Source organism: Hemitrygon akajei, chromosome 23 (assembly GCF_048418815.1).
Source record: "Hemitrygon akajei chromosome 23, sHemAka1.3, whole genome shotgun sequence".
NCBI lineage: Eukaryota > Metazoa > Chordata > Chondrichthyes > Myliobatiformes > Dasyatidae > Hemitrygon > Hemitrygon akajei.
The window spans coordinates 64,366,534-65,422,963 of record NC_133146.1 but is presented as its reverse complement, the minus strand read 5'-3'; the positions used below and the strand labels follow the sequence as shown (position 1 = coordinate 65,422,963).

The window sequence follows — 1,056,430 nt, the reverse complement described above, 5'->3', positions numbered from 1 at the left end:
AGTAGTTCATGAAAAGACACAGAAGGAGAAGGAAGAGGAGGCTATAAGACATAGAAGTTGAATTAGGCCATTCGGCCTTTTGGGTCTGCTCTGCCAATCCATCATGGCTGATTTATTATCCCTCTCAACCCCATTCACCTACATTCCCTCTGTAACCTTTGACACTGACAAATCAAGAACTGAACAACCTCCGCTTTAAATATCCCCAATGACCTGGCCTCCACAGCGGTCTGATGCAATGAATTCCACAGATTCATCACCCTCTGGTTAAAGAAGGACATGAAGGTCTATGAAGATTTGGTTTGCTTTAATACAAAAACAAGAACAATTCAGTACCTAGGCAAATATTACAAATAGAAATTGCCACTGGCATGATGTTCTCTAAGTGGCAGCAGGTCAGTACTCCAGACTCTGAGAGTTTCAATCTTCCTTTGCAAAGTAAGCATGATTGGTACTAACAACAGATCATGTTGTTTTTCATTATTTCACAGGCATCGTTCAGTGAAGGCAAACTGCCTTTCTACCTCCAGATCCTCCCTTGTGATCAACAATAATGGTTTTCAGAGAGATTTGCTGCATTATTTCTATTTCCAAAGCACTGTCACAGGCCCACAGTAGTTTGGGTACATCATTACCATACATCTATAACTGTTGGGTGACATGACAGCATGACAGTTAGTGCGACAGACTATTATTTAGATTGGGAGAGAATTCAAAATGCAGAGATGCAAAGGGACTTGGGAGTCCTTGTGCAGAATACCCTAAAGGTTAACCTCCAGGTTGAGTTGGTGGTGAAGAAGGCAAATGAACTTATTTCCCATGGTAGGGGAGTCTAGGACAAGAGGGCATGACTTCAGGATTGAAGGACATCCATTTAGAACAGAGATGCAGAGAAATTACTTCAGTCAGTGGGTGGTAAATCTGTGGAATTTGTTGCCACGAGCAGCTGTGGAGGCCAAGTCATTGGGTGTATTTAAGGCAGAGATAGATATGCTCTTGATTAGCCAGGGCATCAAAGGGTATGGGAAGAAGGCAGGGGAGTTGGGATGACTGAAAGAATTGGATCAGCCATGATTGAATGGCAGAGCACATTCAGTGGGCTGAATGGCCTACTTCTGCTCCTATATCTTATGGTCTTATTGTCTTATGACATTATTACAACTTCAGCATCAGAGTTTGGAGTTCAACACTGGTGTCCTCTGTAAGGAGTCCATACATCCTCTCCATGGAATGCATGAGTTTACTCTCCCACAGTCCAAAAATGTACAGGTTTGTAGGTTAATTGGTCATTGTAAATTGTCCCATGATCAGTAATTTGGGTTTGCTGGGCAGTGCAGTTTGAAGGGCCACAGGGGCCTATTTCACACTGTATCTCAATAAATAAATACTGTACCTGAAAAAAATATAAACAAATCAAACTGGTTAACACTATGAGTTTCACAAGTGCAATTGTCAATGCAATCAACTTGTTCGAATTGAGAGATATGGAAGCTATGGTTATGGTTTGCAAATTTTATACCCAGGCTTAATGTCTTTTTAAAGAGTAGGAACAATCCTAAAATTCTTTTATTGTTTGAAGTTGTTAGATTACTGCAGGATTTTGGCTCCCATCACTGGAGCATGTAAGTTACTCAATTGCTGTTAAGATTACTCGATTTACTTTATACCAGTTGAACCTGTGACCTAATTTCACAGTTTAATTTGAAGCAAAGTCTCAAATTAACCTCTACAATATCATACACTCTCTTCCATTTCAATCTGACAAGTTTAGATTGTAGTGTATTTAATACTTCAGTAATATTGTAAATATATTGCTTGATTAAGCATGTTTGTCCTGCACATCATACTCAGTGTCACTGGTTAACCTGTTCCATACCTTACAATATTTAATTTATACACTTTAGTTTGTTATCTACCCAATGTGTGATTCATCTGTAGATTTTATCTGTACTTTCACCAGTTTCCGTGTGTTATGTGAACTATTGTGCTTCACACCTTGGTTCAGAGAAACGTCTAATTTCTATATACATTATATACATGTACAGTATATAGTTAAATGACAATAAACTTGACTTGACTTAAATTGGCTTGTTTACCTAATTCATGATGGGTTATATGCAAGAAATACATGAAAGGAATATGTCTTTACATGACCACGTCATGTCTGAGTGCCTTACTTAAAAAAAGGAAAGTAACTACTAACTAGACAATGTGTACCAGCTCTCATGTTGTTCCTTCAATTAGTCCTGGAGTTATAAAACATCTGACAGATCTCACCAGTTTTTCCTTGTAACTAGGACCACAGAGATTAGGAATCAGCCCTGTTCTAAACTTCCCTGCCACCTGCACATGAATGTCTTTTTTAATTCCCATTTAGAGTACCGTGCTCAATTCTGGTCGCCTCACTATATGAAGGATGTGGAAACCATAGAAAGGGTGCAGAGGAGATTTACAAGGATGGTGCCTGGATTGGGGAGCATGCCTTATGAGAATAGGTTGAGTGAACTCAGCCTTTTCATCTTGGAGTGATGGAGGATGAGAGGTGACCTGACAGAGGTGTACAAGATAATGAGAACCACTGATCGTGTGGATAGTCAGAGGCTTTTACCCAAGGCTGAAATGGCTAGCATGAGAGGGTATAAGGTGCTTGGAAGTAAGTACAGAGGAGATGTCAGGGGTAAGTTTTTTACGCTGAGAGTGGTGAGTGCGTGGAATGGGCTACCAGCGGCGGTAGTGGAAATGGAAATGATAGGGTCTTTTAAGAGACTCCCATATGGCTACATGGTGCTTAGAAAAATAGAGGGCTATGTGTAAAGCCTAGGTAGTTCTAAGGTAGGGACATGTTTGGCACAGCTTTGTGGGCTGCAGGGACTGTATTGTGCTGTAGGTTTTCTATGTTTTCTGATTCCCAGGATACAACCTGACCACTTCACCTCTCCTCTTACTGGTGTCTTATTGCTGCAGCCTAACATTCCATGAGCTTTGTTAATTTGTGTAGATTATTACAATAGGATTAACAGCAGAACTTTATATATATATATGTAAAAGCTCTTTCACTGACATTCCATAATTCTGTTGCCTATTTCTTCAATTATTTCCACACTTCATCTGTCAACTCACCAAAATACTTTATTTTTTAAGGCAGTCCCTTGAAATCAAGAAAAGTGTATTTTCTCAGCTTTTGTTGGTTCTGAGGTGGCTAAAGAGACCAATATAGAAGCCATAGATTTGGAAGCAATTGTCTCATGGGGCAATGGGGTGGGTGTTTTCGGAGGCAGAGAATTAATTCCACATTATTCATTTGCTGTGTGTGTCCCTGATTCTCTGATGCATTGACCAGAGATTCTTAGTACCTTTTCACGTATTCATTCTCCACTTTAATAATAAGGGGCTAGAAATCTAAAAGACACCAGGTGTGTTCCAATCTTCAAGAAAGTTTTGAGTACATCTTTCATTCTTATCCTCTTATCAACTGATATTCTCTTTCCATAGCAGAGTCACTCAGTAATTGCTTTCTTCAATTCATCTCTCTCTCTGAGGCTGGAATCATGTAAGTTTGACTCACGTGCATAGCTTCTGACTGCTAATTATTAATATAAACCATAAATAACAGAGCCCAAATGACAGTCCCTCAGCTGCTTTACTCAGTATTTTCCTATCCCTCTGATGTTATCCACCTTGTCAATGCTAAGTTGTTTTTCACCCAACATATACACTGGCCACAAGTTTTTATAAACAAATTTATGAAAGGCTTTATAAATAATCAAAGAAAACACAGCACTGATCATCTGGGTAGTTTCTTCTCAACAAAAGGCAGAAACTAACTGTCTTTCATTACATGTCATCTATATTAGATGAATTATCACCCTTTTACTCTACTTTGTAACTTTCCCAATACACCAATGTTTTCCTTTACATTGGCAAGCATGTCAAAAAATATTTTAAAGGACCACAACAATGAGTAGAGTAAGGTTAAGATGGTCTGGTTCAAATAAGTGTTCTTGAATTTATTAATCAAGACTATAACGGCAGTATATTGCAGTAAAGTTTCTTGATTTATTTACAAATCACCACAAAAACATTGAGAGAGCTAGCTCAGAAATCTTCTATTAATTTAGTTCTAAACACAAGTAGTTGACACCATTTGTAATCTGACCTGCTGTTTTTCAGACTTCAGCCATCTCCCAGCTCTGCAAAGCTCCATAAATTATGAACGCGTAAGTGTTACCACAAACACAGACATATTCCTTTCTAAATGCACTAGGCATATGTGCAGTATATAACAAAAAGCTGTTAGCAATGATTGTCCTCTGGATAACCTCTGGATAAAAACTATTAATAATAGGCTTTATTAATACCTCTGCATTTATCAATCAACTGGATGGTATTACTTTCTAAAAATTGTCATCAAAATATAGTTTATTTCTTTGGAAACTGAACTCATTTTGTGCAGGCTAATAAAAACAAATCACTGTGTCTGCATTTCTGACTTTATTCCATACTGACAGGTCCTGCACATGGATGCCAAATGCAGGTAGTAGCACATGATTGTATATTTAGAATCCCACCTATGAGCCTAATATGGATGTTAGGTCAAAGTTGAAATGAATTGTCTTTATTACTTACATCCTTCATATACACGCGGGGTAAAAATCTTCATGTTACAATGTGCAATGTGCAATTTATAGTAATTTATAATAAATATTTACAATTTAAAATGTACAATTTAGTTATTTTCTTTTTCCATTTTTCATTCAAATAAAAACAACAAGATTTTATGGCTACTGAGCATTTTGTGTTTGCCAGGACAGCACTAATCACAAACCTAAGGAACAGCTCTTCATATTCAATCTGGGTAGCCTACAACCCAATGGCATGAACATTGAATTCTCCAAATTCCTTCCTTCCTACAGTTCTTCCTGCACTCTCCTCAGCCCTTCACCATGTTTCTTTTTCCTCTTGCACCTACACACAATTCTCACTGGTTGTTATCCACTTTTCCCATCTGCTCTCCCTATGTCCTTCACTTGATTCAAGGTTCCACTCGCCCTCCTATCAGATTCCATTGTCTTCAACCCCCTATTACTACCATCAATCACCTTTCAGCTTCAGACACTAAATACATCCTCCCTTCCTCCTTTTACCTATCACTCCTCTGCAGATGATCTATACTGGCTCATAATCCACCTTTTTATAATGGCTATCTCCCTTCTATCATTCAATCCAGATAAGAGTCTTGACCCAAAACATTTTTCATCTCACATGCTGCCTGAACTGCCTAGTTCTTCCAGCTTACTGTGCTGTGTTCCATACTCCTGTGCTTACAGTCCTTTGCATCTCTTTTGGGTAAAATTTGTCTATCTTCAGTCTATCAATGAAAAGACCACATATATGCTACCAAACCAATGCCATATGAGTTTTTTTGGAAGTGCTATCTTCTGGTTATTGCTATGGTCATAATGATTAGGATATAAGCTTTCCTATATTCACCACAACTTTTACATTGCAACAAAAGAACTATCAAATAGTGAAAAGCTTGACACATTTCAATCACTGGAACTGAGAAGCTCAGAATGTCAACATGAAAGTAAATCAATGCATTCTTTCAGCTTTCACAATTAAGAATTGACATTTTTAACACATAAATACTATAACATTATTGCTTATTTTGTAATTTATAGTACTATTATTTCTTTCCACTATACTGCTTTCCAGAACGATAAAATGTCACGTCATCTAAGATAGTGATAACAAGTTTCATTCCCAGGCCAAAATGAAACTCAACCATTACCAATCCCAGGCCAGAGTGAAACTCAACCATTACCAATCCCATGCCAGAGTGAAACTCAACCATTACCAATCCCAGGCCAGTGTGAAACTCAACCATTACCAACCCCATGCCAGAATGAAACTCAACCATTACCAATCCCAGGCCAAAGTGAAACTCAACCATTACCAATCCCAGGCCAGAGTGAAACTGAACCATTACCAATCCCATGCCAGAGTGAAACTCAACCATTACCAATCCCAGGCCAGAGTGAAACTCAACCATTACCAATCCCATGCCAGAGTGAAACTCAACCATTACCAATCCCAGGCCAGAGTGAAACTCAACCATTACCAATCCCATTCAATTTTGCATTATTCTGTGTATTGAAATAGGCACTTGCTAGAATAATTATCTTTACACATAGAAACATAGAAAATAAGTGCAGGAGTAGGCCATTCAGCCCTTCGAGCCTGCACCACCATTCAGTATGATCATGGCTGATCATCCAACTCAGTACCCTGTACCTGCTTTCTTTCCATACCCCCTGATCCCTTTAGCCACAAGGGCCATATCCAACTTCCTCTTAAATATAGCCAATGAACCGGCCTCAACTGTTTCTTGTGGCAGAGAATTCCACAGATTCACCACTCTCTGTGTAAAGAAGTTTTTCCTCATCTCGGTCCTAAAAGGCTTCCCCTTTATCCTTAAACTGTGACCCCTCTTTCTGGACTTCCCCAACATCGGAAACAATCTTCCTGCAATCCCTTCGAATTTTATACATTTCAATAAGATCCCCCCTCAATCTTCTAAATTCCAGTGAGTATAAGCATAGTCGATCCAGTCTTTCTTCATATGAAAGTCCTGCCATCCCAGGAATCAATCTGGTGAACCTTCTTTGTACTCCCTCTATGGCAAGAATGTCTTTCCTCAGATTAGGGGACCAAAACTGCACACAATACTCTAGGTGCAGTCTCACCAAGGCCTTGTACAACTGCAGTAGAACCTCCCTGCTCCTGTACTCAAATCCTTTTGCTATGAATGCCAACATACCATTTGCCTTTTTCACCACCTGCTGTACCTGCATGCCCACCTTCAATGACTGGTGTACAATGACACCCAGGTCTCATTGCACCTCCCCTTTTCCTAATCGGCCACCATTCAGATAATAATCTGTTTTCCTGTTCTTGCAACCAAAGTGGATAACCTCAGATTTATCCACATTAAATTGCATCTGCCATGATGCAATTATGATCTCTGCATCAGTTTGACATGAAATGGTTTAAATAACATTGTATTTGGAGTGTGTTTTAAGTACTAAGCTTTGATTAAGGTTAAGATGACAACAATCATTGAACCTTCAGATCTATCTTTCACTATTATATATTGCACCCACACCTTAAACCGATTACCCAGATACTGATCTCCAACCAACCTTTCCCTTGATCACTTCATTTTGCAAAGCCTCTGAACATATCCACATCTCAAACTTCCTTATGGACTATATCCTCACCTTGATGCCGATCTTTTTCTTTCTTGTCCTCCTGCCCAATTTTTCATGTGGATTCCTCAATTCCAATTGCCTTTCTTAGCAACCAAGTGCTGTCCCTTGGCCAGGGGCTGAGGTCTCTGTCTCCCATTTCTTTTCCACAGCCTCAGCACTAGAGTTGCACACTTTCATTGGTCTCTGAGGTTGAAGGTGTTACTGAAATTTACACCAATGGTCCCTAGAGCAAAATAAACATTAGTCAATTACTTTAAAAACACATCCATTGGCATACCAGAATTTCCAGGCTAATGAATGGACTTCTTGTACAACAGTGTTTCCCAATCTTTTTTTTTGCCCAAAGCACTTTCATACCTGCTAATGCCTCCCTAAAGCACCTTCATACTTGCCAATGCCCCTCTTAGGCACAATATACTTTCCGGCATCCCCCAGTGTAAAAACATGTCCATCATAAACTAACATGAAAAAATTATTCAGCTTTAAATTTTTATTTATCTTTAAACCTACTGTACACCAGCCTCAATATAAATGTGATCCTTGAGCTTGCTGGTTTTTAGCAAGAGTTGAAATATCAGTTTCAAGTTGTGACAGCAAAAGCCTTAAATCCCCATGCGTAACAATGTCCAAGTGGTTTCTGTTTTTTATGAGTATGTGGTTCACTGCACTGAAGCCTCTTTCAACAAGGTAACAGGATGGAAGTGCAATAAAGAGCAGTTTGGCTCTTCTCCAAAGACCAGGAAACTTCACATGACAGTGTAACCACATACCACAAAAGCCAACTTTTTTGAAAAGTATTTTTGCTTTTTCATCATTCTGAATTTTGATAATTACTTCTTGAAGCTCTCTTCCTTTTCTTCCATCTTGAAAAGAAATGGGTTAATTACCCAGTCCGGTATTTCCAGATCATTCAAACCATTGAATCGATTCTGAAAATCCTTCTTCAGTGACTGCAAGTGTAAGCAGTACTCTTACAAATCATTGCCTGTGAAAGAGAGTGGCATACTTCCCATGCAGGGAAACTGTGATAGATAGATAGATAGATAGATAGATACTTTATTCATCCCCATGGGGAAATTCAACATTTTTTCCAATGTCCCATACACTTATTGTAGCAAAACTAATTACATACAATACTTAACTCAGTATAAATATGATATACATCTAAAATCACCCTCTCAAAAAGCATTAATAAATAGCTTTTAAAAAGTTCTTAAATAGTTTACTAAAATACATTGAATGGTAACTTAAGCTCAGTCCTAACCCTGGCACTTTAACATAACTTACCCCTGGCAGTTGAATTCTTCTCACAATGATAATTGTGAGAACATTCTTCTCACAATGTTTTGTTTATATATTTTCAATTTTCTGATAAAGGTGGACACTGCACTTTTTGCCTGGATTAAATTGAAATTCTCACCCTGCAGTTTCATATTTAGAATGTTCATTTTGTCATACAGATCGCTTAGGTATGCCACAGCTCCAAGTACATGCTTAATCTTGTTTCCCAACCTCCTGTCAACTTTGAACAAAAATTCAAGCACAGAGTCAAAAAGACCAAATAAATGTTTTAAGCAACAGCTTGTGTAATTGATGATGAATTACACAATGGATTACAAACCGACTTGGAATTTCTTTTTTCATAAATGCCACTAAGCCAGCATGGCGACCTGTCATATATGGTGCTACAACCGTTGCACAAGAAATCATGTTCCTAATTGGAATAGTTTTATCCTCAAATATACACGTGAGCTCATCGTAGATTGATTCTCCGTCGATATTTATTTTTAACTTTTTTCAAAAGGGAATCTCTTCATAACCTTTTCCATTTCTGATATGCCATTAGCAATGCCTCGTTGTTTCTCACAGTTGACTGATACAGTGGATCCCAAATTCTATTTTTTGTAGCTTTGTGCATTATTGATACTCAATGTCTTCACTCATTTTGTCAATACAACAAACTACAGGGTTATTACACAGAGGAGCCGATTTTAAAATGAATTCTGAGAACAGTGCTGATCACTTCTGATACAGCAGACATAATTAATCTTTCATCAATTGCTATAATTTTGGAAATGTTAAAATAAGCAATGAGACCATTATCAAGGTCATTTTTAGCTTTCTTGCCAAATAACTCGAGTGTGCAACACTTTTCAAATGCTTCTTTCATCTTCTGGAACTGAGTAATACAATAAGTTGCCTTTTCAGGGTGTTTTTTACTGAAGTGATCCTGCAATCTTGATAGTTTCATGGCTTCATAAGACAGTACAGAATTACAAATAAGACACTTGGGGCATCACTGATCTGATGGGAAAGAAATAAAACTACACTCCAGGTATGTAACATTGTATTGACACACTTTCTGTTGTTTCTGTTTCTGTTGCAATTCCAGTTAATGCAATTTACCAATCACATAAGGTCTCATAATCCTCAAAGATGCTTCTTGACTGCATGCATGAAGCTGAGGTCACTTTGAACACCTCAAGAAGAATCATCAAGATCAGCAAGTTTACTGATTGCCTCTATTTCAACAATTGGTTCCAGCCAGCACTGTGTCATTGTGTGACTTGTTTTCTGTAGATCTGTAGAGAAAGTTGAGAGGGTGTACTTGACTTACTGACTGTTAAATTGCATGAACTCGTTCCGTGCCTTGAATCAAGGGGAACTGTTGGGCACCCTGGTTGCTAATTTATGCATCTCTAATAATGTATGTTTGATTGGTGAGATTGGGTGAGATTACCCAGTTTCAGACCCATTGTGACGATTTAATTCATAATTCATAATTCATAATTATTCATAATTATTCATTATTCATAATTCATAATTCATCTTTTCCTTCCTAATGACCTTCTTAGTTGACCACATGGAAGGTTAGTTAAGAAGGTTCAGTCGTTAGGTATTAATGCTGGAGTAATAAAATGGATTCAACAGTGGCTAGATGGGAGATGCCAGAGAGTAGTGGTGGATAATTGTTTATCGGGATGGAGGCCGGTGACTAGCGGGGTGCCTCAGGGATCTGTTTTGGGCCCAATGTTGTTTGTAATATACATAAATGATCTGGATGATGGGGTGGTAAATTGGATTAGTAAGTATGCTGATGATACTAAGGTAGGAGGTGTTGTGGATAATGAGGTGGGTTTTCAAAGCTTGCAGGGAGATTTATGCCGGTTAGAAGAATGGGCTGAACGTTGGCAGATGGAGTTTAATGCTGAGAAGTGTGAGGTTCTACATTTTGGCAGGAATAATCCAAATAGAACATACAGGGTAAATGGTAGGGCATTGAGGAATGCAGTGGAACAGAGAGATCTAGGAATAACAGTGCATAGTTCCCTGAAGGTGGAGTCTCATGTAGATAGGGTGGTGAAGAAGGCTTTTGGAACGCTGGCCTTTATAAATCAGAGCATTGAGTACAGAAGTTGGGATGTAATGTTAAAATTGTACAAGGCATTGGTAAGGCCAAATTTGGAATATTGTGTACAGTTCTGGTCACCGAATTATAGGAAAGATATCAATAAATTAGAGAGAGTGCAGAGACGATTTACTAGGATGTTACCTGGGTTTCAGCACTTAAGTTACAGAGAAAGGTTGAACAAGTTAGGTCTCTATTCATTGGAGCGTAGAAGGTTGAGGGGGGATTTGATTGAGGTATTTAAAATGTTGAGAGGGATAGATAGAGTTGACGTGAATAGGCTGTTTCCATTGAGAGTAGGGGAGATTCAAACGAGAGGACATGATTTGAGAGTTAGGGGGCAAAAGTTTAAGGGAAACACGAGGGAGTATTTCTTTACTCAGAGAGTGATAGCTGTGTGGAATGAGCTTCCTGTAGAAGTAGTAGAGGCCAGTTCAGTTGTGTCATTTAAGGTAAAATTGGATAGCTATATGGACAGGAAAGGAGTGGAGGGTTTTGGGCTGAGTGCGGGTAGGTGGGACTAGGTGAGATTAAGAGTTCGGCACGGACTAGGAGGGCCGGAATGGCCTGTTTCCGTGCTGTGATTGTTATATGTTATATGGTTATATGGACCTGGATGGTAGGGGGTCTCTGATGATGAATGTTACTTTCCTGCAACAACTTTGAATATGTGCTCAATGGCGGGGAGAGCTTTACCCTTGAAAGACTGGGCTGTATCTACCTCTTCTTGTAAAATTTTCTGTTCAAGGGCAGTGGGTGATTCTACAATTGGCCATGATGCAATCAGTCAATATACTCTCTATATACAATATACACATCTATTGAAGTTTGTCAAAGTTTTAAATATAATGTCGAATCTTCACCAACTTCGAAGGAAGTAGAGGCACTTGCCTGATTTCCTGCCTGAGACATGACTTAGACCCGCTCCAATTTGCCAATCAGCACAAAAGTTTGACAGCAGATGCCACTTCCTTAGTTCTTCACTCAATCCTGGAATATCTAGGCAGCAAAGATGCATGCATCAGGATGGTCTTTATCAACTACAACTCTGCATTCATTACTATCATCCTTTCAAAATTAATCATACTCAGGTTGTAGGAACAACACCTTATATCCATCTGAGTAGTCTCCAACCTGATGGCATGGACATTAATTTCTTGAATTTCCAGTAATGATGCCCCTTCTTCACCATTCCCTATCCCCTTTTCCGTCTGTCACCTGATCTCTTTGCCTGCCCATCACCTCCCTCTGTTCCTCCCCCGTTTCTTTCTTCCGTGGCCTTCTGTCCTCTCTTATTAGATTCCTTGTTCTCCAGCCCTGTACCCCTTTCACCAATCAACTTCCCAGCTCTTTGTTCCACCCCTCCCCCTCCCAGTTTCACCTATCACCTTGTGTTTTTCCCTCCCCCCCCCCCCCCCACCTTTTAAATCTACTCATCTTTTTTTTAACCGGTCCAGCCAAAGGGCCTCAACCTGAAACATCAACTACTTTTTCCCATTGATGCTGCCTGATCTGCTGAGTTCCTCCAGCATTTTGTGTGTGTTGCTTGGATTTCCAGCATCTGCAGATTTTCTCTTGTTTATGTCCTTTGATTGCTGTGTGATGCACATTTACACTGCCATAATGTTGTAAAATAGCATGAAAAATTGTAGGTTAGTTTCTAATTTAACCATACTCTTGTGATTAAACTTTAGTATTTTGTAAATTTGTTTTACAACAATTGTCACTTCTATCCAACACCTTTCTCCTCCCCCTATTTTCTGTGAAGGTCAAAGTGGCCGATTGGATTGATGTTGGGAGCTGGCCATTGTCCTTCTGAAGCTGATCGCTATTAGGTGTTTGAGAACTAATTAGCACTCCAGCTTTACTGCCCACACACTCTCCTGGGAAGCTCCTCCCCTGGGACCTGGCTAGGATTGAAAACTAACACTACAGCAAAGTCATTGAGAGACAACTGTTATCAGCTACTCAGTGACATACATACAGTATGTACTGGCTGGATTCCATCAATTCAATTTCTATTTTTAAAAATTGCTTCACAGAAATTATCTGTATTTAAAATAAAATAAAGATTGGAGCATCACATCTCTGCTCTTGTATTTTAGACCTCTTGAAATGAATGCTAACATTGCATTTGCCTTCCTCACCACCGATTCTACCTGCAAGTTAACCTTCAGGGTGTTCTGCACAAGGACTCCCAAGTCCCTTTACATCTCAGAGTTTGGGATTTTCTCCCTGTATAGAAAATAGTCTGCACATTTATTTTTTCTACAAAAGTGCATGACCATGCATTTTCCAAGATTGTATTTCATTTGCCACTTTCCTGCCCATTCTCCTGATCTGACCAAGTCCTTCTGTAACTTACTGTTTCCTCAATGCTACCTGCCTCCACCAAACTTCATGTCATCTGCAAACTTGGCAACAAACCCATCTATTTCATCATTTATATACAGCATAAAAATGAAGTGGTCCCAACACCAACCCCAGCAGAACACCACTAGTCACTGGCAGCCAAACAGAAAAGGATCCCTTTATTCCCACTTACTGCATCCTACCAATCAGCCAATGCTCTAACCATGTCAGTAACTTTGCTGTAATACCATGGGCTCTTCACTTGGTAAGCAGTACTCCATAACCTCATCCTTAAGAATTGACTCTAACATCTTCCCAACCACTGAGGTCAGGCAACCTGGTCGATAATTTATTTTGTGCTGCCTTCCTCCTTTCTGAAACAGTGAGGTGACAGTTGCAATTTTCTACTCCTCTGACAGTATGCAGATAGTCTTCACTCCACAAAATACAAATTTAGTTCATCTGCCATCTTCTTTGCCCTCGTTATTATTTCTCTGACCTCACTTTTTAGATGTCCTTTATCCACTCTCATCTCTAGTTTATTTTTTACGTACTTGAAAAAGCTTTTTCTATCCACTTTGATATTGTTTGCTATCTTGATTTCATATTTCATCTTTTCCCTCTAAATGATTTTTTAGTTGCTCTCTGGAGGGTTTTAAAAACTTCACAATCCTGTCTTCCCACTAATTTCTTTGTTGTTTGCTCTCCCTTTTGCTTTTGCATTAGCTTTGACATCCCTTGTCAGTCACAGTTGTACTGTTTTGCCATTTAAGTATTTCTTTGTTTTTGGAATACATCTATCCTGAACCTTCCTAATTTTCCCCAGAATGTCAAGCTATTGCCACTCTGCTGTCATCCTTGCCAGCATCTCCTTCCAATTTACTTTGGCTAACTTCTCTTTCATACCATTGTAATTTCCTTTACTCCATAGAACCATAGAACACTACAGCACAGAAAAGAAGCCATTGAAATTCTTTACTTTCTCCCTATCAAATTTCAAATTCAACTCAATCATATTGTGATCATTGTTTCCTAAGTGTTCTTTGCCCTTAAGCTCCCTAATCATCTCCTGAGTCTCTTCACTGGCCTACCCCCGACATTGGTCACCCCGCTTGCCCCTTCTGTACTTTTAAACAAGCGTTGCTACATACGTTTATAGATAAAACCCAATTACTTTCATATTACTATAGCCCACCAAGAGAAAATGAAAGTCGATACCCCTGGGCATGGCACACAGAATCTTTCAAATATTTGGGCATCATTATGCCAAAAGATTTGGCAAAATTATCAGAATGTAATTATCAGCCTTTATATAAAAAAATTAAGGAAAATGTGGCAAGATGGAACCTGATTCCTTTTTTCAGTCTCAGTTCAAGGATTGAGTCTATTAAAACGAATATACTGCCCAGACTGTTACATCTCTTTCAGACCCTACCAACAGAGATTAATCAAAATCAATTCTATGAATGGAACAAGATGCTATCAAGGTATATTTGGCAGGATAAAAGGCCTAGAGTTCGTCTCAAAACTTTGCAGTTAGCAAAGGAAAAGGGGGGATGGGGCCTACCTTCTCTTAGAGATTATTATTTTGCAGCATAATTGAGAGCTGTGATATGTTGGTGTAACCCATCATATGACGCTCAATGGAAAAACATTGAGGAGCGGGTACTTCCCATTCCCATACAAGCAATTTTGGCTGATAACAACCTGTAACGGTACATAAATACTATTGATAACCCATGGGTGAAATTGACTCTTAAAATATGGAAAACTACTATAAAAGAATATAATCTAGAGGGAGATATTGCAATTCTTAAATGGTGTGCATATGACTCTGATTTTACACCAAATAAATTGGATGCTAGATTTAAGGACTGGACAGCTAAAGGAATAACAGTTCTTTGCAACATAATGAAAGAAGGAACACTGTTCAGTTTTGAAATGCTTAAACACTTATTAGAAAAACAAGATTTTTATCGATATTTACAGTTGCGACAATATGTTAATAAGACACTTTAAAATGTAACCAAGGCAAATACATGCTTGATAGAGCTTTTTGGAAAAGCATATAATTCAGATAATGGTAGTAGAATTATTTCAAGCATGTATAAGGGGTTGTCAAATCTTAAAACACATTCAACTTCATACATTAAAACAAAATGGGAGAAGGAAGGAGGGATAATTATATCTGAGGAAGAATGGACAACAATATGGAGGAATCAATGGAAGTGTACCAGTTCACAGAAATGGAGGGAGTTTGGATGGAAAAACTTGATAAGATATTTTATTACACCCTCTCACAAATTCTATTATGATAGTAACCTCCCTGTTTGCTGGAGAAATTGTGGAAATCAAAATGCAAATCATTATCATATTTTTTGGGACTGCCCTGTTATCAAAAACTATTGGAGGGGGATACACAGTGTGCTACAAGACATCTTTAAATGTGAAATACCCTTAGAGAGTAAGACCATATATTTTGGATATATACCTCAAGAATGGTTGAAAAGAGATAAATATTTAATGAATATACTGTTGGTGGCTGGTAAAAGGACTCTTACTAGGAAATGGTTATCACAGGAGAGCCCAACTTTAAAAACATGGATGGAAATTACAATGGACATTTACAAAATGGAGAAGATAACAGCATCTGTTAACCATAAGCTGGAACAATTTGATTCATACTGGGAAAAATGGTTTAACTACATAATGCCTCATAGGCCTGATTTTATTCTCACAAATCAATGAATCTGTTGTAAAAAAAAGATCACTCCCGACTTGTACATAGTTCTTTCCTTTTGCTTGTTTTCTCTTTCCACTCTTTTCTATAAGTGTATACCTCAGATAAATACTTTGTGGAGATTTGTGATATATATGATTATATGATATATATGTACAATGTCTGAAATACATCTTATGGAAATGTTTGTTTGATGATGAACTTCAATAAAAAAAATTACAAAAAAATAAACAAGCATCGCCAGCCTGTGAGAAACCTCGTCACTATGGCCTGCTCCTGCCACTAACTGGACCATCAGAATAACTCCAGCCAACATAGCTCTCTGGGTCATTGAGGCACGCAAGCCTCCAAACCCTACAACAAGGTTGTGGTCATCTTGGAGGGCTTGGTGTTTAATGACAGTTGAAATGCCAACAAAATCATTAATATGTTGCCTTGGTGAATTGGATTGATGGATTACAACAGATGCAACATTTACAGATAGGGCTGGACTGATGGTTTACAAATTACTGATATTAGTTCCTAATTACTGAGTTACTTCACAAAGTAATGAAATATTAAAAAAATATTTTAAACAAGAAATGGCTAATCACAAGCCTTCTTAGGTTGGTATAATAAGCCTGAATGGGAAAGTAAGAGTATGTTAACATTAAATCTCTATGTCAAAATAGTGTAAAACTGCACAAACTAATCATCCAAATTAGTTACTATTCATCATGCATCTCTCTTTACTTAGAGCACAGAAGGTTAACAGGAAGGTTGTGGATCTCAGACTAATAGGAAGTAATATTTTTTGCAGTAAAGTGTGAGCCTTAGAGCACCACAACACAAAAACAGGCTCTTTGGCCCATCTAGTCTGTGGCATACTATTAACCTGCCTAGTCCTATCACCCTACACCAGGACCATAGCCCTCCATACCCCAACCATCCATGTGCAGATCCTAGTGATGAAATGACAGTACCTGATTATGATATGGTATTTTTTTAAAATTGCATTGTAATTCTATGACATAGCAGAACATATATTGCTATTTTCTGTCCTGAATGGGTTGTATACACTTATGTTTTGATGATCCTGTAAAAAATGAACAGGAGCTGGTACTGAAAGAAAAATTCCCTTGCCCCCTGCATTATTCTGCTGCATGAATCTATATTCAGGAATTTCCCTTAGAATGACTTATCTCTTATGCTATTTAATGAAGAGCTCTATAGTGAAATAATGTAAATTTGCATGGGCATGCTTGAAGCACTTTTATATGGCTGACATTTGATTTTAATTGCTTATTGATAGCAGGCAAATGATCAACACATCCAAATACCTATCAGCAAAATTGATCTAGCCAACAGCTTACAGTACTTTAGGTTCTCAATGCAATACAACATCAAATGGTGGTGAACATGTCTGTGGTATAGATTATGTACTTTCAAGCTGACAATTCTAATGTCAGAGATATATACTCAGTGGCCACTTTATTAGGTAGAGTGGAACCTGGTGTGGTCTTCTGCTGCTGTAGCCTATCCACTTTAAGGTTTCAGAGATGCTCGTCTGCACACCACTGTATACCTGTATGTTCATAATCTTTTGCTGCTGTAGCCCACCCACTTCAATACTCAACATGTTGTGCATTCAGAGACGCTCTTCTGAACACCACTATTGAAACCCATGGTTACTTGAGTTACTGTCACCTTCCTGTCAGCTTGAAGCTGTCTAACTATTCTCCTCTGACTTCACTCATTAACAAGACATTTTCACCCACAGAACTGCTGTTCAATGGATTTTTTTTTGCTTCTCACACCATTTCTGTAAACTCTAGAGTCTGTTGTGCATGAAAATCCCGAGGTCAGCAATTTCTGAGATACTCAAAATCACCCCAAATCTCATCAGCCAATCATGTGGCAGCAACTCAATGCACAAAAGGGTACAGACATGGTCAAAAGTTTCAGTTGTTGTTCAGACCAAGCATAAGAATGGCAAAAAAATGTGATCTAAGTGACTTTGACCTTGGAATGATTGTTGGTGCCAAATAGGGTGGTTTGAGTGATTCCTCAGAAACTGATGATCTCCTGGGAATTTCATACACAACAGTTTCTAGAGTTTTCCGAGAATGTTGCAAAAAAAAACCAAAACAACATCCAGTGAGTGGAAGTTCTGTGGACAAAAAGGCATTGTTAATGAGAGAGGTCAGAGAAGAATGCAATCAAAAGGTTGAACATGGTGCGACTAATGTTCTGAGCAGCATATATTTCAATGCAAGAAGTGTTGTAGAAAAGCCAGATGAGCTCAGGGCATAGATCAACACATGGAATTATGATATTGCATCCATTAGTGATACTTGGTTGCAGGAGGGGCAGGACTGTCAGATCAATATTCTGGGGTTCCATTGTTTTAGACGTGACAGAGCAGGAGGGATTAAAGGGTGACATTACTAGTCAAGAAATTGATCATGGCAGTGCTCAGTAAGGACAGAGTGAAGAACTCTTCTAGTGAGGCATTATGTGTGGAACTGAAGAATAAAATTAAAATGTGTGGCCACTGGGAGATCCTGCTTTCTCTGGCGGAATCACATTTTAATTCCACGTCCCATTCCCATTCTGATATGTCTATCCATGGCCTCCTCTACTGTCAAGATGAAGCCACACTCAGGTTGAAGGAACAACACCTTATATACCGGCTGGGTAGCTTCCAACCTGATGGCATGAACATTGACTTCTCTAACTTCTGTTAATGCCCCTCCTCCCCTTCTTACCCCATCCCTGATATATTTAGTTTTTTTCCCCCCTCCTTTTTTTTCTTTCTCTCTCTGCCCATCACTCTGCCTGTTCTCCATCTCCCTCTGGTGCTCCCCTCCCCCTTTCTTTCTCCCTAGGCCTCCCATCCCATGATCCTTTCCCTTCTCTAGCTCTGTATCCCTTTTGCCAATCACCTTTCTGGCTCTCAGCTTCACCCCACCCCCTCCGGTCTTCTCCTATCATTTCTCATTTTCCCCTCCCCCTCCTACTTTCAAATCTCTTATTATCTTTCCTTTCAGTTAGTCCTGATGAAGGGTCTCAGCCAGAAACGTCGACATTGCTTCTCCCTGTAGATGCTGCCTGGCCTGCTGCGTTCCACCAGCATTTTGTGTGTGTTGCTTGGAGTATTGTATCCAGTTTTGGTCATCTACCAACAGCAAGTATATCAATAAGACTGAAAGAGTGCAGAAAAAATTCACAAGGATGTTGCCAGGACTTGAGAACCTGAGTTAGAGTGAAAGGTTGAATAGGTCAGGACCTTATTCCACAGAATGTGGAAGACTGAGGGGAGATTTGATAGAGGTATATAAAATTATAAGGGATATCAACAGGATAAGTGCAAGCAGCAATTTTCCACCGAGGTTTGGTGAGGCTACAACTAGAGGTCATAGGTTAAGAGTGAAAGGTGAAATGCTTAAGGGGAACATGAGGGTTGTGAGAGTGAGGAATGAGCTGAAAATGCAAATGGTGAATGCAAGCTTGATTTCAACATTTAAGAGAAGTTTAGATAGGTGCATGGATGGGATGGCTACGTAGGGCTATGATCTGGGTGCAGGTCAATGAAACTAGGCGGTTTAAATTGCTCAGCACAAAGGGCCTGAATCTGTGCTGTACTTTTCTACAACTCTATGACTCTATGAGAAAGGCCAGAGTGGTTCAAGCTGACAGGAAGGTGACAGTAACTCAAATAACCACACATTACATGTGCAGAACAGCATCTCTGAATGCACAACACGTTGAACTTTGAAGTGAATGAGTTACCATGCCAACAATCATTCCACTGTCAAAGTCACTTAGATCATGCTCAAGAGGTTAAGTTGTTGTTCAAACATCAAAATGGCGAAAAATTGTGACCTAAGTGGTATTGATCATGGAAGTATTGTTGGTCTGTTTGAGTATCTCAGAAACTCCTCATAATTTCATGTACAACAGTCTCTAGAGTTTACAGAGAATGGTGCGAGAAACAAAAAGCGTCTAGTGAGTGGCAGTTCTGTGGGTGAATACATGTTATTAATGAAAGAGTTCAGAAGAGAAAGGCCAGATTGATTCAAGCTGACAGGAAGGTGACAGTAACTCAAATGAGCATGTGCTGCAACAGTGGTGTGCAAAAGAGCATCTTTGAATTATAATGTTTGCTTCGGTATTCACCAGTGAAAAGGACCTTGGCAATTGTGGGGATGATTTACAGCGAACTAAAATGTTTGAATGTATAGACGTTAAGAAAGAGGATGTGCTAGAGATTTTGAAAGGTATTTAGTTAGACGAGTTGCTAGGACCGGACAAGATATACCCTAGGTTACTGTGGGAATTGAAACAGGGGATTGCTGGGCCTCTGGTGATAATCTTTGCATCATCAAATGAGATGGGAAAAGTACCAGAGGATTGGAAGGTAGCAACCTTGTTCAAGAAAGGGGGCAGAGATAACACAAGAGATTATAGACCAGTGAGTCTTACTTCAATGGTGGGTAAGTTGTTGGAGAAGATCCTGAGAAATAGACAATAGACAGTAGGTGCAGGAGTAGGCCATTCGGCCCTTCTAGCCAGCACCGCTATTCACTGTGATCATGGCTGATCATGCACAATCAGTACCCCGTTCCTGCCCTCTCCCCACATCCCTTGACCCCGCTATCTATAAGAGCTCTATCTAACTCTCTCTTGAATGCATCCAGAGACTTGGCCTCCACTGCCTTCTGGGGCAGAGCATTCCACATATCCACCACTCTCTGGGTGAAAAAGTTTTTCCACATCTCTGTTCTAAATGGCCTACCCCTTATTCTTACACTGTGGCCTCTAGTTCTGGACTCACCCATCGGCGGGAAAATGCTTCCTGCCTCCAGTGTGTCCAATCCCTTAATAATCTTATACGTTTCAATCAGATCCCCTCTCATCCTTCTAAATTCCAGTGTATACAAGCCCAGTCGCTCCAATCTTTCAACATATGACAGTCCCGCCATTCCGGGAATTAACCTTGTGAACCTACGCTGCACTCCCTCAATAGCAAGAATGTCCTTCCTCAAATTTGGAGACCAAAACTGCACACAATACTCCAGGTGTGGTCTCACCAGGGCCCTGTACAGCTGCAGAAGGACCTCTTTACTCCTATACTCAATTCCTCTTGTTATAAAAGCCAGCATGCCATTAGCTTTCTTCACTGCCTGCTGTACCTGCATGCTTGCTTTCATTGACTGATGTACAAGAACACCTAGATCTCGTTGTACCTCCCCTTTTCCTAACTTGACTCCATTTAGATAGTAATCTGCCTTCCTGTTCTTGCCACCAAAGTGGATAACCTCACATTTATCCACAATAAACTGCATCTGCCATACATTTGCCCACTCACCCAACCTGTCCAAGTCACCCTGCATTCTCATAACATCCTCCTGACATTTCACACTGCCACCCAGCTTTGTGTCATCAGCAAATTTGCTAATGTTACTTTTAATCCCTTCATCTAAATCATTAATGTATATTGTAAACAGCTGCGGTCCCAGCACCGAACCTTGCGGTACCCCACTGGTCACAGCCTGCCATTCCGAAAGGGACCCATTAATCACTACTCTTTGTTTCCTGTCAGCCAGCCAATTTTCAATCCATGTCAGTACTCTGCCCCCAATACCATGTGCCCTAATTTTGCCCACTAATCTCCTATGTGGGACTTTATCAAAAGCTTTCTGGAAGTCCAGGTACACTACATCCACTGGCTCTCCCTTGTCCATTTTCATAGTTACATCCTCAAAAAACTCCAGAAGATTAGTCAAGCATGATTTTCCCTTCATAAATCCATGCTGACTCAGACTGATCCTTCTACTGCTATCCAAATGTGTCGTAATTTCATCTTTTATAATTGACTCCAGCATCTTTCCCACCACTGACGTCAGGCTAACTGGTCTATAATTTCCTGTTTTCTCTTTCCCTCCTTTCTTGAAAAGTGGGACAACATTAGCCACCCTCCAATCAGCAGGAACTGTTCCTGAATCTATAGAACATTGGAAAATGATTACCAATGCATCCACGATTTCTAGAGCCACCTCTTTAAGTACACTGGGATGCAGACCATCAGGTCCCGGGGACTTATCAGCCTTCAGACTCAACAGTCTATCCAATACCGTTTCTTGCCTAATATAAATTTCCTTCAGTTCATCCTTTACCCTAGTTCCTTTGGCCACTATTACATCTGGGAGATTGTTTGTGTCTTCCCTAGTGAAGACAGATCCAAAGTACCTGTTCAACTCATCTGCCATTTCCTTGTTCCCCATAATAAATTCACCCGTTTCTGTCTTCAATGGCCCAATTTTGGTCTTAACTATTTTTTGCTATTCACATACCTAAAGAAGCTTTTACTATCCTCCTTTATATTCTTGGCTAGTTTACCTTCATACCTCATTTTTTTCTTGGCATATTGCCTTTTTTGTTATCTTCCTTTGCTCTTTAAAAGCTTCCCAGTCCTCCGGTTTCCCGCTCATCTTTGCTATGTTATACTTCTTCTCTTTTATTTTTATACTGCCCTTTACTTCCCTCGTCAGTCAAGGCTGCCCCTTACTCCCCTTAGGATCTTTCTTCCTCTTTGGAATGAACTGATCCTGCACCTTCTGCATTATTCCCAGAAATACCTGCCATTTTTGTTCCACTGTCTTCCCTGCTAGGGTATTGTTCCATTGAACTTTGGCCAGCTCCTCCCTCATTGCTCCATAGTTCTCTTTGTTCAACTGTAATACTGACACATCTGATTTTCCCTTCTCCTTCTCAAATTGTAGGTTAAAACATATCATATTATGGTCACTACTTCCTAATGGTTCCTTTACCTCGAGGTCCCTGATCAAATCTGGTTCATTGCACAACACTAAATCTAGAATTGCCTTCTCCCTGGTAGGCTCCAGTACAAGCTGTTCTAAGAATCCATCTCGGAGGCACTCCACAAACTCCCTTTCTTGGGGTCCAGTACCATTCTGATTCTCCCAGTCTACCTGCATATTGAAATTCCCTCATGACAACTGTATCATTACCTTTGCGACATGCCAATTTTAACTCTTCATTCAACTTACACCCTACATTCAGACTGCTGTTTGGGGGCCTGTAGATAACTCCCATTAGGGCCTTTCTAGCCTTAGAATTTCTCAGTTCTATCCATACTGACTCTACATCTCCAGATTCTATGTCCCCCCTCGCAAGGGACTGAATATCATTCCTCACCAACAGAGCCACCCCACCCCCCCCCCCCGCCAGTCAGTCTGTCCTTTTGATAAGATGTATATCCTTGAATATTCATTTCCCAGGCCCTGTCCGCTTGAAGCCATGCCTCAGAAGCAGGATTTATGAGCATTTGGAGAGAAATAATCTGATTAGGGATAGTCAGCATGGCTTTATCAAGGGTAGGTCATGCTTTACAAACCTGATTGAATTCTTTGAGAATGTAATAAAACACATTGATGAAGGTAGAGCAGTGGACATAGTTTATATGGATTTCAGTAAGGCATTTGATAAAGTACTCCATGCAAGGCTTATTGAGAAAGTAAGGAGGCATGGGATCAAGGGGACATTGCTTTGTGGATCCAGAACTGGTTTGCCCACAGAAGGCAAAGAGTAGTTGCAGACGGGTCATATTCTGCATGGAGCTCGGTGACCAGTGATGTACCTCAGGGATCTGTTCTGGGACCCTTACTCTTCGTGATTTTTATAAATGACCTGGATGAGGAAGTGGAGAGATGGGTTAGTAAGTTTGCTGATAACACAAAGGTTGGAGGTGTTGTGGATAGTGTGGAGGGCTGTCAGAGATTACAGAGGGAAATTGATAGGATGCAAAACTGGGCTGAGAAGTGGCAGATGCAGTTCAACCCAGATCATTGTGAAGTGGTTCATTTTGGTAGGTCAAATATGATGGCAGAATATAGTATTAATGGTAAGACTTTTGGTAGTGTGGAGGATCAGAGGGATCTTGGGGTCCAAATCCATAGGACGCCCAAAGCAGCTGCGCAGGTTGACTCTGTGGTTAAGAAGGCATACGGTGTATTGGCTTTCATCAGTTGTGGAATTTAAGAGAGGTAATGTTGCAGTTATATAGGGTCCTGGTCAGACCCCACTTGGAGTGCTCATTTCTGGTCACCTCACTATAGGAAGGATATGGAAGCCATAGAAAGGGTGCAAAGGAGATTTACAAGGATGTTGCCTGGTTTGGGGAGCATGCCTTTTGAGAATAGGTTGAGTGAACTCGGCCTTTTCTCCTTGGAGTGATGAAGGATAAGAGGTGACCTGATAGAGATGTATAAGATGATGAGAGGCATTTGTTACGAATGTGCCGCAACTCTCAGGGGGCGAAGGGTGCAAAGTTGCCCCCTCCTTTTTGAGAATCGCAAGATCGCTATTAATTCGGGTCTGGGACCCAGGAAATGAGATAGAATCCACAAGGTTTGGAATGTGTCCTAGCCTCAGCGAAACAAAACCACTGATAATGGCTGTTGTCTCTTGGAGACGGAATTGTGTATTGAGTACTGTACTATTCATTGAAGCCCCTCAGGGGATGACCAGAGTGGGCTGGTTGAGGGATTGCATCATCCCAACCTGATTGACATCTGAGACCCCGTGAGTAAGGATAAAAGAGGGTCTGGGGAACAACCCCTTTAGACGCACCAGGAGAAACGCTGAAAATCCCGTGACAGCGTTTAATAGCAACAGCCGGTGGGGGCTCGCGTGCGTCCTTCCCTTGCCTGGGATTGGCGGGCTCATCCCAAAGAATGGCTTAGCTAAAGAAGAGGCCACAAGTGAACGGCCACACCAACGAGACTCCGACGGATCAAAATCATAAAAGGAAAGCCGGCAAGTTTTTCTCCCAAAACTCTCTCTCTCTCTCCAACCATTGCAACCCAGCGGTCCCCAAAGGCTGCAGCCTGCATGAACTGAGTGAACTTTATATTTCCATCAGACAATACATTATCCCCTAGACAACGATAGAGCTATTTCTTATTGATTATTATTATACCCGCACTTTTAGATTTAGTATTGATGACGTATATTATCTGTATATTTGCATTGATATTATTTTTGTGTATTTTTACTAATAAATACCGTTAAAAATAGTACCACCAGACTTCAACAGACCTCTCTATCTTTGCTGGTAAGTGACCCAGTTACGGGGTTCGTAACACATTGATCGTGTGGATAGTCAGAGGCTTTTTCCCAGGGCTGAAATGGTTGCCACAAGAGGACACAGGTTTAAGGTGCTGGGGAGTAAGTACAGAGGAGATGTCAGGGGTAAATTTTTTACGCAAAGTGTGGTGAATGCATGGAATGGGCTGCCGGCAATGGTGGTGGAGGCAGATACGATAGGGTCTTTTAAGAGACTTTTCGATAGGTACATGGAGCTTAGAAAAATAGATGGCTATGGGTAAGCCTAGTAATTTCTAAGGTAAGGACATGTTTGGCACAACTTTGTGGGCCGAAGGGCCTGTATTGTGCTGTAGGTTTTAACTATGTTTCTATGGAGGACGGTGATCAGTGGTGTTCTGCAGGAATTTATTCTGGGACCCTTTCCCTTTGCGATTTTTATAAATGACCTGGATGAGGAAGTGGAGGGATGGGTTAGTAAGTTTGCTGATGACACAAAGGTTGGGGGTGTTGTGGATAGTCTGGAGGGCTGTCAGAGGTTACAGCGGGACATTGATAGGATGCAAAACTGGGCTGAGAAGTGGCAGATGGAGTTCAACTCAGATAAGTGTGAGGTGGTTCATTTCGGTAGGTCAAATTTGAAGACAGAATATTAATGGTAAGACTCTCAGCAATGTGAAGGATCAGCAAGATCTTGGGGTTCATGTCCACAGGACACTCAAAGCTGCTGCGCAGGTTGACTGTGTTGTTAAGAAGGCATATGGTGTGTTGACCTTCATCAACCGTGGGATTGAGTTCAAGAGCTGTGAGATAATGTTACAGCTATTTCAGACCGTAATTAGACCCAACTTGGAGTACTGTGCTCATTTCTGGTCACCCTACTACATGCAGGATGTTTACAATGATGGACATTTACAACAATGTTGCCTGGATTGGAGAGCATGCCTTATGAGAATAGGTTGAGTGAATTTGGCCTTTTCTCCTTGGGGCGATGGAGGATGAGAGGTGACTCGATAGAGGCATATAAGATGATGAAAGGCATCTTTTCTCAGTGCTGAAATGGCTAAGACGAGGGGGCATAGTTCTAAGGTGCGTGAAAGTAAGTACAGAGGGGATGTCAGAGGCAAGTTTTTCCACAGAGTTGTGGGTACATGGAATGTACTGCCAATGACGATGGTAGAAGTGGATTAAATAGGTTCTTAAAAAATTATCTTAGATTGGTACATGGAGCTTAGAAAAACAGCAGGCTATGTGCTAGGGAAATTATAGGCAGTTTTTAGAGTAGGCTACATGGTCGGCACAACATTGTGGGCCGAAGGGCCTGTAATGTGCTGTAGATTTCTATGTTCTATGCTAAACCATGAATTGGCTCAAGCTCATATACACCAGAGTTGGGTAACAGAGATATGCAGCAGATCATTCTGCTGTTTTACAAAACCAGGGACAAGAGTTGGATCTTGACCTTGAATGCTGTCCTTGTGGAGTTTGCAGATGCCTTGGGATTCTCCCAGGTGTTCTGGTTTCCTCACACTAGGTGGCTGTTTAAGTGGCTCCTATAAATGTCCTCTGGTGGAGGTGGTTGGCAGGAAGATTGGTTGAGGAAACTGATGGGTTTCTTTATGGAAAATGTTGCCAGATTAACATCAATGGATATTTTATGGTTGATGAGGATGTGATGGGCTGAAGGGCCTCAGTATATGCTGCATGTTAAATATAAAGAATTGCATAAGTTATCAATTTATAGTGTAATCATATTAAATTATGATATCATTTTCCCCAAATTTTGTCAATGTAGTCAGATAAGTTGTTCTGAAGCCCAATTTTCAGTTTGAAAAATGAACAGAAGAGAAATTTCAAAGATTCAAGTCTTAATGGGCCACATTCTTCCATATAATATCTTCATATGTTCACAAACAAATAGACGGTGCTTGAAGACACACATGGGTTTCATTTGAATTCCTCATTTTATATGCCAAAAGTCAGTGCAGAGCAAGGCATGCCAAGGTAATATAACAGTACACCTGTTGTAGAAACAGGCTGTGGAAACCGGAGTTTGCTCCAGAGGAATCCATCTTGTAGCAGGGATTTTTACAGAAGTGTTACAGGATCAGTGAAGGTAATTAACTGAGTGGCATTGTGGTCCTTTATCACTGTGACTTCACTTTGATCTATAGTTGCACTGGTTGAAAGCCAGAAATGTGGTTTGGCACAGGATATACTTGCTTTACACTCCCTATTCTACATCTTATGGATTAAGATGGTATGTAAAATAAAACCATAGTGATTCATAGACACAAACTACTTTAAAGCTGTTAATACAACACCACCCTAGGTGCAACGCTTTGAAGGCCAGTTTTAAAATTATGCTCCTGAGTGCATCAATTTCATTAGATCTTACAGAGGGAAATGTATCAAAGAACAGCAAATTTTATTCCAAAACATTTGACTTCAGGAGCAAAGCTGTAAAAACAAAATTTTCCAAAACAGTATGAGAGACTTTTTTCGACATCTGTAAGTAGCCTGTATGCTTTCTGTTAACTTTTAATTCCTTGGTATTACCATATCAGAGGATCTGTTCTACGACCAGCACAAGAAAGCACAAGAGTGCCTCTACTTTCTTAGGAGTTTGCAAAGATTTGGCATGACATCTAAAGCTTTGACAAACTTCTATAGACATGTGGTGGACAGTACATTGACTGGCTGCATCACAGCCTGGTATCGAAACACCAATACCCTTGAATGGAAAATCCTACAAAAGTAGTGAATACGGGCCAGTCATCATGGTAAAGCCCTCCCCACCATTGAGCACATCGACACGGTGCACTGAGACAGGAAAACAGATTCCATTATCCTGGCCATGCTCTCTTCTCACTGCTGCCATCAGGAAGGAAGCACCAGATACCCTACAACCATCAGTCCCCTGAAGCAATATGAGTAACGTCACTCACTTTAACCCTAAGCTGATTTATTATTAGTTTTTTTTGTACTGCACATTTGGCCTTTGTTTGTTCACTGGTTGCCTGTCAGTCTTTGTGTGTAGTTTTTCCATTGATTCTACTCTATTTGTTTGTTCTACAGTGAATCCCTGCAAGTACATAAACCTCTGGGTAGTATATAGTAACATATACAGCACACACATTGATGATAAATTTACTTTGAATTTTTGAAATTTGAATATTAGGAATGAAAGCATTAGCCATTGGGGAAAACGCATTCATATTATTACCTCAGCAAGATCTGAATATTTTATGCAAACTGTCCCACCTTGGTGCCAAGCATGTGATCCTCAATAGTGTTCAGTCAAGTTTTGGTTGATTGATTTTTCACAGTGCATTAAATGTTAACCAGTGAGTCAGTGATCTACTCCATCTTGCTTTAGTGTTATATACACCTTATAATTATTGCCTCAGGTTTACTCCTAAGGAAAGAGATCAGCTGGTTAAAGCAAAGAAGGCACAAAGTAGAAGATTACAACAGTGGGAGAGACATTTTGCAATATTCAGGAGTTGTTTGTAAACTCATGAAAAATGAAGAACCAGGAGAACAGAGTAAAGTTGTGAAAAGCTATTGTAAAATGTTAAAGGTGGAGTATGATTAAAGGATCCTGTAGAAGGGTTTCGACCCAAAACATTGACTGTACTCTTTTCTGTAAATGCTGCCTGACCTGCTGAGTTCCTCTGGCACTCTGGCATCTGCAGATTTTCTCTTGTAGGTGATTAAACACTGACAAAGGCTCCAATTCAAGATTCCGACTCAGATTTGTTTATCAAACATTCAGTGAAATGTGTCATTTGCGTTATGAGCCAACACAAGGATGTACCGGGGTAGCCAACAAGAGTCGCCATGAATTCTGGTGCCAACAAAGCATGCCCCAATGCTCAGCAGAACACAGAGCAGAATGTATAATGGTAAAAGAAACCCAGTTCTTCCCTTGCTATGCACATACACAGACCTCTAACCCCAGGACAGGCCATCTTCGGCGTCCAGCGGAATTGAAATCACGTTATAACAGCAACTCCTGAAATTTTTAACCACCTCCAACCAAATAACCTGTGTTCATCTGTTTCTGGCTATATTTATTTATTATTCTGACTATATTCACATTTGCGCTGGTTGTTGTGTCTTCAGCCTGTGGAATACACCACCACTCTTAGTTGGCCACCTGCAACATTTCTTATGGCTTGCACAACGTTCTTACCATCCTCCCAAATATCTCTTTTAGTCATTCAATATCCTAGCAAGCACACACTAAAGGGGGCAAAGGAGGGGGTGGGGTCCTGATTCTTACAATTGCCCTGGAAATGAAATATTCAAGATTAAGATAGATAAATAATATGTGGTATTCAAGGTTATGGGCTAGGGTTAGGGGGAGGGAGAGGGGAGAGAGGGGGATGGACAAGGGGGCTGGAGAGGGGGAGAGAGAGGGGAAAAGAGGGGAGAGGAGGGAAGGGTAGGGGAGAGAGAGGGAGATGGAGAAGGGGAATAAAGGGGGAAGGAGAAGGGGGATGGAGAAGGGGAGAGAAGAGGGAGAGAGGGGGAGAGGGGAAGGGAAAGGAGGAGTGGAAGGAGGAGGGGGAGAATGGGAGAGGGGGAGGGGAGAGGTAGAAAGAGAGAGAGAGAGAGAGAGAGAGAGAGAGAGTGATAGAAAGAGAGAGGGAGAAAGACAGAATGGTAAACTGACATGTCAAGAACAAAAGTCCCAGTCATTTTCACATGGCAGCAAGGAACAGGTAATAAATGTCAGCTGGTACCAACAGGTAATGTACACATCCAGAAAGTGACATATTTTTAACAGTCTATCAGTTTCATTGACCACTTTGATAACAATATTAGGAACATGAATCTTTTGAATTGATTCTTTTATTGATCCAAACCTCAACCATCAGGCTCTTGAACCAGAGAGGTAACTTCACTCAGTTTCATTCACCTCATCACTGAACTGTTCCCACTTTCAAGGGCTTTTCTTGTTCTTGATATTTATTGCTTATTTATTTATTATTTATCTTTCTTTTCTATTTGCATAATTTGTTGTCTTTTGCACATTAGTTGCTTCTCTGTCCTGTTGGGTGCAGTCTTCATAGAAAAAACATAGAAAACCTACAGCACACGAACAGGTACTTACTTTAGAAATTACCCATGGCCCTCTATTTTTGTAAACTCCATGTACCTATCCATTAATTCCTGGATGTACTATGAATGCCTGCAATAAAATGAATCTCAGGGTTGCACGTGGTGACATATATGCACTTTAACAATAAATTTACTTTGAAATTTGAAAACATAACCAAAAGCTCTAGTGTTACACACAACATGAGGTAGATAATGAAAACTCTATTGCCTCTAAAAGATTTCATGTATATCGTCTTGAGATGTGTTTTAATGGCAATATTTTTGATATTAATAGACAGTGCCATAATTCTTGGCTTTGAGCAGTAGTAGTGAGTTATCTAAAGATTGATCTCAGGCTATGATAAACGCTGTACCTGTACTTTTTCTTGTGCAAACTCGAAAGAACTTGAAAAATAAAGGGGAACGTTGGTTGGATAAAGTGTTGGTTCTCCAGATAATTCCTTTCAAAGCAAAATGATTTGTGCAAGTCCAAAAAAATGTAATGTGTTTGCCCTGCAATTTCTAGAATTTGAAGAAGTCTTGAAAGTCAGTAGACAGAACACTGGAACCTCTCTGCAGACCTCGCACTGGTGAGGCATGGCTGTTAGTCTTGATAAGGAAGCTGTACTCTGCTATGGTCACGTCTCTCTCACATCACTGTCATTTTTGAAGCACACTTGAAGTTGGAATGCTTTGCAAACAGTGGTGTGACTGTCTACAGAAAAGCAAAGTAGAAATGAAAATTAATTCCCTTCTCAGAAGGGGCTATCACAACCATTCATTGTGCAAAAGCCACATTGTTGAAAAGAAATGTCAGACCTTCTGTGGATTATATTGCAATACAGTGTTTAATTTGCCTAAGCACTTGAAATGTATTTTTAATATTCAAAATGAACTTTTAATTGCATGCTTAGTGAACAGATATCCACAATTATATTGTAAATCAACAAAATTATTGAATAAGAGTATTTTCAGCCACGTCTGCACTTCTACTGTTTTAAGTCACTGTAGTAAAGAGGCCAGTTGCTTAAATCTTTCCAGTTAGCACTGTAATAAAATTGTGGAAAATATGCAAACACATGGTGATGTTTTATGAAACTTGGCAAATGTTCCAAAAATGAGATTAAACCATATTATATTGCTGTGCTGGCAATGTAGAGGAACATAATCCTGTGTATAACCTCCACCAGACTGCACCTCCAGGGACTCCTTGATGCTGACACTAATATCTGCAAATTGAAGTATAATTCGATAGGATAAATACAGACTCACCGTGGGAGGTTTTGGTCCATTTTGTGTGGCTGGAGCTCTTTAAATCCCAATGAAAAGCTGCCTGCCAGAAATGAAAAGCATAAGGTTTGCTAGCCAGTCATCAGGTGGTTCCAAGCAAAGTCAAAGTGTTGGAGAATCGGTGGGGACAAGGGGACTGTTAATGTCTGGGGTTGAACCTCTGCATCTCAGTTGAGACTGGCCAGTGTAAAGAGGTGGTGAGGCAGGGTTCTGAGGTGAGTGGTGACTGGAGAGAAGTGTAAAGAGATAGACAGGGTACCCCACGTGGGGGTGAGTAGTGGAGGAGAGGTGGAATTAATAGACAGTGGCAAGTTGATAATAGATGGAGACAGACTAAAGAAATGATAGTCGGGTGGAGTAAGGTATTGGGGGTGGTGTTGAGGGTGAAGCTTAGAGACAGCTGCTGGAGGGAGACAAGTAGCAACAGAAAAGGACCAGACCTGGACTCTGATAAAGGATGTGACTATGGGATTCATTAGAGAAGAGATGAATGGCAGATAGCAGAGAGGGTGAATGTGTGTCTGGTGGATGGTTAGAACCAGGAGGTGAGGGAGGGGATAAAATGGATGATGGCTGGAGCTGAAAATGGGGTGAGGGGTAGGAGACAAAGCTGGATAGGCCAGAAGAGGATTAGAAAGAGACAAAAATGGGAAGGGGCAAAAAGGAGAAAAAGGGGAAAGGAACTCACCAGAGGGGAGATTAGTTTCCTAAAACTGGAAAACTCAATATTCGTGCCAATGGGTTGTAAGCTACCCTAGCAGAAATTCCTGTCTTCCTGCGTTAGACATTCATGGTAGGCAGACATCTAAAATTAGATGCTCCAGTTTCATATGGTAGGATTATGCTTCTGTACCTGGCCAAGTAACCCAGAGAAATACAGTGCATTAATTTCTCAGGATAGCAGCATAGATCTAGTCTGAAATGGGAACATCAGTAATAATTGTGATCGTCATAAAAAGGAAACTGGTCTACCCATAGCCATTAGGACAGAAACCTATTATTCTGGTCTAGATGCTACTTAGAGCCACAAGAGTGGTGCTAAATGTTAACTGACCAAGATATTGCTTCAAACATCTGCACTCTGTAGGAATGCCATCATCACAAGGACTGCAGCAACACAGAAATATAACTAACCATCACCTTCCCAAAGTAAACACTAGCCAGACATAAAATGTTGGCCTCCCTTTCAATAACCTGATCTTGCACACCAGAAAATAAAAGGTGACAACAGAAATCTGTATGATAATTGATCACCATGGAGTGAGTTCCCATAATGCAGCAGAAATAGTTTGGTAGAGGCTGTGAAGGAGGAGTCTTTGGATTACTTGTACTTAACTGATCTGTCTGCACATGGAGAACCAAATAGACCATCTCAACAATCCCTATAGTTGGTGCCTAAAGTGAAGTCTGAACCTTACGTTTGATAAATGACCTTGGATAAAACAACATCAATGTCACATTTTATCTCATAATATGCCATCACAGAAGCAGAATCAAATAAAATCTGGCTTGGAGGCAGGTGGATAATGACAGAAATGATCAAAAGTTTGATTGAAATGGTTGGCTTTAAGAAACAGCTTAAAAGGATGAAAGAGCAGGAGAGGTATATGAAATGATTTCTAGAATTTAGGGTGCTCACTGTCATTGGCATGTCTGCTGCTGGTAAATTTAGATTTGAAGTTGGTTCAGAAACTAGAAATGGAGAAGCTTAGATATTTTGAAGAGTTTGGGGACTGGAGAAATTGCAATGACCTGAAGCACTGAGACCATGGAGGAGCCTGAAAGTGAGGATGCTTAGTCATAATTCAACTAGAGGTCAATATAAGTAATCAAATATAATTCAAGATCCAGTTTAATTGTTATTCAATCATATAGGAATACCCATGAATATAACCAAATAAAGCAGTGTTACCCTGGGGCCGAGGTGCAAAACACAATACCAATAGTCACACACAGCACAAGGCACATATAAGATATCAGTAAAATACAGTCACATTAAAAAAATATAGTCCAAGACCCTGAGTCCATGAACGTTGCAGCAGTCTGAGTTGAACACAATACAGCCTGCCTTCAGCCAAGCAAACACTGAAGAACCAATAGATGAGGTGAACCTATAAGGACAGTATCATAGGGTTTAGAATGATTGCTTCCTGAAGACATAGTAAGTATAAAGATCTTGGGAAATTAGATACTAGATAGAAAGAAATAGGTAAATTCAGCTAAATTATTCTGATAGTGTAGGAAAATGACTCAGTTAATAGTGAACTGTGGTATGTAACTTAATTCCTCATGCATCACAAAGGATACAACTTCATTCTAACAGTAGAGTGACCAAGATTGTTCAAAGCTTTAGGAAATAAAGTTATAAACAAAAAAGTTTCAAGTTACTGAAGTTGTATATTTATTGCAGGAAGGGAAAACTGACAGCAGATAATAAAAGCAAAACTTCCTTCAATCTACATTTTGCATCAGGGTTAATTCTGCTGCCTGTTGACAAAGTTCTGCTATTAGACCACTTTGCCAGACTACAGAACATCGAACAGTACTGCACAGTACAGGCCCATCAGCCCACAATGTTGTGTCAACCTTTTAACGCAGTCTAAGATCAATCCAACTCTTCCCTCCCATATAGCTCTCCATTTTTCCTTCATCCATGTGCATATCGAAGAGTCTCTTAAACTTCCCCTGTGTATCTGCCTCAACCAACACCCCTGAGTGTCATAAGGGAGTGGACCCAAACAGGGAACAGGACTAGGCATGAGAAGGAAGCAAGGAAAGTGGGGGAAAAAGGATGCTGGACACAACACAGGCCCCAGACAAGACAAGGACTCCGGGCCTGGGCTAGGACTTGACTAGGACAGAGGAACCAGGACATGGAACTGGGGACTAGGATCCTGGGCTTGGACTCCGAGCCAGAGACTGGACAAGGACCCAGAACCTGTGTCTTGACTCGGGCTCGGACTCCAGAACCTGGCGAGGACAAGACATGGCTATGGGATGAGGAGAGGCACAGGGCTGGGTGTGATACTCCTGGACAAGGGAATCCCAACACCGGACTGGGCAAGGCACGTGGACATGACGAGAATCTAGAGCCTTGGTCAAGGGAGAGACAGCAGGACACAGAACACAGAGTCGGGACCCTTCCTTGGGTACAGGAGGTAGGGCCAGGACTCGTAACACAGAACGCTGAACACGACGAGACAGTTCCCAATGGAAGGTAGCGGCAAAACGGCCGGACATACCTAGCAAAGGCGTAGACACAGAGAGGCAGTTCCAAACAGGGTGAGGCTCCAGACACAGGCAAGGCAAGGCGAGGCAAGGCTCCAGGCAGAGGCGAAGCTCCAGGCAGAGGTGAGGTGAGGCGAGGTGAGGCTCCAGGCAGAGGCGAGGCGAGGCGAGGCGAGGCAAGGCTCCAGGCAGAGGCGAGGCGAGGTGAGGCGAGGCTCCAGGCAGGGGTGAGGCAAGGCTCCAGGAAGAGGCAAGGCGAAGCGAGGGAAGGCTCCAGGCAGAGGCAAGGCGAGGTGAGGCGAGGCTCCAGGCAGAGGTGAGGTGAGGCAAGGCAAGGCTAAGCTAAGCTAGGCTAGGCTCCAGGAGGAAGGTGAAGGGAAGGGATACAGACAGAAACAATCCAGCAGCCAGAGGCTGAATCCTGAAGCTATTTATGAGACCAGCCCAAACAAGAATCAGCGGCCTCAACAGAAACAGGGGAAACCCAGAAAACCTGGAATAAGGAATATGGACTGGACCGTGAACCGGAATACGGATTTCACAGACTGGACCATGACACTGAGAGCACATTCTCACCTCTCCATGTAAAAAAACTACCTCTGACATTCCCCTATGCATTCCCCTAATCATTCCCCTAATTAGCTCATACTAGCTATTTCCACCCTAGGAAAAAATGCCTTGGGTTGTCCACTCTGTCAATGCCTTATCATAATACTCACAGCAGAGAAATAGAGAATTAGTATATTTACAGGTAGGTATTTGAGCCTGAAGTGGAGAGCAAGTATCATAAAATAGTGTAGCACGTATAGGGGGGAGTCATTTGTGCATTGAGTTTATGTCAGTTATTTCAGAAAGCAAACTAGTTAGCCCTGATTCCTCTATCCTTCCCATCAGCCTGTATATTTTTCTCCTTGAATGACTTCTAGTCCTTTCTGAAGATCACTATTCACCACGGTGCCTGACAGTATATTCCAAACCCATGAAGTTCTGCCTCACGTCACTGCCAAGTTCACTACTTTGCACCATTCAGGACTTTGGGTCTTTCTGATCTCCACTGCCAGGTTACTTGCAGGCTTCAGGAATGTTCTGGCAAGAACTCCCTAATGATAAGGGTGACTGAGAAGTAATAGAAAGGAATGCACAAGATCCCATCAGAATTTAACAAGCAGGCAAGCTAGAGAGTGCTTGAAGCTGTTAAAGTTGCGAGCAGCAGATGTTAAAGATATTACTGTGTTAATACAAACCAAGACCCATGACTTAAAACAGTTATTTGTTTGTTTTGTGGCTTCTCTGATACTATCATAGAAATAACACAATAAAAATCAGATGGTGATTTGTGCCAATAATTCCATCAGATAAACCTCAGAGTATACTGGGATATTTATTAACATCTCTCATTCCGAAGATATCCCATAATTGCTCTGGCTTTCCCCTTGCTAGCTTAATCACAGGCAGCCATTTATAGAAAAATGTTCTCAATTGGCTATAACTCTGATCTCGGGCAGCAATGTAAATACAGGATATCGCTTTTCTGAACCCTTACTACGGGGTTTGGAGCCAGCTGTCACAGGCCTTTCCAGCAAAGAGTTGCTGCTTCCTCTGTTAAATAAGAGAGGTTCATCAAGCACACATTTGGCAAGATTTCATGGAGAACGCTGTTCACACATTTGTAAGGCATTATAGACAGGATATTATTGCTTGTGCAGAATTTGAGCTTTGACATTGCAGCTCTAAATAGTGAATTATTAACCTGGAAAATGGCCTCTTTTATTAATCTCTCCAAATTGTCCTTTATTTCCTCCACTACTGATATCATTATTCACACTGGATATTGCTTTCATCTGATTATCCTTTTAGAAAATGGTAATCGAGTTTAGAAAAACCTGCTTTTGACCTCAAAAACCAGAGCAACATTGGACATTAATAAATAGTGGGGTGGAATTAATAAGGCAGCAATATCTTCATGGGGGCTGAACACAGTGTGTACAGACTGAGGGCTGCTTTCATAGCTTGCATACATCCCTGGCCAATTGGGTTGGCAGCGTTCCCATCAGAATGGTTTTGCAAGCTTTTTGAGCCACATCATAGTGTTATTTGTTCAAAGTGCATTTATTATCAAAATCTGTATACAACCTTGAGATTCCTCTTCTTGCAGACAGCCACAAGACAAAGAAACACAATGGAATCCACAAAAAAAATCCATAGCAAAGTTTAAAATTTTACACTTCTTCCCAGCTTGCTGATGGAATTACCTTACCGCATGAATTGGCCGGGTGTCATGACGAGAGGCGAGGGTCGGGCTGGTTATGCTTCCTGCTCTGCAACGTGTACCTGGCTCTGCGCTGAACTAAGGCCGAGGCTGTGGCCTGCTCCAGTCTTCATGTCTATGGACTCACTTTAGTCCTGAACATTATTTGCTTGCTTTTATTATTTGCACGATTAATTTTGTTTCTCTCTGCACACTGGGTGCATGATGGTCTTTTTTATGGGTTCTTCTAGGTTTCTTTGTTTTGTGGCTGTCTGTAAAGAGGTTAATCTCAAACTGCAACATTAAAAATTCATTTAAAATAAAACACAAGGCACACACCACAACAAATTAAACAAAAGGAATGATATTGTCATACACAATTCAATCTAAAGGGTTTTTTTCAGTAGCTGGTTTCTAGTCAGTTGTGTCAATGGCTGGAGCAAAGGGTAATTTTGCTGGTGTAAACCATGGCATGGATTTCATGAATGGATTTACTGTAACATCATCAGCAATTTCTCAATGAATCATATTAGTCAGTGGCAAAGTGACATTTTTCAACACAGCTCTCAATCCACAACTGCAATTGCTTCAAAACGTCTTGGGTCAAGTGCACCCTGATGTGGTTCCACAATCATCAGTTACTATGTCATTCATCCTTATTTTCAGATACTAGAAGTCGTGGGTTAAGGATGAAAGATGAAAAGTTTAAGGAGAATATGAGGGGAAACTTTTCACTCAGAGGGTTGTGAGTGTGTGGAATTAGCTGCCAGTGCAAATGGTACATGCGAGCTCGATTTCAATGTTCATGAGAAGTTTGGATAGGTACATGGAGGGCAGGTCAATAGGTCTAGGTAGTTTAATTGGTTCGGCATGGATGAGATGGCCAAAGGGCCTGTTTCTGTGCTTCAGTTTTCTATGATTTGATGACTTTACAAGGTCTTCAAAGGTAAGATCCTATAAGTTTCTAAAATCCTCACCTTGGGGTTGAGCAGAGACCAGTGAATATGAGGGATTGCATAAAAAGAGCTACCTTTCAATTAGGTCCAAGATAAGACTTAAAAGGCAGAACTTCATATGTTGAACTGCGACAAATCAGCAAGAGGGATTCTTAGGGCAAAGAAAAATAACACAAGTGCAAGCGGAGTGGTCAGTCTTTTGCGTGTGCTAGTTTTTGAGTGGCTTTGGCTCATCAGGCTCGGGCTCAGTAAAGTATCTGGTAAGTTCCTCGCTTTTTGTTCTTCGTTCATCCCTCGTCTGATAGGGTAGACTAGTATGGTGAGAATGGGTCCAGGGGCAGTGTTTTGTACTCTGGGTTATGGGAAGTCTGGGAAACCTCCACTCTCCCAGATAAGCACATCTGCACCAGGTGCACCGCGCTGCAGCTCCTGAGAGAACATATTAAGGAACTGGAGCTGCATCTTCATGACCAACTCGTATGGGAGAATGAGGAGCTGATAGACAGGAGCTACAGGGAGGTAGTCACCCCTAGATTGCAGGAGACAGGTAACTGGGTGATTGTTAGGACAAGGAAGGGAAATGCACAGCCAGTGCTGAGTACACCTGTGGCCATTCCCCTCAATAATCAATATACAATGTTAGATACTTTTGAAGGGGATGACCTACTGGGGCTCTCTGGCACTGAGTTTGGTCTTGTGGTTAAGAAGAGCAGAGAGGTAAAGAGGATTGCAGTGTTGACAGGAGCTTCCATAGTCAGAGGGTTTGATTGAGACACCCGGATGGTATGTTTACTCCTGAATGCCAGGATCAGGGATGTCTTGCATCATGTCCATGACATTCTCAAGGGCAAGGGTGAGCAGCCTGAAGTCTTGGTGCATATTGTCACCAATGATATAGGCAGACAAGGGGAGATTTTAGGGAGCTAAGTACAAAACTGAGAAACAGGTCCTCCAGGATAGTAATCTCTGGATTGCTGCCAATGCCAATCACCAGAGAGGGCAAGAATAGGATGATTTGCATGTGAATGCATGGCTGAGGAAATGGTGCATGGGCAGGGGTTCAGATTTATGGATCACTGGGATCTCTCCCGGAGAAGGTACGACCTATACAAAAGGGATGGGTTACAACTGCCCTGAGAGGGTCCAGTATCCTTGCAGGCAGGTTTCCTATAGTTATTCAGGAGGGTTTAAACTAATTGGGCAGGGGGATAGGACCTGGACTAATACTGGTAGAGATGAGGTAGCTTGTCTATAAATAAAGGCAGTGTGTAGTGAGACAGCTAGCAAGGAGAGGCTGTTGACAGGGCAAATTGCAGTCAACAGGATGAGTGACAATGTAAAAAGTGGACAAAATTGAAAAGGGTGAAAACAGGACTGAAGGTGTCACATTTGAATGCATGTAATATATGGAATAAGGCAGACGAACTTGTAGACCAAGGAGATGGTGGTGGACTTTAGGAGATCTAGGCCTCATATGGAGCCAGTGATCATTAATGGAGAATGTGTGGAGCAGGTTAAGACCTACAAGTATCTGAGAGTACAGTTAGACGAGAAGCTAGACTGGACTGCCAACACAGATGCCTTGTGCAGGAAGGCACAGAGTCAACTGTACTTCCTAAGAAGGTTGGCGTCATTCAATGTCTGTAGTGAGATGCTGAAGATGTTCTATAGGTCAGTTGTGGAGAGCGCCCTCTTCTTTGTGGTGGCGTGTTGGGGAGGAAGCATTAAGAAGAGGGACGCCTCACATCTTAATAAGCTGGTAAGGAAGGCAGGCTCTGTCGTGGGCAAAGTACTGGAGAGTTTAACATCGGTAGCTGAGCGAAGGGCGCTGAGTAGGCTACGGTCAATTATGGATAACTCTGAACATCCTCTACATAGCACCATCCAGAGACAGAGAAGCAGTTTCAGCGACAGGTTACTATTGATGCAATGCTCCTCAGACAGGATGAAGAGGTCAATACTCCCCAATGCCATTAGGCTTTACAATTCTACCTCCAGGACTTAAGAACTTTTTAAAAGCTATTATTAATGCTTTTTGAGATAGTGATTTAGATGCATATCATATTTTTTACTGAGTTAAGTATTGTATGTAATTAGTTTTGCTACAACAAGTGTATGGGACATTGGAAAAAAAGTTGAATTTCCCCATGGGGATGAATAAAGTATCTATCTATCTATCTATCTAGACATTGGAAAAAAAGTTGAATTTCCCCATGGGGATGAATAAAGTATCTATCTATCTATCTATCTATCTATCTATCTATCTATCTATCTAGTACAATCACAGATTGACACGTATGGTATTATAGGCATTAGTGAATCATAGCTGAAAGAAAATTTATAGTTGTGAGCTTAACATCCAAGGATACACATTGTATCAAAAGGACAAGCAGGTAGGCAGAGGGGGTGGTGTGGTTGTCTTGGTAAGAAATTGAATCAAATCATTAGAAAGAGGTGACACAGGGTTGGAAGGTGTTGAGTCATTGTGGGTAGAACTAAGGAAAAGCAAGGGGAAGAATATTCTGATGGGAGTTATAGACTAGTTTGAGACTACTAGACAGGTATATGGAGGAATTTAAGGTGGGGGGGTTATATGGGGGGCAGGGTTTAAGGGTCAGCACAACATTGTGGGCTGAAGGGCCTGTACTGTGTTGTATCATTCTATATACAGACCTCCAAACAGTAGTAAGAAAGTGGTCTACAAATTACAATGGGAGACAGAAAATGCATGCCAACAGGGAACTGTTACAACTGTCATGGGGATTTTCAATATGCAGGTATATTGGGAAAATCAGGTTGTTGATGGATCCCAAGAGGGGGAAATTCTCTTTTTTTTGTAATTTAATTTTTATTGAAGTTCATCATCAAATAAACATTTCCACAAGATGTATTTCAGATTCTGTACATATAGAGTCATATTTGCCACAAATCTCCACTTAATATTTATACACTTATAGAAAAGAGAGAAAAGAAAGAACAAGCAAAAGGAGAAAATTATGTACAAGTAGGGAGTGATCTTTTTTTAACAACATATTCATTGATTTGTGAGAATAAAATCAGGCCTATGAGGTGTTATGTAATTAAAACATTTTTCCCAGTATGAATCAAATTGTTCCAACTTATGATTAACAGATGCTGTTATCTTCTCCATTTTGTAAATGACCATTGTAATTTCCATCCATGCATTTAAAGTTGGGCTCTCCTGTGATAACTATTTCCTAGTAAGAGTCTTTTTACCAGCCACCAACAGTATATTCATTAAATATTTATCTCTTTTCAACCATTCTTGAGATATATACCTAAAATATATGGTCTTACTTTCCAAGGGTGTTTCACATTTAAAGATGTCTTGTAGGACATTATGTATCTCACTCCAATAGCCTTTGATAATGGGGCATTCCCAGAAAATATGATAATGGTTTGCATTTTGATTTCCACAATTTCTCCAGCAAACAGGGAGGTTACTATTATAATGGGATTTCTGAGAGGGTGTAATAAAATATCTTAACAAGTTTTTCCATCCAAACTCCCTCCATTTCTGTGAACTGGTACACTTCTATTGATACCTCCATATTACTGTCTATTCTTCCTCAGATATAATTATCTCTCCTTCCTTCTCACATTTAGTTTTAATATATGAAGTCGAATGTGTTTTAAGATTTTACAAACCCTTATACACACTTGAAATGATTCTATTACCATTATCTGAATTATATGCTTTTCTAAATAGCTCTATCAAACATGTACTTCCCTTGGTTACATTTTTAACCCTCCTATTAACATACTGTTGCATCTGTAAATACCAATAAAAGTTTTGTTTCTCTTTAAGCATTTCAAAACTGAACAGTGTTCCTTCTTTCATTATATTACAAAGAACTGTTATTCCTTTAGCTGTCCAGTCCTTAAATCTAGCATCCAGTTTATTTGGCATAAAATCCGAGTCATATGCACATCATTTAAGAATTGCAATATCTCCCTCAAGTTTATATTCTTTTATAATAGTTTTCCATATTTTAAGAGTCCATTTCACCCATGGGTTATCAGTAGTATTTATGTAATTTTTGTAGGTTGTTATCAGACAAAATTGCCTGTATGGGGATGTAAAGTATCCTCTCCTCAATGTTTTTCCAGAGATACGTATAGCACCATCTAATTTTGCTTCTGTTTAGCTTATCAACACTTTTGAAATTAGTCAGACCTTATGGCTCTTCTGGAGGAGGTGAGGAGTGTCTTCTGAAATCGCACAGCCTCTTACTGATATTCTCCTCTAGCCCTCCACCCGTCCCCTGCTTTCTCGATTATCTCACTATTTCCAAGCAGAGTGGAATAACTACTCAGCCAGGCTTTCCCTCGGTTTGATCACGCTGACGGGCAACCCTCTGGCCTTCACGTCTGTAGTCGCCTCTTTCACTGTCTGATATAGTTGCATCCCATCTTCATAAAACACTTGCAGTTTAGCAGGGTACGGAGTCTGGAAGCTAATTTTTCCTTGCTTTAATACTCGCTTCTCTTCAGAATATTCCTTACGTTTCTGCAGGATCACTGGGGGGGGGGGTAATCTTGATCAAAATATATCAATTTCCTGTTCAAAAATACCTCCTTTTCTCCCCAGGCCTTGCGCAGAATCTCTGCTTTAGTTTTGTACCAGAGGAATCTAATCACTATTGTCCGTGGCTTATCTTCCCCGTCTCCAGAAGGCCTCGGGACAAGCACACGGTGTGCTCTCTCAGTGTCAAGTTCCATAGTCGAAGGATGTCCTGTAATAACTTTTCAACAAACTCCACCATAGTTAACCCCTCTGCTCCTTCAGGAACATTATATATCCTGATATTCTTCCGTCGTGACCTTCCTTCTTGGTTGAGTAGTTTATTTTCTTGTTGATTTAACACTTTTATCATCTTACTTAGAGGAGATGTCAGGGGTAAGTTTTTTACTCAGAGAGTGGTGAGTGCGTGGAATGGGCTGCCAGCAACGGTGGTGGAGGCGGATATGATAGGGTCTTTTAAGAGAATTTTGGATAGGTACATGGAGCTTAGAAAAATAGAGGGCTATGGGTAACCCTAGTAATTTCTAAGGTAGAGATATGTTCGGCACTACTTTGTGGGCCAAAGGGCCTGTATTGTGCTGTAGGATTTCTATGCTTCTAGCTCCACTGTACCTACTTCCAAGCACCTTAAAAGTGTACCTCTCATTTTAGCCATTCCAGCCCTGGGAAAAAGCCTCCGACTATCCACATGATTGATGCCTCTCATCATCTTATACACCTCTATCAGCTCACCTCTCATCCTCCGTTGCTCCAAGGAAAAAAGGCCAAGTACACTCAACCTATTCTCATAGGGCATGCTCCCAATCCAGGCAACATCCTTGTAAAACTCCTCTGCACCTTTCTATGGTTTCCACTTCCTTCCTGTAGTGAGGTGACCAGAACTGAGCACAGTACTCCAAGTGAGAACTGACCAGGGTCCTATATAGCTGTAACATTACCTCTTGGCTCCTAAACTCAATCACACGATCGATTAAGGCCAATGCACCATATGCTTTCTTAACCACAGAGTCAATCCGTGCAGCAGCTTTGAGTGTCCTATGGACTCGGATCCCAAGATCCCTCTGATCCTCCACACTACCAAGAGTCTTACCATTAATACTATATTCTGCCATCATATTTGATCTACCAAAATGAACCACTTCACACTTATCTGGGTTGAACTCCATTTGCCACTTCTCAGCCCAGTTTTGCCTCCTACCAATGTCCCACTGTAACCTCTGACAGCCTTCCACACTCTTCACAACACCTCGAATTTTTCTGTCATCAGCAAATATACTAACCCATCTCTCCACTTCTTCATCCAGGTCATTTGTAAAAAGCAAAAAGAACAGGGGTCCCAGAACAGATCCCTGTGTCACACCACTGGTGACCAATCTCCATGCAGAATATGACCCATCTACAACCACTCTTTACCTCTTGAATAAAATCACTCTTTGAGAATAACATCAGCAAATTTGCTGATGATACTAAGCTGGGTGGCAGTGTGACATGTGATGAGGATGTTAGGAGAATTCAGGGTGACTTGGATAGGCTGGGTGAGTGGGCAGGTACTTGGCAGATGACGTTTAATGTGAATAAGTGTGAGGTTATCCACTTTGGGAGTAAGAACAGGAAGGCAGGTTATTATCTGAATGGTGTAGAGTTAGGTAAGGGAGAAATACAAAGAGATCTAGGAGTCCTTGTTCATCAGTCACTGAAGGTGAATGAGCAAGTGCAGCAGGCAGTGAAGAAGGCTAATGGAATCTTGGCCTTTATTACAAAGGGAATTGAGTACAAGAGCAAGGAAATCCTTTTGCATTTGTACAGAGCCCTGGTGAGACCACACCTGGAGTATTGTGTACAGTTTTGGTCTCCAGGGTTAAGGAAGGACATCCTGGCTGTAGAGGGAGTGCAGCGTAGATTCACCAGGTTAATTCCTGGGATGTCCGGACTGTCTTACGCAGAGAGGTTAGAGAGACTGGGCTTGTACACGCTGGAATTAAGGAGATTGAGAGGGGATCTGATTGAAACATATAAGATTATTAAGGGATTGGACAAGATAGAGGCAGGAAATATGTTCCAGATGCTGGGAGAGTCCAGTACCAGAGGGCATGGTTTGAGAATAAGGGGTAGGTCATTTAGGACAGAGTTAAGGAAAAACTTCTTCTCCCAGAGAGTTGTGGGGGTCTGGAATGCACTGCCTCGGAAGGCAGTGGAGGCCAATTCTCTGGATGCTTTCAAGAAGGAGCTAGATAGGTATCTTATGGATAGGGGAATCAAGGGATATGGGGACAAGGCAGGAACCGGGTATTGATAGTAGATGATCAGCCATGATCTCAAAATGGCGGTGCAGGCTCAAAGGGCCGAATGGTCTACTTCTGCACCTATTGTCTATTGTCTACCTTCTGTTGGCAAGCTAATTCTGGATCTACAAAGCAAGGTCCCCTTGGATCCCATGCCTCCTTACTTTCCCAATAAGCCTTGCATGGGGTACCTTGTCATACGCCTTGCTGAGATCCATATTCACTACATCTACTGCTCTACCCTTTGCATGGAAAGTCCTACAAAAGGTACTGGATACAGCTTAGTACATCAAAGGCAAAACCCTCTCCATTATTGAGCTCATCTACATTTTAGTCAGAGGGTGGTAAACCTGTGGAATTTGTTGTCTCAAGTGGCTGTGGAGGCAAAGTCATTGGGTTCATTTAAGGTGGAGATAGATAGGTTCTTGGTTAGCCAGGGCATCAAAGGGTATGGGGAGAAGGCAGGGGAGTGGGGATGACTGAAAGAATTTGATCAGCCCATGATTGAATGGCTGAGCAGACTTGATGGGCCAAATGGCCTACTTCTGCTCCTATTATCTTATGGTCTTACATTGTTGCAGTGAAGTAGCATCCATTATCAAGGACCTCCACCACCCAGATCATGCTCTTTTCTCACTGCTGCTGTGAGAAAATGGTACAGGACACCCACACCACTAAGTTCAGAACAGTTATTATCCTTTAACCATCAGGCTTTGGAATCAAACAGGATAACTTCACTCAACTTCACTTGATCCATTATTGAAATGTTCCAACAACCTATGGACTCAGTTCTAAGGACTCTTCATAAGACATAAGAGCAGAATTAGGCCATTCGGCCCATTGAGTCTGCTCCACCATTGCATCATGGCTGATCCCGGATCCCACTCAACCCCGTACACCCGCCTTCTCGCCATTACCTTTGATACCCTGAACAATCAGGAAATGATTAACTTCAACCTTAAATATACCCATGGACTTGGCCTCCACCACATTCAACAAATTCACTACTCTCTGGCTAAAAAAATTCTGCCTTACCCCTGCTGTAAAGGGTTGACCCTCAATTTTGAGGCTGTGCCCTCTAGTGCTGGATACCCCCACCATAGGAAACATCCTCTCCACATCCACCTTATCTGGTCCTTTCAACATTTGGTAAGTTTCAATGAGATCCCCCACATTCGTGTAAATTCTAGTGAGTACAGGCCCAAAGCTACCAAACACCTCTTCATTCCCTGAATCATCCTCGTGAACCTCCTCTGGACTCTCTCCAATGACAACACATCCTTCCTGAGATACGGAGCCAAAAACTGTTGAAATACTCCAAGTGCGGCCTGACTAGTATGAGCCATAAATGTTGAATTTACCAGAGGTTAAAAATTAATAACTAAAAGTAAGAGCAACTTCTAAACAAAGAAACCTTAAGTCTAACTTTGAGTAATATAGTATAAAGCCCAATTTCCAGAGGACACATATAAGTTGCATTTTATATTTGTGGAGGAAGCATAGAATGGAGAATAGAAGAAGTTAGTCAGGCCAGGACCATTATTCCTTGGAATGTTGGAGATTGAGGGCTGGTTCTTTGAAAGTATATAAATTCATGAGGGGCATAGATTGAACGAATCCACAAATTCATGTCCCAGAGAAGGGCAACCAAAAACTAGGGAGCAAAGATTTAAGGTGAGAGATGAAAGATTTAGAAGGTTTAAATGGAACGCAAGGAACTACTCCTTCATGGAAAGGGTAGTAGGCTCTTTGAGGCTTCAGACAGAGAAAGCAAAGGAAACAAATGCTGAAGGTCATTTGTTTTCTTCCCTTCTTGATACCTCTTCAGCTAGTACAGCAGAGATGCCAGGCAGGATAGTGGAATGCTCCTCTTGCAGGATGCAGGATGTAGGAAGGCATAGCGATGGCTAGTGTCCCTGATGACTACACCTGTGAGAAGTGCATCCAGCTGTAGCTTCTAACATATCAGATTAAGGAGTAGTAGCTGGAACTGGATCAACGCCAGATCATTTGAGAGGCTTAAGGAGTGATAGATAGGACTTACAGAGAGGTAGTTACACCCAAGGTGCAAGACACAGGAAATCAGGTGACAGTCAGGAAGAGGAAAGGGGTTAAGGAGCCAGTGCAGAGTACCCCCGTGGCCATCCCCTTCAACAACACTTTGGACACTGTTGGGGATAGGGGTGTGTTGGCCTAACAGAGAAAAGTCACAGAGGTCTGGTCTCTAGCCAAAAATATTAAAGGGGGTACCAAAATTTTCTTCCGATACATAAAAGTGTAAAAGAGAGGTGAGAGTGGATATTCTACCACTAAAAAAAACATTGCTGGAGAAGTAAAAAAAAATGGGGGACAAAAAAGTAGCGGAGGAACTGAATAAGTATGGTATTTTGCAACAGTCTTCAATATGGAAGCCACTAGCTGTATGGTGGAAGTACCAGGTGTCAGGGTCATGAAGTGTGTGAAGTTACCTTTGCTAGAGAGAATGTTCTTGGGAAACTGAAGGGTCTGAAAGTAGACAAGTCACCTGGACCAGATGGTGCACAGCCCAGAGTTCTGAAAGAGATGGTGAAGAGATCGTGGTGGCATTAGTAATGATCTTTGAAGAATCACTAGATTCTGGAATGGTTCCGGAAGACTGGAAAATTTCAAATGTCACTCCACAGTCAGCATGGTTTCTTCTGTTGGAATTCTTTGAAGACATAACAAGCAGGATTGACAAAGGATAATTGGTTGATGGTGTGTACTTAGATTTTCAGAAAGCCTTTGACAAGGTGCCACATGTGAAGCTGTCTAACAAGCTATGCACCCATGGTATTACAGGAAAGATTCTAGCATGGATAAAGTAGTGGCTGATTGGCAGGTGGCAGGAAGTAGGAATAAAGGAAGCCATTTCTGGTCGGCTGCAAGTGACTAGTGGTGTTCCACAGGGGTCTTTGTTGGACCCAATTCTTTTTTACATTATATGTCAATGATTTGGATGATGGAATTGAAGGCTTTGTTGCAATGTTTACAGATGATACAAAGATAGGTGGAGGGATAGGAAGTTTTGGGGAAGTAGCGAGGCTGCAGAAGGACTTAAACAGATTAGACAAATTATGAGAATGAGCAAAGAAATGGCAGATGGAATGCAGTGTTAGGAAGTGAACGGTCATGCACTTTGGTAGAAGAAATGAAAGGGTTGACTATTTTTTAAAAAGAGAAAATACAAAAAAACTCAGACGCAAAGCAGGATTCCCTTAAGGTTCCAATCACAAACAAGTCAAAATCTGCAGATGCTGGAAATCCAAGCAACATACACAAAATGCTGGAGGAACTCAGCAGTCCAGACAGCATCTAAAAGAAGAGTGCAGTCAATGGTTCAGATCAACACCTTTCAGCAGGACTGGAGAAAAAAGCTGAGGAGTAGATTTAAAAGGTGGGGAAGGGAAGAGAGAAACACCAAGCCATAGGCGAAACCTGAATGGGAGGGATGAAGTAAGGAGCCGGGAAGTTGATTGGTGAAAGAGACAGAAGACCTTGGAAGAAAGAAAAGAGGGAAGGAGCACCAGAGGGTGGCAATGAGCGGGCAAGGAGATAAGGTGAGAGAGGGAACAGGGGATGGGAAATGGTGAAGGAGAGGGCTGGGGGTGGCATTACTGGAAATTCAAGAAAGTGATGTTCATGCCATCAGGTTGGAGGCTACTCAGATGGAATATAAGATGTTGTTCCACCAACCTAAATGTAGCCTCATCACAACTGTGGAGGAAGTCATGGATTGACATATTGGAATGGGAATGGGAAGTGCAATTAAAATGGGTGGCCACTGGGAGATCCTGCTTCTCCTGCCAAACTGAGCTCAGATGCTCGGCGAAGCGGTTTCCCAATCTATGTCTGGTCTCACTGATATACAGGAGGCCACACAGGGAGGACTGGACACAGTAGATGGCCCCAACAGACTCACAGGTGAAGTGTTGCCTCACCTGGAAGGACTGTTTGGGGCCCTGAATGGTAGTGAGGGAGAAAGTGTAGGGGCAGGTGATCTGATTGAAACATATAAGATTATTAAGGGATTGGATACGCTAGAGGCAGGAAACATGTTCCCGATGTTGGAGGAGTCCAGAACCAGAGGCCACAGTTTAAGAATAAGGGGTAGGCTATTTAGAACAGGGTTGAGGAAAAACTTTTTCGCCCAGAGAGTAGTGGATCTGTGGAATGCTCTGCCTCAGAAGGCAGTGGAGGCCAATTCTGCTCCTATATCTTATGTAAATAGAACCAGCTGCTAGGGGAAGTGATTGAAGCAGGTTCAATAATAACACACAAACTATATCAATGTCAAAGACGAGTTGATTGCCATATACTCAAGTACATTTCTGCATTATATAAGCAACATTCATAAAAAATCATATATTAAGCATAAATTATACACTGTGCTGTGAAAAAGAACACAATTAATGCAAAAATAAGTCCACTGTAGTGTGAAGTGTTGAAAATGGTCATAGGGTTGCCATACTGAGGTAGTGACTGGGGTTGTGCAGATTTGTTCAAGAAGCAAATGCCTGAAGGAAGTAGCTGTTTTTGAACTTGGAGGTGTAGGATTTCAGGTGTTTGTATCTCCTGCTAAATGGTAGTTGTGAGAAGATAGCATGACCCGTATGGTGGTTATGTACATGGACAGGAAAGATTTAGAAGGATATGGACCAATTTAAGGTGTCTCAGCAGCAATCTTACGCTCAACAGCACTAAGACCCAACAGTTGATCGGAGACTTCTGGAAGGGTAAGACGAGGGAACACGAACCAATGCACACAGAGAAATCAGAAGAGGAAAGAGTTAGCAATTTCAGGTTTCTGGGTATCTATATCTCTGAGGGTTGGACCTCATCCCATTATATTGATGCTGCTATAAAGAAGACAAGACAGTGGCTATATTTCATCAGGAGTTTGAGGAGATTAGGTTTGTCACCTAAAACAATCAGAAACTTCCTACAAATGTACCGTGGAGAGCACTCTGACTGACTGCATCACTGTCTGTTATGGGATGGGGGGTGGGGAAGGCTACTGCACAGGATTGAAGTATGGTAAGCTGTGGAGAGTTGTTAATTTAGTTAGCTCCATCGTGGGTACTAGCCTCTGTAGTATCCAAGACATCTTCAAGGAGTAGTGGCTCAGAAAGGCAGCTTCCATCATCAAGGACCTCCACCACCCAGGACATGCCTTCTTTTCATTGTTACCATCAGGAAGGAGGTATAGAAGCCCAAAGGCACACATTTAGCAATTCAGGGACAGATTTTTCCATTCTGCCATTTTATTTCTAAATAGACATTGAACCCATGAACAGTACCTCACTTCTTTTAAATTTCTGTTTTTGCACTATTTATTTTAACTATTTAACATACATACATATATTTGCAGTAATTCAGAATGTTTCTCTCTTTATCATGATTTTTGCACACTACTGCTGCCACTAAGTTAACAAATTTCACAACATATGCCGATTCTGATTCTGAAACAGACAAATAGAATGAACCTGTTGACTGAAGGGTTTACTTCCATGCTGGAAAATTCTGAGACTAAGATGAGACCAACACCTGTTTCCTTCAACCACCTTCTAGAAGAGTATTGAAATCCTGTTATATTGAATATGAATGTAATAGAAAGTTACATTCAAATGAAACAAAAAGATTCAGAACATAGGACACAGAAAACCTATAGCACAATACAGGCCCTTCAGACCACAAAGCTGTACCGAACATGTCCTTACCTTAGAAATTACTAGGGTTACACATAGCCTTCTATTTTTCTAAGCTCCATGTACCTCCATGAGACTCCAGGAGTCTCTTAAAAGACCCTATAGTATCCGCCTGCACCACCATCGCCAGCAGTCCATTCCACGCACTCACCACTCTCTGTGTAAAAAACTTACTCCTGACATCTCCTCTGTACCTACTTCCAAGCACCTTAAAACTGTGCCCTCTCATGTTAACCGTTTCAGCCTTGGGTAAAAGCCTCTGACTATCCACATGATCAAAGCCTCTCATCCTCTTCTACACCTCTATCAGGTCACCTCTCACTCTTCTTCGCTCCAAGGAAAAAAGGCCAAGTTCACTCAACCTATTCTCATAAGGGATGCTCCCCAATCCAGGCAACAACCTTGTAAATCTCCTCTATACCCTTTCTATAGTTTCCACGTCCTTCCTATAAGGGGCGACCAGAACTGAGCACGGTACTCCAAATGGGGTCTGACCAGGGTCCTATATAGCTGCAACATTACCTCTCAGCTCTTAAGTTCAATTCCACGTTTGATGAAGGCCAATGCACCATATGCCTTCTTAACCACAGAATCAACCTGCGCAGCAGCTTTCAGTGTCCTAGGGACTCAAACCCCAAGATCTCTCTGATCCTCCACACTGCCAAGAGTCTTACCATTAATACTATATTCTGCCATCATATTTGACCTACCAAAATAAACCACCTCACACTTCTGCCACTTCTCAGCCCAGTTTTGCATCCTATCAATGTCCTGCTGTAACCTCTGACAAGCCCTCCACACTATCCACAACACCTCCAACCTTTGTGTCATCAGCAAATTTACTAACCCATCCCTTCACTTCTTCATCCAGGTCATTTATAAAAATCAAGAAGAGTAGGGGTCCCAGAACAGATCCTTGAGGCACACCACTGGTCACTGACCTCCATGCAGAATATGACCCGTCTACAACCACTCTTTGCCTTCTGTGGGCAAGCCAGTTCTGGATCCACAAAGCAACGTCCCCTTGGATCCCATGCTGCCTTACTTTCTCCATTATTCTTGCATTGTAAAATTCCTTGCTGAAATCCATATACACTACATCTACCGCTCTACCTTCAATGTGTTTAGTTACATCCTCAATAAATTTAAATCAGGCTCTTAAGGCATGACCTGCCTTTGACAAAGCCATGCTGAATATCCCTAATCATATTATGCCTCTACAAATGTTCATAAATCCTGCCTCTCAGGATCTTTTCCATCAACTTACTAACCACTGGAGTAAGACTCACTGGTCTATAATTTCCTGGGCTATCTCTACAACATTTCTTGAATAATGGAACAACATCTTCATCCCTCCAATCCAAATCTCTCGTCCCCATTGATGATGCAAGGATCATCGCCAGAGGTTCAGCAATCTCCTCCCTTGCCCCCAGAGTAGCCTGGGGCACATCCCATATGGTCTCGGCGACTTATCCAACTTGATGCTTTCCAAAAGCTCCAGCACATCCTCCTTCTTAAAACCTACATGCTCAAGCTTTTCAGCCTGCTGTGAGTCATCCCTACAATCACCAAGATCCTTTTCTGTAGTGAATACTGAAGCAAAGTACTCAAAGTCTTATGCTGACTAAGATGGTGGCACGACGCAGCAGCCACTTTGGAATGAATATCTGTAATCTGTCAAGTAAGATGCCATGTACAATCCTGATTTGATGAAGACGGACAGGTGAAGCACGGAGGAACATCTAGTGAAACTTTTGAAATGTCTGTTTCACTGCTGCTGCTACAGTGCGATCGGAAAATCTCCGGGAGGAAGGCCCCGAATCCTTGGCTTCGTCTGTTGCTTGGCGGCTGGGGCCGGGGTCGAAGCGCTCGGCAGAGATGGTGCTTGGTGCTTGGTGTCGGAGGGCTGGTCGGAGGCTCGAAGTTTTCAGACGGACTCAGAGTTGGCTGTGGTCGGGTGCTTCCACGGGGCTGGTTGCTGCGCTGGGGGTTCATGGCAGGAAGAGTTTTTCTTCCTTCTACCGTCTGCGTGAGATGATGGGCTGTCAGGACTTTGAGACTTTCTTTTAAACCATGCCATGGACTGCTCTTTATCAGATTACGGTATTGCTTTGCACTGTTGCAACTAAATGTTAACTATAACTATGTGGTTTTGTGTAGGTTTTTGGTTTGTTGGGTGGTAGTGCTGGTCTCTTGACTTGGTGTGTCTGGGTAGTCTTGTTTTGTCTGATGCGTTTGGAGTTCCTTTCTGGGGAAACGTTCTAAGATGGTAGCGCAATATTGATATGCAGCAGCCTCTCCAGATTCTGGATTGGGGATTACCAAACGTTATGTAGTTTTTCTTGTGTGGTCTGTTTTATCGTGTGTTTTTTTTTGTGTTATCATTCCGGAGAACGTTGTCTCATTTTTTAACTGCATTGCATTTGTGGTTTCTAAATGACAATAAACTGAATCTGAATCTGAATCTAAATCTGAATTAATTACCTCTGCTATCTCCCCTGGTTCCATACACACTTTTCCACTGTCACACTTGATTGATCCTATTCTCTCAAATCTTATCCTCTTGTTCTTCACATACTTGTAGAGTGCCTTGGGGTTTTCCTTAATCCTGTCCACCAAGGCCTTCTCATGGACCCTTCTGGCTCTCCTAATTTCATTCTTAAGATCCTTCCTGCTACCTTATAATCTTCTCGATCTCTATCATTACCTAGATTTTTTGAATCTTTCGTAAGCTCTTGTTATCTTCTTGACTAGATTTACAACAGCCTTTGTACACCACGGTTCCTGTACCCTACCATCCTTTCCCTGTCTCATTGGGAAAGCTCAAACAAATAAATAGAGGGTTACCTCAAGCGGAGCGGCCTGTGGAAAGCGGCCAGTGAGTGAGTGGGCCAGTGAAGGAGTGCAGATTTGAGGCTTTGACTCGAGAGATTCTGGCAGTTTTGGCAGTTGGACTGTGCAATCAAGATTTGAATAGCTCAGCAGAAAGCCGTTGATTAGACAATCAAGATTTGAATAGCTCAGACTCAGCAGAAAGCAGCTGATTGGGCAATCGAGGTCAGATGACCAAGCAGTTTGAAAAGCTCAAACAAATAAATAGAGGGTTACCTCAAGCAGAGTGGCCAGTGAGTGAGCGGGCCAGTGAAGGAGTGGAGATTTGAGGCTTTGACTCGAGAGGCTTCGACGAGAAGAGGCGGAGGACAAGTTTGTTCCCAGTTAGTCTTTATAATGACTCCTGAGATGGTGATGTGCCTCTCCTGTGAGATGTGGCAGTCTTGGGGGAACTCCCCTCTCCCGCAGAGTCACATCTGCCAGAAGTGCTTGTGGCTGGGCGATCTGGGAGACCGTGTGAGGAATCTGGAGCAGCAGCTGGATGACCTTCGACTCATAAGGGAGAATGAGGCAGTCATAGATGAGAGCTACAGGGAGGTAGTCACACCTAGGCTGTCGGAAGCAGGTCGTTGGGTGACAGTCCGAGGGGGGAAAGCGAAGGAGAGTAGACAGGTAGTGCAGAGCACCCCTGTAGCCATTCCCCTGAATAATAAGTTTACCGTCCTGGATGCTGTTGGTGAGGACGACCGACCAGGTGTGAGCCATTGTGGCAGGGCCTCTGGCACTGAGTCTGACCCTGTGGTGCAGAAAGATGGGATGGAGAAGAGGAGAGCTGTCGTCATTGGAGACTCTATAGTCAGGGGAGCAGACAGGAGATTTTGTGGACGTGAGAAGGAAACCCGTATGGTTTGATGCCTCCCGGGTGCTAGGGGCCGGGATGTCTCTGTCTGGGTGCATGACATCCTGGTACAAGAGGGAAATCAACCAGAAGTCATGATACATGTTGGGACCAACGACATAGGCAGGAAGAGGGATGAAGTCCTGAAGTGTGAGTTTCAGGAACTAGGCAGAAGGCTGAAGAACAGGACCTCAAGGGTGGCGTTCTCAGGATTGCTGCCAGTGCTACACGACAGTGATGGTAAGAATTGGAGGAGATGGCAGTTGAATGCATGGCTGAGGAGTTGGTGCAGGGGGCAGGGTTTTAAATTTTTGGACCATTGGGATCTCTTCTGGGGAAGGTGGGACCTGTACAGATTGGATGGGTTGCACCTGAACTCAAGGGGGAGCAATATCCTTGCTGGTAGGTTTGCTAGCATGGTTCGGGAGGGTTTAAACTAATTTGCAAGGGGGATGGGACCCGGAGTGATAGAGCAGTGAAAGAAGTGCATGGAGTAAAGCCAGATCTAACATACAGAGAGGCTTTGAGGAAAGAGCAGCAGAATAAAGGGTATAAAGGTAGTAAGGTAGAAGGGCTAAAGTGTGTGTATTTCAATGCAAGAAGCATCAGGAACAAAGGTGATGAACTGAGAGCTTGGATACATACATGGAATTATGATGTAGTGGCCATTACGGAGACTTGGCTGGCACCAGGGCAGGAATGGATTCTCAATATTCCTGGATTTCAGTGCTTTAAAAGGGATAGAGAGCAGGGGAAAGGGGAGGAGGGGTGGCATTACTGGTCAGGGATACTATTACAGCTGCAGAAAGGGTGGGTAATGTAGCAGGATCCTCTTTTGAGTTAGTATGGGTGGAAGTCAGGGACAGGAAGGGAGCAGTTACTCTACTGGGGGTATTCTATAGGCCCCCTGGTAGCAGCAGAGATACCGAGGAGCAGATTGGGAGGCAGATTTTGGAAAGGTGCAAAAATAACGGTTGTTATCATGGGTGACTTTAACTTCCCTAATATTGATTGGCACTTGATTAGTTCCAAGGGTTTAGATGGGCCAGAGTTTGTTAAGTGTGTCCAGGATGGATTCCTGTCACAGTATGTTGACAGGCTGACTAGGGGGAATGCCATACTAGATCTAGTATTAGGTAACGAACCAGGTCAGGTCACAGTTCTGTCAGTGGGTGAGCATCTAGGGGACAGTGATCACTGCTCCCTGACCTTTAGCATTATCAAGGAAAAGGTTAGAATCAGAGAAGACAGGAAAATTTTTAATTGGGGAAGGGCAAATTATGAGGCTATAAGGCTAGAATTTGTAGGTGTGAATTGGGATGATGTTTTTGCAGGGAAATGTACTATGGACATGTGGTCGATGTTTAAGGATCTCTTGCAGGATGTTAGGGATAAATTTGTCCCGGTGAGGAAGATAAAGAATGGTAGGGTGAAGGAACCATGGGTGACAAGTGAAGTGGAAAATCTAGTCAGGTGGAAGAAGGCAGCATACATGAGGTTTAGGAAACAAGGATCAGATGGGTCTATTGAGGAATATAGGGTATCAAGAAAGGAGCTTAAGAAGGGGCTGAGAGAGCAAGAAGGGGGCATGAGAAGGCCTTGACGAGTAGGGTAAAGGAATACCCCAAGGCATTCTTCAATTATGTGAAGAACAAAAGGATGACAGGAGTGAAGGTAGGACCGATTAGAGATAAAAGTGGGAAGATGTGCCTGGAAGCTGTAGAACTGAGCGAGGTCCTCAATGAATACTTCTCTTCAGTATTCACCACTGAGAGGGAACTTGATGATGGTGAGGACAATATGAGTGAGGTTGATGTTCTGGAGCATGTTGATATTAAGGGAGAGGAGGTGTTGGAGTTGTTAAAATAGACTAGGACGGATAAGTCCCTGGGGCCTGACTGAATATTCCCCAGGCTGCTCCACGAGGCAAGGGAAAAGATTGCTGAACCTCTGGCAATCTTTATGTCCTTGCTGTCCACGGGAATGGTACCGAAGGATTGGAGGGAGGCGAATGTTGTCCCCTTGTTCAAAAAAGGGAGTAGGGATATTCCAGGTAATTATAGACCAGTGAGCCTTACGTCTGTGGTGGGAAAGCTGTTGGAAAAGATTCTTAAAGATAGGATCTATGGACATTTAGAGAATCATTGTCTGATCAGGGACAGTCAGCATGGCTTTGTGAAGGGCAGATCATGCCTAACAAGCCTGATAGAATTCTTTGAGGAGGTGACCAGGCATATAGATGAGGGTAGTGCAGTGGATGTGATTTACATGGATTTTAGTAAAGCATTTGACAAGGTTCCACATGGTAGGCTTATTCAGAAAGTCAGAAGGCATGGGATCCAGGGAGGTTTGGCCAGGTGGATTCAGAATTGGCTTGCCTGCAGAAGGCAGAGGGTCGTGGTGGAGGGAGTACTTTCAGATTGGAGGGTTGTGATTAGTGGTGTCCCACAAGGATCTGTTCTGGGACCTCTACCTTTTGTGATTTTTATTAACGACCGGGATGTGGGGGTAGAAGGGTGGGTTGCAAGTTTGCAGACGACACAAAGGTTGGTGGTGTTGTAGATAGTGTAGAGGATTGTCAAAGATTGCAGAGAGACATTGATAGGATGCAGAAGTGGGCTGAGAAGTGGCAGATGGAGTTCAACCCAGAGAAGTGTGAGGCAGTACACTTTGGAAAGACAAACTCCAAGGCAGAGTGGAAAGTAAATGGCAGGATACTTGGTAGTGTGGAGGAGCAGAGGGTTCTGGGGGTACATGTCCACAGATCCCTGAAAGTTGCCTCACAGGTAGATAGGGTAGTTAAGAAAGCTTATGGGGTGTTAGCTTTCATAAGTCGAGGGATAGAGTTTAAGAAATACGATGTAATGATACAACTCTATAAAACTCTAGTTAGGCCACACTTGGAGTACTTTTTCCAGTTCTGGTCGCCTCACTGTAGGAAGGATGTGGAAGCATTGGAAAGGGTACAGAGGAGATTTACCAGGATGCTGCCTGGTTTAGAGAGTATGGATTATGATCAGAGATTAAGGGAGCTAGGGCTTTACTCTTTGGAGAGAAGGAGGATTAGAGGAGACATGATAGAGGTGTACAAGATATTAAGATGAATAGATAGAGTGGACAGCCAGCGCCTCTTCCCCAGGGCACCACTGCTCAGTACAAGAGGACATGGCTTTAAGGTAAGGGGAGGGAAGTTCAAGGGGGATATTAGAGGAAGGTTTTTCACTCAGACAGTGATTGGTGTGTGGAATGCACTACCTGAATCAGTGGTGGATGCAGATACACTAGTGAAATTTAAGAGACTACTAGACAGGTATATGGAGGAATTTAAGGTGGGGGGTTATATGGGAGGCAGGGTTTGAGGGTTGGCACAACATTGTGGGCCAAAGGGCCTGTAATTTGCTGTACTATTCTATGTTCTGTTGGAACGTACCTATGCAGAACTCCACACAAATATCCCCTGAATATTTGCCACATTTCTTCCATACATTTCCCTGAGAACATCTATTCCCAATTTATGCTTCCAAGTTCCTGCCTGATAGCCTCATATTTCCCCTTAATCCAATTAATCACTTTCTTAACTTGTCTGTTCCTATCCCTTTCCAATGCTTTGGTAAAGGAGATAGAATTGTGATCACCATCCCCAAAATGCTCTCCCACTGAGAGATCTGACACCTGATGAGGTTCATTTCCCAATACCAGACCAAGTACAGCCTTTTCTCATGTCGTCTTATCTACATATTGTGTCAAGAAACCTTCCTGAACACACCAAACAAGCTCCACCCCATCTAAACCCCTCGCTGTAGGGACATGCCAATCGACATTTGGGAAATTAAAATCTCCCACCACGACAACTCTGTTATTATTACACCTTTCCAGAATCTGTCTCCTGATCTGCTCCTTGATGTTCCTGTTACTATTGGGTGATGTATAAAAAACACCCAGTAGAGTTATTGACCCCTTCCTATTCCTAACTTCCACCCACAGTAGCTCCTTAGACAATCCCTTCATGTCTTCTACCTTTTCTGCACCCGTGATTCTATCTCTGATCAACAGTGCCACATCCCCACCTCTTTTGCCTCCCTCCCTGTCCTTTCTGAAACATCTAAAGCCCGGCATTCGAAGTAACCATTCCTGCCCTGAGCCATCCAAGTCTCTGTAATGGCCACAACATCATAGCTCCAAGTACTGATCCACGCTCTAAGCTCATCCACTTTGTTCATAATACTCCCTGCATTAAAATAGACACATCTCAAACCATTGGTCTGAGTGCATCCTTTCCCTATCACCTACTTATCTTCCCTCTTGCCATATCTACAAGCTTTCTCTATTTGTGAGCCAACCTCTTCTTCCCCAGTCTCTTCAGTTTGGTTCCACCCCCGCCCCCCCCCCCACCAACAACTCTAGTTTAAACTCTCCCCTTTGAAAACCTCCTCACCAGGTTATTTGTCCCCTTGGGATCCAAGTGTAACCTGTCCTTTTTGTACAGGTCACTCCTACCCCAAAAGAAGTCCCAATGATCCAGAAATCTGAAGCCCCCCTGCTCCAATCCTTCAGCCACACATTTATCCTCCTCCTCATCCTATTCCTATTCTCACTGTCACGTGGCACAGGCAGTAATCCCAAGACGACCGCCTTTGAGGTCCTGCTTCTCAACTTCCTTCCTAACTCCCTGTAGTCTGTTTTCAGGACCTCCTCCCTTTTCCTCCCTATGCCATTGGTACCAATATGTACCACAACCTCTGGCTGTTCTCCCTCCCACTGCTGGATATCGTGTACACGATCAGAAACATCCCGGACCCTGGCACCTGGGAGGCAAACTACCATCCGTGCTTCATTCCTGCATCCACAGAATTGCCTGTCTGACCCTCTAAACATAGAGTCCTCTATTTAGAGAAGTGCAATTGATTTTGTAACAATCCTACACATTAACCATGTGCTAAAATAATAGTCATGTTGAAAATAATGCTTGATTTTAGTAAGTTTAAAAAACCCTCTACATGAAGTGTGCCACAAATTCTCACTGGATACAAATGAGAAAAAATACTTACAACACTCTCCCTTTTAACCAATGAAGTGATAGGACAGAAGACAGGTTGTCTAAACAGCGGAAGACTTTCTGCAAATGGCTTTGTAAATTGTGAATACCTACTTCAGCATTCTAATTCAAGGTTGCTTTAGACATTACCTTCTTTCTCAAATCAGATAACTATAATCAGGAATATTATATTACTTAATAATGAACGTATTTAGTCCTTTCATCATTCCTTAACAACCACATTGGTTCTGAACCTATAATACTTTGCTTCATTTTTAGAAAGAAGAGAAGGTTAAATTACAGAGCCTTTTTGTTTGAGGATATCAATTTGAAGTTCCTTCAAAATAATAGTGGTGCTCTATCTAATGGAGCTGAAGATACACATTTTGTACATTCCCAAAAATGTAGGTTTGGAGTAATGCCAGCCCCATGAAGACAACAAATTCTAATACCGTGAAGCAAATTTTCCATGCATATTTTAGGTTTCTAAAGTGATGCTTTTAAAGTCCACCCCCTGTACCTATAGATATCACTTGGCAACATCAAGTCACTTTTTATCACTAGAGAAATTGTCACTGTGCTCACGCTTTCTGACAAATATGTATTTTTTGCTGTTAAAGGGGATTTTCCAGGGAATTTCTTTAAAACACTTCACCTCAATGGCTCTTGATTCACATGGCTGCTCTCTACAGTCTGCTTCATAATATTTCCTTCACACCGGATAGACGAAGAGTCTAGATATTCAGAGTGTTTCCTTGCCTACCTAATGCACAAAGTATGAAGTGCTTTTGTTTAATCATTACAAACTAGTAATACCAATTGAAGCCATAATTAAGCCTATTAGGAACAGCCAAGAGAAGCACCATATTGTACAAAGATTTGACTGTCAATTCTAGCAACCAATCACATTGTTAACAAGTGTAAACAGAACTTCATAGCAACTTCTAGAAACATAGAAAACCTACAACACAATACAGGCCCTATGGCCTACAAAGCTGTGCCAAACATATACTTAATTTAGAAATTACTAGGGTTACACATAGTCTTCTATTTTTCTAAGCTCCATGTACCTATCCAGGAGACTCTTAAAAGACACTATTGTATCCACCTTCACCAATGTCGCCGGCAGCCCATTCCACGTACTCACCACTCTGAGTAAAAACTCACCCCTGACATCTCCTCTGTACACACTTCCAAGCACCTTAAAACTGTGCCCTCTTGTGTCAGCCATTTCAGCCCTGGGAAAAAGCCTCTGACTATCCACACGATCAATGCCTCTCATCATCTTATACACCTCTATCAGGTCACCTCGCATCCTCCGCCGCTTTAAGGAGAAATGGTCAAGTTCACTCAACCTGTTCTCATAGGGCATGCTCCCCAATCCAGGCAACATCCTTGTAAATCTCCTCTGCACCTTTCCTATAGTTTCCACATCCCTCCTGTAGTGAGGTGACCAGAACTGAGCACAGTACTCCAAGTGGGGTCTGACCAGGGACCTATACAGCTGTAACATTATCTGTCGGCTCTTAAACTCAATCCCACAGTTGATGAAGGCCAATACACCGTATGCCTTCTTAACCCCACAGTCAACCTGCGCAGCTGCTTTGAACGTCCTATGGAATCGGACCCCAAGATCCCTCTGATCCTCCACACTGCCAAGAGTCTTACCATTGATGCTATATTCTGCCATCATATTTGACCTACCAAAATGAACCACCTCACACTTATTTGGGTTGAACTCCATCTGCCACTCCTTAGCCCAGTTTTGCATCCTATCAATGTCCGGCTGTAACCTCTGACAGCCTTTGTGTCATCAGCAAACTTACTAACTCATCCCTCCACTTCCTCATCCAGGTCTTTTGTAAAAATCACAAAGAGTAAGGGTCTCAGAACAGATCCCTGAGGCACACCACTGGTCACTGACCTCCATGCAGAATATGACCCGTCTACAACCACTCTTTGCCTTCTGTGGGCAAGCCAGTTCTGGATCCACAAAGCAATGTCCCCTTGTATCCCATGCCTCCTTACTGTCTCAATAAGCCTTGCATCATGTACTTTATCAAATACCTTGTTGAAATCCATATACACACCTCTACTGCTCTACATTCATCAATGTGTTTAGTCACATCCTCAAAAAATTCAATCAGTCACATAAGGCACGACCTGCCTTTGACAAAGTCCTGCTGACTATTCCTAATCATATTATACTTCTCCAAATGTTCATAAATCCTGCCTCTCAGGATCTTCGCCATCAACTTACCAACCACTGAGGTAAGACTCACTGGTCTATAACTTCCTGGGCTATCTCTACTCCCTTTCTTGAATAATGGAACAACATCCACAACCCTCCAATGCTCCGGAAACCCTCCTGTCCCCATTGATAATGCAGAGGCTCAGCAGACTCCTCCTTCACCTCCCACAGTAGCCTGGGGTATATCTCGTATGGTTCTGGTGTCTTATCCAACTTGATGCTTTTCAAAAGCTCCAGCACATCCCCTTTCTTACTGTCTATATGCTCAAGCTTTTCAGTCCGCTGTAAGTCATTCCTACAATCGGCAAGGTCCTTTTCTGTAGTGAATACTCAAGTAAATTATTCATTAAGTATCTCCGCTATCTCCTCCGGTTCCATACACACTTTTCCACTGTCACACTTAATTGGTCCTACTCTCTCATGTCTTATTCTCTTGCTTGGTTTGCTCTGTTCACCCCAATTGCATACAATACTTACCCTGTGCAACATGATGGTGAGCCTCAACCTTTTAAATGGGACTTTAGCTAAAAAATATCTAAATGCTCCATTTGTGCAGTTAAATTTGTTTCCAATGTGGAGATATTTCAAATTTGATCTTTAATAAGAATATCCTGTCTACAGAAATAAAGGAATACAGAAAAAATAGTAAGATGAAAATATTTATAATAATGAAAGCCATCCCATAAACACAAGTAATATGGTAAGTTACTGAAAGAAATTAATAGAAATCAGGATCAAGATATATAAATTAACACAACAATCAAAATGTATTCACATGAAACACTATAGTGCAGAAAGTCTAACAATTCCTTGGCATCAGAATACTGTACAAGTGTCATCCAATACAGGTGTCCACCCCCCTCTTTACAAAGGTAGAGCGTTCCTATGAAACCTCTCTTAAGCGGAAACGGTGTACAGCGAAGAACCATTATTTTATATGGGAAAAATTTTTGTAAAAGTGAAGATCCTCTTTGTAATGTGAAAACAGGTTACTAATGTAGGTCTTTTGTAAAAGTGAAGTGGCGTAAAGCGAACATTTGTAAAGCAGGGGACAGCTGTAATTATTGTCTAAGCCAAAATCAAAATATTGCAGATACCTGAAATCTAAAATAAAGCAGAAAGTCCTGTAAATTTTCAATGGTCAAGCAACATCAATGAAGAGGGAATTAAATTGTTTCTGTCTGAAGTGCCAACTCCAATTCTAGTGAAAGATGATCAACTTTTGTAAAGCTGTTATTAATGTACATGAGTTAGTGAGCTGTGGGCATGTGATGTGAGTGCTGGAAGCCACTTGCAGGCTGCCCAGCACTATCTTCGCTGACTTAACGACACATTTCACTGCATGTTTTGACAAATTAAGCTAATTTTCTTCTAAGTCAGGACGAATGGAAGAATATATTTGAAAAGTGACTGAATTTTGTATAAGGAAGAACTATTTCTCAGTCTTCTCAGTCATTTTGTATGGAACATTCATATTTTGGAGCTCAATAGTTTATAAACTATGCTATATATGGAACTGCAGAGGCCACAAGAAAGTTATAACTATGTAAGTTAAATTATCAATTAAACAAGGTAAATAAATTCTACTCCGAGCTAACAGAAGCGAATGATCGCAATAGCATTTACTGACTTTCATCAAGGACTTTTTCCCATCTTTATATTCACTAGCTATATGTTCAGAGAATAATGAAAACACATTTATGGTCATGTATGCTGAGAAGTTGAACCTCTAATGCATATATTATGTACCCCTGTGCAGCATGAAGGGGTATTTCAAATGTATACAGGCCAGGCCATTAAGCCCTTCAATCATTGACAGTGCTTTCCACAGACAACAGTGAAAAGGACTGACAGAATGTATCCAGTGAATAAGTTTTAGTATGATACAGGGATGGGCTTGACAACGTCAAATGTGTCAGGCTAACAAAAAGTCACAATATTTGAGAATAGAACCAATAACTAATATTGTTAGATGGCTATTTACTGTCAGTTACCTAATTATTTGAGCAAAAACACATGGCCAGCTATTGAGTGATTGATTTGCACAGCAGAGAAATGGGCTATTCAGCCCATCAGGACTGTATAACCATTGTGCTTACCTACATGATCCCATTTTCTTACCTAGTTCTGTAGCCTTCTCTACGTTTGCAATTCAAGTGCTGAACATGATGCTTCTTAAACATTGTGAGTGTATCTTACTTTGCCACCTGCACAATACCACATTCCAGATTCCAGCCACTTTACATGAATGAAGTTCTCCCTTAGGTCCCCTTGAGACATTCAGTCTCTCACCTTATTCCTGGACACTCTCACCATGGGAGAAAGATTCTTGCTGTCTAACCCTCTCCACATTCAAAGCTAATTCCATAACTTTGGATGTGGAAGATATACATGTTATATCCATACAATACACTTACTGATCATAAATTGTGATGAGCACTTTGTGGCTATGATGTCATCTGGAGGCTTGACAAAGTGCCACGCATAATGCTACTTGCAAACTATGAGCCCATGGTTACAGGAAGATTCTAGCATTGGCAATAACTAGTTGCCTCCAGCTGATTGGCAGGAGGCAAAGTGTGGGAATAAAGGGAGACTTCTCTGGTTGGCTGCCAGTGACTAATTGTGTTCCACTGGGGTCTGTGTTGGGATTTTTTACATTATATATCAATGATTTGGATGATGGAATTAATGGATTTGTTGCAAAATTTGCAGACAATATGAAGATAAGTGGAGGAGCAGGGAGTTTTGAAGAAGTAGATGGGCTACAGAAGGACTTAGACAGATTAGGAGAACAGGCAAATGGAATACAGTGTGAGGAAGTGTATTGTCATGCTCTTTGATAGAAGAAATGAAAGGATTAACTATTTTCTAATTGGAAAGAAAGTACAAAAACTAAGATGCAAAGGGACTTGGGAGTACTTGTGCAGGATTCCCTAAAGGTTAATTTTCAGGTTGAGTCTGTGGTGAACACAGTAAATGTGATGTTAGTATTAATTTCAAGAGGACTAGAATACAAAAGCAACGATACAATGTTGTGACGTTAAGAAGAACTGGTGAGGCCTCAACTTGAGAATTGTGAGCAGTTTTGGGCTTTTTATCGTCCATAAGACATAGGAGCAGAGTTTGGCCCATCAAGTCTGCTCTGCCATTCAATCATGGCTGATCCTTTTTTCTCCTCATCAATCCCATTTCCCAGCCTTCTCACTGTAACCTTTGATGCTGTGTCCAATCAAGAACTTATCAATTTCTGCCTTAAATACACCCAACGACCTGGCCTCCACAGCTGCTTGTGGTAACAAATTCCACAAATTCACCACCCTCTGGCTAAAGAAATTCCTCCACTTCTCTGTTTTAAATGGATACCCCTGTATCATGAGGCTGTGCCCACTTGTCCAAGACTCCCCCACCATGGGAAACACCTTTTCCACAGCTACTCTGTCTAGGCCTTTCAACATTCAAAAGGTTTCAATGAGATCCACCCCCCTCATCCTTCTAAATTCCACTGAGTACAGACCCAGAGCCATCAAACGTTCCTTGTATGATAACCCTTTCATTCGCAGAGTCATCCGTATGAACCTCCTCTGAACCCAATGCTAGCACATCTTTTCTTAGATGAGGAACCCAAAACTGTTCACAATACTCAAGGTGAGGCCTCATCATTGTTTTATAAAGACTCAGCATCATATCAATGCTCTTATATTCAAGACCTCTCGAAAAGAATGCTAATATTGCAGTTCCCTTCCTCCACTGACAACCTGCAAGTTAACTTTTAGGTTATTCTACACAAGGTCTCCCAAGTTCCATTCCATCTCAGATTTTTGGATTTTATCCAAAAGGATGTGCTGAAACTGGAGAGGGTTCAAAGGAGGTTCATTAAAATGTTTCCAGGATTGAATGGCTTGTCATATGAAGAGTGTTTGATGGATTTGGGCCTGTATTCACTAGAATTCAGGACAATGAGGGGTGACCTCATTGAAACCTATCAAATGGTGAAAGGCCTCGATAAAGTGGATGTGGAGAGGATATTTGCTCTGGTGGGAGAGTCTAAGACTAGAGGACACAGCCTCAGAACAGAAGGGTGTCCTTTAAGAATGAAGATGAGGATGAATTTCTTTAGCCAGAAAGTGGCAGAACTGTGGAATTCTTTGCCATAAGAAGCTGTGGAGGGTGACTTTATGAATATTTAAGGCAGTGGTTGATAGATTCTTAATTGGTCAGGCTATAAAGGGATACAGGGAGAAGGCAGGAGATTTGAACTGAGAGGAAAATTCAATCAGCCATGATGAAAAGGGAAAGCAGACTCGATGGGCCAATTGGCCTAATTCTGCTCCCTTATCTGATGGTCTAATTAGTGACCCATGTGATTTCCCAATGAGTAAGCCTTTGCTTACAGGTGCTTTAGTACAAAGTTCAAAGAAAATTTATTATCAATGTATGTATATGTCTCTCTATACTGTACTACCTTGAGATTCATTTTCTTGCAGTCATTTACAGGAAAAAAGAAATACAATAGAATTTATGATAAACATAAACATAGAAAATAGAAGACCTACAGCACAACAGAGGCCCTTCGGCCCACAAAGTTGTGCGAAACCTGTCCCTGACTTAGAAATTACTAGGCTTACCCAAAGCCCTCTATTTTTCTAAGCTCCATGTACCTATCCAAAAGTCTTTTAAAAGACCCTATTGTATCTGCCTCCACCACCGTTGCTGGCAGCCCATTCCACACACTCACCACTGACATCTCCTCTGTACCTATTCCCAAGCAGTGTGTCCTCTTGTGGCAACCATTACAGCCCTGGGAAAAAGCCTCTGACTATCCACACGATCAATGCCTCTCATCATCATATACTCTTCTATCAGCTCACCTCACATCTTACGTCACTCCAAGGAGAAAAGGCCGAGTTCACTTTACCTGTTTATCTGAACTATAGATAAATAATGACTGACAAAAACTAGTGTGCAAAAGAAGACAAATCATGCAGATTACAAAGAAAATAAATAATACTGAGAACTTGAGCTGTAGATTCATAGAACCATAGAACACTACAGCACAGTACAGGTCCTTCAGCCCTCCATGTTGTGCTGACCCATATGATCCTTAGAAAAAAGTACTAAACCCACACTACCCCATAATCCTCCATTTTTCTTTCATCCATGTGCCTGTCCAATAGGCTCTTAAATACCCTTAACGTTTTAGCCTCCCCCATCATCCCTGGCAAGTCATTCCAGGCACTTACAACCCTCTGTGTAAAAAACTTGTCCCTGATGTCTCCCCTAAACTTCCCTTCCTTAATTTTGTACATATGCCCTCTGGTGTTTGCTATTGTTGCCCTGGGAAACGGGTACTGACTATCCACCCTATCTATGCCTCTCATAATCTTGTAGACCTCTATCAAGTCCTCTCTCATTCTTCTACACTCCAAAGAGTGAAGTCCCAGCTCTACTAACCTTGCTTCATATGACTTGTTCTCCAATCCAGGCAACATCCTGGTACATCTCCTCTGCACCCTCTCCATAGCTTCCACATCCTTCCTATAATGAGGTGACAAGTACAGTCTCACCAGAGATTTGTAGAGTTGCAACATGACCTCTCTACTCTTGAACTCAATCCCCCTGTTTATGAAGCCTAGCATCCCATAGGCCTTCTTAACTACCCTATCAACCTGCGCAGCGACCTTAAGGGATGTATGGATTTGAACCCCAAGGTCCCTTTGTTCATCCACACTCTTAAGAAACTGACCATTAATCCTGTACTCAGTTTTCTGGTTTGTCCTTCCAAAATGCATCACCTCACACTTGTCCGGATTGAACTCCATCTGCCATTTTTCTGCCCAACTCTGCAGCCTGTCTATATCCTATTGTAATCTTCAACAACCTACAACTCCATCCACAACTCCTCCAATCTTCGTGTCATCTGCAAACTTACTCACTCATCCTCCCGCCTCTACATCCAGGTCATTTATAAAAATCACAAATAGCAGGGGTTCCAGAACAGATCCCTGGAGCACTCCACTAGTCACCGACCTCCAGGCAGAATACTTTCCTTCCACAACCACCCTCTGCTTTCTTCCCTTAAGCCAGCTTTTTATCCAAACAGCCAAGGTTCCACTTATCCCATGCCTCATGACTTTCTGGATGAGTCTCTCATGAGGGACCTCGTCAAATGCTTTGCTAAAGTCCATGTAGACCACATCCACTGCCCTACCCTCATCAATTTCTTTTGTTACCTTTTCAAAAAACTCAGTCAGATTCTTGAGGCACGATCTTCCCTTCACAAAGCCTTGTTGACTATCCATGAGTAGACTGTACTTCTCCAAATGCTCATAGATCCTATCCTTAAGAATCCTTTCCGGTAGTTTGCATACCACTGACGTATGACTCACCAGTCTATAGTTCCCAGGTTTCTCCCTATTCCCTTTTTTAAACAAGGGAACTACATTTGCCATTCTCCAGTCCTCCGGCACTTCCCCTGCAGCCAAAGAGGATTCAAAGATCATAGCTAATGCTCCTGCGATCTCTTCTCTCAATTCCCACAACAACCTGGGGTGTATCATATCCAGCCCTGGAGATTTATCAATCTTAATGTTTTTAAGAAGATCCAGCACTTCTTCTTCCTTAATCTCCACATTGTCCAGCACACAGGCCCGCTCTACTTCGACCTCATCCTGATCAAGATCCTTTTCACTTGTGAATACTGAAGCAAAGTATTCATTTAGGACCTCCCCAACCTCCTCCGCTTCCAGGCACATGTTGCCCTCTATCCTTTAGCAGTCTCACCTTCGTTCTCATCATCCTCCTATTCTTCACATACACATAGAACACCTTGGGGTTCTCCTTAATCCTACATGCCAAGGCCTTCTCATGCCCCCTTTGAGCTCTCCTAAGTCCTTTCTTTAGCTCCTTCCTGGCTACCCTATATTTCTCATAAGCCCCTCCTACTTCCTGCTTCTTATATCTAACATATGCTTCCTTTTTCTTCTTGACAAGTTGCCTCCATGTTTTGTCAGCCACGGTTCCCTTTTCCTACCATTTTTTCCTTGCCTCAGTGGGACAAACCTATCCTGAACCCAGCTCAAGTGGTCCCTAAACTTCTCTCACATTACTTCTGTGCTTTCCCCTTTGAACATCTGTTTCCAATTTACTCTCGCTAGTTCCTGCCTCAATCCTTCAAAGTTAGCCCTTCCCCAGTTAAGCACTGTAGTGAACTACATATACCTGTCTGGACATGCCCCCCCAACCCCCTGCTGACTGCTCCTGTGGCTCCTCCCACAGACCCCTGTATAAAGGCGATTGGAGGCACAGACCCTTCCTCAGTCTCCAGGATGTTGTGTGGTGGTCACTTGCTGCTTGTGCTTTCTTCCAGCCAATAAAAGCCTACCTTAACCCACGTCTCAGAGTTATTGATGGTGCATCAAGCACTTTACCATTTCGTCTGATTTTATCCCTTTCCATAGCTGTGCTGAAGCTAAGGGAGTTGTGGCCACTCTCACCAAAATGCTCCCCCACCAAGAGGTCTGTCACCTGACCAGGTTCATTACCCAGAACTAGATCCAGTATAGCCTCTCCTCTCGTTGGCCGTTCCACATACTGTGTCAGGAATCTCTCTTGAATACACCTGACAAATTCATCCCAATCTATCCCCCTTGCACTCAGGAGGTGCCAGTCAATATGAGGGAAGTTGAAATCACCCATAACTACTACCCTGTATTTCCTGCACCATTCTAAAATCTGCCTGCTTATCTGTTCCTCAGTGTCCCGAGGGCTATTTGGGGGCCTATAGACTACTCCCAGCACAGTGATTGATCCCTTCCTATTTCTGACTTCCACCCAGACTGACTCCATGGACAGTGATACTATCCCTGACCAGCAATGCCACTCGCCCCCCCTTTTCTACCTCCCATCCTATTCCCTTTAAAGCACCTGAACCCTGGGACCTGCATCATCCAATCCTGCCCTTCTTCCAACCAAGTTTCAGTAACAGCCACAACATCATAGTTCCACGTATTAATCCATACTCTAAGTTCATCCTCCTTGTTCCAAATACTCCTAGCATTGAAATAGACATATTTCAAACCGTTTAACTGGTTACAATTATGTTCTGTCCCCTGCGTGTCCTTCCTCAACAACTCAGAACCCTTAGCATCATGCCCTTGTCCTTCTACCTCAATCCCTGCACTCACATTCTGATTCCCACTCCCCTGCCAAACTAGTTTAAACCCTCCCCAACAGCTCTATCAAACCTGCCCGCCAGGATATTGGTCCCCCTGGGATTCAAGTGCAACCCATCCTTTTTGTACAGGTCACACCCACCCCAAAAGAGGTCCCAATGATCCAGAAATCTGAATCCCTGACCACTGCTCCAATCCCTCAGCCACACATTTATCCTCCACCTCATTCTATTCCTATTCTCACTGTTGTGTGGCACAGGCAGTAATCCCGAGATTACTACCTTTGAGGTCCTGCTTTTCAACTTCCTTCCTAACTCCCTGTAGTCTTCTTTCAGGACCTCTTCCCTTTTCCTACCTATGTCATTGGTACCAATATGTACCACGACCTCTGGCTGTTCTTCCTCCCACCGCAGGATATCTTGGACGTGATCAGAAACATTCCGGACCCTGGCACCTGGGAGGCAAACTACCATCCGAGTTTCTTTCCTGCGTCCACAGAATCGCCTGTCTGAACTCCTGACTATAGAGTCCCCTATCACTACTGCCTTCCTCTTCCTTTCCCTACACTTCTGAGCCACAGGGCCAGACTCTGTGCCAGAGGCACGGCCACTGTCGCTTCCCCCAGGTAGGCTGTTCCCCTCCCCCCCCCAACAGTACTCAAACAGGAGTACTTATTGTCAAGGGGTACAGCCACAGGGGTACTCTCTAGTACCTGACTCTTCCCCTTCCCTCTCCTGACTGTGACCCATTTCTCTGTCCCCCGTGGACCCGGAGTGACCACCTGTCTGTAACTCCTCTCTATCACCTCCTCACTCTCCCTGACCAGACGAAGATCATCGAGCTGCAGCTCCAGTTCCCTAACACGGTCCCTTAGGAGTTGCATCTCGATGCATCGGGTGCAGATGTGGCCGTCCGGGACGCCGGGAGACTCCAGGACCTCCCACATCTGACACCGACCACAGAAAACTGGCCTCACACACATACTACCTCCTTTTGCAATCAACAACTGCCTCACCTCGTCCTGTTACCACCGAAGCCCATAGAGCCGAAGCCCTTTCACTCTGCTGCCTCTCACTCCACTGCCCGCTGGATATGGCTGGCTTCTTTTTAAACTGTTCACACTCAACTGGCTGACATCATGCGCCTGCGCAGTCTGGCCTCTCTCTTCCCCCGAGAACTCAAAATGTCTTCCCGCTGGAAATCCTTAGGTGCTCTCCCGCTGCCTTCTTGTCCTTGAAGGTGAACCTAAGTTGTGGAATCAGTCCAGGGCTGAGGTGAATGAAGTTATCCATGCGGATTCAGGGGTAATAACCGTTTGTGAACCTGGCGGTGTCAAACTTTAGGCTCTCCTATCACCTCCTTGGGGCAATAGTCAGAAGAAAGCATGGCCTGGATGGTGGAGGTCCACGATAAGGGATATTGTTTTCTTATGGCAGGGGTCCTTGTAAATGTGCTCAGGGGTGGGGAAGGTTTTGCCCATGATAGACTGGGCTGTATTCATCAATTTCTTTAAACTTTTTCATTCTTGGACATTTGTGTTTCCATACCAGGCTGCGATGCAACACTTAGGATACACCAGGTCGGGCACCATCTGTTGAAAGGAGCAGTCAACGTTTTGGGCTGAGACCCTTCGTCAGGACTAAAGAAGGAGGGGGCAGGGGCCCTATAATGGAAGTGGGGGGGAAGGTGGAAGGTGCCAGGTGAAAAACCAATCAGAGGAAAGATCAAGGGGTGGGGGAGGAAGCAGGGAGGGGATAGGCAGGAGAGGTGAAGAAGGAATCTAAGGGGAAAGCACTATGGGTAGTAGAAGAAGGCAGAATCATGAGAGAGGTGATAGGCAGCTAGAAGAGGAAGTGTAAGTGCTACACCTGTCCCTTCACCTCCTCTCTTACCACCACTCAGGGCCCCAAACAGTCCTTCCAGGTGAGGCAACACTTCACTTGTGAGTCTGTTGGGGTCATCTATTGCATTCGGTGCACCCGGTGTGGCCTCCTCTACATCGGCGAGACCCGACGCAGATTGGGGGACCACTTCGTCGAGCACCTACAACAGACAGGTGTAGGTGTAGGTGTACAACCTACACCTACACCTACATCCGTCACAACAGACAGGTTCTCCCAGTTGCCACTCACTTCAACTCTGCTTCACATTCCCATTCGGATATGTCCATACATGGCCTCCTCTACTGCCATGATGAGGCCAAACTCAGGTTGGAGAAACAACACCTCATCTACCGTCTGGGTAGTCTCCAGCCCCTTCATATGAACATCGAATTCTCTAACTTCCAGTAATTCCCTCCCTCTCCATTCTACCATCCCGCTTTCACTCCGCCTCCTCTTCTAACTGCCTATCACCTCACTCATGATTCTGCCTTTTTCTACTACCCATAGTGCTTTCCCCTTACATTCCTTCTTCACCTTTCCTGCCTATCCCCTCCCCCACCCCTTGATCTTTCCTCTGATTGGTTTTTCACCTGGCACGTTCCACCCTCGCCCCTCCTTCTTTAGTCCTGACGAAGGGTCTCGGCCTGAAACGTTGACTGCTCCTTTCAACGGATGCTGCCCGACCTGCTGACTTCATTCAGCTTGTTTGTACGTGTTTATTTGACCACAGCATCTGCAGTGTACTTTGTGTTTACTTAGGATACACCATTGTCCATCTATAGAAATCTGTCAAAGTTTTAGGCAACATGACAAATCTACACAAACTTCAAAGAAAGCCTTTATGATGGCACTTACGTGCTGGTCCCATGACAGATCCTCGGATCTATGTATACTATAATTGATTTTCTTATTTATTACTTTTTTCCTCTCTTCTATATTATGTATTGCATTGAACTGCTGCTGCTAAGTTGACAAATTTCATGTCACATGCTGGTGATAATAAACCTGATTCTGAAAACACTAAGGAATTTAAAGTTCCTGACCCTTTTCACCATTGATCCCCTAATGAGAATTGGCTCATGGACCTTTGGCTTCTTCCTCCTGTGAAAGTGAAGGAAAGTTACTGATGATGTTAGATTAAACACCTCTCCCTACAGAAGTACAGGATATCAGAAAGATTATCTCAGATCAGTCACATATCTCAAATGGTTAGACTGAAACCAACACTGGCAGAGGTCTCCTAAACAAAATGCTATGTACACTCCAAATTTGAATGACACCAGTAAAAAACTCAACAAGTCAGACAGCAACTGTGGAGACAGAAACAGAAATAATATTTCCTGCCAATGGCCTTTCTTCACCATGAACAGGAAGGATTATTTGATTAATGTTAATTTGGACTAGTTTTAATTAGATTAACTTCTTTAATAAAAATGTTCAGTGATGCTTTTAAGTTAAAGGTAATACCACTGCAACAAAATAGTCTTTGCTGTCTGCAGTAAAAAAAATAACTGAATGCGGTACATGTGAATTTTTATTCAGAAAAATCCAAGACACTTAGCTATAAAGTGAATTATTAAAAAATTAATAGGTCATTTAGAAAATTCTCAATCAATATTACAAAGATTAATTAACAGTAATTCTCAATTTTTTAAAGCACTGAGCTACATTTAGCGAGATTGAATAGCGATTATAATTTTACACAAATGCAGCTCTTAATCAATATTGCAAGGAAATTTTTCACCATAAGTTACAGACACCCTCCAGCATACATCCAGGGACTATATCATATCATATTTTAAACTCAGAATTGCTGCTGTTATAGTTCAATATAACACTGTAAATGCTCAGGGTTCTTATTTCACCGATTTCATTGTTGTCAAGATATGATCATCCCCTTTCACTGCCTTTGGTGGTCTTTGAATCTTAAGCGGGTTGTCTTTGTTTAACATTTAAAATTAATTTTTGAAAATAAACTTGAGATAGCAATTTCTCTGTATTTTGGACAGTCTACAATTATCAGCCTTGAAAAATATTGGCCTGTCCTTCCCAAGTACTGATATTAGCAGACCTGCTATGTACATCCAAAATGTTCCTATTTTTAATGTCAAACAGCACTAGCTGCTTCATGACTTTGTTTAATAAACTGGCTAATATACAGATGACTCTGTATGCCTGCCAAAGGACAGAGCATCACCACAGTTTGTTTTTGAATTGGAAATGGAATTAAATGAAATGGATGAATTGCATTGACCTTATGTAGGAAAAGAAAGTAAGCAAGTTGTTGTAGTCTTTTCTTTACAATCTTTGATTACTTTTTCACTATTTGCAGCCTGCTGTATAGAATCCAAAGAATGTCAATATCCTGAGAGAGGCGTGAAAATATCTGACATTTGCCAATGGTTATACTGCATTCCTTGCTTTTGGGACAACAATGCCTCAGTGAAAGAAAGGTGCAAAGTCAGATTCGGTCACTTGGGTAAATTGTACAGAAGCTTACTGGATAGGGATCAAAATCAGTGAACACCATGTCATAGATACTGCCAGTTCTCATTCCATCACTTTTATAGGAAGCAAATTTATAGCTAAATATTTTAGGAATAGATAAACATATTTTAGTGTGTTATGTTATTATTTTCATTGATTTGTTTACAGTGATTAAAAATTAACCCACCTGAAAATTCACAACTATGTCTCACTGCAATATATTCAGTGAGATATTCTTTTTGTAAAAGTACCTTAAATTGACAAAAACACTTTTTGTACATCTGTATTGCAGGGGTTGCTAGGCAATTTCAGAGCACAGTTAAGTGTCAACAAGACTAATAGCTCTGTAGTCGTACACAGACCAAGAAAGGACGTACACTACATTTTCTCTTTAAAACGACTGCAAATCAGATGCACGCTTCTGACAACGAGACCATTTTTGATTGCCTTTACTAAGAAAAATCTTTTAGTTCAGATTTATTTAATTTCTTGAATTTAAATTCCAGTTGTTATTATAAAATTTTAAATCACTTCTCCAGTTCAGGTCAATAACTATTATGTTTCTTTTGTCTGCAAGTTACTTATGTGTCATCTACTGATGAAGCATAAAATCTGAAGAGTTACATGAATAGTTATTAATGTCCAAATTCTTTTTTACAACCTACCTACTGTCGGAACTTTCCTCAGGCTTTGATCACACCCACCAGTGCTAACAGATACACACTCCTTGGCTACTTTATTAGATACACTTGCACATGAATGTAAATATCTAATCAGCCAATCATGTGGCAGCAATTCAATGTACTGTATAAAAAGCATGCAGACATCAGAACCAGAATCAGGTTTATTATCACCGGCATGTGACATGAAATTTGTTAACCTAGCAGCAGCAGTTCAATGCAATACATAATCTGGCAGAGAGAGAGAAGAAAATAATAACTAATAAATAAAATAAAACATAATAATAAATAAACAAGTAAATCAATTACATATATTCAATAGATCATTTAAAAACGTGCAAAAACAGAAATACTGTATATTAAAAAAGTGAGTTAGTGTCCAAAGCTTCAAAGTCCATCCAGAAATCAGATGGTAGAGGGGAAGAAGCTGTTCCTGAATCGCTGAGTGTGTGCCTTCAGGCTTCTGTATCTCCTACCTAATGGTAACAGTGAGAAAAGTGCATGCCCTGGGTGCAGGAAGTCTTTATTAATGGGCGCTGTCTTTCTAAGACACCGCTCCCTAAAGGTGTCCTGGTTACTTTGTAGGCTCATGCCCAAGATGGAGCTGACTAGATTTACAACCTCTGCAGCTTCTTTCAGTCCTGTGCAGTAGCCCCCCCATACCAGACAGTGATGCAGCCTGTCAGAATGCTCTCCATGGTACAACTATAGAAGTTTTTGAGAGTATTTGTTGACATGCCTAATTGCTTCAAACTCCTAATAAAGTATAGCCATTGTCATGCCTTCTTTATATCAATATTTTGGGACCAGGTTAGATCCTCAGTGATCTTGACACCCAGGAACTTGAAGCTGCTCACTCTTTCCACTAAGGATTGGTATGTGTTCCTTTGTCTTACCCTTCCTAAAGTCCACAATCGGCTCTTTCATCTTACTGATGGGTTGTTGCTGCGGCACCACTCCACTAGTTGGCATATCACACTCCTGTAGGCCCTCTCGTCACCACCTGAGATTCTTCCAACGTGGTCAAGAGATTCAGTTGGTGTTCAGACCAAGTATCAGAATGGGAGAAGAAATGTGATCTAAGTGACTTTGACCATGGAATGACTGTTGGTGCCATACTGAATGGTTTGAGTATCTCAGAAATTGCCAGTCTCTTGGGATTTTCACACACATCAGTATCTAGAATTTTTACAGAGAATGGTGCAAAAAAACAAAAAAACAAAAATCCAGTAAGCAGCAGCTCTGTGGGTGAAAACACTTTGTAAATGAGAGAGGTCAGAGGAGAACAGCCAGACTGGTTCAAGCTGACAGGAAGGTGACAGCAACTCAAACAACCAACAGTGGTGTCCAGAAGAGCATTTCTATGAACAAAAAACATATCAAATCTTGAAGTGGATGGGCTTTAGTAGCAAAAGATCACACTCTGTTCCACTCCTGTGTATATTAATCAACAGCAGAATGTGATAACAATTTACCCATTGCTTTGGTTTCAATCCAGGTTGCCTTCACTATGCAGCAGACTGAGCTGATGCGCTGTGACTAAGACCATATTCTAAATGATTGGTTCTATTGATTCTGAAGCAGAGCTTTTCAAACATAATTCCTCAGATCAACTCCATCATTTACAATGTGGAAAAAGCAGGGCATGAGGATTGGTACAAATCACTGCAGAAGGAACAATACAGGCACAATGAGACACAGCAGTTTCTTTGCTGATTGGACTACATTGCCTCTGTTACAGTAATGTGTTGCACAACATGCCAGTTCAGCTTCACTGATAACACCAACTTTTGAAGTTGGTGGTTTGTGCATTTAACACCACCATCCTACCACATCTTGTTTCCCCACCACACAACATGGGGAATCTTCATATAACAAGGCAGAGCTACAGTATTTCCAAGACAAATATCTATATTAATTCACCTGTTCTTGGCTGTTGGAACTCTGGGATATTGAGAAATCAGGAAGTACATTACAACTGGAATCAGAGGTCATCCTTAATGAATGAAAGCAGAACATGTTGAAATCACTCAGCAGATCTGGCAGCATTAGTGGAAGAAGAAAATAGTTAAATTCTTGTCAGTCCTGCAACATTAACCCTTTTTCTCTTTCCGATGATGTTGTCCAACCTGTGTGATCTTGGATTTTTTTTAAATTTACTTCAGATTTCCTGTGTCTGCATAGTGTTTATTTTATGTCCTAATGGAGGTAAAATCCTGCTTATTTTGTTGTTTCTGTGCAATCTTACAGACCCTGGCAGATTAATCAGCCTAGCATCTCTCCTTGGTTCTAATATGGGAGTGATATTAATGTTAGAGTCATAGAACAGAAACAGGTCCTTTGGCCCATCTAGTCCATACCGTACTATTAATCTGCCTTAAAGTTAAAGAACCTTACAAATAATGACATAATCTTTTTCTTGCCAAAACCGTAGCACACCTTGGAAATATATCAATGACACCATAGGAACTTATTGTAAGTGATGTGCGATTCTTTGATAGCAATGATCTCACACCATACTAGGTATAACAATTTAACCAATTTTTTTTTTACAATGTTATTGTTATTTAGGAGCTACTTGTAAATTCAGATTGAATATATAACCTGAATTTGGCAATTCCCAGACAGATTACTGGACCTTAGAATTTATAATGTAAGTGTTCAGATGGTGACAAGGAGGTATACAGGAGTGAGACAATATGCTTGGTTGAGTGGTGTTCAAACAACCCTGCACTTAATGTCCACAAGGAATTCATTGTGGACTTCAGAAAAGTGAAATCAATGAGTGAAATCATAACTCATTGAGGGATCAGAGGTGGTAAGGGTGAGCAGCATCAAGGTCCTGCCTGTCAAAACCTGGACCCAATATATTGATGCAATCACAAAGAAGTCATATCCGTGGCCCTCCTTCATTAGGAACTTGAGGAAATTTGATATATCACCAAAGGTGTTTGCAAATTGCTATTGAAGTAGGTTATATTGCATTCTGTCCGGTTCTATCACCTCCTGGTATAGAGGCTCCAATGCCTAGGACTGCAAGAGGATGCAGAAGGTTGTACACTTAGCCAGCTCCATCAAGAGCACAGCCCTCCCCACCAACAAGGACATCTTCAGAAAGGGATGCCTCAAGGTGGTGGCATCCAAAAATACAGACCCTTACCATGCCCTTTTTTCATAACTACCATTGACTCTGATTCTAATTAAGGGCTGAAGAACTCTTTCGGAGGCTGAAATAGGCTGTTGGCCATCTCCATCAATAGTTGTCTTCTGACCTCATTGTGATGGTATCCTCAGTTCAACGCCTTTAAACTGTGAGCTGATCCCAACATTCATTGTCTCTAGCTTCAAGAAAATAAATTATGCTTCTAAATCTATTGGACATGGGCTAAGATCTCTGAATGTATTTTACTGGATCAGAAAGGCTGCCAATATTTTCCACTGCCATTTACATTATTTTCAGATCTCATCATTTCAGAATGATGTTTTCAGCACCCTGCAGAAGCTTAACATGTTTATTAACAAATATCATTAGTTTAACCCATTTATCAAGTTAACTTCTCCATTCAAATATTAAATTAAACTCAAACAATATTATGGTAATAAAATATGCAACACAAGTCCTGTATTTATAAGGTCCCTCTAACACCCATTTCAGGACATCCCAGTGCACTTTACAGCTAAGGAAATATTTTTGAAACATAGTTATTGTTATGCCCAACTTAGCTAGCTAAATTTTCAACACAACAGCAATAGATGTGAAGAGTATTTGATTTGCTGTAAAGCATTTTGGGAGTTCATGTGTCTTTTTTGTAAAACAACTAATCCTTTCTCCCCCATTATGGCAGATAGTATCTGGATGGAAATGCTTGAGACAATTTGAAAGCAGGAGAGCCTGACTATTGTCAGATTTCAGCTGCATTCCAAGCCAAGCTTTTTAAATATAAAACATACATTTTGTTATCATTTTCTTCATTGTCATAGAAATGATAAATAAGTCAGGTGAAAATATAATCCCTTGAAGACATTTTGGCTCCCCTATGACCCTGTTTACAGTGACACATGTTGATTGTTACTAGCTGTCCAAAAATGCCTCTAGAGGGAAACATTGCTCAATTCCAGCTAATATATGCACCAAACTGATAAATTAGAGCAGTGTTTTGTACATTTTGAGCTCCCATGTCACTGTAATATTGAAATCGCTGCTTCTTCAGGCAAGAAATTATATTAAAATGCATGCCTCTAATTTATGCATGAAGCCTCGGGTTTGATTTTATTGGTGACTGCTATTTCTGTTTGAGATGGAGAAGGATTTATAGAATAGTCTTTAACCATTGTGCAGGTTCATCGTTCAGTTTTGCTGTATTACATTGGAAAAACTGCAAAATGTCAAGAGAAATATATAAATGAATAAAGAGGCTGAAGTTGACAAAAATGTACAGATCATTTGGGAAATGAACAGAGGAAAACAGAATTTAAGTGCAACACAGCTAAACTGTTAATTTGTCGTTTGAATCCAGATTATACCCAGGCTTCCATGCAGTTTTGGATTTTATTGTCCTTTATTTAATTTTAAACATTTTGTGGCCTTTCCATTTCATCAGGAAAATCTTTTATGTACAATTTCTGTCAACAACTTTGGAAGCCCGTTCAGCAGGAGAATGACAGTCTCTTGCATTCTAACAATGAATTTATGAGACACAGCACGGAACAGGACATTCTGGACAAACAAGCCATACACCCCCCAGCTCATCGCTTCAACACTAGCCTAATCATGGGACAATTTACAATGACTAATCAACCAGTACATATTTAGAGGAAAGTGGAGTACCCAGAGGATATAGTAATGTCTGAACACTGAGTTTGTGGCAGAAACTTAATATCTTAACATGTATGACGTATAACCTGAACATGTATATATACACACACATCACCCTTACGTATAATACTGTAACTCAATGAATTCTGAGGACATTTAATTCTTCAATTAAAACTATTATACACACATGTATGTATATATGCAGATGATACTAAGGCAGGTGGCGTTGTGGATAATGAAGTAGGTTTGCAAAGCTTGCAGAGAGATTTAGGCCAGTTAGAAGAGTGGGCTGAAAGATGGCAGATGGAGTTTAATGCTGAGAAGTGTGAGGTGCTATATTTTGGTAGGAATAATCCAAATAGGACATACATGGTAAATGATAGGGCATTGAAGAACGCAGTAGAACAGAGTGATCTAGGAATAATGGTGCATAGTTCCCTGAAGGTGGAATCTCATATGGATAGGGTAATGAAGCAAGCTTTTGGTATGCTGGCCTTTATAAATCAGAGCATTGAGTATAGGAGTTGGGATGTAATGTTAAAATTGTACAAGGTATTGGTGAGGCAAAATTTGGAGTATTGTGTACAGTTCTGGTCACTGAATTATAGGAAAGATGTCAATAAAATAGAGAGAGTACAGAGGAGATTTACTAGAATGTTACCTGGGTTTCAGCACCTAAGTTACAGAGAAAGGTTGAACAAGTTAGGTCTTTATTCTTTGGAGCGTAGAAGGTTGAGGGGGGACTTGATAGAGGTATTTAAAATTATGAGGGGGATAGATAGAGTTGACGCGGATAGGCTTTTCCCATTGAGAGTAGGGGAGATTCAAACAAGAGGACATGAGTTGAGAGTTAAGAGGCGAAAGTTTAGGGGTAACACGAGGGGGAACTTCTTTACTCAGAGACTGGTAGCTGTGTGGAATGAGCTTCCAGTTGAAGTGGTAGAGGCAGGTTCAATTTTTTCATTTAAAAAAAAATTGGATAGGTATATGGACAGGAAAGGAATGGAGGGTTATGGACTGAGTGTAGGTCAGTGGGACTAGGTGAGAGTAAGCGTTTGGCAAGGACTAGAAGGGCCAAGATGGCCTGTTTCCGTGCTGTAACTGTTTTATGGTTATATATGGTTATATAACCTAAGAAATGGGTAGAATTAGGGCTTTTGGCTCTGAGTCTGCTCAACCAGTCCATCATTGCAGATTTATTATTTATCTCAACCCCATCCTCCTGTCTTCTCCTTGCAATTTTTGACTCCCTGATTAATCAAGAACATATCATCCTCCACCTTAAGTATACCTATTGACTTAGCCGCCAGAGCCATCTGTGGCAATGAATTCCACAGGTCCACCTCCTTCTGGCTAAACAAATTCCTCATCTCTGTTCTAAATAAATATCCCTCAATTCTGAGGCTGTGCCCTTTAGTCCTAGAGCCCCCAACCCCCATGATAGGAAATATCCTCTCCACATCCACCTTATCCAGACCTGATAAAATTTGATAGGTTGCGATGAGATATCATAAGACCATAAGACATAGGAGCAGAATTAGGGCATCTGGCCCATCGAGTCTGCTCCACCATTTTATCATGGCTGATCCTTTTTGTTTTATCTCCTCAACCCCAGTTCCCAGCCTTCTCCCCGTAACCTTTCATGCCATGTCCAATCAAGAACCTATCAATCTCTGCCTTAAATACACCCAATGACCTGACCCCACAATTGAATGTGGCAATAAATTCCACAAATTCACCACCCTTTGGGAGCAATGGACGCAGTATATCAGACCAGCAGACTCACAGGTGAAGTGCCACCTCACCTGGAAGGACTGTCTGGGGCCCTGAATGGTGGTGAGGAAGAGTAAGGGCAGGTGTAGCACTTGTTCTATTTTCAAGGGTAAGTGCCAGGAGGGAGGTCGGTGGGAAGGGATGGGGGGTGGGGAATGAATGGACAAGGGAGTCGCATAGGGAGCGATCCCTGCAGAAAGCAGAAAGTGGGGGAGGGAAAGATGTGCTTAGTGGTGGGATCCCATTGAAGGTGGTGGAAGTTACAGAGAATTACATGTTGAACCCGGAGGCTGGTGGGGTGGTAGGTGAGGACAAGGGGAACACTATCCTGAGTGGGGTGGCGGGAGGATGGGGTGAGGTCAGATGTGCGTGAAATACGAGAGATGCATTTGAGAGCAGAGCTGATGGTGGAGGAAGGGAAGCCCCTTTCTTTAAAAAAGGAAGACATCTCCTTCGTCCTGGAATGAAAAACCTCATCCTGAGAGAAGATGCGGTGGAGGCAGAGGAATTGCGAGAAGGGGATGGCATTTTTGCAAGAGACAGGTAAGAAGAGGAACAGTCCAGGTAGCTGTGAGAGTCCATAGGTTTATAGTAGATATCAGTAGATAAGCTGCCTCCAGAGATAGAGACTAAAAGATCAAGAAAGGGGAGGGAGGTGTCAGAAATAGACCAGGTAAATTTGAGGGCAGGGTGAAAGTTGGAGACAAAGTTAATGAAGTCAACGCGCTCAGCATGCGTACAGGAGGCAGCGCCAATGCAGTCGTCGATGTAGCGAAGGAAAAGTGGGGGACGGATACCCGTATAGGCTTGGAATATGGACTGTTCCACAAAGCCAAAAAAAAAGGCAGGCATAGCTGGGACCCATCTCTTATTTATTTAATTTTTCCCCCTTTTTTTCTTCTTTTCTCTCACACTTTTTTCTCTCTCTGTCCCTCTCACAATCACTCCTTGCCTGCTTTCCATCTCCCTCTGGTGCTCCCCTCCCCCTTTCTTTCTCCCTAGGCCTCCGGTCCCATGATCCTTTCCTTTCTCCAGCTGTGTATCCCTTTTGGCAATCAACTTTCGAGCTCTTGGCTTCATCCCTCCCCCTCCTGTCTTTTTCTATCATTTCAGATCTCCCCCTCTCCCTTCCACTTTCAAATGTCTTACTATCTCTTCTTTCAGTTAGTCCTGACAAAAGGTCTCGGCCCGAAACATCAACTGTACTTCTTCCTATAGATGCTGCCTGGTCTGCTGCGTTCCACCAACATTTTGTGTGTGTTGCTCAGCATGACATCCTTGCTTTTGTATTCTAGTCCTCCTAAAATGAATATTAATAATGCATATCCCTTCCTTACCAATAACTCAACCTGCAAGTTAACCTTTAGGGAATCTTGCATGAGGACTCCCAAGTCCCTCTGCACCTCTGACTTCTGAATTTTCTCCACATTTATAGAAACACAGAAAACCTACAGCACAATACAGGCCCTTCAGCCCACAAAGTTGTGCCGAGCATGTCCCTACCTTAGAAATTACTAGGCTTACCTATAGCCCTCTATTCTTCTAAGCTCCAAGTACCTATCTTAAAAGACCCTATCGTACCTGCCTCCACCACCATTGCCGGCAGCCCATTCCACGTACTCACCACTCTCTGAGTAAAAAACGTACCCACGACATCTCCTCTGTACCTATTCCCCAGCACCTTAAACCTGTGTCCTCATGTGGCAACCATTTCAGCCCCGGGAAAAAGCCTCTGACTATCCACAATATCAATGCCTCTCATCATCTTGTATACCTTTATCAGGTCACCTCTCATTCTCCATCGCGTCAAGGAGAAAAGGCCGAGTTCACTCAACCTATTCTCATAAGGTATGCTCCTCAATGCAAGCAATATCCTTGTAAATCTCCTCTGCATCTTTTCTATGGCTTCCACATCCTTTCTGTAGTGAGATGACCAGAACCGAGCACAGTACTCCAAGTGGGGTCTAACCAGGGTCCTATATAGCTGCAACATTATCTCTCTGCTCCTAAATTCAATTCCACGATTGATGAAGGCCAATGCACTGTATGCCTTCTTAACCACAGAGTCAACCTGTGCAGCTGCTTTGAGTGTCCTATGGACTTGGACCCCAAGATTCCTTTGATGCTCCACACTGCCAAGAGTCTTACCATTAATACTATATTCTACTGTCGTATTTGACCTACTAAAATGAACCACTTCACACTTAACCGGGTTGAACTCCATATACCACTTCTCAGCCCAGGTTTGCATCCGATCAATGTCCCGCTGTAACCTCTGACAGCCCTCCACACTGTCCACAACACCTCCAACCTTTGTGTCATCAGCAAACTTACTACCCCATCCCTCCACTTCCTCATCCAGGTCATTTATAAAAATCACGAAGAGTAAGAGTCCCAGAACAGATCCCTGAGGCACTCCACTGGTGATCGACCTCCATACAGAATATGACCTGTCTACAACCACTCTTTGCCTTTTGTGGGCAAGCCAGTTCTGGATCTACAAAGCAATGTCCCCTTGGCTTCCATGCCTCCTTACTTTCTCAATAAGCCTTGCATGGGGTACCTTATCAAATGCCTTGCTGAAATCCATATACACTACATCTACTGCTCTTCTTTCATTAATGTGTTTAGTTACATCCTCAAAAAAATTCAATCAGGCTCGTAAGGTACGACCTGCCCTTGACAAAGCCAAGCTGACTATTCCTAGTCAATTATGCCTCTCCAAATGTTCATAAATCCTGCCTCTCAGGATCTTCTCCATCAACTACCAACCACTGAGGTAAGCCTCATTGGTCTTTAGTTTCCTGGGCTATTTTTACTCCCTTTCTTGAATAAAGGAACAACATCCACAACCCTCCAATCCTCCTGGTAGGCTAGAAAACAGCCTACTCTTTTATTCCTCCTGCCAAAATGCACAACCATCTGCCACTTCTTTGCCCATTCCTCCAATCTGTCCTTCTAACACACCCTGCTTCCTCAACATTACCTGCCCCTCCACCCATCTTTGTATCATCTACAAACTTGGCCACTGAGCCATCAATTTCTTCATCCAATTCATTGAGATACAACATGAAAAGAAGCTGCCTCAACGTTGACCCCTGTGGAACCCCAGTAGTTACCGGCAGTCAAATAGGAAGTTCCCCTATATTCCCACTCTTTGCCTCCTACCAATCTTTTCCCCATGCAAGAATCTTTCCTATAATACCCATATCTTGTTCAGCAGCCTCATGTGGGGCATCTTGTCAAAGGCCTTCTGAAAAATCAAATAAACAACATCCACTGACTCTCCTTTGTTTATCCTGCCTATTATTTCTTTAACGATTTCCGACAGATTTGTCAGGCAAGATTTCCCCTTAGAAAACCATGTTGACTTTGGCCTATTTTATCACATTCCTTCAAATACCCCAAAATCTCACCCTTAGTAATGGACTCCAACATCTTTGCAACCACTGAAGTCAGACTAACTGGCCTATAATTTCCTTTCTTCTACCTCCCTCCTTTCTTAAAGAGTGGTGTGACATTTTCCATTTACTAGTCCTCAGGAACCATTCCAGAATCTAGTGTTCCATGAAAAATCATTACTAATGCATCCACAATCTCTTCATTTACCTCTTTCAGAACCCTTAGGTGTAGTCCATCTGGTCCAGGTGACTTAACTACCTTCAGACTTTTCAACTTGCCAAACACCTTCTCCTTAGTTACAGCAACAACATTCACTTCTGCCCCTAACGATCTCGCATTTCTGGCATTTTGCTAGTGTGTTCCACAGGGAAGACTGACACAAAATACTTATCAAGTTCCTCCATCATTTCTTTGTCCCCTATTACTAACTCACTAGTGTTATTTTCCAGCAGTCCAATATCCACTCTCATCTCTCTTATTCTTTATATATCTGAAAAAAATTGTATCCTCTTTTATATTATTGGCTAGCTTATCTTCGTATTCCATCTTTTTTCTCTTTTTTAAAATTTCTTTTCTGTTGACTTTTAAAAGCTTACCTATCTTTTAACTTCCCACTAGTTTTTGCTACACTTTATGTCCTCTCTTTTGCTTTTATGTTGACTTTGGCTTCCCTTTTCAGCCTTGGTTGCCTCATCCTCCCTTTAGAACACATCTTCACCATAGGAATGCATCTCTCCTATGATTTCTGAATTGCCCCCCAGAATCTCCAGGCATTGCCATTTCCACCGTCAACCCTGCTAATGTCCCCTTCCAATCAACTTTGGTTAGCTCCTCTATCATAGTTCCATAATTCTCTTTACTCCACTGTAATACTTATACAGTATATCTGACTTTAGCTTCTTCTCAAACTGCAGGGTGAATTATATCACATTATGTTCACTGGCCCTTAAGGATTCGTTTAGATTAAACTCCCTAATCAAATCTGGGTCATTACACAACACCTAATCTAGAATTAACCATGAGTTTCATGAGTGGTGGGCTTAATTTTATTTTTTTAATATTTCTTACTTTGTAGCTGCCTGTAAGCACACAGATCTCAAGGTTGTATAATTCATACATTTTTTGATAATAAATTTGCTTTGACTTTGAAAACAAAAAGCCATTTCATAGGCATTCGATAAATTCACTCTTGGGATCCAGTACCAATGGAATTTTCCCAATCTACTTGCGTATTGAAATCCCCCATGATTATTGTAACATTACCCTTTTGACTTGCCTTTTCTAGTGAAGTTATGTTAAGGGACCAGGAGAGCTCCTTGGTGATATTCATCCACTATCTCACCACTTATGAAAAGTTCAGGACCTCTTGCCTTCCTGAAATCAATTATCATTTCTTTTGTCTTCTTGATGTTGAGTAACAGGTTGTGGTTCCTGCACCAATCGGACCGTTTCAGTATCTCCTCTCTATATGGAATCCCCTATCACTACCGCCCTCTTCTCCACCAACACCCCCCACCTTTCCCTTCTGAGCCACAGTGCCAGACTCAGTGCTAGAAACCTGGGCACTGTGGATTCCCCTCTAGGTCACCCATCCCTCCCAACAGTATCCAAAGTGGCATTCTTATTATTGAGAGAAACAGCTACAGAGGTACTCTGCACTAGCTGCCTATTCCCTTTCCCTCTTCTGACAGTCCCCCAGCAACCTGCCTCCTGCAACTTAGGGGTGACTACCTCCCTGTAACTCCTAACACCTCCTCCTTCTCTTATATGAGCCAAAGGTCATCGAGCTGCAGCTCCATTTCCTTAACATGGTCTCTGAGGAGCTGCAGCATGGAGCACTTCATGCAAACATAATTATCAGGGAGACTGGAAGTCTCCTAAATTTCATATCTCACCCAAGGAACATACCACTACCTCCGGACCCAATACCCAATCTCAGCAAACTAACTATGTACTAATAGACTTCAGATATCAGTGTGGCAGTATACAACTCCATAATGATATTTTAATGTGACATACCATTACTGTAGATCACATCCAGCTCAGCTTGAAAGGAAAGTGTTCAGATGCAGAGTTGGGGATAAATACCCATGCTATTTCAGCACAGTGACATCTGCAAATCCTTTTGTGAGGCTACAAAATGCAAAACAATTGAAAATTGTAAATGAAAATAAGTATGTAGCATTCTGGGCAACATTTGTGCAAAATATCGCTTGGGTACTTAACAAGTGTGAACTGTGGAAGTTTTACTTTAAAGAAGTGAGGGGTGGGGCAAGGGAGAGAGTTTCTCTTTCCATTCTCCCACAGGTGGAGAGGGAAATAGCTGATTTCCTTTCAGCATTTGTTGTTTTTATTGAAAGATGCTTTAGTTTTCATGTTCTGGGAAGAAGCTGGACAGCATTTTTGGTGTGGTTCAACAGACATCAGATGAAATAATTGCCACTCACTGTCAGTGTCATCTCTCTCCAATTGTGCGGGGTGGTAACTCTTGTTGATTTGATGGCATCCTGCCTTTAGGAAGACTTGGAGATCTGAATGAATAAAGTTGTGTATTAATCTTCTCTGCCTCAGGGTGATGTCCTGCTAATGCTAACATAATTAAAATTCCACTCATATAATAATAAAAAGATTATCAGTATATGCAGTAGGCATAATGGCAACTGTTCTTTATCTGTTTGTCTCCAATTGTGCTCGTGAAGTGAAGGATGCATGGATATTTTCCAACTTAAAAATGTCCTTCCCATTTTTCCTATTCTCCCTTGTAACTTTGTTGGTATTGTGGCAAGATCATTCCAGTGTGGTACCAGAACGTGTCCAAGGAAAATCCCAATCCACACATTACCCAGATCTGCACCAGATGGAATCACCATCAGCACCTACTAAGGCAACCTGTCAGTATGCATTTCCTGTTGTGAAGATGCCAACTCATTCTGGGAAAGTTCTAGGTTATAACAAGTTCCACATCTGTCAATTGAATTATGTATTTGTATTCGCATCAGTGCATATCAGAAAAATTAATTGGTATCGATGTTTGCAGCTTGAGAACACAACCTTATGATAAATGTGTTTCAACCACGAGAAAATATTTCATTATTTTCCGTCTCCAAGGAATGGTAACAATAACACATTCTTTGAAGAGTAACTAAATATAGTTTTCTAATTTAAGATGGACAAATTAAGTCCAACACAACAATTTCATTTTAATCATTAAAGAAAGTATTATTGTATAAAATATGATACTATAAGAAACAATAGAATAATTATACAAACTCAGTTCTAGCTTACATTTTAGGAATTGTCAAGGATTATTGCAAATCAAAGACATTATTAGATGTTTGTTTTTAGCTCTTATAACCTCCAAGAGATGTCAAGAGCACAGGAAATCTAGCACAAGAAGTCTTCATTAGTCAGTAATATCTAACACAGACCAATCTGAAGTATTCCACTCATGACAGGAGAGGAGGTGGTAGTGCTTGTGAGGTGAACGAGTATAATAAAGTACACAAAACTGCAGAAAGAAGATTGTATCATAAAGTCGGGGAAGAATAAGGCTTCATACCTCACATCTAATTGCTCATTAGAAAAATAAGTAAAGTTTGCTCTGAATTGAGGCTCTTATTATAGAAAAACTAGGATAGAAGTACCTTGTCAGCTATGGTGCAATGGCAGTATAGTCACAGTATGAATCAACTTGTGTACAAAGTCAAGGCACCCAATTCTACCCACTGCTAATATGTTTATTATTGTCACATCTATTGAAATACAATGAAAAGCTTTGCTTACATAACATTTGGACAATTCATTCCAAAGTACATCAAGGTAGGGGTAAAGAAAAACAATATCAGAACACAGAAAAGAGTCTTACAGTTACAAAGAAAGTGCAGTGCAGATAGTTAAATATGTATACTGTCCACAATGAGGGAGATTGAGAAATCAGGAACTCTATCGCACAATTGGTCTGTTCAAGATTCTTATAATAACAAGATAGAAAACGTTTTTGTATCTTCTGTCCATTTGGGGGGGGGGTGTGTAGAACAGGGAATCACCAACGTGGGATGGATCTTTGATCATGGGGGGGTGTAGAACAGAGAATCACCAGCGTGGGACGGATCTTTGATCATGGGGGGGGGGTGTAGAACAGGGAATCACCAACAAGGGATGGATCTTTGATCATGGGGGGGGTGTAGAACAGGGAATCACCAACGTGGGATGGATCTTTGATCATGGGGGGGTGTAGAACAGGGAATCACCAACATGGGATGGATCTTTGATCATGGGGGGGTTTGTAGAACAGGGAATCACCAACATGGGACAGATCTTTGATCATGGGGGGGGGGTGTAGAACAGGGAATCACCAACATGGGACGGATCTTTGATCATGGGGGGGGTGTAGAACAGGGAATCACCAACATGGGACGGATCTTTGATCATGGGGGGGTGTAGAACAGGGAATCACCAACATGGGACGGATCTTTGATCATGGGGGGGGGTGTAGAACAGGGAATCACCAACATGGGACAGATCTTTGATCATGGGGGGGTGTAGAACAGGGAATCACCAACATGGGACGGATCTTTGATCATGGGGGGGTGTGTAGAACAGAGAATCACCAACATGGGATGGATCTCTGATTATGGGGGGGTGTAGAACAGAGAATCACCAACATGGGACGGATCTTTGATCATGGGGGGGGGTGTAGAACAGAGAATCACCAACATGGGATGGATCTCTGATCATGGGGGGGTGTAGAACAGAGAATCACCAACATGGGACGGATCTTTGATCATGGGGGGGGTGTAGAACAGAGAATCACCAACATGGGATGGATCTCTGATCATGGGGGGGTGTAGAACAGAGAATCACCAACATGGGACTGATCTTTGATCATGGGGGGGGGGTGTAGAACAGGGAATCACCAGCGTGGGACAGATCTTTGATCATGGGGGGTGTAGAACAGGGAATCACCAACATGGGATGGATCTTTGATCATGGGGGGGGGGTGTAGAACAGAGAATCACCAACATGGGATGGATCTCTGATCATGGGGGGGTGTAGAACAGAGAATCACCAACATGGGACGGATCTTTGATCATGGGGGGGGGGTGTAGAACAGAGAATCACCAACATGGGATGGATCTCTGATCATGGGGGGGTGTAGAACAGAGAATCACCAACATGGGACTGATCTTTGATCATGGGGGGGGGGTGTAGAACAGGGAATCACCAACATGGGATGGATCTTTGATCATGGGGGGGTGTAGAACAGAGAATCACTAACATGGGATAGATCTTTGATCATGGGGGGGGTGTAGAGCAGAGAAGCAGAGAATCACCAACATGGGATGGATCTTTGATCATGGGGGGGGTGTAGAACAGAGAATCACCAGCGTAGGACGGATCTTTGATCATGGCGGTGGGTGGACAGACAGACAGACAGACCTACTTTATTGATCCCGAGGGAAATTAGGTGTCGTTACAGCCGCACCAACCAAGAACAGTGAAGAAATATAGCAATATAAAACCATAAATAATTAACTAATAATAAGTTAATCATGCCAAGTGGAAATAAATCCAGGACCAGCCTATTGGTTCAGGGTGTCTGACACTCCAAGGGAGGAGTTGTAAAGTTTGATGGCCACAGGTAGAAATGACTTCCTATGATGTTCAGTGTTACATCTCGGTGGAATGAGTCTCTGGCTGAATGTACTCCTGTGCCTAACCAGTACATTATGGAGTGGATGGGAGTCATTGTCCAAGATGGCATGCAACTTGGACAGCATCCTCTTTTCAGACACCACCGTCAGAGAGTTCAGTTCCACCCCCACAACATCACTGGCCTTACGAATGAATTTGTTGATTCTGTTGGTGTCTACTACCCTCAGCCTGCTGCCCCAGCACACAACAGCAAACATGATAGCACTGGCCACCACAGCCTTGTAGAACATCCTCAGCATCGTCCGGCAGATGTTAAAGGACCTCATTCTCCTCAGGAAATAGAGACGGCTCTGACCCTTCTTGTAGACAGCCTCAGTGTTCTTTCACCAGTCCAGTTTATTGTCCATTTGTATCCCCAGGTATTTGTAATCCTCCACTATGTCCACACTGACCCCTTGGATGAAAACAGGGGTCACCGGTGCCTTAGCCCTCCTCAGGTCCACCACCAGCTCCTTAGTCTTTTTCACATTAAGCTGCAGATGATTCTGCTCACACCATGTGACAAAGTTTCCCACCGTAGCCCTGTACTCAGCCTCATCTCCCTTGCTGATGCATCCAACTATGGCAGAGTCATCAAAAGCTTCTGAAGATGGCAAGACTCTGTGTTGTAGTTGAAGTCCGAGGTGTAGATGGTGAAGAGAAAGGGAGATAGGACAGTCCCCTGTGGAGCCCCAGTGCTGCTGACCACTCTGTCTGACACACAGTGTTGCAAGTGCACGTACTGTGGTCTGCCAGTCAGTTAATCAATAACAGGGTAGAACAGGGAATCACCAGCGTGGGACAGATCTTTGATGACTGGGGGTGGGGGGTGTAGAACAGAGAATCACCAGCGTGGGATAGATCTTTGATCATGCTGACTACTTTCCCAATAAGGGGTATCTATTAGCAGAGATGTGCTTATTTCATTAGTGGTGTAGAAGATACCATGGGATAAATTAAACGATTATCAATGGCATTCTGGCCAACTTTCCATCCCTCAGTTAATGTTACAAAAATAGATAAATTAATCACTATTTTACCGCAGGCTGTCTATGTACAGAGTGACCATTAGGCTTTATGGTTACATTTCAAGAGCATTCTGTCAATACAAAAATGTTTCAGGAAGTCCTTAGTGTGTGAGAAGCAACCAAGTTCTCAGGAGTATTTTTGGATAGATATTAGATGCTGGTGTCAAAAATGTCTAGGCCTGATAAAAGAATATAGAAATGTGCTTCCATTCTTTCCACAGCCCACATTTTGGGGAAAAGATATCAATCCATATCAAAAAATTCCTTGTGGGCACTCCTTTAAAAACCAAAATTGCTTAAAAGCTTCATTTATTGGCAAGAAAACGATGTTCATCTTTAGATGCACCAAGAAGAACTGGTGAGGGAAATTTAATTAATTGCACTCATTTAGAAAGCACCATAATTTCAGTGGATAGACTAAGAAAGGTTGTTGATGCAATCAAGATAAAGCTTTGATTTTGCTGCTAGTTATACTGAGATGGAAGGGGCAGGTGCTGTTATTCAGAATGGAAAAGTTAGACCAATGAATTATAATAATTTAGGAATATCAATACAAGTTCATTCAAAGATGAAACTCTATAAAAAGTTCACACTTGTGTCTTGCAGTAGCCTGCCTGACCAGGAAACTAAAAGAATCCGTGTCATCCGATTTGAATGAGAATAAGGTTTCCTGGATACCAAATAACATTTGTCTCCAAAACACTTGCATTACTAGGTAGTTTAGGTCACAATCACTCTCAGGTATGGTAATATTTAGTCAGAGTCAGTTAATTATGCCCTTTTTATTGTTCCTGAATTTAACATCTTCAGGAATGACAATAACATTGTGTGTGAAGCAGGAAAGTGACAATCGTGACAATAAAGTTCATTGCTCCCAAATTATTCAGCAGTTTATCACAATATTGTACTCTCTAGTCCTGTAATGAGAGTACACATTGAAATATTAACAGTGACAAGGAAATGAATCGGTATTGTTTTCACTGAAGTGCTATACAAAGATCCTGACATAGTCCATGGTTAGAATGCTTTATGTCAGCTTCTCATACAACATGACTGAGAAAGGTGGATGGCAAAAGGGATAATTGCTCTCACAAAGCTTCAGAAAAAGATGGAAAATGGGCCATGCAGCAATGTTTCTTTCGGCTGCTCCCACTTTCTCCAAACTTGGAGGAAAGCCACAAATACCCGTACGGGCCCCAGCTATGCCTACCTTTCATTGGCTATGCAGAACAGTCCACGTTCCAAACCTCCCCAACTCTTTCTCCGCTATTGATAACTGCATTATGCACTCAGGCTCAGCTCATTCATTTCATCAACTTCTGCCCTGCCCTTAAATTCATTTAGCCCATTTCTGACACCTCCACCCTGTTTCTTGATCTTTGTCTACATCTCTGGAGACAGACTTTCTACCAATGACTTTCATAAACCTACTGATACCAATGGTTACTTTGACTATACCTCTTCCCATCCTGTCACACAACAATGTTATTTCCCTTCCTCATATTCTACATCTCCACCGCATCTGTTCCCAGGATGCGACTTTCCCCTTTGGGTCATCAGAGATGTCCTCCTCCTTCAAGGAATATGGTTTCCCCTTCTTCACTATTGATGCTACCCTTAGCCATGTCTCCTCCATTTCCCAAGCATCCATGTTAACACTTTCTTTTCACTGCCTTAACAGTGAGAGCTGCACTTGTCCTTCCCTGCCGTCCTATGAGCTTCCACATCCTGCACAACGTTCTCCACGGTTTCTGCCATCTTCAACAGGATCCTACCACCAAACACATCTTTAACCACTGCACCCCCCCCCCACCTCAATCATTGCTTTCCATGGGGTCACTCCCTCTGAGATTCCCTTGTCCATTTGTTTCTCCCCACTAATCTCCCTCCTGGTACATACCTCTACAAGTGACAGAAATGTTATACCTGCCTATTCATCTCCACCCTCGCCTGAATTCAGGGTCCCAAACAGGCCTCTCAGGTGAGGAAACACTTCACCTGCAGATCTGTTGGAGTCATCTATTATATCCAGTGCTCCCAGGGCAGCCCTCTCTACAATGGTGAGACTCGATGTAGACTGGAGGACTGCATAATCGAGCAGCTCCACACCATCTGATAAAAACAGAATATCTTAGCGGCCAACTATTTCAATTCATATCCTCATTCCCGTTCCAACATTTCCTCTTCTGCCAGGACGAGGCCACTCTCAGGTTGAAGGAGCAACACTTTATATTCCATCTAACTGGCCTCCAACCTGATGGCGTAAACACTGTTTGACCTCTGTGGTTGAGAAAATGTTGGAGTTGATTATTAAGGATGAGGTTTCAGGGTATTTGGAGGCACATGATGAAATAGGCCATAGTCAGCATTGTTTCCTCAAGGGAAAATCTTGCCTGAGAAGTCTATTGGAATTCTTTGAAGAAATAACAAGCAGGATGACAAAGGAGAATCAGTTAATGTGTACTTGGATTTTCAGAAAGCCTTTGACAAGCTGCTGCACAAGGCTGCTTAACAAGCTACAAGCCCAAGCTATTACAGGAGAGATTCTAGCACGGATAAAGCAGTCGCTGATTAGCAGGGGGCAAAGAGTGGGAATAAAGGGAACCTTTTCTGGTTGGCTGCTGGTGACCAGTGGTGTTCCACAGGAGTCTGTGTTGAGAACGATTTGTTTTACATTATATGCCAATGCTTTGGATGATGGAATTGATGGCTTTGTTGCAAATTTTGCAGATGATATGAAATAGGTGGAGGGACAGGTAGCTTTGAGGAAGTAGACAGGCTACAGACAAATTAGAAGAATGGGCAGAGAAGCGGCAGATGGAGTACAGTGTCAGGAAGTGCTGGTCATGCTCTTCGGTAGAAGAAATTAGAGAACTGACTATTTTCTAAATGGAGAGAAAATACAAAAACAAAACAGGCAAAAAAGGACGTGGAAGTCATTGTCTAGGATTCCCTAAAGGTTAATTAGCAGGCTGTGTCTGCGCTGAGGACAGTAAATGTGTTGTTAACATCTATTACAAGAGGATGAGAATATAAAAAGCATGGATGTAATGTTGAAACTTTATAAAGCACTGATGAAGCCTCACTTGGAGTACTGTGAGCAGTTTTGGGCCCCTTATCTTAAAAAGAATGTGCTGAAACAGGAGAGGGTCAAAAGGTCAAATGATTTCAGGATCGAATAGCTTGTCTTTCTTTTTATATCTTTTTATTAATTTTAAACAAACATAAGAGAAACATACATACAGAGAGTTTGAGAATACATAATTAATAGGTTAAAGTATAAATACAAATAGATGATAATCCATATATAATAACTTCCCAAACTCATAGTGATTACAAAAAAAGGAGTAAATAAGAAAAAAAAACCTCCAAAAAAAAACCTAACCAACATGGGCCATTGCATTATGTCAAATATACACAGCAGCGTCAATAACTCCATACCTCCATCCAAATAATTAAGGATAATAAAAGTAAGGTTTAGGAAAAGTCAGTTTAGCTCATATGAAAATGTTGAATAAATGGTCTCCAAGTTTCTTCAAATTTAATTGAAGGGACAAAAACAACACTTCTAATTTTTTCTAAATTCAAATAAGAAATAGTTTGAAAAAACCACTGAAATATGGTTGGAGGATTAATTTCTTTCCAATTCAATAGGATAGATCTTCTAGCCATTAACGTAACAAATGCAATCATCCGCCGGGCTGAGGGAGATAAACAACTATTATCCACCATTGGTAAACCAAAAATTGCAGTAATAGGATGCCGTTGCAATTTAATATTCAGAACTTTTGAAATAATACGGAAAATATCTTTCCAATAATTTTGCAAGCAAGGGCAAGACCAAAACATGTGGGTCAATGAAGCAACTTCAGAATGACACCTGTCACAGGTTGGATTAACATAAGAATAAAATCGAGCAAGTTTATCCTTAGACATATAAGCCCTATGTACAACCTTAAATTGTATAAGGCATGTTTAGCACAATTAGAAAAAGAATTGACTAATTGTAAAATTTTCTCCCACTGCTCAGTGAGAATAAGACAATGAAGTTCTTTTTCCCATTCCTTCTTAATTTTTCCTGATACTTCTGACTGTATTTTCATGATCATATTATAAATGATGGCTACTAAACCCTTCTGGCAAGGATTCAGAGCTAAAAAAATTTCTGTAATGTTCATTGGACATAATTTCAGAAAAAACTGTAACATGTTATTCAAGAAATTTCTAACTTGCAAGTATCTAAAAAAACGAGTTTTAGGCAAATTATATTTATTAGATAGCTGTTCAAAGGACATAAAACTATTGTCTAAAAAAATCACGAAAACATGTTATACCTTTTGTTTTCCATAATACAAAGGCGTGATCCATAAAAGAGGGCCGAAAAAAAAAGTTAGATATAATAGGGCTTGATAAGATAAACTTATTCAAGCCAAAGAAGTTACGAAATTGAAATCATTTTCGTAATGTATGTTTAACAATAGGATTGGTTATTTGTTTATTCAATTTAGATAAAGCAAAAGGAAGAGAAGATCCTAAAATAGAAAACAATGAGAAGTCTTGTACAGATTTACATTCCAAATTTACCCATTGTGGGCAAGATACTATAATTGATTCTTGTGTCCAAAATATTAAATATCGAATATTAACTGCCCAATAGTAAAATCTCAGGTTTGGCAAAGCCAAACCACCCTCCTTCTAGGCTTCTGTAAATATTTTTTTACTTAATCTAGGATTTTTATTCTACCACACATACGAGGATATTTCGGAGTTAATAATACCAAAAAAAATTTAGGAACAAAAATTGGTAATGCTTGGAATAAATATAAAAATAGCTTGTCACACTGTATGAAGAGTGCTTGATGTCTCTGGGCCTGTACTCACTGGAATTCAGAAAAGTGAGGGGTGACCTCATTGAAACCTATTGAATGGTGAAAGGCCTTGATAGAGTGGATGTGGAGAGGATGATTGCACTGGTGGGTGAGTTGCAGCCTCAGAATGGAAGAATTTCTTTAGCCAGAGAGTAGAGTTCGTTGTCACAGGCAGCAGTAGAGGCGAAGTTTTCATGTATACTTAAGGCAGAGATTGATAGATTCTTGACTGGTCAGGGCATGAAGGGATTATGGGGAGAAGGCAGGAGATTGGGGCTGTGAGAAAAATTGGACCAGCCATGATGAAATGTGGAGCAGAGTCAATGGGCCTAATGGCCTTATTCTGCTCCTATACCTTATGGTCTCTTCTCCTCACCTGCCTATCACCTCCCTCTGATGCCCCACCTCCTTCCCTTTCTCTAATGGTCCACCCTCTTCTATCACATTCCTTCTTCTCCAGCCCCTTTTTCCCACCCACCTAGCTTCACCGATTACATTCTAGTTTATCTTCTTTTCCCTTCTCTCACTTTCTTACTCTGGTATCTACTCCCTTCCTTTCCAGACCTGATAAAACACCAACTGTTTATTCATTTCCATAGATGCTGCCTGCCCTGCTGAAACCTCCAGCACTTTGTGTGTGTTGCTTTGGTAAAAAATACATGTTTCACTGATGTAAAATGAAGATTTGTGAAAAAAGAAGCAATATATTATGGGCACAAAGCTCAGACCGGAACTGAAGTAAACAGGTAAAAGGAAAAGTTGACAAATTTTGAACAGCAACAAAAAAATTACAAAGATGAAAGCTTCATTGAAATTGGGTTTCTCCCATCAAAATTAAACCCCCTACACAAAACTTACAAAAAGCACTGGTCAGAAATTTCAATATTGTTACTTTCTCTAAGTGCTTAAGTAAATGGATGACATTGGCTTTGAGAGTAAATCTGACTTATCTAGTTCTTTTCATAATTGCAGCTTTCAGCCATTAATACTGTAATGTAGGAAGCATGGCAGCCAACTGGCACACAGCAAGATCCTACAAAGAGTGCTAATGGCTAAATAATCCTCTTCACTGATGACGATTGAAAGACAAGTATTAGCTGGGACAAAATACATAAACATCAGAAGCAGCATCTGATAAAAAGACAAGAATACTGAAGCTTGATAACAATTAGCATTCATCAGAAACTGAAGTCCCTCTGCTACCATTTATCCTTAATTCATTTTTGTTATGATACAAGATATAGGTGAGGCCTAGTTTCAATTATTGTGTGTAGTCTTGGTCACCTATCTACAGGAAGAATATCGAGAAGATTGAAAGAATGCAAAGAAAAATTACAAGGATGTTGCTGGGAATTGAGGACTTGAGTTATAGGGAAAGGCTATGCTTAGGGTTTGCAGGCTTTCTTCCACTATGATCAGAACTAGAGGTCATCACTAGAGGGTGAAAGGTGAAATGTTTGAGGGGAACATGGGAGTGGAACAAGCTGCCAGAAGTGGTGGATGTGGGTTCAGTTTCATCATTTAAACGTAGTTTTGATAAGGACATGGATGGGAGGGTTGTGGAGGACTATTGTCCAGGTGCAGGTCAACGGACTAGACTGAATAATCGTTTGGCATGGACTAGACAGGCCGAATGGTCTGATTCTGTTCTGTAGTGTTCTATGACTGAAAATTTGTACATATTTAGTATGGAAATGAAGTCAAAGCTGAAGATACCTGCATTGTACATTAGCTGAAAGAACTGAGTTAGATTCAGATTGAGTCAAATTGTATTTCACATTCAGATTTAGATAAAGATTATCTCACAAATCCAGGAAGAATATATTCCACTCTGAAAAGATATGGTTCCGACAGCTTAAACAATGGTCACGATGAGTAATCAAGGTTTATTCAAACTTTATCAGCTGAATTACTGCAAATTGTCCAAAATACCAGCTGAGTCATGTTTCAACAATGAGCAGCTGTAATGCAACACTTTAATGGGTCATAGATTGCTCCCAGGGTAACAAGATTGCAATTTTTTTTCCTTACGTTTCAACTCAAATCTGATGTCAAATTAAGACTGACATCTAAAAAATATGTTTCTTTCAAGAACCATCCAAAGTATCTCAATGACAATCATTAGCTATATCCTTAAGAATTCAAATCAACCTCAACAGCTAATCTCCTAATCTCCAACTTTAAAACCCAGTGTAACAATTGTGTACAATGGTGTTCGAGGCCAAATGGCAAAATGAATAGTCAGTAGTAGCTGTGCTGTCACTTAAACACACAAGTTTCTGCAGGTATGAAAGAATGTTTTGAGCAATAATTACATACCATATATTACAAAACCAGATTTGCAACACTTTTCAAGCTGAGCCCATTAGAACTGTGAAACAAGCCCTGGCAGAGAAATGTTTTTGCTGTCAAAATGAGTGAGTTTACTGTCTGCTTATCAACATCACTCCCATGACAACTTGCCATCACATTATTCCAATGCTGAATTTACCACAAGTTTTTTTTCACAAACCTGTAATGTGCAAAATACTTAGAAGGATCTTTAATTGTATATAAAAAAATAGTGATCAAAGAAGAAAAGACCATTGCCAAAGTTCACCTCAAGTCAGTAGTACCAGACAAATTGGATGGTCACATGATCAAACATTACACTGCCTGCCAAATTCAACCCATCTATCGATTCTTTTGAATCTAAAAGGAGGTGTACACCATGTTATTGTAAAAGCTTGGTTAACCCATCCAGGAGGGGGTGAATGCCCGCAAAATCTCAGTTTACGTTGGAATCAACGGAAGTGTTTTTGTTACACGCCAAGGTGAGCAGAGAAATTAGGTCATTTTCTTTCTTTCCCCATGGAAACCATGTAATCTGCCAGGTACTTACAGCATTCTCAGTTCAAGACTTGATTTAAAAGCTAAAATGTGTATTCCCTTTGCTTCATTCCTGCCTACTCTCTGCTTCAATGTCTCAGCTGCACAGCACTGAACCTTTCACAGATGGAGGAAGAATGAGAAGGTTCCATAGGGTGTGTATAGAATCACTGGCAAAGGGGCAGTAACATTTTACACTATCACTGCATAAACCAAATTAAGCTTTCCTTTGCTTCCATTTTTAGCTTTTCCCTGTTAAACCAGATGAGGGAATTATTATGCAAAGGATAAACATTTTCCTTCACCACCTACAGCCTAGTTCTCCAACGAATGTCATTGGACTGCTGTTACAATGCAGAAATCTAGGAAGATGAGGAGGGGGAAGTATGCACCAAAATAAAAACAAATATACTGGATCAAACCTAAATGAGCCAACACAACTCAGACTATCAATCATAGCTCACTTAATGCCTACTGCTTCTGTTGGCTCAGCAAGGAATACTTAGCCAATTGCTTGTCAGGAGTGGAACGTACCAAGTAGAAATAGCTCCTAACATCAGTACTACCCCGGTAGTTTATTTCCAATCCAAAGGAAAATATCTCCCAGGGAATAGACAGTTCTGTCAGATACTTTGCAAAGACAAAACTTTTAAGGGCATACAGTAATCCAATGAGTAAAAACATCATTACAAATTATTACACTGTGAGAAAGTTATTTACAAAGGAGTATGACCATCAGGACCCTTCAGATAATCAAAATGATAAAGTTTAAATTAAAATCCGCTTAATTTTGGGAAACTGATCAAATATTACTGTTTGAATAATTGAGTGTAATTTCTTTAGTTAAGAACCAGTTAATGCATTTGTATAAAATCATTTTGTATGTTATTTTAATGAAATTATTCAACTTCTCATTTCATTTCCTACCAATTAGCAATTGCATTAAAACAGTGCATAAATAAATTTGAGGTTAATGTGTTAACTGTACATTATCACTGAAAATTAAACCCTTGAGTGCTGGTGATATTATTAGGGTGAAATTCACTAAAGTAATCAAGCCAAAAAGTGTGAGGGAGCAAAATTAAAATATACATTTAATGTTTAAGCACCCTCCAGACAACGATTATCTTCAATGATATTAATTTAGTGTTTCAGCCTCACTTATTCAAGCTGCAGTCCCATTGATATCATCAACATTCTCAGCTGTTGAAGGGTTTCTCAGTGATATCAGCTACCACAAAGTAGAACTTAGCCTTTTCTCATAACTGCCTGATGCCCACCGCTGCTTCTCCTTCAAGCAAGGATGGCATGAGGAAATGCCTCACAGTAATTACTTCACTTACAGCTTCTTCAGGTAACAGCCTCTGATATGAATGGGACATTTCCTGAACATTAATTCAAGGCAAACTCTTTCAGAGTTGATGGTCAGGAAATAAATTTCCTTCAGCTTGGACTTCAAGAGAATCTTACCACCTGATAAAAACTCTACACCTGCCTTCTGCTTTCTTTCCAGAAAAGGAGAGCTGAGGACATAGTGCCTTACAAGAGAAGCATTGCCATTTGACGGTCACACATATTCACAATATGTTTACACTTTAATCTACCACCATTTTACAATTTCATTCAGGATTTAAGCATCATGGGACGAGCTTTGAGGGACATGGTCAGAATGGGTAACCTGATTCCTACACTGTAGGTCTATGAATCAAATTTCAGATTCACTTATTGATCACAAGTACAACATAAAGTGAAGTGTGTCATTTGGTTAACAACCAGCACAACCACAGGATGCACTGAGTGGCAGCCCTCAAGTGACACCACACATTCTGGTGCCAAAATAGCATGCCAATGTTCAGCAACTCGGACGACCTCACATGCTGCCTGCCCCTGATTGACCTTGTGCCCAAGTATGTCTTGAAAAGATCACATGAACTGATTAAGAATTTTGCATCATTGATTGGTGAAAGGTTCTGATTGAGTGGATGTGGAGAGGATGTTTCCAATGGTGGGAGACACACAGCCTCAGAAAAGAGAGGTGTCCTTTTAGAGTGGAGATGAGGAGGAATTTCTTTAGCCAGAGGATTGTGAATCTGTGGAATTCTTTGCCACAGGCATCTGTGGAGGCCAAGCCTTTATGTATACTTAAGTTGATAGATTCTTGATTGATCAGGGCATGAAGGGGTGCGGAGAGAAGGCAGGAGACTGGGGCAGAGAGGAAAATTGGATCAGCCATGATAAAATGGTACAGCAGACTCAATGGGCCAAATGGCCTAATTATGTTCCTATACTTTATGGTCTTACGTGCAGTTGGAACCTCCAAAGGAATATAATAGGTAATGAAATGGAAAGAGAAGCAAGTCTGCAGCCCCGGGTTACCCCAGCACTGGCAGACCTGCTTCTTCATTGTATTTCCTTCTGATCCCCGTTGTCACCTTAGTGTCCAAAAATATACACATCTCCTTCCTGAACTTATTCAACAACTGAACACCCATGGACTACTAGGATGTAAAATTTCAATGTTCATTTATTATCGATGTATACCATTCATGACCATGGGATTCAGCTTCGGCAGGCAGCCACAAAGAAACACCATAGAGTTCATGAAAAGCCACACACAATAAAAACAGTCATACATCTACGGTGTGAAAAAGAAAGAACAAATCATGCAGGCATGAACTGCAAAGTCCCCAAAAGTAAGTCCACAGCCACGGAGCCAGTTCAGTGCTGTAGCTGATTCAGGAGCCCAGTGGTTGTAACCACAGCCACGGAGCCAGTTCAGTGCTGCAGTCAGTCCAGGATCCCCAAGGCTGCAGGCCACAGCCATGGAGCCAGTTCAGTGCTGCAGTCAGTCCAGGATCCCCAAGGCTGCAGGCCACAGCCATGGAGCCAGTTCAGTGCTGCAGTCAGTCCAGGATCCCCAAGGCTGCAGGCCACAGCCATGGAGCCAGTTCAGTGCTGTAGCTGATTCAGGAGCCCAGTGGTTGTAACCACAGCCACGGAGCCAGTTCAGTGCTGCAGTCAGTCCAGGATCCCCAAGGCTGCAGGCCACAGCCATGGAGCCAGTTCAGTGCTGTAGCTGATTCAGGAGCCCAGTGGTTGTAACCACAGCCACGGAGCCAGTTCAGTGCTGCAGTCAGTCCAGGATCCCCAAGGCTGCAGGCCACAGCCATGGAGCCAGTTCAGTGCTGCAGTCAGTCCAGGATCCCCAAGGCTGCAGGCCACAGCCATGGAGCCAGTTCAGTGCTGCAGTCAGTCCAGGATCCCCAAGGCTGCAGGCCACAGCCATGGAGCCAGTTCAGTGCTGTAGCTGATTCAGGAGCCCAGTGGTTGTAACCACAGCCACGGAGCCAGTTCAGTGCTGTAGCTGATTCAGGAGCCCAGTGGTTGTAACCACAGCCATGGAGCCAGGTTCAATGGTGGAGTGAGTGCCGAGGGCTGCAGAATGTAGCTGCAAGGTTAATTAAGCACTGAGGGAAGCAAAGCCTCCCAGAGTAGTTACCTGAATACCGGTTCATCTTTCACCCTCAGCCTCAATATCTTAATCGATTCAATCTGGCACAGCACTTAAATCAGCCAAACGTAGTTTCAATGAACTTGGACCCCAAGATCTCACTGCTGAGCAACACTTAATCATCCTGTCCTTACCAGTGTATTGTCCCATGCGTTTGTCCTACCAACGTGAAACACCTCACGTTTAGTGGGGTTGAACTCCATCTACCATTTCTCTGCCCATATCTGAAACTGATTTATATCACGCTGTATTTTTTGCCAGTCTTCTACACTGTCCACAGCTCCACCAGTCTTGGTATCATCCACAAATTTACTAACCCACTCATCTACATTTTCATCCAGGTCATTTATATATATCACAAATAGCAGAGGTCCCATCACAGATCCCTGTGGAACTCTACTAATTTCAGATCTCCAACTCGAATAAGTCCCTTCAACCACTACCCTCTATGAAGCCAGTTCTGAATCCAAACAGCCAATTCACCTTGGACCCCATGCATTCTAATCTTCTGTAATAACCTCCTATGACGGACTTTGTAAAATACCTTACTAAAATCCATGTAGATAACATCCATTGCTCTACCTCATCAACCTCTCTTGTCACCTTATCCAAAAGCTCAATCAAGTTGGTAAGGCACCACTTGCCATACACAAAGCCAGAAGTGGAATCAAACTACTGTATATCACACATCACTACTGGGTTGTGAGGTGGAGATAGTGATGAGCAGAATCAAATACTAGTACATCACTCATCATTACAACTTGCTGGCTCCTCTCTTCTTGATTTTAGTTCCTCCAGAGCACCTCATCTGTCCATCCTTAATAAATACAAATAATGAACTTCGAATGCTGGAGATCTGAAACAAAAAAAAAAATGCTGGGTTACACACCTCATCTTTTCATCATTTATTTGCACAAAGTATCACTGGCATGGTCATCTTTGGGCATTCATTAGTAGATTGAAATAGCAAATTCCAAGTTGGAAGTAAAACCTTAAAGAACTCCATGCAAGACTCTAGCATCTGAAAGAGAAAGAGTATAGTCTTGGGATAAGATAGAAAATAATATAGAACTTAAGTGAAATTAGATTTATGTAAGACGTGCTGCAATAGACTATTAATTGTTAATACGGCCCAACAGTCAACCAGCCCATTGGAAAACTCACCTAATTTTCAGTGCATTGATGAAGAAGACACATAGGACCCAAATAAAAAAGTGATGGTATATTAACTAAAAAACAGCTGTGATCTTAATGATTATCAGTGACCCATTAAACCTATTCCTGTTTCTACTTTTTATGTGCCATGTGTTACAAAAATTTCCCATTGTTGTCTAGCACGACAGAGTGAGAAGCAGAAGACAGTTAAGTTGACACCTATCTGAATTCACAACCTAGTCACAAAATTGCACATTGATAGTGGTGGACTGTGACAATTCATTAGAACACTCTTCAAAGGTATCAGAAATATCAAAAATGTACTTACGGAAAATAAATTTAATTTTGGTCTTGTGCTCTAACATGGCTTGATTTTGCTGTGCAGAAGTTCCCGAGGGTTGCTGTCTGTTTGTGTGTGATTTTTGGCATCACAATCTCAGCTTCTCAAATCAAATTCTATGACACTCCGTCTGAGCGATGAAGCTTGGTCTGTGACATGACTGGACTATTCACGCACTTATGTTTTATCTGCAAAGATGTTCAAAATCGCTATTACAGAAGGGGGAAAAATTAAACATTGTTTGAGAACCAAAGGTTTGCAGTGCCCATACTAAGAAGCTGGGATCACAATAATGGACATGTGAAAAAATATGGTTCTTTGCTAGCAGCAATAAAATATTATCATACTGATATGATGTTCCTCAGCTGTCAACAGAGCTGTGATAACGTTGTTTGATGATTGCTTTCCCATGAATGTTAAACAGCTGCCACTGCAGAGGGAAAGAAGCTTATCAGCACCTAATACTGATCTCTAATTCCTGCCCTCCTTGAACTATCCATTTTCTAACAGCATTAACTGGCACATTTACATCCAGTCTTAATACTGCTAAAGAGGACAGGGGATGAAGAGTAAATGACAGGAGTGTAATGAGAACAGCTTTTTTCTCCTTCCCTTTAATGGATGCTGATTTACACAATGGTCTCTGAGCTAATATTCAGAGCCTACCTGACTCAGTACTAACTTAAGTGACTAAGGCTTTTATGACAGTCCAAAGCTATGCCTAAAAATGTACTTTTATACAATTCCTTCTTTCAAAGAATAAATCAAATTGCATTATGAAATGCAGAACATGGTTTAAAAATATCAATAGAATTAAAATGTCAGTTAAAATAACCAAAGTAAGCAATAAGCATTTGGAACACTGATATTTGTTCAGCATATATTTAAGACCAATTACTTTTAGTATAAAACAGAAAATACTCTACTGAAAATATATTTCCAGCTGTTCAGCAAAAGAAAAAGATCTTTGGATCATTCCAAGGTCAAATGCAGTTTCTCACCTGGACTCTGGTGAAGTGTTCCTATGCTACAGTGCCTATAAAAAGTATTCACTACCACCTCCCGCCCAACAAGTTTTCATGTTTTATTGTTTAACAACAATGAATCACAGTGGATTTCATTTGGCTTTTTTTGACACTGATCAACAGAAAAAGACTTTCTTGTCAAAGTGAAAACAGGTCTGCTCAAAATGATCTAAATTTATTGAATACAAACTAATTGATTGCAGAAGTATTCATGCTCTTCAAGGTAGTATTTCATAGATGCACCTTTGGCAGCTATTTCCTTTGCTCCTTGCATGACTTTGGCAGCAATTACAGCCTTGATTCTCTCTCATGAAGCTACAACTGGTGAAGCACCCAGGCAAGAGTTGTATGAACAGTCTCTCCCTTCTCAGCCACTGAAGCTTTTAATTCCTCCAGAGTTGTCATATGTCTCTTGGTGGCTTCCCTCACTAGACCCCTTCTTGCACTCTCACTCAGTGTTTGAGGACAGCCTCTTCTAGGCAGATTTACAGCTGGGCCTTATTCCTTCCATTTCTTGATAAGTGACTTAACTTTACTCCAAAGAATATTCAGTGACTTGGAAATTTTCTTGTATTCATCTCCTTACTTGTGCTTTTCAATAACCTATTTGCAGAGTTGCTTTAAGTGTTCTTTTGTCTTCATGGTGTAGTTTTTGCCAGGATACTGACTCACCAGCTGTTGGACCTTCCAGATACAGACATATTTTACCACAATCAGTTGAAACATCTTGACTGCACACAGGTAATATCCATTTAGCTAATTATGTTACTTCTAAAACCAATTGGCTGCACCAGTGATGATTTGGTGTATCATATTCAAGTGCATGAAGACTTATACAATCAATTATTCTGTGTTTTACATCTGTAATTAATTTAGATCACTTTGGAGAGATCTGTTTTCACTTTGATACAAAAAAGTCTTTTTCTGTTGATCAGTGTCAAAAAAGCCAAAGAAAATCCACTATGATTCAATGTAGTAAAACCATAAAACATGAAAACTTCCAAGTGTGGTGAATACCTTTTAGAAGCACTGTATATATTGCCAGTATTTTCCGCGTAGCGTTGTGTTCAATCAGATCTTCAATTCCTGTGGTTTCCCACTCACTTCTGGTGTTTCCATTTACTTTAGTGCTGTGCCATTGTATATCAAAACAATTTGTTCCTTTCATTCCTATAAAAACTTATGTTAAAATCTTTTAAACCTCCATTGATGTCGAAAGAATATTAAGGCAGCTAGAGCTGTCCTTAGATTTGAAGATAACGTTATTAGATCTGGTTTTCTATCCTGCCCACTCAGTCAGTACAGAATTAAGCAAGCCTCACTCCTGAAATAACACCAAGCTGCCTTATTAATCCATATTCTACAACATGTTGAACCAGACCTAACTGACAGGAGCAAAGCCAAGGAGGAAGAGGCCAAAAAGAGACCTGGTATGTCGACAATTTCTATAGATCTACCGTGGACAGAATTCTAGCTGGTTGCATCACCATCTGTGAAGGAGGGGCCACTGAACAGGATTGGAAAAAGCTGCAGAAAGTTAAAAGCTCACCATCTCCATCATGGGCACTAACCCCCACAGCATCATGGATATCTTCAAAAGGCAATGCCACAAGATGTGCCACAAGACGGGATGGTCTGCATCCCAGGGTACTTAAAGAGGTGGCTCTAGAAATCATGGACGCATTGGTAATCATTTTCCAATGTTCTATAGATTCAGGAACAGTTCCTGCGGACTGGAGGGTGGCTAATGTTGTCCCACTTTTCAAGAAAGGAGGGAGAGAGAAAACAGGGAATTATAGACCGGTTAGCCTGACGTCAGTGGTGGGAAAGATGCTGGAGTCAATTATAAAAGATGAAATTATGACACATTTGGATAGCAGTAGAAGGATCAGTCCGAGTCAGCATGGATTTATGAAGGGAAAATCATGCTTGACTAATCTTCTGGAGTTTTTTGAGGATGTAACTATGAAAATGGACAAGGGAGAGCCAGTGGATGTAGTGTACCTGGACTTCCAGAAAGCTTTTGATAAAGTCTCACATAGGAGATTAGTGGGCAAAATTAGGGCACATGGTATTGGGGGCAGAGTACTGACATGGATTGAAAATTGGCTGGCTGACAGGAAACAAAGTGTAGCGATTAACGGGTTCCTTTCGGAATGGCAGGCTGTGACCAGTGGGGTACCGCAAGGTTCGGTGCTGGGACCGCAGCTGTTTACAATATACATTAATGATTTAGATGAAGGGATTAAAAGTAACATTAGCAAATTTGCTGATGACACAAAGCTGGGTGGCAGTGTGAAATGTCAGGAAGATGTTATCAGAATGCAGGGTGACTTGGACAGGTTGGGTGAGTGGGCAAATGTATGGCAGATGCAGTTTAATGTGGATAAATGTGAGGTTATCCACTTTGGTGGTAAGAACAGGAAGGCAGATTACTATCTAAACTGAGTCAAGTTAGGAAAAGGGGAAGTACAACGAGGTCTAGGTGTTCTTGTACATCAGTCAATGAAAGCAAGCATGCAGGTACGGCAGGCAGTGAAGAAAGCTAATGGCATGCTGGCCTTTATAACAAGAGGAATTGAGTATAGGAGTAAAGAGGTCCTTCTGCAGCTGTACAGGGCCCTGGTGAGACCCCACCTGGAGTATTGTGTGCAGTTTTGGTCTCCAAATTTGAGGAAGGACATTCTTGCTATTGAGGGAGTGCAGCGTAGGTTCACAAGGTTAATTCCCAGAATGGCGGGACTGTCATATGTTGAAAGATTGGAGCGACTGGGCTTGTATACACTGGAATTTAGAAGGATGAGAGGGGATCTGATTGAGACATATAAGATTATTAAGGGATTGAACACGCTGGAGGCAGGAAGCATGTTCCTGCTGATGGGTGAGTCCAGAACTAGAGGCCACAGTTTAAGAATAAGGGGTAGGCCATTTAGAACAGAGATGCGGAAAAACTTTTTCACCCAGAGAGTGGTGGATATGTGGAATGCTCTGCCCCAGAAGGCAGTGGAGGCCAAGTCTCTGGATGCATTCAAGAGAGACTTAAATAGAGCTCTTATAGATAGCGGGGTCAAGGGATATGGGGAGAGGGCAGGAACGGGGTACTGATTGTGTATGATCAGCCATGATCACAGTGAATGGCGGTGCTGGCTAGAAGGGCTGAATGGCCTACTCCTGCACCTATTGTCTATTGTCTATATTAACACCTGCCAACAAGAACCCCTTCACAAGGACATCTCCGCTTCTCATTGCTACCATCAGCATGGAGTGACAGTTGCCTGAAGAGACTAACTCAATATTTCAGGAACAGCTTCTTCCTCTGCCATTAGATTTTAATGAACCAACAAACACCACCTCTGTGCTTCTCTTCCTACGCTCTTTGCACAGGTTACTCAATTAATTGTATATATACTGGCATTTATTTTATTTATGTCAGTGAATTTAAACCTCATTCTGATTCACATAAAGGTTCTGAGTGGACATCAGGTTACATTTCTTAAAAGGCTGCAGTTCTGATGTAAAGGGATTTGCAGACTTAAAGCAAATTATTCAGAAAGTTGGTGAGGTTTCTGAAGAGATGATTGACACGAGCACATCACTGCCACTCACATTAGTACTCTCACACTGAGCACTGCTACACCAACATTGCTACTGACCATAATGATACAACAACATTGCTACTGACCACACTGATACAACATTGCAACTGACCACACTAATACAAAGTTGCTACTGTCCACAGTGATACAACAACATTGCTACTGACCACACTGATACAACATTGCTACTGACCACACTGATACAACATTGCAACTGACCACACTAATACAAAGTTGCTACTGTCCACAGTGATACAACAACATTGCTACTGACCACACTGATACAACATTGCTACTGACCACACTGATACAACATTGCAACTGACCACACTAATACAAAGTTGCTACTGTCCACAGTGATACAACAACATTGCTACTGACCACACTGATACAACATTGCAACTGACCACACTAATACAAAGTTGCTACTGTCCACAGTGATACAACAACATTGCTACTGACCACACTGATACAACATTGCTACTGACCACACTGATACAACATTGCAACTGACCACACTAATACAAAGTTGCTACTGTCCACAGTGATACAACAACATTGCTACTGACCACACTGATACAACATTGCAACTGACCACACTGATACAATATTGCAACTGACCACACTGATACAACATTGCTACTGACCACACTGATACTACAACATTATTAATGAGCACACTGAACAGTGATACATGAAAGCTTTGCTGACTGAATTTTCAGTGCTAATCAAAAGGCATAACTATTGACAGGAGCATCACAACACACCTGAACTGGGGCCCAAGTATAATCAGCCTTTGTGCATAGGTTTGCTTTTTCCTCATTGAAATACGGAAGAAGAGGAAGAGCAGCAGAATACACAGGGAAGCAAGACATGCTTGAGAAGCCATTAATCAAAGGGATCTCAATGCCCCACTTCAGGGGAAATTTCAACATAAGATTGACTCATTTACATTGAATTATACAGTGAAATGTGTCACTTCTGGCAGCAATCAACACAGCTGAAAGATGTGCTTGAAGTAGCCACAAGTGTCATCAGGAAACTATCAACTTCCATTTTAAGTATACCCACTGACTTGGCCTCCACCATAGTCTGTGGCAGAGCATTCCACAGAATCACCACTCTCCGGCTATAAAAGCTCTTCCTTACCTCCATTCTAAAGGGTCACCTTTAAATTTTGAGGCTGTGCCCTATAGTTCTGGACACTCACACTTGAGGAAACATCCACTAATCTAGTCCTTTCACATTCAGTGGATTTCAATGAGATCCCCACGCATTCTCCCAAATTACAGTGAGTACAGGCCCAAAGCTGCCAAATGGTCCTCATATGTTAACCCCTTCATTCCTGGAATCATCATCATGAACCCTCTCTGGACTGTCTTCAATGGCAACATATCCTTTCTGAGATATGGGGCCCAAAACTGTTTGCAATACTCCAAGTGCAGCCTGACCAGTGTCTTATAAAGATTCAGCATTATCTCTTTGCTTTATGTTCTATTCCACTTGAAATACATCCCAACATTGCATTTGCCTTCTTTACCACAGACTCAACCTGTAAATTAACCTTCTGGGAGTCTTGCACGAGGACTCCTAAGTCCGACTGCACCTCTAATGTTTGAACCTTCTCCCCATTTAGATAATAGTCCACACTATTGATCCTTTTACCAAAATGCATTATCATACATTTCCCAACACTGTATTCCATCTGCCACTTTTTTGCCCATTCTTCCAATTTGTCTAAGACCTGCTGCATTCGCATTGCTTACACAGCACTACCTAGCCCTCCACCTATCTTCATATCATCCACAAACTTTGTCACAAAGCCAAACTACAGACTAACAGTGTGAAAAGCAGTGATCCCTATACTGACCCTTGAGGAACACTACTAGTCTCTGGCAGCCAACTAAAAAAGACCCTTTTTATTCCCACTTGCTGCCTGCTGCCTGTCAGCCATTCCTCTATCCATGACAGTATCTTTCCCGTAACTCCATAGGATTTTACCTAGTTAAACAGCCTCAAGTGTGACACCTTATCAAATGCCTGCTGAAAACCCAAGTAAATGACATCCACAGTCGCTCCTTTGTCCTCCCAGCTTGTTACTTCCTCGAAGAACTCTAACAGATTTGTCAGGCAAGATTTCCCTTCACAGAAACCACGAGGACTTTGATTTATTTTACCATTAGTCTCCAAGTACTCAGAATCAGATTCAGAATCAGGTTTATTATCACCAGCACGTGTGGTGAAATTTGTTAACTTAGCAGCAGTAGCTCAATGCAATGCATAATATAAAACAAAAAAAGTAAAAACAAATAAATAAGTAAATCAATTACAGTATTGGTATATTGAATAGAATAAAAATTGTGCAAAAGCAGAAATAATATATATTTAAAAAGTGAGGTACTGTTCATAGGCTCAATGTCCATTTAGGAATCAAATGGCAGAGCGAAAGAAGTTGTTCCTGAATCGCTGAGTGTGTGCTGTCAGGTTTCTGTACCTCCTATCCGATCAGAACAATGAGATAAGGACAAGCCCTGGGTGCTTGTGGGGTCCTTTGTAATAGACACTGACTTTCTGAAATCATATCTCTTCTGAATATTCCAAAATTTTATCCCTAATAATAGACTCCAACACTTTCCCAACCACTGAGTTTAGGCTAACTGGACTATAATTTCCTTTCTTTTGACTTCCTCCCTTCTTAAACAGTGGAGTGAATATTTACAATTTTCCAGTCCTCTGGGACCATGCCAGATTCTTGAAAGATCCTGACCAATGCATCCATTATCTCTTCAGTACCCTATCTCAGAACTCAGATGTAGTCCAACCGATCCAAGTGACTTATCCACCTTAAGACCTTTGAGTTTGGCTCACACTTTTTCCTTTGTAATAGCAATGCCACTCTCTCCTGCTCCCTGACACTCACAGACCTCTGGCACACTCTAGTGTCTTCCATAGTGAAGACTGATGCAAAGTACTCATTATGTTCATCTGCCATTTCTTTGTTCCCTAACACTACCTCACCAGCACCTTAATTCAGAGGTCCAATATCAACTTTCACCTCCCTTTTACTCTTCATATAAATGAAAAAAACTTTTAGTGTCCTGCTTTATATCATTGGCAAGTTTGTCCTCATATTTTATCTCTTCCTTTCTTATAGCTTTTTAGTTGTCTTTTATTGGGTTTTAGAAGCTTCCCAATTATCTAATTTCCCACTCATTTTTGCTACCTTATATGCCTTTTCATTGTTAAATATGCATTCCTAACTTCACTTGTTAGCCACGGTTGCCTCGCCATGCTAGTTGAGAAATTCTTCTGTAGGACATATCTGTCCTGTGTCTTGTGAACTGTTCCCAGAAACTTTAGCCATCTCTGCTCTGTCGTCAGCTCCGCCAGTGTCCTCCTCCAATCCACCTGGGCAAGCTCCTCCTAAAAGTACGCGTCATCCAGTCTAGGGTTCTGAAAGAGGTAGTGTTAGAGCTTGTGGCGGCATTAGGATGAGGTGATGGAGTACTTGATGACACAGGACAAGGTAGGACAAAGTCAGCATGGTTTCCTTCAAGGAAAATCCTGCCTGAAGAATCTGTTGAAATTCTTTGAGGAGAATACAAGTAGGATAGATAAAGGGGATGCAGTGGATGTTGTAAATTTGGACTGTTATGACCTCAGCCCCCTCCTTTGTGAGAATCGCAAGAGAGAGAGAGAGAGCCTTACGGTTTGGAATGTGGGCTGGTCGCTCAACAAGACAAAAGCCTTGGACATAGCCATTGTCTTGGGAGACACCTTTGTGGAATAAGGAACTGGCCTACGTGCAGACCCTCAGGGCAAGGTGATGGGGGAAAGATTGCCTCGCCCCCCCCCCACCCTGATGGACATCGACAACCCTGCCAGTCCAGATAAAAGGTGGGCTGCCACAAGACGCACCAAGGAGACACCCGAAGAAGACACGATAGTGCTTCCCGTCGGAGCGGGAAGCCATTTTGAAGGAAGCCACGTGCGTTAGATTCCGGATCGGGAGTCTGTGGCTGGAACCAAAGGACAAACCGTTTTAACTAACAACAGGGATTTGCTTCGCAAAGACGACGGGCAAGTGTTCCTTCTCTCTCTATCCAACACGTGAAATGTCAGCGGTTCCCGAAACGGGGAAGCCTGCAGACTTTGAGTGACTCTTATACCCAATTGGACTCAGTATCCCCTAGACAACGATAGAGCTCATTTTTGATTGATTATTACTACACCTGTGCTTTAGATTGAGTTTTGACGATGTATATGATCTGAATGTTTTGTAGTAACCATACGTTTGTGCCCCTTTATAAATAAAAACGTTTGAAAATAGTAGCACCAGGCTTCAGCGGACCTATCTATCTTTGCTGGTAAGTCACCCGGTTACTGGGGAACGTAACAGGACTTTCAGAAGACCTTTGACAAGATGCCACACATGAGGCTGCTTACCAATTTAAGAGCATGACAGGAAAGTTACTAAGATGATTAGAGTATTGGCTGATTGGAAGAAGGCAGCAAGTAGGAATAAAATGATGCAAACACAAGGAAATCTGCAGATGCAGGAAATTCAAGCAACACACACAAAATGCTCCTTATCTGGTTGGCTGCTAGTGACTAGTGATGTTCCGCAGGGGTCGGTGTTGGAACCACTTCTTTTTATGCTGAATATAAATGATTTAGATGTTACAATAGATGGCTTTGATGCCAAGTTTGCAGATACGAAGACTGGTGGAAGGGCAGGTAGTGTTGAGGAAACAGGTAGGATGCAGAAAGACTGAGACAGATTAGGAGAATGGGCAAGAAAGTGGCAAATAAAATACAATGTTGGAAAATGCACTGTCATGCACTTTGGTAGTAGAAATAAATGTGCAGACTCTTTTCTGAACAGGGAGAAAATCCAAAAATCTGAGATGCAAAGGGACTTGGGAGTCCTTGTGCAGAACACCTTTAAGGTTAACTTGTAGGATGAGTCGGTGGTGAGGAAGGCAAATGCAATGTTAGCATTTGTTTCAAGAGCTCGAGAATACAAGAGCAGGGATGTGATGCTGAGGCTTTATAAGGCATTGATGAGGACTCACCTTGAGTATTATGTACAGCTTCGGGCTCCTCGTCTTAGAAGAGATGTGCTGACATTGGAGAGGGTCCGGAGGAGATTCACATTGATGATTCCAGGAATGAAAAGGGTATCATATGAGGAACATTTGATGGCTCTGGGTCTGTACTTGCTGGAATTTGGATGGATGAGGGAGGATCTCATTGAAACCTCTCGAATATTGAAAGGCCTAGACAGAATAGATGTGGAAAGGATGTTTTTCATGGTGGGAGAGTCTAGGACAAGAGGGCACAGCCTTAGGATAGAGGGGCACCTTTTCAAAACAGAGATGTGGAGAAATTTCTTTAGTTAGAGGGTGGTAAATTTGTGGAATTTGTTGCCATGTTCAGCTGTGGAGGCCAGGTTGTTGGGTGTATTTAAGGCAGAGATTGATAGGTTCTTGATTGGACATGACATCAAAGGTTATGGGGTGAAGGCCAAGAAATGGGGCTGAGGAGGAGAAAAAAAAAAGATCAACCATGATTGAATGGTGGAGTAGACGATAGGCCAAATAGCCTAATTCTGCTCCTATGTCTTATGGTCTTATGGTCTCTCATGCCTCTGTAATTCACATACAGCACAGAATTAAGCTTTTCATTTCATGGTGATTTTTGCACCCAATAACACTATAGGTCCATAGCCTTGTGTGCCTTGACAATTCAAGTGTTTGTCCAAATACTTCTTACATGTTTAAATTCCTGGCTCCACCAGCTCCTCAAACAGTATGTTCAAATTCTAACCACTGTGTGTGGAGAAAATTACTCCTTCAGGTGCCCTCTAAATATTCCACCTATTTCAATAAACCCATGCCTTCTTGTCTTAGATACCCATTCCATGGGGAAAGGATTCTCACTGTCTGCTGGTCATGAGAATATTATTGAATTGTTTCGCTCTGCCTCTGCTAATCTCAGATTGGCACACACAGAGTTCTATAAAGCTATACACGGAATTATGCATCTCCAGTCCAACTTGTCCATGCTGATCATGGTGCCCACAAGTTAATCCATTTGCCCCTATTTAGCACATATTCCTGTGAACTGCCAATCTCCATGTACTTATACAAATTATTTTTAAATGTTATTGTACCTGCCTTAACCACTTCATCTGGCAGCTCGCTCTCTAAACAATTATGATCAGATAGGCATGGAGAGAATCTGTGTTAACTAACAAATACCTTTACTTGCTCAGTTAGCAACAAACATGCAAATTTACAAAAATAGATAACTGTACACACATCTACGAGGTTTCTCTAACCCTCCCTGAAGATTCAAGGGTTAAAAAATGTTAATAGACAGAAAAAAGGAGTCTATAGAGGCCAGACAATCCTCCTGATCCCAGTGCAATCTCCATGCTTTCAGTGTGGAGTCATCCACTTCCACAATGGTTGGCTTCCAGGGCTGTTGCTACTTGTACTCCCAAAATCTTCCATTCTTCAATAGTTTAATAGCTTCATTTAAAATCAGAGAATGTATACAATTTACATCCTGAAATTCTTGTTCTTCACAGATAATCACAAAAACAGAAGAGTAACAGTAAAAACATTTGAACCCCGAAGACCCCTACTCTCTCACCACGTTCAAGCAGCAGGGCAACATCCCTCCCCTCCCCAAGTTACTTCAGCAACAAAAAGCATCAGCACCCTCCACCCCTCAAGTGAACAATTGCAAAGACCCAAGGACCATGATCTGCAGTACAACAAAAACTAATCATTCACCCAACAATTCAACATACTACAGGCTCTTTCTCTCCCTATTTCTAATCATTTTCCTTCAAAGATCAATCTATTATGTTTTAATTTCACTGGCTCAACCTCAGTTTCTCACTGAATTTGGCCCAATGTGTCAAGCAGCATACTTGCCCTCAGGTCATTTTCTTTGTTCTTTCCAACTCTTTGATTAAGACACTTGCTTTGTCTTCTTCCACTGTTCATGACTCATTCCAGTTTGCTGAGTTGCAAATTTTATTTCTTTCTGGCCAATATTTCATATATGAACCAGTCCCCCAAGTGAGAAATCCCTTTTAAACTTTTCACCTCTTTCGAAGTTGCACCATTCATATCCCCACAAAAGAGGTGAAAGGATCTTTCTCCTCTTTTGTGGGGATGTGAATGATGTTGCCACCCTATTTGGAGCTGACTGGTTGTAATTAGAGCCCTTGTGCTGACGTTGTTGGCCTATTATTGCTTCTTCTATGTTGCCAATAGATTTGGAGGACTTTGTTAAGACGCTGCTGGCAGTACCTCTCCATCATAGAAGTTGAATAATTTCCTTGTCAGTGAGCTCCACTTTAGTAGAAAGCTGTTGGAAAGAGCTGCAACATTCTGGTGAGTAAGATGAAGAATCGTACAAAATGTCAGGCAGTTCTCCAAGAGCTAGAGGCCATAACAAGATGATGAGAACTTTTTTGGTACAGGGACTTATAAATATTTGCATTTTCTAGCACAGGGAGCCAGGAATGTACAATGCATTTACAAGTGCAATCTAAACAAATCGTGAGAACAATGTGAAGTAAAAATTAAAGGAATTGAGAACACAGGTGAATGAGATCAAAATGCAGACCCAATACTACTGAATGAACCATAGAACCATAGAACATTACAGCACAGAAACAGGCCTTTTGGCCCTTCTTGGCTGTGCCAAACCATTTTTCTGCCTAGTCCCACTGACCTGCACCTGGGCCATATCCCTCCAAATCCCTCTCCTCCATATACCTATCCAAGTTTCTCTTAAATGTCAAAAGTGAGCCCGCATTCACCACTTCAAATGGGTGGGACATCTGAAGGGCATATGGCCAACATTTTCCATTTCTAAAGATACTTTCATGTTTTATAAGCACATTTCAATATTTGATCCTTTTACAGGCAACTGCCCTCTGTAATTTGCAGGCTGGTATCCTCATGTCATTGATATGATTAAAGACATGCCAATGTGATCTCATGGCTCCTAGTCTTACATCTTTCATCTTAAATAAGTACAATTTGGAAAATATATAAATTACAATTAGATCAACTTGTAAAGAACATTGAAGGTAGTGAAACATCCTAAAATAATTCATAGATGCACTACTAAGTCAATGTAGACATTGAGCCAAATAGCAGCAAATAATCAAATAGCTTGCCCATCGAGGTAAAGGTAGTGTAAGGGAGGAAAGGGTAGATGCATGAAAAGGCTGAGTAAAGAAAAGGAATAAAAAATTGCAGATGTTAGAACCACTAAAAACCAAAATGTTGGAGATAGTCAGCAGGCCAGGCAGTAACCACGGAATAATAAATGGAGGTGAGCTTTCAGGTCAAAGACAACCATTAAAATTTTTAGCCTGGGATATATAATCTAGCTTTCTTTCCACAGATGCTGCCTGACCTGCTGAGTGTTTCTAGAATATTTTGAATTAAGAAAGGAATAGACTTGAGGAATTACACAACCCAGAAACTGGCCATTCTGCCCATCATGAACATGCTGACAAAGATGCTGATCTATCCACTTCCAATTGTTTGCATTAAGATGATATCCCTCTGGACTTTTCCTATCCATGTACCTGTCAAAGTGTATATTAAACTTTGCAATTGGCCCCATCTCTATCACATCATTCCAAATGGCAGCTCATTCCAGGTAACTGTGTGAAAAGTCTGCCCCTCAGATGAAAAACTCTGCAATTTTTTTTATTTCTGTATCTCAAGAGGCTCCTTAATCACTTGCTTTTCATATCTTTTCCTATTTTGATGTTCTTACAGCACAGATAAATCCCAGTAAACACTTCAATTGCAGACCATTTTCCAATAGATTTCCAACATTATATTTGCAAACACGAGGAAATCTGCATATGCTGAAATTTCAAGCGACACACACAAAATGCTGGTGGAACGCAGCAGGTCAGGCAGCATCTTCAACTCTTCGAAGGGTCTCGGCCCAAAACGCTGACTGTACTTCTTCCTATAGATGCTGCCTGGCCTGCTGCATTCCACCAGCATTTTGTGTGTGTTGCTCCAACATTATATTTGCCATTTTCATTTCAGGATGCACCAGTACTCATTGAGGGCACAGCAGAAGAGAGGGTGAGTGGCTTTAAGCTTCTGGGTCCCAACATGCCTTGGTGCAGTCATGAAGATGGCATGCCAGTGGCTCAGCTTCATTAGGAGTTTGAGGGGATCAAAGGAACCTGCAGATTTCTATAGATCTTTGGTGGAGATTACACCACAGCCTGGTATGGAGACTCCAATGCACATGACCAAAAGAGGTTGTTCAGGATTCAGCTAGTTCTATCATCAGCACAACCTTTCCCACCATTAAACACATCTTCAGAGGTGGTGCCTTAAGAGAACAGCATTCATCATTGAAAAACCTCACCATTTTGGATGTATACTCCTCAAATGTTACTGCCATTGGGGAAGTATTACAAAAACCTAAACAGCCATCTTCAATGTTTTAAGAACAGCTTCTTTCCCACTGCTATTAAACTTCTGAATGGTACATGAACACACTCAACTATTGCTTTTTTTTGCACTATTAATTGTGTAATTTATAGTCATTTTATCTTTGTACTGCACTGCTTCTGCAAAACAAGAAATTTCATGGCACATGAGTCATAGAAGCATAAAAACCTACAGCAAAATACAGGCCCTTCAGCCCACAATGCTGTGCTGAACATGTCACTTTAGAAATTACCCAGGGTTACCCAGAGCCCTCTATTTTTCTGAGCTCCATGAACCTATCCAGGAGTCTCTTAAAAGACTCTATCGTATCCACCTCCACCACCGTCACCAGCAGCCATTCCACACACTTACCACCCACTGCGTAAAAAACCTATCCCTGACATCTCCTCTGCGCCTACTTCCAAGCACCTTAAACTGTACCCTCTTGTGTTAGCCGTTTCAGCCCTGGGGAAAAAGCCTCTGACTATCCACATGATCAATGCCTCTCATCACCTTATATACCTCTATCAGGTCACCTCTCATCCTCCGTCACTCCAAGGAGAAAAGGCCGAGTTCACTCAACCTATTCTCAGAAGGCATGCTCTCCAATCCAGGCAACATTCTTGTAAATCTCCTCTGCACCCTTTCTATAGTTTCCACATCCTTCCTGTAGTGAGGTGACCAGAACTGAGCACGGTACTCCAAGTGGGGTCTGTCCAGGGTCCTATAAAGCTACAATATTGCCTCTCAGCGACTAAACTCAATCCCATGATTGATGTGCCTTCTTAACCACAGAGTCAACCTGCACAACCCCAAGATCTCTCTGAATCTCCGTACTGCCAAGAGTCTTACCATTAATACGAGATTCTGCCATCATATCTGACCTACCAAAATGAATCACCTCACACTTACCTGGGTTGAACTCCATCTGCCTGATTCTTCTTCACCTGAAGTTTACCTTATCAATATTAATGTCAATATCAAAGAAGCCCTGTTAATAAGAAAAACAATAAAGCCATTAGATAACGGATCAGCTCCATGAAGACTGCAATTGAAAGAAAAATTCAGAATCACGTCAACCTCTTCAGAACTTTCTCATGAGAAATATTCCGTTACACTCACTTTAGACAGGCAAACAGAAATAACTGCAGCAGACAGAAAAGATAGCAGCAACATCCCATTCCCAACAGACAGAAAAAATTACAGCTTCTCTTTCTAACAAACAGAAAAGATTGCAGCTACCCATACTCAACAGAGAAGATTACTGTCCCACTCGCAGCATCCCTTGCTCAACAAACAGAAATGACTACAAGTTCCCCTTCTCAATAGAAAAGATTGCAACATGTCATTCTCAGCAAAACTGATTGCAGCATTCCATTCTCAACAGAAAAAAATTGTGGTGTCCTATTCTCAGCTAAGAAGTTTGCAGAGTTCCATTCTCAACAGCGATATAAGATTGCAGCGTCCATTCTTAACAAACAGAAAAATTGCTGTGCCCCATTCTCAACAGTAAGATTGCAGCAGCCATTATCAAAAAGCAGAAAAAATTGCTGTTATCAATTCACAAACAAGAGAAAGTCTGGGTATGCTGAAAATCCAAGCCACACACACAAAATGCTGGAGGAACTCAGCAGGCCAGGCAGCATCTATGGAAAAAAGTACAGTCGACAATTCAGGCCGAAACTGCAGTATCCCATTCTGAACAAACAGGCAAACTGCAGTCTTTCATTCTCAACAAACTGAAAATTTTGCACCTATTCATTCCCAATAAACAGAAAAGATTGCATTATTCCATTCTCACAGACAGAGAAGGTTGCAGTCTGCCATTCTCAAGACAGGAAACATTGTAGGGTCCCATTCTCATCAGAAAACGATTGCAGCATTCTATTTTCAACCAACAGGACACTCTGCAGTGTCCCATTCTTAACTAAAAAGATAGCAGCCTCCCATATTCAAACAGATAAGATTACAGTGTCTCATCCTCAACAAACAGAAAATATTGCAGTGTTCCTTTCTCAACAGAAAATATTGCAGCATCCCAATTTCAACAAGCAGAAATTATTGCAGCATCTTGTTCTCAAAACCCAGAAAAAATTGCAGCGACCCACTCTCGCCAACAGGGAAGACTGAAGCATTGCATTCTCTACAGAAAAGATTGAAACATGCCATTCTCAGCGCAATTCATTGCAGTTACTCATTCTCAGCAAACTGAAAAGATAGCAGTGACCCACTTTCACCAAGCAGAAAAGATTGTAGCATCACATTCCCAACAGAAAAGATTGAGCATTCTATTCTCAACTGTAAAGATTGCAGCAACTATTCTCAACAAAGAGAAAAGATTTCAGTGTCCGATTCTCAGTGAACAGAAAAGATTACAGCGACCCACTTTCACCAAGCAGAAAAGATTGTGCATCGCATTCCCAACAGAAAAGATTGAGCATTCCATTCTCAACAGAAAAGTTTTCAGTGTTCCATTCTCAGCAAACAGGAAGGATTGCTGTGTCCCATTATAAACAGAAATGACTGCAGCATCCTATTTTCAACAGGAAAGTTTGCAGTGTTCCATTCTCATGAAACAGATAAGATTGCAGTGCCCTATTCTCAACAAGCAGAAAAGATAGCATTGTCCCATTCTCTACAGACAGGAGTGACTGGAAGCCCTTGGAGTGCCACGGGGATTGGTGCTGGGTCCATTGCTATTTGTCATCGATATCAATGATCAGGATGGTAATGCAGTTAACTGAATCAGCAAATTTGCAGATGATACCAGGATTGGGGATGCAGTGGACAGCGAAGAAGTCTATCAAAGCTTTTAGTGGGAGCTGGACGAGCTGGAAAAATGGGCTGAAAAATGACAAATGGAATTTAATGTAGCCAACTGACACGATTTGCCTTTGGTAGGCCAACCAAAGTAGATCTTACACAATGAACGGTAGGACATTGAGGAATGCAGTAGAACAAAGGTATCTGGAAATACACAAACAGACATAGCTTATTGATCCCGAGGGAAATTGGGTTTTGTTACAGTTGCACCAACCAAGAATAGTGTAGAAATATAGCAATATAAAACCATAAATAATTAAATAATAATAAGTAATTTATTCCAAGTGGAAATAAGTTCAGGACCAGCCTATTGGCTCAGGGTGTCTGACACTCCGAGGGAGGAGTTGTAAAGTTTGATGGCCACAGGCAGGAATGACTTCCTATGACACTCAGTGTTGCATCTCAGTGGAATGAGTCTCTGGCTGAACGTACTCCTGTGCCTAACCAGTACATTATGGAGTGGATGGGAGACATTGTCCAAGATGGCATGCAACTTGGACAGCATCCTCTTTTCAGACACCACCGTCAGAGAGATACAGATCAATAATTCATTGGAAGTGCCATCACAGGTAGATAGGATCATAAAGAAAACTTTTGTAACATCGGCCTTCATAAAGCAAAGTACTGAGTAGAGGAGATGGGATGTTATGTTGAAGTTGTATAAGACATTGGTGAGTCCTAGTTTGGAGTACTGTATGTAGCTTTGGTCACCTACCTACGGGAAATATGTAAATAAGGTTGAAAGAATACAGAGAAAATTTACAAGGATGTAGCCAGATCTGGAGGACTCAAGTTTCAAGGTGGCTGGGATTCTGTCAGACCCCACAATCTGCAGCTGCAGTTCAAACTATGCTTCTTCACAAGCAGCGGGTTCTCATTGTGTGGTCTGGTTTATTGATACCTCATAATTTGGCTTGGAAAATGTGTACCCTCGGGGTGCACCCCTCTGGTTCCTTGCCAATCTCCCCGACTGAAGTGTCACAGGAGAATGAAACACTGAGACCGCAGGCAGTGTACACTGCTGTTGGAAGAAGGTCCCTGCATGCAACCTATACCTCTCTCTCTCTTTTGATGGAGGGTGAGAGCCTATCAGTCCCAGGGAGGCTGGCGGAAATGACGCAGAAGATTGGAATGGTGAGCTGCTGGTCTCCCATTCTCATTGTTGAAACAGTCCCTTTCTCTCCATCACTGGAGAGACAGCCTGTCTGAGATACCAAGGTATTGGGTTATCAGATGTAGTTTTTGATGGACTCTAGCTGAAGGTCACTTGGCAGCTTCTTGCTACTGCATGCATGGTGGAAGAGTGGGATTGGTGCTTTTGCTGGTGCAAGTGGAGGGAAGGGTCAATGCTTTCTGCTGTTGCTTGTGTGTGGGAGGGTGAAGGGAGGGCTTTGGGGTATCAGTGTTTCTGTCATTTATATCTTTGAGTTTTTTTTCGTTTCCTGGATGTCTGCAAAGAGTAAGAATTTCAGGTTGTATATTGTATCCATTTTCCAATATTAAATTGAACCATTGAGTATATGGAAAGATTGAATAAGTGAGGACTTTATTCCTTGGAATGTAGAAGACTGAGAGATAGCAGTATACAAAATTATGAGGCTTACAGATAGGGTAAATGCAAGCAGACTAGTCAAATGGTAACATGCAGTTCAGAATAGTTATTTAGAGCGCCAGGCTTTAGATGTTTCAGAAAGGACAGGGAGAGAGGCAAAAGAGGTTGGGGCGTGGCACTGCTGATCAGAGATAATGACACAGCTGCAGAAAAGCAGGAAGTCGTGGAGGGATTGTCTACTGAATCTCTGTGGGTGGAAGTTGAAAACAGGAAGGGATCAATAACTCTACAGTGTGTTTTCTTTTATAGACCACCCAATACTAACAGGGACATCGAGAAACAGATAAGGAAACAGATTCTGGGAAGGTATAAAGGTATAATCCTGACACAATAGGTAGATAAGCCTACAAGAGGAGAGGCTGTATTTGATCTGGTATTGGAAACAGAACCTGGTCAGGTGTCAGGTCTCTCGGTGGGAGAGCATTTTGGAGATAGTGATCACAACTCTATCTCCTTTACCAGGGCATTGGAGAGGGATAGGAACAAACAAGTTAGGAAAGCATTTAATTGGAGTAAGGGGAAATATGAAGCTAACAGGCAGGAACTTGGAAGCATAAATTGGGAACAGATGTTCTCAGGCTACTGTGGGATTCAAGAGTGGACTTTGCTGAGCACTGGCAATAATCTTTGCATCATCAATGAGGACAGAAGAAGTTCCGGAGGTTTTAAGGGTTGCAGATGTTGTTCCGTTATTCAAGAAAAGGAGTAGAGACAGCCCAGGAAATTATAGACCAGTGAGTCTTACTTCAGTGGTTAAGAAGATCCCGAGAGGCAGGATTTATGAACATTTGGAGAGGTATAATATGATTAGGAATAGTCAGCATGGCTTTGTCAAAGGCAGATCGTGTCTAATGAGCCTGAATGAATTTTTTTGAGGATGTGACTAAACACATTGATGAAATTAGAACTGTTGATGTAGTGTATATGGATTTCAGCAAGGCATTTGATAAGGTACCCCATGCAAGGCTCATTGAGAAAGTAAGGAGGCATGGGATCCAAAGGGACCTTGCTTTGTGGATCCAAAATTGGCTTGCCCACAGAAGGCAAAGAGTGGTTGTAGATGGGTCATATTCTGCATGGCGGTCGGACACAAGTGGTGTGCCTCAGGGATCTGTTCTGGGACCCCTACTCTTAGTGATTTTTATAAATGACGTGGATGAGGAAGTGGAGGGATGTGTTAGTTAATTTGCTGATGACGCAAAGGTTGGGGGTGTTGTGGATAGTGTGGAGGGTTGTCAGAGGTTACAGCGGGACATCGATAGGATGCAAAACTGGGCTGAGAAGTGGCAGATCAAGTTCTGCCCAGATAAGTGTGAGGTGGTTCATTTTGGTAGGTCAAGTATAATGGTGGAATATAGTATTAATGGTGAGACTGTTGGCAGTGTGGAGATCAGAGGGATCTTGGGGTCTGAGTCCATAGGACACTCAAAGCTGCTGCACAGGTTGTCTGTGTGGTTAAGTTGTGTATTGACCTTCTTCAACCATGGAATTGAGTTTAAGAGCCAAGAGATAATGTTACAGCTATATAGGACCTGGTCAGACCCCACTTGGGGTACTGTGCTCAGTTCTGGTCACCTCACTATAGAAAGGATGTGGAAACTATAGCAAGGGTGCAGAGGAGATTTACAAGGATGTTGCCTGGAATGGGGAGCATGCCTTATGAGAATAGGTTGAGTGAACTTGGCCTTTTCTCCTTGAAGCAACAGAGGATGAGAGGTGACCTGATAGAGGTATATAAGATGATGAGAGGCATTGATCGTGTGGATAGTCAGAGGCTTTTTCCCAGGACTGAAGTGGCTAACACGAGAGGGCACAGTTTTAAGGTGCTTGCAAGAAGGTACAGAGGAGATGTCAGGGATATGTTTTTTACGTAGAAAGTGGTAAGTGCGTGGAATGAGCTGCCGGTAATGGTATTGGAGGCAGATACAATACGGTCTTTTAAGAGACTCCTGGATAGTTACATGGAGCTTAAAAAAGTAGAGGGCTATGGGTAACCTTAAGTAATTTCTAAAGTAAGTACACATTTGGCACAGCATTGTTGGCCGAAGGGCCTGTATTGTCCAGTAGGTTTTCTATGTTTCTATGTTTCTACATGGATGGTAGGGGTATAGAGGGCTATGGTCCATGTGCAGGCCGATGAGAGTAGGAAGTTTAAATTTTTTTGGCATGGACTAGATGGACTGAAGAGCCTGTTTCTGTGCTGTACCTTTTTATGACTCTGAGCAGATATGATAGTACTGTTTAAGAGGCATTTGGGCAGGCACACAAACAGCTAGGGAATGGTGGGAAAGAGATCATGTGCATGCAGGTGGGATTAGTTTTGATTAGCATGGTTGGCAGAGACACCATTGGGTGAGAGACCTGTTGACGTATTGTACTATTCTGTGTTCTGAACTGCATGTTACCGTTTGACAAGATAATCAAGAACAGAATTCCTGGATCATAGCTCTTTCTGTAAATGGTCAAGCTGATTGTCCAGTGCCAGTACTGAATGATAGCGTGCAGTCAGACTGTCAGGAAGAGTAGGCAGGTGATGGGATTTAGTTGCAGCCAACAGGCTGAGTATCAAAATATTAGGGATGCAGAATCAGAAAGGATAGCAAATATAGTACTCAAGGTGTTGTATCTGAATGTGTGTAGTATAAGAAATAAGGTGGATGATCGTGTTCCGTTATTACAGATGGCCAGGTATGCTATTGTAATCATCACTGAATCGCGGCTGAAGGATGTTTGTAGTTGGAAGCTGAATGTCCAAGGGTACACATTATATTGGTAGGATAGGAAGGAAGGCAAAGGGGTGATGTGGCTCTACTGGTAAGGAATGGCATCAAATCAGTAGAAAGATGTGTTATAGGAAGATGTTGAATCTTTGTGGTTTGAGTTAAGAAACTGCAAGGGTAAAAGGACGTTGACGGCAGTTACAAACAGGCCTCCCAACAGTGGCTGGGAGGTGGACCACAGGTTACAACAGGAAGTAGAAAAGGCGAGTCAAAAGGGTAATGTTATGGTAGTCATGAGAGTTTAACACACAGGTTGATTGGGAAAATCAGATTGGTAATGGATCTCAAGAGAGTGAGATTGTTGAATGCTGAAGAGATGGCTATTTAGAATAGATTGCTGTTGAGCCTGCTAGGGGATCAGCTATACTGGATTGGGTGTTATGTAATGAACTGGAAGTGATTCGGGAGCTTAAGGTAAAAGAACCCTTAGGAACCAGTGATCACAATATGATTGTGTTCAACTTGAAATTTGAGAAGGACAAAGTCTGATGTAGCAGTATTTCAGTGGAGTAGGGGAAATTACGGTGGTATGAGAGAGGAGCTGGCCAAATTAAATTGGAAGAAGCTGCTGGCTAGGATGTCAGCAGAGTAGCAATGCTGTGCATTTCTGGGAAAAATCAGGAAGGTGCAGGACATATGTATTTCAAACATTAAGAAATACTCAAATGGTAAAATAACACAACTGGCTGACAAGGGAAGTAAAGCTATTGTGAAAGCAAAAGAAAGGGCATGCAACAATGCAAAAATTAGTGGGAAAATAGAGAATTAGAAAAGCAAGTTAGCAAATAATAATAAAGTGGATAGAAAAAGTTTTTTCAAGTATGTCAAAAATAAAAGCGAAATGAGAGTGGATATAGGACTACTAGAAAATGAGGCAGGAGAAATAATAACGGGGGACAAGGAAATGGCTGATGAATTAAATGACCAATTTAATTTAACTAAGTGAATATTTTGCATCAGTTTTCACTGTGGAATACACTAGCAATATGCCTCATGTTGTAGTGTGTGAAGGAAGAGAAGTGGGTACAGTTCCAATTACAAGAGAAAAAGTACTCAAAAAGTTTAAAGACCTAAAGGTACATAAGTCACCCAGACCAGATGAATTAGAAACATAGAAACATAGAAAACCTACAGCACAATACAGGCCCTACAGCCCACAAAGTTGTGCCGAACATGTCGCTACCTTAGAAGTTACTAGATTTACCCATAGCCCTCTATTTTTCTAAGCTCCATGTACCTATCCAAAAGTCTCTTAAAAAACCCTATCGTACCCGCCTCCACCACCGTTGCCAGCAGCCCATTCCACGCACCCACCACTCTCTGAGTAAAAAAACTTACCCCTGACATCTCCTCTGTACCAACTCCCTAGCACCTTAAACCTGTGTCCTCTCATGGCAGCAATTTCAGCCCCGGGAAAAAGTCTCTGACTATCCACAATATCAATGCCTCTCATCATCTTATACACATCTATCAAGTCACCTCTCATCCTCCATCACTCCAAGGAGAAACCTATTCTCATAAGGCAAGCTCCCCAACCCAGGCAACATCCTTGTAAATCTCCTCTGCACCCTTTCTATGGCTTCCACATCCTTCCTGTAGTGAGGCGACCAGAACTGAGCACAGTACTCCAAGTGGGGTCTGACCAGGGTCCTATATAGCTGCAACATTACCTCTCAGTTCCTAAGTTCAATTCCATTATTGATGAAGGCCAATACACTGTACGCCTTCTTAACCACAGAATCAACCTGCGCAGCTGCTTTGAGCATCCTATGGACTCGAACCCCAAGATCCCTCTGATTCTCCACACTGCCAAGAGTCTTACCATTAATACTATATTCTGCCATCATATTTGACCTACCAAAATGAACTACTTCACTCTTATCTGGGTTGCTCCTTCTGCCACTTCTCAGCCCAGTTTTGCATCCTATCAATGTCCTGCTGTAACCTCTGACAGCCCTCCACACTATCCACAACACCTCCAACCTTTGTGTCATCAACAAACTTACTAACCCATCCCTCCACTTCCTCATACAGGTCATTAATAAAAATCACGAAGAGTAAGGGTCCCAGAGGCACACCACTGATGACCAACCTCTATGCAGAATATGACCTGTCTGCAACCACTCTTTGCTTTCTGTGGGCAAGCCAGTTCTGGATCCACAAAGTAATGTCCCCTTGTATCCCATGCCTCCTTACTCTCTTAATAAGCCTTGCATGGGGTACTTCATCAAATGCCTTGCTGAAATCCATATGCACTACATCTATTGCTCTTCCTTCATCAATGGGTTTAGTCACATCCTCAAAAAAATTCAATCGGGCTCATATGGCACGACCTGCCCTTGATAGAGCCATAATGACTAGTCCTAATCATATTATACCTCTCCAAATGTTCATAAATCCTGCCTCTCGGGATCTTCTCAACCACTGAGGTAAGACTCACTGGTCTATAATTTCCTGGGCTATCTCTACTCCCTTTCTTGAATAAAGGAACAACATTCAGTCTTCCGGAACCTCTCCCGTTCCCATTGATGATGCAAAGACCATCGCCAAATGCTCAGCAATCTCCTTCCTCGCCTCCCACAGTAGCCTGGTGTACATGTCATCCAGTCCTGGTGACTTATCCAACTTGATGCTTTCCAAAAGCTCCAGCACATCCTCTTCCATAATATCTTTACTTTTTCAATATTTTTATTGATTACTTGCATAGATGAAATCAAATACATTATGAAAACAGAAACAATGTTGAAATGCCCCATATCTGTGTGTAGAAAATTAAACGTGATATTGAAAAGGTATATTTTATTCTAATCTAAAACAAAGCCTCATAACAAAAAAAAGAAAAAGAGAAAAAAAACAGCTGTTTGGTTAAAAGAAAAGAAAAAAATCCTGAACATAGTCATAAATTCAAACATATAATAGCCATCATCATTGCTGAACAAGTCAAAGATTGTGAAAGTAATTCCAAAAAGGTCCCCATTGTCAGGAACGGGGGCAGGATTGGACCCAAATGCAGGACGCAGACACTGAAGTACTAGGGGTAGGACAGGATGGGGATCCCAGTGTTCAGACGAGGCGGGCAGGAGGATCCCAGAGTTCAGACGAGGCGGGCAGGAGGATCCCAGTGTTCAGACGAGGCAGGCAGGAGGATCCCAGAGTTCAGACGAGGCAGGCAGGAGGATCCCAGAGTTCAGACGAGGCGGGCAGGAGGATCCCAGTGTTCAGACGAGGCGGGCAGGAGGATCCCAGAGTTCATTCATGGCAGGCAGGAGGATCCCAGTGTTCAGACGAGGCGGGCAGGAGGATCCCAGTGTTCAGACGAGGCTGGCAGGAGGATCCCAGTGTTCAGACGAGGCTGGCAGGAGGATCCCAGTGTTCAGACGAGGCAGGCAGGAGGATCCCAGAGTTCAGACGAGGCGGGCAGGAGGATCCCAGTGTTCAGACGAGGCAGGCAGGAGGATCCCAGTGTTCAGACGAGGCGGGCAGGAGGATCCCAGAGTTCAGACGAGGCGGGCAGGAGGATCCCAGTGTTCAGACGAGGCTGGCAGGAGGATCCCAGTGTTCAGACGAGGCGGGCAGGAGGATCCCAGAGTTCATTCATGGCAGGGCAGGAGGATCCCAGAGTTCAGACGAGGCGGGCAGGAGGATCCCAGAGTTCATTCATGGCAGGGCAGGAGGATCCCAGAGTTCAGACGAGGCAGGCAGGAGGATCCCAATGTTCAGACGAGGCTGGCAGGAGGATCCCAGTGTTCAGACGAGGCAGGCAGGAGGATCCCAGTGTTCAGACGAGGCGGGCAGGAGGATCCCAGAGTTCAGACGAGGCGGGCAGGAGGATCCCAGAGTTCAGGCGAGGCGGGCAGGAGGATCCCAGAGTTCAGACGAGGCAGGCAGGAGGATCCCAGAGTTCATTCATGGCAGGGCAGGAGGATCCCAGTGTTCAGACGAGGCGGGCAGGAGGATCCCAGAGTTCAGACGAGGCGGGCAGGAGGATCCCAGAGTTCATTCATGGCAGGGCAGGAGGATCCCAGTGTTCAGACGAGGCAGGCAGGAGGATCCCAGTGTTCAGACGAGGCAGGCAGGAGGATCCCAGAGTTCAGACGAGGCAGGCAGGAGGATCCCAGAGTTCAGACGAGGCGGGCAGGAGGATCCCAGAGTTCAGACGAGGCAGGCAGGAGGATCCCAGAGTTCAGACGAGGCAGGCAGGAGGATCCCAGTGTTCAGACGAGGCGGGCAGGAGGATCCCAGAGTTCAGACGAGGCGGGCAGGAGGATCCCAGAGTTCAGACGAGGCGGGCAGGAGGATCCCAGTGTTCAGACGAGGCGGGCAGGAGGATCCCAGAGTTCAGACGAGACGGGCAGGAGGATCCCAGAGTTCAGACGAGACGGGCAGGAGGATCCCAGAGTTCAGACGAGGCTGGCAGGAGGATCCCAGAGTTCATTCATGGCAGGGCAGGAGGATCCCAGAGTTCAGATGAGGCAGGCAGGAGGATCCCAGTGTTCAGACGAGGCAGGCAGGAGGATCCCAGAGTTCAGACGAGGCAGGCAGGAGGATCCCAGAGTTCAGACGAGGCTGGCAGGAGGATCCCAGAGTTCAGACGAGGCTGGCAGGAGGATCCCAGTGTTCAGACGAGGCAGGCAGGAGGATCCCAGAGTTCAGACGAGGCGGGCAGGAGGATCCCAGAGTTCGTTCGTGGCAGGGCAGGAGGATCCCAGAGTTCAGACGAAGCAGGCAGGAGGATCCCATTGTTCAGACGAGGCAGGCAGGAGGATCCCAGAGTTCATTCATGGCAGGGCAGGAGGATCCCAGAGTTCAGACGAGGCGGGCAGGAGGATCCCAGAGTTCAGACGAGGCGGGCAGGAGGATCCCAGAGTTCATTCATGGCAGGGCAGGAGGATCCCAGAGTTCAGACGAGGCAGGCAGGAGGATCCCAGTGTTCAGACGAGGCGGGCAGGAGGATCCCAGAGTTCAGACGAGGCAGGCAGGAGGATCCCAGAGTTCAGACGAGGCTGGCAGGAGGATCCCAGAGTTCGTTCGTGGCAGGGCAGGAGGATCCCTCATGGCGGGCAGTATGGATCCCGGGCAGGGCCGCCTCCCAGATGGAAACACAGTGGCCTGGGCCAGTCGCGGACACCTGGACAGGTGCGGAGCACAACCCTTAGGGAGCAATAGGTGGAAAGGGCAGAAACCCCTGCCGGCCAGTGGCAATCCAGCCGGACCTGCCCGACGGAGGTTACAGATAGGAAGGGGCAGAACCCCCGCCAGGCAGCGGCAGTCCGGCTGGACCTACCCGACAGAGACAAGGGATCAGAAGGAAACTGGGTCCAGGGTGAGCAGCAGGACTACCATGATACACCGGTAAATTGGGAAAGGCAACCGACAGCGTGGCAGCGTGAGCAAGATAAATAAGGCGGAACAGCGGGACCAGCGCACAGGAGAGAAGCAGGGGGACAAGACCAACCGGATAGAGCATATACAGAACAGGCCGGCAACCAGGGTAGAACCGGATTCCAAGCAGGGCGGTAACCAGGGCAGAACAGAATACAGACAGGATTCAGAGCTGGCGGTCCAGGCACAGAGTGGGTTAAACCGGCTTCAGAACAGGACAACCCCACAACTGGGCTCAGTCCCCGAGTCCCTTATAAACACCTGCCCCCTAATAGGCAACAGGTGTACCTCCTTAAGCCAAGATGATCCAATGGCTCCGTGTGACAGGAGGGCTGGCTGCAAGGCCCGGAGTCTGGAGTCCGCGGACTGGAGCAAGACCTGGAAGGCGGACTCTGGACCGGACCCTAACACCCATAATGTGAAAAAATCTTGTTTAGGTACAGAAATAGAACACCCAATCTTCTCTAAATTTAAACATGACATAACATCAATCTACCAATGGGCATGAGTAGGCAGAGCAGCATCTTTCCATTTAAGCAACATAACTCTTCTGGCTAAAAGAGAAATAAAAGTCAATATACGCAAATCATTTGGCTTAAGAGTAAAATCATTTCCTCCAACAATGCCAAACAAGGCAGTCAGAGGATTGGGTTTAAAGTTTACTTTAAAAAGCTCCAAAAAGTTTGAAATACTTCTTTCCAAAACTGATCAAGCCACAAGCAGGACCAAAACATATGAATTATAGAGGCCTCTTCGGTATTAAACCTATTACAGTATGGAGAAAAATCTGAGTAAAAACAAGAGAGCTTATCTTTAATCATATAGACTCTATAAAACATTTTAAATTGAAACAGTGAGTGACGCGCACATAACAAAGAGGTGTGAACAAGTTTAAAAATTTCATTCCAAGTATCCTCATCAATTGAAATCTGCAGGTCTTGTTCCCAGGGTTTTTAATTTTATCTAACAGAATGTTTCTCATTGCCAACAACATACTATAAATATTAGAAATAGATCCATTATGAAAAAGTTTCAGAGTAAAATTGTATCAATTAGATTCTTATCTGGACATTTAGAAGAAGTAGGAAGTTGAGAACGCAAGTCTCTAATTTGTAAATATCTAAAAAAGTGAGCTTTACGAAGATTATATTTAATGGATAGTTGATCAAGTGAGGAAAGATTATCTCCAACAAACAGATCCTGAAAACATTTAATACTTAGTCTATTCCACTCTTTAAAAACTACATCAGTCAAAGAAGGTTTAAAAAAAATAAGAAAAAATGGGACTAGAGAGTGAAAAACCAAATAACCCAAAGAATTTTGTAAATTGTAACCAAATCCTCAAAGAATGTTTAACTACATAATTATCAGTTAAATTACTTAAGGATAGAGGAATTGAAGAACCAAGAAGAGAAATAATAGAAAAATTATTAACGGAATTAATTTCTGAGGAAACCCAGACTAGACAGTCTTCACGATTAATATAATATAACCAAAACGTAAGGTAGCGTATGTTGACTGCCCAGTAGTAAAACCTAAAATTGGGTAGGGCTAATCCCCCATTTTTTTTAGTTTTCTGAAGATGAACTTTGTTTAATCGGGGGGTTTTATTCTTCCATAAATAAGAAGATTTAATCAAACCTAAAGAGTCAAAAAAGGATTTAGGAATAAAAAAAAGGTAGGGCTTGAAATAAATATAAAAATTTAGGCAAAATATTCAATTTAATAGAATTGATATGTCCAATCAGCAATAAAGAGAGAACAGTTTTATAGTACCTTCTTAATATACTCCAAAAGAATGATAAGTTTTCTTTAAAAAGAGATTTATAATTCCTAGTAATTGTTATACCCAAATATGTAAATTGATTTCTTACAAGTTTAAAAGGAAGGTCAGAGTTGACAAATTATTCAAAGGAAAAAGTTCACTCTTATGAAGATTAAGTTTATATCCTGAGAACTGACTAAATTCAGAAAGTAAAAGAAAGTACTGAGGGAAGAGAGGACTCCACATTAGAGACGTAGAGCAAAAGGTCATCAGCATAAAGCGACAACTTATGAGTGACACCCTTCCTTAAAATATACAAGATGTCAACAGATTCACAAAACGTGATGGCTAAAGGCTCTAAAGCCAAATCAAAAAGCAAAGGACTTAAAGGACATCCTTGTCTGGTTCCATGTTGGTGACTAAATGGTTTAGAACTCTGAGAGTTAGTAACAACCTGTATAATGGGAGATAAACAAAGTAATTTAATCCATTGAATAAAATTGGACCTGATATTAAATTTTTCTAGTATTTTAAATAAATTGACCATTCAACCCAGTCAAGGGCTTCCTCAGCATCTAAAGAATTCACGCATTCCAAAGTTTCTTTGGAAGGAGAATAAATAACATTCAGTAAATGACAAATGTTAAAATGAGAATAACAATTTTTGATAAATTCGGACTAGTCATCAAAGATAATAGAAGGCAGAATATTTTCCATCCTATGGGCCAAAAGTTTAGATAAAATTTTAGCATCAACATTAAGTAAAGAAATAGGTCTGTAGGAAGAGCTATCAGTTGGAGCTTTATTCTTTTTGAGAATAAGTGAAATAGAGGCATCATAAAAGGATTGTGGCAACCTGCCTAATTTAAAAGAGTCAGAAAGAACAGAAAGTAAGTGAGGAATAGGCAAAGGAGCAAAAACCTTATAGAACTCTCCAGAAAATCCGTCAGAGCCGGGAACCTTCCCTGAACTCAGAGAATGGACAACCCGGGCAACTTCCTCAGAAGAAAAAGGTTGATCTAACCATTTTTGATTAACCTCAGAAAGTGAGGGAATATTTAAATGATCTAGAAAATTATTCATAGCAAAATTGGCATTGGGGAACCGGAGCTATACAGTTTAGAGTAAAATTCTCTAAAAATATCATTTATTTCTAATTAATCAGAAGTTATATCACCACTCGCTTTGGAGATTTCCTTAATTTGACATTTAACTATTACAGTTTTAAGTTGATTAGCCAAAAGTTTGCCCCTTTTATTACCATGAACATATAATTGACTTTTATCTTTTAGAAGTTGAGCTTCAGCAGGGTAAGTTAAGAGCAGATCATATTTAGTTTTAACTTCAACACGTCTTTTATATAAGATGGGATCCAGATCAGAAACATATTTTTGATCTAAATGTTTCAGCTGATCGGCTAAATCAGTTCTCTCCTTATTAGATTTTTTCTTAACACTTGCTGTATAGGAAATAATTTGGCCTCTAATATAAGCTTTGAAAGCATCCAAAATAATAAGGCTAGAAGTGCCATCTAGCATATTCTCTTCAAAGGAAAAAGTAATTTGACTCTCTAACAATGTTTTAAAAACCTTATCCAATAGTAAAATTGGATTAAAATGCCAAAATCTGTTTGATCAAGAAACATCCAGAAGATATAAAGATAAAAAGGCAGGGACATGACAGCAATTTCTTTATATTCACAGGATCAAACATATGGTATCAAATGAGTATTGATAAAAAAAAGTCAATCCTGGAATAGGTATGATGAACATGAGAAAAAAAAGAATATTCTCACTTGTTGGGTGTAAAAAACGCCAAATATCAGTAATGTCACATTTCATTATAAAAGATTGGATATAGGAGGCAGATCTACTAATAATCAATTGTTTTGAAAATGAATGGTCTAAAACAGGGTCAAGACAGCAATTAAAGTCACCTTCCAAGATTAAAGAGTACAAATTTAAGTCTGGTAAAAAAGAAAAAAAAAACATTCAAAAAATCCGGGATCATCTATATTTGGAGCATAAAGATTAGCAAAAACCGCTAGTTTGTTATCTACTTTCCCTGAGACTATAATGAACCACCCACTGGGGTCAGACATTACATCATGTTGAACAAAGGCAACTGAATTTTCAATCAAAATCTAAGTACCTCTGGCCTTGGCTTGAAAGGAAGAATGTCAAGCTAGACCATCCCAATGCTTGAAGAAACACCACAGTCAGATCTGCGAACATGTGTTTCTTGTAAAAAAATAATTGAGGCATTCAATTTCTTAATATAGGTAAAAATCTTATTGTGTTTCACAGGGTGGTTTAAACCTTTCACATTTAAACTAAGTAAATTAATATTGTGTACTATTTAAATATGTTTAAAACAGAAGTTAAACATATAAGCCACTGGAATATACAAAAAATCCAAACCTTAAAATTCAAAATACTTAACCAAGCAATAGACGAGGCAGGGATAACCAAACAGCTGATAAAAAGGAAAAAGAAGAAAAAACAGCCCACTCCCGTCCTCCCCCCTCCCAAAGAAAAAAATCGCCCAAGAGAGGACAAAGGCTAATCTACTGATAAATCCCACCCACAACATCCTACTGGCAGAGCTCCAAGAGAGGAAAAGATTAGTACAGAATGAAATCCAACCTAGACTAAATAACCTTCAAAAGAACTAAAAAAAATTCAAAACATAGTGTTTGCAAAGAATAAATTCAAAGAAAACTTACTGAAGTTAAGTCTATTAATTTTCTAAACAGAAAAAAATAAAAATACAAGAAGAAAAAGGATTATTTATGAATATATATTGAAAGAAAAAAAAAGAATTGTTCAAAGAAAAAAGTAATAAACAAATAAACTGCAAAATTGCAATGAATTGATCAGCCAAACTGAGGGAACAAGGTGAGATGAAGCAGAAATAAACAGTTAAATTTCTGGAGTTGATAGACGAAATAATATTGAAAAGAGCTAAAAAAGAGTTCAAAACATCATGTTGAAAAAAAATTAACTCAGCAAAGAAAATACGATAAGAACAGAAACTAATTATGAGAGTATACGAGAATAGAAGAGAGAATTGTTCAAAAGAAAAACGTACAAAACCATTAGACTACACAATTCCAACAACAAAGAATCGGTCAAACTAAGGAAGCATAGTTTATATGGTACAGTATTAAACAATTAATCTTCTGGACTTGATTTGGCCTGAAGAAAATCGTGCACTTCCTCAATCAAAAGAAACCACTTAGGAGGTCCATTTTTCAAAATAATCCTGAGGTGAGTGGGGTAATTTAGTGAAGGTTTATAGCCTTTGTTATATAATTCTGCCATGACCTTTTTATACTTAAAACGTTCATTTAATACCTCAGGCGAATAACCTTCACTGAAGATTATCTTATAATCTTCAAAGTTCATCATACCTAACCGACAAGATTGGCGAATTATAGTAACCTTTGTTTGGAAGTCACGAAATGCAATTATCACAGGTCGAGGTTTTTGTTGAGAAGAAGATCTAAAAACTGGGGCTCGGTGAGCTCGATCTATTCTTGGTGGAGTATGCAAAACATCAGAAAACAAACGAGCGAACAGCTTTGCAAATAATTCTGAAGGTCGATTGTCTTCGACCAACTCAGGAAGACCCAAAATTCGTATATTGTTCCTTCTTGATCTATTCTCCATGGCGACAATCTTTTGTCTTAAAGATTCAACAATTTGATTGTTTATCTCCAAACTTTTCCACCTCATCCGTCTTAGTATCGAGTCTCGTTAAAGCATCTTCATGTTCTTGAATCATAGTAGTATGTTCCTGTAAAGTTTATTGCATAGTCTGCAGCAGAATCTCCATTTGTTTAAGCTCTGTAGTAACTTTTAAACATACATCCGAAAGTTGTTCAGACGTTTCGTTCTGAGCTTTCCGAATTAGCTCCGCAATAGCTTCCATAGTCACAGAAGGATCCTCTTCCTTTTTAGAAGTTTTAGTATGAGACATCATAATACTCCAAGAGTAAGTTTTCAAAGCAGATCAGGTTCAGGAATTTAAAAAGAACGGAGCTGTTCGAGAAACAAGTCTACTTCATGCAATAAGGAGGAGCTCCTTAATATCTACATGCTCAAGCTTTTTAGTCTGCTGCAAGTCATCACTACAATCACTAAGATCCTTTTCCATAGTGAATACTGCAGTAAAGTATTCATTAAGTACCTTTGCTATTTCCTCTGGTTCCATACACACTTTCCCACTGTCACACTTGGTAGTTCCTATTCTTTCACATCTTATCCTCTTGCTCTTCACATACTTGAAGAATGCCTTGGGGTTTTCCTTAATCCTGCCCGCCAAGGCCTTCTCATGGCCCCTTCTGGCTCTCCTAATTTCCTTCTTAAGCTCCTTCCTATTAGCTTTATAATCTTCTAGATCTCTAACATTACCTAGCTCTCTGAACCTTTTGTAAGCTTTTCTTTACTTCTTGACTAGATTTATTACAGCCTTTGCACACCACGGTTCCTGTACCCTACCATAACTTCCCTGTCTCATTGGAATGTACCTATGCAGAACTCCACACAAATATCCCCTGAACATTTGCCACATTTCTTCCGTACTTTTCCCTGAGAACATCTGTTTTCAATTTAAGCTTCCAATTTCCTGCCCGATAGCCTCATAGTTCCCCTTACTCCAATTAAACGCTTTTCTAACTTGTCTGTTCCTATCCCTCTCCAATGCTATTGTAAAGGAGATAGAATTATGATCACTATCTCCAAAATGCTCTCCCACTGAGAGATCCGACACCTGACCAGGTTCATTTCCCAATACCAAATCAAGTACAGCCTCTCCTCTTGGAGGCTTATCTACATATTGTGTCAAGAAACCTTCCTGAAAACACCTAACAAACTCCATCTAAACCGCTTACTCTAGGGAGATGCCAATCAATATTTGGGAAATTAAAATCTCCCATCATGACAACTCTGTTATTATTAAACCTTGCCAGGATCTGTTTCTTTATCTGCTCTTCGATATCCCTGTTACTACTGGGTGGCCTATAAAAACACCCAGTAAAGTTATTGACCCCTTCCTGTTCCTAACCTCCACCCACAGAGACTCCGTAGACAATCCCTCCATGGTGTCCACCTGTTCTGCAGCCTTGACACTATTTCTGATCAACAGTGCCACGCCCCCACCTCTTTTGTCACCCTCCCTGTCCTTTCTGAAACATCTAAAACCCAGCACTTGCACCCTAGGGTTCTGAAAGAGGTACGTTAGAGATTGTGGTGGCATTAGAAATGATCTTTCAAAAAAATCATTGGATTCTGGCAAGGTGCCAGAGGACTGGAAAATTGCAAATGTCACTCCACTCTTTAAGAAAGGAGGAAGGCAGCAGAAAGGAAATTATAGACCAGTTAGCCTTACCTCAGTGGTTGGGAAGATGTTAGAGTCAATTGTTAAGGATGAGGTGATGGAGTACTTGGTGACACAGGACAAGATCATACAAAGTCAAATGGTTTCCTTCAGGGAAAATCCTGCCTGATGAACCTGTTGGAATTCTTTGAGGAGATTACAAGTAGGTTAGATAAAGGGGATGCAGTAGATGTTCTATATTTGGACTTTCAGAAGGCCTTTGACAAGCTGCAACATATGAGGCTGTTCACCAAGTTAAGAGCCTATGGTATTATGGGAAAGTTACTAACATGGTTAGAGCATTGGCTGATTGGTAGAAGGCAGTGAGTGGAAATAAAAGGATCCCTTTCTGGTTGGTTGCCAGTGACTAGTGGTATTCCACAGGGGTCGGTGTTGGGACCACTTCTTTTTATGCTGTATATAAATTATTTAGTTGATGCAATAGATGGCTTTGATGCCAAGTTTGCAGATGATACGAAGATTGGTGGAGGGCAGGTAGTGTTGAGGAAACAGGTAGGATGCAGAAGGACTTCGACAGATTAGGAGAATGGGCAAGAAAGTGGCAAATGAAATACAATGTTGGAAAATTCATGGTCATGCACTTTGGTAGTAGAAATAAATTGCAGACTATTTTCTAAACAGGGAGAAAATCCAAAAATCTGAGATGCAAAGGGACTTGGGAGTCCTTGTGCAGAACACCCTGAAGGTTAACTTGCAGGTTGAGTCAGTGGTGAGGAAGGCAAGTGCCATGTTAGCATTCATTTCAAGAGGTCTAGAATACAAGAGCAAGGATGTGATGCTGAGGCTTCATAAGGCACTGGTGAGGCCTCACCTTGAGTATTGTGAACAGTTTTGGGCCCCTCATCTTAGAAAAGATGTGCTGGTATTGGAGAGGGTCCAGAGGAGGTTCACAAGGTTCTAGAAATGAAAGGGTTATCATATGAGGGACGTTTGATGGCTCTTGGCCTGTACTCGCTGGAATTCAGAAGGATGAGAGGGAATCTCATTGAAATCTTTCAAATGTTGAAAGGTCTAGACAGATCAGATGAGGAAAGGATGTTTCCCATGGTGTGAGAGTCTAGGACAAGAGGGCACAGCCTCAGGATAGAGGGTGTCCTTTCAAAATAAAGATGCAAAGAATTTCTTTAGTCAAAGCGGCTGTAACGAAACCCAATTTCTCTCGGGATCAATAAAGTATGTTTGTCTGTCTGTCTGTCTGGTAGTGAACTTGTGAAATTTTTTGCCACATTCAGCTGTGGAGGCCAGGTCGTTGTGTGTATTTAAGGCAGAGATTGATAGGGTCTTGATTGGAAATGGCATCAAAGGTTACCGGGTTAAGGCCAGAAATTGAGGTTGAGGAGGAGAAAAAAAAGGATCAGCCATAATTGAATAGTAAAGCAGAATCACTGGGCCAGATGGTCTAATTCTGCTCCTATGTCTTATGGTCTTGTGATTAGAAAATGGTATTATTTCACAAGCATTATTCCATTGCAAATAGCTCTGATCTATCGTAAAACTGAAAGGGACTGGTGTCCTCAGAGATTTGCAATTTTTACACATAACAGTCTCCAGAATTTATGGAGAAAAACAAAAATTATCTTGTGAGCGGCAGTTCTATAGGCAAAAATGCTTTGTTAATGAGAGCGATCAGGGCGGAGTTTCATCTCTACCGAACGAGGTGTAAGGTGCTCCTTCCATCCACTCGCCTGCATGTCACCATAGGGCAAGGTGTTGTACTTGCTTTGCAACAACCCACCCCCCCCCCAACCGGACATCAGGGTCATGGGAAGCCATGGGAGCAGCTGGTGGTTGGTTGTATGATCACCTGGTGCATATCACAAGTCCTGGTGATGCGACCACTGATGCCAGAAAATCTCTGAAGGGTATTGATAATGCCTGTGGTCACACTGCCCAGAAAAAGGCAATAGCAAACAACTTCTGTAGAAAAATTTTCCAAGAACAATCATGGTCATGGAAAAACCATGATCTCCCATGTCATATGACACAGCACAGAACGAAGAGAGAATAGCCAGACTAGTTCAAGCTGACAGGAGGGCAACAATAATTTAAATAACCATGCATTACAACAGTGTTGTGCAGAAGAGCATCTCTGAATGCACAACACATTGAACCTTGAGGTGGATGACCACACTCATTGGCCACTTTATTAGACACAGGAGGTATCTAATTATGTGGCCACTGAATGTAGCTGTGCCAACACAAGAATTTTTTATTTCTACCCTATAATATCACCTAATTGTGTTGCAGAGGTATCAAAAACAAGAGGGCATATTTGAGAGGAAGGAATTTTCAAGATGATTTGATGAAAAAGATTTTTACAGAGAGAGGTTGATATCTGAAACTGGCAGCCAGAGTAAGTGGAGTCAGTTGCAATAATTAGATTTAAAAAAACAAATTTCACTTATTCTATTTTTTGTAAACATGAGGTCACTGAGAACATTTTTTGCTGGTATCCTAACTCATATCAAGTACTATCTTTTCAGAACTAATTACCCACATTAGCTCCCAGGTAAGCATTGCCTGTTTTAATATTCTCATCTTTGTTTTCGTATTTTTAACACACTCCAGGACTATCTGCCTGTGAGAGCATTGCTCCGAATCTGGATGCTTGAACCTCCACCATTGATGTCAGAAACTCTTCCTACGTCTCCCAGCCTCTGTTTTCTCCTTTAAAACACTGCTCTGATCAACTTCTCCATTATCCTTGAAAGTGGTTAAGAAGGCATACGATGCATTGGCCTTCATCAATCGTGGAATTGAATTTAGAAGCCGAGAGGTAATGTTGCAGCAATATAGGACCCTGGTCAGACCCCACTTGGAGTACTGTGCTCAGTTCTGGTTGCCTCACGACAGGAAGGATGTGGAAGCCATAGAAAGGATGCAGAGGAGATTTACAAGGATGTTGCCTGGATTGGGGAACATGAGAATAGGTTGAGTGAACTCGGCCTTTTCTCCTTGGAGCGACAGAGAATGACAGGTGACCTGATAGAGGAGTACAAGATGATGAGAGGCATTGATCTTGTGGATAGTCAGAGGCTTTTTCCCAGGGCTGAAATAGCTAACATGAGAGGGCATAGTTTTAAGGTGCTTGGATGCAGGTACAGAGGAGATGTCGGGGTAAGGTTTTTTACACAGAGAGTGGCGAGAGCATGGAATGGGCTGCCAGTGGCGGTGGTGGAGGAGGAAACGATAGGGTCTTTTAAGAGACTCCTGGATGGATACATGCTTAGAAAAATAGAGGGCTACGGGTAAGCCTAGGTAGTTCTAAGGTAAGGACATGTTCAGTACAAACTTGTGGGCAGAAGGGCCTGTATTGTGCTGTAGGTTTTCTATGTTTCTATGTTTGGGAGTAAAACCATGTTTGAAGCTTTTGCTATGAATGGAATCTAAAGCAGATCTAAATTCACTCACATATGTCAAGAAATTTGTTGTTTTACAGAGCAGTACAGTATAATACTTTATAATAAGATATGTATAATAATTAAATTAAGTAAGTAGAGAAAGCAAAAAAAAACTGAGATAGTGATGATGGATTCATTGCCCATTCAGAAATCTGATGGTGGAGGGGAAGAGTCTGTTCCTGAAACATTGAGTGTCTCTCTTTAGGTTCCTGTACCACTTCCTTGATGGTAGCAATGAGAAGAGGGCACATCCTGGGTGATGGGGCCCTTAATGATGTCGCCTTCTTGAGGCATTGCCTTTTGAAGGTGGTCCATGATGGTCGAGAGGCTGGTGCCCATGATGGAGCTGGCTGATTTTTCAACTCTCTTCAGCTTTATCTGATCCTGTGTAGTGGCCCCTTCATACTAGACAGTGATGAAACCAGTTAGAATATTCTGCAGTACACCTGAGAGAATTTGTGAGAGCCTCTGGTGACATCCCGAGTCTCCTCAAATTCCTAATGAAATATAGCCGGTGTTGTGTCATCTTTATTATTGCATCAATATGTTGGACTCAGGATAAGCCTTCAGAGATGCTCACTCCCAGGAACTTGAAACTGCTCACCCCGTCCATCAATGATGATCCCTCAATGAGTATTCCCTCAACATCCCCTTCTTAAAGTCCATAATTAATTCCTTGGTCATAATGATGTTGAGTGCAAGTTAGTTGTTGCGATACCATAGAACCAGCTGACCTGTCTTGCTCCTGTAGGTCTCCTATCAGCATCTGAAATTCTGCCAACAATAGTTGTGTCATTAGCAAATTGAGAGATGCTGCTTGAGTTGTGCCTAGCCACACAGTTGAGGGTGTAGAGAGAGTAGAGCAGTGGACTAAGCATGTAGCCTTGATGTACGCTGGTGTTGATTTTCAGCAATGAGGAGATGTTCTTTCCGATCCACACTGATTGTGGTTTCCTGATGAGGAAGTCCAGGCTCCAGTTGCAGAGAGAGGTAAAAAGGCCCAGGTTTTGGAGCTTGTTGATTAGAACTGAAGATATGATTGTGTTGAATGCTGAGCTGTAATGAATAAACAGCAGCCTAACGTAGGTATTGTTGTTGTCCAAGTGATCCAAGGTAGAGTGGAGAGCTGTAGACTTATTGTGGCGAAAGGTAAATTGCAATGGGTCCAGCTCCTGGCTTAGGCAAGAATTGATTCTGGCCATCTGCTCAAAGCACTTCGTTCTCAACAGAAAAGCTTGCTGCATCCCATTCTCAACAGACAGAAAAATTGCAGTGTCCCATTCTCAACAGAAGAGATTGCAGGGTTCCATTTTCACCAGAAAATGTTACAGTTTCCTATTCTCAGCAAACAGAAAGGACTGCAGCATTACATTCTCAATAGACAGAAAAGATTGTAGCAGCCCATTCTCAACAAACAGAGACAATTGCAATATCCTATTCTCAACAGTAAAGATTGAGGTTTCCCATTTTCAACAAACAGCAAGCCACGACTGTGCATTATCAAAATCCATTAGCATGGGTTTAATTGTTGAGGTGAAACCTTTACACTCTCCATGCATGTGTGTGTTACACTGGACTGAAAACCTGAAAGAAGATTGCACACTGCACATATTGGGACCAATCTCATTGAATTAGCATAGTAACACGGTGTTTGTGTCATATCATGAGTGAATAATCAAGATAATGCAACACTGTTTCTGAAGTTTTGTAACCTGCTAATAAAATTGGACATAAAAACAGCCATTCCAATATTCTTCATCCTAGGTAATTCTTCAAGGTTGAGGAGTCATACTGCATGGATACAGGCCTTTTGGTCAATCCATTCCATGCCAACTACGGCACACATCCAATTTGTACCAATTTACTTAGTTTGGACCATCTCACTCTGAGCCCTGACTATTGAGCTACCTTTACAAGTGCTTCTTAAATAATATTGTTACACCTGCCTCAACCACATCCTCTGGCAGCTTGTCCATATATGCATCACCCTCTGTATGAAATGTTGTCTACCAGGTCCCTTTTAAATCCCCCCTCCTCCCGTTAACCATAGATCTATGCCATCCGACTTTGGACACCACTACTCCAGGGAAGTGACTTACCATCACCTTATCCATATCTCTCATAATTTAAAATACTTCTGCATGTAAGATAATTTCTGCAAGGACCTGCTTCTAATTCAGATCCATGGTGGGTGTGACCAGTGTGGGACCCACAGACTCTTCTTCAGTGGGATCAGGAGTTCCTGAAAGGGTGATTGGGTGGGATCAGGGGTTCCTGAAAGGGCAATTGGGTGAGCTGTGGAGACTGGTGCTCACCTCCTCCATCTTGTACTCTGCTTCTCTTTGAATCCACTACAGCATTCACGGCCTTCCTGGACACTTCTTCCCCTTGAGCTGCAGAGGTTTTCAGGCCTCCATCAGTTGGGTTCAACCATGGATGTTGTGACCTAACTGTCTATGTGATAGGCAAGCCAGGTCAGTATGACATGGAGAGCAAGTTGTTACCCATGCTGTAGGCTCCTCTCTTCAAACAGCTGATGAATCCAAAGAAATAGCAGTTTGGTATGAGTGGCATCACAGGAGTTGATGCCAACATTGAATCAACATTGAATTTAAAGTAGGATGGCCTTAGGGACTGGAGCTCTGGACTTTTCCTTGGGATTTGCTCCCGAAGACTTCCTCATGAGTGGGTATACCTGCAAGGCAGCGGAGGTTTGAGATCAGAGTTTTCCTTCTCCTAGATGAGCTGCTAGCATAGCTGATGAGCCCTGTCTGCCCAGAACAACTGGTTTTAATCCACAAGTAACTTGCCTTTGCCACTTCTCCTGTCAGTAGAAGCAGTTCTGCTGGTCTTACTAGCTAAGCCACATGTGAAGACCAGGAGCTGGACTTGGTTGTCAGAGGCTATTTAAGACTCACACCACTGGGAGTACTAGGTAGTGGGAGCTCATCCCCACTACCCACCAAACCCCTCTGGTGGAGAACGGTTGAAAGATGATCCTTGTCTTATAGGTATTCAGTGCAAGATCCATTAATGAAGTCAACAATAACCTGTGGCACAAATGTACCTGCATTATAGTGTCTACTATGCCCTGTAAAAAGATTATTCTATTTCTGGAATCGAGATGTTCAAGGTTGAGTAGCTTCCAGTTTGTCTTGTAGAATAGTTCAAACCTGGCAGGAAGTTTGCAGAAGGTGAGATGCAGAATTGCAGATAATGGCTTACATGCCATCATATAATAGACATCTACACATTTTTCAGTATGACCAAATTTGATTACTACCCTATTATTATTGCATCGCACCAGAACCTGCTTCCTTATCTGCTCCTCAATATCCCTGTTACTATTGGGCGGTCTATAAAAACACACACAGTAGAGTTATTACCCCTTTCCTGTTTCTGACTTCCACCCACATCCCTCCATGACTTCTTCCTTTTCTGCAGCCATGACACTATCCCTAATTAGCAATGTAACATCCCTGCCTCTTTTGCCTCCCTTTCTGTTCTTTTTGAAATACTTTTGCAACCACTGAATACCATTCCAAGGGAACACGTAACCACAGAACACTACTCCGAGGGAATCTGTAAGGTATTTGACAAGGTACCCCACGCAAGGCATATTGAGAAATTAAGGAGGCATGGGACCCAAGAGGACCTTGTTTTGTGGATCCATAATTGGCTTGCTCACAGAAGGCAAAGAGTGGTTGTTGATGGGTCATATTTTGCATGGAGGTTGGTGACCAGTGGTGTGCCTGAGGGATCTGTTCTAGGACCACTTCTCCTTGTGATTTTAATAAAGGACATGGATGAGGAAGTGGAGGGATGGGTAAGTAAGTCTGCAGATGACACAAAGGTTGGGGGTGCGGTGGATAGTGCATAGGGCTGTCAGAGGTTACAGCGGGACATCGATAGGACGTAAAACTGGGCTGAGAAGTGGCAGATGGAGTTCAACCCAGATAAGTGTGAGGTGGTTCATTTTTGTAGGTCAAATATAATGGCAGAATATAGTATTAATGGTAAGACTCTTGGCAGTGTAGAGGATTAGAGGGATCTTGAGGTTCGAGTCCATAGGATGCTCAAAGCTGCTGCGCAGGTTGACTGTGTGGTTAAGAAGGCATACAGTGCATTGGCCTTCATTAACTGTGGGATTGAATTTAGGAGCAGAGAGGTAATGTTGCAGCTATATAGGACCCGGGTCAAAACCCCCACTTGGAGTACTGTGCTCAGTTCTGGTCACCTCACTACAGGAAGGATGTGGAAGCCATAGAAAGGGTGCAGAGGAGATTTACAAGGATGTTGCCTGGATTGGGGAGCATGCCTTATAAGAATAAGGTGAGTGAACTTGGCCTTTTCTCCTTGGAGTGACGGAGGACAAGAGGTGACCTGATAGAGGTGTATAAGATGATGAAAGGCATTGATCGTGTGGATAGTCAGAGGCTTTTTCCCAGGGCTGAAATAGCTAACACGAGAGGGCATAGTTTTAAGGTGCTTGGAAGTAAGTACAGAGGAGATGTCAGGGGCAAGCTTTTTTTTATGCGGAGAGCGGTGAGTGCGTGGAATGGGTTGCTGACGATGGTGGTGGAGGTGGATACAATACGGTCTTTTAAGAGACCCCTGGACAGGTTCATGGAACTTAGAAAAACAGAGGGCTATGGGTAACCCTAGGTAATTTATAAAGTAAGTACATGTTCAGCACAGCTTTGTGGGCCAAAGGGCCTGTATTGTGCTGTAGGTTTTCTATGCTTCTATGTAACCACTAAATACCATTTCAAGGGAATCCGTAATCACTGAATACCGTTCCGAAGATACACGTATTCACTGAATACCATTCCGAGGGGATCATAATCACTGAATACCATTCCGAGGGAATCGCAATCACTGAATACCATTCCGAGTGAATCTGTAATCACTGAATACCATTCCGAGGGAATCGCAATCACTGAATACCATTCTGAGTGAATCTGTAATCACTGAATACCATTCTGAGGGGATCATAATCACTGAATACCATTCCGAGTGAATCTGTAATCACTGAATACCATTCAGAGGGAATTGTAATCACTGAATACCATTCCGAGGGAATCTGTAATCACTGAATACCATTCCGAGGGAATCGCAATCACTGAATACCATTCTGAGTGAATCTGTAATCACTGAATACCATTCCGAGGGGATCATAATCACTGAATACCATTCCGAGTGAATCTGTAATCACTGAATACCATTCAGAGGGAATCGTAATCACTGAATACCATTCCGAGGGAATCGCAATCACTGAATACCATTCCGAGTGAATCTGTAATCACTGAATACCATTCCGAGGGAATCGCAATCACTGACTACCATTCCGAGTAAATCTGTAATCACTGAATACCATTCCGAGGGAATCGCAATCACTGAATACCGTTCCGAGTGAATCTGTAATCACTGAATACCATTCCGAGTGAATCTGTAATCACTGAATACCATTCCGAGGGAATTGCAATCACTGAATACCATTCCGAGTGAATCTGTAATCACTGAATACCATTCCGAAGGAATCTGTAATCACTGAATACCATTCCGAGGGGATCTGTAATCACTGAATACCATTCCGAGGGGATCTGTAATCACTGAATACCATTCCGAGTGAATCTGTAATCACTGAATACCATTCAGAGGGAATCGTAATCACTGAATACCATTCTGAGGGAATCCATAATCACTGAATACCATTCCGAGGGAATACCTAACAACTGAATACCATTCCGAGGGAATCCGCAATTACTGAATACCATTCCGTGGGAATACGTAATGACTGAATACCATTCTGAGGAAATACCTATCGACTGACTACCATTCCGTGGGAATACGTATCGACTGAATACCATTCCGAGGGAATACGTATCGACTGAATACCATTCCGTGGGAATACGTAATGACTGAATACCATTCCGTGGGAATACGTAATGACTGAATACCATTCCGTGGGAATACGTATCGACTGAATACCATTCCGTGGGAATACGTAATGACTGAATACCATTCCGAGGGAATATGTAATGACTGAATACCATTCTCAGGGAATACGTATCGACTGAATACCATTCCGTGGGAATACCTAAGGACTGAATACCATTCCGAGGGAATACGTATCGACTGAATACCATTTCGTGGGAATACGTAATGACTGAATACCATTCTCAGGGAATACGTATCGACTGAATACCATTCCATGGGAATACGTAATGACTGAATACCATTCCGAGGGAATACGTAATGACTGAATACCATTCTGAGGGATTCCGTAATGACTGAATACCATTCCGTGGGAATACGTAATGACTGAATCCCATTCTCAGGGAATACGTATCGACTGAATACCATTCTGAGGGATTCTGTAATGACTGAATACCATTCTGTGGGAATACGTAATGACTGAATACCATTCTCAGGGAATACGTATCGACTGATTACCATTCCATGGGAATACGTAATGACTGAATACCATTCCGTGGGAATACGTATTGACTGAATACCATTCCGTGGGAATACGTATCGACTGAATACCATTCTGAGGGAATACGTATTGACTGAATACCATTCCGTGGGAATACGTATTGACTGAATACCATTCCGTGGGAATACGTATCGACTGAATACCATTCTGAGGGAATACGTATTGACTGAATACCATTCCGTGGGAATACGTAATGACTGAATACCATTCTGAAGGAATTCTTTACTCTCGAGAACCAAGGTAACTGAATGCTAAGTTTATTTGAGAATTTTAGATACACATAAGGCATTGGGGAACTGAACGTTGTTTGAATCAGGTTAGGAAGTTGGAATTGATTCAGAAGCAGGTCACTTATGGCTTAATTAAACTGAGAGGAGGTTCAGTAGTGGACTTGGAAGGGAATAAGTTGTTGGGAATATCACCCAGAACACGTGTCTGGTTTATTTCGTGCTTTCTCCTCTGATGGTGGCCTTCCATCAGCTGCTAAGTCCCTAAAGCTGCTGCATGTCTTCCAAAAACTCTCTCTAATCTCCATTTTTCTGTTAAGATGTTCTGATCCTTCCTTCCTTCACTAAGCTTTTAGTTATATTCCTTAATATAAAATAGAGATTTGATTACCTGAAAGGTAGCAGAGATACACAAGTTCTTTGTATGATTTACTTTTAAAGATAGTTTACTTTTGTGATGCTGGGAAATGCACTCATCTAGCTCAGAATCACATTTTGTTTACCAGGAACATGGGATTTAATGTGTTAAAGGTGCTAAGTAAATGCAATAAATAATTGCTACCTGGCTAGTTATAAAGATCATAAGATCCTGGAGCACATGAGCCAGATAGTCCAGGGCTCCAGCACTGACTCGCTCAGCAGAACTACCTTTTCTCAGAAGCCTGTGAACACGGCCCTTGGGAACTGCAGTCTGGCCAGTTGACTAGTGAGACTTAGGCTTGACAAACCCTGTTTGGAGACACAGAAACGAGAGTAGTAGTAGGCCTCTACTGGTCAAGGTCAACCATGGATACTGCATCCTGTCTGTCCAGGTATAGAACCCAGAGCAGTACAATATGGAGAGCAAGCTGTTGCCGATGTAGCAAGTTCCCCCTCTCCACACAGCTGACGAACCCAAAGGAACGGCAGTGTCCGATACTGTTTTGTACCAGCAGCGTCGCAGCATTGAACTCAACGTAGCATTGTATTAAAGACTCCAAATTCAAATTTTACATCGAGGTTTAGTCTTGAAGCATTACACAAGAGCAGGATAGCCTCAAGGCAGTGGAGGTTTAAGATCCTTTAAAACTCCACTGTAACAGTTTCTTCCCCCAAGCTATCAGACTCCTCAATACCCAGAGCCTGGACTGACACCTTGCCCTATTGTCCTGTTTATTATTTATTGTAATGCCTGCACTCTTTTGTGCACTTTATGCAGTCCTGGGTTGGTCTGTAGTCTAGTGTAATTGTTGTGTGTTTTTTTTCTCAGTGTTTTTTTTTTTACGTAGTTCAGTCTAGTTTTTGTACTGTGTCATGTAACACCATGGTCCTGAAAAATTTCTCATTTTTACTATGTACTGTACCAGCAGTTATGGTCGAAATGACAATAAAAGTGACTTGACTTGACTTGATCAGGGTTTTCCTCTCCTAGATGAGCTGCCTACCACAGCTGACAAACCTCATCTGCCCAAAGCAACTGGGTTTAGATGTCAGTAATCCACTTTTGCCCCTTCTCCTGTCAGTAGAAATGTTCCACTGGGCTGAGTAGTTAAGCCACCTGTGAAGGCCAGGAGGTGGACTTGGTTGTCAGAGGCAATTTGAGCCACACGCTGTTGGGAGCATTTAAAATCCTCACAGAAACAGCTGTGTGAATACTTATTTATTGTTCCCTGTGTTTAGGGAATGTTTTCATGGCAGCAAGCAGGAAGAGAAAATGCTGATGCCTCAGTGGAGAAGAAGTCAGACCCACCAGAGTCCACCAGTCTGCTATCACATTCACAAGGGAATGGCAGACGGCAAGGAGCAGCTTGTCTGATCTAGTCAATGCCTTCTCCATCTCTCCATATCAACTGTGTTCCACGAAGGTCCCAGGGCAGGGGAAAACCTCAAATGTGACTTTAAGAAGAGGGCTGAAATCATGCTTGGATGTTCACTGTATGATACCAGCTATCAGACTTGTTGTCATTCTAATTACGGAGTTTTCTTGCTGTCACTGGGCCATGTTAGTTCATATAATGAGGAACATATGTATAAGTGCATGAATCAGAAAGACTAAGCAATATTTGAAGATTCAAAACATGGCACAGAATATTAAAACAGTCATTTGTTCACCATTTTACTGCATAGTATTTGAGGGATGTCAGAAGTGTTTAACGGGCATTATTTTAAACGATACTTGATGAGCAAAAAGGGAAATGCGGTTGATGGTGTAATATCAAACAGATTTATTCTCTCCTCATTCACTAGACATCTGCAATGAAGCATTACAGATCTTTCCAATTTAAGTTGGAGTCTCCTACAAAACCTGAGCTATCCTGAGGAAACTTCCTGTTACTATCAAGAGAAAATCTCAGATGCTGGAAATACAAGGAACACACACAAAATGCTGGAGGAACTCAGCAGGCTGGGCAGCGTCCAGGAAAAGAGTAAACAGTCAATGTTTCAGGTTGAAATCCTTTGGCAGGACTTCCTATGACCACTGCTTGTGTCACACTGAAATAAGGTGATGTTTCATTCCATTCTACTTCAAGAAACTGATGTTTGAGGGAGTGCTGTGACTTTGGAATGCACTTGATGAAGATGAGGTGCTATGCTGAATCCTGCCTTGCAATTACTATAGTTCTGGCTGATGTTAAAATTCAACAAAATCTGCTCTGTCATTATTTATTCCTTGACCTCTGGCAACTCGTAGGTACTTATCCTCGTCAGCAAATCCATGCATGTTCTTGTTTCAGGTTACATCTGCAGTCTACTACAATCATATCATACAGCACAATTTCCTCTGGTTCATTGTACACTTCAGCTTTGCTTGGTAACACAACCCTCGACCAACAATGCCCCTAAGGCCTGAGATGTTCTGAATATCCTCTCTGCTTTAATCTTGATCTCCTCGCCTTAAAAGGCCTCCTCAAAATTTACTGCTTTGATCACATCTTCAGTCAGTTCAAGGAGCTTACCCCCAGGTTTGAGCTTACTGTCCACTGAATTCCCCCCCTCATGAACCTCAAAGGTGCCCAGGGACATTATATGAAAGGGTGTATATAAATGCAATTGTTATTTCAAAATGAATACCCTTATTTACACATATGATTTACATTACCATGTCAATCCCACTAAATAAATGGCAGATAAACAGTAATGTATACAAGTAGCTAAAGGAGAGAGCTTTATCCTGCTTAACAAAGTCATTAGGGAAATTACTTCAGTCTTTGGTGTCGAGTGCAGTCAGCACATTCTTGTTTTCAGTTTCCTATATCTGAACATCACTGCACTACTTAATACAAGAAGACAGGAATTAATTAAATCCTTTTGGGCATCTGGTGATGCATTATAAAAACAAACAAAAACAGTGGATGTGATATAATCTTCACACAGACTTTAATTAACATCAGAATGACACTTACATATAAAAATTATTATACACACCAATATTGAGTGTACTCTCACTGAATAAACAGTGTAGGGAAATATGAAAAGGCCATGCAACTTGCAAATGTCAAAGTACATTACCAGGAATAGTGGGTCACTGCGGCTTTTATTCCCACCTGTTTCATATTTCAAGCAACAGATTATACCTTGTGTTTAAATGTATGAATAATTCGTGAAGGAAAATACAAGAAAATTGCGAATTTTGTGAAAAGATATGAACTGAAAATATCAAGGATGATGACCAATTCTGGATCTGTCACATGTATAGGCAGAAGGGAGCTATCATATTTATACGGCTTCTTTCATATCCAGAGAGAAGGACGAGGAATTGAACAGAACCATGGGTCATTTATTTGTGAACTAGAAGCTCTCTTGGTGAAACCAATTCAGCCACATTAATAATTGATAGTTTTACATGTAACTCTTCTGCCAGACATTGTGGTAAAAGTTGACTTTACAGCTACTACACAGCCTTTTCTTTGTCTTTCCATGTTTCACATTTTGAGGATAAGAGTATTTTCTAAAAGGGAGCTCATTCTTTGTTACACAGAGAGAATCCACAGCTCCAATACAGTTTTACATCTCGGGCATAATGTGTGCAACAAGTGATTGTTTCTCCACCTTGCAATGTGAATTATCACTCTCTGCATTCCTGGCCTCATTACTTGAGCTGGTTGAATGAAATTTTCCCAAATTTAAATACCGGGATGTCGGGAGACCAAAGTCATTGCTTTCAGAAATAAGAATAGAAAATGGTGAACATCCAGCAGGTTAGACACATTGATGGAAAGAAAATTAAAGTTAACGTTCATTGTCTTTGGTCCCTGTCACAAACTCTGATCCCCTGCCATTGTCTCAATCTCACTCTGTCACCTCTGAAGTGTAATAACTAACTTGCTTTTTTAGAGATACAGCATGGAACGGGCCTTTCCCACCCAGCTAGCCATGCCACCCAGCGAACCACCTATTTAAACCTAGCCAAATCATGGGATAATTCACACTGACCAATTAATCTACTAACCAGTATGTCTTTGGATTGTGAAGGAAACTGGAGCATGCAGAGGAAACTTTTCTTGCAGAGGACACTGGAATCGAACTCTGAACTCCAATGCTCAGAGCTGTAATAGCCACTGTGGCACCTCACGGTACTTCACAAAGTTGATGTCACACTGGAGCCAGTTGTCCATGTCTATTTCTGCAGCATTACCACAATGGACTCCTACCTTACACATCTGCTGCTCTTCTCTTGTTATCTGCAGAGCTAACTACTCCTTTGCTCTCCCGACTCGCTGACCCGCTGTATTTTGTAACTTTGAGGTAATCCTAAACCCTAATACTCCTGTCCTAGCTGGTGCCTGTGTTTCTATTTTTCTACTTAACCTATCCCTCGGGATCAAGGATAACTCACTTCCACACCTCATTTATGGGTTCTGAGGTGGCTAATGAGGACCTGTGGTTCCTTAAGGTTCTTATAGCTGAGGGGGGGGAGTAGTGGGGATAAGCTCCTCAATGATGTGCACCTCGAATAGCCTCTGACAACCAAGTCCAGGTCCCGGCCTTCACCTGTGACTTGGCTACTAAGCTCGCCGGAACCATTTTTGCTGACAGAAGAAAGGTCAAAGGCAGCTTATTGGTGCCTTAAAACTAGTCACTTCAGGTAGATGGAGCTCATCACCTCCTCTAGAAGAAGGATAACACTAATCTCAAACCACCACTGCTTTGCACCTATACCCACTCATGGAGAAGACTTTGGGACTAAACCCCATGTGGAAGAATCAAGAGATGGAATCCCTAAGGCAGCCCTAAGTGGAATTCAATGCTGACTGGCAACTGCTGCGATGTCGCTGGTTTCGTCAACTGCATGGAGAGGGGTGGCCTGGACAAGGGCAACAGCTTGCTCTTCATATCATACATCTCTGCCTGCATATCACAACAACCAATGGAGGGCTTCCAATAACTCCCAATTAAACAATACGTTATAAGACTTCAAAATTCTAATCATTGTTTCAGATATCCCCATTGCCTCATTGTTTCAACAACTCCTAGATTAGAATTTTACACTTGAAGCCTCTGGCATGTCTGCACTACTTCACTCGAGGGTGTTTGCTGAGGCCTAAATTTAATTGCTCCATCATCAGCAGGTGTGCTTCAGCTCTCCGGCCTTTGAAGCTCACAATGCCAGACACCTCCTCCTGTACCTTCTCATTTGACTTGCATCTGAAAATCTGTTTTTGACTGGCCTGTTAATCACCTCTGTTAAAATGTAGTTCAATGTCAAACTTCGCTGCCTGGACTAGAGGGTGAATCTTATGAATATAGGTAGATTGAGCTGAGGTTTTAGCTTTGGACTGAAGGGGGATGAGAGGTGACTTGATAAAGGTATAAAAGATAATAGGAAGCATAGATCAAGTGAACGTCCAGAAACTTTTTTCCAGAGTGGAAATGGCTAATTTTAAGGTAATTGGAGGAGAGGCAGGACAACAGAGATACATTATTTTATACACAGAAAAGTGGGTGTATTAAACGTCCTGCCAGGTGTAGTGGTAAAAAGCAGACACATGAGGGGAATTTAAGAAACCTAGACAGGAACATGGATGATAGAAAACCAGAAGGTTATGGAGGGAAGGGCTAGATTGATCTTAGAGAGGTTTAAAGTTCGCACAACATTGTGGACCGAAGGGCCTATACTGTACTGTAATGTTCCATGTTCACACTGGGACATTTTTGTATAAAGTAATGCAGAAAATAAATACAGGAGGAGACCATTTGCCCTTCCAGCATGCTCTGTCATTCAATACGATGGTGGCCACATTACTTGTGATTGTTGCAGGGTTTGTCATTGTATGAAATCACCCCATTTGTATTGACCCTCAGCAGCTTGCCGTGACTATCTTGTGGAATATCCAGCATTGCCTTTTCAAGTTTTAATTTAACTTCCATTATTTCATCTCAAAGTGAGGTAAACAGGGTGAGAGAGGACATCCCAGATCTGTTACAGCTGTTGTCTAATTTTTCAGCTTCTTCAGGAAATTGCAAAACCCCTACTGGGTACAAGCTGGCATGTAAAGGTGAACAAGGCATCACAATAGAATACATCAAATGGTATTTCTCTGTCTTACAGTTGAATATGTTTGCAGAGAAGAAACTAATTATAATTTGTATTTTGTTAATAAAATTTAGAATTATTAACTATCATCATTATGTGCTGTGTCCTATGACGTGGGCAATAATGGTCTATCACCATGATTGTTCTTGGCAAAGTTTTCTGCAGAAGTGGCATCCCATTGCCTTCTTCAATACTCTTTAGAGATTGCCTGGCATCAGTGGTCGCATAACTAGGACTTGTGATACGCAACAGCAGCTCATACGACCATCCAACCCCTGCTCCCATGGCTTCACATGACCCTGCTCGGAGGAAGGGGGCTAAGCAGGTGCAACGCCCTGTCCAAGGGTGACCTACAGGCTAGTGGAGGGAAGTTGCTGCTTACACCTCCTTTGGTAGAGACATATCTCCACTCCACCATCCTGATTATTAGAATTATTACTAACATAAATTTCTTTATGTTGTTGACTGGTGAGAAAGAGAGAGTGAGAGGATGAGAGGAAGGGAGAATGAGAGACATGTTCAGGAACCAATCATAACACAGCGACCAATTAGAGAGGCACAGATCAGCTTCACCCGTTATGGTTTTTCCACCTGGGCCTAACAAGTACATGACCTGTCCCTCCTGACAGAGGCAGGAATCCATCAGTAAACCAAGCTGCACAGTTCTGCCAAATCTCCGATAATCTCTCTCAAAAATTTCGTGTTGGATTAGAGGCCACAAGTCAGACAACACTTCAATGGAAGCACGACTGCTGAATATATATTTAAACAAGTTTGGGCACCTTTTCTTTTTACATTTGCCCTTTTCCCATCCTGATGGAATATTAACAGAGAAGCACAAAGTGAGATTCTGAGCTAAATGTGGGAAGAAAATTGGGCAGCGTGCTAAGCAGTGAGTTAGAATTTTAATTGCTCATCCTTGACCCGAGAAGGCTTTGTTCAGCTGTACCTGACTGAGGAGCTCTTCCCACCCCAGGTCCATCGTCTGCACCACGGATGAGGCAACTGGCAGCACAACTAAAGAATGTACCATCGTCAATTTGCAAAGCCTGTGGGAGAAAACTGGAGCACATGGAGGAAACCCATGCAGTCATGAGGAGAACATACAAACTCCTTCCAGACGGTATCAAATGGATACCGCCAGCTGTAAAAATGTTGCAATAATCGCTATGCTGCCATGGCACCCCAGCTTCACTGTACCAGATACTGAGCTAACTTCAGTCTGATCAGTCACACCAGATCGCCTTCTCTGTCACCTCAAACCCCACCCTGCTCCATCCCAACCTCACTATTCCCATTGTCAACCAATGTCAACACCCCCTCTTCCACATTACACTGAATTTTAGTCAGGCCACATTCGTAGTATTGAGTGCAGTTCTGGTCACCATACCACAGGAAGGATATGGAAGCTTTGGAGAAGGTGCAGAAGAGCTTCACCAGGATGCAGTCCAAACTGGAGTACATTAGCTTAAGGATCAGCTGAACAAACTTGGAATAGTTTCTTTGAAGTGAAATGGATATATAAGGGAGATAATCAGAATCTTCTCCTCAATCCAGCCCACCCCCATCCCACTCTGGAGAGGAAATGTTAAAGAGGCCATGGCTTTAAGGTAAGAGACAGAAAGTTTATAGGAATTGTACAATGTGGAGAGTGGTATGTGTCAGGGGAAATCTCAAGTTTGTCAGCAGCCCCATTTCTATCATGCCAGACTCCACCTCACCCACTTGTACCTTAGTCTTGCCACAATCCCTACCCAAGTTTCATCCTCACACATAGTAACTCACATTCTCTCTCTTTCCGTAGCACGAGTATATAAAGCTATATTTTTAACAAATCATTGACACTCTCCACTGATTTTACCAAAGTTTAGCATAAAGTAAAACCATAAGACAGAGGAGCGGAATTAAGCCATTTGGCCCATCGAGTCTGCCCTGCTATTCCATCATGGCTGATTTATTATCCCTCTCAATCCCATTCTACAAGTATGTGAAGAGTAAGAGGATAAGATGTGAGAGAATAAGACCAATCAAGTGTGACAGTGGAAAAGAGTGTATGGAGATAGCAGAGATACCCGATGAGTACTTTGCTTCAGTAGTCACTACAGAAAAGGACACTGGCAATTGTAGGGATGATTTACAGTGGACTGAAAAGCTTGAGCATATAGACATCAAGAAAAAGGATGTTCTGGAGCTTTTAGAAAGCATCAAGTTGGATAAGTCACCAGGACGGGACGAGATGTATCCCAGGCTACCGTGAGATGTGACGGAGGAGACTGCTGAGCCTCTGGTGATGATCTTTGCATCATCAATGGGGCGGGAGAAGTTCCAGAGGATTGGAGCATTGCAGATGTTGTTCCCTTATTCAAAAAAGGGAGTGGAGATAGCCCAGAAAATTATAGACCAGTGAGTCTTACTTCAGTGGTTGGTGAGTTAATGGTACAGATCCTGAGAGGCAGGATTTATGAACATTTAGAGAGGCATAATATGATTAGGGATAGTCAGCATGGCTTTGACAAAGGCAGGTCATGGTAGAGCTGTAGATGTAGTGCATATGGATTTCAGCAAGGCATTTGTTAAGGTACCCCATGCAAAGTTTATTGAAAAAGGAGCATGGGATCCAAAGGAACCTTGCTTTGTGGACCCAGAATTGGTTTGTCCACAGAAGGCAAATTGTGGTTATAGATGGGTCATATTTTGCATGGAGGTCGGTGACAAGTGGTGTGCCTCAGGGATCTGTTCTGGGATCCCTTCTCTGTGATTTTTATAAATGACCTGGATGAGGAAGTGGAGGGATGTATTAGTAAATTTGCTGATGACACAAAGGTTGAGGGTGTTGTGGATAGTGTGGAGGGCTCTCAGAGGTTACAGCGGGACATTGATAAGATGCAAAACTGGGCTGAGAAGTGGCAGATGGAGTTCAACCCAGATAAGTGTGAGGTGGTTCATTTTGGTAGGTCAAATATGATGGCAGAATATAGTATTACTGGTAAGACACTTGGCAGTGTAGATGATCAGAGGGATCTTGAGGTTCGAGTCCATAGGACACTCAAAGCTGCTGCGCAGGTTGGCTCTGTGGTTTAGAAGGCATACGGTGTATTGGCATTCTTCAACCATGGGATTGAGTTAAAAAGCTGAGAGGTAATGTTACAGGTATATAGGACCCTGGTCAGACCCCACTTGGAGTACTGTGCTCAGTTTTGATCACCTCACCACAGGAAGGATGTGGAAACTATAGAAAGGGTGCAGAGGAGATTTATAAGGATGTTGCCTAGATTGGGGAGCATGCCTTATGAGAATAGGTTGAGTGAACTTGACCTTTTCTCCTCGGAGCAACGGAGGATGAGAAGTGACCTGATAGAGGTGTATAAGATGATGAGAAGCATTGATCCTGTGGATAGTCAGAGGCTTTTTCCCAGGGTTGAAATGGCTAGCACGAGAAGGCACAGTTTTAAGGTGCTTGGAAGTAGGTACAGAGGAGATGTCAGTGGTTGTTTTTTTATGTAGAGATCGGTGAGTGCGTTGAATAGGCTGCCGGCGACAGTGGTGAAGGCGGGTACCATAGCTTAAAAAAATAGAGGGCTATGGGTAACCCTAGGTAATTTCTAAATTAATTACATGTTCAGCATAGTATTGTGGGCCGAAGGGCCTGTATTGTGCTGTAGGTTTTCTATGTTTCTATGTTTCATTCTCCTGTCTTTTCCCTGTATCCCTCATGCCTTGACTGTTGACGCACATACCAACCTCTGAATTAAATATACTTGGTGACTAGGCCTCCACAGCCACCTGCAGCAGACAGACAGACACAATTATTGATCCTGAGGGAAACTGGGTTTCGTTACAGTCACACCACCAAGAATAGTGAAGAAATATAGTAATATAAAACCATAAATAATTAAATAATACTAAGTTATTCATGCCAAGTTGAAAAATAAGTCCAGGACCAGCCGATTGGCTCAGGATGTCTGACACTCCAAGGGAGGAGTTGTAAAGTTTGATGGCCACAGGCAGGTATGACTTCCTATGATGCTCAGTATTACATCTCGGTGGAATGAGTCTCTGGCTGAATGTACTCCTGTGCCTAACCAGTACATTATGGAGTGGATGGGAGTCATTGTCCAAGATGGCATGCAACTTGGACAGCATCCTCTTTTTAGACACCACCGTCAGAGAGTCCAGTTCCACCCCAACAACATCACTGGCCTTACGAATGAGTTTGTTGATTCTGTTGGTGTCTGCTACCCTCAGCCTGCTCCCCCAGCACACAACAGCAAACATGATAGCACTGGTCACCACAGACTCATAGAACATCCACAGCATCGTCCGGCAGATGTTAGAGGACCTCAGTCTCCTCAAGAAATAGAGACGGCTCTGACCTTTCTTGTAGACAGCCTCAGTGTTCTTTGACCAGTCCAGTTTATTGTCCATTCGTATCCCCAGGTACTTGTAATCCTCCACCATGTCCACACTGACCCCTTGGATGGAAACAGGGGTCACCGGTGCCTTAGCCCTCCTCAGGTCCACCACCAGCTCCTTAGTCTTTTTCACATTAAGCTGCAGATGATTCTGCTCGCACCATGTGACAAAGTTTCCCACCGTAGCCCTGTACTCAGCCTCATCTCCCTTGCCGATGCATCCAACTATGGCAGAGTCATCAGAAAACTTCTGAAGATGGCAAGACTCTGTGTTGTAGTTGAAGTGTAGTTAGCAATGAATTGCACAGATTCATTACTCTCTGGCCAAAGAATTCCTCCTCATCTCTGTTCTAAATGGATGTCCCTCTATTCTGAGGTTGTGCTCTCTTGTCCCAGACTCTCACACTATAGGAAACATCCTCCCCACAAACACTCTATCTAACTTTTCAATATACAATAGGTTTCAATAAAAAAAAGCCATTCTCCTTCTCAATTCGAGCAAGTACAGGCCCAGAGCCATCAAACCATCCTCACACATTAACACCTTCATTCCAGGACAATGACAAACATCGTAGCACCATAAAGTGAGAGCAGGGAAAATTCTGTGGTAAACCGCAAATAAAAAATTCAGATCTGGAAATGTTTAGAAGGTCATGCAACATTTAGTGAGACAGAAGCATAGCCAAAGGCCACGATTCTACTGCATTGGCCTGTTGCCCGCATTTACCAACGGCCTGAATTCTACTGAACTGGCCTGCTGCCCACATTTACCGACAGCCCGAATTCTACTGAAATGGCCTGCTGCCTGCATTTACCAACGGCCTGGATTCTACTGAACTGGCCTGCTGCTTGCATTTACCAACAGCCCGAATTCTACTGAACTGGCCTGCTGCCCACATTTACCAACAGCCCGAATTCTACTGAACTGGCCTGCTGCCCGCATTTACCAACGGCCTGGATTCCACTAAACTGGCCTGCTGCCCGCATTTATCAACAGTCCGAATTCTACTGAATTGGCCTGCTGCCCGCATTTACCAACGGCCTGCATTCTACTCAACTGGCCTGCTGCCCGCATTTATCAACGGTCTGAATTCTACTGAACTGGCCTGCTGCCCACATTTACCAACAGCCCGAATTCTACTGAACTGGCCTGCTGCCCGCATTTACCAACGGCCTGGATTCCACTAAACTGGCCTGCTGCCCGCATTTATCAACAGTCCGAATTCTACTGAATTGGCCTGCTGCCCGCATTTACCAACGGCCTGCATTCTACTGAACTGGCCTGATGCCCGCATTTACCAACAGTCCGAATTCTACTGAACTGGCCTGCTGCCCGGATTTACCAACGGTCTGAATTCTACTGAACTGGCCTGATGCCCGCATTTACCAACAGTCCGAATTCTACTGAACTGGCCTGCTGCCCGGATTTACCAACGGTCTGAATTCTACTGAACTGGCCTGCTGCCAGCATTTACCAACGGTCTGAATTCTACTGAACTGGCCTGCTGCCCGCATTTACCAACGGCCTGAATTCTACTGAACGGGCCTGCTGCCCAGATTTACCAACGGTCTGAATTCTACTGAACTGGCCTGCTGCCCGCATTTACCAACGGCCTGAATTCTACTGAACTGGCCTGATGCCCGCATGTACCAACGGTCTGAATTATACTAAACTGGCCTGCTGCCCGCATTTACCAACGGCCTGAATTCTACTGAACTGGCCTGCTGCCCGCATTTACCAACGGCCCGAATTATACTGAACTGGCCTGCTGCCCGCATTTACCAACAGCCTGCATTCTACTGAACTGGCCCGCTGCCCGAATTTACCAACGACCTGCATTCTACTGAACTGGCCTGCTGCCCGCATTTACCAATGGCCTGAATTCTACCAACAGTCTGAATTGTACAGAACTGGCCTGCTGCCCGCATTTACCAACGGTATGAATTGTACAGAACTGGCCTGCTGCCCGCATTTACCAACGGCCTGAATTCTACTGAACTGGCCTGCTGCCCGCATTTACCAACGGCCTGAATTATACTGAACTGGCCTGCTGCACGCATTTACCAACGGTCTGAATTCTACTGAACTAGCCTGCTGCCCGCATTTAACAACCGCCTGAATTCTACTGAACTGGCCTGCTGCCCGCATTTATCAACGGCCTGAATTCTACTGAACAGGCCTGCTGCCCGAACTTACCAACGGCCTGAATTCTACTGAACTGGCTTGCTGCCCGCATTTAACAACCGCCTGAATTCTACTGAACTGGCCTGCTGCCCGCATTTATCAACGGCCTGAATTCTACTGAACAGGCCTGCTGCCCGCATTTACCAACGGCCTGAATTCTACCAACAGTCTGAATTGTACAGAACTGGCCTGCTGCCCGCATTTACCAACGGTATGAATTCTACTGAACTTGCCTGCTGCCCGCATTTACCAACGGCCAAAATTCTACTGAACTGGCCTGCTGCCCTCATTTACCAACCGCCTGAATTCTACTGAACTGGCCTGCTGCCCTCATTTACCAACCGCCTGAATTCTACTGAACTGGCCTGCTGCCCGCATTTACCAACGGCCTGAATTATACTGAACTGGCCTGCTGCCCGCATTTACCAACGGTCTGAATTCTACTGAACTGGCCTGCTGCCCGCATTTACCAACGGCCTGAATTCTACTGAACTGGCCTGCTGCCCGCATTTACCAACGGCCTGAATTCTACCAACAGTCTGAATTGTACAGAACTGGCCTGCTGCCCGCATTTACCAACGGTATGAATTCTACTGAACTTGCCTGCTGCCCGCATTTACCAACGGCCAAAATTCTACTGAACTGGCCTGCTGCCCTCATTTACCAACCGCCTGAATTCTACTGAACTGGCCTGCTGCCCTCATTTACCAACCGCCTGAATTCTACTGAACTGGCCTGCTGCCCGCATTTACCAACGGCCTGAATTATACTGAACTGGCCTGCTGCCCGCATTTACCAACGGTCTGAATTCTACTGAACTGGCCTGCTGCCCGCATTTACCAACGGCCTGAATTCTACTGAACTGGCCTGCTGCCCGCATTTACCAACGGCCTGAATTCTACTGAACTGGCCTGCTGCCCGCATTTACCAACGGCCCGAATTCTACTGAACTGGCCTGCTGCCCGCATTTACCAACGGCCTGAATTCTACTGAACTGGCCTGCTGACCGCATTTACCAACGGCCTGAATTATACTGAACTGGCCTGCTGCTTGCATTTACCAATGGCCTGAATTCTACTTAACTGGTCTGCTGCCCGCATTTACCACCGGTCTGAATTCTACTGAACTGGCCTGCTGCTTGCATTTACCAACGGCCTGAATTCTACTGAACTGGCCTGCTGCCCGCATTTACCAATGGCCTGAATTCTACTGAACTGGCCTGCTGCCTGCATTTACCAACGGCCTAAATTCTACTGAACTGGCCTGCTGCCCGCATTTACCAACGGCCTGAATTCTACTGAACTGGCCTGCTGACCGCATTTACCAACGGCCTGAATTATACTGAACTGGCCTGCTGCTTGCATTTACCAACGGCCTGAATTCTACTTAACTGGCCTGCTGCCCGCATTTACCAACGGCCTGAATTCTACTGAACTGGTCTGCTGCCCGCATTTACCAACGGCCTGAATTCTACTGAACTGGCCTGCTGCTTGCATTTACCAACGGCCTGAATTCTACTTAACTGGCTTGCTGCCCGCATTTACCAATGGCCTGAATTCTACTGAACTGGCCTGCTGCCCTCATTTACCAACGGTCTGAATTATACTGAACTGGCCTGCTGCCCGCATTTACCAACGAGCTGAATTATACTGAACTGGCCTGCTGCCCGCATTTACCAACGGCATGAATTATACTGAACTGGCCTGCTGCTTGCATTTAGCAACGGCCTGAATTCTACTGAACTGTCCTGCTGCCCGCATTTACCAACGGCCTGAATTATACTGAACTGGCCTGCTGCCCGCATTTGCCAATGAACAAGATGGATATCATGCCCTGGAAATGCAAACTTCTTGGCCATGGCATGGTGGCTGGGTCTCCATGGTAGCAAGTGCTTTGTACAACATCACTGAGACACATGGTTGTCAGATTTCGCCCCACACATAAAACTCTCCTACAGTGTGCCTGGTGGCCAAGTCACCTGCCTGCCAAGGCTGTCACATTTATCAACGTTTCAGAACACTATCAACTGTTAGAAAAAAATTAAACAATTAAATACTTTAAAATTATTGAACAAGATTTTAAAATGTTTAAGTAATAAACTGGAATCATAAATAATTTTAAAATATAAAATAGACTAAACAATATAAAATGTCTTAACATTGGAAACGTGAAATAATAATAGAGTATGCTAGAACATTTCAGTTGATCGAGTAGCATCTGTGGAGTTCACATTTCAGAACCTCCTAGCCTCAAATTCTTCACTGAAGTGAGTGGTTTGGGAAATCTTTCCAGGTACCAAACATGTTGACTTTTACAGGAGTGAATATCCCTAGCTCTTTGAAGAATGGCTGGACACATGTTGGTCAATGTTTTTGATCCAGAAGTCTTTCTGGGCAACCTTAATCATTAGTTTTTTTTCTCTTAACACGCTTGCTATCAGATATGGTGAAAACTTAGAAGTGAAAATATTAGCTGATTTAACCAGTTCACACTAAACTGATATATCTCCATCGCTTTTTGCTTGTCCATAAATCAAGTGGCTACTTTATTAGGTACACCTGTACACCAGCTCATTAATGCAAATGTCAAATCAGCCAATCATGTGGCAGCAACTCAATGCATAAAAGTATGCAGACTTGGTCAAGAGGTTCAGTTTTTTTTTCAGACCAAACATCAGAATGGAGAAAAAATGTGATTTAAGTGACTTTGACAGTGGAATGATTGTTGGAGCCAGACGAGGTGGTTTGAGTATCTCAAAAGCTCCTGATCTCCTGAGATTTTCACACACAACAGTCTCTAGAATTTATAGGGAATGGGTAAAAAAAAAACAAAAAAAAATTCAGTGAGCAGCAGTTCTGTGGTAAAAATGCCCTGTTATTCAGATAGGTCAAAGGAGATTGACCAGACAGGGTTAAGTTGACAGGAAGGTGACAGTAATTCAATTAACCACACATTACAACAGTGGTGTGCAGAAGAGCATCTCTGAATGCACAACACGTCAAACCTTGAGGGGGATGGGCTACAGCAGCAGACAACTATTGACAGACACTCAGAGGCCACTTTTAGGTACATGAATTACCTAATGAAGTGGTCATTGAATGCAGATCTCAGCTACTTTGAGGAAGGATTTTCTAGATTTCTTCAAAGTACATATGTCTTGCCATACAGTATACGTCAGCATATTCATTTTCTTGCAGGCAATCAGAGTAAGTCCACAAAACACAATAGAATCAATGAAAGACCACACCCAACAGGATAATGTTAAAAAGACACTAGTTTGTGCAACGTCAAAAAGTAAGAAAAAAGGATAGATAGATAAGTAAATAATTAAGTAAATAAGCAAGGAATAAATAATTATCACAAACATGAAACGAATAATCCTTGAAAGTGAGTCCATAGTTTGAGGGAACAGTTCAGTGATGGGGGTGAGTGAAGTTATGCCCTCTGGTTCCAGCATCTAATCATTGAGGGGTAATAACTGTTCCTGAAACTGGCAGTTTGGGTTCCGAGATTCCTGTACTTTCTTCTTGATAGCAGCAGCGAGAAAAGAGCATGTCCTGGGTCCTTAATAATGGATGCTGTGACAGTGCTCTGTGTAGATGTGTTCAATAGTGGGGAGGGCTTTACTCATGATGGCCTGGACTGTATCCACTATTTTTTGTAGGCTTTTCTGTACAAGGGCACTAGTGTTTCCATACCCGGCTGTGATGCAAATAGTCAATATACCCTCCATTACACAACTATAACAGTTTATCAAAGTTTTAGATGACATGCTGAATCCTCACAAACTTCTAAGAAAGTGGAGGTGCTGCCATGCTTTCTTTGTAATGGCACTTACATGCCATTCAGTCAGTGGCAGGATGAGGAAAGCAAGGACGTGGAGAAAAGGAGTATATTCAAGATGGACACTGCATCTTTAACAATTCTCAACAGCAAACTACCTCTACATAGGATCATAGAAATTATTTCATTATGGTGAACTACAGCTTTAATCAATCATGTTGGGTCTGACCTAAGGGTAATTGTATACACTGTATTGTTTATAGGGCATTCTTGATGAATACCTAAATAAATGAAGCAACTAATTTGTCTTAGCAATAAACAGTGCCTTAGGAAATTCTTCTCCATTTTCAGTAGCTCAGTAAACCAAAAGCAAGACCACTGAACTAACTGCTTTATCAATCAGTAAAAGTTTGTGAAATCACCCCCTTGCCCCCTGTAAAATTCATACTCATTTTCAGAATGGTTTTGGTTATCTTAACTATCAACATTGAGTGTATTTACATCAATCAATTAAAACAAGGGTGGGGGGGGGGGAAGAATACTTTGAAATTATCACCTGAGGTAACTTAGCATAACCTTTTTAAGAGATCGACGCACCAGGATTACCTGAAAGTGCTAGCTTTTGAATATATACTGTAACTGCAGAATATTGAAGTATTGCCTGTGGATTACTGGACCCAGAGTAATGTTTTTGAAACTTTCTTAAATATGGAAATAGTGGAAACTGAAGTCTCTCCTTGGATCACTAATGGCAAACGTCCACATTCAGTACTCCACTTGTGAAATTGATGTGCACGCACACCTTCAGCTCTATAGCAAGAATGGATTTCTATGTGACTGAATGCTACAACAGAGCATGGCATCATCCAGGTCTACATGCCTGTGCAGGCTCTTTCTGTTGCAGAGAAATTACACTGGCCTCTAACAGCCTTTAGTATTGCAACAGGATAATTCTGCCTTTAAGCAGACTGAGAGGCTCTGAGAACAAGTAAGACACTCAGAGTGCTGATGTTTTTGTCCTCTATTCGAAGCAAGAGAGAAGCATATAGATCAGAAGAAAGCTGCATCATAATTATTTGTATTATGCAAATGCAAAAGCACTGAGCTTCTGTGTTAGTGGAGTGTTTGACTCCTGGTATTTACATCACAGGATGTGAGACAATGCAAGTTAATATTAGTGCAATAGGAAACCAGGAGTTCAGGACAGTGAATGACACAACTGAAGCCATGTAGGTATCTGTGATTAACATTAATCGATTTCTCAATGGAATCTATCTTTCTGACTTACAGTAATAGGAAGGTAGGTGATACCAGACCGAACAGGCTACATGGCAAGATCATCTGTGTCCACATTCCATTTGACCATAAGTGCACACTGCATGCAAACATACAGTTTGTCAGCTAATAAACAGTGTTTGCAAAATCTTAAATTCCCAAAAGATGAAACCACAGATTGATGGTAAGAGCAGTGTGACCTTATTAATGTCTCCAGACACTCTTAACCTCTTTTCTCACTTAGGATTATTTCATCCACTATCTTACCAGAAAAAAAAAGTTTAATAATGTTATAGGGATGTGGGTTTGACCACAGCAAACCCAAAGCAATAGAGAAGAAAGATGAAATGTCGTATAACAGTATCAATACCATCTGGGAAATATGCTGTGGATATTTGTGAACTCCAAGTTGCAAAAAATGTTTTTTTTCATGAAATACAGCTTACACCTATTATATTTCTGAAAATAGCTAAAAAGACTAAAAAAGTTTGTTTAAGTGAGCATATTAGATGACTGAATTGTTGGAAAATGCATTACATATTTACATAAATTTCGTACTGTTATTAGACTCTTCTAGTGTCTGTGTATTTGAAGAGACTTGCATTGTCCTCTTATAAACTAACACTTAGCTTTACCTGAATTGCTTTTAAACTCCTTCCATATGCTCAAGGTACTACACATTGTATAACTTCCTTGTCTGGTTCATATTAAAACCTAATAAGACTCAGGCAATGAAAGCTTCATCCAAAAAACAACTTTTAATGAAGATAAATCAAAGATCACTTGAATGCTTGCCAAGGCTCCAGGTAATTTATTTTGTTTCCTGCTAAGTCGCATTAAGCAAATAATTCTCTCAGAGCAACACACATAAAACGCTGGAGGAACTCAGCAAGTCAGGCAGCATCTATGGAAATGAATAAACAGTTGACATTTTGGGCCGAGACCCTTCTTCAGGACTGGAAAAGAAGGGGAAGATGCCAGAATAAGAAAGTGCATAGAGGGGAAAGAGCAATGAAATCACATCATATTTATAACAATCATTTTTTTTGTTCTGCGAGACAAACTCATTGCATTCTTATTGTTAAAACAAAGGACAATTCAAGAACTCACAGAAATAAAGTACTTAGTTTATTGATTGGTTTGCAGGACAAATGGAAGAATGATCTTACTTGCATGGTGATTATTTAGGAAAATGTTGCAAAATATTAATAAAAATGTCTCTTAACTGTCCTAAACAAGTGCTGTTAATTGATGTGAAGATCAATGGCTCTGGGAAAGTTACTTAGAAATGTCTATTCTTTTTCCAATACTAGTTCTGTCAGACATTAGGTCTAAAGGAAGGTTTCCTGGCAATCAGCTGTTGTAAAGCCATCAAATTGGCTGAGCAACCGAGCATTCAAAAACAATTCACCCAAGCAACACATCAGAAAACAATTCTTAGCTATTTAAACAATGCAGAGCACTAAATAGTGCAACATATGCAATACATAATTAAATAAAAAACTGAAATATCATTAAAAAAAAATTTCAACTTTACAATAAGACCATAAGACTTTAAGACATAGGAGCAAAATTAGGCCATTTGGCCCATTGAGTCTACTCCGCCATTCAATCATAGCTGATCCCTTTTTCCCCTCCTCAACCCTAGTCTGCAGCCTTCTCCCTGTAACTGTTGATGCCGTGGCCAATCAATAATATGCCATTACAATCTTATAGATATCATGCAGCTAAGTGCAAATTTTAATGGTGGGATTCATTCATCAATACCCAAACTTAATATTATTTCAAGTAATTTTCTATAGCTAAGATGTGTTGAGACATTGACTGCAACTTCAGGTTTGCAACGTTGAACCTGTTGATGTTAAAAAAATCCAAACGTTCATGCCAGTTTTAAGAAGTCACAATGAAAAATACCAGCAGATTCCTCATTATTACTATTGTCAAATATCACTGTGAAGAGTTTATTTGGCATCAGTGATTCGACATTGATTGTCTTTCACTAGTCAGCCACTTATGCCCAAATCTAAACTTTTCATATATCTGCTTCTGGAAAGAAAACCTCCATGAATGTGTTGTCAATATTTATTTTACTCATAGTGTAATCTTGTTGCAGTCGTAGACCATTAAGTGGTGCTACAGGCCAAATGAACAAAACATGTACTGCAGCTGCAGCAGGTGAAAGTGTCTCCTCTGGGTATTATGTTATACGTGTCACTCTGATCATTGGTTACAGAAGCGTACACTTCTTGGATTGTGTACAAAAAGAAAAAGTTCTGTTCATCTTGATCCCAGAGCTGAAGTTTTAAACCTGCTTTGATGCATTGCTGCAAGGCTCCCAATGTGACATCCTGCTTTCCTCTGGGTTGGTATACAATCTAAGCCAATATTGACATTAAAGGTACCATTATTTCAACATTGCAATCTCAAACACTTGAGAGGTTAAGCAGCAAGAGACCCAGCAGGGAAAGAACGGCAGTGACAGTATGACAAGGGATCCCCAGAGGAGGAAGGTGGGGTATTTTTCAATTGAAAAACAGACAGAATTGTACAAATTAAGAGCAGTGAGCCACTTCACTCCTCAAGCCTGTGTCACCATTAAATGGCTGACCTGTCCATAACTTGAGCTCCTTGCTTCTCAAGAATCTACCTACTCCTGTCCAAAGGAGGAAACTCCAAAGACTCACGTTGGCTAAAAGAAAAAAGATGATGTAATGTCATAGCTATTAAACAAATATAGGGAGAATGAGTTGGTGTTAAACAGGAGCTACAGGGAGGTAGTCACATTAGGTTGCTGGAGACAGGTTACCGACTGACAGTCAGGAGGAGGAGAAATGCACAGGTAGTGCAGAGTACACCTGTGGCCATTCCCCTCAACAGTAAGTATACAATTTAAGATTCTATTGAGGGGGATGACCTACCAGGAGGTAGCCACAGTGACTGGGTCTCAAACACTGTGTCAGGTGTTGTGGCCTAAAAGAGCAGAGAGATAAAGAGGACTGCAGTGTTGATAGGAGATTCTCTAGTCAGAGGAACAGAAAAGGGGTTCTGTTGGCTTAATAGAGACACCAGAATGGCATGTTGCCTCCCAGATGCCAGAATCAGGGATGTCTCGGATCAAGTCCATGGTATTTTCAAGGGTGAGGGTGAGCAGCCAGAAGGCTTGGTACATATTGGCACCAGTGAGATAGGCAGACAAGGTGAGGAGGCCTTGAAGAGAAATTTTAGAGCTGGGTAGAATGCTAAAAAACAGAATCGCTGGGGTAGTAATCTCTTATTTGCTGCGCTTAAATCCTCACGCCAGTGAGGACAGGAATAGGATGATTTGGCAGGTGAATGAGTGGCTGAGGAATGGGTGCTTGAGGCAGGGGTTCAGGTTTATGGAACATTGGGAAGGTACAATCTGTACAAAAGGGATGGGTTACACCTGAACCAGAGGAGGTCTAATATCCTTGTGGCCAGGTTAGCTAGAGTTGTTCAGGAGGTTTAAACTAATCTGACAAGGGGATGGGAACCAGAGTAATAGTGCTGAAGATGAGGTAGCTGGCGTACAAACAGAGGAGAGTTGTAAGGTAATAGGTGGAGAAAATCAAAAAGGGTGAATACTGGACTAAAGGTGTTATATTTCAATGCGTGCAGTAAACAGAATAAGGTAAATGAATTTGGATCACTGTTGCACATTGAAATTTATAATGTTGTAGGCATCATTGAACCATGGCTGAAAGAAGATTATAGCTGGGAGATGGGACCTGTACAGAAGAGACAGTTTGAACCTAAACTGGAAGGGGTCTAATATCACAGCGGGAATTATAGCTGGGAGCTTCATGTCCAAGGATATACATTGTATCAAAAGTATAGGCAGGAAGGCAGAGAGGGCAGTGTTGCTCTGCTGGTAAATCATTAAGAAGCTGTTGCTACTGTGTGTTTTCCCTATATTTCCAAGGTTTCTGGAGGAATCCCCATGAACTTGAAGAAATACTGGACAAATACCATCCACAAACCCATAAGGAAGCTCAAATCACAGCTGATGGGAGTTAAAGATGACCTGGCACTCTGGACAGCTGGTGTTTACAGGATTCACTGTGAATGTCGATCAACATATATTGGCCAGACAGGATGCACAGTGGAAACCAGCATCAAGGAGCACAGGAGGTGTATCCATTTGGGTTACCCAGAGAAATCTGGAGAACATTGCATTTGCAATGGCCGTAGGGTTGACTTCGATGGTGAAAACTACTGTGACACACCAGTGGGTAAACACGAGGAAATCTGCAGCTGCTGGAAATTCAAACAACAACACACACAAAATGCTGGTGGAACACAGCAGGCCAGGCAGCATCTATAGGGAGAAGCACTGTTGACGGTTTGGGCCGAGACCCTTTGTCAGGACTAACCGAAAGGAAAAATAGTAACAGATTTGAAAGTAGTGGGGGGAGGGGGAAATGCAAAATGATAGGAGAAGACCGGAGAGGGTGGGATGAAGCTAAGAGCTGGAAAGGTGATTGGCAAAAGTGATACAGAGCTGGAGAAGGGAAAGGATCATAGGACGGGAGGCCTCAGGAGAAAGAAAGGAGGGGGGGGGAAGCACCAGAGGGAGATGGAGAACAGGCAAACAACTAAATATGTCAGGGATGGAGTAAGAAGGGGAGGAGGGGCATTAACGGAAGTTAGAGAAGTCAATGTTCATGCCATCAGGTTGGAGGCTACCCAGCCGGTATATAAGGTGTTGTTCCTCCAACCTGAGTTTGGATTCATTTTGACAGTAGAGGAGGCCATGGATAGACATATCAGAATGGGAATGGGACGTGGAATTAAAATGCGTGGCCACTGGGAGATCCTGCTTTTTCTGGTGGACCGAGCATAGGTGTTCAGCGAAACCAATGGGTGTTGGGACTGCCTGGTGAAGGAAGCCATTGAAATAAAACTAGAGGAAAAGAATTTTAACAAAGATAAAGGGCTCGCTCAAAGTAAGAACTAGAATTCGATTGTAAACAAGGTGGGACAGCAGGAACTTGATTGGAAGAGGACCAACCAATCAGGAGGGATGGACTACTGGGGTATAAATACCACAGGACTAGCCATACCCAGGCATTATCACTGATGAAGATGGCAGAGTTTGTCATTGAAACATCAGATATAATCAATAGCTTTACTCAACTGGAAGCCCAAGAAGAATTTATTCATTATATACTCTGGGAAAGCACTAGATTCATATTCAGATTAGCAGGAAAATGTCAATGTTGTTACTGCATTGGAACAAGCACAGATGGCTCTGAATTACAAGGTGTCTTGCCTGGGATGTCTTTTGTTCCTAAGCTCTTGACTATGCTCAATGTTCTGAACCATTTCCTAATCAGTTGCAGAGTAAAGCAGACTGGATGAAGGTTGTTATCTGTATTAGTGGTGATCTCAGGGTGAAACAAAGCTAGACCATCCATTCAGAGTACCAAGCCATTTAGTGAAAATTAGTGAACAAGAGTTTCCATTGAAAATCTGGTAGTTTTATGACCATAAATACACGTTAGCTGAAATTTTGTTGCTATCTTAAAGTCCAGGCAAATAATCTCTTTTGGCATATCAACAAGACAAAGGTGATTATCGACATCAGGAGAACTCGCACCATTCACACCCCCCCCCCCTTACATCAGTGGTGCAGTAGTTTCAAACTCCTAAGAACACATCTCAAACACATTCTACACAATCAAGAAAGCTCACCATGCTTCTACTTTCTGAGGAGGCTGAAGAAAGCTGGACTTTGTACAGATACACAGTAGAGAGTATCCTAACAAGTTGCATCACTGCCTGGTACAGAAACTGCACTGCGGCAGACAGGATTGCTCTACAACAGGTGGTCAAACCTGCCCAATGCATCACTGGCACCAGCCTATCCACCATCAAGGACATATATACAGAAAGGCGCCAGAAAAGGGCCAGAATTCTACCCACTCTACTCACAGACTGCTTGTCCCATTCCTACCAGGGAAGAAGCTATGCAGCATCCACGCTAGGACCACCAGACTCAAAAACAGTTACTTCCTCCATGCAGTAAGCTGATCAACACCTCCACCCACTAACTCACCCCACCACACCCCCAACCACCACTACTTCACAATTTCCTGTCAGAGTCACCTTATGCATAGACATTCCTGTGCCTAGCGTCACTTTATGGACATAATGAATCTATGTATATACTGTAAGCTGTTTTTCAGAATTTTATTTATTGAGATTCAACACAGAACAGGCCTTTCCAGCTTTTCAAGTCACGTTACCCAGCAATCCCCCAATTTAATCCTAGCTGAATCATGGAACAATTTCAATGACCAATTAGCCAACCTATTGGTACATTTTTCAATCAGGGTACCTGGAGGAAACCCACATGGTCACAGGGAAAACATACAAACTCCTTACAGGCAGTGATGGCTATGTATGTATATTTATTGTATGTTTTTTTAAATTGTTGTGTTCTTTACCTTATTGTGTTTCATTTTATGCTGAATCAGATCCCGAGTAACAATCATTCTCCTTCACAGATGTGTATTGGAAACAACATTAAGCAATCTTGAATGAATTCCTTGTAAGAAAACTGAAAATGTTGAGCCATTTGGCAGCTTCACAAAGAAAAAAAATATGATGCTCCAGTTCAGAAGGATACAATAGTGAAGGCTAGGGATTTAACCTCTTATATTTAATTAGTGGAAACTATAGAAAGGGCGCAGAGGAGACTTACAAGGATGTTGCCTGGATTGGGGAGCGTGCCTTATGAGAATAGGTTGAGTGAACTCGGCCATTTTTCCTTGGAGTGGTAGAGGACAAGAGGTGACCTGATAGAGGTGTATAAGATGATGAGAGGCATTGATCGTGTGGATAGTCAGAGGCTTTTTCCTAGGGCTGAAATGGCTAGCACGAGAGGGCATAGTTGTAAGGTGCTTGGAAGTAGGTACAGAGGAGATGTCAGGGGTAAGTTCTTTTAGCAGAGAGTGGTGAATGTGTGGAATGGGTTACCAGCGACAGTGGTGGAGGCGGATATGATAGGGTCTTTTAAAAGACTCCTGGATAGGTACATGGAGCTTAGAAAAATAGAGGGCTATGGGTAACCCTAGGTAATTTCTAAGATAAGGACATATTTGGCACAGCTTTGTGGACAAAAGGGCCTGTATTGTGCTGTAGGTTTTCTACGCTTCTAGTTCCATGCTTGAAAATTCAGATGGGGTGAGAGAGATTGGTGTTGGAGGAGATCTATCCCAGCCAGAAGATCCAAGTCATTAAAGCAATCCCCTGACAGGTGATTAAAAGTTATAAATGAATTAAAACTATAATGCAGAACCTTATAATGTTTGTTGGTATGATGTTTAATATTTCATTTAGTGAAATCACCCTGAGGGAAACTGATCTCCATTGATTGAGCAATGTTAAATCAGTTAGAGAAAGGCAAAGAAAGACTTGGACTTTTTACTTCACTTTCACAACCTCAGATCATCACCCACTCACATTTGGACTTCCACAACCTCAAATTATCACACGTCACACTAAGCCCAAAATAACCTTATCTGAAGTACAATAAATAAAATATAGGAAGCCTGTTGGTCAACTTGTGCAGAAAAAATAATGACAAGATAATTGCATGAGAAATATTGGTCAGGACAAGTAGTAAATTGCAATTTCAAGTTCAAGTTCCTTTCTTCAGACCCATCTCTCCACCCTAACCCACCATCTTCCCCTCATGTTTCTGAGTTCCGGATGTGACCTACTGCTTCAAACTATCTTTTGCAATGGCCAACTTCTCAATCTAACTGACTGCTGCTGTAGAATGGAACTGATAGCTTTAGCAGTGTCCTAACTTTACCCACATTTCTTTGTTTCTTAGCCTTTCACACGTTTTCCCCTTTCAAACCATCCCCCTTTCCCTTAACTAAACAGTTACCATCACGTATTTTCAGTGTCAAGGCTAACAATATATTAGGAGTAACCAAAGTTCTTATTCAAAGGGGATTGTTAAGGGCATTGACAAATGAACCCTTCTAAATACATTCCCTTTCCTTTGACAGTAATTTCAGAATCCCACATGTAAGCAATCCGAGTAAAATTACCCTTTTTTTAATCTGAAGGGTTAATTAAGACCATAAGACATTGAAACAGAATTAGTCCATTTGTCCCATCAAGTCTGCTCTTCCATTTGATCATGACTGATCCATTTCCCTCTCAACCCCATTAACTGTTGTTAATTATGCACTCATACAGGTATTTTCCACTGGCTTCCTGGAAAGAATTCTTAATAGCTTCAGAGATTCTGTCATCCTTATTGTTCTTTGCAATAGAAGGTATGAATGAGTTCCAAAATTGATTACTGTGTCTTCAGATTTCACACATAAACACATGAGGTTGATTAACATGGTGGCATGCTAGTGTAGTGGTTAGCACAACACTTTACAGTACTAGTGACCTGGGTTCAATTCCTGCTGCTGTCTGTAAGGAGTTTGCCCCCTGAACATATGGGCTTCCTATGGGTGCATCGGTTTCCTCCCACAGTCCAAAGACCTATCAGTTAGTAGGTTACTTAGTAAATTGTCCTGTGATTAGGCTAGGGTTAAATAGGTGGGCTGCCAGGCGGCACAGCTGAAGGGGCCAGAAAGGCCTATTCTGTGCTGCAGAAATAAATAATAAAATAATATGTAACCTAAACTGCAGATATTAAAAATAGGAAATAAAAGACATAAAAATGCTGGAAATATTCAGGATGGTCAGCCTCATGAAGGAGCATACTTCTGAAATACTAATCTTTCTCTACAGATAGTAACTGACTACACAAACTAATGGAGCACCATTAATATCACATCATTACCCTAACCTCATGTTTTCTTAAAATTAAAAAGACTTTCATCTCTATATAATTGTGTGTTTCAATACAGGATAAATAGATTATATGATGGAGAATCAATTAGATAAAAATAAACCTCCCTTGATACATATTTCTCTTCTTAATGCCACCTGCAACCTCACGAGTTATTAGCCTGAAGCTACTTGCTTAATTTTTTAGTAACCACTTAGCTCTATAGTATATGTGACATTTTATGATTGGTCCAAGGTTTTTTAATCATTGCAATCATCATTTATTTACCATCTTGTTGTTGGAATAATATCTGTTGAAGAGGTAGTGCAAAATTACTAATTAAACAGCAACCTGTTTCCATTTCCCCAAAGGTTCAGTCAGTAGCTGGGTCAAAGGAGGCGAGAAAGAGTTTGGGTTTGATTTCGGGTCTGTGCTGAATTGGCCCAGAACATCTTACCTTGAAGATTCTGGATTAAGGAGGAGGAAACAGCAGCCAAAGTTCTCATTTCTAGTCACAGTCTAATTGTGCAGAGTAGAGGTATGACTTTAGCTATCATGCCACTCAGCTGAATAATTTGACAGCACCTCTGATGAAAGTTCAGCAATGATTAACAGATACTTTGCCAAGAAATTGGATACAGCAATGTTGCCAATGGAAAATTAAAGTCTTTTTTATTCCTTCCATTGCATCAGATACAATTGATAACAAGGGTATATCTGCTACTCAATTAAAATACAGCTTAATGCTCTGGTGGCATGAATAGATTTAAATAATTTCCTGTGGCTTCTAGAACAGTGTTTTTAACTTAGTCCAAAATGAGGAAATAAAAAGTAGAGGTAACTGATTTTTAATTATGTTTTGGTTAATATTATGATATTAAATCAATAAAAGATATGAGATAGGGTTATGACAATACACAGCAATACGTGCTATATAAGAGTAAATGTTCAGGTCATTTTTAATGCTAACAGATTAGAAAACTGTTGATTTACTTCTATAAGTAGATTTATAATCTACAATGTGACTCAAGGCAATAAGATATCCAGATACAGTAACATCTGAATCTTATGATTTCTTATGAGGTATTTAAGCACTGTGGTCAAAAGGACAGGAAGATATCGAGGATTCCATTAAGAATCTCCTCCTTTCCTCCAATTACAAGGCCCAAGTCAAAGGTGTGACAGAACACTGTCCACTTGCCTGGATATACCAAAGGAGCACTTTGCACTTGCTCTGACGATACCAAAGGAGTTCAACAGAATCCGAATCCAAGACAAAGAACAAACAAGAGAAAATCTGCAGACACTGGAAATCCAAGCAACACACAAAATACTAGAGGAACTTAGCAGGTCAGGCAGCACCTAAGGAAAAGCACAAAACATCAACTCTTTACTCTTTTCCATCAATGCTGCCTAGCCTGCTGAGTTCCTCCAGCATTTTGTGTGTTGCCAAGACAAAGAAGCCAACATGTTTGACATTCTAAACATTCCATCTTAAATATTCACCTTTCGTGCCACCAGCCCAGAATGGCTGCAACACCTACAATATTCAAGTTACTCTGCAGTAATCTACCAAAGGTTTCTTTGATATGTCCTCAAACTCAAGAAAAACCCTGTTAGGGTCTAGATAATTTTGCTCCCCCTAAAAAAACATAATCAAGGAAGAAAAGGAAGAAATGTGAAGAATTAGCTTCAAACTAGAGATAGAATTATATCTGCACACTCTGATCCAATTGTCTTTTGATTTCTAACCAAACCACCCGAAGACATCACACAGTCTGGATATTTTATTTATTTAGAGATGCAGCGTGGAACAGGCCCTTCCAGCTCTACAAGCCTCACCACCCAGCAACCCATCATTCAACTGAGCCCAATCACAGGACAACTTACAGTCATCAGTTAACCTACTAACCTGTACATCCGTGGCAGGAAACCGGAGCACTTGGAGGAAACCCACACGCTCACGGGGAAATATACAAACCCTTACAGAGAGCTGCGGGAATTGAAATCGAGTCGCAGGCTATGCTACTGTGCTGCCCCACAGTATAAACACATTAAAACTCATGATTGACTTGTATTCAAGTACAACATTCACCATTAAATGTACGTCATCAGGTTCCACATTTAGTAGATTTCCTGACTTACCAGAAGTAATTCCAAGAGGAAATTTACTAATAGATATTTCCTTTTAAATATGGCATACAAAGCACAGAATTTCATTGGAAATTTATTTTCAGTACTGCAAACCCTGTAGGTACTGTACATCGAGACTTGCACAGATTTTCTTCAATTGATGCTGTTAATGTTGTTTATCTTGTCAAGGACCTTCACCCTGTACAACTGGCTGCCACATCAGCCACAAGGCAAAAGTGATTACATATCACCCATTGTCACTGACACACCCTGAGCTTCTGAAATATACTATATAAATGCACATCCTTTTATTTAATAATTTCTTAGAAAAAGTCAGATAAAAAATACAATTACCAATGCCAAGAATTAAGGACATCATGGCCAGTGTAATTGCTATAGTTAACATATATAGTGCATAACACAACAGGCAGTGATAATCTCATTATCTAGTACATAGACAGTATTCATAGTTCATTGGCAGCAAGCTTTTCTGGGTCCACATCCTGCACAATATCACTTACAGTGCAATAACTCTCTAACATGGAATTCTATCAGTGCACAAGGTAATGATCACATTTCAGCCAATCCCCCCCCCCCACCGAAGAACAGAGCAACTAATTACTCCAATAGCTATGAATTCTTGCTGAGCATAAATTGTTTATTCCATTTTCCCCCAAAGCTACGATTGCACAAGTCAGGTACTTCTTCACAGCTTGTTTAGCACGCACGATTACAATGAGCTGTTACCATCCAAACCCAGATCACAGCAATGCATTATATTTAATGTATTATGCCTCATCCCGCACTGCTACCTGCAGATACCTCGTTCCACCTCACAACCTGTATATACTTCGCCCAACCCCACTACCTATAGATACATCATCCCACTTCGCTACCTGTACATCCCTCGTCCCACCTGCTACCTGTACATCCCTCGTCCCACCTGCTACCTGTACATCCCCCGTCCCACCCTGCTACCTGTACATCCCTCGTCCCACCCTGCTACCTGTACATCCCTCGTCCTACCCAGCTACCTGAATATACCTCGTCCCACCTGCTACCTGTACATCCCTCGTCCCACCCTGCTACCTGAATATACCTCGTCCCACCTGCTACCTGTACATCCCTCGTCCCACCTGCTACCTGTACATCCCCCGTCCCACCCTGCTACCTGTACATCCCTCGTCCCACCCTGCTACCTGTACATCCCTCGTCCTACCCAGCTACCTGAATATACCTCGTCCCACCTGCTACCTGTACATCCCTCGTCCCACCCTGCTACCTGAATATACCTCGTCCCACCTGCTACCTGTACATCCCTCGTCCCACCTGCTACCTGTATTTCCCTCGTCCCACCTGCTACCTGTACAGACCTCGTCCCACCCTGCTACCTGTATATCCCTCGTCCCAACCTGCTACCTGTATATCCCTCGTCCCACCCTGCTACCTGTACATCCCTCGTCCCACCCTGCTACCTGTACATCCCTCATCCCAACCTGCTACCTGTACATCCCTCGTCCCAACCTGCTACCTGTACATCCCTCGTCCCACCCTGCAACCTGTATATCCCTCGTCCCACCCTGCTACCTGAATATCCCTCGTCCCACCCTGTTACTTGTATATCCCTCGTCCCACCCTGCTACCTGTATATGCCTCGTCCCACCCTGCTACCTGTATATCCCTCGTCCCACCCTGCTACCTGTACATCCCTCGTCCCAACCTGCTACTTGTATATCCCTCGTCCCACCCTGCTACCTGAATATCTCTCGTCCCACCCTGTTACCTGTATATCCCTCGTCCCACCCTGCTACCTGTATATCCCTCGTCCCACCCTGCTACCTGTACATCCCTCGTCCCACCCTGCTACCTGTACATCCCTCGTCCCACCCTGCTACCTGTATATCCCTCGTCCCACCCTGCTACTTGTACATTCCTCGTCCCACCCTGCTACCTGTACATCCCTCGTCCCACCCTGCTACCTGTACAGACCTCGTCCCGCCCTGCTACCAGTATATCCCTCGTCCCACCCTGCTACCTGTACATCCCTCGTCCCACCCTGCTACTTGTACATCCCTCGTCCCACCCTGCTACCTGTATATCGCTCGTCCCACCCTGCTACCTGTATATCCCTCGTCCCTCCCTTCTACCTGTACAGACCTCGTCCCACCCTGCTACTTGTACAACCCTCGTCCCACCCTGCTACTTGTACATCCCTCGTCCCACCCTGCTACCTGTATATCCCTCGTCCCACCCTGCTACCTGTACATCCCTCGTCCCACCCTGCTACTTCTATATCCCTCGTCCCAACCTGCTACCTGTACAGACCTCGTCCCACCCTGCTACCTGTACATCCCCCGTCCCACCCTGCTACTTGTACAATCCTCGTCCCACCCTGCTACTTGCACATCCCTCGTCCCACCGTTACCTCTACATCCCCTGTCGCACCCTGCTACGTCTACATATCTCATCCCACCCTGCTACCTGTATATCCCTCGTCCCACCCTGCTACCTGTACATCCCTCGTCCCACCCTGCTACCTCTACATCCCCCGTCCCACCCTGCTACCTGTACAACCTTCGTCCCACCCTGATACCTGTACAACCCTCGTCCCACTCTCCTACCTGTACATCCCTCGTCCCACCCTGTTACCTCTACATCCCCCGTCCCACCCTGCTACCTGTACAACCTTCGTCCCACCCTGATACCTGTACAACCCTCGTCCCACCCTCCTACCTGCACATCCCTCGTCCCACCCTCCTACCTGTACATCCCTCATCCCACCCTGCTACCTGTACATCCCTCCTCCCACCCTGCTACCTGTACATCCCTCGTCCCACCCTGCTACCTGTATATCCCTTGTCCCACCCTGCTACCTGAATATCCCTCGTCCCACCCTGTTACCTCTACATCCCCCGTCCCACCCTGCTACCTGTACATCCCTCGTCCCACCCTGCTACCTGTATATCCCTTGTCCCACCATGCTACCTGAATATCCCTCGTCCCACCCTGTTACCTCTACATCCCCCGTCCCACCATGCTACATGTACATCCCTCGTCGCACCCTGCTACTTCTATATCCCTCGTCCCACCCTGTTACCTCTACATCCCTCGTCCCACCCTGCTACCTGTATATCCCTCGTCCCACCCTGTTACCTGTACATCCCTCGTCCCACCCTGCTACCTCTACATCCCTCGTCCCACCCTGTTACCTCTACATCCCTCGTCCCACCCTGCTACCTGGATATCCCTCGTCCCACCCTGCTACCTGTATATCCCTCGTCCCACCCTGCTACCTGTACATCCCTCGTGCCACCCTGCTACCTGAATATCCCTCGTCCCACCCTTTTACCTCTACATCCCTCATCCCACCCTGTTACCTCTACATCCTTCGTCCCACCCTGTTACCTCTACATCCTTCGTCCCACCCTGCTACCTCTACATCCTTCGTCCCACCCTGCTACCTCTACATCCCTCCTCCCACCCTGCTACCTGTACATCCATCATCCCACCCTGCTACCTGTACATCGCTCGTCCCACCCTGCTACTTGTACAGAGCTCGTCCCACCCTGCTACCTGTGCAGACCTCATCCCACCCTGCTACCTGTATTTCCCTCGTCCCAACCTGCTACCTGTACATCCCTCGTCCCACCCTGCAACCTGTATATCCCTCGTCCCACCCTGCTACCTGAATATCCCTCGTCCCACCCTGTTACTTGTATATCCCTCGTCCCACCCTGCTACCTGTATATGCCTCGTCCCACCCTGCTACCTGTATATCCCTCGTCCCACCCTGCTACCTGTACATCCCTCGTCCCAACCTGCTACTTGTATATCCCTCGTCCCACCCTGCTACCTGAATATCTCTCGTCCCACCCTGTTACCTGTATATCCCTCGTCCCACCCTGCTACCTGTATATCCCTCGTCCCACCCTGCTACCTGTACATCCCTCGTCCCACCCTGCTACCTGTACATCCCTCGTCCCACCCTGCTACCTGTATATCCCTCGTCCCACCCTGCTACTTGTACATTCCTCGTCCCACCCTGCTACCTGTACATCCCTCGTCCCACCCTGCTACCTGTACAGACCTCGTCCCGCCCTGCTACCAGTATATCCCTCGTCCCACCCTGCTACCTGTACATCCCTCGTCCCACCCTGCTACTTGTACATCCCTCGTCCCACCCAGCTACCTGTATATCGCTCGTCCCACCCTGCTACCTGTATATCCCTCGTCCCTCCCTGCTACCTGTACAGACCTCGTCCCACCCTGCTACTTGTACAACCCTCGTGCCACCCTGCTACTTGTACATCCCTCGTCCCACCCTGCTACCTGTATATCCCTCGTCCCACCCTGCTACCAGTACATCCCTCGTCCCACCCTGCTACTTCTATATCCCTCGTCCCAACCTGCTACCTGTACAGACCTCGTCCCACCCTGCTACCTGTACATCCCCCGTCCCACCCTGCTACTTGTACAATCCTCGTCCCACCCTGCTACTTGCACATCCCTCGTCCCACCGTTACCTCTACATCCCCTGTCGCACCCTGCTACGTCTACATATCTCATCCCACCCTGCTACCTGTATATCCCTCGTCCCACCCTGCTACCTGTACATCCCTCGTCCCACCCTGCTACCTCTACATCCCCCGTCCCACCCTGCTACCTGTACAACCTTCGTCCCACCCTGATACCTGTACAACCCTCGTCCCACTCTCCTACCTGTACATCCCTCGTCCCACCCTGTTACCTCTACATCCCCCGTCCCACCCTGCTACCTGTACAACCTTCGTCCCACCCTGATACCTGTACAACCCTCGTCCCACCCTCCTACCTGCACATCCCTCGTCCCACCCTCCTACCTGTACATCCCTCATCCCACCCTGCTACCTGTACATCCCTCCTCCCACCCTGCTACCTGTACATCCCTCGTCCCACCCTGCTACCTGTATATCCCTTGTCCCACCCTGCTACCTGAATATCCCTCGTCCCACCCTGTTACCTCTACATCCCCCGTCCCACCCTGCTACCTGTACATCCCTCGTCCCACCCTGCTACCTGTATATCCCTTGTCCCACCATGCTACCTGAATATCCCTCGTCCCACCCTGTTACCTCTACATCCCCCGTACCACCATGCTACATGTACATCCCTCGTCGCACCCTGCTACTTCTATATCCCTCGTCCCACCCTGTTACCTCTACATCCCTCGTCCCACCCTGCTACCTGTATATCCCTCGTCCCACCCTGTTACCTGTACATCCCTCGTCCCACCCTGCTACCTCTACATCCCTCGTCCCACCCTGTTACCTCTACATCCCTCGTCCCACCCTGCTACCTGGATATCCCTCGTCCCACCCTGCTACCTGTATATCCCTCGTCCCACCCTGTTACCTGTATATCCCTCGTCCCACCCTGCTACCTGTACATCCCTCGTGCCACCCTGCTACCTGAATATCCCTCGTCCCACCCTTTTACCTCTACATCCCTCATCCCACCCTGTTACCTCTACATCCTTCGTCCCACCCTGTTACCTCTACATCCTTCGTCCCACCCTGCTACCTCTACATCCTTCGTCCCACCCTGCTACCTCTACATCCCTCCTCCCACCCTGCTACCTGTACATCCATCATCCCACCCTGCTACCTGTACATCGCTCGTCCCACCCTGCTACGTGTACAGAGCTCGTCCCACCCTGCTACCTGTGCAGACCTCATCCCACCCTGCTACCTGTATTTCCCTCGTCCCACCCTGCTACTTGTATATCCCTCGTCCCACCCTGCTACCTGTATTTCCCTCGTCCCACCCTGCTACTTGTATATCCCTCGTCCCACCCTGCTACCTGTAATTCCCTCGTCCCACCCTGCTACTTGTATATCCCTCGTCCCACCCTGCTACCTGTATTTCCCTCGTCCCACCCTGCTACTTCTATATCCCTCATCCCACCCTGCTACCTGTATTTCCCTCGTCCCACCCTGCTACTTCTATATCCCTCATCCCACCCTGCTACCTGTAATTCCCTCGTCCCACCCTGCTACGTGTACATCCCTCGTCCCACCCTGCTACCTGTATTTCCCTCGTCCCATCCTGCTACCTGTACATCCCTCGTCCCACCCTGCTACCTCTACATCCCTCGTCCCACCCTGCTACCTGTACATCCCTCGTCCCACCCTGCTACCTGTACATCCCTCGTCCCACCCTGCTACCTGTATTTCCCTCGTCCCATCCTGCTACCTGTACATCCCTCGTCCCACCCTGCTACCTGTACAACCCTCGTCCCACCCTCCTACCTGTACAGACCTCGTCCCACCCTGCTACTTGTATATCCCTCGTCCCACCCTGCTACCTGTGCATCCCTCGTCCCACCCTGCTACCTGTGCATCCCTCGTCCCACCCTGCTACCTGTACATCCCTCGTCCCACCCTGCTACCTGTACAACCCTCGTCCCACCCTCCTACCTGTACAGACCTCGTCCCACCCTGCTACCTGTATATCCCTCGTCCCACCCTGCTACCTGTACATCCCTCGTCCCACCCTGCTACCTGTACATCCCTCGTCCCACCCTGCTACCTGTGCAACCCTCGTCCCACCCTGCTACCTGTGCATCCCTCGTCCCACCCTGCTACCTCTACATCCCTCGTCCCACCCTGCTACCTGAATATCCCTCGTCCCACCCTGCTACCTGTACATCCCTCGTCCCACCCTGTTACCTCTACATCCCCCGTCCCACCCTGCTACCTGTACAACCCTCGTCCCACCCTCCTACCTGTACATCCCTCGTCCCACCCTGCTACCTGTACATCCCTCGTCCCACCCTGCTACCTCTACATCCCTCGTCCCACCCTGCTACCTCTACATCCCCGTCCCACCCTGCTACCTGTACATCCCTCATCCCATCCTGCTACTTGTACATCCCTCATCCCACCCTGCTACCTGTACATCCCTCCTCCAACCCTGCTACTTGTACATCCCTCGCCCCACCCTGCTACTTGTACATCCCTCATCCCACCCTGCTACCTGTACATCCCTCCTCCCACCCTGCTACTTGTACATCCCTCCTCCCACCCTGCTACCTCTACATCCCCGTCCCACTCCGCTACCTCTACATCCCCCGTCCCACCCTGCTACCTGAATATCTCTCGTCCCACCCTGCTACCTGTATATCCCTCGTCCCACCCTGCTACCTGTACATCCCCCGTCCCACCCTGTTACCTCTACATCCCCCGTCCCACCCTGCTACCTCTACATACCACGTCCCACCCTGCTACCTCTACATCCCTTGTCCCACCCTTCTACCTGTACAACCCTCGTCCCACCCTCCTACCTGTACAGACCTCGTCCCACCCTGCTACCTGTACATCCCTCGTCCCACCCTGCTACCTCTACATCCCTCGTCCCACCCTGCTACCTCTACATCCCTCGTCCCACCCTGCTACCTCTACATCCCTCGTCCCACCCTGCTACCTCTACATCCCCGTCCCACCCTGCTACCTGTACAGACCTGGTCCCACCCTGCTACCTGTACATCCCTCGTCCCACCCTGTTACCTGTACATCCCTCGTCCCACCCTGCTACCTCTACATCCCTCGTCCCACCCCGCTACCTCTACATCCCTCGTCCCACCCTGCTACCTGTACATCCCTCCTCCCACCCTGCTACCTGTACATCCCTCCTCCCACCCTGCTACCTGTACATCGCTCGTCCCACCCTGCTACCTGTTCAGACCTTGTCCCACCCTGCTACTTGTATATCCCTCGTCCCACCCTGCTACCTGTTCAGACCTTGTCCCACCCTGCTACTTGTATATCCCTCGTCCCACCCTGCTACATCCCTCGTCCCACCCTGCTACCTGTGCATCCCTCGTCCCACCCTGCTACCTGTACATCCCTCGTCCCACCCTGCTACCTGTACATCCCTCGTCCCACCCTGTTACCTCTACATCCCCCGTCCCACCCTGCTACCTGTACAACCCTCGTCCCACCCACCTACCTGTACATCCCTCGTCCCACCCTGCTACCTGTACATCCCTCGTCCCACCCTGCTACCTCTACAACCCTCGTCCCACCCTGCTACCTCTTCATCCCTCGTCCCACCCTGCTACCTCTACATCCCCGTCCCACCCTGCTACCTGTACATCCCTCATCCCATCCTGCTACTTGTACATCCCTCATCCCACCCTGCTACCTGTACATCCCTCCTCCCACCCTGCTACTTGTACATCCCTCGCCCCACCCTGCTACTTGTACATCCCTCACCCCACCCTGCTACCTCTACATCCCCCGTCCCACTCCGCCACCTCTACATCCCTCGTCCCACCCCGCTACCTCTACATCCCCCGTCCCACCCTGCTACATGTACATCCCTCGTCCCACCCTGCAACCTGTACAGATCTCATCCCACCCTGCTACCTGTATATCCCTCGTCCCACCCTGTTACCTCTACATAACCCATCCCACCCTCCTACCTGTACATCACTCGTCCCACCCTGCTACCTGTACATCCCTCGTCCCACACTGCTACTTGAACATCCCTCGTCCCACCCTGCTACCTGAATATCCCTCCTCCCACCCTGCTACCTGTACATCCCTCCTCCCACCCTGCTACCTGTACATCCCTCCTCCCACCCTCCTACCTGTACATCCCTCGTCCCACGCTGCTACCTGTACATCCCTAGTCCCACGCTGCTACCTGTACATCCCTCGTCCCACCCTGCTACCTGAATATCCCTCCTCCCACCCTGCTACCTGTACATCCCTCCTCCCACCCTGCTACCTGTACATCCCTCCTCCCACCCTGCTACCTGTACATCCCTCCTCCCACCCTGCTACCTGTACATCGCTCGTCCCACCCTGCTACCTGTACATCCCTCGTCCCACCCTGCTACCTGTGCAGACCTCGTCCCACCCTGCTACTTCTATATCCCTCGTCCCACCCTGCTACCTGTAATTCCCTCGTCCCACCCTGCTACCTGTACATCCCTCGTCCCACCCTGCTACCTGTACAACCTTCGTCCCACCCTCCTACCTGTACAGACCTCGTCCCACCCTGCTACCTGTTCAGACCTTGTCCCACCCTGCTACTTGTATATCCCTCGTCCCACCCTGCTACCTGTATATCCCTCGTCCCACCCTGCTACCTGTATATCCCTCGTCCCACCCTGCTACCTGTACATCCCTCGTCCCACCCTGCTACCTGTGCATCCCTTGTCCCACCCTGCTACCTATACATCCGTCGTCCCACCCTGCTACCTGAATATCCCTCGTCCCACCCTGCTACCTGTACATCCCTCGTCCCACCCTGTTACCTCTACATCCCCCGTCCCACCCTGCTACCTGTACAACCCTCGTCCCACCCTCCTACCTGTACATCCCTCGTCCCACCCTGCTACCTGTACATCCCTCGTCCCACCCTGCTACCTCTACATCCCTCGTCCGACCCTGCTACCTGTACATCCCTCATCCCATCCTGCTACTTGTACATCCCTCATCCCACCCTGCTACCTGTACATCCCTCATCCCACCCTGCTACCTGTACATCCCTCCTCCCACCCTGCTACTTGTACATACCTCGTCCCACCCTGCTACCTCTACATCCCCCATCCCACTCCGCTACCTCTACATCCCCCGTCCCACCCTGCTACCTGAATATCCCTCGTCCCACCCTGCTACCTTTACATCCCTCGTCCCACCCTGCTACCTGTACATCCCCCGTCCCACCCTACCTCTACATCCCCCGTCCCACCCTGCTACCTCTACATACCTCGTCCCACCCTGCTACCTGTACATCCCTCGTCCCACCCTGCTACCTGTACATCCCTCCTCCCACCCTGCTACTTGTACAGAGCTCGTCCCACCCTGCTACCTCTACATCCCCGTCCCACCCTGCTACCTGTACAGACCTCGTCCCACCCTGCTACCTTTACATCCGTCGTCCCACCCTGCTACCTGAATATCCCTGGTCCCACCCTGCTACCTCTACATCCCCGTCCCACCCTGCTACCTGTACGGACCTCGTCCCACCCTGCTACCTTTACATCCGTCGTCCCACCCTGCTACCTGTACATCCCTCGTCCCACCCTGTTACCTCTACATCCCCCGTCCCACCCTGCTACCTGTACAACCCTCGTCCCACCCTCCTACCTGTACATCCCTCGTCCCACCCTGCTACCTGTACATCCCTCGTCCCACCCTGCTACCTCTACATCCCTCGTCCCACCCTGCTACCTGTACATCCCTCATCCCATCCTGCTACTTGTACATCCCTCATCCCACCCTGCTACCTGTACATCCCTCATCCCACCCTGCTACCTGTACATCCCTCCTCCCACCCTGCTACTTGTACATCCCTCGTCCCACCCTGCTACCTCTACATCCCCCATCCCACTCCGCTACCTCTACATCCCTCGTCCCACCCCGCTACCTCTACATCCCCCGTCCCACCCTGCTACCTGAATATCCCTCGTCCCACCCTGCTACCTTTACATCCCTCGTCCCACCCTGCTACCTGTACATCCCCCGTCCCACCCTGTTACCTCTACATCCCCCGTCCCACCCTGCTACCTCTACATACCTCGTCCCACCCTGCTACCTGTACATCCCTCCTCCCACCCTGCTACTTGTACAGAGCTCGTCCCACCCTGCTACCTCTACATCCCCGTCCCACCCTGCTACTTGTACATACCTCGTCCCACCCTGCTACCTCTACATCCCCCATCCCACTCCGCTACCTCTACATCCCTCGTCCCACCCCGCTACCTCTACATCCCCCGTCCCACCCTGCTACCTGAATATCCCTCGTCCCACCCTGCTACCTTTACATCCCTCGTCCCACCCTGCTACCTGTACATCCCCCGTCCCACCCTACCTCTACATCCCCCGTCCCACCCTGCTACCTCTACATACCTCGTCCCACCCTGCTACCTGTACATCCCTCGTCCCACCCTGCTACCTGTACATCCCTCCTCCCACCCTGCTACTTGTACAGAGCTCGTCCCACCCTACTACCTCTACATCCCCGTCCCACCCTGCTACCTGTACAGACCTCGTCCCACCCTGCTACCTTTACATCCGTCGTCCCACCCTGCTACCTGAATATCCCTGGTCCCACCCTGCTACCTCTACATCCCCGTCCCACCCTGCTACCTGTACGGACCTCGTCCCACCCTGCTACCTTTACATCCGTCGTCCCACCCTGCTACCTGTACATCCCTCGTCCCACCCTGTTACCTGTACATCCCCCGTCCCACCCTGCTACCTGTACAACCCTCGTCCCACCCTCCTACCTGTACATCCCTCGTCCCACCCTGCTACCTGTACATCCCTCGTCCCACCCTGCTACCTCTACATCCCTCGTCCCACCCTGCTACCTGTACATCCCTCATCCCATCCTGCTACTTGTACATCCCTCATCCCACCCTGCTACCTGTACATCCCTCATCCCACCCTGCTACCTGTACATCCCTCCTCCCACCCTGCTACTTGTACATCCCTCGTCCCACCCTGCTACCTCTACATCCCCCATCCCACTCCGCTACCTCTACATCCCTCGTCCCACCCCGCTACCTCTACATCCCCCGTCCCACCCTGCTACCTGAATATCCCTCGTCCCACCCTGCTACCTTTACATCCCTCGTCCCACCCTGCTACCTGTACATCCCCCGTCCCACCCTGTTACCTCTACATCCCCCGTCCCACCCTGCTACCTCTACATACCTCGTCCCACCCTGCTACCTGTACATCCCTCGTCCCACCCTGCTACCTGTACATCCCTCCTCCCACCCTGCTACTTGTACAGAGCTCGTCCCACCCTGCTACCTCTACATCCCCGTCCCACCCTGCTACCTGTACAGACCTCGTCCCACCCTGCTACCTGTACATCCCTCGTCCCACCCGGTTACCTGTACATCCCTCGTCCCACCCTGCTACCTCTACATCCCTCGTCCCACCCTGCTACCTCTACATCCCTCGTCCCACCCTGCTACCTCTACATCCCTCGTCCCACTCCGCTACCTCTACATCCCTCGTCCCACCCCGCTACCTCTACATCCCTCGTCCCACCCTGCTACCTCTACATCCCTCGTCCCACTCCGCTACCTCTACATCCCTTGTCCCACCCTGCTACCTCTACATCCCTCGTCCCACCCTGCTACCTCTACATCCCTCGTCCCACCCTGCTACCTGTACATCCCTCCTCCCACCCTGCTACCTGTACATCCCTCCTCCCACCCTGCTACCTGTACATCGCTCGTCCCACCCTGCTACCTGTTCAGATCTCGTCCCACCCTGCTACCTGTTCAGACCTTGTCCCACCCTGCTACTTGTATATCCCTCGTCCCACCCTGCTACATCCCTCGTCCCACCCTGCTACCTGTGCATCCCTCGTCCCACCCTGCTACCTGTGCATCCCTCATCCCACCCTGCTACCTGTACATCCCTCGTCCCACCCTGTTACCTCTACATCCCCCGTCCCACCCTGCTACCTGTACAACCCTCGTCCCACCCTCCTACCTGTACATCCCTCGTCCCACCCTGCTACCTGTACATCCCTCGTCCCACCCTGCTACCTCTACATCCCTCGTCCCACCCTGCTACCTCTTCATCCCTCGTCCCACCCTGCTACCTCTACATCCCCGTCCCACCCTGCTACCTGTACATCCCTCATCCCATCCTGCTACTTGTACATCCCTCATCCCACCCTGCTACCTGTACATCCCTCCTCCCACCCTGCTACTTGTACATCCCTCGCCCCACCCTGCTACTTGTACATCCCTCACCCCACCCTGCTACCTCTACATCCCCCGTCCCACTCCGCCACCTCTACATCCCTCGTCCCACCCCGCTACCTCTACATCCCCCGTCCCACCCTGCTACATGTACATCCCTCGTCCCACCCTGCAACCTGTACAGATCTCATCCCACCCTGCTACCTGTATATCCCTCGTCCCACCCTGCTACCTGAATATCCCTCCTCCCACCCTGCTACCTGTACATCCCTCCTCCCACCCTGCTACCTGTACATCCCTCCTCCCACCCTGCTACCTGTACATCCCTCCTCCCACCCTGCTACCTGTACATCGCTCGTCCCACCCTGCTACCTGTACATCCCTCCTCCCACCCTGCTACTTGTACAGAGCTTGTCCCACCCTGCTACCTGTGCAGACCTCGTCCCACACTGCTACTTCTATATCCCTCGTCCCACCCTGCTACCTGTAATTCCCTCGTCCCACCCTGCTACCTGTACATCCCTCGTCCCACCCTGCTACCTGTATTTCCCTCGTCCCATCCTGCTACCTGTACATCCCTCGTCCCACCCTGCTACCTGTACAACCTTCGTCCCACCCTCCTACCTGTACAGACCTCGTCCCACCCTGCTACCTGTTCAGACCTTGTCCCACCCTGCTACTTGTATATCCCTCGACCCACCCTGCTACCTGTATATCCCTCGTCCCACCCTGCTACCTGTGCATCCCTCGTCCCAACCTGCTACCTGTACATCCCTCGTCCCACCCTGCTACCTGTGCATCCCTTGTCCCACCCTGCTACCTGTACATCCGTCGTCCCACCCTGCTACCTGAATATCCCTCGTCCCACCCTGCTACCTCTACATCCCCCGTCCCACCCTGCTACCTGTACAACCCTCGTCCCACCCTCCTACCTGTACATCCCTCGTCCCACCCTGCTACCTGTACATCCCTCGTCCCACCCTGCTACCTCTACATCCCTCGTCCCACCCTGCTACCTGTACATCCCTCATCCCATCCTGCTACTTGTACATCCCTCATCCCACCCTGCTACCTGTACATCCCTCATCCCACCCTGCTACCTGTACATCCCTCCTCCCACCCTGCTACTTGTACATCCCTCGTCCCACCCTGCTACCTCTACATCCCCCGTCCCACTCCGCTACCTCTACATCCCTCGTCCCACCCCGCTACCTCTACATCCCCCGTCCCACCCTGCTACCTGAATATCCCTCGTCCCACCCTGCTACCTGTATATCCCTCGTCCCACCCTGTTACCTCTACATCCCCCGTCCCACCCTGCTACCTCTACATACCTCGTCCCACCCTGCTTGCTGTACATCCCTCCTCCCACCCTGCTACTTGTACAGAGCTCGTCCCACCCTGCTACATTTACATCCCTCGTCCCACCCTGCTACCTGTATATCCCTCGTCCCACCCTGCTACCTGTACATCCCCCGTCCCACCCTGTTACCTCTACATCCCCCGTCCCACCCTGCTACCTCTACATACCTCGTCCCACCCTGCTACCTCTACATCCCCCGTCCCACTCCGCTACCTCTACATCCCCCGTCCCACCCTGCTACCTGAATATCTCTCGTCCCACCCTGCTACCTGTATATCCCTCGTCCCACCCTGCTACCTGTACATCCCCCGTCCCACCCTGTTACCTCTACATCCCCCGTCCCACCCTGCTACCTCTACATACCTCGTCCCACCCTGCTACCTCTACATCCCTCGTCCCACGCTTCTACCTGTACAACCCTCGTCCCACCCTCCTACCTGTACAGACCTCGTCCCACCCAGCTACCAGTACATCCCTCGTCCCACCCTGCTACTTGTACATCCCTCGTCCCACCCTCCTACCTGTACATCCCTCGTCCCACCCTGCTACCACTACATCCCTCGTCCCACTCCGCTACCTCTACATCCTTGTCCCACCCCGCTACCTCTACATCCCCCGTCCCGCCATGCTACATGTACATCCCCCGTCCCACCCTGCTACCTGTACAAGCCCCGTCCCACCCTCCTACCTGTACATCCCTCGTCCCACCCTGCTACCTCTACATCCCCGTCCCACCCTGCTACCTGTACAGACCTCGTCCCACCCTGCTACCTGTACATCCCTCGTCCCACCCTGTTACCTGTACATCCCTCGTCCCACCCTGCTACCTCTACATCCCTCGTCCCACCCTGCTACCTCTACATCCCTCGTCCCACCCTGCTACCTCTACATCCCCGTCCCACCCTGCTACCTGTACAGAACTCATCCCACCCTGCTACCTGTACATCCCTCGTCCCACCCTGTTACCTGTACATCCCTCGTCCCACCCTGCTACCTCTACATCCCTCGTCCCACCCCGCTACCTCTACATCCCTCGTCCCACCCTGCTACCTGTACATCCCTCCTCCCACCCTGCTACCTGTACATCCCTCCTCCCACCCTGCTACCTGTACATCGCTCGTCCCACCCTGCTACCTGTTCAGACGTTGTCCCACCCTGCTACTTGTATATCCCTCGTCCCACCCTGCTACCTGTTCAGACCTTGTCCCACCCTGCTACTTGTATATCCCTCGTCCCACCCTGCTATATCCCTCGTCCCACCCTGCTACCTGTGCATCCCTCGTCCCTCCCTGCTACCTGTGCATCCCTCGTCCCACCCTGCTACCTGTACATCCCTCGTCCCACCCTGCTACCTGTACATCCCTCATCCCACCCTGTTACCTCTACATCCCCCGTCCCACCCTGCTACCTGTACAACCCTCGTCCCACCCTCCTACCTGTACATCCCTCGTCCCACCCTGCTACCTGTACATCCCTCGTCCCACCCTGCTACCTCTACATCCCTCGTCCCACCCTGCTACCTCTTCATCCCTCGTCCCACCCTGCTACCTCTACATCCCCGTCCCACCCTGCTACCTGTACATCCCTCATCCCATCCTGCTACTTGTACATCCCTCATCCCACCCTGCTACCTGTACATCCCTCCTCCCACCCTGCTACTTGTACATCCCTCGCCCCACCCTGCTACTTGTACATCCCTCACCCCACCCTGCTACCTCTACATCCCCCGTCCCACTCCGCCACCTCTACATCCCTCGTCCCACCCCGCTACCTCTACATCCCCCGTCCCACCCTGCTACATGTACATCCCTCGTCCCACCCTGCAACCTGTACAGATCTCATCCCACCCTGCTACCTGTATATCCCTCGTCCCACCCTGTTACCTCTACATAACCCGTCCCACCCTCCTACCTGTACATCCCTCGTCCCACCCTGCTACCTGTACATCCCTCGTCCCACACTGCTACTTGTACATCCCTCGTCCCACCCTGCTACCTGAATATCCCTCCTCCCACCCTGCTACCTGTACATCCCTCCTCCCACCCTGCTACCTGTACATCCCTCCTCCCACCCTGCTACCTGTACATCCCTCCTCCCACCCTCCTACCTGTACATCCCTCGTCCCACGCTGCTACCTGTACATCCCTAGTCCCACGCTGCTACCTGTACATCCCTCGTCCCACCCTGCTACCTGAATATCCCTCCTCCCACCCTGCTACCTGTACATCCCTCCTCCCACCCTGCTACCTGTACATCCCTCCTCCCACCCTGCTACCTGTACATCGCTCCTCCCACCCTGCTACCTGTACATCCCTTGTCCCACCCTGCTACCTGTGCAGACCTCGTCCCACCCTGCTACTTCTATATCCCTCGTCCCACCCTGCTACCTGTAATTCCCTCGTCCCACCCTGCTACCTGTACATCCCTCGTCCCACCCTGCTACCTGTATTTCCCTCGTCCCATCCTGCTACCTGTACATCCCTCGTCCCACCCTGCTACCTGTACAACCTTCGTCCCACCCTCCTACCTGTACAGACCTCGTCCCACCCTGCTACCTGTTCAGACCTTGTCCCACCCTGCTACTTGTATATCCCTCGTCCCACCCTGCTACCTGTATATCCCTCGTCCCACCCTGCTACCTGTATATCCCTCGTCCCACCCTGCTACCTGTACATCCCTCCATCCCACCCTGCTACCTGTGCATCCCTTGTCCCACCCTGCTACCTGTACATCCGTCGTCCCACCCTGCTACCTGAATATCCCTCGTCCCACCCTGCTACCTGTACATCCCTCGTCCCACCCTGTTACCTCTACATCCCCCGTCCCACCCTGCTACCTGTACAACCCTCGTCCCACCCTCCTACCTGTACATCCCTCGTCCCACCCAGCTACCTGTACATCCCTCGTCCCACCCTGCTACCTCTACATCCCTCGTCCGACCCTGCTACCTGTACATCCCTCATCCCATCCTGCTACTTGTACATCCCTCATCCCACCCTGCTACCTGTACATCCCTCATCCCACCCTGCTACCTGTACATCCCTCCTCCCACCCTGCTACTTGTACATCCCTCGTCCCACCCTGCTACCTCTACATCCCCCATCCCACTCCGCTACCTCTACATCCCTCGTCCCACCCCGCTACCTCTACATCCCCCGTCCCACCCTGCTACCTGAATATCCCTCGTCCCACCCTGCTACCTTTACATCCCTCGTCCCACCCTGCTACCTGTACATCCCCCGTCTCACCCTGTTACCTCTACATCCCCCGTCCCACCCTGCTACCTCTACATACCTCGTCCCACCCTGCTACCTGTACATCCCTCGTCCCACCCTGCTACCTGTACATCCCTCCTCCCACCCTGCTACTTGTACAGAGCTCGTCCCACCCTGCTACCTCTACATCCCCGTCCCACCCTGCTACCTGTACAGACCTCGTCCCACCCTGCTACCTGAATATCCCTGGTCCCACCCTGCTACCTGTACATCCCTCGTCCCACCCTGTTACCTCTACATCCCCCGTCCCACCCTGCTACCTGTACAACCCTCGTCCCACCCTCCTACCTGTACATCCCTCGTCCCACCCTGCTACCTGTACATCCCTCGTCCCACCCTGCTACCTCTACATCCCTCGTCCCACCCTGCTACCTGTACATCCCTCATCCCATCCTGCTACTTGTACAACCCTCATCCCACCCTGCTACCTGTACATCCCTCATCCCACCCTGCTACCTGTACATCCCTCCTCCACCCTGCTACTTGTACATCCCTCGTCCCACCCTGCTACCTCTACATCCCCCGTCCCACTCCGCTACCTCTACATCCCTCGTCCCACCCCGCTACCTCTACATCCCCCGTCCCACCCTGCTACCTGAATATCCCTCGTCCCACCCTGCTACCTTTACATCCCTCGTCCCACCCTGCTACCTGTACATCCCCCGTCCCACCCTGTTACCTCTACATCCCCCGTCCCACCCTGCTACCTGTGCATCCCTCGTCCCTCCCTGCTACCTGTGCATCCCTCGTCCCACCCTGCTACCTGTACATCCCTCGTCCCAACCTGCTACCTGTACATCCCTCATCCCACCCTGTTACCTCTACATCCCCCGTCCCACCCTGCTACCTGTACAACCCTCGTCCCACCCTCCTACCTGTACATCCCTCGTCCCACCCTGCTACCTGTACATCCCTCGTCCCACCCTGCTACCTCTACATCCCTCGTCCCACCCTGCTACCTCTTCATCCCTCGTCCCACCCTGCTACCTCTACATCCCCGTCCCACCCTGCTACCTGTACATCCCTCATCCCATCCTGCTACTTGTACATCCCTCATCCCACCCTGCTACCTGTACATCCCTCCTCCCACCCTGCTACTTGTACATCCCTCGCCCCACCCTGCTACTTGTACATCCCTCACCCCACCCTGCTACCTCTACATCCCCCGTCCCACTCCGCCACCTCTACATCCCTCGTCCCACCCCGCTACCTCTACATCCCCCGTCCCACCCTGCTACATGTACATCCCTCGTCCCACCCTGCAACCTGTACAGATCTCATCCCACCCTGCTACCTGTATATCCCTCGTCCCACCCTGTTACCTCTACATAACCCGTCCCACCCTCCTACCTGTACATCCCTCGTCCCACCCTGCTACCTGTACATCCCTCGTCCCACACTGCTACTTGTACATCCCTCGTCCCACCCTGCTACCTGAATATCCCTCCTCCCACCCTGCTACCTGTACATCCCTCCTCCCACCCTGCTACCTGTACATCCCTCCTCCCACCCTGCTACCTGTACATCCCTCCTCCCACCCTCCTACCTGTACATCCCTCGTCCCACGCTGCTACCTGTACATCCCTAGTCCCACGCTGCTACCTGTACATCCCTCGTCCCACCCTGCTACCTGAATATCCCTCCTCCCACCCTGCTACCTGTACATCCCTCCTCCCACCCTGCTACCTGTACATCCCTCCTCCCACCCTGCTACCTGTACATCGCTCCTCCCACCCTGCTACCTGTACATCCCTTGTCCCACCCTGCTACCTGTGCAGACCTCGTCCCACCCTGCTACTTCTATATCCCTCGTCCCACCCTGCTACCTGTAATTCCCTCGTCCCACCCTGCTACCTGTACATCCCTCGTCCCACCCTGCTACCTGTATTTCCCTCGTCCCATCCTGCTACCTGTACATCCCTCGTCCCACCCTGCTACCTGTACAACCTTCGTCCCACCCTCCTACCTGTACAGACCTCGTCCCACCCTGCTACCTGTTCAGACCTTGTCCCACCCTGCTACTTGTATATCCCTCGTCCCACCCTGCTACCTGTATATCCCTCGTCCCACCCTGCTACCTGTATATCCCTCGTCCCACCCTGCTACCTGTACATCCCTCCATCCCACCCTGCTACCTGTGCATCCCTTGTCCCACCCTGCTACCTGTACATCCGTCGTCCCACCCTGCTACCTGAATATCCCTCGTCCCACCCTGCTACCTGTACATCCCTCGTCCCACCCTGTTACCTCTACATCCCCCGTCCCACCCTGCTACCTGTACAACCCTCGTCCCACCCTCCTACCTGTACATCCCTCGTCCCACCCAGCTACCTGTACATCCCTCGTCCCACCCTGCTACCTCTACATCCCTCGTCCGACCCTGCTACCTGTACATCCCTCATCCCATCCTGCTACTTGTACATCCCTCATCCCACCCTGCTACCTGTACATCCCTCATCCCACCCTGCTACCTGTACATCCCTCCTCCCACCCTGCTACTTGTACATCCCTCGTCCCACCCTGCTACCTCTACATCCCCCATCCCACTCCGCTACCTCTACATCCCTCGTCCCACCCCGCTACCTCTACATCCCCCGTCCCACCCTGCTACCTGAATATCCCTCGTCCCACCCTGCTACCTTTACATCCCTCGTCCCACCCTGCTACCTGTACATCCCCCGTCTCACCCTGTTACCTCTACATCCCCCGTCCCACCCTGCTACCTCTACATACCTCGTCCCACCCTGCTACCTGTACATCCCTCGTCCCACCCTGCTACCTGTACATCCCTCCTCCCACCCTGCTACTTGTACAGAGCTCGTCCCACCCTGCTACCTCTACATCCCCGTCCCACCCTGCTACCTGTACAGACCTCGTCCCACCCTGCTACCTGAATATCCCTGGTCCCACCCTGCTACCTGTACATCCCTCGTCCCACCCTGTTACCTCTACATCCCCCGTCCCACCCTGCTACCTGTACAACCCTCGTCCCACCCTCCTACCTGTACATCCCTCGTCCCACCCTGCTACCTGTACATCCCTCGTCCCACCCTGCTACCTCTACATCCCTCGTCCCACCCTGCTACCTGTACATCCCTCATCCCATCCTGCTACTTGTACAACCCTCATCCCACCCTGCTACCTGTACATCCCTCATCCCACCCTGCTACCTGTACATCCCTCCTCCACCCTGCTACTTGTACATCCCTCGTCCCACCCTGCTACCTCTACATCCCCCGTCCCACTCCGCTACCTCTACATCCCTCGTCCCACCCCGCTACCTCTACATCCCCCGTCCCACCCTGCTACCTGAATATCCCTCGTCCCACCCTGCTACCTTTACATCCCTCGTCCCACCCTGCTACCTGTACATCCCCCGTCCCACCCTGTTACCTCTACATCCCCCGTCCCACCCTGCTACCTCTACATACCTCGTCCCACCCTGCTACCTGTACATCCCTCCTCCCACCCTGCTACTTGTACAGAGCTCGTCCCACCCTGCTACCTCTACATCCCCGTCCCACCCTGCTACCTGTACAGACCTCGTCCCACCCTGCTACCTGTACATCCCTCGTCCCACCCTGTTACCTGTACATCCCTCGTCCCACCCTGCTACCTCTACATCCCTCGTCCCACCCTGCTACCTCTACATCCCTCGTCCCACCCTGCTACCTCTACATCCCTCGTCCCACTCCGCTACCTCTACATCCCTCGTCCCACCCCGCTACCTCTACATCCCTCGTCCCACCCTGCTACCTCTACATCCCTCGTCCCACTCCGCTACCTCTACATCCCTTGTCCCACCCTGCTACCTCTACATCCCTCGTCCCACCCTGCTACCTCTACATCCCTCGTCCCACCCTGCTACCTGTACATCCCTCCTCCCACCCTGCTACCTGTACATCCCTCCTCCCACCCTGCTACCTGTACATCCCTCCTCCCACCCTGCTACCTGTACATCGCTCGTCCCACCCTGCTACCTGTTCAGACCTCGTCCCACCCTGCTACCTGTTCAGACCTTGTCCCACCCTGCTACTTGTATATCCCTCGTCCCACCCTGCTACATCCCTCGTCCCACCCTGCTACCTGTGCATCCCTCGTCCCACCCTGCTACCTGTGCATCCCTCGTCCCACCCTGCTACCTGTACATCCCTCGTCCCACCCTGTTACCTCTACATCCCCCGTCCCACCCTGCTACCTGTACAACCCTCGTCCCACCCTCCTACCTGTACATCCCTCGTCCCACCCTGCTACCTGTACATCCCTCGTCCCACCCTGCTACCTCTACATCCCTCGTCCCACCCTGCTACCTCTTCATCCCTCGTCCCACCCTGCTACCTCTACATCCCCGTCCCACCCTGCTACCTGTACATCCCTCATCCCATCCTGCTACTTGTACATCCCTCATCCCACCCTGCTACCTGTACATCCCTCCTCCCACCCTGCTACTTGTACATCCCTCGCCCCACCCTGCTACTTGTACATCCCTCACCCCACCCTGCTACCTCTACATCCCCCGTCCCACTCCGCCACCTCTACATCCCTCGTCCCACCCCGCTACCTCTACATCCCCCGTCCCACCCTGCTACATGTACATCCCTCGTCCCACCCTGCAACCTGTACAGATCTCATCCCACCCTGCTACCTGTATATCCCTCGTCCCACCCTGTTACCTCTACATAACCCGTCCCACCCTCCTACCTGTACATCCCTCGTCCCACCCTGCTACTTGTACATCCCTCGTCCCACGCTGCTACATGTACATCCCTCGTCCCACCCTGCTACGTGAATATCCCTCCTCCCACCCTGCTACCTGTACATCCCTCCTCCCACCCTGCTACCTGTACATCCCTCCTCCCACCCTGCTACCTGTACATCCCTCCTCCCACCCTGCTACTTGTACAGAGCTTGTCCCACCCTGCTACCTGTGCAGACCTCGTCCCACACTGCTACTTCTATATCCCTCGTCCCACCCTGCTACCTGTAATTCCCTCGTCCCACCCTGCTACCTGTACATCCCTCGTCCCACCCTGCTACCTGTATTTCCCTCGTCCCATCCTGCTACCTGTACATCCCTCGTCCCACCCTGCTACCTGTACATCCCTCGTCCCACCCTGCTACCTGTACAAACTTCGTCCCACCCTCCTACCTGTACAGACCTCGTCCCACCCTGCTACCTGTTCAGACCTTGTCCCACCCTGCTACTTGTATATCCCTCGTCCCACCCTGCTACCTGTATATCCCTCGTCCCACCCTGCTACCTGTGCATCCCACGTCCCACCCTGCTACCTGTACATCCCTCGTCCCACCCTGCTACCTGTGCATCCCTTGTCCCACCCTGCTACCTGTACATCCGTCGTCCCACCCTGCTACCTGAATATCCCTCGTCCCACCCTGCTACCTCTACATCCCTCGTCCCACCCTGTTACCTCTACATCCCCCGTCCCACCCTGCTACCTGTACAACCCTCGTCCCACCCTCCTACCTGTACATCCCTCGTCCCACCCTGCTACCTGTACATCCCTCGTCCCACCCTGCTACCTCTACATCCCTCGTCCCACCCTGCTACCTGTACATCCCTCATCCCATCCTGCTACTTGTACATCCCTCATCCCACCCTGCTACCTGTACATCCCTCATCCCACCCTGCTACCTGTACATCCCTCCTCCCACCCTGCTACCTGTACATCCCCCGTCCCACTCCGCTACCTCTACATCCCTCGTCCCACCCCGCTACCTCTACATCCCCCGTCCCACCCTGCTACCTGTACATCCCTCATCCCATCCTGCTACTTGTACATCCCTCATCCCACCCTGCTACCTGTACATCCCTCCTCCCACCCTGCTACTTGTACATCCCTCGCCCCACCCTGCTACTTGTACATCCCTCACCCCACCCTGCTACCTCTACATCCCCCGTCCCACTCCGCCACCTCTACATCCCTCGTCCCACCCCGCTACCTCTACATCCCCCGTCCCACCCTGCTACATGTACATCCCTCGTCCCACCCTGCAACCTGTACAGATCTCATCCCACCCTGCTACCTGTATATCCCTCGTCCCACCCTGTTACCTCTACATAACCCGTCCCACCCTCCTACCTGTACATCCCTCGTCCCACCCTGCTACTTGTACATCCCTCGTCTCACGCTGCTACCTGTACATCCCTCGTCCCACCCTGCTACCTGAATATCCCTCCTCCCACCCTGCTACCTGTACATCCCTCCTCCCACCCTGCTACCTGTACATCCCTCCTCCCACCCTCCTACCTGTACATCCCTCGTCCCACCCTGCTACCTGTACATCCCTCGTCCCACACTGCTACTTGTACATCCCTCGTCCCACGCTGCTACCTGTACATCCCTCGTCCCACCCTGCTACCTGAATATCCCTCCTCCCACCCTGCTACCTGTACATCCCTCCTCCCACCCTGCTACCTGTACATCCCTCCTCCCACCCTGCTACCTGTACATCGCTCGTCCCACCCTGCTACCTGTACATCCCTCCTCCCACCCTGCTACTTGTACAGAGCTTGTCCCACCCTGCTACCTGTGCAGACCTCGTCCCACACTGCTACTTCTATATCCCTCGTCCCACCCTGCTACCTGTAATTCCCTCGTCCCACCCTGCTACCTGTACATCCCTCGTCCCACCCTGCTACCTGTATTTCCCTCGTCCCATCCTGCTACCTGTACATCCCTCGTCCCACCCTGCTACCTGTACAACCTTCGTCCCACCCTCCTACCTGTACAGACCTCGTCCCACCCTGCTACCTGTTCAGACCTTGTCCCACCCTGCTACTTGTATATCCCTCGTCCCACCCTGCTACCTGTATATCCCTCGTCCCACCCTGCTACCTGTGCATCCCTCGTCCCACCCTGCTACCTGTACATCCCTCGTCCCACCCTGCTACCTGTGCATCCCTTGTCCCACCCTGCTACCTGTACATCCGTCGTCCCACCCTGCTACCTGAATATCCCTCGTCCCACCCTGCTACCTCTACATCCCTCGTCCCACCCTGTTACCTCTACATCCCCCGTCCCACCCTGCTACCTGTACAACCCTCGTCCCACCCTCCTACCTGTACATCCCTCGTCCCACCCTGCTACCTGTACATCCCTCGTCCCACCCTGCTACCTCTACATCCCTCGTCCCACCCTGCTACCTGTACATCCCTCATCCCATCCTGCTACTTGTACATCCCTCATCCCACCCTGCTACCTGTACATCCCTCATCCCACCCTGCTACCTGTACATCCCTCCTCCCACCCTGCTACCTGTACATCCCCCGTCCCACTCCGCTACCTCTACATCCCTCGTCCCACCCCGCTACCTCTACATCCCCCGTCCCACCCTGCTACCTGAATATCCCTCGTCCCACCCTGCTACCTGTATATCCCTCGTCCCACCCTGTTACCTCTACATCCCCCGTCCCACCCTGCTACCTCTACATACCTCGTCCCACCCTGCTTCCTGTACATCCCTCCTCCCACCCTGCTACTTGTACAGAGCTCGTCCCACCCTGCTACCTTTACATCCCTCGTCCCACCCTGCTACCTGTATATCCCTCGTCCCACCCTGCTACCTGTACATCCCCCGTCCCACCCTGTTACCTCTACATCCCCCGTCCCACCCTGCTACCTGTACATCCCTCCTCCCACCCTGCAACTTGTACAGAGCTCGTCCCACCCTGCTACCTCTACATCCCCGTCCCACCCTGCTACCTGTACAGACCTCGTCCCACACTGCTACCTGTACATCCCTCATCCCACCCTGCTACTTGTACATCCCTCGTCCCACCCTGCTACCTCTACATCCCTCGTCCCACCCCGCTACCTCTACATCCCTCGTCCCACCCTGCTACCTCTACATCCCTCGTCCCACTCCGCTACCTCTACATCCCTCGTCCCACCCTGCTACCTGTACATCCCCCGTCCCACTCCGCTACCTCTACATCCCTCGTCCCACCCCGCTACCTCTACATCCCCCGTCCCACCCTGCTACCTGTATATCCCTCGTCCCACCCTGTTACCTCTACATCCCCCGTCCCACCCTGCTACCTCTACATACCTCGTCCCACCCTGCTTCCTGTACATCCCTCCTCCCACCCTGCTACTTGTACAGAGCTCGTCCCACCCTGCTACCTTTACATCCCTCGTCCCACCCTGCTACCTGTATATCCCTCGTCCCACCCTGCTACCTGTACATCCCCCGTCCCACCCTGTTACCTCTACATCCCCCGTCCCACCCTGCTACCTGTACATCCCTCCTCCCACCCTGCTACTTGTACAGAGCTCGTCCCACCCTGCTACCTCTACATCCCCGTCCCACCCTGCTACCTGTACAGACCTCGTCCCACCCTGCTACCTGTACATCCCTCGTCCCACCCTGTTACCTGTACATCCCTCGTCCCACCCTGCTACCTCTACATCCCTCGTCCCACCCTGCTACCTCTACATCCCTCGTCCCACCCTGCTACCTCTACATCCCTCGTCCCACTCCGCTACCTCTACATCCCTTGTCCCACCCTGCTACCTCTACATCCCTCGTCCCACCCTGCTACCTCTACATCCCTCGTCCCACCCTGCTACCTGTACATCCCTCCTCCCACCCTGCTACCTGTACATCCCTCCTCCCACCCTGCTACCTGTACATCGCTCGTCCCACCCTGCTACCTGTTCAGACCTCGTCCCACCCTGCTACCTGTTCAGACCTTGTCCCACCCTGCTACTTGTATATCCCTCGTCCCACCCTGCTACATCCCTCGTCCCACCCTGCTACCTGTGCATCCCTCGTCCCACCCTGCTACCTGTGCATCCCTCGTCCCACCCTGCTACCTGTACATCCCTCGTCCCACCCTGTTACCTCTACATCCCCCGTCCCACCCTGCTACCTGTACAACCCTCGTCCCACCCTCCTACCTGTACATCCCTCGTCCCACCCTGCTACCTGTACATCCCTCGTCCCACCCTGCTACCTCTACATCCCTCGTCCCACCCTGCTACCTCTTCATCCCTCGTCCCACCCTGCTACCTCTACATCCCCGTCCCACCCTGCTACCTGTACATCCCTCATCCCATCCTGCTACTTGTACATCCCTCGTCCCACCCTGCTACCTGTGCATCCCTTGTCCCACCCTGCTACCTGTACATCCGTCGTCCCACCCTGCTACCTGAATATCCCTCGTCCCACCCTGCTACCTCTACATCCCTCGTCCCACCCTGTTACCTCTACATCCCCCGTCCCACCCTGCTACCTGTACAACCCTCGTCCCACCCTCCTACCTGTACATCCCTCGTCCCACCCTGCTACCTGTACATCCCTCGTCCCACCCTGCTACCTCTACATCCCTCGTCCCACCCTGCTACCTGTACATCCCTCATCCCATCCTGCTACTTGTACATCCCTCATCCCACCCTGCTACCTGTACATCCCTCATCCCACCCTGCTACCTGTACATCCCTCCTCCCACCTTGCTACCTGTACATCCCCCGTCCCACTCCGCTACCTCTACATCCCTCGTCCCACCCCGCTACCTCTACATCCCCCGTCCCACCCTGCTACCTGTACATCCCTCATCCCATCCTGCTACTTGTACATCCCTCATCCCACCCTGCTACCTGTACATCCCTCCTCCCACCCTGCTACTTGTACATCCCTCGCCCCACCCTGCTACTTGTACATCCCTCACCCCACCCTGCTACCTCTACATCCCCCGTCCCACTCCGCCACCTCTACATCCCTCGTCCCACCCCGCTACCTCTACATCCCCCGTCCCACCCTGCTACATGTACATCCCTCGTCCCACCCTGCAACCTGTACAGATCTCATCCCACCCTGCTACCTGTATATCCCTCGTCCCACCCTGTTACCTCTACATAACCCGTCCCACCCTCCTACCTGTACATCCCTCGTCCCACCCTGCTACTTGTACATCCCTCGTCTCACGCTGCTACCTGTACATCCCTCGTCCCACCCTGCTACCTGAATATCCCTCCTCCCACCCTGCTACCTGTACATCCCTCCTCCCACCCTGCTACCTGTACATCCCTCCTCCCACCCTCCTACCTGTACATCCCTCGTCCCACCCTGCTACCTGTACATCCCTCGTCCCACACTGCTACTTGTACATCCCTCGTCCCACGCTGCTACCTGTACATCCCTCGTCCCACCCTGCTACCTGAATATCCCTCCTCCCACCCTGCTACCTGTACATCCCTCCTCCCACCCTGCTACCTGTACATCCCTCCTCCCACCCTGCTACCTGTACATCGCTCGTCCCACCCTGCTACCTGTACATCCCTCCTCCCACCCTGCTACTTGTACAGAGCTTGTCCCACCCTGCTACCTGTGCAGACCTCGTCCCACACTGCTACTTCTATATCCCTCGTCCCACCCTGCTACCTGTAATTCCCTCGTCCCACCCTGCTACCTGTACATCCCTCGTCCCACCCTGATACCTGTATTTCCCTCGTCCCATCCTGCTACCTGTACATCCCTCGTCCCACCCTGCTACCTGTACAACCTTCGTCCCACCCTCCTACCTGTACAGACCTCGTCCCACCCTGCTACCTGTTCAGACCTTGTCCCACCCTGCTACTTGTATATCCCTCGTCCCACCCTGCTACCTGTATATCCCTCGTCCCACCCTGCTACCTGTGCATCCCTCGTCCCACCCTGCTACCTGTACATCCCTCGTCCCACCCTGCTACCTGTGCATCCCTTGTCCCACCCTGCTACCTGTACATCCGTCGTCCCACCCTGCTACCTGAATATCCCTCGTCCCACCCTGCTACCTCTACATCCCTCGTCCCACCCTGTTACCTCTACATCCCCCGTCCCACCCTGCTACCTGTACAACCCTCGTCCCACCCTCCTACCTGTACATCCCTCGTCCCACCCTGCTACCTGTACATCCCTCGTCCCACCCTGCTACCTCTACATCCCTCGTCCCACCCTGCTACCTGTACATCCCTCATCCAATCCTGCTACTTGTACATCCCTCATCCCACCCTGCTACCTGTACATCCCTCATCCCACCCTGCTACCTGTACATCCCTCCTCCCACCCTGCTACCTGTACATCCCCCGTCCCACTCCGCTACCTCTACATCCCTCGTCCCACCCCGCTATCTCTACATCCCCCGTCCCACCCTGCTACCTGAATATCCCTCGTCCCACCCTGCTACCTGTATATCCCTCGTCCCACCCTGTTACCTCTACATCCCCCGTCCCACCCTGCTACCTCTACATACCTCGTCCCACCCTGCTTCCTGTACATCCCTCCTCCCACCCTGCTACTTGTACAGAGCTCGTCCCACCCTGCTACCTTTACATCCCTCGTCCCACCCTGCTACCTGTATATCCCTCGTCCCACCCTGCTACCTGTACATCCCCCGTCCCACCCTGTTACCTCTACATCCCCCGTCCCACCCTGCTACCTGTACATCCCTCCTCCCACCCTGCAACTTGTACAGAGCTCGTCCCACCCTGCTACCTCTACATCCCCGTCCCACCCTGCTACCTGTACAGACCTCGTCCCACACTGCTACCTGTACATCCCTCATCCCACCCTGCTACTTGTACATCCCTCGTCCCACCCTGCTACCTCTACATCCCTCGTCCCACCCCGCTACCTCTACATCCCTCGTCCCACCCTGCTACCTCTACATCCCTCGTCCCACTCCGCTACCTCTACATCCCTCGTCCCACCCTGCTACCTGTACATCCCCCGTCCCACTCCGCTACCTCTACATCCCTCGTCCCACCCCGCTACCTCTACATCCCCCGTCCCACCCTGCTACCTGTATATCCCTCGTCCCACCCTGTTACCTCTACATCCCCCGTCCCACCCTGCTACCTCTACATACCTCGTCCCACCCTGCTTCCTGTACATCCCTCCTCCCACCCTGCTACTTGTACAGAGCTCGTCCCACCCTGCTACCTTTACATCCCTCGTCCCACCCTGCTACCTGTATATCCCTCGTCCCACCCTGCTACCTGTACATCCCCCGTCCCACCCTGTTACCTCTACATCCCCCGTCCCACCCTGCTACCTGTACATCCCTCCTCCCACCCTGCTACTTGTACAGAGCTCGTCCCACCCTGCTACCTCTACATCCCCGTCCCACCCTGCTACCTGTACAGACCTCGTCCCACCCTGCTACCTGTACATCCCTCGTCCCACCCTGTTACCTGTACATCCCTCGTCCCACCCTGCTACCTCTACATCCCTCGTCCCACCCTGCTACCTCTACATCCCTCGTCCCACCCTGCTACCTCTACATCCCTCGTCCCACTCCGCTACCTCTACATCCCTTGTCCCACCCTGCTACCTCTACATCCCTCGTCCCACCCTGCTACCTCTACATCCCTCGTCCCACCCTGCTACCTGTACATCCCTCCTCCCACCCTGCTACCTGTACATCCCTCCTCCCACCCTGCTACCTGTACATCGCTCGTCCCACCCTGCTACCTGTTCAGACCTCGTCCCACCCTGCTACCTGTTCAGACCTTGTCCCACCCTGCTACTTGTATATCCCTCGTCCCACCCTGCTACATCCCTCGTCCCACCCTGCTACCTGTGCATCCCTCGTCCCACCCTGCTACCTGTGCATCCCTCGTCCCACCCTGCTACCTGTACATCCCTCGTCCCACCCTGTTACCTCTACATCCCCCGTCCCACCCTGCTACCTGTACAACCCTCGTCCCACCCTCCTACCTGTACATCCCTCGTCCCACCCTGCTACCTGTACATCCCTCGTCCCACCCTGCTACCTCTACATCCCTCGTCCCACCCTGCTACCTCTTCATCCCTCGTCCCACCCTGCTACCTCTACATCCCCGTCCCACCCTGCTACCTGTACATCCCTCATCCCATCCTGCTACTTGTACATCCCTCATCCCACCCTGCTACCTGTACATCCCTCCTCCCACCCTGCTACTTGTACATCCCTCGCCCCACCCTGCTACTTGTACATTCCTCACCCCACCCTGCTACCTCTACATCCCCCGTCCCACTCCGCCACCTCTACATCCCTCGTCCCACCCCGCTACCTCTACATCCCCCGTCCCACCCTGCTACATGTACATCCCTCGTCCCACCCTGCAACCTGTACAGATCTCATCCCACCCTGCTACCTGTATATCCCTCGTCCCACCCTGTTACCTCTACATAACCCGTCCCACCCTCCTACCTGTACATCCCTCGTCCCACCCTACTACTTGTACATCCCTCGTCCCACGCTGCTACATGTACATCCCTCGTCCCACCCTGCTACCTGAATATCCCTCCTCCCACCCTGCTACCTGTACATCCCTCCTCCCACCCTGCTACCTGTACATCCCTCCTCCCACCCTCCTACCTGTACATCCCTCGTCCCACCCTGCTACCTGTACATCCCTCGTCCCCCACTGCTACTTGTACATCCCTCGTCCCACGCTGCTACCTGTACATCCCTCGTCCCACGCTGCTACCTGTACATCCCTCGTCCCACCCTGCTACGTGAATATCCCTCCTCCCACCCTGCTACCTGTACATCCCTCCTCCCACCCTGCTACCTGTACATCCCTCCTCCCACCCTGCTACTTGTACAGAGCTTGTCCCACCCTGCTACCTGTGCAGACCTCGTCCCACACTGCTACTTCTATATCCCTCGTCCCACCCTGCTACCTGTAATTCCCTCGTCCCACCCTGCTACCTGTACATCCCTCGTCCCACCCTGCTACCTGTATTTCCCTCGTCCCATCCTGCTACCTGTACATCCCTCGTCCCACCCTGCTACCTGTACATCCCTCGTCCCACCCTGCTACCTGTACAAACTTCGTCCCACCCTCCTACCTGTACAGACCTCGTCCCACCCTGCTACCTGTTCAGACCTTGTCCCACCCTGCTACTTGTATATCCCTCGTCCCACCCTGCTACCTGTATATCCCTCGTCCCACCCTGCTACCTGTGCATCCCTCGTCCCACCCTGCTACCTGTACATCCCTCGTCCCACCCTGCTACCTGTGCATCCCTTGTCCCACCCTGCTACCTGTACATCCGTCGTCCCACCCTGCTACCTGAATATCCCTCGTCCCACCCTGCTACCTCTACATCCCTCGTCCCACCCTGTTACCTCTACATCCCCCGTCCCACCTGCTACCTGTACAACCCTCGTCCCACCCTCCTACCTGTACATCCCTCGTCCCACCCACTACCTGTACATCCCTCGTCCCACCCTGCTACCTCTACATCCCTCGTCCCACCCTGCTACCTGTACATCCCTCATCCCATCCTGCTACTTGTACATCCCTCATCCCACCCTGCTACCTGTACATCCCTCATCCCACCCTGCTACCTGTACATCCCTCCTCCCACCCTGCTACCTGTACATCCCCCGTCCCACTCCGCTACCTCTACATCCCTCGTCCCACCCCGCTACCTCTACATCCCCCGTCCCACCCTGCTACCTGTACATCCCTCATCCCATCCTGCTACTTGTACATCCCTCATCCCACCCTGCTACCTGTACATCCCTCCTCCCACCCTGCTACTTGTACATCCCTCGCCCCACCCTGCTACTTGTACATCCCTCACCCCACCCTGCTACCTCTACATCCCCCGTCCCACTCCGCCACCTCTACATCCCTCGTCCCACCCCGCTACCTCTACATCCCCCGTCCCAACCTGCTACATGTACATCCCTCGTCCCACCCTGCAACCTGTACAGATCTCATCCCACCCTGCTACCTGTATATCCCTCGTCCCACCCTGTTACCTCTACATAACCCGTCCCACCCTCCTACCTGTACATCCCTCGTCCCACCCTGCTACTTGTACATCCCTCGTCTCACGCTGCTACCTGTACATCCCTCGTCCCACCCTGCTACCTGAATATCCCTCCTCCCACCCTGCTACCTGTACATCCCTCCTCCCACCCTGCTACCTGTACATCCCTCCTCCCACCCTCCTACCTGTACATCCCTCGTCCCACCCTGCTACCTGTACATCCCTCGTCCCACACTGCTACTTGTACATCCCTCGTCCCACGCTGCTACCTGTACATCCCTCGTCCCACCCTGCTACCTGAATATCCCTCCTCCCACCCTGCTACCTGTACATCCCTCCTCCCACCCTGCTACCTGTACATCCCTCCTCCCACCCTGCTACCTGTACATCGCTCGTCCCACCCTGCTACCTGTACATCCCTCCTCCCACCCTGCTACTTGTACAGAGCTTGTCCCACCCTGCTACCTGTGCAGACCTCGTCCCACACTGCTACTTCTATATCCCTCGTCCCACCCTGCTACCTGTAATTCCCTCGTCCCACCCTGCTACCTGTACATCCCTCGTCCCACCCTGCTACCTGTATTTCCCTCGTCCCATCCTGCTACCTGTACATCCCTCGTCCCACCCTGCTACCTGTACAACCTTCGTCCCACCCTCCTACCTGTACAGACCTCGTCCCACCCTGCTACCTGTTCAGACCTTGTCCCACCCTGCTACTTGTATATCCCTCGTCCCACCCTGCTACCTGTATATCCCTCGTCCCACCCTGCTACCTGTGCATCCCTCGTCCCACCCTGCTACCTGTACATCCCTCGTCCCACCCTGCTACCTGTGCATCCCTTGTCCCACCCTGCTACCTGTACATCCGTCGTCCCACCCTGCTACCTGAATATCCCTCGTCCCACCCTGCTACCTCTACATCCCTCGTCCCACCCTGTTACCTCTACATCCCCCGTCCCACCCTGCTACCTGTACAACCCTCGTCCCACCCTCCTACCTGTACATCCCTCGTCCCACCCTGCTACCTGTACATCCCTCGTCCCACCCTGCTACCTCTACATCCCTCGTCCCACCCTGCTACCTGTACATCCCTCATCCCATCCTGCTACTTGTACATCCCTCATCCCACCCTGCTACCTGTACATCCCTCATCCCACCCTGCTACCTGTACATCCCTCCTCCCACCCTGCTACCTGTACATCCCCCGTCCCACTCCGCTACCTCTACATCCCTCGTCCCACCCCGCTACCTCTACATCCCCCGTCCCACCCTGCTACCTGAATATCCCTCGTCCCACCCTGCTACCTGTATATCCCTCGTCCCACCCTGTTACCTCTACATCCCCCGTCCCACCCTGCTACCTCTACATACCTCGTCCCACCCTGCTTCCTGTACATCCCTCCTCCCACCCTGCTACTTGTACAGAGCTCGTCCCACCCTTTACCTTTACATCCCTCGTCCCACCCTGCTACCTGTATATCCCTCGTCCCACCCTGCTACCTGTACATCCCCCGTCCCACCCTGTTACCTCTACATCCCCCGTCCCACCCTGCTACCTGTACATCCCTCCTCCCACCCTGCTACTTGTACAGAGCTCGTCCCACCCTGCTACCTCTACATCCCCGTCCCACCCTGCTACCTGTACAGACCTCGTCCCACACTGCTACCTGTACATCCCTCATCCCACCCTGCTACTTGTACATCCCTCGTCCCACCCTGCTACCTCTACATCCCTCGTCCCACCCCGCTACCTCTACATCCCTCGTCCCACCCTGCTACCTCTACATCCCTCGTCCCACTCCGCTACCTCTACATCCCTCGTCCCACCCTGCTACCTGTACATCCCCCGTCCCACTCCGCTACCTCTACATCCCTCGTCCCACCCCGCTACCTCTACATCCCCCGTCCCACCCTGCTACCTGTATATCCCTCGTCCCACCCTGTTACCTCTACATCCCCCGTCCCACCCTGCTACCTCTACATACCTCGTCCCACCCTGCTTCCTGTACATCCCTCCTCCCACCCTGCTACTTGTACAGAGCTCGTCCCACCCTGCTACCTTTACATCCCTCGTCCCACCCTGCTACCTGTATATCCCTCGTCCCACCCTGCTACCTGTACATCCCCCGTCCCACCCTGTTACCTCTACATCCCCCGTCCCACCCTGCTACCTGTACATCCCTCCTCCCACCCTGCTACTTGTACAGAGCTCGTCCCACCCTGCTACCTCTACATCCCCGTCCCACCCTGCTACCTGTACAGACCTCGTCCCACACTGCTACCTGTACATCCCTCATCCCACCCTGCTACTTGTACATCCCTCGTCCCACCCTGCTACCTCTACATCCCTCGTCCCACCCCGCTACCTCTACATCCCTCGTCCCACCCTGCTACCTCTACATCCCTCGTCCCACTCCGCTACCTCTACATCCCTCGTCCCACCCTGCTACCTCTACATCCCTCGTCCCACTCCGCTACCTCTACATCCCTTGTCCCACCCTGCTACCTGTACATCCCTCGTCCCACCCTGCTACCTCTACATCCCTCGTCCCACCCTGCTACCTCTACATCCGTCGTCCCACCCTGCTACCTCTACATCCCTCGTCCCACTCCGCTACCTCTACATCCCTCGTCCCACCCCGCTACCTCTACATCCCTCGTCCCACCCTGCTACCTCTACATCCCTCGTCCCACTCCGCTACCTCTACATCCCTTGTCCCACCCTGCTACCTCTACATCCCTCGTCCCACCCTGCTACCTCTACATCCCTCGTCCCACCCTGCTACCTGTACATCCCTCCTCCCACCCTGCTACCTGTACATCCCTCCTCCCACCCTGCTACCTGTACATCGCTCGTCCCACCCTGCTACCTGTTCAGACCTCGTCCCACCCTGCTACCTGTTCAGACCTTGTCCCACCCTGCTACTTGTATATCCCTCGTCCCACCCTGCTACATCCCTCGTCCCACCCTGCTACCTGTGCATCCCTCGTCCCACCCTGCTACCTGTGCATCCCTCGTCCCACCCTGCTACCTGTACATCCCTCGTCCCACCCTGTTACCTCTACATCCCCCGTCCCACCCTGCTACCTGTACAACCCTCGTCCCACCCTCCTACCTGTACATCCCTCGTCCCACCCTGCTACCTGTACATCCCTCGTCCCACCCTGCTACCTCTACATCCCTCGTCCCACCCTGCTACCTCTTCATCCCTCGTCCCACCCTGCTACCTCTACATCCCCGTCCCACCCTGCTACCTGTACATCCCTCATCCCATCCTGCTACTTGTACATCCCTCATCCCACCCTGCTACCTGTACATCCCTCCTCCCACCCTGCTACTTGTACATCCCTCGCCCCACCCTGCTACTTGTACATCCCTCACCCCACCCTGCTACCTCTACATCCCCCGTCCCACTCCGCCACCTCTACATCCCTCGTCCCACCCCGCTACCTCTACATCCCCCGTCCCACCCTGCAACCTGTACAGATCTCATCCCACCCTGCTACCTGTATATCCCTCGTCCCACCCTGCTACATGTACATCCCTCGTCCCACCCTGCAACCTGTACAGATCTCATCCCACCCTGCTACCTGTATATCCCTCGTCCCACCCTGCTACCTGTACATCCCTCGTCCCACCCTGCTACTTGTACATCCCTCGTCCCACGCTGCTACCTGTACATCCCTCGTCCCACCCTGCTACCTGAATATCCCTCCTCCCACCCTGCTACCTGTACATCCCTCCTCCCACCCTGCTACCTGTACATCCCTCCTCCCACCCTCCTACCTGTACATCCCTCGTCCCACCCTGCTACCTGTACATCCCTCGTCCCACACTGCTACTTGTACATCCCTCGTCCCACGCTGCTACCTGTACATCCCTCGTCCCACCCTGCTACGTGAATATCCCTCCTCCCACCCTGCTACCTGTACATCCCTCCTCCCACCCTGCTACCTGTACATCCCTCCTCCCACCCTGCTACCTGTACATCGCTCGTCCCACCCTGCTACCTGTACATCCCTCCTCCCACCCTGCTACTTGTACAGAGCTTGTCCCACCCTGCTACCTGTGCAGACCTCGTCCCACACTTCTACTTCTATATCCCTCGTCCCACCCTGCTACCTGTAATTCCCTCGTCCCACCCTGCTACCTGTACATCCCTCGTCCCACCCTGCTACCTGTATTTCCCTCGTCCCATCCTGCTACCTGTACATCCCTCGTCCCACCCTGCTACCTGTACAACCTTCGTCCCACCCTCCTACCTGTACAGACCTCGTCCCACCCTGCTACCTGTTCAGACCTTGTCCCACCCTGCTACTTGTATATCCCTCGTCCCACCCTGCTACCTGTATATCCCTCGTCCCACCCTGCTACCTGTGCATCCCTCGTCCCACCCTGCTACCTGTACATCCCTCGTCCCACCCTGCTACCTGTGCATCCCTTGTCCCACCCTGCTACCTGTACATCCGTCGTCCCACCCTGCTACCTGAATATCCCTCGTCCCACCCTGCTACCTCTACATCCCTCGTCCCACCCTGTTACCTCTACATCCCCCGTCCCACCCTGCTACCTGTACAACCCTCGTCCCACCCTCCTACCTGTACATCCCTCGTCCCACCCTGCTACCTGTACATCCCTCGTCCCACCCTGCTACCTCTACATCCCTCGTCCCACCCTGCTACCTGTACATCCCTCGTCCCATCCTGCTACTTGTACATCCCTCATCCCACCCTGCTACCTGTACATCCCTCATCCCACCCTGCTACCTGTACATCCCTCCTCCCACCCTGCTACCTGTACATCCCCCGTCCCACTCCGCTACCTCTACATCCCTCGTCCCACCCCGCTACCTCTACATCCCCCGTCCCACCCTGCTACCTGTACATCCCTCATCCCATCCTGCTACTTGTACATCCCTCATCCCACCCTGCTACCTGTACATCCCTCCTCCCACCCTGCTACTTGTACATCCCTCGCCCCACCCTGCTACTTGTACATCCCTCACCCCACCCTGCTACCTCTACATCCCCCGTCCCACTCCGCCACCTCTACATCCCTCGTCCCACCCCGCTACCTCTACATCCCCCGTCCCACCCTGCTACATGTACATCCCTCGTCCCACCCTGCAACCTGTACAGATCTCATCCCACCCTGCTACCTGTATATCCCTCGTCCCACCCTGTTACCTCTACATAACCCGTCCCACCCTCCTACCTGTACATCCCTCGTCCCACCCTGCTACTTGTACATCCCTCGTCCCACGCTGCTACCTGTACATCCCTCGTCCCACCCTGCTACCTGAATATCCCTCCTCCCACCCTGCTACCTGTACATCCCTCCTCCCACCCTCCTACCTGTACATCCCTCGTCCCACCCTGCTACCTGTACATCCCTCGTCCCACACTGCTACTTGTACATCCCTCGTCCCACGCTGCTACCTGTACATCCCTCGTCCCACGCTGCTACCTGTACATCCCTCGTCCCACCCTGCTACCTGAATATCCCTCCTCCCGCCCTGCTACCTGTACATCCCTCCTCCCACCCTGCTACCTGTACATCCCTCCTCCCACCCTGCTCCCTGTACATCCCTCCTCCCACCCTGCTACCTGTACATCGCTCGTCCCACCCTGCTACCTGTACATCCCTCCTCCCACCCTGCTACTTGTACAGAGCTTGTCACACCCTGCTACCTCTACATCCCCGTCCCACCCTGCTACCTGTGCAGACCTCGTCCCACACTGCTACTTCTATATCCCTCGTCCCACCCTGCTACCTGTAATTCCCTCGTCCCACCCTGCTACCTGTACATCCCTCGTCCCACCCTGCTACCTGTATTTCCCTCGTCCCATCCTGCTACCTGTACAACCTTCGTCCCACCCTCCTACCTGTACAGACCTCGTCCCACCCTGCTACCTGTTCAGACCTTGTCCCACCCTGCTACTTGTATATCCCTCGTCCCACCCTGCTACCTGTATATCCCTCGTCCCACCCTGCTACCTGTGCATCCCTCGTCCCACCCTGCTACCTGTGCATCCCTTGTCCCACCCTGCTACCTGTACATCCGTCGTCCCACCCTGCTACCTGAATATCCCTCGTCCTACCCTGCTACCTCTACATCCCTCGTCCCACCCTGTTACCTCTACATCCCCCGTCCCACCCTGCTACCTGTACAACCCTCGTCCCACCCTCCTACCTGTACATCCCTCGTCCCACCCTGCTACCTGTACATCCCTCGTCCCACCCTGCTACCTCTACATCCCTCGTCCCACCCTGCTACCTGTACATCCCTCATCCCATCCTGCTACTTGTACATCCCTCATCCCACCCTGCTACCTGTACATCCCTCATCCCACCCTGCTACCTGTACATCCCTCCTCCCACCCTGCTACCTGTACATCCCCCGTCCCACTCCGCTACCTCTACATCCCTCGTCCCACCCCGCTACCTCTACATCCCCCGTCCCACCCTGCTACCTGAATATCCCTCGTCCCACCCTGCTACCTGTATATCCCTCGTCCCACCCTGTTACCTCTACATCCCCCGTCCCACCCTGCTACCTCTACATACCTCGTCCCACCCTGCTTCCTGTACATCCCTCCTCCCACCCTGCTACTTGTACAGAGCTCGTCCCACCCTGCTACCTTTACATCCCTCGTCCCACCCTGCTACCTGTATATCCCTCGTCCCACCCTGCTACCTGTACATCCCCCGTCCCACCCTGTTACCTCTACATCCCCCGTCCCACCCTGCTACCTCTACATACCTCGTCCCACCCTGCTACCTGTACATCCCTCCTCCCACCCTGCTACTTGTACAGAGCTCGTCCCACCCTGCTACCTCTACATCCCCGTCCCACCCTGCTACCTGTACAGACCTCGTCCCACACTGCTACCTGTACATCCCTCATCCCACCCTGCTACTTGTACATCCCTCGTCCCACCCTGCTACCTCTACATCCCTCGTCCCACCCCGCTACCTCTACATCCCTCGTCCCACCCTGCTACCTCTACATCCCTCGTCCCACTCCGCTACCTCTACATCCCTCGTCCCACCCTGCTACCTCTACATCCCTCGTCCCACTCCGCTACCTCTACATCCCTTGTCCCACCCTGCTACCTGTACATCCCTCGTCCCACCCTGCTACCTGTACATCCCTCCTCCCACCCTGCTACCTGTACATCCCTCCTCCCACCCTGCTACCTGTACATCGCTCGTCCCACCCTGCTACCTGTTCAGACCTTGTCCCACCCTGCTACTTGTATATCCCTCGTCCCACCCTGCTACCTGTTCAGACCTTGTCCCACCCTGCTACTTGTATATCCCTCCTCCCACCCTGCTACCTGTACATCCCTCCTCCCACCCTGCTACCTGTACATCCCTCCTCCCACCCTGCTACCTGTACATCGCTCGTCCCACCCTGCTACCTGTACATCCCTCCTCCCACCCTGCTACTTGTACAGAGCTTGTCCCACCCTGCTACCTGTGCAGACCTCGTCCCACACTGCTACTTCTATATCCCTCGTCCCACCCTGCTACCTGTAATTCCCTCGTCCCACCCTGCTACCTGTACATCCCTCGTCCCACCCTGCTACCTGTATTTCCCTCGTCCCATCCTGCTACCTGTACATCCCTCGTCCCACCCTGCTACCTGTACAACCTTCGTCCCACCCTCCTACCTGTACAGACCTCGTCCCACCCTCCTACCTGTACAGACCTCGTCCCACCCTGCTACCTGTTCAGACCTTGTCCCACCCTGCTACTTGTATATCCCTCGTCCCACCCTGCTACCTGTATATCCCTCGTCCCACCCTGCTACCTGTGCATCCCTCGTCCCACCCTGCTACCTGTACATCCCTCGTCCCACCCTGCTACCTGTGCATCCCTTGTCCCACCCTGCTACCTGTACATCCGTCGTCCCACCCTGCTACCTGAATATCCCTCGTCCCACCCTGCTACCTCTACATCCCTCGTCCCACCCTGTTACCTCTACATCCCCCGTCCCACCCTGCTACCTGTACAACCCTCGTCCCACCCTCCTACCTGTACATCCCTCGTCCCACCCTGCTACCTGTACATCCCTCGTCCCACCCTGCTACCTCTACATCCCTCGTCCCACCCTGCTACCTGTACATCCCTCATCCCATCCTGCTACTTGTACATCCCTCATCCCACCCTGCTACCTGTACATCCCTCATCCCACCCTGCTACCTGTACATCCCTCCTCCCACCCTGCTACCTGTACATCCCCCGTCCCACTCCGCTACCTCTACATCCCTCGTCCCACCCTGCTACCTCTACATCCCCCGTCCCACCCTGCTACCTGAATATCCCTCGTCCCACCCTGCTACCTGTATATCCCTCGTCCCACCCTGTTACCTCTACATCCCCCGTCCCACCCTGCTACCTCTACATACCTCGTCCCACCCTGCTTCCTGTACATCCCTCCTCCCACCCTGCTACTTGTACAGAGCTCGTCCCACCCTGCTACCTTTACATCCCTCGTCCCACCCTGCTACCTGTATATCCCTCGTCCCACCCTGCTACCTGTACATCCCCCGTCCCACCCTGTTACCTCTACATCCCCCGTCCCACCCTGCTACCTGTACATCCCTCCTCCCACCCTGCTACTTGTACAGAGCTCGTCCCACCCTGCTACCTCTACATCCCCGTCCCACCCTGCTACCTGTACAGACCTCGTCCCACACTGCTACCTGTACATCCCTCATCCCACCCTGCTACTTGTACATCCCTCGTCCCACCCTGCTACCTCTACATCCCTCGTCCCACCCCGCTACCTCTACATCCCTCGTCCCACCCTGCTACCTCTACATCCCTCGTCCCACTCCGCTACCTCTACATCCCTCGTCCCACCCTGCTACCTGTACATCCCCCGTCCCACTCCGCTACCTCTACATCCCTCGTCCCACCCCGCTACCTCTACATCCCCCGTCCCACCCTGCTACCTGTATATCCCTCGTCCCACCCTGTTACCTCTACATCCCCCGTCCCACCCTGCTACCTCTACATACCTCGTCCCACCCTGCTTCCTGTACATCCCTCCTCCCACCCTGCTACTTGTACAGAGCTCGTCCCACCCTGCTACCTTTACATCCCTCGTCCCACCCTGCTACCTGTATATCCCTCGTCCCACCCTGCTACCTGTACATCCCCCGTCCCACCCTGTTACCTCTACATCCCCCGTCCCACCCTGCTACCTGTACATCCCTCCTCCCACCCTGCTACTTGTACAGAGCTCGTCCCACCCTGCTACCTCTACATCCCCGTCCCACCCTGCTACCTGTACAGACCTCGTCCCACACTGCTACCTGTACATCCCTCATCCCACCCTGCTACTTGTACATCCCTCGTCCCACCCTGCTACCTCTACATCCCTCGTCCCACCCTGCTACCTCTACATCCCTCGTCCCACTCCGCTACCTCTACATCCCTTGTCCCACCCTGCTACCTGTACATCCCTCGTCCCACCCTGCTACCTCTACATCCCTCGTCCCACCCTGCTACCTCTACATCCGTCGTCCCACCCTGCTACCTCTACATCCCTCGTCCCACTCCGCTACCTCTACATCCCTCGTCCCACCCCGCTACCTCTACATCCCTCGTCCCACCCTGCTACCTCTACATCCCTCGTCCCACTCCGCTACCTCTACATCCCTTGTCCCACCCTGCTACCTCTACATCCCTCGTCCCACCCTGCTACCTCTACATCCCTCGTCCCACCCTGCTACCTGTACATCCCTCCTCCCACCCTGCTACCTGTACATCCCTCCTCCCACCCTGCTACCTGTACATCGCTCGTCCCACCCTGCTACCTGTTCAGACCTCGTCCCACCCTGCTACCTGTTCAGACCTTGTCCCACCCTGCTACTTGTATATCCCTCGTCCCACCCTGCTACATCCCTCGTCCCACCCTGCTACCTGTGCATCCCTCGTCCCACCCTGCTACCTGTGCATCCCTCGTCCCACCCTGCTACCTGTACATCCCTCGTCCCACCCTGTTACCTCTACATCCCCCGTCCCACCCTGCTACCTGTACAACCCTCGTCCCACCCTCCTACCTGTACATCCCTCGTCCCACCCTGCTACCTGTACATCCCTCGTCCCACCCTGCTACCTCTACATCCCTCGTCCCACCCTGCTACCTCTTCATCCCTCGTCCCACCCTGCTACCTCTACATCCCCGTCCCACCCTGCTACCTGTACATCCCTCATCCCATCCTGCTACTTGTACATCCCTCATCCCACCCTGCTACCTGTACATCCCTCCTCCCACCCTGCTACTTGTACATCCCTCGCCCCACCCTGCTACTTGTACATCCCTCACCCCACCCTGCTACCTCTACATCCCCCGTCCCACTCCGCCACCTCTACATCCCTCGTCCCACCCCGCTACCTCTACATCCCCCGTCCCACCCTGCTACATGTACATCCCTCGTCCCACCCTGCAACCTGTACAGATCTCATCCCACCCTGCTACCTGTATATCCCTCGTCCCACCCTGTTACCTCTACATAACCCGTCCCACCCTCCTACCTGTACATCCCTCGTCCCACCCTGCTACTTGTACATCCCTCGTCCCACGCTGCTACCTGTACATCCCTCGTCCCACCCTGCTACCTGAATATCCCTCCTCCCACCCTGCTACCTGTACATTCCTCCTCCCACCCTGCTACCTGTACATCCCTCCTCCCACCCTCCTACCTGTACATCCCTCGTCCCACCCTGCTACCTGTACATCCCTCGTCCCACACTGCTACTTGTACATCCCTCGTCCCACGCTGCTATCTGTACATCCCTCGTCCCACCCTGCTACGTGAATATCCCTCCTCCCACCCTGCTACCTGTACATCCCTCCTCCCACCCTGCTACCTGTACATCCCTCCTCCCACCCTGCTACCTGTACATCGCTCGTCCCACCCTGCTACCTGTACATCCCTCCTCCCACCCTGCTACTTGTACAGAGCTTGTCCCACCCTGCTACCTGTGCAGACCTCGTCCCACACTTCTACTTCTATATCCCTCGTCCCACCCTGCTACCTGTAATTCCCTCGTCCCACCCTGCTACCTGTACATCCCTCGTCCCACCCTGCTACCTGTATTTCCCTCGTCCCATCCTGCTACCTGTACATCCCTCGTCCCACCCTGCTACCTGTACAACCTTCGTCCCACCCTCCTACCTGTACAGACCTCGTCCCACCCTGCTACCTGTTCAGACCTTGTCCCACCCTGCTACTTGTATATCCCTCGTCCCACCCTGCTACCTGTATATCCCTCGTCCCACCCTGCTACCTGTGCATCCCTCGTCCCACCCTGCTACCTGAATATCCCTCGTCCCACCCTGCTACCTCTACATCCCTCGTCCCACCCTGTTACCTCTACATCCCCCGTCCCACCCTGCTACCTGTACAACCCTCGTCCCACCCTCCTACCTGTACATCCCTCGTCCCACCCTGCTACCTGTACATCCCTCGTCCCACCCTGCTACCTCTACATCCCTCGTCCCACCCTGCTACCTGTACATCCCTCGTCCCATCCTGCTACTTGTACATCCCTCATCCCACCCTGCTACCTGTACATCCCTCATCCCACCCTGCTACCTGTACATCCCTCCTCCCACCCTGCTACCTGTACATCCCCCGTCCCACTCCGCTACCTCTACATCCCTCGTCCCACCCCGCTACCTCTACATCCCCCGTCCCACCCTGCTACCTGTACATCCCTCATCCCATCCTGCTACTTGTACATCCCTCATCCCACCCTGCTACCTGTACATCCCTCCTCCCACCCTGCTACTTGTACATCCCTCGCCCCACCCTGCTACTTGTACATCCCTCACCCCACCCTGCTACCTCTACATCCCCCGTCCCACTCCGCCACCTCTACATCCCTCGTCCCACCCCGCTACCTCTACATCCCCCGTCCCACCCTGCTACATGTACATCCCTCGTCCCACCCTGCAACCTGTACAGATCTCATCCCACCCTGCTACCTGTATATCCCTCGTCCCACCCTGTTACCTCTACATAACCCGTCCCACCCTCCTACCTGTACATCCCTCGTCCCACCCTGCTACTTGTACATCCCTCGTCCCACGCTGCTACCTGTACATCCCTCGTCCCACCCTGCTACCTGAATATCCCTCCTCCCACCCTGCTACCTGTACATCCCTCCTCCCACCCTCCTACCTGTACATCCCTCGTCCCACCCTGCTACCTGTACATCCCTCGTCCCACACTGCTACTTGTACATCCCTCGTCCCACGCTGCTACCTGTACATCCCTCGTCCCACGCTGCTACCTGTACATCCCTCGTCCCACCCTGCTACCTGAATATCCCTCCTCCCGCCCTGCTACCTGTACATCCCTCCTCCCACCCTGCTACCTGTACATCCCTCCTCCCACCCTGCTCCCTGTACATCCCTCCTCCCACCCTGCTACCTGTACATCGCTCGTCCCACCCTGCTACCTGTACATCCCTCCTCCCACCCTGCTACTTGTACAGAGCTTGTCCCACCCTGCTACCTCTACATCCCCGTCCCACCCTGCTACCTGTGCAGACCTCGTCCCACACTGCTACTTCTATATCCCTCGTCCCACCCTGCTACCTGTAATTCCCTCGTCCCACCCTGCTACCTGTACATCCCTCGTCCCACCCTGCTACCTGTATTTCCCTCGTCCCATCCTGCTACCTGTACAACCTTCGTCCCACCCTCCTACCTGTACAGACCTCGTCCCACCCTGCTACCTGTTCAGACCTTGTCCCACCCTGCTACTTGTATATCCCTCGTCCCACCCTGCTACCTGTATATCCCTCGTCCCACCCTGCTACCTGTGCATCCCTCGTCCCACCCTGCTACCTGTACATCCCTCGTCCCACCCTGCTACCTGTGCATCCCTTGTCCCACCCTGCTACCTCTACATCCCTCGTCCCACCCTGTTACCTCTACATCCCCCGTCCCACCCTGCTACCTGTACAACCCTCGTCCCACCCTCCTACCTGTACATCCCTCGTCCCACCCTGCTACCTGTACATCCCTCGTCCCACCCTGCTACCTCTACATCCCTCGTCCCACCCTGCTACCTGTACATCCCTCATCCCATCCTGCTACTTGTACATCCCTCATCCCACCCTGCTACCTGTACATCCCTCATCCCACCCTGCTACCTGTACATCCCTCCTCCCACCCTGCTACCTGTACATCCCCCGTCCCACTCCGCTACCTCTACATCCCTCGTCCCACCCCGCTACCTCTACATCCCCCGTCCCACCCTGCTACCTGAATATCCCTCGTCCCACCCTGCTACCTGTATATCCCTCGTCCCACCCTGTTACCTCTACATCCCCCGTCCCACCCTGCTACCTCTACATACCTCGTCCCACCCTGCTTCCTGTACATCCCTCCTCCCACCCTGCTACTTGTACAGAGCTCGTCCCACCCTGCTACCTTTACATCCCTCGTCCCACCCTGCTACCTGTATATCCCTCGTCCCACCCTGCTACCTGTACATCCCCCGTCCCACCCTGTTACCTCTACATCCCCCGTCCCACCCTGCTACCTCTACATACCTCGTCCCACCCTGCTACCTGTACATCCCTCCTCCCACCCTGCTACTTGTACAGAGCTCGTCCCACCCTGCTACCTCTACATCCCCGTCCCACCCTGCTACCTGTACAGACCTCGTCCCACACTGCTACCTGTACATCCCTCATCCCACCCTGCTACTTGTACATCCCTCGTCCCACCCTGCTACCTCTACATCCCTCGTCCCACCCCGCTACCTCTACATCCCTCGTCCCACCCTGCTACCTCTACATCCCTCGTCCCACTCCGCTACCTCTACATCCCTCGTCCCACCCTGCTACCTCTACATCCCTCGTCCCACTCCGCTACCTCTACATCCCTTGTCCCACCCTGCTACCTGTACATCCCTCGTCCCACCCTGCTACCTGTACATCCCTCCTCCCACCCTGCTACCTGTACATCCCTCCTCCCACCCTGCTACCTGTACATCGCTCGTCCCACCCTGCTACCTGTTCAGACCTTGTCCCACCCTGCTACTTGTATATCCCTCGTCCCACCCTGCTACCTGTTCAGACCTTGTCCCACCCTGCTACTTGTATATCCCTCGTCCCACCCTGCTACATCCCTCGTCCCACCCTGCTACCTGTGCATCCCTCGTCCCACCCTGTTACCTCTACATCCCCCGTCCCACCCTGCTACCTGTACAACCCTCGTCCCACCCTCCTACCTGTACATCCCTCGTCCCACCCTGCTACCTGTACATCCCTCGTCCCACCCTGCTACCTCTACATCCCTCGTCCCACCCTGCTACCTCTTCATCCCTCGTCCCACCCTGTTACCTCTACATCCCCCGTCCCACCCTGCTACCTCTACATACCTCGTCCCACCCTGCTACCTGTACATCCCTCCTCCCACCCTGCTACTTGTACAGAGCTCGTCCCACCCTGCTACCTCTACATCCCCGTCCCACCCTGCTACCTGTACAGACCTCGTCCCACCCTGTTACCTGTACATCCCTCGTCCCACCCTGCTACCTCTACATCCCTCGTCCCACCCCGCTACCTCTACATCCCTCGTCCCACCCTGCTACCTCTACATCCCTCGTCCCACTCCGCTACCTCTACATCCCTCGTCCCACCCTGCTACCTCTACATCCCTCGTCCCACTCCGCTACCTCTACATCGCTCGTCCCACCCTGCTACTTGTATATCCCTCGTCCCACCCTGCTACCTGTTCAGACCTTGTCCCACCCTGCTACTTGTATATCCCTCGTCCCACCCTGCTACATCCCTCGTCCCACCCTGCTACCTGTACATCGCTCGTCCCACCCTGCTACCTGTTCAGACCTTGTCCCACCCTGCTACTTGTATATCCCTCGTCCCACCCTGCTACCTGTTCAGACCTTGTCCCACCCTGCTACTTGTATATCCCTCGTCCCACCCTGCTACATCCCTCGTCCCACCCTGCTACCTGTGCATCCCTCGTCCCACCCTGCTACCTGTGCATCCCTCGTCCCACCCTGCTACCTGTACATCCCTCGTCCCACCCTGTTACCTCTACATCCCCCGTCCCACCCTGCTACCTGTACAACCCTCGTCCCACCCTCCTACCTGTACATCCCTCGTCCCACCCTGCTACCTGTACATCCCTCGTCCCACCCTGCTACCTCTACATCCCTCGTCCCACCCTGCTACCTCTTCATCCCTCGTCCCACCCTGCTACCTCTACATCCCCGTCCCACCCTGCTACCTGTACATCCCTCATCCCATCCTGCTACTTGTACATCCCTCATCCCACCCTGCTACCTGTACATCCCTCCTCCCACCTTGCTACTTGTACATCCCTTGCCCCACCCTGCTACTTGTACATCCCTTACCCCACCCTGCTACCTGTACATCCCTCCTCCCACCCTGCTACTTGTACATTCCTCACCCCACCCTGCTACTTGTACATCCCTCGTCCCATCCTGCTACCTCTACATCCCCCGTCCCACTCTGCTACCTCTACATCCCTCGTCCCACCCCGCTACCTCTACATCCCCCGTCCCACCCTGCTACATGTACATCCCTCGTCCCACCCTGCAACCTGTACAGATCTCATCCCACCCTGCTACCTGTATATCCCTCGTCCCACCCTGTTACCTCTACATAACCCGTCCCACCCTCCTACCTGTACATCCCTCGTCCCACCCTGCTACCTGTACATCCCTCGTCCCACACTGCTACTTGTACATCCCTCGTCCCACGCTGCTACCTGTACATCCCTCGTCCCACCCTGCTACCTGAATATCCCTCCTCCCACCCTGCTACCTGTACATCCCTCCTCCCACCCTGCTACCTGTACATCCCTCCTCCCACCCTGCTACCTGTACATCGCTCGTCCCACCCTGCTACCTGTACATCCCTCCTCCCACCCTGCTACCTGTACATCGCTCGTCCCACCCTGCTACCTGTACAGAGCTCGTCCCACCCTGCTACTTCTATATCCCTCGTCCCACCCTCCTACCTGTACATCCCTCGTCCCACCGTTACCTCTACATCCCCCGTCCCACCCTGCTACCTGTACAACCCTCGTCCCACCCTCCTACCTGTACATCCCTCGTCCCACCCTGCTACCTCTACATCCCTCATCCCACCCTGCTACCTGTACTTCCCTCGTCCCACCCTCCTACCTGTACATCCCTCGTCCCACCCTCCTATCTGTACATCCCTCGTCCCACCCTGCTACCTGTATATCCCTCGTCCCACCGTTACCTCTACATCCCTCGTCCCACCCTGCTAGCTCTACATCCCTCGTCCCACCCTGCTACCTCTACATCCCTCGTCCCACCCTGCTACCTGAATATCCCTCGTCCCACCCTGCTACCTGTACATCCCTCGTCCCACCCTGCTACCTGTTCAGACCTTGTCCCACCCTGCTACCTGTACATCCCTCATCCCACCCTGCTACCTGTACATCCCTCATCCCACCCTCCTACCTGTACATCCCTCGTCCCACCCTCCTACCTGTACATCCCTCGTCCCACCCTTCTACCTCTACATCCCTCGTCCCACCACTCTACTCGGTGCTCCGAGTGTGGCCTCTTGTATATTGGTGAGACTCGGTGTAGATTGGGAGACCACTTCACTGAGCATCTGCGCTCCATCCGTCAGAACAAGTGGGATCTCCCAGTGGCCACCCATTTTAATTCCCCTTTCCATTTTCGTTCTGATATGCCCATCTGTCGGGATAAGGCCACAGTTTGTTTGGAGGATCAACACCTTATATTCCGTTTGGGTAACCTCCAACCTGATGGCCTGAACATTGCTTTCTCAAACTTCCAGTAATGCCTCCCCCCACCCTTCACCATTCTCCATCCCCTTTTCCCTTTCTCATGTAATTTCCTTCCCCGCCCATCGCTTCCCTCTGGTGCTCCTCCTCCTCCCACCTTTCATCTTTCTTCTATGGCCTTCTGTCTCCTTTCACCAATCAACTTCCTAGCTCTTTGCTTCTTCGCTCCCCCTCCAAATTCCACATATCGCCTGGTGTTCCTCTCTCTCTCTGCCCTCCCTTACCTTTTAAATCTACGCAGGTTTTTTTCTCCAGTTCTGCCGAAGGGTTTCGGCCCAAAACGCTGACTGTACTTTTTCCATCGATGCTGCCTGAGCTGCTGAGTTCCTCCAGCATTTTGCGTGTGTTGCTGACAGCAATGCAGTTAGCTGTTGCAGTAGTCATAGATAAATAAAGGGTCTTGACTGGATAATATGGTTTACTGAAAGGAAAATCCTGCCTGACAAACCTACTGCAATTCTTTGAGGAAATTACAAGCAGGGAAAACAAAGGAGATGCAGCAGATATGGTGTACTCAGAATTTCAGAAGGCCTTTGGAAAGGTGCTGCACATGAGGCTGCTTAGCAAGATAAGAGCCCATGGAATTACAGGGGAGTTATGAGCATAGGTGGAGCATTGGCTGGTCGGCAGAAAACAGAGAGTGGGAATAAAGGGATCCTATCCTGGCTGGCTGCCAGTTACCAGTGGAGTTCCACAGGGGTCGGTGTTGGGACCACTGCTTTTTACGATGTATATCAATGATTTGGACTATGGGATTAATGGATTTGTGGCTAAATTTGCCAATGATCCAAAGATAGATGGAGGAGCAGGTAGTGTTGAGGAAACAGAGAGCCTGCAGAGAGACTTAAATAGCTTAGGGGAACGGGCAAAGAAGTGGCAAATTCAGATTCAGATTCAGTTTATTGTCATTTATAAACCACAAATACAATGCAGTTAAAAAATGAGACATTCTCCGGAATGATATCACGAAAAAGCACAAAACAGACCACACAAGAAAAACCACATAATGTTTGGTAATCCCCAATCCAGAGTCCGGAGAGGCTGTTGCGTATCGATATCGCGCTACCGTCTTAGCACGTTCCCCAGAAAGGAACTACAAACCCATCCGACAAACCTAAAGCTACAAGACATACACAAAACCACTGTGTTACATATAGTTATAGTTAACATATAGTTTCAACAGTGCAGACAATACCATAATTGATAAAAGACTAACTGACAAAGACCACATAATTATAACACATAGTTTCAACAGTGAAAAGCAATACCGTAATCTGATAAAGAGCAGTCCATGGACGGTTTAAAAGAAAGTCTCAAAGTCCCGACAGCCCATCATCTCACGCAGACGGTAGAAGGAAGAAAAACTCTTCCTGCCATGAACCTCCAGTGCCGCAGCTTGCCGATACAGCCCTTTGGGAGCTCCGACCACAGCCAACTCCGAGTCCGTCCGAAAACTTCGAGCCTCCGACCAGCCCTCTGACACCGAGCACCGAGCACCATCTCTGCCGAGCGCTTCGACCCCGGCATCAGCCGCCAAGCAACAGGCAAAGCCGAGGATTCGGGCCCTTCCTCCCAGAGAATTCTCCGATCGCACTGTAGCAGCGGCAGTGAAACAGGCATTTCAAAAGTTCCACCAGATGTTCCTCCGTGCTTCACACGTCCGTCTCCATCAAATCAGGATTGTACATGGCCCCTACTTACAGATAACAGATATTCATTCCTGGAGTGGCCACTGCGCGCTGCATCGCGCCACCATCTTGGCATAATGAAATACAATGTTGGAAAGTGCATAGTCATGCACTTTGGTGGAAGGAAAAAACGGGCAGACTATTATTTAGATGGGGAGTGAATTTAAAACGCAGAGATGCAAAGGGACTTGAGAGTCCTTGTGCAAGATACCATAAAGGTTAACCTTCAGGTTGAGTCAGTTGTGAAGAAGGCGAATGCAATGTTGGCATTCATTTCTAGAAGTATAGAATATAAGAGCAGGGATGTGATGTTGAGGCTCTATAAGACACTTGTGAGACCACACTAGGAATATTGGAAGAATTGGATCAGCCCATGATTGAATGGTGGAGCAGACTCGATGGACTGAATGGTCTACGTCTGTTTCTATATCTGTGGTCTTATGGTCTCATATTATATTTGAACGCAACATCTGTACATGTGTCAAAGATCACAAGTAGTACAACTTGTGTTTAAAGATTTTTTCAAATTACTTCCAACGAGAGCAATTTTATTCTATATTTCAATTTGTGAATTCTGTAAGAGTGAATTTCTGTTATGCCAGCTGCCATAAAATAGGGGTCAATTGCATGAGGCCAAGACATCCTGGCATTTGTTGGTATAATGAGGAACATTTAAATAGACAGGCCTTAATTCTGGAATGTAGAAGTGCGAGGGACCTGAGTGATTATTGAGACAAATAAACTCTTGAGGGGCCTTGCAGGTTGGATGTGGAAAGGGTGCTTCCTCTTGATAATGAATCTAGAATTAGAGGGTGGCTGTTGAAAAATAAGTGGCTGCATATTGAGGACAGAATTATGCACATATTTCCCCCAATCAATTGGAACTGAATCATTAGGAATTTCTACATGAAAAGCCGGTGGAAGAATTTTTTAAAAATAATTTTAAGGCAAATACACAGTAGATAGATTCTTGATAAGCAAGAGTGAAAGGTTTTACCACAGGTTGATGGGACTGCAGAGCTAAGATTACCTTTAGATTAGCCATAATCTTATTAAATAGAGGTGACAGGAGGAGGTCAAGAGGTCTACACCTAATTTGTACAGCTCTCAGTTTGTAACACTCAGCCCATGATGCCCACACCAGCCTTTGTTAGAACAGCTACTGAATTATCCTTTTCTCCATAGTTTTATACCTTTTATTGTTTCGAAAAGGTATTTAATTTCCCTACTTTAATCTTCACACTATCCATAAGAAAAAAATCATTCCTAAAGAAATCCCTGAATTCCTTCAACCTTTCCTTCTCACTTTTTAATTTAAGAGAGTTGATAATCTCCTTACTCTCAAAATATAAAAACCAGAGGAACTTATTTCCCCATTTCCCTGAAGATTTATTACATATAAGATTATCAAGAATTAAATATTTTTAGATGTTCCTCACCTTGCCAAATGACAAAAGCTCAATCTCTGAATTTCCTTGCAATGTTTAGGAAAATGATCAGTTACAGAACATTAAGTGCTGCAAACATGCAGCAGAACTAGAAACACAGCAGACAGAAATGTAAAATTTAAATTTATTTATTTAGAGATACAGCTTGGAACAGTCTCTACTAGGCCAATGATTCGCACTCTCCAGCAACCAACCTACTTAACCCTAGCCTAAGACAATTTACAATGATCAGTTAACTTAATAACTGCTACATCTTTGGACTGTGAGAGGAAATCACAACACATGGGGGAAGTGACTTATTTTAACATTTTCTGCACCTGCAATATTTTGTTTAACTACTTACACGGACCTTTGTTCTGTTTCCTACAGCTGTTTTTTTCCTGCAATAGCAGCATACTGGAAGAACAAACACTTTTGCAAAGCTTTGACTCTCAACTTCATAGTATTTCTGTTGGTTGTCAGTACTGCAGATATCTAATAGAACCTCCCATTTAAGCACTGATTAATAGCATTCACAATGTAATTAGCAATGAGGATTAAAATGCTGCTTCATTTACAGAAAATTCAAGTTTAGATTTATTTACCACTTGTTTAGTTTATAGATGGTCCACAGAGAAAAGAAATGAAACAAATTCTTCACAGGATTTTAAATTCATAGTCTTAAATGCTTCAACATTTCCTTTTACATATCCTGATTATGTAGTTCTTTTTACCTTTCTGCTAAAATAAACTCTTTTTATTTTAATGTGGCACACAAATATGCTGGGATTCCTTTTGTCTCACATAATAGAGCACCAAGCCTGTTCTTTTCCAAAACTAAAATAGAAAGCATTTTGACCAAAGTGAAAGAGTCAGCTTTAATAGCCATTATAATTAGCATTACTCTAATTTAGCAAAGCTGATTGGAAGAGAAGGGATGGCACTATTAAATGCCTTGGTGAATGAAGAGCCCATATATAGAATGATTGTGATGGGTTTTAAATGCAGCTTCACTGCTTACCAGTGTGCCATTCAAGAAAGACTTCATAGTATACTACAAAGCATGTTACTAATAAAGTGGATATAAGCAAATGAATTATACTTTAATAAATAATAGGTGTAATAGCAACCTGAAGACAATTAGGTAAAGGATTGTCAGAGAAAATGTTAATTTATGATCTCTGTCCCTCTCTAATACCTTATAAAATGTAGGCATATGAGACAGTCCAGGCTACTCGTTCATTTCATGAATTATCAACTGGTTGAAAATTTGTATAGCCACATTACACATGCAAATTGCTCTGCCTGTGCAAATACCACTTGGAGATGATAAAAACATATTAATGATGGCGATAGAAGGAGGATTTGTTTCACTGACTCGCCCGGGTCAAGCAATACATGTATTTGACAATTGTGTGTACCCAATTTTGTTGTAATTATATCAGTAAATTATTCTCCATAATCTTATTATTTTCCGTCTGTCTCCTTGTGCCCAGGATAATTAGCCTTCTTCACTAGTCTAAAAACAATTCAGTTTGCTGGCCAGGAAGGCCAAAGCTCTATGATCTGTTTTGGGTTTTGCTTTATTCCCTGTATCCTTGGACTCCACTGCAAATTAAAAAAAATTCATAGACCAAATATTATCCACGCATGGCATTCACTACAGAATTAGCAATCCCTGGACTGCTGCATTCGCCATTAGATATCTCAACTACTTTGTACATTATGTATTAATCTGTGCTAATGAATTCTGCAACCCCTGACCAGGGTGAGATGACAAAAAAATTATTACCACTTTCATAGATATGCTTTTTTCATTTCAAACTCAATTCAAATACTTCGTATAAACAGCCTGCTGTACAAAGATACCTCATATAATTACGGTTTTTAGATGATTAGTTTATCTTGCAGCGCTTATTTCCTCTTATCCTCCAGAGTCCAAACTTAACTGCAGGCTTGGAGTTTTGAACTTAATTCCTCTCTAACATCAGAACTGAAATTAGAATTGACCTGAATATAATTGACAGATGTGACACACTCTGCATTTCAATGATGCAATTGCACTTTACTTAGAACAGACATGTCAGTATAAAATGTACACAAAGGACAAACTGATAAGATCACCTCTAATTTACCATAATAAGTTGATCTCAGCAAGATATTGATCTTATGATGATTAAGATGTCCAGATATGGAGTGATCACAAACTAGGTGTCTGAAAAGGATCATCATCTCAATTTTTTTAATTATTATTGAGGAAGTCACAAAAATTACTGCATACAAACTTCTGAGCATTCTGATGGCTCGTGTTGATCAAATTTATTTTTGATAATTTATGCAAACTAAATCGGTTATGGGATCTGCATTGAAAAGGAACAAAACAAAAGCAGTTTGGAAGTCCAATTGCCATTTTCAAAGTTTAAATCTGTGGTAACGCCATCTTAAGCAAGATGCACTTAATTTTTCAAGAAAAAAGATATGGGTGCAATAAATGATCAGATATTAATATTAATTTACTTCATGCATTGCAACTCCTGGACGACCGATGTTACAGGAGAAATGCAAAAGCAGCCTCCAAATTAAAGACTGGCATTAACCAGAAGAGGATATGAGGAAGGCTTAGAAGTTCTTGTACATGCTCTTACCTCCTGCACTGCAAAAAAGATGTTGCATTAGGATATATCATTTGTTCTTCCAGACCACCATTTTTGACTACAAGTCCACCAGACAATGGTCAGCATGGAATGACCCACAGATACCACAGGATAAAGATTCAATAGACACAGTGGGGTGGTTTCCCGAGCAAACAGTCCAGACCATCTGGCAGCATGCATTATTGCCAGATCTCATCAAGAGATCAAAAGCTTGCATGACTAGCAATGAAAGGGATCCTCCAAGTCACATCCTTCCTGCATGTCTGGACAGAATATGATAGGCTGTTCCCAGGGACACACACGGAAATGGGCATCAAGTACTGCTGGCAGATGGTCAACTTGGTGAAAGAACTTTGGTCTGTTGGCACATTGAGATGTCCCTGGAGGAATGCTGCTGACTGGCACATTCCAGACTGCAGGAGTACGTGCCGAGGAAATCACTGAAGCTTGGTGAAGCCTCTGCAGCACTCGGTAGGGAAGGGCCACGGTATAGGGTTCTTCTGCTTCTGGACAGGGAGGGGCCAAGTAGGGTGAGGAAGCCCCTCAATTATCATAGTAGTGTACCACCTCAGAGGGCCACATGAGAGGCAAAAGTGCTATTGGTTTTAAGAAAAACAATAGAACACCACTTATTGCATTGTCCCTGAATGTAAGAATGAAAAGGCATTGCTTGATTTATTTTTATAAATATTTTTGATTATGAATAAAACTTATTGGAGAAAAAAAAGAAATACCAGTTCTTTTGGTCTGGAAGATTATTGAAAATATTGGGTTCTCCTTGACTGTCAAAAGATGACATGCCAGAGCTCTGAATTACCGTCTGAACCTGTGTGTGGTGCAGAGAATATAGTAACTGCATCACCATGGCCATTGTAAGAACTAAGTTAGGGTGAGGAAGACTGAAAGCTGCAGAATACAAGCCATAGTATGTACTAAACATCAAACAGGACCATGATGGCCAAGCAAAAAAAGCTATGAAAATCTGTTTAGCCAATTTAGATATGCAGCCTGGAACTTAATATGGTATTGAAATGAGCAAACAAAGAACGCACCCATACTGGTTTGTTTCAACTGAGCACCAGAGCCAAAAAAATTGATGATTAGCAATGATAAAGACCAGAGAGCACTAATGAAAGGTAATCTAATTAATGTAGTAGCCCCATCAATTCATCAAGCTATCAAATATGTATAATTTTACTACAAATGTCCCTGTTATAAGAATATTGTACAGGAAATGGTGTTCTTTTCCACAGATCAGCCACAGAGATTCATTTGTTTTCAGAGGTGGATATAGAAATCTAAGGTATTGTTCTGAAGAACAAGAGAGCTGCCCTCAGCATTCTGATTAATATTTTCCTCATTCAGTATCACTGGAAGTAATTACCTGATCAAACTGCTAGTGAAGTTTGCTGTGTGTAGTGACAATGCATTTACTCCACTACAACCAATACTGTAGACTATTTAATTGACTATGAAAGGCCTTGTAAAGTCCTGGTGATCATTCACAGTGCCTCACAAATGCAAAAGGTGTTTTTTTTTCCTCTATTGAAGAAATTTGCTACATAATTAGTCATATTGAATTATCTTTCCACATTTTCCCCTAGGAATAAAAAATCCAGGTGATAATTGATTATGCCTGCAAAAGAAAATTGCTTTTGCAGATTATACGAAAAGCAGAGAATATTTTCTTCCTAACAATGAATGCTGAAAATACTCAGAGGTCAATAGCACATGTGGGGAGAGAAACAAGGTTAATGTTTCAGGCCTATGATCTTTCATCAGAAGTAGGAAATGTGAGAAATCAAAAAATATTTTGACTTGTAGAGAATGGCTTTTCATCAGAAATGGCCAATTGATGATAAGAATCTGTGAAAGCTCACACTGTCCCATGAAACCCCAAGAAATGTTACCCTTGCCCCTTTATTTCTTCCTTCCCACCATACAAGAACCTAAACACTCCTTCCAGGTCAGGGCTTCCTGACTTTTAAATGCCATGGACCCCTACCATTAACTGAAGGGTTTGTGGACCCCAGGTTTGGAACCCCTGTTCTAGGTGAAGCAGTTGATACTTTATACTTCTTGCTATTTACTTAACTACTCTTTATGCTCACAATATGAGCTCTACTATGGAGAAACCAATGGAGAACCTTCCCACCACAGTGGCCTTGTGATTCCAGCAGCCTGAATGCTTAATTCTCCTTCCTACTCTGTCCCCATCTCTCTGTATTTGGCCTTTTCCATTGCTCCAGTGAAGCCCAACTTGTGGTCAGAGAAAAACTTCCAAATAGAAAGTAGCAAATTGCTGGAGCAATTCACCAGGTCACATAGAAACCATGGAGGGAAATGGACTGTTGATGTTGTGCATCTAAACCTGTTGCCTGGATTGAAATATCTTTTTAAATCGAGGCAAGAGGCTGAGAGTGAAGGAGTAAAGGCATCTTGGAGAGAAGTCATTTTTTTTAACTGCTCGGGGAAAAGAGGCTTGACTGCGGAAGCGCGTGACGTAGAGTGCCAAAAGTTTAAAAAGAGACTGCCATATACAGCGGGCAGCGTGGAGAGCAGGCAGTGCAGTGAAAGGAAGCAGAGTGGGACGGCTTTGGCTCAACAGGCTTCGGCATGAACAGGCAGAGGCGAGGGTAGATTCCGGTAAGTTTTGTTTGTTTAGAGTAGAGAGGATGCCAAGCAGGATGTTGGAATGCTCCTCTTGCAGGATGTGGGAAGTCAGGGAGACCTCTGGTGTCCCTGACAACAATACCTGCAAGAAGTGCATCCAGCTGCAGCTCCTAACAAACTGCATTAGGGAACTGCAGGAGGAGCTAGATGACCTCCGGATCATTCGGGAGACTGAGCAGTTTATAGATAGTAGCTTCCAGGAGGTAGTTACACCTAAGGAACAGGGCACAGGTAATCAGGTTACCGTCAGGCGAGGGAAAGGGAAAGGGCAGGCAGAGCAGGGTTCCCCTGTGGCCATTCCCCTCAACAACAAGTATACCGATTTGGATACTGTTGGGGGTGGGGGGATGGCTTACCTGGGACAAGCTGTGGCAGCTGGAACTCTGGCACTGAGTCTGGTTCTGCAGTGCAGAAGGGAGGGTGGTAGAAGAGGAGAGCGGTAGTGATAGGGGACTCGTTAATTAGAGGTACAGACAGGAGGTTCTGTGGTTGTGACAGACTCCCGGATGGTTTGTTGCCTCCCGGGTGCAGGGTCAGGGATGTCTCTGATCGCGTGCACAGCATTCTGAAGTGGGAGAGTGATCAGCCAGATGTCATGGTACACATCGGTACCAATGACGTAGGAAGAAAGAGTGAGGAGGTCCTGAAGAGTGAGTATAGAGAGCTTGGTAGGAAGTTAAAAAGCAGGACCTGGAGGGTAGTAATCACAGGATTGCTACCTGTGCCACGTGCCAATGAGGGTAAGAATAAAATGCTCTGGAGGATGAACATGTGGCTGATGAACTGGTGTAGGGGGCAGGGTTTCAGATTTCAGGATCATTGGGACCTCTTCTGGGGCAGGTGGGACCTGTACAAGAGAGACAAGTTACACCTGCACTACAGGGGGACCAATATCCTTGCAGGGAGGTTTATTATTGCTATTGGGGGGGTTTCAACCAGATTTGCAGGGGGTTGGGAACCAGAGTGCCAGAGTAGATAGTGGAGCAGGGGTGAAAATAAATGATGTTACAAGTTCATGCAAAGTCACAAATTGAAGGGTTGTGTGTGGTGGTAATAATCTTCTGAGGTGTGTCTATTTCAATGCGAGGTGTATTGTGGGGAAGGCTGACAAGCTGAGGGCCTGGATTGACACGTGGAATTATGACATTGTAGCCATTAGTGAAACTGGAGGACTGGCAGCTAGATTAATGTTCCAGGGTTCCAATGTTTCAGACGTGATAGAGGCAGAGGAATGAAGGGTGGGGGGGGGGGGGGTGGTGGCATTGCTAGTCAGGGAAAATGTTACAGCAGTACTCAGGCAGGACAGTTTAGAGGGCTTGTCTACCGAGGCCATATGGGTGGAGCTGAGAAACAGGAAGGTATAACCACATTAATGGGGTTGTATTATAGACCACCCAATAGTCAGTGAGAATTGGAGGAGCAAATTTGCAGAGAGATAGCAGACAACTGCAAAAAACATAAAGTTGTGATAGTAGGGGATTTTAATTTTCCACACATTGATTGGGACTCCCATACTGTTAAAGGTCTAGATGGAATAGAGTTTGTAAAATGTGTTCAGGAAAGTTTTCTAAATCAATATATAGAGGTACCAACTAGAGAGGATGCAATATTAGATCTCCTATTAGGAAACGAGTTAGGACAAGTGACAGAAATGTGTGTAGGGGAACACTTTGGTTCCAGTAATCATAACACCATTAGTTTCAACTTGATCATGGATAAAGATAGATCTGGTCCTCGGGTTGAGGTTCTAAACTGGAAAAAGGACAAATTTGAAGAAATGAGAAAGGATCTGAAAAGCGTGGATTAGGACAGGTTGGCAAGGATGTGATTGGTAAGTGGGAGGCCTTCAAAGGAGAAATTTTGAGAGTGCAGAGTTTGTATGTTCCTGTCAGGATTAAAGGCAAAATGAATAAGAATAAGGAACCTTGCTTCTCTAGGGATATTGGAACTCTGATGAAGAAGAGAGAGATGTATGACATGTATAGGAAACAGGAAGCAAATAAGTTGCTTGAGGAGTATAAAAAGTGCAAAAAACACTTAAGAAAGAAATCAGGAGGGCTAAAAGAAGAATAAGGTTGCTTTGGCAGTCAAGGTAAAGGATAATCCAAAGAGCTTCTACAGCTATGTTAAGAGCAAAAGGATAGTAAGGGATAAAATTGGTCCTCTTGAAGATCAGAATGGTCGGCTATGTATGGAACCAAAAGAAATGGGGGATATCTTAAGTGGGTTTTTTGCGTCTTAGTTTTCCTTAGTTTACTAAGGAAACTGGAATGGAATCTATGGAAATAAGGCAAACAAGTAGTGAGGTCATGGAACGTATACAGATTGAAGGGGAGGAGGTGCTTGCTATCTTGAGGCAAATCAGAGTAGATAAATCCCCAGGACCTGACAGGGTATTCTCTCGGACCTTGAAGGAGACTAGTGTTGAAATTGCAGGGGCCCTGGCAGATATTTTTAAAATGTTGGTATCTATGGGTGAGGTGCCAGAGGATTGGAGGATAGCTCATGTTGTTCCGATGTTTAAAAAAGGTTCTAAAAGTAATCCGGGAAATTATAAGCTGGTAAGTTTGATGTCGGTAGTAGGTAAATTATTGGAAGGAGTACTAAGAGATAGGATCTACAAGTATTTGGATAGACAGGGACTTATTAGCGAGAGTCAACATGGCTTTGTGTATGGTAGGTCATGTTTAACAAATCTTTTACAGTTTTTCGAGCAGGTTACCAGGAAAGTGGATGAAGGGAAGGCAGTGGATTTTGTCTACATGGACTTCAGTAAGGCCTTTGACAAGGCTCCGCAAGGGAGGTTAGTTCGGAAAATTCAGTCGCTAGGTATACATGGTGAGGTAGTAAATTGGATTAGACATTAGCTCAATGGGAGAAGTCAGAGAGTGGTAGTGGAGGATTGCTTCTCTGAGTGGAGGCCTGTGACTAGTGGTGTGCCACAGGGATCAGTGCTGGGTCCATTGTTATTTGTCACCTATATCAATGATCTGGATGATAATCTGGTAAATTGGATCAGCAAATTCGCTGATGATACAAAGATTGGAGGTGTAGTGGACAGTGAGGAATGTTTTCAAAGCTTGCAGAGGGATTTGGACCAGCTGGAAAAATGGGCTGAAAAATAGCAGATGGAGTTTTATACAGACAAGTGTGAGGTATTGCACTTTGGAAAGACAAGCCAAGGTAGAACATGCAAGGTAAATGGTAGGGCACTGAGGAGTACAGTAGAACAGAGGGATCTGGGAATACAGATACAGAATTCCCCAAATGTGGCGTTACAGGTAGATAGGGTGGTAAAGAGAGCTTTTGGTACATTGGCCTTTAAAAATCAAAGTATTGAGTATAAGAGTTGGAATGTTATGGTGAGGTTGTAAAGGCATTGGTGAGGCCGAATTTGGAGTATTGTGTGCAGTTTTGGTCACCGAATTACAGGAGGGATATTAATAAGGTTGAAAGAGTGCAGATAAGGTTTACAAGGATGTTGCCGGGACTTGAGAAACTGAGTTACAGAGAAAGGTTGAATAGGTTAGGACTTTATTCCCTGGAGTGTAGAAGAATGAGGGGAGATTTGATAGAAATGTATAAAATTATAATGGGTATAGATAGAGTGAATGCAAGCAGGCTTTTTCCACTGAGGCTAGGGGAGAAAAAAACCAGAGGACATGGGTTAAGGGTGAAGGGGGAAAAGTTTAAAGGGAACATTGGGGGGGCTTTTTCACACAGAGAGTGGTGGGAGTGTGGAATGAGCTGCCAGATGAAGTGTAAATGCAGGCTCACTTTTAAGATTTAAGAAAAACTTGGACAGGTACATGAATGAGAGGTTTATGGAGGGATATGGTCCAGGTGTAGGTCAGTGGGACTAGGCAGAAAAATGCTTTGGCACGCCTGTTTGTGTGCTGTAATATTCTATGGTTCTACCTGAGGGGCAATAGCCAGTATAAAGAGGAGAAAGTGGGTGGGGCAACATCTGGCAAATGCTATGTGTATCCGGGTAAGGAGTACCGGTAGTTGAATGTCAGATGGAGTTAATTCAGGGAAGGCAAGGGTAGAAGAGGTGACAGAACATGGAAAGTGATAGGTAGAGGCAACAGATGACTGCATATAATGGAATGTGATGGGAAAGGAAGCTGCACAATGGAACCAAATAACAAGGTAGAGTGGTAGAAAGAAAGAGTGGGAGAAGTGTGTGGGTGGTGAGAGATCGGGGCAAGGGATGATAAATAAACTGAGTGATTGAGGGAGTTGGGTGGGGCTTGGAAATAAATATGTGTACAAAAAGATGTCAGTAGATGGGTAGTAGAGAAAAAGTGACAAGGAACACATTTAGCTGAAATTGTAGTCAGCTATGTAGTATTATAATAGGATTGAGATTAACTGGGAAAGTGGGCCAAGGAAAGGTAGATGGAATTTAACTCAGACTAGTGCAAAGTGTTTCATTTTGAGAAGTTAAACCATGGCAAGATTTACACAATAAAAGGCAGAGCCCCAGACGGTGTTATAGGACAGAAAGACCTAGTGGGTACAAGTACATAATTCCCTTACAGTGGTGACGCAGCTAAACAGGGTGGTGAAGGGGGTGTTTATGTTCTACCTGTGTAGCACCTTTAGTGGGGCGAAAAGTGACTCCAAAGCCCTTCATGGGAGCATTATACAACAAAAATGATGCTGAATCCCAGAAATGAGATATTAGATGTACTTAATCTTATCCACTATGGCAAACACTCCATCCAAGGAATCAACCTGGTGGCTCTTTCCTGCACTCTAGTACCAGCTGTGTGATGAAAAAAGCACAACAGCGCCTCTTTCACCTCAGACGGTTGAAGAAGTTTGGTATAGACTCCCAAGTCCTAAGAACTTTCTACAGGGCGCAACTGAGAGCATCCTGACTGGCTGCATCAGTGCCTGGTATGGGAACTGTACCTCCCTTAATCACAAAACTCTGCAGAGAGTGGTGCGGACAGCCCAGCGCATCTAAAGTTGTGAACTTCCCATGATTCAGGACACTTACAAGGACAGGTGTGTAAAAAGAGCCCATAGGATCATTGGGGACCCAGGTCACCCCAACTACAATCTATTCCAGCTGCTACCATCTGGGAAACAGTACCACAGCATAAAAGCCAGGACCTACAGGCTCCGGGACAGCTTCTTCCACCAGGCTATCAGACTGATTAACTCACTCGGATCTAAGTGTACTGTATGTTACATTGACTGTTCTATTTATTATAAATTAATGTAAGTTACTATGATTGAACATTGCACATTTAGACAGAGATGTAATGTAAAGATTTTCACTCCTCATGTATGTGAGGGATGTAAGAAATAAAGTCAATTCAATTCAATAGTATATCCATTCTTGGATAGGGAGAACAGTCCAAAACCCTGTTTGACATGTGGTCTCATCAATGCTCTGTGTAATTAGAGCAGGATACAATTATTCCTGTAGTCAGAGTCTTTCAATAAATGTCAACATAACCTTTGTCTTCCTTGCCTGCTGAACCTACAAATTACATTCAATGATTCAGGTAAAAAGGTGCACAGGTCCTAATGTACACAACCGATTTTCAGTCTGTCGTTATTTTTGAAAAAACATAGTCTTTCTATTTTATCTATCACAGTGATTAATCCCACATTTTTTCACATTATGTCCATCGATCTGTCATGTCCATGGTCATTCCCTATCCCCATTTACTCTCTAAGCATCCTACTCACACTGCCATGTAGTGTTGTATCATTAAAGTTGGTCCACTTGATCCTCTTGTCCAAAACATAGATATAAACTATGAACAGCCAGGACCTACAACAGAGTTTGAAGCACCCCACATCATGGCCTTTTAACCCTAAAATGACCTGATCACTCCTACCCTGTTTTAGGTTCATTAACCAATTCTCAATCCACTCTATTATACTATCTACAATATCACACTCTCTGGCTTTGTGACACCTTATTGATGGCCTTCTGAAAGTCCAACACCTCAAATCAACTTGTTCACTCTTAATTTGTTAGTTTCAACCTCAAAAAGTTAGAACATATTTGTCAATCATGATTCCCCAAACACAAGTTCCCATTTACAAATCTATGGAATGCTATTATTTTTTTCCAAATGCCCTTCCCCACTTCCTTACTGATCAATCTCTTCATTTCTACCTTATATTAGGCTTACTGGTCTATAACACTGGCTTTTCTTTCTTCCCTTCTTTCTTAGAGAGTGGGGTCACATTTGTGATATTCCAACTATTTTAGAAATTATGGAATTTTGGGCTAAAACACTTTATACAATCATTGAGACTTCTACTGTAATCTGCAATCAGTGAAACGGATTTGTCACCTCACCAATATGAGAGTCTACAAATGCCAGCCCAGATAGATGGGCTCAGAGGCAAGGGCCGATTTCATTCGCTCTTCCATGATGTTCACTCCTCTCTCCATGGCAGTGAAGCTATGAAGACTGCCCAGCTGCTGTGCTCTGTGCCCGTTAATACGGTGAACTGATTTTGAGGCTCTGGGCCTACACCAAGTTTTGAATCTAATGGCTAATTTTGGTTCAGAATGTTCTTGCTCGCTTCTGTTGTTTGTGTGATGTGTGTTTTCCCCTCTTTCATTGGGTATTAGTCTTATTTTATTTCTTTTTAATTGGTTCTTTTGGGTTTCTTCCTTTGTGGCTGCCTGTAGGCAAACAAATCCCAAGGCTTTAAAATGTATACATTCTTTAATAATAAGCGTACTTTGAAACAAATCTCTCTCAGGTCTGCATGTTGAATCTTTAATAGTGTAAGTGCTCTTGCATTTCCACTGCACCATAAATTGTCCACAATGGCATATGAAATTGTTAATGCAAATATGTTATTTATAGATACAGCAGGGTAACAGGCCTTTTCGGCTCAAACAGCCCGCACTGCCCATTCTTGTTTTTGGAGACTCTGCAACTCAAGTTATAACAGTTGCTGGTTACTCCTTTTTTATTGCCATTTTGCGAAATTTTGATCAGGGGACTTAGACACAGACTAGCTCTATGGCTTGGTCAATGGAAAACACAGCACTAAATTGAATCTGAATCAGGTTTAATACCACTGGCATATGTTGTGTGACACTGCTGTTTGGATCCAGAACTGGCTTGCCCACAGAAAACAAAGAGTGGTTGTAGACGGGTCACATTCTGCATGGAGGTTGGTGACCGATGGTGTGCCTCAGGGATCTGTTCTGGGACTCCTACTCTTTGCGATTTTTATAAATGACTTGGATGAGAAAGTGGAGGGATGGGTTAGTAAATTTGCTGATGACACAATGGTTGGGGGTGATGTGGATAGTATGTAGGGCTGTCAGAGGTTACAGTGGGACAAGGATAGGATGCAAAATTGGGCTGAGAAGTGGCAGATGGAGTTCAACCCAGTTAAGAGTGAGGTGGTTCATTTTGGTAGGTCAAATATGATGGCAGTATATAGTATTAATGGTAAGACTCTTGACAATGTGGAGGATCAGAGGGATCTTGGGGTTCAAGTCCATAGGACACTCAAAGATGGCTGTGCAGGTTGACTCTGTGGTTAAGAAGGCAGTCAGTGCATTGGCCTTCACAATTGTGGGATTGAGTTTAGGAGCCATGAGGTAATGCTACAGCTATATAGGTCCCTGGTCAGACCCCACTTGGAGTACTGTGCTCAGTTCTGGTCACCTCACTACAGGAAGGATATGGAAACCATAGAAAGGGTGCAGAGGAGATTTACAAGGATGTTGCCTGGAATGGGGAGTATGCCTTATGAGAACAGGTTGAATAAACTCAGCCTTTTCTCCTTGGAGTGACGGTGGATAAGAGGTGAACTGATAGAGGTGTATAAGATAATGAGGGGCATTGATCATGTGGATAGTCCGAGGCTTTTTCCCAGGGCTGAAATGGCTAGACGAGAGGGCACAGTTTTAAGGTGCTTGAAAGTAGGTATAGAGGAGATGTCAAAATTAAGTGTTTTTTTTTTTACGCAGAGAGTGGTGTGTGGAATGGGCTTTCGATGTCAATGGTGGAGGCGGATACGATAGGGCCTTTTAAGAGACTCTTGGACAGGTACATGGAGCTTGGAAAAATAGATGGCTATGCGTAGCCCTAGGTAATTTTTAAGGTAAGGACATGTTTGGCACAGTTTTGTGGGCCGAAGGGCCTGTATTGTGCTGTAGGTTTTCTATGTTTCTATAATGGACCAACTTATTCCACTACCTGTGCTCGTATTTACCATTGTTCCATCATCGTCCCATCACCATGCCACCTCTATCAATACTACCCTAAATTATCATTTTCTTCTGAAATCCTCTTGCTTGAGATCTCCATTCCTCCTATTCATCTTGTGTCTTCAAACATTTAGTTAGATTAAATTTATTTTATATTCACATTATAAAGCAAAGCCAATGCAAAGGAAGAAATGTGTTTAAAGTTATTAAAGGACCACAAATAATACTGAAAATACATATATTAAGTCTCAGTTTCAGTACTTAAAATCAAAATCTTGAAATCTGGGATTATTCACTAATAATTGAAACAACTTTGTTCACTAAACTAGTCAAATTAAAAAAAATACAAACTATGCAGATATGTGTACTTTGCAGTAAAAACTATTCTATTCTTTGTTTTAGTTGCAGTGTAATGAGCTCTCAGTAACTTTTTCTCTCGGCCGAGATACTATACACCGAAAACTTATTCACTCCGGTAAAAAAACTTCCTCCCCCTCCTACTCCCCACTTTGGCGTCATACGTCTTCTCACCAGCCTATCAGCTCCCCCTGGGTCCCCTCCTCCGTCCCTTTCTCCTATGGTTCACTTTTGTCTCCTATGAGATTCCTTCCTCTCCAGCCCTTTACCTTTCCCACCTGTCACCTTCTAGCCAGTCCTCCTTCCTTCCTTTTTATTATTCTGGTGTCTTCCCCCTTCCATTCCAGTCTTGATGAAGGGTCCTGGACCAAAACGTTGACTGTTTATTCATTTCCATAGAAGCTGCCTGAGCTGTTGAGCTCCTCCAGCACTTTGTGTGTGTGTTGCTGTTCAATCCTTGTTATTTCTCAAATAAAATGGATTGGTATTTCCTAGGCTTCAAAATTGAGGACAAGGTAGTGAAAATGGAAATTAAAATGCATAGACAATTAGAAATATATAAATTAAATATCGTTTCTTTAAAAAAAGATTCTTTGCATTAACATCTGAAACGTTTCAACATTTTTACTCTGCGTGGAATTTTCTGGTAGTGGTGAAAATATCCTGACAGACTATTCCTACCACGTGAATGTTTAACTTTCTAATGTCTGATGAGTGAACATCACATACAAGCTTGGTTAAAATCCAATTAAGTCTTTAACTTATGAGGTGATAAGTCAGCATTTTATAACATAGACTAATTTAATAAGAGGAAACTGTGTTGGGGAAGTTCTACTTTAAGTTTAAAACAGGAGGTTTATAAAATAATGAGTTGATAGTTGCAGACTATTTATAGATGATTCAGAATTGGGTATATTATCACCAGCATGTGTCATGAAATTTGTGAACTTAGCAGCAGCAGTTCAATGCAATACATAATATGGAATAAAAAAATAAAATCAATCAATTACAGTGCATGTATATTGGATAGATCAAAAATCATGCAAAAACAGAGATAATATATATTTAAAAAGTGAGGTAGTGTTCACAGGTTCAATGTTCATTTAGGAATCAGATGGCAGAGGGGAAGAAGCTGTTCCTGAATCGCTGAGTGTGTGCCTTCAGGCTTCTGTACCTCCTATCTGATGGTAACAGTGAGAAAAGGGCATGCCCTGGGAGATGGGGGTCCTCAGTAATGGACGCTGCCTTTCTGAGACACCGCTCCCTGTACATGTCCTGGGTACTTTGTAGGCTAGTACCCAAGATGGAGCTGACTAAATTTATGACCCTCTGCAGCTTCTTTCAGTCCTGTGCAGTAGCCCCCACGCCATACCAGACAGTGATGCTGCCTGTCAGAATGCTCTCCATGGAACATCTATATAAGTTCTTGGGTGTTTTTGTTGACATGCCAAATTTCTTTAAACTCCTAATGAAGTATTTTTAATGGTATAATTATAATGAAGTATAATGAAGTAAATGCTCCTGTGCACTTTATTTACATTATGTTTTAAAGAGAAAAAGAGATACAAACTTTCAGAAGTTTACTTATCTTTGGTTCAGTATTTTTAAATAATGCATCAAGTTCTAAATGTGGTATGGTATCAGGATAGATAGATAGATACTTTATTCATCCCCATGGGGAAATTCAACTTTTTTCCGATGTCCCATACACTTGTTGTAGCAAAACTAATTACATACAATACTTAACTCAGTAAAGAATATGATATGCATCTAAATCACTATCTCAAAAAGCATTAATAATAGCTTTTAAAAAGTTCTTAAGTCCTGGCGGTAGAATTGTAAAGCCTAATGGCATTGGGGAGTATTGACCTCTTCATCCTGTCTGAGGAGCATTGCATCGATAGTAACCTGTCGCTGAAACTGCTTCTCTAACTTAGTTAACTTAGTTAGGGATAGCTAACTTAGTGGATCACTGACAGAGATCTGGACTAAGAATTCAGAGACATAGATTTAAATCCCACATTGATAGCCAGAAAAATCAAGTAAATGCTAGAATTAAATATCAAAAGTCTCAATAATGATATATACAACTTACTTAAAATTTGTATTCATTTATCTGCTCGCCTTTAAGTTTGTAAAACATTAATTTTTTCAGAATCTGGGTGTTGCTGGCAAGGCTAATATTTATTGCCAACCTTACTGCCCTTGAGGTGAGCAGGCTTCCAGACTATTGAACAAATCTACACAGAGCTCTGTTGCAGGAAAGCAGCATCCATTGTCAAAGACCCCTACCATCCAGGCCATCTCCTCTGCCTACTGCTGCCATTAGGAAGGTGGTACAGGAGCTTCAGGATCCACACCATCAGGTTCATGAATAGTTAATACACCTCAGTCACCAGGCTCTTGAACCAGAGGGGATAATTTCACTCAACTTCATTCGCCCCATCACTGAACTGTTCCCACAACATATGGACTCACTTTCAAGGACATTTCATCTCATGTTCTCGACATTTATTGCATATTTATTTATTATTATTATTGTCTCTTTTGCTTCTCTTTCCTTTTGTATTTGTAGTTGTCTTTTTCCCATTGGTTGTTTGTCCGTCCTGTTGGGTGTGGTCTTTCATTGATTCAATCGTATTCTTTGTATTTACTGTGAATGCCTACATGAAAAAGAATCTCAGGGTTGTATATGGTGACATATATGTACTTTGATAATAAATTTACCTTAAACTCAGAATCACTGCAATCCTTTTGGTGAAGGCCAAAGGAACTAAAGTAAAGGATGAACTGAAGGAAATTTATATTAGGCAAGAAATGGTGTTGGATAGACTGTTGAGTCTGAAGGCTGATAAGTCCCCAGGACCTGATGGTCTGCATCCCAGGATACTTAAAGAGGTGTCTCTAGAAATCGTGGACACATTGGTAATCATTTTCCAATGTTCTATAGATTCAGGAACAGTTCCTGCTGATTGGAGGGTGGCTAATGTTGCCCCACTTTTCAAGAAAGGAGGGAGAGAGAAAACAGGGAATTATAGACCGGTTAGCCTGACGTCAGTGGTGGGAAAGATGCTGGAGTCAATTATAAAAGAGGAAATTACGACACATTTGGATAGCAATAGAAGGATCATGTATGATGTTAAGCTTTTATGAGTTGTTGGAGGTGGACTCACCAAGGCAAATGAAGAATACCATGTCTTGTAGATGGTGGGAAAAGATGTGTGTTTAGCCCACTATTCTACTCTCTCTACACCCATGACTGTGTGGCTATGCATAACTTCAACACCTTCTATAAATTTGCTGATGACACAACAATTGTTGGCAGAATTTCAGATGGTGACAAAGAGGCAGACCAGAGTGAGACAGATTAGATTAAACTTTATTGTCATTGTGCCGAGTAGATACAAATGCAATTAGCATCTAACCAAAAGAGCAAAAGAACAGTGTTATTTACAAAATAATTGTGAATAAAAGTAAGTGCTACAGCATACAAATATAGAAGTACTGAGACAGTACAATATGGGTGCAATACTGCTTAGTGCTGTGATGTGAGGTTCAGCAGGGTCACAGCCTCAGGGAAGAAGCTCTTCCTGTGCCTGCTGGTGTGGGAGCAGAGACTCCTGTAGCACCTACCGGATGGGAGGAGAGTAAAAAGTCCATGGTTAGGGGGATTTGCATCCTTCATAATGCTTTTCGCCCTGCCCAGGCAGCGTTTATGGTAGATGTTCTCAATGGTGGGCAATTGGGTGCCAATAATCCGCTGGGCATTTTTCACCACATGCTGGAGTGCTTTGCGGTCCGATACGGGACAATTGCCATACCACACTGAGATGCAGTTGGTGAGTATGCTCTCAATGGTACAGCGGTAAAAGTCCGTCAGTATCCTGGGACAGAGGTGAGCTTTCTTGATGCTCCACAGGAAATAAAGACGTTGTTGCACCTTTTTGATCCAGATGGAGGAGTTCAGGGACCAGGTGAGATCATTGGAAATGTGGACACCAAGGAATTTGAAGCTTGATACACGCTCCACTACAGCTCCTTTGATGTAGATGGGGGACATGAGTATGGCTCCTAGCCTGCCTGAAGTCCACCATAATCTCCTTGGTCTTCTGGGTGTTAAGAGCCAGATTGTTATCGGCATACCACGCGGCCAGGTGCTGGACCTCATCCCTGTAAGCCGCCTTGTCATCCCCTCTGATCAGGCCAGCCACCGTAGTATCATCTGTAAACTTGATTTTGGAGTTGGAACCACGTACAGGAATGCAGTCATAGGTGAAGAGAGAGTACAGAAGAGGGCTCAGCACACAGCCTTGAGGCATGCCGGTGTTCAGGGTGAGAGTGGAGGAGGAGAGGTTGTCTAATTTAACAGATTGGGGTCTGTTAGTCAGAAAGTCCAAGGTCCAATTGCAGAGGGATGAACTGATACCAAGCTGGTGAAGTTTGGCTATCAGCTTGGAGGGGATCACAGCACCTGTATTGAATGCTGTGCTAAAATCAATGAATAGCATTCTGACGTAAAAGTTAGGGCTGTCCAGGTGGGCCAGGGCACAATGGCATTAGCTGACTGAGTGGTATCGCAGCAACAACTTGCACTCAATATCAGTAAGACCAAGGAACTGATTGTAGATTTCAGGAAGGGAAAGTCGATGGAACACACACCAGTCCTCACTGGGGGGATCAGAAGTGGAAAGGGTGAGCAGTCTCAAGTTTCTGGTTTCAACATCTCTAAGGATCTATCCTGGGCTGAACATATTGATGCCATTACAAAGATGCCATGACAGCAGCTGTACTTCATTAGGAGCAACACACGCAAAATTCCAGAGGAACTCAGCAGGCCAGGCAGCACCTATGGAAAAAAGTACAGTCGACATTTCGGGCTGAAACCCTTCGGCAGGACTGGAGAAAAAAGCTGAGCAGTAAATTTGAAAGGCAGGGGGAGGGGACAGAGAAACATCAGGCGATAGGCAAAACTTGAAGGGGGAGGGATGAAGCAAAGAGCTAGGAAGTTGATTGGTGAAAAAGACAGAAGGCCAGAAGGCCATGGAAGAAAGAAAAAAAGGGGGGGGGCGGTAGGTGCACCAGGGGAGGCGATGGGCAGGCAAGAAGATAACATGAGAGAAGGAAAAGGGGTGGGGGGGGGAGGGCATTACTGGAAGCTTGAGAAATCAGTGTTCATGCCATCAGGTTGGAGGTTACCCAAATGGAATACAAGATGTCATCGCGACAGAGGAGGAGGCATGGATGAACATATCGGAATGGGAACGTAAAGTAGAATTAAAATGGGTGGGAGATCCTGCTTGTTCTGGCGAACAGAGTATAGATGCTCAGTGAAGTGGTCTCCCAATCTACATCAGGTATCACTGATATACAGGAGGTCACACCGAGAGCACTGGATACAGTAGATGACCCCAACAGACTGACAGGTGAAGTGTCACCTCACCTGCAAGGACTGTTTGGGGCCCTAAATGGTAGTGAGGGAGGAGACGTAGGGGCAGGTGTAGCACTTGTTCCGTTTGCAAGGATAAGTGCCAGGAGGGAGATCAGTGGAGAAGGATGAATGGACAAAGGGGTCATGTAGGAGTGATCCCTGTGGAAAGCAATAAGTGGGGTGGGGGAGGGAAAGATGTGTTTGGTGGTGGGATCCAGTTGGAGGTGGCAAAAGTTTCGGAGAATTATGTGCTGGACGTGGAGCAACACATACAAAATGCTGGAGAAACTCAGCAGGCCAGGCAGCATCTAAGGAAAAAATACAGTTGACGTTTTGGGCCGAAACCCTTCAGCAGGACTGAAACGTCAACTGTACTTTTTTCCTTAGATGCTGCCTGTCCTGCTGAATTCCTCCAGCATTTTGTTTATGTTGCTCGGATTTCCTCTTGTTTGTGCTGGATGCAGAAACTGGTGGGGTGGTAGGTGAGGACAAGCAGATCCCTATCCCTGGTACGGTGGGGGAGGATGGGCTAAGAGCAGACGTGTATGAAATGGAAGAGACGCGGCTGAGGGCAGCGTTGATGGTGGAGGAAGGGATGCCCCTTTCTTTGAAAAAGGAGGACATCTTCATTCTAGAATGAAAAGCCTCAGCTTGAGAGCAAATGCAGTGGTGACAGAGAATTGAGAGAAGGGTGGGATGAGGTATAGTTCAAGTAGCTGTGAGAGTCTGTTGGTTAATAATAGGAGTTTGAGGAGACTTGGTATATCACCAATGACGCTTGCAAATTTGTACAGGTGCACAGTGGAGACCATTCTAACTGGTTGCATCACCGTCTGGTATGGAGGGGTGGAGCCACTGAATGGAATCAGAAAAAGCTGCAGAAAGTTGAGAACTCAGTCAGCTCTGTCATTGCCACTAACCTCCCCAGCACTGAGGACACCTTCAAAAGGCGGTGGCTTAAAGAGGTGGCATCCATCATCAAGGATCCCCATCACCCAGGTCATGCCCTCTTGTCACTGTACCATCAAGGTGGTACAGGAGCCTGAAGGCACACATCAACATATCAGGAGACAGGCAATGAATATTACCTCACTATTTCCCTCTCTTTTTGAAATACATATTTTATATATATATTTCTTATTGTAATTTATATTTTTATTAAGTATTGCAAAGCCTTACATCCGTGGTGGGAAAGCTGTTGGAAAAGATTCTTAGAGATAGGATCTATGGGCATTTAGAGAATCATGGTCTGATCAGGGACAGTCAGCATGGCTTTGTGAAAGGCAGATCGTGCCGAACAAGCCTGATAAGAGTTCTTTGAGGAGGTGACCAGGCATATAGATGAGGGTAGTGCAGTGGATGTGATCTACATGGATTTTAGTAAGGCATTTGACAAGGTTTAGTAGGTTTATTCAGAAAGTCAGAAGGCATGGGATCCAGGGAGGTTTGGCCAGGTGGATTCAGAATTGGCTTGCCTGCAGAAGGCAGAGAGTCGTGGTGGATGGAGTACATTCAGATTGGAGGGTTGTGACTAGTGGTGTCCCACAAGGATCTGTTCTGGAACCTCTACTTTTTGTGATTTTTATTAATGACCTAGATGTGGGGGTAGAAGGGTGGGTTGGCAAGTTTGCAGACAACACAAAGGTTGGTGGTGTTGTAGATAGTGTAGAGGATTGTCGAAGATTGCAGAGAGACATTGATAGGATGCAGAAGTGGGCTGAGAAGTGGCAGATGGAGTTCAACCCGGAGAAGTGTGAGGTGGTACACTTTGGAAGGACAAACTCCAAGGCAGAGTACAAAGTAAATGGCAGGATACTTGGTAGTGTGGAGGAGCAGAGGGATCTGGGGATACATGTCCACAGATCCCTGAAAGTTGCCTCACAGATAGATAGGGTAGTTAAGAAAGTATATGGAGTGTTAGCTTTCATAAGTTGAGGGATAGAGTTTAAGAGACATGATGTAATGATGCAGCTCTATAAAACTCTAGTTAGGCCACACTTGTGGTCGCCTCAGTATAGGAAGGATGTGGAAGTATTGGAAAGGGTACAGAGGAGATTTACCAGGATGCTGCCTGGTTTAGAGAGTATGGATTATGATCAGAGATTAAGGGAGCTAGGGCTTTACTCTTTGGAGAGAAGGATGAGAGGAGACATGATAGAGGTGTACAAGATATTAAGAGGAATAGATAGAGTGGACAGCCAGCGCCTGTTCCCCAGGGCACCACTGCTCAGTACAAGAGGACATGGCTTTAAGGTAAGGGGAGGGAAGTTCAAGGGGGATATTAGAGGAAGGTTTTTCACTCAGAGAGTGGTTGGTGCGTGGAATGCACTGCCTGAGTCAGTGGTGGAGGCAGATACACTAGTGAAGTTTAAGAGACTACTAGACAAGTATATGGAGGAATTTAAGGTGGGGGGGAGTTATGTGGGAGGCAGGGTTTGAGGGTCAGCACAACATTGTGGGCCGAAGGGCCCGTAATGTGCTGTACTATTCTATGTTCAATGTACTGCTGCTCAAATCCAACAAATGTTATGACTTATGCTGGTGATATTAAACCTGATTCTGAAGTCAGTCACTTACATTAAGATTTACAGCCTTATCATCTCAGCATTTATATGGCTACATCAGTTGAGTTTCCAGATGGTGTTAAAGGCACTAGAGAAGTCAAGGATTGTAATCCTCACAGCACAACTGACCCCATCTAGGTGAGAGAGTGATTTGTGCAGCAAATACGTGATAGCATCCTCCACTCCCACCTTCTCCTTATACGCAAACTGAAGAGGATCCTGGGCGTGCCTGGTTTGTGGCCTCAGATTCTGTATTATCAGCCGCTCCATGGTCTTCATCACGTGCGACGTCAAGGCAACAGGTCTGAAGTTATTCAACTCCTTTGGTTGTGGTTTCTTCGGTACCGGGACAATACAGGATGTTTTCCACTGTCTGGGTACTCTTCTCTGCTCCAGGCTCATGTTGAAGATGCGCTGTAGTGGTCCTTGACTTCTCTAGTGCCTTTAACACCATCCAGCCCAAGATCTTAAGGCACAAACTAACGGAGATGGGAGTAGACTCTCACATGGTGGATTGGATAGTGGACTACTTGACAGATAGACCTCAATACCTCAATATGTGCGGTTGGGAGACTGTAGGTCTGACACGGTGGTCAGCAGCACAGGAGCGCCGCAGGGAACCATACTCTCTCTGGTCCTGTTCACCCTGTACACATCAGACTTCCAATATAACTCGGAGTCCTGCCATGTGCAGAAGTTCGCTGATAGATAGATAGATAGATAGATACTTTATTCATCTCCATGGGGAAATTCAACTTTTTTTCCAATGTCCCAACGGCCATAGTGGGGTGTGTCAGGAATGGACAGGAGGAGGAGTATAGGAAACTGATACAGGACTTTGTGATATGGTGCAACTCAAACTACCTGCGTCTCAATATCACCAAGACCAAGGAGATGGTGGTGGACTTTAGGAGATCTAGGCCTCATATGGAGCCAGTGATCATTAATGGAGAATGTGTGGAGCAGGTTAAGACCTACAAGTATCTGGGAGTACAGTTAGACGAGAAGCTAGACTGGACTGCCAACACAGATGCCTTGTGCAGGAAGGCACAGAGTCGACTGTACTTCCTTAGAAGGTTGGCGTCATTCAATGTCTGTAGTGAGATGCTGAAGATGTTCTATAGGTCAGTTGTGGAGAGCGCCCTCTTCTTTGTGGTGGCGTGTTGGGGAGGAAGCATTAAGAAGAGGGTCGCCTCACGTCTTAATAAGCTGGTAAGGAAGGCGGGCTCTGTCGTGGGCAAAGTACTGGAGAGTTTAACATCGGTAGCTGAGCGAAGGGCGCTGAGTAGGCTACAGTCAATTATGGAAAACTCTGAACATCCTCTACATAGCACCATCCAGAGACAGAGAAGCAGTTTCAGCGACAGGTTACTGTCGATGCAATGCTCCTCAGACAGGATGAAGAGGTCAATACTCCCCAATGCCATTAGGCTTTACAATTCTACCGCCAGGACTTAAGAACTTTTTAAAAGCTATTATTAATGCTTTTTGAGATAGTGATTTAGATGCATATCATATTTTTTACTGAGTTAAGTATTGTATGTAATTAGTTTTGCTACAACAAGTGTATGGGACATTGGAAAAAAGTTGAATTTCCCCATGGGGATGAATAAAGTATCTATCTATCATCAGGAACTTGATGGTGTGGGACCAGTGCCGGTAATGTGATGCACTATCAGGATTGTGGTTAGAGTCTAACCAAAGGGTTCCCAATCTGGGGTCCGTGGACCTCTCGGTTAATGGTAAGGGTTCATGGTATAAATAAAAGTTGGGAATCCCCAGGATAGACTCTTTCTTGATGGCATTGGTCCATTGTCTAGCATAGGAGAGTCACTGATAGTAGACAGAGGACACCGCCCTGAGGAATTCCTGGGATGCAATGATTGATAATCTATACAAATCTGAAACTGGCCAGTCCTGGCAAAGCTCCAACCAGGCATCAATAAGCAAGTTATTTATGCCCAAGTGGCCACTAATAACACTTCAGGATAATGAGCGAGTATAGATTGATGACAATTAACCAGATGGTATTTGAAAGGAAGACATATTTGGGCAACTGTTTATATTAGTAGAAGTGGCAGCTTCTCAATAACATTGTTATAGACCAGGGTTTCCCAAACTTTTTTTAATGGTATACAGCCTTACAGTATACAGCAAGGGGTCCATGGACCCAGGTTGGAAACCCTTGTTGTAGATAGATGAGATTAAGAGGATTTATCCTTTGTGTGGTTTGCTCAATATTTGCTGCAAACTCCATATAGTGGATGTGTCTTTCAGGATTTAGGCAGTTTCTGTGATGTGCTGCCAAAGCAGACTCGTTGATGAAAACTGAAGTTTCTCACTAGAATACATTCTGTGCACTTGCTACTTTCAACAGCAAAAATAGCTGCTTCATTTCTTTAAAATTGTTTGCATTCATACAATCACTTTACAGGACCGACACATCTCATAATCAGCATTTACAACCAAAATTTGATTCTGAATCACTGAGGTTAAAGATAACCAAAGACGTTGTCAAAAATTTGAAAGAATATTCAAAGAAAAAAGATGAAGAGTTTGGGAGGGAATTTCAGGCTTTGAGATCCAGTCAGTTAAATGCCATTGATGGAACAATTAATATAGATAATCACAAGGGTAAATATAGTGAACAAGGAGTTTCCTTTTACAAAAATCCCAAAAAGCTTTCGCACTCAAAATTACTGGCGTTATTTTAAGTCTTACCCCACAAGACCCCATAGTTAGTAGCCTCAACCCCACGCATACATTGCCTTAGGACCCTCCCCCCCCCCCCGGGTGTACCCCGCCTTCCACACAATCTGCTCCCCAGAAGTGGAGGGGGGGGGGGGGAGGCTGACCTCTAGTTTCTAAAAGGTCACTACCCACTGACCTCATCCCACATAAAATCTGCTACATACGTTCATAGGACATTGAATGGTAAACTGCGACATTAAGTTAAGTGACTGCTGAGATTTACAGAGTAAAATAGCAGCGAAATGAACACATGATATTAAACCCGATTTTGATTCTGACACGTATCCACAAAGCTGACTTTGCGCTGTACCTGGGTACCGCTCTGTATTCTGTCCGGTGGAGCCGCACGTTTGCCTCTCCGTAACCTTTCCGGCGGAACTCCTCACTCTGTTACCGCGTTCCGGCCGCCCGCAGCTCAGCGGGTGCAGGCGCCATTTTAATTTTCGGGAGGGAGCCCTGACCGTGGCATTGCGGTGGTGAGGTAACATCAAATCCATCAGCAGTATCTGGGATGAAGGTAGCCAGTATTAGTGATTTATCATGTACCTAGATTGCAAGTTCACGCGGATTACGAGAAGTCAAAGCAAACGCAATCTAGAGTAACACACGTACAATGCTGGAGGAATTCAGCGTCAAACAGCATCTGTGGAGGAGAATAAAGGGCCCGTAGGATCCTGCCAGCATTTTATGTGTGTTGCTTAAGATTCCAGCATTTGCAGAATCTCTTGTATTGGTAATATAGAGTGGTATCACCAGGGAATGAACAACGTCTGACCCTCACACGGCCATTGGGAATTACCCTGGATCTTGTCCTTCTTTTGGAGCCATTCTGTGCTTTGCCCTCCACTCATTTATAGGCCACTCCAATGTACTTTACCCTCCATTCCTCTACTAAAACTACCCTGCACATGTCCTCTCCATTCCTTAAGGGAGCTAACCTGTGCTCTGTCCTCCATTCGTCTATTGTGAACTATCCACTTTTCTGCTGTCCACTGGCCATTCAGAATTGTACCATGTTCTTCGCTTTATTCATCCGCTGGGGGCTACTACCCTGTGCCCTGCCCTGTACTTACCTTTTGGAACAACCCTATGTCCTTGTCCTTCATTGGCAACTTTGTTGTACTCTCTCCATTATTCTATTCAGAGTTGTGTTCCATAAACCATATAAAACTGTTGCTTCTTTCAGAGAACCATGTTCCTGAATCTACGGTTCCTCTGTTCATTAACATTATGTAGTGTTCTGCCTCCCCTATAATTGACCAAAATGCATTATAGACAATAGACAATAGGTGCAGGAGTAGGCCATTCGGCCCTTTGAGCCAGCACCACCATTCAGTGTGATCATGGCTGATCATCCACAGTTGGTACCCCGTTCCTGCCTTCTCCCCATATCCCTTGACTCCGCTATCTTTAAGAGCTCTGTCTAACTCTTTCTTGAAAGCATCCAGAGAATTGGTCTCCACTGCCTTCTGAGGCAGAGCAGTCCATAGATCCACAACTCTCTGGGTGAAAAAGTTTTTCCTCAACTCCGTTCTAAATGGCCTACCCCTTATTCTTAAACTGTGGCCTCTGGTTCTGGACTCCCCCAACATCGGGAACATTTTTCCTGCCTCTAGCGTGTCCAAGCCCTTAATAATCTTATATGTTTCAATCAGATCCCCTCTCATCCTTCTAAATTCCAGTGTATACAAGTCCAGTCACTCCAGTATCTTGAACTGCCCAAATTTCCATCTACTCTGTATCCTGCTCCAGCCTTAGACAACGTGCCTGTTGATCCTCCTAGGTTCACATTCAAGTTAATAAAATATAACAACAGGGGTCCCAACACCGATCCCTGTGATACATTGCTAGTCACTGATTTCCAATCAGGAAAGCATCTTTTCAGTGCTACCATCTGCCTTCTTTCACCAGGCCAGTTTTAGGTTCAGTTAGTCAGATTTCCTTGGACTCCATACATCTTAACCTTCTGGACATAGCCAACCGTGTGGGACTTTGCAAAATGCCTCCCCTTTTTTTAGTTACATATTCATTTAGTTACATACCCTGGTCAGATCCCATTTGGAGTACAGTGCCCAGTTCTGGTCACCTCACTACAGGAAGGATGTGGAAACCATAGAAAGAGTGCAGAGGAGATTTACAAGGATGTTGCCTGGATTGGGGAGTATGCCTTATGAGAATAGGTTGAGTGAACTTGGCTTTTTCTCCTTGGAGCGACGGAGGATGAGAAGTTAACTGATAGAGATGTATAAGATGATGAAAGGCATTGATAATGTGGATAGTCAGAGGCTTTTTCCCAGGGCTGAAATGGTTAGCACGAGAGGGCACAGTTTTAAGATGCTTGGAAGTAGCTACAGAGGAGATGTCAGGGGTAAGTTTTTTACGCAGAGTGGTGAGTGCGTGGAATGGGCTGCTGGCGACGGTGGTGGAGGCAGATACGATAGGGTCTTTTAAGAGACTCCTGGATAGGTACATGGAGCTTAGAAAAATAGAGGGCTATGGGTAACCCTAGGTCCCTAGGTAAGGACATGTTTGGCACAGCTTTGTGGGCCAAAGGGCCTGTATTGTGCTGTAGGTTTTCTATGTTTCTAAAAAAACATCTCAATCAAATTAGTGGACAGGATTTTCCTGCACAAAGCTATGCTAGCTATCTCTGATCAGCTCCTTCCTTTCCAAGTGTACAAAAATCACATCCCTTGGGGCTTTCTCCATGAACTTCCCCTACTGATATAAAGCTCACCAGCCTACAGTTACTTGGTTTATAACTGCAGTTATTTTCTTAAAGAATGAAACAACAACTAAAGTTATCCATTATCTATAGTGTCAAAGTATCCAAGGGTACAGAGGCTGTTTAGGAATAACAGCAATTCGTGGTAGTTCATCAGGGTGATGCTATAGACTTACAGAAATATATGGCATATATTAATTTAGTAATGGAAATAATCATTTAAAGGTTGTATATAACAAAAGTTTGTCAAAAATTATGAATAATGTCCTGCAGATTCTGAGGAGTTAATGGGAGTAATGTGAAACCTCCAAGTAGCACAGAACCTGAGAGAAAGAAAGACAATTGAGAGAGAAAATATATATATAGTTCTCTCCTCCTGGGAATTGTTTTTTTATATACCTTTATTTAGCATTATCCTTTGCCACCACCCTTCCATTCTTCCTTTGACTACTGTGTTTTTACACCTTTCATTTTCCATAGAATGTGCCATACTTCATTTTTATAGCCTTTATCTCCTCAATGAATGTTGTTTTGTGCAATGCTCCAATTGGATTTATGACATGTTTGCTCACATGGTATCTCCTTTGTTTCCCAATTACTCGCAATGTGCTCCCTGTTTTTTTTTATTTTTCCTTGGTGACCAGACTGGCTCAACAAGAATTTTCTTCACTTACATATAGTACCCAAATTATAATTATTATTACTGACATGTGTTGCAAAATGTGACATTTTATGACAACAGTTTCACCTTTTATGTGCCACAGTTCCTGAGGAGTTACTAGATTGTGTAGAGGGAGAGAGTTTAAAAGAAGGAAGTGGGGGCAGTTGGCACATTTTGCATGCCAGTGGTCCCATGCAACAGTGACATTGGAGACTTTGGATTGGTCATAATTAGACACTTGCCAAGATCCAATAAACAGGTTAGTTTTTAGCAGAGAGCACTATTGTGTGAGTGGGCCAGTGTTGGAGTGAGGAGTTGAGATCTTGGTCATCAAGGCTTCATCGAGGAGAAGCATAGACCGTAGGTAGAATTTTCTCATTATTTATTTTTTATTTCTTCTTATACAATGTAACCCCTCACCAGGGCTCATATGCAAACTTGGCTCATTAACTATCTCTGCTAACTGCTACATGACTCAGTGGTGAGAAGGCCAGCTTTCATAAACAATATGTGTTTAGGGTTGGTATGATTTGGGGTTCAACCAAACAAGAACATAGTATCATCGATGTTCTCACTCCTGTTTAGCTGCAGTTTGCAACACTGGGACAATTCATGTCCACAAAGCAGAACCCCAAAGGCGCCTGACTTCCAGCCAACCTGGATTTATAAAATGTGCGGCCAATTGGCGAGCTCCAAAAATGGGAACACGCTGCCATGCAGAACCGCAGTTTCAGTGCTGTTATAGATCAAAGACCCTGACAGCACCCCAGCCACCCCAAAAAGAAAAATCAAGATATTAGAAGAGGAAGAATTTAACTGTATCACCGATGGGTTGTGTGAAGTTGCTCTCTGGTGCCGTCTTCAGCTCCACCCCTGTTTGCAGGTGATATCAAGATTGGTGGAGTTGTGAATGGTGTAGAAGACTGGCAGAGAATACGTATGATATACATCAGTGGCTATACAAGTTGAGAAATGGCAGATGGAGTTCAACCCAGGTAAATGTGAGGTGTTGCACCTCGGCAGGGCAAATGCAAGGAGACAGACCACTGGTAAGGACAAGGTCTTTAACTGTGTTATTGAGCAGAGAGATATTGTGATCCAAGTTCATAGCTCCTTGAAAATGGCTACGCAGGTCGATAAGGTGGCTATGAAAGCTTATGGAATGCTTGCTTTTATTACTCGAGGCATTGAGGTCAAAATTCAGGAGGTTATGTTGCAACTTTATAAGCTCTAGATAGGCCACATCTGGAGTATTGCGTACATTTTTGGTCACCCCACTATAGGAAGTACGTTGAGGCTTTGGAGTGGGTGCAGTAGAGGTTAACCAGGATGCTGCCTGATTTAGAGAGGCTGGATAAACTTGGGCTGTTTTCTCTGGAGTGCTGGAGGCTTAGTGGCTATCTGATAGAGGTTCACAAGATTCTGAGACACATAGATAGAGTAGACAGAGAGTGTCTGTTTCCCATGGTTGAAGTGTCTAACACTAGTGTTTAATAGATTGACGTGAGAAGGGCTAGGATCAAGGGGGATGTGAGGGGTAAGTTTTTTTACTCAGAGAGTTGTGGATGCCTGAAATGCACTGCCTGGCATGGTGGTAAAGGCAAATACATTAGAGGCTTTTTTTGGACAGACATATAGATGTAAGGAAGATAGATATGGATCTGGTGTAGGCAGAAGGGATTACTGTTTGGATGTTTTATGATTTGCTTTTGCTAGCTCGGCACAACAATGTGGGCCAAATGGCCTGTCCTGTTCTGTACTTTTCTATAGTCTATGTACCCCTATGACTATGCCCCTCAACAACAGCTATAGCACTTCGGATACTGTTGGGGGAGGAGGCAATGACTTAGCAGAGGAAAGGCACAGCAGTGAGGTCTTGCACTGAATCTGGCTCTTTGGTTCAGAAGGGAAGGTGGGGAGAAGAGCTGAGCTGTATTTATAGGGGATTCGTTGGTTAAGGGATCAGAAGGTAGGTTCTGTGGATGAGAATGAGATTCCTAAATAGAATGTTGTTTCCCGGTGCCAGGGTCAGGGACATCTGGGATAGAAACATAGAAAAATTACAGCACAATACAGACCCTTCACCCCACAGTGCTGTGCCGAAAATGTACTTACTTTAGAAATTACTAGGCTTACCCACAGCCCTCTATTTTTCTAAGCTCCATGTACCTATCCTGGAGTCTCTTAAAAGACCCGATCATATCCGCCTCCACCGCCATTGCCAGCAGCCCATTCCACGCACTCACCACTATCTGCGTAAAAAACCTACCCCTGACATCTCTGTACCTTCTTACAAGCACCTTAAAAATGTGTCCTCTCGTGTTAGCCATTTCAGCCCTGGGGAAAAAGTCTCTGACTATCCACACGATCAATGTCTGTCATCATCTTATACACCTCTATCAGGTCACCTCTCATCCCCTGCTGCTCCAAGGAGAAAAGGCCAAGTTTGCTCACCTATTCTCATAAGGCATGCTCCCCAATCCAGGCAACATCCTTGTAAATCTCCTCTGCACCCTTTCTATAGTTTCCACATCCTTCCTGTAGTGAGGCGACCAGAACTGAGCACAGTACTCCAAGTGGGGTCTGACCAGGGTCCTATATAGTTGTAACATTACCTCTCGGCTCTTAAACTCAATCCCACGGTTGGTGAAGGCCAATGCACCATATGCCTTCTTAATCACTCAGTCAACGTGCACAGCAGCTTTGAGTGTCCTATGGACTTGGATCCCAAGATCCCTCTGATCCTCCACACTGCCGAGAATCTTACCATTAATATTATATTCTGCCATCATGTTTGATGTACCAAAATGAACCACCTCACACTTATCTGGGTTGAACTCCATTTGCCACTTCTCAGCCCAGTTTTACATCCTATCGCTGTCCCACTGTAACCTCTGACACCTGTCCACAACACCCCCAACCTTTGTGTCATCAGCAAATTCACTAACCCATCCCTCCACTTCCTCATCCAAGTCATTTATAAAAATGAACCTCTCCCATCCCCATTAATGATGCAAAGATCATTGCCAGAGCCTCAGCATTCTCCTCTCCACAGTAGCCTGGAGTACCTCTTGTCCAGTCCCAGAGACTTATCCAACTTGGTGCTTCGAAAAGCTCCAGCTCATCCTCTTTCTTAATGTCAATATGCTCAACCTTTTCAATCTTCTGTAAGTCATCCCTACAATCACCAAGATCATTTTCTGTAGTGAATACTGAAGCATCAAGTCCTCAGCATTCTTAAGTGGGAAGTTGATAAGCCAGAAGTCATGTCCGCATTGTACATGGGTAGGAGGAGTGTCAAAGTCCTTCAAAGTGAGTTCAGGGATTTAGGTGTTAAAGGGCAGGACCTCTAGGGTTGCAATCTCAGGATTGCTACCCATGCCACATACGAGTGAGGCCAGAAATAGGAAGTCTATTAAGTTTAACAAATGGCTAAGAAGGGAAAGCTTCAGATTTTTGGACCATTGGGCTCTCTTCCAGGGAAGATGGGACCTGTATAGAAGAGATGATTTGCAGCTAAACTGGAGAGGGACTAATTTCCTCGTGGGAAGGTTTGCGACTGCTGCACAGGGGATGTGAGGGGATGTTAAACTGGAGTTGCAGGGGGTTGGGAACCAGAGTCCCAGAACAGGAGTGCTTGTGGAGAAAGTTGTTATTAAGCCTGCATATTACATCAGGAATCAAAAGGTTGAGCATGGTGAGACTTAATGTTCTGAGCTGCATATATTTCAATGCAAATATTGTAAGAAAGATAGATGAGCATGGGGCATGGATCAACAGATAAAATTATGACATTGTGGCCATCAGTAAGACTTGGTTGCAGTAGGGGCCAGACGGGTAGCTCTGTATTCTAGGGTTCTATTATTTTCGATGTGATAGAGTGAGAGGGATTAAAGGGGGAGTGGTGGCATTACTGGTCATGGAATATGTCACAGTAGTACTCAAACAGGGCAGACTGAAGAAATCGTCCAGTGAGGTATTGTGGTTGGAAATGAGTAATAAAGGTATGACCTCGCTTTTGGGATTACACGATAGACTATCCAATAGTCCACGGGATTTAGAGGATCAAAGTTGAGAGCGATCACAGACAGTTCCAAGAAACATTAGGTTGTGATAGTAGGTGATATTAACTTCCAGTATATTGACTCCATGCTGTGAAGACTGGATGGGATAGAGATCATCAAATACAGTGGAAGTCAGAAGTTTGCATACACTTAGGTTGAAGTCATTAAAACTCATTGTTTACCCACTCCACAGATTTCATATTAGCAAACTGTAGTTTTGGCAAGACGTTGAGGACATCTACTTTGTGCATGACACGAGTAATTGAACCATAGAACACTACAGCACAGTACAGGCCCTTCAGCCTTCCATGTTGTGCTGACCCATATAATCCTTTAAAAAAGTACTAAACCCACACTACCCCATAACCCTCTATTTTTCTTTCATCCATGTGCCTGTCCAAGAGGCTCTTAAATACCCTTAATGTTTTAGCCTCCACCACCATCCCTGGCAAGTCATTCCAGGCACTCACAACCCTCTGTGTAAAAAACTTATCCCTGATGTCTCCCCTAAGCTTCCCTCCCTTAATTTTGTACATATGCCCTCTGGTGTTTGCTATTGGTGCCCTGGGAAACAGGTACTGACTATCCACCCTATCTGTGTGTAGACCTCTATCAAGTCCCCTCTCATTCTTCTACGCTCCAAAGAGAAAAGTCCCAGCTCTGCTAACCTTGCTTCTTATGACTTGTTCTCCAAACCAGGCAACATCCTGGTAAATTTCCTCTGTTCACTCTCCATAGCTTCCACATCCTTCCTATAATGAGGTGACCAGAATTGAACACAATACTCTAAGTGCGGTCTCACCAGAGATTTATAGAGTTGCAACATGACCTCTCTACTCTTGAACTCAATCCCCCGTTAATGAAGCCTGGCATTCCATAGGCCTTCTTAACTACCCTATCAACCTGCGCAACAACCTTGAGGGATATATGGATTTGAACCCCAAGGTCCTTTTGTTCATCCACACTCTTAAGTAACTGACCATTAATCATGTACTCAGTCTTCTGGTTTGTCCTTCCAAAATGCATCACCTCACACTTGTCCGGATTGAACTCCATCTGCCATTTTTCTGCCCAACTCTGCAGCCTGCCTACATCCTCTTGTAACCTTCGACAACCTACAGCTCCATCCACAACTCCTCCAATCTTTGTGTCATCTGCAAACTTACTCACCCATCCTTCCGCCTCTACATCCATGTCATTTATAAAAATCGCAAATAGCAGGGGTCCCAGAACAGATCCCTGCGGCACTCCACTAGTTACCGACCTCCAGGCAGAATACTTTCCTTCCACAACTACCCTCTGCTTCTTCCTTTAAGCCAATTTTTTTTATCCAAATAGCCAAGGTTCCACTTATCCCATGCCTCTTGACTTTCTGGATGAGTCTTTTGTGAGGGACCTTGTCAAATGCCTTGCTAAAGTCCATGTAGACCACATCCACTGCCCTACCCTCATCAATTTCTTGTGTTGCCTCTTCAAAAAACTCAATCAGGCTCGTGAGGCACGATCTTCCCTTCAGAAAGCCATGTTGACTATCCATGAGTAGAGTAGAGTAGAGTAGAGTAGACTGTACTTCTCCAAATGCTCGTAATTTTTCCAACAATTGTTTACAGACAGGTTATTTCACTTTTAATTGACTATATCACAATTCCAGTGGTTCAGAAGTTTACAAGCAAAATTAAAAGAAATCAGCCAAGACCTTGGGGAAAAAAGAATTGTGGACCTCCACAAGTCTGGTTTATCCTTGGGAGCTATTTCCAAAAGCCTGAAGGTACCATATTCATCTGTACAAACTATAGAACGTAAGTATAAACACCATGGGACCACGCAACCGTCATACGGCTCAGGAAGGAGACGCATTCTGTCTCCTAGAGATGAACGTACTTTGGCGCGAAAAGTGCATGTTGATCCCAGAACAACAGCAAAGGACCTTGTGAAGATGCTGGACAAAATAGGTAGACAAGTATCTATATCCATAATAAATTGAGTCCTATATCGACATAACCTGAAAGGCTACTCAGCAAGGAAGAAGCCACTGCACCAAAACCGCCATAAAAAAAACAGACTACAGTTTGCAAGTGCACATGGGGACAAAGATCTTACTTTTTGGAGAAATGTACCCTGGTCTGATGAAACAAAAATTGAACTATTTGGCCATGATGACTATCGTTATGTTTGGAAGAAAAAGGGTGAGGCTTGCAAGCTGAGGAACACCATCCCAACCGTGAAGCATGGGGGTTGCAGAATCATGTTGTGGGGGTGCTTTGCTGCAGGAGGGACTGGTGCACTTCACAAAATAGATGGTGTCATGAGGAAGGAAATTATGTTGATATATTGAGGCAACATCTCAAGACATCAGCCAGGAAGTTAAAGCTGGGTCGCAAATGGGTCTTCCAAATGGATAATGACCCCAAGCATGCCTCCAAAGTTGTGGCAAAATTTCTTAAGGACAACAAAGTCAATGTATTGGAGTGGACATCACAAAATCCTGACCTCAATCCGATAGAAAGTTTGTGGGCAGGACTGAAAAAGCGTGTGTGAGCAAGGAGGCCTATAAACCTGACTCAGTTACACCAGTTCAGTCTGGAGGAATGGAACTAAATTCCAGCAGCTTGTTGTGAGAAGCTTGTGGAAAGGCTATCCAAAACGTTTGACCCAAGTTAAACAATTTAAAGGCAATGTTACCAAATACTAACAAAGTGTACGTAAACTTCTAACCCACTGGGAATGTGATAAAAGAAATAAAAGGTGAAATAAATCATTCTCTTTACTATTACTCTGACATTTCACATTCTTAAAATAAAGTTGTGATTCTGACTGACCTGAGACAGGGAATGTTTTCTAGGATTAAATGTCAGGAATTGTGGAAAAACTGAGTTTAAATGTATTTGGCTAAGGTGTATGTAATCTTCTGACTTCAACTGTATGTTCAGGAAACACAAGGAAATCTGCAGATACTGGAAATTCAACCAACACACACAAAATGCTGGTGGAATGCAGCATTTATAGGGAGAAGCACTGTCTATGTTTTGGGCCGAGACCCTTCGTCAGGACTCAGGAAATTCTCTATTGATACGTAGAGGTCCCAATTAGAGAGAGTGCGATCTAAGACTTCCTATCAGGGAATGAGGCAGGGCAGGTGACAGAAATGTGTGTAGGTGTGTAGGAAACAGTTTACATCTAGTGATCATAATGTCATTAGTTTCAAGAAAAATTATGGAAAAGGATAGGTCTGGTCTGCGAGTTGAGATTTAAATTGAAGAAAGGGCAATTTTGATGGTATCAGAAATGAACTAGCAACTGTGAATTTGGACAGGCTATTTTCTGGCAAAGCTATACTTGGTAAGTGAAAGGTGTTCAAAAATGAAATTTTGAGAGTACTGAGTTTTTTTTGCTTCTGTTAGGAGAAAAAGTAACAATAACAGAGTATCGGCCTGAAATGTCAACCGTACTCCTTTCCATCGGTTTGACAAGAAACTCAGAGACCTCGACTTTCACCCTGCCTTGTGCAGTTGGATCCTGAACTTACTGTCAGATCGCTGGCAGGTGGTAAGAGTGGGCTGCCTCACCTCTGCCCCTCTGATCCTCAAGACAGGTGCCCCTCAGGGCTGTGTACTAAACCTCCTCCTTTACTCTCTGTATACCCATGACTGTGCCGCCACCCACAGCTCCAATCTGCTAGTTAAATTTGCTGACAACACTATACCGATGACCTAATCTCAAATAATAATGAGGCAGCCTACAGAGAAGGAGTCATCACCCTGACTCAGTGGTGTCAAGAAAACAACCTCTCCCTCAATGTCGTAAAAACAAAGGAGCTGGTTGTGGACTACAGGAGAAATGGAGACAGTCTAGCCCCTATTGACATCAATGTATCTGGAATTGAGAGGGTGAACAGTTTGAAGTTCCTCTGATGAACATCACCGAGGATCTCATGTGGTCTGTACACACCAGCTGTGTGATGAAAAAGGCACAACAGCACCTTTTTTACCTCAGACGATTGAAGAAGCTTGGTGTAGGCCCCATATTCTAAGAACTTTCTATAGGGGCACAATTGAGAGCATCCTGACTGGCTGCATTACTGCCTGATATGGAAACTGTACTGCTCTCAATCACAGGACTCTGCAGAGAATGGTATGGACAGTTCAGTGCATCTGTAGTCAAGTCAAGTTAAATCAAGTTGTTCTTTATTGTCATTTCAACCATAAACTGCTGGTACAGTACACAGTAAAAATGAAACAACATTCCTCCAGGACCATGGTGCTACGTGAAACAACACAAAACTACACTAGACTATGTGAGACAACTCAAGGCTACACTAGACTATGTAAAGCAACACAAAAACTCCATTAGACTACAGATTTACACAGGACTACATGTGACCTTCCCACTATTTGGGACATTTACAAAGACAAGTGTGTAAAAAGGGCCCAAATGATCGTTGGAGACCCGAGTCACCCCAACCACAAACTGTTTCAGTTGCTACCATCTGGGAAATGGTACTGCAGCATAAAAGCCAGGACCAACAGACTCTGGGACAGATTCCACCAGGCCATCAGACTGCTTAATTCATGCTGATGCAACTGTATTTCTATGTTATATTGACTATCCTGTTTTACATAATTATTATAAATTACTATAAATTGCACATTTAGACAGAGATGTAACGTAAAGGTTTTTACTCGTCATGTATATGAAGGATGTAAGTAATAAATTCAATTCAGGTGCTGCCTGGCCTGCTGAGTCCTTCCAACATTTTGTTTCTGTTGCTAGGATTGGGGAACCTTGGTTTTTGAAAGATATTGAGGTCCTGGTTAAGAAAAAAAAGGAAGTGCATAGCAGTTATAGACAGGTAAGAACAAATGCAGTACAGTCGGCCCTCCTTATCCGCGGGTTCCGCATGTGCGGATCGAGAAAACCCGGAAGTTCTCTTTCCAGCACTTGTTGTTTGAGCGTGGATAGACTAATTGTTCTTGTCATTATTCCCTAAACAATACAGTATAACAACTATTAACATAGCATTTACATTGTATTAGGTATTATAAGTAATCTAGAGATGATTTTAAAGTATAGGCAGTCCCGGGTTATGAACGAGTTCTGTTCCTGAGTCTGTCTTTAAATCAGATTTGAAGTTGGAACAGGTACATCCGGTATTATTTAGTGTCAGTTAGTCAAACATTTGTCTTAGTATATAGTATATATTTTACCTTTCTATGTATATAAAACACTTAAGAAACTTATGTATTTCAATAATTAAACCACTGCATTGCTTAGTAATAATTGTAGCTTTCATCGGGGCAGGGCCTTTCACATGCTCCATTAAAATTGTTCCGATTGTTGGCCGACTGTAGCCTAATGCTTTTCCAATGACCGATGGCATTTCACCTCTTTCTGATCGCTTTATTACTTCCATTTTATTTTCAATCGTGATCATGATTATTTTCGTGAGCAGAAACACTGCAGATTCAGAGCTGCGCCGGGTCCTGAAGTCCACTGTACTGAGACAGGTTAAATAAGGTCCGTGGTTCTGCTGGGTCCTAAAGACCACCTCACTGAGACAGGTTAAATAAGAGACTTGAGCATCCGTGTTTTTTGGTATCCATGGGGGGGTCCCGGAACCAATCCCCCATGGATAAGGAGGGCCGATTGTACTTAAGGAGAATAAGAAATGCAATAGCACACTTAAGAAGGAAATCAGGAGGGCTAATCAAAAGTATGAGGTTGTTCAGCAGATAATGTGAAGGAGCTCCAGATACATTAAGAACAAAGGGATAGCAAGGGGCAAAACTGGTCCTCTGGAAAATCAGAGTGGTCATCTATGTATGGATCCATAAGAGATGGGCCAGATGGGGATAGTCAGCATGGCTTTGTGCGTAGTAGGTTGTGTCTAATCAATCTTATTTGAGCTACCAGGAAAGTTGATGAAGGCAAGGCTGTGGATATTATCTACATGGAGTTTAGTGATGCATTTGATAACGTCCCACACAAGAGGTTAGTCAAGAAGGTTCAGTCGCTTGGCATTCAAGATGAGGTAGTAAATAAAACTGAAAAAGTGCAGAGAAGATTTACAAGGATGTTACAGGGTAGAACCTGAGTTATAGGAAAGGTTGAATAGGTTAGGACTTTATTCCCTAGAATGTAGAAGATTGAGAGGAGATTTGATAGAGGGATACAAAATTATGAGGGTTATAGGTAGGATAAATGCAAGCAGGCTTTTTCCACTGAGGTTGGGTGAAACTACAACTAGAGGTCATAGGCTAAGGGTGAAAGGTCAAATGTTTAAGCCAAACATGAGGGGAAACAACTTCTCTCGGAGGGTTGTAAGAGTGTGGAATGAGCTGCCAGCCCAACTGGTGGATGCCAGTTCAATTTCAGCATTTAAGAAAAATTCAGATAGATAGATGTATAGATGGCAGGGTAGAAAGGGCTATGGTCTGGGTTCAGGTCAGTGGAACTAGACAGATTAATGGTTCAACACTGACTAGATGTGCCAAAAGACCTGTTTCTGTGCTGTAGTATTCAGTGACTTTATGACTTTACTGTGCAATACATAAAAAAAATATGTTACAGTAAGAAATATAAAGGATAATCGTATTCCCTGTGTGTAAATCTGATGATTACTGTACGAAGGCTGAGAAACCTTGTGCTACTAACATACTTTATGTTCTTCAACATCTTTATTTGAAATAATTTCCATAAACATTTTCTAATAAATGTCAAGAACAAAATGCAGGAGATTGTACAAGCTAAAATGTCCATCTACAGTAGGAAATGGCAATTTAAAATGGAAATCAGAATTTAAATAACAGACCGTTTAATTCAAGAGAAGATAGAAAAACATAGCAGATTTTTGGTTCACGGTTAGCAATCACTGCATTTGGACACAGTGTTCAACAGCATGCCCTTTCTAACTCTGCTCATGGTTAGCAATTGAGTTTTTGCTAGGTGTGAATAATTATGGAAAACAATTGTGGAGTTCAGCTGGCATCTTTGACTGAAAGAGCAAAACTCAAGCAGTCGTCATCATCTGAAGACTAAAGATAAGATCATTTTCATTATGATATCGCCGAGGCATTCATTACTTTTTACTTGGCTTTTCTTTTACATTTAAAAGTTACAGACCCTTTAATTTAGATTGGTAGGTTTATACTTGCATATCATTTATAATTTTTGTGAAATGCATATATTGGCAGAAAACTGGATACAAAAAGGAAAGTGGGTCAGTAACAGCAATTAATGGTCAAAGTATTATTCAAATTTAGAAAGGAAATGTGCTGTTGCATATTCTTAGAACATTTTTAGGAAGCTGCATTGAGCACCAGAGCAAACGAGAAATCTGCAGATGCTGGAAATCCAAACAACACACACAAAATGCTGGAGGAACTCCACAAGCCAGGCAGCATCTATGGAAACAAGTACAGCTGACGTTTCAGGCCGAGACCCTTTGACAGGGCTCAGTCGATGTTTCAGGCTGAAACCATTCAGCAAGGTCTCTGCCCAAAACATCAACTGTACTTTTTCCCATTGATGCTGTCTGGCCTGCTGAGTCCCTCCAGCATTTGGTGTGTTGTTTGAACACCAGAGAATGATTTTGCAGTTACTGTTGGACTGATTCAAATAAGTTGTATCCATCACTGCTGCTTTGTATATAGAATTCCATAGGTGATTGTGCCAACATATTCATTCTGCTTAGTTTTAAATTAGTAAGGAATCGGAAAGAAATTTACTCCCTTGAGAGTATATAGAACAGCATTAAACTATTCAACAGTCTCACTAAAAATAAAAAGGAAAGAAATTCAAGGAAATCATTCAAGATCACTTTCCAGATCAACACACTTTCTTGTTTAAAGAGCCACTCCTGGTATAATTTTGACAAATCAAATGGGGAATGAAGAATATTAGGGAAGACAAACAACCATATTTAGATGTATCAATGAAAAAGGATCTGTTGTGGTTTTGGATAGTAGCGTGGAGATACGTCTCTACCAATGGATGTGTAGAAAGTTGTAGGAGGTGCTAGCCTGCAGGTCGCTGTTGGGCAAGGTGAGCACCTGCTTAGCTTCCAATCAAGGTCACATGAAGCCATGGGAGCAGGTGGTGGGCTGCCACATGAGCAGCTGGTGCAGATCACAAGTCCTGGTTATGCGACCACTGACGCCAGGCAGACAGTCTCTGAAAAGTATTGATAATGGCTGGGGTTACCAGTCTTGTAAGGACATTGTGCAGAAGAAGGCAATAGGAAACTTCTATAGAAAAATTTGCCAAGGCAATCATGGTAATAGGACAGTGATCACCTTTGTCATATGACACGGCACATATGATGATGATTGTGATTAGAGCCACTTAACTGAATAAAATACGAGATGATTTAAATCATATAACGTGGAAGTGGTCCTGGAAAGAAAGTAGAACACTTGCACGTTAGAAATCTGAAATTGAGACATTTGCTATAAATCTGAATGGGTCCCATTGTATCTGTGAAGAAAGAAATAGTGCCAATTTTCAGGACTTCATCAGAATTGGAAAATATGGAATCTAAACAAGTGCAGCAGATGGGAAAATTGGAGAAGGTCAGATAGAACAAGTAATAACATTTGTAATAGGTTGGGGGACAGGAAATTAAATAGTGCATTATAAAACTGAGGATGTACTTGGTTTAATAATGGCCAAGTGTTGGAGAGAAATCTAGTACACAGTAAATGAAAGTTCAGTATTTGCAAAGGTGTGCTGAACTTGTGCATAATTTTAAAGGTGCATTAGGGTCTGCTTGAGCCAGGATGAGGATGAGTGGAGGTGCCATGCCTTATATTCCATCTGGGTACCCTGCAACCAGATGGCATAAATATTGATTTCTCCTTTCAGTGAGCAAAAACTTTCCCCTCCCCCTTCCTCTATTCCCCACTCTGACCTTTTAATTCTCATTCACCTATTACTTCCCCTAGATCCCCTCCTCCTTCCCTTTCTCCTATGCTCCACTCTCCTGTAAGATTCTTTCTTCTCCAGCCCTTGATCTTCTTGACATTTATCTTCCAGCTAGCTTCTTTCCCCTTCCCCCCCACCTTTTATTTCAGGCATCTTACCCCTTCCCACTCAGTCCTGAAGAAAGGTCTTGGGCCGAAACGTCAACTGCTTACTCTTTTCCATAGATGCTGTCTGACCTGCTGAGTTCCTCCAGCATTTTGTGTGTGTTGCACTGTGAAGGTATGCTGAACTTGTGCATGATTGTAAACATAACTACTGTTGATTTTGCAGAAAATTTGGAAAATGTGTGCTTGAAATTGAAAATTAGATTAAGGTTGAGAAGAGGAATTAGATACATAGCAAGTTAAAGAATAGTAAAGAAAAATATTGAAACAGTTGTAAAAGTACAAAAGGAAGAGAATACATTGCTGTATGAACAAAAGTGATGGATTTAACAGGCAAAGGGAAATAGTTAATTTAGGCTATGTTAAATGGAAATAAAAAAGAAAGCAAAATTGTAGATGAAAGCAAGGCAACAATGGACTGCTTTTTCTGAGTTTTCAAGGTGATGTAAGAGGAGGTGGAGCAGCTGGCCACAATAACTACATAGATGCAATATTGAAAAAGATATGGTGTAACCTAGTGGAAAGGACTAGGGCCCTGTTGGCATATACCCAAGATTACTGATGGAACTCACATCTTAAATATAAGAGGCTATGAGGATATTTCAACCGTTATTTCAATCTGGAAGGTATAACTGCAATATTTCAAACATCACTTGGCTCTGGAAGTTATGCCAGCATACAGGTACATTGGGATGATTTTGTAAGTGAAATGAACAGTCTAAGTACAAATTATTGCTTTGGTTCCCACTGTACACTACTCTTCAAAGGAGGAAATCGACACCTATAAATCAATCTGTTAACGCCTGTGATGTGTAAGCTAATAACATAAAGTGGAATGCTCCCCTGGAAAGAAGTGGGTTAATGAAGAACAGCATGAGTTTTGAAAAGCAAGTTTTGTCTGACAAGTTTAATGGAAATCATTGAAAAAAATCAGTCTATTACAGACTAAAGGCAATTTTATGATTGTTGCACATATGGTCTTTGATTTGGTTTACATGTCCTCCTTTAGATTACTGGTGATATACAGCTATAATGAAGATGATTCTTCTTATCATGTCCACGGATAGTCTATATGTGGCCCAGCCAGAGCTGGACACATTTTTGCGCCTTGTTGTTGAATTCAGCAAGATCTGCAACAATTCCTCTAGCGATGGGCATTGCAGGAGATGTTGCATAGTTTGTGACTCAGTTCCACATTCACAGATTGTCGGGCTGGTTGTATATCCCCATTTGCTTAGTGACACCTTTGAATGACCTACACCAGTCCTAAGTCTGTTAAATCACTTCCAGGTCGCCCAGTTGCAATTAGCTCCTGGGGGAAGGCTTTCATCCGGTGGAATTTCCATCGTTGGGGGTTGTTTGAGACTGGCGAGCTGGTCCTTCCACAGGGCGATGTGGGCTTCAGATGGGGTTGATTGTAATGGATCAACACTGTTCATGAAGCTCTTCCTTGACTTTAGGCAACTGGGTGTAGATGTATGACCATGTAGAAGGTGTCTCTCATCTGATATTTGACGGAGTCGTTCTTTCTTGGTGGCTACCGTTCCTCTTATATCAGGGGGACCGATACCCGCCAGGATATATATAGGCTTCTGCTGTTTGTTGGTTTTAAACAACCTGTGATAAGTTGGCAGCTTGCATTCAGAATGGCATCCATCTTCTTAGCATGAGTAGATCTTTCCCATGCAGGGCAGGCGTATTTGGCAGTGGAATAGCGAAGAGCAAGTGCACTGGCTCGCAATGTTTTCGAGCTTGCTCCCCATTTTGTGTTAGTGAGCTTATAATGAAGGTATATAAGCAGTACATTGAGAGCTCTCTACATCTATTAGTAGTCATCATTTGGCAGGAGTATTATCACTGGGTTAAAAAGATCTATGATCATGTCCAGTGTACGGGAGCTTAAGTTTTTTTTTGTGATGGTCTTAGTAACTTATGCCAGTGCGGAAATGGTTCTGAAGTTATTACAGAATTGGATTGTTAGCCAATATATTTGTTTCATTTCATATTCATTATATTCCCACCAGTCACTCATACTACAAAGCTTGACATTTCTGTTAACAAAGGATGTTAAACCACTGGCTTGTTTGAAGTCAATAAAATTCAGCAATGTACAGAGAAAAGACAACGATCAAAAAGACAATGCAAAATATTAGTGAAACATTTAGTTCTTAAAATCCACCTTTTACAGAGTATGAACACGAGATTCTGCAGATAGTGGAAATACAGAACAATGCATGCAAACTGCTGGAGGTATAAAACAGTCAATGTTTCTTCCCCTCCATAGAAGATGCCTGACCTACTGAGTTTCTCCAGCATTTTGTGCCTGTTGTTTTACAAAGTAAGGATATTTTTACACTGTGTCACTTGAATTGTTAATTTTGGCTTATGTGAAATCTAAGTGAAAGTTTTGCATAATATAATGTTTCATTTTTGTGTGTGATGTCATGGAATTTTTTAAAAATCCGGATTGTTATTAGATATGAAACCCATTTTTATTGGGCTTCTCTGGAAATGCAGCTCGTTAGCCCCTCGCCGCTGGACTCTGTGATGAAAAACCCTCCTTTCTCAGACTTTGTATGGCTAGGGTGCATACGACTGATCCTGCTAAATCCATGAGGTTGGGATGTCTCACCCATCCAAACCCCGGTTTGTGTGATTTACTGCCCCCAGCAATCGCCCGTCAGCAAGGATCGTACAGTGCATACAATTATAAAGAAGTATATTTAAGAATGTTAACTTAAACAAACAGTTATTAAAGGAAAGAGAGAAAAAAGAAAAAGGGCCCTTTATACTTAAACAGTCAAATGTGTACTTTAGTTGGAGCTCCTCTTGAATTTGTCTGTGAATCACGTGCTGGACCCTTGGTCTGTGTGAAAGCACACACCACCTTCCAAATGTTGCTCAAAATCCATCTCGAACAAACGGGTTTCCCATGGGAGTATAGGTCCTTCCTCGTTGAAGCCATTCATCTGCACAGAACACCCTGCGCTACAGGGACGGCATCCTCAGTCATCTTCCCTCCTGTCTTCTCCCAGCTTCCACCAAAAAAAGATTTCAACCAGTGTCTCTCACAAACACTTCTCCCAAATCTTAACCAGGGTGTTACAGATAATTCGTAAATCAACATCATATTAGTGAATTTTCATTCTTTGGCTCCATAAAGCATTAAATCATGAATAACATGGGTCTCAAAAATTCTCCAACTCCTGCTAACTTTCTGATCATTTCCCTGATCAACCTACCTTCTTCCAATTTATCATCCCACCCAGGTCCTCTCCATTCCCACTGTTTTTCATCACTCTTTTTACAATCCTTGGGTCACTCCTACTTCAGTCTACCTTATGGATTATCTTCCCAATCCACTCCCACAAGAACTCCATTCCTGAACACCTTTCCCATCTGCAGTTATGTAAGACCACTTCTACTAAACATAATGCTTGTGTCAAAACTACAGGAGGCACACCACCCCACACGTTACTGCTTTAATGTACAGTTCCAATGCTTTAAAATGTTAAAATAATATGTCTTCTTCAGCAAACATGAGGAAATCTGCAGATGCTGGAAATTCAAGCAACACACACAAAATGCTGGTGGAACACAGCAGGCCAGGCAGCATCTATCAGCTGAGGCCCGAAACGTTGGCAGTGCTTCTCCCCATAAATGGTGCCTGGCCTGCTGCGTTCCATCAGCATTTTGTGTGTGTTGCTTGTCTTTTCTTCATGTTAGTTCATTTATTCCCTTTAATAAAGACAATTAAGTTATGATCTGGAATGTTTAAAAACTGGAAATTTGGTTATTTGGTTGGAGCAGGGGTTCACGATCTTTTTTATGCCATGGACCAATACCATTCAACAAGGGGTTCGTGGACCCCAGCTTGGGAACTCCTGCTTTAGAGCAACCTTGCACACATTTGTAGAGTCTTGGTATCTTTTAGGAAATGTGTCTCCTTGGTATTCAGTAGAATTTCAGAAGTCTTAATGTTGTGTTTGTTGTCATATCTGATGACACGACTGTGGTGGGTCTCATCAGCAAGAACGGCAAGTCAGCATACAGAGAGGAGGTGCAGCGGCTAACGGACTGGTGCAGAGCCAACAACCTGTCTCTGAATGTAAACAAAAGGGATGGTTGTTGACTTCAGGAGAGCATGGAGTGGCCACCCTCCGCTGAACATTGACGGCTCCTCCGTTGAGATTGTTAAGAGCACCAAATTTCTTGGTGTTCACCTGGTGGAGAACCTCACCTGGTCCCTCAACACCAGCTCCATAGCCAAGAAAGCCCAGCAGCATCTCTACTTTCTTGCGAAGGCTGAGAAAAGTCCATCTTCCACCCCCCCCCCCCCCCATCCTCACCACATTCTACAGAGGATGTATTGAGAGCATCCTGAGCAGCTGCATCACTGCCTGGTTCGGGAATTGCACTGTCTTAGATCGTAAGATCCTGCAGCGGATAGTGAGGTCAGCCGAGAAGATCATCGGGGGTCTCTCTTCCTGCCATTACAGGCATTTACACCACACGCTGCACCCACAAAGCTAACAGCATTGTGAAGGACCCCACCCACCCCTCACACAAACTCTTCTCTCTCCTGCCATCTGGCAAAAGGTACTGAAGCATTCAGGCTCTCACGACCAGACTGTGCAACAGTTTCTTCCCCCAAGCCATCAGACTCCTCAATACCCAGAGCCTAGACTGACATCTACATCATTTATTATTATATTGTAATTTGTCCTCTACTGTGCCTATTGTCTTGTTTATTAATTATTGTACTGCCCTTCACTGTTTTGTGAACTTTATGTAGTCCTGTGTAGGTCTGCAGTCTAGTGTAGTTTTTGTGTTGTTTTACTTAGTCTAGTGTAGCCTTGTGCTGTCTCACATAGTCTAGTGTAGTTTTGTGTTGTTTCATGTAGCACCATGGTCCTGGAGGAACATTGTTTTATTTTTACTGTGTACTGTACCAGCAGTTGATGGTTGAAATGACAAAAGTGATTTGACTTTGACTTGACTTTGATATGCACAAATGCACGTTTGCAGAGGTACACTGAAAATCTTCTATATAACCGCATCACAGACACTTAGCAGCATATAAATAGTGTTCACAATAAAACATAATTGCACAATTTTTACAAGAACACAATTAGAACATAAAAAGTCCATTTTAGTGTAAGGTGGCCGTAGTGTTGTGGGATGGTTTACAAACTTTAGAACTGAATAGTAGCAGTTTTGAACCTGGTAGTTTGGACTCTCAGGGTTCTATACTGGTAGTTGGGGGTCTTTGATGATAGATGTTGCCTTCTTAAGGCAGCACCTCATGTAGATTCTGTGTAAATACTGTCACGTTAAAGTAATATTTTTCATTTCAAATAGTTCAGTGTGAATGTATAAGTTTTAAATTTTCCCTTGTTTTCAAGGTATAAATCCGTTCCCAAAAACTGCAATGGTAGATTTCACAGACCAAAAACCATTCAGGTAAGAACTCTTTAGAAATCTGAAAATTTGCACACTAAGTTATAGTTTTTTTTAATGAGCATACTATATTAAAGCAGGGTGGTGGGGTAAAGATACGTTTCCACCAAAGGAGGAGTAAGGCACTCCTTCAGATCATTCTTGGACAAGGTATAGCACCTGCTTAGCCCCTCTCCCCTCCGATCAGGGTCACAAGAAGTTACAGGAATAGGTGGTGGATATTTGTATGAGCAGCTGGTGCATTTCTCAAGTCCTGGTTATGTAACCACTACCGCCAGGCAGAAAATCTGAAAGAGTATTGATAATGGCTGGGGTCCCCTGTCTTGTAAAGATACTGCCCAGAAGAAGACAATGGCAAACCACTTCTGTAGAAAAATTTGCCAAGAACAATCATAGTCATGGAATGACCATGATCACCTATGTTATACAATACAACACATAGCAAATGAACAATATTGGGATATCTATCCTAACTAGTTATCAGTTTAGAATCAATTTTCTCTTTTCAGACCCAGATTGGTTTGTCTCAAGGAGAGAAAGAAATTACAAAAGAGGACAATATCAACCAAAAAGTGTCATGAAACTCCGTATCAGGATTTTGCTGTTCAGTCATGAAAAACAATGTTTATTTAGAGATTCAAACAACAATACACACAAAATGCTGGTGGAACACAGCAGGCCAGGCAGCATCTATAGGGAGAAGTGCTGTCGACGTTTCAAGCGCTTCAATAGATTTACTGACCAACTTAATTGTATTTTGTAAATATACACAAATTTAGAATTTGATGGCTGCAACACACTCAAAAGTTGGTACAGAGGCATGTTTACCATTGTGTTACATCACCTTTCCTTTTAATAACACTTTTTAATCGTTCTGGAACTGAGGATACTAATTGTAGTAGATTTGCAATTGGAAGTTTTGTCCATTCTTGCTTGATATAAGACTTTAGCTGCTCAACAGTCCGTGGTCTCCGTTGCCTGATTCTCCTCTTCATGATGCGCCATACATTTTCAATAGGAGATAGATCTGGACTGGCAGCAGGCCAGTCAAGCACACGCACTCTGTGTCTACAAAGCCACGCTGTTGTAGCCCATGCAGAATGTGGTCTGGCATTGTCCTGCTGAAATAAGCATGGACGTCCCGGGAAGAGACGTCGCCTTGATGGCAACATATGTCTCTCTAAAATCCTAATATACACCTCAGAGTCAATGGTACCTTCACATACATGCAACTCACCCATGCCGTGGGCACTGATGCAGCCCCATACCATCACAGATGCTGGCTTTTGCACCTTTTGCTGATAACAATCAGGATGGTTGTTTTCACCTTTGGCACGGAGAACTCGACACCCGTTTTTTCCGAAAACTAGCTGAAATGTGGACTCATCTGACCACAACACACGGTTCCACAGTCTTTCAGTCCATCTGAGATGAGCTCGGGCCCAGAGAACTCGTCGGCGTTTCTGCATAGAGTTGATGTATGGCTTCCTCCTTGCAGAATACAGTTTCAAGTTGCATTTCTGGATGCAGCGATGGACTGTGTTAAGTGACAATGGTTTTCTGAAGTACTCCTGAGTCCAGGTGGCTATAATTGTCACAGTAGCATGACGGTTTCTTAGGCAGTGCCGCCTGAGGGCTCAAAGATCACGCGCATTCAGCAGTGGTTTCCGACCTTGCCCTTTACGCACTGAGATGTCTCTGAATTCTCTGAATATTTTCACAATATTATGTACTGTAGATGTTGAAAGACCTAAATTCTCTGCCATCTTGCGTTGGGAAATGTTCCTTTTGAACTGACTAACAATTCTCTCACAAATTTTGGCACAATGGGGTGAGCCACGACCCATCCTTGCTTGCAAAGACTGAGCCTTTGATGGATGCTACTTTTATACCCAGTCATGATACCTCACCTGCTACCAATGTGGAGTCTTCCAAACCAGTGTAACTTAAATATTCTGTGCACTTTTCAGTCTTATTTTAACTCTGTCCCAACTTTTGTTGAGTGTGTTGCAGCCATCAAATTCTAAATTTATGTATATTTACAAAATACGATTAAGTTGGTCAGTAAAACTATTGAAAATCTTTTCTTTGTACTTTTGTCAGTTAAATAAGGGTTCACGTGAATTAACATATCACAGATTTTTGTTTTTATTGCTTTTTGGAAAATATCCTAACTTTTCTGGAAATGGGGTTTGTAGTTACCAGGGTAGTTATTCAATGTTTATGTTCGTTTTCTAAAGCAAGATTTGTAAAGTTAAGTTTGTAAAGAAACTTTGCCTTCTACAATTTTCCTGTGAATTGTTATGCTTCTCTCATTTCTCTGCTTCTTACTTCTTTTCCTATTTTATGTAACTTCTTTCAGCATGCTCCCTGAAGAGAGTGGCAGTACAAGTGAAGCAGATAGCAGTTTGAAGGAAACAAAACCTTCAGATATAACAGAGGAGTGTCCATCCGGAGTTTCTCTGCATCTATGGAAAGTATGTTTTTCATTATGTGGTTAAGTTAGTAATAAGTTATTTAATTCTATTTTCTTTCACTTATTCAGTTTTGTTATGCATTACAAACTGGCAACTATACAGTTGATTAATTTCCCCTATGGGAAAGTCAAATGTTAATTGACTATTGAGGTATAGAAAAAACTGAAAATGATTGGTAGAGAATTTATGAATATGTCCTCAAGTAATCAAGGAATAACATTATTCGTCTCAGAATCAGAATCAGTGTCAGGTTTATTATCACCGGCATGTGTTGTGAAATTTGTTAACTTAGCAGCAGTTCAATGCAATGCATAATATAGAAGAAGAAGAAGAAAAAAAATAAATAAATAACTAAGTAATCAATTACAGTATACATAATGGAGTAGATTAAAAATCGTGCAAAAATCAAAAATAATATATATTAAAAAGTGGGCTGGTGTTCATGAGTTCAATGTCCATTTAGGAATCGGATGGCAGAGGGGAAGAAGCTGTCCTGAATCCCTGAGTGTGTGCCTTCTGGCTTCTGTACCTCCTACCTGATGGTAACAGTGAGAAAAGGGCATGTCTTGAGTGCTGGAGGTCCATAATAATGGACACTGCCTTTCTGAGTCACCACTCCTTGAAGATATCCTAGGTATTTTGTAAGCTAATACCCAAGATGGAGCCAACTAAATTTACAACCCTCTGCAGCTTCTTTCAGTCCTGTTTCAGTCCTCCCCCATACCAGAGAGTATGAATGCTCTCCACGGTACATGTATAGAAGTTTTTGAGTGTATTTGTTGACATACCAAATCTCTTCAAACTCCTAATGAAGTATAATTGCTGTCTTGCCTTCTTTATAACTACATCGATATGTTGGGACCAGGTTAGATCTTAAGAGATCTTGACACCCAGGAACTTGAAGCTGCTCATTCTCTCCACTTCTGATCCCTCTATGAGGATTGGTATGTGTTCCTTCATCTTACCCTTCCTGAAGTCCATAATCAGCTCTTTCGTCTTACTGACATCGAGTGCCACGTTTTACGACGACACCACTCCACTAGTTGGCATATCTCACTCCTGTACGCCCTTTCGTCTCCATCTGAGATCCTACCAACAATGATTGTATCATCAGCAAATTTATAGATGATAATTGAACTATGCCTAGCCACACAGTCATGGGTAGAGCACAGTGATAAAGAGAGTAGAGCATTGGGCTAAGCACACACCCCTGAGGTGCACCATTGTTGATCATCAGCGAGGAGGAGATGTTATCACCAGTCCACAGATAGTAAAGATGTCAGCTAAACCCTTCAACACAATTATTTTCTGTAATTATTTCCACCAAGTGAAAACTCAATTGCTGACCCTAAGCATGAGATAAGAAGGGATATTTTAGTTTATGTCAGCTTTTATTCTTGTCATTTATTAGAAAAAGTTTATGGAAATTATTTGGAATAAAGATGTCGAAGAACACAAATTATATTAGCAGCATAAAGTTACTTTGCCATCTGACAATAATCATCAGATTTACACAATTATATAACATTGCCATTCTTGTTATCTGCTTGGGAAAAGAGGTTATGTTAGAATAGGCAGATTTGCTGTTGGTTCTTTTGCACGAGAACCTATTCAGGCCATCATACACAATTGAAGAAGGAGCAGATACTGACTAAATTCAGTGCTGATAAAAGAAGTTCACCTTCATATGATGTTCAGTTTTTTGAGATTTTAGATTATCTAACAATTGGTGATTTTTCCATTACATTGTTGACAGTAACTTTATATCTGACAGGGAAACTTCAATTAGCTCTACAAGTGAGCCACCTATCACAGAATCTGCCAGGCACATGTAACTGCATTATGACTGTGCTAGTTAAGTCTCTGGCCATTGGTGAGCCCCAGGATATTAAACGTGTTTGTCCTGCGGTAACGGCAGATTAGGAGGAGTGTTTTTTAGATGGACTCCTTGCTGTTTATTAACTCAAACTTCAGTGTCGCCCAGGACTTACTATAGGCTAACATACATTCCCCTTATTATCAGCGAGGCTGAGCATTGTGAAGAGAGGTGTTAAGTATTATATGTGATTGAGGAAATGTTTTTAAATAAACAATTGAAGAAAAAATTTGCAAGAGAACTTTTAAGAAAGAAATCAGGAGGCCAAAAGGAAGGCATGAGGTTGCCCTAGCAGACAAAAAGGAGAATCTAAGGGATTCTACAGATATGTTAAGAGTATATTGTGGGAAAGTTATTGGGAGATATTCCAGGGGACCTGATATATCTGTATCTGGATAGACAGATACTGATTGAGGGTAGTTAGCATGGCTTTGTGCAAGGTTCATCGTGTCTAACCAATCTTATAGAATTTTTCGAAGAAGTTACCAGGAAAGTTAATGAAGGGAAGGTGGTAGATGTTGTCTACATGGACTTTAGCAAGGCATTTGACAAAGTCCTGCATGGGAGGTAGGTCAAGAAGGTTCAGTTTCTTGGCATTCAGTTTGAGGTAATAAATTGGATTGGACATTGGCTTTGTGGGAGAAGCCAGAGTGTGGTCGTAGATGGTTGCCTTTGTGACTGGAGGCCCATAGCTAGTGGAGTGCAGCAGGGATCAGCGGTGGGTCCATTGTTCTTTGTCATCTACATCAACGATCTGGATGATAATGTGGTTAACTGGATCAGCAAGTTTGCAGATGACCCCAAGATTGGGGGTGTAGTAGACAGTGAGGAAGGCTATCTTAGCTTGCAGTAGGATCTGGACCAGCCGGAAAATTGGGCTGAAAAATGGCAGATGGAATTTAATGCAGAGAAGTGCAAGACATTACACTTCGGTAGGACCAAACAGAGTAGACCTTACAAAGTGAACGATAGGTGACTGAGGAATGCAGTAGTTAAAAGAGATCTGGGAATAAAGATCCATAATTTGTTGATAGATCTACTATCTATCATGGTTAGATAGTGTTGTAAAGAAAAGAGGAGGAGAAGTGACCTGATAGAGGTGTATAAGATGATGAGAGCCATTGATCATGTGGATAGGCAGAGGCTTTTCCCCATGTGTGAAATGGCTAACATGAGGAGATATAGTTTTAAGGTGCTTGGAAGTAGGAACAAGGGGGATGTCAGAGGTAAGTTTTTCATACAGGGAGTGGTGGGTGCGTGGAATGCAGTGATGGTGGTAGAATCGGATACAATAGGGTCTGTTAAGAGACTCTTCGATAGGTACGTGGAGCTTAGAGCAATAGAGGGCGGTAAGGTAATTGTAGGCAGTTTCTGTAGTATATAACATGATCAGTGCCACATTGTGGGCCGAAGGGCCCTCAACGTGCTGTAGATTACTATGTTTCTATGAATCACTGTATTGAGTACATGAGACGAGATGTTATGGTGAAGTTGTATAAGACATTGGTGAGGCCTAACTTGGAGTAATGATGCAGTTTTGGTCACCTACCTATAGGACAGATATAAGTAAGGTTGACAGAATACAGAGAAAATTTACAACGATGTTGCCAGGTCTGGAGAACCTTAATTATAAGGAAAAATTGAATGTTCGGATTTTATTCCTTGGAACATAGAAGATTGAGAGGAGATTTGATAGATGTATACAGAATTGTGAGGGGTATAGATAGGGTAAATGCAAGCAGGCTTTTTCCACTGAGGTTGGGTGGGACTACAATGAGAGGCCAGGGGTTAAAGGTGAATGGTGAAAAGTTTAAGGGAAACATGAGGGGAAATTTTTTCACTCAGAGGGTCACGAGAATGTGGAATGGGCATATAAGCTCAAGTGGCGCATATAAACTCAATTTCAATGTTTAACAGAATTTTGGATAGGTACATGGATGGTAGAGATAAGGAAGGCTGGGGCCCTGGTGCAGGTCGATGGGAGTAGCCTGTTTAATGGACATGGTCATTTTCTATAGTGCTTTCAGTATTTAGTAGTATTCTATTGACTCATTGACTTGAATTTATCACAGAGCAGCCCAGGCACATACTATCAGAGACATTTCCTTCCATATCACTCCCCTCACCTTTGCAACTTACAATACCTTGTTCCTTCTCTGTGTCAGATCTGACAAAGGATCTTTGATCTGAAGATTAACTCTCTTTCTCTTTCTAGATGCTGCCTCTTGCAAGCTGTTCCCAGCATCTTCTCATATTATATAATGTTCTTACCACCATCATGAATAATTGTCTGATTTGTGAAATACTATCCATTCATTCACATCTGTGAATTAAATTGCAGCATGCACAATAATGATCTTTTGAAGTTTTTTGTTATTTTAATCCTGTTTTGTTTTCTCAGAAATTTCAGGAATTGAAAGAAAAAAGGAGTGCTGCAGCTCAGCTCTCATTAAAAAAGAGGGTGAGACGAAAACGAAAAGCTTCTGCTGCAGGTATGACTTACTGAGAAATTATTTACTTCATTCAATTATTGATGAAAATTGATAGCAGCAAATTGTGTACTAATGTCATATAGAATCACAATTCATAAAATAATGTTAATGAAATGATAATCCGGGCTGAGATCCACCGACACATTTCATGCATAATTCCATACACATGTGATAACTTAGCTCTTCCTGATTTTTATAAATGACCTGGATGAGGAAGTGGAGGGATGGGTTAGTAAGTTTGCTGATGACACAAAGGTTGGGGGTGTTGTGGGTAGTGTGGAGGGCTGTCAGAGGTTACAGCGAGACATTGATAAGATGCAAAACTGGGCTAAGAAGTGTCATATGGAGTTCAACCTAAATAAGTGTGAAATGGTTCATTTTGGTAGGTCAAATATGATGGCAGAATATAGTATTAATGGTAAGACTGTTTGGCAGTGTGGAGGTTCAGAGGGATCTTGGGGTCCGAGTCCATAGGACGCTCAAAGCAGCTGCGCAGGTTGACTTTGTGGTTAAGAGGGGATACAGTGTATTGGGCTTCATTAATCGTGGAATTGAATTTAGGAGCTGAGAGGTAATGTTGTAGCTATATAGGACCATGGTCAGACCCCATTTGGAGTACTGTGCTCAGTTCTGGTCATCTCACTACAGGAAGGATGTGGAAGCCATAGAATGGGTGCAGAGGAGATTTACAAGGATGTTGCCTGGATTGGGGAACATTGCTTAGGAAAACAGGTTGAGTGAACTCAGCCTTTTCTCCTTGGAACGACAAAGGATGAGAGGTGAGCTGATAGAGGTGTATAAGATGATGAGAGGCATTGATCGTGTGGATAGTCAGAGGCTTTTTCCAAGGGCTGAAGTGGTTGCCACAAGAGGACACAGATTTAAGGTGCTGGGCAGTAGGTACAGAGGAGATGTCAGGGGTAAGTTTTTTACTCAGACAGTGATGAGTGCGTGGAATGGGCTGCCGGCAATGGTGGTGGAGGCAGATACGATAGGGTCTTTTAAGAGACTTTTGGATAGGTACATAGAGCTTAGCAAAATAGAGGGCTATAGTTAAGCCTAGTAATTTCTAATGTAAGGACATGTTTGGTACAACTTTGTGGGGCAAAGGGCCTGTATTGTGTTGTAGGTTTTCTATGTTTCTATGTTATCTGAATCTGAGATACTTCATATTTATTAATTTTTCTAATCTATCAGAACTTATCTAAAACTGTTTAGTACGTTTTTCTATAAGTTGCTCTATAGTACATATCTCTAATCCAGGGATTTCTAAACTTTTTATGTTGTGGACCAATGCCATTAAGCAAGGAGTCTGTTGGCCCTGATTTGGGAACCCCTGCTTGAATCTGTACAGGTCCAGTGTTTCTCACATTTAGCTTGAGTGAGTCTCATCACTGCGGATTGCTTAGGAAACAGATCTGAGGTGCATTTGGGTGAAACTACAGAGCTTTACGTAGTAAAGTGTTGCTATAATTATGCTGCCTCAGGAAAAAAGTACTACTTATTTTTCATTTTACTTTCATTAATGGCTCAGATTGAACCTGTTACTGCTCTTTCCTACTTATTAATATGTAGATACGGTTTAAAACAGATGTCCAAAATTATAAAAAGAATAAAAACAAGCAACAGAAGAATGTCAACCGTATGTCCCTTAGCAGCTACTTGTTTGCTTAATAAAGCTGTGGCTAAATGATTACTGTCCTGTTTCCCATCCCAATTCCCATTTCTCTTGATCCTCTTAGCATTCAAAACTATGTTGATCGCAGCTTTGAATATATTGATTGACTGAGCACTCCCAATCCTCTGAGTAGAAAATTCCAAAGATTTTCAAAAGCTTTAATGCAAAATTTCTCTTCACCTCAATTCCAAATAATCAACTCTTTATTCTGAAACGCCTCATCTTAGTTTGTATTCTCCAGCCTCAGAACTTCTCAGAATCTTGCACATCACTGTAAGAAAGCTTCTTACTTCAAATTCTGTGGGGTAAATACTATTTTGTCTCAGTTACTAAAGATTATGGTACGTCCCATCATAGAGCTCAGTCTGGTAAAGCTATTTCACATCGAGTCTTATCTGCAGATTCCAACCTACAGTTGGTGAGGATCAACTCTTCACCAACCCCCATCTCAAGATTCTACCACCCACCCATACACTATGGACAACGTACCACAGTAAATTAACCCATCAACCTCTATGTCTTTGGGATGTATGCAGAAATCAGAGCATCTAGGCAGAAACAGAAACAGTAACAGTCTCTCGACTGCCCTTGCAGTGTGTTGTGTACAGTTAGGCAGGGTGTTAAACAGCTTCTCAAAAATCACCCAAGCCAGAAACTTTCTTCATGATTTTTAATGAGAAGACTTTGTGGATCTACTGAAAGTTAAGTAAAACATGTATTAGATTCAATTTTAGATAGATAGATAGATACTTTATTCATCCCCATGGGGAAATTCAACATTTTTTCCAATGTCCCATACACTTATTGTAGCAATTTTTAATCTCTCGCTCTCCCAGTGTAGAGTGCCCTCCTGCTTAAAAACATCCATCATTGTTCCAGTACCTAAAAAGACCAAGGTAACATGTCTGAACGACTGGCGTCCTTTCACACTCACCTCAATAATAAGCAAATGCTTTGAGAGGTTGGTCAAGGACTACATCTGCAGCATGCTACCACCCACACTGCACCCCCTACAATTTACTTACCGGCACAACCAATCAACAGATGACACAATAGCTCTACACACCATCCTTACACATCTGGGAAAGAGGGATGCTTATGTGAGGATGCTGTTCTTGGACTACAGTTCAACAATTGACGCCATAATTCCCTCCAGGCTTGACAAGAAACTCAGAGTCCTCGGCTTCACCCGGCCTTGTGCAGCTGGATCCTGGACTTCCTGTCAGATTGCCGGCAGGTGGTAAGAGTGAGCTCCCTCACCTCTACCCCTCTGACCCTCAATACAGATGCCCCTCAGGGCTGTGTACTAAGTACCCTCCTTTACTCCCTGTATACCCATGACTGTGTCGCTACCCACAGCTCCAATCTGCTAATTTGCTGACGACACTACACAGATTGGCCTAACCTCAAATAATAATGAGGCAGCCTACAGAGAAAAAGTCATCACCCTGACTCAGTGGTGTCAAGAAAACAACCTCTCCCTCAATGTCGCAAAAACAATGGAGCTGGTTGTGGACTGCAGGAGGAATGGAGACAGGCTAACCCCTGCATGAACATTACCGAGGAATTCACCTGGTCGATACATACCAGCTGTGTGGTGAAAAAGGCACAACAGCATCTCTCACCTCAGACGATTGAAGAAGCTTGGTGTAGGCCCCCAGATCCTAAGAACTTTCTATAGGGGCACAATTGAGAGCATCCTGACTGGCTACATCACTGCCTGATATGGAAACTGTACTGCCTCAATCACAAGACTCTGCAGAGAATGGTGCGGACAGTCCAGCACATTTGTAGATGTGAACTTCCCACTATTCAGGACATTTACAAAGGCAGGTGTGTAAAAAGGACCTGAAGGATCATTGGGGATCCGAGTCACCACAACCACAAACTGTTCCAGCTGCTACTATCTGGGAAGTGGTACTGCAGCATAAAAGCCAGGACCAACAGGCTCCAGGACAGCTTCTTCCACCAGGCCATCTGACTAATTAATTCCTACTGATGTAACTGTATTTCTGTTGTATTTCTGTTATATTTCTGTTTATGTAGTATTTATTATAAATTAGTATAAATTGCACATTGTACATTTAGACGGAGATGTAACGGAAAGATTTTTACTCATGTATATGAAGGATGTAAATAATAAAGTCAATTCTAATTCAAATGCAGAATCATTGTGTGGCTGAATATGCTAATATTATCAATTATTCTCATGATCAGTGTTAAACAAGGTAAAATGTATACATGCAACATTCTATAGCTATGGCATGGATGAGGGTGAACTTGGAGCACAACGACAGCTTAATAGTGATAAATGATAAACATAACAATTCCTTCAAAGTGTATCTACTGAGTGTTTACCAATGTTAAGAAGCTCAAGACTCAGATATTGCTGTTTCAGGGCAAATAAAGATCGGATGGAAATGAATGTGTTTGCTCCAAGTCAAAATCCAAATTAAACCATGTAGGAAATAATGTTAAAAAAACAGCTTACAAACAGGAAGTGATGATTGTACAAAACAAATTGCGTTCAAAATGAGCAGCACCTCCAGAGGCAGAACATTCTCATCTTCTCCCCCCTCCAGGGCCATGGGACCATTCACCAATACCCTCCCTAACAGGATGAGCTGGGGTTTGGGAACAAGGCACCTTGCAGGTGGCATGGTCCACATCAACTCTGGGTGATCGTGAAATCTTTTACTAGAATATAATACTCAACATAGGAATGGGAGAGGGATTTGTTTTTTGCTTCTGCCAATTTGAGTTGCAAAATTTATTCATAATCTATGAAGAGGAAAGCTTATTCTTACTGAGGAATGACAGGGGAACGTGCCTCCATTGAAGTTAAAAACAAAAAATTGGTAGAGCTGTCGTTTGTGTGAGTAAAGCGCTACAAGGAATCAATGGATCCAGTGTGTTCTTGAAAACTTAAGTGTAAGACTTGGGGGGCCAGGCTGAAGCTGCTATACATTCATCATGAGCAATTCGGCCAGCATGATCATTTTGGGCCAAGGGGCTTGTTTCTGTGTTATTTAACTCTATTTCTGTATGACTTAGAAACATAGAAAACCTACAGCACAATACAGGCCCTTTGCCCACAATGCTGTGCCAAACATGTACTTACTTTAGAAATTACCTAGGGTTACCCATAGCCCTCTGTTTTTCTAAGCTCCATGTACCTATGCAGGAGTCTCTTAGAAGACCCTATCGTATCCACCTGCACCACTGTCGCACCACTCTCTGCGTAAAAAAACTTACCCCTGACATCCAAGCACCTTAAAAAAATCACTTATTGACTACCCACCACCAGTACCACTGAAGAATATTCATGCTATAGATTGATAAAATAATTGATAAAGATAAATAGAACCTTAGAAGGAGATTTATATGTAACAATAAGTCTTTCATTTCTGTATCTTAGAACTTTAATTCTCTGAAGGTAATAATAATTGAAGGATTTCACAAGTCAATAATTCAAAATAGATAGTACTCCATATCCTTATTTCTGGACATCATTTGTCCTCAATCTTTTGTAAGCTAATGGAAAAAATTATGTCAGTATTACAAATGTTTTTGGATCATCGTAGTTAATGGATTTGTATATAATTGAAATTATACTTGTGCAGAAGGCCTGATAAATGTAGGAAGGAATAACGAGGAGACTTTCATCAAAATGCAGAAATCCATGCAAGAGCAGAAAACTGAGACTGAAAGGTATTTAAGTGGAATTAATGTACAGACTTTATCAGTTCTTTCACAGTTGTGCAATGATTTCGTTTTTTTTAAATTGTTAAACCAATTTAATAAGAATAAATCAACAATACTTCTAAAATGAGCTTAAATTAGTTTTTCCTGAATATAATTCAGTCAATAAAATTCTCAATAGTTATGAAGAATGCTTAGTTAATGCCTATCGCTTTGAAATTTGTTTTCCACATAACACTCCTGTAGAAAATAATGATGATATCAAGAGATTGATAGGCGTTATTATATAAGATGGTAATAGCTTGGTTATTGAATGTTTTACTTTTTCAAATTGTAATTAATTTTATGCTAGTAATGTTAATATTGTCCTTGATTTTACAGTGATCTGGCCTTGAGAAAGGCCCACTGGGGTGAACTAAGGCAATATTTTGGAGCAAATGATAGATTTAAGTCTCCTGCATGCAACACATCTCATTCAAAGGTAATAATGTTCCCTGATTTTATTGTATGCAACTTTGATCTTCATAAGACAGGTCTCACTATGGATGAAAAGAAATCTGAAGTGCCTGATAAATAACCTTATGCAGCATTATCAACAGAGCTAGCAAGAAAGAATTAGAAGGGATGACTGAATACTTGGTCAAAGAAATAGTCTTGAGTGGTAAACATTTAGGATGGACGTGTCAAAATGTAGAACTGAGGTGACTGTGATTTTAGCATCATATATGACTCCAAGGTAAGTTTCAACTCAGCATCAATTCCAACATTAAGGTTGCCTTTTTTCCAGCTTTCTAACATGATATCAATATGGATTATGTCAACTGATCTGCTGCTTGATCTCTCATCCTTATCATTGTTACCTCTAGACTAAACTACTGTAATATAGCACTGGACCATTGTGGACTGTCTCTGAACTTAAGCTCTTCTGAAGCATCCTGCCTTGTGCCTTACCATTTATTCAGGCCTGTGCTTGTTAATCTACTTTGATCACTGATTAAGCAACATTGTGATTTAAAAATCTGTTCTTATTTTCATATTTGTCATTGGCACACACTCTCCATAAGACCATAAGAGATGTAGGAACAGAATAAGCCATTTGGCCCATTGAGTCTGCTGCACCATTATATCACAGCTGATTTATTATCTCCCTCAACCCCATTCTCCTACCTTCTCACTGTAATCTTTGAAACCCTTATTAATCAAGGACCTCTCTACCTCTGCTTTAAGTGTACCCAATGACTTGATTAGTAAGGGCATGAACGGTTAGGGGAGAAGGCAGGAGACTAGGGCTGAGAGAGAAATGGATCAGCCATGATGAAATGCTGGAGCAGACTTGATGGGCCAAATGGCCTAATTCTGCTCCTATGGCTTATGATCTTATGACTTGACTTCCACAGCTATCTGTGGCAATGAATTCTATAGATTCACCACCCTCTTACTCTCTTATTGCAATTGTGTCTGACATATAACACTGTGAAGATCTTCCCTTTTCATCCCTGACTATAATTGTTTCAGTGCAGTGGGATTTGCCTTCTGAAATTTCCTCCTGAAACTTCCCTCCCTTAACCATTTCCGTTTTCTCCCTTTGGGTTGCTCCTCATTAACTATCATTTAAGTGATGTTTTCTAAACCCTCTTCTGTGATTCATTGCAAATTCCATGTGATAATTTCCTGTAAAATGTTGTGGAACTTTATAATACTCTGCACACAAGTATACCTTGCTGTTACTGATTGTTAGGCAGGGGGGACTTATGGAGAGTGGAGAATGGAAGCTCAATGACAGGTGGAAAAAGTCCTGCCCTCACTCTTTGTCATCTGCTAAACTCAACTTCCTTGAATGCTATTAAACAGCATTTCTGAGTAAAATCATTTAAAACCCTAACAAAAATGATTCAGAAATTTTGCTGATATTTCTGAGAAGAAATCCTAACAGTTCAATTTGAAATTACCTACAATACCTAACAAGTACTAGCTGAATAAATATTCAACGTGTTCCAATCAAACTTTATTTTGCAAACCTTCCCATTTTAAAATTGTTCACATCAAGGTTTTTGCTCTTAAAAAAAGCAAATCTAACTGGTTGCATCACCATCTGGTGTGGAAGGGAAATGCACAGTATGAGAAAAAGCTGCAGAAAGTTGTTAACCTCATCCAGTCCTATCAAGGGCACTAGCCTCTTCAAAAGACGATGCCTCAAAAAGGCAGCATCCATCATCCAGGACCCCATATTTGCCCAGCACAAACCTCTTAAAACTGAAGGGAAGGCAAATCATCTTTGAGGCCAGGGACTTTCTCAGAAAGATAATGGATTATGATCTCATGTTCTGGTAATATCCATCTCCTTCCCTTCTCTTCCCTTCTCCATTCCCATACGGGCCGCCCTCTTACCATTTCTCTTATCCTTATCTGCCTATCACCTCACTTTGCTGTCCCTCTACCTTTCCTTCCTCCTATGATCCACTTCCTTATCAAGCTCCATCATATTAAGTCCTTTACCTTTCCACCTCCTGGCTTTTCACTTCATCCCCCCTACTCAACTATCTTCCCCTGACCCATCTGCCAGCTTGCCCTCCATCCCCTCTCCCCACTTCGCTCCTCTTCTGACTATTTTCTCCTTTCTTTCCAGTCTAGATGACACATTTTATTCCTCTTCATAGCTACTGCCTGACGTGCTGAGTTCCTCCAGCATTTATTGTGTATTACCCTGGATTAACAGCATCTGTTAAACTTCTAGTGTTTTCGATTATGATCATTATTTAAACCAATAAAGTTCTACTTTATTTAACCATTTATCAAGTTGTAAAACAGGTTCTTTGACAGGTGTAGGTTAATTATTATTAATGCAGATTTTTGCAAAGTGACAGTTAATTTTGGCTTTTGGGAACTGTTTATTCTCCCTGATGAATTTCTGTGCTTCAGTTTCAGAATCCATTTGGACAACAGCCATGTTCGATCTGTTTTTTTTTACCAACATTTAATCTTTAAATGTTTATAATCCACAGTACGATAAGAATTACTTTTCTACTTTGAAGTGCAAAATGAGCTGAAGGAGAAATCAAATTTATAATCTCTTCCCCAAATGTATTTGGCAAGTCATGAATTGGAGCCAGGGAATGATACTTCATTCATTATCATTGCTTTAACAATATACAGTCGGCCCTCCTTATTCGCGAATTCTACATGCGCGAATTCAACCAACCGCGAATTGCAAAAACCCGCAAGTGCTCTTCCAGCACTTGTTGTTCAAGCATTTGCAGACTTTTTTTCTTGTCATTATTCCCTAAACAATGCAGTATAACAACCATTTTACATAGCATTTACATTGTATTAGGCATTATAAGTAATCTAGAGATAATTTAAAGTATACGAGAGGATGTGTGTGCGTTATCGTGGATCGGGATCAAAAAAGATTGGAAGTTCTCTTACTAAGTAAGTCGGAACAGGTACATCCGGTATTATTTAGCATCAGTTAGTCAAACGTTTGTCTTAGTATATAGTGTATATTTTACCTTTCTATGCATATAAAACACTTAAGAATGTAAGTTTCAGCGCCGGGCTTGGGAAGATCTCGAGTTCGATCCAGTGACAGACCACTTTCGAGTGCGCTCTCCACCGTGCCGGGTTGACGTGGAGGATCAAAAACCCAAAACCCCAAAACCCAATAATTAAACCACTGCGTTGCTTAGTAATAATTGTAGCTTTCATTGGGGCAGAGCCTTTCTCACTTTATCCTTTAAAATTGTTCCGATCATTGACCGACATAGCCTAATGATTTTCCAATGACCGATGGCATTTCACCTCTTTCCGATCACGTTTATTCTTTCCACTTTATTTTCAATCGTGTTCATGTTTATTTTCATGAACAGAAACACTGCGGATTCAGATCTCTACTGCTGGGTCCTAATGTCCACCGCACTGAGACAGGTTAAATAAGCTCTGGGGTTTCGCTTGGTCCTACCGCATTGAGACAGGTTGAATAAGGGACTTGAGCATCCGCAAATTTTGGTATCCGCTAGCGGTCCCGGAACCAATCCCCCGTGGAAAAGGAGGGCTGACTGTACACTCAATATCCGTTTTATTAGGTACACCTGATTTTTAATGCAAATATCTAATCAGCTGATCATGTGGCAGCAAATCAATGCATAAAAGCATGCAGACATGGTGCAATAATAACAGGGTTGTTGTGATTTTAATTTCCCCAATATTGATTGGCATCTCCCTAGAGCAAGGGGTTTAGATGGGATGGAGTTTTTTAGGTGTGTTCAGGAAGGTTCTCTGACACAATATGTAGATAAACCTAAAAGAGGACAGGCTGTACTTGAACTGGTATTGGGAAATGAACCTGGTCAGGTGTCAGGTCTGTCAATGGGAGAGCATTTTGGAGATAGTGATAACAATTCTATCTCCTTTACCATACATTGGAGAGGGATAGGAGCAGAAGTCAGAAAAATGTTTAATTGAAGTAAAAGAAAATATGAAGCTATCAGGCAGGAACTTGGAAGCATAAATTGGGTGCAGATGTTCTCAAGGAAATATACGGCAGAAATGTGGCAAATGTTCAGGGGATATTTGTGTGGTGTTCTGCATAGATACATTCTAATGAGACAGGGAAAGGATGGTAAGGTACTGGAACGATGGTGTACAAAAGCTGCAGAAAATCTAGTCAAGAAGAAAAGAAAAGCTTATGAAAGGTTCAAAAAAGTAGATAATGATAGAGAACCATATAACCATATAACAATTACAGCATGGAAACAGGCCATCTCGGCCCTTCTAGTCCACGCCGAATGCTTACTCTCACCTAGTCCCACCTACCTGCACTCAGCCCATAACCCTCCATTCCTTTCCTGTCCATATATCTATTCAATTTTTTTAAATGGCAAAATCGAACCTGCCTCCACCACTTCTACAGGAAGCTCAGTCCACACAGCTGCCACTGTCTGAGTAAAGAAGTTCCTCCTTGTGTTACCTCTAAACTTTTGCCCCTTAACTCTCAACTGATGTCTCTCTTGTTTGAATCTCCCCTACTGTCAATGGAGAAAGTTTATCCATGTCAGAACTAGAAAATTATAAGGCTATCAGGAAAGAGCTTAAGAATGAAATTAGAAGAGCCTGAAGGGGCCATGAGAAGGCCTTGTCAAGCAAGATTAAGGAAAACCCCAAGACATTCTATAAGTATGTGAAGAGCAAGAGGATAAGATGTATGAGAATAGGACCAATCAAGTGTGACAGTGGAAAAGTGTGAATGGAACCAGAGGAGGTGGCAGAGGTACTTAATGAATGCTTTGCTTCAGTATTCACTACAGAAAAGGACCTTGGAGATTGTCAGGATGGCTTACAGCAAACTGAAAAGCTGGAGCATATAAACATTAAGAAAGAGGATGTGCTGGAGCTTTTGGAAAGCATCAAGTTGGATGTCACTGGGACCGAGCTACTGTGGGAGGCGAGGGAGGAGATTGCTGAGCCTCTGGCAATAATCTTTGCATCATCAATGTGGATGAGAGAAGTTCTGGAGGATTGGAGGGTTGCAGATGTTGTGCTCTTATTAAAGAAAGGGAGTAGGGATAGCCCAGGAAATTATTGACCAGTGAGTCTAACCTCAGTGGGTTGATGGGGAAGATCCTGAGAGGCAGGATTTATGAACATTTGGCAAGGCATAATATGATTGGGAATAGTCAGCATGGCTTTGTCAAAGGCAGGTCATGCCTTACAAGCCTGGTAGAATTTTTTGAGGATGTGATGAAATGCATTGATGAAGGTAGAGCAGTAGATGTAGTGTATATGGATTTCAGCAAGGCACTTGATAAGTTACCCCATGCAAGGCTTACTGAGAAAGTAAGGAGGCAAGGGATCGAAGGGGGCCTTGCTTTGTGGATCCAGAACCAGCCTGCACCCAGAAGGCAAAAAGTGGTTGTAGACGGGTCATATTCTGCATGGAGGTAGGTGACCAGTGGTGTTCCTCAGGGATCTGTTCTGGGACCCCTTCTCTTCGTGATTCATGTAATTGACCTGGATGAGGAAGTGGAGGGATGGGTTAGTAAATTTGCTGATGACACAAAAGTTGAGGGTGTTGTGGATAGCTTGGAAGGCTGTCAGGATACAGTGGGATATTGGTAGGATGCAAAACTGGGCTGAGAAGTGGCAGATGGAGTTCAACCCAGATAAATGTGAGGTGGTTCATTTTGGTAGGTCAGATATGATGGCAGAATATGGAATTAATGGTAAGACTCTTGACAATGTGGAGGATCAGAGGGATCTTGGGGTTCAAGTCCATAGGACACTCAAAGATGGCTGTGCAGGTTGACTCTGTGGTTAAGAAGGCAGTCAGTGCATTGGCCTTCACAATTGTGGGATTGAGTTTAGGAGCCATGAGGTAATGCTACAGCTATATAGGACCCTGGACAGACCCCACTTGGAGTACTGTGCTCAGTTCTGGTCACCTCACTACAGGAAGGATGTGGAAACTGTAGAAAGGGTGCAGAGGAGATTTACAAGGATGTTGCCTGGATTGAGGAGCATGCTTTATGAGAATAGATTGAGTGAACTTGATCTTTTCTCCTTGGAGCAACAGAGGATGAGAGGTGACTTGGTAGAGGTGTATAAGATAATGAAAGGCATTGATTGTGTGGATAGTCAGAGGCTTTTTCCCAAGGCTGAAATGGCTAACACGAGAGGGCACAGTTTTAAGATGCTTGGAAGTAGGTACAGAGGAGATGTCAGGGGTAAGTTTTTTATGCAGAGAGTGGTGAGTGCATGGAATGGGCTCCAGCGACAATGGTGGAGGTGGATACAATAGGGTCTTTTAAGAGATTTCTGGATAGGTACATGGAGCTTAGAAAAATAGAGGTCTATGGGTAACCCTAGTAATTTCTAAAGTAAGTGCACATTCGGCATGGCATTGTGCGCTGAAGGGACTGTATTGTGCTGTAGGTGTTCAGTGTTTCTGTGGTCAAGAGGTTCAGTTGTTGTTCAGAATGGGGAAGAAATGTGATTTCAGCAACTTTGACCGTGGAATAGTTGTTGGTGCCAGACGGGGTGGTTTGAGTATCTCAGAAATTACTGATGTCCTGTGATTTTAATGCACAGCAGTTTCTAGAGCTAACAGAGAATAGTGAAAAAAAGAAAAGAAATCTATCTCTTTTATGTGGGCGAAATGCCTTGTTAATGACAGAGGTCAGAAGAGAATGGCCAGACCGGTTGAAGCTGACAGAAAGACGACAGTAACTCTTATAATCTCGTGTTACATCAGTGGTGTGCAGAAGAACATCCGTGAATGCACAACACATTGAATCTTGAAGTGAATGGACTACTTCAGCAAAAGACCATGACAACTTTTATTAGGTACAGGAGATACCACATAAAGATCATATGTTGAAGATACACAAGAACAGCACATAGAAAGTTTACCCTTGTCAAATGTGCAGCAGAAAAACAATGGCTAAAGGATGCAATGTGTCTTTACATTGTAGTCTGTTGACGCTTGCTGAGACTTCACAGTCATCTCGCTTTGTCTTGTAGGCACTTGCAGGCTTTACTGTGCAAGATAGTTTAATAACAAATGTCTGCATGCCAAAGTTAAATATTTAGACACTCTAATACCTGATAAAGATTGACAATGTTAATCAGTATGCTTTATGTCACCCTAATGGCATTGTAAAAAAGAAAGGAAAAAACATCTTTCTGCTTCAGGGACTGAATTGATGGACTAATGTTTAAGATATAATTGATGTAAAACAGGTTAAAACCAGTTCAGTGAAGTACAGATTGCAAAAATTCAAATATCACACAATCATTTAAACTCTGTTTTGTGTCTGCTATCATTGGATGATTTAAATCTTCAACGTCTTGAGGTAAGAATTTAGTGTGTGAAGAAAATTTGTGCCAGTAGCAGAGCGACTATAACATAAGATTGCCGAGACATTGCACATCAAGTTGACAGCTATTGGTGTTTAGTTCTTGAATACAAAAAAAATGCAATTGTCAATCCAGTTCAAGACTCTGAAATACAGAACTATTATCACTTGTGTTGGTATAATTAAACATTGTTACCTAAAATAATATGTTAGTAGGCATTGCACAGTAATGCAGCTAGTTTGCTATTTTGTTTAATTCTATGTGTGAAGATGCTGTGACAACATTTGCCAAACTGAACATTACGTTTTATGTTAGTTATTAAAATGGACCCTGTTGTCAGATTGAGAGACAAATGCTGTTCCTTAGAAATTCAGGGCTGTCTGGTATGGGAAGGGGGGAAAGTACTGCACAGGACTAAAAGAAGCTGCAGAGGGTTGTAAATCTAGTCAGCTCCATCTTGGGTACTTGCCTACAAAGTACCCAGGACATCTTCAAGGAGCAGTGTCTCAGAAAGGCAGTATCCATTATTAAGGACCTCCTGCACCCAGGGCATGTCCTCTTTCTCACTGTTACCATCAGGTAGGAGGCACAGAAGCCTGAAGACACACACTCAGCGATTCAGGAACAGCTTCTTCCCCTCTGCCATCTGATTCCTAAATGGATATTGAACCCTTGGACATGTCCCCACTTTTTTAATATACAGTATTTCTGTTTTTAATCTATTCAATATACATTTATTGCAATCGATTTTTTTTCTCTTCTATATGATGTATTGCATTGAACTGCTGCTGCTAAGTTAATGAATTTCATATTATATGCCAGTGAAAATAAACCTGATTCTGATTCAGATTCTGACATTGCAGTAGTTTGTACTTAAATGCACGTAGTGTCAGGAATAAGGTGAATTAAACTCAGGGAGCAATTAGAGATTGGTCGGAATGACATAGTGACATCACTGAGTCATGGCTGAAAGAAGGTCATAGTTGGGAGTTTAACATCAAAGGATATACTTTGTAACAAAAGGACAGGCAGAAAGACATAGGCAGTGGTGTGGCTTTGTTGGTAAAGAGATGGAATTACATCTTTAGAAAGAGGTGACGTAGGGTCAGAGAATGTTGAATCTTTGTGGGTGAAGTTAAGCTGCAGGAGTAAAAAAAATCATTATGGGAATCATATATAGTCCTCCAAATAACAGTCAAGATGTGGGGTTGAGATGTCAAAAGGTGCTGGAAAGGGGCTTGTAAACAGGGTAATGACACAATTGTATTGGGGGTCTTCAGTATAAAAGGGATTTGGAAAAATCAGGTTAGTGTCAGATTGCAAGTGAGGGAATTTGTTGAATGCCTACACGATGGCTTTTTAGAGCAGCTTATGTTTGAGCCTACTTGAGGAAAAACCATATTAGATTAGGTGTTGTGTAAAAGCCCAGATCTTATTAGGGAGCTTAATGTAACAGAACCCTTTGGAGCTAGTGATCCCAATATGATTGAATTCATAACTGCAGTTTGAGAGGGAGAAGCATAAGTCACATGTATCAGTATCGCAATGGAATGAAGGGAATTCCAGAGGCATGAGAGAGGAGCTGGCCCAGGTGTTTTGGAGAGAGATACTGGCAGGGTTAATGGCATAGCAAAGAAAGCTGAAGTTTCTGGGAATAGTTCACAAGGTGCAGGATAGGTATGTCCTATAGAGGAAGTTGTTCTCAAATGGCAGGGGTAAGCAACTGTGGCTGACAAGGGAAGTTAAGGACTACATAAAAGCCAAGGAAAGGGCATAGAAGGTAGCAAAAGTGAGTAGGAAGTTGGCTGATTGGGATGCTTTTAAAATCCAACAAAAGGCACAACTAAAACAACTATCAGAAAGGAAAAGCTGAAATATGAGGGCAAGTTAGCTGATAATAAAAGGCAGGATAGTAAAAGTATTTTCAGTTATATAAAAAGTAAAAGGGAGGTGCACCACTGGAAAAAACTTGCTGGGGGCAAAGAAATGGCAGACGAACTGAATAAGAACTTTACTTCTTATTCAGTAAAGTTTTTTACTGAATTGTGGAAGACACTAGCTGTATGACAATAGACAATAGGTGCAGGAGTAGGCCATTCGGCCCTTTGAGCCAGCACCGCCATTCAATGTGAACATGGCTGATCATCCACAATCAGTACCCCGTTCCTGCCTTCTCCCCATCTCCCTGATGCCAGAGATCCGTGAGTGTCAGGGAGCAGGAGTGCCAATACTACTACAAAGGAAAAAGTGCCAGGCAAACTGGAAGTCTTCAGGTGGAAAACCACCTGGACCAATGAACTACATCTCAGAATCTTGAAAGAGGTTGTTGAAGTGATTCTGGCATGGTCCCAGAGGACTGAAAAATTGCAAATGTCACTCCATTCTTTAAGAAGGGAGGAAGACAGAGAGGAAATTATAGGCTAGTGTTGGAGTCCATTATTAAAGATGGGGTTTTGGGATACTTGAAGATTAATGATAAAATGAGTCAAAGTCAGCATGGTGGCTGTAAGGGGAAATCTTGCCTAGCAAATCTGTTAGAATTCTTCAAGGAATTAACCAGCAGGTTGGACAAAGGGAAGACAATGGATGTCATTTACTAGATCTTTAGAAGACATTTGATAAGGTGCCTCACATGAGGCTGTTTAGCAAGATAAAATCCCATGGTGTTACAGGAAAGGTACTGGCATAGATTGAGGAATGGCTGACAGGCAGGAGGCAGTGAGTGGGAATCAAGGGGGCCTATTCCGGTTGGCTGCTGGTGACTAGTGTGTTCCTCAAGGGTCAGTATTGGGACTGCTACTTTTCACATTTTTTGTCAGTGATTTAGATTGTGGAATCAATGGCATTGTGACAAAGTTTGCAGTTGATATGAAGATAGGTGGAGGCATAGGTAGTGCTGAGGAAGCAATGCGATTGCAACAAGGCTTAGACAAATTGGAAGAATGGACAAAAAAGTGTTGGAAAATGTATGATGTGTGAGGGAAAATTGAAGCATCAGAGGTGCAAAAGGACTTAGGGGTCCTCCTCCCAGAAGGTTAATTCACAGGCTGAGTCTGTGGTAAAAAAAAGGCAATTGCAATATTGGCATTAATTTTAAGTGGAATAGAATATAAAAACAAGGAGATAGTGCTGAAACTTTATAAGACATTAGTCAGGCTGCACTTGGTTCAGTTGGTCCCTTATCTCAAAAAGGATATTTATTGGAGAGTGTCCTGAGGAGGCTCACGAGGGTGATTCCAGGAATGAAGGGGTTGACATATGAAGTGCATTTAGCAGCTTTGGGCCTGTACTCACTGGAATTTAGAAGGGATCTCATTGAAGTCTACCAAATGTTGAAAGGACTAGATAGGTGGATGTGGAGAGGATGTTCTCTCTGGTGGGGGTATCCAGAACTAGAGGACATGGCCTCCAAATTGAGAAGCAACCTTTTAGAATAAAAATAAGAAGGAAATGTTTTACCCAGAGAGTAGTAAATCTGTGGAATGCTCGGCCACAGACAGCGGTAGAGGCCAAATCTGTAGATATACTTAAAGTGGAAGCTGATAGATTCCTGATTGGTCAGGACGTCAGGGGATATAGTCAGAGGGCAGGTGTATGGGGTTGAATGGAATCTGGGTGAAATGGAGGAGTGAACTCAATGGGCTGAATGGCCTAAATCTGTTCCAATACCTTATGGTCTTATACTGAAAGTTATTTTGTTGGATTCAATGCAAAAGAAATTATTAATTAGTTACAAGTGTAAGACTAGTTGATAATAACTGAAATAAAGACAGAATATGTTGAAAGTACTCAGCAACAACTCTAACAGATGGTGTTTTATTTACAAGTCATTACTTGTTCAGGTCTTTTCTTACATAAATGATTTTTTCCCCATCAAATGTAGCCTCAGGTGGCTGAAGTTTTACATTCTGTTATTTGCAATTCTCTTATTAAACTGTTTTTCAGACAAATCTAGAAAAAAACCTTGACAAGGCCATTGCTGCAGGGGACATAGATGAAGCGGAGCGGTTGAGTGACAACCTTGCTCTTCGTAAGGTAAGCTGTTAGGCCACAAGCTGTGCCTTCATCATGATAAATTACAGTACATTAATTTTTTTAGCCTTTCCATGTGAAGAACAAAAGCTGGAATTGTTTAAAATATTCATGGAATCCATGTTTCGTTTTTAATAGTTCTTCATTAGAAGACTATTTTAAAAATATTATTTTGTTGTCTCTCCTTCATATGGTATTAGACAGATTTTGTGGTGGAAATAACAATGGATTTAATCACATTGCTGCTTTTATTATCTGAAGCATTGATAGTACAAGGATGTTTCCTTCTCATATTGTACTATTTTAGTGTCTTAACATGAAGAACGTGAGTTTCAGTCCTTATCCAGTAAATGTTCCAGGAAAAGTTATGGCTGGAAATTGTAACTGGATTTTTATTATTTTCAGTAGCACTAGCAACCTCTCTGGCAACAGATATACCTTGGCAAATATTGAAAGGATTGGGTTTCTTTTTATCAAATAGAATATTTTTTGCTTTGTTACCTATCTCTCTCAATCCATTTTCTTCCCCTCTTATTTTGTTTTCTGTATATGGTTTTACACTGACTTAAATTTTCTAATATTTATGGTTTAGGCCAAATGCATGAGGGAGGGTTCTTCAGTCAGGTCAGCTGACAGATAATTCTGTACCTTGGGGTGTTACTCAAATACTAGATTCTCTGGAGGGCAGCGAACTGAAACACATTTCTATTTATTGTAAATTGCCAAGTTAAAGAGTATAAAAATTCTGTGATAATCTCTAAGAGTGTAAACTGCAAAATCCAAACCTTTGATTCCTTGCTGAGCTCAGGCATCACAGCTGCTGAATGTCTTTCTGATATTTTGCCTGAGCACCCATTCTTCTCATTTCTGTGGTAGATATTGAATTTAGTGGTTTCCACCCTCACCCTAGCATTTCTGCAGCTACTTGTCCAGAAGGAATTTTTGGAAACTTTCTCTTTCTGGATTTGTGAATAATTATGTCCATAATGCAGTCTGTCTTCCAAATGAACTTATTCTGCATATGTTTATATTATACTTTTTTTTTTAGTCTGAAAAATCCACTGGATTAAGAAAGGTGCAGTTTGGTTTTGTAAATATTTCTTCTCAATTAGAAATAATTTTGAAACTGGACCAAAACCTGTTCCTCTCTAACATGCTGTGAATCCAGACATTTAGTAAAATAATTAGGTTTAATTGTGTGTGTGTGTGTCTCGCTTCAACATTACTAGGGGTAAATCATGATGAAAGGCTATTCTATGTTGATGCCTATTGTATCACATATGCTTTAAATATATACATATTTTCATATTGCCAGAAAACCCTCTTTCATTGTAGATTCAATTTAGCCAAATTGCAACATAAGTTTTATTTTGATGAACAGAATATGCTCTGATGATAAATATTGCAGGTATTATAGATTGATCAGAATCAGGTTTATTATCACCGGCATGTGACATGAAATTTGTTATCTTAGCAGCAGCAGTTCAATGCAATACATAATCTAGCAGAGAGAAAAAAAAATAATAATAATAAATAAAATAACAATAATAAACAAGTAAATCAATTACAATAGATTTAAAAGAACATGCAAAAACATAAATATTGTATATTAGAAAAAGTGAGGTGGTGTCCAAAGCTTCAATGTCCATTTAGAAATTGGATGGCAGAGGGGAAGAAGCTGTTCCTGAATCGCTGAGTGTGTGCCTTCAGGCTTCTGTATCTCTTACCTGATGGTAACAGCGAGAAAAAGGACATGCCCTGGGTGCTGGGGGTCCTTAATAATGGGCGCTGTCTTTCTGAGACACCGCTCCTTGAAGATATCCTGGGTACTTCATAGGCTAGTACCCGAGACTTACAACCTACTACAGCTTCTTTCAGTCCTGTGCAATAGCCCCTCCATTCCAGACAGTGACACAGCCTGTCAGAATGCTCACCACGGTACAACTATAGAAGTTTTTGAGTGATTTGGCTGTTTTTCAAGTTAATCTTGAATTGTTTCAGCACAGTTTCATGATTTTCTCTTTATTTAAAAAAAATGTGTGGTCTTTAGATTTCTTTTTTCTAGAATCTTGACAATATTTTAGACTATAATAAAACCAGAAGACATAGGAGCAGAATTAGGCCATTTGGCCCATCGAGTATGCTCCGCCATTCATTCATGGATGATCCTTTTTTCACCTTCTCAGCCCCACTCCCTGGACTTGTCCCCGTAGTCTTTGATGCTGTAGCCAATCCAGAACCTATCAATCTCCACCTTAAATACATCAACAACCTAACTGGCATAGCTGCTTGTGGTAACAAGTTCCACAAATTCACCACCAGCCTCTGGCTAAAGAAATTTCTCTGCACCTCTAAGGGGAGTAAGGGACGGCCGTGGCTGACGAGGGAAATAAAGGACAGTATAAAAATGAAAGAGAAGAAGTATAACATAGCAAAGATGAGTGGGAAGCTGGAGGACTGGGAAGCTTTTAAAGAGCAACAGAAGATAACAAAAAAGGCAATATGCGGAGAAAATATGAGGTACGAAGGTAAACTAGCCAAGAATATAAAGGAGGATAGTAAAAGCTTCTTTAGGTATGTGAAAAGCAAAAAAGTAGTTAAGACCAAAATTAGGCCATTGAAGTCAGAAACGGGTGAATTTATTATGGGGAACAAGGAAATAGCAGATGAGTTGAACGGGTACTTTGGATCTGTCTTCACTAGCAAAGACACAATCTCCCAGATGTAATAGTGGCCAAAGGGACTAGGGTAATGGATGAACTGAATGAAATTTATATTAGGCAGGAAACGATGTTGGATAGACTGTTGGGTCTGAAGGCTGATAAGTTCCCAGGACCTGATGGTCTGCATCCCAGGGTACTTAAGGAGGTGGCTCTAAAAATCGTGGACACATTGGTAATCATTTTCCAATGTTCTATAGATTCAGGATCAGTTCCTGCAGATTGGAGGGTGGCTAATGTCCCACTTTTCAAGAAAGGAGGGAGAGAGAAAACAGGGAATTATAGACCGGTTAGCCTGAAGTCAGTAGTGGGAAAGATGCTGGAGTCAATTATAAAAGAGGAAATTACAACACATTGGATAGCAGTAGAAGGATCAGTCCGAGTCAGCATGGATTTATGAAGGGAAAATCATGCTTGACTAATCTGGAGTTTTTTGAGGAAGTAACTATGAAAATGGACAAGGGAGAGCCAGTGGATGTAGTGTACCTGGACTTCCAGAAAGCTTTTGATAAAGTCCCACATAGGAGATTAGTGGGCAAAATTAGGGCACATGGTATTGGGGGCAGAGTACTGACATGGATTGAAAATTGGCTGGTTGACAGGAAACAAAGTGTAGCGATTAACGGGTCCCTTTCGGAATGGCAGGCTGTGACCAGTGGGGGACCGCAAGGTTCGGTGCTGGGACTGCAACTGTTTACAATATACATTAATGATTTAGATGAATGGATTAAAAGTAATGTTACGTACCCTGTAACTGGGTGTGTGACCAGCAGAGAAAGAAGAATCCGTTGGAGTCTGGTGGTACCAAACTAAAGGTGTTTATTAGTAAACTACATAATACAATATCAAAAATGCAAATATACATATAAAACAAGTTAGCAGTAATAAACCTAAAAGTGTAGGAATAATAATAATCAATAATAAACAAGCTGTATCGATGTCTAGGGGTAAATGAATTGTCATAGGAAAGTATAGAGTTCAGTTCATAAATGCTGAGGTAGTTATGGTTGTTGTATTGAAATCGTTGAAGAGAGAGAGAGAGCGAGCGAGAGGTAACAGCTACAGCAGGCAAACCTTCCGTTGCTTTCTTAATCCGTTGTATCGTTGTGGTCATTCAGTTATGACCCCTCTTCTTCAGCTAGACCATTCTTCTGTGGTGGACTCATCACTCTGGCATGAGTGAACACACACACAAGTCCCCACCGGCCCTGCTGTAACACTGTGAGCTTTACTGACCGATCTCCTGATTCGGTCTCCGAAGCCCCCACCTTTCTGTGGGTTCCCAACACTCAGTCAGTGTCCACTGGTGTGTCTGAAGGGTGTCTCTCCAGACCTGTCTCTTATCCCCACTCACGGGGTCTCAGCTATCCATCAACTCTGAATGACCGTGTCCATCAAATCAGGCCACTCCAGCTATCTCCTGAGGAATGTTAATGAGCAAAGTAAAGTCCTTGTAGTGGAAGGTAAATAATCCAGAAAGAGTCAAAATACAGTAAATCAACAGTCTCTCTCCCCTCTCTTATCTGTAGCAGATGTTCTTGCCTGTGTTTCATCTCTCTGTCTCTCATGAGCAGCATAGCAACAGCAATAGTTCATAGTTCTCAGGAGGGGGGTTGGGAATGGTTAACTCTGCACCCCATTGACCATTAGGTCTATTCATCACTCATAACAGTAACATTAGCAAATTTGCTGATGACACAAAGCTGGGTGGCAGTGTGAAATGTCAGGAGGGTGTTATGAGAATGCAGGGTGACTTGGACAGGTTGGGTAAGTGGGCAAATGTATGGCAGATGCAGTTTAATGTGGATAAATGTGAGGTTATCCACTTTGGTGGCAAGAACAGGAAGGCAGATTACTATCTAAATGGAGTCAAGTTAGGAAAAGGGGAAGTACAATGAGATCTAGGTGTTCTTGTACATCAGTCAATGAAAGCAAGCATACAGGTACAGCAAAGCTAATGGCATGCTGGCTTTTATAACAAGAGGAATTGAGTATAGGAGTAAAGAGATCCTTCTGCAGCTGTACAGGGCCCTGGTGAGACCCCACCTGGAGTATTGTGTGCAGTTTTGGTCTCCAAATTTGAGGAAGGACATTCTTGCTATTGAGGGAGTGCAGCGTAGATTCACAAGGTTAATTCCCGGAATGGCGGGACTGTCATATGTTGAAAGATTGGAGCGACTGGGCTTGTATACACTGGAATTTAGAAGGATGAGAGGGGATCTGGTTGAAACATATAAGATTATTAAGGGATTGGACACGCTGGAGGCAGGAAGCATGTTCCTGCTGATGGGTGAGTCCAGAACTAGAGGCCATAGTTTAAGAATAAGAGGTAGGCTATTTAGAACAGAGATGCAGAAAAACTTTTTCACCCAGAGAGTGGTGGATATGTGGAATGCTCTGCCCCAGAAGGCAGTGGAGGCCAAGTCTCTGGATGCTTTCAAGAGAGAGTTAGATAGAGCTCTTATAGATAGCGGGGTCAAGGGATATGGGGAGAGGGCAGGAACGGGGTACTGATTGTGTATGATCAGCCATGACTACAGTGAATGGCAGTGCTGGCTAGAAGGGCCGAATGGCCTACTCCTGCACCTACTGTCTATTGTCTATTAAATCGATGCCCTATCCTGAAGCTGTGCTCTCTTGTCCTAGACTCCCCCACCATGGGAAAGATCCTTTTCACATCTAGGCCTTTTAAAATTCAAAATGTTTTAATGAAATCCCCCCCCTCATCCTTCATAATTCCAATGAGTACAGACCCAAAGCCATCAAGCATTCCTCATGATAACCCTTTCATTCCTGGAATCAACCTTGTGAACCTCCTCTGAACTCTCTCCAATGGGAGCGTATCTTTTCTTAGATAAGAAGCCCAGAACTGCTCACAAAACTCAAGGTGAGGCATCACCAGTGCCTTATAAAGCTTCAGCATCACATCCTTGCTCTTTTATTCTAGACTTCTTGAAATGAATGCTACCATTGCATTTGTCTTCTTCACCACCGACTCAACCTACCAGTTAACCTTTAGGGAGCTCTGCAGAAGGACTCCTAAGTCCCTTTGTATCTCAGATTTTGGATTTTCTCCCCTTTTAGAAAATAGTTTGCACGTTCATTTGTTCCAGCAAAGTGCATAACCATGCATTTTCCAACATTGTATTTCATTTGCCACTTTCTTGCCCATTCTCCTAATCTGTCCAAGTCCTTCTGCATCCTACCTGTTTCCACAACACTACCTGCCCTCCACCAATCTTCCTATCATCTGCAAACTTGGCAACAAAGCCATCTATTCCATCATCTTGATATACAGAATTTTTTAAAATGGTCCCGATACTGATCAATGTGGAACACCACTAGTCACTGGCAGCCAACCAGTAAAGGAACATTATATTCCACTCACTGCCTCCTACCTATCAGCCAATGCTCTAACCTTGTGGTAACTTTCCTGTAATGTCATGGGCTTTTAACTTAGTAAGCAGCCTGATGTGTGGCACCTTGTCAGAGGCCTTCTGAAGAATCCAAATATACAATATCTACTGCATCGCCTTTAGCTGTCCGACTTTCAATCTCTTTGAAGAATTCCAACAGGTTTGTCAGGCAAGATTTTCCTTTAAGAAAACTATGCTGACTCTGTCCTATCTTGTCCCTGTGTCACTAAGTATTCCAAAACCTCATCCTTAATTGACTCCAACATCTTCCCAACCACTGAAGTCAGGGTAACTGATCTATAATTTCTTTTCTGCTGCCTCCCTCCTTCCTTAAAGAGTGGAGTGACATTTGCAATTTTTCAGTCCTCTGGAACCTTTAGTTGTTTTCTGTAAGTTTTTGAAAGCTTCCCAATCCTCTTACTGATTTTTGCTTAGTTGTATGCCCTCTCTTTTGCTTTTTGATTACCTTTGACTTCCCTTGTCAGCCCGTTCTACTATTTTGCCATTTGAGTACTTCTTTGTTTTTGGAATATCCTGTACCTCCCTCATTTTCCTCAGAAACTCAAGCCATTGACAGACAGACAGACAGACAAACTTTATTGATCCCAAGGGGAAATTGGGTTTTGTTACAGCCACACCAACCATCCCTTCCAGCTCTGTTGTCATCCCTTCCAGCACCTCCTTCCAATTTATTTTGGCCAACTCCTCCCAACATATCGATGTGGTCATAAAGAAGGCAAGACAGTGACTATACTTCATTAGGAGCTTGAAGAAATTTGGCATGTCAACAAATACACTCAAAAACTTCTATAGTTGTACCATGGAGAGCAGTCTAACAGGCTGCATCACTGTCTATTATGGAGGGGCTACTGCACAGGACCAAAAGAAGCTGCAGAAGGTTGTAAATCTAGTCAGCTCCACCTTGGGCATGAGCCTACAAAGTACCCAGGACATCTTCAGGGAGCGGTGTCTCAGAAAGGCAGCATCCATTATTAAGGACCTCCAGCACCCAGGGCATGCATTTTCTCACTGATACCATCAGAAAGGAGATACAGAAGCCTGAAGGCACACACTCAGTGATTCAGGAACAGCTTCTTCCCCTCTGCCATCTGATTCCTAAATGGACATTGAAGTTTTGGACACTACCTCACATTTTTTAATATACAGTATTTCTGTTTTTGCACATTTTAAAAAAATCTATTCAATATACATAATTGATTTACTTGGTTATTTATTATGTTTTGTTTTATTGTTATTTATTTTCTCTCTTTGCTAGATTATTCCATTGAACTGCTGTTGCTAAGTTAACAAATTTCACGTCACATGCCGGTGATAATAAACCTGATTCTGATTCTGATTCATACCAGTGTAATTTCCTTTACTCCACTGAAATACTGCTTGTCAGACTTTACTTCCTCCCTATCAAATCTCAAACTGAACTCAATCATATTGTGATTACTGCCTCCCAAGGGTTTCTTTACCTTAAGCTCCCTATTCACCTCCGGCTCATTACATAACACCCAATCCAGTATAACTCATCCCTTTGTTGGCTCAATGACAAACTGCTCTAAAAAGCCATCTTGTAGGCATTCAGCAAGTTCACTTTCTTGAGGTCCATTGCCAACTTGAATATCCCAATCTACCTGCATGTTAAAATCTCCCATGACAATCATAACATTGCCCTTTCCTATTTTCTGTAGTCCACATCCCAGCTACTGCTTGAAGGCCTGTATATAACTGCTATCAGGGTCCTTTTACCCTTGCAGTTTCTTAACTTAATCCACAAGGATTCAATATCTTCTAATCCTATGCCACATCTTTCTAATGTATTCATGCCATTCTTTATCAGCGGAACCTATCGGTCCTATCCTGAGTCCCTTCACTCCAGTTCCCACCCCCTGTCAAATTCTGGATCCACAAAGCAATGTCCCCTTGGATTCCATGCCTCCTTACTTTCTCAATAAGGCTTGCATGGGGTACCTTATCAAATGCCTTACTGAAATGCATATACACTGCATCTACTGCTCTTCCTTCATCAATGGGTTTAGTCACATCCTCAAAAATTTCAATCAGGCTCGTAAGGCAAGACCTGCCCTTGACAAAGCCATGCTGACTATTCCTAATCATATTATACCTCTCCAAATGTTCATAAATCCTGCCTCTCAGGATCTTCTCCATCAACTTACCAACCACTGAAGTAAGACTCACTGGTCTATAATTTCCTGGGCTATCTCTACTCCCTTTCTTGAATAAAGGAAGAACATCCGCAACCCTCCAGTCCTCCAGAACCTCTCCCGTCCCTATTGATGATACAAAGATCATCGCCAGAGGCTCAGCAATCTCCTCCCTCACCTCCTACAGTATCCTGGGGTACATTTCGTCCGGTCCCAGTGACTTATCCAACTTGATGCTTTCCAAAAGCTCCAAAATATCCTCTTTCTTAATATCTGCAAGCTTTTCAGTCTGCTGCAAGTCATCACTACTATCATTAAGATCTTTTTCCATAGTGAATACTGAAGTAAAGTATTCATTAAGTACCTCTACCATTTTCTCTGGCTCCATACACACTTACCCACTGTCACACTTGATAGGTCCTATTCTGTCATGTCTTATCCTCTTGTTCTTCACATATTTGTAGAATGCCTTGTGGTTGTCCTTAATCCTGCCCGCCAAGGCCTTGTCATGGCCCCTTCTGGCTCTCCTAATTTCCTTCTTAAGCTCCTTCTTATTAGCCTTATAATCTTCTAGATCTCTAACATTACCTAGTTCTCTGAACCTTTTGTAAGCTTCTTGACTAGATTTATTACAGTCTTTGTACACCACGCATGGTTCCTGTACCCTACCATAACTTCCCTGTCTCATTGGAAAGTACCTATACAGAACTCTACACAAATATCCCCCGAATATTTGCCACATTTCTTCCGTACTTTTCCCTGAGAACATCTGTTTCCAATTTAAGCCTCCAATTTCCAGCCTGATAGCCTCATAATTCCCTTTACTCCAATTAAATGTTTTTCTAACTTGTCTGTTCCTATCTCTCTCCAATGCTATTGTGAAGGAGATAGAATTATGATCACTATCTCCAAAATGCTCTCCCACTGAGAGATCTGACACCTGACCAGGTTCATTTCCCAAATCAAGTACAGTCTCTCCTCTTGTAGGCTTATCTACATATTGTGTCAAGAAACCTTCCTGAGCACACCTAACAAACTCCACCCCATCTAAACCCCTTGCTCTAGGGAGATGCCAATCGATATTTGGGAAATTAAAATCTCCCATCACAACAACTCTGTTATTATTACACCTTGCCAGGGTTTGTTTCCCTATCTGTTACTATTGGGCGGCCTATAAAAAACACCGAATAAAGTTATTGACCCCTTCCTGTTCCTAACCTCCACCCACAGAGACTCCGTAGACAATCCCTCTGTAGCATCCACCTTTTCTGCAGCCGTGACATTATCTCTGATCAACTGTGCCACACCCCACCTCTTTTGCCTCCCTCCCTGTCCTTTCTGAAACATCTAAAACCCGTTACTTGAAGTAATCAATCCTGTCCCTGAGCCATCCAAGTCTCTGTAATGGCCACCACATCATATCTCCAAGTACAGATCCACACTCTAAGTTCATCCACTTTGTTCACAATACTCCTTGCATTAAAATAGACACATCTCAAGCCTTCGGTCTGAGTGCGTCCCTTCTCTGTCACCTGTCTGTCTTCCCTCTCGCAATGGCTTCAAGCTTTCTCTATTTGTGAGCTAACCTCCTCTTCCCCAGTCTCTTCAGTTTGGTTCCCACTCCCCAACAATTCTAGTTTAAACTCTCCCCAGTAGCCTTAGCAAACCTCCCCGCCAGGATATTCGTCCCCCTGGGATTCAGGTGCAACCTGTCCTTTTTTTTTAGGTCACACCTGCCCCAAAGGAGGTCCCAGTGATCCAGAAATCTGAATCCCTGCCCCCTGCTCCAATCCCTCAGCCACAAATTTATCCTCCACCTTATTCTATTCCTATTCTCACTGTCGCATGGCGCAAGCAGTAATCCCGAGCTTACTACCTTTGCGGTTCTGCTTCTCGACTTTCTTCCTAGCTCCCTGTAGTCTCTTTTCAGGACCTCTTCCCTTTTCCTACCTTTGTCATTGGTACCAATATGTACCACAACCTCTGGCTGTTCTCCCTCCCACCGCAGGATATCTTGGGCGTAATCTGAAACATCCCGGACCCTGGCACCTGGGAGGCAAACTACCATCTGAGTTTCTTTCCTGCATCCACAGAATCGCCTGTCTGAACCCCTGACTATAGAGTCCCCTATCACTACTGCCTTCCTCTTCCTTTCCCTACCCTTCTGAGCCACAGGGCCAGACTCTGTGCTAGAGGCACGGCCACTGGCGCTTCCCCCAGGTAAGCTGTTCCCCTGCCCCGCCAACAGTACTCAAACAGGAGTACTTATTGTCAAGGGGTACAGCCACAGGGGTACTCTCTAGACCCTGACTCTTCCCCTTCCCCCTCCCACTTGTCTGTCTCCCATGGCCCTGGTGTGACCACCTGCCCATAGCTCCTCTCTATCACCTTCTCACTCTCCAGTTCCCTAACTCAATCCCTCAGGAGCTGCAGCTTGACACACCTGGTGCAGATATAGCCGTCCGGGAGGCTGTGAGACCCCAGGAACCCCCACATCTGACACCAAGCACAGAAAACTGGCCTCACACACATACTTCCTACCTTGCCTCGTCCCATTACCGCCTAACCCCTTTGAGCCAAAGCCCTACCACTCTGCTGCCTCTCACTCTGCTGCCTGCTCCGACACTGCCCCCTAGATATGGCGGTCTTTTTAACCCTTTCGTGCTCTACTGGCTGATGTCACACGCCTGCGCAGTCTCGCCTCTCTTTAACCCAAGTAGTAAAAAAACTCCCTTCACTCCGAAAAATCAGCAGTTCACTCGCAGCCTTCTTGAAGGAAGTTTGTACCGTAGATTCCGGATTTTAAGCCGCTACTTTTTTCCCACATTTTGAACTGCTTTAAACTTTGCGGCCTTTAATACGGAGCGGCTAATGCATTATTTTTTTTCATGCCGCCTCGTAAACATTTTGCCTCGTAACAGTAGACCAATAAAATTGATGAGTAGTTCACAGAGGTCCAATGAAATTGTACGATAAATCAAGCGCACTTTCACAATTAAATTATTGTAAATCAGTCATTTGTACTCACCCTCATCAACATGGAAAACACTCGAAGAAAAGCATTGTGCTGCCTTTATGGCAGTTATTTAGTTTATAATATTTTCGCTTAGTAATTCATTTTCTAGTTAAAGTTAGAAGAGTTTTAACTATATTTGTTTTCTGTACTACATCGCGGGATGCTATGACGTCACACCCGGTTTCGCCGCGTCTTGTGGGATACCAGTTTGCGATAAACGGAAAGGAGGGGGGGAGCGGCGGAGCCAAATCGCTGCTTTTAAGTTAAAGGCGATCAATAACTTTTCCTGGTAGGCTGCAGTATATATATTTTTTACCAGTCGTTAGGAGATATTGGAATGTTGTTCAGTAAAGAAGTATACGCAACGTATATTTAAAAGTAGCCGCGTTACGGGCACGGTTCGAAAAAAAGCATTTGCAATATGTATTTGTTTTTGTTACCATATGGATTTAATTAAAAGTTAAAAAATCCTCACGTGTAATATCTTTCTGTGTAAATATCTCATATTACAACGTGGGACACCTGCGGCCGAAAATCCGGTGCGGCCTTTACAAGTAAAAAATTGATTTTATTTCTAAAATTAGAGCCAGCGGCTTTTAATCAGGTGCGCTCTGTAGTCCGGAATCTACGGTAATTTTAATTAGTAGATCAACAGAAGGATGAATGATCATTCTATTGTAGCAGATCCTCAAGAGGATAAATGTTGAGCTGTTTCTACTAGAGCAGGGGTTCCCAATCTGGGTTCCACGGACCCCTTGTTTAATGATATTGGTCCTAAAGTAAGTTGGGAACCCTTGCACTAGAGGGAGAGTCTTGAAGGGAAGCCATAGGAAAAAGATAAGGAGGCATTATTTAGAACTCAGATATGTTGAAATTTCTTCTTACTGAAGACACTAAGTGCTTTCGTTGAGTCTCCATACCCTTGGAGCTTTGTGAACCCTAGATCAATGGAATTTAAAGAGGGGAGTAGAGAAATTTTTGAAAGTGGGGAATTAAGGAGTTTAAAAGGTAAACTAGCAAGAAGAGAAATTGAGGCTAGGGGCAGATCAGCCACTATTATATCTAATGGTGAGACAGGCTTGAGACATCAGGAACCCTCTACCACTCCATTTGTTATGTATTGTTGTAGCATGAGAATGTTATTCCTTACAGATCATCTTTGGTACTCACTAGATCTTTAAAAATGTTAATGAGAAATAATTATTGCTATGCAGATGATAGTTGAAATAATAAGTATTAACATAAAATTAGGTCTAATTAGAATAATACATTTTTTACCCAGTGGCGCAATTTGGATTCTATAAATGATGAGAGAACTAATTGTATTTAATTGTGTATAACATTTTTTCTTTCATAATTAATATATTTATACAAAAATAATTTGAGTATTTGTGACACACACAAAATGCTGGTGGAACACAGCAGGTCAGGCAGCATCTATAGGGAGAAGCGCTGTCGATGTTTCGGGCCGAGACCTTTCGTCAGGACTAACCGAAAGGAAAGATAGTAAGAGATTTGAAAGTAAGAGGGGGAGGAGAAAATGTGAAACAATAGGAGAAGATCGGAGGGGGTGGGGTGAAGCTGAGAGCCAGAAAGGTGATTGGCAAAAGTGATACAGAGCTAGAGAAGGGAAAGGATCATGGGATGGGAGGCCTAGGGAGAAAGAAAGGGGGAGGGGAGCACCAGAGGGAGGTGGAGAACAGGCAGAGTGATGGACAGAGAGAGAAAGAAAAAAAAGGAGGGGAAAAAAACTAAATATATCAGGGATGGGGTAAGAAGGGGAGGACATCTGCCCTCACCCCATCCACCCACCACCCCACTCAGGATAGGGTCCCCCTTGTCCTCACCTACCACCCCACCAGCCTCCGGATCCAACGTATAATTTTCCGTAACTTCCGCCACCTCCAACGGGATCCCACTACCAAGCACATCTTTCCCTCCCCCCCCCTTTCTGCTTTCTGCAGGGATCGCTCCCTATGCGACTTCCTTGTCCATTCATCCCCCCTGTCCCTTCCCACCGATCTCCTTCCTGGCAGTTATCCTTGCAAGCGGAACAAGTACTACACCTGCCCTTACACTTCCTCCCTCACCACCATTCAGGGCCCCAGACAGTCCTTCCAGGTGAGGCGACACTTCACCTGTGAGTCGGCTGGTGTGGTATACTGCATCCGGTGCTCCAGGTGTGGCTTTTTATATATTGGTGAGACCCGACACAGACTGGGAGACCGTTTCGCTGAACACCCACGCTCTGTCCACCAGAGAAAGCAGGATCTCCCAGTGGCCACACATTTTAATTCCACGTCCCATTCCCATTCTGATATGTCTATTCATGGCCTCCTCTACTGTCAAGATGAAGCTACACTCAGGTTGGAGGAACAACACCTTATATACCGGCTGGGTAGCCTCCAACCTGATGGCATGAACGTTGATTTCTCTAACTTCCGTTAATGCCCCCTCTCCCCTTCTTACCCCATCCCTGATATATTAAGATTTTTTCCCCTCCCTTTTTTTCTTTCTCTCTCTGCCCATCACTCTGCCTGTTCTCCATCTCCCTCTGGTGCTCCCCTCCCCCTTTCTTTCTCCCTAGGCCTCCCATCCCATGATCCTTTCCCTTCTCTAGCTCTGTATCCCTTTTGCCAATCACCTTTCTAGCTCTCAGCTTCACCCCACCCCCTCCGGTCTTCTCCTATCGTTTCACATTTTCCCCTCACCCTCCTACTTTCAAATCTCTTACTATCTTTCCTTTCAGTTAGTCCTGATGAAGGGTCTCGGCCCAAAACGTCGACAGCGCTTCTCCCTATAGATGCTGCCTGGCCTGCTGTGTTCCACCAGCATTTTGTGTGTGTTGCTTGAATTTCTAGCATGTGCAGATTTCCTCGTGTTTGCCTGAGTATTTGTGATACATGTTTGTAGTATAATTGGTGTAGTATATTGTTTAATAGTTTATTATTATTGATAATATTAATCACAACAGTTTGATACTGGCATATTTTGTGCAGTAGTGCAAGCATTGATTCCAACAGCACCGACCATTGTTATGGAGGAAACTGGGTACCTGCACAGTCCAGGACTGTAATCAACAAATTACTTTGCTGCACCAGTACCTCACTGAAGTTCTCTGCATTAAAAGAGAAGTTGCAGCATGTATTAAATAGTCAGTTACTACACAGCCTAAGAAAATTTGGGTCTATTATATTCAAGTGTAAGTGAAATTTTAATGACATATTAATCACTGCCACCAGTTTCTGGAGCTGAAGACTCACTTTTACATGGAATAGAGTCACATTTCTTCAGATACTTAAATTGCCCTTTTAAATTAAAATAAGCTTTTTCAAATGTTTGTCTTTATTTTATCTCTCATGTAATTCAATTTTTTCTTTTCCTCCATTTGATAGGTTTTAAATACTTGGTTTTACATTGGGTTAAATATTTTGATTTATTTTTTTCTTGGTTTAAACTTGACTAATTTATTAAGAATTCTTCTAATTAAGACAGCTCACACTATCTCTAAGAACGTAAAATGATATAGAAGTTGTCCTCCATTAGGATTTTATATAACATAACCATATAACAATTACAGCACGGAAACAGGCCATCTCGGCCCTTCTAGTCCATGCCGAACGCTTACTCTCACCTAATCCCACTGACCCGCACTCAGCCCATAACCCTCCATTCCTTTCCTGTCCATATACCTATCCAATTTTGCTTTAAATGGCAATACCGAACCTGCCTCTACCACTTCTAATGGAAACTCATTCCACACAGCTATCACTCTCTGAGTAAAGAAATTCCCCCTCATGTTACCCTTAAACTTTTGCCCTCTAACTCTCAACTCATGTCCTCTTGTTTGAATCTCCCCTACTCTCAATGGAAAAAGCCTATCCACGTCAACTCTATCTATCCCCCTCATAATTTTAAATACCTCTATCAAGTCCCCCCCCCTTAACCTTCTACGTTCCAAAGAATAAAGACCTAACTTGTTCAATCTTTCCCTGAAACCCAGGTAACATTCTAGTAAATCTTCTCTGTACTCTCTCTATTTTGTTGACATCTTTCCTATAATTCGGTGACCAGAACTGTACACAATACTCCAAATTCGGCCTTACCAATGCCTTGTACAATTTTAACATTACATCCCAACTCCTATCTCAATGCTCTGATTTATAAAGACCAGCATACCAAAAGTTTTCTTCACCACCCTATCCACATGAGATTCCACCTTCAGGGAACTATGCACCATTATTCCTAGATCACTCTGTTCTACTGCATTCTTCAATGCCTTACCATTTACCATGTATGTCCTATTTGGATTATTCCTACCAAAATGTAGCACCTCACACTTATCAGCATTAAACTCCATCTGCCGTCACTCAGCCCACTCTCCTTACTGGCCTAAATCTCTCTGCAAACGTTGAAAACCTACTTCATTATCCACAATGCCACCTACCTTAGTATCATCTGCATACTTACTAATCCAATTTACCACCCCATCATCCAGATCATTAATGTATATGACAAACAACATTGGACCCAGTACAGATCCCTGAGGCACACCACTAGTCACCAGCCTCCAACCTGACAAACAGTTATCCACCACTACTCTCTGGCATCTCCCATCCAACCACTGTTGAATCCATTTTACTACTTCAATATTAATACCTAACGATTGAACCTTCCTAACTAACCTTCCGTGCGGAACCTTGTCAAAGGCCTTACTGAAGTCCATATAGACAACATCCAATGCTTTACCCTCGTCAACTTTCCTCATAACCTCTTCAAAAAATTCAATAAGATTTGTCAAACATGACCTTCCACACACAAATCCATGTTGACTGTTCCTAATCAGACCCTGTCTATCCAGATAATTATATATACCATCTCTAAGAATACTTTACATTAATTTACCCACCACTGACATCAAACTGACAGGCCTATAATTGTTAGGTTTACTCTTAGAACCCTTTTTAAACAATGGAACCACATGAGCAATACGCCAGTCCTCCAGCACCATACACGTTTGTAATGATATTTGAAGTATTTCTGTCAGAGCCCCTGCTATTTCTACACTAACATCCCTCAAGGTCATAGGGAATATCCTGTCAGGATCCGGAGATTTATCCATTTTTATATTCCTTAAAAGCACCAGTACTTCCTCCTCTTTAATTGTCATAGTTTCCATAACTTCCCTACTTGTTTCCCTTACCATACACAATTCAATATCCTTTTCCTTAGTGAATACCGAAGAAAAGAAATTGTTCAAAATCTCCCCCATCTCTTTCACCTCCACACATAGCTGTCCACTCTGATTCTCTAGGGACCAATTTTATCCCTCACTATCCTTTTACTATTAATATAACTGTAGAATCCCTTCGGATTTATTTTTACCTTACTTGCCAAAGCAACCTCGTATCTTCTTTTAGCTTTTCTAATTTCTTTCTTAAGATTCTTCTTACATTCTTTATGTTCCTCAAGCACCTCATTTACTCCATTCTGCCTATATTTATTGTAGATATCTCTCTTTTTCCTAGCCAAGTTTCCAATATCCCTTGAAAACCATGGCTCTCTCAAACTTTTAACCTTTCCTTTCAACCTAACAGGAACATAAAGGTTCTGTACCCTCAAAATTTCACCTTTAAATGACTGCCATTTCTCTATTACATCCTTCCCATAAAACAAATTGTCCCAATCCACTCCTTCTAAATCCTTTCGCATCACCTCAAAGTTAGCCTTTCTCCAATTAAAAATCTCAACCCTGGGTCCAGTCCTATCTTTCTCCATAATTATATTGAAACTATTGGCATTGTGATCACTGGACCCGAAGTTCTCCCCAACACATACCTCCATCACCTGACCTATTTCATTCCCTAACAGAAGATCCAACACTGCCCCTTCTCTAGTTGGTACCTCTATGTATTGCTGCAAAAAACTATCCTGTACACATTTTACAAACTCCAAACCATCCATCCCTTTTACAGTATGGGCCTCCCAGTCTATGTGTGGAAAATTAAAATCTCCCACAATCACAACCCTGTGCTTACTACAAATATCTGCTATCTCCTTGCAAATTTGCTCCTCCAATTCTCACTCTCTATTAGGTGGTCTATAATACACCCCTAAAAGTGTTACTACACCTTTCTCATTCCTCAATTCCACCCAAATAGTCTCCCTAGACGCGCCCTCTAATCTATCCTGCCAGAGCACCGCTGTAATATTTTCTCTGACAAGCAACGCAACACCTCCCCCTCTTTTTTTATTGCACAAAAGAAAAGAGAACAGCACATGTAGCTTTTCTCTCGATCAGATGTCAAGTATATAGATTGTGATTTAATAGGCAAAGAATTAAAGAGATGCATCACACAGATATTAACTTCAAAGTTCAAGGTAAATTTATTATCGTAGTACATTATGTCACCATATACAACACTGATTCATTTTCTTGTGGGCATACTCAGTAAATCCAAGAAACACAATAGAATCAGTGAAAGGCCACACCAACAGGATGGGCAAGCAGTCAATGCGCAAAACACAACAATATCAAGAACATGAAATGAAGAGTCCTTGAAAGTGAGTCCGTAGGCTGTGGGAACAGTTCAGGGATGGGCAAGTGAAGTTATCCCCACTGGTTCAAGAGGCTGATGGTTGAGGGGTATTAACTGTTCCTGAACCTGGTTGTGTGGGTCCTGCAGCTCCTGTACCTTCTTCCTGATGGCACTATCGAGAAGAAAGCATGACCTGGGTAGTGGGGGTCCATGATGATGGAAGTTGCTTTCTTGCGGCAGTGCTCCGTGTAGATGGGGAAGGCTTTACCTATGATGGACTGGGCCATATCTACTACTTTTTGCAGGATTTTCTGTTCAAGGCCATTGGTGTTTCTATACCAAGCTGTGATGCATCCAGTCAATATACTCTGCACTGCACGTTTATAGAGCTTAGAAGTTCTACTCCATAAAAGAGTGTTAAAATTACATTCTGCAGAAGCTGAAGAAAATTTGAGTTCTAGTAGTCTGTAATTTTTGTGCATGTAAAAAATGCAGCACTGTACACTCATCAGGTGATAGCACCAATATTTTTCCTCATTGGCACACATTAAAAAAAGATGTATATCTCAAAGATCCCTTCCCACAGCTAGAAGCAGGCTCTGCTAATACTTGGCAACCATGTGTGTCTTACATGAGCACTAAATTCAACTGATGCTGGAATTCATCATGCAGCTTGGGGAGCACTGAAAAGAATGTAGCTCCACTAATCCAGGAGCAGACATCCCACTTACTGACATCAAATGGACATCCTAATGCTAAGTGAAGCCTCTGAGAGCTAAAGTGGAGCTGGTAAAGACCTCAATATGAAAAACAAATGTCTGGGTTGTTTAGTGATCAATGACCAGTAGGAGATAAAATTTAAAATTAACTTGATTTGTCCCATGTACATCGAAACAAATGAAGCATTGAACTGCATCGTTTGTGTCAAGTCAAATCAGAAAGGATTGTGCTGGAGGCAGCCTGCAAGTATCACATGTTTCCATCGCTGTCATTGCATGCCCATAACATACTAAACCTAACCGTATGTCTTTGGAATGTAGGACAAAACCAGAGGACCCGGAGGCAACCCAGGTGGACATGAGGAAAACATACAAACTTCTTACACACAGGAATCAAATCCCAATTGGTGGTTGCTACGCTGTAAAGCAGTTGTGCTAACCACTATGCTACCATGCCAACCTTCTTGGAGATTGGAGATAATTAAGAATGTGAATGGCTAATCCTTTTCCTTACATCCTGTTCTTTCTACTGCACCTCATCATATCATCAGGCTGTTTGAACACGACCATTTTACCTTGGTCCTTCTCTATTGATGGGTTCCTACTCATATCTTTCCTATTTCAGACCCTGGCAGCTTAGCTATCATTTAAAAGAAGGATCAAGCATTGTGCCACCATCCTTAAGTTCCACTGACTCTGATCTTGATATTGCATGCACTGTAGAGAGCAATTTGAAGTTGGGATCTTCACATGAGCTTCCAGGCCTGCTCCTACCCAAAAGATTCAGTGGTGGAGCACTTGTGGTAATTAACATAGGCCAACCTTACGATGAGGGCTGATGAGAATGCACAATGGGATATTTAGAATATTGTTTGATCTACCTTGAGGGTCTGTGCTATGTTTTTAGGAAAGCAGGGAGACTAGCTCCATCTGTTTCTTTATTAAGCTTCACTCCCATCTTTTCCAACATGACTGGTGGCCAACTTTCAAGTTTAATTGTCATTCAACCATCCACATCAGTACAGCCAAAAGAAACAGTGTTTTTCCGGGGCCAAAGTGCAAAACACAGTACACACACACAGCACATATAGCAAATATAGTTATGATAGTAGAAAAACATAAGTCACATAATATATATAGTCCAAGTCACTGAGTGTCTCAGAAGCCACCCTACAATGGAAACGCATTCGAGTACTCAAGCTCTGCTTTTTCAATCCAAGTTTTGACTGCAGTTTTATTGACTTTAGATTTGAAAGTTGAAGGTGCAATAGCACTCCAAAAATCTTTCCTCCTAAATCCTGCTTGAAATAAATTCTAACAGAGGAACGGCAGCATTGGAACTGTATCACTGTAGGGTTGAATTTCACTTCTTATCATTATCACTTTATGGATATTAGAAATCACTGGTAGTTTGGTGTTTATTGCTTATCCCAAATTGCCCTTGAGCTGCCTTTCAGATTTATTTGGCTGATTGAATTTCCATGGTGATTCCACACAACGTGGAAATGGTCACAATCACATTTCAGTGCATGTAATCAGATAAATGCTGAAAAAGGACCACACAACCTTATAACTAGACACTTGAACAAACCAAAAAATCCATCTCAAGCATGCTCTCTAACAATCAGAGGTACTATGACTTCAAGCTCACGCTGTGTCCAAGACAGTGAGCTCTGTACAAACTGATTTTCTAACAAACCTACAAAAATATGATAATCCTTTAAATGGTTGGGACCTAATTTCCTGTGCCATTTCCACACCAAGTGCTAATTTCATATATATCAATCAGCTCCAGAGACATCATTTATACATTTCACGAGGATTAATATTACTTCTGCAGGGTCTTTCTTCAGGCATGCAATAGCAAGTTTCATCATGTCATATGTATACTGTAGAGTAGTGATTGCACTTTGTATTTTGGTTTGGTGCTATAATTCAATCCCGTTGAAGAGTATGATCGCATTTTTAGGCATACATAACCTAAATAATGCTACTTTGAGAGGAGTGCATGATCAGAGGGAGCATGAAAAGCATCTCTAAAGATCTTTCAAGATGGGATGTCAAGGAATTCAGACATATAGGAAAGCATTAGTTATGTTTACTTTGTAAATGGGGATATTTAACATAAAAAGAATGAATCTTTAACATCTTAAATTTTTAGAAATCGCTGATTGGGCTATCTGGGAATATATAATAGAATGCAAGGGAAATTTGGAATAAGTGACTGAAGCTGTGTGGAGAGATTGCAATTGTTCTCCTTCAGCAGAAGATGATCCCACTTGGATCATTACAATTTTACAACTGATCAAGCAAGTATGAAGAAACTAGTTCTTACAAGTTAGTTGAAAACTATGGTGCATAAACTGGGGAAAATGCAAAAGAAGTAGAAGGGAATTGAAAATTTCTTCACACAAGTTGGATCTTTTTATGAGCTTGAGCACATTTGCTGAAAAGATATCAAACTCAATAGAAATTTGCTGAATTAATCAACAAGTATAGGCTCTTCTCAGGGATAGCAAAGTTCCATTTCTGTGAACTGTTCATAACCTGGATAGTGTGCAGGTCAGAAACCTCCCCACTAGTATCCCAAATGCTTGAACACATGTAACCAGGGGAGGGCCTATGTGTGAAGGTTCTGGGTTGTGGGAATGCACTGTTGTATCTTGGTTTGATATGGCAATTTGGTTTGCAGGAGCTTAAGGGGTTGCACCGGTGGACTCAGCCCAGTACATCATGTGGCACATTCCTCCCTACCGTCGGTAGTATTAAAAACAAGAGAAAATCTGCAGATGCTGGAAATCCGAGCAACACACACAAAATGCTGGAGAAACTCAGCAGGCCAGTCAGCATCTATGGAAATGTGTAGAGTCGACATTTTGGGCTGAGACCCTTCAGCAGGATTGGAGAATAAAAACTGAGGGGCAGATTTAAAAGGTGTGGGGGAAGTACTCAAATTAATAAATAATATAAAGGAATCAGAAAAGGTCAGATTACATTCTATGAAAGTATTGGATAAATGGCCTCCAAGTTTCCTCAAATTTAACCAAGGGATCAAAGGTACCACTTCTAATTTTTTCTAAGTTTAAACAGGATATGGTTTGGGAAAACCATTGAGAAGTAGTTGGAGGATTCATCTCTTTCCAATTCAATAAAATAGATCCTATAGCAATTAAAGTAGCAAATGCAATCATCCGCCGAGCTGAAGAGGGCAGATCAATCATTGGTAAACCAAAAATTGCAGTTTTAGGGTGAGTTTGTAAATCAATGTGCAAAACTGTAGAGAATGTATCAAAAATATCTTTCCAATATTTTTCCAAAAGAGGGCAAGACCAATTGAGTCAAGGAGGCTACCTCAGAATGACATCTGTCGCAGATCGGATTTATAGAAGAGTAAGAACGAGCTAATTTATCTTTAGACATATGAGCCCTATGCACCACTTTAAATTAAATCAACGTATATTTAGCACAAATAGAAGAAAAGTTATCTAATTGAAAAATTTAGGTTGGAGGCTATCCAATTGAAAAATAAAGAGTTATTCCTCCAACCTAAGTGTGGCCTCATCACGACAGTGGAGGAGTCCATGGATGGACATATTGGAATGGGAAGTGGAATTAAATTGAGTGGCTGCTGAGAGATACCACTTTTTATGGCGGAGAGAGCGTAGGTGCTCGGTGAATTGGTCTTCCAGTCTACGTTGGGTCTCACCAATATACAGGAGGCTGCACTGGGAGAACTGGACACAATATATGAACCCAACAGACTCATAGATGAAGTGTTGCCTCACCTGGAAGGACTGTTTGGGGCCCTGAACAGTAGTGAGGGAGGAAGTGTAGCGGCAGGTGTAGAACTTGTTCCACTTGCAAGGATAAGTGCCAGGAGGGAGATAAGTGGAGAGGGACGAATGGACAAGTGAGTCATGTAGGGAGCGATCCTTGCAGAAAGCAAAATGTGAGGGGGAGGAAAAGATGTGCCTGGTGGTGGGATCCAGTTAGAGATGGTGGAAGTTGCGGAGAATTATGTGCTGGATGCAGAGGCTGGTGGGGTGGTAGGTGAGGTCAAGAGGAATCCTATCCCTGGTGGGGTGGACAAGGATGGGGTGAGAGCAACGGGCGTGAAATGGAAGATGTGGTTGAGGGCAGCGTTGATGGTGGAGGAAAGGAAACCCCCTTTCTTTGAAAAAGGAGAACGTCTCCATTCTAGAATGAAGAGCCTCATCCTGAGAGCAGATGCAGCAGAGACAGTGAATTGACATAAGGGAATAGCGTTTTTACAAGTAACAGGTGGGAAAGGGTATAGTCCAGGTAGCTGTGAGAGTATAATAGATATAAGTGGATAACAGATAACAGAAACCCACAAATCATTTCCTGATAACAGTAGGCTATTTTGGAGAAATCTATTCATGCCTTTAAAGAAGTAAGCACCTCGCCCGCCGCTCCCCCCTCCCATAAGGTGACACTTCCATATTCTTTAATACATTAGTATTTTACCTGTCACAGAGCAGCTTCCTAACATAAGAGAAAGGAGCAGAAGTCGATTATTCAGACTCTTTAGTCTGCACCACCACTCAACAAGATTATCACTGACCTAACTCATTTTCCTACCCTTGACGTGTATTTTTTGATTCTAGTATCAAACACGGAAAGCAGTTATAAGAGACTCTATAGTCAGAGGGGCAGATAAGTGATTCTGAGGATGCAAAAAGGAAACACGGTTGGTACTTTGCCTCCCAGATCCCAGGGTCCATGATGTTTCTGAACACGTCCATAATATCCTGAAAAGGGAAGCTGAGCAGCCTGAAATTGTGGTACATATTGGTACCAACAACATAACTAGAAAAACGAAGGAAGTCCTGTAAAAGGAATATTATGGGAATGAAGGGGTTAACATCTGAGGAGCTTTTGGTAGTTTTGGACCTGTACTCACTGGAATTTAGAAGAATGCATGGGGATCTCATTGACACCTAGTGAATGTTGAAAGGACTAGATAGTGTGGATATGCAGAGGATGTTTCCTGTGGTGGGGGTATCAAGAACTAGAGGGCAAAGCCTCAAAATTGAGGGGCAACCTTTTAGAACAGAGGTAAGGAGGAATTTTTTTAGCAAGTGAGTATTAAATCTGTGGAATGTCCTGCCACAGACTGCGGTGGAGGCCAAGTCCGTGAGTATATTTAAGGCAGAAGTAGATCTGATCGGTCAGGGCACCAAAGAATATGGTGAGGAGACAGGTGTATAGAAACATAGAAAATAGGTGCAAGAGTAGGCCATTCGTCCCTTCAAGCCTGCACCACCATTCAGTATGATCATGGCTGATTATCCAACTCAGAACCCTGTACCTGCTTTCTCTCCATACCCCCTGATCCCTTTAGCCACAAGGGCCATATCTAACTTCCTCTTAAATATAGCCAATGAACTGGCCTCAACTGTTTCCTGTGGCAGAGAATTCCACAGATTCACCACTCTCTGTGTGATGAAGTTTTTCCTCATCTCGGTCCTAAAAGGCTTCCCCTTTATCCTTAAACTGTGACCCCTCGTTCTGGACTTCCCCAACATCGAAAACAATCTTCCTGCATCTAGCCTGTCCAATCCCTTTAGAATTTTATACGTTTCAATAAGATTCCCCCCTCAATCTTCTAAATTCCAGTCGATAAGCCTAGTCGATCCAGTCTTTCTTCATATGAAAGTCCTGCCATCCCAGGAATCAATCTGGTGAACCTTCTCTGTACTCCCTCTATGGCAAGAATGTCTTTCCTCAGATTAGGGGGCCAAAACTGCACATAATACTCTAGGTGCGGTCTCACCAAGGCCTTGTACAACTGTAGTAGAACCTCCCTGCTCCTGTACTCAAATCCTTTTGCTATGAATGCCAACATACCATTTGCCTTTTTCACCGCCTGCTGTACCTGCATGCCCACCTTCAATGACTGGTGTACAATGACACCCAGGTCTCGTTGCACCTCCCCTTTTCCTAATCGGCCACCATTCAGATAATAATCTGTTTTCCTGTTCTTGCAACCAAAGTGGATAACCTCACATTTATCCACATTAAATTGCATCTGCCATGAATTTGCCCACTCACCTAACCTATCCAAGTCACCCTGCATCCTCTTAGCATCCTCCTCACAGCTAACACCGCCGCCCAGCTTCGTGTCATCCGCAAACTTGGACATGCTGCATTTAATTCCCTCGTCTAAATCATTAATATATATTGTAAACAACTGGGGTCCCAGCACTGAGCCTTGCGGTACCCCACTAGTCACTGATTGCCATTCTGGAAAGGTTCCCTTTACTCCCACTCTTTGCTTCCTGTCTGCCAACCAATTCTCTATCCACATCAATACCATACCCCCAATACCCTGTGCTTTAAGTTTGCACAGTAATCTGTGTGGGACCTTGTCAAAAGCCTTTTGAAAATCTAAATATACCACATCCACTGGCTCTCCCCTATCCACTCTACTAGTTACATCTTCAAAAAATTCTATAAGATTCGTCAGACATGATTTTTCTTTCACAAATCCATGCTGACTTTGCCCGATGATTTCACTCTTTCCAAATGTACTGTTATCACATCTTTGATAACCGACTCTAGCATTTTCCCCACTACCGATGTCAGACTAACCGGTCTATAATTCTCCGGTTTTTCTCTCCCTCCTTTTTTAAAAAGTGGGGTTACATTAGCCACCCTCCAATCCTCAGGAATTAATCCAGAATCTAAGGAGTTTTGAAAAATTATCACTAATGCATCCACTATTTCTTGGGCTACTTCCTTAAGCACTCTGGGATGCAGACCATCTGGCCCTGGGGATTTATCTGCCTTTAATCCCTTCAGTTTACCTAACACCACTTCCCTACTAACATGTATTTCCCTCAGTTCCGGTTGAGAGGGCTCCAGGATCAGCCATGATGGAATGGTGGAAAGGACTTGATGGGCTGAATGGCTAAATTCCTTTCTTCGAGCTGTTGCTGTTTTGCACACATGATATCATAATGCTGAAGTGAATTTGGATCATTGGATGTGAAACACATGGGAAGTGGTAAGAGTGAGGAGAGTCGTCTGCTGACCTGCCAGTTAAAAGTATGCCTTGATAGGTGCTAACATGACAAACTCTTGGGTTTCCCCCTGAAATCAGCCTGTCAGAAGCACCACGTTCACAAATTTTGAAAAGTATTTTAGTCTTTAAGTGGGTGACATGGTAGAGTAGTGGTTAGCATAACAGCTCCAGTAAGCTAGATTAAACTTTGCTGGTTTCTGTAAGGAGTTTGTATGTTCTCCCTGAGACCAGGTGGGTTTCCTCACATCCCTAAGACATATGGGCTGGTAGGTTAATTGGTCACATTGGTGTATTTGGGCGGCACAGGATCATTTTCCTGGACCTGTTAAGGTGCTGTATTTCTAAATAAATAAAAAATAAGTTAATTATGTAAAACACATACTTGCAGAGCATGATCCAGGAGAAATGAGAAGAAATCTAGTTATTATTATGTTACAGTTTATCCAAGTTTGCCTTGTGAAGTTTGGTGTCGTATTTCTTACAGTCCATGAAGATTATCCTCCAAAATGAAAATATATAGTAAAGCGCTTAGGGTATCTGAGTCTAAAGTCTTTTTAATACCTCTCATGTACCTAAGATGTTTGTACTATTTTCCTTAATGTTAAATATAGTAGATGGCAGTCTCAATACACGATGACTTCACAGTTAACTAAATCTTTAGATGCCAATGCACAAAATGCATAAATCAAATAACTAAGTGCCTAAAGTGAATGTTATCAACAGAAATTATGAACAGGAGTAATTCCTTGAGAGAAAGGTGGTCATTAAAGAGTCCGCCTACATCAGATAAATCAGAGGGTGTTCATCATGATGAATTGGGGGTGTAGAAGCTCTCATACTTAATGCTACTCAACTAACTAAACATCTTCGTACTAATGCCCAAAGCTTTCTCCAGAAGTATTATTAAGTAGCTAAGAGAAAGGCATACAGGACATTGATAAATAGTGACTAGATGGAATAAAGTACTGCACTGTTTAAACACTTCTGGTAAGTAATTATTACTGTTCTATTTACAAAGTTCATATCTGATGAAAAATACAGTATATATACAGTGGGTTTTTGAGGTACAGTACTGTGTAAAAGTCTTAGGCACATATATATAGCTGGGGTATATAAGATCATTGCACAGTACTGTATTTGTCAACATGCAATTTGTAAATCTGGCAGGAGCAAAGGATGTTGGGAATGATAAGGGGGTGTAAGACAGGTGACAGAGGATTACTAGGGACAGGGCATGGTGCGGAGGCATAAACACCCAGCTGTGAGATACCAAGCATGGTCATTTGATTCCAAACAGTTGGTTTATTGAGCATTGCAGAATGTTTCTCTGGTGCTTCTTGCTCCCTCCCCTCTTCCTTCCCCTTTTCCCAACCAAGATTCCCCTCTCCCTGCTCCCTTCCCACTCTCAGTCCACAATAGAGACCCATACCAGAATCAGTTTTATCATCACTAACAAATATCATAACATTTGTTTTGTTTTGCAGCAGTAGTACAGTGCAATACATAAAATTACTACAATATTGTGTAGAAGTCTTAGGTATCCTAGCTATATACTTGTGCATAAGAGTTTTGCCCAGTACTGAAGCTGTTAGGGAGAAATCTGCAGCTTACCTACATGCCTTTGTTTTAAGACCAGAAATTGTTTGCTGTTGGCCTGAAGCAATCTCTTCATCTGAAATTTCTTGTTTGGCCAAAACTCAAACTTCACATTTGATTTGTAGCTTTAGATAACTCTTGTTTTTGCAAAGGTGCCGTACTGTCTGTGAGTGCTCTAGCCCAAAGCAATAATTTAATTACAATAAAACATAGTGACCTCATTTAAGACACTGCCAAAATATTTTAATCAATTTTGTATAATTTAGAGGAATTAAATTATTGGATGATAGTGAACTTTGGTGAACTTTTCTCACATAAAGTTGTAATCAAGTATAAGATGCATTTTGTTATACATTCATAGTGTGAAATTAATTGTTGTCTAAAGACTTTTCAAAAGAACTTTAAAAACTATCAGAAGTCTTTCATGTCAAATGAACCAGAAGATCAAAAACTCCAGATAAAGTGATTTGTTGGTAAATTAAGGAACCTTTGCAGATGCTAGTTGAATATACTCATTCTTTGTAGTCCTCCTACTAGCAGAAAACTCTCCTCAAATATATAGAGTGGTACTTATAGTTTATCTTTAGTTCATTTTGACCATTACACAAAATTGGTCTTAAGTGGTTGGTTTCTTTTAGGTTACTATATGTAATGTCATTGAAGCTAGGGCTATATAATGTTGGCTGGATATTTTACTCATTAATGATTCAATTTAGATATTAACATTATTATATTATGATGTTTAATTTTACCATACAATGAGCTTTTTAGCCATTGTTACATACATTCACTGTGACCAATAACTTAGAAGAAAATCCAAGATTGCAAAGTTGAGCCACAAGAATGGTTGTAAGAAAGCTTACTTTTTAAAAAAAGTTGTTGTTGGATGATGCACATTCTTCCATATCAGCTTAAATAATTTTCTCTGATATACATCAATTTAAGACAATGGAAAACTGAAAATGTTGGAGATCTGAAATAATAACAAAATATTTAAAATATTCAGTAGCTCAGACAAGGTGTGAAGTGAAAAAAAAATGGAACTCCTTTTATCAGAACTAGGGAAGGTTAGAAATCATATTAGAGAAGGGAGAAGAATGGAGAGAATAAAGATGGCTCTGGGGGGGAGGCTGGAGAGCAAGAGAGCATGAATGACCCAAGTGGTGGTGATGTTGCTTGAGAGAATGGTGAAGAAATAAGGGGATGATTCAGATGTATTATAAGTAGGTTTAGACTTTCAAAAGCAAACACGAGGAAATCTGCAGATGCTGGAAATTCAAGCAACACACACAAAATGCTGGTGGGACACAGCAGGCCAGGCAGCATCTATAAGGAGAAGCACTGTCGACGTTTCGGGCCAAGACCCTTTGTCAGGATGACAAAGGTATTCCACCAGCATTTTGTGTAGGTTTAGACTTTACTTGTTTTACATTTAGGTAGAACATGCATAGAATAGTAAAGCCTCTTAAACTCCACCAAACTACCTGATTCCACAACTACCCCTCTAATCTATTCCATGCATCTACCAATCATGTTGCCTCCAATATATTTCTTAACATTAATAGCATGGGGAGGGAAAACAGTCAGTATTCTGTCCTCTTTTTATACTGCACATTCTTCCTGTGGCTACATGGATTCCAGTTTCCTCCCACATCCCAAAGAGATGAGTTGGTAGGTTAAAGTGTGTAGGTTGTAGATAAGTGGTAGGATGTGGGAAAATAATAAAAATATTATTTACATAACATTAATGTGCCTGAGTGGTTGATGTCATGCTAAAGGGCCTGATTAAGGCTGGCAAGGTAGTGTAGTGGTTAACATAATGCTGTTATAGCGCCAGTGAGCCCCGACCAAATCAGCAGCAGTCTGTAAGGAGTGTGTACATACATTCTCCCCATGACTACGCAGTTTTCCTTCAAGTGATCTGGCCTCCTCGCACTTTCCGAAGACATATGGGTTAGTAGGCTAATTGGTCATTTGGGTGTCATGGGCTCATTGAGCTGTAAGAGCCTGTTACCATGCAATATCTCTATGTAAATAAATTAATAGATAAATAGTCCTTGTGCTTAACCCTAAATTTTGTGAAAATGAATATCTAAAATTATATGAACAGCTTAATAGTACATCAGTGTTTTAAATTAAAAGGCAGATTCACCTTTACTTATCCTAGCTCTACAGATACATCTCCAATTCAAAGGGCTGAGCTGATCTTTCAGACTGCCAGTTTGTTAGTTTTTACCAGTGTAATATAAAGTAAAATCTGATTGGGATTTAAAATCAATGATTGAGATTTAATTCATGTAAATTTTAAATAAATTCAAATTTTTTTTGCTTTGTTTGTGCAAGATTGAATTTTTGTACTGTACCCCTCCACATTCCTGTATGTACCGCTTTACCGCTTCCAATTATGATGTTCTTCTCTGATGTAAACAAATTCATTTTGCAGAAAACTGGTAATTGCAGTATATAGGGAAAAGCGTTGTGTGACTTGAATCAGCTCATTGAAATGATTTTGCTTCAAATATATTACCCCGCTCTATATAAACATTTTAAACAATGGGAGCCTTTTGAAGTTCGGATAGAATTAATAAAAAGAAGGATTTGAATTTACATAAACATGAGAAAGTCTGCAGATGCTGGGAATCCAAAGAAACACAACAAAGTACTGAAGGAACTCAGCAGGTCAGGTAGCATTGGTAGAAATGAATAAATAGTCAACATTTCAAGCTGAGACCCTTCTTTGGGACCAAAAAGGAAAGGGGGAGATGCCAGAATAAAATGTTGGGGATAGTACCTTTCACAATTTCAGTATGCCCTAACTTATTACAACCAATAAACACAATTGAAGTACAGTCACTCTTGTGCCTCGTCAAATACTTTTATAGAATGCTGTGAGATTTGTGTCCATCAAAAAAACATGAATTATGTATCTAATATTTCATCCAGAATTTAACAATTCTGTTAGAGCCATATTCCCTTATACTGTATTGAGGTATCAAACTAACTCAATATTTACCTGAAACCAAATCAAGATATAGACTTGCTGGAAAAAGATTAGGATTGAGATTGGTTTTGCATTGCTGGAGTATTCCAGTAGAACCAAAATAACCTAAGAGGCTACTTGCTGCGCTCTAACTGTCTTTGTTTCTTGGCTGATTTGCAGAGAGTTTAGTATTCCTGACTAAGTGTATACATGAGTGGTCATTGTCATCCTGTGTATTCTCAAAAGCAATACTTGCTGATAATCAATGTGAAATTGGCCACAAAGAATGGCCACTTGGTTGAGCTATTAATGACTGTTCGGGGGCCAACACATTTATAAAATTATGAGAGTAAATTGGTTGAGAGTTGGTGCTGACAGTAGATAAGGGAAAATTCAGTACATTACACATTTTATTGAGATACAGCTTTTGTGTAATAACAGTTTTAGTTAAAAAAGCATGCCTCTAAGATTAATTTCTGGTTTTATTCAAAGATTAAAAAAAAGACGAAAAGACTAATTTTTTAAAATATTTGATCCCACAAGTATTATTTTCACCACATGATTTTGTTCACTAAATGGTCTTTGATTTTCATTTGGGCTCTTTCCAATTATTTAATCTACTTCTGAAACCACCATTACAAGCATTCATTAGAAGGATTTCTGGTACATCACAAATTTTATTGAATATAACCTTGTAGTAATGTGCTGCAGGAGAAAACTGTAATGAGGATGCATGCCACATATGTGACATGCATTCTCATTATAGTTTTCTTCCTGTAATTTCTTTTCCCTCCCCCTTCCTCTATTTGCCACTCTAGCCTTTTACCTCTTCTCTTCTACCTATCACTTCTTTCTAGGTCCTCTCCTTCTTCCTTTTCTTCTATAGTCCTCTCTCCTTTCCTATCAGATTCCTTCCTCTCCAATCCTTTATCTTTCCTATACATCTGGCTTCACCTGTCACCTTCCAGCTAGCCTCCTTCCCCACGCCAAACCTTTTTATTCTGGCATCTTCCTTCTTCTTTTCCAGTCTTGAAGATGGGTGTCAGCCTGAATTGTCAACTGTTTATTCATTTCTATAGACGCTGCCTGACCTACTGAGTCCCCCCAACATTTTGTGTGTATCGCATAAGGTTAGCCTTGATAGCTAATGATTATATGGTTGCATCACATTGCCTAATAATATCCTTCTGAAAATGTGAAACTCCAGCAGTTGATGGGACTACGTTTATGTTTTCCTTTATTATTATGGTTTTGGTCACACCAGGAAGTTAAATTATATTTTAACTTTGTGTATATTTATGATCTGTATAAGCTTATGTAGAGCAATTACATGTAACTATGAAAATGGACAAGGGAGAGCCAGTGGATGTAGTGTACCTGGACTTCCAGAAAGCTTTTGATAAAGTCCCACATAGGAGATTAGTGGGCAAAATTAGGGCACATGGTATTGGGGGCAGAGTACTGACATGGATTGAAAATTGGCTGGCTGACAGGAAACAAAGAGTAGTGATTAACGGGTCCCTTTCGGAATGGAAGGCTGTGACCAGTGGGGTACCACAAGGTTTGGTGCTGGGACCACAGCTGTTTACAATATACATTAATGATTTAGATGAAGGGATTAAAAGTAACATTAGCAAATTTGCTGATGACACAAAGCTGGGTGGTAGTGTGAAATGTCAGGAGGATGTTATGAGAATGCAGGGTGACTTGGACAGGTTGGGTGAGTGGGCAAATGCATGGCAGATGCAGTTTAATGTGGATAAATGTGAGGTTATCCACTTTGGTGGCAAGAACAGGAAGGCAGATTACTATCTAAACTGAGTCAAGTTAGGAAAAGGGGAAGTACATCAGTCAATGAAAGCAAGCATACAGGTACAGCAGGCAGTGAAGAAAGCTAATGGCATGCTGGCTTTTATAACAAGAGGAATTGAGTATAGGAGTAAAGAGGTCCTTCTGCAGCTGTACAGGGCCCTGGTGAGACCACACCTGGAGTATTGTGTGCAGTTTTGGTCTCCAAATTTGAGGAAGGACATTCTTGCTATTGAGGAAGTGCAGCGTAGGTTCACAAGGTTAATTCCCAGAATGGCGGGACTGTCATATGTTGAAAGATTGGAGCGACTGGGCTTGTATACACTGGAATTTAGAAGGATGAGAGGGGATCTGATTGAAACATATAAGATTATTAAGGGATTGGACACACTGGAGGCAGGAAGCATGTTCCCGCTGATGGGTGAGTCCAGAACTAGAAGCCACAGTTTAAGAATAAGGGGTAGGCCATTTAGAACAGAGATGCAGAAAAACTTTTTCACTCAGAGAGTGGTGGATATGTGGAATGCTCTGCCCCAGAAGGCAGTGGAGGCCAAGTCTCTGGATGCTTTCAAGAGAGAGTTAGATAGAGCTCTTATAGATAGCGGGGTCAAGGGATATGGGGAGAGGGCAGGAACGGGGTACTGATTGTGTATGATCAGCCATGATCACAGTGAATGGTGGTGCTGGCTAGAAGGGCCGAATGGCCTACTCCTGCACCTACTGTCTATTGTCTATTGTCTATTATACAGTGTTACACTGGTGCCTATGAGAGTACTCCTGTAATTTTCATTATAGGAAGTAGGCAGTATTTTTTTAAAAATCAGTAGCATGGTATATTCAGGGCACACCATATTTCTATCATCTTGAGTTTATGGAAATAAAATTGCATGAGAACCCAAGCCTGCGCACCATGCACACCAGTCAAATGAAATGCCGTTATGAGTTTCTACAACTGTATCTATTTTGAACCCTTCCAGAAGCCATTTAAAAATTGGGTGGAGTTGTGAGTTTTTTTTGTCACTTCATTGTAGTCTTTCTATATGAGTCTACCACTATTTAATTTTCCTAGTACTAATAATGTAAATACTGTGCTATGACAATGACACAAATATCCCAAATCTCCAGTGAGTACTAATGCAGAATATCCAGTGTTTTTGTGTATTTCAAAGTAAAGTTCAAATTTTATAATCAGAGTACATATATGTCACCACAGACAACCCTGAGATTCATTTCTCTGCTGGTGTACTCAGCAAAGCTATAGAATAGTAACTAGATCAGGATCAGTATTTTGTAAATCAGTAGATTAATTTTAGCTCCTGCAGAATTACAGTGGCAAGATCTTGGCAATTAAGATTAATAGTCAAAAATAAATAACTTGGTTTTGCATTTTTTGATTAGCCAATTACTTTGACAACAGGTAGCAGCAAATTAAAAACATCCCAAGAATTAACTTAGAGAATTCAGCTTATGAATTTTGAATGGTATGATGGTTGAAAGTCAAATATGCAATTAACTTTTAAATTGCCCTAGCATACTAAAAGCTGTTTTCAGTAAAAACAGTTTATGGTTCATTAAAGAGATTTGCTATGAGACTTTGTTACATTTATGAAGATAATGCCACTCATATAGTTCTTGAATTTAACACATTGCAGTCTTGCTTTAAACATCGCTTTTTAAGGCTGAATTTAGGGCATGGATGTTATTTATTACCAGGAATAATTAATAGTGCATTATATTTGATTAGTTCAGTCAAGTTTATAAAAGTGATCACTGGTTAAAGGTTTCATCACTCTTTGCAGAGTTATTCAAAGTTAATAAACTCTAAGAAAAGTAGACAAAAATGTCAAGGATAATTTTTTAGAATGTTTTTGAATGTGAGGAAGACTTCCTCTTGTGATTTTAGTTTTAAATTAGTGGAGCATGTTATTGAGCTTCAATAATAGGCTAAGAAAGTCAAGCAACAGAATTAGTTTTATTGTATTCTACTAATTGCCGAGGTAGGCAAAGCCTTTTTTTGTGCTATTGATTTTTTGCAGTTTAATTAAGCAACATGTTTTCTCTTTTTAATTGCAGTCATTTTTCAGTAAATTGAAGCCCACAGCAAAATACATATATAATTTGTTTGTAATGAGGTATTAATTGATGGTAGTTGAAGCTTAGCACCCTCTGTTTCTTTCTTCCTGATTGCCATTTTATTACTAGTTAGTCATTAATTAATCTGTTTTTCTAATTAGCTTATAAAACTGTTGTTGTAAATGCGATTGAAGTTCAAAGCAAACTAATAAGCTTTTTCTCACTTGGAAGAGCGGAGATAAAGAACATGTGAAAACATGGGCGCCAGCTATGTGTTTGTTGGAGGGAGGGAGAATAAGAATATTTTAGACTTTTTAGCGTATAGACCCTGGAAATTGAAAATCTGCCATATTACCTACAAGATGAAAGGCTAATTTACACTGAATTTCACTAATTTTGTTCAACCTATGAAATGAAGAGCTGTCACCTGCTCAGTGTTGCATTGACAACTGGGCTAGTGATCCATGAAATAAGCTGCTGCGTGCTTTGTTCTGATAAGAATGAACAAATCTGCACAATGTACCGTTCCCAGAATCTAATTTTCATACTTGCATGAAGGCAAAAAAAAATAAGCCGTTTGTAGGCTGATTAATCAGACATTGGAGTTTTGTCTCTTTGATCTGTTTGGTCTCCTAGGTAACTTGCATAGACATTAATGCAGAGTTCCAGTAAAGACAATCAAGGAAACCACAGACTGAACTGATAACATAATTTAACACACAAATCACAGCAGAGTTTCTACTTCAAAAATGTTTGTTTTAAAACAGCCAGTGAACCTTTCCCTGAATTATTAATAACAATTTTAGCATTATTTCCCCATCCCCATTGGATTTAATAGTATTCTTGTTATTAAATTATGAGGAATTTTGGGGGAAAAATCTTTACTTTTCATTAGCTGGAGGTTATGCAGACGCTTCCAAGTGGCTGTATAGATGAATGCCTCAAGGGCCTAGCAAAAACCTTGTATTTCCAGCCAGCTAAAACCCTTATCTTCAATCCAAGAAAGTACCATTAATCTTTTTGAAAGACCTTTTATGGCTTTTAATATAACCCAAATTAGAACATTTTACACCCTTGGTTCCTGAAATACAGTGATAAAAAGCCTTTGGAGTTCAGTTCTCTTACTGCGTGCTCAGACTCTGTCCTCTCCACCCTCCATTTCCATCTGAACTGCACCAGCTTTTAGATCTGGAGTTCAGTTTTCTTACTGCATGCTCAGACTTTGTCCTTTCCACCCTCCATTCCCAACTGATCTGCACAATGATGTGACACAATATTACTTTGACCATAGCTTCACTCGGCCTGTATTGCGGTTTCCACTGTTTACCAAAATTTCCATAATGTAAAGGGAATGAAAAATATTTCATATTATGAGTGCTGGAAAATAGCACTTCAATTGAATTGAGGTATTTAAAGTGCATGCAAATATTTCAAAGATGTTAGCAGAATTGAGGAGTTATAATTTGTGACAAATTATTAAGAGAATTTAAAATCTTGAGTTTTACAGTCATTGGAAAAATCTCAGTGGATATTTTGCTTATCTGTTAATTGATCAAATCCATATAATTTTGTGTTCTTTGTAGCTGAATGCTATAAGAAAGGTTATGCTTCTTGTTATTGTACCATTCCAACTCATGTTAAAGGTTCCTGCTTTTATGTATAAATCATTACAGTTACAGTTCTAAAGGGATGTTCAGGCTATATGAGACAGGTAAGAGCCAGGGAAATTTCAGTAATATTTAATCGAAAGTAGCCACTGCAAGTCTTCATCCCACAAAAGATTTCTGTCGTCCTTTGGGTTCATCAAAATATTTTAATGCTTTTGAAACGTATATAAAAAGCACAGACAAAGATCTCGGGATGCTTTCAAGAAAGATAGAGCTCTTAAAGATAGCGGAGTCAAGGGATATGGGAAGAAGGCAGGAATGGGCTACTGATTGTGGATGATCAGCCATGATCCCAGTGAATGGCGGTGCTAGCTCGAAGGGCCAAATGGCCTACTCCTACACCTATTGTCTATTGTCTATTATCTCAGTTTTAAGGTCTGTCTCTAAGAACAGAGACAATGTGCCACTCCTATTCATTGGTAATAGGTGTTAAATTATAGACAAGTGATTCTGGATTGTGTTCATATTAGAATTTGGAATGACACGCTTGCAATCTCTGAGTATTCTTTTTATGATTTTCTTTGTTTTGTTATGAAATTGAGGAAATAACTCTTCACTGGTATTCCTCAGTTCATGTATTGAATTTTTTTTAAAAAACACCAAGTTAACCAAGAATAATGGCTACCCAAGAGTGAGACCTAGTTGGAGAGATTAAGTCAAACGAAAAGTTCCTGGACTTAATATTTGAGGTGCCCAATATTTGAAATTAGTGTCCCTTTGTCATAGTGGCTGTTGTTCATGTGGACAAGAGTTAGAGTGGTGAACTTGATGCTTTAGCTCTTTGAGGCTTCCATAAAGAGAGACTTCAGTCAGAGAAGCCTCGCATTAGGGCAAAAAAGGCTGGAGGTTAATTTTTTTTTCTCCTTCACTTCTATATATCTGCTCATCCAGCACAGTAGAGATGCCAGGCATGATAGTTGAATGCTTCTCTTGTGCGATGTGGGAAGACGGAGACCTCCAGTCTCCCTGATGACTATAACTGCAAGAAATGCATCTAGCTCCAGCTTCTCAACAATCGGTTTTAAGGAGTTGGAGCTGAAACCAGATGAACTCCAGATCATTTTAAAGGCTGAAAAGATGAAAGTTAAAACATATAGAGAAGTAGTTACATCCAAGGTGCAGGACACAGGAAACTGGGTGACAGGAAGGGGAAAGGGGTTAAGGAGCCAGTGCAGAGTACCATTGTGGTTATCTCTCTGAACAACAGGCATATCACTTAGGATACTGTTGGGGAGATGGGGGGTGGGGGGGTGAGGGATGACTTAACAGAGGAAAGTCACAGTGATCAGTGCTGTCTGACACAGAGTCTACCTCTGTGACTCAGAAGGGAAAGGGGGAGATATGACATGCTGTGGTGATAGGGGATTCATTAGTTAGAGGAATGGACAGGAGGTTTTGTGCATGAGAATAAGATACATGGATAGTATGTTGCCTCCCACGCACCAGGGTCCAGGATATCTTGAATCGAGTTCTCAGTATTCTTAAGTAGGAGGGTGAACAGCCAGAAGTCGTGGTCTGTGTAGGTACCAATGACAATCTCAAGTGATGACGTTCTGCGTAGAAAGTTCAGGGAGTTAGGTGCTAAATTAAAAGGCAGAACCTCCAGGGTTGTGGTCTCAGTATTGCTACCCGTGCCACATGCTAGTAAGGCCAGAACTGAGAAGATTATACAATATAATATGTGGCTAAGGAGTTGGTGTAAGACAGAGGGTATAAAATTTTAGGATCATTGGGCTCTCTTCCGGGGAAGGTGGGTCCTGTACAAAAGAGACGGTTTGCACCTGAACTGCAGAGGGACTGATATCCTAGTGGGAAGGTTTATTAATGCTGCATGGTGGGGTTTAAACTAGAGTTGCAAGGGGATAGAAACCAGAGTGCCAGAACAGTTAATGGAGAGGTTGTGGAAACAGATACTGGTAAGCCCACAGGCAAGTTGAGGAATGAAAAACTTGAGCATGATGCAACTAGTGCCCTAATGCAAGAAGTATCGTAGAAAAGGCAGATAATCGTGCTGAAGATGAGGTAGCTGGTTTACAAATAGAAGCAATGTTTAGTAAGGAGAGGTGGCTGATAGGAAAATTTGCAGTCAACAGGATAAGTTGCAACATAAAGTACAGACAAAGTCGAAAAGATGAATACAGGATAGAAGATGTTATATTTGAACGCACGCAGTATACAGAATAAGGTAGATGAACTTGCAGCATAGTTGCATATTGGTAGGTATAATGTTCTAGCCATCACCGAACCATGGCTGAAAGATTATAGCTGGGCACTTAATGTCCAAGGATACTCATTGTATTGAAAGACCAGGCAGGAAAGCAGAAGGGGCGTCGTTGCTCTGTTGGTAAGAAATAAAATCTGATCATTAAAAAGAGGTGACATGGGGTTGTAAGATGTTGAATCATTGTAGATAGAGCTAAAAAACTGCAAGGGTAAAGAGACCCTAATGGGAGTTGTTTTCAAACCCCCAAACAGTTCTGATGAAGGGTCTCGGCCCGAAACGTTGACTGCTCATTTTAACAGATGCTGTCCGACATGCTGGGTTCATCCAGCTTGTTTGTAAGTCGTAAGGATGTGGCCTACAAATTACAATGGGTGATAGAAAATGCATATCAAAAAGGCAATGTTACACTAGTCATGGGGGACTTCAGTATGCAGATAGATTGGGAAAATTAAGTTGGTGCTGGATTCCAGGAGAGGCTATTTCTAGAGTGCCCATGGGATGGCTTTTTAAAGCAGCTCATGGTTGAACCCACTAGGGAATCAGCTATTCGTGATTGGGTGTTGTGCAATGAACCAGAATTGATTAGAGACCTTAACGAACCCTGAGGGGAAAGTGATCATAATATGATTGAATTCACCCTGAAATTTGAGATGGACAAGCTAACATCAGATGTATCAGTACTGTATTACAGTGGAGACATGAGAGAGGAGCTCACCAGAATTGATTGTGAAGAACAATGGGAGAGATGATGGCAGAGCAGCAATTTCTGCAACAATTTGGAAGACGCAGAATGTATACATCCCAAAGAGGAAGAAATATTCTAAAGCTGTGGTCCCCAACCACCAGGCCGCAAAGCATGTGCTACCGGGCCACGAGGAAATGATATGATTTGGCGATATGAAACAATATGAGTCAGCTACACCTTTCCTCATTCCCTGTTACGCCCGCTGTTGAACTTGAACACATGCAAGGTCATCAGTCACCTAAACGCAGTGATACCCTAGCGCCAGGGATCACTGATTGGCCTCGGGTAACCGGCCACAACAAGACGGTACTTCGCGCGACCGGCGAGAGGTGCTGTTGATACTCGCCTGGAGCACGGACAGATGGGCGCCGCCTCTAAACCTGTTTAGCACACCGAATGTTTGTGGGGAACCCGGTGCTAAAATATTCGTAGACGACCTAATTCGGGCTCAGAGTTTCGTAAGTAGCAGAGCAGCTCCCTCGCTGCGATTTACTGAAAGTCATCCCTCGAGTCAAACTTTTGTTGGCTGATAGATCCTACCTACCTATGGGGGTGGGGGGGGGCGCGGGCGCATGCCCTGTCGCACTCCTTGCTCGGTCTGTCAGTCACTCTCTCCAGACTGTGACCGCCGCGGCCCGGGCATGGGGATCTTCGGCTCTGACCTTGTCCTCTCACCCCACCCATGACCAGCCACACCTGGCCAAGGCGTCTGGCGGTGGGCAGGCGGGAGGCTGTATAATGAAGCCCTCAAAACTGCTTCGGCACCTTGAGTCCAAGCATCCTGCACTTAAAGACAAACCCGTTGAGCTTTTATAGTGAAATAAATGTGAGCAAGCAGAACAGAAGCAAGTGCTGAGAGCTACGAAAACTAAATTGCGGAATGACTGGCTCCCACTGATTCAGCGATATTGGTATGCTGCAATGATTTTATATGTTCATACAAGGAAAATATGCGCTGTGTGTTTAATTTCCAAATGTTACTTAAAATGTTATGATGCTATTGACTTGTAAGTGAGTTATAATTGACTTATCACTATATTCATGAGGAAAATATGCACTGTGTGTTTAATATTAAATTCGTTAGATAAACCCTTTAAGAAACAAAATTGAGTGTACTAGCCACTTATAAGTGACTTATAGTTGACTTACCACCTATACTCCGGTCGTGATTAACAACGCCCCCCCCCCCCCCCCCACTCCCCGTCAGCCAGTCTGCAAGATTAAACCAGTCCACGGTGCAAAAAAGGTTGGTGACCTCTGGTTCTAAAGGAAAGATGACACAACCATGGCTAACAAAAGAAGTCAGAAGCCACCGTAAAAGCCAAAGTGAGGGCATATGACAGAACAAAAATTAATGGGAAGTTAGAAGATTGAGAAGCTTTTGAAAGCAACTAAAAAAGTCCTTAAGAAGGTAAAGATAGAATACGAATGTAAGCTAGCCAATGATATTAAATGAGATACCAAAAGTTTCTTCAGATACATGAAGTGTAAAAGAGAGGCAAAGAGTGCTGCTTGGTACTGTGCAAGTGTTGCTGGACGGCTGCTATAATGCACAGTGGATATCAGACCGCTGGAAACAATGCTGGAGAGGTGGCAATGGGGGAAATGAAATAGTGGATGAACTAAATAAGTGTTTTGTATTAGCCTTCACTGGGGAAGACACTAGCAGTATGTTGGAAGTTCCAGGTGTCAGGGGTCATGAACTAGAGGGAAGATTCTTGGAAACTGAAAGGTCTGAGGTAGATAAGTCATCTAGACTGAATGGTGTACATCCCAGGGTTCTGAAAGAGATCGTGGAGGCAGTAGGAATGATCTTTCTAGAATCACTAGATTCTAGAATGGTTCCTGAATTCTGAAAAATTGCAAGTGTCAGTCGACTCTTCAAGAAGGGAGAGAGGTAGAAGAAAGGAAACTATAGGTCAGTTAGTTTAACTTCAATAGTTGGGAAGATGTTGGTGTCGATTATTAAGGATGAGGTCTCAGGGTACTTGGAGGAACATGATAAAATAGTCCGTAGTCAACAAGGTTTCCTCAAGGAAAAATCTTGTCTGACAAATTGTTGGAATTGTTTGAAGAAATGGCAATAGGATAGACAAAGGGGACTTGTAGCGTACTTGGATTTTCAGAAGGTGCCACACATGAGGCTGCTTAACAAACTACGAGCCCATGGAAATACAGAAAAGATTCTAGCATGGATAAAGCATTGGCTGATTGGCAGGAGACAAAGAGTGGGAATAAAGGGAGCCTCTTCTGTCTGGCTGCCGGTGACTGATGGTGTTCCACAGTGGTCTGTGTTGGGACCGATTCTTTTTACGTGAAAAGTCAGTGATTTGGATGATGGAATTGATGGGTTTTTTTGCAAAGTTTGCTGATGGTACAAAGATAGGTGGAGGGACAGGTAGTTTTGAGAAAGTAGGGAGGCTACAGAAGAGCTTAGACAGATTAGGAGAGTAGGCAAAGAAATGGCAGATAGAGTACAATGTCAGGAAGTGTATGGTCATGCACTTTGGTAGAAGAAATGAAAGGGTTGACTTTTTTCTAAATGGAGAGAATATACAAAAAAACTAAGATGCAAAGTGACTTAGAATCCTTCCGCAAGATTTCCTAAAGGTTAATTTGCAGGTTGAGTCTGTGGTAAGGAAGACAAATGCAATGTTAGCATTCATTTCAAGAGGACTGGAATATAAACGCAAAGATGTAATGCTGAGACTTTATAAAGTACTGGTAAGGCCTCAGTTGCAGTATTGTGAGCAATTTTGGGCCCCTTATCTTAGAAAGCATGTGCTAAAACTGGAGAGGTTTCAAAGGAGGTTTGTGAAAACTATTCCAGGATTTTTGATAGCTTTGTATTCACTAAAATTCAGAAGAATGAGGGATGACCTCATTGAAACCTATTAAGTGGCCTTGATGGATGGGAGCTGATCTTTCCTCTGGTGGGAGAATCTGAAACGGAGGGACAGCCTCAGAATAGAGGGTCATCCTTTTAGAATGGAGATGAAAAGGAATTTTTTTTATCCAGAGAGTTCATTACCACAAGTAGCTGCGGAGGCCAAGCCTTTATGTATATTTAAGGCAGAGGTTGATTGATTCTTGATTTGTCAGGGCATGAAGGAATCCAGGGAGAAAGCAGTAGATTGGGGCTGAGAGAAAATTGGATCGGCCATGATGAAATGGTGGAGCAGACTCGCTGGGCCAAATGGCCTAAATCTTCTCCTATATTTTATGGTCTTATGGTCTTTTATTGTCTCTCCAGAAAACCACAATATTAGTATCAGTAAACTTAGTAATCTACAATACATCAGCAGTCCTTTCATATTGGGTGTTTGAATCCTGCTATCTTAGTTAGATTTTAATACGAAGTCTGACCAAATCATTGGAACTTGGAACTTGGATCTGTTCCTTCTTTCCTGTTATTATCTTGCTGGAACCCAGGGAACTGAAGTTTCTGGTACACTTGCCATGAAGTAAATTTGGAAGCTCGTGAACAGAGCAGATCCAACAAGTTTTCCTGCTTCTTTGTCATTCCTGGGGTGGCTCTGGCAATTGAACTGGGGTATGTAGGTGTAACTCATTCATTCCTAGGAACAGATTTGTGCAGGATACTGTAAATTGTGTACAGGATGAAACCATACCCTGTCACCAGTGGTGGCGCTGTAGTGCATGTTTAGTGCATATTAAGGCACATGTTTTCAGTTCTTTCTGTTATTAACATGCACATAGAAGTTAATGAACTGAATAAAAATAATGTACACTGTATATGGATGCATTAAATATTTAAAATGTATGGGTTTTTGTTATTTAAAATGCTTGCTAATCATTATACGAATTGACAAATGGTCTACAAGTGTATTGAAATGGAATGTGATATATATTTATAGTAGCATTTGTTACATGAAATTCAAAAAGTATTCTCTGTTTAATAACAAAGCTAAAAATTCAGTGACCTTACCATAGTGAATAATGTTATAATTTCTGAAATTCCTTTTGGCAAGATGGCACTGGTAAACCACGACAATGTGTTGCAGGCAGTTTGTAAAACTTTCAAATTTACATCTTTTGAACTAAACTTACTGCAATCTGCAGTCTCTAATACCCTTTTAAGTAAAGGTACTTTTGAGCCTTCTTAACAAACAAGCCATTTCACAATCTTCTGAATGACTCAGTGGACTTAACTCTCAGGCATGCTTTAAGCAGAAGAAGGTACATCGCCATGGCTGAAAGTGAGAGAGGAGGGGAAGTCTCCAAGTCCGTCTAAAATGAAGGGACATGTAACTTCCTCCACCCAGCATCTTGTTAGCAAATGTACAGTCACTGGAGAACAAGGTTGAGGACCTAAGGGCAAGATTACTGTATCGGAGGGAAATGAAGAATTGCTGTATTCTCTGCTTCATGGAGACGTGGTTCACTCCAGACATACTGAATATGACAATTACACCCGAAGGCTTCTCAATCCATCAGATAGATTGGACTGCTGAACTGGAGAAGGCAAAAGGAGGTCCATATTTCACGATAATCTCTGTGTGGTGCTTGGACATAGCAGTCTTATGCGCCCTTGGTCCCCTGACCTGGAACATTTGATGATTAAGTGCCAACCGTTTTACTTATCAAGAGAGTTCTTCACCATGATCTTGACCGCAGTTTATCTGCCACCAAAGGCCAATGTTACGTAAGAACTTGATGTATTTAAGTGCCGCTCTCAGCAAACAAGAAACAACCTACCCTGATGCCTTTCAAACCATGTTCGGGGACTTCAATCAGGCTTGTTTGAAGACATCTCTGCTCAATAATCATCAACATATCACCTGTAGCACCAGAGGTCCTAATACATATGACCACTGCTTTAGGACATTAAAACTGCCTACCCTTCAGTGCAGGAGGCAGAAGAGTAGCTACAGGATTGCTTTTGAGTCAGTGAACTGGGCTATGTTCAAGGACTCATGAGAGAATCTGAACCAAATACACCACAGTTATTATGGGCTATATAAAAACAGTCATAGATGAGTATGTGTCCACAAAATCTTTCAGAGTCTTCCCTAACCAGAAGCTCTGGATGAATCATGAGATTCACAATCTACTGAGGAAGATCAGTGGTGTTCATGTCTGGTGCTAAAATAAGATACAAGAAGCCAGGTACAATTTCTGGAAAATCATGTCAGATGCGAGGTGACTATTTTGGACTATACCTGAATCACTGAAGAATGCTCAACAGCTGTGGCAGGGCTTGAATGCTATCACCTCCTACAGAGTGACACCAAGTAGCATAGGTGACAAGGCTTCACTCCTAGATGAGCTCAATGCCTTTTAATGCTTGCCTTGACTGTCAAAACATGGAGGCACCTTCACAAACTCCCACAGACCCATGATCCTATGATTTCAGATGTGAGAGCACCTTCCAGGAGAATGAACCCACGGAAAGCATCTAGCTCAGATGGGGTACCTAACCATATACTAAATGTCTGCGCTGATCAGCCGGCTGGAATGTTCACTGAGATCTTTAACCTTTTGCTTTGACAGTCTGAGATAGCCACCTGTTTCAAGCAGACTTCCGTTATGCCAGTGCCTAAGAAGAACATGGTAACCTGCCTCATCCGGTAGTTTTTACTGTACATTCATTATGATCAAGTGCTTTGAGAGGTTGGTGATGAAACATATCAACTCCTGCCTGAGAAACAACTTTGTTCTGCTCCAATTTGCCTACTGTCACAACAAGTCAACTGCAGATGCCATTTCATTTGCTCTTCATTCAACCCTGGAACTTCTGGACAGCAAAGGTGCATAACATTAGGATGTCTTCATTGACTACAGATCAGCATTCAATAATAGCATCCACTCAAAAATGACGAATAGGCTTCAAGACCTTCTCCTCAGTAGCTCCTTGTGCAACTGCATCCTCAATTTCTTCACTTATAGTGAGACACCAGTCAGTTGAGATTGGCAACAACATCTCCTCCACAATCTCCATCAGCACACGATTGTGTGCTTCTCCACCTCTTCTGCTCACTTTATACTTACGAATATGAGGCTAAGCACAGCTCGAATGCCATATTTAAATTTGCTGATAACACCACTGTCTTTGGCTGAATCTGGCTACATGGTGCAATAACCTCTTACTCAATGTCAGCAAGACCAAGGAGCTGATTATTGATTATCAGAGGTGGAGAGAATCAGTAATTTTAAATTCCTCAGTGTTATAATTTCAGATTACCTTTCCTAGGTCCAGCAGAAAGCATGGCAGTTCTTCTACTTTTCTTAAAAGTTTGTGAAGACTCAGCATGGCATCTAAAACTTTGACAAACTTCTGTAGATGTGGGGCAGAGAGTATATTGACTGGCTGCATCACAGCCTGGTATGGAAACACCAATGTCCTTGAATAGAAAGGCCTACAAAAAGCAGTGGATACAGCCCAGTCTATCTTGGGTAAAGCCCTCCCCTCTATTGAGCACAACTGCACGAAGTGCTGTTGCAGGAAAGTAGTATCCATCATCAAGGAGTGCCACCACCCAGACCATACTCTCTTCTTGCTACTACCATCAGGAAGAAGATACAGGAGCCTTAGGACCCAGACCACTAAGTTCAGGAACAGTTATTATCCTTCAACCATCAGGCTCTTAAACCAGAGGGGATAACTTCACTCAGCTTTACTCACCGCATCACTGAACTGATAATAAATTTACTTTGAACCTTTGAACTTTGCAAGGAATCAGAAAGCATTGGCATGTGCATTTGATTTGTGATAGATGAAAATAGTGAGCACTCTTTCTTACATTTGTAAAAAAAATTGTTGAGTGTATTTTTGTAGATCTTAAATATAATTGCTGTTAGCCAAAGAGCCATAGTAATAATACACTGAAATTGAAATGCCTTTATTAATTTTTGAGAAACTTGCTTTGTCATGTGCAGTTATTTCTGGTTGTACATGCAGAGCTGGACCAGTGTGTTCTGTATGACTTTCAATCATCACTGAATGTTAGTGAGATGCTGATAATTCTTAATTGAGTGCATTCTTTTACAATTTGCAGCCATTAATTAAAGTTACTGACAGATTCAGCTTATTTTGTATGAAATGTTGAATGTATTTTAAAGGTCCCATAATATTAGAGTAAAAAAATACTGATGTGATGATTGCCTAATTGGAAATAAGTTCAATATGTTTATGTCACCTTCAAGTTACTCAGTAATAGGAACATTGACTTGGGTAAGGCTGGTTATGTTGGCAATTCCAAAGTGAACCTGTAATACATAAGTACCTGTAGGTTTAACTGCATAATCATAAAACTGATTAAACAAATTATGCTTTATAAGGAAATTAATCATTCAAAAACTTTTTAATTTATTGTGCTTTTCAATTTTGGAAAATAGTGTCCAAAGATTGTCAACATTCCCCTCCCCTGCTCTGTTATCTCCTCTAATGAGTTATCTGCTATATATTTTAATGAGTGTGGACAATCTTGTTTTTAGACAATTACCCTGATAGTTTGTTTGAATAGTATTCCTTCATGAGCAGAAATGGTTGGTTCTTAAGTTATAGTAGAAGGATGAATATCCATGCATCTTTCATTAATATTTGTCAGACCTATACCACCAGTAACGAAGATGCAAAATTTCTTTCCCATGGGAGAAAAGAAAAATAAAAGTATGATCTAGGGAGACTCATATAAAATCTTTATCTTTCAAATTATTCAACTGAGTGCTTGCAGCAACCCCTCAGTATTTTCATTTAACAACATGGTAAAATTGCCCATTTATAGACCTGAATCTTCATAAGCAGTGCTATGTTGTTGGGTGCAAGGTAAATATTGATATGTAAAGATATCAGAAATAACTCCCCTGCTCTTCTTTGAAAGTGTGCCATAGACCATTTATTTCTACTGTAGAGTGGAGATGAAACCTTGGTTTAATAATTCATCAGATAGATGACGCTAGTATTTTAGCCTTGAATCTTGAGCACAACTCTGAACCCAACATCTGATTTAGTGATGGGAGTTCAGTCAACTGAGTCGTGGGCTGCCAGTACGGAGATATCTACCAAATGAGCTGTGGACTGACAGTACATAGATATCTACCAAATAAGCCATGGGCTGCCAGTATGTAGATATCTACGGAATGAACCATGGACTGACAGTACATAGGTATCTGCCAACTGAACCATGGACTGACAATACGTAGATATCTGTCAACTGAACCATGGACTGACGGTACGTAGACATCTGCCAACTGAACCATGGACTGACAGTACATAGATATCTGTCAACTGAACCATGGACTGACGGTACGTAGACATCTGCCAACTGAACTATGGTCTGACAGTACATAGATATCTGCCAACTGAGTCATGGCCTGACAGGACATAGATATCTATCAACTGAACCACGGTCTGACGGTACACAGATATTGATCAACTGAGCCATGGACTGCCAGCTGTATGGTGAAAAAGGCACAGCAGCGCACCTTTCACCTCAGGTGGTTGAGGAAGTTTGGTATGGGCCCCCAAGTTCTAAGAACTTTCTACAAGGGCATCCTGGCTGCATCACTGCCTGGTATGGGAACTATACCTCCCTTAATCGCAGGACAATGCAGAGAGTGGTGCGGACAGCCCAGTGCGTCTAGAGTTGTGAACTTCCCATGTTTCAGGACACTTACAAGGACAGGTGTGTAAAAAGGGCTGTAGGAACATTGGGGGCCTGAGTCACCCCAACCACAATCTATTCCAGCTTCTACCATCCAAGAAACGGTACCACAGCATAAAAGCCAGGACCAACAGGCTCCAGGAGAGCTTCTTCCACCAGGCCATCAGACTGATTAACTCACGCTGATTTGACTGTACTCTATATTATATTACATTACTGTTTTATTTATCATAAATTACTATGATTGCACATTTAGACGGAGATGTAACATAAAAGATATTTACTCCTCATGTATGTGAAGGATGTGAGAAATTAAGTCAATTCAGTTCAATTCAATTCAATACGCAGATATCTACCAACTGAGCCACGGTCTGTCAGGACGTAGATATCTGCCAATTATAAGCAGATTGGATTTGTATAATGCCTTTAATAAAATCAAACATCTGAGGGTGCTTCACAGAGTGTTACTTAGATTGCTGAGCAAACCTTTATATTCTGACTTCTTCCCCTTTCAGTATCAATCCTGATGAAGGGTCTCGGCCCAAAACATTAACTGTTTATTACTTTCCACTGCCTGACCTGCTAAGTTCCTGCAGCATTTTGTGTGTGATACTAGATATGGTAGCCAAAGGCTTAATCAGTGGTAGGCTCTGAGGAAGATTTTCAAGAGAGTGAGGGAGGTTGATGAAATCCAAAGCTGAACAAATCAAGGAATGGGATGTCTAGAAGTATTATAAGGCTGTTATGGATTGCCCAGAGGCAATTTTGTGGCAGAGGCATTATTAGCTGTAAGTTGTGTAAACAGGCTTGTGAATGCAGTTAAATTTCATTAAGTGTTCAAAGTCAGGGACAAAGATGCCAGTTGATTCCCAATGATATAGGAGTTACTCCAGGTGAACCTTGTGCATCTGGCAGCCAGCTAGAGAGTGCTGATGATAGAAATGAAGTCATGTGTCACATACAAAATGCATAGCCTGGGAGAACTTGTTAGAGAGAAAATCAAAATGTCTCTATTGGAAATGAAACAGTTTGCTGAGAAACAATCTAAAGAGCTGGGAAACAAAATGCCAGAAGAAAATTTGATTTTTAATAACTTAGTTGAAAAACCACACAAGCCAAGTTTAAACTGAATGAGCACTTGGAGCAACCAATTTGGCTTCAGTCCTTCTGGCTGAGCCAGAGAGAATTCCAGAAGGGTTTTTGAACCTGACTGATTCCTCCTAAAAGTTTGTAAATTCATGCATGTTAATTGTGAATAGAGCTGGTCTCGTAGTCTGTTAGATATGCCCCAGTCTTACATAGAGCGTGACCCTTCAAATGTGCTGCTGCACGATACACAGTACCCAAGTAATCTGGGCCTGAGCCTTTGGGAGGGCAGAGGAGAAATGCAGTGTGTATTCCAGATGGTTTGTTGACACATTAAAAATGTTAGCAACGTGATGGAACAGTGGTTCAACCTCGCAGCCCCAGTGACCCAGGTTAAATGCTCACCTGACACTGTGTGGATTTTGCACCTTCTCCCTGTGCCTACGTGAATTAACCCCAACTACTCCAGTTTCCTTCCTCCCATTCTAATTTACCTGTCTCCTGATGGGAATATGGGGACATTAGATAAGGAAAATACAAGCTCAAATTCAAGTTTATTGCCATGGATGTAATTCTCAGGGTTAACTGTCATAAGAATTTACTTTTTTGCTACAGCAGCAAGGGACATTTCAAACATGACAAAAATAAATTATGTAAATTATACATAACTTACACTACAAAAGAAACATAACAACATTAGTGCAAATTGAGGGAAATGTAGTCTAAGGTAGAATTAGGGTTTCTGAGGTCAGTTCAAGTACTAGTAAGGAAGTGGTATTGTTGAGCCTTGGGTTGTGGGTCCTCAGATTCCTGTAATCTCATGCTTAATGCCCACAATGAGAAAATGGCATGGCTTGGATGGTGGGGATCTTTATGAATCAGGTTGTCTTCCTTCCTGAGACATGGCCTCATGTAGATGTCCTCGGTGGTAGAAAGAGCTGAACCTGTGATGGAATTGGCTGAGCTCACCAGTCTCTGTAGCCTCTTGCGTTCCTGTGCATTGGGGTTACCATGGTCAGTTGTGATTCAAGCAGTCAAAATTCGTAGGTAATAGATAGCTTTGTGACCAGAATGAACACAATGTGCTGAAATGGCCTCATTCTATGTCATAAAGAAATACACTTCACCACAAAAATACAGCAGCTTTCTGAGACACCACTACCCCAATTTACTGTCCTGACCACCATTTGAGAACTTGCCAGTGAACCCTAAACCCGAGAACAAATCTAGAAATCTAAAAAAAACAATATATGAGTTGAATTTACACAAAATTATGCAAAGCAGGAAGATTGAGTAGGTTGGAATATTAGGACAACAACTCTCACCATCTTATTCTGAAAATGTACGGCCATTTGTGTGAACAGCCTGGGACAAACCTCGTGCTTTAAAAATATTGCTTCACATAGCTTTCAAGTTATTGCGGTTTCCTTCTTGTCCCTCCCCCCGTAAGTTAACAAAGAAGCTAAATATTTGTTGAAACTAAAGAATGCTGAATCTTCAGTTTAATGGTTTAGCAGGTTATGCCTTTGGCAATAGTGTAATTCTATTACATATCTGTGCACAGTTTGCATTTCAGTGAGAATTTTTTTGGAACTGGAAATACTCAGCTCTTTTTACGTCACTTGAAACCACTTCATGAATTTCACTGTGAATAGATGTGAAGAAGAACAATAAAAATGTTAGGACCATTTAATAATTATTTTGCTGATGACCAGATTTCTGGTAAGAAAGCAAATGTGCTATCTTGGAATAAATTTTGATTTACTAAGTTTTTGCATTTAACTCTTGGTTTTTCAATAGCTGGGTGTGCAAATAGCAAAAGCTGTTGATTGTCGTGATTTTGCCAAAGCCAAACAAGAGGCTGAAGCTTCTCAACAGGCTCAAAAGAAGAAGCAGCTTGCATGGGGGTAAGTCATACATCTTCAATCAGTTTTCCATATACAAACTGAGTAATGCACTTTATCTTCAGGAGAGACAAGGATCCTTGAAGGATAATTTATTTGCTATCTGATGCAGGCATTTCTGGGTAATGTTTCTAGAACTTCTAGAAATATCCTGTGGTTTCTGGCAGTCACACATTGGAAACTGCAATCTGTATGTTCCAAGATGCTATCTACCAATGGCATGATAATTAATTAATCTTCCAGAGATAGCTTAAGTGATATTTTGATAAGGATCAATACCTGATGTAGTGTTTTACATTGCCAAGTTTGCAATATGGCAACACTTAGTTTCAGTGATTTTTCAGCCTTGACAACTTTGTACTATGAACAGTTTAAGTCTGAAGCATTACCTTTTAAAATCAGTAACTTTTTGATGCACTTTATGTTTCTTATGTTTGTCCATTTGGTTGACTAAGGTTGCTGCTGCGGATCAATGATTATGTCATGAGTCTGACACATCAGTCTGTTCAGACAGGCAACAAAGTCAAACGTTAACAGTGAAGATGTTTTTGGTGTTCATTTAGAAACATAGAAAGCCTACAGCACAATACAGGCCCTTCGGCCCTCAATCTGTGCCGAACACGTACTTACTTTAGGAATTACCTAGGCTTACCCATAGCCCTCTCTTTTTCTAAGCTCCATGTACCTGTCCAGGAGTCACTTAAAAGACCTTATTGTATCCACCTCCACCACCATCGCCAGAAGCCCATTCCATGCACTCACCACTCTCTGCGTCAAAAATTAACCCTGACATCTCCTCTGTACATACTTCTAAGCACCTTAAAACTGTGCCCTCTCGTCCTAGCCATTTCAGCCCTCGGATAAAGCCTCTGACTATCCACCCCAGTTTGACTTACACCTAGATTATTCCACTAACTCTGTACTGTCAGAGATGTTGATATCTGTTTGAAACATAAATCTGATCTACTTTCTCGGGTAGATAGGAAAGTGACAGTCATCTACTCTCGCAGGTGGACAGGAAATTGATGGTCATCTATTCACTCAGGTGGACAAAAACTGATAGTCATCTCATCACTCAGGTGACAGGAAACTAATTACCTACTCTCTCAGATGGACAGAAAACTAATGGTCATCTACTCTCTCAGGTGAATAGGAAAATGATGGTCATCTGTTCTCAGGTGGATAGGTATCAGGGTCGTCTACACTCTCAGGTGGACAGGAAACAGGGTCATCTACTGTCAGGTGGATAGGAAACTGATGGTCACCTACTCTCAGATGGATAGGAAACAAGGTCACCTACTTTCTCAGGTGGATAGGAACCTGATTGTCATCTACACTCTCTCAAGTGGATAGGAAGCAGGATCATCTACTCTTTCAATTGGATAAGAAACTGATGGTTATCTGCTCTCTAGATAAGGATAGATAAGTCTCCCGTACCAGATGAAGTGCATCCACGGGTTCTGAAGGAGGTGGCTTTGGAGATTGTGGAGGCTTTGGAAATAATCTTCCAGGAATCAGTAGACTTGGGCATGGTTCCGGAGAACTGGAAGGTCGCAAATGTAGTTCCGTTGTTTAAGAAAGGGGGGAGGCAACAAAAAGAAAATTACAGACTTATTAGTCTGACATTGGTAGTTGGAAAGTTATTGGAGTCGATCCTCAAGGATGAGATTATGAATTACCTTGAGGTGCATGACAAAATAGGCCCAAGCCAGCATGGTTTCATGAAGGGAAGATCCTGCCTCACCAACATATTGGAATTTTTTGAGGTAATCTCAAATAAGATTGACAAGGGAGAGGCTGTAGATGTTGTGTATTTGGATTTTCAAAAGGCCTTTGATAAGGTGCCGCGTAAGAGGCTGCTTAATAAGATGAGGGCGCATGGAATGACAGGAAGGATATTGGAATGGGTGGAGCATTGGCTGATAGGCAGAAAGCAAAGAGTGGGAATACAGGGATCCTATTCTGGTTGGTTGCCGGTCACTAGTGGTGTTCCGCAGGGGTCGGTGTTGGGGTCTCTTCTTTTTACACTGTATATCGATGATTTAGATTATGGATTAAACAGTTTTGTGGCTAAGTTTGCGGATGACACCAAGATAGGTGGAGGAGCAGGAAGTGTTGAAGAAACGGAAAGGTTGCAGAGAGACTTGGTCAGTTTAGGAGAGTGGGCAAAGTAATGGCAGATGAGATACAATGTTGAGAAATGTACGGTTGTACATTTTAGAAGAAGAAACAATCGGGCAGATTATAATTTAGATGGGGAGAAGATTCAAAAATTGGAAGTGCAAAGGAACTTGGGTGTCCTTGTGCAGGATACCCTAAAGGTTAACCACCAGGCTGGATCAGCAGTAAGGAAAGCGAATGTTATGTTGGCATTCATTTCAAGAGGAATAGTGTATAAGAGTAAGGAGGTGTTGATGAGGCTCTATAGGGCACTAGTGAGACCCCATTTGGAATACTGTGTGCAGTTTTGAGCCCCCTATCTTAGAAAGGATGTGCTGATGTTGGAGAGAGTTCAGAGAAGATTCACTAGGATGATTCCTGGAATGCAGCGACTAACATATGAAGAGCGTTTATCAGCTCTTGGATTGTATTCATCAGAGTATAGAAGAATGACAGGATCTCATAGAAACATTTCAAATGTTGAAAGGGTTGGACAGAGTAGATGTGAAAAGGCTGTTTCCCTTGGTGGATGAGTCCAGGACAAGAGGTCACAGCCTTGGAATTAGAGGGTACCCATTTAAAACAGAGATGAGGAGAAATTTTTTTAGCCAGAGGGTCGTGGATTTATGGAATTCGTTGCCACATACAGCTGTGGAAGCCCAATCATTGAAGGTTTTTATGGAGGAGATTGACAGGTATCTGATTGGTCAGGGTATCAAGGGATATGGGAAAAAAACCGGAAATTGGAACTAGATGGGAGAATAGTTTAGCTCATGGTAGAGTGGCGGAGCAGACTCGATGGGCCGAATGGCCTACTTCTGCTCCTTTGTATTGTGATCTTGTGATCTCTCAGGTGGATAGGAAAACGTGTCACATACTCTCTCAGCTGGATAGGAAAATGTTGGTAATCTTCTCTCTTGGATGGGTAGGAAACTGGGTCATCTACTCTCTCAGGTGGATGGAAAACTGATGGTTATCTATTCTCAGGTGGACAGGAAACCGAAGGTCACCTACTCTCAGGTGGTCAAGAAACTGATGGTATTCTACTTTCTCAGGTGGACAGAAACTGCGGGTCATCTGCTCTCCAAGTGAATAGGAAACAGATAGTCGTCACTCTCACAGGTGGATAGAAAATAGGGTAAATTGAACTCTTATGTGGATAGGAAATTCATGAACATCTACTGTCCCTGACGGATTAGGAACTGATGGTCATCTGGTCGCAGGTGGACAGGAATCAGATGGTCTTCAACTCTCTCGGATGGATAGGAAATTGATGGTCATCTACTCTCTCAGGTGGATAAGAAACAGGGTCATCTACTCTCAGGTGGATAGGAAACTGACGGTCATCTATTCTCTCAGGTGGATAGCAAACAGGATTATCTACTGTTAGGTGGATAGCAAACAGGATTATCTACTGTCAGGTGGATAGCAAACTGGATTATCTACTGTCAGGTGGATAGCAAACAGGATTATCTACTGTCAGGTGGATAGCAAACTGGTGGTCATCAACTCTCTCAGGTTGATAGGAAACAGGAAATAGGAAACCTACTCTCTCAGTTGGACAGGAAACAGGGTCATCGACTCTCTGAGGTGGATGGGGAATAGGTAGCCATTTACTCTTTCAGGTGGATAGGAAAGAGTTGATGACATTCTTTCAAAGAAAGGGAATAGAGCAGAAATTACAACACACACAAAATGCTGGTAGAACACAGCAGGTTAGGCATAGACATAAGACATAGGAGCAGAATTAGAAACGTAGAAAACCTAGAGCACAATACAGGCCCGTCAGCCCACAAAGCTATGCCGAACATTTCCTTATCTTAGAAATTACCTAGGATTACCATAGCCATCTATTTTTCTGAGCTCCATGTACCTGTCCAGGAGTCTCTAAAAAGACCTGATCATATCCGCCTCCACCGCCATTGCCAGCAGCCCATTCCATGCACTCAGCATTCTCTGTGTAAAAAACTTACCCCTGATATCTCCTTTGTACCTACTTCCAAGCAACTTAAAACTGTGCCCTCTCGTGCTAGCCATTCCAGCCCTGGGAAAAAGCCTCTGACTATCCACACGATCAATGTCTCTCATCATCTTGTACACCTCTATCAGGTCACCTCTCATCCTCCATCCCGCCAAGGAAGAAAGACCAAGTTCACTCAACCTATTCTCAGAAGGCATGCTCCCCAATCCATGCAATATCCTTGTAAATCTCCTCTGCACCTTTTCTATGGTTTCCATGTCCTTCCTGTAGTGAGGCGACCAGAACTGAGCACAGTACTCCAAGTGGGATCTGACCAGGGTCCTATATAGCTGCAACATTACCTCTTGGCTCTTATACTCATTCCCATAATTGATGAAGGCCAATGCACCGTATACTTTCTCAACCACAGAGTCAACCTGTACAGCAGTTTTGAGTGTCCTATGGACTCGGACCCCAAGATCCCTCTGATCCTCTACACTACCAAGAGTCTTTCCATTAATACTATATTCTGCCATCATACTTGACCAACCAAAATGAACCACCTCACACTTATCTGGGTTGAACTCCATCTGCCACTTCTCAGCCCAGTTTCCCATCCTATCATTGTCCTGCTGTAACCTCTGACAGCCTTCCACAATATCCACAACACCCCAAACCTTTGTGTCATCAGCAAACTTACTAACCCATCCCTCCACTTCCTCATCCAGGGCATTTATAAAAATCACAAAGAGTAGAGGTCCCAGAACAGATCCCTGAGGCACACCACTGGTCACCGACCTCCATGCATAATATGACCCATCTACAACCACTCTTTGCCTTCTGTGGGCAAGCCAATTCTGGATCCACAAAGCAATGTCCCCTTGAATCCCATGCCTCCTTACTTTCTCAATAAGCCTTGCATGGGGTACCTTATCAAATTCACCTTATGAAATCCATATACACTACATCTACCACAATTGGGCCATTTGGTCAGTTGAGTCTGCTCCATCATTCAATCACGGCTGATACTTTTTTCTTCGCAGCCCCACTCCCCAGATTTCTCTCTGTAATCTTTGATGCCATGTTCAATCATGAACCTTTTGTCTTAAATACACCCAATGACCTGACCTCCACAGCTGCCTGTGGTAATAAATTTCACAAATTTACCACCTTTATCTCACAGTTGCCATCATTTGGGGTGGCATGACGGCATAGTGGTTAGCATAATGTTATTGCAACCCCAACAACCTGGGTTCTATTACGCCACTGTCTATAAGGAGTTCTTACATTCTCCCTGTGACCGCATGGTTTCCTCCCACATACCAAAGACGTGGGTTTGTAGGTTAATTGGTCAAATAGGGTAATTGGATACAATGGGCTCACCATGCTACCCTGCTGTATGTCTAAATAAAATAAATAAAAATAAATTTTAAAAATCATATGCAAGCTTATCAGGTTAATATCATGATGCTATTTATAAAGTCTGTGCGTAAATTAGCTTCCAAATTTCCTCATTACAGCAGGAACGCTTCAAAAGATACTTAAGTAAGTGTAAAGTGCTTCAGGAAGTCCCAAGTTTGTGAAATGTTCTATGAGTGCATGTTTTATTTTACTCTCTATAAATTATTCATTCCCATTTAACTGCAATATAATGGAATACATTCTGACATTTCAGCAATGAATTGTCTTGCACAATCAATTTACAAACAATTAAGTTTCAGTTTGGAGCATCACCCAAAAAATTTGTAACTGATTTTAACATGGCTTCACAATAGATCACTGATTATAATGTCTGCCTGCATATTCCATTAAAATTGCTGTTGTCCGAAGGTGATGCCGGTAGTTCAATATTTTAATCTATTGAACAAACATTCATTGTTGCTTCCGTGGCTGGTTGAAAAATCAACTTTGAAGCAATGTTCCAGCCAATTGGGAATGAGGTCATTCTGGCTTTGAATTTCAATTATAGAGTTAGAGAAACTGAATAAATCCAGCAAAAATATAATTCTACATAATAAATAATTTGATAGATGCTGAAGGAAACTCAACCCATTTGACATTTGCTACCCACTGATAAAAATTATCATTGGCATTGGGAAACATGCTGCCTGTTCACCTATCTATGAACATGTCTTTATTCTTGAAAAGATCTGAAGAATATTGAGGATAAAAATTGGAAGCCAGACCTTTTCTATTGATAAGTACTTCTTGAGATTGTGTACCGTGCACTGAAATGTGAATCTGAGTACAGGATGGATACAATATCTATTGATGGTATCAATTCTTTAAGGGTTAATGTGATAGAATTCTGTTGTCCTATTTATAGTAGCAATCTGGGTATATATTACAGGCTTTAATATACGTATGTTGTGGTAAACGTCATGCCTCATTATATCTGCCATATATTGCTGCCTTAACGCGTATAGAACATAGAAAATCTACAGCACATTACAGGCCCTTCAGCCCACAATGTTGTGCCGACCATGTAACCTACTCTAGAAGCTGCCTACAATTGCCCTACCACATAACCCTCTATTTTTCTAAGCTCTATGTACCTATCTAAGCATCTCTTAAAAGACCCTTTTGTATCTGCCTCCACCACCTTCAATGGCAGCACATTCCACACCTACCACCCTCTGTATGAAAAACTTAGCTCTGACATCCCTCTTGTACCTACTTCCAAGCACCTTAAAACTGTGCTCCCTTGTGTTAGCCATTTCAGCTCTGGGAAAAAGCCTCTGGCTATCCACACGATCAATGCCTCTAATTGTCTTAGAAGATATATTGAATATCTCATTTTTAATAAACTAATATATTTACTGTTTATTATAAAGTTTAGTGAAAGGGAATGCAAAATATTTGAATATGATAGAGGTAGAAGAGTGAGAGGGAGTTTTAAGCAAACGAGAAAATTTCATCAGTTGCCTGTTCTCTTAATGACCAGCTGTTTCCAGTAACCTTGCTCCCAAGTAAGCTGTTGTTCACTGAACGGCTGTAATTGACATAAATGATGCCATTGTCAATAAATGGATAGAAGATGGGGTTGAAACTCTGCCTGGGATTATACAGGATGCTAGTATCACAAAATTAACTGTAGAGAAGGATCCAAGGAGTGTATTTGAGCTATAGCAGCACACCAAAATACTAGAGGTACTCAGTTTGCAAAGAAAGATCAGCAGAATCCAATGTTAGGCAGACTAGGCTTTGTAGATTCGGATTCAAATTGTTTTTACCCAAAGACGCTGGAAGTAAAAAGTAGATCTAATCATTTTACAGCAAAGAAAACCCTGGTGTCTTGAGCCAGACCCTAAGTAACTCAATTTTTTTCTTGGATAGTCCAGATTAAAGGACTCTGAAACAATATGTGCAAAGACCATAAGGAAGTTTAGAGGCAAATTAGCCACACAATTTAAAAATAAATGTAGGGAAAGAGGAGGTTAATAGGTCAATAGACAGAAGGGGATTTTCAAAATCTCATTTAATTACAACAAAAGACTGATATTCTCCATTTGGAATGGTTACATTTTCCGTTTCAGAGTGACTGTTTGGCTGTAATTAACCTCTATTGTCATAAAAAATGGTTTGAACAGAAATAGACAGTATTTAACCAAGTAGTGAGTTTAGCTGTCATGTGAATACCTCAAATTTATCCCAGAGATCAAGATCCCATCATCATGAAGCTAACGGCAAAAGTGAAGTAGTAACTATGAATGTTTGACTTAAGGAATGCATTTTCTATCTCTGCTGCTGCTGTACACTTAGCACATAAATCTTCCCTCGCACATTAGTATTTTGACAGGAAAATCTGGACCATTTATTCTAAACCTGATAATGTGCACAATATGTTATGACTTGTTTTAGAATTAGGTGAAAAAAATTTATCTAAGATTTTCCATGTTATGTTGAAACATGTTAAGATTTATAGTTCTTCTTTTGTTTTAACAAATTCCAAGCAGGCCCTTAAGATGTTTGCTTCACATGTCTCTTGTCACAGGATCAAATCACAGTGGAAGCTAATGTAATCATTTGCTTAACAACATGTTATGAGTTTAGCGAGTTGTTAGCTAGACCATTAGAAAGAGCAACTCAACATGCGGGAAAATGTCCATGCATGCTCTGCAGACAGCAGAAACAAATGGGGAAAAAAATGGAGTTGCTGGGTAGTGCTATTTTGAGCTTTGTGTATAGACCAAGTTGCATACTTAAAACTTGTACCAGTACCACCCCCTTCACACTCATGGTGTCTCTTTGCTTGCACCCAGTCTATGTACTAAATCCTTTACACAGCTCTAAAATCTGGATGATAAACATTGGGAATGGCTGTTATCCTGTCTAATCTAGGGGACATCGTGAAAATGAAGCAAAAGTCTGCAACACTGCCTAGTTAACAGAACTTGGAATTACAACTAGCTACACAAAATAAATTTGAAACAAAAATCATCATGTGAAAACCAAATGGTGTGTATCTTAACAATGTTAAAAGGACTTGAATAACCTTCTGCCACTATGTTGATTCAGCAACAATTCTTTATGACATTCCCTTTCTGTTTCCTGTTTCTTTGACCTCTGAACACCAGCTGATCTGTGATTCATGCTCAAAGCATTTTATTCCCACTTTCATTGTTCTGGTGATACATAAACCAAGCCAAAGAAGTAACAGTGCTAAGATGAAATCTGACATAATAACAGTGTATTGGCCAGCTGAACAAATCATGATTATGGATTCAATGTGAACAATGCTCTGAAAGTATATTATGTTGCAGGCAGTGCAAAAGATTAGCAATTGGACCAGTTTCAGTGGGAAAAGCATCTGCAACCTATCTTCAAAATAGTTCTAGAAAAAGAAAAGCTATTGAAAATTCATTACGTTCACAGTTTGGTAACAATATTTTCAGTGATACATTACTTCTAGCTGTTGTGGCAGTGCAGCATATGGGAGTACCCACCAGATACCATGGGTGACAAAATAGTGCTTTAAAGCCATAATTTTCATAGAAACTCACATCCCTATTTGGAGCATATATGTTACAACATACGTACAGAAAGTGGCAAAAAAGGTGGGAGGCTTTGACATCTTCATGTCTGCTAGTTTATGTTAGGTGTCGGCATCATGAAGAATTTAACCATTTTCTTTATAGTGACTTGTCAACATTGTACTTTAAAAGGTATTTGAGTTAAATAGATCATTCTGAAGCAGATAAAATACAAGCTAACATTGTATCTTTTTAAATACAATCCAGATTTGAAGCTAAGAAAAGATGGGAGACAAAAAGCAACATGGGCTATATGTGATGTTTGACACGGGATGGAAATTAAGTGAGCACTGAGATGTGAAACACTTGACCTGCACTTGCACTCTCAATCCAATCTCAAGGGAGTCATCTGGAAGCACTTTACAGGAATATAACAACCATTGTGCCCTGCTGCTTCCATGACTGCACATTTCTGATTGAGAATGAGTTAGCCTTTAAGTGTTTAAAATCTGAACATGGTCAAGGAGCTTGAAAGAAGATTTCCCCATTTCATAAATAACCCCCAGCAAGCCCAGTAATATTCTCTGGTGACATAGTTTCGTGATGTGAACAATAATGCAGTAGGTGTTTCTGTGTGTCCCACTACCTCATTCAATGTAAGTGCTATTTACAAACAGAAGACTGCATTTTCAAGCCACCATGAGATAAAATCTTTGCCCATGTTTGTTGAAATAGCAATACAGTCCCTGTACTGCTATGTTGTTCTACCAATGGAGAAAAAAAAACTGCTTTGCATTCCTCAAGAACTCTTTCTTCCTATCAGTCACTGGAACAAAAGGTTTGCAGAAGATTGTTGTGGAATAAAATATCCAATCATTTGATTATAACATTAAGAATGGAGAATGTTTTTCTCATAAAGCAGTCACTGCATTTCGCTCCAGATGATATGTTTGTACATCTCATGTGTATTATTTCTGCTTACAGATTGACAAAAACTTTATACTTCCTCCTGTAATAAACATGTTTTGTCAATTTGATGTCCTTCTCACCATTCGACTCCTTTCTGTGGATAAATTGAAAGGAGGAGAGTGTGTGTGTGTGTGTGTGTGTGTGTGTGTGTGTGTGTGTGTGTGTGTGTGTGTGTGTGTGTGTGTGTGTGTGTGTGTGTGTGTGTGTGTGTGTGTGTGTGTGTGTGTGTGTGTGTGTGTGTGTGTGTGTGTGTGTGTCTCTCTCTCTCTCTCTCTCTTGGGAGGTGGGGGAAGAGGAAAGGGATTACTGTATATCATGTATCAACTTTACTAAAAAAAAGCTAATTGTCTAACGCATAATAATAAGTAGTTTATTGATTCTGAGTGGGAAATTCTTTTGTTACAACAGCAACATTTAAAAACACACTTAGCAGTGTGTAGACTTAACTAATAATAAAAAGCAGAATAATAATATACACAATAATGTACCAATGTGCAATAATAATGTACAAAATAATAAAGCAGAGACTATTGTACTATGATGTGTGTTCTCCTGTTGCGCAGAGATGAATTGTTGTATATGCTTATTGCATCTGGTAGGAAAGATTTTCTGTAATGACCTTTGTGATAGCAGAACTGAATGAGTCTGTTTGAAAAGGTGCTCTGCTGCTTATTCAGTAGGTCATAGAGAGGATGTGCTAGATAGTCCATAATGGGTAACAGTTTGTTTAGTGACCTCCTCTCCGTCACTAGCTCAAAAGGATCATGTTAGGATAAATATAACATCAAAAGAAACTGATAATTACTAGTTTTATTTATTATGTTTACTTGGTTAACACCTCTACAGCAAAGAGTTTAACAGCTGATGGCAAAATTTGTTTCTGAGCTTATAAGTTTATTATTTAATTAATTTAAGATATTTTCATTTACAGTTATATAAATAGTTTAACATATTTTTATTCATTAAGTTGAAGAGAAATAATGCAAGATAAATTGAAATTTTTTTTCCCAATGGTACATTCAGTTTGGCACAAAGAAAGTTCCTGTCACAGTGACTATTTATTTGTTCTTTTTATGCCATGCAAGGAAGCCAGCAAAGCAATCCCATCAGTCCCGATCTCTCGCTTGTTTCTCATTACTTATTCACTCTCAGATGCCCAGCAACTTCCTCTGTGTTTCTCTTATTATGCATCTACACTGTCCATAACAGCGTCTAAGAACAGGCAATTCCCTTGTCCTGACAACATGTATTCATCGGTTTGGATCACAAAGACTTATTGGTTGGAAGTTAATTGGCTAATGTAAATTGGCCCTAAGGTAGGTGGGTGATAAAGGAGATATGGGTTTTAATTTTGAGATTAATCAGAGACGCGACAGGCCATTCAGCCTATTTTGTTAAAATTATGGGAAGTGATACAGGTGGACAAATAAAAATAGCTGCTACATTTTATTAATTACAATGTAATTATACATCAGTAGAGTACTCTCATGAAAAAAAACCTGAAATCTTTTATTTCTATTTCCACAAAATTGATATGACCAGTAAATATTTCCAATATATTTTATTTTATTTCACTTTAGTTTACATGGAAGAAAGTCTTCATTCTATTTGAATCCGGTTCTTGGAGGTGAAAAGCAAGTGTCAGTATTAACCAATCGCTGTGTCTATTTCTAAATGCAGCTGGGATGTTGATCTGCAAACCTGTGGTGTTTACACCTTGGCATTGCCTAATCTGGGCACTGTGGGACTTTAATGATAAGAAATGCAAATATTATGAATCATATGACACTGTGGTCCTGGTAAGGAATTGATTATTTTCCCACTTTGTTTTGAGGTAGAACATACAACTGTTACACTTTGTCATCCAGTCTAATGATTGGTCTCTGGAAGTTACCAAAAGTTCAAGTTCAAGTTGAATTGTCATTCACCATACATAAATATAACGAAATGAAGCAGTGTGCCTCTGGGGCCAAGGTGCAAAACACATTACCAACAGTACATAGCACACTACAAATAACACATGTGGTTACAATTTCAGGACAACATACAAAGAAAAAATATATACAGTCGGCCCTCCTTATCCGCGAGTTCCGCATGCACGAATTCAACCAACTGCGAATCGAAAAAACCCAGAAGTGCTCTTCCAGCACTTGTTGTTCGAGCATGTATAGACTTCTTTACTTGTCATTATTCCCTAAATGAAGCAGTATAACAACTATTTTACATTGTATTAGGTATTATAAGTATTCTAGAGGTGATTTAAAGTATACGGGAGGATGTGCGTAGGTTATCGTGGATCAGGATCGTAAAAAACAAAAGTTCACATACTAAGTAAGTCGGAACAGGTACATCCGGTATTATTTAGCGTCAGTTAGTCAAACGTTTGTCTTAGTATATAGTATATATTTTACCTTTCTATGCATATAAAACACTTAAGTATGTTTCTGCGCCAGGCGATCCAGTGACAGATCACTCCTGAGCACGCTGTCCATCCATGCCGGACTGATGTGGAGGATCAAAAACCCAAAACCCCAAAGCCCAATAACTAAACCACTGTGTTGCTTAGTAATAATTGTAGCTTTCCTCGGGGCAGGGCCTTTCTCACTTTATCCTTTAAAATTGTTCCGATCGTTGACCGACTGTAGCCTAATGCTTTTCCAATGACCAATGGTGTTTCACCTCTTTCCAATCACCTTATTATTTCCACTTTATTTTCAATCATGATCATGATTATTTTCGTGAACAGAAACACTGGATTCAGAGCTCTGCCGCCGACTGCACTGAGACAGGTTAAATAAGGTCTGGGGTTCTGCTGGATCCTAAGGTCCATCGCATTGAGACAGGTTGAATAAGAGACTTGAACATCCGTGTTTTTTGGTATCCGCGAGGGGTCCCAGAACCAATTCCTCGCGGATAAGGACTGTAGTCTCAAGTCCCTGAATGTCCAGCTTGTTCTTCCACCACGCGAACACCAGAGGGCGGCACCAAGCAAGCACCGGAGAGCAGTCTGTAGAATTGACTCCCCTTCTGAGTGCAGCAAACCTTTATATTGCCTTCAGGGCAAGGTTCATGGGGTAATGGAATACTATTCCCCTGCTGGGATAAATGCAGCTTCAATAGTCGTGAGACCTGGTACCATCCAGGACAAAGCGACTCCACACATTTAAACATTCACTTCCTCCACTTCTGCCACAACAACTTCTTCCACTCTGCCATCCGATTCCTAAATGGACGTTGAACCCTTGAACACTACCTCACTTTTTTAATATAATTTCTGTTTTTGACTGAATTTTAATCTATTCAATATACATATACTGTAATTGATTTACTTATTTATTTACTATTATTTTATTTTTTTCTTCTATATTATGTGTTGCATTGAACTACTGCTGCTAAGTTAGCAAATTTCTTGACATGCCGGTGATTAATTCTGATTCTGAATAGCTGCAGTGTATACTAGAGAGTGAGCTACAGCAGCTTGCCTTGGCTTTTTTGAGAGCTCCTCCAAAGTTAGAGACTTGTTCTATCCAGTTGGACAATGGCAGCAGTAAATCGGAATCGTCATCTGACTTCCTTTCAAGTTGGTTACCACACTGTATTTGAAATGTGTAAGTTTCCTAACCTGTCAATGGGTCAGCTCAGGTCTCAGCCCAAAATGTCAACTATTCGCTTCCCTCCATAGATGCTGCCTGACCTCCTCCAGTATTTTGTGTCTATTGTTTTCTACTTAACAACAGTTTCTATTTTTCAACCAGCGCACAAAGGAATTTAATGTGCACACAAAAGGTTAGTTACCTAAAATAATGTAGTAATTAATAATTATACTTATTGAAAATACTCTTTTAGCTAAATGTTTCTGTTAACTGAGTGACTTAAATATGTATCTTATTTTGTTGTTCTGTGCAGTTTTATGTCAAGTATTTTGTAAACCTACACATACTGTGTCATGTGTGCATTCAGTGTGCACATACTTTTGTCACAGGAAAAAAATTTGCACAACATAAGATTTTTGCGCACACTGACTACTAAAAATTAGAGGGAACATTGTTTAGGAGTACTTCCACTATAAGGACTTCAGTGTTCAGGGAAGTCACATGTCACTACTTAAAGGGTAATTAAAAATTGTCATTTAATTTAATGGTTACATTTCATGTCTATAATAAAGCATCATTTGATTTTATGGATGCCAGTCTTTTTAGGGACCAACCTACATAGAATTATTGTGTTCACCTTGTGCAATGCTTTCTCATTTCCCAAAACATCCTTCCTATCTAGCTCAAAGAGACAGAATTTAATACAAACCTGCTATTCAGTTTACAGGAAAATAAGATGCTTTGGATCACAGTAACTTAAAGTTCTACGGGGTGATGTATGAAATGTAACCCACATATAACCTGTTCACATATGAAATATAACCCACATATAACCTGTTCATGAAGCTTTGTGAATGATGATAAAATACATCGTTACCACTTGCTGTTGTATCTAAATTTATTGCTCTGGAGTCTAAACCTTATTGCTGTAAATCTATCAGTGACCCATGATCATTTTGACTGTCAAAATGAGGGGTCTGTTATGAGGGATCACAGTTTAAGAATAAAGGGAAAGCCTTTTAGGACAGAGATGAGGAAAAACTTCTTCACACAGAGAGTGGTGAATCTGTGGAATTCTCTGCCACAGGAAATAGTTGAGGCCAGTTCATTGGCTATATTTAAGAGGGAGTTAGATATGGCCCTTGTGGCTAAAGGGATCAGGGGGTATGGAGAGAAAGCAGGTACAGGGTTCTGAGTTGGATGATCAGCCATGATCATACTGAATGGTGGTGCAGGCTCAAAAGGCCGAATGGCCTACTCCTGCACCTGTTTTCTATGTTTCTATGTCAATGAGGTAGTTTTCATTAAGTTTTTTTATGTAACACAAAATGCTGGAGGAACTCAGCAGATCAGGCAGCATCTATGGAAAAGAGTAAACAGTCAACATTTTGACCCAAGACCCTTCATCAAAACCTGCAGAAACTCTTGTGTTTATTTATTTTTCCTTATATAATTGCTGGTACATGTTTTTTTCCATATTTGGAACAGAGAGAGAATTGTTTTCATTCTTGATCAGACTGTCAGACCTTCTGCAAAAGTGTTCCATCTGGAAACAGAAAGAATTGCAGTTTTCTGGCTTTTATTTGCATAATACAGCCTTGTTAGTTATCAAATATCAGCCTCAGTGGCAGCTGCGAAAAGGGTTTGTGGCCTTGTGTTAGAACCACCTACAGGGCAGTTTCAAATGGGAGAAAATGAGATGAAAAACTTTCGGATAAATACCCTTTACTGCAAGGATCTAGTTGAAGGGATTACACGTTTCATTTTCTTCCAGATAACGGAAGACCTAGTAATCTCAATGTTAGCAACTTGTCTTCAGAAGGTGGTGTATTTTCTTATAGCGACATCCGTGCAAAACTACCGTGATTATTTCTTACAGCGACCTCCACACAAAACCACCCTGATTATTTCTTATAGAGAAATCCGCACAAAACCACCATGATTATTTCTTATAGCGACATCCACACAAAACCACTGTGATTCTTGGGAACTCACCTCTTTGCTGATAATCTTATAAATGGTAAAGTAATTACTGAAAAATATTTTCAAAGTAATTCTTAAGAGTCAAGAACAATGTCATATTTGCATGCTGAAATCAGATTAATAACTAGATATATAACATGGTTCTTCAAATCTCAAATATTGTACAAAATTAGTCAATAATTATATTTTACTTAAATTATGTTTATGATAGAACCCTCAGAAAAGGGGGATATAAGTCCTATTAATGATTAACATTACAGGTTCTGGTACATTTTATCCAGTGTGAATGATGACTTATGTTACAGGTGATAATAGTGCCACAAACAGGATAGACTGAGTTTGCAGTGCAGTGGTTGGGTAGTGGATGGTAATAAGAAGAGGGCATGTCCTGGATGGTGAGGTCCTTAGTGATGGATGCCTCCTTAGGCATCATCTCCTGAAGATGTCCTCAACTGTGGAGAGGATTGTGCTCATAGTGGATTAGGAGCTGAAGTGCATGCTCTTTACACTGCTTGCTCATGGGCTCTATGTTAGAGAAAATCAATGCTTTCCTGCCATTTACAGCCATGGTGAGGAAGCAATTCCTGAGTCAGGATGGAAGTCTCTATTTTTTAACTGAGGTTTTAAGGACACCTGTGAAGCATTTTGTCTGTTCTTTTGAAATTTGCTGATGACACCACTCTTGAAAAATCTCAGATGTCGATGAGGATGCGCACAGGAGTGAGATCGATCAGCTGATTGAGTGATGCAGCAACGATCTCACACAGTATCAGCTAGATCAGGCAATTGATTGTGGACTTCAGGAAGGAGAAGTCAGGAGAACACACACACCGGTCCTCTTTAAGGGGGTCAGTGGTGGCAAAGTGAGCAGCTTCAGATTACTGGATGTCAACATTCTAAAGGATATGGTCTTGGCCCAAATATTAAAAGCTCTGCGCCTGTATTCTGGAATTCAGAAAAATGAGGGGTGACAAAATTGAAACCTATTGTAAGGTGAAAAGCCTTGTTAGTGTGGATATGGAGAGGATCTTTCCTATGGTGGGAGAGTCACAGTGTCAGAATAGAGGCATTCCTTTTAGAATTAATGTGAGTAGTAACTTCTTTAGCCAGAGAATGGTGAATCTGCGGAATTCATTGCCATAGGCAGATGTGGGGCTGTCTTTATCTATATTTAAGGCAGAGGTTGATAGATTCTTGCTTGGTCAAAGCATGAAGGGATACGGGAAGAAGGCAGGAGACTGGGGCTGAGGGGAACATTGGATCAGCCTTGATGATATGGCAGTGCAGACTCGATGGGCCATATGGCTTAATTTTACTCCTATGTCATAGAGGCTGCAGAGGGTTGTAAACTCAGCCAGCCCCATCACGACCACAATCCACCATCAAAGACTTCTTTAGGAGATGGTGCCTGAAGAAGGCAGCATCCATCACTGGGAACATGCCTTCTTCTCAACGTTACCATCACAGCCTAAAGACCCAAACTATATGATTCAGAAACATCTCCTTCCTCTCTTCCCTCAGATTTCTGAATGGACCGTGACGTATGAACACTACTGCATTGTTCCTTTTCTTTTGCACTATTTACTTATTTTGTAATTTAAGGTAATTTTGCATCTTTGCAATGTACTCCTGCTGCAAAAACAACACATTTCTTGACATATAAGATGGTAATATTAAACCAGATTCTGCTTCACTGGCCAAGACAGAGTACAAAAGTTCTTCAGACGTCTGGTGCAAGGGATGTAGATAACGTGGCCCATCATGAAAGCTGATAGTCCTCAATATCAGGAATATTAACCCAGTAGAGAAGAAGCTATCATGACTGACCTAATGACATAGCGGATCAAAACCAGTCCTATTAAATTTGCACTTTAAGTAAAGGGAGAACTTGACTATTTACATAGAACATAAGTTCTAATTACTGTTACGCATGATTTCCTTTTAATGTAAGACTCATGCCAGGGTATGCATAGGTAAGATTGCAGTTTTGTTGATGTATGAGATCCCAGGATAATATGTTGAATGCCATGTGGGGTTAATTGATTAACTTGAGAAAATTTTTATTCCATTGATTTACACCTGCAAGTATTACAGAGTAAAATAATGTACAAGTGGATGTAACGTTCGGGTGTTACAGCACTCCAAGTTTTGACAGCTCCAGTTTATAGTGCAGTCTATGGCAAATTACATGATGGAATTACATCTTCTAAATACCCCAGGCATTTTTCAGTTTCTCAACGCACTGCTATATTTCTCTGACAATACTGACAGCCTGCTAAATTACAGTAGAAATGGATAATATTTTTTTCACAAGGAAAGTGCAATCAATCTTACATAATTCTGGAATAAAGGAGGGGTTCATACAATTTTAAATGGAGTCTTCCAAATGTTCTAATAGAATTGTATGTTTTTGAGGTAAGTAATATGTGGATATATATTTAATGTTCACATTTAACAGTTGGTAAATTTTCATGTTGCAGACTATGCCTGCAATGATATCACTCCTCACTCTGTCAATCAGCATGCTTGCGCTCTTCCCCATGAAGGAAAATAAAGTCAGAGAAACAAATCAATATATAATCCAAAACAAAATTACTGTAATTGCTAGAAATGCTTGGCTTTCCAGGCAGCATCTATACAGAAGGTTCCAATTTGATAGACCCACCATCAGAACTGGGAAAAGATTAGAAATCAGAGAAGTTTTACATTACAGAAAATGTGGAGCGCAGAGAACAAATAGAGAGGTCTATGAACTAACACACTGATCTGTGAACAACCAGAGAGGTCATTGGCTGTTTGATGGGAGGCAGGGAGTGGGAATAAAAGGATCTGTTTCTAGTTGGCTGCCAGTGAGTAGTGGTGTTCTCCAAGAGTCAGTGTTGGGACCGCTTCTTTTTATGCTCTCTATCAATTATTTAGATGATGACTTTGTGCCAAGATTGCAGATGATATGAAAATTGGTGGAGAGGCAGATAGTGTTGAGGAAACAGGTAAGCTACAGAAGGATTTAGATTAGGATAATGGGCAAGAAAGTGCAAATGAAATACAATATTAGAAAATGAATGGTCATGCACTTTGGTAGAAGAAGTAAATGTGCAGCCTACTTTCTAAATGGGGAGAAAACCCAAAACTCAGATGGTTCACGAGGATGATTCCGGGAATAAAAGGGTTGTGATATGAGGAATGCTTGATAGCACTAGGTCTGTACTCGCTGGAATTTAGAAGGATGAGGGGGGATCTCATTGAAACCTTCTGAATGTTGAAAAGTCTAGGCATGGTAGATGTGGAAAGGATTTTTCCCATGGTGGGGTGTTTAGGACAAGAGGGTACATTTAGGATAGAAAGGCATCCATTTAAAACAGATATGTAGAGTAATTTCTTTAGCCAGAGGGTGATGAATTTGGGGAATTTGTTATCATAGGCACCTGTGGAAGCCAGTTCATAGGGTGTACTTAAGGCGGAGCTTCATAGTTCTTGTTTGGTCATGACATCAAAAGTTATGGGAAGAAGGCTGAGGAGAGGGGCTGAAAAGGAGAAAAAAAAGATCAGCCGTGATTGAATGTGGGAGCACACCTCAATGCACCAAATCACCTAATACTGCTCCTATGTCTTAAAGTCTATGATCAAATGCACCAATCTATAAACAAACAGAGAGGTCTATGAACAAACTGTGAGGTCTATGAACAAACAGAGACATCTGTGAACAATCGGAGACATCTGAGAACAATCGGAGAGATCTATGAACAAATGGAGATGTCTGTGAACAAACAGACATCTATGAACAAATACTGAGATCTATGAACAATTGGAGAAGTCTATGAACACACATCTATCAACAAACAGTGAGATCTATGAACAATTGGAGAGGTCTATGAACAAACAGGGAGGGCTATGAACAAGTGGAGAGGTCTGTGAGAGAAGAAACGGAGAGGTCAATGAACAACCGGAGAGGTCTATGAACAACCAGAGAGGTCTGTGAACAAACAGAAATCTATGAACAATCAAAAAGGTCATAGGACACATGGAGAGGTCTATGAACACGGAGAGATCTGTGAGAGAACAGAGAGGGCTATGAACAAACAGAAGTCTGAAAATTTAAAGAGTAGGAGATATCTGGCACAAATGATGAATTTACTTGCTGAAAGAATTGACTTTCAGGCCTATCTGATGAGGGTGCCAAAGGGAGGCAATAGATATTCTAGAGTTTAGCACAAGCGACTGGAGTTCAATTCCTGCTGTTGTCTGTAAGGAGTGTGTACATTCTTCCCTTCACCACAGCAGTTTCTTCAGGATGTTACAGTTTTCTCCCACATTTCAAAGACATACAAGTTAGGGTTTGACTGTGAGCATGCTGTATTGGCATTGGAAGTATGAGGACACTGCAGGCTGCTGCCAACATCCTCACAATGCATTGATGGTTAATGCTAAACAACTTATTTCATTGCATGTTTTGATGTACATGTGACAAATGAAGCTGATCTTTAAAACTTGAAATGCAGGGGGAGGGGGAAAAGGTGGAGACAGAATCAGATAAGGAAGGAAGGAAAGTGATAATGGAGAAGTGAATCCAAAGGAAGAAAATGTGTTGTTATGTAGGTGGATGGAAGCAGTAATTTTGATACAGAGGAAGCCATCCATCTTGTAGAGGATTGGTGCATTTCCATCAACACGATTGGAGCTGTAAAGCAGCAGTTCTACCTGCTGCACCACCGTGTTGCACTCAGTACAAGATCAGAGAGACAGAAGCCTATACAATACTAAGCTGGTTAAGGGACATTGACATTGAACAATAATTTTTGAGGTACATATACAGGGATAATCCCTGAGAACAGTAATAGGACTAGTGATCCTTTTGAAGTAATAAGCTAAACATGTGCATGGGCTGTAAATTCAAAGTTTGCAGAAGTAGTAAACATCAAAGATGATATTACAAGCCTCATGAGGGCACAGACTGGTGAAAAGGCAGATGAAACATGGCAAATTAAATTTAAGACTGGCAAGCTTGGATTCATTTTGACTGAATGAGAGAAGGTGCAAATTTTAAGAGAGTTTCAGTATAAACACATAAATCTTTGATGGAACATGTCAGATTGAAAAAGCTGTTATAAAAACAAACATACGGAAACTCTGATTTTATATAGGGATGTAGATTTCAAAAACAAAGAAATTATTCCATATTTTTGTAATGGCTGGCTAGACCTCAAATGGAATATTAAGTTCATTTCTGCAATTTGAACTTTATGAAGAGTGAAGTGCTTAGAAAGAATGCAGTCAAGTTTACCAGGAATGATGACTATGGGGAAACCAGTGAAGCTGAGTTTATTCAGCTTGGATGAGAGAATGTAAAGCGGTGATTTCATAAAATTGTTAAAAAGTAGAAAGAATTTTGTTTGAGAGAGGGAGTGATAGGTTACAAATTTAACATTATAGGTGTGTGGGAATAATGGGGGCCTTTTTTGGTTGGCTGCCAGTGACTAGTAGTGTTCTGCAGGGGTCAGTATTAGGACTGCTACTTTTCACATTGTTTGTCAGTGATTTAGGTAATGGAATTGATGGCTTCTTGGCGAAGTTTGCAGATAATACAAAGATAGGCGGAGGGCTAGGTAGTGCTGAGAAAGCAATGTGATTCCAGGAATTTGACATTTGGAAGAATGGGCAAAAAAGTGGCAGATGGAATACAGTGTTGGGAAATGTATGATAATGCATTTTGTTAAAAGGAACAATAGTGCAGACTATTATCTAAATGGGGAGAAGGTTAAAGCAACAGAGGTGCAGGGGGACTTAGGAGTCCTCATGCAAGACTCCCAGAAGGTTAATTTTCAGGTGAGTCTATGCTAAAGAAGGCAAATGCAATGCGTGCATTTATTTCAAAGGGATTAGAATATAAAAGCAAGGAGCTAATGCTGAGCCATTATAAGACACTAGTCAGGCCACACTTGGACTATTGTCAACCGTTTTGGGCCCCATATCTCAGAAAGGATGTGTTGTCATTGGAGAGAGTCCAGAGGAGGTTCACAAGGATGATTCGGAAATGAAGTGGTTAACATGTGAGGAGTGTTTGGAAGCTTTGGGCCTGTACTCACTGGAATTTAGAAGAACATGAGGGGATCTCATTGAAACCTACTGTATGTTGAAAGGACTAGATAGGGTGAATGTGGAGGGGTTATCCAGAACTAGAGGGCACAGCCTTAAAATTGAGGGGTGAGCTTTTAGAACTGAGATAAGGAGGAATTTTTTTAGCCAGAGAGTGGTGGATCTGTGGAATGCTCAGACACAGACTGTGGTGGAAGCCAAGTCCATGGGTATATTTAAAGCAGAAGTTGATGGTTTCCTGAATGGTCAGGACATCGAAAGATATAGTGAGAAGGCAGGTATGTGGGGTTGAGTGGGGTCTGGGATCAGCCATGGTGGAATGGCGAAACAGGCTTGATGGGCTGAATGATTTAAATCTGCTCCTCTGACTTATGATCTTACGGACAAGCATAGAAAATACTTTTATATGGGGCGGAATAGTAGTTCATTAAAACCTGTGTGGATGAGTGTGTGCCTACAGAGACTTACTGTACATTCCCAAACCAAAAGCCGTGGATGAACTAGGAGGTACACCACCAGCTGAAGGCTAGATATGTGGCATTCAAGTCTGGCAACCCAGGTCTGTACCAGAAAACCAGGTGTGATTTACAGAGGGCTATTTCAAGGGCGAAGAGACAATTGCGACCATGGTTGGAGGTGACATCAGATGTTCGACAACTCTTACTTCCTTCAAAGCAAAACCCAACAATGTGAATGGCAGCGATGCTTCACTACCAAATGAATTCAATGCCTTCTATGCCTGTTTTGAATATAATCACAAATAAAGACAGTGACTATACTTCATTAGGAGCTTGAAGTGATTTTGTATGTCAAGAAATACACTCAAAAACTTCTATAGATGTACCATGCACTGTTTTGTGCACTTTATGTAGTCCCGTGTAGGTCTGAAGTCTAATGTAGGTTTGTGTTGTTTCATGTAGCACCATGGTCCTGGAGGAATGTCGTTTCGTTTGTTCTGTGTACTGTACCAGCAGTTATGGTTGAAATGACAATAATAGCAACTTGACTTGACTTGACTGCATCACTGTCTGGTATGGGGCGGGGGGGGGGGGGCACTACTGCACAGGACCGAAAGAAGCTGCAGGGGGTTGTAAATTTAGTTGGCTCCATCTTGAGCACTAGCCTACAAAGTACCCAGGACATCTTCAAGGAGCGGTGTCTCATTATTAAGGACCTCCAGCACCCAGGGCATGCCCTCTTTTCACTGTTACCATCAGGTAGGAGATACAGAAGCCTAAAGGCACACACTCAGAGATTCAGGAACAGCTTCTTCCCCTCTGCCATCCGATTCCTAAATGGACATTGAACCCTTTTACACTACCTCACTTTTTTGCACAATTTTAATCTATTCAATATATGTATACTGTAATCGATTTACTTATTTATTTATTTATTATTATTATTATTTTTCTTTCTGACATAAATAGGAGCAGGCGTAGGCCATTTGGCCCTCCAAGCCTGCTCCACCATTGAATAAGATCATGGCTGATCTGGCCATGGACTTATTTCCACCTCCCTGATTTTTCCCTATAACCCGTAATTCCCCTACTATGCAACAATTATCCAACCTTGTCTTAAATATATTTACTTATTTAACGTAGCCTCCATTACTTCATTGGGTCGAGAATTCCACAGATTCACCACTCTTTGGGAAAAGCAGTTCCTCCTCATCTCCATCCTAAATCTTCTCCCCCCGAATCTTAAGGCTATGTCTCTTAGTTCTAAACTCACCTGCCAGAGGAAACAACTTTACTGCCTCTATCTTACCTATCCCTTTCAAAATTTTATATATTTCCATAAGATCTCCTCTCATTCTTCTGAATTCCAGCAAGTATAGTCTAAGGCGACTCCATCTCTCCTCATAGTCTAACCACCTAATCTCTGGAATCAAACTGGTGAACCTCCTCTGCACCACCTCCAAAACCAGTACCCTGTACAGTGGAAGCATAGTCTCCCTGCTCTTAAATTCAATTCCTCTAGCAATGAAGGTCATCATTCCATTTGCCTTCTTGATAACCTGCTGCACCTGAAAACTAACCTTTTGTGATTTCTGCACAAGCAATCCCAAGTCCCTCTGCACAGCAGCATGCTTCCACTTTTTACAATTTAAATAATAATCTGCTCTTCCATTTTTCTTTCCAAAGTGGATGACCTCACGTTTATCAACATTGTACTCCATCTGCCAGACCCTTGCCCACTCACTTAACCTATCTATATCTCTCTTCAGACTCTCTGTATCTTCTGCACAATTTGCTTTTCCACTCAGTTTAATATCATCAGCAAACTTAGATACACTACACTCAGTCCCCTCTTCCAGATCGTTGATGTATATCATGAACAGTTGCGGGCCCAGCACTGAACCCTGCGGCACCCCACTCACCACTGATTGCCAACCCGAGAAACACCCATGTATCTCAACTCTCTGCTTTCTATTAGTTAACCAAACCTCTATCCATGCTAATATATCACCCCCAACTCTATGCATCCTTAACTTAAGGATAAGTCTTTTATCCAGCACCTTATTGAACGCCCTCTGGAAATCCAAGTAAATATCGCCCATCTATTCCCCTCTTTCCATTGAATTCATTATGTCCTCAAAGAACTCCAGTAAGTTTGTCAAACAGGACCTGCCTTTGCTGAATCCATGCTGTGTCTGCCTGATGGATCCATTTCTTTCCAGATGCCTCGTTATTTCTTCTTTAACAATAGCTTGATGAGACCTATCATAAACATTGATGAGACCCATCATAAATTGGGGGACTGCTTCATCAAGCACCTCTGCTCCATCTGCCAAAAGCTGAACTTCCCGGTGGCCAAACATTTTACATCTGATTTCCATTCCCATTCTGACATGTCAGCCCGTGTCCTACTTTTGACCCACGATGAAGCCACCCTTGAGGTGGAAGTGCAACAACTTATATTCTGTCTAGGTAGCCTCCAACCTGATGGCATGAATATTGATTTCTCCTTCAGGTAAAAAAAAAATCCCGCTTCTATTCCCCACACTGGCCTCATATCTTTTCTCACCTGCCTATCACCTCCCCCTGGATCCCTTCTTCCTTCCTTTTCACTATGATCCACTGCCCTCTCCTATTAGATTCCTTCCTCTCCAGCCCTTGACCTTTCTCACGCACCTGGCTTCACCTATCACTTTCTAGTTATCCTTCCCCTTTCCCACCTTTTTATTCTTGTGTTTTCTCTTTTCTATTTCAGTCCTGAAGAAAGGTTTTGGCCGGAATTGCAGTTATTCATATCCATAGATGCTGCCTGACCTGCTGACTTCCTCCAGCATTTTATGTGCAGATGACACCAGGATTGGAGGCATGGTGGACAGTGAGGAAGACTATCATGGCTTGCAGAGGAATCTGCATCAGCTGGAAAAGTGGCTGAAAAATGGCAGATGGAATTTAATGCAAACAGGGGATGTCAAGGGTAAGTTTTTTATGCAGTGAGTGCGTGGAATGGGCTGCCAGTAACGGTGGTGGAGGCAGATACAATAGGGTCTTTTAAGAGATTCATAGAAAACCTACTGCACAATACAGGCCCTTTGGCCCACGATTCTGTGCCGAACATGTACTTATTTTAGAAATTACCTAGGGTTACCCATAGCCCTGTATTTTACTAAACTCCATGTACCTACCCAAGAATCTCTTAAAAGACTCTATTGTATCCGCCTCCACCACTGTCGCCAGCAGCCCATTCCACACACTCACCACTCTCTGCATAAAAAACTTACCCTTAACATCTCATCTGTATCTACTTGCAAGCACCTTAAAACCGTGCTCTCTCGTGTTAACCATTTCAGCCTTGGGAAAAAGCCTCTGACTATCCACACGATTAATACCTCTCATCATCTTTCCACCTTATAAGGAAAGATTAAATAGGATAGGACTGTATTCTTTATAGTATAGAAGACTGAGAGGAGATTTGATAGAGGTATACAAAATGAAGAGGGGTATATATAGGGTAAATGCAAGCAGATTTTTTTTCCATTGATGTTGGATGGGACTATAATGAGAGGTCATAGGTTAAGGGTGAAAGGTTAGAAGTTTAAAGGGAACATGAGGAGAAACTTCTTCACTCAGAAGGATGTGAGAGTGTGGAATAAGCTAACAGCACAAGTGTCCATGTGAGCTCAGTTTCATCATTTAAGAAGTTTGGATAGGTACATGGAGAGTAGGGATATGAAGGGAAGTGGTCTTGGTGCAGGTCGATGGTAGTAGGGAGTTTAAATGGTTTTGGCATGGATTAGATGGGCTGATAAGAACCTAAGAACAGAAGAAATAGGAGCAGGAGTAGGCCATCTGGTCCATCAAGCCTGCTCCTCCTCATCTCCATCCTAAATCTACTCTGCCGAATCTTGGGGCTATGACCAACTGGCCTGTTTCTATGCTGTACTTCTCTATGACTCTGTGGGTTACAGAGTAATAACTAGTTATTCCTTCTCACTGCTTCCTGTCTGCCAGCTCTTTCCAATTCATGGCAGCATTTTATTCCCAGCTTCTTGTTTGTGCCTGTATTAGACCTTCAGAACATTCAATTAATCACATCTTTTATCCAATTTGCCAGTAATATTTCCAAAAAAGTTGCAGCTTTGATAACCATGATTTCCTTTTACTAACTCTATTTTTAGAGTATAAGACCTAGAAGGAATATTAGGCCATTCGGCCCAACTGCTCCACCATTCCATCACGGCTAATGTATTATGCCTCTCAACCACATCCTCCTACCATCCCCCTGTAACATTTGACACCCTGATTCATCAGGAGCCTATCAACCTCTGCTTTAAGTATATCCAATAACATGGCCTCTACAGCTGACTGTGGCAATAAATGGACATCCCTCTATTCTGAGGCTGTGCGCTCTGGTCCTAGACTTCCTTGCTATAGGAAACACTCTCCCCAGATCCACTCTATCTAGGCCTTTCAATATTCAATAGGTTTCAATGACATTTCCCCTCATTCTAAACTCCACTAAGATCAGGCCCTGAGCCATGAAACACTCATCGTATGTTAACACTTTCATTCCTTGGATCATTCTTCTGAACCTCCTCTGGACCTTCTCCAATGCTCATATATTCTTTCTTAGATAAGTGGTCCAAAATTGCTCACAATACTCCAAGCACTGTCTAAGAATTTCTAATATTTCAGTAGAGAATCTAACATTTTCCCTACTTCTGATGTTAAGCTGAACAGTTTGTGGTTCCCTGCTTTCTCTCCCGAAAATTAATGAAAACTGTTTCCTCGATGATGGACTGTTATACAAGTAGAGATCTGATGGACCAGGCCTCTATTGAGAGAGAGAAGATGCCAGTAAAAGTTACAAAATTATGACAAGTTGTTGCAAGGAGGATATTTCCCCTGATTCAGGGGTTGGATGTGGTTAGAAGCAGTGCCCTCCATTCAAGACTCAAGATTATTCATTGACTTTCTTCAGTACATGAGTGTAAAGGAGAACAAAATTATTGTTTTATTATGCGGCATAAAAACACAGCATGAAGAACACAATCAAAAACAATAAATAGAAATATAAAAACAATCCTGTAAAACACACTGTACAAGTAACTTATACACTGTTTGTTCATAAAGCGGCACTACGTGATGTGTATGTAGTGGCGGTTGGAGTGGGTTAAAGGGTGGAGATGTTGATCAGCCTGATAGCTTGGGGAATGTAACTATTTTTGAGTCTGGTGATCCTGGTGTGGATGCTGCATAACCTGCTCCCTGATGGGAGTGGACAAACAGTCCATGAGCAGGATGGGCGGAATCCTTTATGATATTGCTGGCCTTTTTGTGATTATTGTAATTCTGCAAGGTGATACCCAATCCATGTTCACCTTGGCAAAAGAGTGAGAGATGAGATGAGGTTTTATGTAACAGTAATCTAACATGCACCAACTATAAGGCTTAATGTCTTCTACACCCAGTGTGATGCGCAGAACAGAGAGCACCCTCCCCGCAGGGGAGCAGACACTCCGTCTGGCTGAGGCTGAGGTGGGGAAGACACGGGCAGAGTCAGCCCACCAAAGCTGCGGGGCCCAATAATATACCAAACCAGGTTCTGAAAAGCCATGCAGCAGAGCTGACAGAGTTGCTGACAGATATATTTAACATCTCTGTGGAGCAATCCATTGTCCCCTCAGTTTTCAAGGTGGCAACCATCATTGCAGGGCCAAAGAAAACAACAGTATCTGGCCTAGTAACTATTGTTCGGTGGCATTAACATCAACCATTATAAAATGCTTTAAGCAACTGGTCATGGAGCACGTTAAAACCTTTCTCCCGGATACACTGGACCCTTTCCAGTTCACTTATCGCTCAAATTGATCCACTGAAGATGCAAAAGCCTTTGCCCTCCACTCTGTCTGTCTCACCTGGAAAATGGGGAATCAAATGCCATTTATAGACTTCAGTTTTGCAATCAACACCATCAATTGAATGGGACTGTTATGCAATTGGGTCCTGGACTTCTTAACAGTAAGGCCACAGTCAGTCCGTGTGGTCAGCAATTCCTCCCATTATGCTGAGCACTGGTGCTCCCAAGGCTGTGTGCTCAGCCCGCTGCTGTTCACACTGCTGATGCACGACCGTGTCACAGGATCCAGCTCAAACCATGTCATCAAGTTTGTAGATGACACAACAGTGGTTGGCTTTATCAAGAAAGATGATGAGACGGAGTATAGAGAGGAAGTGGAGTGGCTGGTGGATTGGTGTGAGAAGAACAACCTAAGCCTGAACATGGAGAAGACAAAGGGAATCATTTGGACATCCCACTCTGCGAATACATGGCTCTTCTGTGGAGAGAGTTAAGTGAACCAGGTTCCTGAAAGTTCTCATCATGGATGACCTCACCTGGTTCCTTAATATCACGTCCCTGAGATGAACAAGAAGGTACAGCAGCACCTTCTTAAGAAGATTGAGGCAAACAAGACTCCCACCCCCATCTTAACTGTGTTTTACAGGAGCACCATTGGGAGCATCCTGACAAGTTGCATCTCTTTGACTTTCTACCTTCAGGCAGGAGACAACGTTGCATTAAAACAAGAATGGTCAGGATAAGAAACAGTTTCTTCCCTCAGGCCATTAGGCTTCTGAACACCCAGCTGCATTGTAATTGAAGAGTCACTAGTTAATCTTTTTTCTTCCTTGCAATATTTAATATTAATGCAGTTTTTTGTTATTTATTGGGTACAAATGCAGACAGCAAAGAGTTAAATTGTACCACAGAGGCAAAATTTAAAAGGGCAAAAAATGCAGGATTGAAGATGCTGTACTTAAATGTGTGTAGCATTCAGAATAAGGTGGATGAATTCATGGTACAATTTTAGATTGGTCAGTATGACATTGTGGGCATCACTGAGTTTTGGCTGAAAGAAGGCCATAGTTGGGAGCTTAACATCAAAGCATATACTTTGTATTGGAAAAGAGCGGTCAACGTTTCAGTCCATTCATCAGGCAAGCCTGTAGCAAGCTATACCCATCTACATCCGGGATACATCCCATGCCCTCCACCTCTTCAATAACTTCCAGTTCCCCGGTCTCGACTGCTTCATTTTCACTATGGATGTCCAATCCTTATACACTTCCATTCCCCATCAAGAAGGCCTCAAAGCCCTTCGCTACTTTCTTGACAATAGACCTCACCAGTTCCCCACCACCACCACACTCCTCCAGTTGGCGGAACTGGTACTCACACTTAATAACTTCTCTTTTGGCTCTTCCCACTTTCTTCAGACCAAGGGTGTAGCTATGGGCACTCGCATGGGCCCCAGCTATGCCTGCCTCTTCGTTGGTTATGTGGAACAGTCTATGCTCCAAATCTATACTGGTACTGCTCCCCAACTTTTCCTTCACTACATTGACGACTCCATTGGTGCTGCTTCCTGCACCCATGCTGAGCTCGTCAATTTCATCGACTTTTCCTCTAACTTCCACCCAGCCCTCAAATTCACTTGGTCCATCTTGGGCACTTCTCTCCCCTTTCTTGATCACTCAGTCTCCATCTCCGGAGACAGACTGTCCACTGCCATTTCTATAAACCCACTGACTTTCGTGACTACCTCAACTATACCTCTTCCTACCCTGCCAAATGCAAAATTGCTATTCCCTATTCCCAGTTCCTCCATCTCCGCCGCATCTGTTCCCAGGATGAGGCTTTCCATTCTACGACATCTCAAATGTCCTCTTTCTTTAAGGATCGTGGTTTCCCCCTGACGAAGGTTCTCGGCCCGAAACGTTGACTGCTCGTTTCCACGGATGCTGCTCGACCTGCTGAGTTCCTCCAGCTTGTTGAACATGTTGCTTTGACCCCATCATCTGCAGTGTACTTTGTGTATACTTTGTATTGAAAGGACGGGCAGGAAGGCCTAGATGGTTGTGTGGCTCTGTTGGAATTACATCTTTAGAAAGAGGGTCAGAGAATGTTGATTCTTTGTGGGTGGAGTTAAGAAACTGCAAGGATGAGAAAACTATTAAGGGAAACATATTGGCCTCCAAATAGTAGGCAAGATGTGGGGTTGAGATGTCAAAGGGAGCTGGAAAAGACATGTAATAAGGGTAATAATACAGTTGTAATGGGGGACTTCAAAATACAAGGGGATTGGGAAAATCAGGTTAGTGTTGGATCGCAAGAGAGGGAATTTGTTGAATGCCTACAAGATGGATTTTTAAACCAGCTTGTACTTGAGCCTACTAGGGGAAGGCTATCTTAGATTGGATGTTGTGTAATAACCCAGATCTTATTAGGAAGCTTAATGTAAAGGAATCTTTAGGAGACAGTGATCATAATATGATTGAATTCAAACTGCAATTTGAGAGAGAGAAGCATAAGTCACATGTATCAGTATCGCAATGGAATACAGGGAATTACAGAGGCATGAGAGAGGAGCTTGCCCAGGTGGATTGGAGGAGGATACTGCTGGGGATGACGGCAGAGCAGAGATGGTTAAAGTTTCTGGAAATACGTAGTTCACAAGTCGCAGGATAGATATGTCCCACAGAGAAAGAAGTTCTCAAATGGCAGGGGTGGACAACCATAGGTGACAAGGGCAGTTAAGAACTACATAAAAGTCAAGGAAAGGGCATAGCAGGTAGCAGAAGTGATTGGAAGTTGAATGATTGGGAAACTTTTAAAATCCACCAAAAGGCAACTAAAAAAGCTGTAAGGAGGGAAAAGATGAAATATGAGGGCAAACCAGCCAATAATATAAAGCAGGATACCAAAAGTTGTAAACACGAGGAAATCTGCAGATGCTGGAAATTCAAACAACACACACAAAATGCTGGTGGAACACAGCAGGCCAGGCAGCATCTATAGGGAGAAGCGCTGTCGACGTTTCGGGCCGAGACACTTCGTCAGGACTAACCAAAAGGAAAGATAGTAAGAGATTTGAAAGTAGTGGGGGGAGGGGGAAATGCGAAATGATAGGAGAAGACCGGAGGGGGTGGGATGAAGCTAAGAGCTGGAAAGGTGATTGGCGAAAATGATACAGAGCTGGAGAAGTGAAAGGATCATAGGACGGGAGGCCTCGGGAGAAAGAAAGGAGGTGGGGGGGAACACCAGAGGGAGATGGAGAACAGGTAAACAACTAAATATGTCAGGGATGGGGTAAGAAGGGGAGGAGGGGCATTAACGGAAGTTAGAGAAGTCTGTGTTCATGCCATCAGGTTGGAGGCTACCCAGCCAGTATATAAGGTGTTGATCCTCCAACCTGAGTTTCGATTTATTTTGACAGTAGAGGAGGCCATGGATAGACATATCAGAATGGGAATGGGACGTGTCCACCAGAAAAAGCAGGATCTTCCAGTGGCCACACATTTTAATTCCACGTTCCATTCCCATTCCCTGACATATTTAGTTGTTTGCCTGTTCTCCATCTCCCACTGGTGTTCCCCCCCACCCCTTTCTTTCTCCCAAGGCCTCCTGTCCTACGATTCTTTCCCTTCTCCATCTCTGTATCACTTTTGCCAATCACCTTTCCAGCTCTTAGTTTCATCCCACCCCTTCTGGTCTTCTCCTATCATTTTGCATTTCCCCCTCCCCCCACTACTTTCAAATCTCTTACTATCTTCCCTTTCGGTTAGTCCTGACGAAGGGTCTCGGCCTGAAACGTCGACAGCGCTTCTCCCTATAGATGCTGCCTGGCCTGCTGTGTTCCACCAGCATTTTGTGTGTGTTGTTGTTTACCAAAAGTTGTTTTCAGTTATATAAAGAGTAAAAGGGCAGTGAGGGTTAATATTGGACCACTGGAAAATAATGCTGGTGAGGTAGTAATGGGGAGACAAAGAAACAGCAGATGAACTTGATGGGTACTTTACTTCAGCCTTCACTGTGGAAGACACTAGCAGTATGTCAGATGTCCGTGAGTGTCAGGGAGTAGGAGTGAGTGCCATTGCTATTACAAAGGAAAATGTGCTAGGCAAACTCAAAGGTGTTAAGCTGGATAAGTCACCTGGACCAGAAGGACTACATCCCAGTGTCCTGAAAGAGGTTGCTTAAGAGATAACAGATGCATTGGTCATGATCTTTCAAGAATCACATGATTCTGGCATGGTCCCAGAGGAATGGAAGACTGCAAATGTCACTCCACTCTTTAAGAAGGGAGGAAGGCACAAGAAAGGAAATTATAGGCCATTTAGCCTAACCTCAGTGGTTGGGAAATTATTGGAGTCTATTATTAAGGTGAGGTTTCAAGCTCCTTGGCAACTAATGATAAAATAAGTCAAAGTCAGCATGGTTTCTATAAAGAGAAATCTTGTCTGACAAATCTATTAGAGTTCTTTGAGGAAGTAACAAGTAGGATACACAAAGGAGAGGTAGTGGATGTCATTTACTTGGATTTTCAGAAGGCACTTGATAAGGTCCCACACATGAGCCTGCTTAACAAGATAAAATGCTATTGTGATACAGGAAAGATACTGGCATGGATAAAGGAATGGCTGATAGGCAGGAGGCAGTGAGTGGGAATAAAGGGGCCTTCTCTGGTTGGCAGCCAGTGATAGTGGTGTTCGTCAGGGATCAATATTGGGACTACTTTTCACATTGTTTGTCAATTATTTGGATAATTGAATTGATGGCTTTGTGACGAAGTTTACAGATGATACGAAGATAGATGGAGGGATAGGTAGTGCTGAGGAAGCAATGCGATTGTGGCAGGACTTTGAAAGAATTAGCAAAAAAAGTGGCAGATGGAATACAGTGTTGGGAAATGTATGATAATACAGTTTGGTAAAAGGAACAATAGTATGGACTATTATCTGAATGGGGAGAAGGTTCAAACATCAGAAGGGCAGAGGGACTTGGGAGTCCTCGTGCAAGACTCACAGAAGGTTAATTTACAGGCAGAGGTTGGGATAAAGAAGGCAAATGCAGTGTTGGCATTTATTTCAAGGGGAATAGAACATAAAAGCAAGTAAATAATGTTCAGCCTTTATAAGACACTAGTCAGGCCACACTTAGAGTATTGTCAACAGTTTTGGGCCCCATATCTCAGAAAGTATGCTTTGTCATTGGAGAAACTTCAGAGGAAGTTCATGAGGATGGTTCCAGGAATGAGGAGGTTAGCATATGAGGAGCGTTTGGCAGCTTTGGGCCTGTACTCACTGGAATTTAGAAGAATGTGATGAGGTCTCATTGAAACCTACCAAATATTGATGGGACTAGATAGGATGGATGTGGAGAGGATGTTTCCTATAGTAGGGGTATCAAGAAATAGAGGGCACAGCCTCAAGATTGAGGGGAAACCTTATTGAATAAATCTATGGAATACTCTGCTGCAGACTGTGGTGGAGGCAAAGTCTGTGCACATATTTAAGGCAGAAGTTGATGACTTCCTGTTCAGTCAGGGCATCAAAGGATATGGTGAGAAGACAGGTGTATGGGGTTGAGTGGGATCCAGGATCAGTCATGATGAAATGATAGAACAGACTCGATGGGATGAATGGCCTAATTCTGCTTCTATGTCTCATAGTCTTATGGTCTTATTTAGGTGTGATTCATCTATAGATTTTATCTTTACCTTGTCTTAATGTGTATGCCTGTGCTTTACACCTTGGTTCGTAGAAATGTTGGCTATGTTTCTATATGCATTATATGGTTCTGTATGTTACATACATGTATGCAGTTAAATGACAATAAACTTCACTTTACTTTTTCTGGGATCATTCCTTAATTAATGTAATTCTGTAAGATGACAGCCAATCCATATTCACCTTGCCAAAAAAATGAGAGATGAGATGCGTAGCAGTGATCTAACATGCATCAATTGGAAGAATGGTGAAAAGAGAGAAATAGCTTACAAAAACTATTTTGATAAATAGCAAAGAGGTGAAGCAATTGCATGGCCTTGGGGAAGAGTGAGCAAGAGCGATGGATTAGGTAACTCTTTGGAAGTGTGGAGATCTGAACAAACCAGCTGAATGGTCTTTTGCTGTGCAGCATAATCCAATGATAATAAGGATTACTTCAGAATCTGAGCAGAGACTGTCATGATTTCTTGATTGGGCATTTTGATAGATGTCTGTATGTCCAGATATTGGCTTATTATTGTCACTTGTACCAAAATGCAGTGAAAAGCTTGTCTTGCATAATGTTTATACAGATCAAATCATTACACAGTACATGAAGTCCCTGAGACCAACATGCAAGCAGCCTTCAGAAGGGTGAACCCACGAAAAGCATCTGGCCCAGACGAGATACCTGGCCAAGTACTAAAGACCTGTGCAGATCAGCTAGCTGGAGCTTCCACTGAGATCTTTAACCTCAGTGAGGTACGCCCCTGCTTCAGGCAGGCTTCAATTAGACCAGCACCCGCCTCAATGACTATCATCCAGTACACAGTGATTAAGTGTTTTGAGAGAAAACCCAAGAAAAGAGAAGTTCTCAGTTAAGGTGTTTTTTTCTTTCCCTTCTTTTTATCTGCTCAGTTAGGACAGAAGAGATGCCAGGCAGGATAGTGGAATGTTCATCCTGCAGGATGTGGGAAAACAGGGACCTTCAGTGTCCCTGACAACTATGACTGAGACAATACACATTAAGGAGTTGTCGATGGAGCTGGTCGAACTCTGGATCTTTGGAGATGTTGAAGAGCTGAAAGATAGGACATATAGAGAGGTAATTACACACAAAGTGCTGGTCACAGGAAACTGTAACAGTCAGGAAAGGGAAAGGGGTTATGGAGCCAGTGCAGAGTATCTCGGTGGTTGTCCCCCTCAACAACAGGTACTGTGTATCACTTTGAATACTGTCAGGGGGATGACTTAACAGAGGAAAGTCACAGTGGTCGGGACTCTGGAATTGAATCTGGCTTTGTGACTCAGAAGGGAAGGGGGTAGAAAAGAGCAATGCTCTGGTGATAGGCATTTCGTTAGTTAAGGGAATGGACAGAAGGTTCTGTGGGTGAGAACAAAATTTCTGGATGGTATGTAGCCTTCCAAGTGCCAGTGCCCAGGAGATCTCAGACAGAGTCCTCAGCAACTGGGAAGATAAACAGTCCGAAGTCGTGGCCCATGTCGATGCCAGTGATATGGGTAGGAGGAGTGACGAGGTTCTGCATAGAGAGTACAGAGAGTTTGGTGCTAGGTTAAAGGGCAAGAGCTCCAGGGCTGTGATCTCAGGATTGCTACCCATACCACATGTTAATTAGGCTAGAACTAGAAAGATTACACAATTTAATACATGGCTAAGGAGTTGGTGTAGGAGGGAGAGCATAATCTCTCTTCCAGGGAAGATGGGACCCATACAGAAAGGACAGTTTGCACCTGAACTAGAGGCAGACTAATATCCTAAAGGGAAGGTTTGTTAAAGCTGCACAGTGGGGTTTAAACTAGAGTTACAGGGGGGTGGGAACCAGAGTGCCGGAACAGTTAGCGGAGAGATTGTGGAGGCAGATGTTGGTAAGACCCCAAAGTCAGGAATAAAAGGTTGAGCATAGTGTGACTGGTATCCTGAGCTGCCAATATTTCACTGCAAGAAGTATCGTAGGAACGGTGGATGAGCTCAGGGTATGGATCAACATTTGGAATTATGATGCTGTAGCCACCAGTGAGACTTGGTTGCAGGAGGGGCAGGACTCGCAGCTCAATATTCCGGGGTTCTGTTGATTTAGACATGACAGAGCAGGAGGGATTAAAGAAGCAGGGTGGTGTTATAAATTGGGGAAAATGTCATGGCAGAGCTCTGTTAGAACAGACTGAAGAACTCAACTATGAAGACATTATGGGTAGAACTGAAAAAGAAGAAAGGCATGACCACATTAATGGGGCTATATTACCAACAACTCAAGTCTGAAAGATTTAGAAGAACAAATTTGTAAAGAGATCGCAGACTATTACAAGAAACATAAGTTGTTATAGTAGGTGAATTTCCACATATTGACTGGGAATCCCATTCTGTAGAAGTACTATGTGGGATAGAGTCTGTCAAATGTGTTCAGAGAAGTTTCCTTCATCAGTATGTAGAAATCCCAATGAGAGAGAGTGAGATACTTGATCTGCTGTTAAGGGAATGAGACAGGGCAGGTGACAGAAGTGTGTGTCAGAGAACACTTTGCATCCAGTAACCACCATGTCATCAGCTTCAAAATAAATAATGCAAAAATATAGGTCTGGTCCACAGGTTGAGATTCTAGATTGGGGAAAGGCCAATTTTAATGGTATCAGAAATGATCTGGCAAGTGTGAATTGGGACAAACTCTTTTCTGACAAAGGTCTACTTTGAAAGTGGGAGGCCTTCAAAAATGAAATTTCAAGTGTACAAAACTTACATGTGCCTGTCAGAATAAAAGGTAAAGATAACAAGTGTAGGGAGTCTCAGTTTTCGAGAAGTATTGAGGCCCTGCTTAAGAGAAAAAAGGAGGTGCATAGCAGGTATAAGCAAGTAGGAACAAATGATGTGCTTATGGAGTATAAGAAATGCAAGAGATCACTTAATAAATAAATTAGTATGGCTAAAAGAAGGCATTAAGTTGTTCTAGAAGACAAGTTGAAGAAGAATCCTAAGGGATTCTACAGATATTTTAAGAGCAAAAGGATTGCTGGGGCCAAAATTGATCCTCTGGAAGACCAGAATGATAATCCATGTGTGGAGCCAAATCAGATGAGGGAAATCTTAAATTAATTCTTTGCATCTGTATTTACTCGGGAGATGGATACAGAGTCTGTAGAATTGAGACAAAGTGGCATCAACTTCGTAGACCCTGGTGTTCCCTGGGATCCTCTGGGAGGCAAGTGCAGAAATTGCTGAGGCCTGAGCAGAGATATTTAAATCATCCTAGGGACAGGAGAGGTACCAGAGGATAGCCAGTGTTGTTCCACTGTTTAAAAAAATGCTCTTACCAGAAACCAGGAAATTATAAGCCAGTGAGTCTAACATCAGTAGCAGAAAAGTTATTGGAAGGTATTCTAAGGGACTGGTAATATAAGTATTTGGATAGACAGGGACTGATTAAGGATAGTCAGTATGGCTTCATGAGTGGTAGGTCACGTCTAACCAATCTAATAGAGTTTTTCAAGGAAGTTACCAGGAAAGTTAATGAAGGGAAGTCCTGGTCGCCTCACTACAGGAAGGACATGGAACCCATCGAAAGGATTCAGAGGAGATTTACAAGGATGTTGCCTAGATTGTGGAGCATGCCTTATGAGAATAGGTTGAGTGAACGCGGCCATTTTTCCTTGGAGCAACAAAGGATGAGAGGTAACCTGATAGAGGTGTATAAGTTGATGAGAGGCATTGATCATGTGGATAGCCAGAGGCTTTTTCCCAGGGTGGAAATGGCTAGCACGAGAGGGCACAGTTTTAAGGTTCTTGGAAGTAGGCACAGAGAAGATATCAGGGGTAAGTTTTTTAGGCAGAGAGTGGTGAGTGCGTGGAATGGGCTGCCGGTGACGGTGGTGGAGGTGGATATGATAAGGTCTTTTAAGAGACTCATGGACAGGTACATGGAGCTCAGAAAAATAGAGGGCTATAGGTAACCCTAGGCAATTTCTCAGGTAAGGACATGTTCGGCACAGCTTTGAGGGCCAAAGCGCCTATATTGTGCTGTAGGTTTTCTATGTTTCTAAAGTAAGGCAGTGGATGTCGTCTACATGGACTTATCAGGCATTTGACAAGATCCTGCATGGGAGGCTGGTCAAGAAGCTTCAGTCGCTCGACTTTCAGGATGAGGTAAGAAGTTGGATTAAACATTGGCTTTGTGGCAGAAGCCAGAGTGGTAGTAGAGGGTTGCCTCTCTGTCTGGAGGCCTGTGACTAGTGGTGTGCCACAGGGATCGGTACTGGGTCCGTTGCTGTCATCTATATCCACAATCTGGATGATAATGTGGTTAACTGGATCACCATATTTGTGGATGACACTAAGATTGGGAGTGTTGTGGACAGTAAGGAAAGCTATCGTGGCTAACAGAGGGATCTGCATCAAATGGAAAAATGGGCTAAAAAATGGCAGATGAAATTTAATGCAGACAAGTGTGATGTTTTGCATATCAGTAGGACCTACCAGAGTAAGTCTTCACAGTGAACAGTAGGGCACTGAGGAGTTCGGGTAGAACAAAGGGATCTGGGAATACAGGTCCATAATTCATTGAAAGTGGTGTCACAGGCAGATAAGGCCCTAAAGAAAGCTTTTGTTACATTGACCTTCATAAATCAATATATTGAGTACAGAATGTGGGATGTTATGTTGAAGTTGTATAAGATGTTGGTGAGGCCTAATTTGGAGCTTTGTGTGCAATTTTGGTCACCTACCTATGGGAAAGATATAAACAAGGTTGAAAGAGTACAGAGAAAATTTACAAGGATGTTGCCAGATCTGGAGGACCTGAGTTATAAGGAAAGAATGAATGGGTTAGAAATATATTCTTTAGAAGGTAGAAGATTGAGAGGAGATTTGATAGAGGTGTACAAAATTAGGAGGGGTGTAGATAGGGTAAATGCAAACAAGAGAAAATCTGCAGTTGCTGGAAATCCAAGCAACACCACAGAATGCTGGAGGAAATCAGCAGGCCAGGCAACATCTACGGAAAAGAGTCCAGTTGATGTTTCAAGCTAAGACCCTTCAGGAGTGCTGGAGAAAAGAAGATGAAGAGTAGATTTAAAAGGTGGGGGGAAGGGAGAGAGAAACACCAGGTGATATGTGAAACTGGGAGGGGAATGGGTGAAGTAAGGACTGGGAAATTGTTTGGTGAAAGAGATACAGGGCTGAAGAAAGGGGGGCCCTAATAGGGGAGGACAAAGGCCATGGAAGAAAGAAAAAGAGGGAAGATGACCAGACGGAGGTGATGGGCAGGCAAGGAGGTAAGGTGAGAGAAGGAAAAGAAGAGGGAATGGTGAAGGGGGGGCATTACCAGAAGAAATTGATGTTCATGCCATCAGCTTGGAGGATACCCAGACAGAATATAAGGTGTTGCTCCTCCAACCTGTGTGTGGCCTCTTTGTGGCAGTAGAGGAGGCCATGAATTGACGTATCGGAATGGGAATGGGAAGTGGAATTAAAATGGGAGGCCACAGGGAGATTCCTCTTCTTCTGGACTGCAGGTACTTGGGAAAGCAGTCTCCCAATCTATGTCGGATCTCATTGATATACAGGAGGTCACCCTGGGACCACCAGACACAGTATATGACCCCAACAGACTCACAGATGAAGTGTTGCCTCACCTGGAAAGACTGTTTGGGGCCTTGAATGGTAGTGAGAGAGGAGGTGAAGGGGCAGGCATAGCACTTGTTCTGCTTGCAAGGGTAAGTGCCCAGAGGGAGATCAGTGGGGAGAGACGAATGGTCAAGGGAGTTGCATAGGGAGCGATCCCCGTGGAAAGCAGTAAGTGGGGTGGGGGGAGGGAAAGATGTGCTTGCTGATGGGATCCCATTGGAGATGGCAGACATTCCAGAGAATTACATGCTGAGCGTGGAGGCTGGTGGAGTGGTAGGTGAGGACAAGAGGAACCCTATCGCTGGTGAGGTGGTGGGAAGATAGGGTGAGAGCAGACATGCGTGAAATGGAAGAGATGCGGTTGCAGGCAGCATTGATGGTGGAGGAAGGTAAGCCCCTTTCTTTGAAGAAGGAAGACATCTCCATCATTTTGCAATGAAAAGCCTGATCCTGAGAGCAGATGCAGCAGAAATGGAGGAATTGAGAGAAGAATAATTGTAGACTTTTTCCACAGAAGTTGGATGGGAATACAACCAGAGGTCATGGGTTAAGGGTGAAAGGTGATGTTTAAGGGGAACATGAGGGGAAATTACTTCACTGAGCGGGTTGTGATAGTGTGGAATGAACTGCCAGCACACATGGTACATGTAAAAGCTCGAGTTCAAGTTTGGGGATGTACATGGATTGTAGGGATATGGAGGGCTATGGTCCCGGTGCAGGTTGTTGTGAGTAGGCAATGTGAATGGTTTCGGCATGGACTACTTGGGCCAAAGTGCTTGTTTCTGTGTTGTACCTCTCTACGACTGTATGAGAGGTCGGTGATGAAACATGTCAACTGCCTGAGAAGCAGCTTAGATTCTCTCCAATATGGCCACCGGAGCAACAGACCTGCCGCAGATGCCATGTCACTGGCTCTTCACTCAACCCTCAAACATCTAGGCAGCAAAGATGCATACATCAGGATGCTCTTTATTGATTAAACCTCAGCATCCAATACCATAATCCCCTGAAAACTAATCAATTGGAATTGTTGTCTTTTGCACCCTGGTTGAATGCCCAAGTTGGTGCGGTCTTTCATTGATTCTATTATGGTTGCTGTTCTATAATGGATTTATTGAGTATGCCCACAAGAAAATGAGTGTCAAGGTTGTATATTCTGTTATAGACAATAGACAACAGGTGCAGAAGTAGACCATTCGACCCTTTGAGCCTGCACCACCATTCTGAGATCATGGCTGATCATCTACTATCAATACCCGGTTCCTGCCTTGTCCCCATATCCCTTGATTCCCCTATTCATAAGATACCTATCTAGCTCCTTCTTGAAAGCATCCAGAGAATTGACCTCCTCTGCTTTCTGAGGCAGTGCATTCCAGACCCCCACAACTCTCTGGGAGAAGAAGTTTTTCCTTAACTCTGTCCTAAATGACCTACCCCTTATTCTCAAACCATGCCCTCTGGTACTGGACTCTCGCAGCATCTGGAACTTATTTCCTGCCTCTATCTTGTCCAATCACTTAATAATCTTATATGTTACAATCAGATCCCCTCTCAATTTCCTTAATTCCAGCGTGTACAAGCCCAGTCTCTCTAACCTCTCTGCGTAAGACAGTCTGGATATCCCAGGAATTAACCTGGTGAATCTACGCTGCACTTCCTCTACAGCCAGGATGTCCTTCCTTAACCCTGGAGACCAAAACTGTACACAATACTCCAGGTGTGGTCTCACCAGGGCCCTGTACAAATGCAAAAGGATTTCCTTGCTCTTGTACTCAATTCCCTTTGTAATAAAGGCCAACATTCCATTAGCCTTCTTCACTGCCTGCTGCACTTGCTCATTCACCTTCAGTGACTGATGAACAAGGACTCCTAGATCTCTTTGTATTTCTCCCTTACCTAACTCTACACCGTTCAGATAATAATCTGCCTTCCTGTTCTTACTCCCAAAGTGGATAACCTCATGCTTATTCACATTAAACGTCATCTGCCAAGTATCTGCTCACTCACTCAGCCTATCCAAGTCACCCTGAATTCTCTTAACATCCTCATCACATGTCACACTGCCACCCAGCTTAGTATCATCAGCAAACTTGCTGATGTTATTCTCAATGCCTTCATCTAAATCGTTGATGTAAATCGTAAACAGCTGTGGTCCCAATACCGAGCCCTGTGGCACCCCACTAGTCACCACCTGCCATTCCGAGAAACACCCATTCACCGTTACCCTTTGCTTTCTATCTGCCAACCAGTTTTCTATCCATGTCAATATCTTCCCCCCAATGCCATGAGCTCTGATTTTACCCACCAATCTCCTATGTGGGACCTTATCAAATGCCTTCTGAAAGTCGAGGTACACTACATCCACTGGATCTCCCTCGTCTAAATTCCTGTTTACATCCTCAAAAAACTCCAATAGATTAGTCAAATATGATTTGCCCTTGGTAAATCCATGCTGGCTCGGCCCAATCCTATCACTGCTATCTAGATATGCCACTATTTCATCTTTAATAATGGACTCTAGCGTCTTCCCCACTACTGATGTTAGGCTGACAGGACGATAGTTCTCTGTTTTCTCCCTCCCTCCTTTCTTAAAAAGTGGGATAACATTAGCCATTCTCCAATCCTCAGGAACTGATCCTGAATCTAAGGAACATTGGAAAATGATTACCAATGCATCCACAATTTCCAGGGCCACCTCCTTTAGTACCCTAGGATGCAGACCATCTGGACCTGGGGATTTGTCAGCCTTCAGTCCCATCAGTCTACTCATCACCGTTTCCTTCCTAATGTCAATCTGTTTCATTTCCTCTGTTACCCTATGTTATGTATGTAATTTGATAATAAATTTTCTTTAAACTTTGAACCTTGAGCTAGAACAAGGTAAAGAATAACAATGTAGATTAAAGTGCAAAAGCTACTGAAAAGTGCAGTGCAGGTAAACAATAAAGTGCAAGATCATAACGAGGTACATAATGAAGCCAAGACTCCCTCTTAGCATAATTTTAGAATAGTAGGTTCACAACACAAGTAAGACATTTTGTCTTAACGACCTCTATGTCTGAAGTCTCAGTCTGTTGATGAATTATTTTGCAATCCAGATGAGTTTGTTCTCAACTGATGGGCATCATATAATTTTTATTGAAATGCTAGCTAATGTTTTTTGCTAGTTCTCAAAGGTAAGTAGAATTTTTATCTGGGATCAACATTTTGTGATTCCTGAACTAGCAGAGATTAGCACAATGTTTTACAGTAAAAGCGAACCATGTTCAATTCCTACTGCTGCCTATAAGAAGCTTGTACGTTCTCCTTGTGGGTTTCCTCCAGATGCTCCAGTTTTCTCCTGCAGTGCAAAGACGTACCAGTTGGTAGGTTAATTGGTCATTGTAAATTGTCCTGTGATTACACTAGGATTAAATCGGGGGGGGGGGGGGGGTCGCTGGGTGGCCAGTTCGCCACAGTATCTCAATAAATAAAACTATTAATAGTCAAGCTCATTTAGTGTAAGAGCTGAAGAAACAGAATCAGAAATAGACTATTTGGTCAATTGCACTTATTCCATAATTCAATAAGATTAATGCCACATATCTGCACCAAACCCATGTCACTTGATTCCCTCAATGCCAAAACATCTTCTGACAGTCTTAAAAAGTGCCACGGTAGCTTAGCTTGTTAGCTCAACACTATTACAGGTTAGGGCATTGGAGTTTTGAGTTCAATTCCAGCATCATCCTCCCCGTGGGATGCTCCAGTTTCCTCCTACAATCCAAAGATGTACCAATTAGTCAGTTCCAGAGGATTGGAGGGTAGCTAATGTTATCCCACTTTTTAAGAAAGGAGGGAGAGAGAAAACAGGGAATTATAGACCAGTTAGCCTGACATTAGTGGTGGGGAAGATGCTGGAGTCAATTATAAAAGATGAAGTAGCAGCACATTTGGATAGCAGTAACAGGATCGGTCTGAGTCAGCATGGATTTACGAAGGGGAAATCATGCTTGACTAATCTTCTGGAATTCTTTGAGGATGTAACTATGAAAATGGATAAGGCAGAGCCAGTGGATGTAGTGTACCTGGACTTTCAGAAAGCCTTTGATAAGGTCCCACATAGGAGATTAGTAGGCAAAATTAGGGCACATGGTTTTGGGGGAAGGGTACTGACATGGATAGAAAATTGGTTGGCAGACAGCAAACAAACAGTAGGTATTAAAGGGTCCTTTTCAGAATGGCAGGCAGTGACTAGTGGGGTACCGCAAGGCTCGGTGCTGGGACTGAAGCTATTTACAATATACATTAATGATTTAGATGAAGGGATTAAAAGTAACATTAGCAAATTTGCAGATGACACAAAGCTGGGTGGCAGTGTGAAATATGAGGAGGATGTTAGGAGAATGCAGGGTGACTTGGACAGGTTGGGTGAGTGGGCAGATGCAGTTTAATGTGGATAAATGTGAGGTTATCCACTTTGGTGGCAAGAACAGGAAGGTAGATTACTATCTGAATGGTGTCAAGTTAGGAAAAGGGGAAGTACAATGAGATCTAGGTGTCCTTGTTCATCAGTCACTGAAAGTAAGCATGCAGGTACAGCAGACAGTGAAGAAAGCTGATGGTATGTTGGCCTTCATAACAAGGGGAGTTGAGTATAGGAGCAAAGAAACATAGAAACATAGAAAATAGGTGCAGGAGTAGGCCATTCGGCCCTTCGAGCCTGTACCGCCATTCAGTATGATCATGGCTGATCATCCAACTCAGAACCCTGTACCTGCTTTCTTTCCATACCCCCTGATCCCTTTAGCCACAAGGGCCATATCTAACTTCCTCTTAAATATAGCCAATGAACCGGCCTCAACTGTTTCCTGTGGCAGAGAATTCCACAGATTCCACAAAGAGGTCCTTCTGCAGTTGTACAGGGCCCTGGTGAGACCACACCTTGAGTATTGTGTTCAGTTTTGGTCTCCAAATTTGAGGAAGGACATTCTTGCTATTGAGGGAGTGCAGCGTAGGTTCACGAGGTTAATTCCCGGGATGGGGCAGCTGTCATACGTTGAAAGATTGGAGCGACTGGGCTTGTGTACACTGGAATTTAGAAGGATGAGAGGGGATCTGATTGAAACATATAAGATTATTAAGGGATTGGACATGCTAGAGGTAGGAAACATGTTCCCGATGTTGGGGGAGTCCAGAACCAGAGGCCACAGTTTAAGAATAAAGGGTAGGCCATTTAGAACAGAGTTGAGGAAAAGCTTTTTCACCCAGAGAGTTGTGGATCTATGGAATGCTCTGCCTCAGAAGGCAGTGGAGGCCAATTCTCTGGATACTCTCAAGAGAGAGTTAGATAGAGCTCTTAAAGATAGCGGAGTCAAGGGATATGGGGAGAAGGCAGGAACGGGGTACTGATTGTGGATGATCAGCCATGATCACATTGAATGGCGGTGCTGGCTCAAAGAGCCAGATGGCCTACTCTTGCACCTATTGTCTATTGTCTATAGGTGAATTGGCAATTGTAAATTGTCCTGTGATTAGGTAAGCATTAAATCAGTGATTGTGAATCAAGTGACTTTGACTGTGGAATGATCGATGGAGCCAGATGAGGTGGTTTGAGTAGCTCAGAAACTATTGATCTTCTTGGGATTTTCAAGCACAACAGTCTCTATAGTTTACAGAGAATGGTGGGAAAAATGTTTAAAACTCCAGTGAGCGACAGTTCTGCGGGAGAAAAGGCCTTTTTAATGAGAGAGGTCAGAGGAAGATGGCCAGACTGGCTCAAGCTGACAGAAAGGCAACAGCAACTCAAATAACCACACGTTACAACAGGCACAGTACGACACTTGTGTCAAATAACTGCTTTTTGTAGCTTCCTATTGCTAATATTTTCTGATATGTCTGACAGGATAGACAGAGGCCGTTTCGCCTGCCAAGTTCATCCTGGTTCTCAGAGCAGTCTTATGTACCATGGAGAGCTCTCTATCTGGCTGCATCACCATCTGGTATCGGGGGGTGGGGGGGGGGGTGCTACTGTACAGAATCAAAAGAAACTGCAGAAAGTTGTAAACTCAGCTGTCTCCATCATGGGCACTAGGCTCCCAACATCCAAGGCGTCTTCAAGGAGCAAAGCCTCAAAAAGGCAACATCTATTATTAAGGACCCCCCAACACCCTCTTGTCATCCCTACCATCAGGGAGGAGGCACAGGAGCCTGAAGGCACACACTCAATGATTCTGGAATAGCTTCTTCTTCTCTGCCATCCGAATTCTGAATGGACATTCAACCCATGAACACTACCTCACCACATTTCTTCTCCTTTTGCGCTATTTACTTGATTTAACTTTTTAAAATATATATATATATACTTACTGTAATTTACAGTTTCTATTATGCATTGCAATGCACTGTTGCCACATAACAGCAAATTATACAAAATATGCCAGTGATATTAAACCTGATTTTCATCAGATATTTCCTTGTAATCCATTACCTCTGATAAGGCCATCAACTCCACCCTAACACTTGGCTTGCTTTACTGTAGCTAAATGATTGTTAGAAATGATCAGCCTTGCTTGTTTCACCACCACTACAATTCAGAAATGTGATATCGACATCTCTGCTAAAGCTTATAATCCTTTCATTAAATAGTATTTTCAGAATGATTTATGAAAATACATATCTTAGTAAAGGTCTAATTGTCCTCAGTCACTCTGTCACAGCTGTAAGCACTAAGTAGTCTAGGGCACAGTACGACACTTGTGTCAAATAACTGTGTTTTGTAGCTTCCTATTGCTAATCAAGTGCCATGTTTTACTTCAAAATACTTCAGTAGTCACACATAATTTATTGTATGATGAAAGCATGAAAAATTGCATTGCCATGGAAACGGGATTCAAAACATTCATATACATGTCGCTGCAAATGTTTCATTTAATTTCCTTGTGCTTTCCTTAAGAGCGTGAAGAAATTCATGCAGCAGATGTAAAGAGTGCACTTACAATGACAAAATGGAGCATTTTCTCATCGCTAGAAACGAAAAAGGCCAGAATAATGAGCTCAAGCAAAGAAATGTCCACTGACATTTTAAATGAAGATATAGACTAGAAATGACATTCTGTGTGTTACTCTTCAGCTTGCCTTTGCTGAGACTATTTGCCATGTCTGGTCCCTGTCTCCACCTCCCCCTTTATGGTTTGGACCCACAAATAAACAGAAAGGCAAGTATTCTATTTTCATTTTGGTCCAGGGCCAGCATGCACATCAAGTACACTTTCAAAAGGTGATGCTTCAAAAAAGCAGCACCCATCACTAAGGATGCCCATCTCCCAGAACATGCCCATTTGTTTCCCTTTTTCTGCTCACTGTCTGCACTACTTATTCAATTCAATATTTATTTATTTCTATAATTTATTGCTTTTTAAAAATTATTTGTATTGCAATATACTGCTGCCGCATAAGAACAAATTTCATGATGTATGCCAGTGATATTAAATCTGATTCTGATTCTGATTCACATTCTGATTTTGACTCTGACCCTGATTCTGACTACTATTCAGAAGTACCGCATATTAGCTTGAGAAGTCATTGCCAATAAACCTTATCAATGGTTAATTCACCTTTCAAACAAAATCTACAGAGAAACATTATTTGAATATTATAATTGCACAAGTGAAGTTGAATAATGCTCTTTTTCCAAAGAAAACATAAAGATGCAAGTAATGCTAAGCACTAGGTTGTAAAATCAACAGACTAAAACACAGCCAGTTTCTTATATTTCTAAATGGTGATAATGTCCTTTGAAACATGTCATTATTGGTGTACAGAATCCATATTGCTTTCCTACAAGAACATATTTGGTCTGTAAAAATTATTCATCTTGAGTCAGTCATTCTTGTTTACAGGTTTGTCTGTGTTAATTCTAGTCTCCATCAGCCCAGAAACTTCCCAACTACAGAGTTTCCACCAACTCACCAACTCCCCAAGTACAGAGTCTCCACCAACCCACCAACTCCCCCAGTAAAGAGTCCCCACCAACACACCAACTCCCCCAGTTGGTCTCCACCAACTCACCAACTACCCCAGTTGGTCTCCACCAACTCACCAACTACCCCAGTACAGAGTCTCCACCAACCCACCAACTCCCCCAGTACAGAGTCCCCACCAACCCATCAACTCCCCAGGTACAGAGTCTCACCAACTCACCAATTCTCCCAGTTGGTCCCCACCAACCCACCAACTCCCCAGGTACAGAGTCTCACCAACTCACCAATTCTCCCAGTTGGTCCCCACCAACCCACCAACTCCCCCAGTACAGTCTCACCAACTCACCAACTCCCCCAGTACAGAGTCTCACCAACTCACCAACTCCCCCAGTAAAGAGTCCCCACCAACTCCCCCAGTACAGAGTTCCCACCAACTCACCAACTCCCCCAGTACAGAGTCCCCACCAACTCCCCCAGGACAGAGTCTCCACCAACCCACCAACTCCCCCAGTACAGAGTCCCCGCCAACCCACCAACTCCCCCAGTACAGAGTCTCACCAACTCACCGACTCCCCCAGTAAAGAGTCCCCGCCAACTCCCCCAGTACAGAGTTCCCGCCAACCCATCAACTCCCCCAGTACAGAGTCCCCACCAACTCACCAACTCCCCCAGTACAGTGTCTCCACCAACTCACCATCTCCCCCAGGACAGAGTCTCCACCAACCCACCAACTCCCCCAGTACAGAGTCCCCGCCAACCCACCAACTCCCCCAGTACAGAGTCCCCGCCTGCCCATCAACTCCCCTAGTACAGAGTAGCTTTGTTTTTAAAGGGATAGCAAAATATCAGTGAGAAGTTGTGTTAATGGATACTGGTATGCCAGTAGAAAATAGAACTATTGTCTGAACAGACAATGAACCTATGTACAGTACCTCACGATTTCATTACATGTGCTAGTGATATTAAACCTGATTCTGATTCTGAAAAGATCAATTTGTCAGAGCTGATTAGGAAAGTATTTGGGTGCATGTTAAGGCCCTGCTGCACTTGAATTGAGAGATTGCATTTGTTGTCAGAGGTGAACAACATTTGTGACAATTACATAAGTGGCTATGTATTGGGAAAATCTAATTGAGACACCTGCAGGCATGTCAACTTAGAGATGGCTTAAGGAGGGACTGGTGTACCTAGAACAGTCATGACAGTTGGAAAATTATGTGGGAAAAATTGTGAGTTCATCTGGTTCGGTGAGCAAAAATAGGAAGGTGGAGTAATTTCTAACCAGTGAGAGATTGAAAGCAACCATGCAGGTTCAACAAGTAAACAGCAACACATGGTTCAATTGTTTAACTACCCCTCACAGACATCCATGAAAATCCCAGGAGATCAGCAATATCTGAGATACTCAAACCACTCCATCTGGCACCAACAATCATTCCACCGACAAAGTTGCTGAGATCACATTCCTACCCCATTCTGATGTTTGGTCTGAACAACAACTGAACCTCTTGACCATGCCTGCATGTTTCTCTGCATTGATTGGCTGGTTAGATATTTACATGTATGAACAGGTGTACCTAATAAAGTGGCCACTGAGTGTAGATTTCAGCAATATTCCCATATTGCTAGATTTCCTTCTCATCCAGAAATTTATTCATCTCCATGTTGAATGGACAAAATGATAGTGCCTCCCCAATGGGCAGAAGTGTGGAACTCCTAAGGTCCAGCATTCTCTGACTGAGGGAAATTCTTCTGCCGTAAACAGCCTATCCTTTATTCTAAAACTGTGTTGCGTGATTATCAGGTGATGAAATACTTTCCAGTCCAGCCTGTAAGAATACTACAAGTTTCAATGAAACCTCCTCTTATTCTTCTATACTCCAAAGAATACAACATCAGTCTACCCAACCTCTTTTTATAGAGCAAAACAATTATCCCTTGAATGGGCCTGATAAGTCTTCCCTGCACTCCCTCTGTGGTGTGAAGTAAGCTGTGCACGGTTTTCCAGGTCTGGTCTCACCTATACAGACATTTCCTCTTTCATCAAGCTCAGAAGACAATAGGCCAGCATCCAATAGAGAACTTCTTCCAATCTTAAGATATTGGACCAACATGGTCAGAAATGATCAAGATGTTGGAAATTAGTGCTCAGTTAACTACTGTAACAGATATTTATTGATAGCCTCAAGCCACTGTGACAAATTAGCAATGAATTGGTTATTACACTATTCAGTATTTCAGCCTCAAGATACAAAGACATCCATTTAGAACAGAGATGAGGGGGTTCTTTTTAGCCAGAGGGTGGTGAACTCATTGCCACAGATGGCTGTGGAGGCCAAGTCGTTGAGTCAATTTAAAGCAGAGGTTGATAGGTTCTTGATTAATCAGGGCATCAGAGGTCATGGGAAGAAGACAGGGAAATAAGGTTGAGAGGGATAATAAATCAGCCATGACGGAAGGGTAGAGCAGACTCGATGGGCCAAATGGCCTAATTCTGTTCCTACGTCTCATGGTCTTATGACCTTTTATGAGAATAAATGGCTGCTTTATGTTATTTGCACTTCCATGATGTGTTTTCTCAGTGTTTCTCTACATGGGACTCTGTTTCTAGGTTTGAAAACAATTAACACATAAACACGAGAGGTTCTGCAGATGCTGGAAATCCAGAGTAACACACACAAAATGCTGGAGGAACCCAGAGAGTCAGACAGCATCTATGGAAATGAATAAACATATTTGTAGGCTCACTTAATATCAAAGCTTATTATCGAAGTGCGTATATTCTACCCTGAGATTCTTTTTATTGCAGGCATTCACAGCAGAACAGAGATATCCAATAGAATGAATGAAAATATGGCATTATTGCTGCTCACCAGACATAAGGAACAAATTTGATCTGGCTCATGCTAACCAATGGGTTAATTTCACCTTCTAATCATGTCCAACATTCAGGATTCCAGCAGTGAGGGATAACTTCCAAAAATGTAAATGCTGTTTAGTAGTAGGAGTTCTGAATCTCTTCAGCTGATGTGACTAAATTATTCTGTTTCGTTTGTGTTACAGCTGTAACTGATTCGAACAACTATAAACAGTCTGAATCAAGTATCAATGTTATGGAAAATGCAGTAAAATCATGGCAGCTATATTTGAGATATCTAAATTGGTTGATATTATTTGAAATTGGACACTATTGTTTGTCAAATTCAATAATAACCTTCTAAAATTATCTAAAATCTGAATTTGGATTTGAGGCAGGTGTATGAGGCAATTTTATATCTAAGTTGCATGTAATTGGCAGTAACGGAGACTTCAATATTTTAAATGTTTTGCTAAATATTATAAAAGAGGGGTATGTGAGTTCAGTTTAAAATATTATAACAGATAGCTGATAGTTCATTAAAAAGCATCTTCCTGCATTGTAAAATACTGCCGATATTTCACTCCTTTAAAGATTGGAAGTAAATGCAGGCTATTATTGCTGGATCTAAGCAGACAGTCATAACATTAATTAAGATTCATTACCAGGGTAACAAAATAAAAAATAGTAATGTTCCATTATATATCTTGTTGGCTTTCAATATGTTGAGGAAATCACAAACATGTTGTACAAATTGCAAAGCTTTTTATCAGTTTCATTTCAAGTGCAAGACAAATACTCCACTGCGCCAGTCTCCAGCATTTCATCACATTCCCAAATTCTATTAAAAAGATGAAAGCTATTTTTGAAATTTGTGGTCCCGTCATTGGCGAGTTTAGAGTTTGGGGCCTGGAGTTTGGTGTGCAGTCCTCAACAAGTCCTGAGGTCAAAGATCGAAGCCCAAAGATCAAAGACCAAAGTCTGCAAATCTGCAATCTGTGGCCTGATGGCCGAAGTCTTGGGTCCAGGGAAGTCAGAAGCCTGATGTCTGAAAGTTTGCAAGTGCACTGGAGGATGGAGGCCAGGAGGCAACCTGAGCTGGATTTTGCAGGCTTTTCTTTGTGAGTTTGGAAGGAGGAAAAGGGTTGGTTTTGCTGTTGTTGTTTTGATGCTTGGTTGCACAGTAGTGAGCAGTTAGTAAAATTCTTAAACAGTGTCAGCTTTAAGAAGGAATTATTATCAGCCATGATGGAATGGCAGAGAGACTTGATGAGCCAAATGGCCTAATTCTTCTCCTGGGTTTTATGGGACTGAACTCCCACTGCTGTTTGTTAAGAGTTTGATTGTTCTCCCCGTGACTGTGTGCTCCAGTTTCACCCACAGTCCAGCATACAAAAGTTAGGATTAGTATATGGCTTGCTATTTTGGTGCAGGTAGCATGGTGACACTTGCAACTTCCATCAACACATCTCGGTCAACACAGACAATGAATTTCACTGTACATTTTGATGTACATTTGACAAATAAAGCTAATCTTTATCTTTAATGTTTCTGTTGTTGTTGCTGGTGTTCTGCTGAACATGGTGGACATGCTACGTTGGTGCCAGAGTGTTTGATCACACTTGTGGGCTGCCCCCAGCACATCCTTGGGTTGCATTAGCTGTTAACATAAATGACACTTTTCGCTATATGTTTCAATGTACATGTGACAAATAAATGAATCTGAATTACTTATTAGTACCATTTCTCTCTCATAGTCTCAATAACCCCTTATCCCAAAATTGAACAAGGAGACTGCTTAAGCCTTCATTGGCATCGTTTTCTGTTGACCTTGGTTTGACTGTATTAGATCTTGCCTGTCTTTTACAGTCCAAGGTGGTGCAGACACAGGTAGAGCATCAGACTTTTAAACTGAGACTCCAGGGTTCAAGTCTCTGTTCAGGCACTAGTTTGAGCAAAGGAATATTAGAAGTGACTTGATAGAGTTGTATAAGATGATAAGAGGCATTGATAGAGTGGACAGTCCAGGGCAGAATTAGCAAATATGAAGTACTTAGTTTTAAAGTGATTAAGGGGAGATGTGGGGATGTCAGAGGAAGGTTTTCTGCACAGGAAGTGGTAAATGTGTGGACCACACTGCAAGGGGCAGTGGTAGAAGCAGATACATTAAGGAGATTCACATCAACACATAGCTAACAGAAAAAGGGAAGACTATGTGGCAGGGGATAATTAGATTGACCTTAGAGTAGGTTAGAATGTCAGCACAATATCGTGGGTCAAACAGGCTGTACTGTGCTGTAGTGTTCAGTTTTCTTTGTTCTAAATGTCCGATCACACATTAAATCTAATACACAATAGGTAGTTAAAATAATAATTTGCAGCAAATACATAAGTTATATTCAATATCTTACAATGTTCCTGCAGTTGTTGTGGATTGACAAGAACCAACTGGGTAGAACACCCAACGGGAAATCCACTGAATAAAACTTACACCAATACCAGGAAAATCATGCATCAAATTTACAAAAGGCATTTTAGAAACTCTTAGAAAGGCATATGGATGATAGAAAAATAAAGGGTTAGGAGTAAATGGTTAGATTGATCTTAGAGTAGGTTAAAAAGTTAGCACAGCATTGTGGGCTGAAGGGCCTGTGCTGTGCTGTTTTAAATCTTTCCCAGATTTACATTGTTTTTAATAGATTTATTAGTAAATTAATAAGTTAATAATCAATCTGTATGACTGAAATATTCTTAGACACAATGGAATTAAGCTTCTTTGGAGCCTTTAAGTAGTTGCTTAAGGGTTTTTTTATTTCTGAGATTTTCTATGATTAAAACTATAGTTTGTTCATTTCACTAATAAGTGGTGTAGCCTATGGACAAGATTTACTATCTTTTTGGACAAAAGTTTGCAGGCCTTCACGCCTTGTTGCCAGATTGTGGAGGTTATGCTTGGCTAATGCTATTGGGGATTAAATTTCACTGTTATTGTTTGCCCTTTCTTGGATTGCTTCCAGTTTCTTTGTATGCACCTGTTTAATCTTAATTGTCTGCTCCAGACATGGCCTGATTATGGTTGGAGGGAGATTGTTGGGGGGGAGGTAATGGAAAGAGGAGGAAAGGAGATCAGACAGGGGTGTAGCAATCAATTTTGTTTAGATTGACAAACACAGGGAAACTACTTCAGATGACCAGAAAATGATTGTCCACTGAATTTAGTAATTTATCCCATTCTTCTCCCAGTTCTTTTTGTCTTTGGAATTTACTTAGAACCTAGCAATTTATTGTCCCACTACAGGCATGCTCTGTTCCGGAGATTAAGGCAAGAGGTCCTGGACATAGCACAATAGATATTGCTGATAATCCTTGAAACATTCTGTCAGATTATCAACTGCCTGTAATTCAGCAAACTCAAGGAGAACTCCTGTGGGATGTTTTTAACTTTGTTAAGCAGATATTTCTTTGTTGTTTATACCCCACAGTGTTAAATACTAGCAAAACCACTTCTGCAGCTGCAATTGCTGATACGGCCTACAGCAAAAATACCACAAAATTAGTGCTGGCTAGCTATCAACTGCAAAAAAATACTGTTCTGCCTGACATAGCCAACACTAAAATGCATAAAGGAAGATTCAAATATAAATGATGATTATGATAATATTGTCAAAGCATTTTCCTTTTTGCTGTTTTTTTAAATACCATCAGCCTGTGTTGTCATTACTAATCTATGTTGGTAAGCACTCCAGTAACAATCTCTCTTGATATTCATTCAGAGTATTACTGCAGATGACAGAGGTTACTTCCACAGGGTCAGTGTTTTCACCTTGTGTAACTATTAGCTAGTTGCAACAGAGGATTTGGGCCAATGTGCGTCAGCAATGTGATGACAGATTCACTATACCTAAGCATCTCATGTTCTCATGCCCTTATGAAATTATAACTTTAGGCTTATATTTGGTTTGCCGTAAGCCAATCCAAATTAACCATTGCAAAACAAAGACAAACTTATTAACTCATTTTCATTATGGATACTTTGAATTAAAAGGCACATTTTCTTGGACACCAATTAACTTCCTATGCCTCCTGTCACCTTTGTATGGTGAAGAAGAGTTTATAAAAGGCATTTTGGTATTATACGGATGGAGTATGTGACTTTTCAACAACTAAACTATAACCTCATCTCATATTAGATCTTGGTTGTAGTGGATGCCTCCTAAACCAGTCTGAAATAATGATAAAAGTTGATCATTGTACCATATTTTGAGTAAAGGGTGATCAAGTTCCAGTTTAATTATCATTCCCCAGGACCTTGAGGGAAGTTTGTGTAGAGATAGCAGGAGCTCTGACGGAGATCTTTCAGATGTCATTAGAAACGGGGATTGTGCCGGAGGATTGGCGTATTGCTCATATGGTTCCATTGTTTAAAAAGGGTTCTAGAAGTAAGCCTGGCAATTATAGACCTGTCAGTTTGACATCAGTGGTGGGTAAATTAATGGAAAGTATTCTTAGAGATAGTATTTATAATTATCTGGATAGACAGGATCTGATTAGGAGTAGCCAGCATGGATTTGTGCGTGGAAGGTCATGTTTGACAAACCTTATTGAATTTTTTGAAGTAGTTACGAGGAATGTTGACGAGGGTAAGGCAGTGGATGTAGTCTATATGGACTTCAGCAAGGCCTTTGACAAAGTTCCACATGGAAGGTTAGTTAAGAAGGTTCAGTCGTTAGGTATTAATGCTGGAGTAATAAAATGGATTCAACAGTGGCTAGATGGGAGATGCCAGAGAGTAGTGGTGGATAATTGTTTATCGGGATGGAGGCCGGTGACTAGCGGGGTGTCTCAGGGATCTGTTTTGGGCCCAATGTTGTTTGTAATATACATAAATGATCTGGATGATGGGGTGGTAAATTGGATTAGTAAGTATGCTGACGATACTAAGGTAGGAGGTGTTGTGGATAATGAGGTGGGTTTTCAAAGCTTGCAGGGAGATTTATGCCGGTTAGAAGAATGGGCTGAACGTTGGCAGATGGAGTTTAATGCTGAGAAGTGTGAGGTTCTACATTTTGGCAGGAATAATCCAAATAGAACATACAGGGTAAATGGTAGGGCATTGAGGAATGCAGTGGAACAGAGAGATCTAGGAATAACAGTGCATAGTTCCCTGAAGGTGGAGTCTCATGTAGATAGGGTGGTGAAGAAGGCTTTTGGAACGCTGGCCTTTATAAATCAGAGCATTGAGTACAGAAGTTGGGATGTAATGTTAAAATTGTACAAGGCATTGGTAAGGCCAAATTTGGAATATTGTGTACAGTTCTGGTCACCGAATTATAGGAAAGTTATCAATAAATTAGAGAGAGTGCAGAGACGATTTACTAGGATGTTACCTGGGTTTCAGCACTTAAGTTACAGAGAAAGGTTGAACAAGTTAGGTCTCTATTCATTGGAGCGTAGAAGGTTGAGGGGGGATTTGATCGAGGTATTTAAAATGTTGAGAGGGATAGATAGAGTTGACGTGAATAGGCTGTTTCCATTGAGAGTAGGGGAGATTCAAACGAGAGGACATGATTTGAGAGTTAGGGGGCAAAAGTTTAAGGGAAACACGAGGAGGTATTTCTTTACTCAGAGAGTGATAGCTGTGGGGAATGAGCTTCCTGTAGAAGTAGTAGAGGCCAGTTCAGTTGTGTCATTTAAGGTAAAATTGGATAGGTATATGGACAGGAAAGGAGTGGAGGGTTATGGGCTGAGTGCGGGTAGGTGGGACTAGGTGAGATTAAGAGTTCGGCACGGACTAGGAGGGCCGGAATGGCCTGTTTCCGTGCTGTGATTGTTATATGGTTATATTCAACCATACATGAATGTAGCAAAACAAAACAACGTTCCTCTGGGGTCAAGGTGCAAAACACAATACTAACAGCACACAGCACACTGTACATAGCACATGGCACAAGCAGTATGAATGGTTATGATTTCAGAAAAATATATAGTCAAATATATAGTCAATATGGTATACAACTTTGATAATAAATGCTCTTTGAACTTTGAACATGTATACAGCTAAACGAAATATCATTTCTCTGGGGCCAAAGTACATATAGTCACACACAGCGCATATAGTTACGATAATGCACAATACAGTCACCAAATAATATTAGCATAAGTCCCCGAGTGACATGGCCTGAAGATTAATGGTGCAGGGGCTGTTGTCCTGGAGCCAGGTTTCTGCAAGAACAAGCCCGCAGTATTCTTGTTGCCGTGACTCTGTGCTGGAGGAATAAGCAGATGGCAGATACTGAGCCCCCTCTACAGACCACCCTGATAGCTTTTGACAGTTTGATAATCAGAGATGTTAAAAGTCATTCAAGTGGCTTGTTAAAAATTAAAATAAAATAAATGTAAATAAAACAGCCTCAAGTGATATAATTTAATTAATAACATGAAGTAAAAATAAAAAATATACATATCTGCTCTTAACTTTTCAATCTAGGTCTTCGAGCTCATTCCACAGAATAGAGTGAGAGGTTGACATCTGACCAACTCTTCACATTCTGCACTTCCAGCTAAATATAATATAATTTGAACTGGTCATGTTTAAAGTGGGAAAATTGGAGGAAGCTTCTAAGCAGAGATTTTGTGGCACTTTATGACCTTCCCTTTGCAAACATGCTCTGTAATAGATGAGAGAAAACATCTACATGCAAGATTAAGTGATGAGATTCATTTCATTCATATACTTACATCCAGGTCTTAACTAGAATCATTTTGATAGAACATGTTTGGACAGATGGGAAAAAGCTCACAATCATAAAAAGCATGAGGTAAGTATTAGCAGTGAAAATCTTTCTATCTGCTGTAAAAACAATTATATACAGACTTTATGACACACGTAATTCATAACATTGCTCCTTTATAGAACTATTCATCCAAAATAACAGATCAGCATCCTTAGCTGTACACCTGACAACCTTGCCGATAACTCCTATGGTAAACTTCTCAGAGGCAGTAGGATGCATTATTAATGCCACCATATAATATACACTCAATGGCCACCTGCTTATTAATGCAGGTATTTAATCAGAAAATCAAGTGGCAGCAACTCAATGCATAAAAGCATGCAGACATGGTCAAGAGGTTCTGTTGTTCAGATCAAACATCAGAATTGGGAAGAAATGCGATCTAAATAACTTGACAATGGAATGATTGTTGGTGCCAGACGGATGGTTTGAGTATCTCGGAAACTGCTGATATCCTGAGATTTTCATGCATAACTGTCTCCGGAGTTTACAGAGAATGGTGTGAAAGGCACAAACATCCAGTGAGCAACAGTTCTGTGGATGAAAATGCCTTGTAATGAGTGATGTCAGAGGAAAATGGCCAGACTGGTTCAATGTGACAGGAAGGTGACAGTAACTCAAATAACCACGCATAACAAGAGGAGTGTGCCGAAGAGTGTCTCTAATGCACATGTTGAACCTTGAAGTAAATGGGTTACAGCAGCAAAAGACTACAAAGATAAATACAGTGGCCACTCTACTAGCTACAGGATCTTCCTCATAAAGTAACCACTCAGTATATTTTACATTAATGTTGAAAATTAAATCCTTCTTTACCCAGTTGAAAGAATAACGCTCATATTGTTCCATGTGAGTAAGTAAAACGATATATGCACCCATGTTCCATCGTGTAACAATGGTGTCTGAACCTTTATTTGATAGAATGTGGTTGTTCAACTTGGTGCTATACTAAAGAGCTTTAAACTCTTGTAGAATGGCAACAATTCTAGGAAGGTATCAACCTATGGATACATATCAGTGCATGGGAATTTCTGTGATGCAGGAGATGAGGGGACTACACTTAAATAAGAATAAACTTTGTTCTGTACTGTTGATTTGCTGTATAGCATTGCAATCTTCCCCTTTTGTGTATTCCAGTTTGTGATTATTAATGCCCTTCTAAATATGCAACATAGTGTGACATAAGACCATAAGACATAGGAACAAAATTAGGCCACTTGGCCCATCAAGTCTTTTCTGCCTTTCCAGCATGCCTGATTCATTATCCCTCTCAAACCCATTCTCCTACTTTTCCCCATAGCCTTTGATACCATAATTAACCTCCATGTTAAGTACCCGCAATGCCTTGGCTTCTCCAGCTATCCATGGCAACGAATTCCACTGATTCAACCCCTCTGGCTAAAGAAATTCCTCTTCATTTCCATTTTAGATGGACATCCCTTGATTCTGAGGCTGTACCCTCTGGTCCAAGATTCACCAACAATGGGAAACACTTCACATACTCTCTACCTAGGCCATTCAATATTTGATAGGTTTTAGTGAGATGCATCCATCCTCCTTGTAAACGTCAGCGGGTACAGGCCCAGAGCTGTCAACTGTTCCTCATACATAAAGCCCTTTGTTCCTGAAATCATCTCATGAACCTCCTCTAGAACCTCTCCTATACGAGCACATCTTTTCTTTGATAAGTGGCACAAAACTGCTTATAATATTCCAAGTGCAGTCTGACCAATGCCTTATGAAGGCTCAACTCACATCATTGATATTATATTCTAGTCCTCTCAAAATTCATGCTAACGTTGCATTTGCCTTCCTTACCACTGACTCAACCTGCAAGTTAACCCAAGGGAATCCTGCACAAAGACTCCCAAGTCCCTTTGCAGCTCTGATTTTTTAATGTTCTCCCTGCTTAGAAAATAGTCCATGTTTTTATTCATCACCATACACTGTATTCCATCTTCCACCTCTTTGCCCATTCTCCAAATCTATCCAAACCCTTCTGCAGACTCCCTGCCCCCTCAGCACTACCTGCCCCTCCACCTATCATTGTCAAACGTGGCCACAAAGCCATCAATTCTATCATTCAAATTGTTGACATACAATATAAAGTGAAAAGAAGCAGTTGCTATACTGACCCTTGCGGAACACTGCTTGCCACCAGCAGTCGGTCAAAATAGGCCCAGTTTGCTCTGACTCTATCCATGCTAGTACTTTTTCCATAATACCATGGGCTCTTAACTTTTTAAGCAGTCTCATGTGTGGCACTTTCTTAAATGCCTTCTGATCAGAGGGATCTTGGGGTCTGAGTCCATAGGACACTCAAAGCAGCTGCGCAGGTTGACTCTGTGGTTAAGAAGGTGTATGGTGTATTGGTCTTCATTAATCGTGGAATTGAATTTAGCAGCCGAGAGGTAATGTTACAACTATATAGGACCCTGGTCAGACTCCACTTGGAGTACTGTGCTCAGTTCTGGTCACCTCACTACAGGAAGCATGTGGAGGCCATAGAAAGGGTGCAGAGGAGATTTACAAGGATGTTGCCTGGATTGGGGAGCATGCCTTATGAGAATAAGTTGAGTGAACTCGGTCTTTTCTCCTTGGAGTGACGGAGGATGAGGGGTGACCTGATAGAGGTGTACAAGATGATGAGAGGCATTGATCATGTAGATAGTCAGAGGCTTTTTCCCAGGGCTTAAATGGTTGCCACAAGAGGACACAGGTTTAAGGTGCTGGGGAGTAGGTACAGAGGAGATGTCAGGGGTTAGTTTTTTACACAGAGAGTGGTGAGTGCATGGAATGGGCTACCGGAAACAGCAGTTGAGGCGGATATGATGGGGTCTTTTAAGAGATTTTTGGATAGGTACATGGAGCTTAGTAAAATAGAGGGCTATAGGTAAGCCTAGTAATTTCTGAGGTAGGGACATGTTTGGCACAACTTTGTGGGCCAAAAGGCCTGTTTTGTGCTGTAGGTTTTCTATGTTTCTATGAAAATCCAAGTAAACAATATCTATTAACTCTCCTTTGATTATCCTGCCTGTTATTTCCTCAAAGATTTCAACAGATTTGTCCGACAATATTTCACCTTAAGGAAATCATGCTGTCTTTGATTTACTTTATCATGCACCTCCAAGTACCCTGAAACTTCATCTTAATTAGGAAGGTTTTTGGGATTGGGAAGTTTTTAAAAAACCTACAGAGAGCAACTAAGACATTTATTAGAAGGGAAAAGATAAAATATGAAAGCAAGTCAGCAAATAATATCAAAATAGATAGTAAAAGGTTTTTCAAGTATGTTAAAAATAAAAGAGAAATGAAAATGGATATAGGACTGCTAGAAAATGAGGCAGAAAAATTAATAACAGGGGACAAGAAGATGGCTGATGAACTAATGCATCAGTCTTTACTGTGGAAGACACTAGCAGTGTGCCAGATGTTGTAGTGTGTGAAGGAAGAGAAGTGGGTGCTGTTATTGTTACAAGAGAGAAGGTGCTCAAAAAGCTTAAAGACCTAAAAGTACATAGTCACCTGGACCAGGGGAACTGCACCCTAGGGTTCTGAAAGAGGTAGTATTAGAGATTGTGGTGGCATTAGAAATGATCTATCAAAAATCTTTGGACCCTGGCATGGTGCCAGAGGACTGGAAAATTGCAAATATTACTCCACTCTTTAAGAAAGGAGGAAGACAACAGAAAGGAAATTGTAGACCAGTTAGCCTGATCGCAGTGGTTGAAGATGTTAGAGCCAATTGTTAAGGATGAGGTGATGGAGTACTTGGTGACACAGGACAAGATAGTACAAAGTCAGCATGGTTTCCTTCAGGGAAAATCCCGCCTGAAGAACCTGTTGGAATTCTTTGAGGAGATTATAAGTAGGATAGATAAAGGGGATGCAGTGGATATTTTATATTTGGATTTTCAGAAGGCCTTTAACAAGGTGCCATACATGAGGCTGCTTACCGAGTTAAAAGCCCATGGTATTACAGGAAAGTTACTAACATGGCTAGAGCATTGGCTGATTAATAAGAGGCAGTGAGTGGGAATAAAAGGATCTTTTCTGGTTGGCTGCCAGTGACTAGTGATGTTTCACAGGGGTCAGTGTTGGGGCCACTTCTTTTTATGCTGTATATAAATGATTTAGATGATAGAATAGATGGCTTTGTTGCCAAGTTTGCAGATGGTACGAAGATTGGTGGAGGGACAGGTAGTGTTGAGGAAATGGGTAGGATGCAGAAGGACTTAGACAAATTAAGAGAATGGGCAAAAAAGTGGCAAATTAAATACAATGTTGGAAAACCATGGTCATGCACTTTGGTAGTAGAAATAAATGTGGAGACTATTTTCTAATCGGGGAGAAATTCTAAAAATCTGAGATGCAGAGGGACTGGGAGACCTTGTGCAGAACACCTGAAAGGCTAACTTGCAGGTTAGGTCAGTGGTGAGGAAGGCAAATGCCAAGTTAGCACTTATTTCAAGAGGTCTAGAATACAAGAGCAAGGATGTGATGCTGAGGCTTTATAAGGCACTGGTGAGGCCTCACCCTAAGTATTGTCAACGGTTTTGTGCCCCTCATCATAGAAAAGATGTATTGGCATCGAAAAAGGTCCAGAGGGGGTTCACAAGGATGATTCCAGGAATGAAAGGGTTATCATACAAGGAATGTTTGATGGCTCTGGGTCTGTACTCACTGGAATTCAGAAGGATGAGGGGGATTTATTGAAACCTTTCAAATGTTGAAAGGCCTAGACGGAGTAGATGTGAAAAGGATGTTTCCCATGGTGGGAGAGTCTAGGACAAAAGGGTACAGCCTCAGGATAGTGGGGCATCCTTTCAAAACAGAGATGCAGAGAAATTTCCTTAGCCAAAGGGTGGTGAATTTGTAGAATTTATTACCACATGCAGACTGTGGAGGCCAGTTCGTTGGGTGTATTCAAGGCAGAGATTGATAGGTTCTTGATTGGACATGGCATCAACGGTTATGGGGAAAAGGCCGGGAACTGAGGTTGAGGAGGAGATAGAAAAAGTGGATGAGCCATGATTGAATGGTGGAGCAGACTCAATGGGCCAGATGGTCTAATTCCGTTCCTATGTCTTATGATCTTAATAACGGACTCTAACATCTTCCCAACCACTTAAGTCAAGGTGACTGGCCTATAATTTTCTTTCTTTTGCCTCCCTCCTGTCTTAAAGAGTGGAGTTACATTTGCAATCTTCCAGTCCTCCAGAACCATTCCAGAATCTAGTAATTCTTGAAAGATCATTACTAATACCTCCACAATCTCTTCAGCCACCTCTTTCAGAACTCTGGGGTGTAGATCATCTGGTCAAGATGACATATCTACCTTCAGATCTTTCAGCTTCCCAAGCACCTTCTCCTTAGTAATAGTAACTACACTCACTTCTTTCCCCTTAAACTCAAATGTCTGGCACACTACTAGTGTGTTCCACAGTGAAGACTGATGTAAAATATTTATTAAATTCGTCTGCCATTTCTTTGTCTATTGCTACTTCTCGAGCAGCCTTTCTCAACCTTTTTGCCTTGGAAGAACCCTTGAAGTAATTTTCAGGTCTCAGAGATCTCCTGCATAAAAATTATTATATCTACAGCTCACGATATACTAGCATGATCAGTAAGTTGTAGATATAATAATCCAGAAATAATTGTCAATGCTCTTTTGAGTAGAGAATGAATTTTTAGCCAACCGTTCTTGAAATTAATCACTTTCTTTCCCTTTCATAATTTTAAAAACTCATAAGACAAACATAATAAATTTCTATTAAATAACTGGCTTAAGCCAACATGGGATTTAATTTTTCTAAAGGTAAGCTCAGTAGATTAATTTAAATAAAGGTTGTAAATTGAAGTTAATTAATGTTATTTACAACATGAAAATTTATTGACAATGTTGAATAGTAAAGTTACTAAAAACTACCACAATATGAAGAAAAATATAGCCTAAGACACAATTTTATGCAAGACTTTGAAAAAACATTTTCTTTCTAAATGATATGATCAAGCTCAAATACAGGGCCTCGTGTGTGAAAACTGTGCCTGTTTTTTTTGCTGCACAAATACCCAATTCTGGATCAAACTTGCGATAAGTACACATAGATATCCCCTTCAACTGAAATAAGATTAATTCTATTGTTGTTCTTTATGCTTGTTAAATAAGAAAAAGTTTGCTCACACGTAAGAAGTTGAAAATTGCAGCAAAATGCTCATGACTTTCCTATGAATGGCAGGATAGTCTTCTTTCACAGAAATGCGGAACTTGTCTAGGGGCAGGTCAGTAAATCTCATCTTGAGTGCATGATCAGACTGCAGCTCCCAAAAGCAGGTAAGCAGAAGTTAGGAGAGGTAATTTGGTTAGGAAAGGATGGTGTCACAGCACAAGTTGGGCAAATATATTCAACGCATGGAAAATGCACTTCACACTCCTCATCAGCCTTCTATCCTCCCCTCTGTGTAATACAGCGCTAGCCAATTACCAACAGCCTCCCCTACCTCACATCAAAAACTGAGAATGGACTGGAACAAATAAACAGGGTCTTACTGCGCACTGTCATGCTGGTCTGAGAGACCTCTGAAGGGATTGCTAATGGGTCTGCTCAGTTACTGCTCACCATTGTGAGTGCTTGCATTGTGCGTTGCACGGTTCCAAAAATACAAGCCTCATTGAATTTTTTGTGGATGTGACTAAACATTGATGAAGGTAGAGCAGTAGGTGTAATGTATATGGATTTCAGCAAGGCATTTGATAAGGTATCCCATGCAAGGCTTATTGAGAAGGTAAGGAGACATGGGATCCAAGGGGACATTACTTTGTGGACCCACAAAAGGCAAAGAGTGGTTGTAGATGGGTCATATTCTGCATGGAGGTCAGTGACCAGTGGTGTGCCTCAGGGATCTGTTCTGGGACCCCTACACTTCGTGATTTTTATAAATGACCTGGATGAGGAAATTGAGGGATGGGTTAGTAAATTTGCAGATGACACAAAGGTTAGGGGTGTTGTGAATAATATGGAGGGCTGTCAGAGGTTACAGCTGGACATTGATAGGATGCAAAACTGGGCTGAGAAGTGGCAGATGGAGTTCAACCCAGATAAGTGTGAAGTGGCTCATTTTGGTAGGTCAAATATGATGGCAGAATATAGTATGAATGGTAAGACTCTTGGCAGTGTGGAGGATCAGAAGGATCTTGGGGTCCGAGTCCATAGGACACTCAAAGCTGCTGCACAGGTTGACTGTGTGGTTAAGAAGGCACATAGTATATTGGCTTTCATCAACTGTGGGATTGAGTTCAACAGCCGAGAGGTAATGTTACAACTATATAGGACCCTGGTCAGACCCCACTTGGAGTACTGTGCTCAGTTCCGGTCACCTCACTAGAGGAAGGATGTGGAAACTATAGAAAGAGTGCAGAGGAGATTTACAAGAATGTTGCCTGGATTGGGGAGCATGCCTTACAAGAATAGGTTGAGTGAACTCAGCCTTTCCTCCTTGGAATGACGGAGGATGAGAGGTGTCCTGACAGAGATGTATAAGATGATGAGAGGCATTAATCATGTGGATAGCCAGAGGCTTTTTCCCAAGGCTGAAATGGCTAACACGAGAGGGGAGTTTTAAGGTGCTTGGAAGTAGGTACAGAGGAGATGTCGGGAGAAGTTTTTTTACACAGAGGGTTGTGAGTGTGTGGAATGCTCTGCCAGCAAAGGTGGTGGAGGTAAATACAATAGGGTCTTTTAAGAGACTCCTGGATAGGTACATGGATCTTAGAAAAATAGAGGGCTTTGGGTAACCCTACGTAATTTCTGAAGTAAGTATATGTTCGGCACATCTTTGTGGGCCGAAGGGCCTGCATTGTGCTGTAGGTTTTCTCTGATCTATGTTCCAAATGATGTTTTTTTTTTAATCATGATCTCTCGCAGAACCCTGGTTGAGAAACCCTGCTCTCGAGTAATTTTCCAGCAGCTCGATACCCATTCTTTCCTCTTTTTTATTCTTCAATCTCTGAGAAAAACTTATCATATCCTCTTTGATAATTTTGCTAGCCTATTTTTATACTTCATTTTTGCTCTCTTTATGTTTTTAGTTGTCTTCTGTTGGTTTTTGAACACTTCCCAATCCTCTAACTTCTCACTAATTTTGCTCTATTATATGCCCTCTGTTTTGCAATTATGTTGGCTTTGAATGAATAAATGAATGAATTGAATTAATTGACTTTATTTCTTACATCCTTCACATACATGAGGAGTAAAAATCTTTACATTATGTCTCCATCTAAATGTGCAATGTGCAATCATAGTAGTTTATAATAATTTATATTAGATAATGCAGTCAATGAAACATAGAAATACACTCAAATCAATGTGAGTTAATCAGTCTGATGGAAGAAGCTGTCCCGGAGCCTGTTGGTCCTGGCTTTTATGCTGTGGTACCATTTCCCAGGTGGTAGCAGTTGGAATAGATTGTGATTGGGGTGACTCGGGTCCCCAATGATCCTATGGGCCCTTTTTACACACCTGTCCTTGTAAATGTCCCTTGTCAGCCACAGTTGCTTCATTCTCCCTTTAAAGTGCGTCTTCTTCATTGGAATGTATCAATCCTGCGCCTTGCTGTTTGCTCCCAGAAACTCCAGTCATTGCTGCTCTGCCATCATCTCTGTTTGTGCCCTTTGAATCATCTTTGACCAACCCCTCTCTCATGCCTCAGTAATTCCCTTTTCTCCACTATAATATTGATACATCAGATTTATCTTCTCGGTCTCAAGCTGCAGGGTGAATTCTATCATATTATGATCACTGCCTCTCAAGAGTTCCTTTACCTTAAGTTCCCTATTCAAATCTGGTTTATTACACAACACCCAAACCAGAATTGTCTTTCCCCTAGTGTGCTCAACCACAAGCTGCTCTAATAAGCTATCTCACAGGCATTCTGCAAATTCCCTCTCTTGGATTCAGCACCAGCCTGATATTTTCCCAATCTATTTGTACATTGAAATCCCCTATGACTGTCATAATATTGCTCTTTTTGCATGCCTTTTCTATCTCCTAATGAAATTTCTAGCCCACGCCCTGGCTACTGTACAGAAGTCTAACTAAACCCTGACGGTTTCTTAACTCAATCCAGAAGATTCTACATCTTCTGATCCTATGTCACCTCTCTCTAAGGATTTGATTTCATGTTTTACCAAAAGAGGCATGCCACCCCTTCTACCCACCTGCCCATTCTTTCAATACAATGTGTATCCTTGGATGTTCAGCTCCCAACTATAAGTTTCTTTCAACCATGCCTCAATGATGCCCACAATGTTGTACCTGCCAATCTGTAACTACATCTACCTTATTCTGAATACTACGTGCATTCAAATATAACACCTTCAGTTCTTTTCAATTTTGCCTCATTTTACACTTCACCTCATCCTACTGACTGCAATTCAGTCCTATCATCTGCTTGTCCTTCCTAACAGTCATGCTACACGCTACCTCTGCTTGTATACCAAGTGCCCCACCCACAGTCCTGTCACTCTGCTTCCCAGTCCATCTCCAGCAGCTCTAGAAAACCTGCCTGCAAAGATATAGTCCGCCTTGGGTTCAGATGTAACCAGCCATTAATATTTTAATCATCTTTTTATAAAAAGCTTTACATTAATTTTAATTCCAAGATACAATATGAAGTGGTACAGTGATGCAGTATATAGTGCAGAGGTCTCTCAGCTCCTGAGCCTCTGGATCAATTCTGAATAGAAATGCAGTATGGTAGCCAGGTTCCATTCTGAACCTGGTACTATTTGTGTGGAATTTGCACATTCTCCCTGGGACTGCATGTGTTTACCCTGGGTCTCCTGATTTCTAATACATCACAGAGATGTTATAGTTGGTACCATCTGGCTACTATCTATCTCTATTAAGCAGGTGGTATGTGAATTAGGGTGGGGATAATGCCCTTTTTTGAGGGCAGGTTGTAGGGAGGATGGAATCAGATTGTTGGGATTACTGCGATATCTAGAACTATTCTGATGGACCAAATGGAGTTCTTTTATGCCGCTTTAAAAATGAGAATAATACTAAAATCAGAATCATAATATTAAAATTAGATATGCCTGTACACCTGCTCGTTCATGCAAATATCTAATCAGCCAAAAGAATGCAGACATGGTCAAAACATTCAGTTTTTGTTCAGATCAAGTATCAGAATGGAGAAGAAATGTGATCTATGTGATTTTGACCATGGAATGATTGTTGGTGCCAGACGGGGTGGTTCAAGTATCTCAGAAACTGCTAATCTCTTGGGAATTTCATTCACAACAGTCTTTAGAGTTTATAGAGAATGGTGCAGAAACAAAAAAAATACATCCAATGAGAGCAGTTCTGTGGGCAAAAATATCTTGTTAATAAGAGAGGTCAGAGGAGAATAGCCAAACTGGTTCAAACTGACAGGAAGGTGTCAGTAACTCAAATAACCACACGTTACAACAGTGGTGTGCAGAAGAGCATCTCTGAACACAGAGCATATTGAATGTTGAAGTGGATGGACTACAGCAGCAGAAGACCACAAATCTACACTCAGCGGTCTCTTTACTAGGTACAGACCTATCACCATAATAGGTCAACAGCAGACACAGTCTCAATAGCTCTTCACATAGCCTTAGACCACCCGGACAACACAAACACCTATGTCAGGATGCTGTTCATCGACTATAGCTCAGCATTTAACACCATCATTTCCACAATCCTGAATGATAATTACAGAACCTGGGCCTCTGTACCTCTTTCTGCAATTGAATCCTCAACTTCCTAACCAGAAGACCACAATCTGTGCAGATTGGTGATAATATCTGCTCCTTGCTGATGATCAACACTGGTGCACTTCAAGGGTGCATGCTTAGTCCACTGTTCTATTCTCTCTATGCCAATGACTGTGTGTCTAGACATAGCTCAAATACCATCTATAAATTTGCTGATGATACAACCATTGTTGGTAGAATCTCAGATGGAGACGAGCAGGCATACAGGAGTGAGATATGCCAACTAGTGGAATGGTGCCGCAGCAACAACCTAGCACCCAACTAGGTTGTTGCTGATTGTGGACTTCAGGAAGGATAAGACGAAGGAACACATATCAATCCTCATAAAGGGATCAGAAGTGGAGAGAGTGAGCAGTTTCAAGTTCCTGGGTGTCAAGATCTCTGAGGATCTAATCTGGTCCCAATATATCGATGCAGTTATAAGTAAGTCAAGACAACGACTATACCTCATTTAGAGTTTGAAGAGATTTGGTATGTCAACAAAAACACTCAGAAACTTCTATAAATGTACCATGGAGAGCATTTTGACAGGCTGCATCACTCTCTGATGTTGTCTGGAGGTGGGGTGCAAGGCACAGGACTGAAAGAAGCTGCAGAGGGTCATAAATTTAGTTGGCTCCATCTTAGGTATTAGCCTACAAAGTACCTAGAACACCTTAAAGGAGTGGTATCTCAGAAAGGCAGCGTCCATTATTAAAGACCTCCAGCACCCAGGACATGCCCTTTTCTCACTGTTACCATCAGGTAAGACGTACAGAAGCCTGAAGGCACACACTCAGTGATTTAGGAACAGCTTCTTCCCGTCTGCCATCCAATTCCTAAATGAATATTGAACCCGTGAACACTACCTCACTTTTTTAATATATATTATTTCTGTTTTTACATGATTTTTAATCTATTCAATATACATATACTGTAATTTATTTATTATGTATTGCACTGAACTGCCACCGCTAAGATAACAAACTTCATGACACATGTTGGTGATCTTTAGGAGATCTAGGCCTCATATGGAGCCAGTGATCATTAATGGAGAATGTGTGGAGCAGGTTAAGACCTACAAGTATCTGGGAGTACAGTTAGACGAGAAGCTAGACTGGACTGCCAACACAGATGCCTTGTGCAGGAAGGCACAGAGTCGACTGTACTTCCTTAGAAGGTTGGCGTCATTCAATGTTTGTAGTGAGATGCTGAAGATGTTCTATAGGTCAGTTGTGGAGAGCGCCCTCTTCTTTGTGGTGGCGTGTTGGGGAGGAAGCATTAAGAAGAGGGACGCCTCACGTCTTAATAAGCTGGTAAGGAAGGCGGGCTCTGTCGTGGGCAAAGTACTGGAGAGTTTAACATCGGTAGCTGAGCGAAGGGTGCTGAGTAGGCTACGGTCAATTATGGAAAACTCTGAACATCCTCTACATAGCACCATCCAGAGACAGAGAAGCAGTTTCAGCGACAGGTTACTATCGATGCAATGCTCCTCAGACAGGATGAAGAGGTCAATACTCCCCAATGCCATTAGGCTGTACAATTCAACCGCCAGGACTTAAGAACTTTTTAAAAGCTATTATTAATGCTTTTTGAGATAGTGATTTAGATGCATATCATATTTTTTTACTGAGTTAAGTATTGTATGTTATTAGTTTTGCTACAACAAGTGTATGGGACATTGGAAAAAAAGTTGAATTTCCCCATGGGGATGAATAAAGTATCTATCTATCTATCTATCTATCTATCTAATAAACCTGATTCTGATTCTACAGGAGGTACTACTGAGTACCTATTGGAAGAACATGGACTTTCCCGCTTTACTGGGAGGTGTTCCTCTTTCCTCAGATGGTGACAACAAGAAACTGGTTATAAATACAAGAGATTCAGGAAATGCAAAGGAACACGCATAAGATGCTGGAGGAACTCAGCAAGTCAGGCGGCATCTGTGGAAATGAATAACCAGTCGATGATTTGGGGCTGAGACGTTTCATCAGGACTGAAAATGAAGGGGGAAGATCCCAGAATAAAACATTTTGGGAAGGAGAAGAAGGATATCTAGCTAGACTCCTTCCCATCTCCCACCTTATTATTCTGCTGTCTTCCCCCTCGCCCTGTAGAATAGTCTCGGCTCGAAACGTCAACCGTGTATTCATTTTCATAGAAACTGATTACCTAGTTTTCTGTTGTGTTGCTGTCTGCCTCTATTGCATACATAACATTAGCTAACAATAATTCCCCATACAAAACGTTTGGAAATATCTTGACTAAAGCAGGTAGCAAAGACTGACATTTCTTTCGATTACAGCAAGTTAGCGCTTTTCCCTCTTTGAACTTCCCTAATTATTGTCAGTCTGTTTTGTTTTTTTGCTGACTAGTCTGAACGTAAAGCAGCTTACATATTGAGAATGATAGCAACGAGCTTGCACAGCACTCTATTTTGTTTTTACAACCTTAAATAGATTGACATTTGTAACAGAAGATACACACCCACAAAAGGCTGAAACAGTGTGTTATGTGTCATGTCATTAAACTAATTACCACTTACAAAGTATTAGACCTTTGCGTGCAGAAGCCACCATTGCCAGAGGGTTAAAACAGAAGAATTCATTGTCAACTTGATACAACACATTATTCGAGGGTGTGTGCCAGTCTACAGTAATTGAACTCTTTGTACACTATTTTTTGCAAGAGGAACAATAAAAAATAAGCAAATAAAATGCTTAATTAGCTATCTATATTTCAAGTGAAAGACATTAAATTGTATCTGTGTCTTTGTCTTTATACACATTGTGAATTAATTCTAAATGCCCGCACAGATTGGATAGATTTAGTCATTTCAATAGGGCTACTGATGAACTGCCTTCACAAGCTAAATATTCCTCAAATTGATATCTAGTGATCAAATGATATGCAAATTCCTAGATCTTTGTTCCAATGCATAATTGTCCCTTCTGTGCAAATGACACACAAAAAAACATTTGAATTTATGCTTGACTTTATTAGTTGAGGCATTGAGCTCCAAAGTGGTAATGTTATGCTGCAGCTTTATAAAATTCTAGTTCGGCTGCATCCGGAGTATTGCAAAGAGTTCGGGTCACCCCGTTATAGGAGGAATGTCGAGGCTTTGGAGAGGGTGCAGAAGAGGTTTACCAGGATGCTGCCTGGTTTAGAGCTTATGTTCTGTAATGAGAGTTTGGACAAACTTGGGTTGATTTCTCTGGAATGCTGGAGGCTGAGTGGAGATCTGATAGAGGTTTATAAGATTATGACAGGCATAGTGTTCTGAAGACTGCTTGAATTGACATCACATTTCCACCTCTTTTTAAATTGTGCTGCCAAGTTCACACGAAGCACTTTTCAACACTACTACTCAGAACTGTCAAGTTACGTCTGTGCTTTCAGGCATATTAAACGGCTAGTTCAAACAGACTTTATTTTAAATATTTAGACATACAGCAGGGTCACAGGGCCTTCTGGCCCAGTGTGTCCTTGCCTCCCAGCTAAATCCATGTGACCAAGCCACCTATGTGACCCTACCCTAGGACAACTTACAATGACCAATTAATCTACTAGCTGGTGCATCTTTGGAATGTGGGAGGAAACCAACATGGTACAAACTCCTTACAGACAGCAGTGGGAAATAACATGGGTCAATGACACTGTAGTTGCACTAGCTGTTATACTACCACACTATCCCAAGGTAAAACCTTTAATTCTTCTTCAAAATTACTACAATTTCTAGTGAGAATATTCATAAGTGTAACCCTCAGGTTCGGCTAGTGGCTTAATCTGGGGGAAGACAGCTGTCAACCCGGCCAAACTTGAGAAATCTTGTTTGGATAGATGCTGTGTGATGTTTCCCCTGTTACAAATACCACGAAATAGCAAACAGTACACAATATGCGATTAAATGATTGAGCTTTCTTCATTTGACTATAGGGTTAGTGAAGAAACAAAAAAGAAAAGGGGCCCATTCTCGTGAAACAGTCTAATGAGCAACATTGGAGCAAACTGTTTTCCTATCTGTTCGTTCTCCATCGATGTCCCCCTGGTGGTCGACTCCCGACCCCATTCCAAGTCCACTCCGTCCTGCAGACTGGCATCTTTTTCCTCATTCTGGCATCTTCTCTCTGCATCTTCCGCTGAACAAAAGCCCGTGAAACCTTCTCCCGGGTACACAAGAAAGAAAAACACGCCTCTCACTGGATGGCACACGGTCCAAAGCCTCCGTTACCTCCAGTCATAACCCAAGCACTGCTGCTACAGAGAAACCATTTCATTAGCAGTGAAACACTACAGAGCGTTATATAAGCATAAAGCAAACTCTATCTAGAGTAGGTCAGGATCTACACCAGATGTCTTTTGTTTTATAAAGCATTTATCTAATTATTCAAGACATTCTTTTCTCAAAAATATTGATAAAACTTATGTAAACAAAAATAAATTAGTTAGTACTGAATTAAACTAAGCTCACATATCTTGGTAAATTCGTCCCTATTTTATATCCCAGAACTACCATTCACTTAAATCAGCCAAGCATTTTGTTAGGATGTGGGAGTTGAGGGGCTTGTCTGCCGTGGGGAGGGGTGGATTTTGGGATAAAAGTCAGAAGCATTTACTGTAGTTCCAGCACGTTATGTAAGCAGATTATGGAACAGATTCATCAAAATTCCGTGGAGAATACAATCCCATAATCATCAACAGCCCATAGTGTGGAATGTTTAAACATTGACAATTAAAATCTCAACACTGACTTCATTTTATGAACTGTTGGTTAATCTTCATATTTGAGGTTGATACTGTGTGTGTAGTCCTTAACCTAATAACGTACACTCATTATACACCCAAAGCCAACCTGGAAAGTTTCTTCCCTAAAATTAGCCTCAGACTGTCTTAAAAATTTAGCTCACAACATTACTTCTTCTACTTGCGTGAAAAACTCACTCTGTCGGCCAAAATTATTATATATAATATAATCAGCAGAATACTTTATATCAACATTAGACATGTGTTTATGAACAATTAAGTTATTAAATAAAACTATAGAGCTGTAGGGCTCCAAATGATTGCAAAACATTTCCTAAATCTTCACAGCAGTATCTGGACCATATACATCTGGGAGCACTATATAAAGACATGAGATTTTGCAGATGCTGGAAATTCAAAGCAACACACAAAATGCTGGAGGAATTCAGCAAGGCAGGCAGCATCTATGAGAATGAGTAAACAGTTGAAATTTCAGGTCAAAACCCTTCGTCAAGACTGGAAAGGAGAAGGGGAAAATGCCAGAATAAAAAGGTGGGGGGGGGGGTGAGGGAAGGAAGATAGCTAGAAGGTGATAGGTGAATCCGATGGGTGGGAAAGGTAAAGGCTGGAGAGGAAGGAATCTGACAGGAGAGGAGAGTGGACCATGGGAGAAAGGGAAGGAGGAGGGGACCCAGGGAGCCGTGACATGCAGGTAAGAAGAAGAGGTTAAAGGCCATCACAATAGGTTCTGTGATGCAAAAAGCAAAGATAATTCTGAAAAATCAAAAACTGCAGATGCTGCAAATCTGAAATAAATACAGAAAATACATAAAATATTCATCATGGCTGCTTTTTTTGGGAGAAGTGCAGAGTTAACATTTTTGAAGAGGAGATTATGAGGTGGCACATTGGCATAGTGAGAGGAGCTGCTGCCTCACAGATCCAATAACCTGAATTCAGTTATCACCTCCGGTGCTCCCCGTGAAGTATTCAACTTTTCTCTTTGCATGTCTGGGTTTCCTCTGAGTGCACCATTTTCCACTGACATCGCAAAAGTGTGCAGGTCAGCAGGTTAACTGGAATCTATAAATTGCCCCTAGAGTGTAGCAAGTGGTGAAATCCGGGGGAGGAGTTAATGGGAATGTGGGAAGAATAAATTGGGATTAGTGTAAGTGGGTGCTTGCCAGTAGGTGTAGCATGTCTCAATGCCTCGTATCGGGACTACAGAAATAACGGCACAAGCTAGATTTACTTGCAGCGAATGAGCACCGGAGAAAGGAAAGGTAGAGACCAAAGTGACCCAGGTTTCACCAAGTCTCTGTTTTTCACAAAGATACCCTTTTCCCTCTCCAGTGTTCTTCCCCTTTTTCTATTTGTTGTTAAATTCATTCAAAAAGACTTTTTATTCAATGCTGTTTTAATGAAATTCTTTCAAGAAGATGGATGAGGCTTGTTGGAAGAATTTAATAAAAACAAAGAAAAAGACTGGAAGTGTGAGAGATAAAACAAATGGATCATAAACACAAGAGATGCTGGAAATGCATAGTTAGACACACAAAATGCTGGAAGAACTCAGCAGGTCAGGCAGCATATATGGAAGGGAATAAACCCTCAATGTTTCAGGCAGAGATTTTTTTAGCCAGAGAGTGGTGAATCTATGCAATTCATTGCCACAGGCAGCTGTGGAGAGCAAGCCTTTGTGTATATTTAAGGCAGAGTTTGATAGATTCTTGATTGGTCAGGGCATGAAGGGATACGGGGAGAAGGCAGGAGATTAGGGCTGGGAAGGAAATGGTGGAGCAGACTCGATGGATCAAGTGGAGTAATTCTGCTCCTACATCTTATACTCTTAAGGAAAGGGAAAGCAGGATGGAAATTAACAACAAGAGTACTGAAAATAACAAAAGACAATTTTAGCATATGTGTAATGCACACCAGGTTCTTTAGGAGTTAATTCATATTGATTCAAAGCAGACTCTGGGAGGAAAAAATATACAGAAGAGATCATTAATTAAAAGCTATGGGTATTAACAATTCATACCTTTTTAATTGGCATTATCAGAGATAATTTGTTCTTGTTGAGAACATTATCCTTGAATTTCCAAAGCTTGTGGAACCAACCATTAGCAGGAGAGGCAAAGGCAACAATATCAGCAAGTTTATGAGTGCATTTGCAGGAGTGGGAGTGGGGAGTGGATTGTAACTACCCTAATATTAACCGGGACAGAAACAGTGATGCAGAATTGTTAAAGTGCATACAAGGGAAAATGCTTCAAGCTCAAGTTTCTGGGAATAATCTGATTGGGTTAAAAGAGAGCATTCTGATGTCAATAATTATTCAATTAGATCTAGCAGAATTATGAAAAAAGACAAAGATAGACAGTAACAAACATTGTCAATTAGATCAGTTTTATATGGCAGAGATTTGACTTGGCTAGAGAGGATTACAAACAGCTACCTGAAGGTCGATTGTCAGAACAAAAGATAATGAAAAGCAAATTTATTCCCACTAAACAGAAGAGACTGAAATCTGGAGCCTCTTCTAAGCTTCAAATACTGAGAAGCATACAGGCAGATTAATATCAGATCCACCTATTCGCTGTCTCAAAGATGTGCGTGGCGGGTTAATTGCCTGCTGTAAAATACCAGAGTATAGGAATGGGGCAAGGGAATCAAAGGGGAGTTGGTGGACACATGAGAAAGAATACAATGCAAGGGTACAGGGAAGATAAGGAAAAGGAGGAATGGGACACATTGGATTGTCCTGATGGGAGGAATCGTACCAATGGGCCAAATGGTCTCCTTCTGCATTACATTATGTAGTTGACTTTACTGAAAGGTCAAGACTAGTAAACAAAGAAAAGTGCAAGACTGTGCACTGGTGAGAATAGGAGACTGGTTTGTTGCAAGTGAAAATATATTGTCAGTTAAGATCAAGAAAAAACAAACTTCAAAGTTCAAAATAAATTTTATTATCAGAGTATAATCTAACTATTTAATATGCATATACTTACTGTAACTTATTTATTTTTTCATTTAGTCTCCTTCTATATTATCATGCATACCAGTGATAAGAAATCTGATTCTGATTCTGATTTACAAACTCCCTCTGCTCCATGTAGACAAATATAGTAGTGTGTAAAAGTTTTAGGCACCCTAGTTACTGTATATATATGTGCCCAAGACTTTTGCGCTGCACTGTATATAAAAAATTAAGAGAGCTATTAATAGAGCACACTCAGGAACCTTTTCACCTTATCAAAGGTGAATCAAACTAGAGGATTTAGATTTAAGGCTCGAGGGGATATGATGGGGACTTTATTCACACAGAAAGTGGTGAGTACTGGGAATCCACTGTGGTAAAGAGTGACATAAATAACATTATTTACAATATTTAAGAAGACTAACACTTCATGTGCCTAAGCATAGAAGGCTATGGGCCAAGTGCTAGAAGATGGAATTATTATGGTGGATGTCCACTGGTTAGAATAGGCACAATTGACCAGGTGATCTGATTCCACGAGATTAGGACAACAAAGAGATGGTTGCAAGTGGAAGAAGACCGGCTATGGGATTGCTTCAAGTCAATGGATTGGACCGTGTTCAAGGAGTCATCAGAGGATTAGACAGAGGATCAGAGGTTGTCACAGCTTTTATAAAAACAGTCATAGATGAGTGTGTCACCACAATATCATTCAGTCTTTCCTAATCAGAAGCCCTGGATGAACACGGAACACGGAATCTGGGATCTGCTGAGAACCTGGCATTCAGGTTTGGCAACCAAGTTAAACACAAGGGGTCCAGGTACAATCTCTGGAAATCATTCATGGACGGTGGCAATTCTGGATCAAACTTGAGTCACTGGGGGATGCTCAACAGCTGTGATAGGGCTTGAATGCCAGTAATATCACCTCTTATAAAGGTGAAACCAAGCAACATGGGTGACAACAATACTTCGCTCCCAGATGAGCTCAATGCCTTCTATGCTTGCTTTGACCATCAAATCATGGAGGTACCTTGGCAAACTTCCACAGCCCCCGATTACCCTGTGATTTCAGTCTCTGAGGCTAACGTAAAGTATCCTTCAGGAGGGTGAACCCACGGAAAGCATCCAGCTCAGTTGGGGTACTTGGCTGAGTACTAAAGACCTGTGCTGATGAACTGACAGAGTGTTCACTGATATCCTTAACCTCTCGCTTCGACAGTCTGCGGTATTCACGTGCTTCGAGCAGGCTGCAGTTATATCAATGCCTAGGAAGAACGTGGTAATCTGCCTCAATGACTATCATCCAGTGGCTTTTACTGTACATCCATTCTGATGAAGAGCATTGAGAGGTTGGTGATGAAACGTATCAACTGCTCCCCGAGAAGCAGCTTGGTTCTGCTCCAATTTGCCTCCAGGAGCAACAGGCCTACCACAGATGCCATTTCATTGTCTCTTCACTCAAGTCTGGAATGCCTGGACAGCAGAGATATATACATCAGGACATTCTTTGTTGATGACAGCTCAGCATTCAATACAATCATTCCATCAAGGTTAATCAATAAGCTTCAGGACCTTGGCCTTAATACCTCCTGTGCAACTAGATCTTTGATTTCCCCACTTGCAGAACCCAGTCAGTTCAGACTGGCAACATTTCCTCCATGATCTCCATCAGCACAGATGCACTGCAAGACTTTGTGCTCAGTCTCCTGCTCTACTCATTTTACACTTCTGGCTGTGAGGCTGAGCACATTTAATGCCATATTTAAATTTGTTGATAACACCACTGTCATTGGCCAAATCAAAGGTGGTGATGAATCAGTATATAGGAGGGAGATTGAAAACCTGGCTGAGTGGTGCCACAACCTCTTACTCAGTGCCAGCAAGACCAAGGTGTGTGCCTGTACACCCGCATATCAATTAAATAAAAGCATGCATGTGGGAGGTGGCTTTAATTGCTGTATTCACATTGCAGAGAGAGAGAGAGAACAATGCACGTCAGTAGGCAACAGATCAATACATAGAGCTAGGGGGAGTCATTGTTCTAAAATAATAAATCCATACATTACACTTCTTCCCCTTTAGATTAATGCAACATAAAATTCTTTATGTACAAAACATTCAACTTCCCTTTCATAGAGCATATTCCAAACAAACATGCTTTCACAATAATGAAATCAGTAGTGTTTTCGACGGTCTTGTCACTAGCTTTAAATGATTTGCCTGTTCTTCCCCAGTACCTTTGATTCCTCCCCATAACTTGTAACATATTGAGGAACAAAGGACAGTACAGCTTCTCCATTTATCTGCCCCTCCCCCAACCAGCTGGCAGCACTTCGCACCTTCTATTCCTTCTTGTTCACCCCTTCATCTTTCCACCTATCACCTCCCAGCTTCTCCATTCATCCCTCTCCCCCAACCACCTATCACCTTCTACTCCTTCTTCTTCACCCTTTCCACCCATCTCTCAGCTTCTCACTTCATCCTCCCCCACCTCCTTCACCCACACAGCCTTCCTTCCCCCTCATCTGGCTTCACCTATCACCTTCTGGTTTGTCCTCCTTCCCCTCCTCCCACCTTCTTATTCTAGCTTCTTCCCCCTTCATTTTCATTCCTGATGACGGGTCTCTGCCCAAAATGTCAACTGTTTACAGATGTTGCCTGACCTGTTGAGTTCCTCCAGCATTTTGTACATGTTGCTTTGAAAAAAACCATCTTGTTTATTTATTTCAACACAACCAGCAATCATTTCATCCATTGGCATCATATAGGAACACAATGAAATGACTATATTTGAAACTTGGCCAGCTGGCCTATCTCCGGATATCTTATTACTACTAGCAATTTAACAGACTGTTTCATGGAAATCGCTTTTATGCTCCAGTGATAACTCTAACCTTTGTTGCAACAAGACAGCTTTGGAATCTTTCTTTAGTTTAGATTATCAACTTTTGGAATCTCATTGAAACTACGGTATGAATATTGTCTTCTGTATTTTTTTCACTATACAGGAATAAGCTCTCACAAGTTCACATCAATATTTCCAGTAACCTTGTTATTTTTGGTTACAAACAGCAGTTTGAAAGATCTGTAAGGAGCTTGTACATTCTCTTCGCCACTGCAAGGGTTTTCCTCTGAGTGCTCTGATTTTCTTCCATGGTCCAAAGACATACTAGTTAGTAGGCTAATTGGTCATTGTAAACTGCCTGTGACTAGGCTAGGGTTAAACAGGTGGGTTGCTAGATGGTGCAGCTCGTTGGGCTGAAGGGCCTGTTCCATGTCGTATCTCTAAATAAGTAACTAAGTAAGATTAAACAACCCTTAATAGTAATCCACGTGTTATGCTTTGTAACCTCAAAACATTAAACTAATTCAAAGAAAGACTCGGGAGTCCAGGGATCCTTTTCATCTTTCCTTTAAGTAAGGTATGCATAGTAGTGTGATGACATATGCAATGAATGTATTTTTACATAATCCATAATTAATTATTTAAATGAACAAGAATGCTTTATCAAACAATATATGTATATAAGATTATTCAAATTTTACAGAAATATTAAATACACAACACCAGGACCAGGTAATACTTATGGGAATTGACCTTTCACAAAACATAAGTGTTAAAAAAATATTGTTGCACAGAGCACTTAACCCATACTTACAATATCGATCTGTGATTAGTTATCTTTTTATCTACCCACGCACTTCCACATATATAAACCGTAATTCTTTATTCATTCCATTTATCTGTGAAGCTAGTTTATTTTGGTTATCTTTGATAGATAACTCCCAGAATCTCTGAAAGTCCACTCCTTGCATCTCTGATAGTTCATTCTTATCACCTCCAATAATTCAGTCCCACCATCTCTGCTAGTTCCTTCCTCACTATCTCTGATAGTTCATCCCACCATCTCTGATAGTTCCTTCTCCACCATCTCTGATAGTTCATTCCCCACCATCTCTGATAGTTCATTCCCACCATCTCTGATAGTTCCTTCTCCACCATCTATAGAATAGTACAGCACATTACAGGCCCTTCGGCCCACAATGTTGTGCTGACCCTCAAACCCTGCCTCCCATATAACCCCCCACCTTAAATTTCTCCATATACCTGTCTAGTAGTCTCTTAAATTTCACTAGTTTATCTTCCTCCACCACTGACTCAGGTAGTGCATTCCACACACCAGCCACTCTCTGAGTGAAAAACCTTCCTCTAATATCCCCCTTGAACTTCCCTCCCCTTACCTTAAAGCCATGTCCTCTTGTACTGAGCAGTGGTGCCCTGGGGAAGAGGCGCTGGCTGTCCACTCTGTCTATTCCTCTTAACATCTTGTACACCTCTATCATGTCTCCTCCCATCCTCCTTCTCTCCAAAGAGTAAAGCCCCAGCTCCCTTAATCTCTGATCATAACCCATACTCTCTAAACCAGGCAGCATCCTGGTAAATCTCCTCTGTACCCTTTCCAATGCTTCCACATCCTTCCTATACTGAGGCGACCAGAACTGGACACAGTTCTCCAAGTGTGGCCTAACTAGAGTTTTATAGAGCTGCATCATTACATCGCGTCTCTTAAACTCTATCCCTCGACTTATGAAAGCTAACATCCTATAAGCTTTCTTAACTACCCTATCTACCTGTGAGGCAACTTTCAGGGATCTGTGGACATATACCCCCAGATCCCTCTGCTCCTCCACACTACCAAGTATCCTGCCATTTACTTTGTACTCTGCCTCGGAGTTTGTCCTTCCAAAGTGTACCACCTCACACTTCTCCGGGTTGAACTCCATCTGCCACTTCTCAGCCCACTTCTGCATCCTATCAATGTCTCTCTGCAATCTTCGACAATCCTCTACAATATCCACAACACCACTAACCTTTATGTTGTCTGCAAACTTGCCAACCCACCCTTCTACTCCCTCATCCAGGTTGTTAATAAAAATCACAAAAAGTAGAGGTCCCAGAACAGATCCACTAGTCACAACCCTCCAGTCTGAATATACTCTCTCCACCACAACCCTCTGCCTTCTGCAGGCAAGCCAATTCTGAATCCACTTGGCCAAAGTTCCCTGGATCCCATGCCTTCTGACTTTCTGAATAAGCCTACCATGTGGAACCTTGTCAAATGTCTTACTAAAATCCATGAAGATCACATCCACTGCACTACCTTCATCTATATGCCTGGTCACCTCCTCAAAGAACTCTATCAGGCTTGTTAGGCACGATCTGCCCTTCACAAAGCCATGCTGACTGTCCCTGATCAGACCATGATTCTCTAAATGCCCATAGATCCTATCTCTAAGAATCTTTTCCAACAGCTTTCTCACCACAGGTTTGAGGCTCACTGGTCTATAATTACCTAGACTATTCCTACTACCTTTTTTGAACAAGGGGACAACATTCGCCTCCCTCCAATCCTCCGGTACCATTCCCGTGGACAATGAGGACATAAAGATCCTAGCCAGAGGTTCAGCAATCTCTTCCCTTGCCTCATGGAGCAGCCTGGGGAATATTCCGTCAGGCCCCGGGGACTTATCCATTCTAATGTATTTTAACAACTCCAACACCTCTTCTCCCTTAATATCAACATGCTGCAGAGCATCACTCATATTGTCCTCACCATCATCAAGTTCCCTCTCAGTGGTGAATACCAAAGAGAAGTATTCATTGAGGACCTCGCTCACTTCCACAGCCTCCAGGCACATCTTCCCACTTTTATCTCTAATCGGTCCTACCTTCACTCTTGTCTTCCTTTTGTTCTTCACATAATTGAAGAATGCTTTGGGGTTTTCCTTTACCCTACTCGCCAAGGCCTTCTCATGCCCCCTTCTTGCTCTTCTCAGCCCCTTCTTAAGCTCCTTTCTTGATACCCTATATTCCTCAATAGACCCATCTGATCCTTGCTTCCTAAACCTCATGTATGCTGCCTTCTTCCTCCTGACTAGATTTTCCACTTCACTTGTCACCCATGGTTCCTTCACCCTACCATTCTTTATCTTCCTCACCGGGACAAATTTATCCCTAACATCCTGCAAGAGATCCCTAAACATCGACCACATGTCCATAGTACATTTCCCTGCAAAAACATCATCCCAATGCACACCCGCAAGTTCTAGCCTTATAGCCTCATAATTTGCCCTTCCCCAATTAAAAATTTTCCTGTCCTCTCTGATTCTATCCTTTTCCATGATAATGCTAAAGGCTAGGGAGCAGTGGTCACTGTCCCCCAGATGCTCACCCATTGACAGATCTGTGACCTGACCTGGTTTGTTACCTAATTCTAGATCTAGTATGGCATTCCCCCAGTCGGCCTGTCAACATACTGTGACAAGAATCCATCCTGGACACACTTAACAAACTCTGCTCAATCTAAACCCTTGGAACTAATCAAGTGCCAATCAATATTAGGGAAGTTAAAGTCACCCAACATAACAACCCTGTTATTCTTGCACCTTTCCAAAATCTGCCTCCCAATCTGCTCCTCATTATCTCTGCTGCTACCAGGGGGCCTAAAGAATACCCCCAGTAGAGTAACTGCTCCCTTCCTGTTCCTGACTTCCACCCATACTGACTCAAAAGAGGATCCTGCTACCTTACCCACTCTTTCTGCAGCTGTAATAGTATCCCGGACCAGTAATGCCACCCCTCCTCCCCTTTCCCCCCTCTCTATCCCTTTTAAAGCACTGAAATCCAGGAATATTGAGAATCCATTCCTGCCCTGGTACCAGCCAAGTCTCTGTAATGGCCACTACATCATAATTCCATGTATGTATCCAAGTTCTCAGTTCATCACCTTTGTTCCTGATGCTTCTTGCATTGACGTACACGCACTTTAGCCCTTCTACCTTACTACCTTTATACCCTTAATTCTGCTGCTCTTTCCTCAAAGCCTCTCTATATGTTAGATCTGGCTTTACCTCATGCACTTCTTTCACTGCTCTATCGCTCCGGGTCCCATCCCCCTTGCAAATTAGTTTAAACCCTCCTGAACCATGCTAGCAAACCTACCAGCAAGGATATTGCTCCCCCTCAAGTTCAGGTGCAACCCATCCAATCTGTACAGGTCCCACCTTCCCCAGAAGAGATCCCAATGGTCCAAAAATCTGAAACCCTGCCCCCTGCACCAACTCCTCAGCCATGGATTCAATTGCCATCTCCTCCAGTTCTTACCATCACTATCACGTAGTACTGGCAGCAATCCTGAGAACGCCACCCTTGAGGTCCTGTTCTTCAGCCTTCTGACTAGTTCCTGAAACTCATACTTCAGGACCTCATCCCTCTTCCTGCCTATGTCGTTGGTCCCAACATGTATCACGACTTCTGGTTGCTTTCCCTCTCGTACCAGGATGTCATGCACCCGGTCAGAGACATCCCGGACCCTGGCACATGGGAGGCAACAAACCACGCGTGTTTCCTTCTCACGTCCACAAAATCTCATGTCTGTTTCCCTGACTATAGAGTCTCCAATGACAACAGCTCTCCTCTTCTCCGTCCCATCCTTCTGCACCACAGGGTCAGACTCAATTCCAGAGGCCCTGCCACTGTGGCTCACACCTGGTCGGTCGTCCTCACCAACAGTATCCAGGACGGTAAGCTTATTATTCAGGGGAATGGCTACAGGGGTGCTCTGCACTACCTGTCTACTCTCCTTCACTTTCCCCCTTCGGACTGTCACCCAACGACCTGCTTCCGGCAGCCTAGGTGTGACTACCTCCCTGTAGCTCTCATCTATGACTGCCTCATTCTCCCTTATGAGTCGAAGGTCATCCAGCTGCTGCTCCAGATTCCTCACACGGTCTCCCAGATCGCCCAGCCGCAAGCACTTCTGGCAGATGTGACTCCCACTATCTCTGATAGTTCATTCTACCCCATCTCTGATAGTCCATTCCCACTATCTCTCATAGTTCATTCCCCACCATCTCTGATAGTTCCTTCCTCACTATCTCTGATAGTTCATTCTCACCATCTCTAATAGTTCATTCCCACCATCTCTGATATTCCATTCCCACTATCTCTGATAGTTCATTCTACCCCATCTCTGATAGTCCATTCCCACTATCTCTGATAGTTCATCCCACCATCTCAGACAGTTCCTTCTGCAGCAGCTCTGATAGTTCATTCCCCACTATCTGCAATACTTCATAGCCAACGATGACTGATAGTTCATTTCTACCAGCTCTGAAAGTTCATTCCCATCACATCTGATAATTCACTCTCACCTTCTCCAATAGTCCATTCCCACTATCACTGATAGTTCATTCCTCACCATCTCTGATAGTCCATTCCTCACCATCTCTGATAGTCCATTCCTCACCATCTCTGATAGTCCATTCCCACTATCTCTGATTGTTCATTCTACCCCATCTCTGATAGTCCATTCCCACTATCTCTCATAGTTCATTCCCCACCATCTCTGATAGTTTGTTCCTACCATCTCCAAAAGAAAATTCCCTATCTTCTCCAATATTTCATTCCCACCATCTCCTATAGTTCATTCCAATCATCTCTGATCGTTCATTCCCAACCATCTCCTATAGCTCATCTTCAGTATCTAGAACAGTTTATTCCCCACTCTCTAAGACTGTTCATTCCCCACCATCTCTGGCAATTCATTCTCCACAAGGACAAGACCAACATAAGTATATTGCAGCTCACAGAAGCTTTTGCAGCTGGCTGCTTTTTATAGAAGTAGACTACCTTATCCCAATGTCTGTACATCATCTCCCTCACAGTATATTATAGGTTTTAAAATAAAAGCGTGCTGCAGCATTGGGTTAACCTATAATTATCAGAGCTTTCAATATAAAGGTGAGTAAATGGATCTCAAAATAATGTTATACATTGGCAGATAGGTTTGATCTTCTGTCTAATTTGGTTTAAGTGACCTTTTGAAATGACATTTCATTTATCAGAAAGAGTATATTTAATTTTCATTAGAATGAAAAATGTTAATCATGTCACAGTTTGCCCTATTCACACTGAATACTAAATATTACAACTGAAAAGGCATTCAGTGGATGCAGATATTTATTTAGAGATTCTTATAAATCAGTGTTAATACAGAAATGATTAAGAATGGAAGACTTGAATTGCTTTAGTTTTCTAAGGAATAGTGATTACTTAATTATTAATTAAGAGTCAATTACATCAGCTGTTCTTCATAGAAAAGATATATGCAGCTAATGCTTCTTAAAATCAAGGATATTTTGTTCAAGAAAAAATATATAGGAATTCATGTTCCTAACTCTCCATTTGTTTTTACATATAATTAAAATATAATTAAGAAAAATTTGCCATTGAATATAAAAATTTACCCATTACACAGAAGATTACAGGAATAATGAGTTTCTATACATATTCATGTAAAGGTGTTTACTAGTGTTCATTGTTATACAATGGCTTATCAGACACAAATCTATGGGAGGACAGGGTTTACTAGTACAGTAAAATTGGGGTTTAGTCTCTTGTTTCACTATTTCTTGTCAGTATGTCAAGACAATTGACCAATTTTCAGAACAGAATTCTGGAGGAATTTCTTTAGCCAGAGGGTGGTCAATTTGGAATTCATCGCCACAGACAGCTGTGAAGCGCAAGCTATTGGGTACATTTAAAGTGGAGGTTGGTAGATTCTTGTTAAGTAAGGACATCAAGGGTTATGGGGAGAAGACAAGAGAAAGGGGATCAGAGGGATAATAAATCAGCTATGATGGAATGGGCGAGCAGACTCGATGGGGTGAAGGGCCTAACTCTGCTCCTATGTCTTATGGTCTTAAATGGGATGCTTGCTACTGATGTGAATTATAACATTTCATGACAATGAGTATCACTATTCAATGGTTCAATGGTTCCATTTAATATCAGAGAATGTATACAATATACAACCTGAAATTCTTATTCTCTGCAGACATCCACAGGAACAGAAGAATACCCCAAAGCATGAATGATAGAAAACATAAGAATTCCAAAGCCCCTCTCCCCCTCCTAAGCACAAACAGCAGGAAAGGATCAACCCTCCCCTTCCCCCACTTTTTTCGGCAGAAGGCATCCGCACCCACCACCCACCCACCAAGCAAGCAATAGCAAAGCCCCAAAGATACAACTGAGTTGATACAGAGTTTCTGTGAATGGAACTTAGTTTTGGTTGGTATGGCTTGTGATGAATTCTTGAGTTTCCATCCTCAAAAAAGATTAAATTGAAGATCCATCTCTGCCATTCAATTTTCGCACTCACGCTCCAGGAATCCTCATTAGGGTTAAATTGGGGTGGAAAGCAGGCTTAATATGTGAGGAAGGCAAATGCAATGCTTGCATTCATTTCAAGAAGATTGGAATATAAATGCTAGGATGTAATATTGAAGCTTAATAAGGTACTGGTGAGGCCTTACTTGGAGTATTGTGAGCAGTTTTGGACCATTTATCTAAGAAAGGGTTTGTTGACATTGGGGAAGGTTCCGACGAGGTTCATGAAAATTATTCCAAGAATGAAAAAGTTATTGTGTGAAAATCGTTTGACGGCTCTGGGCCCATATTCTTGGAATTTTGAAGAATGAGGGGAGATCTCAATGAAACCTATCTAATATTGAAAGGCCTCTGTACAGTGGATGTGCTGAAGATGCTTCCTATAGTGGGGAGTATAAATCCAGAGGACAAAGTCTCACAATAAAGGGCCATCCATTTAGAATGGAGGTGAGGAGGAATATCTTTAACCAGAGGGTGGTGAATCTATGGAATTTGTATCTACTGGTAACTGTGGAGGCCAAGTCATTGGGTATACTTAAGGTTGACAGGTTCTTGATAAGTCAGGGCATGAATGGTTGCAGGGATAAGGAAGAAGAAATGGATCAGGCATGATCAAATGGTGAAGCTGAGGCCTGTCTGGTTCATACCAACTACAAATCCCTTCTAAAATGGTCCATTTGCCTGCATTTGGCCCAACCTGAAACATCGACAGTTCCTTTCCTTTGTCCAACCCCCCCCCCCCCCCAACCCACTAGGGTCATAGAGTCGTAGAAAAGTACAGCACAGAAACGGGTCCTTCAGCCCATCTAGTCCATGCCAAACCCTTCAAACTGCCTATGGTCTTTACACGTGGAGTCCAGGAGTGATGATTTTCAAAATATTCATCTTGAAGTCAATGGCGAATGATCTGACAAATGCACATTCCTTCTTCAGTTAGATTTTATTAGATTGTTGTGATTTTATCTTCTTCATCCTAAAATAAAAGCAAGATATGACAGTATGTTCCATTTATATTTTAGATTTAAAATACAGAATGATTGTGTCCTTTGATCAACTGGGACACCTGTTATGAATGTCTCTTTGAAGACACAGGTGTTGGTTCCAGAAATTCTAGTACGAAATCATCAGGCTGTACTAAATGGATGTTGAATGTCTTCTGGATTAAAATGTGCTGCTGGAGATCAGGAGAGAGAAGGGTCAGCAGTGAGGATCAGGGACTGGGTAGAGCCAGCCATCAGGTAAGAGGGGCTGTAGGGTGGAGATTCCAGCAGCAAGCTCTCTAAATTGTTAACCTACTGTATCATTACACATGATCTCCAACAGTTTTATTCCCATCTTGGTTTTGTAAGAGTTTAAACATTTATATTTATAGACTTTATATTTAAAGTCTTAGGAATCAATGAGGGTTGGTAAATTGATAAATTGGTTTATTATTGTCACATGTACCAAGGTACAGTGAAAAATTTGTCTTGCATACTGATCAATTCATTACAACAGTGCATTGAGATACTACTGGGGTAAACCAATAACAGAATGCAGGATTAAGTGTTATATAGTCAGTGTACAAGGGGTGATTGATAAGTCCGTGCCATAAGGTAGAAGGAGTCAATTTTAGAAAATCTAGCACATTTATTTTTCAACGTAGTCCCCTCCTACATTTACACACTTAGTCCAGCGGTTGTGGAGCATACGGATCTTGGACCTCCAGAAAGTGTTCGCCGATGGGTGATTGATAAGTTCGTGGCCTAAGGTAGAAGCAGATGAGTTATACAGCTCTTGTTTCATGCACATGCAGGTCAAGTCTGAGTGATTATGCAGAAAGTTTGGAGTTAATAACTCATCTCCTTCTGCCTTAGGCCACGAACTTATCAATCACCCCGATGCGTTATTAACTTCAAACTTTCTGCATAATCACTCATAGAGTTGAACTGCATGTGCATGTAACGAGAGCTGTATAACTCATCTCCTTCTACCCTAGGCCACAAACTTATCAATCACCCCTGCTGTGGACACTTCCTGGAGGTCCAAGATCCGTATGCTCCATGACTGCTGGACTAAGTGTGTAAATGTAGGAGGGGACTATGTTGAAAAATAAATGTGGTAGGTTTTCTAAAATTGACTCCTTCTAGCTTAGGTCACGGACTTATCAATCACCCCTCGTATTATTGGGCACCCCCTGAACCTAATAAAATAGCCACCAAGTGCATAATCATGGTCTTCTGCTGCTATAGTCCATCCACTTCAAGGTTTGATGTGCTGTATGTTATCTTCTTCCCCATTCTGATGTTTGGTCTGAACAACAACTGAACCCCTTGAACATGTCTGCATGTATGAGCTGCTTCCACATGATTGGCTGATTAGAGATTTGTATTTATGAGCAGGTATACAGGTGTACCTGTATGTGACCACTGAGTGTAGTACAGAACAAGTGCAGAGCAGGTCGACAGTAAGTTGCAAGGTCACAATGAGGTAGATTAGGAGGTCAAGAGTTCAAGTTATCATACTAGGAGAACATTCAATAGTCTTATAACAGCTACCCTTGATCCTGGTGGGACGTGGTTTCAGATTGCTTTTAAATGTGAAAGAAATCATGTTCTAAATACAGATGTACTGGATGTGATCCAAGTATCTTCCACAATCTTTAATATTCAAATGGGTGTTAATGATATGTCAGTTATCGGTGGTGGGTATAAGGAATGTAAGCAAATCGGTTCCATCATTCAAACTCAGCAGAAACCTCAGAATAAATTCCAGTTTCTCACCTGGCTCCCTCGGTCTTAATTTCTCCAGAGCCCAAACGTCTATTATTGAATATATTCAACGAACAAACAATCCAGATCCAGGATATTATGGATATTTACTGTTTTTATTTCGGGATAGAACATGGCTAACAGGCCCTTTCGGTCCAATGAGCCAGTGCCTCTCAATTACACCCATGTGACCAATTAACTAACTAACCTGCACAAGAAAACTGGAGCACCCAGAGGAACCCTATGCAGTTACAGGGAGAATGTACAAACTCATTACAGACAGTGGAGGAATCGAACCGGGGTTGCTGGCACTATTACAGCTAACTGCGATGCCACCATGCTGCTTTAGATGGTTTCATGATATGGTGTTTTGTCAAACAAATAAAGTCTGCTGAACAAAACTATCTGATAAATTAAGTAGTTCTCTTCCTATTCCAGTAGGCCCTCATTTCCTTAAATAATTTGAACAGTTTATAACTTAGTGTTGCTACCTGTCATAAGGACAATTACAAACTGAATAGGCTAAGTAGGATTTCCACTTTTATCTGTGACTTGAGGGGGATATTCTGCAAGAGTATTCCTCAAACCAGTCTTTCTTAAAAATGGGTGATTGAAAAGTGCTGTCAAAGAAACCTTTTCAAGTTATTGCATTTGTTGAGGATTTAATTTTAAGCTTTTATATACATTATCTTTGCCATTGAAAACATACACATTTTCTATATTAACTTCAAGCTAAGTAATAACTGAAATATCAAATGAATTCTATTTGCTGTAGCATCATACTCTACCTGGCAATGTTACTGGCCAGTAGTTTTAATCTGGACATGGTAAGGAGATGTCCATCCTCTGGCACAACTTCTCTAGTCCATTCCAAGGAGCGTTCTGCAGGCAGGGAAGTAACAGTTGGTTTCAGAATTTCTTTCAGTCATTCAAAGCATCTGGATTTTTCTGGAAACTCCTCCAGCAACGTAGAAGTAATTATGGCCAGTTCTAATTTCCCTTGACTGGGTGGTACTGAGCCAGTGCCTTCGGACTATTGTGAATGTGGTGAAGGTATTCTCACTACACTTCTAGTGTTGGATCTGGAGCATTTAATGGCGCGGAGATGTATTTGCTGGAATTTAGAAAAATGAGGAGGGAACTACCAAATATTGAAAGGCCGAGATAGAGTGAACATGGAGAGGGTGTTTCTATAGTGGGAGAGTCTAGGACCAGAGGGCACATCCCTTTAAAACAGAAATAAGGAGCAATTTCTTTAGTCAGGGTTTGGTGAATCTGTGGAATTCATTGCCATAGCTGGCCATGGAGGCCATATAGTTGGTTACATTTAAAGGGGAGGTTGATAGGTTCTTGATTAGTAAGGATTTCATTGGTTACGGGGAAAAAGCAGGGGAATGGTGCTGAGGGGGGAAATAAATCAGCCATAATCAAATTGTTGAGCAGACTCAGTGTGACAATAGGTGTAATTTGGCTTTTGTCTTATGGTCTAAAAGCCTACTAACAAAGTGGACTATGTTAGTCTTTGGAGATTAAGAATGAGGCATAAATGTGGTTAGGGTTGTTTTATTAGGTGTTTATACCTCAGAAATAACAGTTAACAACTGAAGGAAGAAGACAAAGCAAAGACAAAGAACAGACAATTTATGGTCATCTTATCCTGCAAACTGGCTCAAACTGGAGAACTAAGGAATTCCTTGAGAAGAGCAGTGCATGAAACAGTTTCATTTATGGCATAGCATATGCTGCAGAGTTACAAAATATACAGAACCACCAGCTTTACTGCAAATGACTAAAAATCTATAGACCACTCACAGGTGAGCAGGTGATTATACAAACATATAAGCAAGCATGAAGAAGGTTAAATGCAAGAAAACAGTCAATATAGACTGTAATTCAACATTTGTGATTAGAATCATGGTTGAAGGATATTAACTATTCTTGAACCTGATGGTGTGGGATTTCAGGTTTCTGTACGTCCTGCCTGATGGTAGCTGTGAGAAAATGGCATGGGCCAAATGGCGGGGACCTGTTTGTGCCAAAATATTGTTCAGGTCTTATTGTACGCAGGCTCAGGCAGCATTATCTCATGAGAAACTGATGAAGGTTCTCAGCCCAAAACGTTGACGGTTTATTTCTCTCCATAGACGCTGCCTGGCCTGCTGAGTTTCTCCAATATTTTGTGTAAGTTATTCATGATTTCCAGCATCTGTCTATCATTACACGAGGAGCTGTGAATGGAACTGAATATGTCACAATCATCAATGACAATTTCTACTGCTGATCTTCCAACAGAGGGAAGATGTTCCAGTGGATTGGACCTAGACTTCTATCTGCAGTGATACTATAATCTATGGTAATGCTTTAGAACAAAGAACTGCAGGCCTTAATTGCTGGGTAAGTATTTAAGCCTTCTGAATGAAATATTAATGAGATGAACTATTTTGTTTGTGTTGTTTGAAAACCCATTTGCAGCTCATTGCTTAAATCTGTAGTCAGGGAAGGTAACATGTTATATTGCAAATTTTTATAAGTGATAGAAGGAAGCCACTCTGCCTATTGAGTCAATGCTAGCTCTCTGAACAATCCCATCAATCCTGCTACCCATTTATTTCCTTATAATTTATTTGGTCACACATGCCCTTTAAGCCCCTTCCAATTCTCCTGCCAACATTCTAGACTATGGACAATTAACCCACACATTCTGGGACGTGGGAGAAAACCGGAGAAGCCAGGACTAATTCCAGCTGTCACCAGGAGAACGTGCAAATCCCACATAGACCGCATTAGAAGGCAGAGTCCATCTTGGGTTGCTGGGTAGCTGCACTACCAGCAGCAGCTCTGCAAAAGACAGACACATGTTTACCTGGAGATAGTCCACATTGAATGAAGCTGAGTTATCACCTGCTCTCCTTGTACCTGATTTGGAAGATTCATATTGGTGAGCCTGAATAGCTCTTGTTTAACCATGGCTCATTAGAAATGTGTTTACTGATATAAATTTTAAAATTCGAGGTTCAGTATTGAACTGAAGCTAAAAATGCATAATATTTATAGGTAATCCTATGTTAATATATACATAATTATTGAAATCTCTCATTGTGCACATTGACTAAAACCTTAAAATCTAATAACTCTGTCCCAATTTACATAAACCAATCAAATTAATTGTGGTGTCAATCAGTGAAAAACATTAAATATGTGCTGCCACTTTAAAGAATGTTCTCCACTGAACTTTTATTCTTGTTATCCAATTTGTTTCAAGCATTCTTAACTCGATGGACAAAGGAAATTGAGGATATTAATGTGTGTCTGTCCACCTAATTCAAGCTCTGTGTGAAATGACATTGGGAAGTCAGCAATATCATATCATCTCTTGGGTTTAAACAGTGGCAGCAATCTTTTGTAAATGGACACATGTGACATATTGATAAGAATAGTGAAAGCATGTTTAACAGGCATAGAGATAGTGTGAGAATATGTCATGTTAATCTGAAGCAGCGTCTCTTGGTCATATTTTTCCGTGCTTGTTTGAGGCTAAAGTTTTGTGTTCCAACTGGGATTAACAGTTCCGCAAACCCAGCAGAAGAATCCACATTTTATCTTACTCTGGACCATCTCCAGGCCAGTAGTGATCACCCATTCTAATTGTTACCTGGCATGTGCCTATGCTGTACTAGTTCTTTGTGTTATTTCTAACTCTAGTCTATAAAAGAATTCTCTTTAAGCAGTCTAGATTCTTTGTATCATTAAAATGAAATATTCTCCTTGTTTAAAATCTAGTATTTATTATTAACATTTCTAGTTTAAGAATTTAACTTGTTATCTTTTAAGATGACAAGTATGCATTTCTCATTATAACATTTTCCTGATTTATCTCATGAGCTGGTTAAGTGTAGAACTAATTGCTACGTGGTAGCAGAGTAGTTAGTACGACACAGTTACAGCTTGGGGCGTCACAGTTTGGAGTTCAATTCCAATGCAGTCTGTAAGGAGACTGTACGTCCTCCCCTTGCAATGTGTAGGTTTGCTCCGGGTGCTCCGGTTTCCTCCCACAGTCCAAAGACGTACCAGTTGGTAGGTTAATTAGTCATTGTAAAATGTTAGAGTTAAATTATGGGTTGCTGGGCAGCACAGCTTTAAGGGCTGGAAAGGCCAATTCTGCACTGTATCTTAATGAATAAAAATAATGAATTGAGATGGTGATTACTGGCTGGCAATGGTAATAATGTTTAGTCAATATCCAGAGTCACACAAATGATTTTGAGTCCATGAGAATCTGTGAAACTGTGTGTCAATCAAATCTCATGTTAATAGGTTTAAAACCGAGTTACAGCATAAAAGGATGCCATCTATTCAACTACTAATTATCTCTTCTGATATCATCCAATTAATATCACCTACTTCAAACTATTTATTACCCAAAGTCACACAGCACAATCATGTCTCTTACCTGCTCAAGGAAGCCATTGTTTCCCTTCTCAAACATGAGAAATTCTGCAGATGCTGGAAATCCAAAGCAACACAAACAAAGCACTGGAGGAACTCAGCAGGTCAGGCAGAATATATAGAAAAGAGCCCAGGGACCTGAACCGTTACATGGTTTCCCTTACCTGGTTGAGTGTGGAGACGTTCTAGATGCAGTTTTAGTTGCTGTAGCAGAATCAGATATGAAGTAATCTCTGGTAGATCATTGTTAAGAAAATTATATATGCACTAATAAAAAATTAATATTAGCACACTTCCTTATTAAATATATACAGGAAGTCTCTGGACAAATGTAAGTTATTGTTTCTTACAAGGAGATTCTAAATGCATCTTCTGAAAGTAACAATCATAGCTATAGTACTACTATACCTGATTTTTGTTCTTGCATCTTGACTATTCTAGTCCAAGTTTAGACATCTTGCTAAAACACTGTGAATTTTTAACATACATTTGTACATGTTCTTCAAACTTCAGCTCTCCATTGACCATGCACATTTGCTAAGCTTCTGATTATAACACTTACTTGTGCAGATCAAGATGTCAATGCCTGCACTGAATCCAAGGCTGTTTAGGTGTCAAATGAATATTTAAGGAATCAGAATCAGGATTTTTCAAATATATTTTCTCAGAGCAACACACACAAAATATTGGAGGAACTCAGCAGGTCGGGCAGCATCTATGGAAATGAATAAACAGTTAACTTTTCATGGCTGGAAAGGAAGGAATCTGATAGGAGAGGAGAGTAGACCATAGGAGAAAGGGAAGGAGGAGGGGCACCAGGGGGAGGTGATAGGCAGGTGAGAAGAGGTAGGAGGCTAGAGTGGAGAATAGAAAAAGAGGTTAGGGGGAGGGAAATTTCTTTTATTGAAAGAATAAATCAATATTCATACCATCTGGTTGGAGGCTACCCAGATGAAATGTAAGGTTTTGATCTTCCACCCTGACATTGGCCTTGGCACAAGAAGAGGTCATGGACTAACATGTCAGAACAGGAATGCGAATCAGAATTAAAATGTTTGGTCACTAGGAAGTTCCACTATTGACAGATGGAGCAGAGGTGATTGACAAAGTGGTCCCCCAATTTACCACGGGGTCTTACAAATGTAGAGAAGGCCACATCAGAAGCACCAGAACTCCAGCAGATTTTAAGTTGAAGTGTTGCCTCACCTTGGAGGACTGTTGTCTCAGAAGTATTTTACCAAAGATGAATTCAGATCATAAAGTATCCTAATTGGCTCACTTTCTGTACATACTTGTGTTTGTATTTATTAAACATCTGTCGCACGGATGTAATCAGGCTGAATGGGTTCATGGGCTATGTTGTACTTTCAAATAAAATAAAATTAATTTACATAAAAATGGAGATAATACTGCAGGTGAGGCCTCACCAACATTTGTTTGCAACTGCAACATAACCTCCTAACCCCCTTACTCAGTAACCTGACAGATGAAGATTGGTGTGTCAAATACCTTCTTCACCAGCATGTGAGACCTGCTGTGTTCGGGAGTCTAACATCCTGACAACCATACATGCAGCCAAATTGACAGGTGAAGTTAAGGGTAGACTAGCAGTCTAGAAAATTGAAAATGACTGGTGGTTTGGTGGTGGATTTGGTGGCAGTCAGGAGGCAAGATGGATTGCATTTGAAGCCATCATCTTCATTTGTCTAGGTTGGAGCTGGTGTCTCTTAAGAAAATTGGTTGTTACTGATAGGGAGAGATGTTAATGTATCTAGGTTGAAGCCATTTTCCAACTTCATCGTCTACAAAGCTCATCAACAATAAAAACCGATGCCAACTTTACAAGCTGACCTCAGAATTAGCAGACGTTTTTTTTTAATGTATTCTTTTAAAAGATGTAGACACCATTGGCAACAGAAGCATTTATGTCCATGCTTAACTGCTCCTGAGTTGCAGAGGCAATCATGGGTTAACCAGCTGTGTTGGTCTAGATTTCATGACCATAAGACATAGGAGCAGAATTAGGCCATCCATCCCATCAAGTCCGTTCTGCCATTTCATCATGGCTGAACCATTTTCCTCTTAACCCCAATCTCCTGCCTAATCTCCATAACCTTTCATGCTCTGACTAATCAACAACCTATTAAACTCTGCCTAAAATGTATCCAGTCACTTGGCTTCCACAGTTGCCTGTAGCATCAAATTTCACAGATTCACCACCCTTTGGGTAAAGAAGTTCCTCCGCATCCCAGGACCAATCTGATGGGCAAACACGAGGAAATCTGCAGATGCTAGAAATTCAAACAACACATGCAAAATGCTGGTAGAACACAGCAGGCTAGGCAGCATCCCTGTAGATGCTGCCTAGCCTGCTGTGTTCTACCAGCATTTTGTGTGTGTTGTACCAATCTGATGGGTTTTGTGGTGACAATTACTGATACTTTCCAATTCCAGATATATTTCTAATCATCTTAATTTAAATATTCCAACTACTATGGTTGGAAACACACTTTGATCAATGGTCAAGCCACTTCATGCAAGATCTTTAACTAAAGCATACAGTACAACTATTGATAGCATTGATGACACAAGTGGGTAGGGTGGTGAAGAAGACATTAGACATACTCACCTTCATCTGACAAGGCCATGACTTAAGTTGGGGCATGAAGTTACATCTGTGCAAGATGTTGTTGAGTTTGAGTACCTACTGTGTGCAGATCTAGTCAGTGAGATTTTGGAATGATATCATTAAGCTGGAAGGTGAAGGAAAAGTTAATCAGGAGGTTACTGGGAAAGGAAGGCTTGAGTTGTACCAAGAGACTGGGCAGGCTGAGACCTTTTCCCCTGGAGTGTAGGAGGCTAGGAAGCTGAGGAGTAATGTTATAGTTATAAAATCTTGAGGTATGTAGGTAGGGTGATGGTTACAATCTTTTTTCCAGGGTAGGGCACAAAAGGGCATAGATTCAAGCAGAGAAGGGAAAGGGACCTGAAAGACAGCTTTTCACACAGAGGGTGGTGGATATGTGGAACAGAGCAAGCTGCCAGAGAAGATGGTAGAGACAGGGCAGGAACAAATGTAACTTGCAAAGTGACTTGTGCTTTCGGCTGGTACAGGGACAGGCAGGGTGAAGATACATCTCTACCAAATGAAGTGTAAGGCATTCCTTCCCTACACTGGCCTTCAAGTCACCCTTGGGCAAGGTGTAGCATCTGCTTAGCCACCTGATCAAGGTCACGTGAAACCATAGGAGCAGGTGGTGGATGGTCGTATGAGCAGCTGGTGCATATCACAAGTCCTGGTTATGCGACCACTGAGGCCAGGCAGACACTTCTGAAGAGTATTGATAATGGCTGGGGTTGCTCATCTTGTAAAGACACTGCCCAGGAGAAGGCAATGGCAAACCACTCCCACAGAAAAATTTGCCAAGAACAATCATGATTGTGGAACAACCACGATCATTCACCTCATATGACACGATAAATAATGGACGAATGCACAGGGACAGGAAAGGTTCAGTAGGATATAGAGCTAATACTGGTAAATAAGATTAGCCCAGCTGGGCAACTTGGTCAGAATGGAAGAGTTGGGCTGAAGGGCCTTTTTCTGTGCTGTATAACTCTGACTCACTACTGGTCTACACAGGAGATTTTGACCAATGACAGCAACTCTTACTGGAAAGGAGATTTGAGCTTGCCACCAGATATAAACAGATTTGAAATTAAATAACTAAACAATACTCAACTCATTATTCACTGGCCTTCTCTCAGATTCAGAGTTTCTTTTAATTGTATTCCTAAGTGGTGTTGTAAAGGAACATTAACATATTTCTCAAAATATACATGCATTTCCAAGCAAAATCATTTAAGAAAATCCATTAGGGCTTCCGGGAGCTATAATTATTGTTGTACTTCAGAACTATTTCCCAGTAGTAAGACAGTTGTATATTAATTAATCTGAATACCAAAACCCCATTTACAAGACAATGATTAGGAAGCTGGCAGTCAACCATCTTTGTGCTGAGAATTGAGACCAATTAATATTTCTCTTGAACTGCTTTGTTTTATTTCTGAAGGACACATGTAAAGATGAAAGATTTATAAAGTTAACAACTAACATCAGTGATAATTTTATTAGTTAGTGATTGCAGGAGAGCAATAAAATTGATTCTGTAGGATACGCGCAGCACTTGACAGAGAGATGGAAACACTTTGCTTGTTGGCGATGGATTGTTCAACCAAGACATGGCTTACTTTTGTATTGCAGAGTGGTGCTATTTTCTCAATAGCCAGTTCAAATTCTGCACTTGATAGATAACCAGGCTCAGTTCCAGAAAGCTGTAGAAGATTGGCTTCACACTGAGGAATGCACAGGTAGTATTCAAAAAATAATGAAATCTCATTAATTGTGCTTTAAAGTGTAAATTAAAACAAAAATTACTCTATTCATTTAAGGTGTTAAAATATCTAAATAGTATTTAATCTCCAGATTTTTTTGTTTCAATTCAAATGATCTTGGCTTCAGAACACATATTCTTTCTGAATGCGCTGAAATTCTTTGATATGCCTGGGCTAATTATTAAATGAAGCTGAACAAAACGATGTAGGGTAGTCTGGTAACTCTGTTTTTAAGAAAGGCTTTTCATAATCCTCTGCCCTGCCTGACCTTTGAAATCTGACAGTCCTATTTCTGATAAGTCTTTGCTAAATTTGTTTCATTTTAAACAGGTTCCCTTTCCTTCTAAAAATTAACATTTTCCCTTATCTAACTAATTATACTAACATAACTTTTTTAATGATTGAGGTGGTTGTGGTTTGAGATCTGCACCTGTTTGGAGGGATATTAATCTGGCATATTCAAATTATACTGCTGACTCTGTAACAGTCCCCAGTCAAGGAAAACAGAATAGACAAAGGAGGGAGGAAGGCAAAAGAAAGGAAATTATAGACCAGTTAGTCTGACCTCAGAGATTGGGAAGATGTTGGAGTCCATTGTTAAGGATGTGGTTTCGGGGTACTTGGAAGGACATGATAAAATAGGGTGAAGTCAGCATGGTTTCCTCATGGGAAAATCTTGTCTGACAAATCTGTTGGAATTCTTTGAAGAAATAACAAGCAGGATAGACAGAGGAGATTCGATTGTGCACTTGGATTTTCAAAAGGCCCTTGACAAGGTGCCACACATGGGGCTGCTTAACAAGGTAAGAGCCCATAGTATTATAGAAAAGATACCAGCATGGATAGAGCATTGGCTGATTGGGAGGAGGAAAAGGGGAGGGGGGGAATGAAGGGAGCCTTTTCTGATTGGCTGCCAGTCACTAGTTCTGCAGGGGTCTGTGGTCAGTGTTGGCTCCACTTCTTTTTATGTTATATGTCAATAATTTGGATGATGGAATTGATGGCTTCCTGGCCAAGTTTACAGATGAAACAAAGATAGGTGGAGGGGTAGGTTATGTTGAGGAAGCAGGAAGGCTGCATATGGATGAAGGCAGACAGGATGAAGAGGTCAATACTCCCCAATGCCATTAGGCTTTACAATTCTACCGCCAGGACTTAAGAACTTTTTAAAAGCTATTATTAATGCTTTTTGAGATAGTGATTTAGATGCATATCATATTTTTTACTGAGTTAAGTATTGTATGTAATTAGTTTTGCTACAACAAGTGTATGGGACATTGGAAAAAAGTTGAATTTCCCCATGGGGATGAATAAAGTATATCTATCTATCTATCTATCTATCTATCTATCTATCTATCTATCTATCTATCTATCTATCTATCTATCTATCTATCTATCTATCTATGTACTTACATAGATTAGGAGAATGGGCGAAGAAGTGGCAGTTAAAATTACAGTCAAGGGAAGTTGTGCATGCACTTTGGTAGAAGGAATAAAAACATAGACTATTTTCTAAATAGGGAGAAAATTCAAAACTCTGAGGTGCAAAGGGACTTGGGAATCCTCGTACAGGAGTCCTTGAAGTTTAATTTGCAGGGTAAGTCAGTGGTGAGGAAGGCAAGTGCAAAATGAGAATTCTTTGCAAGAGGACTAGAATATATAAGCAAGGATATAATACTAAGGTTTTATAAGGCACTGGTGAAGTTTCATTTGGAGTATTGTGAACAGTTTTCAGCCGCTTATCTAAGAAAGGAATGTGCTAAGATTGGAGAGGGTTCAGAGGAGTTTATGAGAATGATTCCAGGAATGAAAGGGTTATCATATGAGGAGCATTTGATAGCTCTGGGCCTATACTCACTGGAATTCAGAAGAATGAGGGGAATCTCATTGAAATCTATCAAAAGTTGAAAGGTATAGATAGAGTAGAGCTGGTGAGGATGTTTCCTATATTGGGGGAGCCTCAGAATAGAGTGGTGTCCATTTAGAATGGAAATGAGGAGGAAGTTCTTTAGCCAGAGGGTGGTAAATCTGCAGAATTCATTACCACAGGCAGCTGTGGAGGCCGTCATTGGGTGTGTTTAAGGTGGTGTTTGATAGGTTCTTGATTAGTCAGGGTGTGAAAGCTTACAGATAGATTGGGGTTGAGAGTGAAAATGTATCACCCATGATGAAAAGGTGGAGCAGACTCGATGAGCCAAATAGAAACACAGAAACATAGAAAACCTACACCACAATACAGGCCCTTCAGCCCACAATGCTTTGCCGAACATGTACTTACTTTAGAAATTACCTCGGGTTACCCATAGCCGTCTATTTTACTAAGCTCCATGTACCTATCCAGGAGTCTCTTTAAAGACCCTATCATATCCACCTCCACCACCGTCACCGGCAGCCAAATGGCCTAATTCTGCTCCTAGATCTTATTATCTAATGGAAAGCAGTGCATTAAACGTGCCCAAGCATATTTGCAAAGCCTTTAATTCATAAACAACTGCTTTAATTTAACATTCTCAAGAATGCAACTGAGCATTAAGTGTTAGCTGGGCTTGAGAGTTCACTTTGAATTGAAGGTTAAAGTTATCGGTTCTGGGCCCACTTGAGACATTTAAATCACATTCCTAAAATATTGTTTGTACAATGTTGTAGTTTTCAATGTTTGAAAGAGGAAATGCTTGCATTTCACGTTAATGCAGAAATTCAATTTGGTGCAAATTATCCTTACTCCTTGATTTGATTTCTTGCAGCAAGAGCATGAGAAGTAATATTATTCATCTGTACTGTGCTTTTTTGTGGAGCACTTGGACAACATTGTCCTGGCATCATCTGTGAATGGCCATTCCTGGGACAATCTCAGTGCAGTGCCAGACTATGATGTTTGCCAGATAGATAAACTGCATAGCTTCATCTTCCAAGTCACAACTCAAGTTCACTTCTGATCCCTGATTCCTCAAGTTCAATTCTGTCCAAATCCTTGATCAGCCAGGGTAGAGTGCACTAGAATTTCCAGTCCAAGTTGGCTTTGAGTGAGAATTACATCTTCACTCACCCATTTCTCACATGAACCATTACAACAGGAGCCTATAAAGTATCTTTTCAAGTAACATAGAAGGTCCCAAGGCAGCATTAGTAGAAGGACTTGGGAGCTCAATGGAACAATAAGTATTCTTGTATCAAAGAGAAAAGCAACGCCAATGACTGTGTTCACATAAGTGACGTGCAATATTTGTCTCATCCATACCTACTGCACAACTGACATAAAGACAGTAAATTGTTTATTAATGCCATACCTGTAATGGGGAGATCAGAAGACCATGAGGTATAGGAGCAGAATTAGGCCATTTGGCCCATTGAGTCTACTTAGCCAATTCATCATGGCTGAACCTGTAATCTTTGATGCCCTGACTAATCATGAACCTATCAACCTTCACTTTATATATACCCTTGACTTGGCCTTCACAGCTGTCTGTGGCAATGAACTCCATAGATTCAGTACCCTTTGGCTAAAGAAATTCTTCCTCAACTTTGTTTTAAATGGACATCCCTCTATTCTGAGGCTATACTCTCCTACACTCCCCCATGAAAGGAAACATCCTCTTCATGTCTATTCTGTCTGGGCCTTTCAGTGACACACTTCTGATCCCCTCTCTCAGTGCCTTGATACTCTTTCCATTAGCTCTTCATTTCATGGAATGAGTGATTATATTGGAACGGCTCAATCAGCGGCAGGAGCAGGCCATAGCAACGAGGTTTCTTACAGGTTGGCAATGCTTGTTTAAAAATAGAGAAGAGACAAGCAGGATGGCCATTGTTGGAAGTAGGCCAGTGATGAGAGTAGGAGTGTCAGGCTTTGGCTCAAAGGAGGCTTCAGCTCAAAAGAGGCGTTGGCCCTGGTTAAGCTTCTGTTAAGGTTCAGTTTTTTTCTTTTTTACTGTACCTAGTGTAGCAAATGGCTGTTGTGTGTTCCTTATGCCAGATGTTGGAGTCCTGGGAGACCCAGAGTCTCCCAGGGAACTACATCTGCCTCCAGTACATCCAGCTGCAGCTCCTTGAAGATTGTGTTAAGGATCTGGGCAGCAGCTAGATGGTCTTTGGTTTATATACGAGAGCGAGGAGATCATCGATTGGAGTTACAGGGAAGTAGTCACCTCTAAGTTTCAGGACGCAGGTAGCCGGGTGACTGTCAGGGGAAATGGAAATATGAATAGGCAGTTAATGCAGAGCACCCCTGTGGCCATTCCTTTCAATAATAAGTATACAGTTTTGGATACTGATGTGGGGGAATGACCTCCCAGGGGAATGCCACGGAGACCGGGTTACTGGCACTGAACAAGATCCATGGTGCATAAGGGAAAGAGGGAGAAGAGGAGAACAGTAGTGATAGGGGACTCAATAGTCAGAAGAACAGACAGGAGATTCTGTGGAGATGGTATGTTGCCTCCTGGGTGCCAGGGGCAAGGACGTCATCGATCATGTCGACAGCATTTTGGAGAGCGAGGGAGAGCAGCCAGATACCTTGGTACATGTTGGTACCAATGACATAGGAAGGAAAAGCAAAGAGGTCCTGATAAGAGAATTTAGAAACTAGGCAGAAGGTTGAGAAACAGATCCTCGAGGATAGTAATTACTCGATTGTTGCCAGTGTCATGCACCAGTAAGAGTAGAAGCAGGATGATTTTGTAGATAAATGTGTTGCTGAGAAGCTGGTGCAGGGGGCAGGCTTCAGGTTCTTGGATAATCGGGATCTCTTATGGGGGAGGTATGACCTATTGAAAAGTTATAGGTTACACATGAACCTGAGGGGGTCAATACTCTTGCAGGAAGGTTTGTTAGAGCTGTTGGGGAGGGTTTAAGGTAATTTGGCAGGGGGTGGGAACTGGAGAGAAGGGACTCAGGATAGGACGGATGGTAAAAAACAAAGATAGCATGCAGTCAGACTGTCAGGAAGAGCAGGCAAATGATAGGACAAAATTGCAGCCAGCAGGGTGAGTATTAGTGCATTGGGGGTGCAGAATCAAAAAGGGTCGCAAATATAGTACTCAAAGTGTTATATCTCAAAGTACCGAGTATAAGAAATAAGGTGGATGATCTTGTTGCACTGTTACAGATTATCAGCTTTGATGTTGTGGCCATCACTGAAACATGGCTGAAGGATGGTTGTAGTTGGGAGCTGAATGTCAAGGTTATACGTTGTATCAGAGGGATAGGACGGTAGGCAGTGGGGATAGCGTGGCTCCATTGGTAAAGAATAGCATCAGATCAATAGAAAGATATGACATAGGATCAGAAGATGTTGAATCTTTGTGGGCTGAGTTAAGAAACTGCAAGGATAAAAGCACCCTGAATGGCAGTTATATACAGCCTCCCAACAGGAGCTGGAATGTGGACCACAGATTACAATGGGAAATAGAAAAGGCATGTTAAAAAGCAATGTTATGGTAGTCACGGGAGATTTCAATATACAGGTCTATTAGGAAAATCAGGTTGGAAATGTATCTCAAGAGAGTGAGTTTGTTGAATGCCTATAGGATGGCTTTTTACAGCAGTTTGTCATTGAGCCTACTAGGGGATCAGTTATACTGGTTTGAATTATGTGTAATGAACTGGAGGTGATTAGGGAGTTTAAGGTAGAAGAGCCCTTAGGAGGCAGGATTACAAAATGATTGAGTTAAGCTTGAAATTTGATAGGGAGAAACTAAAATCTGATGGAACAGTATTTCGGTGGAGTAAAGGAAATTACAGTGGTATGAGAGAGGAGTTGGCCAAAGCAAATTGGAAAGAGATGCTGGCAGGGTGCAGGATAGATGTATTCCAAACACAAAGAAATACTCAAATGGCAAAACAGTACAACTGTGTCTGACAAGGGAAGTCAAAGCTAATGTAAAAGCAAAAGAGAGGGCATACAACAAAGAAATTAGTGGGAAGACAGAGGATTGGGAAGCTTTTAAAACCCTCCAAAGTGACAGGTACCCCGCCTTTGTCCCTTCTCCTGTCAGTAGAAACAGGCTTAGTAGCTAGGCCACATGTGAATGCCAGGTGCCGGACTTAGTGGTCAGAGGCTATTTGAGACGCACACCATTGGAAGCATTTAATAGTAGTGTGAACTTATCCCCACTACCCTCCCCCCACCAGCTTAACAACTTTAGAGAACAGTATAAAACAACAACATCAAAACAGGCCACATTACTTCTAAACATGGGCAGTCATACAACCCCAGGAAGTGGATGGAAGCGGAGTTAAGTTTACTTAGAGAGTTGCTGGAACCACCAGAAGCCAGGGTTTTGTTCCCTTACCTGTTTTTTAAAACTATTTTTCTAAACTGAATTTTTGATTTGCCTGTTTTTTAAAAAGTACTATTTCTGACAAGTGGCTGAAATACTTGGAGATAATGGGCACTCAAAGCCCTGTGTTTGATTGACATGGATGAAATGAAGAGGGAAGCACTGGCCACTGAAGAGAGAATTGAGACAGAGATTCAGGGTGTCAGAAGTGTGGAACTGAATAGAGAGAGGATGAGCATCACACTGAGCTGGAAATATGGTTTAAACAGTGCAGGGGTTGATATATAATGTAGCTAAGGCAGCAGGGATAAAAAGAAGTGGAGCTAGAAATAACCTTGGGTAGGTGTGGTCTTTCATTGATTCTATTGTGTTTATTGAATGAATCTCAGGGTTGTATATGGTGACATAATGTACTTTGATAATAAATTTACCTTTAACTCTGAACTTTAATAACACATGGAACCGTTATAAAGTGTAACTGAAAGGAAATTCACTACTTTATTCCTCCTCAACCATATCAGAACATTGATGGAATTTCCCAGAGGAAAATGGTGACAAATTGCATGTCAGTGACAGCCATTTCCAACCTCAAATAGAAACACAATCAAAGTTCATTCATTACACATGGTTGTCACAGGCCCAAGATTATCACATGGTTTTCATACTGTTTATTTCAAAGAAACATGCTGATAGATTTGAGTCAGCACTAACATTCTTCCTAAGGCTCCTTTTTACCTCAACCTACCAATAAGGGAAGCACAGTAGCGTAACACTATTATAGTGCCATCCTGTCGCCATCTGTAGGGAGTTAGTACGTTCTCCCTGTGACCGGGCAGCACTATATCTCTAAATAAAATCTCTTGCAGTACTTTCTCCGACATTTGGCAATCCTTCTTTCCTTTAGATGTGTTTCTGTTTATTATCTTCAATTTAGCAAGTTCCACTCTCTGATTAACAACATTTTTCCTGAACTTTACACTATTTCAGGTTGTGATTATTGTATTAATGGCTCCAATTTCTGTTCTCTGTTCTTAAGTGAAAACATTTTTCCTACATCTAGAAATTCAAGCTCTCTGATAATCCAATCAGTTGACACAAAAGGCCATTCATCCCATCAAGTCAACAGTAACACCTGGTAAAGAACTTTAATTAGACATACTGTCTGCCATTAGCACTACAAATTATTTTTTCTCCAAAGCTTGTCTATATTTTGAAATCACTGTTTGATTCTGTTTCCTTCCCGCTAACAAGTAACTTTTCTTTTGAAAAAACAAAGCAATATCTGCAATGCAGATGGTAATCTGATTCTCTTTAATGAAGAATTACAGTAAACTAGAGCATTTGGCAGGAGTGGGATGAGTATGGGTGATGGTGAGACAGGATTCTATAACAGTTGGAAATTATACTTGCAATTTTCAAATGAAGCGATAACAAAAAATAAATATTTTGGCAGCTTGATTTGAAATATGACAAAACAGCGAGCCACCAAATGACTGAACAACACTATAAAACGATGAAGACAGTTGGTGATAATAAGAACAATTCTATCAAGATGCAAACAAATTTGGAATGTGTTGCATCCTGTAAAGAAAAAAAATAAATTGTCTGATCTTCTACACATAATAAGCATATCAGATTTACAGAACTGAGAAACAAAATTCCTTGTGATTGTTTTGTACAGTGAATTTGTGAATATGTTTTCTGCTGTTTTGCTGGAGTCAGCTTTATAAGATGGTTCACAAACCATAATATTCTTACCTTCTTAAACAGTGGTTCAGCATCTGTTAAGATGAGATACAGAATATATTCCATCACCAGTGTTTTTGAAATGCGTCTCTCATTGAAGCCCAAATATCCCATCATCATAGTCTCCACTTCATCTTCCTATAAACAGCAGAAAAGGAAAAACAATTGCCAACATATGGGACTTGCAAAAGCAGAAGCAAATGTAAAGTTACTGCTAAAAAGCTGGTAAATTATCAGTTCTTGTTCTTCACCTTGTAAAAACATCATAGGATCGCAGAAATCTACAACATGTAAAGTTCAAGTAGAAATTGTCATCAAGAAGATGGTCCATGCTGACCAGAATATCCTATTTGGGTTAATCCTGCTTGCCAGCTCTGTGGGGACTGGAACACACACAAAATGCTGGTGGAACACAGCAGGCCCGGCAGCATCTATAGGGAGAAGCGTTGTCGACGTTTCGGCCCTTGGGTCTCAGCCCGAAACGTTGACAGCGCTTCTCCCTATAGATGCTGCCTGGCCTGCTGTTTTCCACCAGCATTTTGTGTGTGTTGTTGTTTGAATTTCCAGCATCTACAGATTTCCTCATGTTTGCTGTGGAGACTGGTGAGCTTTCTGCAGGATCTGCAGGCTACTGCAGAATGGGGTATTCCCACATTCATGTTTGCTTCCAGGTGTCTCTTTGGCAATCTTTTTGTTCCAGTTTTCCAAGTAGATTCCCCAGTAGATTATACTTGGGTCAGGGGTTTCCAAAAGTCTACAAGGATGTCCAACTGCTGCCAACTGGACCAACCGCCGCCACTGGGCTATGAACGTGCAGGAGCAATGTGTGGTTAAGTGCCTTGCTGAGGCTCGAACTAACAACCTTCAGATCACCAGCCCAAAGGCTTAACCACTTGGCCACATGCCAACACATGGGTAACCCTAGGTAATTTCTAAGGTACAGAAATTTCTAAGGTACATGTTAGGCACAGCTTTGTGGGCTGAGAGCCTGTATTGTGCTGTAGGTTTTCTATGTTTCTAACTATGTATTTATAATGTAACACTTTTTCTAAATATGCTTCAAGAATATTCATGAAGTCTTTTCTTTACCCGCCTAGAAGTAGCTTGCCATGATGGAGCTTAGAGTAGAATAGTTACGGGTTGTTATCAGGCGGGTAAAGTGGGGGGCCAGCCTTTGAGATTTGGCTGAGCCTTGATGCTGCTGTTGTTGACATGGAACAGAAAAAAGACATTCCTCTGCCTATCCTGCCAATGGATTGGAGTAAATTCAGTGATTTGAGGCATCTACTGCAAGATGTGCATGTCTGTGAAGCACACAAAAGATCAGGGACCTCAGTGCTCAATAGACCATAGGTTTGGTATCAAGTTGGAAGCTTTGGTCTTCCACCATCTTTTCCTCTGGTAAAGACCAACATCTTTTCCTCTGGTAATGAAAATGGTACTGGGGTACTTGAGCTAGTCGTAGATTTCATCAGAAAGTCTGCCCTCACTGAAGGTGGCCACTGAAGTAAAGAAAGTGATCCAGAGAGCAAATACAAAAAAAATTGAGGCACAAAGAGACTTGGGAGTCCTTGTGCGGGATTCCCTAAAGGTTACTTTGGAGGTTGAGTCAGCAATGATAAAGGCAAATGCAATGTTAGCATTCATTTCAAGAGAACTGGAATAAAAAAGCAAGGATGTAATGTTGAAACTTTATAAAGCACTGGTAAGGCCTCACTTGGAGTATTGTGAACAGTTTTGGGCCTCTTATCTTGGAAAAGATGTGCTGAAACTGGAGAGGGTTCAAAGGAGGTTCATGAAAATAATTCCAGGATTAAATGGCTTGTCATATGAAGAATGCTTGATGGTTCTGTGTCTGTAGTCGCTGGAATTCAGAAGAATGAGGGGTGACCTTACTAAAACCTCTAGAATGGTGAAAGGCCTTGATAGAGTGGATGTGGAGGAGACGTTTCCTGTGGTGGGAGAATTTAAGACCAGAGGACACAGCCATAGAATAGAGAGGTGTCCTTTTAGAATGGAGATGAGGAGAAATTTCTTTAGCCAGAGCATGGTGAATCTGTGGAATTCCTTGCCACAGGCAGCTGTTGAGGCCAAGTCTTTATGTATATTTAAGGCAAAGGTTGATAGATTCCTGACTGGTCAGGGCATGAAGGGATATGGGGAGAAGGCAGGGGATTGGTGCTGAGAGGGAAAATAGATCAGCCATGATGAAATGGCAGAGCAGACTCGATGGGCCAAATGACCTGATTCTTCTCTTACATCTTATGGCCCTATGGTCATTATTTTGTTATGGATTTATTGAGTATATCCACAAGAAAAGGAATCTCAGGGTTGTATATGGTGACATATATGAACTTTGATAATAAAATTTTCTTTGAATTTTGAACTTTGTAGCATGTGGCCCAGAAACGTGGCCATACATATCCATGCAAGGATGCAGTAAAAAATTGTCATCAATTAGATTTATATCTAATGTTGAATTGCTGGTGGTAATCAGGTGGCCACTGAGTTAAAACTGGTGGGACTCCATGGGGCAGGACTACATTGGCGAAGTACTTCTGTTTACATCTTCATCCTACTGTGGCACCATATTCAGTTCCTTTCAGTGACCCTGGTTTGATTCCCCTGCCTTGTTACAGTCTGTATGGAGTTTGCATGCTCTCTCTGTGACTTTGTGAGTTTCACCTGGTTCTATGGCCTCCTTTCAATGCTACCTGATAGGTTAATTGAAAACAGTAAGTTGTGGATAGGAGAATGATAGACATGTTAATGAAACAACACACACAAAATGCTGGTGGAACACAGCAGGCCAGGCAGCATCTATAAGGAGAAGCACTGTCAGGGTCTCGGCCCGAAACGTCAACAGTGCTTCTCCTTATAGATGCTGCCTGGCCTACTGTGTTCCACCAGCATTTTGTGTGTGTTGTTTGAATTTCCGGCATCTGCAGATTTCCTCGTGTTTGACATGTTAATGAATGTGTGTGAGAAAAGGTTGTTGGGAAAATACGTGGAGAAAAGAAGAGACTGCTTTGTGAACTGACATAGAGTTGATGGGCTGTATAGTCTTCTTCTGCATTGTAAGGAAATGCGAATAGTTCATTCTCACCCTCATCCACATTGTATCCTGTCTGCTTTGGCTGCTTTGTTTTTCCTTCTTGAGGACTATAGAGATTCTAAAGAAAGCTGATATCCAGTGATTGAAACTGTTTCCAAAAACAAGCACATCAGAATGCAGGGAGAAAATGGCTCCAACAGACATCAACTCATCATGGGCATGGGCACATACTAAAGTTTGTCACTTTGGCAATGAGGAAGGTAAATCAAAGATATTTGTGTCTCTGTGGTATGATCAACTGGCCAAGTTTCTGGAAGAGAAGTGCATCCTGACCAGTGTAGCGCTTCAGATTGGTAGACTGTACCAGGATGACAAGAATGGTTGCCTTTCAGATCTCCTCTCATAACATCGAGATGAAATGAACTGCATCAGTGCTCTTCAATAGGAGCCAGTTTTCCCTGATAATCAGTGCACAACTCATTGATGGGCCCAAAGTATTTTAATATTCTTAGATATTAACAGAGCAACCAACCTGTCTACTCATATGAAATAAAACTCCTTAAGTCAGTATGTTCAGTCTTACTACAGAGAACCACTCTGCTCTGAGCTTACAAGAATATGATGAGGTTGTAGAATTGAATGAATTAGTATATTAGTGTGCTCCTCTTGCTGCTGCCATCAGGAAGAAGATACAGGAGCCTCAGGGCTCACACCACCAGCTTCAGGAACACAATCCACAACCATCAGGCTCTTGAACCAGAGTGGATAACTTCACTCACCCCATCATTGAACTGTTCCCACAACCTATGGACTTACTTCAAGGACTCTTCTTCTCATGTTCTTGATATATAGTGCTTATTTGTATTATTTTTATCTGGTGTCTTTCTTTTTGTATTTGCATGGTCCAGCTCCTGGAGTTCAGAGGCTATTTGAGACGGACGCCACTGGGAGCATTTAATAGGTAGTGGGAGCTTATCTGCACTGCCACCTCCTGGCTATATCAACATTGAGGAACCTCAAGTCAGGTATACTGTTCTCCTAAGTGGTTTTCTATTGGTGGGACCTCAGTTGGCTGTAGAGGCCGATCCAGGCGGTTCTGGTTCAGTAAGTGGTGACTGTGGTTAGTGGTTGGGTGATTTGCTTGTAAGTTTCTCCTTTTGCAGCTGCTGCTTATGCTCTGCAGCATGGCTGAGATTTGCTGTCATGTAGCACAGGTCCTTCTCGAGCAGATTTCCTCCAGGTGTATCTATTGAGTGCAATGTCTTCCCAAGTTTTAGATATAATGTTCAATTTCTTCAGGCTAATTTTCATGTTATCTTTGAAGCATTTGCTTTGCACACCAGGGACTCAATGACCTTCCTTCAACTGGGAGTAAGGATCTGCTTGGGAAGACGTGAGATAGGCATCTGAATGACATGGCCACACAGATGTCTAAAATCAGTATGCTATGCCAGTGGTAACCCATTGCTTGCACCCAGTGATTCATGCATTTTGAAAAATCTTGCAAATTCTCGGTTTAGTTACTGAAATTCCTCTCCTAATTACCTGGATGAGGAAGTGGAGGAATAGGTTAGTAAGTCTGCTGATGACACTAAGGTTGGAGGTGTTGTGGATAGTGTGGAGGGCTGTCAGATGTTACAGCGGGACATTGATAGGATGCAAAACTGGCCTGAGAAGTGGCAGATGGAGTTCAACCCAGATAAGTATGAAGTGGTTCATTTTGATAGGTCAAATATGATGGCAGAATATAGCATCAATGGTAAGACTCTTGGCAGTGTGGAGGATCAGAGGGATCTTGGGGTCCGTGTCCATAGGACGCTCAAAGCAACTGCACAGATTGACTCTGTGGTTAAGAAGGCGTATGGTGTATGTATGGCTTTCATCAATCGTGGAATTGAATTTAGGAGCCAAGAGGTAATGTTGCAGCTATATGGGACCCTGGTCAGACCCCACTTAGAGTACTGTGCTCAGTTCTGGTCACCTCACTACAGGAAGGATGTGGAAGCCATAGAAAGGGTGCAGAGGAGATTTACAAGGGTGTTGCCTGGATTGGGGAGCATGCCTTATGAGAATAGGTTGAGTGAACTTGGCCTTTTCTCCTTGGAGCGATGGAGGATGAGAGGTGACCTGACAGAGGTGTATAAGATGATGAGAGGAATTGATCATGTGGATAGTCAGAGGCTTTTTCCCAGGGCTGAAATGGTTGCCACAAGGGGACACAGGTTTAAGGTACCGGGGAGTAGGTACAGAGGAGATGTCAGGGATATGTTTTTTACGCATAGAGTGGTGAGTGTGTGGAATGGGCTGCCAGCAACAGTGGTGGAGGCGGATACGATAGGGTCTTTTAAGAGATTTTTGGATAGGTACATGGAGCTTAGAAAAATAGAGGGCTATGGGTAAGCCTAGTAATTTCTAAGGTAAGGACATGGTCGGCACAACTTTGTAGGTCGAAGGGCCTGTATTGTGCTTCTATGTTTTTAAGTTTCTGGTGACTGGTTACTGAACATTTATAAAGCCCTGTGACCTAGTCATCAAACTACCTCATGTCACTGAATATATACAGCACACCTGAATACTACCTGGAATAAAGGGCATGTGAGATACGGAGATGTTGTTTTCTCTGGAGTGTGGAGGCTGAGTGGATAACCTGATAGACATTTATTACATGTCAGAGGACAAAAAGAGTAGACAGAATACTCAACATTAGAGTATCATTTTCCCAAGGTACAGAATCAGAGATATTATCATAGAGATAGGCCATAAAATTCCTTCATCCCCATTTCCCCACCCACACACCTCGCTCCTCACCAATCATCTGCCAGTTTGTACTCCATCTCTTCCCCCCACTTTCTTATTCTGGATTCTACCCATTTTTTCCAGTCTTGATGAAGTCTCATCCTGAAATATCGACTGTTTATTCCCCACCCTAGAAGCTGCTTGACTTGCTGAGTTCCTCCAGTATTTTGTGTGTGATGCTTTGGATTTCCAGCATCTGCAGAAACTCTTTGTGTCATGAAGTTTCTAGTTTAGTAAATCTGGATCTGGATAAATGGTACTAAGTAAGTTTATTGTCAAAGTACATGTATGTCACCATCAACAATCCTGAGATTCATTTTATTGCGGGCATTCACAGTAAATCCAAGAAACACAATGAAGTCAATGAAAGGCCACACTCGACAGAATGGACAAACAGTGTTCAAAAGACAATAAACTGTGCAAATATAAAACAGAGAGGAAAATAATAATATGAATAAGCATAAAATATCAAGAATATGAGGTGAAGACGCTACTTATTTAGAATCATAGAGAAGTACAGCACATAATCTGGCCATTTGGCCCATCTAGTCCATGCTGAAACCAAGTAAACAGCATACTCCCATCAACCTGCCCCAGTACCATAGCCCTGCATATATCTACAATCCATGTACCTCCCCAAACTTCTCTTAAATGTTGAAATCAAGCTCGCATGCACCATTTGTGCTGGCAGCTCATTCCACACTCTCATGACCCTCTGAATGAAAAAGTTTCCCTCATGTTCCCTTAACCTTTTCACCTTTCACCCTTAAGTCATGACCTCTGGTTGTAGTCCCACCTAACCTCAGTGAAAAAGCCTGCTTGCATTTACCCTATCTATACCACTCATCATTCTGTATACCTCTATCAAATCTCTCCTCAATCTTATATGTTCCAAAGAATACAGCCCTAACCTATTCAATCTTTCCTTATAACTCAGGTCCTTCAGAGCTGGGAACCTCCTTGTAAATTTTCTTTGTACTCTTTCAAACTTTTTTACATCTTTCCTGTAGGTAGGTGACCAAAACTGCACATAATACTCCAAATTAGACTTCACCAATATCTTATACAACTTCAACATAACATCACTTCTGTACTCAATACATTGATTTATGAAGGCCAATATGCCAAAAGATTACATTATAACCCTGTCTACCTTTGACACCACTTTTAACAAATTATGGACCTGTATTCTCAGCTCCCTTTATTCCACAACACTCCCTGATGCCCTACCATTCGCTGTGTAAGACCTGCATTGGTCGGTCCTACTGAAATGCAAAACCTCTCACCTGTCTACATTAAATTCCATCTGCCATTTTTCAGCCCATTTTTCTGCTGATGCAGATCCCTCTGCAACCCATGATAACCTTGCTCACCACCCACTCATCCCCAATCTTGATGTCATCCACAGTTAACCACATTATCATCCAGATCACTGATATAGATGACAAACAGCAAAGGACGCAGCACCGATCCCTGTAGAACACCACCAGTCACAGACCTCCAGTCAGAGAGGCAACCCTCTACTATCACTCTCTGGCTTCTCCCACAAAGCCAATGTCTTGATCAGCCTCCCATGTGAGACCTTGGCAATTGCCTTGATAAAGTCCATGTAGACAACATTCACTGCTTTGCCTTCATCCAATTTCCTGGTAACTTCCATGAAAAACTCTATAAGGTGTGTTAAACATGACCTACCATGCACGAATGAGTTTAATTTAATTATTTTATATGTATATATATATAGTCTTGTAGTATCTAGTATTTTGCACTGTACTGCTGCCACAAAACAACATATTTCACAACATACATCAATGATATTAAACTTGATTTGATCTACCATGTTGCAAAGACTGAATAAATTCACTCAGCTTTACCGATGACATACTTCTGCCTTCTGCTCTGAAATAGTCGGGTCTGTCTGGTTTACAATGGCATTCTCTAGCAGTGAGCACTAGTAATTGATTAACTCAGAATATTAAGCACAAACTTCTTACGCTGTCTGCATCTGGGCCACTCATGTGCTGATTAGTCACATTTCTGTCATCTAATTTTGTCCCAAATAATTCACTGGCCGATCATCTGGTTTACACATAATAAACTATTAGGTCAATCAGCTAGTGAAAGTGATCATAATATTCACTCCATGCAGTAAGCTCTCTGTGTAATTGACAGGTTAGAAAGATCAGTAAGGGCAATGTAAAAATTGTGGCTTCGAGGTATAATATGTGTTATTGATGAGCCTGTTTGAAGTATGAGTTTAAATTTCAGCTGAAGTAATGAAGTAACCTATTTTAATTAATTTTCTAGCAACTCTTCTTACTTCTACTCCTGCACGAGTTATACCAGAGTTAATCAGGAGACCCAAAATAGCAGCAAATGGGGAGACTGTTAAAAGCCTTTTCAATAATCTACAGTCAAGATTAAAGATTCAAGATTTGAGATTGTTCATTGTCATTCATCAATACACAAATGTAAAGGAGAGTGGAGTGGTTGTTACTCCACACGGGGTACCCAACCTGGGGCCCTCGGACCCCTCGGTTGGCTTCATGGTATGAAAAGGGTTGGGAACACCTGCGAGCCATAAGGAAACCTGTCAGTGACAGGATATCTCATATCATCATCATAATCCAAATCACAATCCATTCACAGAATATCAAAGCAACACACACAAAATGCTGGAGGAACTCAGCATCTGTGGAAATGAAAAGACAGTCAACATTTTGGGCTGGGACCCTTCTTCAGGACTGAACTGGAAGATGCCAGAAATCAAGATGCTTTGAACTTAGTTTGTGCATTTTTTAGTGTTTTATCATTTCAATTTACTTAGAATCTCTAAATCAAAAGAAACAATTTGACTATTAAAACCTTCTGGCCCAGTTAAACTGAAGATTTGTCCTACAGATTTGATTGCACCCATTACGGGGAGGATTGTAAACTGTATGGGCCTGCTTAATTCATCCCAGGCTACATGTGGAAACATGCTGGGGTCTTATTAAAACGACTCCAGCATGCTTGGGGTGGGACGTAAGATCAGATGTTTCTATTGCAGCTCCTGATGCTAGCAAACAGCTCCAACAGAGCAAAGCATACACATTCAGACATTCCTGGGAGCTGTGGCTGATAATGTAACAGCTGTTGCTTGCTATGTAGTTCATGACCCTGGAATCTCATTACAGTAATTAGCCACATCAGTTAGTAGCATTCATATCCGTCAGGGAAGGGTACATGTCCAGGAATATACTGTAAAAATCTAAGCTGACACTATAATGTTTAAATATGGATCTATATGAATATGTATACATTTAGTGACCACTTTATTAGGTTCACCTGTTTGTTAATACAAATATCTAATCAGCCAACACATACAAACAAGCTGGATGAACTCAGCAGGTCGGGCAGCATCCGTTGAAATGAGCAGTCAACGTTTCGGGCCGAGACCATTCGTCAGGACTGAAGAAGGAGAGGGCAGGGGCCCCATAAAGAAGGTGGGGGGGAGGGTGGAAAACCAGTCAGAGGAAAGATCAAGGGGTGGGGAGGGGATAGGCAGGAGAGATGAAGTAGGAATCTCTCTCCCCTTTCTCGATCTCTCGGTCTCCATCTCTGGAGACAGACTATCCACTGACATCTATAAACCCGCTGACTCCCATAAATACCTTGATTATATCTCTTCACACCCTGCCAAGTGTAAAAATGCTATTCCCTATTCCCAGTTCCTCTGTCTCTGCCGCATCTGTTCCAAGGATGAGGCTTTCCATTCCAGGACATCCCAAATGTCTTCTTTCTTAAGAATCGTGGTTTCCCTTCTGCCGTCATCAACGATGCCCTCACCCGCATCTCCTCCATTTCCCGCACTTTGGCCTTCACCCCATCCTCCTGTCACCACAACAGGGACCGTGTTCCCCTTGTCCTCACCTACCACCCCACCAGCCTCCGGATCCAGCATATTATCCTCCGCAACTTCCGCCACCTTCAACAGGACCCCACCACTAAGGACATCTTTCCCTCTCTACCCCTCTCTGCTTTTCGCAGGGATCGTTCCCTCCATGACTGCCTGGTCCGCACGTCCCTCCCCACAGATCTCCCACCTGGTACTTCTCCCTGCAAGTGTAAGTGCTACACCTGTCCCTACACCTCCTCTCTTACCACCATTCAGGGCCCCAAACAGTCCTTCCAGGTGAGGCAACACTTCACTTGTGAGTCTGTTGGGGTCATCTATTACATCCGGTGCTCCCGGTGTGGCCTCCTCTACATCGGTGAGACCCAACGCAGATTGGGGGACCGCTTCGTCGAGCACCTACGCTCCGTCCACCACAACAGACAGGATCTCCCGGTTGCCACCCACTTCAACTCTGCTTCACATTCCCATTCGGATATGTCCATACATGGCCTCCTCTACTGTCATGATGAGGCCAAACTCAGGTTGGAGGAGCAACACCTCATATACCGTCTGGGTAGTCTCCAGCCCCTTGGTATGAACATCGAATTCTCCAACTTCCGGTAATTCCCTCCCTCTCCCTTCCCCCATTCCACTTTCACACTGTCTCCTCTTCTAGCTGCCTATCACCTCTCTCACGATTCTGCCTTCTTCTACTACCCATAGTGCTTTCCCCTTAGATTCCTTCTTTACCTCTCCTACCTATCCCCTCCCCCACCCCTTGATCTTTCCTCTGATTGGTTTTCCACCCTCCCCCCACCTTCTTTATGGGGCCCTTGCCCCCTCCTTCTTCAGTCCTGACGAAGGGTCTCACCCCGAAACGTTGACTGCTCATTTCAACAGATGCTGCCCGACCTGCTGAGTTCATCCAGCTTGTTTGTATGTGTTGATTTGACCACAACAACTGCAGTATACTTTGTGTTTTCTAATCAGCCAGTGTGTGGCAGCAACTTAATGCATCAAAGCATGCAGACATGGTCAAGAGGTTCAGTTATTGTTCAGACCAAATGTTAGAATGAGGAAGAAATCTGATCTAAGTGACTTTGACCATGAAATGATTGCTGGTACCAGACGGGGCAGTTTGAGTATCTCAGGAACTGCTGATTTCCTGGGATTTTTATGCACAACAGTCACTAGAGTTCACAGATAAGGGTGTGCAAAAAACAACATCCAGTGAGCAGCAGTAAGTGGGCAAAAATGCCTCCTTAATGAGAGGAGAATGGCTGGACTGGTTCGGGCTGACAGGAAGGTGACAGTAACTCAAATAACCACATGTTAAGAGAGTGGTGTGCAGCAGAGCATTTCTGAGTGAACAATACCGTGAACCTTGAAGTGGATGGGCTACAGCAGCAGACGGCCATGAACATACACCCATTGACCACTTTATCAGGCACAGGAGGTTCCTAGTAAAGTGGCTACTGGGTGTATATTCAGTCCTGATGATATGTTGCATTGTGTAAGATGTTGTTTATCAGATAATCTGCTTGCTCAGGTGGATATAACAAGGAATTAAAGCACACATTATCACATTACCTGCTGCACTGCCTCAACAGTGACTGCATAAAAGACCTAAAGATGCTGGGAATCCAGCATGCTGGAGGAACTCAGCAGATCAGACAGCATATATGGAAATTAATAAACAGTCGACCTTTTGGGCCAAGAACCTTCGGCGGGACTGAAAAGGAAGGGGTAAGGCGCCAGAATAAAAAGGTGAGGGGGGGGGGGTGGGAGGAGGACTAGCTAAAATGTGATGTGAAGCCAATTGGATGGGAAAGGTAAAGGGCTGGAGAAGAATGAATGTTCTAGGAGAGGAGAGTGGACCATGTGAGAAATGGAAGAGGGACACCGGAGGGAGGCGATGGGCAGGTGAGAATGGCCAGAGTGGGGAGTAGAAGAGTTTTTTTACATACATAACTACAAAAGTGCTCTATATAGCGGGCTGTAGAGCACTTTGAAACAACTTCAGACCATGAAAGATAACTCATATCGTATCTTTATTGATTCTTAAGGGAGAGTTGCAGCTACAGCTGCAAACCATGCCATATTTGAAGAAATATTTTTACATGCCTATCCCCAAATTCCATCCCTTTCTGATTGCATATGTTTCTGGATGAGAATGAACCCAATGAACATAGTTCATAACCAGTTCTATTCTCCAGTAATGCCACAGATTGTCAGCTTACTCCATCATTAGAAATACTGTTCTGTAATCATACTAGTCACAATACCTGGGTGCTACAGTACTGTAGTGGATTTCCTGATGCTATTAAAGCTCAGGATGTTGCAGTTCAGAGTTCAATTTCAATGTCCTCTATAAGGAGTCTGTACGTCCTCCCTGTGGAATGCATGGGTTTCCTCCGAATGCTCTAGTTTCCTCCAGTTTCTTTAGTCTATCCCTAACTTTGTGTTGGGGGCTCATTCCATAAGACATACAATAGAAGCAGATTAGGCCATTTGACCCATCGAGTTGTTCTGCAGTTCTAACATGGCTGATTTGTTATCCTCAACCCCATTCTCCTGCATTCTCCCCAGGCTTTTGATGCCCTGACCAATGAAGAAGCCATGTGAATGTAGAGATGATCCCAAGGAACGCTGAGACTCAGGTCCATCAAATTTATTGCAAACTAGCTGATCAAATGCAGACTAAACCTCTTTCCCATGGTGTGGTTAAAGCAAGAAACTCGATTCCACAAAGGAGTTGATGAGTGGCTGAAGGAGTGCTGAGACTTTATAAGCCATTGGTCAGACTGCATCCGAACCCAGTGCTTGCAGCTTTTTGTGAATGAAGTTGTATAAAAAACGTACAGGAAAGAGTTTTCTGCTGAGTTCGGACTAACTTGGAAATTATTCTCCCAGAATTTGCAGTGAGGTGCAGACTTAATTAGGATCATTCCTGGGAAATTTTCCCTGCTCAGGCAGGGCTGGTAAATACTAAGCATGAAAATTACTGCTCTGTGTTATCATGGTTTTGTTTTAAACCTTGAAGACTTTAAACTATTACCAAACACACTGATCCTATCAAACAGATGACTTTTAATTGGTAATTTAACTTGTTGGCTTCTAATGAAGACATTGCAGAAGTTTACTGGGCTAACTTATTATTGGCAATATATCTACTGAATACAGAAAAACTGTAAATAGCAATTTTTTATTGTCATTTATTTCTTCTTCTGACATATAGGTTCTTAATATTATGTATTGCACTTTACCGCAGCCGCAAAACAATAAATTTCATGACATATGCCAGTGAAGTTAAACCTAATTCTGCTTCTGATTCTCGTAATATATATTTCTTTTGTCATTACACATGCACAATCTTTGGAATAAAATATTAACGGCTTACCTGTAGAGAGTAAACGATAGAGATGAACATCTGGAAATCTACAGCCAGCTGCCAGGAGACACAGTTCACCAGCTCAGCCATCAAAACAATGTAACGTAACACTACAGGGTCAAACTTCCCAGACAAAATGTGGCCAAATACAGCAATCCACTGTGAACACAACAGAGGTTGCAAAGGATAAAAAACATAGAACACCATGTGGATAATGTGGAAAAGACACACAAAAATAATGAAAATGGGAACCTTCAAGTGAAGAGCAGTTTTCAACAAAGCTTCTTTTCAATAGGGAACGGCTTCACTGTTATTTTCAAGTTCACATCACTCAATATATCTTTGTCTTACCAACTGATTTCCTCATGGTAAGTAAGAAACCATGAAATTTTATTTAATAATTATTGAAGAATCATGACATGTAATACAATGTATTATACTAATAATGTATAAGAGTGTATTACAGAGACTTTTAATGCTGCAATATATTACTGCAGTAAATAGCCACGTCCTGAGGTCAGTGAGAGGCTAATTTCTATTGGGAAATTTCAGGTCAATTGGAGGATATTGGTTTTCCTTAGATTGATCACTGTTTGCAATTTCTTGGAGTCTAACCCCAATCCTGCACTCCCCCAAACACATACACCCATAAAGGCATAAAAAAATTCAGGAAATTAAAGGCTTTCATTTTTTTATTAAATAAATTTTTAAGATTGCTTTGTATATGTAACAGATGTGTTGACCACGGTATGATGGATACCAGGTAGATGAAAACATATTGTAGATGTATTGATAGTTACATTGGAAACTATCCAGTTGAGAATCAAATATTAAAATATCCATAAGCTAAATGTGACTTCTTTAGTCAAACCATTTAAACAACAAAGATATTTCTGTCCCTATTACCAGCTGAGAGAAGCCAAAAACAAAGTGTGTGCATGAGGTATGTAATACTTCAAAAATAGATAGGCTGATGATAGTTTCTCAGTCCATGGATCCTTTTATATCCTTCCAGGAACAGAAATAATTTGAGAGGCACTAAACTTTAACTACTTCAAAGAAGTTTGTCTTCACTCATTTGAAAGGTAAGTATTTTAACAAACATCATTTACCATGTTATTTGGTGCATTTTCCTCCACAGCAGTCAGAAAATCAAACAGTGCCAAGTTGCTGATGTTTTCCACAATATAGTATTCACTGAAGAGAGCATGGAGGGCATCCTGAGTCAGGAATTATGATAAGAATATTCTCATTAATAAAAATAAATTGAACATTGTAATTTAAAACATAGGATACTGATATTTAAGTGGGAGTTTTTAGTAGGCCAGGATATTGTTTGCATTTAACAAATAAATATTTAGCATGTAACTCTGAGCAGTTTTGGAATTTCTGTGAATACGATCAAAATGAGTGGCCTCATTATGCACAGACACTAGATCTCATTGAATTGACTGAGGGAGATTGAATGGGGATGAAACTGGATTCAATGGCAATGGGACTAGAGGAGACTGAATGGGAATAGGACTGGGGAAGATTGAATGGGTTTGGGACTAGGGGAGATGGAATAGGAATGGGACTGGGGGAGACTGAATGGGAATAGGACTGGGGGAAATTGAATGAAAATGGGACTGGGGGAGATTGAATAGGAATGGGACTATGGGAGATTGAATGAGAATGGGGCAATAGGAAATTGAATGGGAATTAGACAGGATCTGCTATTAGGAAAAGGATAAGGGCAGGTGACAGAAATTTGAGTAGGGGAACACTTTGCAACCAGTGACCATAATGTCACTAGTTCCAAAGTAAATATACAAAAAGATAGGTCTGGTCCATGTGTTGAGATCCTAAACTGGGGAAAGACCAATTTTGATGGGATCAAAAGTGATCTGGCAGGTGTGTGATTAGAACTGGTTGTTTCCTGGCAAAGATGTACTTGGAAAGTGGAAGGCCTTCAAAAATGAAACTTTGAGAGTACAATGCTTGTATGTGCCTGTCAGAATAAAAGGTAAAGATAACAAGTGTGGGGAACCTTGGTTTTCAAGAAATATTGAGCTTAAGAGGAAAAACGAGATGCATAGCAGGTATAGGCAAGTAGGAACAAATAAGATGCTTAGGCAGTACAAGAAATGCAAGAGAACACTTAAGAAAGAAATCAAAGTGTTAAAAAAGGCATGAAGTTGCTCAAGTAGAAAAGGTGAAGGAAAATCCTAAGGGATTCTACAGGCATGTTAAGATCAAAAGGATTACAATGGATAAAATCTGTCCTCTGGAAGACCAGAATGGAAATCCACGTGTGGAGCCAAAACAGATGAGTGAAATCTTAAATGAATTCTTTGCATCTGTATTTTCTCAGGAGATGGATATAGAGTCTATAGAAGTGAGGCAAAGAGGCAGTAACTTCATGGTCCCGGACAAATTACAGAGGAGGAGGTATTTACTACTGTGAGGCAAATCAGGGTGATAACATCCCCGAGGCCTAACAAGGTGTTCTTTTGGACCCTTTGGGAGGCAAGTGCAAAAATTGTCTGGGCCTTAAAAGAGATATTTAAAACATCCTTAAAGACAGGAGAGGTACCAGGGGATTGGAGGATATCCAACGTTGTTCTGCTGTTTAAAGAAGGCTCTAAACAGAAACTAGGAAATTATAGGCTGGTGAGTCTGACATCAGTTGTAAGGTACTGGTTATAAGAACATAAGAGCATAAGAGATAGGAGCAGGAGTAGGCCAATCGGCCCCTCAAGCCTGCTACGCCATTCAACAAGATCATGGCTGATCCAATCTTAACTCTAGTTTTCACCGAATCCCACAAGGCAACAGTGCCAACCAACAGGGCACCATGCCGCCCATTTTATTTTATTATTCATCCCGCCCAAACCCATGTGATCACCCGGGGAAAAAAACCGAGTTGCCAATTGAGGAGAAAAAATCTGGAAAATTCCTCTCCGACCCATCCAGGCTATCGAAAACTGGTCCAGGAGATCACATGGCTGATCTAAACCTAGCCTCATGTCCACTTACCTGCTCGCTCACCGTATCCCCTAATGCCATTTTTATCCAGGAAAATGTCTATCTCCGTTTTGAATTTATTGAGTGTAGTAGCTTCCACAGCTCTCTGGGGCAGTAAATTCCACAGCCCCACTACCCTCTGAGTGAAGAAATTTCTCCGCATCTCAGTCCTGGAATGGCATCCCCTTATTTTAAGATTTTGCCCCCTAGTCCTAGTTTCACCCATCATTGGGAACATTCTCCCCGCATCCACCCGATCAAGCCCCTTCACAATCTTATATGTTTCAATAAGATCGCCTCTCATTCTTCGGAACTCCAATGAGTAGAGTCCCAATCTACTGAACCTCTCATCATACATCAACCCACCCATCCCCAGAATTAACCTAGTGAACCTTCTCTGCACTGCCTCGAGAGCCAGTATGTCCTTTCTTAAATATGGACACCAGAACTGCACGCAGTACTCCAGGTGTGGTCTCACCAATACCCGGAACAACTGCAGTAAGACGTCCCTGTTCTTATACTCCATCCCCCTAGCAATAAAAGCCAGCATTCCATTGGCCTTCTTGACCACCTGCTGCACTTGCATACTAATTTTTTGTGTTTCCTGCACCAGGACCCCCAGATCCTTTTGCACAGAAGCACTTTCCAGTTTCTCTCCATTTAGATAATAACTTGCTCTATTATTTTTCCTGCCAAAGTGCAAGACCTCACACTTGTCAGTATTATATTTCATCTGCCAAATGTCTGCCCAATCACTCAGCCTATCTATGTCCCCCTGCAGGGTTTCAATGTCCTCCACACTCATTACACTCCCTCCCATCTTTGTGTTATCAGCAAACTTCGATATGTTGCACTTAGTCCCTTTCTCCAAATCATTAATATAGATTGTAAAGAGTTGGGGTCCCAACGCCGACCCCTGCACCACTGGTCACCAACTGCCAGTCTGAGAATAAACCATTTATCCCAACTCTCTGTTTTCTGTTAGAAAGCCAATCCTCCACCCATGCCAAATATAAGTATTTGGATAGACATGAGCTGATTAAGGATAGTCAGCAAGACTTCATGCATGGTAGGTGCTGTCTAATCAATCTTATAGTTTTTCAAGGAAATTGCTAGGAAAGTGAATGCAAGCAAGGCAGTGGATGTTGTCTACATGGACCTTAGCAAGGCACTTGACAAGGTCCTACATGGGAAGCTGGTCAAGAAGGATCAGTCACTTGGCATTCAGGATGAGGTAACAAATTGGATTGGACATTGGCTTTGTGGGAGAACCTAGAGAGTGGTAGTAGAAGGTTGCCTCTCTGACTGGAGGCCTGTGACTAGTGGTGTACTGTACAGATTAGTGCTGGGCCCTTTGTTGTTTGTCATCTATATCAATGATCTTGAGGATAATGTGGTAAACTGGATCAGCAAATTTGCAGAGGACACCTAAATTGGAAGTATAGTGGACAGCGAGGAAGGCTATCAAGGCTTGCAGAGGGATTTGCATCAGTTGAAAAATGGCAGGTGGAATTTAATGCAGACAAGTGTGAGGTTTTACACTTCGGTAGGACCAACCAGGGGAGGTCTTACACAGTGAACAGTAGGGCACAAAGGGATGTGGTAGAACAAAGGCATCTAGGAATACAGGTCCCCAATTTATTGAAAGTATTGTCACATGTATATAGGGTTATCAAGAAATCTTTTGCCACATTGGCTTCATAAATCAATGTATTGAGTACAAAGTTAAAGTTGTATAGGACATTGGTGAGGCCTAATTTGGAGTATTATATGCTGTTCTGGTCACCTACCTGCAGATAAGATATTAGCAAGATTGGAAGAGTACAGGGAAATTTTATAAGAATTTTGCATGGTCTGGAGGACCTGCGTTATGAGGAAAGATTGAATAGGTTAGGACTGTATTCTTTAGAACATGGAAGAATTAGAGATTTAATAGAGGAATATAAAATTATGAGAGGTATAGATAGGGTAAATGGAAGCAGGCTTTTTCCATTGAGGTTGGGGGGAACTTCAACCAGAGGTCATGGGTTAAGGGTGAAAGATGAGAAGTTTAAGAGGAATTTACGGGAAACTTCCTCCTTCAGAGGATTGTAAGAGTACAGAATGAGCTGTCAGCACAGGAAGTTTGAATAGGTACATGGATGTTAGGGGTATGGAGGGTTAGTGTCCCAGTGCAGGTTGATGGAAGCAAAAAGTTTAAATGGTTTCAGGATGGACCAGATGGACAGAAAAGCCTGTTTCTTTGCTGTCCTTCTCTATGACACTATGAATGGGACTGGACTGAATGGGAATGGGGATGAGACTGGGGGAGACTGAATGGGGCTATGAATGGGACTGGACTGAATGGGAATGGAAATGAGACTGGGGGATTGAATGGAAATGAGACTGGGGGATTGAATGGAAATAGGACAGGGGAGATTGAATTGCTATGGAACTGTGGGAGATTGAATAGGAATGTGTCTGGGGAGTTTGAATGGAAATAGGACTGGAGGAGATTGAATGGGAATGGGACAGGGGGAGGTTGAATGGGTATGGGACTGGGGGAGATTGAATGGGAATGAAACTACAATGAGAAAATCCTCAGGTGCTGAAATCCAAGCCACACATACAAAATGCTCGAGGGACTCAGCAGGCCGGGCAGCATCTATGGAAAAGTGCAAACAGTCATTATTTCAGGTTGAGGCCCTTCATCAGAACTGGGAGAGGAGAATTTAGAGCAGGAAGGTGGGGGGAGGGATGGAAGAAGTACAAGGTGGTAGGTGATAGGTGAAACTGGGAGAGGGGGTGGGTGTGAAGTAAAGAGCTGGAAAGTTGGCTGCTGAAAGTTGATGGAGAAAGGAGAATATGATAAGAGAGGGTAGAAGTCCATGGAAGAAAGGGAAGGGGGAGGAGCAACAGAGGGAGGTGATAGGCAGGTAAGGAGATGAGATGAGAGAGGGAAGCAGGAATGGGAACGGTGAAGGGGGTGGGGCAATTACCGGAAGTTCGAGAAATCGATGATCATGCCATCAGGTTGGAGGCTACTGAGACGGAATGTAAGGTGTTGTTCCTCCAGCCTGAGTGTGACCTCATTTTGGCAGTAGAGAAGGCCATGGATAGACATATCAGAAAGGGAATAGGAAGTAGAATTGAAGTGTGTGGCCAACAGGAGATCCTGCATTTTCTGGCGGATGAAGCGTGGTGCCCGGCGAGGCAGTCTCCCAATCTACGCCAGGTCTCTCCGATACACAGGAGGCCACACCGGGAACACCAGATATAGTAGATGATCCCAACAGACTGTCACCTCACCTGGAAGGACTGCTCAGTGCCCTGAATGGTAGTGAGGGAGGAAGTGAATGGGACTAATCTGCTTGGTCCGTGGTGACTGTACTCCAGAACCAAGGTCAATGTAAGAGCAGTCATCGAATTGTATAAACAGATTCACTTGTACATCTTGGGGTGCAACTTCAGACTACTATTCAGTCACTCGTTGAAACATACATCAGGGCCCTGCACTCACTGGGCAAAACAGAGTCCTCTACCAAACTGCCCTTGCTGCTCTGCATTAAGGATACACATGGTGGAAGACTAGATATTTTCCCACATCTTGGGAGCCACCTCTCAATCTAAATAATATGAGGATCAGAATCAGATTTATTGTCACTGATATTAGTTGTGAACTTGGTTGCTTTCTGGCAGCAGTACAGTACAGGCAAATAAATTACTAAAAGTTACAGTAAGTAAATAAATAAAGAGCTTGAAAGAGAAATACTGAGATAGTGTTCATATTTTAATCGACTATTCAGAAAATGATGGCAGAGGGAGAGAAACTGTTCCTAAAACATTGCGTGTTTGGTCTTCAGGCTTCTGTACCTTCTCCCTGATGGTGGTAATGACAAGAGGACAAGCCCACATGGTGGGAGTCCTTAATGATGGATGTCAAGTCAAGTCACTTTTATTGTCATTTCAACCATAACTGCTGGTACAGTACATAGTGAAAATGAGACAACGTTTTTCAGGACCATGGTGTTACATGACACAGTACAAAAACTAGACTGAACTACATAAAAAAAACAACACTGAGAAAGCTACACTAGACTACAGACCTATACAGGACTACATAAAGTGCACAAAAACAGTGCAGGCATTACAATAAATAATAAACAGGACAATAGGGCAAGGTGTCAGTCTGGGCTTTGGGTATTGAGGAGTCTGATAGCTTGGGGGAAGAAACTGTTACAGAGTCTGGCCGCGAGAGCCCGAATGCTTCGGAGCCTTTTCCCATTCGGCAGGAGGGAGAAGAGATTGTATGAGGGGTGCATGGAGTCCTTCATAATGCTGTTTCCTTTGTGGATGTAGCATGTAGTGTAAATGTCCGTGATGGAGGGAAGAGAGACCCAGATGATCTTCTCAGCTGACCTCACTATCCGCTGCAGGGTCTTGCGATCTGAGATGGTGCAATTTCTGAACCAGGCAGTGATGCAGCTGCTCAGGATGCTCTCAATACAACCCCTGCAGAATGTGATGAGGATGGGGGGTGTTGCCTCCTTTGCAGATGTGCTCAATGGTGGGCAGACCTGCACCTGTAAGTGCACACTCACTGCCGCTGGTCAAGTGAGGAAAAGGCAAAATTCAAAAGAGGAAATGATGCAGGACTGAAGATGCTCTATTTTAATGCGTGTAGCATTCGGATTAAGGTGGATGAACTCATGGCACAATTAGAAATTGGTCGGTATGACATCATGGGCATCATTGATTCATGGCTGAAAGAAGGCCTTAGTTGGGAGCTTAACATCAAGGGATATACTTTGTCTCAAAAGGACAGACAGGAAGGCACAGACAGTCATGTGACTCTGTTGGTAAGAGATGGAATTACATCTTTAGAAAGAGGTGACATAGGGTCAGAGAATGTTGAATCTTTGTGGGTGGAGGTAAGAAACAGCAAGGGTGAAAAAAGTATTACAGAAATCATATTTTGACCTCCAAGTAGCAGCCAAGATGTGGGGTTGATACTACAAAGGGAGCTGGAAAAGGCATGTAATAAGGGAAAAGATACAATTGTAATAGGGGACTTCAATATGCAAGAAGATTAGGAAGATCAGTTTGGTGTCAGATTGCAAGAGAGGGAACTTGTAGAATGGCTACAAGCTGGCTTTACAGAGCAGCTTGTGCTTGAGCCTACTCAGGGAAAAGCTATCTTAGATTGGGTGTTGTGTGATAACCCAGATCTTATTAGGGAGCTTAATGTAAAGGAACCCTTAGGAGGCAGTGATTATAATACGATTGAATTTATACTGCAATTTGAGAGGCAGAAGCTTAACTTACATGTATCAGTATCACAATGGAATAAAGGGAATTACAGAGGCATGAGAGACAAGCTTACCCAGGTGGATTGGAGGAGGATACTGTCAGGGATGATGACAGACCAGAGATGACTGAAGTTTCTGGGAATAGTTCACAAGGTACAGGATAGATATGTCCCACAGAAGAAAGGGTAGTCAACCATGGCTGACAAAGGAAGTTAAGGACTGCATAAAAGCCAAGGAAAGGGCATATAAGGTAGCAAAAGTGAGTGGAAAGTTGGATTTGAAAGCTTTTAAAATCTAACAACAGGCAACTAATAAAGCTACAAGAAGGGAAATGATGAAATATGAGGGCAGACCAGCCAAAAATATAAAGCAGGATACCAAATGTATTTTTTTTCAGTTATATAAAGAGTAAAAGTAAAAGAGCCAAAGTAAAAGCAAAGCAGAGGGCATACAAGGAAGTAAGAATTAGAGGGAAGACAGAGGATTTGGAAGTTTTTAAAAGCTTACAAAAGGAAATTAAGAACGTCATTAAGAGGGAAAAGATGAACCATGAAAGGAAGCTAGCAAATAATATCAAAGAGGGTACTAAAAGCTTTTTCAAGTATATAAAGAATAAAAGACAGGTGAGAGTAGATATAGGATCAATAGAAAATGATGCTGGAGAAATTGTAATGGGAGATAAGGAGATGGCAGAGGAATTGAATGAGTATTTTGCATCAGTCTTCACTGAGGAAGACATCAGCAATATACCAGACATTCAAGGGTGTCAGGGAAGAGAAATATACGCAGTCACAATTACGACAGAGAAAGTACTCAGGAAGCTGAATAGTCTAAGGGTAGATAAATCTCCTGGACCAGATGGAATGTACCTCGTGCTCTGAAGGAAGTAGCAGTGGAGATTGTGGAGGCATTAGCAATAATCTTTCAAAAGTCGATATATTCTGGCCTGGTTCCGGAGGACTGGAAAATTGCAAATGTCACTCCACTATTTAAGAAGGGGGCAAGGAAGTAAAAAGGAAATTATAGACCTGTTAGCTTGACATCGGTGGTTGGGAAGTTGTTGGAGTAGATTGTCAAGGATGAAGTTACGGAGTACCTGGATGCATATGACAAGATAGGCAGAACTCAGCATGGTTTCCTTAAAGGAAAATCCTGCCTGACAAACCTAGTGCAATTTTTTGAGGAAATTACAAGTAGGCTAGACAAGGGAGATGCAGTGGATGTTGTGTATTTGGATTTTCAGAAGGCCTTTGACAAGGTGCCACACATGAGGCTGCTAAACAAGATAAGAGCCCATGGAATTACGGGAAAGTTACATACATGGATAGAGCGTTGGTTGATTGGCAGGAAACAGAGAGTGGGAATAAAGGGATCCCATTCTGGTTGGCTGCCGGTTACCAGTGGTGTTCCACAGGGGTCCGTGTTGGGGCTGCTTCTTTTTACGTTGTATATCAATGATTTGGATTATGGAATAGATGGCTTTGTGGCTAATTTTGCTGATGATACAAAGATAGGTGGAGGGGCCAGTGGTGCTGAGGAAACAGAGAGTCTGCAGAGAGACTTGGATAGATTGAGGGAATGGGCAAAGAAGTGGCAAATGAATTACAATGTTGAAAAGTGTACGGTTATGCACTTTGGTAGAAGAAATAAATGGGCAGACTATTATTTAAATGGGGAGAGAATTCAAAGTTCTGAGATGCAATGGGACTTGGGGGTTCTCGTGCAGGATACCCTTAAGGTTAACCTCCAGGTTGAGTCGGTGGTGAAGAAGGCGAATGCAATGTTGGCATTCATTTCTAGAGGAATAGAGTATAGGAGCAGGGATGTGATGTTGAGACTCTATAAGGCACTGGTAAGACCTAACTTGGAATACTGTGTGCAGTATTTAAGAAAGGATGTGCTGACATTGGAGAGGGTTCAGAGAAGATTCACTAGAATGATTCCGGGAATGAGAGGGTTAACATATAAGGAACGTTTGACCGCTCATGGACTGTACTCCTTGGAGTTTAGAAGAATGAGGGGGTGTGGTGAACTACATATACCAGTGTGGTTTGCTCCCAACAGACCCCTGCTGACTGCTCCTGTGGCCCCTCCCACAAACCCCTGTATAAAGGCGATTGAGGCCTGAGGCCGGCCTCATTCTCCAGGATGTTGTGTTGTTCATTCTTCCAGTCAATAAAAGCCGATATCTCACTTCTTACGTCTCAGAGTGAGTTATTGATGGTGCATCAGGGGGGACCTCATAGAAACATTTCGAATGTTGAAAGGCATGGACAGAGTGGATGTGGCAAAGTTGTTTCCCATGGTGGGGGAGTCTAGTACGAGAGGACATGACTTGAGGATTGCAGGGCGCCCATTCAGAACACAGATGTGAAAAAATCTTTTTAGCCGGAGGGTGGTGAATCTATGGAATTTGTCGCCACGGGCAGCAGTGGAGGCCAAGTCATTGGGTGTATTTAAGGCAGAGATTGATAGGTATCTGGGTAGTCAGGGCATCAAAGGTTATGCTGAGAAGGCAGGGGAATGGGACTAAAGGGGAGATTGGATCAACTCATGATGAAATGGCAGAGCAGACTCGATGGGCTGAATGGCCAACTTCTGCTCCTTTGTCTCATGGTCTTATGGTCTAAAAGGGAGGTGAGAGTTCATATAATGGTCCACTGGAAAATTATGCTGGTGAAGTAGTAATGGGGGACAAAAAAGTAGCAGATGAGCTTAATGGGTACTTTGCATCTGTCTTCACTGTGGAAGACACTAGTAGTGTGCCAGAGGTCTGTGAGTGTCAGGGGGCAGGAGTGTGTGCCATTGGTATCACAAAGGAAAAAGTGCAAGGCAAACTCAAAGGTCTTAAGGTGGATAAGTCACCTAGACTAGATGGAATGCATCCCAGAGTCCTGAGAGAGGTTGCTGAAGAGATAACGAATGCAGTGGTCATGATCTTTCAAGAGTCACTTGATTCTGGCATGGTCCCAGAGGACTGGAAGATTGCAAATGTCACTGCACTCTTTAAGAAGGGAGGAAGGCAAAAGAAAGGAAATTATAGGCCAGTTAGCCTAACCTCAGTGGTTGGGAAAATGTTGGAGTCCATTATTAAGGACGATGTTTCAAGTGAGTCCTGATGAAGGGTCTCGACCTGAAACATTGACTGCTCATTTCAACGGATGCTGCCCGACCTGCTGAGTTCATCCAGCTTTTGTACATGTTGATTTGACTACAGCATCTGCAGTGTACTTTGTGTTGAGGTTTCAAGGTAATTGGAGAATAATGATAAAATATGTCAAAGTCAGCATGATTTCTGCAAAAGGAAATCTTGCCTGACGAATGACACAACCAATTTTCTGAGGAAGTTAGCAGTGAGCACAAGTGGCCAGCCATTGATTATCACTGGGTTTACCAATCAGCATTGCAACCCTAAATAATGTGAAAAGGGGAAAGCTGACATTCAAAATCACCCCTTCTGATACAGCTCTGAGCTGTGGAGAAAACAACTAATTGATATGAAAAGACAAGAAATCTTAAGAATACCACTTCATATTCTGCCTGGGAACTTGAATGGGTGCTCAATTATAACACAAATTTTCTTCAGTTTTCTCACCAGTGGTGTACCTCATCTTTGCACTCTGCCTCCATTAATGAATGCCTGTTCAGCTGGATTCCAGTAATAAATTAAGTCTATATTTTACATTATCTTCCTATCATAGTGATTGTTAATGACATTGAGGGTTTGGTGAACAGCTACACGACCATGGAACTGGAGCGTTTTTTCATTTGATTTGTACTGCTAACATGCCCTTCACTTGGAATATTGTGTTCAGTTCTGGTCGCTCATTGTAGGAAGGAGATGGAAGCTTTAGAGAGGGTGCAGAGGAGATTTACCAGGATGCTGCTTGGACTAAAGGACTATGAAGATACATTGAGTGAGCTATAGGGCTGTTCACTTTGGAGCGAAGGAGTATGAGAGGAGACTTAACAGAGATGTACAAGATGATAACAGGCATAGATACAATGAATAGTCAGAGACTTTTTCCTAGGACAGAAATGTTACACAAACAGTGTAGAATGTCTGCCAGTGGTAAGGGTGCAGGCAGGTACAGTAAGGGTATTTATGATAGAAAAATGGAGGGTTTGCTATGCAGGAGTGAAGGGCTAGACTCATCTTAGCTAAGGTTAAAGGTTGGCACAACATTGCTGGGTGAAGGGCCTGTCCTGTGCTGTAGTGTTCTACGTTCTATGGAGTTTACACTATGTGATATTAGTTTAGTTTAGACATTCCATATCAAACTTCACAAACTGCTGTTTTAAGAGATGCTACATCATATAATAGAAACAAATTTGCACCCAGGTCAGAGTAGTTCACAAAGTGATTTGACATGAATGCTTTCAGCATCTGTGTGATATCATCTCAAACAATAATTTCTTATACCTGACTACCATTTCAACTTGATACAGTAAATCAGCTACTTAAAATGAGAGGAAGTTATAACGTTATCTAAAATGATAATCATGATAAATTATAACAATCTGCCTTTCCCATTCTTTCTGTAATTGTTGTTTCAGAAATTGTAATCCTAACAATAGAGAATGCATTAATCCCTTTGGTTAGAGTCTAGCACTTGAGCTCTAAGTCACATCTGATCAGATACAAGAGATTTAATTAGAGTTAAATCTCTTGAAAAATTCATGACTTTCTCCTCCCCTTCTTTCAAGAGAACACACAAGCAATTAAGCAACATTGTGATCCTTGCAATGAACAGTAAAAGACACAAGAAAACAAATAAACTGTTTGTGTAGATTATAGGCCATTGTTTACTGACAAGAAAATAAAGGGTTTAAATGCCCCATCAGTTTAGCAAGATGAGACGTAGGGATCTCTTACAACGTCAGAGTTTTTTCACTGATTACCAACCACAATTAATTAAATAGAACTTTTTCTTCATATGCAAAGTAGGAGGGCTGTTACGTCCAATGGCCGAAGCAGAAGATTTCATTCCTGCTCTGCTTAAAAAAAGGGGATGGTATTTACTGCTTCAACTAGACCAGCAGAAAGGAAGGACATGCATTAAATATCTTAAGCAAACAAGAAAGTTAGTCTGGAATTGGCAGTGCAAATTTCTGTTTGCAAGGAGAAGGGGGAGATTTGCTTTGAATATACTGCCCTGCATGTATACAAGTGTAAAACATTATGAATATCAATTAACTAATAAATAACCAATATGATTTGCTGATATATCTCACTCTACTGACTCTCTGTTCTATTGTAATTTCTAACATATACGAGTATGGCCTTTAACTTCTCCACCCCTTAACCTACTGTGATGTTTTCACACGTAAATCAAAGGAAAATGTGTAACATTACATTTAGGAAGTAAGATCCCCAGGAAAGGAACTCCAGATGAACTGAGGCATTTATAAGCGTCACTCAGGTTAATAAAATCGTAAAGAAAAGTGGTCTCCTTGGTTTGTGTCAGCAAGTACAATAGCAATACTACTTAATGATGAAAAGTGGCCTGAGGTACTTCTAATAAAAGTAGATCTTGGGTCAAAGAAATGTATTGGGAGAGGAAGGTTTGATCAAAGAAATATATTGGTAGAGGAAGGTTTGACAAAAATACATTTTAAGTGGAGTATGTAAGGCAGTAGGGCTTAGGGGAAGCATTCCAGGGGGTCAGAGCAGAAGCTGGTGCTAAAGGTTAACTAAAAGGAGTAAGGAATATATGAGAGAGGAGGGTAAAATGGCATCAGACAAGAACAAACACCAAAGGCGTTAGTTATACGATACAATATGGAAAAGACATCAAAGAAATTATTTTGATTTATGAGCAAGTTACCAAGGATAATAGGTCATTGTTACAAAGAGAACTCTAGAAATTTAAAAACTGCATGTTCACAATATTTAAGTGTTTCAGGAGAAATCTGTTGACACCCAAAGGATGTTTTCGTGTCTCTCATCTCTTGTTTTAAAAAAATCCAATTCACTAAAACTGAACACTAGAAGTTCGAACAACAACACACACAAAATGCTGGTGGAACACAGCAGGCCAGGCAGCATCTATAGGAGAAGCACTGTCGACGTTTCGGGCCGACACCCTTCGTCAGGACTAACCGAAAGGAAAGATAGTAAGAGATTTGAAAGTAGTGGGGGGAGGGGGAAATGCGAAATGATAGGAGAAGACCGGAGGGGGTGGGATGAAGCTAAGAGCTGGAAAGGTGATTGGCGAAAGTGATACCGAGCTGGAGAAAGGAAAGGATCATGGGATGGGAGGCCTCGGGAGAAAGAAAGGGGGGGGGGGAAGCACCAGAGGGAGATGGAGAACAGGCAAACAACTAAATATATCAGGGATGGGGTAAGAAGGGGAGGAGGGGCATTAACGGAAGCTAGAGAAGTCAATGTTCATGCCATCAGGTTGGAGGCTACCCAGCCGGTATATAAGGTGTTGTTCTTCCAACCTGAGTTTGGAATCATTTTGACAGTAGAGGAGGCCATGGATAGACATATCAGAATGGGAATGGGACGTGGAATTAAAATGTGTGGCCACTGGGAGATTCTGCTTTTTCTGGCGGACCGAGCGTAGGTGTTCAACGAAATGGTCTCCCAGTCTGCGTCAGGTCTCACCAATATATAAATTATATGTTGGACCTGGAGACTGGTGGGGTGGTAGGTGAGGACAAGGGGAACCCTATCCCAAGTGGGGTGGCGGGCAGATGGGGTGAGGGCAGATGTGCGGGAAATGGGAGAGATGCGTTTGAGAGCAGAGTTGAAATATAAGGAGCTCCCGGTGTGGCCTTTAATATATTGGTGAGACCCGACGCAGACTGGGAGACCGTTTCGCTGAACACCTACGCTCGGTCCGCCAGAAAAAGCAGGATCTCCCAGTGGCCACACATTTTAATTCCACGTCCCATTCACATTCTGATATGTCTATCCATGGCCTCCTCTACTGTCAAAATGAATCCAAACTCAGGTTGGAGGAACAACACCTTATATACTGGCTGGGTAGCCTCCAACCTGATGGCATGAACATTGACTTCTCTAACTTCCGTTAATGCCCCTCCTCCCCTTCTTACCCCATCCCTGACATATTTAGTTGTTTGCCTGTTCTCCATCTCCCTCTGGTGGTTTCCCCCCTCCTTTCTTTCTCCTGAGGCCTCCCGTCCCATGATCCTTTCCTTTCTCCAGCTCGGTATCACTTTCATCAATCACCTTTCCAGCTCTTAGCTTCATCCCACCCCCTCCGGTCTTCTCCTATAATTTGCATTTCCCCCTCCTCCCACTACTTTCAAATCTCTTACTATCTTTCCTTTCGGTTAGTCCTGACAAAGGGTCTCGGCCTGAAACATCGACAGTGCTTCTCCTATAGATGCTGCCTGGCCTGCTGTGTTCCACCAGCATTTTGTGTGTGTTGTTGTTTGAATTTCCAGCATCTGCAGATTTCCTCGTGTTTGCACTAGAAGTTTGATCACACCACAGGAATACTTACCAAATGAATAATCTTTTGAATTAATGCTACAATAATTTGAGGGAGTGGCTTCTTTAAATTCCACAGATGGGGACCAAGTTATTAAACCAAATATCCATTATCAGAAATCTTCTAAGTAGGAATATGTTTTAAAATATTTTAAAATGTTCATCCTCATCACATGCTGGCCAATTAACTTGATTAAAGTAAATGAAAGGTAACAATCTGATCTACACTCAGTAGTCACTATATTAGGAACAGGAGGACACTGAGTGTGTATCTCTGCTTGGTTTGCTTTATACTATAATGATCACATCAAGTGGCACAGCCACCACCCAGGCCAGGCTCTTTTCTCACTGCTGCCATCAGGTAAAATGTACAAGAACCTCAGAACTCACACCACCAGGTTCAAGAACAGCTACTACCCCTCAACCACCAGGCCTCTGAACAAAAGGGGATAATTGTATCAATTGCCCATCCATTGTAGTGTTCCCACAACCATTCATCTCAATTTACGGACTCTTTATCTTTTTATCTAATGTTCTTTTTATTTATTGCTATTTATTTATATTTGCATTTGCAGTTTGTTGACTTCTGGTTGATCTTTCGTTGATCCTGTTATAGTTTTGTAATGCCCTGGTTAAGATTTCCACTGCTATGCTGTGAACAGCTTTCTGTAAATGCAGTGTGCCTTACTGGAAAATGTGTTTTTGCTTCGGCTAATAACATAAGATCAGCCAATCAGGATTGTGGGCTGTGAGAGAAGGTTCTAGAGAGCTGTGGGAAAGAGTTTTCTGGAGGATAATAGTCTGGTTTGGGGTCTTTTTGGTGGGAGCTGTGGAGCAGGACAGATAGGAAGATGCTGCAGAATGCAGTGGGAGGGAGAGTCCCCATTGCCAAAAGTGCTTTGTGCAGATGAATGGCTCCAAGGAGGAAGGCCAATACTCCTGAAAGAGAGCCAGTTTGTTTGAGACAGTCTTCGAGGGGAGTATTTTGAAAACGTGGCAGGGGTGTTTTCACGCAGACTGTAGGTTCAGTGCTGTGAGAAATGAACGTATCCAGCTTTGGAGGAGACGAGCTCCAACGGTCATGTGCATGTTTAGACTGGTTCAACTTAATGGGTCCTTTTATTCTTTTCTTTTCTTTCACTTAATATCTGTTTGGTAAAACTGAAATCAGTAAATATACTTTCTTTACAATTTTATGTGGTGTTATTTCTTGCTGACTGATAATTGGGTATAGGCAGTATTAACACAGCATTCACTCTAATCGAGGTTTCTTTAATCAGAACATCACAACGTTCCTGCTTGGTTGATCCCCAAATCATACCAACCCTAGGTGTACAGTGTATTGTTTATGAAAGGGGGCCTTCTCACCGTGGAGTTATGTGGTTGATAGAGTTAGCTAATGAGCTTAGGTTTGTATACAAGCCTGGTGAGAGGGCCACATTTTTGGAGCATTCAGGGATTTCTCAGATACTGTGTAGAGAAACATAGAGAACATACAGCACAGTACAGGCCCTTCAGCCCACAAAGCTGTGCCAAACATGTCCCCACCTTAGAACTACCTAGGCTTTACCCATAGCCCTCTATTTTTCTAAGCTCCATATAGCCATCCAAGGGTCTCTTAAAAGACCCTATCATTTCTGCCTCCACGACCACAGCCAGCAGCCCATTCCATGCACTCACCACTCTCTGCATAAAAAACTTACCCCTGACATCTCCTCTGTACCTACTTCCAAGCACCTTAAAACTATGTCCTCTCATGCCAACCATTTCAGCCCTGGGGAAAAGCCTCTGACTATCCACACAATCAATGCCTCTCATTATCTTATACACCTCTGTCAGGTCACCTCTCATCCTCTGTCGCTCCAAGGAGAAAAGGCCGAGTTCACTCAACCTATTCTCATAAGGCATGCTCTCCAATCCAGGCAACATCCTTGTAATTCTCCTCTGCACCCTTTCTATGGTTTCCACATCCTTCCTGTAGTGAGGCGACCAGAACTAAGCACAGTACTCCAAATGGGATCTGACCAGGGTCCTATATAGCTGCAACATTACCTCTCGGCCCTTAAACTCAATCCCATGATTGATGAAGGCCAATGCATCGTATGCCTTCTTAACCACAGAGTCAATCTGCATAGCAGCTTTGAGTGTCCTATGGACATGGACCCCAAGATCCCTCTGATCTTCCACACTGCCAAGAGTCTTATCATTAATGTTATATTCTACCATCATATTTGACCTACCAAAATGAACCACCTCACATTTATCTGGGTTGAACTCCATCTGCCTGCTGATTTAGAAAAAATTGATTAAGCAGGTTGTGTGTTTAAGCCTGTGTTTAAACTACCATTGGGGAAAGTGATTTATTATGATGCCACAGGGATTAAGGCTTGGTGTGATTCAAAAAATTTCCCAAAAACAAGAGAAACTCTGCAGATGTTGGAAATCCAGGCAACACACACAAAATACTGGAGGAACTCAGCAGGCCAGGCAGCATCTATGGAAAAAAGTACTTACAGCAATTTTTGGGATTTTTGCAGAGGAAGCAAGCAAAGTGTCTGTTTCCGCCCAACATGTGATAGCTTTTTCAACTTTACTGGCTAGGAGAGCTATTTTGCTACACTGGAAAGAATCTAAGTCGCCTACTGTTTTCTATTGGCTCTCCTCCATTATGTCATGTCTAAGTTTGGAGAAAATTAGAAGCCGGACATTTGATACATCCTTTGATTTTGAACAAGTCTGGCGACCCTTTATTCAATATTTTCACATGATTTAATTTGTATTTATTTATTTATTTATTTTTCTTTATTTTCTTTGGAGAATATCCTTATCCATGAAGGTTTGGAGATGACTGGAAGGATGTGTTTTTTTTCTCTCTCTTTTTTAAATTTTATCCTCAATTGGACTGCCCAATCTTTCTTTTTCTTTCTTTTCTTTCTTTCTCTTTTTTTTTGTTCCAGTTGAGTTAGTGGGGTTTTTCTTTCTCTATCAATAAAATTTCCAATCTTTTTTTACGATTGCTATGAGGAGCTGTAATTTCTTTCTGACCATTGCATATATAACAGCATAATATATTACCTATTTGATTTTGATATTATATACTTTCTGTTTTTACTATTACTGTTTATATGTTTTTTATATTATCTACTTGTTAAACTCTTCTTTTGATTTGTATATTCTGTATTTGAAAATCAATAAAAAAGATTGAAAAATGAAAAATGAAAAAAAAGTACAATCAAATCCACAAATAATGCTTGTGTTCTGAGCAGGATGGATATCAGAAGTTGCGATGAAGTGTTTCTCAGAATGTCGAGTTCTGTAAACGTGTGAAGAAAACTATGCTGATTGAATGCTGTTTTGACCAGCCAGCTGATAAGGATGTCATGTTAGTTTAGTCTAGCAGTGACGTGACTAAAGTTGCGCTGGTTGATATGTTAGAAGATTCTGAAGAGGTGGGACCATGGGCAGGCCATATTTTTAAAGAGGGGAAGATAGCTGAGGGTGAACACTTTAGAGACAAGTTGTTCTCTTTTCTGCAAAGTAAAGGATAAGAATTGTATGATATGGAAGGTCTAATGAGTCCTTCAGTGGCTGATTTAAATTCTGAGCTGGTTTCTGACAGGATAGCCAAAGTGCCAAAGTGTACCTGATGTGAGCCAAAGTGATTGTAGACTGGGGGTGTTCTCTGGAAGAAGAATATGAGGCTTGGGCTGAGCAGACATCTCAATTACTGGCTGAATGGCAGTGGTCAGATAATATGAAAAATAACAGAGACTGGTAGACAGTTTAAAGGGTCCGGTACCGGGCTGATATAGTGAGGTTCCTAAAGGCAGAAAACCCATGAGCCATGTTAGCTAATTACCTGCAAACTTGGAAAATGCTTTTGGCATTGCTGAAAGTGTGGCCAATCTTAGGATGAAGTTTAGGCGTCTATTCCAGGAAGAAGGAGAGAAACTGTCTGCCTACATTTTCAGGTTGGAGAAACTGCTGCACTGTTTGTGCCACAAAGGGGCATTCTACTGTCTGAGAGAAATTGCTTGTGGATGGAACAAGTTGTGAAGGGCACGCAGTCACATGATGTGATTGCTCTACGTATTCAAATGACCCGCAAGATGCGCCCTTCTGCCTCTTTTACTGAGTTACACAGAGAAGTCAGGGAAGAGGAAAACATGATTGAGAAGAGGAACATTTCCAAATGACGAGTAGTGTCTTCTGTGGTAGCTTCTGCTGCTGAAGTGACTCCTGATGCCACAGAGATAGAGCTTTTGAAGAATGAGTTAGAAAACCTTTGGTCTGAGCTGATTTGATGGCAGTCTGCCTATGTTTCAGCTAAACATGATACGTCTGTTGGGATGCAGAGGAATGCTGCTGAAAAGGATCTCTTGACTAGAGAGGTGATTGGTATTTTCTTTTACAACTGTGGAGAAGATGGACATTTTAAGTGAGATTGTGAGGGACAGGAAAATCTTCGAAAAGTAAGTCAGCAGTTAAGCAAACAGACAAGAAGAGTGGCAAAACTATGGAGGAACCCAGAAAAGGAATGGGCTGGCATCTTGGAGAGGATAAATTTCAATCAGTGTATCAAGGGAAATACTAAAATGCGAAACACTATTCCTGAAGATTTAGTGGGACCAAGCTCAAATGTATCCATATAGACTGAAGGTGTTTATGCTAAAGCCATACTTGACAAAGGTTCTCAAGTTACTTTGCTTGATAGATCCTTTTACAATCAGTATTTGACACATTTTCCATTGACGCTACTCAGTGCCCCTTGAGATTTAGGGGCTTAGTACTGATGAGTACCTGCATGATAGTTACTTGTTGTTGAAAATGGAGTTTTCAGAAGCAGATGTTGGAGTAACTGAGACTATTGACACACTAGCCTGCCCAGATCCAATTGAAAAGGGTAGAATTTCCATTCATGTGGGAACAAATGTTTCCACTGTGATAAGGCTTGTGGGAGCATGTAAGGAGAGAAATGGAGAAAACTTTTTGAAAACCTTGTCCATTCACCCTGTGTTCAGAGCTGCTTCTGAGAAGGTGTAAGTTCCTCCTAAGCAGGATGATGAGCATAAACAAGGAACTGTGTGGTACACCCAGTCTAAACCTGTTCTGGTACATCCTGGAGCAGTAGCTAGAGTGAAGGAACCCCCTAAATTTTCATTAGCCATCCAGGGGGATGCTGCTGATGATCAGGAAGAAGAGACATGCTTACTGCAGGAGTGCTGGTGAGACGTGGACTGCAGAAATCTTTGACTATCTATGCAAACAGGATGACTGATTGTCAGGAACACCTCAAGAAGAGATATTACCTTCAGAATGCCGATTCTGTGGCAGTAGTGACTAGTTTTCCGTGGAAAATGGAAAAGAAACAGTATCCTGGATTGAGGAAGTTAACATCTACGCCATTCAACTTTGGTGATTCATTGATATCCAAGGAATGGAAAAGGAGAAACTGAGAAGATGTTAGAACATGAAGATGTCTTTTCTACTAATGAGTTTGGTGTTGGTTGCTCTAAGAGTACTTCCCACACTATTAGCATAAAAGAGGACACATCTTTTCTGACAGAGGTCTCACCAGTTAGCACCAGTGGGGGTTGAGGATGTTCTGCTAAGCTCAGTCATGGAGTAGGGGAATTTGAGCTGTCGGAAAGGTCATAACAAGTTCCCAAGGCTGAAGAAGCTGACAATAAGATAAGGTCTTGGAGAATCATGAAACCCCAGGTAGGCTGGTAGATAGGGGAGACATTGGGGAGTGCTGTGTCCATCCCCATAGTGAGATATATTACCTCCATTTACAAACGGATTGCTGGTCTTGAAATCACAAAATTCATTTGAATACTATGTTATTAATAATGGTTTACTAAGTTCTATAGTCATGAGGACATGGCTATTTTTTGGTGGGGAGAGAGTGTAATGCCCTGGTTAAGATTTCTACTGCTATGCTGTGAGGCCATTTTCTGTAAAAGCAGTTTTCCATGCTGGAAAGTGTGTTTTGGCTTTGACTAAGATAAGGACTTATGATGTCCAATGTGAGTCAGTCAATCTGGACTGTGGGATTTGAGAAAAGGTTCAGGACAACTGTTGGGAAGAGTTTTCTGAAAGACAGTTTTCTGGTTTGGGGATTTTTGGCAAGAACTGCAAAGTGGGATAGAAGGGAAATGCCAGAGAATGCTGTGGAAGGAGAGTCCCCATTGCCAGAAGGGCTTTTTACAGATGAATGGCTCCAAGGAGGAGGGTCAATACTCCAGTTTGTTCAAGATAGTCTTTGAGGGGAGTTGAAAAATGTGGTGGGTTTTCACGCAGTCCATGAGTTTGGTGCCGTAGGTAATGATTACACTCAGTTTTGGAAGAGATGAGCTCCAACAGTCATGTGCACATTTAGACTAGTTTTACTGTAATGGTTCCTTTTATTTTTCTTTACTTTCTCTGAAACTCTAAGACTGAAATCAGTACATATACTTTTTTTTTACAATTTTAGGCAGTGTAAGATCTTTTATTTCTTGCTAACTGATAATTGTGTATGGGCAGTATTTACACAGCATTTGCTCAAATCGAGGTTACTTAAACTTGGACATCACAACATTCCTGTTTGGTTGAACCGAAAGGTGGACTTATCACCACTGAGTCACGTGGTTGTTAGAAGAGTTAACTAATGAGCATAACTTGTATATGAGCCCCGTGAGAGGGTTACACTTGCTATTCCCTACATTTGCTGAGGATGCCCACAGAAGATGAATCTCAAGGTTGTATATGGTGATATATATGTTCTTTGATGGTGAAATTTACTTTGAACTTTGAATATTGCAAAATAATCTAAGAAAGTTCAAAACTGTGTTATCAAATTAAAACACAAATGGATATCACAATCTGGTCACAAGATATTCTGGAGATGCGGGAAATCAACAGTAACACAAAATGCTGGAGGAACTCAGCCATTCAGGGAGCATCTTCGGTGAGAAATTAATTGTAAATGTTTCGGGTGTAGACCCTTCATCAAGTCTGAAAGAAAGGAGGAAGAAGCCAGAATAAGAAGGTTGGGAAGGGAATGAGTACAAGCTTGAGGTGATAGCTGAAGTCAGGTGAGGGGGAAGGTAGGTGGCTAGGTGAGGTGGTTGAAGTGAGAAAGTGGGACATGAAAGGTGGAAAAGGTAAAGGGATGATTAATAGGAATCTAATAGGAGTGGACCATGAGAGAAAGGGAAGGAGGAGGGCCACTACAGGGTGATAGGCAATGGTGAGAAGAGAAGAGTTAAGAGGACAGCCAGAATGGAGAATAGAAAAAAGAGAGAAGGGAAAAGGGGGAGAAATTACCAGATGTTAGCAAAATCAATATTTATTCCATCAGGTTGGAGGCTACCCAGATGGAATATGAGGTACGTTTTGAAGAGTGTACAGTATTATAGGAGAAAAAGGTGGTTGAGATTTCCAGAGCCTAGGTCATAGAACCTGAAGACATAAACACTGCTGATGGAATGAGTTGACAAGAGTTGAAGGAGTGCAGGCTACCTGTGTTTAGATCTGGAGGAATTTAAGGAGCCATAGAGTTCAGGACCATGAAATGACCAGAATTTGAAATGCCAAGGAACAAACAGACATCGAAAATTCATCAGTTCCACTCAGGAGTTCCAGTGTATACCTTCAAGGGATGTCAAAACTAATGTAAAAACAAAAGAGAGGGCATATAACCACATAACAATTACAGCACGGAAACAGGCCATCTCAGCCGTTCTAGTCCATGCCGAACGCTTACTCTCATCTAGTCCCATTGACCCACACTCAGCCCATAACCCTCCATTCCTTTCCTGTCCATATACCTATCCAATTTTACTTTAAGTGACAATACCGAACCTGCCTCTACCACTCCTGGAAGCTCATTCCACACAGCTACCACTCTCTGAGTAAAGAAATTCCTCCTTGTGTTACCCCTAAACTTTTGCCCCCTAACTCTCAACTCATGTCCTCTTGTTTGAATCTCCCCTACTCTCAATGGAAAAAGCCTATCCACGTCAACTCTATCTATCCCCCTCATAATTTTAAATAGCTCTATCAAGTCCCCCCTCAACCTTCTACGCTCCAAAGAATAAAGACCTAACTTGTTCAATCTTTCCCTGTAACTTAGGTGCTGAAACCCAGGTAACATTCTAGTAAATCTTCTCTGTACTCTCTCTATTCTGTTGACATCTTTCCTATAATTTGGTGACCAGAACTGTACACAATACTCCAAATTCAGCCTTACCAATGCCTTGTACAATTTTAACATTACATCCCAACTCCTATACTCAATGCTCTGATTTTTAAAGGCCAACATACCAAAAGTTTCTTCACCACCCTATCCACATGAGATTCCACCTTCAGGGAACTATGCACCATTATTCCTAGATCATTCTGTTCTACTGCATTCTTCAATGCCCTACCATTTACCATGTATGTCCTATTTGGATTATTCCTACCAAAATGTAGCACCTCACACTTATCAGCATTAAACTCCATCTGCCATCACTCAGCCCACTCTTCTTAATGGCCTAAATCTCTCTGCAAACGTTGAAAACCTACTTCATTATCCACAATGCCACCTACCTTAGTATCATTTGCATGCTTACTAATCTAATTTACTACCCCATAATCCAGATCATTAATGTATATGACAAACAACATTGGACCCAGTACAGATCCCTGAAGCACACCACTAGTCACCGGCGTCCAACCTGACAAACAGTTATCCACCACTACTCTCTGGCATCTCCCATCCAACCACTGTTGAATCCATTTTACTACTTCAATATTAATACCTAACGATTGAACCTTGCTAACTAACCTTCCATGTGGAACCTTGTCAAAGGCCTTACTGAAGTCCACATAGACAACATCCACTGCTTTACCCTTGTCAACTTTCCTCATAACCTCTTCAAAAAATTCAATAAGATTTGTCAAACATGACCTTCCACGCTCAAATCCATGCTGACTGTTCCTAATCAGATCCTGTCTATCCAGACAATTATATATACCATCTCTAAGAATACTTTCCATTAATTTACCCACCACTGACGTCATACTGACAGGCCTATAATTGCTAGGTTTACTCTTAGAACTCTTTTTAAACAATGGAACCACATGAGCAATTTGCCAATCTTCCGGCACCATCCCCGTTTCTAATGACATTTAAAATATTTCTGTCAGAGCCCCTGCTATTTCTACACTAACCTCCCTCAAGGTCCTAGGGAATATCCTGTCAGGACCCGGAGATTTATCCACTTTTATATTCCTTAAAAGTGCCAGTACTTCCTTCTCTTTAATCGTCATAGTTTACATAACTTCCTTACTTGTTTCCCTTACCTTACACAATTCAATATCCTTCTCCTTAGTGAATACCGAAGAAAAGAAATGGTTCAAAATCTCCCCCATCTCTTTCGGCTCCACACATAGCTGTCCACTCTGATTCTCTTAAGGGACCAATTTTATCCCTCACTATCCTTTTGCTATTAATATAACTGTAGAAACCCTTTGGATTTATTTTCACCTTACTTGCCAAAGCAACCTCGTATCTTCTTTTAGCTTTTCTAATTTTTTTCTTAAGATTCTTCTTACATTCTTTATATTCCTCGAGCACCTCATTTACTCCATGCTGCCTATATTTATTGTAGATATCTCTCTTTTTCCTAACCAAGTTTCCAATATCCCTTGAAAACCATGGCTCTCTCAAACTTTTAACCTTTCCTTTCAACCTAACAGGAACATAAAGATTCTGTACCCTCAAATTTTCACCTTTAAATGACCGCCATTTCTCTATTACATCCTTCCCATAAAACAAATTGTCCCAATCCACTCCTCCTAAATCCTTTCGCATTACTTCAAAGTTAGCCTTTCTCCAATCAAAAATCTCAACCCTGGGTCCAGTCCTATCCTTCTCCATAATTATATTGAAACTAATGGCATCGTGATCACTGGACTCGAAGTGCTCCCCAACACATACCTCCGTCACCTGATCTATTTCATTCCCTAACAGATGATCCAACACTGCCCCTTCTCTAGTTGGTACCTCAATGTATTGCTGCAAAAAACTATCCTGCACACATTTTACAAATTCCAAACCATCTATCCCTTTTATAGTATGGGCTTCCCAGTCTATGTGTGGAAAATTAAAATGTCCCACAATCACAACCTCGCGCTTACTACAAATATCTGCTATCTCCTTGCAAATTTGCTCCTCCAATTCTCACTCCCCATTAGGTGGTCTATAATACACCCCTAAAAGTGTTACTACACCTTTCCCATTCCTCAATTCCACCCAAATAGCCTCCTTAGACGAGCCCTCTAATCTATCCTGCCAGAGCACTGCTGTAATATTTTCTCTGACAAGCAACGCAACACCTCCCCCTCTTGTCCCTCCGATTCTATCACACCTGAAGCAATGAAAACCAGGAATATTTAGTTGACAATCACACCCCTCCTGCAACCATGTTTCACTAATAGCTGCAACATCATATTTCCAGGTATCAATCCATGCTCTAAGCTCATCCACCTTTCTTACAATGCTCCTCCATTAAAATAAATGCATTTAAGAAATTCTCCACCTCTTCCTCTCTGTTTATCTCTAATAGTACAAAGAACTTTACTGTTTTCTTTTTCTTCCTTCTCCCATACATCTGTTCCTACACTTTGGTTCCCCTCTCCCCCTCATATCTAGTTTAAATCCACTGGAGCCTCTCTAGCAAACCTACCTGCAAGAATATTCGCCCCCCTCCGGTTCAGATGTAAACCGTCCCGCCAGAACAGGTCCCACCTTCCCTGGAAAACTGCCCAATTATCTATAAATCTGAAGCCCTTTATCCTGCACCATGTCTTCAGCCACGTGTTGATCTGCACTATCTTACTATTTCTAAACCCACCTGCACGTGGCTCTGGTAGCAATCCTGAGAATGCTATCCTGGAGGTCCTGTCCTTTAACTTGGCACCTAGCTCCCTAAACTCACCTTTCAGGACCTCCTCACTCTTCCTACCCACGTCATTGGTCCCTACATGGACCACGACATCTGGCTGCTCACCCTCCCTCTTGAGAATACTGAGAACTCGATCTGAGATATCGCAGACCCCAGCACCAGGGAGGCAACAGACCATCCGGGATTCTTGATCTCTTCTACAGAACCTCCTATCTGTCCCCCTAACTATTGAATCTCCTATCACTACTGCTCTCCTCTTTTCCCTCCTTCCCTTCTGAGCTGAGGGTCCAGTCTCGGTGCCAGAGACGCAACCACTGCAACTTGGGCATACAACAAAGAAAAAAAATATTGGGAAGATAGAGGATTGGGAAGCTTTTAAAAACCTACAGAGAGCAACTAAAAGAATCATCAGAAGGGAAAAGATGAAATATGAAAGCAAGCTAACAAACAATATCAAAGTGGATAGCAAAAGCTTTATCAACAATATAAAAAATAAAAGAGAGAAAAGTGGATAAAGGACCACTACAAAATCAGGCTGGAGAAATAATAATGGGGGCAAGGAGATGACAGATGAACTGAATGAGTATTTTGCATCAGTCTTCACTGGAAGACACTAGCAGTGTGCCAGATGTTGAAGGACGTGAGGAAAGAGAAGTGAGGGCAGTTACTATTCCAAGGGAGAAGGCGCTTGAAAAGCTGAAAGACCTAAGGGTATATAAGTCACCTGGACCAGATGAACTGCACCCTAGAGTTCTGAAAGAGGTAGCATTACAGATAGTGGAGGCATTAGTAATGACAATTCAAAAATCATTGGACTCTGGCATGGTGCCTGAGGACTGGAAAATTGCAAATGTCACTCTGCACTTTAAGAAAGGGGGAAGGTAGCAGAAAGGGAATTATAGACCAGTTAGCCTGACCTCAGTGGTTGGGAAGATGTTAGAGTCAATTGTTAAGGATGAGGTGATGGTGACATAGGACAAAGTCAGCATGGTTATCTTAAGGGAACATCTTACCTGATGAACCTGTTGGAATTCTTTGAGGAGATTACAAGTAGGATAGATAAAGGGGATGCAGTAGATGTTATATATTTGGACTTTCAGAAGGACTTTGATTAGGTGCCACATGTGAGGCTGCTTATCAAATTAAGAGCCCATTGTATTACAGGAAAGTTACTAACATGGTTAGAGCATTGCCTGATTGGTAGAAGGCAGCGAGTGGGAATAAAAGGATCCTTTTCTGGTTGGCTGCCACTGACTAGTGGTGTTCCACGTGGGTCAGTGTTGGGACCACTTCTTTTTATGCTGTATGTAAATGATTTAGATGATAGACTAGTTGGCTTTGTTGCCATGCTTGCAGCTGATACAAAGATTGGTGAAGGAGCAGTTAGTGTTGAGGCAACAGGTAGGATGCAGAAGGACTTAGACTGATTAGGAGAATAGGCAAGAAAGTGGCAAATGAAATACAATGTTGGAAAATGCATGGTCATGTACTTTGGTTGAAGAAATAAATGTGCAGACTATTTTCTAAATGGGGAGAAAATCCTGGAATCTATGATACAAAGGGACTTGGGAGTCCTTGTGCAGAACACCCTGAAGGTTAACTTGCAGGTCAAGTCAGTGATGAGGAAGGGAAATGCAATGTTAGCATTCATTTCAAGAGGTCTAGAATACAAGAGCAGGGATGTGATGCTGAGGCTTTATAAGGCACTGGTGAGGCCTCACCTTGAGTATTTTGAATGGTTTTGGGCTCCTTATCTAAGAAAAGATGTGTTGCCATTGGAGACACAGAGCAGGTTGACAATAATGATTTTGGGAAGGGTTATTATACAAGGAATGTTTGATGGCTGTGGGTCTGTACTCACTGGAATTTAGAAAGATGAGGGAGATCTCATTGAAACCTTTCGAATGTTGAAAGGCCTAGACAGAGTAGATGTGCAAAGTCCTTCTTTCTTGGTGGGGAAGTCTTCGACGAGAGGGCACAGCTTCAGGATAGAGTGGTGTTCACTTAAAATAGAGATATGCAGAAATTTATTTAGCCAGAGGGTGGTGAATTTGTTACCACTTGCAACTGTGGAGGCCAGGTCGTCGGGTGTATTTAAGGCAGAGATTGATAGGTTCTTGATTGGACGTGGCATTAGAGGTTAGAGGGAGAAGGCTGAGAAATGTGGTTGAGGGGAAAAAAGAATCAGCCACTATTGAATGGCAGAGTAAACTTGATGGGCCAAATGGCCTAATTCTGCTGCTATGTCTTATGATCTATGGTCTTCGCTAACTGTGCAAAGGTTTGGGAGCCTTCTCCAAGCATATGCATACTCAGATTTCTAAACTTCCTTGCAACTGATAGCAATTGCCAATCCAAATGGAATTAGCTGCTGAAGTCCCTGCAGAAGGGATTGGAAGAAAAAAGAAATGAAATACAAGATAAAAGGGCGATCCATACAACAAGTAAAAAGACAAAAGAGGAGTACAGCAAAGATGTAAAAGAGAATTTGAGTGTTACTATAATGTTGATTATGTAAATAATGGATGAGTAAAACTGTGATCTCAAACCTCCACTGCCTTGCATGTATACCCACTCATGGGGAAGCCTTGGGGAGTAAATTTTAAGGAATAATCCAAAGCAGGAGTACTTAAGGCATTTCTACATTGAGTTCAACGCTGACTGACAACTCCTGTGATACCACTGGTTCTAAACTGTATCGGTCACTGCCGTTCCTTTTGGTCAACAATGGGCAACAGTTTGTTCTCCATATCGTACTTCCCTGGCTTGTGTATCGATCTAGACAGCTGGGCCACAAGATCCATGGTTGACCCCAACTAACAGAGGACCTTTCTAATTATGTTAAATTGCTTAACCCAATGCAGAAGATTGTAATCATGTCTAACAGAATTGAGGTGCTATACCTTGTTTGTTGTAAACTTCATAGGAATAATTTTTGAGAACAGAGAAAGCGCGCTCGTAGGGTGAATGTGTTGGAGGATTGAAGTGATAAAACCATGGTGTGTTTTTATTTTATGAGGGGTGATTGATAAGTTTGCGGCCTAAGGTAGAAGGAGTCAATTTTAGAAAATCTAGCACATTTATTTTTCAACATAGTCCCCTCCTACACGTACACACTTAGTCCAGCGGTCGTGGAGCATACGGATCCAGAGTTGAACTGCACATGCATGTAACGAGAGCGTCTTGGACCTCCAAGTGGTCCACAGCAATGGTGATTGATAAGTTTGTGGCCTAAAGTAGGAGATGAGTTATACACCTCTTGTTACGTGCATGTGCAGTTCAATTCTTTGAGTGAAAATGCAGAAAGTTTGAAGTTAATATCTTATCTCCTTCTACTTTAGGCCACAAACTTATCAATCACCCCTGCTGTGGACCACTTCTGGAGGTCCAAGACACCGACTTCTACAAAGAAGGGATCTGTATGCTCCACGACCGCTAGACTAAGTGTGTAAATGTAGGAAAAATAAATGTGTCTAGGTTTTCTAAAATTGACTCCTTCTACCTTAGGGCATGAACTTATCAATCACCCCTCATATTTATTTAGAGATACACTATGATTAGGCCCTTCCTGTCCTTCGAGTCGCACCACCAGTAACCCTGGGCAACACCTGATTTAATCATTGGACAATTTCCAGTGACCAAGTAAATGTGGGAGGAAACCAGAGCACCCAGAGAAAATCCACACATACCATTGGGAGTACGTACAAACTCCTTACAGAGGATGCCGTTAACTCTGACGCTCAGAGCAGTAATAGCAGCATGCTATTGTGGCACTCTAAGTTGTGTAGGTTGCGTCAATATTAGCTACACAATGTTTGAACTGAACCTTGCCATAAAACAAATCACCACTGCAATCTCAATGTAATTCCAATTTTGAAAATATAATGGACAGATTGAATAAAACAGACTTTCAGAATCCTAGCAATCTCACTAATCAGTTCCTCATATTATAGATAGCATTGATAGACTGATAAATGTAAATTATTTAAGTTGTAACTAATACACACCAACTTATTTTTAGAATTTCCTTCTGAGGGGCAAGATTCATAGTTTTCTCCATTAAAAATAAAGCATGACATTATAGGATATGTTTTTAGTTGTACACTTTTCAGTAAGTGCTGACTGCCTTATCATCAGGTTTGGTTAAAAGAAAACACCACTTTCCTTAAGGGAGAAGGTGACGATTTTTCTAAAATGAATATGCCTTATGGATTAAGTGCTCCTAATTATGCGTAGAATGATGATTAACATAAGGCTCGGGAGGTACGTTATTGACTTTGAGTAAAAATAATTGAAGTGACATTGAAAATGATGGGAGCAAGCAATTTTTTTCTTTCCCAGTATTTTTTAAATACACAACTTAGAATCCAATAACAAGACTTACTGTAGAGAAATAATCAAAGTATTGATTATAAACTGCAATTATTTAAAGATATCAGTTCTAATAATTTGTTTTTATACTTGTAATCAGCACATCTACAGTATTTAATCACCTATACCTCGTCACAAGTGTTAATTTTCTCAACAAATGGTGGGCAATTTCAGAAACTTCCCATTAACTGATGACCATCAAGTCCTGATGAAGTATATTTATTAAACCACTTTTTATATTAATAAGCAAGAAATCTGTTCATCAATATTAATGTCCCTTGTCCATGTGTTCAATAAATTATCAATAAATTAAATTAAAACTACCGAACAACACACACAAAATGCTGGTGGAACACAGCAGGCCAGGCAGCATCTATAAGGAGAAGCACTGTCGACGATTTGGGCCGAGACCCTTCATCAGGACTACCAGTTAAAACTACCAGTTAGGTTTTTATGATAAATTGTTCTCAATTTATTTTGCTCCTCTCCTGGGTAAGTTTCTGTATCTCAGCAAAGTGCCATTTGGAAGGATGGATTGCAAGTTCTGCTAGACTAAACCTTTAGAATAATTTCACAATCAAGCCAAATGTTTATGATACCTAGTAAAACTGCAGCTCACTCATATGAGTATACTAGCTGACTGTGAACAAGATTCATAGTAGAACAATCACTTGAATCACGTATGGTGTTCTCCTAAGGGTTGCCAGTGGATTCCTTTAATGGAAAATGTCTATGCATGACTTTGCTTAATGTGGGAAGGCTGATGCATGGGCAGTCACCACAAGGTCCTGACGAAGGGTCTTGGCCCGAAACATTGACTGCTCATTTCAACGGATGCTGCCCGACCTGCTGAGTTCATCCAGCTTGTTTGTATGTGTTGATTTGACCACAAGATCGCTGACTGATCAGGGTCAGGGTCCAGAGGCATGAAATGCAAGACGATTGGGGACCCTTCACTGTCACAGCATTCCTCAGCCTTCACTGCCATTGCAATGTGCCACCATCTTCTGCTAGGTCCACCTTTGAGGTCTTTGACTGGAACCTGCCCTTGACCTTGCTGCCTTGGGTGACCTTACAAAGGGTGAAGTGACATTTGGCTAAACTCTAGATGGCATTGTGCTTGGGATCTCAGAAACTCAAAAATCTCTCCACCATGACAAGGTGATGTTCCTCAAAGAAGGGACAAGATTAGGATAAATACATCCACACAAATAGAACACAGGATCTATTTCTCTGCAGTTCAAGTACCTGAATAGAAAGAACTGGTTCACCAATCAGTTTGGTTTCATCTTTCCACACAAGATTAGCTGCAAGGTCTTCAATAATGGACAGACAGCGATTCTGTAATAAAGAATAAAATTCCAATGAAAATCACAGGCATAATTAGTTAGAATAAGAACAAAATATCTGCACATTTTGGCTGAATATTGAAGATTAATGGAGCATTTTTGGCAGGTAGCTTTTTGTTTCCATTAGAAATAGATTCAAAGACATTGTACAAGTTCAAATTTAATTGTCATTAAACCATACATGAATACCCATGAATACAGCCAAATTAAAGTGTTCCTCTGGGGCCAAGGTGCAGAACACAGGACCAGCAGTCACACACAGCACAAGGCACATATAGCACATATAAGAGAGTAGTAAAATACAGTCATACTAAAAACATAATAACATAGGCCTAGGACAGCCCTTGGATAGGAGCAGCTGTCCAAGGGCTAATCAGTTTTGTGGGCTAGTATTTTTTTTTACTGTGTTTCTGTTAAACCTATAGCACTGATTGAGCTCAGTGTTTCATCTCACCAATGGCAGAAGTTGAGAAGTGTCAGTTGATACAATGGGTTTGTATGGTCACATCTGCTATGCGCTAAGTTTGGTAGCATGCGTTAGTCCTGGTGCTGAAGTGCTTTTGAACAAGCTGTTTAGTTTAGGAAACATCAGGATACATTGGTTGTCTTCAGTTTCTTCTAAAAGATTACATTCCCTTGCGTATTTTGTGAGTCAATTCTAAGTACTTGATGGATGTGCAGAGAGTCTGTAAAACTCCACAGGACTGACAAATGGTGTGGACACCAAACCACGAATCCAGAGAGTCATAAAATCACACATCACATGGACAGACCCTTCTGCCCACTACATCCATGCTGACCCTTAGGTACCTATCTACACGAGTATTATCTATTTGACTGACTGATATCTTCCTCTGACGGCTGAAATGTCAAATATCAGTAGACATGCATTAAACGAGTGTGGTAATGTTCAAAGGAGATGTGCGCAGTACATCTTTTACACAGAGAGTAGTGGGTGACTGGAATGCACTGCTCAGGATAGTGCTGCAGGCAAATACAATAGAGGTATTTAAGAGGCTCTTATATCGGCAGATGAATATGCAGAGAAGGGAGAGACATAGATATTGTGCAGGCCGAAGGGATTAGTTCGGTTGGGAATTTAATTACCAGTTTAATAAGTTTGGCGTGACACTATGGGCTGAGGGGCCTGGTCCTGTCCTCTACTGTTGTATGATCAATGCTCTAATGCTAATCCCATTTACAATTTCTAGGTGTTGACAATTCAAATGCTCATCTAGGTACTGTTTAAATTTGTGAGGATACCTGACTCCCATCACCCACTCAAGCGGTGTGCTTCTTATTCCAACCCATTCCTACCTGGGTGATAAAGATTTTTCTCAGATCCCCTCTAAAGTTTTTATTCCTTACGCTAAGGGAAAATCTTCTTATCAATCTCTCTAATCATTTTGCATACTTTAATCAGGCTCCTACTCAGCCTACTTGGCTCCAAGGAACTCAAACACAGCCTGTTCCATCTCTCTTCATAATTGAAAGGCTCCAAACAAAGCAACAATCTGGTGAATCTCCTCTCACCCTCCTCAGTGCCTTTCATGCCCTTCCTACAGCGCGGTGACCAGAACTACACACAATATCCTTCTACGGCATGACCCATGCTTTATGAAGTTGAGTAATCCACGCAAAATGCTGGAGGAACTCGGCAGGTCAGGTAGCATCTATGGAGAGGACTGAACAGCTGACGACTGACGTGTGGGGTCAAGACTGGAAAGGAAGATGGCAGCAGCCAGAATAAAAATGTTGGGGGGGGGGAGGACTACAAGCAGGTGAGAGGGGCTGGTAGGTGGGTGGGGCAGGAGGTATGAAAAGTAATGCTGGGAGAAGTTGGGAGGTGTTAGACGGAAAAGTTAAATTCTAATCTCACTGGTCATATATTCTATTTCCCCGTAGCTCTCTTTCGAATTTATGCTTTTTGGACATACTGTACTATCTACTTATGGGAATCTAAAAAAATGATTGGATAAGACTCTCTGATTTCCTGTTGCTAACTACATATTTCTCAATGAGAATTTGCTCCTTGGTAGTTGAAAATCATCTTTTTTATTATTGCTGCCATCGTTGTAAGAAACGAGCCTGCGGCATTGTATTGAAACAGCAATAATGTATACAGCTATACATCTAAAGCTGCAATTGGGTACAATCTGATAAAACCAATCACTTTACTTCATGAATTTTGTGACCAAGTACAGTCTAACATGGTAACATGAAAGAATGGCTGCACAGAATTCCTAATAAGGCTGTTTAAGTAGTTGAGGTCTCCAAGCTGAAAGACAGTGCCTAGACTGGTTGTTTACCACTCATAATCTTTTGCTGATTAACTTCCAGCCCATTGTAAGATGGTCATAAGACCATGAGAACATAAGACATAGGAGCAGAACTAGGTCATTTGAGCCACTGAGTCTGCTCCACCATTCCATCATGCTGATTAATTACTCCTCTCCCCAGAACCTTTGACACCCTTACTAATCAAGAAGCTATCAACCTTCATTTTAAACATACCCAATGTCTTGGCTTCCACAGCCATCTGTAACAATGAATTCCACAAATTCTCCAACGTCTGACTAAGGAAATTCCTCATCTTTGTTCTAAAGTGATGCCCCTGAATTCTGAGGCTGTGCCCTCTGGTCCCAGACTCTCCGACCATTGGAAACATCTTCTCCACATCCACTCTATCTAGGCCTTTCAATATTCAATAGGATGCATTGAGATTTTCCCTCATTCCCCTTATCTCCAGCAAGTATAGACACAGTGTCAATAACCACTTCTCATACATTAACCTTTTTAGTCTCTGGATCATTCTCATGAAGCTCCTGTGGACTCTGTGCAATGCCAGCACATCCCTCCTGAGATAAAGGGCCCAAACCTGCTCACAATCCACTACATGTGGATTGACTGATGCCTTATAAAGCCTCATCATTACATGTCAGTTGTGCACTTTGCTTCAAGTATTTAGTATATTTGGAACCAATTAAAAAAAGATACCTTGTAGTAATAATTCCTTATCTTTAAAAATACAAAATGCTGGCCTGCTGAGTTCTGCCAGCATTTTGTGTTTTTATTTATCTCCAGCATCTGCAGATTCACTCGTGTTGCCTTTGAATTCCTTATCTTTGATGTGTTATAACTTCACACCAGCTATATTAGAAATGATACATCATTATAATGATGAAACTACTGCTATCTGTAAATAATACTCCAGTGGTTTTCTTCCTTGTACCCAGGTGTTGATTTGATCTCCTTTTAATGAAACTGGTTAGTGATTTCCAACATAATCGTTAAAATTGTTTACATTTCTTCTTTATTGTTTATCTAAGCTCTGCACAATTGTGGTATCTACCCGGGAATCTATTCAGCAGTGGTATCTAGAATGAATCTAGGCTGCAGTGGTATCTAGAATTAACCCACACAAGTGTTGGTATCTAGAATGAATCTAGACTGCAGTGGTATCTAGAATTAACCTACACAAGTGTTGGTACCTAGAATGAATCTAGACTGCAGTGGTATCTAGAATTAACCTACACTATTGTTGGTATCTAGAATGAACCTAGACTGCAGTGGTATCTAGAATTAACCTACACAAGTGTTGGTACCTAGAATGAATCTAGACTGCAGTGGTATCTAGAATTAACCTACACAAGTGTTGGTACCTAGAATGAATCTAGACTGCAGTGGTATCTAGAATTAACCTACACTATTGTTGGTATCTAGCTGGGAATCTTGACTGTACTGGTATCCAGCTGGGAATCTACAGCTGAAAATGCTAAATAACCCACTGGCTTGTCTGGGTTATGAAAAACACACATGCAGTTTTTTTTCTTGTCTTCCTCTTAGAATATTACATGTTGGACCTTGGTCATTGTTTTAAAAGAGCTGCATGCAGACTATGGGAGATCTGATTGCAAAATTCAAATCATACATAAGAACATAAGAAATAGGAGCAGGAATAGGCCATCTGGTCCATTGAGAATGCTGCACCATTTTCACAAGGTCATGGCTGCTCTGGCCATGGACTCATCTCCACCTACCCGCCTTTTCCCCATAACCCGTAATTCCCCTACTACGCAAAAATCTATCCAACCTGGACTTAAATATATTTACTGAGGTAGCCTCCATTGATTCATTGGGCAGAGAATTCCACAGATTCACCACTCTCTGGGAAAAGCAGTTCTTCCCCATCTCCATCCTAAATCTATTCCCCCAAATCTCGAGGCTATGTCCCCTAGTTCTAGTCTCACCTACCAGTGGAAACAACTTTCTTGCCTCTATCTTATCTATCCCTTTCACAATTTTATAGGTTTCTACAAGATCCCCTCTCAATCTTCTAAATTCCAACGTGTACAGTCCCAGGCGACTCAATCTTTCCTCATAGTCTAACCCCCTCATCTCTGGAATCAACCTGGTGAACCTGATCTGCACCGCCTCCAAAGCTAGTATATCCTTCCTCAAGTAAGGAGACCAGAACTGCACACAGTACTCCATGTGTGACCTCACCAGTACCCTGTACAGTTGCAGCATAACTTCCCTGTTCTTAAATTCAATTCCTCTAGCAATGAAGGCCATCATTCCATTTGCTTTCTTGATAGCCTGCTGCACCTGAAAACCAACCTTTTGTGATTCATGCACAAGTACTCCCAAGTTCTCTGCACAGTAGCATGCTGCAATTTTTTACCATTTAAACAATAAATTACTCTTTCATTTTCCTTCCAAAGTAGATGACCTCACATTTACCAACATTGTATTTCATCTGCTAGACCCTTGCCCACTCACTTAACCTATCTATATATCTCTGCAGACTCTCCATATCTTCTGCACAGTTTGCTTTTCCACTCAATTTAGTGTCATCAGCAAACTGAGATACACTACACTCAGTCACTTCTTCCAAATCATTAATGTATTTCGTGAACAGCTGCGGGTCCAGTACTGACCCCTGCAGCACATCACTCACCAGTGATTTCCAACCAGAGTAACAGCCATGTATCCCAACTCTCTGCTTTCTATTAGTTAACCAAACCTCTATCCATGCTAATACATCACCCCCAACTCTATGCATCCTTATCTTATGTATAAGTGCTTTATGCGCCTTCTGGAAGTCCAAGTACATAACGTCCACCTGTTCCCCTCTATCCACTGCACTCATTATATCCTCAAAGAATTCCAGTAAGTTTGTCAAAAAGGACCTGCCTTTGCTGAATCCATGCTGCATCTGCCTGATGGATCCATTTCTTTCCAGGTGCTTCACTATTTTGTTTTTAATGATGGCTTTAAGTATTTTCCCAGCTACAGATGTGAAACTAACTGGCCTATCTATAGTTACATACCTTTTGCCTACATCCTTATTTGAACAGTGGCGTGACATTCTCCTTCTTCCAATCTGCTGGGACCTGCCCAGAGTCCAGAGAGTTTTGGTAATTCATCACCAAAGCCTCTACTGTAACTTCTGTCATTTCTTTCAGTACCCTGGGATGCATTCTATCAGGTCCAGGGGATTTGTTTATCTTCAGGCCCACAAGTTTTTTCAGCACTACCTCTTTATTGATTGCTATTGTATTGAGGTCCTCACCTCACATCACATCCATAACATCTCTCTTTGGCATGTTAGATGTGTCCTCCACTATGAAGACCAACACAAAATAGTTATTCAAAGCCTCTGCCATTTCCTCAGTACCCTATATCAATTCCCCCTTCTCATCCTCCAAGGGATCTACTTTCACTTTAGCCACTCTTTTCTGCTTTATATAATTATAAATACTTTTAATATACATTTTATATTGTGTGCTAGTTTATTTTCATAATCTATATTCCCTTTCTTTATTACTCACTTTGTGGATCTTTGATGCTTTCTAAAGTCCTCCCAATCTTCCAGTTTCCCACTACTCTTGCCAAATTGTTACACACAAGCTTTTAGTTTGATACCTTCTTTGATTTCCTTACTTATTCAAAGCTGGCTCTCCCCACCCCTACTGTCCTTGCTTTTAACTGGAATATAATTTTCTTGAGCACCATGAAAAATTTATTTGAAAGTCTTACACTTTCAACATATAGCCTGTGTTCCCAGTCTACAATAGCCAAATTACCCCTCATCCCATTGTAGTCTCCATTGTTTAGGTTTTAGATTGAACTATTGCACCTTCAATTTGTATGAGAAACTCAATCATACAGTGATCACTCATTCCAAGAGGATTCCTAACTACAAGATCACTAATTTTACCTGTCTCATCACACAGGGCCAGATCTAAGATAGCACGTTCCCTTGTAGGTTCAGTACATGCTGTTCAAGAAAACCATCACAGATGCATTCTATGAAGTCCACCTCAAGACTGCCTCGACCAACTTGATTCACCCAATTTACAGTGGCATGCAAAAGTTTGGGCAACTGTGGTCAAAATTTCTGTTACCGTGAATAGCTAAGCGAGTAAAAGATGACCTGATTTCCAAAAGGCACAAAGTTAAAGATGACACATTTCTTTAATATTTTAAGCAAGATTTTAAGCATGCCTAGGTTTAAAAGAAAGACCGCCATATACAGCGGCCATCGTTGGAGTGGACTGAGGCAGAGTGGGACAGCTTTGGTTCAATCAGGCTTCAGCGAGAAACAGGCAGAGGCGAGGGTAGGTTCCGGTAAGTTTCTGTTTTTCTTTTATTTTGTTCAGACTAGAGAATATGCCAGGCAGGATGTTGGAATGCTCCTCTTTCAGGATGTGGGAAGTCAGGGAGACCTCTGGTGTCCCTGACAACGATACCTGCAAGAAGTGCATCCAGCTGCAGCTCCTAACAAACCACGTTAAGGAACTGGAGCAGGAGCTGGATGACCTCCGGATCATTCGGGAGACTGAGCAGTTTATAGATAGTAGCTTCCAGGAGGTAGTTACACCTAAGGAACAGGGCACAGGTAACTGGGTGACCGTCAGGCGAGGGAAAGGGAAAGGGCAGGTAGTGCAGGGTTCCCCTGTGGCCATTCCCCTCCAAAACAGGTATACTGATTTGGATACTGTTGGGGGGGGGATGGCTTACCTGGGACAAGTTGCGGCAGCTGGATCTCTGGCACTGAGTCTGGTTCTGCAGTGCAGAAGGGAGGGAGGAAGAAGAGGAGAGTGGTAGTTGTAGGGGACTCCATAGTCAGGGGTACAGACAGGAGATTCTGTGGTCGTGACAGAGACTCCCGGATGGTTTGTTGCCTCCTGGGTGCCAGGGTCAGGGATGTCTCTGATCGCGTGCACAGCATTCTGATGTGGGAGGGTGATCAGCCAGATGTCGTGGTACACATCGATACCAATAACATAGGTAGAAAGAGTCAGGAGGTCCTGAAGAGTGAGTACAGAGAGCTTGGTAGGAAGTTGAAAAACAGGACCTCGAGGGTAGTAATCTCCAGATTGCTGCCTGTGCCACGTGCCAGTGAGGGTAAGAGTAGGATGCTCTGGCAGATGAACATGTGGCTGAAAAACTGGTGTAGGGGGCAGGGTTTCTGATTTCTAGATCATTGGGACCTCTTCTGGGGCAGGTGGGACCTGTACAAGAGAGACAGGTTGCATCTGAACTACAGGGGGACCAATATCCTTGCAGGGAGGTTTGCTAGTGTTATTGGGGAGAGTTTAAACTAGATTTGCATGGGGGTGGGAACCAGAGTGCCAGAGTAGATAGTGGAACAGGGGTAAAAATAAATGATGTTAGTAGTTCATGCAAAGTCACAAATAGTAAGGTTGTGTGTGGTGGTAATAATCTTCTGAGGTGTGTATATTTCAATGTGAGGAGTATTGTGGGAAAGGCAGATGAGCTGAGGGCCTGGATTGACATTTGGAATTATGACATCATAGCCATTACTGAAACTTGGCTACAGGAGGGGCAGGACTGGCAGCTCAATGTTCCAGGGTTCTGATGGTTCAGACGTGATAGAGGCAGAGGGATGAAAGGTTGGTGGGGGCGGGGGGGGTGGGTGGCTTTGCTAGTCAGAGAAAATATTACAGCAGTGCTTCGGCAGGACAGATTAGAGGGCTTGTCTACTGAGGCCATATGGGTGGAGCTGAGAAACAGGAAAGGTATGACCACATTAATAGGGTTGTATTATAGACCACCCAATAGTCAGCGAGAATTGGAGCAGCAAATCTGCAGAGAGATAACAGACAACTGCAGGAGACAGAAAGTTGTAATTGTAGGGGATTTTAATTTTCCACACATTGATTGGGACTCCCATACTGTTAAAGGTCTAGATGGGTTAGAGTTTGTGAAATGTGTTCAGGGAAGTTTTCTAAATCAATATATAGAGGTACCGACTAGGGAGGATGCAATATTAGATCTTCTATTAGGAAATGAGTTAGGGCAGGTGACAGAAGTGTGTGTAGGGGAACACTTTGGTTCCAGTGATCATAACGTCATTAGTTTCAACTTGATCATGGATGAAGATAGATCTGGTCCTTGGGTTGAAGTACTAAACTGGAAAAAGGCCAAATTTGAAGAAATGAGAAAGGATCTAAAAAGCGTAGATTGGGACAGGTTGTTCTCTGGCAAGGATATGATTGGTAAGTGGGAGGCCTTCAAAGGAGAAATTTTGAGAGTGCAGAGTTTGTATGTTCCAGTCAGGGGTAAAGGCAAAATGAATAAGAATAAGGAACCTTGGTTCTTGAGGGATATTGGAACTCTGATAAAGAAGAAGAGAGATGTATAACATGTATAGGCAACAGGGAGGAAATAAGATGCTTGAGGAGTATAAAAAGAGTAAGAAAATACTTACTGTTGTAAAAAAAAAGATCACTCCCAACTTGTACATAGTTCTTTCCTTTTGCTTGTTTTTTCTTTCCACTCTTTTCTATAAATGTATACCTCAGATAAATACTTTGTGGAGATTTGTGATATATATGATTATATGATATATATGTACAATGTCTGAAATACATCTTATGGAAATGTTTGTTTGATGATGAACTTCAATAAAAAATAAATTACAAAAAAAAAGAAAAGAAAAAAAAGAAAATACTTAAGAAACAAATCAGGAAAGCTAAAAGAAGACATGAGGTTGCTTTGGCGGTGTGGTAAACTATGTATATCTGTCTGGACACGCCCCTCTGCTGACTGCTCCTGTGGCTCCTCCCACAGACCCCTGTATAAAGGCGATTGGGGCACTGCTCCTCCCTCAGTCTCCGAGATGCCGTGCTCCCTTTTGCTGCTAATAAAAGCCTATCGTTCACCTCCTGTCTCCGAGAGTTATTGATGGTGCATCAGGCAGTCAGGGTGAAGGATAATCCTAAGAGCTTCTACAGGTATGTTAAGTGCAAAAGGATAGTAAGGGATAAAATTGGTCCTCTTGAAGATCAGAGTGGTCGGCTATGTATGGAACCAAAAGAAATGGGAGAGATATTAAATGGGTTTTTTGCATCTGTATTTACTAAGGAAACTGGAATGGAGTCTATGGAAACAAGGCAAACAAGTAGGGAGGTCATGGAACTTATACAGATTAAAGAGGAGGAGGTGCTTGCTGTCTTGAGGCAAATCAGAGTAGATAAATCCCCAGGACCTGACAGGGTATTCCCTCAGAACTTGAGGGAGACTAGTGTTGAAATTGCAGGGGCCCTGGCAGAAATATTTAAAATGTCGATATCCACGGGTCAGGTGCCGAAGGATTGGAGGATAGCTCATGTAGTTCCGTTGTTTAAAAAAGGCTCAAAAAATAAGCTAGGAAATTATAGGCTGGTAAGCTTGACATTGGTAGCAGGTAAATTATTGGAAGGAATACTAAGAGATAGGATCTACAAGTATTTGGATAGACAGGTAACTATTAGAAAATGTCAGCATGGCTTTGTGCGTGGTAGGTCATGTTTAACCAATCTATTAGAGTTTTTCGAGGAAGTTACCACAGGAAAGTGGATGAAGGGAAGGCAGTGGATGTTGTATACATGGACTTCAGTAAGGCCTTTGACAAGGTCCCGCATGGGAGGTTAGTTAGGAAGATTCAGTCACTAGGTGTACATGGAGAGGTAGTAAATTGGATTAGACATTGGCTCAATGGAAGAAGCCAGAGAGTGGTAGTGGAGGATTGCTACTCTAAGTGGAGGCCTGTAACTAGTGGTGTGCCACAGGGATCAGTGCTGGGTCCATTGTTATTTGTCATCTATATCAATGATCTCGATGATAATGTGGCAAATTGGATCAGCAAATTTGCTGATGATACAAAGACTGGAGGTGTAGTGGACAGTGAGGAAGGTTTTCAAAGCTTGCAGAGGGATTTAGACCAGTTGGAGGAATGGGCTTAAAAATGGCAGATGGTGTTTAATGCGGACAAGTGTGAGGCATTGCACTTTGGAAGATCAAACCAAGGTAGAACATACAAGGTAAATGGTAGGACACTGAGGAGTGCAGTAGAACAGAGGGATCTGGGAGTACAGATACATAATTCCCTAAAAGTGGCGTCACAGGTGGATAGGGTCGTAAAGAGAGCTTTTGGTATATTGGCCTTTATAAATCAAAGTATTGAGTATAAGAGTTGGAATGTAATAGTGAGGTTGTATAAGACATTGGTGAGACCGAATTTGGAGTATTGTGTGCAGTTTTGGTCACCTAATTACAGGAAGGATATTAATAAGGTTGAAAGAGTGCAGAGAAGGTTTACAAGGATGTTACCGGGACTTGTGAAACTGAGTTACAGAGAAAGGTTCAATAGGTTAGCACTTTATTCCCTGGAGCATAGGAGAATGAGGGGTGATTTGATAGAGGTGTATAAAATTAAGATGGGTATAGATAGAGTGAATGCAAGCAGGCTTTTTCCACTGAGGCTAGGGGAGAAAAAAAACCAGAGGTCATGGGTTAAGGGTGAAGGGGGAAAAGTTTAAAGGGAACATTGGGGGGGCTTCTTCATGCAGAGTGGTGGGAGTGTGAAATGAGCTGCCAGATGAAGTGGTGAATGCGGGCTCACTTTTGACATTTAAGAAAAACTTGGACAGATATATGGAAGAGAGGGGTTTGGAGGGATATGGCCCAGGTGTAGGTCAGTGGGACTAGGCAGAAAATGGTTCGGCACAGCCAAGAAGGGCCAAAAGGCCTGTTTCTGTGCTGTAATGTTCTATAGTTCTATTATTTTTTTATTTCCATCGTTTACAGTTTCAAAATAACAAAAAAGTAAAAGGGCCCGAAGCAAAAGTTTGGGCACCCTGTATGGTCAGTACTTAGTAACACCCCCTTTGGCAAGTATTGCAGCTTGTAAATGCTCTCTGTAGACAGCTAAGAGTCTTTCAATTCTTGTTTGGGGGATTTTCGCCCATTCTTCCTTGCAAAAGGCCTCTAGTTCTGTGAGATTCTTGGGCCGTCTTGCATGTACTGCTCTTTTGAGGTCATTCAATGATGTTTAGGTCGGGGAACTGTGAGGGCCATGGCAAAACCTTCAGCTTGCACCTCTTAAGGTAGTCCATACTTGATTTTGAGGTGTATTTAGGATCATTATCCTGTTGTAGAAGCCATCCTCTTTTCATCTTCAGCTTTTTTACAGAGAGTGTGATGTTTGCTTCCAGAATTTGCTGGTATTTAATTGAACTCATTCTTCCCTCTACTAGTGACATGTTCCTTGTGCCACTGGCTGCAACACAAGCCCAAAGCATGATCGATCCACCCCCAAGCTTAACAGTTGGAGAGGTGTTCTTTTCATGAAATTCTGCACCCTTTTTTCTCCAAACATACTTTTGCTCATTGTGGCCAAAAAGTTCTATTTTAACTTCATCAGTCCATGGGACTTGTCTCCAAAATGCATCAGGCTTGTTTTAGATGTTCCTTTGCAAATTTCTGACACTGAATTTCATGGTGAGGACGCAGAAAATGTTTTCTTCTGATGACCCTTCCATGAAGGTCATATTTGTGCAAGTGTCGCTGCACAGTAGAACAGTGCACCACCACTCCAGAGTCTGCTAAATCTTCCTGAAGGTCTTTTGCAGTCAAATGGGGGTTTTCCATTCGGATATGTCAATAAATGGCCTCCTCTACTGCCATAATGAGGCCAAACTCAGGCTGGAGGAGCAACACCTCATATACCGTCTGGGTAGCCTCCAGCCCCTTGGTATGAACATCGAATTCTCCAACTTCCGGTAATTCCCTCCATCTCCCTTCCACCATCCCACTTTCACTCTGCCTCCTCTTCTAGCTGCCTATCACCTCTCTCATGATTCTGCCTTCTTCTACTACCCATAGTGCTTTCCCCTTTCATTCCTTCTTCACCTCTCCAGCCTATCCCCTCCCTGCTTCCCCTCCCCCACCCCTTGATCTTTCCTCTAATTGGTTTTTCACCTGGCACCTTCCACCTACTTCCATTATAGGGCCCCTGCCCCCTCCTTCTTTAGTCCTGATGAAGGGTCTCGGCCCGAAACGTTGACTGCTCATTTCAACGGATGCTGCCCGACCTGCTGAGTTCATCCAGCTTGTTTGTACGTCTTGAAATGGGGGTTTTGATTTGCCTTTCAAGCAATCCTATGAGCAGTTCTATTGGAAATTTTTCTTGGTCTTTCAGGCCTCAAGTTGACCCCCACCATTCCTGTTAACTGCAATTTCTTAATTACATTACGAACTGCTTACAAAACGCTTTGCTATCTTATAGCCTTCTCCTGCTTTGTGGGCATCATTTATTTTAATTTTCAGAGTGCTAGGCAGCTGCTTAAAGGAGTTCATGGCTGCTGATTGTTGGGACAAGTTTTGAGGAGTCAGGGTATTTATAAAGCTTTGAAATGTGCATCACCTGGCCTTTTCTAACGATCACTGTGAACAAGCCATAGCCCTAACAAGTAATTAAGGTCTGAGACCTTGGTAAAAGTTATCCGAGAGCTCAAATTTCTTGGGGTGGCCAAACTTTTGCATGGTGCTCCTTTTTTTAACTTTAAAATTGTACAAAACAAAAATAATACACTAATCTTGCTTAAAATGTTGAAAAGAATGTTTCATCTTTAACTTTATGACTTTTGGAGATCAGTTCATCTTCTACTCACTTAACTATTCACAATAACGGAAATTTTGACCGGGGTGCCCAAACTTTTGCATGCGACTGTATGTTGAAGTTAAAGTCCCCCACGATAACTGGTGCTCCATTTACATGTGTCAGATATTTCTCTGTTTATTGCCTGTGCCACAGTAATGTTATTATTTGGTGGTCATTAGACAACTCCCATCAGTGATTTTTTTCCTTTACTATTCCTAATCTCTGCCCAGATGGATTCAACATTCTGCTCCTTAGATCTCATATTGTCTCTCACTATTGCCTTCTAATCTCATCTTTAATTAAGAGCGCTACCCCACCTCTCTTACCTTCCTGCCTATCCTGAATGACCTGATATCCTTGGATATTTAGTTCCCAATCCTCTCCTCACTGCAACCATGTCTCTGTAATTGCCACTAAATCATACCGCTTTGTACTGATTTGTGCCACAAGTTCTCTGACCTTGTTTCGAATACTATGAGCATTCAGATAAAGTGCCCGTACACTCATTGTGCTTTTAAAATCATGTAATCCTTTTCCCTTTTGCCTTAACTTTTCTTCACTCCACACTTGTATTTCTCTTTTTTATCTTTTGTTTTTTCTTTATCCACACTTTTCTTTTTTACTTTATCCATATTTCTCCAATCTGTTGAACCCATCCCCCTACTATTTAGTTTAAAGCCCTATCCTCAGCCTTAGTTATCCGATTTGCTAGAATCCAGGTCCCATCACGGTTCAGGTGGAGTCCATCCCATTGGAACAGCTTCCTCTTTCCCCAACACTGGTGCCAATTTCCCACGGATTCAAACCCACTTCTCCCACACCAGTCCTTGAGCCACGCATTTAACTCTCTAATCTTCTTGACCCTATCTCAATATATCCCAACTTGTAATCCAGAGATTACTACCTTTTTGGTTCTGCTTTTTAATTAGTCCCTAGCAGCTCAAATTCTCTCAGCAGAACCTCATTCCTCATTCTACCTATGTTGTTGGTACCCACATGGACCACGACAACTAGATCTTCCCCCTCCCACTGCAAATTGTTCTGCAGGTCAGATAAGATGTCCTGAACCTGGGCACCATGGAGGCAACATGGCCTTTGGGACACTCTATCCTCATGACAGAAACTCTGTCTATTCCCCTAACTAGACTATCCCCAATTACCACTACATTTCTCTTCTCTCCCCCCTCTTGAATGGCTCTCTGAACTACAGTGCCACAGTTAGGTTGCTCATCCTTCCTACAGCCCCCACTCTCATCCATACAGGGAACAAGAATCCCAGACTTGTTGGACAGGCTCGAGGCCTGAGGCTCCTCCAGCACTGTCTCTTGGATCCCACTACCCGCCTCACTCACAGTCACACTTTCTTGTCCCCGACCACAGACTGAATTTGAGGCAGCTAATCTAATGGGTGTGACTACCTCCTGAAACAGAGAATCCAGGTAACCCTCCCCCTTCCCAATGTGCCGCAGTGTTTGAAGCTCAGATTCCAGGTCATCAACTTCGAGCTTGAGTTCCGGGAGCAGCCAACACTCGCTGCAGATGTGGTCACCAGGAACCACAGTAGGGTCCACCAGCTCCCACATCATGCAGCTACAGCACATCACCTGATCCTGCATCACCCCTACTTTATTTAATTAGCTGTAATGTAGTGACTTTTGATTCAACCACTACAACAGCTTTACCTGCTACTTACCTGTGCCTCTCCACCAAAGCCTCAAGTTCCCACTCCTACTGGTCCACTCACACAATGGCCACCCAGCTTTGGCCCTGCTTTACTTTTACAGTATTTGCTCCTGCTAATGAATCGTGAATTGATTGGTCTGCCACTAATGCTGGAATTAGACTAATTATCACTGAGACATGATGCAAAATTTGTTGATTTGTGAACAGTACAATGAAAGAAAAAAATACTTTAAAATATATAAATAAGTAAATAATAGTCACAGAGGGAATAATGAGGTGATGTTCATGTGTGATGGACCATTCAGAAATCTGATGGTGGAGGGAAGAAGCCATTTATGAAACACTGAACAAAATCTTCTGGCTCCTGTGCTGACGCCCCAATGGTAGTGATGAGAAAAGACTGTGAAGAGGTGTCCCTTTACAAAATAAACAACATAAATTGGATTTGACTGTGTCTTTTGTCAACATGAGACAGTTGATAAAGATGATCGCTCATTTCTCTAGTTTCTTTACTGCTGATGATATCAATGTAATAAGGCACAAAGTGGCCTTTGCCAATGGATCCCTTTAGCCTTCACACAACACTTTTGTAGTTGGATAAGAGATACCTAAAAATTGGTTTACTTTCTAACTTGAACCTTTGCAAATCAAACCTTTAGGTGCAGGTGACTACAGCATGACGCTACAGTGATTGTTTTTAAATGTATGTAAGAAAGACTAGCATTAATATTACACCGTTCATATCTCTTTGAGACAGCCGGAATGGGCTGATTGGAAGCCCTTAGAGCAGGAGTTCACAACCTGGGGTCTACGGACCCTTTGCTTCATGGTATTGGTTTATGGCATAAAAAGGGTAATGAACACCTGCCTTAGAGACTGGCAGATGGACTATCTATAAATTCCAAATATCCAATTCTGTGAGTAAGGCTCTCACACTTTCAGCACATGAGTACATGTTTGTAAAATCATTAATTATGATTCCATATTCTTGGAGCATTCTGTGCATTAAAGTTTGAAGCATATCACCATTCACTGGTGTCATTGACTATTCAAGAAGAATTCTAAATTTCTGTTAGGGGTAATACAGTATCTAATTTTCTATTCAATCAATCGATGTTGAGACTAATCGTAATGAGAAAATCACTGCCTTCCCTGACCAAGAAGAATGCAGACCAAGAATTCATAGCCTTACAAATCTTGGCCTTTGCTATTACCCACTCAACCAACTACATGCTACAAATTATAGATGGCAGGAACAATGGGAACTCAATGCATTTGTTTGACATTTCTCTGTCAGTGTCTTAATAGGATGTTAGCTGACTTGAAAGAAGTGCAGAGAACATTGTGTGAATGAATTCAGCCTTTGTTCATTGAAATCGTCAGCAGCATTTGATACCTCAGTAATTAGAGCCATCATACTGACTTAACACAAAAAGTAAAATGAATGTGTCACTTTCAAATTAAAGATCTATGTAAACAAAGAATAGTAATGTGGTTTACAATATTTATGATTGAATAATTTGTGGGAAAAATTTAGCAATTCTTTTCTCTCATCAGCGAGTCTTACATGATGGTAACATTGGTAGAACTGAAGTTACAACAACACAGACAGGCCAATTCTCCAGATCAGGTTTGTTACTTATTAAGTAGCTGCCACTGAGATTGTGATGTTGCTCACACAACCTTCGTATGAAATTTGATTTTAATTTAAGAAATAAAAATAAATTTTCAAAAAAGAAGAGTAACTTGATGTTGTCTAGTTACATCTTTTCTTACTTGTTCCTGGAATGTGTAGAATTGATCATATCTGTTCATTTAGAGAACTTTTGATACTAGTTATTACCTTGTCACTATTTCAGGGTCTAGTACTTTTTAGAAATAGATACACAATTTCAATATTTGTGAATTAGTGTGAGACAAATCTTGGACAGCAATATTTATTAATCCGTGTGTGTATTTAGGACTGAGAAATAAACAAATGGCATTCTTCTCAGTTCTTGATAATTACATCAATCTCAATAATTGTTCAGCTTTTTCACAAAGAGTGAGAGTTTGTAGAATAAATTGAAAATGAAGCCATTGCAACAAATTATTCAAGTAAATTTATTCAGCAAGGCAATATCTTTTTGAGGGGAAATGTGTCTCAGCACAAATTAAAAAGTCAATTAGCAGAATGAGGGCTGATTAGAAAATAGTTAATCTACCAGAAGTTTGATCCTCTGTAGGTCATTGACTTGCCAATTGCTACCAACAATTCTCCTTGCTGAGTGCCTGGTGCCTTGGCCTGAAAGTAGCACTGATTATCCCACTTCAGCACCCTCTCAAGAGGTCCAGCAGATTCCTCTCTGCCTCTCCTCCCTCCTTACCACTTAACTGAAGCTCTGACCTTTGTACACTCTTTCTGCTGCGTGTCTGTCACATCCCTGGTCCATGTGACCCATCAACCACCACTTGAGTTCTTCCACTAGATTGAAAATGCATAGATTCTGATAGTTTTGATCCAAGGTTCTTTGTGAAGTCAGGACAGAGGCACAAAACTTGTTGCTTCATGATCAATTTATTAAAAGTAAATAGAACAAAGGAAAGTTGAAAATATAGTGACTATGCAAAGACAGAGACAAAGGAACTAAGATGGTGCCTAGCACATTTTTATTGCCATATAAATCCTGTCTGTAACAGATATAAGTCTGAGGTAGCTTCCTTGACACATATGCTCTGGTCTTGCCCTCTTTTAGAAATATATTGGAAAGATATTTTTGATATTCTTTCAGCAGTTTTGCATATTAATTTACAACCTCATCCTATTACTGCAATTTTTGGATTACCAGTGATAGATTCTAGTCAATTATCCCTTTCAGCTTGCCGTTTGATTGCATTTGTTACATTAATAGCCAGAAGATCCATTGTATTTAAATGGAAAGATTCTAATCCCCCTACTACATTTCAATGGTTTTCCCAAACTATAACATGTTTAAACTTGGAAAAAATTAGGAGTGGCACTATCAACCCTTTGGTTAAATTTGAAGAAGCTTGGTGGCCATTTATTCAACATTTTCATATGATGTGAGCTGACCTTTTCCAAATCCTTCTCAATAACTTTTTGTTCGTGTATAGAGGAGCGGAGTTAATGACTGAGTTTTGTTTTGTTTTTATTATTTTTTTTAGTTTAGGGGGACTTCTTTTTCTCTTGTAAAAAACTTTTTTCTTTGAATCTTTTTCATGTTTAGTTAATAACAGATTGGGAGCTTTAGATTACCAGAGTCTGTTTCTGTATCCGTTAACCGTTAATTAATGTAATCCTGATCTCTTTGTATCATTATCATTGTTATGTTTATCTACTCAAAACTCAATAAAAAAGATTGATAAAGAAAGATGGTGCCTAGCATAGAACAGCTGTTTTATACCACAGAGATAGGGAACATTCCATACTTATAGATAAGAAATAACCAATTAGAAAGCTACTATTCAAATTATGCAAAACAAAGAAATTTACAAAGTTTTCCAGAGTTATACTTTAAATAACCATGAGAGGTCTATTAAACTTACATATACATACAATTGGGTGGTGGGGTGGAGATACCAAAGGAGGTGTAAGGCACTTCTTCCTTCTACTAGCCTGCAAGTCACCCTTGGGCAAGGTGTAGCACCTGCTTAGCCCCTGATCAGGGTCATGTGAAGCCAAGGGAGCAGCTGGTGTGTATCACAGGTCCTGGTTATGTGACCACTGACATCAGGCAGACAAACTTTGAGAGTACTGATAATGGCTGGGGTCACCGCCTTGTTCAAACACTGCCCAGAAGAAGGCAATGGCAAACTAATTCTGTAGAAAAATTTGTAAATTAACTTCTATAGATGTGTGGTGGAAAGTGTGCTAACTGGCAGCGTTATGGCCTGGTATAGGAATACTAATGCCCTCGAGCAGAAAATCCTATAAAAGGTAGTGGATTCGGCCACGTACATCACCGGTAAACCTCCCAACCATTGAGCACATGACATGAAACGTTGCCACAGAAAAGCAGCATCCATGATCAAAGATTCTCACCACCCAGGCCATGCACTTTTGTCGCTGCTGCCATCAAGTGCCTCAAGACTCGCAGCACCAGGTTCAGGAACAGTTACTACCCTTCAGCCATCAGGCTCTTGAACAAAAGGGGATAACTACATTCATTCTATTTCTGGCATTCCCACAACCAATAGTTTCACTTTAAGGATACTACCTTGTTATTTCATACTTGTTATTTATTGTTATTTATTTATATTTGCATTTGCACAGTTTGTTGTTCATTGATGCTGTTTACAGTTACTGTTCTGTAGACTTACTAAGTATGCCCACAGGAAAAAGAATCTCAGGATGGTAATTGGTGACATGCATGTAGTCTGATAATACATTTTACTTTGTACTTTCGTGTTGTTATTCTTTCTCGAGAGGAGAAAGAATATGAGAACATGAGAGGAAATTTTCTCACACAGCAGGTGGTGAGGGTGTGGAATGAGCTGGTAGCTGAAGTAATGGATATGGGGTCGATTTCAACATTTAAGAGAAATACATAGATGGAGTGGGTATGGAGGGCTCTGGTCCAGGTGCAGGTCAATGAGAGTAGGCAGATTAATGGTTCGGCACAGACTGGATGGTGTGAAGGACCTGTTTTTGTGCTGTAGCGTTGTATGACTCTAATCTCCCAGCCATCCAATTGTATTGCAATCAGGTTGAAAACTCTGTGGCAATTGGTCTAGATAACATATGACATGAATATCAGTGCTAAGAAACAGAATGTAAATATCAGATAGAAGAAAATGAATTACCAGAGAGATTTTTCTGGGAAGTGCTCTCTTCAGTTGTGTACATATTCTGAAATTATCCCACATTGATGCAAAATTATTGCCCTATAACATAAAAGAGATATCATTAAATAAATATTCATAGAAAGGGTACATTAGTTCATGATTATCATTAAAGCCTTGAAGTTGAAATTATTAATTTATTTATTGTTAATTAGTTAATTCTCCTGCACCAAAAACATTATTAATGTGTTCACATTTTACAAGGTTATTGGACTTATCACTCTGCTTAACAAGCAGAGGGCTAGAATACCAATAATTAGTGTAAATTGCCTTTCTGAACTTTGGGATTGGAACACATTTGAACATGGTGCTACATAATGCCACTGCTATACAATATGAGATGTCATTAAGGAAACTTTAAAATTAAGAATCCCATAAAACAGGGAACTGAAGCCATTCTCATACAATGTGAGGGTGTGATGTTTGAATAGAATGGTTAACACTCCTCTCTTGCTGAGGGTGAATGATCAGTATGTTGTGGGAGTTTCTCACCATGATTTCACACTGATGTAAGTGGGAGGGGAAAGCTGAAGTGCAGATTTTTAAACCATTCCTAATTCAAGAGATAGTTGGGTAGATTAAAGTATATATGCAACACACAGCCAACATGAAGATATCTGAGAAATTATTGCTTTCCCTGGTAATCGTAAAAGATAAATAAATATTTTGATGGATTAACAAACTTATTTAATAAAATAACATTCTTTTTTTCTTTAAAGCCTCCATTTTTATGTAAATTTAAAAAATATCTGCATGAAAATGTTATTGTGTAAAACTTTCACTGGCATTACAAAATTGGAAATAGTTTTTTTCCCAGATCGTAATGCATCACTCTGTAAATTGAAATTGGCCGTGTTGGTGGGACTCACCCTGTGTACTGACAATGTTTGCATTTCAGTTGTGCAAGGGGTAATATCATTCCCCACCCAATGTCTCTTCTGGAGCCCTGTAGGAGAGGTTAGACCAAAGTAATGCTCCTAGTTCCTTGCTGCACTGTGATCCCAGTCAAACTAGTCTTTAAATTACCCTTGTTCCTGATGTCTTCCACAGATGATTTTACTTGCAAACCCACTAAAGGAACAGCACTCCATAATTGTGGCCCCTGACTTTCCTTCTCTCCTCACCCACATGTGAAGCTCTGATTGCTATATTCACCTACCCTAACCCCAATCCATCTTACAGATTTACATCTATCCACCTCCCAGTGTCAGTCCTCAATCCAAATCTTGCCTTAGAGTGGGGGTTCCCAACCTGGGGGGTACGGACCCATCGGTTCAGTGTAGGGGTGCATGGCATAAAAAGAGGGTGGGAACCCCTGCCTTAGAGATTCCCTTTTCGAGCTTTCCTCTACTCCCTCCCACCACTATCCAGTCTACTATTACCCGCTCCGTGCTCCCCAGCTGCTTATGAACTTATTTATCTAACTCTGGAACTCGAACCTTGGTCCATATCTCCCATCATATTCTCCCAAATGTGGGCAGCATAGTACAAGAAAGAACTTACACACCCCTTTCAACTGTTCCAGAATTATAATGGTCACTGGTATGTCATTACTACAACCACCTGGAATATTCAACCGTGTGTACTAGAATTTGCTGGCCATATTCCACAAGGTCATGAAGATTAGCAATTGGCTTTCACTATCTCAATTTAACACATTGTACAACACTGGTTCACAGCATTTAGGATTATACAGAACTACAGAAGAGAAACAGACCCTTTGGCCCATCTAGTCTATGCTAAACCATTAATCTGCCCAGTTCTATTGACCTGCAACCGTACCATAACCCCAGCCCTCCCCCATATCCTTCCCATCCATGTAGCTATCCAAGTTTCTCTTAAATGTTGAAATCAAACCTCTAATCAAAACCACTTCAGCTGGCAGCTCATTTCACATTCTTACCACCCTCTCAGCGAAGAAGTTCCCCCTCAGGTTTCCCTTAAACATTTCACCTTTCAGCCTTAACCCATGACCTCTAGTTCCAGTCTCACCCAACCTCAGTGGAAAGAGCCTGCATGCAATTACCCTATCTACATCCCTCATAATCTTATATACTTTTATCATACACTGTACCTCAATTATATACGGTCCCTGTAAAAAGTGTTCACCTCCTCTTGGAAGTTTTCATGTTTTATCGTTTTACAACATTGAATCCCAGTGGATTTAATTTGGCTTTTTCTGGCACTGATCAACAGAAAAAGACTTAAGTCAAAGTGAAAACAGATCTCCACAAAGTGATCTAAATTAATTACAAATATAAAACACAAAATAATGATTGCATTCAATCCTCCCCCCCTTAATTTGACACACTGAATCATCACTAGTGCAGCCGAATGGTTTTAGAAGTCACATAATTAGTTAAATGGAGACCTGTGTACAGTTAAGGTGTTCTAATTGATTGTAGTAAAAATACACCTATATCTGGAAGGTCCAAATGCTGGTGGCAAAAACTACACCATGAAGACAAAAGAACACCCCAATCAACTCTGCTAAAAGGTGATTGAAAAGCATGAGTCAGGAGAAGGATACAAGAAAATCTCCAAGTCACTGAATATCCCTTGGAATACAGTTAAGTCAATCATCAATAAATGGAAAGAATATGGCACTGCTGTAAATCTGCCTAGAGCAGGCCGTCCTCAAAAACAGAGTGATCATGAAAGAAGAAGACTAGTGAGGGGGGACACCAAGAGACCAATGTCAACTCTGGAGGAGTTACAAACTTCAGTGGTCGAGATGGGAGAGACTGCGCATACAACAACTGTTGCTCAGGTGCTTCACCAGGCAGAGCACCAAAGAGAAAGCCACTGTTGAAAAAAAATTCATATAAAATCTCAGATAGAGTTTGCCAGAAGGTATGTGAGAGACTGAAATCAGCTGGAAGAAGGTTCTATAGTCTGACGAAACCAATATTGAGCTTTTTTGGGCATCAGACTGAACACTATTTTTGGCATAAGCTGAACATGGCACATCATCAAAAATACACCATCCTACCATGAAGTGTGGTGGTGGCTGCATCATGCTGTGGGGATGCTTCACTGCAGCAGGTCTGGAAGGCTTGTGAAGGTAGAAGGTAAAATGAATTCAGCAAAGCACAGGTAAATCCTGGAGAAAAACCTGATGCTGTCTGCAAGAGAACTGCGACTTGGGAGAAGATCTGTTTTCCAGTGAGACAATGACCCCAAGCATAAAGACAAAGTTGCATAGGAATGGCTTAAAAACAACAAAGTTAATGTCCTCGAGCAACACACACAAAATGCTGGTGGAATGCAGCAGGCCAGGCAGCATCTATAGGGAGAAGCACTGTCGACGTTTCGGACGATGAAGTCCTGACGAAGGGTCTCGGCCCAAAATGTCGACAGTGCTCCTCTCTATAGTCCTCCTGGCCTGCTACCTTCAAGGAGCTGTGCCTCAGAAAGGCAGTATCCATTACTAAGGACACCCATCAGCCAGGACCTGCTTTCTTCTCACTGTTACCATCAGGAAGGAGGCACAGAAACCTGAAGGCACACACTCAGTGATTCAGGAACAAATTCTTCCCCTCTGCCATCCGATTCCTAAATGGACATTGAACCCATGAACACTACTTCACTTTTATTATTATTTCTGTCTGCAATATTTTTAATTTAACTATTTAATATACATATATGCTTATGATAATTTATTTACTTATTTTTTCTATATTATTCTGTATTGCATTGTACTGCTCCCACTAAGTTAACAAATTTCACAACATATACTGGTAATATTAAACCTGATTCTGATTCTGTTTCAAATCTCCCCTATTATCCCAAACTCCAGGGAATTGGGCCCTAACCTATTCTACCTTTCCCTATAACTCAGGTCCTCAAGTTCTGGCCACTCCCTTCTAAATTTCACTGCACTCATTTCATTTTATTGATATCTTTCCTGTAGGTGGGTGACCAGAACTGCACACAATACTCCAAATTAGGTCTTACCAACATCTTTATTTTTGCCAAACCCTGCTTCTTGAAAATCTGTGCAGTAAATCTTCCTCTTTCATAACACATGCTACAATGTAGTCAGGAGTTTGGTGATGAATTTAATATAAAATGCTTTTGGCACTTTCAGAGAAAGCAGCAAGCAAGATTAATTAGAAAACTAATAATTAGAATGAAGGCAATTTAAAGCCATTTTTCAAATTTCTGATAATTCTGCAAAACCCACTTAACAGATAAAACCTGTCAATCTATCAGTCAGTATAACTGCTGTGCGACAGTACAATTTCTTTGCTCTTTTGATCTCCCATTTCCCTTGTGAGAGTGCCTGCTTGTCCTAGAATACAATTTCTTGAGAAACACTCTGTTCTTTGCCAATCCATCCGCTTTTCCAGATGAACACAGTGAAGTTAGCTACTGAATATAGGGAAATCCCATCATGTGCTCACTGGGCATCATGCATTGACTACAGTACACTGCCCAAGGCAGAGTACACTGCTGAATACACTTGGGCCTTTTTGTCACTTTATGGAGCATTCAAAAAAATTTAGATAAGCCCAGGACACAGGTGGCAGAGTGGAGATAAGTCTCTCCCAAAGGAGGTGAAGAGTACTCCTTCTCTACACTTGTCTGCAGGTCACCCTTGGACAAGATGCAGCATCTGCTTAGACCCTGATCAGGGTCACGTGAAGCCTTAAGAGCAGGTGGTGGACGGTCGTATGAGCAGCTGGTGCATATCACAAGTCCTGGTTATGTGACCACTGACACTGGGCAGACAATCTCTGAAGAGTATTGATAAAGGCTGGGGTCATCCACCTTGTAAAGACACTGCCCCGAAGAAGGCAATTGCAAACCACTTCGGTAGAAAAAATTACCAAGAACAATCATGGTCCAAAGACCATGACTGACCACGTCATACGACACGGCACGTAATGATGATGATGACAGAGATCACATCCGTTTCCAGAAGGTCATACCAGGGAGCTGAAGATGGGTAAATGGGTTAGGACAACAGTTGGCTGGTGGATAATCATTTAGGCTCAGGGCTGTCAACTGAAAGGCAAAGCTGCTGGACATAAGACAGTGATCTGTAGTTGTGAGTTATTGGGATGGGAGCAACGTTGGATAAAGTTAGGCAATGAAGTTGGCTTGAATTGGCTTTTTTTGGCAGGTAGGAAGGAGGTTGAACAATGGTCACAAATGTGTATGGGGAGGCGGTACGACTCTGAAGTTCAAAGAAACAGGTACTTGTGCTGCAGTCAAAGTGGCCCAGGCAGCCTCGTCTGACTGGAGCACAAATGCATCAGAAAAACTACAACAATCCAAAGTTAAGAGTCATTGACATCATAAAGATATTTATCAGTTCCAATTGTGCACTACAATATATAATGTTATAATTAACTTATCTGACGAGGTTTGGAGGATGTCGGATTACTTGCATCCTGATGCTTCTTACTTGATACTCGTTGTTTGTTTACCTTGCAATAAGTTAAAATTTTTTACACTTTCTTTAGAGTTATCTTCGGAAGGATGTATGTAAAAGAATCATTAAAATTATTTTTACCACAAGCATTTTCATGCTATTAATATTACAATTTAGATACAGGTGGGATCTTGCAATTAGTAATCCATTTCAAAAGATGTCTTTCAAAACTTGAGAACTACACCCACACCTTCCCTTTATCCCTGGAAAATGCAGCTTATTTCAAAGATAATAATCATCCTGAAACAGTCTGCAGCCCATTTAACTGCCTGTCAAATACCTCTTAAAGTTGATGATTACACCAGACTCCACCAGCTCTTCTGGCAGTGAGTTCCAGATGTCAAACTTCCTCTCACCTTAACCCTATCATTTTTTGATGCCCAACCATGGGGAGAACATCCTGTCTCCCCTTCTCTCTCTCTTATGATATTATACACACATAGAGACATAGAAAAGTACAGCACAGAAGCAGGCCCTAGCTCATTTAGTCCATCCTGCACTATTTAAACTGCCTGCTCCCATTGACCTGCACTGGGATGACAGCCATCCATACCCCTACCATCCATGTACCTATCCAAACTTCTCTTAACATTGAAATCGACCATCCATCAGGTCACCCCTCAGTCGCAGTCTTTCCAGGAAAAACAAATGCAGCTTATCAAATCTCTCCCCATAACTAAAGTCTTCCAATGCAGCCAACATCACAACGGATTGAGAGACAGTTTTGCCGAGCACCACACTTTGTCCAGCAGAAGAACTGGGATCTCCCAGTGATCACCCATTTTAATTTCACTTCCCATTCCAATATGTCCATCCATGGCTTCCTCCACTGTTGCGATGAGGCCACATTCAGGTTGGAGGAACAACACCTTATATTCCATCTGGGTAGCCTCCAACCTGATGGCATGAACTTCGATTTCTCGAACTTCCAGTAATGGCCCCCAGACACCCCTTCACTATTTCCCATCCCCTTTTCCCTCTCTCACCTTATCTCCTTGCCTGCCCATCATCTCCCTCTAGTGCTCCTTCCATATTTCTTTCTTCCATGACCTTCTGTTCTCTCCTATCAAACTGCCCCTTCTTCAGCCCTGTATCTTTTTCACTAATCAACTTTCCAGCTCTTTACTTCATCCCTCCCCTTCAGATTTCAATTATCTCCTTGTGTTTATCTCTCCCCTCCCCCACCTTTTAAACCTACTCCTCATCTTTTTTTTCTAGTCCTGTCAAAGGGTCTTGGCCTAAGACGTCGACTGTACTCTTTGCCAGAGATGCTGCCTGGCCTGCTGAGTTCCTTCAGCATTTTGTGTGTGTTGTGATGATTGAAGGAGCCAGAATCTCAGAAACTGATGATCTTCTGGGAATTTCACATGCAACAATCTCTAGAGTTGACAGAGAATGGTATGAAAAACAAAAAAAGCATCCAGAGAGCGGAGTCCTGTAAGCAAAAAATGTCTTGTTAATGAGAGGTCAGAGGAAAATTGCTGGACTGGTTCAAGCTGACTGCAAGTAATAAAATGGCCACTGAGTGTATATTGACTGTTGACTCTCTGTCCTGATTCAGCGTTTTGACCTGAAATATCAACAATTCCTCTCCCCCATGACTCTTTAACCCATCAAATTCTGCTAAAAGATTGTTTGTTGCAATATTCATGTGAGTTGTTCTTGTAACAGGTACAAAATAGATACTGTTGTGTAATTAATATTTTCGTAATATTTGAGTACTCTTCTATATATATATATACACTGCTTGTTTAAGTGTTCTTGTTTGTTTAATTAATTTATTATGGGTGAAAAGTAAAAATCCATGAATTGCATACGTCATCACACTACCACATGAAACGTTCATGTCCCACTCAAAGAAAACCCATAGTAAGACTCACATTTTGGACTCCCTTTGAATTAGTTTAATGTTTTGAAGTTACAAAACATAACAGTGGTGATGAGGTACTTTTAAAATGAACCCAAGACAGCTACCAACCAATTCCAGCACAGTGAGACATTTGAACTAAAAAAAATACAGCGAGAGACGGTTGAGTTACAAAAGGCAGCATGACATGTGTTCTTTGGAAGGGAAGACACGATCAAGTTTCTATAAAAGAAGTCAGAAAACAGAAGAATTCACAGGTTCATAAAGAGTGAGTATTTGGTGATAATAATCATTAAAAAAAAAGAAATGGCTAGCTAAATCCGAAAGAGTGAGACATTTGATTTCACAACAGATAATTGAATTTTATATACTAAGCAAATTGAGCAGTATTTTGAAGCAAATGAAAGAGCCAATGAGAAACAAGTACCAATTTCTCTAAATTCATTGGGTTTAAAGGCATACAGTTTCCTTCAAAGTTTGACTGCTATAACCAAACTAACAGATATAAGCTTTGCTGATATTGTAAAAATGATGCAGTAACTTTTAGAAGTAAAGCCATTGTTGATTGCAGAATGCTTTAGGTTTCATAAGTGGAATCAAAAGGAAAGGGGAGTCCATTTCAGTGTATGTGGCTGATTTAAAGAGATTGTCTGAGCGTTGTCAGTTTGGTAATGGGCTTAATGATACACTAAGAGATCATTTGGTTTGTGGAATCTTAAAAGAACACATTCAAAAATGACTCTTAACTGTAGCACAACTTACATTTAAAAGAGCAGTTCAAATTGCTGTTTCAATGGAAACTGCAGAAAGAGATGCTTGAGTTGCAGTCAGCTATGAAAGCAAGCATGAACAAAATTGCAACACCTAAACAGAAACCTGCCTGGCTGAACAAACTGTGTTGCTGTTGTGGCAGGGGCTCACATACACCAAACAAATGCAGATTTAAAGGGGAAACTTGCAAAATAGGGTACATACAAAGAGAAGTTGAGCAGACCAAAACAAATGGTCTGCAGAAAGAAGGGAATGCACTAAAAAGTTGCAGTTTCAAGAAGAACACTAATCTGCATGTTGTTGATGAGAAATATGATAATGAGGAGAGTGACACAGGATTGTGTGGCCTTGTGATTTACAATGTGAAAACTAACAAGAGACAAGCAATATGGCTTATGCCAGGAATAAATAGCAAATCAATTAAAATGGAATTGGTCACTGGCTCAACTGTTTAAGTCATTCCACAAAATGAGTTTGAATGGCATTTCAAAGATACCAAACTGAAGCCTGCAGATATCCAACTAAGAACTTATACTGGAGAAAAGATAACTCCTGAGGGAATGATGTTTGTAACAATGAAATACAATAACCAACAAACCAAATTAAGCTTGTAGGTGGTAAAAAGAGGAGGACCAGTATTGTGGGGATGCGATTGGCTGAGACCACTACAAATTGATTGCAGATCTATCCATAATTTGTGTAACACATCCCCTGTAAGAAAGCCATATGAAAGCAAATTAAGAAAGGTGCTGAATAATACCACAACTGTTTCCAGACCGAACATCATGAACTATTGCCTAAGAAAGGACAACCAGGTGTCTCTGGTTGGAAAGCATATTAGACCAAGGAAGGTCCAACCATGCTGAACAGAGGAAGTATGTAAATAACAAAAGCAGTGGTCCAATTACAACTGCTTTTGTAGTTAATATATCTGAGAAAGCTTCTGATACATTAATCAGGCATTGTGAAATATGGCTTGGTTTTAAGCTGGGAGAGAGTTCAAGGAGCTTCAGGAAAGTTGCAAGCATTCAGTTTTTGTGAGTATAAAGAACCAAAATCTACTCTGTGTGCATTCAGGTTACTGCATGAACTTCAAATGGGAGACAAAACACTGCTTATCAAAACAGATGCAAAGACCAAAACCCAGCTAGATGAATGGAAGGGTAAAAATCAATGGATATACGAAAACAGATGATTTGTCAGATGATGTTTGTTTGTTTGTTTGTTTGTTTATTTATTTATTTATTACATCCAAGGGAGTAAAAATCTTTATGTTGCTTCTCCCTTGCAATGTACATGCAATAGGAAGGGAAATGTGGAGGGATTTTACCCAAACACTAAAATTATACACACAATTGTTTGGTATACATGTATGTACAATCCGATACACAATCAGATCACTGTACAGCCAGACAGGCAATCACGTCAATGTGTATTGATAAATTTGATGGCCTAGTGAAAGAAGCTGTCCCAGTGCCTATTGGTCCTGGCCTTAAGGCTGCTGTACCATTTGTCAGATGGTAGCAACTGAAACAATTCGTGGTTGGGGTCATTGGAGTCCCTGATGATCCTCCAGGCCCTTTTTACGTATCTGTTGGTATATGTGTCCTGAATAGAGGAAAGTTCACATCCACAGATGAGCTGGGCTGTCCGCACCATTCTCTGCCCTATGATTGAGGGTAGTACGGTTCCTATACCAAGTGATGACACAGCCAGTAAGGATGCTCTCAATGATGCCCCTGTAGAAAGTTCTGAAGATTTGGGAACTCTTTTTGTGGATGAGGAAACCAAAGTGGGGGGGATCAGATCATAAAGGGAACAATAGAAGGATAAATAAGACAATATTCCAATGAACTAAATGCATGTTCCCAAGATCAAGATGCACAAACTAGAAGAAGAAAAAGGAAGAAAAAGAAAGATGGCTACCACTGCCAGAACCACTTCTTGCAGTCTCAGAGTCAACGCCTACAACAATCATGGAGGAGGCCCTAGAACCTGGGATTGTTTCACAGCCACAAGTCTCACCTGCCAAGCAGTGATCCCCCTTGTCAGGAAAGATGTTATCCCAAAAGAGTAAAAATCTCCACAGCAATTAAATCTTTAGGCCTGAATGGGACAATTAAAAATTTACTATCCTGTGGATGTCGGTATATAGTAGTTGTATTATATAGTATACTGTGTATATGGTTGACATGCATTCTATATCGAGTTGGAGTTGGAAAAGCGGCCAGTAACGGAGTGGAGCTTTGCGGCTTTGACTCAGGGAGCAGCCTTGTCGAGGGAAGGGCCTTGTGAGGAAAGTGCGAGTCTTTGGCTCGAGAGCCTTCGGCGAGGAGGCTGAGGGAGGAGACTACGCCACAGCTGGAGAGGGTGAGAGGTGGTGAAGAAATGACAGGTAAACTGATTCAGTGTGACGCTTGCCTGATGTGGGAGGTCAGGGACACTGATGGTGCCTTCGGCTGCTACAACTGTGATAAGTGTGTCCAGGTTCAGCTTCTTAAGGACCGTGTTGGGGCACTGGAGAGGCAACTGGATGACCTCAGGTTCATCCGGGAAAACGAGAGTTTTCTGGACAGGACCTACAGTGAGATCGTTACACCGAAGATACCGGAGGAGAGAACAGGGGCCACGATGAGGAAGAGGTGGATGCTTGAAGTACAGAAGACCCTGGGGGATGTGCCACTTGAAAACAGGTTCACCCTCTTGGAGGCTGTTGGGACAGAAGACACTGCCAGTCTTAGAGACGGACAGGTCTGCGAGTCAAAAATTGGCACTGAAGCAAAGCCGAAGAGTCAGACGACAGGCAGAGCCGTGGTAGTAGGGGACTCCATAGTGAGAGGTACAGAAAGGGGTTTCTGCGGCAACAGGTGGGATTTAAGGATGGTGCGTTGCCTCCCTGGAGCCAGGATCCAGGACGTCATGGACCGATTGCAGGGCATCCTCAAGGGTGAAGGTGAACAGCCGGAAGTGGTAGTGCATGTTGGCACAAATGACATCGGGAAGAAGAGGAAAGACATTCTGCAGCGTGACTTCAGAGAACTCAGAAGAAGGCTGAAAAGCAGGACCTCCAGGGTGGTTATCACCGGTTTGCTTCCAGTTCCTCGTGCTGGTGAGAGCAGGAACAGGGAGATATGTGATTTCAATGTGTGGCTGAGGAGCTGGTGCGGCAAGTAGGGTTTTAGATTCTTAAGCCACTGGGATCTGTTTTGGGGTAAGGATGAATTGTACGAAAGGGACGGGTTGCACCTTAACAGGCGGGGGACCAGCATTCTAGCAGGCAGGTTTGTCACTGCTACACGGGTGTGTTTAAACTAATAAGTGGGGGGGGGGAGGAGACGAACTGGAAATATAAGGATGGAGGTAAAGGGAAAGAGAATAAGAAAAATTAAGAAAGACAACAGAATTGACAGGGCAGAAAGCTCAGGAAGGGATCGGAGAGTATAGCCAAGTGCAATAGGGACCGATGTGAGAAGCGAGAGGAGTAATGGATTAGAAGTGTTATATATGAATGCACGAAGTATAAGAAATAAAGTGGATGAGCTTGAAGCTCAGTTGGAAGTTGGTAAGTAGATAGATAGATAGATAGATAGATACTTTATTCATCCCCATGGGGAAATTCAACATTTTTTCCAATGTCCCATACACTTATTGTAGCAAAACTAATTACATACAATACTTAACTCAGTAAAAATATGATATGCATCTAAAATCACCCTCTCAAAAAGCATTAATAATAGCTTTTAAAAAGTTCTTAAGTAGTTTACTTAAATACATTGAGTCCTAACCCCGGCACTTTAACATATCTTACTCCTGGCGGTTGAATTGTAAAGCCGAATGGCATTGGGGAGTATTGATCTCTTCATCCTGTCTGAGGAGCATTGCATCGATAGCAACCTGTCGCTGAAACTGCTTCTCTGTCTCTGGATGGTGCTATGTAGAGGATGATCAGGGTTTTCCATAATTGACCGTAGCCTACTCAGCACCCTTCGCTCTGCTACCGATGTTATACTCTCCAGTACTTTGCCCACGACAGAGCCTGCCTTCCTTACCAGCTTATTAAGACGTGAGGCGTCCCTCTTCTTAATGCTGCCTCCCCAACACGCCACCACAAAGAAGAGGGCGCTCTCCACAACTGACCTATAGAACATCTTCAGCATCTCACTACAAACATTGAATGACGCCAACCTTCTAAGGAAGTACAGTCGACTCTGTGCCTTCCTGCACAAGGCATCTGTGTTGGCAGTCCAGTCTAGCTTCTCGTCTAACTGTACACCCAGATACTTGTAGGTCTTAACCTGCTAACAGAGACATGGCTGTAAGAGGACCAGGGCTGGGAAATGAATATTCAAGGGTATACGTCCTATCGAAAGGACAGACAGGTGGGCAGAGGGGGTGGGGTGGCTCTGCTGGTGAGGAATGAAATTCAGTTCCTTGCGAGGGGTGACATAGAATCAGGAGATGTAGAGTCAGTATGGATAGAACTGAGAAATTGTAAGGGCAAAAAGACCCTAATGGGAGTTATCTACAGGCCCCCAAATAGTAGCCTGGATATAGGGTGTAAGTTGAATCAACAGCTAAAATTAGCATGTCACAAAGGTAATACTACAGTTGTAATGGGGGATTTCAACATGCAGGTAGACTGGGAAAATCAGGTTGGTACTGGATCCCAAGAAAGGGAGTTTGTGGAGTGCCTCCGAGATGGATTCTTAGAGCAGCTTGTACTGGAGCCTACCAGGGAGAAGGCAATTCTGGATCCAGTATCGTGTAATGAACTGGATTTGATAAGGGAACTCAAGGTAAAGGAGCCATTAGGAGGTAGTGACCACAATATGTTAAGTTTTAATCTACAATTTGAGAGGGAGAAGGGAAAATCGGAAGTGTCAGTATTACAGTTGAACAAAGGGGACTATGGAGCCAGGAGGGAGGAGTTAGCCAAAGTTGACTGGAAGGATACCCTCGCAGGGATGACAGTGGAACAACAATGGCAGGTATTTCTGGGAATGATTCAGAAGGTGCAGAATCAGTTCATTCCAAAGAGGAAGAAAGATTCTAAGGGGAGTAGGGGGTGACCGTGGCTGACAAGGGAAGTCAAGGACAGTATAAAAATAAAAAACAAGAAGTATAACATAGCAAAGATGAGCGGGAAGCCAGAGGATTGGGAAACTTTTAAAGAACAACAGAAGATTACTAAAAAGGCAATACGGGGAGAAAAGATGAGGTATGAAGGTAAGCTAGCCAAGAATATAAAGGAAGATAGTAAAAGCTTCTTTAGGTATGTGAAGAGGAAAAAGTTAGTTAAGACCAAAGTTGGGTACTTGAAGGCAGAAACAGGTGAATTTATTATGGGGAACAAGGAAATGGCAGACGAGTTGAACAGGTACTTTGGATCTGTCTTCACTAGGGAGGACATAGACAATCTCCCAGATGTAATAGTGGCCAGAGGACCTAGGGTAACGGAAGAACTGAAGGAAATTCACATTAGGCAGAAAATGATGTTGGGTAGACTGATGGGACTGAAGGCTGATAAATCTCCAGGGCCTGATGGTCTGCATCCCAGGGTTCTTAAGGAGGTGGCTCTAGAAATCATGGAAGCATTGGTAATCATTTTCCAATGTTCTATAGATTCAAGATCAGTTCCTGAGGATTGGAGGATAGCTAATGTTATCCCACTTTTTAAGAAAGGAGGGAGGTTTCCGGTGACGTCATCGTCGAGAATGGCAGCTTAAATCACTAGCTCCTCCAGAAAAATGCGTATTAAACCCCGTTAACCCATCAAATATAATATTTTTTGAAAAATATTTGAACTGAAAAGAGGGGCAAGAATGGGGAAAAAGAAGGGAAATTTAAAAAGCGACACTGCGGAGCCTGCAGCTGAGAGGAGTGCAGCGAGCGGCTCTCCTACCCGACCGCATACTAGCGAGGCGGACGCTGGGCCTCGTTCAGGCGAAGCGGCGAATGTGATCGAAATTCTGAAAGAAATAATGGAGTTCCAGAAAGATATAAAACAGCAGCTCGGTGATATTAAGTCAGAGCTCGCCAGCGTCAATCAAAAAATAGCGGTGGCAGAGACTCGAATTGAGAAGGTGGAAGATCGCGTTCAAAACGTGGAACGGATACTGAGTAAGACAATAAAAATATTACATCACCAAGAAGGCAAACTGCTTGACCTGGAGGGAAGATCACAGCGGAAAAATATCAGAATCTACAACATTCCCGAAGGAGCGGAAGGCTCGTCTATGACGGAGTTTGTTGGAAAGTTACTGCGCAATGTGCTGGATCATCCCTCGGATATGGAGCTGGAAGTCGAAAAAGCCCACCACGCATTAGTCCCAAAACCTACCCAGGATAAAAAGCCACGCTCAATAATAATTAAATTCCTTCGGTACAGTACCAAGGCGGAGATTCTACGAAGGGCCTGGGGTAAGAAGAGAGTTTTTTTCGATGATAAATTAATATATTTCGACCAAGATTATCCTCCCCCCCCGCGGTCCTGCAGAAATGCAAAGAATACGCTGAAGTAAAGCGAGTACTAAAGCAAAAAAATTAGATTTTAAACTCCATACCCTGCTAAACTTCGAGTGTTTTACGACAACGGGACGCGATTGTACCAGACAGTGGAAGAGGCGGCTACAGACATGAAGGCCAGAGGGTTGCCCGTCAGCGTGACCAAAACGAGGGAATGCCTGGCTGAGGAATTATCCCGCTCCATTTGGGAAAAAGTGCGAGAATCGAGAAGGCAGGAGAGGGGAGGAGGCCAAGAGAAATATATCAGGAAGAGACCAGGACTTTCCCAAAGACAGTCCTCACCCCCTTCAGAAGAGCCATAAGGTTTGGCTAAATTTAAAAATATTGAGAAACTAAACAGAAGCAAAAGTACACAGTGATATACCTATCTCGAGAAATACTTATTATAATGTGGATTTTATATTACTTAATTGTTATTCTTTATTCACTCACTTACTCTTTTTTCCCCACCAAAATGAGAATATATATATGTGTGCATATATGTGTATGTATGTAAAATATATATGTGTGTGTGTGTATGTGTATATATATATATTTGTGTGTGTATATATAGCAGGAGTACACAGGGAAATCTTTTCTGTGTAATGGATTCGTTCACTGACTTTTATGAATATGCAATGGGGGCCCTCAACTCACAAGTAGGAGGGGTTATCCCCCACAGCTAGACATTTCCTCTAGCTCAACGCAGGGTCATTTACTAGAGACCTCAGCCTTGGAATCACACGTTCATTGCTATTTTTGTTATTATTTGCATTTCTTGGTTCTTAATTGTTGAGGGAGTAGATCGATTAAGTTTTATTCTAATTTCAATGATGCATTGACAGATAAATACAGATGGCTAAGGACAAGGTAAAATTCATTTCTTTTAATGTCAATGGGCTATTAAATCCAATCAAACATAAGAGAATTTTATCCAAAATGAAAAAAGAACAAGCCCATGTAGTATATTTACAGGAAACTCATTTAAGTGATAATGAGCATAAAAAACTAAAGAGAATGGGCTTCATTAATCTGTTTTTCTCCTCATATAAATCAGGACATAGGAGAGGAGTTGCTATTCTTATCTCATGTAAGCTAAATTTTGAAAAAGTATTCGAAATGGGAGATAAAGAGGGCAGATATATTCTGGTAAGGGGGAATATAGATGGAAATTCATTTACTCTATTGAATATATATGCACCCCTGGGAAGTGATATTGGTTTCTTTCAGAAAATTACTGATATTATGGTAACAGAAACAGAAGGTCTCCTGATATGTGGGGGAGGCTTAAATTTACAATTACAACCAAACTTAGAATCTTCCAATAGAAAAACCTATGAAACAAAATATTTACATAAGAAAGTTAATACACTTTTTGAGGATGTTGGTTTAATTGATACATGGAGGGACCTTTTTCCTGACAGAAGGGATTACACTCATTATTCTGCTCCCCATTCTGTATATACAAGAATAGACTATTTCATAACATTTGGAAAAGACAAAGACAAAATAAACATATGTGGAATTGGGACAATAGATGTAAGTGACCATGCACCTATATATTTATCTGTTGATTTTGACCTACAACCAAAGAAATAAATTGTGGAGATTTGTGATATATATGATTATATGATATATATGTATAATGTCTGAAATACATCTTATGGAAATGTTTGTTTGATGATGAACTTCAATAAAAAAATAAATTACAAAAAAGAAAGGAGGGAGAGAGAAAACAGTGAATTATAAACCAGTTAGCCTGACATCAGTGGTGGGGAAGATGCTGGACTCAATTATAAAAGAGGAAATTACGGCACATTTGGATAGCAGTAGAAGGATCAGTCTGAGTCAGCATGGATTTATGAAGGGAAAATCATGCTTGACTAATCTTCTGGAATTTTTTGAGGATGTAACTATGAAAGTGGATAAGGGAGAGCCAGTGGATGTAGTGTACCTGGACTTTGAGAAAGCCTTTGATAAGGTCCCACATAGGAGATTAGTGGGCAAAATTAAAGCACATGGTACTGGGGGTAGGGTATTCACATGGATAGAAAATTGGTTGGCAGACAGGAAACAAAGAGTAGGGATTAACGGGTCCCTTTCAGAATGGCAGGCAGTGACTGGTGGGGTACTGCAAGACTCGGTGCTGGGTCCGCAGCTATTTACAATATACATTAATGATTTAGATGAAGGGATTAAAAGTAACATTACCAAATTTGCAGATGACACAAAGCTGGGTAGTAGTGTGAAATATGAGGAGGATGTTAGGAGAATGCAGGGTGACTTGGACAGGTTGGCAGATGCAGTTTAATGTGGATAAATGTGAGGTTATCCACTTTGGTGGCAAGAACAGGAAGGCAGATTACTATCTGAATGGTGTCCAGTTAGGAAAAGGGGAAGTACAAACGTTTGTACAACGTGATCTAAGTGTTCTTGTACATCAGTCAATGAAAGCAAGCATGCAGGTACAGCAGGCAGTGAAGAAAGCTAATGGCATGTTGGCCTTCATAACAAGGGTAGTTGAGTATAGGAGCAAAGAGGTCCTTCTGCAGTTGTACAGGGCCCTAGTGAGACCACACCTGGAGTATTGTGTTCAGTTTTGGTCTCCAAATTTGAGGAAGGACATTCTTGCTATTGAGGGAGTGCAGTGTAGGTTCACAAGGTTAATTCCCGGGATGGCAGGACTGTCAAATGTTGAAAGATTGGAGCGAATGGGCTTGTATACACTGGAATTTAGAAGGATGAGAGGGGATCTGATTGAAACATATAAGATTATTAAGGGATTGGACACGCTAGAGGCAGGAAAAATGTTCCCGATGTTGGGAGAGTCCAGAACCAGACGCCACAGTTTAAGAATAAGGGGTAGGCCATTTAGAACAGAGTTGAGGAAAAACTTTTTAACCCAGAGAGTTGTGGATCTATGGAATGCTCTGCCTCAGAAGGCAGTGGAGGCCAATTCTCTGGATGCTTTCAAGAAAGAGTTAGATAGAGCTATTAAAGATAGCAGAGTCAAGGGACATGGGGAGAAGGCAGGAACGGGGTACTGATTGTGGATAATCAGCCATGATCACATTGAATGGCAGTGCTGGCTCAAAGGGCCGAATGGCCTACTCCTCCACCTATTGTCTATTGGAGTTTATAGATAAGCAGGGAGGAGTGTTATGTATTTAATATTTTAGCAATATTTGAGTAATTTTGTGTATGTATATATATATGTATATATACTGTATATTGTTTGATTAAGCATTTAAATAATTCACAATGGGTTATTTGTATAAATATGTAAATTGTATATGTCATCACGCTGCCATGTGATACTTGTGCACCTTGCTTAAAGTGAATCTCAGTTAGACCTGAATTTTGGACTACCATGTCCTTGTTTGAATTAGTTTAACGTTTTGAAGTTACAAAACATAACAGATAGGGAATTCCCAAACACATTCAAAACTATGTAAATTTCTGAACTACTAAGGCAAAGGATAAAGACGAGTATTAATTGTTATATCTGCATCAAAACATGCAGTGAAATGCGTCTTTACATCAAAACAAATCAGCAAAGATTGTGCTGGGCAACCCGTCGCCAAGGTCCGATACCAATGTAGCATGCTCACAACTCACTAACCCTAACCATATGTGTGAGGAAATCAGAACATTCAGAGGAAACCCACGTGGTCGCAGGGAGATTTTTTGCATCTGTATTTATTCATGAGAGGACACAGAGTCTATAGAAGTGAGGCAAAGCAGCATCAACTTCATGGACCTTATACAGGTTACAGAGGAGGAGGTGTTTCCTGTCTTGAGGGTGGATAAATCACGATGGCCTGACAAAGTGGGGTTCCCTGGGACCCTGTGGGAGGCAAGTACAGAAATTGCAGGGCTCTTGGCAGAGATATTTAAATCATCTTTAGCAACAGAGGATAAGAGGATAGTTAATGTTGTTCTGCTGTTTAACAAACTGTCTAAAAATAAACCATGGAATTAAAGGCCAGTGAGCCTGACATCAGCAGTGGGAAAGTTATTGGAAGGTATTCTAAGGGACTGGATATATGAGTATTTGGATAGACATGAACTGATTAAGGATTGTCAGCATGGCTTCATCCATGGTAGGTCATGCCTAACTAATCTTATAGAGTTTTTCTAGGAATTTGCCAGGAAAGTGGATGAAGGCAAGTCAGTGGATGTTGTCCAGATGGATTTTAGCAAAAGGAAGTAGTAAACTGGATCAGACTTTGCCTTTGAGGGAGAAACCAGAGAGTGGAAGTAGATAGCTGCCTCTCTGACTAGAGGCTGTGGCTAGTGGAGTGCCACGAGAGTCAGTAATGGGTCCATTGTTGTTGCTTATCTATATTAACAATCTGGATGATAATGTGGTTAATTGGATCAGCAAATTTGCAAGATAGGGGTGCTGTGGACAGCGAGAAAGACTATCATGGCTTGCAGTGGATCTGGTCCAGCTGGAAAAGTGGGCTGAAAAGTAGCAGATGGAATTTAATGCAGACAAGCGCGAGGTTTTGCATTTCGGTAGGACCCCAGTGTAGGTATTCCACAGTGAACAGTAGGGTACTGTAGAACAAAGGGATCTGGGAATACAGGTTCATAATGAATTGAAGTGGTGTCACAGATAGATAGGGCCATAATGAAAGCTTTTGGCACATTCGCCTTCATAAATCAAAGTTATTTGGTCTAAGTAATCAAGGCCTAATTTGGAGTATTGTGTGCAGTTTTGGTCACCTACCTACAGGAAAGATGGAAATAAGGTTGAAAGAGTACAGAGAAAATTTATAAGGATGTTGCCGGGTCTGGAAAAAACAAGTTATAAGGAAAGATTGAATAGGTTAGGACTTTATTTCTTATAACATAGCAGATTAAGAAGTCATTTGATAGAGGTATACAAAATTATGAGGGGAATAGATTTGTAAATGCAAGCAGACTTTTTCCAGTGAGGTTGGGTGAGACTACAACCAGAAGACTTGGTTAAGAGTGAAAGGTGAAAAGTTTAAAGGGAACATGAGGGAAAATTTCTTCACTCAGAGGGTTGTGAGAGTGTAGAATGAACTGCCAGCATAAGTGGTGCATGCGAGCTTAATTTCAGCATTTAAGAGAAGTTTAAGGTACATGGAGTTTAAGGTAGGGGTATGGAGGGCTATTGTCCTGGTGCAGGTCAATAGGAGTAGGCAGTTAAAATGGTTTGGTACAGATTAGATGGGTTGAAAGGCCTGTCTCTGTGCTGGACTTTTCGATGACTCTATAACATACAAACTCCTTATAGGCAGTAACGGGAATTGAACCATAATCGGTGATCACTGGCCCTGTAAAGTGATGGTGTACAGACTAACCTTTTGCAAATACTCGGATGTTGACTTGCTGTTATCCCACTGCAGTTGTAAATGATGGAGATCTATTTGGAGGTACGGTCTCATGTGACATTATATGTTGTCACATGGGTGGACCAGAACAAATACTAGCTTAAAACAGCTGCAGTAATTTTTGACAGCCAATAAAGTTTATTTGGTATTCAGAGGAACCTAGGAATCATAACACATGAATCACTGAAAGTTCACATACAAGTTCAGCAAGCAATTAGTATGCTGCTCTTTATTGTAGCAGGCTTTGAGTGAAAGAGACATCTTGCTCCAGTTATATGGAGGGCCCCTGTGAGACCACACTCTTATTTAGATCTGGATCTCCAAATCTGAATTCTGGAATGGAGGGGTCATCATTTCAAGGAGTCTGTCCTCCCTTGGGTTTGAGAAAATGAGAGTAGATCTCATTGGAATGTGTGGAATTCACAAGATGCTTGACTGGGTGGACAGGGAGTTGATGTCTCCCTTAACTGAAGTGCCTACAACCATCAGTCATCTCAAAATGAGTGGTCACTCCTGTTTAGAATTAACTGCCCAAGAGCACTGTGGAGGTCCAGTTGTTGAGTATATTCAAAGCAGAGAGTGATAGAGTTTTTAATATATTAAGGGATTTAGGATGAACGCAGGAAAGTGCCACTGAAATAATTGACCAGCCATGATCACAGAGACAAATAACTTCCTCTAATTCCTATTGTTCATGTCTTTTTATTATACAACTCCCACTGGTTCTGAGTATCAAGATATGGTTGCATGTTGACATTCAAATATATGCAAAAATATTTGAAAACTATTAAACACCAATTAAACTTTTTAAAAAGTTAAAACTATCAAAAACTGTTAAATAGGTCAGACAAAAGACATGGCTTATCTTCTATTCCAACAAGATTTTCCTGCACTAATCCTACGCTTACTGATTCACAGAAGATGGAACCTTAAACAGCACAGCAGAGGAACAGGCTTCTGTCCACAACATTGTGTCGAACTAATTAAACTTGTAATCAAATGACCAACTAAACTAATCCCTTCTGTCTCAACAATGTACATATCCTTCCTTCCATTTTTCTCACATTCATGTGCCTATCTAAACATCCCTTAAAGATCCCTAATGCATTTGCTTCCACCACCACTCCAGGCAGTGCATTTGCCACAAATGCCTCATCCAACACTCTGTAAAAACCTTGCCCCTCGCATCCCCTTTGAATTTACCTCCTCTTACATTCAATGCATGCCCTCTGGTATTAGCCATTTCAACCTTGGGGAAAAATATTGTCTGTCTACTCTAGTTATGTCACTGATGATCTTATAAACTCTCTCAGATTTCCCCTCAGCCTCCACAGCTCCAGAGAAAACAACCCAGGTTTGTCCAACCGCTCATTATAGCACGTGGCCTTTAATCCAGGCAGCATCCTGCTGAAGCTCTTCTGTACCTTTTCCAAAGCCTCGACATCCTTCCTAAGCTGGGGTGACCAGAACTGTATGCAATACTCCATATGTGGCCAAACTAGAGTTTTATAAAGCTGCAACATAACTTCCTGACTTTTGCACTCAATACCTTGATAATAAAGACAAACAGGTTGTATGGCTTCTAAACCACCCTGTCAACATGTGTAGCCACTTTCAGGGAGCTATGGCCTTGGACCCCAAGATTCACTTAATATCCAAAAAGCTATCTTCTGCTCTGCTCTGCTCAGCCGGTAAACACAGTAGAAGTGTTCCCATGCATTTCCGGAGCAGAGCTGCCAGTTTTCTGTGATTTATTTTTTTATTGAAGTTCATCAAACAAACATTTCCATAAGATGTATTTCAGACATTGTACATATACATCATATAATCATATATATCACAAAATCTCCACGAAGTATTTATCTAGGGTATACACTTATAGAAAAGAGTGGAAAGAAAAAACAAGCAAAAGGAAAGAACTATGTACAAGTAGGGAGTGATTTTTTTTTTACAACAGATTCATTGATTTGTGAGAATAAAATCAGGCCTATGAGGCATTACGTAGTTAAACCATTTTCCCCAGTATGAATCAAATTGTTCCAGCTTATGATTAACAGATGCTGTTATCTTCTCCATTTTGTAAATGTCCATTGTAATTTCCATCCACATATTTAAAGTTGGGCTCTCCTGTGATAACCATATCCTAGTAAGAGTCTTTTTACCAGCCACCAACAGTATATTCACTAAATATTTATCTCTTTTCAACCATTCTTGAGGTATATATCCAAAATATATGGTCTTATTCTCCAAGGGTATTTCACATTTAAAGATGTCTTGTAGGGCATTATGTATCCCCCTCAATAGTTTTTGATTACAGGGCAGTCCCAAAAAATACAATAATGATTTGCATTTTGATTTCCACAATTTCTCCAGCAAACAGGGAGGTTACTATTATAATGGGATTTCTGAGAGGGTGTAATAAAATATCTTATCAAGTTTTTCCATCCAAACTCCCTCCATTTCTGTGAATTGGTACACTCCCATTGATATCTCCATACTGTTGTCCATTCTTCCTCAGATATATAATTATCCCTCCTTCCTTCTCCCATTTTGTTTTAATGTATGAAGTCGAATGTGCAGGAGACTTTGATTGGACAGCAGTGCAGACACAGCAGAAGCACTCCCACTCCAGACTGGAGCTTGAAAAACCCAGTCTCTATAAAAGAGAGGTATCTTCTAGCAGAGCGGTCATTACTGTAGTGACCTGAGTCAGAATGGTAAGGCTTGGGCTCAACGGGCTTTGGCGAGAACAGGCAGAGGCAAAGTAAGTTTATTTCTCACTTTTTTAATTTAACTCTTGAAAGAACAGAGGGGGTGTCTGCAGCACCAGTGTTCTGTTCTGGGTGTGGGATTTCCAGGAAACCTCCAGACACCTCAATGGCCAAATCTGCACCAGGTACATCAAGATGCAGCTACTCAGAGACCGTGTTAGGGAACTGGAATTGCAGCTCGATGATCTTTGACTTGTTAGGGAAAGTGAACTACTTCAGCTACTGCACAGAGACTTGCCATCTTCAGAAGTTTTCTGATGACTCAGCCATAGTTGGATGCATCAGCAAGGGAGATGAGGCTGGGTACAGGGCTACGGTGGGAAACTTTGTCACATGGTGCAAGCAGAATCATCTGCAGGTTAATGTGAAAAAGACTATGGAGCTGGTGGTGGACCTGAGGAGGGCTAAGGCACCGGTGACCCCTGTTTCCATCCAAGGGGTCAGTGTGGACATGGTGGAGGATTACAAATACCTGGGGATACGAATTGACAATAAACTGGACTGGTCAAAGAACACTGAGGCTGTCTACAAGAAGGGTCAGAGCCGTCTCTATTTCCTGAGGAGACTGAGGTCCTTTAACATCTGCCGGAAGATGCTGAGGATGTTCTATGAGGTTGTGGTGGCCAGTGCTATCATGTTTGCTGTTGTGTGCTGGGGCAGCAGGCTGAGGGTAGCAGACACCAACAGAATCAACAAACTCATTCATAAGGCCAGTGATGTTGTGGGGTGGAACTGGACTCTCTGACGGTGGTGTCTGAAAAGAGGATGCTGTCCAAGTTGCATGCCATCTTGGACAATGACTCCCATCCACTCCATAATGTACTGGTTAGGCACAGGAGTACATTCAGCCAGAGACTCATTCCACCGAGATGTAACACTGAGCATCATAGGAAGTCATTCCTACCTGTGGCCATCAAACCTTACAACTCCTCCCTCGGACTGTCAGACACCCTGAGCCAATAGGCTGGTCCTGGACTTATTTCCACTGGGCATGATTAACTTATTATTTAATTATTTATGGTTTTATATTGCTATATTTCTTCAGTATTCTTGGTTGGTGCAGCTGTAACGAAATCCAATTTCCCTCGAGATCAATAAAGTATATCTGTCTGTCTGTCTGAAAGCAGTGATAGGCAGGAGCTACAGGGAGGTAGAAGCCCCAAAGTTACAGAAAACTGATAAATGGGTGACTGTCAGGAGAGGGAAGGGAGAATGTCAGATAGTGGAGAGCACCCCTTTGGCCGCCCTCCTCAACAATAAGTACTCCACTTTGAGTACTGCTGGGGGGAGGGGACCTACCTGGGGGAAGCAACAGTGGCTATGTCTTTGGCACTGAGTCTGGCCCTGTGGTTCAGAAGGGTAGGGAACTGAAAAGGATGGCAGAAATAATAGGGGACTTTGTAGTTAGGGGGACAGATAGGGGATTCTGTGGACATTAGCAGTGTGCCAGAGGTTCATGAGTGTCAGGGAGCAGAGGTGAGTGCCATTGCTAATAAAAAGGAAATGCTAGGCAAACTGAAAGGACTTAAGGTGGATCGAAACATAGAAAACCTACAGCACAATACAGGTCCCTTGGCCCACAAAGTTGTGCCGAACATGTCCCTACCCTAGAAATTACTAGGCTTACCTATAGCCCTCTATTTTACTAAGCTCCATGTACCTATCCAAAAGTCTCTTAAAAGACCCTATCGTATCTGCCTCCACCACCGTTGCCAGCAGCCCATTCCTCACACTCACCCCTCTCTGAGTAAAAAACTTACCCCTGACATCTCCTCTGTACCTACTCCCCAGCACCTTAAACCTGTGTCCTCTTGTGACAACCATTTCAGCCCTGGGAAAAAGCCTCTGATAAGTCACCTGGATCAAATGGACTACATCCCAGAGTTCTGAATGAGGTTGCTGAAGAGATAGCAGATGCATTGGTCATGATCTTTCAAGAATCACTTGATTCTGGCATGGTTGCAGAGGACTGGAAAATTGCAAATATCACTCCACTCTTTAAGAAGGGAGGAAAGCAAAAGACAGGAAGCTATAGGCCAGCTAGCCTAACCTCAGTGGTTGGGAAAATGTTGGAATCCATTATTAAGGATGAGGTATCAGGGTACTTGGAGACTAATGATAAAATGAGTCAAAGAATTTCAGGATGTGTTTGTAAACCTACTGAAGTCAATGTGGTCTCTGTGAAGCGAAATCTTGCTTGACAAATCTGTTGGAGTTCTTTGAGGAAGTAATAAGAGGATGGACAAAGGAGAGGTAGTGGATGTCATTTACTTGGAGTTTCAGAAGGCTTTGGATAAGGTGCCACACATGAGACTGCTTAACAAGATAAAATCCTATGGCATTACAGAAAAGACACTGGCATAGGTAGTGGAATGGCAGGAGGCAACAAGTGAGAATAAAGGGGGCCTTTTCTGGTTGGCTGCCAGTATTAGGTGGTGTTCCTCAGGTATCGGTTGTGCTATTTTTCACATTGTTTGTCAGTGATTTAGATAATGGAATTGATGGCCATGTGGCAAAGTCTGGAGATAACATGATGATAGGTGGAGGGGTAGGTAGTGCTGAGGAAGCAATGCGATTGCAGAAGGTCAGACAAATTGGAAACATAGGCAAAGTAGTGGCAGATGGAATTCATTGTTGTTAAGTGTATGATAATGCACTTTAGTAAAAGGAACAAAAGTGCAGACTATTATCTAAATGGGGAGAAAATTCAAACATCAGATGTACAAAGGGACTCAGTCTTGATGGAATAGCGAAGGAGACTTGATGGGCTGAATGGCCTAATTCTGCTTCTATGTCTAATGGTCTAAATACTTTCCTGCACCCAGTCTGTCAAGCCCTGTAAAGAAGTTCAAAAGTTTCAATGTGGTTTCCTCCCATTGTTTTAAATTTTAGAGACTATAAGCCTAGTTTGCTCAATATGTTAAACCCAACAACTCCAGACACAGCCACATCATGAGTGAGCAGATAAATGTACCCACAGCACCACAGTACAGCAGCAGTTTGTGCAATGCTACTACCGCCTTTGCAGTTCAGAATTCAATTCCGGGTCATCTGTAAGGAATCTGCACGTCCACCCCAGCATTCCAGTTCCCCCCCCCCCCCCCACCCCGTCCAAAGCACCGGCTGGCAGGTTCATTGGTTAACTGGTCAATGTAAATTGTCTCATGATTAGGCTAGGGTTAAATTGAAGGTTGCTGGGCAGCTCGAAGGGCTGGAGGGGCCTATTCTGCACTGTATAGCTTTTCATAAATTCTATTGTATTCTATTTTTTCCTGTAAATACCTGCAAGAAAATGGATCTCAAGATAGTACAGTACATGGTGACATATACATATTTTGATAATAAATTTACTTTGAACTTTGAGAAAAGATTAACATCTCCATTTTAGGCTGAGCTTGTACCTGTTGCACAACAGCTTCTATTTCTGTGTAAAGAAAAATAATTTGCATGCATAGGAGCTATTTACTATTTCCAGCAGATGCAGAATTTTTTGTGTTTAAAATTACTGCTGCTTTTTTGAATTACCCTTCACCATTGTAAAATAGCCTCAAATTTTTGCAAAGATTTTCAAAGCGTACCATATCATGCAGGTTTCATGCACCACTATTCCAGCAGGCTTATACCACAGTAAGCCCAATGTTGTGATAGTTCATTTATTGTTACTGTGCTATCATCAAGATGACACATCAGCACTATCATATCAAACACTTTGTAAAATTGATAGGAAACCATGCTCTCAGTAGTAACTGCATGAATAGGTTGAGTGAACTCGGCCTTTTCTCCTTGGAGGGATGGAGGATGAGATGTGAGCTTATAGAGTTGTACAAGATAATGAGAGGCATTGATTATGTGGATAGTCAGAGGCTTTTTCCCAGGGCTGAAATGACTAGCATGAGAGGGCAGAGTTTTAAGGTGCTTGAAAATAGGTATAGAGGAGATGTAAGGGGTGTTTTTTACGCAGAGAGTGGTGAGTGCGTGGAATGGGCTGCCCGCAGCAGTGGTGGAGGCGGATGTGATAGGGTCTTTTAAGAGACTCCTGGATGGATACATAGAGCTTAGAAAAATAGAGGGCTATGGGTAAGCCTAGGTAGTTCTAAGGTAAGGACGTGTTTGGCACAGCTTTGTGGGCCGAAGGGCTTGTATTGTGCAGTAGGTTTTCTAGGTTTCTATGTTTCTAACCATGCACTCAGGTAAAAATAATAGATCGATAAATAATAAATAATAGAAATAATGGATTATCACAACTGATTAGCAACACTAATGTTAGCGTATGAGTGAACACATACAGGTTTAAAAACTGACATTTTATGGACAAAATCTAAAAAGTACCAAATGGATTTGTCTTGTCATATTCAAAATAATCTTTTAAAGAATGTAAACTTTTGAATAAAGACCAGCAGAGCATAAGATTAAAGATATAAAGGTTGAATTTGGCCATTTGACCCATTGAATCTTAATATGTTCCATCACGGCTGATTTATTATCTCCACCCAACCCCATTCTCCTGCCTTCTCCCCATAACCTTTGATGCCCTGACTAACCAAGAACTTACAGACCTCCGCTTTAAATATACACAATGACTTGGCCTCTGCAGCATCTGTGGCAATGAATTTCACAGATTCACCACACTCTAGCTAAAGAAATTCCTTCTCATCTCTGTTCTAAACTTTTGAAAATAAACACGTGAGCTGGCTGGCACATCCTTGGCTAGTGTTGGTCATAAACACAGACAATGCGTTTCACTGTATGCTTTGATGTACACGTGATTAATAAACAAAGCTGAATCAGAAAGCAAATATCTGAAATGCACAAGCATTTATGAAATATTATTTCCATGATCCACAGGATTTACATAGCATCGAGGACACATCCCTCTAATTAAACAGCATTTAAAAAGCATTTAAATTGCCAACACTGTTCTGAGCAGTAGTTAAAGGCTCTGGAAATTCCTCAGCTTCAGCCTGGCCCTTGAAATGGAAAGGAATTCTGCCCACATGAGCTTTAACAATTATGTGTGGTGGTCAGGTCAGTTCAGGCTGAATTGTTCCAGAGTTCTCGATGTGTCCTGAAGGTATCCAAATGAACCCATTTAACACGCCGTAAGCCAGGTTTATGCAATGGGAAATGCATATGAAGGAAGAAAACACACAGAGGGCTGGATTATAAACAGATCCTACAATAAATGCACTGTAATCTCCAAAATATAGTTGGCATGGAGTTTCTTTAAATCCTGAAACCTTCACCAGTCATTATTTCCGGAGCATAGGTATGTTACAGTCTTTGGCTAATAGAGCATCAGATAATGGTATCAAGGGCCTCTGACATCATCCAACTTATCCAAAATCCAATCTTTATTAACTTGACCAGGAGCTTTGGATGATATCCCTTGGGAAAGCCATTATGACATAAATACAGTTGTTGGAAATAGAACAACATCACAACTGACACGAATAATCCTAAAACTCTAATGAGGATCAAAGAAAACAGAGAAAAATAATTATGTCACCTTTGAAAAATTGTCCATTTTATCTTTGACTGGACTTTAAAAGAGTTAGCACATCTGAATTTGAGTGAGCTCCTTGTAACCTTGTTCATTTTCATATAGGAAGATAGATGATACTTCATAATACAACCACAAACACTAACAAATTACATGCACATCAAAACTACTTTGTTGTAACATCATAATTGTTATAAAAACAGCCTTTTGAGCATGTGCAGATTCAGCAGTGATATACTATAGCAGTCCTTGTTTCTGCTCAATATCCACTTTATTACAGGGATCAGGCTTTCTGAATGCAAAAGAAAATGTTACATCTTCAATACAGGAGTAGGGCAAGTTCAGGAATTTAAAAAAATGTTCCTGGCATAAATAAGCTTTTCAATAAAGAAGAGTTGAGTTTCCAAGATTCAACTGTCAAAGAATACTGCTATAGTTCTCCTGGCTAAAAAAAACCCCTTTCCCTACAACTCGATTGCTGCTATAAAATTGTTTCCATATTGCTTAATTTCACTGATGCTTCAACCTGTCCTTTCTATAATCCAGTCATGAAGTTTGTGCTGCTGGTATTGCTGGACTGGACAGAGAACTAAATCTTAACAGAATGTACTAATATAAATAAATCATGTCACTCAAATAGATGGAGGGATTTTTTTCCATTAATGAATCTAATGATGAATGAGAAAATTAATTGATTTCACACTGTCTATTCTAAGTTCTTGTAAGAAAAATATAAGACTGTTAATACTTGGTTTGAGTTTGTTCCAGTGCTTTGCTTATAATGGCATTTTATTAAATAAAGGTACGAGACATATGTGGAGAGATTTCAAGAATTAATTCAAATTGATAGGCTTTGTTGCAGACAAGTGAAAATACATATGCATTCTTGGTCTATGTTGCATGAACTGCTTGATGTCTGGGCTGTACAATGAATCATGGTAGCAGTGTAAGCTGCAAATACACTCAGTGGCCACTTTATAATGTACAGGAGTGGAACCAGGTGTTGTCTTCTGCTGCTGTCAACTATCTCCAAGGTTGGACGTGATGTGTTGTGCATACAGAGATTCATTACTGCAAACCACTGTAGTAACGCATGGTTATTTGAGTTACTGTCACCTTCAACCAGTCTAGACATTCTCCTCTGACCTCTCTAATTAATAAGGTAGTTTTGCCCATAGAACTGCTGCTCACTGGATGTCTTTTGTTTTTCATACAATTCCTCTGTAAACTCTAAAGATTGTTGTGTGGGAAAATCCCAGGAGATCATCAGTTTCTGAGATACTCAAACTACTCTGTCTGTTGTTACTCTACCCTCTATTTCCCAACCTGTCTATGTTACTCTACCCTTCTAACAAAAGTCAATTCCACATGTTGTTTGGTCTTTTGAGAAAAAATTATTTTTTTTGCCAGAAGCACAGTAGGTAGAAATTCTTTTCATGTTGTGCTCAGTCTTCATTGCATTGACAGAATGCCCTGTAAAGTGGTTTGGTGATTCACCATGAGTTCATTTTGTGAATCATGCATGGACATATTGTTCCTTCTGATGTAAAGAAATGCTTCTCCATATCAGACAGAAATTTCTCTTCCGTTTGGTTAGAACACATATTCTCTTGTTAAATCATGTCTTTTGTAACCCGATTGACAGCAATCTGCGTCAATATTTTGCTCCTGAGATTGGAGCATTAAAATTCTAGGTGAGCATACCAATGCAGGACTGAGGAAGATTTGTGCTGTTAGAAATGCCTATTTTTAAAAAAGATGTTAAACTGTGGTTTTGGTTGCTCTTTTCAGTTATATCCACCTTCCACACCTCCATTATTTGATTCCATGCTCGACAATCCTTCCCCATTAGCCCTGATCACCTTCCTGCCTCTGTCCCTTGTCATCTGGATCTATCACTGGCCAACCCTTGTCCCATCCCTTATCCTCACATCCTTATACTGGCTACCTCCTGGCCAACTCCTTCAGTACAGATGAAGGGTCTCTACCTGAAGTGCCAACTGTCAATTTCCCACAGATGCTGTCTGACCCAGTGAGTTTTTCCAGCAATTTTTTTTTTCCGCCAGGTTCCACCCTCTGCAGTCTCTTGTGTTCTCATTAAATCCCATGACACGTTTTTGAGCGGAGAGCTATCCAGGCTGGTATTCAGGCTTCAATCAATATTATAATGGCAGATTAGTAATGCTTGTGGGAGTATGCTGTAAGCAATTAAATGTTGTGGTTCCTACATTTTAACAGACACTCAGCTTCAAATTATCCAATAGCTGTTGGGCATCTTGAGATCATGAAATGTGCCTTATGAATGCAAGTTGTTTTCTTACTAAAAATGAAAATATATTTCAATGGCAAAACAAGACCATATGGTAATAATAGCAGAATTAGGCTATTTGTCCCATTGAGCCTGTTCCGCCATTTGATAATGGCTGATTTATTTTCCTTCTCAACCCCATTCACCAGCCTTCACCTCGTAAACCTTTAATGCCTTAAGTAATTATGAATATGCATGCTGGAGATAAATTTGGGAAAGTTGTTGATGATGAGATATTCTAACAACTGCTCTTCATCAGCAAGTATGAAAGGCATAGGCACAATGGTATCGTAGCTGTTAGCAAGACACTATTATAGCTCAGTGTTCAGTTCAGCTGTCATCTGTCAGGCATCTGTACATCCCCCCCCCCCCCCCCCACATGGAATACGTGGGTTTTCTCTGGGTGCTCTGGTTTCTTCCCACAGTCCAACGACATACCGGTTCACAGGTTGATTGATTATTGTGAATTGTCCTGTGATTAGGTTAGGGTTGTCAGGGGCTGCTGGGCAGTGTGGCTCAAAGGGCCAAAAGGGCCTATTCTCTGCTGTATCTCAATAAATAAATAAGGTTTGTATTTAGCCATCAGTATCAGATAAATGAATTTCAATATCTAGAATGCTTTTTTCTCTCAGTTTTAGGATCAAGCCAAGTATACTATTTAAATCTAAAGTCAAAGCAAGTATGAAAAGATCTTTCTTGTACAATTATTCACCAATTGGCCTGTTAAATGAAAAATAGCTTGTTATCTGACGCAGCTGATATTTACCATTTAACATAATTTCCTTAATATAAGATCCAGTTGTCCAAAATGTCTAGGCAGCTGTTCTACTGGGGTCATACACAGAGTCTGACAAAGTGGATTTAAAATCTATTGTGTGTTCTTTCATATCCTGATGGTACCCTGTGGACCAAGTACCATACAGACAATCATTCTTCAAAAAAAAAAATCAAGCTAGATATAACGTTTTATGCTAAAACCAGCACCCACCCCATACATCGTTTTGAAACATTTACTGAAAATAGCTGCAAATTCAAAACAGATGTAAATGTGCAGTTACATTATAAATGTATGATACTCAATGGGGGCCTGTTGGAATTGATCATTCCCCAGAGTAAAATTCACAGATGAGTTATTAAGATCTTCCTCACAAATGGAATAAATTCAGTATTCAACATTTCTCCATTGGGTATTCTGTTTGTACCATTATGTATAATTATTTTTATATTTCAATTTGAATTAGCTATCGGCCTAGAAAACTACTAAATATGTCAGGAACCTATATTAGGGTTACTACTGATTTTATTTATGTAACAATGATAGGGCCACACAATATATGCTATTAATTCATTCTCAAATTAAACATAGCTTTTTTATCAAGAATTTTATGTCCAAAAAATTCAGTAAACAAAAGCTGATATCAAAAGGAGATTTACAGATGTTTAATTTTTTGAATACAGTGGTTGCATCTAATAATCAGTGGATTGGAAGAAGAAACAAAAAACAATTCAATAACTGTACAGCAAGAAATAGCTTCCTACAATTCATTGGATGATCAAAACAAGATGAAAAGTTTATTGCCTTACACAAAAATTGTCTGTCTGGGGCTTCCTCATCTTGATCCATTGATTTCTCTTTGGAATTGGGACAAGCAGAGGTCAGAAATCGATCAGGGTGTGCATTGGCATCTCTCTTCCCTTTAAATATCCCTTACTTTGCAGAAGTGCTTGGCTGGTATACTTTACCAAGGTATAGAGAAGCAAAGTGAAAATATGTCCAATATTTTGTCATTTGACCTAGAGTGATCCTCACTAACGAGTGGTGTAAGTGAGGGGTTCAACCAAACTGTGCTGGAAAATGCTTCACTTTATCAAAATCAGAATACCTGATCTTGATTTGCATGCAAGGGTACATATTTCTAAGAGTCCATAAGCAGAGCTGGCTAAGGGGTGCTGGGGATAGGTTACCTGTAACTACCTGAAAGTAGAAACTAGACTCTCAGAATAAAGACTCAAGGTCGTTTAATGTCATTTCCTGTACACAAGTGTAAAGGAGAACAAAATAATTGTTACTCCAGATGTGATGCAGCACAAAGAAATATAAAAGATAAAGAATGCAATAATAATAATAATTATTTAAAAACATACAATAGATATAAATATATAAGATAGCTTATACATATGGATTGATGTATGTTCATAAAGTGATACTAGGTTGTGCATAAGGATAACAAGATGATGAATACAGGGCACAGGTTGGGGACTTTGTTGAGTGATGCAAGCTGAATCATCTGCAGCTCAACATCAGTAAGACAAAGGAGATGATTATGGACTTTAGGAAGACCAAGCCTGCACTGCTCCCTGTTCCTACTGATGCTGAGGATGTGGATGTGGTGAGGACCTACAAGTACCTGGGGGTGCACCTGGACTTGAGTGAAACACTAACACAGAGCCTGTGTACAATAAGGGCTAGAGTCACCTCTATTTCCTGAGGAGATTGAGGTTCTTTGGAGTATGCAGGTCTCTCCTTCACATGTTCTACCAGTCTGTTGACACCAGTACAATCTTCTATGTGGTGGTGTGCTGGGACAATGGCATCAATGCAGGTGATGCCAACAGGCTCAATAAACTGATTAGAAAAGCTGGCTCAGTTACACAAAATCAAACTGGACATACTGGAGGCTGTGGTAGAATAAGGTCTCTCCAGAAAATCCTGGCAATTCTGGACAATACTTCTCACCAACTGCATGATGATCTAGATCATTAGCTTCTATAATGAGTCAACCTATAGCCGGGGAAGTGATGAGTCCCTCCTGTTAGACTGGTTATTAACCAGTTTACCAGAATTCTGTTTAAGCTCTGTTTATCACACCCTGTTATCATGGAAACCCTCATTCAATACTACCATCACTTCTTATCTGGATCGTGTGAATGTGCACCCATTACTGTATAATATTACAGTAATTCTTGCACTACCATCTTATCAGTGTGACCTTGGAAATCTCCTAAATCTTGTAATCTTGACTTGTAAATCTGGTACACCTTACTTTTTAAGATAACTTACATTTCTAAAATTCTCTCCTACTTCTCTTCTAATAATTGCAATGTTAATGTGACACTGTAATTTCCTTTGGAATCAATGAAGTATCTATTTATCAATTTATTTATCTATAAGATGACAGATGATTCGTTAAGGCTGTTATAGGCAGGGGTGGTAATGGGGACAAGCTCCCACTACCTATTAAATGCTCCCAATGATGTGTGACTCAAATAGCCTCTGACAACCAAGTCCAGCTCCTGGCCTTCACATGTGGATTAGCTACTAAGCCTGGCAAAACTGTTTCTACTGACTGGAGAAGTGGCAAAGCCGAGTTTTGGCACCTTAAAACCACTCACTTCAGGCACATGGGGCTCATCAGCCGTGGTTGGCAGCTCATCTAGGTGGATGAAAACTCTGATCTCAAACCCCCGGTGCCTTGCGGCTATACCCACTCATGGGGAAGGTTTCGGGAGTAAACTTGAAGGGAAAAATCCGGAGCTGGAGTTCTTAAGGCAGTCCAACAGTGAGTTCAATGCTGACTGGTAACTGCTACATTGCTGTTGGTACCAAACTGTATCGGTCTCTACCATTCCTTTGGGTTCACCAGATGCATGGAGAGGGGAGCTTGCTACCTGGGTAGAAGCTTGCTCTCCATATCGTACTGCCCTGGTTTGCATATCTAGACAGCTAGGACACTATATCCATGGTCAAGTTTGAATGATGGAGGCCCTATCCTCAAGGTGACTAATGGGAAATAACAAAGTTGTGAGGGAGTTAGTGGGTGGAGGTGTTCATCAGCCTTACTGCTTGGGGAAAGTAACTGTTTTGTCAGCAGATCAGGCAGCATCTTTGGAAAAGGCTGAACAGTTGACGTTTCAGGCCAAGACCTTCATCAGGAATGAGTTCTTCCAACATTTTGTGCTTGTTGCTTCAATTTCAGAGCATCTGCAGATTTTCTCTTGTTTAAATTTATTTATTTAGAGATATAGTGCAGAATAGGCACTTTCAGCCACACCACCTAGCAATCCCCAATTTAACCCTAGCCTAATCACGGGACAATTTACAATTTCCAATCAATCTCCTAACCAGCACATCTTTAAGCTGTGGGAGTGCACTGGAGTACCCGGAGAAAATGCATGTATTCCATAGGGAGAATGTACAGATTCCTTACAGATGGCGCTAGAATTGAACTGCAAACACAGATGCCCCAAGCTGGAATAGTGTTGCGTTACCACTATGTTACCGAAGTGTCCTAAGTTATCTCACTCTGAGCACTGAACGGCACTCAAAAGGATATTTTCTAAAGAAGGGACAATAGTTTGAATTTGCTTTCACTATAACCAGATGTTGGAAATAGGAGATGATTGTATTGACCCCAGTAATAATTTACAATCTGAAGAAGTAATGAAAATTTAACAGTATCCCCCACATATCTGCAGAGGCTCTAGAAAACCAACAGTAATAAGAAAACCAATTAGAAAAGAATCCTCTGATGCAAGCTAGGATTTGTGTTGTAAATGAATCATACCTGCTCCTGATTTATTGCTGGGCATATACACTCAATGCATTTGACATAAGATTAAAAGGAGAGCTCATTAAAACTTTAAAGAAGAATTAATCCCGGTTAAATCAACTTCAATATCTTTCTCTATAATCCTTCATTATCCAGTTACTCTTCAATTTACGTTGCCCGTTCTGACCTCAAAATGACTTGTGCAAGATGAGAAACCCACGTACATTATAGCTTATTGAGACTAAGGTCACCTCAGAATTAGAACTTTCATGGACAGTACATTTTCTTAAACTATTTTGCTCCTTGTGTTTTTCATTTCATGAAAATTTCAGAAAAAGAAAATTAATCTCAGGTTTGTATTTGGTGACATATATGTACTTTGATAATAAATTTACTTTGAACTTTCATATGTCTGTCATTCAATTTATTTTATTTTTTTCTCAATTCTCTTAACAGCTGTTCTCATTTCTTTAAATGTGTGAAGTCACTCTTTAAGACATGGTAGGATGGTTTACTTATGTTTATCAATATGGATGACAGTAATTGCCCATCCCTTTTTATCGATGCTTGATGGCAGATGTTTAATTGTTGAGAGAACTCATTCATGCCAAAGACCCCTACTGAAGCGATACTACCCGGTAGCTACCAATGAGAAATGTTGACATTTGGTTCCAACAACCGTCCCTGATTGATTAACTCTGGCTTCACCTCATTGCCTTCCAAATCCTTCAATCCATTTTAACTCAAGACAAAAAACTAATAAATTATTTATTAAACTTTTCCATTGTCTGTTTCAATGGCATCACTGGTAACTATTTTATAGAAAACATAATCGTCTTGAAGAGAAGTTCAGCCTGACTTAATCCTATTGTATTTATTTTAAATTCTGTTCCTGACACATGCATTCTTCACACTCTTGAACAACCTTCTAAAATTAATTCTGAGAACTTCATTAGAGTATCGAACATTTCAATTACATCATCGCATATTGTTTTTGAGGAAAATAAGATCCATCTTGACCTTGAACTCCAGCTACTGGAGCTGAACAAAACTGGTAGCATCAGAGGCCTCAAGACCTGTGCAGAAGCATATAGCACATTGTTGCTTTTCAACACACAATATACAACATGGCAGACTTTATCATTTATTTATACATAGGGATGAATCTTACAAAAAGTAATAAAGACTGCTTTAATGCTGGGAGTTTGGTTCATAAAAATCTCTATTATTTGGAAGACTGAATGTTAAAAAGCAGATATTATTCATTGAGACTATTGAGTTCATACACAAGAATGCCTACTGAGCTACAAAGACAGGTGTGGTTTAAAGAACATTAATATAAATAATTAGTATAAAAAGTCAGAGAAAACAAGTGACCTAAACACTGAGACTTTAGTAACTGCGCTCAGAAAATAACTCATAGAAAGATGCTTCCTTAAATGCCAGTTCAAACACAATATAAATCCCCTTTTTTAAATGCAAGGGACCACTACAGGAGTCTTAGCTCAATCTTAAGAATTGCACAATCTTAATCATTAGCATGAAACTTATGCAGCATCTTCAAAGAGTGCACTCACAGAACAGTGTGTTGCCTCAGTGGCAGCAACAAGACACGCAGTCCACAGGATAGCAGGGTGTTCTCTGAACCATGTTTGGTTGACTGATCTTAGCCATACAAGAACTTGGGATACCAGTGCAGGGGTCAATGTCCCAAGGCAAGGAGAGGCTAAAAGTTAACCTGAATTTCTACTTCAGATCATTATCCAGTAATTGGAACATATGTGGGTGTGTGTGGAGTCCTGCATTTGAATTGGCTATGAAGTCTTTGAACAGACTGCTGAAACATACAGTTATTGTTCAGGTGCAAAGTTTGAATGTTACAAAACAAGGCCTACAATAAGCATGTTTTCAATTCCATGGAAGATAGTTTGTGGAAAAAAATATCAATTCATTAGTAAGGATAGTGTATGAATTTTGAAGGTGTGGACTGCTTTAAAACTGATTAATATTAAAGAAATAACAATACTGACCTGTTTGTTCTAGACATTCCTTACTCATCCATTTAAAAGACAGGCTTGTCCTGTAAGTGTGTCAACTTTCTAAGCTATGATTTGTGTCAACTGTGCCTGTGGCAGGTGAGTTCTTCAGTGAAAAAAAACAGGTGTTCACCCATCATTATTTACTTCTTGGCAGATTTGATTGCTGAAACATCCGTTGTTTCTATTTAACAATGATTTACTCACCAGGGCAATTTTCCCCTCCCTCTGCCAGCTGCTCTCTGCCTGCGGTGGTTGGAGTTTACATGCTCCAGGGGCTGTAAGTGGTTGTATGATGTTGTTTTTTGAAGTTTTGCCCTGATCTGCAGAGACTGCACTTGCAGAATCTTCCAAAATTTGACAGAGAGATGTTGATTCACCCAATACGACAGTTCCTGAGTCACAGATTGGGACATGTGTCTGCAATTTTGCCTTTGGCCTTTGGATGTGAGAAAAAATGAGAGAAGAAAGAAGATGAATCAGCCAAATGGTGTTAGCTTTTAAGGTTTAAATAATTGGAAATACTGGTAAAGCTACATTTTATTAAGACAATACCATTCACATGATCAAAATCCATTTGTGTGTTTATGTCAATCAAACAATCAATGAATTAGTGCCAAGATAACATCATAAAATAATTTTTCACTTATTACACAACACCAGAACATCTCACCTCTCAAGGCAACACACTCTCAAATGATGCTTCAAAACCTATAGGAACTATCTCTGTATTCTCTAAAGAGTTGCCAACTCAATTGCACATTGTAATGTGCCTCCCCACAAAACACAGCTAATGCACAGTTGATTTCCTGCCTCAAGTTCAGGCTTGTTGCCTGTTACCTGACAGGCCTAGGACAGGATTCAAACGAAACATATGGTAATTTAATTAACTCCTTCTTTCCCACAAGGCACCTCTCAACATGTTGTTTGCCTTGGGGCTAAATATCCAACATGATGAAATTGTTTCCTGCTCTACGGAACACCTTGCCTGTGACTTATTGTGTGAACATTAGATAAGAACTATTCACCTAAGTCTTACATTTGACCCCCTTTGTAATCAGAAGATTAATTCTCTATTGTATGCAAAGGTTTTATTTTGACTTGTATAGCTAAAACTGACATTAAAAATATTTTCACTGGCAGCTAAAAGCACTAGCTAGTAGATTAGTAGCCAAAAGTGCAATCTTACAAAGAACAAATAGCGATTTCAACATTTCAGTAAAAGTTACGGCTGGAAATTTTAGCTTTCACAAGACAATGGTGACTTTATTTACTGTTTTTAAATTGGAAGTAATAAACCATTCTAACAAATTCCATCATGTGAATATCATCCAGTAATCTGTGAGGAACAACTTCTACTAAGAAATAGGCAGGGGGTGCGGGAGAGATTATACCAGCCTGCTGGATGCTCAATCTCCTGAGGTCTGCATAACTGTTTAAAATGTTACCTCAAGGAAAGATTTACCCTCCGGCAACAATTTTCAAATCAGCCTGGAATGCTGCAAAACTTTCAAATACACCATACTAATTACTCAGATGGGCTCCAGGATAAACTTTGCAGCAAGCCAGTGAGCCTGACATCACTGTTGGACAGTTACTGGAAGATATTCCAAGGGACCGGATATTTAAGTGTTTGGATAGACATGGACTGATTAAGGATAGGCAGTGTGGCTTCATGCATGGTAGGTTATGTCCAACTAATCTTATAGAGTTTTTGAGGAAGTTACCAGGAAAGTTGATGAAGACAAGGCAGTGGATGCTGTCTCAAGGACTTTAGCATGGCATTTAACAAGGTCCCGCATGGGAGGTTGGTCAAGAAGGTTCAATCGCTCGAGATGAGGTAGTAAATTGGATTAGACATTGGCTATGTGGGAGAAGCCAGAGAGTGGTACTAGATGGTTGCCTTGCTGACTGGAGGCCTGTGACTAGTGGTATGCCACAAGGATCAGTGCTGGGTCTGCTGAGGCTGGACATCTATAACAATGATCTGGATGATAATGCAGTTAAATGGATCAGCATATTTGTGGATGACACTGAGATTGGGGGTGTAGTGGACAGCAAGAAAGGCTATCATAAATTGCAATGGGATCTGGACCAGCTGGAAAAATGGGCTGAAAAATGTCAGATGGAACTTAATGTGGACTAGTGCGAGGTGTTGCACTTCGAAGGGACCAACCAGGGCAGGTTTTAACAATGAATGGCAGAGCATTGAGGAGTGTGGTAGTACAAAGGGATTTGGGAAAATAGATCCATAATTCAATGAAAATGGCACCACAGGTAGATAGGGTCTACCTATCCATGGATACAATTAAATAATCTCGTTTCAGCCTGTTAATAGCTACAAAGCACAACTGCTTCCAAAGTCAGTACAGTCAAGAAGGATGTCTCAACGCATTTAAACAAACTATCGCTGCTTAAAACAGACATAAACGATACTGATGGTGGATGGATGCTTCCTCGTAGGAAACGTGGTTGCAGCTCAGGGATACAAGTGTGTTTAAGGAAATGGGGTTTTAAACTCCCAATACCAACTATTGTGCTTGCAAACGTGCAGTCTCTGGTGAATAAAATCGATGATCTCAGAGCTAGGGTGCTGAATCAGAGGGACAGTAGGACCGTGTGTATCCTTTGTTTCACAGATTCCTGGTTAACGCCTTCCACACCGGATGCACCAATTCAGATCGACAGGTTTACTATACACCATCAGGATAGATCTATAGAGTTTCTCAAAAGCAGAGGTGGAGGAGTATGCCTCATAATCAGCTCTTCTTGGTGCACAAATATAACAGTGCTGTCACAATTCTGCTCACCAGACCTGGAATGTCTAGCAGTTAAGAGCCGTCCTTTTTACCTACCAAGGGAGTCCTCCAGGATCATTTTGTTAGCAGTATTCATTTCACCTCAGGCCAATGTCAGTCAGGCTTTAGATGATCTGAGCAATGGGAGCAACGTGCATGAAACAATGCACCCTAACACATTCATCATCGTTTTAGGAGATTTAAACCAGGCCAGTCTGAAAAAAATCACTAAGCAATGACCATCAACAGGTCACTTGCAATACCAGAGGAAACAACACACTGGACCATTATTACACCACCATCAAGAATGCCTACACTTCACACCCTCACTTCAGGAAGTCTGATCACTCGGCTGTACTTCTACTGCCTGAGTATAGGCAGAGACTGAAGACTGCAGCACCAGATGTGAGGACCAAGAAGGTATGGACAAGGGAAGCGCAGGAGCGCCTACAGAACTGCTTTGAATTGGTGGACTGGACTGTATTCAGGGATTCATCTTTGAACCTGGATGAATATGCTGCAGTTGTTACCGACTTCATTAGAACCTGTGTGGATGAGTGCGTGCCTACAAAGACTGACTGTTCACTCCCAAACCAAAAGCCGTGGATGAACCAGGAGGTATGTCATCTGGTGAAGGCTAGATCTGTGGCATTCAAGGCTATTTCAAGAGCGAAGAGACAATTTCGAACGAGGCTGGAGGCGAGATCGATGTACGACAACTCTGGCAGGGTTTGCAAGACATGACTTCCTACAAAGCGAAACCCAATAGCATGAATGGCAGTGATGCTTCACTACCAGATGAACTCAACACCTTCTATGCCCGCTTTGAAAGGGAGAATACAACTACAGCTGTGAAGATCCCTGCTGTACCTGATGACACTGAGATCTTTGTCTCAGAGATCGATGTTAGGCTGTCTTTAAAGAGAGTGAACCCTTGCAAGGTGAAATGTCCGACGGAGTACCTGGTAAGGCTCTGCAAACCTGTGCCAACCAACTGGCGGGAGTATTCAAGGACATTTTCAACCTTCCACTGCTACGGGCAGAAGTTCACACTTGCTTCAAAAAGGCAACAATTATACCACTGCCTAAGAAGAATAATGTGAGCTGCCTAATGACTATCGCCCGGTAGCACTCACATCGACAGTGATCAAATGCTTTGAGAGGTTGGTCAGGACTAGACTAAACTCCTGCCTCAGTAAAGACCTGGATCCATTGCAATTTGCCTATCGCCAGAATAAGTCAATAGCAGACGCAGTCTCAATGGCTCTTCACAGGACTTTAGACCAGCTGGACAACACAAACACCTATGTCAGGATGCTGTTCATCAACTATAGATCAGCTTTTAATACCATCATTCACACAATCCTGATTGAGAAGTTACAGAACCTGGGCCTCTGTGCCTTTCTCAGCAATTGGATTCTCCACTTCCTAATCGAAAAACCACAATCTATGTGAATTAGTGATAACAGCTCCTCCTTGCTGACTGGTGCACCTTAGGGGTGTGTGCTTAGCCCACTGCTCTACTCTCTCCATACCCATGACTGTGTGGTGAGGCATAGCTCAAATGCCATCTATAAATTTGCTGATGATACAACCATTGTTGGTAGAATCTCAAATGATGACGAGAGGCTGTACAGGAGCAAGATGTGCCAATTAGTAGAGTGGTGTCGCAGCAACAACCTGGCACTCAACGTCAGTAAGCATGAAAGAGCTGATTGGGGACTTCAGGAAGGGTAAGACAAAGGAACACATACCAATCCTCATAGAGGATCAGAAATGGAGAGAGTGAGCAGTTTCAAGTTCCTGGGTGTCAAGATCTCTGAGGATCTAACCTGGTCCCAACGTATCGATGCAGTTATAAAGAAGTCAAGACAGTGGCTATACTTCATTAGGAGTTTGAAGAGATTTGGTATGTCAACAAAAACACTCAAAAACCTCTATAGATGTACCATGGAGAGCATTCTGACAGGCTGCATCACTGTCTGTTCTGGAGGTGGGAGAGGGGGGCCACTGCACAGGACCGAAAGAAGCTGCAGAGAGTTGTAAATTTAGTTGGCTCCATCTTGGGTACTAGCCTACAAAGTACCCAGGACATCTTCAAGGAGTGGTGTCTCAGAAAGGCAGCGTACATTATTAACGACCTCCAACCCCCAGGGCATGCCCTTTGCTCACTGTTACCTTCAGGAAGGATGTACAGAAGCCTGAAGGCACACACTCAGTGATTCAGGAACAGTTTCTTCCCCTCTGCCATCCAATTCCTAAATGGACATTGAATCCTTGGACACTACCTCACTTTTTTAATCTATTTCTGTTTTTTTCACAATTTTTAATCTATTCAGTATACCTATACTGTAATCGATTTACTTATTTACTTTTACATTTTTTTCTTCTATAGTATGTATTGCATTGAACTGCTGCTGCTAAGTTAACAAATTTCACAACCCTTGTCGGTGAAAAAAAAGATAATATTTGATTCTTCTAAAGACAGCTTTTGGCACATCGGCCTTCATAAATCAAAAAATATTGAGTACACGAGTTGAGATGTTACTTAGAAATTGTATAAGATCTTGTTGAGGCCTAATTTGGAGTATTGTGTGCAGTTTTGGTCACCTACCGACAGGAAAGATGTAAACAAGGTTGAAAAGTACAGGGGAAATTTACAAGGATGTTGTTGAATGTGGGGGACCAGAGTTATAAGGAATAAGGAATGAATAGGTTTGGACTTTATTCCTTAGAACATAGAATACTGAGAGGAGATTTGATAGAGGTATACAAAATTATGAGGGGTATAGATAGGGTAAATGTAAACACATTTTTTCTGATGAAGTTGGGTGGGACTACAACCAGAAGTTTGGGGTTAATGCTGAAGTGTGGAAAGTGTAAGGGGCACATGAGGGTAAACTTCATCACTCAGAAGGTATGAGAGTGTGAAATGAGCTACCAGCACAAGCTGTACATGTGAGCTCGATTTCAATAGTTAAGAGAAGTTTGGATAGGTACATGGATGATAAGGGTGTGGAGTGCTACTGCCCCGATGCAAGTTGATAGAAGTAGGCAGTTTAAGTGGTTCCGCATGGACTAGATTGGCCAAAGGGTCAGTTTCTCTGATGTACTTTTCTATGGCTCTATGAACATATAAATATATATTCTCTTTATGCAAATATCAGCTGACTTGTTGGAGGCTGTGATATTCTAAAGTTCTTGGTTGATCAACAAGGCCAAAGGCAAGCAAATTATTTTGAAAATGCAATGATTGATTCTGTCTTGTTTAAATGCTGCAAAATATTATCATTTTCCTCAATGCTCCAAGGCCATAAGCAAGATAACCTCTTTTTGTTTACACTAGGATACATCAATCCAGTTTTCATACATTGTATTCCACTGCTTTTTACTTGTAAAAGGGGAGGAGTGGTAGCTTTTTATTGTAGTATTTGCCTGCTAAAATAAATGGGACAAAAATGTTCCTACACATTTCCATGTTCAGATGGCCATGAAAATCTGGGAGTCAATTTAAAAAAATATAGTATGAGTGAGTGTAACTGTAATGTATGCCTGAGATTTATGCACATATAAAGAGGGAGATAGCGAGTAAAATGGTAACGAAAATATGTATCTCCGATGTGCAGCATGTTTATCTGCTGAATTGGAGAGTCACACTGGTCCACAGTTTACAGGCGTAGAGATGATGGTCTGACAGATGACCATACCTGCTGATTATACAACAGTTTCTACTGAAAGAGCAAATGAGACAATAGATAAAGATGTTGGAAAATGTTATGATGTGCTGGTAGTCAGATGATGATCCATCAACACTGCAAAGGTTAAAATGTTCCTGGGTGTGAACATTCCTAATAGCTTGTATTTCTCCAACCATAATGAAGACACATTCAAGAAATCTCCCCAGCACCTCTACTCCCTCAGAAGGCTAAAGAAATTTGGCATGTCCTTGTTGACTCTTACCAATTTTTATCAAATCACTATAGAAAGCATTATGTCTGGGTGCATAATGACTTGGGATGACAACTGTTCTGCACATGACCACAAGAAACTGCAGAGAGTTGTGGACACAGCTCAGTGCAATACAGAAAATAGCCTCCCCTTCTTGGACTCTGTCTATATTCTCACTGTCTCAGTAAAGCAGCCAATATAATCCAAGACCTCCCTGGGCATCCTCTTCTTTTGTCTCCCATTTAAAAGCCTAAAAACACGCACTACCAGAGAGAGAGGGGGAGAGGGTGGGAGAGAGAGGGGGAAGAGAGAGGGGGGAAGAGAGAGAGGGGGAGGGAAGATATTTCTATACATTTGCACATACAGTGACAGTGCATAAGGTCATATATTGACAATGTATGCCATAGATAAACTGAATAAAAACGTGGTAGTGTGCCCTGAGATCTCCACATATGTTTGCATTGGAAATTAAAGGAATCTGAGAAATTACTGAAAAACCAAATTCATGCTTTCCAAGAATCTGCCACCTGAAGTGAAATAAGTGAACAGAACATCTTCTTGAAATTAACTCTATCTGATGGAGAAAGATCTAATGATTAATAAAATCATAAGACTAAATCATTCCCCTAAAGTTCAGACTACAAGAGTGCAGAATGATGTACCAAACATGAGTGATAAATGGGTTACAAGAGGAATATTGAGGTGCCAGATAGTGCAAGGGGATATTCAACATCAGACTGTTCCATTGGAGTTAGTAATATAGCTTTTCAAGGTTCAAAGTAAATTTATTATCAAATTATATATATGTCACCATATACAACTGTGAGATTCAATTTCTTGCAGGTACACTCAAACATTCATAATAGGATAATAATCATAATAGCATCAATGTAGGGCAGCCAATATGCACAAGACAACAAAATGTGCAAATATAAAGAGAAAGAAATAATAATAATAAAATAATACTTTTGCTGTAATTGCTCTTGTGTGCTGGGCCCTGGACAGGTCCTCTAAAATGATAACACTGAGGAATTTCAAGTTGCTGACTCTTTTCACTTCTGATTCTCTGATTAGGACTGGTTCATGGACCTCTAGTTTTTTCCTCCTGAAGTCAATAATCAGCTCCCCAGCTTCTACTGAGTATTGATATACAATATACTTTTTCCAAACATCTAACGAAAAGCATTAGGATAATTTATTTTGCATCTGAGGAAATTTTATGCAATTAATGAATTGATATTTAATGTACCGCATTTAAGATATTTATGTCTCCATCGTTTCACTGCTGGATGCATACCAATAATTTTGGTAAATTTAACACCATTATAGGTGCCAGAGTAGCACAACAGTTAGTGCAACGCTATTACAGCTCAGCGCATCGGAGTTCAGGGAACAACTGAAGTCTGTATGTCCGTTCTGTGAAATGTGTGGGTTTCCTCTGGGTGCTCCAGTTTCATCCCACAGTCCAAAGTCATACCAGTTGGTAGGTTAACTGGTCATTGTAAACTGTCCTCTGATTAGGCTAGGGTTAAATTGGGGTTGTTGGGCGGTGTGGCTCAAAGGGCCAGAAGGGCCTATTTCACGCTGTATCTCAATAAGTAAATAAATATTTTAAATCAGTAAATTTGTGCTTTTCATTTTTGAGGAATGCTATTGGTTTTCCATGATTCCTAAATTTGGTATTATGTCCCACCACAGCTGATATTTAACCATTAATGATAGAATAATATCTCTTATATTATCATGGGCAACTTATCCAGTGATGGAATATACCATAGACCATCACTGTATTATGTCACAGAGTAATTTAATCAAAATTTACTATCAGGATTTATCACACATATTCTCTAGTAAGTGACTGGTCAATGCCACAGACCCTGGGACTCTTCAGATGGCTAATGCCAGTTTATCACTAGGCCAATAGAGGGAGGGGAAAGACAGCTGAATGGGGCCCATTTGCTTCTTTTAATAACCAGCTGGTTCAGAATATATGGCATCAAATACAGAAAGACTAAAAAATAATGGAATCATCTTAAAAATGGGATAAAGTAACAATAGAAAGATTAAGTATCTACAGATTTCTTCTTGGTTAATCCCAAGGTATTTGGAAGTGGAAAATTCCACCAGCTATATAAGAACTCAGTGTTTTTAAAAATGATCCTATTCCAGATGCCAAGATTTAGTTATTAAACAAACAAGTAATTTTTCCATTATTTCTGACTGGTCCTCCAAGATACTGTATGTATTTAAATGTTTTTAGTAACACATGGTGCTACTAGGCTGTATCTGGCACCTCAGAATTTCTAACAGAAATTACACTGGAGCTTTCAAAATAAATCTCTGGAGCTCCTATGTTCTATTTTTTAAGTACTCTCTCAAATTGCTGCATTTTCACCTTTTTTCAGAAGATGTAGAGTTGTATTCCTCTTCAGAATCTGAAATCATTTTCTTTGATTTCTTCACACTAGCTTATATTTGCAGGCTTCTTCAAAAGCATTTCTTCAATCTTATCTCACCATTATAATCCATTTTTATTACATTCTACACAAAATACCTTCACTGTTGTCTTCAAACTCTTTACAGTTCCTCTCATCCTCCAACAATTCCTCCCCTCACTTTATCTCCTTGATCTTCTTTGTTTCTCAACTATGACTCTAGAGTACTTGAAGCTCCCTGAAGTTGTTGCACTTGTTATTTCAGAATCAGAATCAGGTTTATTATCACTGGCATGTGACGTGAAATTTGTTAACTTAGCAGCAGCAGTTCAATGCAATACATAATCAAGCAGAGAGAAAAAATAATAAATAAAATAAAACATAATAATAAATAAACAAGTAAATCAATTACATATATTGAACAGATTTTTAAAAATGAGCAGAAACAGAAATACTGTATATTACAAAAAAACTGAGGTAATGTCCAAAGTTTCAATGTCCACTTAAGAATCGGATGGCAGAGGGGAAGAACTGTTCCTGAATCGCTGAGTCTGTGCCTTCAGGCTTCTGTATCTCCTACCTGATGGTAACAGTGAGAAAAGGGCATGCGTTGGGTGCTGGAGGTCCTTAATAATGGATGCTGCCTTTCCGAGACACCGCTCCCTGAAGATGTCCTGGGTACTTTGTAGGCTAGTACCCAAGATGGAGCTGACTAGATTTACAACAGGATTTACAACAGTAGATTTACAGTACAGGAGCAGGGAGGTTCTACTGCAGTTGTACAAGGCCTTGGTGAGACCGCACCTAGAACATTGTGTGCAGTTTTGGTCCCCGAATCTGAGGAAAGACATTCTTGCCATAGAGGGAATACAGAGAAGGTTCACCAGATTGATTCCTGGGATGGCAGGACTTTCATATGAAGAAAGACTGGATCGGCTAGGCTTATACTCACTGGAATTTAGAAGATTGAGGGGGGATCTTATTGAAACGTATAAAATTCTAAAGGGATTGGACAGGCTAGATGCAGGAAGATTGTTTCCGATGTTGGGGAAGTCCAGAATGAGGGGTCACAGTTTAAGGATAAAGGGGAAGCCTTTTAGGACCGACATGAGGAAAAACTTCTTCACACAGAGAGTGGTGAATCTGTGGAATTCTCTGCCACAGGAAACAGTTGAGGCCGGTTCATTGGCTATATTTAAGAGGAAGTTAGATATGGCCCTTGTGGCTAAAGGGATCAGGGGGTATGGAGAGAAAGCAGGTACAGGGTTCTGAGTTGGATGATCAGCCATGATCATACTGAATGGCGGTGCAGGCTCGAAGGGCCGAATGGCCTACTCCTGCACCTATTTTCTATGTTTCTATGTTTCTAACCTTCTGCAGCTTCTTTCAGTCCTCAGTAGCCCCTCCATACCGGACAGTGATGCAGCCTGTCAGAATGCTCTCCACGGTACAAATATACAAGTTTTTGAGTGTATTTGTTGACATGCCACATCTCTTCAAATTCCTAATAAAGTATAGCCGCTGTCTTGCCTTCTTTATAACTACATCAATATGTTGGGATCAGGTTAGATCCTCAGAGATCTTGACACCCAGGAACTTGAAACTGCTCACTCTCTCCATTTCTGATCCCTCTATGAGGATTGGTATGTGTTCCTTCGTTTTACCCTTCCTGAAGTCCACAATCAGTTCTTTTGTCTTACTGACGTTGAGTGCCAGGTTGTCACTGTGACACTACTCCACTAGTTGGCATATCTCACTCCTGTACGCCCTCTCGTCACCACCTGAGATTTTACCAACAATGGTTGTATTATCAGCAAATTTATAGATGGTATTTGAGCTATGCCTAGCCACAGTCATATGTACATAGAGGGTAGAGCAGTGGGCTAAGCATGCTTCTGTCAGTAAGTACCAGGATGATGCAAAATTACTGGATGGTACGGCAAACACTGACCCTGCCTTCTCAGAGAAAATGGATCTCACTTCATGTGGCTTGCTAAAGAGAAGAAAAGTTTCTGTTAATCCTGGACACTCATGCAAACTTGGTAGCATGATGAAATTACTGTACAGATTCGCTAATGTTTCATTGACACAGAACCATGGATATGTATTTTTGTCATATGCACCTAAATCCTAAACAAAGGAATATTCTTCCAATATCTAGTTCACTTTTAAGTTTAGATGACACATTTTTGTTTAATTACCATATTATAAAGTCAATCAGATTAGCAATTTGCAGAAAGATTAAATATAGCATTAACAGTTCCTATAAATATAACAGTTAAATTTTTTGACATTTTAACATCAGAGTTTTATTACTATTTTCCACCTGAATTAGTATATTACCGTATCTCTATTTTTCCAATATGAAGTTATTCTATATTAGTAAATGATATTCCACTGAATTCCAAATCCATCTATCTAGTACTTCGTTGGGCTGGGGTTAGAGTTACAAGTTGAATGCAGGAATCAAACACAATGCTCCTAATTGGGTCTACTGAGCTAATATAGCTGTTGGATTGCTCTGGGCATATCAACTCTTTATTATGCCTGATTTATTTCTGTATCTCATATCTGTTTACTCCAAATGAACAATTGGCTTTCACCCCGCTTGAGCCAAGGTCTTAGAGACTCAATTCTGCTAGAGAACAGATACCAGGATTGTTTCAAAAAACAAAAAGATATCATTGAGAAGGAAGAACAGATGGAGCTTATGTTTTTCATGGCTGACATGAACCAATTAGGATAACCACAGATTCTTGCCACTGAGAAGCATGGGTCAGCGAGAACAAATTACACTCAATTCCATTGTAGGGGTCTAAGAATTCAGGTGATATCAGGCAGTGAACTCCTTTGGAGCAGAGAGCATCTTAGCCTTATAATGAGTGACACAAACTGGCAGCTAGGCACCAAGTTTTTAAAAAGGAAAATCTAATTTGTAAACAAATTGACATCATAACAAGCTATAAACAGCTGTCCCGGTTCTGACTGATTAACTGATGCTTCAGTGACTAAAAATCACAATGTTTTTCCAAAGCAACTTCATTAATTTGTGGTCTGGCATTCATTAGGACAACAAGCCCCAGGGGACTACTTACAGCTTAGCCTCCATGGTAATGATGTGAGCTTTGGGTCTGCTGATTTTAATGTGGGTGCAATTCCTGGGCAGTGCAATCACACAGTTGTAACCAATTTTGTGTGGGCAGATCAACGTCTTTAAAAAAATAAAGTATATTTAAGAACAATGGCAAAACACAGATTAGGTTATTTAAAATACAATATAATATTAAAAAAATATGCCCTCTATCAACAATTTATTCTGTGATATGATTTTACTAAATGCAATTGAATGCACAAATAGAAGTCCCCGGTGATACTGAGAAACAAGCAACTACTTGTTGTGGCCTGCAGAGATTTCTCAGAATGGTTAAAATCATCACACTAAGCACTGGTAATGGAACTATACGTTGTTCACTATGAACAAGCTGGTCTGTAGAGTGGAGGGAAGTAATGAAGTAATTAGCTGGACTATTATAAGCACCTGTGACACTGATTAATACATGTCCTCTCTGGCAGAGTTTCTTTTCCAATTCTACTAAACCTCGTGTTTTCAGTTAACCACTTCCTCCATAAGATTAAGTGATAACATAGCATACTCGAGGCAGAATTCGCAACCACATTGCATGAAATCATTTGTAATTTGCTGAAAAAAGGAACTCAAGTGAGGCTATGTCTTAATAATCCCTTGTTCAATCTAACAAGTATTAACATATTGACCCATAAGCGCAAACAACGATATTCCCGATATCATAATAATGGAAAATATTGGGTTGTGATTAGTTTAAACATTTATCATTATAATCTAAATAACACTAGATTTATTTAGAAGGAGAATCTCTTCTTCAAATCATTAAGAGTAATATAGTAAACTGTCTTTAATTAGTGCCTGCTTTTCAGCTTATTAGAAATAGTCTAATGAACCTTTAATAAAAACTAAAACACAGCATAAAATAATAACCCTTATTGTACCGTGGTAAATGAGGTATAGGGCCACTATCAAAACACATATGAGATAACATATCCATTTTTACAAAATAAAACCCAGGGGCAACACAAATTTTGTGTGTTTTTTTTTAAGCGTTATCAATTTTCTTTCTTTGCTTTCCAAAGACAGAAATCTATGGACAGAGTTCCTTTCTTTTTTAAGCTGCTACATTTTAAATCAGATGAAGAATAACTCTACGACAGTGAAGAGATCCAAACTTCAGATCATTTTATAAAATATCAACCCTTCATTTTCCAAAAAGAAATAGAATTCAGTCTCATATTTTAATTCCAGAAACAACAAAATTAAAATAATTTTCTCTATTACTTTTCCCTGATAGGTAATAATTTATGAAGATAGGGAGGATTCTTGCCTGATTTCTCAAAGTGCATGAGAATTCCCTGAGTGGGCTCTGTCCCCGATTTTCCCTGCCTCTTTGAAAGCACATCCAAGCATAAGATCTATCTTATAGCCAACTATTTCAATTCCTATCCCCGTTTCCATGCTAATATGTTGTTTCATAATCTCCTGTTCTGCCAACATGAGGCCACCTCAGGTTGGAGGAACAACACCTTTTATTCTGGCTCGGTAGCCCCCAACCTAATGGTATAAACATTGAATTCTCCAAATTCCTGTAAATTCTTCTCCCCATCCGCTTCTCTCTTCTTCATTTCCCTACTGTGGCCTCTTACCTCTTCTCCTCACCTGCCTATCACCTCCTTCTGGTGCCCCTTCTCCTTTCCTTTCTCTCATGATCCACTCTACTCTCCTATCATATTCTTCTTCTTCCCTTTACCTTTCCCAGCTGTCACCTCCCGGCTTCTTATTTCATCTCTCTTCCCCAACCCACCTAGCTTCACCTATAACCTTCTAGCATCCTCTTTCCCCTCCCCCACCTTTTACTCTGGCTTCTTCCTTCTTCCTTTCCAGTCTCAGTCCAAAACATCGATTGTTTATTTCCACAGACGCTGCCTGACCTTCTGAGTTCTGCCAGCATTTGGTGTGTGTCGCTCTGGATTTCCAGCATCTGCAGAATCTCTTATGTTTATAAGATCTGTCTCCTGTCTCTGTAGAGGCAGGAGCAGGACCAAGATGGTCACTTCTGTCCATTGTGAATCTTATCATTGCCAAGGTTCTTGGGCTTTAAAGTGGCAATACCATTATCCCAGCCTACCACAGGGTGGCAGAGCTCTATGGCCTGTGATGTAAGCTGCACCATGTGTTAACTTATTACTTTTATCCATATTATATTCCAGTGTGGAAAAATACATTTCTTACTCGTTGTAAACAACATTGTACTCTCATACAGAACAAATGATGCTTGATAACAGCCTGCACAAATTATTAGTCAACAATAACACTTGTAGAGACCAGTCAGCAAAATAAAATCCTTTAGGAAGAAATTAAGATATGCCTGAATGGATAGGTGTCTCTGTGCACATTGTTCAGGACAGCAGTGATTTAGAAGACCCGCCCTAACCTTTCTCCAGAATGATTATTTATGATACAGTATATGCTCAGTGTCTTTAATGTTTCCAGGATTCTAATGGGCCACTGATTTTTCAATATTAAGTTTAACTCAGCAGTAATTACCATTGTTGCTGGTATGTGGTCCTCTAGGTGAACAAAAAGCACTGTGAACATGATTCCCACTAAATGTCTTTCAAGTCAGAAGACAGTATTTTTCACAGTTTCTCAAAACTTTGCTCGTTCATGTCTTATTGAATTATAAGTAATTTCTGCCAAATTTCAGTATCAACAAACCTCCTAGATTATTTCAACATTAATGTTACAATGTAGTATACCTATCAAATCTTAATCTTCAGCTTCTATGATCACAGGGAATTCTTTTCGTTGCCAAACATATTTTGCAGAGTCTGCGACAGTAGACAATTTTTTTTTAAGAATCACACTCTTCATTCTGAACTACTGGTCATTCACCTTTGAAGATTTCTCTTAATAGTTTTACTTTTAGGAGAATGCTTTTGAAATTATTCTTTTCTGCTTCTCAGCAGGGATTTTGGTCACCTGACTGATTATCACCAACATCGCTTTCACTCCTTGCCTGTTGCTCTATTCTTTTTCCTTGTCTTATAATTCTTTGCTGTGGAGAAAAGTACTAATGCACGTTTAATAATGACTTGTATCAACAGTCTTCACACGTGTGCTGAAACAATGTCTCAAGTGGGCAATATGATCAAAAGATCTTGGACTAGATGCATCTTTCATATGCCTAACAAATAGGTGGGTTTGGTTACCAAGAAGATTAACCAGGTTATGATCTGGGCCATGTGACCAGACCAATTTTCCCATTGTCCTACTTTAGATAAAGCTGACTGAGGATAGATTACAGCACAGATTGAAGATGGAATCTTGAGGCTTCCAGGTCTGTGCAACTCAGGTCATAAGATAACCACAAGAAGAGGAAAGCATTATCTTCAAATGAAATAATTTTTGATTCCTTCCTTCCTTGTTGATGTGGGTTATTAATGTATTACAACCTTAGGTTGTTAATTCATGTCAGGTGAGTTTAGCATATTAGGACAGCTGTATCATTATAGTATCTGAAAAATACTGGTATCTTAAAGAAATGCCAGCGATGCTATCCCATGTTTTTGACCTTTTGATAAACTTTACACACAGTCATACTGTATATTCTTGCTTCAGAACAAAATATCATTTCCCATCCCCATGTAACAAAACAAAACTATGCTTGCCTTTTCTGCACAGCTTAAGCACAGTGTGCCTTCTCCTGCTTCTTCATAAGTGATCCCGCCATTGCAAGAGATGTAAAGCATGGCAGAATACTTGTTCAACACAAATTCATCCGTGAACACTTGTTGTAGACTTCCATCCTCTTGCTTCTCCACCTCATTTAGAGATGATGGATTTCCATCTGTGATTAAATAAACAAGCTGTTCAGAGGAACTGTATGAAGGATAGTGAAATGTTTCACAGTTGCTCAAATCTTACCCACTTTCTCTGTTGCATCAAGCAGCAGGCAGCAAGCGAATATATTCCATTGTGTCCACTAGGTGGTATCTGGTAACCAGTTGCCCACTTTCATTCCCAACAAAACACTAATATCGTTCTACCAGCATTCATTTATTATCAGAAATTAAAGTGACAGTTATTTTACTTCATAATTATATTATTCCACTGCACATTATTTCAGATTGCAATATTGTGGTCCCTTACATATAACATTCCTGAGTAGCAATACAAAGAAGCAAATTGCTCTTACCCTTTTAGTTATAGAGCCATACAGCATTACAACACACAAACAGGCCCTTCAACCCATCTAGTCCATGCTGACATGATCTTTTGCCTCATTCTAGCTACCTGCATCTGGACCATATCCCTCCAAAATTCTCTTAACTGTTACAATTGAACCTGCATCCACCGCATCCAGAGCTCATTCCACACTCTGATCACCCTCTGAGTGAAGAAGTTCTCCCTCAGATTCCTCTTAAATACTGCACCTTTCATTCTTAATCTATGATCTCTAGTTCTGGTCTCATCCAACCTGAGGGGAAAAAGCCTGCATGTCTTCACCCTATCTATACCCCTAATAATTTTGTATACCTCTATATGATCTATCCTTATTCGCCTGTGCTTCAGAGAATTAAGTCCTAACCTATTTAGTCTTTCCCTTTAACCCAGATCTTCATGCTCCAGCAAAATCCTTGTAAATTTTCTCTGTACTCTTTCAACCTCATTTTTCATATACCCTGCAGATAGGTGACCAGAACTGCACACAATATTCCAAATTAGACCCTGACAAATTCAACATAGCATACCCTGATTTATGAAGGTCAGTGTGCCAAAAGCTCTCTTTACAACCCTTTCTACTGATGCCACTTTTGAAGAATTGTTGATAGGTATTCCCACATCCCTTTGCTGTACCGCACTCCGCAGAGTGTGGGTAAGGTTTATAAGCATAAGTCTTACATGTTATTAGCTTGGATTTCTTTTATTCCAAATGTTAAGAGAAATCCTATCCTTTATCCTATTTTGCTTTGTGTATAATTCTTTGTATCAGCCCTCTCTTGTGTAATTCAGTCATCTCCTCAAAGAATGTATCATTCCAATCATACTCACAGGATATTCCAAAGTGCTTTATCACCTTTTGGAGTACAACTGATTGCTGTTATGCTGTACACAAATCAACCTGTTTCTATAGACAGCCATAAAGAAAATACTGCATTTCAGATTTCAGACTCATTTATTTATCACATATATATTGAAACATACAGTGAAAAGCGCAGTTTGAGTTAACAACCAACACATGCTGGGGGCAGTCAGCAAGTGTCACCAAACATTCCAGTGCCAACTCAGAAGGAAGTCAGCTGACCAAGAAGCATTTCTGAATGGTCCACAATGTGGCTCAAGAACTGCATGAGGACTGGGAGTAGTGAGGGAGAACATCCGGTAAAAAGAGATGAGGAATAGCGATGAGAAAGGAGACAATAAAGATAGGTGGACTAAGCAGGGGGTAAGGATGATGGGCACAAGCTGACAGGTGCAGGGGGGTGAGTGGTGGAGATGGGAGACAGAAGCAGGTAGGTGGTAGGTGGAAACCGACAGGGAAAACAAGGCAGATAGAGTCAAGTGGGAGGAGGGGAAGGCAAAGGTGAAGATAGAGGCTGGAGGATGATAAGCAGGGACACAAAGCAACAACACACACAAAATGCTGGAGGAACCCAGCAGGTCAGTCAGCATCTATACAGAGAAATAAACAGTTGATGTTTCAGGCCAAGACACTTCATCAGGACTTCAAGGGCTACATGTAAGGAAGGTGATAATTGTAATGATTAAGGGAGAGATGAAGGGCAGCTGAAACCCAGGGGGTAAGGGTGGGGGAGGGAATATGGTGATTGAAGCAGCAGCAGCATGTGAGCAGTAGTGGATGAACCTAAAGGAGGAGAGGGATAATAATGGATGATTGGAGGCTGTAGGTGGGTATGGGTCAGGGCACAATACTTAGAGGACTGGAGATGAATCACAAGGTGCGACAGAGGGTAGAAACGCAGGGAGTAATGGTTGTCTGAAATTGTAAAGTTCAGTGTTCATACAGTAAGATGTGATCTATAGCATTATCTTACAGTGTTCCAATTTGGTAACATAGATAGATAAACTCATACAGTCAATATAGCACAGAAACAGGCCTTTCAGCCCAATTGGTCCAAGATTCCTATCTGTTAATCCCAGTTTCCTGTGCAGCATTCCCTTAGTACTGCAATGTAGCATTCTCTTAGTACTTCAATGTAGCACTCCCTTTGTACTAAAATATAGCATTTTCTGTACTCTAACATAGCATTAACTTCGTACTACAATGGAGCATCGCTGTACTACAATGTAGGATTCTCTTAGTGCTATAACATAGCATTCCCTTAGCATTGCAAATGATTGTATCCACGATTTTGCAGTCAGATTTCTGTACAGTAATGAACCCAGAATCATCTGACTTGGAGCTGAATGCTAGAATGGAGACACTGAGGAATTATATATACAGACATTCTTCCTTTAATTTACAAAATGTAAACACTGGATGTGTGATTGAAATTTTACTGTCACCGAGATAGTGTCAGGAAGTGTAGAGGAGACTTCATCCAAAAGTAGAGTTTCAGCAATAAATGATATTTTACTAATAAACTGCAAAATAATAAACTACAAGGAGCCATAAGAGAAAGCAGATTCTTAACATAACATGGCAACAAGGTTACTGAGGGTTAGGAGCAACTGGTTGAGGCTGGCTGGCTCGATGGTAAACAAAGGGCTGTGGATGAGAGCTAGGTTTAAATAGGCTGCAGGAGATGAGTTACAAATGAGTGGCAGGTGACTCCTGTCAGCTGGGTGGAGACTAGGAGGTGCCTGTCTGTGCAGGCAGGAAAACACTGGATTTCCAGACAGTAAAACTGAGTATCTGTGTCAGTAATAACAGAGAAGGCTGTAACATTACAAGGAAGTATGATTCCTTTGCTGTAGGTTGTAGAGACCTAAGCAAATCCAATATGTGGTAGACCTCCATGTGGTATTGCAGAAATTTTCTCCCAGTTGCAACTGGGAGAAGCTGAGGAGACAACTTCCTAGGTCCTATCTCTAGCTATATCTCTGCCTTATATTCTGAGTATTGTTGGGGTAAGTTTCCAAGGTAATGATTAGTCTGTAGAGAAGGGGTTCCCAAACTTTTTATGCCATGGACCTCTTACATTAACTGAGGGGTCTGCAGAGCCCAGGTGGGGAACCCCTGATAGAGAGTATTAGTTCAGTTGCTAATAGTTGCACCTCCAAGATGCTATAGGATAGATGGGATGTGTAGAATACTGAGAGAGTGTTACACTGTTCAAGATATAAACCCAGGGCTTAATGTGTTCTCTGTGTCCTATTTTAGATTTGATGAAAACGGGCAGGGTGGTGTGAATGGGGGTGGGTGTGGAGGTTTATATTTATAGTTAAGCCTAGCTCCAAAGTGCTTTTCACCACTTCCACCAACCAGCAAAGATCACCTATCAGTAAAGAGCAAAAAAACTGTAAATTGGTTTATTATTGTCACATAATGTGGAGGCTTTAGTAATGATCTTTCAAGAATCACTTGACTCTGGAGTGGTTCCAGAGGACTGGAAAATTGCAAATGCCACTCCATTCTTTAAGAAGGGAGGAAAGTAAAAGAGAGGAAGTTATAAGCCAGTTACCTTGACTTAAGTGGTTGGGAAGATGTTGGAGCCTATTATTAAGGATGAGGTTTTGGGGTACTTGGAAGCACATGATAAAATAGGCCAAAGTCAGAATGGTTTCCTTCAGGGGAAACCTTGTCTGACAAACCTGTTGGAATTCTTTGAGGAAATGACAGACAGAATGGACATAGGAGAGCCTGGTAAGGTTGTTGACTTGGATTTTTCAGAAGGCTTTTGATACAGTGCCACATATGAGGTTGCTGAACAACATAAACACTCATGGAATTGGGGCAGCATGGTAGATCGTAAAGTCTATTACAGCACCATCCTAGTTCAATTCCCATCTCTGTCTGTAAGGGGTTGGTGGCTTCTTGGGTGTCCTCTGGGTGCTTTGGGTCCTTCCATGTTTCAAAGATGTACGGGTTAATTGGTCACGTGTGTAGCTGGGTGGCACAGGCTCGTGGGACTGGAAAGACCTGTTAGTGAGTTGTATGTAATATTACAGGAAAGATACTAGCACGGTTAGAAAATTTGCTGACTGGCCAAAGGCAAAGAGCGCAAATAATCAGACGCCTTCTCTAATTGGCTCTTAGTGACTGGAGATGTTCCACAGGGGTTGGAGTTGGGTCCGCTTCTTTTCCTGTTATGATGCTAATGATGGAATTGATGGCTTTGTGATCAGGTTTGCAGATGATGTAAAGATAACTGGAGGGGCTGGTAGTGTTAAGGGAACAGGGGGATCAGCCTAAGGACTTGGACAGATTAAGAGAATGGGCAAAGTGGTAGATGGAATACAGTGTAGGCCATGCACTTTGGTAGAAGAAATAAAGGCATAGACTATTTTCTAAGTAGGGATTGAATTCAGAAATCAGAGTTGCAAGGTGACTTGAGATCCTAGAGCAGGATTCCCTAAAGGTTAACTTGAGGTTGAGTTGGTAGTAAGGAAGTCAAATGTAATGTTATTCTTCACTTTGCAAGGACTAGAATATAAAAGCAAGGATGTGATACTGAGGCTTTATAAGGCATTGATCAGATCATATTTAGAGTATTGTGAGCAATTTTATAAGAAGAGGTATGCCGGCATTGGAAAGGGTCCAGAGGAGGTTTACAAGACTGATCCTGGGAATTAAATGGTTACTGTATGAGGAGTGCTTGATGGCTCTGGACCTGTACTTGCTGAAATTTAGAAGAATGAGTAGGGATCTCATTGGAACCTTCTGAATATTTGCAAGATCTAGATAGAGTGGATGTGTAGAGGGTGTTTCCAGTAGAGGGAGAGTCTAGGACCAGAGGGCACAGCCTCAAAATAGAAGAATGTTCCTTCAGAACAGAGAATTTCTTTAGCCAGAATGGTGAATCTGTGGTGTTCAATATCAGAGAAGGTTGTAGAGGCATTTCATTGGGTATACTTACACAGAGTTTGTTAGTTCCTTGATTAATAAGGGCTTAAGAGTTATGGGGAGCCATTATAATGGCTTGAGAGGGGACTGAGAGGGATAATAAATCAGCCACAATTGAGATAGTACAATGGAAAAGCAATAAGAGAATGCAGAAAAAAATGTTACAGTTACAAAGATGGTGTAGAGCAGACAGACAATAAGGTGCAAGGCCACGATGAGATAGATTGTGATGTTAAAGAGTCTATACTTATCATACAAGAGGACTGTTCATTAGCCATAATAGTGAAATAGAAATGCCATTAAGCCATGCTTTGAACGTTTTGTATCTTCTGGTTGACGGAAAGCAGAGAAGAAAGAATGCCTAGGGTGGGTAGGGTCTTTGATCGTGTTGCCCAATTTACCAAGGCATTAAGAAGTGTTGCCAAGAGTGCATAAAGAGGAAATTGGTTTCCCTGCTGTGCTGAGCCCCAACTCACTGCAGTTTCTGATGCTCTTGAGCAGAGGAGTGGCCGTACCAAGCCATGATGCTACCCGATAGGATGCTTTCTATGGTGCAGGTCAATGGGGACATATTGAATTTCTTTAGCCTCCTGATGGAGTAGAAATACTAGTTGTTTTTTCACTTTGTGGCAGAAATATCAAGGGCAATATTGTCCAGGGAAGACATCAAATACTAATGAATAAATATTGATAGTAAAATTTCAACTACAAATGGTCATTATAATAGGTCAGTATTAGAAAATGTGGCAACATTGAGTCTGACCATAACACACTACATAAGTACATTTGGAATTTGAAGAGTCCCGGTTTTAAATCTTTGCTACGACTGCTTGGATGATAATTTACAGGTTGAATCCTGATTCACTTACTCCATTAAAGCTGCAACAGGATATGATGAAGAAACGACAATAACAAACAACCAGGAGGAGGTGTATCTGGGCTTCTGCCACGTCAGCAATTGTTTAAGCTCTCAGCTGCAAGTCATGCCAAAACAATCCCTAGAGTGGTAAAACCCCAATCTGTGTACGGTTTGTCGTTCCATTATTATTGCCTAATTAAATGATGATTTAAAGCATATGGTACATCTGTTAGTGTCTATTTTTATTATCCCCTTGGACCAGGATGAAAATTGTGATTGGCTTAAGAAGTGTGGTGTGTGAGAAACTGCTTGTTACTATTTCCTGCTAATTGAAGGCAGTGAGCAACTAACCAAAGGACATTACCTGGTCATGTCACAAGCCACACAGGCTAATGCATTGATATGGTAACAGAGATGCTTTTCATTATGTATCCTATAAACCAGAAAAGCTGCACTATTTACACTGAAGCAAAGAAATTACTTAGTATGGATGCCAACTGCCCACAGCAATTTGAGCGTGATATTTCTCAAACTGAAATTTGTCAAGTGCCGTGAAAATATTTTGAGATGGTGGTCTTGAAAACCGGGAGAAAATAGGTTACGTTGCTGGACTTCTTGTGTAGTCCAACATTCGCACTCAGCCTTGATGAAAATCTCAGGATTGGTGGGAGGGAAAGTTACACTTGGATTCTATCCCTGAGGAGACCTAGTGCAAAACCCATGATCCTATTAATTTTAAGGTGTGTCATAGTGTTTGGGAGCAAAAGGGCGATATGAAGAACAGTTCCATACTTTTAAAAGAGCTTTTAATATAAGTACTGTATGTTAAGTTTAGTCTACAATTTTTACATTATTTCTTGCATTTAAAAGGCCTTACAGTTTTGATAGCTGTCAAGGCTAAGACAGGGCTTTGCCAGCTATAAAAGGCTTTCAGACAAGTTTGGGGGCAGACACTGTCAGAGTCCTTGCAGCTGTTTAGGCATTATCAAAGTCAAAGTAAATTAATTAGCAAAATATGTATACTACCTTGAGATTTGTTTTCTTGTAGGCATTTACAGGAGAGAAATACTAATTTACAAAATACCATACATACATAACAAAGACAGACAAATAACCAATATGCAAAAGAAGACAAATTATGCAAATAAAAAATAAATAATAGAGAACATGAGTTGTAAAGAGTCATTGAAAGTGAATCTGTAGGTTGTGGAATCAGTTCAGTGTTGAGGTAAGTGAAATTATCCACACCATTTCAGGAACATGATGTTCAAAGGGGAAAGCACAGAAGTAATGTGGGAGAAGTTTAGGGACCACTTGAGCTGGGTTCAGGATAGGTTTGTCCTACTGAGGCAAGGAAAAAATGGTAGGAAAGGGGAACTGTGGCTGACGAAACATGTGAGGCAACTCGTCAAGAAGAAAAAGGAAGCATATGTTAGATATAAGAAGCAGGAAGTAGGAGGGGCTAATGAGAATATAGGGTAGCCAGGAAGGAGCTAAAGAAAGGACTTAGGAGAGCTCGAAGGGGGCATGAGAAGGCCTTGGCATGTAGGATTAAGGAGAACCCCAAGGCGTTCTATGAGTATGTGAAGAATAGGAGGATGATGAGAACGAAGGTGGGACCGCTAAAGGATAAAGAGGGCAACATGTGCCTGGAGGTGGAGGAGGTTGGGAAGGTCCTAAATGAACACTTTGCTTCAGTATTCACAAGTGAAAAGGATCTTGATCAGGGTGAGGTCGAAGTGGAGCAGGCCTGTGTGCTGGACAATGTGGAGATTAAGGAAGAAGAAGTGCTGGATCTTCTTAAAAACATTAAGATTGATAAATCTCCAGGGCTGGATATGATACACCCCAGGTTGTTGGGGGAATTGAGAGAAGAGATCACAGGAGCATTAGCCATGATCTTTAAATCCTCTTTGGCTGCAGGGGAAGTGCCGGAGGACTGGAGAATGGCAAATGTAGTTCCCTTGTTTAAAAAAGGAAATAGGGAGAAACCTGGGAACTATAGACCGGTGAGTCATACATCAGTGGTATGCAAACTAATGGAAAGGATTCTTAGGGATAGGATCTATGAGCATTTGGAGAAGTACAGTCTACTCATGTATAGTCAACGTGGCTTTGTGAAGGGAAGATCGTGCCTCACGAGCCTGATCGGGTTTTTTGAAGAGGTAACAAAATAAATTGATGAGGGTAGGGCAGTGGATGTGGTCTACATGGACTTTAGCAAAGCATTTGACAAGGTCCCTCATGAGTCACTCAACCAGAAAGTCATGAGGCATGGGATAAGTGGAACCTTGGCTGTTTGGATAAAAAATTGGCTTAAAGGAAGAAAGCAGAGGGTGGTTGTGGAAGGAAAGTATTCTGCCTGGAGGTCGGTGACTAGTGGAGTGCCGCAGGGATCTGTCCTGGGACCCCTGCTATTTGTGATTTTTATAAATGACCTGGATGCAGAGGCGGAAGGATGGATGAGTAAGTTTGCGGATGACACGAAGTTTGGAGGAGTTGTGGATGGAGCTGTAGGTGGTCGAAGGTTACAAGAGGATATAGACAGGCTGCAGCGTTGGGCAGAAAAATGGCAGATGGAGTTCAATCCGGACAAGTGTGAGGTGATGCATTTTGGAAGGACAAACCAGAAGACTGAGTACATGATTAAATGGTCAATTACTTAAGGTGTGGGTGAACAAAGGGACCTTGGGGTTCAAATCCATACATCCCGCAAGGTCGCTGCCCAGGTTGATAGGGTAGTTAGGAAGGCCTATGGGATGCTAGGCTTCATTAACAGGGGGATTGAGTTCAAGAGTAGAGAGGTCATGTTGCAACTCTACAAATCTCTGGTGAGACTGCACTTAGAGTATTGTGTTCAATTCTGGTCACCTCATTATAGGAAAGATGTGGAAGCTATGGAGAGGGTGCAGAGGAGATTTACCAATTTACCAGGATGTTGCCTGGACTGGAGAACAAGTCATATGAAGCAAGGTTAGCAGAGCTGGGACTTTTCTTTTTGGAGTGTAGAAGAATGAGAGGGGACTTGATAGAAGTCTACAAGATTATGAGAGGCATAGATAGGGTGGATAGTCAGTACCCGTTTCCCAGGGCAACAATAGCAAACACCAGAGGGCATATGTACAAAATTAAGGAAGGGAAGTTTAGGAGAGACATCAGGGACAAGTTTTTTACACAGAGGGTTGTAAGTGCCTGGAATGACTTGCCAGGGATGGTAGTGGAGGCTAAAACATTAGGGGTATTTAAGAGCCTCTTGGAGAGGCACATGGATGAAAGAAAAATGGAAGGTTATGGGGTAGTGTGGGTTTATTACTTTTTTTTAAGGATCATATGGGTCGGCACAACATGGAGGGCTGAAGGGCCTGTACTGTGCTGTAGTGTTCTATGGTTCTATGGTTCTATGATGGCTGCAGGGTAATAACAAATCCTGAACCTGGTGGTGTGTGATCTGAAGCTCCTGTACCTCCTGCTTTAAAGGAGCAGTTTGAAGAGAGCATGGCCTAGATTCTGAGATATACTGAATAGATGTTTCTACTAGGTGCTGTATGTGACCTTTCTTTCATTATTTTGGATAAAGAGAAGACAATTTAAGTGGTGTCACTGACTTTATAAACTTACTTATTTCGGTGACACTTACAAGAGCAAGCAGGGATTATATGGTTCCACCTTAACATTGCTCAGTTACAGTACTGTCCCCTTCGGTGTTCATCTACCAACACACCATCAATATTGCAAGCATCTATACACACGATACCATTAGGTCTGCAATTTTTGTTCGGTCCTTCCCCATGCAAGCATCCCACCAACTGATCTCTCAGCGTACCCAACCACCTCTCAACAGAGATTTAACAACTCCTATCCACTGATATATTCCTAACAGTTGACTGCAGCCTATTACTCATTTACTGCCTCTCCTGATCAATGATGACAGACTCTTGACTCACTGACCAAGTCTCAGCCATCAGTCAGGACCCCTCACTCACCAAGCTTACATTGGAACACTTTATTTTGGGAAGCCACAGGAAGGTTAGAGAAGGAAAGGGAAGATGAACCAGGAGGAACGTCGTCTGCTGAAGGCTAGATCTGTGGCATTCAAGTCTGGCAATCCAGGCCTGTATCAGAAAACCAGGTATGATTTGCGGAGGACTATTTCAAGGGCGGAGGGATAATTTTGAATGAGGCTGGAGGCAAATCCAGATGCACAACAACTCTGGCACGGACTGCAAGACATTATTTCCTACAAAGTGAAACCCAGCATCATGAATGGCAGCGATGGTTCACTACCAGATGAACTCAACGCCTCCTATGCACGCTTTGAAAGGGAGAACACAACTACAGCTGTGAAGATCCCTGCTGTACCTGATGACCCTGTAATCTCCGTCTCAGATGCTGATGTTAGATTGTCCTTAAAGAGAGTGAACCCTCGCAAGGTGCAAGTACCAGGTAAGGCTCTGAAAACCTGTGCCAACCAACTAGCAGGAGTATTCAAGGACATTTTCAACCTCTCACTGCTACGGGCAGAAGTTCCCACTTGCTTCAAAAAGGCAACAATTATACCAGTGCCAAAGAAGAATAATGTGGGCTGCCTTAACAACTATTGCCCGGTAGCACTCACATCAACAGTGATGAAATGCTTTATGAAGTTGGTTATGACTAGACTGAACTTCTGCCTCAGCAAGGACCTGGACCCATTGAAATTTGCCTATTACCACAATGGATCAATGGCAGACACAATCTCAATGGCTCTCCACACGGCTTTAGGCCACCTAGACAACATAAACACATATGTCAGGATGCTGTTCATCGACTATAACTCAGCATTTAATACCATCATTCCCGCAATCCTGATTGAGAAGTTACAGAAACTGGGCTTCTGTACCTCCCTATCCTTGATTTCCTAACCAGAAGATGACAGTCTGTGCGGATTGGTGACAACATATACTCCTCGCTGACGATCAACACTGTCGCACCTCAGGGGTATGTGCTTAGCCCACTGCTCTACTCTCTGTATTCACATGATTGTAATGGCTAGGTATAGCTCAAATACCATCTATAAATTTGCTGATGATACAACCATTGTTGGTAGAATCTCAGGTGGTGATTAGAGGGCGTACAGGAGTGAGATATGGCAACTAGTGGAGTGGTGTCACAGCAACAACCTGGCACTCAATGTCAGTAAGACAAAAGAGCTGATTGTGGACTTCAGGATGGGTAAGACGAGAGAACGCATACCAATCCTCATAGAGGGATCAGAAATGGAGAGAGTGAGCAGTTTCAAGTTCCTGGGTGTCAAGATCTCTGAGGATCTAACCTGGTCCCAACATATTGATGTAGTTATAAAGAAGGAAAGACAGTGACTATACTTTATTAGGAGTTTGAAGAGATTTGGCATGTCAACAAATACACTCAAAAACTTCTATATTTATACTGTGGAGAGCATTCTGACAAGCTGCATCACTGTCTGGTATGGAGGGGTTACTGCACAGGACCGAAAGAAGCTGCAGAAGGTTGTAAATCTAGTCAGTTCCATCTTGGGCACTAGCCTACAAAGTACCCAGGACATCTTTAGGGAGCGGTGTCTTAGAAAGGCAGCGTCCATTATTAAGGACCTCCAGTACCCAGGGCATGCCCTTTTCTCACTGTTACCATCAAGTAGGAGATACAGAAGCCTGAAGGCACACAGTCAGCAATTCAGGAACAGCTTCTTCCCCTCTGCCATCCGATTCCTAAATGGACATTGAAGCTTTGGACAATAGCTCACTTTTTTTTTAATATACAGTATTTCTGCTTTTGCACATTTAAAAAAATCTATTCAATATACGTAATTGATTTACTTGTTTATTTATTATTATGTTTTATTTATTATTTTTTTCTCTCTAAGCTTGATTATGTATTGCATTGAACTGCTGCTGCTAAGTTAACAAATTTCATGTCACATGCCTGTGATAATAAACTTGATTTTGATTATGTGTTAAAGCAACAGGCATCAGGAAGTCCTGATGAAGGGTCTCGGCCCGAAACGTCGACAGCGCTTCTCCTTATAGATGCTGCCTGGCCTGCTGTGTTCCACCAGCATTTTGTGTGTGTTGTAGGCATCAGGAAGCTCAGGGTTGTTCATGCAACACTGAATGTAGGCGCTCCATGAAGCAATCATCCAATCTATATTTGGCTTCACCGATGTAGATGAGACCACATGATAAATATTGAATGCAGTACACTAGAGTGGAGAAATGCAACTGAATTGCTGTCTTATCTGGAAGATGTATTTGTATGCTTTGAGCTTTGATGATATCCTGTGCAGTGGATGTATGATGGGCAAAAATATTATGGTTAGGCAAGAAATCCACTAATACATGGACCTTGTACTGGAAAGAAGGTCATTGATAAAGCAGCTGAGGATGGCTTTGCCTAGGCAACCACCCTGCAGACAATGTCCCATGACATCCAACAATTGCAACTATTTCCCTTTGTGCAAGATTTGATTCCAGCTGCTGGAGTGTTTTCCTTTGATGCCCATTGACTTTAGCATTGTTAGGGCTTCTTAATGTCACTCTCCATCAAATGCTGCCTTGATGTCAAGGGAAATCAAAGCTATTTTACTTTCCAAATTCTGCTCATTGGTCTATATTTGGACAAATACTATGATTTGGTGTGGAGATGAATGGTTCTGAAAGAAAAGGCCAGACTGGGCACCAGTGAGTAAGGTATGCATGCCTCTTTATAGCTCTGTTGATGATGGCTTCGCTCACTTTGCTGATAACTGAGAGTGGACTGGTTTAGAACATAGAACAGTACAGCACAAAATGGGCCTTTCAGCCCAAGATGCTGTTCAAACCTTTTAACTAACTTCTTTCACTCCTACATAGCACATTACCATCCATTTTTCTTTCATTCATATGCCTATCTAAGGGTCTGTTAAATGCTCCTAATGTATCAACCTCTAATCACCCCTGGCAGTGCATTGCAAACACTTACCACTCTCTATGTAAAAAAAAACCTACCTCTGACATTTCCTCTAAACTTCCTCCATTCACCTTAAAGGGATGTCCTCTGGTGTTAAGCCATTGCTGCCTTGGGAAAAAGGTGTTGGCTCTCCACTCTATCTATGATTTAGCAATATTTGTCCTAAATTTTGTGAATGGGATGTCCCTAGGTAATGTTCCATATTGGAATGCAAGTACTAATCTTGTAACTGTACTGGAAGAACTTGGCTTGAGGTGCTGGGATGTTTTACACTTCCATAGCCTTTGCATACCATTTGCTGTCTGCCATTTCTTGATACAAGAACAGTGAATCAATTACTCTGGTCACTGGATTCTGTGATGGTGCTGAACTGTGACAGAAGTGATGACATATCATCAACTTAAAATTTCTTGCTGAACATGGCTGTGAAAGGTTTAAACTTTTCTTTAGAATTTGTATTAAGAACTTGCACCATAGTCTGCACCAAACACTCTTACAATGGATATATCACCATTCCAGTGTTGAACTTTTGAGTAGCATCAGAATTTTTCATCCCAAAAGAAAAGGAAATCTGCAAGCTTAGTATAAATTATGCAATTCTGTGCTTTAAAATTGTGTCCACCATCAATCACTGCTCAAAATTATGCAAACGTCATGAAAAAGTTTTCATCCCAACCTTCTGTACTTAATTTGAATTCAAGCTGAAAAATAAAAGGATGGTGTCTTAAAGTAGTTAAAAATCTTCATAGTTTAGGTTTCTTTTGTTGTTTTTGTTATGGCACAGATCTGGAACAGGTTAAATTTAGTGTAAAGCAATGCTGGCATCCAAGACTGCTTGGTATAGTCTAATTTCTCCTCATTCAGAGGCAATGCACAAAATGAAGACTGCTCAGTATAGCCTCATTTGACCCGTACCACAATTATAAGCAATTGTTACTGATGATTTTGATCCAACATTCTGCTGCAGCATTTTGAAACTTTACCCTGATCTCCCGGTCCATTCCTGTGGCAAAATTGAGCACAATTGCAAAAGTTATGAATGTGATTGGGCAAAATAATGTCAGTACATTCTTGTATATGTGTGTAATTCTGTTAATGTTGCCAAAGGTGTTGGTACATGCATACCACAAAATGATTAAAACACATTTCAGAACACAAGCAGTCTTGAATATTGCACAATCACTATTATTGACTCATTATTTCACATAAAATAACTTTGATCACATTTCCAAAATAACAGTCCAATTTTGGTTAAATTAATTAACTTCACAAGTGTGCTGACAGAAAACAGAGCAACATGTTGGCTACAAATGTTGAACTGGATATGCAAGCCTGCACTTTCCTTTGCCATGCTCTAAATCCCATATCACAAGTGGGAAGTGAATGATGTCAACTGTTAAAACATCAAAAACCACTAGGTTAAAATATTAGATTCTATAATATCGCACATTGCTGCTTCCCCTCAAATGAGTCTTCTACTTGGGCTACACTTCCTCCAATCCACAAAATAATCCCCTCAACAATAGCAGAAGCACTCACATGTATATCAACAACTGCTAAAAATAAAAGTCACACAGATGACTGACAAATTCAGTTCATGAAAGTATCTATTATTATACTTAATCATTTTTTCCAACTCAGTTTGCCCATAGAGGTGTTTCACTGTACACCCAATAGCCTTTTACCCAATAGTTTAACCCAAGAAGTGTCCCACTCTATACCCAATGGCCTTTGTACACAATAGTTCGACCACAGGAATGTCTCGCTGTATTCTCAATGGCCTTTTACACAACAGTTTGACCACAGAGGTGACTCACTGTACACTCAACAGCCTTTTACCAATTAGCTTGACCACAGAGGTGTCTCACTATATTCCCAATAGCCTTTTACCCAATAACTTAATGACAGGAGTGTCTTACTTTTTACTCAAAGGCCTATTATCATAGTATGAACACAGGAGTATCTCACTGTATACTCAGTGGCCACCTACCTCGAACTTGACCACAGGCACGTCTCACTGTATACCCAATAGGCTTTTACCAAATAATTCAACCACAGGGGTATCTCTTTGTTTACTGAATGGCCTTTTACCCAATAGTATGAACATGGGTGTCTCACTGTATACCCAATGGTCTTTGACTCAATAGTATGAATAGGGATAGGTCTCATGGCATACTCAGTGGCCATTAACCCAATTGTTTGACGACAGGAGTATCTCACTGTATACTCAATGGCCTTTTACCGAATAGCATGTACAGAGGGGTGATGTACTGTATACTCAAAGACCTTTCACACAATAGCTTGAACACAAAGGTGTGTCTGTGTATACTCAATGGCATTTTAACCAATAGTTTAACCACAGGGGTATCTCACTATATATTCAATGTCCTTTTATCCAATAGTTCAATCGCTGGAGTGTCTCATTATATACTCAATGGCTTCTAACCCGTAATAGCTTGACCATGGGGATGTCTCACTGTAGACTCGGTGGCCTTTACCCAACTGTATAACCAGACGTTTTACTGTATAATCAATAGTCTTTCACCCAATAGTTTGACCACAGGGGTGTCCCACTGTATACTAAGAGGCGATTTACCCAATAGTTTGTCCACAAGATTGCCTCACTGTACACTCAAAGGCCTTTTACCCAATAGTATTAACTCTGATGTGTCTCACTATATAGTCAATAGCATTTAGCCAATGGCTTGGCCAGAAGCTGTCTCGGTGTAAACTCAATTTCCTTTTACTGAATTGTATCAACACAGGGCTGGCTCAATGTATACTCATTGGTGTTTTACTCAATGATGTGACCACAGGAGTGTCTCATTGTATAAGTAATAACCTTCTACCCAATAGTTTAACCACAGGGGTATCTCATGGAATAATCCTGCAAATAATAATAATAATAATAATCCTGCAAATAATCTTGTTCCTGCATCTATTTTCTATGTTTCTATGTTTCTATTAATCAACGGCTATTTACCAAAAAAGTGTAATCACAGTGATGTCCTGCTGTATACTCAAAGGATTTTTACCCAATAGTATGAACACAGATCTGTCTCACTGCATACTCAATAGCCTTTTACCCAATGGTCTCACTGTATACTCAATTTCATTTTACCAAATAGTATGAACACTAATGTGTTGCACTGTAAATTCAGTGGCCTTTTCCTCAATAGTTTGACCACAGGGGTGTCTTACTGTATACTGAATGGCCTTTTACTTGATAGTTTACCACAGGGTGTGTCTCACTGTATACCCAGTGGCCTTTGACCAAATAGTATGAATAGAGATATGTCTCATGGTATACTCAATGGCCATTTACCAAATAGTTTGATGACAAGGGTGTCTCACTGTCTACTCAATGGCTTTTTACCCACAATAATTTGACCACGGAGTTGTCTCACGGTATAGTCAGTAACCTTTACCCAACTGTTTAACTACAGGTCTCACTGCATAATCAATGGCCTTTCACCCAGTAGTTTCACCACAGGGGTGTCCCATGCTTTACTCAAAGGCCTTTTACCTCGTAGTATAAACTCAGATGTGTCTCACTGTATACTTTATGGGCTTTTAACCAATGATTTAACCAGAGGGCTGTCTCACTGTATACTCAATAGGCATTTACTAAAAGTTTGATGACAGGGGTGTCTCATTGTATTCCAAACTGCCATTTACCCAATAGTTTGACATTAGGGGTGTCTCACTGTATTCCCAATGACCCTATACTCAATAGATAGATAGATAGATACTTTATTCATCCCCATGGGGAAATTCAACATTTTTTCCAATGTCCCATACACTTATTGTAGCAAAACTAATTACATACAATACTTAACTCAGTAAAAATATGATATGCATCTAAAATCACCCTCTCAAAAAGCATTAATAATAGCTTTTAAAAAGTTCTTAAGTAGTTTACTTAAATACATTGAGTCCTAACCCCGGCACTTTAACATATCTTACTCCTGGCGGTTGAATTGTAAAGCCGAATGGCATTGGGGAGTATTGATCTCTTCATCCTGTCTGAGGAGCGTTGCATCGATAGCAACCTGTCGCTGAAACTGCTTCTCTGTCTCTGGATGGTGCTATGTAGAGGATGTTCAGGGTTTTCCATAATTGACCGTAGCCTACTCAGCGCCCTTCGCTCTGCTACCGATGTTATACTCTCCAGTACTTTGCCCACGACAGAGCCCGCCTTCCTTACCAGTAGTTTGCTGACGGTGGTGTCTCACTGCTTACTCAATGACCTTTTTCCTAATAGTTTAACCACAGGGTTGTCTCACTGTAAACTCACTACCATTTTATCTAATAGGTTAACCATAGGGGTGTCTCACACTATACCAAATGGCACTTTCCCCAGTAGTTCGACCACAGCGGTGTCTCTCTATACTCCCAATGGCCTTTCACCCAATAGTATAATCACTGGAATGTCTCAATGTAAAATCAATCACTTCTTAATCAATGGTTTGAGAACAGTACTATCCCACTCTATACTCAATGGTCTTTTACCCAATTGTTTGAGTATGTGGGAATTTCACTGTTTCCCAATGGCCTTTTACCCAACAGTTTAACCACAAGAGTGTCTCACTTTATACTTGGTCAACTTTACCCAATCAAATGAACCCAGGGTTCTCCAACTGTGTACTCAGTGGTCTGTTACACAATACAATGTACACAGGGGTGTCTGACTGGATACTCAATAGCATTTTACCCAATAGTTTGACTAGAGGGGTGTCTCACTGTATACTCAATGGCCTTCCCCTCAATTCTTTAACTACAGGGTTGTTTTGCTGTATATTGAATGGCCATTTACCCTATAGTATGAAATCAAGGGTATCTCACTGTATACTCAGTAGACTTTTACCAATAGTTTGACCACAGAGGTGTCTCACTGTATACTCAATGGCTTTCTACCCAGTTGTATGAACATAGGGGTGTCTCATTGTATAGTCTATGGGCTTGTACCCAATGGTATGAACACTGAAGTGTCTCACTGAATGATCAATAGCCTTTTACCCAATAGTCTGAGCACAGGGGTGTCTCATTGTACAGTCAATGACCTTTTACCGAATGGTATGACCACAGGGGTGTATCACTATATGCTCAGTGGCGTTTAACCCAATGGTTTGACCAGAGTGGTATCCCACTGTATACTCAGTGGCATTTTACCTAATAGTATAAACACAAGCGTGTCACATTGTATACTCAAAGGTGTTTTACCTAATGGTTTGATCACAGGGCTGTCTTACTGTACATTTAATTTCCTTTTATTGAGTAGTATGAATATAGGGGTGTCTTACTGTATACACAATTTACCCAATAGTTTGACCACAGGGGTGTCTCAGTTTATTCGCAATGGCCTTTTAGCCAATGGTATGAACACAGGTGTTCATACTGTGTACTCAATGGCCTTTGCCCAATAGTATGAATGTAGTGGCATCTCACTGTACACTCAATTGCATTTTACACAACAGTTTGACCATTGGGGTGTTTCACTGTATACTCAATGGACTTTCACACAATAGTGTAAAGACAAGAGTGTATCACTGTATACTCAGTGTACTTTTAACAAATAATTTGACCACAGGGATGTCCCACTGTATACTCAATGGAGTTTTGCCCGATGGTGTGAACATAGGGGGGCCCACTGTATATTCAATAGCCCCTTACCCAATAGTTTAAGCATTTCAGTATCTCACTGTATACTTAGCAGCCTTTTACCCAATAGTGTAGCGACAGAGGTGTGTCACTGTATACTCAATGGCCTTTTACCCAATAGTTCAGCCATAAGGGTGTCTCACTTTATATTCAATGGCCTTTACCCAATAGTATGTACATAGGGCTGTCTCACTGTACACTCAATGGACTTCTACCAAATAGACTAACCACAGGGGTGTTTCACTGTATACTCGCTGGTGTTTTACCTAATGGTTTGACCATAGGGCTGTCTTACTGTACACCTGATTTACTTTTACCATATTGGGGTCTCACAGCATTTTACACAACAGTTTGACCATTGAGGTGTCTCACTGTATACTCAATGGCCTTTTACCCAGTAGTTTGACCACAGGAGTGCCTCATTGTATACCTAATGGCATTTTACCCAATAGTTTGATCACAGGGCTGTCTCACTGTATGCTTAATGGCCTTTTACCCTATAGAATCAATGGGATGTTGAACAAATCTATCAATTCCAGCAAGATCCATGAATATGTTACACAATGTACATCTTTTATTGTCAAAGATGTGGTAAATTTAAATATTCTCAGCATATGGCTTCTTATACTTTTAAAAGATGCATTGAATAAAGAGTGAAAACAGAATGCCAATTGTTTCAGAGCACTATATGGATAAGATTTATGGAGTTAATAATGTGCAGAACTTGTAACTTGAGCTATGACTCATTGAGCTGCAGACATTTTTCCACCTTCATTCTGAAACATATGGGATCATCTGTTTACTAAGCAATAAAAGTACCTCCGTTGTAACAATGATCTACTTGTAACTCAAATAGCCTTAAATGTATTTTTATATCATTCAAGGCAAGTTTGCAACAATTTTAATCAATGTAGTAATGAGCCCATTTCCTTTGTTTTATAGGTGTGGCACCCACCGGAGGGAACACCTCATCTATGTGCTCTTTACTTCTTCAGCACCATTATTTGCATATGCATATACCCATAACAGAATCTAAAATCTATAGTTGACATTACTTGATATATCAAATGAATGTCATAATAAAGATTAAAAATTATGAAAGCTAACTGATGCAAGGGAAGCCATTTAGTGGGAAAAGGGTCAGGAATGTGCTGAGGCAGGAAAGGCTCATCCCTCAACAAAGGCACAGGTTTTTTTTACTAAGACGATAAAGCTGAATAAAATATTTTTTGAAAACAGATAATAGAAACCTTTTGTGCTTTTGTTGTGACCACGTTGCACTCACTGTGCTAAAAAATCATGAAAAGTATTGCTTCGGGATCTGCTACAATGCTTGTATCTGAAAAAGAAGTCAGGGATGAAATATAAGGCCTGAAGCTTTTTTACCAGGATCATATCTAATAACTTCATTCACCAGCACTGCCATTGTCCCAAAATTTTTAGTTTATTCATATTGTTATGAAAAGGTGTAATCATTAAACCATTGCAGGCTGCTGAGAAAGTCTGAGACTTCAAATGATCCCGTTACATTGCTGGTATTATTTCCTTATTTTCTGGGATGGAGCAAAGCTTCTTTACCGTTCAGGGCATCTTCTCATTTCTAAAACATGGTTTTATTTCTTTATTTCTTGTGTGAATGAAATACAAATGGCATTTTAACCTGTCGTGACTTAGTGCTTTGCAAGTGAGTGCTATCTACTTCTATTCCCTCTCTCACTCAAATTTTTTTTACCACATCACACATAACATAAATGCCTCTATAAAGGCCATAATAAAGAACAACCACCAATCATATATTTGGGTTGTTAGGTAAACAGAAGGCGATAGCGTTGGGCTCACTGAAGCACTGCTTGCTAGCCTTATGTCAAAGTAATAGGGTGGCTTAAGATCTGTAAATAATGAGACAGTTAATGCCATGGTACCCTGTCTTTGCTACCATTATTGTTGTATTTCACACCTTCACCCCAGCTTAAGAGCTATCCTTCACAGACAAATCCACTGTACTAATCCGAACAATGAAATCAGGTGAGAAAGGTTGGGAGTGTATTATTATATTGGACTCTGCCGATTTAGCTTTTGAAATAGTCTCTTCATTGTATCATACATCATGTTTCATACAAATCAGCTTTAGTGTGAGCACTTAACCCAATGTGCAGCTGTTAATTTCCCTGACAGGATTAAAAAAATGAAATATTATCATCTACACATTGTTTGTGATCCTTTTCCCCTCTCTGGTTTCAAAATTAAATTAGACAGAGCAGATGTGACAAGTAAGATGAAGGTTGGTTTGTGTTACATATGATATTTTTGATGCACTCTCAATTTCTGCTTTGTGTTGCAAATTTCTGACACAGTTCCTCCCACCTGACTCTGAATTGAAATCTGATACTGAAAGCTTCTTTTCTTTTTTAAAAAAAGTCAAGTGGTTGTTGATAAGTTTGCGTTTTGACAGTTCAAAATTTTCCTTTGATTTCTGACATGGATTTCAAGTTCCCATGTCATCTGGCCTTGGAAAAAAAACACTTCAAGAGTCATCTCCCAGACCAATTTGTATGTGTTCAAGGCTACAGTGAATTATATTGCCCTCAAGTTGCTGTACAGGCTGCATGCCCTAGAGACCACGCTTGAGGGCTAACACCTGTTAACTGCACAGGCCCAATGTAAAAAAAAAACTTAATTAACTCAACAAATCAAAGCTTAAGGATAAAAAATATAATTTTACCTCTTCCTAATCCCGAGCTTCCAGAAGTGACCTTTGACATTGGAGCTTGTGTGGTATGTGGTGCAGATTTCACAGATTTTTCCGCATCTTGTCTTTCCTTTCAGAACAAAGAGACCAGAGAATTGGTGGTGAAAGTAAGTAACAGTCTTGTTAAGCAAAGACCAGAGCATCTACTGCAGGCCAGTGAAAAAGATAAACTAATTCTCTATTTAGTTGAAGCTTTATAGAGTTAAACTGACAAGTAGTCATTAAAAGGCTGCACACCAGCATTGAAATTGAGCAGTAAACATGGCCACACAGACAGCTGGGACAGACTTTCAAAAGCCAGGGTGGGTCAGTAGAGGTCACCGGTGAGGGTAATTTCAGGAAAGGCTAATTTCACAACTACCTTTAGCAGGTGGCACAACACTCAATGACTATTTAGTGAAACTGGACCAAGGAAGTTTGAAAAAAGACAAGGTCATGATAGACAGGAAGAAATTGAGAAACAAAATCCTCTCATCTATTTCTTTAATTGACTGCATGAAAAGTCAATGAAATGAAGGAAAAAGGATGGAGAGGTGAAAGTATTGAATCAAATAGCTGGGTATTTGATGCCAGATTGAATGAGTCCAATTGCTTCAAAAGCTAAATAAACAAATCCTACAAGGCATACAGACAAGGACTTCTACACCTGTGGGAAATGCTAGTTTATATGAAATGTGTTTCATCCCCTGTCAAACCATTTTTTTTTAACATAAAAGATGACCATGTTAACTAGTGCAGCTGGTGACACTACTGCCTGCAGCAAGGTCAGAAAGGACTAAAGTGAACAAAGTAAGTATTGTGTTTTCAACACACAGCAAAACAAACAGAGTAGGGAACACTTTTCAAGCACAGCTGTGCTCACGTTTCCTTGTTAGTGCCATTGATCAGATTTACACTACATCACAGACAACTCTTAAATTATTCACGTACCATCACGGTTTCTGCTTTAACGTGTGAAAGCATAGAACATGCTTGTTATTGAAACAAAGAGGATGGGCGGACCTGAGAAATATAAATTTCCACTAGCATGATGATCCGTGTTGACTTATCTTGCATCTGAGTAATTTGATTAAACTAAAGATTCCAACATGCATACTGACACTGGGTTCTTCACATCTGTTGTTGAAGATTTGATTAGCTATGCACAAAGTGGCAGATTAAACTCTGCTTGGTGAAATTCAAGCCACCTGCATTATAGATTAACATCAATAGGGATACTTCCACATTTTGCAAATGATTAAATTCAATCTATATTAAAAAAGAATTAATTAATAATGAGCTTCAGGTAGGTAAAATTTAGCATCTGTGCTTGGGATTACAATATCAAAGCACAATGCAGAAACCCTTGTAGTCTTTATTAAGATTTAACTCAATTTAAACATCAGTTTTAGACCAATTTCCTTTCATGAATTAATAAAAGTCTCAAGATTTTGCAAATTATTGTTTCATAATTTATCACCAGCCACTATTTAGAGAATGACTGGTGGCTAATAAGATATTGGGCTACCTATTGTCTGTAATTTTAAAGATTTAAAAAAGTCAATATGTATTTCTTATAAATTACTAATGCGGTAGTCCACATGACAATATTTTTAAAAAGTTTCTGCTTCTGTTTAATTTTACATAACTGCAAATACATAGCTATAAGCTGTGTTCAGAATATGTCGTTTTGTCCTCAGTAGTACTGCTCTTATGAAGCAAAAGCATAAATTTCTCTTCATATTGATCTCTGCAATTCTTAAAATTATTCTCAAAGTAACTTAAATATTTCACATCAAGCATGTCAAAGATGTAAACTGAAAAGCAGCCAAAAGCTCTGTCTCTAAGTACATTGCTGTTAAAACATCAAATGGTATAGGAAGGTTAAAGAGAGTTTAACATCAGGACAAATATAGCTAGAAAAAAATATTTTAAAGAGCATGTATCCAATGGGTCAAATAGCCTCTTTCTGCATCTTTATAAAATAAATTAATAAAAGATACTGCACATTTAAGATTAATCTTTAAAGTCAATTCTTTCTTTAACAACTTACCAAGTAAGGAGATAATGTCAGAGTACGAAATTCAGAGTCTAAAAACAAAGCAAACTTATTATCAAAATATACTGGTTGGTGTGATCTGCTAGCTATTACTGAATCATGGTACCTATCATTCTCTTAGTTAGCACAAAGATGGTGAGGGGTATGAAAAGGTAGCTGCCCTATGGTCTGCGAATCCTTCCATCAATTCAAACTATTCTCCAAGAAGAGACTCTAAAGACACTGAAACTGCAATACATACTATTTAGCAGGGAACTGTTGATATTGCACAAACACATGGTTATATTATTGAACCGGGGATATTGAACATTGTCATCTGTATCTAGGTACAGTGACAAGCTTTGGTATTGAATACCACTCAGAGAGTAAAAAGAAAACAGAATGCAAAATATAGTGTTGCAGTTACAGAGAAAGTGCACATTGCTATATTTAATTGTAAGTTTTGTACTTTTTAAACACATTGGCATCTTCAATTGCTGAAGCACTAAATTTGAAAGTGTTTACAACCCGCGTGATACGCATAAATAATCATTTTTCAACATGAATTTACATTGATGTAATCTAATAGCCTCCTCTGTCAAATCATTTTCCTTATGGAAATGTTCAAAATAAAAATCAAAACCACAACAAAAATCTGAAAATCTCATTCTTCAAAGTAGCTTGGTCAGTTTTGATTTCCATAAAATACATACTTATTCTCTATTTCAATGCTCAGCTATTCAAAATCTTCTTTGTTCACTTCTTGAACATTTTGGCTACTTGTTACCTGATTTGAACAAAGATGTTTAAAAAGCACAATTATGTGCCTGAGGACTTTAGGGAAAATAATTTCATATAGACACTCGAAAGAAATGGATTTTGTTTGTTTTCCTTCAAATGTCATTTAAGTGAAGATTACAGGACCAAATGCCACTGGAGCAGCTGAGAGTAAGTACTTTAATATGATAATGTGTAACAGCTAAATCAAAGTCTCAGGATGCAGAAGAAGCCTCTGTTAAGAGTTGGACAGAAAAGCAATTTGACCAAGTTCTACAGTGTAAAGATATGCATAAAACTAATATTATATTCCTGAAAAGAGCACCACACTAAAAATAAATTTAGTGAGATGTACAAGTGGTTATGTCTACTTTGAATGGTCTTTCTGTATTTAACGAAGATAGGAAACAGAAAAGCAATAATATGCTATATAGGCTGATAGCCTCAAGGGAGTTGACAACATTCCTGAAAGTTAATGAAAGGCTTGGGTGATATTAACAGCTCAATCAAAATGCTTTCTTGGTCATTATAACAACCATAAATTTCTTGACCATTTACACAGAACCAGTAAAACAAAATTGAAGATAAATGTTGAATTTTCCTGAGGAATAAATTGGAGGCAAAATCCTCCGATGTGTTTGGGCGAGAAAATAGCAAGCAAAGTAATGCATATTAATATTTGATGAAACATCTTTTTGGAGCAACAGGAATGAAGTGAGAAAATTAAAGAATAATATTAGATTTCAATAAATGAAAATTAATAGATCATCTAAATTAATACTTCTTTGAAATATTTATGAAAAAGAACTACAGAAGCATATTCTTGTGTGATGCAAACATGGATTTTAACATCAAAGAGGTGCTTCATGGGACAGCCTCTTAGTTATTTTTATTTTGAGATAGCATGCAGAATAGGAAACACAAAATACTCCGCAGATGCTGGGGTTAAAGTAACACGCACAACACGCTAGAGGAACTCAGCGGGTCGGGCAGCATCCGTGGAAATGAACAGTCAACGTTTCGGGCCGAGGCCCTTCATCAGGACTGCAGAATAGGCCCTTCCAGCCCCTTGAGTCATGCTGCCAGGCAACTCCCGATGTCCCAGATTTAACCCTAACCCAATCACGGGATTATTTACAACTAATTGGTATGTCTATGGACAGTGGGAGGAAACCGGAGCATCCAGGGAAAACCTATGCTTTTCATGGAGCAGATGTACAAACCCCTTACAGAGGGCAGTGGGATTGAACTCCAAACTCCAATGCCTGGAGCTGTAATAGTATTGTGCAATCCATTACACTATCGTAACGCCCAAGAATCATTGCTATAATCCTACCAGCACTTTTAATAACAAAAAAGAAGTGTGAAGTTGGTCAAGTCAAGTCTGAAATGACATCAGGGAGGCTGAAATCAGGAATCAAGCTCTGACATGGGACCCACACAGCTCCAAACAGGAAAGGAACATCCATAAGCACAGGATCAGAGTCAGGTTTAATATCACTGCTATATCTCATGAAATTTGTGGTTTTGTGCCAGCAGTAATTTGTAATACATAATAATAAAAGCTATAAATTACAGTAAGTATATACAGTATATTAAAAAGTTAAATTAATTAGGAAGTGCAAAATGAGAGAAAAAATAGAGTTCATGGATTCATTGTCCATTAGAAATATGATCGGAGAGGGGAAGAATCTGCTCCTGAAACATTTAATGTTTGTCTTCTGGCTCCTGCACCTCTTCTTTGATGGCAGCAATGAGAAGAGGGCATGTCCTGGGTGATGGGGTGCTTAAAGATGGATGGTTTCATTTTGAGGCGGCTTCTGAAGATGTCCTGGATGCTGAGGAGGCTAGTGGCCATGATGGAGCTGCTGAGTTTACATCTTTCTGCAGCTTTTTCCCTGGACTTTCCAGCTTCAGATGCTGTAAATTTGATGCAAGTGAAATTCTGACCTGAAACATTAACACTGCTTCTTGTTTCACAGATGCTGCCTAACTTGGTGAATGTTTCTGATTTTATTTTGTTTTCTCACAGGACCAGGTTCACTTGAATCTATTCTATTCACACCTTCTATACAGAAATCACAGAAGAACTCGGAACCTTTTCCATGACAGCCAAGCAGCAACAAAATGCATTGCAGCTGTCACAGAAAGAGCACAGATTCCAAGAGCATGGGAGTGAGTCCCAGTGATTCTATAACTAGGGAAAGTGAGTAGGAGACCCACTGGCATTACAGAAGGCAAAACCTGGCGTGGATTGGCCTAAGGTCTCCTACAGAAGTAAGAATTCATGCAACATGGAGAAACATTACAGGAAATGTCATGATCCTATAAAACTGCAGATGTAATAGATACCTTCAAATGGCTCATAGATAGGCACATAAGAATGGAGGGATAATCATATGGGATTGGTGTGATTAGGCATCATTAGTTAATTGGATTGTGGCCGAAGGGTCTGTTCCTGTGCTGTACTGTTCTATGCTCTGTGTGAATGGGAGCTGCAGTCACTGTACAAACAAATATATTCAGATCCATATGCCAAGTCACACTGTTACTCCATTCAAAGCCCCACATACCCTACCTTCTCCTACACCATCTCCCATTATTACCCCACATAGAATACAAAGCTCAACGCATCTCATCTCTTCCACTTTGGCTAAGATCACAAGGAATAGGAGGGAGACCTCCCAGGCAGGTGGGAATATTGTGAGCTCATCTTTCTTCTTCTAGGGAAAGGGAGTAGAAAGGTCCAATCCAAGTGTGCGAGCTATAAGAGATCTGATAGGCAAACTCGTTATAAGTGCTTAATTGTGATGCCTACATCCTCTTTGTTTGGACACAGTTATTCATTACCATCAAAACTGTTACATCACGACAGAGCAACCTTTTTTATGCCACGGACGAATACCATTAAGCCAACTCTTTCAAGTTAGCAACTCTTATCATAGAGGTATTTTGGTCTGCCCTCAAGAGAGATTCCCTGCCTCCTCTCAGAATACAATCACATTGAAGCAGAGGAGCAAATGGAAAATGAGGAGCTGGAGGAGGAAATGTGGAAGCAGGAGGAAACACTGGAGGCAGAGCATCAGAAAGGGCAAGACAATGATCATGATGATTATCTCTGCACATGAGACCCCACAACCTCACCTCTGAGAATGACTCAGCAACCAATGGGAAGATGAGGTTGGAGGGACACATGCACCAGGGAGCAGCAGGCTACCGTCTGGCTGCAATTCGGTGCAAGGATTTACTCAAAGGAAGATTGACTCCCCCAGGGACATAAGGTGACTGACAGGAAATAATAAACTAGTGGTGTCGTTAGTGGATGAGATATTGATCAGCCTTGCTGTTTGGGGAAAGTAACTGTCTCTGAGCCTGCTAGTCCTGGTGTGGATGCTATGAACGCTCCTCCTGATGGGAGTGTGTCAAACAGTCCATGAGGAAGGTTGGGGTGGGGGAGTTCCTTCATGATGTTACTAGCCCTTTTCCAGCACCTTGCTGTATATATGTCCTTGATGGCGGGTGGCGTGCTGGGCAGTTAGTTTTGACTACCTGTTGTAGAGCCTTCCTGTCCACCAGCAGGACATCAGAAGCTTGGAGAAGAGGGGACTTCAATCCGGTCCACTGCCCGAGGTTAAAAGGCAGCAGCGGTTCACAGCAGTGTAACAGAATGTTGATCAGTGGCCAATCAATGTTTCAGATTAGTTAATAAGAGCTAATTAAAGGAAAGCAGGGGCACGGGCATTAGCCATCATCTGAGTGGACATAGTAAGAGTGGTGGTCTTAAGACTTTAGATCTTTGAGGCTTCACTCAGGGAAAGCAAAGCTCAAGTTTTTCCCTTTTCTATTTTTATATTTGCTCTGCTAGGTAGAGACGCCAGGCAGGATAATGTAACGTTCCTCTTGCGGGATGTGGGAAGGCAGGGAGACCTCCACTATCCCTGACCACTACATCTGTGAGAAGTGCATCCAGCTGCAGCTTCTAACAAAGTGTTGAGGAGTTGGAGGTGGAACTGGATGAACTCCAGAACATTCAGGAGGCGGAGAAGGTGATAGATAGGACATTAGGGGAGGTAGTTACACCAAAAGTGCAGGACACAGAAAACTGGGGGACAATCAGGAAAGGGAGAGGGGTTGAGGAGCCCCCTGTGGTCATCCACCTCAACAGCAGGTACATCACTTCTGATACAGTCGGGGGGATGACCTAACAGAAGATAGTCACAGCCTCACAGGTACATAGGGTAGTTAAGAAAGCTTATGGGGTGTTAGCTTTCATAAGTCGAGGGATAGAGTTTAAGAGACACGATGTAATGATGCATGGGTCAGCATAAAACTCTAGTTAGGCCGCACTTGGAGTACTGTGTTCAGTTCTGGTCGCCTCACTATAGGAAGGATGTGGAAGCATTGGAAAGTATACAGAGGAGATTTACCAGGATGCTGCCTGGTTTAGAGAGTATGGATTATGATCAGAGATTAAGGGAGCCAGGGCTTTACTCTTTGGAGAGAAGGAGGATGAGAGGAGACATGATAGAGGTGTACAAGATATTAAGAGGAATAGACAGAGTGGACAGCCAGCGCCTCTTCCCCAGGGCACCACTGCTCAGTACAAGAGGACATGGCTTTAAGGTAAGGGGAGGGAAGTTCAAGGGGGATATTAGAGGAAGGTTTTTCATTCAGAGAGTGATTGGTGCGTGGAATGCACTGCCTGAGTCAGTGGTGGAGGCAGATACACTAGTGAAGTTTAAGAGACTACTAGACAGGTATATGGAGGAATCTAAGGTGGGGGTTATATGTGAGGCAGGGTTTGAGGGTCAGCACAACATTGTGGGCTGAAGGGCCTGTAATGTGCTGTACTATTCTATGTTCTACGTTCTATGTTGTCGAATCTCTGGCACTGAGCCTGCTGCTGTGACTCAGAAGGGAAGGGGAAGAAGAGGCATGCTGTAGTGATAGGGGAGTCGTTAGTTCAGGGAACAGATAGAGATTCTGTGGATAAGAATGAGATTCCCGGATTGTATGTTGCTTCCCAGGTGCCAGGGTCTAGGATATCTTGGATCAAATCCCCATCATTTTTAAATAGGAGGGTGATCTGCCAGAAGTTGTGGTCCATATAGGTACTAGGTGATGAGGTTCTTCACAGGAAGTTCAGCGAGTTAGTTGCTAAGTTAAAGGGCAGGACCTCCAGGGTTGTGATCTCTGGATTGCATCCCGTGCCCCGTGCTAGTGAGGCTAGAACTAGAAAAAGTACCCAGCTTAATACATGGCTATGGAGTTGGTGTAGGAGGCAGGGCATAAGATTTTGGATCATTGGTCTCGATTCCAGGGAAAGTGGGACCAAGATGGCGGCATGACGCAGCTTGCAGCGGCCACTCCGGAGCTAATTATCTATTATTTGTGAAGTGGGGTGCTGTGCGCAATCATAAACGATTGAAAACGGACGTGGGAGCACGGAGGAACATCGGGAAATCTCCAGGAAGACCTTCTTCGTTGCTGCTGCTGCTGTGAGGTCCGGGACTCTGCTGGGAAGAACAGGCCCCCAGTCCTCGGGGTCGCGTTGCCGATGGCGGGAGAGGATACACTCGGCCGAGGATGGTGCTCGGAGAAGCTGTGCCGGAGGGGATGGTCGTCAACTCGGAGGTTCGACGGACTCGGAGTACACTGTGGTCAGGTTGCTTTCAGTGTGTGCTGCGTCTGCGAGGCTGAGTCGGGCGGCGCCGTGGAAGTCCATAGCAGGGGTATTCCCTTCTGCCGCCAGCGTGGGATGGCGAGTCTGTCGGGACCCTGGGGACTTGTGGAAACTGTGTGGTGATTTCTTTTGAACTTATAGTCCTTTAACATCTTTGGACTATTTTTACTGTACCCATGGTCTGTTTTTTTTTATCAATTATGCTATTGTTTGTACTGTTGTAACTATGTGGTTTTGTGCAGGTCTTGTAGCTTTAGTTTTTGGTCTTGTTTTGTCTGGTGAATTTGGAGCTCCTTTCTGGGGAACGCGCTAAGACGGTAGCGCGATATTAATATGCAGCAGCCTCTCCGGACTCTGGATTGGGGATTGCCAAACGTTATGTGGATTTTCTAGTGTAGTCTGTTTTGTCATGTGCTTTTGTGATATCATTCTGGAGGAACGTTGTCTCATTTTTTAACTGCTTTGCATTTGTGGTTTCTAAATGACAATAAATTGAATCTGAATCTGAATCTGAATCTGTACAGAAGGGATGGTTTACACCAGAACTGGAAGGAGTCCAGTATCTTAGTGGGAAAGTTTGTTAATGCTGCATTGTGGGGTTTAAACTAGAGTTGCAGGGAATGGGAACCAGATTTGAAAAGGTTTGTGGGGAGGTTGTGGAGGCAGGTGTTGGTAAGATTTCAGACAAAGTTAAGAATCAAAAGGTTGAGCAATTTGTGACAAAATTGAAAGGGATGAATACTGGGCTGAAGGTGTTGCATCTGAATGTGTGCAGTATACAGAATAAGGAACATGAACTTGCAGCACAGTCGCAGATTGGCAGGTATGATGTTGTAGGCATCACAAAATCATGGCTGAAAGATGTCCAAGGATACTCATTGTATTTGAAAGGCCAGACAGGAAGGCAGAGGGGGCAGCTTTGCTGTGTTGGTAAAAATGAAATCAAATCACTAGAAAGAGGTGACAGAGGGTTGCAAGGTGATGAATCATTGTAGGTACAGCTAAAGGACAACAACAGTAAAAAGACCTTGATGGGAGTTGTATGCAGACCCTGAAACAGTATTAAGGATGTGGCCTAAAAATTACAATGAGAGATGGAAAATGGGCAATGTTTTAATAGTCATGGGGGTCTTCAATATGCAGTAGATTGGGAAAATCAGGTTGGCATTGGATTCTAGAGTGCCTATGGGATGTTTTTTTAGAGCAGCTCGTGGTTGAGTCCACAAGAGGATCAGCTATTCTGGTTTGGGTGCTGAGCAATGAACCAGAATTGATTAGAAAGCTTAAGGTAAAAGATCCCTGAAGGGAAAGTGAAAGAAATATGATTGAATTCACCCTGAAATTTGAGAAGGAGGAGCTAAAGTCAGATGTATCATTTTTTCAGTGGAGTAAAGGGAATTACAGAGGCATGAAAGAGGAGCTGGGACTGCAGAGCAGCAATGGTTGAAATTTCTTGAAGCAATTCCGAAGGCACAGGGCATATGCATCACAAAGAAGAAATAGTATTCGAAAGGAAATATCACACAACCATGGCTAACAAGAGAAGTCAAAGCCACCATAAAGCCAAAGAGAGGACATATAATAGAGCAAAGATTAGTAGGAAGTTAGAGGATTGGGAAGCTGTTTAAAAAAAAACAACAGAGGGCAAATAAAAAAGATGAAATACAAAAGTAAGCTAGCCAATAAGATTAAGGAGGATACCAAAAGTTTCTTCCGATACATAAAGAGTAAAAGAGAGGTGAGAGTGGATATCAGACAGCTGGCAAAACAAAGCTGGAGAAGTAGTAATGGGGGACAAGGAAATGTAAGTATTTTAGACCATAAGACCATAAGGCAAAGGAGCAGAAGTTGACCATTCAGCCCATAGAGTCTGCTCCGCCATTTCATCATGAGCTGATCCAATCTCCCCTTTAGTCCCATTCCCCCGCTTTCTCACCATAACCTTTGATGTCCTGACTACTCAGATACCTATCAATCTCTGCCTTAAATACACCCAATGACTTGGCTTCCACTGCTGCCCGTAGCAACAAATTCCATAGATTCACCACCCTCTGGCTAAAAATTTTTTTTTGCATTTCTGTTCTGAATGGGCGCCCTGCAATCCTCAAGTCATGTCCTCTCGTATTAGACTCCCCCACCATGGGAAACAACTTTGCCACATCTGCTCTGTCCATGCCTTTCAACATTCGAAACGTTTCTATGAGGTCCCCCTTCATTCTTCTAAACTCCAAGGAGTACAGTCCAAGAGTGGTCAAACGGTCCTCATATGTTAACCCTCTCATTCCCAGAATCATTCTAGTGAATCTTCTCTGAACCCTCTCCAATGTCAGCACATCCTTTCTTAAATAGTGCACACAGTATTCCAAGTGAGGTCTTACCAGTGCCTTATAGAGTCTCAACATCACATCCCTGCTCCTATACTCTATTCCTCTAGAAATGAATGCCAACATTGCATTCGCCTTCTTCACCGCCAACTCAACCTGGAGGTTAACCTTAACGGTATCCTGTACAAGGACTCCCAAGTCCCGTTGCATCTCAGAACTTTGAATTCTCTCCCCATTTAAATAATAGTCTGCCCATTTATTTCTTCTACCAAAGTGCATGACCGTACACTTTCTGATTTCTAATTCATTTGCCACTTCTTTGCCCATTCCCCCAATATATCCAAGTCTCTCTGCAGACTCTCTGTTTCCTCAGCACTACTGGCCCCTCCACCTATCTTTGTATCATCAGCAAACTTAGCCACAAAGCCATCTATTCCATAATCCAAATTGTCAGTCTTTGCATCAGTCTTCACTGTGGAAAACACGAACAGTATGGTGGAGTTCCAGGTGTCGGGGGAGGGACATGAAGTGTGTGAAGCTAACATTACTAGAGAGAAGGTTCTTGGGAAATTGAAGGGTCTGAAGGTAGGTAAGTCACCTGGACCAGATGGTGTACACCCCAGAGTTCTGAAAGAGGTGGCTGAAGACACTGTGGAGGCATTAGAAATGATATTTCAAGGATCACTAGATTCTGGAACGGTTCACTAAGACTGGAAAATTGCATTTGTCACTCCACTCTTCAAGAAAAGTGACAGAAATCTATAGGCCAGTTAGTCTGACCTCAGAGGCTGGGAAAATTTTGGAATCGATTATCAAGGACGATGTTTCAGGGTACTTGCAGGCACATGATAAAATAGGCCATAGTCAGCAAGGTTTCCTCAAGGATAAATCTTGTCTGACAAATCTGTTGGAATTCTTTGAAGAAATAACAAGCAGGATAGACAAAGGAGAATCAGTGGATGTCATGTACTTGGATTTCAGAAGGCCTTTGACAAGGTGCCACACATGAGGCTGCTTAACAGGCTACGAACCCATGGTATCATATTGAAGACCCCCATGACTATTAAAACATTGCCCATTTTCCATCTCCCATTGTAATTTTTAGGCCACATCCTTAATACTGTTTCGGGGTCTGCATACAACTCCCATCAAGGTCTTTTTACTGTTGTTGTCCTTTAGCTGTACCTACAATGATTCATCACCTTTCTAAAAAAGGATGTGCTGAAACTGGAGAGGGTTCAGAGGAGGTTAACAAAAATGATTCCAGTATTGAATGGCTTGTTGTATGAAGAGTGTTTGATGGCTTTAGGCCTGTGAGTGGTGGCCTCATTGAAACCTATTGAATGGGAAAGACCTTGATAGAGTGGATGTGGAGAGAATGTTTCCAATGGTGGGCGAGTCTAAGACCAGAGGGCACAGACTCAGAATAGAGTGGTGTCCTTTTAGAAAGTAGATGAGAAGGAATTTCTTTCGCAAGAGAGTGGTGAATTTGCGGAATTCTTTGCTACAGGCAGCTGTGGAGACCAAGTCTTTATGTATTTTTAAGGCAGAGGTTGACAGATTCTTGATTGGTTGGGGCATGAAGGGATACAGGGAGAAAGCAGGAGATTGGGCCTGAGAGGAAAATTGGATCAGCCATGATGAAGTGGTGGAGCAGACTCGATGGGCCAATTGGACTAATTCTGTTCCTATATCTTTTGGTCTAATGGTCTTATGCTTTAATATACACTCAGTGGCTACTTTATTAGGTACACCTGTACAGCTAATCGTTAATGCAAATATCTAATTAGCCAATCATGTGGCAGCAATTCAATGCATAAAGCATGCAGACATGGTCAAGAGGTTCAGTTGTTGTTCAGACCAAACACCAGAAAGGGGAACAAATGTGACCTTTAACCATGGAATTATTGTTGGTGCCAGATGGAGTGGTTTGAGCACCTCAGGAACTGATAATCTCCTGGAATTTCCTGCATTATAGTCTCTAGAGTTTATAGAGAATTGTGCAAAAAAGCAAAATCTAGTAAGTGGCAGTACTGTGGGCAAAAATGCCTTGTTAATGGAAGAGGTCAGAGGACAGACTGACAGCAAGATGACAGTAACTCAAATAACCATGTGTTACAACAATGGTGCGCAGAAGAGCATCTCTGAATGCCCAACACATTGAACCTTGACATGGATGGGCTACAGCAGCAGACCATGGGCATACACTCAATGACAATTTATTAGGTACAGGAGGTACTAATAAAGTTCTCACTGAGTTTATTTTGCTTCCTACTTCCACTGAGGAAGGTCTTGAGCTTATTCCTTCCTTTCCCTCACTGCCCACTCTGGCAATTAAATGAGTGGCAGGCGACTCCTATCTGCTGGGTGGAGACTGGGAGGTGCTTCCCTGTGCAGGTGTGACACCAGATACCAGAAGCATACAGAAGGCAAGAATCACTACTGAACTATAAAGCGATTTTTCTCTTTACTGTATTGAAGGCCTGGATGTGGGGAGGATGTTTCCAACAATGGGAGAGTCTATGACTAAAGGGCACAGCTTCAGAATAGAGAATCATCCATTTAGAACAGAGATGAGGAGGAATTTCTTGAACCAATGGGTGGTGAGTCTGTGGAATTCGCACCAGAGGCAGCTGTGGAGACCAAGTCATTGAGTACATTCAAAGTGGAGGTTGATAGGTTCTTGATTAGTAAAGGTATCAAAGGTTACAGGGAGAAGTCAGTGGGCCAAATGGAGCTTTATTCAATGCCTGTGTTACAAACTTCTTGTCTGACTTGTCTTCCTGTCTTACAGATAGCAACAATTCTTTGGCAATAGAAATTTTCAGCAGCTTCCCATGATCCTTGTTTTGGATGATGTATCAAAATAACTGTTTAAATAAATACTGCTCAGAAGCCAATCAGAATAGGTTATGACCAAAGATTCTATCATAATAAAGCACAGATTAAAAGAAAGGAGAAAGATTCAGAGGGCTTATATATGCATAAAGTACATTTTTTAAACTTCAGATTTATCAGTACTGTACAAATATTAATTCTGTTTAAACTCAATGGGATGTTATCCTTATCTTCAGGGATTTCTATTGACCAGATTGTTGACTAAGAAAACATCATTTCAGTCATATCCAAAATCAATATTTGAGCTCAAAAGTTTGTTTTAAAAACTGGTGAAATAATACACCAAATAAACATCCAAAAATGCAAGACTTATTGAACTAGGAGTTCATTTAATTGATGAATATTCACTCCTGAGAGAAAAAAAATTGTAATTAAAAAACCCAAAATTTTAAGGCAAAAGAGTGTGTAATAATTCTTACATGTTATACCTATGTTGTGCTGCACAATAAAATTTTAAGCACATTATTATTTGACTTTTGTTCTGATTTTTGAAAGGTTGAAAGCAGTTTCCAGATTTCAGAATTACTAGGCTGGATCTCTAGGCTGAATAGTAGGCTTTCCAGATTTCAGAACTACTAGGCTGAATAGTACAGCACATTACAGGCCCTTCAGCCCACAATGTTGTGCCGACCCTCAAACCCTGCCTCCCATATAACCCCGCACCTTAAATTCCTCCATATACCTGTCTAGTAGTCTCTTAAACTTCACTAGTGTATCTGCCTCCACCACTGACTCAGGCAGTGCATTCCATGCACCAACCACTCTCTGAGTGAAAAACCTTCCTCTAATATCCCCCTTGAACTTCCCTCCCCTTACCTTAAAGCCATGTCCTCTTGTACTGAGCAGTGGTGCCCTGAGGAAGAGGCGCTGGCTGTCCACTCTATCTATTCCTCTTAATATCTTGTACACCTCTATCATGTCTCCTCTCATCCCCCTTCTCTCCAAAGAGTAAAGCCCTAGCTCCCTTAATCTCTGATCGTAATCCATACTCTCTAAACCAGGCAGCATCCTGGTAAATCTCCTCTGTACCCTTTCCAATGCTTCCACATCCTTCCTATACTGAGGCGACCAGAACTGGACACACAGGTGTATATATATATTTGTATATAATATACAGGAGGCCACACTGGGAGCACCAGACACAGTACATAACCTTAATAGACTTACAGTTGATGTATCACCTCACCTGAAAGGCCCTGAATGGTAGTGAAGGAGGAGGTGTAGTGGCAGGTGTAGTATGTGCCACTTGCAAGGATGTGCCTGGAAGGAGATCAGTGGGGAGGTACGAATGGACAAGGGAGTCATGTGGGAAGCAATCCCTGTGGAAAGCAGAAAGTTGAGGGAGGAAAAGAAGTGCTTGTGGTGGGATCCTGTTGGAGAAGGCAAACTCGATGGCCTGTACATGATGCTTCCAAGTCAGCTTGGCGGTTAGATGGTTCAACCTCAATTCCAACTTAGGTGGATGGGCTCCAAAATAAGTCCACTCCAACTCTTTGCCACTCTGCTCTCTCCAAATCCGTCTCCAAATCCAACTTGAACATGCCTTGACCTCACTTCAGCCACTCTAATCTGCCTCAATTATACTCTGACTCCATCTCACATCTGCACACTTTGACCTTCGGATCAGCCTCACCATTGTTCGTCTCTTCATTGTTTACAGTGATTGTTCACCATCATTTTTCACATAAAAACTGTTATTAATAGAGTATTTAGTCATATTTCTTGCTTGGAAAAAAGCCAGTAGGCTGCTGCCCACCTTTCATACCACCATCTTAAATTGGTATAACATACATAGTCATCCAGATGCAGCAGGTTGAACTAATGCATACCAACCATACTGAAGAGCCATTAGAATTCTACCCATAAACACAAGATCCTGGAAAACCAAAGCAACAGACATGAAGTCCTGGAGGAACTCAGCAGGTCAGGCAGAGAATCTCAGCCTGAAACATTAAATGTTTATTCATTTCTATAGATGTTGCCTGACCTGCTGAGTTCCTCCAGCATTTTGTGTGTGTTGCTTTAGAATTCAAATCCGACATTTTTTTTTAAGCACAGCAGTGGTGTGCCCACCTCTGCCCATATTTATTGAAACCAAGACATGAATGTATTTCTCAGGCTTGTATTTGCAATTAAAGCCTACTGCACTCAAACTTCACAGCAAATCATTTAAAAATTACTGATTCATCTGAAAAACGTTTTTAAAATTTACAAGGCTACATTGTCATGTTCATGTTTGTTGGTTTCAAATTTGTATTAATCTGCATTCTGGTAATACTCACTTCCTGAAAATGTGGTGTTCTTGGCAAATAAAGACAAACCAGTAGCCAATCAGCATGTATTCTCAGAAAAAAACTTGTAACACTTGAAAAACTTAACCGGCCATTTAACAGGACTGTATTTCAGGAAGTTTTTAAATGCAGCTACACAAAGTTTCTGTATAATGGTCCAAAAATTGCAAAATAAAATTAATCCAAGTTCCCCATATATTGGGTGTTATGGAAATTTTCAAACAATGTTTGGAAAGGCTCTCGAACTAAAAAGGTGCTCCATTGAATACTGTTCTGTAAATTTTTCAATTTCTGCTTAAAAGTCCAATAGTTACTAAAACAAAATCAGCATGAAGAAAATTTCAATTTTCTAGTATAAATTAATGTTATTCAGCATGTTTTGTATATAGTCCTGTACACTTCTTAATGAAATATGTCATAAAACAGAAAGTAATGGGTCTGCTTCTGTGGACAGTGAAACAAGGTGAAGGTTTCAAGCCAAAGATGTCATTACTACAGGGAACAATTAATGACAAGCAGGTTGTAAAGTGCAGAGAGGCATGAAGGAGAGAACAAAAAGGCAATACCGAGGCAGAGTGGAAGGAGACATTCGTTGCTGGTAGTGCTGAGAGCAACAGAATGATGAAGGGATTAGGGAATGAGAAAAGATAGTTCTGAAGAAAGAGTAACTGGGAGAATATAAGAAATAGGAGCAGGAGCAGGTCATCCAGCCCATCGAGTCTGCCCCGCCATTCAATAAGATCATGGCTGATCAGTCTGTAAACTCAGCTCCATCTATCTGCCTTTTCCCCATAACCCTTAATTCCCTTACTATGTAAAAATGTATCTAACTGTTTATTAAAGATACTGTATTTAGTGAGGAAGCCTCAACTGCTTCCCTGAGCAGAGAATTTCACAGATTCACCACTCTCTGGGAAAAACAGTTTCTCCTCATCTCCATCCTAAATCTTCTCCCCTGAATCTTGAGGCAATGCCCCCTAGTTCTAGTCTCACCTACCAATGGAAACAACTTTCTTACTTCTATCTTATCTATCTCTTTCAAAGTGTTGTATGTTTCTATAAGATCCCCTCTCATTCTTCTGAACTCCAGAGAGTATAGTCCCAGACAACTCAATCTCTCCCCATCCCTGAAATCAAACTGGTGAACCTCCTCTGCACTGCCTCAAAAGCCAGTATATCCTTCCTCAAGTATGGAGACCAGAACTGCACACAGTACTCCTGGTGCAGCCTCACCAGTACCCTGTACAGTTGCAGCATTTCCTCCCTGCTCTTGAATTCAATCCCTTTAGCAATAAAGGCCAACATTCCGTCTGCCTTCTTAATAACCTGTTGTACCTGCAAGCCAGCTTTTTTGTGATTCATGAACAAGCACTCCCAAGACCCTCTGCACAACAGCATGCTATAATCTTTCACCATTTAAATAATAATCTGCTCTTCTAGTAAAAGGAAAAGGAAACCTATATTTTGTCCAAAATAGGTTATGTTAAGGATATCTTATATTTCTTATAAGACAGTTAAACGTCAGATGGCAATTTACAAACTAACTCCAGTTGAACTTATACCCTATGTAGTTTCCTTATGTTTCTTTGATTTCAATGGACATTTCTTAAGATTTACTATCATTAGCAGCACCCAAGTTATTTTGTCATAGAAAAGGCGCTCTTGACAAAAAGAGAAGTTATTCAGCTAACTAATGTGAGCTCTGGCAGAGCCAGACAAATTGTTGATTTTTTAAAAAGTATATCATATTCACATTTTTGGATCATTATCCATACTATTGCAAAATTTTCAATTTTTACATTGGCAGAAATGTTATGAGTACTCTGTCTAAAACAACCAATTTGGCCACTTACTCAGACTGTTCTGCATTAAGTGCAGACATCACACAGTTTACAAAAATTGCCTGCAGACATTTGCTAGGTGGTGAATAAAAATTCAATCAAGTGAAGCTTAAATTCTAAAGAAGAAAACCCATTTAATTTCAAAATATTACAGAACTTTGATAATATCAAATATTTACAATATTATTTCACCACCATTTATAAATGAAATGTTGACCCAATGACTCTTATATTCAGAGTTTTAAAATAGTGAAGTACAATTTTTTCCAGCATAAATATCGATCAATATTAATATGAATTAATTGTTCTTCACAATAGGTTTGCTGAAATTTATAGATATAGCAAATAATTTTGTGTAAGTTTGTACAATCTAAATAACTAAAATATCCTAAGTATTTTATTTTGATTATTTGTTTGCAACTGTCGCAAATAATTCCGAAAACTCAGGAATCCTTAAGAAGAAATAGTTCACTCTGTCACTTGGTGCTGATCAATATACTCATCCTCATGTGCTCTTCTCCATACCTGAAGATAGTAATTTTTTTCTGGCGTTTGGTTCAATATTTTAGTTTTCTAAAATACAATCTTACCATAGATGTTATCTGCCGTACCAATGATGAGCAGAAAAATTAATTTACATAGGTAATTATTATGAAAAAAGTAGTGTCTCAATATTTTTAAACTCTGAATCTATGAAACATTGGGTCAACATTTTATTCATACAAACCCTTTAATGCTGAAACTAACTGACCTTCCTGCAAAAATGGAGCTACATATTGAGTATTTTCAGGCTCTTTTGCTACTGATCCAAATATTTCATCAGGAATCAGAAAATATGGTTAATAATATTGAGGTCAAGTAGTCAATAAAATGTATGAGAATAATGTGGCCATTCAGCCCATCATGTCTGACCCGCCATTCAATTATGGCTAATTTATTTACCGTCTCAAGCCCATTCTCTAGCTTTCTCTCTGTAACTTTTGACACCCTTACTAATCAAAAACCTATCAACTTCTGCTTTAAATATGCCCACTGATTTGGCCTTCACAGCTGTCTTCGAAAATCCAACATAAAAGAGTACAGCACAGGAACAGGCCATTCAGCCCACAATGTTGTGCCGAACCAGCTAAAAAGCCGATCAAAAACACCCAAACACTAAGCTGCCTACCTACACCATGGCTATATCCCTTCTTCTTCCTTACGATGAATTTACAACATCTTTGGCAATGAATTCCGTAGATTCATCACCTTTTGGCTAAATACTGCAAATTTCTCCTCATCTCTATTCTGAAAGAATGTCATTCCATTCTGAGGCTGTGCCCTCTGGCACTAGACACTTCTATCATTGGAAACAGCTCTATTTCCATCTTTAATATCTCTATTTTTCCCTTTCACGGTTCTTTTGAAGACTCTGACCTGGAGTTACACGCTGACTATGGTTCTTTGTGGGAATGGGACCCACTCTCAGGGTTTCTTAACCGGCCATTGTTGTTCGGCACACCAAGGACTCGGCCTAAGAGCTTGGCTTGGATTTGGAAGCCTCGGATCTCAGGGTTCTGGAGACGGACAGATCGAGGGTCAGTGTCGTGACAGGAGACCTGTGTATCGTCGGGGGAGTTGGAATATCTACGGTTGCGTACCTAGATTTTTGGGCACAGAGCTCAAAAAAAGTGACATGGCAGACTAGCCTTGCTTGAAAGGACACCTTCCCTTCAACGAGAATTGAAGGAACTTACAACAATGAAGGAAGTAAATTAAACACATCATGTCTGTGTTGGTTTGATTGTCATGCTGATTGTCCCTGGGTATCCTCCATACACCTGCATGTGAATATTGCACAAGGGATAGGACAAGCTGTTGGTTGTTGACCTGGTACTGTCAAACAGATTGCTCAGCAACAAGTCATATTAGCTAAAACTGCCTACTACTTGTTAATTTCATTCAAGAGGTTCAACTTTGTTTTCCAAGACAAAGTGACCAGTAAAGACTTCTTTCCCTGAGCACAGAGCTTAAAAAAAATGGAGGACATAGATCAAAGATGAGAGGGGAGCTCAAGAAAAAAATCTTTAGTCAAAGGTTAGCAAGGGATTGAACGCCTTCCCTGAAGGTTTGATATGCCAGAGTTTATAATGCTCTATTCTCAAAGCTGAGAAATAATTCCAGTCCAAACAACCTTTTCATGGCCATGCGGCAGGCTCCCTTTCTCCATGTAGCTGATGAATCTGAAGGAACAGCAGAGACTAATACAATTTGGCACCAGCGACTACACAGTAAAAGCTCAGCACTTCACAAAAAAATTTATGTTGACATTTGTTTTCATTATGAAACCACATCTATATACAGAGCTTGATTATAACCTCTCCCTCTAACACATCCTTACAAGGAGTTTACTTTCGACACCTCTTTTAATCTTGCCTGAAAAATCTGTTAAGAGTTCTTTGAGGAAGTAACAGGCAGAGTGGACAAAGGAGAGGCAGTGGATGTCAGTTACTTGGATTTTCAGAAGGCATTTGATAAGGTGCCACACATGAGGCTGCTTAATAAGATAAAATCCAATGGCGTTACAGGAAAGTTTCTGGCATGGATAGAGGAATGGCCAACAGACAGAATGCCTTTTCTGTTTGGCTGCCAGTGACTAGTGGTGTTCCTCAGGCATCAGTATTGGGACCGATACTTTTCACATTGCTTGTCAATGATTTACATAATGGAATCGATGGTTTTGTGGAAAAGTTCGCAGAGGAGATGAAGGTAGGTGGCGGGCTAGATAGTGCTCAGGAAGCAATGCAATTGCAGCAGGACTTGGACAATTTGGAAGAATGGGTGAATAAGTAGCAAATTGAATACAGTGTTGGGAAATGTATGATAATACATTTTGGTAAAAGGAACAACAGTGCAGACTATTATCTAAATGAGGAGAAAATTTAAATCTTAGAGGTGCAAAGAGACTTGGGAGTCCTTGTGCAAAACTCCCAGAAGCCTAATTTACAGGTCGAGTCTGCGGTAAAGAAGGCAAATGCAATGTTGGCATTTATTTCAAGGGGAATAGAATACAAAAGGCGATAATGCTGAGGCTTTATGAAACACCACACAGGCCGCACTTGGGAGTATTGTCAACACTTTTGAAGAGGTTAATATATGAGGAGTGTTTGGCAGCTTTGAGACTGTAGTCACTGGAATTTAAAAGAATGTGTGAGGATCTCGTTGAAACTTATCGAATATTGAAAGATCTAGGTAAGGTGGATGTGAGAGTATGTTTACTCTGGTGGGGTATCTAGAACTAGAGGACACAGCCTCAGAACTGAGGGACGACCTTTTAGAACAGAGGTAATCAGGATTTTTTTAGTCAGAGAGTAGTGAATCAGTGGAATGCTCTGCCACAGTCTGTGGTGGAGGCCAAGTCCGTGGGTATATTTAAGGTGGAAGTTGGTCATTTCCTGATCAGTCAGAGCATCAAAATATATGGCAAGGAGGCAGGTGTATGGGGTTGAGTGGGATCTGGGATGGAATGGCAGAGCAGACTTGATGAGCTGAATGGCCTAATTCTGCTCCAATGTCTTATGGTCTAATGCACTACATAAAGCATTTCTAATGCTTCTTTACAAATAGGAACTTTATTCTGATTACAAGAAATGTACTCCTGTCAGAAGTTCACTACATCAGACATCCAGAGTTTAAACCTGTGTGATCCAAAAATCTCTCTTCTGTCAACAGCTTTTCTTCTTGCAGCCTTTTATTTTCCTGGTTTACATCAATATATATGTAGCACGTCCTTTTATGGCATCGTTAAAATTTCGGTTTCAACCACCTAGTAATTATATCTTCAAAAGGATAATGCACAACATGAAGATAAACATTTTAATTACTACAACTGACAGAAGTTAGTTTGAACCTCTGCTTTCAACACTTCAACTTCCATGCTGCAATCAGCATCAAACAAGTTTCCTCACACAAAATTTAGCTTCTGCTTCAGAACAGAATGTCAATACCTCTAAAAAAAAACCCCTTGGTCAATATTCAGATTTTTCACTCTCCAGCAGAACTAAAGAAAGTGTAAAAAGTCAAAAAAAGTCAAAAAAAAGGTCAATATTATAGAGGACTATGAAGATACCTCAAAGAATCTTCTCGGTGTTGAATGGTAAATTCAACTTTGCCATTATCTGATAGACTGTACTTTACTGAAATATCAAGCAATGTTCAACACAGAATTTCTAGATAGGATTTGAGAACACTGGAATACCTTGAGATTTCCTGAAATAAGAGGAAATCTTTGCAAATGTCTGATTTCTGTATACTTTTGCATGCCCTTTGTAACAAACAGTTATTTCATAACTTTTTTTTTGTTAGCTATATTCTCAAGTTCACTCCCACGCATCGTTCCTATGGATTGAGTTCATGTGCCCTACAATCTTGATGCCTGCTCATTCTTCATACAAGGATTTCTTTTTAAGATTTCTGATCCTGTTGTTCCATATTACTTCTTAGAAGTAGGTACAGAGGAGATGTCAAGGGTAAGTTATTTATGTAGAGACTGGTGAGTGCATGGAATGGGCTGCTGGTACCAGTGGTGGAGGCGGATATGATATGGTCCTTTAAGAGACTCTTAGATAGGTACATGGAGCTTAGAAGAATAGAGGGCTATGGGTAACCCGAGGTAAGTTCTAAAGTAAGTACATGTTCGGCACAGCATTGTGGGCCGAAGGGCCTGTATTGTGCTGTAGGTTTTCTGTGTTTCTATGTTCTTGACAAGTCTAAAACTGGTGGTCAAATAAAATCAGACAGGATCTAAAAAACTTCTGTGACTGTACATCAATGAAATCTTTGATTACATGGTCCAAATGAATCACTGAATGTCCAGGGCAGTTAAAAAAAAAAGGCTTTAATGACAGGGTGAACAAGGACTTTAGGATCTCCCCATATGGTCCGATCTTTATGAGCTGATTAAGATAGGGACTTTCAGAGTTAACTTCAATACTTTCTACAAAATACCAGACTTTTACAGAATTACGCACAAATAACTATTGCTTTAGAACACTTCAGTTGATCTATTTTTCATGTCTTACTTGGGCTTTGGTAAAATAACTACATATTTTCAATGGTTCTGGCGTTTGGGTCCCAAGTGAACAAGAACTCTGTGACATTTGATAGGAAGTTTGACTGGGACTGAAATAAACAATGTGGTGATCTGCCAGCTGCCTTTCTTGCAGTATGTCACAATGTACAGAGAGAAAAGATTAGAAAGAAAACCTCAATTTCAAGTTTTAGTGAATCTCTCTTCACCTATGCTACTTTTACACAGTGGCTTAAGAAATCTGTTACATTTCATGGAGTCATAGAAAACCACAGCACAGAGACAAGCCCTTCAACCCATCTATTCTGCCTATCCCATCAACCTTCACCTGGACCATAGGCCTCCATACCCCTCCCACCCATGTACCTACCTAAACACCTAAACGTTGAAATTGAAATCGCATGCACCACTTGCGCTGGCAGCTCATTCCAAACTCACCACTTCCTGATTTCCTCTTAAACATATTTTATAACTGAGAGTTCACATGTGTGTGATTTGCACTTATACAAATTGAAACTGATCTTCAGGGGTAAACATAATTGCTTGTTCACTGTGCCCTGACTCAGTGCATCTGACCCATAACTCAGTGTGGGGGAAAGCAATCCAACAAACCTGCTAAGGGGAATGTTGCTCAAAGTGAATGAAATTTTAATAGAATACAAAGTTTTGCATTAACAAGTTAATGAATTGGAAGCACTGGGATAGCCACTACAAACTATCCCAGTATTTAGTGACATAGTTGTTCAAGTAGATTGTAGCAAGTTTGCCGTAACTGGCAATGTGTGCTTTTACTACACAGCAATGTCACCTGGAAAGTCCTGGAGGAGATGGGCAAAGGGTTAATGTCCTTGACCTTGCCTGTGCAGCTGGATCCTGGATTTCCTGGACTCTGGATTCAGCCAGAGACTCATTCCACCGAGATGTAACACTGAGCGTCATAGGAAGTCATCCCTACCTGTGGCCATCAAACTTTACAACTCCTCCCTCGGAGTGTCAGACACCCTGAGCCAATAGGCTGGTCCTGGACTTATTTCCACTTGGCATGATTAACTTAATATTATTTATTTATTTATGGTTTTGTATTGCTATATTTCTTCACTATTCTTGGTTGGCGCGGCTGTAACGAAACCCAATTTCCCTCGGGATCAATAAAATATGCCTGTCTGTCTGTCTGTCTGTCTGTCTATCAGATCATTGGCAGGTGGTAAGAATGGGCTCCCTCACCTCCACCCCTCTGATTCTCAACACAGAAGCCCCTCAGGGCTGTGTACTAAGTCCCCTCCTTTACTCCCTATACAACCATGACTGTGTCACCACCCACAGCTCTAATCTGCTAATTAAATTTGTCAACAACGCTACATTAACTGGCCTAACCTCAAACAATAACGAGGTGGCCTACAGGGAAGAAGTCATCTCTCTGACATAGTGGTATCAAGAAAACAACCTCTCCCTCAATGTTGCAAAAACAAAGGAGTTGGTTGTGGATTACAGGAGGAATGGAGACGGGGTAACTCCTATTGACATCAATGGATCTGGGGTTGAGAGGGTTAACAGCTTTAAATTCCTCAGCTCCACATCGGCAAGGACCTCACATGGTCTGTACACACCACCTGTGTGGTGAAAAAGGCACAACAGCGCATCTTCTACCTCAGCCAGTTGAGGAAGTTTGGTCTGGGCCTCTAAATCCTAAGAACTTTCTACAGGGGCACAATTGAGAGCATCCTGACTGGCTGCATCACTGCCTGGTATGGGAACTGTACCTCCCTTAATCGCAGGACTCTGCAGAGTGGTGTGGACAGCCCAGCACATCTGTAGTTGTGACCTTCCCACGATTCAGGACATTTACAAGGACAGGTGTGTAAAAAGGGCTGTAGGATCCATTGGGGACCCGAGTCACCACAATCACAATCTATTCTAGCTGCTACCATCCGGGAAACAGTACCACAGCATAAAAGCCAGGACTAACCGGCTCCAGGACAGTTTCTGCCACCAGGCCATCAGACTGATTAACTCATGCTGATTTGAGTGTACAGTGGCATGCAAAAGTTTGGGTACCCCTGGTCAAAATTTCTGTGACTGAATAGTTAAGTGAGAAGATGAACTAATCTCCAAAACACTCTTTTCAACATTTTAAGCAAGATTAGTGTATTATTTTTAACATAGAACATAGAATAGTACAGCACATTACAGGCCCTTCGGCCCACAATGTTGTGCTGACCCTCAAACCCTGCCTCCCATATAACCACCCACCTTAAATTCCTCCATATACCTGTCTAGTAGTCTCTTAAACTTCACTAGTGTATCTGCCTCCACCACTGATTCAGGCAGTGCATTCCACGCACCAACCACTCTCTGAGTGAAAAACCTTCCTCTAATATCCCCCTTGAACTTCCCTCCCCTTAAAGCCATGTCCTCTTATACTGAGCAGTGGTGCCCTGGGGAAGAGGCGCTGGCTGTCCACTCTGACTATTCCTCTTAATATCTTGTACACCTCTATCATGTCTCCTCTCATCCCCCTTCTCTCTAAAGAGTAAAGCCCTAGCTCCCTTAATCTCTGATTATAATCCATACTCTCTAAACCAGGCAACATCCTGGTAAATCTCCTCTGTGCCCTTTCCAATGCTTCCACATCCTTCCTATAGTGAGGCGACCAGAACTGAACACAGTACTCCAAGTGTGGCCTAACTAGAGTTTTATAGAGCTGCATCATTACATCGCGTTTCTTAAACTCAATCCTTCAATTTATGAAAGCTAACACCCCATAAGCTTTCTTAACTACCCTATCTACCTGTGAGGCTACTTTCAGGGATCTGTGGACATGTACCCCCAGATCCCTCTGCTCCTCCACACTACCAAATATCTTGCCATTTACTTTGTACTCTGCCTTGGAGTTTGTCCTTCCAAAGTGTACCATCTCACACTTCTCCGGGTTGAACTCCATCTGTCACTTCTCAGCCCACTTCTGCATCCTATCAATGTCTCTCTGCAATCTTCGACAATCCTCTACACTATCTACAACACCACCTACCTTTGTGTCATCTGCAAACTTGCCAACCTACCCTTCTACCCCCACATCCAGGTCATTAATAAAAATCACAAAACGTAGAGGTCCCAGAACAGATCCTTGTGGGACACCACTAGTCACAACCCTCCAATCTGAAAGTACTCCCTCCACCACGACCCTCTGCCTTCTGCAGGCAAGCCAATTCTGAATCCACCTGGCCAAACTTCCCTGGATCCCATGCCTTCTGACTTCCTGAATAAGCCTACCGTGTGGAACCTTGTCAAATGCCTTACTAAAATCCATTAGATCACATCCACTGCACTACCCTCATCTATATGCCTGGTCACTTCCTCAAAGAACTCTATCAGGCTTGTTAGACACGATCTGCCCTTCACAAAGCCATGCTGACTGTCCCTGATCAGACCATGATTCTCTAAATGCCCATAGATCCTATCTCTAAGAATCTTTTCCAACAGCTTTCCCACTACAGACGTGAGGCTCACTGGTCTATAATTACCTGGACTATCCCTACTACCTTTTTTGAACAAGGGGACAACATTCACCTCCCTCCAATCCTCCGGTACCATTCCCGTGGACAACGAGGACATAAAGATCCTAGCCAGAGGCTCAGCAATCTCTTCCCTTGCCTCGTGGAGCAGCCTGGGGAATATTCCATCAGGCCCCGGGGACTTATCCGTCCTAATGTATTTTAACAACTCCAACACCTCCTCTCCCTTAATATCAACATGCTCCAGAACATCAATCTCACTCATATTGTCCTCACCGTCATCAAGTTCCCTCTCAGTGGTGAATACCGAAGAGAAGTATTCATTGAGGACCTTGCTCACTTCCACAGCCTCCAGGCACATCTTCCCACTTTTATCTCTAATCGGTCCTACCTTCACTCCTGTCATCCTGTTGTTCTTCACATAATTGAAGAATGCCTTGGGGTTTTCCTTTACCCTACTCGCCAAGGCCTTCTCATGCCCCCTTCTTGCTGTTCTCAGCCCCTTCTTAAGCTCCTTTCTTGCTACCCTATATTCCTCAATAGACCCATCTGATCCTTGCTTCCTAAACCTCATGTATGCTGCCTTCTTCCACCTGACTAGATTTTCCACTTGTCACACATGGTTCCTTCACCCTACCATTCTTTATCTTCCTCACCGGGACAAATTTATCCCTAACATCCTGAAAGAGATCCTTAAACATCAACCACATGTCCGTATACATTTCCCTGCAAAAAACATCATCCCAATTCACACCCACAAGTTCTAGCCTTATAGCCTCATAATTTGCCCTTCCCCAATTAAAAATTTTCCTGTCCTCTCTGATTCTATCCTTTTCCATGATAATGCTAAAGGTCAGGGAGCAGTGATCACTGTCCCCCAGATGCTCACCCATTGACAGATCTGTGACCTGACTCGGTTTGTTACCTAATACTAGATCTAGTATGGCATTCCCCCTAGTCGGCCTGTCAACATACTGTGACAGGAATCCGTCCTGGACACACTTAACCAACTCTGCCCCATCTAAACCCTTGGAACTAATCAAGTGCCAATCAATATTAGGGAAGTTAAAGTCACCCATGATAACAACCTTGTTATTTTTGCACCTTTCCAAAATCTGCCTCCCAATCTGCTCCTCGGTATCTCTGCTGCTACCAGGGGGCCTATAGAATACTCCCAATAGAGTAACTGCTCCCTTCCTATTCCTGACTTCCACCCATACTGACTCAAAAGAGGATCCTGCTACATTACCCACCCTTTCCGCAGCTGTAATAGTATCCCTGACCAGTACTGCCACCCCTCCTCCCCTCATCCCTTTTAAAGCACTGAAATCCAGGAATATTGAGAATCCATTCCTGCCCTGGTGCCAGCCAAGTCTCCGTAATGGCCACTACATCATAATTCCATGTTTGTATCCAAGTTCTCAGTTCATCACCTTTGTTCCTGATGCTTCTTGCATTGAAGTACACACACATTAGCCCTTCTACCTTACTATCTTTACACCCTTTATTCTGCTTCTCTTTCCTCAAAGCCTCTCTATATGTTAGATCTGGCTTTACTCCATGCACTTCTTTCACTGCTCTAGCGCTCCGGGTCCCATCCCCCTCGCAAATTAGTTTAAACCCTCCCGAACCATGCTAGAACCATGCTAAACCTACCAGCAAGGATACTGCTCCCCCTCGAGTTCAGGTGCAACCCATCCAATCTGTACAGGTCCCACCTTCCCCAGAAGAGATCTCAATGGTCCAAAAATCTAAAACCCTGCCCCCTGCACCTACTCCTCAGCCACGCATTCAAATTTTGATTTGTATAATTTTAGAGTGAAAAAAAGGAAAGGAGTGCCATGCAAAAGTTTGGCCACCCCAAGAGATTTGAGCTCTCAGATAACTTTTACTAAGGTCTCAGACCTTAATTAGCTTGTTAGTGCTATGGCTTGTTCACATTCATCGTTAGGAAAGGCCTGGAGATGCAAATTTCAAAGCTTTATAAATACCTTGACCCCTCAAACCTTGTCCCAACAATCAGCAGCCATGGGCTCCTCTAAGCAGCTGCCTAGCACTCTGAAAATTAAAATAAATTATGCCCACAAAGCAGGAGAAGGCTATAAGAAGATAGCAAAGCGTTTTGTAAGCAGTTTGTAATGTAATTAAGAAATTGCAGTTAATAGGAACGGTGGAGGTCAAGTTGAGGTCTGGAAGGCCAAGAAAACTTTCTGAGAGAACTGCTCGTAGGATTGCTATAAAGGCAAATCAAAACCCCCGTTTGACCGCAAAAGACCTTCAGGAAGATTTAGCAGACCCTGGAGTGGAGGTGCACTGTTCTACTGTGCAGCGACACCTGCACAAATATGACCTTCATGGAAGAGTCATCAGAAGAAAACATTTCCTGCATCCTCACCATGAAATTTAGTGTCAGAAATTTGCAAAGGAACATCTAAAACAAGCCTGATGCATTTTGGAAACAAGTCCTGTGGACTGATGAAGTTAAAATAGAACTTTTTGGCCGCAATGAGCAAAGGTATGTTTGGAGAAAAAAGGGTGCAGAATTGCATGAAAAGAACACCTCTCCAACTATTAAGCCCAGGGGTGGATCAATCATGCTTTGGGTTTGTGTTGCAGCCAGTGGCACAGGGAACATTTCACTGTAGAGGGAAGAATGAATTCAATTAAATACCAGCAAATTCTGGAAGCAAACATTACACCACCTGTAGAAAAGCTGAAGATGAAAAGAGGATGGTTTCTACAACAGGATAATGATCCTAAACACACCTCAAAATCCACAATGGACTACCTCAGGAGGCGCGAGCTGGAGGTTTTGCCATGGTCCTCACAGTCCCCCGACTTAAACATCATCGAAAATCTGTGGATAGACCTCAAAAGAGCAATGCATGCAAGACGGCCCAAGAATCTCACAGAACTAGAAGCCTTTTGCAAGGAAGAATAGGCGAAAATCCCTCGAACAAGAATTGAAAGACTCTTAGCTGGCTACAGAAAACATTTACAAGCTGTGATACTTGCCAAAGGGGGTGTTACTAAGTACTGACCATGCAGGGTGCCCAAACTTTTGCTTCGGGCCCCTTTCCTTTTTTGTTACTTTGAAACTGTAAAAGATAGAAATAATAAAGTAATCTTGCTTAAAATATTAAAGAAGTGTGTCATCTTTAATTTTATGCCTTTTGGAAATCAGGTCTTTTACTCGCAAAGCTATTTGCAGTAACAGAAATTTTGACCGGGGTGCCCAAACTTTTGCATGCCACTGTATTTCAATGTTATATTGACTGTTCTTTTTTATTCTAAATTACTCTGATTGCACATTGCACATTTAGATGGAGACATAATGTAAAGATTTTTACTCCACATGTATGTGAAGGATGTAAGAAATAAAGTCAATTCAATTCAAATATAAAGGTCTCTGCTCTGAAATACTGAGTCTCTGTTTCTCTTCCCACAGATGTGGCCTGACCTGCCGTATTTCCAGTATTTCTGGTTTTTGCTGTAGGTTTCCAGCAATCTGCAGTTTCAATTCAGTCTTTCTCCTCAGATTGCTCGTATATAACCCACCCTGTCCACATTTCTTATTGCCCTCTTCCCTGCTTTCTCCTCTTCTTCCATATATCTTTATAAAACAGTTTCTCTCTGAGTTACTGTCAAATTCCAGTCACTGCACTCGGGATCAGTGACTCATTAAATGCCAAACCCAGTTTTACAGCACTGCATTTTTGTCATTATTTCCTTTGTATTGGTCAAGTGTCAGCCAAGCATAAGGAACTTTATTTAAAGAGGCATGAATCACATATATCACACTTAGTATCACTGCTACTTCTTAATTATAATTACATAAAACAGTCTCCTGGCCTTGCCACAAACTAAGAAATGAGACTTGTCAATTGGCCTGCAATTAGTTATTGCTGCAATTTGGTTTTATTGCTGTAAGAGGAAACTGAAGAGTGATTTGGAATGTTAAGCTAATGCAGACACTGGAATCTTGCAGCAACAGCAAGTCAGCACTACTCACCTATCATTGGTGAGCTTCTCCAATGGTAATGGAAGTACTCAGTCGAGCCTATTTAATCAAATCGATTGCACTCGGATCAGTTTTGAGTCTGTTCAGCATGTAGTGGTTCAAACTATAATCACAATTCAATTAAATGCAAGTTCAAGAATTGTTATTCAATCCCTCCCTTTATATTGACTTTATCACCATATCTCTAAAAATTTAGGTCTGAATACAAGACCAAATGATCTAGGAGCAGAATCATGCCTGGTCAATGGGCCAAGTGGCCTAATCTCTTGGTTGGTTTAACTCTGTGTTTGTGTACTTATCACTGAGTTAGAACATTGTAATACAGTACTTCAATTTGAGCTGTTAACTTGATACCTCCAGTATACACCCAGTCCTAATTATCTGCTGACTTGTAAATTAGCCGTGCACCCATCTTGAATTGTAAAAGATGTTTTGAGCTGCACTTCCTATATTTGAGACATAAGAAAATGCAGGAGCTGGGATCTGGAGCAAAAACCTGCTCGAGACACTTGGTGTGTTGATTCACAACTATGAGGGTAAACCAGGGGTTCCCACCCTTTTTTATGCCATGGAGCCCTGCCATTAATTAAGGTCCATGGACCCCAGGTTGGGGTAAAAGATTTGTTGACACTTTGCAATGAACTGTGAAATCTGTCTTCATCTACCAGGACTCTCAAGTACACTTTGCCCCCTTCTCTCCAAAGACTGATCTACCCATTATCCTTCTACACTCTCTTCCCTCTCCTCCCTCTATCACCTCACCAATCACCTCTGATCTTGATTTCACCACTCAATCTCTCCTCTTTATATTGGCTACTTCTCATCTACACCTTCAGTCCTGATGTAGGATTTCAGCCTGAAATATCAACAATTATTTTCCCATTACAGATGCTGCTTGACCCATTGAGTTCCTCCAATTGTTCCCAAAAGACATGAGATGGCTCCAGCAGAGCAGGTATGCAGAGAAATATGTATACCTGGCACCCACCAGCCTTCTCCTTCCCACCCTCCCCCCCACCTTCTTTATAGGACCCCTGCCCCCTCCCTCTTCAGTCCTGACGAAGGGTCTCGGCTCGAAATGTCGACTGTTCGTTTCCACGGATGCTGCCCGACCTGCTGAGTTCCTCCAGCGTGTTGTACATGTATATTCCACTGCGTGCAAGTGTCCTATGCAGTAAATGACCCAGTTTCACAGACACCAGACAACAGTGCATTTTCTCGGCTCCCTTCTAGCCTCCATCTCCAGTGAAAGACAGCCGAAGAAAGAATTGCCACCTTGAGATGATGCAGCACTCACAAATGCTCTGTACATTTTATGATATTATTTATTTTTTAGTCTGTTTAGTCAACTTTTACATATTTAAACAGTTGATTCTATTTATTAATGTATGTTAATGGATTGTTATTTGAGAATAATTCTATATTTTTCAGCATTCACGGGAATTGGATATGCCTTATGGATAATGAGGAGAAATTTCCAAGCATTCAACATCCAACATCCGGTGTAACTGAGGGGATGTTGGATGCTCGGAAATTTCTTACTGTTTAGCAGGAATTTTTATTTGACGCATTGGAAATATTTCTAGAATCCATCATTAGATTAATCTCTAAGCAATACTGAATTTTAACTAATATTTGAACTTTTTTTACATTCATTAAATTAAGTTACACGTATTTTTAAGTCATTTTGCAGGACTCCTTTTAGTCTACATTCTTTGAAAGAAAGAAAAATGAAATAAAAACACAAAATGCTGGCAGAACTCAGCAGTCCAGACAGCATCTATGGGAGGAGGCAGTGACGACATTTCGGGCTGAAACCCTTCATCAGGAGCGAAGTAACATGGGATGGTGGAGAGGGGATAAGAAGTGGGGGGAGGGATGAAGTAGAGAGCTGGGAAGTGATAGGCTGGAGGGAAATGGGCTAGCGGGAAGGTGGAGAATTATGGGAAATAAAAGAGAAAGAATGGTAGGGCTGGGGGGAGATTATAGTGAGGGGGAAAAAAGAGAGAGAAAGAGAACCAGACTGAAATAATAGATAGGGATGGGGGTAAGGGGGGCATGGGGTATCAACGGAGGTCTGTGAGTTGGACGTTCATGCCAGCAGGTAGGAGGCTACCTAGGTGGGAGATAAGGTATTGCTCCATCGACCTGCGTGTGGCCTCATTTTGACGGTAGAGGAGGCCATGGACAGACATGTCAGAGTGGGAGCGGTCTGTAGAATTGAAGTGTGTGGCCACAGGTAGATCCCGCCACTGCTGGAGGACTGAGCGCCCGTGTTTGGCGAAACGGTCTCCCAGTCTGCGGCGGGTCTCTCCAATGTATAAATGGCCACATCGGGAGCACTGGATACAGTATATCACCCCAGTTGACTCGCAGGTGAAGTGGTGCCTCACCTGAAAGGACTGTCTGGGGCCTGGGGATGGTGGTGAGGGAAGAAGTATGGGGGCAAGTGTAGCACTTCTTCCGTTTGCAGGGATGAGTGCCTGGAGGGAGGTCAGTGGGGAGGGATGGGGGGGATGAATGGACAAGGGAGTCGCGTAGGGAGCGTTCCCTGTGGAAAGCCGAGAGTGGGGGGAGGGGAAGATGTGGCTGGTGGTGGGATCACGTAGGAGGTGGTGGAAGTTACGGAGGATTATACGTTGGATTTGTAGGCTGGTAGGGTGATAGGTGAGGACCAGGGGGACTCTATCCCTGGTGGGCTGGCGGGGGGATGGGGTGAGGGCCCCAGACAGTCCTTTCAGGTGAGACACCACTTCACCTGCAAGTCAACTGGGGTGATATACTGTATCCGGTGCTCCCGATGTGGCCATTTATACATTGGGGAGTCCCGCCGTAGACTGGGAGACCATTTCGCTGAACACCGGCGCTCAGTCCTCCAGCAGTGGCGGGATCTCCCTGTGGCCACACACTTCAATTCCACAGACCACTCCCACTCCGACATGTCTGTCCATGGCCTCCTCTACCGTCAAGATGAGGCCACATGCAGGTCAACAGAGCAATACCTTATCTCCCACCTAGGTAGCCTCCTACCTGCCGGCATGAACATCCAACTCACAGACCTCCGTTGATACCCCTGCCCCCCTTACCCCCATTCCTATCTATTATGTTAGTCTGGTTCTCTTTCTCTCTCTTTTTTTCCCCCTCACTATAATCTCCCCCCAGCCCTACCTTTCTTTCTCTTTTATTTCCCATAATTCTCCACCTTCCCCTAGCCCATTTCCCTCCAGCCTATCACTTCCCAGCTCTCTACTTCATCCCTCCCCCCACTTCTTATCCCCCTCAACCATCCAATGTTACTTCACTCCTGATGAAGGGTTTCGGCTCAAAATGTCACTACCTCCTCCCATAGATGCTGTCTGGCCTGCTGAGTTCTGCCAGCATTTTGTGTTTTTATTTATTTCCAGCATCTGCAGATTCACTCGTGTGCCTTAGAAAATGAAATAGCTTTCTTAATGTCACCTGACTGTTTCCTATCAGTTTTGGCAAAAGCTTTTATAAATATGTTCAAAGACTTAATCTCCTGATGATTTACCTTACATGGATATATGTAATCTATATTCTTAATTTTATTTGTTCATCTTAATGATCTCATTTAGACTTCAGGAAATAATTGACCTCCTTATATCACTTAACAAATGAACAATCTCATCTCATACATTGTTGTCATAAATGTCATTTATTATTAATCTGCCACTTTGCAAAACTAATTTGTCTTACTGGAGTTTGGTAGAGAACTCCACATTCAATATTCCACACTCCACCTATAAATTTTCAATTGTCCAAAACAATGACGTAGTCCTTTACAACTTTTACTTTATATCTCCTCATCTTCCTTAACTTTAAAAAAAATTCCTCATCATTTTTACTCCTATATTTTGCGACCTTTTTGATGTATCATTGTAGCAAACTTGGTTTTTCATCTTCTGATGACAGTTTATTCCAAGAAGACTCAAGATTTAAAGATTCAAAGTACATTTATTATCAAAGTATGTATGCAGTACAAAACTGTATATATAATTCATTTCACCACAGACAGACATGAAACAAGGAAAACCATGGAACCTTTTCAAAGAGAAAAAAAACACAGATGCGAAGGAATTTATTTTTCCAGAAGATGGTGAATCTGTAGAATCAGACGGTTTTGGACATCAAGCCATTGGATATATTTAAAGTGGAGATCCATGACTTAACTAGCAAGATTGTCAGAAGTTGCAGAGGGAAAGGAAGAAATAGGGCTGAAAGAGAAAGTAAATCAGCAGTGGTCAAACAGTGGGGCAGAGCCAATGAGCCAAATGGCCTTGTTCTGCTCCTATGTCTATTGGTCTTTTTTTTTACCAAAAAAGATTAAGCTGATCAAACAGACATAGTTCAAAGTTCAGACAATCAGACAATGGTCCAACAGTGCTTTGAGGCCCCTTCATGATTCTTCATCTATCATAAAAGCAGTTACACCCTCCTGTTTCAAGTCATTTTTAATCAAGAAAAGCTTTTTCATAGTCAATGATAGGTATCCAGGAAGCTCACTGCCTACTTAGTCCCAGAGAATTGACTTTTCCTACCGTGTTTGAGCAAGGCACTGGCCCAATGCCTGTATCTTGGCAGACAATGGATAACCTTTCCTTCCCTGCCTTCTAATTCATGGTTATGCTCTATCAAACTCCACTTGAATGTCATCACAATCATGGTACTACAAGAACCCTCCTGCAGAGTGACATGGTCTACTCAACATAACGTTCTACTCACAACCAGAATCAGAATCATGTTTAATATCACTGGCATAAGTCATGACATTTGTTGTTATGTGGCAATACAATAAAAACTATGAATTACAGCAGGAAGTATATTTAAAAAGTGAAATTAAATCAGTAGTGCAAAAAAAAGGGAAAAAATAGTGAGGTAGTGTTCATGGGTTCAATGTCCATTCAGAAATCTGATGGCAGAGGGGAAGAAGCTATTCTTGAATTGTTGAGTGTGTACCTTTCCCTCATGGGGACCAGTAAGAAATAGTTTTATTTTCCTCTTCCAAAAACCTATTTTCATATTTCATCTACTCTTCATAGAAACATAGAAATCTACAGTACATTACAGGCCCTTCAGCCCACAATGTTGTGCCAACCATGTAACCTACTCTAAAAACTGCCTAGAATTTTCCTACCGCATAGCCCTCTATTTTACTAAGCTCCATGTATCTATCTAAGAGTCTCTTAAAATACCCTATTGTATCCCACTCTACCACCATCGCTGGCAGTCATTCCATGCATCCAACACTCTGTGAAAAACTTACCCCTGGCATCCCCTTTGTAACTACATCCTTAAAACTATGTCCCCTTGTGTTAGCCATTTCAGCCCTGATTCACACAATCAACATCTCTTATCATCTTATACACCTCTATCGGGTCACCTCTCATCCTCTGTCGCTTCAAGGCTCTCAGATTATTTTTTCATTATACTTTTTCTCAATTTCTTATATTTCTTGTTGATCTCCACTGAAACCAATTACCAGTTAGCCAAGTTAATTTGTTCCGGCCAATGGTGTAGTGGTACTCGCACCGAACTTCAAGGTCAGTTGTCTCAGGTTCGAATCCAGCTGGCTCTTTGCATGCTTTCCATCCATGCTGGGTTGAGCATCGAGCTAGCAACTCACCCTTGTAGAAAACAGACAAATGCAAAAGAAATGGCAAGAAATATTGCGAACAGTAAGGCATTTCTATGACAAAGTTAATTTATATTTTCATTGTAAGTTAACTTGTTATTGTGTTGTTCCCTTCCATGCCTTGTGGCAGAAAGTAGGCAAGTTAACTTAAAATGAAAATATAAATTAACCTTGTCATAGAAATGTCTTACTGTTCGCAATATTTTCCAATGTCATGCTGAATGAATCTAATTAAGATTTTTTTAGTCCTTGAGCTACTACAAAAAGTTTTCCTTCCATTTCAACTTTACCTTACCTTGACTCATATAAATGTCACTTTTTTTAACTGACATTTTTTTAAACCATTTTTTGAACGGTAAAGTGCTTAATTGGGGAAGGGCTAACTTTGAAGGGATGAGGCAAGAACTAGCGAGAGTAAGTTCGCTGATGACACGGCCATAGTGGTGTGTGTCAGGAATGGACAGGAGGAAGAGTATAGGAAACTGATACAGGACTTTGTGATGTGGTGCAACTCAAACTACCTGCGTCTCAATATCACCAAGACCAAGGAGATGGTGGTGGACTTTAGGAGATCTAGGCCTCATATGGAGCCAGTGATCATTAATGGAGAATGTGTGGAGCAGGTTAAGACCTACAAGTATCTGGGAGTACAGTTAGACGAGAAGCTAGACTGGACTGCCAACACAGATGCCTTGTGCAGGAAGGCACAGAGTCGACTGTACTTCCTTAGAAGGTTGGCGTCATTCAATGTTTGTAGTGAGATGCTGAAGATGTTCTAAAGGTCAGTTGTGGAGAGCGCCCTCTTCTTTGTGGTGGCGTGTTGGGGAGGCAGCATTAAGAAGAGGGACGCCTCACGTCTTAATAAGCTGGTAGGGAAGGCGGGCTCTGTCGTGGGCAAAGTACTGGAGAGTATAACATCGGTAGCAGAGCGAAGGGCGCCGAGTAGGCTACGGTCAATTATGGAAAACCCTGAACATCCTCTACATAGCACCATCCAGAGACAGAGAAGCAGTTTCAGCGACAGGTTGCTATCAATGCAATGCTCCTCAGACAGGATGAAGAGATCAATACTCCCCAATGCCATTCGGCTTTACAATTCAACCGCCAGGAGTAAGATATGTTAAAGTGCCGGGGTTAGGACTCAATGTATTTAAGTAAACTACTTAAGAACTTTTTAAAAGCTATTATTAATGCTTTTTGAGAGGGTGATTTTAGATGCATATCATATTTTTACTGAGTTAAGTATTGTATGTAATTAGTTTTGCTACAATAAGTGTATGGGACATTGGAAAAAATGTTGAATTTCCCCATGGGGATGAATAAAGTATCTATCTATCTATCTATCTAAATTGGAAACAGATGTTCAAAGGGGAAAGCATAGAAGTAAAGTGGGAGAAGTTTAGGGACCACTTGAGCTGGGTTCAGGATAGGTTTGTCCCACTGAGGCAAGGAAAAAATGGTAGGAAAAGGGAACTGTGGCTGACTAAACATGTGAGGCAACTCGTCAAGAGGAAAAAGGAAGCATATGTTAGATATAAGAAGCAGGAAGTAGGAGGGGCTTATGAGAAATATAGTGTAGCCAGGAAGGAGCAAAAGAAAGGACTTAGGAGAGCTCAAAGGGGGCATGAGAAGGCCTTGGCATGTAGGATTAAGGAGAACCCCAAGGCGTTCTATGAGTATGTGAAGAATAGGAGGATGACGAGAACGAAGGTGGGACCGCTAAAGGATAAAGAGGGCAACATGTGCCTGGAATCGGAGGAGGTTGGGGAGGTTCTAAATGAATACTTCGTTTCAGTATTCACAAGTGAAAAGGATCTTGATCAGGATGAGGTCGAAGTAGAGCAGGCCTGTGTGCTGGACAATGTGGAGATTAAGGAAGAAGAAGTGCTGGATCTTCTTAAAAACATTAAGATTGATAAATCCCCAGGGCTGGATATGAAACACCCCAGGTTGTTGTGGGAATTGAGAGAAGAGATCACAGGAGCATTAGCCATGATCTTTGAATCCTCTTTGGCTGCAGGGGTAGTGCCGGAGGACTGGAGAATGGCAAATGTAGTTTCCTTGTTTAAAAAAGGTAATAGGGAGAAACCTGGGAACTATAGACCGGTGAGTCTTATGTCAGTGGTATGCAAACTACCGGAAAGGATTCTTAAGGATAGGATCTACGAGCATTTGGAGAAGTACAGTCTACTCATGGATAGTCAACATGGCTTTGTGAAGGGAAGATCATGCCTCACGAGCCTGATTGAGTTTTTTGAAGAGGTAACAAAAGAAATTGATGAGGGTAGGGCAGTGGATGTGGTCTACATGGACTTTAGCAAAGCATTTGACAAGGTCCCTCATGAGAGACTCATCCAGAAAGTCATGAGGCATGAGATAAGTGGAACCTTGGCTGTTTGGATAGAAAATGGGCTTAAAGGAAGAAAGCAGAGGGTAGTTGTGGAAGGAAAGTATTCTGCCTGGAGGTCGGTGACTAGTGGAGTGCCACAGGGATCTGTCCTGGGACCCCTGCTATTTGTGATTTTTATAAATGACCTGGATGCACAGGCGGAAGGATGGGTGAGTAAGTTTGCAGATGACACGAAGATTGGAGGAGTTATGAATGCAGCTGTAGGTTGTTGAAGGTTACAAGAGGATATAGACAGGCTGCAGAGTTGGGCAGAAAAATGGCAGATGGAGTTCAATCTGGACAAGTGTTAGGTAATGCATTTTGAAAGGACAAACCAGAAGACTGAGTACAGGATTAATGGTCAGTTACTTAAGAGTGTGGATGAACAAAGGGACCTTGGGGATCAAATCCATACATCCCTCAAGGTCGCTGCGCAGGTTGATAGGGTAGTTAAGAAGGCCTATGGGATGCTAGGCTTCATAAACAGGGGGATTGGGTTCAAGAGTAGAGAGGTCATGTTTCAAATCTACAAATCTCTGGTGAGACCGCACTTAAGAGTATTGTGTTCAATTCTGGTCACCTCATTATAGGAAGGATGTGGAAGCTATGGAGAGGGTGCAGAGGAGATTTACCAGGATGTTGCCTGGTTTGGAGAACAAGTCATATGAAGCAAGGTTAGCAGAGCTGGGACTTTTCTCTTTGGAGCATAAAAGAATGAGAGGGGACTTGATAGAGGTCTACAAGATTATGAGAGGCATAGGTAGGGTGGATAGTCAGTACCTGTTTCCCATCACACCAATAGCAAACACCAGAGGGCATATGTACAAAATTAAGGGAGGGAAGTTTAGGGGAGACATCAGGGGTAATTTTTTTACACAGAGGGTTGTGAGTGCCTGGAATGACTTGCCAGGGATGGTGGTCGAGGCTAAAGCATTAGGGGTATTTAAGAGCCTCTTGGACAGGCACATGGATGAAAGAAAAATGGAAGGTTATGGGGTAGTGTGGGTTTAGTACTTTTTTTTAAGGATTATATGGGTTGGCACAACATGGAGGGCTGAAGGGGCTGTAGTGTTCTATGGTTCTATGATTGTGACCCTGGAGACTCAGTTGAGGTGTTGTGTGAAAAATGGCCCAAGGAGTGTTCCAATATATACAACACCTTGTCAACACTTCCTCCGCACTGATATTTAGGGCCCCAAACAGTCCTTCCAGATGAGGCAACACTTCTAAGTTCCACCCAGCCCTCAATTTCACTTGGTCCATCTTGGACACTTCTCTCCCCTTTCTCGATCTCTTGGTCTCCATCTCTGGAGACAGACTGTCCACTGACATCTTCTATAAACCCACTGACTCTCATAACTACCTCGACTATACCTCTTCCCACCCTGCCACATGCAAAAATGCTATTCCCTATTCCCAGTTCTTTTGTCTCCACCGCATCTGCTCCCAGGATGAGGCTTTCCGTTCTAGGACATCTCAAATGTCCTTTTTCTTTAAGGATCATGTTTTCCCTTCTGCCATCATCAATGATGTCCTCACCCACATTTCCTCCATTTCCCACACTTTGGCCCTCACCCCATCCTCCATCACCACAACAGGGACCGAGTTCCCCTTGTCTTCACTGACCACCCCACCAGCCTCAGGATCCAGCACATTATCCTCCGCAACTTCCAACACCTTCAACAGGACCCCACCACTAAGCACATCTTTCCCTCTCTACCCTTCTCTGCTTTTCACAGGGATCGTTCCCTCCGCGACTGCCTGGTCCACACGTCCCTCCCCACAGACCTCCCACCTGGCACTTATCCCTGCAAGCATAAGTGCTACTCCTGTCCCTACACCTCCTCTCTTACCACCATTCAGGGCCTCAAACAGTCCTTCCAGGTGAGGCAACACTTCACTTGTGAGTCTGTTGGGGTCATCTATGGCATCTGGAGTGGCCTCCTCTACATCGGTGAGACCCGACGCAGATTGGGGGACCGCTTCGTCGAACACCTCCACTTCATCTGCCACAACAGACAAGATCTCCCGGTTGCCACCCACTTCAACTCTGCTTCACATTCCCATTCAGATATGTCCAGACATGGTTTCCTCTACTGCCATGATGAGGCCAAACTCAAGTTGGAGGAGCAACACCTCATATATCGTCTGGGTAGTCTCCAGCCCCTTGGCATGAACACTGAATTCTCCAACTTCTGGTAATTCCCTCCCCCTCCCTTCCCCCATACCAGTTTCACTCTGCCTCCTCCTCCAGCTGCCTATCACCTCCCTCACGGTTCCACCTCCTTCTACTACCCATAGTGCTTTCCCCTTACATTCCTTCTTCACCTTTCCTGCCTATCCCCTCCTTGCTTCCCCTCCCCCACCCCTTGATCTTTCCCTTTACTAGTTTTCCACCTGGCACCTACCAGCCTTCTCCTTCCCATCCTCCCCCCATCTTCATTATAGGGCCCCTGCCCCCTCCCTCATCAGTCCTGATGAAGGGTCTTGGCCTGAAACGTTGACTGTTCATTTCCATGGATGTTGCCTGACCTGCTGAGTTCCTCCAGCATGTTGTGTGTGAGGCAACACTTCACCTGTGAGTCTGTTGGGGTCATATACTGTGTTTTGTATTCCTGATGTGGCCTCCTGTATATCGTTGAGACCCAACGTAGATTGGGAGACTGCTTCGCCAAGCATCTATGCTCCGTCCGCCAGAATAAGCAGGATCATGCAGTGGCCACCCATTTTAATTCTACTTCCCATTCCCATTCTGATAAGTCCATCCATGGCCTCCTCCACTGTCAGTATAAGGCCATACTTAGGTTGGAGGAACAACACCTTTTATTCCAAATGGGTAGCCTCCAATCTGATGGCATGAACATCGATTTCTCAAACTTCCAATAATGTCTACCCCCCTTCACCATTTCCCACCCTCTTTTCCCTCTCTCATTTTAACCATATAACCATATAACAATCACAGCACGGAAACAGGCCATTCCGGCCCTCCTAGTCCGTGCCGAACTCTTAATCTCACCTAGTCCCACCTACCCGCACTCAGCCCATAACCCTCCACTCCTTTCCTATCCATATACCTATCCAATTTTACCTTAAATGACACAACTGAACTGGCCTCTACTACTTTTACAGGAAGCTCATTCCACACAGCTATCACTCTCTGAGTAAAGAAATACCCCCTCGTGTTTCCCTTAAACTTTTGCCCCCTAACTCTCAAATCATGTCCTCTCGTTTGAATCTCCCCTACTCTCAATGGAAACAGCCTATTCACGTCAACTCTATCTATCCCTCTCAACATTTTAAATACCTCGATCAAATCCCCCCTCAACCTTCTACGCTCCAATGAATAGAGACCTAACTTGTTCAACCTTTCTCTGTAACTTAAGTGCTGAAACCCAGGTAACATCCTAGTAAATCGTCTCTGCACTCTCTCTAATTTATTGATATCTTTCCTATAATTCGGTGACCAGAACTGTACACAATATTCCAAATTTGGCCTTACCAATGCCTTGTACAATTTTAACATTACATCCCAACTTCTGTACTCAATGCTCTGATTTATAAAGGCCAGCGTTCCAAAAGCCTTCTTCACCACCCTATCTACATGAGACTCCACCTTCAGGGAACTATGCACTGTTATTCCTAGATCTCTCTGTTCCACTGCATTCCTCAATGCCCTACCATTTACCCTGTATGTTCTATTTGGATTATTCCTGCCAAAATGTAGAACCTCACACTTCTCAGCATTAAACTCCATCTGCCAACGTTCAGCCCATTCTTCTAACCGGCATAAATCTCCCTGCAAGCTTTGAAAACCCACCTCATTATCCACAACACCTCCTACCTTAGTATCATCAGCATACTTACTAATCCAATTTACCACCCCATCATCCAGATCATTTATGTATATTACAAACAACATTGGGCCCAAAACAGATCCCTGAGGCACCCCGCTAGTCACCGGCCTCCATCCCGATAAACAATTATCCACCACTACTCTCTGGCATCTCCCATCTAGCCACTGTTGAATCCATTTTATTACTCCAGCATTAATACCTAACGACTGAACCTTCTTAACTAACCTTCCATGTGGAACTTTGTCAAAGGCCTTGCTGAAGTCCATATAGACTACATCCACTGCCTTACCCTCGTCAACATTCCTCGTAACTACTTCAAAAAATTCAATAAGGTTTGTCAAACATGACCTTCCACGCACAAATCCATGCTGGCTACTCCTAATCAGATCCTGTCTATCCAGATAATTATAAATACTATCTCTAAGAATACTTTCCATTAATTTACCCACCACTGATGTCAAACTGACAGGTCTATAATTGCCAGGCTTACTTCTAGAACCCTTTTTAAACAACGGAACCACATGAGCAATACGCCAATCCTCCGGCACAATCCCCGTTTCTAATGACATCTGAAAGATCTCCGTCAGAGCTCCTGCTATCTCTACACAAACTTCCCTCAAGGTCCTGGGGAATATCCGGTCAGGACCCGGAGATTTATCCACTTTTAAATTTCTTAAAAGCGCCAGTACTTCCACCTCTTTAATTGTCATAGGTTCCATAACTTCCTTACTTGTTTCCCACACCTTACACCATTCAATATCCTTCTCCTTAGTGAATACCGAAGAGAAGAAATCGTTCAAAATCTCTCCCATCTCCCTTGGCTCCACACATAGCTGACCACCCTGATTCTCTAAGGGACCAATTTTATCCCTCACTATCCTCTTGCTTTTAATATAACTGTAGAAGCCTTTCGGATTTACTTCCACCTTATTTGCCAAACCAAACTCGTAACTTCTTTTAGCTTTTTATCTCCTTGCCTGCCCATCACCTCCCTCTGGTGCTCTTTCCCCACCCCCACCTACTTTCTTTGTTTCCTCCATGGCCTTCTGTCTCTTTCACCAATCAACATCCTAGCTCTTTGCTTCATCCCTCTCCCTCCAAGTTTCTCCTCCCTCCCCTCCTCCCACCTTTCAAAGCTACTGCTCAGCATTTTTTCTCCAGTCCTGCCAAAGGGTTTTGGCCTGAAATGTCAACTGTACTTTTTTCCATGGACGCTGTCTGGCCTGCTGAGTTCCTCCAGCATTTTGTGTGTGTTGCTAGGATGTCCAGCATCTGCAGATTTTCTCTTGTTTGTGATTTGATTAACATCTCATTATGTTGTTAACTCAGCAGCAGAATATGAAGACGTTCACACCATCACATAAGTGGGAGAATTAGGTTCCAAGACACACTTCCCTATTACATTGCACTTGTTCAAACTTTATCAAATAACCCTAATTAAAGGTACCCGTAAAGGTCCAGCAACACCTGTGGTATAGACTTCTACCTTTATGATGTTGGTTGTTGTCTGACATCAGATAAAAAGTGTCCCAGAGACACTGCAATGGTGATTGACTCAACCGGAGAGGATGCCACTTTGGCTTAAAAGTTTGTCAAAGCAAGTGTGGCTTTCGATTCCCAATACCGACCATCTTGCTGGCAACACTCCCCGGTAAATAAAATCAAAGATCTCGAAGCTAGATTGCTGTACCTGAGTGACAGTAGTACTTCGTGTTGTGTTTTTTGTTTCATGAAATCTTGGCTATTCCATGCCATTCCATATGCAGCAATACGGCTCGATGGCTTCACCATTCACCACCAAGATAAGACTGCTGAGTCTTTCAAAGGCAGAGGAGGTGGAGTACCTGGTAGGGGTTTGAAAACCTGTAGCAAACAACTGGCGGGTATGTGCAAAGACATTTTCAATCTCTCACTGCTACATTCAGAAGTTCTCACCTGTCTCGAAAGGCCGAAAATCATACCAGTGACCAAGAAGAGCACAATAAGCTGCCTTAATGACTATCATCCAGTAGCACTCACATCTACAGCTTTGAGAGGTTGGTTATAGTTAGAATTAACTCCTGCCTCAGCAAGAATCTGGACCCACTACAATTTGCCACAATAGGCCTACACCAAATGCAATCACATTGGCTCTTCATGTGCCCTTGATCACCTGAACAATACAAATACCCATGTCAGGATACTCCTTATTGACACAACTCAGATTTTAACAGTTATTCCTCAAGTTCTGATCAAAAAAGCTCCAAAACCTGGCCCCTGTACCTTCCTCTGCAACTGAATCCTTGAATTCCTAACCGGAAGACCACAATCTGTGGGGACTGGAAATAAGATCTCTACCTTGCTGACCATCAACACTGGTGCACCTCAGGGGTGTCTGCTTAGCCCAGTGCTCTACTCTCTCTACTCCCATGATTGTGTGGCTAGACACAGCTCAAATTAAATCTATAAATTTGCTGACGACACAACTACTGTTGACAGAATTTAAGATGGTGACGAGATGGCGTATAGGAATGAGATAGATCTACGTGTTGAGTATTATTGCAGCAACAACCATGTTAGTAAAACCAAAGAACTGATTGGGATTTCAGAAAGAGTAAGAAGAGGGAATACACTAGTCCTCATAGAGAGTGGAAAGAATGAGTAATTTTAAGTTCCTACGTGTCAATATCTGTGAGGAACTTTCATGGGTCCAACATATCAACGCAGCTACAAAGAAAGCATGACAGCAGATACATTTCTTTAAGAGTTTGAGGAGAATTAGTATGTCATCAAAGGCACTTGCAAATTTCTATAGATGTACCATGGAGAGTATACCTGCTGGTTGTATCACCGTCTGGTATGGGGGAGGGTACTACTACACCACACAGGACCAAAATAATCCACAAAGAATGGTGGACTTAGTTTCCTTCATCATAGGCACTAGCCTCTGTAGTATGCAGGACATCTTAGGGAATGATACCTCAAAAAGGCAATCCATCATTAAGGACCCCCATCACCCATCGATATTTTTATTGCTACTATCAGGAAGGAGGTACACGAGCCTGAAGGCACATACTCAATGATTCAGGAACAGCTTCTTCTCCTCTGTCATCCAATTTCTGAATGAACATTGAACTCATGAACACCAGCTCACTACTTTTTTTATATATACTTTGTACTACTTATTTAATTTAACTATTTTATATATATATTTACTGTAATTCACATTTTTTCTCAATTATTATGTATTGCACTGTACTGCTGCCACAAAGATAGCAAATTCCAAAACGCACCAGTGATATTAAACCTAATTCTGATTCTGATGAAACCGGCCAAGCAGTCAATATTATGGAAACGTTTTGCATATTTGGTTGTTTGGCTGTCTGACATAGAAACAAAGAAACACAGAAAACCTACAGCACAATACAGGTCTTTCGGCCCACAAAGCTGTGCCGAATCTGTTTTTACCTTGGAAATTCCCTAGGGTTACCCATAGTCCTCTATTTTTCTAAGCTCCATGTACCTATCCAGAAGTCTCTTAAAAGGCCCTATTGTATCTACCTCCATAACCGTCGCCGACAGCCCATTCCACGCACTCACCACTCTCTGCGTAAAAAACTTACCCCTAACATCTCTGTACCTACTTCCAAGCACCTTAAAACTGTGTCCTCTCATGCTAGCCATTTCAGTCCTTGGAAAAAGCCTCTGACTATCCACACGATTAATGCCTCTCATCATCGTATACACCTCTATCAGGTCACCTGTCATCCTCCGTCGCTCCAAAGTGAAAAGGCCAAGTTCCCTCAACCTATTCTCATAAGGTATGCCCCCCAATCCAGGCAACATTCTTGTAGATCTCCTCTGCACCCTTTCTATGGCTTCCACATCCTTCCCGTAGTGAGGTGACCAGAACTGAGCACAGTACTCCAAGTGGGGTCTGACCAGGGTCCTATATAGCTGTAACGTTACCTCTCGGCTCCTAAACTCAACCCCACAATTGATGAAGGCCAATGCACCATATGCCTTCTTAACCACAGAGACAACATGTGCAGCAGTTCTACATGTCCTTTGGGCTCAGACCCCAAGATCCCTCTGATCCTCCACACTGCAAAGAGTCTTAACATTAATACGATATTCTGCCATCATATTTGACCTACCAAAATGAACCACCTCACACTCATCTGGGTTAAACTCCAACTGCCACTTCTCAGCCCAGTTTTGCATCCTATCAATGTCCCACTGTAACCTCTGACAGCCCTCCACGCTATCCACAACACTCCCAACCTTTGTGCCAATAGCAAATTTACCAACCCATTCCTCCACTTCCTCATCCAGGTCATTTATAAAAATCACAAAGACAAGGGGTCCCAGAGCAGATCCCTGAGGCACACTACTGGTCGCCAACCCCATGCAGAATATGACCCATCTACAACCACTCTTTGCCTTATGTGGGCAAGCAAATTCTGGATAAACAAAGCAATCTCCACTTGGATCCCATGCCTCCTTACTTTCTCAATAGCCTTGCATGGGGTACCTTATCAAATGCCTTGCTGAAATCCATATGCACTACATCTACAGCTCTACCTTCATCAATGTGTTTAGCCACATCCTCAAAAAATTCAATCAGGTTTGTAAGGCACAACCTGCCTTTGACAAAGCCGTGCTGACTACTCCTAATCATATAATGCCTCTCTAAATGTTCATAAATCCTGCCTCTCAGGATCTTTTCCATCAACCTACCAACCACTGAAGTAAGACTCACTGGTCTATAATTTACTGGGCTATCTCTACTCCCTTTCTTGAATAAGGGTACAACATCCTCAACCCCCCAGTTCTCTGGAACCACTCCTGTCCCCATTGCTGATGCAATCATCATTGCCAGAGGCGCAGCAATCTCCTCCCTTGCTCCCACAGTATCCTGGGATACATCTTGTCTGGTCCCGGTGACTTATCCAACTTGATGCTTTCCAAAAGCTCCAGCACATCCTCTTTCTTAATATCTATACGCTCAAGCTTTTCAGTCGCCAAGATCCTTTTCCATAGTGAATAGTGTACTTTTCCATAGTACCTCTGCTGTCTCCTCTGGTTCCATACACACTCCTTCACTGTCACACTTTATTGGTCCTATTCTCTCACATCTTATCCTCTTGCTCTTCACATACTTGTAGAATGCCTTGGGGTTTTCCTTAATCCTGCCCCCCAAAGCCTTCACATGGCCCCTTCTGGCTCTGCTAATTTCATTCTTAAGCTCCTTCCTGCTAGCCTTATAATCTTCTAGATCTCAATAATTACCTAGTTTTTTGAATCTTTCATAAGCTTCTTTTTTCTTCTTGACTAGATTTACAACATCCTTTGAACACTACAGTTCCTGTACCCTCCCATCCTTTCCCTGTTTCATTGGAATGTGCCTATACAGAACTCTATGCAAATATTCCCTGAACATTTGCCACATCAGGGATAGTCAACATGGCTTTGTGAAGGGAAGGTCGTGCCTCACGAGCCTGATTGAGTTTTTTGAAGAGGTAACAAAAGAAATTGATGAGGGTTGGGCAGTGGGTGTGGTCTACATGGACTTTAGCAAGGCATTTGACAAGGTCTCTCATGAGAGACTCATCCAGAAAGTCATGAGGCATGGGATAAGTGGAACCTTGGCTGTTTGGATAAAAAATGGGCTTAAAGGAAGAAAGCAAAGGGTAGTTGTGGAAGGAAAGTATTCTACCTGAAGGTCAGTGACTAGTGGAGTGCCACAGGGATCTGTCCTGGGACCCCTGCTATTTGTGATTTTATAAATGACCTGGATGTAGAGGCAGAAGGATGGGTGAGTAAGTTTGCAGATGACACGAAGATTTGAGGAGTTGTGAATGGAGCTGTAGGTTGTTGAAGGTTACAAGAGGATATAGACAGGCTGCAGAGTCGGGCAGAAAAATGGCAGATGGAGTTCAATCCGGACAAGTGTGATGTGATGCATTTTGGAAGGACAAACCAGAAGACTGAGTACAGGATTAATGGTCAGTTACTTAAGAGTGTGGATGAACAAAGGGACCTTGGGGTTCAAATCCGTACATCCTTCAAGGTCGCTGTGCAGGTTGATAAGGTAGTTAAGAAGGCCTATGGGACGCTAGGCTTCATTAACAGGGGGATTGAGTTCAAGAGTAGAGAGGTCCTGTTGCAACTCTACAAATCTCTGGTGAGACCGCACTTAGAGTATTGTTTTCAATTCTGGTCACCTCATTATAGGAAGGATGTGGAAGCTATGGAGAGGGTGCAGAGGAGATTTACCAGGATGTTGCCTGGTTTGGAGAACAAGTCATATGAAGCAAGGTTAGCAGAGCTGGGACTTTTCTCTTTGGAGCATAGAAGAATGAGAGGGGACTTGATAGAGGTCTACAAGATTATGAGAGGCATAGATAGGGTGGATAGTCAGTACCTGTTTCCCAGGGTACCAATAGCAAACAGCAGAGGGCATATGTAAAAAATTAAGGGAGAGGAGTTTAGGGGAGACATCAGGGGTAAGTTTTTTATACAGAGGGTTGTGAGTGCCTGGAATGACTTGCCAGGGATGGTGGTGGAGGCTAAATACATTAGGGGTATTTAAGAGCCTCTTGGACAGGCACATGGATGAAAGAAAAATAGAGGGTTATGGGGTAGTGTGGATTTAGTACTTTTTTTTAAGGATTATATTGGTCAGCTCAACATGGAGGGCTGAAGGGCCTGTACTGTGCTGTTGTGTTCTATGGTTCTATTTCTTCCATACATTTCCCTGAGAACCTCTGTTCCCAATTTATGCTTCATATTTCCCCTTACTCCAATTAGACGATTTCCTAACTTGTCTGTTCCTATTCCTCTCCAATGCTATGTGAAAGCCTGGCACTCAAAGTAACCATTCTTGACCCTGAGCCATCCAAGTCTCTGTAATGGCCACAACACCATAGCTCCGCAACACGTCTTTGTGTGTGGTTTTTCACTGATTCCATTGTGTGTTTTGTATCCACTGTGAACGCCTGCAAGAAAATGAATCTCAGGGTTGTATATGGTGACGTATATGTACTTTGATAATAAATCTACTTTGAACTCTGAACTTTGAAATTTTAACTTACAGTAAATTTGATGGTATAAAGAGGCATTTCTGCCTAAAATATTGATCATTTTACAGAGCAAGAAATAAAGATTGTATTTGACAGATACAACTAAGTTAAGAGCTAAAGTATTTAAACAATTTTTTGTAATCCAGTATTTTAAAAAACTATTTTAGTGGTAGAATTAAAAGCCTGAAAGATTAATTGTTTAGGATCTTGCTGAGTCATCATTTAGGATTAAAATTAAAACCACACAACATGCAATGTGGAACATTTTTAAAAAACAGCCAAATAACATCAATCAAATAATATCCTTTGATGAACTGATGAAATCTCTGCAGCATTCTTTGGAGTGGCATTGTATCATCGGAAGTGTCTTGAGGATATTTACATTAAAGATGTATCACAGTGTAATGATGATGAATTATGATAGTTAAGTTATCAAGTCAATTGGAAAATCTAGGCCACGTAATTCATGTAATTTAGTCAGAGACAATTAGGAAATCTTCAGGTGTCGTCAATTTTTTTTAACTCACAACCTCAAGAATTTGTCAAATGTGTTCAGGAAAGTTTCCTTCATCAGTATACTCAAGTCCCAAAGAAAGAGCATGCAATAATTGATCTGCTATTAGGGAATGAGACAGAGCAGGTGACAGAAGTTTGTGTAGGGGAACACTTTGCATCCAGTGACCACAATGCCACTAGCTTCAAAGCAAATATACAAAATGATGGGTCTGGTGTGTGGGTTGAGATCCTAAATTGGAGAAAGGCCAAATCTGATGGTATCAGAAATGGTCTTGGCAAGTGTGGATTGCGACAGGCTGCTTTTTTGGCAAAGATGTACTTGATAAGTGGGAGGACTTCAAAAAGCTTGTATGTGCCTGTCAGAATAAAAGATCATGGTTTTCAAGAGATAATGAGGCCTTGGCAAAGAGAAAAAAACATGTGTATAGCAGCTATAGGCTGGTAGGAACAAATGAGGTACTCCTGGTGTCTAAGAAATGCGAGAAATCAGAAGGGCTAAAAGGAGGCGTGATGTTGCTCTAGCAGACAAAGTGAAGGAGAATCCTAAAGGATCCTAAAGGATTCTACAGATAAGAGCAAAAGGATTGCAAGGGACAAAATTGGTTCTCTGGAAGACCAGAATGATGATTCATATTTGGAGTTAAAACAGATGGTGGAATCTTAAATAAACTTTTACATCTGTATTTACTCAGGAGACAGACAGAGTCTATAGAAATGAGGCAAAGTGGCATCAACTTCATGGACCCTATACAGATTACAGAGGAGGAGCTGTTTGCTGTCCTGAGGCAAATCAGGGAGGATAAATTCCCAGTGCCTAACAGGGTTCTCCCTCTGAGCCTATGGGAGGCAAGTGCAGAAATTGCCGGGGCTCTCGTAGAGATATTTAAAACATCCTTAGTGGCAGATGAGGTACCAGAGGATTGGAGAAGAGCTTATGTTGTTCCACTGTTCAAAAAAGGCTTTAAACATAAACCACAAAATTATAGGCTGGTGAGTCTGAAATCAGCCATGGGAAGATTATTGGAAGGCTTTCTAAGGGGCAGGATATACAAGTATTTGGATAGACATGGACTAAATAAGAATAGTCAGCATGGCTTCATGCGTGGTAGATCATGTCTAACCATAGAGTTTTTTGAGGAAGTTACCAGGAAAGTGGATAAAGGCAAGGCAATGGATGTTGTCTACATGGACTTTAGCAAGACATTTGACATGGGAGGTTGTTCAAGAAGGTTCAGTCACTCAGCATTTAAGATGAAGTAGCAAATTGGATTGGATATTGGCTTTGTGGGAGAAGCCAGAGAGTGGTAATAGATGCGAGAAAATCTGCAGTTGCTGGAAATCCAAGCAACACACACACAAAGTGCTGGAGGAACTCAGCAGTAATAGATGGTTGCCTCTCTGACTGGGGATCTGTGAATAGTGGTGTATCACAGAGATCAGTGATGGTCCTTTGTTGTTTGTCATGTATATATCAAAGATCAGGACAATAATATAGTTAACTGGATCAGCATATTTGCAGATAACACCAAGATTGAGGGTGTAGTAGACAACAAGGAAAGCTATCATGGCTTGCAAAGGTATCTGAATCAGCTAGAAAAATGGGCTGAAAAATGGCAGATGAAATTTAATGCAGACAAATGCGAGGTTTTGCACTTCGATAGGACCAAACAGAGTAGGTCTTACACAGTGAACAGTAGGCCTATGGAAAGTGGCCAGTGAGTGAGTGGGCCAGTGAAGGAGTGAAGATTTGAGGCTTTGACGAGAAAAGGCGGAGGACGAGCTTTACTCCAAGTGAGGTAAGGCTGGGTAAGTTCCTTTCAAAGGAGAAAGTTTCAAAAGTTGAGGCAAGTATTGGGTAGGTCATGGCAGCTGAGATCGGCCCCGTGGTTTGTTCATCCTGCAGCATGTGGGAAATCAGGGATACTTCCAGTGTCCCTGATGACTATGTGTGCAGGAAGTGTGTCCAACTGCAGCTTCTGGCAGACCGCATTGAGCATCTGGAGCTGCGATTGGATTCATACTGGAGCATCCACGATGCTGAGAAAGTCGTGAATAGCACGTTCAGTAAGTTGGCCACACCGGAGGTAAAGGCTACACAGGCAGAAAGTGAAGGGGTGGCCACTAGACTGCGTAGCAGTAGGCAAGTAGTGCAGGAGTCCCCTGGGGTCATCTCCCTCTTATACAGATATACTGTTTTGGATACTCGGCAGCAGCAGCCGAGTTCATTGCACCATGGGTGGCTCTGCGGCACAGGAGGGAAGGAAAAGGAGTGGGAGAGCTATAGTGATAGGGGATTCGATTGTAAGGGGAATAGATAGGTGTTTTTGCGGCCGCAAACGAGACTCCAGGATGGTATGTTGCCTCCCTGGTGCAAGGGTCAAGGATGTCTCTGAGCGGCTGCAGGACATTCTGGAATGGGAGGGTGAACAGCCAGTGGTCGTGGTGCACATAAGTACCAACGATATAGGTAAAAAATGGGATGAGGTCCTACAAGGTGAATTTAGGGAGTTAGGAGATAAACTAAAAAGTAGGACCACAAAGGTAATAATCTCTGGATTACTACCAGTGCCACGTGCTAGTCAGAGTAGAAATAGGAGATTATTTCAGATGAATACGTGGCTTGAAAAATGGTGCAAGGGGGAGGGATTCAAATTTCTGGGGCATTGGAACCAGTTCTGGGGGAGGTGGGACCGGTATAAACAGGACGGTCTGCACCTGGGCTGGACTGGAACCAATGTCCTAGGGGAAGCGTTTGCTACTGCTGTTCAGGAGGCTTTAAACTAATGTGGCAGGGGGATGGGAACAAGTGCAGAGAGACAGAGGGGTGTAAAATAAGGGTAGAAGCAAAAAGTAGTAAGGCGAAAAGTAAAAGTGACAGGCAGGCAAATCCAGGGCAAAAAGCAAAAAGAGCCACTTTTCAACATAAATTGTATAAGGGCTAAGAGTGTTGTAAAAACTAGCCTGAAGGCTTTGTGTGTCAATGTGAGGAGTATTCGTAACAAGGTGGATGAATTGAATGTGCAGATAGTTATTAATGAATAAGATATAGTTGGGATCACAGAGACATGGCTCCAGGGTGACAAAGGATGGGAGCTCAACACCCAGGGATATTCAATATTCAGGAGGGATAGACAGGAAAGAAAAGGAGGTGGGGTAGCATTGCTGGTTAGAGAGGAGATTAACGCAATAGAAAGGAAAGACATTAGCATGGAGGATGTGGAATCGATATGGGTAGAGCTGCATAACACTAAGGGGCAGAAAGCGCTGGTGGGAGTTGTGTACAGGCCACCTAACAGTAGTAGTGAGGTTGGGGATGGCATTAAACAGGAAATTAGAAATGCATGCAATAAAGGAACAGTAGTTATAATGGGTGACTTCAATCTACATATAGACTGAGTGAACCAAATTGGTAAGGGTGCTGAGGAAGAGGATTTCTTGGAATGTATGTGGGATGGTTTTCTGAACCAACATGTCGAGGAACCAATTAGAGAGCAGGCCATTCTAGATTGGGTATTGAGCAATGAGGAAGGGTTAGTTAGCAATCTTGTCGTGCGAGGTCCCTTGGGTAACAGTGACCATAATATGGTGGAATTCTTCATTAAGATGGACAGTGACATAGTTAATTCAGAAACAAAGGTTCTGAACTTAAAGAAGGGTAACTTTGAAGGTATGAGATGTGAATTAGCTAAAATAGACTGGCAAATGATACTTAAAGGGTTGACAGTAGATATGCAATGGCAAGCATTTAAAGATCGCATGGATGTACTACAACAATTGTTCATCCCAGTTTGGCAAAAGAATAAACCAGGGAAGGTAGTGCACCCATGGCTGACAAGGGAAATTAGGGATAGTATCAAGTCCAAAGAAGAAACATATAAATTAGCAAAAAAAAGCAGCACACCTGAGGACTGGGAGAAATTCAGAGACCAGCAGAGGCGGACAAAGGGCTTAATTAGGAAAGGGAAAAAAGATTATGAGAGAAAGCTGGCAGGGAACATAAAAACTGACTGTAAAAGCTTTTATAGATATGTGAAAAGAAAAAGATTGGTCATGACAAATGTAGGTCCTTTACAGTCAGAAACAGGTGAATTGATCATAGGGAACAAAGACATGGCAGACCAATTGAATAACTACTTTGGTTCTGTCTTCACTAAGGAGGACATAAATAATCTTCCGGAAATAGTAAGGGACCGAGGGTCTAGTGAGATGGAGGAACTGAGGGAAATACATGTTAGTAGGGAAGTGGTGTTAGGTAAATTGAAGGGATTAAAGGCAGATAAATCCCCAGGGCCAGATGGTCTGCATCTCAGAGAGCTTAAGGAAATAGCCCAAGAAATAGTGGATGCATTAGTGATAATTTTTCAAAACTCCTTAGATTCTGGATTAGTTCCTGAGGATTGGAGGGTGGCTAATGTAACCCCACTTTTTAAAAAAGGAGGGAGAGAGAAACCGGGGAATTATAGACCGGTTAGTCTGACATCGGTGGTGGGGAAAATGCTAGAGTCGGTTATCAAAGATGTGATAACAGCACATTTGGAAAGAGGTGAAATCATCGGACAACGTCAACATGGATTTGTGAAAGGAAAATCATGTCTGACGAATCTTATAGAATTTTTTGAAGATGTAACTAGTAGAGTGGATAGGGGAGAGCCAGTGGATGTGGTATATTAAGAGTTTCAAAAGGCTTTTGACAAGGTCCTACACAGGAGATTAGTGTGCAAACTTAAAGCACATGGTATTGGGGGTATGGTATTGATGTGGATAGAGAATTGGTTGGCAGACAGGAAGCAAAGAGTGGGAGTAAATGGGACCTTTTCAGAATGGCAGGCAGTGACTAGTGGGGTACCACAAGGCTCAGTGCTGGGACCCCAGTTGTTTACAATATATATTAATGATTTAGACGAAGGAATTAAATGCAGCATCTCCAAGTTTGCGGATGACATGAAGCTGGGCGGCGGTGTTAGCTGTGAGGAGGATGCTAAGAGGATGCAGGGTGACTTGGATAGGTTAGGTGAGTGGGCAAATTCATGGCAGATGCAATTTAATGTGGATAAATGTGAGGTTATCCACTTTGGTTGCAATAACAGGAAAACAGATTATTATCTGAACGGTGGCCAATTAGGAAAAGGGGAGATGCAACGAGACCTGGGTGTCATTGTACACCAGTTATTGAAGGTGGGCATGCAGGTACCGCAGGCGGTGAAAAAGGCAAATGGTATGTTGGCATTCATAGCAAAAGGATTTGAGTGCAGGAGCAGGGAGGTTCTACTGCAGTTGTACAAGGCCTTGGTGAGACCGCACCTAGAATATTGTGTGCAGTTTTGGTCCCCTAATCTGTGGAAAGATATTCTTGCCATAGAGGGAGTACAGAGAAGGTTCACCGGATTGATTCCTGGGATGGCAGGACTTTCATATGAAGAAAGACTGGATCGACTAGGCTTATACTCACTGGAATTTAGAAGATTGTGGGGGGATCTTATTGAAACGTATAAAATTCTAAAGGGATTGGACAGGCTAGATGCAGGAAGATTGTTTCCGATGTTGGGGAAGTCCAGAACGAGGGGTCACAGTTTAAGGATAAAGGGGAAGCCTTTTAGGACCGAGATGAGGAAAAACTTCTTCACACAGAGAGCGGTGAATCTGTGGAATTCTCTGCCACAGGAAACAGTTGAGGCCTGTTCATTGGCTATATTTAAGAGGAAGTTAGATATGGCCCTTATGGCTAAAGGGATCAGGGGGTACGAAGAGAAAGCAGGTACAGGGTTCTGAGTTGGATGATCAGCCATGATCATACTGAATGGCGGTGCAGGCTCGAAGGGCTGAATGGCCTACTCCTGCACCTATTTTCTATTTTTCTGTGTTTCTATGCCTCTGAGGAGTGTGGCAGAACAAAGGGAACTGAGAATACAGGTCCAGAATTTGTTGAAAGTGGTATCACATGTAGATAGGGTCATAAAGTAAGTTTTTGGCACATTGGCCTTCATAAATCAAGGTAGCCGGGATGTTATGTTGAAGTTGTGTAAGACATTGGTGAGACCTAATTTGGAGTATTGTGTGCAGTTTTGGTCACTTAGCTACAGGAAAAATATAAATAAGATTGAAAGAGTACAGAGAAAATTTACAAGAATGTTGCTGGGTCTGGAGGACCTGAGTTATAAGGAAAGATTGAATAGGTTAGGACTTTATTCATTAGAACATAAGAGATTGAGAGGAAATTTGATAGTTTTACAAAATTATGAGAGTTATCAATAAGATAAATGTAAGCAGGCTTTTTCCACGTAGGTTGGATGGGACTACAACCAGTGGTCATGCGTAAAGGGTGAAAGGTGAGAAGCTTAAGGGGAGCTTGAGGGAAAACTTCTTCACTCAGAGGTTTGTGAGTGTGTGGAATGAGCTGCCAGCACAACCGGTGCATGCAAGCTCAGTTTCAACATTTAACAGAAGTTTGGATAGTTACATGGATGGTAGTGGCATGGAGGGCTATGGTCCCAGTGCAAGTCGACGGGAATAGGCATTTTAAATGGTTTTGGCATGGACTAGATGGGCCAAAGAGCCTGTTTCTGTGCTGTACTTCTCCATGACTCTCCAAAAAATTATAATCTATTTTTGCAACCTAATGTATTTCCAGTGTAAGTGTTTCTTCAAGCCAAAGCAATTTATCACTTCTACAGGCCCAATTTGTCCTTGCTGACCATGGTGCCCACCCATCTAGTCCCAATTTCCTGCATCTGGCCTATGCTTCTCGAAGCCCTGCACCTCTACATTCCTTTCAAAATGCTTCTTAAATGATACTACTGTATCTGCCTCAACCATTTCCTCTGGCAGATCATTCCTGATGCACACCACCCTCTGAGTGTAACATTTGTCTTTCAGATCCTTCTTAAATCTTTCCGCCTCACCTAAAGCCAATTTCCAACCAATATAAACATCTGTCTCTTACTCTCCAAATCAAAAGTGCATATAACTACCAAAACTGAACTATGCAAAAACCATTTACTGAGTTTTTTGTGCAGGTGGTATTGAGATCCCTGATCCCACTCAACATAAGGGCTAGAACCTTACTGAGAACTGAGAATCTTACTCAATTTGAGGAAAAACTTTATTCACTATATACATTTCCATGCATTAGGAAATTGCTGTGGTGTGTTGGTGCTACACGCAACACTAATGCCCTTCCCTTGGACAACATTGGTGGCGTGGAGAGGGGAGACTTGCAGCTTGGGCAACTGCCGGTCTTCCACAAAAAAAACATCACCCAGGCTTGCGCTCTGGAAACTTTCCAAGGCGCAAATCCATGGTCTATCAAGACTAACGGAGGCCTACAATACACGCAACAAAACACGACAACGTTCAACAATCATATGGAATAAAGAATAGAGAATTATGTAAAATAAATTTAGACTTACAGACATGAAATAAATTGGGCATAAATACAATCACAATGAGGCCACCTTCAGGATGGAGGAGTTAAACCTTATATTCCATCCCAGTAGCCTCTAAACTTATGGCATGATATCGGATTCTCATTCTTGAAAAAAATTCCCTCCTCCTCCCCCTTCCTTTCCTTACTGTGGTCTCTTACCTCTTCTCCTCATCTACCTATCACTTCCCATCCCCAGTGCCCCACCTTCTTCCCTTTCTCCTATGGTCCACACTCCTCTCCTATCAGATTCCTTCCTCTTCAGCAATTTACCTTTCCTACCCACCTGGCTTCACCTACCAACTTCCAGCTAGCCTCCTTCCCCTCCCTTCACCTTTTTATTCTGATGTCTTCCCTCTTCCTTTCCAGTCCCGAAGAAGGCTCTCAGCCTGAAACGTCGACTGTTTACTCATTTCCATAGATGCTGCCTGACCTATTAAGTTCCTCCAGAGTTTGCTTTGTGTTAGATGGGGGAGGGGTGAGGGAGGTGGTTAACTAGATTGGTTGATCAGATGACCTATGACCAGTCCAGAGAAAGAAACAAGGAAGAATCTCTTTTTCAAAATATTACCATTGGGTTTCTTTGGCCAGGAGGGTTACCGTCACTGCCTTAACAACCTGAAAGCTCAAAGTCATTAGTGGCCATTTTATCATCAGCCTAAAGCAGCTGAGGTTACTGTATGAAGAAGATCAGAAGTTTCACCTGCACTAGAATGATGGACATATCCTGGACTGTGGCAACTACAAAGGTTACCTACCAAAACAAGTAGAGGTATTGGACAGCTTAGTGGAGCCAGCTGTCTCGTCCAGTTTTCAGATGTTGGCAGATTGGTTTGAAGCATCCGTCTCAAGGGTCTTTGACGGTTTTATCATAGTAATTGTGAACCAGCAACAAATGGCCAATACAAAACACTAAAAAATATTTAACATGAGGTTTTTAGTGGATCTAGATACACGGTTAACTTAAGGATGTTTAATGAATTATCCGTTGAGAAAGCAAAAATAAAGGATTAGATCGAAACAGTTGTTAAAGCCAGAAGGCCGTTAAAGGAACCAGGAAAAGTAAATTAATGAGAATAGATTATTTACTTGTAATTTCAGAGTCTTACAAAATATACAATGTAGTCTAAAGCATGACATGTGGCTACTGGCAATAGACTATACCTATGACCACCCACTGTACAGGAACTTCATACATAACCAGCCTGAGGGACATTTGCACAGCCTGAAAGCAAACTGATCTACTTAAGTGTTGAGTGACGCATCCATTTCTCCAGTCTTGTGATATTGTAGGGATTTTCACTTGTGAGGTACCAGAGAATATAGGATTAAAACAGATAAACCGTGTTTGAAATGAAAACCAGGTTCTAAATATATTACAGTCATGTTCAGTGGTGGAAAATGATTTCCAATTCATACATATATGATAGTCCATTGCTTAGTGAAGTATTTTGACACTTTGTTGTTGATAATTGAATATAAAGCACACATGAGAGGAAGAATGTTTTAATTGTTTCTTTCAAAATAATGAAAATTAATTAAAAGGCAAGTCAATTTTACAGCATGAAAACTATCTATCCTGATACCACCGCTACTTCAGAGACTCAAAATAAAGTCTTTTGTGCGTGGTCATTATTAGTAATTTGCATATATAAATTAGACCAAATTAGTATAATTAATTTCTAAATTGTCCTTAAGATTTATATGATCACAATCTTCAATTTTATAAATATGGGTCTTGCAATTTTGATTTGTTGAAGAATGACTATTTTCAAATTATCTTGCATTGGCTAATTAGATGTAATTTGCATTTTTAATTAATATGGTAACTCTTTTAGCATAATTATATTCTCCAAGTTCCACATTTTGATTTAATGAAAACATGAGTTTCTCAAGATGATGTTACCCCTCTTTACGTTTTCTCAATATTGTTAAGCAAACTTTATAAACAAAAGCTTTGTGAATTAGAATGGCTATAGATTTTAACCACCCTCATGAAATGAGCCATATAAAAATGCCGTGCAATTTGTCCTTGTGGAATTCATGAATTTAAAGCGTATTCCCTTTTCCCATACTCTGTGTACATTGTGCAAGGAGAACTCTCGTATTCCACGTTCTATCAAAGGAAGAACACTCCACAAGGATATCTGAATTGAAGCACACAATTGTACTCATTGGCTGGTGATTTTTCAGTTCAGAATCACTCAGCTATATATATTAAGTATTTTCTAGCAATTGCAATTCAAAACCTCATAAGGCTTTTTCCGAAGCTTGCGCTCTAAAGATTAAAGTTGATTGCAGTGTTAAGTACAATGAAATTACAAGTTAAGGTCAAATTCTGGTTCAACAGTAGTTTAATTCTGATCTCAAAAACACATGTATACATATTTACACAACAATAACCTCTCATTCAATATGAGCATTCCCGCTGCTGTCTGCAAGGAGTTTGTATCTTCCCCATGAAGGCATGGGTTCCCTCCGAGTGCTCCAGTTTCCTCCAACAGTGCAAAGATGTACCAGTTGGTAGGCTAATTGATCATTGTAAATTGTCTCCTGATAAGGCTAGGGTTAAATCGGGAGTTGCTGACTGGTGCAGCTCAAAGTAGGGAAAGGGCACATTCTGTGCTGTAGCTCCTCAATCAATCAATAAACAAATGAATAAATTAATAAATCAATGAAGAAGTAAGTAAATAAATGACTGGATGAATGAATAAATAAATTGGAAAGTGGACGATGGAAGAAAGGGAAGGAGGAAGGGCACCAGGGGAATTTGATCGGCAGGTCAGAGCAGGGAAATGAAGAAGTGGGAAGTGGGAGGGGAAATACTGGAAGCTAGAGAGATTGATGTTCATGCTTTCTTATAATTTTTATATAGATAATTTTATAGATAGCCTCTGCCTTGTTGGTTTGTCCTCTTCTTATCTCAGAGGAATTACTTCTGTTATTATCTCCACAGCTATCCACTTATCTTTCCATAACCTTGTTCCTTTTTCCTTGTGGGATGGAAATACGTCTCTACCAAACGAGATGCAAGACTCTCCTTCTCTCTACTCGCCTGCAGGTCTCCCTTAGGCAAGACGTAGCACCTGCTTAGCCCCCAAACCCTTATTCAGGGTCACATGAAACCATGGCAGCAGGTAGTGGATGGTCGTATGTGCAACTGGTGGATATCACAAGTCCAGTTATGTGGCCACTGATGCCAGGCAGACAATCTCTGCAGAGTATTGATAATGGTTGGGGTCACCACTGCCCAGAAGAAGGCAATGATAAATCACTTCTATAGAAAAATTACCAAAAACAATCATGGCCGAAAGACTATGATTGTCCACGTCATACAACATGGCACATAATGATGATAATTTAGTCAGTGATGGTAACTCATTAGATTTTGGTCTGCTCCTTTTTACAGCAAGAGATATTTTTGCTGAATTCTATTGCATGCTACTTCTAAAGATTCCCATTCCTCATTCAGAGTTTTGTGGATTCAAACATATTCCAGAAATTTGAGAACAAAATCCCCAAAAGCATTTAAGGTAATATTTAAAGATGTGCTAATACCAGAGGGGGTGCTACACCAGAGCCCCTGCTCATTTTCTTGGATTGATGCAAAAGGGTCCTGTCAAGTCTCCACAAGCAGGGCTTCCCAATCTCCACCCAGCTAACGGGGGTCAGCTGCCACTCATTTCCAACTCATCACCTGCAGCCTATTTAAACCCAGCTCTCATCCAAAGTCTTTGTTCATCTATTAAAACCAGCTAGTTGATCCTAGCCTTCAGTTACCATGTTGCCTGCAATGTTTAGTATCTGTTCTCTCTTGTTTTGTGGCCCCTTGTGGCTTGTTACTTTTGCAGTGTATTACTAAAGTTATAGTTCATCTTTGAATCATCTCCGCTGCTCTGCGTTTGCCCTCCTGTACATTTCCTATTACACTATTTGGCCAAGAATGAGAGTGTGTCTTGAGAGAGTATCCTGACTATCATTTGTCAACAAATATAGCCAAATGAGATGGTTCTACACTTTATTTCATTCTGTTCTTTCTCTGTATAAATTGGCTGCTGAGTTATCTTATATTGTAACTGTCAGTACATTTGAAGTCAGCTCTTAAAACTTTGGGGTAGATTACAAATATTGTGTAGAATGCTACAAGCATACATGTGGATAAACAGAGATTGCAAATGCTGGAAATGTGATGCAACACACAAAGGAGTCAGAAGAATGATGGAGTTCAACCCAGACAAGTGTGAAGTGGTTCATTTTGGTAGGTCAAATATAATGGCAGAATATAGTATGAATGGTAAGACTCTTGGCAGTGTAGTAGATCAGAGGGATCTTGGGGTCTGTGTCCATAGCACACACAAAGCTGCTGCGCAGGTTGACTCTGTGGTTAAGAAGTCACTGTCAGGGATCCAATCACAGACCCAGTACTGTGCACACTGTGATATTAATTGAGTAACAAACTCTGAGGTGCAAACAAAGTCGGCGTCAAAGTTCAGGCAGAGATCAAAACATCCAGAGAAATCCAAAAACCAGAATCAGGAAACCGGCAGAGTCGATGTTCATATGGACAAAGTACAGATACGAATGCTGGAAAGGCTCAGGAAAATTCACTGGCACAACCTGACAATGAACAGGTGAAAGCACAGGACTGAAATACACTGAGCAATAAACAGAGAGGCAGATGATAGGTGGAGCACAATCAGACACAGGTGGCAGCAATACAGGTATTAATGAGAAACAGGTGAGAGACATATTCAGTAATACAGGGGCTGGAGTAGAGCAGGAGCACATGGCAATACAAAACCACAGACTGACAGCTAGGAGGAAACAGACAAAAAGACAGAGTTCAACTGGAGGTACTGACAGGCATACAGTGCATTGGCCTTCATCAATCATGGGATTGAGTTTAGGAACTGAGAGGTAATGTTGCAGCTATATAGGACCCTGGTCAGACCCCACTTGGAGTACTGTTCTCAGTTCTGGTCACCTCACTACAAGAAGGATGTGGAAACTATAGAAAGGGTGCAGAGGAGATTTACAAGGATGCTGCCTGGATTGGGGAGCATGCCATATAAGAATAGGTTGAATGAACTCGTCCTTTACTCCTTGGAACGATGGAGGATGAGAGGTGACCTCATAGAGGTGTATAAGATGATGAGAGGCATTGATCGTGTGGATAGTCAGAGGCTTTTTTCCAGGGCTGAAATGGCTAACATGAGAGGGCATAGTTTTAAGGGCTATAGGTAACCCTAGGTAATTTCTAAAGTAAGGACATATTTGGCACAGCATTGTGGGCCTGTATTGTGCTGTAGGTTTTCTATGTTTCTATGTTCTATCTTTATTGAGGGAAAATATACAACTGACATTTTGGGTTGCGACCCTTCTACAGAAGTCCTGATGAAGGACCTCAACTTGAAACATCGACTGTTAATTTCATTTAATACATGCTGAGTTCCTCCAGCTCCTTTATGCTGTTCTTTTGTGAAGTTTCCAGTCATTCTAGCCTGGAATCAGTGATGAAGTGCACACTGTTCATCAGAAAAAAAGAAAACTGTAAAGGATTAAATTACTAGTTCCATATGTTTGTATCATTTAGTGGCTTTGGAACCTATAGGCTATTAATTGTGAGGTACAATTTTTGAAATTCTAATTTAAGTTGTCTTGCCTAGGAGATTCTCCATTGGTTGTGGACAACCATGGACATTGTGTCCTAACTGTCAATGTGATAAGCAAGCCAGTGTGCAAACCAGAGTAGTACGCTATGGAGAACATGCAGATGGCTCCCCCTCACCACGCAACTAATGAATGCACATGAACAGCAGAGACCAATATAGTTTGGTACCAGAGGCATGGTGGGAGTTACCAGTCAGCACTGAATTCAATGTAGGGCTGCCTTAGGGACTCCAACTTCGAATTTTTCCTTAAGGTTTACTCTTGAAGCCTTCCCCATGAGTGGGTAGAGCCGCAAGGCAGTGGAAATTTGAGATCACAGTTTTCTTTATCCTGTATGAGCTTCCAACCACAAATAATGAGCTCTATCTGCCTGACATGACTGGTTTGAAAGCGCCAGTAACTCATCTTTGCTCCTTCTCCTGTCAGTTCCACTGGACCTAGTAGCCAAGCCACATGTGAAAGCCAGGAGCTAAACTTGGTTATAGTGGCTATTTGAGACACACACCATTCAGAGGATTTAATAAGTAGTGGGAGCTTATCCCCACTACTATCCCTAGCTATGACAACCTTACGGAACCACTTCTTGCATAGCAATGCAAAGTACAGATATCACAATAAAATGTGTTCTTCTTTATTAAAAAAACCAGGCTTAATTCATAATCAGTTCAGGTCCAGTTGTATTCCAAGTGGAGTAACAAGCTTTGTTGCCTCAATGTATACAGAAATTGGACAGTAATTATATATGGACAGTAATTTTATGTGCAGCTAAGTGATGCACAGCATTTCATAAGGCAGAAGCAAGGAATCTCATGTAATGCAAGCATTGAATTTGAGCTGCAATTTTATAACGTTATCCCCAACTTGTTCTTGCATTTAGCCAGACTCATTAAAATAGAGCCTTGTAATTATTGCCTTTGAATCTCATGCCAAGCCTAATGGGAGCACTATAATGGACAGCAAGTGAACACATTGTAGGCTGAATAAAACATCTTAACTTATCTGTAAAAAGCAGGAGTGATTCTTCTAAATAAAGGAAAGGAAAGCTGTATGAGCTGGATGAAGTGGTCCAATTGGTTATGTTCATTTGAGGGATTTTAAGACCATAAGAAATGGTGAAAGAAAAAATTTCATTCAGAATGTCTAATCCTTACAATTTATGTACAACTGCCATTGTTCTGTTTCCTCCCCACCATTTCTGCTGTCTTCCAAGGGGGTTGAATGGCTACAAGTAAAACTTCAAACAGATAAAACTTCAAAATTGTTTTCTAATCCCAAACAAATAATTGAACAAAATCTTCAGGGTATTAATCTACCATAACAGCCTACATTCAGCATGAACATCTGCATTCCACAGATGACAAATCAATGGCTTTGGCTGGACTACAACAGTTAAACACAGATCAACAACCTTTGCCTATACTTATTCTCTCACCACCTAATCCTATTCTTAAGCAGATATCTCTCCTACTGCTTTACAGAAGTTAATTGGCACAGTATTAACTAGCAATCTATTCAATTTAGCTCTGCTCAGCAGGGGAATATATTTTCCAATGTCCGTTTTTACTTGAAGCTTGCAAAATTTGCACTCGTGCCATCTAGTTAAGCTGCTAACATTTAAATTATCTCTACCATCCAGTATTTTAAACACTTGAATCATATTACACACCTTTATCTATATTCCTCCTGTATAAACAAATTTTGTTCCTTAATGTCTCCTTAATGTCTTCAAATTATTTTTGATCTGGCTAGTGCACTGTACTATGTCGATATGTACTACCTAAGTTACTACTTATGAGTGGGAAGATTTTTCTCCAGAAGTTAGGTGCAATGCATAGGATTTAAATATACTTTGCTTCATGGAATGCTAACACCAACTTCCTTATCATTTGTTTTGGAGGACGATGAAATATTTTACATCAGCAAATAAATAGTTATGCAAATATTAAGAATACACAATTATTTTGCACTGCTCCAACTTGTATACAATGAAGAATAAGAATAAAATATGGTGACATATTATACTTCAGAATTATGACACAGATCTTACATGTTCATAGTTTACATAACAAAGATATTTTTCATCTTAAAAACATTTGTAAAACATATTTATGAAATTTTTATCAAATATTTCAGCTATGACAAGTGAATGAAAGTTGATATGTCATATATTGTATATAATATATATAGCATATCAGCTATCATTCACATCTCATAGTTGAATTATTTATATAGATATAGCCAGTGGCCACTTCATTAGGTAACTCCTGTACCTAATAAAGTGTCCACTGGGTGTATATTCTCCTCTGAGCTCTCTCATTAACAAAGCATTTTGACCCATAGAACTGCCACTCACTGAATGTTTTTGTTTTTCACCATTGTCTGTAAACTCTAGAGAGAGTTGTGCATGAAAATCCCAGGAGATCAGCAGTTTCTGAGATATTCAAACCAAACCAGTTCAAAGTCACTTGTTCACATTTTCCCCCATTCTGACGTTTGGTCTGAATCTCTTGACCATGTCGACATACTTTTATGCATTGAGTTGCTGCCACATGAATGACTGATTAGATATTTACATTCAAGAGAAAATCTGTGCATGCTGGAAATCCGAGCAACACACACAAAATGCTAGAGGAACTCAGCAGGCCAGGCAGCATCTAGGAAAAGAATACAGTCGATGATATGGGCCGAAACCTTTTGGCAGGACTGGGGAAAAAATACTGAAGTAGATTTAAAAAGTGGGGGAGGGGAGAGAGAAACACAAGGTGATAGGTGAAACCTGGAGGGGAAGGATGAAGTAAAGAGCTGAGAAGTTGATTGGTGAAAGAGACAGCAGACTGGGCAGGCAAGGAGATAAGCTTGGCAACAAAGCCATCTATTCCATCATCTAAATCATTGATATACAGCATAAAAAGCAGTCCCAATGCTGACCCCTGCAGAACAATACTAATCACTGTCAGCCAACCACAAAAGGATCCTTTTATTCCCACTCTTTGCCACTTGCCATTCAGCCATGGCTCTTAACTTGGTAAGCAGCCTCATGTGTGGCACCTTGTCACAGGCCTTCTGAAAGTCCAAGTGTACAACATCCAATACATCCCCTTTATCTATCCTACTTGTAATCTCCTCATTGAATTCCAACAGGTTCATCAGGCAAGATTTTCCCTTAAGGAGGCCATGATGACTTTGTCCTACTTATCCTGTGTCACCAAGTACTCTTATCACCTCATCCTTAACAATTGACTCCAACATCTTCCCAACCCCTGAGGTCAAGCTAATTGGTCTATAATTTCTGCTGCCTCCCTCTTGAAGAGTAGAGTGACATTTGCAATTTTCTGGCCCTCCAGAAGCATGACAGAATCTAATGATCCTTCAAAGATCATTACTAATGCCTCCGCAATCTCTACCACTACCTCTTTCAGAACCTTAGGGTGTAGATCATCCGGTTTGGGTAACTTATGTACCTTTAGGTCTTTCAGCTTTCTGAGCACCTTCTCCCTTGTAATAGTAACTGCATTCACTTCTCTTACTTGGCACCCTTCACCAACTGGCACACTGCTGTCTTCCACAGTGAAGACCGATGCAAAATACTCATTTAGTTCTTCTGCCTTCTCCTTGTTCCCCCTTATTATTTCTCCAGCCTCATTTTCTAACAGTCCTATATCCACTCTCATCTCTCTTTTATTTTTTATATAATTTGAAAAAGCTTTTTCTATCCACCTTGATATTGTTTGCTAGCTTGCTTTCATATTTCTTCTTTTTCCTCCTAATGGCTCTTTTAGTTATTTTAGATCTTTAAAAACTTTCCAATCCTCTATCTTCCTACAAATTTTTGCTTTGTTGTATGCCCTCTCTTTTGCTTTTACATTAGCTTTGACTTCCCTTGTCAGACATGGTTGTACTATTTTGCCATTTGAGTACTTTGTTTTTGGAATACATCTATCCTGCATTTTACTCATTTTCCCCAGAAACTCAAGCCATTGCTGTTCTGCTGTCATCAATGTGGCAACCCCTTCCAATTTACTTTGGCCAATTTCTCTCTCATACCACTGTAATTTCCTTTACTCCATTGAAATCTGGAAGAGGGGACTGAGTGTAGTGTATCTAAGTCTACTGATGGTACTAAATTGAGTGGAAAAGCAAATTGTGCAGAAGATACGGAGAGTCTGCAGAGAGATATAGATAGGCTAAGTGAGTGGGCAAAGGTCTGGCAGATGGAGTGCAATGTTAGAAATGTGAGGTAATCTATTTGGGAAGGGAAAATAAAAGAGCAGATTATTATTTAAATGGTAAAAAATTGCAGCATGCTACTGTGCAGAGGGACTTGGGAGTGCTTGTGCATGAATCACAAAAGGTTGGTTTGCAGGTGCAGCAAGCTATCAAGATGGCAAATAGAAAGTTCACCTTCATTGCTAGAGGGATTGAATTTAAGAGCAAAGAGGTTATGCTGCAACTGTACAACTGTACACGGTACTGTTGAGACCGCACCTGGAATACTCCATGTAGTTCTGTTCTCCTTACTTGATTAAGGATATACTGGCTTTGGAGGCGGTGCAGAGGAGGTTCACCAGGTTGATTTCAGAGATGAGGGGGTTAGACTATGAGGAGAGATTGAGTCACCTGGGATTGCACTCGCTGGAATTCAGAAGAATGAATGGAGATCTTATAGAAACATAAGTTCTGAAATTGGATTAGATTCTGTATCTAATCTATTGTCTTGCCTTGAATTTATTATGTATTGAGCAAACCCTGATTTAACCCTAGCCTAATTACTGGACAATTTACAATGCCCAGTAATGTTATTAAGGATATTGTGACCAGATTAATGTGTCAACAAGAAGGCTGTCTACAAGAAGGGTCAGAGCCGTCTCTACTTCCTGAGGAGACTGAGGTCCTTTAACATCTGCTGGACAATGCTGAGGATGTTCTACGAGTCTGTGGTGGCCAGTGCTATCCTGTTTGCTGTTGTGTGCTGGGACAGCAGGCTGAGGGTAGCAGACACCAACAGAATCAACAAACTCATTCGTAAGGCCAGTGATGTTGTGGGGGTGGAACTAGACTCTCTGACGGTGGTGTCTGAAAAGAGGATGCTGTCCAAGTTGCATGCTATCTTGGACAATGTCTCCCATCCACTCCATAATGTACTGGTTAGGCACAGGAGTATATTCAGCCAGAGACTCATTCCACTGAGATGCAACACTGAGTGTCATAGGAAGTCATTCCTGCCTGTAGCCATCAAACTTTACAACTTCTCCCTTGGAGTGTCAGACACCCTGAGCCAATAGGCTGGTCCTGGACTTATTTCCACTTGGCATAATTTTTTTTTATTTTTAAAAAATATTTTATTTATAATTTTTTACAAACTACAACGAAGAAAAGAAAATCTATAATATATATAGAAGGATCATTGCCATATAAACAAAAATAACAATAATACATGTCTTAACAAATGAGCAAGTCACCCATAGTAAAAAAGGGAAAAAAAAGAGAGAGAGAAAGAAAAGCACCCAATCAATCACCTATCCAACTCCAAGCCAACCATGATATGAGATAGACTTTTATTACATACCCCAGAACTATATATTGTAATAAAAAAGGAGAGGGGGCAGCCTGCTACCTGATCAGAAAAAAACAAAAGTCAAGAAAAAGTTGGAAATGTAAGGTCTGATTATCAAGGGTAAAAAGAACAAACACCTGTCAATCTAGGTGAGAGCTATGAAAATATTCGAGAAAAGATCCCCACACCCTATGGAACTTTATGTCCAAATTAGAAAGTGAGTAGTGAATCTTTTCGAGATCTAAACAAGACATAATATCCCTAAGCCATTGAGCATGGGTAGGGGGGAACTGCATCTCTCCATTTAAGGAGTACTGCTCATCTGGCTAGAAGAGAGGCAAAAGACAATGTTCGTTGTTTAGCTGGGGTCAAATGCTTGTCAGGGTCTCGAAGAATACCAAAAAGAGCGATCAAAGGATCAGGTTCCAAATGACAATTTAATATAGAAGATAAAGTTAAAAAAACATCTTTCCAAAATTTTTCCACAGTAGGACAGGCCCAATACAAATGGAAAAGGGAGGCCTCACCTCCTTTGCATTTGTCACACCAGGGACTAATATCAGGATAGAACTTCGCCAATTTGGTTTTGGACATATGAGCCCTGTGGATGACTTTAAACTGCAGGAGACAATGACGAGCACATAAAGAGATTGAATTGACGGATTTAAGAATTGAATCCCAAACCTTGTCGGACAAAGAAAAACCTAAGTCATGCTCCCAAGCAGTTTTAATTTTATCACAAGGGGCTCGTCTGAGAATCATAAATTTAACACGAATAGTAGAAATTACGCCTTTGCCCAAGGGGTTCATTTGAAGAAACAAATCTACAACATTTTTATCAGGCTGTTCAGGAAAATATGGTATTAAAGGGCTAATAAAATGTCTAATTTGAAGGTATCTAAAAAAATGAGTATTCAGTAAATTAAACTTTATAGACAACCGTTCAAAAGACGCAAACCGATTGTCTCTAAAAAGATCTTCAAAACGCCTGATACCTCTCCTACACCAGTCTTGGAATGTGGAATCCTGCATAGACGGTTGAAATAAATGATTGTATAGAATAGGACTAGAGAGGGAAAAACTATAAAGACCATGGTATTTTCTAAATTGAGCCCATATTCTCAGAGTATGCCTGATTCCAGGATTAATAATAGATTTTGGCAATTGGCAAGGAAGAACAAATCCAAGTAAAGCTGGAATAGATAATTTCTTATAAGCGTTTAATTCCATTGCCACCTATGTTGGACAAACAGACTGATTATAAAAGTAGGACCAAAAGATAATATTATGAATATTGGCTGCCCAATAATATGAACGAAAATTAGGCAACGCCAAGCCACCTTCTCTTTTAGGCTTTTGGAGATGAGCTTTATTGAGTCTGGGCTGTTTACCCTTCTATGGGTATGACAAGATAATAGAATCTAAAGAATCAAAAAAAACTTTAGCAATAAATATAGGTAAAGATTGAAATAAGTATAAAAATTTAGGGAGAATATACATTTTAATTACATTAATTTGCCCAATTAAAGACATGGACAGAGGTGACCACTGTGCTATCACTGTTTTGTAAAATTTAAAAGATTATTGAAATTCTCATCAAACAGTCGATTATAGTTCCTTGTTACGATAATACCAAGATAAGTAAAACAATTGTTTACTACTTTAAAAGGGAGATTGTGAAATTCTAATTCTTCTGCTTCCTTATTTATCGGAAAAAGTTCAGTCTTATGTAGATTAAGTTTGTATCCAGATAGCTGACTAAATTTATTGATTTACTTATTTACTTATTATTATTTAATTATTTATGGTTTTATATTGCTATATTTCTACACTATTCTTGGTTGGTGCGACTGTAACGAAACCCAATTTCCCTCAGGATCAATAAAGTATGTCTGTCTGTCAAAACATAGAATTTATTGGATTTCCTTTTAAAATAAATGGTTGTTTGTGGTGTACCTGTATCCAGTAATTAATCCAAAGAACACAAGAGTGATTTTCTCTCTGCTGGATCAAAATGCTTCGCTTCTTGGACTAAATCTATAAATTTTAACCTTCCTTAAGCTTTTTACATTCAGTTACTCTCATTAACTGTGTGAGTATGCTTTGTCCCTATCGATCTCCTACTAATACTACTTTATAAGTTGATTAATTGATCAATATTAGAGACTGTTAATCTTTCAGTGTCAGGTGTATTATTGGCAAAACTGAGATTAAAAATTAAATATATAGGAATTAAATATGTTCTGTGAGATAGAACAGTTTCTGTACTGATCTGAGGATTTGATGGGCCCTTCTCCCACTAAGCACAGAATTTTAACAATGATGATGAAACCTTTGATGTCTTCACTTGGTGCCAACATGCATCAATGTTCACTGGCTTCCTTTGGCGCACAGTTTCCATAGTACTTGGCTGTGGCTTTTGAGATATTGAGCCAAGAGAACACAAAATATGTATATTTCAGTGCTATTATACTGAACATGTAGAAAGTGATTGTGACCATTGTCAAGTTGATCAATTTGACTGGCCAGTTCTGGACATAAATTGCATTGGTGGGTATTGGTGTTTTTTCTCCATTGAATGCTGTTGGTTCTCATGAAAGGCAGTTTTTGAGTGCTGTCAGTCTAAGTTGTCATGTTGTTCCAAAGTATGCCTGCCCCTGAGATTTCACAACTCCTTCAGGTTTCTTAACACTTTTTGATCAATAGCAATGGCATTTTATGGACTGCTCATACAGAATCTTACTGTTGGCTGCTTTAGGGTTATCTCTTGAGGCTGTCCACTTATCTTGAAAGCTGCTTATACCACCCATCAAAACTTTCACCAAGGCAAAATGCTTTTACGCACTTTAAAACTAATTAGAACAGATGATTCTATGATGGTTCCACAGTTTGTACATATTGGATGGAACTTCAGACCAAGTGACACAGATGTGAGGGCGCAAATAAATTGCTGAGCTCCAAGATCCTCTTTGACAGAATCTCTTGTGACTCTTCCCAAGAAGCTGTCCTTGTACTACTTCCAACTCAGAAATATGGAATTACAAAGCAATAGAGAGATGCAGCAGGGGAACAGGCCCTTCAGCCCATTGAGTCTGAGCCAGTATCAGCCACTCTACACTAATCCTAATTTAATCCCATTCTTTAAACTTCTCTCATATCCTCACCCTGTTCTGACCACTGCATCCATGTATACAAACTCATCTTTCTTCCAAAGACAATTTACAATGACCATTCCATTTACCAGAGGAACACACAAGAGGAGCTCAGCAGGTCAGTTAGCATCTATGGAAGGGAAGAATCATGTTTCAGGCCAAGACCGTTCATCAGATCATCAACTGTTTATTCCCTTCATAGACGTTGCCTGACCTGCTGACTTCCTCCAGCACTTTTGTGTTGTTCTGGATTTCCAATCTCTGCAGAATCTCTTGTGTTTACAATGAATCTACCAATTTGTTGATCTTTGGGATGTAGGTGGAACCATAACAGCTGGAGGAAATCTCTGCAGAGAGCACAGGGCAAACTCCATATAGACAGTACCAAGGTCAGGGCACTGGTGCTATGAAGAAGTGGCACTGTGCTGTTCCGTGCTGCTCTGCAAGCAGCCCTTGCACCCATGCCTGAACTGCCCCTCCTCATATGGTCAGATCACACTCAGGTTTTCACCCTTAAGATCATTCCATGTAGCCCTAGTTAATGCCACATCTCATTTCTCTGTGAGCTGCAGTATGAGGAAGTCCAGTAAATCTTGGAGTATTGTGAGCAGTTTTGAGTTGCACATCTAAGAAAGGATGTGCTGGTATTAGAGAGGGTCCAGAGAATATTCACAAGAATAATTTGGGGAATGAAAAGGTTAACATACGAGGAGCATTGATGGCTATGGCCTGTATGCTCTGGAGTTTAGAAAAATAAGAGGAAATCTCATAGAAATTTACCAAATATTGAAAGGCTTAGATAAAGTGGATATGGAGAGGGTGTTTCCTATAGTGGTGAGTCTAGGACCAGAGGGCACAACCTCGGAATAGAAGGATGTCTATTTAGAACGGCGGTGAGGAGGAATTTCTTTAGCTTGAAGGTGGTGAATCTGTGTAATTCTTTGTCATAGATGTCTGTGGAGGCCAAGTCATTGGATATATTTAAAGCAGTAGTTGATAGGTTCTTGGTTTTTGATAAAATACAAATTTAGTGTGTGTAAAACTAACACATATTTATTTACAGTAATGGCTCTAGCTCACCAACATCACTTCTGGTTCTGGGTGAACCGCTCACATTGCACACTGGGAATTGAAGTCCTTTATTATATATACACACACATAATAACACATCTTCCCCTTTAAAAAATAACAAACACAAAACTATGCCCTCATAATCCTGCAAGAACTATAGTGCTTTCTAACAAAGATAGTTACATTAACTTCAATTGAAATGAGCTTTCCAACACAGATTTTTACATTAACTTCCATTGGAATGAGCAAGTGCACTCCCTTATTAACTCTCAATCAGTCTCTGGAGTGGTTCGGTGATCCTATTTGATCTGCTATTTGTCACTACAGATGTATTGCTTTCACTTGCTGCATTAAAACTGGTATTTCTTCTGAAAACTCTGATCAACATGTTCATTTAATTCACATCCTTCTGCCAAGGTCCTACCTGTTCATCTCTATTCTTGTTCTTTTTGTCTGACCATACATCTCATAATGGAGCCCTGCACTGCATCCATATGATCAGCGAGCCTTTGTACATTCCAGCTGATCCTGTCTCAATTCACTGAACTTTTTCTGTTGGCTTCGTATCATACATAGCATCTCCTCCTGTTGCTTTGTGTTGAACTGGTGCTGTTCTCTGACCTTGTGTGGTCTCCCCATCTTCGTTTTTATTTTTCTTCTTCAACCTCAGAGAGGTTGTATAATGTGGAAATAAGTCTGGCGACTCCTTCATTGTGATCACTCTGTTCAGCACCAGCATCCTGACTGTCATGCTGGTGCAGCTGGTAAGGTTATCTATGGAAGGTGGAGTTCTTGTGCTTCTCTCACATAATCTCTGTGGAGCTGTCATGCATGCTGTTATGAGTTTCTTGAGTTACAGGTAAACATCTGATTCTTTCTTATCCAGTACTTTGTTGCCTTTTCCAATTATCACCTCCCAGCTTCTGACTTCATCCCCTTTCCTCCACCCATCTGGATTCACCTATCACCTTCTAGCTTGTTCTCCTCCCCACTCTTCCCACCTCCTTATTCTGGCTTCATCCCCCTTCTTTTCGTCAAGAAGGGTTTCGGCCCAAAATATTTATTCATGTCCACAGGTGCTACCTGACCTGCTGAGTTCTGCAGGCATTTAGTGCGCTTTGCTCTAGATTTTCAACATATGCAGGACCTCTTATATTTATAAAATTAAATTATCAAGATGCAAAACAAATCAAAGCAGGAATTACACAAGAATAACAATTTAAAAATCACATTAGTTTATTAAGAAATAGTACTGTGGTACAGTTAATAGAACAGTTGCTTCTCAGCTCCAGTAACCCACATTCAATGCTGATCTCTAGTGCTGTCTGTATGCAGTTTGCACATTTTCTCTGTGGCCATTTCCATTTTCTACAATAGCTCCAGTTTCCTCCCAAAATACATAGGTTAATTCCTCACTGTAAATTGAACTTTAGGAAGGTGAGTTTTAAAATCTCGGGAATTTGAAAGAAATGTGGGTAGAAGAGGAAAATAGTGTTGTTCTGTAACCTATTCTCTTTCTATGTCATGAGGAAAGTGAAAGTGAAACAGACAGGGTTAAAATCACAGGAATAGTAGTGGAATGGTAGAAATATTAAATATTTTGTTAAATCTTTTGCAAGGTCAATTGATTAAAGATGAGATTGGAATTCATATTTTATAAATAAAAGCAGTTGAAATATGATATTAATTCAAATGAGAGCTCCAGGTTCATTTTGCAGGGGTCCTACAAGGAATATTTAAATCATTCTTAGTGACAGGTGCAGTGCTAGAGGATTGGAGGATAGCTAAGGTTGTTCCATTATTTAAGAAAGTCTCTAAGAATAAATCAGGAAATTATAGGCCGGGGACATGACATGAAGAGCGCCTTATTATTGCTGCAGCTCTTTCACTGAAAAACATCTTTGTAACACCCTATAAACATCCCCTTGAAGGATACTGGTACAGTTGAATTTCTTTTTAGAAGATGAAGTGGGGTGGACAGGGGAAAGGGAAAATGAAAAGGGAAACAAGTTAATAAAATAGAGTGCTCAGCCTTTTATTTCCATTACCAAAAATCTTTATGATCTTTATTATTAAGTCTGAATATCTATTTAGCTGCTTATGCAGTCTTCAATCATTATGATGTACTGAGCCAAACTTCCTATTAAGTGTACCAGTTGAACATTTCTTTCATGGTATTTTGGTACATGGAGCTTAGAAAAATAGAGGGTTTTAGGTAACAATAGGTAATTTCTAAAGTTAAGTACATGTTCGGCACACCATTATGGGCTGAAGGGCCTGTATTGTGCTGTAGGTTTTCTATATTTCTATTATTAGTGGAAAGTTATTGGAAAGCATTCTAAGAGACCAGATATATGTGTATTTGAATACAGGGACTGATTAACGATAATCAGCATGGCTTTGTGCATGGTAGGTCAAGTATAATCAATCTTATACAGTTCTTTGAGTAAGTCATCATGAAAGCTGATGAAGGCAAGACAGTGGATGTTGTCTACATGGACTTTAGTTAGGCATTTCACAAGGCTCCCCATGTGAGGCTGGTCAGCAAGGTTTATTCACTTGGCATTCAAGCTGAGGTAGTAAAGTGGATTAGACATTGGCTTTGTGATATAAGTCAGAGAGTGGTAGTAGATGGTCGCCTCTCTGACTGAAGGCCTGTGACTAGTGGAGTGCTGCAGGAATTGGTGCTGAGTCCATTGTTGTTTGTCATTTATATCAATCATCTGGATGATAGTGTGGTTAACTGAATCAGCAAATTTGCAGATGACACCAAGATTGGGGGTGTGGTAGACAACCAGGAAGACTATCAATACTTGCAATGGGATCTGGACCAGCTGGAAAAATGGGCTGAAAAATGGCAGATAGGATTTAATGCAGACAAGTCTGAGGTATTGCACTTTGGGAGGAGCAAAGCATTGTAGGTTTTATACAGTGAGTGGTAGGGCACTGGGGACTGTGGTAGAACAAAGCGATGGAATACAGAGACATAATTAATTGAAAGTGGCATCACAAGTAAATAGGGTCGTAAAGAAAGCTTTTGGCACATTGGCCTTCATAGATCAAAGTATTGAATACAGGAGTTGGGATGTCATATTGAAGTTGTATAAGACTGAATAGGTTGAATAGGTTAGGACTTTATTCCCTGGAGTGTAGGAGAACAAGGGATGATTGAATAGAGGTGTATAAAATTATGATGGGTATAGATAGAGTGAATGCAAGCAGGCTTTTTCCACTGAGGCCAGGGAAGAAAAAAGAAACAGAGGTCATGGGTTAAGGGTGAAGGGGGAAAAGTTTAAAGGGAACATTAGGGGGGCTTCTTCAGGCAGAGAGTGGTGGGAGTGTGAAATGTGCTGCCAGATGAAGTGGTGAATGTGGGCTCACTTTTGACATTTAAGAAAAACTTGGACAGGTATATTGATGAGAGGGGTTTGGAGGGATATGGCCCAGGTGCAGGTCAGTGGGACTAGGCAGAAAAATGGTTCGGCACAGCCAAGAAGGGCCAAAAGGCCTGTTTCTGTGCTGTAATGTTCTATGGTTCTAAGACATGGGTGAGGCCTAATTTATAGTATTGTGTGCAGTCTTGTCATTTACCTACATAAAAAGATGTAAATAAGCTTGAAAGGGTACAGAGAAAATTTACAAGTATGTTCCTGGGGCTCGAGAACCTGAGTTATGAAGAAAGATTGAACAGGTTATAAGCTTATTCCCTAGAATGCAAGGTTGGCATTCATTTCAAGGCGAATAGAATATAAAAGCAAAAAGATAATGCTGAGACTTTATTAAGACACTAGTCAACAGTTTTGGGCCCCATATCTCAGAAAGGATGTGTTGTCATTGGAGAGAATCCAGAGTAGCTTCATGAGGATGATTCTGGGAATGAAATGCTTAACATAAGAGCAGCTTTGGGCCTGTACAAGCTGGAATTTAGAAAAATGCATGAGGATCTCATTGAAATCTACCGAATGTTGAAAGGACTAGATAGGGTGGATATGGAGAGGATGTTTCTTATGGTGGATATATTCACAACTAGAGGGTATAGCCTCAAAATTGAGCGGCACCCTTTTGGATCAGAAATAAGGAGGAATTTTGTTAAAGCCAGAGAGCAGTGAATCTGTGGAATGCTTTGCCCCAGGCTGCAGTGGAGGCCAAGTCCATGGGTATATTTAAGGCAGAAGTTGAATGTTTCTTGATCGGTCAGGGCATTAAAGGATATGATGAGAAGGCAGGTGTATGGGTTGAGTGGGATCCGGGATCAGACATGATGGAATGGTGGAGCAGACTCAATGGGCTGAATGGTCTAATTCTGCTCCTATATCTTAAGATCATATGAATATAGAAGACTAAGGGGAGATTTGATAGAGGTGTATAAAATTATGAGGGCTATAGATAGGGTAAATGCAAGCATGCTTTTTCACAGAGGTTGGGTGAGACTGCACTTAGAGTCATGGGTTAAGGGTGAAAGGTAAAATGTTTAAGGAGAACATGAGGGGAAGCTTCTTCATGAGGGCCATGAGAGTGTGAACGAGCTGCCAGTGCAAGAGGTGGATTTCAATATTTAAGAGAAATTTGGATAGGGACATGGATGGGACAAGTATGAAGGGCTTTGGTCTGGGTGCAGGACGATGGGACTAGACAGTTTAAATGGTTCGGTACAGACTAAATAAACCGAAGGGCCTATTTCTGTGCTTTTCTATGACTCCATAACTAATTCAGTTTAACTATGGTTCTGACAAAATACATAATACAAATTTTGTATAGAATGACCTGTAATCCATACAAAACCCATGTCAATTCCCCACTAAAGTGGTTTTCACTTGCAGCAGAGTATATTCACGGTAAGGAACTGGTCATTTAAAACCAAAGAACTTATAAAGCTGTATCTCTGGAATGCCATACCTGACACTTGTGGAGAGGAGCTCACTGGAAGTATTTAAAACAGAGGTAAATAAATGTTATAGAGATTGGGACTATGGAAATCTGGCAATGGGGTACTGTGGTAGCTGGGGAAAGGCTTGAAAAGCTAGGCTGTCTTCTCTGGCTCCTATTTTCTTGTCTTCCTGTACTCACTGGCAGACTTTGGTCACCAATATCTAACTGTGCTCCAATGCTCATAGAGTCCAGTGAACAACAAAACCTGCAGCAATCTCCCTTCAATTACCATTGACAATGCAGCCTGTCATCCATGACAAGTTTGAACTGGTGCAGAGACAGTGTTATTGTTTATCTACATAGACGGAAGTGACTGTAGGGATTATAGTAAATGTTCATTAACTTACATTTTTGAATTGTTTTAGTTTAATTGAGATTTATTGAGATGCAGCATGGAATAGACCCTTCTGGACCTTCAAGCTGCCCACGCAGCAACCTCCAATTTAACCTCCACCAAATCATGGGACAATTTACAATGACCAATTAACCTACCAGTATGTCCTTGGACTGAGGGGGAAATGCAGTTACAGTTAGCGTGCAATTATAAGGGTCTACAACCTGAAACATTAACTCTATTTCTCTTCTCACACATGTGGTTTGACATATTGAGTTTTCTCAGCCTTTTCAGTTTTTAATGGGATTAGGCAGTTTAAATGCTTTGACACAGACTATATGAGCCAAAGGGCCTGTTTCTGTGCTGTAGTTTTCTATGATTCTATGGCTCTAATGGAAGCCTGGAGTAGGTGGGGCATTTCTTTATTTAGAGATACAGCATTGTAACAGGCCCTACTGGCCCAACAAGGCCAAAGGTTGGGCAGGCTACACTTATATCCACTGTAGTTTCAAAGAGTGAGAAGAGACTTGATTGAAACATTTGAAATCCTGAATGTTTTAACAGTGTGGATGTGTAGAGGGTCCTAGATTATCCTCTTGTGAGATAATCTAGAACTAAAAACACAGAACATAGCATAGTATAGTACTGTAAAGGACCTTCAGCTCGTGACCTTTTAACCTACTCTAAGATCAATCTAACCCTTTCCTTCAACATAACCCCCTATTTTTCCATCATCCATGTGCCTATTTGTCTCTTAAATGTCCCTAGTGTATATTAATTTACTACCACCCTAGCATTCCATACACTCACCACTCTTTGTGTCAAAAAAACTACCTCTGACATTTCCCTATATTTTCCTCCAAACACCTTAAAATAATGACCCCTTGCACTAGCTATTTCTGCCCTAGGGAAAAAAAAGGCAGTGGCTGCCCACTCGATCTATGCCTTTTATCACCTTATACAACTCTGCATAAGGCAAAAGTTCCCAACCTTTTTCAATAACAGTAAGCAAGGGGTCTGTGGACCCTAGGTTGGTAAACCCTGAACTAAAGGGGGCACAATGTAAAAGTGATGGTTACCATTCATGTTAGCGGTGAATTGAATTATTTTCACAGTGTCTTTGGAACTCTTACAAAAGGGCGGTGTAGGATTTAAATATTTTTAATGCACAGGCAAATAATTGTTTGATAAACAAATTGGGAAGGATTTACTGGGAGTTACAGTCAAATTAGCCATAATATTATAATGAGTTTTAGGGGATGAGATCTGCTCCAAGCTTCTATGTTTATATGACTCTTATTGTTGTTGAGAAATAAAGTGATCTCAGAGTACAATTAGCTAAAAGTATTTTTGTAGGCTAATAAGATCAAAAGTAAACCAAAGGAAACAGAATGGTTCATTTCGACAGAAATAGAATCAAAGAGCATATAGAATTAAAATTAATAAAACACAAATAGAATTTAAAAACCTTTTACAATTTTGATCACATTATTTTATATACCTATATAGAAATGTTGAACAAAATGTATAATTACAAGAAAGAAATGAGAAATGTAGAACTACACTTATAAATATCAATATAATCAAATTCTTTCCTATTGGAGAGAGAAGGGTGAGGAGTGACCTCTCTGAAAGTTTAAAAACTCCTGCATACTGTACTTGGATAGAGGAAGCAGAAGCAGTGTGAAGTTTTAACGTTGATTATTTATAAAGACAAACACAGTCACTGTGTTGTACAAGTAACACACATATACTCCAACTCAGCTGTTTTGCATGATTATTGAACTAACTACAGATTCCTTTGGAATCATCCGTAAGGGCCCAAAGTCATAAAGTCAGAAACAGAGTTATACAACACAGAAAGAAGCCCTTCAACCAATCTAGTCTATGGTGATCAAATGCTCCAACAAAACTAGTCCTATTTGCTATTTGTTGACCCATAATCTTCTGAATCTTTCCAATTGATGTCCCTGTGCAAATGTCTTAAAAGTTATTATTGCACCTGTCTCAACTATTTTCTCTGGCAGCTCATTCCAAATATATTCTACTCTTTGTGTAAAAAAAACCGTCTCTCAAGTTCTTATTCATTCGTCCCTGTCTCACCTCGAGACTATGCCATTCAGTTTTTAATTTACCAACCCTGGGAAATGACTGAATGCATTCACCCTTTTTATGCCCCTAGAAAAGGTAAATATAATGAGTGATTAGCATCACAAAGTTATTCTTCATTACATATATCAAACCTGCAGATGTTGGTGGCAATGAGCATTATAGCTGTAAATCATTTTGGCAATGATGAAGGGTCTTGGTCTGAAATGTCAGCTGTTCATATCCCTCTATGGTTGCTGCTTGACCTGCTGTGTTTCTTCTGTACAGTCTGTGAATTGATCCAGATTTTCATATCTTCTGTGCCTATGTAACTATATGAGGTGTACAACAGAAGCCACAGAGGACCCATGCTAAGATTCATCAACAACGAACCCTGGGGTCAATACTGAAGATTGAAGCCTGAAGATCAAAGCTCAAAGATCAAAAGGAAATCAGGAAATCCAAGGCCTGATGAACAAACTCCTGGATCTGAGAGTCTATGTGTCCTCTGCGGAAATGAGAGGCCTAATGGTCTGCGAGTGGGCAAATCCATTGAAGAAGTCAAAGGTCCGATGTCTGCAAGTCCACTGATGGCTGAAGGTCCAAAGGTGGCCTGTCCTGAGGTTGGAGGTCTTTCTCTGTGTCTGTGAGTGGGTGGGAGAAGAGAGAAACACCACCCTGCATTTCACTGTTATTTTATTGCTGTTGTTCCGCTGTCATTGTCACTTGTGTTGTTCCGCTGTGCTTTATGAGAATGCTATTTTAGTACTGGAATGTGTGGTGACACTTGCGGGCTGCCTCCAGCATATACTTAGGTTGTGTTGGTTGTTAACGTAAATGATGCAATTCACTGTATGTTTTGATGTATATAAGATAAATAAATGAACCTGAATCTGAATGTAGGTATAAGATTCATGTGAATGTTCCTAGTTCAAAGGAAGCTGCATATGAAGCTGCTAAGTAAGATAGGAGCCCATGGTACTACTGGAAAGATAGAAAGACAAAAGATTAGCTGACAGGCAGAAGGCAAAGAGTGGGAATAAAGGGGGCCTTCTCTGGTTGGCTGCCGGTGAGTCGCGATGTTCTGCAGGGGTCACTGTTGGATTTGCTACTATTTATACATGATAATGATGTGGATGACAGAATTATGGCCAAGTTTGCATATCATACAAAGGTAGATGGAGCAGAAGGTAGTGTTGAGGAAGCAGGTATTCTGTAGTAGGACTTGGACAGATTGGGAGAATGGGCAATGAATTGGCAGATGGAATATAGTGTAGGGAAACGTATGATCATGTACTTTAGTAGAAGAATTAAAGGCAGAGACCATTTTCTAAATGGAGAGCATTCAGAAACTGGGGTCCAAAAGGACCTTGGAGTGCTACTACAAGATTTCTTAATGGTTAATTTTCAGGCTGAGTCAGTAGTAAGAAAGGCATATGAAGTGTTAGCATTTGCTTCCAGAAAACTAGAATATAAAAGTAAGGATTTAATGCTGAGACTTTATAAGGCAATTGGACTAGACCGCACTTGGAGTATTGTGAGTAATTCGGGGACCCTTATCTGAGAAAGGATGTGCTGGCATTGCAGAGGGTCCTGAGGAGATTTTCCAAGAATGATCCTGAGACTAAAGGGTTAATGTCCAAAGAGTATTTGATGACTCTGACCCTGTACTCACTGGAGCTTAGAAGAATGGGGGGGCGGGGGTTGGATCTCCTTGCAACCTACTGAATATTGAAAGTCTTAGATAGAATGGACATGGAGAGGATGTTTCTAATTGTAGGAGAAGCTAGGATCAGAGTTTTTTTTTCAGAACAGAAATGAGGAAGAATTTCTTTAGTCAAAAGGTGGTGAAACTGTGAAATTCATTGCCATAGATGGTTATGGAGGTCAAGTCATTGAGTATATTCAAAGCAAAGCTTGACATATTCTTGATTAGTAAGGGCACTATAGGTTTTAGGGAGAAGGCAGGAGAATGGGGTTGAGGGGAAAATTTGATCTGCCATGATCAAATGACTGAAAGATTTGATGGCTGAATAGCCTTTTTCTGCTCCTATGTTTACTGGTCTTATAGAATGTAGAACATTACAACATAGTACAGGCCCTCCAGCCCACGATGTTGTGCCAACCTTTTAATCTACTCTAAGATCAATCTAATCTTTCCTTCCTATATAGTAGCCCTCCATTGTTATTCATCCATGTCAGAATCAGGTTTAATGTCATGAAATGTGTTGTTTTGTGGTCTATCTAAGAGTTACTTAAATGCCCAAATATATGTGCATCTACCACCACCCTAGCAGGGTGCTCCATGAACCAATGCTCTGTGCGTAAAGAACTTACCTCTGACATCCCTCCTATACTTTCTACAATCACCTTAAAATTATGTCGCCTAATATTAGCTATTTTCACCCTGGGAAAAAGGTTTCTGGATATCCTCCATTTTGCTTCTTGTCATCTCGTACACCTCTATCAAGTCATCTCTCATCCTCCTTCACTCCAAACAAAAGGCCCTACCTCACTCAACCTATCCTCATAAAATACGCTCTCTAATTCAGGCAGCATCCTGCTAAAGCTTCCACATCCTTCCTATAATGAGGCAACCAGAAATGAACACAATATTCCATATATTATGGTCTCATGGTTTAGGTATGAGGAAAGACTGGAAGCATCTAATCAAGTGTTATAAACTAGGAGATTCAAGATACAAGATTCAAAAACTTTATTGTCATTCTAACTGTTCCTCAGCTCTACAGGGCAGAATGAGACAGCATTTCCCAGGAGCAGTGCAATCATAACATAACAAACGCAACACCAAATAATAAACATAACAATAAATAGTAAAACACAACAGCCACATGCCAGTTAAAAACAAGTTATAAGTGTCCAGTGCAAGTTAAAAGTGTCCAAAGCAGAGTCAGGTAGAGCAGCTATTTAGCAGTCTGACTGCCTGTGGGAGGAAGCTGTTTAGTAGCCTTGTGGTTTTAGTTTTGATGCTCCTGTAACGTTTACCTGATGGCAGAAGAACAAACAGTTCATGGAGAGTGTGTGAGGGGTCTTTAGTGATGTACCGTGTCTTCTGGAGGCATCAACTCTGAAAGAGGTCTTGGACAGAAGGTAGGCAGACCCCAGTAACCTTCTCTACTCCCCTAACCACCCTCTGCAAGGCTTTTTTGTCGGCAGCACTGCAGCTGGAGTACCAGGTTGTGATGGAAAAGGTCAGCACACTCTCAACCACTCCTCTGTAGAATGTAAAGATGTTAGTGGGGAGTGATGCTTGTTTAAGCTTCCTCAATAAGTGCAATCTTTGCTGGGCTCGTTTCACAATTCCAGTGGTGTTCCTGGACCAGGTGAGATTGTCCAAGATCTGCACCCCAAGGAACTTGATGTTTTCCACTCTGACCACTGTGGAGCCGCTGATGCTGAGGGGTGTGTGCTCAGGCTGAGACCGTCTGAAATCGACGATCATCTCCTTGGTTTTGGTGACATTAAGCATCAAGTTGTTGTCACTGCACCAGCTCTCTAGGTGTTTGACATCCTCCCTGTACATTGTTTCATCATTTTTGCTGATGAGCCCCACCACTGTGGTATCATCAGCAAATTTAATGATCAGGTTCTCCTTGAATCTGGCTGCACAGTCATGTGTTAGCAGTGTAAACAGCAATGGGCTAAGCACTCAGCCTTGTGGGGATCCAGTGCTCAGTGTGATGGAGTCAGAGATGTTCCTGCAAACACGGACTGACTGTGGTCTCTCTGACAAGAAATCCAGAATCCAGCGACACATGGCAGTGTTAAGGCCAAGCAGCGACAGTTTCTCCACTAGTCTCTGCGGGATGATGGTATTGAACGCTGAACTGAAATCAATGTACAGGATTCTGGCATAAGTGTCTTTGTTGTCCAAGTGAGAGAGAACTGTGTGCAGTGTGGTCAATATTGCGTCCTCGTTACCCATTTCCCTTAGTGGGGATATCAATAATTTGGACGCATGGATTCATAGTAATTGGTACTAGAATTAGAAGTAAGTAACTTTTTTTTTTAACTACAGAGAGGAGAGATTCTGGATGCATTCTGAAAATTTTCATATTTAAGATGTAATTACAAGAACACTTGAAATGAAAGTATCTACATACCTACAGAACATTGCATTGGTCTGATTAGCTCTTTATAAACAGGCATGCAGATGGTGTTTCATAAACTTCCACAACTCACTCATGCATGTAATTCAAATCTCTTTTGCACTATGCCATTCAGTTAACCATATAACAATTACAGCACGGAAACAGGCCATCTCGGCCCTTCTAGTCCATGCCGAACGCTTACTCTCACCTAGTCCCACTGACCCGCACTCAACCCATAACCCTCCATTCCTTTCCTGTCCATATACCTATCCAATTTTTCTTTAAATCACAATACCGAACCTGCCTCTAGCACTTCTACTGGAAGCTCGTTCCACACAGCTACCACTCTCTGAGTAAAGAAATCCCCCCTCGTGTTACCCTTAAACTTTTGCCCGCAAGTCTCAACTCATGTCCTCTTGTTTGAATCTCCCCTACTCTCAATGGAAAAAGCCTATCCACGTCAACTCTATCTATCCCCCTCATAATTTTAAATACCTCTATCAAGTCCCCCCTCAACCTTCTACGCTGCAAAGAATACGCTGCATCCGCAAAGCAAACAGCATTATGAAGGACCCCATGCACCCCTCATACAATCTCTTCTCCCTCCTGCTGTCTGAGAAAAGGCTCCGAAGCATTTGGGCTCTCATGACCAGACTATGTAACAGTTTCTTCCCCCAAGCTATCAGACTCCTCAATACCCGAAGCCTGGACTGACACCTTGACCTACTGTCCGGTTTATTATTTATTGTAATGCCTACACTGTTTTTGTGCACATTATGCACAAGTGTAGGTCTGTAGTCTAGTGTAGTTTTCTCTGGTTTTTTTTTTACTACGTAGTTCAGTCTAGACTTTTTTACTGTGTCATGTAACACCATGGTCCTGAAAAACGTTGTCTCATTTTTACTATGCACTGTACCAGCAGTTATGGTCGAAATGACAATAAAAGATGACTTGACTTGACTTGACTTGAATAAAGACCTAACTTGTTCAATCTTTCCCTGTAACTTAGGTACTGAAACCCAGGTAACATTCTAGTAAATCTTCTCTGTACTCTCTCTATTTTGTTGATATCTTTCCTATAATTCGGTGATCAGAACCATACACAATACTCCAAATTCGGCCTTACCAATGCCTTGTACAATTTTAACATTACATCCTAACTCCTATACTCAATGCTCTGATTTATAAAGGCCAGCATACCAAAAGCTTTCTTCACCACCTTATCAACATGAGATTCCACCTTCAGGTAACTATGCACCAGTATTCCTAGATCACTCTGTTCTACTGCATTCTTCAATGCCCTACCATTTACCATGTATGTCCTATTTGGATTATTCCTACCAAAGTGTAGCACCTCACACTTATCAGCATTAAACTCCATCTGCCATCATTCAGCCCACTCTTCTAACTGGCCTAAATCTCTCTGCAAGCTTTGAAAACCTATTTCATTATCCACAACACCACCTACCTTAGTATCATCTGCATACTTACTAATCCAATTTACTACCCCATCATCCAGATCATTAATGTATATGACAAACAACATTGGACCCAATACAGTCCCTGAGATCCCTGAGGCACACCACTAGTCACCGGCCTCCAACATGACAAACAGTTATCCACCACTACCCTCTGGCATCTCCCATCTAGCCACTGTTGAATCCATTTTACTACTTCAACATTAATACCTAACGATTGAACCTTCCTAACTAACCTTCCATGCGGAACCTTGTCAAAGGCCTTACTAAAGTCCATATAGACAACATCCACTGTTTTACCCTCGTCAACTTTCCTCGTAACCTCTTCAAAAAATTCAATAAGATTTGTCAAACATGACCTTCCACGCACAAATCCATGTTGACTGTTCCTAATCAGACCCTGTCTATCCAGACAATTATATATACCATCTCTAAGGATACTTTCCATTAATTTACCCATCACTGACATCAAACTGACAGGCCTGTAATTGCTAGGTTTACTCTTAGAACCCTTTTTAAACAATAAACCCACATGAGCAATACGCCAATCCTCCAGCATTATCCCCGTTTCTAATGACATTTGAAATATTTCTGTCAGAGCCCCTGTTATTTTTACACTAACCTCCCTCAAGGTCCTAGGGAATATCCTGTCAGGACCTGGAGATTTATCCACTTTTATATTCCTTAAAAGTGCCAGTACTTCCTCCTCTTTAATCATCATAGTTTCCATAACTTCCCTACTTGTTTCCCTTACCTTACACAATTCAATATCCTTCTCCTTAGTGAATACCGAAGAAAAGAAATTGTTCAAAATCTCCCCCATCTCTTTTGGCTCCACACATAGCTGTCCACTTTGATTCTCTAAGGGACCAATTTCATCCCTGACTATCCTTTTGCTATTAATATAACTGTAGAAATCCTTCGGATTTATTTTCACCTTACTTGCCAAAGCAACCTTGTATCTTCTTTTAGCTTTTCTTATTTCTTTCTTAAGATTCTTCTTACATTCTTTATGTTCCTCGAGCACCTCATTTACTCCATGCTGCCTATATTTATTGTAGATATCTCTCTTTTTCCTAACCAAGTTTCCAATATCCCTTGAAAACCATGGCTCTCTCAAACTTTTAACCTTTCCTTTCAACCTAACAGGAACATAAAGATTCTGACCCTCAAAATTTCACCTTTAAATGACCTCCATTTCTCTATTAGATCCTTCCCATAAAATAAATTGTCCCAATCCACTCCTTCTAAATCCTTTTGCATCTCCTCAAAGTTAGCCTTTCTCCAATCAAAAATCTCAACCCTGGGTCTAGTCCTATCCTTCTCCATAATTATATTGAAACTAATGGCATTGTGATCATTGGACCTGAAGTGCTCCCCAACACATACCTCCATCACCTGACCTATTTCATTCCCTAACAGAAGATCCAACAATGCCCCTTCTCTAGTTGGTACCTCTATGTATTGCTGCAAAAAACTATCCTGCACACATTTTACAAACTCCAAACCATCCATCCCTTTTACAGTATGGGCTTCCCAGTCTATGTGTGGAAAATTAAAATCTCCCACAATCACAACCCTGTGCTTACTATAAATATCTGCTATCTCCTTGTAAATTTGCTCCTCCAGTTCTCGCTCCCCATTAGGTGGTCTATAATACACCCCTATAAGTGTTAGTACACCTTTCCCATTCCTCAATTCCACCCAAATAGCCTCCCTTGATGAGCCCTCTAATCTATCTTGCCAGAGCACCGCTGTAATATTTTCTCTGACAAGCAATGCAACAACTCCCCCTCTTGTCCCTCCAATTCTATCACACCTGAAGCAACGAAATCCAGGAATACTTAGTTGCCAATCACACCCTTCCTGCAACCATGTTTCACTAATAGCTACAACATCATATTTCCAGGTATCAATCCATGCTCTACGCTCATCCACCTTTCTTACAATGCTCCTAGCATTAAAATAAATGCATTTAAGAAATTCTCCACCTCTTCCTCCCTGTTTATCTCTAACAGTACAAAGAACTTTACTGTCTTCTTTTTCTTCCTTCTCCCATACATTTGTTCCTATACTCTGGTTCCCCTCCCCCCCTCATATCAAGTTTAAATCCACTGGAGCCTCTCTAGCAAACGTACCTGCAAGAATATTTGTCCCCCTCCAGTTCAGATGTAAACCATCCCGCCAGAACAGGTCCCACCTTCCCTGGAAAACTGCCCAATTATCTATAAATCTGAAGCCCTCCGTCCTGCACCATGTCTTCAGCCACGTGTTGATCTGCACTATCTTACTATTTCTAAACCCACCTGCACGTGGCACTGGTAGCAATCCTGAGATTGCTATCCTGGAAGCCCTGTCCTTTAACTTGGCACGCAGCTCCCTAAACTCACCTTTCAGGACCTTCTCACTCTTCCTACCCACGTCATTGGTCCCTACATGGACCACGACATCCGGCTGCTCACCCTCCCTCTTGAGAATACTGAGAACTCGATCCGAGATATCGCGGACACTGGCACCAGGGAGGCAACAGACCATCCGGGATTCTCAATCTTTTCCACAGAACCTCCTATCTGTCCCCCTAACTACGAATCCCCTATTACTACTGCTCTCCTCTTTTCCCTCCTTCCCTTCTGAGCTGAGGGTCCAGTCTCGCTGCCAGAGACGCAACCACTGCAACTTGTCCCTAGTAGGTCATCACCACCAACAGTATCCAAAACGGTATACTTATTGTTGATGGGAACAGCCACAGGGGTGCTCTGCTCTTCCTATCTATTCCCCTTCCCTCTCCTGACAGTCACCCAGCTACCTGTCTCCTGACTCCTAGGGGTGACTATCTCCCCGAAACTCCTGTCTATTTCTGCCTCTGCCTCCCGAATGATCCGAAGTTCATCCAGCTCCAGCTCCAGTTCCAGTTCCCTAACATGGTTTGTCAGGAGCTGTAGCTGGATGCACCTTTTGCAGGTGTAGTCATCAGGGACAACAGATTGGTGGGGCTGGCTCGAACAATCCAGAACAATCTGGTAGCCGGACAAGAAGAACACACTAGCTCCAACCCAAAGTGAAAAGAAACAACCACATAATTCATAATTCACTCAGCTCTTCTTTCATTGAAAGCTTAAACAAACAATCATTGGGAAGCCTCTGTACTTTACAAAAAGTGACAAAGCACACAAGGTAAAAAAAGGTTCATTGTATTTGTTCAGTGATTCTGTATAAGATTATCAGACATGCAAACACTTAAAGTACCTATTAAATCCTGGTAGAAAAATTAACCTCTTGAAGAAGTACTGCTAGAACAGTTGCAAGATTTGCTTCAAAGAGATTACTCCCATTATATTTTTGAACAGTACTGGAGAAAGCCTTTGGTACCTGGATAACTTAATTTCCATAGTATTTAACCGTATTATCAAAATGGCACAATTTTCTATAAGACAATGAGAAATAGGAGTAGAATTAGGCCATCTGGCCCATCGAGTCTGCTCTGCCATTTAGTTATGGCTGATCCTTTTTTCCCCTCTCAACCCCATTCTCTGGCCTTCTTCCCACAACCTTACATGCTGTGTCCAATCAAGAATGTATTAATCCCTGCCTTAAATACACCTAACGACCTGGCCTCCAAAGCTGCACGTGGCAATAAATTCCACAAATCCGTCACCCTCTGGCTAAAAAAATTACTCCACGTCTCTGTTTTAAATGGAAGCCCCTCTATCTGGAGGCTGTGCCCTCTTGTCCTAGACTCCCCCATCATGTGAAACATTCTTTCCATATCTACTCTGTCTTGGCCTTTCAACATTTGAATGGTCTCAATAAGATCTGCCCTCATCCTTCTAAATTCCAGTGAATACAGACCCAGAGCCATCAAAGGTTACTCTGATGATAACCCTTTCATTCCTGGAATCATCCTTATGAACCTCCTCTGACTCTCTCCAATGACAACACATGGTTTCTTAGATAAGGAGCCCAAAACTGTTCACAATATTGAGGGTGAGGATTCATCAGTGCCTTATAAAGCCTCACATCACAATAAGAACATAAGAAATAGGAGCAGGAGCAGGTCATCCAGACCATCGAACCTGCCCCGCCATTCAATAAGATCATGGCTGATCTGCCTGTAAACTCAGCTCCATCTAACTGCCTTTTCTCTATAACCTTTAATTCCCTTACTAACTGTTTCTTAAATATACTTCGTGAAGAAGCCTTAACTGCTTCCCTGGGCAGAGAATTCCACAGTTTCATCACTCTCTGGGAAAAACAGTTTCTCCTCATCTCCGTCCTAAATCTTCTCCCCTGAATCTTGAGGCAATGTCCCCTTGTTCTAGTCTCACCTACCAATGGAAACAACTTTCCTACTTCTATCTTATCTATCCCTTTCAAAATTTTGTTTGTTTCTATAAGATCCCCTCTCGTTCTTCTGAACTCCAGAGAGTATAGTCCCAGGCAACTCAATCTCTCCTCATAGGTTAACCCCTGCATCCCTGGAATCAATCTGGTGAACCTCCTCTGCACTGCCTCAAAAGCCAATACATCCTTCCTCAAGTATGGAGACCAGAACTCCAGGTGCGGCCTCACCAGTACCCTGTATAGTTACAGCATGACCTCCCTGCTCTTAAATTCAATCCCTCTAGCAATGAAGGCCAACATTCCATTTACCTTCTTAATAACCTGTTGTACCTGCAAGCCAACTTTTTGCGAGTCATGCACAAGCACTCCCAAGTCCCTCTGTACAACAGTATGCTGCAATCTTTCACCATTTAAATAATAATCTGCTCTTCTGTTATTCCTTCCAAAGTAGATGATCTTGCATTTACAATGTCGTATTCCATCCCTGCTCTTAAATTAAAAACCTCTTGAAATGAATGCTAACATTGCATTTGCCTTTTTCACCACCAACTCTACCTGCAAGTTAACCTTTAGGGTGTTTGGCACAAGGATTCCCAAGTCCCTTTGCATCTCAGATTTTTGGATTTTCTCCCCGTTTAGAAAATAGTCTACACATTTACTTCTGCTACCAAAGCGCATAGTAACGCATTTTCCAACATTGTATTCATTTTGCACTTTCTTGTCCATTTTCCTAATCTGTCTAGGTCCTTCTGCAGCCTAACTGTTTCCTCAACACTACCTGCCCTCCACCAAGGTTTGTATCATCTGCAAACTTGGCAACAAAGCCATCTATTCCATCATCTAAATCATTTATATTCAGCATAAAAAATAATGGTCCCAACACTGATCCCTGTGGAACATCACTAATCATTAGCTTCCTTTTATTCCCACATGCTGCCTCCTACCAATCAGCCAATACTCTAAGCATGTTAGTAAACTTTCAAAGGGATATTTATCAATATATGCAGTACAAGCAACATAAGATTAATATACATAAGATCAATAGTTCAAAATGAAAAAAATTAATGTAGTTGGTCTTATAGTGTGGGATTGACAATGTGTCAAAAGGTTTTGCATTCAAGTTCAAGTTCAATTGTCATTCAACCATAGATGAATATAGCCAAATGAAACAGCATTCCTTTGGGACCAAGGTGCAAAACACAGCACCAACAGTCACACACAGCACAAGGTACACATAGCACATATAAGATAGCAGTAAACATACAGTCACACAAAAAAAAGCCCATGTCCCTGAGTGATGTGTACTGTAAATTGATGGTGGATGAGTGTTGTTGGTAAGAATGCAGCAGTCTGCAGACGCACACATACACACAATCCAGCTTGTTTTCCATCAAGCACACTGACGGATAGAGCCAGCCCCCAACTCAGCATACACACTGCACCACACCGCCTCTGCTGTCTCCTAGGCAGATGCAACAGGCACAATGGCATGAGGTGCAAACCTCAGTGCAACCAAGGGCTATATCCTCCTACAATGAGAATGAAAGCATTTTGGTTAGTAGCAATGCAGGGTTCTGTAAATGTTTTCAAAAAACTTTCGGAATTAATGTATTATAAAATCATAGAAAATGTAATTGTTGGTAATCTGAAAAATAACTCAGTAAGTGTTAGAAATATTCAGCATGCCATACAATATCATCTACAAGAGAAACAATTAGCAATTTAAGTTGATAATTTTTCATTAGAGGTGAAAAAAGTTAGATATAAAAATAAGTTAAACAGATTATCTTTATTTGTCACATGTACATCAAAACATATAGTAAAGTTTTAAGGTGTAGAGGGTGTACTGGTGGAGGGGGAGGGCATCAAGGAATGATTGGAAGTGATGATAAAGTGGAAAGTAGGAGTAAGTGAATTCCAAAATGTAAATTTGGCCAGGAACACCAAAGAATTCAGTAAAGAGCGCACTTAGGAAAAAAAGCACTAAAATGATCAGAGCAGAGGTAGATCAGATCAGATCAGAGAGAGCAGATTGACTACAAGGAATTTAAATAAACATGCTGAATTTTTGTATAATCTATTTCTTTTATGGGATGTGGCATATTTAGCAAGGCACTGAAGAAGCTGTAGTGAGTCAATTCTTTGAAATGCTGTAGCTCTTCTGATGACGTACTCCCACATTGTTGCTGGATAGTGTGCCCAGGATTTGGTCCAAGCAGCAATGAAGGAGTAATGGATAGACAGCATGGAAACAAGTACTTTGGCCTACTGAGTCTAAACTGACCATGTACAGCAATTCTACCCAATCCAAGAACAATATATTTCTGTCAGGATAGTGTACAACTTGGAAAACATGCAGACAATTTGAGTAGTTTATCCTACTTGGATTTGAAAGGAGATATTTGAGTAGGTTAAGCAGCTAAGTGCAGTATAATATGTAGCTGGAGTAAATTAGAGCCATGGTGTGCCAGTATGAAGGTAATGAATGATTTGATAAGTAGATGAGGGTACCAATCAGGGGAATTACATTGTTCTGAATGACACCCAACTTTCTGAGAGTTCTTGGAGCTGCATTCATCCAGACAAATTTACTCTACCCTGTTTTATCCAACATCATCTTTAAGAAGTCCATATGTCCTCCTCATGGAATGTGTGGGTTTTCTCTGGGTGCTCTGGTTTCCTCCCACTGTGCAAAGATGTACCACTTAGTAGGTTAATTGGTCATTGTAAATTGTCCACTGATTAAGCTAGGGTTAAATCAGGCATTAATTGGGGGTTGCTGGACAGTGCAGCTTGAATGGCTGAAGATCGGAAGGGCCTATTTTGCGCTGTATCTCCAAATAAATGAATAAATCTCTGGCACCTGATGGAAAATCTTTTAAGTATAAGGATGTGAGTCACTCATTGTAGGATACCCACCTTTAAGCTACTCTGGCAACCGTAATATTAATGTGAAGAGTCCAATTGAGCTTTGCATCAATATTGACACAAAGATATTGATGGTTCAGAACAGTGCTTGTCAACAGTTGAATTGTCACTGCACAGCACATTTATGCAATGGCTATTATTTACCACTTAGCAACCCATGCCTGAATGCTGCTTCACACAGGCACATACTGCTTCAGTTGCTGAAGAATTGTGAATAGAGATGAACATTGTGCAATTATCAATGAACATCCTCACTTCTGCCCTTACAGAACATGGGTCACAGAACAGTGCAGAAACTGGACCAACGATACCTGCTCCAACCCATAAGCCAGTTTAAACTAATCACATCTTTCTGCACATGCTCTATATCCCTCTTTCTCTTACTTATCAGAATCAGATTTAATAGCACGAGCATATATCATGAAATTTATTAACTTCCATGTGTCTATCTGATTGATTCATAAACTTTGCTAATGCGCCTGCTTTCACTATCTCACCGACAATGCATCCTAGGCTCCTACCACGCTCTGTGTGGAAAACTTGCCTCGTAAATCTCCTTTAACTTTCCACCTCACCCTCTTATCTTTGGTATTTGACGTTTCCATCCTGGGGTAAAAGACTGACTTTTTCTCCTATTTATTTCTCTCATAATTTTATTTGGATTTGTCAGGTCACCCATCACCCTCTAGAGAAAACAATCTCAATCTCCTATCGCTAGTGTTCTGCTCTCTAATCCAGACAATGTTCTGGTGAACTGCAGAGTCCTGATGAAATGCCTCACCCCAAAGTGTCAACAATTTATTCATTTCCATAGATGCTGCCTGTCTTGTCAAGCTCCTCCAGCATTTTATGTGCTTTGCTTAAGATCTCCAACATCTATAGAATTTCTTGTGTTTATGATATTCTGGTGAACTGTTTTTGCACCCTTTCAAAGGCCTCCATATTCTTTCTGAAATACAACAATCAGAACTGCACATGATACATCATATGTGGCCTGAAAAACATTTTATACAACTGCAATATGACTGGCCAACTTTTATACTCAATGTCATAACAGATGAAAACAAGTATGTTTGTACATCTTCTATACTGCTGATTTACATGGGCTGCTACTTTCAGAGAGCAATGAACTTAACACCATAAGACCATAAGGCATAACAGCATAATTAGGCCATCTGGCGCATCGAATCAGTTCTGCCATTCAATTATGACTGATCCTTTTTTTTCTCCTCCTCAACCCCAGTTCCTAGCCTTCTCTCCATAACCTTTAATGCCATGTCCAATCAAGAACCTATCAATCTCTGCCTTAAATACACCCAATGACCTCGCTTTCACAGCTGCATGTGACAACAAATTCCACAAATTCACCACCATTTGGCTATATGGACATTTCTCCACATCTCTGTTTTGAAAGGGCGCCCCTCTATCCTGAGGCTGTGCCCTCTTGTCCTAGACCTTCTCACCATGGGAAACATCCTTTCCACATCTACTCTGTCATTCCACATTCAAAAGGTTTCAATTGAGATCTCCCCTCAGCCTTCTGAATTCCAGCGTGTACAGAACCAGAGCCATCAAACGTTGTACCCCAAGAACCCTCTGTAAACTAATGCTCCTTAGGCTCCTGCCTGCATCAGGGGCCCTGTCTGATTTCATCTTCCTAAACTTTAATATGCTTCCATTTTCTTTTTGATTTAATTCTCAACTTCCTCTCAAAACGCTGACAATTCTTTCCCCCACCTCAGATGTTGCTTGAACCACTAAGTTCCATCAACAGATTGTTTGTTGCTCCAGATTCCAGCATCTACAGTCTATTTTGTCTCCTCTTTCAACCTAAAAGAATAGCTTTATTTGTCATGAACAATATACTGCAAAACGCGTCACTTTCAGTTAATGACCAACACAGTCCAATGATTATGCAGGGGCAGCCCGCAAATGTCACCACACTTTGAACATAGCATGCCCACAACTCACTAACCCAAACCATATGTCTTTGGAATGTGGAAAGAAAACGAAGTACCTCATAGGAAACCCATGCAGACATGGAAGCGGGAATTGAACCTGATCGGTGATCACTGGTGCTGTAAAGTGATTGCACTAACCACTACACTAGCATGCCATTCTATCTCTCATCATTCATCATTCAAAACCTTGCCATCCTTGTCTTTCTTCCTCACAGGTACATGTATTCAATTTCAACATTTAGGAGAAGTTTGGATAGGTACATGAATGGGTGGGACATGAAGGGCTATGGTCCACGTGCAGGTCAATGGGACTAGGCAGTCTAAATGGTTCAGTACGTACTGGATGCCCCCAGAAGGGGAAGGGAATTATGACCAAGTAAAGGAGGCCATTCTCCGAGGTTACGAGTTAGTACCTGAGGCGTATAGACAAAGGTTCCGAAATTTAAGGAAAGGGTGGAATCAAACGTATACCGAGCTAGCCCATGAGAAGGGTGTGCTCTTGGACCGTTGGTGCACTGCGGAAAAGGTGGCTGAAAATTATGGGCGTCTCAGGGAGTTATTTTTGATTGAGGAATTTAAAGGTTGTGTTCCGGAAGAGATCCGAATGTATTTAAATGAGAGGACGAATCAGTCCATCTCAGAAATTGCTAGGTTCGCAGATGAATATGCCCTAATCCACAAGACAAAGTTTTCCTCGCCAAAAAGTTACCCGAGAGACCGTCGGAATGGTAGGGAAAGCCCGCCGGCTGAGGCGGAGATCCGGCCGGGAGCTAGCAGGAAAAGTGAGGATAACAGGCAGGAAACCTGGAGATTTCCTGGTTTAACCTGTTTTAATTGTGGAAAGGTGGGTCATATTGCATCTAAATGCTTTGCTCCGAGAAAGGAGCCAGAGAGAGAGAGAGCAGCGATCCCTATTGGGCGTGCAGTGGTAATCAGAAAATCGGCAAGAGGGTCCCAGGGGAGCAGAGAGCGCGAGGGGTCGGAGATTTATCTGTCACCCGGAACCGTGTCTGTGAGGAAGGGGGACCCGCCTATCCCCGTACGGATTTGGAGAGACACAGGGGCGGAGCTATCATTAATTAGCCGTAACGTATTACCATTCGGACCTCCGACGGGCGAGGTAGCCCTGAGAGGCATAGGAAACTGGACCGAGGTAGTGCCTTTGCATAGGGTCCTTCTAGATTGTGAGTTGGTGTCGGGACCAGTGGAAATGGGGGTCCTGCCGGAGTTGCCGGGGGAAGGCGTGGACGTCCTTCTGGGTAATGACCTAGCGGGTGGGAAGATTGGAGCAGCCGTGAAGCTAAAAACCCAGCCCGTGAGAGTTGAGGCCCCGCCCATAGAGTCCCCGAGCTATCCCGCATGCGCGGACACTAGCAGCCTGTCGAGAGCGGCAGCTGAGAAAGCGAGCAGTTTAAAATTGGCTCAGACGTTTTTACCGACCCTGTGCCACGAGGGTTTCGAGGGTGGTAAAACGAGGAATAGTAACGTAAAAGGGGATAAAGGAGAGAAAGGAGAGAAGGTAGATCCTCCTTTAGCGAAGAAAAAGGTCCTAGAGGTAGGAAATAAAGATGAGAAACAGATAAAGCTGTTAAAAGGTCCAGGGTTGGACCTGGATGAGTCTAAAGGTGTTCCCGATAATGAAATGAGGGCAGTCCTCGATGAAAAGGATGCCATTACCTTGAAGAAGTCTGCTGGATTGGCAGATGAGGTTGTTCCAGCCCAAGGGGTTGAGTTTACTTCGGAAGTGAGTTGCCCAGAGAGTAACTGGGAGGATCAGAGGAAGTTAGAATTTGAAAAGGGTATGGGGATTGAAAGCCTGGAAGAGGCCAATGCCCCGTTTGAGTGTGTCCAAGATGGGGAGGCCCGTGGTCCTAAACCTAGTCACGGAGCTCAGAAAAAGTCTGAGGTATTTGACTCGGCTGGACGAGACGGCCGTCCTTTTGGATCAGATAGACTTGGTTCGGGTAAGAAAGGGTTAACCTTGGGAAGTGTGAGTTCCCAGATGGTTGTGCTGAAGGGGGTGTTCAGAGTTAATGTGGAGTATACGAATGGGGAGATAACTGTTGTTGTGGAGGAGAACGGTAAATCTGTAGTTCCCAAATCGAAGGAAAAAAAGTTAGTCTAGATTGATGCCTGCGCATCGATTACAGGTTGATTTGGAATGTAAAGGGGCCTCACACGCTATTGTTATTCAAGGAAGCGCTGTGAGGAAGCCGAAATTTAAATGCGGCCGGGGAAAAGGGTTCGAACTGAAACCCATCAGCCTGCATGGTTTTGACAAAAGGGTTAACTACCTGTGTAGCATTAAAGAATTGGGTGGAAATTCTCATGATGGACTAGGTTGGGGACACGGAGTTAAGAGAATAACCCTTGTGGAAAGGAAAGGTGGGAGAGTACCTCGCCAAATTACTCAAGTTCCCCACGGGGGAACTCACTGGAAAAAAGGCGATGGTTAATAGAAATGCCATTTTTAAACAGCAACGCCGGTTGTACGGGTTTGCGCCAAAGCCTGTGAAATATAAAGACAACCCCTTTGGAGACCTGCCGGTGAAATAACACAACCGAAACGATTAGTATTTGTATAAACTTTTGTAGATGCGCCTAAGCTAAGATCACACCTCCTTAGTTAAGAAAATAAAGAAAATAAATAAAAATAGGTGATAATTGAGCTGAAGTTTGATGCTACCAGACTTTAGTACGGTACGTGAGGTTAAGATATTAAAGAAAGGGGCACTGTAATTGTTACCTGTTTAGATACTGACTGGAATGTATAACGGTAGTACTCTGTGAAGAGAAAAGCTTGTGTAGTATGTTAGAGTCCAGAAAAAAATATCCTGTACCAACCTGTTTTTAACCGCTGGTAAAAAACTTTTAAGAGGGGAGGTGTTATGACCTCAGCCCCCTCCTTTGTGAGAATCGCAAGAGCCCTAGTCAAGGGGGGGTCAACTGACCCAAGAGGGGGAGAGTCGTGCTGAATAGACACAGGAAATGGGAGAGAGAGAGGGAGACGTGCGGAAGACCACGTTCTCCCGAGAAGCAGAATAAAGTGACTCTGACTATTGTCTCATGAAGACCACGTGTAAAGCCCTAGGGCAATGTGGGCTGGGTGATGGGGGAAAGATTTCCTCACCCCCCACCCTGATTGACATCTACAACCCTGCCAGTCCAGATAAAAGGTGGGCTGCCGAGGCGGGGCCTCAGACGCACCAGAAGACACGCTAGAAATCCTGTGACAGCGTTTTGATAGCAACAGCCGGTGGTGGGGTTCGTGTGCGTATTTTCCTTGCCTGGGATTGGCGACCCCACAACGGAAGAACGGCTTAGCTACAGGGGAGGCCACAGATGAGCGTTCATTCCCCCAACGAGGCTCCGACAAACCGAACTCCTCCAGGTTGGAAAACCGGTCGGGTAACTGTTTCATCCCATCTCTCTCTCTCTTTCTAACAAAAGTGCACCAACGCGACACCACAACCGACGGCAGCTGGTGGAACTGCAGTGACCGCAAAAGACTTTTAGATATCCAGCAAACAATATATATCTACATTACCCCTAGACAACAATAGAGCTTATTTCTGATTGATTATTACTATACCTGTGCTTTAGATTGAGTTGTGACGACGTATATGATCTGAATGTTTTGTATTAACCATACGTTTGTGCCCCTTTATAAATAAAAACGTTTGAAAATAGTAGCACCAGGCTTCAGCGGACCTATCTATCTTTGCTGGTAAGTCACCCGGTTACTGGGGAACGTAACAGACATGAAGGGCTATGGTCCACGTGCAGGTCAATGGGACTAGGCAGTCTAAATGGTTCAGTACGTACTGGATGTGCTGACGGGACTATTTCTGTGCTGTATTTTTTTATGACTCTATGTTGGTCCTAAATTTTGACCAGAGAAAGGAAGAAAATTCCTGAAACAAACAAAGATGAATGGATCAAGGAAAATGTCTTGCAGTAATCATCTGGAGCTGGAATGATTTTACCTCTAACAAATAGAACTATTTTTCCTTTTGTTGAAGCGTAACTCCATAAATTGCTCTTCAATGGTCCTTAACTATTGAGGGACAATTTATTATTCAATGCATAAGTCTAGCTGACAGACATATCCAACCACATAATCGTTAAGAAATCATTACACAGACCAAGAAACTCAACTTGCTGATAACTAAGACTAAATAAAAGCCTCTTCCTTTTAGATTGCACTCCCACCAAAAAAAAAGATGGAAGATTGAACCAGGATGGAACAAAAGGAACAGGCCCTACTGGAAGATTAACACACTTGTTAGACCATAAGACAATAAATTATAGGAGCAGAGTTAGGCCGTGTGGCCCATTGAGTCGGCATTGCCATTTCATCATTGCTAATCCATTTTCTCTCTCAGGCCCAAATGCCTTTCTTCATATGCCTTCATGCCCTGACTAATCAAGAATCTATCAACCCAACATGGTGCCATATATGGCTGCTGTGTTGTGCACTCTGAATTGACATTGTAATTTTCTGCTTATATCTCTACTTCTTTCTGCACCTGTCCTACAAGAAGCTGAAAGTCACATCAGGTGTGATCGATTGACTCTTTTGAACATCAGAAAGATGGTATTCAATCATAACATGCTGCCTTTCTACCACTGGGACCCCCTGCTTGCACAAACCATGGGAGGTTCATTCACCACACCAGCCAGAGACGAACAAGAAGAGTTGGCATCTTGGTTAGTTTAAGATGTCGTGCAAATGGGCCGCCACTCCCTAGGATACTCCTGGCCAACATACAGTCCCTGGACAACAAGCTGTGTCAGCTGAGAGCCAGAATATCCTACCAACGGGAAACAAAGCACTGTAACATCTTATACTTTACCAAAACCTGGTTGTCGGAGGAAATACCAGACCAAGCCATCGAACCCATCAAGTTCTCTGTGTTCCGAGTGGGCAGGTCTAGAGACCTCTTCGGGAAAAGTAAAGATGGGGGAGTATGTTCCATTGGGAACAATGCTTGATAAGACCCAGGTAATGTGCACATCTTCAAACCTTTTGCTCCCCAGATCTGGAGTACCTTATGCTGCTAAGTCAACCTTTCTGGCTGCCTAGAGAATTATTACAGCTGTGTACATCCCACAACAGGCTGATACCAACCTGGCTCTCAAAGAAATTTGCAAAACCATCAATATCCATAGATAGATAGATAGATAGATAGATAGATACTTTATTCATCCCCATGGGGAAATTCAACTTTTTTTCCAATGTCCCATACACTTGTTGTAGCAAAACTAATTACATACAATACTTAACTCAGTAAAAAATATGATATGCATCTAAATCACTATCTCAAAAAGCATTAATAATAGCTTTTAAAAAGTTCTTAAGTCCTGGCGGTAGAATTGTAAAGCCTAATGGCATTGGGGAGTATTGACCTCTTCATCCTGTCTGAGGAGCATTGCATCGATAGTAACCTGTCGCTGAAACTGCTTCTCTGTCTCTGGATGGTGCTATGTAGAGGATGTTCAGAGTTATCCATAATTGACCGTAGCCTACTCAGCGCCCTTCGCTCAGCTACCGATGTTAAACTCTCCAGTACTTTGCCCACGACAGAGCCCACCTTCCTTACCAGCTTATTAAGACGTGAGGCGTCCCTCTTCTTAATGCTTCCTCCCCAACACGCCACCACAAAGAAGAGGGCGCTCTCCACAACTGACCTATAGAACATCTTCAGCTTCTCACTACAGACATTGAATGACGCCAACCTTCTTAGGAAGTACAGTCGACTCTGTGCCTTCCTGCACAAGGCATCTGTGTTGGCAGTCCAGTCTAGCTTCTCGTCTAACTGTACTCCCAGATACTTGTAGGTCTTAACCTGCTCCACACATTCTCCATTAATGATCACTGGCTCCATATGAGGCCTAGATCTCCTAAAGTCCACCACCATCTCCTTGGTCTTGGTGATATTGAGACGCAGGTAGTTTGAGTTGCACCATATCACAAAGTCCTGTATCAGTTTCCTATACTCCTCCTCCTGTCCATTCCTGACACACCCCACTATGGCCGTGTCATCAGCGAACTTCTGCACATGGCAGGACTCCGAGTTATATTGGAACAGGGTGAACAGGACCGGAGAGTACAGGGAGAAACCCCACACCCAGTGGCTGCTATCATCATCGCTGGAGACTTTAACTAAGCATCCCTGACCAGACCTTATGTGAAGTTCTGCCAATACATCGAGGTGAGCACACAGGGAGGAAGCATACTCGACGACTACTACTATCCCTTCTGCAATGCCTACAAAGCACTTCTCTGCCTTCTGTTTGGAAAGTTTGACCATTCCTCCATCTTGCTCCTACTCGCTTACAGGTAGAAATTGAAGCAGGAAGCAGCCATAGTGAAAACCACCCACTGCTGGTCCAACCAATCAAACTCAATGTAACAAGACTGCTTTGATAGCATCACCTGGGTGGTACTTCAAGCTGAGAACATCTCTGAACACACAGAGGTGGTCATAAGCTTCATTCAGAAGCGCACTGAAGACATTGTTCCCCAAAAATCAGTCTGGGTCTACCAAAACCAGAAGCCTTGGATAAATAGTTCAGTGTGTGTTACTCTCAGTGCAAAGGATAAAGCCTTTGTCTCTGGAGACCATCAGGAGCTCAAGAGATGACACTATGATTTACATAGAGCCATCAAGGTGTCAAAACGGCAACACAGGGACAAAATCTAGTCACAACTCTGCAACAAAGACACACGTAGCACATGGCAAGGACTGCACACCATCGCGGACTTCAAGAGGACTTCAGCCAACATTGCCGCCTCGCTCCCGGACAAGCTAAATGTTTTTTTACAGTCAATTCGAGGTTGATAGGACTGAACCCCTGAGAAGAGCTGCCGACGAGAACTGCACCTTGGTCAACACCAAGGCTGAGGAATGTAGAATATTCCATCATGTCAACAGCTGCAAGGCAATAGGGCCGGACGGCATCATAAGGTAAGTCCTCAAAGTGAGTGCTGAACAGCTGGCTAGTGTACTTACAGACATTTTTAATCTCTCCCTCTTCCAGTGTGTAGTGTCCTCTTGTTTCAAATGGCCCATCATTATCCCTGTACCGAAGAAAACCAAGGTAACATGCCTGAACGATTGGCGCCCTGTTACACTCACCTCAATTATAAGCAAATGCTTGGAAAGGCTAGTTAAAGACTACATCTGCAGCATGCTACCACTCACACTGGACCCCCCCTACAACTCGCCTACCGACGGAACCCGTCTACCGATAACGCCATATTCACACCGTCCTCACTCACCTGGAGAAGAGGGTTGCATAAGTTAGAATGCTGTTCCTGGGCTACAGTTCAGCATTCAACACTATAATTCCCGCCAGGATTGACAGGAAGCCCAGAGATCTCGGCCTGCACTCCACCTAGTGCAACTGGATCCTAGACTTCCTATCGGATCACTGACAGGTGGTAAGGTTGGGCTTCCTCAGCTTTGCCCCTCTGACCCTCAACACAGGTGCCCCCCCCAGGGTTGTGTTCTGAGTCCCCTTCTCTACTCCCTTTTACAGCCATGACTGTACTGCTACACACAGCTCCAATCTGGTGATCAAATTCACAGATGACATGACATTGATCGACCTTATTTCTAGTAGTAATGAGACAGCCTGCAGAGGAGAGGTTGACACTCTAACACAGTGGTGCCAGGATAACAACCTCTCCCTCAATGTCCAAAAACAAAAGAGCTGATCGTGGATTACAGGAGGAAATGAGACAGGCTCTGCCCAATATACATCAATGGGTCTGAAGTTGAGAAGGTGAGTAGATTCAGGTTCCTTGGTATGCACATCACCAATGATCTTACTTGAACTGTACACACCGGCTTTGTGGCAAAAATGCCCACTTCAGGCAACTAAAGAAGTTCGGCATGGCCCCCCAAATTCTCAAGAACTTCTACAGGGGAACCACTGAGAGCATACCGATTGGCTGTATCACTGCCTGGTACAGGAACTGCACCAACCTTGATCGCTGGGCACTGCAGCGAGCGGTATGGACAGCCCAGCTCATTTGCAGATGTGAACTTCCCTCCATTAAGGACATTTATAGCAGCAGATGCAGAAAGAAGGCCTGCAAGATCATTGGGGCCACCAGTCACCCCAACCATGAACTGTTTCAGCTGCTTCTGTCTGGCAAATGCTACCACAGCCAGGACATTAAAACATTAAAGGTTACGGGACAGTGTCTTTCTACAAGCCATTAGACTAATAAATTCACATATCTGTACATTGTAATGGAGTCATACACAAAGATTTTTACTCCCTTACGCTGTGGAATGGCTGTAAGATATAAATAAATAAATTCTCTGCCTTAAATATACATAAAGATTTGGCCTCCACAGCCGCCTGTGCCAAAGAATTCCACAGATTCACTACTCTTTGGCTAAAGCTCTTCATCTCTGTTATAAAAGGATGTCCTTCTATTCTGAGGTTGTGTCCTCTGGTCTTAGACAACCCCACCATAGGAAACATCCTCTCCGCATCCACTGTGTCAAGGCCTTTTACTATCAAATGGGTTTCAATGAGGTCACCACTCATTCTTCTGAATTCTCATGAATACAGGCCCAGAGCCATCAGTCTTCACATGGCAAGCTGTTTAATCATAGAATCACTTTCGTGAAACTCCTTTGAACCCTCTCCAGTTTCAGTACACACTTTCCAAGATAAGGGGCACAAAACTGCTAACAAAACTCCAAATGAGGCTTCAACAGTACTTTATATAAAGTCTCAACATTACATCCTTGCTTTTATATTCTAATTCTCTTGAAACGAATACTAACACTGGACCCATTGCAATTTGCCTATCGCCACAATAGGTCAATGGCAGACGCAATATCAGTGGCTCTCCACACGGCTTTAGACCACCTGGACAACACAAACACCTATGTCAGGATGCTGTTCATCGACAATAGCTCAGCATTTAATACAATCATTCCCACAATCCTGATTGAGAAGTTGCAGAACCTGGGCCTCTGTACCTCCCTCTGTAATTGGATTCTCGACTTCCTAACCGGAAGATCACAGTCTGTGCGGATTGGTGATAACATATCCTCTTTACTGATGATCAACACTAGCGCACCTCAGGGGTGTGTGCTTAGTCCACTGCTCTACTCTCTATATACACATGACTGTGTGGCTAGACATAGCCCAAATACCATCTATAAATTTGCTGATGATACAACCAATGTTGGTACAATCTCAGGTGGTGAAGAGAGGGTGTACAGGAGTGGGATATGCCAACTAGTGGAGTGGTGCTGAAGCAACAACCTGGCGTTCAAAATCAGTAAGACAAAAGAGGTGATTGTGGACTTCAGGAAGGGTAAGATGAAGGAATACCTACCAATCCTCATACAGGGATCAGAATTGGAGAGTTTCTGGGTGTCAAGATCTCTAAGAATCTAAACTGGTCCCAACATATCAATGTAGTTATAAAGAAAGCAAGACAGTGGCTATACTTCATTAGGAGTTTGAAGAGATTTGGCATGTCAACAAATACACTCAAAAACTTCTACAGATATACCTTGGTGAGCATTCTGACATGCTGCATCACTGTCTGGTATGGCATGGGATGAGGGGGCTACTACACAGGACTGAAAGAAGCTGCAGTAAATCTAGTCAGCTCCATCTTGGGTACTAGCCTATAAAATACCCAGAACATCTTCAAGGAGTGGTATCTCAGAAAGGCAATGTCCATTATTAAAGACCTCCAGCACCCAGGGCATGCCCTTTTCTCACTGTTACCATCAGATGGGAGATACAGAAGCCTGAAGGGACACACTCAGTGATTCAGGAACAGCTTCTTACCCTCTGTCATCCAATTCCTAAATGGACATTGAACCCTTGACCACTATCCCACTTTTTTTTAATATACAGTAATTCTGTTTATTTGGGACTTTTTAAAATCTATGCAATATACGTATACTGTGATTGATTTTTTTATATAACATTTTCTTTCCTCTTCTATATTATGTATTGCATTGAACTGCTATTGTTAACAAATTTCACGTCACATGCCAGTGATAATAGACCTGATTCTGATTCTGACATTACATTTGCTTTCCTTATCACAGACTCAACCTGCAAATTCACCTTAGGGAATCCTGCACAAGGACTCTCAAATCCTTTTGTGCCTCAGATTCCTGTATTTTTTCTCTTCTTAGAAAATAGTCAATCCTTTCATTTCTTCTACCAATGTCTATGACCATTCACTTCCCAACACAGTATTCCATCTGCCACGTGTTTGCTCATTTTCCTAATTTGTCTAAGTCCTTCTTTTGCCTCTCTACTTCCTCAAAACTACCTGCCCTTCCATCTATCTTTGTATCGTCTGCATATTTTGTGACAAAGCCATCAACCAACACCCAAATTATTGACATATAATGTAAAGAGGATCAGTCCCAACACAAACCCCTGTGGAACATCACTGGTCACCAGAAGCCTGTCAAAACAGCCTCCCTTTATTCCCACTCTTTCCCTCCTGTCAATCAGCCACTGTTCTATCCATGCTAGAATCTTTTCCTGTAATACCATGGACTCGAAGTTTGTTAAACAGCCTCATGCGTGGCACTTTGTCAAAGGCCTTCCGAAAATCCAAGTGCACGACATCAACCAAATCTCCGTTGTCTCTTCTGCATGATACTTCTTCAAAGAATTCCAACAGATTTGTCAGGAAGATTTTCCTTTGAGGAAACCATGCTGTCTATGGCCTATTTTATCATGTGCTTCCAAGTACTCTGACACCCAATCTTTAATATTCGACTCCAACATCATCCCAACTACTGAGGTCAGACTAACTGGCCTATAGTTTCCTTTCTTCTGCCTCTCTCACTTTTTGAAGAGTGGAGTGACTTTTGCAATTTTCCAGTCTTCCGGAACCATTCCAATATTCAATGATTCATGAAAGATCACTACTAATGCTTCCACAATCTCTTCAGCAACCTCTTTCAGAATCTTTGGGGTACAATATCTGGTCCAGGTGACTTATCTACCATCAGATCTTTCAGTTTCCCAAGAACCTTCTCTCTAGTAATGATAACTTCACATACTACATGGCTCTTGGCACCTGGAATTTCCACGATACTGTCAGTGTCTTCCATAGTGAAGACAGATGAAAAATTCTTATTCAGTTTGTCTGTCAATGTCTCCCATTGCTGCCTCTCCAGCTTTGTTTTGCCAGCAATCTGATATCCACTCTCACCTCTCTTTTACACTTTATGTACCTGAAGAAACTTTTGGTATTCTCTTTGATATTATTGGCTAGCTGACTTTCATATTCCATCTTTACCTTCTTAATGACTTTTTAGTTGCGTTCTGTTAGTTTTTAAAAGTTTCCCAATCCTCTAATTTCCCACTAATTTTTGCTCTATTATATACCCTCGCTTTGGCTTCCGAATTGCTTCCTGAAATTCCAGTCATTGCTGCTCTGCCTTCACCCCTGCCAGTGTTCTTTTCCAATCAATTTTGGCCAACTCCTCTCTCATGCCTCTAATTCTCTTTTGTCTACTGTTATACTGATATACCTGACGTTAGCTTCTCCTTCTCACATTTCAGGGTGAATTCGACCATATTATGATCACTTACCCCTGAGGATTCTTTTACCTTAAACTCCCTAATCAATTCCAGTTCATTGCACCACACCTAATCCAGAATAGCTGATCCCCTAGAGGGCTCACCCTTAAGCTGCTCTGAAAGCCATCTTGTAAGCATTCTAGAAATTCCTCCTCTTGGAATCCCGCTACCAATCTGATTTTCTCAATTTACCTGCATATTGAAATCTCCTGTGACAATTGTAACATTGGCCTTTTGGAATACATTTTCTAAGACCCATTGTAATGTGTAGACCACATCCTTGCTACTGTATGGGGGTGTGTATACAACTCCCATCAGAGTCTTTTTACCCTTGCAGCTCCTAAGCTCTACCCACAAGGATTCAACACTTTCACCTCTTTCTAATGATATGATTCCGTTGTAACGCACCGTAAGGTTTCACTGCGAATGTAATGGTTTTTTTTGTAATGTTCTCTGCTGAAGTAACAGTTTCTCTGTAGCAGCAATGTTTGGGTTATGGCTGGAGATAACAGGACTGTGGATGCATGCTAGCCAATCAGGATTTTGTTGCCCTGTCTTGTGATTCTAGAAGCAGTTGATTATGTGGGTTTTTGCCAGAGAGGGAGAGAGAGAGAGATGAAGAGAGAAGATGCAAATGGAGAGATTTGGTAGACAGCCAGATGGGATGGACTTGGAGCGAGGGTCCGAAGGGCAGCAACGATCAGAGGAGGTCATTGGGGACCAATCGGCCCATGAGTGAGCTCCAACTTTGTGCACAGACTGTTTAATAAATTTGGGCCCTTTTTCTTTTATATTTCCTTTCTGTACTAACCATATAGACAAAGTAAGAGTTATAAAGCTTAATCGTTTAATCGCATATTGTATACTGTTTGTTATTTCAGGGTACTAATTTGTAAGAGGGGACACATTGCGCAGCATCCACCCAAACAAGATTTCTTAAGTTTGGCCAGGCAGGGGTTTATCACTCCCTATATTAAGCTGCTAGGCGAAGCGAATGTTACATTCTTTTCTACCAACAGAGCCACACTACCCATACTGCCTTCCTGCCTATCCTTTTGATACGCCTATCCTTGAACAATAAGTTCTCAGCTATAATCTTCTTTCAGCCATGATTCAGTGATGCCTACTATATCATACTTGCCAATCTGTAACGATACTACAAAATTCATAGACCTTATTCCATAAACTGTGCACATTCAAATATAACAACTTTAGTCCTCTATTCAGCCTTTTCGAGTTTGTCCTCCTTTTATGTTGCAACTCATTCTGCTGACTGTAACTTTGCACTATCATTAGCCTCTCCTTTTTAGGAGTCTCACCGAACATTCCCTCTGTTTGTAACCTAACTATCTCATCTTCAGCACTATCCCATCACCCTGGCAAATTAGTTTAAACCCACCCGAATAACTTTAGCCAACCTTTCCACAAAGATACTGGACACCCTCGGATTCAGGTGTAACCCATCCCCTTTGTATCAATCATACCTTCCTCAGAAGAGCCTCCAATGATCCATAAATCTGAACCCTTGCTCCCTGCAACAGTTCCTCAGCCAAATCACATGCCAGATCATCCTATTCTTAAAACTCTCTGCCATGTAGCACATACAGCAATCCTGAGATTACTACCATGGAGGTCCTATTTCTTAGCTTTCTACTGAGCTCCCTAAAATTTCTCTTCAGGACCTCCTCACCTTGTCTAGCAATGTCATTAGTGCCAAAATATATGAAGACTTCTGGCTGCTCACCCTTGTTTTTGAGAATGCCATGGATACAATCTGAGATCTTCCTGATCCTGGCACCATGGAGGCATTATATCATCTGGGTGTCTACCACACCCACAGAATCTTGTCCCTTTTCCTCTGACTAAAGAATCTCATATCAATACTGCAGTCCACTCATCTCTCTGTTCTTCTGAGCCACAGGACAAGACTCAAGATTTAGTTCCCAAAACCTGGTCACTGTGGCTTCCCCCCAACCATCACCCCCCACCTGTAGACCATCCATCCTCAGTAGTATCTGAAGTTATATACGGCCACAGGTGTACTCTGCACTGTGCATTTCCCCTCCTTTTCCTGACAACCACTCAGTTACCTGTATCCTGCAACCTAGGGGTGACTACCTTCCTATAGCTCCTGTCTATCACCCCTTCATTCTCCCATTATGAGTCAAATGTCATCAAGCTGCAGCTCCAATTCTTTAACATGTCCTCTCAGCTTGGTACACTTGGTATAGATGTGTTTATTTGGGAGAGTGGAGTACAAATACTGCCCCTGGAGCCATTCTCATTATACAATGCACTGATTAATGAGGAATGAACAAATAATAAAACAGAGAGAGCAACTTACAAGCCTGATGAGCCACCTGCACACTCCAAATGAATGGCTGCTTTGCTTGAACTTGAATTATTCTTATTGGCCCTTTCTAATGAATCAATCTTGCTGATTGGTCATTCCTCAAATCAGAAAAGCTGCTGTGAAACTCTGCTTTTGAGATCTCAAATGCCGCCCTGATGAAAAAGTAGCTCTTTTCGTGTACCTCTGGTGTGGCTTGTCGAACTTAGAGAAAGCTGGCTCGAACCTCTGCTTTTTAAACCTTGAACATGGACCTGACTAAAAGGTAGCTCTTTTTACGTAACACCGCTTGCTAATTGGTTGCTGCTCAAATCAAAAAACCTGTCACGAGACTTTAGTTTTTGAAATCTCGATCACCATCCTGATTAAAAAGTAGACTCTGTTCATACACTCTGGTGTGGATTGTCCAACTTATCAACAAGTTAAATTTCTAGGTGTGTGTAATGAGTTGTTAATGGTATCTGATAGATTTGTCTCAGTCTAGACTTATGCCTTGAATAACAAATTGTTTGTGACATAATATGTTAGGAGTTGGAGAGAATATCTTTGAAAGGCAAGGCTCCTGCAATGGAAGGTGAGGTCAAGGGGAGTTCTATCATAGTTCTGGTGGGGGTGGTGGTGAGAGTAAACATCTGAGCAGAAGTGTGGAAAATGGAATCAACATATCTGAGCATTCTGTCAGCCATGGCTTTTAGTAAAGGAGTGGTGGATGAAAATGATTATAAAACCTCTGGCTAAAGATAAAGCTGGGTATATTGAAAACATTGGTACAGAGGGTAGCAATAACAGAGCAAGTGAGACAGAGAAGCTTTGCAATGGAATTGAATCCTTTAAGAAAATCAAAGAAAGGAATTGCACACCTTCTATTCCTGTTCTCCTTTTAATATGCCACTCCTTTACTTTGAATGTAAATTTCATTCCTTTGCTATTTAAATAATTCTATTTTTTAACCAGACTAGATGGCTTCACATTATTCCTTTCCTATTTGCTTAGACTGAAGCTGCTCGGTAGGCAGCTTACACTCAAAATTGCTACCAAGTTTTGTGTCATCTGCAAATTTGGATTATTTATACTTGATATCCTAAACCATTGGTAGAAACTGAACAGCTTAGGTCTTTAGAACCAAACCCTGCAACACCTTGCTGGTCACAACCTTGTAAGATGAAATTGAGCAATTTATTTGTTTTCTTGTGACCTCTTGTTTTCTCCTCATTACCCATCCTCAATCCATGTCAGTATATTCCTTCCAAAACCATCTCCTCAAATCTTGTTTAATAACCTCAATCCATGTCAGTATATTTGTTCCAAAACCATCTCCTCAAATCTTGTTTAATAATCTCAATCCATGTCAGTATATTCCTTCCAAAACCATCTCCTCAAATCTTGTTTAATAACCTCATGTGTGGCACTTGATCAAAAAGCTTTTGAAAGTCAAAACTATCATATCATTTGTTTCGCATTTATATATACTGATTGCTACAACCTTGAAATATTCAAACAGATTTGTCAAACATAATTTCCCCTTCTTAAATCCATGTTGACTCTGTCCAGCCCTATTATTATCTTCCAACTACCTTGTCACTGTTTCCAAGAATAAAAGAACATTTTGAAAGTCTACATCTGTAAACAGGCTAAATTACTATCATTACACAAGATGTTCAGAGAGAGAAAAACATGCATCATTACATAAATTTATATATAATTTGGATTGTGCTTGAAAATCACTGTCACAGTAGAGAAATCTTAGTGATGCTGATGACTCTGGGCCATGTTGAACTTCACCCATTACATATTATTTGTGGTGATGCAAGTAGCCAATGAAAACAGGTCTTTAAATGGTGATTGTGGATATAAAAATGACAGCACACTGCTTCAGGGGTGGAAATCCTGGAAGTAGAGTATACCAAAGGGGCAATTCACCAATGGTAATAAAAACCAGATTCTTTATATGCGGATTTCTTTTAAAATACTGACAAAGCATCATTTTGAGATGTAGTTACACCTGAAATTTCCAGGAAATTAGGGTTCAATATTTGTAGAATCTATCAAGATTAAATTTAGGAATGTTTAAGTGTGAAACCAAACAAGGTCTTGGTGAAGTGATTTATGTGACACAATATAAAGTTGTTGATTTCTCACACTGTTTGTTATTTTCCCTTTGATCTGTTAATTTTATTTTGACTAGGTGGTGAAAACTGATTAACTAAGGATGACGATTTTGTACTTTTTGAACTTCCACTGGGATTTCTCATGAGCTACATGCACAATCAGCGGCCAAAATTGCCTTTGAGATTTTTTAGTGAAGTTGTCTAGACATTTGCAAATATCCAATTTCTGTGAACAACCAAGAAAAACTTCACTTTTCTGTCAGCTGGTTTCATTTAAAGTATCTTAGAGTCAAAGGCCACAGCATGACCTCATCAAATTAGCCCCTACTGAGAGAGGTGTTTAATACAAGTAAAAGGAAGTAATCTGGAGCACATTAAATGCAAATGTGATCTCCATGTGTAAACTTCAAAAGCGCCAAAACCCATAAATGGCTTCTGCACAAGGTGAACAAAGCAATCCTCGTGTTCTGCCAATCGATCCAAAATACTGAGTGTTTTCTATCCCCAAAGGGCTAGCAAAATTTGAATGCTAAAATCATAAGCAGGTCAGAAATCTCAACAAATAAGGATGGAAAACAATTACAGAAGAATGTACATCTGTACAACTGCTTAAGATATTGTAATGCAGAATTCTAGATTGAACTTCAGGATGGGTCATTTAAATTCTACACCGCAGACGGCTATACTTGACTCTGAAACTTTACCTTCAAAGTTAAATGCTGATGTACAAACATAAAGCAGCATTCTTCATATTTCTTAAAGTTCCAATATAGAAAGGAATGGAATAGTCTTTTTAGTTAGCAGGTTGATTTTTCAGTTTTAGTTTGTGATCATTTTTAAATATTCAGATTTTTTGCTGGGATCATGTTTTCTGATGACAGTAATCATCTTCTCTGAAAAGCTTTTCAATTAAATTAGTCTCTTTGAATTTTAGCATACAAATGCTTACTGCACTCATAAGAAATTCCTTTGTTCAATATTTTAATAGAGCCATTAACCTATTTAAAGCAGGTTAAAATAGGTTAACACCTTGTTAAATAGCAGATGACGAAATAGCAGAATTCATGAGAACGCATTAAATATTTGTACACTAATATTTGAAGAGCCCCATCACAAGGCAATTCAACATTATTCTGAAAATTGATGATCTGAAAATGAGTTGCATCATTTTAGTTTTTTTGTGCTGGCAGGACAAATGTCTTCCACTGTTACCAAAAAGAAGTTCAGCCTAGAAAAGAAAACAAATCTCCATTTTAAGAATAGGGGTTGTACTGGACTGCTGTCAGATCCATTTTCTTGATGCATCAGTAAGTGAGAAGGCTATGGTTTCACTTTTCTGCCCACCTGCAGTTTGACCCTATTTCCCAGGCTGTGCGTCCTGTAGAGACCAATGTGATTGGCTTGCTAATGCATTCGTCAATGTAATTAACCTTTGATACAGCATAGAAGAAAATGGGAATGGCACTGCACTACTGCAATTATTTTAAAAGATATCCTTGCAAAGGGCATAAATTATTTTAATTTAAAAATTATTGCATGGTATTCCATTTAAAAAGAACCACACTTATGTGAGCAAAACCCATCACAAGTACTAAAATTGGATAGCACTGCACCATTGCAATTATTTTAAAAGATGCCATTGCAAGGGGCATACATTATTTTAATTAAAAATTATTGCATGCTATTCCATTTAAAAAGAGCCACATTTATGTGAGCAAAACCCATCACAAGTACAAAAGATACAAGTACTGAAGGTTCCTATACGGATTCTTTTCTAATTGAAAACAAAACTCTTCAAAATAAAATACCATGCATGCTCATGAAACTGTTCCTGCACTTACTGCAGAACTTCCAGAAAGTCATTTATGTACATTATGTACATTTGAATGCACTTAGATTAACACTACCAAGGACAGAAGGGGAAAGAGGAATAACAGACATAACAGTGTGATAAAACTTCTAAGGATATACTTTCATTAATGAAAACAGGAATCAACACTCCATGCAAGCATATACAATTCTGTTAAGTATATAGCACTAAACTTAAATGATACCACAACCCAGTAAAAAGAAGGCATTATCACTATTGAAGAAAAAATTAACCAATGGAAAAGCATGACTGCCCCCCGCTCCAAGGAAGACATCCCCATGATCTAGCAGACTAGATATCAAGAAGGAAGCATAGAATGCCTGGCTCAGAGTTGGAGACTTCTTCCCAGAAAAAGAAAGAGTTCTTTGTGGCAATACATTGAGGGCATTTATACAGAGCATTGTTGCAGGAACAACAGAGATCCTCACCACCCAAGTCATGCGCTCTTCTTGCTGCCACCATCAGGAATAAGATACAGGAGTCTCAGGATCCACACCACCAGGTTCAGGAAGTTATTTCTCCTCAACAATCAGGCTCTTGAACCAGAGGGGATAACTTCACTCAAATTCACTTGCTGCATCACTGAATTGTTCCCACAAACTATGTACTCACTTTCAAAGACTCTTCATCTCAGGTTCTTGATATTTGTTGCATATTTATTATTGTTTTTTAATTTTTCTCTGCTCAAGCTAGTAAAACCTGAGGTATGAGTATAGCCAAGCACACTAATTTGTCAATTGCTTGGAGCTTCAGATTATTTCTAGCATTAAAGTGTTAGGGTCAGCCATGACTCTACAGCAGAGTAGAGATGACACAAAGGGGTGGAGAGTCTATTCTGGTCTTTAATTCTGATGGTCTTGTTATTGGGTTTAGACCACCTGGACAACACAAACACCTATGTCAGGATGCTGTTAATCGACTATAGTTCAGCATTTAATACCATCATTCCCAAATCCTGAGAAGTTGCAGAACCTGGGCCTCTCTACCTCCCTCTGCAATTGGATCCTTGACTTCCTAACTGGAAGACCTCAATCTGTGCAGATTGGCGATAAGATCTCCTACTCGCTGAGTAACATACCTCTGATGCACCTCAGGGATGTGTGCTTAGCCTATTGCTCTACTCTCTCTTAGCCATATCTGTGGGGATAGACATAGCTCAAGTACCATCTATAAATTTGCTGATGATACAGCCATTGTTGGTAGAATCTCAGCTGGTGATGAGAGGGCGTACAGGAGTGAGATATGCCAACTAGAAGAGTGGTGACGCAGCAACAACCTGGCACTCAACGTCAGTAAGACGAAAGAGCTGATTGTGGACTTCCAGAAAGGTAAGACAAAGGAACACATACCAATCCTCATAGAGGGATCAGAAGTGTAGAGAATGAGCAGTTTCAAGTTCCTGGGTGTCAAGATCTCTGAGGATCTAACCTGGTCCCAACATATTGATGTAGTTATAAAGAAGACAAGACAGTGGCTATACTTCATTAGGAGCTTGAAGAGATTTGGCATGTCAACAAATACACTCAAAAACTTCCATAGATGTACCGTGGAGAGCATTCTGACAGGCTGCATCACCATCTGGATGGGGAGGGGGGGGGGGGTGCTACTGCACAGAATCAAAAGAAACTGCAGCAGGATGTAAATTTAGCCGGCTCCATCTTGGGTACTAGCCTACAAAATACCCAGGACATCTTCAAGAAGCGGTATCTCAAAAAGGCAGTGTCCATTATTCAGGACCTGCAACACCCAGGGCATGCTCTTTTCTCAATGTTACCATCAGCTAGGAGGTATAGAAGCCTGAAGGCACACTCAGCGATTCAGGAGCAGCTTCTTCCCCTCTGCCATCCGATTCCTAAATGAACATTGAACCCTTGGACACTACCTCACTTTTTTAATATATAGTATTTCTGTTTTTTGTGTGATTTTTTAATCTATTCAATATAAGTATACTGTTATTTATTTATTATTACTATTTTATTTTGCTCTTTTTTTTCTTCTATATTATGTATTGCATTGAACTGCTGCTGTGAAGTTCACAAATTTCACGTCACATGCCGATGATAATTCTGATTCTTGAACACATTACCTGGACAGTTCCACCCATATGTGTTCTCCTCTCACTTGTTCATTTAGCTTCTTTGCTGATAGGATACTAGATTAACTCACACCTGATCTTGTTAAAATGGGAAGTGATAAGGTATGGCAGTTGAGGAGTTATTTGTTGAATTGTATGACAAGAAAAACTGTAAGTGAAAGCATAGTCATTTACTACATGTTTTTGCAAACAGCTTGTTCTCATTCTAATTCCACTTCAGCATCAATATAAATATTTCTGCACTGATTAATCCCAATGGGATGCAGCTGTAACACAATCAATGAGTGGTGTTAAAAACAGAAAAGCTGCTACAACACTTGGGAACTATTACTACATATTTATAATTTTTTAAGAAGTCTTTTTCTTCACTTGAAGTTTTTTTTTGTCTTGTGCTGTTGATGCAGTGGCCTGTTTCCAGTACTATTACATATCAGCCACTAGGCAGTGCACTGAGTTAATTCTCCCATCAACTTCCACACTGTTGTGCTATTTCTTATCATTAGTAAAGATACAGAGCAAAAATTGGAATCTAACTCTGTAGAGTTTCTTTTTTTACCAAACTATCATACAGCTAGGTATCTTCACATCCATATACAGTATATAAAGCTAAACATTTCTGATGCTGTCCAAGTGAAGTCACAAAAGGAAAATATTTTTCCTCATTCTATTTTTTCTCTGTTTTTGCTCATTCTACATTCCTGTGTGGTGTATGGGGTGTCCAGAGAAGGGTAGTACCGCTGGTGAAGGAGCTTGTTGAGTCCATTCTGGGACAGCTCACTCACCTTTGGTCCCTACTAGACACTCTGCTCTCACCAGCGGCTCTAAGTAGCTACTTGTATGCGACAGCAGCCACACCCCAGCACACTGCTTCGACAGGCAAACTAAACCATTTGAGGGCAGCCCATGGGCCTCATACCCTGGTGACATAAGGATGCGCCAGTCTTAGCATGTGAAGTCAGCTCCGGCAGATTGGGCAGATGAAATGTATAGTGAGATCCTATGACCAAGAGGTGACTCTGCAATGCTCTGTGAAGAGTGAAGGTAATGACAAGGCACAGAAGAATTCATGGTCATCCACTGCTATCAAGGAAGACCCCTGTTGTAATATTTATTCGTACTACTGGACCCGGACTTCGAGGAAAGAGAGTGGAACTGTCCCAGTGTAACAGCTTTTCCACTTTAAAAACTCTCCCGTACAGGTTTTCTGTCATCGTCAAATTCAATAAACAACTGACATCTTTCTGTACAGCTCCAATCTTTTGGGGATGGTTCAGCACAGTCTAAATAGTTCAAAGGGCCTGTTTCTGTGCTGTAGTATCCTATGGCCACACAAGTGGAATCCAGTGTGGTCTTCTGCTTCAAAGTTCGACATGTTGCATGTTCAGAGTTCCTCTTCTGCACACCACTGTTGTAGTCCAAGGCTATTTGAGTTAACATTGCCTTCTCGTCAGCTTGAAACAGTCTGGCCATTCTCCTCTGATCTCTCCCATTAACAAGGCATTTTTGCCCCTAGAACTGCTGCTTGCTGGATTTTTTTTGTTTCTCACAGCATTCCATATAAATTCTAGAGACAGTTGTGAGTGCACATCCCAGGTGATCAGCAGTTTCTGAGATACTCAAACCACCCCGTCTGGCACCAACAATCATTCCATAGGCAGAATCACTTAGATCAAATTTCTGCCCATTCTGATGTTTGGTCTAAACAACAACTGAACGTCTTGACCACGTCTGCATGCTTTGAATCATTGAGTTGCTGCCACATGATTGACTGATTAAATATTTGCATTAATGAGCAGGTGTACAGTGTACTGAGTAGCGTGGTCACTGAATGTAAATCAGGTGCAGAGAAGTGGTAGCAAGAGTTTAATCCAAATGATGTGAGATATTGCACTTTGAAAGGTCAACTGAAAGGAGAGAGTATACAGCTAATCGTGGACTTCTTAATAGCATTGAACTATAGAGGGATCTTGAGGTCCAGGTTCATAGTTCACTGAAGGTATGCTTGCCTTCATTGGTAAAGGTTTGAAGTAGAAGAGTAAATAGGTAATGCTGTAGCTATATAAAACTTCACTCATGGAGTGGTGGTTGTCTGCCATGTGTGATGATGACAGTAGCATGTGCAGGAGTTTTTAAAGTGGAAAAACCATTGCACTGGGGCAGTTCCACTCTCTCAACCTTGGAGTTCCAGGTCCAGAGGTACAAACAAGTATCACAACTATGGACTTCCACCCTTTCACTCCCCTCTGTGAAGAAATTCCCCTTCATGTTCCCTTTAAACTTCACTTTTCAGCCATAACCCATGACCCCTAGTTGTAGCCTCATCCAACGTCAGTGGAAAGAGCCTGTTTGCTCTCATAATTTTGTATACCTCTATCTAATCTCCCCTCAGTTTTCTACATCTAGGAGTAATGTCCTAACCTATTCAGCCTTTCCCTACAACTGAGGTCCTCAAGTCCGAGCAACATCCTTGTAAATTTTCTCTGCACTCTTTCAATCTTATTTATATCTTTCCTGTAGGTAGTTGACCAATACTGCACACAACACTCCAAATTAGTCTCACCAATATCTTATACAATTTCAACATAACTTCCCAACTCCTGTACACAATATATTTATTTATAAAGGCCAATGTGCCAAAAGCTTTCTTTACAATCCTACCTACCTGTGCCGCCACTTTGAATGAATTATGGATCTGTATTCTCAGATCCCTTTGTTCTACACTCCTCAGTACCCTACCACTCACCACGTAAGACCCACACTGGTTGGTCCTCCCAAAGTGCAATATCTCTCACTTGCCTTAAATTCCATCTGCCATTTTTCAGCCCATTTTTCCAGCTGGTCCAGATCCTTCCTGCTGCAAGCTTTGATTATTTTCATCATTGTCCACTACACGCCCAATCTTGATTTCATCTGCAAATTTGCTGATCCAGTTTACCACATAATCACCCGAATCATTGATATAGATAGTAAACAACAATGAATGCTGAGTGTACAATATATCATGCTATATTATTGGATAGTCCTTTACACTGTCCACAACTCCACTAATCTGGGTGTTGTCCACAAACTTGCTAATCCACCTGTCTACATTTTCATCCAAATCACTGGTACTCAATATATCAATAATCACTGAAACACACAAGATGAAATTAGCATCAAAGAGATAAAATACTTACAGATGAAGAACCTCATTTATCCCAAACTAGCTCATTGTGTTGTGGAGTCAGGGAGACAAAGAACGATACAGCACCCAAACAGGCCCCTTGGCACAATATCTGGCCTTTATTCAATGTCTGTCTTTGTTGCCCAGTCTGATGACTAACTAGAATTTGATTGCAGGACAAATATTGGTCAGGTCAATGAGATATCCCCCAAATTCTGCTTCAAAATTATCTCCTGAATTCACCATAATAGGAATATGGAATTTCATTGTAATGTCTCAATCAAAAGGCTGCCCCTCCAACACTGTATCCACTCTTCCATTTAAATGCCAGTGCCAGACTGTAGCTTGTGTTTGGTATAGAATGGTACTTATATCATAATCATTGGACTAAGAATAAGTAACGTTGTCAACAGCCCAAGTGTAAGGCATTAATGCTGAGCAACTTATGCATTCAAATATTAATACATTAATTACATTCTCCCTTTTTATATTTTTTAACCAGTTTGTAGATTTACATTTAATACCCCATTGCCTTATAGGTTAATGACAAATCAGATGAATCATACTTTCCTTTTGCCTGCATTTGAAGACTGCATGCATTGTTACAGTATTGTCTTAAGAGCTGCAGAATGAAGTTACACACAAAATGCTGGAGGAACTCAGCAGGCCATGCAGCATCCATGGAAAAGAGTACAGTCAGTGTTTCAGGCCGAGACACCGCACCATCAACATGTACGAAACAGCACACCCAAATGCCTTCACCATCGTTTTGGGGGATATTAACCTGGCCAGTCCGCAAAAATCACTAAACAATTACCATCAACAGATCACTTGCAATACCAGAGGAAACAACACACTGGACCATTGTTACACCACCATTAAGGATGCCTATTGTGTTATTCCACGCCCTCACTTCGGGAAGTCTGATCACCTGGCTGTACTGCTACTCCCTGAGTATACACAGAGACTGAAGATTGCAGCACCAGTAGTGAGGACCAAGAAGGTATGGACAAAGGAAGCGCAGGAGCACTTTGAATCAGCACTGCTTTGAATCGGTGGACTGGACTGTATTCAGAGATTCATCTTCAAATCTGGATGAGTATACAGCTGTTGTTACCGACTTCATTAAAACCTGTGTGGATGAATGTGTGCCCACAAAGACTTGCTGTTCACTCCCAAACCAAAAGCCGTGGATGAACCAGGAGGTACGTCGTCTGCTGAAGACTAGATCTGTGGCATTCAAGTCTGGCAACCCAGGTCTGTACCAGAAAAACAGGTATGACTGCAGAGGGCTATGTCAAGGGTGAGAAGACAATTTCAAACGAGGTTGGAGGCGACAATGGAAGCACGCCAACTCCGGCAGGGCTTGCAGGGCATTACTTCCTACAAAGCGAAACCCAATAGCATGAATAGCAGCGATGCTTCACTACCAGATGAACTCAACACCTTCTATGCCCACTTTGAAAGGGAGAATACAATTACAACCATGAAGATCCGGTGACCCTGTGATCTCTGTATCAGAGCCCAGTATTAGGTTGTCTTTAAAGAGGGTGAATCCTCACAAGGTGGAAGGTCCCGACGGAGTTCCTGGAAAGGCTCTGAAAACTTGTGCTAACCAATGGGCAGGAGTATTCAAGGATATTTTCAACCTTTCACTGCTACGGATGGAAGATTCCACTTGCTTCAAAAACGCAATAATTATACCAGTGCCCAAGAAGAATAACGTGGGCTGCCTTAATGACTATTGCCTGGTAGCACTCACATCGACGGTGATGAAATGCTTTGAGACGTTGGTCATGTCTAGACTGAACTCCTGCCTCAGCAAGGACCTGGATCCACTGCAATTTACCTATCACCACAATAGGTCAATGGCAGACGCAATCTCAATGGCCCTTCATAGGGCCTTAGACCACCCGGATAATACAAATACCTATGTCAGGATGCTGTTCATCTACTATAGCTCAGCATTTAATACCATCATTCCCACAATCCTGATTGATAATTTACAGAACCTGGGCCTCTGTACCTTCCTCTGCAATTGGATCCTTAACTTCCTAACTGGAAGGCCATAATCTGTGTGGATTGGTGATACTATCTCCTCCTCGCTCACGATCAACACTGGTGCACCTCAGGGATGTGTGCTTAGCCCACTACTCTACTCTGTCTACACCCATGACTGTGCGGCTAGGCACAGCTCAAATACCATCTATAAATTTGCTGATGATACAACCATTGTTGGTAGAATCTCAGATGGAGACAAGAGGGCATACAGGAGAGAGATATACCAACTAGTGGAGTGATGTTACAGAAACAACCTTGCACTCAAGGGTAAGACAAAGAAACACATACCAATCCTCATAGAGGGATCAGAAGTGGAGAGAGTGAGCAGCTTTAAGTTCTTGGGTGTCAAGATCTCTGAGGACCTAACCTGGTCCCAACATATTGATGCAGCTATAAAGAAGGCAAGAGAGAGACTATACTTCATTAGGAATTTGAAGAGATTTATATGTCAACAAAAACACTCAAAAGCTTCTATAGATGTACTTTGGAGAGCATTCTGACAGGCTGCATCACTCTCTGGTATGAGGAGGCTCCTGCACAGGACTGAAAGAAGCTGTAGAAGGTTGTAAACTTAGTCGGCTCCATCTTGGATACTAGCCTTCAAAATACCCAGGAAATCTTCAAGGTGCGGTGTCTCAGAAAGGTAGTGTCCATTATTAAGTTACCTCAGCACCCAGGGCATGCCCTTTTCTCATTGTTACCATCAGCTAGGCAGTATAGAAGCCTGAAATCACACACTCAGTGATTCAAGAACAGCTTCTTCCCCTCTGCCATTAGATTCCTAAATGGACATTGAACGGTGAACACTACTTCATATTTTTAATGTAGATTATTTCTGTTTTGCCCTATTTTTAATCTATTCAATATACATATACGGTAATTTATTTATAGAACATAGAACATAGAATAGTACAGCACATTACAGGCCCTTCGGCCCACAATGTTGTGCCAACCCTCAAACCCTGCCTCACATATAACCCCCCACCTTAAATTCCTCCATATACCTGTCTAGTAGTCTCTTAAACTTCACTAGTGTATCTGCCTCCACCACTGACTCAGGCAGTGCATTCCACGCACCAACCACTCTCTGAGTGAAAAACCTTCCTCTAATATCCCCCTTGAACTTCCCTTCCCTTACCTTAAAGCCATGTCCTCTTGTACTGAGCAGTGGCGCCCTGGGGAAGAGGTGCTGGCTGTCCACTCTGTCTGTTCCTCATTTATTATTTATTATATTATTGTTATATTTATTTATTCCTTTTATTTATTCATTCATTCATTCATTCTTCTATATTATATTGCATTGAACTGCAGCTTCTAAGTTAACAAAATTCATGACACATGCCGGTGATAATAAACCTGATTTTGATTCTGACTCCATAGATGCTACCCGGCCTGCATTTTGTGTGTGTTGCTTAGATTTTCAGCATCTGCAAATGTTCTCTTGTTTGCAGAATGACATTATATTATTTTACACTATTGTTCTCTGATATAATTCCCTTAATAGTGCAGTTGTCTCTGGAGAGTCAATTGTAACTTCTGAATTATTCCAGTGACATTAATCAATCATATCTGAAATATTAAAGCATATATAATTTTGCAACACGTAATAGACTAATACTATATGTTTTGAATTTTAAAAAATAACCAGTTTGAAGTATTGCATCTGCTGAAGCCACACTTGGTTTCTTTATGATAGCAAGCAGGCTACCCTCATCATAAGATTGCTTCATTTTCTAGTCCATGTTCAGATAGGATTCCCCCCACTCGGCAGGAATCTCTTTATTGGTCCCCTCAATTCTGAAAATTCCACGAATGCAGTTACATTCAAGGATGTCTTGAATAAATTACTATGACTTAACCAAGAAACAGCTGAAAGCACAAGTCGTTACTTGCCCATAAACAAGTAACATCATTGTGATGAAGTTCCCTGTGGACTGGATTACATTTTCACACAGTAAGGTGTGATCTGCAGCATAGAATTAAGAACACTGACAAAATAGCAGTTGTTGCTTGACATCCAAACTTGCAGTGCTTCTATCTTCCGTGCATTATAGCACAATTTAAGATCATTGTAACAAATAACTTAATACTTCGTTATTTGTTTTTGTTTTCTCCCCACTGAGCTTTTTGTAAGATATCTGCTAGACTGAATGGAAAGCAACATGTCTCCAGGGAACTGACTAATACATTGAGGGAGACAAAATGAGACAGCAAGTTGTCTCATGGTACAGTCATCTGACTCTTAACAGCTGATTCATGCACTGGATCATTTGTGCACCATCACAGGCAATATTATGGGTAAGAGAGCAAGACTTTGGTTTTATACAGTATTTCTGTTGGTATCATAATATGCCAATACACTGTACGATGAGCAGACTAAAATATCATTCACAGCAAACAACCTGTTTAACAAAAGAAGGCAAAGGAAGAAATGAGATCATGACCAGACATTAGAAATATTCCCCAATGAAAAATCTGCTGGCATATACTGGATCTTTGGTAGAGCCATTTAATTTTTAACACCTCTTCTTTCCTTTTCAGCTCTGTATGCTTATCCCTTCCAGTGTGTGCCCAATTCTCTCTTGAATGTTACAAAAATTCTGCCAGCTTTAACAAAAATGGGATCCTTGAATAATTTGTTCTCTGCACCTGAGGAGTATTACAAAATGCTTTATACTTAATAGGTAATCAGAGCTTGATGCACCGTCTAATCCAAAAAAAATAGCAACTCTACATTGTACCAGTCTCACAATGCCTAATTTAAATGTCCTCTGGTTCAGAGTCAAGACCTCTGATCTAACTGAGAAAGGAGTGGAAAGGAGAAAAAATAAATAAATATTACATTGGTGATAAATCAGAATGTTGCAGTTCAAAACTAGTATTGATAAAAAATGTTTTCACTCAGATTTTATCATCTTTAAGTATTCCTTGAGAGGTGTCACAGTCCTTAAATACAATATCAACACATACATGATTTTCCAATTAATTGGATTCAAGCCTTCCTACAATGAAACTTGGTTAGTGACTACTTGAAGACATGAGGCAGTGATTAGGTTAACTTAAATGATACCTATTCCTCTCCTTTGGGAAAGCATTTCTCTTGGCAATCGTCTCAAAATCAGAAACATGCTGCTATGTGTTCCAACAAGCCAATTCACAGCTAGATGGAGTTAAACTATTTCCAGCTTTTAAAAAAGTCTTATTTCAGAAATGTTCCCTGGGCACATTTAAACTAATCAAAGTAGAAAACTTCATGGCAGCTTTTTGGATTACCCAAGTACAATTTGAAATCTGTTAAAATTAGAAGAATTAAATTGACATGAAATGAAGGAATAGTTTTACATTACAACATAATGGAGTTCTTCCTTTGCCATTGTCAGTACAATATTAAGCCATGATTAGTTGATTACCTACTGTTGGTCTACTCTATTTCAATAACCTCTTCATTTTACTATTCAGTTTCTTGAACAGTTCACAAAGTTTATAATATTGGTAAGATAATACTCTGTTCACTGGATGGTGCGATAGCAAATATTTTAGAGTTTTTAGCCATTTTAATAAATAAAAATCATTTATGAAATGCTCAAACTGTACAATTATGTATGTACACGACGCTGGAAGAACTCAGCAGGTCAAGCAGCATCCATGAGAAAAGAGTAGCCAACGTTTCGGGCCAAGACCCTTCATCAGGAATGGGGGGAAGAAGAGAGAGCCGAAGCCCAGTAATAGAGATAGGGGAGGGGGAAGGGCTAGAGGCGCCAGGTGGAGAACCAATCAGAGGAAGGATAAAGGGGGGAGGGGATAAGCATGAAAGAACTGTAGAGATAAAGGAGCAGAAAGTTGAAAGGGGAGAGAGGCAGAGAGGGACCTAGGATGGGGGGAGGGGGAGGGGGAGGGAATTACCGGAAATTGGAGAATTCAATGTTCATACCACCAGGCTGGAGGCTACCCAGACGGTAGATGAGGTGTTGCTCCTCCAACCTGAGTTTGGCCTCATTGTGGCAGTAGAGCAGGCCATGTATGGACATATCTAGATGGGAATGAGAGGCAGAGTTGAAGTGGGTGGCAACCAGGAGGTCCTGTCTATTGTGATGGACGGAGCGGAGGTGCTCAACGAAGCGGTCCCCCAGTCTGCGTCGGGTCTCGCCGATGTACAATTATGTCCTTTTTTCCCCTTGTGTTCATTTTTTTAACTAATATTAAATATTTTAGAATATTCAAGATGGTGTGAGGACAACATAATTAAACATTTCTCTGCACTGCTAACCCATTTATCTCTGTTTGGATCAGTCCTTATTAATTTGGAAGAAATGGACTTTATATTCTGAAAGATACCAAATGCCTAGATAATGTACATCAACATAGAAACACAAATAATATATTCAATAACAAGCTAATAACAACATCATAATGGTTTAATTACCATACAGCATCTGATGTGAGTACACAGGAAAGTCAGAGAATGTTTAGAAATATGATTCAAATGAAAGTATGTGGTAATTATTAAAATGAAATCTGTCATTGCAATTTTTAATACATTTTTTAATTGAATTTTCAAATGGTTACAGAAGGAAAAAAAAATTATCAACCCTTCCCCCCTCCCCTTAACCCCTCCCCCCTAACATATCCCTGTAGAAAGAGAAAAAAAAAAGAAAGAAAGAAAGAATGCCTGGATATCGGAAGATCCCCACATGCTCCATGGAGTTCATAATAGCTTTAGTATATATATTTATTTCTTTCCCCAAATAACCAATAATTTTGTCTTCGGAGCACCTATATGTTTAATCCTATCTTTTGTAAATAAGGGTGCCAAATTTTCAGAAATATTTCATATTTATCTCTTAAATTATAAGTATTTTTTTCAAATGGAATGCAGCTAAAAGCTATATTTATTTTCATTTTCTTAATGTATGTTAAAATTCTTTTTCTTTTCACCGGTCCATTAAGCCCATTAATATTAAAACTTTAAAAATTCAGTAAATTAGTCATTATTTTTAACAGGGTTACTCCAGTCTATAGTAATACCTAACTTTTCAACTTTCGTAGTACCTTGGGGAATCTTTTTAAAATGCTCCGTGTTGCTATGTGTCTCCCCCCCGACTGTCCAGGCAAAGAAAGAAAGATTAAAGAAAAAAAAACAAAATACCCCCCACTAATGTTGTGAATAAAAAAAAACACATTACCCCCCTCCGTTGTACGGGTTATGGCAATCGCCATGATTACACACGTGAATCCCGTAGCAATCGATCCAAAGTTCCCCCAGCTCCCCCGTAACATAAAAAAGTATATATAAGAGAAGAAAAAATAATATCACTACTCTCGGTTAATATTTCTCAAATTTTTACCTTTCTCCCCCTGTATCATATAATTAAGAATATATTTAAATATTCTTCTGTCCTTAAACATCCATCAACTCCATTCACTGTCCCTGTCTTCATCTTTAATCCGTTTCAATTTTAAATCTTTGGCTGTGGTTAGCGAATATTTGGGATTTCTTGTGCAAATTCTTCCGCATCCCGATAATCAGTAAAAGATCTTCTTTTTCCATCATCCAAAAAAATTATCAGGGTTGCCAGGTGGCGCAATATAAATTTATAACCCTTTTCCCATAAAACTTTTTTCGCCGGGTTAAATTCCTTCTTTCTCTTCAAAAGGTCATAACTTATATCAGGATAGAAAAGAACTATTTTCCCTTCTATCATCAATGGCTTGTTTCTCTTTCTGGCATGTTGGGCAGCCGCCTTCAAGATCTTTTCTTTATCTTGATATCTTAAGCATTTTATCAAGATTGATTGTGGGTTTTGATCAACTTGAGGTCTTGATCTTAAGGCTCTGTGAGCCCTTTCAATTTCAATTAACTGGGTTCCTTCTTCCATTTCCAAAATTTCCAGAATCCATTTTTGAAAAAAATTTATTGGATCCTCTCCCTCTATACCTTCTTTAAGTCCAACAATCTTAATATTATTTCGTCTGCTAAAATTTTCAAGTACATTCACTTTTTCCAACAACCATTTTCTTTCTGATGTCCAGGCAGAAATATTATCTTCCATTTTATTCACTCTGTCAATGGTGTCTCCTGTTGTTTCTTCCAAGTTTTTAATTTTCTTGTCCATTTTGTCCTGTCTTTTCCTCATTTTATCAAGCATAATCTTCATATTTTTAATATCTTTTTTATTACTTTTAATTCATGCATTATTTGTACCAAAGATTTTTTTATGTCTCCAATATCATCTCCAACCTCTTCCTGTTGCTCTTCTTTGTTTGTCTCTTCATTTTCATCTGATTTATCCAGAGAATCTGATTCCACCTCATATTCACTTTCACTTTCAGTTCCGATCATAGCTGGGATTTGTAGTTTGGGTTGCTCGTGTTTGCGCATGCCCCTTCCTTCACGCATGCGCAATTCCTGTTGCTCTTTTTTTTTGGAAACGGTTGATGTTGCCGCAGTTTCCTGTTCTGTATCGCCGACGGTAAAATGCATTTGAGCCCGAGGTTCTTTCATGGCGGCCGGCCTTGATTCTTTTCCAACTTGTGTTGTCTTCAAAGTAGTAGTTTTCTTCTGCTTCTGTTTAGGAGACATATCTTAAGACAATCCTGAGTAGTTTATAAGTAATTTTTAAAAAGTATTTACTAACTTTTCTTCACTTCAACATTATTTTACTGGTTTTTTACGGGAGAGCTGGATTTCCATGTCTCGATCCTACGTCATCACGTGACGTCCCCCTGTCATTGCAATTTAGCTCTGAGCAAATTGTTAGATCCACAGCAAAATTGGTATCTGCTTTCTTATGAGAGATGTACATGTTGTTCAACATGATTAGTGTTACTCTAAGATTATGTGTGGGTTCAAAGTGATTGGTGAGCAGATACTTCTCGATAATATCCTAAGGGAGGGTACAAACATCTTCCCCTGATTATTTGGTTATCTAATGCCTTATATTCAACCATGGAAAGATATATGAGAAAGTAGCAAAGAAGGAATGACATTGGAATCGATTCAGAACTTGCATCAATATTTTTCTGTTTGCTTAATAAAGAGGGACGTGCAATGCATCTCATGTTGAATGGGGAATGAGAGTAGACAGCCTTGAGCTTGCGATGTTTTCACTTGATCATTGGTGGAGGGAAAGATAGCACTGTACAGTTGATTAATACATCTGATCTAAATAATTTCAATTATGCTGAGGAACTTCAAACAGAATCAATGCCAATTTACTATGCATACCACAGTTTGGAGTTTGGAGTTCAGCTTGAGTGAACTTGACTTTCAAGTGGAACCTGAAATCCAAAATAAGCCAATTGTGTATTTCTGTAACATACACAAAATGCTGATGGAACTCAGCAGGCCAGGCAGCATCTATAGGAAGAAGCACTGTCAACGTTTCGGGCTGAGACCCTTCATTAGGACTTCATGTGTCCTGACAAAGGGTCTCAGCCCAAAACATCGACTGTGCTTTTTCCTATTGATGCTGCCTGGCCTGCTGCATTCCACCAGCATTTTGCATGTGTTGCTTGAATTTCCAGCATCTGCAGATTTCCTCGTGTTTACGTATTTCTGCGTTTTTTTTTAACAGTGGATTAATCTGTTTTCTTAATTTAAGTTTGCATGTCTGGGCAAATAACTGTCATATATATTATCCTGAACACCATTGTTTCTTGTCACTCTACCTGTTTTGGAGTCTTCTCCTGTTCATTCAGCTGTTGTTGCAAGCTTTCTTTATGTTGATATACTAGGGCCAACTCTGTTGCAATTTCCACCATTGACTGCTGAAATATCTGTTGCTTTTCTGCAAACTGAAGATGTACGGTAGTTGTTAACATCAGCTAAAAGGGTCTGAAAAATGCTGTTTGAAATACGACAGGTATTATGCCCTTCTAACCTTTCTGCTTAATTTATTACCAGAGATGTCCTTGCATATAAAGACTAAACCTAGACATTTCTAACTACCTGAGATTTTAAAAAAGTATACTTGCTATGTTACACTCTCTAAAATTAACACATCTGTCCTAAATTTGTAACACTTCTCTGCTTACATGATTTAGCCTCATGATCTGGTTCTTATTTAGAAATTGAATATAAATTCATTACTATAATAGTATTTATATTGGCTCAGTTTATCATTGTAAGTGCTATTTGAGTTCAGTTTCCAGAATATTTTCCAAATTAGTTGTAGACCTCCCAAATCCACAGATTCTGGTTTCAGAAAGATAGAACTATACACTCTGGAGATTATTTTTAACAAAGAACATACTAATATAGAGAGGACACAGCATTTGAAAATATTGCTGAAAGGGAACTAAAGCTATCAAATCCTCCTCCTGTTGTACAACACCATACCAGGTGAGAACTTGTACAAACTGGTACTGTCAAACCAACACTGCATTGTAAAAAGATACATCTCATATTTCTAAATACGGCCCCACAAGGTTAAACTTTAAAATATCAAACAGCTTACTTCTTTGTTTATAGTTTGCATTTCAAGTGTCTCATCGCAATAAGCTAGATCAGCTCTGTTATTCTGGAACATTTTGGAAGCCAGCCAAGTCTTATGACTTTCTAAGTGTAAATCAAAATCTGTGGAAAAACACCAATTAAAAATATCAGCTTATCATTGGTATGGTGAATGAACTCAAAATAACTTTTGGAATAATATCGATACATTTGGTGAAAGGGGAGGCTATATTTTGGAATGCATCCAGGTCCAGTGTCAAGTTCAATATAATTCTAGTCCCACAAGAAAAGAAGCATTGATTAATGTGAAGGAGCTGCGATGAAGGAAGATGATAATTGAGAAATTGTAACAAGAACAGAATTTTTCTTTAAGAATGCTCTTTTCCATGGAGCTAGCAGTCAGACTTTGAGCCAATGTTCAAATACATCATAAATTGCTGATCATGATTGTAATAATTGGTGAAGATGATAATCATGGTTCTAGAAATTTTCAAATGGAAAACTTGTTAAACCAAATTCAGAATACACAGGGGTTGTGCTAAGTGAAATTTAAATGCCTTTCTTAGCTTCCTTGGTGAGAAACAGAATTTGGAATAGTTTCAAGAGATGTAAAACTCATTACAAAGTTTAACACATAGGCTGACTGACCTTCGATTACACTGTTCTGCACTTTCAAAACTTGGTGTTCAAGCTGTTTTGTAGCTTCAATACATGAGACTAAATGAGCCTGTAAGGGAATAACAAGACAAAATATTTTTAAAAATTGAAATATGTTGGAAGAAGTGTCAAGTGACCACCTGGAGTTCACTTACCGATAAATAGGGCAACTCAGAAACATTGTGACTGTGGTAGGTAACAATGGTTAGTAAATTCTTGGCTATTGCTTGATTTAATTGTGGAACTTCCATCCCTTCATTTCTTATAATGAACTCAGATCAATTTCTCCACTTTATTCCTTATAAAACATATTAGTTTGATATTGTTACATTTCCCATCCGTTGATGGATAGTGATCAGCAAGAATTTTTTTTATGTTAATTCCTTTTTTAATAAAATATTTCCTAAAAGGATGTGTCTGTGGGGAAAACTGAAATTACAGAAAGAGTACCTGGTAAAGTATGATTTGAAAAGAAGACAAAAGATCAATTGAAAGATTTGAGAATAGACAAAGTGAAGAAGACAATAATTGACCTACATTTTGACGTTAACAACTTAAATAATAAACAACTTTTTTATTTTATTTTAAGAGTATATTACTACCTATTATTTTCTTCCTATCTGTTGGCTTCTCTGGGTTTAATCATTTATTGCTTTGTGTGAAATTCATCAATAAATGGTTGATGTTTACTAGACTATACTTTATTAGGAGTTTGAAAAGATTAGGTATATAAACAAATACACTTAATAACTTCTATAGTTGTACCGTGGAGAGCATTCTGACAGGCTGCATCACTGTCTAGTATGGAGGGGCTACTGCATAGGACCGAATGAAGCTGCATAAGGTTGTAAATCTAGTCAGCTCCATTTTGGGCACTAGCCTACAAAGTACCCAGGACATCTTTAGGGAGCGGTGTCTCAGAAAGGCAGAGACCATTATTAAAGACCTCCAGCACCCAGGGCATGCTCTTTTCTCACTGTTACCATCAGGTAGGAGGTACACACTCAGTGATTCTGGAACAGCTTCTTCCCTTCTGCCATCCAATTCCTAAATGGACATTGAAGCTTTGGACACTGCCTCACTTTTTTAAAATATACAGTATTTCTGTTTTTGCGCGTTTTTTAAAATCTATTCAATATACGCAATTGATTTACCTGTTTATTTATTTATTGCTTTACTTATGTAATTATTATTATTATATTTTTCTCTCTGCTAAATTATGTATTGCATTGAACATATTTCACATTCAATGCCAGTGATAATAAAAATGATTCTGATTCTGACTCTTAAATTCTTATTTCTGTCATCTTCAACAGGATCTTACTACCAAACATATTTTGCCACCGCATTCCCCTACCCCCACAACTCTCTGTTTTCCACAGGGATCACTCCCTTTGTGATTCCCTTGTCCATTCATTCTCTAATATCCCAACTGCATGTGACCAAAATGCTCCACCTGCCTATTCACTTCCTCTCTTAAAGGTTCAAAGGCTCACTTATTATCAAAGTTCATATGCAGTATTCATCTCTGAGATTCATCTTCTCCAGATAGTCACAAAACAAAAAAAAGAACTCATTCAAAGAGAAACATCAACTTCCCACACAAAAAAACAAGCAAATCACGCCAACTAGCAACAAGAAAGAATGGCAACATGACCATCAACCCTCCCCCTGCACACAAAAAATTGTGCAATGGCAACAAGAGCATCAAGTTCCCCCACACACAGTAAAACAAATCATGACAACTGCAAGAACATCAAACCTCAACCCCATCCCCCCGCACAAAAAAATCTTACAAATCACACCAAAATTAAATTGCCCAAACGGCAACAAAAAAACACAGAATACAAAAGACATAAAACTGGAAAGAATCCAGTGCAATCCGTAATTCACAGAACTTCGGTAACATCACCTGACAACTTTGAGAAGGAGAGAGACCACTCAATCACAGAGGCAGAGGAGCGAGGGAGATAGGTCGTCACACACAGACATCTTATCTGGCAGCAATTAGCAATACGCCATCACCCACAGGCACATTATCCAGCAGCAATTAGCGATAAGCCTACCCACACACACCTTATCTGGCAATAGCTGAGATCCGTCACAGTAGTGAGAAAGAGGGAGGTAGTCAACGCTGAACACTTGCTCAGCTTCCAAATTCGCCTTGATGTTTGAATCTTTCTCAAAGCTTTAATTGGTGATTAATGGATGCTTTAAATGGCAAAATGGAGTCAAAAATTGGCACAAGCTCTGTCTGTAAGTTTCATCTCGAGGCTGCCTGCACTCATCTCCTAGAATTTTCTCAGAGACAACAGAGTGCTAGATCACTCAGTTGATCTCCAAACTGTAAATCATAGGCTCTAACAGTTGCAGAAACACATTTAAGACAAAAAGAAGACATACAAGAAATGAAATAAACAGTTTCATGGATTATCTGAAAGATGTTGCCCGAGGAATCGTTGTTAACTTGCACCATCTGGCCAAAAGTATACCTCCATTCAGGGCCCCAAACAGTCCTTCCAGGTGAGCCAACACTTCACCTGGAAATCTGTCGGGGTTGTCTATTGTATCCGGCTCTCCCAATGCAGCTTCCTCTACATTGATGAAACCTTACATAGACTGGGGGACTACTTTGTCAAGCACCACTGCTCCATTCACCAAGAACAGAATTTCCCTGTGGGCAACAGTTTTAATTCCTACCTCCATTCCCGTTTTGACACGTTAGTCCATGGCCTGCTCTTTTGCCATGATGAGTCCACTCTCAGGGTGGAGGAGCAACACCTTATATTCTATCTGGGTAGCCTCCAACCTGATCACATGAATATCAATTTCTCCCTCCAGTACAGAAATTTTGCTCCCCCTCCCCTCTTTTTCTGTTCCCCACTCTATCCTCATTATTCTTCTCACCAGACTATCACCTTGCCCTGGATTCCCTCCTCCCTTCCTTTCTCCTATGGTTCACTCTCCTCTCCTATCAGATTGGTTCCCCTTCAGCCCACCTGGTTTCACCTATCATCTCCTAGCTATCCTCCTCCCCCCTCTCCCACCTTTTTATACTGGCATCTTCTCCTTTCCTTTCCAATCCTGCAGAAAAGTCTCAGCCCAAAATATCGACTGTTGATTCTTTTTCATAAATGCTCATTGGCGTACTAAGTTCCTCCTGCATTTTGTGTGTGTTGCTTTGGATTTTCAGCATCTATATTATCTCTTGTGTTTCTTATTTTCCTGACTTCTAAACGTTTTACCATATTTTTTGCACAAACACAAAAAGTAGATATATTGCCTGCAAACAGAAAGCACAACAATCCCATCATATAACCTTCATTAAATTTTCAAAGATGTTAAACACTACCCGAGAATACCAGTAATGTAGGTCCTTACCTATCATCTTTCAATGGCTTCATACTGCTGTTTCCAGAGCAACCATCAAATAAACCAATCACAACTTAATGTGGAACATTAACTGAGCATAGTGAAAAATGCCAACGTATACAATTTAGTATTAACCAAAACCGGTTTATAATTTATATAAACAATAACCTATATAGCCATATTTTTGCAGCAAAGATAATGTGTCAAAAAGACTTAACAGAGCAGAAATAGAAAGTAACAAGAGATTTATCACAGACTTAAGCAAATGAGTGCAATAGCCAACAAAAGAACAGAGAAAGCAAATCTTCAGTGGAATTGAATGGAACAATTGGAAGCAAGCAGCAACTTGTTGAATAACAATAGCTTTTTGGTAATAAAGGTACAATAGAACAATAGTATATCGCACTACCTGATGGGGAAAAATAAACATTATTTTTCTACACTTCAAACCACTGCTACTCAAAAGAAAAGCAAGAGTAATTACCAGGGGTTTAAAATCAGGGAAGCAATCCTGTTCTCCTAGCTCCAAAGGAATGTTTACAATTTATTGTTAATTCATAAATGTACTTTATAATAAGTTGGCAGCCAATCCTGAACACTGAGTGAAGCAGACACACGTGTTGCTGATTTGTGTAGGGAGCTAATATAGTTACATAAGGACATTTAAAATGTTCGTATAAGGACATCTGAAAAATAGCCAATACCAACTTGATCTGATCATTTACCAGGCATCTCTGCAGCACAGGATGATGACAATAGGAACTGGGCCATGATATGACCAATTAATTCCAACACAAAAAGGGCAGTGACATATTCAGTATTGCATGCATCGTACATGAAGCAGAAATGTGGCAGCAAATAGAAATATGGTGCAAAATATGTAACAGCTATTGACAAATTTATACATTTTCTATCAAGTTTTCATATGCTTCTAATAGCTAATATGTTTGTAATATTGAGACATCTGTGCTGAGACCTGGTGAAGTTGGTAAATCGACTAAAAATGCATGGTGAGAGAACATTTGTTGGTAAACAGCTTTTTGATTCTATTAGTGGCGTTGCATCAAAGATACTACACTTTTTTCTTTATTTTGTATAAATATATTGTGGAAATTAATTTAACATCTTTTAGCTATATAGTATTACCAGATGATGTAAAGCATAAATTGATACCCTATTTAGGTAGCCTTGTCAGCGTAGGGCACTGCTGTTTGAGTCTTGTTTAAAGTGCCATTTTAAGCAAATAGAAACAGCTGTTTTGGGGACTGTTGGCTTTGGTATGGCATTTTATTCAGCTTGAGCATCAAATATTTTGGCTGCCAATACAGCCCAGCAATGTAGTTCAGCTTTGTTTTTAAAATACTTTATTTAACTAATAGACAGAGTATATCATCAGAGGGTTAACCACAGAAACATCACCTTGTTAAAATAAACTTTCATTTATGCAGTAATTTCAAAGTTCAAACATCTAAATGCATTTATTATCGAAATATGTATACTATATATAACCTTGAGATCTGTCTTCTTGCAGGCAGCCACAAAACAAAGAAACAGAGTAGAACCCATTAAAAAAAACCACACAACAAAGATAATCAGATATCCAATGAGCGCTAAAAAGAACAAACTGTGCAAGCAAGAAACAAATAAACACACTGTAAACAAATAACACACTGAACATGAACCGCAGACTCCTCGAGTGTGAGTCCACAGCCACAGAACCAGTTCAGCACTGCAGCCGGGCCACTCAATTGCAACATGCAGTATAAATATACTGTGGAAATTAATTTCAGTGAATCTGCTTATGCATGAGAATGTTTTCTTTGGGAACTGTTATGTGGGTATATGATTCATAATTTCTCATCAAAAGGAAAATTTGCTTTAACAAAGTATCAGCTCTTGGTGCTGATTACCATAGCTTTGCTTTTTTGCCAATGCCCAATGAAGCCTTGGGCCAGATTTCAAGAATCTCTGCAAACCACACTAAAGTCAACAGCAAGCTGTAACAAACAGCATGTTTCCACAGGTTATTATTGTCATGTTTCATGCTAAGTCATTTTCAACATTGATACGGACTACATCTACACATTAAAAATAAACATTGTGATTGACCTTTTCAATAATGAATGAATGTTTGCAAATTCATCTTAGTTTCCTTTCAATTGATACTTATAATAAAAGGCAAAATGACACAGCACAGCAGGTAAGTGTATAAATAATGAACAGTCTCTAATAAGAAAACAAGTTGTTGTTCATGCCTCGTTGTCCAATGTTATTCACATGACTTATCAAATAGTATTGTACATTTGCCCAATCACATGGATCAATGTTCATCATATTATATATTCATATCCTATTCAAATCTTGTTGGCATTTAAGCATCTCACTGACCCAGTTATTTCACAAATGATTGACAGAAGTCTGGAGTAATTTTTGAGAGAGGGAAACCTATTGCTTTGGTCGGAACATCATTTAACAAAACAGTATGCAGTCCACACGAAGTTGTATAGATTATATCAATAGCTATAACTAATATTTAGTATTAAACTGATGTAATACTTCAGTAATTTAATAATGCTTATTGTTTATTTGTTCATACAATTAAACAAGTGCTTTGAGTAATTCTGTGTACAGCTTATGCACATTTAATAAGTAGTTCAATTGCAACAGAATGAATAACAGCCAGTGAACTGGGAGAATAAGCCTCTGATTTCACAGCTCTCATTACAGATGAATACAACCCAAGAATTACTGGTTTAAGTAATTTTAATTTATCTGTTGAAATGTTTCACTTCAAATATCTGAAAAAGTATTGGCACCACAAAAGTTTAAGAGCTGAGTCTCCTTTTATCCGTATCCCTAAACCCTAACCAGTTCCCCCGAACCTAAAACACATTTAAGTTTAAGCCATGAATTCTAAGAACATCACAGTTCAGTGCCATTTTGACCAGAAATTATTTGAACGCTTACAGGTTAAGGCTGCTTGAGAGAAATTTTCAAAGGTGAAAATTTCTCTCAAGCAGCCTTAACCTGTAAGCGTTCAAATAATTTCTGGTCAAAATGGCACTGAACTGTGATGTTCATATATATATATAAATAATGTGTGTGTGTGTGTGTGTGTGTGTGTGTGTGTGTGTGTGTGTGTGTGTGTGTGTGTGTGTGTGTGTGTGTGTGTGTGTGTGTGTGTGTGTGTGTGTGTGTGTGTGTGTGTGTGTGTGCGCGTGCATGCGCGCGCGGTACCCTTAACTCCTGGTGGAGTCGTTGGGGTGCCGTCATGACAAGCTTTTTGCACCGATCTTTTTGGTGATTGCTCATTGTATGGTGTGTCTTGGGCATCTGAAACCTGGTGAAGCCCATCCCTCTCCAGGTTTTTTTTTTACAAGGTCGAGTTGCTAGCTCAACACTCAACCCAGGCACGGACAGAGAACATGCAAGAGAGCCAGCCAGATTCGAGCTCAGGACCTCTTGCCCCAAAGTCCAGGGCTGATGCCACTATGCCACCAACTGGCTCCATTTACATATATTTTACATATTATCTGCAGCACAGTTGCAGACTGCCAGCTATGATGTTGTAGGCATTACTGAATCATGGCTGGGAGGATACACACTGTACCGAAAGGACAGGTATGAAGGCAAAAGGGGCAATGTTGCTCTGTTGGCAAAAAAAAAAGAAATCAAATCATTAGAAAGAGGTGACATAAGATTGGAAGGTGTTGAATCTTTGTGGAGAGCTGGATGAACTGCAAGGGTAAAAAGACATTGAGAGGATTTATATACAGACCTCCAGACAGTAATAAGGATGTGGCCTACAAATTACTTCGGGAGATAGAAAATGCATAACAAAAGGGCAATGTTACAATAGTTTGTGGGTCTTCAATATGCAGGTAGATTGGGAAAATCAGGTTGGTGCTGGATTCCAGAAGGCAGAATTTCAATAGTGCCTACGAGATGGCTTTTTAGAGTAGCTCGTGGTTGAGCTCACTAGGGGATCAGCTATTCTGGATTGGCTGCAATGCAATGAACCAGAATTGATTTGAAATTTTAAAGTAAAAGAACCCTAAAGGGCAAGTAATCATAATATGATCAAATTCACCCTGAAATTTGAGAAAGAGAAGCTAAGGTCAGATATATCAGTATTACAGTGGAGTTACGGGAATTACAGAGACATGAGAGAGGAGCTGGCTAGAATTCATTGGAAAAGAACACTTGCAGGGATGGCAGAGCAGCAATGGCTGGTATGTTTCTCTGGAAACAATTCAGAAGGCACAGGATATATACATCCCAAAGAGGAAGAAGTATTGTAAAACAAAGATGACACAACCATAGCTGACAAGAGAAATCAAGCCAACATTAAAGCCAAAGAGAAGTTACAGTATATAATAGAACAAAAATTAATGGGAACGTAGAGGATTGGGAAGCTTTTAAAAACCAAACAAGTCACTAGGAAGGTAAAAATGGAATATCAAAGTAAGCTAGCCGATAATATTAAAGAAGATACCAAAAGTTACTTCAGATACATAAAGTATAAAAGAGAGGAGAGGTAGTAATGGGGAACAAGGAAATGGCTGATGAACCGATTAAGTATTTTGCATCGGTCTTCACTGTGGAAGACAGTAGCAGTATGGTGGAAGTTCCAGATGTCAGGGGTCATGAAATGTTCAATGTTACCATAACTAAAGGGTAAGTTCTTGGGAAACTGAAAGTTCTGAAGGTGGATCAGTCACCTGGACCAGATGTTGTAAACACGGTTCTGAAAGAGGTGGCTGAAGAGATCGTGGAGGCATTAGTAACAATCTTTCAAGAATCACTAGATTCTGGAATGGTTCTGGAAGACAAGAAAATTGCAAAATTTGCAAAATTATGTTACGTCTTGCTCAAGGCTGATCTGCAGGTTGGAGGAGGGAAGGAGTACTTACACCTCCTTCGGTAGGGACGTATCTCCACTCTGCCAGCCATTAATAAAATTAAACATATTAAATGAAGTTCATTACAAAAATACTTAAAGTACATAATTCATAGTAACATGAGACTTTGCTTATAAAGTTGTATTTTATGTAGGCAAAGGTTAAAATGTTCAGCCTTTCAGGAAACTTACAGGTGAAATGTGTCCAGAGCTGTAACTCTGCAAGGCTGAGTTAGCAGAATAAGCAAGTGTGATATGCACACTTATGTTATAAATTTATAACAAAATTACCATATAACCACATTACAATTACAGCACGGAAACAGGCCATCTCGGCCCTTCTAGTCCATGCCGAACGCTTACTCTCACCTAATCCCACTGACCTGCACTCAGCCCATAACCCTCCATTCCTTTCCTGTCCATATACCTATCCAATTTTGCTTTAAATGACAATACCGAACCTGCCTCTACCACTTCTACTGGAAGCTCATTCCACACAGCTACCACTCTCTGAGTAAAGAAATTCCCCCTCATGTTACCCTTAAACTTTTGCCCCCAAGTCTCAACTCATGTCCCCTACTCTCAATGGAAAAAGCCTATCCATGTCAACTCTATCTATCCCCCTCATAATTTTAAATACCTCTATCAAGTCCCCCCTCAATCTTCTATGCTCCAAAGAATAAAGACCTAACTTGTTCAATCTTTCCCTGTAACTTAGGTGCTGAAACCCAGGTAACATTCTAGTAAATCTTCTCTGTACTCTCTCTATTTTGTTGATATCTTTCCTATAATTCGGTGACCAGAACTGTACACAATACTCCAAATTCGGCCTTACCAATGCCTTGTACAATTTTAACATTACATCCCAACTCCTATACTCAATGCTCTGATTTATAAAGGCCAACATACCAAAAGCTTTCTTCACCACTCTATCCACATGAGATTCCACCTTCAGGGAACTATGCACCATTATTCCTAGATCACTCTGTTCTACTGCATTCTTCAATGCCCTACTATTTACCATGTATGTCCTATTTGGATTATTCCTACCAAAATGTAGCACCTCACACTTATCAGCATTAAACTCCATCTGCCATCGCTCAGCCCATTCTTCTAACTGGCCTAAATTTCTCTGCAAACTTTGAAAACCTACTTCATTATCCACACCACCACCTACCTTAGTATAATCTGCATTCTTACTAATCCAATTTACCACCCCATCATCCAGATCATTAATATATATGACAAACAACATTGGACCCAGTACAGATCCCTGAGGCACACCACTAGTCACCAGCCTCCAACCTGACAAACAGTTATCCACCACTACTCTCTGGCATCTCCCATCCAGCCACTGTTGAATCCATTTTACTACTTCAATATTAATACCTAATGATTGAACCTTCCTAACTAACCTTCCGTGCGGAACTTTGTCAAAGGCCTTACTGAAGTCCACATAGACAACATCCACTGCTTTACTCTCGTCAACTTTCCTCGTAACCACTTAAAAAAAATTAAATAAGATTTGTCACACATGACCTTCCACGCACAAATCCATGTTGACTGTTCCTAACCAGACCCTGTCTATCCAGATAAGTATATATACCATCTCTAAGAATACTTTCCATTAATTTACCCACCACTGACATCAAACGTCAAATTAGAGGCATAGAGTACAAATGCAAGAACTTTATGATCAGTGGTTAGGCCACAACTAGAAAGTTATGTCCAATCCTGGCTACTGCTCTTTATGGTAAGTGTAAACAGTCCAGAAAAGATTTACTAGAATGATCTAAGTGATAAGGAACCTCAACTATGAAGTAATACTGGAAAAACTGGTGTTGTTCTGCTTGGAGCAGAGAGGGTCAAATAAGATTTGACAGAGCTGGACAAAACCTCAGTGCATTCAAACAGACTAGAGAGAAGCTGTTTCCACTGACAATATATCAGCACTAGTGACTCTATAGCAAAGATCATAGACTCAGTGGCAATTTTAGAATGTTTGTACTGTCATTTAGAACTTTATGGCAAAACTCCAAAGTATTGACATATTCAGCAAACCATGTTTAATTCATGGTTAATCAACCACATACAAAGGCAACTGGACAAGCAATGTAACACACAAAGAAAATGACAAGATGCACTCCAACACAAAATAAGTGGCATAAATGGAGCTTGTAGCCACTCATATAGTTCCTTAAGGTTGTAATAGCCAAGGGTGGTAGGGGGGGGATAAGCTCCCACTATCTATTAAAGCATCCTATGCCGTGCATCTCAAATAGCCTCTGACAACCAAGTCCAACTCCTGGCCTACACGTGCGGCTTAGCTGCTAACCCTGGTGGAACCATTTCTACTGACAGGAAGAAGGGGCAAAGGCAGGTTCCTGGTGCCTTAAAACCAGTTGCTTTGGGCAGATGGGGCTCATCTGTCATGGTTTGCAGCTCATTTAGGAGAAGAAAAACTCTGATCTCAGACCTCGGCTGCCTTGCGGCTATAACCACTCATGGGGAGTAAACCTCAAGGAAAAATCTGGAGCTGGAATCCCTAACGCAGTCCTATCTTGAGTTAAACACTGACTGATAACTCCTGCGATGCCGCTCATGCCAAACTGTATTGGCCTCTGCCGTTCCTTTGAATTCATCAGCTGCATGGAGAGGGCGGATCCTGCTACATGGGAACAGTTTACTCTCCATATTGTTTTGCCCTAGCTGGAACACAATATCCATGGTCGATCCTAACCAATAGTAGGCCTCAGCCACTCATTGAAAGCCTTTTGCCATCATGCGTTCATGAGAATCACACCTGTCTCTAAGAACACTGAAATCTCAGCATCTATCAAAGAGATCTGAAAATTAACACAAATAGTCTTCTTCATTGCTTGCAGTTCGTGTCATGATGCATTGAATATGTTCATGACTAGTATAGCAATAGACAGTAAAATTAATTTAGTTTTCACACCCAAGGAACTTTTGTCCAAGTCTGAATCTTGCTACATATAGCACTGTTCAGGAATGAAATTCATTTTCTGTAGTAGTATCATATTATCAAAATACTGATTTTATTAAAGAAGATGAAAGCAGTCTTCAATGTCAGCAAGCTTAAATTTTAATGGATTCCATTGTGTTTCTTTGTCTTGTTGCTGCCTGCAGGAAGATGAATCTCAAGGTTGTATATGGTATACATACTTTGAACATAAGTGTACCTAGAACTTTGAACTTTAATGTTTGTTCCCTTTAAGTTGTGACCATTTTGCTGCTGGTCCCTCCTCAACAAGCTGTAAGACAAATACTGGATTTTCCATACGTTTATTTAAGCTGGGATAAAATTATAGAAACAAGGAGAGACAAGAGCATGACAAACAAAAACTAAAGATTTTAAAACTGTGCTAAGGTTGCGACATCAACAAAAATAAGGCTGTAAGTGGTCATAAATGGTTTTAGACAGTTGCCAAAGGGATAGATACAATGGCCAGGGAACCAATTTTTTGGTGGTACCCAGGAGAATGGTGAGAGTCTCAGTAATATTTTGTCCCAGCAATTTTCTGTCTATTCAATACTGCATTGCGGACAAGCAGTGCAACAAAACTAAGACAGCTAAGAATAGTCAAGGCAGATGGTGATGAGATAGCAATTAGTGTCATCAGCTTGCTGTGAACTTTCAATTCTTTTTAGATTATGCTGACAAAATCAAGTACATGAGAAAGACAAATATGCCAAGTATAATAGTAAATGAAAACAAATATTTATCTCATTGGTCTTTTTACTAAAACTGTAACTATATTCAAAATGATACATTTACAACATCACCCCAGAATAGTTATCAGAGAAAATCATAGCTAACAGTCATTCAGAAAGTAGTTTTTGTTTAGTGATATATTATAATCCAAGGCAGAATAAGAAATTCCATTTTCAATTAATTTATCCAACATAAAGAAAACTGAAATTTACCCACATTAATCTCCGATAGTTTGAATGATAACCTATGTGGAAAGAACATTTATGGGACATAATACAGGAACTGAGCATTTTTTCACTCAATAAAGATAATTCTTATTCAAACTATCTATAAATGATCTGCTCATCACTTTTTGCCTTGAGTCTGCTCTAGATTAGAATTTAAAGATTAGCTTCACTTGTCACATGAGTATTGAAACATCGAAACATACAGTGAAATGCACTGTTTGCATCAACAACCTACACAGCCTGATGATTTGCTAAGGGCAGCCTGCAAGTGTCACCATATTCCAGCACCAACATAACATACCCACAACTTACTAATTCTAAACAAACTCGTCCATCTTTGGACAGTGGGAGGAAGCTGGAGCATCTGAGGGGAAGCCCAAGTAGTCATGTAGAGACATAGAAACACCTCACAAACAGTGATGGGAAATGAATCACAATTGTTGATAACATGCTGTAAAGCATTATGTTAACCACTATACTGCTGTGCCACTTTATCTATCAGATGATAGATCCAATATTTTACAACTTATAATAGATAGAAATTGCTGTGTATTTAATATATCAGTAGTATTTAAGTAATATTGCAAATATATTGTTTGATTGAGCATTCTTGTTTGTTTAAATAATTATGAATTATCTGTAAAAATAAGTGAATTGCATATGTCAGGATGCTACCACGTGATCATTTTGCACCTCGCTTAGAGTAAAGAACAAAGACTCACCACTCTTAGACTACAAAACATAACAGCAACAGGGATAGGAGTTCATGGGTTCATAAACTTTGAGTTCCAGGGGATAATGATTTTAAAAAGTAAAAATGGTTGGCTACATTGGAAACACAGATGTGTTCCATTACACAACAGATAACTGGATTTTGTATACTGAACAGATTGAGCAATACTTTAAAGGAAATGAAATAGCCAATGAGAAGCAAGTGACAATTTTGCTGAATACATTGCATTAAAGATATACCATTTCCTTTGAAGTTTAACTGCTCTAACCAAACAAGCTGAAATGTACTTTGCTGATATTATGAAACTACTGCAACAACATTCAGAACCAAAACCATTGTTGACTGCAGAATGTTTTAGGTTTCATAAGCAGAATCAAAAAGGAGTCCATTTCACTTACCTGGCTGAGTTGAAGAAGTTGTTTGAGTATTGTCAGTTCAGTGATGGGCTTAATGACGCATTGGGAGATCATTTAGTTTGTGGAATCTTTAAAAGAAAGTATTCAAAAACTTCTCCTAACTGAGGCACAACTTACATTTAAAACAACAGTTGAAATTGCTGTATCAATGGAAACAACAGAGAAGCAATTGAGTTGCAGTCAGGAATAGAAACATAGAAAAGCTACACCTACAGCACAATACAGGCCCTTTGGCCCACGATGCTGTGCCAAAAACGCACTTATTTTAGAAATTACCTAGAGTTACTCATAGCCCTCTATTTTTCTAACCTCCATGTACCTATCCAGGAAACTCTTAAAATACCCTATTGTATCCGCCTCCAACACAGTTCGCGGCAGCCCATTTCATGCACTCACCACACTCTGCATAAAAAACTTGCCCCGACACCTCCTCTGTACCTACTTCCAAGCACCTTAAAGCTGTGCCCTCTCGTGTTAACCATTTAAGCCCTGGGAAAAAGCCTCTGACTATCCACACGATAAATGCTTCACATCATCTTATACACTTCTATCAGGCCACCTCTCATCCTCCACCACTCCAAGGAGAAAAGGCCAAGTTCACTCAATCTATTCCCGTAAGGTATACTACCCAATCCAGGCAACATCCTTGTACATCTCCTCTGCACCTTTTCTATAGTTTCCACATCCTTACTGAAGTGAGATGACCAGAACTGAGCACAATACTCCAAGTGGGGTCTGACCAGGGTCCTATATAACTGTAAAGTTACTTCTCGGCTCTTATACTCAATCTCACGGTTGATGAAGGCCAATGCACCATATGCCTTTTTAACTACAGAGTCAACCTGCACAGCAGCTTTGAATGTCCTATGGGCTCAGACACTAAGATCCCTCTGATCCTCCACACTGCCAAGAGTCTTAACATAAGTGCTAATATTCTGCCATCATATTTGACCTACCAAAATGAACCACTTCACGCTTATCTGGGTTGAACTCCAGCCGCCACTTCTCAGCCCAGTTTTGCATCCTATCAATGTCCCACTGTAACCTCTGACAGTCCTCCACACTATGCACAACACCTCCAACATTTATATCATCAGTAAATTTACTAACCCATCCCTTCACTTCTTCATCCAGGACATTTATAAAAATCACAAAGAAAAGGGGATCCAGAACAGATCTCTGAGGCACACAACTGGTCACCAACCTCCATGCAGAATATGACCCATCTACAACCACTCTTTGCTTTCTGTGGGCAAGCCAATTCTGGATCCACAAAGCAAGGTCCCCATGGATCCCATGTCTCCTTACTTTCTCAATAAGTCTTGCATGGGGGACATTAACAAGTGCCTTGCTGAAATCCATATACACCACATCTACTGCTCGACCTTTATAAATGTGTTTAGTCACATCTTCAAAAAATTCAATCAGGTTTGTAAGGCACAACCTGCCTTTGACAAAGACATGCTGACTATTCCTAATCATATTATGTCTCTTCGAATGTTCATAAACCCTGCCTCTCAAGATCTTTTCCATCAACTTACCAACCACTGAAGTACGACTCACTGGTCTATAATTTCCTGGGCTATCTCTATTCCCTTTCTTGAATAAAGGAACAACATCTGCAACCCTCCATTCCTTTGAAACTTCTCCCGTCCCCATTGATGATGCAAAGATCATTGCCAGAGGCTCAGCAATCTCCTCCCATGCCTCCCACAGTAGCCTGGGATACATCTTGTCTGGTCCCGGAGATTTATCAAACTTGATGCTTTCCAAAAGCTCCAGCAAATCCTCTTTTTTAATAACTATGTACCAAAGCTTTTCAATCCACTATAAGTCACCCTACAATTGCCAAGATCCTTTTCCATAGTGAATACCAAAGCAAAGTATTCATTAAGTACCTCTGCTATCTCCTCTGGTTCCATACACACTTTTCCACTGTCACACTTGATTGGTCCTATTCTCTCACGTCTTAACCTCTTGCTCTTTACATACTTGTAGAATACCTTGGGGCTTTCCTTAATTCTGCTCACCAAAGCCTTCTCATGGCCCCTTCTGGCTCTCCTAATTTCATTCTTAAACTCCTTTCTGCTAGCCTTATAATCCTCTAAATCTCTATCATTGCTTAGTTTTTGAACCTTTCATAAGCTCTTCTTTTCTTCTTGACTAGATTATCAACAGCCTTTGTACACCATGGTTTCTGTACCCTACCATCCTTTCCCTGTCTCATTGGATAGTACCTACGCAGAACGCCATGCAAATATCCTTTGAACATTTGCCACATTTCTGCCGTACATTTCCCTGAGAATATCTGTTCCCAATTTATACTTCTAAGTTCCTGCCTGATAGCTTCATATTTCCCCTTACTCCAATTAAACACTTTCCAAACTTGTCTGTTCCTATTCCTCCCCAATGCTATGGTAAAGGAGGTAGAATAGTGATCACTATCTCCAAAATGCTCTTCCACTGAGAGACCTGACACCTGACCAGGTTCATTTCCCAATACCAGATCAAGTACAGCCTACCTATTGTGTCAGGAAACATTCCTGAACACACCTAACAAGCTCCACCCCATCTAAACCCCTTGCTCTAGGGCAAGGGTTCCCAACCTGGGGTGCGAGATGGAATTTCAGGGGGTGTGACAAAGAGTGGCTTGTGTCCTTGAGTGACGAGTCACGAGTCATCACTCAGCCAGCTGCCAGTGTGCCTTGAGAAGTGGTAGTTCGTTTGTCCCAAGCCCACTCCAGTCTCCTGCTGCCCGAGTCGAGAGAGACGTAAACTCATTCCAGTCTCCTGCTGCCTGAGTCAGCATTGAGGATTCTTATCAGTGCTACCTGGGAAGTTATGCCTCAGAGTTGAGGAGTCTCATCAGTGTTACCCGGGAGTCACACCTCAGAGTTGAGAAGCCTCGTCAATGTTAGCTAGAAGGTTACATCTCAGAGTTAAAAATCATCTCATAATGCCAAAATCTTTATACATCCCGAATCAATCATCAAGTAACGACTTCGTGTTAAAACCAAACCCGTAGACAGTAGGTAAATTATTAAATTATAAAATTTTAAAAAGCTGCATTTTGATAAAAAGCAGCTGAAGTCATTCATTCATATTTGTCTCAATGCATTAAAGAAGTTTTTGAATTTCAAAGGTTTTTTTCTCTTAAAAGGTTTTTTTCTTGAATCGTTGATAATTTTGAATTGTGTTAGTTGAGGAGGTATCATGGTTAGCACCGAGGACTTTGAATCGTGTGATGGGAGTTCATATGTCCAGTAATCATCAGAAATAGGTGTGTAAATTCAGTAGAGAGTAGCCTAATAAGTCGCATCACATCCTCGTAGCATTTCCACCTGACGATTTATCTTGGCATAACCGCAGATAATATTGTAATATAATATTCGAAAGCGTATTTCTCGCGATACTTTGCTATAGGCATGTCTGGTTGAGTAAAGCAGTCATCCCTGACTTAGTCAGATAGTTTTTCTCATATTAGCTCATATTTTTCTCTTTACCCTTAACCCTTCATTAACCCTTCATCATGTCAAAAAGAAGGAAATGGAATGATGACTATGTGTTTGGATTCACTTGCACAACAGGAAATGATGGCTTGTAAAAACCCCAGTGTAGCGTTGTGTTTTCCAACTCAAATCTGAAGCCATCCAAGCTTCAAGAGCACTTCAAGAACAAGCATGGCGGAGCTGATGTTGAAGGACATGATGCTAGGTCATTGAAAATCAAAAGAGCTCGTTTTGATTCACAAGGAACTCTTCCAAAATTAGGTTTTGTTTCTGTTGAAACCCCACTACTTCTTGCTTCATACCAAGTGGCATATAAAGTGACCAAATCCAAGAGGCTCCATACAATTGCAGAAGATCTCATCAAGCCACGTACACTGGAAATGGCAACAATCATCCTGGGCAAAGAAGCAAGAAAAAAATTTGAACAGGTGTCCCTATCAAATAATGTCATTCACAACCAAATCAGTGATTTGAGTGAAGATATTTTGGACCAAGTCATCTCAGATGTCAGAGCTAGTCCTCTTAAAATCTCTATTCAGTTGGATAAGCCAACTGATGTCTCCAGTTGTAGTCAACTCATCACATTAGTGAGGTATGTCTATGATGGTGCTGTGAAGGAAGATTTCCTGTTTTGTAAAGATCTGAAAACAAACACAACTGCAAAGGATGTGATGCAGCTGGTGAAAGACTTCTTTGCCAAACATGATTTAGATATCAAAGTCATTGGTTCTGTGTGCACTGACGGGGCACCTGCAATGCTTGGAAATAAATCTGGCTTTTCTGCATTGATGAAAAAGGAGATTCCAGACTTGCAAGTTACCCATTGTGTTCTTCATTGGCATGCAAAAACATTGCCTCCAAATTTGAAGAAAGCCCTTGATACTTATGTAAAGATCATCAACTGGATCAGGGGGTGTGCTCTGAACCATCGCATCTTCAAATCATTTTGTGAGGATCTGGGAAGTGTGCATTCAGTTTTGCTTTTCCACACAGAAGTCTGTTGGTTGTCACGAGGACAAGCTTTAACCCGCTTCTTTGAACTGCGGGAAGAAATCAAAGTTTTTCTGGAGAAGTGTGAATGTGATCTGGTTGGGGCAATAGAATCATTAGGAATTCGCCCAAATGCTGGCTTACTTAGCTGACATTTTCACTCCTATGAATGACCTGAGTGTTTCTCTTCAAGGAAAAGGGATAAACATATTGAAGGCTTGTGAAAAGTTGAATGTCTTCAAAGAAAAGTTACGTCTTTGGCTCGAAGGATGGAAAGAGGCAGTCTCTCAAATTTTTCTTCACTAGAAGAGATGGTTGATGATGCTGGATCCATAACTCCTACTGTGCGTGAAGAAATCGTGGCTCATTTAGAAATGCTGTCAGAATCGTTTGATGGATATTTTGCTGCTGGAGACCTGAAGATTTCAGAAGAATGGATCATGAATCCATATTCCTACAATTTGGAGAAAATGTCAGATGACGAAGAGCTGAAGGATCTTATTGATTTGCGGACAAATCGAGCTCTTGAAATGCAATTGAAAGCAAGACTTTGGAAGAGTTTTGGTGTGCAGCACTGAATATGTTCTCAAGACTTGGTGGAAAAGCACTTTGTGTCATCATTCCATTTGCAACAACATACTTTGTGAATCTGGATTCAGTTCTCTTTTGTCAATCAAGACAAAATCTAGGAATCGCCTGAATCCACAGGCAGACCTGCAGATCGCAGTCAGCAAGAAAGTTCCACGTTTTGACAGAATCATGAATGAGAAGCAGGAGCAAAGAAGTCATTGAATTTTATGTTCACAATTGGGATTGATTTTACTGTTTACAATTTTTTTCTGAATAAATTAGAATCTAATTGCTCAATTTATATTTGCATTTTATGCACTGAGTTAAAAGCTTATTTTTTTAAAGTTCAATTTATTTACCCACAGTATTGTATGTGGTTCAAAAATTAGAAATTAGACTTCTTCATCTTCAAATGTGATATTACTTTTGTAGGGGGTGCGAACATTAATCAAACATTTCCTAGGGATGTGGGGCATAGAAAAGGTTGGGAGCCACTGCTCTAGGGAGATGCCAATCAATATTTGGGAAATTAAAATCTCCCACCACTACAATTATTACAGCTTTCCAGAATCTGTCTCCTTATCTGCACCTCGATATCCTTGTTACTATTGGGTGGTCTATAAAAAACATCCAATAGAGTTATTGACCTCTTCCTGTTTCTAACTTCCACCCAGAGACTCAGTAGACAATCCCTCCATGACTTCCTCCTTTCCTGTAGCCAGGACACTATCTCTGATCAGCAGTGCCACGCCCCCACCTCTTTTGCCTCCCTCCTTGACCTTTCTGGAACATCTAAAGCTTGGCACTCTAAGTAACCATTCCTGCCCCTGAGCCATCCAAGTTTCTGTAATGGCCACAACATCATAGCTCCAAGTACTGATCCACGCCCTAAGCTCATCCATTTTGTTTATGATGTCTCTTGCATTTAAATCGACACACCTCAAACCATCGGTCTGAGTGTATCCCTTCTCTATCACCTGCCTATCCTCCCTCTCGCACTGTCTCCAAGCTTTCTCTATTTGTGAGCCAACCACCCCTTCCTCTGTCTCTTCAGTTCAGTTTTCACCCCCCAGAAATTCTAGTTTAAACTCTCTCCAATAGTCTTAGCAAAGCTCCCTGCTAGGATGTTGGACCCCTTGGGTTCAAGTGCAACCTGTCCTTTTTGTACAGGTCATGCCTGTCCCAAAAGGGGTTCCAACGATCCAGAAACCTCAATCCCTGCCTTCTGTTCCAATCCGTCAGCCACGCATTTATCCTCCACCTCACTCTATTCCTATACTCATTGTCGCATGGCACAGACAGTAATCCCGAGATTACTACCTTTGAGATCCTGCTTCTCAACTTGCTTCCTTTAGTCTGTTTTCAGGACCTCTTCCCTTTTCCTACCTATGTCGTTGGTATCAATATATACCATGACCTCTGGCTGTTCACTTTCCCACTTCAAGATATTATGGTCGCAATCAGAAACATCCCGGACCCTTGCACCTAGAAGGCAAACTACCATCTGTGTTTCTTTTTGAATGAAAGTGAGCATGTACAAAATTGCAATGTCTAAACAGAAATCAGCCTTGCTGAACAAATTGTGTTACTGTTGTGGCAAGGGCTCACAAACACCTGACCAATGCAGGTGTAAAGGTGAAACTTGTAGAAAATGCAACAAAATAGAACATATAAAAAGAAATTGTCAGGCAGACAAAAATAAATGGATTACACAGGGAAGAGAAAAAGATAAAAAGTTAGGCAGCAATTTCAAAAAGAGCACTGATTTACAGTACATGCTTTTGATGAAAACTCTGATAATAATGTGAGTGATACAGGACTGAGTAACTTTGAGATTTACAATGTGAAAACTAACAATAGACTAGCAATACGGCTTACACCAGAAGTAAATGGTAAATTATTTAAAATGGAACTGGAAGCTGGCTTGACTGTTTAAGTAACTTCACAAAGTGAGTTTGGATGGCATTTCAAAGATACTAAACTGCAGCCTGCAGATATCCAACTAAAAACGTATTCTGGATTTAAAAAAATGACTCCTGTGGGAATGACGTTTCTAACAATGAAATACAATAACCAACAAGCCACATAAGGATTGTATGTGGTAAAAACAGGAGGGACAGCATTGCGGGGATCTGTTTGGATGAGACAACTACAATGCGATTGCAGATCTATCCACCATTTGCATGCCACATCCCGTGTAGCAGAGTCAACTGAAAGCAAATTAAGAAATGTACTGGATAATGCCACAACTGTCTCCATGCTGTACACCATGAACCATTCGCCAACAGAAGGCAAGCAGATTTTGGTGCCAACCTCTGTGCCTTTTGTTGGAAAGCATATTGGACTAAGGAAGGACCATGCTGCTTAGAAGAAGTATGAAAGTGATGAAAGCCATGGTCCGATTACAACTGTTTTTGTAGTTAATATATCCAAGAAACCTTCTGATATGTTAGGCAGTTACTTGCAAAATGTGGCTTACTTTTAAACCAGAAGAAAGCTCAAGAAGTTTTAGGAAAGTTGCAAGCATTTGGCTTTTATAAGTATAAAGAACCAGAATCTACTCTGCATGCATTAAGGTTATTGCATGAACTTTAAGTGGGAAACAGAAGTAGATGCTTGTAAAAGTAGATGCAAAGACCAAAGCCCAGCTGGATGAATGGAAGGCTAAAAAGAAAAGAGTCAATGGAAATATGAAAACAGAGGATTCATCAGATGATGCTGTGGATAAGGAAACCAAGAGGAGAGATCAGATCGTAATCGTAATAGAAGGATTAATAAGAGAATACTACAGTGAAGTACAGTAAGTGCATCTTCTCAAGATCAATATGCACAAACTAGAAAGAAGAGAAAGGAAAAGAAAGAGGAGGATGATATAAGTGCTTTGGAAATGGAAGTGCATGAAGAAGACCAATTTTCTAAAGAAATGTTCAAATTCAGAGATACTCGCACAAAACTAGAAGAAAAAGAAAGACAAGCAGTTGAAAAGGAGTAAAGCAAAAAAAACAAAGTAGATCCAGAGAGAAAAACCAAGAAATGAAAAACAAAGGTCTCCAGAGCCGTCAGAACCACTTCCTGCAGTCTCAGAGTCAACTCCAACAACCCAAGTCTCATCTGCCAAGCAGAGTGACTTCCCTTGTAAGGAAAGGCATTACCTGCAAACATAAGAAATCCTCTACAGTAATTAAATATTTAGTTCTGAAAGGGAAAATATAAAATTTCTATGCTGTGTATGTCTGTATAGTAGTTGCATTATATAGGAATACTGAGTTAAGATGCATTCGATATTGAGTTAGTTTATAGCTAAGCATAGAAGAATGTTCTGTATTTAATATTTCAGTAGTATTTGAGTATTATTGTAACTATATTGTTTGATTAAGCATTCTTGTTTATTTAAATAAATAATTATGGGTTATATGTAAAAATAACTGAATTGCATACGTCATGGAGCTACCTCACGATACAGATGCACCAAACTTAAAGTAAAGAACAAATTAAGATTCGCATCTCTGGGGCTCCCATCTTTTTCTTCAAGTTATTTTTATGCTTTGGAGTGCTGAAATTAGAGAACTATTTTCTTTTTAAATTGCAAGGCAACATGTTATATTAGTTTTGAATTTCATGTTCTCTATTACCAGATCCAGATTCACCAGAGTTTACATGCTGCACTGACATCTAAGACTAGAAGCTGCAGCATCATTGGCATGTATCATCCATTCCATTCTGCCTTATCTCTAGAACAGAGTCAGTGGCTTTCTGTGTTCAAGTGCAGGAATTCACACATTCATCACCAGTCATTTTACTGTGCAGGAATTTGACTTGCTGTCCTGGCCAACTTCCAACAACTCATATCTCAAAACTAGAAAATGATCAATTGCATCATCCACTATGTGAACTTGTTGTGTATAAGCTGGGACCTATTATTTTTCACTACATGAAATCAGCAAGCATACATCAAAGCAACTTCTTTGGTTGCAATATGCTTTAAAACTCCACAAGGCCATGTGTTTGTTCTCTTCATACCAACATCAACTTATTTTTTAATCATTATTCATTTGTGTGTTTATTAGATTAATATCAGATTTACATTTCAGTACATTTTCATGTTGCTCTTAAATTTCTTACATTCCCAATTTTCTTTTTTTAATATTATTTATTTATTGAATTTTAGAAATTACAAGAATAAATGTAATAATAAAATAGTAAGAAAAGTGATATTAACCCTCCCCCCCTTAACCCTTATCTAAAGAAAAGAAAAAAAAAGAAAGAAAAGAGAAGAAAGATTGCCTGGATATTGGAGGATCCCCACATGTTCCATGGAGTTCAAAATAATTTTGATATTTATTTTCACTTTCCCCAATTACTATAATTTTATCTTCAAAGGACCTATGTATCTAATCCTATCTTTCGTAAGTATGGTGACAAAATTTTCAAAAATATCTCATATTCATTTCTTAAATTATACGTAATTTTTTCAAATGGAATACAACTATGTATTTCATTATTCCAATGATCCATAGTTAAATTTAAATCAGATTTCCAAGTAACTGCGATAACTTTTTTGGCTACTGCCAAAGCAATTTTTATAAATTTTTTCTGATACTTATTCAATTTAAATTTCGTTATTGTCCCTTCAATGTCTCCTAATAAAAATAGCAATGGACTATGTGGAAGTTGTACTCCAATAATTTGTTCCAATAAAACTCTTAAATTAATCCAAAATGGTTGAATTTTAGAACAAGACCAAGTAGAATGTAAAAAAGTACCAATTTCTTGTTTACATCGAAAACATTGGTCAGACATATTTGAATTTAACCTATTTATTAATTGGTCAAGATTATGTTCTGATAGTATGAGAAATACAATAAATGTTCGACTTAGATTAGTACAATATAATTTTTTACATCAATTATTTATAACACCACAGAAAATAAATACATTCCCAATTTTCTGAAAGAATTTACAAACTAGTAGTTATTAGTCGGTTTACATGAAGTATGCCACCTACTGGCATGTTAAATATGATTTAAATTGGCAGTTCCAGTTTTTTTGTATTGTATTGAGTGTGAAGATGTCTAAGGATCATGCTGTTCACATTTAACAGAAAATGTTACTATATCAGCATATAATTCTAAATAATTTTTCTGGAAAAAATAGTAAAAATACAACTTTAGAACATTACATTAACTTCACTATAGTTTTATGGTTGAATGGAGTTTTTCAGAATCAGAATCAGGTTTATTAACACCGGCATGTGACGTGAAATCTGTTAATTTAGCAGCAGCAGTTCAATGCAATACATTATCTAGTAGAGAGAGAAAGAAAAATAATAATAAATAAAATAAAACATAATAATAAATAAACAAGTAAATCAATTACATATATTGAATAGATTATTTAAAAATGTGCAAAAACAGAAATACTGTACATTAAAGAAAGTGAGGCAGTGTCCAAAGCTTCAAAGTTCATTTAGGAATCGGATGGCAGAGGGGAAGAAGCTGTTCCTGAATCACTGAGTGTGTGCCTTCAGGATTCTGTATCTCCTACCTGAAGGTAACAGCGAGGAAAGTGCATGCCCTGAGTGCTAGAGGTCTTTAATAATGGACACTGCCTTTCTGAGACACCGCTCCCTAAAAATGTCCTGGGTACTTTGTAGGCTAGTGCCCAAGATGGAGCTGACTAGATTTACAACCTTTTGCAGCTTCTTTCGGTCCTGTGCAGTAGCCCCTCCATACCAGACAGTGATGCAGCCTGTCAGAATGCTCTCCACGGTACAACTATAGAAGTTTTTGAGTGTATTTGTTGACATGCCAAATCGCTTCAAACTCCTAATTAAGTATAGCTGCTGTCTTGCCTTTTTTATGACTACATCAATGTGTTGGGACCAGGTTAGATCCACAGAGATCTTGACACCCAGGAATTTGAAGCTGCTCACTCTCTCCACTTCTGATCCCTTTATAAGGATTGGTATGTTTTCCTTTGTCTTACCTTTCCTGAAGTCCACAATCAGCTCTTTTGTCTTACTGACGTTGAGTGCCAGGTTTTTTCATGATTTGTGTCATATTTACATTTGTGTCATATCTGCCTCATTCCAGACATAGTAGCTTCAGCTTCAAATTTAATGATTAGTGAAGTAAACCTTTCTAATAGACAGTGGGCATATGCTTGCATCTGATCCCCACCTATAACTGTTCCTCCCTTTCATAAAATGACGTCTGCATTTAGGCCATACTATTTTAAATAACAAGGACTATTTGAGACATTATTCTGCCTTTCAGATGCCTGATGTGTCTTTCCAAATTTTGTTTACTATCATATTATTTTAGAACAGAATTCATATATTTGAACACAGTTCAAATTGAACCAAAATTTTAAACTAAGCTGGAGTTCTTCAAATGAAAAAAAAAATGACCTCATCCAACTTTAGAAATCTACCTATATTTACTACTTTTATGGTTAAGATTATAATCACTAATGCTTGTAGCAAAACAGATTATTATGTTGATTACTCTTAAAGATAAACAGATGAGTGCTGTACACGAAATCTAATTTAATTTTGTTTCCAAGTTAAAACTGCTTTTATTTTTCTGGTGATTAAAGTTCACTGACTGTTTTGAAACTACAATATTGTTAGCAACTTGTTTTAAATTGCAACAAATGATTAAGTTGTAGAAATATTCTGGATTTAGCAGAAATGGGAAAGGAAATTAAATGGAGTAATCCATCTCCTGGAATAATCTACAAATGATTCACATTGTTCATACATTTGGTAAATAGTATAAACCATGGCTAAAAGCCAATATATTCCCACTTAAATTAAAATGTTGGCTACAAGATACACTTTCCAAAACACTACTCTGCCAGTACAGCTTTGCACACTGTTAGCATGCACTGGATAAACATGGGCAGGCATCAGTGTAATGCTGCATCAACCAGTCAATTGACCAAAAGTCAAAAAAACATCTGCTGTGAATTCCACCTACAATTCCTTATTTGTAATTTTTAGAGAAATGCCAGTAACAAGCAACGAAGATGCAGCTCATGTGCAGAAGTTATGGAACTCCAGTTTCCTTCAAAATGTCATCAGAGCAAAAGGCATTGGAGCAGAATTGGGCTGTTTGGCCCATTGTGTCTATTCTACCATTCGATCACAGTTGATTTATTTTCCTTCTCAACTTCATTCTCCTGCCTTCTGCCCATAAGCATTGATGGCCTGACTAATCAAGAACCTATCAACCTTTGCTTTAAATATACCCAATGAACAGGCCTCCATAGACATCTCTGACAATGAATTGCACCAATATTCAGATGTCTGGTCAATATTTGTACACTATCAAAATCACATTGCCAAAACAATGCAAAAACCGTAAAGCATGAAATCTGATTTACTATCATACTTCTATTTTGCATCAACTTTCATATCTCCAGCTTTGTTCTGATGATTAAACTTCATTGGCTGCTTCTAAACTACTACTTTGATATTTCTTTGTTTAAAATGCAACAAATGAATACGCCACAGAACTATCCTGGACTTGTGACTGTAAGAGCTCAAGTTATATTAGTAATATCTTTTTGGTACAAGCCAATGTTAATTTTATATGTTTTAAATCTGTATAATTCTCACAGTACTTACAGAACTAATATAATAGTAACTTTCTTACAGTGAGATTAAGAACATAAATACATAAAAGCAGGTGCATCACAGAGTAGGTTTCATGTTCATTCCCCAGACAATGAAATGTCAAAATAAGACATGTGGGATTATCTTTTTTTATACCTTTTAAATTATTCTTGACAAGATACATTTCTATTTCACAGTGAAAAATATATCGGTTACATGTCTGTAGCTTTTTATTCTTAGTGGTTGGATCCTCTTCAACGTTCCATTGTTTTACAATGGAGATGACACCCTCAAAATGACAGCTTAATTTAAAATGTCATTTACAGGATTGAAGGGAATCCTTTACTGTACAAACAATACTCACTCAAACCCAACCTTCTTGAAAAGGTAAACTTGGCTTCAAGCATGTTAAATGTAGTAACCTTGATTTCAAATTTACTGGTGATGTTTCCCTATGTTTTCCCATGGGGGCTGCTGTTTCATCGCTACTTCAGTCACACAGATTGGTAGTTGTCTTGTCTTGCCCTTTGGCTGAATTCATAAAGAACATTCTTATTTGAGATGGCCAAAAATATTCCAGAGCACTACTCCCTGCTGCATTGCTCTTTTGTTTGGACCTACTCTAAGTTAAGTAGGTAACTGAAAGCCATTCTAACTCAATTGTTCATAAATTTCTAAGTTCCTATAAGCAGAGATTTATTGTACTGCTACAAAAATATCAGGTTATATTATAACGGTAGACATATTTGAAATGAGTTTTGAAGAAGACAACTGTAAAACCAATTTGCAGAAATGTATTTACTATTGGGGAGGATGTCAAATCATTAAATGACACACATGGGGATCCCAGCTCTGAATTTTGAACAAATAAGATAAACATTTTAATTCTGCATCTTCAGATTTAGCAAAAAATATTTCAAATGAAGAGCAGGAATTTCCTCAGAGATGCTCCCTATCAGTCTCTGTAAATTTGCCTGTTTTCTAGCCGAATGGTGTTAGAGGTACAGTAAGAACACAATTTGTACAAGCTAATGACATATTCAGTGAATTCTGTGCTTGAGCCCAATAGTCTTACCAGCAGGACACAATATTGTAAAAAAGGAATCTAAGCTAATTGATTCTAGATCTGCCTACTATTGAGATTTCTCACCTTCCAAGCTGGCTGCCCTCCCTAACCCTAATCTATAATAGACAGTAGAGCTGACTTTGTCTTCCCATTCGATAACTAGACTCAGCTAGTGACTCCTGAAGGCCTGCCCTCATGATGCTGAGATACATCCTAGGATGTGCTAGGACACATCATCAGTGATCTATCCTGGGGTCATTGGGTGTTTTGGGTCTTTCAACATCAGGCAACTCAGCCAGGGTTGATCAGGCCCTGACTTGTGTCCCAGCAGCAGAACATTCTAAAGCAGGGGTCGGGAACCTTTTTGCCTCTGTGGGCCAGATCGCGTATTAATGAGTGGACGGTGAGCCAGAAAAATGCCATAAAAAACTTGAAATATGGGAATAATCCATTTAAATACATTTAGTTATGTATTGCCTCAAATTAATGAATAAAGCATGCTAGAAAATCATTTGTGCTTAAGGTTGCCTACCCCTGTTCTAAAGGCTTTTTGACAATTTACCAGTCAAAGGCCCATGAATGCTTAAAAATAGGATGAAAGGTGAAATACGTGAGGGGAACCTGGAGGTAAACTTCTTCATTCAGAGGGTGGTGAGTGTGTGGAGTGAGCTGCCAGTGTAAATAGTCAATGCATATTCAATTACAACATTTAAGAGAAGTTTGGATAAGTACAAGTGTGGGAGGGGTACAGAGGGCAATGGTTTAGGTGAAGGTCAATAGGACTAGACAGAATAACAGCTCAGCAGAAACTAGATGGGCCAAAGGCCTGTTTCAGTGCATAGCACTCTATGACTCTATAAAGTTGATTTAAAGTAAAGATGAGGCCACACGCAGGTCGATGGAGCAGTACCTTATCTCCCGCCTAGGTAGCCTCCTACCTGCCGGCATGAACATCCAACTCACAGACCTCCGTTGATACCCCTGCCTCCCCCTTATCCCCATCCCTATCTATTATTTTAGTCTGGTTCTCTTTCTCTCTCTTTTTTCCCCCCTCACTATAATCTCCCCCCAGCCCTACCTTTCTTTCTCTTTTATTTCCCATAATTCTCCACCATCCCCCTAGCCCATTTCCCTCCAGTCTATCACTTCCTAGCTCTCTACTTTATCCCTCCCCCCACTTCTTATCCCCCCCTTGACCATCCCATGTTACTTCACTCCTGATGAAGGGTTTTGGCCCGAAACGTCATCACTACCTCCTCCTATAGATGCTGTCTGGCCTGCTGAGTTCTGCCAGCATTTTGTGTTTTTATTCAAAGTATAGGTATGCTTTAGAACTGGGCTCAGTGGCTATCCAGTGGTGGAGCAGGAGGATGTCTGCATCTGATCACCAGTGAATGCCCAAGGCAAGTGAGTAAGGGATAGCCATTAGATTGCAATGGACCTGCCAGATGAAGGAATGCTGCTGTGATGTGCAATTCCTGACTCTTGCTTTGTTGGCAAGCCTTCTCTTCCAGTGATCCAAGTTTCACCAACTTTTGGAACTTGGATTGCTGAATAGCGAGGCTTCAGAATGAGAGATTTTCTGGGGGCTTCATATTGCTTTACAACATAGAAAGACACCATTCAGTTAACCATTTATGATGCCTCTCAAAGCAATCCCATCAATACCATTCCCTACTTCCACTCCAAAAACCTGTTCTCTTGCGGATTCAGCTCCTCCTAATTCTCTTCTAAACCACCTAGCTTGAGGTACAGTCGGCCCTCCTTATCCGCGAATTCCGCATGCGCGAATTCAACCAACCACGAATCGCGAAAACCCGGAAGTGCTCTTCCAACATTTGTTGTTCAAGCAAGTACAGACTTTTTTTCTTGTCATTATTCCCTAAACAATGCAGTATAACAGCTATTTTATATAGCATTTACATTGTATTAGGTATCATAAGTAATCTAGAGATGATTTAAAGTATACGGGAGGATGTGTGTGCGTTATCGTGGATCGGGATCGAAAATAATCGGAAGTTCTCTTACTAAGTAAGTCGGAACAGGTACATCCGGTATTATTTAGCGTCAGTTAGTCAAACGTTTGTCTTAGTATATAGTATATATTTTACCTTTCTATGCATATAAAATGCTTAAGAATGTATGTTTCAGCGCCGGGCTCGGGAAGTTCCCCAGTTTGATCCAGTGACAGATCACTTCCAAGCGCGCTCTCCACCATGCCGGGTTGATGTGGAGGATCAAAAACCCCAAACCCCAAAGCCCAATAATTAAACCGCTGCGTTGCTTAGTAATAATTGTAGCTTTCATCAGGGCAGGGCCTTTCTCACTTTATCCTTTAAAATTGTTCCGATCGTTGACTGACGTAGCCTGATGCTTTTTCAATGACCGATGGTGTTTTACCTCTTTCCGATTGCTTTATTATTTCTACTTTATTTTCAATCGTGATTGTGATTTCTTTCATGAACAGAAACACTGCAGATTCAGAGCTCCGCCACCGGGTCCTAATGACCACCGCACTGAGACAGGTTAAGTAAGGTCTGGGGTTCTGCTGGGTTGTAAGGACCACCGCATTGAGACAGGTTGAATAAGGGACTTGAGATTCTTGGTATCAGCGAGGGGTCCCGGAACCAATCCCTTGCGGATAAGGAGGGCCAACTGTAATCCGCAGCAGCTGTTTTATCTGCCAACCAGCACTTTGTTAAGATATGGGAGGCAACTAGAGCACACAAGGGAAATTAATGCAGTGAAAGGAAAAAATGTGTAAACACCAGAAAGCCAGCAACAGAGTTCAGGATTGCGTCTGGGTCACGTGAGCTGTGAGGCAGTAACGTATCTGGAGGGAGAGAGTGGTGCTGAACCCAATGATGCTTGTATTTCATTGTTCTAAATGTTGGCTGTGAACTTGGCGGAAGAGTGATAATTTGGTGTAAAGAAAATGGGCACTTAAGTCACATAAGCATTACAAAGAGGAAAGAATCAGAATCAGAAAGAAATGTAATTTATGTGAAGAGTTAAAGTGGCTCAAGTGTTTAGTTTTTATATGTTAGCATTGACATTGTTTTCAAAAGGGTAAGTAGCCTTGACGCGCAGACGGACCAACTGAGCCTGGCCAGGTCGCTGGACCGAGGGAGCAGGGCGAGCTTCCAGCTGGAGGTGTGCGCTCATGACCGCGGGGTCCCGACAGGCGCTCCCACCAGTGTCCTTGGAGTTTAGAAGAATGAGGGGGGACCTCATAGAAACATTTCGAATGTTGAAAGGCATGGACAGAGTGGATGTGGCAAAGTTGTTTCCCATGGTGGGGGAGTCTAGTACGAGAGGACATGACTTGAGGATTGCAGGGCGCCCATTCAGAACAGAGATGAGAAAAAGATTTTTTAGCCAGAGGGTGGTGAATCTGTGAAATTTGTTGCCACGGGTGGCAGTGGAGACCAAGTCATTGGGTGTATTTAAGGCAGAGATTGATAGGTATCTGAGTAGTCAGGGCATCAAAGATTATGGTGAGAAGGCGGGGGAATGGGACTAAAGGGGAGATTGGATCAGCTCATGATGAAATGGCGTTGCAGACTCGATGGGCTGAATAGTCGACTTCTGCTCTTTTGTCTTATGCTCTTATGGCCTCCAAAAAGGAGTGGGACAGCACCATCAATGACTTGAGCGTCACCGGGCCGACCCAGAAGAGCTGGCGCGGCGCCGCGAAGCTCGGGTATCCTTTCACATTATCCTCATTAATGAAGTTTTATTTGCTGTTATTTAAATTTTTCGTATTTGTATCAAGTAAACCCGTGTAGCAGGGCCTCAAGTTTGCCCAAGGGTGTGGTCAACCCTTCCTTTGCGATTCGCCCCAGGTCCAACTGACCGGGCTGGTAGCACCTGGTAAGGGTCCCTTGCTCGGGGTTACGATGGCCAACAGCGGACCCAAGAGGAGACTGGTGGGGAAGGCGGAAGAGCTACAACCTTGGAAGACAATGGTTGCTTTGCAAGCAGATGGTCTACCAAGAAGAGAGGTGGTGATCACTTTAAACTCACCCAGCAGAAGGCAAAGGCAAACCACTTCTGTAACCTGCCAAGTATATGATTTCTCAATATGTCAGTCTCAATAAAGGATCAAAACAATGACGTTAACGGGGCCATGAATAACAGTAGTGGAGTCGCGTCCGGCAACGGTAGGAATGAGGCTACCAGGGTCGTCATCAAGTGAAAACCTCGTTTCAGGATAGTTACGTGGAATATTAGATCTCTTCTTATACAAGGTAAACGAGACAATGTGGTTATGGAAATGAAAAGACTGAAAATCAACATACTGGGACTACATGAAACGAGATGGACAGAGGGAGGATGGCTCAAAAGGGATGACGGATACCAGCTGATCCATTCAGGAGGAAGTGAACGTAAGCACAGAGTTCGAATCTTGGTAGACAAGGAAACAGCGAGAACTATCAAAGGCAGTGTATTCATTAAAGAAAGAGTGATGATGATTAAAATCTTGGCTAAACCATTTGACATTAACGTCATACAAGTCTATGTGCCAACCACGGACTATGACGATGACGAAGTCGATATGGTCTACGGAGAAGTTGAAAAGTTAATGAAAAAGACTAAAAACAATGAAGCAACTGTGATTCTTGGTGATTTTAATGACAAAGTTGGCAGTGCAAGAGAAGTTTTGACTGTAGGACCCTACGGGCTTGGGGAAAGAAACAACCGCGGAGAAAGACCGGTTGAATTTGCAAAAACTAAGAAACCAATGATTGTGAACGCCTGGTACAGTCTGACAAAACGGAGACTGTACACGTGGACCAGTCCTGCTGGTTCAGTGAAAAGCCAGAGACTGTACACATGAACCAGTCCTGATGGTTCAGTGAAAAACCAGAGAATGAACACGTGAACCAGTCCTGCTGGTTCAGTGAAAAACCGGAGACTGTACACGTGAACCAGTCCTGCTGGTTCAGTGAAAAACCGGAGACTGAACACGTGAACCAGTCCTGCTGGTTCAGTGAAAAACCGGAGACTGTACACGTGAACCAGTCCTGCTGGTTCAGTGAAAAACCGGAGACTGTACACGTGAACCAGTCCTGCTGGTTCAGTGAAAAACCGGAGACTGAACACGTGAACCAGTCCTGCTGGTTCAGTGAAAAACCGGAGACTGAACAGGTGAACCAGTCCTGCTGGTTCAGTGAAAAACCGGAGTCTGTACACGTGAACCAGTCCTGATGGTTCAGTCAAAAACCGGAGACTGAACATGTGAACCAGTCCTGCTGTTTCAGTGAAAAACCGGAGACTGAACACGTGAACCAGTCCTGCTGGTTCAGTGAAAAAACGGAGACTGAACACGTGAACCAGTCCTGATGGTTCAGTGAAAAACCGGAGACTGAACACGTGAACCAGTCCTGCTGGTTCAGTGAAAAACCGGAGACTGAACACGTGAACCAGTCCTGCTGGTTCAGTGAAAAACCGGAGACTGAACACGTGAACCAGTCCTGATGGTTCAGTGAAAAACCGGAGACTGAACACGTGAACCAGTGCTGCTGGTTCAGTGAAAAACCGGAGACTGAACAGGTGAACCAGTCCTGATGGTTCAGTGAAAAACCGGAGACTGAACACGTGAACCAGTGCTGCTGGTTCAGTGAAAAACCGGAGACTGTACACGTGAACCAGTCCTGATGGTTCAGTGAAAAACCGGAGACTGAACAGGTGAACCGGTCCTGCTGGTTCAGTGAAAAACCGGAAACTGTACACGTGAACCAGTGCTGCTGGTTCAGTGAAAAACCGGAGACTGAACAGGTGAACCGGTCCTGCTGGTTCAGTGAAAAACCGGAAACTGTACACGTGAACCAGTGCTGCTGGTTCAGTGAAAAACCGGAGACTGAACAGGTGAACCGGTCCTGCTGGTTCAGTGAAAAACCGGAGACTGAACAGGTGAACCGGTCCTGCTGGTTCAGTGAAAAACCAAATTGACTATATTTCAGTACCCACTTGCTCAGGAATGGAGTGAAGCGGGTGAAAACGTACCCTGGCGCTGACTGTTACACAGATTAAACCCTGTGGTATTGGACATGAGTGTGCATTTTTTTTTAAAATTAAGTGCAATTGTGAACAACAGCCAGATCAGAAATGCTGATCAAATCAACTAGTTACCAAAGAGAACTCTGATAGGCCAATCAGATGGTTCACTGTTGCTCAGCAATAAAACATAAAAAAATCATATCTACAATTAAGAAACATTAAGAAACAAAGAGGTGGCATTACTGGTCAGGGATACTATTACAGAAAGGGTGGGTAATGTAGAAGGATCCTCTTTTGAGTCAGTATGGGTGGAAGTCAGGAACAGGAAGGGAGCAGTTACTCTACTGGGGGTATTCTATAGGCCCCCTGGTAGCAGCAGAGATACCGAGGAGCAGATTGGGAGGCAGATTTTGTAAAGGTGCAAAAATAACAGGGCTGTTATCATGGGTGACTTTAACTTCCCTAATATTGATTGGCGCTTGATTAGTTCCAAGGGTTTAGATGGGGCAGAGTTTGTTAAGTGTGTCCAGGATGGATTCCTGTCACAGTATGTTGACAGGCTGACTAGGGGGAATGCCGTACTAGATCTAGTATTAGGTAACAAACCGGATCAGGTCACAGATCTGTCAGTGGGTGAGCATCTGTGGGACAGTGATCACCGCTCCCTGGCCTTTAGCATTATCATGGAAAAGGATAGAATCAGTGAGGACAGGAAAATTTTTAATTGGGGAAGGGAAAATTATGAGGCTATAAGGCTAGAACTTGTGGGTGTGAATTTTTGCAGGGAAATGTACTATGGACATGTGGTCGATGTTTAAGGATCTCTTGCAGGATGTTAGGGATAAATTTGTCCCGATGAGGAAGGTAAAGAATGGTAGGGTGAAGGAACCATGGGTGACAAGTGAAGTGGAAAATCTAGTCAGGTGGAAGAAGGCAGCGTACATGAGGTTTAGTAAGCAAGGATCAGATGGGTCTACTGAGGAATATAGGGTAGCAAGAAAGGAGCTTAAGAAGGGTCTGAGAAGAGCAAGAAGGGGGCATGAATCCTTTAATTCCCGGAATGGTGGGACTGTCAGCGTGACCAAAACGAGGGAAAGCCTGGCTGAGGAATTATCCCGCTCCACTTGGGAAAAAGTGCGAGAATGCTATGAAAAAGAACAGATCATGGACAGATGGGTTGAGTACATTTTGGAATTATTTGAAGATAGCAGGATTGAGGATTTGCCAGAATTAAACCAAATGACTAATCAACCTGAAAAATTGATGTCAGAGATGGAATGTGCGATTTGGAATCTAAAAGTCAGAAAGGCGGCTGGTGAAGATAAGATTTCTATTGAAATTCTGAAATCAGTTGGTCCGAAGGAAAAACAAAACCCTTTAGCGATATTAAACAACAGTTATGTGACAGGAAATCCTCTAGCTGTGGGGGATAACCCCTCCTACTTGTGAGTTTAGGGCCCCGATTGCAGTATTCATAAAAGTCAGTGAACAACTCCATTACACAGAAAAGATTTCCCTGTGTACTCCTCCTATATATATACATACAGATACACACACACACACACACACACACACACACATATATATATATATACACATACATACACACACACACATACACATATATGCACACACACACATATATATATATATATATATATATATATATATATATATATTCTCATTTTGGTGGGGAAAAAGGAGTAAGTGAGCGAATAAAGAATAAAAACTAAGTAATATAAAATCCACATTATAGTAAGTATTTCTCGAGATAGGTATATCACCGTGTACTTTTACTTCTGTTTAGCTTCTCAACATTTTTAAAGTTAGCTAAACCTTATGGCTCTTCTGAAGGGGGTGAGGACTGTCTTTGGAAAACTCCCGGTCTCTTCCTGATATATTTCTCTCGGCCTCCTCCCGTCTCCTGCCTTCTCGATTCTCGCACTATTTCCCAAGCGGAGCGGGATAATTCCTCAGCCAGGCTTTCCCTCGTTTTGGTCATGCTGACGGGCAACCTTCTGGCCTTCTTGTCTGTAGTCGACTCTTCCACTGTCTGGTACAACCATGTCCCATTGTCATAAAACACTCAAAGTTTAGCAGGGTACGGAGTTTGAAATCTAATCTTATTTTGCTTTAACATTCGCTTTACTTCGGAGTATTCTTTGCGTTTCTGGAGGACCGCGGGGGGGGGGGGGTAATCTTGGTCGAAATATATTAATTTATCCTCTAAAAACACTCTCTTCTTACCCCAGGCCCTTCGTAGAATCTCCGCCTTGGTGCTGTACCAAAGGAATTTAATTATTATTGAGCGTGGCTTTCTATCCTGGGTAGGTTTTGGGACTAACGCGCGGTGGGCTCTTTCGACTTCCAGCTTCATAGCCGGGGGAAGATCCGGCATGTCCTGCAGTAACTTTCCGACAAACTCCGTCATAGACGAGCCCTCCACTCCTTCGGGAACATTGTAGATTCTGATATTTTTCCGCTGTGATCTTCCCTCCAGGTCAAGCAGTTTACCTTCTTGGTGATGTATTATTTTTATTGTCTTACTCATTCCACGTTTTGAAGGCGATCTTCCACCTTCTCAATTCGAGTCTCTGCCACCGCTATTTTTTGATTAACGCTGGCAAGCTCTGCCTTAATATCACGGAGCTGCTGCTTTATATCTTTCTGGACCTCCATTATTTCTTTCAGGATTTCGAAGACATTCGCCGCTTTGCCTGAACGAGGCCCAGCGTCTGACTCGCTAGCACGCGGTCGGGTAGGACAGCCGCCCGCTGCACTCCTCTCAGACACAGGCTCTACAGTGTCGCTTTTTTTATTTCCATTTCTTTTCCCCATTCTTGCCCCTCTTTTCAGTTCAAATATGTTTCGAAAAATATTATATTTGACAGGTTAACGGGGCTTAATACGCATTTTTCTGGAGGAACTAGTGACTTAAGCTGCCATTCTCGACGATGACGTAACTGGAAACCCACCTTACGCCTCATTTAATACGTGTCCATGGTGATAGCTCATTTTCTACCATGACCGCCGCTTTTGATTCCAATACAAGTTCCTTATTATCTGCACATTCTGCCATCCCAGATCGTACTTGTTCAGCACCTCTATTACTTTCTCGTGTCTTACTTTATCAAAAGCCTTTTTGTAGTCAATAAAACATAAGTAGATGGTCTTTTGTGCCTCAATGCATCTCTCCATGATGTTCCTCATTGCAAATATTCCTTCCCTTGTTCCTGAGTCTTTAAAAAAACCAGACTCTGTTTCTCCAATTTCATCGCTGATTGTACCTTTCATTCTGCCAAACACTATTTTCAACAGTAGCTTGACGCAGTGAGATATTATGCTTATCATCCTGCGTTCGTTACACTTTATCGTCCTAGACATTTTCTCTAGCTCAACGCAGGGTCATCTACTAGAGACCTCAGCCTTGGAATCACACGTTCATTGGCATTTTTGTTATTATTTGCGTTTCTTGGTTCTTATTTGTTCAGGGAGTAGATTAATTAAGTTTTATTCTAATTTCAATGATACATTGACAGATTAATATAGATGACTAAGGACAAGGTAAAATTCATTTCTTTTAATGTAAATGGGCTATTAAATCCAATCAAACATAAGAGAATTTTATCCAAAATGAAAAAAGAACAAGCCCATGTAGTATATTTACAGGAAACTCATTTAAGTGATAATGAGCATAAAAAACTAAAGAGAATGGGCTTCATTAATCTGTTTTTCTCCTCATATAAATCAGGACATAGGAGAGGAGTTGCTATTCTTATCTCATGTAAGCTAAATTTTGAAAAAGTATTTGAAATGGGAGATAAAGAGGGCAGATATATTCTGGTAAGGGGGAATATAGACGGCAATTCAGTTACTCTATTGAATATATACACACCCCTGGGAAGTGATATTGGTTTCTTTCAGAAAATTACTGATATTATGGTAACGGAAACAGAAGGTCTCCTGATATGTGGGGGAGGCTTAAACTTACAATTACAACCGAACTTAGACTCTTCCAATAGAAAAATCTATGAAACAAAATCTTTACATAAGAAAGTTAATACACTTTTTGAGGATGTTGGTTTAATTGATATATGGAGGGACCTTTTCCCTGACAGAAGGGATTACACTCATTATTCTGCTCCACATTCTGTATATACAAGAATAGACTATTTCATAACATTTGGAAAAGACAAAGACAAAATAAACACCTGTGGAATTGGGACAATAGATGTAAGTGACCATGCACCTATATATTTATCTGTTGATTTTAACCTACAACCAAAGAATACTATTTGGAAACTAAATTCAAGTCTACTCAATGATCAAATTTTTAAACTTTAAGGAACAAATTAAAAAAGAAATTGGTCTCTACTTAGAATTTAATGATAATGGAGAGGTTTCACCTCCCATTTTAAGGGATACTCTGAAGGCGGTCTTAAGAGGGAAAATTATAGCCATATCTTCATATAAGAAAAAAAACAAGGAATAAAACATTAGAGGAATTACAAAATAGGCTGAGGGAACTAGAGAAAAAACACTAATTGAATTTGGCACAGGATACATTAGGGGAAATTAAAAGAATTAGGAATGAAATAAATAGTTTGGCTACGCAAGAAATCAGGAAAAACTTAATGTTTCTGAAACAGAGACATTATGAAAGTGGATCGAAATCTATGAAAATACTGGCATGGGAACTGAAAAAAAAGATAGCAGAAAATACAATTCATAGAATTAGGGACCCAAGAACGAAAATGATAAAAAATAAGCTAAGTGAAATTCAAGAAGTTTTTGAAGTGTTTTACAAAACTCTACAATCCAAAGTTCCAGCATAAACCAAACTGACACCTTCTTGAATTCTCTAGAGTTACCCACTTTCAGTGAAGAACAAAATAGAACGATGACTGCTGACATAACTGAAGTTGAATTAAAAGCTGCAATTAGTAGGCTTAAATTAAGCAAGTCACCAGGATCAGATTGGTATATGGCAGAGTGGTACAAAGAATTTAAAAATGAGTTAATTCCTGTTTTACTCCCCACACTGAACTGGGCACTAAAAAAGGCACAAATGCCACCCAGTTGGAAGGAAGCGATAATCTCAGCTATACCGAAAGAAGGCAAGGATAAAATGGAATGCGGGTCATTTAGACCAATATCTGTTCTTAATGTAGATTATAGGTTGTTTACCTCCATCATGGCCAAACGATTAGAGGACTTTCTACCCATACTGATACGTAATGATCAGACAGGTTTTATACGACAATGCCAGACTCAAGACAATATACGAAGGACACTTCACATTATGGATCATATACAAAAAAATAAAATTAAAGCAATAGTGATAAGCGTGGATGCTGAAAAAGCATTTGATTCGGTTAATTGGAATTTTCTTTACAGAGTTTTACATAGATTTGGTTTGCAAGACACAATTATTAAAACTATACATCACTATATGACAATCCGACTGCTAGGATTAAAATCAATGGATATTTATCAAATAGTTTTACCTTAGGAAGGGGCACGAGACAGGGTTGTGCATGGTCACCACTACTCTTCACATTATATCTGCTCAATACATCAGACAAAATGAAGATATCAGGGGAATTACTATTAAAGGGACAGAGCATAAATTGGCTTGTTATGCGGATGGCATTTTGATCTATCTAGGGCAACTAACATACTCTTTACCTAAATTGATGCAATCCTTTGAACAATATGGTCATTTATCAGGATATAAGATCAACATAGATAAAACCCAATTACTGTCATATTACTATAGCCCACCAAGAGAAATTGAAAGTCGATACCCCTGGGCATGGCACAGAGTCTTTCAAATATTTGGGCATCATTATGCCAAAAGATTTGGCAAAATTATCAGAATATAATTATGAGCCTTTATATAAAAAAAATTAAGGAAGATGTGGGAAGATGGAACCTGATTCCTTTTTTCAGTTTCAGCTCAAGGATTGAGTCTATTAAAATGAATATACTGCCCAGACTGTTATATCTCTTTCAGACCCTACCAATAGAGATTAATCAAAATCAATTCAATGAATGGAACAAGATGCTATCAAGGTGTATTTGGCAGGGTAAAAGGCCTAGAGTTCGTCTCAAAACTTTGCAATTAGCAAAGGAAAAGCGGGGATGGGGCTTGCCTTCTCTTAGAGATTATTATTTTGCAGCACAGTTGAGAGCTGTGATATGTTGGTGCAACCCATCATATGATGCTCAATGAAAAAACATCCCCATACAAGTAATTTTGGCTGATAACAACCTGCAAAGGTACATAAATACTATTGATAATCCATGGGTGAAATTGACTCTTAAAATATGGAAATCTACTATAAAAGAATATAATCTAGAGGGAGATATTGCAATTCTTAAATGGTGTGCATATGACTCAGATTTTACACCAAATAAATTGGATGCTAGATTTAAGGACTGGACAACTAAAGGAATAACAGCTCTTTGCAACATAATGAAAGAAGGAACACTGTTTAGTTTTGAAATGCTTCAACAGAAACACTTTATTAGAAAAACATGATTTTTATCGGTATTTACAGATGCGACAATATGTTAATAAGACACTTAAAAATGTAACCAAGGCAAATACATGCTTGATAGAGCTCTTTAGAAAAGCATATCATTCAGATAATGGTAGTAGAATCATTTCAAGCATATATAAGGGATTGTCAAATCTTAAAACACATTCGACTTCATACATTAAAACAAAATGGGAGAAGGAAGGAGGGATAATTATATCTGAGGAAGAATGAACAACAATATGGAGATATCAGTGGAAGTGTACCAGTTCACAGAAATGGAGGGAGTTTGGATGGAAAAACTTGATAAGATATTTTATTACACCCTCTCACAAATCCCATTATGATAGTAACCTCCCTGTTTGCTGGAGAAATTGTGGAAATCAAAATACAAATCATTATCATATTTATTGGGACTGCCCTGTTATCAAAAACTATTGGAGGGGGATACCCAATGCCCTACAAGACATCTTTAAATGTGAAATACCCTTGGAGAGTAAGACCATATATTTTGGATATATACCTCAAGAATGGTTGAAAAGAGATAAATATTTAATGAATATACTGTTGGTGGCTGGTAAAAAGACTCTTACTAGGAAACGGTTATCACAGGAGAGCCCAACTTTAAATACATGGATGGAAATTACAATGGACATTTAGAAAATGGAGAAGATAACAGCATCTGTTAATCATAAGCTGGAAATATTTGATTCATACTGGGAAAAATGGTTTAACTACATCATGCCTCATAGGCCTGATTTTATTCTCACAAATCAATGAATCTGTTGTAAAAAAAAAGATCACTCCCTACTTGTACATAGTTCTTTCCTTTTGCTTGTTTTTACTTTCCACTCTTTTCTGTAAGTGTATACCCCAGATAAATACTTTGTGGAGATTTTGTGATATATATGATTATATGATATATATGTACAATGTCTGAAATACATCTTATGGAAATGTTTGTTTGATGAACTTCAATAAAAAAATAAATTACAAAAAAAAATAAGGCATAAGGCAAGGCTGTGTTGGATTGCCGGATTTGTTCAACCTCTACGGAGAATGAATTTTTTGGGAATGCGACCATCAGGAGACAAGTATTCCAATGGGAGGCCGGAAGGTGGATAACGTCAGGTATGTGGACGATACCACGTTATTAGCTGACAGCGAGTGCAAACTGCAAGTTATGCTGAATAACGTGAATGAGAAAAGCCTTGATTACGTACTTAAAATCAACCCTAAGAAAACAAAATTGATGGTGGTAAGCAAAACAAACACTAAAGACTCATTCATGATGGTATCGTTACAAGTGAATTGACAAGACATTGAACAGGTGCGAAAGTTTGAATATCTTGGCAGTTGTCTGACAAATGATAGGACATGTGAAGTTGAGATCTGAAAGAGAATAGGTATGGCTAAGACTCAGTTCATTAATCTAAAAGATCTACTGTGGAATTGGAAGGTAGCTAACCAAAGTAGAATCCGCTTCCTCAAGTCTTACGTATGGTCAGTGCTGAAGTATGGATCAGAAACATGGACCCTGAAGAAGGATGGCATGAAACAAATTAATGCTTTTGAAGTGTGGTGCTATCGACGAATGTTGAAGATCAGCTGGGTAGAGAAAGTTTTGTCCGAAGTTGATAGACCACAGATACTGCTGGAGAAGATTATGAAGTTGAAAGTTGCTTATTGTGGACACGTTACGCGGATAGATAACATCTTGTCGGACTTGCTATATGGAAAGGTGGAGGGAAAGAAAGGAAGAAGAAGGCAAAGAACAACGTGGCTGGATAACATCCAAGGATTGGACTAGGCTGGACAAGACTAGGGATGTTGTGGACAAGTGTCGGGACAGAGTGGCGTGGAGGGAAATTGTCCGGCAACTGGAAATTCCAGATGTGACCTAACGACAAAGTAGATGTTAGCCATCTTCAGCCTTTCAAAATCATCTCACCCCCTTTATTTTGGCAATTCTTCACTCATGGGCAAGGAAGAGTGTTGGAGGGGTGTGGGGTGTGGGTGTGGATCTATACTGTAAAGACAGGTATAAATTATAAATGTAATAACTAGTGAGATAATGTTTCCACTTTTGGGTTTAAAAAATTAACCCTTGTAAGATACTTAACATTAATCTGTATGTTATTGCAGTTAGATTATGAATAAATGTTTTATGTTTAAATACTATTTCAGATTATAACATTACCATATGTATTAATTTTTCTCATCTGAAAAAAGGTTAAATATTTCTGATTTTCATTATTAGATCAGAAATAGTAAAGTCCTAAAGGGAAATAAGATCAAATTCCACTGAAATTGCATTGTCATGATATTCTATCAGTATTTTATTTTATTTGTCACAGAAGCTTGCAATTCAGGATTGCCCTGCTGGCTTCTGCTATGTTCACAGCTTAAGTCAAGTCAAGTCAAACCAAGTCAACTTTTATTGTCATTTTGACCATAACTGCTGGTACAGTACATAGTAAAAATGCGACAACGTTTTTCAGGACCATGGTATTACATGACACAGTACAAAAACTAGACTGAACTACATTAAAAAAAAAGAGAAAGCTACACTAGACTACAGACCTACACAAGACTCGTAAAGTGCACAAAAACAGTGCAGGCATTACAATAAATAATAAACAGGACAATAGGGCAAGGTGTCAGTCCAGGCTCTGGGTATTGAGGAGTCTGATAGCTTGGGGGAAGAAACTGTTACATAGTCTGGTCGTGAGAGCCTGAATGCTTCGGAGCCTTTTCCCAGACGGCAGGAGGGAGAAGGGTTTGTATGAGGGGTGCATGGATTCCTTCATAATGCTATTTCCTTTGCAGATGCAGCGTGTAGTGTAAATGTCCGTGATGGAGGGAACAGAGACCCTGGTGATCTTCTCAGCTGACCTCACTATCCGCTGCAGGGTTTTGCGATCCGAGATGGTGTAATTTCGGAACCAGACTGTGATACAGCTGCTCAGGATGCTCTCAATACAACCCCTGTAGAATGTGATGAGGATGGGGGGATGGGAGATGGAATTTCCTCAGCCTTCGCAGAAAGTAGAGACGCTACTGGGCTTTCTTTGCTATGGAGCTGGTGTTGAGGGACCAGGTGAGATTCTCCGCCAGGTGAACACCAAGAAATTTGGTGCTCTTAACAATCTCTACCGAGGAGCTGCCGGTGTTCAGCGGGGAGTGGTCACTCCGTGCCCTCCTGAAGTCAACAACCATCTCTTTTGTTTTGTTCACATTCAGAGACAGGTTGTTGGCTCTGCACCAGTCCATTAGCTGCTGCACCTCCTCTCTGTAAGCTACCTGGTCGTTCTTGCTGATAAGACCCACCACAGTCGTGTTATCGGCGAACTTGATGATGTGGTTCGAGCTGTGTGTTGTAGCACAGTCGTGGGTCAGCAGAGTGAACATCAGTGGACTGAGCATGCAGCCCTGGGGGGCCCCCATGCTCAATGTGATAGTGTTGGAGATGCTGCTCCCGATCCGGACTAACTGACGTCTCCCAGTCAGGAAGTCTAGGATCCAATTGCAGAGGGAGGTGTTCAGGCCCAATAGGCTCAGCTTTCCAATCAGTTTCTGAGGAATGATTGTGTTGAATGCTGAACTGAAGTCTATGAGCAGCATCCGAATGGTATGAACAGTATTGTGTGAGAGTGGTTGGAGAAAGGTAGATGCTGAGTGGGTGGTTTTGGAGGAAGAGGTTAGTACTGTGTTGGAGTGGTTACAGAAAGAGATAAGTATTGTGTGGGTCGGGTTGCAGTTGAGGTAAGTATTCTGTGGATGACATTGAAGGAAAAGGTAAATACTGTGTGGATGTGGTTGGAAACAGAAAAGTATTGTATAGGTGGAGTTGGAGAAGAGCTTAGTATTATGTGGGTAAATAAGTCAGTATTGTGTGGGTAGGGCTGGAGGAACAGGTAGGTGTTGTGTGAGTCTGGCTGGAGAACAGGTACATATTGTGTGGAAGGTGCTGGAGGAAATAGTAATTCTTGTGTGGGTGTTGTGGCAGAAGAGGTAAGAACTCTCTGGGTGTTGGAGGACAAGGTTGGTATTGTGTGGGTCACAATGGAGGAAGAGGTAAGTATTTTGTGGCTGTAGTTGGAGAACAGTAAAGTATTTTGTGGGTGGGATTGGAAAAGAGTTAAGTATTGTGTAGGTGGGGTTGTAAGAAGAGGTAAGTATTGTGTGGGAGATGTCGGAGGAAGAGGTAAGTATTGTGTGGGAGATGTCGGAGGAAGAGGTAAGTATTGTGTGGGAGACAGAGGAAGAGGCAAGTATTGTGTGGGAGACAGAGGAAGAGGTAAGTATTGTGTGGGAGACGTTGGAGGAAGAGGTAAGTATTGTGTGGGAGATGGAGGAAGAGGTAAGTATTGTGTGGGAGATGTCGGAGGAAGAGGTAAGTATTGTGTGGGAGATGGAGGAAGAGGTAAGTATTGTGTGGGTGATGTTGGACGTAGAGGTAACTATTGTGTGGGAGACGGAGGAAGAGGTAAGTATTGTGTGGGAGTGGTTACAGAAGACGGAAGTATTGTGTGGGAGATGTTGGAGGAAGAATTAAGTTTTATGTGGGAGACATTGGAGGAAGAGGTAAGTATTGTGTGGGAGTGGTTACAGAAGACAGAAGTATTGTGTGGGAGATGTTGGAGGAAGAGTTAAGTATTATGTGGATGTGATTGGAGGAATAAGTAGATATTGAGAGGATGTCGTTGGAAGAAGAGGTAAGTATTGTGTGTGTGTGTGTGGTAGGCGGGTTTGGAGGAAGTGGAGCCATTGCTGAGGTTATAAATATTATTTGATAAGTAGAGATTAATTATGAAAAGTCCATACAAAGCCAGATCATCACCATTTACATATTGAGCAGATAATAATGCTTGATATAATATTTTCTACAACATTATCCTCTACTCTATAATATTTCCATTAAAACTTAGAAGACTTTTAAATTTCCTTTACATTGTTATGAACTATTTTCCTACAATTACATTTTGATATCATGCTAATGTGTAAATTCTTTACCAATCTCGATCAGCCTTTAGCAATAGTGCCTTTTTTAGATAATGGTCAAACAACTTAACAAAATTAAATTGAATCAGGTCCTCAAAATCATATTGATGAGTTAAAATAATAGTTAAAATATTTTCCCTTGTTTGTTTAAAGGGATATGTTCACTTCCTCCTAGTGCCTTCAAACTCAGCACTTCAGTTTTAAACTTACCTGACACCATGGGAGTTTGACATTGGGGAATTATAGCATAAATATTGGCCTACTTATGATATCAAAAGAAAAGTTCAGTTTCAGTTTATTGTAATTTAGGAACTACAAATGCAATGCAGTTAAAAAATGAGACAATGTTCTTCCAGAATGATATCACAAAAGCACATGACAAAACAGACTACACCAGAAAATCCACATAACGTTTGGCAATCCCCAAATCCAGAGTCCGGAGAGGCTGCTGCTTATTAATATCACGCTACCATCTTAGTGCATTCCCCATAAAGGAGCTCCAAATCCACCAGACAAAACAAGACTACCCAGACACACCAAGTCAGGAGACCAACTCTACTACCCAACAAACCAAAAACTAAAGCTACAAGACCTACACAAAACCACATAGTTACTTATAGTTACAACAGTGCAAACTATACCATAATTGATAAAAAAGCAGACCATGGGCACAGTAATAATAGTCCAAAGATGTTAAAAGACTATAAGTTCGAAAGAAATCACCACAGTTTCCACAAGTCCTCAGGGTCCCGATAGACTCGTCATCCCACGCAGGGAGCAGAAGGGAATACCCCTGTTATGGACTTCCAAGGCGCCACCGGACTCAGCCTCGCAGACGCAGCACACAATGAAAGCTCTGTCGGACCCAGCTTCGCAGATGCAGTACACAGTGAAAGCGCTCTGACCGCAGCGGACTCCGAGTCCGTCGAACCTCCGAGCCTCTGACCATCCCCTCTGGCACAGCCTCTCTGAGCACCATCCTCTGCCGAGTGCACTATAACGCCCCCGCCAACGGCCACCGGCAACACGACCCCGTGGACTGGGGCCTGTTCTTCTCAGCAGAAACCCAGACCTCACAACAGCAGCAGCAACGAAGAAGGCCTTCCTGGAGATTTCCAGATGTTCCTCCATGCTCCCACGTCCGTTTTTCATCGGATTAGGATTGTGCACGGCACCCCGTTTAACAAATAACAGATATCAACTCTGAAGAGGCCACTACAAACTTTATCGCGCTGCCACCTTGTTCCAGGATACCAAAGCAAAGCAATACCAAAGATACCGAAGTACCAAAGCAATTAATTTGGCTTCAATTGTTTTATAACAATTGTGCAAAAATATGAACAGGAATTTCAGTTTAGTCTTGAGCTTTAAGCTGCTACTCTACAATACTAGATTAACACTGCATTTTCCATGTGGTTCTAAAGCAATTCCCATTAGTTTCAATATCGACAAGAATATATCAAAATATTTCACAAAAATCTGGCCCATCAAAATACTTCAAGGAAAAAAAAGTTTCCCTATTTAATAATATAAAAGTTTCATTTTTGTTATAAACTTTGAGTGTTTTAATTGGTCATTTGTCTTGGTTTACTTCATGTTTTGTTGACCTTCGGTTTCTAAGACCCCAATTAACTCTCATCTTGATTAACCCTTGCATGATTATTTCATGATCCTTCATATTGTGAATTCGGGTGTCTTGTCCTGCATATAAAACTTAAAAACAAGTAGGGTAGTAGTTGCTTTCATGCCAAAAATATCAGCCTCTGTTAGGCCTAGCCAAGTGACCTCCTCAGTGCATCAGTAAACCAGTTATGCGGTCAGCCTTTCAAAGTCATTCACTTTGGCTGGCTCAGTAATCATTACTGAGTGGTGCATGTTACAGGAATAACTAGTTGGCAAGTGGTGGGTAAATGTTGACTCAGATGATCTAGCTTTACACCTAACTAACCACTAACCTTTTGTAGGAAGATTAGAAAGAGATAACAATACATCTAAATAGATAGCATACTTGTGTATTGCTCTGGATTTCTAGCATGTTCAGCATCTCTTATGTTTAGAAGAGGCATAGATATGGGAGACAGTCAGAATCCTTTCCCTTTATGGCATGTAAAAAACAAAAAGCACAGGCTTAAAGGGAATTTCATGAGAACATTGTTTTTGCACAGAACATGCTACCAGAGATGGGATGGAATCAGACAGAATCACTAAGAGATAATTGAACAGGCAAGGAACATAAGGATACCAACATAAAGTAAGAAAACAGGATGGGCAAATAGATGGGAATGGGTATGGTGGTTGAAGGGCTGTTTTCTGTACTGTATAACACTATTGACTTTATGAATCTATTATGAGCAACACAAAGTAAATTAGCCCATCAAATGATGTAAGCAGACAGATAATGGACCACCAAGAAATGCTACACAAAGAAAGGTAAAAAATTTGTTGAGACAAAACAATAGTATAGACATGTTATTAAAACATATAGTGGTGGAGCTGTGAAAGATATCCGGACATTTTTTGCATCCATTGTTGATCGCTAATAAGTTTGGCAGTAGAATATCATCCAAATAAGTGGACATCGAAGAAGTTATTTTGAAATTGTGCATATGATCAAACCATATGAATGCTTTAACATTACTTTACTATTTTTTCCATTATATTGAAAGTGTATGTGTTTCTCTTCCCAAAAATGTTGCCTGATCTATAGGATATTTTAAATATTTTCTGTTTTCATTCTTCGAGTACTCTGTTCAGTTCTGGTTACTGCCATTTAAGAACCCTGTGTACAGTTCAAACAAAAACTAGAATGGTGAACATGAAATTTAAAAACTGAGTAACATAAAAAGATTAAGAAACCTGAGCTGTCATTTTGCAAATAAGGCAACTTAAAGACAAGCCTCTTAAAGTGTATATGACAGTAAATAACTGAAAGAACTGATGTAATGGTCATTCAATAACACTCAACTTGGGTGAGTCGAATGACCTTCCTGACATAATTCTGTAATAAATATTTTGTAACATAACCTTAAAATTTTGTAAGTGGTTTTTTAAAGAGATCTGCTTATCTGACTGAGCTTCAAGATGAGCCTCAACACTTCAGCTTGAAATACAGAAGTCCAGTTAAGTTGACCAATGCTTTCTACAGATAATCACAGTGTAGAACCAGAATTAGATGCAAATCATCATTTATAATATGGGAATCTGCTCATCTGATTGTACTGGGAAATCTAAAGGGAACAATGAAGATTTCTAAACAAAACATACATTTTTAAGATGTAAATAAGAAACATCTGTACATCTGCTTTTTATTTTGTCAAGAAAGCCCCAGTGTAGTGGGTAATCCACATATATTGTACATCACATTACATAAATTATTCTCTATTATGTGGCAGTTTTAATGGCATTGGGCAACTAGGTTCTGATGAATTCAAATGCTCGCCAAAACAGATTTCAATGGAGGGCAGCTGATTTCCTTCCAGATTTTAACTGTTATTTACTCAATTTAAAACATAAAGTGAAACATCTCTTTAGTTCTGATTATAAATTAAAACAAACCTGAGAACCAGACATATGGGTCAGCAGTACAACATCTATTTGCTTTTTCTAAAGAATGTTCTGCTTTTCAAAACTTTAAGATGTGAAAGAACAGATTGTTTCTAAGTTGGAAAAAAACTGCACAGAGCAATAGTTAAATTGATTAACATTATTATCAAAATAACTACGATGACAAAAATAAACTGCTTTTACACCCTCACCCTTTAATGGCCCTCAAATAGTCAAATGCTTCCAGTTGAAAGAGTACAGAGAAAATTTATAAGGATGTTGCCGGGATTGGAGAACCTGAGTTATGAGGAAAAATTGAATAGGTTAGAACTTTATTCCCTAGAACGTAGAAAATTGAGGGGAGATTTGATAGAGGCACACAAAATGATGTGGGGTATAGATTGGGCAAATGCAAACAGGCTTTTTCCACTTAAGTTGGGTGAGACTACAAATATAGGTCATAGGTTAAGGGTGAAATATTTAAGGGGAACATGAGGGAAAACATCTTCACTCAGAGTGTGTTGAGAGCGCAGATCAAGCTGCCAGCAGAAGTGGTGGATGCGATTTTGATTTCAATGTTCAAGAAAAGTTTGGATAGGTACGTGGATGGGAGGGGGATGGAGGGCTGTGGTCCCGGTGCAGGTCAATCGGACCAGACAGTTTAAATGGACAGACTAGACACAGACTACATGTGCCTAAGGGCCATTTATGATTCTATGATTCTATTGTGCTGTTGGTACATTGTCTTCTCATTCAGAATTACAGAATTTCCAACTATAATGAAAAGAAAATCATTTTACACATTTTCTAGTACAGCATATGAGCAGCATGTAGGATGAAGTGAAATTTATTCCTTCAGAGTTAGTATCATAATATCAGATCAGATAGAAAAAGAATGATTAATACTTTATCTTCCAACTCCTCAAAAGTTCTGCTTAATGATGGATGTAAACTTTTTAACTTGCAAACAGAAGCCCCTCAGCGAGTTTGCTAATTTAGTTCCTATTTATCATAATTACCAACAGCTAGATTCTATCTAAATCGACCAATACCTCTGCAACTGAAAGTTAGTTTTCTCACTTTCCGAGCTCTGCTGATTTTGATTTCTGATTTGCCATCGCTGCAATGTTTTTCTTGATTTACCAACATTTGGTAAATTTTATTTACAAGGAAGTGAACAGCAAATGACTAAATTTTTCATGTGGAATCTGCTATATATATATGCTCCTCAGACAGGATGAAGAGGTCAATACTCCCCAATGCCATTAGGCTTTACAATTCTACCGCCAGGACTTAAGAACTTTTTAAAAGCTATTATTAATGCTTTTTGAGATAGTGATTTAGATGCATATCATATTTTTTACTGAGTTAAGTATTGTATGTAATTAGTTTTGCTACAACAAGTGTATGGGACATTGGAAAAAAGTTGAATTTCCCCATGGGGATGAATAAAGTATCTATCTATCTATCTATCTATCTATCTATATATTCATGTATATTTGATCCTTACTTGTTGCTGTCATGCTTCCTTATGTGTTATGTACTGAACATAATGTGAGAGGGCACTCTGGATAAATGACTTACAAGTATAACACCCATTTGTTCCAATCGCGGCCACTGAAGAACATCCAGTCACTTTCGTATCAATGGCATTAAGTAAGGCAGAAAGTCACTATGTCCAGATTGAGTGGTAAGCACTCGCAATTGTCATTGAAGTTAAGAAATTCCATTAATTCCTATTTGGTCGACGACTTACCCCTTGACTTAAATTTTTGGTCCACATGCAGGCATTCCTTCCAACTACGACTAGTCCTTTACTCTCTGTATACCAGTGACAGAGTTGCCACCCAAAGCTCCAATCTGCTAATTAAATTTGCTGATGACACTACTCTGACTGGCCTGATCTCAAATAATAATGAGGCAGCCTACAGTGAAGAAGTCATCACCCTGACACAGTGGTGTCAAGAAACCAACCTCTCGCCCAATGTCGCAAAAACAAAAGAACTGGCTGTGAACTTGAGGAGCAATGGAGACAGGCTCACCCCTATTGACATCAATGGATCTGGGGGTGAAAGCTTTAAGTTCCTAGGCATAAACATCACCGAGGATCTCACGTGGTCTGTACATACCGCCTGTATGGTGAAAAAGACACAACAGTGCCTCTTTCACCTCAGACGGTTGAAGAAGTTTGGTAATGGCACCCAAATTCTAAGAACTTTCTATAGGAACACAATTGAGAGCATCCTGAATGGCTGCATTACTGCCTGGTATGGGAACTATACTTCCTTTAATCACAGGACTCTGCAGAGAGTGGTGCGGACAGCCCAGCGCAGCTGTAGATGTGAACTTCCCACTATTCAGGACATTTACAAAGACAGGTGTGTAAAAAGGGCCCGAAGGATCATTGAGGACCCAAGTCACCCCAACCACAAACTGTTCCACCTGCTACCATCTGGGAAATGGTACCACAGCATAAAAGCCAGGACCAACAGGCTCCGGGACAGCTTCCTCCACCAGGCCATCAGACTGCTTAATTCATGCTGATCAACTGTATTTCTATGTTATATTGACTATCCTGTTGCACATAATATTTATTATTAATTACTATAAATTGCACATTGCACATTTAGATGGAGACGTAACATAAAGATATTTACTCCTCATGTAAGTGAAGGATGAAGGTAATCAAGTCAAGTCACTTTTATTGTCATTTCGACCATAACTGCTGGCACAGTACATAGTAAAAATGAGACAACGTTTTTCAGGATCATGGTGTTACATGACACAGTACAAAAACTAGACTGAACTACGTAAAAAAAAACACAAAGAGAAAAAAAACTACACTAGACTACAGACCCACCCAGGACTGCATAAAGTGTACAAAACAGTGCAGGCATTACAATAAATAATAAACAGGACAATAGGGCAAGGTGTCAGTCCAGGCTCTGGGTATTGAGGAGTCTGATAGCTTGGGGTAAGAAACTGTTACATAGTCTGGTCGTGAGAGCCCGAATGCTTCGGTGCCTTTTCCCAGACGGCAGGAAGGAGAAGAGTTTGTATGAGGGGTGCGTTGGGTCCTTCATAATGCTGTTTGCTTTGCAGATGCAGCGTGTAGTGTAAACGTCCGTGATGGAGGGAACAGAGACCCTGGTGATCTTCTCAGCTGACCTCACTATCCGCTGCAGGGTTTTGCGATCCGAGATGGTGCAATTTCTGAACCAGGCAGTGATGTAGCTGCTCAGGATGCTCTCAATACAACCCCTGCAGAATGTGATGAGGATGGGGGGGTGGGAGATGGACTTTGTCAGCCTTCGCAGAAAGTAGAGACGCTACTGGGCTTTCTTTGCTATGGAGCTGGTGTGGAAGGACCAGGTGAGATTCTCTGCCAGGTAAACACCAAGAAATTTGGTGCTCTTAACAATCTCTACCGAGGAGCCGTCGATGTTCAGCGGGGAGTGGTCACTCCGTGCCCTCCTGAAGTCAACAACCATCTCTTTTGCTTTGTTCACATTCAGAGACAGGTTGTTGGCTCTACACCAGTCCATTAGCCACTGCACCTCCTCTCTGTAAGCTGACTCGTCGTTCTTGCTGATGAAACCCACCACAGTCGTGTTATCGGCAAACTTATGATGTGGTTCGAGCTGTGTGTTGCAGCACAGTCGTGGGTCAGCAGAGTAAACAGCAGTGGACTGAGCATGCAACCCTGGGGGGCCCCCCGCTCGGTGTGATGATGTTGGAGATGCTGCTCCCGATCCGGACTGACTGAGGTCTCCCAGTCAGGAAATCTAGGATCCAGTTGTAGAGGGAGGCGTTCAGGCCCAGTAGGCTCAGCTTTCCAAACAGTTTCTGAGGGATGATTGTGTTGAATGCTGAACTGAAGTCTATGAACAGCATCCGAATGTATGTGTCTTTTTTGTCCAGTGGGTTAGGGCCAGGTGGAGGGTGATGGCACTGGCGTCGTCTGTTGAGTGGTTGGGACGGTACGCAAACTGCAGGGGTTCCAGTAAGGGGGCAGCAGGGTCTTGATATGCCTCATGACGAGCCTCTCGAAACACTTCATGATGATGGATATGAATGCAACGGGACGGTAGTCATTTAGGCAGGACACTGAAGACTTCTTCGGCACGGGGACGATGTTGGCGGCCTTTAAGCACGTTGGAACGATGGCGCTGCTCAGGGAGATGTTGAACATGTCTGTGAGAACATCTGCTAGCTAGTCTGCACATCCTCTGAGCACTCTACCAGGAATATTGTCTGGTAATAAAGTCAATTCAATTCAATCCAATTCAAATGCAATTTTGGGCTTTCTTGCTATCTGCACATCAGTACAATATAAAGCATAGGAGGTCTGTGCACCATTGGAATGATGATGGACTATCGAGACTTTCCTTAGCTGTTACAGCTCCAGAGCCATACCCAAAAGAGATCTTTTACTTCAAGGAGGTACCTACAGTTCCAATAACTGGAATGCAAGTCCAGAAGCACACAGGTACTGACCTTATTCAGTTTAAAGTGGTAGACACGGTAACTCATGAATAGAAAGGACAGCCAGTCATAGAAATGAAGCCTTACCATGCTCGATGAAAGGAGCCCTTAGTCCAAGCAGGACGTTTACTTTGGGGCTACTGTGTTGTCATTCCTCCAGCATTAAGAAAGCTAATGCTTGATGTGCTACATGCAGGACATTGTGCTGTAGTGCCCATGAAAGAAATTGCATGTAATTACTTCTGGTGGCCAGGACAGGATGTAACCATCGAAGAGAAGGCCAGTGCATGCCCATATTGTCAGCAAGTGAAAAATGTTCCTCAGTGTGCTCCTTTGCATCTATGGGGATGGCCTGAAGAGCCATGGCAGAGGATTCACATTGATTATGCATGACATGTAGAAGGCCACATGGTCTTAGTCGTAGTGGATGCACACATCAAATGGCCCATGGTTGCCATCCTGAAGAATATTACATCTGAATAATGCTTTGAGGAGCTACATTCCATCTTTAGCCATTTTGGATTGCCTCAACAAATTGTAAGTGACAATGGCCCACAATTTCTGTCTGAAGAGTTCAAAGCATTTATGGAAGCAAATGGTATTCAGCACATCAAGTCAGCACCATATCATCCAACCGCTAATGGCCTTGCTGAATGATTCATACAAACAATGAAACAATCCCACTGGGAAATGGATCCCTCAACCAGCGTCTTAGCACCTTCTCGCTAACATACTGCAACACATCACACGCCACCACCAAAATGACTCTAGCCACTTCATTGATGAAAAGACAGTTTCACACCCAGATTGACCTGCTTAGACCCCCAAACACAAAACAAATTGTGCTAAGTGAACAGAACCCCCAAGCAGAGAGATACACCAAAGCAAAGTACAGAAGTTTCACAGCAGGAGAGAGAGTACTTTCCCAGAACTTTATCTCTGGAACAAAGTGGGTACCTGCAATATCAGTGGCACAAACTGGTCCTGAGTTATACAGTGGAAACACAACACAACATCTGGAGGAGGCATGTTGATCAGCTGTTGTCCACTTTTGAGGCTACTGAAAACCAACACAAACTGACCAATCCGGGTCTAGTTGTAGAAATGGGACAAGATTCTGCGATGACTGCAGAACCTCCACTAAGATCAAATGCCAAAGTCAGTGCACCCCTATCATTTGTGCTCTCTGAGGTGCCCCATACTGACAATGCAGCAGTACCTAAGCCAAGATCTCTACGTACACCAAAAGATTAAATTACATGGGCATCATCCCTGGGTCATCGGTACCCTCACAGGAACAGGTGTGTCCAGACAAATTGAATCTCTAGTTTAGTGACTAACCCTCAGCACATGGGGCAGAATAATCCCCAGGGCTATGCCTGGGGATAGAGGCAGTCTACCCTCTTCCCCTAGTTTAGAAAACAAAGTGTTTTTTTTGTTGTTGGTTGAATATGATAATTACTCTATTAAATATTAATAGTTCAGCAGCTGGTCTGCATACGGGAAGGGGAAGAAACCTTTAAGATAAGGGGGGAGTGATTTGTCATGTATTCATGTATAATTTGACTCTTACAGCTTGATTTCAAGCTTCCCTGCATGTTACATACAGAACATAATGTGAGAGGGTATTTTGGATCGATGACTTACAAGAAAAATAAACAGCTGCACATTTGTTCCTCGCCTTTCTGTCTCTTGTGTATATTATTCACAGCCACCCAGCTTCCCAGTACCACAAACATAACAGAATCCATACAAATGGTAGAATGGAGATGCTTATCGTATTAGTCTATCTCAATCTGAGATAGAAAGAGATAGTATGCTAACCTACCACATCAAAAACATGTCCTAAAGAAAAACAAAGTGGGTTCACTGAGTCCTATAGCGTGAACAATTGCATTGCTGATCTCCAGTTGGCAGTGTTAAACATGTTATGAAGTCACGTCGAAGAGCTGCAGTCTACTTCTGAAATTCAGGACATTTAAGTCAATGCAATAAATTTTGAAGACAAATTACAATGAGCTCACATAAATACATTACTTACTTCATGTTAATGACTTATGATATTGTTCTTTATTCTGATGCATTTAGAATATATATTACTTACAAAATGCTCTAAAGATCATCACCACAGTTATTTTGTTTTCCAATATATGGGATAGATTGCACATTCAACAAAATGCTATCAGACATCTTTATAAATCTTATTGATAAATGTAAGGTGCAATGCAGAAATACTTTCATACTAATGAGATACAAAGTTGTATTACAGCTTGTGTCTTATTACTCTACTCTTGCAACATACAGTATCAATCATGACATTCTTCAAAATTAATTATTCATTTAGTTAAAAACTTTTTGATGTTCACTTTTATTACTCTGCAATAGTTCAATTGTATCTAAAGATAGTAAGCTATAAGAGGAAGATAAAAGATTACTTTTAAAACTTAGAGTTTTAAGTTACATGCGTAATACTCACCTTGTTTGCTGTTTTAACCATCTTTTTGTTCCCAGGAGCTTTTGTTAAAATGGTTGACAATGAGCTCTTTCTCTGCATTTCCATGGGGTATTGGAAACCTTTATAAAACAAATAAGCTTATGAATAGTCAAACCTGAAATATTAACCTATTTTCAGATTGTGTTCAATGTACTGTGACATTCCCAACATTCCTACATTTATAGATTCTAGTCAATTGTAATGTCAAGATTTACTATGTTGTTTAGGTAAAAGAAAAGAAAATCATAAGAACTTTATAACTGGTATTCAGCAGAGAAGAGATGTGTACCAGTGAACCAATGCTAACTCATGTGCTTTAATACTCAACAGCTACAGAGACATCTCATCCCATCCAGTAGCCTGCACCTTGTCCAGTTCCAATCATTCCTCTACACCATACCATGTGCTCACTCGAACAACTCAAACTAACTCACTCCGTTCTTATGGAGTGTTTACTGCTGTGACAGAGTGTGCCATGAGATCATCAGTAAAAGCAACATGTTGAGCTCTGCAGTCCTCTGGAGCAGTTAATGACACATACCACTTAGCAAGCAGATTATCAGGCAGGTGCAAGAAGGCAGGACCAATCTCAGTGAAAGTTTGCAAATCACTAATGCACCACAAAATGGCCAAAGACGCATCAAATGGAACAACTTAAATAGAATATGTTGAATACTTCCATATACTGGATGCAGACATTGAACATATCAAAATTGCTGCCAGCCACTGATTAAGGAACAAATAAATGTTGTAATACTAGAGTGAAATCTATGTAAGATGTCATTTGACTTTCTTCATTTTGATAAAAATGTACAAGTGAAACAAAATATCATTTTCCTTTATGAGCCTACAGCTGACTGAAAATGTGCATTGCAGTAGCTGTTTGCAGGTAACTGTAGATCACCTGTTTGGAGCCAACAGAAGCAAACAAAAAAATCAAGAAAAATGCAACTTTATAAGCTTCAGCAATGAAAAACAGCCCTGCATACCAGAAGCCAACACTGAAGGCAAGATAAAGGATTTCTACAGCTTTACAGAGAGGGCACTACACCAAAACAAGATTATCATCTAAAATAATTTGTAAATCTGATTCTGTTCAAAAATGCTTAAACTATTACATCTATACTTAGAGTTTCTTCATATCACAGATTTTGTTACCCTGACATTGCATATTCCTACCTCCAATGTTTTGTGTTTCCCGATGTACATTGTTCATTTATGAAGAAAGGGGGAAGAACCTGGACAAAATAGTAGTTTTAAAGCTCTGTTTGAATGTCCTCCCAGTTAAGAAAGTATTTTGAAGCATAGTCAGTAGTTTAATGTGGGAAAAACAGCAGCCATTGGATGCAATAATGAATAATGTGATATTAACATCATTACACAGTCAGATGTGAGAATATGAGAAAATATACAGTGATCATGATGCACGTTTTTTACATGCCTATTATTTTCCAATGCACAAATCATTCATGCTTTTATTTCATTATTTCAACATCCAAGGAGAAGTAAGTGCTAAAAATTGCTTTATATGCCTATCTAGGAGCTCTAATTTAATGAACGGCTATCATCTATCAAGCACTACTTGATGCTACTTGATTCCATACCTGGGAGTTTTCATTACCTCAGAATCAGAGTCAGGTTTAATATCACTCACACATATTGTGAAATATGTTTTACGGCAACAGTACATTGCAATACATAATTAAAAAGTATAAATTACAGTAAAAAAAATTATAAAAATTAAAAAAGGATCTAGTGCTTTCCTGGCATACATGATGACTAAACTGTTCTCGGGCTTCCAGCCAGGTACAGGTATTGATTATAACTGACATTTCCATGACAAACTCCGTCATCTTCATGAAAATGGCAGAGTTCATCATCAAAATGTCGGTATAATCGATACTTCTACCTGGCTGGAAGCTTGAGAATAGTTTGTTCATAATATAGAAATAAATTAAATAAGTAGGGCAAAAAGAAAGCAAAAAAAAGAACAAATACTGAGCAAACACGAGGAAATCTGCAGATGCTGGAAATTCAAGCAACACACACAAAATGCTGGTGCAACGCAGTAGGCCAGGCAGCATCTATAGGAAGAAGCACTGTCGATCAGGGATGCAGTAAGAAGGGGAGGAGGGGCATTAACGGAAGTTAATTGATACCCCTCCCCCTCCTACTTTCAAATCTCTTACCATCTTTTCTTTCAGTTAGTCCTGACGAAGGGTCTCGGCCCAAAACGTCGATAGTGCTTCTTCCAATAAATACTAAGGAAGTGTTCATGGGTTCATTGACCATTCAGAAATCTGATAGCAGTAGGGAAGAAGCTGTTCCTAAATATTGAGAATGTGTCTTCAGGCTTCTGTACCTCCTCTTTGATGGTAGCAATGAGGAAAGGGCATGTTCTGGGTGATGGGGGTCCATAATGATGGATGCTGCCTTTCTGAGGCATATCCTTGTGAAGATTTCCTCAATGCTAGGGATGCAAGGTGCACTCAATGTCATTGAGTGCATCAAGGTGGACTAATGATGTAAACTATTCCATAGGTTTGAGAATGCTGGAGCAAGACATTAAGAAGCAAAATGTACCACAGACAGCCTTGTGTTCAAATGTGGCTCTCTATGTCTTGATGGCAAGAAAGATCGCTTTTGAGGTTGTTCTTTGCAGAATATATAAGGAAGAACCAGCGGATCTCATAAATTTAGAATCTCAGAATGTTTCTGGTAATGTGTAACAAGAGAAATTATTAAAAAGAATTGGAGCACATGATGTTGAGAGTTAATTTAGGATTGAGAACTGGATAACGAACAGAAAGTAAACAGTAGGAATTGCTGGGGAATTTCTGGTTTGGGAGGCTATATCGAGGGGTATCCACCCTCTATTGCTGAGGCCAAGCTATTCACAATTTACAACAATGATTTGAATGAGGGAGCCATGTGAAATATTGGATATACAATTTGACTTAATGGAGATTTAAAGTTTGAAGAAATTCATGAGGGCCTTGAGGAGATAGATAGATAGATAGATACTTTATTCATCCCCATGGGGAAATACAACTTTTTTCCAATGTCCCATATGAATACTAAATAGATAGACCAGGGCACGCAGATGAAATATTCTTTAGAAAAATATGACACCATTCATCTACATCGAAGAAATAGAAAAACTACATATTTTAAAAATAAGAGGCATTTAAGATCCTGAAAAGCAAATTAAAAACAGGCTTCTGAGACGCTTGTTGACAGCCAAAATAACTTTTATCTCCATTGACAATGGAGTGCTATGGGGAAACTTGAATCGAAGGCAGAGATATGGAGTAACTGATTTAAAAAACCAAGGGAAAAATGACAAATTTATGCAATAAGTAAGAATGATTTGCAATAGATAGATTTGTCTGACATTGCTACAGCTCCAATAACATCTTTCAAAAAACAAAATCTCTGTATTTTCTGGTAGTATTTAAATTATAATGAATAGCCATTTGATTCTGAACCATTGATTTAAGGACCAGTCATTTCTACATACGTACTGTGGAGAACATTCTGACTGGTCACATCACTGGCTGGTATGGAACCTCCAATGCACAGCGTCAAAAAAACACTGCAGAGGGTTGTAGACTCAGCCATCATGGGCACTAGCCTTCCTACCATATATCATATACCAAGGATATCTTCGAAAGGTATTTGGGACATGCACTCTTCTCATTTCCACCATCAGGTAGGAGGCACAGCAGCCTGAAGAAGCACATTCAATGTTTTAGGAACAGTTTCTTTCCCTCTACAATCAGATTTCTGAACAATCCATGAACCCATGAACATTACCTCATTATTTTGCTCTCTTTTCACATTATTAACTAATGTTTTATATACTTCTTACTGTAAATTGAACTAATATTTTATGTATTGATCTGTAGTGATGCTGCAAACAACAAATTTTGTGACATAAGTCAATGATAATAAACCATATTCTGATCATTCTTAGGGAACACATTTAAAAACAAAAGTGAAACAGTTTGAGGAAATTAACAATTGGTTAACAATGCTTGATTATGCTGAGCCTAAATAAGTCACATCAAGTCAAGTTCAAGTTTACTGCCATTCAACCAAATAAAAACTATACCCCCAAAAACAATGTAGCTCTGGACCAAGGTGCACAACACTGTACATATAACTCACATACAACAGAAAGGTAATATTAATCATATAACCATATAACAATTACAGCACGGAAACAGGCCATCTCGGCCCTTCTAGTCTGTGCCGAAAGCTTACTCTCACCTAGTCCCACTGACCTGCACTCAACCCATAACCCTCCATTCCTTTCCTGTCCATATACCTATCCAATTTTACTCTAAATGACAGTATCGAACCTGCCTCTACCACTTCTACTGGAAGCTCGTTCCACACAGCTACCACTCTCTGAGTAAAGAAATTCCCCCTCGTGTTACCCCTAAACTTTTGCCCCCTCTCAACTCATGTCCTCTTGTTTGAATCTCCCCAACTCTCAATGGAAAAAGCTTATCCATGTCAACTCTATCTATCCCCCTCATAATTTTAAATACCTCTATCAAGTCCCCCCTCAACCTTCTACACTCCAAAGAATAAAGACCTAACTTGTTCAATCTTTCCCTGTAACTTAGGTACTGAAGTCCAGGTAACATTCTAGTAAATCTTCTCTGTACTCTCTCTATTTTGTTGACATCTTTCCTATAATTCGGTGACCAGAACTGTACACAATACTCCAAATTCGGCCTTACCAATGCCTTGTACAATTTTAACATTACATCCCAACTCCTATACTCAATGCTCTGATTTATAAAGGCCAACAGCTTTCTTCACCACCCTATCCACATGAGATTCCACCTTCAAGGAACTATGCACCATTATTCCAAGATCACTCTGTTCTACTGCATTCTTCAATGCCCTACCATTTACCATGTATGTCCTATTTTGATTAGTCCTACCAAAATGTAGCACCTCACACTTATCAGCATTAAACTCCATCTGCCATCTTTCAGCCCACTCTTCTAACTGGCCTAAATCTCTTTGCAAGCTTTGAAAACCTACTTCATTATCCACAATGCCACCTATCTTAGTATTATCTGCATACTTACTAATCCAATTTACCACCCCATCATCCAGATCATTAATGTATATGACAAACAATATTGGACCCAGTACAGATCCCTGAGGCACACCACTAGTCACCGGCCTCCAACCTGACAAACAGTTATCCACCACTACTCTCTGGCATCTCACATCCAGCAACTGTTGAATCCATTTTACTACTTCAATATTAATACCTAACGATTGAACCTTCCTAACTAACCTTCCGTGTGGAACCTTGTCAAAGGCCTTACTGAAGTCCATATAGACAACATTCACTGCTTTACTCTCGTCAACTTTCCCAGTAACCTCTTAAAAAATTTAGTTAAATTTGTCAAGCATGACCTTCCACTCACAAATCCATGTTGACTGTTCCTAATCGGACCCTGTCTATCCAGATAATTATATATACCATCTCTAAGAATACTTTCCATTAATTTATCCACCACTGACGTTAAATATATATATTTGATATGGTAATAATATTACCATAAATAACAAAAAATAAGATGCACATACAAGCTAAAAAGTAAACAGTATAATGTGACTGACACTTGATATGTGATGAGACCAGGATGATGACAGAGTCCAATAGTCTCACTGCCAGAGTAAGAGTCGTAGAGTCATAGAAAAGTACAGCACAGAAACAGGCCATTTGACCCAACTTGTCCATGCTGAGCCATTTAAATTGCCTATTCCCAATAACCTGCACCAGGACCATAGCCCTCCATACCCATAACATCCATGGACACATTCAAACTTCTCCGAAACGTTGAAATTAACTTTGCATGCACCTCTTGCACCAGCAGCTCATTCCGCATTCTCACAACCCTCTAAGTGAAGAAGCTTCCCCTCATGTTCCCCTTACATTTTTCAACTTTCACCCTTAACCCATAACCTCTAGTTGTAATCCCACCCAACCTCAGTGGAAAAAGCCTGCTTGCATTTACGCTATCTGTTCCCCCATAATTTTGTATACCTCTATCAAATTTCTCAGTCTTCTACAATCCAAGAAATAAAGTCTTATCCTTTTCATTCTTTCCTTATATCTCAGAATCTTCAGACCTGGCAACATTCTTGTAAATTTCCTCTGTACTCTTTCAACCTTATTTACATCTTTCCTGTAAGTAGGTGACCAAAACTGCACACAATACTCCAATTAAGATTTAGCATCCAATCTTCTGTACTCAATACTTTGATTTATGAAGGCTAATGTGCTGAAAACTTTCTTTACAACCCATCTACCTGTGATGACACTATCAAGAAATTATGGACCTGTATTCCTAGATCCCTTCATTCCACCATACTCCTCAGTGCCCTACCGTTCACTGTGTAAGACCTACCCTCGTTGGTCCTACTGAAATGCAAAACCTTGCACTTCTCTGCATTAAATTCCAGCTGTCATTTGTCAGCCCATTTTTCCAGCTGGTCCAGATCGCACTGCAAGCTTTGATGGTCTTTCTCGGCGTCCACAACACCCTCAATCTTGGTGTCATCAGTAAATTTACTGATCTAGTTAACCACATTATCATCCAGATCGTTGATATAGATGACAAACAACAATGGACCTCCAGCAACAATCCCTGCAGCACTCCACTAGTCACAGGCCTCTAGTCAGAGAGGCAACAGCTACTACCACTCTTTGGTTTCTCCCACAAATCCAATGACCAATCCAATTTACTAACTCATCTTGAATGCCAAGCAACTAAACCTTCTTTGTGGAACCTTGTCAAATGCCTTGCTAAAGTTCATGTTGGCAAGATCCACTGCCTTGTTTTCATCAACTTTCCTGGTAATTTCTGTGAAAAACTCTATAAAATTGGTTAGACATGACCTACTGAACACATGCTGACTATCCTTAATCAGTGCACGTCAATCCAAATACTCAGGTCCCTCAGAATACCTTCCAATAACTTTCCCATGATTAATATTAGGCTTACTGGCCTATAATTTCCTGATTTATATTTAGAGTTTTTCTTAAGCAGCAGAACAACATTGACTATCCTCCAAACCTCTGGTACCTCACCTGCCGCTAAGGATGTTTTCAATATCTCTGCTAGGGCTATGGCAATTTCTGCACTTGCCTCCTGTATGGTCTGAGGGAATACCTTATCAGTCCCTGGGGATTTATCCATCCTAAGTTGCTTCAGGACAGCAAGCACCTCTTTCTCAGTAACCTGTATAGAGTCTGTGAAGCTAGTGCCATTTTGCTTTACTTCTATAGACTCTGTGTCTGTCTTCTGAGTAAATACTGGTTCAAAAAAAAATGCATTTAAGATCTCCCCCATCTATTTTGGTGCCAGGCATGGATTACCATTATGATGCTCCAGAGGACCAAATTTGTCCGTTGCAATCCTTTTGCTCTTCACGTATCTGTAGAATCCCTTAGGATTCTCCTTCACCTTGTCTGCTAAGGCAGCTTCAAGCCTTCTTTTAGCCCTCCTGATTGTTTTCTTAAGTGTTCTCTTACATTTCTTGTACTCTATAGCACCTCATTTGTTCCTACCTACCTACACCTGCAATGCACTTCCATTTTTTTCTTAAACAGGGCCTCAATATCTCCTTACACCTGTTATCTTTGCCTTTTATTCTGATAGGCACAAACAAGGTTTGTACTCACAAAATTTCACTATTGAAGGCCTTCCACTTACCAAGTCCACCCTCGCCAGAAAACAACCTGTCCTAATCCACACCTCCAGATCCTTTCTGATACCATCAAAAATATCTTTTCCTGAATTTAGAATCTCAACCCGAGGACCAGACCTATTTGGCATTGTGGTCACTAGATGCAAAGTGTTCTCCTACATAAACCTCTGTCACCTGTCCTGCCTCATTCCTTATTAGCAAATTCAGTATTGCACACTCTCTCATTGGAACTTCAAGGGGCCCAAAACTGCTCACAATACTCCAAGTGAGGCCTCACCAGTGCTTTATAAATTAGAACAGTATCAGAATCAGAATCAGGTTTATTGTCACCGGCATATGTCATGAAATTTGTTAACTTAGCAGCAGCAGTTCGACACAATACATAAAAGAAGAAAAATATTGAGTAAATTAATTACTGTATATGTATATTGAATAGATTAGAAATCGTGCAAAAACAGAAATAATATATATTTATAAAGAGAGGTAGTGTTCACAGGTTCAGTGCCCATTTAAGAATTGGATGGTAGAGGGGAAGAAGCTGTTCCTGAATCACTGAGTGTGTGCCTTCAGGCTTCTGTAATTCTTACCTGATGGTAACAGTGAGAAAAGGACATGCCCTAGGTGCTGGAGGTCCTTAATAATGGACACTGCCTTTCTGAGACACAGCTCCTGGAAGATGTCCTGGGTACTTTGTAGGTTAATACCCAAGATGAAGCCAACTAAATTTATGACCCTCTGCAGCTTCTTTCAGTCCTGTGCAATAGTCCCCCACTCACATACCAGACAGTGATGCAGCCTGTCAGAATGCTCTCCATAGTACATCTATAGAGGTTTTTGAGTGTATTTGTTGACATACCAAATCTTTTCAATGAAGTATAGTCGCTGGCTTGCCTTCTTTATAGCTGCATCAATATGTTGGGACCAGGTTAGGTTCCTCAGAGATCAACATTACATCCTTACATTTATGTTCTTGTACTCTTGATATGAATGCTAACATCGCTTTTGCCTTCCTCATCACAGACTCAACCTGCAAATTAACCTTTAAGGAAACCTGCACAAGTACTCCATAATATCCTGGACCCTAACACCCAGAACCAACATACCATCTGGGGATCTTATTCTCATCCACAGAACTTTCTTTCTGTTTCCCTAACTAATGAATCCTCTATCATCACAGCTTGACTCTTCTCTCCCCTTCCCTTCTGAGTCGCAGTGCCAGAGACCTAACCACTGTGACTTTTCTCTGCTAGGTAACCCCCCCCCCCCCCCACCACAATAGTATCCAAAGTAATATAACTGTTGTTGAGGGGAATGGCCACAGGGGTACTCTACGCTGGTTTCTTATCTTCTTTCCCCTTCCTGTCACCCAGTTTCCTGTTTACTGCACCTTGGGTGTAACTGCCTCTCTACATGTCCTATCTATCACCCTCTCAGCCTCCTGAATGATCTGCAGTTCATCCAGTTCCTGTCCCAATACCTTAACACGGAGTGTTAGAAGATGCAGCTCAATGCACTTCTCACAGTTGTAATTGTCAGGGACACTGGATGTCTCCTTGCTCTCCCACGTCCCACAAGAGGAGAATTCCACTATCCTGCCTGGCATCTCTACTGTTCCAAAGTGAGCACTAACGGTAAAGAAGAAAAAAACAATAAATTGTGAGGTAGAAAAGAAACCTCTACCTAATAAAAATATAGAAAACTTACAGCACAATACAGGCCCTTCGGCCCACAAAGCTGTGCCGAATATGTCCTTACCTTTAGAAATTACCTAGGGTTACCCATAGCCCTCTATTTTTCTAAGCTCCATGTACCTGCCTAGGAAACTCTTAAAAGACCCTATTGTATCCGCCTCCACCACCATTGCCGGCAGCCCATTCCATGCATTCACCATTCTCTGCATAAAAAACTTACCCCTGACACCTTCTCTGTACCTACTTCCAAACACCTTAAAACTCCTCTCGTGCTAGTCATTTCAGACCTGGAAAAAGCCTCTGACTATCCACACAATCAATGCCTCCCATCATCTTATACACCTCTATCAGGACAACTCTGATCCTCTGTCATTCCAAGGAGAAAAGGCCGAGTTTGCTCAACCTATTCACATAAGGCATGCTCCCCAATCCAGGCAACATCCTTGTAAATCTCCTCTGCACCCTTTCTATGGTTTCCACATCCTTCTTGTAATGAGGCGACCAGAAATGAGCACAGTACTTACTCCAAGTAGGGTCTGACGAAGGTCCTATATAGCTGCAACATTACCTCTTGGCTCCTAAACTCAATCCCACGATTGATGAAGGCCAATACACCGTTTGCTTTCTTAACCACAGAGTGAACCTGTGTAGCAGCTTTGAGTGTCCTATGGACTTGGACCCCAAGATCCCTGTGATCTTCCACACTGCCAAGAGTCTTACCATTAATACTATATTCTGCCATCATATTTGACCTACCAAAATGAACCACCTCACACTTATCTGGGTTGAACTCCATCTGCCACTTCTCAGCTCAGTTCTGTATCCTATCAATGTCCCGCTGTAACCTCTGACAGCCCTCCACACTATCCACAACACCCCCAACCTTTGTGTCATCAGTAAATTTACTAACCCATCCCTCCACTTCCTAATCCAGGTCATTTATATAAACCATAAAAAGTAAGGGTCCCAGAACAAATCCCTGAGGCACACCAGTGGTCACCGACCTCCATGCAGAATATGACACGTCTATAACCACTCTTTGCCTTCTGTGGGCAAGCCAGTTCTGGATCCACAAAGCAAGGTCCCCTTGGATCCCATGCCTCCTTATTTTCGCAATAAGCCTTGCATGGGGTACTTTGTCAAATGCCTTGTTGAAATCTATATACACTACATCTACTGCTCTATCTTTATCAAAGTGTTTAGTCACATCCTCAAAGGCACGACCTGCCTTTGACAAAGCCATGCTGACTATTCTTAATCATATTATGCCTTTCCAAATGTTCATAAATATTGTCTCTCAGGATCTTCTCCATCAACTTACCAACCACTGAAGTAAGACTCACTGGTCTATAATTTCCTGGGCTTTCTCTACTAACATTTTTCTTTTGCCTTCTCTGAGGGAAGCCTTTCTTTGCTGAAGCCTCAAAACCTCCACACTAAATCTGAATATTCCGACGATGACTGCTCTGAAAATGGCCGCTCCGCTTGTGCAGCCTTACTTTAATTTGTTCTAGTCAATTAATCCCGTACACTGATTGAGACCGGCTCAAAACTCCAAAGTGCCGTGGATCGCTGCCTTTTTTACTCAATCGACAAACCTCTATGAACTACGTCTTTTCACGCTTCCGATCCCTGATTGGGTGCTGCTCAAAAAGATTTGTTGAAACTGTCATCGAATATTATGTTTATTTTAATTGCCTTATAACCATTTTCAGTTTCTCAGTGCTACAATCAGAAATTCCCACCTGCTTCAAAAGGGCAGCAATCATGTCCAAGAAGAGTAGGATGCACTGCCTTAATGGACTGCCAGTACTATCATCTGGTAGTACTCACATCTATATCAATGAAGTGCTTTGAGAGGTTGGTTGAGGCTGAAATCAATCCTACCTCAGCAAGAATCTGGACCCGATGCAATTTGCCTATCGCCACAATAGGTCTACAGCAGATGTGATCGCATACCTAGACAATAGTAATATTTACAACAGGCTGCTGCTTATTGACTACAGATCAGCATTTAACACAATCATTCCTCAAGTTCTGATCAAAAAGCTCCATAACCCGGGCCTCTGCACCTTCCTCTACAACTGGATCCTTGACGTCCTCATCAGAAGATCACAGTCTGGGTGGATTAGAAATAACATCTCCACCTCGCTGGCACAGCTTAGGGATATATACTTAGCCCACTGCTCTACTCCCTTTACACCCATGACTGTGCAGCTGGGCTCAGCTCAAATGCCATCTATGAATTTGCTGACAACACAACTATTGTTGGCAGAATTTCAGGTGGTGATAAGAAGACACACAGGAGTGAGACAGATCAGCAGATTGACGGTGTCCCAGAAACAACCCCACAATAAGACCGAAGAATTGACTGTCGATTTTATAAAGGATAAGACAAGGGAACACACACCAGTCCTCATCAATGGATCAGAAGTAGGAAAGGTGAGCAATTTCAAGTTCCTGGATGTCAACATCTCTGAGGATCCATCCTGGGCCCAACATACCAATGTAGTTATAAAGAAGGCACAACAGCAGCTATATTTCATTAGGAGTTTGAGGAGATTTCAAATGTCACCAAAGAATGCCACCAAATTTCTACAGATATACTGTGGACAGCATTCTAATCAGCTGCATCACTGTGTGGTATGGGGGGAGGGGGAGAGAGGGTGGCCACAGCACAGGATCAAAATAAGCTGCAGAAAGTTGTCAACTCAGTCAGCTCTATCATGGGCACTAGCCTCTCAAGTATCCAGACACCTTCAAGGAGTGATGCCTCAAAAAGGCGACATCCATCATTAAGGATACCACCCTATCACCTAGGACATGCACGTTTTTCATTGCTACCAGAAGGGAAGAGGTTCAGGACCTTGAAGACACACACTCAATGATTTAAGAACAGCTTCTTCCCCTCTACAATCAGATTTATGAATGGGCATTGAACCCATGAACACTACATAATTTATTTTTCTTTTTTTTATCTCTTTGTGTACCACTTATTTAATGTAACATTTTTTAATATGTACTTACAAACGTACTATTGTAATTTACAGATATTTTTATTATGTATTACAATGTACTGCTGCTGCATAACAACAAATATCACCACTTATGCCGGTGATATTAAATCTGATTCTGATTCTGAACTGTGGTATTTTATTTATTGGACTGTATTCCAGATACATGGCTACTGTTCAAATGATGAAGCACTGTGAATACATTTTTCTAAGATCTTCAGGGCTTTAAATGTTTTGAGTTTTGATTTCTATTTCAAAATGTTGGTATGGTCTAGAAAGCTTCAGAATCAGAATCAGATTTAATGTCACTGGCATATGTTATGAAATTTGATGTTATGCAGCAGCAGTACATTGCAATACTGTACATGATCATAAATTGTAAATTACAGTAAGAAGTATATTTATATTTTAAAAGTTAAATTAAATATGTAGTGAGGTAGTGTTCATGGGCAGTGTACAGTAAATTAAATAAACTATTTATAATTTTTCAACAAACTGATCATTCTATGAAAGTAAAATATACATTGACATTTTCAACCACGCTTTGTTGTGATGTTTAAGATCTAACATAGGTTATGTCAAAAATCATCAAAAAGCTCGACAGAAAATTTTGCCTGAAGCCAGATCAAAGGTGAACACCTGGAAACCAGCAATGACAACACAGAAAAAAATAATCCTACACTCTGCTTGGCCATCAAGTTGGTCGTGTTACACTAATAGCTCCATTTAAGTTTTGTTTATTGTCACAAACTTCTCATCCGTTGTAAAAAAAAAAGGTTAAGCTTTTCTCTTTCAGAAAAGAATAATATTGATGCATTTAAAGAGATGCATGCTCTACCCTCATGAAGATCTTCATAAATCTTCTTATACTGGATGAGTGCAGCCACTTGTTCTGTTGTGTCCTGTAGCATTGTCCTTAGGTCTTTGATAGTATCCTCATAGCATCTGGCTTGCTTTGCAGTCTTCTCCTTTACATTATGATACTTCTGCAGCAACCTGAAAAATATTAAAAAATGATAGGATAACTGTCTAGAAAAAGTCACTGCTTTCATATATTTTACTATTTACTCTACACTAAATGTTTGCCAATTATTGCAAATGTTCATTTTGTCTTACTGAAATGTCATGGCTTCAGAAAAAGTTCTCATCCTGAAGAAAGCTAAACATTGTCATATCCTAACTAACATGATCCTGAAAGGAACAATACTAAATCAAATCACACTCATCAAATTTCAGTGTATACAACTGTTCTTCATTGTTCCTCACAGTCTAGTATGTTTAACTCTTGTCATGTCCCTGTGAGGTAATTCTTCCATTGACTCTATGACACTGCTTTCTTCCTCAATAACACAATTTTTCTCATTATTTCTATATCAGAAATGTGAGATAACATCTAAATTAATAGTCAGACTGAGAAATGCTGATACTTCTAAATTGAACTATCAGAATATTTACTTCTTTGCATAATTGCCTCAAATTTCAGGATTCCATTTAAATTCACGGCTTCCAAACTTGCTGACTACTACTTTCTAGAGAATTCCCACTAATACCCTGATTCTGGAATACCTGTGGAGATCAGCAAGATCTGCTGAATCTGGTTACAATACAGTTTAAAACAAGAACAGATACAGTGAGTATATTCATTTCAAAGAAAAGCAAGAGATGCGTAGGAGCCATGCATCTATTCTCTTTCTGCATTATATCCTGTGTTGCATGTTTATTGTTGTACCTAGCCACATGAGTGGGGGCTGTGGTAAAAGCAAAGGGAATAAGTTATGTATTCATACTTTGTTCGTGGCAGTTTGGGATGGGGACCAATGGATATCATATCTTTTGTTGACCACTCAATCACACTTATTTTTGCTCAGGGTCTTAGGCACCCTAGCTATATATATATGTGCCTAAGACTTTTGCACAGTACTGTTGTACATCAAGTTAGTACTAAGTAAAACAATAAAGAATATAGAATATAGTGTTAGAGTAGACAAATAAGGTGCAAAGGCCATGACAAAGAAGACTGATAGATCAAGAGTCCATCTTTATCGTACAAGTGTTCATCTTTATTGTACGATAAAAGCTGCCCTTGAGCTCAACTCAAGAGAACATATAAAAATTATTTGTAATAGTATGGCCCAAATTAAACTGCAGATGACTATATTACATTATCCAAACCAGGGTCTATGCAATCTTACATGCACTAAGTAGCTCCTCTCTATTTCTAAGCAGCTAAAGAATAATTACTCAGAAATAAATTAAATATTTGCATAAAATTAGATGTGCATATATAAAAGATATACATGGAAAAATTATTTCACTGAGTGATCTGGTATAAATTATCTTTTAAAATTATAAATAAAATTTTGCATCTAAAATAAATGACATAAGAGTTTCTATACCACTAATACAATAAACAAAAAAATACATTAGGGACATTGTAATATTTGTTTTTGAATTGACTTTATTTCTTACACCCTTCACATACATGAGGAGTAAAAATCTTTACGTACATTTCTGTCTAAATGTGCAATGTACAATCATAGTAATTTACAATAATTTATAATAAATAGAACAGTCAATGTAACATAGAATACACTCAAATCAGCGTGAATTAATCAGTCTGATGGCCTGGTGGAAGAAGCTGTCCCGGAACCTGTTAGTCCTGGCTTTTATGTTGTGGTACTGTTTCCCGGATGATAGCAACTGGAATAGATTCTGGTTGGGATGACTGGGGTCCTCAATGATCCTACGGGCCCTTTTTACACACTTTTGTAAATGTCCCGAATCATGGGAAATTCACAACTACAGATGTCCGCACCACTCTCGTCAGTGTCTTGCGATTAAGGGAGGTACAGTTCCTACACCAGGCAGCGATGCAGCCAGTCAGGATGCTCTCAATTGTGCCCCTGTAGAAAGCTCTCAGGATTTGGGGGCCTGTACCAAACTTCTTCAACTGTCTGAGGTGAAAGAGGTGCTGTTGTGTCTTTTTAACCACACAGCTGGGGTGTACAGACCATGTGAAGTCCTTGGTGATGTGGATGCTGAGGAATTTAAAGATGTTTACCCTCTCATCCCCAGATCCATTGATGTCAATAGGGGTTAGCCCATCTCCATTCCTCCTGTAATCCGCAACCAGTTCCTTTGTTTTTGCAACATTGAGGGGGAGGTTGTTTTCTTGACATTACTGACACCACTGTCAGAGATGACTTCTGCTCAGTAGGCCACCTCGTTATTGTTTGAGATATAGTGTTGTCGGCAAAGTTAATTAGCAGATTAGAGCTGTGAGTGGTGACACTGTCATCGGCATACAGGGAGTAAAGGAGGGGACTTAGTACACAATCCTAAGAAGCCCCTGTATTGAGAGTCAGAGGGGTGGAGGTGAGGGAGCCCACTCTTACCACCTGCCGACGATCTGACAGGAAGTCCAGGATCCAACTGCACAAGGTAGGGTCAAGGCCAAGGTCTCTGAGCTTCTTGTCGAGCCTGGATGGAACTATGGTGTTGAATGCTGAACTGTAGTCCAAGAACAGCATTCTCACATAAGCATCTTGCTGTCAACTTGCAAAAGGACTGATAACTAAACAGTTAAATGAACATAGCAGCTGATCTTATTAACTAAGTATTTCAATAAGTATACATTTAGATTCTCAATATAAATTATTGACTAATTCATAAAATAATACCTTACATTTGTACATATCTTACTTTTGAAATACCTGTACCAAATTAATGAGTATATCTTTAATTAATGTTAACATATTTTAATTGTACTACGGTTATACAATCAGCATTGGATAATAATTAAAAGATATTTATTTCATAGTTTTCAAAAACACTTGCTCCTGAAATTATTAATGTAATAAACTCAGAGTTATCATGAAATAAGAAATTCACTCTTAGAGCATTATTTCCCAGATATGGTCCATGCAACAGAAAACAAAATTAAAAGGAAAACAAATGCAATTAGTTGCTAAAATGGAATGAACTTTACAGTTGCCTGGAATGGTCAATGTATCTCAAAGACCTATTTACCTTTTATTCTCCTCTGTTTTCTCGTGCACATTCTCATTGAGGAAAAATGTATGATCTTCTAGCAATTTATTGCTTTTTTTCAATTCAGACAGAGAATTTTGCAACTCAATTTGTTCATGTTCCTTCTGCAACAATCTGAAAAATACGTGTGAATGTATTATCGGGGAAGAACACAATAACGCACTGAACAAGACCTCATGGAAACTATGAGCTTTTCTAAGCTACTGGGTTCATTCCTCCACTGCCAGTTTTTGACTCTAATTTCTCTTGTATCAGAATAACTGCATGACATTAGAGAAAGCCTTAAACCCCTCAAGCACAATGAAGATCATGAACAGTTAATGTTCTCAAATCATAAAAGTTGAAGAAGTTGACATTTTTAAATCTTAAATTCAGAAGTACACACTTAGAACACTAAAAAGAATCAAGTCAATTTGCGGTAATATTTTACTTACAGTACACAAGTTCCATGAATGCCAATCAGAATGCTTTCAAAAGAGTTAAAACTGGCATTGTGATTTAGTTTGCTGAGAATTTTTTAAAGTTTGTTTTGTGGGTAAGGCTTGTTTGATGCTACCACATATGCTGCCCGTTGTGACACAGAAGCCCTGCCATTCTACCCAATTACTGCTGCAAACTTTTATGTCCCAAAGACACTAACATCAACAATGACACAATAGTGCTTATCAATAACTGCAGACTCCATTTCATTATCAATAAAAACATGTAAGACTGTTGGCAATCAAATATTTTTCTGCTTTTCAAATAAAAGCATTTATTTTATACTTAGTCGATTTTAGAGAACATCCAATTTTCTTTTCCATTAAGGTTTTCCAATTCAGCCATTGCCCAATTTTTCTCCCACAAATTATTCTGCATGTTGTCATGTCAGTGTGTACCCTAATATATTTTCTATGCAATCATTAATTGGGTATTTAATAAGATACTACATATTAAATATTGCATGTTATGAATTCCAGTTTATGTTGTTCAGATTATTCTAGACTGGAAAATTCACAGCTTCAGTACAGTGGTCATGATTACATATTTTCATAAACATAAATACAGTCATGTATTTAATGCCTTACAAATTGTGCCAATGTATTGTATAGCCAATGGAATACTTTCAATATCCTTATTGTGATGCAGGATATAAAGCAGCCAACTTGCTCACAGTAAGGGTTGACTAAGAGGAATGTGATGACATGATACTTGTGTTTAAAAATGTCTTCAGAAATATTTAATAGATTTATATTTGTAAAGACATCTGAGGTAATTCTCATGTTGCCACAGACATTGTGGTTGAAGGGCCTGTTCCTGCAAGTGATTTTGCAAGAAGAACCCCATGGGATATTTTAGAAAGTTGCCTAGAAATACTATACAATTATTTTCCCATGAAATCATGCCAATCATGAAGCAAGGCTGGTACTTCCATGTGCATTCCATGTTAAAGGTCAAGCATTATTAGTCAGGATTTAAATGGAGCTCAAAGCTTCACTCTACAAGTGTCCTGAAATGGTATCAGTGGACCTAAGAACATACAATGCAAGTATTTTGCTTTTCACATAATTTGAATGAACAATCTGCTAATACTGGAGACATGACTGGCAGCTACAGAACTGACTGCAGCATGCTCAGACAACTTCCCCACGTGTCAGAGTGAATGTTTGTTTTCAGCATTTAGCTGTCAAATACAAACTCCATCTCAGAAGTAAGGTTGTTGGTATCACTCCATTATAGGAGATGTCACATTGGCCACTCAAGCTGATTCAATGACCTGAGCAAGACAGGCAACAAAATATTCATCAGTAAACAGACATTTTGCAGTCTTCACAGACTCTTACTTGGGCCTCTTTGATGAACAACGTACTTTCAGGCTCACATTTTCCAGTGGGACAATCCTTAACCATGCTCTGCTTCCTTAGGAATTTGCGAAGATTTGGCATGATATCTAATACTTTGACAAACTTTAATAGATGTGTTCTGGAGAGTATATACTGACTGGCTACATCGCAGCCTGCTATGGAAGCATCAATGCCCCTGAATGGAAAATCTTACAAAATGTAGTGGAAACGGCCCAGTCCATCACATGTGAAGTCCATCCTCCCATTGAGTGCATTTACATGGAGCACTGTTGCAGGAAAATAGCATCTATCATCAGGGATCACCACCACCCAGGACATGCTCTCATCTTACTGCTGCCATCAGAAAGAAGGTAAAAGAGCCTCAGGACTCACAAAACCAGGTTCAGGAACAGTTATCACCCATCAACTATTTGTTCTTGAATCATTTGTTCTCTACTCAACTACTTGTTCTCTAATATTGATTGGCATCTGATTAGTTCCAAGGGTTTAGATGGGGCAGAGTTTGTTAAGTGTGTCCAGGATGAATTCTTGTCACAGTATGTTGACAGGCCGACTAGGGGGAATGCCATACTAGATCTAGTATTAGGTAACGAACCAGGTCAGGTCACAGATCTGTCAGTGGGTGAGCATCTGGGGGACAGTGATCACCGCTCCCTGGCCTTTAGCATTTTCAAGGAAAAGGATAGAATCAGAGCGAACAGGAAAATTTTTAATTGGGGAAGGGCAAATTATGAGGCTATAAGCCTAGAACTTGCGGGTGTGCATTGGGATGATGTTTTTGCAGGGAAATGTACTATGGACATGTGGTCGATATTTAAGGATCTCTTGCAGGATGTTAGGGATAAATGAGTCCCGGTGAGAAAGATAAAGAATGGTAGGGTGAAGGAACCATGGGTGACAAATGCCGTGCAAAATCTAGTCAGGTGGAAGAAGGCAGCGTACATGAGGTTTAGGAAGCAAGGATCAGATGGGTCTATTGAAGAATATAGGGTAGCAAGAAAGGAGCTTAAGAAGGGGCTGAGAAGGCCTTGGCGAGTAGGGTAAAGGAAAACTCCAAGGCATTCTTCAATTATGTGAAGAACAAAAGGATGACAGGAGTGAAGGTAGGACCGATTAGAGATAAAAGTGGGAAGATGTGCCTGGAGGCTGTGGAAGTGAGTGACGTCCTCAATGAATACTTGTCTTCGGTATTCACCAATGAGAGGGAACTTGATGACGGTAAGGAGAATATGAGTGAGATTGATGTTCTGGAGCATGTTGATATTAAGGGAGAGGAGGTGTTGGAGTTGTTAAAATACATTAGGATGGATAAGTCCCCAGGACCTGACGGAATATTCCCCAGGCTGCTCCACGAGGCGAGGGAAGAGATTGCTGAGCCTCTGGCTAGGATCTTTATGTACTCGTTGTCCACGGGAATGGTACCGGAGGATTGGAGGGAGGCGAATGTTGTCCCCTTGTTCAAAAAAGGTAGTAGGAATAGTCCAGGTAATTATAGACCAGTGAGCCTTACGTCTGTGGTGGGAAAGCTGTTGGAAAAGATTCTTAGAGATAGGATCTATGGGCATTTAGAGAATCATGTCTGATCAGGGACAGTCAGCATGGCTTTGTGAAGGGCAGATCGTGTCTAACAAGCCTGATAGAGTTCTTTCAGGAGGTGACCAGGCATATAGATGAGGGTAGTGCAATGGATGTGATCTACATGGATTTTAGTAAGGCATTTGACAAGGTTCCACACGGTAGGCTTATTCAGAAAGTCAGAAGGCATGGGATCCAGGGAAGTTTGGCCATGTGGATTCAGAATTGGCTTGCCTGCAGAAGACAGAGGGTCATGGTGGAGGGAGTACATTCACATTGGAGGGTTGTGACTAGTGGTGTCCCACAAGGATCTGTTCTGGGACCTCTAATTTTCGTGATTTTTATTAACAACCTGGATGTGGAGGTAGAAGCATGGGTTGGCAAGTTTGCAGATGACACAAAGGTTGGTGGTGTTGTAGATAGTGTAGAGGATTGTTGAAGATTGCAGAGACACATTGATAGGATGCTGAAGTGGGCTGAGAAATGGCAGATGGGGTTCAACCTGGAGAAATGTGAGGTGGTACAATTTGGAAGGACAAACGCCAAGGCAGAGTACAAAGTAAATGGCAGGATACCTGGTAGTGTGGAGGAGCAGAGGGATCTGGGGGTACATGTCGACAGATCCCTGAAAGTTGCCTCACAGGTAGATAGGGTAATTAAGAAAGCTTATGGGGTGCAAACACAAGGAAATCTGCAGATGCTGGAAATTCAAACAACACACACAAAATGCTGGTGGAACACAGCAGGCCAGGCAGCATCTATAGGGAGAAGCACTGTTGACGTTTCGGGCTGAGACTCTTCGTCAGGACTAACTGAAAGGAGAGATACTAAGAGATTTGAAAGTAGTTGGGGCAGGGGGAAATGCAAAATGATAGGAGAAGACTGGAGGGGGTGGGATGAAGCTAAGAGCTGGATAAGTGATTGGTGAAAGTGATACAGAGCTGGAGAAGAGAAAGGATCATGGGACAGGAGGCCTCAGGAGAAAGAAAGGGGGAGGGGGGGGGAGCACCAGAGGGAGATGGAGAACGGGCAGGGTGATGGGCAGAGAGAGAGAAAAAAAAACAACTAAATAAGTCAGGGATGGGGTAAGAAGGGGAGGGGGGCATTAACGGAAGTTAGAGAAGTCAATATTCATGCCATCAGGTTGGAGGCTACCCAGCCGGTATATAAGGTGTTGTTCCTCCAACCTGAGTGTGGCTTCATCTTGACAGTAGAGGAGGCCATGGATAGACATATCAGAATGGGAATGGGACGTGGAATTAAAATGTGTGGCCACTGGGAGATCCTGCTTTTCCTGGCGGACCGAGCATAGGTGTTCAGCGAAACGGTCTCCCAGTCTGCGTCGGGTCTCACCAATATATAAAAGACTACACTGGGAGCACCGGACGCAGTATACCACACCAGCCGACTCACAGGTGAAGTGTCGCCTCACCTGGAAGGACTGTCTGGGGCCCTGAATGATGGTGAGGGAGGAGGTGTAAGGGCAGGTGTAGCACTTGTTCCGCTTACAAGGATAAGTGCCAGGAGGGAGATCGGTGGGAGGGGATGGGGGGGGACGAGTGGACAAGGGAGTCGCATAGGGAGCGATTCCTGCGGAAAGCAGAAGGGGGGGAGGGAAAGATGTGCTTGGTAGTGGGATCCTGTTGTAGGTGGCGGAAGTTACGGAGAATTATACGTTGGACCTGGAGGTTGTTGGGGTGGTAGGTGGGGACAAGGGGAACCCTATCCCGAGTGGGGTGGCGGGCAGATGGGGTGAGGGCAGATGTGTGGGAAATGGGAGAGATGCACTTGAGAGCAGAGTTGATGGTGGAAGAAGGGAAGCCCCTTTGTTTAAAAAAGGAAGACATCTCCTTCGTCCTGGAATGAAAAGCCTCATCCTGAGAGCAGATGCGGCAGAGACGAAGGAATTGTGAGAAGGGGATAGCATTTTTGCAAGAGACAGGGTGGGAAGAGGAATAGTCCAGGTAGCTGTGAGAGTCTGTAGGCTTATAGTAGATATCAGTAGATAAGCCGTCTCCAGAGATGGAGACAGAAAGATCAAGAAAGGGGAGGGAGGTGTCGAAAATGGACCAGGTAAATTTGAGGGCAGAGTGAAAGTTGGAGGCAAAGTTAATGAAGTCAATGAGCTCAGCATGCGTGCAGGAGGCAGCGCCAATGCAGTCGTCGATGTAGCGAAGGAAAAGAGGGGGACGGATACCCGTATAGACTTGGAACATGGACTGTTCCACAAAGCCAACAAAAAGGCAGGCATTAACTGGGACCCATGCGTGTGCCCATGGCTACACCCTTGGTTTGGAGGAAGTGGGAGGAGCCAAAGGAGAAATTATTGAGAGTAAGAACTAATTCCGCTAGACGGAGGAGAGTGGTGGTAGAGGGGAATTGGTTAGGTCTGGAATCCAAAAAGAAGCGAAGAGCTTCGAGACCATCTCGGTGGGGGATGAACGTATATAGGGACTGGACGTCCATGGTGAAAATAAGGTGGTGGGGGCCAGGGAACTTAAAATCATTGAAAAAATTCAAAGCGTGAGAAGTGTCACGAACATAGGTGGGAAGAGATTGAATAAGGGGGGATAAGACAGTGTCAAGGTATGCAGAAATGAGTTCAGTGGGGCAGGAGCAAGCTGAGTCAATAGGTCTACCTGGACAGGCAGGTTTGTGGATCTTATGGGGTGTTAGCCTTCATAAGTCGAGGGATAGAGTTTAAGAGACACGATGTAATGAAACTATAAAACTCTAGTTAGGCTACACTTGGAGTACTGTGTCCAGTTCTGGTCGCCTCACTATAGGAAGGATGTGGAAGCATTGGAAAGTGTACAGAGGAGATTTACCAGGATGCTGCCTGGTTTAGAGGGTATGGATTATGATCAGAGATTAAGGGAGCTAGGGTTTTACTCTTTGGAGAGAAGGAGGATGAGAGGAGACATGATAGAGGTGTACAAGATATTAAGAGGAATAGACAGAGTGGACAGCCAGTGCCTCTTCCCCAGGGCACTACTATTCGGTACAAGAGGACATGGCTTTAAGGTAAGGGGAGGGAAGTTCAAGGGGGATATTAGAGGAAGGTTTTTCACTCAGAGAGTGGTTGGTGCGTGGAATGCACTGCCTGAGTCAGTGGTGGAGGCAGATACACTAGTGAAGTTTAAGAGACTACTAGACAGGTATATGGAGGAATTTAAGGTGGGGGGTTATATGTGAGGCAGGGTTTGAGGGTCGGCACAACATTGTGGCCTGAAGGGCCTGTAATGTGCAGTACTATTCTATGTTCTATGTTTTATGTTCAAAGGGGATAACTTCACTCAACTTCACTTGCTTCATCAATGAAATGTTAACACAACCTATGGACTCACATTCAAGGACTCTCATGTTCTCAATACTTATTGCTGATTTTTTTATTATTATTATTTCTTACTCTTGTATTTGTAGAGTTTGTTGTCATTTGCACACTGGTTGAATGCCCAGTTGGTGTGGTCTTTCATTTATTCCTATTATAGCTGTTATTCTACTGTGGATTTATTGAGTATGCCTGCAAGGGTTTTACAAGGTAACATATATGTACTTTGATAATAAATTTACTTTAAACTTTGAATTGGACTGCATACCCCTGGAGGTCAAGTTCACATTATCTCTCAGCTTCTTTGCCACAGGCTCTTTCTAAACAGCTACAGCAAGCAGATCTCTAAATACAGAGGAAATCATCAAGTCAGGCAAAATCTAATAAACAAGCAACATTTCAGGCCAAGTCATTTCATCAGGACCAGCAATTCTCTGCTGTACATATTTCTCAATTTGCTGCTCACTTAACTCTATGCTCCAGAAGGAAAGATTTCTCAATTTTGATTTCAATGGGATAGGCAGCATTTGTACATTGAGGTCACCAGGCTTCCTACTAGGAAGCCTTTGACTGTAGTCATGTGCCTGTAAGGGGTCCCTACAACTAAAATGGAAGTTATGCAGTATATTTTAATGAGAGGCATAGATAGGCAGAATCTTTTCCACATAGAATGGTGTCAAAAACAAGATAGCACAGTATTAAGGCAAGAGGAACGAATTTTGTAGAGGATCTGAGGACTTCCTCTTATATAGGAAATGCTTGTTATCTGGAACCTCCTGGCAGGGAGGTAGTGGTATCAGGTTCCATCATCATATTTAGGAGACACTTGAATATACAAGGCATAGAAGGATTCAAATCTAATGAGGGCAAATGAGATTAGAGTAGGTAAGCAAAATGGTCAGCATGGATGTGGTGTTGCAAAGGGCCCACTTCAGTGCTATGAAACTTTTTCACGAACAGGTGAAGTTTCCATTTTCTCAGTGTTCAACTTGTTATTAATCATGCTGAATGTTTTGTTTCTAGGAAGCACGTCACTCCTTCATCCTGAAAGAGTCTTCATTGTCAAGTTTTTCTTTAGCAGCCCAGGGGGATAGATTCTGAGAGATATGAACTACATTCAACTTCAGCGTCCCCTCACTTCAGTCCCAAAAGCCAAATGCAAAAACAGCAGCATTGCAGGTATCTCAACAGTGGCAGAAAGTGGCATCAGTCCCATCAGAGTGGTTTTATTGGTTGCCACGAAGCAAATCCGGAGGCTTCATTGTTAGACAACATGCAGTATACAATGATCCAAACCGAAGATAGCTACTGGTGTCAGATACATAATAGCAGAAGTGTCTCAGGGCCATGCAGTAGAACTTATGGGGTAATTCAAATAAGAAAAGCTGGAGAAAATTATTGGTTCCAGGTGAAGTTACCACTCAGGATCTCCCAGGGAAATATCGTTGGTATAAGTGATTCTTTGATAGCTTCTTGTAGAAAAAATGTAAAATCAGAGATCTTGATTCAAGTCACCACACACCAACTACTACCACCAACATGGTCAGGGTAGATGATTAAGTAAAAGATACAAGTCCATTGTTCATGTTTTAAGGTCCATTTTACAGTTATACAGTCAAGCAGTACAGAAACAGGCCGATCAACCATCTAACCCAGTCCCATTTGCCCATGCTTGGTCCATAGCCCTGAAACTTATCCGGTCCATCTGTCTATCCAAATACACATTAAATGTTGTTAACGTACTATGGTATTTGGTATAAAGTGGTTGTAGATCACTCAAGCATTTGTCATAAGGATATGGAATTGCACCATTGCCCAGGATTTTCTCCTGTGAAAGAATCTTGTAGCCACTTCGTATTAGGCTCTCATAATCTCCCTGGAATGTATCTTTAATGAGGGTCTGCACAACTTGATGATTACCTTGGAATGTATCTTTTTGACAAGAGTCTGCATGACTCTGTGATCACCCTGGAATGTATCTCTAATGAGGTTCGGCATGACTGCGATCACCCTGAAATGCATCTCTAATGAGGGTCTGCATGACTCTTTGATCACCCTGGAATGTATCTCTAACGATGGTCTCTATGATCACCCTGGAATGTATCTCTAACGATGGTCTACATGACTCTATGATCACCCTGGAATGTATCTCTAACGAGAGTCTACATGACTCTATGATCACCCTGGAATGTATCTCTAACGAGGGTCTGCATGACTCTCTGATCACCCTTTGATGACAGCATCCGTTAGTCTCTCAAGACCATGGATCTGTGCCTGGAAAGTCTTGCTTCAGGGCACAGGCCTGGGCAAGGTTGCATGGAAGACCAGCAGTTGCCCAAGCAGCTAGTCTCCTCTCTCCAAGGGTCTGAATGACTCTCTGATTACTCTGGAATGTATCTCTAACGAGGGTCTGCAGGACTCTCTGATCATCCTGGTATTTATCTCTTTGACAAGAGTCTGCATGCTCTATAAATGAACATAAGAAATGAATTCCTCTCCCTGTTGCCTCTGGCCTCTCTGGATGTGCTACTGTGTAGCTGCTTTGGCTCTATGTATTTTAAGGCCAGTGCCTTTTGGATCATTGTGCTGTAAAGTTATTGGGAGGTACAGTTTGTTTGTTACATGCCATGTTGTATGATGTGGGCAATCATGGTCTTTTGACTATGATTGTTCTTGGCAAATTTTTCTACAGAAGTGAATTGCCATTGCCTCCACAAACAAGAGAAAATCTGCAGATGCTGGAAATCCAAACAATGCACACAAAATGCTGGAGGAATTCAACAGGTCAGGCTGCATATATGAAGAAGAGTAAACAGTTGACATTTTGGGACAGGTGACACCAGCCATTATCAATATTCTTCAAAAAGTACCTGCCTAGCATCAGTGGTCACATAACCAGGACTTGTGGTATGCACCAGCTGCTCATACAACCATACAACCTGCTACCATGGTCTCACATGACACTGAATGGGGAGCTGTGGAGGTGCTACACCTTGCCCAGGACTGACTTGTATGCTATCAGAGAGAAGGAAAGCCTTGCACCTCCTTTGATAGAGATGTATCTCCATCCCGCCATCCTTTGCTGTTACCTCCTTAACTGTGCATCACCTCCCTCTGGTGCTCCTTCTCCTTCTCTTTCTTCCATGGTATTCTACACTCTCCCATCAAATTACACCTACTCCAGCCCTTTATCTCTTTCACCAATCTACTTCCCAGCTCTTTACTTCACCCTTCTCCCCTCCCAGTTCCACTTATCACCTACCACTTTATACTTCTTTGTCCCTTATCCCCACCTTCTTACTTTGACCTCAGCTTTTCTTCCAGTCTTAATGAACGGTCTTGGCCCGAAACAGCGACTGTTTACTTTTCCACAGATGCTGCCTGATCTGCTGAGTTCCTCCAGCATTTTGTGTGTGTTGCTTGGATTTCGAGCCTCTGCAGATTTTCTCATGTGAGTGACATATTGTTATTTGATTCTTGTCCTTGTTGACTGAAGCGCTTGTCTACTGTAATGCTCTATGTTCTATGGAGGCTGAACTGAAAGAGGTCCAGTAAAGATTAGTAAAAAAATCCTATATTAGTATTCCTTTCTGAATGCACATGGCTCTACTGTTGTTTCATGCAATTTTTGGCAATTTGCATGGCATTTTACAGGGGACTTGATTTAATACTAGTGCCAATGCTTTTGCATGCCAGAAATAAGTAAGAATTACATTTCAAAATCCAGTTTCTAGACAAAGAGCTACAGTAGCTTCCCCAAACTCTGCACTGGGTTGACAGTTTTTTTATTTTGGTTTTCAAGTTCCCCACATGCTCTGAAATGACCTTCACCTAATACCTTTTTGTTAGCAAATGCTCTACCAACTGACTTCAACAAAAGAACCATATACTCTATTTTCCTGCCAGAAAATAAAGACTAAATGGTATTGATATACATACAGTAAAAATAGTGATTTTCAATTTTACTTTGATTGTGCCCACTTATTGCCCACAGTTTTTATGTATGTATTACAACGACTGCATTGATTTGACATGATAACCAGTGGTTTCACGCATCCTAAAAGCATGACAAAATTGAATTTTTGCATTATCCTGATGTTGCCTATTAAACAACTTTTGATGTATTCTACTGTATTGCCTTGGGTAATAATTACAATGGCAATGAAAATAAATCACAAAGTGTTTTTTTAAATTTTATTGTGAAGATCAGAGGTCTAGTAATGTAGTGCATTGTGTTTTCCTCTAAGCTAGGGTCAGCATTGGAGACAAGGGTCCCTATTTTCTTAGGGACAATGCCGAAGACAGAGGTAACTTTAGTCTAAGTGTCTGCAGTAGTTAAAGAAGGTCATCTTAACAGCTGCTTTAGGGCAACTTGAGAGGGGCAAAAAACTTGTGCCCATCCATTATTGCTTTTGAGAAGTTGGAGGTAAACTGTCTCTTTTATACACTAAAATACAAAAATACAACTGCAGATGCTGTGGATCAAAGAATACGTACACAACGCTGGAAGAACTCAGCAAGTCAGGCAGCATCCGTGAGAAAAGAGTAGCCAACACTTCGGGCCGAGACCCTTCATCAGGAATGGGGGGGAAGAGAGGGCCGAAGCCCAGTAATAGAGATAGGGGAGGGGGTAGGGCCTAGAGGCGCCAGGTGGAAAACCAATCAGAGGAAAGATAAAGGGGAGAGGGAGGGGATAAGCATGAAAGAACTGTAGAGATAAAGAAGCAGAAAGTTAAAAGGGGAGAGAGGCAGAGAGGGACCTGGGATAGGGGAAGGGGGAGGGGGAGGGAATTACCGGAAATTGGAGAAATCAATGTTCATACCACCAGCAAAATGCTGGTAGAACACAGCAGGCTAGGCAGCATCTATAGGGAGAAGCGATGTCGACGTTTCGGGCCGAGACCCTTCGTCAGGACTGTATGCTGTATTCTACCAGCATTTTGTGTGTGTTGTTGTTTGAATTTCCAGCACCTGCAGATTTCCTCGTGTTTGCTCTTCATACCACCAGGCTTGGTTTCCCTTCTGGCGTAATCAAAGATGCCCTCACCCGCATCTCCTCCACTTCCCGCACTTCAGCCCTTAACCCATCCTCCCGTCACCACAACAGGGATCGTGTTCCCCTTGTCCTCACCTACCACCCCACCAGCCTCTGGATCCAGCATATTATCATCCGCAACATCCGCCACCTTCAACAGGACCCCACCACCAAGCACCTCCCTACCCCTCTCAGCTTTTCGCAGGCATTGTTCCCTCCGCGACTACCTGGTCCACACGTCCCTCCCCACAGAATTCCCACCCGGCACTTATCCCTGCAAGCGCAAATGCTACACCTGTCCCCACACCTCCCCCCTTACCACCATTCCGGGTCCCAGACAGTCCTTCCAGGTGAGGCAACACTTCACCTGCGAGTCTGCTGGAGTCACCTATTGCATCCGGTGCTCCCGTTGCGGCCTCCTCTACATCGGCGAGACCCGACGCAGATTGGGGAACCGCTTCGTTGAGCACCTACGCTCCATCCGTCACAATGGACAGGACCACCCGGTTGCCACCCACTTCAACTCTGCCTCTCATTCCCATCTAGATATGTCCGTACATGGCCTCCTCTACTGCCATGATGAGGCCAAACTCAGGTTGGAGGAGCAACACCTCATCTACCGTCTGGGTAGCCTCCAGCCTGGTGGTATGAACATTGAGTTCTCCAATTTCTGGTAATTCTCTCCCCCTCCCCATTCCCCTATCCCAGGTCTCTCTCTGCCTCTCTCCCCTTTCAACTTTCTGCTTCTTTATCTCTACAGTTCTTTCATGCTTATCCCTGCCCCCTCCCCCCTTTATCTTTCCTCTGATTGGTTTTCTACCTGGCACCTCTAGGCCCTACCCCCTTCCCTATCTCTATTACTGGGCTTCGGCCCTCTCTTCCCCCCCCCCCCCATTCCTGATGAAGGGTCTCGGCCCGAAACGTTGGCTACTCTTTTCTCACGGATGCTGCCTGACCTGCTGAGTTCTTCCAGCATTGTATACGTATTCTTTTATACACTGTAGTCCTTCTAGGGAAGATACTTCATGGAACCATCAAGTACAGAGGTTTAAGATTTAAGTCTAGTGAAGAGGTAATAATAATACATTTTCCAAGTCTTGATGGTGCAAGGGAACCCTCTGATGATGGTATTCCCATGTGCCCATTGTCCGTATCTTTTGTTTTGATGGTTGAGGTTGCCAGTGTGGGAAATGCTGCTGGGACAGGTGAGCAAGTAACTATAGAATGGACCAAACTGCAAGCTCTGTGTACACTGATGGAGAGAATGAGTGTTCATGGAAATTTCTAGAGGTACCAACTATGCATGCTTCTTCATGCTGGATGATGTTGAAATTCTTGAGAATGATTGGCACATGTTCATCAGGCTAGTGGAGGGTATTCCCTCACACTTCTGATTTTGGTGGAAAGACCTCGTTGTATTGAAGAGTTTGTTGGTGAGACAGTCATTCCTGGATGCACAGCCTCTGGTTATTGACAGTGGCAGAGTCAGTGGCAAAGCAAAGGTTAGTGGCTAGACTCTATTTTGTTGGAAATAAGCCCTGATGGACTATTGGATTGTTGGACAGTTAGGCTGTTGGATTGTATTAGTGAGTAATTGCCACTTGTAATTATTACTTTCAATGGTGGCTTTGCCATTTTGTTGATGATTGTTGGACTGTTTAATCTATTCTAATCAGTATGAGTCTAATCATAATTTATTTATTCATCCATGTAGAAGATTTCTCATAAAATGCAGATTAGACCCAATATGATGATTTACTGTACTGTTCATCTCTCAATCCAGTCTATGGAGGGAAGATGTTAACAACCACACAATAAAACAGCATTTACTCAGCAATATCCTTTTCAAAGATGCCCAAGTTTGGATTTTTTCCAGAACCAGCTAACTTCAGACTTGCCTGACACCAAATATTGACTAAAGAGCTAAGATTTGGGACACTATTTGAAAACTCCATCACGAATCATCTAACAGCCTGAAGTTTCAGGACATAAAGAATGCCATTGTTTTGAACCCACTCACAGACTTCTTGCAAAGAAGTCTTAATGTTCTAACTGTGCTAGTTAATTGTGGGTAAATATGGCAATTCAAGCGCATGAGGGTTGGAAGATGCTGCAGCAAGTAGTGGACCCTACCCAGTACATATCCCTCCACATAATTGGTAGTGTCTATGTGAGGCATCATGTCAAGAAGGCAGCATCCAAAATCAAAGAGCCCCACCATCTGGGGCATGCCATCTTTTCACAGCGATCATCAGGCAAGAGGTAAAGAAGACTGAAGTCCCAGCCCATCAGGTTCAAAGTCGGCAACTTTCCTTCAACTATTTGGTTCTTGAACCAAGTAGCAAATGCATAACACTACAGTTCAGAAACACTATTATCACTTTTATTATTTTGAACTAAAATGGGCTTTTTTTGTACTAATTGTGTTCTTTCTTGTAAAAATTATGCATAATTTGTGAACATTTTTCTTGTGAGCTTATATGAAGCTGTGTTTATAATGCTGCTGCAAGCTTTTCATGCACACAATCTTGTTCATATGACAATGAACTTGACTCTGACCCTAGTTTTGATACATTATGACTTCCTAGATGAATGCAGTCTCTTTAGAAAAGTGTACATATTTTCTCTTATATCTCCATCCTCTGTTTGGCAGGATAGAGTTTCTCAAAGCGTGCTTCTTTCTGCTTGCTCACCCTGCAGCTGGTGTTGGGCGTACTCATTTCTTGAATATGTTCCTTGCCTGAAGAATTCACATAATGAAAATTTGTAGTGTCAGAATCCTTTAAAAGACCAGAAATATCTTCAGGCACTACAAAGACTTTGAAGTAAAAACAACTTTGAAGTATTCTAACCAGCTAAGTCCATAATAATACAATCAAAATATGTTACAAAACCTTCCAATATAATACCTGAGAGCAGTGATAGATAACTTTCAATTTGATGTGAAGATCTGAAAAGATTGGACATTATTCTTCTTAATCAAAAGCTAAATGACCAGGATGCATCTGATTACTAATTCAGTGCTAAATTTTGAAGCATGAAACTCAAATAAAAACTTCTGCAGGAATAAAAATAAATCAAAAAATTAATTATGGATATCTAGTAATAAACAAAAATTGCAGGTCAGACAGCAGATTATAGAGAGAAAAGGATTTACTATCTCAGATCAAGCAAATGCCTTAAAAGAAATATGTTTTAAACTGCAAAGAAGGAAGGAGGAGTGGAGACTAAGACAGAGTGTGATGTAAATTGTTGTGAACTAGTTAACACGGGGTGTTGAAGGCATATCTGGAGGATGTGCAAATGAAGAAATGTAAGTGAAGACAGAGGAGAAAGAAATAAAAAAAACAATACTTGTGCAGATACAATTCACTGGATACGAACAAGCTGGATGAACTCAGCAGATTGGGCAGCATCCATTGAAATGAGCAGTCAATGTTTCGGGCCAAAACCCTTCGTAAAGGTCTCGGCCCGAAACGTTGACTGCTCATTTTGACGGATGCTGCCCGACTTGCTGAGTTCATCCAGCTCGTTTGTATGTGTTGATTTGACCACAGCATCTGCAGTATACTTTGTGTTTACAATTCACTGGAGTTGTTAGAAATCTGCAGGAAAGGAGAATCTAAGAGGAGAATAAACAGAATTAATGAGTTGATGACCACACATCAGAACTTAGTTCTGACATAAACTGGAAAGGATGGTAAAATAATGATGTTAAATTTAATATTGACTCCAGTAGGTTTCAAAATAGAGAGAAGGAATATGATATTTAAGTTGTCTTCACTGGAGCAGGGCAAAAGGCTCAATATTTCTCTAGTCTAGTTTGCAATGTGTCTGTAACCTGTCTTAATGCCAACTGTGTTTCCAATGCTGCTACTTCAAAGACAAAGGAGCTTATCTCTTCTCTTTAATGGCATGCTCAATTGATCTGAGGCACTACAAGGTACCCTTGTCATCTATAGAGAAATCCTTCTAATGTTTTCCATCTGTAAGTGGGAGGAAAAGAGGTGATCTGATTACCTCACTATAACATCAACTGCCATTTTGCAGTTGCTATTTCCATTCAAGGGATTTGAGAGTCCGCAAATAGATGGCATTATGCATTATTGATCACCTTCATTCAATCTTAGGATGGTTACTTATCTTCTTAAACAGCTCTTGCCTGTATTGTTCTATTTGATGGTTTATTACAACTGAATGTTTTGCTCAATTATTGATGGAAGATGAGATGCTGTTCAACAAATTTACAACGGGTGTCACTGGAACAATGCAAGAGGCCAAAGACTTCCATAGGCTCGTTTGCAATAAATTCAGAAAATGATTTGTCTGGAGGCAGGTTTTATAGATTTTATAGGTCCCATGGCTGCCCTGATGGATCTTAAATGTTCCTCCAGATTACACAATCAGACTGGATTGCTAGTCTAATGAAAAAAACCAGTGTGCTGAAGTATGGTAGGGGTATGCTGAAGGGGTGGTAAATTGGATTAGTAAGTATACAGATGATACTAAGATAGGTGGCGTTGTGGATAATGAAGTAGGTTTTCAAAGCTTGCAGAGGGATTTAGGCCAGTTAGAAGAGTGGGCTGAAAGGTGGCAGATAGAGTTTAATGCTGATAAGTGTGAGGTGCTACATTTTGGTAGGACTAATCAAAATAGGACATACATGGTAAATGGTAGGGCATTGAGGAATGCAGTAGAACAGAGTGATCTAGGAATATTGGTGCATAGTTCCCTGAAGGTGGAATCTCATGTGGATAGGGTGGTGAAGAAAGCTTTTGGTATGCTGACCTTTATAAATCAGAGCATTGAGTATAGGAGTTGGGATGTAATGCTAAAATTGTACAAGACATTGATGAGGTCAAATCTGGAGTATTGTGTACAGTTCTGGTCACCGAATTATAGGAAAGATGTCAACAAAATAGAGTACAGAGAAGATTTACGAGAATGTTACCTGGGTTTCAGAACCTAAGTTACAGAGAAAGGTTGAACAAGTTAGGTCTTTATTCTTTGGAGCGTAGAAGGTTGAGGGGGGACTTGATAGAGGTATTTAAAATTATGAGGGGGATAGATAGAGTTGACGTGGATAGGCTTTTTCCATTGTGAGTAGGGGAGATTCAAACAAGAGGACATGAGTTGAGAGTTAAGGGGCAAAAGTTTAAGGGTAACACGAGGGGGAACTTCTTTACTCAGAGAATGGTAGCTGTGTGGAACGAACTTCCAGTAGAAGTTGTAGAGGCAGGTTCGATTTTGTCATTTAAAAAAAAAATGGATAGGTATATGGACAGGAAAGGAATGGAGAGTTATGGGCTGAGTGCAGGTAAGTGGGACTAGGTGAGAGTAAGCGTTCAGCATGGACTAGAAGGGCCGAGATGGGTTGTTTCCGTGCTGTAATTGTTATATGGTTATACGGTATGTTCAATAGTACACTAAATACACAATCCTTTTGCACAAGAACTACATAAGAGCTACACCTAGTCCTAGAGGAACAAAGGACTACAGTTACGGTCATAGGAGCGCTGTACGGATAAGCACTGCACCAGTTGCCTCCATCTTTCACCATTTGTGGGCGACTGCCTGGGTTGCGGCAAAGCTCTCTTCGGTCCACGCTGCAATGCTGTCTGCCCATTTCTTCCTCTATTTGCCCTTTTTTCTTTTCCCCTGCACCACTCCTTGAAGAATAGTCTTTGAAAGCCCACTTAATATACTTTCTTACACTATACTGCATCTGCCACTTCTCTGCCTATCCTCCCAATCTGTCCAAGTCCTTATTCAGGCTCCCTACTTCCTCAACACTACCTGCCTCTCCTATCTTTGTATTAGCTGCAAACTTAGGCACAAAGCCATTAATTCTGTGATCTAAATTGTTGACCTAAACTTGAAAAGAAGCAGTCCCAATACCAACCCCACTAGTCACTGCCAGCCAACCAGAAAAGGCCACCTTTATTTTGACTTTTTGTATCCTGCTAGTCAGCTAATCTTCTGTCCATGCTAATATCTTACCTGTAATGCCATGGGTTCTAATCATGTTAAGTAGCCTCGTGTGTGGCGCCTTTTCAAAGGCCTTCTGAAAGTCCAAGTACACAACATCCACCAATACTCCTTTGTCTATCCTGCCTGTTATTTCCTCAGGAATTTGCCAGGCAAGATTTCTCCTTAAGAAAACCATGCTGACTTTAGCTTACTTTATCATGTGCCTCCAAGTGCTTCAAAACCTCATCCTTAACAATGAAATCTAACATCTTCCCAACCACTAAGCTCAGGCTAACTAGCCTATAACTCTTTTCTTCTGCCTCCCTCCCTTTTTAAAGAACACACTGACATTTGCAATTTTTCAGTCATCCAGAACCATTCCATAATCTAGTGTTTCTTGAAAGATCATTACTAATGCCTCCACAATCTCTTCAGCTCCCTCTTTCAGAACCCTGGGTATAGTACATCTGGTCCAGGTGGATTATCTATGTTCAGATATTTTAGCTTCCCAAACACCTTCTCCTTTGTAACAGCAACTACACTCACTTCTGTCCCCTGATACTCTCAAGTTTCTGGCATGCTGCTAGTGTCTGCCACAGTGAAGACAGACACAAAATATTTATTAAGTTCATCAACCATTTCTTTGTCCCCCATTTCTACCTCTTCAGTGACATTTTCTGGCGGTCCAATATCCACTCTCACCTCTTTATATATCTGAAAAAGCTTTTGGTATCCTCAGATATTTCTTGGCTAGCTCACCTTCATATTTCATCTTCTCTCTTTATGTTTTTTAGTTGCCATCTGTTAGTTCTTCAAAGCTTCCCAATCCCCTAAGTTCCCAATATTTTTTGCTGTATTACATGTTTCCTTTTTTGCTTTTATACTGTCTTTGATTTCCTCTCATCCTCCCTTTAGAATATGTCTTCATTTTTGTGATACATGTATCCTGCATCTTCCAAATTGCCCCCAGAAACTTCAGCCATTACTCTTCTGCCATCATCCCTGTTAGTGTCACCTTCCAATCAACTTTGGGCAACTCCTCTCTCATACTACTGTAATTCCCTTTACTCCACTGTAATGCTGACACATCCTACTTTATCTTCTCCCTCTCAAACTGCAGGGTGAGTTCTATCATATTATGATCACTTTCTCCTAAGGGAACCTTTACCTTAAGCTCCCAATCAAATCTAGTTCATTAGACAACACCCGATCAGAATTGTTTGTCCCCAAGTGGGCTCAATCACAAGTTGCTCTATAAAGTCATCTCATAGGCATTTTACAATTTCTCTTTCTTGGGATCCAGCATCCACCTGAGTTTCCCAATCTACCTGCATATTGAAATCCCTAACAATGATCATAACATTGCCCTTATTACATGCCTTTTCAATCTCTCATTGTAATTTATATCCCACATCCTGGCTACTGTTCGGAGATCTGTACATCACTCCATCCGGGTCTTTATACACTTACCTTTTCTTAATTCTACCCAAAAGGATTCTATATCTTCTGATTCTATGTCTCTTCATTTTGAGGATTTAATTTACCAACACCCACCCTACCTCCTCTGCTTCCTGCCTCTCTTTCGATACAAGGTGTATCCTTGTATGTTACACTCCCAGCTGTGAACTCTCAGCCACAATTCAGTGATGCCCTCAACGTCATACCTGTCAATCTCTCACTGTGCTGAAAGATCATCTACCTTATTCTGTACACTGTCTGCATTCAAATATGACACCTTCCATTCTGTATTCATCACCCTTTAAAATTTTGCTCCCATGTTACACTTGAACTCATTCCAGTGACTGAAATTTTACCCTATCATCTGCCTGTCCTTCCTCACAGTCTCACTACACACTGCATCAACTTGTATATCAATTGTCCCATTCTCCGCCCTGTCACTCTGGTTCCCAAACCCTTGGCAAATTAGTTTAAACCCTCCCCAACAGCTCTATCAATCCTGCCTGCAAGGATATTGGTCCCCTTTGTGTTCAGATGTAGTCTGTACTTTTCATACTGATCTTACCTTCCCCAGAATAGATCCCAATGACTAAAAAATCTCAACCACTGCCCCTTGCACCACTCCCTCAGCAACTCATTCATCTGTACTATCATCCTATTCCTGCCCTGACTAGTGTGTGGTACTGGGAGCTATCCAGAGATTACTACCTTAGAGGTCCTGCTTTTCAGCCTTTTCTCTAACTCACTATACTCACTGTGCAGGACCTTATCCCCCTTTCGGTCGATGTCATTAGTGCCAATGTGATGATGCATTATAACTTCTTTGGAGAAGGTATTTTAGAATTTTTCCAATAGGAATTTATGCATGTTACCTTAGGAGTTAAGAATATCCTCCATAAATAGTGACTTAATTGTATATATTTCTGCCTAATCCCATTTCCAATATAGTTTTATTAACTTAATCACAAATGCTTTTTAATAGATTAGAGCAGGTTTCATTGTTTCTTGTTGCAAAGCAAAATGGGCAACAATTATGTAACAACAATATTGCAAAATTTTAATTTTGTAGGCGTATGTTTCAAAAGCATAACATATTGAAACATAATTTCAAGTGGTCAAATATATTAGTAACACAGGGAAATACTTCAGGAAACAACCCTGACTCTATTACACAGTGAGTCAAAAATTGTGCAGATTATTGACATAAATATAACACCACAGTAAATCAAATTGTAATTATTAAAATTCCATTAAAGTATTTATTATTTTTGCCAGCATATATTGTTCATGAATAAAATAAAATCTGCAGCTGACAGGTTAATCAGGTGATGAGAACAAAATTTCCTGAAGTTATTAAGTATGGTGGCATGGTAGCCTAGCGGTTAGTACAATGCTTTACAGTACTAGCAACCAAGGTTAGATTCTTGCTGCTGCCTGAAGAACTTTGTACGTTCTCCCCATGACTGCTTGGGTTTCCTGTGAGTGCTCTGATTTCTTCCCACAGTCCAAAGACATATCAGTTGCTAGGTTAATTGGTCATAAGAAAATAGAGATAGAAGCAGGAGTAGGCCATCTGGCCTGGCAAGCTTGCTCTGCTATTCAATAAGATCATGGGTGATCTGGCCATGGACTCATCTCCACCTACCTGCCTTTTCCCCATAAACCTTAATTCCCCCACTATGCAAAAATCTATTCAACCTTGTCTTCAATATATTTACTCAGGTAGCCTCCACCGCTTCATTGGCAGAGAATTTCACAGATTCACCACTCTCTGGAAAAAGCAGGTCCTCTTCATCTCTGTCCTAAATCTACTCCCCAGAATCTTGAGGCTATGTCCCTTAGTTCTAGTCTCACCTACCAGTGGAAACAACTTTCCTGCCCCTAGCTTATCTATCCCTTTCATAATTTTACGTTTCTATAAGATCTCCTCTCATTCTTCTAAATTCCAGCAAGTACTATCCCAGGTGACTCAATCTTTCTTTATAGTCTAACCCCCTCATCTCTGGAATCAACCTGGTGAACCTCCTCTGCACCGCCTCCAAAGCCAGTATATCCTTAATCAAGTAAGGAGACTGGAACTGCATGCAGTACTGCAGGTGTGGCCTCACCAATACCCTGTACAGTTGTAGCATAACCTCCTTGCTCTTAATTTCAATCCCTCTAGCAATGGAGGCCAACATCCATTTACCTTCTTGATAGCCTGCTGCACCAGCAAACCAATCTTTTGTGATTCATGCACAAGCACTCCCAAGTCCCTCTACAGAGCAGCATGCTGCAATTTTTTACTATTTAAATAATAATCTGCTCTTTCATTTTTCCTTCCAAAGTGAATGACCTCGCATGTAACAACATTGTACTCCATCTGCCAGACCCTTGCCCACTCGCTTAACCTATCTCTCTTCAGACTCTCCGTATCTTCTGCACAATTTGCTTTTCCAGTCAGTTTAGTATCATCAACAATATTAGATACACTACACTCGGTCCCCTCTTCCATTTTGTTAACGTATATCATGAACAGTTGCGGGCCCAGCATTGACCCCTGCAGCACACCGCTCACCACTGATTGCCAACCAGAGTAACATCCATGTATCCCAACTCTCTGCCGTCTATTAATTAACTAATCCTCTATCTATGCTAATAGATCACCCCGATCTCTCTGCATCCTTATCTTATGGAAAAGTCTTTTATGCAGCAGCTTATTGAACACTTTCTGGAAATCCAAGTAAATAACATTCATCTGTTCCCCTCTATCCACAGCACTTGTTATATCCTCAAAGAACTCCAGTGAGTTTATCAAACAGGCCCTGCCTTTGCTGAATCCATGCTGCATCTGCCTGATGGATCCATTTCTTTCCAGAAGCTTTACTATTTCTTCCTTAATGATAGCTTCAAGCATTTTCCCAACTACAGATCTTAAACTAAATTGTCCTGTGATTAGGCTAGGATTACTATGAATCAGGGGGTAGCTGGGCAGTGTGACTCAAAGGGCCAGAAGGGCCTGTTTTATGCTGGATCTCAATAAAATATAAATAAATACAAGTTGGTTCAAGACTATTTTTCAATTTTACCAGAGATACATCTTTTTAACAAGAAAAGTGAAAGAACAACATTAAATGGGGAAACTAACAAAGCATTGCCATGCTCTTGCTTCCTAAACAAGGCAGTAAGGAACAAAGACACACAACTATCATCAACTTACATGGTGTTGTAATTCCACCCTCCTCCTGGAATTTGAATTTGAGATTTGCAAAGGAGATTATATTATGTGAGAATAAAATGTAGATATTAGTTATTAAGGTAAAAGAAAAATAACAAAAATAAAAATTGAAATTAACTAAAATGTCATCCTAAAAAATAACAACAATGGATCTGGAGCAAAACTATATTTTCTCATTTTAAGCATTTATAACTTTTGGGAGAGAAAAGAAAATCATCCTATATTTTTATTCATGAACAGGACTTGATGATTAAGTTTTAAAAACAGAAATAGGCACTTACATCTTTCTTAAATCATTTAGTTCAGTACTGATAGCTTCCACTTCTTCATTTCTGCAAGTAATAGAAATTATTTTGCATTATGGCTTACTTTAACTTTATTACTTCAATTTAAAATTCAGACTGTATATTTTCCTTGTTAATTCTTGACAGAGTATGGTTATTCATATCGTCCCTATGAAGGGAATGATCTATAGCACTTTAGAGCCAATCAATACTTTAAAACTACCAGAAATAAAAACAAAAAATGTTGGACATGTCCAGCACCTCAGAAGGACAAAGTTTCAAATTTCAGAACCAAAATGTTGGCTGCTGCTTTTTTCACAGATAGTGCCTGATCTGCTGAGGTTTTCCAGTGTATATATTCACTATGATAATGTAGGAAACATGGCACCAATTTTTGTATTGCTAGCTCCCACAGGCAACAATATGACAAGACTTGGAAAATCTGTTTTTGTAATAATTGATTTAAACAAATGTTAGACAGCAATTACCATTCTCTTTGAAAAATTACTGTGGAGTTGATAATGTTAATCTTAAAGAAATGTTAGGTCCAAAATGTAAAGTCTGAAGATAAAGTGCCACGGCTACAGAAAAGGTGGACGCCATGGAGGGATTGTCTCCGGTGTCTCTGTGGGTGGAGATTAGGAACAGGAAGGGTCAATAACTTTACTGGGTGTTTTTTATAGGCCGCCCAATAGTAACAGGGATATCAAGGAGCAGATACAGAAACAGATCCTGGAAAGGTGTACTAATAACAGAGTTGTCGTGATGGGAGATTTTAATTTCACAAATATCAATTGGAATCTCCCTAGAGCAAGGGATTTAGATAGGGTGGAGTTTATTAGGTGTGTTCAGGAAGGTTTCTAGACACAATATGTAGATAAGCCTACAAGAGGAGAGGCAGTACTTGATTTAGTATTGGGAAATGAACCTGGTCAGGTGTCAAATCTCTCAGTGGAAGAGCATTTTTGAGATAGTGATCATAATTCTATCTCCTTTACAAGAGAGATAGGAACAGACAAGTTAGAAAAGTGTTTAATTGGATTAAGGGGAATTATGAGGCTATCAGGCAGGAAACTGGAAGCTTAAATTGGGAACAGATGTTCTCAGGGAAAAGTATGAAAGAAATGTGGCAAATGCTCGGGGATATTTGTGTGGAGTTCTGCATAGGTATGTTCCAATGAAACAGGGAAATTATGGTAGGGTGCAGGAACCGTGGTGTACAAAGGCTATAATAAATCTAGTCAAGAAGAAAAGGTGACAAAAGGTTCAGAGAGCTAGGTAACGTTAGAGATCTGGAAGATTATAAGGCTAACAGGAAGGAGCTTAAAAAGGAAATTAGGAGAGCCAGAATTGGCCATGAGAAGGCCTTGGCGGGCAAGATTAAGGAAAACCCCAAGGTATTCTACAAGTATGTGAAGAGCACGAGGATAAGATGTGAAAGAATAGGACCTACCAAGTGTGACAGTGGGAAAGTGTGTATGGAACTGGAGGAAATAGCAGAGATACTTAATGAATACTTTACTTCAGTATTCACTATGGAAAAGGATCTTGGTGATTGCAGTAGTGACTTGCAAAGACTGAAAAGTTTGAGCATGCAGATATTAAGGAAGAGGATGCGCTGGAGCTTTTGGAAAGCATCAAGTTGGATAAGTTGCTGGGACCAGATGAGATGTACCCCACGCTACTGTGGGAGGCAAAGGAGGAGATTGCTGAGTCTCTGATGACAATCTTTGAATCACCAATGGGGACGTGAGAGGTTCCGGAGGATTGGAAGGTTGTGGATGTTGTTCCTTTATTCAAGAAAGGGAGTAGAGATATCCCAGGATTTATAGACCAGTGAGTCTTTCTTCAGTGGCTGGTAAGTTGATGGAGAAGATCCTGAGAGGCAGGATTTATGAACATTTTGAGAGGTGTAATATGATTAGGAATAGCCAGCATGGCTTTGCCAAGGCCAGGTCCTGCCTTATCAACCTGTTTGAATTTTTTGAGGATGTGACTAAACACATTGATGAAAGAAGAGCAGTAGATGTAGTGTATATGGATTTCAGCAAGACATTTGATAAGGTACTCATGCAAGGCTTATTGAGAAAGTAAGGAGGCATGGGATTCAAGGGGACATTGCTTTGTGGATCCAGAAATGGCTTGCTCACAGAATGCAAAGAGTTGTTGTAGACGGGTCATATTCTGCATGGAGGTCAGTGACCAGTGGTGTGCCTCAGGGATCTGTTCTGGGACCCTTACTCTTCGTGATTTTTATAAATGACCTGGATGAAGAAGTGGAGGGATGGGTTAGTAAATTCGCTGATGATACAAAAGTTGGAGCTGTTATGGATGGTGTGGAGGGCAGTCAGAGGTTACAGAGGAACATTGATAGGATGTAAAACTGGGCTGAGAAGTGGCAGATGGAGTTTAACCCAGATAAGTGTGAGGTGGTTCACTATGGTAGGTCAGATATGAAGGCAGAATATAGTATTAATGGTAAGACTCCTGGCAGTATGGAGGATCAGAGGGATCTTGGGGTCCGAGTCCATAGGATGCTCAAAGCAGCTGCTCAGTTTGACTCTGTGGCTAAGAATGCATACTGTGTATTGGCCTTCATCAATCGTGCAATTGAATTTAGGAGCCAAGAGGTAATGTTGCAGCTATATGGGACCCTAGTCAGACCCCACGTAGAGTACTGTGCTCAGTCCTGGTCGCCTCACTACAGAATGGATGTGGAAGCCATAGAAAGGGTGCGGAACAGATTTACAAGGATGTTGCCTGGATTGGGGAGCATGCCTTATGAAAACAGGTTGAGTGAACTCAGCCTTTTCTCCTTGGAGCGACGGAGGATGAGAGGTGACCTGATAGAGGTGTATAAGATGATGAGAGGCATTGATCGTGTGGATAGTCAGAGGCTTTCTCTCAGGGCTGAAATGGTTGCCACAAGAGGACACAGGTTTAAGGTGCTGGGGAGTTGGTACAGAGGAGATGTCAGGGGTAAGTTTTTTAAGCAGAGAGTGGTGAGTGCGTGGAATGGGCTGCCGGCAACGGTGGTGGAGGCAGATACAACAGAGTCTTTTAAGAGACTTTTGGATAGGTACATAGAGCTTAGAAAAATAGAGGGATATTGGTAAGCCTAGTAATTTCTAAGGTAGGGACATCTTTAGCACAACTTTGTGGGCTGAAGGACCTGCATTGTGCTGTAAGTTTTCTATGCTTCTATGAATCATTTTATAGGAATGTCAACATAAGTGTTTGTGGTCAAACCTCTAGAAGTGAAGTCTGAACCAAGAACCCACCAACGCAGAACTGAACTGAAGCAAAGCTGACAATACATAACATATAACAATTTATTTAACACAACTGTAGAAACTCTCTCATAAAGTGTGGTTCCTTAAGGTTGATATAGCTGGGGTGATAATGGGGATAAGCTCCCACTACCTACTACATACTCCCAATGGCATGCACCTCAAATAGCCTCTGAGAACCAAGTTTAGTAACTGGCCTTCACATGTGGCTTAGCTATTAAATATAAGCCGGGCAGAACCATTCCTGCCAATAGGAGAAGGGACAAAGGGTAGGTTAGTGGTGCCTTAAATCTTGTCGCTTTGGGCAGATGGAGCTCATCAGCCGTGGTAGACAGCTCATCAAGGAGAAGGAAAACTCGGATCGCAAAGTTCTGCTGCCTTGCGGCTGTACCCGCCCACGGGGAAGGCTTTGGGGTAATTCCCGAGCGAAAAAGCCAGAGCTGGAATCCCTAAGGCAGTTGAGTTCAACACTGACTGCCAACACCTGCAACACTGTTGGTACCAAACTGTATAGGTCTCTGCCATTCGTTTGGGTTCACAGATGCGTGGAGAGGGGGAGCTTGCTACCTGTGTAACAGCTTGCTCTCCATATTGTGCTGTCCTGGTTTGTATATCCAGACAGCTTGGATGCAATATTCTGCTGAAGGGTTTTGGCCTGAAACATCGACTGTACTCTCTTCATAGATGGTGTCTGGCCTGCTGAGTTGCTCCAGCAACTTGTGTGTATCCTCCACGGTAGACGCTGACCAACTGAGGCCTCTCTCCTAAAGTGTGCATGATTTATCTTTCTCTCATGTGTTTCAACTACAAGGATTTCCAAAGCTAGGTACAAATCTCTTCGATGTTTACAGAACCATTCATTGTAGGCTGATTGTATCTAAAGCGATTGCATGTTGAATTAAATGTTTGCTTAAAATGCTTGCACTAGTTACATTACATTGTATGTTTGATTCTCTTGAAATCAGAAGCAATTCTCTGGAAATCAAAGATCAATACAATCTGCAGCTAACATTCTTGGACCCATGCAACTCGTACAACACGCTGGAGGAACTCAGCAGGTCGGGCAGCATCCATGGAAACGAGCAGTCAATGTTGACTGCTTGTTTCCACAGATGCTGCCTGACCTGCTGAGTTCCTCCAGCGTGTTGTACATGTTGCTTTGACCACAGCATCTGCAGTGTACTTTGTGTTATTATTCTTGGACCCATATTTTGACAGAAACCAACAGTAAATTTCTTACCCTCCTCCCTATTATTTGTTTCCATGATCAGCAGAGGGAAAAAAAAGGGTCACTCTCCAATATTTATGTGTCCTGTTAGCAAAGAGAAGTCTCTGTTCTACTTTCCTCCTAATGACACACTTAGCAACATATCACAGTTTACTGTATTTGACATTCCTATTTCATGGATGAAAATCCTGAGGACTTTCAAGGTCACATTGCCGATGAAAAAAAATGAGAATCCATCTAAGACATTAATGTGCTGTGGATGCATACCTATTAAATGTGTATTGAGACTCTATTGTCAAATGTATAAAGACTCCTCCAAAAACTATTGAAAGAAATGTTCTTACTACTATCTAAGAAAACATAGATTCACGCTAACAGAACACGGAAGAGTACAGCAGAGGAACATGCCATATGGCTCACAATGGTGTGCTGAACCAGCTAAAAGGGCAAATCAAAAACACCCATATCCCTCCATCTTCCTTACATCCATGTGCCTATTCAAACATCTCTTAAAAACCTCTAATGTATTTGCCTGTACCACCATCCCAGGTAGCACATTCCAGGATTCCACAACTCTCTGAATAAAAAAAACTTACCCCCCACATATACCTTGAACCTACCTCCTCTCACCTTCAATGCATGCCCTCCGGTATTAGACATTTTAACCCCGGGAAACAGATATTTTCTGTCCACTCTGTCGGTGTCTCTCATAATCTTGTAAACCTCTATCACATCCCCCCTCTGCCTCCGACTCTCCTGAGAAAACAACCCAAGTTTATCCAGCCTCTCATGATACCAGCTGCCCTCTAAACCAGATTGCATCCTGGTAAAACTCTTCTGCACCCTCTCCAAAACCTTAACATCCTTCCTAAGTGAGGCAACCAGAACTGCACACAATACTCCAGATGTGACCTAACCAAAGTTTATGAAGTTGAAACATAGTCTCCTGACGTTTGAACTCAATGTTTCAACTAATTAAAGTGAGCATTCCAAAAGCCTTCATAACCACTTTACACACTTTCAAGGAGTCGTGAACTTGGACCCCAGGATCTCTCTGCTGGGCAACACTGTTAAGGACCTTGCCCTTAACAGTGTTCTGTCACCTTATATTTGCCCTGTCAAGCTGCATCACCTCACATATATCCGGGTAAAACTCCATCTGCCATTTCTCACTTGCCCATATCTGCAAGTGGTTTATATTGTACTGTACCCTTGTCAGTCTTCTACATTATCCACAACTCCAACAATCTTGGTATCATCCACAAATCTACTAACCCACCCATCTACATTTTCATCCAGGTCATTTATATACACCACAAATAGCACAGAGGTCCCAGCACAGATCCCTGTGGAACTCTACTAATTACAGACCTCCAACTCAAATAAGTCCCTTCGACCACTACCGTCTTCTAAGCGCAAGCCAGTTTTGAATCCATACAGCCATTTGCTGCAGATCCCATACATCTTAATCTCCTGGATTCATCTCCCATGAAGGACTTTATCAAACGCCTTACTAAACTCCACATTGACAACATCCAGTTCCCTACCCTCACCAGTCTCTCACATCATCTTGTCATAAAACTCAATCAAGTTGGTAAAGCACAACTTGTCACGCATAAAGCCATGCTGGCTCTCCCTAATTAGGTTATGGATTTCCAAATGTTCAAATATCTTACCCCTACAAATTCACATTAACAGAGTTATACAATAACTCATTACACCTCCCAGTTCCATTCCCCCACCCCCCCTTCAAAACATTGTCTCTATTGAGAACTTCAGCTTGGGTTAAAAAATGATCACTGCTATCCAATAGATAAATATGCTAGCTACCTGAACAAATCCAAAATTTCAGTAGTTGTTGCCCTATAGTTAGGGGCTTCACAGAGGAATAAAGGTTATGATGTACTCCCAAGTCTAATAACTCCATACTAATAACAAAACTCCTGATGTAGTTGGCATGTACAGTATACTTTTAAGCTTTGTAACTGCATATTAAGCAGAGTACTTCATAACAAAGGTTGTTCTACCTCAAAAAGAAAAAAAGCAGAGATGACCTGCAATGCCTTGCTACAAGCAAAACTTTAGACCTTAGTCACCCAACCTTACAAGCCACCTCAGGGGAAGAAAAATTAAACTATTTGCATATGAATGGCATTATATTTTAATCATTTTGGTTTTTTTTTAAATCAGGGATCAATAAACCATTTACAATGCTGGAAATGTCAAGAATCAGAGGACATGGATTTAGGATCTTTAACACAAAAAAGCAACACATAGAAAATGCTGGAGGAACTCAAAGCTCAAAGTATTTTTTTTATTATCAGAGTACATATATATCACTACATACAACCCTGAGATTCTTTTTCCTGCGGGCATACTCAGCAAATTTTTAGAATAGTTACTGTAAATGGGATCAAGGAAAGATCAAGTAGAACATAGAAGACAACAATATGTTCAAATGCAAATATAAATAAATAAATAGCAATAAATAACAAGAGCAGGTTAGGCAGCATCTGTGGAAATGAATAAACAGTCAATGTTTTGGGCCAAGACTTCTCTTCAGAACTGGAAAGGAAGGGGCAAGACGCCAGAATAAAGATGGTACGAGGAGGGGAAAGAGGACTAACTAGAAGGTAATAGCTGAAGCCAGGTGAATGAAAACCATAAAGGGCTGAAGAAGAAGGAATCTTACAGGAGAGGAAAATGGACCAATGGGGCCATGGATTTCTAGTATCTGCAGAATCTCTTGTGTTTTTAACACATATTAACCAGGTGTGACACAAGGTGACACAAGGGGTGAATAGTCACAATTTGGAAATCCCAGCCTAAAAGGTATTGAAATAAAAATAATTGTTGCCTTCAGAATGGGACTAGAATAAAATTTGTAAGAACAGATATTGACTCACTACAAAGAAAAGGCTATGGAATGAAACTGACTGGATGATTTTTTTTTTTAAAAATCTACAGATGCTAGCTGCATATGTGGACATGGAGCTGTGCAGGAGTGAGATAGATTGACTGGCTGAGTGGTGTCAAACAACAACCTCACACTCAATGTCAGCAAGACCAAAGGATTGATTGTGGACTTCAGGAAGGATAAATTGGTAGAACACACACCAGCCCTCATTGAGGGATCAGCAGTGGAAAGGATAAGCAGCTTCAAGTTCTTGGGCTTCAAGATCTCAGAAGATCTACCTTGGCACAACACACTGATGCGAACATGCAGAAGGCATGCCAGTGCCTCTGCATCAATGTGATTTTGAGGTTATTTGGGAGGTCACAAAGTTTCTTGCAAATTTCTACAGATGTGTTGTGGAGAGCATTGTGCCTGACTGTATCACTGTCTGGCATGGAAACTCCAATGCACAGGATCACAAACGGCTTCAGAGGATTGTAGATTCAGCTAGTTCCATCACAGGCACAACCCTCCCTGTTAAATGAAGACATCTTCAAGAGCTGATACTCAAGATGGCAACATCCATCATTAAAGACCGTTACTATCTGGGACTTGCCCTTTCCACAGTACTACCATCAGGAAGAAGGTGCAGGAGATTGAAACACTATACTCAATATTTTAAGAATAGCTTCTTTTCCTCCACAAGCATATTTATGAACAGTCCATGAACCCATGAACACTACCTTGTTATTCATCTTTTGCACTGTTAATTCATTTTGTAATTTTAAATAATTTTATATCTTGTACTGTTCTGCTGCCACAAAAATCAGCAAATTTCACAACCTATCTGAAATTCGAAATACAAACAGAAATGCTGGGCTTACAGCAGGTTAAGCAACATTTGTAGAAAGAAAAACAAAGTTACAATTTCAAGTTTGAGACTCTTGGACATACTGACAGAGGAAGAAAACATTAGTTTTCCATATTAGCAGAAGACTGGGTGGAAGAGAAGACAGAACAAAGAAAATTCTTCTGATAGAGTGAAACCAAATGGGTAAAGTGGCAATTTAGAAGTACATTATTCTTCTTTGTCTGCATTGTGTAGCTAATCACAAGGCAGCTGAACATACCCAGGAGGCCAGGAGAGAAAAAAAACATCAAATTCACGGAAGGATAATAAGAGCAAGCTATTAATTCAAAATTGGTCCAGAAGTCTGTAATGTGTTCAGTCAGAAAATGAGGTGCTGAACCTCATATCTGCATTGGGCTCATTATAAATGTTCAGGAGGACACAAACATATAAACTATAGTGAGAATGGGATGAAGAATTATTTTGGCAGACAAACTGAAACTTAAGACACTCCTGCAGACTGAATGCAGGATATCAGCATTGGACTTCCCCAATATAATGGAAATAGCATTGTGAACACTGAATATAGTACACTAAATTGGAAGAAATGTGAATGAATCACTGCTTCACTAGTTCCTGCCATTCATGGACCCAAATAAAGAACTGATGTTGCAAATTCTCTGATTATTTTGAAGTTACTTTAAGACAGGGAGTGGTTGGTGGGAATCAGAATCAGGTTTAATATCACCAGCATATGTCATGAAATTTGTTAACTTTTTGGCAACAGAACAATTCAATACATGATAAATATAGGGAAAAAAAACTGAATTACAGTAAGCATATATATGGATATTAAATTGCTAAGAAAAGTAGTGCAGAAACAGAAATAAAAAAGTAGTGAGGTAGTGCTCATGAGTTCAATGTCCATTTAGAAATCTGATGGCAAAGAGGAAATTATTCCTGAATCACTGAGTGTATGCATTCAGGCTTCTGCACCTCCTTCCTGATGGTAACAATGAGAAGAGGGATGTCCTGGGTGGAATATAAGCAGTGGTTCACAAAGGGAGCAATCTCTTCAAAAATGATGGGGAGGGGAATATACGGTATGTCAATAGGTTGAATCTTGTTGGAGCTGGCAGAAATTAAATGTGTAGGCTGTGTGGCTTAGAAAGGAAGACTAGAGAATGTCTGACCAGATTAATCTTGGAAAGGACCAGTCTTAATGGGCTGATTGTCTTTCTTTCCAGCTATGATCAGATGAATCTGAGATACAAACTTAATCAAACTAAAGCACAGTTTTAACTGTATGCTGAACAACCAAAGAAGGAATAATACTAAATGTTCCCAGGGGTAATTGATCACAGCAAAATTCTTAATGTCTAGATCCAGTCAAGATGGCACCATAGCACTGTGGTTGGCATAATGTTATTACAGTGTCTGTAACCAGGGTTCAATTCTGCTGCTATCTGTAAAGAATTCATATGGTCTCCTTGTAACCATATGGATTTATTCTGGAAGCTCTGGCTTCTGCCCACATTCCAAAGAGGTACAGGTTTGTAGATTATCAGGCCACATGGATGTAATTGGGCAGCATGGGTTCATTGGGGTTGAAGGGCCTGTTACCGTGCTGTATCTCTACCTTAAACAAACGGGAGCAGCTGTATCAATATCTACATTGATAGAACTTTTCTTAAATAAAATAAACAAAATTGAAGAAACAGTGGATATTACTAGCCAAATGTCCCAAGTGAATGATCATTCAAAGCCTCCCTCTTTAATTGAATAGATTCCATTATAAAGGAACCCATGAATCCCTCAATATTCAAACATAACTGAAACTGAGCTAAACTTGATTTAAATCCTTTAATGAAGTTACAAAAAGATTTACTGAAGTTAATACAGTTGATGTGCATGTGGAATTTGAAATTGTTTAGTGAAGTGTATTTAATAAAATTTTTAATAAAACTGCAACCCAAGGGAACAAGAGATAGTGACTGGACCAAAATACAAGTTCAAATTCAAGTTTATTATCCCCTTCCTGTACATTTATACAACCAAATGAAACAACATTCCTCCGGACCATAGTGCACCCACAATACATATATTACATAGAACAAAATATTACCACAAATAAGTTAATAAAATATAATTCAAAATGCTTGAGAAGTGTGCAGCACAGGTAAACAGTAAACAGCTTACTATCCTAGTGATGAGACCTCAACGGTGGCAGGGTATTCATTCGTCTCAGCCTGGGCGAAGAATCTGTGTACAATCTGTCAGTCCTGGTACTAACTAGATTCTGGCAATCTGGCACATGTTCAGGGAGGCTGCAACCGATGGCGACTCTACCAACTTAGAGGAGTACACAGCATCAGTGACTAGCTACATCAGCAAGTGCATTGATGATGTTACTCTGTCCAAGACCATCACTACACGTGCTAACCAGAAGCCATGGATGACTGATAGATAGATACTTTATTCATCCCCATGGGGAAATTCAACTTTTTTTCCAATGTCCCATACACTTGTTGTAGCAAAACTAATAACATACAATACTTAACTCAGTAAAAAATATGATATGCATCTAAATCACTATCTCAAACAGCATTAATAATATCTTTTAAAAAGTTCTTAAGTCCTGGCGATTGAATTGTAAAGCCTAATGGCATTGGGGAGTATTGACCTCTTCATCCTGTCAGTGGAGGTGCATGCGCTGCTGAGGACCCATGATTCCACCTTCAGAGCAGGTGACAAGGCAGTCCTAACAACAGCAAGGGCCAAACTGTCCTGGGCCATCAGAGAGGCAAAGCGTGCACACATCCAGCGAATCCACAGCCACTTCCAGGATAGCGACGACACGTGGCACATGTGGAAGGGCATCCAGGACATCACCAATTACAGGACAACATCTCCTGATTGTGCGGGTGATGCCTCCCTCCCAGATGCGCTGAATAACTTCTACGCTCATTTTGAGGCGGAAAATGATGTGGCAGCAAGGAAGTCCACCCCTCCTACAAATGACCAGGTACTGTGTCTCACCGTGGCCGATGTGAGAAGAACCCTGTGCAGGAAGACTGCTGGACCAGACAACATTCCTGGTAGAGTGCTCAGAGGATGTACAGACCAGCTAGCAGATGTTCTCACTGACATCTTCAACATCTTCCTGAGCAGCGCCACCGTTCCAATCTACTTCAAGGCCGCCACCATTGTCCCCATGCCAAAGAAGTCTTCAATGTCCTGCCTAAATGACTACTGTCCCATTGCACTCACATCCATCATTGTGAAGTGTTTCGAGAGGCTCGTCATGAGGCACAACAAGACCCTGCTGCCCCCCTACTGGACCCCCTGCAGTTTGCGTACCATCCCAACCACTCAACAGTAGTGAACTTCAAATTTTACAAAGTGAACTGGAACTTTCAAGACAGAAAAATATGAAGATGGAATAATAAATTGATAAAATTAGTTGAAAACATACACAATCCTTCAGTTTTTAAATGGAGATATAAGGCATAAGGCAAAACTTGTCCGAGTCATTTGTTAGTCTAGAGGTGGAATACTGCGTCCTTTTCTGCATAACACACTTAAGAAAGGATACCAAGACTTTGGAGATGATGTAAAGATTTGCTGTAATGATATTTGGATGAAGGACCAGCTTTGGGCACAATATTTTTGGAATTATTCTTAAACCAGACAAGGCTAAGGAAAATCAAATGGGGGCATTCAAAAGTGTGAAGCTTTTGAGAAAGTGTGTTCATTGGAATGTAAACAGAAGACATCAGTTCAAGAATTGTGCTAAGATTGTGAGTTATACAGTGGCAACGAGTAGAAATTGCTCATCTCTCCAGTGATTTGAATTGAGTTTACAAGTTATTGGATGGGCTTTCTCAGGGTGCTTCACCTTCTTCCCAATCCCAATGATGTGCAGACTGACCATCATAAATTACCATCAGTATGTAAATGTGTAACTAAATCCAGGTTGGGGGGGAATAAAATGCAATTAGTGTAGGTTTAATGTGAAATGGAAAGGAAATTAAGCAAATACTTGAAAACAGAAGAAAAAAATACAAGTCAAATAGGAAAAGCAGCAAAGTAGAACTAAAAAAAAGTCTCTTGTACAGAGATAACTTAACAAACATGGCCAAATGACCTCCATTTGTATTTCTAAGCTTTTTAGCTCAGACTGTTAAGTTTGTATTAATTCATTAACTTCTATCATGAGATCAGGAACATAGCTATTCACAAATGATTCTACCAACTTCACTCATACAATCTTTATTAAAGAAGTAGACCACATCGACTTTCACCAAAATTAAATAACTTCCATCTTGGGCAGGTAACATTCATGCTATACATCTTTCAGCTGAAGACCATTTCTGACAAGAAAGAGTACAATCACCTTCTCTTGTCCATCAGTGGTATCACTGTTATTAAATTCCCCAACACGAACAACGCTTGCGGTCTCCACTAAAAATAAACTGTTTGGAATCAACTATATTAAAAATGATTATAACCTTAAAGCACAAATTTAACACAATTTAGTGGGTGATTTCATTTGATAGGTGATTCTACAATTGTGCTCAATATTCATCTTTCCACATTGCTGAAGTCTGGTTGTGATACATGTGAACAATGGGGTAAGTTAAAATACTAATAGAGTATAGTGTACAATATAGGTGACACCACATTACTAGGAGGGGGCTGTGTTCCTAGAGAAAAATCCATAAAAAAATGTTTATTTGTTACTTTACTTCACATAAACTCCATGAGAGTGAATTTTACTCCACACCTCAAATTTTTGGGGAATGTTAAGTGAATCCTCTAGGGGGATTTCTATTACGTGAGCAGCCATAACACAGGGCTGTATGTGATAAATCAAAAATACTGAAACTGAACAATTTCATATAACACGTTGATGTATTGAGTTTATGAGAATATATAAATATAGAAATTCACAGAATTTGGGGTTTTATATCTTTCCAATCGTGACATAATTTAAGTTCTGGATACAATGCATCTGTGGGAAGAGTGGACGTTGCAACCAAAGGCATAGATGGTTTTCAATGTCTTATGTGACTGAATAGTCCAATCCAATTTTCATATGCTGTGCAGCAATGGTTGCGAGCACGTGTCATAATTGCATCAATTAGAAACTACATGCTGATTAATGGTCTCTTTTTCTCTTCAAATTATTTAAGCCAATTCCTGTCATATAAGAAACTTAATATCTGTCAGAATTTAAAAGATACCATCAGAAGTTTAAATTGGAGATTAACTTTAGTTAATCACCTATAATCACTTGGGTCTCAAAAAGGCCTTCAAATTTCTTTTGGGCCTTGGGGCAATGAACTATTAATTTAACCGCCACTCCCTCCATCCCTCAATTTCAAAGGGATCACTAGCTCAAACATTCCGGTTTTATCTGACGTTTAAACACATTTGATAAGCATTACCAGTTCTTAAAAGATCTGAACAATTTCTCAGCAATGCTGAAAAACTTGTTGAACAACTTTGCTCCACAGAAGTCAATTTACTATCAAAGTGCATACAGTATATCTCACATATACAACCCTGAGATTCTTTTTCTTCAGGCATACTCAGCAAACCTATAGAATAGAAGCTACAAGAGGATCAATGAAAGAGCAAGAGCATAGGAGACAACAAACTTTGCAAATGCAAATAAAAATAAATAGCAATAAATAACAAGAGCATAAAATAACAATATAAAGAGTCCTTAAAGTGAGATCATTGGTTGTGGAAATATCAAAATAAATTTTTTCAAGAACTTGATGGTTGAGGGGTAGTATCTGTTCTTGTACCGGGTGATGTGCTTAATGGTTGGGAGGGCTTTACCCATTATTTACAATGCCAAATGCACTACCTTTTGTAGGATTTTCCTTTCAATTGTATTGGTATGCCCATACCAGGCCATAATACAGCCAGTCAATACACTTTCCACTACACATCTATAGAAGTTCGTCAAGGATTTTGATGTCATGCCAAATCTCCAAGATCTTAAGGAAGTAGAGGCGCTGTCATGTTTTCTTTGCAATTACATTTATACGATGGGTCCAGTACAGGTCGGCTGAGATAGTAAAATTCAGGACTTTATAGTTACTGACCTTCTCAACCTCTGGTCCTCCAATGAGGACTGGCTCATGGACCTCTGGTTTCCTTCTCTTCAAGTCTACTATCAGCTCCTTGATCTTGCTGACATTGAATGAGAGATGGTTGTTATGATACCACTCAGCTAAATTTTCAATCTCCCTCCTGAATGCTGATTCATCACCACCTTTGATATATCCCACAACAGTGGTGCCATACAAGGCTAAATATAGTGTTGGAGCTGTACTTCACCACACAGTCATAGGCAAGCAGAACAGGGGGCTAAGCATACAGCCCTGTGGTACGCTTATGTTGATGGAGATTGTGGAGGAGATGTTTGTTGTCAATCCAAACTGACTGGAGTCTGCAAGAGAGGAAATCCAGGATTCAATTGCACAAGGGGGTACTGAGGCCCAGGTTTTGGAGCTTACTGATTAGTTTTGAGAGGATAATAGTATTAAATACTGAGCTGTAATGGATGAAGAACATTCTGATGCATGCATCTTTGCTGTCCAGATGTTCCAGGGTTGTGTGAAATGTCAATGAGATGGCATCTGCTGTGGACCTGTTGCTCCTGTAGGCAAACTGAAGCTGATCCAAGATGCCACTCAGACAGGAGCTGATCTGTTTCAACATCAGCCTCTCAAAACACTTACCACTGTGGATGCAAGTGCCAATGGGTGATAGTCATTGAGGCAGGTTACCACACTCTTCTTGGGCACTGATATGATTGAAGCTTGCTTGAAACAGGTGGGTACACGCTGCCGAAGTGAGAGGTTGAAGATATCTGTGAACGCACCAGCCAATAGGGCAGCTCAGGTCTTCAGTACTTGGCCAGGTACTCAGTCCAGACTAGATGCTTTTCCTTGGATTCACCCTCTTGAAGACAGCCTGCATGTCATCTTCAGATACTGAGAGCAAAGGATCATCAGGAGATATGGAGAAGTTTCCTCCATGTTCTGGTGGTCAAAGTGAGCATAGAAGGCATTGAGCTTATCTCGAAGTAAAGCTCTGCTGTCCTCCATGTCACTTAATTTAACTTTGTTGGAGGTTAAGGCATCCAAACCCTACCACAGCTGTTGAGCATCCCTCGTTGATTCTAGTCTAGTCTGGAATCACTTTGCCTATGAGATGGCTTTCTGCACCTCTTGTAACATTCTAGATCTCCAGACTTGAATGCCTCTAATCAGGCTCTCAGTAAATTCCAGATTTCATGGTTCATCCAAGGCTTCTGATTGGGGTAGATCCTTAACAATTTTGTGGTGATACACTTATCTACAGCTGTTTTAAAAAGTCTGTTACAACATTGGTGTAGTTATTCAGATCCTCAGATGAGTGGTTGTACATGGCCCAGTCCACCAACTCAAAGCAATCCTTTGGACACTCAAAGCTGCTACGCAGGTTGACTCTGTGGTTAAGAAGGCATATGGTGCGTTGGCATTCATCAATTGTGGAATTGAATTTAGAAGCTGAGAGGTAATATTGCAGCTATAGAGGACCCTTGTCAGACCCCACTTGGAGTACTGTGCTCAGTTCTGATCGCCTCTCTACAGGAAGGATGTGGAAACCATAGAAAGGGTGCAGAGGAGATTTACAAGGATGTTGCCTGGATTGGGGAGCATGCCTTATGAGAAAAGGTTGAGCGAACTCGGCCTTTTCTCCTTGAGGCAATGGAGGATAAGAGGTGACCTGATAGAAGTGTACAAGATGATGAGAGGCATTGATCGTGTGGATAGTTCTTCCCAGGGGTGAAATGGCTAGCACAAGAGGGCACAGTTTTAAGGTGCTTGGAAGTAGGTACAGAGGAGATGTCAGGGGTAGGTTGTTATTGTTGTTGTTTTTACACAGAGAGCAGTGAGTGCATGGAATGGGCTGCCGGTGACGGTGGTAGGGGCGGATACAATAGGGTCTTTTAAGAGATTTCTGGAGAGGTATGTGGAGCTACTTCTCCGTGGATTGTCACCTTGTCGTGGTGGAGAAGCTTGTGTGGTCCTGAGATCCCGAGAGTGATGCCGTCTGGAGCTATGCTCCTGGTAGGGTCACCAATGGCGGTAAGGTCGAGGGTGAGGTCCCTGAGAAAGAACAATCCAACCAAGACCTCAGCGGTGGAACAAGTGGACTAAGTTACTTTGAACTCAACGGCTGTGAAGGCAGATGAAGGCTGCAACAAATCCATCAGCTCCAGTAGTTGTGCTTTCCATGCCATTGAAATCAGTTGGTTGATTTGTGGAGTAGAACCATAGAACATTACAGCACAGAAACAGGCCTTTTGGCCCTTCTTGGCTGTGCCGAACCATTTTTCTGCCTAGTCCCACTAACCTGCACCTGGGCCATATCCCTCCAAACCCCTCTCATCCATATACCTGTCCACGTTTTTCTTAAATGTCAAAAGTGAGCCTGCATTCACCACTTCATCTGGCAGCTCATTCCACACTCCCACCACTCTTTGCGTGAAGAAGCCCCCTCTAATGTTCCCTTTAAACTTTTCCCCCTTCACCCTTAACCCATGACCTCTTTTTTTTTTCTCCCCTGGCCTCAGTGGAAAAAGCCTGCTTGCATTCACTCTATCTATACCCATCATAATTTTATACACCTCTATCAAATCACCCCTCATTCTCCTACGCTCCAGGGAATAAAGTCCTAATCTATTCAACCTTTCTCTGTTACTTAGTTTCTCAAGTCCCTGCAACATCCTTGTAAACCTCTACATTCTTTCAACCTTATTAATATCCTTCCTGTAATTAGGTGACCAAAACTGCACACAATACTCCAAATTCGGTCTCACCAATGTCTTATACAACCTCACCATTACATTCCAACTCTTATACTCAATACTTTGAATTATAAAGGCCGATGTACCAAAAGCTCTCTTTACAACCCTATCTACTTGCGATGCCACTTTTAGAGAATTATGTATCTGTACTTCCAGATCCTTCTGTTCTACTGCACTCCTCAGTGTCCTACCATTTACCTTTTATGTTCTACCTTGGTTTGACCTTCCGAAGTGCAATACCTCACACTTGTCCGCATTAAACTCCATCTGCGATTTTTCTGCCCATTCCTCCAACTGGTCCAAATCCCTCTGCAAGCTTTGAAAACCTTCCTCACTGTACACTACATCTCCAATCTTTGTATCATCAGCAAATTTGCTGATCCAATTTGCCACATTATCATCCAGATCATTGATATAGATGACAAATAACAATGGACCCAGCACTGATCCCTGTGGCACACCACTTGTCACAGGCCTCCACTCAGAGTAGCAATCCTCCACTACCACTCTCTGGCTTCTTCCATTGAGCCAATGTCTAATCCAATTTACTACCTCTCCATGTATACCTAGCTTCCTAACTAACCTCCCATGCGGGACCTTGTCAAAGGCCTTACTGAAGTCCATGTCTACAACATCCACTGCCTTCCCTTCAACCACTTTCCTGGTAACCTCCTCGAAAAACTCTTAATAGATTGGTTAAACATGATCTACCATGCACAAAGCCATGCTGACTGTTTCTAATAAGTCCCTGTCTATCCAAATACTTGTAGATCCTATATCTTAGTATTCCTTCCAATAATTTACCTACTACCAATGTCAAACTTACCGGCCTATAATTTCCCGGCTTACTTTTTGAGTCTTTTTTAAACAACTATCCTCCAATCCTCCGGCACCTGACCCGTGGATATCTACATTTTAAATATTTCTGCCAGGGCCCCTGCAATTTCAACACTAGTCTCCCTCAAGTTCTGAGGGAATACCCTGTCAGGTCCTGGGGATTTATCTACTCTGATTTGCCTCAAGACAGCAAGCACCTCCTCCTCTTTAATCTGTATAAGTTCCATGACCTCCCTACTTGTTTGCCTTGTTTCCATAGACTCCATTCCAGTTTCCTTAGTAAATACAGATGCAAAAAACCCATTTAATATCTCTCCCATTTCTTTTGGTTCCATACATAGCCGACCACTCTGATCTTCAAGAGGACCAATTTTATCCCTCACTATCCTTTTGCCCTTAACATACCTGTAGAAGCTCTTAGTATTATCCTTCACCCTGACTGCCAAAGCAACCTCGTGTCTTCCTTTAGCCCTCCTGAATTCTTTCTTAAGTATTTTCTTACTCTTTTTATACTCCTCAAGCATCTTATTTCCTCCCTGTTGCCTATACATGTTATACATCTCTCTCTTCTTCTTTATCAGAGTGCCAATATCCCTCAAGAACCAAGGTTCCTTATTCTTTTTCATTTTGCCTTTAACCCTGACTGGAACATACAAACTCTGCACTCTCAAAATTTCTCTTTTGAAGGCCTCCCACTTACCAATCACATCCTTGCCAGAGAACAACCTGTCCCAATCTACGCTTTTTAGATCCTTTCTCATTTCTCAAATCTGGCCTTTTTCCAGTTTAGAACTTCAACCCGAGGACCAGATCTATCTTTATCCATGATCAAGTTGAAACTAATGACGTTATGATCACTGGAACCAAAATGTTCCCCTACACACACTTCTGTCACCTGCCCTAACTCATTTCCTAATAGGAGATCTAATATTGCATCCTGCCTAGTTGGTACATCTATATATTGATTTAGAAAACTTTCCTGAACACATTTCACAAACTCTAACCCATCTAGACCTTTAACAGTATGGGAGTCCCAATCAATATGTGGAAAATTAAAATCCCCTACAATCACAACTTTCTGACTCCTGCAGTTGTCTGTTCTCTCTCTGCAGATTTGCTCCTTCAATTCTCGCTGACTATTGGGTGGTCTATAATACAACCCTATTAATGTGGTCATACCTTTCCTGTTTCTCAGCTCCACCCATATGGCCTCAGTAGACAAGCCCTCTAATCTTTCCTGCCAAAGCACTGCTGTAATATTTTCCCTGACTAGCAAAGCCACCACCCCTCCCCCACCCTTCATCCCTCTGCCTCTACCATGTCTGAAACATCGGAACCCTGGAACATTGAGCTGCCAGTCCTGCCCCTCCTGTAGCCAAGTTTCAGTAATGGCTATGATGTCATAATTCCACATGTCAATCCAGGCCCTCAGCTCATCTGCCTTTCCCACAATACTCCTTGCATTGAAATATACACACCTCAGAAGACTGTTATCACCACACACAACCTTAATATTTATGACTTTGCATGAACTACTAACATCATTTATTTTTACCCCCATTCCACTATCTACTCTGGCACTCTGGTTCCCATCCCCCTGCAAATCTAGTTTAAACCTTCCCCAATAACACTAGCAAACCTCCCTGCAAGTATATTGGTCCCCTTGTAGTTCAGGTGTAACCCGTCTCTCTTGTACAGGTCCCACCTGCCCCAGAAGAGGTCCCAATGATCTAGAAATCTGAAACCCTGTCCCCTACACCAGTTTCTCAGCCACGTGTTCATCTGCCAGAGCATCCTACTCTTACCCTCACTGGCACGTGGCACAGGCAGCAATCCGGAGATTACTACCCTCGAGGTCCTGTTTTTCAACTTCCTACCAAGCTCTCTGTACTCACTCTTTAGGACCTCCTGACTCTTTCTACCTATGTCATTGGTACCGATGTGTACCACAACATCTGGCTGATCACCCTCTCACTTCAGAATGCTGTGCACGCGATCAGAGACATCCTTGACCCTGGCACCCGGGAGGCAACAAATCATCCGGGAGTCTCTGTCACGACCACAGAATCTCCTGTCTGTACCCCTGACTATGAAGTCCCCTATCACTACCGCTATCCTCTTCTTCCTCCCTGCCTTCTGCACTGCTGAACCAGACTCAGTGCCAGAGATCCAGCTGCCACAGCTTGTCGAAGGTAAGCCATCCCCCCCACCCCCAACAGTATCCAAATCGGTATACCTGTTCTGGAGGGGAATGGCCACAGGGGAACCCTGCACTACCTGCCCTTTCCCCTTCCCTCGCCTGACAGTAACCCAGTTACCTGTGCCCTGTTCCTTAGGTGTAACTACCTCCTGGAAGCTACTATCTATAAACTGCTCAGTCTCCCGAATGATCCGGAGGTCATCCAGCTCCAGCTCCAGTTCCCTAATGCGGTTTATTAGGAACTGCAGCTGGATGCACTTCTTGCAGGTATCATTGTCAGGGACACCGGAGGTCTCCCTGACTTCCCACATCCTGCAAGAGGAGCATTCCAACATCCTGCCTGGCATATTCTCTAGTCTGAATCCAAAAAAAAAAAAGAAAAACAGAAACTTACCGGAACCTACCCTCACCTCTGCCTCTTTCTTGCCAAAGCCTGATTGAGCCAAAACTATCCCACTCCGACTCAGTCCACTTCAATGATGGCCGCTACGACGTTGGCTGCTGTTGTGACGGTCTCCCTTTTAAACCTTGGCGCGCCTCGTCACGCGCCTGCGCATTAGAGCCTCTTTTCCCCGAACAGTTAAAGAAAAGAAAAATGACCTTCCCTCAGCAATGCTTCAGTCTTTCACTCTCAGCCTCTGAGAAGCAAGATTGTGTGCTTCTTGGATTGCAGCATCAAGTACATGTTAAACAAATACACGCACAGGTGTCTTCGCTCTGTGATAGATCAACAGTACAAAGACCATCATCCTTGACCTCGAGGGATAGCCACGATGACGACGATGACATGGAGCCAAGAAAAATAGAGGGCTATGGGTAACCCTACGTAATTTCTAAGGTATGGATGTGTTCAGCACAGCAGTGTGGGCTGAAGGGCCTGTATTGTGCTCTAGGTTTTCTATGTTTTTTTTAAACTATTCCTCTGCCTCCCATGACCACCTCTCAGGTGTCTTAATCTCTGGAGCCTTGCCTTTTAGGCTCTGTCAGTACGCAGGTAGGAGTACAGCCAAATGGTTCAATTTGCCAAAATGTATTGAAATGCATTGTGTTGAAAAAAGCAGTGATTTTTATCACTGATAGTTGCCAAGAAGCAAGCAGCATGACCATTCAGAACCATTTTGCTTACTGCAGTTTCTAGCATTCAGGCTTGGAGATGCCAGAAATGACCAGCAGCGAAAATGAAACAATTTCACTACTTCAGTGAATTAGGAACTATGAATAATTTGAAGATATTGACAATCATCATGAATGCTACAATGAAAAAGAAGGATTGGAGCAGTCATCAATAGCATTGAATGAAGGCAGTCCTTATCTGTGCCAAGTATCTGTGCTGATCTTGTTCATTTACAGTCAATCAAAAGAGCACGACAGTGCTGAATTCCTCCATCGATACACCATTTTATAGTACTGTATTACTATAGTAGTGTTCTAATTTGTTTCGTATTTTATTTAAATATATTATTTGTTGCTCAGTTTGTCATTTTAAGCCTTTTTAACAATTTTCATGAACCATTTGCTAATTCCAGCAGCCTTTTCTTTGGGGCAAAATGTACTGGTCCTGATTTACTAGAATTAACCAGAATCCACAGTATTTTGTTTACTCTGATAGCGGCCTTAGCAAACAAGTCATCCCAACAAGATCATTGTCCAAATATTGCTAGTCCTATTTAGTAAACACACAAGATGCAGCTCAGTGATTCACATAGCTGCCAAACTAAATTATCAAAACTCTTTCTACTCAACAGATATAGGAACTAATATCAACAGTTGATGCTAAGATTAAGATCAGAAGATAGAACTATTTAAGTAGCAAAATTAAAGCAAAAAAGCAAAAGGAAAAGCAGCTTGGAGCAACAGCTGAAAACTGAGTGGATGCTATAGCAAAAAAGATGTACTTCTGGACACAAACCAAAATAAACTTAGCCTGTGTCCAATAATTGTTATCTTATTTATAGATCTGAAAATTTTGGCTGAGATCCAATTTATAAAGGCTCCCTGAACTTCTCTATTTTTTTGGACTTCATTTAAACTTACTCTTTTACCAAGATTTTATTCATCCTTTTCTAGTATCTCAGCGTTAACTGTTGACTGATGAGATTCACCCTGAAGTACAGGCAGTCCCCGAGTTACGAACGTCTGACTTACGGACAACTCAAACTTTCGAACGGAGGGAGGAGAACGCTATCCGCCATTTTTAGTCATTGCCGTTAACACTGTGTTGAGTGTGCAACTTTGTATTTGGCTTAAATATTTCTCAGCAAGATTCACCCTGAACCCCCCCTTTCCAGTCAGCACCGCCCCCACTTGTCCCATTTAACCTGTCTCAGTGTGGGTGGACTTTAGGACCCGGGGCAGCAGAGGACCCGCAGCTGCTGCTGAATCTGCAGTTTTCTGTTCCGTTGATGGAAAGCAATCGCGATTGAAATTGAAGTGGAAATAATAAAGCGATCGGAAAGAGGTGAAACGCCAGCAGTCATTGGAAAAGCGTCAGGCTACAGTCAGTCAACAATCGGAACAATTTTAAAGGATACAGGTAAAGGATAAAGTGAGAATAATGGATCATGTGAAAGGCCCTGCCCTGATGAAAGCTACAATTACTACTAAGCAACGCAGTGGTTTAATTATTGAAATATATACGTTTCTTAAGTGTTTTCTATGCACAGAAAGGTAAAATATATATACTATATACTAAGACAAACGTTTGACTAACTGACGCTAAATAATACTGGATGTACCTGTTCCGACTTACATACAAATCCGACTTAAAGATGGACTCAAGAACGGAACTCGTTCGTAACCTGGGGACTGCCTGTACTTTATGAGGCTTTTTTTTTAAAAAACACAAAAGCGATGATATAAATACAAGTTGTTTTTACATAATACATTAAACATATGTGCACACTCCCTACAGACAACTTACTAAGTACTTTGAATCATTCCACAGGCCATTACACTAATAAACATCATCAGGACACTCTATTGGAACAATTTAATTTTCTATTAAGCAGTATCAACATTTATCTTCATTGTTTTATGTTCACTAATGTTCCTCCAAAAATGTTTCCATAACATTCTCATCAAAACATGGCTCAGATTAATTAAATTTTACTATGGACAGGCCTACCTTGCGAAGACGACTGACCATTTCCCCTCGTTTTTAAGTAGCTCAATAAGGTTCCCTTCAAACTCTTGCACTTCAGGGAGCAAGCCTTGTGCTATCCAACCTTCTAACTCAAGCCCCTCAGTGCTGTTAGCATCCTTGCAAATCTTTTCTGCACCCTTTTCAACTTAATGATATTTTTCCTATAGCTAGGCAATCAAAACTGCATACAGTACTCCAAATGTGGTCCCAACAGCAGTTGTAACATAATATCCCAATGTCATGACTGGGAAGCTTGCCAACCACCTTTTTCACCATTACCTGTGTTGTTACTTTCAGGGTATTTCAGATTTGTAACCCTAGGACTCTCTAAAGAACCATTAGAGAATTGCAATTGTGCAAGTCCCGTCCTGGTTTAACTGGCCAAAACACAACATTTCACACTGGGGGTGCACCTGGATGACAGACTTGAGTGGAACACTAACTCTGTGGCTGTGTACAAGAAGGGCCAGAGTCACCTCTACTTCCTGAGGAGATTGAGGTCCTTTGGGAATGTAGGGCTCTCCTTCGTATGTTCTACCATTCTGCTGTCACCAATACAATCTTCTCTGCATTGGTGTGTTGGAACAATGGCATCAACACAAGTGATTCCAACAGGCTCAATAAACTGATTTAGAAAGGCTGGCTCTGTTATAGGAGTCAAACTGGAGGCTCGTGGTAGAACAAAGGACCGTACGGAAAATCCTAGCAATTTTGGACACCCTCTGCATGCCACCTTCACTGAAAAGAGAAGCAATTTTAGTAATAGACTAAGACAACTGCGCTGCTCCAAGGAGCACTACATAAGATCATTCTTACCCTCGGCCATTAGGCTCTATAATAAATCAACCTATAACTGGGGAAGTGAAAACCCCTCCTGGTAGACTGTTTGAGGTAATTTATCTTTTATTCTTTCTTATTTCTCTTCTAATATTTGTATATCTGTACACTTGTAAGGCTACTGTGATACTGTAATTTCCTTTGGGATCAATAAATGATCTATCTATCTTAAAATTCAAGCTCAAGTTCAATTGTCATTCAACCATACAGGAAAACCATGAAACATTAATATCAAACGAAGCAGTGCTTCTCCAGGGCCAAGGTACAAAATACAGTACCAACAGTCACACACAGCATAAGCCATACACAAGGTACATATAGCACATAGTAGTAGTAAAATAGTCACAGAGAAAAAAATAATATAGTCCAACTCCCTGAGTGTCATGTCCTGTAGAATGATGTTGTCAGAAAGAACTTGTCCAAGTTAAATTCCAACTATTATTCCTTGGCCCACTTTCCCGGTTGATCCCCAAAAATAGTTCTACTAATGCAATACCTAAACCAGAGTTTTGTACCCGTATCTGCTGACTTACAGTAAATCTTTCAGATGTAAAGGTGAGAAGTCCTGTTAGTAACGGTGTTTAATTTTTTTTACCTAATTTGTTAATTTGTTTTTTTTAGATATTGTTTCTAGTAATATATCAATGAGAAATATTTGGTAGTTTATTTTCACTAACCGTTTTTCTTGCAAACAATGAAATAATCTGAAGTAAGGTGCTCTTGTGGCTGTGCCAGCTATTCCAGACTCTGGCCCTGAATTCCCAGGATGTTGGATACTATAAACTCCATCTGCAAGACACCATTGTTTGACAGCATCTTAGTATTTTTGAAAATCTGCTAACAACTTTACCAAGGAAACCTAATCATTTACATATGAAACAGCAATTGGATACTCAGCTGAAATATATTAATATTAAGATTATGATTTCATTCTGATGTTACAAAACAATATACTGTTCCCAATTTTCCCCAATGTTTCAGGCTAACAAGCTGAACTTTAAGTTGAAATACTGGTATAACTTGGACTCTGTGTTAAATGCCATCTTGAAGATGTTGAAGAAAGTGGTAGCAACAACAATATGAACAATCATTAAGAGTCTGAATGCTAGATAAATAACCTAAGCACACATTAAGGAAACTGCACATTATTTTAGTGACAAGCACTGGGACATATAGTACTATATAAAACTCGAATAATCCAATAAAAAAAGGCCAAAAAACACTGTGCAGGGGAAGAGAGAACAAAAAACATACATGGTGCAAACAATAGAAGCAAGCCAACAGCATCCTGAACCAGACTGAGTCCCGATCCATTCCTGGAGCAGCCAGAATAGTCTGAAACCAAACCTTGGTATCCAGCATTCACACCAGTGGGGCAGGGATGCACAGCAGCTGGTTCAGTTCACTGCCTTGGCACCGAGGAGAAAAGAATAAACATTCACAGGACAGCAAGCGAAAACCAGCCTGACCCTCGCCTCTGTACCAGACACTTGGGCTTCCAGTCTATCTGGGCCAACACTTAAATTGACTTAGCACAGAGTACTGCCATACTCCAGGACCTGGATCCAGGTACGGCGACACACCCAGGCCACCCAACTCAAGGCCATTCTCAAACTCACCAATCAGCTCAGTGCTTGGAGTGATCCAACTTCACACCTGTGTTAGGTGGACGGGCATCAAAACTCTTCCGCATCAACTCCTCTCCAAACCACTCCCTCCATCTCTGGTAGTGATACCAACTGCAACTGATTCCCCAATGGCTCAAACACAAACACGTTCTGCCTCGGAATGCCTCAGCATGTCAGCTCATCCCTCGAACCAGCCTCACCTCCCCCTACCTCCTCACTGTCTGCGGTAATGGTTAACCACATCTGCTTCACGAAAGACATTATATGTAATGTTTTTAGGCAATTCTCATGCCTCCAAGGGACAAAGTTGATCCTCTGGAAGATTAGAATGGTGATCTATACATTGAGCCGAAATAAATCGGGGAAGATCTTAAATGGATTTTCCCACTATATTTACTCAGGAGATGGACACAGAGTCTACAGATGTGAGGCAATGTAACAGCAAGGTCATGAACTATATACAGATTACAGAGAAGGGGTTTGCTGTCTTGTAGCAAAGTAAGGTGGATAAATCCCCAAGGCCTGACAAGGTATTCCCTGACACCCTTTAAAACAGCCTTAGACACAGTGAGGTGCCAGAGGATTGGAAGATAGCTTATGTTGTTTAGGAAACCAGGGAATTATAGGCTGGTTAGCCTGACATCAGTTGTGAGAAAGTTATTGGAAAGTTCTAAGGGACTGGATATGTAAGTAAATGGAGAGACATGGACTGATTAAGGATAGTCAGCATGGCTTTGTGTGCGATAGGTTGTGTCTAACCAATCTTATAGAGTTTTTCAAGGAAATTACCAGGAAAGCCGATGAAGGCAAAGCAGTGGATTTTGTCTACAGGGACTTTAGCAAAGTACTTGACAAGGTCCCACATGGGAGGTTGGTCAAGGAGATTCAGTCACTCGGCATTCAAGGTAAGATTGAAAGAGTGCAGAAAAAATTTACAAGTATGTGGCCAGGATTTGAGGGCACAAGATCTAGGGAAAGGCTGAATATGCTAAGACTTTATTCCTTAGAACGTAGAAGATTGAGGGGAGACTTGATAGAGGTATACAAACTTATGAGAGGTATAGACAGGATAAATGCAAGCAGACTTTTTCCACAGAAGTCGGGTGAGACTACAACTAGAGGTCATGGCTTAAGTGTGGAAGGTGAAAAGTTTAAGGGGAACTTCTTCACTCAGAAGGTGGTGAGAGTGTGAAATAAACTGCCAAAGCACGTGGTCAATGTGGGGTCAATTTCAACATTTAAGAGAAATTTGGATAGGTATATATATAGGAGGGGTATGGAGGGCTATGATCTAGGTGCAGGTCGATGGGACTAGGCAGATTAATGGTTCAGCATGGAATAAATGGGCTGAAGGGCCGGATTCTGTGCAGTAGTATTCTATGACTCCATCTCATCCATGCTTCTCATAATTTTGTAAAGCTCTACAGTAAATAGTCCTCCCTCAGTCCTCTACAAGAATAAAGCCAGACTTTACAGTTTTTCATTATAACTACAGTATCCATTCCATGCAACATCCTAATAATCAGAATCAGGTTTATTATCACTGGCATGTGACGTGAAATTTGTTAACTTATCAGAAGTTCAATGCAATACATAATCTAGCAGAGAGAAAAAACAAGATAAAATAATAATAAATAAATACATAAATTACAGTATATGTGAATTAAATAGATTAAAAATCATGCAAAAAACAGAAATACTATATATTAAAAAAAGTGAGGAAGTGTTCAAGGGTTCAATGTCCATTTAGGAATCAGATGGCAGAGGAGAAGAAGCTGTTCCTGAATCACTGAGTGTGTGCCTTTAGGCTTCTGTACTTCCTATCTGATGGTAACAGTGAGAAAAGGGCAAACCCTGGGTGCTAGAGGTCTTTAATAGTGGACACTGCCTTTCTGAGACACTGCTCCTTGAAGATGTCCTGTACCCAAGATAGAGCTGACTAAATTTACAACCCTCTGCAGCTTCTTCCGGTCCTGTGCAGTATCACCTCCATCCCCCACCGCCGCCCCCCCCCCCCCCCCCATCCAGACAGTGATGCAGCCTGTCAGAATGCTCACTACGGTACATCCATAGAAGTTTTTGAGTGTATTTGTTGACATACCAAATCTCATCAAACTCCTAATGAAGTATAGCCGCTGTCTTGCCTTCTTTATAACTACATCAATATGTTGGGACCAGGTTAGACCCTCAGAGATTTTGACACCCAGGAACTTGAAACTGCTCACTCTCTCCACTTCCGATCCCTCTATGAGGATTCATATGTGTTCCTTTGTCTTACCCTTCAAGAAGTCCACAATCAACTCTTTCGTCTTACTGACGTTGAGTGCAAGGATGTTGCTGTGGCACCACTCCACTAGTTGGCATATCTCACTGCTGTACGCCCTCTTGTCACCACCCGAGATTCTACCAATAATGGTTGTATCATCAGCAAATTTATAGATGGTATTTAGGCTATGCCTAGCCATGCAGTCATGAGTATATAAAGAGTAGAGCAGTGGGCTAAGCACCCTGAAGTGCACCAGTGTTGATTGTCAGCGAGGGGAAGATGTTATCACCAATCTGCATCGATTGTGGTCTTCTGGTTAGGAACTCGAGGATCCAATTGCGGAGGGAGGTACAGAGGTCCCGGTTCTGCAACTACTCAATCAAGATTGTGGGAATGATGGTACTAAATGCTGAGCTATAGTCGATGAACAGCATCCTGACATAGGTGTTTGTGTTGTCCAGGTGGTCTAAAGCCATGTGCCGAGCCATTAAGAATTCATCTACCATTGACCCATTGTGGCGATAAGCAAATTGCAATGGGTCCAGGTCCTTGATGAGGCAGGAGGAGTTCAGTCTAGTCAAGACCAACCTCTCAAAGCATTTCATCACCGTAGATGTGAGTGCTACTGGGCGATAATCATTAAGGCAGCTCACATTATTCTTCTTAGGCACTGGTATAATTGTTGCCTTTTTGAACCAAGTGGGAACTTCCACCTGTAGCAGTGAGAGGTTGAATATGTCTTTGAATACTCCCGCCTGTTGATTTGGCACAGGTTTTCAGAGCCTTACCAGGTACTGCATTGGGAATTTCCGCCTTGCGAGTGTTCACTCTTTAAAGACAGCCTAACATTGGCCTCTTAGACAGAAATCACAAGGTCATTAGGTGCAGCAGGGATCTTCACAGCTATAGTTGTATTCTCCTTCCCAAAGCAGAGCTCTTCCATTCTATGCAATATCTCTCCTGCACTCTCTCCATTGCTACATGCACATCCATCCTGTAGTTTGGTAACCAGCATTGTATGCAATACTCTAATCATCAACTAACCAATTTGAATGCTATTGTTTCACATCCTTACCCAAGTGTATCCAGGCAAGTTTATATAATAATAATTTGGATCAAATTTGAGCACTAAAACTTGACCTTTCTATAAGTTTATCTTAGTCACAGAACATTAACACATATTAACATTAACATATTTTTCATGTGAAAAATGAAGCAATATTTACAAAGCTATACAAAGGGTATTTAAATAGCTGGATCTTCTTACCATACAACTCATCCCTGATGAGGTTCAATACACTGGTATAAATGCCCAATTCTGGCAAGAGATCTTCTAATACCTGGAACACCAAATTCATTCTATCCTCTGTTGGCTTTTTGAAGGACAGTTCCTTTTTGTCTTCAATCAGACGGACAAGATACTGATTAGCTGCTCAAATAATGGAAAAAATAATGACTAGAGCAAAGCTGGATTTATTGAATATGATAATTTCTTCTTCAAAAGAAAATTGTACACATGGGGCCATACCACATCTCTCACAGATATCCTAAAACAGTTCATTTACAATAAATTAATTTTATGTGATAACTGCTATTATAACTACAGTTGCTTTGCATAAAATAAGATCTCCCAGCGTAGTGAGATGAATGAGCATTTAATCTGTTTTTGGTTGCAATTGTGAGAGGGATGCAACATCATGGATAACTTCACTACTCTCCTTCGTGGTGTTACAGGAATTTAAATCAGCTTCTGGGATCATTGAGATCAGCACAAAGGAATGGGATTAAAAAGGAACAAAAATATTGCACAATGCTATATACTAGAATTTAGACATTGTAGAAATTGAGTGGCACAGATATGAGTTTAGTAACAGTTTCTTTTGCCGACTCATTACATGAGAGGTTTCTAACCTGTTGTCCACGGACCCCTCGGTTAATGGTAGAGGTCAATGGTATAAAACAGATTGGGAACCCCTGTATTACACAAAAATTCCATTGGAGAGGACTGACACATTGCCTTGGAAATCAGAGTGATGTTTGTGGGAGAGCAGTCTGGCAGTTTGCCTGAAGGATAAATGGAGGTTTGAAGCATCAGATTGTCTGAGGAATCAAGGAATGGAGGATGATTTGGGAAGGAACAGAATTCTTAAATTACCTGGACATCAGAGCAGATTGTCGACCACTGGGGAATTGAGTGGGGATAGAGAATCAGAATCAGCTTTATTGTCACTAGCGTCATGAAATTTGTTGTTCTGTATAGCACTACAGTGCAGGCATAAAAATTACAATAATCCACAACAATAGAAAAATAAATAGATATATAGATAAATAGTGCAAAGGCGGAATAGTGAGGTAGTGAACTTGGGTTCATGGACCATTTAGAAATCTGATGGCAGAAGAGTGGTAGCTGTGTGGAATGAGCTTCCAGTAGAAGTGGTAGATGCAGGTTCTGTATTGTCATTTAAAGTAAAATTGGATAGGTATATGGACAGGAAAGGAATGGAGGGCTATGGGCTGAGTGCTGGTCAGTGGGACTAGGTTAGAGTAAGCATTCGGCACGGACTAGAAGGGCCGAGATGGCCTGTTTCCATGCTGTAATTGTTATATGGTTATAAGGGAAAAAGCTGTTCCTATAACTTTTAGTGTTGGTAATATGGGGGTAAATGGAGAAAAACTGAGAAATGAAAGACAGAGTATGATGGGGTAGCTGTACATTGGGGTTTCAGATCAAGAGGGAGATTGAGGTCAGGTTGAGGAGAGCAAATATAGCATCTGAAGGAGGATTACAGACCTAAAACATTCAATCTTAATCACGTGGCCACACCTGCAGAAATTTTCCAGTTTTTTATTTTTATGAAATTAGTAGATTAGTGGATTAGACACGAGACCATAACATCATAAAACAAAGGAGCAGAATTAGGTCATCTGGCCAATCGAGTCTGTTCCACCATTCAATCATTGCTGATCCTTTTTTAAAAATCTCCTCTTCAACCCCATTTCCAGGGCTTCTTGCAACTTTTGATGCCACGGCCAATCAAGAACCTATCTCTGCCTTAAATACACCCAACTTCACAGCTACACGTGGCATCAAATTTCACGAAGTCACCACCCTTTGGCAAAAGAAATTTCTCTGCATTTCTGCTTTGAAAGGACGTTCCTCTATCCTGAGCTGTGCCCACTTGTCCTAGACTCTCTCACTATGGGAAACACCCTTTCCACATCTGCTCTGTCCAGGCCCTTCAGTATTCAAATAGTTTCAGTAAGATCCCCACCCCAATCCTTCTGAATCCCAGACCCACAGCCATCAAACATTCCATGTGTGATAACACTTTCATTCTTAGAGTCATCCTTATGAACCTCCTACGCATGCACATCTTTTCTAAGATGAGGGGCCCAATACTGTTCACAATACTCAAGGTGAGGCCTTACCAGTGCCTTATAAAGCCTTAGCATCATATCCTCGCTCTTGTATTCTAAACCTCTTGAAATAAATGCTAACATGGCATTTGCTTTCCTTACCACTGATTCAACCTGCAAGTTATCCTTTAGGGTGTTCTGCACAGGGCTCCCAAGTCCCTTTGCATCTCAGATTTTAGAATTTTCTCCCGATTCAGAAAATAGTCTGCACACTCATTCCTTCAACCAAAATGCACGACCATGCATTTTCCAACACAGTATTCTATTTGCTACTTCATTACACTTTCTCCTAATCTGTCTAAGTCCTTCTGCATACTACCAGTTCCCTCAATACTACCTGCCTCTCCACCAATCTTCATATCATCTGCAAACTTGGCAACAAAGCCATCTATTCAATCATCTAAATCATTTATATACACCATAAAAAGAAGTGGTCCCAACACCGATCCCTGTGGAACACCACTAGTCACTGGCAGCTAACCAGAAAAGGATCCTTTTATTCCCACTCGCTGCCTCCTCTCAATCAGCCAATGCTCTAATCATGTTAGTAACTTTCCTGTAATACCGTGGGCTCTTAACTTGGTAAGCAGCCTCATGTGTGGCACCTTGTCAAAGGGTTTCTGAAAATCCAAATATAAAACATCCACTGCATCCCCTTTATCTATCCTACTTGTAATCTCCTCAAAGAATTCCAACAGGTTCATCAGGCAGGATTTTCCCTGAAGGAAACCATGCTGACTTTGTACTAAATTGTCCTGTGTCACCAAGTGCTCCATCACCTCATCCTTAACAATTCACTCTAACATCTTCCCAAACACAGAGGTCAAGTTAACTGGTCTATAATTTCCTTTCAGGGGCCTTCCTCCTTTCTGAAAGAAAGGAGTAACATTTGTAATTTTCCAGTCCTCTGGCACCATGCCAGAGCCAATGATTTTTGAACATAATTTCTAATGGCACCACAACCACTAGTGCTACCTCATTCAGAACCCTAGGATGCAGTTCAACTGGTCTGGGTGACTTATGTACCTTTAGGTCTTTCAGCTTTTTGAGCACCATCTCTCTTATAATAGTAATTGCACCCACTTCTCTTCCTTCAGACACTACAACATCATGCATACTGCTAGTGTCCTCCACAGAGAATACTGATGAAAAATAAAGCAACACACACAAAATGCTGGTGGAACGCAGCAGGCCAGGCAGCATCTATAGCAAGAAGTACAGTTGACATTTCGGGCCGAGACCCTTCGTCAGGACTAACTGAAAGAAGAGATAGTAAGAGATTTGAAAGTGGGAGGGGGAGGGGGAGATCTGAAATGATAGGAGAAGACAGGAGGGGGAGGGATGAAGCTAAGAGCTGGAAAGTTGAATGGCAATAGGGATACACAGCTGGAGAAGGGAAAGGATCATGGGACAGGAGGCCTAGGGAGAAAGAAAGGGGGAGGGAAAGATGTGCTGGGTGGTGGGATCCCATTGGAGATAGCGGAAGTTACAGAGAATTGTATGTTGGATCCAGAGGCTAGTGGGGTGGTAGGCGAGGACAGGGGGGACCCTATCCCAAGTAGGGTGGCGGGAGGATGGGGTGAGAGCAGATGTGCGTAAAATGGGAGAGATGCGCTTGAGAGCAGAGTTGATGGTGGTGGAAGGGAAGCCCCTATCTTTAAAAAAAGGAAGACATCTCCTTCATCCTGGAATGAAAAGCCTCATCCTGACAGCAGATGCGGTGGAGACGGAGGAATTGCAAGAAGGAGATGGCATTTTTGCAAGAGACAGGGTGGGAAGAGGAATAGTCCAGGTAGCTGTGAGAGTCCGTAGACTTATAGTAGATATCAGTAGATAAGCCGTCTCCAGAGATAGAGACGAAAGATCAAGAAAAGGGAGGGAGATGTCGGAAATGGACCAGGTAAATTTGAGGGCAGGGTGAAATTTGGAGGCAAAGTTAATGAAGTCAACGAGCTCAGCATACTCTGATGAAAAATACTCATTTAGTTCATCAGCCATCTCCTTGTCCCCCATTATTATTTCTCCTGCCTTATTTTCTAGTGGTCCTATATCCACTCTTATTTCTCTTTTATTTTTAACCTACTTGAAAGAAACTTTTACTATCCCCTTTAATATTAATTGCTAGTTTCCTCCGATATAGCGTGTAACCTTGGACATTCAGCTCCCAACTACAACCATCCTTCAGCCACGATTCAGTGATGGCCACAACATCATACCTGGCAATCTGTAATATTGCAACAAGATTATCCACCTTATTTCTTATACTACGCACATTTAGATACAATACCTTGACTACTGTATTTGCTATCCTTTCTGATTCTGCATCCCTAATGATTTGACACTCGGCCAGTTGGCTGCAACTAAGACCCATCACCTGCCTGCCCTTCCTGACAGTCTGACCGCACACTATCTTTACTTTTTTACCATCCGTCCTATCCTAAGTCCTTCACTCTGGTTCCCACCGCCCCGCCAAGTTGGTTTAAACCCTCTCCAACAGCTCGAACAAACATGCCCATGAGAATATTGGTCCCCCTTGGGTTCAGGTGTAACCCATCACTCTTGAACAGGTCATACCTTCCCCCAGAAGAGATCCCAATCATCCAAGAACCTGAAGCCCTCCCCCCTGCACCAGCTTCTCAGCCATGCATTTATCTGCCAAATCATCCTTTTTCTGCCCTCACTGGCGCGTGGTACAGGCAGCAATCCAGAAATTACTACCCAGGAGGTCCTGTTTCTCACCTTTATAACTAGCTCTCTAAATTCTCTTTTCAAGATCTCATTGCTTTTCCTTCCTATGTCATTGGTACCAATATGTACCAAGACATTTGGATGCTCCCCCTCCCTCTCCAAAATGTTGTTGATGTGATCCAAGACATCCCTGACCCTGGCACCAGGGAGGCAACATACCATTCGGGTATCCTGTTTGCGTCCACAGAATCTCCTGTCTGGTCCCCTCACTATCGAGTCCCCTATCACTACCGCTCCCCTCTCTCTCTTTCCCTTCTGCACCATGGACCCACGCTCGGTGCCTGGAATCCGGTCACCATGGCATTCTCCCGGGAAGTCACCCCCCGAACCAACAAAAGCATCAAAATCCGTATATTTGTTTTTGGAGGGAATGGCCACAGGGGTGCTCTACTCTAACTGCTCATTTCCATTTCTCCTGACAGTCACCCCAGCTACTCGCCTCCTGTAACTTCGGGGTGACTACTTCCTTGCAACTATGATCAATTATATCCTCGCTCTCCTGTACAAGCCAAAGATCATCCAGTTGCTGCTCTAGATCCCTAACACGGTCTTCAAGGAGCTGCAACTGGATGCACTTCACACATACTTAGTTCCCTGGGAGACTCTGGGTCTCCCAAGACTCCAACATTCAGCACCAAGAACACACCACAGCCATTTAAATGGTATAGTAAGAGAGGAAAAAAAAGGTAAAAAGGAACCATAACAGATGCTTTACACAAAGCCGAAGCCTCCTTTGAGCCAAAGCCTGTCACTTCTACTCTCACCACTGGCCTACTTGCAACAATGGCTGCTCTGCTTATCCCTTCTGTACTTTTGTTTAGTTCGCAAAGCTCTGTTGACATCGCTGATATGCCATGTACAATGGAGAAATGCCCTCGAAGCTCCCTTTTTTAAATAACCACTGCCAACATGCAAGAAGTGCCTTCGAGACAGGTGACAAATGGGAGGCACTATCTATATAGTGGAATATCTAAGCTCTCAAAGCAATGCACTGCAAATGCTGAAATGAAAGCAGAATTGTCTCAGTAGTGGTCTAATCTGATTACATACAGGATTTCCATTTATTCCAATTGCTATATCCTACAATAGACAATAGGTGCAGGAGTAGGCCATTCGGCCCTTTGAGCCAGCACCGCCATTCAATGTGATCATATCTGATCATCCACAATCAGTACCCCGTTCCTGCCTTCTCCCCATATCCCTTGACTCCGCTATCTTTAACAGCTCTATCTAACTCCTTCTTGAAAGCATCCAGAGAATTAGCCTCCACTGCCTTCTGAGGCAGAGCATTCCATAGATCCACAACTCTCTGGGTGAAAAAGTTTTTCATGAACTCCGTTCTAAATAGCCTACCCCTTATTCTTAAATTGTGGCTTCTGGTTCTAAACTCTCCCAACATCGGGAATATGTTTCCTGCCTCTAGCGTGTCCAATGCCTTCAAGCCCAGTCGCTCCAATCAATCAGCATATGACAGTCCCGCCATCCCGGGACTCATCCTCGTGAACCTACACTGCACTCCCTCCATAGCAAGAATGTCCTTCATCAAATTTGGAGACTAAAACTGAACACAATACTCCAGGCGTGGTCTCACCAGGGCCCTGTACAACTGCAGAGGACCTCTTTGCTCCTATACTCAACTCCCCTTGTTACAAAGGCCAACATGCCATTAGCTTTCTTCACTGCCTGCTGTACCTACATGCTTACTTTCAATGACCGATGAACAAGGACACCTAGATCTCGTTCTCGTTGTACTTCCCCTTTTCCTAACTTGACACCATCTGCCTTCCTGTTCTTGCTACCAAAGTGGATAACCTCACATTTATCCACATTAAACGGCATCTGCCATGCATCTGCCCACTCACACAACCTGTCCAAGTCACCCCGCATTCTCCTAACATCCTCCTCATATTTCACACTGCCACCCAGCTTTGTGTCATCTGCAAATTTGCTAATGTTATTTTTAATCCCTTCATCTAAATCATTAATGTATATTGTAAATATCTGTGTTTTAAATTTATCACAATTGTTCTGCAGGAAGTCACTATGCCTCAATGTTTGATAGGATGATGTATTATGCCAAAATGCTGTCCAGTAGATAACTAATTATAAGCTACATTAATTAGCTATGCCTAATTTCATAGGATTAATGAAAATCCTGTGTTCAAATTGGAACCACAAAATTATGCAAATATAGTGCCTATAAAAAGTATTCACCCCCACAGAGGTTTACATGTTTTATTGTTTTACAACATTGAATGACAGTGGATTTAGTTTTTTTGACATAGATCAACAGAAAAAGAGCCTTTTGTGTCAAAGTGAAAACAAATCTCTACAAAATGACCTAAATTAATTACAAATATAAAACACAAAATAATGGATTGTACAAGTATTCACCTTTAATATGACAAACCAAATCATCACTGGTGCAGTCAATTGATTTTAGAAGTCACACAATTAGTTAAATTGAGATCACTGTGTGCAGTCAAGGCTTTTTCAATTAATTGTAGTAAAAATACACCTCTACCTGGAAGATCCAACTGCCGGTGAGTCAGTATCCTGGCAAAAACTACACCATTAAGTCAAAAGAGTACTCCAAGCAACTCCACGAAAAGGTTATTGAAAAGCACAAGTCAAGGAGATGGATACAAGAAAATTTCCAAGTCACTGAATATTTCCAAGTCAATCTTCGAGAAATGGAAAGAAATTGCATAGCTGCAAATCTGCCTAGAGCAGGCCATCCTCAAAAAAGGAGTGACCATACAAGGGGACTAGGGAGGGAGGACACAAAGAGACCTATGACAACTCTGGAGGAGTTACAAGCTTCAGTGGCTCAGTTGGGAGAGAGTGCGCATACAACAACTGTTGCCTGAGTGCTTCACCAGTCACAGCTTTATGGGAGAATGGCAAAGAGAGAACCTAATTCTTAGCTAGAGTTTGTCAGAAGGCATGTGGGAGTAAGCTGGAAGAAGGTTCTATGGTCTGATTAAACCAAAATTGATTTGGCCATCAGAATAAATGCTATGTTTGGCAAAAGCCAAACACCACACATCATCAAATACACACCATCCCTACTGTGAAGCATGAAGGTAGCTGCATCATGCCGTTGGGGTATTTCACTGTAGCAGGCCCTAGAAGGCTTGTGAAAGTTGAGGGCAAAATGAATGCAGCAAAATACAGAGAAATCCTGGAGGAAAACCTGATGCAGACTGCAAGAGAGCTGTGACTTAGGATAAGATTTGTTTTCCAGCAAGACAATGACCCCAAGTATAAAGCCAAAGCTACACAGGAATGGCTTAAAAACAACAAAGTTAATGCCCTGGAGTGGCCAAGTCAGAGTCCAGACCTCAATCCAATTGAGAATTTGTGGCTGGACTTGGAAAAGGGCTATTCACTCATGATACCCATGCAATCTGACAGAGCTTGAGCAGTTTTGTAAAGAATAGGGGAAAATTGCAGTGTCCAGATCTGCAAAGCTGATAGAGACCTCTCAAAACAAACTCAAGCTGTAATTGCTGCCAAAGGTGAACCACTAAATACTGACTTGAAGGGGGAGAGTAATTATGTAATCAATTATTTTGTAATAGTAATTGTCATATAAACAGACTAATTTGTAGAAATTTGCTTTCACTTTGACACGGAAGTCTTTTCCTGTTGATCAATATTAAAAAAGGCAAATTAACTCCACTGTGATTCAATATTGTAAAACAATAAAACATGAAAACTTCCAAGAGGGGTGAATACTTTTTATAGGCACTGTATTTTGACACCACGTCTAGTGTGAGCTAATAATAGCTGTGGCCATAGGTGATACTGATCAATCAAACATACAGTTTATCATGTGTTACCAATTTCTGACTTTTTGTCCTTAATCCTGTGACCTTTCATGAGCTATAAAATAGAAATGTGAGTTGCTACAAGCTCCGTGATCTTTTGTCACATTTCTCTGCAAGTTCTAATACTGAAGTTATTTTATGGTTAAAAGTTAGGAGATAATTTAGATAATTGATCTAGAGAAGACAAAACTTTTCCTCTGACTTTTGCTTTCTCTTTCTATTGAATTGAATTGACTTCATTTGTGCATCCTTCATATACATGAGTACAAATCTTTACTTCTCTGTCTAAATGTGCAATTTATAGTAATTTACAACAAATCTTTGTTAAACAGGATAGTGAATGTAACATAGAAATACAGTTGCATCAGCATGAATTAAGTAGTCTAATGGCCTGGTGGAAGATGATGTCCAGGAGCCTGTTGGTCCTGGCTTTTATGCTGTGGTACCATTTCCCAGATGGAACAGTTTGTGGTTGGGATGACTCGAGTCCCCAATGATCCTTCAGGCCCTTTTTACACACCTCTCTTTGTAAATGTCTGGAATAGTGGGAAGTTCACATCTACAGATGTGCTGGGCTGTCTGCACCACTCTCTGCAGAGTCCTGAGATTGAGGGAAATACAGTTCCCATACCAGGCAGTCATACAGCCAGTCAGGATGCTCTCAATTGTGCCCCTTTAGAAAGTTCTTAGAATTTGGGGGCCCACACCAGACTTCTTCAACCATCTGAGGTGAAAGAGGTGCCTTTTTCACCACACAGCCAGTATGTCCGGACCACGTGAGATTCTTGGTGATACTGAGGAAGTAAAGCTGTTCACCCTCTCAACCCCAGATGAACTGATGTCAATCGGGGTTAGTCTGCCTCCATTCCTCCTGTAGTCCACAACTAGCTCCTTTGTTTTTGCGACATTGAGGGAGAGGTTGTTTTCTTAACACCACTGTGTCAGGGTGATGACTTCTTCTCTGTAGGCTGACTCATTATTATTTGAGATTAGACCAGTGTAAACTGCTGGATAAAGGAACAGGTGTGTATGTCATACATTTCCAGGTATGACAACATGGCAATGGATTTATCAACTATTTCATATTAGTCACACCTTTCTGTTGACAGAAACTTTTGTTTGAAAGTATTGCTTGGGTACAAATTCAAATACTGTTTTGCAGCAATGTGTGGGCAACAAAAAAATTATACCTTAACTACAAAGTAACATAAAAAAAAAGGATGCATCATTATCCATTATTAATTAAATAAAGATTTATTTTCCCCAGAAGGATCTATGAGAGAATGTTTAATAACTGCAACAGAGAAATTCATAGTTTTCATATGGATCACACATGAAAATTGGTTCCCCTCATGTGGAAAGATTCAATTCTTACATTTGTTTCAAAATAAGCAATGACTGCATAAAAGCTCTTTTGTGTGCCCAAAACAATCTATTAGATGGCCACTAAAATCAAAATTTAGAACATAATGTAGTGAAATTTGCTACAATACAAAGACTGTTAAATCAGCCAGTTGAGGAAGACATGAAGAGCTTTACAGCTGAATGGACAATATTTGTCAGACTGAACATAATGTGGGGAAATGCAAGTTTATTCACTTTAGTGAGAATATTATAAAAGCTAAGTATTATTTAAACGGAGAAAGATTACAGAATGCTTCTTCACATAGATCTGAATGTCCTTGTACATACATTAAATATATTATAAATTGGGAAGGCAAATATAATTTTGACCTTTATTGACCATAAGACCATAAGATATAGGAGCTGAGTAGGCCATTCGGCCTACCGAGTCTGCTCTACCATTCAATCATGGGCTGATCCAAATCTTCTAGTCATCTCCACTCCCCTGCCTTCTCCCCATACCCTTTGATGCCCTGGTTAATCAAGAACTTACCTATCTCTGCTTTAATGCATTCAATGACTTGGGCTCCACAGCCGCCTGTGGCAACAAATTCCAAAGATATACCACCCTCTGGTGAAAGTAATTTCTCCGCATCTCTGTTCGAAATGGACGACCTTCAATCCAAAGTCATGCCCTCTTGACCTAGATTCCCCTACCATGAGAAATAACTTTACCATCTCTGATCTGTTCAGGCCTTTTAACATTCAGAATGTTCCTATGAGATACCCCCTCATTCTCCTGAGCTCCAGGGAATACAACCCAAGAGCTATCAGACATCCCTCATACGGTAACCCTATAATTCCTGGAATCATTCTCGTGAATCTTCTCTGAACCCTCTCCAATATCAGTATAACCTTTCTAAAATAAGGAGCTCAAAACTGCACACAATACTCCAAGTGTGGCCTCGCAAGTGCCTTATACAGCCTCAGCAGCATATCCCTGTTCTTCCATTCTATACCTCTAGAAATTCATGCTGACATTGTATTCGCCTTCTTCTCCACCGACTCAACTTACAGGTTAACCTTTAGAGTATCCTGCACAAGTCCCTTTGCATCTCCGCATTTTGAATTCTCTCCGCACCTAAATAATAGTCTGCCTGTTTATTTCTTCCACCAAAATGCGTGACCATATACTTTCCAACACTGTATTTCATTTGCCACTTCTTTGTCCATTCCACTAAACTATCTAAGTCTCTCTGTTTCTCCAACACTATCCGCTTCTCCACCTATCTTTGTATCATCGGCAAATTTAGCCACAAATCCATTAATCCCATAGTCCAAATTATTGACATACATCGTAAAAAGTAGCTGTCCGAACACCAACCCCTGTGGAACTCCACTGATAACCGGCAGCCAGCCAGAAAAGGATCCCTTTATTCCCACTTTCTCTTTTCTGCCGACCAGCCAATGCTCCACCCATACTAGTAACTCTCCTGTAATTCCATGGGCTCCTACCTTGCTAAGGAGCCTCAAATGGGGCACCTTGTCAAAGGCCTTCTGAAAATCCAAGTACACCACATCTACTGCATCTCCTCTGTCTACCCTGTAATGTCCTCAAAAAATTGTAGGAGGTTAGTCAGGCAGGATTTTCCTTTCCATGCTGGCTTTGGCCGATCTTGAAATGTGCCTCCAAGGTACCTCGTAATCTCATCCCTAACAATCAATTCCAACAACTTCCCAACTACCGATGTCAGGCTAACAGGTCTATAGTTTCCTTTCTGCTGCCTCCCACCCTTCTTAAATAGTGGAGTAACATTTGCAATGTTCCACTCATCCGGTACAATGCCAGAATCTATTGATTCTTGAAAGATCATTGTTAATACCTCCGCAATCTCTCCAGCTACTTCCTTCAGAACCCGAGGGTGCATTCCATCAAGTCCAGGAGATTTTTCCACCCTCAGACCATTAAGATTCCTGAGCACCTTCTCAGTCATAATTTTCAGTGCACATACTTCACTTCCCTGACACTCTTGAATGTCTGGTATACTGCAGATGTCTACCACTGTGAAGACTGATGCAAAATACATATTCAGTTCCTCTGCCATCTCTGCATCTCTCAATACAATATCTCCAGTGTCATTTTTTATTGGTCCTTCCTAATGACCTTCCTAGTTTCCTTCTGCAATTTTTTTTTTTAAAAAGCTTTCCAATTCTCTATCTTCCCACTAGCTTTGGCTTCCTTGTATACCCTTTCTTTTGCTTTTACTTCACTTGTCAGCCACAGTAGTGTACTTCTTCCGTTCGAAAATTTCTTCCTATTTGGAATATATCTGTCTTGCACTTTCTTCATTTTTCGCAAAAACTTCAGCCATTGTTGCTCTGCTGTTCTTCCTGCTAGTGTCCCTTTCCAGTTAACTTTGGCCAGTTCCGCTCTCATGCCATTGTAATTTCCTTTATACCAATGAAATCCTAATATATTGGAATTTTCTTAACTCAACGCATAGAAACTCTGCATCTTCTAAGTCATCCTTTTCTAATGATTTAATATTATGTCTTATACACAGGGCCACACCACTCCCTGTCTTTCTGATACTCTGCATCTCCTTGGACGTTCAGCTCCCAATGGCAGCCATCCTTTAGCCAAGTTTCAGAGATGGCCACAACATCATACTTGCCAATCTATAGCTGAATTTCAAGTCATCCATTTTATTTCTTATGCTGCGTGCATCCAAATATAATCCTTTCAGTCCAGTATTTGTTGCTTTTTGTTTTAACTGCACATGCCTTTATTGCCCTGCAAATCATCCCACTGGCTGTGATTATGCCTCATCTCCTGCCTGTCCTTTCTATCATCTCTGTTGCATGCCATCTTTGATTTATTTCTTTTTTCCCCTTCCTCAGCCCTATCACTCCAGTTCCCTTCCCCCTACCAAATTAGTTTAAACCCTCCCTAATGGCTCTATTGAACCTGCTTCATAGGATATTTGACTCCTTTGGGTTCAGGTGTAACCCATCCTTTTTGTACAGGTCGTACCTCCCCCAGAAGAGGCCACAATGATCCAAGAACACGAAGTCCTGCCCCCTACACCAGTCTCTCAGCCATGCATTAATATGCAATGGTTTAGAGAATAAAAGGAGGTAAATGTTACTACAAATTTCAGGACATTAGTTGGACATTGCATACAGTTTTAGTCTTTTTACTTCAGAAGGGCTGTACTCACATTGGAGGCACTTCAGGGAAGGTACATTTAAGTTTATTGTTGGGGTGAAGAGACTGATTGTGAATCGTTGAACAAGATAGGCTGAGACACATTAGGGTTAAAAGCAGAAAGTAAGCAGAAAAGATTACCTTTTTTGAAATTTATTGAGTGCACTTGACAGGCTAGATGCTAAGAATCTCTTCCCCCCGCCCCACCAATTGGGTAATCTAGAAATGGGAGCATAGCTGCAGACAGATAAGGCAAGATGGCAAGATTCTTTCTCTCACAGGTCACAGTTCTTTAGAGGTAGTAAAAGAAGACATTAGAGCTGTGTTCTTTAAGACCCTTGTAAAATGGTCAGGAACATGGTTGTAGAGAAGAGCAGACATGAGGCAAGAGTGGATGGAGTAAGAAAGATCAGAGTCTTGAATCAAGAGTGAAGGAAGGGGGCAAGGATTCAAGGGCTAATTGAGCATAGGTGTTTGGATCCTACACCTTCAGTTGGGTAGGGAAGGACTGAGAGTTGGTATCTTGATTAGGGCAAAACTGGAGCCTCTACTTTGAGAAGTGATAAGATGGGGAGCACAATGCCCTGTGAATCAGGCCCAACTCAAATACAATATCATATCAGTGACGTGGACAAATAAGTGAAGGGAATATAGGATATCAAGACCTTCATCTAGGGCTCTGTTGGATCCAGAATTAACAAATCAGGGTCTAAGTTTCAGAGCACTATGGATCAGAGGGTGGGAAATTAAGCAAATAGAAGATTTGGGACTGAACTCCATGAAATCACTGTCAGAATCAGAACTAGTTTTATTATCAACAGTATGTGAAATTTGTTAACTTAGCAGCAGCAGTTCAATGCAATACATAATCTAGCAGAGAGAGAAAAAAAATAATAAATAAAATAAAACATAATAATAAACAAGTAAATCAATTACGTATATTAAATAGATTTAAAAGAATGTGCAAAAACAGAAATACTGTATATTTAAAACAGTGAGGTAGTGTCCAAAGCTTCAATGTCCATTTAGGAATTGGATGGCAGAGGGTAAGAAGCTGTTCCTGAATTGCTGAGTGTGTGCCTTCAGGCTTCTGTATCTCCTCCCTGATGATAACAGTGAGCAAAGGGCATACTCTGGGTGCTGGAGGTGCTTAATAATGGACACTGCCTTTCTCAGACACCGCTCCCTAAAGATGTCCTGGGTATTTTGTAGGCTAGTGTCCAAGATAGAGCTGATTAGATTTACAACCTTCTGCAGCTTTTTTCAGTCCTGTGCAGTAGCCCCTCCATACCAGACAGTGATATGGAAGGAAATCAATAGATAGTTACAGTTGACTGCTGACTGTTGAGATCTAGTGTCTGAAAGTGCTTAATGGTCACTGTTGGGACAATGTGTGGGAAATTGACATCATTTTGTATACATGATATGGAAATCAATTCAGGTGTATAAGAAGATTCATTTTTGAGAAGTTGCTGCCATATTTCTTACTGATGCAAGAAAATATGTGTTGTGTTTCACTATTATATAAATTGATTTTGATAACAAAATATTGAAAAAGAGCAGCTTTAAACTTCTATAAAATAATTATACTTCAAAAACAACAAAATTATTTTGTTTTTCTTATTTTTGAATGGATAAGTTGGATAATTGAATGGTTGGTTTTGAATGGATAATGGAAAGATATTTTTGAGTTGGCCAATTTTTCTTCTCATATTTTATTCATATGCCATTTAACTGATTACTAACACCTGTATTCTGAAGCTTACAGAAGTGAAATTTATAACTTGATAACATTGGTAAATTGGTTTATTATTGTCACATGTACCAAAACTTGTCTTGCATACTGTTCCCACAGATGAATTTGGTGTATTTAAGTAGAACATGATAATACATAAATGAAGAATAAAGTGTTACAGTTACAGAAAAGTACAATGCAGGTAAACAGCAAGGCACAATGTCATTTTCCTTACCTGGTGAGATTGCCCCAAGTATAGCACTAGACTCTGATGACGCATTTTTCTGAGGTTTTGTCTTTAATGCCATTGTGAGAGAAGGAGCAGTCACTTAAGTGTGAGCTAATTGTAACTATATGGATGAAATACACAGAATATGAATTGTATTACACGTTCTCACAATTAATTCCTTTTTTAAAAATCAGTCCCAGACATGCCCAGAACTGTACACAATCACTTTCTACATTAACCCCTTCTTATTCATTATAAGATTAAACGTGTCACCGCTCATTGTGAAGACCATATGATAAAGAAAAACCTTTGATCCCAAATAGTTCATGGTCAGTCCACAATTTTATTAAATGTACTATTGTAATTTGTTGCAATCTTTTTCATTTTTGCCTATTTCCCTCACCAGACCCACATTTTGCTTGTACAGCATCCGCAAATTTAGAATTTCTGTCTAAAGCTCAAACATCTAAAATGCATAGATTATAAATAACAGAAGTTTGCACAATTATAACAATATACCCATTTAACAGTTACAGCACAGAAACAGGCCATCTCGGCCCTTCTAGTCCGTGCTGAACGCTTAGTCTCACCTAGTCCCACTGACCCGCACTCAGCCCATAATCCTCCATTCCTTTCCTGTTCATATATCTATCCAATTTTACTCTAAATGACAGTATCGAACCTGCCTCTACCACTTCTACTGGAAGCTCTTTCCACACAGCTACCATTCTCTGAGTAAAGAAATTCCCCCTCATGTTACCCCTAAACTTTTCTCTCCTAAGTCTCAACTCATGTCCTCTTGTTTGAATCTCCCCTACTCTCAATGGAAAAAGCCTATCAACGTCAACTCTATCTATCCCCCTCATAATTTTAAATACCTCTGTCAAGTCCCACCCTCAACCTTCTACGCTCCAAAGAATAAAGACCTAACTTGTTCAACCTTTCCCTGTAACTTAGGTGCTGTAACCCAGGTAACATTCTAGTAAAGCGAGTCTGTGGTGGCCAGTGCTATCATGTTTGCTGTTGTGTGCTGGGGCAGCAGACTGAGGGTAGCAGACACCAACAGAATCAACAAACTCATTCGTAAGGCCAGTGCTGTTGTGGGGGTGGACCTGGACTCTCTGAAGGTGGTGTCTGAAAAGAGGATGCTGTCCAAGTTGCATGCCATCTTGGACAATGTCTCCCATCCACTCCATAATGTACTGGTCAGGCACAGGAGTACATTCAGCAAGAGACTCATTCCACCAAGGTGCAACACTGAGCATCATAGGAAGTCATTCCTGCCTGTGGCCATCAAACTTTACAACTCCTCCCTCAGAGTGTCAGACACCCTGAGCCAATAGGCTGGTCCTGGACTAATTTCCACTTCACATTATTTAGTTATTATTATTTAATTATTTATGGTTTTATATTGCTATATTTCTACACTATTCTTGGTTGGTGCGACTGTAATGAAACCCAATTTCCCTCGGGATCAATAAAGTATGTCTGTCTGTCTATTTTGTTGACATCTTTCCTATAATTCGGTGACCAGAACACAATACTCCAAATTCGGCCTTACCAATGCCTTGTACAATTTTAACATTACATCCCAACTCCTATAGTCAATGCTCTGATTTTTAAAGGCCAACATACCAAAAGCTTTCTTCACCACCCTATCCACATGAGATTCCACCTTCAGAGAACTATGCACCATTATTCCTAGATCACTCTGTTCTACTGCATTCTTCAATGCCCTACCATTTACCATGTATGTCCTATTTGGATTATTCCTACCAAAATGTAGCACCTCACACTTATCAGCATTAAACTCCATCTGCCATCGTTCAGCCCACTCTTCTAATTGGCCTAAATCTCTCTGCAAGCTTTGAAAACCTACTTCATTATCCACAATGCCACCTACCTTAGTATCAACTGCATACTTACTAATCCATTTTACCACCCCATCATCCAGATCATTACTGTATATGACAAACAACATTGGACCCAGTACAGATCCCTGAGGCACACCACTAGACACCGGCCTCCAACCTGACAAACAGTTATCCACCACTACTCTCTGTCATCTCCCGTCCAGCCACTGTTGAATCCATTTTACTGCTTCAATATTAATACCTAACGATTGAACCTTCCTAACTAACCTTCCGTGCGTAACCTTGTCAAAGGCCTTACTGAAGTCCATATAAACAACAGCCACTGCTTTACCCTTGTCAACTTTCCTCGTAACCTCTTCAAAAAATTCAATAAGATTCGTCAAACATGACCTTCCACGCACAAATCCATGTTGATGGTTCCTAATCAGACCCTGTCTATCCGGATAATTATATATACCATCTCTAAGAATACATTCCATTAATTTACCCACCATTGATGTCAAACTGATAGGCCGATAGTTGCTAGGTTTACTCTTAGAACCCTTTTTAAACAATGGAACCACATGAGCAATACGCTAATCCTCCAGCACCATCCCCATTTCTAATGACATTTGAAATATTTCTGTGAGAGCCCCTGCTATTTCTACACTAACTTCCCTCAAGGTCCTAGGGAATATCCTGTCAGGACCCGGAGATTTATCCACTTTTATATTCCTTAAAAGTGCCAGTACTTCTTCCTCTTTAATCATCATAGTTTCCATAACTTCCCTACTTGTTTCCCTCACCTTACACAATTCAATGTCCTTCTCCTTAGTGAATACCGAAGAAAAGAAATTGTTCAAAATCTCCCCCATCTCTTTTGGCTCCACACATAGCTGTCCACTCTGATTCTCTAAGGGACCAATTTTATCCCTCACTATCCTTTTGCTATTAATATAACTGTAGAAACCCTTTGGATTTATTTTCACCTTACTTGCCAAAGCAACCTCGTATTTTCTTTTAGCTTTTCTAATTTCTTTCTTAAGATTCTTCTTACATTCTTTATATTCCTCAAGCACCTCATTTACTCCATGCTGCCTACATTTATTGTAGATATCTCTCTTTTTGCTAACCAAGTTTCAAATATCCCTTGAAAACCATGGCTCTCTCAAACTTTTAACCTTTCCTTTCAACCTAACAGGAACATAAAGATTCTGTACCCTCAAAATTTCACCTTTAAATGACCTCCATTTCTCTATTACATCCTTCCCATGAAACAAACTGTCCCAATCCACTCCTTCTAAATCCTTTCGCATCTCCTTAAAGTTAGCCTTTCTCCAATCAAAAATCTCAACCCTGGGTCCAGTCCTATCCTTCTCCATAATTATATTGACACTAATAGCATTGTGATCACTGGACCCGAAGTGCTCCCCAACACATACCTCCGTCACCTGACCTATCTCATTCCCTAACAGAAGATCCAACACTGCCCCTTCTCTAGTTGGTACCTCTATGTATTGCTGCAAAAAACTATCCTGCACACATTTTACAAACTCCAAACCATCCATCCCTTTTACAGTATGGGCTTCCCAGACTATGTGTGGAAAATTATCATCTCCCACAATTACAACCCTGTGCTTACTACAAACATCTGCTATCTCCTTGCAAATCTGCTCCTCCAATTCTCGCTCCCCATTAGGTGGTCTATAATACACCCCTATAAGTGTTACACCTTTCCCATTCCTCAATTCCACCCAAATAGCCTCCCTAAACGAGCCCACTAATCTGTCCTGCCAGAGCACCGTTGTAATATTTTCTCTGACAAGCAATGCAACACCTCCACCTCTTGTCGCTCGGATTCTATCACACCTGAAGCAATGAAATCCAGCAATATCTAGTTGCTAATCACACCCCTCCTGCAACCATGTTTCACTAATAGCTACAACATCATATTTCCAGGTATCAATCCATGCTCTAAGCTCATCCACCTTTCTTACAATGCTCCTAGCATTAAGATAAATGCATTTAAGAAATTCTCCACCTCTTCCTCCCTGTTTATCTCTAGCGGTACAAAGAACTTTTCTGCCTTCTTTTTCTTCCTTCTCCCATACATCTGTTCCTACACTCTGGTTCCCCTCCCCCCTTGTATCTAGTTTAAATCCACTGGAACCTCTCTAGCAAGCCTACCTGCAAGAATATTTGTCCCCCTCCAGTTCAGATGTAAACCGTCCTGCCGGAACAGGTCCCACCTTCCCTGGAAAACTGCCCAATTATCTATAAATCTGAAGCCCTCCCTCCTGCACCATGCCTTCAGTCACGTGTTGATCTGCACTATCTTTCTATTTCTAAACCCACCTGCACGTGGCACTGGTAGCAATCCTGTGATTGCTATCCTGGAGGATCTGTCTTTAACTTGGCACCTAGCTCCCTAAACTCACCTTTTAGGACCTCCTCACTCTTCCTACCCATGTCATTGGTCCCTACATGGACCACAACATCCGGCTGCTCACTCTCCCTCTTGAGAATACTGAGAACTCGAGCCGAGATATCGCGGATCCTGGTACCAGGGAGGCAACAGACCATCCAGGATTCTCGCTCTCTTCCACAGAACCTCCTATCTGTCCCCCTAACTATCGAATCCCCTATCACTACTGCTCTCCTCTTTTCCCTCCTTGCTTCTAAGCTGAGGGTCCAGTCTCAGTGCCAGAGATGCAACCACTGCAACTTGTCCCTGGTAGGTGGTCCCCACCAACAGTATCCAAAACTGTATACTTATTGTTGATGGGAACGGCCACAGGGGTGCTCTGTTCTTCATGTCTATTCCCCTTCCCTCTCCTGACAGTCACCCAAATACCTTTATCCTCCCCACTCTCTTTTTGGCTCCATCTTTCTCCTTTTGTTTTGTCTGCCTCCATTGATCATCTACCTGTCCTTTTTTCCAACTCCACCCATCTCCCCTAACTGGTTCAATCTGCCCATCATCCAATACCCCCCACCCTTCAATTCACCAATCACCTCTGACCTCTGTCTCACCACTTGCCCTCTGCACTTTATGTTTGACATGTTCCCCTTCTAGTCTCAGTCCTGATGCAGGATTTTGACCAGAATCATTGACAATTCCTTTTCCCTTCATAGATGTTGCTCTACCTGCTACGTTCCTCCAGCAGACTGCTTGGTGCATATATTCCCATTGTATTCATTAATGTGATTCCTGAGGTCATGTTAACGACAAATCAGAAAGTACATGTAAACAGAAACAAAAACTGCCTTTCTTGATACTCATACCACATGATGCCTTGAAGAAACACCTAAATTTAGGGGCCTGAGCTGGTGACCAGTGAAAAGCCCATTAAGGTGCAACTTTGAATGCCTGTCTATTGATGCAAAGCTTAATCTCAAAAATGTATGAAAGTAATCTATACACATGTATAAAATTTGAGTGCATTTTCTTGACAATAAAATGTATTAATATATCTGGGTTTTAGAGTTAGTACTGATGCCCCTAAATACAGCCACCTGGTAATCCTGAACTTATTTATCTATACTGTTTTGTAATTGCAATACCAAGTCATCACTGCTGTATATTGTCAGAGGACACCCATTAAAAAAAAACAGTATGTAGGATCTTATGCTAGTTCATAAGAAAGCAAACTGCTATTGTACCACATTGGTTTTTTGTAAGATCTTGCTCTGGACGACCTGGATGATGCAATAAACAATATACACTACATTTCAAAAATAATTGATTAGCATACATAAGATAGAAAAGGCACCTTGTTTTTCTAAAGCAGCAAAAGCATAGAGAGACATTGGCAGTCCAAGGCAAAGTGCCACCTTCTAGAAACTGCGTCCTGGAATACTCTCAAATGCATGGTACTACTTTCTCACAAATGCTTTTCATCTTGTTTAATTGGGTTTCCTTTCACTTTATTTTTGCTCTCAATTCCCTGTCAGCTATGCTTGCTTCATGTTGTACCAAAAGCTGAGAAATATTTAAAATTCATAAATACTTATCAAGTTTTTCTCCTTCCAGTGTCACATTTTTTTAATATTTGTTACCAGCCAGATGTTCCACATCCCTATTAGTCCAGATGCTAATACAAATCCAAAGCTATGATGAGAGCTTATGTCAATTACCAAAATAAATTTGACACTGCTGAATTTTACAATCACTTCAATGCTTGTAAACATATCAACCTCACTTTGAACACAAATTTTCATGGATCCACTAAATTAGGATAATCATTACGTTTAGTTTTATTCCTTTTAACAAATCTAGACATTCTGCATTAATTATTTTCATCTATATTCACACTAAAAAGTGGTTATTTAAACCCAGCTCTTCAGTAAGGTAGCTCAACAATAATAATTTATAATAATTCACTATTTTGTTGCTTGATTTCTCTCTTAAATCAAACTGTAATCATTGTATCCGTTTTTTTCTAATATACTTTTTCAAATTTTTTTTCTCATCTAGATTATATTCTTACATCTACTGTCACTTCACCACCCTCAGCTTAGTTGTTCCTCCTAAATCCATACTAGTTTTCATTAAAAACAACATTACTCTATAAAATCTCAGAAGTCAAAGCCACATCACCTATCTTCTTTAGGTACTATCCTTGCTCTCAAGGAGCTAAAAAAAGATATCTGCTAAAGCTCCCGCTTTCTATGTTGTTCAAGAATTCCCAAATGTACGCAGTCAGGCCTCCAGTTCCTTAATAACACTTCCTCTTCGAATATCTATCTTCACTAAACACTCCCTGCTCTCCCAGTCATCTTATTTATGGGATCAGGAAACCTCTCTTGCGAAAACTGAAGTGAAGAACCCATTTAAAAATGCATCCATGCCCTGATCCTCTACGACTAATCTGCCAGTCTTATCCTTTAGAGTTCCGAAGTGTTCTCTAATCCTCAGCCTTCTGTGAATATAACTGAAAACTTCTTATTCCCCTTGATAAACCACTGCAATTTTTCTTTCTAATTTCTTATTTTCTTTCCTGATTTCTCTATAAGTAATCCCTAGATGCTGTTTACGTTACAGCCCTTTTTTCCCTACTTCCTGGTACCTTGCATTGTTGAAAACATATTTGCCTATTTCTTTGTACTGCCCTTTATCTCCCAACTCAGCCACTTCAGCAAAGATCTGACTATTATTCTACAGCTTTGCAATAGTACAAATTTTGTTTGAATTTACCTGACATTCTTTAAAGCACCATTCCAATTTACTTGTCTTCACTGTTTGTGTTAGTGTACTGTTTAAAGCTATTGTAGTCAGTGCTGGCTGTCCTTATCATTCAAATGCTGAAGGCTGCACTCCCAGTTATTACCAGCTTCAGGAATGTTTATAATTCAAACTTGCCTATTGTAGTTGAGCAACTTATTTTGGCTTTCAGACAAGACCTTACAAAAAAAAGGTGAAAGAACAGACACATTACACTCCATCTGAATTAATTCTGAATTGTTGCAGTTATAGGACCTCTGGTCATTTAATGATATTGCAGTCAATATTGTCCCTGCCTACAGTTAAGGCTCAGTATAAAGCTGAAGGCACCTGCAGGGAAGATAACATAGTCTTATAATGTTTTTATTATCATTTGCATTCATACATAATGAATCAGACTTTTGGAACAGTAATATCAAACATATGATTGCTATTTAGAGCCTGGCTACCTGATCTGAACTTAACAGAACTTGAAAATATATGTCAGGTTTACTTTGGGCTGGGTATTAAAAGAATTAAATGTCTTCAGGTTAGGGTTGGAGCAAACTTTATAAGCAAACACAGCAAGGCTCAAGTCCTATGCGATATGACAGAGCTCGCAGAAATAGGCAGGAAAATGCAGATAGAAAATGAAAGGATCCTACCATTTTGCCACATTTGGATCGAGCTGAGTATCAAAAAATTAAAGGCCTCTGGTAGACTTTGATTAACCAAAGATGACCAAAGGTGCTTGGTCTCTGACCCCAGGAAAAAGGTCTGATGGCAAATTGGACATCAGAAATCATAGCAGGTCCATTCTTCTGTTCAGTCAGCTGCATAGGTCAATCATGATTTAATTGAATGGTGGTGCAAACTTGACAGGCCTGGTGCTGAATCCTGCTCCTATTTCTTCTGTCCGTATGTATCGGGTTAATTGCAATAGAGATCACATCTCTACTGAGATTGATGGGAAGGAATCGTTGCAAGGGACAAAATGTAAATAGTATTTAATTCAGAATTTTATTCTTTTAGTTTATGAAAGAGGTTTTATATTTGTGTTTATAATTACTTCATTTCATCTGGGAGTACGCACATGTATGGCTGAATGACACTAAACTGAACTTGAACTTATTAGGTAACTTAATGGCCTGTCTTAACTGTAACTCCGCACTCCTTAGTAATTTGTGTCTCTTGCTCAAACAGATCAATAGTATGTTGGAATCATTGTATTAATGGCAGTTGGGTTTGAGTTTGGAAAAAAATATTACTCCGGCTAAATCAGCTTAGCACTGGCTGTGGTCAGTTTGTAATCCAATGGGATTTCAATTTCAATAAACATTTAATTTTAAGAGTTATTTCCATAGCTATGGGTCATTTATTTATTTCAATCCATTATAAAGTTTGGATTCTGAGTGACCAAGAAAATCAATAGCACTCTAGACTTCTGACTCCTGTACAACACCCCTCTTTCACTTGTTTTGCCTTAGACACGTCTCCATCCTAAGCATTATTGGCATCAGAGATGCTAAATCAATGGTTTTAATGTGTTCATAGATTGAGAATATCTTGCCAATATTCCCCCATCTGTCACTTTCTCCATGTAACAAGTAAAATTCATCCATGTAAAGGGCCTGTAAAAAGCAGCCTCAGGTGGGATGAGAAATTGCTGGACACAGCTGACAATTTGAGAAACCAGAGAAAACTACTGCCAGAGCAGACGCAAGTACAAAATACTGGAGGAACTCGGCAGGCCAAACAGCATCTACAGGAATTAATAAATAGTCAATGTTTTGGGCTAAGACCCTTTCATGGTCATAAGACTCAGAGGGTGGCAGAGATCACGGGGGTGGGGGGGGTGTAGTCAGTGAGAAAGGTCTCACTGAACTTCTGTCCATCTTATTTATGAGGGAGGTTTTACTTTTTCCACTATGAATGTCAATGCAGCCGGTAAAATGAAGCTGTGTAAACAGTGCAGAATTATGCTATCATTCATTAAATAACATGTGAGTGTTCTCATTCTTGGCAATGTGGTGGGACAGAGATATCTTGGGTACAAGTCCATACATTGCCACGCAAGGTGATAGGGCGGTTAAGAAGGTGTAGGTTGAGTAGGCCTGCGTTAGTTGGGGGAAATCAAGTTCAAGAGCCGCTGGGTATTGTTGCAGCTCTATAAAACCCTGGTTAGACCATACCTGGAATATTGTGTTCATTTCTGGTCGTCACATTTTAGGAAGAATGTGGACGCTTTTGAGAGGGTACAGAAGATAATTACCAGAATGCTACCTGAATTAGAGAACAAGTTTTAAGAGGAAAGACAGAGCAAGCTAGAGCTTTTCTCTTTGGAGTGAAGGTGGACGATAGGTGCCTTGATCAAAGCGTAAAAGATGCAAAGAAGTTACCATATCTAGAAAGAAAGTTCATGGAAAACTGAAAGGGTTGAAGTAGATATGTCACCTGAGCCAGATGGTGTACACCCAGAGTTCTGAAAGAGATCATGGAGGCATTAGTAATGATCATTCAAGAATCACCAGGTTCTGGAATGGTTCCAAAGACTGGAAAATTGTAAATGTCATTCCAAACTTCAAGAAAGGAGAGAGGCAGAAGAAAGGAAACTATAGACCAGTTGAGCTGACCTCAGTGGTTGGGAAGATGTTGGAGTCGATTATTAAAGGATGAGGTCTCAAGGTACTTGATGGCAAATATAAAATAGGCCATAGTTCGCATAGCTTTCTCAGTTGAAAATCTTGCCTGATAATTTGTTGGAATTCTTTGAAAAATAACAAGGATAGACAATGGAGAATTGGTTGATGTTGTATACTTGGATTTTCAGAAGGCCTTTGAAAAGGTACCACACACGAGTCTACTTGAATTGAAATGAACTGAACTGAACTGCCTTTATTAAATACATCCTTAATATATATGAGGAGCAAATATATTTATGTTATGTCTCTGTCTAAATGTGCATTTTATAGTAATTTATAATGAATAGTATGTACAAAACAGGACAGTCAATATAACATAGAAATATAATAGAAACAAAGAAAACGAACACCACAATACAACACTTCAGCCCACAATGCTGTGCCAAACATGTACTTATTTTAGAAATTACCTAGGGTTACCCATAGCCCTCTATTTTTCTAAGCTCCGTGTACCTCTCCAGGAGTCTTTTAAAAGACCCTATCGTATCCGCCTCCGTCACCGGCAGCCCATTCCATGCACTCACCACTCTCTGAGTAAAAAACTTAACCGACATCTCCTCTGTACCTACTCCCCAGCACCTTAAACCTGTGTCCTCTTGTGGCAACCATTTCAGCCTTGGGAAAAAGCCTCTGACTATCCACACGAACAATGCCTCTCATCCTCCATCACTCCAAGGAAAAAAGGCCAAGTTCACTCAACCTGTTTTCATAAAGCATGCTCCCCAATCCAGACAACATCCTTGTAAATCTCCTCTGCACCCTTTCTATGGTTTCCACATCCTTCCTGTAGTGAGACGACCAGAACTGAGCACAGTACTCCAAGTGGGGTCTGACCAGGGTCCTATATAGCTGCTGTGTTTACAAAGGAACATGAACTTACACTTTTTTGACACCACTGCTGAACCAAATAAGACCTGGTACAAATTCAACAACTACATTCATTGGAGGAAAACATTCATGAGGGAGGTAGGTAAGTTTCGAGAAATTTACACTATTTGATCTAATCCAATTAATTTGAGTGGAAATAAACTTAGATTTCAATTGTTTTATTGTTTACGTGTTCCTGTAAAATTTCTTAAAAGTTGTTGGTAAGACCTCCAGTCAGAAATCAAAAGGTTGAGCATAGTTTGACTAGTGTCCTGAGCTGCGTATATTTCAATGTCAGAAGGATCGTAGGAAAGGTGGATGGGCTCAGGACATGGACTAACACCTGGAATTAAAACTTGATTGCAGGAGAGGCAGCACTGGCAACTCAATATTCTGGGGTTCCGTTGTTTTAGACATGATGGAGCGGAAAGGATTAAAAGGAGTGGGGTGGCGTTACAAATCAGGGAAAATCTCACGGCAGTGCTCTGACAGGACAAACTGGAGAACTTGACTAGTGAAGCGTTATGGGTGGAACTGAGAAATAAGACAGGTATGACCACAATAATGGGGTTATATTACAAAGCACCCTACATTCCTAGGGATTTACAGGAACAAACCTATCGCAGTGGCAAATGAGGAACTTACTGTTCCTCACTTCGAGGTACAAAGTGATCGTAGACTGTTGCAAGGAACAGAAGGCTGCATTTGACAAGGGTCCACATGGTAGGCTTATTCAGAAAGTCAGAAGGCATGGGATCCAGGGATGTTTGGCCAGGTGGATTCAGAATTGGCTTACCTGAAGAAAGCAGAGGGTCGTGGTGGAGGGAGTACATTTGGATTGGAGGGTTGTGACTAGTGGTGTCCCACGACGATCTGTTCTCGGACCTCTACTTTTCGTGATTTTTATTAATGACCTGGATGTGGGGGTAGAAGGGTGGGTTGGCAAGTTTGCAGACAACACAAAGGTTGGTGGTGTTGTGACTAGTGTAGAGGATTGTCGAAGATTGCAGAGAGACATTGATAGGATGCAGAAGTGGGCTGAGAAGTGGCAGATAGAGTTCAACCTGGAGAAGTGTGAGGTGGTACACTTTGGAAGGACAAACTCCAAGGCAGAGTACAAAGTAAGTGGCAGGATACTTGGTAGTGTGGAGGAGCAGAGAGATCTGGGGGTACATGTCCACAGATCCCTGAAAGTTGCTTCACAGGTAGTTAGGGTAATTAAGAAAGCTTATGGGGTGTTAGCATTCATAAGTCGAGGGATAGAGTTTAAGAGTCATGAGGTAATCATACAGCTCTATAAAACTCCGGTTAGTCCACACTTGGGAGTACTGTGTCCCGTTCTGGTCGCCTCACTATAGGAAGGGTGTGGAAGCATTGGAAAGGGTACAGAGGAGATTTACCAGGATGCTGCCTGTTTTAGAGAGTATGCATTATGATCAGAGATTAAGGGAGCTAGGGCTTTACTCTTTGGAAAGAAGGAGGATGAGAGGAGACATGATAGTGGTATACAAAATATTCAGAGGAATAGATAGAGTGGACAGCCTGAACCTCGTCCCCAGGGCACCACTGCTCGATACAAGAGAACATGGTTTTAAGGTAAGGGGTGGGAATTTCAAAGGGGATATTAGAGGAAGTTTTTTTTTTAAAAATCAGAGAGTAGTAGGTGCGTGGAATGCACTGCCTGAGTCAGTGGTGGAGGCAGATACACTAGTGAAATTTAAGAGACCACTAGACAGGTATATGGAGGAAGTTAAGGTGGGGGGTTATATAGGAGGCAGGGTTTAAGTGTCGGCACAACATTGTGGGCTAAAGGGCCTGTACTGTGCAGTACTGTTCTATGTTCTATAATAGATGATTTTAACTTCCCATGTATTGACTGGGAATCCCATACTGTAGAAGGTCTAGATGGGATAGAGTTTGTCAAATGTGTTCAGGAAAATTTCCTTCATCAGTAAGTCAGCTTGATATTAGATCAGCTACTAGGGAATGAAAAAGGGCAGGTGAGAGAAGTCTGAGAGAACACTTTGCATCCTGTAACCAAAATGAGATTAGTTTCAAAGTAAATATGCAAAAAGATAGATCTGGTCTGCAGATTGAGATTCTAAATTGGAGAAAGGCCAATTTTGATGTGATAAGAAATGGTCTGGCAAGTGTGAATTGGGACAAGCTGTTTTCTGGCAAAGGTGTACTTGGAAAGTAGGAGGCCTTCAAAACTGAAATTCTGAGAGAACAAAGTTCATATGTGCCTGTCAGAATAAAAGGTAAACATAACAAGGGTAGCGAACCTTGGTTTTCAAGAGATATTGAGGCCCTGGTTAAGAGAGAAAAGGAGATGCATAGCAGGGACAGGCAAACAGGAACAAATGAGGCGCTTATGGAGTGCAAGAAATGCAACAGAACACTTAAGAAATAAATCAATAAGGCTAAATAAGACTAGATAGAGGTACTTAGAATTATGAGGGTGATAGAGTTGACACAGATAGGCTTTTTACAATGAGAGTAGGGGAGATTCAAACAAGAGGACATAAGTTGAGAGTTAAGGGGCAAAAGTTCAGGGGTAACACGAGGGGGAACTTCTTTACTCAGAGAGTGGTAGCTGTGTAGAATAAGCTTCCAGTAGAAGTGGTAGAGGCAGGTTCAATTTTGTCATTTAAATTAAATTGGATAGGTATATGTACAGGAAAGGAATGGAGGGTTATGGGCTGAGTGCAGGTAGGTGGGACTAGGTGAGAGTAAGCGTTTGGCATGGACTAGAAGGGCCGAGATGGCCTGTTTCCGTCCTGTTATGGTTATATGGTTATGGTTATAAAAGAAGGCATGAAGCTGTTCTAGTAGACAAGGTGAAGGAGAATCCCAAGAGATTCTACAGATATGTTAAAAGAAAAAGGATTGTAAGGGACAAAATTTGGTCTCTGGAAGACCAGAATGATAATCCATGTGTGGAGCCAAAACAGATGAGGGAAATCTTAAATTAATTCTTTGCATCTGTATTTACTCAAGAGACAGATATAGATTCTATGGAAGTGAGGAAAAGTAGCGTCAACTTCATGGACACTGTACAGATTTCAGAGGAGAAGGGGTTTGCTATCCTGAGGCAAATCAGGATGGATAAATCCCCGGAGCCTGATAAGGTGTTCCCTCAGACCCTACAGGAAGCAAGTGCAGAAATTTCCACGGCCCTAGCAAAGTCATATGAATCATCCTTAGGGACAAGAGGGAATACCAGACGATTGTTCACCAGATTGATTCCTGGGATGGCAGGACTTTCATATGAAGAAAGACTGCATTGACTAGGCTTATACTCACTGGAATTTAGAAGACTGAGGGGGGATCTTATTGAAACGTATAAAATTCTAAAGGGATTGGACAGGCTAGATGCAGGAAGATTGTTTCCGATGTTGGGGAAGTCCAGAATGAGGGGTCACAGTTTAAGGATAAAGGGGAAGCCTTTTAGGACCGAGATGAGGAAAAACTTCTTCACACAGAGAGTGGTGAATCTGTGGAATTCTCTGCCACAGGAAACAGTTGAGGCCGGTTCATTGGCTATATTTAAGAGGAAGTTAGATATGGCCCTTGTGGCTAAAGGGATCATTGGATATGGAGAGAAAGCAAGTACAGGGTTCTGAGTTGGATGATCAGCCATGATCATACTGAATGGCGGTGCAGGTTTGAAGGGCCGAATGGCCTACTCCTGCACCTATTTTCTATGTTTCTATGGAGAATAGCTAATGTTGTTCCACTGTTTAAGAAAGGCTCTCAACAAAATCAGGAAATCATAGGCCGGTGAGTCTGACATCAGTTGTGGGAAAGTTATTGGAAGGTATTCTAAGGGACCAGATATATAAGTATTTGGATAGACATGGACTGATTAAGGATAGTTTACATGGCTCCATGTGTAGTAAGTCATGTCTAACCAACCTTACAGAGTTTTTCAAGGAAGTTACCAGGAAAAGTTACAGGGAAAGATTGAACAAGTTAGGTCTTTATTCTTTGGAGCATAGAAGGCTGAGGGAGGACTGATAGAGATATTTAAAATAATGAGGGGAATAGATCGAGTTGACATGGACAGGCTTTTTCCATTGAGAGTAGGGGAGATTCAAACAAGAGGACATGATTTGAGAGTTAGGGGGCAAAAGTTTAAGGGTAACACGAGGGGGAATTTCTTTACTCAGAGAGTGGTAGCTGTGTGGAATGAGCTTCCAGTAGAAGTGGTAGAGGCAGGTTCGGTATTGTCATTTAAAGTAAAATTGGATAGGTATATGGACAGGCAAGGAATGGAGGGTTATGAGCTGAGTGCGGGCCAGTGGGACTAGGTGAGAGTAAGCGTTGACACGGACTAGAAGGGCCGAGATGGCCTGTTTCCGTGCTGTAATTGTTATATGGTTATATGAAAGTGGATGAAGACAAGGCAGTGGATGTTGTCTACATAGACTTTAGTAAGGCACTTAACAAGGTCCTGCATGGGGTGGGGGGGTGGGGTTGGTCAAGAAGGTTCAGTCACCCAGCATTCAGGATGAGGTAAGAAATTGGATTAGACATTGGCTTTGTGGGAGAAGCCAGAGAGTGGTAGTTGATGGTTGCCTCTCTGACTGGAGGCCTGTGACTAGTGACGTGCCACAGGAATCAGTGCTGGGTCCTTTGGTCATCTATATCAATGATCTGGATGATCATGTTATTAACTGGATCAGCTAATTTGCAGATGACACCTAGATTGTGGATGAGTGGATAGTGAGGAAGACTATCATGACTTGCAGAGGGATCTGCATCAGCTGGAAAAATGAGTTGAAAAATGGCAAATGTTATTTAATACAGACCAGTGCGAGGTTTTGCATTTCGGTAGAACCAGTCTGGGTAGGTCTTACACAGTGAACAAAAGGGCAGTAAGGAGTGTGGTAGAATAAAAGGATCTGAGAATACAGGTCCCTAATTCATTGAATGTGGTGTCACAGGTAGATAGTGTCATAAAGAAAGCTTTCGGCACATTGGTCTTCATAAATCAATGTATTGAGTACATGAGATGGGATGTAATATTCAAGTTGTATATGATGTTGGTGAGGCCTAATTTGGAGTATTGTGTGCAGTTTTGGTCACCCATCTACTGGAAAGATGTAAACAAGGTTGAAAAAGTACAGAGAAAATCTATAAGGATGTTGCCAGGTTTGGAGGATCTGAACTCTAAGGAAAGATTGAATGGGTTAGTACTGTATTCTTTAGAACACAGAAGATTGAGAGGAGATTTGATAGAGGTATACAAAATTTTGAGAGGTATAGATAGGGTAAATGCAAGGAGGCTTCAACTGAGGTTGCATGGGACTCCAATCAGAGGTTATGGGATAAAGGTGAAAGATGAAAATTTTAAGGGGAAAGTGAGGGGAAATTTCTTTGCTCAGAGGGTCGTGAGAGTGTGGAATGAGCTGCCAGCATAAACAGTTCATGCAAGCTCAATTTCAGGGTTTAAGTTTAGATAGTTACATGCATGGTAGAGATATGCAGGGCTTTGGTCCGGGTGTAGGCTGATGGGAGTAGACAGTTTAAATAGTTTTAGCATGGACTAGGTGGGCCAAATAGCCTGTTTCTGTGCTGTACTGTATTTCTCTATGACTCAGTATAAAGAAAAGTTTTAATAATTTAAAAAACACATGGTTAATTATAAATATTTCTCAAAAATGTATCGATATGAATGCCAAAGATGTTTCATCCTGGATGTGACCTTATTGATCCTAAAAACAGAACCTTGTCAATGTGATCATGGTTTGTTTCAAACAGGTGAAAGGTGTTGACCCAAACTATCAACTGTCCATTTCCCTCCACAGATGCTGTCTAATCTGCTAAATTCCTACAATGACTCATTTTTCACTTTCAGGTTATGGGCAATGTTAGTAAGAGTACATTTGTTGCCCTTCCTTTCTTTTTCCTGAGAAAGGAACAATGATTCATATTCTTTAAAAAAACACAAAATGCTGGCAGAACTCAGCAGGCCAGACAGCATCTATGGGAGGAGGTAATAACGACGTTTCGGGCCGAAACCCTTCATCAGGAGTGAAGTAACATTGGATGGTCGAGGGGGGATAAGAAGTGGGGGGAGGGATGAAGTAGAGAGCTGGGAAGTGATAGGCTGGAGGGAAATGGGCTAGGGGGAAGGTGGAGAATTATGGGAAATAAAAGAGAAAGAAAGGTAGGGCTGGGGGGAGAGATTATAGTGAGGGGGAGAAAAGAGAGAGGAAGAGAACCAGACTAAAATAATAGATAGGGATGGGGGTAAGGGTGGGGGGCAGGGGTATCAACGGAGGTCAGTGAATTGGATGTTCATGCCGGCAGGTGTTCGGCGAAATGGTCTCCCAGTCTGCGGCGGGTCTCCCCAATGTATAAATGGCCACATCGGGAGCACCGGATACAGTATATCACCCCAGTTGACTCGCAGGTGAAGTGGTGCCTCACCTGAAAGGACTGTCTGGGGCCCTCATCCCACCACCAACCACATCTTCCCCTCCCCCCCACTCTTGTCTTTCCGCAGGAATCGCTCCCTATGCGACTCCCTTGTCCATTCATCCCCCCCCATGGACCTCCCTCCGGGCACTCACCGGACCTGCCGCAGACTGGGAGACCATTTTGCCGAACACCGGCGCTCGGTCCTCCAGCAGTGGCGGGATCTCCCTGTGGCCACACACTTCAATTCCACAGACCACTCCCACTCCGACATGTCTGTCCATGGCCTCCTCTACCGTCAAGATGAGGCCACACGCAGGTCGATGGAGCAATACCTTATCTCCCACCTAGGTAGCCTCCTTCCTGTCGGCATGAACATCCAACTCACTGATCTCCGTTGATACCCCTGCCTCCCACCCTTACCCCCATCCCTATCTATTATTTTAGTCTGGTTCTCTTCCTCTCTCTTTTTTCCCCCTCACTATAATCTCTCCCCCCAGCCCTACCTTTCTTTCTCTTTTATTTCCCATAATTCTCCACCTTCCCCCTAGCCAATTTCCCTCCAGCCTATCACTTCCCAGCTCTCTACTTTATCCCTCTCCCCACTTCTTATCCCCCTCAACCATCCAATGTTACTTCACTCCTGATGAAGGGTTTCGGCCCGAAACGTCATTATTACCTCCTCCCATAAATGCTGTCTGGCCTGCTGAGTTCTGCCAGCATTTTGTGTTTTTTTATTTATTTCCAGCCTCTGCAGATTCACTCGTGTTGCCTTTGAATTCATATTCTTTAACTGTCTTGTACTTGGGATAATATTCCCATGACAGAATCTGATTGACAATTCCAGGGTCTTTGACTAGCGATGAGAAAAGAAATAAAGTGCAAGAATTGGTGTAAATCTTGGATTTCTGTGATCAGCAAGTAGAATAATGTCTGTCAAATCTTCAGATAGCAAATTCAGTTGTTGATTATTGAGAATAATTAGCTCATTGTTGATAGTCCATGAACATTACCTGTTATTAGTGTTTGCACTATTTATATTTGCAACTTTAAAATTTTTTTAATGTAATTCACTGTATTGCGACTGCAACACAACAAATTTCACAGCATAGAGCAGAGATGATTAAATTTATTCTGATTTCTACTCAAAATATGTGATACAATTTTGTAATAATATAAATTCAGTTTGAAGGACTTTTGAAATTCCTGTTCTCAGTATCACAGTTCTCAGTATTTTTTATTTGGACAAAATTCTTTAATAGAGCAAATATAATCTCCAATTTGCAAGATGGTAACAGAAAAAAATACATCCAATTTTATTAAACAAGGTGCAAAATAATTGCCCAAGGTGGCAGCCTAAATAAAAGTAGTATTTGAAGGAAAAATATATGAGCTGGGAATTCCAGAATGAGGGTTTGGAAGGTAAAGACATGGCTACCAATGGTGTAGCCACAAGCATGAAAGAAAACTCTGTTGCTTGAAGGGTTGTGGCAGTCGCAGAGACTGTAGTGGCAAGTGGATTGAATAGACAGGAAATCAAGGATGAGAATTTCAATATCATAATTTTGCTTAGATAATGTGGACAGCCAGCACCTCTCCTCCAGGGCATCACTGCTCAATACAAGAGGACATGGCTTTAAAGTAAGGGAAGGAAAGCTTAAGAGGGATATTAGAGGAAGGATTTTTACAGAAGGATATCAGAGAGTGGTTGGTGCATGGATTGCACTGCCTGAGTCAGTGGTGGAGGCAGATACACTAGTGAAATTTAACAGACTACTAGACAGGTATATGGAGGGTTATATGGGAGGCAGGGTTTAAGGGTCGGCATGACATTGTGGGCCGAATGGCCTGTATTGTTCTTTGTTTAACTGCACTCTCTAATAGAGATGTCTGAAAAGAGGATGCTGTCCAAGTTGCATGCCATCTTGAACAATGTAGCCCATGCACTCCATAATGTACTGGTTAGGCACAGGAGTACATTCAGCCAGAGACTCATTCCACCAAGATGCAACACTGAGCATCATAGGAAGTCATTCCTGCCTGTGACCATCAAACTTTACAACTCCTCCCTCGGAGTGTCAGACACCCTGAGCCAATAGGCTGGTCCTGGACTAATTTCCACTTGGCGTTATTTACTTCTTATTATTTAATTATTTATGGTTTTATATTGCTCTATTTCTACACTATTCTTGGTTGGTGCGACTGTAATGAAACCCAATTTCCCTCGGGATCAATAAAGTATGTCTATCTGTCTGTCATCAGTATAGCTAGAGAGCTGATAAATGAAAAGTACAGTTCCAATTAGAATGGAGGATGCAAGGTTTGACTGGTAATCTTGAGATGTTCTTCAAAAAAAAGCCAAATATACTAGATTCAATTCTGTCGCTTTTACAAAGTCAACTAACTTGCATCCCCATTACATAAACTTCTGCCAATCCTATCTCATCTCATCTCATCTACTGCTGAAATTCTCGCCCATGTCATTGTCACATTTGACTTAAGTATTCTAGAGATCCCTTGATCACTCTCAATTGCCCTGCACTTTGTAAATACCATCTTATTTAAAAGTCTTGTTTTCTAACATGCACCAACATCTGTTTGTCCATCACACTCAAATTGTATTTTGTTTACAGCACCCCAAATTAAAATACTTGCTCCTGTTTTTTCAAATCCTTCCACAACATTACACCAACCTTGAATACATGTTCTGTTGTCTTACATCCCAGTTTCAGGAATTCCCTCATTAAACTCTCCTACTGTCTCATATTATTAGACCATTCTTCATATCTCATTCTTTGGCCAAGGTTTTAGTTAATATTTTCTTTGCCCTTGAGTGTTTGTGGAACACTTACAGATGAGGAGGAATTTCTTTAGCCAGAGGATAGTGAAACTGTGGAATTAATTGCCACTGACTGCTGTGAAGGTCAAGTCATTGGTTATACTTAAAGCGGAGATTGATAGGTTCTTGTTTAGACAAGGCATCAAAGATTATGGAGAAAAGGCAGGAGAATGGGAATGAGAGGGAAAATAAATCAGCCATGATCGAATGGCGGAGTAGACTTGACCGGCAAAATGCATTAGGGTACGGGTTAAAGTTTGCTCCTATGTCTTATGGTCTTATACCTTCACTGAAAAATGTGCAACATAAAGTGATTGCAGGAGGTATTTTTCTAACGATTAGTAGGAACAAACATTATAGACTGTATACTGTGAAGGGCAAGGGTGTTGATGTGCAAGACTACACAACATGAGAGAATTGAACATTATGAGGAAAATAAATGCTAATAGATTTAAACAGAAAGTACAAATTAAAAACTAAAAATGTTCAAGATATATCTTGTAAGTGACGAACAATTAGAAATTTATAGCAAAATAAATCTTAAATGAAATATGGCAATCAATAAAGAAATCCAAAGTAAAGAGATTTTATGACCATTTTCATTTTTCTCGTTGTGTTAAAAATTGTTTTAAATAAATAGGAAATCAAGCAAAACAAGTGGCTTGGATTCCCCTTATTTATAAAACTGCTGGAAATGGAAGAGTAACTGGCCTATCTTTCCTCTCTCGTTCAATTGCGATGCTTTATATACTGTACAGAGATCCCCGCACCTAAATTTTACTAATTCCTGAACGAAATCTACGGTAGCCCCAAGTTTCATTGCTGAGATGCAGTATAAATTTTCCTAACATGCATTACTTAAGTAATCATCACCTTTCATCTCTCAGTATACATAATTTTTTTGTTGCTCACCTCTGTGACGGATATTGGCGGTGCGGCCTTGGAGTGAGGCAAATCTACCGCGTTGCTAAAGCCAAGCGCGTTGCCATTGGAAACGGGACGGTTTTCAACTCTGACCTCTGGCCCTTCCGCCGGGCAGGACGTGCAGAAGATGGGAGATTGGGAAGGACAGTGGGGCTTTCGGGCTGTTGTGTCCGACGGTGGTCGGAGATTATGATGCTGATCCGGTCAGAACGTGGTACGGGCTGAACGTTTACCGGCCGTGTGTGTGTGTTTCCCGTAAGAAAAGGCTGGTTGCGTTTGAACGAAACGAAGGAGCGACGGTAATGATGCTGGCTGAGCAGGCACAGACGTGGTTTCCGACCCATGTCCAAGTCACTGTCCTACAAGCCCGGGATTTGAACCCCAAAGGTAAAAGTGGCACCAATGATACATACACCATTATCCAACTGGGTAAAGAGAAATATTCGACTTCAGTGGCGGAGAAAACCTTATCCCCGGTATGGAGGGAGGAAGTGTCCTTTGAGTTCCCTGGTTTATTGCTGCAAGGAACGCCCGAGAAATACACCCTCCACCTGATTGTCATGCACCGTTCACTCGTCGGATTGGATAAATTCCTCGGGCAGGTGGCCATTTGCCTTAATGAACTTTTTGAAAATAAATCGAGGAGGCAAAAAGAGTAAGCTTTTCCCTTTTTTTGTGTGTGTGTGCGAGAGAGGCATGTCTTAATAGTATTTTTGGAGCACTATCTGTTTAAGATGAACATGGTGTGTATTTTGAATAATGTGTAAAATGCGTATAGCATCCATTCCACCCCCACCCATTAAAAATTGGTAGCAAGTTGCTAGGAGGATATCCTTACAAAAACTTATTTTATTAAACTGCATACTATTAAGTTTTTAAGACTAGCTTTAAACTGATATTTCTTAACTGCATTGTAGAAAATACTTGGTAAAAGGACACTGGACATGTATATAGGATGGTATCGTTTGAGTAGCAACTGTGCCCATATCTTTGACACAGGTATAGACACCTATTGATTGTGGCTATATCTTTGACATCTTTGATATTTCTTTGCCTTTTTATCTCAACAATTTATTTACTTCTATGTTGAGCTAATTTTGCAACATTTGAGTATCTTAGACATGGGTAAATGTGACCTTCATGTTAAACAATTACTTCTTCCGTTATACTTGTGAAAGGATATTGACTTGTTTAGCCTGCATCAATCTGACTAGATGTATTGAGTGGCAAATATTTGCATAGAAGTGTGCAAAAATGGAGAGAAAAATAACTTTGATACAGATCTGAGTCCAGGCCTGATGCTACACCAGAGTATTTTGAATCTGATATTACTAGAATGGAGATTCTTACTCTTATTGAATTCTGAAGTTATATTGTCTTTTGAAAAAAAAACAGTAGCCTGAGAGTAACTTCATCCCAATCCTGATGAAGGGTCTCAGCCCGAAACGTTGACTGTTTACACTTTTCCATAGATGCTGCCTGGCCTTCTGAATTCCTCCAGCATTTTGCATGAGAGGTTACTCTTATTTTAGTGTTGTCTTTAATTCTAAACCATGCCAGTAACAAATGTAACTAGAACAAGTTTTGTTTCTTGTCAGAAGAAAAGGAATTAGGATCTAATTCCCACAGTTAGCTTTGGTCACCTTTTTTTCATAAAATAAGAGGATTTGAATCCCTTCTACATCATTTCTGAGACTTAAAGCTGAACTTTTGCAAAAGTTTGTTTCTTATAGAAGTTGGAAATAGTGCTGTGTTTAAGCGACAGAACAACTCTTAAACTTTTTGATCCTGCAAGATTTATCCAAGAATACAAAACTCATGATCAAAAAAGTGCCTGATGAGCTTGATGAATGTGTTTGAACGAAGGGATATTGAGGTGTGTATCAAAAGAGAGCAAAGTCACTGTAGATTCAATCCTCCAGGATCGTATGATCACCTCATCACCTTTGTTCTCATTTATCTTGAAAACCCCACTCAAATGTTCAGAGAAACTGGAGCACTTTCAGCATTGGTAATTGCACTAAATATCAATAAATTAGTGACAATAATAATGTAAACCATATCTTTTATATGATTTCACCATATATAAAACCTAGCTTAACAAAGCAAAATTAACAAAGCATTATAATTGATGCGAAGAAACTGAACGTAAGAAGATGTGCATGGCTTTTGTCAAAAATTGCAAAGGTTGATTTATTTCAGTGGAATTATTGCACTCTTAATGCAAGAATTTATAATAATTTGGTTAGCTGGAGCATTGTTTTCTAAAACAAAAATGGAAATTACTGAAAGCACTTAATGAATCAGGCCGTTGTCTATGTGCCCATCATGTAAATGCCATTCCAAGAAAGAAAGGCATTTCCTTTACTACCTTAGAAGTTTGTGAAGATTCAGCATAACATCTAAAAATTTGACATAGAAACATAGAAAATAGGTGCAGGAGTGGGCCATTTGGCCCTTCGAGCCTGCACCGCCATTCAGTATGATTATGGCTGATCAACCAACTCAGAACCCTGTACCTGCTTTCTCTCCATACCCCCTGATCTCTTTAGCCACAAAGGCCATATCTAACTTCCTCTTAAATATAGCCAATGAACCGGCCTCAACTGTTTCCTGTGGAAGAGAATTCCACAGATTCACCACTCTCTGTGTGAAGAAGTTTTTCCTCATCTCGGTCCTAAAAGGCTTCCCCTTTATCCTTAAACTGTGACCCCTCGTTCTGGACTTCCCCAGCATCGGAAACAATCTTCCTGCATCTAGCCTGTCCAATCCCTTTAGAATTTTATACGTTTCAATAAGATCCCCCCTCAATCTTCTAAATTCCAGTGAGTATAAGCCTAGTCGATCCAGTCTTTCTTCATATGAAAGTCCTGCCATCCCAGGAATAAATCTGGTGAACCTTCTTTGTACTTCCTCTATGGCAAGAATGTCTTTCCTCAGATTAGGGGACCAAAACTGCACACAATACTCTAGGTGCAGTCTCACCAAGGCCTTGTACAACTGCAGTAGAACCTTCCTGCTCCTGTACTCAAATCCTTTTGCTATGAATGCCAACATACCATTTACCTTTTTCACCGCCTGCTGTACCTGCATGCTCACCTTCAATGACTGGTGTACAATGACACCCAGGTCTCGTTGCACCTCCCCTTTTCCTAATTGGCCACCATTCAGATAATAATCTGTTTTCCTGTTCTTGCAACCAAAGTGAATAACCTCACATTTATCCACATTAAATTGCATCTGCCATGAATTTGCCCACTCACCTAACCTATCCAAGTCACCCTGCATCCTCTTAGCATCCTCCTCACAGCTAACACCGCTGCCCAGCTTCGTGTCATCCGCAAACTTGGAGATGCTGCATTTAATTCCCTCATCTAAATCATTAATATATATTGTAAACAACTGGGGTCCCAGCACTGAGCCTTACGGTACCCCACTGGTCACTGCCTGCCATTCTGAAAAGGTCCCATTTATTCACACTCTTTGCTTCCTGTCTGCCAACTAATTCTCTATCCACATCAATACCATACCCCCAATACCGTGTGCTTTAAGTTTGCACACTAATCTCCCGTGTGGGACCTTGTCAAAAGCCTTTTGAAATTCTTAATATACCACATCTACTGGCTCTCCCCTATCCACTCTACTAGTTACATCTTCAAAAAATTCTATAAGATTCGTCAGACCTGATTTTCCTTTCATAAATCCATGCTGACTTTGTCCGATGATTTCACCTCTCTCCAAATGTGCTGTTGTCACATCTTTGATAACCGACTCTAGCATTTTCCCCTCACCGGTCTATAATTCCCTGGTTTTTCTCTCCCTCCTTTTTTAAAAAGTGGGGTTACATTAGCCACCCTCCAATCCTCAGGAACTAATCCAGAATCTAACGAGTTTTGAAAAATTATCACTAATGCATCCACTATTTCTTGGGCTACTTCGTTAAGCACTCTGGGATACAGACCATCTGGCCCTGGGGACTTATCTGCCTTTAATCCCTTCAATTTACCTAACATCACTTCCCTACTAACATGTATTTCCTTCAGTTCCTCCATCTCACTAGACCCTCGGTCCCCTACTATTTCCGGAAGATTATTTATGTCCTCCTTAGTGAAGACAGAACCAAAGTAGTTATTCAATTGGTCTGCCATGTCCTTGTTCCCTATGATCAATTCACCTGTTTCTGACTGTAAGGGACCTACATTTGTCGTGACCAATCTTTTTCTTTTCATATATCTATAGAAGCTTTTACAGGCAGTTTTTATTTTCCCTGCCAGCTTTCTCTCATAATCTTTTTTCCCTTTCCTAATTAGCCCTTTGTCCTCCTCTGCTGGACTCTGAATTTCTCCCAGTCCTCAGGTGTGCCGCTTTTTCTGGCTAATTTATATGTTTCTTCTTTGGACTTGATACTATCCCTAATTTCCCTTGTCAGCCACGGGTGCACTACCTTCCCTGGTTTATTCTTTTGCCAAACTGGGATGAACAATTGTTGTAGTTCATCCATGCAATCTTTAAATGCTTATTTATATGCAATCTTTAAATGCTTATTTATATGCAATCATTGCATATCCACCCTCAACCCTTTAAATATCATTTGCCAGTCTATCTTAACTAATTCACGTCTTATACCTTCAAAGTTACCCTTCTTTAAGTTCAGAACCTTTGTTTCTGAATTAACTATGTCACTCTCCATCTTAATGAAGAATTCCACCATATCATGGTCACTCTTACCCAAGGGGCCTCGCATGACAAGATTGCTAACTAACCTTTCCTCATTGCTCAATACCCAATCTAGAATGGCCTGCTCTCTAGTTGGTTCCTCGACACGTTGGTTCAGAAAACCATCCCGCATACATTCCAAGAAATCTTCTTCCTCAGCACCCTTACCAATTTGGTTCACCCAATCTATATGTAGATTGAAGTCACCCATTAGAACTACTGTTCCTTTATTGCACGCATTTCTAATTTCCTGTTTAATGCATCCCCAACCTCACTACTACTGTTAGGTGGCCTGTACACAACTCCCACCAGCGTTTTCTGCCCCTTAGTGTTATGCAGCTCTACCCAAATCGATTCCACATCCTCCAGCCTGATGTCCTTCCTTTCTATTGCGTTAATCTCCTCTCTAACCAGCAACGCTACCCCACCTCCTTTTCTTTCCTGTCTATCCCTCCTGAATATTGAATATCCCTGGATGCTGAGCTCCCATCCTTGGTCACCCTGGAGCCATGTCTCTGTGATCCCAACTATATCTTATTCATTAATAACTATCTGCACATTCAATTCATCCACCTTGTTACGAATGCTCCTCGCATTGACACACAAAGCCTTCAGGCTTGTTTTTACAACACTCTTAGCCCTTATACAATTATGTTGAAAAGTGGCCCTTTTTGCTTTTTGCCCTGGATTTGCCTGCCTGCCACTTTTACTTTTCACCTTACTACTTTTTGTTTCTACCCTCATTTTACACCCCTCTGTCTCTCTGCACTTGTTCCCATCCCCCTGCCACATTAGTTTAAAGCCTCCTGAACAGTAGTAATAAACACTCCCTCTAGGACATTGGTTCCAGTCCAGCTCAGGTGCAGACCGTCCTGTTTGTACCGGTCCCACCTCCCCCAGAACTGGTTCCAATGCCCCAGAAATTTGTATCCCTCCCCCTGCACCATTTTTCAAGCCACGTATTCATCTGAAATATCCTCCTATTTCTACTCTGACTAGCACGTGGCACTGGTAGTAATCCAGAGATTATTACCTTTGTGGTCCTACTTTTTAGTTAATCTCCTAACTCCCTAAATTCACCTTGTAGGACCTCATCCCGTTTTTTACCTATATCGTTGGTACCTATGTGCACCACGACCACTGGCTGTTCACCCTCCCACTCCAGAATGTCCTGCAGCCGCTCAGAGACATCCTTGACTCTTGCACCAGGGAGGCAACATACCATCCTGGAGTCTCGTTTGCGGCAGCAGAAACGCTTATCTATTCCCCTTACAATCGAATCCCCTATCACTATAGCTCTCCCATTCCTTTTTCTTCCCTCCTGTGCCGCAGAGCCACCCATGGTGCCATGAACTCGGCTGCTGCTACCTTCCCCTGATGAGACATCTCCCCCAACAGTATCCAAAACAGTATATCTGTTGAGGAGGGAGATGACCTCAGGGGACTCCTGCACTACTTGCCTACTGCTACGCTGTCTAGTGGCCACCCCTTCCCTTTCTGCCTGTGTAGCCTTTACCTGCGGTGTGGCCAACTCACTGAACGTGCTATTCACAACTTTCTCAGCATCGCGGATACTCCAGTGTGAATCCAATCGCAGCTCCAGACACTCAATGCAGTCTGCCAGAAGCTGCAGCTGGACACACTTCCTGCACACATAGTCGTCAGGGACACTAGAAGTATCCCTGATTTCCCACATGCTGCAGGATGAACAAACCACGGGGCCGAACTCAGCTGCCATGACCTACCCAATACTTGCCTCAACTTTTGAAACTTTCTCCTTTTAAAGGAACTTACCCAGCCTTACCTCACTTGGAGTGAAGCTCGTCCTCAGCCTCTGCTCGCCGAAGCCTCTCGAGACAAAGCCTTCCTACACTGTCGCCCGCTACAACGTCACCCGCTCCGTCTGCTGTTCTCTTTAAATACTCCCGCTGCCTCACGGTTCGACTTACACACGCTTGCGCAGTCGTGCCCCCGTTAAACTGCCGAACAAACTTCTATAGATAGATAGATAGATACTTTATTCATCCCCATGGGGAAATTCAACTTTTTTTCCAATGTCCCATACACTTGTTGTAGCAAAACTAATTACATAGAATACTTAACTCAGTAAAAAATATGATATGCATCTAAATCACTATCTCAAAAAGCATTAATAATAGCTTTTAAAAAGTTCTTGTCCTGGCGGTTGAATTGTAAAGCCTAATGGCATTGGGGAGTATTGACCTCTTCATCCTGTCTGAGGAGCATTGCATCGATAGTAACCTGTCGCTGAAACTGCTTCTCTGTCTCTGGATGGTGCTATGTAGAGGATGTTCAGAGTTTTCCATAATTGACCGTAGCCTACTCAGCACCCTTCGCTCAGCTACCGATGTTAAACTCTCCAGTACTTTGCCCACGACAGAGCCCGCCTTCCTTACCAGCTTATTAAGACGTGAGGCGTCCCTCTTCTTAATGCTTCCTCCCCAACACGCCACCACAAAGAAGAGGGCGCTCTCCACAACTGACCTATAGAACATCTTCAGCATCTCACTACAGACATTGAATGACGCCAACCTTCTAAGGAAGTACAGTCGACTCTGTGCCTTCCTGCACAAGGCATCTGTGTTGGCAGTCCAGTCTAGCTTCTCATCTAACTGTACTCCCAGATACTTGTAGGTCTTAACCTGCTCCACACATTCTCCATTAATGATCACTGGCTCCATATGAGGCCTAGATCTCCTAAAGTCCACCACCATCTCCTTGGTCTTGGTGTTGCTGTATGCTGGAAAGTATATTGACTGATTACTTCACAGACTGCTATGGAAACACCAATGCCCTTGAATGGAAAATATTCTTTTAAAAAAAGCTAATGGATAAGGCCCAGTCCATCACGGATAAAGCCCTCTCCACCACTGAGCACATCGACAAGGAGTGGTGTTGCAGGAAAGCAGAATCTATCATCAAGGACTCCCATAATGCAGGCCATGCTCTTCTAGCTGCTGCCATCAGGAAGAAGATACATGAGCCTCAGGACTCTCACCACCAGGTCCAGGAACAGTTATTACCCCTCAACCATCAGGCTTTTGAACTAGAGGAGATAACTTCACTCTCCCCATCACTGAATGTTCCCACAACATATGGACTTGTTGCTTTCGAACACTCTTCATCTCATTTTCTCGATGTTTGTTTATTTATTTATTTTAATCATTATTAATTTTATTCCTCTTTCTAAGCTGCTACCTGATCTGCCAATTATTTTCAACATTTTTAGAGAACAAGACAGGGCAGATGACAGAAGTGTATATAGGGAAACACTTTTGATTTAGTGACCATAATTCTACTAATTAAAAGTTAATTATGCAGAAGGGTAGGACAGATCCTTGGGTTGAGTTTTAAATTGGAGTAAGTCCAGTTTTGATAGTATTAGAAAGGATTTGGCAAGTGTGGATAGGTTGTTTTGTGACAGGGATACTTGATAAGTAGGAGGCCTTCAGAAGTTAAATATTGAGAGTTTGTATGTTCCTTTTAGAATAAAAAGCAAGAATAACAGGTTTAGGGAATCTTGGTTTTGACTTGCAGCAGACTGAAAAGCTTGAGCATGTAGATATTAAGAAAGAGGAGGCGCTGGGAGCTTTTGGAAAGCATCAAATTGGATAAGATGCCGGGACCGAATGAGATGTACACCAGGCTACTGTGGGAGGCGAGGGAGGAGATTGCTGAGCCTCTGGTGATGATCTTTGCATCATCAATTGGGATGGGAGAGGTTCCGGAGAATTGGAGGGTTGCGGATGTTGTTCCTTTATTCAAGAAAGGGAGTATAGATAACTCAGGAAATTATTGAGCAGTGAGTCTTACTTCAGTGGTTGTTACAATGATGGAGATCCTGAGAGGCTGGATTTATGAACATTTGAAGAGGTATAATATGATTAGGAATAGTCAGCATGGCTTTGTCAAGGGCAGGTTGTGCCTTACGAGCCTGATTGAATTTTCTGAGGATGTGACTAAACACATTGAAGGAAGAGCAGTAGATGCAGTGTATATGAATTTTAGCAAGGCATTTGATAAGGTACCCCATGCAAAACTTATTGAGAAAGTAAGGAGGCATGGGATCCAAGGGGACATTGCTTTGTGGATCCAGAACTGGCTTGCCCACAGAAGGCAAAGAGTGGTTGTAGACTGGTCATATTCTGCATTGAGGTTGGTCACCAGTGGAGTGCCTCAGGGATCTGTTCTGGGACCCTTAATCTTCATGATTTTTATAAATGATCTGGATGAGGAAGTGGAGGGATGGGTTCATAAATTTGCTGATGACACAAAGGTTGGAGGTGTGGATAGTGTGGAGGGCTGTCAGAGGTTACAGCGGGATGAGAAGTGGCAGATGGAGTTCACCCCAGATAAGTGTGAAGTGGTTAATTTTGGTAGGTCAAATATGATGGCAGAATACAGGTTTCCCCCGCTATTCGAAGGTAGAGTGTTCCTATGAAATGGTTCATAAGCCGGAATGCCGTAAAGTGAAGAAGCAATTACCATTTATTTATATGGGAAAAATTTGTGAACATTTGCAGACTCAAAAAAAAATGTACCAATCATGCCAAATAACACATAAAACCTAAAATAATAGTAATATATAGTAAAAGCAAAAATTATCTGATATATACACAGCCTATATAAAGTAAGAATACTTATCTGCAATCATTGCAGCACTGTCCACTGTAGTGAAAATCTCACACAAGCACTCGCGGCAGAAACACTCGGCACAAACGCTCTCGGCAGAAGCATTCTTTCCAGTAACCTTTAAGCTATGAAGCTGCCAAACCATACCAAATAACACAAAATTACACAGCCTATATAAAGTAGAAATAACGTATGTACAGTGTAGTTTCACTTACCGGAATTGGGAAGACAGTGAGCACACTGATGATGGTGTGTTAGGCTGAGTCGTAGGAGGTTGGGGTGTTGGGACACTGAGGTATCATCTCATCGTCATCTGTTTCCATCAGGGCAGGCAGGTCACCTTCTCTATGTCTTCCTGCCTCGATGTTGAAGGTTGGGGTTCATCATCTGCTGTGGCTGATGTGGAAGGCTTGAGAAACGACAGTATGCTTGACTGCTTAGCCTTACACATTCTTTTACCGTACAGTTCTTCGTAAGCACTCAAACCATCCTACAAATATGCCCTAAACCTACGTACCCTTTCATAATTAAAGTCATACTTTTCTGCAATCATTACAGCGTTGTCAATTGCATCAAAAATCTCACGCAATTGCTTCACGTTCAGTTCCTAGACGACTTCACTTTCAGGCTGTTTGCTACTGCATTTGGTTTCAATTGTTATCCTTTCCTCTTCATCAACTCTTCATCTGTCAGTTCTTGGTCATGGGATGCCAAAACCTCTTCAACATCATCTTTGTCAACTTCCACAAACCCAGCCTCCTTAGCCAAACTCACTTTGTCCTTCCTTCGTTCACCACAATCGAAACGCTTAACTATGTCTAGTTTTACGCTAGGTGTAACACCCTTACATGCTCTTTTAGGCTTTTCCGATACCTTAGAACTCATCTTGGTAAGACTCTAGGCAGTGTGGAGGATCAGAGGGATTTTAGGGTCCGAGTCTATAGGACACACAAAGCAGCTGTGCTGGTTGGCTCTGGTTAATAAGGCCTATGGTGTATTGGCCTTTATCAATCATGGAATTGAATTTAGGAGCCGAGAGGTAATATTGCAGCTATATTTGGAGTATTGTGTACAGTTCTGGTCACTGAATTATAGGAAAGATATCAACAAAATAGAGAGAGTACAGAGAAGATTTACCAGAACGTTACCTGGGTTTCAGCACCTAAATTACAGGGAAAGGTTGAACAAGGTAGGTCTTTATTCTTTGGAGCGTAAAAGGTTGAGGGGGGACTTGATAGAGGTATTTAAAATTATGAGGGGGATAGATCGAGTTGACGTGGATAGGCTTTTTCCATTGAGAGTAGGGAAGATTCAAACAAGAGGACATGAGTTGAGAGTTAGGGGGCAAAAGTTTAGGGGCAACACAAGGAGGAATTTCTTTACTCAGAGAGTGGTAGCTGTGTGGAATGAGCTTCCAGAAGAAGTGGTAGAGGCAGGTTCGGTATTGTCATTTAAAGTAAAACTGGATAGGTATATGGACAGGAAAGGAAAGGAGGGTTATGGGCTGAGTGCGGGCCAGTGGGACTAGGTGAGAGTAAGTGTCGGCATGGACTAGAAGGGCCGAGATGGCCTGTTTTGATGCTGTAATTGTTATATGGATTATCGTTGCCTTCTTAAAACACAAGGGGATCTTAGACTGAAGCAGGGAGCAGTTGAAGATGTCAGCAAACACTCCAGCTAGCTTGCTTGCACAGGCCCAGAGAACCCGTCCCTGGACGCCATCTGGGCCCATCACTTTCCTTGGATTTATTTTCAGGAGGGCTCGTCTATCGTCTTCCTCGGTGACGATGAATCTCGATGCCATCAGGTCCGGTTCATCCGGAGGGGGTGGGACGCTCCCCTTCTGTTCAAATCTTGCGTAGAATACGTTAAGTTCGTCAAGAGAAGCGCTACAGTTATTGAAATTCCCAGCCTTTTCTTTGCGCCCAGTGATCTCATTTAGACCCTCTACTGGCATCCCTCCATTTAGCCTAGGCTTCCAACATGGTTCGATATTGCCTCTTGACGCCCTTAATGGCTTTCCAGAGTTCACGCCTGGATTCCATGTAGCGACTGGTATCCCCAGACCTAAAAGCCGCAGTTCTAGCCTTCAAAAGGGACTGGACCTCATAATTCATCCAAGGTTTCTGGTTAGGGAATACCCAAGTCGTCTTGCAAGACACACAGTCCTCTGTGCATTTCCAGATAAGGCATACTCATCGAGGTTAGCTGCCGAGTCCTTGAATACTAACCAGTCCACCGATTCAAAACAGTCACAGAGGACCTCATCCATTTTCTCTGTCCAACGCAACACCACTTTTGACACTGTGACCTCCCGCTTCAGTTTCTGTTTGTAAGCCGGGAGGAGTACAGCCTAATGGTCCGATTTTCCGAAGTGAGGTCGTTGGACGGAACGGTAGGCATCCTTGACTGCTGTGTAGCAGTGGTCAAGTATATTTGGGCCTCTAGTGGAGCAGGAGACATGTTGGTATAACTTTGGCAGCACTTTTCTGAGGTTGTCCTGATTAAAGTCCCCAGCTGTAATGAGCAAAGCCTCCGGATACCTGGTCTCAAGTTCACTGATGTTGGCATACAGTGTATTCACAGCACACTCCACGTCCGCCTGGGGGGGGAATGTAGACCGCTGTCAGTATGACCGAGGTGAATTCCTGTGACAGATAATAGGGACGACACTTCACTAACAGATGTTCCAGGTCCGGACTGTAGGAGCTTGACAGTGCCACTGTGTCTGGACACCACGCGGTGTTGATCAGTAGGCAGACACCACCTCCCTTTGTCTTGCCTAAAGACGCTGTGCGGTCCATCAGATGGATCAAAAATCCCTCTGGTCGGATGGCACAGTTGGGGGTGGCAGGGGAGAGCCAGGTCTCTGTGAAACAATACACAGCAGTTTTGCATCTCCCTGCAGTAGGTGAGTCTCTCTTTAAGATCATCCACCTTGTTCTTTATGGCTTGCACATTAGCTAGTAGGATGGTGGGCAGAGGGACCCTAAAGCCCCTCCACTTCAATCTGACCAGCAGCCCAGCTCTTTTCCCATGCTTCCTCGGTAAATAGTGCATCTTTCCAGGTTTTGCCCCCTAACTCTCAAATCATGTCCTTTTGTTTGAATCTCCCCTACTCTCAATTTTAAGAGGCACACCACTAGTCACCGGCCTCCAACCTGACAAACTGTTATCCATCACTACTATCTGGCATCTCCCATCTAGCCACTGTTGAATCCATTTTTCTACTTCAATATTAATACCTAACGATTGAATCTTCCTAACTAACCTTCCATGCGGAACCTTGTCAAAGGCCTTACTGAAGTCCGTATAGACAACATCCACTGCTTTACCCTCGTCAACCTTTCTCGTAACCGCTTCAAAAATTCAATAAGATTTGTCAAACATGACCTTCCACGCACAAATCCATGTTGACTATTCCTAATCAGACCCTGTCTATCCGGATAATTATATATATCATCTCGAAGAATACTTTCCATTAATTTACCCACCACTGACATCAAGCTGACAGGCCTATAATTGCTAGGTTTACTCTTAGAACCCTTTTTAAACAATGGAACCACGAGCAATACACCAATCCTCCGGCACCATCACCGTTTTTTAATGACATTTGAAATATTTCTGTGAGAGCCCCTGCTATTTCTACACCAACTTCCCTCAAGGTCTTAGGGAATATCCTGTCAGGACCCGGAGATTTATCCACTTTTATATTCCTTAAAAGTGCCAGTACTTCCTCCTCTTTAATTGTCATAGTTTCCATAACTTCTCTACTTGTTTCCCTTACCTTACACAATTCAATATCCTTCTCCTTAGTGAATACCGAAGAAAAGAAATTGTTCAAAATCTCCCCCATCTCTTTCACCTCCACACATAGCTGTCCATTCTGATTCTCTAAGGGGCCAATTTTATCCCTCACTATTCCTTTGCTATTAATATAACTGTAGAAACCCTTTAGATTTATTTTCACCTTACTTGCCAAAGCAACCTCGTATCTTCTTTTAGCTTTTCTAATTTCTTTCTTAAGATTCTTTTTACATTCTTTATATTCCTCGAGCACCTCATTTACTCCATGCTGCCTATATTTATTATAGATCTCTCTCTTTTTCCGAACCAAGTTTCCAATATCCCTTGAAAACCATGGCGCTCTCAAACTTTTAACCTTTCCTTTCAACCTAACAGGAACATAAAGATTCTGTACCATCAAAATTTCACCTTTAAATGACCTCCATTTCTCTAATACATCCTTCCTATAAAACAAATTGTCTCAATCCACTCCTTCTAAATCCTTTCGCATCTCCTCAAAGTTAGCCTTTCTCCAATCAAAAATCTCAACCCTGGGTCCAGTCCTATCCTTCTCCATAATTATATTGAAACTAATGGGATTATGATCACTGGACCCGAAGTGCTTCTCAACACATACGTCCGTCACCTGACCTATCTCATTCCCTAACAAGAGATCCAACACTGCCCCTTCTCTAGTCAGTACATCTATGTATTGCTGTAAAAAAAAACTATCCTGCACACATTTTACAAACTCCAAACCATCCAAACCAATTAAAGTAGATGCATTTAAGAAACTCTCCACCTCTTCCACTCTGTTTATCCCTAACTATGCGATCAACTTTATTATTTTTCTTCCTTCTCCCCTATATCTTCGGTCTGAGTGCTCCCCTTCTCTATCACCTGCCTATCCTCCCTCACACATTGTCTACTAGCTTTCTCTATTTGTGAACTAACCTCCTCTCCCCTAGTGTCTTCCCACCCCCCAACCATTATAGTTTAAAGTTTCCCCAGTAGCCTTAGCAAATCTCCCCGCCAGGATATTGGTCCCCCTCGGATTCAAGTGTAACCCCTCCTTTTTGTACAGGTCACACCTGCCCCAAAAGAGGTCCCAATGATCCAAAAACTTGAATCCCTGCCCCCTGCTCCAATCCCTCAGCCACGCATTTATCCTCCACCTCATTCCATTCCCACTCTCACTGTCGCGTGGCATTGGCAGTAATCCTGAGATTACTACCTTTGTGGTCCTTCTTCTCAACTGCCTTCCTAACTCCCAATATTCTCCTTTCAGGACCTCTTCCCTTTTCCTACCTATGTCATTGGTACCTATATTTACCACGACCTCTGGCTCCTCAGCCTCCCACTTCAGGATATCTTGGACACGATCAGAAACATCCCAAAGCCTGGCATCAAGGAGGCAAACTACCATCCGGGTCTACTGATCGCATCCACAGAATCACCTATCTGACCCCCTAACTAGAGTCCCCTATTACTACTGCCTTCCTCTTCCTTTCCCTCTTTCCCTACCTTTCTGAGCTACAGGGCCGGAGGCACGGCCACTGTTGCTTCCCCCAGGTAGGCTGTCTTTCCCCCCCCCCCCCCCCCAACAGTACTCAAACAGGAGTACTTATTGTCAAGGGGTACAGCCACTGGGGTACTCTCTAGTACCTGACTCTTCCCCTTCCCCCTCCTAACCGTGACCCACCTGTCTGCCTCCCATGGTCATGTAACTCCTCTCTATCAACTCCTCACTCCCTGACCAGACGAAGGTCATCGAGCTGCAGCTCGGCGCACCTGGCGCAGATGTGGACTTCCGGGAGGCTAGGAGACTCCAGGACCTCCCACATCCGACACCGAGAACAACAAGCTGCCCTCACACTCATACTTCCCCTTTCCTCAAATAACAGGAAAAACTGAAACTTAAACCTACCTTGCCTTGCCCGCTTCCGCCTAAGCCCGCTGAGCCAAAGCCCTTAAGCCTACACTCTGCTCCCGGCTCACTCAGCTGTCCACTGCATAAGGCTGTGTCCTTTTTAAAATCTTCCCCTCTTCACTGCCCACCGTCACTCACCTGCACAGTCCCGCCTCTCTTAACTCTGATGAGAATAAGAAAAATTCAAGATGACTCCCACCGTACTCCTGTTCTGATCCTCCGACTCCCTTCTTCAAACGACAAATCCCGGTGCCGAAGAAAAGCAAGGTGGCATGCCTGAATGACTATCGACCTGTGGCTCTGACGTCAATTGCTATGAAGTGCTTTGAGCGATTGGTTATGGCACACATCAACCATAACCTACCGGTCAACCTTGACACTTTGCAATTTGCCTACCGGAGCAACAGGTCAATGGCAGATGCCATCTCTCTGGCACTACATTCCTCCTTATAACACCTGGAGAATAAAGACGCATATGTAAGGCTTCTTTTCATCGACTACAGTTCTGCCTTTAATACCACTATTCCAAATAAACTGATTCCTAAGCTCTGGAACCTGGGTCTTAGCACTCAGATCTGCAGCTGGATCTTCAACTTGCTCACAGACAGGACCCAGGCTGTAAAAATAGGGGACGAGCTCTCCTCTACAATCACTCTGAGTACCAGTGCCCCACAAGGCTGTGTACTCAGCCCCCTGCTGTACTCACTGTACACCCATGATTGTGTAGCCAAGTTTCCATCGAACTCAATATATAAGTTTGTATGACACCACAATTGTAGGCCATATCTTGGGTAATGATGAGCCTGAGTATAGAGAGGAAATTAAGAACCTGGTGGCATGGTGCAAAGACAATAACCTATCCCTCAACATCAGCAAGACGAAGGAATTGGTTGTTGACTTCAGAAGGAGTAGCGGACCACACGACCTCATCTGCAGTGGTGGTGGGCAGGTGGAACAAGTCAAAAGCTTTAAGTTCCTTGGGGTGAATATCACAAATGACCTGACTTGGTCTAACCAAGCAGAGTCCACTGCCAAGAAGGCCCACCAGCGCTGAGAAAGCTGTCCCCTAAAACCCTCACTAATTTTTATAGATGCACCGTAGAAAGCATTCTTCTAGGGTTCATCACAACCTGGTATGGAAGTTGTCCTGTCCAAGACTGGAAGAAGCTGCAGAAGATTATGAACATAGCCCAGCACATCACACAAACCAATCTTCCATCCTTGGACTCACTTTACACCTCACGCTGTTGGAGCAGTGCGGCCAGGCTAATCAAGGACACGACCCACCCAGCCAACATACTTTTTGTCCCTCTTCCCTCTGGGAGAAGGTTCAGGAACTTGAAGATTCGTATGGCCAGATTTGGGAACAGCTTCTTTCCAACTGTGATAAGACTGCTGAACGGATCCTGACCCGGATCTGGGCCATACCTTCCAAATATCTGGACCTGACTTGCACTACCTTACTTTCCCTTTCTATTTTCTACTTATGATTTATAATTTAAATTTTTATTATATTTACTTTGATTTGTACTTCAGGGAGTGCAAAGCGCAGAATAAAATGTCGCTGTGATTATACACTAGTATCAATTGTTTGGTGATAATAAAAGTAAAGTAAAGAAAGAAGTTGCAGATGGCTATATGTCTGCAAAACATTGCCATTGGTCACTGGTGCCATATTGTCATTTGTGGCTATGGTCTGCAGCCATCAGGCCCCTAGACTAGCTTCACTCGCCTCAGCGCTAAACTGGCTCTGTGGCTGTAAGCTCACTTTCGGGGACTGTAAGGTGGGGGTGGGGGGGGGGGGTGTTTTTTAATGCATTCTATCGTGTTTCTTTGTTTTGTGCCTTCCTGCAAGAAAAACCCTAACCTTGTTGGAATTTGTTGAGGAGAGCACAAGCAGGGATGTTGTACATGTGGACTTTCAGAAGACCTTTGACAAGGTGCCACCCATGAGGCTGCTTACCAAGTTAAGAGCCCATGGTATTACAGGAAAGTTACTAACATGGTTAGAGCGTTGGCTGATTGGTAGGAGGCAGCGAGTGGGAATAAAAGGATCCTTTTCTGGTTGGCTGCCAGTGACAAGTCGTGTTCCGCAGGGGTCGGTGTTGGGACCACTTCTTTTTATGCTGTGTATAAATGATTTAGATGATGGAATAGATGGCTTTGTTACCAAGTTTGCAGATAATATGAAGATTGGTGGAGGGGCAGGTAGTTTTGAGGAAACAGGTAGGATGCAGAAGAACAGACAGATTAGGAGAATGGGCAAGAAAATGGCAAATGAAATACAGTGTTGGAAAATGCATGGTCATGCACTTTGATAGTAGAAATAAATGTGTGGACTTTTTTCTAAAAGGGGAGAAAATCCAAAAATCTGAGATGCAAAGGGACTTGGGAGTCCTTGTGCAAAACACCCTAAAGGATAACTTGCAGGTTGAATCAGTGATGAGGAAGGCAAATGCCATGTTAGCATTCATTTCAAGAGATCGAGAATACAAGAGCAAGGATCTGATGCTGAGGCTTTATAAGGTACTGGTGAGGCCTCACCTTGAGTATTGTGAACAATCTTGGGCCCTTCAGCTTAAAAAAAATTTGCTGGCATTGGAGAGGGTCCAACAGGAGAGTCACAAGGATGATTCCAGGAATTAAATGGTTATCATATGAGGAACGTTTGATGGCTCTGGGTCCGTACTTGCTGGAATTCAGAAGGATGAGGGCAGATCTCATTGAAACCTTTTGAATATTGAAAGGCCTAGATAGACAGAGTAGATGTGGAAAGGATGTTTCTCCATGGTGGGAGAGTCTAAGGCAAGAGGGCACAGCCTTTGGATAGAGGGTTGTCGTTTCAAAACAGATGCAGAGAAATTTCTTTTGCCAAAAGGATGGTGAAATTGTGGAATTTCTTGCCACATGCAGCTCTGGAGGCTGGGTCGTTGGGTGCATTTAATGCAGAGATTGATAGGTTCTTGATTGGACATGGCATCAACGATTATGGGGAGGATGGGAACTGGGGTTGAGAGGAGATAGAAAAGAAGGATCATACGTGATTGAATGGTGGAGCAGACTCGATGGGCCAGAGGGCCTAATTCTGCTCCTATGTCTAGGGTCCTATAAACCTCTGTTGTACATAGCATACAGACTTTGATAATAAATGTACTTTGAACTATATCAGAGTTTCCAAGACAATATTAAGAGAGTCAAAGAAAGTAATTGGTGGAAATGTCCTGGCTGTGGTCAGTTAATTGCAGCCACATTGAGCTGGATAGCGTAGAAATGTAAAGAGGTTGATGAATGTCAAAAGATCAAGGGAATATGTAAAGACAAAATGCATTGTTTTCGATCTCTCTTGTCCCAAGTATTTTACAGCTTCAAGCATTTTGAGGTGTAATCGCTGATATGAGGGAACACCACAACCAATTTATTACAGCAGGGTTCCGCAAGCAGCAAAGTTTTAATGGCCACATAATTTGCTTCCACAACATTATGTAAAGATCTTGTTAAGACCAGTGAAATCTCACTGTATGCCTCATTTGGAGTACTGGGCCTCTTATCTTTGAAAGGATGTGCTGAGACTGGTGGGGGCTCAAAGGAGGTTCACAAAAATATTTCCAGGATTGAACAGCTTGTCATAAAAGGAGCATTTGATGGCTCTAGGTCTCTATGCTCGAGAATTCAGAAGAATGAGGACTGACTTAATTGAAACCTATTGAATGGTAAAAAGTCTTGATAGAGCGGCAAGGATGTTTCCTGTGGTGGCAGAGCCTAAGACCAGAGGGGACAGCCTCAGAATAGAGGGGTGCCCTTTTAGAACTGGAAATGAGCAATTTCTTTTGCCAGTGTCTAGTGCATCTCGGTAATTTGTTGCCATAGGCAGCTGTGGATACCAAGTCTTTATGTATTTAAGGCTGATAGATTCTTGATTGGTCAAGGCACAAAGGAATAAAGGAGCAAGGCAGGAGATTGGGGCTGACAGGAAATTTGGATCTGCCATGATGAAATGGCGGAGCAGACACAATGGGCCAAATGACCTAATTCTGTTTCTATATCTTATGGTCTTAAGGAAATAATGTTACTTTACATGAGAGACTAAATTATACATCATCTGAAAGATTGTACTTCCAAGATCACTGGCTCAGAATCGGGTTTATTACCACTGATATGCATCGTGAAATGTGTGACAGCAATACAGTTTGAAACATGAGAATGAGTAAGTTAAGAAATAGTACAAGTGGTACAAAAGAGGAACATTGAGGTAATGCTGGTTTCATGGACTGCTCGACAGTCTGTCGGTGGAGGGGAGGAAGCTCCTAAAACGTGTGTTTTCAGGTTCTTGTACCTCTTTCTTGATGATAGTAAGGGAAGAAGGCATGGCCCAGATGATGACACTTTCTTGAGACATTGTCTTTTGAAGATATCCCCTGGTGCGGAGGGTTGTGCCCATGATGGAACCCTCTACAACTTCCTTTGATCCTGTGCATTGGAGCCTCTATACCAGGCATTGATGCAACCAGTCAAAATGCTCTTCACCGCACTTCTGTAGAAATTTGGTAGAGTTTCTGCTGACATGCCAAATTTCCACAAACTCATAATGAAGTGCAGTTGCTGGTGTGCCACCTTGATGATTGCATCAATATGTTGAATCCAAGTTAGATCCTCTAAAGAGGGATTCCAAAACTTTTTTTAATGTCATGGAACCTTGCCGTTAACCAAGAAGTCAATGGATCCCAGTTTGGGGAACCCCTGTTCTGAGATATTGACGCCCAGGAATTTGAAGCTGCTTTCCCTTTCCAAGGCTGAGCCCCAACGAAGGCTGGTGGGTGTTCTCCTGAAACCAAAGGCTAAGCACAGATACTTGAGATGCACCTGTGTTGTCTGTTGGTGAGGAGGAAATGTTATTACTGATGCCCACTGACTGTGGTCTCCCAATGAGAAAGTCGAGCATCCAGTTGCAGAAAGAGGTATAGAGGCCCAAGTTTTGAAACGTGGATTAGTACTGAGGGGATGATGGTGTTGAAGGCTGAGCTGTAATCAATAAACAGAAGCCTGAGGTAAGTAATGTTGATTGTTCAGGTGATCAAAAGCCAAGTGGAGAACTAATGATATTGCATCTGCTGTAGATCTGTTGTGATGGTAGGCAAATTGCAGTAGATTTAGGTCCTTGCTCAGGCGGGAGTTAATTTTAACCATGATCAACCTCTCAAAGCACTTACTCGCAGTAGGTGTAAGTGCGACTGGCCGATAGGAGAATATAGGGAGTTAGGAAGGCAGTTGAGAAGAGGGACCGCAAAGATAGTAATCTCGGGATTACTGCCTGTGCCACGCGATAGTGAGAGTAGGAATGGAATGAGGTGGAGGATAAATACGTGGTTGAGGGATTGGAGCAGGGGGCAGGGATTCAAGTTTCTGGATCATTGGGACCTCTTTTGGGGCAGGTGTGACCTGTTCAAAAAGGATGGGTTACACTTGAATCCTAGGGGGACCAATATCCTGGTGGGAAGGTTTAATAGAGCTGTTGGGGAGGGTTTAAACTAATTTGGCAGGGGGATGGGAACCAGAATGATGAAGCGGAGGAGAGGGAAAACAGAAATAGATCTAAGGTAGTGAGCAGTAAGGATGTCAGGAAGGACAGGCAGGTGATGGAACAGATTTGTAGCCATTGGGATGAGTTGCAGTGCAATCAATGCAAAAAGTACCAAATACTGGATTTAAGGTATTATACTTAAATGCACACAGCATAAGGAATAAGGTGGATGATCTTGTTGTACAGTTACAGATTGGCAGGTATGATATTGTGGCCATCACTGAGACATGGCTAAAGGATGCGTGTCTCTGGAAGCTGAATGTCCAAGGATACATGGTGTATCGGAAGGATAGGCAGTTAGGTAGAGGGGGTGGCGTGGCTTTAATGGTAGGAAATTATATTAAATCATTAGAAAGAGTTGACATAGGATCGGAAGGTATAGAATCTTTATGGGTTGAGCTAAGAAATCGCAGGGGTAAAAGGACCCTGATGGCAGTTATCTACAGGCTTCCAAACAGCTGCAGTGATGTGGACTACAAATTACAACAGGAAATAGAAAAGGCTTGCCAGAAGGGCAGTGTTATGATAATTGTAAGGGATTTTAACATGTGAGTGGATTGGGAAAATCAGGTTGGCACTGGATCTCGAGAGAGCATTTGTAGAATGTCTACGAGATGGCTTTTTAGAACAGCTTGTTGTTGAGCCCACTAGGGGATCAGCTGTACTGGATTGGGTATTGTGTAATGAAGCAGAGGTGATTAGAGAGATGAAAGTGAAGGAACCCTTCGGAGGCAGTGATCACAACATGATTGAGTTCACTGTGAAATTTGAGAAAGAGAAGCCGAAATCCGATGTGTCGGTATTTCAGTGGGGTAAAGGAAATTACAGTGGCATGAAAGAGGAACTGGTCAAGGTTAACTGGAAAGGGACACTAGTGGGAAGGACAGCAGAGCAGCAGTGGCTGGAGTTTATGCAAGAAGTGAGGAAGGTGCAAGACAGATATATTCAAAAGAAGAAGAAATTTTCGAATGGAAAAAGAATGCAACCGTGGCTGACAACAGAAGTCAAAGCCAAAGTAAAAGCAAAGCAGAGGGCATACAAGGAAGCAAAAATTGGTGGGAAGACAGAGGATTGGGAAGTTTTTAAAAGCTTACAAAAGGAAACTAAGAAGGTCATTAAGAGGGAAAAGATGAACTATGAAAGGAAGCTAGCAAATAATATCAAAGAGGATACTAAAAGCTTTTTCAAGTATATAAAGAGTGAAAGACAGGTGAGAGTAGATATAGGACCGATAGAAAATGATGCTGGAGAAATTGTAATGGGAGATAAGGAGATGGCGGAGGAACTAAATGAGTATTTTGCATCAGCCTTCACTGAGGAAGACATCAGCAATATACTGGACATTCAGGGGTGTCAGGGAAGAGAAATGTGCGCAGTCACAATTACGACAGAGAAAGTACTCGGGAGGCTGAATAGTCTAAGGGTAGATAAATCTCCTGGACCAGATGGAATGCACCCTCGTGTCCTGAAGGAAGTAACAGTGGAGATTGTGGAGACATTAGCAATGATCTTTCAAAAGTCAATAGATTCTGGCCTGGTTCCGGATTTCTGGAAGATTGCAAATGTCACTCCGCTATTTAAGAAGGGGGCAAGGAAGTAAAAAGGAAATTATAGACCTGTTAGCTTGACATCGGTGGTTGGGAAGTTGTTGGAGTAGATTGTCAAGGATGAAGTTGCGGAGTACCTGGATGCATATGACAAGATAGGCAGAACTCAGCATGGTTTCCTTAAAGGAAAATCCTGCCTGACAAACCTAGTGCAATTTTTTGAGGAAATTACAAGTAGGCTAGACAAGGGAGATGCAGTGGATGTTGTGTATTTGGATTTTCAGAAGGCCTTTGACAAGGTGCCACACGTGAGGCTGCTAAACAAGATAAGAGCCCATGGAATTACGGGAAAGTTACATACGTGGATAGAGCATTGGTTAATTGGCAGGAAACAGAGAGTGGGAATAAAGAGATCTCATTCTGGTTGTCTGCCGATTACCAGTGGTGTTCCACAGGGGTCCATGTTGGGGCCACTTCTTTTTACGTTGTATATCAATGATTTGGATTATGGAATAGCTGGCTTTGTTGCTAAGTTTGCTGATGATACAAAGATAGGTGGAGGGGCCAGTAGTGCTGAGGAAACAGAGAGTCTGCAGAGGGATAGATTGGGGGAATGGGCAAAGAAGTGGCAAATGAATTACAATGTTGGAAAGTATATGGTCATGCATTTTGGTAGAAGAAATAAATGGGCAGACTATTATTTAAATGGGGAGAGAATTCAAAGTTGCGATGCAACGGGACTTTGGAGTCCCTTAAGGTTAACCTCCAGGTTGAGTCGGTGGCGAAGAAGGCGAATGCAATGTTGGCATTCATTTCTAGAGGAATAGAGTATAGGAGCAGGGATGTGATGTTGAGGCTCTATAAGGCATTAGTAAGACCTCACTTGGAATACTGTGTGCAGTTTTGGGCTCCTTATTTAAGAAAGGATGTGCTGACATTGGAGAGGGTTCAGAGAAGATTCACTAGAATGATTCCGGGAATGAGAGGATTAACATATAAGGAACGTTTGACCGCTCTTGGACTGCACTCCAAGTTTAGAAGAATGAGGGGGGACCTCATAGAAATATTTCAAATGTTGAAAGGCATGGACAGAGTGGATGTGGCAAAGTTGTTTCCCATGGTGGGGGAGTCTAGTACGAGAGGACATGACTTGAGGATTGCAGGGCGCCCATTCAGAACAGAGATGTGAAAAAAAAAAATTTTAGCCAGAGAGTGGTGAATCTATGGCATTTGTTGCCACGGGCAGCAGTGGAGTCCAAGTCATTGGGTGTATTTAAGGCAGAGATTGATAGGTATCTGAGTAGTCAAGGCATCAAAGGTTATGGTGAGAAGGTGAGGGAATGGGACTAAAGGGGAGATTGGATCAGCTCATGATGAAATGGCGAAGCAGACTCGATGGGCCGAATGGCCAACTTCTGCTCCTTTGTCTTATGGTCTTATAGTCATTGAGGCAGCTCACCCTGATCTTCTTGGGTACAGATGTGAGGCAGCAACTATACCAGTGCCTAAAAGGAGCATTGTGAGCTGCCTTAAAATCTATTGTCCAATAGTATTGTAGCAGTGTGCTACACACAGCTCTGGAATAACGACACGCAGACGGTGAGTTGCAGTTGCGTAAAAGATTTATTCAAACTTCGCGGCCTCACTTCTAAGCCTTCCCGTTTCCGCCCTCCCTGGGCGGGAACGCTGTAGGGGGCACATATTCACAGTCCCTTCCCGTGCGCGGGCTTTTCCCCTTGCTGCTGAAGAAGGCCTGGCGCCCTTTTTGGGGCCGGCCTCTCTGCCAGCGCGTGCCATTTTGTGAACCGGTTCGAGTGCGCTGGAAAGTGGGTCACCACATAACCCCTCCCAGAACCGGCGACACACCCCACAATGTCCACAGTCTGAGTCGGCCTCTGTTTGGGAGGTCTGCCTCTGCACCGCGGTGCCTGAGCTCTGACCGGCTGCGCCAAGTCCACATGGGCCAGTTTGAGTCGGTCCACTGTGAAAACCTCCTCTTTCCCCCCAATGTCCAGCATGAACGTGGACCCATTGTTCCTGATCACCTTAAACAACCCCTCATAGGGCCGCTGTGGCGGTGCTCGATGTCTGCTCCATCATACAAAAACAAACTTACAGTGCTGCAGGTCTTTGGGTACGCATGTTGGGCTCTGTCCATGCTGCGAAGTGGGTATGGGGGCCAGATTACTGAGCTTCTCGCATAGTCTGTCCAGGACTGCTGCGGGTTCTTCCTCTTGCCCCCTTGGAGCTGATATGAACTCCCCTGGGATGACCAGGGGTGCGCCATACACCAACTCGGCCAACGAGGTGTGCAGATCTTCTTTGGGCGCCGTGCGGATTCCAAGCAAGACCCAGGGAAGTTCGTCCGCCCTTTCAGGCGGGCCATGAGGGCCGACTTCAGGTGACAGTGGAAACGCTCCACTGGTCCGTTCGATTGTGGGTGGTAGGCAGTTGTGTGGTGTAGCTGTGTTCCCAAAAGGCTGGCCATAGCTGATCACAGGCTGGAGGTAAACTGGGCACCTCTGTTGGAGGTAATGTGGGCCGGTACACCAAAGTGAAATACCCAGGTTGCAATCAGTGCTCGGGCGCAGGATTCGGAGGTGGTGTCGGTGAGCGGGTCTGCCTCTGGCCATCTTGTGAACCGGTCTACGATAGTTAGGAGGTGCCGCACTCCTTGCGACACTGGCAGGGGCCCCACGATATCCACATGAATGTGGTCGAAACGCCGGCAGGTGGGGTGGAACTGCTGCGGCAGGGCTTTGGTGTGCCGCTGCACTTTGGCTGTTTGGCACTGCATGCACGTTTTGGCCCATTCTCTGACCTGTTTGTGCAGTCCGTGCCAAACGAACCTGTTGGAGACCATCCGGACAGTTGTCCTGATGGAGGGTTGCGCTAAGTTGTGAATGGAGTTGAAAACTCGCCGCCGCCAGGCTGCCAAGACGATGGGGTGAGGTTGGCCGGTAGCTACGTCACACAGTAGGATCCTCTCACCTGGGCCTATGGGGAAGTCTTGGAGCTGCAAACCGGAGACTGCAGTTCTGTAACTAGGGATCTCATCGTCTGCCTGCTGCACATCCGTCAGCGCTGCATAGTCCACCCCCTGGGACAGGGTCTGGATGGTAGATCTGGATAGTGCGTCCGCCACAACGTTGTCATTTCCTGAGACATGCCGGATGTCCATCGTATATTCGGAGATGTAGGACAGATGTCGCTGCTGGCGGGACGACCAGGGATCGGACGCCTTTGTGAACGCAAGGGTAAGTGGTTTGTGGTCCGTGAACCGGTGAAGGGCCTACCTTCTAAGAAGTCCCTGAAATGCCGGATTGCCAGGTATAGTGCCAACCGCTCCTGGTCAAAAGCACTGTATTTGAGTTCGGGTGGTCATAGATGTTTGCTGAAGAACGCCAGGGGTTGCCAGCGACCCTCGATAAGTTGTTCCAGCACTCCACTGACTGCTGTGTTGGATGCGTCCACTGTGAGGGCGGTATGGACGTCTGTTCTGGGGTGCACTCGCATCGCGGCATTTGCCAAGGCTTCTTTGGTCTTAACGAAAGCGGCTGCGGCCTCCTCGTCCCAGGTAATGTCCTTGCCCTTACCCGACATCAGGGTGAACAGGGGGCGCATGATTTAGGCTGCTGAGGGGAGGAAGCGGTGGTAGAAATTCACCATACCCATGAATTCCTGCAGGCCTTTGAGTGTGTTGGTCGGGGGAAGTGGCGGACCACGTCTGCCTTGGCGGGCAGAGGGGTTGCCCTGTCCTTAGTAATCCTGTGGCCCAGGAAGTCGATAGTGTCGAGTCCGAACTGGCATTTGGCCGAGTTGATTGTCAGGCCGTATTCACTCAGTCGGGTGTAGAGTTGACGGAGGTGGGACAGATGCTCCTGACGACTACTGCTGCCTATGAGGATGTCGTCCAAATAGATGAATGCGAAGTCCAGGTCGCGTCCATGAGCCGCTGGAACGTCTGTGCGGCATTCTTTAGGCTGAACGGCACTCGGAGGAATTTGAAAAGGCCGAACGGAGCGATGAGTGCTGTTTTGGGGATGTCATCTGGATGCATCGGGATTTGATGGTATCCCCGGTTGAGGTCTACCTTGGAAAAGATCCTTGCGCCGTGCAGGTTTGCTGCAAAGTCCTGAATGTGCGGCACAGGGTAGCGGTCCAGTGTTGTATCCTCGTTCAGTCTGCAGTAGTCGCCGCATGGTCTCCAGCCCCCTGTTGCTTTGGGCACCATGTGCAGGGGGGAGGCCCATGGGCTGTCGGACCGCCGTATGATCCCCAGTTCCTCCATTCTCTTGAATTCCTCCTTCGCCAGTCGGAGCTTGTCAGGGGGAAGCCTTCGAGCACGGGCGTGGAGGGGTCGAGTCCCTGGGTCGGGATGTGGTGCTGTACTCTGTGTCTGGGCATGGCTGCCGTGAACTGCGGTGCCAGAACTGATGGGAAGTCCACCAGGACTCAGGTGAATTCGTTGTCGGACAGTGTGATAGAGTCCAGATGTGGGGCTGGCAACTTGGCTTCACCCAGGGAGAACGTTTGAAAAGTCTTGGCGTGGACTAGTCTCTTCCCTTGCAGGTCGACCATCGGGCTGTGAGCTCACAAAAAATCCTCCCCCAGGAGTGGTTGGGCCACGGCGGCCAGTGTGAAGTCCCACGTGAACCAGCTGGAGCCGGACTGTAGCTGCACCGTACGGGTGCCGTAGGTCCGTATTGTGCAGCCATTTGCGACCCTCAGGGTGGGTCCCGGTTCTCTGTTGCGGGTGTCGTAACTCGTCGGAGGTAAGACACTGATCTCGGCCCCGGTGTTGACCAAAAAGCGGTGTCCCGACTGTTTGTCCCAGACATACAGGAGGCTATCCTGATGGCCAGACGCCGTAGCCATCAGCGGCAGCTGGCCCTGGCGTTTCCCAGGAAGTTGTAGGGCGGGCTTCTGTGCCCGATGGAACAGTCAGATTTGAAGTCGGAACAGGTACATCCAGTATTATTTAGCATCAGTTAGTCAAACAGTTTTCTTAGTATATAGTACATATTTTACCTTTCTATGCATATAAAACACTTAAGAAACATACGTATTTCAATAATTAAACCACTGCATTGCTTAGTAATAATTGTAGCTTTCATCAAAGCAGGGCCTTTCACATGCTCCATTAAAATATTTCTGATTGTTGACCAACTGCAGCCTAATGCTTTTCCAATGACCGTTGGCATTTCACATCTTTCCGATCGCTTTATTACTTCCACCTTATTTTCAATCGTGATCATGATTATTTTCATGAACAGAAACACCACGGGTTCAGAGCTGCACCACCAGGTCCTAATATCCACAGTACTGAGCATGTTAAATAAAGTCCAGGGTTCAACTGGGTCCTAAAGACCACCGCACTGAGCCAGGTTAAATAAGGGACTTGAGCATCCGCGTTTTTTGGTATCCGCGGGGAATCTCAGAATCGATTCCCCCGCAGATAAGGAGGGCCAACTGTATTCATTTTTTTGGCTGGTGGTGTTGTGGCATCTGTGTCAGACTTCAAGGCAATCTGATCCCCGGTTCAAATCTGGCCGACTCTTTACCTGCTTTTCCTCCGTGCTAGGTAGAGCATTGAGCGAGCAACTCTGCCTCGTAAAAAAAAAACAGACAAAATTGCTAAAGAAACAGCAAGGTTGCCCTCAATGTGTCACAAGGTGCAGAAAGGGTCAACAACAATACTTTGATAATAAATTTTACTTCGAACATCCAATTATCCAGAAACAGGCTAGTCCAGCAACACCAAAATCCTGAAAAAGCTGGATCATCTGATTTACTTTGTAGATAATGGGGCAGGTTTTTATTTAAAAAAAGATGTTGTAATAAGCTAGACCAGGGTGGGAGTAGTAATTGGACCTGAGGAGAGGAAACCTATCATAAGTGGTAAGTAACTTGGTTACCTGCAAAATGGTGGATTTTTTTTTAATTGAGAGCAAATTCTATCTTCCATAATGGTTATGATGGTTGTGACTGCTTGCCTGTGGAAATACAATTAAATTATATTTGGATCATAAAGCGTAGGATCAGAAGTAGGCCATTTGGTCTATTCTGTCTGCTCTATCATTTGATCATGGCTGATTTAGTTTTCCTCTCAACTCCACTCTCCTCACTTCTCCCTGTAACTTTTGGCACACTTGCCAGTCAAGAGCCTTATGAAAATCCAAGTAAACAACATCCACAGACTGTTCTTTGTCTATGCTGCCTATTACGGTATTTCCTGAAAGAATTCCAACAGATTTGTCGGCAAAACCTTCCCTTAAGGAAACAATGCTGACTTTGGTCTATTTTATCATGTTCCTACAAGTACCCCCAAAAGTTCTTCCTTAATTATGGATTCTACCATTTTCCTAACTACTAAAGTAAAGCTAACTGGTTTGTATTTCCTGCCTTTTGCCTCCCTCCCTCCTTTAACAGTGGTGTGACATTTGTGATTTTTTTTCAGTCCTCCAAAATCATTCCAGAATCTAGTGATTCTTCAAATATCACTACTAATTTCTCTACAATCTGTTGAGCTACATCTTTCAGAACCTTGGAGTAGTCCATCTGACCCAGGTAACTTATCTACTTTCAGATATGCCACAGTTCAACACAGACAGAAGCTCTTCCCACCTTTGATCACATCTACAAAGAGCACTGCCGCAAGAAAATAGCATCCAGAATCAGAATAGGGTTGAATATCATTGGTATACAGTATGTCATGAAATTTGTTTTGCAATACATGATTAAAAAAACTATAAGTCACAGCAAGAAATACACATATAAGAAATAAAATGGAATAAGTATTTCAAACAGAGCAGAAAAAAGTAGGGTAGTATTCATGGATTTATTGTCCATTCAGAAATATGATGGCAGAGGGATAGAAACTGTTCCTGAAATGTTGAGTGTGTGTCTTGTACCTTCTCCTTGATGATAGCAATGAGAAGAGAGCATGTACTGGATAACGGGGGTCCTTATTGAATGGTGCCGCATTTTTGAGGCATTTCCTTTTGAAGCTGTCGTCGACACTAGGGAGGCTAGTACCCATGATGGAATTTGTTGGTATAACCAAGAGAAAGTCTGCAGATGCTGGAGATCCAACAACACACAAAATGCTGGAGAAACTCAGTAGTACTGGTAGCATCTATGAAAAAGAGTACATTTGCTGAGCTTACAAATTTCTGCAGTGGCCCCTCCATAGCAGACTGTGATGTAACTAGTTTGAATGCTCTCCACAGTACATGTGTAGAAATTTGCAAGTGCATACCAAGTCTCAAAATCTTAATGAAGTGTAGCCACTGTTGTGCCTTCTTTGTAAGTGCATCAATATGTTGAGCCCAGGATAGAGCTTCAGAGATGCTGACATCCAGGAACTTAAAACACCCTGTCCACTGCCCATCCCTCAATGCAGACTGGTGTGTGTTCCCTCAACGTCCCCTTCCTGAAATACACGATTAATTCCTTGGTCTTACTGACACAGAGTGCAAGGTTCTTGCTGCTACACCATTGAACCAGCAGATCTGTCTCACTCTTGAATGCCTCTTCGTCATCATCTGAACTTTTATCAACAATAGTTGCATCATCTACAAATTTATAAATGGCATTTGAGCTGTGCCTTGACACAGTAATGGGTGTCGAGTAAAGGGCAGAGCAGTGGACAAAACATGCATCCTTTAATGTGCACCAGTGTTGATTGTCAGCAAGGAGATTTTATTTTCAATCCACAGAGACTGGTTTCCTGGTGATGATGCTAAGGATTCAATTGCAGAGGGAAGTACGATTTTGAAATTTGTTGATTAGAACTGCGGGTACTATTGTGTTGGATGATAGTCTGTAATCAACAAACAGCAACCTGGTACGGGTATAACAGTTGTCCAGGTGATGCATGGCTGAGTGGAGAGACTGAGCTTACATCCTCTGTAAACTTGTTGTGGTGAAAGGCAAATTACAGTTGGTCTAAGACTTTGTTTAGTCACAAGTTGATTCTATCCATAACCAACCTCTCAAAGCACTTCATCATGTGAGTGTCACTGAATGATGGTCGTTGAGTTCTGCTCTTCGTGGGCATAATGTGATTGTTGCTGTTTTGAAGCAGGTGGAACCTCTGACTATGCAGTGAGAAATTGAAGATGTCCTTCAACACTCCTGCCAGTTGGCTGGCACAGGTTTTCAGAGCCCTACCTGGTACACCATCAGGGCCTATTGCCTGGTGAGGGTTCATCCTCTTGAAAGATGTTCTGAAGTCAGCCTATGCGACATCACAAGATCACCCCATGCTGGAGGATTTCGCACAGGTGTAGCTATATGCTCCCTTTCAAAGCATGCATAAAATGCATCGAGCTCATCTCAGGGTTAACCATCACAACCATTCACGATGTTAGTTTTACTTTATTGAAAGTAATGCCCTGCAAACCCAGCAAGAACTGACATGCATCCAATTCCATCTTTAATCTCAATCTGAATTATTTTTATTGTTCCTAAATTAGCATTCCATAGGTTGTACCTGAATTTGTATAGTCTGACTCACCAGTCTTGAATGCCACAGACTAGCTCTTGGCAAACTGAATATCCTGGTTCATCCACTGCTTTGGTTTGGGTATATCTGGTACGTTCTCGAAGGTGTACACTCATTTACGCAGGACTTGAAGTTAGTGAGAACTGTGGCATATTCATTCAAATTCAAAGATGAATCCCTGAATATTGCCCAATCCACTGTAAGTACTCCTCCACCTCACCAGTGGTACTGCGATCTTATAAGTCTCCACTATACGCCGGGAGTAGAAATACAGACTTTCATACTTTCCAAAGTGTGGGTGTGAAATGGCACTAAGTATTCTTGTTGATGGTAGAACAGTAGTCAAATGTGTTAGCTCCTCTGGTTCCATAGGTGGTAAGTTACTGGTAGTTGTTCAGAGATTTCTTCAAGCTGGCCTGGTTGAAATTCTCCACAATGATAGGGAAGACATCAGAGTATGCTGCTTTGTGCCTGCAGATTATGGTACTCAGCTCCTTCAGTGCCTACCTGAGGTAGAATGTACACAGCTACTAGGATAATGGCAAAAAAAAAACCCTCGGCAGATAAAAATGACGACATTTAACGTCATGCTAGATGTTCCAGATCAGATGAGCAGGACTGCGATAGATAGAACCACCATATTGAGTTCATTATAAAGCACACGCCAGCTCCTCTGCATTTAAAAGACTGAACTGTCCTGGCTTTACAGAGAATGGTGAAGCCATCTGACTGCAGCACTGAGTGCGAAATGGCAAGTGTGAGCCATGTTTCCTTGAATTAAAGTGCACAGTAGTGCCTGATGTCCCTCTGGTACTGCAATCTTGCTATGAGGTCTTAAGTTTTATTTTCACCTGCAGGATAGTTGGGAGTAGGGGGATCCAAAGACTCTGATTAATCATACCTGTAGACCAGCACACCTTCCCCACTTTAGTTTTCTTAAATGAGAACTACACTCATGACCCAAATTTGACATATGGGATCAGCTAGTTTTGAATTTTAATAGATTTTTAAAATATATTAAAAGGATGTTCCTTATTGAAGTACTCTACCTGTGCCTCTCATCATTTTTATCAGATCTCCCTATAGCCTCTACCACTTAAGAGAAACTAGTCCTAGTATCTCCGACCTCTCCTTATAGCAGGTGCATTCTGGTAAACCAGTTCCATACCCTTTTCCTAGCCTTCACATTCTTACTATAATGGGACAACTAGAACTGAGTGCAATGCTTGAAATGGCTTTTCCTGAGATTTATAACTTTGTTCCAAATTAAATTACTGAATATTGAAATCTGAATTAAAGTTGCTAATTAATGTTTGAACAATATTTTTTTATTTCAGTACAATATTTAATTTGGTATGAGTTTTTGTTACTGTATCTAGAATCATAGTGTATGTATATATATATTTTTAAAAATACAAACATTTTATCAACCATGTGTGTTTCCTCCAGGTGCTCCAGTTTTGTCCCATATTCCAGAGATGTATGGGTTAGTAGATTACTTTGTCATTACACTGTATGTATATACAGCAAATCTTCATAACTTTGGTCTACCACCTGATATCAGCAGAGATTTTCTGACTTCCCACCTTCCTGCTCCTTACAATTATTGAAAGTAATAATCACATGGTTAATTCTGTTTTATCCAGATTGCTCAGTTGAAATAACAATGTTCACTTTAAACTAAAATTTAAATTGTTTTTTTTGCATGTTTCTTATAAACTTTAAACTTGAGTTAATTTAATATTTTACCTCAGTTCTGTTTTATCGTATATAATGGTCATTTGTCAGTTTGAGGGAAAAGTAACAGAAAACACCTTTGTGCGATTTTGAAAGTAGTACTCTTGTGTGCCAGGCAGAAATTTTTACCAGAAGTTGGCAAATTCAACATTCTGTACTGATCCAATTTCAGTAAATGCAGTAGTTTAAACGCGCATTACAACGCACTACATTTAATCTTATGTTCTTTCGCAACTGGAGCTGTTTTGTTGCTGTTGTTCTATTGTTCTGCTGAACATTGTGAACATGTTATGGTGGCATGGGAATGTGTGGGGACACTTGTGGGCTGTCCCCAGCACATCTGGTTTTGTTGGTTGTTAACACAAGCATTGCATTTCACTGTGTTTTGATGTACATCCGTTAACCAGGGTAAAAATGGAAGTGCTTTTTAAGTTCTCTTAATGATCCATAAAGTCCATTGAAATATAGTTTTAAAAAGATCTACTGTTACAATTTCAGGTTGAAGTCCAGGTGTTTCCAAGGCATTGGCTGTTCTGTAACTATATATCTTGAACTACATCAATATTAAAAGCAGGGGAATACAGTAGGCTAATATTATGGGCCCCCTTTCTGTTTGGCTACTTGCCAGATATCTCAATATAAGAAAATTTACATTGAGCGTGAAGTAACCTTTGAGTATGTGGTTACGTTCATTTCATGCTGGTTAGAAATCACTGGAGAAGAAGTTGGGATTATTGATGAAGGAACTTAAATTTTTTAAGAATTACCTGTGCAGCAGAATGAGTGGGTACAATTATGCAGCTAGTTCCAAAGGTGTTGTAACTGGGCATTGTATTGCTTTTACAGGTAGGTTATATATTTGGAAAACTATTCAGCTACCACAAAATTTATTGTAATTTAATTAGCACTTTTTCATGTCTGTCTGCTGTATGGAATATTACCACTGATAAATTGAAATATTGGATTCCAGTTGCATATTTGTCAAATTTAGGTGTGAGCTTAAACTTCTGTTTTGAATAATGCAATCAGATCCATTGGGAGTTTCTTGTCTTTTCACCTGGTTTTATTTGAGGGAAAAGGAATGCAAGTTAAGTTTAAAATATAATTAATCATTTGTTTTGGATAACAAATAAGTGAGAACCTGCAGATGCTAGAAATCCAAACAACACACACAAAATGCTGGAGGAATTCAGCAGGCTGGACAGCATCTAGGAAAAGAGTACAGTTGACGTTTTGAGCCAAAACCCTTCAGCAGAACATATTTTAGATAGTTATGCTGATCTCTTGAATTTAAGAGAAAATAGAACAGCACAGTACAGGCCCTTTGGCCCACGGCATTGAGCCAGTCCCTTAAACTACTCCAAGATCAACTTAACCTTTCCTCCTACAACCACCCTGAAATTCTAACATCTTTTATGATGGTTGAAATTATTGCGAAGTAAATACAGTTTTGCCTCAGTTATTTTGAACTGGAAACACTTACTATCTGCATATACTCTGAACTGTTGACCAGTATGATGAGGTAGAGGATTAGAAAAGCAGAGCTATAAGGTTAATAGAAAATGATAGATATGTATGTAAATTTTTTAATGTATTAATACCACCCAATAACTACCACTGATATTGTAGCTACTTTCCTCACAATGTTTGCTTTATTCCTAACCGCATTAATTTCCATCAGCAATTTCCCACAAATTAAAAACAAACTATATTCTTCAGTAGCTATAGATTGTTGTAGACAAAATGGATTTTTAAAAAAAACTGTGTTGGAAATATGGAGGAAAACAGATAATACTTGAAGCGCTTGGTACGTCAGATTACATCAGTAGGAAGAGAAACTCGAGATTCAGGTTGGACATCCTATGTCAGTGGTAAATTTGAAGTTACAGATAGCATGATAGGAGGGATGGATATGACAGAGGGAGTATCTGTGATGGGATGTGTTCATTTTAAATGGGCTGCTGAATCAGTTAGAAGGTAATTGTGCTGCTGTTTTGTGTATTATAGTAATAAGCCTATCAGATATGCTTCTCAGGTTGGGTTACACTAATAGAGAGAAATTGTGCTAAAATCATTGACTTGTGAAAAATGCGAGTGTCCTAATTTTGGAGAATTCAGTTTAAAGTCTGCAACAGGAAGTGTACTTCAGGGGTCCCTTGCGTCTCATTGTAACAGTGTTAGAGGTCAGGCAAAAGCCAGTGGGATGGAGAGTTAAAATGGTAAGCACCAGAAAGCTCAGGGTTGCTTTTTCAGACTCTGTGCAGGTGTCACCTTTGTGAAAATTGGTTTTGTAGTCAAAAGGCAGTCAACTTCTACTTCACACACAAACTGCTGGAGGAGCTGAGCAGGTTAGACAACATCTATGGAGAGAAATGAGCAGTGGATGTTTTGGGCTGTGACCCTCCATCTGCACTCCTGAAGAAGGGTCTCTGCTCGAAGCATCAACTGTTTATTCACTTCCATGACCTGCTGAGTTCCTCGAACATTTTCTGTGTGTTGCTCTGGATTTACAGCACCTGCAAATCTCCTGTGTTTCTGGTTGTTTCTGTAGCTTTGATTTAGAATGAGAAGCTTGTGGACTCTAATGTAACTATCCTCATAGTTACCCTCCAGATGAAACCCCACAAGGCCATGCAAGCCAGGAATTTACTAGGACTTAACTGATTGCAGCCAATGCAGTAAATAGGTTCCTTGCTGTTGCCCAGAAAAGTGAAGAAGCAACCATGTTGCTGTCCTTAATTACTATCCAGAGTGTGGATAAAAGTAGGATGGCCTTCAGAACTCTCTGTTGTGAATAGTTTATTTTGACATCTTCATGTGAAGAAAGGTTTGTATGTACAATACAAATACTTTATTATCACCAAACAATTGATACTAGAGCATACAATCATCACAGTGATATTTGTTTCTGCGCTTCGCGCTCCCTGAAGTACAAATCAAAAATAAAAATAAACTGAAAAACACGAGACCCAGGATGTTGCAACCACTTGAAAATTATCACAAAGAGTAACTGTCTTGGTACTTTATTCCTGAATCATAAACTTTGTATCAGCCTCATGTACTTTCTTTAAGTGTGTGTTAATTCATCTGAGAAGTTAACCATTACCACCTGATCTCATGCACTATCTTATGTGCAGTCACTGTAACAGGGGCAGTATGGTAGTATAGCAGTTAGCTTAATGCTGTACAGTGCCAAAGACATGGGTTCAATTCCTGCTGCTGTCTATACATTCTCCTGGGTGCTCTGTTTTCCTGCCACATAGGTTAGTAGATTAATTGGTCACTTGGGTGTATTTAGGCAGTGCGGTCTTGTTAACCAGGAATAGCCTCTTAGGAATAGCTGTAACTAAATTTTAAAGAAGAGTTAGATCATATTTAGATTTCATCAAACCTGAAGTGTTGTAAAGCTACCAAAATTCTTCTCCCTCCCTGCCCAAAATTTTTTTTGCTTCATTGGAAATGAAGAATTCTGGAGCATTTTAAAATCATGGTAATGAGCTACACCATCAAAAGTCACTACTTTCTGACTGAACCTCCCATAATGCAGTTAAATCAACACTTTAAAAGTTAAGATTGGGTTTCAAAGTGAGGAACAGTTGTAAACTATTACTGTATAGTATTTTTAATCACATTTGCACTCTGTGTTGCAGCAGAAATTTGTGTATTTTGTAAATGAAGTCAGTGTTTGAGCTTGTGATTTCATCTGTAGAGTATGGGGCCAACTTTTCATATTTTAAAAAGAATTGAGTGGTTCAATATCCTACTGTATTGAATTAATTATTGTTGTGTTTTTCTTGGAATGCTTATTATCCAAATTAACTGAGTAATTAGTGTATATGTAGCATTAAAATGAGTGAAGTGCATATGGTTTAACTTTGGGAGCATAATTCATCATGATAAAGCCACAAGACTAATGGGATGTTTAATTGGCAATGAGTGGTCTTGTGACACACAGATATTCATGCCTAAAATCGTATGCTGCAGTTCTAGCAACAAGTTAAATGGCTGTCAGGACTGCAAAATAGATGCTATTTTCCTGAAAATCAAGGAAGGAATTTTAAAATCAAGGCAGGAATTTTACTTGTTCCAGTCAATCTCTGCATGACTGTAACTACCATAATAGTGGTTATTCGATTTTGCATGATACTTATAAAGATACAGAACTTGAGTATTTTTAATTCTATCACTCTATTCAATATCAAAAAGAAACCTACCCTCAGGAAAATAATTATATTCTTTTGAATAATGGTTGGTATATTAAATGCATATAAACTATTCATTCTTTCCAACCTCTTGGACCACATAGTCCATGCTAACCATCAAGTACCCATATTCTTGATACATTCCCATCAACTCCCTCCAGATAGCTTCGACCAGTTGTCTAGTTAGATCTTCATTGTTAGTTGTTAGATCACCCTGACACAGCAGTGTCAAGAAAACACCCTCTTCCCTCAATGTCACAAAAGCAAAGGAGTTGGTTGTGGACCACAGGAGGAATGGAGACAGGTTAGCCCCTATTAACATCAATGGATCTGGAGTTGGGAGGGTGAACAGCATTAAGTTGCTCAGCATAAACATCACCAAGTGGTCCGTACATACAAGCTGTGTGGTGGAAAAAGGCACAACAGCTCATTTTTCACATCAGATGGTTGAACAAGTTTTGCGTAGGCCCCCAAATCCTAAGAACTTTCAATAGGGACACAATTAAGAGCCTCCTGACTGGCTGCATGACTGCCTGGTATGGGAACTGTACTTCCTTCAATCGCAGGACTCTGCAGAGAATGGTGTGGACCCCCTAACGCATCTGTAGATGTAAACTTGCCACTATTCTGGACATTTGCATTGACAGGTGTGTAAAAAGGGCCTGAAGGATCATTAGGGACCCGAGTCACCCCAACCACAAACTGTTCCAGCTGCTACCATCCGGGGAATGGTACCGTAGCATAAAAGCCAGGACCAACAGGCTCATTGACAGCTTCTTCTACCAGGCCATCAGACAGCTTAATTCATACTGACACAACTGTGTTTCTGTTATATTGACTATCCTGTTGTATTTACTATTTATTATAAATTACTATAAATTGTGCATTGCATGTTTCGACGGAGATGTAAAGATTTTTACTCATGTCTATGAAAGGTGTAAGTAATAAAGTCAATTCAATTTTCATTGCTCAGGACAACAAGATTGCAATGCTACTCCATTTTGTGCAAAATGGTATACTGGCAGTTCAATTAATAAAAACACATGATTAAATTTAAACAAAACAAAGTACAGTCACCGTTTCAGGCCGAGACCCTTCGGCAGGACAGTTGCTTGGATATTTAGCATCTGCAGATCTTCTCTTGTTTGTGACTAAATTTAAAATAATGTCTGAGTTATTTAGAATGACATTTAAGTTGTCTTTACTGGTTTGTCAGTGTATAATGTCCACTCGGCTACCTTTCATTTAAGATGGAATGGTTGAAAATCCAAAAAGCTGCAGATACTTGATGTCTGAAATAGCTGAAAATACTGGCACAACACACACTAAAATGTTGAAGGAACTCAAGCAGGTCAGGCAGCATCTGTGGAAATGAATAAACAGTTGTCGTTTCAGGCTGAGACTCTTCTTCAGGACTGGAAATGCTCAGCAGGTCGGGCAGCATCTGTGGAAGATGCAAGGTCTTCAACATGAAATGTTGATTAGCTCTGCTTCTCTTTCCACCAAGACTCCTGATTTGTGATGTTTCCAGCACTATTTATTTAAGGTGGAATGATTTCCTGCATTTGGGTTTTAAATGATGAGGAACTTGTTGGACATATAGTAAATTTTGAGCATGTGTTTTTGAAATATACAATTCAAAGGCTACAGTATTAATGGATATTTCTACCCAATCTGTTAGTTGTTAACTGTATTAAAGATGGATCCACATTTGTTACTTGATGCACATCAGATTTTGCTTGGCACACAATGTGCATCGAAATTTCAAGCAGTGTAGGATTTCATACATTTAAAGTTTAGATTAAAAATAACACACACAGTGCTATAGGTCAGGCAGCATAGATTAAAAATCCTACTTTTTGTTGTTTTATAATTTTCAAATAGTCTTCAAAGCCAAATGTATATTGGGTGGCTAAGTACAGATCCAACACTATATACAAGTTTATTGTGGGTTGTATCTAAGGGGCTGATGAATCCACATATAGGAGGGAGAAAGAAACTTGGCTGAGTGATGTAATAGCAACAACCTCTCACTCAATGTCAGTAAGACCAAGGAACTGACTGCAGACAAGGAGAGGGAAACCAGAGGTCCTTGAGCCAATAATCATCAAAGGATCAGAGGTAAAGAGGGCCAGTAACTTTAAACTCTTGGGTGTTGCTATATCAGAGGACCTGTTCTGGACCCAGCGGAAAAAGAATCTTAGGGTTGCATGTGATAATGTGTATGTACTCTAATAATAAATTTTACTTTGAACTTTGTATATTAGTGCTAAGATTTGATAATGTAAAGCAAGGGGAGAAACAATACAGAATGGATTTTATATTGAATTATTGCACTTGGTGTCTTCTGCTTTTCAATAATGGCAAATTCTAACATTGTTAATTTTTTATAAACAATATTTCAAAATTGGAACACATAAGCATTTGATATTGGTCAAATAATTTGCTGTCCTTATTTGGCTTACCAGTATTATTCATTTTAGACCATAAGACCTAGGAGCTGAATTAGGCCATTTATCCTATAAGGTCTACTTCGCCATTTTCCATCATGGTTGATTTATTATCCCTCTCAAACCAATTCTCCTGCCTTCTCTGCAGTCTTTGATACCCTATCTAATCAAGAACATATCAGACTATAAATATAACCTATAACATGCCATCCACAGCCATTGTGGCAATGAATTCCACAGATTCACTATCTTCACTCAGGCTAAAGAAATTCTTTCTCATCTGTTTTAAATAGCGTCCCTCTGTTCTGAGGCTGTACCTTCTGGTCCTAAAATTTCCCACTTTGAGACATCCTCTCCATATTCACTCTATTTGGGCCTTTCAATATTTGATGGATTTTCAATGAGATCCCCCCCCCCCCCCCCCCCCAGTTCTTCTAAACTCTGGTGAGTACAGGCCCAGAGCCATCGAATGTTTCTTGTATCCTTTCATTCCCAGAATCCTTCTCATGAATCTCTTCTGGACCTTTTCAAATGTCAGCACATCTTTTCTTGAATAAAGGGCCCAAAGCTGCTCACAATGTTAAGTATGGTGTGACCAATGCCTTATGCCTTAAAATGCTATCTAACTGGGATTTTGTGTTATTGGAGCTAACTAAAATGTATGAAGTACTGGAAGGCTCAACCTGCAGTGGTATTATTGGCATTTAATATTTCTACCAAATTTTCTCTTCTGACTCTATGATCCATATACAGGGTGAGTTTTCAAAAACAAAACAAACATCATACCCAGAATTTCTTTTAGCAAAAACAACTTTTTAAGTTTCCAGTTATCAGTCATTTTGTCTTCAAGTAAAGATATGTAGTGTTTCAAGTTTTTTTTAACGCAGAAAATGGTGAGTGCGTGGAATGGGTTGCCGGCGATGGTGGTGGGGGCGAATATGGTAGAGTCTTTTAAGAGACTTCTAGTTAGGTACATGGAGCTTAGAAGAATAGAGGGCTATGGGCAATTTCTAAACTATTGCAATTTGCCTATCGCCACAATAGGTCCATAAGACCATATGATATAGGAGCAGAAGTAGGCTCTTCGGCCCATCAAGTATGCTCCGCCATTCAGTTATGGACTGATCCAATTCTTCCAGTCATCCCCACTCCCTTGCCTCTCCCCATACCTTTGATGCCCTGGCTAATTAAGACCCTATCTGTCTCTGCCTTAAATGTACCCAATGACTTGACCTCCACAGCCGCTCGTGGCAACAAATTCCACAGATTTGCCACCCTTTGACTAAAGAAATTTCTCCGCATCTCTATTCCAAATGGACGTCCTTCAATCCTGAAGTCGCCCTCTTGTCATAGACTCCCCAACCATGGGAAATAATTTTGTCGTATCTAATCTATTCAGGCCTTTTAACATTCAGAATTTTTCTATGAGATCCTCCACACCCCCACCCCCAATTCTCCAGAACTCCAGGGAATACAGCCCAAGAGCTGCCAGACATTCCTCGTACGGTAAACCTTTCATTCCTGGAATCATTCTCGTGAATCTTCTCTGAACCCTCTCCAATATCAGTATATCCTTTCTAAAATAAGGAGCCCAAAGCTGCACACAATGCTCTGTGTGGTCTCATGAGTGCCTTATAGAGCCTCAACATCACATACTTGCTCTTATATTCTATACCTCTAGAAATGAATGCCAACATTGTATTCACCTTCTTCACCGCCAACTCAACCTGGAGGTTAACCTTCAGGGTATCCTGCACAAGGAATCCCAAGTTCCTTTGCATCTCTGCATTTTGAATTTTAACCCATCTAAATAATAGTCTGCCCATTTATTTCTTCCACCAAAATTTCATTTGCCACTTCTTTGCCCATTCCCCTAAACTATCTAAGTCTCTTTGCAGGCTCTCTGTTTCCTCAACATGACCAGCTCCTTTACCTATCTTTGAATCATTGGCAAATTTAACCACAAATCCATTAATCCCACAGTCCAAATCATTGACATACATCATGAAAAGCAGCGGTTCCAAGACCGACCCCTATGGAACTCCACTGGTAACCGGCAGCCAGCCAGAAAAGGATCCCTTTATCCCCACTCTGTTTTCTGCTGATTAGCCAATGCTCCACCCATGCTAGTAACTCCCCTGTAATTCTATGGGATCTTGCTCAGCAGCTTCATGTGCAGCACCTTGTCAGAGGCCTTCTGAAAATCCAAGTACACCATATCTACTGCATCTCCTTTGTCTACCCTACTTGTAATTTCTTCAAAAAATTGCATTAGGTTAGTCAGGCAGGATTTTCCTTTCAGGAAACCATACTGGCTTTGGCCTATCTTGACATGTGCCTCCAGGTACTCTGTAATCTCATCCCTAACAATGGATTCCAACAACTTCCCAACTACTGATGTCAGGCTAACAGGTCTATAGTTTCCTTTCTGCTGCCTCCCACCCTTCTTAAATAGGGGAGTAACATTTTCAATTTTCCAGTCCTCTGGTACAATGCCAGAATGTATTGATTCTTGAAAGATCAAGATTCAAAACTTTATTGTCATTCCAACCATACATCAGCTCTGCAGGGCAGAATGCGACAGCGTTTCCCAGGGGCAAGTGCAATCATAACATAACAAACGCAACAATAAATAGTAAAACACAACAGCCACATGTCAGTTAAAATCAAGTTATAAGTGTCCAGTGCAAGTTAAAAGTGTCCAAAGCAGAGTCGGGTAGAGCAGCTATTTAGCAGTCTGACTGCCTGTGGGAGGAAGCTGTTTAGTAGCCTTGTGGTTTTTGTTTTGATGCTCATGTAACGCTTGCCTGATGGCAGAAGAACAGTTTATGGAGAGGGTGTGAGGGGTCTTTAATGATGTACCGTGTCTTCTGGAGGGATTGACTCTGAAAGAGGTCTTGGACAGAAGGTAGGGAGACCCCAATAGCCTCTCTGCTCCCCTAACCACCCTCTGCAAGGCTTTCTTGTTGGCAGCACTGCAGCTGGAGTACCAGGTTGTGATGCAAAGGGTCAGCACACTCTCAACCACTCCTCTGTAGAATGTAGTATGAAGATGTTAGTGGGGAGTGATGCTTGTTAAAGTTTCCTCAGAAAGTGCAATCTCTGCTGGGCCCGTTTCACAATCCCAGTGGTGTTCCTGGACCAGGTGAGATTGTCCGAGATCAGCACCCCAAGGAACTTGATGTTTTCCACTCTCTCCACTGTGGAGCCGCTGATGCTGAAGGGTGTGTGCTCAGGCTGAGACCGTCTGAAATCGCCGATCATCTCCTTGGTTTTGGTGACATTAAGCATCAAGTTGTTGTCACTGCACCAGCTCTGTAGGTGTTTGACCTCCTCCCTGTACATTGTTTCATCATTTTTGCTGATGAGCCCCACCACTGTGGTATCATCAGCAAATTTAATGATCAGGTTCCCCTTGAATCTGGCTGCACAGTCATGTGTTAGCAGTGTAAACGGCAGTGGGCTGAGCACACAGCCTTGTGGGGATCCAGTGCTCAGTGTGATGGAGTCAGAGATATTCCTGCCAACACGGACTGACTGTGGTCTCTCTGTCAAGAAATCCAGAATCCAGCGACACATGGCAGTGTTAAGGCCAAGCAGCGACAGTTTCTCCACTAGTCTCTGCGGGATGATGGTATTGAACGCTGAACTGAAATCAATGTACAGGATTCTGGCATAAGTGTCTTTGTTGTCCAAGTGAGAGAGAACTGTGTGCAGAGTGTTGGATATTGCGTCCTTCGTAGAGTGGTTGAGATGATAAGCAAACTGTAGAGGATCCAGAGATGAGGGGAGGCTGGCTGTGATATGAAGTTTGACAAGCCGTTCAAAACATTTCATCACTATGGGGGTCAGGGTGACAGGATGGTAATCATTCAGACAGGCTACAACTGATTTCTTTGCTACAGGGATGATTGTTGAGGTTTTGGAGCATCTGGGGACAATGACTTGACTAAGAGAGATGTTGAAAATGTCTGTCAGGACATCTGCTAATACATCAGCACATTCCTTGAGCACACGTCCAGGGATGTTGTCGGGACCTCCCGCTTTTCGTGGGTTGACCCTGGCACACCCTCCATGTCTGCTCTGAATCAATGAATGGAGTCAGCTAGTCAGATCGTAAGAAGGGACTGGCTCTCCCCTTTGCTGTAGTGTTTGATGCTTCGAAGCGTGCAAAGAAACTGTTGAGCTTGTCTGGAAGAGAGGCGTCGCTGTTATCAGTTTTCTGCCTGATCTTGTAATCTGTCAGAGCTTGAATTCCCTGCCACATCCGTCTGGTGTCACCTGTGTCACAGAAGTATCCATGTATTTTGCCCGCATAGGCCCTTTTCGCTTTCCTGATCCCTAGTGAAAGCGCAGTCCTGGCTGAGCGAAGCACACTCCTGTCCCCCGATCTGTAGGCTGTGTCACAGGCCTTCAGTAGGGCCTTCATTGTTAATGCCTCCGCAATTTCTCCAGCTACTTCCTTCAGAACTCGGGGTGCATTCCATAAGGACCAGGAGATTTATCCGCCCTCAGACCATTAAGCTTCCTGAGCATCTTCTCAGTCATAATTTTCACTGCACATACTTCACTTCCCTGACACTCTTGAATGTCTGATATACTGCAGATATCTTCCACTGTGAAGACATCTGCAAGATACGCATTCAGTTCCTTTGCCATCTCTGCCCATCCCTCTCCAGGACTTTTTTCGAGGTCGAGTTTCCATCTCGACACTCAACCCAGGCACGGATGGAGAGCCGGCTGGATTCGAACTCGGGACCTCTCGCCCTGAAGTCCAACGCTGATGCCACTACGCCACCAGCCAGCATCTCTCTGTATCTCTCATTACAATATCTCCAGTGTCATTTTCTATTGCTCCTCTATCTACCCTCCACCCTCTTTTACCCTTTATATACTTAAAAACGCTTTCAGTATATTATTTGATATTAGTTGTCAGCTTCCTTGCATAATTCATCTTTTCCTTCCTAATGACCTTCTTAGATTCCATCTGCAAGTTTTTAAAAGCTTCTCAATTCTCTATCTTCCCATTGGTTTTGGCTTCCTTGTATGCTCTCTCCTTTGATTTTACTTTGGCTCTGACTCCATGGTAATGTCCTTCTTCCATTCGAAAATTTCTTCCAATATTTGTCTTGCACTTCCCTCATTTTTCGCAGAAACTCCAGCCATTGCTGCTCTGCTGTCCTTCCTGCTAGTGCTGATTTCCAGTCAACTTTGGTCTGTTTCCCTCTCATGCCATCATAATTTCCTTTATTCCAATGAAATCCCAACATATTGGAATTTAGCTTCTCAAATTTCAAAGTGAACTCGATTATATTGTGATCACTGTTCTCTAAGGGCTCCTTAACCTTAAGCTGTTTTATCACCTCCAGATCATTGCACAACAACTAATCCAGCAATGCCGATCCCCTGGTGGGCTCAACAACAAGCTGTTCTAAAAAGCCATCCCTTAGACATTCCCCAGTCCACTTTCATGTTAAAATCCCAACATTTATCATGACATTGCCCTTCTGACACACCTTTTCTATCTCCTGAAATTTGTAATCCACACCCCAGCTGCTGTTTGGAGGCCTGTATACAATTGCCATTTGGGTCCTTTTACCCTTGCCATTTCTGAACTCAATCCATGGAGACTCTACACCTTCCAATCTTATGTCATCCCTTTCTAATGATTTAATATTATTACTTATACACAGGGCCACACCACCCACTCTATCTTTCCAGTGGCAGCCATCCTATGGCCATGTTTCAGAGATGGCCATAAACGTCATATTTGCCAATCTGTAGCTGAATTTCAAGATCGTCCATTTTATTTTTTCTGCTGCATGCATTCAAATGTAACATTTTCAGTCCAGCATTTGTTGCTTTCTGTTTTAATTGTACCATGCCTCTATTGCCCTCTAAATCATCCCACTGACTGTGAGTTTTGCCTAATCTCCTGCCTGTCCTTTCTAAAATCTCTGTTACACACTATCTTTGATTTATTTCTGTTTTTCCCTTTCCTCTGCCTTGTCAATCCGGTTCCCATCCCCCTGCCAAATTTGTTTAAACCTTCACAAACCTACTTGCGTGGATATCAGACCCCTTTGAGTTCAGGTGTAACCTGTCCTTTTTGTATAGGTCATACCTACCCCAGAATAGGCCCCAATGATCCAGGAACCTGAAACCCTGCCCCCTACACCAGTCTCTCAGCCACACATTAATATGCCTGATCATGTTATTCTTGTGCTTGTTAGCACGTGGCACAGGCAGCAATCCTGAGATTATTACCCAGAAGGTCCTGCTTTTCAGCTTCCTACCCAACTCCCTGAATTCTCTCTTCAGCACCTTATTCCTTTTTCTGCCTATGGCATTTCTATCTAGGTCAACGGCAGACGCAATCTCAATGGCTCTGCACACGGCTTTCGACCATTTGGACAACACAAACACCCATGTCAGGATGCTGTTCATTGACTATAGCTCAGCATTTAACACCATCATTCCCACAATCCTGATTGAGAAGTTGTAGAACGTAGGCCTCTGTACCTACTTCTGCAATTGGATCCTCAAGTTCCTAACCAGAAGGCCACAGTCTGTGCAGATTGGTGATAATATATTCTCCACGCTGACAATTAACACTGGCGCACCTTAGGTGCTAAACCCACTGCTCTACTTTATATACACATGACTGTGTGGCTAGGCATAGCTCAAGTACCATCTATAAATTTGCTGATCATACAACCATTGTGGGTAGAATCTCAGGTGGTGACAAGAGGGCGTACAGGAGTGAGATATACCAACTAGTGGAGTGGTGCCGCAGCAACAACCTTGCAATCAATGTCAGTAAAGCAAAAGAACTGATTATGGACTTCAGGAAGGGTAAGATGAAGGAACACATACCAATCCTCATAGAGGGATCAGAAGTGGAAAGAGTGAGCAGTTTCAAGTTCCTGGGTGTCAAGATTTCTGAGGACCTAACCTGGTCCCAACATATCAATGTAGTTATAAAAAAGGCAAGACAGTGACTATACTTCATTAGGCGTTTGAAGAGATGTGGTATGTCAACAAATACACTCAAAAACTTCTGTAGATGTACCGTGGAGAGCATTCTGACAGGCTGCATCACTCTCTGGTATGGGGGGGGGGGGGGGGTGAGAGGGTTGCTACTACTGCACAGGACCAAAAGAAGCTGCAGAGGGTTGTAAATCTAGTCAGCTCCATCTTGGGTACTAGCCTACAAAGTACCCAGGACAAAATATCTTCAGGGAGCAGTGTTTCAGAAAGGCAGCTTCCATTATTAAGGACCCCCAGCACCCAGGGCATGCCCTTTTCTCACTGTTACCATCAGGCAGAAGGTACAGAAGCCTGAAAGCACACATTCAGTGATTCATTAGGCTCAGAGGTTCGACAGACTCGAAGTCCGCTGCGGTTGGGGTGCTTTCACAGATGACGAGTCTATTGGGACCCTGAGGACTTGTGGAAACTGGTGGTTTCTTTTGAACTTCTTGTCTTTTAACATCTTTGAAATATTTTTACTGTGCCCATGGTCTGTTTTTAATCAATTATGGTATTGTTTGTACTGTTGTAGCTATGTGGTTTTGTGTAGGTCTTGTAGCTTTAGTTTTTGGTTTGTTAGGTGGTAGAGTTGGTCTCCTGACTTGGTGTGTCTGGGTAGTCTTGTTTGGTGGATTTGGAGCTCCTTTCCGGGGAACGCACTAAGATGGTAGTGCAATATTAATACGCAGCAGCCTCTCCGGACTCTGGATTTGGAGATTGCCAAAGGTTATGTGGATTTTCTGGTGTAGTTTGTTTTGTCATGTGCTTTTGTGATATCATTCTGGAGGAACGTTGTTTTTTTTAAAATGCATTGCAGTTGTGGTTTCTAAATGACAATAAACCGAAATTCAATTCAGGAATAGCTTCTTCCCCCTGTCATCTGATTCCTAAATGGACATTGTACTTGTGAACACTACCTCACTTTTTTATTATATATTATTTGTTTTTGCACGATTTTTAATCTACTCAATATACGTATACTGTAATTGATTACTTATTTGTTTTTTCTTTTTCTATATTATGTATTACATTGAACTGCTGCTGCTAAGTTATGGCATTTCATGACACATGCCAATGATAATAAATCTGATTCTGATTTTGAGGTACTTAGATAGATAGATAGATAGATAGATACTTTATTCATCCCCAAGGGGAAATTCAACTTTTTTTCCAATGTCCCATACACTTGTTGTAGCAAAACTAATTACATACAATACTTAACTCAGTAAAAAATATGATATGCATCTAAATCACTATCTCAAAAAGCATTAATAATAGCTTTTAAAAAGTTCTTAAGTCCTGGCGGTTGAATTGTAAAGCCTAATGGCATTGGGGAGTATTGACCTCTTCATCCTGTCTGAGGAGCATTGCATCGATAGTAACCTGTCGCTGAAACTGCTTCTCTGTCTCTGGATGGTGCTATGTAGAGGATGTTCAGAGTTATCCATAATTGACCGTAGCCTACTCAGCGCCCTTCGCTCAGCTACCGATGTTAAACCCTCCAGTACTTTGCCCACGACAGAGCCCGCCTTCCTTACCAGCTTATTAAGACGTGAGGCGTCCCTCTTCTTAATGCTTCCTCCCCAACACGCCACCACAAAGAAGAGGGCGCTCTCCACAACTGACCTATAGAACATCTTCAGCTTCTCACTACAGACATTGAATGACGCCAACCTTCTTAGGAAGTACAGTCGACTCTGTGCCTTGGAGACTAATGATAAAATAAGTCAAAGTCAGTATGGTTTTTGTGAAGGGAAATCTTGCCTTTGTTCTTTGAGGAAGTAACAAGCAGGGTGGACAAAGAAGAGGCAGTGGATGTCATTTAATTGGATTTTCAGAAGGCCTTTGATAAGGTGCCACACATGAGGCTGCTTAACAAGATAAAATCCTATGATGTTACAGGAAAGACACTGGCGTGGTTTGTGCAACGGCTGACGGGCAGGAGGCAGAGGGAATAAAAGGGCCCTTTTATGGTTGGTTGCCAGTGACTACTGGTGTTCCTCAGGAGTCAGTATTGGGACTGCTGCTTTTCACATTGTTTGTCAGTGATTTAGATAATGGAATTGATGGCTTTGTAGCAAAGTTTGCAGATGATACAAAGATAGGTGGAGGGTAGGTCATGCTGAGGAAGCAATGCAATTGCAGCAGGTCTTAAACAAATTAGAATAATGGGCAAAAAAGTGGCAGATGGAATACAGTATTGGGAAATACATGATAATTCATTTTGGTAAAAGGAAAAATGTTTCCTATGGTGGGGGTATCCAGAACTAGAGGGCACGGCATCTATATTGAGGGGCGACCCATTAGAACAGAGGTAAGGAGAATTTTTTTTTAGTCAGAGAGTAGTGAGTATGTGGAATGCTCTGCCACAGACTGTAGTGGAAGCTAAGTCCGTGGGTATAGTTAAAGCAGAAGTTGATTGTTCCCTGATTGGTCAGTGCATCAAAAGATATAGGGAGAAGGCAGGTGTATGGGGTTGAGTGGGATCTGGGATCAGCCATGATGGGATGGTGAAGCGGAGTCGTTGGGCTGAAAGGTCTAATTCTGCTCCTGTGTGTTATGGTCTTAAAGTAAAAATGGTGATCTTGTGCAATCAAATACGCTGACTTGAACATTTATGTAACATCTGCACAATCACCACTACTTGAATTATATTTTGACTAAAGTCTAAATCTAGCTAAATCTAAAATTAGTTTTGGGGCTCCAGGTCCTTTGGGGATATAGTAATGTGACTGTTGTTATTCTTAAAACACAGTGCAAGAAACATTTATACAATAGGGAAACCACTTGGTCTTGCCAATCAGTAGTGTTTATTCTGCATAATGGCAGTAGTTTGAAGAAAATAGTAGGCATGTGAGGTTAAGTCTTTGCCCTTTACTGTTACAAATAAATGGATGGCAATTTGGCTCAAAGTTTTGCAGGTTTCTTAACCTATAATCATTCCCTCATCTATCATTGTTAATACCATTTCTATAAATCTCAGCAGGATAGCTGCCCTTTGAAACATGCTACATTGCTGCTGTGAGATTTGTCTTCAACTCCTCCACTCAATGAACTGAGAAATTGAATCTCAATAATAAACACTTTCTACCAAGGTATAAATGCAAGTTAAATCTTCTGACCAAGAGTCCCCATGTTCTTTGAAATCAGCCGCATTGTCATTTGTTCCTACCTGTACTGCCATTTTAATATGGAAGAGATGTAATTGAAATGTAACCAATTTTAACAATCTTCCTATTCTTCTCATTTTAATTTGCAAACAAAATTAATTTTCCCCCATAAGATTTACATAATAATTATGATCTGTGTGAACTAATTAGCCAAATCAAAATCATATCTTCCATTGACTATGTATTGTTATGGCTGGAGCAAAAGCATGTTTGCAGACAATTACTAGATCAGCAAATTAAGTCCAGACTAGTGCCACTGATCTAGTGCTAAACATCTGCTACTTCAAGTTTTGTAGATAGAGTTGTAGAAAGGAGGTGGATGAGTTAACCTGATGAGATTAGTCTTAATATCTGAATTATTATTCTGTGAATGCCACCAAATAAGCAAAAACATTGAACTAGAGAAAAAGATTCATTCTTTAAATCAGTACCAGACAGGGAGCCGGCTGAGCAGATTTTAGATTGAATTTCAAGTGAGTTAAGTTTAACACCATGACTGTCACACAGAACCAATGAATTATATGCTCAGTGTTGGTGCTCCACATTTTGTATACATAATGAAAATGAAAGTCCCTATTTTAAGTTCATTCAATTCAAAATGATCCAAATTGCTTTATCCTATATAACAACTAATATTCCATCAGATATTTAAAATCCCTCTGATTGAAGGCTGTTTCGTTACCAGAAAATTATAGTGTTAAAGACCATGTGTCTGAATTTCATCATAGATTAATGACAATTTTAGAAGGGACTCTTATGTTGCATTTAAAAGAAAAAGGACCTTTACTAAACAATATCTTAATAATCAAATGGTCATTTGAGTTTAAGATAGACTTTCATCTTATAATTGCTTTGGATCACATGCAAGAAACTTTAGCATTTTACATCTAAAATATTTAATACTTCCATTGCAAGCATCTCATTTGGTAGATACATTGACAAATATTTTGCTTCTCAACTAGAAGGCTAGATAAAACAAATTATCAAAAAAGTTCTAGATATATTTGTGGTCCATTTCTCAAATCTACTGGCTTTTTATCAAATTATATTAATTGTTTTATAATAGAATCCAGGACAAAAGATCACAATATTCATTAGTGTGATAGGCATCTTAATAACAAATTCTCTGGTATTTTGACTTGCAGATTCTCAACCCTGAACAATAATATTTGGCAGCAATGCAGAACTTAAATTGTTTTCAGTTGGGATATCAGTAGTTGCTTGATAGTTAGATTTTAGTTGTTTGGCAGTAATGCATGAAACAATGCACCATTGTTTTGGGAGATTTTAACCAGGCCAGTCTGAAAAAAAAATCACTAAACAATTACCATCAACAGATCACTTGCAATACCAGAGGAAACAGCACACTGGACCATTGTTACACCACCATCAAGAATACCTACAGTGCTATTCCACGCCCTCACTTCAGGAAGTCTGATCACCCGGCTGTACTTCTACTTTCTCAGTATAGGAAGAGACTGAGGACCAAGAAGGTATGGACAAGGGAAGCACAGGAGCACTTACAGGACTGCTTTAAATCGGTGGTCTGGATCGTATTCAGGGATTCATCTTTGAATCTGGATGAGTATGCTGCTGTTATTACCAACTTCATTAAAACCTGTGTGGATGAGTGTGTGCTTACAAAGACTTGCTGTTCATTCCCAAACCAAAAGCTGTGGATGAACCGGGAGGTACGTCGTCTGCTGAAGGCTAGGTCTGCAGCATTCAAGTCTGGCAACTCGGGTCTATACCAGAAAACCAGGTATGACTTGTGGAGAGCTATGTCAAGGGTGAAGAGACAATTTTGAACCAGGATGGAGGTGACATCGAATGTACAACAACTCTGGCAAGGTTTGCAAGACTTCCTACAAAGCGAAACCCAATAGCATGAATGGCAACGATGCTCCACTACCAGATGAATTCAACCCCTGCTAAAACCGCTTTAAAAGGGAGAATGTAACAGTAGCTGTGAAGACGAGGATGGTTGATGTTTCTGGTCAGGATTGGGCCCAAGGTAATCCTTTTGAATTCAGTTCTTCTCCCTATCAAATAACATTCTGAAAGTTTCTGAACTGCTTCCGCGTTGTCTGTATGGACTTTAGATCAGGTCCTTCATGGTAGGCACATGGGGTCCAAGATGGACTGATGGATTGGATCCAACATTGGTGCTAAGATGGTATTGGGAAAAGGAAGTTTTTCTAATATTGAATTTTGTTGCAAATAGTATACGACAAGGATTAGTGCTGAGACTTTTGCTGTTTGTGGTTATATTTTTATAATTTCCATATGAATGCAGTTGCTATAATTGTGGATGGCATTGCAAATTCCCTATGGATAAAGTGGGATATAGATCAGATGGAAAATGGGATAGATCAATTTTAAAGATGGAATTTAATCCTAGCATGTGTAAATTGACGTATTTTGGGAAGCCAGAATAAACAATAGGGCACTTAAGGTAGGTTGATAAATAGAAAGACCTGTAAAGGGCTGCACAGATCGATAAACTGCTGAAAAAGAAATTTGGTACAGTTCTTGCCCTAGTCAGTGTGGGAAATGTGAGAATTAGGATGTCTGTATTGCACCTTATTAGGTTTCACTCTGAAATTATAGAAGAATATAATTCTGTTGGAGAGTTCAGAGGATGTTTGCCAGAGTGTTGCCTGGACTGGACAACTGTAGTTATGGGGAAAAATTTTAAAAGACTGGCTTTATTTTCCCTGGAGTGAATAAGGGTTGACAGGTGACTTGATAGAGTATACAAGTTGGAGAGGCACAGATAAAGTTGGTGGTGTAAGTGCTTTGTCCCATGCCATCAAAAACAGGTGGATATGGGTTTGTGAAAGGAAGGAGGTTTAAAGGTGATCTGAGGATTATCTGCAAATGCTGGAAATCCAAGCAACACACACAAAATGCTGGAGGAACTCGGCAGGCTAGCGGGCATCTATGGAAAAGAGTACATTTGACATTTCGGGCCAAGACCCTTCAGCAGGTCTGGAGAAAAAATGCTGAGTAGATTTAAAAGGTGGGGAGAGGGGAGACAGAAACACAAGGTGTTAGGTGAAACCTGAAGAGGGAGGGAAGAGATAAGACCTGGGAAGTTGATTGGTGAAAGAGATACAGGGTTGGAGAAGGGGGAGTCTGATGGAAGAGGACAGAAGGCCATGGAAGAAAGAAAAGGGGGAGGAACTTCAGAGGGAGGCAATGGACAGGCAAGGAGATAAGGTGAGAGAGAGAAAAGGGAATGGGGAATAGTGGTAGTGGGGGGGGGGTGTTGGTAAGCATTACCAGAAGTTCAAGAAATCAATGTTCATGCCATCAGGTTAGAGGCTACCCAGACAGAATATAAAGTGTTGTTCCTCCAACCTGAGTGTGGCCTCATCACGACAGTGGAGGAGGCTATGGAAGGCATAGCAGAATGGGAATGGGAGGTGGAATTAAAATGGGTGGCCCCTGAGAGATCACGCTTTGTATGGCGGATGGAGTGAAATGGTCACCCAATCTATGTTGGGCATCACCAATATGCAGGAGGCCACGCTGGGAGCACCGGACACAGTATATGACCCTAACGGGCTCACAGGTGAAGTGTTGCCTCACCTGGAAGGGCTGTTTGGGGCTCTGAGTGGTAGTGAGGAAGGAGGTGAAGGGGCCATTGTAGTACTTGTTCCGCTTGTAAGGGTAAGTGGCAGGAGGGAGATCAGTGAGGAGAGACAAATGGGCAAGGGTGTTGTGTAGGGAGCGAACCCTGCAGAAAGTTGGGGGGTGGGGTGTTGAGGGAAAGATATGCTTGATGGTGGGATGCAGTTGGAGATGACGGAAGTTGCAGAGAATTATGTGCTAGATGCAGAAGCTGGTGGAGTGGTAGGTGAGGACAAAAGGAACCCTATCCCTGGCAGGGTGGCTAGAAGACAGGGTGCGAGCAGACGTGTGAAATGGAAGAGATGTAATTGAGGGCAGCATTGATAATGGAGGAAGGGAAGCCCCTTTCTTTGAAGGAGAAGGACATATTCATTCTGGATTGGAAAAACCTCATCTTGAGAGTAGATGCGGTGGAGACGGATGAGTTGAGAGAAGGGGATGGTGTTTTTACAAGTAACAGTGTGAGAGGTCGTCTAGTCCTGGCAGCTCTGAGAGTTCATAGGTTTGTAATAGACATCAGTAGATAAGCTGCTTCCAGAGAGAGAGACAGAGATTGAGAAAGGGGAGGGAGGTGTCGGAAATGGACCAGATAAATTTGAGTGCAGGGTGGAAGTTGGTGGCAAAGTGAATGAAGTCGACAAGTTCCGCATGGGTGTAGGAAGCAGCACCAATGCAGTCGTCAATGTGACACAGGTAAAGTGCGGGATGGTCACCAGTGTAGGCTTGGAGCATAGACTGTTCCACATAGCTGACAACCAGGCAGGCATACTGGGACCCATGTGAGTGCTTGAAGGAAGTGGGAGGAGAAAAAGGAGAAATTATTGAGAGTGAGGACAAGTTCTGCTAGGCAGAGGAGAGTGGTGGGAGAGGGGAACTAGTTGGGTCTGGTGTCCAGAAAGAAACGGAAAACTTTGAGGCTTTCCCGGTGGGTGGAGGTGTATAGGGACTGGACACCCATCATACAAACAAGATGATGGGGGCCAGGGAACTTGAAATCATTGAAAAGATCCCGAGTGCGTAAAGTGTCATGGATGAATTAGGAAGGGACTGAACTAGAGAGGATAAAACACTCAAGGTATGCAGATATGAGTTTAGTGGAGCAGGAACAAGCTTAAACAATGGGTCTACCAGGAAAAACAGGTTTGTGAATCTTGGGTAGGAGGAAGAATCAGGAGGTCCAGGGTGTGGGAACCATAAGGTTCGTGGCGGTGGATGGGAAATCCCCAGGGTCAATAAGGTTGGTGATGGTGTGGGAAGACAATGACCTGGTGCTCCTTACTTGGATCCTGTTTGAGGGGTCAGTAAGAGGAGGTGTCTGAAACTTGTCGCTGGGCCTCAGCAAGGTAGAAATCAGTGTGCCAGCCTTATCTGCAGGTTTGATGGTAAGGTTAGGATTACATAGAAAAACCTGTAGCACAGTGTAGGCCCTTCAACCCACAAAGCTGTGCTGAACATGTCCTTACCTGAGAAATTACCTAGGGTTACCCATAGCCCTCTATTTTTCTGAGCTCCATATCCCTGTCCCAAGAGTCTCTTAAAAGACCCTATCATATCCGCCTCCACCACTGTTGCCGGCAGCCCATTCCACACCGTCAACATTCTCTGCATTTAAAAAAAAGTTAGCCCTAATATCTCCTCTGTACCTACTTACAAGCACCTTAATATTGTGGCCTCTCATGCTAGCCATTTCAGCCCTGGGAAAAAGCCTCTCACTATCCATACCATCCTCTCATCATCTTATACACCTCTATCAGGTCACCTCTCATCCTCTGTCAGTCCAAGGAAAAAAGGCCAAGTTCACTCAACCTATTCTCGTAAGGCATACTCCCCAATCCAGGCAACATCCTTGTAAATCTCCTCTGTGCCCTTTCTATAGTTTCTACATCCTACCTGTAGTGAGGTAGCCAGAGCTGAGTACAGTACTCCAAGGGGGGGGGGGGGGGGGAGTCTGACCAGGGTGCTATATAGCTGCAACATTACCTCTCAGCTCCTAAACTCAATCCCACGATAGATGAAGGCCAATAAACCGTATGCTTTCTTAACCACAGAATCAATCTGCGCAGCAGCCTTGAGTGTCCTGAGAACTCGGACCCCAAGATCCTCCACACTGCCAAGAGTCTTACCATTAATACTATATTCTGTCATCATATTTGCCCTACCAAAATCCCTCTGTAACCTCTGACAGCCCTCCACACCATCCACAACACCTCCAACCTTTGTGTCATCAGCAAATTTACTAACCCATCCCTCCTCTGCTTCATCCAGTTCATTTATAAAAATCATGAAGAGTAGGAGTCCGAGAACAGATCCCTGAGGCACACCACTGGTCACTGACCTCTATGCAGAACATGACCCATCTACAACCACTCTTTGCCTTCTGTGGGCAAACAAGTTGTGGATCCACAAAGCAATTTCCCCTTGGATCCCATGTCTCCTTACTTTCTCAATAAGCCTTGCATGGGGTACCTTGTCGAATGCCTTGATGAACTCCATATACACGGCATCTACTGCTCTACCATCATCAATGTGTTTAGTCACTTCCTCAAAAATTTCATTCTGGCTCATAAGGCATGACCTGCCTTGCACAAAGTCATGCTGTCTAATCTTAAGCATGTTATGCCTCTCTAAATGTTCATAAATCCTGCCTTTCAGGATCTCCTCCATCAACTTGCCAACCACTGAAGTAAGACTCACTGGTCTATAATTTCCTGGGCTATCTCTACTCCCTTTCTTAGAACCATAGAACATTATAGCACAGTACAGGCCCTTCAGCCCTCCATGTTGTGCTGACCCATATAATCCTTTTTTTTTAAAAAAAAGTACTAAACCCACAGTACCCCATAACCCTCTATTTTTCTTTCATCCATGTGCCTGTCCAAGAGGCTCTTAAATACCCCTAATGTTTTAGCCTCCACTACCATCCCTGGCAAGTCATTCCAGGCACTCACAACCCTCTGTGTAAAAAAAATTACCCCTGATGTCTCCCCTAAACTTCCCTCCCTTAATTTTGTACATATGCCCTCTGGTGTTTGCTATTGGTGCTCTGGGAAACAGGTACTGACCATCCACCCTATCTATGCCTCTCATAATCTTGTAGACCTCTATCAAGTCCCCTCTGAGTCTTCTACGCTCCAAAGAGAAAAGTCCCAGCTCTGCTAACCTTGCTTCATATGACGTGTTCTCCAAACCAGGCAACATCCTGGTAAATCTCCTCTGCACCCTCTCCATAGCTTCCACATCCTTCCTATAATGAGGTGACCAGAATTGAACACAATACTCTAACTGCGGTCTCACCAGAGATTTGTAGAGTTGCACCAGGACCTCTTTACTCTTGAACTCAATCCCCTGTTAATGAAGCCTAGCATCCCAAAGGCCTTCCTAACTACCCTATCAACCTGAGCAGCGACCTTGAATGATGTATGGATTTGAACCCCAAGGTCCCTTTGTTGATCCACACTCTGAAGTAACTGACCATTAATCCTGTACTCAGTCTTCTGGTTTGTCCTTCCAAGATGCATCACCACACACTTACCCGGATTGAACTCCATCTGCCATTTTTCTGCCCAACTCTGCAGCTTGTCTATATCCTCTTGTAACCTTTGGCAACCTGCAGCTCTAGCCACAACTCCTTCAATCTTCGTGCCATCCACAAACTTACTCACCCATCCTTCTGCCTCTACATCCAGGTAATTTATAAAATCACAAATAGCAGGGGTCCCAGGACAGATCCCTGCGGCACTCCACTAGTCACTGACCTTCAGGTAGAATACTTTCCTTCCACAACTACCCTCTGCTTTCTTCCTTTAAGCCAATTTTTTATCCAAACAGCCAAGGTTCCACTTATCCCATGCCTCATGACTTTCTGGATGAGTCTCTCGTGAGGGATCTTGTCAAATGCCTTGCTAAAGTCCATGTAGACCACACCCACTACCCTACCCTCATCAATTTCTTTTGTTACCTCTTCAAAAATCTCAATCAGGCTCCTGAGGCACGATCTTCCCTTCACAAAGCCATGTTGACTATCCATGAGTAGACTGTACTTCTCCAAATGCTAGTAGATCCTATCCTTAAGAATCCTTTCCAGTAGTTTGCAGACCACCGAGGCAAGACTCACCGGTCTATAGTTCCCAGGTTTCTCCCTATTACCTTTTTTAAACAAGGGAACTACATTTGCCATTCTACAGTCCTCTGGCACTTCCCCTGTAGCCAAAGAGGATTCAAAGATCATACTAATGCTCCAGTGATCTTGTCTCTCAGTTCCCACAACAACCTGGGGTGTATCATATCCGGCCCTGGGGATTTATCAATCTTGATGTTTTTAAGAAGATCCAGCACTACTTTCATAATTTCCACATTGTCCAGCCCACAAGCCTGCTCTATTTCGACCTCGCCCTGACCAAGATCCTTTTCACTTGTGAATACGGAAGCAAAGTATTCATTTAGGACCTCCCCAACCTCCTCTGCCTCCAGGCACATGTTACCCTCTTTATCCTTTAGCAGTCCCACCTTCGTTCTCGTCATCCTCCTGTTCTTCACATACGCATAGAACACCTTGGGGTTCGCCTTAATCCTACATGCCAAGGCCTTCTCATGCCCCCTTCCAGCTCTCCTAAGTCCTTTCTTTAGCTCTTTCCTGGCTACCCTATATTTCTCATGAGACCCTCCTGCTTCTTATATCTAACATATGCTTCCTTTTTCCTCTTGACGAGTTGCCTCACATGTTTCGTCAGCCAAGGTTCCCTTCTCCTACCATTTTTTTTTCTTGCCTCAGTGGGACAAACCTATCCTGAACCCAACTCAAGTGGTTCCTGAACTTCTCCCACATTACTTCTGTGCTTTCCCCTTTGAACATCTGTTTCCAATTTACTCTCGCTGGTTCCTGCCTCATCCCTTCGTGTCATCCGCAAACTTACTCACCCTTCCTTCCGCCTCTACATCCAGGTCATTTATAAAAATCACAAATAGCAGGGGTTCCAGAACAGATCCCTGCGGCACTCCACTAGTTACCGACCTCCAGGCAGAATACTTTCCTTCCACAACTACCCTCTGCTTTCTTCCTTTAAGCCAATTTTTTATCCAAACAGCCAAGGTTCCACATCCCATGCCTCATGACTTTCTGGATGAGTCTCTCATGATGGACCTTGTCAAATGCTTTGCTAAAGTCCATGTAGATCACATCCACTGCCCTACCCTCATCAATTTCTTTAGTTACCTCTTCAAAAAACTCAATCAGGCTCATGAGGCATGATCTTCCCTTCACAAAGCCATGTTGACTATCCATGAGTAGACTGTACTTCTCCAAACTCAAGTGGTCTCTAAACTTCTCCCACATTACTTCTGTGCTTTCCCCTTTGAACATCTGTTTCCAATTTATTCTCGCTAGTTCCTGCCTCATCCCTTCAAAGTTAGCCCTTCCCCAGTTAAGCACTTTACCATTTCGTCTGATTTTATCCCTTTCCATAGCTATGCTGAAACTAAGGGAGTTGTGGTCACTCTCACCAAAATGCTCCCCCACCAAAAGGTCTGTCACCTGACCAGGTTCATTACCCAGAACTAGATCCAGTATAGCCTCTCCTCTCGTCGGCCGGTCCACATACTGTGTCAGGAATCCTTCTTGAACACACCTGACAAATTCAGCCCCATCTATCCCCCTTGCACTCAGGAGGTGCCAGTCAATATGAGGGAAGTTGAAATCACCCATAACTACAACCCTGTATTTCCTGCACCATTCTAAAATCTGCCTGCTTATCTGCTCCTCGGTGTCCCGAGGGCTATCTGGGGGCCTACAGACTACTCCCAGCACAGTGATTGATCCCTTCCTATTTCTGACTTCCACCCAGACTGACTCAGTGGACACTCACTCTGCAGCATCCTCCCTTTCTATAGCTGTGATACTATCCTTGACCAGCAATGCCACTCTCCCCCCCCACCCCTCCAACCAAGTTTCAGTAACGGCCATGACATCATACTTCCACGTACTAATCCATGCTCTGAGTTCATCCCCCTTGTTCCTAATGCTCCTAGCATTGAAATAGACACATTTCAACCCATTTAACTGGCTACAATTATGTTTCATCCCCTGCTTGTCCTTCCTTATCCACTCAGAACTGTTAGCATCATGCCCTTGTCCTTCTACCTTAATCCCTGCACTCACATTCTGATTCCCACCCCCCCCCCCCCACCAAACTAGTTTAAACCCTCCCCAACAGCTCTGTCAAACCTGCCCGCCAGGATATTGGTCCCTCTGGGATTCAAGTGCAACCCGTCTTTTTTGTACAGGTCACACCCGCCCCAAAAGAGGTCCCAATGATCCAGAAATCTGAATTCCTGCCCCTGTTCCATTCCCTCAGCCACACATTTATCCTCCACCTCATTCTATTCCTATTCTCACTGTCGCGTGGCACAGGCAGTAATCCCGAGATTACTACCTTTGAGGTCCTGCTTTTCAATTTCCTTCCTAACTCCCTGTAGTCTTCTTTCAGGACCTCTTCCCTTTTCCTACCTATGTCACTGGTACCAATATGTACCATGACCTCTGGCTGTTCTCCCTCCCACCGCAGAATATCTTGGACGTGATCAGAAACACCCTGGACCCTGGCACCTGGGAGGCAAACCACCATCATTCTTGAATAATGGAACAACAACCGCAACCCTCCAATCCTCTGGAACCTCTCCCGTCTCCATTAATGATGCAAAGGTTATCACCAGAGGCTCAGCAATCTCCTCCCTTGCCTCCCACAGTAGCCTGGGGTATATCTCGTCCGGTCCCAGTGATTTATCCAACTTGATGCTTTCCAAAAGCTCCTGCACATCCTCTTTCTTAATATCTACATGCTCAATGTCCAACTGTTCAAGCTTTTCAGTCCACTGTAAATCATCCCTACAATTGCCAAGATCCTTTTCCGCAGTGAATACTGAAGCAAAGTATGCATTAAGTACCTCGGCTATCTCCTCCGGTTCCATACACACTTTTCCACTGTCATACTTGATTGGTCCTATTCTCTCTCATCTTATCCTCGTGCTCTTAACGTACTTGTAGAATGCCTTGGGTTTTTTCTTAATCCTGTCCGCCAAGGCCTTCTCATGGCCCCTTCTGGCTCTCCTAATTTCTTTCTTGAGCTCCTTCCTGCTAACCTTATATTCTTTTAGCTCTCTATCATTACCTAGCCTTTTGAACCTTTCATAGGCTCTTCTTTTCTTCTTGACTAGATTTACAACGGATTAGTGTGGACAAAGTGGAGAGCAGAGCATTTGGAAGGAGTTGGGTTGGAATTGGAGTGAGAAGTGTTGAAGCCGAAACGGTTGACGTTCCATCAGCAGTTGGCAATGAGAAGGTCCAGAGCAGGCAGAAGACCAGGGTGGGGTGCCTACAGAAATGAGGTGGGGTTGAAGACAGGAGAAGCGGTCATCGGTGTGGGATGCCGGAGACGGAGGCAGCAGAAGAAATGCTCAGTGTTGTGGTGGGCGTGGAACCACCCTAACGTGTGGGTGCAGTGGAACAAAGGTGAGGCTCTTACTGAGGACAGAACATTCTGTTTCAGAGAAGGGAAGGTCTGAAGGGGATGGTGAAGATGAGAGCTGGAATGGGAGAGCAAAGGAAGTTGCTAGTGTCTTAACGGGAAGGGAGGTTTGGGGTGCTCAGGAATGGTGGGGAGAGAAGATAATAGAGACTCCGAGGGCCCAAGAGCTGGCAGTGAGAGCTGAGAGAGACGGGATAGCAGAGTGGTGGTGGAGGAAGGGGAAACGAGGTTTCCAGCGGCAGCGCGTGAAGACCTGGCCTGGATGTCAAGGCCGGAGTCAGAGTTGGAGTTTGCGCAGTGGGCGCTTTGGAGGTATCAGAGTTTTTTGGAACCCACATTGGTGGAGTCTGGGTTTTGAATCTGCTCTGGATTGTTAGAGCTGTGGAGGTCAGCAGCAGGGATCGTGATCTGGAGATGTCAAGACCTACCAGCATTGGAGTCAGCAGGTTCTGTGGTCTGTAGATGGGTGATCTTCCGATCCTTACAGATGATGGAGAGAGAATCCCAGAGTTGTGGAAGTGACTGGGATAGGGACACCAGGTAACTCCTTTTGGCGAAAAGTGTGGTGTGTCGAATGTGGTGGGAGAAGCAATCAATTGAACGGAAGTACCTGGGGTCCTCAGAAGGTCCAAATTGAATTGACTCTGTTTCTTACATCCTTCACATACATAAGGAGTAAAAAATCTTTACATTACGTCTCCATCAAAATGTGCAATGTGCAATCATAGTAATTTATAATAAATAGAACAGTCAATGTAATATAGAGTGCACTCAAGTCAGCATGAGTTCGTCATTCTGATGGCCTGGTGGAAGAAGCTGCCCCAGAGCTTGTTGTTCCTGGCTTTTGTGCTGCGGTACCGCTTCCTGGATGGTAGCAGCTGGAATAGATTTTGGTTGGGATGGCTTGGATCCCCACTGATCCTATGGGCCCTTTTTACACACCTGTCCTTGTAAATGTCCTGAATCATGGGAAGTTCACAACTACAGGTGCAGAGTCCTGCGATTAAGAGAGGTACCATTCCCATACCAGGCAGTGATGCAGCCAGTCAGGATGCTCTGAATTGTGCCCCTGTAGAAAGTTCTTAGGATTTGGGGGTCCGTACCAAGCTTCCTCAACCGTCTGAGATGAAAGAGGCACTGTGGTGCCTTTTTCACCACACAGCTGGTATGTACAGACCACATGAGGTCCTCAGCGATTTGGATGCCAAAGAACTTAAAGCTGTTTATCCTCTCAACCTGAGATCCATTGATGTCAATAGGGGCTAGCCATCTCCATTCCTCCTGTAATCCACAACCAGCTTCTTTGATTTGCGACATTGAAGGAGAGGTTGTTTTCTTAACAACACTGTCAGAGAGATGACTTCTTCCCCATAGGCCACCTTGTTACTGTTTGAGATTAGGCCAATCAATCTAGTGTCGTCGGCAAATTTAATTAACAGATTGGAGCTGTGGGTGGCGATATAGTCATAGATGTAAAGGAGGGGTCTCAGTATCTAGATTCTCAAAAACAAATCTGGAAACCATGTAGTACAAGTAGGCTACGAAGACTTGTTCCCAGAAAGGAGTGTTCCTCTCTCTTCTTCTCCACCTTTTAAATCTTCTATTTGGCTTTTTTTCTCCAGTCCTGCCAAAGGGTCTCGCCCCAAAACATTGACTGTACTCTTTTTTCAAAGATGCTGCCTGGCCTGCTGAGTTCCTCCAGAATTTTTTGTGTGTTGCTTTAACCAGAATCAGGTTACAGTGCAAGAAATTTTTTTTAATTACTCTTAAGTTATAATTAACAAAATAATACTGCAAAGGGGGAATATTGGGGTCATGTTCCTGGACCATTCTGATGTTAGAGGGGAAGAAGCTTTTCCTAAGATGTTGAGTGTACATCTTCAGGCTCCTGTTACCCCTCCCTGATGGTAGTAATTAAAAGAGGGCATGTCCTGGATGGTGTGAGTCCTTAATGATGAATGCCATCACCTTGAGGCACCTTTTTTATGATGTCCTCTGGGGACGTTGGTGCTTGTGATGGAGCTGGCTCAGTCTTCAACCCTCTGCAGCCTCTTTAGATATTAAGCATTGGAGAGTCCATACCAACCAGTCAGAATGCTCTCCATGGTACATCTGTTGAAATTTGCTAGAGTCTTTGATGACATGCCAAATTTCCTCAAACTCCTAATGAAGTGTAACCTCTAGCATGCCCTCTGTGTGATTGCATTAATATATTGAGTTGAGGATCGATTTTTAGAGATGTTGACACCTAAAAACTTGAAGCTGCTCACACTTTCCACTGCTGACTCTTCAATGAGGACTGGTGTATGTTCTCCCAATTTCCCTTTCCTGAAGTCCACAATTAATTCTAAATTTAACACTTATTTTACTGGGCCATTTCCATTTTAAATTTGCTCATTTCATATTAAAAAGTACAGTTAGTTATTATCTCTTCTACTTTTATTCAACATCTTTTTATCAATTCATATAAGCAAATATCATTAAATATAGCTTAATCAAAGCAATTTCACCATTTCTTCACTCTTGCATGTCAACATTTCACTTTAACCACATCTGTTCTAGAAAACTTTCAGGTCAGGCAGGGTAAAATAGCTAACATAAAGGAGGCTATACAAACCAGGAGCTTTATACTGTCTCTGGGGGAGGAAACCCTGTTTTCCCCAAATCTCAGATCCCTGTACTCCTAATACCCATTCTCTGGCATATCTATCAACCCCTCCACTTGATTTTTTTCTCGTAATGTATCCATATTAATTCACTATTGTAAACTTCTTAATGTACAACTGCACATTTTCGGAGGTGGTAAAGAAATGGAACAGCCAGAGACATCCATTCACTTACTGAGAGTGTGCAAACCCCACACAGACGGCACGTGAAGTTACGATCCAACAGTCTTCTAGGAACCATGAAACAAAGGTTTTGAGTAATGGTCATTGTAATTATATTTTATAGCCAGAGCTGGTTGTTAGTGGTTTTTGGATGGGATTTGGGTTTTACGTGTTTTTTTTTTAAGTTGCAAAAGATACAACATTTGAATGCTGGAAATCACAGAATATAGAAAATACACACTGATTTGGATGGTCCAATCCACAGCATTACAAGAGGCTCGGCTATTTCCATGTGGGCATAGCTGTCCTCACCACTGAGCCCATCTTCAAGAAATAGTGCCTCAAAAAGGCAGCATTCGCTACTAAAGACCCATACTATGTTGACATGCTCTTATTACTACCTTCGGGAGGAGGTGTAGGAACCTGTTAAGGCCCACACTTGAGAACAGCTTCTTACCCTCCATCATCAGATTTCTGAATGGTCCATGAACACTATCTTGTTGGTCCCTTCGTTTATAAAATATATAGTGCATTTTATAGTAATTTTTGTCTTTGAACTGCTGCAAAACTACATATTTGGTAAAACCTAAATCAGTTATAATAATTGCGATTCTGAAGTCTTTCTGAGCCTCTTTGTTTTTCTTACACTCACCTCTCTGGTTGCAATATTAGAATAGTACTAGTTGCCATGACCTGGACTTTTAAGCTAACATAATACTTGATGTAAAATCATCAACCAAGTAGGATATTGTCTATTTGAAATTTATTTGACCTCTTTTGTCAGGATAAATAACTTGTGCAACTATATTTAAAGGATGATTTATATAATTAGCTGGTCGACATGCCTTTTAATTTGACAAAAAAATTATGTAGATGCTCAAGTACTTTTGAATAGGATCCATATGCATAAGGAATTAAATTAATACTTGAGTAAAGCTGATAGAAATAGTTTATTCTGTGTAGAGCAGATTTTGTGTGTTGTTTGAATTTCCAGCATCTGCAGATTCCCTCGTGTTTGCAGATTCAGTTGTTCAGTTTTTTTGCTGTCTTTGTTCCCCACTGTCAGCATTCTCAGAGTGCTGTGTTTAAAGAATTCTTATCCATTCGATAACCACATACAGCAGTGAACTTGTGGGGAAACCTGTTCCTATTGATTTAAAGTCACGTAAGTGACGTGGTGCCAATTGTGCTAATTGACGTTCTCGCAAAATAGTATTTTTGTAAATCTTTGACCACTGGGGGTGAAAGAACCTCAAACTTATGAAAGAACAGAATAATCTTCATAAGAAGTTGCTTCCTTCTTTGTCAGTCATAAAAAAATATACAAGTCACTGATTTGTAGTTGCAGGGTTTTTTTTGGAGATAATATAGTTTATCTCTTTTTGAGATGATAGAGTGCTGGATACAAATGAGAGAGGCTCTCTGTTGGTCGAGGCTGACAATGGATGTTGCATCCTACCTGTCTAGTGTTATGCGAGGCAGGAAAGTACAATATGGAGAGCAAGCTGTTGCCCAAGTAGCAGGCACCCCATCTCCAAACAGCTGATGAATCTAAAGGAATGGCAGAGATTGATACAGTTTGGCACCAGCAGTGTCACAGGACTTGACAGCATTCAACTCAATGTAGGGACTCCAGCTCCAGACTTCTCCTCTGGGTTTACTCCCATATAACCATATAACAGTCACAGCATGGAAACAGGCCATTCCGGCCCTCCTAGTCCGTGCTGAACTCTTAATTTCACCTAGTCCCACCTACCCGCACTCAGCCCATAACCCTCCACTCCTTTCCTGTCCATATACCTATCCAATTTTACCTTAAATGACACAACTGAACTGGCCTCTACTACTTCTACAGGAAGCTCATTCCACACAGCTATCACTCTCTGAGTAAAGAAATACCCCCTCGTGTTTCCCTTAAACTTGTGCCCCCTAACTCTCAAATCATGTCCTCTCGTTTGAATCTCCCCTACTCTCAATGGAAACAGCCTATTCACGTCAACTCTATCTATCCCTCTCAACATTTTAAATACCTCGATCAAATCCCCCCTCAACCTTCTACGCTCCAATGAATAGAGACCTAACTTGTTCAACCTTTCTCTGTAACTTAAGTGCTGAAACCCAGGTAACATCCTAGTAAATCGTCTCTGCACTCTCTCTAATTTATTGATACCTTTCCTATAATTCGGTGACCAGAACTGTACACAATATTCCAAATTTGGCCTTACCAATGCCTTGTACAATTTTAACATTACATCCCAACTTCTGTACTCAATGCTCTGATTTATAAAGGCCAGCGTTCCAAAAGGCTTCTTCACCACCCTATCTACATGAGACTCCACCTTCAGGGAACTATGCACTGTTATTCCTAGATCTCTCTGTTCCACTGCATTCCTCAATGCCCTACCATTTACCCTGTATGTTCTATTTGGATTATTCCTGCCAAAATGTAGAACCTCACACTTCTCAGCATTAAACTCCATCTGCCAACGTTCAGCCCATTCTTCTAACCGGCATAAATCTCCCTGCAAGCTTTGAAAACCCACCTCATTATCCACAACACCTCCTACCTTAGTATCATCAGCATACTTACTAATCCAATTTACCACCCCATCATCCAGATCATTTATGTATATTACAAACAACATTGGGCCCAAAACAGATCCCTGAGGCACCCCGCTAGTCACCGGCCTCCATCCCGATAAACAATTATCCACCACTACTCTCTGGCATCTCCCATCTAGCCACTGTTGAATCCATTTTATTACTCCAGCATTAATACCTAACGACTGAACCTTCTTAACTAACCTTCCATGTGGAACTTTGTCAAAGGCCTTGCTGAAGTCCATATAGACTACATCCACTGCCTTACCCTCGTCAACATTCTTCGTAACTACTTCAAAAAATTCAATAAGGTTTGTCAAACATGACCTTCCATGCACAAATCCATGCTGGCTACTCCTAATCAGATCCTATCTATCCAGATAATTATAAATACTATCTCTAAGAATACTTTCCATTAATTTACCCACCACTGATGTCAAACTGACAGGTCTATAATTGCCAGGCTTACTTCTAGAACCCTTTTTAAACAATGGAATCACATGAGCAATACGCCAATCCTCCGGCACAATCCCCGTTTCTAATGACATCTGAAAGATCTCCGTCAGAGCTCCTGCTATCTCTACACAAACTTCCCTCAAGGTCCTGGGGAATATCCTGTCAGGACCCGGAGATTTATCCACTTTTAAATTTCTTAAAAGCACCAGTACTTCCACCTCTTTAATTGTCATAGGTTCCATAACTTCCTTACTTGTTTCCCACACCTTACACCATTCAATATCCTTCTCCTTAGTGAATACCGAAGAGAAGAAATCGTTCAAAATCTCTCCCGTCTCCCTCGGCTCCACACATAGCTGACCACCCTGATTCTCTAAGGGACCAATTTTATCCCTCACTATCCTCTTGCTTTTAATATATTAGCCATTCCTTTCCTCCCAAAGCCATTCCTTTCAGTGGGTGTAGCTGCAAGGTTGAGGAGGTTTGAGATCAGAGTTTTTCTTCTCCTAGATCATAAGACCATAAGTTATAGGAGCAGAAGTAGACCATTTGGCCCATTGAGTACTCTGCCATTCAGTGATGGGGTGACCCAATTCTTCCAGTCATCTGCACTCCCCTGCCTTCTCCCCATACCCTTTGATGCCCTGGCTAATCAAGAACCTATCTAACTCTGCCTTAAATATGCCCAATGACTCGGCTCTACAGCCACTCGTGGCAACAAATTCCACAGATTTACCACCCTCTGACTAAAGTAATTTCTCTGCATCTCTGTTCTAAATGGATGTCCTTCAATCCTGAAGTCGTGCCCTCTTGTCCTAGACTCCCCTACCATGGGTAATAACTTTGCCATATCTAATCTGTTCAGGCCTTTTAACGTTCCGAATGTTTCTATGATATTCCTTGCTCATTCTCCTGAACTCCAGGGAATACAGCCCAAGAGCTGCAAGTCGTTCCTCATGCGGTAACCCTTTCATTCCTGGAATCATTCTCATGAAACTTCTGAATCCTTTCCAATGTCAGTATATCCTTTCTAAAATAAGGAGCCCAAAACTGCACACAGTACTCCAAATGTGGTTTCATGAGTGGCCTGTGGAGCCTCAACATCACATCCCTGCTCTTGTATTCTGTACCTCTGGAAATGAATGCAAACGTTGCATTCGGCTTCTTCACTACCGACTCAACCTGGAGGTTAACCTTTAGGGTATCCTGCACAAGGACTCCCAAGTCCCTTTTGCATCTCTGCATTTTGAATTCTTTCCCTGTCTAAATCCAAATAATAATATGCATGTATATTTCTTCCACCTAAGTGCATGACCATACACTTTCCAACATTGTATTTCATTTGCCACTTCTTTGCCCATTCCCCTAAACTATCTAAGTCTCTCTACAGGCTCTCTGTTTCCTCAACACTACCCACTCCTTCACCTATCTTTGTATCATCGGCAAATTTAGCCACAAATCCATTAATACCGTAGTCCAAATCGTTGACATATATCGTAAAAAGCAGCGGTCCCAACACCGATCCCTGTGGAACTCCACTGGTAACCAGCAACCAGCCAGAATAGGATCCCTTTGTTCCCACTCTCTGTTTTTTGCCTATCAGCCCATGTTCCACCCATGCTAGCAATTTCCCTGTAATTCCATGAGCTTGCTAAGCAGCCTCATGTGTGGCACCTTGTCAAAGGTCTTCTAAACATCCAAGTACACGACATGTACTGCATCTCCTTTGTCTACCCTGCCTGTAATTTCCTCAAAGAATTGCAGTAGGTTAGTCAGGCAGGATTTTCTTTTCAGGAAACCATGCTGGCTTTGGCTTATCTTGTCATGTACCTCCAGATGCTCTATAATATCATCCCTAACAATCGATTCCAACAACTTCCAAACCACTGATGTCAGGCTAACAGGTCTATAGTTTCCTTTCTGCTGCTTCCCAACCTTCTTAAATAGCAGAGTAACATTTGTAATTTTCCAGTCATCTGGTACAATGCCAGAATCTATCAATTCTTGAAAGATCATCGTTAATACCTCCACAGTCTCTCTAGCTACTTCCTTCAGAACCTGAGGGTTGCATTCCATCAGGTACAGGAGATTTATCCACCCTCAGACCATTAAGCTTCCTGAGCACCTTCTCAGTCGTAATTTTCACTGCACATGCTTCACTTCCCTGACACTCTTGAATGTATGGTTTACTGCAGGTGTCTTCCATTGTGAAGACTGATGCAAAATACGCATTCATTTCCTGTGCCATCCCTGCATCTCTCATTACGATATCTCCAGCATCTTTTTCTATTAGCCCTATGTCTACCCTCGACTCTCTTTTACCCTTTAGATACTTAAAAAAGCTTGTACGTTTGTAGTATCTTCTCTGATAGAGTAGGCCAGCTTCCTTTCATAATTCATCCTTTCTTTCCTAATGACCTTCTTAGTTTCCTTCTGCAAGTTTTTAAAGGCTTCCCAATCCTCTATCTTCCCACTAGCTTTGGCTTCCTTGTATGCACTCTCTGTTGCTTTTACTTTGATGAGCTGCTAACCATGGCTGACGTGCCCGATCTGACTGAAGCAACTGGTTTTAAGGTGCCGGTAGCCCACCTTTGTTCCTCCTCCTGTCTGTAGAAATGATTTCGCCGAGCTTAGTATCTAAGCTACACTTAAAGGCCAGGAGCTGGAATGGTTTGTCAGAGGCTATTTGAGTGGCACACCATTTAGGTAGTGGGACCTTATCCCCACTAACTCCCACAGCTATGGCAACCTTAAGGAACATGGATACAATGAAACAAACAGGGAAATGGAACAAAAAATTTTAAAACCACAGATGCTAGAAATCTGAAATTTAAGATAAACCTCTGGAAACACTCAAGCTTAAGCAGCATTAATGAAAAGAGAAATGGTTAATGTTTCTACTCTAGGATCCATAGAAAGTTAGCTAATTTAACAGTTGTTTTTGCTTTCAAGAACTTTAACCACTATCCAAAATGTTCTTCCACTTCTTACGCCTGTAAATATTATAGTTTCCTATGTATGTTGTGAGATTTTTAAGCCACTTTGAATATCCCTAAATTTAGTGCCTGATGGCAGTCTTGCATCACAGATCTTTCTAAATTCTTTATTAATGTGTTCAGTAATGAGACATTTAAAATCTGCTGAAATTTCGATTAAAATTTAAATTAATTTTGGTTTTTTTTTTAGTAAGTTAAAAGATTGAATATGTTGAGGGGAAAAAAATCACTTAGTCAGTGCTGTATCAGAATGAATGCGATTGTAACCAGCCCCATAGCTCAATATAACCAAGCTCAATTTGAAAAGAAATTTATTATAGTGTTCAAAGTCTATGATAACTTCCTGAAGTTCATGAATTTGGCCTGTGTCCCATTATGCTGAAATTGTACATCTTCAAATAGACACTGAAACCAAAAACAATATTATTGCAAAGGAAATTGAGATATCGGTCTGCATATGGATCTCATTGTATTATGGGATTAAAAAGAACATATTGGAGTGGTTATGTGAAGGACTAGGGTATTATAATACACAACATAAAACATCTTGCTATTCAAAGGTCTTTCACTGGAAACAGCTCCTCTCTTCACTCCACAGATGCATCTAGGCCTGCTAAGTATTTCTGCCACTTTCCATCTTTGTTTTTTTTTCTAGGATTGAAAGTATTTTGCATTTGGATAATAGAGCTTGAATATAATTTTTTTGATATACCAAATGTGATTTTTTTTTTACAACAAAATTACTCGTGTGTAACCTTTAATTTCAAATGCAATATACAATGGATTCTAGTTAATTGGGCCATCAGTTAATCAGGGCAGCCACTTATTAGGGACAACTTTTAAAGACCAAAAACTAACCAAGAAGATAGCTGGGATTCCTTTCATTTATTTGGAATACTATTCCATTTAAATTGGGATAGGAGACTATTGCTGAATAGTTACTAACTAGCGTTTATTGTGTGCACTTGTGTGGCCATTAGATGCTAGACTGTGCTTAGAGCGAGCTGTTTTAAAATAGCATCAGTTGCTTATGCTTGTGTTCAAAAAGTAGTGACTTATGTCACTGATAGTTGACAAGAAATAAGCAGTAAGACAATTCAGAACAGTTCTGCTCACTGCAGCTTTAAGCATTAAGGCTTGGGTTCAAAGTCAAAAGGATTCAAACAATTCAAAGTGCATGTATAATCAAAGAATATATAAATTGTACAACCTTGAGATTGGTTTTCTTACAGGCAGTCACAAACAAGGACCTGATAGAACTCAATTTTAATAAAGTAACACCAACCTGCAGTACCCACAGAGAAAGAGGAAATAAATACAAAACAAATCATGCAAACAATAGAAATGAGCAATAAAAACAGCTCTCCAAACCAAACTGAGTCCTTGGATCCAGATTTCTGGAACAGCCCAGCGTAGGCCCAAAGCTTCTGGATTCAGTTCATTACATTAGCGGGGCAAATCACCGCAAAGTTCAGACACAAAACACATAGCTGGGGACAGTCTCACAGGAGAGTCGAGCCCCCAGTCTATCTGGGCCAGTGTTTAAATTGTCCAAACCTCACACTGGGACCTGTCCCCACTGCAGTGAATCACTCAGGGCCTAGGTTTCAGGACTGGAGAAGCCATTCTTGACCACTTCAAATCGGCTTGGCGCCCAGTGCAATCCAACCTCACTCAACACCCTGCCTTCCAATCTGGGCCAGCATTCAGATTGTCCAAACAGTATCTTGTACCTCACAGTAGGACCCAGGCCTCACCGTGGCACCTTGCTCTGGGCCTGGAATACGCCACCAGCAATTTGTTGCCAAAGAAGCCATTTTCAACCTCTCCAAATCAGCTCAATCTTCATATCCAGGCCAGCTGGGCAGGCATCAGAACATCTGTCCTGACTTGTCCCCTCCAAATTGTTCACTCCAACTCCATCTCTTGAGTTCCCTTTGCCTTCGTTTGCCTCTTAATTGTTTGCAGTGATGGATGCCAGATACAGCCGGGATTGAAAATGAAACTATTTCAACACTTCCACAAGTTATGACGTGTGGATAATTATATCAACAATCATCTTCAGTGTTACAATGAATATAAAGATTTGAAGGATACAATCCTCAGTAGTATTGTATGAAGTCCACTATCTGCACTAGGTGTCTGCGCTGATTTTGTTGATTGACAATTAGAAGACTGTGATATGGATGAATTCCCCCATTAGTAATGATAGGAACTAATACACAGTTTTATAGTATTGTAGTAGTATTGATAGTAGAAACATAGAAAACCTACAGCACAAGACAGGCCCTTCAGCCCACAATGCTGTGCTGAACATGTACTTACTTTAGAAATTACCTAGGGTTACTCATAGCCCTCTATTTTTCTAAGCTCTATGTACCTATCCAAGAGACTCTTAAAAGACCCTATCATATCCGCCTCCACCGCCGTCGCCGGAAGCCCATTCCACGCACTTACCACTCTCTGCAAAAGAAAAACTTACCCCTGACATCTCCTCTGTACCTACTTCCAAGCGCCTTAAAACTGTGCCCTCCCATGCTAGTGATTTCAGCCCTGGGAAAAAGCTTCTGACTATCCACATGATCAATGCCTCTCATTATCTTGTACACCTCTATCAGGTCACCTCTCATCTTCTGCCGCTTCAAGAGGAAAAGGCCGAGCCTATTCTCATAAGGCATGCTCCCAATCCAGGCAACATCCTTGTAAATCTCCTCTGCACCCTTTCTATAGTTTCCACATCCTACCTGTTCAGGTGACCAGAACTGAGCACAGTACCCCAAGTAAGGTCTGACCAGGATCCTATATAGCTGTAAAATTACCTCTCAGCTCGTAAACTCAGTCCCATGATTGATGAAGGCCAATGCACCACCGTATGCCTTCTTAACTACAGAGTCAACCTGCACAGCAGCTTTGGGTGTCCTATGGACTTGGACCCCATGATCCCTCTGATCCTCCACACTGCCAAGAGTCTTACCATTAATACTATATTGCGCCATCATATTTGACCTACCAAAATGAACCATCTCACACTTATCTGGGTTGAACTCCATCTGCCACATCTCAGCCCAGATTTGCATCCTATCAATGTACCGCTGTGACTTCTGACAGCCCTCCACACTATCCACAACACCCCCAACCTCTGTGTCATCTGCAAATTTACTAACCCATCCCTCCATCTCTTCATCCAGGTCATTTAGAAAAATTCACAAAGAGAAGGGGTCCCAGAATAGATCCCTGAGGCATACCACTAGTCACCGACCTCCATGCAGAATATGACCCGTCTACAACCACTCTTTGCCTTCTGTGGGCAAGCCAGTTCTGGATCCACAAAGCAAGGTCCCCTTTGATCCAGTGCCTCCTTACTTTCTCAATAAGCCTTGAATACAGAACCTTATCAAATGCCTTGCTGAAATCCATATACACTACATCGACTGTTCTACTGTCATCAACGTATTTAGTCACATCCGCAACATGTTCTATCAGGCTTATAAGGCCTTTGCCTTTGACAAAGCCATGCTGACTATTCCTAATCATATTAGGCCTCTCCAAATGTTCATAAGTCCTGCCTCTCAAGATCTTGTCCATCAATTTACCAACCATTGAAGTAAGACTCACTGGTCTATAATTTCCTGGGCTATCTCTACTCCCTTTCTTGAATAAGGGAGCAACCAACATCTGCAACCCTCCAAACTCTGGAACCTCTCCTGTCCCCATTGATGATGCAAAGATCATTGCCAGAGGCTCAGCAATCTCCTCCCTCGCCTCCCACAGTAGCCTGGGGTACGTCTCATCCAGTCCTGTTGACTTATCCAATGATGTTTTCCAAAAGCTCCAACACATCCTTTTTCCTAATGTCTATATGCACAAGATTTTCAATCTGCTGTAAGTTATCCCTACAATCGCTAAGGTCCTTTTCCGTAGCAATACTGAAGCTAAGTTTTCATTAAGTACCTCTGCTATCTCCTCCGGTTCCATACACATTTTTCCACTGTCACAGTTGATTGGTCCTATTCTGTCATGTCTTGTCCTCTTGCTCTTCACATACTTGTAGAATGCTTTGGGGTTTTCTTTAATCCTGCTCGCCAAAACCTTCTCATGGTCCCTTCGGGCTCTCCTAATTTCATTCTTCAGCTCCTTCTTCCTAGCATTATAATCTTCTAGATCTGTATCATTACCTAGTTTTTTGAACCTTTCGTAAGCTTTTCTTCTTGACTAGATTTTCTACAGCCTTTGTACACCACAGTTCCTGTACCCTACCGTCCTTTCCCTGTCTCATTGGATCATACCTATGCAGAACACCTTGCAAATATCCCCTGAACATTTGCCATATTTCTGCCGTACATTTCCCTGAGAACATCTGTTCCCAATTTATGCTTCCAAGTTCCTGCCTGATAGCTTCGTATTTCCCCTTACTCCAGTTAAATGCTTTCCTAACTTGTCTCTTCCTATTCCTCTCCAATACTATGGTAAAGGAGATAGAATTGTGATCACTGTCTCCAAAATGCTCTCCCACTGAGAGATCTGACACCTGACCAGGTTAATTTCCCAATACCAGATCAAGTACAGCCTCTCCTCTTATAGGCTTATCTACATATTTTGTCAGGAAACTTTCCTGAACCCACCTAAAAACTCCACCCCATCTAAACCCCTTGCTTTAGGGAGATGCCAATCAATATTTGGGAAATTAAAATCTCCCACCACGACAACCCTGTTATTATTACATCTTTGCAGATTGTGTTCTAATTTGTTCTGTATTTCATTTAAATACATAATTTGTTATTCACTTTATCTTTTTTATACCTTTTTAACTATTTTCATGAAACTTCGGTTCATTGCAGCCGCAACTTAATTGGACCAAAATGTACTGGTCCCAATCTGTGCCAGTTAACCAGAATCCACTGTATGTGGTTGGCTGCTAATAAAATATTCTGCTAATCAGTCAGTCTAATCCAAAAATAAACTTTGTTTCAGCTACCTTTCTTATTGAATGGATTTTAGTATCGCAGCAGTAGTAGAAATACTACTTGGTATCTTTAAGCTGAAGGTTGAACTGAAGACATTGACAATAGATTATGTTAGTCCATAATATGTGCATCATTTGAAACAAAAGTTATTTCTCTTGCTTTATTCTCTTATTTAAAATTTCCATATAGTGTTCCAGTAACTTGTATAATGCATAACATCAATATGTACCTTCTGTGGCTTTGGTCAGATGGGGCTCGGCAGCTGTGATTGACAGCTCATCTGGGAGAAGGAAAGCTCTGATCTCAAACCTACACTGACTTGCATCTCTACCTACTCGAGAGGAAGGCTTTGGGAGGAAACTCCAAGGAAAGGCGCTGGAGTCCCTACATCAAGTTCAACACAGACTGGCAACTCCTGCGAAGCTGGTGGTACTAAACTGTATCAGTCTCTGCCATTCCTTTGGATCCATAAGCGGTGCAGAGAAGGGGAGCCTGCTGCATTGGCAACAACTTGCTCTCCATGTTGTACTGGCTTGTGTATATTTAGACAGCTGGAACACAATTTCCATGGTTGTCCCTGACCAAAGGAGGGCCTCAACATTTGATGGCATTTGTTCTTAGATTTAGAGTTTGTAACTTTCTTGAGATGAAGATGTAATAATATCTAGCTAATGTCATTAGCAAGCTCATAAAATAAGCTCTAAGGTAAATTGTCCTAGCCATGGGGCTCTCAGCAATCTCTTGAGTTATTGGTACCTCATCTGTTTCTCAAAAGTAGCCCATGACATCTCTTGTATATGGAAGGGGTCTACATATTTTATTGTGAACCAAAGGAATGCATGTTACTTATTTGGATCTACCAAAGTTCAAAGTAAATTTATTATCAAAGTACATATATAACTCTAAGATTCACTTTTTGTGGACATACTCAATAAATCAATAATAGAAAATTAACCATAATAGAATCAATGAAAGACCACACCAACATGAACTTTGTTCATCCACTGTGCAAAAGACAACACATTGTGCAAATACAAAAAGAAAGAAATAATAAATAAATAAGCCATAGATATCGAGAACATGAGATGAAGAGTCCTTAAAAGTGAGCCCACAGATTGTGGGAACATTTCAATGAATGAGCAAATGAAGTTGAATGAAGTTTCTGCCCCTTTGGTTCAAGAGCCTGATGGTTGAGGGGTAATAACTGTTCCTGAACCTGGTGGTGTGAGTCCTGAGACTCCTGTACCACCTTCCTGATGACAGCAGCAAGAAAAGAGCATGACTAGGTGGTGGATGACCCTAATGATTGATGCCATGTTCCTGCAACACTTCTTGTAGTTGTGCTCAATGGTGTGGAGGGCTTTTCACATGATGGACTAGGCCAAATTTATTACTTTTTTTAGGATTTTCCATTTAAGGGTACTGATGTTTCTATTTTCTCTTCACTGCACATCTACAGAAGTTAGTCAGAGTTTTAGATGTCATGCTAATCTTCGCAAACTCCTTAAGAAAGTAGAGGTGCTGCTGTGCTTTCTTCATAATTACTTTTGCATGCTGGGCCCAGGACAGGCCTTCCAAAATGATAATACCAAAGAATTTAAATTTTCTGACCCCCACTAACTCTGATCCTCCAATGAGGTCTGGCTCATGGATCTCTGGTTTCCTCCTCCTGAAGTCAATCATCAGCTCCTTGATCTTGCTGACATTGAGTTGTTATGGCACCGCTCACCCAGATTTTCAATCTCCCTCCTCTATGGTGATTCATCACCACATTTGCTCATGGTTATTGCAGTTTCAGAGGTTATGTTTATACCACCTTTAAGCTTGCTATGGAAATGATTTTACATTGCAGGTTGAGTTGATATTTTCTGTTTCCATCAAATCCTAACAGGCTCTGTGTTCTGTCTTTAGATGGTTCAAGTTAGAATCCAAGCCAGGAAAGAAATCAAAAGAGAGAGGAGCGATCCAAATCTGCATCCAGTTCATGCGAAACAACATGACTGCAAGTATGTTTGATCTTTCTATGAAAGACAAAACCAGATCCCCTTTTGCCAAGCTGAAGGACAAAATGAAAGGAAGAAAAACTGATGCCATGTTCTCTGATCATTCATCTGCGATTATTCCAAGTACCACGTCTGCTAACCCTAATCAAGAAGCATTGGAAATGGATAAACAACTAAAGTCAAAGCCTAAAAAGAACTTCCTGTTGGGACCACAGAGACTATCATCTGCACAATCAATGTCAGATTTACCTGGTTCCCATCCATCACTGGAAAAAATTAAATCTAATACCTTGGGTCATGTGGATTACAAACCTCCTTCAGGAGCAGTTGATGTAAGAGAAGAAAGGGGTATGTTTGTATACAGAATATTGAGATTCTGAGTAAATATAAATTTGAGTTTTTCTATTAATATTTAGAGCTTCCTTATGTAGCCAGTTTTTTTACAGAATGAACTTGCATGAAATTTTATTTAGACATAGTGGTAATAAAAATGGTAATAACAAAAATAATAACTGAGTTATTAACGTACCCAGCAATATCATGAAATATGAGTAATGAACAGTTTTAATTTGGTTAAAATGATTAAAACTGAAGTTACTTTGGCCACAGTATGTAATGATTAGCTCTCTTGATGGAGCCACTGTTTTACAATGCAAGTGTGTCATGAAAGTAGACTAAAGATGATTTTTGGATTTCATGTTATTGGATATTATTAATCTGGTTTGTGCAGACATCTGTTTGGTTTATGCACCAATTACATTTGAGAGAGCATTGAAGCAAAGCTAATTTCTGCTTACTGGTAAAAATGAATTAATTGAAATAAGAGCAGGTACTGAACTAAAAGAGAAGTAAATTGACCAAGAGATCAGTCAAATAAGTGGATTTTATAACATGCCTTAAGGAAGATGGTGGTGGAGGATTCCAGATCATGGATTCCAATGAAAATGTACCAAAATTTATAATGATATATCAGCATTAACACGGAGTTAGCAATGGTATGTTAGTGATGTATGGTTGTAGTACCAGGAGAATTTGCAGTACTAAAAGATGCATAGAAAATATTTTAAACCAGCAGAGAATTTTTTAAATTGGTGACTTTGTGCCCCAAAGATATTTAAGGTCAAGGTCAGCAAAGAAAACTGTGATATATAATGTCCAAGGATGAGAGGTAGAGTTATAGAGTCATAAAATACTACAGCACAGAAATAGGCCCTTCAACCCATCCAGTCCATGCCGAGCCAATAATTTGCCTCAAATCATCGACCTGCACCTGGACCATATCCCTGCATACCCCTCCCATTCATGTATCTATCCAAATTTCTCTTAAATGTTGAAATCAACCCCACGTACGTCATTTGCACTGGCAACTCATTCCACATTTTCACCACCCCCTGAGTGAAGAAGTTGCCCTTAAACATTTCACCTTTCACCCTTAACCCATGACCTCTAGTTGTAGTCTCACCCAACCTTGGTGGAAAAAACCTGCTTGCATTTACCCTATCTGTGCCCTCATAATTTTGTATACTTCAACAAATCTCCCTTCAATCTTCTACGTTCTAGGAAATAAAGTCCTAACCAATTCAAGCTTTCCCTACAATTCAGGTCCTCAAGTACCAGCAACATCCTTGTAAATTTTCTCTGCACTCTTTCAATCTTACTTACATCTTTCCTGTAGGTAAGTGTACTCCAAATTACACTTCACCAACATCTTGTACAATTTCAACATAACATCGCAACTACTGTACTCAGAACATTGATATGTGAAGGGCAATAAACCAGAAGCTTTTTTACAACCCTATCTACCTGTGACACCACATTCAAGGAATTATGGATCTGTATTCCCAGATCCCTCTGTTCTACTACACACCTTAGTGCCCTACCACTCACCCTTGGTCCTCCAAAAGTACAAAACCTCACACCTGTCTGCAATAAGTTTCAGCTGCCATTTTTCAGTCTATTTTTCAGCTCATCCAGATCTCACTACAAACTTTGATAGCCGTTGTCAGTGTCCACAACACCCCCAATCTTGGTGTCATCCTCAAATTTGCTGGTCCAGTTTACCACATTATCATCCATATCGTTGATATAGATGGCAAATAATGACAAACAATGACAGACCCAACAATGATCCCTGCAGCACACCACCAGTCACAGATCTCCAGTCAGAGTGGTAGCCTTCTACTACCACGATCTGGCTTCTCCCATGTTAGTTAACGTGATAGTGATTCATCTTCTGGGCAAAGAAGTGACAGATGGAATATAGTATAGGGAAGTGTATGGCCATGCACTTTGGTAAAAGAAATAAAAGCATAGACTGTTTTCTAAGTGGGGAGAAAATTCAAAAATCTGAGGTATAACAGGACTTGGGAGTCCTTGTGCAGGATCCTCTAAAGGTTAGCTTGCGGGTTGATTCAGTGGTGAGGAAAGCAAATGCAATGTTAGCATTCATTTCCAGAGGTCTAGCATATAAAAGCAAGGATGTAATGCTGAGACTTTATAAGGCACTGATAAGGTCTCAGTTGGAGTATTGTGAGCAGTTTTCGGCCCCTTATCAAAGAAAAGATAGAAACATAGAAAACCTACAGCACAATACAAGCCCTTTGGCCCACAAAGCTGTGCCGAACATGTCTTTACCCTAGAACTACCTAGGCTTACCCATAGCCCTCTATTTTCCTAAGCTCCATGTACCTATCTAGGCGTCTCTTAAAAGACCCTGTCGTATCTGCCTTCACCACTGTTGCCGGCAGCCCATTCCACGCACTCACCACTCTCTGCGTAAAAAAAAAAAAAACAAACAAACAAAAAAAAACAACTTACCCGTGACATCTCCTCTGTACCTACTTCCAAGCACCTTAAAACTATGCCCTCTCGTGCTAGCCATTTTAGCCCTGGGAAAAAGCCTCTGATTATCCATTCAATCAATGCCTCTCATTATCTTATACACCTCTATCAATTCACCTCTGATTCTCCGTCGCTCCAAGGAGAAAAGTCGAGGTCACTCAACCTATTCTCATAAGGCATGCTCCCCAATCCAGGAAACATCCTTGTAAATCTCCTCTGCACCCTTTTCTGTGGTTTCCACGTCCTTCCTGTAATGAGGCAACCGGAATTGACACAGTACTCCAAGTGGCACCTGACCAGGATCCTATATAGCTGTAATGTTATCTCTCGGCTCTAAAACTCAATCTCACGATTGATGAAGGCCAATGCACCATATGCCTTCTTAACCATAGATTCAACCTGCGCAGCAGCTTTGAGTGTCCTATGGACTCAGACCCCAAGATCCCTCTGATCCTCCACACTGCCACGAGTCTTGCCATCAGTGCTATATTCTGCCATCATATTTGACCTACCAAAATGAACCACCTCACACTTATCTGGGTTGAAGTCCATCTGCCACTTCTTAGCCCAGTTTTGCATCCTATCAATGTCCCGCTGTAACCTCTGACAGCCCTCCGCACTATCCACAACACCCCCAACCTTTGTGTCATCAGCAAATTTACTAACCCATCCCTCCACTTCCTTATCCAGATCATTTATAAAAATCACAAAGGGTTGGGGTCCCAGAAAAGATGTGCTGACATTGGAAAGAGTTTAAAGGAGGTTCGCAAGAATGATTCCAGGATTGAAGGGATTATTGTATGAGGAGTGTTTGGGCCTGTACTTACTGAAATTCAGAAGTATGAGGGGAGGGGGATCTCATTGAAACCTATAGAATGTTGAAGGACCTCGATAGAGTCAATGTGGAAAGGATGTTTCCTATAGTAGGTGAAATCTATGACCAGAGGGCACAGCCTCAGAATAGAGGGATGTCCTTTTGGAACAGAGATTAGGAGGAATTTCTTTAGCAACAGAGTGGTGAATCTGTAGACTTCTTTACCACGGGCAGCTGTGGAGACCAAGTCTTTATGTATATTTAAGTCAGAGGTTGATAGATTCTTGATTGTTCAAGGCATGAAGGGATACAGGGAAAAGGCAGGAGAGTGGAGCTGAGAGGAAAATTGGATCAGCCATGATGAAATGGCAGAGTAAACTCAATGGGCCAAATGGCTTAATTCTCTTCTGATATCTTATGGTCGTGGAGACTTGTAGTCAGAGGTACCATCTTTAAAAACTTGTTCATTAAGATTTATTTTGTTATAGGGGTTCCCCATTTAAAAGGTACTTTCTAATCTACTTTGTAAGTTATTAATGTTCTTGTGATGTGCATTTTAAATCAAATATAGTTAATATCTACAATTTTTCCTTCTAATTCAAAACATTACAGGAAGTGACTACATTCCTAAATCGCCCCACAGACGATCACAAAGCATGGACACGTCCAAGATTGATCAGTTTGACCTAATTTCTGCTTCAAAGAATGGGACTGATCCAACAATGTCATCACAAAAAGCTGCAACATTACCGAGAAGTAAAAATCCTTTCGATAGTACCAGTGACTCATGGGAAATCAGAAATACTAGTTTAGAAACAAAAAATGCAGCAAATTACAGACTGTCAGATATTAAGAAAGAGGCCAAGAAAGATAAAGATAAAGAGAAAATTAGTCTTTTTGCACGTGTGACTGGCAAGAAAGATGTCAAAAAACCTGAAAAGATTACCAACATGAAGTCAGAAAGTTTCAGTGATGCAAAACTGCCGAATCCTTTTTCTGGAAATTTTCACAGCAGTTTTGAAATTGATTCCAAAAATCCATTCTTCACAGACTTGAAAGCAGATAGTATGTCTAGGTAAGTAATCCCTTTGTAACATTTTTTTTCAGTGTTCTTCATTCATCAACTTGCATAATTATTCCTGTGTTACTGTTTGTTACATTTATTCAATTTGTGACATTTCTAATAAATGTTTTGCTGCTTGATGGATTGGAGTTAATCTACATGGCAAATTAAATTTAATAACTTGTGTTATCTTTAGTCAAATAACAACATAAAGTTTAGTTTGAAATTGATGTTACAAGAATTTCATTATACCCATCATAAAGATCAGTCTCTGGGCTATTATTAACACAAATAAAGTCAGGTGTATATGCTTGTATGTACTAATTTTGAGCAGGATGTGGTAAAAGGGCTGGTTTTAGGAGGTTCTGCTAATCTTTAAAGATTCATTGATTTTAGTTTTGAACAAACCAGGCACACTGCCAACATGGCTAGAAAGAATTTGTGTTAATAATTATTTGACAATATCTTTTCTACCAATGATCACATCTACATACCCCAATTACTGAGTTATAAAATTCAGAAAAGCAACTTTTTTTTCTTTATTTTGCAATTATATTTCCTTCTAAACAACCACAGCTTTATGCTGTACATTGCGAAGCAGAAATGCAGCGGCTACTGGAGAACAAAATGTAAATCCCAGTTCAAAGGCAACACAAGTGAATCTGCAGATGCTGGATTTTCCAAAAGTTTCAGGGCCGAAGCAATAGTAGGTTGGGAGCAGAGAGAGAGGCTCCTACCTGTCGGCATGAACATCCAACTCACAGATCTCCGTTGATACCCCTGCCCCCCCTTACCCCCAACCCTATCTATTATTTTAGTCTGGTTCTCTTTCTCTCTCTTTTTTCCCCCCTCACTATAATCTCCCCCCAGCCCTACCTTTCTTTCTCTTTTATTTCCCATAATTCTCCACCTTCCCCCTAGCCCATTTCCCTCCAGCCTATCACTTCCTAGCTCTCTACTTTATCCCTCCCCCCACTTCTTATCCTCCTTGACCATCCCATGTTACTTCACTCCTGATGAAGGGTTTCGGCCCGAAACGTTATCACTACCTCCTCCCATAGATGTTGTCTGGCCTGCTGAGTTCTGCCAGCATTTTGTGTTTTTATTTAAATCCCAGTTCAGTCCATTTATATAGAGGTCCTGCAAAACATCGATGTAAAGCTATGCCTTTGGTATAAATTTTTATTGCCTATTAATTCAATCAGTCTAAATTACAATATGCATAAAAAGGTTACCTCTTCATAATAAGTTTCCAGGATTAAAGGACTGAAATAAGATGGTGATAAATAGACTTGCATGGTACCCACCTTTTGGTCTTTACACCTGAAGGAATACAAGGAAAGGAAAACTGAAGTAACATATTCTGTAACTGGAGGTACTTTAAGGAAATAATCAATATAGAAATTACAACATTTGGCACCATAAATTTGACACGTTAGACATAGCAGAATTGGGCCACTCAGCCCATCAGGTCTGTTCCGCCATTCAATCATGGCAGATTTATCAACCCCTCCACCCATTCGCCAGCCGTTTCCCCCGTAACCTTTGATTCCTTTTGTGAAGAAAGTTTTGCTGTTAGGAGAACAGAAGAAATTTCATAGCACAGGTCCGTTGTAAATAAACTTAAAATTAGCAAGAGAACTGTCAACTAGAGTTAACACGAGGAAATCTGCAGATGCTGGAAATTCAAACAACAACACACACAAAATGCTGGTGGAACAGAGCAGGCCAGGAAGCATCTATAGGGAGAAGTGCTGTCGACATTTCGGGCCGAGACCCTTCGTCAGGACTAACCGAAAGGAAAGATAGTAAGAGATTTGAAAGTAGTGGGGGGAGGGGGAAATGTGAAATGATAGGAGAAGACCAGAGGGGGTGGGATGAAGCTAAGAGCTGGAAAGGTGATTGGCGAAAGTGATACAGAGCTGGAGAAGGGAAAGGATCATGGGACGGGAGGCCTCGGGAGAAAGAAGGGGGGGGGGGGGGTAAAACACCAGAGGGAGATGGAGAACAGGCAAACAGCTAAATATGTCAGGGATGGGGTAAGAAGGGGAGGAGAGGCATTTACGGAAGTTAGAGAAGTCAGTGTTCATGCCATTAGGTTGGAGGCTACCCAGCTGGTATATAAGGTGCTGTTCCTCCAACCTGAGTTTGGATTCATTCTGACAGTAGAGAAGGCCATGGATAGACATATCGGAATGGGAATGGGACGTGAAATTAAAATGTGTGGCCACTGGGAGATCCTGCTTTTTCTGGCGGACCGAGTGTAGGTGTTCAGCGAAACGGTCTCCCAGTGTGCGTCGGGTCTCACCATAAGGCCACACCGGGAGCACTGGACACAGTATACCACACCAGCCGACTCACAGGTGAAGTGTCGCCTCACCTGGAAGGACTATCTGGGGCCCTGAATGGTGGTGAGGGAGGAAGTGTAAGGGCAGGTGTAGCACTTGTTCCATTTACAAGGATAAGTGCCAGGAGGGAGATCGGTGGGAAGGGATGGGGGGGACAAGTGGACAAGGGAGTTGCATAGGGAGCAGAAAGAGTCCCCATCCCTTCCCACCGATCTCCCTCCTGGCACTTATCCTTGTAAACAGAACAAGTGCTACCCCTGCCCTTACACTTCCTCCCTCACCACCATTCAGGGCCCCAGACAGTCCTTCCAGGTGAGGCGACACTTCACCTGTGAGTCGGCTGGTGTGGTATACTGTGTCCGGTGCTCCCGGTGTGGCCTTTTATATATTGGTGAGACCCGACGCAGACTGGGAGACCGTTTCGCTGAACACCTACGCTCGGTCTGCCAGAAAAAGCAGGATCTCCCAGTGGCTACACATTTTATTTCCACGTCCTATTGCCATTCTGATATGTCTATCCATGGCCGCCTCTATTGTCAAAATGAATCCAAACTCAGGTTAAAGGAACAACACCTTATATACCAGCTGGGTAGCCTCCAACCTAATGGCATGAACATTGACTTCTCTAACTTCTGTTAATGCCCCTCCTCCCCTTCTTACCCCATCCCTGACATATTTAGTTGTTTGCCTGTTCTCCATCTACCTCTGGTGTTTCTCCCCCCCCCCCACTTTCTTTCTCCCGAGGCCTCCCGTCTCATGATCCTTTCCCTTCTCCAGCTCTGTATCACTTTCGCCAATCACCTTTCCAGCTCTTAGCTTCATCCCACCCCCTCCAGTCTTCTCCTATCATTTCACATTTCCCCCTCCCCCCACTACTTTCAAATCTCTTACTATCTTTCCTTTCAGTTAGTCCTGACGAAGGGTCTCGGCCCGAAACGTCAACAGTGCTTCTCCCTATAGATGCTGCCCGGCCTGCTGTGTTCCACCAGCATTTTGTATGTGTTGTTGTCAACTAGAGTTCTTTATTTGAGTAATAGGTTTGGGAATTGTCACCACTGGAATGTTAAGAGATTCAGTCATCAACAAGATGCTCCTAAGTGATGTTATAAGTAATAAAGTGAAAAAAGATCTTATTAAGATCAATAACTGTGGAAAGTCACTTGATGGATAGAATAACTGGCCTTATCCTTCTAATATTCTATATATTTGTTACAGCATTTCAACATGTTTATAAGATATTAAATCCCTGAAGTGTGAATGTTTAAACATTTACGAAAAAAATGTTGAGAATATTCAGGCCAGAAGGTATCTCTTGAAAGACAGACAGAGTAATTCATCAATTTAAATCCTTTTTCTTAAGTCTTCCCATTTATTGCTTATAATAAACCTGGTTGGATTTAATTATGCGTCCAGTCTAACTGGGTTCAACAGACTTCTCTGTTTTGTCACGATGGCCTGATTATTCTTAATGATAGCATGATGAAGCCACTCTCAGGATGGAGGAGCAACACCTCATATTCTGTCTAGGTATCCTCCAACCTGGTGGCATGAACATTGATTTCTCCTTCTGGAAATGTGCAAAGGTCAATTTTATTTTAAATCTACAAGTTATTGAAATAGTTGATGTTTATATGGAAAATTGCTAATTGCTTTGAATTTACCGCCTAATGTCTCTGAACCTGGGTAAGTGACCAATGGGCTTAAATTGTTTGTTCAAAGATCTAGGCTACTGCGTACTTTGTCCTCTAAGCAGAGGATTAAGTGGCTGGTTGAGCCACAAGGCATTGATATCTGACATTGAGCAGACTGCCAGAAAAATTCAAGAACCATTGCAAGGAGACCACATCTTGAGCTAATTTTAAGAAATATCATAACAGACAGCATTTTCTGTCTTTAAAGCAAAACTCTTTCAATTTTCAGCCAAAAATGCTTTGTAATTTTGAAGTTTGTTTTGATTACAAATGTGTTCCTTCTAGTTTATGTGAAAAGGGTTTTCCTCTGAATCAGTGCTAGGTTAAAACTCTGGTATGTAAAGACTCCTGAATTTTCAGGAAGTAATATTTCTTACTACATAGGGGTCTTCCTTATTTTCAAATGAAATCATTCTTTACATATGAAAGTTAATCCATTTGAAGTCACTTTGTATTATTAATGATTTGTTTAGATGCTATATTTCTACAACTGTATAATTTATCTGTGATTGAACTGACTGGTCAAATTGTAAGAATGGTATGTTTTGTGGGATGTAGAATTTATTTAGGTTACGGTTTGATACTTTGATGTCAAATTCTGGAATTACTTACCTAACAACAAAGCAGTTAACTTTATCAGAACCAGTTCAAGGAGGTGGTTCATCTCCACCTGTCAGGGCAATTGGAGATTGGTAATTTTTCTAGTGATGCTTACATCCATTAAAATATGTCAAATAATGGGACAATGTGAATTAATGGAAGGTAGCTATTAAAGCATTCAAGTCCACAGGAGTTGAGATGGGAATAGTGCACAGAGACAACATTATGGATCATAGTCCGAGTTTAAAGGCACAAAAACAAGTCCTAAGGCCCAGCTTATCCATGCCAATCCTGATGCCTCCTAATACTAGTCCCATTTGCCCATTTCCTTTTACTCCTTTATTATCCTGGTTCTTATCAAAATTCCTTGAAACTGGTCTAATTGTATCTGCCTCTATCACTTCTGGTAGTTTTTTCCCTGTGATTCCATCCCTCTGTGGAGGGAAATGTAGCCTCTCAGATAATATTTAAATTTTTCCCTATCACCTCAAACTAATGCCCTCTAGCTTTGGACTCTTGTATCAAAGTAAAAGGACTATCTCCTTATCCTTGATAATTTTACAAAATACTCTGTAAGCTCACCCCTCAGCCTTCTAAGTTCCATTGAGAATAAACCCAGACTATTCAATATCTTATGACTATAGCATTTCATTCCAGACAATAGCCCAGTGAATTTCTTCTGCATTCTTTTAAATGCTACCACACACTTCCTGTAGGGTAGTGAAAGAACTGTACATGATACACATTGTGCTGCCTGAGCATTAACTTGTTAAGCTGCAACATGTCGTCCCAAGTTTTGTGTTCCATTATGATTTTAATAATGATTGAGCTCAAATTAGAATAACAAAATTGTGCACTTAGACTTAGAGCTTAGAGTTTAATACCACTTATCAAGATCCTACAAGATGGGACCTGGCCATCTGACTCGTAGGTTAGTGTCAACTGTTCATTTTCCAATGCAGTGGATTCTGGTTAATTGGCCCATTGGTTAATCAGGGCATCTACTTATTTGGGACAACACATAAAGAACAAAACTCATCAAGGAAATAGCTGGATTCCTTTGGTTTATTTGGGACAGGAAACTGTTGCTGAGCTATTTCTAACTAGTGGCAGACACACACACTTATGCATGCAGCTGTCAGTATGCCATGCTTATAACCATATAACAATTACAGCACGGAAACAGGCCATCTCGGCCCTTCTAGTCCGTGCCGAACGCTTACTCTCACCTAATCCCACTGACCCGCACTCAGCCCATAACCCTCCATTCCTTTCCTGTCCATATACCTATCCAATTTTGCTTTAAATGACAATACCGAACCTGCCTCTACCACTTCTACTGGAAGCTCATTCCACACTGTTACCACTCTCTGAGTAAAGGAATTCCCCCTCATGTTACCCTTAAACTTTTGCCCCCTAAGTCTCAACTCATGTCCTCTTGTTTGAATCTCCCCTACTCTCAATGGAAAACGCCTATCCACGTCAACTCTTTCTATCCCCCTCATAATTTTAAATACCTCTATCAAGATCCCCCCTTAACCTTTTACACTCCAAAGAATAAAGACCTAACTTGTTCAATCTTTCCCTGTAACTTAGGTGCTAAAACCCAGGTAACATTCTAGTAAATCTTCTCTGTACTCTCTCGATTCTGTTGACATCTTTCCTATAATTCGGTGACCAGAACTGTACAAGTACTCCAAATTCGGCCATATCTATAATTTTCTATAAATTGCCCAATTATCTATAAATCTGAAGCCCTCCGTCCTGCACCATGTCTTCAGCCACGTGTTGATCTGCACTATCTTACTATTTCTAAACCCACCTGCATATGGCTTAAAGTGAACTGTTTTAAAAATAGCACCAGTTCCATATTCTTGTGTTCAAAAAGTATAAATTTTTGTCATTGATGAGCTTGCATCCTAGCTGTCTAGATAGACACACCAGGAGAGTACAGTATGGAGAGCAATCTGTTGCCCATGCAGCAGACTTCTCCCCTTTCCATGGAGCTGATGAATCCAAAGGAATGGCATCGTAGGAGTCAGTGTTGAACTCCATGTAGGACAGCCTTAGTAACTTCAGCTCCGTATTTTTCCTTGATTTTTACTCCCGAAGCCTTCCCTGTGAGTGAGTATAACCGCAACGCAGTGGAGATTCCTTAAAGTTCTTAAGGATTCTTAACTTTCTAGAGGTTCCCTAAGGTTGTCATAGCCAGGGTAGTCATTGCTCCCAATGGCATGCATCTCAAATACCCTCTGACAACCAAGTCCAACTCCTAACCTTCAGATGTGGCTTAGCTACTAGGTCGGTGGAACCTTTTCTGTTGATTGGAAAAGGGACAAAGGTGGATTACTAGTGCCTCAAAGCCAGTCAATTCAAACAGATGAGGCTCGTCAACCATGGTTGACATCTCATCTACTAGAAAAAAAAAAGACACTATCACTGACATTTGGTGATAAATGAGCAGTAAGAAAATTTAGAACTGTTTTCCTCACTGCAATTTTAAACATTCAGGCTTTTAGATGCCAGAAACTGCCAGATAGATAGATAGATAGATACTTTATTCATCCCCATGGGGAAATTCAACTTTTTTTCCAATGTCCCATACACTTCTTGTAGCAAAACTAATTACATACAATACTTAACTCAGTAAAAAAAAATATGATATGCATCTAAATCACTATCTCAAAAAGCATTAATAATAGCTTTTAAAAAGTTCTTAAGTCCTGGCGGTTGAATTGTAAAGCCTAATGGCATTGGGGAGTATTGACCTCTTCATCCTGTCTGAGGAGCATTGCATCGATAGTAACCTGTCGCTGAAACTGCTTCTCTGTCTCTGGATGGTGCTATGTAGAGGATGTTCAGAGTTTTCCATAATTGACCGTAGCCTACTCAGCGCCCTTCACTCAGCTACCGATGTTAAACTCTCCAGTACTTTGCCCACGACAGAGCCCGCCTTCCTTACCAGCTTATTAAGACGTGAGGCGTCCCTCTTCTTAATGCTTCCTCCCCAACACGCCACCACAAAGAAGAGGGCGCTCTCCACAACTGACCTATAGAACATCTTCAGCATCTCACTACAGACATTGAATGACGCCAACCTTCTAAGGAAGTACAGTCGACTCTGTGCCTTCCTGCACAAGGCATCTGTATTGGCAGTCCAGTCTAGCTTCTCATCTAACTGTACTCCCAGATACTTGTAGGTCTTAACCTGCTCCACACATTCTCCATTAATGATCACTGGCTCCATATGAGGCCTAGATCTCCTAAAGTCCACCACCATCTCCTTGGTCTTGGTGATATTGAGACGCAGGTAGTTTGAGTTGCACCATATCACAAAGTCCTGTATCAGTTTCCTATACTCCTCCTCCTGTCCATTCCTGACACACCCCACTATGGCCGTGTCATCAGCGAACTTCTGCACATGGCAGGACTCCGAGTTATATTGGAAGTCTGATGTGTACAGGGTGAACAGGACCGGAGAGAGTACGGTTCCCTGCGGCGCTCCTGTGCTGCTGACCACCGTGTCAGACCTACAGTCTCCCAACCGCACATACTGAGGTCTATCTGTCAAGTAGTCCACTATCCAATCCACCATGTGAGAGTCTACTCCCATCTCCGTTAGTTTGTGCCTTAAGATCTTGGGCTGGATGGTGTTAAAGGCACTAGAGAAGTCAAGGAATGTAATCCTCACAGCACAACTGACCCCATCTAGGTGAGAGAGTGATTTGTGCAGCAAATACGTGATAGCATCCTCCACTCCCACCTTCTTATACGCAAACTGAAGAGGATCCTGGAAGAGGAAACTGAAGAGTGCAATTGAAATAATTTCACTACTTCAAGTTAAGAAGTATGAAGAATTCAAAGGTATCAACAGTCATCTTGAATGTTACATTGAGGTAGTAATGATGTAGTAATGGGGTACAAAAAATGACAGATAAACTAGTTCTGTACTTTGCATTATTCATCACTGTGGAAGATACTAGCAGTGTGCCAGAGGTCCATAAGTGCCAGGGTGCAGAAGAGAGTGCCATTGCTATTGCAAAAGAAAAGTGCTAGGCAAACTCTGAGTGCTAAAGATGGATACGTCACCTGGACTAGAGTCCTGAGAGAGGTTGCTGAAGAAATAACAGATTCATTGGTCACCATCTTTCAAGAATCGCTTGACTCTGGCAATGTCCTAAAAGACTAGAAAATTGAAAATGTCACTCCACTCTCTAAGAAGGGAGGAAGGCAAAATAAAGAAAATTGTAGGCCAGTTAGCCTAAACTCGGTGTTTGGGGAAATGTTGGAATCTATTATTAATGATGAGATTTTGGGGTACTTAGAAAGTAATGATAAAATAAGTCAAAGTCAGCATGGTTTCTGTAAGGGGAACTCTTAAGTGACAAATCTGTTAGAGTTCTTTGAGGAAGTAATGAGTAGGATAGACAAAGGAGAGAGGCAGTGGATGTCATTTACTTGGATTTTCAGAAGGTGTTTGATAATGTGTCACACATGAGGCTGCTTAACAAGATGAAATCTTATGGCATTACTGGAAAGATTCTAGCATGGATAGGGGAATATCTGACAGGTAGGAGGCAGCGAGTGGGAATAACAGGGGCCTTTTCTGGTTGGCTGCTGGTGACTAGTGGTGTTCCTCATGGGTCAATATTGGGACCGCTACTGTTCATGTTGTTTGTCAGTGATTTAGGTAATGGAATTGATGGCTTTGTGGCAGATTTTGCAGATGATATGAAGATGGATAGAGGGGTAGTTAGTGCTGAGGAAACACTATTGCAGCAGGACTTAGACAAATTGGAAGAATGGGCAAAAGAGTGGCAGATGGAATACAGTGTTGGAAAATATAGGATAATGCATTTTGGTAAAAGAAACAATAGTGCGGACTATTATCAAAATGGGGAGAAGGTACAAACAGCAGAGGTGCAGAGGGACTTGGAAGTCCTCGTGCAGGACTCCCAAAAGGTTAATTTACAGGTTGAGTCTGTGGTAAAGATGGCAAATGCAATGTTGGCATTCATTTCAAGGGGAATCAAATATAAAAGCAAGGAGATAATACTGAGCCTTTATAAGACACTAGTCAGGCCACACTCGGGATATTGTCAACAGTTTTGGGCCACATATCTCAGGATATGTTGTAATTGGAGAGAGTCCAGAGGAGGTTCACAAGGATGACTCTGGGAATGAAGGGGTTAACATATGAGGAGCATTTGGCAGCTTTGGGTCTATACTCACTGGAATTTAGAAGAATACAGGGGTGATCTCATTGAAACCTACAGAATGTTGAAAGAACTAAATAGGGTGGATGTGGAGAGGATTTTTCCTATGGTGGGGTATCCAGAACTAGAGGGCACAACCTCAAAATTGAGAGGTGATCTTTTTAGAACAGAGTTAAAGGAGGAATTGTTTTAGCTGGAGAGTAGTGAATTGTGGAATGCTGTGCCACAGACTGCAGTGGAGGCCAAGTCAGTGGGTATATTTAAGGCAGAAGTTGACCGGTTCCTGATCAATCAGGGCATCAAAGGACTTGATGAGAGGGCAGGTGTATGGGTTGAGTGGGATCCAGGATCAGCCGTGATGGAATGGCGGAGCAGGCTCAATGGGCTGAAAGGAACAGAATTAGGCCAATGTCTTATGGTCTTACACGAAAATGAAGCTTTGGAGAAGACAATCAATAGCATTGTAGGCAGTCCAATACCTGCACTGATTTTGTTCTTTTACAGTCAGTCTCAGAATGCCCCGTTATCAAAGACTATTGGAGTGGGATACACAGTGCGCTACAAGACATCTTTAAATGTGAAATACCCTTAGAAAGTAAGACCATTTATTTTGGGTATATACCTCAAGAATGGTTGAAAAGAGATAAATATTTAATGAATATACGGTGGCTGGTAAAAAGATTCTTACTAGGAAATCGTTATCACAGGAGAGCCCAAGCTTAAATGCATGGATGGAAATTACAATGGACATTTACAAAATGGAGAAGATAACAGCATCTGTTAATCATAAGTTGGAACAATTTGATTCATACTGGGAAAAATGGTTTAACTACATAACAGGAGGCACGGCACACGGCAGCGGCGGCCTTTCAGATCTGGTGCTACTTTAGTTTTTTTAATTTAATTTTAAGGCACAATTAGGGTTTAGGGCAATGGATAACAGAGTGACTATCTACCATCACCAGGTACTGCTACAATACAGAGATCGCCAAAAAACAAAATGAAAATCTGCTGGTTAGATTGTGTGATCTCAGCTTGCTGAGGGAATCGGGCTGCAGTCCTCGGAGTCGCCTGATGCCGATGGCCGGAGGTGGGGACATCGTAAGTGGTGTGCAAGGAAGTAGAAGCGAGGCAAGCGGGCTGGAGTCTGTGCCAGGAAAGAAGCAAGCCCTAGCCGGCCGGCTCTCCCGTCTATTCTGCTCTCCAATGGACATTAAATTGGACTACATCTGTGGCAACGAAATACTCGACAGGAGTACAGAAACGGACGGAATCCTGGACGCCGCCATTCAGCTGTTTATTTATGGAACAGATTTTCCCCCCAAGCCATCGGACTACCAACCTACTGCCCTCTGCTATGCCTATTGTCTTGTTTATTATTTATTGTAATGTCTGCACTGTTCTGTGTACTTTATGCAATCCTGGGTAGGTCTGTAGTCTAGTGTAGTTTTTGTGCTGGTTTACGTAGTTCAGTGTAATTTTTATATTGTTCATGTAGCACCATTGTCCTGAAAAACAGTCTTGTTTTTTCTATGTACTGTACCAGCAGTTATGGTCGAAATGACAATAAAAAGTGACTTGACTTGAACACCTCATCGGCCTGATTTTATTCTCACAAATCAATGAATATATTGTAAAAAACATCACTCCCTACTTGTACATAGTTTTCTCCTTTCACTTGTTCTTTCTTTTCCTCTCTTTTCTATAAGTATGTACCTCAGATAAATATTATGTGGAGATTTGGGGCAAATATGACTATATGATATATACAATATCTGAAATACATCTTATGGAAATGTTTGATGATGAACTTTTATAAAAAGTAAATTACAAAAAAAAAGAATATCGCAGCAGTGTACACTGGATGAATCCCATGAGATACAGGAGCAGAATTAGGCCATTTGGCCCATCGAGTCTCCACCTCAATTTCATTATGGCTGATCCATTTTTCTTTCTCAGCCCCAACTCCTCAGTTGATAACAATTAGGAACTAATACATAATTTTTTACTCAGTTAAATGATAGCTTGTCTTTTTTTATACCTTCTTAGCTATTTCCATGAAACTTCGGCTAATTGGGATACCTGCAAACCTCACCACAAGACCATAATATATGGGAGCAGGATTAAACCATTTGGCTCATCAATTCTGTTCAGTCATTTCATCATGACTGATGGAATGTTTCCCTCAGTACTAATCTCCTACCTTCTCCCCGTATCCCTTCATGCCCTGACCAGTCAAGAATCTATCAACCTCTGCTTAAATATACCCAATGAGTTGGCCTCCACAGCTGCTTGTGGCAAAGAATTCCACAGATTTACCACTCAAGTTGAAGAAATTCCTCCCCATCTCCATTCTAAAAGGACACCCCTCTATTCTGAGGCGGTGTCCTCTGGTCTTAGATCTTACCATCACAGGAAGCATCCTCTCCATATCTAATCTATCAAGGCCTTTCACCATGTGATAGGTTTCAATGAAGTCACCCCTCATTCTTCTGAATTCCAGTGAATACAGGCACAGAGCCATCAAACGCTCTTCATATGACAAGCCATTCAATCCTGGAATCATTTTCGTGAACCTCTTTTGAACTCTGTCCAGTTTCAGCACATCCTTTCTAAGATAAGGGGCCCTAACCTGCTCAGAATACTCCAAGTGAGATATCACCAGTGCTTTATATAGGTCTGACACGGTGGTCAGCAGCACAGGAGCGCCGCAGGGGACCGTGCTCTCTCCGGTCCTGTTCACCCTGTACACATCAGACTTCCAATATAACTCGGAGTCCTGCCATGTGCAGAAGTTCGCTGATGACATGGCCATAGTGGGGTGTGTCAGGAATGGACAGGAGGAAGAGTATAGGAAACTGATACAGGACTTTGTGATATGGTGCAACTCAAACTACCTGCGTCTCAATATCACCAAGACCAAGGAGATGGTGGTGGACTTTTAGGAGATCTAGGCCTCATATGGAGCCAGTGATCATTAATGGAGAATGTGTGGAGCAGGTTAAGACCTACAAGTATCTGGGAGTACAGTTAGACGAGAAGCCAGACTGGACTGCCAACACAGATGCCTTGTGCAGGAAGGCACAGAGTCGACTGTACTTCCTTAGAAGGTTGGCGTCATTCAATGTTTGTAGTGAGATGCTGAAGATGTTCTATAGGTCAATTGTGGAGAGCGCCCTCTTCTTTGTGGTGGCGTGTTGGGGAGGCAGCATTAAGAAGAGGGACGCCTCACGTCTTAATAAGCTGGTAAGGAAGGCGGGCTCTGTCGTGGGCAAAGTACTGGAGAGTATAACATCGGTAGCAGAGCGAAGGGGGCTGAGTAGGCTACGGTCAATTATGGAAAACCCTGAACATCCTCTACATAGCACCATCCAGAGACAGGGAAGCAGTTTCAGCGACAGGTTGCTATCGATGCAATGCTCCTCAGACAGGATGAAGAGATCAATACTTCCCAATGCCATTCGGCTTTATAATTCAACCGCCAGGAGTAAGATATGTTAAAGTGCCGGGGTTAGGACTCAATGTATTTAAGTAAACTACTTAAGAACTTTTTAAAAGCTATTATTAATGCTTTTTGAGAGGGTGATTTTAGATGCATATCATATTTTTACTGAGTTAAGTATTGTATGTACCGGTAATTAGTTTTGCTACAATAAGTGTATGGGACATTGGAAAAAATGTTGAATTTCCCCATGGGGATGAATAAAGCATCCATCCATCCATCCATCCATCCATCCATCCATCCATCCATCCATCCATCCATCCATCCATCCATCCATCCATCCATCCATCCATCCATCCATCCATCCATCCATCCATCCATCCATCCATCCATCCATCCATCCATCCATCCATCCATCCATCCATCCATCCATCCATCCATCCATCCATCCATCCATCCATCCATCCATCCATCCATCCATCCACCCAACCACCCAACCACCCAACCACCCAACCACCCAACCACCCAACCACCCAACCACCCAACCACCCAACCACCCAACCACCCACCCACCAACCAACCAACACACCAGGCCAGGCAGCATCTACAAACCCCATTTCCAGAAAAGTTGAGATATTCTCCAAAATGCAATAAAAACAAAAATCTGTGATATGTTAATTCACGTGAACCTTTATTTAACTGACAAAAGTACAAAGAAAAGATTTTCAATAGTTTTACTGACCAACTTAATTGTATTTTGTAAATATACACAAATTTAGAATCTGATGGCTGCAACACACTCAACAAAAGTTGGGACAGAGGCATGTTTACCATTGTGTTACATCACCTTTTAATAACACTTTTTAATCGTTTTGGAACTGAGGATACTAATTGTAGTAGATTTGCAATTGGCAATTTTGTCCATTCTTGCTTGATATAAGACTTCAGCTGCTCAACAGTCCGTGGTCTCCGTTGTCTGATTCTCCTCTTCATGATGCACCATACATTTTCAATAGGAGATAGATCTGGACTGGCAGCAGGCCAGTCAAGCACACGCACTCTGTGTCTACAAAGCCACGCTGTTGTAGCCCGTGCAGAACGTGGTCTGACATTGTCCTGTTGAAATAAGCATGGACGTCCCAGGAAGAGACGTCGCCTTGATGGCAACATATGTCTCTCTAAAATCCTAATATACGCCTCAGAGTCAATAGTACCTTCACATACATGCAAGTCACCCATACCGTGGGCACTGATGCACCCCCATACCATCACAGATGCTGGCTTTTGCACCTTTCGCTGATAACAGGATGGTTGTTTTCATCTTTGGCACAGAGAACTCGACGCCCGTTTTTTCCGAAAACTAGCTGAAATGTGGACTCATCTGACCACAGCACACGGTTCCTCAGTCTTTCAGTCCATCTGAGATGAGCTCGGGCCCAGAGAACTCGCCGGCATTTCTGCATAGAGTTGATGTATGGCTTCCTCCTTGCGTAATACAGTTTCAAGTTGCATTGCTGGATGCAGAGACAGACTGTGTTAAGTGACAATGGTTTTCCGAAGTACTCCCGAGCCCAGGTGGCTATAATTGTCACAGTAGCATGACGGTTTCTTAGGCAGTGCCGCCTGAGGGCTCAAAGATCACGCGCATTCAACAGTGGTTTCCGACCTTGCCCTTTATGCACTGAGATGTCTCTGAATTCTCTGAATCTTTTCACAATATTATGTACTGTAGATGTTGAAAGACCTAAATTCTCTGCAATCTTGCGTTGGGAAATGTTCCTTTTGAATTGACTAACAATTCTCTCACGAATTTTGGCACAAAGGGGTGAGCCACAACCCATCCTTGCTTGCAAAGACTTAGCCTTTGATGGACGCTACTTTTATATCCAGTCATGATACCTCACCTGCTACCAATTAGCCTGCTTAATGTGGAGTCTTCCAAACCAGTGTTACTTGAATATTCTGTGCACTTTTCAATCTTATTTTAACTCTGTCCCAACTTTTGTTGAGTGTGTTGCAGCCATCAAATTCTAAATTTGTGTCTATTTACAAAATACAATTAAGTTGGTCAGTAAAACTATTGAAAATCTTTTCTTTATACTTTTGTCAGTTAAATAAAGGTTCATGTGAATTAACATATCACAGATTTTTGTGTTTATTGCATTTTGGAAAATGTCCCAACTTTTCTGGAAATGGGGTTTGTATAAGGAGAAGCACTGTCAATGTTTCGGGCCGAGACCCTTCGTCAGGACTAACTGAAGTGAAAGATACTAAGAGATTTGAAAGTAGTGGGGGGAGGGGAAAATGCGAAATGATAGGAGAAGACCGGAGGGGGTGGGATGAAGCTAAGAGCTGGAAGGGTGATTAGCGAAAGTGATACAGAGCTGGAGAAGAGAAAGGATCATGGGACGTGAGGCCTCGGGAGAAAGAAAGGGAGAGGTGGGGAAGCACCAGAAAGAGATGGAGAACAGGCAAACAAATATGTCAGGGATGGGGTAAGAAGGGGAGGAGGGGCATTAGAGAAGTCAATGTTCATGCCATCAGGTTGGAGGCTACCCAGCCGGTATATAAGGTGTTGTTCCTCCAACCTGAGTGTGGCTTCATCTTGATAGTAGAGGAGGCCATGGATAGACATATCAGAATGGGAATGGGACGTGGAATTAAAATGTGTGGCCACTGGGAGATCCTGCTTTCTCTGGCGGACCGAGCGTAGGTGTTCAGCGAAACGGTTTCCCAGTCTGCGTCGGGTCTCACTGATATATAAAAGACCACACCGGGAGCACCGGACGCAGTATACCACACCAGCCGACTCACAGGTGAAGTGTCGCCTCACCTGGAAGGACTGTCTGGGGTCCTGAATGGTGGTGAGGAGGAAGTGTTAGGGCAGGTGTAGCACTTGTTCCGCTTTCAAGGATAAGTGCCAGGAGGGAGATTGGTGGGAGGGGATGGGGAGACGAGTGGACAAGGGAGTCGTGTAGGGAGCGATCACTGCGGAAAGCAGAAAGAGGTGAGGAAGGAAAGATGTGCTTGGTAGTGGTATCCTGTTGTAGGTGGCGGAAGTTACGGAGAATTATACGTTGGACCTGGAGGCTGGTGGGGTGGTTGGTGAAGACAAGGGGAACCCTATCCCGAGTGGGGTGGCGGGCGGATGGGGTGAGGGGAGATGTGCGGGAAATGGGAGAGATGCATTTGAGAGCAGAGTTGATGGTTGAAGAAGGGAAGCCCCTTTGTTTAAAAAAGGAAGACATCTCCTTCGTCCTGGAATGAAAAGCCTCATCTTGAGAGCAGATGCGGCAGAGATGGAGGAATTGTGAGAAGGGGATAGCATTTTTGCAAGAGACAGTTTGGGAAGAGGAATAGTCCAGGTAGCTGTGAGAGTCTGTAGGTTTATAGTAGATATCAGTAGATAAGCCGTCTCCAGAGATGGAGACAGAAAGATCAAGAAAGGGGAGGGAGGTGTCGGAAATGGACCAGGTAAATTTGAGGGCAGGGTGAAAGTTGGAGGCAAAGTTAATGAAGTCAACGAGCTCAGCATGCGTATAGGAGGCAACGCCAATGCAGTCGTCGATGTAGCGAAGGAAAAAGAGGGGGATAGATTCCCGTATAGAGTTGGAACATGGACTGTTCCACAAAGCCAACAAAAAGGCAGGCATAACTGGGACCCATGCAGGTGCCCATGGCTACACCCTTGGTTTGGAGGAAGTGGGAGGAGCCAAAGGAGAAATTATTGAGAGTAAGAACTAATTCTGCTAGACGGAGGAGAGTGGTGGTAGAGGGGAATTGGTTAGGTCTGGAATCCAAAAAGAAGTAAAGAGCTTTGAGACAGTCCTGGTGGGGGATGGAGGTATATAGGGACTGGACGTCCATGGAGAAAATAAGGCGGTGGGGGCCAGGGAACTTAAAATCATTGAAAAAATTCAAAGCGTGAGAAGTGTCACGAACATAGGTGGGAAGAGATTGAACAAGGGGGGATAAAAGTGTCCAGGTATGCAGAAATGAGTTCGGTGGGGCAGGAGCAAGCTGAGACAATAGGTCTACCTGGGCAGGCAGGTTTGTGGATCTTGGATAGGAGGTAGAAACGGGAAGTGCGAGGTGTGGGAACTATGTTGGTGGCAGTGGATGGGAGATCCCCAGAGCTGATAAGGTTGGTGATGGTATAGGAGACAATGGCCTGTTGCTCCTTAGTGGGGTATATAGGAGACAATGGCCTGGTGCTCCTTAGTGGGGTATATTCTTGTTTTCATATTCTACTCCTCTTGAAATGAATACTAACATTGCTGTTGGCCTCCTAACCACAAACTCAACCTGCAAATTAACCTTTAGGGAATCCTGCACAAAGATTCCCACATATCTTTGTACCTCAATTTTTTGTATTATCCTCTCCATTTTAGAAAATAGTCAGCCTTTTCATTTCTTCTACCAAAGTGTATGACCATACACTTCCTGACATCTATTATTCTGTCTAATTTGTATAAATCCTTCTGTAGACTCTCTACTTCCTCAAAACTACATGGCCCGCCATCTCTCTTCATATTGTCTCCAAACTTTGCGGAAAAAAAAGCCATCAATTCCATCATCCAAATCATTGACATATAACGTAAAAAGAATCTGTTCCAACACAGACCCCTGTGGAACACACTAGTGACCAGAAAACCAGAGAAATCTCCCTTTATTCCCACAGTGACCAGAAAACCAGAGAAGTCTCCCTTTATTCCCACTCTTTGCCTTCTGCCAATCAGCCACTGCTTTATCCATTCTAGAATCTGTCCTGTAATACCGAGGGCTCATAGCTTGTTAAGCAACTTTGTGTGGCACCTTGTCAAAGCCTTCAGAAAATCCAAGTACACAACATCAACTGATTCTCCTTTGTCTATCCTGCCTGTTGTTTCTTCAAAGAGTTCCATCTGATTTGTCGGGCAAGATTTTCCCTTGAGAAAACCTAGCTGACAACAGCCTATTTTATCATGTGCCTCCAAGTATCCTGAGACCTTGTCCTTAATAATCAACTCCAACATCTTTCCAACCACCGAGGTCAGACTTACTGGCCTATAGTTTCCTTCTTAATTGGCCCAAAATATATGGTACCAATGTGTCCCAATTAACTGGAATCCACTGTATTTAGTTTATAATAGATAATTTACTGCAGTGGGTACAAAATATTCAGTGGTTTACTTTGTACATCTATTTAAAGAAAGTGGGCAGTAAAAAATGTAAGATCAGTTTTTGTTATGATAAAAAAAATTAGAAGCTGATACAGTTCTGTAATTTGCATCCTAAAAGGCACACATCTAATTGTCTCATAGTTTGAAGGCTACACAAATTTATTGCAAAATAGATGACTGGTTGCATCTCAGTTAAAGTACCTCTTAAGTTGTTCAGTTTCATTAACTTAGCTATTGTTCATCGTTTGAAAATTTTTGATAAATTTTGTTTCCTGACTTCAGCAAGAATGAAACTAGATTTGTATGTCACTGAAACCAAAAGTAAGACCTGCCTGTCTTGCTGTTTTTACAATCAATTATTAATTTTGTGATTATTAATTGCTAAATTTGAAGGGTTATATCGCAGGAGAAAATGTTTCCATTTGCAGTACTTGTGAATACTATTCAGCTGCATAAACATGGTGTCATGAGTTCTTCTGACAATTTATTAACCTTTGTTAATGTGAAAAGATTTTAAGACAATTACCAAAAAAGTAATACAAATTGTGAAAAATTCTTAATTTGCGGTCTTGACAAGTGGTAAAAGAAAGCTTAATATAGCAGTGTGTTTTAAAAAAAACTCTGAACAGATGCTGGACATGTTATTAACAAGCTCCATTGAGATACCAGATGGTTAATTAACTGCCTCTGTAGGGAAACAAGATAAGTAATTAGCAGACTCTAGGGAATTACTGGACTATCTAATGGTAATCACAACAGTTTAACTGGACAAGTTAGTACCAATTCCTTTTGGTTGATTCGTGAAGAAAGCCAAGAAGTGATTTCTGAACTTGTATTTGCATACCTCAAATCAGTTTTATTCCCCCAGTTCAGACCCTTCCAACCTACATCCTTGACACTTCACACACTCTGGATCTTTTCAATGATTTCAAGTTCCCTGGCCCTTATTTTCACTATGGATGTCCAGTCCCTATATACCTTCATTCCACACCAGGAAGGTCTCAAAGCTCTCCATTTCTTTCTGGATACTAGACCCAACCTGTTCCCCTTTGCAAACACAAAATATTTTGCAGATGCTGGGGTCAAAGCATCACGCACAACACACTGCAGGAACTCAAACCACAACAGCAACAGAGTTCCCCTTGTCTTCACCTACCACCCCACCAGCCTCCGGATCCAGCACATTATCCTCCGCAACTTCTGCCACTTTCAACAGGACCCCACCACTAAGCATATCTTTCCCTCTCTACCCCTCTCAGCTTTTCGCAGGGATCATTCCGTCCATGACTCCCTGGTCCACACATCCCTCCCCACGGATCTCCCACCTGGCACTTATTCCTGCAAGCGTAAGTGCTACACCTGTCCCTACACCTCCTCTCTTACCACCATTCAGGGCCCCAAACAGTCCTTACAGGTGAGGCAACACTTCACTTGTGAGTCTGTTGGGGTCATCTATTGCATCTGGTGCTCCTGGTGTGGCCTCCTCTACACCGGTGAGACCCAACACAGATTGAAGTAACGCTTCGTCGAGCACCTCCACTCCATCTGCCGCAACAGACAGGATCTCCCAGTTGCCACCCACTTCAACTCTGCTTCACATTCCCATTCAGATATGTCCATGATGAAGCCAAACTCAGGTTGGAGGAGCAACACCTCATATACCGTCTGGGTAGTCTCCAGCCCCTTGGCATGAACATTGAATTCTCTAACTTCCGGTAATTCCCTCCCCCTCCCTTCCCCCATCCCAGTTTCCCTCTGCCTCCTCCTCCAGCTGCCTATCACCTCCCTCATGGTTCCACCTCCTTCTACTACCGATAGTGCTTTCCCCTTACATTCCTCCTTCATCTTTCCTGCCTATCCTCTCCCTGCTTCCCCTCCACCACCTCTTGATCTTTCCCTTTACTGGTTTTTCACCTGGCACCTACCAGCCTTCTCCTTCCCAACATCCCCCCACCTTCATTATAGGGCCCCTGCCCCCTCCCTCTTCAGTCCTGATGAAGGGTCTCGGCCCGAAACGTTGACTGTTCGTTTCCAACAGCATGTTGTGCATGTTGCTGTCTCCTTCAGCACTCTCCTCTGTTTGATGGAACCTGTTCTCACTCCCAATAATTTCTCCTTCGGCTCCTTCCACTTCCTTCAAATAAAAGCTATAGCCATGGGCACTCGCACGGGTCGCAGCTATGTCTGTCTTTTTGTCGGTTGCGTGGAACAGTCTATGTTCCAAGCCTACACTGCTATCACTCCCCAACTTCTTCTGCGCTACATTGACAACTGCATTGGTACTGCTTCCTGCACCCATGCAGAGCTCATCAAGTTCATCGACTTTGCCTCCAACTTCCACCCTGCCCTCGAATTTACCTCATCCATTTCTAACACCTCCCTCTTTTTGATCTCTCTGTCTCTACCTCTGGGTACAGCATATCTACTGATTCTATTATAAACCCACCAACTCTCAGAGCTATCTGGACTATATCTCTTCCTCTGCTGTTAATTGTAAAAATGCCATCCCCTTCTCAATTCCTTTGTCCTTGCCACAGCTGCTCTCAGGATGAACCAAGGATATCCTCCCCCTTTAAAGAAAGGGCTTCCCTCCCTTCACCATCAATGCTGCCCTTAACCGCATCTCTTCCATTTCGTACATGTCTGTACTCACCCCATCTTCCTCGCCACCTCACCAGAGAAATGGTTCCTTTTTCCCGCACATACCACCCCAGTAGCTTCCACATCAGGCACATAATTCTCTGGAACTTCTGTCATCTCTAACGGGATCCCACCACCAAGCACATTCCCGTCCCGCTTTCTGCTTATCTTTTTTTTACGTTGTGATGAGTTAGTATTTTTATTGAGAATGGGGATTGTGCAGGTGGACCAGGATAGACTCTGTCAGCATATGATAACGCATTCAAAATAATAAACTTGAATTTGAATGTGAAGGATAAATCTTATGTGTTTTTTTTGTAATACAGGATTTCGGATCTAAATGTTCTACAAACGTTTCAAAAATTAAAGTGTGAAATCACTGTAACAAATAAATAACGAGTGCAAGCAAGTATAAAAAGATTTTCCATCAAGTAACTGGAGACGTAGAATGTCAAAAATGTTAAAAGATTGTTCCATAATAATTAACAAAATAACTTTTTTCTTAAATTGGCATTTCCTAAAACAAACTGCAACAGCTGACCATCCGAAAAGTTAATCATTAGCAATCACTCCCTACACAACTCCTTTGTCCATTCGTCCCTCCCCACTGATCTCCCTCCTGCCACTTATCCTTGCAAGCGGAACAAGTACTACACCTGCCCCTTCACCTCCTCCCTCACTACCATTCAGGGCCCCAAACAGTGAGGTAACACTTCACCTGTGAGTCTGTTGGGGTCATCTAGTGTATCCGGTGCTCCCTCTGTGGCTGCCTGTATATCAGTGAGAACTGACATAGATTGGGAGACCGCGTTACAGAATACCTACACTCTGTCCACCAGAAAATGTGGGATCTCCCTGTGACCACCCAATTTAGTTCCACTTCCCATTTCCATTCCGACATGTCAGTTCATGGCCTCCTCTACTGTCACAATGAGGCCACACTCAGGTTGGAGGAGCAACACCTTATATTCCATCTGGGTAGCCTGCAACCTGATGGCATGAACATCGATTTCTCAAACTTCTAGTAATGCCCTCCCCTTTCATCATTCCCCAACCCCATATCCCTCTCTTCCCTTATCTCCTTAGCTGCCTATCATCTCCTTCTAATGCTCCTCCCCCGTTTCTTTCTACCGTTGTCTTCTGTCAGACTCCCCTTCTCTAGCCCTGTATCTCTTTCACCAATCAACTTTCCAGCCCTTTACTTGACCCCTCTCCCCTCCCAGTTTCACCTATCACCTTGTGTTTCTTCCTCCCCTCCCACCTTCTTACTTGGACTCCTCATCTTTTTTCTCTCTCCAGTCCTGAAGAGTTTCGGCCCAAAACATCAACTGTACTCTCTTCCATAGATGCTGCTGGCTTGCTGAGTTCCTCCAGCATTTTGTGTGTATTGTCTGAGCTTTTAAAAACTATTCCTTGTACAGACCTGTGCAAAAGTCTAAGGCACATATATATAGCTAGGGTGCTTAAGACTTTTACATAGTACTGTATTTATAAACATGGAGTGGAGAGTGAGTTTAGAGGGAATAAAGGTTGTTGGGAAAGGCAAGGGTGGAGCATCAGTGGGGGGGGGGGAATTGGTGGAACAGCTGGCAGAGAAGTGGTGTTGGGGTGGGGAGAGGTGGTACAGGTGCTGACACACCCAGCCCTGAAATACCAGGCAAGGTCATCTGATTCCAAACAATTGGTTATTGACCATGCAGAATGCTTCTTCTGGTGTTTCCCGTTCCCTCCCCTCTCCCTTCCCCTTATTTTCAGCCATGATTCCCCTCTACCTGACCCCTTCCACTTCCAGCTCTCTGTCCACAATGGAGATGCTTATCAGAATTAGGTTTATCATCACTCACATATGTCATGAAATTTGTTTCTTTTTTGCATTAGTACAGTGCAATACATAAAATTACTGCAGTACTCTGCAAAGGTCTTAGGCACCCTAGCTATGTATATGTGCTTAAGACTTTTGCACAGTACTGTACATGTTGAAAATGCCTGTGATCTTGTAGAAAAGTCAAACAAATAAAGGTGTACTGTGCGTTTGTAGGCAAATTGGGTTCTGGACTACTGGACTCAGTTGTGGCAGCAGTAGACATAGAGCAAATTTTCATTTTACTAAATGGAAAAGAAATCAGCACAGGAATTCACCCCTGACCTTGAAAGATTTTTAACCAGTTGTTGATTCGGAGTGCTTGAATATTCTGAAATTATCTGAGAACTTTTGCCCAAAGCTGGGGCTACCATAGCCAGCAATGCTGTTTACTGTTACCAGCCTGTATCCATGTTCCCAAGTCATTAAACAACATTGTACAGCACCCATTCGTGTTACAGTATTGTCAGAACAAAGGAGCTCTGCAATATACAAACCCTTCTCCCCCCCCCCCCCCCCCCGAGTTATAGAGGTTGTTTAAAAAAAATTGGAAAAGCATCAGCTTTATACAAGTTCTTGCAACAGAAGGGGACAAATGCTGGTTGATTGTTGAATTTGTAGACTAATTACTTGATCACAATTTGAATTTTATTTAACCATGTGGAGGCTTGCTAGTTTGCGTTGCTAAAATTGGGGCAAAATTGCGAATCTTTAGTTCGGAGAAATCTACTGTAACAAGAAATTCCATAATGCACTTGGAGTTCTAAAATTTTCATCATCACAGTTCACCCTGTGATTCCTCCAGCTTAATGTTTACAGTGAGGTGAGTGATCAGGAATTTGTTTCCTTTCTATGTCAGTGGACAAAAATTTATTTTTCATCTCTTGTGGTTTATGAATATCAACAGAAATTCTAGATGGAATTGATTAAAAATTCTGTTTCTATTAGTAATGATTCATTATTGTTATGTGTACCAAGATCCAGTGAAAAGCTTGTTATGTGTACCAAGATCCAGTGAAAAGCATTTACTCCTCCTGGTAGATATTAGGACTTTCAAATACCATTCTGATTTTACGGATCACAGATACACAGGGCACATGGAAGCACAACTTAATGCTGAGGTGTTATTCTGCCAAAGCACAAAAACAAAAAAAAATCAGCATTACTTTTTATCTCAATAAATTATTGCCACCAACTCTCCTTTAACTTTAATTTGTAAAAGTTGCTTATTGGATTCTGATTTGCTTCTTAAAAGTTGCATATATATTTTGGTAACATTGCCTTTAAGTGGTTTACAATCAGTTACTTCTACAAATAAATTGGTTTCAGTTTGTCATGAGTAGTAATTAGGAACAACCTCTTTAACCTTTGGTCTGTGGCCATCTGAGCAATTGACCATGATATCCTCCAGCTTGTTTGACATGAGAATGACATTGGAGAAATAAAGGGCACTACAAATTACAGCCACACTTCCATAAATGGAGCTGTTCCTAGTTTTCACCACAGCTAATTCAATCCAGTTCACTTCATTCATTTTTCCATGTGAGATCAAAAACAAAGCCATGAATGAACAAGTGAATCATGTATTTGATACACCAATGTGAGAATGAAAAGCAGGTATTGAAGGAAGGATCCTCTCTTTAGAGTTGAGATAATACCTGATGGAAGAATGCCTCATTTAGATGAATCATATAGTGAGCAGGGCAGAAAGCCTCAGATCTCTTTTACAAAGTGGTGCATGGAATGCACTGCCAGCGACAGTGGTAGAGGTGGATATAATAGGGTCTTTTAAGAGACTCTTGGATCAGTACATGGAGCTTAGAAAAATAGAGGGCTATGTGTTAAGGGAATTCTAGGCAGTTTCTAGAGTAGGTTACATGGTTGGCACAACATTGTGGGCCGAAGAGCCTGTAATGTGCATTAGGTGTCTATCTTCAAACCACTATGCTGAGACTTGATTCACCAGTCATCTTTTTCCTTGCAACTGTGACTTTTGGTATTACAAGACCTTTCTACCTCGCCCAAACCCCAACTATAGCTAGAGGCTATTTTATGTTTTACCTCAGCTTTTAATTCTGACCAGGGACTAGAGGAGTGTTGGCAAGGTAAACTGTATTGAAACTGATCTAAGCAATCTGATGATAGCTTTCAGAACTTTATCTACATCAGGCAGAAAACAGAGTTTCAATTAACATTTGACATTTCATGGAAAGGTGAAGCACTGTTTTCCAGAAAATCTTGTTCACAATAAGATGCTGTTTTAATAAAAATAATTTGCTCTGACGAAAATTGTTGTATTTTATTTATAGTTAATACAAATTTTAAAAAATACTTGTAACAATTAAAATGTAACAATTGTGGATGAGTGTGTCCCCACAAAATCTGCAGAAGTCCTGAATGAACCATGAGATCTGCAATCTGCTGAGGGCCAGATCAGTGGCATTCAGGTCTGGCAACCAAGTAAGATGTAAGAGGTCCAACTATGGTCTGTGAAAAGCTATCTAATGTGTGAAATGGCAATTCTGGACCAAACTTGAGTCACTGGGGGATGCTCAGCAGTTATGATAGGGCTTAAATGTTATTACCTCTTACAAAGTGAAATCAAGCGCAGGTGACAACAAGGCTTCGCTCCCAGATAAGCTCAATGCTTTCTATGTTCGCTTTGACCATCAAAACATGGAGGAACTTTCACGAACTCCCACAGCAGCTGATGACCCTGTGATCTCGGTCTCTGAGGCCATATGAAAGCATCCTTTTGGAGGATGAACCTACGGAAAGCATCCAGCTCAGATGGGGTACCTAGCAGAGTACTAAAGAGCTCTGCTGATCAACTGGTTGGAGTGTTCCCTAATATCTTTAACCTCTTGCTTCAGCATTGAGGTCTCCTTTTGCTTCAAGCAGGCTTCAATTATTCTGGTGTCAAAGAAGAACATGGTAACCTGCCTCAATGACTGTCATTTGGTAATACTTACATCCATTGTGATGAAGTGCTTTGAGAGGTTGGTGGTGAAACATAGCAACTCCTGCCTGAGAAGCAACTTTGAATTTGCTCCATTTTGCCTACCATCACAACAGGTCAACAGCAAGTACCATTTCTTTGGATTTTCAGTTAGCCCTGGAACATCTGGACAGCAAAGATGCATACATCAGGGTACTCTTCATTGACTACAGATCAACATTCAATATTATCATTCCCTCAAAACTAACCAATAGGCTTCAAGACCTTGGCTCAATAGCTCTTTGTGCAACTGGATCTTCAATTTCCTCATTTCAGACTCCAGTCAGTTCAGATTGACAACAACATCTCCTCCATAATCTCCATCAGCACAGGTGCACCCAAAAGCTCTATGCTTAGCCCCCTGCTGTACTCGCTTTGTACTGTGACTGAGGCTAAACACAGCTCACTGCCATATTTAAGATTGCTGACGGCATTACTGAATATAGGAGGGAAATTGAAAATCTGGCTGAGTGGTGCCACGACATCAACCTCTCACTCAATGTCAGCAAGACCAAGGAGCTGATTATTGGCTTCAGGAGGAGGAAACCAGAGGTCCATGAGCCCGTCCTCATCAGGGGTTCAGTAATGCAAAGGGTCATCAACTTTAAATTCTTGGGTGTTACCATTTTGGTGGATCTGTCCTGGGCCCAGCATGTATGTGCAATTACAAAGAAAGCACGGCAGTATCTCTAGTTCCTTTAGAAGTCTGATAAGATTCAGAATGACATCTAAAACTTTGACAGTCTTCTATAGGTGTGTGGTGGAGAGTATATAGACTACGGTAGTTGCATCACAGCCTTGTACACAAACACCAGTCTCCTTGAATGGAAAATCCTACAACAAGTAGTGGATACAACCCAATCCATCATGGGTAAAGCCCTCCCTGCCATTGAGCACAGCTACACAGGGTGTTGTTGCAGGAAAGCAGCATCCATCAAGGATCTCCACCACCCAAGCCATTATTTTTTCTTGCTGCTGCCATCAAGAAGAAGGTAGAGGAGGCTCAGGACCCACATCACCAGGTTCGAGAACAGTTATTACTCCTCAACCATCTAGAACCAAAGAGGATAAGTTCACTCAACATCACTTGCCCCATCACTGAACTGCTCCCATGACCTATGGACTTACTTTCAAGGATTCTTCATCTCATGTTCTTAATATTTTTGTTCACTTATTTATTATTATTTTCTCCTTCATATTTGCACAGTTGTCCTTTGCACAATTGTTATTTTTTCATCCTGTTGCGTGTGGTCTTTTGTTTATATTGTGTTTCTTGTATTTACTGTGTAATGCCTGCAAGGCAATGAATCTCATGGTCATATATGTACTTTGATAATACATTTATTTTGAACTTGAACTTCTGAACAATCGAATCCTGATTTAAACTGAACGTATTAATACAGTTGCAGTAGAAGATTGGAAATTTAGGGTTAAGCAAATCCCAAAATTTTTTATTTCATATATCCTGCAAAACATTAACGTATTATATCTTATTGGTTGCAAAATGAGTTTAAGAAATACAATAACTAGAAATGAATAAGAAGAAAGATAGAAATTTGGAATGCTAAGCGGCTATCAGGCAAAGGAAATTATTTTACGAATCACAGCTTTAGAATTACAGTATACTTTTTGAATATGAATAGAAATCCTCTTTAGGGGTTCTGCTATGTTGATTGAAGCTTCAGGTTCATTGGCCCTACTCTGCAAACCATTCAATTAGTGGTGCTGAAAAAGAATTTTTGTAATTAAATGGAAAAATGTGTTAGAATGCAGGATACCTTGAGGTATTAGTATGAAATAACTGACATTTTAAAAGCGTATATATTATCAATATAGTGCATGGCTTCATTATAATTAATAAGTATGGCACTGTTGAATAGGGAGATTGAAGTCAGCTGACTCAGAATCCAGGCCATTGGGGATATAGATATGTAAGCACTAAGGCACAGTGTGCAGTGCGCACTGTATGCAGTGTACAGTGTGCATTGTAAAGGACCTCAGAAAGATAAAAGCAATGGTGTAATGTTATTTTAAATTACACTAAATTATGCATGGCTGAGCAGGTGATCTGTCGCAGGTCCTTTGTGGGATCATTGTGCCAAAGCTGAAGTAAATTAATATGAATCACAGTGGAGACAATTTATCCCCTTCACCCTGCTCTATCATTCAATAATATCACAACTGACCTGACTATAACCTAAACTTGGTAAACCTACTTACTATACATAACCTTTCACCCTTGCTTATTAAGAATCATTCTAGCTCTGCCTTAAAAAGTATTCAGGGTATGCCTACATCATCCTTGTGCAACAGGCAGGCAGTCTTCTCCAATGATCAGGTTGAATCCTGACCTTTCCTGCTGACTATTTAGTGTTTGCACAATCTCCCAAAGTCATACAGATTGGTAAGCCACTTGGCTACTGTAAATGTTCTCCACTCATCCTATCACTGAACTGTTCCCACAACCTAAAGACTCACTTTCAAGGACTCTTCATCTCATGTTCTCGATATTTATAGCTTAGTTTCTTCTCTTTTTTTATTGGCACAGTTTGTTGTCTTTTGCACATTGATTTTGTCATTTTTTTTGTAATTCAAATTTTTATTAGTATTATTTATTCTTATTTTGCAAAGCAGCACAGCATATCATAGAGCAGATACAATACAGCATATTTATACAGCCATCCCATGACAGGAAAACATATAAAACTAAGAAACAGAAAAAACTTCTAATTTAAGTTTAAATTAACATACAACCAAAATTGATCCCATGCATCTTGCACATTTCCCTCACTGTTAATTCTTCCCAACATGTGTTCATATGATGAAATCTTAACCATTTCCTCAGTCCATTCCCTCAAAGTGGGACATCTGGGTTTTTTCCAGTTTTGCAATATAATTCTTGCAGCTGTGATGAGACCCACCTTTAAAATAGTAAATTTGTCATTGTTTACATTAGGTATCATTGTCCTATCACCCAGGAGACAAAGCCGTGGGCACAAGGGCAGTGTAGGACCCGACCAATTCCCCAACAAATCAAGAACTTTACATCAAAATGGACGAACCATGGAACACTCCCAAATCATGTGAAAATATGTGCCCACCTCATTTTTACATTTCCAGCATAAATGATTATCAACAATCTCCATTTTGTAGAGTCTAGTTGGTGTCCAATAATATCTATGTACTATCTTATACTGAATAAATTTCCCTCTCGCTTCCCTAATATGTCTACCCACATTTGATAAAATATTTGAGCACTCATTATCTTCAATATCACTTCCAAGGTCCTTCTGCCATATGGCTTTGAGATTGCTACACGGTTCACCCACAGAGTGCTTGAACATGCTTTATGTTCTTCCTGTGGTAGTGTATTCAGTTAAAGGGTTACTTTGTGGGCCACCATTCTTGAATATGCTACTAACACAATGTCTTATTTGTAAATATTTCCAGAAATTCCCTTTATCTACAAAGTTATATTTCCTCTGCAAATCCACATACGACATAAAATCCCATTCTCATAGAGATCACCTACTGTATTTACACCTTTAATCTTCCATTCTTTCCAGTACACCATTCTTTTCCCAATATGTATCGCAGGGTTATTCCAGAGCAAGGAGTATAACTGATTTAAATGTGACATTTTACAAGCTTTATGAATTGTAATCCACACACTCCTTGAGTTAAATAGTATAGGATTTAAATTAGTCTTGTTTTCCACATGTTGTGAGAGAATGTGGTGCAGCCAAGCTCCATTCTATAACTACCCAATCTAAATCAACATCATCCATGTCCCAATGTTTAGCTAACTTGGTCATTTCAAAGGATAATTTATATCCCCTTACATCTGGTAGACTGAGCCCACCCATGTCCCTGGACATACACATCTTACTCATTTTAATTCTGGGCTTCTTCTTATCCCGTAGAAAGTCACTAATAATTTTGTTGTATTGCTTGTAGATCAAATCGGAAATATTTAAAGGAAGCATCATAGAAAGATAGTTAAACTGAGGTGCTATGACCATTTTAACTACATTGACTTTACCCCAGAGTGACAGTCGCAGTGCCCCCCACTTATCCAGATTATTTCTTATCCTACTCAATAATGGATCATAATTTAAAGTAATTATTTCGTCCAAATTCTGACTGAGTTTGACCCCTAGATACTTCATTCCAACTGTCATCCATCTGAAATTAAACTGAGATACTGAATTTGAATAACACAATTTTGACATTGGCATATCCTCAGATTTACTGCAGTTGATTTTATAACCAGACACTTCAGAATATAATTGTTGTTTTCATTAGTGGGGGTAAGGAATTAGGAGGGTCACTAATCAGTAATAAAATATCGTCAGCATATATGCTCCTTTCCGCCTCCCTTTACCTCTCTAATATTTGGATCTGCTCTAATCACGACTGCCAACGGTTCCAAAAAAAATCATAAATAACAGTGGGGAGAGGAGCAGCCTTGGCGTATACCCCGTGAAATGTTGAAAAATGGGGATATGATACCACTTGTAATAACTGCAGCCTTAGGGTTTTTATACAAAATTCTAATCCATGATTTAAAGATAAAGCCAAACCCAAAGAATGACAAGGCCATGGTTAAAAATCTCCACTCAACCCTATCAAAGGCCTTTTCAGCATCCAGGGAGATGTCAGTAACTGGGATACTACTTGGGGAGTTCAGCCATATTAAGTGCAGTAATCTCCTTAAATTGTCAGTTGGGGATCTGCCTTTAATGAAGCCAACCTGGTCAGTGTTAATTATAGATGGCAATACTTTCTCTAATCGCGAAGCCAGTATTTTAGTCAGTGTCTTACAATCCTATTAATTAAGCTTATAGGCCTATAATTGGAAGGGTCTATTGTATCCCTGTCTTTTTTTGGGATCAACAATATTAATGCTTCATAGAAACATAGAAAATAGGTGAAGGAGTAGGCCATTCAGCCCTTCGAGCCTGCACCGCCATTCAGTATGATCATGGCTGATCATCCAACTCAGAACCCTGTACCTGCTTTCTCTCCATATCCCCTGATCCCTTTAGCCACAAGGGCCATATCTAACTTCCTCTTAAATATAGCCAATGAACCGGCCTCAACTGTTTCCTGTGGCAGAGAATTCCACAGATTCACCACTCTCTGTGTGAAGAAGTTTTTCCTCATCTCGGTCCTAAAAGGCTTCCCCTTTATCCTTAAACTGTGACCCCTCGTTCTGGACTTCCCCAACATCGGAAACAATCTTCCTGCATCTAGCCTGTCCAATCCCTTTAGAATTTTATACGTTTCAATAAGATCCCCCCTCAATCTTCTAAATTCCAGTGAGTATAAGCCTAGTCGATCCAGTCTTTCTTCATATGAAAGTCCTGCCATCCCAGGAATCAATCTGGTGAACCTTCTCTGTACTCCCTCTATGGCAAGAATGTCTTTCCTCAGATTAGGGGACCAAAACTGCACACAATATTCTAGATGCGGTCTCACCAAGGCCTTGTACAACCGCAGTAGAACCTCCCTGCTCCTGTACTCAAATCCTTTTGCTATTGATTAAATGTATTAGGTAAAGATTCCAAATTAAATGCTTCTGAATAGATTTTTGTTAGGATAGGAGCCAATATGTCCAGAAATTTCTTATATTATTCAATTGGGAAGCCATCCATACCTGGAGATTTCCCCACTTTCATAGCCGCAATAGCCTGTCTGACCTCATCCTCAGTAACTGGGGCATCCAAGGACTCAGCTTGTTGTGGGGATAATGTAGGCAATTTTATGTTAGCAAAAAACTGATTCGGCTACTCCTGGTCATGATCAAATGGTGATGCATATAGATGTTCATAGAACTGTTGAAAGACTTTGTTTATTTCTTTAGATGATGACACTAATGTATCCCTTTTCTTAATTACAGGTACAACACTATTCATATTCTGCTGCTTTAAATCTCATGCCAGCAGCTTACCAGCTTTATCACCACCTTTGTAGAAACTTGTTTTTAATCTAAATAATGCATATTCTGCTTCTTTGTTATATGTGTTATTTAGCTGGAATTTCAAAATTGCACAGATCTTTGTATAAGTCATCGGTATATTGTCTTGATAAGACCTTTTCCAATGTGGTTATTTCTGCCTCCAGATTTTTTATTTGCTCCATACTTTCTTTCTTTCTTTTAGATGCTTGTGCTATTAATTTTCCTCTTATATACGCCTTGGATGCCTCCCATACCAGGGACAGCTTTACTGTGCTCCCTACGTTCAATTCAAAAAACGAAGTCAGATTCTCAGCCAGCTTATCACTGAAATCCTCATTTCTTAACAGCATAACATTCATTCGCCATCTATCCCTCCTTCCCCTTTCAGTATTTAAATCAATTTGAATTTCAACCGGTGCATGGTCTGATAATGCTATTGGGCCAATTTTACAGTCTGTCACCTGTTCAACAATGGAGTTGGATATTAGAAAAAAATCTATTCTAGAGTAATGCGATGTAAGGCTGCCCTGTCCCTAGGTAAAGGTGATGACTGAAATTTGTTTTTATCAATAACAGGGTCCATTACTTGGTTAAAGTCTCCTGCTAAAATTATTTTTCCTTCCTTGGCACCTAAAATTTTGTTCACTTTGTTAAGAAAGTCTGTGTCTTCCTTATTAGGTGCATATATGTTACAAAGTACTACCTTCACCCCATTAATAAGTGCATCTATACAAATTATCCTGCCTTCCTTGTCCTTAAATTCTCCAAGCAATACAAAATTAAGTTTTTTGTTAACTAAAATCATCATCCCATTTTGTTTGCTATTAAATGATGAATAGAATACCTGGCCCACCCAATCTCTTCTAAATTTCAGTGCTTCAACATCTTTAAAATGTGTTTCCTGAACAAATGCAACATCAATTTGTTTGCCTTTAAGGCATGATAAAATCTTTTTCCTCTTGATTGCGTTTCCACACCCATTAATGTTCCATGATATGAAATTAACCATTTTCATGTCCTAAACTTCATGCACACATGTGCAAAAATATATATTTTCCCAGATGACTGAGTGTGGAATTCAATAATTCCAAAAAAAATCCAGAGAAAAACCTGCTGTACTCTATCCCCATGTTCAATTATTACCAACAAACACTGCAAATGCTGCGCTTTCAAACAATTAAACAACCAACATAACCCAAAAAAATAGCGATAATATACTCCTGCCAGATTAACTAACAAATAAAAACAAATAGGCAGGATAAACTCTACAAAGAAACAGAAAAGAAAAAGACACATGACATGGTCCGCGAAGTACCGTGCCAGCTAGTAAGCCTAGCACTAAACAGACCGCTTTATCCAGCTCCCCACCCACCCTGTTGTACCTAAAAAGTTTTCTCCACCTATTACTGTCTCTCAGTCAATGCCAGCGCCACACTTTTCCTGAATGAATTTCACTGCTTCTGCAGCAGTAGTAAAGAAATTGTTCTTTCCTTTCCATGTGAAGCGTAGAACTGCTGGATAAGCGAGTGTATACCTCACATTGACTCTTTGCAGCATTTTCCAAGCCGTAGTAAATGCCCTCCGTTTTTCAGCCAATTCTCTGGACATATCCGGAAAGAAAGAGACTTTGCATCCCTCCCACTCAACTCCACTTTTTGCTTTGGCCGCTTGCAGCACTTTCTCTCTGGCCGAAGAGCGCAAGAATCGTATTAAGACCAGCCTGGGGGGTGGGGGACGATCCTCGCCCGGCCTCGGAGCTGGGACCCGGTGCGCCCTCTCAATCTCAAACTCTGCGTTCAGTTCGATGCCAAATCCCTTGGACATGATTCTTTGCACACACTTAATCAGACCACCCATTTCCGCACCCTCCTTTAGACCAATCAGCCTGACGTTGTTGCATCTGCTCTTGTTCTCAAGCTCCTCGACACGGTTCCACAGCAGGTCCAAGCATTTATTATTCTGCTTGCTGGCACCCACCAGTTGCACAGTGATCTCCTCCACACTGGAGAGGCGACCCTCAGCTTCCGTCAGCCTGTCTTGAATGGCATTGACGGAGTTCTTCAACTCTGCTGTTGCTTCTTTAATTGTAGATACCTCAGTAGCCACCCCGAGCAGAATGGAACTTAAATGACTAACCTCAGCCAGTAAATTCTCCATGTTGGAGCCTTGGTCCGTCTGCGTCGTTAGCGTGCCTTGAGCTTCGGATTGCGGCCCTGTCTTATAGCCACATGGCTCGCTGTAGCGTTCTTCGAAAGTCTTGGCATCGTACCAAAGTATCTCGCAAAGTTATTATTTTTTAGTGAAAATAACAAACAGTTTTTAATTGTAGAACAGCTGTATCCAAATAAGGCAAGATAAATATGCTCTAATTGATAGAATTTTACGGTGGGTTGTTGGAGCTCCACTAACAGGCAGCCATCTTGCCTGGCACCCACGTGACGTCGATCCCGATTTTGTCCATCTTATTGGTTGCAGTCTCTCATTGACTCTGTTGTTTTGTTTTTACTGTGAATGCCTGCAATAAAATGAATCTCAGGGTGGATGGTGACGTGTACTTTGATAATAGATTTACTTTGAACTTTGATATTTCCCTTGATAGGATGCAAGGGAGATATAATTCTACATTGCAGAATTGTAATCAAAAGCCCAAATAATCTTCCACTTTGGAGCACGTTAACTTATCTATAGTTTGTGTAAAGGGTTCTTGTACTATGTAGTGCTTGGTGGGGCTGGGAAAAATTGTATTATGGCTACCAGTAATCAAAGTTTGTTTCCATTAACTTTGATATATGAAGGGCACTAATTTTATTTGAATACAATGCTATAGATAGCGGGAAATGCTCAGCTGATCACTCTCATCCATGAAGGAAAACAATTTTCAGGTGAAATTCTGCTTTTATTGTGACAGACTCTTACTTACTCAAGGGGACCTGTAATGTGCCAACAATAGATGTGTCTGTCTGTCTGTCTGTCTATCTACCTGTTGAGACATTGAAGATGTCCTGGATACTAGGGAGGCTAGTGCGTTGGCACGTGGCATTGCTCAAGGATATAACACATTGCTCTGTGACAACACCAGTGCCAAGCTGCTTGGGTCCTAGTGCCCTTCCCTTGGACAACATCGGTGGCGTGGAGAGGGGAAAGCTTGCAGTCTGGCAACTGCCAGTCTCCCATACAACCCTGCCCAGGCCTGCACCCTGGAAACCTTCCAAGGCATAAATCCATGGTCTCACGAGACTAAAGGATGTTTAAAAAAAAGTGCCCATGATGGAGCTGACAGAGTTTACAACTTTCTGCAGCTTATTTTGATCCTGTGCAGTGCCCCACCTCTCAAACCAGACAGTGATAAAAGCAGTCATGCTTTCTTTGTAACCGCATCAATATGTTGGGCCCAGAATAGATCTTCAGAGATGTGACATGCAGGAACTTGAAATGCCTCACTCATTACATTACTGGTCCTTGATGAAGACTGATGTATGTTCCCTCATCTTACCCTTTCTGAAGTTCACAATCAGTTCTTTGGTTTTACTGACATTGAGTATAAGGTTGTTGCAGCGTCACCACTCAACCAGCTGATCTATCGCCCACTTGTACACCTTTTCATCACCATCTGAAATTCTGCTAGCGATAAGTTGTGTTGTCAGCAAAATTATAGATGGCATTTGAGCTGTGTCTAGACATACATTCATGGGTGTAGAGAGAGTAGAACAGTGGGCTAAGCACATATCCTTGAAGTGCGTCAGTGTTGATTAACAGCAAGGTGGAGATGTTATTTCAGATCTGCAAAGACTGTGATCTTCTGGTGAGGAAGTCAAGGATCCAGTTGCAGAAGGAGGTATGTAGGCCCAGGTTTTGGAGCTTTTGATCAGACCTGTAGGAATAATTGTGTTAAATGCTGAGCTGTAGTCAATAAACAGCAGCCTGACATACGTATTAGTATTGTCCAGGTGATCCAAGGCCATGTGAGGAGCCAATGAGATCGCATCTGCTGTAGACCTATTGGGCTGATGGGCAAATTGCAGTGGGTCAGTTCCTTTCTTGGGCAGGAGTTGATTCTAGCCATAATCAACCTCTCAAAGTACTTCATTACCGTAGTGAGTACTACTGGACAAAAGTCGTTAAGGAAACTCACTCTGCAGCTGGGCACTGGTATGATTGTTGCCATTTTGAAGCAGTTTGAAACTTACAGCTGTAGGAATGAAAGATTGAAAATATTTTTGAACAGATCCACCAGTTGGTTGGCACAGGTTTTCAGAGCCCTACCAGGTACTCCATCGAAGCCTGTTCACCCTTTGAAAGACTTTCTGATGTTGGCCTCTGAGACAGAGATCACAGAGTCACTGGATGCTGTAGAGATCCTCATAGCTGTAGTTTTACTCTCCCTGAGCGTGCATAAAAGGGCAAAAACGAGGAAATCTGCAGATGCTGGAAATTCAAACAACAACACACACAAAATGCTGGTGGAACACAGCAGGCCAGGCAGCATCTATACGGAGAAGCGCTGTCGACGTTTCGGGCCGAAACCCTTCGTCAGGACTAACCGAAAGGAAAGATAGTAAGAGATTTGAAACTAGTGGGGGGGGGGGGGGGAAATGCGAAATGATAGGAGAAGAATGTGGCCTTTTATATATTGGTGAGACCCGACGCAGACTGGGAGACCGTTTCGCTGAACACCTAAGCTCGGTCTGCCAGAAAAAGCTGGATCTCCCAGTGGCCACACATTTTAATTCCACGTCCCATTCCCATTCTGATATGTCTATCCATGGCCTCCTCTTTTGTCAAAATGAATCCAAACTCAGGTTGGAGGAACTACACCTTATATACCGGCTGGGTAGCCTCCAACCTGATGGCATGAACATTGACTTCTCTAACTTCCGTTAATGCCCATCCTCCCCTTCTTACCCCATCCCTGACATATTTAGTTGTTTGCCTGTTCTCCATCTCCCTCTGGTGCTTCCCCCCCCCCCCCCCCCTTTCTTTCTCCTGAGGCCTCCCGTCCCATGATCCTTTCCCTTCTCCAGCTCTGTATCACTTTCGCCAATCACCTTTCCGGCTCTTAGCTTCATCCCACCCCCCTCCAGTCTTCTCCTATCATTTCACATTTCCCCCTCCCCCCACTACTTTCAAATCTCTTACTATCTTTCCTTTCAGTTAGTCCTGACGAAGGGTCTCGGCCCGAAACGTCGACAGTGCTTCTCCCTATAGATGCTGCCTGGCCTGCTGTGTTCCACCAGCATTTTGTGTGTGTTGGTGCATAAAAGTGGTTGAGCTCATCTGTGAATAAACTATCACTGTCATTCTTGACACTATAATGAACATGATGTTATGTTGTCATGATGAACATGACACCATGTAGCAAGATTATAAGACCAAGAATGAATTCAGTTTAATGAGGTCAGTGAACTTCATTGAAACAATGTTACACTTATTGTTACATTAAAAAAATTTCAATCTGTTCTTCTAGTTTAACAAAGCCAGTGTATTATGAAGATGTAAGAAGCAAAGCATCCACTGACCAACACAATGGCTTAAGTAATAATCAACGTGCAAGAAAAGCCTTCAAGGAGCATCACTCTGAATACTATGGGGACAAAATCACAGTGAGTATAAGGAAATGTGACTCTATGCCTGAAGAAAGCTATCCAAAATTTTTAGCATGTGTCATGTCCAACGAAGAAGATTCTTTCTGAGATGAAATTTCAATACATTTACTGGACATTTCTGTAAGATTTTGCACTGTGCCATATAGCATGTTTGTAATGCTTCAAGCACTCCACAGAGCAACTGTCATACAAAATCTGAGTCACAAAGAGATTTAAAAGACAGATAATTAAATGGTCTTCAAAAAGAAAAGTCTGAAGAAGCATCTGAAAGGAAAGAAAGTTGTAGAAGTTTAGGGACGGAATTCCAGAGTTTTAGGGTAAAGGGAACAAGTAGATTACTTTCATATTTTTAGCAATCTACTGATTTTTTAATGTATTTACTGATTTTAAGTAGAGATCCATTATATATCTGATTTTATGGTCATGCTTCCTCAATTTTGGTTTTTAAAATTGTGGTTAAGTTATATTTAATCAACTAATTTTAATTAAATAGTGAAGTCTACTTTATTACTTAGACCTATCACTGACTCCAGCTACTACAGTTTGAATGAATTTCTTCAAAAGTTAACCGATGTGGATTAACTCAAGTAGAACACGTCTCAGCAGAGTTGAAGAATTAATTAAATCTCTTTTGCCAAGTGATCATGGCACATACCAGTGCCCAACAAAATGAGCGAGGGGCTGGAACTTAAATAAATGTGATTTTTTTTCTCTGTCAAAAATTGCTATTTTACTCACACATTCTTTTTCCTCTAATTATTTATTTGTTTTGTATTATTAAGGGCACTTTTTTCTATAATTGGTCTGGAGTCCTTTTAAAAATTTAGAATTTGCAAATTAAGATACATTTATATCCCAAGACTCCCGTATTCATTATAACTTGTATTACTTTCAGAGAATGCAACCTCTACTTTTCTTTCAATAAGATTTTTTCAGACAAAACTCTGAATATACCGAGATACAAATATTGTTTCTCATACTGACTCTTCTAACCTATTATTTATTTATTTTAGAAGTACAGCACAGAACAGTCCCCACCGACCCAGCGAGCTGTGCCAGCCAGCAGCCAACCTAATTTAACCCTAGCCTCGTCACTGGACTATTGACAATGACCATTAGCCTACCAACATAAATGCCTTTGGACTGTGAAAAGAAACTGTAGTACCCAGAGGAAACTCATGGACTCATGGAGAAAATATGCAGTCTCCTTACAGACAGTGCCAGAATTGAACTCCTCAAGCTATAATAGCGTTGTACCAACCACAATGCTATTGTGGCACCCAAGAGTGATAATAATTGGAGTTATGCAAAGTTTCTTTATTTACTGGCTGCCAGTTTTGAAGTATTTGATACATAGTGTGCATCAGGAATACATCTGAATGAACATACCAGGGTGAAATGATAGAATATCAACCCAGTATTCCTGTTAATTCTTTATTTCTTCCTGAGACTTTAAATAATTCAGCAGAAGTGCAATTATTCTCTTTTGCATTTCATTAATGTAGACATTTATTTAATTAATGCCCAACTCCTTTTAAATCTGCAGGCATTTGAGAGCTTGGGTCATTGTCACTCAGTTGATAATGGAAACATAAGATTTATGCAGCAGTTGGATAAGACAGTAATTAGGCTGATCCCATAGTTAGCCATATTTCAAGCAATAATAGTGAAGAACCTTCATCCACCACTTCATATATCTTTCATGGAAGGGGGAGTAAAATGGGTATATTATGTAGTGAGCTCAAGTTCTTTTCTGCATCCATATATAACGTCATTAAATTCTTATTTCAGACCAGAGAGAAAAGATGACTGGCATCCCCTCTCTGTTTTTATCACTGAAGCTCATCCCCTGTAACAAATAGTTCAAGGAAATAATAGACTTATCTCATGGATATAGACCACTCATTCTACTGACGTCGTGGTCAAAATACTCCCCAGGCTTGCTTTATCCCTGCTCTTGAATATGCATCTTTCTGTCTCCTGTCTTTTCTCTCATTTCTCTCATATTGTCCAAATCTTACTCTTTTCCCTGTTTATAAAAACACACACTCACAGTACGATTGCAAATTGTTGACCTTTAGCAATAGGATTTTGGTTCAATAATAATAGATTGTGTTGCCTTTTATTCAGTAGATCTGATCATTGAAAAACAAAAAAAATTCTAAATCATAAATGGCATCAAGCATATCACACCTTTAAATGGAAAAATGCCATAATATCTTTGAAAAAACTAAAGATTTAAAAACAAAGGATATGAGATAAATTGATCAATAGATGATCAAAGATGGCATGTTTAGGGTCTGAATGTTGTTAGGATCTCCCTATGACTGTGGGTTTCACCCAGCTATTGTAGTTTCATCCCACAGCTCTGAGCTGCATGTTGGTTAACCCTTGGTATAGATGGATGGTGGGAGCTGAATGGCCTCTTTCCATGTTGTGAGAAGCTATTACTGGAATGACATTGAGCAGTTCCACAGAAGAACATAGACAGCATTGAAATAGGCCCTGCAGCCTAACTATCCATGTCAAACCACAGCTTGTTCCCTGATATGTCCTAGTTGCCCATGTTTGGCCCATAACCCTCCAAGCTCTTCCACTTCATATACCTATCCAAATGCCTCTTAACTGTGGTGATTGTACCCACCTCAGCCACTTCCTGTGGTGCTCACTACCCTCTGAAGTTACCTCTTGTGTCTTGTAAATCTCTCCCCTTTTATCTTGTATCTGTGCCCTCTAGCTTTGGACTCCGTAACCCTGCGGGTAAGATTAGATTGTTCACCTTATCCATGCCCTCATGATTTTATAATTTGCTGACAAGTCACCTCTCATTCTCCTATGCTCCAAGGTAAAGATGCAGTGTGGCCAAACTTTTCCCAATAACTCAGCCCCTCTCGTCCAAGCAGCAGTTTCAGAATCAGGTTTATTATCACTGGCATGTGATGTGAAATTTGTTAACTTAGCAGCAGCAGTTCAATGCAAAATACATCATATAGAATAAGAAAAATAATAGCAATAAATAAGTAAAACAATTTACAGTATATATATATATTGAATAGATTAAAATCATGCAAAAAATAGAACATAGAATAGACAATAGACAATAGGTGCAGAAGTAGACCATTCGGCCCTTGGAGCCTACACCGCCATTTTGAGATCATGGCTGATCATCTACTATCAATACCCGGTTCCTGTCTTGTCCCCATATCCCTTGATTCCCCTATCCATAAGATACCTGTCTAGCTCCTTCTTGAAAGCATCCAGAGAATTGGCCTCCGCTGCCTTCCAAGGCAGTGCATTCCAGACCCCCACAACTCTCTGGGAGAAGAAGTTTTTCCTTAACTCTGTCCTAAATGACCTACCCCTTATTTTCAAACCATGCCCTCTGGTACTGGACTCTCCCAGCATCTGGAACATATTTCCTGCCTCTATCTTGTCCAATCCCTTAATAATCTTATTTGTTGCAATCAGATCCCCTCTCAATCTCCTTAATTCCAGCGTGTACAAGTCCAGTCTCTCTAACCTCTCTGCGTAAGACAGTCCTGGCATCCCAGGAATTAACCTTGTGAATCTATGCTGCACTTCCTCTACAGCCAGGATGTCCTTCCTTAACCCTGGAGACCAAAACTGTACACAATACTCCAGGTGTGGTCTCACCAGGGCCCTGTACAAATGCAATAGGACTTCCTTGCTCTTGTACTCAATTCCCTTTGTAATAAAGGCCAACATTCCATTAGCCTTCTTCACTGCCTGCTGCACTTGCTCATTCACCTTCAGTGACTGATGAACAAGGACTCCTAGATCTCTTTGTATTTCTCCCTTACCTAACTTTACACTGTTCAGATAATAATCTGCCTTCCAGTTCTTACTCCCAAAGTGGATAACCTCACACTTATTCACATTAAACGTCATCTGCCAAGTATCTGCCCACTCACCCAGCCTAACCAAGTCACCCTGAATTCTCCTAACATCCTCATCACATGTCACACTGCCACCCAGCTTAGTATCATCAGCAAACTTGCTGATGTTATTCTCAATGCCTTCATCTAAATCGTTGATGTAAATTGTAAACAGCTGTGGTCCCAATACCGAGCCCTGTGGCACCCCACTAGTCACCACCTGCCATTCCGAGAAACACCCATTCACCGCTACCCTTTGCTTTCTATCTGCCAACCAGTTTTCTATCCATGTTAATGTCTTCCCCCCCCAATGCCATGAGCTTTGATTTTACCCACCAATCTCCTATGTGGGACCTTATCAAATGCCTTCTGAAAATCGAGGTACACTATACTGGATCTCCCTTGTCTAACTTCCTGGTTACATCCTCGAAAAACTCCAATAGATTAGTCGAATTAATATAATAGGACAGCACAGTACAGGCCCTTCGGCCCACAGTGTTGTGCCGACCCTTAAACCCTGCCTCTCATATAACCCCCCACCTTAAATTCCTCCATATACCTGTCTAGTAGTCTCTTAAATTTCACTAGTGTACCTGCCTCCACCACTGCCTCAGGCAGTGCATTCCACGCACCAACCACTCACTGAGTAAAATACCTTCCTCTAATATCCCCCTTAAACTTCCCACCCCTTACCTTAAAGCCATGTCCTCTTGTATTGAGCAGTGGTGCCCTGGGGAAGAGGCACTGGCTGTCCACTCTATCTATTCTTCTTAATATCTTGTATACCTCTATCATGTCTCCTCTCACCCTGCTTCTCTCCAAAGAGTAAAGCCCTAGCTCCCTTAATCTCTGATTATAATGCATACCGTCTACATCAGGCAGCATCCTCGTAAATCTTCTCTGTACCCTTTCCAATGCTTCCACATCCTTCCTATAGTGAGGCGACCAGAACTGGACACAGTACTCGAAGTGTGGCCTGACCAGAGTTTTATAGAGCTGCATCATTACCTCACGACTCTTAAACTCTATCCCTCGACTTAATGAGCCATCAAACACTCGTCATACGATAACCCTTTCTTTCCCAGAATCATTCTCATGAACCTTCTCCACTGTCAGCACATCCTTCTTAGATAGGGATCCAAGACTGCTCTCAGTACTTCAAGTGATGCTTCACCAGTGCCTTATAAAGCTTCAGCTATGCATCCTTGCTTTATATTCTAGGTCTGTCAAAATGGATGCTGACATTGCACTTACCTTAAAAACACAAAATGCTGGCAGAACTCAGTAGGCCAGACAGCATCTATGTGAGGAGGTAGTGACGACGTTTCGGGCCGAAACCCTTCATCAGGAGTCCTTCCCACCCTCCCCCCCACCTTCTTTATAGGGCCCCTGTCCCCTCCTTCTTCAGTCCTGACGAAGGGTCTCGGCCCGAAACATTGACTGCTCATTTCAACAGATGCTGCCCGACCTGCTGAGTTCCTCCAGCGTGTTGTACGTGTTGATGCTGACTTTATCATGTGCCTCGAAGTAACCTGACTCCAACATCCAGCCAACCACTGAAGTCAGTCTAACTGGCCTATAATTTCCTTCCTTCTGCCTCCCTCCCGTGTTGAAGAGTGGAGTGACATTTGCAATTTTCCAGTCCTTCGGAAGTATTGCAGAATCTAGTGATTCTTGAAAGATCATTATTATTGCCTCCTCAATCTCTTTAGCTACCTCTTTCAGAACCTTGGGATGTAGTCCATCTGGTCCAGGTGATTTATCTACTTTAAGAACTTCCAGTTTCCCAAACACCTTCTCCTTAGTAATAGCAGCTGCACTTGCTTCTGCCCCCTGACACTCTCAAATTTCCAGCATACTGTTAGTGTCTTCCACGGAGAAGACTGATGCAAAATTCTTATTCAGTATATTATCCAAAATATTATATTTGGTAACGGGACTTAAACTGCCTATCAAAGAATCAGTCAACATAACTATATTGAGAATCTCAGTGAAGCTGTTCAAATGTGTAGCCATTACCCAATTTAAAATATAGTTGCAGGCTGTAATCTTATAAGATTAACTGCAATGAATTGGCAATTGCTGTAAATATTCTGACAACTAGTGTCAAGATCTGACTTATGTCATGTTCTTTCAATTATTTTGGGAACTTTTATTTTTATGTAAAGTGTAAAATAAATTTCCTGTTTAATTACAGTTGTTAAAATATCATGTTTTTATTAAATTTTAATGAAGATGTTTTAATGGCAAGGGGATACTATAAAATTATCTGTACACGGAAGAGTGCCAAGTTGGCTCCACACCATTCTTTCATTTTGCATAGATTCATTTGGTACATAATTCATGTGGTTGTCATTGAAGTTTCAGGATAAATTTGTTTTCTGTTCCCCCTCATTAGGTACCCTTCGTTCTGGGTGTGTGTATAATAATTAGATCTACTGCCATCTCTGAACTAATGCCAGTATCTGTTTCCAAAAAGTGATATTTAAACAGGAGTAGCTGCCAGTTGAGAGTTTTTTGAAAACTCCTTAATACCTAATTAAATACTAAAGGTTAGACAAGGGAGTAAAACAATAGATGTGAAAGTAACTATACCAATATTCCCAGAGTAAAGTTCCTTATTAGAACAGTAATGACAAGATCACTGCTTGCCTTATTTTCCACCCTAACGGACTGATTCAAACTCCTGCAGATACCTGGTTGCATTGTTTGACATGCCTTAAAATAAATAATTTCAATATAACGAGAAAAGCTTTTGCATCATTTCTCAGTTTAATGTTAGATGGTTTTATAGTATGGATTTCCTTACAGCAGTTACAAACAGTACTTTTAGAAATAACTGCAATTACGACATCCAGAAAGAAATCCAATATCCCATTTGGATATATTCAAAGAATGTTTCAGAATTGTAAATTGCATTCCTTTACATTAATTTATCTTCATCTACAGATTATACAAACTTCTTCCAACAGAGTAAGTTGGCAGAAGCAGTATTTTGGACATAATTTTCTGTTCTGAAAGCTTAAGAATGATTTAGTGCCTGAATCAATTTCTGCTATTAGATCATGAGAGAAAGATTTAAAGGGTAAAGATTAGCTTGTATGCAAAAACATCAAGTGAAATACATTGTTTGCTTCAATGACCAACATAGTCACATGATGTGCTTGGAGCAGCCTGTAAGTGTCACCCTGCTTCCAGCGCCCACAAATTATTAACCCTAACTAGAAGGCATAAGAGCGGAATTAGGCACCTCAACCCATCGAGTTTACTCTGCCATTCCATCATGGCTGATTAATTATCCCTTTCCATAAGACCGTAAGAATTAGGAGGAGAATTAGACCATTTGGCCCATTGGTTCTGCTCTTCCATTTCATCATGGCTGGTCCAGTTTTCCTCTCAAACCCATTCATCTGCCTTGTCTCTGTAGCTTTAAACACTTTCCCTAACCAAAAACCTATCAACTTCTGCTTTAAATATGCTCAGTGACTTGAGAGCCATCTGTGGCGATGAATTTCACAGATTCACCACCCTCTGACAAAAGGAATTCTTTCTAATTTCTGTTTTAAATGGATGTCCCTCTATTCTCAGGCTGTGCCCTCTGGTCCTTGATTCTCCCACTACCAGAAACATCCTCTCCATATCCACACCACCTAGACCATCAATATTCGATAGGTTTCAATAAGATTCGCTCTCATTCTTCTAGACCCCAGCGACCACAGACACAGAACCACCAAACGCCCCTCATATGATGAGCCTTTCATTCCTGGAATTATTCTTGTCAACATCCTCTGTACCCTCTGACCAATGTCTTATAAAGCCTTACCATCAAATCCTTGCTCTTATATTCCAGCCATCATGAAATGAAAGCCAACAGCGCATTTGCCTTTTTTACCAGTGACTCAACCTGCAAGTTAACTTTCAGGGAATCCTGCACAAGGGCTCCCAAGTCCCTTGGCAGCTCTGATTTTTGAATTTTCACCCTGTTTAGGGTATAGGCTATGCCTTTATTTCTTCTTCCAAAATGCATGACCATTCACTTTACTGGCACTACATTGCATCTGTCAGTTTTTTGCTTATTCTCCCAATCCGTCCAAGTCTTTCCTGGACTCCCTGTTTCCTCAACAGTACCTGCCCCTCCACCAATCTTTATATCTTCTAAAAACTTGGCCACAAAGCCGTCAATTCTATTATCCAAGCTCTTAACATATAACATGAAATGAAGCGGTCCCAATAGCGATTCCTGCGGAACACCACTTGTCACCGAAAGCCAACCAGAATAGGCCCTCTTTATTCCCAGTCTGCCTCCTGCCAGGCAGCTAACCCTCTATCCATTTTAATTAGTATCTTTCCTGTAATACCATTGGCTCCCACCTTGTTAAGCAGGACACCTTGTCATGGGCCTTCTGAAATTCTAAGTAAACAACATTCACTGACACTCCTTTGTCTATCCTGCCTGTTATTTCCTCAATGAATTCCAACAGATCTACTCTGAAGGGAACCATGCTGAGTTTGGCATACACTTTATAATGTGCCTGAACTTCATTCTTAATGGTGGACTCTTAATATCTTCTCAAACACTGAAGTCAGGTTAACTGACCTACAATTTCCCTTCCTCTGCTTTCCTCCCTTCTTAAAGAATGGAGTGACATTTGCAATTTTCCAGTCCTCCAGAATCATTCCAGAATCTAGAGATTATTACTAATGTATCCACTATTTCTTTAGCTACCTCTTTTAGAACCCTAGGGTGTAGTTCATATGGTCCAGGTGACTTATCTACCTTCAGACCTTTCAACTTCCCAAGCACCTACTTCTAAGTAATGGCAACTACACTCATTTCTGCTCACTGACATTCTCAATTTTCTGGCATACTGCTAGTGTCTTCTACAGTGAAGCCTTATACAAAATATTTATTAAATTCATATGGCATTTTTTATCCCCCATTGCTACCTCTCAAGCATTATTTTCCAGTGGTCCAATATACACTCTCAGTTCTCTTTTACTCTTTATATATATATCTGATAAAAATAAACTTTCAATACCCCCTTTGATATTTTTGGCTAGCTTACCTTCATATTTTATCTTTTCTCTCCTTGTTTTTTAATTGCCTTCTGTTAGTTTTTAAAAGCTTCCCAATCTTTTTTCATACCCTCTCTCTAGCTTTTATGCTGCCTTTGACTTCCCTTGTCACCCACAGTTGCCTCATCCTCCTTTTAGAATCCTTCATTTATGGGATAATCTATCCTGCATCTTTCCAACTGCCCTCAGAAACTTCATCTATTGCTATTGTTCTGTCTTTCCTGCTGGTGTCAACTTTCCAGTCAACTTAGGTGAGCTCCTCTCTGATGCTTCTGTCATTCCCTTTACACATCAATATATACTGATACATCTGATTTTATCTTTGTTCTCTCAAACTGCAAAGGTGAATTCTACCATATTATGATCACTGGAGGAACTCAGCTGGTCAGGCAGCATCTATGGAAATGAATAAGCAATTTACGTTTCAGTCCGAGACCCTTCTTCAGGACTGGCTGACCTGAGTTTCTCCAGCAATTTGTGTGTGTTACAGACCGATATTTTTGTGTTTATATTATGATCACTGTCTCCTAAGGGTTCCTTTACCTTAAGCTCTGTAATCCAATCTGGTTCATTAAGTGATACCCAATCAAGAATTGCTTTTCTCTAGTGGGCTCAATCACAAGCTACTCCAAAAAGGCATTTTGTAGGCATTGCTTTGTAGGATCCCTCTCTTGGGATCCAACGCCAATCTGATTTTTTTCCCAATCTACCTGCATATTGAAATCCCCTATAACTATCATAATATTGTCCTTATTACATACTATTCTATGTCTCTTTGAAATTTGTATCTCACATCCTGGTTACTGTTCGGGGGTCATTTTAACCTTGCAGTTTCTTAACTCTACCCACAAGGATTCTGCATCTTCTGATCCTTTATCAGCTCTTTCTAAGGATTTGATTCAATTTTTCAATAATTGAGCCACCTTACCATAAGACATAGGAGCAGAATCAAGCCATTCAGTCCATCGAGTCTGCTTTGCCATTCCATCATGGCTGATCCCGGATGCCAGTCAACTCCCTACACCTACCTTCTCACCATATCCTTTGATGCCCTGACTGATCAGGAAATGATCAATTTCAGCCTTAAATATACCCACAGACTTGGCCTCCACCACAGTCTGTGGGAGAGCATTGCACTGATTCACTACTCTCTGGCTAAAAAAAAATTCCTTCTTACCTCTGTTCTAAATGGTCATCCCCCTAATTTTGAGGCTGTGACCTCTAGTTCTGGACACCCCCAGCATTGAAAACATCCTCTCCACATTCACTTTATCTGATCTTTCCGATGTTCAGTCGGTTTCAATGAGAACCCCCCTCGCCCCCCCACATTCTTCTAAATGCCAGTGAGTACAGGCCCAAAGCTGTCAAACGCTCCTCATATGTTAACCCCTTCATTCCCAGAATCACCCTTGTGAACCTCCTCTGGACTCTCTCCAATGACAGCATATCCTTTCTGAGATATAGGGCTTAAATCTGTTGAAAATACTCCAAGTGTGTCCTGACTAATGTCTTATAAAGCCTCCGCATTATCTCCTGGTTTTTATATTTTGCTCTCCTTGAAAAGAATGCCAACATTGCATTTGCCACCTTCAGCACAGATTCAACCCATAAATTAACCTTCTGGGAGTCTTACACAAGGACTCCTAATTCCCTCTACACCTCTGCCGTTTGAATATTCTCCCCATTTAGATAATAGTCTGCACTTTTATTCTTTTATTCAAAATGTATTATCATACATTTCCCGTCACTGTATTCTATCTGCCACTCCTTTGCCCATTCTTCCAATTTGTCCAAGTCCTGCTGCAATTGCATTGCTTCCTCAGCATTACTTATCCTTCCACCTATCTTCGTGTCATCTGCAAACTTTGCCACAAACCCATTAATTCCATGATCTAAATCACTGACAAACAAAGTGAAAAGTAACTGTCCTAATAACTGATCCCAAGGAACACCACTAGTACAAGGCAGACCACTTGATTGGTACCCCTTCCACAAGCAACCCATCTCTCCACCAGTTGCAAACAGTTGCAGCAGTGTGTACTATCTACAAGATGAACTGCAACAACACACCAAAGTTCCTAAAGCAGCACCTTCCAGTCCCACGACCACTACCATCTAGAAGGATGAGACAGCAGGTACCTGGGAACACCACCATTTGAAAATCCCCCTCCAAATCACTCACCGTCCTGACTTGGAAGCTTCTCGCCGTTCCTTCATAGTCGCTGGTTCAAAATCATGGAATTCCCTCCCTAAAAGCACTGGGTGTACCTACACCTCAGGGACTGCAATGGCTCAAGAAGGCAGCTCATCACCATCTTCTCGAGGGCTACTAGGATTGGGCAGTAAACGCTGGCTTAGCTGGTGACCCCCGCATCCTGTAAATGAATTTTAAAAATGCTTATTATAATAATTATTATTTCTTTTTTCTTTGTATTTGCACAGTTTGTTGACTTTTGCACATTGCCTGTTTGTCCATCCTGTCTTTAATTGATTGTATTGTGTTTCTTGTATTAACTGTGAATGCCCACAAGAAAATGAACCTCAGGGTTGTATATGGTGACACATACATGTGCTTTGATCAATACAGTCCATCTTTTTTTATACTCTTTCTCTTGTGGTCCTAATCTAAAGTATGCCTTTTTTTTTGGAAAATAGAGTTCCACTAAAAATATTAAGCTTTTAGCCTAGTAATTTATAGAGATATATAGTGTTCATAATGGTATCATCTTTGAGATTTGGAAAAGGTCAGTAAGTCAGTAGCAGAGTGATGAAAGTTGGAGTATGCACAACTGGCTGGAAGTGGAGGAACACGATTGAAAAGGTTAAGAGGCTATGGGAGGTTACAAAGATGGGGAGAAGTTAAGGCTAGGGTGGTTTTAAGCTGTGCCATAATGTGAGGCAGGAAAACTATCATAACCCAGGTGATAATGCCTGCATTATGTCAGGAGGCTTTGTAAAATATTTCTAAACTTGTTTTTGCAAGTTCAGTTCCTGTTAACTTCTAATAATCAATTAGTAATTTATCTCAGGCATCGGTCAGTCAAAATGCAGCAGTTTTAGTTTGATCAGGCTACTGACTGTGGGAGGCCAGTTGTGACAGCTGATGGCTAAAGATCATTATAAATAAATTAGGTTAAGAGAACAAAAAATGCTTTGAGAAAGTATAATCTATTTAGGATGTTGATAAATTTAATTATATGTATACCTCGATTTGAACTTGCTACTCTCTCATTTAATATTTAAAGGAAAATATTTTCCTTTTGATAATTGAATTAGCTATTTTCTTTCTGATTGTCATTTCAGTCTATTGGAAATTATTTAGTAAAAATATAATGGGTGCCTATTTAAATTTTTGCTCATTGAACAATGTCATTCAAAACAGGGGTCATGTAACTTGGTAGTATAAGGCAATATCCTCAAGCTCTACAATTGTAATATGGTGCAGACATGGTCCAGAGTTAGTGACCTGATGGTAGCGAATGAACAAAACATTCCAAAGTTTAATTTTGTATAAAACACTAATGCTATCTAATTGAAAGCATTTAAATCCTAAAATTGCTGCCGAAATTTCTGTTGGTTATGTTCAGCCAAACAGTCCTGTCTGCAGACAACTGCCAGCATTTTCAAGATTCAAGAGTGTTGTCATACTTCGGTATACAAACGTAAAGGAGAACAAAATGATTATTATTCCGGATCCAATGCAGCACCAAAAAAACAATCATAAAGAACACAGTAATAAAAACTAAATCAAAAGCAATCTTACAAAACAGTGTACAGTTGCTGTTATATTCACAGAATGATTGAATGTACATAAAGTGGTGCTAGGTGATGTGTATGTTGTGGTAGTGGGGTGGGTTAATAGGTGGAGGTGTTTTACAACCTGCCAGCTTGCAAGAGGTAACTTTGTGAAGATTTCCTCATTCATGAAAATCCTAAACTTGCTGGCACCAGCTAGCTTTTCCTCACAAAATCCAGCTTGCTGTGGGAGGATACTTTCTCAGGTACCTTAAGGTTTGTAATAAGCTGCCCACATTTCTATATGGAGGAATTAGTCCAATCACACAAGATTGTCCTTCAACGAAGTATTTCGGCATACTGAGCAAAATGGAACTAATTTTGAACCATTCATGATCTAAGAGTGATGGTTAAATACAATTTATAAGTTAATATATTATTTCTCAATAATATTTCTGGTTATTCATTTAAGACCATTGTGCATTCCTCCCCCTCATCTCAGAGTGAAAATGTGGAAGTATTAATCAAGGAGTCACACACTAATTATCAGTACACAGATACAACTAATAAAAAGGACATAGCTAATTATATTTTTGGTTATTAGTTATAAATCTGCCCAAATGTTCAGGTGATTTTGCCAAGTATATTTTACTTACTATTAGTTCAGATAAGAAATATCAGTCTTTATTTTTCATGCCTATTAAATGTAGTTTTGTACAATAAGTTATATAAAAGCATCTGTTTTTAAATATCAAATTATTTCTAATGTTCAATTTGTACATCCAAATAAGGTATTCCTCTTCATGACCGCAGCAGCTGTAAATATGCAATTAAAGCAGAGCTGTTGAATACTCAGCAGGTTAGGCAGAAGCTTCTGAGAAAGAAACAATTAACATATCAGGTTGATGACCTTCCCTGATAGGAAAAGAAAGAAAAGAGATGGGTTTAGTATTGCAGAGAAAGGAGGGGTGAGGCAGGAGTTCTTTTGGTGCCTTGGCTTTTAGATAAACTCCCTTTCCATTGGTTTCCAACAAAATCACTGTTCAAATTCTTTCAGTGTTTGTAGATCTCTGCCTTTTGCGAGGATAATAGTGCTTTTCTTCATGTTTTAAATGATCCGTATATTCAGTTTTGTTTAGGATTTTTTTGTGTGTAGCTAAGTTTACAGCTCTCTTATATGTGCTGTATCAGCCTTATGCTGTGTATGGCCTTTGGTACTGTGTTTTGCACTTTGGCCCTGGAGGAATGCTGTTCCATTTGCCTGTATTCATGTATGGTTGAGAGATAATTAAACTAGAACTTGAATTTAATTAAAGCAACAATCATAAATGAATGAGAAGATTGGTAGCACTGGCTGTTCACTGAGCCTGGAGGCTAGGTCACAAACGTTTCATCACCGGTAGAGATGACATTATCAGGGAGCTGTTGTGTGTTTTTTTTTGCTGAGCACTGATAATGTCACCTTGACTGGTGACAAAACATTTGTGACCTAACCTCCACGCTCAGCAAACAATCCTAAAACAACTGTCATTGAGTGTCAGCCCGAAATACCAACTGTTTATTCCCTTCCATGCTGCCTGACCTGCTGAGTTCCTGCAGCACATTGTGGGTGTTGCTTGAGTCCTTGATATTAGGAAGATAAAAATGTATACAATCTAATATTAGTTTCTGGTTTCAGGATCCCAGCCTCCTAACCACTACATATCGTAATTTATCCTATGATGAACTGATCTATGAACTGATGAAACACAAAGAACTTGTTAAAAGGAAGGACAGCCAAATCCGGGAACTTGAGGATTACATCGATAACCTCCTTGTACGAGTGATGGAGGAAACTCCTAGCATTCTTAGAGTACCATATGAACCATCTAGAAAAGCTGGAAAGCTGTCGAAAAACAAATGATTCAATTAATATTTTGGAATTGATCAAATGTATTTGGTGTCTGTTGAATCATCTCTGAAGACTTGTATAATCTATAAACAGGTAAAGAATTTCTAGAGCAGAGATACTGCAAAGCTTTCTGTAGTGAGTATTGAATGTTTACTTCCAAGCAGAATAGAATCTATAATTCTTGCATTACTTCCCAATTAGACTAACCCTAAACATGAACTTAACTTGAAATTTTTTTTCAAAGTTAGTTCATTCATGTATGGATAAGATATTAATAGGATGTTACAAAGTGAATTCACGGAGTTAGATTGATCACGGAAGAGCCTTGGTTCTGCATCACTCTCACAAGCTGATCTCACAGATGTATTTTTGTATTATCTAACAGGAATGTAGCACCAATAGAATGATATAGAATCGGAAATGAAGATGGTCACATTGTAAATTACATTTAAATGGTTGCAGTTCTGATTGCATACCTCAGAAGGGTCTTGCATTCATTTTGAAGAATGTTCGTGCTTCCTGTTACATTATGAAAGCCATTCTCTTACTTGAATCTTGTGAAGCGAAATGTCAATACACCATTTGATGCCAAAATTTATCCTTTAATACTTGCCTATTACTTGATTATATATTGTGTGTCTGTGTGCTCTGGGAAAGGGTCTTATTCATTCATTTTGTGAAGCAAAATAAATTTAGTGTTCTTTATATTGCAAAAATTGTGAGGGTTAATTTGAATGTATTTGAGCAAGATGTCAGTATATTGAACAGTGTCAAACTAATCACTTTGTTTTTCTCAATTATCTATTGTATTTGAATCTTCCAGTTCTTCTAGAACAAAATACTTTTTTGAAGCTTGTTTTCATACACATTTCCACATGTATTTGCCTAATACTGCATTGCAAATCCAGTTTCTTTCTACATTCATTTTGTTGTCCAATTTATCTTGCTCTAATGAAAGTGTACTGTAAAATACAATGAGCATTCTTTTTGCAAAACATTTATTGAATACAGAGAATAGGCCCTTTCAGCTCCGGGAACTGCACCACCCAGCAACCCCCATTTTAACCCAGCCTAATCATAGGGCAATTTACAATGACCAAACAGCACACCTTTGCAACATGGGAGGAAACAGCAGTACCTGAAGGAACTCCACGCAGTCATGGGGAAAACATCCTTGAAGTTGACCCGGATTGCTGGTACTGTAAAGTTCTAACCACTACACTCCCATGCCTCTCCAAAATATGAACAAAACTTAAAACATTGGTTGCATGATGAGATATTGGTGAAAGGTAGTTTGGCTATATAAAGATGACAGTAGAACACTATGATGAGATTCCAGTGAAAGATAGTTTGCTATATAATGGTGACAAGAGAACACTATGATGAAGGAAGGCTGCAAACCACCACGCTGTCCTTTCATTTCCTATCAACGAATATCGCCATCTTATCTTGTACAGAGTTCACAGTTCAGTCAATTCCAGCCCTAAGTACTACTACATTTTTATACTGTAGTACAGAGCTTGCACAATAAATGGATCCTTCAGTATTTCAGAAAGAATGCCAACTCTGAGGAATGATACTATAAAATTTACAAACACTGTTACATGCATTTATGTAAAGGACACAACTTTGGTGTTTTGAGTAAAAGTTGTGCATTTCATGCCAAATATACACTTGGATTTTGTGTGCATTTAAAATAAGCCATAGTCCAAAGTAACATTTTGGAAGTAAGGCAACTATGCCTATTTGGAGCATGTGCCTAGAAATTGATGTCACTTAGCGTAGTAAGCATCTTCAGATATGGGGTGTGTGTTACACATGAAAGTGACCAGCCCTAGTGTTCCTCTAGAATCATTAATTGAGAACTACAATTATAGAGGCTTTTCAGTAATGGTGAAGTATAACATACCCCAATTATTTGTCCACCTGCTCCGGACCTCGATTTCTTGTAGCTTCTTTCTTTGGATAAGATGGATGCTTTTTTTTTTAATTTTTACAAAATACATTTATCTTTGTAAATGTTGGGTGCCAATATTGCTTTTGCACTTTTTGTAAATGAAATTTTGCAACAAAATATTTAAATGGTGCACTTGCTTTTTTTTAAATGTTTTACAGAAATGCCACCTTTAAGTTGTCTTATTCTTTAACTCTTTAAGGTGCTTGTTAGATAACTAATAATTTAGAAGCAAACCAGTTACAAGTATGTAGGACAGGTGAATTTTTTTATTAAACCTTTGTAAATGCAACATACAGAGAAAACTGAGTTGCAAAAGGTATGTGAATTTGTGCATGTTAATAAGGTGCACATTTAATGAGAACAATGCTTGCTTGAACTCTATGACAACTGCCAATTACAGAGCTGAAGGAGTCAGCATTCTATTTGTAGTGGGAGTTCACAGTGCAGTACAATTCCAGCTTGGGGTATTTAATCTTTACACAAAGACATTTGAAAATGGGTCCTTCAATGGTGTGATTGTTTTCTTAGTCTTTATGTAATAATGCCAGTTCTTGAGGATAATGTAATATTATTCAGTTTTTAGTTTATATTGATTTGTATGAAGACCACAGTAATTATACTACACACTGGGGCTTGACCACATTTCAATTACACTTTGACTCGTAGAAATGTTGCATGCAATTTCACAATTGAAAAGTGAATGTACTTCTGGGCCATTGTTTGTAATCTTCTGTTGTGCCAATATATTTTACTTGGCACATTTTTACTTTTTCATGATGAGGTTGTTAATTGACTCCAAATACCATTTTTGTACTCCTAGTTAAAACATTGTGATGGAAAGTGTTCCTGTCTTATCACTGCCTTTACTCGCTCTTTATTAGTTTGTGAAATAGTAAACAAACCAATTGAGATCCTTTACAAAGGAATTGTATTGTGTAACTGGAACAGGTATATGCATTGGTGCTAGGAAATTTTGCATATTTATGCTTCATAATGAGTAAGTATAAGCTTTTTCACTTCAGCATCTTAATCAAACCACAAGGCAGTTGACTTACCTCACTGGTTAGCTGTTGTGGGAAATTTGAACATTTTGTAAATAACCTAACATACAAACCCAAACCTGTATAGGCTACAAGCTACTTCAGAGTTGAGGACTTAATAACTAAAGTTGCAAGTTCACCAAAGTACTCATCACTACCAATAAATTGTACAAATGGGGCAAATATCAAAATAGATTAAATGTCTTGAGAGAACCAAGGAAGGCAGCTGAATCTTTCAGTTTTAAGTTGATACTCAAAAGTACAGTATACTTGAACATTGCTAGGTTTCTTTCTGTTCTGTTGACTTCTTGGGCAAATAGTTTGCTGCTAAACAATTTAGTCCAGTACTCTAGCTGGTACTCTCACTGAGTAGACATCATTACTCTTTGGTGAAGAATGTAAATTGCTGTAGCTGAAATGCCTTCATTGACTTCAGAATTAACACTGATTTGTACCAGAGTCTTCTGAGGAAAGTTGGCAAAGCTAATTTGCCTGTAAAGTTCTAAAACTTCTCTAACTTAACTCTTCATATTTGATTCTTGTATCCATTCTGGTACTAGCTTTGCCCTGTGACCTGGTTGTTCAGAATTTATTCCCACTTCCAAGTCACGGCACATATTTATGCACAAATCGTGCACGGGGTTTTCTGTAAACTTTTAAGAATGAGTTAATAATATTTTGATACAAAGACAGTAGAACATAATAAACATGAATGTGGCTTTATTCCATTTTATTTAAAAATATTCTAATCTATTTATCATCATCCAAAAAGTATACTGCATGGACATCCATGCTGCTTTAAGTTTAGTGCTGCACAGTAATATAATGGACAATTTCCACAGTGAAAATTGAATTTAGCATACTATGATCAGAGGTTTCTACACATAGCAATGTATTATGCAAGGTTTTCGTTTGATGCTTTTAAATGCATTAGGCATGACCTGCAAGAAGTTTTTTTAAAATGAAAATTTACATATCTTCCTGCCAAATTGTATGAATCAAAAGCATTTTAAGTAAAATGATTCATTTAGCTTGCTTGTACAGTACTTATGACATATTAAAAAACTAGAAATTTAAGTCAGTATGTTTGTGTTTTATATGAAATGAGTATTCCATATTTGGTATTGTAAATAACCTAAAAGTGGCTGCGTGTGGCTTGATGTAGCATGCATTTTATTATTAAAGGATGTTTATAAATGGCTTTCAATTTGATTGCATGTTTAAAAAAATACAATCGGTTAAAGATTTCTGATGGTATTAATCTATTAATGGTTTGATTGCATTTACAATGCAAGTTGTGGCAAAGCATATCTTTCATAATGCATTAAATTCCTCAATATGTTCTGCATTTCTGTACCAACTCATAACTTATCATTGCTAGAAACCAAATACTGCATGTTTCATGTGTTCAATAAAGTCGATCAAATATAATATGCAATGTTGTCCCTGTTTTATCAGGAGAGTAACATGTTTAAAGGATAAATTGAATTCATTTGATGCTTGCATTAAGAATCTTGTAAGGCCATGAAGAAACATTTTAAAAAGATTATTAAGGCAATGCTATAATGTTCAACTTTTGAGTAACTTTTTAAAAACACATTTAAGGTGCATATCAAACCTTAAAAGGAATTGCAGATTGTAATGTGCATCAAAATAATACATAAATTTGCAATATTTGTAAATGTAACCACTTTTACTAATTTGATTGCAGTTTAGGAGAATTATTCCATTCAAGAGCAATAGAAACAAATATTCGCATTTAAAATCTTTATAGCATAGAACTGTGTGTAATATCTTTTAGCTAGCTCTGAGTTTGTCTTCACTTAAAATTGCTTTCAATATAGTTTTGAGACATTATTGAACAGTGATCTTTTTTATTATCTTTTATAGAATAAAACCTATGAAGACCAAATTATGTGGAAGACCAATGATAATTGATCACCATGGTAGCATTGTGATTAATACAATGCTGTTTCAGCTCAGGACATTCCAAGTTCAATTCTGGCGCTGTTCTGTAAGCAGTCTCTATATAACCTCCCCAAAGGATGCGTGGGTTTTCCCCCGGGAACTCCAGTTTCCTCCCACAGTCCATAGACATAACGGGTAGGTTAACTGGTAAATTGTCCCATAATTAGGTTAGAGTCAGTCAGATCTGTGGAGTTGCTGAGCAGCGTGGCTTGAAGGACCAGAAGTGTCTTCTCCACGCTTTATCACTAAAATAAATTACGCATAGTCCTCAAAGTTTGTAAAGATACCAGTAAATACACAATAAATGCAATATATTTTTTATTAAATGGACAATATAATTTCCAAATCTAAGCATACTCTTATGATAATCCAACACATTTAGCTAATGGTGCTATAAAATACTGTGCTAATTTACTGATTAAGTTATTATTAAATGACATTTTTCAATCATCTCTCGTATGTACTGAATTAATTACACAAAGAAAAGATTTGACAAACCTGGATCTCCTTTTCTTTTAATAGATGCTTCAGATGCGACCAAGTTGGGGATCTTTTAGAATCATGAAAAATTTTGATATGCAGTGCACAGGTATTTTCCATTGATGATGGAAAGGCAAAATTAAACACCGTAAACAAAATGTAGGCCCTGGGAAATCAAGAACTGGTGATTGAGCATTCAGAATACCTGGTAATTTTGGCAAATTTTCACAATTGCACTAATTTGGCCCACTGAAATAAAGAGAACCATGCACATACAAAATGTCCATTTATCTATATAGCATTCAATGTTAGTAATGACAAATGAGAATCATTTTTTGTTGGAGGTTTCAGTAAGTAGTACACTATTTCTAGCTTCTAGGTGCCTCATCAATTGTATTTATAATTCCCTCGATACAATAACTTGAGAAAATCATTTGTAAATCAGTTATTTTGATACAATTACTTTGCTTTTCATTAATTGAGATGCAAATTGGAGATGCTCAATCTGAAACCTAATGGCCCCCAGTATCCCCCTGGCCACCTCTCAGCATATCACAGCTAGTCCTTTATTCTCTGCCACTTTAAATTATTTATTTAGTGATACAGCCCGGAGTAAGCCCTTCACGCCACACCACCCCAACAATCCCTAACAAACCTGATTGAACCCTAACCTAACCACAGGACAGTTTACAATGGCTAGTTAGTTAAACTATCCGGTATGTCTTTGGACTATGGGAGGAAACCAGAGTACCCAGGGAAAACCCACACATTCTGCAGGGAGGACATACAGAGACATCTTACAGAATGGTGCCAAATTATATATTATATGGTATTAGGTGATTTTATTTTGTAATTGTATTGTCTAAACATTGAAAATCAGTACAGTGTTGGGGAGAAAAACAATACAATTTTAAATTAGTTTAAAATTATGCTTCAGACATGCAAATTTAGCCCCATTCAGCTTGAAAGTTTGCAAATTCCAGCATGTTTCTGTGATCTTGTATGCTGTCTCTCAAATAGAATACCTAGTACAAATAAGTCTTGCTACTGAAGCTAGACTTTAGAGAATGTTTCTAGTCAGTATGCTCCTTTGCAATTCTGAGGATACTCTTTTTATTATGCTTTTCATTTGGCCATAAGGATACCAAAAAACATCTTTTTTAAAAAAATGTCATTTTTATAGTCACTAAAACCATATGATATATCCATAATGAGCCTTTGTTTCTGTGTTTTGATTTATTTTGAATTTAAATATTTTCACAATCACGGTGCTCAAAATTAGAATAAACCCTTTTTACACTTTTTTAATTAAATAATACCTTTTTTAAAAAAATGCTTAATTGTATTAATATGGGACAAGTTTCATGATTGGTTTTGCAGTGGAATCATTCACTTCAGTGCTGAGGAGATTACACTTTTTCTCCACGTCAACTCTGCAGATATTTTTCATGTTTTGTGAGAACACCCATGCCAAGGGTTCTTAATGTCCATTGAATTTAAATATAATGTGGAGTGGGATTTGTAATGACATTTTGAATTATATCTGCACAAGGTGATTCCAAATTCCAGTTCTAATCTATTGGACAGTAATGAACCTGCTGTTTGGTTTTCTTACAGTACAAAATGTTTGATCACCCATTCCCCTGCATGAGTTTCTAAACACTAGCACACTCTGTTCCTTTAATACTGAGATTATTATTCCCAGACTACCAAGATTGGCTGCAGATTCTTCTATTTTGAATTAATTATTGCAAGTGGTGTTTGAAAGAAAAAAATCTAAACTGCAAAAAGAGCAATTCCATTGGAAATAAACCAACTGTATTAATTTGGTCACGTTTTATTAAATCCATAGTTTGACTGCAAGAAATAAACTGCATTGCTAATATAGTGTTTAATTTAGGTTTACATTAATTGATATTCATGTAAAACAAGGTGAGGCCTTAAATTAGAACACTCAAACGATTGATGATACTAGACAGCTGGCTTTATAAAACAATTTTAACAAATTACTCAGTACTTTGTTCTTTGCTCAGGTTATTTGCTAATAGTTACGTTACATTCATTACAGGGATGAAAGTTTAATATGCTTGTGTATATCCTCTTCCAAAGTGGATTTAATGTAAATCTGATAAAGGGAACATGTTAAGTTTATTTTAAAGGTTTTATACAACGGTTGATTTCTCATTCCTAGAATAACGGAGAGTTAGCTGGTTATTTATTTAATATATAAAATCGTGAGTAATGTGCGCTGACGGTTTTTTTGTCTCTTATGTTGGCATTTAAAAGTGTCCATTAATCTTCAGTAAAGGTAGAACCCATGTCACCTAGTGAAGGTTAATAGAAGTTGTACTTTTACTGTCACACACGATCCAAACAAACCAAATTGTTTATTATTACTGTTGAATTTGTAGATATGTATAAGCAATCCATGAATGTAAGATTAAAAGCAAATTACTAACGTCGTAACGTTTCATAAACCCCATCTCCGTTTATCTGAATCCCCTACACCCTTCCACTGAGTACAGAAGCGGCTCTCACCTGCTAAAGGTTTTAGTGGCTCCGCGCCTTATCGGCTGGTTTCCTTACTGACTTCAGCGGGTTCAATGTTTTAAACAAAACACTATGAATAGGAAAAAGTTTAATAAATTAATGATAATCCACTTACCTTTGGGTGGATTTTCTTGCGTTTTTTTTATCCATTTACCTACTGCTAGAACATATGGCTCCTTGGAGACCTGAGAAAAGAGAAAAAAATACTGCATGCAATTTGTAACATCATCATCAAAGTGGTGTCATTGAAAGAAAAATGGTGCAACTTAATCCCATTCCCAACAAAGAGGATCTTCGCACGGCGACACCTGAAATGTCTATAAACATGCCGTTGTTTAGAGGTCGGGTGGTAAACGCGTGTCACTTAAATAGAAGCGTGCTGTCTGTAATGAAATGAAATTAGCCTAATCTGGTGGTTAATAAAAGCGGATCGATATCCGCTGTCACTTGCAGGTGGGTGATCATTTGAAACGCTTGGAGGGGGGGAGTTTAGCAGATGGAATAAAGGTGTTTCATGTAGAAAGCGAGCAGGAGGAGCAGATGCCTCGGAGCCCCCAGCAGCAGCAGCAGCAGCCAGCTGCTCCTTCCATTCGAGTCCACGCGTTGGACATGGGCTCCCATCTTTTGCAAAACACTTTGTTTAAAAAAAAGTAAACTAATCTTGATTGCCATGGAAATTGAAAATGCCCAAAGTAATCAGATGTCAGACGTGGCACGCGTGAGGCTCATGTCTCTGCCATTGTCTCCGTTCTTACCTGACACGCGTCTGAAAAGAATCTGACAATAAACAGGTGATAACAGAGGCAACACAAGGCGAGAAACTTTGGCTCCCCAACTGTTCACAGATCGCTCTCGCCGTATATCTTCTAGATTTGCACGGGCGTGTGCTGCTTTTAAATATTAAAATAAATCTTTCCAGGGCGTTGCAGCCTCAAACTTTCACGACTTTCTGATAACTTTTTCAAAGTACCATTGTGAAATAACATCTTGGCTCAACTGAATCAGGAATGCTCCCAGAAGAAATAAATTCACCTATTTGGCGAAGTTCACTTTATCCGTACGACAGCAGGGACCCATTCTTCCCTTTACTCCTTCCCAAAGCTTAACGGACCACTTTTAGAAAGTTATGTGCCTGCTTCAAATTTTTAAAAATGATAATGTTCGCTCTGAAGTTTACATGAACAATCAGTGCAGTTAACTGGCGGCGGTTGTTGGGATTTGCCGGAGGCTCTGAGGTGGCTAATGGATCTCTGTATGCCGTTTAAACAGCGGCAAGTGTCTGGTTGCAACAGATGCGCCTATTTTAATGTAAACCCACACTGGGGCACAAGAACAAAATGGGATCTCTTTTCATTGGAAGCGTGCTGCTTCTTGCTCGTCTTTTGTCTGCTGGACACAACAGCAGGTTGAACTCGATATATTTTGAAGTAACGGGTGGTGACATTGGTGTCGGCACCGTCAAGAAATGAAAGAACTGGAACACTTAAAATCAACTGCGCTCAAAAAGTATAAAATCGCCGCGACAACTACAGCTTGTTGAAACAATAATAATCAAGACGCGAGGGGAGATTACCACAAGAACTGTGGTTTTCTCAATCAGTCGGGATTTTTTTCTTTAATTGGTCATTGGATCGTAGTGTAATGATGCTTTAAAATGTCAAAGTCCCAAGTAATATCAAAGTATGTATATGTAACCATGTACTAACTACCTTGAGACTCATTTTCTTGCAGACATTTACAGGAAAATGTAATGGTGAAGGTGAAAACACTGGGTTAAGAGTTTCTTTCTCATTGAATGGTACAACTCAGGAGGCCGTTTGGTCTCTTGTGGCCATAGTGAGCTTTCCGATTAGTCCTCTCTCCTCTCTGACACCTCCAGTCCCTTGATAGCAATGAATTCCAAATCACAAATCGTTATGAAAAATTGCATATCCCTGGAACGGTCTGATCGTGATGTTGCCTCTGTTTATTTCGGCTAATAATAAAGGAATAATAATTTCTGCCAATACAGTGGAGAGAAAGTTGTCTATAGTGGTAGAGTCTAGGACCTGAAGGCATAGCCTCAGAATAGGGACTTCCCTTTACAGCAGAGATTAGAAGAAATTTCTATATCCAGAGGGTAGTGAATCTGTGGAACTCATTGCCACGGACGGCTTTGAAACCCAAGTCATTGAGTATATTGAAAGTGAGGTTGACAGGTTCTTGATTAGTCAGGACGTCAAAGGTTGTGGGGTGAAGGATAATAAATCAGCCACAATGGACTGTCAAAGCACAAGTGATGCGCCAATGGCCTAATTCTGTACCTATTTCTTGTGGTCTTTAATTTTAAGTGCAACTCCAAGAAGGCAAATGCAATGTTGGCATTTATTTCAAGAGGAATAGAATATAAAAGCAAAGAGATAATGCTGAGCCTTTATAAAACACTAGTCAGACCACACTTGGAGTAGCATCAACAGTTTTGGGCCCCATATCTTAGAAAGGCTGTGTCATGTAACACCATGGTCCTGAAAAACGTTGTCTCATTTTTACTATGTACTGTACCAGCAGTTCTGGTTGAAATGACAATAAAAGTGACGACTTGACTTGTCATTGGGGAGAGTCCAGAGGAGGCTCGCGAGGATTATTCTGGGAATAAAAGGGTTAACTTGAAGAGCATTTGGAAGCTTTGAGCCTGTACTCACTGGAATTTAGAAAAATGCGGGAGGACCTCATTGAAACCTACCGCACGTTGAAAGGTTAGACAGGATGGATGTGACGAGGATACTTACTATGGTGGGATATCCAGAACTAGAGAACACGAAGTTGAGGGGTGACCTTTTAGAACAGAGATGAGGATTTTTTTTAGCCAGGGGGTAGTGAATCTATGGAACGCTCTGCCACAGATTGTGGTGAAGGCCAAGTCTGTGGGTATATTTAAGGTGGACGATCGTTTCCTGATTGGTCAGGGCATCAAAAGATATGGTGAGAAGGCAGGTGTATGGGGTTGAATGGGATCCAGGATCAGCCATGATGGAATGGCAGAGTGTACTTGATGGGCTGAATGGCCTAATTCTGCACCTAGTTCTTATGGTCACTATCAAATATTGTCTAAACCTGGAGCTATAAGAGACTGCAGATGCTACACTCTGAATCAGCAAACAATCTGCAGGAGGTCAAAGCAGTTGAAAGAAAAATACTTTTTAATCATTGCCTTCCTTCCACAGATGCTATGAATCTACGAATGCTTATCTTCTCTCTAAGGAGAAACAACCCCAGTTCTCAACATAATTGGAATGTCTCTTCCCTGATATTCCTATAAATCTTCCTCTTCCTTCACACACCCAGCAAGCCTGACTTCCAGTCTTGACATTCCAACTTCAGTGTCATGTGATAGATTAAATCATGTTTGTACATCCTCCAATCTTCCTGCTTTTTGCTTGTTCATGTGGACCTTACTTACATGATGTTTCAATCATGCACACACAATGCAATTTGTAACATTGGTCATTTTGAGCTCCCTGTTGTGAACCAATTCAACTCTTGACCTATTCTCACAATGCCCTGGCTATCCTTGGATTCCTCCACTGTCAGGGTGAGGCTAATCACCAATTAGAGCTGAGGTTCCCAACCTGGGGTTCAGAGACCCCTTGCTTAATGGTATTAGTCCATGGCATAAAGAAGGTTGGGAACCCCTGAACTAGAGGAACAGCACCTCATCTTCCAACTGTGCAATCCACAGCCCACCAGTATGAACATTGAATTTTCCAATTGCAGATTAAGCACATCTCCTCTGTGCTTTACTTAATCCTTTTGATCCACCCAGTCATGTTGCACATATCCTTCTTTACAGCCCCCAGGCCCAATTACTCATTATCTGTGCTCTCTCCCACCTGGTTCCATCCATCACCCACATACTCAACCCATTTGGTCACTTATCCCCTCCTCTTCACCCACTGTTCCCAGATGCTCAACATCCATCCCTTATTTGGTTCAACTTATTGGCTTACTTTCTGTTTCATTTGTTTCCAAAATCTACAGACTTTTGTTGACTCTGCTAATCAACCTACCAACCTCGGTTGCAATTTCAACTCCTCTTGAGTTCGTCTGCCGGAACTGTTTCTCACCCGGGTCCACTTATGGTTTGCTAGCTGTGGCAACACTTATCCCCCTGCTCTCTTTATATTGTTCATCTCTTTACACTCTCAATTCTGAAGCAGGGTCTCAACCCCTAAACATTGATTTTTTCTTACCCACCATGGATGCTGCCCGATCTTCTGAGTTCCTCCAGCAGCTTGTGTTTTTTTAATATATAAAATCACTCCAGATTCCAGCATCTGCAGCTTCTCATGTCTCCAGTTTGTAACATTGCCCAAACTCCCATTTTTCCTTTTATTAACCAGTTTGCAACTCTTTGTAATTTTTGGCACTGCCTTTCTTTCCAACTGCTGACTTTTAAAATAGTTTTAGTGTGTTTATACTGTCGTCTTTATTTTGATGTGAAGTGGTTTCAGCTGTGCTTCAAAGGAAGAGTGCAAATGTGCAGAAAGGGTGATTTTGGTAAAATCCTCTGAAATCATTTAACAAACATTGAATGTTATAGCAGGAGCTGGAGGTGGTTATATTAGAGCCTCTGTGAATGAGGAAAGGTGAGCCAAGTGGCCTTTCTCGCCTGTAATTATATCAACACATAAGAAATGATAGTAAATTATAGTTGAACTCACACCTGACTCCCGAATGCACTGAAAACAAATTTTCTGAGACCATGCATGAAGTCTGTGTACTATGTATTTGATATAATGTAGCCCTGAGCAATTTAGTGTGCCTCCTTCCAAGTTTTGTGGAATGTGATACTCAGGACCCCCGCAAAGAATGAAGCCCTATGTATTCACACAGAGGAAGGAGAATTTTTACTTATACAACAGAATACTGGTTAGTGTAACACTTCACATTGCGAGTAATCGATAGATGAGGGTTCAATTCCCTCCCGTCTCTATGTTCTCAGAACAATCGCATGGGTTTCTTCCAGGTGCTCTGGTTTCCTGCCACATTCCAAAGACGTACTCGTTAGTGTTAGTAAGTTGTGGACATGCCATGTTGGTGCCAGAAACATGGCAATGCTTGCAGACAGTCCCCAGCACATCCTCAGACTGCGATGGTCATTGACAGATGATACATTTTACTGTTTGTTTCAGTGTACATGTGACAAACCTTTCACAGTGTCCTGAAGTACTTTACAATATTCTTGAAATAAGTTGATCTTTTATTTTTGCAGTCCATAGGGATCAAGGGTTACTGACTTCTTCTCTGATCTTGTGAGTACACTGGGAGAACCTCCAGACTCTTCCAAAAAAAACTGTCGTGTGCAGAGCAATTAGTGCGGAGTTTGTAAGGTGGTCCACTCCATCCTCTGTTCATGCAAGGCCTTTGTATGTAGCAAATTGGTCTCAGTGCTTTCAATATCATCCCAAATACATCCCTACCATCCAGGACATCTTCAAAAGGCAGAGGCTCAAAAGGTGGCATTCATCATTAAGGACCCTCAACATCCAGGACATGTCCTCTTCTCATTACTATCTACACTCAATGTTTTAGGAACAGCTTCTTCACTTCTACAACTACCTCAGAGCTCCTTTTTTTGCAGTATTTATTGCAACATACAGTAATTTATGCCTGTGCTGTACTGCTGCCACAAAACAAGAAACTTCATGACTAATGTCAGTGACATTAAACCTGATTCTAATTCTGAAATGCTCCTTCCTTACATGGAGCAGAGATGGACCAGAAATTCCAAACGAGATGGCCAATAATTTGCTCACAGCATTCCCCACTAAAAGCAATGTGATAATGACCAGAAATCTGTCTTAATAATAGAAAAGACCAGAACATAAAAACAAACTCTGCTCTGGCAGAAGAACGCAGTTTGGAATTTACAAAATAGTTCAGATCCCATTGACTACACTTGCAGTCTGTCACCATTGGGACAATAACACTATTTAATTGTAGCAAGAGACTGCAATTACTTTAACCTGAAGAAGTGTTTAACATTTTTATTTAATCTTCATAACGTAAATTAAAATTGTTACAAATATATTTGTAATTGGCTTTGAAGTAACATTAAGCGAGTAATTTCCTGAAACCTTGTTTATTGAGAATTGATGTTCCTTCCCGAGCCTTGAGGCACATCGGGCAGCAACTTTGCTATTTCTTTAGAATTTTTTCTTTCTTTTTTTATAGATGAGGCCAAGTTGCTCGCTCAACATTCAACCCATCACGGATGGAAAGTGTGCAAGGAGCCAGTCTGATTTGAACCCTGGACCATTCGCATCGAAGTCCAGTGTGGATGCCCCTACATAACCAGCTGACTAATCTTGAGAATCATATGAGCATAATTTTCTCTAGACACTGCATCATAACAAGCATCAGTTAAATGTTTGTAATATTTTGCAGGAGTTGCAATTTTCCCATGGTACTTGGAAAATAAATTGTAAGGCTTGAATGTAACCAAGAGTAGACATTGCTGTGCAAAATTTCAGCAGAAAAAAAATGGTTTAACATACAGCAGTCTTTGTTCAGTGTTCCTGTATCTGTCACACCTCTGATATTGTATTTGATTATAAAGTGTGCAATTGATTTGGCTCAGATTTCATTCATGTGATAAATCTCAACTGTGGATAGAAATGGAATGCACCAATCAAGAGAAGGAACCTAAATTTCCAGTGAAGGGCTGATTAAAAACAGCTGTAGCACTTTTATTTAATTGTGTGCATCTGAGTTGGAGGGTAGGATTTCCCAATTTTTCAAGTTTCAGCAATCTGAATAAAGTTTGAACATAGTCGTTGTCAATTCAAGCCAGCTTGCATAGCTTAAACAAGAGAATCATGTCAGCAACAGGTGGAGAAAATCATGTTGGTGTTGACCAGGACTTGGTGGAAAACATTGCACTGCACAGGAGAGGAGAGGCGCCATGATTTTGAGATGTTTCTCTAGAACACTTGGCCAATACAGTACAGTTCCTTTATCCACAGGGGAGCAAAGAGATCTCCAGACAAATGTTATGAGATGCACATGAGAAGAAACTGTTCTCAAATTGGTACCAGGAGTCAAATTCCAAGAATCTGGATGTACTGTGGCAAGCTCAATAACATTTCCAATAGTGGGAGCTTGAGTGAGCAACAGCAGACAAGTTTTTACATATGCCATATACAATAAGGTACGCCCTTTAGCTGATAATGAATGCACCATATTGACTTAAGTCCGCCATAGATGGTCCCAAACCTGGCCTTGTAACCTTGTAAGTTGGGGTGAGGGGAGGATTGGGTATAGGGCTAGCAACCCCATCCCGTAAAATCCCAGAGCTACAGAAATGCCAACAGAAGCTCCAGAGATCTCATCCCTGGTAGAGGAAGCGTTTTCAATGGGTTACACCTTGAAAGACTGAATGACTGGCTCAGGACAGAGGACTGCAAGCTGCTGTCAACACGCTAAGCCCTAGTAAGGGTGATGGCTTAAGAAGAATATCTACAACTTCGATTTCTTCTTCTAGTAAGTTTTCCCTTCCCCTTTCCCTCCCATTTCCCCACACTGGATTCTTACCTCTTCTGCCCTACCCATCACCTCCCCCAGTGGCCCCCCTTCTTCCCTTTCTCCCATGTTCCACTCTCCTCTCCTATCAGATTCCTTCTTCTCCAGCCATTGACCTTTCCCACCCACCTGGCTTCACCTATTACCTTCCAGTTGCACCTTCTTCCCCAAACCCCCCACCCACTTGTTTATTCTTGTGTCTTCCCTTTTTTCTTTCCAGTTCTGATGAAGTGTCTCAGCCAGACATGCCAACTGTTTATTCATTTCCATCGATGCTGCCTGACTCACTGAGTTTGTGCACTGCTCTGGAGAATCTGCAGAATCTCATGTTTCAATTATGTGATCTGTCAGTCAATTTCCTGGGTTATCTCTACTCCCTTTCTGGAACAAGACAATAGCACTTGCAACCCTCCAATCCTCCAGTACTTCTCCCAGTCCTGTTGATGATGCAAAGATCAGCACCAGAGGCTCAGCAATCTCCTCTTTCGCTTCCCACAGTAGCCTGGGATATATCTCGTCTGGTCGCAGCGATTTATCTAACTTAATGCTTTTCAAAAGCTCCAGCACATCCTCTTTCTTAATGTCTATATACTTAAACCTTTCAGTCTGCTGTAAGTCATCCCCACAATGCCAAAGTCCTTTTCCCTGGTGAATACTGAAGCAAAGTATTCATTAAGTACTTCCACTACCTCCTCCAACTCCATGCACATGTTTCCACTATTGCACCTGATTGGTCCTATACTCACACACCTCATCCTCTTGCTCTTAACACACTTGTAGAATGCCTTGGGGTTTTCCTTAATCCTGCTTGCTAAGGTCTTATGGCCCCTTCTAGCTCTTCTAATTTCATTCTTGAACTCCTTCCTGGCACCCTTGTAATTTTCTAGAGCTCTACAGTACCTAGTTTCTTGAACCTTTCATAAGCTTTTCTTTTCTTTTTAGCTAGATTTCCTACATCCTTTGTACCCCATGGTTCTTTAACTTTACCATAATTTCCCTACCTCAATGGAAAATACCTATGCAGAACACCATGCAAATGTTTCCTGAACATTTGCCACATTTCTGTCATGCATTTCCCTAAGAAAATCTGCTCCTACTTTATGCTCCCAAGTTCCTGCCTGATAACATATTTCCCCCTACCCCAGTTATATGTTTTTCCAAATTGTCTGCTCCTATCCCTCTCCAGCACTACGGTAAAGGAAATAGAGCTGTGATCACGACCTCCAAAATGCTCTCCCACTGAGAGATCTGACATCTGACCAGGTTCATTTCCCAATACCAGATCAAGTACAGCCTCTCCTTTAGTTGACATATCTACATGTTGCGTCAGGAAACCTTACTGAACACACCTAACAAACTCCACTCCATCTAAACCCCTTGCACTAAGGAGAACCCAATCAATATTAGGAAAGTTAAAATCTCCCATCACAACAACCCCATTATTGAACTGTTCCAGAATCTGCCTCCCTATCTACTCCTCGATGCCCCTGTTACTATTGGGAGGGGAAGGGGAGGTCTATAAAAAAACATCCAGTAGAGTTATTGACCCCTTTCTGTTTCTGACTTCTACCCACACTGACTCGGTAGGTAATCCCTCCACAACTTCCTCCTTTTCTGCAGCTGTGGCAATATCCTTGATCAGCAATGACAGGTCCCCATCTCTTTTGCCTCCCTTCCTGTCCTTTGTAATATCTAAAGCCTGGCACACTCAGCAGCCATTCCTGTTCCTGAGACATCCAAGTCTCTGTAATGGCCAAAATATCATAGTTCCATGTATTGATCTACAGTCCAAGTTCATCCGCCTTGTTTATGATATTATTTGCATTAAAATAGACACATCTCAAACCATCTGGCGAGTGGATCTTTACTCTATCATCTGCCTATCCTTCCTCATAAACTCCCGACAAGCTCCCTCTGCCTCTTCACTTTGGTTGCCACCCGCCTGAAAATCTAGTTTAAACCCTGCCCAACAGCATTAGCAAACCTCCCCGCCAGGATATTGGTCCCCTTGGATTCAAGCGCAACCCATTCTTTTTGTACCGGTCACTCCTGCCCCAAAAGAGGTGCCAATGACCCAGAAATCTGCCCCCGCTCCAATCCTTGCACCACACATTTATCCTCCACCTCATTCTATTCGTAGCCTCACTGTCATGTGACATGGGCGGCAATTCTGCGATTACTACCCTTGAGGTCCTGCTTCTCAGTTCCTTCCTAACTCCCTGTAGTCTGCTTTCAGGACGTCCTCCCTTTTTCTACCTATGTTGTTGGTACCAATACATACCATGACTTCTGGCTGTTCACTCTCTTTTTTCAGGATATTGTGGATGTGTGGAGAAATGTAACAAGCCCTGACACCTAGGAGGCAAACTACCATCCGTTTTTCTTTTTCACACCCACAGAATCGCTTTTTGTCCCTGACTATAAAGTCCACTATTACTACCACCATCCTCTTCCATTTCCTACTCTTCTGAGCCACAGGGCCAGACTCAGTGCCAGAGGCACAGCTGCTGTTTCTTCTCCCAGGTAGAATGTCATCCCCAACAGTACTCAATGGAGTACCTATTTTTAAGAGGGGAGGGGGTTGCCACCTCCCCTCCCCCACCTCTTACTCTGACTTCTCATCTTTTCTAGTCCCGATGAAGCATTTTGGCCCAAAACAACAATTGCTTACTCTTTTCCATAGATACTGCCTGGCCTGCTGTGTTCTTCCAGCATTTTGTGTGTTGCTTGGATTTCCAGCATCTACAGATATTCTCGTGTTTGTGAATCTCATCACATTTCTCATTCAACAACCTGGGGTAAATCCCATCAGGCCCTGGGGATTTATCCACCTCAGTACTCATTAAGAGGCCCAACACTTCCTCCTCCTTGACCTCTAAATGCCCTAACCCGTTATACACTCAGCACTAATCTCCTAGTGCTCCATATCCTTTTCTTTGGTAAATACTGAAGCAAAGTGCTCATTAAGTACCTCACTCACATTCTCTGCATCCAAGCAAATGTTGCCCTGTCCCGCTTTTGTCCTTGAGTGGTCCCACCCTCTCCCTAGTTATCCTCTTACGCTTGATGTACAAAATGTTTTGGGGTTCACCGTAATCCAACTTTCCAAGGACTTTGTATGAATCCTCCTGGCTTTCCTACTTCCCTTCTTTAGTTCTTTTCTGGCTTCTTTATACTCCTCATGAGATTCATTTGATCCTAACTTTTTCTTCTTGAGTCAATTCATCACCTCTTTGGACACCTAAGGTTCTCTTATCTTTCAACCACTGTAGTTATTTGTTTAATGTATACCTTATGATATAAATTTCCACTTAAATCTAGATTTTCGGGGGTTTCTGGGCTTTGACGACAAGATCAGTCTTAATTACTCATTGTGTCCTTGAAATGATTTCTTGAAAGACTATTACAGAGTCATAGGAACAGAATCAGGCCCTTCAGCCCCTCTACTCAATGCTGACATGGTCTTCTACCTAATCCCATTGCTGTCCATACCCCGCTCATCCAAACTTCTCTTAAATGTTACAGTTGAACCACATTTACCACTTCTGCTGACAGCTCATTCCACATTTGTACCACATCATTGGGTTTGAGTCCCGCACAGGCCTCACTGGGCCTGAGTAGCAGATCTCCACCCTAGAGACCTTAATGAACTGAAATTAAAAAATTAAAGAGGAAAAAATAAAAATAATAAATAAGATCATAAGACATAGGAGCAGAATTAGGCCATTTGGCCCATTGAGTCTGCACGTCCATTCAATCATGGCTGATTCTTTTCTCCCCTCCTCAACCCCTCTCCCCAGCCTTCTCCCTATAACCTTTGTTGCAGTGTCCAGTTAAGAACCTAACAAGCTCAGCCTTAAATAATCCCAAACACATGACTTCCACAGATGCCTGTGGTAATAAATTCCACAAATTCATCACACTCTGGCTGAAGAAATTTTTCTGCATCTGCTTTGAAAGGACACTCCTCAATCCTGAGGCTGTGCCCTCTTGTCCTAGAATCCCCTACCATAGGAAACATCCTTTCCACATCTACTCTGTCCAGGCCTTACAACATTTGCAAGCTTTCAATGAGATCCCTCTTCATCATTCTAAATTCCAGCGAGCACAGACACAGAGCTATCAAATGTTCCTCGTATGATAACTCTTTCATTCACAGAATCATCCTTGTGAACCTCCTCTGAACCCTCTCCAATGCCAGCACATTTTTCTTAGATGAGGAGCCCAAAACTGTTCAGAATACTCAAGGTGAGGCTTCACCAATGCCTTATAAAGCCTCAGCATCACACCCCTGCTGTTGTATTCTAGACCTCTTGAAATAAATGCTAACATTGCATTTGCCTTCCTCACCACCATCTCTGCCTGCAAGTCAACCTTTGGGGTGTTCTGCACCAGGATTCCCAAGGCCCTTTGCATCTCAGATTTTTGGATTATCTCCCCATTTAGAAAATAGTCCACACATTTACTTCTACTACCAAAGTGTATGACCATGTATTTTCCAACATTGTATTTCATTCCAACACATACAAAATGCTTGAGGAACTCAGCAGGCCAGGCAGCACCAATGAAAAATAATACAGTCAATATTTCAGGCCAAAATGTATGCCAAAGGGTTTGAGCTGGAAATGTTGACTGTACTCTTTTCCATAGATGCTGCCTAGCTTCTGAATTCCTCCAGCATTTCATGTGTTGCTCAGATTTTCTATTTGCAGATTTTCTCATTTGTAATTGTATTTCATTTGCCATTCTCCTAATCTGTGTAAGTCCTTCTGCAGCCTACCTGCTTCCTCAACACTACCTGTCCCTCCACCAATCTTCATATTATCTGCAAACTTGTCAACAAAGCCATCCATTCCATCATCTAAATCATTGATATACAGCATAAAAAGAAGAGGCTCCAACACTGACCCCTGCAAGATGCCACTGGTCACTAGCAGCCAACCAGAAAAGGGATCCTTTTATTCCCACTCACTGCCTCCTGCCGATCAGTCAATGCCCTAACCATTCCAGTAACATTCCTGTAGTACCATGGGTTCTTAATTTGGTAAACAACCTCATGTGTGGCACCTTATCAAAGGCCTTCTGAAAATCCAAATATATAACATCCATTGCATTCCCTTTATCTATCCTACACAATATATTTTGAGATCATGAGATGAAGAGTCATTGAAAATGAGTTCATAGGCTGTGGGAATAGTCCAATGACAGGGCAAGTGAAGCCATCCCATTTTGTTCAATAGTCTGATGGTTGAGGGCTAATAATTGTTCCTGAACCTAGTGATATGGGTCCTGAGCTCTTGCGTCTTCTTCCTGATGGTTCTTGAACCTAACCTCTCACTGTGTCATCAGCATACTTGCCAAATCTATTGATGCCTTGGATATCATCAATAATAGCATACTTCTGAATGTGGATTAGGAGGTTGGCCCACACTTTTTAGAATATTAGAAGAATGAGGGATGATTTTATTGAAGCATAAGAGTCTGAAGAGGATTTACGGGGCAGGTGATGGGAGAATGTTTCCCCTAGTGAAGGCATTGAGAAAAGTGGATCATAGTTTCAGAGGATGATGCACTGTTGGAACTGTCTACCCCAGCAAGCTGTGGAAGCAGTGTTATTGAAATAATCAAAGTTCAGGTTAACAGGAAAAGGAGTAATTGGAGAGTGGCAATGTGGCATTGAAGCTAACATTAACATCATCCATGGTATTATTGAATGGTAGATTTGTGGATTGGCATCTTGTCATGGAGAGGCTTATGAGTTGCTGAGATGCTGTCTGGTGCTTAGCTCCTGGCGGTAAGGTCGAGTTTTCAGACAAAGCAATATAACCAAGGCCTCAGCAGTGGGACTAGTAGAAGGTGATGACACATCAGAACCATAGTGGAGCTTGCATTTACCCTATAAACCTCATAATTTTGTATACCTATTTCAAATCAACCCTTACTCTGCTAGACTCTAAGGAATTAAGTATTAACATTTTCAACCTTTTCTTACAACTCAGGCCCTCAAGCCCCAGCAGCATCTTTGTAAATCTTCTCTGTACTCTTTCAATCTTGTTTACATCTTTCCTGTAGGTAGGTGACCAAAACTGCACACAATACTCCAAATTAAGCCTCACCAAAGTCTTATACAACTTCAACATAACATTCCATCTTCTATATTCAATCCTTTGATTTATAAAGGCCAATGTGCTAAAACCTCTCTTTACGGCCCTATCTACTGGCCCTGAGATGCCACTTTCAAGGAATTGTGGACCTGTATTCCCAGATCCCTCTGTCCTACGGCACTCCTCAGTGCCCTGTCACTCACTGTGCGAGACCAACCCTGGTTGGAAAATAGTGCCTATGGCAAGCACTGAAACTGTGACCCTGTCCAAACATCTGACACTCATCTTTTAGATAACTTTACCATAATATCAGCTCAAAAATACAGGTCAAGCTCATTAATATTTTAATTAACAAATTATGGCACTACATGAAAATTATAACTGCACCTTCCTTGCTTTCACTGATGCAAATTGGTCTATGATGTGATCAAAGTCAATTTTTTTCAGTTTCTTCTCTTTCTACACTCAACAGAGCAAGATCTCAGAGTCTGCCTTGACCCATGGAGGCTCTCAAATACAAAAGTATTAGTTTTAACTTGCTGAATGATCTCTCACAGCTGGTGATGGAGACTGCGATGGTTAGCATTATCTGAATAGCAATGCAAAGATTGGGGAAGACGCTCTCATCTCCATACTGAACAATAAATTCAAGAAGCTCTTCAGGTCTTGATATTTTCATGTTGACCTGCCTTGATAGCAACATTCTGCAGTCCAAAATTTCTTCATATAGCTGCTGTCCATCAACATCGGAGCTGTACAATTTGCCCAAATTTTCACACTTCTTCTTTAGGTTGTTACTGTCGGCGCCATAACACAGTTATGGAACACAGGAACAAAAGGTTCCTCCTCGACATTGAGAAGGAACCCAAACTTGGTGTTAGTGTCGTGCAACTGAGCGAACCTTTTGTCCATTTCTCTGCGAAGACGGTCGAGTGTTCCCTTCATGACTTTTTCCATTTCTTCCTTAGCTATTAACCCAGTGTCTCTCAAGTTCTTATCAGCCATTCGTTTCTTTTGTCTTCGACATCTTTCAAATTGAATATTCCATTCTTGACAGAGACTGACTCCTTCAAGTGACTCACTGACCAACACTTCCCTTTCATCATAAAAATGATCTCGGAGGGCTTTCAAATCCAGGGCAGTATCATGGAAGTTCATGCTAGGATCCTGCAGCCTCTTTTGAATACGGTCAATGCGAATGAGTACTTTGTTCCAAAATCCTAGCAAAATCAGAAAATCATTCTGCGGTTGTACAGCTGCCTTGCGTCACTTCTTGTTTCACTGGTCTCGTTTTCATTATTTATCATGTCCTGGAGAACTTGAAGTATTTCAAGGTACTTGTTGACAGGCTTCACTGCTTCTGTCCTTGGATGCCACCTGGTTTTGGACTCCAACTTAACAACTACAGGCACAGCATTTTTGAGTTTTTCCCAGCACTGTGTTGAATGAGTAAAAAACACGTAGAGAGCTTCGATGGTTCCAAAAAAACGTGACCATCATTGTATCCTGCTTGGCTGCATGTACACCCACCAAATTGAATGAGTGATTGTCGCAATTCCAGGTTGTTTTTCTCACTTATTCTTTGATGAGCACCACTTCTGTGTCCAGCCAACACAGCAGCGTTGTCATAGCACTGTGACCGACAATCTTGTAGCTCCATTTCGTCCTTCTGTAGCTGTTTCAAGATGTCTTCAACCAAGCTCTCAGCATCCTTCTGGTTTATCTGGATAAAACCAAGGAAGGACTCTCTAACACGGATTATTTTCCTCTCAAAATCAACTTCCACATACCTCACTACTTCTGACATCTGCCCACAGTGTGCCTGATCAGGAGTCGAGTCGAACATAAGACCATAGTACTTAGCTTTACGAATGCTTCTCAGTAAACTCTGGCGAACGGTGGATGCCATCATTTGGATGAACTCATTCTGGACACCTGGTGAAAGATAAGACGTGGATCTAGAATGACTTTCCAAGTGAGTGAGGTGTTCTTTTATGACAGGGTCAAAGATGGCCAGTAGTTTCAGTAAGCTAAGGAAATTTCCCACATTGGAGTTATCGTCTAACTGAAGTGACTCGCTGTGTCCTCGCAAAGCAAGGTTCTGACTCACAAGGAATTTAATGCAGTGAAGGATTCTCATCAAGATATCACTTCTACTTTTCCTTCTCAGTCTGTGACTGAAATACCATGTCATAACTCCTCTGTTTCCAGAAAAATTTCTTTCCATTTCTTTCCACTGTGTGAAACATTCCCGATGACTCTTGGCATTTTCATGAACACTAATCCTTTCAGGTGCTTTCCACTGGTTGAATCCACTGCTCCAATGAGGATTGATGGTCTGACCGGGAATAGAGAAGACAACAGATACAAAATGCAGACTTCTTAGAAGGTGAATAGACCAGCCATGAGCGAGTCACTTCCTCACCACGACCATTTCCCAATTTCCTCTTGAACCAATTTTTGTTCATTGAGCGGTTACTTGTTGGTAGGAAAGGCCCCTCATTGTTCTGGAAATACTTTGAACCCAGCTTTATTATTTCTGTTCTCAACGCGTCAGCCAGAATTGCTTTTCCAGTATCCTTGTTGAACTTCAGAAGTCCAATCACTTCGGGTATGACAGTTCGAGGCTCTTTGACACCATCCAGTTCACTAGGTTCAGTGTCGTCAGGTTCAATCCTGTCAGGTAAAATCTCGTCAATAAACTCAACATCACCACCACCACCATCGTCTTCCCCTCCTGTCATGTCCACGTTCTCTGTGGCAGCCTCACTCTGAATCTCGTCATACTCGGATTTATCTGACTTGACTTCCTCCTCAGCATGTGATGCATTTATACTTGATCCACCTTCGGATTCTAACAAACTTGTAGCAGGTGCAGGCAACTCCATGGAACGTGTCGAACTACTTGTTCCAGGCTTTTCAAAGAAGGGCATAAAGAACTTGCTCAACTTCTTGGCTTCCTCTGCCTCCAACTTTCATCTCTTCCATCCTTCAGCTCCACTTTCCTTCTTCTTCGTGAAGAAACGTTTCATGGTCTTCTTACACAATGCTCTGAAATAAGGCCATCCTAGTGCTTCTCACCCATGATAATCAAAGACAGATCATACATCTGAAGAAAATTATTTTTTCCACTATCCGAGGATGGCTTGTCTGATTTTAATAGAAACTGCTCAGTGGTGCCCCCCTTCAAGTGGCGCCCGGGGCACATGCCATACCTTAGAAACACCCACTGCTGGTTGGTGCTCCCAAAATGCAACCCCTCACACTTGTCTACATTATATTCCATCTGCCATTTTTCAACCCATTTTTCCAGCTGCTGCAGATCCCACTGCAAGCTTAGAGAGTCTTCCTTGCTGTCCACTATACCCCCAATCTGTGTCATTCACAAATTTGCTGATCCAGTTAAGCACATCATATAGATCATTGATATAGATGGCATCCAACAATGGACCCAGCACCAATCCTTGCGGCACACCACTAGTCACAGGCCTCCAGTCAGAGAGGCAGCCATCTACTTCCACTGTCTGGCTTCTCCCACAGAGCCAATATTTAATCCAATTTACTACCTCATATTGAATGCTGAGTGACTGAACCATCTTGACCATCCTCCCATGCGGGACCTTGTCAAATGCCTTAGCAAAGTCCATGAGACAACATCCACTGCCTCACCTTCATCAATTTTCCTGCTAACTTCCTCAAAAAACTCTACAAAATTTGTTAGGTAGCTTCAAATTGAATTATTAACAGTATCCCTCTCTGCAGGTGCTGCCTGGCCAACAGTTTCTCTTTTAGTCAGACTTTTAGGAATTAGAATTTATCCATTTTTTGAACACGTTTAAAGTCTTTGCATAAAATGTATTAAATATTGACAAAGATCGATTTTGTATGTAATGCAGTTCAACTCTGTCCCATATCCAGAGAACCTTCAGGTGCCACAGTAGCGTAGTGGTTCGTGCAACACCATTACAGCTAAATGAGTTCAGAGTTCAATACTGACATCTTTAAAGAATCTTATCTTCCCTGTGGAAGGTGAGAGTTTTCTCTGGGTGCTCCAATTTCATCTCACAGTCTAAAGACTTACCAGCTAGGAGATTTATTGGTCATTGTAAATTGTCCTGTAATTAGGTTAGGATTAAATCAGGGGTTGCTGAGCAGTGCAGCTCAAAGGGCCAGAAAGGTTTTCCACACTGTATCTTAATAAATAAACACACTGTAGGTAGTAAATAAGCAGGATCTCATTTGGTGCAAAAATACTTCTGTTTAATCAGCTAAAACTATGAAATTCACCATTACAGACTGTCAATTTTTTGTTAATATGCTTAATCCAAAATGAGCATGGGTGAAAAATAGTAAATACAAGATATCACTTTAGCAATCATCATAAAGAGATAGAAATGTGAAACTAAAGCTTGAGACTTCAATCTTCATTGGCGTTTGAGAACAACATCAGCTCTTGCTGCACAACTATTCTTCTCTGTCAGATGATGGCTGAATGCATCAAAACAAATCCTTCATAATTGCTACGTTAAACCTTGCATACTTATTGGCCAACACATTACAGTGATAATGGAAGAGATTATGTCCTGGTAACCTTTCCCCAATTGCTGTAAAACTACTGCCTTCAGGGAAGATGTCTGGTGCTAAATTACTCCTTCAGGACCACAATCTAATTACTGTAAAATCCGCACATCCTGTGATCAATTGCAGGCTAATTGTTGTTGCTGAGAAGTTTGTCTTCAGATTGGCAGCTGGGTGTAATCCTCTTCCCCTGGGGTCAAAATCCAGATTATCAAGGTTAGAAGGAGCAAATTGGAAAGCTTCCTTACTTTTCCAAAGAGAAATGCATATTATTTTATGAGTGCCCATATTTGGTTGGGATTTGAACCAAAAAGTTCAAAAGTGACAAACTTTTCCCTGTTACAGATTTACCACAGATATTAGATGCAAAACATCTATACCTTGAAGCCTTTTGCATGTCCTGATTTTAAGTATTCCTCTTTGGTGCGTAGGTTTAAACTTTGAAATTTTGTTCCTAAACCTCACTACTCTTCAGATGTTCCTTGAAACTTCAGCAAAGTATTATTTGTCTTCCTTATAGATATAACATTTAACACCGAGTTAAATTCAATTTGAAAATACTGGCATAAATTGCTTTGATGATTGAGGTGACAACAGCAGAGGAAGAAATGGACCTACATAGCTAACTCTGACAAAACCTGATGGATACCTATAATGTGAGGAGAACTACTGTACCTTTAGATTTAAGTTACTCAGAATCGGGTTTATTATCACCGACATGTGTTGTGAAATTTGTTAACGTAGCAACAAAAGTTAAGTTTCCATCTGCAATTTTTGGACATAAAATATCAAAATAATGTTCCCCCTATGGGTATAGCTATATTTGTATACAAATCAACACAATTTAAGTTATAATCTAGTCATTTATTTAATTGATTGTTGTGACACTTCAGTGTGCTCGATTTCATTCTGAGGTATTTGGAAGGATCAAGTATCATGAAAGACAGGATATAAAAGCAAGCTTATGCAGTTTGAGCAGTACACCGCACTAATTGCACTTTCAATAGAAGAGTTCACTCCTTGTGAACAAGGCTTTATACAAAGTAGATTTGAGGCCTCCATTGGTCAAGGTCAATCATGGATGTTGTGTTCGTACTGTTTACATGATACGCAAGCCAGGGCAGTATGATATAAAGTGTAAGATGTTGACCATGCAGCAGGCTCTCCCTCTCCAGACAGCTGATGAATCCAAAGGAACAGCAGAGACTGATACAGATTGGCACCTTCAGCAGTGGAGGACTTGTCAGTCAGCATTGAACTGACACTCAACAGTTCAGAAACAACTTTTTCCCCTCCACCATTAGGTTTCTGAATGGTCCATGAACCTATAGCTCTGATTAGATACTGACTTTATACAATCATAATACATAGGAGCAGAATTATTCCATTAAGACTATTAAGTCTGCTCTGCCATTTGATCATGGCAGATTTATTTACCTCTCTATCCCTTTCTCCGGCCTTCTCCTGTAACCTTTCATACCCTTACTAATCAAGAGCCTATTACTCTCTGCTTTGAATGGACCCAATAACTTGGACTGCACAGCCATCCTGTGGCAAAGAATTCCACAGATTCTCCACTCTCTGGCTAAAGAAATTCCTCCTTTCCTCTGTCTTTTCTCCAGAATTTGACTTCAGCCTTCCAGATAACCTCGACCCATTGTAGTTCAGCTGCTGGCAGAACAGGTCTGTAGTCTGTACTTGGAGTTTAGCAAAATGCAGGGGAATCTCAGTGAAACCTGTCAAAATTTGAAATGCCTGGATAGAGTGGATATGGATAGGACATTTTCTATAGTGGGAGAGACTCAGACCAGAGGGACAGCCTCAGAATAAAAGCATGTCCCTTTACAACAGAGGAGGAGGAAATTATTTCTTCACAGAAGGCTGTGGAGACCAACTCATTGGGTACATTTAAAATAGGTTCTAATTAGTAAAGTCACCAAAGATTAGGAAGGAGGGAGAGAGAATGGGGTTGAGAGGGTAACAAGTCAGCCATGATCAAATGGCAGAACAGATTCGATGGGACTAATGGCCTAATTCAGCTCCGATGTCTAATGATCTTATCCAGATGGGCATGCACTCATTCCTGGAGCATCTGGACAGAAGGATACCTACATCCACCTTCAGCACCGTAATTACAAGGAAAACTCCTCAAACTCTGAACCCTGGGATTCAATGCCTTCATCTGCAACCAGATCCTTGACTTCCTGACCAACACACTGCAATCAGTTATGATGGCAGCAACACCTCCACCGTGATAATGCATCCCACAGGTTGCATCCTCAGCTCCCTGTACACTCTTGACTATGCTCTAACTGCATCTACAAGTCTGCAGACGATACCACCACAGTGTGCCACGTCTGAAATAAGAAGTCAGAGTACAGGAGGGAGATAAGAACCTGGGCAACAATCTTTCTTTCAATGTCAGATTGTACTGCCATTAGAAATGATCTTTCAAAAATCATTGGACTCTTGCATGGTGCCAGAGAACTGGAAAACTGCAAATACTACTCCACTCTTTAAGACAGGAGAAAGGCAGTAGAAAGGAAATTATAGACCAGTTAGCCTGACCTCAGTGGTTGGGAAGATGTTTAAGTCAATTGTTAATGATGAGGTGATGGAGTATTTGGTGACACAGGATGAGACAAAGTCAACACGATTTCCTTAAGGGAAAATCCTGCCTGACGAACCTGTTGGAATTCTTTGAGGAGATTACAAGTAGGATAGATAAAGGGGATGCAGTGGATGTTGTATATTTGGATTTTCAGAAAGCCTTTGACAAGGTGGCACACATGAGGCTGCTTACCAACTTAACAGCCTATGGTACTACAGGAAAGTTACTGACATGGTTAGAGCATTGGCTGATTGGTGGAAGGCAGTGAGTGGGAATAAAAGGATCCTTGTCTGGTTGGTTGCCAGTGACTAGTGGTGTTCCGCAGGGGTTGGTGTTGGGACCACTTCTTTTTATGCTGTATGTAAATGATTTAGATGATTGAATAGATGGCTTTGTTGCCAAGTTTGCAGATAATATGAAGATTGGTGGAGAGGCAGGTAGTGTTGAGGAAACAGGTAGTATTCAGAAGGACTGGGACAGATTAGGAGAAAGTGCAATGAAGAGGCAAATAAAATACAGTGTTGGAAAATGCATGGCCGTGCACTTTGGTCAAAGAAATAAATGTGTAGACTATTTTCTAAATCGGGAGAAAATCCAAAAATCTGAGATGCAAAGGGACTTGGGAGTCCCTGTATAGAACACCCTAAAGGATAACTTGCAGGTTGAGTCAGTGGTGAGGAAGGCAAATGCCATGTTAGCATTCAGTTCAAGAGGTCTAGAATACAAGAGCAGGGATGTGATGCTGAGGCTTTATAAAGCACTGGTGAGTCCTCACCTTGAGTATTGTGAACAGTTTTGGGCCCCTCATCTTAGAAAAGAGGTGCTGGCATTGGAGAGGGTCCAGAGGAGGTTTACAAGGAGGTTTCCAGGAATGAAAGGGTTATCATACAAGGAACGTTTGATGGCTGTGGGTCTGTACTCGCTGGAATTCAGAAGGATGAGGGGGCATCTGATTGAAACCTTTCAAATGTTGAAACACCTAGACAGAGCAGATGTGGAAAGGATGTTTCCATGGTGGGAGAGTCTAGGACAAGAGGTCACAGACTCAGGATAGAGGGGTGTCATTTCAAAACGGTTGCGGAGAAATCTCCTTAGCCAGAGAGTGATGAATTTGTAGAATTTGTTGCCACATGCAGCTGTGGAGGCCAGATCATTGGGTGTACTTAAGGCAGAGATTGTAAGTTTCTTGTTTGGACATAGCATCAAAGGTTATGGGGAGAAGGCTGGGAAATGGGATTGGGGAGGAGGTAGCAAAAATGGATCAGCCATGATTGGATGTTGGAGCAGACGCGATGGGTCAGATGGCCTAATTCTGCTCCTATGTCTTATGGTCAGCAGAACAAAAGTCCTTGTCGTTGATTTCAGGACTGGGGGGAGAGGAGGGGGTTGGTGTGGTTGTTGCACATGCACCTGTTTGCATCAACAGTGTTGAGCTTGAGATGGTTGAGAGTTTCAAGTTCTGAGGAGTACAATTCATCAATAACCTGTCCTGGTCCAACCACATAGACACCATGGCCAAAAAAGCTCACCAATGCCTCTACTTCTTTGGAAGACTAAGGAAATTTGGCATGATCCCATCCACTTTTCCCAATATTTATTGATGTATCATAGAAAGCATCCTATCCAGATGTACAATGGTTTGGAATAGCAAGTGCTCTACACGTGACCATGAGAAACCGCTGAGAGTTGTGGACAAAGCTCGGCAAACCAGCCTCCCTTCCACAGACTATCTATACTTCTTGCTGCCCGAGTAAAGTAGCCAGCCTAATCAAAGAACCCACTGACCCCAGATATTTCCCTTTTATATCTTCTGCCCAACAGAGGGGGAAAAAGTCTGAAATCCGTACCACCAGGCTCAAGGACCGTTGCTATAAGATTATTGAATGGCTCTTGACCTCAAAATCTAACTTGTTGTGATGTTGAACTTTGTTTACCTGTACTGCTCTTTCTCTGTAACTGTTAACACTTTATTCTGCATTGCTATTGTTTTACCTTGTTCTACCTCAATGCAAAATGTAATGATCTGATCGTTTTAACAGTATGCAAGACAAGCTTTTCACTGTCTCTCAGTACATGTGACAATAATAAACCAATTCCACATGCCTTGCAGTATTTGGTATGCAAAGACTAACCAAACTCAGATGCAATAAGACCATATGACGCAAGCAAAATTAGGCCTTTAGGTGCATTAAGTCTACACAGCCAACTGTGGAAACAAATTCCACAGATTCACCACCCTCTGACTAAAGAAATTCCTCATCTCCATTCTAAGTAGACATCCCTCTATTCTGAGGCAGTGTTCTCTGGTCCTAGGCTCTCCCACTATAGGAAACATCCTCTCCATCTAGGCCTCTTAATATTTAATAGGTTTCAATGAGAATCCCCACCCCAATTTCTTCTAAATTCCAGCAAGCGGTGACAATGTTAACAATTGACTTGTGGTTCAGCAGAGTTCAAACACAGTATAAGCAAAAATATTATATGTTAAAAAAACTGTCAATAAGGTGATTTCTGTAAACACTTAACTGCTTGAATAAATACACAGACATTAGTTTTACCCATTTTATTATACATTTGCGATATAGTTACCGCCTGTTCTTTGATTCAATAGCTAATGGGTTCAAACCCCACAACAGGAAAATGAATACAAGATAGAATTAAGATCTTCTGTGTAATATTGTCAGAAGTGCCTTGCCACTATTTAGTCTTCAACCAATATTACACAATCAGATGCTCCAAAGACATCAACCCTGGGAGAGGAAGGATGTTTGCCCAGAAGATGTATGGATGAGCTGCACCTGGACTTGAAAGACTGGCCCAGGAAAGAGCACTCTGGCAAGCTGCTTTTGGCGGCCTATGGGGGTGATGGACTTAAGTGTCTAGACTTTAAAAAAAATCTTAACTGATGCAAAATGCTTTGGGATGTTCAGAGATCATCAAAGGTGCTATAAAAAAATCAGTCTATTATTCTTGATAGCTGAGGTATCAGATTCCTGCTATACAGATATTTAACCATCCAATCGAGAAATGACCAACTATTTAGATCAGGTATGAAGGTTTCTGTTCTTCTTTGGCTTTGTTTCAATACATCTTGAAAAGATTTGAAATGACACATTTGCGACTAAAACATACACCAGAAATCAGCAATGACTGGATTAGTCATGACTGCTAGGTTTTGTTTTACCACCCAGGATGTGAGCATTGATGTTGAAGAATAACTCGAGGTGAAGAATCTTTATTGCTTTTGAAAAGGTGTTTATAATTGTAACATTTCAAACTACAATCGCATTTTGTTTCTTTATATTCACTCGCCTCCTCAATGTTTAAAGAGAATCGGTTCAAAGCCTTAGCTTTAGTTACAGTGTGTATTTGTTAACTGACTCAAAATGAGAAGATCTGCTTGGGGGCTCATGGTTTACTCGAGTAAACTAGAATCCAATGAGAGTGATTATTATTTTACAGATACAACATGGAACACGTCCTTCTGGCCCTTCACCCATGATTTAACCCCAGCCTAATCTTCGGACAATTTACAATGACCAATTAACCTGCCAACCCGTAGGTCTTTGGACTGCACGAGGAAACTGGAGCACCCGAAGAAAGCCCATGCACTCCAGGGAGAGGACATACAAACTCCTTACAAAGAAGAGGGCTCTGGGATTGAACTCTGATGCCCCGGACGTTGTGCTAACTGCTATGCTCCCGTGGTCCGTGGCAGCCAATGATCCAGATATCACTTGTGTGATCTCGGGACCTCATCATGAGCTACGTAGTTGGCTGGCTTTAGGTACCTTTCAAATCATAACATAACAGACTTTATGCCAATCAAATTGGCATTGACACTTATTTTGAACCCCAATAAAGCAACCAGCATAAAATGCAAAATTACCATAGAGAATGTAAACTTTGTAACTTTGCATATTTTGGGTGTGATTATTAGTATGCTGAAGCAAATATTTAAAATAGCTCATTCATCATATCGATGAATACGGAATTTTCCAGTGGTTGTGGGAATTGTGAGCAACAAGTTTTGTTTTTAAAGGTAGCATACCTTAAATGAGGTGTGGCGCATGGCCAAGTGGTTAGGGTGTTCGACTAGTGACCTGAAGGTCGTGAGTTCGAGCCCAGCCGACGCAGCAAGTGTGTCCTTGAGCAAGGCACTTAACCACACAACACTCCAGTCTACTCAGCTGAAAAATGGGTACCAGCAAAAAATGCTGGGGGTCAATCTCACGATAGACTGGCATCCTATCCGGTAGGGAGTCTCAGTTACTCACATAAGCCCCAGCCTGATGAGCCACAAAGGCTCGGGGCAGGACTTTGATACCTTGATGAGGCCCTCCATCGGTCAGGGTCCTAGCTGTCAATGCTTGACATACAAGCCAAGGCAGAACGACATGGAGGGCAAGCTGTTCCCCATGTAGCAAGCTCCCCTTTCCCACACAACTGATGAATCCAAAAGGAACAGCAGATACCAATACAGTGTCGTTGCAGGAGTTAAGACCATAAGATATAGGAGCAGAAGAAGCCATTCAGCCCATCAATTCTGCTTTTCCATTCAATCATGGGCTGATCCAATTCTTCCAGTCATCCCCACTCCCTTGCCTCTCCCCATACCTTTGATGCCCTGGCTAATCAAGAACCTACCTATCTCTGGCTTAAATGCACCCAATGACTTGGCCTCCACAGCTGCTCGTGGCAACAAATTCCACAGATTTACCACCCTATGACTAAAGTAATTTCTCCACATCTCTGTTCTAAATGGGCGTCCTTCAATCCTGAAGTTGTGCCTCTTGTCCTAGACTCCCCTACCATGGGAATTAACTTTGCCATATCTAATCTATTCAGGCCTCTTAACATTCAGAATGTTTCTATGAGATACTCCCTCATTCTCCTGAACTCCAGGGAATACAGCCCAAGAGCTGCTAGACGTTCCTCATACAGTAACCCTTTCATTCCTGGAATCATTCTTCTCATAAATCTTCTCTGAATCCTCTCCAATGTCAGCATATTCTTCCTAATGAACCCAAAACTGCACATAACACTCCATGTGGTCTCACAAGTGCCTTAAAGAGCCTCAACATCACATACCTGCTCTTATATTCTATACCTCTAGAAATGAATGCCAACATTGCATTCGCCTTCTTCAGCACCGAGTCAACCTGGAGGTTAACCTTTAAGATATCCTGCACAAGGACTCCCAAGTCCCTTTGCAACTGTGCATTTTGAATTCTCTCTCCATCTAAATAATAGTCTGCCATTTATTTCTTCCACCTGAGTGCATAACCATACACTTTCCAACATTGTATTTCATTTGTCACTTCTTCGTCCATTCCCCTAAACTATCTAAGTCTCTCTGCGTGTTGTTTCCTCAACACTACCTGCTTCTCCACTTATCTTTGTATCATTGGCAAATTTAGCCACAAATCAATTAATCCCATAGTCCAAATCATTGACGTACATCATAAAAAGCAGCGGTCCCTGTGGAACTCCACTTGTAACCAGCAGCCAGCCTGAACAGGATCCTTTTATTTCCCCTCTGTTTTCTGCCGATCAACCAATGCTCCACCCATGCTAGTAACTTCCCAAAAATTCCATGGGCTCCTATCTTGCTAAGAAGCCTCATGTGTGGCCCCTTGTCAAAGGCCTTCTGAAAATCCAAGTACACCAGATCTACTGCGTCTCTTTTGTCTACCCTACTTGTAATTTTCTCAAAAAACTGCAGTAGGTTAGTCAGGCAGGATTTTCCTTTTAGGAAACCATGCTGGCATTGGCCTATCTTGTCGTGCCTCCAGGTATTCCATAATCTCATCTTTTACAATTGATTCCAATAACTTCCCAACCACTGATGTCAGACTAACAGGTCAATAGTTTCCTTTCTGCTGCCTCTCACCCTTCTTAAATAGCGGAGTAACATCTGCAATTTTTCAGTCATCCGGTACCATGCCGGAATCTATCGATTCTTGAAAGATCATTGTTAATGTCTCTGTAATCTCTCTATCTAATTCCTTCAGAACCCAAGGGTGCATTCCATCAGGTCCAGGAGATTTATCTACACTCTGACCATTAAGATTCCTGAGCACCTTCTCAGTCGTAATTTTCACCACACATACTTCACTTCCCTGACACTCTTGAATGTCCGGTATACTGCAGATATCTTCCACTGTGAAGACTGATCCAAAATACACATTCATTTCCTCTGGATGGGGTGTGTGTGTGTCTGTGTGTGTGCATGCGCGCACCCTTAACTCCTGGTGGAGTCGTCGGGGCGCCGTCATAACAAGTTTTTTTTACACTGATCTTTTTGGTGATTGCTCATCGTACAGCATATCTTGGACATCTGAAACCTGATAGAGCCCATCCCTCTCCAGGATTTTTTTGAGGTCAAGTTTCTAGCTCGACACTCAACCCAGGCACAGATGGAGAGCCGGCCGGATTCGAACTCGGGACCTCTCGCCCTGAAGTCCAACGCTGATGCCACTATGCCACCAGCCAGCATCTCTCTGTATCTCTCATTACAATATCTCCAGTGTCATTTTCTATTGCTCCTCTATCTACCCTCCACCCTCTTTTACCCTTTTACTCTTTTACCCTATGAATTGATCATAGGGAACAAGGACATGGCAGACCAATTGAATAACTACTTTGGATCTGTCTTCACTAAGGAGGACATCAAGTCAAGTCAACTTTTATTGTCATTTCGACCATAACTGCTGGTACAGTGCATAGTAAAAATGAGACAATGTTTTTCAGGACCATGGTTTACATGGCACAGTACAAAAACTAGACTGAACTACGTAATAAAAAAAAAAACAGAGAAAGCTATACTAGACTACAGACCTACACTGGACTGCATAAAGTGCACAAAAACAGTACCGGCATTACAATAAATAATAAACAGGACAGTAGGGCAAGGTGTCAGTCCAGGCTTCGGGTATTGAGGAGTCTGATAGCTTGAGGGAAGAAACTGTTATATAGTCTGGTCGTAAGAGCCCGAATGCTTCGGAGCCTTTTCCCAGACGGCAGGAGGGAGAAGAGATTGTATGACGGGTACATGGGGTCCTTCATAATGCTGTTTCCTTTGCGGATGCAGCGTGTAGTGTAAATGTCCATGATGGCGGGAAGAGAGACCCCGATGATCTTCTCAGCTGACCTCACTATCCGCTGCAGGGTCTTGCGATCCGAGATGGTACAATTTCGGAACCAGGCAGTGATGCAGTTGCTCAGGACGCTCTCAATACAACCCCTGTAGAATGTGATGAGGATGGGGTGGTGGGAGATGGACTTTCCTCAGCCTTTGCAGAAAGTAGAGACGCTGCTGGGCTTTCTTTGCTATGGAGCTGGTGTTGAGGGACCAGGTGAGATTCTCCGTCAAGTGAACACCAAGAAATTTGGTGCTCTTTACGATCTCTACCGAGGAGCCATCGATGTTCAGCGGGGAGTGGTCACTCCGTGCCCTCCTGAAGTCAACAACCATCTCTTTTGTTTTGTTCACATTAAGAGACAGGTTGTTGGCTCTACACCAGTCCGTTAGCTGCTGCACCTCCTCTCTGTAAGCTGACTCGTCGTTCTTGCTGATGAGACCCACCACGGTCATGTCATCGGCGAACTTGATGATGTGGTTCGAGCTGTGTGTTGCAGCACAGTCGTGGGTCAGCAGAGTGAACAGCAGTGGACTGAGCACACAACCCTGGGGAGCCCCCGTGCTCAGTGTGATGGTGTTGGAGATGCTGCTCCCGATCCGGACTGACTGAGATCTCCCAGTCAGTAAGTCTAGGATCCAGTTGCAGAGGGAGGTGTTCAGGCCCAGTAGGCTCAGCTTTCCAATCAGTTTCTGAGGGATGATTGTGTTGAATGTTGAACTAAAGTCTATGAACAGCATCCCAAAATATGTGTCTTTTTTGTCCAGGTGGAAGGTGGTGGCAATGGCATCATCTGTTGAGCAGTTGGGATGGTATGCAAACTGCAGGGGGTCCAGTGAGGGGGGCAGTAGGGTCTTGATATGACAAGCCTCTCGAAACACTTCATGATGATGGATGTAAGTGCAACTGGACGGTAGTCATTTATGCAGGACAATGAAGACTTCTTCGGCATGGGGACGATGGTGGCGACCTTGAAGCACATTGGAACGGTGGCGCTGCTCAGGGAGATGTTGAAGATGTCAGTGAGAACATCTGCTAGCTGGTCTGCACATCCTCTGAGAACTCTACCAGGGATGTTGTCTGGTCCAGCAGCCTTCCGTGGGTTGTCCTGCACAGGGTTCTTCTCACGTCGGCCACGGAGAGACACAGCACCTGGTCTTTCGCAAGAGGGGTGGACTTCCTCGCCGCCACGTCATTTTTCACCTCAAACCGGGCATAGAAGTTATTCAGCGCATTTGGGACGGAGGCATCACCTGCACAGTCAGGTGATGTTGTCTTGCAATTGGTGATGTCCTGGATGCCCTTCCACATGCGCTGCATGTCACTGCTGTCCTGGAAGTAACTGTGGATTCGCTGGGCATGTGCACGCTTTGCCCCTCTGATGGCTCGGGACAGTCTGGCCCTTGCTGTTGTTAGAGCTGCCTTGTCGCCTGCTCTGTAGGTGGAGTCGCGGGACCTCAGCAGCGCACGCACCTCTGCGGTCATCCATGGCTTCTGGTTAGCGCGTGTAGTGATGGTCTTGGACAGAGTAACATCATCAATGCACTTGCTGATGTAGCTGGTCACTGATGCTGTGTACTCTAAGTTGGTAGAGTCACCATCGGTTGCAGCCTCCCTGAACATGTGCCAGTCTGTGTGCTCAAAGCAGTCTTGAAGAGCAGAGATGGCTCCTGCTGGCCAGGTTTTCACCTGCTTCTGAACTGGTCTGGAGCACCTGACGAGCGGCCTGTATGCTGGGATTAGCGTAACCGAGAGGTGGGTCTGAGTATCCGAGGTGGGGACGGGGTTCTGCCCGGTACGCGTCGGGTATGTTTGTATAAACCAGGTCCAATGCGTTCTCCCCCCTTTTTGCAAAGTCCACATACTGATGGAATTTGGGGAGCACTGACTTAAGGTTCGCGTGGTTAAAATCACCGGCGACAATAAACAGGCCATCAGGATATGCGTTCTGCATTTCGCTAATAGCCCCGTACAGTTCACAGAGTGCCTCCTTAGCATTAGCGCTGGGGGGAATGTAGACACCGAATACAAGGACAGAGTTGAATTCCCATGGCAAATAAAATGGTCTGCATTGAACTGCCACAAACTCCACTAGCGATGAGCAGTGTCTGGAAACCAGCACAGAGTTCTTACACCATTCCGTGTCGATGTAAACATAGACACCACCACCTCGGACCTTACTGGAGACAGCTGCATCTCTGTCTGAACGAAACAAAGCTAACCCATCTAGCTGGATGGCAGCGTCCGAAATCCCATCAGTGAGCCATGTCTCTGTGAAGACATACGCGGAGCAAACTCTGTACTCCCGCCGAGTATTACGTTGGAGCCGGATGTAGTCCATTTTATTGTCCAGGGAGTGGACGTTGGAGAGCAGAATGGACAGGAGAGCCGGCCGGCTAGGGCTTGCTTTTAGCCTGGCACAGACCCCTGCCCGTTTGCCTCACTTCTGCTTCCTCGCACATCGCTTTCGACGTCTCCATCTCCATCTCCGGTTCCCAACATCAGGCGAGTCCGAGGAATGTAGGCCCGTTCCCCTCAGCAAGCCAACGTCACATAATTCAGCCAGCAGATCTTCGTGAAGGTTAGTAGGGAAGTGGTGTTAGGTAAATTGAAGGGATAAAAGGCAAATAAATCCCCAGGGCCAGATGGTCTGCATCCCAGAGTGCTTAAGGAAGTAGCCCAAGAAATAGTGGATGCATTAGTGATAATTTTTCAAAACCTCTTAGATTCTGGATTAGTTCCTGAGGATTGCAGGGTGGCTAATATAACCCCACTTTTTAAAAAAGGAGCGAGAGAAAAACTGGGGAATTATAGACCATTTAGTCTGACATCAGCGGTGGGGAAAATGCTAGAGTCGGTTATCAAAGATGTGATAACAGCACATTTG

At 42.1% G+C, this 1,056,430-nt stretch overlaps 3 protein-coding genes and 1 long non-coding RNA gene across 14 annotated transcripts; 2 read left to right on the top strand and 2 right to left on the bottom strand.

Annotated features, from left to right (window-relative positions):
• The first annotated feature begins 254,234 nt into the window (after positions 1-254,234).
• On the top strand, positions 254,235-360,420 carry fam204a (family with sequence similarity 204 member A). Of its 10 annotated transcripts, none has more exons than XM_073027860.1 (11): positions 254,249-254,363; positions 266,067-266,145; positions 272,664-272,717; positions 275,785-275,842; positions 278,202-278,316; positions 282,594-282,684; positions 287,986-288,073; positions 288,446-288,545; positions 299,861-299,950; positions 350,187-350,293; positions 359,651-360,420. In XM_073027860.1, the coding sequence occupies exons 4-11, from the start codon at positions 275,811-275,813 to the stop codon at positions 359,700-359,702; spliced, it is 675 nt and encodes a 224-aa protein (XP_072883961.1). In that variant the 5' UTR covers positions 254,249-254,363; positions 266,067-266,145; positions 272,664-272,717; positions 275,785-275,810; the 3' UTR covers positions 359,703-360,420. The 10 variants fall into 10 exon arrangements, with proteins under 10 accessions (XP_072883962.1, XP_072883954.1, XP_072883964.1 ...); XM_073027859.1 differs by having other exon boundaries at positions 272,568-272,717; XM_073027857.1 differs by lacking the exon at positions 272,664-272,717 and adding an exon at positions 258,116-258,227 and having other exon boundaries at positions 254,258-254,363.
• A 74,404-nt stretch (positions 360,421-434,824) lies between these two features.
• Positions 434,825-884,508, bottom strand: LOC140715509 (uncharacterized). The gene is made up of 24 exons (XM_073027850.1): positions 884,389-884,508; positions 863,593-863,707; positions 848,340-848,501; positions 843,856-843,967; positions 819,021-819,071; positions 796,289-796,423; positions 793,098-793,255; positions 779,791-779,888; positions 724,592-724,670; positions 723,948-724,066; positions 723,160-723,285; positions 595,274-595,370; positions 573,709-573,887; positions 570,045-570,160; positions 557,976-558,207; positions 520,617-520,697; positions 501,075-501,167; positions 469,872-469,979; positions 468,769-468,918; positions 455,653-455,778; positions 447,400-447,577; positions 443,386-443,454; positions 439,564-439,657; positions 434,825-436,998 (listed from the first exon to the last, which is right to left on the bottom strand). The coding sequence occupies exons 2-24, from the start codon at positions 863,663-863,665 to the stop codon at positions 436,959-436,961; spliced, it is 2,676 nt and encodes an 891-aa protein (XP_072883951.1). The 5' UTR covers positions 863,666-863,707; positions 884,389-884,508; the 3' UTR covers positions 434,825-436,958.
• Positions 884,509-884,694: 186 nt separating this feature from the next.
• Positions 884,695-1,032,119, top strand: rab11fip2 (RAB11 family interacting protein 2 (class I)). 2 transcript variants are annotated; one of them, XM_073027852.1, is made up of 5 exons: positions 884,695-885,055; positions 960,623-961,062; positions 964,982-965,444; positions 1,002,817-1,002,952; positions 1,031,762-1,032,119. In XM_073027852.1, the coding sequence occupies exons 1-5, from the start codon at positions 884,703-884,705 to the stop codon at positions 1,031,879-1,031,881; spliced, it is 1,512 nt and encodes a 503-aa protein (XP_072883953.1). In that variant the 5' UTR covers positions 884,695-884,702; the 3' UTR covers positions 1,031,882-1,032,119. The 2 variants fall into 2 exon arrangements, with proteins under 2 accessions (XP_072883953.1, XP_072883952.1); XM_073027851.1 differs by lacking the exon at positions 1,031,762-1,032,119 and adding an exon at positions 1,017,341-1,021,975.
• Positions 992,772-1,025,729, bottom strand: LOC140715512 (uncharacterized). The gene is made up of 4 exons (XR_012096144.1): positions 1,025,664-1,025,729; positions 1,023,017-1,023,068; positions 1,014,110-1,014,302; positions 992,772-994,311 (listed from the first exon to the last, which is right to left on the bottom strand). It is a non-coding gene; the product is annotated as an uncharacterized lncRNA (long non-coding RNA).
• Positions 1,032,120-1,056,430: the final 24,311 nt, after the last annotated feature.

What these genes read in the sequence shown, in the direction of transcription:
- fam204a (XM_073027861.1), top strand. Translation starts at nt 275,811, where the DNA reads ATGGTAGATTTCACAGACCAAAAACCATTCAG. An exon ending in ACAGACCAAAAACCATTCAG is followed by an intron (nt 275,843 to 278,201) that starts GTAAGAACTCTT and finishes AACTTCTTTCAG; the next exon opens with CATGCTCCCTGAAGAGAGTG. An exon ending in AAGAAGCAGCTTGCATGGGG is followed by an intron (nt 350,294 to 359,650) that starts GTAAGTCATACA and finishes AATACAATCCAG; the next exon opens with ATTTGAAGCTAAGAAAAGAT.
- LOC140715509 (XM_073027850.1), bottom strand. Translation starts at nt 863,665, where the DNA reads ATGGCATTAAAGACAAAACCTCAGAAAAATGCGTCATCAGAGTCTAGT. An exon ending in GGGAGGGGAAAATTGCCCTG is followed by an intron (nt 520,698 to 557,975) that starts GTGAGTAAATCA and finishes TTTATGTTATAG; the next exon opens with GGCAATAATTTTGCATCAAT. An exon ending in ACGTCTCCACACTCAACCAG is followed by an intron (nt 439,658 to 443,385) that starts GTAAGGGAAACC and finishes CCCTGCCTGCAG; the next exon opens with AACGCTCCTTGGAATGGACT.
- rab11fip2 (XM_073027851.1), top strand. Translation starts at nt 884,703, where the DNA reads ATGATGCTGGCTGAGCAGGCACAGACGTGGTTTCCGACCCATGTCCAA. An exon ending in TGATGTAAGAGAAGAAAGGG is followed by an intron (nt 961,063 to 964,981) that starts GTATGTTTGTAT and finishes AAAACATTACAG; the next exon opens with GAAGTGACTACATTCCTAAA. An exon ending in ACTATGGGGACAAAATCACA is followed by an intron (nt 1,002,953 to 1,017,340) that starts GTGAGTATAAGG and finishes TTCTGGTTTCAG; the next exon opens with GATCCCAGCCTCCTAACCAC.